Source organism: Mobula hypostoma, chromosome 23 (genome assembly GCF_963921235.1).
Source record: "Mobula hypostoma chromosome 23, sMobHyp1.1, whole genome shotgun sequence".
In the NCBI taxonomy this organism is placed as follows: domain Eukaryota; kingdom Metazoa; phylum Chordata; class Chondrichthyes; order Myliobatiformes; family Myliobatidae; genus Mobula; species Mobula hypostoma.
The window spans coordinates 15,432,309-16,362,053 of record NC_086119.1 but is presented as its reverse complement, the minus strand read 5'-3'; the positions used below and the strand labels follow the sequence as shown (position 1 = coordinate 16,362,053).

General features: G+C 43.6%; 8 protein-coding genes across 23 annotated transcripts; 4 read left to right on the top strand and 4 right to left on the bottom strand.

Moving 5' to 3' along the window:
- The first annotated feature begins 25,638 nt into the window (after positions 1 to 25,638).
- Positions 25,639 to 62,146, top strand: rflnb (refilin B). Of its 3 annotated transcripts, none has more exons than XM_063031216.1 (3): positions 25,639 to 26,053; positions 53,883 to 53,992; positions 59,745 to 62,146. In XM_063031216.1, exons 1-3 carry the CDS (start codon positions 26,048 to 26,050, stop codon positions 60,052 to 60,054), a joined length of 426 nt encoding a protein of 141 aa, XP_062887286.1. In that variant the 5' UTR covers positions 25,639 to 26,047; the 3' UTR covers positions 60,055 to 62,146. The 3 variants fall into 3 exon arrangements, with proteins under 3 accessions (XP_062887286.1, XP_062887284.1, XP_062887285.1); XM_063031214.1 differs by lacking the exon at positions 25,639 to 26,053 and adding an exon at positions 26,482 to 27,200; XM_063031215.1 differs by lacking the exon at positions 25,639 to 26,053 and adding an exon at positions 44,342 to 44,521.
- Positions 62,147 to 62,300: 154 nt separating this feature from the next.
- On the bottom strand, positions 62,301 to 104,851 carry liat1 (ligand of ATE1). The gene is made up of 4 exons (XM_063031217.1): positions 104,660 to 104,851; positions 100,988 to 101,032; positions 81,065 to 81,678; positions 62,301 to 72,770 (listed from the first exon to the last, which is right to left on the bottom strand). The coding sequence occupies exons 3-4, from the start codon at positions 81,240 to 81,242 to the stop codon at positions 72,331 to 72,333; spliced, it is 618 nt and encodes a 205-aa protein (XP_062887287.1). The 5' UTR covers positions 81,243 to 81,678; positions 100,988 to 101,032; positions 104,660 to 104,851; the 3' UTR covers positions 62,301 to 72,330.
- On the top strand, positions 81,862 to 100,049 carry exo5 (exonuclease 5). Of its 4 annotated transcripts, none has more exons than XM_063031211.1 (7): positions 81,862 to 82,146; positions 82,663 to 82,788; positions 85,669 to 85,762; positions 89,211 to 89,476; positions 93,551 to 93,655; positions 94,466 to 94,638; positions 96,729 to 100,025. In XM_063031211.1, the coding sequence occupies exons 2-7, from the start codon at positions 82,767 to 82,769 to the stop codon at positions 97,194 to 97,196; spliced, it is 1,128 nt and encodes a 375-aa protein (XP_062887281.1). In that variant the 5' UTR covers positions 81,862 to 82,146; positions 82,663 to 82,766; the 3' UTR covers positions 97,197 to 100,025. The 4 variants fall into 4 exon arrangements, with proteins under 4 accessions (XP_062887281.1, XP_062887279.1, XP_062887278.1 ...); XM_063031209.1 differs by having other exon boundaries at positions 81,862 to 82,226; XM_063031208.1 differs by lacking the exon at positions 82,663 to 82,788 and having other exon boundaries at positions 96,729 to 100,049.
- LOC134336762 (tapasin-like) lies at positions 104,220 to 137,193 on the top strand. Of its 2 annotated transcripts, none has more exons than XM_063031213.1 (8): positions 104,220 to 104,418; positions 112,684 to 112,863; positions 113,714 to 114,004; positions 116,450 to 116,788; positions 123,652 to 123,978; positions 124,938 to 125,030; positions 130,167 to 130,183; positions 133,322 to 137,193. In XM_063031213.1, exons 2-8 carry the CDS (start codon positions 112,785 to 112,787, stop codon positions 133,334 to 133,336), a joined length of 1,161 nt encoding a protein of 386 aa, XP_062887283.1. In that variant the 5' UTR covers positions 104,220 to 104,418; positions 112,684 to 112,784; the 3' UTR covers positions 133,337 to 137,193. The 2 variants fall into 2 exon arrangements, with proteins under 2 accessions (XP_062887283.1, XP_062887282.1); XM_063031212.1 differs by lacking the exon at positions 104,220 to 104,418 and adding an exon at positions 104,453 to 104,684.
- Positions 137,194 to 143,789: 6,596 nt separating this feature from the next.
- On the bottom strand, positions 143,790 to 645,992 carry LOC134337121 (rap1 GTPase-activating protein 2-like). 8 transcript variants are annotated; one of them, XM_063031978.1, is made up of 25 exons: positions 645,868 to 645,992; positions 597,639 to 597,755; positions 443,282 to 443,317; positions 276,616 to 276,700; positions 234,320 to 234,355; positions 222,332 to 222,376; positions 220,389 to 220,421; positions 214,929 to 215,141; positions 213,579 to 213,682; positions 208,291 to 208,369; positions 206,037 to 206,090; positions 202,803 to 202,886; positions 198,934 to 199,034; positions 194,229 to 194,358; positions 186,061 to 186,216; positions 183,822 to 183,893; positions 178,026 to 178,112; positions 177,041 to 177,175; positions 170,687 to 170,824; positions 163,370 to 163,467; positions 156,908 to 157,021; positions 155,732 to 155,855; positions 153,055 to 153,160; positions 151,883 to 151,959; positions 143,790 to 147,538 (listed from the first exon to the last, which is right to left on the bottom strand). In XM_063031978.1, exons 1-25 carry the CDS (start codon positions 645,918 to 645,920, stop codon positions 147,506 to 147,508), a joined length of 2,310 nt encoding a protein of 769 aa, XP_062888048.1. In that variant the 5' UTR covers positions 645,921 to 645,992; the 3' UTR covers positions 143,790 to 147,505. The 8 variants fall into 8 exon arrangements, with proteins under 8 accessions (XP_062888048.1, XP_062888049.1, XP_062888050.1 ...); XM_063031979.1 differs by having other exon boundaries at positions 155,732 to 155,852; XM_063031980.1 differs by lacking the exon at positions 178,026 to 178,112.
- A 24,071-nt stretch (positions 645,993 to 670,063) lies between these two features.
- On the top strand, positions 670,064 to 755,369 carry ccdc92ba (coiled-coil domain containing 92Ba). The gene is made up of 4 exons (XM_063031050.1): positions 670,064 to 670,302; positions 698,015 to 698,162; positions 724,647 to 724,694; positions 752,058 to 755,369. Exons 2-4 carry the CDS (start codon positions 698,033 to 698,035, stop codon positions 752,741 to 752,743), a joined length of 864 nt encoding a protein of 287 aa, XP_062887120.1. The 5' UTR covers positions 670,064 to 670,302; positions 698,015 to 698,032; the 3' UTR covers positions 752,744 to 755,369.
- An 11,641-nt stretch (positions 755,370 to 767,010) lies between these two features.
- On the bottom strand, positions 767,011 to 783,808 carry LOC134336644 (uncharacterized). Its single transcript, XM_063030976.1, has 13 exons — positions 783,218 to 783,808; positions 779,011 to 779,135; positions 778,220 to 778,337; positions 774,429 to 776,429; positions 773,229 to 773,369; positions 772,413 to 772,600; positions 772,239 to 772,336; positions 770,837 to 770,964; positions 770,570 to 770,759; positions 770,218 to 770,365; positions 770,068 to 770,143; positions 767,910 to 768,035; positions 767,011 to 767,366 (listed from the first exon to the last, which is right to left on the bottom strand). Exons 1-13 carry the CDS (start codon positions 783,411 to 783,413, stop codon positions 767,257 to 767,259), a joined length of 3,645 nt encoding a protein of 1,214 aa, XP_062887046.1. The 5' UTR covers positions 783,414 to 783,808; the 3' UTR covers positions 767,011 to 767,256.
- Positions 783,809 to 802,930: 19,122 nt separating this feature from the next.
- On the bottom strand, positions 802,931 to 906,486 carry akap10 (A kinase (PRKA) anchor protein 10). 3 transcript variants are annotated; one of them, XM_063031636.1, is made up of 16 exons: positions 906,314 to 906,486; positions 884,615 to 884,665; positions 856,485 to 856,670; positions 851,826 to 852,395; positions 846,341 to 846,439; positions 841,748 to 841,832; positions 835,810 to 835,933; positions 828,000 to 828,136; positions 827,396 to 827,540; positions 826,501 to 826,677; positions 824,517 to 824,626; positions 821,859 to 821,941; positions 820,799 to 820,851; positions 818,804 to 818,899; positions 818,683 to 818,717; positions 802,931 to 812,002 (listed from the first exon to the last, which is right to left on the bottom strand). In XM_063031636.1, the coding sequence occupies exons 1-15, from the start codon at positions 906,333 to 906,335 to the stop codon at positions 818,703 to 818,705; spliced, it is 1,953 nt and encodes a 650-aa protein (XP_062887706.1). In that variant the 5' UTR covers positions 906,336 to 906,486; the 3' UTR covers positions 802,931 to 812,002; positions 818,683 to 818,702. The 3 variants fall into 3 exon arrangements, with proteins under 3 accessions (XP_062887706.1, XP_062887708.1, XP_062887707.1); XM_063031638.1 differs by lacking the exon at positions 906,314 to 906,486 and adding an exon at positions 865,471 to 865,566 and having other exon boundaries at positions 884,615 to 884,646; XM_063031637.1 differs by lacking the exon at positions 818,683 to 818,717.
- Positions 906,487 to 929,745: the final 23,259 nt, after the last annotated feature.

Sequence of the window (929,745 nt, the reverse complement as noted above, 5' to 3'; positions counted from 1 at the left end):
CAACTACAGGACAGGCCTCCAACTACAGGATAGCCCTCGAGACTACAGGACAGGCCCCCAACTCCTGCACAGGTCTCCAAATCCAGAAGACAGTCTCCGGGCTCCAGTCACTAGTCACTAATCTCCAGGCTTTGGCCATCAGACTACGACTCACAGACTTCCAATCGACCTTCGCGCTTCAATTTTTGGGACATACGACAAAAAACCCGACCCCAACTAATGGGGTCATCTGAACAGATATTTTATCTGACTTAACAGGGTGCTTTTCCTGCCACATCTTCAAGCAACCAAGGAAGACAGTATGGTCTTTTTTTTTTAACGTGCTAACATTGCTGGGGTTGCCCATCCCACTCTTCAAGTGAATCTGGGACCAGATATACGGTTAAACAACAGCAATGAGTTGTATTTTCTGTTTACCTACTTTCTGGACCTCAGCACCTTACTGGCACTTCCACCTATCTGCGGTTTGGTATTGTTTATGGTTCCACAGACAGTAGGGTTGCCAACTTTCTCACTCCCAAATAAGGGACAAAAGTAGCAGTCAAATACAGGACACTTGTGTTTACCCTGAGAAAGACTACCATGACCATGAAGCGTTGCGCGGGCACCTGTGTGCGCATGCGTGTACGTGCCGATTTTTTTCTACAAATCGGTTTTGGCTTAATCTTCCCGATGCTGTTAAGTGAAACTACGCTGTACATACATTATTTCTACTTTATATAGGCTGTGAATTTATCGTATCATTCCTGCTTTTACTATATGTGTGTTACTTTAGGTTTTGTGTGTTATTTGGTATGATTTGGTAGGTTATTTTTTGGGTCTGGGAACACTCAAAAATTTTTCCCATATAAATTAATGGTAATTGCTTCTTCGCTTTACGCTATTTCGGCTTACGAAAGGTCTCATAGGAACGCTCTACCTTAGCCGGGAAATATGGGACAAGGGTGGTCCCGTATGGGACAAACCAATTTAGCCCAATATATGGGATGTCCCGGCTAATACGGGACAGTTGGCAACCCTAACTGACAGTGCCCTGCCCGGACCCTTGGCTGAAAACTGCTACCAATTCTGGAACGGCGACAGAAGTGAAGAGAAGTTGCAAAAGACTTGGCTACACCTGCTGAGAAAAACAGGTAACTTCTACCTCTCACCAGTTGTCATCTACACCCTTCTCCGGAATAGTAGATGTACTTTTGCATTCAGGTTTTTGTCCTAGAACAAAAACATGTCAAGTTCTTGAAATCTGACTGATAAAAAGATGCGCAAGTGCTGAATTCAATAATCAATGCTTTTCCTACATAAAGCAAACACAATCCATCAAGGCCATTTACAAAGGTAAGTGCATAAAAAGGGGCCAAAGGATCATTGGGGACCCGAGTCACCCCAACCACAAACTGTTGCAGCTGCTACCCTCCGGGAGATGGTACCGCAGCGTAAAAGCCAGGACCAGCCAGCTCTGGGACAGCTTCTTCCACCAGGCCATCAGACTGATTAATTCATGCTGACACAACTGTATTTCAATGTTGTATTGACTATCCTATTCTACATATATTAACTTGCACAGTATATAACTTGCACTATATACTACATAACTTGCACATTGCACATTTAGACGGAGACGTAACACAAAGATTTTTACTCCTCGTGTATATGAAGGATATAAGTAGTAAAGTCAACTCAATTCATTGGAATTGGGCAGCACAGTCACGTAGTGGTTAGTGTAACGCTATTACAGCACCTGGGTTCGATTCTGCCACTCGCTGTAAGAAGTGTGTACGTTCTCCCTGTGACTGCATGGGTTTCCCCCGGCCGCTCTGATTCCCTCCCATATTCCAAGGACGTATGTATTAGCAGGTCAATGGTCACGTGGGTGTAATTGGGCGGCACAAGCCAGTTGCACTGTAAGGGCTTGTCACCGTGTTGTATCTCCAAGTAAAAATGAGAAAATAAAGGTACTGTGAAAAACTTCTGTGCTCCGTCTGGGCACAACATGCCATACATAATTATATCGAGGTAGTGAGAGCAAAGAGATGATGTAGAATACAATGTTGTGTTTGCAGTGAAGGTGTGGTACAGACAATCAGGTAAAGTCCAAGGGCCAGGACAAGGTAGATTGGGAGATCAAGAGTCCTCCCCCTTCAGATTTCGTCTATCAAATTTACTTCATCCCTCCCCCTCCCAGTTTCACCTGTCACCCTGTGTTTCTCTCTGCCCTCCCACCCCCCAACCCCACCTTTTAAATCTACCCCCCAGCTCTTTTTTCTCCAGTCCTGATGAAGGGTCTCGGCCTGAAACGTCGACTGTACTCTTTTCCATAGATGCTGCCTGGCCTGCTGAGTTCCTCCGGCATTTTGTGTGTGTTGCCTGGGAGATCAAGAGTTCACCTGTTACAATGAGAGGTTCATTTACCAGTGGGATGTCCCAATATAGCAATAACCCCGGCAAAATAGACCCCACTCACATCTACTCTTTGACATAGAGAATCCCGAGGTAGAATTTCACTGAGGAAGGGTCCACTCAGCCATTCTCACTGCACCACAGCTAGTCGGTTTTCAGGGCACGGGATAAATTGCTGAGAGGCTGGGACAGAGTGGGGAGGACTTAATGATCCCTTGAGTAGAGAAGACAATGACAATGACTGGGGAGCAGAGATTTAAAGCTGATAGTGGAAGGGTTGGAGAGGAGTTGGGGGAAAATATCTCACTCCCATAAAAGGCCAACAAGGAACAAGTACTCGGCCAATTAAAAGCACTTGTCCGTGAACCTTGTGTACACAACTCAAGGACTGGGATGTGGGAAGTGGTGTTGGACTGGGTGGCACTATTTTGACCAGTCTAGATTCAGTGAGCCTGGCAGACTCTTTCTGTCTCATAAACATCTGTGGTTTGAAATATTCTGATTTATGCCCCGAGACACATTGAAGGAAACAAAAAACAGGAGCAGGAATAGGCCATTTGGCCCTTCAAGCCTGCTGCAGCTTTCAGTGTGATTATGACTGACCTGTCTCAATGCTATAGTCTCCCTCAGCCTCCCTTTGTGTCTAGATATCTATTGGCCTTAAATAGTTTCTGCAACTTGGGCCCAACAGCCCTCTATGCTAGAGAATTCCTTCTGCTGAGTTAGAAAACTTTGCGTCTCAGTCCTATCCCACCTCTACACTGGCTCTGCGATCCCTGCTCTGGATTCCTTGGCTCAGTGCAAACATTCTCTCAGAACCCAGCCAGAGTCTTGTACACTTCAATGAGATCTCCCCTCACCCTTGCACATTTTAAAAAATATATGTATCAAAATAAACTTTACTCGTAATAAAAGAGACAATGTAATTTATAAAACAACTATACGTAAACTAAGACTAACGTAGAGAAATGCTGGAGGAGCTCAGCAGATCGGGCAGCATCTATGGAGAGGAATAAACAGTCGACATTTCAGGCCAAGACCCTTCAGCTTGACTCCTCAGCCTGAAACACTGACTGTATATTCCTCTCCATAGGCGCTGCCTGACCTACTAAAATCTGCCCGCATTTGTGTGCGTTACTCTGGATTTCCAACAATGCCTTTTCAGTCCTCCTTTCATAGACGATGTATTCTGTTACAATAGCATTCTATTAAAAACCAATAGGACTGTTGCTGCTCATCAGGCCCCTATGGGTGGTACACTACCACAATAATTGGGGGGCTTCCTCAGCCAGCCCGGCCCCTCCCTCTCCAGTCCTGATTTACACAATGATCCTTCCTCACATCCTTGCAAATGCAGCCCCACTTGACCCAATTTCCCCTTGTATGACAAACCTCATCATTCCAGAAAGCAACTGTACCCGGCTACGGGAAGCTAATCCATTCTTAGTTAAGGAGATTAAAACTACATACATATTCCAGGTGTGGTCTTCCTAAGGCGCTATATACTCACAGTAATTACAGCTTTTTACCTACTGCGATTATAGCCAACAAACCACTTAGCTTCATGACTGCTTCTTGTATCTGCATGCTCGCTTTTAGTGACTGTTGCACAAGAACAACCATACATTTGTACATTATTATCCAGCCTCTCACTCTTTAAGTAATAACATTTGCTGCATTTTTCTATCAAAATTGGAAACATTGCACTCACCATCTTCATCTGCCATACATTTGTTCACTCAGTTTGTCTGAATCACGTTGAAGCTCCTTGCATCCTCCTCAGAATCCCAGACAATTTCAAGTCATCTGCAAATTGAAAAATATTCCGTTCAGTTCCTTCATTGAAATCATCCAACATCAATTACCCCACCATCCAGGCCTTTTCACTGCTGCCATCGGGAAGGAGGTACAGGAGCCTCCGGTCCCACATCACCAGGTTCAGGAACCATCAGACTCTTGAACCATTGTGGATAACATCACTCAGCACGACTCTGAACTGATTCCACAACCTACAGACTCACTCTCAAGGATTCTACAACTCATGTTCTCAGTATTCCTTCTGCATCAGGTAGGATGCAGGAGAACTTAGACAGATTAGGAGAATGGGCAAGAAAGTGGCAAATGAAATACAATGTTGGAAAATGCATGGGCATGCACTTTGGTAGTAGAAATAAATGTGCGGACTATTTTCTAAACGGGGAGAAAATCCATGAATCTGAGATGCAGAGGGACTTGGGAGTCCTTGTGCAGAACACCCCGAAGGTTAACTTCAGGTTGAGTCGGTGGTGATGAAGGCAAATGCCATGTTAGCATTCATTTCAAGAGGGCTAGAATACAAGAGCAAGGATATGATGCTGAGGATTTATAAGGCACTGGTGAGGCCTCACCTTGAGTATCGTGAACAGTTTTGGGCTCCTCATCTTAGAAAAGATGTGTCGGCATTCAAGAGGGTCCAAAGGAGGTTCACAAAGATGATTCCAGGAATGAAAGGGTTATCATACGAGGAACGTTTGATGGCTCTGGGTCTGTACTCGCTGGAATTCAGAAGGATGAGGGGGGATCTCATTGAAACCCTTTCAAATGTTGAAAGGCCTAGACAGAGTAGATGTGGAAAGGATGTTTCCAATGGTGGGAGGGTCTGGGACAATAGGGCACAGGCTCAGGATAGAGGGGCGCCCTTTCAAAACAGAGATGCAGAGAAATTTCTTTAGCCAAAGGGTGGTGAATTTGTGGAATTTGTTGCCACATGCAGCTGTGGAGGCCAGGTCGTTGGGTGTATTTAAGGCAGAGATTGATAGGTTCTTGATTGGACATGGCATCAAAGGTTACGGGGAGAAGGCTGGGAACTGGGTAAGATTTTAAAAAAAGGATCAGCCATGATTGAATGGCGGAGCAGACTTGATGGGCCAGATCACCTAGTTCTGCTCCTATGTCTTATGGTCTTGTGGTCTTATGGTATTATTTTTTATTGGCATAATTTGTCTTCTTTTGCACATTGGTTGCTTGTCTTTGTCTGTGAACACAAGCGATTCTCCAGATGCTGGAAATCCAGGTTAACACAGATGAAATGCTGGAAGAACATAACAGCTCAGGCAGCTTCTACGGAAAGGAATAAACCGTCGACATTTCAGCCTGAGAAACTCTAACTCCATTCATCTCCATGGATGCCGCCTGACCTACTGCATTCCTCCAATACTTTCGTGTTAGTCTTTGTTTATGTAAAATTTTCCATCAATTCCATTATATTTCGTTATTTTCCTGTGAATGCCTGCAAGAAAATGAACCTCAGGGTAGTATGTGGTGACATATAATACATTTATTTTGACTTTGATCACTACCTGCCCAATAAAGATCCATTTACTTCTAGTCTGTTTCCTGTCTATCAATCAACTTCAATGTATTCAGTAAATTAGTCCCAATCTTTTTTATTTTTTAGACTAACCTCTTTTATCAATCTTATCAAAGTCCAAATGCACCACATCCACTGGTCCCCATTTATCTTTTACACCAATTACTTCCTCAAGATCACATTGGCTTGCCAAACATGATTTTCCTTCAGTAAATCAATGCTGACATTGCCTAATCCCATTTGTAACTTCCAAAAGTCCTGTTAACACAGACTTTATAATACTCAGTGTAATACACTATTTAGCCACTACACCTGTACACCTGCTCATTAATTGATATCTAATCAGCTAATCGCGTGGCAACAACTCAATGCAAAAAGGCAATCATAAGGAGGTTCTGTTGTGCTTAGACCAAACATCAGAACGTGACCTAAGTGACTTTGATTGTCGGTGCCGAATGAAGTGGTTAGAGTATTTCAGAAACTGCAGATCTCCTGGGATTTTCACACACAACAGTCTCCAGAGTTTACAGAGCATGGTGTGGAAAACGAAACCATCCAGCAAGCATGGTGTGGGTGAAAACGGCTTGTTAATGGGAGAGGTCGGAGGGGAATTGTCAGATTGGTTCAAACTGACAGGAAGGTGACAGTAACTGAAATTACAACAGTGCTGTGCAGAATAACAAATCTGAATACACAACCATGTCGAACCTTGAATGGCTACAGCTTTAGAAGACCACAGACATAGATGCTAGTAAGGGTGGAATTGGCTAATAAAAGGGGGCTTAATTTTAAGATGATTGGAGGAAAGTAGAGGGGGGATGTCAGAAGTAAGCTATTTGATAAAGAGAGTGGTGGGTGTTTGGAATGCCATGTAGTGGTGATAGAGACAGATACATCAGGAACATTGAAAAAACTCTTAGATAGGCACATGGATGATGGTAAAATGGAGGACTATGTGGGAGAGAAGGGTTAGATCAGGGTATCTCAGCTGGGGTTCTGCAGAACCCTAGGGTTCTGCAAGAGGTTGTTAGTGGTTCCGTGACAGATCATGATTTTTTTAAAAACACATTGTTTTTGAACTTTGCACGATGCACAATGGCTGTGCTGGACAGTGACCGAGCAGCCTGCCACAATCTCATTAGAAGTCTCTCAATCTAGTCTGGCAGTGCGTAGTAGGACCACATTTATTTGGCTGAGTTCATTCTCAATTTTTGATGCGAGATAGGGGAGGCCGTTGATAATTGGTGAGCGCTGTATTGCATGGAGGGGTGAACAGATGGCTGATCTCAGCCTGCAAATTTGACTTTGAGAGGAGAGGAAGAACTTTATGAGCTGCAGTCTGATCGTGCACTCAAGATGAGATTTACTGACCTGCCCCTGGTACAAGTTCTGGATTTCTATGAAAGAAGAATATCTTGCCATTCATTGGAAAGCAATTAACATTTTGTTGCAGTTTTCAACTTTTTACATATGTAGAAAGCCTTATCTTGCACATCATCAAAAACACACCAACCCTACCATGAAGCATGGTGGTGGCTGCATCATGCTGTGGGGAAGGCTTGTGAAGGTAGAGGGCAAAATGAATTCATCAAGATTCAGGGAAATCCTAGAGGAAACCCTGATGCAGTCTGCAAGAGAACTTTGATTTGGGAAAATGTTTGTTTTCCAGCAAGACAATGACCTCAAGCCTAAAGCCAAAGCTACACAGGAATAGCTTAAAAACAACCAAGTTAATGTCCTTGAGTGGCCAAGTCAGAGTCCAGACCTCAATCCAATTGAGAATTTGTGGGTGGACTTGATAAGGGCTGTTCACTCATGATCCCCATGCAATCTGACAGAGCTTGAGCGGTTTTGTAAAGAAGAATGGGGGAAAATTGCAGTGTTCAAATGTACAAAGCTGATAGAGACCTATTCACACAGACTAAAGGCTGTAATTGCTGGCAAAGGTGCATCTACAACTTGAAGGGGGTGAATACTTATGCAATCAATTGTTTTGTGTTTTATATTTATAATTAATTAATTTAGACCACTTTGCAGAGATCTGTCTTCATTTTGAAATGAAAGAGTCTCTTTCTGTAGATCAGTGTCAAATAAACCAAATGAAATCCATTGTGATTCAATGTTGTAAAACAATAAAACATAAAAACTTCCAGAGGTGGGGGGGGGAAGGGTTGAATACTTTTTATAGGCACTGTAACACACATAAGATAACGTGTAAGCATGCAGTTGCACACAAAGATATACAGTATATAACCCAAGTCCCTGAGTGGACATGTCCTTTAAATTGATGGTACATGGATGTTATCGACAAGAACAAGCAGCTCTCAGCAGTCCACTGATGAACGTACACACACAATCTCGGTCTTCCACCGAGCAAACTCTAGATGACAGCACAGATGGAGGGGCCAGCCACCAACCCAGCATGGATGCCACGCTACACCACCTCCAGTGTTTCCTCTCCTGGACTGCTGCAACAGGCAAGCCCGCGGCTTGAGACCTAGGTGTCACTGTTGTCCTGAAAGGATCTCCACCGGAAGACAGTCTTTCTGACTTTATATTTACAATGCATTTTCTTTATCTTAATTTTAATTTATTTTTCTTTAGGTGTGTTTAGCCTGCTGGATAACTGGATGAAAGGGAGCCATTTACCATATCGTCTTTCCTACACACAAAACGCTAGAGGAACTTAACAGGTCTGGCAGCATCTGTGGAGGGGAATAAACAGTCAATGTTTTGGTCTAAGACCCTTCATCAGCATTGGAAAGGAAGGGGGATATGCCAGAATAGGAAGGTGGGATGGGGGACAAGTAATAGGTGAAGGCAGGTAAGGGGGAAGGTGGGTAGATGGTGGGGATGGGAGAGGTTGAAGTAAAAAGCTGGGAGTGATAGGTGGAAAAGATAAAGGGCTGGAGAAAAAGGAATCTGATAGGAGAGGAGAGGGGACCGTTAGAGAAAGAGAAGGGGAGGGGGACCAGAGGGAGGTGCTAGACAGTGAGAAGAAGAGGAGGGGTGAGAAGTAAGTAAAGGAAAAAGAGAAAAGGGGGATGTGGAGAAACAATGACTGGAAGTTAGAGAAATCAATGTTCATGCTGTTAGGTTGGAGGCCACCATACGGAATATGAGGTGTTGCTTCTCCAACCTGAAAGAGGCCTCATTGTGGCAGCAGAGGAGGGCATGGACTGACATGTCAGAACGGGAGTGGGGAGTGGAATTAAAAGAGTTGGTTCGTCTCTCAGGAGCAGCACTGGTTATCAGAGTTGGAGGGGATTCAGCGGAGGAGGAGAACGTGGAAAACATAAATTCTGGTTGAGCTGGTGAAGACTAATCACTGAAAAGCTCACTGATCTGTCTTTGTGTACGATAATGTGTTCTGACCTGTCAAGATGAGTGCTCCACTAATCATACAGCTCTCCAGATGAAGCCAATTAAGATGCTGTTGCGCCAGATGGAAGAACTTGCTTACATGTGCTAGTCACTGCCCTGCTCGGGTGCCTGCCACAATCCATTTTAATTTAAGATGAAAGTAATTGGGTTTGGGTAGGGTGGCAGCAGACTGCTATCGGCTTAAAACGTTTCCTTGCAGAGCAACGCGTGGACAATCATAAATCAAATAAAAAATGAACCTCCTTCACAAATACTCTTTGACCCACTGCTGTCAGGAAGGAGGTACAGGAGCATCGCGATTCTGACTGCCAGACTGTGAGACGAATGGATACCCTGCCACCACCGAGATCCCGTCACTGGGACAGTGAGCAGTTTACCGTTTACCTGTGTGGCACCCCACGAGAACTTTGAAATATATCTTATTAACTTAATTGTGGTAATATTTTATTTTATATTCTTTGTGGGTGCACCATGGTCTGGAGGAACATTGTTTCTTTCGGTTGTATAGGTGTACAGTCGGATGATAATAAACTTGAACTTAAAACTTTTTAAAATGCTAGCACAGTGCGATAATTAAAAATAAGATTAAGGTCTGCTGTTTATAATGACCATTTTGTGTACGAGTACCGTCTTAGCGTATGGTGAAATTGGAGAGCAGTTGTGGCATTCCTAAGCAGAAGTTTCGGTCCCTTGCCAGGAGAGCATTTGATGCCTCTGGAGAACTGCCTGAATACACACCTATCTCATTACACTGCTACAGCAATCCCCGTGCACCGCTGCCATTCATCAGATGCACCAGATCCAGGGTTAACGCTACTGAAGGGCTGCTGCACTTTTAGAGCGGTCACTTGATGCTTCAGGTATTCAACACTTTGCTGTCTTGGATGGACAATACAGTAACTCAGAGTGTAGGGCCACAGAGTTACACAGCATAGAAACAGGCCACTGGGCCGGCCTATTCACATCCTTGTCCAAATCCCGTCCTAGTGAAGGGTCTCAGAGTTTCAGCCCAAGCCGGCGTTATTGTACCACCCACACCTCTTCCCCCTGACTCCATCTAAATCCACCTGCTTATCCTTCCATCCTTTCTCTCTTTAGTAAATAATGCAAAGCGTTTGGATCTTAGCCCATAAAAATATATATATCTGAAGACCCACTTTAAAAAATTTGCACTTTTATGTTTTTTTCACATCAGTTAATCTGTGTGTCGGCGATGTAGTTCGTAATCTTACCATGCATTTTGCTTGTAAGGTCGTGGAAGTCAAAACGCGGACGCTGCGCACGAAGCACTGAATGGGCGCCTTGTCTCCGGGTGTGTACAGTAATAGGATGTGTCAGTCAGTGGTGTGACCAGGAAATCCAGCTGCAAATCTGCACAGCTGGCCAGGAATGACTTTGAACATGTAGGTAATGATACTGTCCTTCTTATGTCCCGCTGTTGTCACACCCCTGAACGGATTTCTCACAGCGAAAAGCCGAACAGAAGAACTGTTGAAAGTATCCTGTCTGGTTTCACCATCGCCTGGTACAGCAATTCGAATGTAAGGATCTTCACAGCTTAGTGGACTCAGCCCAGTGCATCATGGGTACATCATTGCTCACCATTTTGTCATCCACAGATGGCGTCGCCTCAAGAAGGCAAGCGATTGTTTTCAAAGTTCCCCCCACCACCTGGGCCTTCTTCTCACAGCTACCAATGGGCAGGAGGTCCCACACCACCAGGTTCAGGAAGTTACTTCTCTTCAACAGTTCAGTTGTTGATTTTATTTATTTTTTTATTTAGCGGTAAGGCGCGGGGTATGGAGCCCCACACCGCCCCAGCAACCCCCGACAAACCCGATGAACCCTAATCTAATAACGGGACAATTTGCAGTGACCAATTAACCCACCCGGTACGTCTTTGGACTGTGGGAGGAAACCAGAGGACCCGGAGGAAACCCACGCATTCCAAGGGGAGGATGTACAGAGACTCTTTACAGAACGACACCGGAATTGAACTCCGAACCCCAGAACATTCTGAACTGTAATAGCGTCCCACTAGCTGTTATGCTACCATGGCTACCACATTAAAGCAACCGTAAGAAAGCGAATCACGACCTCAATATACCAACACCATAGCCACTTAACTACATTTTCCTACAATGGGCCTTATTTTTTTGCTGTAATTGTGTTCTTTCTTGTATAATTTTGTACAATTTAGGTTTTTCTTGTGAAATATCCTAACTCCAATGAGCAGGAATGTAAGGATCTGCACAGAGTGATGGACTCAGCCCAATGCATCATGGGAACACCCTGCTGCCATATTGGCATCTACAGAAGGCGCTGGGCAGGTAAGTTTTTATTCCACCTGTGCAGACATATACTTGTGAATGTACCAACGTGCTTAACTTTTTTTTGAACTCTTTATCTCCGAAACTACCTTGTCATGATTCTCGTGTGTTATTTCTCTACCTGTGCTGCACTTTATCGGTGATTTTAACATTATGTTCCAAGTTCTGTTTTCCTTTGGTTGGAATGATCTGTCTGGATGGCGTGCAAACAAAAGGTTTCTCAGTGCATTTTGGTGCTCGTGACAATAATAAACCAATTTACCAATTTTAAATACTCAGCAGATCAACCAACATCTGTGGAGAGAGAAACAGTGTTAACAAGACGGCTGACTTATCCTTAGAATTAAAAATAAATTAATTAATTGTCAAGATGCTGCCTTCCAGCACTCTCTGTTTTTATGTCAGATTTCCAGTATCTGCAGTATTTTGCTTTTGGTTTTAATTGTCTTTTATTGATTTTGTGTTGGGCACGTGGCCAAGTGGTTAAGGCGTTCGTCTAGTTATCTCAAGGTCGCTAGTTTGAGCCTCAGCTGTGGCAGCATGTTTGTGTCCCTTGAGCAAGGCACTTAACCACACATTGCTCTAGTCTGTGTGAGGAGTGGCGCCCCACACAGACTTCCAATCTGCGCCTTGTAAGGCATGAAAATGGCCGACGCAGGCCTCTCATGGTCCGAGTCTTTATTGATTTTGTTTCAATTTATTACAGAGATCAAAAATAAATGAGTTTGTCTAATATTTTTAAATATAAATTAAATTATCTGATTTGCCAGGCTAGATAAAAAGCTGAAAATGGACCCAAACAGAGATCATCATCAAGGATCCCCATCACCCAGATAATACTCTCTTCCAGCTGCTGCATCAGGAAGAAGGTACAAGAGTCTCACCACCCACACCACCAGGTTCAGGAACAATTACTACCCCTCAATGTCCTATCTCTAACGTTAGGTGCCTGTGACGCACTGCCAGGAGCAACAGGCTCCTTGACAGAAGATACGGCTCTTGAACCAGGGTGGGTAACTTCACTCAACTTCACTCGCCCCATCACAGAACTGTTCCCACAACCTTTGGACTTACTTTCAAGGACTCTTCATCTCATGTTCTTGATATTTATTTATCTGTTTGTTTGTTTGCCTGTTTGTTTGTTTGTTTATTTATTTTGTTTTGGTATTTGCACAGCTTGTTGTCCATTGCACATTGGTCGTTAGTCTGTCCTGTTGGGTGTGGCCTTTCACTGACCCTATTGTGTTTCTTGGATTTACTGTATATGCCAGCAAGAAAATGAATCTCAAGGTTGTATATGGTGGCATATATGTCCTTTGATAATAATTTTACTTTAAGCTTTGAACTGAGAAACAGAAAACTTCAAGCATTGGTAATGGATAACACAGACACGAGGAAATCTGCAGATGCTGGAAATTCAAGCAACACACACAAAAGTTGCTGGTGAATGCAGCAGGCCAGGCAGCATCTCTAGGAAGGGGTACAGTCGACGTTTCGGGCCGAGACCCTTCGTCAGGACTAACTGAAAGAAGAGCTAGTAAGAGATTTGAAAGTGGGAGGGGGAGGGGGAGATCCGAAATGATAGGAGAAGACAGGAGGGGGAGGGATGGAGCCAAGAGCTGGACAGGTGATTGGCAAAAGGGGATACGAGAGGATCATGGGACAGGAGGCCCAGGGAGAAGGAAAAGGGGGAGGGGAGCCCGGGGAGTGGAGAGCAGGCAAGGAGTTACAGCGAGAGGAACAGAGGGAGAAAAAAGAGAGAGAGAAAAGAAAGGGGGGGGGATAAAAAAATATATAAAATAAGTAAATAAGGGATGGGGTGTGAAGGGGAGGAGGGGCATTAACAGAAGTTAGAGAAGTCAATGTTCATGCCACAAGGTTGGAGGATACGCAGACAGAATATAAGGTGTTGTTTCTCCAACCTGAGTGTGACACCATCTTTACAGTAGAGGAGGCCGTGGATAGACACATCAGAATGGGAATGGGACGTGGAATTAAAATGTGTGGCCACTGGGAGATCTTGCTTTCTCTGGCGGACAGATCGTAGGTTTTCAGTGGAACAGTCTCCCAGTCTGCGTTGGGTCTCGCCGATATATAGAAGGTCACATCAGGAGCACCGGACACAGTATATCACACCAGCTGACTCACAGGTGAAGTGTCGCCTCAACTGGAAGGACTGTCTGGGGCCCTGAATGGTGGTGAGGGAGGAAATGTAAGGGCATGTGTAGTTAATGAAGTCAAATCTCTTACTATCTCTTCTTTCAGTTAGTCCTGACGAAGGGTCCCTGTCCGAAACGTCGACTGTACCTCTTCCTATAGATGCTGCCTAGCCTGCTGCGTTCACCAGCATTTTTTGTGTGTGTTAATGGATAACCTAATCCAGTTCGTTCCCTTGCTGATGTGCGCCAGTATGTAATTCTACAGTGGTGATTACCACAGCCGGCCCGACGTCTCCAAACCCACCCTTCACCACCCCTGTAGGTGAATCTGCCGGGAGTGCCCTGTGTGGTGATTGTCTGCAGAGTTGGGACTTCCGTCTGCCGCCCCCCCCACCCCCATACATCCTCTCAACTTGCTCTTCCTTCCTGGTTCCGATCAGACAGCTCAGTACAAGTCTCCTCTGCGTTATGAACCAGTGTTTGCGAGATGGAGGGGCTGCGGGGCTGCAGGCATCTCCAACATCTCCTGCTGTGTGGGAACTCCATTCGCTGCCTCATATTCCACTTGCAGGACGTCTGGCTAGCCTGGGGAGAACCCGTACTCCCTCACCACTTGACGTCGTTACTTGAGACGTGGGGAGAGTTGAATCATCCCCAACAAAGCAGAACCTTCAGAGTAATCTAAGAGCAAGCAGTTTGGATAAACCAGATGAAGTCCTTTGGAAAAACATGTGAAATCTGTAAATCAAACAGTGTAAACATCTAAATCTGATGTTTGCAGTCATGGAGTAGGTCAGACTACAAAACCCCACAGTTAAAAACCAGCTCTGTTTATTTACTAAGTATGCTGATAGGTCTGAGCTGGGCGAGAAGCCAGGGTATGTTGAAGAAGGATCTGTGTGAGGTCTCCAGAGGCAGACAGAAACCATGTGGAGGTTTGACAGCGTGCAGGTAACATCCTCTCGGCACGCAGAGCTGTGTGTTGTGTTGATTTAAACGGCTGGAGACGGCTGCTGACGGAAGAAGCAGCCAGGTGATACCTGCAGTGACAGTGCTACAGAGTTGGATGGTTGGCAGCCTTCTGCACTGTTTCCCGACTGAACCTCGCTCCATCTGCCGCAAAAGGCGGGATTTCCCGATGACCATTCCACTTCGATCTGACTTCCCATTCACCAGTCCGTGGCCTCCCGCTGCTGCCACAAAGGGGCCACGTTTAGGTTGGAGGAACAATGCCCGAGCTTCCAACCTCATGGCATGAACATCGATTCCTCTAACATCCACTAATTTCTCCCTGCACTCCCATTCTGGATCCCCTCTTACTCCTTCTCTTTTGATCACCGGCCCATCTCCTCCCTCTGGGGCTCTTCACCTTTCCTTTCTCCCGTGGTCTATTGTCCTCTCCTATGAGATTCCTTCTTCTTCAGCCCTTTACCTCTCTTCATCCCAACACCCCTACCCACCTCCCTCTTCACCTGGTCTCACCTATCACGTGCCAGGTCGTACTCCTCTCCCTTTGCTGGGTGGCAGTGTGAAATGTGAGGAGGATGTTATGAGAATGCAGGGTGACTTGGACAGGCTGGGTGAGTGGCCAGATGCATGGCAGATGCAGTTTAATGTGGATAAATGTGAGGTTATCCACTTTGGTGGTAAGAACAGGAAGGCAGATTATTATCTAAATGGAGTCAAGTTAGGAAAAGGGGAGGTACAACAAGATCTTGGTGTCCTTGTTCATCAGTCACTGAAAGCAAGCATGCAGGTACAGCAGGCAGTGAAGAAAGCTAATGGCATGTTGGCCTTCATAACAAGGGGAATTGAATATAGGAGCAAAGAGGTCCTTCTGCAGCTGTACAGGGCCCTGGTGAGACCACACCTGGAGTATTGTGTGCAGTTTTGGTCTCCAAATTTGAGGAAGGACATTCTTGCTATTGAGGGAGTGCAGTGTAGGTTCACAAGGTTAATTCCCGGGATGGCGGACTGTCATATGTTGAAAGATTGGAGCAACTGGGTTTGTATACACTGGAATTTAGAAGGCTGAGAGGGGATCTGATTGAAACATATAGAATTATTAAGGGATTGGACACGCTGGAGGCAGGAAGCATGTTCCCGCTGATGGGTGTGTCCAGAACCAGAGGCCACAGTTTAAGAATAAGGGGTAGGCCATTTAGAACAGAGTTGAGGAAAAACTTTTTCACCCAGAGAGTGGTGGATATATGGGATGCTCTGCCCCAGAAGGCAGTGGAGGCCAAGTCTCTGGATGCTTTCAAGAAAGAGATGGATAGAGCTCTTAAAGATAGCGGAATCAAAGGTTATGGGGATAAGGCAGGAACTGGATACTGATTGTGGATGATCAGCCATGATCACAGTGAATGGCAGTGCTGGCTCAAAGGGCCGAATGGCCTACTCCTGCACCTATTGTCTCTTGTCTCTACCCACCTTCTCATTCTGGCTTCTTCCCCCTTCCTTTCCAGCCCTGATGAAAAGGTCTCAGCCTAAAACATTATTCCTTTCCATAGATGCGCTCTGGACCTGCTGAGTTCTGGATTTCCAGCATCTGCAGAACCTCTTGTGTTTTTGCCTAATCCTTTATTCTTGAGAATGTAGCAAACAGAAGTTGAATCTCTCTATCAATAAAGCCTGATTTATACTTCTGCATCAACTCGATGCCGTAACCTACGCAAGTGGCCTACGCGCGTTGTGAGCATTTATACTGGTGCGTTGGTGTGTCTGCGTTGCTCTGCAATTCGGGCATGTCGTGCATGCGCGCACACCTGCCCGTGCAAGGCTTCATGGTCATGGTAGTCTTTCTCGGGGTAAACAAATTTAAAGCGAGCGTCTTTTTTCGTAAAAGCGAAATGTGTCCTCCATAATTTTGGAGGTCTGTAAAGCTTTATGGAAAGCATTGCAGCCAGAGTTCCTTCCCTGCCCTTCAGTCGCCCAATGGGAAGCTATTGCAGCGTAGCAGGAAATGCGATGCTACCAAGCCGACCAATCACAGTTGTTCGGTCTGCCTTGCCGGGATGCGTAGTTACATTTTGGGAGAGGTGCACGTCAGGCTACGGCGTAGGGATCCGCGTAGGCTCTGCATAGGGTTCACAGCGACGCCGTACCTATGGCGTTGAGTTGATGCAGAAGTATAAATCAGCCTTAATTCTTGATCAGTACAGTTGTAGTGTCTTGGAGTCATACAACAACTAAACAGGCTCTTCAGTCCAATGTAAGCAAGCTCCTCTCGTATCTATCTACACTCGTTCCATTTGCTCTCCTTGGGTCTGTAGCTTTCTATGCCTTGGTGATTCAAGTACTTGTCTAGTTGCTTCTCAGATGTTGTGAGTGCATCTACCTCCACTGCTGCTTTGGGCAGCACAGTTCAGCCTCCGGTAACCGACTGTATGACAAAATATCCATCGAGGGAGAGCACCTACGCTCCGTCCGCCAGTAAAAGAAGGACCTCCCAGTGGCCACCCATTTTAATTCCACTTCCCATCCCCATTCCTATATGTCTGTCCATCACCTCCTCCACTTTCGCAATGAGGCCACACTCAGGTTGGAGGAACAACACCTTATTTTCCGTCTGGGTAGCCTCCAACCTGGTGGCATGAACATTGACTTCTCTAACTTCCAGTAATGCCACCATCTCACCATTCCCCATCCCATCTGCCCTCTCTCACCTTATCTCCTTGCCTGCCTATCACCTCCGTCTGGTGGTCCTCCCCCCTTTTCATTCTTCCATGGCCTTCTGTCCTCTCCTATCAGACTCCCCCTTCTCCAGCCCTGTATCTCCTTTACCAATCAACTTCCCTACTTTACCCCTCCCCTTCAGGTTTCACCTCTCACCTTGTGTTTCCCTCTCCTCTACCCCCACCTTTTAAATCTACTCCTCAGCTTTTCTTCTCCAGTCCTGCCGAAGGGTCTCGGCTCAAAAACGTCGACTGTACTCTTTTCCATAGATGCAGCCCGGCCTGCTGAGTTCCTCCAGCATTCTGTGTGTGTTGCTTGGATGGGTAAAGTATTCTTGCTATTTGCCTGCTCTCATCCCTTCATGGCCTCATATACCATCATTCGCCACCCGGCCTCCTCTCTTCCAGGGAAAACAACCCCAGCCTATCCACTCTCTCCTTATAACTGGTGGCGTAGCGGAACGTTTCAGAGTGCCAGTTGTAAGATGGGGGTTCAATTCCTACCTCTGACTGTGAGGGTTTTCTCCCTGTGACCGCTTCAGATTCCTCCGGGTGTACTGGTTTCCTCTTAAATTCCAAAGACATACGGATGAGGGTTAGTAAGTGGGGGCATCCCATGTTGGCATCGGAAGCATAGCAACACTTGCGGGCTGCCCCCAACACATCTCAGACTGTGTTGGTCGTTGACATAAACAACGCATTTCACTGTATGATTCAGTGTATATATGACATTGAAAGGGCCCTCACCACCCAGGTCATGCCCTCTTCTCACTGCAGCCAACAGGAAGAAGGTACTGGAGCCTCAGGACCCGCAACACCAAGTTCAGGAACAGTTATTATCCCTCAACCATCAGACTCCTGAACCAAAGATAATAACTTCACTCAACTTCACTTGTCCCATCATTGAAATGCTCCCACAGCCTGTGGACTCAATTTCAAGGTCTCTTCATTTCATGTTCTCGATATTTATTGCTTATATATGTAGTATTATTATTTATTTATTTTTGTATTTGCACAGTTTGTTATCTTTTGCACACTGGTTTAGTGCCCAAATTGGTGCGGTCTTTCATTGATTCTGTTATGATTATTCTATGAATTTATTGAGTACGCCTGCAAGGAGATGAATCTCAGGGTTCTATATGGTGACATATATGTACTTTGATAATAAATTTACTTGGAATGTTGAACAAATACTGCAAAGCTAATCTTTGAATCTTTATTCAGAAGCATTCCATTCCAGGCAACATCCTGGTAAAGTTCCTCTGCACCTTCTCCACCACAATCACATCTATCCCACAGTTTGATGACCAGTACTCCAAGCCTCCAGGTGTAGCCCAACCTGTGTTTCAAAACGTTATTACCTGACATTGGGCTGACCTCTAGCACAGTGCTGATCATGGGATTGGTTTGGAAAGTAATATTGCTCTGTTTTAGTTCCTTTGTTTTGCCTCTCTGGGGTGATTACTTGGCAGGGGGTGGTGGGAGGTGAAATGAGGAAGTCTCCTCATCAGAGTGGTGACTCAAGTCCAGCAACTGTTCCTTCTCTGCCCTTTGATGCCTTGGGCCCTTAACTGTTTTCCTCAGCCTTGACGTAAAGCTCCATCTGCCCGGTGTCAACCATGAAGAGATAGGCATCCATTCTTCACTGTCTGGCACCAAAGCGTGCCAAAGGATGCCCTCGTCTCAAGTGCGTGCGTGCTTTTGAGTCAGGTGGTCAGGGACAGGGCTTCACTTCAGTGAAGGCTGATGGTGAAGTGAAGAAGTGCTGCGTCACTTTGGTACCCTCAGGAAGCATTGGGTGGAGACACGGGGCAGAAAATGCTGGTAACACTCAGGCCAGGCAGCATCTGCAGGCAGAGAAACAAAGCTCATGAGTTCTGACAAAGGGCATCTTTCCTGAAGCATTAACTCAGCTTCTCTTTCCACAGATGCTGCCCGACCTGCTGAGCGTTTCCAGTGTTTCAATTTTCGCTTCAGATTTAGATGATGAGAACACTCAGTCCTCTTTTATTGCCCTTTAGAAATGCATACATGCATTAAAAAATGATAAAATATTTCTCCGGAATGATATCACAGAAAACAAGACAGACCAAAGACTAACACTGACAAAACCACATAATTATAACATATAGTTACAGCAATGCAAAGCAATACCATAATTTGATAAAGAACAGACCATAGGCACAGTAAAAAAAAGTTCTCAAAATCCCGAGCCAATCGACTCCCGAGTCCTCGATGGCAGGCGGCAAAAGGGAGAAACTCCCTGCCATAAACCTCCAGGCACCGTCAACTTGCCGATACCTTGGAGCAGCCGACCTTGAGTCCATCCGTCCGAAAACTCCGAGCAGTCTCTCCGATACAGCCTCCCAAGCGCCATCCTCTGCCGAGCACCTTCGACCTCTCCCTGGCCCCTGAAACACGCAAAGCCGAGGATTTCGGGGCCTTCAGCTCCGGAGATTCCGGTTACCACACAGAAACAGTGGTAGCAAAGCAGTCACTTCAGAAGTTTTCCAGATGTTCCGCTGTGCTCTCACATCTGTCTCCATCAAATCAGGATTGTGCACGGTCCCCGTAGTTGACAGATAACAGCTATTCATCACCAGAGAGGCCACGCGTGCTGCCGTCGCGCCGCCATCTTCTCCCCCCATTTGTTCTATGTGTTCCATTTCCAACATCTGAAGTTCTTTTTAATTTTGAGTGAGTTTTGCTTCCCCTGGGATCTCTGTTGTGGTGCAAAACCTGTCCAAGCTGCACCAGCTGTGATGTACACAGAAAAATCACTGCACTCCCACTGCTATGAACAATGTCAGTTCTTATTTATTCACAACTAGCTCCTACTCACTGGAGACACAAGAGAACAGAGACACTGGAATCTGGAGCAAGACACAAAATGCTGGTCTTCCCCCCTCTGTCTTTCGGTCCAAATGAACGAGCCCAACCCAAAATGTTGGGGGCCCAATGTCTCCAAGTCAGGGCCAAGGACTGGAGGTGGCCTGTCCTGTGTGTGAGTGGGTGGTGGCTGGGAGAGGGGAAAGGGGCTTGTTTTGTTGGGTTTTTTTGCTGTTGTTCTGTTGTCCCTGCTGAATGTTGTGGGCATGCTACAGTACAATACATAAAATTACCACAGTAGTGTGCAAAAGTCTTGGACACATTAATATAGCTGGGGAGCCTAAGACTTTGCACAGTACTGTAGAAATTTTAGGTATTGCACTGTACTGCTGCTGTAAAAATATATTCATGATATGGGTCTCTATTGTGGACTGGAAGTGGGAAGGGAGAGGGGAATCATGGCTAGGAAAAGGGGAAGGGGGAGGGGAGGGAGCAGGAAGCACCAGAGAGACATTCTGTGATGATCAATAACCCAATTGTTTGGAATCAAATGAGCTTGCTTGGTGCCTCAGGGCTGGGTGTGTCTGCACCTGCACCACCCCCATGCCTGGGCCTCCTTCTCTGCCACCTGTCCCACACCCCTCCCATGGCACTCCACCCTTGCCACTCCCAACACCCTTTGCTCCACCAGATTTACAAACTCACTCTCCATTCCACATTGACAAATACAGTACTGTGTAAAAGTCTTAGGCACCCTTGCTATATATGGGATGGGCCCCCAGATCCCAAGAACTTTCTACAGGGGCATCATTGAGAGCATCCTGACTGGCTGCATCACTGCCTGGTATGGGAATTGTACCTCTCTTAATCGCAGGGCTCTGCAGAGAGTGGTGCGGACAGCCCAGCACATCTGTCGTTGTGAACTTCCCATGATTCAGGACATTTACAGAGACAGGTGTGAGAAAAGGGCCCAAAGGATCATTGGGGACCCAAGTCACCCCAACCACAATCTATTCCAGCTGCTACCATCCGGGAAACGGTACCGCAGCATAAAAGCCGGGACCAACAGGCTCCGGGACAGCTTCTTCCACCAGGCCATCAGACTGATTAACTCACGCTGATGTGAGTGTATTTCTATGTTACATTGACTGTTCTATTTGTTATAAATTATTATAAATTACTATGATTGCACGTTGCACATTCAGACAGAGACATAACGTAAAGATATTTACTCCTCATGTAGGCGAAGGATGTAAGAATTCATTTCAATTCAATTCATGTGCCTAAGACTTTGTCGGTGCCAGAATGTGTGCAACACTTGCAGACTGCTTCCAGCACAAACGTTGCATTTCACTGTATGTTTTGATGTACGTATGATAAAAAATGAACCTGAATCTGACTGTCCATAGATTCTGCCTAACCCATTGAGTTCCTTCAGTGTTTTGTGTATAGCTCCAGCTTTTACTAAACTTGTTTCTCCTGGAACTGTACAACTTAAAGGTTAACATTCAAATAGATTTATCTTCACTGAAATCCTAAAACCTCATGTGCATTATCATACAGGCTGCTCTCTCCTGCACTGGGGAGGTCACCCAGACTTTTCAGTCTTCCCCGAAGTGAGGCCATTCAAAGACTTGGGGACATTGCCCTGGTAATGCATCACCATAAGCACTTGGCCATGGCTCTGGATGGTTTTAGGATCCCCTTGTAAAATGAACGTGTCTCCTGTGAGCACTGTTCTTCTGTCACGGTGTGTGCTCTGACAGATGCCTGAACCCAGGTGCGGAGGAACGACAGGCTCCCATATCGAGACAGAAGCAAGAGTTTATTCATAGGAATTCCAGCTGAACATCGGTGGCATGATTGAGTGACACCACACAATGCATCACTCTCGAAACACTCAAGGACCCCACAAAATGCTAATTGGGAGTCCGATTTAAATAATCACAGTACGCCGAAAACCCGTGCCAGTCAAAATAAACTTGAGAAGATTAAACAAAAAGCACGAGGGCTAAACAACTCTAGATAAGACAGCAATTAACAAATACAGGTGCACAAGCCCACAGGACTCATGGCATCTTCACCAATCTGTGCACCTGTACTTCCTGTATTTGTTAATTGCTGTCTTATCTAGAGTCATTAAGCCCTTGTGCTTTCTGTTTAATCTTGTCAAGTTTATTTTGACTGGCAAAGGCTTTCTATGTACTGTGATTACCAGCCTCTGACTCCCCTGGGTGCATTATCCCATCACCTACTACCTGAAACTGGCATCTGTTCATTCAGTAGCACACCACCCAGTGGCTGAAAGAGTGCTGTTTGAACCTTAAGGTGGTGACTGCAAAGATGGAATCTGCTAGGCTGAATGGTGAAAACTGTGAGAACTTACAATGTCTCATGCGCCGAATCTGGCAATTTCACAGCAAAACCCAACAACAACACAAATGTATATAGAACATTATAGCACAGTTCAGCTCTTGTTCCATGCATCCACCATTCTCTGTATAAAGCTTGCCTCTGACATCCTCCCATCATCTTAAAAAAGGAGTTCCAAACCTGTGGTCCCTGGTTAATGGTAGGGGTCCATGGCATAAAAAAGTTTGAGAACCCCCCCCCCATCTTCAAATTATGCCTGCTTATACAAACCATATACACCCTGGGAAGAAGTCTGGCTATCCACTCAATCTATGTCTTTTATCACCTTGTACTATAAAAGCATCTTGCACCCTTCTTCACTCCAAAACAGAAAAGCCCTAGCTTATTCAAACTCTCCTTATCAGACCTGCTCTCCAGTCCAAGCAGCATCCTGATAAATCCCCTCAGCACCCTCCCTAAAGCTTCCACATCCTTCCTATAATGAGGCGACCAGAACTGAACACAACTCTAGTTCGACTGGGGTTTTATAGAGCTGCAGCATGAACTCCTCCCTCATTTTCAAGGTTCAGCAACAATGTTAAGGTTACCCAAAACTGCATTTTGATATATTAAAAAATGGCATGGTGTATTTTCTAAGCATTTGGATGCCCCCTTGAGACAACTGAAAGATGCCACAGCATTAGTTGAAGAAGAACAATCTATTTGAGACCACTTGTTCCTCAACGAACAAGGATCAACTTTATTCACCATATACATTTACATGTTTTAGGAATTTGCTGTGGTGTGTTGGCACAATGTGCAAGAAAAAGTAAATATAAAGAATTATATAAAAATAAATTTAGAAGTATGGATAAAAATGTGAATAAATACCAGTGTTTATCTCAAAACTCAATGCTCAAAGTACATCCGTTAGTCTTGCGAGACCACGGATCTGCGCCTGGAAAGTCTTCACTCTGGCAGACCTGGGCAAGGTTATATGGAAGACCGGCAGTTGCCCATGCTGTAAGTCTCCCCTCTCCATGACACCAATGTTGTCCAAGAGAAGGGCATTAGGACCCATACAGCTTGGCACCAGTGTCGTCGCAGAGCACTGTGTGGTTAAGTGCCTTGCTCAAGGACACAACACGTTGCCTCGGCTGGAGCTCGAACTCACGACCTTCAGGTCGCTAGTCCAATGCCTTAACCACTTGGCCATGTGCCCACACTCAAAGTACATATATGTCACCTTGTACAATCTTGAGATTCATTTTCTTGCGGAATATTCAATAATAACTGTAACAGAATCAACGGAAGACCACGCCATTCAACCAGTGTGCAAAACACAACAAACTGTGCACGTACACGAAGAAATAAATAATGATAATAATAAATAAATAGGCAACAAATATCGAGAACATGAGATGAAGAGTTCTTGGAAGCGAGTCCATAGGTTGTGGGAACATTTCAATGATAGGGCAAGTGAAATTATCCCGTTTGGTTCAAGATCCTGATGGTTGAGGGGTAGTAACTGTTCCCGGACCTGGTGCCGCGGGTCCTGAGGCTCCTGTACCGCCTTCTTGACGGCGGCGGCGAAAACAAAGCATGGGCTGATGATGGATGCTGCTTTCCTGCGACAGTGCTTCGTGTAGATATGCTCAGTGATATTTACAATGTAAACAGCATAATAAAAAATGGTAAAGCGGTTTTGCGTGTTTACAGTGCAGTGACTGAGGTAATAGATGGGGTGGGGGATGTAACTAGAATGATTGATTAGCTCAACTGCCTGCAGGAAGATGTTTTTAAGGTTTTCTCAACTCAAAACAAATTCACTGCCCGTTTATCTCACTTGCTGTATGTATACTACTGGAGGTATCTACCTGTGCCACAATACTGAACTGCGGGCAGAAGGTTACCCAGACCGTGAACAGTGAGAGGGGGCGTGGAAGGAAATGCGCCGTGGACAGCGCAGTTGACAGAGGGTCGAGTGATTCCAATTTTGCAGTGACTTTAAATAAATCAACCCCCTTTAGGGGATTCTGTACCTAAAAGACGCACTGGAGCAGGGAACGATTCAGAATCCAGGCTCCCGAAACTGCGCTTAATAAAAAAAATAAGTCCGTATTCGTATCAGTAGCGGTCCAGTGCCAAGCCAGTGAATGGGGGTTTCTCCTTAACTCTTCAAAAAGAGTGACAACAAGCCTAGTTACTGTTCTGGTTTAATATACAGTAGGTAAATATAATCAGCTGCATATTTGGCAATGCTGATTTGCCAAGAATCTGTACAATGGGTCAGTGTGCTTTTTGCAAACACGCATTTTAAATAGTAAGCTTAGCAAGATCGCATTTACAATGACAACGGGACGCTGATCCTTTAAATCACCACAATGAAAGCTTAAGTATATGTACTTTAAAACGGTAAAAATCGAAGTGGAATTTGTGTCCGCGCATTTCTGGAGCTGAAGAAACCAGGCACACTGGAAAGCTACAGAGGGTTGGAACGCTGATATGATATCCTGGATTCAGGCCAGGCAGCGCTGGCCGATAGTTGAAATTCCTTCCTCAACAATAAAACCGAGTTTGAAGCTCTTTCAGACCAGTTCTTTTAGAAAAGCAATTCATCAAAAAAAACCTCACTCGGCTTCTGGCATTTACCCGGCTGGTATCTGTCAGAGGAGTTTGTAGAGCGATAGTGATTGAGTGAGGAAGGGGGTTACCATGGGTTTTGGGAGTACTTTCCCGCATGTGACATGCTGTGGGGGCAAATATCAGTAGTAATAGATTTTGTCTACAGCACTCTTTGAATTTTGGCTTTTAGTTCAGCTGGTAGCACTCGCGCCGCTGTGCCGGAGCGTTTCATTCTAAATCCCATCTTACAGATGTGACCGTGCTGGGGGAAGGCAGAGGGGAGAATTCATAAGTTCTGAGGAGATATCGGATAGGCTGAGTATTACTTCCCTGCAGCTTAGGAAGCTGAGGGGAGACCTGACAGGAGCAGACACAATTATAAGGGTCTTGGATAGTCGAAATCCTTTTTTCCCATGGTGGATGAGAGATGTTCAGGGCGAGGGGGCAGAGATGAGAGGTAGGTGTGGTGGAGATCTGGTGGGATGTTTTTTTCACACAGTGAGTAGCTGGATCTGGAATGTGTGGTGCGTTAGAGTGGTGGAGACAGATTCTCGCATTGAATCTGGACAAAAATCGCCAAAACATAAAAAGGTGAAATGGAGTTAAATGGGGCTAGGATAGAACTGTCCATTGGTCGGCATGGAGAGTCTGGGCAAAAGGGCCCGTTTCGATGCTGTATGACCCTCGGACACACCCACTACGAAGGCACATAAAACCCACGCTACCACTTGAGTACAGGAGCGCTGCACGATAGGCGGCACTACCTCGTTCCCTCAGGTGAACGCAAAATTCCTCACGATGCATTTGAGAAAAAGGGAGTTGCCCTTGATGTCGCAAGTCACTTCTGCTCCACAAAGAACATGATCAAAACAGACGAAGTAAAATCAGTAAGGTTGAAAATATTCGGCAGATCGGACAGTAACTGCGGAGAGAGAAATCAAGTCGATGAACGTGAGTATTTGCAAAATCTTCGAATACGCGGTGTTCTGTGCTTGGTGTTTGGGAATGCCGGCGAGGCTCCTCGATTGTTCGCGTTAGAACACTTTATTGATTTGGGACCTTAGATGTGAAATGTGTTCTATAAAAGAGTTGTGTTTTTTTTTGCTTTTCGTGTAATCTTTCACCTGAAAATGTTCGGCACAAATTATGCAGAAACTTGCCCGCATTCCCAAATCCGCCGCCTTCACCGGCTGAAAGATTCACGTCCGACCCGCTCTCCCACAACCGATAGTAATACTGATGGCGCACACACATCTGCAAAGCATCTCAGCCCCTCCCTTTGGCGTGCACGGACACCCCACCCACACCCCGCCCAGTCTATAAATATTCCGACCCCCCGCCCGTTTAAAAACAAATGTGAAAAATGAAGGGATAGTGTTCGGGGAGGAATGCAGGGATAGAGGAGTGAAAGGGGGATTCCCTCCCCTACCCACCTCACACTGCCGGTCAATTGATACGAATCCACCCACTTTATAAGTTTGCTGTGGGTTGTTCCAAGTTCAAGCTATTCTTTGCATCCCGGCCCAGCCCTCCCCTCCCACACAGGACCTCTGGGCTACCCAATCAGCGGGCGTGCAGAGAATGCAGGCGGTTCTCTCCGCTGTTACTAAATCAACCGCTTCGCAGAAACAATGAGGTCCTTGAGTTCGGGTCCGGGTGGAATGTGTCGCTGCTCCTGAGCTCCCAGTCAAGTCGCACGTCGAGACAGGGGACACTGGATTGAGTACATTGGCTCACAGTTTGATAGAAAGTCTCACTGCAAGATTTTATTTAATTACAACCCGCTGGATTTTGTTGTTTTTTTAAAAAAAAAATCCGACTGCATTTTAAAAACAATCTAGGTGGACGGGAGTTGGCGGGGGCAGATTGTGGGCAAACGGCGATGGTTGGCAGCTTAAATCTCCAGGAGGTGACTGGTCCCCTGGTGGAGCCGAAGCGGCTGGGGGAAAGAGTGCTGGATAGTCCCGACTCGGGACTGCCGCCGAGCCCGAGCCCTACGCCCAGCGTTTGGCTCCCCTCCCCGGGGAGTTTGGCAGAGAACCGGCTACTGGAACAGGATGATCACGGCTTTCCGTCCAGAGGGCATCCCCGGGCCTCGGTGGGTGTATGTAGGCAGTTGGACAGTCTTAACGTGGCAGCGATTTTAAATTTACCGAAAGTCTGAAACAGCATCTAATTAAATCCTTTGTAGAAATGTCATTGCGTTGGAGAGAGTTGGTTTGTTGCAGATCTCAGATTTTGAACTTTGTAATGAAAATGTAATCCTTTATGATTTGTTTCTGGTGTTTGAGATAGATGTTTTGCATTTGAAGTATTAGAATGTAATTCAGTTAAGTGAACAACAGTTTGCGCTGCGGAACATAGATTTGTGCACTCAGAATTGTTTTCCCGACTTGCCGTTTATTTTTGGCTGGCTAATTCCCCCCCCCCCCCCGCTGGACTTTTTCCTTTGTCGGTTCCCCAGTGCATGTGGTTGAAAGCTGTCCGCTTGCATTCCCTGGGAGGAGTCGTGTGGATAGAGTGGCCGCAGAGCGGCATTTAATAGCTGTAAATGACCGGGCGGACAGTCAGCAGACTGGCAGGCGCTAGGTCGCAGCCGGGAAATACGTGTCACCTCGTCCACCGTTCCACGGCAGAGTGTATCTGCCGCCTGGAGAACGCCGGACGCTCGGCGGTGGAATGACCTGGGGAGCTGGCGCCGGGCGGTGTTAGTGCTGGACACGTGGGGTGAATGTCCTGGGTGATTTTTGTCTCCACTCTTCCAATCTATTTTAACACATTCCCCCCCCCCCCCTCCGCTCTGCGATTACCGCGCTACACCCTCAGTCTGGCTGCCCTCCCGGTAGTTAAAGGTCTGAAAATCTACCGTTCCACCCCACCCCCCCTTCTGTTAACCGAGTGTCTGTTCACTGAAATGAGAGGAGAGCTGGTTTTAATGTTCATCATTCTGGTGGGACTTGTACAACCTGGGCACAACGGGGGGTGTGCTGTCAGAGGTACGAGCCAGGACTCACTGGATCAGCGTGCCGGTTGAGACACACAGGGCCGTCAGATTCCCGACCATAGAGGGCTGTGCTGAGAGTATTTCGGGAAATACAGGAACAGACAGGTGGGGTTAGTTCAGGCTGGCGTTTTGGTCAGCACAGATATTGTGGGCTGAAGGGCCTTCTGTACTGTTGTATGTACAACCTCTTGACCACTGGTGTACTGGAGATGCCGTGATCGAGGTACTGAGATGGAGAATCAGTCATGTTGGTATTGCCTGCTAGAACAGGCTTGAAGGGCTGAATGGCCTTGAGGGGGGCTGACCGGCCGAATGTTCTTCCATGTCAATCAGCATTTAAGCATGGTCTCAGACCCCAGGTGGGTCAGGCTGAGGTGTACTAGATGCTTGGCAGGTGGCGATTTTTCATCTGGAATGTGCTGCTCTGGACTTGAGGGTCAGTATTGGGACTGGCTATCCCAGGCAGTGTTTCTCCCACCCATCCCCAATCCCAGGGTGGTTAAGGTGATTTGAGCAGGTTTACCCCCATCTGTGGGGGGGGGGACTAGTGAGTTCTGAGATGATCTGTTCATCCCCTGCGCTGAGTCTGCATCTTCAGTTGTTTGGTGGGTGCCCCACCCCACCCTCCACCTGCTTTTGAGGGTCCCGTGTGGAAACGGTTAACCCAACTCCCCATGGGCTTTGCTGTTTTAGGAGAGGCATGCCTGATTCATGATCTTACTGGGGGGGGGGGGTGTGGAGGTGAAAGTGAAAGGTTGGTCTCCGGAGGGTGGGAGTGGAACTGAATTCCCTGCAGAATTGAATATTGAGCATCTGACATTGAACTAGAGCTGGGCTATGATGGTTCCTACCTGTCCTTATTGTAGTCCTGTGCCCAAAGTCCATCTTGGTGAGAGTGTTGTGCAGTCTCCAGAAACTGTGAACATGTTTTCCTCATTGAATTTTGCAATTCCTGATGGGATTTGACAAGAAGGATACGGATGCTGTAGGGAGAGTGCAGAGGAGATCTGCAAGGACGTTGCCTGGACTGGAGAGCATGCTTTATGCGAATAGGTTGAGTGAACTTGGCCTTTTCTCCTTGGGTCGACAGAGGATGAGAATTTACATAAAAGGTGATGAGGGGCATTGAACATGTGGATAGCCAGAGGCTTTTTCTCAAGGCTGAAATGTCTAACACGAGGGGACATAGTTTTAACGTGATTGGAAGTAATACAAGGGGATGACAAAGGTAATTTTTTTCCACACAGAGAGTGGTGGGTGTGTGGAATGCACTGCCAGCGATGGTGATGGAGGCGGATACAACAGGGTTTTTTCCAGAGACTCTCGGATAGGTATATGGAGCTGAGAAAAATAGGGCTATGTGGTACAGAAATTCGAGGCAGGATCCAGAGTAGGTTACATTGTCGGCACAATATTGTGGGCTGAAGGGCCTGTGCTGTAAATTTCTGTGTTCTATAATCTCCTTCCTCTACCACACTCCTGTCAAAAAATCTGTTCTGTTGTCATTTTCTTTGGGGGGTGGGGGAGAGAGGAAATGTTTGCTATTTATTTATTGAGATAAGAGTGTAGGGTAGGCTCTTCGCAACCCCCGATGTAACCCAAGCCTAATCACAGGACAATTTACGATGACCAATTAACCAACCGTCCAGCATGTCTTTGCACTGTGGATCTGATTTTCAGTTTCCCAAGATCCTGTTCCCATTTGGGGAAACATTTTCCCTCAAGGTGGCGGGTATGTGGAATGATCAGCCAGTAGAGGAGGGTACAGTTACAGCATTTTTAAAAAAGACGTGGATGGGTACATTGATGGGAAAGGTTAGGGGTCAAAATGTCAGGCAGGCCAGGTCACTCAGTCATTGGTAACTAACTCCGCCCACAACAGAAAGTGTAGAGGGATATGGGTTAAAATGCATGCAGATGGGACTGGCTTAGGAAGACAGCTTGGTTGGCATGTGGGCTTGTTGGGTGGCAGATCCTGTTTCCATGGTGTTCACTGCAGTCTAACCTCCTTTGTCATTAGTTGTGCCGTATGAATCCCCTCAAACCTCTCCACCTCTCTCACTTCTACTTTAAGATGGCCCTGAAAACCTAATCCTCTGTCAGCCTTTGGTCACCTGACCTCGTCTCCCTGTACGGCTTTTGGTGTCAGATTTTATTTGACCCTTCTGAGAAAAGCCTCGACACTTTGCTGTTCGGGACAGTTTGTTCTATTTGTGCCAGCGCTTGGCACCCAGCTCCTCCCCTCACAGACAAAATAATGTAACGGGCAGCGGCCTGTGACTGCCAGCAGGAGTCAGTTGTGGAGAAAGTTGTATACAACTATTTCCATTTGGGTATGTTGTAATCTTACTGATGCCTTTGGAGAGATTGTGTGAACAGTGAGTATCCTTGGGCAGGGGTTCCCAACATGAGGTCCACGGACCCCTCAGTTAATTATGAGGGTCTATGGCATAAAAAAGTTGGAGAACCCCCTGGTCTGTGTGCACTTCTGAAGTTAAACCAGGAATGTATGAAAATCGTCTGGGTTTTTTTTCCACCCTTCCTTCCTTCCTTCCATTCTTCAGTCTGGCTTTACCTTTTCTTTTCTCCTCGCCTGCCTATCACCTCTCTCTGGGGCCCTTCCTCCTTCCCTTTCTCCCATGGTCCACTCTCCTCGCCTATCAGATTCCTCCTTCAGCCTTTACCTTTGCCACCTATCACCTCACAGCTTCTCACTCCGTTCCCCCTCTCCACCCACCTGGCTTCACCTATCACCTTCCAGCTTGTTCATTCCCCCCCCCCCCCCCCGACCGCCCCAGCTTCTGAATCTGGCTTCTTCCCCTGTTCATTCCAGACCTGATGAAGAGTCTCCGCCGAAACATCAGCTGTTTGTTTCTTTCCATGTATGCTGCCTGTCTTACTGAGTCCCTCCCAGCATTAAAAAAAAGTTTTATTTTTATTTACCTTGGTGATTCAGTGTGGCATAGACCCTTCTACCCTTCGATGCACGCCACCCTGACGAATCCGGTTAACCCTAACGTAATCGCGGGACGATTTACAAAGATCAGTTAACCTACTTGCTGTGTCTTTGGACTGTGGGACTGGACTGGAGAACCTGGGGGGAAATCCCACACATTCCACAGGAAAGACAATACAGAGATTCCTTGCAGAACAGCTCCGGAATGCCCCAAGTTGTAATTGTGCTGCACTAATTGTTATCCTACCCTGGTGCCGAATCTTGTGTGTGTTACTCTGAATTTCCAGCACCTGCTGTATTTGTGTCATAAAATGAGTACAGTCTGCTGGTGGGCAAAGTGCTGCTAATCTAAACACGAGAGATTCTGCTATGCCAGAAATAAGACCATAAGATACAGGAGCAGAATTAGGCCATTTGGCCCATCATCATGGCTGATCCATTTTCCCTCTCAGACCCAGTTTCCTGCCTTCTCCACATATCCTTCATGCCCTGACCAATCAAGAATCTGTCAACCTCTGCCTTAAATATACATAAAGACTTGGTCTCACAGCTGCCTCTGGCAAAGAATTCCACAGATTCATCTCTCTCTGGTAAAAGAAATTCCTTCTCATCTCCATTCTAAAAGGACATCCCTCTACTCTGAGGCTGTGTCCTTTGATCTTAGACTCTCCCACCATAGGAAACATCCTCCCCACATTCACTCTATCAAGGCCTTTCACCATTTGATAGGTTTCAGAGGTCATCCCTCATTCTTCTGAATTCTAGTGAATACAGGTCCAGAGCCATCAGATAGATAGAGAGATATACTTTATTAATCCCGAGGGAAATTGGGTTTCGTTGCAGCTGCACCAACCAAGAATAGAGCGTAAATATAGCAATACAAAAACCACAAACAATCAAACAACAAAATGCAAACTATAAATGCTCTTCATATGACAAACCGTTCAATCCTGGAATAATTTTTGTGAATCTCCTTTGAACCCTCTCCAGTTTCAGCACATCCTTTCTAAGATGAGGAACCCAAAACTGCTCACAGTACTCCAAGTGAGGCCTCACCAGTGCTTTATAAAGTCTCAACATTATATCCTTGCTTTTATATTCTAGTCTTTTTGAATTGAATGCTAGCATTGCATTTGCCGCCTTCACCACAGACCTGACCTGCAAATTGACCTTTAGGGAATCCCGCACAAGGACTCCCAAGTCCCTTTAGAAAATCGCTAACCCACAAAATGCTGGAGAAACTCGGCGGGTCAGGCAACATCAGGGGTCTCTGTCTGAAATGACTGTTTATTCCCTTGCAGATGCTGAGTTCCTCCAGCATTTGTGAAAGCACTGGTCGTATCAGGATTGTGGGTCTGGACTCTTGCGTGTGAGATTGCGCAGTGTTTCCTGGGTACCCATGGGTCACATGGTCTGTTTTAAACCACAGGGTTGTGTGTTTGACTCCCGCTCCAGATACTGAGCTCTTCTGTGGCCGCAGGTTGAGGGTGTTAATGAACACTTGGTGCTGCGAATGCCCGGGGCAAGAGCGAAAACAGAGCAGTAGGATTAAGTGTTGTTACTGAGAACACATGAGCCACGGTCAAGGCTGGGCAACTTGAAAAGTTTGAGAATGATGAACCGGGCCCGCTGAGGCACAAACGTGCACATTCCAACCTGCGTGTGTCAGATCCCAGGATGCTGGTTTGGTCACCAGTCTCCAAAAAGTTAACATATATAAGCGTTTTTCTTTATGGAGACTTGCTGTGCTCAAACATGGCTGTTGCCTCCACTTTGGCTGAAAAGAAACGGTGTGAGAAGCTCTGAAAGCCTAAGTGTCGGAGTGGGTGAGCAGTATGGGGTGGCCTCCCAGGCCAGTGCAGAGCCAAAGGTCTTCCACCTGTCTAAAGGCTCTCTAGCAAGCAGAGTGATGTGCTGGGACGGTGACCTGAACTCTAAACTGCCTCTCACTTGGGTTCTGCGGTTGGCTGTGACTAGGGACAGGGTGCCGGATGCCATGGGGAGCCATCCTGGCCCAGCCACCGAGGGCAGAGTTAGCAGTGACTTGAGTGTTCCGGCCGGGGTGAATTCGTTTGGCGTTTGCTGTCAATGACAGACAGTCCCGACCTGATGATATTCCTCGTGATCCCAGTGTTGGGTATCACTTGGATACTGCTGGCTACCCTGCAGGGTGCTGGGTGGGAGCCCAGTCTATTTTTAATTGTAACTATTTTCCCTTTTTAGGGTAAAGTCCTTCCCTTCCCATCTTCTCCTCCTCCTCCCCCCACCATCCATCCCATACACTCTGGCTGTGTCCAGCTGGATGTTGGTGTGTGTGTTATCCCCCGGGAATATTTCGTTAGTGGAAGTGCGGGAGCACCAAGGAGACTTGTGGCTGGATAAGCAACTGAAGGAGGGACGGAAGTTCTTCTGCCGCCCCTCGGTCCCAGTTACACGGGGGTGTGAGGGGGATGGTTAATGAAAAGTTTTAAATTGCTTTGCAGTGTGGTCAGGGACTGCTTTGTATCTGTGGGATGCAGGGGTACCTAATTTCCCTCTCAAGTGGTAGCGCGTCCTCTTGAACTGGAGCAGCCTCCCTGCTAAAGGTGCTCCCAGCACTTTGCTCCTCGGGGACTGAAAGGATTGTAGGGGTGGGAGAGGTAATGATCTGGCAGATCGCTCAGTAGCGAGGGCTATGCGTATGGGAGGTACATTCCTTCAACACACCACTCTACTTTCACTGCCAGATTTATCTCGTGCAGTTAAATTTTGCACTCCGTGTCGAACTGGATGCTTTGCATTGCTTCACTTAGGAAGAGTCTGGAGCACGACAGTGCCGAAACAGGTGCTTTGGCCCATCCAGTCTGTGCCAAACTGTTAATATGCCAAGTCCTATTGACTCACACTTAGACCAAAGCCCTTATACCTCTCCTGTGTACGTTACATGTTAAAATCAAACCCACATTCACCACTTCCACTGGCAGCTCTTTCCACACCCTCGTCCTAGGTGAGGAAATTCCCCCTTGGGTCCCTCATAAATTTTTCATCTTTCATCCCTTAACTTTTGACCTCTAATTCTAGTCTCACCCAGCCTCAGTGGAAAAAGCCTGCTTGTATAATCCTCATGGTTTTCTACACCTCTATCACCTCAATCTCTTGCACTCCAGGGAATAAAAAACCTAGTTAAAGTCGCTATAACTCAGTTTCACGAGTCCCAGCAGTGTCCTTGTAAATTTTCTCTGTACTCTTTCAATCATATTCATAGCTTTCCTGTAGTAGGTAGGATATTTCTCAAAAGATATTTCTCTTGAGAAATGCCCTGCCCTACCCCACCCTCCTCAACCCTGCCTGTTGAAACACCATTCCCTTGGAACTGTCATCCCACCCACTCTTCAAAATGTTGGTATGGAAACTGGTTCAGATAGGAAGCCCATCAATAAATTCCTTTTGAAAGGTTATGACGCAGTACTTATTACTCAGATGGTGATCCACACCTGGGCTAATGAAATGTAAGGACGCAGGAATTTATGGAGGGTGGGAAGATTCATAGTTTCCTGATTGAAAGTACTGCCTCGTGTCTGAATGTTAACCTTCTCCTGCAAGGTTTGTGTTTGATGGTCCAACGAACTTCCAGCAGAAGTGGTTGAGGCAGGTTTGATGTTGTCGTTTAAGGTTAAATTGAACAGTTATATGGACAGGAAAGGAATGGAGGATTATGGGCTGAGTGCGGGTTGGTGGGACTAGGTGAGAGTAAGAGTTCGGCATGGACTAGAAGGGCCGGGATGGCCTGTTTCCGTGCTGTAATTGTTATATGGTTAACTAAATTGGGGCAATTAAAAGTTGAGGGTTTTTGTAATGCAGAAACAAAAATCAGCCTGGCACTATGATTGTTTTAATTTCAGCTCAACACAGGAATTATGGAAAGTTTTAGCACCATCCCACAAAAAATTGAATGCTTCCTTGGTGGCCTGCTTGAGCACAGAAAGATCCCACAAGTGGAAATGCGATGGAGAATTAGGTTGTTAAGCAGTGCACGCGCAATGCTGGAGGAGCTCAGCAGGCCAGGCAGCATCTATGGAAAAGAGTAAACAGTTGATGTTTCAGGCCAAGACCCTTCGGCAGGAATGGAGGAAGAAAGATGAGGAATAGAGTTAAAATGTGTTTGAGCTTGTTGAGCAGTATTGTTTGCGAACGAACACACACACACACACACACACTTATTGGAACTCAGCAGATCAGGCAGCGTCTGTGGAGAGGAATAAATGATCGATGTTTTTGGCTGAGGCCCTTCATCAAAATCCTTCATCCCCCCCCCCCCACTCCAATCCTTTTGCTTGAAGGCTGTTTTTTTGGTTTTTTTTAAAGGTGTTTTGACTTGCTGTCCATTATGCTGTTGGCATTCAGGGCAACAATGAAGGTCCTCCATCTCTCTCTGTCCTTGGCAATCTATTGTGCCCCCAGTGTGGTTCAGGGTCTACGGTACACCATCAAGTTGTCTTTTGGTCTCCCACGTTTACTCTGCTCTTCAGGGAGTACGTTCCAGCAACCAATTTTGGTCTTGGTATTTCCAGAGTTCAGGTCTGTCTTCATCATGTCAGAAGCTTCCTCTTGGTTTTCACTTCTGTCAGCCATGTGTGTCCCGGGTGGAGGCTCAGGAATACTGTCACACTCAGATGTAGAAGGATTCTTCATTGTTGTTTCTATTGTTGGCCCTGAGCTGAAACCCCTGACCCTGAAGGACTAGTGACCTCTGGCCTCTACCCTTTGACCTGTTTGGCATGGGTGACCCTCCCAAGAGCCAAATCATAAGGCCTGACTCCAGCCAGCTGAGCTCTCTGGGTCATTGAGATGTGCAAGCCACCAAACCATGGTATGGTTGTGGTCCTGGAGGGAGATGCTTTGAGATGCATCTAAAAGCAGAATGTGAAGAGCTGAGTCTTGTTAACCTGCTTGTTTGTTGTCATGGAGCACTCGCGTGGGAAGTGTCAGTGTGCTTTTGAAATAGTCCTGAAGTTCAGATTTCATCTATTTGTCAGTAAATCTTTGGCCAAAGAATAAGGAAGGTAGGAACGTTGGTAGTGTTTGGTGATTGAGGTGGTCTTGCACGATTGCTCATGAGCTGTTGTCATGGTATCATTGTCAAAACCTCTCACCCAGGTTGTGCAGTGTTGATGGGGAGGACTGTAGACATTGCAATTGTTAACAAGTGCCTTGCTATTGAAACAATTGATAATATTGGGACCTACTCTGACTGCTCTGGAAGTAGATCCGCAACTCAGTCTGGTTCGGGATGCTGTTGGCTTGCTTCGATTGTCTGCACAATGTTTTTTTTCCCCTTTATCTTTTCAGTGATTTTTGTTTTTTTCTGATTTGGGTTATTTGGGTTTCTTGCTTTGTAGCTGCCTATAAGCAGACAAATTTCAAGGTATATAATGTATACATTCTTTGAATCTTAATATGTTTAACTGCGTAGGCTTCTATCTGGGTCACAGATGTGATCTTGGAGCAGGAACAATCGCCACTAAATGTCTTCAGCAGAAAATGCCGGAACAGCTTGGGTCAGTCAGCATCTGCGGGGAAAATTCTAGCATCAGCCCCCTTCCTTCCCAGTCCTGATAAAGGTCTTGGCCCAAAACATCAACTGCTTTTCTGCTCCATGGATGCTGCCTGACCTGCTGAGTTCCTCCAGCATTGTGTGTGGTGTGTGTGTGGTGTGTGTGTGTGTGTGGTGTGTGTGTGTGTGGTGTGTGTGTGGTGTGTGTGGGTGTGTGTGTGTGGGTGTGTGTGTGTGTGTGTGTGTGTGTGGTGTGTGTGTGGTGTGTGTGTGTGTGTGTGTGGTGTGTGTGTGGTGTGTGTGTGTCTCAACCTTTGCAGCATCTACAGAATCTCTTGTGCTTTATGATCTGTGGAAAGAGGAGTAGCCCTGACCTGAATTTTTCCAACATTTTCTGATTTTTTATTTGATTTTCAATCTTTGATTCTTGATTTTTAAAAAAAATCTTTGTAGAATTCTATATCCAGCCAGCCTTCAAGGGGTTGGTCACTGTGTATTCAAGCGGACATGAGTATGTTTTGGGAGTTGGTGCAGGGAAAAGATTGGCTGTGGTCTTATTGAACGGCAGAATGGACACGTAGGGTTGAATGTTCTACTCCTGCTTTTTCATGGTGTCTAATCAGTTTTATTTTTTACAAAAATTGCTTAGGCATGTGGTATATTTGTCTTCTGAGTGTTGCCTAAACTCAGTAGCACGCTATCCCGAGTCATAAACTTGAAGGTTCAAACTCCACTTTAATATTTCAACGCATGAAGTGAACTGAGCTTTATGGGGACTGGAGATTGTTGAGTCAGGCACTGAATGAGGCCTTGCATAGACTCGTTGGCGGACAGGATGCCAATTTAAACTAACACCATCTTACCTGTATGTTGTCCATTTCCCTCAATAACCTCCTTGTTCATATGCCTGTCTAAATGCCTCTTAAACATTGCTATCACATGTTTCTATCACTTCATCTGGCAGCCAGTTCCAGGCATCATTTTAAATTTATTTTCAAATCTTGCCTCTTACGGGTAAATCTCCTTTAAACTTTGTACTCTCACTTTAAAGACCTGCCTTCTAGTAGTTCACATTTCCAACTGGTGGAGGGGGGAGGTGGTGTTTATCTACCCTATCTATGGCTCATTTTAATTTTATATTCTTCTGTCAGGACCTCTCCATCCCCTAGAGCAGAGAAATGCACCCAACCTCTCCTTGTTGCTAATACCTCCTAATCGGGAAAAAAAATTCTGGCAAACCTCTTTTGTACCTTCTCCAAAGTCTTCACATCTGTCCTATAATATGGTGACCAGAAATGCACCCAATACCCTAAATGTGGCCAAACCAAAGTTCTGTACAGCTGCAACATAACTTCCTGACTTTTGTACTCAGTGGCCCAATGAATGAAGGCAAGAATATACATCTACCTGTGTTTCCACTTTGAGGGAGCTGTAGACGTCAACATCAATGCTCCTTGGGGTCCTTAATTAGACCATTCAGACCAGTGAGACTCCTCTGTCATTCAATCCTGGCATTTTCCCTCTCAACCCTATTCACCAGCCTTCTCCTCGTCACCTTACAAATCAGGAACCTATCAATCTCTAGTCTAAATATACTCAATGACCATTTGTGGCAACGAATTCCACAGAGTCACCACCCTCTGGCTAAAGAACTTCCTTATCTCAGAAAGGTAGCGTCCATTACTAAGGACCTCCAGCACCCAGCGCATGCCCTTTTCTCACTGTTACCATCAGGGAGGAGGTACAGAAGCCTGAAGGCACACTCTCAGCGATTCAGGAACAGCTCTGCCATCTGATTCCTGAATGGACATTGAGGCTTTGGACACTACCTCTCTTTTTTAAATATACAGTATTTCTGTTTTTGCACATTTTAAAAAATCTGTTCAATATATGTAATTGATTTACTTGTTTATTTATTATTATGTTATTTTTCTCTCTGCTAGATTATGTATTGCATTGAACCGCTGCTGCTAAGTTAACAAATTTCACGTCACATGTCGGTGATAATAAACCTGATTCTGATTATCTCTGTTTTAAAGGGATTCTGTGTCCTAGACTCTCCCACCTAGGAAGCTCCTAGGTCCTGCCATTTTCTGTATGCTTTTCTCTAAATTTGACCTCCCACGTTGCAACATCTTGATCTGTGTTTTGGCACAACATTTGTGGGCTGGAGGCTGTACTCTTTTGTGTTTTACCTCAAATTTATCTGTATTAAACTCCATCTGCCCTCATTTCCAAATGGTCTATATCCTGTTGAATCCTTTGTAAACCTTGCTCTCTACAATCCCACCAATTTTTGTATCCTCTATAATCTTACCAATCAACCCATCTATATTTTTTCAAATTTTCATCCCATTTGTCTCTATATCACAAACAAGAGGTACCAGCACTAAACTTTGAGAAAACTCACTGCTTACAGACCTATAATCTGAGAAACACCACCCTCTCTGACAGCCGTCCATTTTGAATCCGATCTGCCAAGTCTTTGTGGATCCCATGTACCTTAATCCACTGGATCAGCTCACTGTAAGGGACTTCATCAAATGCTTTAAGATCTATGTTGACAACTGCCCTTCCTGCATCAGTTATCTTCATCACCTCATCCAAAAAAAACTCTAAGTTTTGAAGACCAGGCCTCCTTTGTAGAAAGCCATGCTGTGGCCCCCCAATAAATCCATGCTTTTCCAGATGTGGGTAAATTCAATCCTGAGGATCTTCAATAATTTCCCTACCTCTGTAAAGTTCTCTGGCCTATAATTTCCTTAAAAGGAACAATGCTGGTTATTTTCCTGCCCTCTGGGACCTCACCTTAGCGAAACAGAATAAGTTTTTTTTTGCAATAGTCCCAGCAATCTCCTCCTGCCCCCCTCAATAATCCGAGATGGATTCCCTCAGGCCCTGGTGCCTTTCCATTTAATGTTCCTCAATGGACCCAATACCAACACCGCCTTGATATCGGCATTCCTTAGAATATCAGCTTCCCGCACCCTGATCTCACTGTTTCCGTGCCCCCCCCCCCCGCCATTGCCCTCTTCCCTGGCAGAGTACCAATGTCAATTGCTTGTTTAGTATCACACCGACTTCCTCTGATTCAAGGCGCAAACTCCTCCTTTGTCTTTGAGTGGTCCTACTCTCTCCCTAGCTGCCCTTGTATTATGTATAAAAAAGCTTCTGGATTCCTGTTAACTCCCTTTAAGCCTTCATAATTTCCCTGATTAAATTGTTCATGTTCCTCAATGTCAACTGTACTATATTCTATAAGAGTCCTGGCTAATTGTGGCTTCTTAAACCTTGCATGTGGCTTTTTTACATTTATACTAAATTTACAACAACCAGGTTTCCTGAGCTTTGACATCCTTGTCTGTTTTCCTCACAGGAATATGACTGCTCCTAAATTCTGATGAGATGGTCTTTAACCAACTCCCATGTGTTAGATGTGGACTTGCCCAAAAAAAGCTGATCCCATTTTATTCTCCCTAACTCCTGCCTAGAATTGTTCTAATTACCTTTTCCCCTATTTAACTCTTTGCCCAAAGGTCCAGTCTTAACTGTGAGTACTTCAAAGTAGTGATCACTTCCCAAAATGTTCTTCCACTGAAACTTCAACCACCTGGTCAGGCTTGTTTCCCAATACAAGGTCTAATCTGGCTCCTTCCGTGGTTCTGTTCACACACTCACTTGAACGTACATAACAGATTCTGTCTTTGGTATTGGAAAAAGTCTCGGTCAATATTGGTGGAATTAAAGTCATACTCTACACCTTTCCATTGCTTTTGCACCTTCCCACAATCTGCCTACACATTTGTTCCTCTGCCTGCATATATTCCTGTTAACTTCTATTGGGAGACCTACAACACAACCCTGTCACAATGATCGCACCTTTCTTTTTCCTGAGATCTACCCAAGTCCCTTACTAGATGAATGCTCCAGGATGTCCTCTGAATGCAACTGAGATACTCTCCCTGATTATAAGTATAACTCTCCTATCTCTTTTCATCCTTCATGTGTGGTCTAAAAAGGACCCCACAGTGATGCTCTAAGCCTTTCTGAGCTTATTGGTTTCCTACCAAATGTCAGTCCCTCTCATGGCTAAAGTTTATCATCTTTCTACCGTCAACGCCTTGCCTACTGTTTAATTCCTTTATCAATATTTTGCCTCAGCCTGCATTTTATTAAGTGCAGTAAGTTGCTTCACAGGCATGGATGTGTTATCAACGAGAATTTATTGCCAAGCCGAGTGAGATATTGCCTCAAATAATGAAGAGCTTGGCTTTTTGGGAGATGTGGAGATTTAGGGAGGGAATTCCGAAAGATGGGGCTTATCGCCATCACAAGCGGTCAAGGTGAGACATGGAGGAATGCAGAGATCAGAGGACCAAGAGATTGGGAGTGGGATTAAAAGGGAAGTTGGGTGGAGGGTGGGAAAACAACAAAACTCTAAGAGGGTGGATGTTTGGTAGATGTCAGCTACCCCCACCAAGGGGTGTGTGCTTTTAAAGTTTCCCTTATCTTCTATTGAAGTTGAAATAATAGATCTTGCATCATTCTCGGGGATGGGCCAAGTATCTATTCATACCTCTTGGTAAACTGCTATGGGATGGCTTTCTGTTTACAAGGTATTATGTAAGAGTGTGAAACTCCCCAAAATCGTGGCCAGCTGACAAGTATCTGAGCTGACCAGACTGGTTCAGCAGTGGCCTTGCCTGAACACAACCTGGCTGGAATCCAGCTCCGTCAGCTCAAGTTGTCGTATCTGAATGGAAGCACGTTTGCCTCTGTTTCTCATCGTCTGTTTGGAGTGGGATGCTGAGTCAGAGGGACAAGAAGCCAGTTGGTGGTCACTGGAGTGGGAAATGAGGGATTAACTGGCTTTCAGCTTGTAGCTTGTCTCTCTCTCTATCTGTCTCTCTGTCTCTCTCTCTCTCTCTCTCTCTCTCTCTCACACACACTCAATCAGCTGGTCAGCGGACCTCTTGGGCTGGTGCCTCTTGCTGTTAAGACCATGATAGTTGTCATTATAATGACCATTCTACATTGAGTTCACACGCTGGCATCAGCCACCCATCAACAGCGTGGGAATGGGGGGGGGGTCCATTTCACCTAACTCATCCACGCTGACCAGGGTGCCTTCCTGAGTGAGTCCCATATGGGCACCTAAACCTTTCCTATCCATGTCTTTTAAATGTGGTTATTGTCCCACCACCCCCACCACTTTGGCTGGCAGCATGTTCCATATATACACCACCCTTTGTGTGGGGGAATACCTGCCACTTGGGTCCTTTTTCAGTCTTGCCCCCTTCTTAAACTCACCCTGTAGTTTTAAACACCCCAACCTGGGACAAAGACCATGACTATTCACCTTATTGATGCCCCTCGTGATCTTATAAACTCCTGTAAAGCTATACCTTGGTCTCCTTCACTCCAGGAAAAGCACTCTTCTCTCCTTGCAACTCAAGCCCTCCACTCCTATCACATCCTTGTTTATCTTTTCTCCATCTTGATGGCTTCATCCCATCCTTCCTATGGCATGGTGGCCAGCACTGTAACTCCACGCAGTCTCACCAACATCTTGTAAAGTGAAGCCCCAATTTTTGGGTAACTATGTACTTGTTATCCTCTGGCTCTTTTTTTTTAAAAAAAAGCCAACTCTCCAGAGACCTATCATGGTTTAAGTTCTCTAAATGCATCACTTGATTCTTGAGTTAAATTTCCTTTGCAGACTTTTCCAGTTTTGGTTCAGATCCTGTTACAACATCCTTCATCTGACCCTGAGGGACGGGGAGATTGGGTGTGTAAGTAAAGGGCAACACTCACAAAGTGCTGGAGAAGGGCCGGGCAGCATCTGTGGCGAGGAATATATATTTGATATTTTGGGCTGAGAACGTTCCTTCAGGACGACGTTTCAGTTTCAGCCTGAAAAGTCAACTGTTTATTCCTCTCCGTAGATGCTGCCTAACCTGCTGATTTCCTCAAACATTTTTTGTGTGTTGCAAAGAATTGGAGGATTCAAAATTTTGCTTCTTCCACCTATCACCTCCCAGCTTCTTATTTCATCATTCTCCCCCACTCTCACCTTCCCCCTTACCTTGTTTCACCTGTCACCTGCCAGTGTGCACTCCTCCTTCCTCCCCTTACTTTAATCTGCCTCCTGCCTCCCTCCCTTTCCAGTCCAGATGAAGGGTTTTGGCCTGAAACGTTGACTGTTCGTTCCTCTCCACGGGTGCTGCCTGATCTGCTGAGTTCCTCCAGCATCTTGTGTGCGTTACTCTGGATTTCCAGCTTCTGCAGAGTGTCTGGAGTTTAACTGGCCGTCCTCTGTGCCAAGTACACAGGTCTCTCTTACTTCCCCTTTCCAAATTTAAAATGTTCGTATCTGGGCTCCAGACTAGGAAGGTTCAGTCCTGAGCTGAATTATTGTAGGATGTTGTCCAATTTGCTGTTGTCAGTGATCACAACTACCTTACCACTGACCTCCCGAAATAACAAGTTGAAGCAGACCTTGACAACGCCCAGCAGAACCTCTGGGAACTGGTGGAATCTTAACATGGTGAAAAGAACAACCTCTCAATCCCTGGTCTGGAGGATTATGTGAGTCACCCTGCTCCTGTGCCACAGGGCAGTGGAGGTCCAGTTTCCATATTGGGGCAAGCTGTTGGTGATTCCAAATTAGTTTCGTGTCTAAAACTCTGAAGTTGCCAAGCAGTTTTATTGAGGGGCGAGAAGGAGGAGGAGAAGTTTTGACTTGCATTCCCAGCATTTTCTTTATGATTAAAATAAATCTTCACAGAGGCAATTAACTCCATGCATGCACTGTTTGGGGGAGGAACATGGCACTAGGCCCAATAGGAGTTGGAAACGAGGGTTAAAGAGAACTTAAGTATATTTGCCTGTGGGTGTGTGACTATTGCAGGCACCTCTCCTCTTCAGAGCTGCACAGACAGAATGGAACAGCTACAGGTACCATTTTATATACCACCTGAGTTCCAAGGGTTTTGTGGGAATAGGGGTGTAATTTCCAGCACCCCACTTTTTTTTCCCACATGGAGTGAATTTTGAGGCTTGTTGGCAGCTGGGAACTTGCTGTACTGTAAACAATGCTATACAACTGTGGCTTCTTGGTTTAAGTATCGGCAGTGTCTTTTGTTGTGAGTGGCACAGTGGCGTATGTAGCTAGTAGAACCACTGTCTTGCATCGTCATAGACCTGGGCTTAATAAACTTCTGTCTGAGTTTCCATGTCCTCAGGGCTTCATGGGCTTCCAGTTTCTTCCCAAGTATGTGCGGCTCGGCATGGTGATATGGCACGAAACGGCTCCTCGTGTTCGGATAAGAGGGCAGTTGAGGAACATGTGGGGAGAATAAAAATGGGATTAATTAGTTGAAGTAGCTGCTTGATGTTCAGTAAGGACATGATGGCCCGAAAGGCCTCTTTCTGTGTTGTATCTCCGTCGCTGTAACTGAGCAAGAGGCTGGGAGCCCGTGAGCCAGTTTGCATTAGGGGGATCGGAGATGGAGAGGGTCAGTAGCTTTAAATTCCTTGGTGTTAACGCATCAGAGCTTCTGTTCTGGGACCAGCGCGTAAACGCCATCATGACAACACCTCCCGAACTGGCGTGCTTAACTTCACTCACCACAATCCCGAACTGATTCTATGAACTAGACTCACTTTCAAGAACTCTTTTAGAGTCAGTCATAGGAACAGGCCCTTCAGCCCATCGAGCCCATGTCAGACTATTATTCTGCCTGGTTCCATTGACCTGCAATGGAAACAACTCGCGTTCTCATTATTTTTTTTTGCACAGTTTGTCTTTTGCGCATTTGTTGTTGGTCTGCCTTTGTTTGCAACAGAAATCCTCCACAGGCCTGTGAACAGCAAACAATCCCAGTCGAAAACAGCCAGGACAGTTGGCCTATCTCACCTCTGCAGGTACTGAACACAGAATACTACAGTATAGTTGTTGTTAGTCTATCATCGTTGTCGATGAAGACCTCGACACCATTGATGGTGTCGAGACTAGCGCGTGATCTGGATTTAAGTGAGGGAGAGTTGCGCAGTGTCAGCCTCACTCTCTCTTCCCAATTCCCACCTGGATCTAGTGGCAAGACAGAGTCTAGACGGCTGGAGATGGGACTAGGAGCAGTGGATGACCAGGACGTCTTCTGTGTCTTGTCGTGCTCTACACGTTCCACGACGCTTGCAGAGACCGCCTTCTTGACCGTTGGACCTTCCATTAGTCTTGTCCGCTCAATCCACCAGACTCTGTTTTCACATGCTGGGATAGGTATCTCCCTATCTCACCGAGGGTTTGAGACCCGTCAGCTACCCTCACCTGGTTTAGCGGGCTTGTCAGAGCCGTTGCCCGGGGTGTGGCTGCTGTCGCATGCGAACAGCTACGGAGAGCCACAGGTGAGAGCTGAGTGCCAGGTGGGGACCAAAGGTGGACTAACCGCCTTGAAAAGGACGTGACATGTTCCCCCACCAGAGGTGCTACCCCTCCCTGACACCCCATACATCCCTACAGTACAGTACAGGCCCCTCGGCCCACAATGTTGTGCCAATCTTTTAACCTACGCTAAGGTCAATCTAGCCCTTCATTCCCACACAGCTTCCCCCCCTCCCCCGCCATTTTTCTGACATCCATGTGCCAGTCTGAGAGTCTCTTAAATGTTGCTAGTGTGTCTGCCTCTACCATTAGCCCTGGCAAGGTGTTCCATCACTCACCACTGTGTAATGAACGTGGTAGTGTAGAGCCTAGCTTAAGGCTTTGCAGTACCAGCGGCCCAGGGTTCAAGTCCCGCTGCTGCCTGTAATCAGTTTGTACATTCTACCCGTGGCCGCGTGGGTTTCCCTCCCACAGTGCAAAGACCTACCGGTTGGTAGTTTGATTGGCCATTGTAAATTGCCCTGTGGTTAGGCCAGGGTTAAGTGGAGGGTTGAAGGGCCAGAAGAGCCTGTTCTACACCGTATGTCAATAAATAAGTAAAATTTGCCCTGGCATCTCCCCCACCCCCTGCTATACTGTCCACCAGTCTTAAAACTTTGCCCCCTCGTACTAGCCGTTTCTGACCTGGCTGTCGCCTCACTCTGTTCTCTTGTGTATGATTTATATATAATTTTTGTACGTTTATGGTTTTTGTTTTGTGGATTCTTTTTTTGTCCTGTGGGTGCCTGTAAGAAAACGAATCTCAAGGTAGTATGTGGTGACAGATACATAATTTAGTTTGAGACGAGAAGATAAAAGTGTTTAGAAGTGTGTGAAGGAGATTAGGGATGTGAGACTGAGGATGCTGCGTCTCATTTTGGTGATGTGGGGTGGGGCTGGATGGGAACACAATAAATCCACCCCCCCCCGGCTGAAATAAGCTCGTGCCCTTCTACAATATGACCAGAAAGGAACCAATGTTTTCTGTGCAAACATTGCTCACACGATACTAATAGTGTTTTAGTGATCCTGATGCGTGACTGTTGGGAAAGCATTTTGCACAGGAAATTGTTTTTCTGCAGCCTCAAGCGAGGCTGGATTATTCCAACTTGCTGTTGCTAATGAACTCGATTCTTCAATGGCTGGATCCATTTAATACTTTGTTTAACCAAAGCAGTAGCCAGGGTTTGGTTACACTATTGATGATCTGCCTACCAAGAATTTGCATGCTGGGGTGGTGTTTGCTCTTGAAGGGACCATGCACCAAGCTCATTTTACTGTGGGGCAGCAGATAACTTGTGTGTGGTTTTGCTGTGGAGTTAGTTAATCTGGAATGGATCAGGCTGCTTTTTGATGTTCTGTCTTATTTGAACTGTAGAGGATCTTGCCTCCATGTTTGGGGGTGGGGGAAGGATTGGGACTTTCCCCCTCAAATGGTACTGTGTCCTGATGAGGGGTCTTCGCCCGAAACATCGACTGTTCACTCTTTTCCTTAGATGCTGCCTGGCATCGAACCTTGAAGTGGATGGGCTATAGTAGTTGACCCAACACCGGGTTCCATTCCTGTACCTGTAAATTGCCCGTTGAGTGTCATGTAATGGATTGAGAAGTGTGTATCAGAAGTGGCCTCACTTTTGTGTTTGTCCTTGGAGATGACTAAGAATCCTGGCCCTCAGTAGTGGGCTTTGAGATTGATTAGTGCAGCGACTCTTACTTCTCCTCTGTTCTGTAATACAGCCTGGCTCCAGATTACGAATGGGTTTCATTTGTATTGTAAAGAACAACTTCAAAAGCAAATAAGAACAATTACCAGAAGAGGGGTGAGAGGCAATATGTATTTTATGTCAGACTTTTGAATTTAATATTATGGGAGCTCATTCAAGTGTAGTGTCTATTAAGTAGTTTCCTATCATGGTGATGGCCTGTACTTCATAGACAAGTCCAACATCTTCCAGCCAAAAGAATTCTCACTGGGGTCAGGGGCTTCTGCAGAACATTTGCCCCCAGACAAGGTCACGGTAGTGGTTAGTGTGATGCTATTACAGTTCGGGGCATGCTGGAGTTCAGAGTTCAATTCCGGTGCCGTCTGTACGTCAACCCATGGAAAATGCGTGGATTTTTCCCTGGCTGCTCGATGTAATTTTTTTTTTCCCTTCCATAGACCAAAGACATAGTTGGTTAATTGGTCATTGTGAATTGTCCTGTGATGAGGTTGGGATTAGTCGGGTTTGTCCAGGGACAGCATGGCTCGAAGAGCTGGAAGGGCCTACTACACGCGCTATCGCTAAATAAATGCCAAATTGTTGTTAAAGTTTGAAAAATCTGTTTGGAGATAAACCTTGAAACTTAATCTCGTTTAGATTAAAGTCCACAAAGTACCTTTCGATCTTGGCATTAATTGGATCATAACATGTTTTTGAGACAGTTAACAGCAATGGGTTCAAGCATCGTAAACCATACAGCAGCAAATCTTCAGAGCCTTCTGAAGCCTTAGAGCTGCCTCCTGAACACTGCTTGCCATTGGGGGAAATTAAGCGGTCAATCTGAGACAACGTGAATGGGTTTTTTCCCCCTCCCTGGGGTGCCACATTCAAGGGGAGGGGAGACCCTCATTTAAAAAGCACGATTGGACTGCTCCGGCAAGATAGCAGGTGCTGGCCGAGTTAGTATTTGTCTTGCTGAAGAATTTGTGTCTTGAACTTCCTTGCAGAGGTACTAAATTTGGGTAATTTAGAAGATTGATGCATTTCTTTTTGTTTAGAGAAGGTGCTGAGTGGTTATTTTGTGACTGAGCACAAGTGGTTCTGCAGATGCTAGAAATCCGGAGTAACACGTACAAGACGCCAGAGGATCTCAGCCAGCGTTTTCCCTCTGGAAAGCAACAACCAGTCGATGCTTTGGGCCGAGACCCCTCCTCAGGACTGGAAAAGAAGGGGGCAGAAGTTGGAATGAGAAGGTGGGGAGGAGTACAAGTTAGAGCCAGGTGGATGGGATGAAGTGAGAAGCTGGGAGGAGATGGGTGGAAAAGGTCAAGGGCCAAAGAAAAATTTAGCTGAAAATTTAGTTATTTTGTGACGTCACTAATCAGGATCAGTTTTTTAAAAAAAGTGCTAATCCTAGGAAATGATTGTGCAATTGATCTGTTGGCCTGTTTTATTTATTAAATTTGCCCACTATGTTGGGTTTTAGAATTGAGGTGCTTCAGGATGGACGGTAGTGTTGATGTGAACAGGATCCATGTCCCGTGATCAAATTAACCCAAATATTGATGATTGATGGATGCATGCATGCAGTCAGTCTGGAAGAAGTACCGAGGCAGGCTGGTGGCGTCTGACCCGGCTTGAGCCCATACGCCTCGCCAGACTTGACCCGACCTGAACCAGGTCCTGCTGTGGCCAACTAGGGAACAATGTGATGACTGCAGGCTATTTTAAGTGAAAATATTGATTGAGGTCTTGATGCAGATCATTTGTCACTTTGCAATTATTGTGTGCCTTCAGTGAACCTACGGTTAACGTACGATTCCCCTCGAGGGACCCGACGTCTGTGAAGCTGCCAGAAGTGAGGCCTGCAGTAACCCCCTCCCCACCAGACATATTACCAAAATCAGATAAGTAGGTCACAAAACTGTTTCTCAGAGCTTGCTGGCTCTGAGCAACTGTGGTATAAGAAATAAACGTGGAGTATTTGTAGTTCATTGGCACAGATATGACACTGAAATTCAGTTTTGACCTGTGTGTGAGGTCACTTAAGTGCTTGGGAGTTGCAAACTGCTTTCCCGTACTACACTAAGGTTCTAGTCCACTTTTCCACTGCTATTCTTGGAGTGAGTCCTGGGATATTTTCTGGGACAAAATATAGAATTTGGATGATGCGGTATCAGATGTTCTGCTCACTGGAGTATCTTACTCATTTTTTTTTGCCCCTCCCTCTTTCTACCTGGAGATGAAGCCATATGGACTATTTCTCCCTCAGAACTACAGGTGTAATTTAGAAAATCGTCCCCCCTTTTTTTTCCATCCTGCTGACATAAGACCATTTGGCCCATTAACTATATGATAAGCCACTAACTTGTGGTGACTTTCCCCCACACTTCTCTCTGGGTTCTGCCATCCTCGGATGCCACTGGAATGCTAGGTACCCCTGGCATTTTCTGTTTTTGTTTCAGGTGCCCAGCATCTGCACAGCACATGGCATAGCTTGAAGGCTGATGCCTCTCCGTTCCAGTGACCTGGGTTCAATCCTGGTGATACACACACACAGACACACACTATTGTTCTTTTTCCTCCATCCCTGCTGCTTTCTGCAGCTTAAAGTATACAGTCAGTGGCCCCTTTATTGGTTACACCTGTTCGTTAATACAAATATCTAATCAGCCAATCATGTGGCAGCAACTCAGTGAATAAACGCAAGCAGACGTGGTCAAGTCGTTCAGGCGAAATATTAGAATGGAGAAGAAATGCAATCTTAGTGACTTTGACAGTGGAATGATTGTTGGTGCCAGACAGGGCGGTTTGAGTATCTCAGAAACCGCTGATCTCCTGGGATTTTCATGTGTAACAGTCTTTAGAGTTTATAGAGAATGGTGCAAAAAAACCAAAAACCATCCAATGGAGTGATGTTCTGAGGGCAAAAATGGCTTGTTAATGAGGGAGGTCAGAGGAGAATGGCCAGACTGCTTCAAGTTGACAGGAAAGTGACCAACTCAAATAATCGTGCCTTACCAGAGTGGTGCGCAGAAGGTCATCTCTGAATGCACAGCACGTCAAACCTTGAAGTGGATGGGCTACAGCAACAGGAGACCACAAACATCCACTCAGTTTATGACTTGTCTTCTCTTTCCCAATACCGAAGGGTTATCAACCAGGGATGCTGCCTGACCTGTCGGCTAGCCACAGCATCTCGAAGACCCAGTGACACGGACGGGTGACGAAGGGACGTCAATGGATGTTGGGCTGCCTCAGGTTGGTGCATCCTGGGATCAGGTGCCCGTGCAACCAGGAGGTACAACCGTGTCACTGAGCCCTGATTCGGAGGAGTGGGGTTGTGGGTCCTGTCACTGGCTAGTCCAGGAATCTTTGGACTATCAGAAGTTGAAGACCCAAGCCTGGAGGCCTAGAGGACTGTCCGTGTGGGTAGGAGGGAAGAAGGAAATGGGCTTATTTTGCTGCTGTTGTGTTGTGCTCTGTGTTGTCCAGCCAAGGGGACATTCTTGGGTTGTGTTAGTTAATGCAAATGGCATATTTCACTTTGTTTTGATGTACAGATGATAAATATATGAATCTGAATCGGTGCAGTCTTCTATCAGCTGCTGAATAAGAGAGGAAATGACCTGTAACTTCCGATGGCTGGACCTACGATGTTGGGGAATTTCAGATCAGGACATCTTTACCTGGACGGTGTTTTGGCATGTCAGAGGCCTAAATGCTCCCTCATTATACTCAGGTGATGGTTGTTCCCCAAGAGACCATTTTACTGAGTGAGGATTGAATGGAAACTTAGCTGACTCTTGGGCCGGAGAGTAGCACAGCTCTGATTACTTACCGACCTGCAGAAACAGCCTCAACACAGCAGGTCGCAGGCTGACAGCTCTGCTAATAGACAAATAGTGGAGCCTAATAATTAAGGGATAATCGGGGAATGCTGGCATGTTTATTCTGGGGAAATTGCCTTTGAATTACCGATAATTGTGCCTTGTCAGAGGAGATGAAGAGTGACAAACTGGTAATTACCTGGTGCCCTAAAGTATGTAACCAATTAGGATTTGTTGTAGATATAATGCAGCAATGCTTTTATTGCCTGTTGAACAACTTCAGTCATTCCATTTTCTTGGCAGTAGAGGCAATCTCCTTCAGAACAAGTGATGCAGAGCGGATCAAGGAAAGGCTATTTGGCTTGTCAGCTCTGTGCTTTGACGGATTGGTACGATATGCCCACTGGGCCTAAAAGCTGTGTTGATTGCCTTGTCCAGCAATACGCATTTGTTGGGGAAAAAAGAGGGGATTGTTATTTGTGACTATAATGGGGACAGTAGGTGAGGAACTGAAACCTAAGTGAGCTCTGACAGCAGTACTCTGTCACCCTAGCCCACGAACGAAAGGAAAGCGAGCAAAAGCTTCCATGCCCACAGGTCAGAGCCAGCCCGTGTCCCGTGCACATTCGCCCTGACCCTCAGCATTTCCAGCCTGTCGGCTTTCCTCAAGTCCCTCTTTCTCCCGCCCATTCTTTGTCTCAAACATTCAGGTCGGAGCTGGTAGACTAATTGCCTTCCCAGTCATTGATGGATTCTCGGATTGGTTATGGAGGTGGATTTTTTTTTTGCACTTCAACCCCAGCTGCTCCAAGTAAAGTGAAACAGAGCCCCCCACTCCTCCCCCCCAGTCCAGTTAGTGTTGCACTATCTGTGTTTGGACCTTGATGAATTAATGGTAAAACTCCACCTGTAGTGATGTATCTGGAATAAAACCCTTAAATACCTCATCATCTACTTGAAGCCCAACATAAACGGCATTGAAGAGTTTATTTTCCCGGGACACTTTGCTCTTTTTGCCTGCCCGACCCACACCCCTGTTTACTGTCCCAGGGCCGAGAGGTATCGGGAGGTCTTGTCTCAGTATTGTCAATAGGCTTGGACTTCAAAGTTCTAATGTTGCAAGTGAATTGGTGGATGTGGAAAGCATTGGGAGTGATCAAATTGTTGGGGTTGCCCTGGTCATCCCTGATCACTTTTCTCCCATTCTTGTTTGGAACAGTATCAATGTTGGAAGGATGGTTATGTCTCCATAGTCATTGTTTCTTCTTGAAGACAAGATGTTCTTGGACAAAATGGTTATTCGTTTTGAACTCCTGTGAAAGGCGGTGACTGGTAATGCCTTCAAAACCTAGGTGTCCACTAAGCTGGTGAAATCTAAAACTTTGACAAAGTTCTGTAGATACAGTATAGAGTATACTAACTGGGTGCATCACAGTCTTGTACGGGAACGTCAGTGCCTAGGAATGGGTACAGAAGTGGTGAATCAGAATTGGGTTTAAAGTCACTGGCTGATGTCATGAAATTTGTTGTCTTGCAACAGCAATAATAAACAGTGGGGAGGGCTTCGCCTGTGGTGGACTGAGGGCATTTGCGAGGAGTTCTGTTGCAAGATGGCAGCATCTATCATCAAGGATCCCCACCATCTGGGCCATGCTCTCTTCTCACAGTTACCATCGGGCAGGAGGTAATGGAGCTTTTGGCCCCACACCAGCAGGCTCCGGAATAATATTACCCTTCAGCCATCGGGTTCCTGAACTGGTGTGGATAAGTTCACTCACCACAACACCGAACTGTTCCACAACCTACAGACCAACGTTCTCTCTAATTTACAGCTGAGCGGACCAACCATTGCTCTGAGCAGGAGATTTCTACTCTGCCTGAAAATTACGCGGCACTTTAATTTTTAGTTTTTTGGTTTTTTTAAATATACAAACTGTAATATTTAGAACGACAATTGAAAAATCACTTATGAAAGGATATAATGAAATGCAGTACAACAAAGAAAATCTTTTACGCTTTGTAAACTTTTTTAATTACAAATTTATTTTCTATAAACACTGTCCAGATTAAGTTTGCACTCAGGTGAAAAATGTGTTTTAATCCTCATTAGATCACCCAAATGTTCCACTTCTAGTCAGTTTCTGAATTTGTATTTGATTGAATTTATCAGACTGAATCCACATTTGCAGTCAGCACTAGAAGATTGAAATGTTCGAAAGATGTCAACAAGAATTGGCAGTTCTTCAAATTCTTCGTTTCAACAGCTTAGTGAATGTCTTAATTGAACCAGTCTTGACTTACCCAGAGAAGACATATTTAAAATCAGTATTGCTGAGCTAGTTTGAGGCAAGCTTCTGTCTTAGTTTGTAATAGTAGCTAGGTATTTTGTTTGTCAGTGGTACAATATTCTCTTTTCCAAATTCAAAACTGGGTCAAAAGCTTGCCATTCCCTTAACTCATCAGCAGGAAATTTATTATCCGAGTGACAATACCCATGTTGAATGGATTGAATAATAGGCGCGATATCAACATCAGAACTTGTAAGTGCAAGTAGGTCTTAAACTTTGTCAATTGTATCGACACGGCAACAAAGGCTATGTGTGTGGCAGCATTTCGGTCACTGTGCGGCCACCGACCGATGCCGCTTGGAGGGAACAGTGCTACAGACTCACTTTCAAGGACTCTACAACTTGTGCTCTTAGTTTTACTTAGTTATTTGCACAATTTATCTTTTGTATATTGTCGGTCATCGTGGTTTTTCATAATTCTATTGTATTTGTAAATGCCAACAAGAAAGTGAATTTCAGGGTAGTATATGGTGATGTACATGTACTTGGTTAATAAGTTTACTGTGACTCACTTCACGGTAGATGAGGTGTAATTATGAGGGTCCTGAGTCACTGGAACTTCCTTCCTCAAAGATCAGCGAGTACAGAATGTTTGGATTTGTTGGCAGCTGTGTTGGACTCGTTACATGTCATTTATTTGTACAGTTTATCTTTCGCACATCAGTTGTTTGTCAGTCTTTGATGTAGTTTTCCAATGATCCTATTGCATTTCTTTATCCTGCTGTGAATACCTGAAAGAAAATCCATATCAGTACATGGTGATATATACATATTTTGATCATAAATTTACTATGAACTTTTAAACTTAGAACTTTGAGCAAGAAGGTGGATCACTGGCTGCTGGAGATGGGGTGGGGGGAGGAATGCAGAGCTGGCTTTGTTCAGATTAGCCGCTGATTTGTTGAATGCGTGAGTAGACTCTGGTTCAAGTGGCCTACCCTTTTGTTTGTATGTTCATTTATTTTCCTTTTTCTTTCTTTGTAGGACCCTTTGATTACTTCCACTTTCCAGAATGCTGGCCTTGGACCGAGACTCCACCCACTCTCGTTCGGAGAAGGAGTTGAAGTTGACCCTCTGCCACCGAAGGAGATCAGGTGATTAGTGGGTTCCCCCTCTCTCTGACCGGTCGAGATGTCCGTGGATCGCTGATGCACGGCCGAAGGCTGTTGGTCTGTTCGGGTGGTACAGTAGTGTGGTGGCTAGCTTAACGCTTTGCGATGTCAGCGACTGGGGTTCAACGCTCTGTCTGTACGTACTCCCTGTGAACAGCTAGTTTCCTCTGGGTGTCCCAGGCTCCCCCACATTCTATCGAAGCAAGGTCAGTAAGTTATGGGAATGCTAGGCAGCTGCCAGAAGCACAGCGATACTCGTGGGCTCCCCAAGCAGATCCTCAGACTGTCGGAGGAAATCCACACATTTCACGGGGAGGATACACAGACTCCTTACCAGACATCCCACCCTGCAAAAACTCATTTCAGGGAGGTAGCACCATCAATTTGCGGGAGACTTCCAGGAGAGGTGGGATGTCTGCAATAGAGTAGCTCCTTAGCAGCTAGCCAGCTAGTTTAAATGACGTTAGCTATGCTAATGAACGAATGACACCTGTTAAACTCACCTCAACATGTCTTTTACAGTCTTAACCCACCATGGGCAATAGAAAAGTCACTGTTGCAAACAGTGCAGTGAGCAACACTGTCATTATTTTGCCCCCTATTAGGCAGGGGTACACTTTAGTGTAGTCTGGGGTGACGTACGTTTTTTTTTGGAACACTCTGCAATGGCGTGCTCTCGCTGGTGCTCTCTCTCTCGTCGCTGGCGCGCTCTTGCTCGCACGCTCATTTGCCTTCACTCTCGCTCTCGCGCGCACACTCTCTCGTGGTCGCTCGCTCGCTCTCCCTCGCTTGCTTGCGCTCTTGCTTGCCTTCACTCTCGCTCTCGCGCGCACACTCTCTCTCGTGGTAGCTGGCGCGCTCTTGCTCGCACGCTCGTTTGCCTTCACTCTCGCTCTCGCGCGCACACTCTCTCTCGTGGTCGCTCTCGCGCTCTCTTTTGCTTTTCTCTCGCTCGCTCTCAAAAAACTTGATTTCCATGATATTGTATATAATTTGCGGGCATCAGGGAGCCACTATTAATATGCGGGAGACTCCCGGAAGTTCCGGGAGAGGTGGGATGTCGGCCTTACAGATGATGGTGGAATTGAATTCTGAACTCCGATGCCCCAAGCTGTGTAGTGTCGCACTAACCTCTACACCACCATGGTGCCCATGTGCAGCTGAAGGGAAGGTGAGAAAAACCTGCTGGACCAGATGAACGATAAGGGTCCAGAGCTTGTTGCCCAGAAGGGAGATGGATAGAAACACCTGACTACTGTCTGAATGAACTCTTGAAAACCCATTTAAGAACCCGGACTCTGAGCCGGTTAGTGGATTATCCCAGACATCTCACTTTTAAACATGTGCTTTATTTGTTTGTGTTCAGTGTTGCGGTGAGTGAATTTTTCCACTCTGGTTCAGGAGCCTGATAGTTAAAGGATAGTACCCGCCACTTGTCTGTTGTTTCCTTTGGTCTGTCTGTTCTGTCGCCACATTCCTGATATTGATATTGTTGGACTATGTCAAGATTTCAATTTTATTGATTTCTGGGTTCCAGTTCATTGGCATCGCGTGAATGAAAACCTAACCAGCCCAGCCTCACCTTGTGCGTCATCCTCACCCCACAAACACTCAGCTGCTGTTATCTGATGAAATAACATGTTGCATCTTGTGTGTTGTTGTTTTTTCTCTCTTTCTCTCTCACCCACCCATTGGGCCCCAGCATGACTCCTAAGTTACTCATCCATGTGGGTGTTTTTCCCGAGTTAATGCCTTTAGCGATGTGAGTCAAGTGTAGTTTGTTTGAGATAACGGGTTGCTTCTGTTAACCCTTCTTGTTGAAAAATGTGCTTTTTTTTGCCTGTTGAGCAACATTATGCTTCAGAAATAATCTGCGGTTGCTGAATATGGAATGGAAAACATTGAATACTACAGTACTTTACAGACCCTTTGGCCCACAATGTGTGCTGTCCTTTTAACCCAGTCTAAGATCAATCTAACTTTTCCCTCCTACATAACCCTCTCTTTTTCTACCTTCCATGTGCCTATCTAAAAGTTTCCTAAATGCCCCTTGCGTATCTAACCCCACTACCACTCATGGGAGGATGTTTAATGCACTTCCTTCCTAGCGTGTCGCACCAGACAGTCAGCCGTTCTTGTCTGGTGCGTAGTGTCAGGATTGGTCTCCTTTCGGATTAACCGGGTCATGATATGAACATTCCTGACTCAACCCTTGTTTTTTACGAGGCTAGCTCAACGCTCAACCCAGCACGGATGGAAAGTGTGCCCGGGGGGGGGCGGCGGGGGGGGGGGTGTGGAGTGGCAGCCCGACTTGGATTCAAACTCGGGAGCCTTCGCTCCGGAGTCCAGTGCTGATACCACTGCGCTACCAGCCGGCCGTTTAATGCACTGAATTCTGTCTTTTTTTAAATAAAAATTAATTCTAGCAACCCTACTGTATTTTCCTCCAATAGCTTTAAAATTGTGCCTCCTGTATTAGCTACTTCTGCCCTGGGGAAAAGGTTTGTCTATCCACTTGATCTATGCCTCTTATCTTGTGCATCTCTGTCAATTCACCTCTCATCCTCCTTCGCTCCTAAGAGAAAACCCCTAGCTTGCTCAACCTATCCTCATTGAGACATGCTCTCTTATCCAGGCAGCGCCAGGTAAACCTCCTCTGCACTCTCTCTAAAGCTTTTACACCCTTCCTATGATGAGGTGACCAGAACTGAACACTACTCCCAGTGCACATCCAGCACCATTCACTGATTATGTACTGTACTTGCAATGACGTCAGGACTGCTAGATTCAAAAACAGTTATTTCAAGTTCAAGTTTGTCACTCAGCTGTATACATGTATACCACCAATTGAAACAGTTCTTCCAGACCAAGGTGCATAACGCAGTACATATAACTCACACACATAGTACTATTACCACAAATAATAAGGTGCATTTATGATAAAAGTTTAAAAAGTAAAATAGTATAACGCCACTGGTACTTCAGATGTGATGAGACCTGCATGGTGACAGGGAGTTCAGTGCTCTTACAGCCTGGGGAAAGAGGTTGTTTCGCATCCTGATGGTTCCTGTCCTAATGTTACGGTACCCCCTGCCTGACGGTAGGGGGTCAAAGAGATTGTTGGTTGGATGGGATGGATCTTTGCCCATGTTAAGGGCCCTGCTTATGCAGTGCTCCTGATAATTATCTCTGGATGGAAGAGGGACCCTGATGAACCCCTCAGTAAACCTTGAAATCCTTTATAGGGACTTGTGGTCAGATGCCTCGCAATTCCTAGATCAGGCAGTGATGCAGCTGGGTGGGACACACTTGACGATGCTCCTGTTTTTTAAAAAAAAAGGTTAAAATTGGGGCAGGGGAGGACACCACACCCCAATCTCCTCAGGAAGTGGAAATGCTGCGGTGCTTTCTTGACTAAAGAGGTGGTGTTGAAGGACCAGGTGAGATCGTCTGCCCACAAACTTGGTGCTGCTAACTCTCCACGGAGGAGCCGCATACGTGCCAGTGAGGAGTGGTCAGCCCGCGCCTTCCGAAAGTCCACAGTCACCTCTTTGGTCTCGTCCACGTTGAGACTCCAGCTGTTGTGCTGGCACCATCGTACCGGCTCCTCGAGCTCCTCTCCACATGCCGTCTCGTCCTCCTTGTGGCCGGGGCCAGTCCCGGTCGTGTCATCAGCGAGCTGGATGAATCAGTTCAAATTAGATCTAGTGGTGCGGTCGTGCGTCAGCAGTGTGAAAAGCAGCGAGCTGAGAGCGCAGCCCGGTTGGGGGAGGGGGTACCAGTACTAGGTGTGATGAAGCCCAAATAATAAGGCTGTTCAACACCTCCACCCACCACTACTTTATCATTTCCTCCCAGTCACCTTGGGTACAGACACTCCTGTAACGTGGATCACTTTATGGACATACAAACAATCGATGTATCTTATGTATTTGTATTTACTATGCTTTTTTATTATATTTTTGTGCTGCATCAGATCCGGACTAACAGATTTGTTTCCCTTTACACTTGTATACTGGAAATGGCATTAAACAATTTTGAATCTTAAACAATCTTGAATTTAAAAAAAAAGTGTTTGATGTTCTGCTTTCTATATGAACAGAGGGTAATAGGCACAGACCAGATATAGATAGATACTATATTGATCCCAAAGGAAATTGGGGTCACAGTAGCATTACAAGTGCACAGATGTACACCTATTAGAAGAGAAGTAAGAAAGAATTAAAAAAAAACGTCATTTTAAACAGTGTAATTGGGGGTTCTGGTCACTTCCCCAGCTATAGGTTGACTCATTATAGAGCCCTAATGGCCAAAGGTAAGAATGACCTCATATGGCACTTTTTGGAACAGCACAGCTGTCTTAGTCTATTACTAAAAGTTCTCCTCTGTTCAGCCAAGGTGGCATGCGGAGGGTGAGTTCCTCGGCATCCACATCACCGAGGACCTCGCGTGGTCTGTACACACCAGCTGAGTGGTGGAGAAAGGCACAACAACACCTTTTTCACCTCAGACGGTTGAGGAAGTTTGGTATGGGCCCCCAGATCCTAAGAACTCTTTACAGGGGCACAATTGAGAGCATCCTGACTGGCTGCATCACTGTCTGGTATGGGGACTGTACCTCCCTTAATCACAGGACTCTGCAGAGAGTGGTACAGACAGCCCAGCGCATCTGTAGTTGTGAACTTCCCACTATTCAGGACATTTACAAAGACAGGTGTGTAAAAAGGGCACGTAGGATCGTTGGGGACCCAAGTCACCCCAGTCACCCCAACCACAATCTATTCCAGCTGCTACCATCCAGGAAACAGTACTGCAGCATAAAAGCCAGGACCAGCCAGGATTTTCTGAAGGGATCTTTGTTCTATCACAGCCTCCAGTGTGTCCACTTTGCCTCCTATAACAGATTAAGCCTTTCTAATCAGTCTATTGAGCCTGTCGGCATCACCAGTGTTGATGCCGTTGTCCCAGTACACTACTGACAACATCAGACTGGTAGAAGATGTGAAGGAGAGGGTCTGCATACTCCAAAGGACCTCTCTCTCCTCAGGAAGTAGAGGCAACTCTGGCCCTTCTTGTACACAGCCTCTGTATTGGTGCTCCACTCAAGTCTGTCATCCAGGTACTTGTAGGTCCTCACCACATCCACATCGTCACCATCAGTAGTAACAGGAAGCAGTGCTGGCTTGGTCTTCCTAAAGTCCATCACCATCTCCTTCATCTCCAGTGGATGTTGGTGGGAAAGCTCAAATTGCCTGTCTGCTTTGACAAAAGTTTACAGTTGTGAATGTAGTGGGATTTGGATTCTGGCATTTGTAGTATCTGACTTCTGGAACTGTCCAACCAGTGGGCAACGCTGTTGATGTAGAAGTGCTGTACAAATGCTTCTGGACTGGCTTGACTGACGGGCCTTTCAATGATTCAGTTATAAACGTAGGCTTTGCTAAATGTGTTCCCCAACCTCCCATCCCATGGGAGGGTTGCAAAATTGTCTTCTGTGATAAGATGAGCCACGATACTAGTTTTTAAATATAATTGGCTTGGAATCCGCCATAAAGATTATTTTCCATTATTGAGTAAAATTCCCATAGCAGCTGTTTGTCTGGGTTGCTGTTCATTGCTGATGTGATGAAAGTGAGAGAGAGCAGTGGGTCATGGGCATGTTGACTTCTAAACCCAGGGAGGGGAGGAAAAAAAGCCTTTAATGAATGAACCGTCCTTTGTCTCTGTGCTTCAGGTACACCTCCTCCGTGAAGTATGACTCAGACCGGCATTACGTCAACAATGTGTTCCTGCAGCACACCTTGGGAGTTGGCTCCTGCAGCCAGACAGTCATCTGTGTTCCTGACTGCACGTGGCGGAACTACAAGACAGAGTTGAAGTTCGAGTTTCAGCACAAACCGCTGCGGTTCCTCAGCGCAGTCATCGTGTACCCCAAGTATGCAAAGACTGTCTACACCACCACTGTGGATTACAACTGCAGGAAGGCGACCAGGAGGTTTTTGTCCAGTGTGGAACTCGAAGTGACAGACTTCAGCAGCAGTTAAAATGGTGCTCCCCACTGACGTGTTTTCACCCAGAAATCCAGTTCAGCTCTCGACTGTCAAATTGCTTCTGAACTTGTTCAATACTGTGTTTCTTTACCCTTTGTGTCTTAGTCTCCTAATTATTTTTAATCACAAAAGTTTAGGATTTCCTTTAGAAATGTTAAGGCATATTATGTGTATTAGTTAGGAAACATAGTGCAAGAATGCATTTGATTTTTTTTTAGAATTCCTTTTAGTATGTTCAGACTAAAGATTGTCGGTGGGGCTGGAGGGTGGTTGCGTTGGAAGCTGTCGGCCACTAAGCCCAGGCTTCAGTCTGTGTGGGGATGGAGGTTCTCTTGATGCTCGATGTGAGATCCTTTTGGGGAATGGAGGATTCTGCTGCCAGACTTGGCTGCTGCGTCCAGCCCGTCGCCGAAATGGGCGGGTCGGGGAGTGGGGGGGGTGGGACCCCCAAAGGCACAACTCCAATAAAATTCCACTGCGCACGTTGGACGGCTTGCTGTGAAAGTAATTTGGCACAGTTAAAATTACTCTCGCATTTATTATGCAAGCAATTGTGTTTTGAAGAACTTGGCCAAATTACCATCCACTTTCGAGGGTTTGGTGAAAATAAACCTGAGGTTTGCAATACTCAGTTCGCACCATTGGGTTTTAATGTGAGCAGTAGGTTATCTTAACCTGATCCCTCGCATAAGTCTGTGATGAAAGTGTGTAACTAAATGGTGGCTGACGTTACTGCTCCAACCTGGATTGGAGAGTTCCATTAGGAGTTTAAGAGTGGGGCAGTTTCAAGTGTAATGGTACATGTTATTAACATTGCCCAGTGGAAGGTAATTTACTGTTTTGCAGTTTGTTGCTATTCATTCCTTGTAGAAATATCTCCAGGGTTTGTTGATGCATAGAGCACCATCTCCTGTTTCTAACCAAAATGGAAAACGTGTGTTGTTTTTAACCGACTACAGGGTTTGCTGTTCTGAGAAGAGAACAAGACAAAATGTAAGAGGCCTTTTTGGCAAGAGCCTGCCGCAATGTTATCTGACTGTTCCTTGAAAGCGGGAATCTTGTCTATATTTATTCACCCATCTAGCCCATTTGTACATAAGTGCTCTTTTCCCCAACCTGTCACCAGTTGCAACCTCCAGCACTTTTATTGGGGCTTTTCACCTTCTGAGTGTTTTGACTCAATGATATGTAAATATTGGAGAATGAACCAATTCCTATGACACTATGTAGCTCCGGTAATTTTTAAGAACGCTTCTTTTGTGTAATTGGTTGCTGAAACCCCAGTATTGAGGGTGTAATCCAATGGGAACTGGGATCTACTGACCGGACTCCGTTCACAACCAATCCAATACCGGGTGTAGTTAATGCAAAGCTGTGTTGTGGAGGAGATGTGAGATGGAGGGACTGAGGGGGAAGAATACTGATAGGTGGGTAGGAAAGATGGGTGCTTCTGAAACAGTTGCTGGCAGACCACTCAGTCTGTGGGGAGGAAAACAATGGCACTTGGGGTCGATGACCTTTCAGAATGTAGATGGTGAAAATACTATTTAAAATGCTGAGTGACTTAGTCAGATGTAGTGGAAGGTCTGAAGTAAGTAAGCCAAAGGGTTGTTGGTCTGGATTAGACTGTGTTGATGTCTTGATTCTGCAGCTCCTTTTCAAGACAATGATATTGCCATGAAGGGAAAAGGGAATTTGTCGCCAGCCATTTGTAACAGCAACATACTTCACAGCTAGCTGCTTTGATTGGGCTGGGGAAGGGTCGGGATGATTTATTTGGCCACTTTAAAGCATTCAAACACTTCAATGTACAGGAAGGGTTCCAGCGAAACAACTTCCCAATTGTTCGGAGATTTCATGCATGGCATTTAAAAAGACCAAAAAGGGAGGGGTGGGAGGTTCCGTAATGAAGCACTTGACTAAAATGTGACACAAATGTTTGCACAAAAATCCCAACTCAGCCCGAGCAGTTCTTTTAAAAAAACTGTACAGGTCTTGTGTACATATGTGTATAGCTGGCTCAATAAATATGGATTATTTTAATGTGTTTGCAAATGTGTCATTAATAAAGTTAATGTGCAAGATGGCATGCAACTATTGATTTGGTCTCTGCTTAAACCTCCAGGAGCAGTGGAGCACAGCTTAATGTTATCTCAAGCTAGCATTGAGAAGGGGAATTTAACCTAGTTGAAGAGCATGTGTTAAGATGCATATTAAGTGTAACCAACTGTGCGAGTGTTTCAAGTTTGCACGCACAGTTGACTTGACAAATGTGGTGTTGCATACTGGATATCTGTCTAGGCTTTCCAGCAGTGATTTAAGTGGGCGGCAGGGTGGGGTAGACACAATCCTGGCAGTTTTTGAAACGTGACACTTGCCCTGAAATAGTTCAGATAAGCTGCGAAGCAGACTGGCTCTACTTGATGCATGTTTAGTAACTGAAAATGATTAAAATCATTAGTCTTAAAAGGAAATGCCCGTTTGACTCCCAACCCGGTGGCACTGTAGCTAAGCATTTAGCATAGCACTGTTACAGCGCCAATGACTCGGCTACAATTCTGCCACTGTCTGTAAGGCGTTTGTATCTTCTCCCTGTTACTGCACGTTTTCCTCCAGGTGTTCCTTTCTCCAAAGATGTACAGGTTAGGATTAGTAAATTTTGGGCATGCCACGTTGGCACTGGAAGCATGCCGACAGAGCGTGCAGAGGCTGGCCCCAGCACATCTTTGGACTGCTGGTTGCTGATGCAAATGATGAATTTCATTTGTTTCAGTATCAAAATTGGGTATAATATCAGTGGCATATGTTGTGAGATTACGTGTTTTGTGGCAGCAGTACAGTGCAATACATAAAAAAGCTATAAATTGCAATGAGGTCTGTGTATATAAATATAACTAGTGCAAAAATAGTGAGATAGTGTTTGGGGTTGCTTCATTATCTGTTCAGAAATCTCTGCGTTGATGTACATTTTTTATAACATGATCAAATTAGCTTTTTGTCACACAAACATCAATGTTTATCTCATTATAAAAATCCAGTAGCAGCTTCCACATTAAAAATTGGCACTTGGAGTAAAACAGTTCAAGGTTTCAGCTTTCTGATCAGGTCCAAAGTCTGTGTGCAGAGTGATGGTCTGGAGTTGCAGTATATTGTCCCGGCAGAGTAAATAGGCTAGATAAATATCGTTAAGTGTTGAAACCCTGATTATATTATTTTTACAAAATAAAGGTCATGCCAGATGGGAATGTCTCATTTGGTTTAATGTGGTTTTTTTCCCCCCAAGAATGGTGAAATCTGGTTTAACTCTGCCACCAGTATCCCAAGTAATTATTGCTTTCGTCTGAGGTGTGTTCTGAAGAATGAAATATCATTTCACATGTGCCTATGGCAAACACTTCCCTGATCTGTGACAGTTGTATAAATGTCATCAGTATCTTTCAGCTTCTTTAGAACTCTCCTTAATGCACTAATATATAATTATCACTGCCATCCGTGTGTGTGTTCGTGTTCGTGTTCAATAGCAGTCCAGGCATAGTTCTCCTTCCTCCATGAATACTTCATTTCATCAGTCTACGGAATTCCGGCTTGGGATCCACACTGAAGAGGACCTGATACCAACCTGCAGCACTGTCCACTTAGTTTTCTCTATGGAATTGCATTGAGTGGCTGACAATGAGTTTAAGACCACGTGTCCATAGTTGTTGGCTGACTTATTGAAAGGCCCAGATGGAATGGATGCAGGGATGATGTTTCCTATAATGGGGAGTCCGACCAGAGGACACAGCCTGAGAGTAGAAGGAAGTCCCTTTAGGACAGAGATGTGGAGGAATTTATTTAGCCTGAGGGCAGTGAATCTGGAATTCTCTACCACCGACTGCTGTGGAGGCCAAGTCATTGGGTATATTTAAAGTGGAGGTTTAAAAGGTTCATGATTAGCAAGGGCCTTAAAGGTTATGGGGAGAAGGCAGGTGAGAGGGGTAATAAATCAGCCATGATGGAATGGCAGAGAAGACTCAGTGGGCTGAATGGCCTAATTCTCTGTCTTATGGTCAATGTTGGAGGGGAAATGAAAGGAGCCCCTTCTAAGGAAGGCAATCTCTGCACCTATTCAAGTGAACATACCATATGTTGAGGAGATCTGATGCAGTGCTGGTTTGATTGTGTGCAGAGCATGCAGGTGGAGAGTGGAAGAAGATAAAGTGAATGACATTATGTGCAAACATCAGTATTCTGAACATCGTGGGAAATTGGTTCTCGAGAGCGACTGTCTGATATGTCATATGATTTATTTACTTTTTAAATTTTATCTAGGGATAGAGCATGCAACCCATCTATTTAACCCAAGCCTAAAACAGGACAAGTTACAATGACCAATTAACCTGCTAATTGGTGTGTCTTTGGAGTGGGGGAGGAAGCCAGAGCATGTGGAAGAAACACACAGACACACACACGGAAAGAACGTAGAAACTTTCTTAGATTGAACTCCAAACTCCAACGCTCTGAGCTGTAATAGCATAGCGCTAACTGCTATGCTACCCTGGCACCACGATCATCAAAATACTTCACTTCTCAGTGCATGTGTTTCTTGGATTCTTAGTTCTTGAGAATTCTGTGGTCTGATGTGGATTAAAGTTTTAACTTTTTGCAGCACACCTTTGAAAAGGTTAAATTACAACACCTTTGTATTTAAAAAAAAACACTGGCTCACAAAGGCAGAATTTTGTATTTGATGGTTTCAATTTAATGTTGGCATTGAATTTCCACCACTTTTCATGCACTTTTACTGAAATGGGTGCCGAATTAGAACTTGAGTCTGCAGCACAATGGATATATCTTGATTTATACCCATTGATGCAGGCTGCAAAGTTCTCTGGATGGCTGTTTGTGGTGGCAGGGCTCGTTGAATCTTGTACAGCTTTAGCAGTCCCTAAGCATCGTGATGAATGATGGACTCACTAACTTTTTATTCTGAGGAGGCTGTTGAAAATCCCACATGCTCTTGGGACTCTGCCACATATGGGTTAAGTACTTGATGGGCCAAATGGATACTGTGAACAGAATCAGGTTTAATGTCACTGGCATATGTCATGAAATTTGTGGTTTTGCAGCAGCAGTACATGATAGTTAAAAGCTATAAATTACAATTAAAAGTATATATTAAAAGAAGAAAATTAATTAAGTAGTGCAAAAAGAGGGGGAAGGAGAACTGGGGTAGTGTTCATGGTTCGTTGTCTATTCAGAATCTGATGGCAGAAGGGAAGAAGCTGTAACTGAAATGTTAAGTGTATGCCTTTAGGGTCCTGTATCTCCTGACTGATGCCAGCAATGACAAGAGGGCATGTCTTGGGTGATGGGGGTCCTTAATGATGGATGCCACCACAAGGAGGTGTCACAGCTAAAGAGGATGCTGCCCTTCAGCTCCAGCGACCTGGGCTTAATCCCGACCTCAAGTGTTGTCTATGTGGAGTTGTGTGGGCTTTGTCCAGTTTATTTCCGGGTCCCAATCACATGTGAGCCCATTGGTCACTCAATTGCTCCTAATATGTATGTAGCTGAGTGGGAGAATCTGGAGAGAGTTGATGGGAATACATTGGAATAAATGGGTGCGTTATGACTGGTCTTAACAGGGGCTAAGTGACTCCAACTCTTCCTGATAGCTACGATGTAGTGCACCTTTCTTTCCACTGGGTTTCCATTATGTCAGTAAAGAATGTTCTTGTGCTTTCTGTATGCTTCACTGTTTTTTAATCAGTCATGGGCCAGGGATTCTGTGGAGTTGAAAACGTTGTATTACTTCCCCATAGGAGTCCTTGAGAATATCTTTTGAAGCATTTCTAGTACTTTTTGTCACACAAAAAAACTTGAGTGGGTTGCTTGCTTTGGGAGTATAGTGTCAGGTGTGCCAATGAGGTGTTCTGTGCTTCACAGCTAATAGTATAATAGTTACTAACACAATGGGTGTGAATGCAGATGACACCTTTCACCAGGTTTTGATGTACATGTGACAATAAACTTGAATCTTGGTAAGTGTAACACTATTACAGCACTAGTGACTCACCACTGTCTCTGAGGAGTTGGTATGTTTCCCGTGACTGTAAAGGTTTCCCCTGGGTGTACTAGATTCCTCCCACTTTCCAAAGACTTGCAGGTTGGTAGGTTAATTGGTCACATGGGCATTGTTCCCTCTGCACATTAAATAGTTAAATTAACTCAGTGCAACATAAAAGTAGTGATGTGGTGTTCATGGATTCAACATCCATTCAGAGGAGAAGAAGCTGTTGCTGAACGCGTGCATGTCTCTGTGTCTTCAGGTTCCTGTACCACCTGTTACACAGAGATTTGGATCATATTTTCACAGCGCCCCCCCCCCCCCCAAACATAACCCTGTACTTTTTGCTCAGTCTATGTAGTCCCCATCTCTGAAGATGGATCAGGAACAGAGTGTTGGTTTTGAGCTTCAAATGCTCCCCTTTCCCAAAGGCCAAAAGCTGCTGGTGCAGTGGTGGTGGTACATTTTTAAAAAAAAATCACATTTGCCTTTGCTGAGAAGCGAATCCTGAGATATGGAAAGAGGTTTTCATTTTCCCTAAATATTGTGGCCTTTATTGTCAGGAAGTCATGTTGCACCATAAGACAGGTTAGTAGGGGATTTCATTTAAAATAAATAGTTCAAGACCCATTCACACTACGCAGAAATAATGGATCTTGATGACTGAGGGTTGGGGTGACATTGAACTGACTACTGCTTACATCATTCATGTACATGAGGAGTAAAAATCTTTATGTTATGTCTCTGGAATGTGCAAATTATAGTAATTTGTAATAAATTGTATGTACAGTAAGATATACAACAGAACAGTCAATATAGCTAAGAAATACAATTGATCAGTGTGAATTGATCAGCTGATGGCCTGGTGGAAGAAGCTGTCCCGGAGCCTGTTGGTCCTGGCTTTTATGCTGTGCTACCGTTTCCCAGATGGTAGCAGCTGGGGCAGTTTGTGGTTGGGGTGACTCGGGTCCCCAATGAACCTTCGGGCCCTTTTTACACACCTGTCATTATAAATGCCATGAATGGTGGGAAGTTCACATCCACAGATGTGCTGAGCTGTCCACACCACTCTCTGCAGAGTCCAGGGTACAGTTCCCACACCAGGCAGTGATGCAAGAATGCTCAGTCAGAATGCTCTCAATCGTGCCCCTGTAGAAAATCCTTGGGATCTGAGGACTCATGTCGAACTACTTCAACTGTGTGTTGAAAGAGGGGCTGTTGTGCTTTTTTCACCGGAGCCAGTATGTACAGACCAAGCGAGGTCCTTGGTGATGTGTATACCAAGGAACTTAAAGCTCTGTTCACCCTCTCAACCCCAGATCCTTTGACGTCAATAGGGTTGAGAATGTCTCCATTCCTCCTGTATCCACAACCAGCTCCTTTGTTTTTGATACTGATTCTGGAACTGACAGGTTGAACTTTTCTAGCTGAGTGGAGCTAAATTTAAGATGAAAGGGCTAACAAGTAAACCGTGCTGACTAATGGAACTGAGCAAGAAAATTTAAAAAAAACAGGAAATGGATACTGTTGGAGGATTGGAACATTTATTATTTTGGTTGCATGTAATTCTCTTTTCTGTGGTTTTACAAGGCCCCTCACACCTTCTTCTTGAACTAGCCCTGGTGCAACATTTTCATTCTGCACATCATCCCAGGAGTCCTTGTAGTAAACTAGGCTGCTAATTTTGTGCCTTGGTGTACAGTTACACCACCATGCAAAACCTTCCACTCAGCCAGATTAATTTACCACAAGTACATTTAGCAGCAAAAAAAAAAGCCATAATTTTTGGGTGGAAAATAACTTTATTCAATCAATATTTTCTCAGCTTGAAGCTCTGCATACGGCAGGATAGTGTTAACACCGAGTCCCTAAGGAATGATATACAAGCCATTATGAAGCTGAAGCAAACATTTTTTTCTTTCTATGAACTAAAGTCTAGAAGACACTAATAGAAGGGTTCAAAAATATAAGGGTCATCTTCAATCAAAATTTCGAGGAATGACTTGTGCCATCTGTGCAGAAGCAGGTAGTTTTCATCGACTGGAATAGTTTACTACAGAGTAAATGTTTCCAATTTTGTGGGCGACCAACCAATCTCCAAGTTGGTGCTCTTGACACTGATCAATAATTCTGCCCAGGACAGTGGCTTTGTGATTTGCATTACTTGATTGATTCCAGAAACATGATCCTAAGACAATTGTTCCAACCTCATCACAGTAAATAAAAGCTTCAATTAAATATCTCTGGCAACCAGGAACCCACTGTCAACATCCCAAGAACATCCTTGCACAGTCTACTGCCTTTGTGACTTCATGAACAGGAATGTGACTGTCTTTTACAGCTCCCTCCAGTGCAAGTTCTACTACCGTTCCTAGTCCCTCCCTTGTCCTTTGAATGAACAAATAAAAATACAATGTTTTGGGGTTGAGAAGCCTTCAGCCTGAAGCGTTAGCTTAGTTTCTTTTCGAACTGGGTGTTTGCAGCTTTTTCTGTTTTTACTTCGCATTTCCAGTAACTACATTTTTTTTGTTTTATGATCCTTGCTAGGTATTCAATTGTCGGGGTTTAATTCTGGGTGTTGTGCATCTATATTCTAATTTCGGGTGGCATTTGTGATAATTATCAATATATGAATAGTACTGATTTTTATAATAAAAAGTGATTTATGAACTTATATGCTTTTTGATTTTTTTTTAAAAGAAGCCTACAAAATGAACATTCAAAAATCTGTAATTTAAGGGACTGGACTTTCTACAAGGTGATGTGTTTTGTAATGTAATTTGCTTGTGTTGGCCGAACAAAAGGAAATGAGGGGTGAATTTCAAATGCATTTTGACCCAGCTTGCAAACTATTGTTCAGATCTGGCTCTGGACACTTTAGCTCGAGTTTCCACTGAGATAGCTTGCAGGGCTTTGGAGGCGCTTAAAGTTTAATGCTGCTTTTTGTTTTGTTTCCATGTTGCTAATAGATTTAAAAACAATAAATTTTCTGGAGAAACTGACTCCTGTGCATCAATGTAACTAGAAACTGATTTTGGGGGGGGGGAAGCATTGGACGAGCCAATGCTCAATTCAAAATCACAGACTTCTCACGGGTTCTGGACAAGGTATTGATTTCAAATCCTTTTTGTTACTCCATCTATAAAACCTGAATATGGAATATTTTTATTACAAGATTACTTTACCTCCCCACTTACACTGGAAGGTTGTTTTGGTGATTAGTTTATACAGAAAGTCAAGCCAAAAAAAGCTAATTTAAAACTAGTGCAGTGATGCGTAAGAATTACACCTGGATTTCCAGTTGGCCAACTTGAACCTTAGAATTCCAGTTTATTTTTCTAATCCAACAGAGATTAACTATAGGTAATAGTGTATTTGAGGTTTATAAGACATTCATTAGAACAGATGTTCCCAACCTCTTTAATGCCATGGACCCCTACCATTAACCAAGTGGTCCAGGTTAGTAACACCTGCATTTGCGTATCCAGTGTCCTCAGTTAAACTAATCTTTCCTTTCTTCAATTTAAAAAAAAATTGGTCAGAGTTTTGGTTCTAGCAAGAAGTTAAATTGGATACTACAATGTTTTAACACAAATGTACATGCATAAAGTGTACACTATTCATTTTATGAACAGAGTAAATGGTGAGGCAACCTGATTCTAGGTTTCCAACAATCACTTTAGCTGTTAATGAGAATGCATAACTAGCCCTAGGCAATTTGTCAGTAGTGGGTAAAGTGGAAAAGCTGTAACAGCTGTATTAAATAGCAGCCACTGAGATGTCTAATTTGAATACAGGTGCTTGCTGATCCAGTCTGACTAGCTCCAGGAGCTGATGATTTATTATTCACCAGGAACAGCAGAGTGATTGGAAACAACTTCAGATGATTGTACAATCAGGTCATTTAAATACAGAAATTCATACATGATTGTGTCATTACTGTCAAGGCATTACTTTACTGTTCAACCCTAATTGCCTAGAGTTGGTGCTGATTTGGAATGCAATATTACAGTCTATGTGGAGAAGGTATTCTTACTGTGCTGATGGGTAGGTAGCTGCAGGCTTTTGACCCAGTGACAGTGAAGGAACTGGGACTATGCTTGCAAATTGGCATGGTGTGTCTATTAGAAGGGATTTCTTGGGTGGTGGCAGTGCTCCACAAGCCTGCGAACATTTTCCCATCAGGAATTTATTTTACTTATTTATTGTGGAATAAGCCCTTTCTGCCCTTTGAGCCACCCCACCCAGCAATCCCTCTATTTATTCAAGCCTAATCATAGGACAATTTATAAAGACCAATTAACCTACCACCTGGTACATCTTTGTCTGTGGGAGGAAACCCACACAGTCATGGGCAGAATGTACAAACTCCTTACAGGCAGCAGTGGAAATTGAACACAGGTTGCCTGTACTGTAAATCATCATGCTAACCAGTATGCTACCATGCCACCTTCAGAATATAGGCCAGGAGCTTGTGAGATGCCTTTGAAAGAACCTTGGTGAGTTGTGACAGAGCATCTTGTTGAGGAAATCCACTGCAGAATGATGTGCTGGTTCAGGAGGACATGAATGTTTAAATTGGAGGTTGGAAAGCAAATACAGTGTGCTGCCTTGTCTGAGAAGGTGCTGATTGGGCCATTGCCAATATAAATTCCTTTGTTAATAGCATGTTTGTTTTATCTTTGTGTGTAATCTTTAGAGACCATGGCAATGCTATAATGCTTGATCTGTAGTTACATAGTTCAGTTATCACAAATTAAGTGCTTGATAGCCAAACAAATATTAATTTAGAATTTAAAAAAATAGTCCAAGTCAGAACTTGTGAAGTAAGGAAGAGTTGATCTTTTATATCCACTGTCTTTCATGAGAATCTTCCCTCCCTTCCACAAGGAAAGATCATTGGTCTGAAACATTCTGATTCTCCGAACACAGCTTGGCCTGTGGAGTATGTCACACATTTTGCCTTTTTGCACATTTTGGTCTTTGGGGACTTGGGTTTTGCTAACAGTTGTACATATCAGAAGTTGTTAGCAACTTGTAAAAATAACCTGGATGAGGTATTTCTGTGCATGCAATACACTTGCATTGATTTTGGATTTGTAATTTTGAAATACACAAAAATAGCAAATAAAAAAATGAGGTTTATAAATTACTATCTTAATAAAATTTAAAATGACTTTTTAAAATTTATACATTATCTTAGTACCCATCACCCTTCAACTCTGAGTTGGTTTGTTGAAATGTTTTGGTGTAAATTTAGTTAACTTGCATTATTAGAAAGGACTGGATGTGCCATTTAGAAGGAGAATCATGCTAGACATAGGCCATAGCTTGGGGGTGGGGTGGGGTGACGGAGTAGCCAGAAATGGTTTTATTACATGGTTTCTCACCTGAATGGAGTAATTACTTAATCATCCGTTTGATCACCTTATTTGAGAGAAACTGCAGAACTGGTCTAGTCTCTTATAAGTCACTAAACCTTGGGGCTCCTGCAAGAGCATAGACGTGGGATGCAGAAGTCTTTGATTGATGATCTTACGACCCACACGTTCAAATTAGTTGATACTGTGCCTGCCGGTGAAAGGATCCTTAACTTTACTGGATGAACATGAGAAGATGGGGGCTTTACTCCACCTTAAAATCAGATTATCACCATTTCATAACATCTCTCACTAAAGAACAAGACTAAGGCACGAGAAAGTGTTTGGTGTCCTGGGTTATCAATTACAGACATCTGTTCAAACAGCTCAAGTTTGATTTGGTCTGAATTTACAGGAGGGAGAAGAAAGCCATTAGACTGCACTGGTTAAAGCACCAACTATTTTACCATTTGTGCTCATAATAATTAATGAAACTAGGAAGGCCCCTTTAGAAGCAGGGATCTTATTTTTTCCAAAAATAGAAACTCAGATTGAGTCATTTTCCTTAATTTTAAAAAAATCTTAAGCACTGTAATACTCTAATCCTATCTTGATTGTTTCAATCTTAAAGTGCATACCAGTTTCTAAACCTGAAAATGAAATGCAAAACAAGATGCTACCCCACCAACTTCAATTTTGGTTGATTCTATTTAGGATATTTCTCGGACATTTGCAGACACCATCAAACATCAAGGTGATTTTAAACACAATTTACATTATGTGTGTAGCTTTCCAACTATGATAGAATGTCTGTAGTTGGAGGATTAGTTCCTTTGCGTACACTTCAATACATTTTGTACTTCAGGCACTTTGCCCCATAAAATAAGAGTTTGCGTGATCTTTTGAGGCTAGTTGCTGGTAGATTTCACTGCTGATGACGTATGGATTCTCCTTCGGACAACGAGTTTCAGAGAGGTTCTTTCGGCACAACTGGATCTCCTTGCGCATGCTGTTCTGGGCTGCCAGGTACCTCAACTGCCGATTTAGTTTGTAAAGCTTGATCCTCTCCTCTTCTGCCACAGGGTCATCAAGAACTCCATCCCACCGCAGAGATTCGTTCACAGAGGTAGCAAGTTGGTCGATGGAGGATGCTTCAGTGTGATCTCCGTTATCTCCATTAGATTTAACACTGTTTTCCATGTGGTCTGGACATGACTTGCTATCGCCTTGACTGGATGATGTTTCAATGCTTGGAGGTGCTGTAGGAGTATGGAGTTCGCTGCTTTTCCCACGTTTATGAACTAGAGAGACAAGAAGTGTTAGCTGGATGCACTGAATCAGAATCAGGTTTAACATCACTGACGTATTTGGTGAAATTTGTTGTTTTGTGGCAGCAGTACAGTGTAATACATAAAACATACTAAAAATTACAATAAATATATTTTAAAAAGTACTGCAAAAAGAGAGCAAAAATAGTAAGGTAATCTTCATGGGTTGGTTCATTGCCTGTTCAGAAATATGATGGTGGAAGGGAAGAAGCTGTTTCCAAAGTGTTGACTGTGTGTCTTTGGTCTCCTGTACCTCCTCTGATTGCAGTAATAAGAAGAAAGCATATCCTGCATGATAGGGATGCTTAATGATGGATGTTGCCTTTCTGAGACATCGAATGAAAAAAGCAGTGTTTCAGGAGTTTGATTTATCAGGTAGATTGCTGGAAACAAGCTCAGTACATAGTAATAAGGAAACACTAACATAATTTAAGGTGAAGACTTACATCAAAAGGATAAGGCTATTATAATCTCTGCACTTTTTAAAGATTGGATCTGGATAAATTGATGTAGGTGAATTTTATTTGCTGACATTTTAAAATTAAGATTTGGGTTCTACTCTGAATATCAATGTAAAATAAATAAAATCAGGAAATGGGCATGCAGAGTAGCTGGGTGAATTTGCACACACTATTGTACAACTGTTTACAATATTGTAATTACCAAAATCAGCAAACAAAAGCTTGAAACACACACGCCACCAGGCTCAAAGACAAATATCCTGCTATTATAAGGCTCCTGAATAGATTTCTAGCACAACAAGAATGAACTCTTGATATTTCTATCTACCTTGTCATGGTCCTTGGCACCTTATTTGTCTACCTGCACTGCATTTCCTTTGTAACTACACCACCATATTCTGCATTCTGTTACTGCTTTTCTTTTTGTAGTACCTCGGCGTATTTATGTTTGATAAGATTGTGTAGAATCTACACCTATTTTATTTCATGGACCAATACCATCAAGCAAGAGGTCCACGGACCCCAGGTTGGGGACTCCTGATGTAGATGGTACAGTTTTATTACTGTTTCTCAGTATATATGGCAATATTAATTACCAATATGAGACTGATCTTGCATGTACATGTCATTTTAACTTCTATTATTTCCTTGATGTCTCAAGTTCATGCAAAGTCTTTGCATCTACATCCTTACGGAAGAAGTAAACAACCAACCTGGTTTAATTCCTACCTAACACTCTTCTGAATTTCTTAAGATGTTTGTGGATGGTAAATACTCTTCTTATGGATGGCTGGGTGTAATCTTAGATTGCATTAAACACAGGCACTGTCATACACTAAAGATTTTTATCTGAGATATCAGATACATCTTAAAAATATCTGCACCATCTGCAGATACCCAGGAATAGTTACGACTATTTAAGTAATCAGGGCTGTTCCGTTACAGTTTCTAATATTAGACTGCCATCTACTGGCTGAATTGCAATATTGCCTCCTTGTAAAGGTGGTGCTACTCTTATCATTATTTATAAGCACAATTTGAGCGAGGAAGTTTTGCTCTAAAATGGATGAACTCTTCAGGGATTGGGAGGGGGTGCTGTCAATGGTTCCATTTAATATCAGAGAATGTACACAATATACAAACTGAAATTCTCACTCTCCGCAGACATCCTCCAAACAGAAGAAAACCCTCAAAGAATGAATGGCAGAAAAAACATAAGAACCCCAAAGCCCCCTGCAGTGCACACAACAATGAGCAAAAATCTTGCTAAAACAGTCATTAAAGTTCATATGTACATACCTTGTCATTATCCTTCTTCTGTAGAACCCTGTACAGAGCCTGGGGCAAGTAAGTTATCACTATAATAATATACCTGGACTGTCAAGACTTTGTTTTAAAATTTTATTTGCTTGACAAAGTTTAAGTAGTTTCAGCAAAATAGATTAGCCTTACTAGAATGTGACATGAAATGTGTCAAATATGTAGAAATGAACGTACAAATTAGAAGTAAGTGTAGACTCTTCAGTCCTACAGGTATACTATGCTATTCAAGAAGATTAGCATACCTGATAACCGGAACTCTGTGTTCCTGTCTACCCCTGCCATAAAAAGACTCAAAGGCTTTGCTTCCAAAATCCTTTGAATTAGACTCATGGCCCTCCAAGAGAGGAAAAAAAATCACACTTTCTATCCTAAACAAAGGTGAGTTTGACCACTCCCACTCTCCAGTTCTAGAATCTCACAGAAGATGAAAAGTCTTTTCCACACCCACCCTATCAAAACCCCTCAGTATCTTACTGGTTGTCCAACATCATCAAAGTTGGCTGAGCTCTGTTGTGGTCAACATTATGCCGAATAGCTGCAAAATGATGCCATGGGTCGGGGGAATGTGAAAGCTGTGGGAAGATAGTAGACTGGAGAAACTCAGCTTATTTCCTCTGAACCAGGATTCCCAGCTGTTTTCTTATTATCCCTACCATTAACTGAGGGGCTGGGGACCCCTGCTTTTGAACAGGGAAAGGGGATTTACCAGAGCTGCTTGAACTTGCGAAAGGTCTAGATGGAATGTGCAGCTGTAGAAAGGAAAGTCAGATATCACAGATGGAATATGATTTGCAAGTGAATCAGGGATAACACAAGAAATGCTTTTTAAGTACAATGTGTGCTGAGGATTTCTACTCAAGATGGTGCCTGTGTACAATGCTCCTTCAGTTGACATCTTCTGGATAGATCATGAAACCATATATTTCACTTCCTTTATGTCTCTTACATTTGTTTTTCATCTTGGATGTGATTCTGGAACTGTTGGAGCCTCTGATTTGCTGTTTGGAGATTGTTCGGGTGTTTCAGCGCTCTGCAGTCTCCGAGAGAATTCTGGGAGGCAGGGGCAGTGTGCACCAACTTCAAGGTGGGCAGGCCACAGGATGGCTGCAGGGCACAGCCAATGTTCAACAAAGTAATCAACCATTTCACTGATTAAAGCTTCCATAGGTCACCGATTAAACCGACGAGGGAGATTGAAACATCGAGGCGAATGAGGAAGTTTGGAGATTATTTGGGTGCTTCAGCGCTCTGCAGTCTCCGAGAGGACTCTGGGAGACAGAGGCAGCGTGCCTGAACCTCATGGTGGGCAGGCTGTGGGATGGAGCGTGAGCCGATGTTTGACACTCCATTTCGCCAATTAAAGCTTCCATTGTGTGCAGATTAAAGCAATGTGGGAGATTGAAACATTAGAAGGTGAGTGAAGGCTGCCTGCCTTTTGATCACTGAGGATCACTCTGCTACGCTAGCAGAGAGAGGAGAGCCTGTTGTTGTGCCCAGAGAATGTTGCCCAGGTTTTCTGTGTTTTAGATGTGGACTTGGACCTTGGACTGTAGACTTTTTTTCGGGGGGTCCTATAGTTTTTTGTATTTTGTTTTTTTTTTTGCCCGATCTTTCTCTTTTTTTGTGCAGGGGAGGTTGGTGGTGGGGAATTGGGTTTGATGCGTCTGTTCCATTTTTGTTTTTTTTTTGTGTGGGGATGGGGATTTGGGGGTTGATGTTCCTGTTCCGTTTTTGTTCATTTTTTTTGTGCAGGAAGTGGGGAAATTTGGGAGGTGTTGATGTGCCTGTTTCATTTTTGTTTGCTTTTTTGTGTGGGAGGGGGCTATTTTGGGGGTTGATGATCGTGCTGCCTTTCTTTTCTTTCTTGGCTACCCGGAGAAGAAGAATTTCAGAGTTGTATACTTTGACAATAAATGAACCTTTGAACCCTTACTGAAATGTTAGAAAGAATCAACAGTGATATTCAGATGGGATTGGATAAATATTTGATAGTAAAAAAGACAATTTTTTCAGGAACACGAGTAAAACAATAACAGGACAAGAGTTAATCAAATTTTTTTTTCAAAAGATGGGGTGGACTCAATAGGTTCTTTCTGCACTATGCCATTCTACAGAAGTACTAGCTGCATTGAAAGCCATATTGGTGGCTGTTTCTATTTGTCAGTCACTAAGAGGAAGTACATTAAAAGTCATACATGTCAGAGAAATAGGCAGCAAAATCTAAATCATAGGCCAAAACTGGAAGCAACCAGTTGGCATCCAAGACAAAGTGGCTCCTTATTGACATTGATTTGATGATGTGATGTAAGCTGGGTCCTCTTTGACAACCTATCCCATGATTTTTGTAAACAACAGGAATTCTGCAGATGCTGGAAATTCAAGCAACACACATCAAAGTTGCTGGTGAATGCAGCAGGCCAGGCAGCATCTCTCGGAAGAGGTACAGTCGACGTTTCAGGCCAAGACCCTTCGTCAGGACTAACTGAAGGAAGAGTTAGTAAGAGATTTGAAAGTGGGAGGGGGAGATCCAAAATGATAGGAGAAGACAGGAGGGGGAGGGATGGAGCCAAGAGCTGGACAGGTGATTGGCAAAAGGGATACAAGAGGATCATAAGACAGGGGGTCCGGGGAGAAAGACGGTGGGGGGGGGGAGAAAGAGGTTGGGCAAGGGGTATAGTCAGAGGGACAGAGGGAGAAGGAGGAGAGTGAGAGAAAGAATGTGTATAAAAATAAATAACAGATGGGGTACGAGGGGGAGGTGGGGCATTAGTGGAAGTTAGGGAAGTCGATGTTCATGCCATCAGGTTGGAGGCTACCCAGACGGAATATAAGGTGTTGTTCCTCCAACCTGAGTGTGGCTTCATCTTTACAGTAGAGGAGGCCGTGGATAGACATGTCAGAATGGGAATGGGATGTGGAATTAAAATGTGTGGCCACTGGGAGATCCTGCTTTCTCTGGCGGACAGAGCGTAGATGTTCAGCAAAGCGGTCTCCCAGTCAGCGTCGGGTCTCGCCAATATATAGAAGGCCACATCGGGAGCACCGGACACAGTATATCACCCCAGCCGACTCACAGGTGAAGTGTCGCCTCACCTGGAAGGACTGTCTGGGGCCCTGAATGGTGGTAAGGGAGGAAGTGTAAGGGCATGTGTAGCACTTGTTCTGCTTACAAGGATAAGTGCCAGGAGGGAGATCAGTGGGGAGGGATGGGGGGGACGAATGGACAAGGGAGTTGCGTAGGGAGCGATCCCTGTGGAAAGCAGGGTGGGGGGGGAGGGAAAGATGTGCTTAGTGATGGGATCCCGTTGGAGGTGGCGGAAGTTACGGAGAATGATTTTTGTGCTGGATTATCCATTTTTCTTAGCTGGTTTATTTTTCTATTACCAAACTTTTCCATATTTTCTATCTCCAATTTCCTTGCCTTTTGTTAAGCCAACCATTCCCTATTTACGCCCACACTTGCTTTTTCTTTAAACACAAGAGATCTGCAGATGCTGGAAATCCAAAGCAACAAACACAAAATGCTGGAGGAACTCAGCTGGTTAGGCTGCATCTATGGAGAGGAATGAACAGCTGACATTTCGGGCCAAGCCTCTTCATTGGAACTGCCTTTTCTTTGCCTTTTTAATTTTGTTGGTAATTCTTTCTAACAGTTGCCTGAGGCAATTCGTTACGTCATCCAAATGATCATTCCAAAGTTGCTGCAGGTACTTTGTTGGTATTTTCTTTGAAATACTGTATGTATTTCTCACATATTTGCCCCTCTCTTTTCTTTGACAACACTTATGAAGTGTCATTTTGTCTGCTCTTAGCCAAGGTTCTGGTTTTGTTACCGGTGTCTGTAGCTTCCTGTTTCAAAGATAGTTGTAATTCCTGTTTGGTACTCTAATGGTTTCTATAATATAATATTTGATTATGAAATTTGGATACAATAGGATCTCTTAAGAACCTCTTAGATAGGTACATGGAGCTTAGAAAAATAGAGGGTTATGTGCTAGGGAAATCCTGAGCAGTTTCTAGAGTTGGTTACATGGTCAGTACAAAATTGTGGGCCAAAGGGCCTGTAATGTGCTGTAGATTTCTATGTTTTATATTTTTGGAAATTTGACACAACTAATCAGAAATTTTTCTCTCATGTGTTTAGGGCATATTCTAGAGTTGGTGGATATAGCAAATTTCAACAGCAACTAATTTTCAAATTTGGATGTGGATTGTAGATTGAATTTAAAATGCAGCTCTGAACAATAGTTTTCCTGGAGCTGCAGATTGGGGTTGATTGCAAACCTGGAAACACACATTCACTTGAGGTTGGCATATGCATGAATCCGGCCGGAGAAGGGGGGAGAGTGGGGGAAAGGGGGGGGGAGAGGGGGAGAATGCTGATTAACGTTCATTTTGGTTGTCTGAAGCATTAGTGTGAAGAAGGTGGTGTTTGCTAATTATATGTAATTCAAAGGACGCATGGTAAATACATTGTAACTATAGATTTGTCCTGCTGTTACCTTTGATCTTTAGCATATAAAAATGTCATGTAATATTGGGTCAGGCACACCTCTTCAAAGAGTGTCTCGATTATGGTGGCTGTTGCTCGTTTTTGGTGAATAAACACTTCTATATCCACTATCTTCTGTGTCTCACTGATGACTTTGTTCACAGTTGCAACAAGTGATTAAAGATGTGACAAAGTCTGTAAATTTTTGACTGGAAGAGAATATCCTAGTTTGTAGTTTAGATCCTGACCCATTACAGCTGTGGTCTGGATCTTCCACCAGCAGGGTGAGAATGTGGGCGAATGTCAGATGGAGCTATGGGCCATTGGATGGGCAGACAAATGACTGAAGTGGGTTAGCAGTTTGCTGCTGGAACCAGGGCGAGGTGTGTGATTCAAGCTTGTGTTGGAAAGATGAGGCCAGTGCCTGGGACAGGGAGGTCACCATGGACCAAGGAACATAATTAGGCCATTCGGCCCATTGACTCTGCACCACCATTTGATCATTGCCCACTCATTATCCCTCTCAAACCCATTTTCCTGCCTTCTCCCTGTGATCTTTGACACCCTTACTAATCAAAGGACTATCAACCCTTCACTTTAAATGTACCCAATGACTCGGCCTCCATAGCAGCTCGTGCACAAGAGGATGGGTGGGGGGGGGGGCTTGGTGTTAAAGGGCCCCTGTGCCAACCACTCACGTCTTCATGAAAATGATGCCCTTGTACTTATTTTCCCTCAATATTACCACAGACGTAAAAAAGGCTCCTGCCAATTTAGAAAGATAGCCAGCCAGCCAGCCTTTGGCATTCAAAAGGTTGAATGTTTCCGGTCACCACCGGAGTAATACTGAACCAAAACTGATTATCATGTTATATTGGGCAAATGATAAGATGGTACCAACTTATAGTCAGGAAAAAAAAGGCAGAGGCGGAGACAATTAACTCAAGAGCTTAGGGCCTTGGCAGCTGAGGGCATGGCTGCTGTTAGTGAAGGAAGTTAAAGGGTTGTTGGTATTTACAGACAGGAGTGAGATCAGGGATGCATTTGAAGACAAAGGTTTCAAATTTATCATCAAGGCAACGTTTATCTCAGAGTGAATGCAAGTCTGCCAACTTGGTAAAGAGTGGCATAGTAGAGTAGTGGTTAGCACAATGCTTTACAGTAAAGATGACCTGATTTAAATTTCCAGCACTGGCAGGAGTTTGTACGTTCTCCCTGTGACCACGTGGGCTTCCTCTGGGTGCTCTGGTTTCCTCCCACAGTCCAAAGACGTAGCGGTTGGTTGGTTGATTAGTCATTGTAAATTGACCCGTGATTAGGCTAGGGTTAAATTGGTGGGTTGCTAGGCAGTGCAGCTCGAAGGGCCGGAAGAGCCTATTCCATGCCGTATCTCAATGAATAAATAAACAAACAAACAAACAAACACGGTGTAATGAGATTTGAAGGGCCGGAAGAGAGTATTCCATGCTGTATCTCAATGAACAAACAAACAAACAAGCACGGTGTAATGAGATTTGAAGGGCCGGAAGAGAGTATTCCATGCTGTATCTCAATGAACAAACAAATAAACAAGCACGGTGTAATGAGATTTGAAGGGCCGGAAGAGAGTATTCCATGCCTTATCGCAATGAATAAATAAATAAATAAACATACAAACAAACATGGTGTAACACACATAAAAGTTGCTGGTGAATGCAGCAGGCCAGGCAGCATCTCTAGGAAGAGGTACAGTCGATGTTTTGGGCCGAGATGGTGTAATGAGATTTGGTACAAGTTAGTTGGTGTAAGTAGGAGATTTAGACCATAAGCTTAGAGAAAGTAAAACATTATAGGAAACCACTTACAAGAGTATATTATAGATTAGAATATATACTTCTACAGTAACAAATAGTTTCAATAGCAGATTACCTTAACCACGGTTGGGACGAGTGGAATGTGAGTGTTGGGGGGAAGGGGAATTGATATCCCTATTCAATGGTTATTTATCCTACCCATTACTGTTTCAGCTGAGGTTAACGGCGTACTTGAAGAGCTTCTCCTTGTTTTGCGGGAATTCTTTTTTTCTTTCACACCCTTTTTCTTGATTTTCTTCTTTACTGCCGAATCACCAGTAAACTTCGTGGCTGACTTTGCCTTGTGCCCGCTGGCCGGTGTATCGTCTTCCATCATCAGCTCGCAGCTTTTCTTAACCCACGCCGTCGCATCGGTTTAGTTTTGGAAGTTTTATAAGTTGCCAGAACAACAAACGTCTTCTAGATCTGTGGGTAAATAAGAAAATGCGTGCGTGCACTTTGGCCGACTCTTGAAGTCTAACAGTAATTGACTTCTAACTTTCGTTAAAACTTTCTGCTTCCTGGATTTCGATCGCCCGACTTCTACATTTCATGCAATATGATCTAGTTTGCTCTGATCTTAAATGCAGAGCAACGGGATCGATGACAGGCTGTTCATTGCTATTTCATTTGTGGTTTAGTTAATAATTTTATCCTCCTCTGTGGTAGAAATTTCCTTTCTCCCTCCATCCCAACGCACAAGCTGCACCGACTCTCCGAGTGACGCGTTACCATGGCGACGCCTCCCTACTCTCTCCCCAACAGCAAAGCACCTGCGCAGAAAAAAGTCCAAAAGTTAAAGATCAAATAACGATTAAAGACCAGTTAAGAGCGAACGTATGATACTTAACTCTTATTTACAATAACGCCTGTAGTTTATTTATTTTTGGTTTAACGTTTTTACTTTTTTAAAATTTCACAAGTCAAGTATCACTCCGCGACAACACAGGGGCTTGTGTAACAGCTCGTTTACCGTGTTGAGAGATTGCCTGTTACAGATTTTATTCTTGTTATGCTGAGAGCCGGGGAGACAATAAAGGAGAGTCGACGCAGAGAGTCCGATATTCCTATATATATATATAAATATAAACGGGTGGCTCCATTAGTGACGAACTTGGACGCGGAACGGATGGAGCCGGAAGCCGGCGGACGGAACAGTGATGGGGATGGAACGGCGGTGGTGCCGGAGATGAGTGACGCGGAGTTGTTGGCTGCGGAGCTCGCGTTCAGCAGTGAGCCCGGTACATCGCACTTTACCCGGTGATGCTCTCTCCGCCAGGCCGCCTGCGGCCTTCCTTTCAAAATATGGGATGTCTCTGAGGTGGAGGTTTCTAGTCGGTTATTGGGAGAACGGATAGGAGAGTGCTGTCCATCGGAATGCAATAATGCAAGCGCAGTTTTACAAAAACCCTATGTAATTGAAGTAGGATATCTTTATTCTAGCGCTTAAATAATTTTACAGTCATGGTCAGCGTGCTGTTTTCCTTCCAAATTGCTCACTCTACATCAGCTTTGATTCACTTACACAGATTCAAAGTATATTTATTATGATAGTTTGTATATGGAGTACAACTCTTGAGATTCGTCCTCCTGCAGACAGTCACAAAACAAAACACCGTCCAAGAAAGCATCAAATACCCGAAGGCGCGAAAAACGAACAAATATCTAAGCCTCTTTAAATACCAACAGCTCTTAAACTCGCCGTTAAAAAATATAACACTTTCCTATCTAAGAGAACTTCTGTTTGTCCACACTAGGAATGATAGCTATAACATGTTAAGGCAAGTGCTTTCTTGCTGGAAGTGTACAACTGGTTGAATAGGGTCTGTGGAGAAGAAGGAAATGGCGTTAATGTAACAAGATGGTTAGGAGAAAAAGTCCAGGTATGATACAAGGTGGAAAGACTGGTTAATTGAAACTGCTGGGTGCTGAAGTCTGTAAAGTGGGATTTGCCAGATATTAATTACATTCGGTTTTTTAAAAATCCCCAAAAATACTTCTGGGGAAAGGAATTCAAAGGTCCCCTACCCTCTGAGGGAATTCTTCCTTCAATTAGCCTTGAGTAGCTAATGTTTTCACTCAGTTGTTTAGCACAGAAACAATGCCTTCAACTCACCCCATTTACACTGATCCTGTTTGTCAGTTTAGTTCACATCTACTCCCATTCTTTGTCAGAAACCCCTCTGTCATCCATACAACCCTCTCCACCACCATTACACAGGGTACTATCACCTAAATTACATCATAGATTTAGGAACATCTGGAGCCTTCCAATGCAAAAATGACCTGTTTAATTTGTAGGGTTGTTCACTGAGCCTGAAGGTTAGGGCGCACCTCCAGGCTTGGTGAACAGCCCTACAGACAAGCAGCCAACCTGAGCTACCAATCATCTCTTTCATTTCAAATGACCTGTTTACCCCTGCACTGTTTTCTATCTATTAACTAATCCTCAATTCGTAAAATTATGTTAAGCACAGTCTGATTGTACTCTTAATTTTGTGTAATAAACTTATGTGTGACACCCTATTGAAGGTTACAGACAAAAATGTTTTCCTTTCATATACCCTCGTCCCAATTCCATTATTACAAATTTTTGGACTTCTCTATCCAAGAGAGTTCTGGAAAGTCATTGAGCGTAGCCAAGGTGGAAACTGACATGTTTACGGTACAAGGTAGACAAGCAGTGTGGAGCAAGAACAGAAAAGAGGTGCTGCAGCCAAAATTGGATCAAGCATGATAAGGATGACTGAGCAGGTTAGAAGGGTTGACTGACCTGCTCCTGTTGTTATTTTTCATATCCTTGTTAGCAACAAGACATTTTATCCCCAAGGACATTGTCAATTTGCTGAGCTGTGCTTTCCTAGGTACTGGCTGACTTCCAGTTCTGCGGTCATTATTTACCTTTATTGGTTTAAAAAATATAAAAGCTGCATTTGAATTATATATTTTTGCTTGTGGTTGGCTTTGGCACTTTCCACTGTATCTCATCTTCAGTTTTTTTTCTTAGAAATTAGGTTCTCCGCCCTTCTGATTATACAACAAAAAACTCTGGAAGTCAGTAGTTCATGATTTGATCATTTATGGAAATCAGATCTTGCTCTAGATTATCTTCTCCGATGTTTGTAAAAAGTTGTGATGTACTCACTATTGAATCTGCAAATGATTTTTTTTTTACCAGTTTCTCTATTCTCAATGTTTTCATTGTCTTATTGGATGCTGTTATAACAGGTATCTGCTTTTCAGTATCTTTCCTTTATTGAAACTTTCATGTAAAATCTGGGCAGGTTGTAAGAGGATTTTACAACCCAAGGTAATCATGTCCCACGCGATAATAAGTGTATGTACTTTCATTCTATTGATTTCCTATCCATTTTCTAATGCAAGGTGTGTAGACTGTTCTAGTCTGCACATGTATTTCTACTATCAAAGTGTATTTCCCTACAATGTATTTCATTGGCTACTTTCTTGACCACTCTCATAATCTGTCCATGTATTCTTCCATGGCCATTTATTGTGGGCTTGAACCATGGCTGAATATTCTGTTAATTGCTGTACCTTGAGGTGGCTAGAACTGCCCAGAGTTGGATTAGGCTGTATCATGCAAGGAAAGAAAACGATATCATTAACTTTTATTCATACAGCACATTGAGATCATAAACACATTTGCTGCCTGTGAAGTCCCACAATTCTGAAATGTCAGTTCAGGGAATTTGGGAAATGCTGCAACCAACATGCTTTGTATTTCGTTACAACAGAGACGAAAGCCATTCTGTCCATCAAGGCTGTCAGTTCTCAGAGCAACTCTGCTTACCTACTAATTTTCCCTTTAATTAGTTCTCTCATTCTCATCAGTTTTACCACTCACTTACAGAAGGGACAATTTACAGTGGCCATTTAGTCCAGAAATCATCTTTGAATGCAGCTCTACTAACTGTGCTGCAATTGTATAGAAAGATCCCACAAATAACATTGAGATGAACGACCTGACAGTCTGTTGCAGTGATGTTGTTTCAATGATAAATGTTGGCTAATTGGCAGCAGAAGAATGCTTTCAAGGTGTTTGTATTATAGTAACAAAGAATTCACTATTGTTATTTCTGTCTATTATGATACCTCTAATAGGCAATTATAGACTTGGTTTCCTTCAGGAAAATTGACTGTACTTGGCCATTGCCAGTGAATGAAGCAGAGACCGGCATTAAGTGCAACAAGTCAAAGAAACATTTAATTAATAGTGCTGGAAATGTAAGGTTTTGCATATTGCAATAACTGACATTTTAATTTGAACATGGGAGAAGAGATGTGAGGCTGTGGCCTTCTCTGACTGCACTAATGCCTGGTTTCACAATGTTTACTCAGCACTGCTCTGCTCTGAACTGGGGCTGTGGCTTGCTCCCGGCTACACAAATGCCTGGTCTCACATCTGTGGTCTCACTATGTTTACTCAGCTCTGCTCTGAACTGAACTGGGGTTCTGGCCTGCTCTGGCTGCAGTGATGCCTGGCTTTGTGTCTTTGTAAAACTTCAGTTCTGAGCGCTACTTTTATTGCTTGCATGATTTATTTTTCTTTCTTTCCGCATATTGGATGTTTGCCGGTCTTTTTTTTAAATGGGTTCTTTTGGGGTTTCTTTGTTTTGTGGCTGGATGTAAAGAGATTAATCTCAAGGTTGTATAATATATACATACTTTGACAATAAATGTACTTTGAACTTGAGGTGTCTTCTGAAGTGTATCTAATATGTTGTCAAATTTCTGAATTGCAGAAGGCACTCAGCAAAGTGAAGGAGACAATTACACCTCAAGCAAGTCTAGTGAGTCTAACCAGACTGGCCGTGGAACGGACAAAGCTTCCTGCAGGTTACTTCAAGTATTGAATTTAATTGATTTAATGACCTAGATATTCCAGAGGAAGATTGAAGAGCAGTGCTTACTAGTGATGTTGAGAAAACCTACTGACAAAGAAGTTAGATTAGATGCGAACAACAGGAATTCTGCAGATGCTGGAAATTCAAGCAACACATCAAAGTTGCTGGTGAATGCAACAGGCCAGGAATTAGTCCTTACTCTTAATAATTTCTCCTTTAGCTCCTCCCACTTCCTCCAAACTAAAGGTGTAACTATGGGCACTTGTATGGGTCCTAGCTATGCCTGCCTTTTTGTTGGCTTTGTGGAACAATCTATGTTCGGTGCCTATTCTGGTATCTGTCCCCCACTTTTCCTTCACTACATCGACGACTGCATTGGCACTGCTTCCTGCACGCATGCTGAGCTCGTTGACTTTATTAACTTTGCCTCCAACTTTCACCCTGCCCTCAAGTTTACCTGGTCCATTTCTGACACCTCCTTCCCCTTTCTAAATCTTTCTGTCTCTGTCTCTGGAGACAGCTTATCCACTGATGTCTACTATAAGCCTACTGACTCTCACAGCTATCTGGACTATTCCTCTTCTCACCCTGCCTCTTGCAAAAATGCCATCCCCTTCTCGCAATTCTCCGTCTCCGCCGCATCTGCTCTCAGGATGAGGCTTTTCATTCCAGGACGAGGGAGATGTCCTCCTTTTTTAAAGAAAGGGGCTTCCCTTCCTCCACTATCAACTCTGCTCTCAAACGCATCTCCCCCATTTCACGTACATCTGCTCTCACTCCATCCTCCCGCCAACCCACTAGGAATAGAGTTCCCCTGGTCCTCACCTACCACCCCACCAGCCTCTGGGTCCAACATATTATTCTCCGTAACTTCTGCCATCTCCAATGGGATCCCATCACTAAGCACATCTTTCCCTCCCCACCCCCCCAGCTTTCCGCAGGGTTTGCTCCCTATGCGACTCCCTTGTCCATTCGTCCCCCTCATCCCTCCCCACTGATCTCCCTCCTGACACTTATCCTTGTAAGCGGAACAAGTGCTACACATGCCCTTACACTTCCTCCCTTACCACCATTCAGGGCCCCAAACAGTCCTTTCAGGTGAGGCGACACTTCACCTGTGAGTCGGCTGGGGTGATATACTGCGTCCGGTGATCCCGGTGTGGCCTTCTATATATTGGTGAGACCCGACGCAGACTGGGAGACCGCTTTACTGAACACCTACGCTCTGTCCGCCGGAGAAAGCAGGATCTCCCAGTGGCCACACATTTTAATTCCACATCCCATTCCCATTCTGACATGTCTATCCACGGCCTCCTCTACTGTAAAGATGAAGCCACACTCAGGTTGGAGGAACAACCTTATATTTCGTCTGGGTAGCCTCCAACCTGATGGCATGAACATCGACTTCTCTAACTTCCATTAATGTCCCACCTCCCCCTCGTACCCCACCCGTTATTTATTTTTATACACACATTCTTTCTCTCACTCGCCTTTTTCTCCCTCTGTCCCTCTGACTATACCCCTTGCCCATCCTCTGGGTTCCCCCCCCCCGTCTTTCTCCTTGGACCTCCTGTCCCATGATCCTCTCGTATCTACTTTGCCAATCACCTGTCCATCCCTCCCCCTCCTGTCTTCTCCTATCATTTTGTATCTCCCCCTCCCCCTCCCACTTTCAAATCTCTTACTAACCTTCAGTTACTAATCTCCTTCAGTTAGTCCTGACGTAGGGTCTCGGCCCGAAACGTCGACTGTACCTCTTCCTAGAGATGCTGCCTGGCCTGCTGCGTTCACCAGCAACTTTGATGTGTGTAGTTAGATTAGATTATTGGATTAGATTATGAAGACACGCAGTCCTCTTTTATTGTCATTTAGTAATGCATACATTAAGAAATGATACAATATTCCTTCGGTGTGATATCACAGAAACACAGGACAGACCAAGGCTGAAAAACTAACAAAACCACATATTATAACATATAGTTACAACAGTGCAACAATATCATAACTTGATGAAGAACAGTCCCTGGTCACAGTAAAAAAAGTTCAAAGTTTCTCCAAAGTCCCACATCTCATGCAGACGGGAGAAGGAAGAAAACTCTCCCTGCCATGCCCAACCACAGTCCGAGTGGTCTAAGTAGTTTAAAAATTAAGTATTAGCTTTATTTGAAGTTACTGACAGGATGAAGGAAGCCATGAACACTGCCAGAGATGGAGGACCTTTGTTATTTCCCTAAACGCCGGCGGTGTAACAGGCAAAAGAGAGAGGTTTATTATGCATTGAAACATCAAAACCTACAGTGAAGTGCGTCGTTTGCATCAAATCAAATTAGCGAGAATTGTGTTCACAAACCCACAAGTGTTGCCACGCTTTTGGCACCTACATCGCATGCCCACAATTCAGTAACCCAAACTGTGGGCATCATATTGTCAATCTCCTCTTTTTCATTGTGAATTGCTGTCTGGCATGACCTGAAATAACCTACAATGCTCCCTGAAAAATTCCCACACCCTCCAAACAAGAAAAAAATGAGGGCAGATAAAGATTGGGGCATAAATCTGGATTAAACTGAAATCTGAAATATCATAAGCTTTAAAATATTATTTTAAAATTGGACTCCATCTCCCCACTCCTAATCTGCACATAAAGTTAGCTTATCAGGGCCAGAGATGTGCTACACTAATAATTAGGCTTAAATACTTAAATAAAACTGAAGTTATACACCATTCTACACAATTTTACAGCAAGAATAGTGTGCCTTCACAGCAATGATTCTATGCTGATTGCTTTGGGGAAAAATTGCACCCTGTGGAGGAGAAAGAAATCACTGACTTTAAAAAAAAAAGCAAACTGCTGAAAGAACTCAGCAGGTCAGGAAGCATCTTCCAGCAGTATGTTTTTTTGCTCCAGATCGCAGCGTGTGCAGTCTCTGGTGTGTGTAGGAAACACTAACAGATCCATCTGGACTTGTACATTTTAACAGTTCACATGCCTAATCCATAGTTCTGCTGTCATTGTGTCTGCAAATGTACAGTCATTATCTTGGCCAGTTCTTGCAGTGCGTTTCGTTAACCAGCAATTCAGCTTGGATTTGGTGTTCAGGTGGCATATTTGTTCTTTAACTGACTCAATATCTCATCATTCTGCTCTTCAAGTTTTGTAAGTTTGCTTATCATAATGACTGTCAGTTGCCTTCTTTGTGAAATTATTTCTTTTGGGTGCATTTATTTTTTTGGTGACAAATGTAAGGACATTTTCTTGCAATTTAATCAATTTAATCTTAAATCCATTCCCACTAACTATATTTCAAGGTATTGCCATCTAATTTTTTTTAAATGGTCTACAACTTGTATTTCCTTTTAAAGTAAAGTTTTTAAATGTAACTTTGTCAAGGCTCTGCATTGAGTTTTGCCAAAAAAAGTCTTATTTTTTTTCCCCACAGTGGACATGAGCAATCTTCCATTCAGCTGCCTGTGTCAGGGATTGGAAGTGATTCTCAGTGTGAAGGCAGCAGCTTCAAAAGGAGAAGGCAGGACAGTAGGATCCCACTGGAGTGGTTTGATCGAAGGTACCTGAGTGTCACAGACCTGAGTCAACAGGCTTGGTGTGAACAGCAGGTGGTCTATGGGATGGAAATACCGCACATTCAACGACTACGTGATGAGCATCCAGTTGTGAAAACCGGTAGCAGCATTCATCTGGCAAGAGGTACCCTATCAGACTCCAGGGAACAGGCCCCAGTTTTGCAATACAATAAGCTAAAATGCAGAAGTGAAACCACAATTCCAAATGTGGGGCTTTTCAGATCTCGACCACCAATAATGTCAAATAGTGATTTCCATGGGGGAAATCAGACAGCATGGTAGTGTAGTAGTTGGCACAATGTTTTACAGTATGGGCAACCTGGGTTCAATTCCCACTGCTGCCTGTAAGGAGTTTGTTCTCCTAGTGATTGCGTGGGTTTCCTCCAGGTGCTCTGGTTTTCTCCCACGGTCCAAAGACATACTGGTTGTTAGGTTAATTGGTCATTGTAAATTGTCCATGATTAGGCTAGGGTTAAATCGGCAGTTGCTGGGTGGTGCAGCTCAAAGGCCTACTTTGTGCTAGATCTCAATAAATAAAAAAAATAATTTCAGTGCAACTCCTAACAGCTAACTTAGGAGAACCCGCTACTGGTCTTTCTGGAGGATCAGGGAAATGCAGGATTGGTTAAGTTTCCTCAATAATCAGAAGGGGTGTAAAATAAATTTTAAAAAACTACACACAAAGGCTGACAGACAATGTGCAAAAGAAGACAAACTGTGCTAATAAAGTAATCAGAAAATAGGCCTAAATAGGTATTTTTGTGGTTGAAAGCTATAAGGAGTGGTATGCCAGAAAGGCTGACGTTGGAATCCTCAGTTTTTACAGTTTATAAAAATGACACTGATGAATGGACTGAAGATGTGGTTGCTAAATTTGCAGAAGACAAGATGACAGTATGGAAAGTAAGTTGTGAAGTTGCCGTAGTGAGGTATAAATGGATGTTAGGTTAGATCAATGGACAAATATTTGGCATCATGTTAAAAAATGTAAGATTGTCTATTTCAGCAGGAAGGATAAGGAAAATGTACCTCCACTGCAGAGTTCCTGCTGCAGTGGAGTTAGGTTGCCGTAGTGCATAATTCACAAAAATTAACTAGCAGTTTTTTGTGAAAAATTAGTTACAGCAAAAAACTGGTAAACTAGCTGTTGTACTATATTATTAGACAAAAGCAACATGAGCAACCTTTTATACCCACATTCTTTCTCTCACTCTCCTTTTTCTCCCTCTGTCCCTCTGAATATACCCCTTGCCCATCCTCTGGGTTCCCCCACCCCATCTTTCTTCCCGGACCTCCTGTCCCATGATCCTCTCGTATCCCTTTTGTCAATCACTTGTCCAGCTCTTGGCTCCATCCCTCCCCCTCCTGTCTTCTCCTATCATTTCGGATCTCCCCCTCCCCCTCCCACTTTCAAATCTCTTACTAACTCTTCCTTCAGTTAGTCTTGACGAAGGATCTCGGCCTGAAACGTCGACTGTACCTCTTCCTAGAGATGCTGCCTGGCCTGCTGCATTCACCAGCAACTTTGATGTGTGTTGCAGCAACATGATTATGCTTAAGTGAAGCCCCAGTTTGAGGAGTGTACAATAACAGTCCCCTTATTTAAGGAAGAGTGTTAATTCCCTTGGAACAGTTGAGAAAAGATTTACTTGACTAATACTGGAAATGGATGAATTATGTTGTAAGGAATAGTTAGATGCAGGTGGTTCACGTTCACTGGGATCTAGAAGAACACGAAGATACTGAAATATTTATGATCCTGATGGGTCTTGACAGGGTGGATGTGGATAGGACGTTTCCTCGTGTAGAGCAATCTAAAGCGAGCAATCACAGTTTAAGATGGATACGAAGCCAAACTTGATAAGCAAGGGCATGAAAGTTATCACAGGTAGATGAGAATATGGAGTTGAGGGTATAATTGGATCAGCATTATATTTTTACATGGTGAAGCAGGCTTAAGGGGCTAAGCAACCTTCCTCAACCTTTTTGCCCTTGAGGAACCCTTGAATTAATTTTCAGGTCTCAGACAACCCCTGTGTAAAAATTATTATATCTACAACTCACGGCACAATAGCATGATCAGTGAGTTGTAGATATAATAATCCAAAAGTAATTGTCAATGCTCTTTTGAGTAGAGAATGAACCTTTCCTAGAGAGAAAAAAAAACAGGTAGTTAAGCTTAGCTTACCTTTCTTGAAATTAGTATCTTTCTTTCCCTTTCATAAATTTTAAAAACTCAAGGAAAATATAATAAATTCTGTTAAATAACTGGCTTAAGCCAAAATGGGATTTAATTTTTCTAAAGGTAGGCTCGGTAGATTTAATTCAAATAAAGGTTGTAAATTGATTTTAACATGAAAATTAATTGACTATGTTGAATAGTAAAGTTACTAAAAACCATAATCTGAAGCAACACAAGTGCCAATACAGTTCCTCCAAGATGGACCTTTTGTTTCGAGATATGAAGACGAAATATTAAATATATCTTGGTCTTTGCTTGTTTTAGGCAGCTCTGTGTAACAGAAAAAGTTTTCTTGAATTTCACCATCATTTACAAATCTTACAACTGCTACAACATGACATTTATTGGTGAAATCTGTTGATTCATCAATCTTGATAGAGAAGCTGTTGTTTTTCAGTTTATCATATAAAACCTCTTCAGCATTAAATGACATGGCATCAATATGTCGACTTATCATACTGTTTGAGAGTGAAACATTTTCAATTTCTCGTGTTGCATCTTGTCCTAGCATTTTAGCCACTATCATTTTACATGCTGGCATTATTAGGTTCTCACCAACTGTGTGACATTTCCTTTTCAGGGTAATAAGTTCTGCTACTACAAACGTTTGTAAATAACTTGCTTCCTGAGTCTTTTTACTGACGATGACTTTATTAACAAAAACTTTACTCTGTTTTGAGATTCCAATAGCCATTTAAAATTTTCGGTACTGTTGTGTGCCATATGGCTGTGATTTGTAGTTAAGTGTCTTTGCTGGAGCCATTGCTACATTTGTAAGTTGTTTGCTACAGACTAGGCACAATGGAATAGGACAACTTAAATCACCAGTCTATGTAAAACCTATAAGTCGCTTTCATTGTAAAGATGGACTTTTTTTGTGTCTGTTGTTGCACTAGTGCAGTGAAATGACTTGGACGATTGTACTGTCAGACATATCTGTAAATCATGGGGGTTGATAAAATATAAAATAGTACGGCATAATAAATGAGAAAATTGTGAAAATACTAAAACTTCACAAGACAATTCACTTCTAACCTACACAATCCACCTTTGCAACGTTTACAACAGCAAAGCGGCAGGCCAGCAGCTGAGTTGCGGCGTGTCAAAGTTCCTTCTTTACAATGAAACTTTCTCTCCAATGTTCTACTACACCAGTCAAGTTTGTTCACTCCCATAAGTGAGTTGGCGATGCGTAAGTGTAAGTTGGGGGAGGTAATTTGGCAGGGAGAGGCTGGCGTCACAGCCCAAGTTGGGTGAATCCATTCAGTGCTCAGAAAACACACTTCATTCTCCTCATCAGCCTACTGTCCTGCCATCCATGAACTCAAGCAAATAAACACAGTCCTACTGCATGCTGCCATACTGGGCTGAGGGACCTCTAACAAGAATGCTAACGGGGCTGCTTGGTCACTGCCCTCCACTGTGAGCGTGAAGTTCAAAAAACGATGTTTTTTTTAAATCACTATCTCTCGCAGAACCCCTAGCGATCTCTCATGGAACCCCAGTGGAGAAGCTTTGCATGCTTGTATAGTTGTCATTAGCTTGATAATTGATTGTGTGATATAGTGCAGCTAAATCTAACCATTTTCCTATAGGATCCCTGCCTGGTATATTTCCTAAGATTGCTTAATTCATATCAAAAGCTGTATAATTTATGTCTGAATAAATTAACTGCTGCTGTGGAATATGCATGGTTGCTGTTGAGAAATGACTGTGATTAAACTGACAGTTCCCACAATAACTTAAAATGTGGCATCTCTTTATTGTTAAATGGTGCATGGTAGGATCAAATTCAATCTTAAAGTAAATCCTTTTCATAAATCTAATGACAGGGTTAGAGCCGCCCATTTACTTCTTCTCAGCCTAGTTCACGGAGGTGTCACATTACACTATACGGAGTGAAACTGAAGGAATTGTGGTTATAAAAATATATAATTTCTGTCTGTTTTTCTTTAGAGTTGGAGATCCAGGACATTGTCCCAATCAATATACAGTGCCAGGAAGATAGTTGGGGTGTTAAGCTTCTTAATTTTCTCTCAATGATCCAGTTCTTGCAGGCAGGTATGTACAAATATATCAATAGGTTGTTACATAAAAGGTAGGGAGCTTGAAATTCAAAAAAAATATAAATGTATTTTTTCTTATCAAAGCACCTTTAGCTTGGATGTTTGGTTTGTAGCATTTTTTTTCACAGTATCACTTTTTTTCTTATGGATGAAAATTGATTACCATTTTAAATATTGCTTTACTGGTTGGTTCCTTCAGCCACCAGGAGGACTACAACCTTGTTGTGGTCTGGAGGTGTGCGTGCCTCAGTGACGCAGAGAGCTTTGTTGGCTGGAGTCAGGGCCTTATGCTTTGGCTCTTGGTAAGGTCACCCATGCCAAACTGGTCAAAAGGTAGAGACCAGACTAAGAGTGTGGTCCACCAGACCTCCCAGTTTGGGGGTTCATTTCAGGGCTAAACACCCTGACTGGTAAAACAAAACTGTTACAGAAACAGCAATGAAGAATCCTTCTACATCTGAGTGAGTCTCCACCTGGGACTTGCATGACTGACGGTAGTGAAAACCCAGAGGAAGCTACTGACTTGCTGAAGGAAGCTCTGAACACCATCAGAGATGGAGGACCTTCATTGCTGCCCTGAAATGATAAAACAACCTTTGAACACTAGCAGCATAACGGGCTGTAAATAAGTCCCTTCAGGATGTGGGTGGCCTGTTTGTGGGCAAGATGCTGCACGTATAATCTTATCTGATTATTGACAAATTCTAGCTGCAAGCCAGTTGGTTTGGGCAGTAGGTCATATTCGACTCAAAATCTTTAGCAGATAGCCTGATAATTCAAAGTAATTTGGTTATGCGTTGTACAGGAGAGCGTGTCCGAGAGTTGCCTGTGTTTGGAGAAGTGGAGGGGATTTTCCTGGTTGGTGTGATTGATGAGCTGTGCTACAATTCCAGTGGTGAACTGGAACTCCATGAACTGAAAACTCGTGGTCAACCAACATTACCCCATGCAGCCCAAAGGAAGAGCCATCACTTACAAGTGAGTGAGTAGGACGAGAACCATTTGAAATGTAGGAATTTCGCACTAACTTCTAATTAGATTATTGCCATCGATTATTTTGATATTGACCTAATAATTCAAACAAAGGTGCTTGGTCATCCCAGATTTCATTGGGCAGACACATCCAGTTGCATGGGTAAAGTGCCTATCATAGGTTAGATTTTATACTCTCCTATAGCAGAATCAAATCTAGATTAGATTAGATTATGAGGACACTCAGTCCTCGTTTATTGTCATTTAGAAATGCATGCATTAAAAAATGATACAATGTTCCTCCAGTATGATATCACAGAAACACAAGACAGATCAAGACTAAAACTGACAAAAACCACATAATTATAACATATAGTTACAACAGTGCAAAGCAATACCGTAATTTGATAAGAGCAGACCAAATCTACACTTAATAACATGGGGCTTTTGTGTTCCAGAGTAAATCCAAAGTGCATTCTGTAGGAGGATTTTCATAGACCTTTCTAGATGGCTTATTTAACAGTACAGTCTCCTCTGGGCTGGAGGGTTTGGTTTCCAGCCACCAATTAGGTCTTAAACACGCAAATCCAGTACAGTAACATGATATATTACACTGCTAAAGTATCATCTTTCAAATGTTAAACTGAGGCACCTCAGAATATCTTCAAAAGAAAAACAATTTTCTTTTATGTTTATGTCAGTCTTTAGCTTACCCTTCAATGGTTGTATTAATGTGTTGGGTGATTCCTAATTTATTCTCAAAAATTTCCCAATACTGAGAGTGACCTAATTTCCCATCACATCTAGACATATTTCCTAATCAACAAATAGAATGAGCTTCCTGTTAACTGTTTATTTATAAATGATCTTGTGCCTCTCACATGATATTTTCAAAGGTGGCAAGCAGTCGTCCTGGACCACATTTCTAGGTTTATTAAGAGAATGTGTTAATCATAAACAAACTATTCTTCATCAGTCAAAGTATTATGGAGAATTTTTATTTAATCCTCTGTAGGGCATATAATACATATGAATGGTTGATACCTGAGTCATTTTATAGACTAGGTGTACCCAATTCCATTAAATCTTGTACTTCTTTCCTGCACAAGAGTTAGTTAATCTACCATATCATTCTGAGAAAAATCATCTTAATCAAAAAAAAGAACATACAGGTTTGCAGATTATTATTTGTTTGCCAGAATTTTTTGATTTAATGAAATACTTATTTCCTTGCTCCACTTCCCTTTCCTATCAGATTCCATAATTTACAACCATTTCCTACCTCCATTTATCACCTCAGAGCCTCTGTCACTATTTCCACTCTTCCCTCCACCATCTGCTTAATACCCTTCCTCACCTGGAACCACCTAGCACTTGCAAGCTCTTGCTCTGCCCCTTCTCCTCACCTCTTTATATGGGCTATCTGAACTCCATCTTTCAGAAAGAAAATGTTGACTATCCATTTCCCTCCTCAGATGCTGACTGTCTTGCTGAATTTCTCTAACAGTTTGTTTGTTGTTTGCCAAAACGATAAGAATCTGTTGTCTAATACAATGAACTATTTGCTCTAAATGTATATGCTTTCAAAGCCTGTAATCATAGAAATGAATGGGGGGGGGGGAAGAAAACTTTTATTTCAAAATCCTAACACTGGAATAAAATTATTACAGGCTTTAAGCGTTGCTTCAATTTTGTCACACTGATCAACCAATTTCATGCTGATAGTAAGCGTAAATGTCTGTTGTAGAATACCTGTTGCACTTGCCTGTGCAGCAGTTCACACACTTTAAAATAAAACATCAGTTTATGTTTTAAACATAATCTATTTAAATGAGTATTTACTTCCTACCACAGTTATATTATTTATAAATTGTATGCCCCATAGAATGAGTGCCAAAATGTCTAGGCAAGTGATTGGACAACTGTCTGATTAAATCAAAATAATGTTTTTTGTTTATTTCATGTTTCTTTACCACAAAACCAATGACTGAATAATAATCCTCACTATGTGATTTGAATGAAAAGCAGGAGTTGTCTCTGTGGTATGCAGATAGGATACCTTTGATGTAGTAAATCTAAATCCTTTTTATCACCAGGTCAGTGTATACAAACTTCTCTTTGAGGCTCTGATCAAAGGCCAGCTGAACAAAGACACAATCATTCACCATCTTCACTTACAAACAGAGCGGAGCTTCAGTTCAGAGGTCATGGCATATACTCAAATGATAGGATTGTCTGTAAACACATTTGGTGACCTCTTGGATTTAATTTTTTTGAACCTGATGCACGCCGAGATCCCCACCATTGACATCCTAAAGATAGAATACTGTTACCAAGCTGATGCATCTGTAATTGGGACAGAAGTGGTGTGCTTTGAAGAGGAGTGGGTTAAAAAGGAGCTGAAATATTATTGCTCCTTCTGGAAGGGCCAGAGGGAGGCCAAGGGGGTGGACATCGAGGAGGCCTGGAAATGTCGGACATGTGATTTTGCCGATATTTGTCAGTGGAGAAAGAAGAAAGCTGAAGAAGCAGCAGAAAAGAATCAAGCAAATCGTAGAAAATGAAGATCAAGTTTTAGTTTAAAGGGGCCATCAAATTTCTCCTCTATTGTTAGCATGCCAGGTAGTGAACTTGCTAACAATGCCTCTTGATAAATGAAGCACATCATTGCCAGTATATCATTCGGCTGGCCAGGATACACACTCAACCAAGGAGCCATGCTCACAGAAGATTAAGTTATCATTATTGGTTTTGTAATGCCTCAGTCCAGTACCCTGTGATATACAATTGAAAGCACCTTTACATGTGAAATGCATTGTGATAGTGACAACTACTTAGCTGTTTGCAGATCTACAGCAATTTGGACAAATAGGACTACTAGTGGACCGGGTATGCCAAGAGGCAACATTACTTGCAGCATTTCTTGAAATGTAACCAAGTACCATTTGTCAATATTATAAAGGAAATGCAGTCCTGCTTGTATTTGTGGGTTTTCTGACCACATATAGTTGATGTGGCGGAGGGGGTGATGGGGAGTTTCGTTTCACATTTCATAACCACACACTGTTCCAAGGAACTACTAACTGCTAAAGTTGTTAATTGTTATTATTATTGTGTTGTGGCTTGACAGTTGAACTTAACTGATTGTAAACAGTAGTCCAACCAGTATATTTAGACAAAGTCAACAACTTTCTTCCATTTCAAAGGTTTTGGGGACCACAGCTTAATGCTTTGCTGTCAGAGCATTCTGACTTAAAGTTTTTAGAATCATCCTCAATGGTGATGAATTTACGCTTGTAAACTACAGGAAGGAAATCTGAGGGCAAAATAATAATTCTGGAACTTTATATCCAAGTTTATTATCATTCAACCATACTTGAACAAAACAACGTTCCTCTGGGAGGAACCTAGGTGCAAAACACAGTACGTATGTAATATCAAATAATATTAACATTATTATCAGAAAATAAAAAAAATTCTGTAGATGTGCAAGCTGACATAGTGCATATGAGGCATATGGTTAAATGTTACTGCTGCTGTCATAAATAATGTGGTAGCAGGGTGTCTACTTTTCATTCCTTAGTTATTTTTCCCTTTGACCATCTGGTTCTTGAAGCAACTGGTGTAATCATAATCACCACAGTTTAGCAACACTATGACCACATTGATCATTTTGCATTAAAAATTAACTTCTAATTGTGTTATTTCTTGTAAAAATTGTGCACTTTATGTTGAGTCATTAAGTCATACAGCACTTAACATGCCATTCAGCCCAACTCTATACCAACCAAGATGCCTCTTCCATGCTAGCCCATTTACCAGTCTTTGGTCCATAACCTTCTGAATATTTCCAATCATGTACTTATCAAATGCCCTTATTTCCAAGTGTCCATATATAACCATCTGGGGTTGGTAGATAGCACATTCACCTTGCTGCAGGCAGTTGAATGAATCCATCAAGTTAATAAGCATTCTGGCACAAAATGCTTTTATTAAAAAATGCTTTCCATTCTCCTCATTCAACCTCGTTGACTTCGGGCATTTTATTCAGAGCTTAGTGTTCAACAAAAAAGCCTTCAAATTTCCACAGTATTGGTAAGCTTCTAGTACCAGTAGCAAGATGATTGAGAAAGATTGATCCACGGATTGTTGTACAATTTCTAGAAGATGGTTGACGCTCAGCAAAAAACATCTTTCCAAGTAGGTAGTAACCAGGTTGGTTACAGTAGAAATAGTCTGTGGACGTGTGAATAGGAATAAAGTAGGACGGGACATTTGTAATGATGAAAGAGGCAATGATGCAAAGACTGAGTATTGCAGCTCTACCAGAAGATAAAACACTTCAGAAGGTCATATAGTGGCAGAAACAGCCCCATCAGCCCACTGTGTCCATGCCTGTCGTCATATACCAATGTGTATTAATCCCTTTTTGCATCCTTCTCCCTTTAGCCTTTATGCCATGGTATTTGAAGGGGTAATCCACATTCTTTATAAATCTTGGAGAGTACTTGTTTACCACTGTCCCCTCAGGCAGTGCGTTCCAGATTTCAACCACCCTCTAGTCTAGATAAAAAGAAAATCAAGTCTCCTCTGAATCTTCTTCCCCTTACCTTAAACTTGTATCTCTGCTGGATGTAGGTATCTCTGCTTAAGGGAAAAAGTTTCTAATTACCCTCACACAGCTGGATGCATCTATGTAAAAGCTACAGGTGCATAGCAGACTGAAGGAGAAAAAGGCTTTTACAGTATCTTAAACAGGAAAAGGTATTAAATATGAAACATAAGAATCTGCATGCTGATTACAACGAATAATTACAGAGCCTTTGACCTGCTGAAAGGTAAGCTGCAGTTGATGTTGAGCATTATAATTATGTTTATAAGCTTGAAGTTTGTGTGTTGCCCAGAGTTGTCTTTTGACAAAGTAGCATTTATTGTGCCCCATGTACTTAGTGCACTGAAAATGCTTAGTACAGTTTTAAACCTTAAGCAACAGTTGCTGACATTGTAATATTTTGTATTAATTTCTCTAATCATGATTCATGATCATAAATAATAAAAACTTGAGTTCTGTATAAAATGGTATTTTATTTTCTCTTTCTAAAGTGCTGATAAATCTTTGTGTAAAGTTTCTATTGATGGCCAAGATGTGTTTTTTTCCCCCTTTTGTAATTTGTAATAATTTCTCTGAGCCAGCTGCAAAGTTCAGCAGTTTTACCAGTGTTAGCATGGAAGATGTATTTGTTCGCTGGATGCAGGATTTCCTCAAGATATCAAGTTACATTAATGGCAGGCAAAAATGTGTTCACAATTTTTCATTACACATGGGAGGCATCTTAGATCCACACTTACTGCAAATATGCATGCTGGCAGACAGAAGAACTTCGTAATTGTAGTGATGTGCAAATATTCCACAACACAGGAACAGGCCCTTCAGCCCACAATGTTGTGCTGAACCAGCTAAAAAGTAAATCCAAAACCCACAAAAAACAAATCCCTCCTACCTACACAATGTCCATATTCCTCCATGTTCCTCATAGTTATGTGTCTGTAAATGTCTCTTGAAAGCCTGTAATGTGTTTGCCTCTACCACCATACCAGGCTATGCATTCCAGGCATCATCTCTGAATAAAAAAAACTTAATCCTCATATCGCCTTTGAATCTACCCCTCCTCACCTTCAGTGCATGCCCTCTGCTATTAAACAGTTCTACCCTGGGAAAAAAAGATACTCCAGACATCCCTTCCAGCAAAAACTCATTTCAGGGAGGTAGCACCATCAATTTGCGGGAGACTTCCGGGAGAAGTGGGATGTCTGCAATAGGGTAGCTCCTTAGCAGCTAGCCAGCTAGTTTAAATAACGTTAGCTATGCTAATGAACGAATGACACCTGTTAAACTCATCTCAACACGTCTTTTACATTTTAACCCACCACAGGCAATAGAAAAGTCACTGTTGCAAACAGTGCAGCGAGCAACACTGTCATTATTTTTGACCCCTATTAGGCAGGGGTACACTTTAGTGTATTCTGGGGTGACGTACGGTACTATCTATGGTAATCCCATTTTCTAGCACCCAGGCTGTGGCTTGGTATTCCAACCACTTCTCCCACCTTCTCATTGAACAAGCTTGACCTCTCTGGAACCAGACAAGTGAATATTTGCAGTGCTCCCTCCTTTAGATAAGGTCTGTATACAGTAATCCATTGTGATATCAAGGTTCTTATAATTGCAACAAGACATCTTTACTCCTGTACTCAGTTCAGTTGTAATAAAAAAAAACATTTCATTTACTTTCCTAATTAATTTGAAGAGACTAGTGTACAATAACACCCAGGTCTCTCTGAAGGTCAACCTTACCTTTAATCGAGTGGAAAAGCAAAGCGTGCAGAAGATATGGAGAATCTGCAGAGAGATATAGATAGGTTAAGTGAGTGGGCCAAGGTCTGGCAGATGAAGTACAATGTTGGTAAATGTGAGGTCATCCACTTTGGAAGGAGAAATGAAAGCAGATTATTATTTAAATAGTAAAAATTGCAGCATGCTGCTCTGCAGAGGGATTTGAGAGTGCTTGTGCATGAGTCACAAGAGGTTGATTTGCAGGTGCAGCAGGCTATCAAGAAGGCAAATGGATTGTTGGCATTTGTTGCTAGAGGGATTGAATTTAAGAGCAGAGAGGTTATGCTGCAACTGTACAGGGTACTGGTGAGGTTGTACCTGGAGTACTGTGTGCAGTTGCGGTCTCCCAACTTGAGGAAGGATATACTGGCTTCGGAGGCAGTGCAGAGGAGGTTCTCCAGGTTGATTCCAGAGATGAGGGGTTTAGACTATGCGGAGAGTTGGCTGGGACTGTACTCGCTGGAACTCAGAAGAATGAGAGAAGATCTTACAGAAACATAAAATTATGAAAGGGATAGATAAGATAGAAGCAAGAAAGTTGTTCCACTGGTAGGTGAGACTAGAAATAGGGGACATAGCCTCAAGATCCGGGGGAGTAGATTTAGGATGGAGCTGAGGAACTGCTTTTCCCAGAGAGTGGTGAATCTGTGGAATTCTCTGCCCAATGAGGCAGTGGAGGCTACCTCAGGTAATATATTTGAGACAAGGTTGGATAGATTTTTGCATAGTAGAAGAATTAAGAGTTATGGGGAAAAGGCAGGTAGGTGGAGATGAGTCAATGGCCAAATCAGCCATGATCTTATTGAATGGCGGAGCAGGCCTGACAGGCCAGATGGCCGACTCCTGCTCCTACTTCTTGTGTTCTTATATTCACTTTTCAAATGTAGTATGATTTTCTGTTTTGTGTTCGAAGTGGACAAATTCACACAAGTTCACATTATGTTGCATCTGCTGTGTTCTTGCCCTCTCATTCAACTTGATCTATCTCACTTTTTCATCCTCCCTGCTCGCAGTCCCACCTAGTTTTTTCATCATGGGCGAGCTTGGATAAAGAGCTAAAGATTAAAGATTAGTTTTATTGGTCACGTGTGCATCTAAACATACAGTGAAATGTGTCTTAAACATTAAATTAGTGAGGACTGTGCTGGGCAGCCCTCAAGTATTGCCAGGCTTCTTGCGCCAACATAACATGCCCACAACTCACTAACCTTAACCTGTTCATCTTTGGGATGTGGGAGGATCCCAGAGGAAACCCACACGGTCACAGGGAGAACACTAGTGCTTTAATAACATGGAAAATGACATTTAGTTCCCCATAGTCAGACCACCACAGCCTGCTAACCTGACAATATTCCTATTCTTGGCTTTCTCCTTGGTCTTTAATCTATGTGAATATAGTCATAGTCATACTTTATTGATCCTGGGGGAAATTGGTTTTTGTTACAGTTGCACCATAAATAATTAAACAGTAATAAAACCATAAATAGTTAAATAGTAATATGTAAATTATGCCAGGAGATAAGTTCAGGACCAGCCTATTGGCTCAGGGTGTCTGACCCTCCAAGGGAGGAGTTGTAAAGTTTGATGGCCACAGGCAGGAATGACTTCCTATGACGCTCTGTGTTGCATCTCGGAGGAATGAGTCTCTGGCTGAATGTAGTTCTGTGCCCAACCAGTACATTATGTAGTGGATGGGAGACATTGTCCAAGATGGCATGCAACTTGGACAGCACCCTCTTTTCAGACACCACTGTTAGAGAGTCCAGTTCCATCCCCACAACATCACTAGCCTTACGAATGAGTTTGTTGATTCTGTTGGTGTCTGCTACCCTCCGCCTGCTGCCCCAGCACACAATAGCAAACATGATAGCACTGGCCACCACAGACTCGTAGAACATCCTCAGCATCGTCCGGCAGATGTTAAAGGACCTGTCTCAGGAAATACAGACGGCTCTGACCCTTCTTGTAGACAGCCTCAGTGTTCTTTGACCAGTCCAGTTTATTGTCAATTCATATCCCCAGGTATTTGTAATCCTCCACCATGTCCACACTGACCCCCTGGATGGAAATAGGGGTCACCGGTACCTTGGCTCTCCTCAGGTCTACCACCAGCTCCTTAGTCTTTTTCATATTAAGCTGCAGATAATTCTGCTCACACCATGTGACAAATTTTCCTACCGTAGCCCTGTACTCAGCCTCATCTCCCTTGCTGAAGCATCCAACTATGGCAGAGTCATCAGAAAACTTCTGAAGATGACAAGACTCTGTGCAGTAATTGAAGTCCGAGGTGTAAATGGTGAAGAGAAAGGAAGACAAGACAGTCCCGTTTTGCAAGCACATGTACTGTGGTCTGCCAGTCAGGTAATCAAGAATCCATGACACCAGGAGTATATTAGAACATGGAAAATCTACAGCACATTACAGGCCCTTCAACCCACAATGTTGTGCCAACCACATAACTTACTCCAGAAGCTGCCTAGGAATTCTCTACCGCATAGCCCTCTATTTTTCTGAGTTCCATGTACCTATCTAAGAGTCTCTTAAAAGACCCTATTGTATCCGCCTCTACCACCTTTGCTGGCAGTGTATTCCACGCACCCACCACTCTCTGTGTGAAAAGTTTACCTCTGACATTCCAAGCACCTTAAAACTATGCCCCCTCGTTTTAGCCATTTCACTCCTGGGAAAAAAAAATGAGATCAATGGCTCTCATCATCATCTATACCTTTATCAGGTCACCTCTCATCCAACGTCGTTCCAAGGAGGAAAAGCCCCAGCCTTGTGTGCTGTAATTTTGACCACCTTCCTGTGTTGGAGCTTTAAAGCCTAAATATCCCATGGGCTAAATTGCCTTCGATTGTTCTGTGGTGTATTAATCATATCTTGCCTTCTAACCTACTTCTCCATCAAACCTCCCCTTCCATTTCCTGCAACCCATTCCCCCAACCCCGTCTTTGCCCCATCTCTCGGCCCCCTGGATTCCACCTCGCCATCTTGCATGTCCTCCTATGTTCTTTTGCCTTCCTGGAGCCCATCGTGTCACAGTCCCTACGACAAATGTTGGCCACAACTGCTCTTGACTTTCCCATCCGGGCTCCCCTCTCTCCATCTCCTTGACCAACCCATCTTCCCTCCACCGCCCCTTGCATTCTCACTGTCGGTATCAGCTAGCTCCCCACCCAGCAGCCGTCACACATCCTCTGAAAAGAGCTCTCAGTGCTCAGGGACCAGAGTACATCACAGAATCACTTTCGTTTCATAATCCTACTCGAGCTTTCAGGTCCCCTGCCGCCGGTCTCCTAAATTTAAACATTCTCCCTTAAAAGTTAATTGGCAAGTCAGCTTTGTTGATTTGTCACCTTCCTAAACTGTGCAGCCCATTACCTAAAACTGTAAGTACAGACTCACCCGACACTTTAAAACGCCAATTCAAACCCTATTTATTTTACATTACTTTTAATTAGCATCTTTTTGACTTTCCGTACTTGCGTAAAGCACCTTGAACTACAACGTCTCTATGAAAAGTGTGCTGTAAATAAGATTATTATAATCGTTAAGCCTTCCGCGTTGAATCCGGGAAACGAAAGTGAAACTGAACAGCAGTTTACACGATAGGAGTTCGTGATGTTTTACCTGAGCCTTTACGTTCTGGTTGCTGGTAAGCCCACCACTCATTTTTAGGCTAAGCGGAACTCGCCGGACGAGGCATTTTGTTTTACCTGAGCGTTCGCGTTCGATCTCCGGCGCCCCTCAGGTCGAACGCGAGCGCTAGAAACAAAAAGGCGAGTTCGGGCGGTAGAATTGCAAACTCAGGCCGCAAGCGACAGTCTCCCAAGGGGCGTACTCCATAAACCAGGCAGGAACTGGTTCCTCGGGGCCCCAGCGGACAGATTAGATATCATCTATGCTTTTGTTTGCAATTTTATTTTTGAGGAAAAAAGACCAGATTTGTTAATGACTGTTGGACGTGTTTTATGATTCCCTTGGCATGTAGTTCAGCACACAGTAGTTTTGAGTTTGATACGATCAACCAGGACGAAAGGTCATGGAGAATGTTCTGGAAGAGGTCAACGTGTATGGGTGCATGTGTATAGTTCCCTGAAATAGGCTGTACAGGTAGAGAAGATGGGGAAGAATGCGTCGGACATGCTTTTTCGGGCTATTAATTGGAGAGATCACATTTTCTACCATGTTCAGTTCTGGTGGCTCAGCTGTACGGACAATGTTATTCAACTGGAAAAGGTGCAGATTAGATTCATGTGGACGTAACTGGGACCGGAGGGCTTGAGTTCCAAGGAAAGGTTGGGTGGAGTGGGATATCTTTTTTCTGACGCATAGAAGGCTGAAGGGCAGGGGTTCCCAACCTGGAGTCCACGGATCTGTCTGTTAATGGTAGGGGTCCATGGCATAAAAAAGGTTGGGAACTCCTGTTACAGAGTAAAATCCTGAGGGGGGTAGATAGGCTTGATGGTCACAATCTGTTTCTCAGGGTGGGGGAAGTCTAAAACTGTAGGACATAGATTTAATGTGAGAGGCAGAAGATTTAAAAGGTGACTGAAAGACAATTCTATCACACAGAGGGTTGTAGATGTATGGTAAAAAGCTGCCAGAGGAAAAAAAAAGACTAGAGGCAGGTGGAATTACAATGTTTAAAAGACATTTGGACAGGTACATGGATGGAGAAGGTTTAAGGGGGATATGGGATAAATGCGGGTAAATGTTGCTAGGTCAGGTAGATGTCTTGATCAGCTTGGATGGGCTGGGCTGAGGGGCCTATTTCTTTATGCTGTTTGATTTTTATAATCAGAGCAATACACAGAAAATGCTGGGAGGAACTCAGTAGGATAGGCAGCATTCATGGAAATGAATGGACAGTCAATGTTTCGGGCCATGACCCTTCTTCAGGACTGGAAAAGAAGGGGGAAGATGCCAGAATAAAAAGCTTGGGGGAGGAGGAGGAGGAGGATAGTTGGAAGGTGACAGGTGAAGCAAGGTGGGTAGGAAAGATAAAGGGCTGGAAAGGAAGGAATCTGATAGGAGAGGAGAGTGGACCATAGGAGGAGGAGAAGGAGGAAGAGCACCAGGAGGAGGTGATAGGCAGGTGAGAGGAGGTAAGAGGCCAGAGTGGGGAGTAGAAGAGGAGAAAGGGGGAGGGATTTTTTTTATATCGGAAGGAGAGACCAATGTTCATGCCATCAGGTCGGAGGCTACCTGGACGGATGGTGCTCCTCCATCTTGAGGATGGCCTCATCTTTTGCACAAGAGGAGGCCTCGGACCAACATGTCCGAGCAGGAATGGGAATTGGAAATAAAATGTTTGTCCACTGAGAAGTTCCGCTTTTGGCGGATGGAGCCGAGGTGCTCGGCAAAGTGGTCCCCCAGTTTACAGCAGGCCTCTCCAATGTAGAGGAGGCTGCATTGGGGACATCAGATAAAATAGGCGACCTCAGCAGATTAGCAAGTGAAGTGTTGCCTCACCATTCAGCAAATGTTTAGGGCTCTGAATGGAGGTGAATGGACAGGTGGAGTACTTTGGCCACCTGCAGGAGTAAGTACTTGGAGGGAGGTTAGTGGGGAGGGACGAATGGACAAGGGAACCACGAAGGGAGTGGAGAGTGGGGGGGGGGGTTGAGATAAAGATGTGTTTGGTAGTACGATCATCGGACAAAGTCAGCATGGATTTGTGAAAGGAAAATCATGTCTGATGAATCTCACAGAATTTTTTGAGGATGTAACTAGTAGAGTGGATAGGGGAGAACCAGTGGATGTGGTATATTTGGATTTTCAAAAGGCTTTTGACAAGGTCCCACACAGGAGATTAGTGTGCAAACTTAAAGCACACGGTATTGGGGGTATGGTATTGATGTGGATAGAGAATTGGTTGGCAGACAGGAAGCAAAGAGTGAGAATAAATGGGACCTTTTCAGAATGGCAGGCAGTGACTAGTGGAGTACTGCAAGGCTCAGTACTGGGACCCCAGTTGTTTACAATATATATTAATGACTTAGATGAGGGAATTAAATGCAGCATCTCCAAGTTTGCAGATGACACGAAGCTGGGCGGCAGTGTTAGCTGTGAGGAGGATGCTAAGAGGACGCAGGGTGACTTGGATAGGTTAGGTGAGTGGGCAAATTCATGGCAGATGCAATTTAATGTGGATAAATGTGAGGTTATCCACTTCGGTGGCAAGAACAGGAAAACAGATTATTATCTGAATGGTGGCTGATTAGGAAAAGAGGAGGTGCAACGAGACCTGGGTGTCATTGTACACCAGTCATTGAAAGTGGGTATGCAGGTACAGCAGGTGGTGAAAAAGACGAACAGTATGCTGGCATTCATAGCAAGAGGATTCGAGTACAGGAGCAGGGCGGTACTACTGCAATTGTACAAGGCCTTGGTGAGACCACACCTGGAGTATTGTGTGCAGTTTTGGTCCCCTAATCTGAGGAAAGACATTCTTGCCATAGAGGGAGTACAAAGAAGGTTCACCAATTTGATTCCTGGGATGGCAGGACTTTCATATGATGAAAGACTGGATTGACTAGGCTTATACTCTCTGGAATTTAGAAGATTGGGGGGATCTTATTGAAACGTATAAAATTCTAAGGGATTGGACAGGCTAGATGCAGGAAGATTGTTCCCGATGTTGGGGAAGTCCAGAACAAGGGGTCACAGTTTGAGGATAAAGGGGAAGCCTTTTAGGACCGAGATAAGGAAAAACTTCTTCACACAGAGAGTGGTGAATCTGTGGAATTCTCTGCCACAGGAAACAGTTGAGGCCAGTTCATTGGCTATACTTAAGAGGGAGTTAGATATGGCCCTTGTGGCTAAAGGGATCAGGGAGTATGGAGAGAAGGCAGGTACAGGGTTCTGAGTTGGATGATCAGCCTTGATCATACTGAATGGCGGTGTAGGCTCGAAGGGCCGAATGGCCTACGCCTGCACCTATTTTCTATGTTTCTATGGAGATGCAGAAATTATGGAGAGTGATGTGTTGGATGGAGAGGCTCATGGGGTGGTAAATAAGGACAAAAGTAACTCTATTGCTGTTAAGACGACAAGAACATGGGGTGAGTGTGGATGTCCAGGAAATGGAGGAGATGCGGGTGAGGGCAGCATCAATGGTGGAGGAAGGAAAACCCCGTTCTGTCGTCCTAGAAAGGAAAATCTCATTCTGGGAACAGATGCGGCGGAGAAGGAGGAACTGAGAGAAACGGAGTACCATTTTAACAGGAGACAATGTGGGAAGAGGTATAGCTGTGAGAATTGGTAATTTTTATAAAAGATGTTGGTCGATAGTTTGTCCCCCAGAGATGGAGACAGAGATCAAGAAAGGAGAGGGAGGTGTCAGAAATGGACCAAGTAAACTTTAGGCAGGGTGGAAGGAGTTGATGAAATTGATGAGCTCAGCATGGGTGCAAGAAGCAGCACCAATGCAGTAATCAATGTAAGGGAGGAAGTGTTGTGGAGCATGACATCGACTGTTCCATGTAGCCATCGGAAAGGCAGGTTTAGCTGGAGCTCACGTGGGTGTCCATGACCACCCTTCGAGTCTGGAGAAAGTGGAAAGAGAAATTGTTCCAGTTCTGCCAGATGGAAGAGGGTGGTGGTGGAGGGGACTGGTTGGTTCTTTTAATGAGGAAATAAAGCAGAGAGCATTAAATCCTTGATGGAGGATAGAAGTATATAGGGACTGGACATCCATGGTGAAAAAGAAGCGGTCAGGGCCAGAGAAGTGAAAGATAATGAGGAGATCAAGAGCAGGAGAGCGTCATGGATAGAGGTGGGACGGAACTGAACCAAGGAGGATAGAATGGACACGATTTCAGTGGGGCGGGAGCAGGCAGAGACAATGGGCCTACCCCATCAGTCAGGTCTGTGGATCTTGAGTAGGAGGTAGAAGCAAGCAGTGCAGGGTAAGGGAACATTGAGTTTGGAGGCAGTAGATGGTGCCAGAGTTGATGAGATCAGTGATGGTGTTGGAGATAGTCTTCTGATGGTCCAGAGTGGGGTCCCCTTCAAGAAGTAGGTAAGAGGGTCTGAGCGATGCTACCTGGCTTCCATAGGGTAAAGGTCAGTCTGCCACCCAGCAACAGCACCCTCTTAGCCTGCAGGTTTGATGGTAAATGTTGTACTCGAGTTTTGTCTTTTGCACTGTCATTGATACTGTGTTTTTGGTAGGAAGTTAAGCCATTGAATTCCCAGGTGTCCCATGGTCCTGTTCAGAGAGCGACAGAGGGTTTTCCTGGACGTCCAGGCCAACCTTTAACTCTTAGGATCCATTAAGGTTTTTCACTGGAGAAATCTGAGGGGTGACCTGCTGGACGTCTTTAAATCATGAATGTAAGGAGCAGGAATTTGAGTCTGCTCCGTCATTCATTAAGATCACTGTTGTTGTTCTACCTCTCTCGCTAGTTTCTTGTCCTGTTTCTGTCTTAATTGATTCCCCAAATATTCAGAGGTCTATCAGCCTCTTTGGATAAGCTCAAAGATCAAATCTTTGCACCCCTCCAGGGCAGGGAATACCAAAGAGCTGCAACCTTCTGAGCAATTCCTCCTCGTTTTAGTCCGACACAACTGACCCCTTATTCTGACTCTTGCTTCTCAACTCCTCAGCCAGGACTGTCATCCTGCCTGCTTCCAACCTGTCAAGTCCTGCAAGTTTCAGTGAAGCTTTTTTATAGGATGGTCAGGGAGAATATTTCCATTAGTGGAGAAGAGCAGAACCGTCAATGTAAGATGGTTGCCAAACAATGCATCAGGGAATTCAGAAGAAATAATCCTTATCCAGGGACTGGAACTTGCTCCCATAAGGAGTGGTTGTAGTGAATGTCACAGATACATTTAAGAGGAAGCTGGACAACTAAATAAGAAAGAAGGGATTTGAGGGATATGATGATAGAATTGGATGTGGAACGATGGGACAAGGCTTGAGTGGAGAAATGGTGTTGGCATGGAGTGTTTGGGCCAACTGTCCTGCCTCCAGATTATAGACCATAAGACGTGAGAGCAGAATTAGGCCATCTGGTCCATCGTGGCTGATTTATTATCACTCTCAACGCCATTTTCCTGCCTTTTCTCTGTAACCTTTGACACCCTGACTAATCAACCTCTGCTTTAAATATACTCAATGACTTGGCTTCCACAGCCATCTGTGGCAATGAATTCCACAGATTCACCATCCCACAGCTAAAGAAATTCCTCCTCATCTCTGTTCTAAATGGACATCCCTCTGTTTTGAATCTGTACCCTGTTGTCCTAGAGTACCCCACTGGAGGAAACATGCTCTCCACATCCAATCTACCCAGACCTTTCAACTTCAATAGGTTTCAGTAAGATCCCCCTCATTCTTCCAAACTCCAGCGAGTGCGGGCCCTGAGCCATCAAACGCTCCCAATCCCTTAACCCTGTCATTCCTGGAATCATTCTCTGAAGCCTCGTTTGGACACTCCCCAATTACAGCACATCTTTTCTTAGATAAGGGGCCCAAAATTGCTCAGAATACTCTGTGCGACATGACCAATGCCTTATAAAGCTTCAGCATGATATTCTCGCTTTTATATTCTACCCTTCTCGAAATGAATGCTAATATTGCATTTGTTTCCTTACCACCGACTTAATTTACAAATTAGCCTTTAGGGAATCCTGCTTGAGGATTCCCAAGTTGCTTTGCAGCTCTGTGTTTTGAATTTTCTCCTTGTTTAGAAAACAGTCTACACCTTTATTCCTTCTATCAAAGTGCATTGCTGCACAGGTCCCTCCACTATGTATCCATCTATCACTTCTTTCCCCATTCTCCCAACCTGTTCAAGTCCTTCTGCAGACTCCCTGCTTCCTCAGCACTACCTACCCTTTTACCTTCGTATTGTCCACAAGCTTGGCCACAGAGCCATCAGTTCCATCATTCAAATCATTGATATATAACATGAAAAGAAGTGGTTCCAACACCAATCCCTGTGGAACATCACTAGTCACTGGCAGCCAACCTGAACAGGTCCCCTTTATTCCCCTCTTCGCCTCCTGCCAGTCAGCCAATTTTCTATCCATGCTCAAACAAGAGGAATTCTGCAGATGCTGGAAATTCAAGCAACACACATCAAAGTTGCTGGTGTACGCAGCAGGCCAGGCAGCATCTCTAGGAAGAGGTACAGTTTATGTTTCAGGCCGAGACCCTTTGTCAGGACTAACGTCCTAACGTTAGTTCTGACGAAGGGTCTTGGCCTGAAACATTGACTGTACCTCTTCCTAAAGATGCTGCCTGGCTCTCTGTGTTCATCAGCAACTTTGATGTGTGTTTCTATCCATGCTGGTATCTTTCCTGTTATGCCATGGGCTCTTATCTTGCTAAGCAGCCTCATGTGTGGTACCTCGTCAAATACTATCTGAAAATCCGAATAAACAACATCCACTGACTCTCCTTTGTCTATCCTGCTTGTTATTTCCTCAAAGAATTCCAACAGATTTGTCAGGCAAGATTTCCTCTTAAGGAAGCCATGCTGACTTTGGCCTCTCTTATCACGTGCCTTCAAGTACCCCGAAACCTCATCCTTTATAATGGACTCCAGATTCTTCTCAACCACTGAAGTCAGGCTAACTGATCATTTATCTTAGTGCACGCGGCAGGGTTTTTTTTCATGAAAAAGCCCAAGATATGCATCCACATGGCTCCATCTTGCTTGTGAAACAAAGTAGGTCTATGTGGTGCATAATGTAGATATTTTGGCAATTTCAAATTTAAGTGAATGCTTTCATGATTTTGCAAGAGACAGTGAAGTGGAGAAGATTGTCAAATATAGTTGTGCTTCTAACGTTATAGGGACAAGAGAAGTACTTTCTCAAATGATATAAACATCACCGTAGACCAGTCATCTTTGTATAATTTATTTATTGGGATGCAACATGAAACTGACCCTTCGAGCCACGCTGTCCAGCAATCCCCTGATTTAACCCTGGCCTGTTTCACGGGACAGTTTACATTGACCAATGAACCTACCAACTGGTGTGTCTTTGGACTGTGGGAGGAAACTGGAGCACCCGGAGGAAACACACGCAGTCACAGGGAGAACGTACGAACTCCTTATAGGCAGCAACGGAAATTAAACCTGGAACGCCTGTACTGTAAAGTGTTGTGCTAATGGGTGGGGTGCAAAGGAAAGATAACACTGCTAATAGAAGTCAGTGCTTCAGATGAAAGAATTATACATTTTTGTCCCATTATGTAGCACACTTCATAAATAAAATTGGACCAACATAGAAACAATTCATACCGGGTCTACAAGAGAAGAACAAAAGGTCACCAAGCACCTCAAGCCTGACCTGCTGGCCAGTGTCTTAATTGAATCCTTTGATCATAAAGGTCTACATAGCAGTACAGTACTGAGGGGATGCCGCAGTACTGGGTATGTTTGTCAACCACTGACTAGGTCTCCAGAGTAGGGTTTGAACTGAGAGCTTCCTGATTAATGCAAGTTTGTTTATGGCCAAAATTATTACAGACATTCCAGACATGAGAGAATAAATATAGATGTCGAGGCTGAAGTACTCACTATCAGCACAAAGATATTTCTATTTCTTCAGCAAAGTGGCAGTATAGTACATTGTACAACCTTTGTTTAAAGATTTCCCTTTCGTTTCCTACTTTGCTTTTCCTTCCTCAGGAATTGCACTGGCCGAGAATGGACACGTGCTTCCAAACAGAAAGCTGGATTGCAGTTTTCGAGAAGTGAAGGAGGATGACGGGTCTCTTCCGATAGGGCAGATGATCATTTTGAGGAAGGCATTGCTGCTGTATGGCGATTTCGATACAAATGAGGAAGCAATTCGTTTTAAAGTTAAAGGTAACGTGGAAACATCAAGCATTCTCTGCAATTAATTATCTGTGGCACACATCCTTTGTAACATAGTGGTTCTAATAATTTGGGAAGTTGTTACTCTGTCACCTAAAACATCAATATTTGCTTATTATATAAAACAGGCTTGTTAATTTTATTTCACTAGCGGATCTCCAGAGCTGTGCATAAACTCTTCTCAGCTTCCAGCCGGGTCTAGGTGTCGATTTTAACTGACGTTTCGATGGCAGACTCTGCCATCTTCATTGGGAAGTTTGTCATCAAAATGCTGGTTAAAATCAACATCTGTACCCGGCTGGAAGCCCAAGAAGAGTTCATGCGTCACGCTGGGAAAGCGCTAGATCCTTTTTCCGAAGCTACTGTTCATGGTAAGTCAGTAGATCCTCTGATTTATAAGGAGAGGAGACAAAGCATGAACAGGCACATTTCATTTTAACCAACCCACACTTTGGAAGATGGACGAAATTGGGATTAAAGCAGACCTTACCATCCAATGCAATTTGATGTGGCTGGAAAGCAATAAAGGGATTTGGTGTAAGGCTGGCACTCTAACTAGATTAGGAGGCCACACTTGGAATGTTGTGTACAATTTTAGTTACCCTGTTATAACAAGGGCCTCATTAGCAAATGCAAGTTAGATTTACAAGAACATTGCCAGATTTGTCTGTCCTGTTGGATGCGGCCTTTTATTGATTCTGTTAACGTTTAGTATATCTGCCAGAAACCGAATCTCAGTATATGGTGACGTATATGTACCTTGATAATAAATTTACTTTGAACTTCTCATAGTCATGTACTGCCTTCCCTTTTAACGTAAATGTAATCCTTTCACTTACAGGTTCTTCCTTAGACATATTCCAGTACGTGGGCACAAAACCCGATGATTTGGAATGTGAGATTAGCCGACACTCCACCTATGGATTCCACGCTCCCTGGCCGCAGAAGGACGAGGAGCAAGGTGAAGACAAGTGGCTCACGGTGACTGTAAAGCACAGACATGGGAAGTTCACCGTAACTGGATTCATGAGGAAGCTAAAAGCGCCTAATCACGAGGACAATAAGGAGCGTGAAACTCCAACTGATGAAGAAGACCCACCCATTGGAAACACAGACACTGTGTCAGTCCAAGGTAACAGGGCAGCACGGTGGCATAACGGTTGGCATAACATTTTACGGCGCCAGCGACCCAGGTTTATTTCCTGCCGCTGTCCGTAAGGAGTTTGTATGTTCTCCCCGTGACCGCTTGGGTTTCCTCCAGGTGCTCTGGTTTCCTCCCACAGTCCAAAGATATATGGGTTAGGGTTAGTAAATTGTGGGCTTGCTGTGCTGATAGCAGAATTTGGGGGCTACTGCCAGCACGTCCTCAGCCTGCATTGGTCATTGACCCAAATGATGCATTTCACTGTATGCTCCGATGTTTTGATGTACATGTGACAGATAAAGGGCAATCTTAATCTTAAAGTTTATACGGACTGAAGAAGTCCAATATAATTTGTTGAAACCTGTACAAGAAAAGATAGCAACACACACACACACACACACACACACACACACACACACACACACACACTCAAAATGCTGGAGGAACTCAGCAAATCAGGTAGCATCTATTTAAACAGTGATGTTTCAGGCTGAGCCCCTTCTTCTGGACTGAAAAGGAAGGGGTCAGATGCCAGAATAAGAAGGTAGGGGAGCAGAAGGCGGCTAGCCGGAAGGTGATAGGTGAAGCCAGGTGGGTGGGAAAGGTAAAGGGCTGATAGGAGAGGAGAGTGGAAAAAGGGAAGGAGGAGGGGGCCCAGGGGGAAGTGATAGGCTGACGAGAAGAGGTAAGAGACCAGGGTGGAGAATAGAGGAAGAGGAGAGGGGAGGGGAGGGAAAATATTTTTTACCAGAAGGAGAAATCAATATTCATGCCATCAGGTTGGAGGCTGCCCAGATGGAATATAAGGTGTTGCTCCTCCACCCTGAGGTTGGCCTCATCTTGGCACAAGGGAAGGCCGTGGATCGCTGTTCTAGGGCATGCATTCTTTATTTTTGGTCAATTCTAAAGAGGATCCCTTAAGACTGCTAAAAAAAATAATTTGTTCTTTTCATACTGTAAAACTCTGCCATTTAGTTTTATAATTTCAGTCATGATTTTGTTTTGAAGAATGTGAATATCAAAATGTGAGCCTTGTTTGTGCCTACTGACCAATTACAGTTATTTCTGAAAGCATTATTGAACCTGCTTGGGGTGTAGTGTGGATGGGGGTGGTGTGGAGAGAGCAGTGAAACATGGGTCAATATTTTTTAGGTGCAGTTATTATTATTGCCTTTACCAATTTAGTTACAATTTATGATTGAAGCCAAAAGCTGATGTACTGATGTACAGAGTTTTTTTTAAAACAACACTGTATTGCCTGACAATGCTGATGGCCAGAAAATAAACACATTCTGGCTGAACCAAGATAAAGAACTGTGCGATGCAAGCTTAAGTCAACACACACAAAATGCTGGAGGAACTCAGCAGGTCAGGCAGCATCAATGGAAATGAATAAGCAGTTGTCATTTCGGGCCGAGTCCTTTCTTCAGGACTGAGAAGGAAGGGGGTAAATGCCAGAAGGAAAGGCTGGTGCGAGGAGAAGGAGGATAGGTAGAAGATGATAGGTGAAGCCAGGTGGGCCAGGAAGGTCAAGGGCCGGAGAGGAAGGAATCTGATAGGAGAGGAGAGTTGACCATGGGAGAAAGGGAAGGAGGAGGGGTAGGAGATTCACCTCTTTGTTCTTGCTCTGTGATTCAATGTGTTTGGTGATCAGATGTCATCATCGAAGCTTCCTATATCCTTTGATCTATTTTCCCATTAGAAATATTTTAGCTCCTTTTTGTATCTATTTAATAATTTATCCCTTGTAGGGCTTTGCACAGCTGTGTTTCCACAGGAACACATAAGATCAGAAGGCCAGAAGGCAAGTAAATAGTTATATTAAAATGGTAAGCTTTTAGACCATAGATCTATAAGATATAGGAGCAAAATTACACCATTTGGCCCATTGAGTTTGCTCCACTATTCCATCAGGGCTGATTTATTATCCCTCTCAATCCCATTCTTCTGCCTTCTCCCCATAACCTTTGATACTCTTATTAATCAAGAACCCACCAACCTCGGCCTTAAATACACCCAATGATTTGGCCTCCACAGCCATCTGTGGCAATGAATTTCACGGATTCACCACCCTCTGGCTAAAGAAATTCCTCCTCATCTCTGTTCTAAAGGGACATCCTTGTATTCTGAGGCTGTGCCCTATGGTCCTCGACACCCCCCCCCCCACACTCCACATCCACTCTATTTAGGCCTTTCAATCTTTCACTAAGAACCCCTTCGTTCTTCTAAGCTGTGAGTACAGGCCCAGAGCCATCAAACCCTCATTCTTGTGAATCTCCTCTGGACCTTCCCCAATGCCAGTGCATTCTTCCTTAGACAGGGGGCCCAAAACTGCTCACAATAATCGGTACCTTTATCTTTTGAGGTAAGTGAAATCTCAATGGTCTACTGAGACCATCTAATAATTTGGTTATTTCTGTTTTTATCTGTTAGTGAACTATATCATTTACACAAGTACGCCACTGATTAAAACCAAACTGAATCAAGACCTGGTTCTGGACTGTGGCTTCAAGGTTGATCACAATGCTGCTGCTAACATTGACTGGAGATACCAATACAAGGGGGTAAAGAAGAAACTGTTCTCCTACAATGGACGGTCTCAGCAGATTGAAGACATTGAGAAGGGAGTTGAAGTATCCTTGGACCAGATCAAGAATGGGAATGCATCCCTCCTCTTAAGAAATATTAATATCAGCAAAGAAGGATCCTACACCTGTTTGGTTTATGTCCCTCCTCTCTTTGGTACACACACCATCAGTGTGCAGATTATTGGTAAGCTGCCTATTTTATTCGTATAGAACCTGGATGAAAATTTTTAGCAAATTAGCAGAAAATCCAGTGCCTGTAGGGCTGTACTGGTAGAGAAGGAGTCCAGTTTAATTATTGTACTATACAACCAGTAGAATAAGGGTTGGTTTAAAGCTGGAAAAGGACTTTGTTTCTCTTAGCTTGAAGTGTATCAATGCAGTGGTTAAGGTTAATACTAGCAATTGGCAAATCATTTTCAGCCATTTTAGTTGAAGCTTAAAGCCTAATGAATTCCAAGGACCTGATGATCATACTTCCCAGGGTTATGAAAGAGCTTATCATCTTACATGGCTTCAGAGGTTCTGGAAATGTTCCTATGGATTAGAATGAATGTTTAAGAAAGGAGACAGAGAGAGAGAGAGAGAATGGGAACGGGAAGCTATCAATGTAGAGACACATTTGAGAGCCCTCACACAAAATGCTGGAGGAACTCTGCAGGGTGGGCAGCATATATGGAAAGGAATAAATATTCGATGTTTCAGGCCGAAGCTCTTCATCAGGGCGAGGAAGGAAGAGGGAAGAAGCCAGAATAAGAAGGTGGGTGGGGGAGAGGAGAAGGAATACATTAGTGGTCGCCAATCTTTTTTTTTGTTGTTTATTTTTTATTGAATATCATCATCAGACAAACATTTCCATAAGATGTATTTTAGATACTGTACATATGTATATGTCACAAATCTCCACATAATATTTATCTGAGGTATACACTTATAGAAAGGAGAGGAAAGAAAGAACAATCGAAAGAAGAAAACTATGTACAGAGGGAGTGATTTTTTTTTTACAATTTATTAATTGACTTGTGAGAATAAAATCAGGCCTATGAGGTGTTATGTAGTTAAACCATTTTTTCCAGTATGAATAGAATTGTTCCAATTTATGATTAACAGATGCTGTTATCTTCTCCATTTTGTAAATGTCCATTGTAATTTCCATCCATACATTTAAAGTTGGGCTCTCCTGTGATAACCATTTCCTGGTACAGTAAGGGTCTTTTTACCAGCCACCAGCAGTACATTCATTAAATATTTATCTCTTTTCAACCATTCTTGAGGTATGTACCCAAAATATATGGTCTTACTCTCTAAGGGTATTTCACATTTGAAGATGTCTTGTAGGGCATTATGGATCACACTCCAATAGTCTTTGATAACGGGGCATTCCCAGAAAATATGATAATGGTTTGCATTTTGATTTCCACAATTTCTCCAGCAAACGGGGGGGGGGGGGGGTTAATATCATAATGGGATTTCTGAGAGTGAGTAATAAAATATCAAGTTTTCCCACCCGAACTCCCTCCATTTCTGTGAACTGGTACACTTCCATTGGTACCTCCATATTATTGTCCAGTCTTCCTCAGATATTATTATCCCTCCTTCCTTCTCTCATTTTTTAATATGAAGTCGAATTTGTTTTAAGATTTGACAAACCCTTATACACACTTGAAATTTTTCTACTACCGTTGTCTGAATTATAAGCTTTTCTAAGTAGCTCTATCAGACATGTACTTGCCTGGGTTACATTTTTAACCCTCCTATTAACATACTGTCGCATCTGTAAATACCGGTAAAAGTCTTGTTTTTCTAATAAGTGTTTCTCTTTGAGCATTTCAAAACTGAACAATGTTTCTTCTTTCATTATATTGCAAATAGCTGTTATTCCTTTAGCTGTCCAGGCCTTAAGTCTAGCATCCAGTTTATTCAGCATAAAATCCAAGTCATATGCACACCATTTAAGAATTGCAATGTCTCTCACTAGTTTATATTCTTTTATAATAGTTTTCCATATTTTAAGAGTCCATCTCACCCATGGGTTGTCAATATTATTTATGTAACTTTGTAGGTTGTTATCAGGGTCACCAACTTTTTTAAGCCCAAGATCCCCTACCTCAGCATTAGTGAAAGGCAAGATCTACCTACTAAATCGTTTAGAGAAAAAACAACTCGGATTGTACTTCCAACTTGAGGCCTTTTATTTGGGCTAATTGTATTTGAATTACATAAAATGCTTTTGTCAAACTTTCAAATTAATTCAACCAAGAAAACTCTATAACTAGCATATCAAACAGGCCATAGCTGTCTTTCTTTAAGAATATTACAATACTTCATACCCTTTGTAGTAACTTCTACTTTGAAAAAGGACCACTTGACAACTTCATGTCCAAAGGAACAACTTTATCTGGGACGGCAAAACCAATGTGGCGGAGGGGCTTATAGACACACGCGCAGATTAGACCGGAAGTAAAACCCCGCGACCCCGGAAACAACCTCTGTTTACAAACAGCTTTCCGTAGCGGGAGTATTAATATATTACCATTATCCTAATTGGTATTATCTTTATAATGATCACATTACAACATTTCTCCCCCTTTAAATTCCAGCATTCCCCAAATGTAAAAGAACTGGGAAACAAAAAACAGTGGTGTCATTAGCTTGCGTACCCCTGAAACTTATACTAGTGTCTCAGTAACAGTTTACCAATACAAAACACCTGAAAAACGTGGCAGATTGAACATTCAGTCTAACAAAGGAAACTGTCCATTCGAATATTCAGTCTGTCAGGAGGTTTGTGAGGGCACTGTGCTGCAACGGTTTGTTGACTTGCTGCCTGAAATAAAGAAACAAGGAGCACGAGAAACTGTCAGATGATGCGTGGCTACTGGATTTAGGGTTTCTGACAAACCTAACGGAACGGCTAAATTAAACGCACTTAAACTGCAAGCTCATCGGAAAAGACCGACACCTGCCCCACATGATAAGCGCAGTAAATGCGTTTTAGGCCAAGCTCGGTGTTTGGATTTCAAATTTAAAGAACGGGAGGCTGAGACACTTTCCCAACTTGGAGAAACTGTTATAGGCCATCAAGGAAAAAAAAAATGTTTTTCACCCTGAGCAGTACTATGCTTACCTAGACAAACTGGCAATAGAATTTGATCAGCGGTTTGGGGAGTCAAACATCATGAAAGATATTGCTGCATTTTTTTCAAACCCATTTCTGTCGATCGATATAGAACAGATAGCAGCCAAATTCCAGCAAGTATTTGGTGTGCCAAGTGATATTGAATTGGAAATAATTGATTTGCAAAATGACATCGAGCTTAAAGCAAGATCAAGGGACGGTGATTCACCACATGTACACTAAAAGTCAGTGCCTACTTCAGGTCAACTTATCTGTGTGAAATTGCATTTTCACAGATGAAAATTATTAAATCTAAGTACAGGAGCTGTCTTACTGACAGACACCGCACAGACTCTCGGATTGGCTGTCTGTAGTTATGAGCCAAATTTCAGGGAACTAGCAGAAAGTATTCAGCCCCAGCCATCACACTAAGTGCAACAGTCAATTTTTATTCATTTATTTTTCGTGTTGAAATAAAATTAAATAATGAAACTTAGAATTAAAGGTGTTGTAATGTGAGCATTATAAAGATAAGTTAATACCAATTAGGATAATGGTAATATAGCAATACTCCCGCTACGGAAAGCTGTTTATAAACAGAGGTTGTTTCCGGGATTGCGGGGTTTTACTTCCGGTCTAATCTGCGCGTGTGTGTATAAGCCCCTCCGCTGCATTGGTTTTGCCGTCCCAGATAAAGTTGTTCCTTGGGACATGAAGTTGTCGAGTGGTCCTTTTGCAAACTAGAAGTTACTACATATGACTCACATATGTGCTCTAGGGGTAAAATTTGCTTTTGCATCAAAAGGTTTATCAGGCATAATGTGTTTGTGTATTTATTTTTCATTTTTTTCTGGGATCTACTGGGAAGGTCTCAAAGATCGACCGGTCGATCACGATTGACCGGTTGGCGACCACTAGAGTACATGATGGAAGGTGATAGGTGCAACTAGGTGAGGCGGAAGATGGTGGTGGGTGGTGGTGGAGGGGAACTGGTTAGCTCTGTTGTCTAGAAAGAAGCAGAAGGCCTAAACCATGCTGGTCATGTTCTTGCATATGTGAAAGAAATATCACTTTCTCCAGCCTGACTCAGGACCTTTTCCTTAACAGTTGGTGACTGCTTCATTCATTTAGAAGTCAAAAATATCATGGTCTTTATCTGACTCTTCCCTTTCTTTTGTCACCTCAGTAGATAGGCAAGCTACTTTATAAGCCCTCTTACTCCCATAGCTATAGTACATCCTGCATGCTGTAAGGACCATGTCCCGTTCTCCCAGTTTCTGCCTCTCCATCATACAGAACACAGAACAGTACAATGCAGGAACAAACCCTTCTGCTCACAATGTCCTGCCGAACCAATTATTAAGTTAGTAATCAAATGGTCAACTAAACTAATCTCTTCAGCCTACACAGTGTCCATATCCCTCACATTCATGTGTCTATCAGGACGTCTCTTCAAAGTCCCTAATGAGTATGCTGTGATGCTGAGATTTTCCTTTCTCCCCCTACCATAGCTGACAGGACTATCAACATGTTCTAGATCTCTTCAACCATTTTCAGTTCCTTGGCCCTAATCGCTATGGATGTACGGTCCCTATACACTTCTATCCTCTATCAGGAAGGCCTTAAAGCTCTCAGCTTCCAAGGGTCTATCAACAGTGTTAGAGTCTTGGTGGGTAGAGGTGACAGTGAGCCAGTGCGGCTTACAGGTATGAAAGTGACCAATGCAATCAGTAAAAATGCCATTTGTCCTTACTTCCCAATCTTCTGATCTAGGTCCTCCAGCACTCTCTCCAGGTGATTTAGAGTCATGAAGTCATAGACAAGTACAGCACAGAAACAGGCCCTTCAGCCCATCGAGTCCATGCCAAAACCATTTAAACTGCCTACTCCCCTCGACCTGCACTGGGACCAAAGCCCTCCATGCCCCTACCAGCCATGTAACTGTCCAAATTTCTCTCAAACATTGATATTGAGCTTGCATGCACCACTTGTGCTGGCAGCTCATTCCTCACTCTCACGACTCTCTGAGTGAAGAAGTTTCCACATATTCCCCTTAAACCTCACCTCTCACCCTCCACCCATAACCTCTGGTTGTAGTCCCACACAACCTCAGTGGAAAAAGCTTGCTTGTATTTACCCTATCTATATAGAACATAGAACATAATTTTAATATAATAAATATAATATAATAAACATAATAACATACCCCTCATAATTTTGTATACCTGTATCAAATCTCCTTTCAATATTCTATGTCCTAAAGAATACAGTCCTATCCTCTTCAGTCTTACCTTATAACACAGGTCCTCCAGACCCAGCAACATCCTTGTAAATTTTCTCTGTACTCTTTCAACCTTGTTTGCATCCTTCCTGTAGGTAGGTGACCAAAACTGTACACAATACTCCAAATTCAGCCTCACTAATATATTATACAACTTCAACATAATATCCCATTTCCTGTACTCAGTGCATTGACTTATGAAGGCCAATGTGCCAAAAGCTTTGTTCAGGACCCTATCTGCCTGTGAAGCCACTGTGAATGATTAATGGACAGGTATTCCCAGATCTGTTTGTCCTATGGCACTCATCAGTGCCCTACCGTACACTCTTTAAGACCTAACCCGGTTGGTCCGACCGAATTGCAAAACCCCACACTTGTCTGCATTAAGTTCCATCTGCCATTTTTCCAGCTGATACAGATCCCTCTGCAAACTATGATAGCCTTCCTCACTGTCCCCGACTCCCCCAGTCTTGGTGTCTTCCACAAGTTTGCTGATCCAATTAACCACGTTATTATCCAGAACATTGAAATTGATGACAAACAACAATGGACCCAGCACCGATCCCTGCGGCACACCACTAGTCCCAGGCCTCCAGTCAGAGAGGCAACCCTCTACCACCACTCTGGCTTCTCCCTCAAAGCCAATGTCTATTCCAATTTACTACCTCATCTTGGATGCCAAGCTACTGAACCATCTTGACCAGCTTCCCATGCGGGACCTTGTCAAATGCCTTTCTAAAGTCTATGCAGACAAGATCCACTGCCTCGACTTCATCAACTTTCCTGGTAACTTCCTCGAAAAACTCCATGAGATTGGCTAGACATGACCTACCACTCACGAAGTCATGCTGGACTATCCTTAATCAGTCCATGTCTATCCATTTACTTGTACCTATGGTTCAGTATTCTGCTTTTAGTGCTCACAACACATTCTCCTCTACACTAGGGAAGCAAGCAAGACACTTTGGAGATGTAGACCATCATTGTTCAGCCTGTGCCTAACTCCTAACTTCTGACCACTATGTCACTTTAATTATGATTCCAGTATCCCCTCTGTTCTTGGTTTCCTGCACACCTCTGCTCATGTTGAATATAAAGTCAAAGGTGCCTCGTCTTTTAACTCGGCACACTGGAGCCCAACACCCTCAAGATTAAGTTCAACGGTTTCCTGATAAAGATATTGCTATCGTCAGTTTCACCAACTCTAGACCCAAAATTTGTTTGAAAATGAAAGCACTGCAGATGCTGAAAATCTGAAATAAAGCCAGGGAATGCTGGAAACATTCAGCAGGTCAGGTAGCATCTGCGGAGAGAGAAACAGAGTGAATGTTGTAAGTTGAAGACCCTTTGTCAGAAAGAGCCTTTATGCCTTTATCCCATTTCCACCAGCTTTTTTTGTCATTAAAGTCTCTCCAGCCTTCAGGGTTGTTCCCTGTTTCCCCACCAACTCTCTGCAGCCTAAGGCTTGCCTGTCTCTAACTATTCACAGTTCTGATGAAAAGTCATTGACCTGAAACATTAATTCAGTTTCTCTCTCCACAGATGCTGGCTGACTTGCTGAGTGTTTCCAGCATTTTCAGCTTTTTTTTGTGAGCATCCACCCGGGTGTTGTGCCCTCTTCTGACAGAATATTTGGCTGTTCCCTTTGCAGAGCCTCCCTTGGTTTCCCTAAGCCACAGTACTCTCTCCCTGAGGGAAGGGGACGAGCAGAAGCTGACATGTGATGCAGAGTTGTTTTACCCACTTGACGTGACGATGAAATGGCAGCGGCATCAGGGCCAGGAGCACCTCCTACCCGTCTACATACCCAACACTGTCTTTTCATCGCATAAGCCCAACAGAGATGGCACTTACAATGTGACGGGTTACTTCAGGTTCACCGCCTCCCTCAGAGACAATGGTGCCACGTACATTTGCCTGGTTGACCATGTCGGCTTGAAGAAGCCGATTAAACGTTATGTCCACGTGAACGTGGAAGGTAAGCAGTGGGCAGACTTCACTGATGAAGATACATTGGAGTTCCATGTGGATTATTCATTTGTTATGCGCCGTGTCGTATGACGTGGGCGATCATGGTCTTTCCTTGACCAAGATTGTTCTTGGCAAAATTTTCCACAGAAGTGGTTTGCCATTGCCTTTATCTGGGCAGTGTCTTTAGAATTCAGGTAATCCCAGCCATTATCAGTACTCTTCAGAGCTCGTCAGTGGTCGCATTACCAGGACTTGTGATGTGCACCAGCTGCTCATACAGCCATCCAACACCGGCTCCCATGTTTCACGTGACCCCGACTGGGGAGGCTAAGCAGGTGCTACACTTTGCCCAAGGGTGACATGCGGGCTTGCAGAAGGAAGGAGGAGACGTATCTCCGCCCCGCCACCCATAGAATAGTATTATTATTATTATTATTGAAAACATCAGGCCGATCACTTCTCAGATTGGTGTATATTTAAAGTGGAGGTTGATAGGGTCTTGATTAGTCAGGGCACCTACGGTGAGAGCACTGGAGAATGGGGTTGAGGGGGGTGATAAATCAGCCGTGATGGAATGGCAGAGCAGACTTGATGGGCTGATTCTGCTCCTATGTCTTGTAGTCTTTTGGTCTGTCAGTGAGGCTTGGATCAGTCACAGTATATTAACGTAAGTGACCTGGGAAACAGAAACCAGTGAAGCTTCAATGTGGATGCCACTCTAATACAGAGGTGAGCAGACACTTGTCTCAGCGGGTATTTGGATCGGGTGCACACCTGATTAAGTAATGAGAAAACGGATGTGGTTGCAAATGAATGAAGAACTATTAGTTTCTGGTGATGCAGATGTGAGGGATAAGACTTAACAAGAGCAGAATGGAAACTCATCACCATCGTTCTAATCTTCGCAGTAATGTGTGGCAGAAATCTTAAAGCAATCATGCTCAGTATTTTCTCTTGTCTCTTCAGCACAAGTCGAGATAGAACAGTCCTTTGTATTGTTGGCATTCTTCCTATTCTTATGTGTTCTTCTGATCGTCTTCCTAATCTACTTGAACAAAGGTGAGTGCTCGCTGTTTTGTGTTCTCTGCTGTTAGGAGGTGAGCCCATCTCTTGAGGACCTGATTTCAGCTCCACGATTGTATAACCTTTCTAAAAGACCAGTTCGATGTCATCATGGTCCTAGGAACTGCTGGCAGAGATGAAGTGATCTCAAGGGAACATATACAGTTCTGAGGGGGCTTCATGTTCTCAGTATCTATCTATTTATTTATTATTTTCTATTTGCACGTCTTGTCTTCTCTTACACATTGGTTGTTTGTCAGTCTTTGTGCTTGGTTTTTCATTGATTTTGTTGTAATTATTTGTTCTACTGTGAATGCTTGCAAAACGATGAATCTCAGGGTAGCAGACGTACTTTAATAATAAATTTACTTTGAACTTTGATGGGTTGCTGATTCCTTTGACGGTAGAGTCTAGATTTCAGATATAAGCATGAGAAGAAGGGGATTCTTCTCTCAAAGAGGGTGGTGAAACTTTGCCATTCTTTACCCAGTGGTCTGAGTCATTGAGTGTGTTCGAGGCTGAGATGGTTTGACTATGAGAGGAATCCTCGGTTTGGGGAACAGGCGGGGGTAAAGCCAGTGACCAGACCAGATCAGACTGAATGTGGGAATGTCTACTCCGGCTCTGATTTCTTTTGTTCTTGTCTAAGTGCTTAATTTGGAGAATTGTTCCAGTGTAAAGAAGTTATTGAATAAAGTGGAACTTCGAACAGTACTGCTTTGGAACAGGCCTTGTGGCCCACAGTGCCTGTGCCAACCACGATGCCAGTTTAAACCTACCCCATCTGCCTGCACGTGGTCTATATCCCTCCACTCTCTGCCCATTCATGTCAAGATTCAAGATTGTTCAAGTGTCACTTCCAGTACACAAGTGTAAACAAAATAATTGCTACTCCGGATACAGTGCAGTGCAAAAAAACACACAATAAGAAAAAGAGTAGAATAATAAAAAACAAATATAAATGTATAAGATAGCTTATATACTTAAATTGATTGTGTGTCCTTATAGAGTGACGCTAGGCCCAGAGTGTCTGTACATAGGGTGTCTGACAGGAGATGATAAAGTGGGTTAGTGGGTGGAGGTGTTGATCAGCCTTACTGCTTGGGGAAAGTAACTGGTTTTGAGTCAGGTGGTTGCTACGTATATGGGAGTGGGGTAAGCAGGGTGGGTGGCCTCTAATTTGTAATGACCGCTGTGTGCAAAAATCTTACGCTGTGCAATTTTTTTGCCCAGTGACAACAACATGTGCGCATGGGATAATTTCTTCAATAAGAACAGTATAAATAAGCCAGTTCTAAAATCTGCAGGCAAATCATCGCAAACTCAACGTGGTCAACACCATCCGCGTTAGAAACCGGAAAAGGAAATGTGACTGAGTACGATCGTGAATTATACTTGGCGTGCCAACGAGGTAGAGGGGGACAAGGTTTGGTGCGCAGTTTAAATTCCTTTGTGCACTCGCAGCAAAAGATAGGTGCACCTTGGTGGGTGGGAGCCTTCATGACGTTGCTGGCCTTTTTGCCAGCACCTTTCTGTGCATAGATCCTTGATGGCAGGTGGGCTGGCGCCAGTGATGCGTTGGTCAGTTTTGATTACCCAGCAGTATCCGTCTTAAATGCCTCTGAAACATAGAGCAGAGGAATAAATGCTGTAACTGGTCAAAGCTGATGTTTTCTCCCGGTCTATTGCCCTCTCTCTGTCTTCCAGGATCTCTACCAGTGCATTTTTTTTTCATTCACATATTTGCCTAATTTCCTTTTGAAAGAATCCATGCTGTTTTGTTTCACAAATACAGACATCACTACAGGCCCCGATGGGATAGAGCAAACAGCCTCAATTGAAGCATAAATGATTCACAGCTTGAGCTTTGAACAAGCTGTTACGATGCTATGAGTTTATAGATCTCGTTGGACAGACAGCCTGTCAAGATTCGCTGTCAGAGAAATTCGCTATTTCTTACAAGCAGGATTATTGGAGTCTGGTGGAAGTCAGACAGCCAAGAGTAGACAGTCAGTATCTTTTTCCCAGGGTTGAAATGTTTAATACCAGAGAGCATGTATTTAGGTGAGAGAGGGTAAATTCAAATGATTAGATTAGTTTTATTTGTCAAGCAAAGTTCAAGCTGATAACGTTCAAACAACAAAGACAAGATTTTCTTTTGTTTTAACAACTTTACTTTTTCTCCTTTCACAATTAGTACACTACACTGCCATTTTCTTACCCCTATTTTTGCAGGAATTTTCATTCTTGATAGAATGTGCAATTATTCCATCTCCATATTTGAATGCTTTGTAACTGGGTGTGTAACTGTGTTTACCAGTGTCTGCACTTCATTTCACTTCAATCCTCGACCGAGCCGGGCCTTTGCTTACCTCTCCACTGTTCGCAGTGATGGTTTACCGTGTTTGTTTTTTAACAGATAAGGTATTTAGTTGTATTCCTTGTTTTGAGAACTGCCAGTAAGTTGTATGACAAAACACTGAAACATACAGTGAAATGCGTTGTTTGTGGCAATGACCAACACAGTCCAAGATGTGCTGGGGGGCAGCCTGCGAGCCATGCTTCCAGCGCCAACTTAGCCTGCCCACAATGACCCAAACTCGTACGTTTTTGGAACGAGAGAGGAAAATGGAGAACCTGGGGGAAACCCACAAGGAGAGCCTGCAAACTCCTGACAGATAGCATTGGGAATGGAACCCCGATCCTACAGATGGCACTGTAGTCTGCTACGCTAACTGCCATGCGACTGTGCTGCCCCCATGGGAGATGTGTGGGGCAAGTTCTTTACGCAGAGGGTGGCAGGTGCCCAGAATGCGTTGCCGGGGGTGATGGGGGAGGCAAATGCAATAGGAGTATTCACGAGGCTCTTAGATAGACACACGAATGGGCAGGAAATGGACTGATTTAGACACTGTGTGTGGGCAGAAGGGATTAGTATAGTTAGGTATTTGATTACTAATTTAATTCACAACATCGACCAGAGATTAAGGGAGCTAGGGCTTTACTCTTTGGAGAGAAGGAGGATGAGAGGAGACATGATAGAGGTGTACAAGATAATAAGAGGAATAGATAGAGTGGATAGCCAGCACCTCTTCCCCAGGGCACCACTGCTCAATACAAGAGGACATGGCTTTAAGGTAAGGGGTGGGAAGTTCAAGGGGGATATTAGAGGAAGGTTTTTTACTCAGAGAGTGGTTGGTGCGTGGAATGCACTGCCTGAGTCAGTGGTGGAGGCAGGTACACTAGTGAAGTTTAAGAGACTACTAGACAGGTATATGGAGGAATTTAAGGTGGGGGGTTATATGGGAGGCAGGGTTTGAGGGTTGGCACAACATTGTGGGCCGAAGGGCCTTACTGTACTGTACTATTCTATGTTCTGTGTTCTATCGTGAGCTGTAGGGGGTGGTCTGATCCTGTGCTGTACTGTTCTGTGCTCTATGGTAGGGGTTCCCAACCTTCCTTATGCCATGGACCCCTACCATGAAGCGAGGGGGCCTGTGGGCCCGAGGTTGGGAACCCCTGGTCTGTGGCCATCTTCACCATTGAACTGCAGACAGAATGAGTCAGGTTAAGGTGACAAATCAGAACTTTCATACATTTCTGAGATGAGGTTTTGCAAGAATGACTTGTCACGGGATTTCTGAGCCCAAAAGTGCGGATGGTGCTTTGATACAGTGGTAAGGTACTGGCTGGGTAAAGGGGGTGGGTTCCAAGCCCACTGTTGTGCCTGGTTAACTGGATGTATTCTGGAACCCTCAGGGTAAGACCAGCTGCAGTGATCCAGTCTGGTTGAACATGACACTAGGTCCACAGCCATATAAAGGACTGGTCTAACCTGTTCTGACCCAAGCTAGCGGACCCCACCAGGAACTGAAGCTCTGCATGAGACGGGCTCAGCTAGAGAAAGACAAAGATAAAGCTCAGAGCTGAGCTGGTAACACAGAGAGCCCCTGTCACCCCAGCAGGGTTAGCCGTTCTGATGGACCTGGCCTGGGGGTTGCTCTGAGCAAGACGACTGTATCTGATGTTTAGTAATAACCAGTGTGTTTGCACTTCTAACGTGGAGGCGTAGCAGCGCAATTGCTGTACAGCGCTAGCGATGACCAGTCAGGGCTCGCTTCCTGCCGCTGTCTGTAAGTATGTACATTCTCCCCAATACCATGTGGGTTTCCTCTGGGTGCTTCATTTCTTCCCACGTTCCAAAGACGTACGAGTTAGGGTTAGTAAACTGTGGGGGTGCTCCGTTGGCTCCAGGAGCGTGGAGACACTTGCAGGCTGCCCAGAGCACACAAGCGATGCATTTCACTCTGTGTTTCAATGTGCACGTGACAAATCCAACTAATCCTCAGAGAAGAGCACCCAAGCGTTTGTGACGTTCTGATTCACTTTCAAAAAAGGAAACGAAAATGAGTTTTGAGCGATGTCAGCGTGGAAAATGTGTCAGTTCACTGTATCAACCACACACCAAATGCTGGAGAAACTCAGCAAGTCTGGCAGGGAATTAAACAGTCGATGTTTCAGGTCAAGACCTTTCATCAGGACAAAGCGTCTTTGATCAGGACAGAGAGACCCAGAAAGAGGGTCTCAGCCAGAAGCATTGAATATTTATTTACAAATACCAGGAGCTGGTATAGTAGTGCCAGAGACAGGGGTGGAGGGCACGATGCGAGCCTACAGAGGTGGGGTGTAGAGGTGTTGCTGTCTGCTCGCTGTGCAGAACCTACTCTCTCCCTGGAATTACAGGGTCTGCAGGGAAAAAGCCATCAAGACCTGTCACTGAGGCTGCTGAGCGAGCCCCAGATGGCTGTGGGTCAAGAGGTGTGACCTGTGGACCAATGCTGCTGGGGCACAAGCCGGGCCTGATCAACCCTGGCTGGGTCGCCTGGACGAGGGGGTCTGATGTTCAAAGACCCGAAACACCTGATGACCCTATGTTACTTCACTGATGCTGTGTCCCAGCACATCCCTGGATGTTTCTCAGCATCCCTCCATGGATGCTGCCTGACCTGCTGATTCTTTTCCAGCATTTTGTGTGTGTTGCTCAGGATCTGCAGAATCTCTTGTGTTAAGTTGACTGTATGATGTGCGTGTGCTAATGTGAATTCTAACGACTCTCTACCCTTTGTTTTGCAGTTATGGTTAAAAGCAAGGTAAGAGGAATGTTGAATTTTAATACTACAAAGTTTCATTTAGGAAAACTGTACAAAACTGTAATTTGACCGGATCTTGTAACTTATTGGGCAATATAGCTGCATTCTTTCTCTGACAGATTCTTGTTGTCGAATGATTTCATGAGCTTTGCTCACTTTTTCATGGTTGGGTATCTGGCTTGATGTGAGGTCAAGGTCAGTCTGCCAGGTGACACCAGCACCCCCCCCCCGCCCCTGTTCGTTGGTTTGATGGTAAGGTTGGACTCGTGCGGAGAGAGTGGAGGGAAGTGCCTTTAAAGGCCTAAGCTTCGAATAGGAGTTGACAGTGCTAAGGTTGAGACTGTTGATAATCTCATCGGCAATTAGAGATGAAAAGATCCAGAGCAGGGTGTCGGAAGAAGAGGGGGGTTGAAAGGCCACGGTAGAGTGGGTGTGGAGAGGATGTTTCCTGTAGTGGGAGAGTCTAGGACCAGAGAGCACAGCCTCAGATTAGAGGGACATCCATGTAGGACACAGATGAGGAGGAATTTCTTGAGCCAGGGGCGGTGAATCTGTGGAATTCATTGCCACAGGCGGCCGAGCAGGCCAATTCGTTAAGGCAGAGAGGTTGATAGGTTTTTGATTAGTCAGGGCGTCAAAGGTTACAGGGAGAAGACAGGAGAATGGTGTTGAGAAGGGAAATAAGTCAGTTGTGATGGAATGACGGAGCGGACTCACTGGGCAGAGTGGCCTAACTCTACCTGTGTCTCATGGTCTAAGAGAGCAGCTTCATTCGGAAACACCTAACTGGCTGATGGGTCTGTCATTATGGGGGTGGGGTGGGGGAAGTAAAAAGTGGACGAGAGGTTGGGGGGAGTGTACCAGTCTGCAACACAGGAACTGATTGTGGGAAGAGGTGCAGTGAGTTGAGCCTCAGCCTCACTTCACAATGCCAGAGAGCTGTGCTCAATCCTGCCCATGGATGCTGTCTGTGTGCAGTTTGCATGCTCTCCTTACGTCCATGTGATCTCCTCTCACATTTCAAAGACCTGTGGGTTGATAGGTTAAGTGGCCGTTATCAATTGCCCCCAGTGTGCAGGTCAGTTGTAAAATCCGGGGAGGAGCTGATAGGTATGTGGGGGATTAATGTAGGATTATTATAAATGGGTGGTTGATGGTGGGCAGAGACTCGATGGACCGAAGGGCCTGTTTCTGGGCTGTACCTCTCTGTGGCTCCATGGCTGTAGATGAGGCTGGGGCCAGTCCATAGTAACCTTATTAATCAGAATCAGAATCAGGTTTATTATCACCGGCATGTGACGTGAAATTTGTTAACTTAGCAGCAGTTCAATGCAATACATAATATAGAAGAAGTAAGTAAGTAAGTAAATAAATAAATAAATCAATTACAGTATATGTATATTGAATAGATTAAAATCATGCAAAACCAGAAATAATACATATTAAAACAGTGAGGTAGTGTTCACGGGTTCAATGTCCATTTAGGAATCAGATGGCAGAGGGGAAGAAGCTGTTCCTGAATCACTGAGTGTGTGCCTTCAGGCTTCTGTACCTCCTACCTGATGGTAACAGTGAGAAAAGGGCATGCCCTGGGTGCTGGAGGTCCCTAGTAATGGACGCTGCCTTTCTGAGACACCGCTCCCTGAAGATGTCTTGGGTACTTTGTAGGCTGCTACCCAAGATGGAGCTGACTAAATTTACCACCCTCTGCAGCTTCTTTCGGTCCTGTACAGTAGTTCTACCCCCCCCCCCACCCCCAACATACCAGACAGTGATGCAGCCTGTCAGAATGCTCTCCTCAGTACAACTATAGAAATTTTTGAGTGTATTTGTTGACATGCCAAATCTCTTCAAACTCCCAGTGAAGTACAGTCATTGTTTTGCCTTCTATGAGGATTGGTGTGTGTTCCTTCGTCTTACCCTTCCTGAAGTCCACAATCAGCTTTTTGATCTTACTGACATTGAGTGCCAGGTTGTTGCTGTGACACCACTCCACTAGTTGGCATGTCTCACTCCTGTACGCCCTCTCGTCACCACCTGAGATTCTACCAACAATGGTTGTATCATCAGCAAATTTATAGATGGTATTTGAGCTATGCCTAGCCACACAGTCATGGGTATAGAGAGAGTAGAGCAGTGGGCTAAGCACACACCCCTGAGGTGCACCAGTGTTGATCATCAGCGAAGAGAATATGTTATCCACACAGATTATTGTCTTCCGATTAGGAAGTCGAGGATCCATTTGCAGAGGGAGGTACAGAGGCCCAGGTTCTGCAACTTCTCAATCAGGATTGTGGGAATGATGGTGTTAAATGCCGAGCTATAGTGGATTAACAGCATCCTGACGTAGGTGTTTGTGTTGTCAAGGAGGATTTGAAGTTAGTGTTCTGGGGCGGTGTGGGGGTGGTTTAAGGTAGTTGGCGGGTGAAGGAGGACCTGGATCAGTTAGTGTGTCTCTGAGTGTGCCCACTGAGGAGGGTTCCTTGGATTTTGGAGCAGGTAAGTGTTTCACAGTTGTTCTGGGGAGGGATGCGTGAGGGTGAAACTAGTTCGTTTACTAACATGAAACATGGGCTAGAGTTTGGCTTGTGTTGAACCAATAAAATTAAACCAAGAGCCACAGAGTCGTAGAAAACTACAGCACAGAAACAAGCCAGTTGGCCCTTTCAGTCTGTGCAACTATTAATCTGCCTGCTCCCATTGACCTGCACCTGAACCATAGCCCAGCCATCCATGTACCTATCCAAATTTCATTTAATGTTGAAATCAAACCCACATCCACCACTTCCACTGCCTGATCGTTCCACACTCTCACCAACCTCAGAGTGAAGATGTTCCCCTTGAACATTTCACCTTTCACCCTTAACCCGTGACCTCTAGTTGTAGTCTCACCCAACCTCCTGCTTGCATTTACCCTATCCATACCCCTCATAATTTTGTATACCTCTATCAAATCTCCCCTCATTCCCTTACACTCTAGATCCTAAAGTCCCAACCTATTCAACCTTTCCATAAAACTCAAGTCCTGACAAAGTAGAAGTTAATATAAAGATAATTTAACACTTTTAAAGCATTCTATTACTGATATGATAATGGCTATTGTCATGTGCAATGATCTTTCTTTTATCTCTCCTGCAGAAGAAACCATATTGAGCACTTCAAAGAATACTGCAGCTGCTAAGGAGTGAAGGAACCTGTGTTAATACAGGTTCTTTGTGTTCTTGGAATCACCTAATGCGTTCCGCAGCCAGTAAACTGCTTAAAACGAATGGCTATAGACTAAAACAGAGCAGAGAGTGTGCACAGCAGGGACCTACAAAGAGCAAAGGAGGCAAATCATCCAATTATTGTCTTGCCCGGGGAGGAATGTTGACCAGGACACCAGAACCACTCATCAGTCCTCTTCCCATTGGGAATACGGCATCCACTTGAGTCCCAGGAACTGGAAAGTCGAGCCTCAGTTTAAAGTTCCATCTGGAAGGCACAAGCTCTAATAATCAGGGTGCTTTCACCCTGTGGACCATGCTCGGTCTTGGAATGAATTTGAACCCACAACATTCTGACCTTGAGGCAGGAGCTTTAGTCAGAGAACTGTTGAGAGATACAGGGAGGAAATGAGCCATATGGTCCATCGAGTGAGCCTTGACCATCAGTCAGCTATTTATCTTAATTTCAAGGGGTCTGTAAGATGAGGTGTCTGAGAGCTGCTGTCTGTGGGTTTGATGCTAAGGTTGGGAGTGGAGGGCAGTGCATTCAGAGGGGGTAAGCTTCAGACAGGAGGGAGGAGTGTTGAGGTCAAGCGGTTGATGTCTCATTGTCAACTAGTGATGAAAAGATCCAGAGTAGGCAGTAAACCGGAGCGGGGTGTCCAAGAAGAGGAGGAGGGTTGGAGATGGATGAAGGGGAATGTGGTGCAGGGTGGGGGAGCTCTTGCTAAGACAGGTGGCTCGGAGACGGAGGCGATGGAAGAAGAGCGGGTGCGGAACTCACTGAGGGGTAGTCGTAAGGGGACAAAGGTAAGGCGCTTGCGGAGGACCGAACATTCCGCCTCAGAGAGGGGAAGGATGGCGGGAATGGTGAAGACAGCAGGGATAAGAGGTAGGGCCGGGCGAAGGTAGAGAGTTGGAGGGGTCAGAGAAGAAGGGAATGTTTGAGTGTTCAGGCAAAGGGGTGGGAGGAAGATGGGGTCTCAGAGGAATGAGTTGGGGAATGAGGGGTAGATGGGATGCTGAGAGTCCTGGGACCCAGTGGGAGGGAGAAAGCACTTGGCCTGGTGCTGGAGGTGGCAGAGATTAGACTGGTTGCAGCCTTGGTTAATTGCAGCGGGTAAGTGAGGTCTATATTACCAACTTCTAATACTTTCCTTGCTGTGGGTGGAGCTCGTCATCCTGCCTAAGGTGGCTGCAATACCTGGACTAAGATGAGGTGAAACCTGTTGCTTTGCCATTCTGTCCCTTTTAAATCCTCCTCCCATTCTCAAAGCTGAGCCCGTGGGACACTGCTTTCTCCAAGGGTCACTCAGGTTAAATGAATCTGCAGTTGGCATTGAGGCTGCGTGACTTTGATTTACTAATGAGGAAATCGGGAACTTCCTCCTGGAAACGTATTGGCCGTGGCTCACTGAGAAAGACTCCTGCCTCCATGACAGTGGGCTGTGAGTTCCAGTCCAGAGACTTGAGCACAAAACTCCAGGGAGGTAGCTCAACGCTGTGCTGGTGGAGTGCAGCACTGTCAGGGAACTGTCTTCCATCCTGAACTTTAAACTGAGGCCTTGCCTGGAAAATAGATCGGTATTGTTTTGAAGAGGAGTTAGGCTATAACTGGCGGTGCCTACAACAAAACAAAGTCCTGCAAATAATCAGCAGGTCAGGGAGGATGTATGGAGAGAAACACAGTACATAACAAGACAGGTTCGGGGGTGGGACACCACTTCCCTCCAGCCTGCTCCTCTATTGATCAATATAATTACTGCTGGAGATTAGATTTAAAAAATGATTAACTTTATTTGTCACATGTATCAAAACTTACAGTGCAAAGTGTTTGTGTCAAATCGAGTGAGGATTTGACTCTGTGCGTTCTGGGGTTGTGCTAGGCAACCTGCAAGTGTGGCCATGTTTCTGTTGCCAACACAGCATGCCCACAATACTCTAACCCTAACCATACGTCTTTGGAATGTGGGAGGGAACTGGAGCATCCAAAGGAAACCTACAAAATCTGACAGTGGTGGGAAGTGAACCCCAATTGGTTATCGCTAGGGCTTTAATATTGGTACATTGTGGATCAATGGACTTTGTTACTCTCCACAGATACTGACTGACCAGCTGAATATTACCAATATTTTCTGTTTTTATTCCAGGTTTGCAGCATCTGCATGTTTTTTTTTTCTTTTTTTTTTGAGTGTTCTGGCCACTATTTACCACACAACTTGTGTCATTAGCAGATGGATGAGGACTATTGCCCCCTCCAAGCTTGTTACGATCTGATTCCTTTTGCTTTGAGTTTGAGAACCCTGGCCACTCAGGATAGGCCGGTGTATTAAAATATTTATTGGTTATGCTGCGCCATCCGCTGAGCAGGCTGGACAGTCAGGTGTTTGTGATTATTAGCTGATTTCATTATTTAGATTATTTGGAGAAGGTTTATAATAATTATTCCGGGAATGAAAGGGTGAGAAGGGTGAGGATTATTAGATGGCCTAGACCTGTACTCGTTGAGGTTTAGAATAATGGGGGGTAGGGGTGTGGGTAAATCTCATTGAAACCTATTGTAGATTGAAAGGTCTAGATAGAGTGGATGTGGAGAGGATGTTTCCTATAGTGAGGCAGTCTAGGACCAAAGGGCACAGTCTCAGATTACAAGGAAATCCCTTTAGAGCAAAGATGAAGAGAAAGTTCTTTACCCAGAGCATATTAATCTGTGTAATTCATTGCCACATACAGCTGTGGAGGCCTAGTCATTGGGTATATTTTAAGTGGAGGTTGATGGATTCTTGATTAGTATGGTTATGGGAGACAGATTCTTGATTCTTAAAGGTTATGGGGAGAAGGTTGAGAGGGACAATAAATGAACCATGATCGGATGGCAGAACAGACTCGATGGGCCAAATGGCCTAATTTTGCTCCTGTGTCTTATGGCCTTATTAACAAAAGAGTCAATTTACTCCTAGAGCAGAAATAAGGAGCAGAATAAGCAGGAACTAAAATTTCTCCCAGTAAGTGTGGTGAAAAATTTAACTGTTATGGTTATTAAATCAGTCTCCGTTAGTGTCAGCAGAATGGTCACTAGTGTTGAGTGACAGGAGGATTAGCCAATCGCCTTCCTTCTAGTCGGCAGTTGTACTTAATGTGCAGTCTTTATTGACTCATCCTGTCAAGCATCCATTTGGAGAACAGCAAGCCACCACTAGGGGACGGGCTTGGCCATGTAACTGCTGTTGTGTAGATGTTGGAAATGCATACGTGCAACAAATTTTAACACTAAGTGCACCTGTTCATGACTCAGTGACACAAGCATAGCTCATTTTATTGAGAGAGCTCATCTAATAAAGAGAGTCAGCTACAGTGGTGCTAGAAAGTTTGTGAACCCTGTATAATTTTCTCTATTTCTGCATAGATGTGATCAGATCTTCACGCAAGTCCTAAAACTAAATAACACAAAAAAAATTATACCTGTTATTTATTTATGGAGAAAAATGAACCAATATTACATGTATTGGAAAAAGTATGTGAACTTTTGCCTTCAGTAACTGATGCAGCAATAACTTCAATCAAACGTTTCTGTTAACTGTTGGATCAGTCCTGCACATCAGCTTGGAGGAAGTTTAGGCCATTCTTCCTTGCAAAACTGCTTCAGCTCTGGGATGTTGGTGAGCTTCCTTGCATGAATTGCTTGCTTCTGGACCTTCCACAACATTTTATAGGATTAAGGTCAGTACTTTCACTCGGCCATTCCAAAACACGAATTCCATTCTGTTAACATGAGGAAATCTGCAGATGCTGGAATTTCAAGCAACACACATAAAAGTTGCTGGTGAATGCAGCAGGCCAGGCAGCATCTCTAGGAAGAGGTACAGTCGATGTTTCGGGCTGTGACCCTTTGTCAGGACTAACTCTTCTTTCAGTTAGTCCTGACGAAGGGTCTCGGCCCGAAACATCGACTGTACCTACCTCTTCCTAGAGATGCTGCCTGGCCTGCTGCGTTCACCAGCAACTTTTATGTGTGTTGCTTGAAATTCCAGCATCTGCAGATTTCCTCGTGTTTGCGTTTTACTATTCTTGTTTAGTGTTTTTCTTATAGTGAACACATTGAATTGAGACTTTAACAAGTTCTAGAGATTTCTGCAGATCTTTTGCTGTTAGCCTCGGGTGGTTTTTCACCTCCTTCAGTATTACACGTTGTGCTCTTGGTGTGATCTTTGCCAGATGCCCACTCCTCGGGAGAGTAGCAACAGTATTGAATTTCCTCCATTTGTAGACAGTTTCTCTTACTGTGGACTGATGAACACTTAAGTCTTTAGAAATGTTTTTGTAGCCTTTTCCAGCTTCATGCATCCCTACAATTCTTCTAAGGTCCTCTGAAAGTTGTTTTGTTTGAGGCATAGTGGACATAAACAGGTCTTTCTTGAGAAGAGCAGACTCTGTCAGCAGCCTGACTTTGTGTCTTTTTTATAGAGCAGGGCTCCTCTACAACCCACACCTCCAATCTCATCTCATTGATTGGAACACCTGACTCCAAATAGCTTTGTAGAAAGCATTACCCCAGAGGTTCAGCAACAAATACATGTAGCATTGGATCATTTTCTCAATAAATAAATGCACAACTATAATGTTTTTGTGTTACTTAATTTAATTGGGCTCCCTTTATCTGGTTTTAGGACTTGTGTGAAGATCTGATCACACTTTAGGTCATATTTATGCAGAAGTAGATAAAAATCTATAGGGTTCACAAACTTTCTAGCATCACTGTACCACTCTACGTGCATGGATGGCTTGGGTTAGCAATTTGTTTTACTGAACTTGTTAGTGTCATGAGTTATGTGTAGCCCCATAGTTCTGTATTGTTTTCACTGAAATGATTGTAGTGGTACTGAGACTCAAGTTTACATAGGGAATTAAAATGGACAATTAAAAAGCAAATGGAATGACTCTGTGTTATTTAATTTTCAATCAACCATCCATATCCCCTTTTAAAATAGCATGAGTATTGACAGTTTTTTTCTGCCTCTTCAGTACCTTGTATAATTTACACTCAATGGCTACTTTGTTAGGTACACGTGCATCTGCTCGTTAATGTGGCAGCAACTCAATGCATAAAAGCATGCAGACATGGTCAAGAGGTTCAGTTGTTGTTCAGACCAAACATCAGGATGGGGAAGGAATGTGATATAAGTGACTTTTGACTGTGAAGTTACTCTTGGTGCCAGAGGGGGTGGTTTGACTATTTCAAAGGCTGCTGCTCTCCTGGAATTTTCACGATCAAGTCTCTAGAGTTTACAGAGAATGGTGCAAAAAACAAAACATCCAGTGAGCGGCAGTGCTGTGGATAAAAACAAATGCTAGAGGAACTCAGCAGGCCGGGCAGCATTATGGAAAAGTGTAAACAGTTGATGTTTCATCATATTGCTTTGAAAATCTGCAGATTTTCTTGTGTTTGTTAATGAGAGAGGTCAGCAGAGAGTGGCCAGACTCGTTCAAGCTGACCGGAAGGCAACAGTAACTCAAACAATCATGTGTTACAACAGTGGTGTGCAGAAGAACATCTCTGATTGCACAACCCACTGAACCTTGGAGTGGATGGGCTACAGCTGCAGAAGACCATGACCGTGCACTCAGTGGCCACTTTATTAGGTAGAGGAGGTGGGCACTGAGTGCATATTCCATCTGTTGTCCATACCTACATGCCTGTGGTGCCACTGGAAGGAAGTTGTTCATCATATTAGTACCTCGCCGTGCTTGAACACCATAAGCTTGACAGGTTCAGCTGGTACTCTGGGACAGCACTGGGGAATGCAGGTGCCAGTGGTGCAGTATCCCCCCATTTCTCCCCCATCCAGCACCAACAAAATAAAACAAATAGTTTTTAATCATTTCAGCAATGCGTGTCTGTAGGAGGCTGTCACGTTTTAACAGTGACTTCACAAAAACCTCAGTGTCTCTAAGTATGCATTGAACCTGTGAACGGAGGGAGAGAGTTCCTTCCTTATTCCTGTGTGATGGGTATTAATTTCTTGGCCAGTCGGCCTCTTTCTCTTTCTTGGTTGTTCACCAATCCTACTTTCTAAACACAGCTTCTGCCAGTTGTCAGATCACAAACAGATGTATGTAAACTTACATCTAGCAGTTGTTTTGCTTCTGCTTGTAAAGGGAAGTCGATCTTCAGTTCTTGAAATGTAAATGGAAAGCACGTATCAGCTTGAGGTTAAGGCAAGTATTGTCTAAAGACCGGCATTGCAAACAAGCTTTGTGGGTGGTTGACGTACTGTTTGGGAGAAGCAAGGTTTATCTCACTACACCTGCTTTACTTGCTGTTCCAGATACGGTATAAGACAATGGGTTGTTTAATTCGGGTTGTTTCAAGTAGAGAAGCTGATTCTTAAGTTGCTTGGTTCAAGGAAGTTTGCAGAACAGATGGATATTATTTACATATCAATAACTATGATGTTTACAGTTGGGAGGTTTTATGTGCTCAAGGAAGTTAACTTTACAGCATTGAGGGTAGGTAGCTGAAGAACTGTTTCCAAAATGCTTTTAGACCACTTGTGTTGAAAGGGCTTCTGAGGAAATATCACGTGTGTGAAGTCACCCCAGTGATAGAAAAAGGTAAAGAGCAGTTCAAGTTTATTAGGAGTGGGTGAAAAACATCAAGAAAAATGGGTGAATAGGATCCATTTCTCTAGCTTCAGTTTCTGCGACGGACGACTTGCTTGTCCACATCATGTTAGGGAATGAGACAGGGCAGGTGATGGAGGTATTTGTTGGGGAGCACTTCGGGTCCAGTGATTACAATACAATTAGTTTCAGTGTAATTATGGAGAAGGATAGGACTGGACCTAGGATTGAGATTTTTGATCGGAGAAAGGCTAACTTTTAGGAGATGCGAAAGGATTTTGAAGGAGTGGATTGGGAAAATTTGTTTTATGGGAAGGATGTAACAGAGAAATGGAGGACATTTAAAGGTGAAATTTTGAGGGATTTTTTCAAGAGATATTAGAAACTTAGTTCAGAAAAAGAGAGAGATCTTCAATAAATATAGGCAGCTTGGAGTTAGAGGTACTCGAGGAATATAAAGAATGTAAAAAGAATCTTAAGAAAGAAATTAGAAAAGCTAAAAGAAGATACGAGGCTGCTTTGGCAAGTGAAGTGAAAATAAATCCAAAGGGTTTCTACAGTTATGTTAGTGGCAAAAGGATAGTGAGGGATAAAATTGGTCCCTTGGAGAATCAGAGTGGACGGCTATGTCCGAAGCCAAAAGAGATGGGGGAGATTTTGAACAATTTCTTTTCTTCGGTATTCACTAAGGAGAAGGATATTGAATTGTGTAAGGTAAAGGAAACAAGTAGGGTAGTTATGGAAAGTATGACAATTAAAGAAGAGGAAGTACTGGCACTTTCAGGGAATGTAAAAGTGGATAAGTCTCTGGGTCCGGACAAGATATTCCCTAGGACTTTGAGGGAAGTTAGTGTAGAAATAGCAGGGGCTCTGACAGAAATATTTCAAATGTCATGAGAAACGGGAATGGTGCCGGAGGATTGGCGTATTGGTCATGTGGTTCTATTGTTTAAAAAGGGTTCTAAGAGTAAACCTGGCAATTATCGGCCTGTGAGTTTGACGTCAGTGGTGGGTAAATTGATGGAAAGTATTCTTAGAGATGGTATATATAATTTTCTGGATAGACAGGGTCTGATTAGGAACAGTCAACATGGATTTGTGCGTGGAAGGTCATTTTTGCCAAATCTTATTGAATTTTTTGATGAGGTTACTAAGAAAGTTGACGAGGGTAAAGCGGTGGATGTTGTCTATATGGACTTCAGTAAGGCCTTTGACAAGGTTCCACACGGAAGATTAGTTAGGAAGGTTCAATTGTTAGGCATTAATATCGAAGTAGTAAAATGGATTCAGCAGTGGCTAGATGGAAGACGCCAGAGAGTGGTGGTGGATAACTGTGTGTCAGATTGGAGGACAGTGTGTAGCGGTGTGCCTCAGGGATCTGTACTGGGTCCAATGTTGTTTGTAATATATATTACTGGATGATGGGGTGGTAAATTGGATTAGTAAGTATGCAGATGATACTAAGATAGGTGGTGTTGTGGATGATGACAGTTAGAAGAGTGGGCTGAAAGATGGCAGATGGAGTTTAATGCTGAAAAATATGAGGTGCTACATTTTGGTAGGACTAATCAAAATAGGACATACATGGTAAATGGTAGGGCATTAAAGAATGCTTTAGAACAGAGGGATCTAGGAATAATGGTGCATAGTTTCCTGAAGATGGAATCCCATGTGGCTAGAGTGGTGAAGAAAGCTTTGATTTGCTGGCCTTTATTAATCAGAGCATTGAGTATAGGAGTTGGGATGTAATGTTGAATTTGTATAAGGCATTGTTAAGGCCAAATCTGGAGTATTGTGTTCAGTTCTGGTCACTGAATTATAGGAAAGATGTCAATAAAATTGAGAGAGTACAGAGGAGGTTTACTAAAATGTTGCCTGGGTTTCATCTCCTAAGTTACAGAGAAAGGTTGAGCAAGTTAGGGCTTTATTCTTTGGAGCGTAGAAGGTTGAGGGGGGACTTGATAGAGGTGTTTAAAATTATGAGGGGGATTGATAGAGTTGACGTGGTTAGACTTTTTCCATTGAGAGTGGGGAAGATTCAAACAAGAGGACATGGGTTGAGAATTAGAGGACAGAAATTTAGAGGTAACATGAGGGGGAACTTCTTTACTCAGAGAGTGGTAGCTGTGTGGAACGAGTTTCCAGCAGAAGTGGTTGAGGCAGGTTCTATGTTGTTGTTTAAAGTTAAATTGGATAGATATAAGGACAGGAAAGGAATGGAGGGTTATGGGCTGTGTGCAGGTTAGTGGGACTAGGATAGGGTAAGAGTTCGGCATGGACTAGAAGGGCCGAGATGGCCTGTTTCCATGCTGTAATTGTTACATGGTTATATGTTATGTCTTTTTAGCTTATAGGAATTGTACCTGTGTATTGTAAATCCTTTTTAAGAAATGTTTTGGTGTTGGGAAATAACCATTTAAGATATAAATCCTCTGTGAGTTTTAAATATCCTTTAAGAATATGTGGATTCAAACATATATCAGTGTAAATAAATGACCTGTGTTGTAAACTACTTTGCTAGTTGGAAGTATCTCCTCCTTGGTAGGGAGGAGGGACCCACTACTCAAACAGTGAGCACTGGCAGCTCAGCTCGCTGTGGAGAAGAAACGGGAAAGTAAACTCCAAGAGGAACCACAACCTTGTCGTGGTTGTTTAGAGGCTTGCAAGCCTCAATGACTTGGAGAGCTATGTTGGCTGGAGTCAGGGCTTTACACTTTTGCTTTTGACAGGGTCACCCCATACCAAACAGGTCAAAGGGTCGAGGTCAAATGAAGAGTCATCGACCTGTCCTCCAGGTTCAACAAAATTGTTATGGAAACAGCAATGAAGAATCCCTCTACATCTGAGTGCGACAGTATTCCTGAGTCTCCACCTAGGAGTTGCATGACTGACAGTAGTGAAAACTGAGAGGAAACTACTGACATGATGAACACCCCCAGAGCTGGAGGACCTTCATTGCTGCCCTAAACACCAGAGGTGTAAGAAGCAGTAAGTAAACTAGTTTTGAAGATTGGGAAGTTACAGTAAAATCTCCATTCAGTGTGAGTATTTGTGACTACTTAGATCTGGTATGGCTTAAGATCTTTGAGTTCAGAACCTTTGTGGTCAGCAAACCCAATACCTGGACCCTTGGTATGTGGGAGATTAAAATATCTCCAAGGTTTTGGGCAGAGGATGTCAGAGCAATGTTAGCAAAGCTGGGGTTTTTTTGGTTGATTTGGAAAGGGAACTTTTATCCATTTCAAAAGTTATCTGTCACATTGATCCATTTGGATGGGAACTGGCAAAAGCCTGGCATTTGTTATCCGTAAGCGTGGCATGGTAGCATAATGCTGTTACAGCGCTGGCGACACAGGTTCAATTCCCGCCGCTGCCTGTAAGGAGTTTGTACTCCCCATGACTGTGGTTTTCCTCTGGGTGTTCTGGATTCCTCCCACATTTCTAAGACCTACGGGTTACTGGGTTACTAGGTTAATTAGCCACACAGGTGTAATTGGCTGGTGTGGGCTTGTTGGCCCAGAAAGGCCTGTTAATGTGCCAGATCTCTTAATAAATAAAAATAAACACGTCCCAGTGGTAACCTAGTCTGTAATAAGAATGAAGAACTCCAGCTCCCACACTGCCGACTTTAATATGATTTTGAATATGAACTAGGTGCGATGTTTACAACATCACAGACACACACACACGCCTCAGACTGGAATGGGGTCTTTATGTGGCTTCAGGCCTACCCACCATCAAACCTACCAAACACAGACAGCTTGCGACTCAAATAGTTTTGACACAAAATACATTTATTACTGTGCAGCACTATGCAAAAAGACGTCGACAGCAAAACAGAATATACAAACACAGGATTTCAGGTCCTTCTGTTTTTTTACATCACAACAAAATTAATTTGCCAAAGGAGCAATAAATTAATTGTACAATATTTACATCTGTGGGTCAATCAGGCAGCTTTGTAAAGCTCTGCCACTTCTTGGCAACAGTTCCCTTTGCGTTATACTTCCACACAGTAACCCCTTAGCTATGCACACGCCACACCAGCCTGGCCCAGAGTTTAAAGTTCAAGTCTTCAGTGTCCTTTTTCTTCCCCCCATTACACATTAGCAGGATGGTTAAACCTCTCTCCCCAAAACATCTTTTGTCTTGTGTGTGTGTGCGTGTGTGTGTGCGTGCGTGTGCGTGTGCGTGCGCATGCGCATACAAGAATGAGAACAAAAACTACAATAAATCATTACAATGGACATCCTGGAATTACTTCATGGTAAAAGGTCTCACATCATGAGAAGCAACAGTCACATTTTTTTTTACATCACACTTTGTACTTGGCAAAACATAAAGCACAACGAATAGTCATACAACTGCACAGGCTTTGACAAGGCTTAAGGTGTAAACTGTAACGTGGAGGGGTGTGCGCGTATACAATAAATCATCGTTTCTGTACGAGGTCCACACACTCCCAGCATCGCCCACAGTTTACGTGGCTATATAGGCCTTCCTGGTTTGACCTGAAACCTATCTCAGTTTGTGAGGAGGGAGGATGGGAGGACTCGGCCTCCCAGAGCAGAAAACCTGCGCAGTCTTCACCGTTCTCCAGCACCAATGGGAAGGGTCACCTGATCAAGGAGGAAGATGATTCTAGTGTGGCAAAGATGGCCTCAAACTAATGGTCCCAGGTAAAACACTGGAATAGAAATTAACTGAAGAACAGCTACTCCCCACCAATTCTCTGCTTTTAACTACTTCAAGAAGTACAACTTTATGAGCTTTGGACAGTGATCCTCACTGAAAACAATGGAATTGCAGACAACAGATTTATTTTGAACTCAGTACTGGGGTGGAGATTTCAAGCAAACACCCTCTACAACCGGTTTCATTGTTGATAGGGAGATTCAGAGATAATGGAGGTGACAGGATCAGCAGGTGCTATCTGTCCAGATCAAGGTCAAAGTTAAGCACAAGAAACATTTGCAAGTGATTTTGGTTTGGTTTCACAGGTTCACTCTTCATCCATTAGCTCGGCTGGACCTGATCACAGTGACATGAGGAGGTTAGGTGTGGCCTGGTGTTATTCTTCTTTCGGATTTGCCCGCAGCAAGGTTTGGGTGAGAGGCAGGCAGGATTCTGACTCTTACCGGATACCACCTGAAATCTTACGGCTCCAGGAGGGGAGAATCAGGAACAGAAACACGGAGATCCACCACAAAAGGGAAAGGTGAACTTCTCACAGAACAGGAGGTTTTAGGGTTATTACAGCAAGGAAGGAGAACGCTCGGCCCATCTAGGGTGCGCCAGCTCTCTGCTGGAGCTCTTATCCCTGCAACCTTTTACCCTCAAGAATTTACTTATTTCATTTTCAATTTTGTCAGCATCACACAGTGAATTCCAGTCAATGACAACTTGCCGTGTGAAAAAGTTTTTTGTGATTAAATGTGAAAGGATACCAGTGACTTCACAGGGAATACAGCCATGATGACTTCAAAAGACAATGGTTATGTCACAGGGAGCACAGACACTGGTCATCGTCATAGCTCGTCACACCAGACAGCCAGCCACTCTAGTGTTGTTTGGTTGATGCTGAGCAGGTCAGTGTCAGCTAGATCAGGTGAGAGTGGGCAGTTGCGCAGAACGTGTTCAATGTTCTGCACCCTTTCGCCACACTCTCAGGATTCATTGTGATGTCACAGAGAACACAAAGAGTAGTGATGTCATAGAGAACACAGAAAGTGGTGATGTTGCAGGGAACACAGACACTGGCAATGTCACAGGGAAAACAGGAGAATGCAGAAGACTTGCTTTATATTGTGGCCCTAACATGATACTATACAGTAAATCTTTTAATTAAATCTGTGATTAGACAGTGTGCAGGATCACGAAGGCTCCAAAATCTGTTGCCTCCAAGAACATGTAGTCAATTCGTTGACAGTCTGCACATGCGGGCAAAATAATGTAATGATGGATGTGGTGTCAAAATCGAATTGAGGAAAGGCCAAATCATATCTTAGACAGCTCAGAAAACTGTGCTTTACTTTCAAAGACGGCACCAAATCTTTGTCTTGCCTTTTTCTTTAATGTGATGTGAATCACTTTTTGTGACAAATTTGAAAACGTCTACCCAGGTACATTTGAGATGCATTTGTGAGAGAGAAATTTAAATTTTAAACATTTGTGAGAAAAAATAGGTGAGGGGAGGAAGGGAGATGGAAGGAGGTGGACAAGAAGGAGAGAAAGACAGATATGGTAGCAAAGAGGAAGTCACAATGAAATGAAGGAGGAACAATAGAAACAAAGGGAGGAGGAATAGCAGAACAATAGTGAAACAACAACAGAGTCAGGTGTAGTACTACTGCTGGGGATTTGTGGGAGACGAAGAAAAAGAGCTAAAGAAGAACGTGGTGAGAAAATTAAAAACAAGTCTGAGTACTAACTAATAACCAGAAATTTAAAATTCTGATCATAGTTAAATATCAAGGCAGCATTACCACCAGTGTTACCGTGGGTTACCTGAGACGAGGCTCCAAAATTTTCTAACCCAAAGGCCTCAACTGACCAGGAAGTAAATTGAATGAGAGGAAAAAGCAATAACAAGGAAATCTCATCAAGTCTTCTCCTTACTCAAAATGTTTAAACTGACTCCTGTTGACTATTTTCGTGCTTTTACTGGAATCTGGACAGGAGTAAGATTCATCCAAGACAAAAAAAAAGGCAGGTTCTTTTTTTCTGCACAACTAATACATTTAAATGTAATCTCAGGCACATGGACAACAAATGACGCAGGGCACACCGATGCTCTCTGTTAATCGGCAGTGTATACGTGGCAGGTAACAGGTTACAACACAAAGTTTAGGCTTTGCTACAAGTACTGTGTGAAGCTACATCAACAGGGATTCAGGAACGGCTGCACCCCCACTTCGGGAATGTCGGAGGGGGCGGGGGGGGAAAACGGGCAACCTCCTGATAGATCTATAGTAACAGCCCTGAGGATTCCGCCTCGTGCTCTTGGCAGAGAGGCAGTCACTTTACCCCAGGTTCCTCAGAGAAACCACTGGCTATTCAAGACATTTGGTTGTCCCTTCAAAACCTCTCCCAGGTCTTTCCCATTGTAGGATCTGAGATGCCTGCATCTGACATCCTCCAATGAAAATCCACACCATTCCAGTACCCAAAGAAAGGTTAATTCCAGAAGGTTACAGCCCAAGAAAGCCAGCGAGGATAGGAAACCCTGAGGTCTACCCAAACCATATTCAATGTTACCATTCACTGACGTGACTTGCAAAGTGTTTATATTGTTAAAGTAACATGCCTCCAAAGAGAGCTTGAAATGGTTTTTGCTCGGAAGGTGGAGCACGCAAACTGAACCCCTGTGAAGGCAGCCGGGGCATCAGGACCTCCAGCCCATCTCCTTCTTCCTCGGGTGGAGAATGGGGCGCTTCAGATTCAGGAAGGGTGGGAGCAGCTCGAGGTGCGGAGGCCGTGTCCCAACCAGCTGCAGCTACATTTGTGGCGAAGGACAAGCTCCCAGCAGCTGTTGCAGGAAAGAAAGAGGTTGAATCAGTTCTAAAACACCACTGACTGAAATATTAAAGGCATGAGACATGCTGGAAATCTTGAACAACACAAACAATAGCATCTATGAAGGGAACGATCGACATTTTGGGCCAATGAAGAGCCTCGGCCAGAAACACTGATTGCTTATTTCGCTCCATAGATGCCACCAGGTCTGCTGAGTTCCTCTAGCGTTCTCTGCACCTTACTAAACTATTGCACATTTTTGACAAATTATTTAATTTCCTGTCGGATTTAGTTTTATTAAAATTATAATAAAATTAATTACATTTAATTTTTATTTATACTTTAACAATTAATTTAACCAAAATACACGTCTTGGGCGTGTCCTCTTGGAAGCAGATTTTAGAAATGAGGTCTTGCAAAGCTCAGAGTTTGTAGGGAACTGTTTTGTCTGCTATTATGATGAAAGCTCGGGATTATTCACTTTAAACAGCTGAGACTCTCTGTTCTCCTGAGGAATTAGACCTTGTGCAACCCATAGTCCTAACAAAATGGAGGCTTCCAGCCCCAGATTTGTTCAGGGTCCCTGTTAGCAGGTAATAACCTGTCATTTTGTTTTAGAGATACCACATTACATATCAAATATTGACACTCTGCAATCCTCTCCCATCTTTCGTTTATGCTAGCAATATAATGTCTCATCTGGCAGGCGTGTTTAGGCAACTTTCCATGTGTACCTTATCTACATCTGCTTCCAGACAGTCAACTCCAGGCCGTCAGCTTAATGAATATCAGACTGAGAACCCAGCCTCACTTCATGATCCCGGGATTTCTCGTACAGACTAGCACCTTTCTACTGGCCGTCTGCCACCTCACCAGCACCAACCCGGTCCTCACTCCTACTCCCAGCCCATCTCCAGATGGCCAACTGGGCACTGAGGCTGCGACAGACACCATCTAGTTCAAGAACTGAGTTGGAGCCTCCCCACCCTGTATAATTCAGCCGCAGAATTGCTAGCATACTCCCAACCATAAACCAGAGTCCCGCTTTCAAAGGTCCTTGTCGAAGCCTTTGAAGGAAGTTAATGGATGAAGTTGATCCTTGAGCAGGGCGGCATGGTAGCGCTTTACGGTACAGGGTGACCTGGGTTCAATTCCTGCCACTGCCTGAGATGAGTTTGTATGTCCTCGTGTGGGTTTTCCCCAGTACTCCAGCTCCCCCCACCCCCCCCAGTCCAAGGACGTACCAGTTGGTAGGTTGATTGGACATTGTAAATTGCCCTGTGGTTAGGCTAGCGTTAAATCAGGGGTTGCTGGATGGCGTGGCTCAAAGGGTCGGAAGGACATACCTAATGCAAGGCAGAAAACCCAAGAGGTAAGGTACTTTGATTACAGGCAAATGAGTCACAGTGAGATGTTCAAAGGAGAATGGTAAGAATGCTAAGGGTGGCAGGGTATGGTAGATGATTTAACAGGACCACGGTGACTGGGTTGTTGCAAGAAACAGTTTACCAGCACTGCAGGACTTGTACGTGTCTAGGACAAAGCAGGAAGTAATCATTGCGGAAGTCCCTTCCCCTAAACCTCCCTTCTAAAAAGTGCTAGAGGGCTATCAAAACAAATACTTTGCACCATTTTTAAAGAGTTTCTTCCCCCAGGAAGTTAATCTGATCATCCATTCTAGTCAGCCCTCCCCCGCCCCCCCCCCCAGCCCACCACCTGTGGGGGAAAAAATCAACCAACCACAATCAGATTTGACGGGCCAAGTGGCCTAACTCTGCTCCTATGTCTTATAGTCTCACTAGAGGTGTTGCTTTTAACAAAAGCCAACCACTAATGTGGTTGCAAAACTTTTCTTAACCCTGTTTTGGAAGAAGGGCAGGGATTCACACAAAATGCTGGAGGAACTCAGCAGGCCAGGCAGCATCTATGGGAAAGAGTACAGTCGATGTTTTGGGCTGAGGCCCTTCAACCCTTGTGTCCTGCCAAAGGGTCTCGGCCCGAAACGTCGACTGTTTACTCTTTACCATAGATGCTGCCTGGCCTGCTGAGTTCCTCCAGCATTTTGGATTTCCAGCCTCTTCATATTTTCTCTTGTTTGTGATTACAGTATAATCCATTTTTTGATTGATATTAAGCCTTACTCAACATTACTTAAACAGATATCACATTACTGTCTGTGAGAGCTTGCCTTGTGCAAATTCATTTCTGTTTCCAACGTAACAGTGACTACACCTTCATTAGCTGAAAACACATTTATCCCAGGATGGTGAAAGGTGCTATATAGGAGTTGGGATGTTGAATTTGTATAATGCATTGGTAAGGCCAAATCTGGAGTATTGTGTACAGTTCTGGTCACCGAATTATAGGAAAGATGTCAATAAAATTGAGAGAGTACAGAGGAGGTTTACTAAAATGTTGCCTGGGTTTCATCTCCTAAGTTACAGAGAAAGGTTGAACAAGTTAGGTCTTTATTCTTTGGAGCGTAGAAGGTTGAGGGGAGACTTGATAGAGGTGCTTAAAATTATGAGGGAGATTGATAGAGTTGACGTGGTTAGACTTTTTCCATTGAGAGTGGGGAAGATTCAAACAAGAGGACATGGGTTGAGAATTAGAGGACAAAAGTTTAGGGGTAACATGAGGGGGAACTTCTTTACTCAGAGAGTGGTAGCTGTGTGGAATGAGCTTCCAGCAGAAGTAGTTGAGGTAGGTTTTATGTTGTCGTTTAAAGTTAAATTGGATAGATATATGGACAGGAAAGGAATGGAGGGTTATGGGCTGAGTGCAGGTCGGTGGGACTAGGTGAGAGTAAGAGTTCGGCACGGACTAGAAGGGCCGAGATGGCCTGTTTCTGTGCTGTAATTGTTATATGGTTATATAAATGCAAGCCTGTTTGCAGAGTGCCAGTATAATCACAGTGATACAGAAATCACCTTTAAAAAAAATGCCTCGGTAGAGCAGAAGTGTAAAAGTAGAATATAGAACCCATGATGTTGGACCAACTTTTTAAACTACTCCAAGATTAATCTAATTCTTCTCTCCTACATAACCCGCCATTTTTCTATCATCCATGTACCTATCTAAAATCTATTAAATGCCCTTAATATATCTACTTCTAACACTACCCCTGGCAGGGCGTTCCAAGCATCCACCACTCTCTGTGGGGAGAAAAAAAATTTACCTCTGACATAAGACCATAAGACATAGGAGCAAAATTAGTCCATTCAGCCCATCAAGTCTTCTCTGCCACTCTATCATGGCTGATTCTGGATCCCACTCTACCCCATACACCTGCCATCTCGCCATATCTGATGCCCTGACTGATCAGGAAATGATCTACTTCTGCCTTAAATATGTCCACAGACTTGGCCTTCACCACAGTCTGTGGCAGAGCATTCTTCAGATTCACTACTCTGGCTAAAAAAAAAATTCTCCTTACCTCTGATCTAAAAGGATGCCCCTCAATTCTGAGGCTGTGCCCACCATTGGAAACATCCTCTCCACATCCACCCTATCTAGTCCTTTCAAAATTCGGTAGGTTTCAATGAGATCCCTACGCATTCTTCTGAATTCCAGTGAGTACATGCCCAATATAGACAACTCTCTACACTTTCCTCCAATCACCCTAAGGTTATAAACACACTAACGACTGCAGATGTTGGAAACACACACAAAATATGCTGGAGGAATTCAGCCGGTCAGGCAGCATACTGTAGATGTTGCCTGACCTGCTGGGTTCTTCCAGCATTTTGTGTGTGTGTGTTAACTTAAAATTACGTCCCCACATAAGAGCCATTTCTGCCCTGGAAAAAGACTTTGGCTGTCCACTCAATGCATGCTTCCCGTCATCTTCTCCACAAGATAATTCCTGATCTGCTTCCAGATGGGATCAAGAAACATTTTTCATCCACATTAGTGGGAATCAGGGCTTCTTTTTAAAGCAACACGTCTAGCACTGCAGCACTTCTTCAGTAGCTATGGATGATGATACCATGGCCACCTGCACACAGGTGTTGTATGTTTTACTAATGTTTTTTTTCAATCTGAGAGCAAAATGGATGAGTTTCCTATTGGCATAAGCGGTCAGCACAGAGAGATACAGGACAAGGTCAATTGGCCCATTAGCTCTATGCTAGAAAAATCCCAGACCTTCTCCTTTTCTCTGCTCTCATCCATTCTCTGACGATTCTCGTCAACCCGTAATGATAAGAGAATTAAATTACTCGGAGTCTCTGATGTTGTGTCAGTGAGATGGCATTACAGAGCTAAAGGAGAAATTGTCACCACAACCTCACCAAGTTACTGTTCAAATGGACTCAATCTAGACCAAGCAAGCTGGAGGGAAGTGTGCCATACTCACTGGGTTTGAGCTGTGGTGAAGTTTCTCAAATCGGAATTTCAAAGTAGTTCTTGGAGAGGTTTTACACTTCATTGTGTCTGCAAAGGAAAGGAAAGGAAGTCAAATGAAATATAGATAGTCCACTGTTCAGTAATGTGATGGTTACTTTGTGACCACGAGTGAGTTTGGGGGGGTGGGGGAGGGTCTTTTGTGATGATCCTCCTCTTTATCCTCCAGGGCCTTTCCAGCATCTACAAGGCAGCAGTCAGAAATATTTCCATTTCTTTGGATGAGTTAGTGCCAACAATTCCTAAGAGCACCCAGGACAGAATAGCCCATGTTTTCAGTAAAGGGATTCTGCAGATACCGGAAATACAGAACAGCACACAAAGTGCTGGAGGAACTCAGCAGGTCAGGCAGCCTCTATGGAGCGGAATTAACAGCTGAAGTTTCAGGCCAAGACCCTTCATCAGGTCGACCATCGACCCTAAGACATAGGAGCAGAATTAGGCCATTCGGCCCATTGAGTCTGCTTTGTCATTCCATCATGGCTGATTTATTATCCCTCTCAACTCCATTCTCCTGCCTTCTCCCATAATCTTGGACACCCTTACTAATCAAGAACCTATCAACCTCCACCTTAAATATATCCAATGACTCCACAGCCGTCTGTGGCAACGAATTCCGCAGATTTACCACTCTCTGGCTGAAGAAATTTCTCTGCATCTCTGTTCTAAAGTGATGTCCTTCTATTCTGAGGCCTTTGGTCCTAAACTCGCCCACGATAGGAAACATCCTCCCCGCTTCCGCTCTGTCTATGCCTTTCAATATTCAAGAGGTTTCAATGAGATTCAACCTCATTCTGCTAAACTCCAGTGAGTGCAGGCCCAGAGACATTAAACGCTCCTCATTAGAGGAGACACTTGATTAGTCCTTTGGCCATTTCCAGAAAACTTTCTTTCATTAAGGTTTCCATTCACTGGTGAATTTGTTCCTCCAGCTCCTCCATGAAGAACATTTGCTCTTATGTCTTAGGAGCAGAATTAGGCGGCGTCTTCCAGCTCTTCACAACTTGCTGTGTAAAAAAGGGACATCTTTACATTTGGCCTTCTGTTTACCCCACCCCACATGCTGGACGATGTTCGGCCATGGTGTCAATGGTGTCCGAAAGTGTGCGGGATTAGGGTACTGACCTGTGGGGCTCTTGCACGAGCTGACGTGGCTTGAACCACCCGGGATTTCACTGCCATAGACAAAGACGTCCTGTCGGAAAGGAGATGCCATCGATAGCTGGCTGCCCTGTAAGGACAGGGGATCTGTCAGGACTTGGGCAACAAAAACATATTCATACCACAGCTACATAAAACTTTGGTTAGGCTGCGCTTGGAGTACTGTATGCAGTTCTGGTCTCCTATTAGTAGGAAGGATGTGGAGGCTTTGGAAAGGGTACAGAGGAGGTTTACCAGGATGCGGCCTGGATTAGAGGGTTTGTAAAGAGTTGTGGACACAGGTCATCGCATCACAAAAACCAACCTCCCCTCCATGAACTCTATCGACACTCCTCACTTCCCTTAGTAAATCAGCTACATAAACAAAGACCATTCCCACCCCGTCATTTTCTCTGCTCTCTGCATCAGCCCCACCCATTCCCAATGGGGAAGTCACCAGAATAAGAAGGTTGGGGGGGGTGTGGAAGGAGGATAGCTGGAAGGTGAGAGGTGAAGCCAGGTGGGTGGGAAAGGTAAAGGGCTGGTGAGGGAGGAATTTGATAGGAGAGGAGAGTGGACCATAGGAGAATCTGTATCATCAAAGAAGATACAGAAGCCTGAAGCAAGGACAGCTTCCATCCTGCTTTCACAAGTCTATTGAATGGACACCTTGCACAAGATGGACTCCTGGCCTCACAATTTAGCTCCTCATTGCCTTGCACTTTATTGTGTACCTGCAGTGCACGTTCCCTTAACTGGAACACTAGATTCTGCATTCTGTTATTGCATTTACCGAATACTACCTGAGGTACTGATGTTATGCTTTGGTACACATGACAACAAAAAACCAATTTACCAACTATGATCTCCACCTAGAGGGTGCACATTTATGGTGAGAAAGGGTGCGGGGGAGTTTAAGAGAAACATGCGGAGGAGTTTTCTTCTTCATAAAGAGCGGTAGGTGCCTCAAAGAGACTGCCGGGGGTGATGGTGGAAGCAGATTCCAGAGTGACATTTAAGGGACCTTTAGAAAGCAATGTGAATGTGCCAAGAATGGAGAGGTATAGATCATGTACACTTAATTTAATTTGGCTTCAGGTTAGGGTGGCACTGTAGGGTGGAGGTCGGCACTCTAGGGTGGAGGTCAGCACAATGCCTCACAGTACAGGCGACCTGGGGTTCAATTCCTGCCGCTGGCTGTAAGGAGTTGGTACGTTCTCCTTGTGACCATGTGGGCTTCCTCCCTCAGTCCAAAAGTGTACTGGTTGGTAGGTCAACTGGGTCATTGTGAGTTGTCTCATGATTAGACTAGAATTAAGACGGGGGATTGCTGGGTGGCGCGGCTCAAGGGACGGGACGGCCTGCTCCATGCTGTGTCGCAATTAAAACAAGAATTAAAAAGGTTTGGCACAGACATCATGAGTTTAAGGACCTGTTCCTGTGCAGTACTGTTCTACCCTGGGATTGTACAATACTTTGATTTGACACTGCTGGCAAGATCATAATGTTTATTGTTACCTCAGGACTTTGATGTACGTCTAGTGGACTGGGGGATGCTACCCCTAATAATACCCCTTCACGCTTTTAAGTAGTAGTATAATCAATTTTCCAGTGAATCCAACGAGCTTAAACGGAGCGAGGAATATACACAAATGTATGTTGCCTTCCTCTTGTGCTCCCAACCCCGACTCACAGACTGGACCCTGGCCCCAGATACACTGCAGATTCCCAGCTCATACTCGGGGCAGTGAGTGACCCACAGGCCAAGCCAGGATTTCTGAATTATTGGATGTCAAAACATCAGATCTTAAATGTGACAGTAGTAAGCATTAAAAGGTCATTGGCTGGAGTTTACCACCAACGCAGGGCTTGTTTGTGTCCAGGACAAAGAACCATTGCAGAACTATCCACTCTGCAAACTGCCTTTTCCATAAGCTCCCTTCTCGAAAATGTCATAGGGCTATTAAAAAAGTCAAACCTTCTTAAATGTTTCTTCCCCCAGACAGTAAATCTGATCAACTGTTCTAGCTAGCCCCCACCCACACCCCTCTTTCTATTAACATCTTCACTGCTCTGTACTTTAGACACTTTAAATCAGAATCAGGTTTAATATCACTGGCACACGTCATGACATTTGTTGCTATACAGCAGCACATTGAGTGTGCCTTCAGGCTCCTGTACCTCCAGCATTATAAAAATCCCTTTGTATATGTACACGCTGGTATTTATTTATTTAAGCACATATTATTCTATATTCGCTCTTTAATTCTTAACTGCAGTAGCTTTTTAAAATTTTAATTTATATACAATTCTTAATTTTTATATAATCTTTATAATTGCTTAACATTGTTTTTGCTGTGTGTCACATCCTGACCAACACCTCACAGCAAATTCCTGATACATGTAAATGCAAATGCCACCAATAAAGTTGATCCTTGGTGTTCTGTTCATTTTAGAAATGTATCTATGCTGCAGGAGCACTGAGAACATTGGCATGAACCAACAATATCTCCATCAGTCCTTCTACCGAATCCAGCCGGTACTTGTAGGGGTGAGTGAGTTCCTAATAATTTGACCAAGCTCTCTGGCCCCGGTGCTTTGCAGTTGAGTGTGGCCATGGTAAAGGTCCCCTGCACCCGTGGCTGAGGCTGGAGGTACTCACCATGTTGGCCTCGTATTCCTCTATCGTTTCACTCTCGCCCGCCGTGCTGCTGAAGCTGCTTGTACTGGAGGACGAGCGGGAGATGTTGCCCTTGCCGTTCTCCCTGAGTTTGATGAAGGCCCTGCTAAAGGAGGAGATGACATGGTGTGAGAGAGCAGGGGGAGATGCGTGAGAACCAAACTCTGCATGGGGGAGTGGCGGATCACCACAGGGGGAGTTCAAGGGTTAAACCTGAGAGTGGGAAGGAGTGAGGAGGGATGGAAAAGAGAGAAAGAAAGGAAACAAGAGGGATTAAGCTACATTAATACAGTGCAACTTGAACAGGTACTGTGAATTATCCTGCAGCTCTCTCCCAACTGCCCAGAAGGCACAACATGAGTGATGTCTACTGGATGGTCAACAACGCTCAGGCTCAACATCATCTAGAATGAATCAGATTGCTCGGGGGCACTACCATCCACACTGCCCCCTCACACAGTAGAACTGATATACAGTCCTTCATCGTCACTGGGCTCTGGAGTCCTCACTTAGGACCTTGAGGGGGTCCTTCTCCAGAAGAAGAGCAGTGATTCGAAAATGCAGCACATCACTTCCTTCTCTAGGGCAACAAGTGATAAATAACAAACACAGATTGAAGGTTCAAGGTTCTGATGGTTGGGGAAGATAGTGATTGAAAGCAGCTTAGTGGAAACATGTCATGAGCAAACTCTAGGCCACACACCCTGTTACAACATATGCCATTAAGTTGCACTGCAACAACACACCAAAGTTCCCACAGCAGCACCTTCCAGACTCTCGACCACTACCATCTAGAAGGACGAGAACAGCAGAGGCCTGGGAACACCACATACTTGGAAATCCCCCTCCAAGTCACTCACCATCCTGACTTGGAAACACATCGCCGATCCTTCATTGTCGCTGGGTCAAAATCATGTTATTCCCTCCCTAACAGTACTGTGGGTGTACCTACACCTCGCGGACTGCAGCGGTTCAAGAAGGCAGCTCATCACCACCTTCCCAAGCGCAACTAGGGATGGGCAATAAATGGTGGCTTAGCTGGTGACGCCCACATCCCGTAATTGAATAAATAAAAAATAAAGAAAGAAAAACAGGGTAGAATGTCTTACTAAGAATAAAGAGAGAGACATGAGGCATGACAGTCATCTGTGAACATACCTGTCTTTGTTGGGGCCCATTTCAGGTGAGCTGGGGTTGGAGGACGTTTCCCATTTGATGTCTGGCGAGACCTGGCTGCTCTCTGGAGCCTTCGACAAACTTGACAGACTTTCACTGCCACAGAAGAGTTAAAAAGCAAAGTCAGTAACCCCGAAAGAGAACGGGGTGATCTCCCATTCATTGAAGCCAAGACCTAAAGCTGTGGGAAACTGCAAGGGCTCCCGGGGTTTGGCCCTGTTTCTACCTCGAGGCATAAACATTTCACTGTCACCCGATCACTGTGAGCACTTCCTCGGCTTTGGCCAGCAACCAGCCTCTGGAAGGATGTGCTAAGAAGGTAAGAGCAAATGGAATCTGAAAGAAAAGCAGATCCCATAGATGAAACCTGACCCAGTCCATCATGCTAACCAGCCTCCACTCCATTGACTCCATCTACATTTCCTGCTGCCCTGGGAAGCAGCCAATATTATCAAGATATTCCAGTATTTTCCCCATTTATTTTTATTTTTAGATTTCTGGCAGTTGTCTTTTTTTATATAAACCCAGTTTGACTCAAGTACAATTTGTTCACTGTAAACTCACAGAGGCAGTCTCTAAAACTTCTAACTATGAATTCAGGATTCAAAGTGTATTTATTAGCAAAGAATGCATAAACTATACAACCTTGAGATTTGTCTGCTTATAGACAGCCACAAAAGCAAGAAACCCGAAAAACCCAAATAAAAAGAATAAAGACCAACACACAATGTGCAGAGAATGAGGAAAAAAAACATGGAAAATATGCAAAATATAGAAGCGAGCAACAGCATTCTGAACCAGATTGAGTCCTTGGATCTGAACCCGCTGAGCAGCCCAGAGTAGGCCCAAGCCTTGGTCTCAGTTCATCATCTTAGCGGGGCAAATCAATGCAAAGCTCGCAGGCACAAAGCACAGTAGCCGAGGCAGTCTCACAGCCTCAGCAACGTGGAGAGAGAAGAGAACGTCACAGGAGACTGAACGAAACCGGCCCGACTCTCACCTTCGGTCCCAACACCCTATCTATCTGGGCTGGCATTTATATGGTCCAGACAGTGGATCGCGCCTCTGCTGTGGCTGGTCCTGCCACAAAATAGTATTTGAGGGATTCTGAGGTCACTAACATGTGCTGTTGCTTTACTTTTCTATGACTCTATATGTCGATGGAAGTTTAAATGGTTCTGTTAGGCCGAAGGACCTGTTTCTGTGCTGTACTTTTCTATGCCTCTTTGTCCAAAGGCCTCCACCACAGAAGCCTGATGTGGGAAGGGATTTTGGAGCAACACTTGGTAAATTGGTTTATCATTGTCAGGACGTACTTGGGTACAGTGAAAAAATTTGTTTTGCAATGCCATTTCAGACAGAGCATTTTGTCATATCAGGGCAGTGAGGTCGTACAAAAGAAAAGCAAAAACAGAATGCATGATAAAGTGCTGCAGCTACAAAGAAAGTGCAATGCAGGTAGACAAATAAGATGCAAGGGCTATGACAAGGTAGAGTGAGGAATCAAGAGGGTCATCTTTGTTGTACAAGGGGTCCATTCAATACCTCTTAGCAGCAGGTTAGAAGCTGTCTTTGATCCTGGTGGTGTGACTTCTCAAATCTTTTTATCTTCTTCTCAATGGGAGGGGGGAGAGGAGAGAATGACTCAAGTGGGAATGTTTTTGATTGTCAATGGTGGGAAGGCTGGTTTGCCTGTTGGATTGGGCTACATTCACAACTTTCCGCAGTTCCTTACGATCCTGGGCAGAGCAGTTGAGGCTTAGGGCTTTAGGGAGGTAATTCCAGATGTTAAGGCTTTAGTAGGTGAAGGAACAGCCATCACCAATGGACCAGTCAAATTCAGGGATGCTCAAGAGGCTAGGACGAGAAGAGTGCAGATAAGACCAGGGCCTGCAAGGCCAGAGGAGCCACTCCAGGGATTTGTAAATGAAGGTGAGAATTTTAAAATGGACCAATGTAACAGTTGGTGAATCTGCCAGGCAGGACCATCTGCTCATCTCAATTAAACAGTCTGCTGCCCTAATCAGTTATTTATATTCAGAATGATTAGACATCCAGGCTGATTAAGGCATACTTGTTACACAGACCAGTTAGTGGCAATGATCCATTACTGGAAACAAATGGAAGATCACAAACATAAATTGCCAAAAGCACAGCCCTAATCCAGGCATGATAGATGCCTTTAAAAAGTGTTTAGTCCAGTAGGGTTGAAAATCCCACAGAATTGTGTTGGATTCTCCAAGTAGTACAGAGGAAACTCCTAGATCCTGCCAGAAAGTAAATGTACTCTTTCGTCACTTTACTAGATACATCTATACAGCTGCTCGTTAATGCAAATATCTAATCAGCCAATCACGTGGCAGCAACTCAGTGCATAAAAGCATGCAGACATGGTCAAGAGGTTCAATTGTTGTTCAGACCAAACATCAGAATGGGGAAGAAGTGTGATCCAAGTGACCGTGGAATGATCGTTGGTGTCAGACGGGGTGGTTTCACTATCTCAGAAACTGCTGATCTCTTGGGATTTTCTCACACACACACACAGTAGTCTCTGGAGTTGACAAAGAATGGTGCGAGAAACAAAAAATAACATCCAGTGAGTGGCAGTTCTGTGGGCAAAGTTGTCTTATTAATGGAGAGATATTGGAGGAGATTGGCCAGTCTGGTTCTTGCTGTCGGGGAAGATGAGAGTAACTCAAATAACCACACATTACACCAGTGGTGCGCAGGAGAGCATCTCTGCACACTGGATATGCTGAACCTTGAAGTGACTGGGCTACATCAGCAGAAGACCACGGACATATAGTCAGTGGCCACTTTATTGGGTGCAGGAGGAACCGAATAAAGAGGCCACTAAGTGTAGATCGAAGTATTAATCTAAATGGGAGGGTGCAATTTCCCTTTGACTGAAGAAAATAAATAGAAGAGGAAGTGACCTTAGGAGTTGAATCATTAGATAACATGCTTAATAGGCTGTTGAACCAATCTTCGTCAATGTCTCTGGGCTTGTACTTGCTGGAGTTTAGAAGAATGAAAGGGGATTTCATTGAAACTTATCGAATATTGAATTTCCTAGATAGAGTGGACGTGGAGAGGATGTTTCCATTTGTGGGGGAGTCTAGGACCAGAGGGCACAGCCTCAGAATACAAGGTCGTCCCTTTAGAATGAAGATGCGGAGGGATTTCTTTAGTCAGGGGGTGGTGAATCTGTGGAATTCATTGCCATAGATGGCTGAGGAGACCAAGTCATTGAGCAAATTTAAAGCAGAGGTTGACAGGGTCTTGATTAGTAAGGATGTCAAAGGTTACAGAGAGAAAGGGGTTAAGAGGGATAATAAATCAGCCATGATGGATGGTGGAGTGGACGGTGGGCCGAATGGAGGAACTCTGCAGGTCAGGCAGCATCTGTGGAGAGGAATAAAGATCTGATGTTTCGGGCAGAGTCCTGATGAAAAGTCTTGGCCTGAAACACCAGCTCTTTATTCCTCTCCACAGATGCTGCCTGACCTGCTGAATTTGTGAGTATTTATCCAATAAGAAGAAAAACTTTCTCCTCATAATTCCAATGAGATATTTCCAAAATTAATTTAATGCCCCAATTTATTTTCCTCTCTGTAGGATCTGATTCCTGGAGAGTCTGATACAATCTTCGGAATTTGCAATGCTCTAACAATGAGTGGACTCTTTAAACACAGTCACAGTGTGAGTTATTTCTGGTGACTGATGTTCGTGACCTGTCATTTGCTTTCAACAAATGATGGTTGCCACAAACTGAGCTGTTTAACAAATTTTAATCAGGCTGGATGTCTAATCAATCAGAATATAAATAACTGTTTACTGGAGCTGACTGTTTAATTGGGATCAGCAGATGGACCCGTCTGGCTGGTCCACCTCACAGGATGTCATCTCCTTTCGGGCAAATCGCTGGAGTTGTTATCACAAGACCTCTCATCCCTTCTCGCCTAAATCACATCTCCATTAGATCCAGAACTGATATATAAACATGCTCAGAGCTGGTGGAAATAAAACACTACTTCTTTACTGCCCTCATGGGTATGAGCACAGCACCATTTAGAACAGGGGTTCCCCATCTGGGGTCCATGGACCTGTCGGTTAATGGTAGGGGTCCACAGCATAAAAAAGGTTGGGAACCCCTGATCTAGAAGACTGGCCTCCCATTCCCAAAAAGTCCACTGCAACCCTGTAAGTCGTGGACCTTGGAATTGGGAGTTTGCCCACAACACATCGCAATCCTTCATGTACCAGAACATAAGAGAGAGAGGAGTGGACGGCTTTAACTTGGATCTGAAATCAGCAATTTTTGAGACGGAAGGGATTCTGCAAATGCTGGAAATCTTGAGCAGCTCTCCTCCTCCTCCTTATTTTGCTTCTGTCCCCTTACTTTTCAATTCTGATAAAGGGTCTATTCTGTATTGCACGCAGTTCTGGTCTCCTTACTTGAGGATAGATTTACTGACTTTGGAAGCAGTGCTGAGGAGGTTCACCACCTTGATTCTGTTGATAGAGGTGGTTAGCTTATGATGAGACTGAGTTGCATGGGACTATATTCACTGGAGTTCTGAAGAATGAGAGGGTATCTTATAGAAATATACACAATTATGAAAGGGATAGACAAGGTAGAATCAGAAAACTATTTTCACTGGTAAATCAGACTAGAACTAGGGGACACAGCCTCAAGATTCAGAAGAATAGATTTAGAATGGAGATGAGGAGAAACTGCTTTTCCCAGAGAGTATTGAATCTGTGGAATTCTTCCCAGGGAAACAGCAGAGACTTGTTCATTGAGTATCTTTGAGACACAGTTAGATTGATTTTTATATAGCAGAAGAATGAAGGGTTATGTGGAAGGGGCTGGTTGGTGGAGTTGAGTCCATGGCCAGAGCAGCCATGTTCTTACTGAATGGTGAAGCAGGCGCGACGGGCCACATGTCCTCCTGCACCTATTTCTTACATTTTCTCTCTACCTCGGTGGATGCTGTCGGAGGATTGAACCAAGGTTCTGCGTCTGTGATTTGTGGATTGGACTGTGGTTCGATCAGACTCTTTTAATTTTGTGTTTTTATAATCTGTGTTTTTGCTCGTTCTTTCATGTTACCATTTGTGCGGTGTTGTGTGTGTGTGTGTGTGTGTGTGTGTGTGTGTGTGGTGATGTTCTTGTTTTCATTAGCGCAGTGTTTTTTGTGTGTGTGTGGGGGGGGGTGTTGATGTTTTTGTTGTTGTTTTTGTGGTGTTTTTTGTGCGTGGGGGAGTTGCTGCTTTTCTTTGCAATGGTTCCATGGAGTTTCATTGTTTCGTGGCTATCTGTAGAAGACAAATCTCAGGGTTGTGTGCTATATACATGCTGTGATAATAAATGTACTTTGAACTTTGTTCTTATGTCACACCCAAAGAGATGAATGCTTATTCCCCTCCATAGCTGCTGCCTGAACAGCTGAGCTCCTCCAGCATTTGGTGAGCATTATTCACTGTTTTTGACCTGTCCACAATATGGCACCCAAGGGGTGCATTTAACATCAATCACCTTGTGACGATCAGGGAACGGAGAGTGCACTTGTGAGGAAACGGCAAGTTCGCTGCTGGCACTCAGCAGGTAATTCTCTTGTCTCCAAGTCTCAGGTTGTGGATTCAAATCCTGCTCCGGAAGTTCATGCATGGAAAGCAGTTTCATGCATCACTGAGAGGGTGCCCTACCTGATGAGACGTTAAACTGAAGCCCTGAACTGCTCTCTCAGGTGAGCACAGCAACCCCACGGCACCCTTTCCAAGAATATTAGTGACGTTACCCCTGGTGTTTTGCCCAATACTATAAGAAAGTGGCCACTAAGTGTACGCTCGTGGTTTTCTGCTGCTGTAACCCATCCACTTCAAGGTTCAACACATTGTGCGCTCAGAGATGCGCAAATTTATAATGCTTGGTTATTTGATTCACTGTCGCCTTCCTGTTAGCTTGAACCAGTCTGGCCATTTTTCTCTAATCTCTCTCGTTAACAAGGCGTTTTCACCCACAGAACTGCCACTCATTGGATGTTTTTAGTTTTTTTTCCAGAATCAGGTTTAACATCACCGGCATAAATCGTGAAATTAGGGACTGGTGTGCGTGAAAATACCAGGAGATCAGCGGTTTCTGATATACTGAATGTCGGTAACCCATTTGGCACAAACAATCATTCAGGAGGTTAGTCAAAGTCACTTAGATCATGCTTCTTCTGCCATTCTGATACTTTTTCTGAACAACAACTGAACCTCTTGACCATGTCAGCACGCTCTTATGCATTGAGCTGCTGCCACGTGATTGGATGACTAGATATTTGCATTAATGACCAAGTGTACTGGTGTGCTGACTCAAGTGGCCACCGACTGTATAGCGCAGTAGATGGAAGGAAGTGAGTGGGGGGCTAAAGAGATTCCCGAGCCTGCACTCACCAGCGTGGCCTGCTGTCCAACTGACCATCTGAGCTTCCATGGGTTCGGGGGAAGAGGGCCGACCTCCTTTTCACTGGACTCTTCAGGAGTTTTACTTGCTGCCAGGGAAAATGAGAAACTTGTTACAGATGGAGTGAGGAAAAGGCAGATTTTTGAAAGGTTGTAATGATGGATCTTTGCAGTAAACTCACCAGAAATCCACCAGCTGCAAAGAGATCCCACCATGAGTCATGCCATCTTCCACAGAGATCACCCTGAATCCCTGGTCTGTTTATCTCTTTCCACCCACCCCTCCTCAAACGCTGGCACTCCCCCCCCACCCCCCGCAACTGCAGGAGGTGTAACATTTGCTCCTCACACCCCAGCACCATCCAGTGACCTGAACCGCCCTTCCAGTTGAGGCAGGGACTCAGGAGCCCCTCCTCCAACCTTGACCATTGCACTCAGTGACGACGTGGCCTCCTCCACACCGGCAAGGCCCAGCGCAGACCGATGACAGCACTTGCACTCCATCTGCAGTGGGCATTAGGGTTAAATGTCATGTTTCGGCTTCCTTTCACCTTCCCCCAAACCGACCTGTTGGTTCTCGGCCTTCTCCCCTGCCAGGGTGTGGCACAATGCAAACTACAGGAACAATGCCTCATATAACCCAGTGGAATGAACACTGAGTTTTCCCAATTACAGCCTCCTGCATTATCATACCCCACTGCCTCCCCTTCAAATCCACCTCCAGTCCTCCGATTTTTGTACTTTCCCATTAGGGAATGAGTTAGTGTGTACAATTTTTTATTTTTCTTGTTGTTTAACTTTCCCTTTGTTGTAGGGGGAAAATAGTGACAGCTAGTAACGAGTAAATGGGGATGTGGTAACAGGAACTGCAGTCGTAGCCTAGAGAGAGAGACATGGAATACAGCAGTGATGATGTACAAAGTGCAGGAGTTTTGTTAATTATGTTATAGAGTGCACAATTTCGTCAATTATGTTATAGCATGCATCCATTTCTATAATAGAAAATTGGATTTACTGTTAGACCAGTGGATAATCATTTTACTCTGTAATCAGGACCTTGTCTGTTACTGAATTGAGTCTTTCTGTAGCCACCATTCTGTTATCAAAATGTAGTTTTACTGGTAGTCTCATCAACTGAGAATGCAAAAGCCATACCAAATTTACGCTCAGGTAGATCAGCTCTGACTGGTCTCCTGGTGCAAACCAGTTTTTAACAAATCACTTGTTTCATACACCAACTCAAAAACTTTCGCTTACGCATAATGCTTATATAATCACCTGTATGTGTGTAATAGTTCAGTGAATTTTCAGTAATGGTAGTATAGCTGATTCGATATTTTTCTAATGCTTCTCTGCAGCCTGTGTCACACCACTGAACCTAACTATTCATAGGTTACCTCTTATCAATGGAATATGCTTTTCCTCTGTAGTCTGAACTACTTTTTAGTATTAGACAACCACAATTTTGTCTTTTTTTTCTCCCCCCGTTTGTTCTTCTTTGCTGTAACACTTACTAAATTGGCCATTACCACTAAATTTTATACCTCATTCTTGACTTCCAAAGAAACTTCTAGATCAAAAATCACCAGATCTAACACTTTCAATACAATCCCCACTGGTCTAGCCCCCACCCCCCCAATCACCCATTTTCGAGGTCCTTCCCCTCCTAGTTCCAATCACCCACTACTCACACACTTCACCCACTGTCTCCCCTGGGATTCAGCTGACTCTTAGAAATTCTACAGCCTCTATCCTAATCCAAGTGAAGGGTCTCAACCCAAAATGTCTACTGTTCATTCCTCCTCCACGGATGCTGCTCGACCTGCCAAGTGTCTCCAGCAGATTTTTTCGTGGCCCAGATGTCAAGGTAGTTGCTACATTCTTGCAGCTCTTCACCACAGATCATACACAATAAGGGTTAAACAACCTACTGGATCGAGCAGCACCTGCCGTTGGCAGACTGGTGTGGCACAGTAGCATGGCATTAGTACAATCGCTTTACAGCGCCAGTGATCACCAATCACCGTTTGGCTCCCATCGCTGTCTGTTGAAGACTTGTACGTTCTCCCCATGACCACATAGGTTTCCTCCAGGTGCTCTGGTTTCCTCCCACATTCCGCAGACACATGGGTTAGTAAGGATTAGTAAGTTGTGGACATGCTATGTTGGCGTTGGAAGCATGGAGACACTTGTGGGCTGCTCAGCCCAATCCTCACTGATCTGATCTGATGCAGACAATGTATTTCACTGTATGTTACAATGTACATGTGACTAATAATGCTAATCTATGTATCTACTGGATATATGGGGAGTACAAAAAAAGAACTATTACTACAGCAAGAGCTAATCCTGAACTTCTTGTAATTGTGTGTTAGGGCATTTTTGGGGTTAGCACTTATAGCAAATAACTTCAGCAACTGACTTCAGCCACCATTCTTCAAATATGAATATAAACTGTAGATTAACTTTAAAATGCAGCTCTGAACAATAGGTTCCTAAAAGCTGTGAATCACAGTTAATGGAGAGACCAGACAATACTGATTAAAATGCATTTAGATGTCTGGTGTGGGTGCAAAGTGGGAGGTGTGAAGTTTGTGTGTAATTCAAAGGAAGCATTGTGGATGTATTGTAAATATGGAAATGTCCTTTAATCTTTAGCACATAAAATGCTGTGTCATGTTGGGTCAAGTAGACCTCCTCCTTGGAAAGGGTCTCCATAGGATGCCTGCAGTGCTGTGTCTCATTCTGTCGAGTAAAGAGGCTATTTCAGATCTACCGGTACTTCTCTCCGGTGATTTTGTTCACAGGACAACATTGGACATGGTTTGACTAGTGCGTGGTAGAGGTTGTTTGCCAACACTGTCAATCCATTCTTGACCCAACCTGTGGCTGCTTACAGAACAACCTCCAAGCCATTGATATCCATCACGATGAAACACCAAATATTGATCAAGAACGGAAAAAGTACACTATAACACTTGCAGAACTCTTCTTCCGCCGTCTCCGTCTCCCAGCCTATTTCTTCGGCAAGGACTCTTCCACCCCCACCGATGACCCCTTCTCCCGTCTTCAACCCTCCTCTTCTTCATGGACATCCCGCTCTGGTCTTCTGCCTGCTCTGGATCTCTTTATTGCTAACTGCCGACGGGACATCAACCGTCTCGACTTCACCGCATCTTGTTCCCATTCCAACCTCACTCCTTCCGAACGCTTGGCTCTCCACTCCCTCCGCACTAATCCTAACCTTATTATTAAACCCGCTGATAAGGGGGGTGCTGTTGTAGTCTGGCGTACTGACCTCTACCTTGCTGAGGCTCAGTGACAACTCACGGATGCCTCCTCTTATTTATCCCTCGATCGTGACCCCACTAAGGAGCACCAGGCCATTGTCTCCCACACCATCACCGACTTTATCTGCTCAGGGGATCTCTCATCCACTGCTACCAACCTTATAGTTCCCACACCTCGCACTTCCCGTTTCTACCTCCTACCCAAGATCCACAAACCTGCCTGTCCTGGTAGACCTATTGTCTCAGCTTGCTCCTGCCCCACTGAACTCGTTTCTGCATACCTCGATACTGTTTTATCCCCCCCTTGTTCAACCCCTTCCTACCTATGTTCGTGACACTTCTCACGCTCTTAAACTTTTCGATGATTTTAAGTTCCCTGGCCCCCACCGCTTTATTTTCACCATGGATGTCCAGTCCCTATATACTTCCATCCCCCATCAGGAAGGTCTCAAAGCTCTCCGCTTCTTTTTGGATTCCAGACCTAATCAGTTCCCCTCTACCACCACTCTGCTCCGTCTAGCGGAATTAGTAATAATTCTTAATAATTTCTCCTTTGGCTCCGCCCACTTCCTCCAAACTAAAGGTGTAGCTATGGGCACCCGTATGGGTCCCAGCTATGCCTGCCTTTTTGTTGGCTTTGTGGAACAATCTATGTTCCGTACCTATTCTGGTATCTGTCCCCCACCTTTCCTTCGCGACATCAACGACTGCATTGGCACTGCTTCCTGCGCGCATGCTGAGCTCGTTGACTTTATTAATTTTGCCTCCAACTTTCACCCTGCCCTCAAGTTCACCTGGTCCATTTCCGACACCTCCCTCCCCTTTCTAGATCTTTCTGTCTCTGTCTCTGGAGACAGCTTATCCACTGATGTCTACTATAAGCCTACTGACTCTCACAGCTATCTGGACTATTCCTCTTCTCACCGTCTCTTGCAAAAATGCCATCCCCTTCTTGCAATTCCTCCGTCTCCGCCACATCTGCTCTCAGGATTTGGCTTTTCATTCCAGGACGAGGGAGATGTCCTCCTTTTTTTAAAGAAAGGGGCTTCCCTTCTTCCACCATCAACTCTGCTCTCAAACGCATCTCCCCCATTTCACGCACATCTGCTCTCACTCCATCCTCCCACCACCCCACTAGGAATAGGGTTCCCCTGGTCCTCACCTACCACCCCACCAGCCTCCAGGTCCAACATATTATTCTCCATAACTTCCGCCACCTCCAACGGGATCCCACCACTAAGCACATTTTTCCCTCCCCCTCTCTCTGCTTTCCCCAGGGATCGCTCCCTTCGCGACTCCCTTGTCCATTCGTCCCCCCCATCCCTCCCCACCGATCTTCCCCCGGCACTTATCCTTGTAAGCAGAACAAGTGCTACACATGCCCTTACACTTCCTCCCTTACCACCATTCAGGGCCCCAGACAGTCCTTCAGGTGAGGTGACACTTCACCTGTGAGTCGGCTGGGGTGATATACTGTGGCCGGTGCTCCTGATGTGGCCTTCTATATATTGGCGAGACCCGACGCTGACTGGGAGACCGCTTTGCTGAACGCCTACGCTCTGTCTGCCAGAGAAAGCAGGATCTCCCAGTGGCCACACATTTTAATTCCACATCCCATTCCCATTCTGACATGTCTATCCACGGCCTCCTCTACTGTAAAGATGAAGCCACACTCAGGTTGGAGGAACAACACCTTATATTCCCTCTGGGTAGCCTCCAACCTGATGGCATGAACATTGACTTCTCTAACTTCCGCTAATGCCCCACCTCCCCCTCGTACCCCATCCGTTATTTATTTTTATACACATATTCTTTCTCTCACTCTCCTTTTTCTCCCTCTGTCCCTCTGACTATACCCCTTGCCCATCCTCTGGGTTCCCCCCCTTTTCTTTCTCCCTAGGCCTCCTGTCCCATGATCCTCTCATATCCCTTTTGCCAATCACCTGTCCAGCTCTTGGCTCCATCTCTCCCCCTCCTGTCTTCTCCTATCATTTTGGATCTTCACCTCCCCCTCCCACTTTCAAATCTCTTACTAACTTTTCCTTCAGTTAGTCCTGACGAAGAGTCTCGGCCTGAAACGTCGACTGTACCTCTTCCTAGAGATGCTGCCTGGCCTGCTGCGTTCACTAGCAACTTTGATGTGTGTTACTATAACACTTTGCACAGCATTCTGGCCTGGATCATGCTGAGGTTGGCTGGCATGGGCCAACCCAAGCTCTTATACCATATTTCCTTATGATAGTGAAAGAGGCCATTCAGCCCATTGAGTCCATGCCACCTCACAAAGGAATTCATTCTCCTACATTTTTCCCTGTTTTATCCCCAGAATCTTTCAGTGGAGTTACTCGTGATCAATCATGGCCGATCCTTTACCTTATGATCATATTCCCACTCACCCCTGTATCTTTAGATGCCTTTTGTGTCTCAAAATTCTCTTAATTCCTCCTCAAGTATATTCAATAACCTGGTCTGTGATAGAGAATTTCACAAGTTCAATAACTTCTGCATGGAGAAATCTCTCCTCATCTCAGTCCTGAATAGTTTACCCTGTATCCTAAGATCGTGGCACTTTGTTCAAGATGCTTCAGCCTTGGGAAACACTCTCTCTCACTGCACCCAGTCTGAAGTTTGTGTGTTTTACTGAGTTCCCCGCTCCCTCTTCTTTTCTGAATACTAGTGAACACAGGCCTAGTTAATTCAGTCTCTCCTCCCGTAATCACAGGAAAACTTCTGCTGCACTCTCTCTATTACAAGTACACCCCTTCACACATATGGAGACCATCACTTCACACAATACTGTGGACACGGTCTCACTATATCATTGTGCAAGACTCCCCACTGGTGGGCAGGATCTCACTAATACCAGATGAGGAAGCTGGGATCGCCTCCACTAAACCACATAACACCATTATTACTTTCTCTGCACATCTAGAACAAAGAACAGTGCAGCACAGTATAGGCCTTTCAGCCCATGGTGTTATGCCAACCTTTTAACCTGTTCTAAGGTTAATCTAACCTTTCCCTCATACATGTTTCTATCATCCGTATACCTATCTAAGAGTCTCTTCAATGCCCCACATATTTCTGTCTCTACCACACCCCAGGCAGTGCATTCTATGCACCAACCACTCTCTGTGCAAGAAACCTACCTCTGACATTCCCCCTACTCTTCCTTCCAATCACTTAAAACTATGCCCCCTTGTATTAGTCATTTCTGCCCTGGGAAGAAGTCTCTAGCTGTTCACTCAGTCTATGCCTCTTATCACTTTTTACATACTCATCAAGTCACCTCTCATCCTCCTTCACTCCAAAGTGAAAAGCCCTAGCTCAAAAAACATACTAATTCAGGCAGCATACTGGTAGATCTCCTCTGCAAACTCTAGGTCTAAAGATTCCACATCCTTCCTATATGAGGTGACCACAACTGAACACAACACTCCAAGTGTGGTCTAACCAAAGTTATATAGAGCTGCCACATTCCTTTGTGGCTCTTGAACACAATACTCCGACTTTTGAAGGCCAACACACATACGCCTTCTTAACCACACCTGCGTGGTCATGGACACCAACATCTCTCTGTTCCTCCTCACTGCTAAGAATATCTAATTACAAATCATATCCATTTTTCAATCTAGTTTTGATTCATAATAATTTATTTGATTATTGTTAATAGCTAATGAAATTCCCCAGAGGGAAAACTACCTCACAGTCTTGTCGAGCTACTTTGTCACGGGACCTTGAAGTGTACCTTCTCTCTTCTGGTGAGCAGAAAAGCCCAGCAGGCTGAAACTATCTGGGGAAAACACTATTCCAACATTTGCGGGGCAATGGAGAAATGGGAACCTTTTGAAGGGCTGGGAAAGTCTCAATGGATTGAATGGCCTCACTTTCTGAGCATCATTCAATGATTCAGGCATATAATGTTGCTGGGAATGGGTCTGTCAGCAGGAAGGGAGTCAAAACTGAAGACAAGTATTTACCCAGGCGTGTTTTTTCAAAATGAGTGACGTGTACTTACATTGGGAGGGTGCTTGATAATCTCCATCACACTGTGCGGGATTCCACCACTCTGGCTGCCTGGCAACCCTCCGCTGTGGTGCTTCTTGTGGCTCGTCACCATTGTCTCCATCGAGTGGCTCCGGACACGAATTACCCTCTATCATGTAAAGAGAAAACCGGATTTGTGTCGTACACAAGCAACTCCTGTCCCACGACAGCCACTGAGAGGTAATTTAGCTTAAACCCCACCCCTGCTTCTCTCTCCGTGGATGCTGCCTGATCTGTTGAGCATCTCCAGTCTCTATATCAATCTGAGGCCTCCTCATGGTTCAGTCTATCTCCACACTATTGCCCAAAATTTCTTAGCACACCGATCTTGATTAGAAGATGGGCTGCACAGTTAGTCGTTTTCTAATCACAAGCAAGAGAAAATCTGCAGATGCTGGAAATGTCAGTAAGTGGCTTGCATGCTTTAGCTTGGGATACAGGTGACTTTTGGAAATTCTGCTGCCTCTGTCCAAGCCTACATTGTCCTGTTCCCCCACCATCCCCAGGCACCCTGGCCTATCATGGCTCTCAGCCTGGAAATCAAAGTTCAAATTAAAATTATTATCAAAGTACATACATGTTATTATACGCTATGTTGAGATTAATTTTCTTGCAGGCATTTACAGGAAAAAATAAATATAATAAAATTTTATGAAAATCTAGTCATAAAGAAAGACTGGCAAACAACCAACATGCAAAAGAAGTCAACTGTGCAAATATAAAATATAATACTGAGAACGCACTTGAAATGCATCTTTTTTTTAATTTTGATTCTGTGGCTCAGCCCTTCCTACCTCATCATAGGAACATAAAAACATAGAAAATCTACAGCATATTACAGGCATTTTGGCCCATAATGTTATGCTGATCATGTAACCTACTCTAGAAACTGCCTAGAATTTCCCTACTGCATGGCCTCTATTTTTCTAAGCTCCATCTAAGAGTCTCTTAAAAGACCCTATTGTATCCACCTCTACCACCTTCGCTGCAGTGCACTCCACGCACCCACCACTCTCTGTGTGAAAAACTTACCTCTAACATCCCCCTTGTATCAACTTCCAAGCACCTTAAAACTATGCCCCCTCATGCTAGCCACTTCAGTCCTGGAAAAAGCCTCTGGCTATCCACACGATCAATGCCTCTCATAATCTTATACACCTCTATCAGGTCACCTCTCAACCTCAACCAGCCAGACCACTTACTGACCTTTTCCAACTCTCATCTCTGCTTCCTTACGCAGGTCCATACTTATAGATACCGGTTAACTTTTAAACTTTGGAGTTTCCTTCCCAAGTGTCTTCATCTCCCCAGCAACCTCTTTAAAACCCAGCCTTTTGATTAACAATTTGCTCAACCCCTCCAAAATGTGACTGGTGTCAAGTATCTGTCCTGTAGTTCTCCTAAGAGTAAGGGATAAGGTTTCACTACTACAAAGGCATAAGCAATGATTAGGACCAACACATGTCGGATTCCTGCTCCGCCATACAATTAGATCCTGGTTACTTCCGAGCCCCAAGACAATTTCCTACCCCACAGTCACACAAACTCCGATTCCCCGTTGACTTTGGAACACACCAACCAGCTGAGTATCCTCTGCTTTCTGGGTAGAAAATCCTCAGGATTTACAACCCACTGGGTAAAGACTTAAGATTGCTCATTGCTATTCTTCAGTACACAGGAATAAAGGAGAACAAAATGATTGTTACTCTGAACCAATGCAGCATTTTAAAAAAAACATAAAACATTGTTAGAGTGATTTTTGGGTTTAGGTCATTTACACTTAGCAAATGGCTTTGGCTACCAGTCTTTTGTTCCTTGATAATGTATTGTGGATTTAATTTGGAACAATGTGAATTCTAAAAGCTATGAATCCCAGTCCAGACGATGCTGGCATCTGTGGGATGGGTGCGAATCAGAAGGTGTGAAGTTTGCATGTAGTTTCAAATGAAAGCATTGTCTATACTTTGTAAATATGGAATTTTCCTTTGTGTTTAGCAAATAAATATTGAGCCCCATGTTGCGCCAGCAGACCCTTCCACTGAAAGCGTCTCCGTATGATGCCTGCTGTACCTTGTTTTGTCGAATGAAGAAGCTGATTTGTATCTACCAGTAGTCTCTCTCCGGTGATTTCATTCACGCAACAACAAGCATAAAGAACACAATAAAACAAAAAAACTATAAAAATATAAACATAATATAAAACACAACGTACAAGTAACTGTTAAAAGATTCAAAGTAGTTTTTTAATCAAAGTATGTATAAGTTATATACCCTTGAGATTCATCTGCTTACAGATAGCCACAGAGCAAGACACCTGAAAGAACACGACCAAGACCCAATGCAAGAGAAAGAAAAAAAATAAAAACAAATCACGCAAACAGCATTCGGACCCAAATTGAGGCCATAGACCCGGAGCTGGAGCAGCCAGGAGGCCCACAGCCTCGGTCTCAGTTGATCATACAGCAGGGCTAGTTGTGGCGAAGCTAGCAGACTCAAAGCACATAGCAGCTGGAGCACGCTGACCGTCTCAGCGCCGCAGAGGCAGGAGTGGACGTTGCGGAAGAGCGAGTGGACTCTGATGGTAGGTACATAAAGTGATGCTGGTAATGTACACGTAGCAGTGGTGGGGTGGGTTAATGGGTGCACAGGACCACAACCCCATAAAATCTGCATATATAGTCATAGTAGTCATAGTCATAGTCATACTTTATTGATCCCGGGGGAAATTGGTTTTTTCGTTACAGTTGCACCATAAATAATTAAATAGTAATATCCAAATTTTGCCAGGAAATAAGTCCAGGACCAGCCTATTGGCTCAGGGTGTCTGACCCTCCAAGGGAGGAGTTGTAAAGTTTGATGGCCATAGGCAGGAATGACTTCCTATGACGCTCTGTGTTGCATCTCGGAGGAATGAGTCTCTGGCTGAATGTACTCCTGTGCCCAACCAGTACATTATGTAGTGGATGGGAGACATTGTCCAAGATGGCATGCAACTTGGACAGCATCCTCTTTTCAGACACCACCGTCAGAGAGTCTAGTTCCATCCCCACAACATCACTGGCCTTACGAATGAGTTTGTTGATCCTGTTGGTGTCTGCTCCCTTCAGCCTGCTGCCCCAGCGCACAACAGCAAACATGATAGCACTGGCCACCACAGACGGATCTGCCTGACAGCACAAACCCATTTTCACAAATATCAATCCATTTCAACTATTCTCTTGATCTTTTGATCTGTGAACTGATAGATCTCCCTTGAGTTACAGTGCCACTGTTCCCTACCCACTTAGAAGCTGCACCCCTTTTTGTTGTTACACATAACCATGGTGATCTAGGTTCATCCCATATGATTCTTCTTCATGCCCACAAAAACCCCATCAAAGTGTTTATGAGTGAAGTGCTGGTCTCCACTCCCCATCTGCAGTGGTGCACTCTTTCAGGATGACAGGGCTTCAGATTTTGAAAAATATTTTACTTTAATCGTTACAAGAGCTTTCATCAACACTGTTTATATTTCATCCTTCACCTTTCACTTGCTAAAACCCTCTCGCTCTGTGAAGAAAAGCCGTCAAGGGTTTAAACAAATTCAAAGGAATTCATTGAGGGCTCAGCTAGCACTCTGAAACCGCCATCCAAATGCTGCAGCAGATGAAGTTAAAGTCTGTGACTGAACGTTCATTGTGGCATTGGTTCTGCTTCAAGGATAAAAGTCTGGAGGTGGCGCTGCAAATGACTAAATGTCAGAAAACTGCATTCCATGGGGTCATTGTTGTGCAGCGATTTACCAGCTACAGGCCCGAGGATGCAATTTGCACACGCTGAAATATTTTAATCAAACTTTTTTATCTGCCTGCATCCTAGAGGAAAAATCTACTCAATGGCCAAACCAGTCCCATTGACCCACATTTGTCCATAACCTTATAAATCTTTCCTACCCAATGTACCTGGCCTTTGAAATGTGCTATTGTACCCACCTCACTCATGTTCTCTGGTAGCGTGTTCCACATACGTACCATCCTCAGTGTAAAAACATTCCCTTTCAAGTTCCTACTAAATCTTTCCTCTAACCTTAAACCTACCCTCTTCTTATTTTTGATTCCCCAGCCCTGGGGAAAAGACTGTGTGCATTCACCCTATCCACACTCAGTGGCCACTTGTACATTAATGCAAATATCTACATAAGTGGCTGCAACTCAGTGCATAAAAGCATGCAGACAAGGTCAAGTGGTTCAGTTGTTGTTCAGAACAAACATCAGAATGGGGAAGAAATGTGATCTAAGTGACTTCGACCATAGAATGATTGTGGGTGCCAGTCAGGGTGGTTTGAGTATCTCAGAAACTGCTGATCTCCCGGGATTTCAGCAGTCTCTAGAGGTTACAGAGAATGGTGCAAAAAACAAAATACCAGTGAGCAGCAGTTTTGTGGGTGAAAATGTCTTGTTAATGAGAGAGGTCAGAGGAGAATGGCCAGACTGGTTCAAGCTGTCATGAAGGCGACAGTAACTCAAATAACCACACATTACAACAGTGGTGTGCAGAAGAGCATCTCTGAATGCACAAAACATCGAGTCTTGAAGTGGATGGGCTACAGCAGCAGAAGATCACAAACATACACTCAGTGGCCACTTTATTAGGTACATGAGGTACGTTTCGCTTGTTAATACTGTGTGCTAGGGAGAGTGTTAAATTCCACATTCTGTTTCAGCAAGGTCTATGGAAAGTGACTACCACTGTCAGCTGATGCTTACACACACACATTTAGTGGTAACAAAGTAGACCTGTCCAGCTCTTGGCTCCATCCTTCCCCCTCCTGTCTTCTCCTATCAATTTGGATCTCCCCCTCTCTCTCCCACTTTCAAATCTCTTACTAGCTCTTCCTTCAGTTAGTCCTGACGAAGGGTCTCGGCCCGAAACGTCGACTGTACCTCTTCCTAGAGATGCTGCCTGGCCTGCTGCGTTCACCAGCAATTTTGACGTGTGTTGCTTGATAAATCTCTCGCTTGCTTTTTATGATAGAGAACAAAATTGTAAAAATTGGTTTTCAAAGGTTGAAAGAGATTCACCTCGACAACCCTGGTTTCTATTCATTGGACTCACTTTCAAGGACTCTACAACTCACTTCCAATATTTATTTATTTATTTATTTTACTTTTTCTTTTTCTATTTGCACAATTTATTGTCCATTGCATTTTGGTTGTTTCTCCGTCTTTGATTTTCATTGATTCTATTGTATTTCTTTGTATTGACCGCAAATGAATCTCAGGTATGGTGACATTTATGTACTTTGATAATAAATTTACTTTGAACTATGACTGTAAGCATTCGAGGGCTGATTTAAAGATGATAACAAGATTTCAACAGTGAGGGTGGTTCACAGCTATTTTCTCTCGTGGGAACGGGAGAGGAATTGGAATCTGGAAGCATAATCTCAGAATTAGAGAGTATCCACTTATTGAGAAAGCACAGGGAGGGGAAATCTGGCATCTTTTTCCTCCACCTGGCATTGATATTTGTTACTGTATAATTTTTCAAGGTTGAAATCATTATTGTTTTATTAGACATAAAACTAAAGAGAATAAATGCAAGCCCATTACTCACGGTAAGTGGCAACATGAGTATACAGGGTGGTAAGAAGGCTCATGGCATTCCTGCCTTCATTGGTGGGAGTTGGGAAGTCATGTTGCAGCGGTATATAACCTTGGTTCGACCACAGTCGGAGTAATGTGTCACTCCACTACAGAAGGGATATGGCGGATTTGGAGATGGTGTAGAGACATTCGCCAGAACGTTTCTTGGATTTGAGAGATTGACTATAAAGTGGGATTGGGCAAATTTGTGTGATTTTTTTTTCTGTAGCTTCTTGGCTGAGGTGTGGCCTGGCATAGAAGGGGTAAATAGGCAGAGACTTTTCTCAGGCTGGAAACGCCAAATACCTGGTGGATTAGATTTAAGTTGAGAGGAGTTAAGTTAATAAGTGGTGTGTGTGGCAATTTTGAATTTCCACATAGATGAGAATAATGAGTGCCTGGAATGCACTGTCAGGGGAAGATGTGTAAGTAGATACTATAGCAATGTTAAACAGGCATACGAACAGACGAGGAATGCAGGGATATAGACCACGGGCAGGCAGATCAGATCAGTTGGGATCAGGTTCATGATCAGTACAGACATGGTTGGGCCTAAGGGCCTGTTCCTTTGTTGTACTGTGTTCAAAATGGAACGCATACAGAGGCCAGTTCACGCTGAGGAAGAAGGTTTGAGGGACGGAACTACTGACTGTGGTAAGTGTGCCTCTGATGAAGCATTTATGGTTAAAAATGGGCTTTACCTTGAAAGACTCCAGGAATCCTCCGTGAGTGTCATTTTCCATCTTCTCTTCATCAGAGCCCAGTCCCAACATGGCCTGTGACTGGTTGTGAAGATCCTCGTACAGGTTGTCCAGCAATGCTGCCCGGGTGCGGTTCTGAGTAGCAGGGTCAAAAAATATACGGTTCGTAACGAATGAGCACAAGCGATTCTGCAGATGCTGGAAATCCAGAGCAACACACGCACAAAATGCTGGAGGAACTCAGCAGGTCAGGCAGCACTTTTGGAGAGGAATAAAGAGTCGATGTTTCAGGTTGAGACCCTTCATCAGGACTGAGAACATCGACCATTTATTCCTCTCCATTGATACTGCCTGACCCACTGAATTCCTCCAGCATTTGTGGTTCGTAATGCAGAATTATTTCATTGTACAGTGAGCACAAAGCTCCAGCAACCCATGCATTCATGAGACATACCAGAAGGTACACATTATTACACAGGAAACAGTTTACTTTACACAACAAGGGAAGGGCTAGATTAATTGTGGGGTAGCTTAGCCTCGGTTAAAACAACATAGTTGGCCGAAGGGCCCCATGTTGTATTCTACTTGTTCATTTAATAAGATTGCTGTTTCTCGTATTTATTTTCTTAGACAGAGGAGGTCATTGGGCCCATCAAGTCTATGCTAGCTCTCATCAGTCCCATTGCACACCTATTTCCCTGAAACTCTACCTCTCACCTGCCCATCAGCTCCACCCTGATTGGTACACCCATCTACACATTAGGGACAATTTACCAACGTGCCTGTGGGGAATGGAAGGACACTGATGTCTCGCGGGAGAAGGTGCAGGCTCCACACGGACAGTCCTGGAAGTCGGGATCAAACCAGATCTGCAGGAGTTGCGAGGCGCCAGCTCGATTTGCCTCTTGACCTGAGGCAGCGGGGTGTGGCTGTGAAAGGAATCTCGAGCATTTTTGCACTTTGGTCCATGAATGTGCTTCCTTACCTCCAGCTTTGCAAACTTCTCGGACTTGTAGCAGGCCGACTCCGCGTTGATGAGCTTCGTGAGAAGGAACTCTCTGAACTCAGGGCCCTGGGCATAAAAAAGTGGGGACATTCAGGGGCTTAGTTTCTAAGTGAAGTCATCCAGCATTCTGAAGGAACCATTGCCTCTACAGATCCCCATCTCCATCGTCTTCCCCTGCAGCCACAAGTGATATACCACCTACCCGTCTAACTCCTCCCGCCCTGCCACCTGCAGAGACACAGACTTCATCCAGGTGAAGCGACAATTCACTTTATTTAGCACAGTAACAGGTGCTTCTGGCCCAATCACACACGACCAATTAACTTACTAATCCAAACAACAGGAGTTCTGCAGATGCTGGAAATTCAAGCAACACACATAAAAGTTGCTGGTGAATGCAGCAGGCCAGGCAGCATCTCTAGGAAGAGGTGCAGTCGACGTTTCAGACCGAGACCCTTCGTCAGGACTAACTGAAGGAAGAGTGAGTAAGGGATTTGAAAGTTGGAGGGGGGAGGGGGAGATCCAAAATGATAGGAGAAGACAGGAGGGGGAGGGGAGTCCTTTTGGATCTCCCCCTCCCCCCTCCAACTTTCAAATCCCTTACTCACTCTTCCTTCAGTTAGTCCTGACGAAGGGTCTTGGCCTGAAACGTCGACTGCACCTCTTCCTAGAGATGCTGCCTGGCCTGCTGCGTTCACCAGCAACTTTTATGTGTGTAACTTACTAATCCATATGTCTTTGGACTGTGGGAGGAAACCGGAACACCTGGAGGAAACCCATGCTGTCACAGGGAGAGCGTACAAATGCCTTACAGACAGCAGCGGGAATTGAACCCGGCTCGCAGGTGTTTTAATAGTGTTACACTGCCATGCCACCTCGTCTACAATTGGCCTGCAGCAGATGTGATGTTCATAGCTCTCCAAATGCCCTTGGATCACCTGGACAATGTGAATGGTCAAGATTTTGTTTATTGACTACAGCTCAGCATTTAACACCATCATTCCTACTGTCCTGATTGAAAAGCTACAGAACCTGGGCCTCTGTACCTCCCTCTGCAACTGGATCCTCGACTTCATGACTGGAAGACCACAATCTGCGCGGATTGGTAATGACATCTCTACCTCGTTGACAATCAACACTGGCACAGCACAGAGGTGTGTGCTTGGCCCACTGCTCTACTCTCTCTACACCCATGACTGTGTGGCTAGACATAGCTCAAATGCCATCTATAAATTTGCTGATGATACAACCATTGTTGGCAGAATTTCAGGTGGTGCAAAAGAGCATACAGGAGCAAGATACACATACAAAATACTGGAGGAACTCAGCAGACCAGGCAGCATTTGGGGAAAGAGTACAGTTGATGTTTCCGGCTGGAAGTGTCCTGCCGAATGGTTTCAGCCCAAAACGTCGACTGTACTCTTTTCCTAGATACTGTCTGGCCTGCTGAGTTCCTCCAGCATTTTGTGTGTGTTGCTTGGATTTCCCAGCATCTGCAGATTTTCTCTTGTTTGTGACAGGAGCGAGATATACCAGCTAGTTGAGTGGTGTTACAGCAACAACCTTGCATTCTACGTCAATAAGACCAAAAAGCTGATTGTGGACTTCAGAAAGGGTAAGATGAGAGAACACAGACCAATTCTCATAGAGGGATCAGAAATGGAGAGAGTGAGCAATTTCGAGTTCCTGGGTGTCAATATCTCTGAGGACCTAACCTGGACACAACATATTGATGCAGCTATAAAGAAGGAAAGACAGCAGCTATATTTCATTAGGAGTTTGAGGAGATTTAGTTGGTGAACTCAAAAACCTCTACAATTGTACCATGGAGAGCATTCTGACTGGCTGGCGGGGAGGGTGTTACTGCACAGGATCAAAGCAAGTTGCAGAAACTTGTAAAATTAGTCAGCTTCATCATGGGCACCACCCTCCATAGTATCCAAGACATTTCAAGGAGTGGTGCCTTAGGAAGGAAGCGTCCATCATTAAGGATCCCCACCACCCAGGACACGCCCTCTTCACACTGTTACCATCAGGAAGGAAGTACAGAAGCCTGAAGGCACACACTCAGCAATTCAGGAACAGCTTCTTTCCCTCTGCCATCTGATTTCAAAATGGACATTGAACCCATGAACACTGCCTCACTACTTGTTATTTTTGTTTTTTTTGCACTACCTATTTCAACATAACTATTTAATAGATAGATATATACTTAATATAATTCAGTTTTTCTCTATATTTATTTATCATGTATTTTCTTGTACTGCTGCCGTGAAGTTAACAAATTTCACAACATATGCTTGTGATATTAAACCCGATTCTGATTCCGACTCTTCCAGGTTAATATCCTGCATTTGGTATTTGTTACATGATCTCTTCTGTGCTGGAGAAACAACCCTTAGATTGAATAGACATTTTGTCAAACACCTCCATCCAGTCCACAAGGGCAGCTCTGAGCTTCCAGTTGTCTGTCACTTTAATTCTTCTCTGCTTCCCCACTCTGACATCACTGCCCTTGGCCTATTATACTGTTCTAATAAAGCCCAATGTTAACTCAAGGAACAGCTTCTCATCTTTTCACTGGACACATTACTGCCCTCAGGATTGGGTTCTGCAATATCAGATAACCTAGTTGTGTCACGAGAGGTGATGGATGGCCAACTCAGCTTCTTTCTCTCCACAGATGCTGTTTGGTCTTCGGGGTAATTCCAGCATGCTCTGTAAATTCAGATTTCCATTACCTGTGGAGTTGCACTCCTCACACCCAAATGAGGAGGAATTTCTTTAGCAATAGGGCGGTGAATCCGTAGAGTTCTTGATCACAGGTGACTGTGGAACCAAGACAATCGGTATTTTGCAAGCGGAGGGTGGTGGGTTCCGATTTGTAAAGGCGTCAAAGACGATGGGGAGGAGGCAGGAGAATGGGCTTGAGAAGGCTAATAAATCAGCCATGATGGAATGGGCGAGGAGACTCAATGGGCGAAAGGGCCTTATTCTGCTCCTAGGTCTTATGGTTTCACAGACTTGTTACATGATCTTTCCTGCTCTCCTTTCTTTCCTATATCCTCTATTATCTCCTATTTATACATCCACCGGATGGATTGGCTGGGATTAACAAGATTTCACCATCTTCTCTCAAGCAGCATCAATGGCGTTTCTCTTCGTCTCCATCCTTTCACAGATATTCCCATTGTTCTCCCTGCCCTTCCCTTCTCTTCAACTTAAAATGTTTGATTTTTAACTTTACTCAGTTCCAATGAAAGATCATTGAACTGATACTTTAAATCTCTTTTTCTTTCTCTTTTGCTGCTGCCTGACCTGCTGAGTATTTCTAGCATTTTTGTTTTGATTTTAGATTCTAGCATCTACAATATTTTTGCTTTTAGAATATGCCCAATCATTTCCCATTGCTACACTAAGGAAACAAGAGATCAGATGATCTCCCCACAGGCACAAGAAAGAGAAACCAGCTATTAACATTCATTAACCCTCCAAGAGGACCACAACCTTGTCAGTGGGTTTGGAGGTTTGAATGCCTCAATGACCAGAGAGCTTTGCCGGCTGGAGTTAGGGCTTCATGCTTTGGCTCTTGGTAGGGTCACCCATGCCAAACAGGTCAAAGGGTAGAGGCCAGACTTAGAGTGGTCCACCGATCCTCCAGGTTTGGGGGTTCAGCTCAGGGCTAACAACCCTGACAGGTAAGACAAAATTGCTACGGAAACAGCAATGAAGAATTTTTCTACATCTGAGTGCAATGGTATTCCTGAGTCTCCACCCGGGACTTGCAAGACTGACAGTAGCGAAAACCAAAAGGAAGCCCTGAACACTGCCAGAAATGGAAGACCTTCATTGTCAGTGGCAAAGCAGAAAGTAAGTAATGTCATTAATGAAAAGTGTGCAGTACTGCTTGCAACTGGAATGGTACACGACCACTGTACCATAATAAAACCAGCAGATTAACAATTGTAGGTACTAGGGACATCAGTGGGGCATTCATTGGTTGTAAAATCTCTAAGTACCCGTAAATCAAACTTCGAAACCAGGTTAAGTATGAAATCAGGTGTAACCCTCTCACCCCAGGTGAATACAAGCTAACAGCAACATAACTCTCCAATGCATAGGAATGACAATGACAAGGACATTTCCAATAAATAAACGTGTCTGGGGTAAATTTGTTTCGGGTAAGCACAAACATAAAAGTTTGAATGTCCCTTTAAGGGACAGTAGGACTGTTACTTGTCTGAACACTGACACACCCATGCAAATTTACTGTTCATCAGGAAGCAATAATTAACCTCACACCAGTATAAACTTAAATTACAATTGTATTGACAAACTGTTTTAAACTATAACAAACACAATGATACTATATAATACAAAATAAAGAAAGGGGTTCATCATATACATGAAAATATTAGTTTATAATATGCACATAACCGTTGGAGCTCATTGCTGCATAATCAGTCTGGTATGCTTCACTTTGCAAACTCACGGTACTGAAGAATTCTGCCTGGAAACCCAGACCAAGCAAAACATACATGAATATCCACGCAACATCCAAGGACAAGATGTTGAACTTACTCCAAGGTCGTGTGCTAGCTAACTTACTAAAAATATCTGCACATTCTCCAGGAGAACACTGCCCAATAGGTACAAGTCTACCTTAGTGACACACACAAAAATGTTGGAAGAACTCAGCACGTCAGGCAGCATCTTTGTAGGAATTTGACGTTTCGGGCCGAGACCCTTTATCAGGACTGCAAAAGAAGGGGGAAGAAGCCAGAAAGGGAATTGTCTTATCCAACCACAATCTGCACATTCCATAAGCAGTCTGGTAAAGGTTGCTAAACTACTTCCAATGCCTTAACACTTTTCCTTAAATCAGAAAGTCAGTACTGTACACAGTATGCCAGATATGGGCTCACAAATTCTCTCCATGCTTTACTTTGTTTCCAATGCCGTTAGGAACAGTTGTCCCCGAGAACTCATTGGTCCTTTGTGCAAGGTAAAGGCTGTGTTAAGTAAAGGATGTTTATCCCGCACTTACACAATACGCAGCTTCAAGTTCCTGGGTGTCAAGAACTTTGAAGATCAAACCTGGTCCCAGCATATTGATGTAGTTATAAAGGAGATAAGACAGCAGCTATACTTCATTAGGAGTTCAAAGAGATTTGGCACGTCAACAAATAACCTCAAAAACTTCTATAGATGTACCGTGGAGAGTACTCTGACAGACTGTATTGCTGTCTGGTATGGGGAGGCTACTGCACAGGACCGAAAGAAGCTGCAGAGGGTTGTAAATCTAGTCAGCTCCATCTTGGGTACTAGCCTACAAAGTACCCAGGACATCTTCAGGGAGTGGTGTCTCAGAAAGGCAGCGTCCATCATTAAGGACCTCCAGCACCCAGGGCATGCCCTTTTCTGTTACCATCAGGTAGGAGGTACAGAAGCCTGAAGCCACACACTCAGCGATTCAGGAACAGCTTCTTCCCTTCTGCCATCCAATTCCTAAATGGACATTGAACCTTTGGACACTGCCTCACTTTTTTTAATACACAGTATTTCTGTTTTTTGCATGTTCTTTTAATCTATTCAATATATGTATACTGTAATTGATTTACTTATTATTGTTGCTATTTTATTTCAATTATTATTCTTTTTCTATATTATATATTGCATTGAACTGCTGCTGCTAAGTTAACAAATTTCACGTCACGTGCTGGTGATAATAAATCTGATTCTGATTCTGAATTACAAATACATTACGTGTCTTACCTTCTTAAACACTGGAGGGCTTGGCAGTAGAGGGCCAAAGTGACGAACGCCCTCACGAGCGGTTACTGAAACCTGGCAAGAGTTAAGATGATTATCATGAGTGCTTTCTGAATGAATCTAAGCCCACGAGATTGAGATGGCTGTTATCCAAACATCAGTTCAGTCAAGATCACACCTACTGTAACTTCTGTTGGGAAGAGTAACAGGAAAAATATGCAATGTGCTGCTGATCATCTGTAGAAGGAACCTAACAATAAGCAACCTTCTCATCTCCTTCACTCCCTACAGATGGACGAGGTTACCGGCCATGTCAACCCTAGACCCACAGACGTAGGTGGTGCTGTCACAGGATAAGCAGTCAGTCATTTAGGACAAGCTTGAGGAGAAATTTCTTTACTCCATTCTCAACTTGAGTGGGCTGTGGGGTCACTGAGGTTAAGGATCAGGTGTGGATAACTCACCTCAACTCTGAACTGATTCCACAATCTACAGACTCAGTTTTCAAGGACCCTACGACATATATTCTCAGTATTATTTATTTATTTGCACAATGGTTGCTCGTCAGTCTTAGTTTATGTATTGTTTTATTTGTGTATAGTCCTGGGCCTAACATGCAAGTGAAGAAAGCACAGCAGCACCTCTACTTCCTTTGGAGTCTAAGAAGATTTAGCATGACATTCAAAACTCTGACAAACTTCTATAGATGGGTAGTGGAGAGTGTATTGGCTGACTGCGTCACAGCCTGCTATGGAAACACCAATGCCCTTTAATGGAAAATTCCAACAAAAAGTAGTGGATATGCCCAGTCCATCACAGGTAAAGCTCCACCCCCACCATTGAGTCATCAACATGAAACGTTGTCACAGGAAAGCAACATCCATCATCAGGGACCCCCACCACCCAGGACGTACTCTCTGTTGCCATCAGGTACGGGAGCCTCAAGACCCACACCACCAGGTTCATGAATACTTATTACCCCTCAACAACCAGGCTCTCAAACCAAAGGGGATCACTTCACTCAACTTCACTTGCCCTATCACTGAAACGTTCCCACAACTGATAACTCACTTTCAAGGACTCTTCATTTCATGTTCTCAATATTTATTGCTTATTTATTTATTATTATTATTATTTCTTCTTTCTTTTCGTATTTTGTATTTCCTCCCGGGAGGGGGGAGAAGATGGCGGCGCGACGACAGCGCGCACAGCCATTTCGGTGATGAATATCTGTTATCTGTCAAGTAGGGGACTGTGCACAATTGTGATTTGATGGAGAGAGACGTGAGAGCACAGCGGAACATCTGGAAAACTTCTGAAATGCCTGCTTCGCTGCCGCTGCTACTGTGTGGTAACCGGACTCTCCGGAGCTGAAGGCCTGGAAATCCTCGGCTTTGCGTGTTTCAGCGGCCGGGGAGAGGTCGAAGGCGCTCGGCAGAGGAATGCGCTCGGGGGGCTGTATCGGAGATGCTGGTTGGAAGCTCGGAGCTTTCGGATGGATGGACTCAGGGTCGGCTGCTTCCAAGGTATCGGCAAGTTGATGGTGCCTGGAGGTTTATGGCAGGGAGTTTCTCCCTTTTGCCGCCTGCTATCGGGGACTCGGGAGTCGATCGACTCGGGACTTTGAGACTTTTTTTTACTGTGCCTATGGTCTGTTCTTTATCAAATTATGGTATTGCTTTGCACTGCTGTAACTATATGTTATAATTATGTGGTTCTGTCAGTGTTAGTCTTTGATCTGTCTTGTTTTCTGTGATATCACGCCGGAGAAACATTGTATCATTTCTTAATGCATGTATGCATTTCTAAATGACAATAAAAGAGGACTGAGTGTTCACATAATCTAATCTAATCTAATCTAACTTGCAGAATTTATTGCCTTTTACACACTGGTTGTAGGTGTGGTCTTTAATGGATTCTATTAAGTTTATTACTCTATTAGGGGTTTATTGAATATGCCCAGAAGAAAACGAATCTCAGAGTTATACATGGTGATATATATGTCCTTTGATAATAAATTTACTTTGAACTTTTTCGTAAACTCTACTCTGTTTTCCAGTAAGTGCCTGCAAGAAAATAAATCTCAAGGTAGTATGTGGTGACATACACATAGATTGATGATAAACGTAAATTTACTTTGACTTTGGTCTGATTGAATGGTGGACCAGGCTCCACTAGCTGAATGGTCTGGTCTAATTTTTGTTTTGTCACGTGTAATTAGAATAATTTCAGTACAGTTTACCTTATAAGTTGTCTCACTTGGACTGGAGGCCTCGAGCTGTACCACGATGTAGGCATGAAGGAAGTTTGAAGCGATCATATCCGGAACGAAAGGGGTGTTTTCCTCTTGGAACACGAGTGCCACGATGTCATTCCCTATGTGCCGTTTCCTCTGTAGCTGTGACAGAGATACTGAAAAATTAGCCAAGCAAAAGGGTTGGGAAGAAGCAGCAACATACGTCAGTACTGGAGAGAGAAGTATTCTGAGTCACTATTATGATAGTTTGGGTGGTGTCCATTTATTAAGCTCATGCCTCTTGTGAAAGCTTTGACTCATTCTGAGTAGAAGGGCAACGTCAGATACTTATCCTAGAAAATATTAGGCATGTGTAAAGGCTCTGGAGGATGGAAAACTGGTCAGGACTGGTGAGTGTTACACCCAAGGATAATCCACAATCACTGGCCACTTTATTAGGTACACTTGCTTGTTAATACAAATATTAAATCAGCCAGTCGTGTGGGGGGAACTCAATGCATAAAAACATGCAGACATATCAAGAGGTTCAGTTGTTGTTCAGACCAAACATCAGAATGGGGAAGAAATGTGATCGAAGTGACTTTGACCATGGAATGATTGTTGGTTTGAGTATCTCAGAAACTGCTGAACTCCTGAGATTTTCATGCACAGGTCTCTAGAGCTTACAGAGAATGGCGTGAGAAACAAAAATCATCCAGTGAGCGGCAGTTTGGTGGGTGAAAACAATTTGTTAATGAGAGAGCTCAGAGGAGAATGGCCAGGCTGGTTCAATCAGTAACTCAAATAGCCGTGCTTTAAAACAGTGATGTGCAGAAGATTATTTCTGAACATCAAACATTGAAAAGGATGGGCTACAGCATCAGAAAACCACACCGGGTTTCACTCCTGTACTGAAGAAAGTTGCCACAGTGAGCGAATGGACACTTTCCACCAGAATCGTCAAATGACGTTTAGGAGAGGAAAGTGTTTATCAATTGCTCTTCACCCTGGCTCCAGGCCAAAAATCCCAATCTGTTCACCAGTTAGGTTCAGCGGTGACGTGGGATCCACTGCAGAGCGTGGTTGCAGCCATCGTCTCATCACTGTGGGGAATTGTGCCACTGGCTGTATTATTCATCTCTCATTAAAAAACCCATGCAGTAGTCTTGGCAGGACGAAGTCTGTGGAAATGGAACATCAGGGCATAATGAATCGATGAAACTGAAATGATTGGACAGGTGGCATGAACAAAATGCTTCACCTCATTCCAGAAACTATGGCCACAAATACCTTGGAGTCATGGACAATTAGAGATTTAAAAGGTCATTCAACCATCATATCTATGCCATTTGAGAAAGTGCTGTCCTCCCTAATCTGCCCTAATAGTCTGCAGGCCTACACGTGTTTGTCTAAGTCCTGTTTAAATGTGATGAAGGTTTTTCCTCTTACAGGCAGTGAATTCCAGACCCCAACCACCCTCTGAGAAGCTTTTCTTTCCAATTTTGCAAATTACTTGAAGTACAACGCCATCCCCTCCTCCCTGACTTTTGACATCCCTGCTGTGGGAAATAAGTTATTAAGGACCAGGCCCCATCAGCTGTGGGGGAGAGAATCATGGGTAATGTTTGCATTCATTGATCTTTCAGTGATTGTCACCATTTGGAACTGCATGTATATTGGTATTGATATTGATTTATTATTGTCACGTCACCAAGATACAGTAAAAAGCTTATCTTACCTACTGTTCATACTGAACAGATCATTAAACTGCACATTGAGCTGGAATAAAGTAAAAGAGTGACAATGCAGAACAAAGGCATCAAGGGCATCTCAACAAGGCTGCATCTATCATTAAAGACCTTCCCCATCTGGGACATGCCCTCTTCTCATTTTAACCATCAGGGACAAGGTACGGGAGCCTGAAGACACACCCTCAATGCTTTCGGAACACTACTTCTTCCCCTCCTCCGGTTTCCCTCGACCAGATTTGTGAATGGTTGGGGAACCCGTGAAGTCTACCTCGCGATTTTGCTTTTCTTTTTAGACTATAAGACCATAAGACAAAGGAGCAGAAGTAGGCCATTCGGCCCATCGAGTCTGCTCCGCCATTTTATCATGAACTGATCCATTTTATCCTATTTAGTCCCACTGCCCCACCTTCTCACCATAACCTTTGATGCCCTGGCTACTCAGATACCTATCAATCTCTGCCTTAAATACGCCCATGCACTGTTTTTAATAGTGGTTGATGACTCTGTGGCCGTTCTTCGTTGCTGCAATCTTTACAACCTCTTTCAACCTTAAAATAATCCAACGTAACCAACTAATCTGAGAGATGGAGATTGTGCACAGGAGAGACTGTGGTTATGAGGAGAGATTGAACAGGTTGAGGACCAAAACACACGGAGGGGAAATTTGTACAAAATTATGCCTGCTGGTCATTCCTCAGACTAGCAGGAATGGATCCAAGTTAATTAGTACACAGGATTAGAGGGGAATTGAGAAATTTATTTTTCACCCACACTCTGGTTGGGAGTCTGAAAGTTACCTCCCAGTAGGGTGGTGCATACAGATATACCACATTTAAAAATCACCCTGATGAACCCTTGAAGAGACAGGCTACAGAAATCAGCCCTTGGCTGTTACATCTATAATGATCTGAATGGCCAGCTTCTGAACCCCAGGCCTCTAGGATTACCTTGTTGGAATGACTTTTCAGACTGACAGCTGAATTTACCCAGTGTTGTGATACGCCAGTTCGATTTCTCTCTGACCTTCCTCCTTTCACTAACACAAACCAAGTTGAAACTTCATTATTTAGAGCTGCACTTCCTGAAAAGCTGAACTAAACTGAAATGTATTAATTCTTTTAGCCTAGTCCTCATGAGGTAGCAACCTTGGGGAAGGGGAGGGATTGTAGAGGTAGTCTCCTAATTGCTTGCAATAGTTACTGGGCTCAAATCAGCTTCTATCCTGCTGTTATAAGACTATCGAACAGTTTCCAAGTACAATAAGAGTGGACTCTTGAACCTGTAATTTATTTTGCTATGGCCTTGCACTTTATTGTCATCCTGTGTTGCACTTTCTCTGACACTGTAACACTTTATTCTTTATTCTGTTATTGTTTTACCCCGTACTGTCTCCACGCACAGTTCAGGTGAATTGATTTGAATGAATGGCATGCCAGACAAGATTTTCAATGTACCTTGATACATGGCACAATATTAAACCAATTTAGAAAATTTATCACACAGAGTGAGGCCCTTTGGTCTATCATGTCGAGGCCTGGAGTTCAGGTTCTGTCATCAGCCACTCTACAGTCAGTGCCGGAGACTGAAGCCCAAAGATCAATCGGAAGTCTGGAAGCCCAGTGGCCAAAGTCCGGAAACTGGAGGCCCAGAGGCCTGTTCTGGGGTTACAGGACTGTCTATGTGTGTGTGTGGGGGTGGGAGGGAGATAAGGGGCTTGTTTTCCTGCTGTCGTTTTGTTGCTTGTTGAGCCTTGTGTTCTGTTACACATTGTGGGCATGCTGTGTTGGTGTCGGAGTGTGTGGTGACAGTACAGACGGCCCACGGCACATCCTTGGCTTGTGCTGGTAGTTAACACAAACACATTTCACTGTGCACTTTGATGTACATGTGATAAATAAATGAATCTCAGTGTCTATGCTGGTTGAAAAAGAGTGATCCAGTCTGATCACACAGTCTAGCTCGACACACGTACTGTTACAATGTGAGGTGGCCGCTGCCTTTATCAGACAGTCAGTTCCAGTCCTGTTCCAGGGTCTTCAGCAGAAATGTTGACTGTCCCTTCCCCCCACAGATTCTCTTTCACCTGCTGAATTATAGAGTCCATGCTGACAAATGTACCTTCCTGACTGAGCTCCATTTGACAGTATTTGGCCCATATACGCCTGAAACTCCCTATCCACAATACCATAAGACATAGGAACAGAATTAGGCCATTCGTCCCATCGAGTTTGCTCCGTCATTTCATCATGGCTGATTTATTATCCCCCTCAACGTTATTTTCCTGTCTTCTCCCTGTAACCTTTGACACCCTTAGTCATCAAGAACCTATCAACATCTGCTTTAAATATATCCTGTCCACATCTCAGCGGTACTCACCTCTACCATTTCCTCTGGCAGCTCACCCCACATTCATACACGCTCTGTGTGGAAAACTTGTCCCTCAGGTCCCTTTTAAGCCTTTCCCCGCTCACCTTAAACCTTCTCCCTCTGGTTTTAGACTCGCTTATTCTGGGAGATGGACTTTGACAATCTACCACCCCCACCCCCACGATTTTATAAAGCTCTATAAGGTCACCCCTCAGCCTCCTTTGCTCCAGGGAAAACACGCCCAGTCTTGCAGCAAGTGGTGGCATTCAGTGATCAGCCAGGGCACAGTGGGTTTCCCGACCTTGCCCAGTGCCACTCTGGACTGGCTTTCCATCCTAATCCCACAGAGACTCATTTCCCACAGTCTTGGCTCTCGCACTGCAGATGAACTACGACATCCCAAGGTCTTCCTCAAACATTGGCTGAAAGTATTTCCTCATCTCTTCCTTAATCCTTCAATCATCCATTTTAAGTTTATGCCCACTGGAGTCTGACCACACTGCTGAGGGAAATACGCTCAATGGCTACTTTTTTTAGGTACGCCTGTACACTTGCTCATTAATGGAAGTATCTAATCAGCCAACCATGTGGCAGAAACTCTATGCCTAAAAGCATGTAGGCGTGGTCAAGAGATTCAGATTTTGTTCAGACCAAACATGATCTAAGTGACTTTGACTGTGGAATGATCGTTGATGTTGATCTCCTAGGGTTTTCACGCACAACAATCTCTACAGCAGGGGTTCCCAACCTGTGGTCCATGGACCTCTTGCTTAATGGTATTGGTTCATGGGTTGAGAACCCTGCTCTAGAGTTTACAGAGAATGGTGTGCAAAACAAAAAAACATCCAGTGAGCAGCAGTCCTGTGGGCGAAAATGCCTTGTTACTGAGAGGCCAGTCAGTTCAAGCTGACAGGAAGGTGACAGTAACTCAAATAATTACGCGTTACAACAGTGGTGTGCAGAACAGCATCTCTGAACACACAGGATGTCAAATCTTGAAGTGGATGGACGGCAGCACCATAAGACCATGAACATACACCCAGTTGATAGTTTATTAGGCACAGGCGATAACTAATTAATTGGACACTGAGAATAGGTCCTTCGTATATTTAGATTTGGAAAGCTGCGCATTGAAGTAACACCACAAGCATGATTTCAAATGCATGTTCTCCATAGCTATGTTTAGACCGTCAGGAGAAACGCCCTTTCACTGCCCCTCACTACATCCAATTACCACATCTGAGGAAGAAGCCACAAGTTAAGGCTCAGTAAACGGTGAAGAGCATTTCAGAAACAGAAGAGGTTCTGCAGACGCTAGAAATCTAGAGCAACACCCACGAAATGCTGGAGGATCTCATCAGGTCAGGCAGCATCTATGGAGGGGCGTGAACAGTCAACGTTGCAAGCCAACACCCTTCGACAGGACCTGATTAGGAAGTAGATTTCAGCTGCTGAACTTTGTGAGGTGAAATTAAGGAAGTTATAATTACTTAATTTGAATAAGGGAATTTTTTTCCTGCTTTCAGATTTACTGAAGATGGAGTTCAATCAGATTTACAAAAAAAATCACTGTGATAGCTTTTATATAGCGGGAAACACGATCAAACTGCAGAAGGCAGAATTGAGAACAGGCATCATTCACAAAGGAAAAAGTCCATTAGCCAATGAGCAGGATAGACAGACAGAAATGGTGTAGGTTTTAAGAGGAACGTGACTGAGTGACGGTCAATCAGGGACGCAGCAGTACAGAGCACTCTCGTTCTGCACTGTTACGGTACTGAACAGGTCCAGCAAGAGCACAAAACATATTGCTGGGGAACACCCACAAAATGCTGAACGTTCTCACCAGGTCAGGTAGCATTTGCAGAGGGAAAGAAACAGTTGATGTTTATCAGGACCAAAATGTCACCTGTTTATTGTGTTCTGTGTTGTTCTGCCAGTACTCCAGTATTCTGTGTGTGTGTTACTCAAGCTTTCCAACACCTGTAGACTCTCTTGGGCATATAAACTGCCGCAGGAGCTCGGCGGCTCAGGCAGCCCAGGACCCTGCATCAAGAGTGAGGGTGCTAAAGGGAGGTGGAGAGTGTGAAGGGATGAGGGGGAGGGGAGAGGCAGGTAATCCAGGTGAGGAGGGAGAAGGTGGGGGAAGGAGGGAGGTCGAATTGGGAGGCTGTAGCTGGCTGGTGATGGGTAGAGAGAGAGAGAGAGAGAGAGAGAGAGAGAGAGAGGGGGGGCAGACAGAGACATGTGGAAAGAAGGGATGATGGAAGTGTTGGCTGGATTAGAGTGCATTGCTCACTTTCAGATTAATTTACTGATCACAGGTTCATCAAAACATACAGTGAAATGCTTCATTTATGTTAACAACAACGCAACCTCGGGTGTGCTGGGGACGGCCCACAAGTGTCGCCACACATTCTAGCACCAACCCAGCATGTCCACGATGCTCGGCAGAACAACACAGAACACAACAAGCCCCTGTTCCACCCACCTACCCATGCACACACAAGGACAGTCATCCAACCCCAGTCTTTTTCTGACAGTCATTGATTTTATCACTATATTGAATAAGACCATGAAACAAGAGTACCACCCAGCCAGTCGGCCCCTCACACCTACTCCACCACTCAATGAGATCATGGCTGGTCATTTACCCTAGTGGTACCTGAGGTTTTGAGGGAGAAGTGGTCATTGTGGAGGAGTCATTGAAGCTGTCACTGGGACAAAATGCCAGGTAAATCTTCCTTTGGCACAAAGGACAGCTCAGTTATTTAGGCCTCTGCTGTCAGGAATATTCCAAGAGGGGCAAATAACTAAATATTTCAAAAAGATAAAGATTTGGGGAAATGAATACTCCATTTGGTAAAACCCAATGGAATAGCCCCTTCTTTCCTTGAACAGAGCTGGAATCTTACAGGCCACATCTCTCTCAATATAAATTCAATTCCCTGATCTTTTAGACCCTCGTTTACTTGTGGCTCAAGCAACAATAAAGAAGTTATTGCCCTTGACGTTCTGTAATTTCCCCCCTTCATTATGGTGGGTGAGGGGAGTAACAAAGATGTTACCAGAACCAGGGAATTTTACAGGAAAGATTGATTAATCCGGGCAGTTGGTTTGGGAAGAGAGATTTTAGATTTAGATTCATTCTCCTAATCACATGTACACCCAAACAGAGCAAAATGCCCCATTTCCGTAACAACGAACACAATTTAAGGATGTGCTGGGGGCAGCCCGCAAGTGTTGCCTCACATTCTGGCCTACAGGGCTGAGCAGGAAGAGCTGTGGCAGGATGTTCCAGGAAGCGGTTTCACTGAATTGTGTAATACATGAGGACCTGGAGGCAATGGATTTACACCCTTTAGTAGGAAGGTGAATTAGAGGGAGCACAGATTTCCCAATCAGTGGACGGGCTGGAAAGGAGGTGAGGTTTTGTTTCAGGTAGTCTGGTGTTCACTTCCTAAAAGGCTCATGGAAGCACAAAACTTCATCACATTTAAAAAGTGCCCAGATGTCGACTTAAAACATAACACAAGCAGTGGCAAGAGCTGTCAAGGGTGTGAAGGGTCAACCAACCTCCCCCTGTAGTCATGAACTTCTATGATTCTATTTGTACGTTTTAGAAGCATGAGGGGTGACCTTATTCAAACCTATAAGACCCTAAGGAAGCTTAGGAGGGTAGATGTTGGATTGTTTTCACTATTCAGAGAGAGTCATGAACAAGGCAACATAGTTACAGGGTAAGGAGCTGGTCATTCAGAGCAGATGCACGTAGAATCTCTTCGCTTGGAAGCTAGCTTATCCCTGGAATTCTCTGTCCCAGCCGGTGGTGGAAGCTGATAGAAGTATTTAAATTGGAGATGGATAAATATTTGAAAGGTTGAGGAGCATAGCGGTATGGAGAAATGGCACAGGCCAACACAGATCAGTCATGGTCACTTTAAGTGGTGGGGCAGGATTGAAAGATCTCATGGTCTACTCCTGCTCCTACTGCCTTGCGTTCTTGTGATGGGGTGAGTGGCTGCATTACAGGCATCTGTCTCTCTTTGAACTCACCTGCTGATTGTCTCCCTCTGTGAAGGGCAGCTTAGTGGAGACATGAAACATTATCTCTCGGTCTTTGAAGACAGTGTAGACAGACTCAGACCCGGTCTGACCATGTGCGACATCGAGGCCTCCTCGGAACCTGTAATAGGAAGGTATTTTACATGCAAGTTGCACCTTCCTCCGCATGAAGGCTTCCAAATCAGAGAATGTTGGTGTATCAACTTTCTCATTTGTAGTGATGTAATACATGGTGAGTACAGAGAATCACTTCCTTCTATAGCAGGATTATAAATAAATGCTTCTGCTATCTTCCTTTCCAACCTTGATACGTTGACTGTTTATTCCCTTCTATACATGCTGCCTGACCAGCTGAGTTCCTCCAGAATTTTGAAGGTGTTGCAAACAATAAGTACTTCCTTTCCACTTGGCCTGCAGTGATCTAAAACTGCTCTGGTTTTAAGAAGCAGATTTTCCTTTCTCAGGACTCCACTCAAACTCAGACATAAAATATCCTCACTCAAAATTATTCTCAGCTTCAAAATAGAAAGGGGGTAGACAATGGGCACAGCTGGCGGAGCTACTGCTTCACAGCTCCAGAGACCTGGCTTTAGCCCTGACCTCAGCTACAGTCCGTGAGGAGTTTGCACATTATCCCTGTGACCACGCATGCTTCCCTCAGGTACTTCAGTTTCTTTCCAAGGAAGTATGGGTTGGTAGGCTAATTGGCCACTGTAAATTACCTTTACCTGCAGGTGCCTATGAGAAGGGAATTAAGTGTCTACGCTTCTGTTCTCCGATGCTTGAAAACAATACAAAATCATCCCATTGAAATCGGTTAAATTCTTTGAAGGTTTGGCAGTGTTGATACTGAGAACCTCTTGACCCTGTATGAAGCATCACATCAGTCCTGATGACCCCAAAGCATCAGCAATTCCCTTCCCCCCACAATACTGCTTGACCCGCTGGGTCGCAGAATCTGGTTTGTTGCTCCAGATTCCAGCATCTGCTGCCTCTTGTGTCTCCATTGACTATGTGCCTTGGGTTCGGATTGGATTGAGTTGAGGATGCATTCAGACAAAGAAATTTGGGTATGGCCTAGGTCAGTACGTCACCCATATGAATATAATTTCCTTATGTGCCCTTTTGTTGATCAATAGCAATATACGTGCACCATAGCCAAACTTTTCTCCACTCTCTGCAGATGTCTCCAAGGTAGTAAAACTACCAGGAGTCTTTGGGCACTGGTCAGGTTCAGACTGGCCATGGTTGAGTGGGATCTTTATTTTTTTTTAAACCCAGGTATATCCTTACAAGGGTGGCAGGGTGGAGATATGTCTCTACCAAAGGAGGTGTAAGGTGCTCCTTCCCCCCGCTAACCTGCAGGTCTAGGTTAGCACACCCCCCACCTCTGATCAGGGTCACGTGAAGCCAAGGGAGCAGATGGTGGATGGTCATATGAGCAGCTGGTGCACATCACAAGTCCTGGTTAAGCAACCACTCATGCCAGGCAGACAATCTCTGAAGAGTATTGATAATGGCTGGGGCCACCCATCTTGTATAAGACACTGCCCAGAAAAAGGCAAACCACCCCTGCAGAAAAATTTGCCAAGAACAATCATGGTCATGGAAGGACCATAATCGCCCACGTTGTAAGACACGGTACAAAACGAACAAACGATATCCTTATAATGATGGCTTCCAGGATGCTGGATAAGTATTAGGCTCAAGGTCTGGGATGAGATTATTTTTCCCAGTCAAAGGGTTGTGAATATTTGGATGTCTGCACACCAGCAAAGTGGATGCCCAGTTTTTGGCTGCATTCAAAGCAGACGTTTGATCTTTGGATTTAAGGGATGAGGAACAGGGTGAGATCGGTGGATAGAGAATGGGAATGAAATGCCAGAAAATAATGAAGGACCCCTACCCACAATGGACATCTGGTCTTCTTACCCCTTCCACTGGGGAGAAGATTCAAAAGCTTGCATCTGCTTGGGCCGGCACTGTAGCACAGTGGTTGGTGAAGTATTTTGCAGCACCCATTACTGGGGTTCAATTCCCTCTGCTGTAAGGACTTTGTACCTTCTCCCCATAACCCTGTGGGTTTCCTCCTACATTCCAACGATGTATGGACTGGGATTAGTGAGTTGTGGGCAAGCTGTGTTGGCGCCAGAAGCATGGCAACCCAGCACAATCCTTGGACTGTGTTACAAGACTATAAGATGTGGGAGCAGAATTAGGCCATTTGGCCCATCGAGTCTGCTCCACCATGGCTGATCTATTTTCCCTCTCAGCCCCAATCTCCTGTCGTCCTTCCGTATCCCTTCCTGCCCTGACTAATCAAGAATCTATCAACCTCTGCCAACGGATACATAAAGACTTGGCCTCCACAGCTGCCTGTGGCAATAAATTCCCATAAAAGTTGCTGGTGAACGCAGCAGGCCAGGCAGCATCTGTAGGAAGAGGTGCAGTCGACGTTTCAGGCCCAGACCCTTCGTCAGGACTAACTGAAGGAAGAGTGAGTAAGGGATTTGAAAGTTGGAGGGGGAGGGGGAGATCCAAAATGATAGGAGAAGACAGGAGGGGGAGGGATGGAGCCGAGAGCTGGACAGGTGATAGGCAAAAGGGATACGAGAGGATCATGGGACAGGAGGTCCGGGAAGAAAGACAAGGGGGGGGACCCAGAGGATGGGCAAGAGTTATATTCAGAGGGACAGAGGGAGAAAGAGGAGAGTGAGAGAAAGAATATGTGTATAAAAATAAATAACAGATGGCGTACGAGGGGGAGGTGGGGCATTAGCGGAAGTTAGAGAAGTCGATGTTAATGCCATCAGGTTGGAGGCTACCCAGACGGAATATAAGGTATTGTTCCTCCAACCTGAGTGTGGCTTCATCTTTACAGTAGAGGAGGTCGTGGATAGACAACAAGTGCTACACATGCCCTTACACTTCCTCCCTCACCACCATTCAGGGCCCCAGACAGTCCTTTCAGGTGAGGCGACACTTCACCTGTGAGTCGGCTGGGGTGATATACTGCATCCGGTGCTCCCGATGTGGCCTTTTATATATTGGAGAGACCCGACGCAGACTGGGAGACCGCTTTGCTGAACACCTACGCTCTGTCCGTCAGAGAAAGCAGGATCTCCCAGTGGCCACACATTTTAATTCCACATCCCATTCCCATTCTGACATGTCTATCCACGGCCTCCTCTACTGTAAAGATGAAGCCACACTCAGGTTGGAGGAACAATACCTTATATTCCGTCTGGGTAGCCTCCAACCTGATGGCATGAACATCGACTTCTCTAACTTCCGCTAATGCCCCACCTCCCCCTCGTACGCCATCTGTTACTTATTTTTATACACACATTCTTTCTCTCACTCTCCTCTTTCTCCCTCTGTCCCTCTGAATATACCTCTTGCCCATCCTCTGGGTCCCCCCCCTTGTCTTTCTTCCCGGACCTCCTGTCCCATGATCCTCTCGTATCCCTTTTGCCTATCACCTGTCCAGCTCTTGGCTCCATCCCTCCCCCTCCTGTCTTCTCCTATCATTTTGGATATCCCCCTCCCCCTCCAACTTTCAAATCCCTTACTCACTCTTCCTTCAGTTAGTCCTGACGAAGGGTCTGGGCCTGAAATGTCGACTGCACCTCTTCCTAGAGATGCTGCCTAGCCTGCTGCGTTCACCAGCAACTTTTATGTGTGTTGCTTGAATTTCCAGCATCTGCAGAATTCCTGTTGTTTGCAATAAATTCCACAGGATTTCCATTTTCACTGACGCAAATGACTTATTCCACTGTAAGCTTTGGTGTTTTGATGTACATGTGGCAAATAAAGCTAATCTTTATCTAATCATGAGAACATGGGCCACTAGGCTCAAGGACAGCTTCTGCTCCACTTTCGTAAGATTATTAAATAGTCTCCTTGAGCCATAAGATGAACTCTTGGCTTCATAACCTACCTCATCAAAACCCTTGCATTTTATTGTCTACCTGCACTGCACTTTCTCGGCAATTGTAACTCTTGTTTTTCTGCACTCTGTTATTGCTTTTCCCATTGTACTGCCTCAATGCACTGATTGGTATGGGGAACATGCAAAACAAAGATCTTTCACTAACACAAGGAAGTCTGCAGGGTGCTGGAAATCAAACACAACTCACAGAAAACGCTGGAGGAACACAGCAGGTCAAGCAGCATCTATGGAAATGAATAGATATTTGATGTTTCGGTCCTAGACCCTGCTTCAGGACTGAGAAGGAAGGGGTAAGATGCCAAAATAAAAAGGTGGGGGGAGGGGGGGTTGGGAAGGAGGCTAGCTGGAAGGTGATAGGTAAAGCCAGGTTTGTGGGAAAGGTCAAGGGCTGGAGAAGGGGGAATCTGACAGAGGAGAGTGGACCATAGGAGAGAGGGAAGGAGGAGAGGACCTGGGGGAAGTGTTGGGCAGGTGAGAAGAGGTAAAAGGTCAGAGTGGGGACTAGAGGAAGAGGCAGGAAATTTGTTTACAGAAATGGAGAATAGAGGAAGAGGCAGGAAATTTGTTTACTGGAATGGAGAATAGAGGAAGAAGCAGGAAATTTGTTTACCAGAAGGAGTAAGTTTTCACTGTACCTTGGTACATGCAAAAATAATAAACTGATTTACCAATTTAAGTGGAGGAAGTTGAAAGGTGAGGTAAAGTTGCTTCCTCCCATATTAACTGTATCCTTATTTCACTCACCCTTTGAAATCCTGGAGTACCACTGTGTCTCCCAGCAAGTTAAGAAATTCTTTAAATTCCGGGCTTTCCTCATTGTTCCCGAAGAGTTCTCCTTCTGTTGTCTGAAAGGCAGAAATAAAGTGTCTTAGTAATACAGAATAAAGCACAATGAAGTGCTGGTTGTTTCAAGTATTTTCAGCCAGCTGTGATTGGACAAATAAAAAAATTAGCAAGTCATCTAGATGTAAAATATATTTCAGGCACTCTGAAAACAGGGATAGCAGGATCAGTGCGGTGACCTATTGCAAGGCATCAAAAGAACCATTCAGCCCATCTGATATATGTTGGTTTGTTTTTTCTTCAGTGAAGCCCCAACTAACCTCAAGAACATAGTCTTCTATTCCTTTGTATTTGAGTAATTCCCTGGTTAAGAACATGTTTTATTGTATTCCTACAGCTGTGCTGTGGGGCGTTTTATTTCAACAGCTTTTATGCAAAATCCAGTGGGTTCTGTTAATAAGCTTCAGATTGGTGTTTTGGTTTTTGCTAAAATACTGAGTCAGTTGCTCAGTTTAGGAATATTGTGTCAGCCAACTGGGTTTGTCTTGGTAACATTCTGTCCAGTGGGATGTCATGGAACAGTCAAGAGAGCTGGTTGGGATCAGATTTCTGAAGGACAGTGATCTGGCTTTGGGTCTTTTTTGTTGGGAGGTGTAGGAAGAGAAGGAGGTACAGAGAAGAGCACAAGGAAAGACGCTTGGAGAATCCTGCCCGATGGGGAGACCCGATTGCAAGGGTAGATGAATGGTTCCAAGGAGGAAGTGCCAATACTTCAGAGTTAGCTAGTTTGTTCATAACGTTCTTCAAGGTAAGTTCGAACTGTGACTGGTGACGTGGGTTCAGCGCTGTGAGTAAAGTGATATCCCCAACTACTTCAGAAATGAGCTCCAATGTTTATGACTGGTTTACCTGCAATGGGCCCCTTTTCTTTTTTTTTCTGTTAACTGTTTGTTAAAATTGAAATATCTGTAAACATACTTCCACTTTAATTTTATGCTGGTGCAAGGTTTGTTATTCCCTGGCTAACGATAATTTTGCACGCGGCAGTATTTACACAGCATTCACTGCAATTTCCGTGCCCTCACTGAAACATTCCAACTTTCCTGTTCGGTTGAACCCAGATCATGCCAACCCAAGATGTGTGTTGCTTGTTAAAGGCGGTCTTCTCACCCTTACCCATGCAATTAAATGCCTGTTAGCCAGAAGCAGCTAACGAGCCTGGTTTATTCCAAGCCATAGTGAGAGAGTTACATTTGCTTTTTTCTTGTTCTAATTGCATTTTTCTTTGAAAAATTTTTTATATAATTTATGTTTATCTTGTGAATGTAGTATATTTAATACGACATGTCTGTGATGCTGCTGCAAGTAAGTTTCTTATTGCACCTGTGCATATATGTAATTGTGTATATGACAATAAACTCACTTTGATTTTGACATTCTCTATTAAGCATTTAAATATCTTTTCATACTTTGATATTGTGAAGGCGATTCAGCCTTTTGAGTCTCTGCCAGCTTTCAGAGCTCTACCATCTGCCCTATTTCCCTGTAATCTCTCTCACATACCAGTCAACTCCCTTCATTCTCCCATCACCCGCCTACAATGGGGGCAATTTAAGTGGCCAGTTGGCCCATCACTTGGATGCAGGAGGAAAGCTCCACATGGACAGCACTGGAAATTGGGTTTGAACCTGGGTCGCTGGAGCACTAACTGCTGTAGCAGGGAACCAAGGCTACAGGTGGCTAGAACATTGGCACTTAACAGATATTATCAAGGGAAACCAGCAGTTGCTCCACTGTCTTAACTCTGTCTTATTTATTAATAATGAGCCGCATTTCTAATGTGCTTCTACATTATCCCTAAGTATTTTTAAAAAAACGATACAGTAATTCTGAGATGTAATCATTATTGTAAAGTAGCCAGCCAAATTGGGCAGAGTAAACTATAATGACCAAATCATGTTTAGGTTAGCTGAGGGCCAAGGTATAATCCAATATTCTGATTACGGGGCTTTGATCTCAAATATTGACTCTGTTTCATTTTAAATAATTTCCTGATTTTATTTCAGGTTCTGGGGGCGGCAACTCTCCTGATGTTCTTGGAAAAGGCATCTTGTGACCTCTTACATTTGCCCAAGAGATTGGGCTCTGAGCTGTACTGGCAGGAGTTCAGAATAAGGGGGATCTCATGGAAACCTGTTGAATCTTGAAACATCTACATCAGGGGTTCCCAACCTTTTTTAAGCCAAGGACCAATACCATTAAGTATGGGTCTGTAGACCCCAGGCTGGGAACTCCCTAGGCCTAGACAGTGTGGATGTGGGGAGGATGTTTCCTATAGTGGGGGAGTGTAGCACTCGAGGGCACAGCCTCAGAATACAAGGACGTCCCTTGAAAACAGATGAGGAGGAATTTCTTCAGCTGGCAGGTGGTGAATCTGTAGAATTCATTGCCACAGATGGCTGTGAAGGCCAAGTGATCGGGCGTATTTAAAGCGGAGATTGATAGGTTCTTGATAAGTAGGCTGACAAATATTAAGGTAGGAGAATGGGATTGAAAGGGATAATATCATCTATGATAGAATGGTGGAGCAGATGCGATGGGCCACATGGCCAAATTCTGCTCCCATGTCTATGTATTAAAACAGCGACCACGTTTCCAAAGTGGCACAGCTGTCAGTACATTGCTTTACAGTGTCAAATGCAAGATCGTGGGTTCAATTCCTGCCACGATCTGTAACGAGTTCGTGTGTTCTCCCCGTCATGGTGCAAGTTTCCTCCGGGTACTCTGGTTTACTCCCACATTCCAAAAGACATCCCTTTAGGGTTAGTGAGTTGTGGGCGGACATGAAACATTGGCCCCGGAAGTGTGGCAATACTTGGAGGTGGCCCAGAACAACCCTTGCTGATTTGATCTGACACAAGATGACCAATTCCACTGCATGCTTTCATGTACGTACAAGAAATAAAGCTAATCTCTTTAAAAGTACTGCAATGGGTGTGAAACACTCTGGAACACTGTGAGGCTGTGCAGAGTAAACATATGATTAGCCTTTCTCCATATTTTAGCACTGGCACTTGGAATGCCTTAACTAAGCATCCGATACTTCTGTGAAAACGTCTTCATGTGACCAGCTTACAAGCCCTTAAACCTGTTTAAAATGGGCCACATGCCATGGTTGAAAGGAGGAGCACAATTCAGAAGATGTGTAGTTTGGGTGATTGATGGTTGAGTTGAGTTGTTCTCTGATCTTGGCAATTTACTTGCAAACATTTCATCACCATGCAAGGAGACATTGTTAGTGTGCTGTTGACTGTGGCGTGCCCTGTGAATGCTCCGATATACTCTTTGCCACACAGCCAATCGGTGACAAGATTTCCTCCCCGCATTGCAATTGAGTTTCCGAAGACGTCCAGTCAGCTAATTGGAAAGTATATAAAGGCCAAGCATTCACAGGACATGCCACAATCAACAGCGCACTGATGATGTCTCCTCGCACGGTGACGAACTGTTTGCAAGTAAATTGCCAAGATCAGAGAACTACTCAACCCTATCTCAATGGATTAAGATTAGTGTATAGGGAACGCCTTAATAAATGAGACAGCTGGAAGCTGCCATTACTTGCGTGTGCAGGAGTCTATCAATGTACAAGTGAGTAATGTGGGTGTTATCTTGGTTCCCCTCTGGTAAATCTATCATCAAGGTCATATTAACATTGTAGAATGCCATGAAGTAGAAGCCCACATTATGATCAGAGGCACTGTGCAAAATGATGTTGATAGATGGAAATATGATTCAGCGTAGAATCTTGTTGTTGAACATCCATTACTCACCTGTCTGGCCTTCTGATAAATCACACCAAACTTGAATTTGTCGTTGATCTCATGTTCATCATATGCCACAATTAGTTGAGATGCCTTTGAGAAAATGAAGCAGATCAGCAGACAACCCTTTGCAAAGTCATTACATGGAGGATAAAACAGTACATTATAGCACCGGCCATTTGGTCCACAATGTTGTGCCAACCCATACGACATACTCTATAATCAATGTACCCCTTCCTTCATACACAGCATATCCTTTTTATTACTTTCCATTTCGGTGCTGATGTTTAGGGCAGCAATGAAGGTCCTCCATCTCTGGTGGTGTTCAGGACTTCCTTCATCATGTCAGTAGCTTTCTCCCGGTTTTCACCACTGTCAGTCAGGCAAGTTTCAGGTGGAGACTCAGGAATACCATCACACTCAGATGTAGAAGGGATCTTCATTGCTGTTTCCATTGCAATTTTGTTTTACCGTTAAGATTGTTAACCCTGACTGAACCCCTGAACCTGGAGGACTGGTGCACCAGTAATAGTCTAGTCTCTACCCTTTGACCTGTTTGGCATGGGTGATCCTACCAAGAGCTAGAGGATAAAGTCCTGATTCCAGCCAACATAGCTCTCTGGGTCACTGAGGTAGCAAGCCTCCGAGCCATGACAAGGTATACACAGCCTATAGCCCTCCATTTTTTCTTACATCCATATCCCCATCAAAAAGTATTTTTAAATAAAGTGGATTCCAGTTAATTGGGGCAGTCACTTGGGAAAACTCGTGAAGAACATAAACTAATCGACAAAGTAACTGGGATTCCCTTCATTTATTTGGGACACTATGCTGCTTAATTGGGACTGGAGACTTGCCAAACAGTTTCTAATTCGTGACAGTCAATGTGTTTGTGTAGCCATTAGACACCAGACAATGCTTAGAGCAATTTTTTTAAAAAAATAACATCAGCTGCATGTGTCTGTGCTCAAAAAGCAGTGATTTTTGTCACTGATAGTTGGCGAGAAATGAGCAGCAAGAGAAATCAGAATTGTTTTGCTCACTGCGGTTTCAAGCATTCAGGGTTGGAGATGCTAGAAACAGCTGGGAGTGAAAATGAAACAATTTCACTACTTCAACAAGTTAGGAACTACGAAGAACTTGAAGGTATCGACAATCACCTTGAATGTTCCAGTGAAAATGAAGACTTGAGGATGCAGTCGTTGATGGCATTGTATGAAAGCAGCCTATATCTACACTAGGTGTCTGTGCTGATTTTGTCCACTTACAGTCAATCAATCGAACACGGCTGTGTACACTGGATGTATTCTTCAGTCAATAACCATTAGGAACTAATACACAGTTTTATAGTTCTGTACTTGTATTGCTATGGTTCTGTATTTGATTTTAATACGTAATTTGTTACTCAGTTTGTCTTCTTATACCTTTTCAGCCGTTTCCATGAAACCTCGGCTAACAAGACAGCTGGTTTATTGGGCCATAATGTACTGGTCCCAATGTGCCCCAATTAATTGGAATCCTGATAATTCCTATTGTACCAGCCTCTACGACCATCTCTGGGAGTGCATTCCAGGCATCCACCATTCTCTTTGTAGAACAAAACAGCTACCTCTGACATCTTACCTAAACGTTTCTCCACTCACCTTCAACAGATGTCCTCTGGTATTGGCTAGGAAATAGAAACTGGCTGTCTAGACTGTCTAAGCCTCTCATAATCTTGTACACCTCTATCAAGCCATCTCTCATCGTCCATCGCTCCAAAGATAAATGTCCCTGCTCACTTTTCTCATAAGACATATTTGTTAATCCAGCTAGTATCCTGGTAAATCTCCTCTGCACCCTCGCTAAAGCTTCCATAGTCTTCCTATAATGAAGTGACCACACCAGTGCTGTAAGTGTGCACTAACCAGAGTTTCATAGAGCTGCAACATACCTTTCGGCTCTTAGGCTTACTTCTTAAAGTTTCTACCAACTCCTAAGAAAAGTTAGGTATATACACAGAACACTTCTGAGATGATACTTCTGATTTACAAGGAAGAGCAAGGGTGAGAAAAGAATTCAATCAACCAGTAGCATAAGACTATTACAGCGGTGTCTGTATTCCGCTGTTGCCTGTGAGGGGTTTGTATGTTTTCCCCATGACCGTGTGGGTTTCCTCTGGGCACTCTGGTTTCCTCCATATCACAAAATAGAATGGGCTAGTAGGTTAACTAGTCACATGGGTGTAATTGGGTGGTGTGGGCTCGTTGGGCTGGAATGTCCTGTTACTGTGCTGTATCTCTAAATAAAATAAATAAAACCCTGGATGCCATGGGTTGGTATATTTCACTATTATATTGCCCCAGGGACCTGTCTTAATTCATGTGCAAACTGAAGAAATGAAACTTCAGCCCCTCTGTGACTCTGAGGCACTGTTTTAGAATCCAGCGTCCAAACAGTTTGTGGACAATAAGTTTCGATTTCTGTGCTGTCTTTGTAGATGTAAGTGCCTGACACAAACTGTCTCTGTAATTCAATATGCCTGAACATGAATCTCACTCAGAAAGCAAGGGAGTAGGAAGGGTTAATGGGCGTCATGCGGGTGGGGGAGATTAAACTCTGACCCTGTGCGTTCCCGAAGTTCCATGTTATGTTATGTTAACCAAACTCACATAGAGCTTCGCAACTGAAATAAGGCAACTTCAAATAAAAACATTTTTCACAGGGCAAATGTGGCCTCTTTCAGAGATGGACCTGATTGGCTCTCCGACACCTCTGCTGACTTTGTCTCATTTTATCCAGCTTTTTGCATATTTGGTTTAGCGACGTCTTCCAGTTGGAGAGCTGGGAAGTTGGGGAGGCAGCCCTCAAAATGAACATCCAAGAATGCTATTATTTTACTAAAATAATCCACAATTGGAGTGAATTTGAGTTGGATACTTGTTAGAGAAATTTTGTAGACAGAAACATGAATAAGTTGGGAATGAGAGGATATAGACCACATGCAGTATTAGACGACGTCATGGTCGGCACAGGCGCTCTGGGCCAAAAGGCCCGTATCCTGCAGTGAACTGTTCAATGTTCTACATTTTATCTGCATAGAGATCAGCTCAATGCTTATATGTTTTTTAGGTTGCAATCAGCCTGTTAGCCATTCTGTAATATATACACTAGATGTTATAAGGTAACGACTGATGTCAACTAGACGAGAGTTGGAAAGGCTACATTATATGACATAATGACAGCTGAACTTCACACTCTTACCTTGGGATAAAGTACAGGAGAGAATTTAGTGCAGGTCACATCGTCACATAGGAGCTGAGGGAGAGACAATGATCTATTAGAATATTGCAGGATCCACCACTTTTCATTGTGAGACCTGAGCACTGTTTATATCATTTCAACCCCACGTTACAAAGCAGAATGAACCTGTCCCAGTGAAGGGTCTTGAGCCGAAACGTTGACTGATAATTCCCCTCCACAGGTGCCGCCTGACCTGCTGAGTTCCTCCAGCACTTTGCAATGGATGAGCTTGCCATAGAGATTAATTTATGACCCATTAGTTGGGGTTCACCCCCATCATTTCCACAATACTTCTATTGCATTGGCATGGTATCTACTGACCATATAGGTGGTGACATGGCAGCATAGTGGTTAGCATAATGCTATAACAGTGCCAGCGATCTGGGGTCAATTTTGCTACGGTCTTCAAGGAACTTATACATTTTCCCTGTGACCGTGTGGGTTTCCTCTGGATGCTCCGGTTTCTTCCCACAGTCCAAAAACATATGGGTTAGCAGGTTAATTAGTTACATGGGTACAATTGGGCGGCACAGGCTCACTGGGTCAGAAGGGCCTGTTACCCTGCTGTGTCTCTAAATATCTCTAAATAGAATAAGGAGAGGGCTGGGTTGATGATCTGGAACAAAAGTGTTCCAACACACCTCAGCATCCAGAAATCCTTAAACGGAGGTAACTAAACTATCAGGAATAAAGCAGAAAATGATGGAAACACACTGGGCAGATAACATCTACAGAGAGAAAAACAGAGTTAACGTTTTAGGTCGAAGACTGTCAATCATTACTGTGAATACATACAAGTTCCATGATGTAGAGAAGGGGTGGGAAGAAGAACAAAAGGAAACATTTATGAACACGTGGAAGGCAAGTGAGTTTGAGGATGTGAGTGTTGGTGGCACTCAAAGGGGTTTAATGTACAACTCGAAGTAACACACAGGAAATGCTGGAGGAATCCAGCGGGGTCAGGCAACATCTATGGAAGGGAATACGGAGTCGACACTTCAATCTGAGACACTTCGTGGATGCTGCCTGACCAGAAGAGTTCCTCCAGCATTTTGTGTGTTACAACATCTGCAGGATCTTCTGTGTTTATAACGTATAGCACAAGAACTGAAAACAGGAGATGGGAAATCTGGAATAAAATGCCAGATAATAAAATGTCAGTAATAGTAACTATGGATTAAAACCCACTGAATTCACTTATGGTATTCTACCAGAGGGATAGGGACAGGAGATTAGCTATCAAAACAATTCCACCACTTATTAAGATCGTGTCTGGTCAAGATTACACCTGCCCTAGACTTATGAAGCTTGATTTTTCTACAAGGAAAGGAAATCTGCCATTTGTTTCAAACTGGATGTTGTTGAAAATAATTAATAGAGAGCATAAAAAAGCTCAAAGTACAATTCAATTAAACAAAATCTTTCAATAAATGAGAAAATACTGCAAAGACTCAGCGGGTCCAACAGCATTTGTGACCGAAGAAACAGCTAAAGCTTCAGTTGACTCTTTGTCAGAATGAAAGATCCCTGATCTGGAATCCCCTTTCCACATTCGCTGGTTGACTGGCTAAGCGCTTCCAGCGTTCCCTGTTTTTATCTCAGATTTCCATCATCTGTAGTTTTCTGATTGCCTTTTTGATGGATGTCTGTGATTCCATTAAAAAGACTAAGCCATGCACTTTTTTGTATGCGACTGTGTTTTACTGATACCTTATATGTGCCTTGTGCTGTGTGTGACTGTTGACACTGTGTGTTGCACCTTGGCCCCAGAGTAACACTGTTTCATTTGGCTGTATTCGTGGGTATTTGTGTATGATTGAATGACAACTAGACTATAAACTATGAATTATGCTGGGTGTGCCAGCCATGGCATGCTGCAGGACAGATGTGAAGTGTGAGCACCCATCAACTGAATACATTATGGAATGCTCCTGGACATGGAAGGGAAGTCCATGGTGGAACAAGGGATCAGATGCATACTGTAGCCCTGCACCGCAGAGTCCGCAGTGTGCTGTCTTGCACCTTACTACTGTTCTCGATGGAACCACCTGCAAATGTGACTGCATTTGGCCCAATATGGTGCTTGTACCTTGTTGTACACAACCTACATCAATCATCACCACCCTGATGAATGGCTGTCAATATAGTCTGAGGAGCATTTAATGGTGGCAAGCAAACAGCGCTGAAAATGGTACGGTTTTGTCAATTTCCTTACCTTTGCAATGATTGGAATACTCGGAAGTTGTGGAACTCCAGTCAGAGGAAGTCGCTCATGAATTGTTTTGGACTTGGATCTATGTAAACAAGAATACGGGTTTTGTATGGCTAAAATTTTAAAAAATATGATGAGCACTTACAAACAGTAGTGTAGGAAATCAACACAAATTTAGTGCCTTAACACTAACTCATTCTTGGTAAGAGCTAGATACATTTTCTATTTGATACCTTTATAAAACATATGCAGATAAAGTTGGAATGGCACGCCAGCTCATTCTGTTACGGCTCTGATCCTGACCCGGATCTGGGCCGTACCCTCCAAATATCCGGACCTTCCTCTTGGATTTTTTGCACTATCTTACTTTCCCTTTTCTATTTTCTATTTATGATTTATAATTATAATTTAAATTTTTAATATTTACTATCGATTTGTACTCCAGGGAGCGTGAAGCGAAGTATCAAATATCACTGTGATGATTGTACGCTCTAGTATCAATTGTTTAGCGTCAATAAAGTATAAAGTATCAAATCTCTCATTTAGCATTCATGAGATCAGATCTAGAATCAGAATCAGGTTTAATATCTCCAACATGTGCCAAGAAATTTGCTAACTTTGCAGCAGCAGTACAACGTAATACATAACAATAGAGAAAAAAAACTGTGAATTACTCTCTCTCTATATATTTTTTTTAAAAAGATAGTTAAATTTTTAAAAAGTGCAAAAATAGAAATAAAAAAGTAGTGACGTAGTGTTCATGGGTTCAAAGTCCATTCAGAGAGAAGGAAGCTGTGCCTGAATCGTTGAGTGTATGTCTTCAGGCTTCTGTACCTCCTTCCTGATGGTAGCACTGAGAACAAGGCATGACTTGGATGATGGGGGTCCTTAATGATGGACGCCACCATTTTGAGGCGTTGCTCCTTGGGGATGACCTGGATACTATGGAGGCCAGTGCCCATGATGGAGCTGACACAGTTTACAACTCTCTGCAGCTTACCTCGATCCTGTGCAGTAGACCCCTCTCCCCACACCAAGTAATGATGCAGCCAGTTAGAATGCTCTCCACAGTACATCTGTCCAAACTTGTGACTGTTTTTGGAGACACACTAAACTCCTAATGAAATATAGCCAGTGTCGTGCCTTCTTTGTAGCTGCATCGATATGTTGGGTCCAGGTTAGATCCTCAGAGATATTGACCCCACCCAGGAACTTGAAATTGCTCACTCTTTCCACTCTGATTCCTCTAAGAGGACTGGTGTGTGCTCCCTTGTCTTACTTTCCCTGAAGTCCTCAATCAGTTCTTCGGTCTTACTGACATAAGTGCAAGGTTGTTGCACTCCCATATCAGAGTTGGATGTGCTTCACTCAATTAAGTGGCGACCATCACCCAGGTCATGCTCTGTTTTATGCAGCACCATTAAAGAGGAGGTACAGGAGCCTGACGACACACACTCAATGTTTTAGGAACAACTTCTACACTTCTTCCATCAAATTTCCGAAGAGACAATGAACCAATCCATGAACACCACCTCACCAGTTTGCTCTATTTTTGCACTACTTATTTAATTTGCTTTTATAACATACACGTATTTCTTATTGTAAGTTATAGTGTTTTAAAAATGTATTTGACTCCACTGCTGCCACAATACAACACATTTCACGACAGATTTCAGTGATGGTATACCTGATTCCGATTCTGACATTCACCGTTCAGTTGCAGAGTTGAGCACAAGAATCTGTCTTTACACTTCCTTCTTGTATTTTGGGAAGTGTCAGTTTTCATATGAGATAGTAAACAAAGATCCTGTGTGCTCTCTCAGCCAGATGTGACACATCCAATTGTTAGTTCCAAGAACAGAGGAATTATCTCCAGTGTCATAACCAATATTTATCCTCCCAACAACGCTGATAAAGTTTACCTGGTCATGCCCACATTGTATTTGTGGGAATTTGCTTTCTGCAATTTGACTGCTGGATTTTGTACCTTACATCACCATTTCTACAGGTGAAAAAATATATTTTCCAGGTACAGTACCGTGCAAAGGTCTTAAGACACCAGGCTAGGTATATATACATACCCAAGATTTTTGCATAGTACTGTAAATCTCTGTGTGCATTTTTTTTTGTTGATTTAAACCAAAATACTGAATGGCTGGTTTAGAGCTGTCTGTGCCAGGCGAAATGCTCCTCTCTTGAGTAAATTGCTATTACCGGGCAATGAGAAAGCAACAGTCAAGTTGCATAAAGCAAGCTCTCACACAGACAATGTGGGCATGACCAGGTGAATTTTATCGCTGTTGCTGACCAGGACACTTGGTACAATTTAAGAGACAACCCATTCTAATAGGCATGGAAGATGCTTCCCGAGATTAATTATTATGAATAATTAATAGATAGGCTCTTGATTAGCCAGGGTATCAAAGGGTATGGGAAGAAAGCAGGGGAGTGGAGATGACTGGAAGAATTGGATCAGCCAATGTTGGAATAGTGGAGCAGACTCAATGGGCCGAATGGCCTACTTCTGCTCCTACATCTTATGGTCTTATGATAATAGAGGCTTGCAGATTGAAGTTCATTGCCGACTTAAATCAGTGGACCAAATCCTTCCTCTCTACATTTCAGAGACCGAAACAGTAGAGTCTGAAATGTAAAAGGAAAAAAAACTTATTTAAGTGTGACAACACTTCTATGGCTGTAATGCTCTTTGAGCAATTGTGAAAAATACTGTAAAAATGCAAATCTTTCAGTTTCAGGGATATGCTGTTCTTCAGAAGTAGATATTTCTGGTCATGTAGCAGTTAGCGTAATGCTTTACACCGCCAGCTCTAAGTTCAGGGTTCAATCCCTGTTGCCTTCTGTGAGGAGTTTGAACATTCTCCCCGTGACCACTTGGGTTTCTCCTGGATGCCCTGGTTTCCTTGCCATGCATCCACAAGACGTACAGTGCGAGTTAGCAAGTTATGGGCCTGCTATGTTGGCGCCAGAAGCATGGCAAGACTTATGTGCTGCCTCCAGCACATCTCGATGCAAACAATGCATTTCACTCTACATTTTGAGACACACATGAGAAATAAAACTAATCTCTCTGCACTTTTGCAACAGAAGCTTTTTAACACTCAGGTTTTGAGCTCATGTCATCATTCAAATCATCGCTTGCCGTATAACTAATGGAGATCTCTTTGTGATAATAAGGTTTATTTTTCCTCTGGGATCAGGGAACAACTCTCCTATGCAATCCTGAACCGAGCTAAATGGTGCCCAACTGCTGAAATGTTCAAACTCAAAGGATTTCCTACGGTTCTTTAAGAAATAGTAATTGTAAGTTAGGCTATTAGACACTGGGGCAGAATCACACCATTCGGCCCATCGTCTGATACTATTCCATCATGGCTGATTTAGTATCACTCTCGATTGCATTCTCCTGCCTTCTCCCCATAACTTTTGACGCTCTTACAAATCAAGAACCTATGAACCTTTGCTTTAAATATACACAATGACTTGGCCTCCACAGCCATCTATGGCAACGAATTCCACAGATTCACCACCCTCTGGCTAATGAAATTCCTCCATCTGGAGCAGCTTCTTCCCCTCTGCCATCCGATTTCCAAATGAACATTGAACACCACCTCACTACTTTTTATTTCCTACTTATTTAAGTAGTTTTTATAGATATATATAATAGCTGATATTAAACATTGCCTGTGATATTAAACCTCATTCTGTTTCCAAGGCTGACTGAGAATTGTTACTGATCAGTTGTGCCTTGAAGGATCACTAAATGGTGTAAAGTTGCACAATCATTGACTGCTCTTGAAGTACAGGCGCTTGCAGTAAGTTAGCAATTATATTCTGCTATGGCAGTTCAGGTCTTTAAAAAATGTAGCACTTGAGAGAGAAAGAATGATATATGCAAGAACAATACGACTTAATGAGTTCAACACGTAAAGAAGCATGTTTCCTTTACATTTCAAAATCTACTCTCAAGAATGTAAAGGGAGATTGCCATTTCCTACTGGTTCCATGGGTTTAAAATTCAGTGAGTATCCTTCAATCTATGAATCTCCATTATCCGCAATGACTGATCTCTAACCTATCTCAGGGAGCCTTTTCCACACCCGACAAGATGAGTAGCTTTAAAGCTGAAGAAACACATTTGTACAGCCACACGAGTCTAGACAAGAGAGGAGTAGTTCACTTGGCACACTTCACAGCCAGCATAATCAGGACTTCATTATTTTAGTTTGAACTAATATAATCACCCCAGCCAGCCTATCGAGAATTGCTTTTTTCGCTGATAACACACTGCACTAGCAATTAACCATGCAAACTGCACGTCTTTTAAGGCTTTCTGAACACTCAGTGGCCACTTTATTAGGTACACCTGTACATCTGCTCGTTAATTTAATCAGCTAATCATGTGGGAGCAAGTCAATACGTAAAAGCATACAGGCATGGTCAAGAGGTTCTGTTGTTGTTCGGACCAAACATCCGAACGGGGAAGAGATGTGATCTAAGCGACTTTGGTCGTGGAATGATTACTGGTGCCAGATGGGATAGTTTGAGTATCTCAGAAACTTCTGAGATGTTCAACAGTCTCTAGAGTTTACAGAGAATGGTGCGACAAACAAAAACCATCCAGTGAGCGGCAGCTCTGTGGGTGAAAACACCTTGTTAATGAGAGAGGTCAGAGGAGAATGGTCAGACTGGTTCAAGCTGACAGGAAGGTGACAGTAAACCAAAATAACCATGCGACACAACAGTGTTGTGCAGAAGAGCGTCTCTAAATACACTAGATGTTGAACCTTGAAGTGGATGGGCCACAGCAGCAGAAGACCACACCAGGTTCCATCTCTGTACCTAATACAGTAGCCACTGAGTGTAAACTATCAACAATCGTACTTGTTAGTGGGGTGCGCTGGTCTGTGGGTTGTGAATAAGGTCAGTAGGGTAAAACCAAGGGCAGAAATGGATCAAAAGGTGTTTGTTACTGCGTGAAAAGGGTTATAGAAATGATTATTGTAAAGCCTGATTCTGATTATTACCCTGTGTTTTAGATGCGTGCCAGTTTAGTCACCCCTTTGGGCAATATTTTTTGTAGTAACTTAAGATCGCTAATTTTGACGAATGCTCACCATAATGTTGCGGAAAAAGCCTAAACTTAAATCCAGAAATTCAAGCTCTACATGTAGTTCACTTCAAGCAACAGATAGGAGAAGGTGCTGCTTAAAGAAAGAAAGATGCTCGATCATGGAGCTTCATGTATTTTATGTCAGAGGCTCTTCAGTTACCTGAGGATTATCTGCAGATATTCTTGGCCATCATTATCTTCGTATTTGACAGAAACTATCAGGTTTCCATGAACACTGCACGTGGTGTAAAAATTCAAATGATCCTAAAAAGGAAGGAAGTAGTCGTTTAGGTTTTGTAAAGGAGATGGCATTATGAATCATGGAAACAGGTCCTTTGACCCACTGAATCCACATCAACCCTCAAGCCCCCGTTCACTTATCTCAGTTTATTCTCCCTGCATCCCCAGCAACACCACCCAGATTCTACCACTCACCTACACACCAGGGGCATTTAGGGTCATCTAAACCAGGAACTAGTTTTGGTCTTTGACCATCTTTGTACATCTGCTTATATGTCTCGAGTGTTCAATTTCATTTGACTAAAGCTCTTTGAATTGCTTCTGGAAATTTAGCAAGTCTCTGTTCAAAGATTTGAAGAGTTGAATAAAAGAAAAACTGGCTGGTCTTACACAGAACATAGAACACAACAACAGAGTACAGGCCCTTCGGCCCACAATATTGTGCTGACTCTTTAACATACTCCGAGATCCATCTAACCCTGCTCTCCCACATAGCCCTCCTTTTTTCTTTCATCCACATGCCTGTCCAAGAGTCTCTTAAATGTCCCTAATATATCAGCCTCTACCTGGCAGCGTGTTCACACACCCATTACACTGTAAAGAGCCTACCTCCGACATTCCCCCCCTATACTTTCCTCCAATCACCTTAAAATTATGCCCACTCGCGTTAGCCACTGCCACCCTGGGAAAAAGGCACTGGCTGTTCACTCTACCTGTGCCTCTCATCATCTTAGACACCTCTATCGAGTCACCTCTCATCCTCCTTTGCTCCAAAGAGAAAAGCCCTAGATCACACAACCTTTCTTTATAAGACATGCCCTCTAATCCAGGCAGCGATCTGATAAATGCACACAAAATGCTGGAGGAACTCAGCAGGCCAGGCAGCATCTATGGAAACAAGTACAGCCAACGTTTCGGGCCAAAACCCTTCGGCAGGACCCTTTGGCTTGAAATGTTGATTATATTTTTTTTCCATAGCTGCTGCCTGGCCTGCTGAGTTCCTCCAGCATTTTGTGTATGTTGCTTGGATTTCCAGCATCTGCAGATTTTCTCGTTCAGCATTCTGATAAATTTCCTTTGCACCTTCTCTAAAGCTTTCACATTCTTCCAGTGAAGAGACAACATTATCTCATGGCTCTTCAACTCAATTCCCCTATCAATGAAAGTCAACACACCAATTGCCTTCTTAACCACCATATCAAATTTGCACACAGTGTTCTTAACAACGAATAACTCCTTTAGAGTTTCAGTCACTTCTGGAGCTACTCACCTTGTTGAGAAAGTGCTTTCTGTAGACTCTGGCTGTGCTGTTACATTCCAGTTTGTAACCATATGTGCTGGGGCTCAGATTCTCTACCGCATCCTCCTCGCAGAAGCTGCTCTCCGATGACGTTGGCGTGGTGACAGTCTCGATTCCTTCTATCCAGTAACCTCCAAACTGGGGGAGGATAATGGACTGATATGGCCCTGCCTTCTCTATTACCTGGAAAGCAAAATTAACTCCATGTAAAACAGCGACAGGAACGTTGTCCACTCAGCCTCTTGTCACCTTAGATGGACTGACCAGCTGAGGAGATGGAGGGCTATGGGGAACTGGCACAGAAGGGGTGTTGAGACTGGACTGGATCAGTTAAGGTCATATTGAACAGTGGAACAGCCTTGAGGGGCAGAGTGGCCTACTTCTGCTCCTATATACTTGTGTTCTCATTTTTGGCCGTTCAGTGTCAATCCCATAGCTACGGGTCTGGAGTCACTTATAGGATAGGTGAAGTAGTGGGTTGGAGATACATCTCTACCAAAGGAGGTGTAAGGTGCTCCTTCCCTCGTTAGCTTGCAGGTCACCCTTGGGCAAGGTGTAGCACCCGCTTAGCCCCACTCCACCCTCGATCAGGGTCATGTGGTGCCATAGCTGCAGGTGGTAGATGGTTGTATGAATAACTGCTGTATATCACAAGTCCTGGTTATGCAACCACTGATGCCAGGCAGACAACCTCTGAAGATTATTGATAATGGCTTTGGGCGAGGGGGGGGGGGGTCGCCTGCCTTGTGAAAACACTGCCTGGAAGAAAGCAATGGCAAACTACTTCTGCAGAAAAAAATTGCCAAAGCCATCATGTTCATGGAAAGACCATGATTGCCCATGTGGTATGACATGGCACATAATGATGATGTCATATGGCACGGCACATCATGATGATGGTAGCAACTTCCTTCCCTAAATGGGTTAGTGGACAAGATAGATTTTTGCAACAAGTGATGGTCATGTAGCCAGGAATGTTGATTTCAAAGTCAAAGTAAATTTATTATCAAAGTACATACATGTCACCACATAGTACTGTGAGATTCATTTTCTTGCAGGCATTTACAGAAACTGAATCTGTGTAGTTGTTTTCATAAATTCTACAGTATTTTTATAAGACTGTCAAACAAGTAATGTACAAAAGACAACAAATTATGCAAATAAAGTAGAATAAATAAATAATACTGAGGACATGAGTTTTAGAGTCCTTTAGTCTTTTTAAAGAAAACAAATTGGTAGTGTAACGGTAAGCGTAATGTTATTACAGAGCCATTGACCTGGGTTCTACACTCATTGGCCTAATCTCAAATAATAACAAGGTGGCCTACAGAGAAGAAGTCATCACCCTGACACAGTGGTGTCAAGAAAACAACCTCTCTCTCAACGTCGCAAAAATAAGGGAGCTAGTTGTGGAATACAGGAGGAATGGAGATGGGCTAACCCCTATTGACATGAATGGATCTGGGGTTGAGAGGGTAAACAGCTTCAAATTCCTTGGCATCCACATCACCGAGGACCTCATGTGGTCTGTACACACCAGCTGTGTGGTGAAAATGGCACAACAGCGCCTCTTTCACCTCAGACGGTTGAGGAAGTTTGGTATGGGCCCCCAAATCCTAAGAACTTTCTACAGGGGCACAATTGAGAGCATCCTGACTGGCTGTATCACTGCCTGGTATGGGAACTGTACTTCCCTCAATTGCAGGATTCTGCAGAGAGTAGTGCAGACAGCCCAGCGCATCTGTAGATGTGAACTTCCTACTATTCAGGATATTTACAAAGACAGGTGTAATAAAAAGGGCCTGAAGGATTATTGGGGACCTGAGTCATCCCAACCACAAACTGTTCCAGCTGCTACCATCCGGGAAACGGTATCGCAGCATAAAAGCCAGGACCAACAGGCTCCGGGACAGCTTCTTCCACCAGGCTATCAGACTGATACAATTGTATTTTTATTTTATATTGACTGTCCTGGTGTACATAGCATTTATTACATATTACTATAGTTTGCACATTTAGACGGAGACGTAACGCAAAGATTTTTACTCCTATTGTACATGAAGGATGTACGTCAATTCAATTCCACCGCTGTCTGTAAGGAGTTCTCCCTATGACCACATGGGTTTCCTCCCTCTTTCCAAAGATGCACGGGTTCGTAGGTTAACTGGCCACGTAGGTGTAATTGGGTGACACAGGCTCACTGGGCTGGACTGGCCTGTTATCGTGCTGTAGCTCTAAACAGAAATAAAATTCTAGACTAGTGCTGATTTTTATTGTTTGTGAAGATGGGAACATGGAGTACCTGAGAAGAATGAAAATAAGACTCTGGTAATGATGCCAAGGTTGCTCTGACGTACAGTGGCCAACCCCTCCAAGGACTGAACAAGTTGTATGCAAGTTTCGGCTTGTTAGAACAAGCACTCTGGAGATCCCGTTATGCAGTTAGTCAGGGCCATGAACTTGAAGAGGGTATGTTTATTATCAACCTTTAGAAGAAGAAGACTCTCTTCTCTAATGTGTGCCAAGTTTAAGGGGAACATGAGGGGAGACTCCTTCATTCAGAGGGTGGTGAGAGTGTGGAATGAGCTGCCAGCACAAGTGATGCGTGCGAGCTCGATTTTAACACTTAAGGGAAGTTTGGATCAGTACAAGTATGGAGTGCTATGGTCCCGGTGCAGCTCGATGGGAGGAGGCATAAACTAGATGGGCCGAAGGGCCTGCTTCTGTACTGTAATTTCCTACGACTCTAAGGATGTGGAGGAAGCTGACTCAATAGATCAGTGGCACGAAGATAGAATGTTTTGTTTGATTCCATTTTCACATGCAGGACAGGATAGTGTTTACATTATGTGGGAATCCAAAGTGGTAAATTGTTTATTTGGGGACATGGTTTCTAATCCTATAAAGGGAGCTGAGTATTTAACTGTATAAAGCACAGAGTTCTGTAATGGCAGACCGTAAGGCTTCACTTGTGTGTTCAAACCTATCTGATACCTTCCAGGACAGGAACTCATGGTGTTCCACAGGGGTCGGTGTTGGGACCGTTTCTTTTTACATTATATGTCAATGATTTGGATAATGGAATTGATGGCTTTGTGGCCAAGTTTGCAGACAATACAAAGACAGGTGGAGGGCCAGGTAGCTTTGAGGATATAGGGAGGCTACAGAAGGATTTAGATAGATTAGGAGAATGAGCAAAGAAGTGGCAGATGGAAAACACTGTCCAGGAAGTTTATGGTTATGCACTGTGGTGGAAGAAATAAAAGCATAGATTTTTTCCTAAATAAGAAGGAAATTTAAAAATCCATGGTGCAAAAGGACTTGGGAGTCCTTGTGAAGGATTCCCTAAAGGTTAACTTGAAGCTTGAGTTGGTGGTGAGGAAGGCAAATGCAATGTTAGCATTCATTTCGAGAGCATTAGAATATAAAAGCAAGGATATAATGTTGAGGTCTTATAAGGCACTGGTGAGGCCTCACTTGGGAGTATTATGAGCAGATTTGGGTCCTTATGTGAAAGGATGTGTTGACATTGGAGAAGGTTCGGGGGAAGTTAATGAGAATGATTCTGGGAATGAAAGGGTTATCTTATGAGGAGTGTTTGATGGCTCTGGGCCCGCACTCATTGGAATTTAGAAGAATGACAAAGGACCTCATTGAATCTTATCAAATTCCGAAAGGCCTAGATCAGGGGTCTGTGGACCCCTTGGTTAATAGCAAGGATCCATGGCATAAAAAATGTTGGGAGCTCTTGACCTAAATAAAGTTGATGTGGAGAGGATGTTTCCTATTGTGGGGGAGTCTAGGACCAGAGGACACAGCCTCAGAACAGAGGGACAACCATTTAGAATGCTGATGAAGAGGGATTTATTTAGACAGAGGAGAATCTGTGGAACTTGTTGCCACAGGCAGCTGTGGAGGCCAGGTCATTGGGTGTACTTAAGGCGGGGGTTGATAGTTTTTTGATTAGTCAGGGCGTGAATGGTTACAGGGAGAAGGCAGGAGATTGGTGCTGAGAGGGAAAATGGATCAGCCCTGATGAAATGGTGGAGTAGACGCGATGGGCTGAATGGCCTAATTTTTCTCCTATGTCTTACGGAAATCTGGCCAGATTTACATGGGACAGAGATGTCTTGAAAATGGTTGGGAAAGGCAATTAAGCTTGGTCACTCAGTATCGGCTTTGTCACTGGCATTCATGAGTGAATGTGTAGTGAATCGATGGAATTCATTGACACAGAAAGCTGTGGAGGCCAAGCTGTTGGGTACATTTAAAGCGCAGGTTGACAGGCTCTTGATTAGTAAGGGCATCAAATGTTATGGGGAGAGGACAGGAGAATGGGGGTTGAGGGGGATAATAAGTCAGCCATGATGGAATGGTGGAGTGACTTCGATGGGCTGAATGGCCTAATTCTGTTCTTATGGTCTAACAAAGCTAATTATTATAATTCTACTCTCTTCAAATGAAATGCTATTTCCTAATCTATTTAGATTAGATTAGATTCAATTTTATTGTCATTGTGCCAAGTACAGATACAAAGCCAATGAAATGCAGTTAGCATCTAGCCAGAAATGCTAAGAATAGTATTATTTACAAAATAACTGAGAATAAAAAGTAATTGCTACAGCATACAAATATAAAAGTACTGAGACAGTACAATATGGGTGCAATACTGCTTAGCGCTGTGATGTGAGGTTCAGCAGGGTCACAGCCTCAGGGAAGAAGCTCTTCCTGTGCCTGCTGGTGCGGGAGCGGAGGCTCCTGTAGCGCCTACTGGATGGGAGGAGAGTAAAAAGTCCATGGTTAGGGTGAGATGCATCCTTGATAATGTTTTTCGCCCTGCCCAGGCAGCGTTTTTGGTAGATATTCTCAATGGTGGGCAATTGGGTGCTGATGATCCACTGGGCAGTTTTCACCACATGCTGGAGTGCTTTGTGGTCCGATACAGGACAATTGCCATACCACACTGAGATGCAGTTGGTGAGTATGCTCTCCGTGGTACAGCGGTAAAAGTCCGTCAGTATGCTGGGACAGAGGTGAGCTTTCTTGATGCTCCGCAGGAAATAAAGGCGCTGTTGCACCTTTTTGATCAGGATGGAGGAGTTCAGGAATCAGGTGAGATCCTCGGAAATGTGGACACCAAGGAATTTGAAGCTTGATACACGCTCCACTACAGTTCCGTTGATGTAAATGGGGACGTGAGTATGGCTCCTAGCATGCCTAAAGTCCACAATGATCTCCTTGGCCTTCTGGGTGTTAAGGGCCAGGTTGTTGTTGGCACACCACGCGGCCAGGTGCTGGACCTCGTCCCTGTAGGCCGTCTCATCATCCACTCTGATCAGGCCAACCACCTGTTTTCCCATTCCCACACACTTGTGTTCCCATTTCATACTGACACATCTGCTACCATATCTTGAGTTAAGGTAGACCTACCTCATCAATACTGGGATACGGGATGTAATCATCCTAGTAGAGAGAAAAGAAAACAGATACATTTTTAATTCATGAAAGATAATATCATCAGTTTCACTACAACATATAATACTGGATACTTCTATCGTGCTGGACTCTGGTACATTGGCCAGACTTCCATGCAAGTGCCATGAGTAATTCTCGTCTCCTCCAAGAGGACCACAACCTTCTCATGGTTTGGAGGTCTGCATATCTCAATGATCTGGAGAGCTATGTTGGCTGGAGTCGGGGTCTTGTGCTTTGGCTCTTGGTAGGGTCACCCATGCCAAAGAGGTCAAAGGGTAGAGGCCAGACTAAGAGTGGTCCACCGGTCCTCCAGGTTCAGCTCAGGGCTAACAATCCTGACTGGTAAAACAATATTGTTACAGAAACAGCAATGAAGAATCCTTCTATATCTGAGTGCGACGGCATTCCCGAGTCTCCACCCGGTCTTGAATGTCTGACAGTAGTGAAAACTGAGAGGAAGCTACTGACATGATGAAGGAAGCCCTGAACACCTCCAGAGATGGAGGACCTTCATTGCTGCCCTAACACCAGCAGTGTAATAGGCAGAAAGTAAGTAATTCTTGTCTAAGAAAATATGGGGGGGAAATAGAAGATAAATTCAGGGCAGAATTCAGGAGAAATTTTTAGAAAGTGGTAGGCACTGGGAACTCATTAGTGTAAGGAATAGTTGAGTGAGTCGTATAATTGCTACATTTAAAAGACTCTTAAACGTGGAGGGTTATGGGCTGTGCAGGAGGGAAGGGATAGACCAGTCACAGAGTAGGCCAGCTCAACATCGTGGAGTGAAGGCCCTCACTGTGTTGCACTGCTCAATGCTCTAAACGGCACCCAAGTTGATATGTTCACAAAAGAGGAAGGGACAGAGGTAGGCAAATAAACGTGGGGGGGAGGGATCATGGGTGGAGATAGACCAACGTCGGCTGGCTGTGCAGCAATTCCCAATACACGTCTCACTCGATTCCAATAGTCAGAAATGAACAACTTAAAAAAAAAGGAAGTACATGAAATAGCAACAATCTGCTGGGTGAACAGCGGGTCGGGCAGCATCTGCAGAGGCAAAGGGGTTGTCAAGCCTGCATCAGGACCCGAAATGTAAAGAAATGCTCCCTCCCGCTCCCTCCCACTCCCACCGCCCCGAAGACGCTGCTCAGCACACTGAGCTCCTCCGACAGTTTGTTTGTTGCCTCAGATTCCAGCATCGGCAAGCTCTTATGTCCCCATAAATTACTCAATTCACAGACAGCATCAGAAGCATCGAGCCCAGATAAGGAGCGGTGTTTCTATGCGAACGTGTCCCTGCCAATCCCTGCTGCATGGCATATGCCTGATTCTGTGACAATCAAACTACTTCAGTACAGAAGTGAATTCGGCCCACTTAATCTGTGCTGGCTTCCAGCAGTCAACCCAACTGGTTCAGTTCCTTAATCTGAGTCAATAGTTCCCAACTCTTAAATTCTTGCCGCAGGGGAAACAGCTTCACAGCATCTACTTCATCAATGGCTGGAATAATTCTTGGCTTCTTCAAAAGGGATTTGGGCAAGGTTCAGCCCTGGCCAGAGGGGTGGCTGAACTCCCAGGAGTTCACTCTGTTTAAAAGAAGACTTTTCAAATCAGACATACTGACTCAACACGAACAAGAGAAAATCTGCAGATGCTAGAAATCCAAGCAATGCACACAAAATGCTGGAGGAACTCAGCAGGCCAGGCAGCATCTATGGAAAAGAGTAAGCAGTCAACGTTTCAGGCTGAGACTCTTTGTCAGGACTGGAAAAAAAGATAAGAACTCCTCATCATTTTTTTTCCAGTTCTGATGAAGGGTCTCGGCCCAAAACGTCGATTGTACTCTTTTCCATTGATGCTGCCTGGCCTGACTCACTCAACATTTGCTTGTTACAAACCTTTTGTCTATTACTCTTGGCCTTCTGCTCATCTGGTTTTGGAGTCTAAAATAGAAGGAAAACAATTACACTGAAGAACTCCGACAATCAACAGTGCACTTCCTATTCCATCTCTTCTCGTCAGAGAATTAGCTCCGTGAAGGGGAACAGCAAAATTGTTCCTTTTTCATCAGCAAGGACCCCCACCATCCAGACCACGCTCTCTTCTTGCTGCTGCCATCGGGAAGGAGCTAAGGGAGTCTTATGTCCCACACCATCAGGTTCGGGAACAGTTATCACCCTTCAAATATTAGGCTCCCGATAACTTCACTCAACATTGAGCAGATTTCACAAACTATGTACTTAGTCCACAACTCATCTTCTCAATATTAATTAATTAATTGATTATTTGAGGATTTTTGTATTTGCAAAGTTTCACATTGATTATCAGCCTTTGTGTCTAGCTTTTCATTGATTCTGTTGTATTTCTTTGTTCTACTGTGAGTGCCTGCAGGAAAATGAATCTCGGGCAGTATATGGTGATATATACATACTTTGATAATAAATTTATGTTGACATTTTTAACGCAGTGAAATATTTACACCTCAATTAACTGTGTGGTGCTGGGACAGCTAGTTTTGATATCCACCAGAGATGTGGCTTTCCTTAACTTCTAATAACTTAAACAATAACAAACAGAAGAGAGAAGGACTTGGTCCAAACCCTGGAAACACAGCTGAGTGCTCCTCTTTGGTTCCAAAAATAGTGTCCGATTGCCGTGTTCTGGGGTTCCTCTCCCACTGCAACCACAAAGGCTGCATTCGTAAGGTCTTTTGATTGCTACAACATCCTTTGGTACTTACTGACTGATTCTCAACACATTGCACTGAGATTCCTGCTGGTGACAGGATGTCAGCTGTATGATGACGTGCATTAGATCCTGTGCCAATCCTGGTGTGTGTAACATTACTTCTGTGTAATGACCAGTCCCAGGTTCAATATGTTTCATCTACTGTACACTACGGTGGTCAGAAACCATACTTAATGATTACAAACCAAAGAAGGCCTCAGGACTGGGGCTGGAAGAACAATACATTTGTCTGGAAATTCTTGTGCATTGAAATGGTGAGGATGCTGTGGGACACAAACATGGTCAGGAGGAATTCAGCCCATCGTGCCTGTACTGGTCAAAGTCTAATTCCACTCTTAGTATTCAGTCCACAGCTGAGGATGCGACTCTTCAATGCCACTTAAATGCGATGACAAGTTCTGCACCCACTGTCCTTTCAGGCAATGAGTTCCTTGCTCCCCATGTTTTTGACTTGTCAGCCAGGGAAAATATCTTACTATTAACTCTGTCACAGACTTTCATCACTTCACACACCTCAACCAAGTCTTTCTGCAATATTCTCTATAACAAACTCTTCCTCATAGCCACTATTTTCCAGTCTTAGCAACAATCTTGTTAGCTTCCTCTGCAATGGAAGTTCGTCTTTCCTGTATTGAGGTGACCAGAATTGTACACAGTACTCAAATTGTGGCCTGTTATTTACAGTTCCAGCAGGGGCTGCCTGCTCTGATCACTTGTTCCTGTTCCTCGCTTCAAATGTTTGCACAATTTGTTTTTTTTTCTTTCTCGTGTCCATCGGGTGTTGGTCTTTCATTTTTATCCTTTTTTTCTTTAATTGGGTTCTTTCAGGTTTCTTGCTACCTGTGAGCGAGCAAACCTCAAGGTTGTATAATGAATACATTCTTTGATAATAAGTTAATCTTAAATCTTATGTGCCTTGGCTAATAAGGAAGGCATTCTACCTGACTTTCATATAACCTTAATGAAATAACCTGTTACCTTCAAGGCTGGGTGGACATTTACTCCAGGGAAGGTGTTCTCATGCAACTGATGTCTTTGTCCTTCAAGGTCACTACTAAACTATTGAGTACAGGAGTTGGGATGTTGCGTCGAAGTTGTACAAGAGGTCGGTGAGGTCTAATTTGGAGTATTGTGTACAGTTCTGGTCACCTTCCTACAGGAACGATATCAATAAGACAATATCGATAAGTGCAGGGAAAATTTACAGGTATGTTGCTGGGACTTGAGCACCTGAGATATAGGTGATGGTTGAATAGATTATGACTGTATTTCCTGGAGCATAGGAAAATGAAGGGAGATTTGATAGAGGTACACAAAATTATGAGGGATATAGCTAGGGCAAATGCAAGCAAGCTTTTTCCACTAAGGTTGGGTGAGACTAGAAGTAGAGGTCATGGGTTAAGGGTGACAGGTGAAATGTTTAAGGAGAATCGGAAGGGGAACCACAAAGAGGGTTGGTGTGAACATAGAACGAGCTGCCAGTGGAAGTGGCGGACACGGGTTCGATTTTAACATTTAAGAGAAATGAGGTACATGGATGGTAGGGATATGGAGGTCTATGGTCAACAGGACTAGGCAAAATAATAGTTCAGGACAGACCAGACAGGCCGAAGGGCCTGTTTTTTTTGTGCTGCAATGTTCTATGACTCTACTGTAATAGTTGAAGTATGAGATCATGGGCTTCGTGGTCTCCTGTGTCACTGAGCGGATTATCACATGCAGAATGTTTTGCCACACTTTAGTGCTGATTTGATTATGAATGTCCCCGTGGGGTAGCTGAACCAACATGCTGATTATTGAGAACAGTCCACTTGCCTTTGTTATCAGTGAGCAAGCCAGCTACATTCCCTTGGTGTGGAGCAGAGGTATTCCTATTCTAAACACTCTGATCAACGTTCCCAGTCTCTCCCCAGCCATGGGAGTATTTTGCTCGACCAGTAACCACAAATCCTGAGAAGTGAATTCAAATCCCATCTTAAGGGCAGCACAATCCTTTACAGTACATGTGACCTGGGTTCAATTCCCGCCGCTGCCTGGAAGGACGTTCTCCCTGTGACTGTGTGAGTTTCCTCCAGGTACTCTGGTTTCCTCCCACAGTCCAAAGGGATACTGGTTGGTAGGTTAATTGGTCATTGTAAATTGTCCCGTGATTAGGCTTGATTAAACCGGGTTGCTGGGCAGCGCATGAGCTATTCCACATTATCTCAATAAATAAAATCTTGGGGCAGCTCAATAAATCTGAAATTGAGATTAGTACAAGTAACAGAGACTATGAACGCTACCAAAAGTCCATCCCCTCCAAATGTACCTTGTCTGACCTACTGTCAATGGTTTGGTTTGTAGCAGCCTATTCAGTTCGAAGGCAATCACTGAATTCCAGCAATGCCAGAACAGGTAAGGAACAAGCTTAGGGGGCCATTCCCAGTCTCATGGGAAGACTGTGTACAGTTTCCAAACTTGTAATGAAGGCGGCATATAGTGGGACCGCACCTCACAAATATAGTCTGAGCATTTAATGTGCTGGGCTCACCAAATCAAAACAGCTCATGCATGTTTGCATTTACTATCACTAAGCCTTTGTTATAGAGTGGAAACAGGCCAGTCCGGCTTAACCTGCCCATACTTTCCAGAGTTAGCCTCATTTGCCTCCATTTGGCTCACATACCCTGAATTTCCCTATGAATCTGCCTACTGTTCTTTCATTATGCGCCGCGTCGTATGACGTGGACGATCATGGTCCTTCCATGGCAATTCTGGGCAATTTTTTCTACAGAAGTGGTTTGCCGTTATTCTGGGCAGTGTCTTCACAAGACAGGTGATACCCCCCCCCCCCCAACCCCCAGCCATTTTCAATACTCTTCACAGCCTGTCTGCCCTGGCATCAGTGATCGCAGAACCAGGACTTGTGGTGTCCACCAGCTGGTCATACAACCATCCACCACCTGCTCCCATGGCTTCATGAGACCTGATTGGGTAGCAGGGTGGGGGGGGGGGATTGTGCTAAGCAGCTGCTACACTTTGCCCAAGGGTGACCTGCAGGCTAGCAGAGGGAAGGGCACCTTCTTACACCTCCTTTGGTAGAGACGCATCTCCAACCTGTCACCCACTTCTATCACTTCCTCTGATAGCTCACCTGTCATACCCACCACCCTTTGTGTGGAGAATTTGTCTCTCAGGTCCCCTTTAAACTTTTTCCCTCTCACCTTAAACCTTCTCCCTCTGGTTTTAGACTCGCTTATTCTGGGAGATGGACTTTGACAATCTACTCCCCATCCCCACGATTTTATAAAGCTCTATAAGGTCACCCCTCAGCCTCCTTTGCTCCAGGGAAAACGCGCCCAGTCTTGCAGTAAGTGGTGGCATTCAGTGATTAGCCAGGGCACAGTGGGTTTCCTGACCCTGCCCAGTGCGACTCTGGACTACCTTTCCATCCTAATCCCACAGGGACTCATTTCCCACAGTCTTGGCTCTGTTATCTCTTGACACACTGTTATCTCTGGGTCTTTGCCACACCTGTCTTCCCTCAGTGTTGAGCTACTGTTCGAAGGCTGGTCAGATTGTCACTCGTCTCCAGCCCCTTGCGGAAGAAATGTTGGCTGGAAGGAGGCAGGGAGTGCGAGCTGCCAGATTACCTGGTTTTATCAGAATTCATGCATGGCTGGGCAGCGAGAGAATGAAAAATCACTGACAGGAACTGCACCAAGCTCCGCGCAAGAGGAGTCACTGCAGGGGATGACAGGACAAGATTCATTAGTGGAGATGAGACAGTTGCTTTCGTACAGCTCTTTGTGTTAACTGGAAGTCAGAGGACAGGCTTTACGTGACCTTTTGAAGGAGCATTTAGAAATAAATGAGTTCCTGTGCAGTAAGGTGTAACAAAAGATCACAAGCATGATCGTGCACCGGGGGGGGGGGGGGAGGGCCGTTTTTATGCCATGGAGCCTTACCGTTAACCAAGGGGTCCATGGACCCCCCCCCGCTTTGATTCACGCGATATTAGAGGTAGAATTACATCAGAGACTCTAATGCAAATTGCACCCACTTTGAAAGCTTTCCACCAGACAGGGTGTGGCCGGGAGGGAGATGGGCTTCCTGCGCACATTTGCTCAGGTGCCAGCTGTTTACCCACAGTAAAAATACAAGTGCCAAACTGGCAAGGAGCAGGTTATGGAGAGCTGTGCCTTCTGCCAAGAAAGTCTGTCCTGCAATTATCATTCCTTACACAGAGGAGTCTTATTGTGAGAACAAGCTCAACTAGTTAAAGGAGAGGTTCCAAAGAACAAATACAGGACCACGGTATAGGATAAAGACAACAGAAGAATGTGGCAATGGTTCCGTAAAGGATTGTTTTGATAATGTAAAAACATGAAACAAAGGAACAGAAGGCCATTCAGCCCATTGAGCATGTTCCTGTAGCTCATCTATTGATAGTTGGCTTATTAATGCTGAACATTTATTAACGTTTATTAACGGGCAGCATGGCAGCCTAATAATGTATTGCTAACTACAGCATTAACGACATGGGTTCACTTCCCACCGCTGTCTATGAGGAGTTTGTATGGTTTCCGTGTATAGTTTCCTCTGGGTGCTCTGGCTTCCTCCCACATTTCAAACACATACGAGTTAGTAGTTTAATTGGTCACATGGGTGCAATTGGGCTGTCCAGGCTTATTGGGTCAGAAGGGCCAGTCGCTGTCCTGTATCCCTAAACAGATAAAACAATATCATCACTTGTACCGAGGTACAGTGAAAAAGTATTGTTTCGCATTCCATCCATGCAGATCATTTCACATCAGTACGTCAGGGTAGTGGAGATGAGAGAGTTGCCTTCGTACAGCCCATTGACTGGAAGTCAATGAGAGTATGTTGAGGTAGTGCAAGGGGAGATCAGTAGCAGAATCTAGTGTTACAGTTAAGGCCAATTTATACGTGTATCAAATTGACGCCGTAGGCACGGCGTAGCGGTGTACCCTACACCGTACCCTATGCCGTACCCCACCCTGTAGCCTGACGTGCACCTCCCCACAAACGTAACTATGCATCGCGGTGACGCAGACCGCAACAACTGTGATTGGTCCACTTGGTAGCATCGCATTTCCTCCTACACTGCAATAGCTTCCCACTGGGCGACTGAAGGCCAGGGAAGGCCCTGGCTGCAATGCTTTCCATAAAGCTTGATAGACCTCCGAAATTATGGAGGACCCTGTGCTTGATGCCAGTTTGTAGCTAGCTGCAACAGCCTGTTGACTTCCACCTGAAGCTAAAACTCGAATGGTGATTGCCAGTCTCTGAGTATACTGTGTGTACACTGATGCAAAATAAATTGTTGGAGACAGTGAATCAAATCGTCAAATCTACCTGCCGACATCCGAAAATATTTGAAATGCATTTCCTCGTCCATGTCTCTCAGTGGCCGGACAAGCACAGAAAATTCACCCTCCTTCAGTTTCAGTCGCCATTCTTTGAAGTTTGTGTTTCTTCGTGTTCAAACTCAACACGAAGAAACTCAACACAGTTGCACAGAAACCCCACCGCCAACTAGCGTTTTGGCGGTGAATTGCAAAGCAACGCAGACACACCAACACACAAGTATAAATGCTCACAATGGTGTAGCCCACTTGCGTAGGCTACGGCGCAGCCTACACACAAGTATACACACAAGTATAAATCAGCCTTTACAGAGAAAGCGCCGTGCAAGCAGACAATAAGGTGCAAACCATAACGAGTAGTCTATTTTATCGCACAAGCGATCCGTTCAATATAATCTTATGATAGGGGGATAGAAGCTGTCCATTAGGCTGACAGTACATGCTTACAGGCGTTTGTATCTCCTGCCTGATGTGGGGGTAGGGTGGGGTGGTGGAAGAAAGAGAATATCCAGGGTGGGAGGGATCTTTGATTACATTGTCGGATTTAGTGAGGCAGCGAGAAGGGAAAACAGTCCTTGAAGGGAAAGGAATCCGGTTTCTGTGCAATCCCTTTCATCTCTGATTCCCTTAATGTCCAAGCCTCTATTTGTCTTGACCTTGACGTACTCAATGACCAAGGACCCATAGCTCTCTGGAATCCTCATGGAGTTGTACATACAGCATGGCCTCTTGGCACACTGGGAACATACCAATCAATGGGCGCCGAGTTACACCAGACTTATCCTAGTCCCAAATTAAAACATACAGAATTCAGGAGAAGCTCAGCAGATCAATGGAAAGGAATAAACAGTCGATGTTTTGGGCCAGGAGCCTTCAGCGCTATCGGCCTAACCCTCACCTTGTGCCATTCACCCACCCCCCACTCCCCCCAAATTTCAAACAACAAATACCTTGGGGACTGCAACTCGTTTGTTGTGCTTACTTGTACTGGGTTTAATTCCCTTAACAGATTTCTGACATAATTATCTCACAGCTCAGATGTAACACTTGGCTGCTCCCCACGGTTCCGAAATTCTGCTATTAACGTACAAACTGTATAAAACGCCCTGGCTCGGGATTCTGGCATTGAGCGCTCCCTCCAGGGGATTAATTGCCTATTAACCAGTTGGTTGTAAACAGAGCAGGTGGAAGCAGCATCAACTGTTAACTGACTGCCGCCTTCAGTCCTCAGCAGGGCTCCTGACTGCATGTTCCTTGAAAATGTCAAAACGAACTCGATCCTCTTAGAAACCTACCTCTTCAGTAAACATCAAATACAGAGACTTAAAAATGTCTATACAAAGAACATCACAAACCCCCCTCTTCACACATTGATGGAAGTGGCAGTGTGGAGATCCTAAGGAATGTGCGTGAGAAGGGCGACGGGTAGAGTGTGTCTATCAGCTGGTGAGGCTATCATGGGAGGCCAGGTCCACGACTTCCATCTGTAGTGCGTGTGTGTGTGCGTATGGCAGGTTCAAGTTCACTGGTCTTAGATCACCCAATGGAAGAAGAAGGAAAAAAAAACACTAAACTTTCCAGTTATTGACTATCTAATTGATTGTGCTAACCACAAGAGATTCTTCAAATGTTGTACATCTAGAACAACACACAAACACCCACACAAAATGCTGGAGGAACTCACCAGGTCAGGCAGCATCTAAGGAGGGGAATAAAGAATTGACTTTTCAATCCAACACCCTTCTTCAGGACTGGAAAGTGAGGCTTCTACCTCCTTCACCTTCCTTTCCAGTCCTGATGACCCAAAATGTTGACTGTTTATTCCTCTCCGTAGATGCTACCTGACCTGCTGAGTTCCTCCAGCATTTTGTGCATTGGTTGCACATGCTTCTGTGCATCTCTGTGGGCCTGTGTGTCCCTCTGTGGAATCGGATTTAGAATCAGGATTAATATCTCCGGCATATATTGTGAAAATGTGATTTGCAGCAGCAATACGTAATAATTTAAAAATCCACAAATTACAATGAGAAAAGAAAGCACATAAAATAAATTTAATAAGTGATGCAAAAAAAGAGTGAGAAAAGAAAAAATATGAGGTAGTGTACGTGGGTTGATCGTCCATTCAGAAATCTAATGGCACAAGGGAAGAAGCTGTTCCTAAGGCATCGAGTACGTGTCTTCAGTTTGCTCAACCTCCTCCTTGATCATATCAATGAGAAGGGGGCATGTCCTGGGTGATGAGAGTCCCTAATGACGGATGCAGCCTTTTTGGGGCATCGCCTTTTGAAGATGTCCTAGATGGCAGCGAGACTAGTGCCTATGATGGCGCTGCCCGAGTTTGCAATTTTCTTGAGCTTTTTCCCGATTCTGTGTAGTGGCCCCTCCATACCAGATGGTGATGCAACCCACTAGAATGCTCTCCACAGAACACTCGTAGAAATTTGTGACATATTAAATCTCCTCAAACTCCCAATGAAATACAGCCACTGTTGTGCCTTCTCTGCAATATGTTGGGATCTAGATAGATCTTCAAAGATGCTGACACCCAGGAACTTGAAAATGCTCATCCTTTCTACTGCTGATTCCTCGACGAGGACTGGTGTGTGTTCCCTCGACTTCCTCCTCCTGAAGTCCATAATCAATTCCTCAGTCTTACTGACACTGAGTGCAAGATTTTTGCTGTGATACCATTCAACAAGCTGATCTGCATAAGCAAAAACAAAACTGCTGGAGGCAACTGGATCTGCAGCCTCCCAAATCCAGTCGCCCAGTTTCAATGCTGTCATTATGGGGATTGTACATTCTCCCTCTGATCTCAAGGGTTTCCGCCAGCTGCTCTAGCTTCATCTCATGCCCCGAAGGTGTACAAACTGTTCGATCTCAGTGGGTCGAGCAGCGTCTGCAGGAGGGAGGTAGGAATTATTGGTGTGGATAATTAGGATGCTCTGACCCAGGCAAAGCCCTTCCCACTATCAGCCACATTTACGTGAAGTGCTGCTACAGGAAAGCAGTATCAATTATCAAGGACCCTCACTATTCAGACAGCACTCCCTACTCACCGCTGCCATTGGGAAGGAGGTGACTAACCCTTCAACCATCAGATTCCTGAACCAGCATGGATAACTTCACTCACCTGAACTCTGAACCGATCCCATGTGACAGAACATGCTGGCAATGCCAACTGTCTCGCTAACCTTGCCCTTTTGCCCAGTTAGTCACCTCTGCTCCTCCTCATTCTGTCCCTGCTCTAGTTTCCTCAGTAGTTCACACCCTTTGCCCTCCTGTTCTGCAGTTCTTGGGAGTTCGTCATTTACACACCCCAACAGTAAAACAATCACTAGCTTAGCTAATCAAAACAATCCCTTCAGTTAATGTGCTCTACTGGTTTATAACTCAAAAAACGTAAGAATTTTAGATGCAGGCATTCCAAACAGTTTCATTGATTTTCACTCACACTGTTACATCAGTTTGTAGACAGCAGAATGGCCCCAAAAGACCTGAGGGACAGTTTAGGGGTCCTAAAATAATGGCTCCCTACACCTTGTGCAGGCAACACCACTGGTGGGGAGGCATTATTCTTTTATATTCACCTGCGTATGTGGACACTGATCTATGGGTTTAACTAAAGCACTTGTTGTAGAATATCTCAGAAAGGCAGTGTCCATTATTAAGGACCCCCAGTACCCAGGGCATGCCCTTTTCACACTGTTACCATCAGGTAGGAGATACAGAAGCTGAAGGCACACACTCAGCGATTCAGGAACAGCTTCTTTCCCTCTGCCATCCGATTTCTAAATGGACATCGAAACTTTGGACACTACATCTCTTTTTTTAAAAAATATACAGTATTTTTGTTTTTGCACTTTTAAAAAATCTATTCAATATATGTAATTGATTTACTTGTTTATTTATTAATATGATGTTTTATTTTATTTTTTTTCTCACTGCTAGATTATGTATTGCATTGAACTGCTGCTGCTAAGTTAACTAATTTCACGTCACAAGCCGGTGATAATAAACCTGATTCTGAATAAAACCGTAGGATGTTAGAGTCCTCGTTTAAAACGATCCAATTCTGCATCTGAAATAATTATTATGGTCTGGTCACGTGCTCTCTTGCCCCCCCCCCCCCACCCCCCAGACCAACAGCAGAATTTCCTGTTCCTTCTAGGCCAGGCAGAGGCAGATTTAAACGCTCAATCTGGCTTTGCTAGAGAGGTGTGGAGGTTGGATATGACGGTTGGTGAATAGTTATATTGGAAAGTTAAAGGCAAAGTGTGTCATGAAGAAAGCCTCTGTATAGTTGTAAATTTTTGTAATGCATGTTTGCTTTCAATTGTCTATTTGTAATTACTTTCTTTCTTCACAACTTATGGGCAACTTTTGCAATTGTTCACCTGGCACTAAATAAACCCTTGCTGTTGCAGCTTACCATCCGCTTTTTTTTCCAACTGATGACCCTCGCCAAGCACGCCTGATAGCGAGATATGACATTCCACAACCTATAGGCTCACTTTCAAGGACTCTACAAATTGTGTTCTCAATATTATTGATCTATAATTTTATTTGCACAGTTCATCTTCATTTGTCCATTAGTTGTTTGTCAGTCTTTGTGTAATTCTATAGTATATCTCTGTTCTACTGTGAATCCCTGTAAGAAAATGAATCCCAGGGCAGTATATGGTGACAAACTGTGTACGTCCTTTGGTTATAAATTTACTTTGAATTCCTTTTATCAGAAACGCAACCCACTCAAGCAGTGGGGTAGAGAAGTGAAGGTATCATGTTTATTGACAGGAAACTTGGCCTTTTCTCCTTGCAGTGACGGAGGATGAGAGGTGACCTGATAGAGGTGTATAGGATGATGAGAGGCATTGATTGTGTGGATAGTCAGAGGCTTTTTCCCAAGGCTAAAATGGCTAGCATGAGAGGACACAGCTTTAAGTTGCTTGGAAGTAGGTACAGAGGAGATGTCAGGGTTAAGTTTTTTTTTAATACAGAGAGTTGTGAGTGCGTGGAATGGGCTGCTGGCAATGGTGGTGGAGGCGGATACAATAGGGTCTTTTAAGAGACTCCTGGATAGGTACACGGAGCTTAGAAAAATAGAGGACTATGGGTAACCCTGAGTAATTTCTAAAGTACATGTTCGGCACAGCTTTGTGGGCCTAAGGGCCTGTATTGTGCTGTAGGTTCTCTATGAAACAGTATGATTCACTACCAAGGAACACACACACACATCTGGGTGCAGAAGGAAAGGAAAGCTATCCTCTGACAGCTCTTTCTCCATACATACCAACCCTATGTGTAAAAAAGGTACCCCCTCAAGTTCCTATTCAATTTTTCCCCTCTCAATTTAGACCTATGCCTTCGAGTTCTTAACCCCCCCCCCCAAATAACCTCCAATCTGTTCTAGCTCAGAGCTGAGTTCACACGGTGCTCTCAAGGCTGTTGTTGGGGAGGGGCTTCAGTGACAGTGAGTCACTAGGGAGGGGAACTTGCTGATGCTGATCTTCCTCATAGATTTCATTTGATGTAAATGATGCTTTTTACTGTATGTTTTGATGCAGATGTGACAAATAAAGCTAATATTAACTCCTGCGGGCCCTGCTGTCCTGACCACTAATGTCTCTGCAACCAACTTTTCACATGCAGCAGCTAAGAATGCCATTTGGTCTTTTGGCTACCATCTCTTGCTGTCCCCACTCATCTCCTGCACTCACACCAACCCCCCTAGTGTAAATGGACCCTAGTACAGAGAAAGTAGCCTACCTGCATCTTTTCCAGCATGTCGAAAAACTCAGTCGACTGTAGACAGAAAAAGAGAGATGCGATTAGTGAATTCGTATATTTTGAACAGTGTACATAATAAATCAAATTGCACTGAGCACTGAGCCTGAAAGCACACACAACCAGGATCCAGAACAGCTTCTGTCCCACTATAGTTCATAGAGTTATGGAGCATGACAACAGACCCTTCAGCCCAACTGGCCTATGCCGACCAAGTTGGCCCATCCAAGCTACTTGCAATTCTCAGCATTTGGCCCATAACCTTCTCAACCGTTGTTTAAATGATATCCTTTGAGGAGCAGATTCCAGAATTCCATTGATTTACAGTGGCAATTCCCTTCTGATAAATCTTGCTATAGTATTACTTACAAGCACAGGACATAACTACAGGAACATTCATTTTCCTCGGGGGAGGGGGCTCAATGCAGTGTGGGATGTGTTGGATTGGGGTGTAGAATTATTATTTTTCTTGTTGTTTTAACTTTGCTTGCTTGTATTTTTATATAATCACCTGTCCAGTGAATTTTCTAGAAATTACGGTACAGTTGCCTCTGTAGTTTTCTAAAAGATTCTTAGCGTTCTGTAGCAGGTATCAGGTCACTTGAATATGGCTATATTATACGCTAATTGTTTACACTGAAACTTGGGTACCTCTAGTCTGAGTATGAGACCACCATGATTGTTTTACCTCGTTGTCTTTTCTTTGTCCTCTCAAGTCTTTCTTAGTTCGATCTTTGTCCTTGAGGTATTCATTATTGGGGACCCCCACCACCCAGGTCATGCTCTCTTCTCGCTGCTGCCATCAGGAAGAAGGTACAAGAGCCTCAGGACTCACCACCAGGTTCAGGAACAGTTACTACCCCTCAACCATCAGGCTCTTGAACCAAAGGGGATAACTTCACTTACCCATTACTGAAATGTTCCCACAATCTATGGACTCACTTTTAAGGACTCTTCATCTCATGTTCTCGTTATTGATTGCTTATTTATTTATTTATTAATTATTATTTCTTCTTTTGGGATCTGCACAGTTTATTGACTTCTGCACTCTGGTTGAACGCCCTAGTTGAGCAGTCTTCCATTGATCCTATTATGGCATTCTATAGATTTACTGAGTGTGCCCACAAGAAAATGAAATTCAGGGTTGTATATGGTGACATACATGAACTTTCAACTTAATAAAACAGCCATAAGCAACAACTTTTATGCCTTATTCTTGACATCAGCCAAGCTGTGTACCTTTGAAGCAGCTTATCAAAGCAAAGCAGGTGTACCAAGTTGTACTGACACTGGGCAACCTGCTCAAGAGGCGATCCACCCACCACAGACTCCAGACAGACAGATGTTCTGGGGGCTGAGAGGGCAGGATTTGATGGACAGCTGAAGGCTGCAGGTATCTGCATGCAGACGACATTCTCTGGGTACAGAACATTAATCTTAAGAGCCAATGGGAAAGGGAGGATAATCAGACTTTTGAGTCTGGTCTGTCCTCCATTTGACCTCTTTCTCAACTCCAATGACACAATTGTTCCATAACCCATAAAATCCATGCTTAACAAAAGCAAAGGAATTTTCTGCTGACAGTCTCAAAAATAAGGGATTAGTTATCTGGTTCAGACACAACAAGAAATTCCTTACTCACAGAGAAAAGTGAAATTCTCCACCCAAGGTGGTCTGGAGACCCATTCACTGAGTATACTCAAGACAGTTTGATGTATTTTTGGATACGAGCATTTTGGGCATGCTCTCCTCTCACGGCTACCATCAGGAAGGCAGTACAGGAGCCTCAGGGCCCACTCCACCAGGCTCAGGAACAGTTATTATCCCTCAACCATCAGGCTCATGAACCAAATGGGACAACTTCTCTTGCCCCATCATTGAAATATTCCCACAAATTGAGGAACAGATATGTAGATATTATTGCTGTGGTTTTGACTGGTTGAAGTGAGAACCACAACTACAATTAGAAGTTGAAAATACATCACAAAAATTAGGATCGCTTGTGGGAAACTTTAAACCCTGAATCATAACACTTTTGTGAAACTCTTGCTCTTGGTAATTCCCATTGACTCTGCAATACAATCGCTCATTTTTTTGTTTTTACAGCTCAGTTAGATTACCCTTCCCTGAAGAGACACAAGAAGAAGTCTAGAACATTCTGGTCCTGAAGAAAAACTACCTGTGAGGTGAATCTGATTCTCACTTCTCAATCCATTAACCTACACTCGGTAGCCACTTTATAAGGAACAGGAATGGAACTTGGTGTGGTCTTCTATTGCTGAAGCCCAGCCACTTCAAGGAGCAATGTGTTACGCGTTCAGAGATGCTCTTCTGCACACCACTGTTGTAATGCGTGGTTACTTGAGTTACTGTTGCCTTCCTGTCAGCTTGGACCAGGCTGGCCATTCTCCGCTGACCTCTCTCACTAACGAGGCGTTTTCACCCACAGAACTGACACTCACTGCGTGCTTTCTCTGTTCTTTTTCATACCATTCTCTGTAAATTCTAGAGGTTGTTGTACCTGAAAATCCCAGATCAGCAGTTTCTGAAATACTCAAACCACCCTGTCTGGCACCAACAATCATTCCACGGTCAGTCACGTAGGTCACAGTTCTTCCCCCATTTTTGATGTTTGGACCATGAATGCATGCTTTTATGCACTGAGTTATTGTGATATGATTGGCTGATTAATAAGCAGATGTGCCTAATAAAGTGGACACTGAGTGTATGGAAAATAAAGTCAGCATCACAGCCGTATGAGAATCCAGCAGTTCCACTCATTCGTTAGTCTGGCCTGAAGGCATGTCACTTTAGATCAAGTTATTCCTTCAAAGTTCTCCGAACAAGAGCCAGCTAACCTGAACCAAGGCAGGATAAAGTGGAAAAAGATTAATCCGAGTTTGCAAGAGTCACTGAGATCTTCTAACTGGGAAGATCAGAGAGATGAGGCAAATAATTTTTTCCCTCATATGGCTGGAATCTGGAACTCTGCCTGAGGGAGGTGCAGTCTCTCAATATTCAAGACCAAGACCAGTACTTGAATCAGAGACAGACGCTAGGAATGAGCACTGGAATAGTAATAGAGAAAGGTAGATCAAGGGTGGATCAGCCAAGGGGCCGATTTCTGTGCTGCGTGACGACTTCATCAGAATGTAGGCTCAGATTTATCACATGTACATGGAAACACACAGTGAAATGCATTTACATTAACAACCAGCCAACTAGCTTGTCCTCCACACAGGCAGTGGGAAGAGACGCTCTTAGTCTCTATAGTTATATTGAGAGGTTTCCATATCTCACTGGTATCTAGTGGAACTGTATAGATTGTGTAGGATTTCTGAGCATGCATATCTGAACCTATTCTCAATGTGTTTATACGCACACACACGCACGGCCTCAGGTTTCAGTAAGAGCCACTTGGACAAACATTCGAACAGTTCTACTTTGGAACGAGCCAACAAACCTTGCCGATGATAGTTCCATCAGGCAAAACAAAGGATACAACAAATACCAGAACTGTTTCAAGCAGATTCTCACTAATACCTCTAAGTTTTAGGGCTTTCGCTTTTTTTCATTAAAGTAACTTTACAAAGGTTAGCAATAAGAAGTGCCGGTTTTTGAGGCTTCTGGCTTTAACACAAGAAACCAAAGCATCGATGTGTATCTTATTACAGTCCAAGGAGAGAAAGATCTCAAAGTTCAAGAGTTCTAAGTAAATTTATTATCAAAGCATGTATATGTCACCATATACTGCCCTGAGATTCATTTTCTTGTGGGTATTTACAGTGGGTACAAAGAAACACAATAGAATCAAATTTACACACAAAGACAAACAACCAATGTGCAAAAAGTGAGCTGCCTGCAAAAGATTGGCATTTATTGCCTGTGCCAACTTGGCCATATTATACTATAAATTAAAATTCAAAATATTTACAAATAAGTAATTAAGCCATTCAAAAAGAGAGCAAGGGTAGTGAGGCAGTGTTCATGGGTTCATTATCCGCTCAGAAATCTGATGGCAACTGGAAAGAAGCTGTTCCTAAAACACTGAGTGTGTGTCTTCAAGATCCTGTACCTCCTCCCAGATGGTAGCAGTGAGAATTCTTCACTGTGTGAAGCTGTTTGGGGTGATGGGAAGAATTTTTCATATCATTAAGATCATACCGTTTCCAGTAATAGAGTCATGGGGTCATGGGGAGATACAGCACATAATGAGGCCCTTTGGCCCATCTCGTCCACGTGGAACCATTTAAACTGCCTACTGCCATTGACCTGTACCAGGACCAGAGCTCTTCATACCCCTTCCATCCATGTACCTATCCAAACTTCTCTTAAACATTGAAATCAAGCTTGCGTGCACCTCTTGCGCTGGCAGCTCGTTCACACTCTCAAGGCCCTCTGAGTGATGAAGTTTCCCTTCATGTTCCCCTTGAATTTTTCACCTTTCACCCTTAACCTATGACCTCTAGGCAATAAGTGAAGACAGGCACACTTACATTTACCCTCTCAATGATGTTAAGAGCATTCCCTAGTCAGGAGTGTGTTTCTTCTTCAGCCAGAACTTCACCTGCTGTCCTTCACAGTTTTGACAGAGCCTCCTCTTTTTTGGGAGCATTTCGGTGAAGCAGCCAGCCAGCCACTTCTGTTGACCTGTACTGCCAAACCCCGACCTGCGATAGATTGCTAGAGCTCTGTAGAGGGGGAATTACTTCAATCATAAACAGCAGGTGGGCACCAAGCAAGCCTTTCTCAAAACGGCAGAACATGCAGGTGGCTGGCCTGGCAGGTTCCCAGATTGACATGGGTCAATCTGGTCCCACACTGCCAGGGTCAGTGGTAGAGGCAGATACGTTAGGAACATTTAAGAGACTTTTTAGAAGGGCAGCTTCAAGTCCCTGAGTGTCAACATCTCTGAAGATCCATCCTGGACCCAACATTTTGATGTATTTATACTTCATTAGGAGCTTGAAGAGATTTGGTACGTCACCAAAGGCCAGCAAACTTCTGTATTCTGACTGGTTGCATCACTGCCAGGTACAGAGGTGCCAATGCACAGGATCAAGTTGTAAACTCAGCCAGCTCCATCATAGGCATTAGCCTCCCCACCATCAAGGGCAAAGAGCAATGCCTCAAGAGGACAGCATCTATCATTAAGGACTCCCATCACCCAGGACATGCCCTCTTCTCATTGCTACCATTAGGGAGGAGGTACAGGAGCTTGGAGACACACACACACACGCACGTTTTAGGAACTGCTTTTCACCCTCCGCCATCAGATTTTTGAACAAGCCATGAACACTACCTTACTTTTGCACTACTGATTTTTAATATGTTTCTTATTTTAACTTATAGTAAAATTTTATGTATTGCACTGTTGCAGCAAAACGACAATTTTCACGATATTTGACAGTGCTAATAAACCTGATTCTAATTCTGAGACACATGGATGAAAGAAAAATGGTGGTCTGTGTTGGAGGAACTGGTTAGATTGATCTTGGATTGGGTTAAAAGGTCAGCACAACATTGTGGGCTGAAGGGCCTGTACTGTGCTATAGTGTTCCATGTGGGTGTTCTAACCAATGCTCAACACATACTTTTGATTTTATTAATTTTAGAATAAAATGAAATACAGTACACAGAAAATCTTTCACATTTCATAAAGTTTTTCTCATCTGTCTTTATTACAAATCCATTGTCTATAAACACTGTCCAGATTAATTTCATATCAGATGAAAGATGCATTTTAATCCTCATCAGATCATTCAAGTGTTCCACTTCTGGTCTGTTTCTGGACTTACATTTGATTGAATTCATCAGACTGAATCCACATTCACAGTCAGCACTACAAGCTTGAAACGTTCCAACAGTATCAGCAAGAATTGACAGTTCTTCAAATTCTTCATTTCTAAGCACGTAGTTCTTGAAACTAGCACGTATCAGTGAATGTGCTAATTGAACCACTCTTGACATTCTCAGAAATGACAAATTTGAAATCACAGTATTGCTGTAATATTTTGAGGCAATGCTTTCAACGTGGTTCGTAATAGTAGCTGGGTATTTTGTTTGTCAGTCGTAAAATATTCTCTTCTCCAAATTCAAAATTGGTTGCATTTATGACAGCAACAGGATCAAAAGCTTGCCATTGTCAGGAAATCTATTATCCAAGTGACTGAATGAATTGAATAACAGGTAAAATATTGCCATCAGAACTTACAGATCTTTCCCTTTGTCACTCCAAAAAATGGTATGGAAAAGATACTGTGGCCGTAACTTGTTACTTTCTTGCTTTTGAAAACTGCAGTGCTTCAATTGTATTCAAAGGGCTTGTCTGAAGGAATTTACAAAGAGATGCTGGATCTGCTAAAGCACCGTCAAGGACAGTTAATGCTACTCGATGTTGTGGATTGGTCAAAAATCTTCAAGCAGTACTTACTGATTGGATTGTTACGTTCATTAACTTGTTCTTTACAATACTTGATCAAAACCTGCATAAAAATTATATTAACACAGACATCCCACCTCTCCCGGAAGTTCTGGGAGTCTCCCATATATTGATAGTGGCTCCCTGATGCCCAGAAATTATATACAATATCCTGGAAAGTGTTTTTTTGAGAGGGAGAGGGAGAGCGAGCATCCTGATTGCTCTCCCTTCGTGCTAAGAGTGGTCCCCAACCATCGGGCCGCGAGGAAACAATATGATTTGGCGATATGAAATGATATGAGTCAGTTGCATCTTTCCTCATTCTCTGTCACGCCCACTATTGAACTTGAATGCACACGAGGTCATTACCCACGCGTCATCCATGTCAGCACGGGAAGAAGATCAACTCCTCGAGCTTGCAAATGACAGTGGGCTGAAAAGTATGTTTGACATAACATTTTTGCCGGCATTCTGGATCAAAGTCAAGGCTAAATATCCTGAGATTGCCACGGAAGCACTGAAAAAATTGCTTCCATTTCCAACATCATAGCTCTGCGAAATAGGGTTTTCTGCAATGAATGCAATTTAAACTAAATTGCGGAATAGACTGGACATAAGGAACCCCCTTCGAGTATCACTGTCTCCCATCACCTCTCCATAGGACTGTGTTGTTGCAGGAAAACAAGCCCAGGGCTCCCACTGATTCAGCGATACTGGTGTGTTGCAATGATTTTATATGTTCATACGAGGAAAATATGTGCTGTGTGTTTAATATCCAAACATTATTTAAAATGTTATGATGCTATTGACTTATAAATGACTTATAATTGACATCACTATATTCATGCAAGGAAAATATGTGCTGTGTGTTTAATATTAAATTCGTTAGAGAAACCCTTTTAGAAATGAAATTGAGTGTATTAGCCACTTATAAATGACTTAAAGTTGACTTCTCACCTATATTCCGGTCGTGATTAACACCCCCCCCCCCCCCACCGTCGGCCAGTCCGCAAGAATATTGTCAATACAGGTTCACAATCCCTTATCTGAAATCCTTGGGGCCAGTTGCATTTCAAAATTCAGAATTTTTCGGATTCCCCCACCCCACCCCCATATCAAAAAACACGTATGCTCAAGTCCCTTATTTAACCTGTCTCAGTGCGGTGGACTTCAGGACCCGGCGGCGCACCAAACCTACGCACATTCTCCCGTATACTTTAAATCATCTCTAGATTACTTATAATACCTAATACAATGTAGGGAGGGAGGGAACGTCGACTCAGACCATGAGAGGCCTGCGTCGGGCATTTTCATGCCTTACAAGGCGCAGATTGGAAGTCTGTGTGGGGCGCCACTCCTTGCATAGACTAGAGCAATGTGTGATTAAGTACCTTGCTCAAGGGCACAAACACGCCGCCACAGCTGAGGCTCGAACTAGCGACCTTGAGGTAACTAAACGAATGCATTAACCACTTGGCCACGTGCCCAACACAAATGTAAATACTGTGGCGACCCACTTTCTGGCACACACGAACCGGCTCACAACAGCGTGCGCAGGCAGAGGGCCGGCCCCAAAAAGGGCGTCATGCCATCTTCACCAGCAGGGGGAAAATCCCACGCGCAGAAAGGGTCTGGGAATATGCATTCCCCACAGCAGTCCCGCCCCAGGGAGGGCGGGAACGGGAAGGCTTTAAAGCAGGCCGCGAAGTTTGAATAAATCTCTTTCATCGCAACTCTGACTCACCGACTCCGTGTGGTTATTTTAGCGCTGTGTGTAGCACACTGCTACAATTGGTGACCCCGACGGCCCAAACGATATTTGGACCAGAGATGACCGACGCTGCATCTGTTCACGCAGTTTCGTTAAAACTGCCAAGCTTCTGGACGCTGCGACCCCAATTATGGTTCGAACAAGCAGAAGCACAATTCCACATTCGGCAGATAACCTCGGAGTCCACTCACTACTACTACGTGCTGAGCTCACTCGACCAGGAGACAGCTGCACAAGTTGAGGAGTTTATACAGTCGCCCCCGGAGGACGGCAAATACACAGCATTCAAAGCCCTGCTCATAAGGACTTTCGGACTCTCACGGCGCGAACGAGCACGCCACTTAATGCACCTGGATGGTTTGGGAGACAGGCCGCTGTCAGCATTAATGAACGAGTTGCGGGCCTTGGCCCTGCCTCATGTTTGAGCAGGCGTTCCGAGAGCAACTGCCCGAGGACATATGCCTGCTGCTGTCCGACGCATATTTCAGCAACCCCCGGGAGGTGGCGGCCCGAGCAGATGTGCTGTGGAATGCCAGGAAAGAGAGAGGGGCGCCCATCGCACAGATCACCAAGCCGCGTGCCCAACAACAGACCAGACCGGGCCCAGCAGCAAAGCCTACAAACCCGGCGACGGGAGTGAGGAGCCCAACGAACAATGGTGTTTCTACCACCAGCGGTGGGGCACAGAGGCCCGCCGCTGCAGACCACCCTGCAAATTCCCGGGAAATGCCAGGGCCAGCCGCCGCTGATGGCTACGGCAGCTGGTCAACTGGACAACCTCCTGTACGTCTGGGACAAGCAGTCGGGACGCCGCTTTTTGGTCGACACCGGAGCGGAGATCAGCGCCTTACCTCCAATGAGTTACGACACCCGCAACAGAGAACCGGGACCCACCCTGAGGGCCGCAAATGGCAGCACAATACGAACCTACGGCACTCGCACGGTGCGGCTACAGTTCAGCTCCAGCCGGTTCACGTGGGACTTCACACTGGCCGCCGTGGCCCAACCACTCCTGGGGGCGGATTTTCTAGGAGCCCACAGCCTGCTGGTCGACTTGCAAGGGAAGCGATTAGTCCACGCCAAGACTTTTCAAACGTTCTCCCTGGGTGAAGCACAGTTGCCAGCCCCACACCTGGACTCCATCACGCTGTCCGATGATGAATTCACCAGGGTCCTGGCGGATTTCCCATCAGTACTGACACCGCAGTTCACAGCAGCCATGCCCAGACACGGAGTACAGCACCACATCCCGACCCAGGGACCACCCCTCCATGCCCGTGCTCGAAGGCTTCCCCCGGAGAAGTTCCGACTGGCGAAGGAGGAGTTCAAGAAGATGGAGGAATTGGGGATCATACGACGGTCCGACAGCCCATGGGCCTCCCCACTTCACATGGTGCCCAAGGCAATGGGGGGCTGGAGACCATGCGGTGACTACCGCAGACTGAACGAGGCTACAACGCCAGACCGCTACCCTGTGCCGCACATTCAAGACTTCGCAGCGAACCTACATGGTGCAAGGATCTTTTCCAAGGTAGACCTCGTCCTGGGATACCATCAAATCCCGGTACATCCGGACGACATCCCCAAAACAGCACTTATTTGGACTTTTCGAATTCCTTCGAATGCCGTTCGGTCTAAAGAATGCCGCACAGACTTTCCAGCGGCTAATGGACGCGGTGGGACGCGACCTGGACTTTGCATTCATCTATTTGGACGACATCCTCATAGCCAGCAGTAGTCGGCAGGAGCATCTGTCCCACCTCCGCCAGCTCTACTCCCGCCTGAGCGAATTCGGCCTTACAATCGACCCAGCCAAATGCCAGTTCGGACTCGACACCATTGACTTCCTGGGCCACAGGATTACTAAAGACGGGGCAACCCCTCTGCCCGCCAAGGTAGACGCGGTCTGCCACTTCCCCCGACCTAACACAGTCAAAGGCCTGCAGGAATTCGTGGGTATGGTGAATTTCTACCACCGTTTCCTCCCCTCAGCAGCCTGAACCATGCGACCCCTGTTCACTCTAATGTCGGGGGGCAAGGACATTACCTGGGACGAAGAGGCCGCAACCGCTTTCGTTAAAACCAAAGAAGCCTTGGCAAACGCCGCGATGCTAGTGCACCCCAGAACTGACGTTCCTACTGCCCTCACGGTGGACGCATCCAACACAGCGGTCGGTGGAGTGCTGGAACAACTCATCGAGGGTCGCTGGCAACTGCTGGTGTTCTTCAGCAAACACCTACGACCACCTGAACTCAAATACAGTGCTTTCGACCGGGAGCTATTGGCACTATACCTGGCAATCCGGCATTTCAGGTACTTCTTAGAAGGTAGGCCCTTCTCCACGTTCACGGACCACAAACCGCTTACCTTTGCGTTCATGAAGGTGTCCCACCCCTGGTCGTCCCGCCAGCAGCGACATCTGTCCTACATCTCCGAGTACACGATGGACATCCGGCATGTCTCTGGAAAGGACAACGTCGTGGCGGACGCGCTTTCCAGACCTACCATACAGGCCCTGTCCCAGGGGGTGGACTATGCAGCGCTGGCAGAGGCACAGCAGGCAGACGCTGAGATCCCCAGTTACAGGACTGCAGTCTCCAGTTTGCAGCTCCAAGACCTCCCCGTAGGCCCAGGTGAGAGGACCCTACTATGTGACGTTGCTACCGGCCAACCCCGCCCCGTCGTCCCAGCAGCCTGGCGCCGGCGGGTTTTCGAGTCCATTCACAACTTAGCGCACCCCTCCATCAGGACAACCGTCCAGCTGGTCTCCAACAGGTTCGTGTGGCATAGACTTCGTAAGCAGGTCAGTGAATGGGCCAAATCGTGCATGCAGTGCCAAACGGCCAAGGTGCAGCAGCACACCAAGGCTCCGCCGCAGCGGTTCGAACCCACCCGCCGGAGGTTCGACCACATCCATGTGGATATCGCGGGGCCCCTGCCAGTGTCACGAGGAGCGCGGTACCTCCTAACTATGGTAGACCGGTTCATGAGATGGCCAGATGCAGTCCCGCTCACCGACACCACCTCCGAATCCTGCGCCCCAGCACTGATCGCAACCTGGGTAGCCCGCTTTGGGGTACCGGCCCACATTACCTTCGACAGGGGTGCCCAGTTCACCTCCAGCCTGTGGTCGGCTATGGCCAGCCTTTCAGGATCGCAGCTACACCACACAACTGCCTACCACCCACAGTTGAACGGACTAGTGGAGCGCTTCCACCGTCACCTGAAATCGGTTCTCATGGCCCGCCTGGAGGGGCCTAACTGGGTGGACGAGCTTCCCTGGGTCCTGCTCGGAATCTGCACACCTCGTCGGCCGAGTTGGTGTACGGCGCACCCCTGGTAGTCCCAGGAGAGTTCATACCAGCCCCAAGGGGGTAAGAGGAAGAACCCACAGCAGTCCTGGAGAGACTACGGGAGAGGCTCGGTAACCTGGCCCCCATCCCCACTTCACAGCACGGACAGAGCCCGACCTGCGTACCCAAAGACCTGCAGAACTGTAAGTTTCTTTTTGTACGATGGGGCGGACACCGAGCACCGCTACAGCGGCCCTACGAGGGGCCGTTTAAGGTGATCAGGAACAACGGGTCCACGTTCGTGCTGGACATTGGGGGGAAAGAGGAGGTTTTCACGGTGGACCGACTCAAACCGGCCCATGTGGACTTGGCGCAGCCGGTCCAGTCTCAGGCACCGCGGCGCAGGGGCAGACCTCCCAAACAGAGGCCGATCCAGACTGTGGACATTGGGGGAGGTGTCACCGGTTCGGGGGAGGGGGGGGCGGTTATGTGGCGACCCACTTTCTGGCACCCACGAACCGGCTCACAACAGCGCGTGCAGGCAGAGGGCCGGCCCCAGAAAGGGCGCCAGGCCATCTTCACCATCAGGGGGAAAATCTCGCGCGTGGAAAGGGTCTGGGAATATGCATTCCCCACAGCAGTCCCGCCCCAGGGAGGGTGGGAACGGGAAGGCTTTAAAGCAGGCTGCGAAGTTTGAATAAATCTCTTTCATCGCAACTCTAACTCACCGACTCCGTGTGGTTATTCCAGCGCTGTGTGTAGCACACCGCTACAATACTATGTAAATAGTTGTTATACTGTATTATTTCCAACAAAAACATTCAATAAAACATAAAAATATACAGCTTCAAATGAACCAAATCAAACACATGGTAAATAATTTATCAGAATATATGTAGAATGTCACTGTCACTGTAAAACTTCAGTAATTTGTCTTTGTTTATTTAAATCATATACAGTGGCAGTTCTGACACTATTTTCTTCATAAGACGCCGCACAGACACACCACGATCAAGCTTCTGCAGTAACTCCACTTTCTGCGTTATTGATAATGATAGATGCTTCCCCTTCTCTTTTTCTCATTGTTACCCATAGAGGTATCTGCAGCTCTTTTTGACATTTTCACAGTGAAATTAAACACAAAGTCAGCAGTGAACACAAAATATCAGCGAACAGCAAATGCACGTGTAACAAGTACGAGCGCTGAGCCACAACTGACGTCGGGTGGCCTCTGCTAGTGTCGCCACATCACACCTCAGTGACGTCAGCTGTTGGCAAAAAAACTTCGTTTTTCGGAGCTTTTTGGATTTCAGATAAAGGAATATGCACCTGTATTAAACCGGTCCGTGGTGCAAAAAAGGTTGGGGTCCCCTGCTAGGTAGACCTATCAGTTTTCCCTGTGGGTGGGCTTTACAGTCGACTTCAAAAATAATGACAGTGTTGCTCGCTGCACTGTTTGCAACAGTGACTTTTCTATTGCCCATGGTGGGTTAAAATGTAAAAGACATGTTGAGGTGAGTTTAACAGGTGTCATTCGTTCATTAGCGTAGCTAACGTTATTTAAACTAGCTGGCTGGCTGCTAAAGAGCTACTCTATTTATTGATGTCCTTCATGATGAGGCTAAACTCCCTGTAGACTTGCTTAAAGTTGTAATAGAATAAACATGATAATATAATAAGTACATATTTTAATGTCATATTTACATTAATATGTCCAATCCAGTCCAATAAACTGGACTGGTCAAAGACCACTGAGGCTGTCTACAAGAAGGGTCAGAGCCGTCTCTATTTCCTGAGGAGACTGAGGTGCTTTAACATCTGCCGGACGATGCTGAGGATGTTCTACGAGTCTGTGGTGGCCAGTGCTATCATGTTTGCTGTTGTGTGCTGGGGCAGCAGGCTGAGGGTAGCAGACACCAACAGAATCAACAAACTCATTCGTGAAGCCAGTGATGTTGTGGGGATGGAACTGGACTCTCTGACGGTGGTGTCTGAAAAGAGGATGCTGTCTAAGTTGCATGCCATCTTGGACAATGTCTCCCATCCACTACATAATGTACTGGTTGGGCACAGGAGTACATTCAGCCAGAGACTCATTCCACGGAGATGCAACACAGAGCGTCATAGGAAGTCATTCCTGCCTGTGGCCATCAAACTTTACAACTCCTCCCTTGGAGGGTCAGACACCCTGAGCCAATAGGCTGGTCCTGGACTTATTTCCTGGTGTAATTTACATATTACTATTTAACTATTTATGGTTTTATTACTATTTATTATTTATGGTGCAACTGTAACGAAAACCAATTTCCCCAGGGATCAATAAAGTATGACTATGACTACTATTTTCTGCATATACCCAACTTGGTTTACAGATTAGACAGAATCACAAAACAAAGTATTACATATATCCTTGGAGGTCGACTGGCGGGGGCAGGGGGGGGGGCATGTGGTTGCAGGGGGCGAGGGTGCTACATCCCTGAAATGAGTTTTTGCAGGGTGGGATGTCTGTTAACATAATATAAAACTAATCATTTGAGTTCATGCGCACCTGTACAGAGCGGGAACAGTGGTTCTAACACAGTGGCAATGAAACCCAACCCTTTGACGTGGTGTCAAGTTCCAATGACTTATTCAGGGAAAAGTGGTCCACTGGTCCTCCAGGTTTAGGGGCTCTGCTCAGGGCTAGCAGCCCTGACTTATTAAAACAGAATTGTTACATAAACAGCAGTGAAGAATCTTCTGAGTCGCCCCCACCCCACGGGAGCTGCATGTCTGACAGCAGTGGAAACCGAGAGGAAGCCACTGACACGATGAAGGAAGCCCGGAACACTGCCACAAGATGGAGGGCCTTCACTGCTGCCCTAAACGCCAGCGGCGTAACAAGCGGCAAGGAGCAAGCAGGCTCTTCCCACTGGGGATGGGTGAGAGCAGAGGGGAAAGGTGAAATGTTTAATGGAAGCCTGGGGGGGTGGATTTCTTCACCCTGAAGGCAACGAGAGAGTGGGTGAACTGCCAGCAGAAGCGAGGGATGCAGGTTCAATCTAAACATCTAGGAGAAGCTTGAATGAAGACTTGGATGGGAGTGGTATGGAGGGCTATGGTCCAGGTGTAGGTCTATGAGACTAGACACACTAACATAGACTAGATGGGCCAAAGGGCCAGTTTCTGCGCTGTAGTACTCTATGACTTTGATGAGGTATGTAGCCATTTGTCAGCAGTAGACTGCAGACGAGTGCTATAATCATACAGCCTTCCATTGGGAACAAGTGTGTGTGTGTGTGTGTGTGTGTGTGTGTGTGTGTGTGTGTGTGTGTGTGTGTGTGTGTGTGTGTGTGTGTGTTTACACTCTTGGGATTCCACGGCCTAGCTCTCTCACACCCAGAGTTCAAAGGCCTGATAACACTGGACAACAATGGTTTTGCTTCCTGAATACTTTTGGGTGTATCTTATGGAGTTTGGGCTGCTGGTCATGAAAATCACCATGAAATTACGCTATCACGCGCTGATTTTTTGAATTTGCCTATATTTGTTATTTTCATTCACAATTCAAGTCAGAATAACTGATGCCAAGATTAAGGAAGGCATTTTTGTTGGTCCACGAATCAAACAGGTCATTATTGACAGGCAAATCGAAGAACTTCTAGTGGGACTGACTAAAAGTGCATGGAAGGCATTCAAGGATGTTGTTGACAATTTTCTTGGCAGAGCACCGAACTATGGGCAGCTTGTTGACAATGTGCTTCAAGCATACAAAGCCATGAAGTGCAAAATGCCACTAAAGATTCATTTTCTGCATTCCCATTTAGATCCTTCCCCACAAATCTTGGCACTGTCTGTGAATAAGCATGGTGACAGGTTTCACCAGAACAATGCAGTTATGGAGAAACGGTTTCAGGGCAACTGGAATCCATCAGCGCTGGCTGATTATTGCTGGACACTTAAGCGAGAACCCTCAGACACTGAGTACGAATGAAAATCACCAACAAAACATTTTTAGCTTGGTTGAACTATTGCAAAACATCAGCACCATTATGCAATTAAAGACATTATATTCAATGAAAGTTAACTTCTTGTTTCTCCAAATTTCTACGTGATACTATTAGCCTGAAATTATACTTGTGTTCAGCTTCAAACTGTCTACCATAAACAAAATGAGGAAGCAACACTTTCAAAAAAATTTGTTGTCCTGTGTAATCTGCCCCCAGCAAACTAGACAGTGAGGCTACCTTAACTATGACCAAGTGGGTAACCTGGAGCCAATTGTCACAGACATCATCTGAAGTCTCCTCCGACAGGCAGGCTCCATCTAAGTGACTACACGCAGAGTAGATACAAAACCAGGAGAACGATGGAACCCCAGTCAAATTATTGTCAAAATTCTTTTTACAGCAACTCGGCTACAAATTGATTGCCTGCTTTTCTGTGGGGCTCTTTGGGACATACTGACATTGTGTAAGGGGCTACAGAAATGCAAGTTTCACCTTTGCTTATATCATTAGTTAAGGTCCCATGGAGTTCACCAGTAACAAGGCAGCACACCTCACCAGACCTGACAGCTGAGGCAGTGTATTCAGTACTCAAGAACCAGGCAGATATACATCTGTCAAATCACACTTTCAATTACAGACTTTCAATCTGCGTTACCGTCAATGCGCTGGAGGCAAATGAACCTGTTGACTGCGGAGGCTGGTTTAAACTCAGTCAGATTTCCCCACTATTCATTACGCTTCTCCAAATCCCTCAGTAATTGCTCCCATCACCCCCAACTTTCAAAATGAGAGAAGTCGTCACTTTATTCTAGAAGCCATTGGCTGCATTACAGCTCTGCTACTCCCACACTAATTAACCACTCCGAAACTTTCCCCGTACTTACTGCGCTCCTCAGCATCGGGATCATCTTGGACAAAAGCGTCTCAACAGCAAAAGATCAAGCCCTCATGATCCCTCTTTTGAGACTGCGGGTTGCGCGGAGGAGCGGAGAGAGAGAGAGAGACCGCGGACTTGGGTTACGCACACCCAGCCCCTAAGTCACGTTTGCTCGTTGTCCTGCGTGGGGCTCCGCTGCCCGGACTTTATAGCCCGCCTGCGGAAGAGTGGAACTACACCTTTGGAACAGGTTGTGCAGGAAGTGGAGCGTCGGGCTGCAGTTAGTATTCCCCCCACCCCACCGGCTACAATTCAAACGCTGCTGTCGGTTTGTCACAATGGAACAAGCGCGGTACAAACTGCCCGGTTGTAATTTAATCCATACTTATCCACACTGACAAAGCTTCGAAAATCACAGACAACATTGGTGGTTAGGCGTGAGTGTGTGCGTGCTGTAGCTGAGGCGGCTGATCACAGGTAGGGATGTCACCCTGAGCTGCTCCTCCCCATGTTCCCAGCTACAGTACAAGCCTCTCGTTGTGCTTTTTTTTTGTTTTTTAAATATACATTTTCGAGATACAGCGCGGTAACAGGAACGTCCGGCCCGCGGCGCCCAATTACACCCAATTAACCTCGGGGCACCCGGAGGAAACCCACGTATCACGGGGAAAGCATACAAACTCCTTACACGGTTCCAGAATGAGAAAAAAAGAAGATTCACCATAGAGTCGACTAAACTCCAGAATGAGAGAAAAAACTTTGTTTTTGTCTAACTCGGAAATTGATTTGTAAATGTGAAAGGATTTAATTCCCTCGATTACTGAAGTGTTCTTTTTACATTGAATTACTATCAGCTGCACTGCAGCACGGAGACAGCCACTTAGACTAATTGAGCCTGCCGTGTTCGTGCTAAACGTAACCCTCTTCCTACCCATTTCATTTCAGGTAAGCCTGTTTACTCCTCGCATGACTGAACACGTCTGCCCACAAGGGTCTGTGTCATTCCTTAAACAGCAGCTTACAGCAGTGAATTGCACACGCTGCACATCCAGTTTGTAAGATTCACGCCCATTTCTCTTTCATTCTCTCTCTCCTATCTTTCTCACCTCTGCTCATCCCCCTTTCTGACAGTCCCTTTCTCTCTCCATCCCTCTCTCTAATTCTCTTGCTTTCACACTCTCACCCTCCATCACTTCCTTTCTTCTCTTTCCCCACCTGTTTTCCATTTCCACCTCTCCCCCACCATTCTTTCTCCCCATCTCTTTCCACTGCTCTCCCCATCCTTTCCCTCCAGCTCTCTCTCCAACCCCCACTCTATTTCTCACTCTCCCCTCCTTACCATTTCTCTCTCTCCTTCCCACTTCTCCCTTATTTCTCTACCTTCTCTCTCTTCCCTACTTTGTTTTCACTCTCTCTTTTTGTCAGTCTCTCTTTTCCTAGGCCCCTCCCTCTCCACACCCTGCACAACCTGTTTCAAAGGTGCAGAGATTGGTAGGTTTTTGATTGGTAAGGGGATTAAGGGTTATGGGAAGATGGTGAGAGAATGGGGTTGAAGAAACACTCTGAGTGGCAGAGCAGACTGGATGGCCTGAATAGCCCAACCTGCTCCTCTAGCCTTGAGCCTCATGGTCTCTTGCGGAGATCTCCCCTGCTCGACTCTGTCAGCTAGCGGCACGAGCTGTAAAACCCCATTTCCTCAGCCTGTTTTGCCGTTTTCTGGGCATAATGGAAGATCTTTCTCTTCTTCCCTGAAGCTGACTTCCCTGTGGTAATTTTTTTTTCCCCTCAAATGTTAACCTATTGGAGAACTGGCTGGGAAAGTGACAGTAAGTTAAACGCGCAAACTGCCCGCTGATTGAGACGAGGAAAACATACATAGAATTGCATGTTACCACAATCTGTTGATAGAGGTGACGTGCTCCCAATAAATTATTAATCTCCCAAGAATTATATCATAACACAAGAAGCATATGACACAGTGGGTGGAGCAGGTGCCATTGACCCACACCAGCTTTTATAGATGCACCATAGAAAGACTCCTATCTGAATGCATCACAGCTTGGCATGGTAACTGCCCCGCTCAGGAATGCAAAAAATTGCAGAGGGTTTTGAAGATAACCTAACCAACATCTCCACCATCAACTCTACCCACACCTCACTGCCTTGGAAAAGCAGCTAACATCATCAAAGAGCACTCACGCCCTGGGTTATTCCTCTTCTCCCCTCTCCTGTTGGGTAGAAGATACAAAGCTTGAGAGAATATCTTTGAAGTTGTATAAAACGATAGTCTGGTCTAATTTGGAGTATTGTGTACTGTTCTGGTCACCTATCTACAGGAAAGATGTAAATAGGGTTGAAAGAGTACAGAGAAAATTGGCAAGGATGTTGCCAGATCTGGAGGACCTGAGTTATAATGAAAGATTGAATAGGTTAGGACTTGGAACGTGGAAGATTGAGAGGAGATTTGATGGAGGTATAGAAAATTATGAGGGGTATAGATAGGGTAAATCCAAGGTGGCTTTTTCCACTGAGGTTGGGTGGAACTACAACTAAAGCTCATGGATTAACGACGAAAGGTGAAAAGTTTAAGGGGAACATGAGGGGAAACTTCTTCACCCCGAGGGTTGTGGGAGTGTGTAATGAGCTACAGCAGAAGTGATGCACGTGAGCTTGATTTCAATGTTTAAGAGGAGTTTGACTAGGTAGAGGGATGGTAGGGGTGTGGAGGGCTATGGTCCTGATGCAGGGAGTAGGCACTTTAAATGGTTTGGCATGGACTAGATGGGCCAAAAGACTTGTTTCTGTGCTGTACTTTTCTATGTCTATAAAATACCATCAAATTCAAGGACAGCTTCTATCCTGTTACTATCACACAGGACCTGTCATATGAAAAAGGTGAAAACAAGAGATTCCTGAGATGCTGGTAACCCTGAGCAGCACACGCACAAAGTGCTGGAGAAACTTAGCAACTCAGGCAGCATTTCCGGCTGAGATCCTTCATCAGGACTGGAAAGGAGACCAGGTGAGGAGAAGGTGGGCAGTGGGTGGGAGAAGGAGACTGTAGTAAGGAGCTGGGAGCAGATAGGTGGAGAAGATTAATGGCTGAAGGAGCACTTTAGCTGTCTCTCTGCACCACACCTTCTCTGTGACTGCATACTATATTCTGCATTCTGTTCTATTTCTGCTGTAATTATGCATGGCATGATATGTCTTGATGGCTTGAAACACAAAAGCTTTTCACTCTATGTGGCAATAATGAACCAAATTCGGATCCTGGGATCTCATTGCTAAAGCCAGTGAATTTTACCAAGAGCATTTAAATTCTTCCTTTTGCTTTTCCTCTTTCAGCAAATTGAGGTGAAAATTATTTTCAAGGTGAAAGTTGATGAGAGAAGAGATGCAATCATTAGGATTCGTTTCATGGTTTCCTACTCCACCTGGGTCTGGACCAGTGCTATTGTCCAATGGTCACACTCACACCTACACAGTAGAAACAATTTACTGTGGTCAATTGACTTCACAAGCTGCACATCACTGGGCTGAGGAGGGAAACCATGCTCTCTTCTCACTACTACCTCTGGCAGGATATCCAGGAGCCTTAGGTCCCACACCACCATGTTCAGGATCAAAATAAACTGCAGAAAGTTGTGAACTCAGTCAGCTCCATCATGGGCTCTAGCCTCACCAGCATCCAGGATATATTGGAGGAGCGATGCCTCAAAAAAGGTGGTATCCATCATTAAGGACCCTCATAACCCACGACATGCCCTCTTCTTATTGCTATCAATAGAGAAGAGGTATAGGAGCCTGAAGACATCTACAGTGATGAAATGCTTTGAGAAGTTGGTCATGACTTGACTGAACTCCTGCCTCAGCAAGGACCTGGACCTATTGCTATTTGCCTATCGCCACAATAGGTCAACGGCAGATGCAAACTCATTGGCTCTCCACATGGCTTTAAACCATCTGGACAACACAAACACCTACATCAGGACGCTGTTCATTGACTATAGATCAGCATTTAGTACCATCATTCCCACAATCCTGATTGAGAAGCTACAGAACCTGGGCCTCTCCACCTCCCTCTGCAATTGGATTCTCGACTCTCTAACCGGAAGACCACAGTCTGTGCGGATTAGTGATAACATCTCAACCTCGCTGGCAATCAATACTGGTGCACCTCATGGATGTGTGCTTAGCCCACTGCTCTACTCTCTCTATACCCATGACTGTGTGGCTAGGTATAGCTCAAATACCATCTATAAATTTGCTGATGATACAACCATTGTTGGTAGAATCTCACAGATTGTGATGAGAGGGCGTACAGGAGCGAGATATGCCAACTGGTGGAGTGGTGTCACAGCAACAACCTGACACTCAATATCAGTAAGATGAAAGAGCTGATTGTGGACTTCAGGAAGGGTAAAACAAAGGAAAACGTACCAATTCTCAGGTAGAGGGATCAGAAGTGGAGAGAGTGAGCAGCTTCAAGTTCCTGTTTGTCAAGATCTCTGAGGATCTAACCCTGTCCCAACATACTGATGTAGTTATAAAGGCAAGACAGCAGCTATACTTTATTAGGAGTTTGAAGAGATTTGGTATGTCAAAAAATACACTTAAAAACTTCTATAGATATACCATGGAGAGCACTCTGACAGGCTGTATCACTGTCTGGGGTAGGGCGGGGTGGCTACTGAACAGGACTGAAAGAAGCTGCAGAGGGTTGTAAAGTTAGTCGGCTACATCTTGGGCACTAGCCTACAAAGTACCTAGGACATCTTTAGGGAGCGGTGTCTCAGGAAGGCAGCGTCCATTATTACGGACCTCCAGCACCCAGGGCATGCCCTTTTCTCACTGTGACCATCAGGCAGGAGGTATAGAAGCCTGAAGGCACACACTCAGCAATTCAGGAACAGCTTCTTCCCCTCTGCCGTCCGATTCCTAAATGAACGTTGAACCCATGAACATTACCTCACCTTTTAAATATATATATTTTTTCAGTTTTTTCCATGATTTTTAATCTATTCAGTATATGTATACTGTAATTGATTGATTGATTTATTTGTTATATTTTTCTTCTGTATTATACATTGCTAAGTTAACAAATTTCAAGACACGTGCCAGTGACAATAAACCTGATTCTCATTCTGATCCTGAGACACACACTCAGTGATTCAAGAACAGCTTCTTCCCCTCTGCCGTCAGATTTCTGAATGGACATTGAACCCACGAATACTACCTCACTACCTTTTTTCTCTTCTTGCACTACTTATTTAATTTAACTTAAAAATATATATATTCATACTTCTTCCTGTAATTAACCACTTTTATTATGTATTGCACTGTACAGCTGCTGCATAACAACAAATTTTGTGACATGTGCCAGTGATATTAAACCTTTATTACCCATCAACCATCAGGCTCCTGAACAAGTGTGAATAACTTCACTCATCTCAACAATGAACACAACCTGTGGACGCACTTCAAGGACCCACAACTCATGTTCTGAGTACTATTTATTTAATTATTTATAAAAAATATTTGCAGAGTTTGTTTTCTTTTGCAGATTGGTTGTCAGTCTTTGTGTGTAGGTTTTCATTGATTCTATTGTTCTTCATTGTTCTACTGTGAATGCCTACCGGAAAATGAATCTCAGGGTAGTATGTGGTGACATATAAGTACTTAGATAATTCAAAGTTTCAAAGGTACATTTAATGTCAGAGAAATGTGTACAATATATATCCTGAAATTCTTTTTCTTTGCAATCATCCACGAAAACAGAGGAGTGCCCCCAAAGAATGAATTACAGTTAAACGTTAGAACCCCAAAGTCCCCCCCACTCCCTTCCCTCCCGCACGTAAGCAGCAGCAAGCAATGATCCTCCCTTCCCCCACTAGCAAAAAAAAAGCATCAGCATCCGCTACCGAGCACTCAAGCGTGCAGTAAAGCAACAGCAAAGACACAGACTTGCAGTACCCCCAAGACTACGCGTTCACCCAGTGTTCGACATACCACAGGCTCTCTTTCTCCCTGAAAAGCAAAAGTAAATAACTTTACTTTGAACATTGAAACCAGAGCACCCAGAGGAAACAGATCGGTCACAGAGTGAATGTTCACACTCCTTGCAGATAGTACTGGGGATTTAGATTAAACTGGGGCTGCTGGAGTTGAGAGGCAGCAGCTTTATAGGAAAAATGCACTAAAGCTACTTACAGACCTCCTGCAGTTTTACTAACCGCGAGTGGGCTGAGGACACGGTCTTGCTTGCGTTGGGAATTACAGCAGATATTTCAGAATCAGAATCAGGTTTAAGTCACAGGCATATATCGTGAAATTTGTTGTTTTGCAGCAGCAGTGCATGCAATGCATAATAATTTAAAATACGACAAATTACAATAAAATATATATAATTAAATAAGTTGTGCAAAAAGAGAGGAAAATATTGTGAGGTAGTGATCATGGGGTCATTGGCCATTCAGAAATCTGATGGTGGAGGGGAAGAATCACAATCAGAATCAGGTTTAATTTCACCGGCATATTTTGTGAAATTTGTTATCTGAGTGGCAGCAGCATAATGCAATACATGATAATATAGAAAAAGTTGAGTAAGTAAATCAAGTACAGTTAGTATATATATGTATATTAACTAGTTAAATTAAAAATAGTGCAAAAACAGAAATTTTTTTTTAAAGTGTAACAATGATAAGAGGGCATGAACTGGGTGATGGGGGTCCTTAATAATGGATGCCACCTTCCTTGAGATGTCTTGGATATTACGGAGGCTAGTACCCAAGATGGAGCTGACCAATTTTTTACAACTTTCTGCAGCTTCTTTCGATCCTGTGTAGTACCCTCCTCCCCCTCCCCCATACCAGACAGTAATGCAGCCTGTCAGAATGGTCTCCATGGTACATCTATAGAAGTTTTCGAGTGTTTTAGGCGACAAACCAAATCTCCTCAAACTCCTAATGAAGTATAGTCGCTGTCTTGCCTTCTTTATAGCTGCATTGATATGCTGGAAAAGGGCTAGATTCTCAGAGATCTTGACACCCAGGATCTTGCTCTCCACTTCTGATCCCTGCATGAGGATAGGTTCATGTTCCCTTGTCTTACTCTTTCTGAAGTCCACAACCAGCTCTTTGGTCTTACTGACGTTGAGTGCAAATTTGCTCCTGCAGCACCACTCCACTAGTTGGCGTATCTCACTCCTGTATGTCCTCTCGTCTCCATCTGAGATTCTGCCAACAATGGCTGTATTATCAGTAAATTTATAGATGGCATTTGAGTTATACCTAGCCACACAGTCATGGGTATAGAGAGAGTACAGCAGTGGGCTAAGCACACATCCCTGAGGTGCACCAGTGTTGATTGTCAGCGAAGAGGAGATATTATTACCAATCCGCACAGACTGTGGTCTTCCGGTTAAAAAGTCGAGGATCCAATTGCAGAGGGAGGTACAGAGGCTCAGGTTCTGTAGCTTATTGATCAGGACCATGGAAATGATGGTCCTATGGGAAGCTGTTTCTGAAAGATTGAGTGTGTGTTTTCAGGCTCCTGTACCTCTTTGATGGTAGCAATGAGAAGAGGGCATGTCCTGAATGATGGGCACCACCCTCTTGAGGGGTCACCTTTTGAAGGTGCTGGGCGACTCGTGCCCATGATGGAGCTGGCTGCGGTTACAACTTTCTGCATCTTCTCTGATCCTACTTAGAGTGCTCTTCACACTGACGGATCACTAAACGTGGTACTACTCACTTTGAGACACTGCAATCGGTCACCATCATCAAAAGCAGGACATCGCATGTCATACAGATGAGCATCCAACTTGACTGGAATAGCAGTTGGTAATCTTTACATTTCGCGCTGCCACAAAGGTCGACTGCAAACCGCACTGTAAAACGGAGCTGCAACATTTTCCCAACCTGAGCAATGTGTTACTTTCTCCACACTATGATACAACTTTACCTGACATGGAAAGAAAGTCCTGGAATAAAAGGATGGATGGAGTGAAAGAGAAATAAGTGTGTTAGCATTCATGGACCATTCTGAAATCTGATGGCGCGGAGGAAGAAGCTGTTCATAAAACGTACATTGAGTGTGGGTCTTCAGACTCCTGTACCTCTTACTTGATGGTAGTAATGAGAAGAGGGCACATCTCGGCGGATACTTAATGATGGGTGCTGCCTTCTTGAGGCACTGCCTTTTGAAAATGTCCTCGACGGTGAGGAGAGCAGAGCCCTAAAAATAAATCCACTTGAACTATCTGACCATCTGCCTTGTGAATGTTCCTTAAGACATCTGTTAGTCTTGCGAGACCATGGATCGCGCCTGGGAAGTCTTCACTCCCCAGGGCGCAGGCCTGGGCAAGGTTGTATGGAAAACCGGCAGTTGCCCATGCTGCAAGTCTCCCCTCTCCACAACACCGATGTTGTCCAAGGGAAGGGCATTAGGACCCATACAGCTTGGCACCAGTGTCGTCGCAGAACAGTGTGTGATTAAGTGCCTTGCTCAAGGACACAACACATTGCCTCGGCTGGGGCTCGAATTCACGACCTTCAGATCGCTAGTCGAACGCCTTAACCACTTGGCCATGTGCCCACACAAGTTCCTACAGGATTTGATTCCTGCACTTCTTCAGCCAACTCCTTTCTTTTAGCAGAAACTGGCTCTGTACTGGCCAGTGGAAGCTGTATAGCCCTCACTTGGCCAGAGAGTAACATAGAGTCAATGAGACAATTTAGTCCAGAAGGCTTATGTCACTCTCAGAGCACGTATAAGAACTGATACAAGCTACCAGCTGTGAAAACCTGTCACTCACTGTGCTTGACTTTGAGTTTTACTTTTCTGTTTACGCAGCCTACCAACAGATGACCTCTGCAGTTTGTTGGGAGATAATAGGGGATTGCAGGAAAATGGAATAGAGTTGTGCAGGAGAATAATCAATAAGAAAGTAGGCCTCTTTTTGATGGGGATTTATTGATGGACCTTTGTCATAGACTACTCGATTCAATTCAAGTAGACAAAATTGGCAACCATAGATGAAATCAAAGAAAGCAGTGAACAGCTCATCAAGGTACCTTCAGTCCCTCCTATCTACACTCAGTGGCCACTTTATTAGAGACAGTCGTGGCCCAACAAAGCGGCTTTCTGCTTTATGTAGTCTTCTGCTGTTGTAGCCCATTCACTTCAAGGTTTGATGTGTTGTGCATTCAGAGATGCCCTTCTGCACACCACTGTTGTAACATGTGATTATTTCAGTTACTGTGGGCACGAGCATGGGGGATGTTTGGTCTGAACAACAACTGAACCTCTTGACCATGTCTGCATGCTTTTATGCATTGAGTTGCTGCCACATGATTAGATAAGTGCCATTAACAAGCTGGTGTGCCTAATATAGTGGCCACTGAGTGTATTCCTCAGATTTACTGTGAACTGCTAATTCTCTGTTCATTGTATTTCTGCAAAAGTTTCTACGTGTAAAGATATTATCTTTCCTCCATGGGAAAAACTCCTGTAGGGTCGACGATGACCTCAATTTGGATGATTTAAAGAACAAGTGGATCTTTGCCCTTTAAATCTTTAACATTCTTTGAGACTTTTGCAGAGTACACTTGTTTTCAAAAATTACCCATTTGAAAGAATACTATAGTAATTCTTGTGCTTGTTATGATCCAGAATACTGGTGCTGGATTAGAATGTTCTAGCAGCAGTAAAATACCTCAGGAATCTACTTTGTCCACTGAAAGGCTACAGATGTGGTCTGGTATTGGGGCATTTCACTCCTCCTGAAGGAGTGATTTTACAGGAAAGAGATGTATGAATTTCTGCCCGAGGTTCTTGCACCCTTCATCGAGGACCTGCATCACCCTGGCCACGCTTGCTCCTTGCTGCTACCTGTCAAGCTGGCGGTACAGAAACCTGAGGTCCCACACCATCAGGTTCAGGAACATGTATTACTGTGTAACCATTCAGGCTCCTGTACCTCCTTTCCGATGTCAGCAGCGAGAAGAGAGCACGACTTGGATGGTGGGGGTCCTTGATGATGGATGCTATTTTCTTGTGCCAGCGTTCCTTGTAGAGGTGCCCAATGATGGGAAGGGATTTTCCTGTGACGGACTGGGCTGTATCAACTATATTTTGTAGGCTTTTCCATTCTCGGGCAATGGTGTCTGACTTCCCAGAACTGATGAGATAGAATAACAACTTGCAAAGAAAACTCTGAAAGCCATCAATTCTGTCCCCACTGGGTGAAGAGTGAAGCGAGTGGGAAATTAGATGTCAGGAGACAAAATGCAAGAGATAGTTATAGCAGCCATTAATCCTCTCTTTGCTTGCATTACCATAAGAGATTCTGCAGATGCTGGAAATCCAGAGTTACACACACAAAATGCTGGAGGAACTCAGCAGGTCGGGCATCAATTATGGGGGAGAATAAACAGTCAAGATTTCTTCCCCCAGAACCTTCTCTCTCTTTCCATTCCCCATCCTGACTCACCCTTGCCTTTTCCCTTCTTCTCATTTGCCCATCCCATCCCTCTGGTGCCCCTCCTCCTTCCCTTTCTCCCATGTTCCACTTTCCTCTCCTATCAGATTCCTCCTTCTTCAGCCCTTTAACTTTTCCACCTATCACCTCCCAGCTTCTCACTTCATTCCCATCTGCCCCACCAACCCACTATCTGTCACATGGGGGGCGGGGGGGGTGCATAAGGAGCAAGGGTGGACCCAAATGCAAGACACATCTTGTGAGGTTACTTAGATTTAGTTTGTTGTTCCATACCAGGAGAGCTAGGCAGGAGCAGGAGTAGCGAACTGGACAAGGACTCTGGACTACTACTAGGCTGGGACTAGGGATCTGGACTAGGACTCGGAATTGGATCCCAGAACTAGAGGAGATAAGAGTAGGGTATGGACTCAGAGCCAGAGACTGGGCAAGGACCCAGTACCTGGGTCTTGCCTCGGGCTCAGACCCCAGAACCAGGCAAGGACATGACATGGGCTAGGGACAGGAGGAACATGGGAACACAGAGCCTCGATCTCGGGAGAGCAGGTACCTGGAACCATGGACACGTACACAGAACACAAAGCCGGAACCCCTCCTTGGGAACAGGACATAGGGCTGGGACTCACACATAGAACAGAGAGCCGGGACCCCTCCTTGGGTACAAGACATAGGGCCGGGACTCACACACAGAACAGAGAGCCGGGACCCACCCTTGGGTACAGGACATAGAGCTGGAACTCATGACCCTCCGCTGGGCAACGGCAAGACGGCCTGACTTACCCCACGGAGGCGAGGACAAGACAAGACCAGCACGAAAGAACACCAGACAGTACCTATCTAGCTCCGGCGATAGAACTAGACCGAAGTGCAGGCGAGGGCTGCAGACGAGGGCTAGAGGTGAGAGGGGCAGAGAAGGGATTCAGACAGGGGGGATAGGACAGGAATCATAGACCGCCAGGGCCAGGATTCGACTCGGAACTTGGAAGCCACCAGGGCCAGGACTCAACTCGGAACTTGGAAGCCGCCAGGGCCAGGACTTAACTCGGAACTTGGAAGCCACCAGGGCCAGAATTTGGCTTGGTACTTGAATGCCGCCAGGACCAGGACTTGACTTGGTACTTAAATGCCCCCGGAGCCAGGACTTGACTTGGAGCCTCCGGGTAGTGGCGAGCTCCCGACTCGGCCCAGGAACAGCAGACAGCAGCTCCTGATTCTCTCCGGCGGGTTAACTGACGGACCCACCTTGATGAGGAAACTTTGCAGGCTCGCTTCGATGAGGTAACTGGACAGAGTTGCTCTGGTGAGGAAGGGCGAATTACCGGCACTCGTTTCGGCAGAGACTAGGCTTGCTCCGGCCAGATGACATCGGCACACCGTACCTTTGATGACTTTGCAGACGCTCCTGCGCCGAATGGCTGAAAGCCGGAGACTATAAACTACCGGTTCAGCCTCTAATCACCAAAGCTGAGGGACACGGGAAAACAGGGAATCAACGGTCCGGATCATAACATAAACAAGGTAAATTTAAAGGGACCCCGATCTGGACCATGACACTATCACCTTCCAGTTTGTACTCTTCCCCTTGCCCCACCTTCTTATTCTGGATTGTTCCCCTTTCCTTTCCAGCCCAAAATGCTGACTGTTTTTATCCTCCCATAAATGGTGCCTGACCTGCTGAATTCCTCCACCATTTTGTGAATTCACTCTTTGTGGTAAACCATGTACATATGTTGTAACTCGGTTACCTGTCTGGACACACTCCTCTGCTGACTGCCCCTGTGGCTCCTCCCACAGAGTCCTGTATAAAGGTGTTCCCCTTGCCCCTCCCCCTCAGTCCGGGGGCAGACACTGACTGTGGAGGTCGTATTGTACAGTGAATAAAAGCCTTTCAGTATTTTACCAAACCTCAGTCTTTTGGAGTAATTGAAGGTGCTTCAATTTTATTCGCTGTACGTTTTAAAACATGGAACAGCCCCTGAGACCAGAAAAATTAGACCTCAATCTGCAAACACCTGAAGCTGGAAACGCTTTCGAACTCTGGCTGGCCTGCTTCGAAGCGTATCTAGAGGAGATTAAAGCGACCGACCCCGTAGCGAAGCGCAGAGTTCTACTCTCCAGGGTCAGTCCACGGGTTTATTCGCTGATCAGAGACCAGCCGAACTACGACGGCGCGATGAACACACTCAAAAGACAATACCTGCGGCCGATAAACAGCATCTATGCTCGGCACCGTTTAGCAACACGGCAACAACGCCCCGGGGAATCGAGTGCTGAGTTCGTCCAGGCCCTACGGACGCTCGTGCGAGCCTGCAATTGCCAGGAGCTGACGGCAGCGCAGCATGCAGAACTCCTAGTGAGAGACGCCTTCGTTACGGGGACCAGGTCAGTGTACGTGCGCCAGCGGCTGCTGGAAAAAGCCGATCTTACTCTAAGTTCGGCGATGGAGCTGGCTGATACGTTGGAGGCCGCTCTGCATAACTCCGAGGCTCTCCAGGCACGCGATCCCCCGATGACCTCGTGGGTGCCGCAGACCCCACAACCTGCCGGCGAATCGACCTCGGCTGCCGCCAGTCGTGAGTCCACGAAGTGCTACTTCTGCGGACTGGAGAAGCACCCCCGGAAACGCTGCCCGGCCCGACAAGCTACCTGCTCCAGCTGCGGAAAGAAGGGCCACTTCGCCAAGGTCTGTAAGTCAAAACCGCGAGCGGGATCGTGCAGTGCCACGTGCGAGACGTGGGGGTCGCCATCTTGCCTGCCGCCATCTTCCCTGCACACCACCACCACGTGCGAGACATGGGGGCGGCCATCTTGGTTGGCGCCATCTCCCGCCGCCTACGACCAACGGGTGCTCACAGGGCACCCCACCACACTGGACCAAGACAGTGACCCCACCCTGGCTTCCGTGACCCTTGACCAAAGCGCTCCCCACCAGCTCGCAAGGTCAATGATGGACATCCTGGTGGAGGGGCACAGGACAAGCTGCCTGTTTGACACAGGCAGCACGTAGAGTTTTATCCACCCGGCCACGGTGCAGCATTGTGGACTCATGATACGGCCGGTAAGTTGGAGGGTCACCATGGCCTCCAGGTCGCATACAACAGACATCTGGGGGGGTTGTGTAGCGACACTAGTGGTGCAGGGCACAGAATATCAGGTCTTTACGCTACTGGTCTTGCCTCAACTGTGTGCCCCTGTGCTGTTGGGGTTGGACTTCCAGAGCCACCTGAAAAGCGTGACAATGAAGTATGATGGGCCCCTCCCACCAATTACTGTCATAAATCCCGTTTTGTAGAGATATGTCACGTACCCCGCTACTGACCACACACGCACACCGACCTGCGCATCCCACCCAACATCATGGCAACTGCCACACTACCGACACCACTTGCGGCCTCTCCACCCTCAGGATCCCTCCCCCAGCGCTGTTCGCCAACCTGACCCCTGACTGTAAACCCGTGGCAACTAAAAGCAGGAGGTACAGCGCGGGGGACAGAGCTTTCATTAAGTCGGAGGTGCAGCGGCTGCTCAGGGAGGGGGTCATTGAGGCAAGCACAAGTCCTTGGAGGGCGCAGGTGGTGGTTGTTCGGAACGGGGAGAAGAATAGGATGGTCATGGACTATAGCCAGACCATCAATAGGTTCACGCAGCTCGACGCGTACCCTCTACCCCGCATCGCGGATATGGTCAATCAGATAGCACAGTACAAGGTGTACTCGACCATAGACCTAAAATCCGCTTACCATCAGCTTCCCATCCGCTGGGAGGACCGCCCTTACACTGCCTTTGAGGCGGACGGCAGGCTTTATCAATTCCTGCACGTCCCCTTTGGTGTCACAAATGGTGTATCTGTCTTCCAGAGGGCAATGGACCGGATGGTGGACCAGTGCCAACTGAAGGCCACGTTCCCATATCTGGATAACATCACCATCTGCGGTCACGACCAGCAGGATCACGACAACAACCTCCAAAAATTTCTCCAAGCGGCCAAATCTTTCAACCTCACCTATAACAAGGACAAGTGTGTATTTGGGACCACCCGACCTGCTATCCTTGGGTGTGTCGTGGAGAATGGAGTCATTGGCCCTGACCCCGACCGTATGCGCCCCTTGTTGGAACTCCCTCTTCCCAATACCCTCAGAGCCCTCAAAAGGTGCCTGGGCTTCTTTTCATATTACGCCCAATGGGTCTCTAACTATGCAGACAAGGCCCGCCCCCTGGTCAAGTCCACCATATTCCCTCTCTCTGCCGAGGCCCACGCGGCCTTCAACCGCATAAAAGGGGACATTGCCAAAGCAGCAATGCATGCGGTGGATGAGGCCATTCCCTTCCAAGTAGAGAGTGAAGCCTCCGACTTTGCGCTGGCTGCTACCCTCAACCAGGCAGGAAGACCAGTGGCGTTCTTCTCCCGTACCCTTCAAGGCCCTGAAATTCGGCACTCTGCGGTAGAGAAAGAGGCCCAGGCCATAGTGGAAGCTATAAGGCACTGGAGGCACTATCTTGCCGTCAAAAGGTTCACCCTGCTAACTGACCAGCGCTCAGTCGCATTCATGTTTAATAATCAGCAGCGGAGCAAAATCAAAAATGATAAAATTCTGAGGTGGAGAATCGATCTCTCCACCTACAACTATGACATCATGTACAGGCCTGGGAAACTCAACGAGCCCTCTGATGCCCTATCCCGGGGAACATGCGCCAGCGCGCAGATCGACCGGCTATACGCCCTACATGTAGACCTTTGCCAGCCGGGAGTCACCCGGCTTTTCCACTTCGTGAAAGCCCGGAACCTGCCTTACTCCCTTGAGGAGATCAGGATGATGACCAGGGACTGCCAAGTCTGCGCAGAGTGCAAACCGCACTTCTACTGACCCGAAAAGGCACCACTCATCAAGGCCACCCGCCCCTTTGAGTGACTGAGTGTTGACTTTAAGGGCCCCCTTCCCTCCACCGACCGCAATGTGTACTTTCTTAACATAATTGACGAGTACTCGCGGTTCCCCTTCGCCATCCCCTGCCCCGACACCACTACCAGGTCAGTTATAAAAGCCCTGCGCAAGCTCTTCACTCTGTTCGGATACCCATGCTATATCCACAGTGACAGAGGGTCCTCGTTTATGAGTGACGAGCTGCGCCAATATCTACTGGCAAGGGGAATTGCGACCAGTAGGACCACGAGCTATAATCCCTGGGGGAATGGACAGGTAGAGAAGGAGAATGGCACAGTATGGAAAGCCACACTCTTAGCCCTCAGGTCAAAGGGACTGCTGGTCTCCCGCTAGCAGGAGGTCCTTCCCGAGGCACTCCACTCCATCCGCTCCCTGTTATGCACAGCCACCAACGCCACCCCTCATGAGCGGCGCTTTTCTTTTCCCAGAAAATCGACCACTGGAACCACCCTACCATCTTGGCTGATGTCCCCGGGGCCAGTGCTGCTCCGGAAACATGCGAGGAGCAATAAATACTCCCCGATAGTCGAGAGGGTTCACTTACTTCATGCGAACCCCCAGTATGCCTACAGGCCAGGCAGCATCTCTAGGAAGAGGTACGACTGTACTTCTTCCTAGAGAAATCAAACATGTTGTGAGCTGTAGGGAAAGGGGAAGGGAGGTGAGGGTAAGTCAGTGATAAGGGAGGCAAAGAGAGGCTTACTGAAACTAGTGATTTCAGTACAAGGCACTGGTTTGGATATCATGCTAGAGACTTCAGTCCATCACAGGCAAAGCCCTCCCTATCATTGAGCACATTTACATGGAACGCTGCCATAAGAAAGCAGCATCCATTATCAAGGACCCTCTCTTCTTGCTACTACCATCATGCAGGAGGTCCCACAACACGCATGTTCAGAAACAGCCATCAGGCTCCTGAACTTCACTCACCATAACTCTAAACTGATTCCACAAACTAAAGACTTGCTTTCAAGGACTCTACAACTCATGTTCTCAGTATTATTTATTTGCCTGCCCATCGCCTTCCTCTCATGCCCCTCCGGCTTCACTTTCTCCTATGCTCCTATCAGATTCCTTCTTCTTCAAACCTTTGCCTTTTCCACCTATCAACTCCCAGCTTCTTACTTAATTTCCCATCCTCAACCCACCAGACTTCTCCTTCACATGGCTTCACCTATCACTTTCTAGCATGTACTCCTTCCTCTCCCCCACCTTCTCCTTCTGGCATTTTCTCCCCTTCCTTCCCGGTCCTGATGAAGGGTCTCAGCCCAAAATTCGACTTTTTATTCCTTTCCACAGATGCTGCCTGATCTGCTGAGTTCTGCCAGCATTTTGTATGAGTTTCTTCAGATTTCCAGCATCTGTAGAGTCCGTTATTTATTTATTTTGCACAATTTGTCTTCTTTTGCACATTTTTTGTCAGTCTTTCTTAGAAACACAGAAAACAATACAGGCCCACAATGCTGTGCTGAACATGTACTTACTTTAGAAATTACCTAAGATTACCCATAGCCCTCTATTTTTCTAAGCTCCATGTACCTATCCAGGAGTCTCTTAAAAGACCCTATCATTTCTGCCTCCACCACCATCGCCGGGAGCCCATTCCACGCACTCACCACTCTCTGCATAAAAAACTTACCCCTGACATCATCTCTGTACCTGCTTCCAAGCACCTTAAAACTGTGCCCTCTTGTGCTAGCCATTTCAGCCCTGGGAAAAAGCCTCTGACTATCCACATGATCAATGCCTCTCATCATCTTATACACCTCTGTCAGGTCACCTCTCATCCTCCTTCTCATGTATAGTTTTTCATTAATTGTATTGTATTTCTTTATTTTCCTACAAATGCCTGCAAGGAAATGAATCTCAAGGTAGCATATGGTGACATAAAAGTACTTTAATAATAAATTAACTTTGACTTTAGTTTGAGGGGGAGTTGTAAACTAGCAAGTCTAATGAGTTTCCTGATATTTACAGAAAGATGTTGTCATGATGATACACTATCAATGGGTGGCAAGCAGGTTCAGTTAATGACCCAATATACTCAGAGTAAACTACTTCGTTTGTTAGATGATATTATATCATATCAATTCTGGGAAGTAATTTACATCATAAATTCCCTCAAGGTAAATTATGAGTTTCATGCAGTTTTTCAATAGCAGCCAGTAATTAATCTGTAGATATTATCTTCCGGTCTCCTGGACATGGGAAACTCAGAGAGACTGAACGTGTAACAGAGAACAGGAGGACATTTTACACTTGAATGACAGAGGAAAGGTATTAAAGAAGCATCTGACATCAAGCAACCCTGGTTAAACTGAAATCACTCTGTATAAAGAGATAAACACACTAGGCGGTCATAGAGATGAAGATGATTATTGTTGTCAGATGTCAATCATTCCAAGTGGCAGGATATTACTTTGGGAATTTCTCTGGGCTGTGTCCCAAGTTCAACCATCTTCAAATGCTTTATTGATGGGCTTCTTTCAATCATTATTCAGAAGTAGAGATATTTATTGCACAATGCACACACCGCACCAGGCCTTACACCTGCTCTTTCCAATTCCACGTTCCCTACTCTTTCAAAAGTGAATCCACTTAATCTAGGCTTCTCTAGGCTCCTCGCCCTCTGAGGGTTAGAGAACACAGAAAAGTACACCACAGTAGAATCTCTTCAGCCCATGGCTTTTTAGCCTACTCCAAGATCAATCTCATATTTCCCTTCCTGTATAGCCTTCCAGTTTTCTTTCATCCATGTCCCCATCACGAGCTGGTTGAGTGGTGTCGCAGCAACAACCTGGCACTCAACGTCAGCAAGACCAAAAAGCTGATTGTGGGCTTCAGAAAGGGTAAAATGAGGGAACACACACCAGTCCTCATACAGGGATCAGAAGTGGAGAGAGTGAGAAACTTGAAGTTCCTGGGTGTTAATATCTCTGAGGTTCTAACCTGGTTCCAGCATAATGATGCGGCTATAAAGAAGGCAAAACAGCAACTATATTTCATTAGGGGTTTAAGGATTTTGGAATTTCACCTAAATAATTGAAAATTTCTGCAGATGTGCCCTGAGGAGTATTCTGATTGGGTGCATCACCATCTGGTACGAGGGGTGCTACTGCATAGGATCAAAGTAAGCTGCAGAGGGTTGTAAGATTAGTCAGCTCCATTATGGGTACTAGCCTCCGTAGTATTCAAGACTTCTTCAAGGAGTGGTGCTTCAAAAAGGCGACGTCCATCATTAAGGACCCCACCATCCAGGATGTGCCTTCTTCTCACTGCTACCATCAGGAAGGAGATACAGAAGCCTGAAAGCACACACTCAATCATTCAGAAACAGATTCTTTCCCTTTGCCATCTGATTTCTGAGTGGACATTGAAAACCTCACTACTTTTTATTTCTGTTTCTGCACTATTTACTTAATTTAACTATTTAATATACATATATACTTACTGTCATTCAGTTTTTTCCTGTATTATTATCTATTGCTTTGCACTACTGATGCAAAGTTAACAAATTCCACGACATATACCAGTGATATGAAACCGGATTCAGATTCTGATCTAAATCTCTTAAATATCCGTAATGTATCTGCCTCTACCACCAACCCTGGCAGGGTGTGTACCATGCTCCCACCACTCTGTGTAAAAAAAACCCACCTCCAAAACCTTCCCCCTATACTTTCCTCCAATCACCTTAAAATTTTGTCCCCTCCTATTAGCCATTTCTGCCCTCATGCAAAGGTGCTGGATGTCCACACTGTCTAGGCTCCTTGTCATCTGATACACAGAGTTTCAAAGTTTACACACTTGCCAACATCTGCAAGAAGAAATACCAGTGTACCTGAGTTTTAAATGACCATCCTTTCACCTTGTTACATACTCCAAAGAAACTCATTCACTCTATGGAGCCTCAGGAGAGTATCAGCTCCTTAATAGCATGTGAATTGCTTTGAGACAGAATATCTCTCCTATTGCAGGGAGAATGTGACTTGGAGATGTTCCTGGTCTAATGGAGAATGGTAGTCAACAAGGATGGACATTGAAACTATTAAGTAGTTCATATCGTCCTTCTGGGTGAAGCAAAGATCTAATTGCATTTCTTCCAGTTTAGTCTGTTGCATATGGTACTAAGCAATAGGTGTCCTCTGCATTGGAGGAATCAAACACAGACTGGGTGACTGTCTTGAGGCTGGAAGGAATATTTTCCTAAGGCGGCAAATGGGATAGGCATAGATGGGCAAAAGGGTCAGCATAGAACCAATGGGCCGAAGGGCCTGTTTCATTGTACAGCTCTCAGACCCTTTCTCAGCCACCTGCCAAGTTCTTTCAATCTCCTAAAAATACAATCACTCCAGAAATTTCTACAGTGTGGAGAGATCACCCCTGTAATCCTAATTTGTAATCTTAACTCTCCAAATCTTTGCAATATCCTGGTGAATCAGTGCGGCTTATGGGTTAAAAAGACTGTTACTGATACTACAGGTATTTTAGGAGGAATTGTATTTGACAATTTCATTAAAAGCATTATTGCATCTTTCTGAGGTTCATATATTTTTAATTAACTAATAATGTCCACATTGAGTTGTGAACAAGGTACTCAGTCTTATAAACTGGATGATGTATAGATATGAGCCTTACAATCTGTTACGTGCCAGCTTTAATGGTAATTGTCAAATTCACTGTCATGAGAACAGTACTATATCTTACAAACTACCAAGAGGATCACCATACATTCCAGACAAAACAAGGTTCTTCTTCATATCTGATCGATGAGATGATGAGAGGCATTGATTGAGTGGACAGCCAGCACTGGGCAGAAATAGCTAATCCAAGAGGGTATAATTTTCAGGTGATTGGCAGAAGTATAGGGGTGTTGTCAGAGGCAGGTTGTTTTTTTCATAGAGAGTGGTAGGTGTGGGGAACTGGGATGGTGGTAGAAGCAGATACATTAGGGACATTTATGAGACTCATATAGGCACAAGGATTATAGAAGATTGGAGGGCTATGTGGTAAGGAAGGGTTAAATTGATCATAGAGTAGGTTAAAAGGTTTTCACGCAACCCCTACCCCATGGTTCCCTTAATGTCCAAACCTCTTATTTGTCTTGACCTTGACATAATCAATGACCAAGCACATGCAGCTCTCAGGAATAATCACATCGTCGTACATACAGCATGGCCTCTTGACACACTGGGTCCACACCAACCTCTAGGCACCTAGTTACACTAGTCCTATGCCATTACCATTTCATTCTGCCCATCATTACCCAGATTCTACCACTCACAGACACACTGGAAGCAATTTACTGTGGCTTGTTGAGATACCAGGCCACAAGTCTGTGGAGATGGAGGGAAACCACAGCATGCGAAGGAACCCCAAGAGCCGCAAGGTAGTGTAGCAGCTCTATAAAATCCTGCTTAGACCACAATTGGGATACTGTGGTCAGTTCTGGTCACCTCACCATAGGGAGGATGGGAAAGCTTTAGAGAGGGTGCTGAGGAGATTTACCAGGATGATGCCTGGATTAGTGTAGACCAGGTCTGCCAGGATCCCAAAATGCGTCAGCCAATATCGCATGTTCTTGCAACCAGCTAGGTGGTGCCAAGTTGGCGTGAGATGTTTCCTGTGAAAACACATCTCACTGCTCTCGGGCTATAAAAACTCATGTGCTGTTTCATTTGGCAGTGAAGATAATCATTTTATTATGGGTGAGGCTTAAAAATCGAGGGGTGGCACTGCATGCCGTGTGCCACAAAATTTCTTCACGTGGTGTCTTGGGGTTATCTTCACCCCTGTAAAATGTGATAATCATATTTGACAAGTCACAGTAAAGGGCGCTATTTTAAGGTTAAACACAAGAGGGAGCTTCAGTCAGGCTGCTCCAGGGTACAGTACACCTGATATGAGAGCACTCAGTTGCTTCACTGACTTGCTGGTCAATCTCGGGTAAAACAGACTTAATAGCTGGGCCAGTTTTATTTCCCTATGGTTATTCAGGCCCATTTCTGGATCACAGCCCACGTAATTGCTCTAGGTGACTGATCAAATTGGGTCTCGGCCTGAAACGTCGACTGCACCTCTTCCTATAGATGCTGCCTGGCCTGCTGCGTTCACCAGCAACTTTGATGTGTGTTGATCAAATTGTTAAATGGCTTTCTCAGCAAGTTTGAATTTTTTTTTTGGTATGCACTCACAATCCAACAGAATGCACAACATGATGATTGTAATGACAAGAGACTGGCAATTAAAAAATTCCTCTTCTTCACTGACTCTATGGCATGACGTTCTTATAAGTTTTAGAGACTTTCGTTTTACTATCAAAAGCTGAAAACTGTTCAATTAAGCAAATCAAAACGTGCAGAAAACTTAAGAAAACGATATAGAGTCTGCAGATCTGGAGCCGGAAACAGTCCGCCGGATGAACTCAGTGGGTTAAGCAGCATCTGTGGGAGGGAGGAGGGGTAAAGAATTTGTCAACGTTTCAGGTTGGAGCCCTGCACCGGGACGATGAGTGGAGACGAGGGAAAGCCAGTATAAAGAGGATTGGGGGAGTGGTAAGACAGGGGCCAGAGGTGATGGGTGGACTGAGGAGTGGTGAAAGGTCACAGGCAGCTTGAGCCAGGCAGGGAGGGGGAGGGATGGAGTTGGGAAATAAAAGCAGGTGGACGATAGATTGCGACAGACAAACAGGGTAGATGGAGACATGTGGGGTGAGTGTTGGTGAAGGTGGAGACCGCTAGGAGGCTGGTAATCAGAATCACAAAGATAACTAGTGCTAACATGATGTGTTAGCCAATACTAGACTTCTGATTTCTTTCTTTAAAGACTTTCCTTTCTCTCTGGTATTTCAAAACAACAAAATGAGAACATTCTAATAATTTTACCACACGTACAATTTATAGCTGCCACAATCAGCAATATTACATAAATACATTTGTGTTACTGAAGGAAGCATACTTAATACAAATGTCAATAATTTACCACTAAGTACTTCTGTAAAGGTTAATTAAGGGGAAAGACAGCCACTCTTTATGGTCACTCAGAGGAGTTGTTGAAATACGAAGAGTAAATAGAAAAAGCCATCAAACACATTAATTAATTAGCTTCCCTTTGGCTGGCTCAGATCAGTTCCACACAGGCAATGTGCAATTAGAAGCTATTGAGGGAGAGGCTTAACACAAAGTGTAAACAACATCATGAGGATTCTGAGTATTTTAGAGTTTAGGGCAAAGTGGATCAACTTTGGGAGCACTAAGTTAATTTGTGTAATGGTAAAATTTGTTGTTCTGTGGCAGCAGTTTTCATGTATTTACTACGGACGTCTATTTCGCTCACAACTTGGACTCGGCAGACACCTACGAACACACAACAGGACTGCACAAATCTAACTGTCATTGTCGAATACGATGGACAGCCAACCAGTTATCTTATGTCTTGCGTTGTACTACTGCTGCAAGACAATAAACTTCACAACATATCCCAGTGCTGAACCTGATTCTGATTGATAATTTTCATTTAAAGTTACGTCTTATTCAAGCAAGTTTGGACTAAGTGAGGCTCTGGTGTGTTTAGCAGGAGTTCAGGGACCGAGGCCTCAATAAGTTCATATGGAGTGTTGGAACAGGCCCCAGTGAGATTATAAGGAATGCTGGAAACAGAATCCCAGTGAGTTGATATGGAGCATAAGAACAGGGTGCTGGAGAGTTTATAAGGAGCACGGGATGGCCCTATGACTTTATAAGGAATGGGACGTTGATAAGTTCATAAGGAGTATGGGAATGGGTCTGCAGTGAGTTTTTAGGGAGAATGGTAATGGGAACCCCATGAGTTCGATGGGAGAGCAGGTCTCATTATTTGATGAGACAGATGTTGAACTATCAGGATTGCTGAGCAATGGGATTATCAGAGTTTTAACATACACCTTTCATCAACACAGAAAGAATTAAAGAAAGATTAGTTTTATTTGTCACATGTACATCAAAACGTACTGTGAAATGCACCATTTTGTGTCAATGACCAACAAAGTCCAAGATGTGCTGGAGCAGCCCACAAGTGTTGCCATGCTTCTGGTACCAATATAGCATGTCCATAACTCACTAACCTATGGATCCTTTTTGGAAAGCGGGAAGAAATCACAGCACCTAGACAAAACCCACATAGTCACGGGGAGAATGTACAGACAGCAGCGGGAATGGGAGCTGTAAAGCATTGCGCTAACTGCTACTCTATCGTACCTGTATTGCAAAGAGGCTTCATCATGATGATACTGAAATTGAGAGATTGTTGCCCTAGAGATCTGAATAGCCAACCAACAAGGTGGAGAAGAGAGCTGGATGAGGTTTCCAGTGCTTTCACAAGGATCAAGAGGGTAGATGTATGAAAATTCTCAGAAGTAAGAGAGTCGAAAACGCGGGCTAAAAATAAATGTCAGTCAGCAATAAATCCAAAGAAGAATTTAGGAGAAATTCTTTTACCTAGTGGAAAGTGTAGATCCCACTGCAACAAAAAGCGGTTGAAGTAAAAATCATAAGTGTACTTAAGAAGAAAGTGCATAAATCAGGGATGGCGAACATGCAAAACTTTCGTTGATATTTGACATGTAGTGCTGCCCCTTGATACTTTAAACCCCACCCATAATAAAAAAATACACAATGATTATCTTTACTGCCAAATGAAACTAGTGTTGTGTGCATTGTTCTCGAGACAATCAAATACAAGCCGGATGTAAAGTATTTGTCAACCGTTAGTGCAGCAACAGAAGTTTCATGGAGAGTAGTGTGTTTATTTTCCTTTTCTTGATCTTGTATGAAAATGCACCAAAGCTTATAATTTCACATTCACATTTCTTATGTATGAAATATAACATCAATACTACTTAGAAGTGATGTTATTTTTTCAATTGTCTTTTTAGAAAATTAATATTAAGTATTTTTGAATAGGTTTTCTAAAATGCTTCATTTATTTCAATCTCTCAGTTATACTTTTATTAACAATAAAATAAAGAATACTCACAAATTAGCAACAGGACCATAAACAACAGGAATTCTGCAGATGCTGGAAATTCAAGCAACATACATCAAAGTTGCTGGTGAACGCAGCAGGCCAGGCAGCATCTATAGGAAGAGGCGCAGTCGACGTTTCAGGCCGAGACCCTTCGTCAGGACTAACTGAAGGAAGAGTGAGTAAGGGATTTGAAAGCTGGAGGGGGAGGGGGAGATGCAAAATGATAGAAGAAGACAGGAGGGGGAGGGATGGAGCCGAGAGCTGGACAGGTGATAGGCAGAAGGGGATACGAGAGGATCATGGGACAGGAGGTCCGGGAAGAAAGACGGGGGGGGGTGACCCAGAGGATGGGCAAGAGGTATATTCAGAGGGACAGAGGGATAAAAAGGAGAGTGAGAGAAAGAATGTGTGCATTAAAAAGAGTAACAGCTGGGGTACGAGGGGGAGGTGGGGCCTAGCGGAAGTTAGAGAAGTCAATGTTCATGCCATCAGGTTGGAGGCTACCCATACGGAATATAAGGTGTTGTTCCTCCAACCTTATATTCCGTATGGGTAGCCTCCAACCTGATGGCATGAACATTGACTTCTCTAACTTCCGCTAGGCCCCACCTCCCCCTCGTACCCCATCTGTTACTCTTTTTAATGCACACATTCTTTCTCTCACTCTCCTTTTTCTCCCTCTGTCCCTCTGAATATACCTCTTGCCCATCCTCTGGGTCACCCCCCCCCGTCTTTCTTCCCGGACCTCCTGTCCCATGATCCTCTCGTATCCCCTTCTGCCTATCACCTGTCCAGCTCTCGGCTCCATCCCTCCCCCTCCTGTCTTCTCCTATCATTTTGCATCTCCCCCTCCCCCTCCAGCTTTCAAATCCCTTACTCACTCTTCCTTCAGTTAGTCCTGACGAAGGGTCTCGGCCTGAAACGTCGACTGCGCCTCTTCCTATAGATGCTGCCTGGCCTGCTGCGTTCACCAGCAACTTTGATGTATGTTACAGGACCATAATTATTGTTACTAATTCATTAATCTTTGATAATCTCTGCTCAAAATTACTGTGGAGTGTGAAAGAAACTTCTTAGAAGATTACCACTAATTTGAGCTCTCAGAAAGGCTCACCATCCCTGGTTAAACAATGAAGAAAAAGGAGACAACTCAGAGTTAGTACTGGAAACTATGAATTGTAAACTACATCATAGATCAGATAGGCTGGGAGGCCTGTTCTATGGCATTAACCACCTTAAGTCTCTAAAACTATGCTACTTCAAGTAAAGGCCAATACAGGTCCTGATGCAGGGTCTCACCCCAAGACATCAACAATTCCGTGCCTTTCCTCCATTAGATGTTTGACCTGCTCAGTGCCTCCAGCGGACTGATTTTTGTTCCTCATACAAGCACATCTTTCCTGCCTCTGGACAAATAAAAAGTGAAAGTAAGCGAGCACACAATTCTCCCCAGAGGGGAGTTCAGAGCAAGTCACCTACCTTTGTGGAGGGGGGAGCAGTGTGAGGTGGTGACAAGTGTGGTTCCACTGTGCTCATGTCGGCCCCGTTGGCTATCTCTTGTTTCCTGTGAAAGAAAAGGAAGACCCATGAGGATGCGTGGAAAATCCCATGAGGCGAGTCATAGTCACATAGTAATGCACCTCAGAAACAGGCCCTTTGGCCCAACTGGTCCATGCTGACCAACATGTCCATCCAGCTAGTACCATTGGCCCACATTTGGTCCATAACCTTATAAACCCTTCCAACAGTCCTTTGAAATCTGCTATTGTACCTACCTCACTCATGTCCTCTGGTAGCGTGTTCCACATACGTACCACCTTCTGTGTAAAAAACCTTTCCATTAAATCTTTCCTCTTTAATTTTAAACCTATCTCCTCTTGTTAATGATTCCCCAGCCCTGGGGAAAAGACTGTGCATTCATGTTATCTACACTCAATGGCCACTTTATTAGGTACACCTGAACACCAGTTCATTAATGCAAATATTTAATCAGCCAATCACGTGGCAGAAACTCGCTGCATAAAAGCATGCAGACATGGTCAAGAAGTCCAGTGGGTGTTCAGACCAAACACCAGAATGGGGAAGAAATGTGCTCTAAGTGACTTTCAGCGTTGAATGATTGTGGGTCTCAGATGGGATGGGTTCAATATCTCAGAAGCTGCTGATCTCCTGGCACAACAGATTCTAGAGTCTACAGAGAATGGTGGGTGAGACAAAACACATCCATTAAGCAGCAGATCTGTGGGCGAGAAAGATCAGAGACAAATAGCCAGACTGGTTTAAGCTGACAGGAAGGCAACAGTAACTCAAATAGCCACGCGTTACAACAGTGGTGTGCAGAGGAGCATCTCTGAATGCACCACATGTCGAGATGGGCTACAGCAGCAGAAGACCATGAACAATTATTCAGTGTCCACTTTATAGGTACAGAAGGTAAAGTGTCCACTGAGTGTATGTCCTTCATTATTTTAAACACATCTATAAAATCACCTCTTAATCTCCAATGGTTCAAGGAATCCTACACTGACCATCATTTCCTATTACTCAGTCCTTTAAATCCTGGTAAGATTTTCTTGCACTCTATCCAGTTTAGTAACATCTTTCAGAAAACAGTATGATCAAAACGGAACACAGTTCTCCAGGTGAAATTTACTTATTGGGATACAGCGCAGAACAGGCCATAAAACCATAAGACACAGGAGCAGAATTAGGCCATTCAGCCCATCGAGTCTGCTCTGCCATTCCATCATGGCTGATCCTGGATCCCACTCAACCCCATACACTTGCCTTCTTGCCATATCCTTTGATGCCCTGATCGATTAAGGAAATGATCAACTTCCGCCTTACATATATGCACAGGTTTGGCCTCCACTGCAGTCTGTGGCAGAGTATTCCACAGATTCACTACTCTCTGCCTTAAAGAATTTCTCCTTACCTCTGTTGTAAAGGGTTGCCCCTAGTTTTGAGGCTGTGCCCTCTAGTTCTGGATACCCCCACCATAGGAAACATCCTCTCCACATCTATCCTATCTAGTCCTTTCAACATTCGGTAGATTTCAATGAGATCCCCCTGCATGCTTCTAAATTCCAGTGAGTACAGGCGCAAAGAGGCCAAATGCGCCTCATATGTTAACCCCTTCATTTCCGGAATCCTCCTCCTGAAACTCCTCTGGACTCTCTCCAATGACAATGAGATTAAGGGGTCCAAAACTATTGACAATACTCCAAGTGCGACCTGACCAGTGTCTTATAAAGGCTCAGCATTATCTCTTTGCTTTTATATTCTATTCCCCTTGAAATAAATGCCAATGTTGCACTTACCTTCTTTACGACAGACTCAACCTGTGAATTAACCTTCTGGGTGTCTTGCACGAGGACTCCTAAATCTCACTGCACCTTTGATGTTTGAACCTTCTCCCCCTTTAGATAATAGTCTGTACTATTGTTCCTTTTATCAAAATGCATTCTCACACATTTTGATAAATGTATAAATTGTAATAAATGTAAATTTCGGCCCTTTGAGACAGGGGTATCCTAATCACGGGACAATTTACAATGACCAATTGACCTACCAATCTGTTTGTCTTTGGACTGTGGGAGGAAACTGGAGCACTCAGAGAAAACCCACACAGTCACAGGGAGAACCTACAAATTCCTCACAGACAGAGGCGGGAAATGAACCCAGTGAGCTGGTACTGTAAAGTGTTGTGCTAACCACTACACTACCATAGCCTCACCAGCATCTTGTAAACTGCACTACATCCTCCGAACTTCAAAACTCAGTGCCCTGATTGATGAAGGTCAGCATGCCAAAATTCTTCTTTACTACCCCGGCCAATGAGGTCATTTAGACTTCGAGGCAGACACCAAACTAACTGTATTACCAGCTGTGGAACAAGGTGTGAACCCCCAGAGGTCTTCAACTGAAACTGCAGGATTTAATGGAGCGATATGGCTGCACAGCAGTTAGCACAATCGCTTTACAGCTCCAGCTATCATTACTCAGTGTTTGATTCCCGCCGCTCTCTCTGAAGACTTTGTACGTCCTCTGGGTGCTCCAATTTCCTCCAAAGATACAGAGTTAGGGTTAGTAACTTGTAAGCAAGCTATGTTGGTGCTGGAAGCATGGCGACACTTGCAGGCTGCCCCCAGCACAATCCTGAGACTGTGTTGGTCACTGACACAAACATTTCACTGTATGTTTCAATGTACTTGTGACAAATAAAACTAGTCTTTAAGGATAGTTGCTAATCCATCGTTCAATGCTTTTTAACCAATCTTTGAACAATTCTTCCCTCCTCCTTACTGTCACCCTCACAAGTCCTGGTCTCTTGTGAAAGCAGGATATGTGTTCATGGTCCACCTTTTCATACTTCGGGATTCCAAATCACACTACTGACGGTCACATGCAGTTAATTTGTGCACAGCAAGCTCCCATCAACTGAAATGTGATGATAAACATTGGCTAGGTCACTGAGACTTCCCTTGTTCACCTTACAAGACTTAACTTTACATGAATTGCCATTCACTCATCAGCAGCCCCACCATCCAGGACATGCTCTCTTCTTGCTGTTGCCATCAGGAAGGAGGTACAGGAGCCTCAGGACTCACACCACCAGGTTCAGGAACAGTTATTATCCCTCAAACATCAGGCTCTTGAACCAAAGGGGATAACTTCACTCAAATTCACTTGCCCCGTCATTGAACTGTTCCCGCAACCGATGGACTCACTTTCAAGGCCTCTTCATTTCATGTTCTTGATATTTATTGCTTATTTATTTATTACTATTTTTGTATTCGAACAGTTTGTTGTCTTTTGCACACCGGTTGAAAGCCCAAGTTGGTGTGGTCTTTCATTGATTCTATTACAGTTATTATTGAGTATGCTCGCAAGAAAATGAGGCTCAGGGTTGTATATGGTGACAAATATGTACTTTAATAATAAATTTACTTTGAACTTTGAATATATTGATGATTTTTGTAAGATCCTTGTAAATTTTGCAGAGAAAACTTACAATGCTGTTGCTGGGACATGAAGAAACGAGTTACAGGAAAAGGTTGAATAGGTTAGGGCTTTAGCTCCTGGAGCGCAGAAAGTACCTTATAGAGGTATACAAAATTATGAGGGGCACAGTGAGGGTGAATGCAAACAGATTTTTTCCCCTCAGGTTGGGTGAGACTAGAACTGGATGTCATAGGTTGAGGGTGAAAGGTGAAATATTTAAGGAAAGCTTCTTCATTCAGAGGTTTGTGCAAGTGTGGAACAAGTAGCCAGCTGAAGTGGTAGATAAGGGTTCAATTGACACATTTAAGAGAAGTTTGGATAGGGACATAGATGAGCAGGTTCGGAGGGGTATGGTCCAGGTGCAGGTTGATGAGTCTGAGCAAAAGATTGGGTTGGCATGGACAGGATGGGCCAATGGTTCTCTATATCTCTACATCAGTAGAGGGTTAATCATAAGCCAAGTGTTGGCGTGTGGCCAAGTGGTTAGGGCGTTTGTCTAGTGATTTGAAGGTTGCTAGTTCGAGCCTTGGCTGAGGCAGCGTGCTGTGTCCTTGAGCAAGGCACTTAACCACACATTGCTCTGCGATGACACCGGTGCCAAGGTGTATGGGTCTTAATGCCCTTCCCTTGGACAACATCGGTGGCATGGAGAGGGGAGACTTGCAGCATGGACAACTGCCGGTCTTCCATACAACCTTGCCCAGGCCTGCGCCCTGTAAACCTACCAAGGTGCAAATCCATGGTCTCACGAGACTAACAGATGCCTATATAAAAATCATAAGCCATGATACTAGGATGACCTTCTTTTCTTCAAAATATATCTCTAGCTAGAAGGGAAGGGGTGCCCTGGGGTTAATGACTCAGAGGAGACACAGAATCTTTGATTAAGAGCACAAGTTGTCTTTGAAGTGAATCCCAACCTTGGATCAGAGGTTCTACCAAATAAGTCAGGCTTTGGTGATCTGAGAGTATGACACATAGTTCACAGATTCCATTTAGCTATGGATGGAATTATTTTGTGCTGACTGCTGGGAAAGCCAAATCATCACTCTAAGCAACAAAACTAATCAGTAATGGAAGAACAACACACGAACAAGGCCATAAAACAACTGATTACTTGTTGTTTGCTGTGTACACCTTGAAATCAAATGGCTGATGGGCTTTTAGTCCAAGCAATTTGCCGCACCACTGTTGCGAAGAGACGCCGGAACAGAGGGTCTGTTACTAAGACAATCTCATTACGGCCAATTTAAGGCTCACTGGGATGTTTGTCTGCTCGCCCACGAAAGGTCCCTGTGTTTGTTTTTCGTGTCTTAAGTTAACAGGGGAGTTTGAAATCAACCCCGGTTCCTGAGGCTGCAACAGACTCTCAGCTTGTGGGGTCGCATGGCAGTTTGGGAGGTGTGGAATGGAAGGGGTTGGGAGGAGAGGTGGGGAGGTAAGGACAGATTGGGATAGGCCCGATTCCGTGTCCCACATCACCAAATCGGAGGAAGACAGCTGTAAAAAAATGGACACATTCAAATGGCTCAAATGCTGTCTAGAGTATTACAAAAAGTAACTTTATTATCAAAACAACACAAACAAATTGTTGTTTATTCATTTCCATAGATGCTGCCTGACCTGCTGAGTTCCTCCAGCATTTTTTGTATGTTGCTTTGGGTTTCCAGCATCTGCAGACTCTCTTGTTTTTATTATCAAAGTATGTATATGTTATCATATATTACCTTGAGATTCGTTATCTTGCAAACATTTACTGTAGAACAAAGAAATACAACAGAATTCCAAGTCGGGATGAAGGGTGCCCTTCCCCTCCAGCTAGACTATAAGACCCTACTAGTATAGATTGAAAAGGGGCAGGAGGTCATCTCAATATGCTGGTTTATGCCTCCCCCTCTACCGACAGTGTCATGAAGCACAGCAGCATGAAAACAAGCCCTTCAGCCCATTTAATCCATGCCAACCCAAACTTCTGCCTGGTCCCATTGACCTGTACCCAGATCATATCCCTCCAAACCCTTCCCATCCATGTACCATGAACCTTTGATCTACACCACTGCCTCTCCCTTGGTGTGGGGAGAAAGTGGGAGTGATTGACTGACAGATTATTGCGGTGGGGGGGTTCTGGGGGTAAGGTCTATTCTCTGGTCCCGTGCATGATGGAGTCCAGAAGGATGGGTGGGTGGGGGCAGGGGCAGGACACTCATTGAAACCTACTGGATATTGAAAGACCTGAGCAGAACAGATGTGGAGAAGATGCTTCCGTTAGTAGGAGAGTCTTAGGTTCCGAGGGCACAGCCTCAGTATAAGGGAACATGGCTCTAAAACTGAGAGGAGGAGGAATTTCTTCAGCCAGAAAGTGGAGAACCTGTGGAATTTATTGCCAGAAAGGGCTACAGAGGCCAAATCGTGGGGTACACTTGAGGCAAAGACTATGTTCTTGATCGGTAAGGGGGCAAAAGGCTACAGGGAGAAGTGGGGTTGAACAAAAATCAGCCGTGATTGGATGGCACATCAGACTTGATGGGCTGAATGGCCTAAATCTGCTCCTCTATCTGATGGTCTTGCACCTACCAATGCTAAAGCTGCATTTCTGCGATGGACCATTCATAATGAGGGAATACAGGACTGAGCATTAACCACCAGCCAGGGTCCTTTGACATTTCAGGGCAGCACAGTTTCACTTATCCTTGAATCTGACAACAGGATATTTAAAGCATCTGGTGCTGAGCTGGTAGATACTCTTTGTGTGAACTCTTGTGTGATGTCTCAGGTTTCCTGCTCATTACCACATCAGTCGGTTCAGAACAGAACATTTATCTGATAACTGAGATCTGGGAAGTACGTTGCTTCATCCTTTATTGTTTGATGGCCAAGATCTCAAACTCATGGTATAGCAGGCAGCAGTGATCCCCACATCCTGTACCCTTTGGAGGCCTGGCCTAGCTACAGTCGGGACCTCGAAACACTGGAGAGATACCACGGATGTTGCCTCTGCAGAATCCTCCAACTTCACTGGAAGGAGAAGGAAAACAGAGGCAGTGTGCTCTCCCAGGACAACATTTCCACTATATACCCACTCTGGTGGGGCAGACGATTGTCCAGGCTGCTGACACCAGATGCCTGAAACAAGCATCAGGTTGGAGGCTATGCAGACAGAATATTAGCAGGACCAGCACGATGATGGCATGAGTATTGATTTCTCTAACTTGCATGAATTTCTTTCCATCACCACTCCCTTCTCTTTTTTTCAATTCCCCATTTCCACTCCTCCTTTACCTCACCTGCCCATCATCTCCCTCTGGTGCCCCTCCTCCTTCCTTTTCTCCCATCATCTACTCCCCTCTCTGATCAGATTCGTTCTTCTCACAGCCCCTTCTTCCACCTATCGTGTCCCAGCATCTTATTTCACACACCCTCCCCCATTCACCTACGTTCCCCCTCACCTGATTGCACCTATCACCTGCCAGCTTGTACTCCTTTCCCTCCCCTTATTATTTCTTATTCTGGTTTCTTCCCCCTTCTTTTCCAGTCCAATGAAGGGCCTCAGCCCAATACGTTGACTGTTTATTCCTCTCCATAGATGCTGCCCTAACCGCTGAGCTCCTACAGCATTTGGTATGTTGCTCTTGGATAATCGGAATCAGTGATAACTAACACACTGTAATGAATTACATTCTGGAAAGCCAACACATTTCTCCTTGTTAACCAGGTTCTTTTTTACCTACTGTCTTTGCCTAAATCATGCAATGATCTCAATAACACTTACAGTAAGATGTTATTCTCTAGAGTGTAGGAGAATGAGGGTATACAAAATTATGAGGAGTATACAAAATTATGAGGAGTATGGATAGGGTAAATGCAAGCAGGCTTTTCCCACTGAGGTTAGGTGAGACTAGAACTAAAGGTCATGAGTTAAGGGTGCAAGGGTTCCCAGGTTTTCTGCATTTTGGATGTGAACTTGGACTATAGACTTATTATCAGTCATATAGCTTTTTAATATTCAGGGGGGATTCGGGGCTTGATATACCTGTTCCATTTTTGTTCTTTTTTTTTGTGCGGGGAGGAAGAATTTGGGGGTTAATGATTGTGCTGCCTTTCTTTTCTTTCTTGGTTTCATGGCTACCCAGAGAAGAATTTCAGAGTTGTATACTTTGATAATAAATGAACCTTTGAACTTTGAGTAAAGGTGAAATGTTTAGGGGCAACATGAGGGGGAATTTCTTCACTCAGAGGGTGGTGAAAGTGTGGAACGAGCTGCCAGCGGAAATGGTTGACGTGGGCTCGATTTGAACATTTAGGAGTAGTTTGGAGAGGTACTTGGATGGAAGGGGTATGGAGGGGTGTGGTCCAGGTGCAGGTCAATGTGTCTTGGGAAAAATAGTAGTTTGGCATGGATTAGATGGGCTGAAGGGCCTGTTTCTGTGCGGTAGTATTCTATGACTCTATATCAGGTGTAAACAGGTGTCTCGACAGACAGCACATACCTTCTCCATGAGGTTAAGAGAAGCTTAAAAAGTGATAGTGAAGATGGAGGGCATTGTCTGAGAGTGTGGTGGAAGCAGGTACTCACAACGTTTAATTAGATTCTAGATGCATGCTATGACATCGGAGCAAAGGATGCTGAAGTGTGACCTGAAAGATGTTTATATAATGAAAAGTGGCAAAGTTAAGGTGGATTGTCACAGTCACACACACAAGATGCTGGAAATGCAGAGCAACACACACAGAATGATGGAATAAATCAGCAGGTCAGGTAGCATCCTGTGGATTGTCAGTCTTTTTTTTTCCCAGGGCAAAAGAGTCTAAAATTAGAGGCAAGGCTTTCACATAGAATGTGGAACGAACTGCCAGAGGAAGCCGTAGAAGTGGCAAAAATTACATTTCAAAGACACTTAGACAGGTACATGGATAGGAAAGGCTTAAGGGGATATGAACTAATTGCAGGCAAATGGGACTAACTCAGGGAGACACCTCGGTCAGCACGAAAAAGTTGCACCAGAGGGCATGTTGTACTGTATAATTCTATGTCTGTAACTGTCTCTTTTGCCCCTTACGCTACTGGCATTTAGGGTGGCAATGAACGTCCTCCACCTCTGGTAGTGTTCACAGCTTCCTTCATCATGTCAGTAGCTTCCAATAACTATAGCCCTATAGATGGCTACGTGCTGAGAAATGTTTTTACTGTTGATAAGCGGTGATGGTTACCATGGCCACTGTGGGCCCACATTCCCTCTAATTTATTTTACAGCTGTGCAGACCAACCATTGCTCTGAGCAGGAAATATTTACACGGCCTGAAAACAGTAAGGCATTTTAGATGTTTTATTGTAATATGCATACAGCGTGCGCGGCCGCTCCAAAATGATATCGGTATTTGTTAAGTAGGTACCATGTACAATCCTGATTTGATGGAGACGGACGTGAGAAGCACGGAGGAACATCTGGAGAAACTTCTGAAATGCCTGCTTCGCTGCCGCTGCTACTGTGCAATCGAGAATCTCCGGAGGGGAAGGCCCCAAATCCTCGGCTTTGCCTATTGCCTGTTGCCAGGGCCAGGGTTGAAGCGCTCGGCAGAGATGGTGCTCGGGGCTCGGTGTCGGAGGGCTGATCGGAGGCTTGAAGTTTTCGAATGGACTCGAGTCAGCTGTGGTCGGGTGCTTCCAGGGTGCTGCATCGGCAAGTTTGCAGCACTGGAGGTTCATGGCAGGGAGAGAGTTTCTCCCTTCTACCATCTGCGTGAGATGTGGGACTTTCAAGAGACTTTGAGACTTTTTTTTTTACCGTGCCCATGGTCTGTTCTTTATCAAATTACGGTATTGCTTTGCACTGTTGTAACTATATGTTATAATTATGTGGTTTTTGTCAGTTTTTTAGTCTTGGTTTGTCTTGTGTTTCTGTGACATTAGATTATTAGATTAGATTAGATTATGAGGACACGCAGTCCTCTTTTATTGTCATTTAGTAATGCATGCATTAAGAAATGATACAATGTTTTTCCAGAATGGTATCACAGAAACACATGACAAACCGACTTAAAAACTAACAAAAACCACATAATTATAACATATAGTTACAACAGTGCAAAGCAATACCGTAATTTGATAAGAACAGACCATGGCACAGTAAAAGTCTCAAAGTCTCTCAGAAGTCCCATCATCTCACGCAGATGGTGAACCTCCAGTGCCGCCAACTTTCCGATGCAGCATCCTGGAAGCATCCGACCACAGTCCGACTCCAAGCCTGTCCAAAAACGCCGAGCCTCCGACCAGCTCTCTGACACCAAGCACCAAGCACCATCTCTGCCGAGCGCTTCAACCCCAGCCCCGGCAACAGGCAATAGGCAAAGCCGAGGATTTGGGGCCTTCCCCTCCGGAGATTCTCGATTGCACAGTAGCAGCAGCAGCGAAGCGGGCATTTCAGAAGTTACTCCAGGTGTTCCTCCGTGCTTCTCACGGCTGTCTCCATCAAATCCGGATTGTGCACGGCCCCCTAGTTAACACATACGATATTCATTCAGAATGGCCGCGCGCGCTGTGTCACGCCACCATCTTCTCCTCCCTCCTCATATCATACTGGAGGAACATTGTATCATTTCTTAATGCATGCATTACTAAATGACAATAAAGAGAACTGCGTGTCCTCATAATCTAATACTATGAACATTTTAAATGGAAATTGATAATTCATATACTTCTGATTTTATTTATTATTTGAAGGGTATAATGAAATATAGTAGAACAATGAAAACCTCTCATGTTTCAGAAACTTCTAAACTTAGCGCTGGCATTCAGCAGGCCGGCAGTTTATTAACAATGAGCTATCAACTTCCATTCTGTGTTTATTGTTGCAATTTGTCACAGCATTGTAACCTGAAACACTGACAATGCAAGTGCATTGAAGCTCTAAAATGTTTCAAAGTAAAGGTTGTGGTACGTTTTTTATTTATAATATATAATTATTTACAGGATATTTTACAATTATATTGACATAGATGTCAAAATTATATGAGCATTATTTCAAAATTATATTAACATAATATTTTAAAATATTCCAGCTGCATGGCAACAAAGGCTATGTGTGTGGGAGCATTTCCGTTATTGCGCAGCCATGCAACCATACAGCTTAGAGAGAACAGTGTTGTGGGCTGAAGTGGCTGTTTCTGTGCTATGCGTCTCTGAATCTGCCTAAATCCCTTGAGCCGGAGGTCTTGACAGGAGAAAATGGATTTATGAGAGATTAAATACTTTAAAGTTGATCTTAGGAACCAAAAGTGCCAATCCTGTTGTCAACCACAGGTTTGATGCTATGGGAATGATATTTATCAGAATGAGATAAATCCTTTGCTATTGAAGTTTAGCAGGCAGATTCTGTTCTAAGTACTGGACCTCACGGTATGAATCATGTGATTTATTTCCTAGGGGATGATAACACTTTGGAAATAACAGCTGATATTTGTTCTGGATTGCTTTCTTCATATAAGTTTGCAATGGACCTTATTTTTGGGTGGCAGTATTAGTTGATCGAGGGCAGCTATTTAATCAGTACGTGTTTGACAGTCATGCAGAGATGACTACGTGGGGCAATGGCAAGTATTAACACCCCTATGTGTAAATAGTCACAGAGGACAGGACACAAGCCAGCGTGGTTCAAGTGGACTTCCAACCCAGTGTGACGAACTAAGTCAACAGGCACCCTCACAACCAACACTTCTGGAAACTTGTGAAGCAGCCAGCCTAATGCTACTACAGAGCCAGCAACACAGGTTCAATTCCTGCCACTACCTGTAAGGAGTTTGTAAGTTTGTATGTTCTCTCTATGACTGTGTGGGCTCCACTTTCCTCCCACAATCCAAAGACGTACAGGTTAGGAGGTTCATTCGTCACAAGGGTGCAACTGGGTGGTGTGGGCTCATTGTGGAAGAGCCTGTTACTGTGCTATATCTCTAAATAAATTGTCCCTGACATTAAGTATTATTATGTTTAATTCCTTACAATTAGCTTTGAAAGCGATATTGAACGAAAGAACATTCACTATTCATAATGACATCCTTAGAACCAACGCTTCTGGCAACTAGTGCAGTTAGCATAATGTTACTACAGCGTTAGTAGCTGGCTAATTACAAACTGGCATGAGTGAGATTTGGTAAGTGGACAAACCTGATATTATAAGCAGGTAAATTAAACACAGGCGGAGATACAGGTGGAGACACCTCTCTACCAAAGGGGGTAAGAGGCACTCCTTCACCTTGGGCAAGGTGTAGCACCTGTTTAGTCCTCCATTCAGGGTCATGTTAAGCCATGGGAGTAAAGGAGGTGTAAGGTGCTTCTTCATCCATAATATGATTCATACCGTGAGGTCTAGCACTGAGAACAGAATCTGCTGGCTAAACATCAATAGCAAAAGATTTCTCTCATTCTGATAAATATCATTCCCACAGCATCAAACCTGCACTGCAAACCTGCAATGGCACTTATAGTTCTGAAGATCAATTTTAAGGTATTTAGTCTATCACAAATCCATTTTCTCCTGTCAAGACCTCTGGCTCAAGGGATTTAGGCAGATTCAGAGACGTATAGCACAGTAACAGCCCCCAACATTGTTCCCTCTAAGCTGCGTGGGTGTGCGGCAGCGCAGTAACTGAAATGCTCCGACACACATAGCCTTTGTTGCCGCGCAGCTAGAAATTTCTTTTTTCTAATGTTAATATTATTTTGAAATGATGCTCATATAATTTTGAAATCTATGTCAATATAATTGCAAAATACCCTTTAATCCTTTGGGCAAATACCTCTCTACCAAAGGGGGTGTAAGGTGCTCCTTCACCCTTGGGCAAGGTGTAGCACCTGTTTAGCTCTCCCTCCCCCCACCTGATCAGCATCATGTGAAGCCACGGGAGCAGGTGGTTGACGGCTGTATGAGAAGCTGGTGCATATCACAGGAAACAACAGGAATTCTGCAGATGCTGGAAATTCAAGCAACACACATAAAAGTTGCTGGTGAACGTAGCAGGCCAGGCAGCATCTCTAGGAAGAGGTGCAGTCGACGCTTCAGGACGAAGGGGCTTGGCCTGAAACGTCGACTGCACCTCTTCCTAGAGATGCTGCCTGGCCTGCTGCGTTCAGCAGCAACTTTTATGTGTGTTGCTTGCCTATCACAGGTCCTGGTTATGTGACCACTGACGCCAGGCAGACAATCTCTGAAGAGTATTGATAATGGCTGGGGTCACCCGTCTTGTAAAAGTACTGCCTAGAGGAGGGCAATGGCAAACCACTTCTGCAGAAAAATTCGCCAAGAACAATCATGGTCAAAGACCATAAACACCTATGTCATATGACATGATACATAATGATGATGATGAAGTTAAACAGAAGTTAGAGGGTCTCGGAACGATGGTGCTTGTTGTAGAAGAAGTTACAACTGTGAATATGGGAGATTCATTGTCAGGACGATGAAGGAGCTCTTGCTTGGTGTCTCAGTGTGAACAGGGGATGCTCTTTCTTATATGAATGACTGAGTGTCGTCAGTGTCCTTGCTCAATGTCTTCCTTCACTGCTAGGCAAACTCAACCATTCATGCAAAGGAGGGGTTGTGGCAGGTGTGTGCTCCTGGGAGAGATGAGGTACAACCCTTAGGTGGGAATGTGGATGGAGCTGAGGTAAGGTGGGATTGAGCCAGGATGAATTGAGATGGAAGTCGAATGGAGATGGATTGAGATGGGACTGAGCTCCAGTGAGATGGAATACAGTGGGAGGAGTTGGGACTGAGCTGGAGTGAGGTGGGACTGAGCTGTGGAAAGAGGGGAACTGAGCAGGAGTGAGATGGGACTGCTGGAGTGAGGCAGGATGCTGTGGGAGGGGGTTGAATGGATCACAAAGCAGCTGCTGACTGTGTTCTACTGATAACCTGCCCATCCTGCACAAAACCACCTCTGAACAATGAAGGTCCACAGCACAAACTTGAACCATTCTGCATATCTCGCGAGGTACAGGAGAGATCTCAACGATGTCACCTCCGCAAAATCCTCCATTCCCATTGGCAGAATAAGCTAAATGGGCACAGGAGGAGTACATTCAGCCAGAGACTCATTCCACCGAGATGCAACACAGAGCGTCATAGGAAGTCATTCCTGCCTGTGGCCATCAAACTTTACAACTCCTCCCTTGGAGGGTCAGACACCCTTTGCCAATAGGCTGGTCCCTGGACTTATTTCCTGGCATAATTTACATATTACTATTTAACTATTTATGGTTTTATTATTATTTAATTATTTATGGTGCAACTGTAACGAAAACCAATTTCCCCCGGGATCAATAAAGTATGACTATGACTATGACTATGAAAGTCTCCCAGGCCATAACTTAGACCATAATTAGACTCAGCCAGGTTTAATGAGTGGGCTACATTTGCTTGAGACCAAATTCTGAAAAAAAAAGACACCCTATACCAAACAACAGGAATTCTGCAGATGCTGGAAATTCAAGCAACACACATCAAAGTTGTTGGTGAACACAGCAGGCCAGGCAGCATCTATAGGAAGAGGCGCAGTCGACGTTTCAGGCCGAGACCCTTCGTGCTGCCTGGCCTGCTGTGTTCACCAGCAACTTTGATGTGTGTCACCCTATACCAAGCTCTGTTCTGACAAAAGATTCCAGGGTGTCAGAAGAAACAATTCAAGGAGGTTCTTTTCACTCCTGTAAGCAAAATGGATTGTACTCACCGACTCACGGGAATCCCTGGCATGTGTTTGTTCAGATTGGCGGAAAATGCAGGAAGGCTTTGAGAGGCTCCAGTCCTTACTGGGAGCACGTGAAAATGGCAGAAGAAGCAAATGCACTCCCAAATCAGCACCTTATTACGTACCTCCCGCTCCAGAGTCTACAGATCTATGTATATCATTTCAGAACCTGAAGAACCAGGTTGGAGTTAAGCAATCCTCCATTCCAAGCATCTGCCTAAGGAGGACGAGGCTGATTTTCGCGGACACAGAGACGCCAGATGCAGGAATCCTGAGCAAAGATATCCAGCAGGTCAGTGGGTCAGACAGCACCTGCGGAGGGAACTGGTCAGTTGGTGTTTTGGGTCAAGGCCCTTCATCTGGACTGATTTTCCTTCTGCGGGTCTCACAGCTTTTGGCAAGCCCACGCCCTACTATTCTTATTCATTCATTCATTATGTGCCGTGTCGTATGACGTAGGTGATCATGCTCTCATGACCATGATTGTTCTTGGCAAACTGTTCTACAGAAGTGGTTTGCCATTGCCTTCTTCTGGGCAGCGTCTTTACAAGATGGGTGACCCCAGCCATTATCAATACTCTTCAGACATTGTCTGCCTGGTGTCAGTGGTTATGTAACCAGGACCTGTGATACAACCATCCACCATCTGCTCCCATGGCTTCAAATGACCCTGAGGTGGGTGGGGAGGGCTAAGCAGGTGCCTCACCTTGCCCAAGGGCGTCCCGCAGGCTGGCAGAAGGAAGAAGTGCCTTACCCTTCCTTTGGCAGAGACGTATCTCCACCCTGCCGTTCTTATACCAGCCACAAAAGCACTGTATGTCAATGGTCTTGCCAGAATAATTGGGACATTTACACAGGACAAAACATTAGGCTTCACTGGTCCCTGTGTCACTCACACAGTGCACAGTCTCACACCAGCACGATGTCTATTGACTATTTCCTTAATACTGTTATTTACTGAGGAAAACAGGCGATTATTCACTCGAAAGCCATGACTGGTTGATAATCTAATCATAGGCTCCAGATGTTTAAACTGTAAGATCAAAGCGCAACTGGATTACAAACTTCAAATCACTTCAGAGCTTTAGACCTCCAATAACACACACTGTTAACTGCAGCAGGGTAGCTTAATCATTTCTGAATCTGTCCTGGCGCGTATGTGCTCTGTCATGGAGATGTGTTAATATTGCCACTGAGGCATTAGCAGTCGCCATCTCATTACTATAACTAGATCCAGAGATAATTTAAATATTTTAATAAATTAGAATAATTATTCAGGGACAATCTGTGCCCATGTCAGAGGGATAATATTTCTGAGGAGCTACAGGACAGTGAACATATCTTTGGGATCAGCCCTTTAAAACGACAGTATTAAAATCCAATTATGACTGGGGATTCATGACTGTGACCTTATCACAGGAACTTTATTGAGGAATAATATGCAGTCACATCTCAGAAATTCTGTAGCCCACATAAATCATAAATATTTATTGGTCATTTCAGTTCAAAGAAGCAGTTAAGCGGTCAGGGTCTGTGCATCCACCAGATAAACAGGGTCTCACCATCGGGGATGTGCAGGCATTTGTAATAAAAGTCTTGAAGAGCTCTCATCGATGAGAAGATTCAAACTTCTTCAGGGTAGGCATACCTTGAATTTCACAGTCCTTCTTATTCTGGCCTCTGTCCCCCTCCTTTCCGGTCCTGACGAAGGGTCTCAGCCTGAAATGCCAACTGTTTATTCCCCTCCATAGACGCTGCCCGACTTGCTGAGTTCCTCCAGCATTTTGTGCATGTTGGCCTCAGTGAAATATTCTTCACCCGTGTACAAGTGCATGCAATGAATGGAGAAGAGCAATACAGTGTGGGTTTGCCAAAAGCTGTGAGACCCACAGAAGGAAAATCAGTCCAGATGAAGGGTCTCCACCAGATACAGATGTCAGCCTGCCTGGACTAGTTCCCCTGTTGGAAAATGTATACCCTGGCATCGAACACTAAAATCACTTATTCCTTGGACAATATTTTCAAACGTAAAACAAGATTACCCAAATATTTATCACTTCCCTACCTGTGGGAGCTGTAGAATCATTCGGTTATGATAATGTGTTTGTGTATTCAGCTTTAAGGACACTGTGTTTAAGAATACCGTGGATAAACTGGAATAAATATAGTCAGGATGAAGCAGTACCGAAGCAGGCAAGTTTCCACTTCTCCAAGCAGCAAAGTGTGTGTTTAATCATTACTATTCAATCACCAAGAGTTTACAGGAAATCAATGTGTGCTAATTGCCGATGTTTTCTACATTGTAGCAGAAGCTACTGTATGTTTCAAGAGTAAAAAATACTTCATTGGCACTTTGGGAAGGGTAGAGGTTGCAAAAGATGCCATTTAACTGCAAGTACTGCATCCAGGTACTGCCTATTCTAAGCTGCTGTGTGTGGACTTCAGAGTCATGATTGGACATCTAACAGGAAAAGACTCTTTGGTCAATTAGACTTGAGTAGTTATTGATGTGGTGACCATTATAAAAAAATAGGCCCTCCCTTCTCTCACCCCAACCATAAACCATGTAACATATGTCAAAAATTTTAAAACTGCCTAATTTGAAGAAATAAACAAATATCCTGGGAAAGTCTACCTGGACTTCCATGGTTGATGGAGCATTTCATTGACCCTAACCTTAGGGGAGGGGTAGGATATAAGAGCTTGACCAGGTCTGAAGTGTCCCTTAATCCCTGCAATACAATGCAATAGAGAGTAATTCAGGAAGAATGCCTCCAGTACTCAGGTAGAAAGGCAGGTTACAGTGAGGTGCAGCTAAGGCCAATGGAACTGCACCCTGTGGGATGGTGTTGACAACCTTGAGGCAGTGACCGTGTACAGAAAGGAGCCCACCACCTCAGAAGCTGTCCACCCACCTGCTCCATCAGCCAGCAAATGCCCCATCTGTGGGAGAGCCTGCACTTCTACACGGACCTCATCAGTTACCTCAGAACCCACAACAATGTGAAAACAAATCATCTTCGATATGGAGGAACGACTTAAGAAGAAGTAAATTTGTTATCAAAGTACCATAAACTACCTTGAGATTGACTTTCTTCCAGGCATTTACAGGGGGGAAAAAAAAGAAATATAAAAACAATACATAAACAAACAACCAATGGACAAACTATGTAAATAAAAACAATACTGAGAAAATAAGCTGTAAAGACCTTAAAAGTGAGGCTTTAGGTCAGGGGTCCCCAATCTTTTTTGCAGTGTGGACAGATTTCATATTGACAATATTCTTGCGGACCAGCCGACCGGGGGGTGGGGGGTGGGGATGGTTGCCAACGGACAAGAGTACAGTAGCAGTCAAATACGTTGTGTTTACCCCGAAAAGACCACAATGACCATGAAGCCTTGCGCGGGCACCAGTGCACATGCATGACTTGCGTATGCGTGCACGTGCCGTTTTTTGCTACAAATTGTTTTTGGCGATTCTGTTCGGGGGGGGGGCGCTGTTAATCACGACCGGAATATCGGTGATAAGTGGCTAATACACTCAATTTCGTTTCTAAAAGGGTTTATCTAACAAATTTAATATTAAACACACAGTGCATATTTTCCTCGCATGAATATAGCGATAAGTCAATTATCAGGGGAGGACAGGGGGGCTTGAAATACGTGTTGAACGAACTCCCAGTAGAAGTGGCAGAAGCAGGTTCAACATGATCATTTAAAGTTAAATTGGATAGATATATAGCCAGGAAAGGAATGGGGGGTTATGGGGTGAGTGCAGGTCGGTGGGACTAGGTGAGAGTAGCGTTCGGCACGGACTAGAAGGGCAGAGATGGCCTGTTTCCGTGCTGTAATTGTTATATGGTTATATAAGTAAGTCAATAGCATCATAACATTTTAAGTAACGTTTGGATATTAAACACACAGTGCATATTTTCCCCTTATGAACATATAAAATCATTGCAACGCACCAATATCGCTGAATCAGTGGGAGCCCTGGGCTTGATTTCCTGCAACAAGACGGCCCCATCGAGGGGTGATGGGAGACAGCGATACTCGAAGGGGTTCCTTATGTCCAGTCTATTCTGCAATTTAGTTTTTGTTACATTCATCGCAGAGATAAGTTGGAAATGGAAGCAACGTTTTCAGTGCTTCCGTGGCTATCTCAGGATATTCGCCCTTGACTTTGATCCAGAATGCCGGCAGAGATGTTATGGCAAACATAATTTTCAGCCCGCCGTCATTTGCAAACTCGAGGAGTTGATCTCCTTCCAGCGCTGACATGGACGACGTGCGGGTAATGACCTCGCGTGCGTTCAAGCTCAAGGGAATGAGGAGAGGTGCAGCTGACTCATATCACCAAATCATATCGTTTCCTTGCAGCCCGGTACCGATCCGCAGCCCGGTGGTTGGGGACCACTGCTTTAGGTTATGGAATCAGTTCAGCATTGAGGTGAGTGAAGTTATCCATGCTGGTTCAGGAGCCTGATGTTTGAAGGGTACTAACTGTTCCTGACACATTACCTGGAGTCAAATGGGTGGAAGATATTTCTCATAACTCTTCTTTTTTCTAGCGTCTATCACTGTCTGTAGGATAATTAGGGATGGGTAGAAAATGCTGGCTTTTCTAGTACTGTTCGAGCCAAGACATTCATCATGAATTTCAGCCTGAAACTTTGACTGTTTATTCCTCTCCATAGATGCTGCCCGACCTGCTGAGTTCTTCCAGCATTTTGTGTCTGTAAACAAGAAAGGACTCTTCCTTTTTCCATTGTAGTGGGAACATCACTTCTCATCCTTGGGATTAGACTTAATAATAGTTCAAAGTACAAAGTTCAAAGAAAATTTACTATCAAAGTACGTATATGTCACTATATACAACCCTGAGATTCATTGTGGTGTTCAACCAACGTCGCTTCTCATCTTTGAGATTATATTTGCTAATAATCACTCTCCTGGATTGTTCCCTTACACTCTGTCATACACCGGAGAACTGACCTCCTGGCTGATACACTTCCTTACATTAAATAACACAAAGAATCTTTGTAGGCACTCAGTCCCAGTGGAAGTGTTGTCACACTGAGTGACAGTTGCAGGTGCAGCAACAGGATTCAGACACAGGTCCTGAAATCAATTCTCTTTCACAGCTGTCAGCTTAATCTTTGCAAATCACAGAGGGAGAGAGAGAGAGAGAGAGAGAGAGAGAGAGAACTACACTTACAGGACCGCACCTTAAATCATACTGAGGCAACTCTCCATGTGTGTTTCTGTGGAAACCACAGCTCACTGACAACCTGACACAAGACTAAATTTGGCTGGTTTGATTTGACAGGCATTTGCAAAAGGGCGCAGGCAGTTGATGAAAGGATGACGCTTCTCCCCGAAGGTAGCAGTCACTTTATGTTACCGGGAACACAAATGTCAGCAATCCTGTCCTGTATGGGTTGTCTACTATATAAAGAGTGAATCATCTATGCTGTGTTAAGTCAGTATGGGCTGACCTTTATCCATTGTTTCAATATATTAAAATATCATTATTACACATGGCCTGCTTCATAATTCACTTACCTTCCAACGGATATAAAACAACTGCAAAGCAGACAGTGTGCAAAAGCAGAACAGATCTTGTAGTTGACTGAACCAGTCCACCTTTAGTGCAACCAGTATTTATTCAATACAATTAGAAGCTATTATTTCACCGAAGCGCACAAGCCAAGAAAATATTAAATTTAAGAGCTTTCCTATTCATTCTGAGGGTCTGGTGTTGATGGCATTGCCAGCATTTTAAGGTCTCAAAAGTATTAGCTGTCAACAATGTGGGCTGGTCTGGAGACAAGTATTGTACAGAAAGCAGATGCCCTCCTCAAAGGAGATTAATGGACTGGATAGGTTTGTCAATAACAGTCCACAATCATCATCATTGATACAAATGATTTTTTAAACGCTGATGCTATTTAGATACTTGAACTTAAATCTGCTCTACTGCTATATTGATGCAGGTTTTAGTTGGAAGTCCTTAACTAAAGGGTGTACCAAGTGACAAGGAGTATTCCTGACCTGCTGATTATCATTTATTATCAATAATATTGGGAGATGTAATGGGTCCTGTCTTACCCTATACAAATCTTCCTTTTCCCCAGTTTATGGCCCTGCTCAAGGGCTAACTATATCTTATTTCAATACCAATAAAGCTTAATGAACTATGTTCTCAGTTACTAAAGGGTTCTTCAACAGACACCTTACTCACTTCCCCAATCTCATTCCCAAAGATAAGGTTGAGGCTTTCTGAGGCTCATGTCTGAGGGTTTATAAGACATTGGTCAGACAGCACTTGAAACATGGTGAGCAGTTCTGGACCCCTTATCTAAGAAAGGTTGTACTGGCATTGGAGAGAGGCCAGAGAAGGCTCAGAAGAGTGATTCCAGGAATGAAGAAGTGGACGTATGAGGGGCGCTTTATGGCTCTGAGCCTGTACTTGCTGGAGTCCAGAAGAATGGAGGCGGGGGGGGGGAGGGTCTCATTGAAATCTACTGAATATTGTTAGGCCTAGGTACAGTAGACATGGAGAGAATGTTTCCTACAGTGGGACCAGAGAGCACTGCCTCAGTATGCAAAGACATCCCTTTAGAATGGAGATGAAGAGGAATTTCTTTAGTCAGAGGGTGATGAATCTGTGGAATTCATAGCCAAGGATCAAGGATGGCTGTGGAGGCCAAGTCATTGGGTATATTTAAAGTGGTTGATAGGTTCTTGAGTAGTAAGGATGTCAAAGGTTATGGGAAGAAGGCAGGAGAATAATGTTTTATAGTCTTTCTGAAAGGACTTTCTAGAGAAAATCCTCTTGAATTAATGAATTTTGCTAATTCCTCCCAATGAAAGCCCCATGCACTAAGGCAATCCCAGACAATATTGGACAAGGTAAAATCCCCTGCGATTATTGGATGGCACAGTAGTGTAGTGGTCAGTGTAATTACAGCCTACTACAGCGCTTGCTGTAAGATCGGGGTTTACCGCCCACTGCTGTCTGTAAGGACGTTCTTCCCGTGACAACATGGGTTTTCTCTGGGTGCTCCAGTTTCTTTCCACATTCCAAAGACGGACAGGTTAGGGGTTAGTGAGTTAAGGACAAGCTATATTGGCGCTGGAAGCGTGACGAGACTTGCAGGCTGCCCAGCACAATCCTTGCTGATTTGATTTGATACAAATGACACATCTCACTGTATGTTTCTATGTGCATGTGTCAAATAAAGCTAATCTTTAATCTCCTCGGATACCGGAGATTGGAAGAAGGGTCTAATTGTTATAAAATAGGAGTTTATGCTCTGAAATAAAGGTTAGATCTGGGAAGGCAAGGGGTAAAAGGTGCTTCTGAACAATTGGACAGGGCAAGTCCTTGAGATACAACTACCAGTGAGAAAGTGTGTTATACCAATTCTTTTATTACAGGTAAGAACATGATTGAGTCCAGGAAAGTGTAAACTAGACACACAAAATCTTCTAGCACTTTACTTATATTGATCGTCACCCTCACTCTTCCCCACCATTGTTATTCATTTCAATGACATTAAATCTAACTGGAGAAATGTAAACCATTGCCTTACACTCATCCTGTTTTTCTCACTGGAATTCTCCTAGAAATGGTGGTTTATTTTCCATGACAAGAGGCCTCCTTAATTCACATGTGGAAGCCAGAGATTTTGATTAGTGATTTGTTATTCGCAAAGAAAATCAGACACACACATCCTGATCACAGGGTCTCGGACCTCCCACTAAACGCATTTTACCTTGGGTGAGACGAGGTGCCAGGTATCCGCGTCTCAGTGTGTAATCTGCTCTCCCTGCTGAACGGGTGATGGTCTGTAAATACCAAGCAGCTTCTACACGAGATGTAACAAGCACTAATAAGACCCACAGAATTAATAAACTGAAGGCTTAAGTCTTTGACAAACTCTCTAAATGCTGGTAACATAACTTCTTGACAAGATCTTGATGGCATTACATGATTTGTAACCTTTGCTCTAATTGGCTAATGAAAGTCCAACAGCAACACCGCACAGAATTACAAAGCTGATCTGTCAAGAGACAGGCTATTTTGGCCCAGCTGCTCTCTCCCAGTGATTACCTGTCATGCAAGTGTAGCTCCACTGAGGTCCATGTCTGAGAACAGTAACGGACTCGTGAAACTTCTGGATTGTCACACAAAGCCCATTAAGTCCTTCAGGGAAGGGAATCTGCCATCGTTACTGGTTGTGGGTGATGTGACTCCAGACCAAGCAATGTCGTTGACTCCCATGTGTCTCCTCAGTTCACGGTATTTGGGGATGGACAATAAATGCTCACTGAGGTCCACACAGAATGGGCCCTATTGGCTCAATTAGTTGATGATGTCCATCTATGCTAATTCCATTTGCCTGTGTTACCTGTGTTCCTTCGCTCCATTCTTACCCAACTACCTGTGCAAGTACCTTTTAAACATTCTAATTGTTTCCGCCTTTGCTGCCTCCTCTGATTCCATATAACTATGACCATCTGCATGAAAACTTCACCCTCAGATCCCCCTTGAATTTCTGCCCTCTCACCTTAAACCAGTGCCCTCTAGTTTTAGACTCCACTACCTCAGGAAAAAGATTCTATCTACCCTACCTATGCCCCTCATAATCTTTTAAACCTCCGTAAGGTCTTCTCTTGGCCTCCCACACTCCAGTGAAAATAAACCAACCCATCCAATCTCTTCTTAGCTGTAAAGCCCTCCATTACAGGTAACATCCCAGTGAATCTCTTTTTCTGAAGTTACCAGTGGAGTGGTGACCACAACTGTATTCAATAATCCAAGTGTGGTCTAGCCAATGCTTTCTGAATCTGCAACGTGACTTTCCAACTCTTATACTCAGTGTGTTGGCTTATAAAGGCAAACCTTCTTCATTATCCTATCTACTGGTATTTCCCATCTGCACTTGTACCCTTAGGTCTCCCTGTATCTCTATACACACAAGGAACCTGCCATTTATTCTACAAGTCTCACCATTTTGCTGATCATTTAGTTTTGTTTCCCTGTTGCCCACTTGGAAAAACCTTCTTCATTCATCACGTCAACTCTTTTCATTATTTTAAGGGGCCTCTAATAAGTCAGTTCTCATCTTTCCTTGTTATGCAGAGCAGTTCTCTACAGCAAAGTTCTCTCTGGGTCAGACCTTGCTATAGTTTAGAAACAGGAGGGCGGATCTCATGGAATCCTACTGGATTCCGAAAGGCCTGGCTGCAGTGGAGGGGATGCTTCCATTAGTCAAAGAGTCTGTGATCTGAGAGAACAGCCTTGGAATAAAGAGATGCCCCTTTAAAACTGAGATGAGGAGGAACTTCTTCAGCCAAAGATTGGTGAAACTGTAGAATTCATTGCCTCAGAGGGTTTTGGAAGCCAGATTTGATGGGCTGAATGGCCTAATTTTACTCCTCTATCTTATGTTTTAAAACTCTGCTTCACCAGTGTCTCATCAGGCCCTATTCGGAGCGCAAACAAGTGGAATAGAGTGAATAATTATGGAGATCAGGATGCAGCCAATAGCAGAGTTTGGGGAACCTGTCTAGCCTGTGATCTGATACCACTCGGTGATGGAACCTAGAGGACAGGATGAGTAGCAGGAGGGCTCCAAGAGCCGGGGAGCTGCCAGGAGACAGGCAATGCTTGGGATTAGTCAGAGGGGGAAATATTCAAGTAAGAGGTGGCAACTGGGAAATTCAGGGGTGCTAATTGAGAAAACAATTGTGTGAGAAAACAGTGGTTAGTTCTCAAGGAGTTTGTGGGCATGGGAATGTAAGGCCCACTGGTGTGATCTCTGAGGAGGAGGCTGTGATGTGTGAGGAAAGAACAGGAGAACACAAGGATAAGTAGCATGGTTGTCAGATGTATTCAGGGAGGAACCAGCGGCCTACTTTAGACTTTTGTTTCACTCACCTCAACTCTGAAGTGATTCCACAACCTACAGGCATACTTTCAAGGACTCTATACCTGATGTTCTCAGAATGGTTTGTTTATCCATTTATCCATCCATCCATACATCTATCTATTGATGCATACATGCACAATTTGTCTTCTTTTGCATATTAGTTGTTTGTCAGTCGTTATTTATGTATAGTTTTTCATAATTTCTATTGTATTTCTTTATTTCCCTGTAAGTGACTGCAAGAAAATGAATCTCAAGGGAGTACATGTTCACATATATATTTTGATAATGAAATTATCTTTGCTTTCTTCCATTTCTTAATATATTCTGAGCTTCTCACTAAATCCCACTCTGTTCTTAATGCACTGCCAGGAATGGTGCTGGTTCAGCTGAGTGGATCTTCCTCGTATCTCAGCTGTCCCCGGTGTCCTAGAAGCATAAAATGTGCCTGATCTGCCAGCTCGTAACTGGCCGAGCGCATGTCACAGGAGGGTAATCCAATTGTTACCAAGCTGCAGGCTTTGCAGTAAACAGCGACAAGGAGTTAAAAGTTGAGTGCACTGACGCAGTGCCAGTGTGCAGCCTGTGCATCCAACTTGCAAACGGATAAGGCAATGAGTCTAAGGAGACATCAGCTGTATACTACCCTCCGATCTCCGCTAATCGCTCAGCCATGAGAACAGCACGACTCCCCAATCACTTGTCCTCTCATCTGGATCCCACCAATTACACAACTCTTGGAGTCGGCTGAGGTGAAAATTGAGATTTCGATCTGCAACTCACTTCTTTCTATTCTCAGCAACATCAGGAATACAGTTCCAAAGCAGCAGCTGACTGATTTATTGAACGCACCAGCAAATGATGCAATCAGTTCATTTTGAACCTGGCTGACTTTGGCTGAGTCATCTGCCTGTTCTCTTTTGCGCAACTGTGGACTAAACATGTCAGGGAAAATCATTTTGTTTTATTTGCTTAGAAAATAATTCCAGGAAGGCTACTTAGCTCTTGATTCCCTCATCCTTGTTGCTCTTGTAACTCTTCCCAACAAAAGTGGTGAGACAGCAACCCCCTCAAAATGCTGGAGGAATTCAGCAGGCCAGGCAACATCTATAGAGGGGAATAAGCAGTTGATGTTTCGGACCAAGATCTTTCATCAGGACTGGAAAGGAAGGGGGAAGAAGCCAGAATAAGGAGGTTGGGGGGATATGGGGGGGGGGGAGGGAAGGAATACAAGCCGGGAGGTGATAGGTGAAGCTAGGTGAGGGGGAAGATGGGTGAGTGGGAGTGAGGGATGAAGTGAGAAGTGGGGAGGTGAAGGATGGAATTAGAGAAGAGCTAAAGAAGAAGGAATCTGATAGGAGAAGACAATGGACCATGGGAGAAAGGGAAGGAGGAGAGGCACCAAAGGGAGGTGATAGGCAAGTGAGGAGAAGAGAAGGGGTAAGAGGACAGCCAGAATGGGGAATGGAAAAAGAGAAAAGGGGAGAGGGGAGAAATTACTGGAAGTTAAAGAAATTGATGTTAATGCCATCAGGCTGTAGTTTACCCAGACGGAATATGAGGCGTTGTTCCTCCAACCTGAGAGTGCCCTCACCATGACAGTAGAGGAGGCCATGGACCAACATGTCAGAATGAAAAGTGGAACCAGGAAATCCCACCTCATGTAGTGGATGGAGTGAAGGTACTTGAAAGCAGTGGGGGGATCTGGGTTGGGATTTCCGGAAAAGTGCAGGAGGGTGCTTCACGAGGGTTGTGTATGTGACTATGTGAGCAGCTTATCTAGACTTTACAGGTTACCGGAAAAGGAAGGTCCTTGCATTAATGTGAACAGTCGGAAGACCCAGGGCAAGGAACCCATGACTTAACATTCTGTCTACACAGCCCCTACCAGGGGCTTTGAGATTGCCTAATGCAGGACTCTACAGGGACCAGTGCCACATCACTAGCACATCAATGGGTGACCTGTCCCTTCTGAGGGGTTGGAGAGGGTGGAATGGTCCAGACGGAAATCTTTCTGACCACACACTTCACATCGATGGAGGACTAAAGCTTGAAAGGACTGGAAAAAGTCAAAGGAAAGATGAATATCATCAAGTGAACACTGTTATACATTACCTGTCCACTGATAAAAAGATTGGATTTGATGAATTAAGAGGAGACATTCAGTCATCCATGTTTCCTGAGTTGTTAAGAGTACTAGAGGAGGACTACGCGGAGTGGAGTTTGAGGCTCTCACCATTTTCATCACTCTGTATGACAGACTTTTGAGTGCAAGTATGGGTGAACATCAAACCAATAATGGGGAAGTCACTCAAAGAGTATATCAAGGTAAATTTACTCAGTGATGTCATGGGTAACCAATTGTTAGAAGCCTGTTGTTTAATACATTCAGGGGAATAATTCCCTACTATTCCAAAAATAATCCATTGGTGCCTCTGTGCTTTTTTTTGCCTCTCCTAGGGGTTGGTATGATGGGTCTGTAGTTTTTCATTGATTCTATTGCATCTTTTGTTCTGCTGTGAATGCCTGCAAGAAAATGAATCTCACAGTACTTTGATAATAAGTTTACTTTGAAATTTTAAGAAAACTGTGTCCTACAGTGGCTTCCTCTCAGCTTCTTTCTCGTACTTTGTTCAGATACTAAAGTGGGAAATTTCCCCTGACTTCCCTTTTGCAGAAGCTCCTTCATAAAACCTAACTAAGTCTGTTTGGTCCCAACAATTTAACTAATGGATATCGAAGATAAAAAAATAACAAAGTCATTGGTGCCTATCCTTCAAAGCCAGGCATAACTTCAGATGTTGCTCTCCACAAATCAATTTGACGGATTTTAGGATTCAGAAGGAAGATAAAATTCTTGGGTCATATTGTCTAATTAAGTCAGAAAGCTTTGCAGGACTGTTTCTGTAGCTCATCAATAAAACCAAGATTAGTTTCTAGTTACAGGAATATTATTAGAAACAGTTTTTGGTGAACTCACTTCCAGCAATCTTCATATTATTTGTAATGGGTTTTGTGATGTGATTTTTCACCAGGAGTGCTAGAGCTCCATTTTTAGCTGCAGGCTAGATTTTTTAATTATGTGTACAGTGCTAACATAGTCTGAGAAAGAGAGAGAGAAAGAGAGAGAGAGTGAGAGAGCGAGAGAGAGAGAGAGAAAGAGAGAGAATGACAGAGAGTTTGTTTGTCATAAATTTACTTCGTAATGTCCTCTGCAGCCCATGTTGTATCTGAATTGTTTTTCAACACCATTTAGAATTATTTTTCCTGATAAATAGTTTTCTCTTCAAAATATACTACCTCACACTTGTCAGTTAAAGTAAAATTGCAATTGCTTGCATATTCCAAAATGGTAATTTGTTGCTATCCTCTCTATAGATAACTTTCCTCCCCAATTTACTGTCGTCTGCAAATTTAGAAATTGAGGTTTATTTGCATCATAACATTTAAGATATTAAGGTTCAGTGCTGTGCAAAAGTCTTACACACAGTACTTTTGCACAGTACTGTATTTGTCAACATGGAGCAGAGAGCGAGTTTGTAAATATGACGGGAGCAAAGGACATTGGGAATGGCAAGGGTGGAGTGCCACCGGAGGGGTGTGGGACAGGTGGCAGAGAAGGAGGGCCAGGGATGGAGGTGGCATGGTTGCAGACACATCCAGCTCTGAGACACCAGGCAAGGTTATTTGATTACAAACAATCAGTTTATTGATCATCACAGAATGTCTCTCTGGTGCTTCCCACTCTCTCCCCTCTCCCTTCCCCTTTTCCCAACCATGATTCCCCTCTCCCTGTCCCCTTCCCACTCTCAGTCCACAAAAGAGACCCATATCAGAATCAGGTTTATCATCATTCACATATGTCATGAAATTTGTCAGGTTTTTTTTGCAGTAGCAGTACAGTGCAATACATAAAATTACGACAGTACCATACAGAAGCCTTAGGCACCCAAGCTATATATATGTGCCTAAGAGTTTTGCAGTGTTCTGTAAATCACCAGTAACTGTTCTGATCGACCTTCTGCCACTCTGAATTGATACCGCTGCCAGCCATCTCTTCTCACATGTTCTCAGCTTACTCTTTAGTCTACATGGCAATTTATCAAAAGCCTTTTAGAAATAAGGAAAATTAAGGAAAATTACATTACCCTTACCTACTCGTTCCATCAGTTCTTCAAAGAACAGAGTCAGTTATGCTAGACTTCCACTCTTAAAATCCCTTCTGGTTACTAATTCTGATAAACTTTTAGATTCTGGCTGTTTTTCCATTTTCTTCTACTACCGATATTAACTTCACTCACCTCAACACTGAACTGATGACAGAACCCACTCACTTTCAAGGACTCTACAACTGACAGGCTGCATCACTGTCTGGTATTGCGGGGGGGGGGGGGTCTACTGCACAGGACCGAAAGAAGCTGCAGAGGATTGTAAATCTAGTCAGCTCCATCTTGGGTACTAGCCTACAAAGAACCCAGGACATCTTCAGGGAGCGGTGTCTCAGAAAGGCAGAGTCCACTATTAAGGACCTCCAGCACCCAGGGCATGCCCTTTTCTCACTGTTACCATCAGATAGGAGGTACAGAAGCCTGAAGGCACACACTCAGTGATTCAGGAACAGCTTCTTCCCCTCTGACATCTGATTCCTAACTGGACATTGAACCCTTGGACAATACCTCACATTTTTTAATACACAGTATTTCTGTTTTTGTTCTGTTCAATATACATATCCTGTAATTGATTTACTTATTTAGTATTATTATTTTTATTTTATTTATTATTATTTTTTCTCTTCTATATTATGTATTGCATTGAACTACTGCTGCTAAATTGACAAATCTCACATTGCATGCCGGTGATAATAAACCTGATTCTGATTCATATTCTCAGTATAAATTAATCAATCAATCAATTAATTTTATGTTTTTGCACAGTTTCTTTTGTACATTGGTTGCTTGTCAGTCTTTGTGTGTAGTTTTAAATTCACTGTATTGTATTTCTTTGTTCTACAGCAAATGCCTGCAAGAAAATAAATCTCAGGGTAGTGTATGGTGACGTACATATTCTTTGATAATAAATTTATTTTGAACTTTGGTGCTGTCTGGGCCAGTTACCTGGATAAACCATCGTCCTTCTTAGTTAACAAGTTAATATTACCTCTCAAAGTTGAAAGCACACTTATGATCGAGGTGTGTATGTCATGTACAACCTTGAGATTCATCTTCTTGCAGGTGGCCCCAAAACAAAGAAACACAATAGAATTCACAAATACCCCACACAGCAAATATCCCATGTCCGAAAAAAGAACATATTGCACCAACAATAAAAAATAAACAAATAACACACAGAACATGAACCACAAAGTCCCTGAAAGTGAGTCCTCAGCCACAGAGCCAGTTCAATGTTCCAGCCGGTCCAGGGGCCTGATGGCTGCAGGCCGCAGCTGCAAAATCAGTTCAATACTGAGGAGAGTAGAGCCTCACAAGGTACTGAGCTGAACACCAGCTCGTCCTTAACCCTTGTACTCGATTCCTTAATCTTTTTAATCTGACTCGGCACTTAAATCAGGTACTCGGGCCTGGGCCCCTCCATAGTCAATGCATTGTACAAGAAAACTACAGATGTATTACAGGGGAAGTTAGATGGATGCATGTGACGGAACGTGAAAGCTTGGGTAGGAAAAGGGAAATTTGGAACCTTGTCAACAATATAGATGAGATGGGCTGAAAACCCAGTGTCCAGAAGTGGGAGGGAATGCTGTGGGAAAACTTTGTTCATTATTTCTTTCTTTCGGAATTGTTTCATGTTTTCTTACACTTTGAGATGACCTTGTACAGTCCGGTGCTAAGTTTACCCAGTATAATGTTGCCTTATTTTCTTGGCCTCCAAGAGAAGCACAACCTTGTCATGAGGTTTGGAGGCTTGTGTGCCTCAGTGACCCGGAGGGCTGTGTTGGCTGGAGTCAGGTCCTAGTGCTTTAGAGTCAACCGTGCCAAACAGGTCAAAGGGTAGAAGCCAGACTAAGAGTGGTCCACTGGTCCTCCAGGTTTGGGGGTTTAGTCAGGGCTAGCAACCCTGACTAGTAAGACAAAACTGTTATGGAAACAGCAATGAAGAATCCTTCCACATCTGGGTGCCACTGTATGGGGAGACAGTGATGGGAGACCTTCAGCAGTGTAAAGGGCAGCAAGTAAGTTAATTTCATGGAATCGTAGAGAAATTCAGAGTGGGACAAGGCCACTTGGCCCATTATGGCTTTGCCTGTTCTTGGAAGGGCTCCAATTTGTCCTGCTGCTCGGCAATTTATTTCCTCTGCACAGTTATTACTGGGTAGTAACAGTGTTACTAGCAAATCTACTTCTAACAATCTCAGACAGCAAAGTCTAGGTCACAAGCACTCATAGAGTATGTTACATCACATTGTCAATGGGTCTGTTGTGAAGTTGAAAGAAATAGAATTAACTGAATGAATCAGCAAAACCCCAAATTACTTTGAATTCACACAGCGGTCTATCACATTGCAATCCCTCAACGTCTTCACACAGTGAATTAGCTTTTGGAGTGAAGTAAGTATTCAAGGGCAAATAAAGCTCTTTCTTTTGCTTGAATGTTGCCATCATCAGCTCTAAATTGTTAAACATGGGTCAACCAATATCGCGCCTTAATGCTGAGCACCATGACAGCCTCGATTCCTCAAGGACAGTTATATACCTGCTGTCCATTAAATGCACATTGCTTAATCAGTCAGGGAAACTGAATAGCTTCAAGTGAGGTAACATTGACATGCCAGTCTCGGAACTGGGGGCTGTGTCCTGATTCACCGTTTCAACTGTGTGGTTAATTCTTTGCCCAGTGAATGAGCAGATTTTGACACAAGGTCTGAGATCTGTCCCTTTAGAACGGAGATGAGGAGGAACAGTTTTTTAGCCAGAGGGCGGTGAATCTATGGAATTCATTGCCACAGACAGCTGTGGGGGCCAAGTCGTTGGGTATATTTAAAGCAGATGGTTGACAGGTTCATGACTAGTCAGGGTGTCAAAGGTTATGGGGAGAAGGCAGGAGAAAGGGGTTGAAAGGGTTAAAATTAACCATGATGGAATGGCAGTGCAGACTCGAGGGGCTGAATGGCCTAATTCTGCTCCAATATCTTTTCCTGACTTGGTCACATGTCCAGACTCAAATCTATTTGCTGTACTTGTGAGAGTGTTTGTCTGTTTCGGCTGCATCAGTTCTGCTTTCCTTGAGGGCACAGCAGGTGATGCAGGGTACTGCACTCCATTCGCCCGAGTACCTCAAATGCTCATGCCTGCTTCCCCTTCTTGGTACAAGGGATATCACAGACAAAGGATGTGTGCCCACCTAAACTGAGAGGTGATAGTGATCTCTGCTGCCCTCCGACTCTTCACACCTATCACCTTCTAGCTCTCCTCCTTCCCCTCCCCCTACCCTTTTATTCTAGCATCTTCCCTCTTCCTTTCCAGTCCTGATGAAAGGTCTCGGCCCAAAAACTTGACTATTTATTCGTTTCCATAGATGTTGCCTGATCTGCTGAGTTCCTCCGGCATTTTGTCTGAGTTGCTTCTAATCTGAATAACCCTTTTTTAAAACTAACTGAACAAACTTTATTCAAAATCAAAAATTATCTACAGGAATAAACTGTGCAATGTCCTTCATTCTTAGTGCATTGTGTTCTATTACATTACTGAAGACTAATAGGAGTATTGCCACTCATGTTTGCCCCTGGGGTGGTGCATTACCACAATAATGAGGGGCTTCCTCACCTCTCCCTGTCCAGTGGCAGAAGAACCCTAACTGAGGTCCTCCCCCCTGAGCCCTTGTGGTAGCTGCACCAAGCTTCAGTGTGCCCCTCAGCATGGATTTCTGAAACCCCTTATCAAGTTTCACGCAAAACAAACTATGGACAAACAGAACTGTCAGTTGTAAATACAGCTGAACTGCAGCTTGAAGCTGACTGAAAAATTAATATTCATATCGAGGGAAGAATGTCAACCTGCAAGTCTCGTACCTCGTCTTTAAATAGTGCCACAGGATTATTTAATGATCATCCTAGCCCCTGCTTCAAGCACCTGGTGCCTTAGGTTAGCCATTATTGTATAGAATAGATTTCTGACAAACACTCACAAAATGCTGGAGGAACAGAGCAGGCCAGGACACCGAACAGTCACGGCCCAAAATGTTCACTGTACTTTTTTCCATAGATGCATCCTGGTCTGCTGAGTTCCTCCAGCATTTTGTGTGTGTTGCTTGGATTTCCAGCATCTGCAGATTTTCTCTTGTTTGTAGATTTCTGACAATCCCACTCTCCCTCACTATTGAAGGATACCTGACCATCTAGAAAAGATTTCTGATAATCTCACTCTCCCTCACTTCTCAGCGCCTGCCTAATTTTTCAGCAAGTAAGTAACATTGATTATAAGAAATAGGAAACAACAGGAATTCTGCAGATGCTGGAAATTCAAGCAACACACATCAAAGTTGCTGGTGAACGCAGCAGGCCAAGCAGCATCTATAGGAAGAGGCGCAGTCGACGTTTCAGGCCGAGACCCTTCGTCAGGACTAACTGAAGGAAGAGTGAGTAAGGGATTTGAAAGCTGGAGGGGGAGGGGGAGATGCAAAATGATAGGAGAAGACAGGAGGGGGAGGGATAGAGCCGAGAGCTGGACAGGTGATAGGCAAAAGGGGATACGAGAGGATCATGGGACAGGAGGTCCGGGCCAACTTCCGCTAGGCCCCACCTCCCCCTCGTACCCCATCTGTTACTCATTTTTATGCACACATTCTTTCTCTCACTCTCCTTTTTCTCCCTCTGTCCCTCTGAATCTACCTCTTGCCCATCCTCTGGGTCACCCCCGCCCCCCTGTCTTTCGTCCCGGACCTCCTGTCCCATGATCCTCTCGTATCCCCTTTTGCCTATCACCTGTCCAGCTCTCGGCTCTATCCCTCCCCCTCCTGTCTTCTCCTATCATTTTGCATCTCCCCCTCCCCCTCCAGCTTTCAAATCCCTTACTCACTCTTCCTTCAGTTAGTCCTGACGAAGGGTCTCGGCCTGAAACGTCGACTGCGCCTCTTCCTATAGATGCTGCTTGGCCTGCTGCGCTCACCAGCAACTTTGATGTGTGTTATAAGAAATAGGTACAGCAGGAAGCTAATTGATCCCTCAAACCCAGTCCAGTATTCAGTAAAGATTAGCTTTATTTGTCACATGTACATAAAGTGAAATGCATTGATTTGTGTCAATGACCAACGCAGTCCAATATGTGCTGGGGACACATCTTGTGTCACCATGCTTCTGACACCAACACAGCATGCCCACCAGCTTACTAACCCCAACCTGTACGTCTTCATTCCCAAGCTCCACCAGTGACTGGTTGAAGACTATGCTGTTTCTCCAGGTTGCCTCCCTTATCCTGAGAACATACTGTGAAATGTTTTAGTGTAGGTGGGTGGCAGGGGAATTGGTGGAGAGTCCATGGGCACATGGGAGAGAATAGGTTTTTGGGGGAAGTGAATCTGATCTGAATACTTTGGAAATTGGCATAGACTCAATGACCGGAAAAGTTAAGCGAGTTCTCTCATGTAGCTGATTTATTACCCCTCCCACCCCATTCTCCTGCCTTCTCCCCATATCCTTTGACATCCTTGCCAACCAAGAACCTATCAACCTCCACTTTAAATCTGCCAATGACTTGGCCTCCACAGGAATTCATTTTCTGTGACAGTGAATTCCAAAGAGTCGCCACCCTCTGGCTAAAGAAATTTGCTCTCATCTCTGTTCTAAAGGGACATCCTTGTCTTCTGAGGCTGTACACTCTGGTCCTGGACTCCCCTACTATTGGAAACACCCTCTCTAAATCCACGCTATCAAGGCCTTTCAATATTCAGTAGGTTTCAGTGAGTTGGGCACATGGTTGACAGAAAAATGGAGGGTTGTGTAGGAGGAAAGGATTAGATTGATCTTAGAGTAGTTTATAAGGTTGGCACAACATTGTGGGCTGAAGGTCCTGTACTGTGTGTAATGTTCCATTTTATATGTTCCTTGCTGGTTCACTCTGTATAACGCCAAGTATTATTTCATTAATCATACCAGCTTACAGATACAAAGCCAATTACATAGAGTTAAACTCAATGAGATCATGAAATATCACAGTGCTATCTGTCACTTATACAAAGGCATGGCTTGGTGACCAAAAGTTGGACCAAAGTGTGAGGATTTAAGGACAGAGTGGTGGAGAAGAGAGAGAGAGAGATGGAAAGGAGGAAGAAGGAATTCCAAAGTGCTGAGTCCAGCCAGCTGAAGACAAGGCCATTAGCACTGCAGCCTGGAATTTTGGGAAAGGGCATGGATTCAGGATTGGACAGCCATTTGTATCTTTCACCTTGACATACTTTCTTTGTAGGCCAGTTAACAAAGAGGCTTTATAAGGCATTGGTCAATGTGCACTTGGAGTATTGTGGGCAATTTTGGACCTCTTATCTAAGAAATGACGTGTTGGAACTATAGAGGGTCCAGAAGAGGTTTACAATGAAGTTTACAAGAATATTTCTGGGAATGAAAGAATGAACATATGATGGCTCTGGGCCTGTATTCGCTGGAGTTTAGATCAATGAGGGATGATCTTATTGAAACCTATAAAATATTGAAAGGCCTAGATAGAGTAGATATGCAGAAAGGTATCCTATAGTGAGAGAGACTAAGACCAGTGGGCACAGGCTGAGAATACAAGGACATCGCTTTAGAACAGAGATGAGGTGATTTTTTTTTAGCTAGAAGGTGGTGAATCTGTGGAATTCATTGCCACGGACAGCTATGGAGGCCAATATAACTTGGGTATATTTGTTAGGTTCTTGATTAGTGAGGGTGTCAAAAGTTATGGGAAGAAGGCAGGAGAATGGATTTGAGAGGGATAATAAATCAGTAATGATGGAATGGCAGAGCAGACTCAATGGGACAAATGACCTAATTCTGCCTCTGTGTCTTATGGTCTTGTGTTCTTAAATATGTCAGTTGAAAAGAAGACTTCTTTCAAGAAGATGTTATTTACTTTTCGTTTCACTTTTATTCTCTCAACGTCAGAGATGTTTCCATCTGGGCTGGAGTCACTACTTATTGTACCATATTAGAAAAGCCTAACCCCCATCCAATCTCGGATGCTAAACCTCACAGCAGCACAGTGAGTACAGCCAGTACAGCCAACGCCTTGCTCTTCTGGATCGAACACGTCTGAGACCCACGTTCAATCCTGCCCTCAGGTGCTGTTGGTGAGGAGTTTGCACGTTCTCCCATCTGTGGCACCACGCATTTCTACTGGGTGCTCTGGCTTCCTCGCACATTCCAAAGAATTGCTGGTTGGTAAGTTAATTAGCTGCCTTTAAACCGTGATGATCCAGACCTAATGCATTCCAGACCAATGGATCACAAAGGATTGCACCGAATGTATTGAGTAATTGAAATGTGTATACGTTCAGTGGAGTACAAACTGATACTGATTGATCTAAATGAATAAAACATATCCTACAAGTTTACCCAACTTCCATTTTATCCAGTTCTGCTGCTTTGATCCACACTGTGACTATGGACGTTATTTTGATGCACATATACTACAAGGGGGTAGGGGAATGATTTATTAGAATGATTCCAGATCATAATGGGAAAAGCTGCAGGGAAGGAGTGTTTATTCTTTTGTAGAGTAGAGAAAGTTGAGAGGGTTGTCATGGATGTGTCCAAAAGTGTGAGAGACCATTAAGACCATAAGACATAGGAGCAGAATTAGGTAATATGGCACAGCAAGCCTATTATCCCCCTCAAACCCATTCTCCTGTCTTCTCCCCATAACTTTTGACACCCTTACTAATCAAGAATCTATCAACTTCTGCTTTAAATATACCCAGTGACTTGGCCTCCACAGCTTCATTTCCTTCCAAACTGACCCTGGTGGTATCAGTGGTGGGAAACTTTGGAACGTATTCAAAGTAAATTTCTTCTCAAAGTATGTATCTATCATCATGTAGTATCCTGAGATTAGTTTACTTGCAGGCATTCACAGAACAAAGAAACACAATAGAATCAATGAAAAAAACTACACACAAACCAAGACTGACAAACAACCAATGTGCAAAAGACAATCTGTGCAAATACTAAAATAATAACAATGATAATAATAAATAAATAAATGATACTGAGGACATGAGTATTCTGAATATACCAACTTTAACATTTAAGAGAAATTGGGAAAGGTACATAGATGGGAGGTGTATGGAGAGCTATGGTCTGGGTGCTGGTTGAAGGAAATAGGTAGAGTAATTGTTCAGCATGGACTAGCTGGGCCAAAGGACCTACTTCTGTACTGTAGTACTCCATGGCTCTACGGCTTTATGAAGTTCTCTGATGGTTACAGTGTACATTTGGTTATGCTTAGACTCTTCTGAAGGTTCGGACTGCTCCAAAACTTCCCCTTGCAGGTGTTGCTTAGTGACTCCGACAGAATCCGATTTATTAACACTGACACGTATGTAATGACATTTGTTTTGTGGCACCAAAGTCATAAAATTGCTACAAATTACTAAAGTAAACAAGTAGTTCAAATAAAAGGAATAACAAGGTATTGTTCCTGGGTTTATGGAACCCATGATTGTTAGAATAGGAATGTCGGGGGCGGGGTAGCTTCAGGGACAGTGGGGTTCATTTGAATTTGTACTTCTCCCTGAGGAGGAGTCTGGACTCGTCTGAGTTGGTCAAAGTGTAGCCTTACAGGGGAGGAAGGAAAATCAACAGGGGAGGCGCTGTGCCCATCCCCAGTTACAGAAAGTCATGAAATTGTCACGGCATAAAGGAGGCCATTCAGTCCATTGAGCCTGCACTAGTTCTCTGCAACAATAATGCAGTCAAGTTTACTCCTGAATACATTCCCCAGAGAGTTGTAATTTTTACCTGTCATTATCCATTCAATTCCCTTTACAAGGAATCCATTTCCACCTGAATTTATTTATCTCTGAAACTGAATTTACTTCCACCTCAGGGTACAGTGGTAGCGCTACTATTAAATCACTTGGAAGGATTCTTTAATGATCCTAGACTAGCAATCAAGAGTAATAAATTATATCACACCGCAACATTCAACAATGTCAACCCTAACCCTACTCTCTATGATTCTAGACACACAGTCCTGATGATTGACTCCAAAGTCCCAACCAGTTGAAAAGCAAGATTAAACAGGCCAACTTGTCCCAGCTGTCCTATAGAAACTGTTCCATATTAAACCCATCACCTAGCACTTGGTTCATAGCTCTGTATGTCTAAACGATTCAAGACACTGCCTAAATACAGTCAGTGACCTGGGTCCCTACTCGTTACTTGCTCTGTGATAATGTTTTCCTGAGTCTTTTACCAACAACTTGAAATCTATGACATCTGGTCTTAACCAATAAGTTTATCTTTCTTTCCTCTCTCTCATCTCTTCCGGATTTTGAGCACCTCTACAAAGCCACAGGAAGGAAGGCACAACCATTCAAAGTTCAAAATTCATATAAATGTCACCATATACAACCCTGAGGTTCGTTTTCTTGCAGGCATTCTCAGTAGATCCAAGAACCATAATAGAATCAATGAAAGACTGCACCTGACAGGGTGGACAGACAACTAATGTGCAAAAGACAATTAACTGTGCAAATACAAAGAAAAAAAAGATAAAAACCAATAATAAATAAATAAATAAATAAATAAATAAGCAAGCAATAAATATTGAGGTCATGAGATGAAAAGTCCTTGATAGTGACTCCATAGGTTGTGGGAACATTTCAGTGATGGGCCAAGTGAAGTTGAGTGCAATTATCCCTGCTGGTTCAAGAGTCTAATGGTTGAGGAGTAATAAATGTTCCTGAAACTGGTGTTGTGAGTCCTGAGTACCTGTACCTTCTTCCTGATGGCCTGGGTGTTGGGGTCCCTGATGACGGGTGTGTCTTTCTTGCAACAGCGCTCTGTGTAGATGTGCTCAATGGTGGGGAGGGCTGTACCCGTGATGGACTGGGCCATATCCACAACTTTTTGTAGGATTTTCCATTCAATGGCATTGGTGTTTCCATACCAGGCTGTGATGCAACCAGTCAATATACTCTCCACCACACATCTATAGAAGTTTGTCAAAGTTTTAGATGTCATGCCGAATCTTCACAAGCTTCTAAGGAAGCAGAGGCCCTGCCATGCTCTCTTCATGATTGCACTTACGTGCAGGGCCCAGGACAGATCCTCTGAAATGATAACACTGAGGAATTTAAAGTTGCTGACCCTCTCCATCTCCGATTCCCCCAGTGAGGGCTGGTCCTCCGATTTCCTCCTCCTGCAGTTAATAATCAGCTCCTTGGTCTTACTGACATTGAATGACAGGCCGTTGTTATGGCACCACTCAGCAGATTTTCAATTTCCCTCCTATACGCTGATTCGCTGCCACCTTTGATTCAGCCAATGACAGTGGTGTTGTCAGCAAACTTAAATATGGCATCGGAGCTGTGCTTAGCCTCACAGCTATAAGTATAAAGTGAGTAGAGCAAGGGGCTAAGCACACAGCCCTGTGGTGCACCTGCGTTGATGGAGATTGTGGAGGAGATGTTGTTGCCAATCCAAACTGACTGGGGTCTGCAAGTGAGGAAATCAAAGATCCAATTGCACAAGGAGGTATTGAGGCTAAGGTCTTGAAGCTTATTGATTAGTTTTCAGGGGATGATAGGATTGAGTGCTGAGCTGTAGTCGATAAAGAGAAATTAAACAACAATTCTTAACTGGACTACATGCATGCCCCCAACCACTTGGATTGGCAAAGTAGAGCACCAGTTACTGTGATGCTTTCCAGTGCCAGCGATCAGGGTTCAATTCCAGCCACTGTCCGTAAGGACTTGGATGTTCTCCCTGTTGCTTGTGGATTTCCTCTGGATACTCTAGTTTTGCTCCCACATTCCAAAGATGTACAGGTTAGGGTCAGTAAGCTGTGGGCATGCTAGGTTGGTGCCGGAAGCATGGCAAAGCTTGCAGGCAACTGCCCCCCCAGCACCAACTCAGACTGTGCTGGTTGTTGACATAAAGAACGCACTATACTGTATGTTTTGATGTGCAGGTGACAAATAAAGCTAATATTTCTGCATTACTTCCGCAGCTGAAATGGTTTGGAACTTGACTTTCTTCGGTGATGGAGTGTGATAGGAGTGGCAGGGACTTCTCTGGGCAGTGAATCAGGTCTGGAACTACCAAAATGCAGACCAGACCACGATGAGAATTTTCCTTTCCTGAAGGATGACAACCTAGTTTTCAGAGCCAGAAAATGGCTTTAAGCTTCCAGAACACTGCTTAAAAAGCAGGCCTTCCTTCAGAGATCTTTAGTCAAAGTACCAGGCCCCTTCAGGTACCTTCAGTCCCTTAAAATAATTCTGTAAGTCCGTTTTCTTAAACAGCAGAGTTGCTTACACTACAGTCCTAAAACAGCTTGTGGGAGCTTGCTGTGCAGAAACTGGCTGCTGCATTTCCTACTTTACGACAGTGACTACACCTCGAAAAGTACTTAACTGGCTGCAAAATAGCTTGGAGCATCAGAAAGGTATGTGGTGGGCACTCTGTCATGCTCATGCCTTACCTTTCTTCCACCAAATGCAGGAGAGTGGAGTGGAGAGGGATAATAAATAAGGGATGGTGGAATGACACAATGGTCTCAATTTGCTCCTATGTGCTATGGCTTTATGGTCTAACTGATTCTACAACCTACAGACTCACTTTCAAGGATTCTTTACAACTCTTTTTCTCCGTATTATTTTTATTATTTGCACAATTCGTCCTTTTTTGCACATTTGTTTGTCAGTCTTTGTTTATGTATAATTTTTGTAAATTCTATTGTATTTCTTTTTTCCTGTCAATGCCCGCAAGGAAATGAATCTCAAAGTACAATAGCGTAACATACACATACTTTAATAAATAATTTTACTTTGGCTTTGAATAATCCTCAAGATGTCCAAAGCCGCTCCAAACCCAATGAATTAAGGTCGTTGAAGTGCAATCTAAAGTGCAATCCACTATTGTTGATCAGCAGTTAATATCTGTGCAATTGGCCTGCACAGAGAGCCAGGCCATTGTTATCTCGATGAATTTGATGGTGTTGGTGAAAGGATTTCCTAATCTCTACATAAGCGGGTGGATGAGACTTGGTTTAACACCACGGCTGTCTCCATCGAGACGGCACGCTCGCCCTGAAGTGCCAGCCTGTGGTTCATACTCATTTGTTCTGGCGAAGGGCCATCCAGCTGACACAGTAGCTCGATTTCCTCTCTGCAAGCGCCGCCTGACCTGCTGAGCGTTCCCAGAATTGTTGGCTTTTGTTTTATATATTCAGTTCGCCGGAGTGACCTTCTGATGCAGAGATGGAGGTGCCCCTTTCGCATTAGGTATTTAGTTCTCACAGCACTGAAGGTCGATCTGCTTTTGTGCGCCTTTCAGCTGCATCACTGGATCGCATCTGCACCAGTAGAGCCCAGGCTCCAACAGGCAAAGGTGGTTAAGGAGCTGCCTCAACTTCTCGTGAATTAAAGCCTGGACCTCTGCAGGAGATACAGTGAGGAAAACCTGACTTGTTTTAGGCTTTGAGGTGCTTCACTGATCTGAAGAAGAGTTTTGGGAACATACTGGGGAATTAAGGGTCAAAGAAGGCTCTGCAACGGGTTGTGAAAACTGCCCAGTGCATCACTGGCATCAGCCCACCCGACACCCAGGACATATATACAGAAAGGTGCCGGGAAAAAGCCAGTAATATCATAAAGAATCCCACCCAGCCGGCTCATGGACTGTTTGTCCCAATCCCACCAGGGAGCAGACTGTGTGGCATCCACGCCAGGACCACCAGACTTAAAGGCAGTTACTTTCCCCAAGCAATAAGGCTGATTAATACCTCCACCCACTAACACACACTCCCAACACCACTTCATCATCTTCTGTCAGAGTCACCTTATGTACTTCTGTACCTAGTGTCATTTTATAGACATAAAATCAATCTATGCATATAAGCTATCTTATGTATTTATATTTATTGTGTTTATTTTAATACTTCTCTATTATTGTTCTTTATCATATTGTGTATTCTTTTTGTGCTCATGAGATCCGGAGCAATTTGTACTTTGTCCTCCTTTACACTTGTGTACTGGAAATGACATTAAACAATCTTAAGAACCAGAGGTCACAGATGTAATGTTGTTGGTGAAAGACTCAACATTAATCACAGAGCGAGGAGCCTTGATTGCCTTCACTTCTGCACTAAACTAAGTTCCTGGAAAACTTCAGGCATCACTCCAGGTATCAAGTGATAATGTAAACAGCAAAATGGCAATACTGAGAAAGAGCTGTCAGCTTAGAGTGAAGCTTTTCGAAACAGCATTGATACAATTAATTGAAGGTGGCATGACCACAAGGTTCTTTTACCCTGCCTTGCTCTTTGCTTTGCTCACCATCTTCAGATTGAAATACACCTAATCTCTCTCTCTCTCTCTCTCTCTCTCTCTCTCGGTCTTTGTCTCTCTGTCGCTAGGTCTTAAACTCTCACCATCTGTCTCTCTCTCAGTCTTTATGTCCTTTATCTCTCTCTCTCCTGCATCTGTCGGTCTTTATCTCTCTGTCTCTCGGTTACTACCTCTCTCTCTCACCCTGACTCAGTCTTTCTCTCTCTGTCTCTAGGTCTTTAACTCTCTCTCCCTCTCTCTCTGTTTCTCAGTCTTTATGTTCTTTATCTCTCTCTCTCTCTCTCTCTCTCTCACTCACTCAGCCATTACCTCTGTCTCTTTTTCTGTCCTGTGCCGGCCGGTGCATAATTGTACATTAAGAGATTGTCTCTACAGTGAATGGGAAGGTGCTGTCACATAAGGGTTTAAACAGGCTGCCAGTGTTAAATACACCTCTTTGAGTGTTACCTTCTTTATAACTAGTAATCAGTTGAATGTTATCTGTTTGCTAATTTATTCCAGGCATCTGAAGAATTGAGAAAAGCCATCTGGTGGCTTACATCTCCAAAGTTAAATTATACAACAGGCGAATGTGAAAAATACACAAAACTTCTTTTTAAATGGCCACACTGCCGAAGAGGCACCATTTACTTCATCTGTCTGTTGGAGGGCACAAATATTCAAGATACCGAGATGACTTTGTGATACTAGGTGCATGGATTAAAGCACCATATGAATGGAAATTATTACTGGGAGTTCTGGCTCTATATCCTCATGCTTTAACACTGCATCTATACAGTTAAATGTCCCTGACAGATATGCAGTTACCTTTCAAGCTGCTCCGATCAAAACAGAGTACCTGGCAAATTTTCACCTTTCCTTTAAATACTATTAACCATGCATCAAGGTCAAAGTTGTAAGTCCAAAGGATGAGTCGAACATGTGGTAAGTAACTTCAACCTTATGTCAGCAAACCACTAGAACACAACAGTTCGCTGGGACAGAGCCATTTCAGGAAGTTTCTCCTCAGCTGGGTTCAGCTGCAGGCAAGCCCTGCGCCGGCAGTGAAGGGGTTAAGAGAGAACTGATGGACAGAGCATTTTACCTTCGGTCCTTTTCTCTTCGCGATCTGTGCAACAACCCAATCAGTACCACAGCCGCTCGGAGTCCTGCCTTTCTCGAGGGCGCCCTGTCACCTTTCTCAGCCATGGTCTGGCTAGCGCGCCGGCCTCCACGCGGTTTCCAGCTCACACCCCGGCGGCCCGAGTGTGAGTGTAATGCCTCGCAGGTCCTGCGCCTTCTGTCCCAGTCGGACAATTGTGTGTTTTCCTCCACTTCCCCCACTGCCTTTCGTTCTCCTGCACCTCAAGTGACCTTCAAGTCACCTGGCTGACTAGCCGCCAGCTGCAGCCGTGTCTGTCATGGTTCCTGGGATCAGGAGCACACAGAGTGCTGGCAGTTCACTCTGCCCCAACAGATTTTCGTACAGTTCACAGTTAGACACAGTTCCTGTCTACAGCCTTCAGCTGAGAAGTCCCTCACACAAGTATACTTGTCCGGGCAGCTGACGTTCCTTCCAGTCAGAATGACCACCTTCTGTGGCCCACCTTTTTTGTGGAAGTGGGCCGGTGTCAAGGATTTAGGCACATTAACTGTTGCATGACTCCTGCACACTTGCAACTGACTGCACGTCTAACCTACCAGGATTATCCCATACCTAGTCTCTGCACTTTCTGCCAGTGGGTTGCCACGGTGACGTGACAACTGAGGTGGCTCCTCCCTCTCGTGCATCTATCCCCTCCCAGGACTGCTTTTGCCTGGTTCGTACACGCTGATGTCAGAATGCATTAACTGCTTGCATTAACCCTTTCAGGGAAGAGTTGTGGAAAGCTGGAACTGAACCCTTCTCCCACAGAAAGGTGCTGAAGGGAGGCTTGAAGTGATGGTGTGTGTGTGGGGGGGGGAGGGGGTGGGAGGGAGGCAATAGCTCGGCTCAGAGTGCTCAGAATGTGTTTCATCACTTTCTTCTCAAGGGAAAGTAAAAATGGGCACTGAATTCAGGACTTAGCCAGCTCCATCATGGGCACTAGCCTCTCCAGCATTAAGAACTTCTTCAAAATGCAACGCTGCAAAAAGACAGCTTCCATCATTAAGGACCCCCATTGCCCAGGCATGCTCTCTTCATATTACTACCATCAGAGAGGAAGTACAGGAGCCAGAAGACACACACTTAACATCTTAGGAACAGCTTCTTCTCCTCCACCATCGGATTTCTGAATGGACAATGAACCAATGAACATTGCCGCATTATGTTTGCTCTCTTTTTGCACGACTTACTTAATTACATTTACATATACAGATATATATGCAATTATAATTTATAGTATTCTTTATGTATGCATGGTACTGCCACCAAAAAACTACAAATGTCCCGGCATGTCGGTGATAATGAACTTGATTTTGATTCTGAATGCTGAACCTTCATCACTCCTTCCAGTGAGAGTTAAAGACATTCTATTGCAATACACACAAAATACTGGAGGAACTCTGCAGACCAGGCAGCATCTGTGGAAAAGAGTAAATAGGAGACATTTTGGGCTGAGCCCCTTCATCAGGACTGGAAAGAAAAAGAAGTCAGAGTAAGAAGGTGGGGGGAGGGGAGGAAGAAGTACAAGGTGGTAGGTGATAGGTGAAACCAGGAGAGGGGGAGGGGGTGAAGTAAAGAGTTGGGAAGTTGATTGGTGAAAGAGATAAAGATTTGGAGACAGGATAGAAGGCCATGGAAGGAAGGGAAGGAGGAGGAGCACCAGAGGGAGGTGCTCGGTGAAGTTGTCTCCCAGTCTACATTGAGGCTCATTGATATACAGAAGGCTACTCAGGGGGCACCGAATCCCGTAGATGACCCCAACAGACTCACAGGTGAAGTACTGCCTCACCTGGAAGGACTGTTTGTGGCCCTGTATGGTCGTGAGGGAGGAGGTGTAGGGGCAGGTGTAGCACTTGTTCTGCTTGCAAGGATACGTACCAGTGGGGAGGGATGTGTAGACTAGAGAGCCGCCTAAGGAGTGATCCCTGCAGGAAGTGGAAACTGGGGGAAGAGGGAAAAATGCACTTGGCGAAAGTTATAGAGAATTATGTGCTGGACACAGAGGTGAGTGGGGTGGTAGGTGAGGACAAGAGGAACTCAATCCCTGGTGGGGCGGTGGGGAGATGGGGTGAGGGCAGACGTGCTTGAAGTGGAAGAGATGTGGTTGAAGGCAGCGTTGATGGTGGAGGAAGGGAAGCCCCTTTCTTTGAAGATGGAGGACATCTCAGTAGATCTGGAATGAAAAGCCTCATTATGAGACCAGATGCGGCGGAGATGGAGGAACTGAGAAAAGAGGATAATGCTTTTTACAAGTGACAGGGTGGGAAGAGGTATAGTCCAGGTAGCTGTGAGAATCAGTGCATTTATAAAAGATATCAGCAGATACACTGTCTCCAGAGATGCAGACAGAGATATTGAGAAAGGGGAGGGAGGTTTTGGAAATGGACCAAGTGAATTTGAGGTCAGAGTGGAAGTTGGAGGCAAAGTTGATGAAGTCGACGAGCTCGGCGAGGGTGCAGGAAGCAGCACCAATGCAGTCGCCAATGTAGTATAGGAAGAGTTGGGGAGTGATACTTGTGTAGGCTTGTTCCACATAGCCGACAGAAAGGCAGGCATAGCTACAAATCATAACTCCCTTGTCTACTCATCCATCCTGGTACTTATCCTTGCAAGTGGAACAAGTACTACAATTGCCCCTACACCTCCTCCCTCATTACCATTCAGGGCCCCAAACAGTCAATCAAGGTGAGGCGACACTTCACCTGTGAGTCTGTTGGGGTCATCTACTGTATCCAGTGCTCCCGTTTATCAGTGAGACCTGATACAGATTGGGAAACTGCTTCACTGAGCACCTAAGTTCCACCTGCCATTAAAAGCGGTATCCCGGTAGCCACCCACTTCATTTCTACCTCCCTTTCACACTCCAGCATGTCAGTCCAAGGCCTCCTCCAATGCCACGATGAGGTCACACTCAGATTGGAGGAGCAACACCTTATATTACGTCTGGGTAGCCTCCAATTCTGATGACATGAGCACTGATTTTGTGAACTTCCAGTAATTGTACCTTCCCTTCAGCTTCACCATTCCCCGTTCCTGTTTCCCTCTCTCACCTTCTCCTTACCTGCCCATCACCTCTCTCTGATGCTCCTCCTCTTTCCCTTTCTTCCACGTTCTTCTACCCTCTCCCATCAGATTCCCCCTCCTCCAGCCCTTTATCTCTGTCACTGGACAACTTCCCAGCTCTTTACTTCACCCCTTCCCCTCTCCCAGTTTCACCTCTCACCTACCACCTGTACTTCTTCCTCCCCTCCCCCGCTTCTTATGCTGACTTCTCCCCTTTCATTCAGTCCTGCTGAAGGGCCTCGGCCCGAAACGGTGACAGTTTATTCTTTTCCATAGATGCTGCCAGACCTGCTGAGTTCCTCCAGCATTTTGTGTGTGTTGCTCTGGATTTCCAGCATCTGTAGATTTTCTCCTGTTTGAAAGACATCAGCCTGATTGCTTTTTGTTACACAAACATAGTACAGAACTAATGTGGGTAGATAGAGTTTTGTCTGTGGAAATAGCAGCACAATAAGACCATTGACCCCTCATGTCTTTTCCACTACTGAGTAACATCATGGCTCATCTTCTACCCTGGTGCCACTCTTTACTTTAAACCTGTACCCCTTGATTCTCTTAACCTCCAAAAATCTATCGATCTCTGTTTTAGAGTCATGAACTCATGGAGTCATCAGCACAGAACTAGGCCCTTTGCCCTATAAAATCATAAGACATAACAGCAAAATTCGACCATTCAGCCCATTGAGTGCTCTGCCATTTGATCATGACTGATTTATTTTCCCACTCAACCTATTCTGCTGCCTTCTCCCCTTAACCATTGACACCCTTATTAATTTAGAACCTATCAATCTCTGGTGTAAATATACCCAATGACTTGGCCTCCACAGCCGTCTGTGGCAATAAATTACATAGATTCAACACCCTCTGGCTTAAGAAATTTCTCCTCATCTCTGTTCTAAAAGGATGTCCTCACATTCTGAGGCTGTGCCATTTGGTCCTAGATTCTCCCACTGTAAGAAACACCTTCTCCATGTCCACTCTTTCTAGGCCTTTCAATATTCAGTAGGTGGATGTAGCAACCATCAAGCACATGACTATGCTAATATCAGTTACCAGTACTGTCTTGATTATATTCAGTGACAGAATCTCCAGCGTCTCTGTCGGCAGAGAATTCCAAAGATTGCCCATTCTCTGGGCAAGGAATTTTCCTCTTTACCCAGTCCTGAGAGGCCGATCCTTAATTTTGAGACTTTGACCTCCAGTTCTAGACTTGACAGTTGAGGCAATGTCAATCCTCTGATTTAATGAGATCATACATAATTGTTCTAAATATCAGAGAAAAGGTATACAATGCATAACCTCTCCTCATACAACAAAAATACTATATTAGGAATCAATCCAGTGGATGTCAGCCCACTCCCTTTATCACCTGATTGAACAGAATGATGGAGGGACTGAATGGCCTCTTGCTGTTGCTAGGTGGCTGCCGGCAGTCAAGGGCTGAGTGGTGCAAGGAATCCACATTTTTATTACTTAGGCTACGGTTCCATTCTGCTTAGCTAATCGAGTCATGAAGTTTCACAGTCACAGAGGCGTGCGGGTTGGTAGGATAATTAGCCATTGTAGGTTTCCTCAATCTGGGGAGAGTTGATGGGCATGTGGGGAGAATAAAATAAATGGAACTAATGCAGTTTTAGTGTTAATGGGCCAACACAGACTCAGTGGGCAGAAGAGCCTCAGCTGGGTCTCCCTATAAACTGTTTCTCTTCCAGGACCTGAAGAAAGAATGTCACAGCCTCGTGTTATGAACGATTTAGGGGACAGGTGACAACTCATCCCACATCTACAAAGTCTTCTATCCTTTGCATCTTCACCCTATTTGGATCTACATCCCCTCCCCGCCCCCACATTCAGACCTCTCATTCACCGTCAACCTCCTCCCTGCAGGTCCAAGCAATTCCCCAAAACTCCAAACTGCAGCCTTCACCAAAGAGTCACTCCACAACCAACTTCCAATCCCAGCTTCAACCCACCCCCAAGCCGCTTCACAAATTCTGTCCTTCTGCCCCCACCTGCTGGACTGTCAGTGTGCCCAGGGATGGGGCAAGGGTCAGGACTAAGCTAAAGGTTGCTGCTTCCTAAATTAATAGCCCTGATGACCCAGCTCTGGGAAATTCTAGAACATAAAAGCAAGGATTATATTCTGAGGCTTTATAAGGCATTGGAGTATTGCAAGCAGTTTTGGGCCCCTTATTTAAGGAAGGACGTGTTGGCATTGGAAAAGGTCCAGAGGAGGTTCATGAGGATGATCCCCGGGGAAAAGGAGTTAACGTACGAGGAGCGTTTACCAGCTCAGGGCCTGTATTTGCTGGAGTTCACTATGGCTGGTATTCCATAGTGTCTTCAGCAGAGCTAAACATCCCAATGAACCAATAGGCCAAATGGCCTAATTCTGCTCCTGTGCATCTCCCTGGTGCATTTCTGCCATGACTCTCTCTGTCTCGCAATCTGAAACAGTGAGTATGCTCTGAGAGCACTTTGCTGCCTGTGATGCTCCTCTGGTACACCACGTACGTTCTGCAACAACATTACACAGAAGGAAGCCCCATCTGGGTTTCTCTCCCCACACCTGAAACTGGCCACAAGTATTTTGCACTGAATATATTAGCAAATTAATGCAAGAAATCTGAGCAGATATATTCGAAAGTTGCAAAGTGTGTTCATCAGTCACTCTTGACACCAATTAGTTTTATGGTGCACACTATTCCTTGGTAGAGAACACTTCAGCAAGAACTGCTGGATCTAAATCACTGCTGGGAAGCCTGATCCTGGTTTTCCATTCTAGGTCAAAACTTTCAAGAGTGCACCTTTGCAGAGAGGACTCTCTGCCAGGTGCCAGCATGGGAGACCTGTTGTTTATTGTGCTGAGACAATGGGTGTATCTCCTATTTACTTACTTGTACAAGCAAACGACGCAGAGAAAAGAAATGGGTGTACAATAAGACAGCTGGGATGTTAGTGCTCACCTTTGTAGACATGGGCCTCATTAATCTAGATCAAGATGTGATCAGACAGAGATCTTAAAGATTGCGGAGAAGAGTCTATGTGAAGGCTTTGGTAGTTATGCCTGAGACCAGAGTGGCAGGTGTAAGATACAAGATCATGAGTTAAGATTCAGGACCGTTTATTCTCATTCTTCAATACACGAGTATAAAGGACAATGAAATGATTGTTATTCCAGATCTGAGCCAGCATGAAAAAAGACATAAGCATAAAGAACACAATAGGTATATATACATAAGATTAGCTTATATACGTAGACTTTATGTACACAAAGTGAGCTAGGCACATGACTATCCGTACACCTGACTCCAACAGGAAGTAATAAAGTAGTGGTGATGAGGGGGTGTGGTAGATTGCGTTGGTGGGTGGAGGTGTTACTCAGTTTAGGGTTTAGAGGGAAGTAACTGTTCTTTGAGTCTGGTGGTCCTAGTTGTGAGTATTGATGTGCATAGTCCAACTCTCTCCAGCTTCCTCGGAAAGTAGTGAACTTTCCTGGCTGGGACCACGAGAGGTTGTGTGAGCAAGATGTGCTCTCCCAAGGATTTGAAACTGCTCACAGTTTCCACTGTTTTGCCGCTGATGTGCGAGGTGCGAGTTCTCCTGAAGTCGATAACCATCCCCTTTGTCTTGTTGACACTGAGGAAGAGGTTATTTGAATAGTCCATAATCAAACAGATATATCAGGCGAAGCTCACTAATGCTTGAAAGTCTGGAACCTGGGACTCCTGGGAGAGAAGGGTGAAGGGGAGAGATTACTGGAAGTTAGAGAAATCATTGTTAGAGAAAGGAAGGCCATATTTAATTTGGTATGACCATTTATCAGCTAGCTGCAAAGCTATTTAAGCAGTTATTTCGAAGCAGGGTGTCAGGGGGAGCATTCCCATCATCCCTTTCCCCTCTCCTTATTCCTTGGTAGCCTTGCAACCTCTCACCTGTGCTCTTCAACTTTCCCCCACTGTTCAGGTTCTTTTCTACCACCTGCCAACATCAGGGCTAATTTGCAACCGAGAACTAACCAGCCAGCATGTTGCCAAGGACAGAATATGCAAAAGGCAGACAGACAGATCTGGATCGAACTTGGGTTGCCTGAGCTATGAGGTACTGGCACTGACTGCTACGCCACTGTGGGTTCACTTACCAAAGCATGGTGAGAAGTTATCCTCTCCCCTCCACCTCACCTGCCCCACCAATCCAATGACCCACTATTACTTTATACGGGGTGAAAGCTCTTGGCACTATAGCAGCTGGAGGTCGAAAGTTCTTTATTTCATTCATTTCCACACCCTGGCAACAGTATCTTCCCACCTGTATCAGTTGAAAGTATCGTCGTTACATACAACAGACATGCTAGCCCAAGGCTGATCAGATTAATGCCAGAAGCAGGCAGCAGTTTGCAAAGGTAATTTTACAGGCTGAGTCTGAATTGTTTAATCAAAATTCAAAACAACTTTCAGCATATTAAATGCAGTCAAATCCAATGGTTCTTATCAAACTGTAGGTGGTTTAATAGCATAAAAATATAGATACTAATGAAAAAACTGCGTCGAGACTGGTTGATACTGACGTCACCCCTGTACAGTCCAGGCTGAGAAGAACTACTTCACTAAGATCTCTTTGACATTATTTTTCTAAAGTTCACTGTTGACTCTTTGTACATGTCACAGTGTTGTAACAACAGTTAAATAAAATGGACTGATAAAAATATTGAATCATAAATGGACTGTGATAATACTAGACAAACTAATGAAGGCACATTAAAAATCAGGGATTTACTGATTATACTCAGTAACATTTGCTCCTTAACGCAAATATCTAATCAGCCAATCATGTGGTAGCAACTCAATGGATAAAAGCATGCAGACATGGTCAAGACCTACCAACCCATGAGCCTCCGCATCCAACACATAATTTTCTGCAGCTACCGCAATCTTCAAGGAGATCCCACCACCAAGGATATCTTTATTCTCCCCCATCCCCCTGTGCCGACTTTCTGCTTTCCGCAGGGATTGCTCCGTGTGATTCTCCTGTCTATTCATCACTCTCCACTAATCTCCCTCCCAGCACGTATCCTTGCAAGAGACAGAAATGCTACAATTTTCCATTCCTCTTCTCCCTCACCTCCATTCAGAGCCCCAAACAGTCCTTCCAGATGAGGCAACACTTTACCCGAGAATCTGTTGGGATTGTCTATGTATCTTGTGCTGCCATTGTTGAGACACGTTGTAAACTGGGGGGCCATTTCATTGCGCACCTCTGCTCCACCCACAATAAGCAGAATTTCCGGGTGGCCAAACATCTTAATTCCTATCCTCATTCCCATTCCAACATGTTGGTCCATGGCCTCCTCTTCTGTCACAATGAGGCCACTGTCTGGGTGGAGAAACAACATCTCATATTCCGTCTAGGTTGCCTCCAACCTGATGGCATGAACATTGATTTCTCCTTCATGTAATTTTTTTCCCCCTTCTTACATTCCCAACTCTGGCCTCTTATGTTTTCTCCTCAACTGCCTATCACTTTCTCCTCGTTCCCTTACTCCCATGGTACACTGTCCTCTCCTATCAGATTCCTTCTTTTCCAGCCCTTTGTCTTTTCTATCTAACGCCTCAGAACCTCTCTCTTCATCTCCCTCCCCAACCAACCTAGCTTTACCTTCTAGCTTGTCTTGCGTCCCTTTCCCCCATCTTTTTGTTGTGATATCTTCCTCCTTCCTTTCCTGTCATGATGAAGGGCTGTTTATTCATTTCCAGAGATGCTTCCTGACCTGCAAGTACTTCCAGTATTTTGTGTCTGATGGCCGAGAGGTTCGGTTGTTGTTCAGACCAAACATCAGAATGGGGAAGAAAGGTGGTCTAAGTGAGTTTGACTGCGGAATGATTGCTGGTATCTCAGAAACTGCTGATCTCCTGGGATGTTCACACACAGCAGTCTTCAGAGTTTACAAAAAATGGTGTGAAAAACAAGAAACATCCAGTGAACAGCAGTTCCGTGGGCAAAAGCGCCTTGTTAATGACAGAGGTTAGAGGAGGGTGGGCAGACAGGAAGGTGGCAGTAACTCAAATAACCACGCGTTACAACAGTGGTGTGCAGAAAAGCATCTCTGAATGCACAATATGTCGAATCTTGAAGTGGATGGGCTACAGCAGCAGAAGATCATGAACATAGACACAGAGGCCACGTTATTAGGCACAGGAGTTACCCAACAGAGTAGCCACTGAGTGTATTTCTACAACTCTTCAAACAAGTAACCACCCCATAAAATATGCCACAACTGGCTTCTTTTAAAGGGGGATGCATCAAATGTTACCTGTTAAAACTCCCACTGACATCACTTACATTACTTTACCAGTGACTCTTCGATGACTTGATCACACTTGATCAGAGGAAATGTTATGGATTTTAGCTTTGTTAATTAGCTGAACACTAAGGGAGGTGAAATTATGCACAGTTTAAAAACTAACAGCTTTGAAGCTAGTATTAACATTGGGACTGTTACACCATTATTCATTTCCACTCAGGGCATTCGTAGACATTTACTGCCTGCATTTGTGGTCACTGCAATAACAGGAAGGATGTCATTGCAGAGGAGAGGGTACAGAGGAGACTTACAAAAATGTTACCATGAGTGTGAAATTGTGGCTGTGAGAAAAGACTCGTTAAATTAGGGTTGTTCCTTTAGAACAGGAGAAACTACAGGGAGCTATTTACTGAGGTGAATAGAGTTAAGATGGGTCTCAATCAAGTAAACAGGACTCACCTATATCCCTTAGCAGAATCACCAAGGACTATCAATTTAAAGTAATTGGTGGAAGGAGTAGAGAGGAGAGGAGAAAAGGCTTCCCACAGCGAGGATGATGGAGGTTTAGAACTCTGCAGGAAAGGGTGGCCGATACAGAAACTATCATCTAATATAAGAACAAAAGAAATAGGAGCAGGAGTCGGCCATCTGGCCCATCGAGCCTGTTCCATCTTTCAATAAGGTCATGGCTGATCTGCCTATGGACTCAGCTCCACCTACCTGCCATAACCCTTCACTCTTCTTCTATGCAAAAATCTATCTAACCGTGTTAAATATATTTAATGAGGTAGCCTCTACTGCTTCCACAGATTCATTACTCTTCGGAAAAAGTAGCTTCTTCTCATCTCCATCCTAAATCAATTTCTCTAAATCTTGAGGCTATGTCTCTTAGCTCTAGCTTCAGTGGAAACAACTTTCCTGCTTCTATCTTGTCTATCCCTTTCATAATTTTATATGCTTCTATAAGGGAAGCACAGTAGCCTAGAGGTTAGTACAACGCTTTACAATACCTGTGCCCCAGGTTCATTTCCCGTGGCTGTTGTAAGGAGTTTGTATGTTCTCCCTGTGACCGTGTGGTTGCCCTCCCACAGTCCAAATTGATCATTGTAAATTGTCCTGTGATTAGGCTAGTGCTAAACTGGGGGTTGCTGGCTGGCATGGCTCAGAGGGCCTACTCTGCACTGTATCTCAATAAGTAAATATAAATACCCCACCATTCTTCTAAATTCCAATGAGTTTAGCCCCAGGCAACTCTATCTCTCTTTACAGGCTAACCCCCTCATCTCTGGAATCAACCTGGTGAACTCTTAAACGTTGCCTACAAAGACACCATGTTTGTCCTCATGTAAGGAGACCTCCATTCACACACAGTACTCCATCTGCACAACTTTTGCACAGAAGGTGGCCGTGTACTTGCGGAACTGTGAGTGCAGGGCTACGGACCTAGTGCTGGAAAGTAGGATTAGGCTCAGTCATATCCTTTTGACTGGCTTGGATACTGTGGGCTGGGTGGCCTCCTTACATTTATTAAACATCTGCAATTCAGTCAGAGAGATTTTTATTGTGATGGTGTTCACCCTTAAATATCTCACTGCATTCGACTGAGATGACAGTGTGAAGAGCACCCACAAAACGGACTGACAGGGTAATGCCACCAATTGTCCTAGACTGAAAATGGGGTTCCCCATCTGCATCACACCATGATCTTACACAAGACCAGGACTCTTGGAATTGAGGCCATATTAATCATAGACTAACGGCATATTAATAAACTAAAATCAAATAGGCAGGAAAAACTAGGCTCACTTTCAGGAATTTAGGGACAGGTTCAATACTGGTGCACCACAGGCATGTGAGCTCAGCCCACTGCTCTACTCTCTCTACACCCATGACTGTGTAGCTAGGCACAGCTCAAATGCCAGCTATAAATTTGATGAAAGGGCGTACAGGAGCGAGATGTAGCAGTTGGTTGAGTGATGTCACAGCAACAACCTTGCACTCAATGTCAGCAAGGCCAAAGAGCTGATTGTGGACTTCAGAAAGGGTAAGATGAGGGAATCGCCATAGAGGGATCAGAAGTGGAGAGGGCGAGCAATTTCAAGTTCCTGGGTGTCAATATATCTGTGGGCTGAATCTGGACAAAATATATTGATGCAGCTATAAAGAAGGCAAGAAAGTGGCTATATTTCATTAGGAATTTGAGGAGCTTTGGTTTGTCAACTAAAACACTCAAACACTTCTACAAATGTACGATGGAGAGCATTCTGACTGGATGCATCACTGTCTGCTGTGAAGGGGTGACTGCACAAGATCGAAGTAAACTGTAGGAACTTGTCAAATTCGTCAGCTCCATCATGGCTACCAGCCTCCATAGTACCCAAGACATCTTCAAGGAGTGGTGCCTTAGGAAGGTGGCGTCCACCATTAGAGATCCCCACCACCCAGGGCATACCCTCTTCTCACTGATACTGTTGAGAAGGAGGTACAGAAGCCTGAAGGCACACACTCAGCGATTCAGGAAAGGGCTTCTTCCCCTCTGCCATCCGATTTCTAAATGGACATTGAACCCATGAACACTACCTCACTACTTTGTATTTCTGTTATTTTGCACTACTTTGAAATAACTTTATATATATATATATATATATACTTAATGTAACCTATTTTTTTCCTGTATATTTATTTGTCATGTATTTCATTGTATTGCTGTCATAAAGTTAACAAATTCCATGACATATGCTGGTGATATTATGTCTGATTTGGGAAAAGGCTATGTTGGACCTCGCATACTAGCTATAATTAATTAAACAGATGAAGGGACAATGGAATCTATCCATGGTTCTGAAGCAGCCCAGCATAATCAAAGACCTAAACCCATTCACCCTAGAAATTCTCTCTTCTCCTGTCTCCGACTGGGCAGAATATACAAAAGCCTGAAAGCACGTACCACCAGGGTCAAGGACAGCTGTTATCCTGCTGTTATTCAACTCTTGAATGGATCTCCTGTGCAATAAGATGAACTCTTGGCCTCACAATCTACCTTGTTGCAATCTTGCATTTTATAACCTTGTCACTTCTGGGGGACAAGCTCCCACTAATTATTAAATGCTCCCAATGGCATGCATCTGAAATAGCCAGTCCAGCTCCTAGGCTTCATGTGTAGCTTAGCTACTAAGCCCAGCGGAGCTGTTTCTACTGACAGGAGAAGGGGCAAACGCAGGTTACTGTTGCCTTAAAGCCAGTCACTCCAGGCAGATAGGGCTCATCAGCTGTGGTTGGCAGCTCATCTAGGAGAAGGAAAAGTCTGATCTCAAACTTCCGCTGCCTGGTATAAACTTCAGGAGTGAACCCCAAGGAAAAATCTGGAACTGGAGTCCTCAAGGCAGTCCTATGTAGAGTTCAATACTGACTGGCAACTCCTGTGATGCCACTGGTGCCAAACTGTATTGGTCTCTGCCATTCCTTTGGATTCATCAGCTGCGTGGAGAGGGGAATCCTGCTGCACTGGCAACAGCTTGTTCTCCATATCACACTGCCCTTGCCTGCATACTTTGCTTGCAGGTCACGTAGACCACTAGGACGCTATATCCACGGTCAACCCCGACCGGTGGAGGGCCTCATACTTTGCTATATGCAAGATAAAAGTTTTGATTCAGGGTCTCACATGGAGGGGACAAACACATCCAATCAAAATTACAGGGACACAGGAAGATTTACTGCTCTAATGAAGGAGCAGAGTCAGTACAGAAACAAGGCAATTCATCATTCACTGACACCATATTGTAGCCAAACTAAAATAACAGCACCATCAAAATCTTTCAAAAAGAAAAGACAAAATATTGCTGACACAAAAACACAGCAGGTAAGATTTCGAAGCATGTGCTCTTCGGTCTCATTCTGACTGATGACCAGAGAAATAGGAAGCTACCACAGATGGAGAGCTGGTGTTGAAAACATGCAATGTGTTTTGACAGATATAATGCCATCTCTTAAAATGTGATCATCCATGGAGTCTTAAGTTTCAAAGCTGAAAGTAAATTTATTGTCAAAGTACGTATGTATATGGCACCACACACTACACTGAGATTCACTTTCTTGCGGGCATTTACAGTCAGCCAATGGGGAAGGATCTTTCAGAAAAAGATGGTGTGTGCATTGATTGTTGATTCTTATTGGAATTGGACTAGCTCCCAGTAACCTGGCTCAGGGAGGGGTGAACCAAAACCTTGGTCAGTTTATGCCCCAGTCTCTGCATCTGCAACTCACATTTTCCCTAGTGTTCGAGGCTGCACACTAACAGGGAAAATGCTGGCTCTGGCTGACAGCCAAGTAGAAGGTTGCATCTCACTAATATTTTGTCTGACTTGTCAAGTTCCCCAACGGATTAATTAGATCCATTTGTCTTATGCCTTTCAGAGTATCCCGAAGCACCAAGAAAAAAAATTGTTCAAAACAAGGCTACTGTTGTAATCTAGAACCCAGCAGTCAATTTGCACAGAGTGAAATCCCACAGACAGAAATGTGAGATTAACCTGAGAATCTACATTTTTTTAATAACAACGATGAGGCTACCTCCAGTTCCAACATTTACAGAAGCTATTAATTACCATTCTTTGTACAAAACACTCTGGAACATTGCTGTCAGTATTGGGCCTCTTAAGGCAGAATGGATATCACTTTATTGCCTTCACTGATAAGCATTTATTGCCCATCCTAATTACTTTTAAGAAAATGTTGATGAGCTGCCTTCTGAACTACAGTAGTCCTTCTGTTGAAGGTTCTCACACAGTGCTGCTGGGGAAGGGTTTCCAGGATTTAGACCATGCAACAATGAAGAAATGGCAATATATGTAGTTCATCCTTTGATTGGAGATGAGGGGTTTGGAAGGTGGTGTCAAAGTAGCTTGGGTGAGTGACTGTAGTGCATTTTGTAAATGGCATACACAGTGGTCAAGGTACAAGATAACACAAGTGTATACACTGATAAGAGTGGACAGCCAGCGCCTTTTTTGCCAGGGCAGAGATAGCTAACACAAGAGGGCATCATTTTAAGATGTTCAGAGGGAAGTATAGGGAGGATGTCAGAGGTAGGTTTTTGACACAAAGAGTGGTGGATGCGTTGTGTGTGCTAACAATGGGTGGTGGTAGAGGCAGATACATTAGGGACATTTAAGAAACTCTTAGGCAAATGGATGAGGGAAAAATGGAGGGCTATGTGTGAGTGAATAGTTAGATTGATCTTGGAGTAGGTTAAAAGGTTGACACAACATCATGGGCTAAAGGGTCTGTACTGTGCTGAAACATTTTATGTTCTTTAAGGTGCACTGATGGTGGAAGGTTTAAGGTGATGGATGGGGTTCCAGGCAAGCAGGTTACCTCCGCTGTTGTCCCTTTGAAGCCACTGGACTTCTATTTTATCACTGCCCTCTGATGTCACCTTGCTGAACGTGTCTGGACCAAGGCTGTGATGTGGCATGAAGCCAAGTGTTTCTGGCTAAACTCTACTCCGACACTGGTGAGCAGCCAATTGATGAATACGTATCACTTGACAACACTCTGCCAACACCTTCCACTACTTCACTGTTGAACTGACCAGACTGAATTTATCTTGCTTTGTGGGTGCTTCCCGGATTATAACATTAACCATGGGGCTGATTGAGACCCTCCACTGGTCAAGGTTGACCATGGATGTTGCATCCTAGTTGTCTGTGTAGCAAGCCCATGTAGCTGATGAATCCAAAGCAACGGTGGAGACTGATACAGCTTGGCTCACGCAGTATCGCAGAAGTCGCCAATCAGTGTAGAACTCATTCTGAAGTATTATCATAGTCAGGAACTATGATTATACTTCAGAATAATTTCATAAGTTGTATGTTCAAAGATCAAAGTATACTTATTATCAAAGTAAGTATAGGTCAACGTATACAAAGTCAAAGTCAAAGCAAAATTTATTATCCGAGTACATACATGTCACCACATACAGCCCTCAGATTCTTTTTCTGCAGGCATACTTAGCAAATCTATAGAACAGTTACTGTAAACAGGATCAATGACAACAAACTGTGCAAATGCAGATATAAATAAATAGCAATAAATAATGAGCATGAAAAAACAAGATAATGAGTCCCCAAATGAGTGTAGCTATCCACTTTTGTTCAAGAGCCTGATGGTTGAGGGGTAGGAACTGTTCTTGAACCTGGTGGTGCGAGTCCTGAGGCACCTGTACCTTCTACCTGATGGATATGCTATTCTGAGATTAATTTTCCTGAAGGCATTCACAGTAGAAGAAAGAAATACAATTGAATTAATGAAAACTGCACACAAAGAAAGATGGACAAACAACCAATGTGCAAAAAGAGACAAACTGTGCAAATACAAAAATAATAAATAGATAGATAGATAGATAAATAAATAATATTGTGAACTTGAGTTGTAGAGTCCTTGAAGTTATCCACGCTGGTTCAGGAACCTGATGGTTGAAGGGTAATAGCTGCTCCTGGACCTGGTGGTGTGGAACCTATGACTCCTGTACCTCCTGCCTGATAGCAGCAGTGAGAAAAGAGAATGGCCTGACTGGATGAGCCCTTGATGATGCCTCTTCCTTGTGAAAGTGCTCCTTGTAGAGGTGCTTAAGAAGCTGAAGGTTTTTCCTATAATGACTGGGCTGTATCCATTACTTTTGTAGGCTTTTCCGTCCATGGGCATTGGGGTTTCCGTATCAGGCTGTGATGCAACCAGTCAGGGTTTTAAGCTCATGAAAGGCACTTTTTTTTTAACAGAACTGTTGGAAATCACCTCTTAAGTGAAATCCTATACCCAGCTCTTGTCTGCTTTCCCAGGTGGTTATCAAAGGTTCTATGTTGCAGTGTGGTACCCTAAACAATTTTTACCTGTCATCAAAACAGACTGAAGGGTTGCTGTATTTTGTGGGAGCTTGCTACGTAAAAATTGGCTGTTCTCCACAACACAGCTGCACTCCAAGTGTGCTATGCTCCAAAGCACTACTTAAATCATTTAATTTTTATTGAACAATTTATGTGCAGCAGGTGCTACCCAGTCACCTCACTAGATAAATATTAATGTTTCATTTGTTTGGCAATTCAGTGAAGCATTTGGAAATCTCAGGCATGGGGCTGATTGGTTGGTACATCAACTATTGCCACTCCAGGACATAAAACTGCCACTTCAATATGGACGAGTCCTACATTTTGCTTGGCACCTCAGAATAACAGAGTTCCCAAATCGGTTGATCAAAGCATAAAGCCAAGGATCCGGAATAATTGGCTTTTAAAATGAATTTTTGCTTGGAACAAGACTTAAGGCTGAACACTTCCATGGTGACCCCACGTCATATGAGATTGTTGGCTCTGAGCCTTTACTCAATGGAGTTTATAAGAATGAGGGGGAATCTCACTGAAACCTATCAAGTATTGAAAGTTCAAAGTTCAAAATAAATTTATCATCTAAGTACATATTGTTTGCTCATTTGTTATGTGCCATGTCATATGATATAGGTAACTATGGTCTTTCTATGACCACAATTGTTCTTGGCAATGTTTTTCTACAGAAGTGGCTTGCCATTGCCTTCTTCTGGGCAGTGTCTTTACAAGACCACAAGGCCATAAGGAGCAGAAATAGACCATTCGGCCCATTGAGTCTGCTCTGCCGTTTCATCATGGCTGATCCACTTTTCCTCTCAGCCCCCAATCTCCTGCCTTCTCTCCATATCCCTTCATGCCCTGAACAATCAAGAATCTATCAACCTCTGCCTTAAACATACATACAGACATGGCCTCTGGCAATGAATTCCACAGATTCACCACAAGACGGGTGGCCACAGCCATTATCAATACGCTTCAGAGATTGTCTGCCTGGCATCAGTGGTCACATAACCAGGACTTGTGTATGTGCACCAGCTATTCATACGACCACCCACCACCTGATCCTATGGCTTCACGTGTCCCTGATCAGGGGGGCTGAGCACCAAGGGTGACTTGCAGGCTAGCGGAGGGAAGGACTGCCTCACACCTTCTTTGGAGGTGTTCCGATCCGACATCTTCCAGGTCACAGAGATGAAATGCTCCCGCAGATCTCTGTGTGGTTGCTTCCTGTCAGCGGTATCAGCATACCCTGACTCCCCTGAAATTATTCTGTATTGCTTCCCAACCCCTTCCCTTTCAGACCTTTACGTCTCTCTGCTCCTCCTGCTGACATAGATTTGGTTGGGGTATGCTGACTGGCTGTGGTAGAGGTCAGGGATCTCCAAACCATGCCTGAGGTCAACCCAATGAACACCACCCGACAACGATCAATGGATATTAAACACAAGAGATTCAGCAGGTGCTGGAAATCCAGAGTAACACGCACAAGATGCTGGAGGAACTTAGCAGGTCAGGCGGCACCCATGGAAGGGAATAAACAGTTGATGTTTCAGGACAAGACTCTTCATCAGGACTGGAAAGGAAGGGGGCAGAAGAGAGAGAAGAAAGTGGGGGGGGTGGGGTGTAGGAGGAAAGCTGATGGGTGAAACTAGCTGTGGAGGAAGATGAGTGGGTGAGGGAGGACGGGGGGTGAAGTGAGAAGCTGGGAGGTGATAGGTGAAAGAAGTAAAGGGTTGAAAAAGAAATCTGATAGGAGAGGAGAGTGCGCCATAGGAGAAAGGGAAGGAGGGGGCACTTGAGGTGATAGGCAGGTGAGGAGGAGAAGGGGTACGAGGGGAGCTAGGATGGGGAATGGAAAAAGAGAGAATGGATGGGTACCAGCAAGGTGATACCTTTATGGATCTCACTCCTCCACACACCACGCTCTAGTGGTACAGTCATTTGTTACGTACCCCGTAACTGGGTTGCCAAACCAGCAGAAATGGATCACTCAGTTGAAGTCTGGATTACTAGAACTAAGAAAGTTTTATTAAAGAAACAAGCAACACAGTACTCTAATCAAAAGGATAACGAATGCAACAGTTCAGCAATGATAAACATACATGTACACAGAATTAAGATAACAGGATCAATCAAGCTCTATCGTTGTCTAGGGGTAAATGACCAGTTTCAAAGTGACGCAAAGTTCAGTTCAATTTAGTTCAGTTCAGTTCGCAGTAATCGCTGCCGTGGTGATGGACAGTGGGGGGACGGAGAGAGAGAGCAAAACGAATGAATATTCAAGGCTTCCACACAGACCTTTGCAGTCAGCTTTTGGGCGAGTCCTTTGTGATGTCATCTGAGGTCACCGACCGTGACCCCCTCCGTTTCCAGATACGATAGTTTCTCTGCGGTGAACCTGGCACCCAGGCAAGGGTGGACACACACCAGGTTCCCGCCGATCGTGCCTTTCCACCCTGAGCGTCTATGGCTTGATCCCGCGATCAGCTGTCGAAGAACTTCCCACCGACTTGTGAGAGGCGCACCGCTTCCAGGGTCTCGTTACCTCGGGTGTCGTGGGTGTGTCCTGCCTTAGCGAACCTGTCCCTTTTTATCCCCCTGCTGGGGTATTGCCTGTCCATCACTTCAAACAGTTCAGGGTTCAAAGGGGGAGCCGATCTTGACAGCTCTCCTTCCCCTTCATTAACATCTCCAAATGCTGCTCCATTGTTTTCCTTATCTCTCTCTCTCCTGAAGACAGGTGGCAGACCAACTGCTGATCCCACTGGTGCCAGCACAGGACAGCTACATCTTAATCTATGTGTATTCTTGTCACACATTCAACTCGAAGGGTTGAACATAGATTCATGTTTGCATCTGGGGCTGGAAGGAGACGATGAGAGGGAAAGGTGGAGTTGCTTAAAATCTGTCAGCATTGTTTGAGAATATACATTAACTCCCAACTTCTAAAGCCTTAGATGTTGACATATGGGATCATAGTATTTCTCATTTGAATTAAAGACGCAGTGTTTGCTAGAGACAATTGAGTGACAGAAAGAAAAAATTCCCCTTCCAATCAGAATTGAACCATAATATGAACGTGATGTCTTGCTTGGTAACTTTTGTCAATACATGCAATTTATTTTGTCAGAGCCGAGGAGCACAAAGTGTGTTTAGAAGGTCAGATTCAGCAATGGAGGGAGGGGAGATCACAGCACACTTGTCCTGAATGGCTAACAAGGGAGTGGGGATGCAGCTAAGCCTCATCTGAGGAGAATGACTCCCCCTCCTTGTTCACAGCTCCGCAGCGAGAGCCATCCACCCTCTGCCTCCTCAGCCATTTTATTCAAGTATTTAGCGTTGGAGATACAGCACGGTAACAGGCCATTCGGCCCAACATGTCCATGGTGCCCAATTGCACCCATGTGACCAATTAACCGACTAATCTGTATGTCTTTGGAATGTGGGAGGAAACCAGAGCACCCAGAGGAAACCCACATGGTCAAAGTTCAAGTTGCTAAGTAAATTTATTATCAAAGTACATATATGTCACCACATACAACCCTGAGATTCATTTTCTTGTGGGCATTTGCAGCAGAACAAAGGAATATATGGGGAGAACGTACAAACTCCTCACAGACAGCGACAGGAATTGAACCCGGGTCACTGACCGCTACGCTGCCATGCCGTATTCACGACTGCTTCGAAGTATTTTGTGCTTTGGGCACTGGGCTGGAGGATTGACCGCTGGAAAGTGGAACATTGTTTAAAGTGTTTAGCATGACAGGATTTAGTTCAGAGCCCTGACTGGATTATTGGGAGCTGAAATGTAAGACAGGGTGATCTGGCACACAGTGGAGAGCTACGAAGTCCCCAGAGTCAGCCTGTGCTCCCTTGCATATGTGCTTAGTGCTGAAAACAAATACCTGAACGTGGCTCCTTCAAGGAGGCCCATGGCTGAGAACTGCAGCAGCTAGCTCATTCATCAGCTGAGGGATTCAGGGGGTCTCTCTTCTGAGCACATACAGTACTGTGCTAATGTTTTGGGCATCCATATATAGCTAGTGTGCCTAAGACTTTTGCACAGTACTGTATTTATTAACACAGAGCAGAGAGTGGGTTTGTAAATCTTGTAGGAGCAAAGGATGTTGGGAATGGTGGGGAGCACCATGGGAGTGGTGTGGGACAGGTGGCAGAGAAAGGATGCTGGGGGACAGGGTTTGGCACAGGTGCAGACACAACCAGCCCTGAGACACGAGGCAAGATTATTTGATTACAAACAATTGGTTTATTGATCATTACAGAATGTCCCTCTGGTGCTTCCCACCCCTCCCCTCTCCTTTCTCCTTCTCCTAACCATGATTCCCCTCTCCTTGCCCCCTTCCTATTCTCAATCCACAATAGAGTCTGAGGTTTATCATCTGACAGGAAATTTGTTTTTTTTTGTGGCAGCAGTACGTTGCAATAAATTAAATTACTACAGTACTGAGTAAAAATCTTAGGCACCCTAGCTATATATGTGTGTATAAGACTTTTGTACGATAATGTATTCCTCTCAACCTACGCCTAAACTAAGCCAACTTTGTGCTGGTAAAGGATTATCAAAGGGTTACACTTGCGAAGATGGCTGTACCTCGAAACTAATTGACTTTTTGGATCTGCTGGACCAAAGCTTTAGCAGTGCCCAAACAAGATGGCACACCAACCCAATACAGAAGCAGTCATACTTCCCTCTAGGTTCCAAAGAACAACTCCAAAGGAGCAAGAATAAAGCAAAGCTGGGGCCTGCTCAGTATGTGCAGGGACTAATCTCGAGGTTAAAATATCAGTTTCAGAGGACAAGGAGAGTTATTGATTACAGTTAATGGCAGCCATTAGATCAGCTAACGGTTATTAGAGCATGGATAAGAATATTCTTCCATCCTATTCGAGTTCAGAGGGCATCAAGAATTCCACAGAAGCCTTAGAGAATTCCTGTGGGCAGAATCAGGTGATCAGTCAGGATAGGGCTACAATCTTAAACACAAGATATTCTGCAGATGCTGGAGACCCAAAGCAACACATGCAAATCGCTGGATGAACTCAGCAGGTCAGGCTGTATCTACAGAAATGAATAAACGGTCAACGTTTTGGGCCAAGACCTTTCCTTGGGAATCAATATGCCTAAATAAAATGCTGCAACCCCAATTGCCCAAGGCTCCATTAATCCAATGCACCAATGCAGGAATGGACCAAATAAAGGGTTTGCAACTTTCCATATTCACACCCCACACTATGTAAGTTATAGAAACATTGCACATTGAACAATGAACCCCCCAGAACTTGGTAACTGTGTGTAATTAATAGAGTCTGAGCATCGCAGAGATACAGAAACAGGCCATTTGGCTCATCAGGTCTATGCTGACCATTAATCACTCATTTACAATATATTCCTCAATCAATTCCATTTTTTACTCTCCCCAGATTCTCATCAAGCTCCGCCTAGATTCTAACCTACACTCTAGGGGCAATTTGTGGCAACCATCAACTTGCGTGGTTTTGGGATGTGGGACAAAACCAGAGCACCCAGAGGAAAGTCGGAGAACGTGTAGGCAGGGTCAAAGTCCAAGGGTCAGGACTGAAACTGGGTCACTTCACTGCGAGGCAGCAGCTCTGTTCTCTCCATGACAGTGCCACCCAAATGTAGATGTTTTTAATCAGAGAACTGTTTTGGAAATACCAAACTGTGCAAATATCGTCCCTTCCGATTGCAGCTCTCCATAGACTGTATCCCGACACTTTAACATAGGGGCCACATGGCTGCAGTAACTTCTCTGGTAAATGGGCAATTGTATACTCCCTCAGTAAATGATTCTGTGCTGATATTGGCTTGGTTCTGTGGGAAAAACATTCCTAAGCTGAGTCTGAATCCATGAAAGGGTATCAATCAGAATTGAGTTCATTATTTTTTTGCACTACCTTACTTTCTATTTTTCTATTTATGATTTATAATTTAAATTTTTAATATTTACTATTTTTAATATTTAATATTTGTAATCCAGGGAGCGGGAAGCGCAGAATTAAGTATCGCTGTGATGATTGTACGTTCTAGTATCAATTGGTTGGTGACAATAAAGTATAAAGTAAAGTATTATGGACATACATTCAGAGGCCACTTTATTAGATTCCTCCTGTACCAAATAAAGTTACTATTGAGTGTATGTTCCTGGCCTTCGCTGCTGTAGCCCATCCACTTCAAGGTTTGGCATGCTGTGCACTCAGAGATGCTCTTCTGCATACCAGTGTGGTAATGCATGAATTTTGAGTTACTGTCGCCTTCCTGTCAGCTTGAACCAGTCCGGCCATTCTCCTCTGACCTCTCTCATTCAGCGTGCTTTCGCTCATAGAACTGCTGCTCACTGGATTTTTTTCGTTTTTCACACCATTCTCTGTAAACTCTACAGACTGTTGTCCATGAAAATCCCAGGAGGTCAATAGTTTCTGAGATGCTCAAACCACCCCATCTGACACTAACAATCATTCAAGACTAAAAGTCACTTAGATCACATTTCTTCCCCACTCCGATGTTTGGTCTGAGCGACAAATGAAGCTCTTGACCATGTCTGCGTGCTTTTATGCATTGAGTTGCTACCACATGATCGGCTGATTAGATATTTGCATTAACGAGCGGGGTACAGGTGTACCTAATAAAGTGGTTACTGCACATTGATTCTGTCACATACCACTTTATACGATTCTCTCTTTCAGGATGTAAGTTTTGACCAGCATTCACTGCCTGTTACAAACTGCTGTGGGAAAGCTGGTACTCAGATACTTTCTTGAGCTGCACCAATGCCTGTGTTACCGTTATTGTTCTGTTCAGTACGGAGCTTCAATATTCGGATGAAAGAATAAAGATGTAATCCATGTTAGTGCCAATGCACTTGATTGGTACAAGGTGACTTATGACCAAATCCCTTACTGATAGTTCACTGATATGCTAACCTTTATGAAACCAGAGAATCCCATTACAAATCATCTTCATATGTAATCATGTCACACCTGAACTACAATAAACTGACAGAATTTAGGCCAGAGAGATCTACCATCCGCCTAATCAACGGTTGCTAAAACTTTCCAAGCAATAAACAGAAATTTAAATAGGAAATTAAAGGAAAGGCAGATTAGACTATATATTTGCAGGAAAGCAGCATCCATCATCAGGGACCCCTTGCCCAGAACTTGCTCTCTTCTCACTGCTGCATCAGGAAGAAGGTACCAGAGCCTCAAGACTCCCACCACCAGGTTCAGTAACAGTTACTACCCCTCAACCATCAGACTCTTGAACCAAAGGGGACAACTTCAGTTGCCTCATTACTGAAATGTTCCCACAACCTATGGATTCACTGTCAAGAACTCTTCATCTCATGTTCTTGATATTTATTACTTATATATTATTATGATTATATAAATTATTATTTTTTCTTTCTCTTTGTATTTGGACAGTTTGTTGTCTTTCACACACTGGTTGTCTGCCCAAGTTGGTGCAATTTTTCATTAATTCAGTAATGGTTATTGGATTGACTGAGTATGCCTGCAAAAAAATGGTGACACACATACACTTCGATAGTAATTTTACTTTCGAAATTAACCCACGCGAAATAAGCTATTTTTCCTGTAGGAGGAAAATAAAGGTAGACTGCTGGGCCGCAGAAGCCATTATGATCGTGACTGGTCTCTGCTAGCCTCAACCCCTCTTCTGTGCCAGTTCCCCATGCCTTCAATTCCTTGATTTTTCAAATATTTACAGTACTGTGCAGAAGTCTTAGGCACATACAGTACATATTGCAAGGGTACCTAAGATTTTTGCACGGTACTGTATTTGTCAACATGGAGTGGATGGTGAGTTTGTAAATCTGGCTGTATGTGATATATGCACTGTGTTTACCTTAGTCCCTGAGGAACGGTGTTTCTTTTAGCTGTATACATGTATACATTTGAATGACAATAAATTTGAACTTGACCTTGAACAGTATCACAGTAAAGGCCAACATGCCATTTCCTTTCTTGGCTACTTTTTGGACCTGCCTGCTACCATTTTCTGAGTCATGCAATAGAACTTTGAATACCACTCACTTGTAGTCTCTCTCCTTTTAGATAATAATCAGCCTTTTGATTCCTTTTATCAAATTGCATGACCTCACACTTCCACATTATCTTCCATTTGCCAGGTTGTCACTCAATGGAAATATAAATCCCTTTGCAGAATCATAATCTCCTCATAACAGTACACCCTTCCAACTTTTTTCACATAATTACAGATTTCAAAACCTTATATTTCATTCTGTCAGTAGTATAAATAGCAAACAATTGGGAGTCAAAATCGATTCCTGGGATACTCACTAGTTGCATCTCTCCAGCCTAAAAAGGACTTATTTAATCCAACATTTTTTAAAGTATTAACAGCCAGTTTTCTATCCATGCTAACACACTTTTCCAATATCTTGGGGTTCTAACTTATCTCCTGAAGCAGGGTGTTGACTCGAAACGTCAACTGTTTATTCATTTCCATGGATGCTGCCTGACCTGCTGAGTTCCTCCAGCACTTTGTGAGCGTTCCTCTTAATTTATGTGTCAGCCTCTCATGCGATACTGTCTAATGCATTCACAAAATCTAAATAAACTACATCTACTTGTTTGCTGTTGTTCCTCTCCGCATTTTGTGGCGCATTGGGCAGCAATCCTCCTGCTTCTTTAGCATCCGTCTGCTTTTCACAAGGCCGAGTTGCTAGCTCAGCACTCAACCCAGCGAGGATGGAAAGCGTGCAAGGCACCAGCTGGATTCGAACCCAGGACAACTCGCCTCGAAGTCCAGTGCGGATGCCACTACACCACCTGCCTATCTACTTGTTTCCCTCCAGCATCTCTCCCTGTTACATCCTCAAACATTTGTCAAGCATGATTTATCTTTCATACAGCCACATTGTCTAGCGTTGATTATATTTGTCTTTCCTAAGTGACTAGTTGTTGTCTCTTTGATTATTAACATTAGCATCTCGGCAGCAACAGATGTTAAATTAACTGGGCCATAGTTCCCTTCCTGTTTTCCATCTTCCTGGCATCCTCCCAGAATTTAGTGATTCAGCGTAGAAATTTCTTTTCTCGGGGGCAATCTGAGAGGTCCACTCCAAGGAAGGCCAATGAGAACAGTGGTGTCTCATTTGAGGTCACTTCTTTCTAATTGCACTCTTTACCTTGGAAGCTCAAATACGAATGAACCTACTGATAACGGAGCAGATTACTCCTTCAGTGTCAGGATTTTTTCCTGAACTTGAAATTAAACCATTGAATGGTCGCTGAATGTTGAAGTTGTTGCATCCTTACTTCATGGAAACTTGACATTAGATTTTGCGAGGAGCAGCAATGGGAGATTTCCAAATAGGAAGTGACATCAGGGGCATTGCTGCCACTTAGCATAGCTATTATAGCTCAGGGCATCTGAGTTCAGAGTTCAATACTGGCATCTTTCGTAAGGCATCTCTGTACGTCCTCCCCGTGGAATGTGTGGGTTTTCTCCAAGTCCTCCTGTTTCCTCCCACAGTCCAAAGAGGTACCGGGTCATTGTATATTTTCCCGTGATTAGATTAGAGTTAAATCAGGGTTGTCGGGGTTTGCTGGGCAGTGTAGCTCGAAGGAAGGATAGGGTCTATACCGCACTGTATCTCAAAATAAAATAAAACAACATGTCAACCACAGTGGCAGGTCTAGAGACAGGTGACCAGCTTCATTTGTCACATGTAACATCGAAACATACAGTGAAATGCATCGATTGCATCAAATCAAATCAGCAAGCAAGTGTCATAACGCTTCTGGCACCAACGTAGCATGCCTACACCTCACCAACCATAACCATATGCTTTGGAATGTGGGAGGAAACCAGAGCACTCGGAGGAAAGCCACGTGGTCATGGCAAGAATACATACAAATGCCTTAGAGACAGTGGCAGGAATCAGTTGGTTGCTGTAAAGTAATTGTGCTAACTGCGATGGTACAGTGTCGCCCCCATGTAACGTGTAACCCCCTAGGTTAGGTAAGGAGAGCAGATTTCCTTCCCTTAAGGACACTGGTGAAAAAGGCAGTTTTAACAAGTCTGGTAGTTTCATGCATAGCGTTATGGAGACCAGCTTTCTTTAAATTTGAGATTTATTCATTTTACTTAAATTTAAATCACCCAGCTGTCATGATGGGATTTGAATTTGAGTTTCTGGATCAATGGCCCAGAACTTTGGCTGTGAGTGCCTGCAACATAACCACTAGACCATTGTAGCCTGTAAACATTCAATCCTCTAGCAAAACAAAAACAAGCAATTCAGCTTCCTAACAGAATCACTGAAATGCGCAGAAAAGGCCAATCAGCCTATCATGTCCATCCTAGCCAATGGAACCCATCTACTTCTCAGCTCTCAGTCTATAGCTCTTTAGATACTGACCTTCCAAATATGTATTTATCAACACAGGAGATTCTGCAGATGCATATACATTAAATGATATATCATATGATAAATACACATTTAAATGTCCTGTTCAAAGTTTAAGTTTATTATCAAAGTATGTATATGTCACCATATACTACCTTGAGATTCATTTTCTTACAGGCATTCACAATAGATACAAAGAAATGCTATAGAATCAATGAAAAAATGCACACAACCAAAGATGGATAAACAACTAATGTGAAAGAGAAGACAAACTTTGAAAATACAAACAAACAAACACATAAATAACATTGAGAGCATGAGTTGTAGAGTCCTTGAAAGTGAGTCCATAGGATGTGGAATCAGTTCAGCGTTGAGGTGAGTGAAGTTATCCGCGTTGGTTCAGGAGCCTGATGGTTGAAGGGAAATAACTGTTCCTGATCCTAGTGGTGCGGGACCAAAGGCAATTGTGCCTCTTTCTTGATGGGAGCAGTGAGAAGAGAGCATGGGCAGGATAGTGGGGTTCCTTGTTGATGGACGGTGCTTTTTTGTGACAGCGCTCCATGTAGGTGTGCTCAATGGTGGGGAGAGCTTTTCCTGTGATGGACTGGGCTCTATCTACTACTTCTTATGGGCTTTTCCGCTCAATGGCATTGGGTCTCTGCCCAATATTATTTTCTTTTCTCAACTCTTCCATTATTCTATTACTTGAGGTCAATCTATACTTTACCATGGGGTCTGTTGGGGTTATCTATTGCATCCGGTGCTCCCGGTGTGGCCTCCTCTACATCGGTGAAACCCGAAGCAGATTGGGGGACCGCTTCGTCAAGCGCCTCCACTCCGTCCGCCACAACAGACAGGATCTCCCGGTTGCCACCCACTTCAACTCTGCTTCACATTCCCATTCAGATATGTCCATACATGGCCTCCTCTACTGCCATGATGAGGCTAAACTCAGGTTGGAGGAGCAACACCTCATATACCGTCTAAGTAGTCTCCAGCCCCTTGGTATGAACATAGAATTCTCCAACTTCTGGTAATTCCCTCCCCCCTCCCTTCCCCTATCTCTATGTCACTCTGCCCCTCCCCCAGCTGCCTATCACCTCCCTCATGGTTCCGCCTCCTTCTACTACCCATTGTGTTTTCCCCTATTCCTTCTTCACCTTTCCTGCCTATCACCTCCCTGCTTCCCCTCCCCCACCCCTTTATCTTTCCCCTTACTGGTTTTTCACCTGGAACCTACCAGCCTTCTCCTTCCCACTTTCCTCCCGCCTTCCTTATAGGGCCTCTGCCCCTTCCCTCTACAGTCCTGACGAAGGGTTCCGGCCCGAAACGTCGACTCATTGTTTCCACGGATGCTGCCCGACCTGCTGAGTTCCTCCAGCGTGTTGTGAGTGTATACTTTACTATGATTACCGTGTTCTCCGTCATGGATAAGTGTAATAACTTCTGAACATAGGAAGTGTCTTATTTTGTACCACTATCAAATCTTCTACAAGGCAGTTCAGTGATGCACAGTACTGTGCAAAAGTCTTAGACACATATGTATAGCTAGGATGCCTAAGATTTTTGCACAGTACTGTAGTAACCAACACTGTGGAGAATAAGGAGTATAAGATTACAATAGAATGCAAAATGAAGCCAATGCCGTGAATGGACAGGAAAGTAAGTAAGGACTGGGCAGGAATAGGTTAACAGGACACTTTCTGTGGTCAGGACCATTATTCTCGCTGGCTGTCATTGTCAGGCAAAGGATTTGGCTGCTTTTAGTTAGTCCACATGTGCTAGTGGTAGTATCAAGATCTGTTCATTTGAAATCGAAACTAAATTTAAATGGTAATTTAGAATTTCAATCCCAAATCCTCCAGTCGGGTCACCATTTTTCACTTGAGATTGAACAGGTTAAAGTGGTGGGGAAAGGAGTGGGTGGCAATAAAATTGAAAGTTTTCCTTTCAAATCTCCAGAGGAATTTGTCCTATTGATTGACTATTTCCTAAGTGCAAAGCTACAATCTTATTCATAGGAAAAAGCACCTTGCAGATAACCTCCCTCTTCCTGCAACTTCTCTAAAGCTTGTAAAACTGGTTTCTTTTCCAAAAGTTGGTTCCTAACCTTTAGAAATTTGAACTTATCACTGAAAATAATTCTTTCCACTTGCTGTTCTTACTTGATAGCTAGTCATGCACTGACAGCATCATTTCTTGTACCAGAATAGATATGACCTCTTCCAGTGTCCCATGTGTATCACCATCTGCCTGAGAGTTGAAGATCTTCCAATAGGAAACCAACTGCAATACAAATGGCCAATAGGCATGATTGAAGAATGTGAACAAAACACGTTCTTCAACCAAGCGCAAGCTTGCCAACGTCTACCGAGGCACAAAAATTTTGAGTAGATTTATTACTTGTATTTCGCTTGGCTATGTCTTCACAATGTTGAGCATTCAAGCCTTTGGATTACATTCAGAATCAGGTTTATGATCACTGACACGTGTCATGAAATTTGTTGGATTTATGGCAGCAGTACAGTGCAATACCTAAGTTACAAGAAGAAATATTTTAAGAAATAAATAAGTAGTGCAAAGAGAGAACAAAAAGTGAGGCATTGTTCATGGATTCGGTTATATTCAGAAATCTGATGGTGGAAGGGAAGAAGCTGTTTCTTTCGGGAAGGAAGTTCAGGGCTCCTGTACCACCTCCCTGATGGTAGCAATGAGAAGAGGGCATGTCTTGGATGGTGAGGGTGCTTAATGATGGATGCCACCTTTTTGAGGCAGTGCCTATTAAATATATCATTGATGGTAGGGGGGCTAGTACTATGATGGAGCTGGCTGAGTTTACAACCCTCTGCAGCTTTACCTGATCCTGTGAATTGGTGCCTCCATATCAGTCCAACTGCTCTCCACAGCACATCTGTAGAAATTTGCTGGAGTCTTTGGTGATGTTCCAAATCTCTTTGCCTCCTTCACAATTGCGTCAATATTTAGGCCCAGGATAGATCTTCGGACACCTTTAGAGATGTTGACACCTAAGAACTTGAAGCTGCTCACCACTGCTTATCCCTCGATGAGGACTAGAATGTGTTCTCCCGACTTCCCCTTCCTGATGTCCACTATTAATTTCTTGGTCTTACCGACACTGAGTGCAAGATTGTTGTTGTGTCACCACTCAACGACGAAGGCTAAACGATCTGCTATATTGGGTGTCATTGCATTGATGTCCAGCCGATTGTTCTTTGAGAGGAAATTCAATCACAAACAAAAGAAAATCTGCAGATGCTGGAAATCCAAGCAACACATGAAATGCTGGAAGAACTCAGCAGGCCAGACAGCATCTGTGGAAAAGAGTACAGTCGATGTTTCAGGCTGTTTGGACGTTTGGACTGTAGTGTATTTGCAGTATGCACTGTGGATCAGATGGCAGTATAACTGATCTCTCATTTGCCATTGTACTCAGCATTAAGTCCAACAATGGTTTCTACTGAGTTGAGGGATTCGATGCACTTGGTATATAGCTCCTCAGTTGTCCAACAATGGATTTGTAACATACTGAACTGAGAGGCTGAACTTTGAAACTGGCCCTTTGGTTTTCCAACAATAGTTAGTTAAGGGGCTGAATACACTTCACAACTGGTCTAATAGCTTTTCAGCAGTTTCTCCATGATGTACTGAGCCAACAGGCTGGATGAACTTTGTATCAGACTCTCAGTTTTCCAACAGTGGGTCTGTAACAAATAGACCTAAGTAGATGGAGATATTTTGCATCTGGCCCCTCAGCTCTTCATCACCCATTACTGCTGAGTACAATGGCAATTGAGAGATCAATTATACTGCTATCTGATCCACAGTGCATACTGCAAATGCACTAAAGTCCAAATGTCCAAACAGCCCAAAACATCCACTGTACTCTTTTCCGGAAACGTTGACTGTTCATTCCCTCCAGAGTTCCTCCAGCACTTTGTGTGCATTGCTCTCGATTTCCAGCATCTGCAGTACCTCTTGTGTCTAACATTTAACCAACCAGTTAGTTGTATATTCATGGAGCCATCCCAAGCAGGGTATACTTTGAGTGCCTAGCTTTTGGAACAGACACCAGCAATAAATATTCAAAGGGGTTCTGCTAGTTGTAATGTGCTGCCTTTATAAATATGTATGCAAATTCTGTACATTTACCTGATTATATTCAAAATGTTAAAATTAAGTAAGTGAAACTGTAGTTACTTGTTTACTGATATCATTGTTTCATGAGAGGGATATTCTCTTAGATCCTCCTGAACTCTCTCTCCTGTGCAAGTAAAGACTCTTTGGCCTCCCAGTTACAGGCACAGTGAGGCTCAGCTTTAGTCAGTCCCATCAAAAGGTTTTTTAAAAAATTTTTAAACCGGTAATTTAGATCAACAAACAATCAGCTAGAGGAACTTATGAGTTCCGGTTTCCTCCTACAGTCCAAAGGTGCACCTGTTGGAAGAAAGAAATTGGGTCAAATTCCTGCATCAAGGAAAATCCTTTCCTCTCACGAATGATGCTCGACCCTCCAGCACACTGCTTGTTGCTCCAGATTCCATCTCCTGTGCCTCCAAAGAAAACAGGGTGCCACGGTCACGTAGCAGTTACAGCTCGGGGCGTCAGAGTTCAGAGTTCAATTCCAGCATCCTCCATAAGAAAGTTTGTCTGTTCTTCCCCTTGTGCGTGTGGGTTTCCTCCAGGTGCTCCAGTTTCCTCCCACAGTCCAAAGATGTACCGGTTAGTAGGTTAATTGGTCATTGTACATTGTCCTGTGATAAGGCCAGGGTTAAGTCAAGGGGTTGCTGAGCACAGCTCAGTAGGTTAGATGGCCCTATTCCATATCTCGAAATAAAAAGTAATATTTAGATTTTCTGTAAAGATTCAAATACTAAAAAATGCACCCTAAAAGTAAGTCGCTTCTTTTTTTGGTATATTTAAATAATTTAGATCACCACGTCAGCTGTTCCTTCCCAGTGATTTCCCTGTGGTTACAGAGTTGCTTCAGGGCTACATAGAGCAAGTGTAGCTGCCATGGTTTACATCCAGAGAGCTAGGAAATTTGAGGAGGTATATAGTGTCCTTTTGAGTTCCATGAGGATCCCACCAAATGCTCTGGAACTAGAGGTTAATTAGACTGAATAACCACACCTGGGAGGTCAGTGCTTCACTTGGTTTGTTCAAAGGATCCGAAATGAGTTGCTATCTTTAACGTGGAAGACCTGCCTTTGAATTGTTTCTCTTACTGTAGATATCACGACTCCGAGAGCAACACACAAAAAAAAATGGCTGAAGGAACTCAGCAGGCAGCATCTACGAAAAGGAATGACCAGATTGCGTTTTGTACTGATTCCCATTATCAGGATTGGAAAGCAAGGGGCCAGAAGCCAGAAGAAGGAGGCATGGGAGGGGAAACTGGCAGGTGTTAGGTGAAACCAGGTGAGGGAGAAGGTAGATGGATGGAGGAATGAAGTAAGAAGCGGCGGGGGGGGGAGTGATAGGTGGAAGAGGTAAAAGGCTGAAGAAGAAAGAGAGAAGAGTAGACCATGGGAGAAAAGGAAGGAAGAGGAATGCCAGAGGGAGGTGACTGGCAGGTGAGGAGAAGAGAAGGGGTGAGGGGGAGCTTGAAACATCTGCAAAATCTTTTGTGTTTATGACTCCTAGAGTATTCCGGATTTTATTTCAGATTTCCATTTTCATTTTGTTTCACTTTACGATGTGACACAATGATTCCTGACAGCAAACTCAATTTTATCACTTTACTTTATTTTCTGTCTTAGAGAAGTAGGGATCACCCCTGTCACCCCGGGAGCTGACATGATGGAAGATTTCAGTTTGATGTGGTATGCATCAGAGAACTTATCCAGCCTTTGAATACCCAACACTCAGCTCTTTGAGATGAAATTATTCTCTCCATGTTGAATCCATCTGTACTTCTATCAGAGGTGACTCATTTCAGTAAGACATTAAACTGAGGTCCCTCCTGATGGTGAATGATCTCCTGACGCTGGTTCAAAGAAGGATAGTCCTTTTATCCTTCTCAGCCAAAACCACAAAATCTGGTCTTATTTTGTTCAGAGAATATTGCTACATGCAGAAATCCTCCTTCAAAAAGCTGCAAGAGGCTCAGGATATATGGATACCATGACACACTGTAAAGAATGAACTACAGATGCGGGAAATCTGAAATAAAAAGAGAAAATGGAAGCAACACACACAAAGTGCTGGAGGAACTCAGCAGGCCAGACAGCATCTATGGAAAAGAATAAACAGTCGACGTTTTGGGCTGAGACCCGATAAAGGGTCTTGGCACAAAACGTCGACTGTTTATTCATTTCCGTAGATGCTGCCTGGCCTGCTGAGTTCCTCCAGCGTTTTGTGTGTGCTGCTTGGATTTCCAGCATCGGCAGATTTTCTCCTCTTAAAAAGAGAAAATGCATAGCATACTCGTCAGCTGAGGTAGCATCCATGGTGAGGGAAACAGTTAACTTTTCAGGTGCACATATCTCATCAAAACTTGGGAAAAGTTGAAGCTGAAACAAGCTCTGATGCAAAGGTAGGGAAGGGTGGAGAGACCAAAGAGAAGAGACTGTGAAAAGATGGAGACTAGACAAAGTGGTGGTAGTTAGAGAGGGAGGAGAAAGGTGCTTGATTGCATGTGTTATTTCAATGTTATAAGCTAATCAAAGTTCAATTTATTATCAAATTACATATATGTCACCATATCCTACCCCAAGATTCATTTTCTTGTGGGCATTCACAGTAAATACAAAGAAACACAGTAGAATAAATGGAAACTGCACACAAAGGTGGACAACAACCAATGTGCAGAAGACAACAAATTGTGTATAAAAAGAAAAAAACTAAATAATAATAATAAAACAAATAAGGTTTTTGAAAAGGAATAAACAGTCAGTGTTTCAGGCCGAGGACTGTTAAGGGGGTCTCGGCCCGAAACGTTGACTGCTTATTCATTTCCATAGATGCTGCCTGGCCTGCTGGGCTCCTCCAGTTTTTTGTTTGTGTTGCCCGTAAATATTGAGAATGTGAGTTGTGTAGTCCTTGAAAGTGAGTCCATAGGTTGCGGAATCAGTTCAGTGTTGGGGTGAGTGAAGTTATCCACTCTGGTCATCTCTTGAGGAGATGAGATTCTGTTCCTTCAACTAATTTAGGGCCTTTCTGGAACATTGTGGGAAGTTAAAGGGAGAGAGGTCAGGGTACATGTGAAATAAGACCTCAGCACAATTTCTATAGTGCTGATTGCTGGAGTGTAGTCACCACTAAAATATAGGTGACTGCTGTAATATATGCAAGTCATCCCACTTTACTACTGTGAAAATTGACAGTCTCACTTAGTGGAGAAGTGTTAAAACTGGTGCTATTTTAATCACTCATGTTGGGGATGCAAACGCAAGCAGCAACAGCCTCTCTGAGTCACAGCTGTATAGAACACCCTTGGCCTGCCTCACTGCACACTCCACTGCGCATAAACGAATAGGTAGTAGTTGCTACATTGGCAAGCTTTCTTTCAGAGGGCTCTCTCAAGTGGGCAGTATCCAGCAGGGGATCCCTCTTGGGCGGAATTCCTTGGCACCACCCTTGCCTTTGGAAGGAGACGGATTACCACCACGCTGGACAGAGCAGAAGTGCGGCGGAAGCTGAGAACCTGAAATAAAAGGCTGAGGTTGCTGCTCGCACCCACGTGGATCCTGGGCATCCAGCAAATGGTACTGAGCTGGGAGGCCAACACCGTTTCCCTCGCTGGGCGATTTCTGCTGTGATTATTAACATCACACTGGCTCTTGGCTAAGATTTTAAACTGTCAAACAGTAAGAACATAAGTGAATAGAATCAGCAATGAAACAAGTGTTTCCACTGTGGTGAGGTTAAGCTTGGGGTCATTGTCTTGCTGGAAGAAGTGGGGGGAGGCTCCTTCTGACTTTTATGCTGGGTCTCTGGGTGCTCCTAATGAATGTTGAGGCTTTGGAAAAGGTATAAAAGAGGTTTACCAGGAAGTTGCCTGGATTAGAAGGCATGAGCTATTTGGAGAAGTTGGACAAACTTGCATTGTTTTCTCTGACACATCAGAGGCTGAGGGGAGACCTGATAGAAATTTATAAAACTACGAGAGGTACCGACAGGGTCATTGTGCTGTATAACGTAGGTGATCGTGATCTTTTCACTGTGATTGTTCGTGGCAATTTTTTTTAACGGAAGTGGTTTGCCATTGCCTGCTTCTGGGCAGTGTTTTTACAAGATGGATGACCCCAGCCATTATCAATACTCTTCAGAGATTGACTGCCTGGCATCAGAGATCGCATAACCAGGACTTGTGATGGCGTCATGTGACCCTGATCGGGGAGGCTAAGCCGGTGCTACACATTGCCCAAGGGTGACCTGGGGGCTAGACATTGCCCAAGGGTGACCTGGGGGCTACACATTGCCCAAGGGTGACCTGGGGGCTAGTGAAGGGAAGCAGCAGCTTACACCTCCTTTGGTAGACTTGTATCTTCATCCTCCCACCCTGCCACGAATAGGGTGGCATATCATAAACACAAGAGATTCTGCAGATGCTGGAAATCCACAGCAACACATACAAAATGCTGATGGAACTCAGCAGGTCAGGCAGCATCTATGGAGAGGATTCAGGTCAAGACTCTTCATGAGGGCTGGAAACATCGACTCTTTAATCCTCTCCAGGTTCTGCTGAGCCGCTGAGTTCCTCTAGCATTTTGCATTTGCTACTGATAAGACAGACAGTCAGATAGTTTGGAGTGTATGGGGTGTCCCGGGAGGGGTAGCATCTCTGGTGAAGGGGCTTGTCAAGTCCACTTGGGGGCAGCTCACTCACTCTTGGTCCCCACCGGACACTCAGCTCTTACTTCTGGCTCCAAGTTGTTGTTCGCATGTGACAGTGGCCACAGCTTGGTACAGACGGGCTAAAACAGGTAAGGGTAGCTGGCTGGCTTCAAACTCAGACAGGGACATACCTGTCCTAGAATACAGGATCTGCTCCGGCAGTTCCAGCAGACTGGGCGGGTGAGATCTACTGTGAGATCCAACATGCCAGGACGGCGGTACTGCAACGTTCCATGGAGAGCAAAGGGCATGACAAGGCACAGAAGACGTCATGGGCATCCATTGCAACCAGTTTGTGATGCTTGTTCGTACCATTGGAACCAAACTTCTGAGGTCAAGAGACTGAAACTGCCCCAGTGCAACAGCTTTTCCACTTTAAAAACTCTCCTGCACAGGTTTGCAATGATCCTCGGACATGATGGGCAACCGCCAGACAGTCAGAACGTTTCTTTCAGAGTCAGAATATCATATATTAGAAGACATGCATTTAAGCAGAGAGGGGAAAAGTTAAAGAAATTTTACAGGGCAAGTTTCTTTTTACACAGAGAATGGTAGGTGCCTGGAATGGGCCTCCAGTATAATGGTGGACGCAGATATGACAGTGGCATTTAAGAACTTTTAGACTGGCACACAGGTACTGGGATGGAAAGATAAGGACCAAGTGCAGGTGGAAGAAATTTAGTTTAATTTAACGTTGTGCTCAGCACAGACATTGTGGGCCGAAGGGCCTGTTCTGTGTTCTATGAGGCTTTAAGCACTTCCTTAAATCTCTTATTTTGTAGGTCAGGGAAACTCTATGCATGACAAAACTCAATTCAGAATTTTACCTTTGTCTTTATTCAGTATTTCTAAAAGCCCTCTGGAAAAGAGAGCCTGATAAATAGAACCTGGGGACCAGTGAGTTTAAATAATTTGGTGATTAGGAATAAAGAAGGGTGTTGTCGATTTCAATTCATGTTGGATGTTTCACACGGAATTACCCTGGAGGCAGTGGAGGGAGAGTCAGCACTGATTGCATTTCAAAGCAGAAGTCAATGGGTTTCTGGAATCGAGTACCTGTCATCTGCCTGCTTGTACTCCTCCTCTCCCCACCTTCTTATTCAGGTCTCTTCCCCTGTCCTTTCTGGTCCTGTTGAAGGGCCTTGGCCCGAAACATCAGCCCTTCATTCCTCTCCATAGATGCTGCCTGACCTGCTGAATTCCTTCAGCATTCTCTGTGTGTTACTCTGTTATTTCCAGCACTTAGTCATAGTCATACTCATACTTTATTGATCCCGAGGGAAATTGGGTTTCATTACAGTTGCACCAACCAAGAATAGAGTATAAATATAGCAATATAAAACCATAAATAATTAAATAATAATATGTAAATTATACCAGATGGAAATAAGTCCAGGACCAGCCTATTGGCTCAGGGTGTCTGACCCTCCAAGGGAGGAGTTGTAAAGTTTGATGGCCACAGGCAGGAATGACTTCCTATGACGCTCAGTGTTGCATCTCGGTGGAATGAGTCTCTGGCTGAATGTACTCCTGTGCCCAACCAGTACATTACGTAATGGATGGGAGACATTGCCCAAGATGGCATGCAACTTGGACAGCGTCCTCTTTTCAGACACCACCGTCAGAGAGTCCAGTTCCATCTCCACAACATCACCGGCCTTACGAATGAGTCTGTTGATTCTGTTGGTGTCTGCTACCCTCAGTCTGCTGCCCCAGCACACAACAGCAAACATGATAGCACTGGCCACCACAGACTCGTAGAACATCCTCAGCAGGCACTTGCAGGATCTCTTGTGTTTATTAAGGGGCGCACCTGTCGTGTCCCTACACAAATGAAGTAGCTACACATCAAAAAGTACTTCATTTTGATGTAAAGCATTTCTGCAGTATCTGAAAGGAATGCAGTGGGTGCTATAGAAATGCAAATCTACTTTCTCTTTTATCAGGGTTTCTTGATCATTAGAGAACCTTTGCTCACTGCGCCCATCCTACGTTTCAAAGTGACTCCACTTCAAAGGTTCTTCATTGGGATGCCCTGAGGCTGGGCAAGGTGTGACACAAAACCTACTGCTCTTTGCCAGATGAAAAGTTGGAAAGAAATTCACCACAGACATCAGAACTAAATGTATGATGTACAATGCACGCAACACACATAAAAGTTGCTGGTGAATGCAGCAGGCCAGGCAGCATCTCTTACGAGCTCTTCTTTCAGTTAGTCCTGACGAAGGGTCTCGGCCCGAAACGTCAACTGTACCTCTTCCTAGAGATGCTGCCTGGCCTGCTGCGTTCATCAGCAACTTTTATGTGTGTTGCTTGAGATTCCAGCATCTGCAGATTTCCTCGTGCTTGCGATGTACAATGCACAATGACTCTGACAGTGGGCTAGTGGTCATGTACAGAGGGGAGTTTCTGACCTCTGCATCTAAGCAATGAGTTTGGATGCCAGCAGATCTGACCTCTAGCTCTGTCGCCGTACTCACTACCCCAGAACATACTGAGCCAAGGATTGGATTATAAACTAGCTTGGTGAGCAGCTTCTTGGTGGGTAGGGTTCAGATATCTAGGTTGGTAGATTCTAGGGTGTAAAGTGCTATACTTACATACAGATAGGTAGATTTTAGCACATAGGTCATAAGGTACCCTTCAAGAGGACCATAACCTTGTCATAGGGTTTGGAGGCTTGCGAGCCTCAATGACCCAGAGAACTATGTTGGCTGGAGTCAGGCCCTTGTGCTTTGGCTCTTGGTAGGGTTACCTGTGCTAAACAGGTCAAAGGGTAGAGGCCAGACTAAGAGTGGTTCATCAATCCCCCAGGTTCGGAGGTTCAGCTCAGGGCTAACAACCCTGACTGGTCAAAAAAAATATAGTTATGGAATCAGCAATGAAGACCTGAGTGAGACTGTATTGCTGAGTCTTCACCCAGGATTCGCATGACTTATGGTAGAGAAAATCGAGAGGAAGCTACTGGCATGATGAAGAAAATCCTGAACGCAGCCGAGAGCTAGCGGACAGAGAAGGAAACCCTACATTGCCGCCCTAAACACCAGCGATGTAACAGGCAGTAACTAACTCATAAAGTACCGGAAGGTAGAGAGACTTCAGATTGGTAATTAGTTGTGTGCATTTGGCAGGTAGTTATGTTCTACATATGTAGATACAATAGTCGAGTGGGTAGACGCAAGGTAGTGGAGTATCTAGGTACAGGTAGAGGCATTCCAGGTAGGTATATAGGTACAGTTAGGTAGGTTGGTAAGCAGCATTTCCTTGCATGGGCAACCATGCTAATACCTCTCAATTGCCAGTATACGATGAAAGGGTACTTGCACACGTCAGAGGTAAGTTTTTCACACAGGCAGTGGTGGGTGTGTGGAATGCACTGCCAGCGATGGTGGTGGAAGCGGATACAATAGGGTCTTTTAAGAGACGCTTAGATAGGAACATGGAGCTTAGAAAAATAGAGGGCTATGAGCTAGGGAAATTCTAGGCAGTCTCTAGATGAGGTTACATCGTTGGCACAACATTGTGGGCCAAAGGGCCTGTAATATGCTGTAAATTTCTATGTTCTATGTTCACATACATTGAGAAGTGTGCCACATCCTTTGAGAGAGTGTAAAGCAGACACATTTAAAATCGTCGGAACCAAAACTGATGCTATTAACTCTTTCTACACTAGCGACATTTTCAGATTTAAATATATGTAACAGTACAGCACAGTATAGGCCCTTCAGCCCACAAAGTTGTGCCAATGATATAAGACCACTCCACAATCAAGCTAATCCTTCCCTCCTACACTGATTATAACCCTCCGTTTTTCTTACATCCACGTGTCTATCTAAGAGTCTTCTAAATATTCCTATTGTATCAGTCTCCAGCAGCACCCCTGGGCAGTGCGTTCTGGACACTCATTGCTCTCGGGTGTAACCTCTGATATTCACCCCATACCATCCTCCGCTCACCTTAACGCTTTTCACTTCCAAAATAGCTAAAAGGTTCCATGAATGATATGGGAGCCGGTGCAGTATCAGACTGAGGGCCTCAAGCCAGTGACCACAAAGTTAGTGCTTTGGTTTGTGAACCTTTTCAGCTCAATACTTAGGATGATAAGGAGCACAAGGTCAAATAATACCTTATTTGAGAAACATAGCACTGTGTAGCCAGGCAGACAGTCAGGGATAAATCATGATTCAAGCTCAAAGGCTCTGGAAACCAAAACTCTCCAGTTATTCCTCGGAGTCTTTCTTAAAGGATTTAGTGCAATTTGCAGGTTGTAATTTTAAAAGAAACACTCAAACCTGCAGTAGAAGTTTCCATGGAGCTGTGAGGTAACTTAATTGCTAAATGCACACAAGAATTGTAATGAGTCTAATGTTCCCTGAATATTGGCAGAGTAATCGGACTGCATAGTAACTGATTAACCAAGTTCTCTGTTTTGAACAAACATGGGGCTTATTTGTCAATTGAAATGTCTGTTGCACCTTCAGTGCTTTTCACGTCCCATGTCATTAAACTGTTTTGTCAAGACTGATTCAGAAGAAAATAAGGACCACATTGAAAATCTTTAAAAGAAATCCTAAAGGAAAACGCTTTACAGTTCCAGCTGCTTGTAAGGAGTTTGTACGTTCTGCCCGTGACCATGTGGGTTTCCTCCAGGTGCTCTGGTTTCCTCCCACAGTCTGAAGACTTACCTTTTGGTAGATGAATTGGTCATTGTAAATTGCCCTGTGATTAGGCTAGGGTTAAATCAGGGGATATTGGGAATAAATAAATTTTATTTATTTATTGACATACAGTGCAGAAAAGGTCCTTTCGGCGAAGGGCCGAAAGGACCTTTTCTGCACTGTATGTCAATAAATAAATAAAATTCATTGCAAATGATGGAATTGTTATGGCAATGGAGGGGACTACTTAGTGCATCAAGTCCACACTGGCACACATTGAAAGGTCATCACACCTCTACTTCCTCGGGAGGGTCAAGAAATCTCACGGACCCTTACCAAATGTTATCGATGCACTGTAGAAAGCATCTTATCTGGACGCATCGCTACTTGATATGGCAGGTGACCGTAAGAAACTGCAGATAGTTGTGGACACAGCTCAGCACATCACAGTAGCCCGCCTTCTATCTATATTTCTCACTGCTTCAGTACAGCAGCCCCCTCCCCACCCCAGACATTCTCTCTTCTCCCCTCTTCCATGGGGCAGAAGATACAAAAGCCTGAAAGCAGGCAAGTACCATCAGATGGAGGAACAACACCTTATATTCTGGCTGGGTAGCCTCCAACCTGATGGCATGAACATTGACTTCTCTAACTTCCGCTAATGCCCCCACCTCCCCCTCGTACCCCATCCGTTATTTATTTACATACACACATTCTTTCTCTCTCTCTCCTTTTTCTCCCTTTGTCCCTCTGACTATAGCCCTTGCCCATCCTCTGGGTTTCCCCCCCACTCCCCCTTTTCCTTCTCCCTGGGCCTTCTGTCCCATGATCCTCTCATATCCCTTTTGCCAATCACCTGTCCAGCTCTTGGCTCCATCCCTCCCCCTCCTGTCTTCTCCTATCATTTTGGATCTCCCCCTTCCCCTCCCACTTTCAAATCTCCTACTAGCTCTTCCTTCAGTTAGTCCTGATGAAGGGTCTCGGCCAGAAATGTCGACTGTACCTCTTCCTAGAGATGCTGCTGCCTGGCCTGCTGCATTCACCAGCAACTTTGATGTGTGTTGCTTGAATTTCCAGCATCTGCAGAATTCCTCGTGTTTACCATCAGATTCAAGAGCAGTTTCTATCCTGCTGTTATAAGACTATTAAACAGTTCCCTAGTACAGTAAGATGGGCCCTTGACCTCACAATCTAACTCATTAAGATCTTGCACCTTATTGTTTACATGCGCTGCACTTTCTTTGTAGCTGCTACACTTTATTCTGCATTGCTATTGTTTTTCCTTGTACTAAAGCATTCTGTAATGACCGATCTATGTGAACAGTATGCAATATATTTTAAAAAGGGAGGTAGTGTCCAAGGGTTCAATGTCCATTTCAGAATGGGATCGCAGAGGGGAAGAAGCTGTTCCTGAATCACTGAGTGTGTGCCTTCAGGCTTCTATATCTCCTACCTGATGGTAACAGTGAGAAAAGGGCATGCCCTGGGTGCTGGAGGTCCTTAATAATGGACGCTGTCTTTCTGAGATAACGCTCCTTGAAGATGTAGGCTAGTACCCAAGATGGAACCAACTAAATTTACAACCCTCTGCAGCTTCCTTCGGTCTTGTGCAGTTAGCCCCCCCCACCCCCATACCAGACGCCTGTCAGAATGCTCTCCATGGTACATCTGTAGAAGTATTCAGAGATCTCACAGAGTCTTGGGGAAGAAGCCATAACCCAGCTTAAAGTAAGGTCACTAGTAGACAGGAAGGCATTTGGTCCTCTGGTATTCATCAGTAAGTCACTGAATACAAAGTTTGTGATGTTTTGTTTCAATGTCAGTGAGGCTGCACATGGGGTATTGTGTTCAATTTTGGTCACCCTGCTGCAGGAATAATGGAATTAAACTGGAAAGAATACAGAGGAGATTTACCAAGATGTTCTCAGGACTCATGTGTTTGAGGTATAGGTTGAACAAGCTGGGCCTTTTTTTCCTTGGAAGACAGGAAAATGAAGGGTGATCCTGTGGAGGTGAGTAAATTCATGAGGAGTGAATGCAGAGTCCTTTCCCGAGTGTTCGGAAATCAAAAACTCGAGGACATGGGTTCAAGGTGAGGGTGCAGAGATTTCATATGAACCCAAGGGGCACAGTTTTGACCTTGATATGGAATGAGCTGACAACGAAAGTGCTTGAAGTAGTTACAGGATATATATCGTATTTAAAGAGACTTGCAGAGCATCAGATAGGAAAGGTTTCGGGAGATATGGATCAAACAATGGCAAATGGGACAAGATTAGATTGTGGTCATGGTCAGCATGGACCAGTTGGGCTGAATGGCCTGTTTCTTTGCGGTATGACTCTATAAGATTAACTTTTCACTGTACCCCAGCATATTATTTTGTTCTCCTTTACACTTGTGTACTGGAAATGACATTAAACAATTTTGAAAAATAAGTCAATTCCCATTCTAGTTCCTCATAAAGTATTCAGTCCCATTTTCCAATCCTACCTCATTTGTCCCACAAATTATTTTCATTTAAATGTCTATCCATTTCCCCTTTGAAAACCCTGATTGATTTTGTTTCTGCCATCCTTAAAGGCAGCGAGCTTCCAACTAAAAACCACACTCCATGACCTTGTTAACCCTCAAGTAAAGATTTTCGTGTAAAGAGTGCAGAAAACCGGGAAATAGGGAGGATAAAATGCGTTGTCAGCTGTCATCTTGATCTGCCTCATTCGCTGTAGTGAAGGTGCTCCTTGGTGTTCTGAGGCAGGGAGTTCCAGGATTCGGACTCAAAAGAAAAATAAAGAATGATGTATTTTTAGGTCAGTACCACGTTGGAATAGCACCCCAAATTCTGTTCTCAAGTTTTACGAATGGGGACCTTAACTGTGATCCAGCAACTCAAAGGAACAAGCTCAGTCCATTGACCTCAAAATGCAGTGAGAATCCATTAACACACACAAAATGCTGGAGGAACTCAGCGAGTCAGGCAGCATCTATGGAAAGAAACAAACAGTCGACGTTTTGGGCCGAGGCCCTTCATCAGGACTGGAAAGGAAGGGGGAAGAAGCCAGAATAAGCAGGTCAGTGGAGGGGAAACAGTACAAGCTAGAAGGTGATAAGTGAAACCCAGTGAAGGGAAGGTAGGTGGATGGGGCAGGGAAGATGAAATTAGAAGCTGGAAGTTGATAGGTGGAATATGTAAAGAGCTGAAGAAGAAGGAATCTGACAGGAGAAGAGAATGGATGACGGGAGAAAGGGAAGAAGGAGAGGTACCAGAGGAAGATGGCAGGCAGGTGAGGAGAAGAGAAGAGGTAAGATGGTAGCCAGAAAGAGGAATGGAAAATGAGAGAAGGGGGAGGGGGAGAAATTACCTAGAAAAATGGACATTCATGTCATCAGGCCAGAGGCCACCCAGATGGAATATGAGGTGCCCCTCCTCCAACATGAGGGTGACCCTATTGTGGCAATAGAGGAGGCCACGAACTGACATGTTGGATTGGAATTAAAGTGACCGGCCACTGGGAAATCCAGCTTGTTGTGGACGGTGTGAAGGTGCTCGACATTTTGTGTTTGCTACACCGGAATCTCCTGCTCGGGAGGAAAACAGCAGGGCGATCGTCTGCGACAGGGCTACAGTTTATCCATGGTAGATCTCCGTGGAGAGACCAGTCTTCACAGGCGTGGGAACCGGGCAACCTGTGGAGACTTCATCAACTTAATGAGACACAAAATGGCTTTACTCAAGGATATCACTTGTTGTAAGAAAAGGTTCCAATATCAGGAGCAGACGTAGATCACAGTTTACTTTTGGGAGCTATTTTGTGTCAGCGTTATGTACACTTGAATTCAACCAATTTTGAAACAAACTGGAAAAAAATATTCAAAATATTAAAGGGAATGGAAATAGACATTTGTAAAGGTCAGTGATTATATATAATGGTTTGTAACAATGGGGCACTGTGTGAGCGACACAGCCTGTGGGCTGATGATGGGTGTCAGATTCTGCAAACCAACTATTAAAAGCATTGAATATTTATCTTCAGGTAAAAATCTTAGATGGCATTTGCTTTACAGATTTTTTTAACCTAGAGTAATTTACAATGGGCACATGGTTAATATTTACGTTCTAATTATGGCACACTTCCTTTCAACGTAGGTATGCGTTCAGCTAATTATATACTTATTATAGCCATTTCTATGGATGCCAATTGCTTTGTGTTATTTTAAACTGCATTTGGCATCACCTTGCTCTTAAATATTTAACTTTGGAAAGGTAGCCTGTCCTATTTGAACTTCATTTTGAAGAAATAACATCCCATTCGACAAAGTAAAGGGAACTATACCTTGAACACTATATGCAAAGAATTAAAACAAAGTACACAATTCAGTTCTAACCTCAGCCACAGTAACGTAGCGTGAGGCTATTACAGCTCGGGCTGTCGAGGTTCGGAGTTCAATTCCGGCGTCCTCTGTAAGGAGCCTGTCCATCCTCCCCGTGGAATGCGTGGGCTTCCCCCAGGTGCTCTGGTTTCCTCCCACAGTCCAAAGACGTAGTGGTTAGTAGGTTAATTGGTCATTGTAAATTTTCCCGTAATTAGTCTAGAGTTAAATATGGAGTTGCTGGATGGCGTGGCTCAAAGAGCCAGAAGAGTCTATTCCATGCTGTGTATCCAAATAAAAAACAATAAAACTTCATACAGTAATCACTTGCAGACAGCAGAGAATGGAACATTGCCTTTTACAGACAGCACTGCATAAGGAACTGGCATTATGTAGACAAGAGAGAAACTTCTGCTTGACAGACACACTTACTCAAATGTCTGTGGCTGTATTTCTCTTTGTCCACCCCTCCCGGTTTGATATGTGCAATTATTCACTTCAGCAGATTATGGCTTTAGCAGACAGCAAGGATGCAACAATCTCTATACACACTCAGTGGCCACTTTATTAGGTACATCGCAAATATCCAATCAGCCAAAGATGTGGCAGCAGCTCAATGCATATAAACATGCAAACATGGTCAACTGGTTCAGTTGTTGTTCAGACCAAACATGAGAATGGGGAAGGAATGTGATCTAAGTGACTTTGACTGTGGAATGATTTGTTGATGCCAGACGGGGTGGGTTTGAGTATCACAGAAAATGCTGATCACCTCGGTATTTTCACCTATAACAGTCTCTGGAGTTTACAGAGAAAGGTATGAAATCATCCAGTGAGTGGCAGTTCTGTGGGTGAAAACACCTTGGTAATGAGAGAGGTCAGAGGAGAATGGCCAGACTGGTTCAAGCTGGCAAGAAGGTGACAGCAAATCAAGTAACTAGTTGTCACAACGGTGGTGTGCAGAAGAGCATCTCTGTACACACAACACGTTGAACCTTGAAGCAGATGGGCTACAGCTTCAGAAGACCATGGACACACACTCATTGGCCACGTCGTTAGGTAAGGGCACAGGAGGTACATAATAAAGCGGCTACTGAGTTTAGGCTTACGTTACAAGTCTGCACTATCCTCCTTGCTGTTCCCTTATTATTTTTTTCTGACAAATAAGAGCTGAACAAAACAACAAACGTGACTTAAGGGCAGAGAATTCAATCACCTACAGACAAAGAGGAAGGTGCCTCCCTAAAATTACAGAATGAAATCTCAACACAGCTCCTGTCAGGCTGAGAATACAATATGAATTGACTTGAAGTGTTCAGAGTCTATGTCATTATTAAAATGGTATGTGACTAGACTTTACACAGACATATTTGTTAAAAGAGATGAAAAGATTGGTTTGACAGGTCTCTACAGGGGACGCTTAACATCAAAGCAAGTTCCACAATTTAAGTTACCAACAGCCAACTTTGCAGACTCTGGGTACAATTGCTGGAAGATGTAGGGAAATAGCTTGCTGAAGATTTACCTCTGGGATTCACTTTCATATTTGTTAAACTACCAAGAAGCTTGCTGAATTTTGGTTCTAACCTCGGCGGATGGATAATCCTTCCTTTCTTGGAGACTTGACCTACATTCAAATAGTGAGCAGAGAGCTGGGTATAGGACGTGGAGCACTAACTATTCAATGCAGGAACCGTAATTAGACCGGAATTTGTGGCATCACCTTTAAGTGGCAGACAGGATGTCTCTCCTGCTTTCAACGAAGCAAACTAATATAGTGTTCAGCTCAAGGCCAGACCTGGTAATACTGAGGCCCGATAGTCAGAGTCCAAGTTTGGCATTCAAGATGAGGTAGTAAATTGGATTAGAGATTGACTTTGCAGAAGATGGAAGTAGCTGGTTGCCTCTCTGACTGGAGGCCTGTGACTGGTGATGTGCCATGTGGACTGAAGCTGGGCCATTGTTCTTTGTCATCTATATCAATGATCTGGATGATAAGTAATAAAATGGATCAGCAAATTTTGCAGAGTCTCCAAGATTGGGGGTGTAGTGGAAAGCAAGGAAGACTATCAAAGGCTGCAACAGGATCTGGGCCAGCTGGAAAAATGGTCGATGGAATTGAATGCAGACAAGTATGAAGTGTTGCACTTTGGGAGGACAAACCAGGGCAGGACTTACATGGTGAGCAGTCGGGCACCGAGGAGTGCGATAGAACAGAGGAATCTGGGAAAACAGATCCACAATTCTTTGAAAGTGGAGTCACAGGTAGATAGGGTTGTCAAGAAAGGTTTTTAGCACACTGGCCTTCCTAAATCAAAGTACTAAATGCAGGGAGTACGCGCCCAGCAGAGATTGCACTTTCTGAGGAAGCTTAAATAAGCATCACTCCCCACTAACATTTTAACTACATTCTACAGAGGCGTGGTTGAGAGTGTGCTGACCTTTTGCATCACAACCTGGTACTCCAGCTGCAGTGCTGTTGACAAAAAAGCCTTGCAGAGGGTGGTTAGGGGAGCAGAGAAGGTTATTGGGGTCTCCCTACCTTCTGTCCAAGACCTCTTTCAGAGTCGATGCCTCTAGAAGACACGGTACATCATTAAAGACCCCTCACACCCTCTCCATGAACTGTTTGTTCTTCTGCCATCAGGCACACGTTACAGGAGCATCAAAACTAAAACCACAAGGCTACTAAACAGCTTCCTCCCACACGCAGTCAGACTGCTAAATAGCTGCTCCACCTGACTCTGCTTTAGACACTTTTAACATGCACTGGACACTTATAACTGATTTTAACTGACATGTGGCTGTTGTGTTTTACTATTTATTGTTATGTTTATTATTTAGTGTTGCGTTTGTTATGTTATGATTGCACTGCCCCTGAGAAACGCTGTCTCATTCTGCCCTGCAGAGCTGATGTACGGTTAGAATGACAATAAAGTTTTTTGAATCTTGAATCTTGAATGTTATGATGAAGATGTATAAGGCATTAGTAAAGCTTAATTTGGAGTATTGTGTGCAGTTTTGGTCACCTACCTACAAGAAAGATGCAAATAAGATTGAAAGAGTGCAGAGAAAATGTATAAGGATGCTGCCAGGACTTCAAGACCTGAGTTATAGGGAAAGGTTGAATAGGTTAGGATTTTATTCCCCAGAATGTAGAAGAATTAGAGGAGATTTGGTAGAGGTATACAAAATTATGAGGGGAATAGATAGGGTAAATGCAAACAGGCTTTTTCCACTGAGATGGTAAGACTAGAACTAGAGGTTATGGGTTAAGGGTGAATGGGGAAATGTTTAAGGGGTACATGAGGAGCACCTTCTTCACACAGAGGGTGATGAGACTGTGGAATGGGCTGTCAGTGGAAGCAGCGAATGCGGGTTTAATTTCAACATTTATGAGAAATCTGGATAGGTATATTGATGGGAGGGGCATGATCCAGGTGCAGGTCGATGGGACTAAATGTCACCATCCTGTCACCTTGAATCAGTCTGGTCATTGTCCTCTGACCTCTCTCATTTAAGGCGTCTTCTTGCACAGAACCACTGCTCATAGGATTTTTTTTTTGTTTCTCACACCATCCCCAGTAAACTCTAGAGAGTGTTGTGCATGAAAATCCCAGGAGATCAGCAGTTTCTGAGATACTCAAACCACCCCACCTGGCACCAACAATCATTCCATGGCCAAAGTCATTTAGATCATATTTCCTCCCTATTCTGATGTTTGGCCTGAACAACTGAACCTCTTGACCATGTCTGCATGCTTTTATTCATTGAGTTGCTGCCACATGATTGGCTGATTAAGTATTTGCATTAATGATCAGATGTACAGGTGAACCTAGTAAAGTGGCCACTAATTGTATCAGAACATTGTTATGGAAGTGTATGGAGAAGATGGCGGCACGATGCAGCTCGCAGCGGCCACTCCGGTGGTGATGTCTGTTATTTGTCAAGTAGGGTGCCGTGCACAATCCTGATTTGATGGAGACAGATGTGAAAGCACGGAGGAACATCTGGTGAAACTTCTGAAATGTCTGCTTCACTGCTGCTGCTACTGTGTGGTCCAGATCTCCGGAGGAGAAGGCCCTGAGTCCTCGGCTTTGCTTGTTGCTCGGCGGCTGGGGCAGGGTCAAAGCACTCAGCAGAGGATGGTGCTCGGAGAGGCTGTGACGGAGGGGCTGGTCAGAGGCTTGAAGTTTTTGGACGGACTCAGAGCCAGCTGAGGTTGGGTGCTTCCAATGCATCAGCAAGCTGTCGGTACTTGGAGGTTCATGGCAGGGAGAGTTTCTCCCTTCTGCCACCTGTGTGAGATGATGAGTTGATCGGGACTTTGAGACTTTTTTTTTTACCGTGCCCATGGTCTGCTCTTTATCAAATTACGGTATTGCTTTGCACTGTTGTAACTATATGTTATAATTATGTGGTTTTGTCAGTTTTAGTCTTGGTTTGTCCTGTTTATTTTGTGATATCATTCTGGAGGAACATTGTATCATTTTTTAATGCATGCATTTCTAAATGACAATAAATGAGGACTGAGTGTCCTCAAAACCTAATTTTTTAAAAAATGTTTGATGCTATCCTAAATGGAAAACTATTCCTAAATGGAGGTCAAACATCAGTTAAGAGTACTACTTCAATTCTCCCCCAGAATGCAAGCAAAACTTACTAGTTTGTGTAATCAACACACATCAAAGTTGCTGGTAAACACAGCAGGCCAGACAGCATCTATTGGAAGAGTTTTAGTCGATGTTTCAGGCCGAGACCCTTGACGAAGGGTCTCGGCCTGAAACGTCGACTGAAACTCTTCCAATAGATGCTGCCTGGCCTGCTGCGTTTACCAGCAACTTTGATGTGTGTTGCTTGAATTTCCAGCATCTGCAGAATTCCTGTTGTTTAGTTTGTGTAATAAAATCTTTCAGAAAAATCAAACTTTTCCACATCCTTTCAATTTTGCAAATACCGTAAGCCACTCACTGAACAGTAAGAAGTTTCCTTCAAAACTACTTTCAAATGTCTGAGCCACTTTGATCACTCAAAAATGATTGCATACTGTTACTTTTTTATCATCACTAATTTAGAATTCAATTTACATGCAAATATTCTACGTGTAGATGTCAGTAACTAGAGCTGTAAGGTGGGGTCTGACTAAGTCTCATAGACCTTAGTCTTACTTTGATGTTGATACACTATAATGTCAAACTGGATCTAATTTTACTCTTCGCTCGAACATTTATTTACTCAGTTTTTTCCTGAACTTCCTGCCTTACATTCCACCCCTTCTTCAGATCATCTAGAAGCCTTCCTAAAAACATGAATACACAAGAACATAGGAGCAGGAGTCGGCCAATCGCCCTCTTAAGTTTACCCCACCAGTCAACATCTTCATTGCCAATCAGTCTCAGGTCTGAACTCCTCTTCCACCATGGTCCTTGATACCCTGATCCTTCTAAAATGCAGTTACCTCCTCTTTCGATACCTCTACTGAATTACCCTCCTCAGTCCTTTGGGGTAGAGAATTCCAGAGATTCACTGCTCCCTGCAGAGGAAGTCCATATCTAGCTCAGTTCCTATCTTCCTAATCCTATAGCCATGTCCCCTTCCTCCACTGCTGAAAGTAAATCAATATCTACCCTGTCCTGCCCTCTAAGAATCTCATATGTTTTGATAAGATCACTCCTCATTCTACTTAACTCCGAAGGCTGCAGATCCAGTCTGGCACTTCCTTCTTCTGTAGTACGTCAGTACAAGATGCTATGGTCAGATAATTTATACTGCGTTTAAGAAATGGTTAGGCTGCCAGATGTGGTGGAAAACCAACTGAGCAAGCAATGGACTATAAGATGGACCTGGTCAGATCCTCCAATTTAGTAAAGCAGAATGATTGTAGGAAGGACGTGGAAGCTTTAGGGAGGGTGCAGGTGAGAATACTGCCAGGATAAGAGAACTTATTTTATGAGGAAAAGTTGAGCAAGCTAGGGCTTTTCTCTACAGAGTGAAGGAGGATGACAGGCAACTTGATAGAAGTGTATAAAATTAAGAGAGGCATTGCCAAGGTAGACAGTCTATGTTCTTCTTCCCAGGGCAGAAATGGCCAATACTCAAAGACATCCTTCTAAGGTGAGTGGAGGGAAGTTTAGGGGGAGACTTCAGAGTTAAGATTTTTTTTTACACAGAGAGTGGTCTGTGCCTGGAATACACTGCTGGGAAGGGTGACAGGGACTGACACATTAAAGAAATTTAAGAGACTCTTATTTAAGCACATGGATGTAAGAAAATTAGGGTTATGGGCTGCACAGAAGGAGAAGGATTGAATGTGGAGTAGTTTTATAAATTATAGTTTGGTATAACATTGTGGGCTGAAGGGCCTGTACTATTCTATGCTCCATGTTTGAGAAAAGGATTTGTGCTTCCTCTCAGCACGCAGACAGGTTTCAGGATATTAGGCGTTGACTTCATAAAAGGTGAGATAGCAGTCCTCTCTCTCTATTAGCAGGTAACTCTCCTTTTCCCAGAACTCATTTGTTGACGAGTATCAGCTGCAGGAGAGGATTAATTGAACCATCAGCTGCCCAACCACAGTCACACATGGCTCAGCTGTCTTCCAGATAATTCTGTCCACTGCAAACACTGTGCAGCTGCTACAAGCATCGTTCCTTGCTCTAATATAATAAGTGGCCCAAAAGACATGTACTATTCTGAAATTCCTGATGATTCAATATGTTGCCAACACAAAGAGGCCTGAATTTATACAGAACACGGAACATATGACATTATAGCACAGTACAGGACCTTTGGCCACGATGTTGGCCTGTACTGTGCTGTAAAGTTCTATGTCTTATGTGAACTTTGACGAAACAAGTAATGGGAAACTAAGATAGCTAATCAAATCTTCATGAAAGAACAAGTTTTTAAGTAGCACTTTAAAAGTTGAGAGGTTTAGGGATGGAATTCCAGAGTTCTGGAGTGAGGCAACAGATGCTAAGAAAGTCCTTAATTATGATAGGGACTGTGGTGAGATGGTGACTCAAGAATGAAAACCAGGGCATATGTTTGAAGAAGTTGGAGTCTAGACACTGGGGCTGGGTCAGCGTTACTGGGTCATGGGGAGACTGAGAGGAGTGGGCAGCATCGAATGTGAGGAAGTAGTGGGGTGAGTGATGCCAATATAGAATGGGTAAGACTTCTGGGTGGGGTGCAGGAACTTCATGGGGAAGTGGTGGTGATGGACTGTGGGCAATACAGTTGAGTAGGGTGTGAGGTGGTCAGGGGTCATGGATGGTGATGATGGGAAGTGGGAAGCACAGTTGGGTAGGGTGTGAAGTGGTCAGGGGGTGAGGTGCTGCTAAAGAGTGGGCAGGGTGTGAGGTGGATGGAGGGCAGGTGGTGGCAGAGAGTGGGAAACACAATTGGGTAGGGTGTGAGGTACTCGAGTGGGAAGGTGGTGATAGAGAGTGGGCAACAGAGTTGGGTAGAGTGTGAGGTGTTTGGGGGGGAGGTGCTAGAGAGTGGACAACACAGTTGGGCAGGGTGTGGTGGGAAGCAAACAGAACAGAAGCATATTAACATCTAAATTGAATAACTACTTTGGTTCTGTCTTCACTAAGGAGGACATAAATAATCTTCTGGGAAATAGTAGGGGACTGAGGGTCCAGTGAGATGGAGGAACTGAGGGAAATACATGTTAGTAGGGAAGTGGTGTTAGGTAAATTGAAGGGATTAAAGGCAGATAAATCCCCAGGGCCAGATGGTCTGCACCCCAGAGTGCTTAAGGAAGTAGCCCAAGAAATAGTGGATGCATTAGTAATAATTTTTCAAAACTCTTTAGATTCTGGACTAGTTCCTGAGGATTGGAGGGAGGCTAATGCAACCCCGCTTTTTAAAAAAGGACGGAGAGAGAAACTGGGGAATTATAGACCAGTAAGCCTGACATCGGTGGTGGGGAAACTGCTACAGTCAGTTACCAAAGATGTGATAACAGCACATTTGGAAAGCGATGAAATCATCGGACAAAGTCAGCATGGATTTGTGAAAGGAAAATCATGTCTGACGAATCTCATAGAATTTTTTGAGGATGTAACTAGTAGAGTGGATAGGGGAGAACCAGTGGATGTTGTATATTTGGATTTTCAAAAGGCTTTTGACAAGATCCCACACAGGAGATTAGTGTGTAAACTTAAAGCACATGGTATTGGGGGTATGGTATTGATGTGGATAGAGAATTGGTTGGCAGACAGGAAGCAAAGAGTGGGAATAAACAGGAGCTTTTCAGAATGGCAGGCAGTGACTAGTGGGGTACCGCAAGGCTCAGTGCTGGGACCCCAGTTGTTTACAATATATACTAATGACTTAGACGAGGGAATTGAATGCAGCATCTCCAAGTTTGCGGATGACACGAAGCTGGGCGGCAGTGTTAGCTGTGAGGAGGATGCTAAGAGGATGCAGGGTGACTTGGATAGGTTAGGTGAGTGGGCAAATTCATGGCAGATGCAATTTAATGTGGATAAATGTGAGGTTATCCACTTTGGTGGCAAGAACTGGAAAACAGATTATTATCTGAATGATGGCCAATTAGGAAAAGGGGAGGTGCAACGAGATCTGGGTGTCATTGTACACCAGTCATTGAAAGTGGGCATGCAGGTACAGCAGGCGGTGAAAAAGGTGAATGGTATGCTGGCGTTCATAGCAAGAGGATTCGAGTACAGGAGCAGGGAGGTACTACTGCAGTTGTACAAGGCTTTGGTGAGACCACACCTGGAGTATTGTGTGCAGTTTTGGTTCCCTAATTTGAGGAAAGACATTCTTGCCATAGAGGGAGTACAAAGAAGGTTCACCAGATTGATTCCTGGGATGGCAGGACTTTCATATGATGAAAGACTGGATTGACTAGGCTTATACTCGCTGGAATTTAGAAGATTGAGGGGGGATCTTATTGAATCGTATGAAATTCTAAAGGGATTGGACAGGCTAGATGCAGGAAGATTGTTCCCGATGTTGGGGAAGTCCAGAACGAGGGGTCACAGTTTAAGGATAAAGGGGAAGCCTTTTAGGACCGAGATGAGGAAAAACTTCTTCACACAGAGAGTGGTGAATCTGTGGAATTCTCTGCCACAGGAAACAGTTGAAGCCAGTTCATTGGCTATATTTAAGAGGGAGTTAGATATGGCCCTTATGGCTAAAGGGATCGGGGGTATGGAGAGAAGGCAGGTACAGGGTTCTGAGCTGGATGATCAGCCATGATCATACTGAATGGCGGTACAGGCTCAAAGGGCAAAATGGCCTACTCCTGCACCTATTTTCTATGTTTCCATGTTGCTAAAGCAACCTGCCAGAGAGCTTGGCTGGGCTGCAGTGTTTTCCATTTGCAAAAAATAAAATAATCTAATTTTTAAAAGAGTCTCAGCTGCTGATTCATGTTTCAGTTTGTTCCAAAAGGATGATATAACTGATAATGATCATTTCAAGAAGGTCAGAAGTTCCATGTTTGAATGTCAAGGAAGATCTCAACTCATCCAATTCATGTTCTCAGTATTATATAGTTAATTATTTATTTTTATTTGTGTTTTCTTTATATTTGCAAAGTTTGTCTTCTTTTGCACATTAGATGTTTGTCAATCTTTGTTTCTGTGTAATTTTTCCACGATTTTGTTGCATTTCTTTGTATCTACTGTGAATACCTGCAAGAAAATGAACCTCAGGGTTGCATATGGTGACGTGTGCATACCTCGATAATAAATTTACTTTGGGCCTTGATCTTTCACTTGAGAAAGACTGTGTGTTTTCCATTTCATAAAATTCTCGTTAATTTAAAAGCTTTCCATCTTTTATCATTTTAGATAAGGGCCTGCCGTTCTACTTTTTCTACAAATGCAGTTTACCTCAGTTTTACCACCTAATATTCCACTTTCCCATTCAGTTAGCCTGTCAATATCCACCTAAAGCCTCTCTGCATCTTTTCACAGACTACACTGCCACCCTGCTTTGTATCATTTGTCGAAGGTTTTCTGAGATTGTAACTATCAGAATAGATATTGGGAAACCAGTTAATGTGCTTACTAGGACTTTCAGAAAGTCTTTGGTAGTTTGCCATAGAGGTTATTAAATGGAATTAGAGCATGTTACTGGGTTGGTATTTTAGCCTAGAATAAGAACTGGTTGAGAGATGGAAAGCAGAGATGGTTAATTTTCTGTTGAGAGGTTGTAACTACTAAGCGCCAGAGGGCACCAGCTATTCCAAATGCACAGCCACAACTTGATTGAGAGGACCAAGCATAACATACCCAAGCTTGCTGGTATAGTAAAGCTGGCAAAGTGAATGGCCGTGTATGTGGCAGATGAAATATTATGTGGGAATAAAATGTGAGCTCACACATTTTGGTTTAAAATTTACAATGGTGGGGCATTTCTTGGATGCTGAAGGAATGAAAGATGGCCCGAAATGTTGACTGTTTATTCCTCTCCAAAGATGCTGCCTGGCCTGCTGAGTTCCTCCAGCATTTTGTGTGTGTTGCTCCAGATTTCCAGCATCTGCAGAATCTCTTTTGTAAATGAAACATATTGGTGTCTAGATGGATGTGAGTGTCTTTGAAAATTAACATGCAGACATTGCAAAGATTACGTTGGCCTCTACTGTGAACGGATCTGAGCACAAGAGTAACTACTTCTTACTGGAATTATATTGGGCCTTGGAGAATGTGTACAGGTCTGGTCTACCTACCTAAGGAATACTTGTTGTATTAACAGTACAGTATCAGATTGATTTCTAGCATGGTGGGTTTGTTATGTGAAAGGAGATTAAACAGACTGGGTCCAGACTGTCTAGAGTATAAAATAATGAGCAGTGATCTAATTGATATGGGCAAATTCTTCGGGGTCTTAATCGAGTATATGGAAGGATGTTGTTTTCCTTGGCTGGGATGCTTAGAACAAAAAGGTCATGACCCCAAGACAAGGGGTCAACTAGTTATGACAAATGGAAAGAACAGCATGGTAGCATAGAGGTTAACACAATGCTGTACAGTAGAGAAGACCTGGGTTCATTTCCAGCCACTGCCTGTAAGGAGTTGGTACTTTCTCCCAGGACCGCGTGGGTTTCCTGCAGGTGCTCCGGTCTCCTCCCACAGTCCAAAGGCGTACTGCTTGGTGGGTTAATTGTCCCATTATTAGTCGAGGATTAAATCATGGTTTGCCGGGTGTCGTGACTCACGAGGGCCAGGAGGGCCTATTTTGCACTGTATCTCAAAAAAATAGAAAGAAATTTCTTTATCCAAAATATAGTGTGAACTTTTGGAAATCTCCCCCCAAGAAGGCCACTGAAACTCAACTGAGGCAGGTTGTTTAGATTGTAAGGAGCTTGCAGAATATGTGGTAAGTATAGGAAAATGGTGAGATTAAAAAAAAATCAATCATGACTTTACTGAGTGCCAAAACATGCACATAGGGCCAAATGGCCGACTCCTGCTTTTACTTCTAGTTTTCGTTTACAATACCAACAGCGAAAAATCCACAAGAATGGGTTTTAAACCTTTGCCCTCTACTAGGTTACAATGACAAATTACAAAAACATGTTTCGCTAGTTTAACAATGGACAGATTACTCCCTGGAGCTTCTTCTTTGACAGATCACCAGCAACAATAGCGAATACTATACTTCAAAATTCATATCTTTTGCCAGCTTTGTCATTAGAGCAAACCAACAATGGGATTTAGAGTGAAGGGCTCAATTTTGAGGTGGGATATTTGTCGGGTCTGTAATTTTTATTTTCGACAGCACTTCAAATTCATGGGGAACGGAACAGCTTCTGTTTCTGTTCATTGATCAAGTGTTTTAAAGTGTTTTTCCACATCCTTTAGACACAGGTTCAGCCACATTCTAATTGAATGGGTTGCCAGGTGACTGTGGGATGTGGGTTCAAATCACCTCCTGGAGCACACGATAATGTTCAGATCCAAAAATAAAAACAAACACAGAAGAGATTTAGGTAAATCTTCTCTGTGCCAAGGATAAATGTTCTGGGACAAGGATAAAAAAAGAAACGTCCCTTAAACTCAAACCTTCAAGACTTGCCTTTCTGGAGGTAATTATGTATCTCATTAACGGTGAGAGCAGAAATCCTGGGGCCTGCATCTGGGAGAGTGATTTTGTTAATCTTCTTGAAGACAAAGTCAATAGTCCTTTCAATAATAAAACAAAACATATTTATCTGCAAAATCAAGTGGCTGCATATTGCATGTAAATGCAGTGCCCTTTGCTGTATTTTTATGTTAAAGGAACCATTTTAAGTATTTTTATGTTACATTCTTGAGTCTGTCATATAAAATGTGATGACCGAGCTTTTAAATCATCGATCAAATTTAAGCTCCCTTGGAAGAACGAAGGGAGGGAGAGAAGGAGCGAGAGATATAGCAGGAGGGGGAGAAGAGAGAGAGAAACAGAAAGCGAAGCAGAGAAAGAGAAAAATGAGGAGAAAAAGGAGAGGGAGTGGAGAGAAGAAGAGAGAGAAAGAGAGAGAGGAAAGAAAGGGAAGGAAAGCAAGGAAAGATGGACAGAGAGGAGAGAGAGGAGAGGGAGAGAAGGAAAGAGAGAGGAGTGGGAGAGAAGAGAGGAGAGGGAGAGAGAGAGAATGGGGAGAGAAGAGAGAGAATGAGAGGGGGAGAGAAGGAGATAAAGGAGAAAGAGGAGAGAAAAGCAGGGATAGGAGAGAAAAGAGAGAGAGAGAGGTGGGGAAAGAGAAGAGGAAAATAATAGTTTTTAAATGCTGCTAAATAGAGAATCTTTCACTTGGGCAATGGTTTAAAAATGTGTGAAAGTGACTCTGCCTTTTTATTTCCAGTGAGTGATGGTGACAAGATGGTAAATTACATGTAGTCTCTGGAGAGGCTAATTTGATGCATTTGTCATCGTTATAATAATTCTTTAATGATTATTTGGTGACAATAGTCTAGAATGGAAGGAGTACAGAGGTTGTGGTGGGGGAGGCTGGAAGTGAAGATGAGGTGTAACAAGTTTCTTCTTTTGCAAGCATCATCTGCTTCCTGTTTTCCCAACCCAAGACACGTTTGGGTCCAAGGGGGATAATAAGGGAGTGATCAAGGGTTAGTTCCCCTTTAGCGGAGGACTGTGGAAGACACAAGGTGATCATTCCATCTTAAAAGAAGGCTGCTGAGGACTAGTTTCAACGCAATCAAAATGACTCCCTGACCTTGATGCACAGGAGGCAAGTCAACTGCCAAGGATAACCATTCAGCTGATCACTGCAATTCATTGCACATAAATCAGCTCTGCTGCACTGTCTACAAGAGTTCCGACACTTATTTACAGTGGTTTTATCATCCCTGGTTTGGGATTCCTAATCTTACTTGAGGGGAACTATTCTAAATTAACTGTTTGTGTACTGAGTGGTGGGTGCTTGGAATGCACTGCCAGTGACGGTGGTGGAGGCGGATACAAAAGGGTCTTTTGCGAGACTCTTAGATAGGTACATGGAGCTTAGAAAAATAGAGGGATATACAGTAGGGAAATTCTAGGCAGTTTCTAGAGTAGTTTACATAGTCAGCACAACGTTGTGGACCGAAGAGCCTGTAATGTGCTGTAGATTTTCTGTTACTTGTGCAAAAAAGTGTCATTTTACATCAGGGAGTAATGGCTTCACTTCTAGACTCTGTAAGTGATTAGGCAGTGGGGGGACACCATGGTGGCCAAAGGTCTGTTCTGCAATGTATCTTTAAATCATAGATAAAACTGGGGATTATTTTAATTATTAAATTGGTGGCATGCATTTCACCCACAAATTCATTCCCAGGAGTTGTGACAGATAGATTGCTGGAAATCCTAAAGAACAACCGAAAATGCTGTGAATCCTTGGCAGGTCAAGTCTCTCTCCACAGATGCTGCCTGACCTGCTGGGGTTTTCCAGCATTTTCTGCTTCCATTTCAGATTTCCAGCATCTGCAGTTTTAAAATAAAATTAATTAGCCTTGAAAGCTTATACACTCAGTGACTACTTTATTAGGTACACCTATACACCTGCTCATTAATGCAAATATCTAATCAGCCAATCATGTGGCAGCAACTCAATGCATAAAAGCATGCAAGCATGGTCAAGAAGTTCAGTTGTTGTTCAGACCAAATGTCAGAATGGGGAAGAAATGTAATCTATGTGACTTTCACTATGGAATGATTGTTGGTGTCAGATGGGGTGGTTTGAGTATCTCAGAAATTGCTGATATCCTGGGATTTTCATGGACAACAGTCTCTAGAGTTTACAGAAAATGGTGCAAAAAACAAAAAAAAACATCCAGTGAGTAGCAGTTCTGTGGGCTAAAATGCTTTGTTAATTAGAGGGGTCAGTGAAGAATGGCCAGATTGGTTCAAGCTGACAGGAAGGTGATAGTAACTCAAATAACCAGGCTTTACAACAGTGGTGTGCAGTAGAGCCTGAATGCACAGCACATCGAACCTTGAAATAAATGGGCTACAGAAGCAGAAGACTACAGTGTGTTCCACTCCTTTACCTAATATAGTGGCCACTGAGTGTATGAGCTTGGGGAAAAAATGTCAGGAAACATTGGAGAAAGAGCAGAGGGAGTGGGATTAATCGGATACAGCCAACACAGCGACAATGCATTGAACGGCCTTCTTCTGTGTGACTTGATATTGTGATGCTTCTTTCCTCTGGACACTGAAATTGGTAAATTGGTAAACTGGTTTATTAAAGATTAAAGATTAGGTTTATTTGTCACTAGTACATTGACACATACAGTGAAATGCACCATTTGTGTCAAATCAAATCAGCAAGGGTTGTGCTAGGCAGCCCGCAAGTGTTGTCATGCTTCTGGCACCAACATGGCATAGCCTCGACTCACTAACCCTAACTCGTGCACCTTTGGAATGTGGGAGGAAACCAGCGCACCCGGAACAAACCCAGATGGTCATGGGGACAAGGTACAAACTCCTTGCAGGCAGTGCTGGTGGGAATTGAGCCCCCATCGGTGATCGCAAGCAATGTACAAACCACTACACTAACATGCCGCCCCATTATTGTCACAAGAAGGGTCAGAGCCATCTCTATTTCCTGAGGACACTGAGGTTCTTTAACATCTGTCGGACGATGCTGAGGATGTTCTACGAGGCTGTGGTGGCCAGTGCTATCATGTTTGCTGTTGTGTGCTGGGGCAGCAGGCTGAGGGTGGCAGACACCAACAGAATCAACAAACTCATTCGTAAGGCTAGTGATGTTGTGGGGATGGAACTGGACTCTCTCATGGTGGTGTCTGAAAAGAGGATGCTGTCTAAGTTGCATGCCATCTTGGACAATGTCTCCCATCCACTACATAATGTACTGGTTGGGCACAGGAGTACATTCAGCCAGAGACTCATTCCACCGAGATGCAACACTGAGCGTCATAGGAAGTCATTCCTGCCTGTGGCCATCAAACTTTACAACTCCTCCCTTGGAGGGTCAGACACCCTGAGCCAACAGGCTGGTCCTGGACTTATTTCCTGGCGTAATTTACATATTACTATTTAACTATTTATGTTTTTATTACTATTTAATTATTTATGATGCAACTGTAATGAAAACCAATTTCCCTCGGGATCAATGAAGTATGACTATGACTATGACTACGTACCGAAGTAAAGTGAAGATTTTTGTTTGGCATGCAATCCTTACGGGTCGTTTTGTCAGCAGTACAAAAGGAAAAGCAGTAACAGAAGGCAGAGTGAAGCCACAGTTACGGAGAAAACAATGAACAGGCAGACAATAAGGTGCAAAACCATAACGAGGTAGGTTGTGAGGTCAGGAGGACCGTTCAGTGGTTTAATATCAGCAGGATAAAAGCTGACCTCAAGCCTGGGGTGTGTGCTTTCAGGCTTTTCTATCTTCTGGCCCGTATCCACCACTTGGATGGGAGGGGAAGAAGGGAGAAGTTTTCTAAAGACGCACAGTGGAGAGTATTCTAACGGGTATGGAGACACCAGTGCCCAGGAACGGAGCTTACAAAAGGTGGTGGATACAGTCCAGTCCATCATAGGCAAAGCCCTCCCCAAAACTGAGCACATTTACAACGTACACTGCCACACGAAGGTAGCGTCCATCATCAAGGACCTCCACCATTCAGGCCATGTTCTCTTCTCACTGCTACCACCGAGTAGGAGGTACAGGAGCCTCAGCTCTCACAGAAACAGATTTGGGAGTAGATATAAACACAAGGGGAGTCCTGAAGAAGGGTCTCAGTCCGAAACGTTGACTGTTTACTCTTTTCCATAGATCCTGCCTGACCTGCTGAGTTCCTCTGGTGTTTTGGGTGTGTAGCTCAGGAGTAGATAGTACTCTACAACCATCAGGCTCTCGAACTCACCTCAACTCTGAACTGATTCCACAACCCACACTCACTTTCAAGGACTCTACAACTTATGTTCCTAGTAATATTAATTGATTAATTAGATTTGCCCAACTTGTCTTCTTTTGCACATTGGTTGGTTGTCAAGTATTTATTTATGTATAGTTGTCCATAAATGTTATTGTATTTCTTATTTTCCAGTAAAAGCCTGCAAGAAAATGAATCTCAAGGTAGGATATGGTGACATAAGCATACTTCGATAAATTAGACTTTGAAAGTTTAGGGTGGGAAGGGTCTTTGGTTATGCTGGCTGCAGTACTGAGGAATTATACTGAAGAGACGGAGTCCATGGAGAGGAAGCTGGTGCTCGTGTGGTGCTGACCTGTGATCCACACTCAAGACCACATTCAAACCAGGAACAAACAAATACAATTATGGAGAAGTTGGATCACACATGCTTCTCAGAGTGCTAAATGTGTGCTAAAGTTAGTGCTAATCTGAATCAAAACTTGTGAGGTTTGGATATCCTTACTTTAAGGATTGTAAGTGTGATTTACTCCCTCTCAGACCTGTATGTATTGCACAGGCTGCTGTGGACAAGGGTCACAGACTCATGGCTAACGTGTTGGCCCTCTTAAAGGGATTCCACCTGCTGCCTCAAGTGACAGGAGCAGGTCAGTGGAGAGACGAGGGAGGGGGTCTATCATGTGGGCAGGGAAGTCAGTGGGAGGGAGACCGATTAACAACACATAGACCCTTTCAGAATGGGTGATGAGCAGGAGAATGGAATGGAGGACATTAGCTATTACGGTCTAAGATCAGGTCGGGGGTGTGGCAGTGACCATGAATGCCCCCAGTGCCACTGATGGCAGACAATTTTAACGTGACTCAATTTGGAGATGAGATGGGGAGGGGGCGGCTTTATAAAAATATCCCCCTAAGTCACACAGGGTTCACTATCTTAGAATCGTGTGCTCCTAAACGACATAGGACACAGACCATATTTGTAACCTTTTGACTTAACGTCCACCATCAAGCAAACGGAACTCACCGATGACATCATCACCTACACACACTATAACTGGGACAGGGTGAACCGCACCAGAGCTGACCTGAGCCAGTTTCCTAATGGGTGGGGTTACAACAGGAAACATGTGCAAACACTGCCATGCAGAAAATAGTGTAACAGCTACAGTGAAAATGCAGTGCAGGTAGACAATAAGGCGCAAATTCATAATGAGGTAGATTGTGAGGTCAAGGATCTATCTTATCATACTAGGGAAACATTCAACAGTGTTCTAACAGCAGGGTTAAGCCTGGTGGTATGTGCTTTTTCTCTCAATTCCCCTCTAAACCTCATGCATTTCCCCTTACACCCATGTTCTCTTGTTTCAGATGCCCTCTCCATAGAGAAAAGGATTTTTACTATTTACTCATATATCCCCCTCATGTTTTTATAAACATCTATAAGGACACCCCTCTGCCTCCCACAAGCCAGGAAAAACAGAGACGTCCTATCCAGTCTTTTCTTCTCACCATAATGCTTCAATTCAAGCAACATCCTAGTGAACCTCCCTGGACTCTCTACAGTACAAGCACATCTTCCTGTAGTGAGACAGCCACAATGGTATACAATGGACCGTTGTCTGGTTATTATGTGTACATACCATCCGTTAGGAAGAATGACCTAACCAGCATTTTCATTTTACATTTTGAAGATTTTGGAATCATTTTATAGCAATTAACTACTTTTTATCTGCATGTTAATGGCCCCTTAAAATTTGAGTATGTTTGAGACAAAACAGTGGTAATGAATGGTAATGAGCCATTTATGTAATAAAATAATCAAGGACGTAATTACTCCAAAACAATTCTGGACTCAAAATAGCTAATAATGTTCCTGCTAAATATTTATTGTGCATAAGAGAGGTCGCCTGGGAAACCCATGATTGGTTAATATCATTCTCCTTCAGTCACAGGGACTTAGGGTCAATCGGCTCGTGGTAATGAATGAAAATGCCTCTCTGCTTCAATTCAAGTGAGGAGGGTTGGGTTGGAGTAATCCAAAAACAACCTTCTTGCGCCACTTGTAAATCAATCTCATAGCCTTTGAAGAAGAAAATCCAATACTGGCACCTTGACAAGTTGCTAGTTCTGCCGTTTCAGAGGTAGGAGAGAGAGTCTGCTGTAGCATCGAGACCAGGTCGAACTGCAGACCCTTTCTTGCCTGCCGTCTGACTACAGAGAAAGCCATTCATCATCGGGCAATTAGAATGGACAATAAATACTTGCCAGTGGCATCAATCCCATGATCTATATTCACCAGAAAATGAGAATAAATGGCAGCTGTGAGAGGTAGTAAAGAAGAGCATCATTCGAATAGGTAAAAGATTAGTTTTAGATCACAATACATAGGAACAAAATCCACTATTCCATTATGGTGGACTTATTGTCCCTCTCAACCCTATTTTCCTGCCTTCTCCCCGTACCCTTGATGCCCCGACTAATCAAGATGTCACATATGCATCAAAACATAGAAACATAGAAAACCTACAGCACAATACAGGCTCTTTGGCCCACAAAGCTGTGCCGAACATGTCCTTACCTTAGAATTACCTAGTCTTACTCATAGCCCTCTATTTTTCAAAGCTCCATGTATCCATCCAGGAGTCTCTTAAAAGACCCTATTGTTTCCGCCTCCACCACCACCGCCGCCAGCAGCCCATTCCACGCACTCACCACTCTCTGCGTAAAAAACCTACCCCTGATATCTCCTCTGTACCTACTCCAAGCACCTTAAAACTGTGCCCCCTCGTGCTAGCCATTTCAGCCCTGGGAAAGAGCTTCTGACTGTCCACACGATCAATGCCTCTCATTATCTCAGATCAAAACATACACTGAAATGAGTCATTTGTGTCAAATCAAGTCAGTGAGGATTGTACTGGCGGCCACAATTCCGACGTCAGCACAGCATGCCCACAACTCACTCAGCCTAAAAGTGGGAGAAAACTGAGGCACCCGGAGGAAACCCATGTGGTCACGGAGAGAACGTACTAACTCCTTACAAGAGATAATTCTGTGGCGCTGTCACAGAATTATAATAACCGCTACACTAGTAAGCCACCCACATTATATACTATAATGGAAGATAACGTTCTGGTGCTGTTGGGGCAAGCCGAAGAGAGTTCTCTTCTATAGCTGAGTTCTCAACTGACATTTCCTACTTGGCCTTATTCTAACAATGATAGCGATCCCTTAACGTAAAATGGTTGAAGGAACACTAATAAGGAAATTTATGGCCAAAACTTGGGGAAAATATCATCATTATGCTCCATGTTAAATGACACGGATGATCATCGTCTTCCATCTGAGAAGTTCTAATGAACTCTTCAACAACTTTTGCCCGTCCATCCATTGATGTAATTCATGAATGTCATGAGCTGGCGACCGCAACTTTTTCTTCCATCAGTTTTTCCTGTCACTGCAAAATGTTCGAGCTTCTCCTTCCTCAGTACATGCCCCAGAAATTCTAGCAGGGGAAAATAACAATGTCTATTTCACAGCAGTGATATCTTCCTCTCCATCCTGCCTCTTTGAGGAAAACAGTCCACTGCGTAAATATAAGCTGACAATGTCAGGCGTTTGAGCACAGTGTTTATGTGGCAGTTCCAAGGGTGTGTGTTGTCTCTTGATCCCACCTGGCTCTTAAGGATACAAAGCTAACAGTAAATGTATATAGACAAGAAGGATGCGGAGAGTCATTTCAAAAAACACTGAGCTTACAGTGTACACAGACATAACCTGTTCTACTTAGCAGCTACACAAATTGTGTTGCAGAAGTATTAGTCCATATATAACATTGTTGGGGTTCGAATAGTGGCTAAAGATCATAAAGCACATTAAGATTATCAATTGTCCAAAAATATAACCGATCAATAATGCTCAAGTTAGGATTTGTGGACCTGGAGGGAAAAGGATCTGCAGCAGGGCCTCAACGTGGCCTTTGGGTGGCACTGTAGCACAGCCTAGTACCCGCCACTGTCTGTAAAGAGCTTGCATGTTCTCCCTGTGACCGCATAGGTTTCCTCCGGGTACTCTGGTTTCCTCCCACAGTCCAAAGTCGTAGGTTAGTTGGTCATTGTAAATTGTCCTGTGATTAGGCTAGGGTTAAATCGGGGTTGCTGGACAGCACGACTCGAAGGGATGGAAGGGCCTATTCCGGTCTCAATCAATCAATCAATAAACAGACAAACAAGCAAGCAGGCAGATACAGCATCAGACTATGCCATAGACTACCAGGGCGTATTATGCAGTACTAGACTACACTATACTGTGCCCGAGTATGCTACACAGTACAAGGTCATCACTAGGGATTATCCTGGGGTTATGAAATTACGGATAGCATGAATTATGGACTAATTAAAATGAGAACCAGTCTTCAGGAAATAAACCCTGTACATAAATTAGCTGCCAACTGATACTTTGTGGCTGGCGAAACCAATCACTGACTGTGGGACATCTTGATCCATTGAAACTACATGGAGGAAGCTATTAGATGAATATTCCTGCTCTTAACACATTTTAAGTTTATCACTGCCACCTAATGCACAGTTCAGGATGGGTCTATTTAGTCACTTAACCTTCTGGTTAGTTGTATTTTCATGGAACCATCCTTCAGCGATAACATATTTTGGATGCCTAGAGGCTATTGGAACAGACATCAGTATTGAATATTCAAAGGGATTTTGCTAGTTGGGATGCTGCCATTGTAAACACGTTAATGTTTATGTTAATGTTAATGTACCTGACTATATTCCAAAATGTTAAAGTTAAGTGGGTGATCATAGTAATTGAAACTTCTGTTAATCGTTCATTGTTTTTTTCATTGAAGAAGTATAAAGCGTTGTATCAGGAGAGTGAGGCTACATCCACACTAGACCAGATAATCTTGAAAACGCCGGTTTTGCGTAAAAATGATAGGCGTCCACACCAGGCGTTTTTGAAAATACCTCCGTCCACATTAAAATGGATATTTGAGCGAATCTCCTCCTACTGGGCATGTGCAGGGCACACAGAAAACAAGCAAAGAAGAAACGGTATACTTGGTGCGCGTTTGTCCAGTTACAGATTAGAAAAATTTAAAAGGAAATTGCCAAACGAAAGACTTGGTGCGCGTTTGTCCAGAAACATTTCCTACAGCCATAATCTCTTCACCGATGAAAGGGACGACAGCTACAACTAAATGCAATAAGGCTTGTTACTGGGCAAAAGTGAAATTTGCTGTTACCTCATTTGTTTACCTTTGCTTTTGCCATGTCTTTGTGTATTATTCTGCTGTATTTAACATGTGCAATAAAATGAGTTACTGGGCAAAAGTGACAATTGCATCTATTGAATGTTTGCACAAGCAATACATTAATAAAGCACCTTGTTAAATGTATAAGACATGTCTGCATCAGTGTTATCTTGTATTTCCATACAATGTTACATTAGGATGTTACACATCTATTGTCAGATACTGTTGTTGTGGTGTTGGAGGTTGTGTTCAAGAAAACAATGACATGCCGCGCTGCCACATGACTGCGTTTTTAAAATCAGCCGGTTACCGCGTACACACTACAACGGCCAACCAGCGTTTTCAGATTTAAACACTCTGGAGAGTGTTTTAGAAAAGCTCCGTTTTCGGGGGAGGAAAACGCCGTTTCAGTGTGGATGGAGGGTCAAAACGAAGAGAAAAAGCTTCAGTTACGGATTTATCTGGTCTAGTGTGGACGTAGCCTGAGATTCTCTGGGAATCTCCTGAGCACGCTCTCTCCTGGTTCGCTGTGTGAATAAAAACATGTATGTTTCCCAGTTACAGCTTCTGTGTGGCTCAGTTTTGGTCAGTCGCAACAACACATCATGCACAATACAATACACCATATTGTATCAGATGATGCCATACAGTACAAGTAAACTATAGTACAAGACTTAACATACACAACTACACTTTCCAGTAGCAGACTGTGCTATATACTAACAGACTGCTCTATACAGTACCTATCTCTGTGATGCCACACCAGTAAACACCATAAGTAGCAGACTATATCTGTTATATCTTGCCATAACACACAATACCAGAATATAATCACACATTATGTTGTATTTATGTACAATGTACGTAACATTTCATTATATCATAAACCCCAATACACAACGAGAACGAGAAAGTTGTCAGAATCCTGCAATCTATATTTAAACTACCCCTCTCTTTTCTTCACTTACCTATCACCTCCCCCTGTTTTGTGTGTGTTTCTCTGGATTTCCACCATCTGCAGAATCTCTTGTGTTACTAATTTCTAATTATCATCCCTTATTGACAATTGAAAGTCACTTGGTTGGTAACAGAAATTAAAAATTAACAGGACCAATTTGTATAGTGTAACACTATCTAGCAAAATATTCTCTGCTCTAGAACTGCACCAAGTAATACAGCTGCCTTAGGGGAGTACCATGTAACACTCTGGGATGATGCAACTGATCTTACACAGTGACACAGGTCCACGATTGAACAAAAGTTGTGAAATAGGGGCTTAAGATTTCTAATGTCAGGTCCTTCTAACCAAACCAGAGAAGTGACCTGACTTTTTATTCTCCCAATAGATGCTGCTTGGCCTGCTGAGTTTCTCCAGTATTTTGAGTGTGTTGCCCCAAACTCTGTGTATCTAGATTCAAAGCTTTCAGACTCCAGTTATTGCACACGCTTCTAAAGAAGGGTTAGGCATGTACCTTCTCAGCACAAATGAGCATATGCGTTAACTGGTGTTGGCCGTGAGGACTCCAGGTAAGCAACTGTACCCAAAAATCAGAGATTAAGGAAAAATGCTGGCAAAAAGAGAAAGGAAAGAATAGGAGCATAAGAATATTTGAACAAGGGGAATATTGGGGAATGTCTGCCTCCAAAACAAGTTGGTCAGTGAGGAGATGAGATTATTTGTCACATGTACATTGAAACATCCAGTGAAATGTTTTTGTTTGGCATTGACGACCAACACAGTCCAAGGATTGTAATGGGGGACAGCCCACAGGTATTACCACACTTCTGGTGCCAACATACTATGCCCACAACTCACTAACCCTAATGATATGCCTTTGGAATGCGGGATGAAACTGGAGCATCCAGAAGAAACCCACACGGTCAGGGGTGAACGTACAAATTCCTTCGAGACAGTGGCAGGAATCCAACCCTGATCAGAGAACGCTGGCGCTGTAAAGCAGTTGTGCTAACCGCTAAACCATTGTGCCGCCCTGTTTCCCACCAACCCCCAAGAGCCGATGTGGTGGATGCCATAAGGCTACAGCTGGCTACTCACATTCAATCCATTGATAAAACCATTCAGATGGCATCCAGTAATAGCAAATAGATTTTTTATTTCTATTTTTGCACTACTTATTTAAAGGTTCAAAGGTTCACTTATTATCAAAGTATACAACTCTGAAATTCTCCTTCTCCAGATAGCCACGAAACCAAGAAAGAAAGGGACAGCAGCACAATCATCAACCCCCAAATCCCTCCACCCCGCACAAAAAAATGAACAAAAATGGAACAGGCACATTGACCCCTAAATCCCCCTCCCCCACACAGAAAAACAAGAAAGATCAGGTGAAAAACACAGAATATAAAAAAATATAAAACTGAAAAAAAATCTATGGTCCCAAGTTCATATCAAAAATGGAGAAAACCTGGGTAACATTCTCTGAGGGCCTTTTCCTCTCTGGCAGCAGAATGATCCCACCAGTGATCAAAAGGAAGTGTCCCCTCTCTGTAGCAGAGTGATCCCACCAGTGATCAAAAGACAGTCTCCCCTCTCCGTAGCAGAGTGATCCCACCAGTGATCAAAAGACAGTCTCCCCTCTCCGGCAGCAGAGTGATCCAACCAGTGATCAAAAGACAGTCTGCCCTCTCCGTAGCAGAGCAATCCCACCAGTGATCAAAGGCAATCTCCCCTCTCCAGCAGCAGAGTGATCCCACCAGCGATCAGAGACAGTTTTCCCTCTTCGGCAGCAGAGTGATCCCACCAGTGATCAAAAGGCAGTCTCCCCTCTCCAGCAGCAGAGTGATTCCATCATCGATCAAAAGACAGTCTCCCCTCTCCGGCAGCAGAGTGATCCCACCAGTGATCACAGACAGTCTCCCCTCTCCAGCAGCAGGGTGATCCCACCAGTGATCACAGACAGTCTTCCCTCTCCAGCAGCAGAGTGATCCCACCAGTGATTAAAAGACAGTCTCCCCTCTCCAGCAGCAGAGTGATCCCACCAGCGATCAGAAGGCAGTCCCCTCCTCTCTGGCAGCAGAGCAATCCCACCAGTGATCAAAATACAGGCAGCTGGTGCTCACCTTTCACATTCACCTCGATGTTTCAATCTCCCTCATCGTTTTAATGGGCAAACAATGGAAGTTTTAATTGGCAAAATGGAGTTGAACATCGGCTCATGCCCCTTTAACTATTATATATAATAAATTTCATGACATATACTGATGATATTAAACCTGATTCTGATTCAATTATGAGACGTAGATTTCAACAGAACACAGTCAAGCCACAAGATCAGTTAAATGAATTACTACTTCGAGAGATAATCATAAAGGACCATTTCACACAAACCCATAGCGAGAAACAGAAAACATTTCATATCTTTCATTACGAGCTGCCGGCGAAAGTGATAGATGCAGGTTCAATTGCAACATTTAAGAGAAGTTTGGATAAATGCAGGACTGGGAGGGGTATGGTCTAGGTGTGTGTGGGACTAGGCAGAAAAACAGTTTGGCAACATACTAGATGGGCCAGAGGGCGTGCTGCTGGTCTATGGTGCTCTAAGCATATGGAAGAGTCCCCATAGTAATTAAAGGCGCTTATATGGTTTGGCAGCGAAGACTAGTCCTGATGAAGGGTCTCGGCCCAAAACATTATTCTTTTCCCTAGATGCTGCCTGGCCTGCCAATTTCCTCATGTATTTTGCTTATACGGTTCCTGAAAACAGAGCTTGCTCAATTTTCTAACTATAAAACACCATGACACGCGTGAACTTTTACTTGCATAGGAGATCTAAAATAAACAGAATTGGGCGTCTGAGAAAGATTAATTTTGCTTCTAAAAATGTGCTGCGGTAAGTATCATTTTAATTACCTCGGCCTCTTCATGGTGGGTGAACAATGAGACGGTGATCACTGACCTGCTGACAAATTGATTGTTAATCTCTGCAAATTGCTGTGTTTCGCAGCCGTACACTAGCCGCCCATCTAGTGCTCAAAGGAAATGAGCTCAAATTGCTTTAAAGGACAATTGATGTTTTCCTAAAGATTTTGGCTCGTGCGGTGAGGGAAGCAGACAGTTTGTGGCAGTTGACAAAAGAAAAAGGGGGGGGGTCCTTGTGGTTGGAGGACAGACTGAGAAAGTTTGTGTTTCAAAGCACTGACTGCATTGGGTCTGGACAGGCAGTGAGTAGACTTTAAAATGCAAATCAACCACTGGGATTTTCAGAGAGAAAAAATAAAATCGCTAAATAGTGGAAATACTCAGCGGGTCAGACAGCATCTTAGAAGGAGAAACAATCACGCAAACACGAGGAATTCTGCAGATGTTGGAAATTCAAGCAACACACCTCAAAGTTGCTGGTGAACGCAGCAGGCCAGGCAGCATCTCTAGGAAGAGGTACAGTCGACGTTTCAGGCCGAGACCCTTCGTCAGGACTAACTGAAGGAAGAGCTAGTAAGAGATTTGAAAGTGGGAGGGGGAGGGGGAGAACCTCCCCCTCCTGTCTTCTCCTATCATTTCCGCTCTCAGTGTGTGTTGTCAGTCGTCAGTGTGTGCCTCCTCGCTAGACAGATTTGGACCAGGTTATTGCTTTATCTGCATGCTTCAACAATGCCAATGGGTCAACTAACATGGGTAAGGGGAGTTGTCACAACCAAGCATTTATGTACAGCCATTACCGATGTGAGGCATTATAAAGCTACCACAGAAAGCAGACTTTATTGGCAAGGCCATAATTTCAGTGGATAGGAGAGAGTGGATCTGGAGTCAGATACAGGCCAGACCAGGGATAACGGCTGTTGTCCTCTTTGAAGGATGTCACTTAACTACAAGATTTTGATGACCACTTTATGGTTTAAAGCCATCACTTCTGAAATCACCTTTTCATTCCAGATTTATGCATTGTCCTGAACAAAAATACATGGTTGACATGGTGGCCTTCAAACTTACATCCCCTGAATTATCAATCCAAGTCCCTGGACTCCGGTCCAGTACTTAACCATTGAACTATCGTAACACAAGGGATTCTGCAGATGCTGGAAATCCTGAGCAACACACACAAAGTGCTGGAGGAACTCAGCGGGTCAGGCAGCATCTGCGGAGGGGAATAAATTCAGATCAGTGTCAGCTATTTATTCGCCTCCATAGATGCTGCCTGACCTGAATTCCTCTAGTATTTTGTGTGTGGGGATACTTATATCCATCATCTGCAGCCCTTTGATATCTCCATCTATCACCTTCCAGCCTCCATCGTTACTTCCACTTTCCTCTCTTATCTGAGTTCTTCATCTCTAACCCTTTACCTTTCCAACCCATCTGGCTTCACCTATCAACATCCCCTTCCCCACCTTCTTATTCTGGATCTTCCCCCTTCCTTTCCAGTCCTGAAGAAGGGTCTCAGCCTAAAATGTTGACTGTTGATTCATTTCCATAGACGCTGCCTGACTTGCCGAGTTCCTCCAGCATTTTGTACGTGCTTCTTTGGATTTCCAGCATCTGCAGACAGTCTCATGTTTATAATTTGTCTGTCCCTCCTCTATCTGCCTGTCACCCCTCCATGATACACCTATCACTTTTCACCCCTACCTCTTGCCTATTTGTACTGGCAATCTTCCCTCGATCTATCGATCCAGAGGAAGGGACTTAACCCAAATGTCAGCCAGTCGTCACAGAATACTGACTGCCTTCTATATATTGGCGAGACCCAACGCAGACTGGGAGATTGTTTCGCTGAACACCTATGCTCTGTCGGCCAGAGAAAGCAGGATCTCCCAGTGGCCACACATTTTAATTCCACGTCCCATTCCCATTCTGATGTGTCGATCCACGGCCTCCTCTACTGTAAAGATGAAGCCACACTCAGGTTGGAGGAACAACATCTTATATTCCGTCTGGGTAGCCTCCAACCTGATGGCATGAACAATGACTGCTCAAACTTCCGCTAATGCCCCACCTCCCCCTCGTACCCCATCCGTTATTTATTTATATACACACATTCTTTTTCTCTTTCTCCTTCTGTCCCTCTCACTATACCCCTTGTCCATCCTCTGGGCTTCCCCCCCGCCTTTTCTTTCTCCCTGGGCCTCCTGTCCCATGATCCTCTCATATCCCTTTTGCCAATCAACTGTTCAGCTCTTGACTCCATCCCTCCCCCTCCTGTCTTCTCCTATCATTTCAGATCTCCCCCTCCCCCTTCCACTTTCAATCTCTCACTAACTCTTCTTTCAGTTAGTCCTGACGAAGGGTCTCGGCCCAAAATGTCGACTGTACCTCTTCCTAGAGATACGGCCTGCTGCGTTCACCAGCAACTTTTATGTGTGTTGACTGCATTCCATTGTTGTTTTATGATGGCTTGGGTTTGGTTGTACTAATGGCTAGATAATAGTTGTGACGAACCCCCGCTACCCATGTTAATTAATTCATTTCCCTCCACAGATGCTGCCTGGCCCACTGTCTCACGTTTATTGATCGAGATTCCAGGATCTACAGCCTCATTACAAATATGTGCAATACATCATTACAGATATATATGTAATGCCCTGGTTCACATCTTTACTGTCATGCTGTAGATATTTCATTTACCAGTTCTCTAAGAGCAGTCTGTTCTACTTTCAGTCTGTTGGGGTTCTAGTTGAAGACAAGGGACGATGAGGTCTGTGTGCCATCCAATTAGAATGGTGGAACTGCGGGGTGGTCTTTTGGTGAGGGACACTAAGGTTGGTCTTGGGGCTTTTGTTCAGCAGGAGATGAAGAGAGAGGACGCGGGAGAACCAGTCATTGGATACGACCCGGTGGAAGATCCATTCGTTCGAGATGGATTGCGAGAGACATTTGGAAGGTGGTGTGGGCTTTCAGGCAGACGGAGGGTTCAGTGCGTGAGTGACAGAGAAGTTCAAGATGGGCTCCAACCTGTGCACATTTGACTGTTTAATTAAAATGGACCCTTTTCTTTTTGTGTTTCTTTACTAACCCTTTAGTTAAGATTCATAAATGTAATTCCTTCAATGGTATACAGTGTACTGTCTGCTCTTTCCTGGCACTAATTTGTAACAGGGTAGCAAATTACACAGCATCCACACAAACCCGGGTTTGAGGTGGGAGAGCCGTCTCAATCTCACAAGTTTGGCGGGACCAGAGATTGTCTTCCGTAGACTTACACAGCCCAGGAAACCAGGGGGTTTCGTTTGTAATCTCTGTCTTACATACGTGCAGCTTGCTGAGAAGGTGGCTGAATAACTGTCAGAATCCCTTGTTGATACTTCCCTGTTCAACCCAAAAGACAACCATTTGAGATGGAGGTGAGGAGGAATTTCTTCTCTCAGGGGATTGCTGATCGTTGGAATTCTCTATCACAGAGCTGAGAGTATGGGAGAGCTTTTTGCACTTGTTCTTTCCCATCCAATAAAGGCTATGGGTAACGTGCCTCAAAGAAGGAAGGCAGGATAGAGGGGAGGGGCAGAGAGTCTTAAATAATTAGATCACACTTTTTATTCTCTCACAGGATGAGGAGGTCACTGTCACCGTCAGCATCCCTGATTTTCCTTGAGGAAATGGTTAAGAATCATCCGAGTCTGGGGACAGGATGAGATCAGACCTGGTGAAAAAGGCAAATTTCCTTCCTTGAAAGATATTAGCGAACCAGATGGGGTCTTGCAACAATCCAATTGCTTTTTTTTTGTTTTGAAATTCCAAATCTATTTTAATAATTTTAACACCCTGCCACTACGATGGGATGGAATTAAGGACCTGATGCAAGGATCCCAAATCCGATAACTCAACCAACAAGCCCATTATATCTGCAACACACTCAAAAAATGCTGGTGAACGCAGCAGGCCAGGCAGCATCTATAGGAAGAGGTACAGTTGACGTTTCGGGCCGAGACCCTTCGTCAAGACTAACAAGTCCTGATGAAGGGTCCCGTCAACTGTACCTCTTCCTATAGATGCTGCCTGGCCTGCTGCGTTCACCAGCATTTTTTATGTGTGTTGCTTGAATTTCCAGCATCTGCAGATTTCCGTGTGTCTGCATTTTTAAAGATATATCCCTGGCTTCTTAGGATTAACCCTCACTTCCCTGAATCAATGGTCCAGGACTCTGGCTGGAATGCAGGAATTATCCACCGTGTATCTTTACCACCACCAAACAGAAATCTTGAACTGCCAGGTTCTACTAGTCTGGAAACAGTACGACTCCAGCAAAAGGTGGCTTGTGCTCAGAGGATGAAAGGAGGTCACCTTCATTCTGACGGACATCTTTCAAGCCTTGTTCTCATTTGCTGCTTCAGCTGATGGATACATTGCACATGTTCATTGGACTCCGTGTAGCTAGGCTGCAGTGAAAGGCTTGGCATTCGACATCTCTTTACATAACCTGCCAGATGGCGGCTTCATCAGTCATTTTATTATCAGCAGCAGAGGTTATGCACATTTTATGCTGCAGACAAACACTCACCTCACCACCGTCTAACAATGTTGCATCCCTGAGCCAATGACGCAAACCACAAGCGAAGGTTATTTACTTGGTGCTTTAAGGATGACTGTAACTAGGAAGCAATGCAGGTCATCAAGACACTGTCCACTTGGAACAGATAAACCAGTCTGGATCTTGCCGAAATGGTAACAGCACATCATCCCTAGAATGAGCTAATACTATGATATTTATGCGAGTGCTAAAACTTTTAATTTTAGCCCATTAACATCATTGAGGTCAACTTGGGAATGCGCAGGTGACAGTACAGACACTTTGTTTAAGAATGATCCTGCAGGCAGGGATTCTGTCTATTTGCCTGTCAGTTGTGGTAACTGGTGAATATGCTGACGTAAGGAGTAAAATCTCAGGCAAAGATTGACAAAAAAATGTCTGTAAGAAAGAAAATTAAGAATTAAGTCAAAATAAATGTATTATCAAAGTACATATATGTCACCTTGAGATTAATTTTCTCAGATTAAGGTAGGATTTGGCCAAGACTTTATTTGCTAGTGGCACAGATCACAATTGAGGGGCTGCGAGGTCTCCTCTGTTGATGGCTGCTGAATGCAGCCAACCTGTGGGCTAGGAGCAGTAGTTAGGCTTCAGGCAACAGAAAATGCGGCTCTGCCCACCCGACCCCTCTGAAGGCCTTTGCTGACAACTCAGTCTTCATGTTCAGTCCTCCTCTGCAGCCTGCCCCACCATTCAATATGATCACAGTGGGCCTTAGTTCCTTGTCTGTGCCAGATTCCCACTGTTCCCTCAGTTCCCTGATTTTTCAAAAAGTTTTCCTTATTTTCTTTAATACTGCCGATGATACAGCCTCCACCCCCACCAGGATACAGAACTTCAGAGCTTCACTACCCTGGGGGCAAAGGCCTTTTCAAATGTAAATGCGAGCAGGCCTCTTCCCCCAGAAGAGGGCCTTGTGTGAGACCAGAACTAGAGGTCACAGGTTAAGGGTGAAAGGTGAAATATTTGAGGGGACCCTGAGGGGGAACTTCTTCACTTAGAGGGTGGTGACAGTGTGGAACAATCAGTGGAAGTGGTGGATGTTCATTCAATAGGAAAACTTTTAGATAAGTTTGGGTAAGTACATGGAATGAAGGGGTATGGAAGGCCATGGTCCAGGTGTGGGTCAGTGTGTCCAGGCTGAATAACAGTTCATCACAGACCAGACGGGCTGAAAGGCCTGTTTCTGTGCAGTAGTGGTCTGTGATTTTATGTTTCCGTATGCTTCTGATGACCAGAGACATTGAGAAACATCAATAAGACAAGCATCACAAAAAGTTCTGGAAAAGTAAAAAGTATTTAAAATATATTAAACTGCTTTAAGTTAATTAGAAAACAAACATAAAGAGATACAAAGACAAAGGAAAATAAAACTTCAGGTCAGTGAACCAAATCTAATCAAGGGGACTATGTTAGATATGGCAGCCGTGTCTAATCCATAGCTGAGGGGCCAGAAGTGAAGTGTGTCTGCCCCCCTGACTTCATGCAATCAGGAATAGCCATTGGATGCAACGTAATGCGCAGGGGCAGTGGTTACGAAGATACTGGTATGCAGGATGACAGTACAAGATAGGAACAATTCTGTCCATCAGTACCCACCCTGATTCATGGCACTTCACGGACAACAGAAGTTAACAAAACTCTTGGATGAAATATCTGCTTTTACTAATCACTAGCAAGCAAAACCAAAAATAAAAACAAAAACCAAAGAGTCAATTGTTGATTATGTGCCTAAGGTTGCAAAACATTGATCTGGCCCACATCACCATTCACTGCACCATGCTGCTCTTGATGTTACTGTTACCTTTAATTACTTGCCTGAGTATTAAGATTATCCATTAAACACGGGGCAGGGTGTTAAACCTGGCAATTAAGGGAACAATGACCTTCATAACAATAGGAGAGTGAATGGCGCTTAACGGCAACTCCTCTGCTTGCATCTTTGGAAACAGCTCTATTTCTATCTTTAATATCTCTATTTTTCCTTCTCAGGGTTCTTTTGAAGACCCTGACCTGGAGTTACACGCTGACTATGTTTTTTTGCGGGAAAGGGATCTGCTCTCGGGGTTTCACGACTGGCCGTTATTCAACATGCCAAGGGTGCGGCCTAAGAGCCTCGCTCGCCTTTGGAGGCCGGAGGTTTTGTGCCTCTGGAGACGGGAGATTGAAGGTCAGTGTCCGGGCAAGAGATCGGTGTGTCACAGAAGTCGGAAGATTTAAGGATGTGTGCCCGGAGGCTGAGATCTTTGGGCACAGAGCTGGGAAAAAAGCAACACAATGGACTTTTAACATCGTAAACCAGCGAGTTGCTTGTTGTGTCTCCACTCTCACTGTGAAACAGAGACATCTCTTTCTCCCTTATTAGGGAGAGAAAGAGAGAGCCTGTGGTATGTTGAATACCAGTTGAATGAACAGTCTTTGGAGTACTGCAAGTCTGTGTCTTTGCTGTTGCTTTGCTGCACGCTTGAATGCTCGGTGGTGGGTGCTGATGCTTTTTTTTTGCTGGTGGGGGGAGGGGGATCATTGCTTGCTACGCTGGAGGGAGCAGAGCTGGGGGGGCGGTCTTTGGGGATCTAACATTTACCTGTCAATCATCCTTTGGGGGCACTCCTCTGTTTTTGTGGATAGTTGTGAAGAAAAAGAATTTCAGGATGTATATTGTACACATTTCTCTGAGATTAAATGAACTTTTGAAACCTTTGATGTAGTAAACATTAATTCAACGTTAACAAACGCTTCTGCTCAGAAACCAAGCAGCTTAAACTGGTCATACTCAGACTGAACTGGTATTAGTGAAGCTTAAAATTCCCTGCTAGGGCTTTGGGAAGGCTTTACATCCTTCTCAGCAGTTCTCCAGACCCAGTTTGGTCTGAACGGGCCATAAATTCAATGGGCACATTTCAAGGGCATACTCTGGACTCATCATTAACCAATTTAACAGAACAAGTCCGTTGTGACTTTTGTTAATACTTTAATGAGGTAATCACTGGCGCCTGAAATCACAGTGAAAATAAAATGCTTCTATTTTCAGGCCGAGATTTTAGACTGTGTTGGAGGTGGAACTTGCACTGGCTGAGCTCTGGCACTTAGCGACTGAGAGGTCTAACCTCCAGTCTATAAAGGCTAATGAAGACAATAGGCTGGTCCTGGACTTATTTCCTGGCATAATTTACATACTACTATTTAACTATTTATGGTTTTATTACTATTTATTATCTATGGTGCAACTGTAACGAAAACCAATTTCCCCCGGGATCAATAAAGTATGACTATGACTATAAGACCACTCAGATGAAACAGCCTCTATGTTTTTGCATAATGCCCAAATCTGTTAATTTATTATTGAATTGAATTGACTTTATTACTTACATCCTTCATACACGAGGAATAAAAATCTTTACGTTACATCTCCATCTAAATGTGCAATGTGTAATGTATAGTAATTTATAATAAATAGTATGTACAACAATACAACATAGAAGTATGATTGTGTCAGCATGAATTAATCAGTCTGATGGCCTGGTGGAAGAAGCTGTCCCAGAGCCTGTTGGTCCTGGCTTTTATGCTGTGGTACCGTTTCCCGGATGGTAACAGCTGGAACAGTTTGTGGTTGGGGTGACTAGGGTCCCCAATGATCCTTTGGGCCCTTTTTACACACCTGTCTTTGTAATTGTCCTGAAAAGTGAGAAGTTCATATCTACAGATGCGCTGGGCTGTCTGCACCACTCTCTGCAGAGTCCAGTTCCCATGCCTGCCCCAGTCACCAAACGATGTCTCTTTTCTTCTTTTCTAGACATTCTCTTCAACTTGTTTAAAAATAGAAACATTTTATATAGATGCTCAACTTGTAAAGGGAGAACTGTGCAACAGACTGATGTGCTAAACTCTCTGGGTTGGACTCCCCTACCTTGGATAAAAGACTGCAGTCATTTACTCTGTTGCGATCTTGTGAACTCTTTTTAAGATCACCCCCTCAGTCTCCTCATCTCCAGACCCTGCCTATGAAGTTTCTCCTTATAACTCAAACAATCCAGTTACAGAGAACTACAACACAGAAACAGGCCCTTCAGCCCATGCTGAGATGTTATCCTGCCCAGTTCCATTGACCCACACCTGGACTATATCCCTCAAACCCCTCCCTTCCGTGTACTCATTCCAACTTCTCTCAGATGTTGCGGCAACTTTCTTGCTGATCTTTTCTGCACCCTTTGCAGCTTAATGAGATCGTTTCTCCACTCCGCCATGGATGGTGCCGAGCCGGGCCAGGAGAGGAGGAGGGTTGGGCATGGGGCTAGCAAACCCATCCCGTACGAACATGAGCTACAGGAACGGCAACACAGGCTCCAAAGCCCTCGTCCCTGGGGGAAGGAAGGAGCTTAGAAGACAGGTACAACTTGAAAGGCTGGCCTGGGATGGAGTACTCTGGCGGGCTGTTGTTGGCGGCCTATGCCCCAGTAGGGGTGATGGGCTAAAGAAGATGAAAAACAGATCGCTCCCCCAGCTGGATGACCAGAAAATTTATAGCTGTCTTTGCAGTAGAGTCATAGAATCTTTCACATCTCCCTGGTAGATCAAACTGAAAGTCAGTTTAATATCTCATTCTAAAGTTGGCACCTCAGGAAATTTGTCCCCAGGCAAGTCCTGCAGCCACTCAGTTCATGAGATTAAAAAGCACATAGAATGAGAAAGGAAGCCAAAACAAGTCAAGCTTGTTTATCAAGTCTGCTCCTTTCTCTCTCACGGTTACACCAGACAAGGGGTTATACTGTATAAAGAGGGCGTGAACAGAGAGTTTGTGGGAAACATAAACGCTGGTATGGATCAGCTCTGCCCTACAACTTTTGCTTTCATGCAGGCAGCCGCTAAATAACCTCCGCAACCGACGGACCCACGTTCAAGGACTCTGGAACTCGTGGGGCGACATAGTAGCGTCGAGGTTAGCTCAATGCTTTGCAGTACTCTCGCGACGGGTTCATTTCCCTCCGCTGCCTGTAAGAAGTTTGTAGGTTTCCCCCGTGACCGCGTGGGTTTTCTCCGGGTGCTCTGGTTTCCTCCCACAGTCCAGTGTAGGTCAATTGATCATTGTATCTTACCCCGTGATCGGGCTCAGAGTAAATCGGGGGATTGCTGGGTGGCATGGCTCAAAGGGCTGTATCTCAATAAATTAAAAGAAAGTCAGAAATCTTTATTTATTTTGTATTCACAGTTTGTCTTCCTATGTACAAGCCCCATTTCCAGAAAAGTTGGGATATTTTCCAAAATGCAATAAAAACAAAATTCTGTGATATGTTAATTCACGTGAACCTTTATTTAACTAACAAAAGTACAAGAAAAAGATTTTCAATAGTTTTACTGACGAACTTCATTGTATTTTGTAAACATACACAAATTTAGAATTTGATGGCTGCAACACACTCAACAAAAGTTGGGACAGAGGCATGTTTACCATTGTGTTACATCACCTTTCCTTTTAATAACAGTTTTTATTCATTTTGGAACTGAGGATACTAATTGTAGTAGATTTGCAATTGGAAATTTTGTCCATTCTTGCTTGATATAAGACTTCAGCTGCTCAACAGTCCGTGGTCTCCGTTGTCTGATTCTCCTCTTCATGATGCGCCATACATTTTCAATAGGAGATAAGTCTGGACTGGCAGCAGGCCAGTTAAGCACACGCACTCTGTGTCTACAAAGCCACACTGTTGTAGCCCATGTAGAATGTGGTCTGGCATTGTCCTGCTGAAATAAGCATGGACGTCCCGGGAAGAGACGTCGCCTTGATGGCAACATATGTCTCTCTAAAATCCTAATATACGCCTCAGAGTCAATGGTACCTTCACATACATGCAACTCACCCATGCCGTGGGCACTGATGCACCCCCATACCATCACAGATGCTGGCTTTTGCACCTTTCGCCGATAACAATCTGGATGGTCGTTTTCATCTTTGGCACGGAGAACTCGACGCCCGTTTTTTCTGAAAACTAGCTGAAATGTGGACTCATCTGACCACAGCACACGGTTCCACAGTCTTTCGGTCCATCTGAGATGAGCTCGGGCCCAGAGAACTCACCGGCGTTTCTGCATAGGGTTGATGTATGGCTTCCTCCTTGCGTAATACAGTTTCAAGTCGCATTTCTGGTTGCAGCGAGGGACTGTGTTGAGCGACAATGGTTTTCGGAAGTACTCCCGAGCCCAGGTGGCTGTAGTTGTCACAGTAGCATGACGGTTTCTTAGGCAGTGCCGCCTGAGGGCTTGAAGATCATGTGCATTCAACAGTGGTTTCCAACCTTGCCCTTTATGTACTGAGATGTCTCTGAATTCTCTGAATCTTTTCACAATATTATGTACTGTAGATGTTGAAAGACCTAAATTCTCTGCAATCTTGCGTTGAGAAATGTTCCTTTTGAACTGACTAACAATTCTCTCACGAATTTTGGCACAAAGGGGTGAGACACGACCCATCCTTGCTTGCAAAGACTGAGCCTTTGATGGACGCTACTTTTATACCCTCACCTGCTACCAATTAGCCTGCTTAATGTGGAGTCTTCCAAACCGGTGTTACTTGAATATTCTGTGCACTTTTCAATCTTATTTTAACTCTGTCCCAACTTTTGTTGAGTGTGTTGCAGCCATCAAATTCTAAATTTGTGTATATTTACAAAATACAATTAAGTTGGTCAGTAAAACTATTGAAAATCTTTTCTTTGTACTTTTGTCAGTTAAATAAAGGTGTACGTGAATTAACATATCACAGATTTTTGTTTTTATTGCATTTTGGAAAATATCCCAACTTTTCTGGAAATGGGGTTTGTACATTGGTTGTCAGTCCTTCTGCGTAGTTTTTCATCGATTCTCTTGTATTGCTTTGTTTTACTGTGAAGACCAACAAGAAAACGAATCTCAGGAATGTATATGGTGACTTCTACATACTGAGATAAGAAGGTTATTTTGAAATTTGATTTACATTGAAATAAGATATCATCAGATGGCATGCTAAATGGAACCATTTGACACTCTGACCCCTCTACTGTCACGTCAGCAGGCAGCTGTTGATTAAAGATGAATGTCCTGAGGAAGGGGCTCGACCCAAAACATCGCCTGCTCATTCCTCTCCATAGATGCTGCCTGACCTGCTGAGTTCCTCCAGCATTTTATGCGCGTTGCTCTGGGTTTCCAGCATCTGCAGAATCTCTTGTGTTTACGTTGACTAAAGATTAGCTTTATTTGTCACATGTACACCGAAACATTGAAACATGTCTTCTATTTTTACTGCCGATTTCTAGCACCTGGTACTCTTTTGATTTTCATTTCCTACACTTGGACTGGAGAAGAATTCTTCCTCCCTAATAATGTTGATATTAATCCAAACACCAAATTGTAAAATTTTCTGCAGAGATAATGAGCGAGGAAGATAAGATCTGGATGGGTTTGTGTCTGCCCGTCATATAAAGATTAACAATCAGCTTGATGTCACACTTATGTCAAGACATAGAGTGAAATGTGTCATTTGCATCAACAACCAGTGCAGTCTGAGAGTGTGCTGGGACAGCCCGCAAGAGTCGCCACGCATTCGGTGCTGGCCCAGCATGCCCACAGTTTACTAACCTTTTCATCTTCGAAATGTGGGAGGAAACCAGAGCACCTGCGGGAAATACACATAGTCGCTGGGAGAATGTACAATTTCCGTACAGGCAGTGGTGGGAATTGAACCCCGGATGCCGGCATTGCACTGACCACTGCACTACCACGCTGCCCCCAACATACACAGAACGCTGGAGAAACTCAGCAAGTCAGGCAGCATCTATGGAGGGGAATCAACAGTTGACCTTTCAGGTCAAGATCCATCATCAGGACTGGAAAGGAAGGGACAGAAGCTAAAATGAGAAGGTAAGGGGTGGGGAAGGAGTACAAGCTGGCAGGTGATGTGAGACCAGGTGCAGAGATGGCTGTTGGCTAAGTCCCTTTTCAAGACTTCAGGCAGAAATTGGGCCCATTAATATCGCACATTATAGTCATAGTCATACTTTATTGATCCCGGGGGAAATTGGTTCTCATTACAGTTGCACCATAAATAATTAAACAGTAATAAAACAATAAATAGTTAAATAGTAATATGTAAATTATGCCAGTAAATTATGAAATAAGTCCAGGACCAGCCTATTGGCTCAGGGTGTCTGACCCTCCAAGAGAGGAGTTGTAAAGTTTGATGGCCACAGGCAGGAATGACTTCCTATGACGCTCAGTGCTGCATCTCAGTGGAATGAGTCTCTGGCTGACTGTACTCCTGTGCCCACCCAGTACATTATGTAGTGGATGGGAGACATTGTCCAAGATGGCATGCAACTTAGACAGCATCCTCTTTTCAGACACCACCATGAGAGAGTCCAGTTCCATCCCCACAACATCACTAGCCTTACGAATGAGTTTGTTGATTCTGTTGGTGTCTGCCACCCTCAGCCTGCTGCCCCAGCACACAACAGCAAACATGATAGCACTGGCCACCACAGACTCATAGAACATCCTCAGCATCGTCCGGCAGATGTTAAAGGACCTCAGTCTCCTCAGGAAACAGACACGGCTCTGACCCTTCTTGTAGACAGCCTCAGTGTTCTTTGACCAGCCAACGGGTTGGAATCTATTTAACTCCATGTAGCCCGTGCTCTTTCTTCACAAGCACTGCTTTTCCTTTGTAACTTTAACAGAATATTCTGCATTTTTCTGCTTTATTTTACTTCCTCGAAGTTTTTATTCCTGGATGACATGCAAACAAACATTGGTACAATAACAATTTAAACCAAAATCGACGCCAGCACAAACTTCATCACGGTGCTGTGGGTTTTCACTAAGTCTAGTGAGCTGCGCTTCTCCACACAATGGTCAAAGTTGGCAGCTTCATGGCACTGAGGTCTGCCCTCAGTCAATCCACCTTTAGGGTTGATAGGAAGCACTATCCTAATCACACCAACATTCTCCAGTCAGTGCATGACATGAATATCGAGCTCTCCTTCCAGTTAAAAAACTTTTCCCTCCCCCTCCCCTCTTCTTCTGTTCCCCACTCTCTCCTCTTACCTTTTCTCACCTGCCTATCACCACCCACCTCGGGTCTCCCCTTCCTTCACTTTCTCCCATCAGACTCCCTCCTCTCCAGCCCTTTACTTTTCCCACTCACCTGGCTTCACCCATCACCCAGCCAAACTCCTTCCCTCCCCCACCTTTTTATTCTGGCATCTTCAAACTTCCTTTCCAGCCCTGAAGAAGGGCCTCGGCCCGATCTGTTGACTGTTTATTCATGCCTGACCTGCTGAGTTCCTTCAGCATTTTGTGCGTGTTGCTTTGGAGAGTATGCTGACTGGCTGCGTTAGGGCCAGGTAATGAAATACCAAGGCCTTTGAATGCGAATAGGGAAGAAATGTGATATAAGTAACTTGGACTGTTGACTGATTGTTGGCACCAGAAAGGGTGGTTTGAGTATCTCAGAAGCTGCCGATCACCTGGGATTTTCACATACAACAGTCTCTAAAGCTTACAGAGAACGGTGTGAGAAACAAAAAAAAAATCCAGTGAGCAGTCTTCTGTGGGTGAAGTGCTTGTTAATGAGGAGGTCAGAGGAGAATGACCAGACTGGTTGAAGCTTAGAGGAAGGAATCAGTAACTCGAATAACCACGCAACAGTGCTGTGTAGAAGAGCATCTCTGAGCACACAACAAGTCAAACCTTGAAGTGGATAGCCTACAGCAGCAGAAGACCACACCAGGTTCCACTCCTGTACCTAATAAAGTGGACACAGGTTGCCATTAGCTTTCAGAAATGGCAGGCTACTTAAACGAATTTTCACTCTTCAGCTTTAATGGTGGGATTTGAATATTTCAGTGTTGGTCATTTGTATAAGCCTCTGGGTCATTAGCCTAGTAACATAACCACCACCATTAGCTGTATAATACATGATCACCAGTGTTAAGTCTGGCTACATGTTAAGAAGCCGCTGGGTCCAGAACCCAGGGAGAATGAAGTGTAGAAATATTTCCTTGGGACAGTTGTGTGCAGATTTCCAGGACTCCTCGCTGACACAGAAAATGAATCAACCTGCTTCTATAAAACTTCTGAGGACACCCAAGTTTCTGCTTATGGCTGCTTCCAATGGTTACTTCCTCCGAAATGTCTGCAGACCTGCCTGGGCAATTCCTGGGCTGTGCTGCCATCTAGTGGAACAAAACTCCCCCTGCAGCATGGCCCCAAAAATAACACTGAAACTGGCCAGGGACCAGCCCCTCCTCTCAGTGGATGGAGAGCTTCCCTGCGAATCACATAAGTTTCACAGTGAACACCTACTTCATAACTGCATGAAAAATGTAGAGAACAGTACCAGCCCTGACCACGGCCTTTTTCAACCTCACTCATTTAGATTTTCACACTCTCATCCAGGAGACACCATGGAGAATTCACGTCACATTCTGCTGTCTGTAGAAATTTGCCTCCATCTTATGCACGGTTCCTGATGGCATGCAAGCCAGGACCCTAATTAATGTGTCTCCAAAGAGTTCAAACTCAGTTGCAACATCACACTGATCCCTTATTCCTTCCCATAGATGCCACCTGACCTGCTGGATTCCTCCACCGTTTTGTGTGAGTCAGCTTTGTCAGTCGTCTTTGCCACAGTGCTACACTTCACCTTCAACAGATGCTCTGTGGGAATGGAACTAATCGGAAACTGTTCAGCTGTGGCGACTACACTTCAGAACCATGCCACTCTATTGCTATTCCCTGTGGCAAATCTAAAAAAAAAATGATCTTGAAAACTTTTAACAAAACTGAAAATCTGCTGATAAAAACATTGCTGAACAAAATTATTAAAATCCCTAAATAATTCTGAAGACCTTTAAGAAAATTGAAAAGTCTGTTGTTAAAAATATTACTGTGAACAAAATGATTAAAAATCATATTTAAATATGAAATTATTAGGAGAAAGCTATCTCCTAGAGCTCTTTAATACAGAGATGAAGAAGAATTTCTTCAGCCAGAGGGTAGTGAATCTGTAGAATACATTGCCCCAGATGGCTGTGTAGGCCAAGTCATTGTGTACATTTAAGGCAGAGGTTGATACATTCTTGATTAGTGAGGGTGTCAAAGTTATGGGAAGAAGGCAGGAGAATGGGTTTGAGAGGGGTAATAAATAGCCGGCGATGGAATGGCAGAACAGACTTGATGGGCCGAATGCCCTAATTCGGATCCTATGTTTTATGGTACTATTTCCTAGACTTTTCACCGAAACATACCGCATCACTCACTCCCAGAATGAGTTGATTAGCTGTGTGAGAGTCATGTACATCTCAGAGAAGCTTGAGACACTTGTTTGGGAACTTGAGTAGGGAGCAATCAACCTTAGGCTGACCAGTGTGATAAATTCATCTCTAGGTGTTGATGGAGTGGGCCAATTGCCCTCAGCAATCCCTGGCTTTCTCCAGTTAATCATAAAACAGCTGAGGCTATCGGTCCCATGATGAAACAACACTGAATGGTTTCACCTTTGAAATACTTTCGGAAATAGAGTTAAGAGACTTTTCTTGAAAACAACCAGAAGATGCTAGAGGAACTCAGCAGTTCAAGCAACATCTATGGGAAGAATAAGCAGTTACGATCGGGCCGTGACTGTTCATCAGGACTGGTCTCCCCTCCTTCTCTCTTTTCATTCCCCATTTTGGCCCCTTTTCTCTTCTACTCACCTGCCCATCAACTCCCTCCGAAGCCCCTTCTCCTTCCCTTTCACCCACGGTCCACTGTCTACTCCTATCAGATTCCTTCTTCTTCAGCCCTTTAACTCTTCCATCTATCACCTCCCAGCTTCTCACTTCATCCCTCTCTCCCACCCACCCATCTTCCCTTTCACCTGGCTTCACCTATCAGCTGCCAGCTTGTACTTCTTCCCTCCCCCACCTCCTTATCTTGGCTTCTTCCCCTCTCCTTTTCAATTGTGATGAAAGGTTTGGGCCCCAAATTTTGACTGTTTGCTCCTCACCATAGATGCTGCCTGACCTGCTGAGATCCTCCAGCATATTGTGTGTATTACCCTGGATTTTCAGCACCTGCAGGATCTTTAGTGTTTAAAGTCATCCTCTACTATTCATGAATCAAGCCTGCCCTCTAGTGGGAAGGAACAAGGTAAATCAGTGACACTTTGGTACATTTTCAGGGTGGTATCTCACCAAACATAACATGTGTGTAAACATGTAGGAATCAATCCAAATGTGCGGGAAAATCAATTACACTGTCAACTGGTCAATGGGACAAAGAATTAAATTGACAAGTAACTGGAAACAGGATCTTGTTTCTGGAGACTGTGGAGATGTCGTGTACAGCATATCTCTGAACAGCTGGTACAAAGTGTTCCAGTCAGAGCTCGCAGAAGGCAGTTGCATGGGCATTTGAAGAAAAATTGCAGTTCCATAGGGAAAGAGCCATGGAATCGTGGATGTTTGCGAAGAAAAAGAATTTCAGGATGCATATTGTATACATTACTCTGACATTAAATGTACCTATTGAACCTACTGAATGGGACTGATTGGACAGATCCAAAGGGAACCTGCACTGAGCAGATAGGCTCAGCCGTTTCCAAAAATCCAGAGCTAAAGGGGATTTGGCTTTTATACCTAAAAGAACAACCAATTCATATTTCAAGCATGAGAAAATCTGCAGATGCTGGAACTCCAAGCAACACACACAAAATACTGGAGGAACTTAGCAAGCCAGGCAGCATCTATGGAAATGAGTAAACAGTTGACATTTCTGGCTGAGACCCTTCATCAGGACAGATCACCCACTAGCTTGTACTCTTTCCCCTCCTCCCACCTTTTTATTCTGGCTTCTGTCCCCCTCCTTTCCAGTCCCGATGAAGGTTCTCGGCCTGAAATGTCGACTGTTCACTTCCCTCCTTAAGATGCTGCCTGACCTGCTGAGTTCCTCCAGCATTTTGTGTGAGTTGCTCATGATTTCCAGCGTCTGCAGAATCTCTTGTGTTTGAAATTTATATTGACTGGCTTCCTCATGAAGAAGTCTCAGCAGGTTAAAGTCTTCTGGGTTTTGGGGACGTAATAATGCCACAGAGGCGTAGTGGTTAGCACAACACTTTACAGTACCAGCAATGCAGGTTCAATTCCTGCTGCCATCTGCAAGGAGTTTGTACGTTCTCCCCGTGACCACACAGGTTTCCTGCAGGTGCTCCAGCTTCCTCCCACAGTCCAAAGATTTGGTAGGTTGGTAGGCTAATTGGTCATTGTAAATTGCCCCATGATTAGGCTAGGGTTAAATTGGGGGTTGCTGGGCGGCGTGGCTTGAAGTGGTGGAAAGGCCTATTCTGCACTGTATCTCAATAAATAAATAAATAGATAGATAAATGAATGAATAAATGGGCCATTCAAGCTCTTACTGCCACTCAGTATCATTAAGGCCAATCATCGGTGACCTTTATCGCAATATCTTGGGGACTTTGGACACCACGAGACCAGGGTGGGCCCAGTGGGATATTTGGTCAGTGCTGAGGTGGCCTAATCCCTTGCAGAGCACGCTGGGACAGTAGGAGTCGCATTCCTATTGTCATACAGGCCTTTGGCCCTCCAGGTCAGTGCCAGCTATCAAGGGTCCACTTCCACTAATCCCCCACCCACCCCACATATATTCTCCCCACCCCCATGAGATCTCCCCACTCACCTACGCACTCGGGACAAATGAGGAGCCAAATTAATCGATCAGCCTGCACACCTTTGACATACGACAGGAGGCCGAGGCGCCCAGAAGAAACCCACGCAGTCACAGGGTGGGGGGGGGGGGAGGAACGTGCAAACTCTGCGTGGACAGCACCATGGGTCGGGTGACTGCGGCTCACTGGAGCTGTGAGCGAGCTGCTCTGGCAGGAGAAGGATCCCTTTCCCATCGAACAAGTGGGATGTAACAGGGAGGGAGGGAGGGGAGCGAGGAGCAGAAATTAGCCAATGAATCTCCCACACCCTTCGTCCTGTACGGTAACTCTGTCTCCAAGGATCAACGGTACTCAGAAGAGGTCCATAACACAAGAGGTTCTGCAGATGTTGGAAATCCAGAGCAACACATACAGAATGCCGCAGGCCAGGCAGCATCAGCCCTGACGAAGGGTCTCGGACAGTTTTGACGACTGGGGCAGCACAGTAGCGTAGTTGTTAGTGTAACAATTGGAGTCCAATTCCCATCGCTGTCTGTAAGGAGTTTACACAATCGCCTATGTGACTGTGCGGGATTACCCCGCATTCCAAACGTGTGGTTATGGTTAGTGAGTTGTAGGCATGCTGTGTTGGTACCGGAAGACAGGTGACACTTGCTAATAAATAAACCTAATCTTTCTTTTCTTCTTTGTTTATTCTTCTCCACAGATGCTGCCTGACCCAGTTTATGAGCAAGTTTGGCGAACACCCTGATGAGAAGCACTGTACAAAGATTAGATTAGCCTGACTTGTCACATATACAGCGAAAATGCATCATTTACGTCAAAAACCCGAGGATGTGCCGGGGGTGGGGGCACGCAGCCTGAAAGTATGGCATGCAAGCAACTTACCAACCCTAACCCGCACACCTTTAGGAGGTGGGAGGAGACTGGAACACCCAGAGGAAACCCATGTGGTCACGGAGAAAACGTACAAACTCCATACAGACAGTAGTGGGAATTGAACCCCGATCGGTGATCGCTGGTGCTGTAAAGCGCCGCACTAACTGCTGTTTTATCGTATAGGTTTCCTGGTCCTCTTGCTTGATGGCACTGCTAAAGTGAGTGATTTGTTGCAATGCTGCTTGGAGAACAGTATTCTCAGTAATGGAGGAACCACAATAGAAATGACATCTTGAACCACATGAACCCACCCATGAGCTTGAGCACTCTCAGAGGTCCTGCGTCCACCCATTCAGAGTAATGCAGAGTGATGGACTAGGCAAAGTCCAAATAAGGAGACAAGTGTGACTGTAGCATTTACACTGTGGTTAACAAGTATTTACAATTACCTTTCGTACTTCAAGGTCAAGCAAAGGCTGGGTGGCAACGGTGCAATAAACACGACAGGGCGTGCCCTTGGCATTTAAACAGTTCACTGCTTCTGTCATGGGATGTGGCTTCTCAGTTATTTTACGGTGAATTCAGAAAACAACAACTGACTGTGCCCAAAGCTGACAGATGATCAGCACAATGTGGGGAATCCCAAAGCTTTTTCTTCTTGGCCAGTGCCATGGTAATACAGCACAGAAATAGGCCATTCGGCCTGACCCATCTATGCCAACCATCAAGTACTCTTCTCTACAGATCCCACTTACCAGCACTTGGCAATTCAAGTGCTTGTCTTGAAATCTGTTAAATATTGTAATTGTCTCTCCCTTCACAAACTTCTCAGGCAGCATGCTCCAGATTACAGACATCCTCGGAGTGAAAACAAGTTCTTCCATATATATATTTCCTCTAAATCTTTTATCCTTTACCTTAAACATATGCTATTTGGTTACAGAAATGTCTGCTATGAGGCAAAGTTTATTGCTGTCTTTTTAATGTATGTTCCTCTTAATTTTATGCATCTCTATCACCCCAACCTTTTTCACACCAACAACAATAAACTCAGTCCATTCAGACTCTCCTCATATCTCCTCCCTTCCAGACAACATCCAAGCAAACGTCTCTGGAATGACCTTTCCCTACCGTGGCAACCAAAACTGCACAAAGTATTCTGTGGTACCATGCCACAGCAGCGAAGTGATTAGCACCACGCTGTTACAGCTTGGGGCGTTGGGGTTCCGAGTTCAGTCCCGGTGTCCTCTGTGAGGAGTTTGGCCATCCTACCCATGATCCACGTAGGTCTCCTCCCACAGTACAAAGGTGTACTGGTTAGTAAGTTAATTGGCCTTTAACTGGTCCATGCCGACTGCAGCTTCCTCCCTGCTAATCCAGGCCTCTAACCCGCAAACCCCTTCCCTCAGTCTACCTATACAAATACCTCGTAAATGTTGCCCATCATCTGAGATCCATTGATGTTTGGACACATTGACGTCTGGACACATTGATGAGGGAATAAGGAGACGAGGGGTAGGACGTCTGATCTGTTTCTTGTTCTTGGACATTTCCACTGCATTTTTAGCATGGCCTGTGATCAATGAGATCCCAGACTGAGGCAGAATGTTCTTAAAGTTGCAAAGCAGTAACAGGCCACTCAGTCCAACCAACTCTTATCTGACTTTTTGGTTTGGACAAGCCATCTCCCAGACCGCTTCACTGCACACCAACTCCACAGCTCACTATTTCAAGCCCCCTCAAATGCTTAATCAACTTCCTTTCAAGTGTGCAGAGGACCGATAAGAGCCCAGCTTTACTCCTGGTGTGAGATGACCTTCTTGTTTAGATTAGATGAGATTTATTTGTCACATGTACAATCGAAACAAACTTTGAAGCGCATTCTTTGCATCAACGACCAACACAGTGCAAGAATGTGCTGGGGGCAGCCCGCGAGATTCACTGTGCTTCCAGTGCCAGCGTAGCGTGCCCACAACTCATTAACTTTTACCCTTGGAATGTGGGAGGAAACTGGAGGAAGCTCACGCAGTGTTGGGAAGAACGTACAAACTCCTTACGGACAGCAGCAGGAATTATACTCCGAGCCTCCGAAACTTGTGCTGTAAAGCGTTACGCTAACTGGTTCCATCCTATTAACCATTAACCTTGGCACTGAGAGCACTGGATAGTAAGAGTACACATACAGAGGAGGGGACATCAATCTTTGTGATCCTCCCTATCATGTTCCAGCTCCTCACACTCACCAGCTATCCCACTGGCATCAGTGCAAGAGCAAAGGGTGCTGACTGGGGAACAAGGATTTGATCTCCACACTGGTGAGCAGCTTCTGTTACTGAACCTGAACACAGTACTCCAAGTGGGGACTAACTAAGGTCTTGTATAGCTGTAACATTACCTCACAGCACTTGAACTTTATCGGTTGATGAATGCCAACACACCATACACATTCTTAACAACACTGTCAACCTGCGCAGCAGCTTTGAGTATCCTATGGACACGGACCCCAAAATCTCACTGATTCTCCACACTGCCAAGAGCCTTACCATTTATATTACATTCTGTCTTCAAATTTGACCTACCGAAATGAACCACTTCACACTTACCTGGGTTGAGCTCCATCTGCCACTTCTCAGCCCAGTTCTGCATCCTATCGATGTCCCGCTGTAACCTCTGACAACCCTCCAGACTATCCACAACACCCCCAACCTTTGCGTCAACAGCAAACTTACTAACCCACCCTTCTATCTCCTCATCCAGGTCATTTATAATAATCACAAAGAGGAGGGGTCGCAGAACAGATCCCTGCAGAACACCATTGGTCACCGTCCTCCAGGCACCTCTCCATAACATCACCCCATCTTGTCCTGGGTGTCACTCGATCTCTGAGAAGGGGAGGAACAGTTCTTGGTAACATGTTATTGTGGGAATCACAACAAAATGTCAGTTCTCTGGACCAGATGACTTCATGGGCCCTCAGCACCCTGGTCTTCCGGTAAGATGGTGGCATGCTTAGCCGCAGTGGCCTCTCCAGGTCCAAGAAAATGGTGCAAATGTGTATCACAAACATTTTTCATGTGATTGCAAGACCCTGTTATTAATATAAAATACCGCAAGTCGTGTTCGTTTGGTTCATTGGTGGGACCGGTGGCGAGGGAGCTGCATGGCCTCGGTTGTTGTGTGGACCATGCTATGGTGTTGCCTGTTACAGTCAAACACGGGAGGATGCATTGGAGGAGGGAGGTGAGGGGAGAAAACAGAGGCACGGCAGGTGCGCTGGAATCCATGCTGGGTTGGGGGCAGGCCCTGGAGGCAGGCTCTTCCATCGCTGCTGCTCTCTAGTGTTTGCTCTGTGGAAGGCAAGTTGGCTTGCCTCTGTCTGTGGCTCGCACAGTGTGAGATGAGGTACTGCTGCACACTTGTTATTGCAGAAACATGGCTCCAGGACAACATCCCATGTGTTAGAGTGGATTTCTTTTTGGGTAGTTGATGTGTTTACACTTAAATGACTTTGGCCATCAGACTTCTATTTTAACTGTTTGACAAAGGACTGTGGATTGAGTCCACCACAATGGGCTTCCTAAAAGGTGTGAATACCAGATACTTCTGGTAGTTTGACCTGATACTGTAGTTTCAAAGGCAGTATCACCTATACATTATAAATAGTAATTGTATTAATTGTCTTCTATGTTAGCACTGGAAATGCCAAATAAATGTATCGTAGACTTAACTTACATTCCTAAAGGCTGTAGATACCAACCCAGACATGTTGGTGTCAGGAGGAAAGGATGGTGTGAGATTTTGTGCGCAGCTTCAATAGGAAGCATTGTCTATAACTTTTTAAGTAGCGATTACCTTTGTGTTTAGCATATAAATATCGAGCCCACATTTAGCTAGCAGACCTTTCTGCGGAAAGTGTCTCCATCCGTTAAGGTGCCTATTGTACCTTGTTGTGTTGAATAAAGAAGCTGCTTTGTATCTACCAGTGACTCTGTCTCTCCGGTAATTTCATCCACGCTACAACACCTTGCACCATCAATCTTCAGGCCATGACACTCAGGGACTTGTGCTAACATAAGGGCAGTACAGTAGCTTAGCGTTTAGCACCACACTTTACAGTACAGATGAACAGGGTTCAGGTCCCACCTCTTCCTGTAAGGAGCTATACATTCTACCCATGACCCCATCAGTTTCCTCCAGGTGTTCCGGTTTTCTCCCACAGTCCAAAGACGTACCAGTCAGCAAGATAGTTGGTCATTGTAAATTGCCCAGTGATTCGGATAAGATTAAATTGGTGGATTGCTGGGTGGCGTGGCTTAAAGGGCTGGAAGGGTCTTTTCCATGCTGTATCTCAATAAATAGATTTTTGTTGTGGCTGTATGTCCTATTGTTACTATATATGCTGTGTGTAACTGTATGCCCTGTGCTTTGCACCCTGGCCCCGGCAAAACGCTGTTTTGTTTAGCAGTATACATGTGCATGATTGAATGACAATTGAACAAACTCAGGGCACCTCAGATAGTGCAGTGCAGAGGCCAAGGAAAGGTCTGTAAAAAAGGAGTGGTCTGTTCCCCATCAATGTAACTAACCATGTCCCAGGGAGGAGTGCTTTGACCTACACTGATATGTTATTTCCCCCCTGAACCCACCATCCTCAGGATGAGAGTGCAGGTAGCTATGAAGCGTGGGACTTCATCGATAAAGATTTGAGTTAGAGGCCAATCAAACTCAATTCCTGTCCACACTTTAGAGAATCAATTTGAACAGTAGTTCCTTTTAAAAGCTTGAAATAGAGGTTCCTTAAGCAACCCCTTTTTGTGTGAGAGAAAGGAAATGAAACTGTGCTTTTCTGCTGCCTCATGGGCGTAACCTTTGTTTCAGTGGTTTGATCTCAGCTTGTTTACTGTGTCATGTTTGGAAGCAACCACACACTACGTTCTTGACACTGGGCACTGTTGTAGACATGATACATGGTTATAAAGAATACATCTCATTCTTCTAAATTCCAGTGAGTACAAGCCCAGAGCCATCAATTACTCCTCATATGATAACCCTTTCATTCCAAGAATCATTCTCATGAATCTCCTCTGAACCCTCACCAACGTCAGCACATCCTTTCTTAAATAAGGGGCCCAAAGCTGCTCACAATACTCTGAGTGGGGCCTCACCAGTGCCTTATAAAGCTTCAGAATTATATTCTTGCATTTGTATTCTAGTCCTCTTGAAATGACTGCTAACATTGCATTTGCCTTCCTTACCACTGACTCAACCCGCAAATTAACCTTTAGGGGATCCTGCATGAGGTCTCCCTAAGTCCCTTTGCATGCATTGAGTTGCTGCAACATGATTGGCTGATTAGAGATTTCCCTTAAAGGGCAGATGTATAGGTCAACGGAGGAACCTCAGAATGCTCTCAAAATCCCCTAGGTTATCTTTATTTGTCACATGTACACTGAAACATACAGTGAAATGCATCACTTGCATCAATGACCAACACAGTCTAATGATGTGTTGGGGACAGCCCACAAAGTGTCTCCATGCTTCCAGTGCCAACGTAGCACACCCGCAATTTACTAATCCTAACCTGTATGTCTTTGGAATGTGGGAGGAAACCAGAGCACCTGGAGGAAACCCACACGGTTACGGGGAGAACGTACAAGCTTCTTACAGGCAGCGGCAGAATTGAACCCTGGTCACTGGCGCTGTAAAGCGTTATGCTAGCCGCAATGCTACTACGCTGCCTTTGAGAAAGTGTAACATCCCCACCTACTCACTGGGATTGCCTGGCCCAAGACAACTCTAAACTGGAGGAGCTTTCAGAGCAGTGCTGAGAATCTCCAGTTCATACATCAGAAGCACCCAGAATCCCAGTACAAATGGTGGACGGAGGGAAAAATCTCACTCACTACACACACCCCCACCTCCTGTCCAATCAGATACAACAGCGGCCTCAGACCCAAACGAGCATGAGATCAGGAAGTATTCCCTCTACAGTGGGAATTAAGTTTCCCTCTATTACACAGAATGAACAGCATAGGCGGGAGCAGGAGCACTTAACTTAGTGGTACTAACTGAACTTCGTCATTGCGATGCCTGTAGTGAAATAACATTAGCCCTTCCTGGTGTCCATGTGAACAGCTCTTTAATTATTCATACACTCAGGTCCTTCTGCTGCTGACAGAAATTGCTCTCACTTCCATAATGATCTCACAGTGACAGGATCCCCGAGAGACGTTCACAGCAGATCAAGCATTTCTGGGAACTGAGTTGCTACGGTGAAGAGGGAAACTTGTGTAGAGTGTTTTGTGAACAGCAGCTGAGAAATGAACAGTGAAACTGCCTTTTCTGCAACTGATCTATTGACATGCTGACAGCACTGGTAAAGCGGGCACCCTAAGCAGCAGTCCTCCCAGGTTAAGCAACGCTTCCTCACGAGTCTGAAAGGTTAATCAACTGTATCCCATGCTGCTCCCTCTGCTTTGGTGAGACCCAACGAGGATTTGGGGGGGGGGCCAACTTGTCAAGCACTTTAGCTCTGTTTGCTACAATAGGTGAGATTTCCTGGTGGCCACCCATTTTAATTCTACTTCCCATTACCATTCTGACATGTTGGTCCACGCCCTCCACTACTGCCACGATGAGGTCACTCAGGTTAGAGGAGAAACACCTAATATTAGACCATAAGACCAAAAGACAATTCTGTCTGGGTAGCCTCCAACCTGATGGCATTCTCTAACTCCTGGTAATATTTTCCTCTTCCTCTTCTCTCTTTGTCCATTCTCAATTCTGACTCCACTTACCCCTTCTCCTCAACTGCCCATCAGCTCCCACGGGTGCCCCTCTTTCTTCCATGGTCCACTCTCCTTTCTTATCAGATTCCTTCTCCTTTGGTCCTTTACCCTTTCCACCCGTCTTCTCCTAGCTTCTCACCACCCCTCCCCCACCTACCTACCTCCTCCCCCCCCCACACCTGGTTTCACCTATCACTTTCTGGCTTGTACTCCCTCTCCCCTCCTTATTTTGGCTTCTTTCCTCTTCCTTTCTAGTTGTGGTGATGGGTGTCAGCCTGAAACATCTCCATAGATGCTTCCTGATCTGCTGAGTTCCTCCATCATTTTGGGTATGTTACTCTGGATTTCCAGCATCTGCAGAATCTCTTGTGTTTATGTAACGCTGACATTTATTGTCACATTGTCCATCTCTGGTTGTGTATCAGAGTAAAGATCACATTCAGTGCAGAGTCACATCAACTTCAGATCTGTAACCATGGTGAAGGAGAAAGGTGAACCAAGTGGGCTTTCACAACAAAACAGCTATTCCACCATTAAGACCATAAGACATAGGAGCAGAATTAGGCCATTTGGCCCATTGAGTCTGCTCTGCCATTTCATCATGGCTGATCCATTTTTTCTCTCAGCCCCAATCTCCTGCCTTCTCCTCGTATCCCTTCAAGCCCTGACAAATCAAGAATCTATCAACCTCTGCCTTAAATATACATAAAGACTTGGCCTCCACAGTTTGCCTCTGGCAATGAATACCACAGATTCACCACTCTCTGGCTAAAGAAGTTCCTCCTCATCTCCAGTTTAAAAGGATACCCCTCTATTCTAAGGCTGTGTCCTCTGGTTTTAAGCTCTTCCACTATAGAAAACATCCTCTCCACACCTACTCTATCAAGGCATTTCACTATTCAACAGGTTTTAATGAATTCCAGTGAATACAGGCCCACAGCCATCAAACACTCTTCATATGACAAGCCATTCAAACCTGGAATTATTTTCATGAACCTCCCTTGAACACTCTCCAGTTTCAGCACATCCTTTCTAAAATAAGGGGCCCAAAACTGCTCACAATACTCCAAGTGAGGCCTCACCAGTGCTCTCTAAAATCTTAGCCTTTTATTCCATTATCTACCTTGCTACCTGAGCTTCCCCCACTTCAGAGCATAATTCTGCAGATCAATTGTCCTGGCCTCCAGATAACAATCAAGCAATCTAACCACAATGTTCCTTCCCATTCAGCCACATTAGATTCAAGATTGTTTCTTGTCATTCTTCAGTACGGGAGTGTAAAGGAGAACAAAGTAATTGTTACTCCGAATCTAATGCAGCATTAAAAACACAATAAGCGAAAAGGACACAGTAAAAAACACAATAAATATACAAGTAAAAGCAATTCTATAAAACACAAGGTACATGTAATTGTTTGAGTGTGACTGTATATACATATTAACTTACATAGACCACAACGATGGAGTGACAAGGTGACTCTTGGCAAGAAGAACTCTTCTAGGGTAGCAGCAGGGCATGTGAAAAGACAATAGGACAGTGACTGTGTCAAGTTATGCCAATTACCATGCCCCACTGAAAGCAATACCCTTAGACATCAAGAAAATCACCCTTGCTCTTCACAAAATAGCAAATGGAACCTCTTACTCCGAAGGCAGCCTGGCCTTTGGTTCAAATTCTCATCTTGAACTAAACAAAAGGACCGAATTCTGCCCTTTACGTGGATGGAATTAAGTCAGTAGATACTACCACACCTTTTAAGCCTCATTACAGCCTCCACACCCAGTGCAGGTGCAGATTGGGATGGATCACGCTGTCTATTTCCAGGAAATGCCACAAGGGTTTTGCTTCAGAGGTGAGTGGTCAGTGCTCTGTTGGTGAACATCAGCTTTTCTATAAGCCTATTGTGTCATCGCATCCAGACTGCCCAGGTTATGGGAGTGAGACTAGTTGGAACCCCCTTACCAATAGTTCTCCACCTTCAGCAGAGAGTAAAATCAGGCAGACTGTAAAAACAAAATTCAGTTTCAGGTATCTGATGATTTGGTCATCATAAGACAGTAGCAGAATTAGGCTATTCAGCCCATCATGTTTGCTCCACCATCCGATAATGGCTGACTTATTATCCCTCAACTTTATTTCTTGCCTTCTTCTCTTAGCCATTGACGCCCTGACCAACCAAGAACCTATCAACCTCTGCTTTAAATATACCCAACAACAGGCCTGCCACAGACATCCGTGGCAATGGATTCCACAGATTCACCACCCTCTGGCAGAAGAAATACCTCCTCATCCCTGCAGCTTCTGCCCCATGCCAGGTGAGGTGTTTGTGGATAATTTATATGTTACCGTAAAATTCTTCAAAGTGACTGGATGTAAAGTGGCTGTTAATCTGGCCCTGGTCATGTCTCTGTGTCAGAAGGTCGAGCTCCTGAGCTCGTAGTTGATGTTGCAGTACAGAGGGAGTGTTGCATTGCTGTTCATGTGATTTAGTACAGGCCCAGTTGATACTCTCAGCTGAAAGCAGATGATCTCACTTTACAAAGAGCACAGAAGTGCTCTCCACGAGCCTCAATAAAACAGATGATAAAGTCACTGCCATTTTGAAGTCTGTGGCAGCACAAAATGCATCAGAATAACGTGACAGCCACTACATAACTTCAGAAAGCTTCTTCATCCATTGACAGTTTTCTGTAACCCCCTTACAGTGCAAAAGTTTGCAAAAATGAATGAACATAGGGAAAAGAAAAACTGGAAGAGACATTTGGCCCATTCAGGCTGTCTTGTTACAACTGCCCAAGCAACCTTTTGACAGCGGGATATGACATTAAGCCATTTAAAGGAAAATACATCAGAATAAGGCAAAACAGGCTATTTGGCCCAACTAGTCCATACAGCCCTACACAGCATTTGAATCTCCTTCTGCCTCTCCCCTCAGACACATTCCAGCCATTACTCTCACACTGACAAGCTTGTTAATTTAACAAATAGAAATATAGAACAGTACAGCGCAGGATACCCAACTATACACATCCCTTCTGCTTACACAATGTCCATTTCCTGCCCATTCATGTGCCCACGACTTCAATGCTCCTATTATATTTGCCCCCATCACTACCCCTGGAAGATCATTCCCGGCACCCACCACTCTGTGTAAAAAAACTTGCCCCACACATCTCCTTTGAACTTACCCCCCCCCCACCTTAAATGCATGCCCCCTAGTACTAGACACTTCAACCCTGAGGGAAAAGATACCAGCCGTCTACCATTTTTAGAAGGCGGGAGAAGAAGATGGCAGGTGCGCAGGCCTCCGGTGAAAAATGATATCGTATCTGTTAAATAGGGGCCATGGACAATTCTGATTTGATGGAGAATGGACGTGAAAGCACAGAGGAACATCTGGAGAAATTTCTGAAACACTCGTCCGCTGCTGTCATTACTGTGTGGTCGGGAATCTTTCGGAGGGTAGGCCTCAAAATCCCCGGCCTTGCCTGCTTTTGGTGACCGAATCGTTCGGACAGAGATGGCGCTCAGTACTCGGTGTCGGAAAGCTGATCGGAGCTCGAAGATTTCGGATGACTCAGAGTCGGATTGTGGTTGGCATGGCAGGGAGAGTTTTTGTTCCTTCCTTCTCCCACCTGCGTGAGATGTGGGACATTTGAGAAAATTTGAACTTTACTGTGCTCACGGACTTTCTTCATCAAGTTATGGTATTGTTACACTGTTTGTAACTATATGTATAATTATGTGGTTTTGTCAGTTTTTTCAGTCTTGGTCTGTCCTGTGTTTTGTGATATCACAGCAGGGGAAATAACGTATCATTTCTTAATGCATGCATTACTAAATGACAATAAAAGGGGACTGTGTGTCTTCATAATCTAAACACAAGTGATTCTGCAGATGTTAGAAATCCAGAGCAACACACACAAAATGGTGGAGGAGCTCATGAGTCCCGATGAAGGGTCTCAGCCTGAGGTGTTCCTCTCCATGGATGCTGCCTGGCCTGCTGAGTTCCTCCAGCTTTACTCTGTCTATGCCCCGCATAATCTTATAAACTGTTAGATCTCCCCTCAGCCTCCAGAGAGAACAACCCAAGTATGTCCAACCTCTCCTTCTAGCACCTTCCCTCTAACTCAGGCAGCATTTTGGTAAGCCTCTTCTACACCCTCTCTAAAGCCTTGGCATCCTTCCTATACTGGGGTGACCAGAACTGAATGTAATACCCCAGCTGTGGCCAAATGTTCCCCGGCTGTAAGAACGTGCCTGGCCATTGCAGTGATGCTAATTGTGAGGTAAGTACTGAGGAGATTTCAGGGGAGAATTCTGTTGCTCCTCTTTGAAATGCTGCCAGAGGATCCTTTACACCCGGCTCGAGATGACAGATGGAGCACTGCCTTCCCGAGTCAGACAAACAACAGCCCATTTGACATAGGTTACAGCTCTGGAGCAGATCTTGTACTCAAATCCCCGGAGCACTCCCAAATGATCCGTGCCCAACACCTCACTTTGCATATGAATATGACGCCACTGTCCACTCATTCGTCATCCATGTCACACCAGATTAAAGTCTGTTAAGATTCTGGATAGGGTACCGGGGTGAAAAGAATACACTGATACCATCACATGAAATAAGATGGATTTCTTTCCTCTAAACAAAGAAAGCTGAAGAGGGATGTAAAATAATGAAAGATTCTGATAGTGTCGATGATTGGAGATTATTTCAGTGTGGAGAGATGAACATAGCTGGGGGCCATTAATTTAAGATCATCACCAAATCCAACAGGGGAACTCACTATAACAGAGACATAGACCATTCAGCCTCTATGTCTATGTTTGTCTCCAGCAGTACAATCCCATTCCTCCTCTTATCTCACTTTATCCCTGCAACTCAGTCTCTCTCATTTGCCCATCAATTCCCCTGATTTGTTTTACATTTGCCCACATGAAGGGTAATTTACAGCTGCCAGTTAACTGAGTAACACATCTTTGGGATGTGGGGAAGAAACAGGGACACCTAGTGGACACTCTGTGTGCACGCAGACTCCACGTAGGCAGCACCTGAGATCCAGATTGAACCCAGGCACCCCTGAGCAGTAAAGGCAGCAGACTAATTAATGCATTACAGTGCCGGCCGTCCTGGGCTCAAAGACTAGTGGAACCAGCCACGACAGGGAGTAGTTGAGCTGAGTGCTGTGGATGCATTTAAGGCAGGGGTTCCCAACCTTTTTTTAAACCATGTCCCCCTACCATTATCTGAAGGGTCCATTGACCCCAGGTTGGGACCCCCTGGTTTAAGGGGAGGCTGGAGCAGCGACGAGGGTTGCATTAATCAGATGATGAGAATGGGATCTCACAATATAAATGCCACAGTGGACTATTTGGGGCTGAGTGGACTATTTCTGTGAAGTGCATCCTTAGTGATTTAATTTGAAGCTATCACAATCAATCTAATGCAGCCAAACACATCCTCTGTGGATCATTAGTGAATACACGTCTTTAATTTTCCAGGCACTGTTTCCGAGCTCCTTTCACTCATCTCCTAGGTGTCTAAAGAAGAAGCAATTTTGCTATAAAGGAATAAAGTACACTCACCAGAACTTCTTTGGTTTCCGGAGTCTTGCACCCGGGTAGGACATTTTCCCGTTTCCTCTGCAAGATCACATTCACTTTAAAACCCTACTCCTCCTCCCGATATCAATCAGAAGGCACTCTGTGTCAGGATCCAATGCCTGCAGTTTCTTTGCTGGTCTTTTCCCCCCCGTTTCTGTCTGCTTACAAAGACATGTTAGAGAGGGTTTCGTAAAGCGACGACCCGCGCGGCTTTTCTCCGTTATAAAACAGCTGCAAGAACTCCTTCCATTCTGCAACACTGCGATAGTTTCCTTTACATTTCAATCCCTCTACAATCGGTTAGCTGGGTTGCCATAGTAACTAATGAAAAAATGAATTCTGGAAATGCTTGTGTTGCCGCATTGTTGAATTTATTAATACGAGGGAAAATAGAGGCCACTGGGAGGGATAATAACAGCGAGCGGAACGACTTCGTGATCAGCTAAACACTTGAATACCTCCCCTCTCCCTTTTATATTAGGGGTGTTTAGATGAACACTCAGGGGCCATGGCTTTGCCATTGTCTCACTTGTCCACAGTGAAAAGCTGGTCTCTCACGTGGAATAGGTCCAATTACGTGAGGCACTGTCAATAACCATCTCAGCTCCCCAGCCCAGCACTCACAAGGCTGAATGTCAATGAATGTGTTGGTGTCAGTCCCCAAGCAAAAAAACACCAGCAGAGGGGGCTGTTGTAGCCACTAGGAAAATAAATAAAAATGTACTCTGTATGGTCTATGAAACAGTTAAAATTACGCAATTCTCAGCCAGGTGGGAGGCAAATGAACCTTACAGGGTCAAGCAGCAATTATGGACATCTTATTTCCTAACCATGGGCTCAACAATTCAGAAAGTTTCCAATAGTGGGAGAGTCCAGGACCAGAGGGCACAGCCTCAGAATACAAGAGCACCCCTTTAGAAAAGAGATGAGGCAGGATTTCTTTAACCAGAGGGTGGTGAATCTATGGATTTCATTGCCACAGACAGCTGTGCATTGGGTACATTGAAAGCGGAGGTTGATAGGTTCTTGGTTAGTCAGGGTGTCAAAGGTTATGGAGAGAAGGCTGGAGAATGGGGTTGAGAGGGACAATAAATCAGCCATGAGGTTGACAATGAGGTTAAAAAAATATCAGCCATGATTGAATGGCGGAGTAAACTCAATGGCCAATTTTCCTCCTATGTCTTATGGCCTTATAAGCAGCATGGTTCAAGATTATTAATGCGTATTTAGCAACTACGAATATAAAAAAGCACCAGATGATTAGAATGAGCAGGAGAGTGGGTAAATCAAGAAAGAAGGCCACATGCATTCTGTGCCAGGTTTCTTTGACGGTGGAGACTTCAGCAACTTCAGGTGGCTGCTGCCTGGATTAGACAGCATGCCTTAAGAGGATCTGCTGAAATCCTCTTAACCTATCTAGGGCTTTTCTCTTTGGAGCAGAGGAGGATAAAGGTGTACAAGATGGTGATCGAGTGGATAGTCAGAGACTTTTTCCCAGGGTAGAAATAGTTAATATGAGGAGTTATAATTTTAAAGTGATTGGAGGGAAGTACAGGGGCATGCCAGGGGTTAAGTTCTTTACAAAGAACACCCTGGCAGGTTGGTGTTAGAGGCAGATACATTAGGGACATTTAAGAAACTTTTAGATAGGCACATAGGTGATAGAAAAATAGAGGGTTAAGTAGAAAGGAAAGGTTAGATTGATCTTAAACTAGATTAAAAGGTCGGCACACTAAAGGGCCTGTACTGTGCTGTAATGTTCTATGTTCTCTCAAAGGAACTGGATCATTTTGTAAAAGGGAATAACATGTACAGTTATAGGGAAAGGATTGGAGAGTGGTGCTAACAGGTCTTTCTGAGAGTTGGTACAGCTAGATTAGATTGAGGCTTTCTCCACATTTGGCATTGGTTTATTATTGTCACATATACTAAGATACGGTGAAAAGTTATCTCGCGTACTGTTCATACAGATCAAAACATTACACAGTGCATTGAGCTAGAACAAGGTAAAATAATAACAATGCAGAATAGAGTGTAAAAACTACCAAAAAAGTGCAAGATCATAATGAGGTAGATTGTGAGGCCAAGAGTCCAGCTTATCATACAAGCAGTCCGTTCATGGGTCTGATAACAGTGGGATAAAAGCTGTCCTTAAGCCTAGTCATGCGTGCTTTCAGGCTTTTGTATTTTCTGCCTGAAGGGAGAGGGAGAAGGTCTGAGGCGAGTGGTATCTTTGATTATGCTGGCTGCTTTACTGAGGCTGACAGAAGCATAGACAGAGTCCATAGGGGGAGGCTGGTTCCTATGATGTGCTGGGCTGTGTCCACAGCTGCCATACACAACCACTATGTACACAGGCAGAATGCATCGATAAAAATTGTCAGAGTTGATGGGGACTTGCTAAATTTCTTTAGCCTCCTGAGGAAGCAGAGGCTAAGATGAGCTCTCTTGACCATGACATCAATGTGATTGGACCAGGACAGGCGATTGGGGCGATTGGTAGTGAGCGGTGGATATTCCATGAGGCAGTGTGACAGGAATTAAGTTATTTGTGATTAAACGAGAGAGGGCACAGAAAAGATCCACAAGGATCTTGCCTGGATTGGAGGGATTGAGTTATCAAGAGAGATTGGATAGGCTAGAGCTGCTTCCTCAGGAGCAAAGGAGGATGAGCAGTGATATGATAGAGTATAAAATTACCTGAGGCTTACTTTGGTTAGAGAGCCAGTCTGTTTCCCACTGTGGAGGTGTGTAAAACTAACAGATTTAAGGGGAGAGGGAGGAAGTTTGAAGATGATCTCAAGGATAAATGTTTGCACACAGAGTAGCTGGTATCTGGAGCGTGCTGCCCAGGAGGCCGGAGGCAGGGACCGTAACAACATTTAAAAGGCATCTGGACAACTTGTGAAATGAATGTAGGCAAGTGAGATTAGTATAGATAGACATAGTGGTCAGCATGGATGCGGTAGACAGAAAGGTCTGTTTCTGCACTGTACAACTCTAAGACTCTAAATCTGCCAACTGTAGCTTTGCTCATGTGGTAAGTTTTCTTGTTATTTGCCCCCCCCCCCGATCTCCAAGGTACAATATGGCATTGGACTTCAGTGAGCTGTCTGCTGTAAGGTCACATGAGAAGCGTTGCTAAGTGTGAAAGACATTGCTTCTCCTCTCCTTGTTCTCCCTTCCCTCCTCCACTCGGATCACCCCACTCACATCTGTTGGATTTCTGCAAAAGCCAGGGAGATAGTTTGTCTTCCCACCTTTGGCCTAAGAGGACACACCATGACTGAGCACACGAAGGAGCTCAATTGTAAACAAGGGGACTTACAGTCATTAAATCATGTAACATATATGATTTGATGACCATAATCCCTTGTTTACAATTGAGCTCCTTCAAATGCTCAGTCATGGTGTGTCCATTCACGTGAGGATTGTTGAAGTACAGGCATTTTCATCACAGGCAAAACACTCCCCACCATCAAGCTGATCTTCAAGAGACACGATCTCAAGTTGGTGCCATCCATCATTAAGTACCCTCACCATCTGGGACATGCCCTCTTCTTGTTACTACCATCAGGGAGGAGGTATAGGAGCCTGACGACCCACACTTAATGATTCAGAAACAGCCTCTTTCCCTTCGCTATCAGAATTCTGAGCAGTTCACGACCACCACTTCATTATTCCTTTGAAATTTATAATAATTTTATGACCTTGCACAGTACTGCAGTACCAAAACAACTAATTTCACATTATGTAAGTTTGTGATAATAAACCAGACTCTGATTTGAAGTCTTCCTGATCTCATGGCCAATACTTACAGCCTGGTACAGCATTGAAACATAAGAGGCTACTGAGAGTAGTGGGCACAGCCTGGTCCATCATGGGCACAGCCCTCCTTACCACTAACAACACCCACTTCCTCAACAAGGTGGCATCTGTCATCAAGCATCCCCACTATGAGGTCATGCCCTCTTCTCACTGCTACCGTCAGGCAGGAGGTACAGAAGCTCGAAGTCCTGCACCATCAAGTTCAAACAACAGCTGCTTTCCTACAACTATCTGATTCTGAAACCCTAATTCCACCTCAGTCACAGAACAGCACAGACCACCTCCTGCACTCCTATGAACTTGTCTCTGACTGACACCTTATGTACAGTCCAGCATCACTTCATGGACATACAATCAATGTATATACGTCATCTTACATATTTATATTTATTGTGTTTTTTATTAATATTATCTGTGTTCTTTATCTTGTTCTGCTTTTCTTTGAGCTCCATCAGTTCTGGATTAACAATTATATCGTTCTCCTTTACATTTGTATACTGGAAATGACATTATACAACCTTGAATCTTGATCTTGAAACAAAAGCAGTGCCCCAATCAAACATGCAGAATTTTAAAGGATAAATCTTGCGATCAAACACCTTTATTTCTATAAGACCACGATGTTTAGGAGTAAGATTAGGCCATTTGGCTTACCTGTTTCACCATCCTCTTTGTCCCACTTTCTCCCCCTAACTTTAATTCGCCTCCCCCACCTTTTCCCCATCAAGAACCTATCAATCTCCGCCCAGTGACTCAGCCTCCACACCCCTCCATGGCAACAGTTTCCACAGATTCACCACCTGCTGACTGAAGACAACTTCTTACTGCTAGGGATCATTATTTGGAGGGTGAACTGTAATAGTAAGTATAATTATGAATTAGCTAAACTGACAGGCAGTCTTTAGGAAATAAAACCTATACACAGTTTAACTTCCAACTGATACTTTGTGGTTTTCTATCCCCATCGAAACTACAAAGGAAAGACAATGGATGAATGTTCCTGCTATTAGTGGTTGTCCATCGAGTCCGGTGAATCAGGAAACCTGCATGGGAAAGTTTATTAAGTGGGAAAACCATTGCACTGGGGCAGTTCCACTGTCCACACCACAGAAATCTGGTGCAGTAGTATGAACAAGTGTTACAATCCTTGGATGACCATTGCGTCTTCTATGCCTCGTCATGTCCTTCGCTCTCTATGGGGCATTGCAGTACTGCCTTACTAGCCATTGGATCTCACTACAGATCTCATATGCCTAGTCCACTGGAGCTGGCTTCACATGCTAGCACAACCACATCCCTACCTTACTGAGGTACGAGGCCACTGGCTACTCTCACCTGGTGTACTGAGATGTGGCCACTGTCGCATGCAAACAGCTACTTGGAGCCACAGGTGAGAGCTGAGTGTCTGATGGGGACCAAAGGTGAGTGAGCTGCCCCAGAATGGACATGTCAAGCCCCTTCACCAGAGGTAGTACCCCTCCCTGGACACAGCCCATACCCTCTTGCTCCTAGCACATTGTTGAAGATGTACCTGTGTCACTTGATGCACAGTTATGGATGGGTCTGACTTTCCATTTAACAGTCTGGTTAGTTGTATATTCATGGAGCTATCCTTCAACTCTATAACAAATGGGGCATATTTCAGGTGTCTTTTGGAACAGACACTATTATTGAATATTCCAAGGGCTTCTGCTAATTGGGATGTACAGCCATTGTGAATATGTAATTGTGTGAATTTACCTGACTATATTCCAAATGTTAAATTAATTTGTTATAATCACAAAAGTTATAACAATGTAATTAATAACAATTAAGATTATAACAACTGAAACTGTAATTAATCATTTATTGTTACCTTTGTGTTGAAAGAGTATAAAACATCACGTCAGGAGAGTGAGATTCTCTTGGATTCTCTAGACCCCTCTCATGAAGGTTTGCTGTGTGAATAAAGATTTTTATATTTCCTCACAGACTCACCACCTTCTGGTTGAAGACTACCTTTATTTCCCTTCCAGTGAACCTCGTGACTTCAAAGGAAAAGGGAAATGTATAAGCATTTCAAACCCTGGCTCTGGCCACACTTGCATTCTAGATCCTGGACTTAAACTCTGGACTAATGAGTGAGCCAAATGGCAAACCATTTGGGCTTCCAAGTAATCGGATGCCAGATTATTGGAGATTTACAGTGCTTTAAAATTTTGATGACAACACAAAATGGGGAGGAGATGTAAGTTGTGAGGAGGGCACACAATCACTTGGATGAGTTGAGTGAGTGGTCAGACACAGTATGGTGCGCATAAATGTGAAGTTATGCACTTGAGGAATCAAGGAATTATTGAGATGAGGCAGCAAATTGGTGTTAGATGGATAATCATGACATCATTGAGTGGCCAAGCAGGCTTGAGGAGCCAAATGAGCTACTTGCTGGGGGAGGATTACTGGTGAAATCTGATATAGTTATAACAGAAGGAAAACTGACTCTTTTGGTGGGTGAAGCTAGTTTGCAGGAAACAGTTAACATTTCCAAAAAAAGCTGTGAAAATACAAAATCTGCTATCACAAAGGTAGGTAGCGAATTGTCATTAATGTGATATTAATTAGGACTCATTAGTGATGGCAAAATTCAGCAGATAAATAATTGCTGTAAGGAACACCTTCAGGACATCTGAGCCATTGTTCAAGTGCCGTTACTTGTCTGCATAAATTACATGTTAACTTTGCAATATTCTGAGAGGAACAGAACCCTCAATGATTTCTAGAGAGAGTAAAATGTTCAGAACGGGGAGGGCGACGGAAAGGGAAAAGTTATGGAGAAAGAAATAAAGACAACACATAGGTAGAGAATGGGAAACACAAATGGGGCATAACTGAACATGAAATCAGAAAAATAAGGCAGGTTTACATTTCTAGTAGCTGCACCTAAGCTGGAAGTGCTTTACGTACGGTCTTCTCTGAGGATCACCACCTTGTCACGGTGGAGAGACCCTGTGAGCTTCTGAGATCCTGTGAGTGATGCTGTCCGGAGTTTAGCTATCTGGGGCTTAGCTCCCAGTAAGGTCATCCATGGTGGTAAGATCAAGGGAGAGGCTCCCGAAAAAGAGTGATCCAACCAAGACTTCAGTGGTGGAGCTGGCAGAGGATGGTGGCAGTGAAGATGGAAGAATGCTGCAGCAGTGAAGGCCCCCAGTCGCCTTGCATTCCATGCCACTGGACCATGACCCTAATCTGTCAAGGATTGTGTTGGTGGCTGCCCAACCATCAGCCTCCCCATGTTCAACAAAGTCATGCACACGTATTCCCCATTAAGGAATCCACCCCAACATCCCAGATTAAGTCCCATGGTGATCGGCCAATGCCAAAGGGTGCAGGATTGTGAGGTCTGGAAGCCCCATGTTAGAATAAGTGGATTTTGGATCGGCCTCTACAACCACTTGATGACCCTCTAATAGGCAACTCCTTAGGAGAACATCAGTGATCGTACTACTACCACTACAGACAGTGATATGTTTTGGAGGCACAGGAGATTGCAGATGCTAGAATTTGGAGCAAATAACAAGTTTCAAGAGGAATTTAGTGGGTAGGGTTTCTGTAGAGGGAAATGAACAGTCCACATTTATGGTCAAGATCCTTCATCCGGATGGTGCACTGAGAAAGAGGGGAGAGAGGAGGTAGAGAGAGGATGCAAGGAAGCTAGAGAGAGTGGTACAGAGAACAAAAGAGTTAAACACTAAAAGGAAAGAAGTAATTCTGATGGCTACATAGAATTGATAATTACATCAAAGAGATATTGCTTATGACTCATTGTAAAGGATATTTACTTTTCTGATTGCATATCCTATTGGTGGGTGAATGATCTGCAACTCTCTCTCTCTCTACTTCCACCATGAACACTTACAATCAATTTCCCTTGAAGATTTATGGCTCAAAGGATAATAGTGTTTGCTTTCAATTAGACTGGTTTCACCGTGATTAGAACAATACAGACGGTAATCTTCTTTCCAGTTATCTCAAGCCCGATTGTCCTATATCTGCAGCCAAAATACAGAGTCATAAAAATTTGAATTAATCAGTTTAATGAGTTAATACGATCCCACAAATCTACAAAGGCTTGGATAAAGATTCAGGATCTTTCATCAGTGTTAATTTGCCTCTACTTATTTAAAGAGGTTTTTCATATCGAATAGGCTGGAGGTAATAGAACAGATTGGCCACAGATATTAATAACATTCAAATATACCTCTCCTGCCTGATAAGGATTATTTAAGCAAAATGAAAGTCTTTGGTTGTCATGGATATATGCGTGCAAGAACATCAGGTGCTGCAGCAATCACCTCCAAACACATACTTTTATTTACAGGGAACTATATGCAGAAAGATATATACAGGATAACCAGTGGCTGATACTTGAATGCATGTGCAAGCAATCAAGGAAGATCTTCCCTAAAGAATATGCGAAATAAGACCATAAGACATCAGAACAGAATTAGGCCATTCAGCTCTTTGAGTCTGCTCCACCATTCCATTATGGCTGACTTATTATTCCTTTCAACTGCCATTCTCCTGCCTTCTCACCTTTGATGCCCTTACTAATCAAGAACCTATCAATCCCTGCTTTAAATATACCCAGTTACTTAGCCTCCACATCCATCTATGGCCATGAATTTAACAGTTTCACCTGCTTCTCGTTAAAGAAATTCCTCCTCGTTTCAGTTCTAAAGAGTCATCCTTCTATTCTGAGGCTGTGCTCTCAGGGCCTAGACTTCCCTACTATAGGAAACATCCTCTACATGAACACTCTATCTAGGGTGGAATTCTAGGGAAAGAATGACAACTGAGAACAATATAGGTTCACTGGTCCCGAGCGGGCAAAATATGGACTAAAAAGGATCCCTTTTAGTTAGCCTCACACAGCAAGGTGAGATTAAATCTCACTTGTAGCAGACTGGATCATCTCCAGGTGGTTAAGACAGTAGAGATTCTGAAGGTGCTGGAAAATCATGAGCAACACGCACAAAATGCTGGAGGAGCTCAACAGGTCAGGCAGCATCTATGTAGGGGAATAAACAGTCCACATTTCGGACGAGGTGTTTCAGTTCTGAAGAAGGGTCTCAGCCCAAAGTGTTGACTGGTAGTTTCCCTCCACAGCTGCCATCTGACGTGCTGAGTCCTTCCGGCATTTTGTGTGTGCTGCCTGAACAGTTACCGTAAGTACAGCTGAAAATAAGAGTTGAAATTGAACAGACATTGTCAGAAATACTCAGCGGGTTAGGCAGTGTCCGTGGAGAGAGCCCTTCAGATTCTTGAAATTCCTCCGATTCAGAAAAATGCTGTTCAGATTGATCAGAAGCACTGACTCAGTTTCTCCCTCTAATGATGCTACCTGACCTACTGAGCATTTTCAGCATTTTGTATTTTTTTTCTATTTCTAATTCCAGCAAGTGTGGTATTTAGCTTTTAGACCTGAGAGCTATTTGCATTGATCAGCAAACAGTCATAATGCAGTGTAGTTCTATAGGAGGGATCAGTGAATTCACTTTAAGTGGTACCATTTCCTAAATATATAATTCAATGTTTTACAAGTGGCTTGAATTAAGCAATTAGTAAGAAAGCCAAATGTTTGTACCTTTCTGTGATTGTGTTTAGAGTAACACAAACAAAATGCTGGAGGCACTCAGCAGGTTAGGCAGTATCTACAGAAAGGAATTAACAGTCGATGCTTAGGCCGGAGACTCTTCATCAGGACTGTGCTTGTGATTGTGTTTATTGTACTCAAGAGTAGCTGCCAATAACCACTGAGAAGAGAAAGCCCCACTGCCCAGCCTCAATGAAAAGAGTTAGGATGAGCTAAAATCTCCGAGCCTAAGTTTCTCATTGGCACCTTGTTGTGGTTTAATGGGGCTTCTCCAGCTGCCCTGGAAATGAGCTGCTCCGGGAACTGGCTGGGTGTCTACACAATTCCTCTGCCAGGAGCTTTGAATTTATTCCCGGTTTGCTGGTGATATCTAACCCATAGCCGCAGCTAATGAGACAAAGCCGGTTAAGAAATTATGCTGCAGACTCTTAACACATTTCAGCTGCTTTCTAGGTAATTTCGCAGCTCATCTGAGACAGGCCAGATGAGGACGTGCAGAGATTCCTTACAGGGAATGGTGGGATTGAACTCTGACACTTAGTGCTAACCACTATGCTACTGTGGCGCCCTTCCGAGGCTTAGGTCAGGTGGTGACCCAAAACAGCTCCTTAAAATGGTGATAGGCTGATAAAGTAGAAATACCATAGATACAAGATTTGGTCGCACATCCAGAAATAATGCAGGTAACACACACAAAATGCTAGAGAAACTCAGCAGGTCAGGGAGCATCTGTGGTGTCTTGACGAAAGGGCACAGCCTGAAACGTTGACCCTTTATTCCTTTCCATAGGTGCTGCCTGACTTCTTGAGTTCCTCCAGCATTTTGGATGTCCAGCATCTGCATGATCTGAAGTACAAATGTTTCCTATCTACTAGTTAATGTCTTTCAGAGAACAGCTTCTTCCCTTCTGCTACCAAGCTTCTGAATGGTCCAAGAGTACCACCTCACTATTTTGCTCTTTCTATTGATTCTTTAAATATACATTTTATGGTAACTTATAGTTAATTTTAATGTATTGCACTGTACTGCTGATGCAAAATAATAAACTTCACGACTTATATCAGTAATAACAAGCCTGATTTTCATTCTTCCATCCTCACCTGCTCTGCCTTATATGCGAGTGCAGGTCAACAGCTCTAAACACTTCTCCAAACTGGCCCAGCAAGGAAATCAATTCAATGAGGAGAACGCATTGGATGCCAGGTCTTGCCGGCAGGTCCATGTGCCTGTACAATTAGGCAGAAGAATCATATGGAGTGGTTGAAGGGAACAGAATGACTGCCTTGAAGGAGGAACTAAATGGACAGGAAGGAATAGACCATTGCAGTGATGGTGTAGGTGAGAGCTGACAGAGACACACAGCAACTCTCATCGAGGGATCCGCAGTGGAAAGGGCAAGCAGCTTCGAATTCTTGGCTGACCACATCTCTGATGACCACCCCTCGGCCCAACATACTGACGCAGTTACGAAGATGCCACTCCAGCAGCTATACTTCATTAGGAACTTGAGGGGGTTTGGTATGCCTACGAAGACACGAGCAAATTTCTACAGAGGTACCACGGAGAGGATTCTGACTGGTTGCATCACCGTCTGGTATGATGGCACCGATGCAGAGGATTATAAAAAGCTGCAGAGGGTTGTAAACTCATCATGGGCACAAGCCTCCCCACCATTGAGAGCATTTCCAAAGGGCAGTGCCTCAAGAAAATGGCATCCATCATTACGGACATCCACCATACAGGCCATTCCCCCTTCTCATTGCTACTATCAGGGGAAATCTAGGAGCCCAAAGCTATATGCTCAGTCCTCTCAAGCACCTCTTACTTCATTTATGGAAGAGACTATGGTTCCCATATTGATCTCACCCACTTTAGGACCCACAGTGGAAGCTAGCCATGAATCCCTAAGAATACAGACTGTCCTACAAGTAGATTTAACAACAGAAGAGGATTAAGAATCTCTGAACAGAATAAAAATACCTTATATCATGAGATAAAAACATAACAATATGTTTTCATATCACACTTCTTTAATAACACATACCATAGTATCTCAGGGGAGTATCATCAGATAAGGAGACAATAAAAGCAAACAGTGAATTTTGGTTTCTAGGACTAGTCGGCCTATGTTGAGGGAGAGGGGCAAGGAATTTACGGGATCCGAAGAGAAATTTTGGGATCTTGTCTGAGTAGGGAGTGGAGTGAGATACTCTCTCCGCAATTAATAGAGTAATTGAGTATGGAAACTGGCCTCTCAGCCCAACTGGTACATGCTGACCACAGCATCCTTCCCTCTAGTCCCAGTAGTCCCCGTTTAGCCCTTAACCCTTCAATGTCTGTTCAGAAAGTCTTAAAAACTGCAGCATCCCTACTGATTTTTAACAATCTCTGGCCTTTTATCACTGAAAGTAGAGAAGGCACATTCAGAGCAGTATTGAGAACCACACTCACAGGCATCGGGAGCCCAATGTAAATGTGAGGAGGAATGCACCAATTCACAAGTCACCCACCCTTATGGCATCTCCTCCCCATCTGCCCCAGTCCCACACTGGCTTCATCTATCATTTCAGCATGCCGGAAACCAGAGCCAGAGTTGAAGCAAATTGTTCTCAGATTTAAGATTCATGTGTCACGTTTATATTGAAACGTACAGAGCAATGCATCATTTGTATCAACTGCCTATAAAGAATACAATGCTGGGATGTGTACTGGAAGAATAGAAAAGAGGAAGTGTGTATTTATATAGAATTCTACAACATCCTCACTTAGTTACTCTGAATTCCAGTGCTAGTTTACATAAACGAATAGCCAGATAATCTGTGTAATCCATAGCAGACAAAAATGCTTTTACATAGTGCTGAGCACACATTTTGAGCACCATAGATCTCTCAAAAATACCAAGCCTGCATTTCAGAGTACAGAAGTATTAAGTCCCAAATCTCTAAGGTTGTGAGTTAACAGGAAGGATAAGCAAAAATGCATACAATATAAAAAGCTGCTTAAAATAATAAATGCAATTTAATATCATTTTTTCACTTCATGATATGGCTAAGAAACATTTATTTCCTGAAGCATAAATGGGAACAAGTGACAACAGAATAGATACCAGCAAAATAAGTCACTCAATTAAGAACAAATTATTCCAAGAAAGTCGACAGATTGAAAAGAATGGGCTGATTCAAAGTACAGTTAGTTGCTGGGAGTTAACCTTGGGTTGGCATCTCTAATGATAAATCTATTCAGCAGGTGCCAGATGACACAGCAGTCTGCATAATGTTTAGGGAAACTAGTTTGATTCACTGCCAATCTAGGCTCACCAATAAATAAACAGGAACTAAGATTTTTTGATGATTGCAGTGGAGTTATAGGATTTTACACCTCCCCAACATCACAATGCTTGCGTTCCTGTCCTACTGACTGTCATGACCATGCCAAGATACCATGTCCACTTAATAGATCGAGAATAAAATATTACTTAGTGAACAGTTTTCTGCAAGTGATCACTTTCTATTTTTACAAGTAGTTCAGACCTCTCCTCAGTTTGATGAAGGGACAATCCTTCAGAAAATGCAAAATTTCTGTATCTTGTCATAGCTACAGGAAATGATGGATTAAACACCTCATTGGGTAAGACTGCCTCCCAGTAACTGTTGCTGCTTTCTCTTTGATTGAGCAGGAATGGCAGCTGAAACATTAAAAAATTCAAAGTTCAAAGTAAATTATTATCAAAACAGTCATATGTTACCATACACTACCTTGTGATTTATTGTCTTGCAGACATTTACAGGAAGAAATGCAATAGAATTTTACAAAAAACTAATAATAAACCAACACTGAAAAACAAGAAATGTGCAAGAGATGACAAACTGTGCAGATATTAAAAAATACTGAGAATATGTATTGTACAGATTCTCTGAAAGTGAGTGCATAGATCGTAGAATCAATTCAGAGTGGTGATGAATGAAGTCAACCAAGTCTGTTCAGGAACCTGATGTTGTAGGGTAATAACTATTCCTCAAAGATGAAAATTCAAAGTAAATTTATTATCAAAGTACATATATATCACCACATACAACCCTGAGATTCAATTTCTGTGGGCATATTTAATAAATCTATAATGGAATAATAACCATAATAGAATCAATGAAAGACCACATCAATTTGGGTGTTCAACCAGCTGTGCAAATACAAAAATAAAGAAATAATAATAATAATAAATAAACAAACAATAAATATTGAGAACATGAAATGAAGAGTTCTTGAAAGTGAGTCCATAGGTTGTGGGAACATTTTAATGATAGGGCAAGTGAAGTTGAGTTAAAGAGTCTGATGGCTGAGGGGTAATTACTGTTTCTAAACCTGGTTGTGTAGAACCCAAGACACTTCATGGGGTCAACTATAAAGAATTTCATTTTCACTTCAATTAACTCCCAGTCCTTGTCCAAGTGCTGTCTGGACCCACATGCTTGATAGAAAGTAAGCAGCAAATCGATTGGACTGGCTGTCAGTGTAGAGAGGGCTCATAAATGCTCTTGGTACAGGTCACTAACGTGGATGGATATTAGAGTCAGAGCATCACAAAACACCATGTCACAGTAACCAAGCCCTTCAGCCCATCTATTCCATCACAAACTGTTACTCTGCCTACTCCCATTGACCCACACCTGCACTATACCCCTCCTATCCATGTACATAATCAAATTTCTCTTAGATGTTGAAATTGAACCCAAATCCACCACATCTGCTGGCAGCTCCTTCCACACTCTCACCACCCCCTGAGTGAATTAGTCCCCCTTCAAGTGCCTATCTAAGAGTTTCTTAAATAGCCCTAATGTATCTGCCTCTACCACCATCCACTAGCAGGGTGTACCATGCACCCACCAGTCACTGTGTTTCAAGAGGACTGCCCTAATTCCATGAAAATATGCACAGAATCCTGGCACCAGCCAACATGAGTATTGAGCAAACCCTGGCTTTTAGATCATCTCTAGAAATCTGGCAGCTGTTGGCCTAACCAAACAGCTGTTTATGTGAAGCTGCTGTCTAACAATGATTCACAATCCTTTTCATCCTTGTAGTTGTTCTTGCAGTTCATTTTAAAAATTCCACCACAGTACCACATTTTCCTTTGAATTAATACCATCTGTTGTGCAAGATAATGAAAAGTAGAACAATTAATTCAAAGTAGAATTGACGTACTTGGTATCATCTGCACTGGTCATCCACTTTATTCACAAGGTGTGGGCCACATGCTGCTATTAAGCAGGTAGCAAAGGAAGGTTAATATTTATCAAAATCAAACATAATATTACACCTGTTGTGGCGAGCGGCCATTTATTCAGTTTGATACTAAATCCCTGCAGTGACTTGTGTTAGGCAATTACAATTAATTGGTTGTTTAACAGGGGGTTGCACACCTAATGTAAGAGAACGCAATTACTTCTTGGTTGCTATGGTGAATGTGGGGCTTCAATAAACATTTAAGGGTTTTCAAGATTTATGCTTTTCCAAGTTGGCCTGAGGGAGTTGGAAGCAGAAAGAGCAAATGGTTATGCTGCAAAGCTAGAAGACTGTTCTACCCCAGAGAACGTTTAGAGGGCAGGACTTCCTATCTCAAGTAGTAACGGAAATCAAAATCGATTAGTTTTATGGGAAGTTAGATAACGACCAGCAGGAGACAGGTTTAGAAAGATATACATATGGGACGTGACATAGGGATAGACTTGTGCAAAGGATAAATGGGCTGAATGGCTCATTTATTGTATGTTGATGTCACTGCCAAGGCCAACCCTTATTGGTTATCCCTAATTGCCCTTGAAGAGCTTGCTACACTTTGGAGGGCAATTGAGCTGTGGAGCCAGCAGAGTATCATTAAGGCAGCATCCATCATTAAGGACCCCCATCACCCAGGACATGTCCTCTTCTCATTACTACCACTGGAGAGAAGGTACAGAAACTTAAAGGTACACACTCAACACTTTAGGAACAGCTTCTTCCCCTCCACCATCAGATTTCTTAATGGACAACGAACTCACCCATGAAACATACATCAAAGTTGCTGGTGAACGCAGCAGGCCAAGCAGCATCTATAGGAAGAGGCGCAGTCGACGTTTCAGGCCGAGACCCGAACACTGTTTCTCTTTTTGCACTACTTATTTCATTTTTTAATATATTTCTTTTTATAATTTATAGCAGATTCTTTCAGGTTTCTTGCTTTGTGGCTGCCTGTAAGCAGCCAAATCTCAAGGCTGTATAAGGTATACATTCTTTAACATTAAATGGACTTTGAATATTTTATGTATTGCATTGTACACAAAAGAACAAATTGCACAACATATATCAGTGATAATAAACCTGATTCTGATTAATTTTGCAGGAGAAATAATGAAAAAGTTAGCTTTGTCACATATACAGCAAAACATACAGTGAAATGTGTTATTTTGTGTCAACGACCAACACGCTCAGGATGTCCTGGGAAAGTGAATAGAAAACCAAATCAAACTTCCACGTTTCCTTAATTGTCCGGTTGATTAGCTACAGTAAAAAACAACCCTCCGCCTGGTGAGGGCTGCCGGGAAGAGAGTCAGCAAGATGTTAAAGATTAAAAGATCTGAAGATTAAATATTAACTTTATTTTTCACATGTACTCTACACCAAAATATAAAAACATATGTCGTTTGTGTCAATGACCAACAGTGCAAGGATGTGTTGGGGGCAGCCCACAAGTGTCACCATGCTTCCAGCACCAGCCTAGCATGTCCAGCGCTCACTAGCCCGAATCGTATGTCTTTGGAATGTGTGGGGAAACCGGAGCACCAAGAGGAAAGCCACACGGTCACAGGGGGAATGTCCTTACTCCTCATAGACAGCAGTGGGAGTTGAACCCTGATCATTGATTGCTGGCTGGAGCTGCAAAGCAATGTGCTAACTGTTACGCTACATGCTATTCAACCTTATTGAGAGATTTCAGTGAGGGCCTTTTTCCCCAGCAAGTAGACTACCTGCTGTTATGCATTCATTGTCCGAATAGATTTTATTATTTGCTTGCTGAGTAAATATACTGTTATCCGTGGAAATATACTTTGTTCTATGTAAACAGACTCTGCAGATTGTGTAAATGGGCTCTGCCGTTTGCCAGAGAGAACTGGGAGAGGGCAGGGAAGCGCTAGATACTGTCCTGAACCACTGAAGCAGGCTGCGATGCTGCAGTTGAAAAGCATAATAACTCTAACCAAGGTAACTGCTAATCCGTTAGCCCAACATTAATAACACATTAAACAACACAATCTGTTCCAAGGTGCAGCCTGTGATAGGAAAAGCTTAACAGGAATTAGCCAGCATTGATTGAAGAGGGTACACCAAACATCTCAGTAGCTTTTAAGATTTAGAGGCGTGGATAGTTATTACAATTTTTGCAAAAGCTTTTAACAAATGTTTCTCTGGAAAATCCATTCATTAAGACTAATCAGAAAAGAAAGTTGAAATAGGCACTTTTATGTTATTGCTGTTGCTGGGCTATCGTTGCATTGACACTCGGTAACACGGTCAAATACTGTGTAAACTAGACTCATGCTACACACTTTGAATGTAACTGCATACTCTAATGTCTGCTCGTCGGTTCCATGTCACACTTCAATATATTCTATAGCATTTTGCAAGTGAGGCAAGTACAGATTTTCACATTGCAAAATGGCTGGACAGCACCAACATTGCATTTTATTGATTTTTTAAATAGAGACACAGCGAGGAACAGGCCTTTCCAGCCCGACAAGCTGCACCACCCAGCAACCCACCTTTAAACCCGGTCTAATCACAGGGTCAACTTACAACGACGAATTAATCCACTAACCGGTACGTCTTTAGACTGTGGGAGGAAGTGTGAGCACCTAGAGGAAATACACGCAGTTCACGGTAATGTCTAAGCTCCTGACAGATGGTGCCAGAATTGAACTCCTAATTCCGGAACGGCCCAAGCTATAATAGCATTACGCTAACCACTAGGCTATTGTACTGAGCACTTTTCCTGGGTTCCTTTGGGTGGAGATTGCAAACCCACCCCTACTGCATGAACCGCACATAAAGTTAGATCTCAGAAGTGAAAGGCCAGTGTGTTCACCCACTGTACCACCCTGCTGATATAAATAGGATTCTCACTTCCACAGAGGTTTTCCTATGAATGTTATAGATATTAATAGACTTCGCTTTCAGTTTAGTTCAGTACTAATCACGCTCAGACTGATTTCAAATGCAAGAAACTTTTCAGGAAGAGAACAACTTGACTCTCTGTTGTCCAAAAATCCAGACTGAAACATGCTGCACAGAATGAGACCATTTGGCCCATCGGACATTTGCTAAACTTCAAACAGAACAATTGGTCTCCGAATTGCTCTTTTTCTCCATGCACCTGCAATTTTTACCCCCTGAAATTCACTCCTTCAGGGGCAAGCCTCAAGTCACAGTGATCTGTTTAAGAATAACAGTTATGTGTTAAAGAAGAGCTACAGACAGTTGATGGGGGCAGTGTGTTGGTTCCAAAAACTCTCAGAGTGAATTTGTTTCTCAAGATCTCCCTGTGGAGTACCTCTGATGCCCTATGGACCTTACCAGCTGATGGAGTTGAGTTGGGGAACATGCCTTCCACTCAGGCCACAGAATGTGGCTGCCACACAGGTCGGGATGCACAGGCCATAGAGATGAGAAAGGACAAATAATCTAACGGGAAGCAGACGTATTGGTAAATCTGGTACTTGGCACAAAGACTCTGCAGTGCAACGTCACCATGAGATCAGTGGCTTCCACACAGAAGAGAGAGGGAAATGGTATTCCCATCGAGTTGCCAGGTTTTGGACAATACAGATAGTAGGCCTCTGTAGGTCAGGATTGACCATGGATGTTGTGTTCTAGCTGTCTAGAAACACAAGCCAGGGCAGTATGATGTGGAGAGCAAGCTGTTGCCCGTGTAGCAGCTCCCCCTCTCCACGCATCTGATGAACCCAAAGGAAAGGCAGAGACCGATACAGTTTGACACCAGCAGCATCACAGAAGTTGCCAATCAGTGTTGAACTCAATGTCAGACTGTCTTAGGCATTCCTACGTTGGATATTTTGCTTGGGGTTTCCTCCCCCGTGAGTGGGATAGCCGCTAGGCAATGGAGGTTTGAGATCAGAGTTTTCCTTCTCCCAGATGAGCTGCCAACCATGGCTGACGAGCCACATTTGCCTGAAGCAATGGATTTTAAGGAGCCAGTAACCCACCTTTGCCCCTTCTTCTGTCAGTAGGAATGGTTCCACCAGGCTTAGTAGCTAAGGCACTTGTGAAGGCCAGAAGCTGGACTTGGTTGTCAGAGGCTATTGGAGGTGCATGCAATTGGGAGCATTTAACAGGTAGCAGGAGCTTATCCCCATTACCACTGCCGGCTATAACAATAGGGGGTACTGGCAGAAGAACTAACTGCCTCACGTATTGAAATCAGTGGTGGGTTGGCTAGGACGGTCTGTAATTCTGTACATAAAAGTAATAACATCCTAATAAATTCACTCCCTCTGCCAAATCCACTGGAGGAGGACTGGGGAAATCTGCTGTTGACTCCATTGATACTTAACAAAAACATGGCTTGTTTAAGATGCTTAGTGCCTCATGTTCCATCACTGAAGGTCCATGTCCTCCAAATTTTAGATAATTAGAAAATCGGGGTAGCAGACCCAAAAGTCCGGATTACCATGGGACTTGACAGGGAAAGTATAGAGATAACCTTACCCCTGGCCGGGGTGTCCAGGTTCAGAGGTCACAAATTCAAGCTAAGGGGTTCCCTATTCATAATAGAAGGGAAAAGAAATTTCTTCACCCAATGTGTGGCATAGATTTGGAATCCTCTAGTCGGGGGCGGGGGGTGCCAGGAGCCATGGAGGCTCAGTCACTGAGTAAATTCAAGACAGCGATATGTAGATTTTTGAATCTTTAAGGGAACCATTAATTTTGCAGTTTGTACAGGAATCAGCACTGAGGTAAAATTTCCCTCATGATCTCATTAAGTTTACTGAGCTATCCCCTGCAGCCTTGAAACCCCCAGTGTACTATCACTGGAGACAGACCTTTGATTCAGATTTTTTTTTTTTTTTTTTTTTTTTTTTTTTTTTAAACATGGGATTCAACAGAACCTCCAGCAAAGTAATTTTCCGCCCAATTGGTCTGGGGCTGTGTTTATGTTCCTCTTAAGCATCCTCACACTGTACACCATCCAACTCAATCATATTAGCAGTTGCTGTGAAGGCCAGGAGATTGAGGACCATTATTTGCTCATAGTAGTAACCACATTTCTCATGACTTGGCAATTGGCTACAGAAATCTCCAAAACACATCCATAACTGCAGGACAGATGAGGATTCTTACTGCGCAAATGAAACACATAAAAGCTTTAATTGTTTGTCAGTAGTCATCAAGAGCACTCTGCAGGACATAAAGGGAAACAGAGGCATTCTGGTACTTGGCACAGAGACTCTGTGTTTCTCTTTCCACAGATGCTGCTTGACCTGCTGAGTGTTTCTAGCACTTATTATTTATTAATGACTCCATATATGATCCACAAATATGCAGAGGTTGCGATGCACACTGCCTTCTAGCGTAAACATCAAAATGTAAAACTATCATTGCTGTCCAGGGCCATATTAGCCATACAAGCAACAAGATAATTCATTTAACATTGCTCACTCTCACAAATGTACCTTTAAACACATCTGGGCTATGTAGTTGTACCCAGTTCCACATTCTAATCCAAAACCCTGAGCAAAAGAAATGAGTGTCAGCCATTTGATTCCTCCACTTTCTTCTACCATGGCTGATCTTCTACCTCAACTTTCTTGACCTCATCTCCTATCCCTAGAATATTGTAGCATCACTCCGGGAATTCTTAATGAATCCAATGGAAATATACTTATGGACTCTCATTTTAGTCTTTCCACAAGTAGAAGTATTTCACCCTCCATCTACTGCAAAGCTTTTCTTTTTTTTTGCTCAAAACACACAATGTAATGCACTTGTCAACTTAATGCAGTGCTACCCAGTCTCATAGCTGAACTCACTCAGCAGGAGGAGCTTTGTAGTATGGACAGAGATGGAAATCAGGTAATTCAATCTATAATAGATGTAAGCCCAATACAAATTCCCTTTTACAAGGACTGCAGTGATGAACTAACACTAAATTAAGATTACTTAATTATAAAAATACAGCTGTTATTTAATGTCTTATAGGCAGCTTAGAAACGTAATGAACTGTGACAGGCGTCTTCACTTCTCTCTGGGTCTTCTGGACACGTCCGCAATGTTTCAACAACTCTGCTGCTGCCCAGTGGGTGATGAGGAGCTGCAGTATGTTTACTACTGGGCAAGGTATCACTATTTCACACGCCGCCAGTGAGCTCTTCCTGAACTCAGGCATAAATCCATTCAGCACTTTGAGCTTTAGTATCAAAGACTCGAGCATTACCGAGTGGTTCGGCGCACAGCTCAATGCCTAAAAGCCAGAACAGTTCACAAGTCAAAAGTGTGGCTGCGAACCAAGTTCTCTCATGGCAGAGGATGCCCAAAACCCCACAACGGTTTACAAATCCTTCCTGCCCGACTTCCAGCCACTCATTTGTGTGTGTTAGGGTGTATTCTGGAGTTAGGTTATATAACAAATATTCAGTTCAGCTGCAGCCTTTCTTCAGATTTGAATGAGGATTGTAGATTGAATTTAAAATGCAACCCTGAATAGTAGTCTTCCTGGAGCTGTGCACTGGATCAGACAATGCTGATTAACATTCATTTTGGGTGTCTGGAGTGTGAGTGTGAAGATGGAGATGTGTTCAAAGAAAGCAATACAGATACTTTGTAACTATAGAACTGTCCTGCTGTTACCTTCGATCTTTAGCATATAAAAATATCATGTAATATCGACACTCTTCCTCCAAGAGTGTCTCATTCTGTTGAATAAAACACTTCTGTATCCACTAGCTTCATGTCTCTGGTGACTTTGTTCACGTTATAACAGTATGTTCATAACCTGGGGAGGACTTCAGGTTATTTTTCCTATTTCATATAATTCTGCCCAGATTCTGAGCTGTTCCATCACAATATCCAATTCAGGTTATGCTGGCTAATATTTAAACAAAGGCACAAGGAGAGAATCATGTGCTTCTGCACAGACAGAACACTAATTAGAAAATGTGAAAAGGCTCAGTTGAGGTTCTCCTGACCTTTATCTTTAACTTTCGCAGGAGACTCTGGGGGAAGTGGCGCAAACGTGTTTTTAACCATTCATATACTTTCATCCATCTGTGCAATTTTTATTCCTGGCCCTTTCAGTTTATGTTCGCCCAGAGACATGCTAAGAGGTCAGAAAAATCTTCATGGAAATTCAGGAGAGCATAATATCTAATTTGATAATACTTATGGCTAACTGCTAAATTCCAGTGCGGCGTTACAAAATGGGATCAGGTAAGTAAAATCTGCAATAACTTCCCGCAGATCTCAGAATATCAATAGTGCACAGAGTCAAAAATAAAAAAATAAGTGTCAGCATTTCAAACACATGCAGGAAAAGAATCAGATCAATGCTACTTCAATAAGCCCAGTCAAGAAGTGCATGATTATTCAACGTTCTATCAAATATAACAAAGGATTGATGACAATTCTGTAGAATGCTGACTTAAAAAGATGGAGCAGGGTTACAAACACAGCAGGTAACTCACCTCTGTCTCAAGGCAGCCACGGTAGCCTTATCAATCCTGCAAAGAAAAAAGACAAATGAAAATTAATCATTCACAAGTTCTCGACTAAAAGCAACAACCAGGAAAAAAAAACAATTTTCTCTTGATTGGACAAGGTTCCCCTGTATGAATCAGCTGGTGTCCAGGGTTGCAAGCTGTTGAGCATTGGAATGCCTAACTGGCTACACTTGCTGGCACCATACACTGCCCAAGCCCCATTCACTTCCAGCCAGCTATATGCAAGTAATCCCTCCTGTAAAGCAAAAACCTCCCCTAGCAACTAATAGCATTACACTCATAAGTAATCTGTATATTGTACTCCAGTATCATGTTCCAATTCTGCATAGTCCAATGAAATAATCCAGAAAGCAAGAGTCAAAAATCAATCTGAATGCTCTGTTTGGCTGGAATGCAGATGGATTGTTTCCGATTCAATTGATTTACCTTTGCCAGCAAGGTAATTATGCAGAGGTGAGAAACACTGTTGACAAATACTAAAAAACAAGGACAAAATGCTGGCTGCAAATATTTAATCTGACCCTTCTGTGAGATGACCTCCTATGGATTTGCTGACTGGTGTTATGTTTTCGGCAATACTTCAACTGTTGTTTGAGTGAGGCCAGATATTCTCATGCATATACAGCTACACTCAAACAGTTACTTGTACATTGTGTTTTATAGGATAGCTTTTATATTTATATTTGTTGTGTTTTTTTTTTGCTTTTTATTGTTTTCTTTATGCTTATTGTGTATTTTATGCCCACTGGATCTGGAATACCGATCATTTTGTTCTCCTTTACATTCATGTACTGAAGAATGACAATAAACAATCTTGAATCTTGTATCTAGTTTGCACAAAACACCCATGTTGCAGTCTTGTCTTCTCATTTACTAAGATTACGTTTGATTACTCCATCCACAAATTTAATTGCCCCTCTATTGGTAGCCATGTCTGCAGCAGCCAAAGCTCTCAATTCTAAAATACCCTCTCTACACTTCTCTAACTCCCTAATCTATCCCTCTATCCTCTGCCCCCTCTCTCTGAACAAGTGCTTGCTCATCCTTTCCTATAAGACCATAAGACAAAGGAGCAGAAGTCAGCCATTCGGCCCATCGAGTCTGCTCCACCATTTTATTATGAGCAGATTCCATTCTCCCAATTAGTCCCACTCCCCCGCCTTCTCACCATAACCTTTGATGCCCTGGCTACTCAGATATCTATCAATCTCTGCCTTAAATAAACAACCTTTCCCCATCTGGCATTGGACACAATTTTCAGCTGGGACCAATTCTATGAAACTGCTTGGAATTTTAGCAACAATGGAGGTGCCCCAATCTATGTAGTGAACATTGATAAATGGTCAAAATAAACAATTCAGTAATGACACAAATTAAAGCTTTATCCCAATTAATTATACCTAGAAATCAAATCACAACCTGAAAAGATGGTGGGGGTAGCAATGCTTCCCTGTCTAATGTTGAGTCACAGAGGAAGACTAAAACATGCCAGGGTGATTTATTTTCATATATATTAATTTAAAAAAATCAGTAAAGAGCTTTAAAGGCAAAACCTTGTTACTCATGACCAGTGTATGGGAGAAAACAGGAGAAATTTCTTCACTGAGACAATGGTCAGAAGGTGGAACTTGTTACCACAATGTGTAGCTAAGAGAAAAGGGTGAAAATGGATTAACATGTCAGAGAGAAAGGAATAGAAGGAAATGCTGCAGGAGCAACATCTCATATTCTGTCTGGATAGTCTTCAACCTGATGGCTTGAACATCGATTTCACTAATTTCCAGTAACCGCTCCCCTTTCCACCTTGCTCCAACTCCCATTAGTTTTCCCTCATTCTAGTGGCCCTCTCATTCTTTCTGTTCCTTTCCCTTGCCCCCATGACCTGTTCATCACTTCCCTCTGGTTTCCCACTTCCTTCCCATGGTCCACTGTCCGCTTCCATCAGATACCCTCTTTTTCAGCCCTTTACCCTTCCAGCCTCGGACATCATCCCCCTTCCTCCTCACCTGGTCTCATCTATCACCTGTCAGTTTGTACTCCTCCTCTTCCTACCACTTTCTTACTAAGGCTTCTACTCCCTTTCCATTCTGGTCCTGATTAAGGATCTTGGCCCAAAACATTGAAGGTTCATTCCCTTACTGCCTGACTTGCTGAGTTCCTCCAGTATTTTGTGTGTGTTGCTTCAGGAGGAAATGTAGATGGTTTGGATGGCTTGTATACTCCATTAACATTAAGTGGCCTGTAAATGGCTTCCAACACTTCTTATTCTGTCAGAACATTAATGCATGGATGATTCTTGAGGGGGAGTAGGTAAGTACTTGCATTCAAAAAAGGCAAAATAAGGACATGTCAACTAGGAATGACAACAGCCCACAATAGACTTACCCTGTAAATTTCTATCCCCGAATCCTTGAGGGTAGAAATGTTTTTTTGTTCCATAAAAAGGAGTAAGATTAGGCCTTACTGCCCTCAAGTCTGCGTTGGCATTTGATAAGATTATCACTGGCCTCTATCTCCACTCCCACTCTCCTCCTCATGCTGGTCTTCTCCTCTCTCTAATCTTTGTCCTGAGGCAGGGTTTTGCCCTGAAACTTCAACAATTCCTATCCCCTCACAGATGCTGTTTCACCTACAGAGTTACAGATTCCAACATCTGCATTCTCTTGTATCTCCATGGCTGTTCTGACCTTGGCCACAATCACCTGTTGTAATCACCTCCACTTCCCTGTTTGTCTCCCTCTGGCATTGACTCCATTATGAAGCCGAACATCTGTCTGACACAGCCTCTACACCTCACAATTCAACAGAATTTCAACAACTCACAACTCCTTGAGGGAAGAAATTCCTTATCTTCACCTTTACCATGCAACACTTTATTCTGAAACTGTGGCTCTCGTCAGACGTGATGGGCAGCTCATCCAGAAGAAAGAAACTCTGATCTCAAACCTCCACTGCCTTGAGGCTATACTAACTCATGGGGAAGGCTTTGGGAGTAAACCACAAGGAAAAATCCAGAGCTGGAGTCCTTAAGGCAGTCCTACACTGAGTTCAAATCTGACTGGCAACTCCTGAGATGCTGCTGGTGCCAAACTGCAACAGTCTCTGCCATTCCTTTGGATTCATCAGCTGTGAGGAGAGGGGGAGCCTGTTGCATGGGAAACAGCTTGCTCTCCATATCATACTGCCTTGGTTTGCACATCATGTAGACAGCTAGGATGCAACGTCCATGGTTGTCCTCGACCAAAGGAGGGCCTCAAAGGTCATTCTTTTGACCTCCAATGGGTATAGGCCCAGCCTGCTCAATCGTTGCATAGATCACGACAAGGTATGCTTCTAAAAAGAGATTCATGGACTCTACTGCATTATCACTTCAAATTTAATTTAAAAACTGGTGTTCCTTCCACTTTATTTTAAGTCATAATGTGTACCTTTCTCCCAGACTCAGCTCCTGAACTCACAGTTGTTTTCCTAAGGTATCATCCCATCATCGAGCCCTGCCCACGTAGCTGAAATCTGTATCTGCTGACGAGAGGTGGAGACTTAATGCACAGAAACAGACACTTAGGTGCACTGTCCACACAGATCATCAGTCACCCATTTGCACTAATCCTGTATTAATCCCATCTTTTATATTCTCATCAATTCCCCCCAAATTGTACCGCTCATCTATACACCAGGGGCAATTTACAGTGGCGGTAAGACATTGAAAACCTACAGCACAATACAGGTCCTTCAGCCCACAAAGTTGAGCCGAACGTGCCCCTACCTTAGAAATTACTAAGCTTACCTATAGCCCTCTATTTTTCTAAGCTCCATGTACCTATCCAAAAGTCTCTTAAAAAACCCTATTGTATCTGCCTCCACCACCGTTGCCAGCAGCCCATTCCATGCACTCACCACTCTCTGCGTAAAAAATTACCCCTGACATCTCCTCTGTACCTACTCCCCAGCACCTTAAACCTGTGTCCTCTTGTGGTAACCATTTCAGCCCTGGGAAAAAGCCTCTGAATATCCATGCAATCAATGCCTCTCATCATCTTATACACCTCTGTCAGGTCACCTCTCATCCTCCGTCGCTCCAAGGAGAAGAGGCCGAGTTCACTCAACCTATTCTCATAAGGCATGCTCCCCAATCTAGGCAACATCCATAGGAGCAGAATTAGGCCATTCGGCCCATCGAGTCTGCTCCGCTATTTTATCATGGCCGATCCATTTCCCTCTCAACCTTATTCTCCTGCCTTCTCCCTATAACCTTTTGTGCCCATTCTAATCAAGAATCTATCAACCTCCGTCTTAAATATACCCAATGACTCGGCCTCCGCAGTCACCTGTGGCAATAAATTCCACAGCTTCACCACCCTCCGGCTAAAGAAGTTCCTCTTCATCGCCGTTCTAAAGTGACATCCTCTATTTTGTGACTGTGCCCTCTAGTCCTAGACTGCCCCACCATAGGAAACATCCTCTTCACATCCACTCTATCTAGGCCTTTCAATATCCAATAGGTTTCAATGAGATCCCCCCCCCATTCTTCAAAATTCCAGCAAGTAAAGGCCCAGAGCCATCAGTCGCTCCTTGTACAAAAAGCCGCTCATTCCCCGAATCATTTTTGTGAACCTCCTCTGAATCCTCTCCAATGTCAGCACAGTGGCATAGTAACCTACCAACGTGCATGTCTTTGGGATGTGGAAGGAAATCAGAGTGCACAGAGCAAACCTTGAGGAGAATCTGCAAACTTTATACTGACAAAATCTGAGGTCAGGATTGAGTCTAGGTCTCTGGTGCTGTGAGGGAATGGAAGCCCACCAACCTCATATAAACCTCCAATCTTGATTTCATGCTCAAGAGGGATCTACTTTCCCTACACAACCCAATCAGCCCTGGAGCTGGCTTTCTGTGCTCTGTGACTCTGGGTCTAAGCCAGGGGCGTTTCTATGGAAAATAGTGCCTATGGTAAGCACTGAAATTGTGTCCAAACATCTGACACCCATCTTTTAGATAACTTTACCATAATATCAGCTCAAAAATACAAGTCAAGCTCGTTAATCTTTTAATTAACAAATTAGGGCTACACATGAAAATTATAACTGCACCTTCCTTGCTTTCACTGATGCAAATTGGTCTATGATGTGATCAAAGTCAGGTTTACAGCTTCTTCTCTTTCTACACTCAGGATCACAGAGTCTGCCTTGACCCAAGGAGGCTCTTAAATACGAAAGTATTAGTTTTAACTTGCTGAATGATCTCTCACAGTTGGCGATGGAAACTGCGATGGTTATTATTATCAGAATAGCAATGCGAAGATTGGGGAAGATGCTCTTATCTCCATACTGAACAATAACTTCAAAAAGCTCTTCAGGTCTTGATATTTTCATGTTGACCCTCCTTGATAGCAACATTCTGCAATCTAAAATTTCTTCATATAGCTGCTGTCCATCAACATCAGAGCTGTACAATTTGCCCAAATTTTCGCACTTCTTCTTTAGGTTGTTACTGTCTGCGCCGTAACACAGTCCCTTGACATCGAGAAGGAACCCAAACTTGCCGTCAGTGTTGTGCAAATGAGCGAACCTTTCGTCCATTTCTCTGTGAAGGCAGTCCAGTGTTCCCTTCATGACTCTTTCCATTTCCTCCTTAGCTGTTAACCCAGCGTCTCTCGAGTTCTCATCAGCCGGTCGTTTCTTTCGTCTCTCAACTTCAATATTCCATTCTTGACAGAGACCGACTCCTTCTTCGAGTGCCTCACTGACTAACACATCTCTTTCATCATAAAAATGATCTCGGAGGGCTTTCAAATCCAGGGCAGCATCGTGGAAGTTCATGCTAGGATCTTGTAGCCTCTTTTGAATACAGTCAATGTGAATGAGTACTTTGTTCCAAAATCCTAGCAACATCAGAAAATCATAACTCAACATGTGGTTGTACAGCTGCCTTGCGTCACTTCTTGTTTCACTGGTCTCGCTTTCATTGTCTATCATGTCCTGGAGAACTTGAAGTATCTTCTCAAGGTACTTGTTGACAGACTTCACTGCTTCTGTCCTTGCACTCCACCTGGTTTTGGACTCCGACTTAACAACCACAGGCACGGTGTTTTCGAGTTTTTCCCTGTGCTATGTTGAACAAGAGAAAAACACGTAGAGGGCTTCGATGGTTCCAAAAAACATGACCATCATTGTATCCTGCTTGGCTGCATGTACACCCACCAAGTTGGGTGAGTGATTGTCACAATTCACAAACACTGCCAGATTATTTTTCTCACTTATTCTTTGTGAACATCACTTCTGTGGTCCAGCCATCACAACAGTGTTGTCATAGCACTATGACCAACAATCTTGTAGCTCTATTTCATCCTTCTCTAGCTGTTTCAAGATGTCTTCAACCAAGCTCTCAGCATCCTACTTGGCTTATCTGGATAAAACCAAGGAAAGACTCTCTAACACAGACTGTTTTCTTCTCAAAATCAACTTCCACATATCTCACTACTTCTGACATCTGCTCACGGTGTGCCTGATCAAGTCGAACGCAAGACCATAGTACAGTACTTGGCTTTATGAATGCTTCTCAGTAAACTCTGGTGAACGGTGGATGCCATCATGTGGATGAATTCATTCTGGATACCCGGTGAAAGATAAGACATGGATCCAGGATGACTTTCCAAATGAGTGAGGTGTTCTTTTATGGCAGGGTCAAAGATGGCCATTAGTTTCAGTAAGCCAAGGAAATTTCCCACATTGGAGTCATCGTCTAGCTGAAGTGACTCCCTGTGTCCTCAAAAAGCCAGGTTCTGAGTCGCAAAGAATTTTATGCAGTGAAGGATTCTCATCAAGATATCACACCACTTCTGTTTTTCTTTTTCAATCTGTGACTGAAATACCGCGTCAATAACTCCTCTATTTCCAGCTAAATTCCTTTCCATTTCTTTCCACTGTGTGAAGCAGTCCCAATGATTCTTGGCATTTTCATGAACACTATTCCTTTCAGGTGCTTTCCACTGGTTGAATCCACTTTCCTGCTCCAATGAGGATTGATGGTCTGACCGGGAATAGAGAAGACAACAGATACAAAATGCAGACTTTTTAGAAGGGAAATAGACCAACCATGAGCAAGTCATTTCCTCACCATGGCCATTTCCCAATTTCCCCTTCAACCAAGTTTTGTTCATTGAGCAATTAGTTGTTGGTAGGAAAGGCCCCTCACTGTTTTGGAAATATTTAGAACCCAGCTTTATTATTTCTATTCTCAACGCGTCAGGCAGAATTGCTTTTCCAGTATCCTTGTGGAACTTCAGAAGTCCAATGAAATGCTGTTCGATCACTTCTGGTATGACAGTTCGAGGCTCTTTGACGCCATCCAGTTCACTAGGTTCAGTGTCGTCAGATTCAATCTCGTCAGGTAAAATCTCGTCAATAAACTCAACATCACACCACCACCATCGCCTTCCCCTCCTGTCATGTCCACGTTCTCCGTGGCAGCCTCACTCTTAATCTCGTCATACTCGGATTTATCTGACTTGACTTCCTCCTTGGTTTGTGATGCATTTGTACTTGATCCACCTTCGGATTCTAACAAACTTGTAGCAGGTGCAGGCGACTCCATGGAACATGGCAAACTACCTGTCCTGGGCTTTTCAAAGAAGGGCATGAAGAACTTGCTCAACTTCTCGGCTTGCTCCACCTCCAACTTTCATCTCTTCCATTCTTCAGCTCCACTTTCCTTCTTCATGAAGAAATGTTTCATGGTCTTCTTACACAATGCTCTGAAAGGCCATCCTAGTGCTTCTCACCCATGATAATCAAAGACAGATCATACATCTGAAGAAAATTCTTTTTTCACTACCCGAGGATGGCTTGTCTGACTTTAATAGAAACTGCTCAGTGGCGCCCCCCTTCAAGTGGTGCCCAGGGCATGTGCCATACCTGCCATACTTTAGGGACACCACTGTTCTAAGCAGTACTGCTGCATAGTTTTAATGAAATAAATAAATTCATTTGCTTAAAAATATTGTTAAAAAACTCACTATCAAAGGATAAACCTTTACAATTCCTTTCAAGGAAACATTTTGTGAGAATTTAGTTGTTAGGTTCAGTTGCTAAGTGATATTCTTCTGCATTCTTGTGGAAGTACATTGTTGCTGTTGGCAGCCAGTACAACACCAATAAAAGTTCTGCAAATTGGTTGCAAGGATATGGTGCATTATTCAATTTCTCTCATTCACACCACTTCTCCGACACTTCGGCACGAATTCCAAGCTTCTAATCAAACCTCAGCCTCTTCTTTTGTGCTTCTCAAGGCCAGCAAGTAGAAAAGAAATGACTCTTCAAACTATCATCCCTGAGACAGTTTAAGGATAACGAGTTTGCTATTTAGGATGAGGATGAACAGAAATTTCTTCACTCAGGGTCTATGAAGTTTTGGAATCCTGCACACTTTAAGACTTAGATTAAATATATTATAATTTAATTTTATTTTATTTAGAGATACAGCACGGTAACAGATCCTTCTGGACCAATAAGCTCACACCACCAAATTAGATCCATGTGACCAATATATCTAATAACCCATACATCTTTGGAACATGGAAAGAAACCACAGCACCCAAAGGAAACCCACATAGAGGGAGGGAGAGAGAATGTACAAACTCTTTACAGACAGAACCGGGGTCTCTGGCACTGTAATAGCATTACCCTAACTGCTACCTTACAATGCTGCCCAAAGGAGCCAGATTAATATTGAGAGCAGAAGGAAATGGGATAAAAAGCATTGAAAAGGCAAGGAATCAGTTGAAACCTCACTGAATGGAGACACAGATACTGGAATCTGGAGCAACACATGAACCTCTAGAGGAACCCATTGGGTCAGGCAGCATCTATGGAGAGAAATTGGCATTCGATGTTTCCAATCCCAATCCTAATGAAGAGTCTTAAACAGTAATGTTTTCCTCCATAGATCCTGCCTGACTCGCTGAGTTTCTCCAGCATTCTGAGTGTTGCGTCACTCAACACTCAGGAAGTGGTGAATGACCATTTCCTACTCCAAGTTCTTATTCTTAGCATGTGCAAGTATACATCCTGTAAAGCCTTCATTAGTGTCTAAGCTCTGCCCTTTGCAGAACATTGAAGTTTCACCCATTTTGCACATGAAGCACTCTTCTGACTTTCTGCCTGAGAACATGCTAATTGAGCTCTGATCTAGGGTCAGTTTTGTGCGCAAATTATACTTTAAAGTATAAATTTGATCATCACTGAACATAAAATGAACAGAGAATTGAATTTGAATTTGTTTTCATAAGCCCAGGGCACCGCAGTTGAACCAAACACTTATTCATCTCCTCACAATGGGAGGTCAGAAGATTGACAAGTCAAAGTTAAAAATAGAACCCCATGGGTTGCTTGATGTATGGGTCTCACCAAAGGTTTAAAAACCATTAGTGCAGTAGAGCTATGTTTGAAACAAAGCTTGAGGTATTAGCTTCACTGTGCATGGTGGTTGGAAGCCTTATGGTCAGTGCTGGACATCCATCACACCATCTCTACAAATCCCAAGAACATGGCTGGGAACAACTATGGAGTAACATCATGTATTAAAATAGCATTTTTTTTTAAAAATGGTCTTAGTTGTGAAAATATTAAGCATGGGTCACATAAAAGCTATCAGATAGATCAGGGGTTCCCAACTTTTTTATGCCATGGACCAGTACCATTAAGCAAGGACCCCAGATTGGGAACCCCTGAGATAGACAGAACACAAACTTCAGAGCACAGAAGCAGAACAAACAACACATTGAATTCATTCTAGCTCTTTGAATAGCAACATATTCAACGTCATTCCTCCACTCTTTCCCCTTAGCCTAGCAAGTTATTTTCTTTAGAGTGCACTTTATAACCACTTCATGCATTCTTCATTTATTTTGGGATAGGGCTTACTGGAAAGGCCAGCTTTTCATTGCATGTTCTTAACTGGCCTTGAAAAGAAGTTGGTGACCTGCTTTCTGAATCCAGTGTGGTCCATCTGTGGTGAAGGTACTTCCGTGCTATAAGTAGTGAGTTCCAGAATGTTGACTCAGTGACAAAACGTGGACTATATTGAAAATGGTAGGCTAGTGAATAAAATTATGGCTGAAAATTCGTGATTTGAGATTTAAAGTTATTTATTGTCATTTTTCAGTGTGCAAGTGTACAAAAGAATGAAATGATTGTTATTCCAAATCCAATGCAACACAAAAAAACACAAGAAGCATAAAAACACAAAAAGATATAAATATAAAAGCAATCCTATAAAACACTATGTAAGCAGCAGTGCATGGGGGGGGTGGAATGAAGGGTGCGGAGGGGCTGTGGAGAGGAGTGGATGATGTGAATGTAGTGGTGGAGGCGTTGATCAGCCGGACGGCCGGGGGAAGTAACTGTTTTTGAGTCTAGTGGTCTTGTTGTGCATGTGGCGTAGCCTCTTCTCAGAAGGGAGTGGTACAAACAGTCTATAAGCAGCATCGATGGGATCCTTCAGATATTGCTGATCATTTTCTGGCAACTTATCCCGAATCATATTCCCACTCTCTCCCTGTGCCCCCAATGCCTTTTGTGTCTAGAAACCTATCCATCTCCTTAAATATATTCAGTGCCTTGGCCTCTGCAGCCCACTGTATCATTTTACAGGTTCACCACCCTCTAAACAGGGGTTCCCAACCTGGGGTCCAGAGACCCCTCAGTTAATGGTAGGGGTCCATGGCATAAAAAATGTTGGGAACCCCTGCTCTAAGTGGAGAAGCTTCTCCTCATCACAGTCTTTAATCTCCTGCCCTGACAAAAGTTCGTAAGCTTCAGTTAGATTTATGCACATTCTCTTCAATTCCAGTGAATACAAACCTAATCTCTCCTTAAACATGGGTTCTGTCATCAATCTGTGAACCTTTACTGCCCTCCTCCTTTGGCAAGCATATTCATTCTTCAGAAAGGAAGCTAAAACTGCACACGAAGGTCCAAGCATGGTTTTACCAAGACCTCAAATGGTTCAAATGGTTCCAATTGTTATCAGAGAACATACACAGTTATTTTGCTCTTCGCAGACATTCCCGGAAACAGACCATTGTCTAATTGTAGCAAGACGTTATTAATCCAAAGTCAGAAGTCAAAGTCATAGTAATTTATTATCAAATATATCTATGTTACCATATACTAGAGATTCATTTTCTTGCAGGAAATTCACAGGAAATAAAGGAATATAATAGAATTTATGAAAAACTATACATGAACAAAGACTGACAAACAACCTTGTGCAAAAAAAAGACAAATTTTATAAATAAAAAAAATTAAAAATAGTGAGAACATGAGTTGTAGAGTCCTTGAAAGTGAGTCGGTAGGTTGTAGAATCAGTTCAGAGTTGTGGTGAGTGTAGTTATCTACACCAGTTCAGAAGCCTGAAGGTTGAAGGCTAATAACTGCTCCTGAATCTGGTGATGTGGGACATCAGGCGCCTAGACCTTTTTCTAATAGCAGTAGCAAGACAAGAAGAGAGCATGGCCTGGATGGTGGGGGTCCTTGATGATGGATGCTGCTTTCTTGTGGCAGCACTCCATGTAAATATGCTCAAGGCTTTGCCTGTGATGGGCTGGGTTGTATCCACCAGGGCTAAACTTACTTTGTATGAAGGTCTATATGCCTTATGTCTTCTTAATAGCACGTGTCACTGGTGCACAAGGTCAACAATGCTTCTTTGTACATAACCGCTTACCATTCCGACACCATTTAAATCAGGGGTGCCCAACCTGGAGTCTATGGATCCCTTGTTAATGGTATTGGTCCATGGCATGAAAAGGTTGGAGAGTCCCTGATCTAAATAATATGCATCCTCGCTGCTTTTCCTACTGAAATGAAAAACTTCACATTTATCCATATTAGACTGAATCTGCCTTGCCCTTTGCCCATTTGGCCAATTGCACTGTAACCCCTCTGCAAACTCCTTGCAATTCCACCCAACTTAGTGCCATTGGCACAGTTTGAAGAAAAAAAATCACAGCCTGTTGCTCTATCCAAATCATCCAATCAAATAATGGAGAGTTTTCAATTGTAGAGGGTCGCAGTGCACTGAGGATTGTGAGGCTGGGTGGCTGGAGGCAGAAGGGTATTTGATGATACCTCCAGCAGTAAGTCCAACCAAAGATGGCAATTGTACTGCACCGTGGAAAGGACTTCAGCAAAAGTTAAATGGCTGTAACAATCTCAATGTGTAAAGGCCTGAAGCAAAATGACTAGTGGAAGCATAACCCTCAGTAAGGCAAGTTTGAAGCTCATTCTTCAAACGACTATCTCTCACGTCAAAAGTCTCAAAAATATAAATTTTCTAAGTTTCCCTGAGGATACTTTAACAGCATTCATTAACTGTGCCACATTATAATTAACTGGTAGTCAGATATTTTTTTCCAGTAGCTGTGTCTGCAGGCTTAGAAATATCACCAGTCTCCTGACAACATGCTTTCACATAAATATGTCCTCAACCAAAACTTGCTGCCCACAACTTAGTTCCAAGTCTTGTTAACCCATTTATGCCAATGCTGCTCCAGATTTTGATAACATTTCAGTCTTAAAATCATCCCATATCCAAGTCCCTTGACTGATAGCCTCCTACCTCCGATCCCTCTGGATCTCTTTGCTCTTTCATTCAACCTGAGGTTTCTCAGGTTAATCACTCTACCACAGGTGGATAGGAGAGTAATTAACCTTAGCAATTATACTTCAACCTTCCTCTGCTGTGAAACTCCCTCTTTAACACTTCATCTCATTAACTCTCTCTCCTTACTCAATTATGCTGTCTTACATAAACATGTACTTGTGTTTTATGTCAACCTGTCAAACTTCAGGCCAAGCCACTCTGGGACTTGTGTTAATATTATTTTGTAACTGTGTGTACGGGATTGTAACTATATGCGCTGTGTGCGACTGTATGTACCTTGGCCCCAGCAGAGCAATGTTCTGTTTAGCTGTATACATGTGTTTGGTTGAATGACAATAAACTTGAACTCTGTTATCATCTGTCCTAATCTCTCTCCATCCATCTCTCCCTCCAACTATGTGGCCTGGTGTCATATTTTTGTTTTATCATAAACATTGCTTGGTTACTTAAGATGCCAGAACAGTCAAATAGATGCAATTTTATGTTTGTTTAGCTGATGCATTTTCTCCAAACATCCAGTTTAATCTATGTTTGGTTTCTGCATTGTTCTGTTCCCTTGCTCTATAAAATCAAAATGTTCTGAGTTTTCATTCCAGCCTCAAGGAAACTCATTCATCTAAGATAAAAATCAGACACATTTGTCTCAGACTTTCTCTGTCGCCTGCTGTAACTGTGGCATACTCAATCATCTACCCAGCCTCTAGCTCTCTACTCATCCCAGGGACGTGTTAACAATCAGCTCAAATAGGTGAGACAATAAACTGGGCTTTAATAATACATGGAAAGTGTATTGTCTCTTTCTTGGGTCCGCAATTGTGCAAACATTTAAAAGAAGATCCAAAATGAAAGCAAAATCTATTATAAAATAAAATACAAACCATAAATAGACAAAATTAGCATATAGCTGATGTTACAAATGAGAATCAAAAGTGAAATTGCCAGGTATTCTGCAGCCAATATAACATTCTTGTAGGAAGAATCAGGATTAACATTTCAAGTTGATAAACCCTAATCAGAGGTGGGAATAATTAGGGACAAACAGGTTTTAAAATGCAGATACACACAATTACATTCACCTTACTCCAGATTCAGGGTGGATGGGGAATAGGCGCAGGAATGAGATCTGATCCCTGTAAATACCTCTCCTGCTGAATAACATGAATTCAAGTTATTTTACTTTGTTGCGGCCCCTACTGTCCCCACAGTAGAGTAACAGAGTAATGCTATTACAGCACCAGCAACCTGGTTTACAATTCTATAGGAAGTTTGTACGTTCTCCTCATGAATGCATGGGTTTCCTCTGGGTGCTCCAGTTTCCTCCTACATCCCAAAGACGTGTGGGTTAGTAGGTTAATTAGGGGGTGTAACTGGGGGGGGGCACAGGCTCACTGGGCCGGAAGGACCTGTTGCCGTGCTGTATCTTTAAAATAAATGAATAAATAAATAAATCCATCCAGACCATTAGCTCCATTTTACAGTGAAGCAGCTACTTGAGCAGTTCTGGCTAATTAATCTTTTGGAAGCAAATGAGATTTACAGGGAAAGAAATGGTTCTCCCAGCCCCATATAAATGCAAATTAAGACATGGATTATCTGAATGTACAGGGCACGTTTAATTACTCCCTAATATCCATTTCATATTCTGAAAACTGTTACTATATGAGAAATGGGAATAGATGTTAATAGTTCTGTACTTAGAAATTGAACACTATGTTTGATTTATTTAATCAGAATAAGCAGCAAACACCATATAATATGTTGAAGATTAAATGCAGCATGGTGCAAAATATTTACCATACAATGTTTGTGAGAAGATGACTCATCCCACAGTTCCTCTTACCATGTGGGGTCTAACCTTCTGTTCTGATTCTTCTGTGGGATTTTAAGCTGACTGGCAAAAAGTGCTGCAGGGAACAGAAAGACAAGCCTTTTGCGCAGCATATACACTAGAGACACTGCAGATGCTGGAAATCCAGAGCAACACACACAAGATGCTGGAGGAGCTCAGCAGGTCAGGAATATGGAGAGGAATAAACAATCGACCTTATCACAATGCAACACTGACTCAGTCTGCAGCAGTGGCAGCACCGAGGTTCAGCTTATACAGAGGTTAAGTGCTCGGTCTTACAAATAAACCCCTACCTCTTTAATGTTATACAGCTGTCCTTTACTATGCGCTGTATGTGAAGACATTACAACATTCATATTCTTCTTCCTGCCCGTTACACCACTGATGTTTAAGATAGCGATGAAGGTCCTCCATCACTCTCTGCCGGTACCGCTGCACACAGATATAGAAGGGCATTCTTCATTGCGGTTTCCGTAACAATTTTTTTTGACCAGTCAGGGATGTTAGTACTGAGCTGAACCCCCAGACCCTGAAGGACCGGTGGATCACTCTTAGTCCGGCCTCTACCCTTCGACCAGTTTGGCATGGGTGACCCTACCTGGAGCCAAAGCATGAAGCCTTGATTCCAGCCAACATAGTTCTCTGGGTCGATGAGGCACGCAAGCCTCCAAACCCAACGGCAAGGTTGTGGTTCTCTTGAAGAAACATTTACATTCCATGAACAAATATTCCTCACCTGCACATCTGGTGCTCTTCCTCCTTCCCTTTCTCCCATGGTCCATTCTCCTCTCCCACTAAATTCCTTCTCCTTCATCCCTTTACCTCTTCCTCCTAGCACCTCCCAGCTTCTCCCTTCATTCCACTCATCTCCCCCTTCACTTGGTTTCACCTATCATGTGCCAGTTTGTACTCCTTCCCCTCGCCCCAATCATTCCGGCTTCTTCCCCTTTCCCCTCCAGTCCCGGTGAAGGGTCTCGGCCTGAGTTCAATCCTCTCCATAGATGTTTCCTGACCTGCTGAGTTCCTCCAGCACTTTGTGTGTATTGCCCTTTATGCAGTGTGTGTTTCGAATCTGGTCATCATTGCCTGCTGGGGTGTTAGAGGCCGATTCAATCAAGGCTTTCAAAAAGGGCTTTTGCGAAGTCTCTTTCAAAAGGGGAACTGGAACAGTCTTTGGAATTAGTTGTAGGGGAAAGGGCAGGGGGTGGGACTGCTTGATTGCAGACAGCCCATCACCATTTCAAGAAGGCAAGAATCCTCCATCTCTGCTGCTTATTATGCATTCTTATTCAGCTGCATTTTATGTCCTACGATAACAAATTCCTCACCTGCCATTAAAAAACACCAGCATATTGACCTCATCTCGGCCCCTCACTGTTCAATTAAGAAGAAACATTTCCTTCTTGAGGTTAGCCGTACTTGGGTTGTTTTCTTTGGAGCAGAGCAGGCAGATGGTGGGGGGGGGGGGCGGTGGGATTGATAGAATTGTATATTTTTTCCCTTTTTCTTTTTTTAATTTTTTATTTATTTTTAAAATAATACTTTATTTTAAAATTTTGAGTGTAAAAAATAATGAGAGGCATAGTCAGAGTCCATTTCCAAAGTTGGAAATGTCAAATGCTAGAAAGCCCGGCTTTAAGGTGGGCCAGGGATGGGGTGGTGGAGTGGAAGTTTAAATGAGATTTATGAGGCAAAAGTATTTTTACCACAGACTGATAGGTGCCTGGAATGAGCTGCTAGAGGAAATGGTGAAGGCAGATATGAGAGTAACACTTTAGAGGCATTTACTCAGGCACATGAAAAGGCAGGGAATGAAAAGAGATGGACAATGGGCAGACAGATGAGATTAGATTAGCACATGGATCAGTACTGATATAACGGGCTGAATGGCCGGTTCTGGTACTATTATATGTTGTTACCAAAGAACCAACAGCAGCCATGGGAATTCTGACTGTTTCAGTCTTTGCCTATCCCTTCAACGTCCAAACAGGATCACCACCTCTGACCTTTGATATATCCCTGGTTTCCATCACCAATGACAGCATTCCTTTCACTTGCCTACTCTCCGAGCTCTGCAATTCTCACCCCAAGTCTTCAATTTCTTATCCTGCTTGAAGACCCTCTTCAAAACCTACCACTTCCAGCCACAATTTGATGACCTGAAGAATGAATGCCCAAAGTCATATTTTGTTTAATTTAATTTTTTTTTTAAAAATTGACATACAGCATGGAATAGGCTCTTCCGGTTCTTCAAGCCGTGCTGCCCAGCAACCCCCCCTGATTTAACCCTAGCGTAATCCTGGGACAATTTACAATGACCAATTAACCTACTAACCAGAGTGTGGGAGAAAACCCGAGCACCCGGAGGAAACCCATGTGCTCACGGGGAGAACGTACAAACTCCTTAGAGGCAGCGGTGGGAATTGAACCTGGGTCAGTGGTACTGTAAAGCGTTGCACTAACCACTACCGCCCCACCTATGAAATGTCAAGGATTTTTTTTTTGCCATATTATGGGTGCCATATAAATGTAAGTTGCTGCTCTAGTCTTTACTAGGGCCTGAGTTTTGCTGTAGACCTGTTCCCATCAAATGCCCAGTCACTCACTCCCTTAGCCCCATGAAGAAACCTTAAACACAATATTCTGCAGATGCTGGAAATCCAGAAGAACACACACAAAACACTGGAGGAACTCAGCAGGCTAGGCAGCAGCAATGGAAAGGAATAAACAGTCAACATTTTGGGCCAAAGGTCCTGATAAAGGGTGTTGGCCTGAAATGTTAACTGTTCATTCCTCTCCATAGATGCTGCCTGACCTGCTGATTTCCTTCAACATTTTATATGCATTACTATGAATGAAACTTCAGTAATGGGAAACTGATTTCACCCCTAATTCTCTAGTATAGGTCAGCAGCATTTCTACATTTTCAAGGATTCTTTCACATCAAGGTCAGATTTTCATATCAACATACTGAATTCATTGGATCTGTCCCTATTAAGGACTCAGGATTACAGTAACTTGAATAAACCCCAGTCAGACAGCAGGAAATTGGCAAGACAATCAGTAGTTGGAGACATAATCAGAATTTCTAACTGTGTTGAAGAGATTTCTCTGTTAATTAATTGCAAATAAACTCAGAACAGAAATAAACTGTTGAAATATTCATAGCACTCAGAGAATTCCTGGCAATCATACTGATACTAACGTCTTACAGGCTTTTCCACCATGAGTGAAAAGGGATTTTGACACCATTTCCCAACATTCACCACCTCATAAAACCTTTCACATTCTAAAATTAGAAACTCCTTAGGAAACCCACATCCACCTTTCAAGAAAAAGGGTGGGGGAAATGTTGGTGCATTGTACAGATGTGTCTTCAGATGTCTCTGACAAATGTTTCCATGCACAGTTAATATTGAGACCATGTCTACACAATCAATATTCTTGGCTGCCTGGATAAGAGTGTAAATCTTATGAGGATAGGTTGAGGAAGCTAGGGCTTTTCTCTTTGGAACAAAGGAAGAAGAGAGGTAACTTGATAGAGATACAAGATGTTAAGAGGCATAGATCAAGTGGCTAGCTACAGACTTTTTTTTCTAGGGCAGAAATGGTGAATACCAGGGAACTTAATTTTAAGTTAATTGGAGGAAAGTACAGGGGGATTGTCAGAGGTAAGTTTTTTTTTCCCCCCCACAGAGAGAGTGGTGGGTATTTGGAATGCCCTGCCAGAGGTGGTGATTGAGGGAAATACATTAGAATCAGAATCAGGTTTACTATCACCGGCATGTGACGTGAAATTTGCTAACTTAGCAGCAGCAGCTTAATGTAATACGTAATTTGGCAGAGAGAGGAAAAAAAACATAATAATAAATAAACAAGTCAGTTACGTATATTGAATAGATTTTTTAAAAATGTGCAAAAACTGAAATACTGTATATTAAAAAAAGTGAGGTAGTGTCCAAAGCTTCAATGTCCATTTAGGAATCGGACGGCAGAGGGGAAGTTGTTGTTCCTGGCACAAGGACGATAGAAGATTGGGGGGGGGGGGGGGAAGAAGGGTTAGATTGATCTTAGAGTAGGCTATAAGGTCAGTACAACATTGTGGGCTGAAGGGCCTGTACTATGATTTAGTGTTTCTGTTTTATGTTCTATTAATGTATGAAACATATGGTGGCAACATTTAGGGGACATTTAGGCAGGGATATACAGTACTGTGCAAAAGTCTTAGGCTTATATATATATAACTGGGGTGCCTAAGACAATTGCACAATACCGTAGTAACTTTATGTATGACACTGTACTGCTGCTACTAAAGAAAAAAGTTCATGACATCTGTGAGTGATAATAAATCTGATTCTGATAAGGGCCTCTATTGTGAACTGGGAGTGGGAAGGGGACAGGGAGAGGGGAATTACACCTGGAAAAAGGGGAAGGGAGAGGGAAGCACCAGAGAGACATTCTGCAATGATCAATAAACCAATTGTTTGGAATTAAATGACCCGAGTTCGTGTCTCAGAGCTGGGTACACCTACTCTACCCTCCACCCCGGCCCTCCTTCTTTGCCTCCTGACCGACACCCCTCCTGTGGCACTCCACCCTCGCCATTCCCAACATCCTTTGCTCTCGTCATATTTACAAACATACACCCTGCTCCACATTGACAAATACAGTAGTGCCTAAGTCTTAGGCACCCTAGCTATAAATATATATATATTATATATATCTATACAGTATTGTAGGTGGAAACCTAAGTACTTTTACGTCATTGATTTTAGCATCATCTATTTGTACAATAGCTGGATCTAACACCACGGGAAGGAGAAGAGATTTGAAATGTTATGCATCGTCAGAATCCAAGATTATCCAGGGAAACACACACTAAACGCTGGATGAACTCAGTACATCAGGCAGCATCTAGAGAAAGGAATAAAGAGTTGACATTTAAAGAGCAAAGAGGTCCTTCTGCAGCTGTACAGGGCCCTGGTGAGATCACACCTGGAGTACTGTGTGCAGTTTTGGTCTCCAAATTTGAGGAAAGACATTCTTGCTAATGAGGGAGTGCAGCGTAGGTTCACAAGGTTAATTCCCGGGATGGCGGGACTGTCATATGTCGAAAGATTGAGCGACTGGGCTTGTATACTCTGGAATTCAGAAGGCTGAGAGGGGATGCTCTGCCCCAGAAGGCTGTGGAGGCCAAGGCTCTGGATGCCTTCAAGAAAGAGATGGATAGAGCTCTTAAAGATAGCGGAATCAAAGGTTATGAGGATAAGGCAGGAACTGGATACTGATTGTGGACGATCAGCCATGATCACAGTGAATGGCGGTGCTGGCTCGAAGGGCCGAATGGCCTACTCCTGCACCTATTGTCTATTGTTTCGGTCCAAGACCTTTCATCAGGCCTGGAAAGGAAGGGGGACGAAGCCAGAATATGAAGGTGGGAGGAGGGGAAAGTGTAGAAGCTAAAAGGTGATAGGTGAAGCCAGGTGAGGGGAAAGGTCAGTGAGTGGGGGAAGGGTGAAGTGAGAAGTGAGGAGGTGGTAGGTGGAGAAGGCAAAGGGCTGAAGAAGAAGGCATCTGAGAGAAGAGGAGAGTGAACCATGGGAAAAACGGAAGGAAGAGGGGCACCAGATTGAGGTGAGAAGAGATAGGAGGGGAACCAGAATGGAGAATGGAAAAAAGACAGAAGGAGGAGAAAGAAATTAGAGAAATTGATGTTCATGCCATTGGTTGGAAGCTATCCAGTTGAAATATGAGGTGTTGCTCCTCATCATGGCAGTAGAGGAGGCCATAGATCGATGTGTCAGAATGGGAATGGGGATCAGAATTAAAATGGTTGGCCACTGGGAAATCCTGCTTGTTGTGGGTGGAGCAAAAGTCCAAGATCATCCAGGTATGTTTTACAGACAATTATCCTCTCTCTGTTGAGGTGTAATGGCTGTCATGAAGTAGGAAATACAGCAGTTAACCAATCCATGCTCAGCAAAATCCCACAAACAATATCGTGACAGCAAGTAACCAGACGGATCAGTTTGTAGCTGATGGTCAAATATTTGCCAGCACCGCAGAGAAAACTCCTCCCTGGTCCTCTTTGAAGTAACAATATAGGATGTTCTGTTATCCACTTGAGAGGGCACATAATATTTATGTTTAACATCCCATTCAAAGGACACAATTCCAACAATGCTGCACTTCCTCTATACCTGAATGGAATATTAGTTTAGACCTTTACCTTTTGTGCTTAATCTCTGGAGTGCAAATTAAACTCTTAACCCTCTAATGTAGAGGTGAGAGTGCCACAGCTGAGCCGGCACTAACACAACTGCGAGGTATGATGTGACTGAGTAACTTACACTACTTACAGTATGTCTTAGAGACTGATCTGGCACCTTACCAATTGTAAAACGTAGCTGATCTTTGACATACTTAAATCAGTGCGACCAAAATGCTGTGTTATCAAACAGGTTACTCCCTGGGCATTCATTCACCTCACCTCAACACTGAAGTGATTCCACAACATATGGACTCACTTTCAAGGACTCCACAGCTCAAGATTCACAGCATTATTATTTTAATTATTAATTATTCTTAATATTTGTTTTTGTTTTGCATTTGTTGTTTGTCTTCTTTTGCACATTGGTTGTTTACAGTCTTTATGTGTAGTTCATCATTAATTCCATTGTATTTCTTTGTTCTACTGTGAATGACTGCAAGAAAATGAATCTCAGAGTAGCTTGTGGTGATATATATATACTTCCATAATAAATTTGCTTTGAACATGGGCAACGTGATGCAAACCATCATTAAAATTTAGTCCTTTAGCACTCTGTTTCTATGCCAGCCATGGAAAGCTACATAAAGTAGCTATGGCAAAACGTGGTCATTCAACCTAACATACTTACTCCAGCTCCCTACCAGAGCTGCTCCTTGTTCCATCCTCTCCCTACAGCTGTCTCAATTTTCCCTCATCGTTTATCTAATTATCTCTTGAAGGCTGCAATGGAACCTGCCACCACCACATCTGCAGGACATGCCTCCCAGATCCCAGCCATATATGTGAAAAGCTATTCCTAATGTTCTTCTCTTTTATTTTACACCGATCTCCAATTGTCAACTCCTCCACTGATCTGCTTCTCCACTGTTGTCAGGAAAAACCATCTCCAACTATTCACACCCCTCAGCATTACATATACTTCCCAAGAAATTTCCCTCAGCCTTCTCTTTAAAGAAAATAGCCCCTGTCTCTCTAATCCAGGAGTTCCCAACCTTTTTTATGCCATGGACTAATACCATTAAGCAAGGAGTCCTTGGACCCCAGGCTGGGAAATCCTGCTCTAATCTACCCTTTAATAGTAATATCTCATTCCATGAATTATTTTTGTTAATATTTTCTACACCTTCTCAAATGCCTCCAACATCCTTTTTCATATCTCAAATTGAACACACTCCTCCAGTTATGGCCAGAGCAATGTTTTATAAAATTTCAGCTTTTATGAAGTCCACAATTGCCTTAATAACGATTTTCTCAGTTAATAAGAAAGATTAAACTGATATTTCAGTTTAATTTGAAAGAAATTAAAACTGTTAGGTCTGTAGTTCATGGGTTTATCTCTGTACACTATTTTTGAAATTGAATATAAAGAAGTTTTCTAGTTCTCAGGCATCTCCACCGAACCAACAGATGTTTGGAGGACTATAGTCAAGGCCTCTAAGACTTCCTCCTTTATTTCCCTCCGTAGCAAGGACGCATCCCATCTGGACCAGGTGACTTAACCACCTTAAGCATAATTACCCTTTCTAGCAAGTGCCCTTATATATTTTTAGCCCATCCGCAAGATGCAGGACAAGCAAAGATTGCAAGCCACTTAACTCTTTGTGTACATATTTATTAGAAATGGGTTTCAGGTCACATTATATCAGAAGGCAATGATACAGCTCTCTGCTTTTGAAACCTTTGCCCATTCCATCAGGTGGTCCTCACTGGTCAGTGCCAGACATCCAGCTTTATGCTTCTATCTGGTGGTTCCCTCTTTGGAAAGCAACTGGTGGGAAGAATAGCTAAATCCATGTATTAACCCCAAATATACTATCATAGCAACACCTGGATTCTTCATTTTCAAATATATATTTCTTTCAAAATGAAAGAGAAGTTCAAAGTTCAAAGCAAATTTATCATTAAAGTATGTCTGTGGTACTACCTTGGGCTTCATTTTCTTGCAGGAATTTACAGGAAAAATGCACAATGGAATTTATGAAAAACTATACATAGACAAAGACTGATAATCAATGTTCAAAAGACAAACTGCGCAAAGAAGAGAAATAATACTGAGAACAAATTATAAAGTGTCCTTGACAGTGAGCCTGTAGGTTGTAGCATCAGTTGAGAGGTGAGATGATTGAAGTTACCTACACTGGTTCGGGAGCTTGATGTTTGAAGGGTAATAACTGTTCCTGAACCTGGTGGTGTGGGACCTAAGGCTACTGTACCTCCTGAAAGATAGTAGTTGAGAGAAGAGGACATGGCCTGGATGGAGTGGGGGGGGGGGTGTCTTCGCTGCCCTCTTGTGTACTCAGTGGTGGCGAGAGCTCTGCCAGTGATGGACTGGGCTGAGTCCACCACTTTCTGGAGTCTTTTCCATTCCTGGACATTGGAGATACATTCATATGAAAATAATAACCAGATGGTTGTGTGACCTTTTCAACTAGGTTGTGTAAAACAGCATGTTGAAGGAAACACTCCATCAGATGTTTTTAAAACTTTCCCAGGATTTGGAAGCTTTAGAGAGGATGTAGAGCAGATTTACCAGGATGTTGCTTGGATTGGAGAGCACACCTTATGAGGATAGGTTGAATGAGCTAGGTTTTTATCTTTGGCATGAAGGAGGATGAGAGGAGACTTGATAGAAGTGTATAATATGATGAGAGGAATGGTTTGAGTCAATAGCCAGAGACTATTAGCGGGGTGGAAATGACTAAAACAAGGGGGGATAATTTTGAGGTGAGTGGAGGAATGTATAAAGGGGATATCAAGAGATAGATTTTATCACACAGAGTGTGGTGGGTCCATGGAATGTGCTGCTTGGGTTGGTGGTAGAGGCAGATATATTAGAGACATTTAAGAAATTCTTAGACAGGCATATGGATGATAGGGAAGGGACTAGAAGGGCCGAGATGGCCTGTTTCCGTCCCGATGTTGGGGAAGTCCAGAACAAGGGGTCACAGTTTGAGGATAAAGGGGAAGCCTTTTAGCACTGAGATTAGGAAAAACTTCTTCACACAGAGAGTGGTGAATCTGTGGAATTCTCTGCCACAGGAAACAGTTGAGGCCAGTTAATTGGCTATATTTAAGAGGGAGTTAGATATGGCCCTTGTGGCTACGGGGATCAGGGGGTATGGAGGGAAGGTTGGGGTGGGGTTCTGAGTTGGATGATCAGCCATGATCATAATAAATGGCGGTGCAGGCTCGAAGGGCCGAATGGCCTACTCCTGCACCTATTTTCTATGTTTCTATATGGTTATAGGAAAATGGAGGGCGATGTGGGAATTGGGAATTGGTCAAAAAGTCAGCACAGACAATACAGCTCAGGGGTTCCCAACCTTTTTTATGCCATGGACCCCCACCGTTAACCGAGAGGTCCATGGACCCCAGATTGGGAGCCCCTGATATAGCTGGACTTGGATGTAACGTATTTCTGAGTTACCTCAGCCTGACATAGCCCACAGAAACAAACTGCTTAGGTGGCAATAATTGGTGCAGGTGGGGAATGGGAAGCAGAAAAGTAAATCAAATTGAACTGATCGTTGTGGTTTCTTCCAGGTCTGAGCAGTAATGGTAAAGTGGTCAAATGTGACAGTCATTTGGAAAAGCTCCAAACAGAACCCAAACAATCTGAATCCTACTTTAAACTGACGGCAACCAGTCAAGAGGAATCCTCCCAATCCTTAGCAAAAATATGCTACGGCCATGATAAAAACAAGAAGAGGTAGACACTGAGCCAGAAACTGTGGAACTAAAGCAAGAAATTAAACGTGAGGTTTAATTGTAACAGGTAATAGAATTGTAGGAACGCTGATCCATAATACCAACAAGTACCATCCAAGCTTGTTCCTACATTATTGTTCAATTGTAAAAAGCAGGAAGAAGTACCATGTCCCTGAGAGATTCCCTCTCACTCGTGTCTCACACACTCTCAAGGCACTAATCCAGCCTTTGCACAGGTGAGGGTGGGAGTGGGGCCCCAGTGCACTTTCTCAGCAGGCTGCCCATAAATGACTTAGCTGTCTACCAGGCTCTACACGTCTACACCTTGCTGGCCTTCAAGGAGTATCTATCTCCTATCTCCAGTCCAGCCTTTTGGGTTGATCAGCAGCTGCCTCTTCATGGTGGCTGGAGCAGGAGTGGGCCACCAGGCTTCACGAGCTTGCCATGACATTCGATATGATCATGGGTAATCTAAGCTGGGATCAATTCCTATTCTGTGCCAGTTCGCAAAACCATTAATTCCTCAATCACTCAAACATTTATCTATCTCACTTTAAATATATTTAATGATCTGGTGTTGACATACTTGGGGGAGGGGTGGGGTGCAGAGAATTCTGGAGATTCACTATAATCTGAGAGAAGAAATTTCTACATAGCTTAGTTTAAAATAGACTACAATTTATGATATACTTACGCCTCCTTGACTATGATTCCTCACCAGTGTATATTCCCAGCATGGCTCTTCACATTGTTGTGGGAAAAGAAGGAAAAAAACAACCTGGAACTATCACCATTTCACATTAAAATATTGGTATCAAGAGCCCTGCTATCTCTAACTTTTCCTCTAAAAATCAAACTCAGCTATCATCATTGTGTGCATTAGTCTCCTCATCTTCGAAAACATCTTCAAACAGCGATGAAAAAAGGTGACATCGAACATTAAGGACCATCACCACACAGGATGTGCCCCCTTCTCATTACTACCATCAGGGAGGAGGTACAGGAGCCTGAAGAAACACATTCAGTGTTTTAGGAACAGCTTCTTCCCTTCTGCCATCAGATTTCTGAATGGACAATAAACCATGTACACTACCTCACTATTTTATTCTTTATTTACACTACTTTGCATAACTTATTTAATTTTATTACATATAGTAGACATAGTTTTAAAATATAATTTAATTTTTTATGTATTGTACTGTACTGCTGCTGCAAAACAAATTTCATGACATATGTCAGTGATAAACCTGATTCCGAAGAGATGATTATCAAACACTGGTTGTGTAGATAGTGTCCCTTTAACATCTGGCATTGGCCCAGTAAAATTTAAGCTGCGTTAAGCCAGCTGAATGCTAATTTCAATTTCCCATTGGCAAGGCTCGTTGTTCAATGCTGTCACTCTTTGCTCTGCAGATCCCCGAGTTCCTACTGTTCATTCTGATTCACAGCTGCAGAGTTACAGTTTTGTGGCTTCCTACCAAACAGGCATCTTGAAAAACAAAAACCCAGCAGGATCTACTGCCTAATTAGTGGAAGTACAAGAAGCAACTAATTCCTTATTTCAGGAGTTTATCAATCACTGAATTATTTTCTTTGTGTTACATTTTCCATCAGCTTCCTACTGCTAAGCCTCTGTCACCTAGATAATAGGATAGGAAAAGTGTCTGCACAGCCCCTGATAACCCTCTGCTTCTAGGTCATTGTCCATGTCCCTTACCCACCCCGATCCTTTCTTTCTCAGTCTCCCCTGAAGTTGGTCACTGTTCAGGGGGTTAAATGACAAAATCATCAGTGTGGTGGTAAAGTTACCAAGCTAATGGGAAGAATTAGCCACGGTAGCATAGTGGGTTAGTGCGATGCTATTACAGCTCGGGGCATTCCAGAGTTTGGAGTCCAATTCCAGCACTGTCTATATAGAGTCTGTATGTTCTCCCCATAAACGTGTAGGTTTCCTCCGGGTGCTCCAGTTGCCTCCCACAGTGCGAAGGCATACCAGTTAGTAGGTCAATTGGTTATTGTAGATTATCTCATGATTAGCCTAATACTAAAATAGATGCGTTACTGGATGGTGCGGCTGCATCTCTGAAATAAAAATTCTGGATCATTGATCAAGACATCAGTTCCAGTCACATTATTGGAGATGGGCAAGTTAAATTTAAGCAATCACATAAATCTGTTATTTAAAACAGTCTTGGCAGTCACAGTAGAGGAATGGCACCAATTTGTAATAAAAAACTCATCAGGGGCATACACTTGGTGGCCACTTTATTACGTACCTAATGAAGTAGCCACTGAGCGTATGTTCATGTCTTCTGCTGCTGTAGCCCATTCACTTCAAGGTTCAATATGTTAGGCATTCAAAGATGTTCTTCTGCGCACCACTGTTGTAATGAGTGGTTATTTGAGTTGCCGTCACTTCCGGTCAGCTTGAATCAGTCTGGTCATTCTCCTCTGACCTCTTTCATACACAAGGTGTTTTCACTCACAGAACTGCGACTCAATGGATGCTTTTTGTTTCTTGCACTATTCTCTGTAAACTCTGGAGGCAGTTGTGTGTGAAAACCCGAGGTGATACCCACCTGTTTTAGCGCTAAGCTAATCTTAGATATTCAAACCACCTCATCTGGCACCAACAATCATTCCACAGTCAAAGTCACTTAGATCACATTTCTTCCCCATTCTGATGTTTGGTCTCAACAACAACTGAACCTCTTGACCATGTCTGCATGCTTTTATGCATTGAGTTGCTGCCATGTGATTGGCTGATTACATTTGCATTAAAGAGAAGGTGTACAGGTGTATCTAATAAAGTGGCCACTAAGTATAAGACTCTTTGGCACATGATTGAAAGAAAAGTGAGGGCTATATGGGTGGCACACACAAAATGCAGGAGGAACTCAGCAGGCCAGGCAGCATCTATGAAAAAGAGTGAACAGTCGACGTTTCAGGACGAGACCCTTCTCCGGGACTGGAAAATGAAATTATAGGCCAGTTAGCCAGACTTCACTGGTTGGGAAAATGTTGCAGCCCATTATTAAGGCTGAGGTTTTGTGGTACTTGGAGGCACATAATAAATAGGTCAAGGTCAGCATGGTTTCCTTAAGGGGGAATCTTGCCTGACAAACCTGTCTGAGGAAACACTAGGCAGGATAGACAAAGTGGGGGGGGGGGGGGCCAGTGGATGCTGTTTACTTGGATTTTCAGAAGGCCTTTGACAAGGTGCCGCACATGAGGATACTTAACAAGGTAAGATTGGTTTACTGGCAGGAGGCAAAGAGTGGGAATAAAGGGGGTCTTTTCTAGTTGACTAGAAAAGTTGTCTTTTCTAGCCTGCCGGTGACTAGTGGTGTTCTTCAGGGGTCAGTATTGGGACTGCTTCTTTTCACGTTATACGTCAATGATTTGGATGACAGAATTAATGGCTTTGTGACCTAGTTTGCAGGTGATATGAAGATAGGTGGGGGGTGGGCAAGTAGTGTTGAGGAAGCAGGGAGTCTGCAGAAGGACTTGGAAAGATTGACAGAATGGACAAAGAAATGGCAGATGAAATATAGTGTCGGAAAGTGTAAGGTCATGCACTTTGGTGAAAGGAATAAAGTTGTAGACTATTTTCTAAATATAGAGAAAATTCCAAAAACAGAGGTGCAAATGGACTTGCAAGTCCTCATGCAGGATTCCCTAAAGGTGAAATTCAGTGTCACAGGTGGCTGTGGAGGCCAAGTCATTGAGTACATTTAAAGGGGAGGTTGATAGGTCTCGATTAGTTTGGGCGTCAAAGGTTACAGAGTGAAGGCAGGAGAATGGGGTTGAGGGGGATAATAAATCAGCTATGGAGGAATGGCAGAGCAGATTCGATGGGCCAAATGGCATAATTCTGCTCCTATGTCTTATGATGTCAAGCTGGCAGTGTTTGTGGCTTTCAATGCTGTTATGGCAGGGCAACAAACACAAAATGCTGAAGGAACTCACCATCCTTCCCCCAGCTTCTTTAACAAAATTATGTTCAATTATCTCCTTCTTAGTCCTGACTTGAAACACTAACTCAGCAACTAAGGCAGCATCTATGGAGGGGAATAGATACTGCCTGACAGACTGAGTTCCTCCAGCAGTTCATGTGCGTTGCTCAAGATTTCCAGCATCTCCAGAATCTCTTGTGTTCTTGTTTTCTTACTGTTTCTTTTTCCACAGTTGTTGTCTACTTACTGATTGTTCTGTTTTCATGTTAGAGTGCTTCTGCCTCTGCAGAAGCTGTTTCTATAGACTTAGTAAGAAATTTTACTGTAGAAATGCAGCTCTCTGGCCTTGTTAACTCATTGGCTGTGCTGCAATATCTTAGAGAAAGTGAAACTGAGACACTGTTGAGAAGTGGTGGTTAATGAAACTATGAAACTTAAGACTGTGTCTATGTTCAACTACTGATTACTAGGTGCAATCCCTCTGATCTGAGCTAACACTTGAGTATGTACTGAGAAATAGGGAGCCATGTGACTTAATTGAGTAGTATATGACAGAGTAAATAAAGCCACCTGAACAGCTGGATTTTCAAAGTTCAAAGTTCAAAGAAAATTTACTATCAAAGTATGTATTTGTTACTTGAGATTTATTTTCTTGCAGGTACTCTCAGAAGAACAAAAAATACAATGGAATCAATGAAAAACATACAAAGATTGACAAAACAATCAATGTGCAAATACAAGAAAAAATAGATAAAACAGAAACATGGGTTGTAGAGTCCTTGAAAGTGAGCCCATAGGTTGTGGAATCAGTTCAGAGTTGAGGTGTGTGAAGATATCCACACTGGTTCAGGAGCCTGATGGTTGAATGGTAATAGCTTTTCTTGAACCTGGTGGTGTGGTACTTAAAGCTCCCGTACCTCCTGCCTTTCAGACAACTAACCTGGCTGAAGAATGAAGAAAGTGGAGAGAAAATCTTTCACTATATGTTGAACAGAGATGGGTTAAGCATAATATGTGAAAGTGAATGTGTTACCTTTAATGCAGAGAAACATTCCAACATATTTCAGTGAGGCTTAAGAAGATAGAAGAAGATGTTGAGCAACAGGAGGAAATAACGACTCAATGTTTTGTCAAAGAACGCACATTTTCAGTTGATTTTAAATGAAGGAAGAGCAGAGAAGGAAGCCTACAATGTGAGCAAAGGTCTGGATTAAAAGGACAGATGGTTTAAAGAGTGTGTTACAACACCAAGAAGTTCACAAAGACAAGGAAGAATCTGGCTATTGAGCAATTTCATTATATTAAAAAGCACTGGCTTTTTACTTTCATACATTACTGTAAGGCTTTTTTTAAACATTGAAAACAAGAATGCTCTGAAAGATTAACTGCTGCTTTACCACAATGGGTGTGTGCAATTTTCAGTCAAAGGAGGGGCTGCATTTCCTGATAAACTCTCTAAATCACTATAAGTTATCTGATTGTGCAGAAGTGCAAATGCTCAAAACTCAGCCAAAGTTCCACAATGAGCAACATCTCCACAGTGACCCAATTCCAAAGAATAACTGGCTATGGCAATGTTTAAAACACCTTCATAGCTGGCATTATGCATTCAGATCAACACCGGACAGACTGTCACAAATGCTTTTGTTTTGAAACCAAAAAAAAAACAAATGACTTTCAAAAACTGTTAAATCTCAAGAAGATAATGTTGTAAAATAATGTAGAACTCATTATTCTCCTGCCCCCACCACCCTCGTCCTGCCTCATTCCCCTCACCCTGTTGCCCCATTGTCTGAACTGGATATGGGGACAGCCATTTCATCCAAGTGCAGGCCCAACATGAGGTACCCCATTTGCCTGTGCACATGTCACATTGCCCTCTCCTTTGCTAGTATGCCCCATGTACACCAAGAGCATGAGGTGAAAGTGTAGCTAGGAGCAGTGGCATAAGTTTTTAAAAGTTAGACTGCAGTCTCTCACAGGCAGAAGTTACCGGTGGCCTAGGAGCCATGAAATATCTTCCATCATATTAAAACCCCTGACATTTTGTGCTCTCCAGGGCACCATTGCAATCTGTCCAATTGGTCTTCCTTCATGGTCCAAGACAGGAAAACTCAACCCAGATGAAGCATCAGGTAAGGGTGGGAGGAGGAGCAAGTCAAGTCCTCTCCATCATCTCCTGCACAACTCCAGTCCTCAGTCACTCAACCCAGTGGTGTCTGCTCACAACTCTCCAGCACAGCCCCAAAAACTAAACTCAGGAGAGCTAGGAAAGGTTCATAACAGTCCAACTGCAAGGCTACACAGGCTTCAGAGCTTCTTGTCCAAAGAGATACAACAAAACCTATTGGGCTTCTGAAATTAGAGGTGTAGAAATGCAGACAACCAAGTTCAGTTGCTCTAAAGAAGATCTTTAGGCCAACATAATTTGATTGTGTCCCAACAGCTCCTTCTTATTAGTTCATCCAGATGTTAGTTAGTGACTCAAGGCAACACCTTCTGAACAGAAGGCATTACATTCGTTCATGTAATGCCTTTGAGCCTGTCAAAAGACAACAGACAATAGGTGCAGGAGTAGGCCATTTGGCCCTTTGAGCTAGCACCACCATTCACTGTGATCATGGCTGATCATCCACAATCAGTACCCAGTTCCTACCTTATCCCCATAACATTTGATTCCACTATCTTTAAGAGCACTTTCTATCTCTTTCTTGAAAGCATCCAGAGACTTGGCCTCCACTGCCTTCTGGGCCAGAGCATTCCACATATCCACTACTCTCTGGGTGAAAAAGTTTTTCCTCAACTCCATTCTAAATGGCCTACCCCTTATTCTTGAACTGTGACCTCTGGTTCTGGACTCACCCATCAGCGAGGAACATGCTTCCTGCCTCCAGCATGTCCAATCCCTTAATAATCTTATATGTTTCAATCAGATCCCCTCTCATCCTTCTAAATTCCGGTGTATACAAGCCCAGTCGCTCCAATCGTTCAAAATATGACAGTCCCGCCATCCCAAGACTTAACCTTGTGAACCTACGCTGCACTCCCTCAATAGCAAGAATGTCCTTCCTCAAATTTGGAGACCAAAACTGCACACAATACTCCAGCTGTCCTGCCATTTATGGACCATTACTCACTTCCTATCTCAGCACTATTTGCCCACATTGATTCCATACTGCTATTCTCTTAGCACCTTGAAATCAGTCCCTGTTTTGAACGTTTAATCCACCTCAGCAGTCCAAAATAGAGAATTCAGTCACCACTCAGTAAGGAACTTTGTCTCCGTTTCAGTCCTAAATGACCCACCCCTTATTCTGCAACTCCCACCCCCAATTCTAGCCTCCACAGCCAAGGGAAGCACATTCCTTGCATCCACGTTTGGAATGCTGTAAGAAGTTTATCAGTTTCAATGAAATCATCCCTCATTTTTCTAAAGTATGTATTAATTTCTAAGTTAATTTTAATACATGAAATCAACACCTGCCATTGGTCCTGTTGGGTCAAATGCAATGTTGGCTGCATTCTTGACTCTGGGCCCTGTGGTTGCAGGTCCCTGTCTCACTCTTGTAATGAAGCCAATAGTCCAGTGCAGTACTGAGAGAGTCCAGCACTACTGAAGATGCCATCTTTTTGATGAGCTGTTGAACTGGGATTCAGTCTGCCCTCAGTGGATTTTAAAAAACTTAGGAACAGAGATTAATCATTGGTCGCTGAGATTAAGAATCGCAAGAGTTTGAGTCACTGGTGGTTTCCACCTCTACACACATGGTTCCACTGAAGACAATACTCCGCACTTGCTACCAAAGACAATTTTCTCATCCCCTTGACATATACTCACCTACTGACCATTACGCTGCTGGCATTTAGGGCAGGATTGCCTTCTTTCCCTAATAAAGTGGCCACTGAGTCTATGTTCATGGTCCTCTGCTGCTGTAACCTATCCACTTCTAGTTTCAACATGTTGTGCATTCAGACATGCTCCTCTACACACCACTGTTGTAATGCGTGGTTATTTGAGATATTGTCACCTTCTTGTCAGCTGGAACCAGCTGGTTATTCTCCTCTGACCTCTCTCATTAACGAGGCATTTTCACCCACAAAACTCCCACTCATTGGGTGTATATTTTTTTTGTTTTTCACACCCTTCTCTGTAAGCTCTAGAGACTGTTGTGTGTGAAAATCCCAGGAGATCAGCAGTTTCTGAGATACTCAAACCACCCCGTCTGATACCAACAATTATTCCACGGGCAAAGTCACTTAGATCACATTTCTTTCCCATTCTGATGCTTGATTGAACAACAACGGAACCTCCTGACCATGACTGCATGCTGTTATGCGTTGACTTGCTGCCACACAATTGGCTGCTTAGATAGTTGCATTAATGAGCAGGCGTACAGGTGTACCTAATAAAGTGGCACTCTGTACTTCAGAGAGCAGAAAATGCTTTCCTCTGCCCTAGCCAATGCTGATGCCTCAGACAACACAATGAAATAATCTGATTACCTGGTCATTATGCAGGACTTTGCAGCATGCACTGAAACAGTGGCTATACTTGAAAAAATATTGCAAAGCACTTTGGAGCATGTGAGTTTGTGGCAGGGGCTATACAAATGTGGGTTTCTCTTTCTATTGTTGTTGTGAACCCCTTATCAATGCTAGCTGTGTGGCTGAGGTCAGGCAGAAATGCTTGGAAGCCCTCGTCCACCTCGCCTAAAGAGGGAGGTGTCCACATCTCCTGCCTTTTTTGGCAGCTTTGAGCACAGACCTCAGCAAAAACAATGCAACTCTCCCTGTGGCTTTACTTACTGCTGTCTTCAACAGGCCACACCCTCAAGACAGAATTATGGAAACACGCTAACCATCTGTGTTGAGCAACGCACTATCATTTTGATCATCAGCTGCTTCATTGCATCTTGTACTCATAGAAGTGGTGTGCAGCATTGTGGTTACCTCACTGGAGAAGTAATCTCAAAGCCACAAGTAATGACAGACATGAGTTCAAATCCCACAATGTCAGCAAAGCAATTTACATTCAATAAATGACATAAATTTGGAATAAACAGCTAGGATCAATGACGGTGACGATCAAATCGTTAAGAACTCATTAAAGTCCTTCAGAGAAGGAATTGTGGAGAACCTATGCAGCCTGGGCTTTATCCAATTCATAACTGCCCTATGACACAGCACAACAGGACTTTTACTTAAGCCATATGTTGGCTGCTGGCCGGTGGTGTAGTGGCATCTGCACCAGACTTTGAGGCAAGTGGCCCCAGGTTCGAATCTGGCTGGCGCCTCTCATGATTTCTATCCATCCTGGCTTAGCATCGAGCTGGCAACTCGGCCTCGTAGAAACAAACAAATGCTAAAGAAATAGCAAAGTTGCCACCCGATACGCCACAAGGCATGGACAGGATCAATAACAACAATGTATGTTGGCTAATCCTTCACTTGGAGGTCCTTGAACCCTCTACTTAATAGTGGCTTCAGCATATAGACTAAGCTAGTGATTCATGAGGTAACCCCTCCATTTCTTTAAGGACAATTAGGGATGAGGAAGGATGACCAATAGCACTCATCCCAAAAGTAAAATGATGCAACATAATTCATCTGGTTACATAATGCATAGGATGATTTATAAATTTTACTGCAATTATTTGTGGTGGTTTATAGTATGTCACAATGCCATCTGTAGGCAGAAGAATGTTAACTACGTTATTTTGCTGGCTGTTGAAAGGGCCTCAGCTTCATTGCATCATTAAAGATGAACATTAAGCCTATCAGGGAGTCTGAGTTCAGAGTTTAATTCTGGTGCTGTCTGTAAGGAGTTTGTACGTTCTCCCTGTAAACATATGGGTTTCCTCCGTGTGCTCCAATTTCCTCCTACATTCCAAAGATGTACCAGTTAGTAGGTTAATTGGTCATTGTAAATTGTCCTGTGATTAGGCTAGGGTTAAATAGGTGTGTTACTGGCCAGTGCAGCTTGTTGGACCGGAGGGGCTCGCTCCGTGCTGTATCTCTAAATTAAAAATGTAAGTTTCTTAACTTCTGCACAGCGCCAGTTATAAGCATACAAGGATATTAAGTTAATAAGGATACATATTGACAAGGAAAGGCTTATATTTGTACAGTGCCAGTCATCATATTGCAAACTGTAGATGATAAGAATACTTTTGGACTGTAATTACTGTTATATTGAAGAAAGCCAATTTCTATGCATGTTCTTACAATTAACAATGAGATAATGAACAGATAACTAGCCTCTGTATTTTGTGACTGGGCCAGTTATGTTCTTAGACAATACTGACCCCCAAGGATTAGGTTGGGAATTTCATGATGGTAATGCCAATGAGTGCCTAGTTTTGTCAGGGTTAGTCTTTGGTCTGTCTTGTTTTCTGTGATATCACGCCAGAGAAACATTGTATCATTTCTTAATGCACGTTCGCATTTCTAAATGACAATAAAAGAGGACTGAGTGTTCTCATAATCTTAAAAAAAACTCTCTTGCTAAAGGTTGTCTTCACCTGGTAATTAGACCATCAGGTATTTCAGCAGAATTAGCCCATTCAGCCCATCGACTCTTGACTGAGGGATAAATACTGGCATCATGACAAACTCCTCTGAATTTGGGATAGTTGCATTGCGCCGGAGACCAGATCTCAGCTGAGAGACAACACAGTGCTCTTCCATCTTAGCTTAACTGCATAGGTGTCTGACTGCACTGAATGCTAACGACTGACTGATACTTTGCAGAGAGCCAAGAAGGTCACCACAAATTTTCCCTGGGCTTCTTCCACTGCACGGCATAATTCTGGTGGAGAGGGGGTGGTTAAAGTGACTCCACCCTTTCCCTTCCCCTGCGAGAAAATTCCCAGAGAAAAGCTAGGTACCCGGTCACCAGAGGCAATGCTGCTTCCTCGACTCTGGAAGTCTATCTGAAGCCGAAACCCTGACCAATTGTATTTTAACCTGGGGTGCTGAGATCAGTTGTGGTTTCCCTAACCTGGCTCAGATCTGATAGCTGGGCACCATTGATCCATGATACAGTACAGAGGCACTCTGCTTTGCCAGCGTTCAGTGGATGCCCCGTTCACACTGTACAGTAATGTGTTCCACACGTGCAAACACAAAACACAATCTGCTTCACACACTTCTAACGGTCCCTCAAAAATAAGATCAGCCTGCTCGTTTTATTGAATCATCTTGGGACAACTGCATCAGGCATATTGGAATGCACAGTCTGCAATCTTCCTAATGGACTGGAAGAAATTAAATGGAAAACTGCGGGGCCCGATGATAAACATTAGCGATGGCGCTTCGGACAGTATTCATCTCCAATAATGTAAGGGGAGTAAACTTTTTTTTTTACAATGCTCCAATTTTTGCAAATAGAAACAGACATGGTTATATTTTTAAAAGGCACTCACCAGCCAAATCCCCCAAAAGAAACGCTGCGTTTTCTTCGAAACATGCTTGCTGGAGTCTATCACCTGTGTAGGCTTCTCTGATAAGCTACAGATGCCTCGACTGCCGAAATGTACACAAACGCTCAATTACTCCGTATTTGAAGCAGTCGGGCAGGAAATCCACTTCCTGGCTTTTATTTTCGCACAGATAACGCGTCCGTGTCAAAGACTGGCATTCAGGGGCACTGTTGATTTTAATTTAGGAGGAGGGAACAGCTGAGTGCTTTGCAAAAACATAATCAGTCATTTTTTTTCATTAAAATAAGAGACCCTTTTGCCCTTAAAGAATATATTTGGTCTGCTTTCGAAACTGAAAATTGTGTAACTTCCTTTTCGTTGGATTTATAGATTAACCTCAATACCAAAGCAGCTGATATAATATTCGAACAAAATATCTTGCATTGTGTTTAGTTCCTCATTTGCTTTGCAAAGGCTCAGATATTTGCACATCTATTTTCAATAATCTTGATCTGAGGCAAAGACATATTGCCTTCACCTGCTCATTTGATGCCTATTCATTAGTTCTGTGACCCGATAGCTTTAAAACAGGGCTTGGCAACCTAGGGTCCATGGGCTCCTTGCTTACCAGCATAAAAAAGGTTGGGAAGCCCCGATCTAGAACAATCGAACGCTCCACGCCTTTGCCGGGATGAACACGTTCGTTGTGCTCCCACACTTTCCAGGCTCTTTTCCTACTTGAGCTGGTACCGTTAGTGCTGAAACTTGCTTCACTGGTCTTTGGCCCCGAGGACGATTGCCCCTTCCTCTCCAGAAAGCCTTTGCATTATAAATCTGACATATGTTGCTAAAAAGCAAAACAGACCCTGTGTCATTATAAATTTGTAAGAAGCGTCCCGGCCCGAAAAATCATCTGTTTACTCCTTTCCATAGGTGCTGAGTTCCAGCATTTTCTAAGTACCACTCTAATAATGTAAATAATTGCCTTAAGTGCGCTGCTAGAATGTTAGATATGCCAATAATATGATGTTACGGCAGGCTTCAATTAACAAATTGATTGAAATCTGTACTTCCATTCAGTATTTTAAGCAACGCTTAGGCATTATCATTATATCTCAAAATTACTTTTTGTTTGGAAATCACGGCTGGATTTCCTAATTGGAAGAGAGCTGAAAGTGACCTGAGGAGTGTGGAGGCTCTTTTGGACAAATTAGGGATCACGACCTATGTAGTGGCCGCGGAAGGGGAGACTTCCTTTGAGGAAGAGGCTTGATGCGGAGATGACCAACACAATTCACAGGCAAACAAACAAAATGCTATAAGAACTCAGCCTCTGTGTCGTACGATGGACAGTCGAAGTCTGGATCCTTCGTTATGTCTCTAACACGGACGACAACACTGTAAAGAAACGGGCGCCAAAACGGTGCTGGTTGGAGAGAGGGGCGAAGGAGGCGAAGGAAGGACGGGGAAGATCGATTTGGAGGGGAGGGGCGCCAGATTGGTTGTGGGGGGTGGGGGGCGTTAGGGTGGGAGTTTCTGAGGGAACGTAGTGCTACGCCGGAGCCGCGGTTCCAGGGCCCGCCTCTTCTCGAAAGTTGTCGGTGGGAATCACTGCGTCGTGTGACGGACCTTCTCCCTGTGGCCCTCCCCTCAGGGTACAGGTAACCAGGCGGACTGAACACCCCACTTTCCCGGTGCCGTGGTGTTGGAAGCCTCGCTTGGAAGAGCAGAAGGCCTTTCCCCGTGGCATCTGGCCGGTCAGAACGAACCCCGAGGCTGTCTTCTGAGGAAGACCACCCAAAAAGGTGGCAGGTCGGTACTGTACTGGACGCTTTAACTTCTTCGATAGCCCCAATACACTAAGGCGACTTCCTTCTCGGTGCTTTGGGTGCCGAGGTGATTGTTGAGGCCCAGGAAGGAATAGCACTCTCTTTCACAGTGAGCTGGTAATGGCCTCTGTGTGCTCTCAGGGCAGTAGTCTCCCCAAATCCTCCTCTGTCGCTGGAGCAATCGCAGACAGTGCATTGCTTGACCACATAGCAGTTCCAATCCCAGTTGCTATTTAATTATACTAATTTTTTTTACAAGGCGTGCAAAAAAAATATGCTTGACCCAGCTCCTTCATGGGCACCCGCCTCCCCACCATCGAGGGCATACTCAAAAGGCAATGAAGATTAGGGACCCTCACCATCCAGGACGTGCCCTCTTCTAATTATTACCATCAGGGTGGAGGTACAGGAGCCTGAAGACCCACATTCAACGCCTGAGGAACAGCTTTGTCCCTTCTGCAATCAGCTTTCTGCCCATGAATACTACCTCACTATTTTGCTTTTTCCATTACCTATCTATGAGTTTTTTATATCTCGTATTGTAACTTCAAGTAGTTTCTTATGTATTGGACTGTACTGCTGCCTCAAAACAACAAATTTCATGACCTGCGGTAATTCAGTGATAATAAACCCGGTTCTGATTCTGAAATGCATTCCCAGGCCAACATTTATACTTGCAGGGAAAATCGCTCATAAGACAGTAATAAATAATTCCATCATGACTTTCAGCTTCTTTACCCAGAAGGTAGTTAACAAGTATAACCGATTACCATGTGTGTTGTGAACACTCTTAATTGCTCCCATTCATTCATTGACCATATAACCTTGTTTACAGCGTATCCCCATGGTCACACTAGTTTTACCCTATTAGAGACATCACCCTGCTTTTATCTCTGGTTCTGAAGGAGGGGTCTTTGAAATGAAATGTTAACTCTGTTTATCTTACCACGTATGCTGCCAGGCTTGCTGAGTATTTCCAGCATTTTTCCTTTACAGATACATTATAATGTTTTTTTAAAAAAATGAAAAAAGATATGCAGATTGGACTGGTTCAGAGGCTTTGAGGGGGATGGAATTAACTTTGATTGGCACCTTAGTTAGAGGAGTTGGACAAAAGGCTTGTTGCTGTGCTTTATTTTTATTTAGAGATACAGCACAGTTGCAGGCCCTTCCGGGGGTCAAAGAGACCGTGCTGCCAAATTCTACCCATGTGATTAACTAACTTAGTAACCTTTAGAAGTTTGGGATGAGCACCCGGAGAAAACCCATGCGGTCATGGGGAGAGCCTACAGACAATAGCAAAATTGAACCCTGGTTGCTGGCACTTTGATAGTGTTACACTAACTGCTACACTATTGTGCCACCTTCTTGTCACAACCACGGATTCTGCTGCGGGGTCCACACGCCTATGCAGGCGGGCTGTGGAACAGGTTCAGCAATTGTGCTCGTGAGTATGCTCATTCCAGTTAACTCGAGTTTCATTATGACAATATTTAACTCCCTTCCTCTTGTTCCAGCCTCGTCGAGACGACTAAAAGCACACCAACATTTGCGCTCCTGCTTATCTTCATCCTTGTCTGGGAAAGAAGACTAGCGCTTTGAATGATGCTGTAAAGGTGCAGTATTCGTTTGATATTTAGTCACTGCTTCCAGCCACAGCGTTGGCGTTAACTTTCCGTTTGAGAGTTGTAGTTAATGGCCCTGTGGGTCTAGTGTTTATTGTTTTGTTCTTTAATTATGCACAGTTCTTAGTAAAGTCAATAAACTGTTGATCCGCTTCAGGGTCTCTCTCTCTCTCTCTCTGCACTTGGGGCACACCCGCAATGGCTTGTCAGCAAATGTCAACCATGAAAATGGACCCAGGAGAGAGGGAACAGATGACCTTGCCCTTGACATTTGTTGGCCAGCTCAGAGATAAGTTACAGTCAGTTGAAGCTGTGTTGGGTGAAGTAACTAGCAATGCGACAGGCCCAGTCCAAACTGAGGAGAAACTTAAGATCAGTAGAGCTGATTTATGTCTCTCACACAGTGTGACAGCTACTTTCAGAGCGGCAAGCCTAGTCCCAGCTTAAAAAAAGCAGGTGTTAGCCCTCACAGCGACTGTTCAGCAGCTCACTGCAGAGAACCGGGACCAGAGGGCAGCTATCACTGCTCTGACAGCCGCGGTTCACCAGCATACAACCAATAGCCAGAATCGGGCTATAGCCATTACTGCTCTCGCAAATGCAATTCAGCAGCCTTTGGCCATGTCAGAACCATTCCCAACATCTCCCAGATCCTCCTTTCCAACAGCCTCAGCAACGTTGGCTACTAATGCCCAAACTCCCTTAATTGTGTCTGGAGCAGAACTGAGTATTCCTCTGCCAGGCAGATACTCCAATGTCCCCGATGGCTGCAGGGATTTTATTACCCAGTATGAGCTGATTTTCCCAGCCCAGCCCAGTCAGTTTGGTGATGATGCATGTAAACTAATCTTAAGACGGACCCTTCTCAGCCAGTTCAACATTCGACAGGAACAAGGTTTCCCCACGGCCCAGTTGTTTCAGCAATTTGTTGCCAAGCTCAAGAGAGTTTTTGGCTTTGTGGTATGGGGTCAGGAGGCTGCCCCCTGACCCCTGGACCTATGCCAAGGTAGAGGGGCTCTGCATTAAAGTACTACAAGCTTGGAATGGAGATGGGAGGAAACAAGAGATCCTTCATCACTGTTTTCCAGTGGGGACTGAGTGCAGGGGTCTGGCACGAGACCGCAGTGCTTGATGAGCGGAACAGCCTGGATGACCTGATTAACCTGGTCATTTGAGTTGACAACTGGGCAACTGAGTGGTGCAGGGAAAGAATGCCTCGTGCTTCCTACTCTTTGGATCACTGTATCATCACCCAGTACCCAGTCCTTGGAGGAGCCTGTGCAGGTGTGGGCGCATGTGTCTATCTCAGGAGTAATGAGATTGATGCAGGTGGGCGGGTTGCTGCCTACATTGTGGTGATCCAGGATACTTCTGGGCTTCATGTCCCAAGCGCCCAGTGAAAGAGGATATTCGTCAGGAGGAAGTGGAGTTCTGCCAGGCTGGTTTTCCCTGCAATCGTTTCCCCTAATTGTGTGATGCTCCTGGTTTCCTTGTCGTGGTGGTCTCAGACCCATCAACTTCAGGCATTTATCGACTCCAGGGCAGCTGGAAATCTCATGGATGTCTCTCTGGCTCAAAAATGGAGAGTTATGACTCAGAAATTGTGAGAGAATATTGACGTCAAGGCCCTGGATGGTCGGCCTCTGGGCACCGGCAAGATCCTTCTTTCCACAGAACCCCTTCAACTTGTGCTTGAAGGGAGCAACTCTCCTTCTATCCAGTTGATTTGCCTGAACTGCTGCTGGTGCTTGGCCTTCCCCGGTTATCTGGACACAATCCACGGATTGATTGGTCCATAAAGGCACTCCCAAGATTGGGGACAGGCATGCCTGTCTACCTATCTGGGTCCGGCTCAAGTTCCTGGCCCCCAATCCCCCTCCTGTGTCAACTGCAAGTGAAAGCTTATCTGGGATTCTGGCTGAATATGCTGATCTTTTTGAGGTCTTCAGCAAAAAGAAGGCTACCTCCCAGCTCCACACCGGCCATACGACTGTGCCGCTAATCTCTCACTCGGTACTAGTCCTCCTTGGGGCCAGTTCTTTTCCCACTCTCGTCCTGAAACGATGGCCATGGAAGAGTACATCAAGGAGACATCGGCCTTGGGGTTTATCCGTCCGTCAACCTCGCCAGCAGGGGCGGGCTTCTTTTTTGTGTGAGCAAGAAGGATGGCAAGCTCCGCCCCAGTATTGATTATCAACCCCTAAACAACATCATAGTGAAGGACTGCTAGCCTTTTCCCCTGCTTGCCTCTGCGTTCAGACATCTCCAGGGAGCAATCATATTTTCCAAGATCGATCTGTGCAATGCTTATAATCTTGTTTGTATCCAAGAAAAGGATGAGTGGAAGACAGCATTCAACACTGCCACTGGCCACTGTGTGTACCTCATGATGACCTTTGGTCTGGCCAGTGGCCCTGGTCAACAATGTGCTCAAGGACATGTTGAATCACTTTATTTTCGTATATTTGGATGATATTCTATTTTTTTCCTGCTCTCGCCAGGAACACGTCCAGCAGGTCCAGAGGGTTCTCAGAAGGCTCCTCGAAAATAACCTTTCCACCAAAAAAGAGAAATGTGAGTTTCTTAAAGAGCAGGTGTCATTTTTGGGCAATATACTTACCCCTTCCAGTGCTCAAATGGATGCATGTAAAGTTTGGGCTGTCACAGAGTGGCCCAAACCATCTCCAGTCAGACAGGTGTGGCGCTTTATGGGGTTTGCAAACTTCTATTACTTCTTCATCAGTTCTATTGTGGCCCCCGGTAAATCCACTCACCAAGAAGACTTTTTCAGTACTCTGTTGGACAAGCAAAGCACACCCAGCATTCTTTGAACTAAAGCGATGCTTCACCACAGCCCCAGTGCTGCCGCACCCACACCCATCCCTGCCATTCATTGTCGAGCTGGACATATCAGGTGTCGGCGTTGGAGCTATACTCTCCCAGCACTCTTCTGTGGATAGCCGGATGCACTCCTGTGCTTTTCTTTCCTGTTGCTTGATCTGCCTGAGTGTAACTATGATGTCAGGAACCAAGTACTTATGGCTATAAAGGAGGCCCTGGAAGCATACACCATTGGCTGGAGGGGGCAGAGGACCTCCTTTTGGTTTGGACAGATCACAAGAACCTCTCCTACATTCAGGATGCTCGGAGACTCAACCCCCATCAGGTCTGTTGGGTTCTCTTCTTCACCTAGTTTAATCCTCACCCACCATCCCAGCAGCAAGAATACTAAGGCTGATGCTCTCTCCCGACAGTTCAACAGGTCCAAAGTCAACACCAATCCAGGGCCCATCCTTCTTCGCTCATGCGTTGCTGTTCCAGTAATTTTGAGTACAGAGGCGGAGGTAAGGGCTGCTGAAATGTCAGATCTTTGCTCAGGTGGGGGACCTTCCAACCATTTGTTTGTCCCTGGCTTGGTGCACCCCAGTGAGTTGAAATGGGGTCACTCCTTCCATCTGGTTGGCCATCCTGGAGTTCAACAGACCCTGGAATTTATCAAGACGATTTTGGTGGCCATCTGTATCCCAGGATTTCACAACTTTGCCTCTGCCTGTCCCACTTGTGCCCAGAACAAGACCTCATTCCAGCGCCTTGCCAGTCTGCAATAGCCGCTGCCTGTGCTTCACTGCCCCTGGTCCCACCTCTTGGTGGATTTCATCACTGGCCTGCCCCTTTCTAAAGCAAAGATCACCATTCTGGTAGTTGTGAGACTGTCACCCTCTTAGTTCAGCATATGCTCAGACTGCACAGCTTCCTTCAGGATATAGTGTCTGATTGAGGACCATAGTTCTTGTCCTGTTTTCGTTCTTCTATTCTTTTGTGGGAACCACAGCCAGCCTCTCATCTAATGCCCAAAGAAATGGTCAGATTGAGAGAATCTGATCCCTTCCAAACCACGTCCTGGAGCTCCCAATTGGTTTGGGCAGAGATCGCTCACAATGACTTCCAGTCGTCCTCCACTAGCACGTCCCCTTTGAAGGCCAGAAAGGATTCCAGCTACCGTTCTTCCCTGACCAGGATTTTGATGTGGGAATTACAGCTGCTTAAAAATTGATCCAGTGCTACAAGTGCATGTGGAGACGGGCCAACACTTTCCTGCTGTGCGCTCAAAAAAAATACCCAGCATGTAAGGACTCTCAGGCCAGGGTGAAAAGTCTCACTGGCATCTAGGGATCTTCCCTTGAAATTCAAGAACTGCAAGTTGGCCCCATGCCATGTGGAACCATTTGCAGTGGAGAAGGCCATCAACAAGGTCTCATATAGATTCCACCTACCATCATCAATGAAGGTCCATCCAATGTTCCATGTTTCCCAGTTCAAGCTGGGAAACCCCTTGCTCCAGTCTCCCCACCCACCCCCACCCCTCACTTGGTTATGGTCCTCTAGTGTATTCTGTGTGGCCTCTCCTGGCAGTTCTCCGGGGTGGGGTAAGGTCATAGATTGGAAGGAGTATGGCCCTGAGGAACATTCTTGGGTAACATTCAGTGACATCCTGGACAAGTCTCAACATCCAGTGGGCAGAGGTCTCTCATGCCTCGGGTGGGGGGGGGGCTGCACTGAGGGAGGCGGGCCCTGTCAGAAGCATGGACCCTGCCGCGGGGTCTGCGTGCCCTCGCAGGCACTGTGAAACCTCCGCAATCGCGTTCGTGAGTTTGCATGTTCCAGTTAATTAGTGTCCCATTGTGGTGCTATGTAACTTGCTTCCTCTCATTTGAGTCTTGTCGAGACTTGACCAAAAGCACAACAACATCTACACTCCCTAATTATCTTCATCCTTGTCTGGGAAAGAAGGGTACCATTTCAATTGACGCTGTAAAGGGATAGTACTCATATAGTATTTAGTCACTACTTCCAGCTGCAACTAGTCGACATCTTTAAGAGTTTTAATTAATGACCCTGTTGGCCTAGAATTTATTGTTTTATTCTTTAATTCTACACAGCTCTCATTTAAATCGGTGAACTGTTGATCTGCTTCAGTGACACTCTCCGCACTCGGGCCAGAACTGCAACTTCTTGTCACCCTTATAACTCAGCAATTTCACCACCCCCCCCCCGTTTTTATTTTAAATGTCTGCGACTATTTCTGATAACCACTTTAGAAATAGTAGCAACAGACCATTTCCTCCCGAAAGCCTGCTCCACTATTCAGTAAGATCATGGCAATCTTGTACTGCCTCACCATTATACTACTCAGGCCATTGCATCCATGGCAAAAATCGCACGTGAACTACCATTCTGTGAATGTCAATGGCAACAGGATAGTCAGAAGATGTTACCTGTGAAATAACTCGTTGCATCCAAGTAAATGTAGGAAGCCCAGTGTAACAATATCCTGCAGTATGGCTCTAACATGTCATATGGTTGAACATGCTCTCATTTCCATGATTCAAAAGGATATGAAAAAATAATGGCTAGTCACCACAAGCTATTTGGTTATTCTCTTGCATGCGCAGCTTTGCCTTCCCCTCTTTGGAAGCCTTGGGCTCTCATTACAACCCAGCCCTCCTCAGCATCTTGTTAAAGTGGCCATTGTGACTGCAGGCCTCAGCTATAGTTGAGCATCACCCTGTACTTAGCCAATACCCACATGCTTTCAGCTATAAAATTTAGTAGGCTACTCAAGTGTTCTACCCCTCTCCCAATTGCCTACTAAACATAGCACAAAAGGGATTGAAGTGGAGATTATCTGGGTCTAAATGGGTGAAACATTCAACCTTCATCATCATTATAGATAGATAGATATACTTTATTAATCCCGAGGGAAATTTGTTTTCGTTACAGCCGCACCAACCAAGAATAGAGCGTAAATATAGCAATACAAAAAAACCCCAACAAATAAACAACAAAATGCAAACTATGCCAGATGGAAAATAAGTCCAGGACCAGTCTATTTGGCTCAGGGTGTCTGACCCTCCATGGGAGGAGCTGCACGTTCGATGGCCACAGGCAGGAACGACCTCCCGTGCCGCCAAGTGTTGTATCACGGTGGAATGTGGCCAAAGTCCCACAGTAAAAAGTTCAATATCCAGTCTGCAAACACGTTCCTCGATCGTAATATGCCCCGGATTGCACCGTCCGTTGTTAGCCAGAACAGTAAGCACCCAACCCCTTACGCTTACCGCTCTCAGTGCACTTCCGGTCAACCAGAACGGTATTACCCACCAAACTCCTCTTCTCCAAAAGTCTCTGTTGTCTCGACCCGGTCCTCTTTCCTCGACTTTGTGATCCCCCTCTGCATCCTCTGTATGTTTTCCTCCGGATTTCAGCAGGGGTGTCCGCCGCTTTGCGCGCTAAACCGGCTGGCATTTGCTGATCCGTGGAATACACAATGCGACCTTACTTCTGTCCCGCGTGTCGGGATGTAACCATTTCCGGCGCTAAAGAAAACCCAAATAAAACTCTCTCTACCAGCATGTTAGAGAGGGTGCAGCTTCGACGTGTTACCGTGAGAGAAAAAAAATACAAAAAATAACGTAAATTAAAAAGTAAGAAGAAGAAAGTAAGAATAGATCGGAACGGCTGTACCAGGCTGCATGCACAACCGACGCATGCACACAGTATGTGCTATGTTGCGTGATCTGGGCGACCATAATCTTGACCATGATTGCTCTTGGCAAATTTTTCTACAGAAGTGCTTTGCCATTGCCTTCTCTGGGCAGAGTCTTTACAAGATGGGTGACCACAGCCATTATCAGTACTCTTCAGAGATTGCCTGCCTGATGTCAATGGAACCATTTACTGCCTTCACTAAAAGGAAATAACTTCAGAGCTAATAGGGACATAATTGGATATACCACTTTAAACAATTCTTAACTGGAATTGATCTTTATGCACTTAATTTGTATTATGTAACTCTCCTTCCATCTTTTTGGTTTTTATTTTAGAGTTTTGCAGTTATATTTGATAACCACTGCATCACACTTTTAGAGGATTACTTTGCAGTATTTTTGATTATGGATTCTGCTTCTTGCAGTTCATAAAGGCTCTGCTCAAATAAACTCCTGCAAAGTGATCCCTGCCATAAATCTCAACCCATCTCAGGCCATTAAAGTTTAAGTTCAAATTCAATTATCATTCAACCATACGTGAATATAGCCAAATGACACTGTTTTTTCAGGGTCAAGATGCAAAACACATTACCCACAGCAGATGGCACATATGGTTATATAGCAGAAAACAAACAAAAGTAACGTAGCCCAGGTCCCCGAATGGCGTGGCTTGTAGAATGATGGTACATGGGATGTTGTCCTGATCCAGCTGTTTCTTCCTCTGAGCAAACGCTGGAGCGCAGCACTGATGGGGCGGGGAGCAGCTCCAAACCAGCATGGACTCCGGCCTGCCCACAGAGGCCTCGGCTTTCCTACATCACCTCGGCATCAACAGGCAGTACCATGGTCCAAGGGCCTAGCCCTTGCCACAACTGAGGCAACTCATCAGTCTTGCCAATGAACCAGAGAACCAGACTTGTTCTATTCCATATCACCAATATCCAACAGGGTAATATCCAACAGAAAAATGGCTAAGACACTCTTATGCACCTTTTTTTTATTGGATCGCACACCGCCTTGGCACAACAACGATATGCAAAGATCCAGGCGACAACACAGCTACGGTACATAACAAGTCGAGCTCCATCGCTATTGAGTAACTTGCTGATGGAGTATACATGCTTTACTTGATGTTCTTGATAACTAACAGTGTCTTGCGATTAAAAGTTAAAGCTAAATTTATTGTCAAAGTACATATACGTTACTATATAGTACATTGAGATTCATTTTCTTGCAGGCATTCACAGGAAAAAAAGAGATACAATGGAATTTTACCAAAAAATGCCTGTAGGTAAACAGAGACTGACAGTACAATGGTGCCATTACTTTCATTTTTTGAAAATAGACAAATTAGCGCTGCTTAATTCTGTAATCAAAGCTCCCTGTACCTCACCTTGTTCACCATTTGGAAAACTTGAGTGATCAAGTTGAACACAATTTACCAGCTGGGAATAATCCTTCTCACATCAGACACCAGTTTATGCATGTTTTCCAGCAAGAATCCTTGGATGATAATGGAGACTTCTACCCTGCCCTTGCCAAAATGTACATTTCAGCCAAACATAGCAGCTGTGCAAGATAGATTTGCTGAAATTATTATAACTCCGATCTGCAGAATTGCTAGAATAGAGGAAATAAAGATCCAGATGGGAAGTAAATTCAGAAATCAGAGTTACAAAGGGACTTGGGAGTCCTCGTGCAGGATTCCCTAAGTGATAACTTGCAGCCTGAATTGGTGGCAAGGAAGGTAAGTGCAATATTAGCATTCATTTCAAGAGGACGAGAATATAAAACGTAATGCTGAGGGTTTATAAGGCATTGGTCAGATCACACTTCGAGTATTGTGAGCAGTTTTGGGCCCCTTATCCATCTTTGGTACTGGCCTACAAAGTACCCAGGACATCTTTAGGGAGCGGTGTCTCAAAAAGGCAGCGTCCATTATTAAGGACATCCAGCACCCTGTGTATGTCCTTTTCTCATTGTTACCATCAGATAGGAGGTACAGAAGCCTGAAGGTACACACTCAGCAATTCAGGAACAGCTTCTTCCCCTCTGCCATCCAATACCTAAATGGACATTGAACGCTTGGACACTGCCTCAATTTTTTGAATATACTCTATTTCTGTTTTTGCATGTGTTTTAATTAATTCAATATATGTATACTGTATTTGATTTATTTACTTCTTATTATTTTTATTTTATTTTGTTTTCTCTTCTATATTATGTATTGCATTGAACTGCTACTACTAAGTTAACAAATTGCATGTCACATGACGGTGATAATAAACCAGATTCTGATACTGAAAAACTGTGCTGGCATTGGAGAGGGTCCAGAGGATAATCCAGGGAATGAAAGGGTTAACACATGAGCAGAGCTTTGGTCCGGATCTATACTCACTAGAACAGAGATGAGGAATTTCTTTAGCCAGAGGATGGCGAATTTGTGGAGTTCATTACACAAATGGTTGTGGTGGCCAAATCATTGATGTATTCTTAATGGAGAGGCTGACAGGTTCTTAATTAGTAAGGGTGTCAAAGGTTACCGGGAGAAGGCAGGAGAACAGGGACGAGGTTGAGAGGAGTAATAGATCAGTCGTAATGGAAAGGCAGAGCTGGCTCAATGAGCCAAATGGACTAATTCTGCTCCGATGTCTCAAGGTCTTACCCCTTTCTCAGATATGGTTCTCAGCAACACCAAGCTGCTTAGTTCCAAAGCACTTAGGTTGTTTAGAACTCAGTGAGGCTCAGTTACTGATGGCCTGCTAACAGCCCAGAACCTGTGATATTGAAAAAGATAGGTCATATTTTCTATAATGAAAGTGTATTAGATTATGAGGACACACAGTCCTCGTTTATTGTCATTTAGAAATGCATGTATTAAAAAATGATAAAATGTTCCTCCAGAATGATATCACAAGAAACACAGGACAAACTGACAAAACCACATACTTATAACATATAGTTACAACAGTGCAAAGCAATACCATAATTTGATAAAGAGCAGACCATGGGCACTGTAAAAAAAAGTCTCAAAGTCCTGATAGCCTCATGATCTCACGCAGGTGGTAGAAGGGTGAAACTCCCTGCCATGAACCTCCAAGCGCCACAAACTTGCCGATGCAGCACCATTGGAAGCACCTGACCGCAGCGAACTCTTGAGTCCGTCCGAAAACTTTGAGCCTCCGACCAGCCCCTCTGTCACAGCCTCTCCGAGCACCATCCTCTGCTGAGCACTTCGACCCCGCCCCGTCTGCCAAGCAATAAGCAAAGCCGAAGATTCGGGGCCTCCCCACCGGAGATTCTGGACCACACAGTAGCAGCAGCAGCAAAGCAGGCATTTCAGAAGTTTCACCAGATGTTCCTCTGTGCTCTCACGTCCATCTCCATCAAATCAGGATTGTGCATGGCACCCTACTTGACAAATAACAGACATCACCACCGGAGTGGCCGCTGCGAGCTGCGTAGCACTGCCATTTTCTCCTCCCTCCAATCCAGAATTTCTGGAGTGTCTATGAGATGGCCAATAAAATTAGTGGCAATTTGTACCAGCACTGGTATGTTCATCTGCAGAGAATACTGTTCCAAAAGAGATCGGTACTTGACAGGGATAATCTGCTGATATTCCAATCTAGCAGTACACAGAATGGGCTGCAGTGGAGATATGATCTTCCTCTCTCTCCTTCTGGAATGTGAGTTATAACCATATAACAATTACAGCACGGAAACAGGCCATCTTGGCCCTTCTAGTCTGTGCCGAACTCCTGCTCTCACCTAGTCCCACCCTCCATAACCCTCCATTCCCTTCCTGTTCATATATCTATCCAATTTAACTTTAAGCGACAACATCGGACCTGCCTCAACCACTTCTGCTGGAAGCTCTGAATGTAGTTTCCTTTGTAGAGGTTTGTCCTTTTCAGTTGTGTACCACCAGAGTCTGTGCTCTAATGAGATGCATTCTGAGACAAACGCCAACCGTGTGATTTGCAGGCAATCAACACAATGCCAGACATACATTGCAGTGCCCAAAAATTACTGGTCCACCATTGCAGATAAGATGTCTGCAAATGAATGTTACTGACCCTGGCATACCCCATGTGTGGGACTAAATGAAGAGGTGAAACAAAACTTTGTATAGCCATTTATTTTTTTAAAAATTTACTTAGAGATACGGTGCAGACCAGGCCCCCCCTCACCCCCCGGCCCAACAAGTCACACTGCCTAGCAACCCACCTATTTAACCCTAGCCTAATCACAGGACAATTTACAATGACCAACCTCTACATCTTAGAAAGAGGTGACATAGGGTCAGAAGGTGTTGAATCATTGTGGATAGAGCCAAGGAACAGCAAGGGTAAAGAGACACTGATGGGAGTTGTGTACAGACCCCAAGCAGTAGTAAGGATATGGTCTACAAATTACCATGGGAGATAGAAATGCATGCCAAAACGCAACATTACAATAGTCATGGGGGATTTCAATATTCAGGTAAATTGGGAAAATCAGGTTGGTGGTGGGTTCCAGGATGGAGAATTTCTAGGGTATCTATGAGATGGCTTTATAGAGCAGCTCATGGTTGAGCCCACTAGGGGATCAGCTATTCTGGATTGGGTGTTGTGCAATGAACTGGAATTGATTAGAGAGCTTAAAGTAAAAGAACTCTTAGGGCCAAGGGATCATAATATGATTGAATTCACCCTGAAATTTGAGAAGCTGAAGTCAGATGTGTCAGTATTATAGAGGAGTAAAGGGAATTGCAGAGGCAAGGGAGAGGAGTTGGCCAGAATTGATTGGAAAAGAACACTGGTAGGGATGATGGCAGAGCAGCAATGGCTGGAATTTCTGGGAACAATTTGGAAGGCACAGGATATATATATCTCAAAGAGGAAGGAGTATTCTAAAGGCAAGATAACACAACTGTGGCTAACAATAGAATTCAAAGTCAAAATAAAAGCCAAAGAGCAGGCATATAATAGTTCAAAAATTAGTGGGAAGAGAGGCAAGAGCGGATATTGGACCGCTGGAAATCAATGCTGGTAAGGTGACAATGGGTGGACAAAGAAATAGCAGACGCACTGAATAAGTATTTTGCATCAGTTTTCACTGTGGAAGACACTAGCAGTATAGTGGAAGTTCCAGGTATTTGGTCATGAAGTATGATAAATTACCATTGCTAGAGAGTATGTTCTTGGGAAACTGAAAGGTCTGAGGTAGGTAAGTCACCTGGACCAGATGGTGTACACCCCAGAGGTGGCTGAAAAGATTGTGGAGGAATCTTCCAAGATTCATTCAATTCTGGAATGGTTCCGGAAGACTGAAAAATTGCAAATGTCACTCCACTCTTCAATAAGGGAGAGAGGCAGAAGAAAGGAAACTATAGTCCAGTTAGTGTGACCTCAGTGGTTGGGAAAATGTTGGAGTCAATTATTAAGGATGAGGTCTGAGGGTACTTGGAGGCATATGATAAACCAGCATGGTTTCCTCAAGGGAAAATCCTGCCTAACAAATCTGTTGGAATTCTTTGAAGAAATAACAAGCAAGATGGACAAAGGAGAATCAGTTGATGTTGTTTACTTGGATTTTCAGATGGCCTTTGACAAGGTGACACACGAGACTGCTTAACAAGCTACGAGCCCATGGTATTACAGGAAAGATTCTTGCATGGATGAAGCAGTAAATGATTGGCAGGAGGCAAAGAGTGGGTATAAAGGAAGCCTTTTCTGGTTGACTGCCAGTGACTAGTGGTGTTCCAAAGGGGTCTGTGTTGCAACTGATTCTTCTTGTGTTATATGTCAATGAATTGGATATTGGAATTGATGGCTTTGTTGCAAAGTTTGCAGACAAGAAGAAGATAGATGAAGGGGCAAGTAGTTTTGAGAAAATAAGCTACAGAAGGACTTAACGGATTAGGAGAATGGGCAAAGGAATGGCAGATGGAATACAGTGTCAGGGAGTGTGTGGTCACGCACTTTGGTAGAAGAAATAAAAGAGTTGACTATTTTTTAAATCAGAGAGAAAATACAAAAAAAAACTGAGGTGCAAAGGGACTTGGGAGTTCTTGTGCAGGATTCCCTAAAGGTTAGTTTGCAGGTTGAGTCTATGGTGCAGAAGGCAAATGCAGTTAACATTCATTTCAACATGTCTAGAATATAAAAGCAAGGATGTAATGTTGAGGTATTATAAAGGACTGGGGAGGATTCACTTTATGTATATTGTAAGCAGTTTTGGGCCCCTTATCTTAGGATGTGCTGAGGCTTGAGAGGGATCTAAGGAGGTTCACAAAAATGATTTGAGGATTGAATGGCTTGTTATAGGAAGAGCATTTGAGGGCTCTGGGCCTGTATTCATTAGAATTCAGAAGAATGAGGGGTGACCTAATTGAAACCTATCAATGGTAAAGGGCCTTGATAGATTGGATTTGGAGAGGATGCTTCCTATGATGGGAGAGTCTGAGACTAGAGGACACAGCCTCAGAATAGAGGGACATCCATTTAGAACTGAGAATAGGTTCTTTAGCCAGAGAACGGTAAATCTGTGGAATTCTTAGCCACAATTAGCTGTGGAGGCCATATCTTTATGTACATTTAAGGAAGAGGTTGATAGATTTTTGATTGGTCAGGGCATGAAGGGATATGGGGAGAAGGCAGGAGACCATGATGAAATGGCAGAGCAGACTCGATGGACCAAATGGCCTAATTCTGCTCCTATATCTTGTGGACTTATGGTCTTTGGAATATGGGAGGAAACCAGAGTACTCGAAGGAAACCCATGTGTTCATGGGGAGGACGTACAAACTCTTCACAGATGGCACCAGAATTGAACTCTGAACTGTAATAGCATTGTGCTATCTGCTATACTACTATGACATCCCTAAATGTTACACTGGCTTATTGGGAAAAAGCAATGGTATGTGATCCTTCCACCTTAGTACATCAAGAGAAACTGTAAAATCTTCTCAAGTATATTACGCATAGAATGCATGTGAACAAAAAATTAATGTCATGCTCAAAGATAGTGAATCATCTATATAAATGTAATGATCTGTTTTGTACAGTTTTGAATGTGTTGTGTCATAGAGATAGAGATGGATAGTTTGGATATAGACCCTTCTGATTCAGATTAATTTATCACATGTACATCAAACAGTTCAGGAACTACTCCTCAACCATCAGGTTCTTGAACCAAAGGGGAAAGCCACACTTCACTCGACTTGCCCCATCATTGAAATGTTCCCACAACCAATGGACTCACTTTCAAAGACTCTTCATCTCATATTCTCGATATTTATTGCTTATTTATTTATTATTAGTATTTCTTTCTTTTTGTGCGGGGCAGGTGTCTTTTCTTTCGACCTTTTTCTGTATTTTATGGCTATCTGGAGAAGATGTGTATCAGAGGTGTATTATACATGTATATTTCAACAAGAAAATGAACCTTTGACTGGCAAATAAATCCAGAAGTGTCCAGGTATTATAAATAAATTTCCCACCTGAAATCATTAGATGTTTAAAATATTCCTTTGTTTATTAAAGTTTGGGAGCTTATTCTACTGAATGGTCCAGAATATGTTCAAGAGAAATACTTCTCTATCACTGCATGTATTCTCCCAAGCCCACTGTATTTTATTGTTAAAGGATCCTGAGTGACATAGGTAATGAAATATGAGCATTATAATAATCTCTACCAAAAAAACTATCAAAAATTAGTCTGAATAAGAATATTTGGAGTTTGTTTTAAATTTTAAGAACTATAGTACAAGTCATTGGTGAGTGGAGATGAAAGTGCTTAAGTCAGGGATGAGCCTGTGGGTTTTTGTGAAACTACGAGTGAAAGGTATGAGTTCTGCTTTTGAAGTTGCATTTTGGAAAGTAAATTTGTTGACCACTTCTGTTATTTCCAGAAGTTGTATGTTACTACTAATATGAGTAATAATCCACACCAGATGGAAGTAAGGATCTTAGGATAGGTAGTTCCTCCTTTGCCTGTCTAGAATCAGGAGGAATGCTAATGGCCATTCCTCTTCCCTAGCCCCCGCATCCAGAAGTCAACCCTAGCATTCAGACCAAAATAATGGTGGCAAGGAGTCCCAAATGATCCCAGACATTCAATGTTTTCCCTGCGGAAAACATTGTGTACAGTCCAATGGCCACGGTGGACAATTTGGCATAGATTTTGGGTTCTTTGTATTTCCCCCAACTTCTGGAGATTTATCTAGCTTGATGTGATGGCCTGTAACTTCCCTTTCAGAGTTGAGGTTTTGAACCATCTGTATGACCCGGCATTTTTGTGATGTGAACTGAAGTCTCGAAGACGTAGGACGGTTGCTGCGTGATGTGTTATGGGCTGAAGTGAAGTGGCGGCGCCCAGGCCTGAGAGAGTACTGAAGCGGCGGGGCCTGGATCAGGGAGTGAAGAATGACCCAATGATTTTGGCACCGGGCCAGATTGAAAAGGTCAGGGTGTCGGGGCTGGAGGCGAAGGACGAGCTGGTGTTCAGCTCACTACTCCACAAGGTTTATTGGTCCCTGTGCTGAACTGAGGCTGTGGCCTGCAGTTAATGGGTTCCTGGATCGGCTGTAACTGGCTTCGCAGCCGTGGAGTCACTCTTCGTGAACTTCAATTCTGAATGTTATTTGTTTACTTTTATTGTGTGCACAATTTGTTTTTCTTTTGCACATTGGGTGTTTGCAGGTCTTTTTAAATAGGTTCTATTGGGTTTCTTTGTTTTGTGGTTGACTGTAAGGAGATGGTTGTACAAAGTATACATAACTTGATAATAAATGTACTTTGAACTTTGAACAGAGTCCCAACCTGGGGCTCACCAAGAATGCTGAGCCAAAAAACCAAATGGCTTAAGCTCAGCTCCTTATCTCACCATGACCCCAAATGTAAGTAATAGGATGAAGCTAATTAATTCTTGATTGTAGATGTCAGAAAAGTTTTGATGCCCAACTGCATTCAATGAACTGGTCATATTGCCAGCCGTACTATCACGGCAGTGATATGGGGATATGGTGATCTGGGTGACCAGATTGGGGTTGAAAAGATGTACAGTAGTAGAAAAATCAATATAAAAATCCTTCAATCAACCATTGAACACCTAAATGGGAAGTTAATAGTAGGGAATTTTTCTCACGTAGAACTTCACTTCAACTTTTGAACTTTGCTATAGGTGTTGGAAAATAACTTAAGAGGAAGGAGATTCCCATTACAATGGCCACACTTCAAAAGTATGCAATCAGCTACAAAGTGTTATGTGATATCCTGAGAGGCTACAGAGTTGTTCTCTCCTCCCTTAAAATGGGAACCTGGCTAAATTAGGGCTTGAGGAGAGAGATACGAAAAAGGGCTTTGAAATTCCCACTTGCCAAAGATATCAAATTGGCACAAAGAGGAGTTAGTGTGCTCCAGTAAAAACCATGATTATACATTTAAAAAACACACAATTTCACCATTCTAGACCTTTGGTGCCTCTACTAACGTGAGCAAGTGATATTTTCACTCTCATAATAAGTTCCCTAATTATTCGTTATTGCTTTCCAACATAACTCCAATTGTCAAGCTACACTCTTCCTTCAAAAATAATTACTTCTGTTTTCAAGCTAATACCATCTGTAAATTAATTAGATAGCCACAAATGGAACACTTTGCTTACTGTGCCTTTGTTCCACAAAGGGATGTTTGTTGCAAATTATAAAATATTTCTAAATATTTGCCACTGCCATCTACCTCTTAATCAAATTTCCCAATCATTCAAGCCAACAACTCTTTCCGTATGTAATTTCATGTATTTATGATTCATTATCTGAGAGGAGGCTTTTTTAACCATCATTTAAAGACACAAGAGACTGGAGATGCTGGAATCTGGAGCAACAAAAGAAAATGCTGCAAGTACCCAATGGGTCAGGCAGCATCAATGGAAGGAAATGGATAATCACAACTCGACCCGATATCCATCTCCCTTCACAGATGCTGTCTGATCCACTGAGTTCCTCCAGCATTTTGATTGTTTACCATCAGTTTTTTCACTTGCTGTATTAATTAGTCATAGAGTCATAGGACCTTACAGCACAGAAACAGGCCCTTCAGCCCATCTAGTCTGTGCCAAACCATTAATCTGCCTAGTCCCATCGATCTGCACCGTGACCATTGCTCTCCATACCTCTCCCAACATTTATCTTAAAAGTTGAAATCGACCCTGCATCCACCACTTGCGCTAGCAGGTTGTTCCATACTCTCAGCATCCCCTGAGTTCCCCTTCATGTTCCACCTAAACATTTCCCCTTTCCCCCTTAACCCACGGCCTCTAATTCTAGTCTAGAACCTCAGAGGAAAAAGCCTGCTTGCATTTACCCTATCAATACCCTCATAATTTTGTATACCTCTATCAAATCTCCCTCATTCTTCTAAGTTCTAAGGAATAAAGTCCTAACCTATTCAGCTGTTGTGTATTTAATATTTCAGTAATATTGTAAATATATTGTTTGATTAAACCATTTTTGTTGTTTACATTGCGGGTTATCTGTAAAAGTACATAAATGGCATATGTTATCATACCACCACATGATACATATGTGCCTTGCTTAAAGTAAAAAACATATAGTACATATTTATCACCTGGCTCCCTTGTTTTCCTTTGAATTAGTTTTTATGTTTTGGAGTTACACAACATAACATCAACCTTTCCCTATAACTCGGGTCCTCAAGTCCTGGCAACATCCTTGTAAATTTTCTCTGTACTCTTTCAATCTTATTTACATCTTCCTGTAGGTAGGTGAGCAAAACAGCACACAATACTCCAAATTAGGTCTCAGCAAAGTCCTATACAATTTCATCGTAACATCACAACTCCTGTACTCAATACATTAATTTATGAAGGCCAGTGGGCCAAAAGCTTTCTTTACGACCCTATCTACCCGTGATGCCACTTTCAAGATATTATGGTTCTGTGTTCCCAGATCCCTCTGTTCTACCGCCCTTCTCAGTGCCCGACTGCTAATCATGTAAGACCTACCTGGGTTGGTCCTCCCAAAGTGTAACACCTCATACTTAAATTCCATCTGTCATTTTTCCCGCTGGTCCTGATCCCACAGCAAGCTTTGATAGCCTTCCTCGCTGTCCACAACAGCCCCAATCTTAATGTCATCCATAAATTTGCTGATCCAGTTTACCACATAATCCTGCAGACCTCAGCTATAGATGACAAACAACAAGGGACTAGCACTGATCCCTGTGGCACATCACTAGTCACAGGCCTCTGGTCAGAGAGGCAATCATCTACTACCATTCTCTAGCTTGTTCTGTGAGCCCAATGTTTAAATCAATTTACTAGCTGATTTTGAATACAGAGCAACTGAACTCTCTTGATCAGCCTCCCATGTGAGACCTTGCTAAAGTCCGTGTAAACAACATCCACTACCTTGCCTTCCTCAACTTTCTGGGTAGCTTCCTCGAAAAATTCTATAAGATTGGTTAGACGCAACCTACCATGCACAAACCCATGTTGACTATCCCTGATCAGTTCTTGTCTATCCAAATACTTATATATCTGGTCACTTAGCATATCTGCCAATAACTTTCCCACTACTGATATCAGGCTCACTGGCCTATAACTTCCCGGCTTATTCTTTGAGCCTTTCTTAAACAACAGAGCAACATTAGCTATCCGCAATCCTCCAGCACCTCGCCTGCGGCTAAGGATGTTTTTGGAAGCTAACTTTTTTCACACAAAATAAAACTGGATGACCAGGGAATGGACTGTCTACAGGTGTGAGGCTCTTTGCTTAAAATATTATTTTCTGCTCTCGTTATTGTCTTGCCTCAATTTTCTTTCACTTTGGATACTCTGCACGGTGAAGCAGCTGTGTAGCAACCAGACAATAACAGAAGTGATTAAAGTGGACATTATAATGAGGTCTAAAAACTATTTGCCTTTGTAGTAGATTCTGCTAGCATTCATTAAACCTTCAACTTTCCACTTCAGTGATTTGGCGGCTTTGAATTATTACCCGTGGTTAGCTGCCAGGTTTAGTTTGTATGTACATAGGCAAACAAGCCGTATCCTGTTCATTTACTCACCAGGGCTACACAGACTCCCTCTTAATGGAGTAAGTGCAATCATGATTTACTCATTGAATACAAGTGCTTTATAAGAACATTATGCTACTGTTATTTTTGTCTCGTCACTTCTCTTCATTATTTCAGCTTTCTTCCCTCTGAGCCACGCCCGACAGGACGATTAAACTTTTATGTGAGGCAAGAATATAGAGTCAAAACCTTTTCTGTAGTAAGCCATTGTTCGTGTGTGTGAATATGTGTGTTTAATGCATTTCAGTCAAGTCTCTGGAGTCACTGAACCAACCATTTGCCAACAATTGGATTCTCAAGGGAAAGGTATAGATATAATGGTCCTTATCAGGAGATGACTTTTTAAGGGATCACAAACACAAGAAAATCTGATACTGGAAATCGAAAGCAAATTGCATACAGAATGCTGGAGGACGGGCAGCATCTATGGAAAAGAGTGAACAGTCAGCGTTTTGGGTGGAGACCCTTCATCAAGACTGGAAAGGAAGGGAACGGAGTCAGACTAAGAAGGTGGGGGAAGAGGAGGAAAAAGTACAAGGTGTGAGAGGGAAACAGGAATGGTGAAGGGGTGAGGAGTCACAATTACTGGAAATTTGAGAAATTGATGTTCATGTCATCAGGTTGGAGGCTTCCTAGACGGAATACTGTATAAGATGTTGCTCCTCCAACCTGAAGTGTGGCCTCATTGTGGCAGTTGAGTTGAGGAGCCCATGTACTGACATGTCAGAATGGGAATGGGAAGTAGAATCTACATTGGGTCTCACTGATATTCAGGGCCGCAAACAGTCCTTCCAAATGAGGCAATATTGGAGTCTGCTGAGGTCATCTATTATATCCGGTGCTCCTGGTGCGGCCTCCTATGTATCGGGAGACTGCTTCGTTGAGCACCTTTGCTCTGTCCGCCACAAAAATCGGGATTTCTCGGCGTTCACCCATTTGAATTCCACTTCCCATTCTCATTCAGCCATGTCAGTCCATGGCCTCCTCTACTGCCGCAATGAGGCCACACTCAGTTTGGGGGAGCAACACCTTATATTCTGTCAGGGTAGCCTCCAACCTGATGGCATGAACATCGATTTGTGGAATTTCTGGTAATTGCGCCCTCCCCCCCCCCCCAACCATTCCGTGTTCCCATCTCCCCCTCACACCTTATCTCCTTACCTGCCCATCACCCCCCTCTGGTGCTCCTCCACTTCCCTTTCTTCCATGGTCTTCTGCTGTCTGCTGTCAGATTCCCCCTTCTCCAGCTCAACTTCCCAGCTCTTTACTTCACTCCCTTCCCCTCTCCCAGTTTCACCTATCACCTACCAGTTGGACATCCTCCCCTCACTACCCCCCACCTTCCTTTCCAGTCCTGATGAAGAGTCTCAGCCCGAAACGTCAACTGTTTACCCTTCTCCATAGATGCTGCCTGGCCTCCTGAGTTCCTCCAGCATTTTGTGTGTATTGCAGGTCTGCCGTTTTCAGTTTTGTCTAAGATTAACTTACAAATAAAATGTTACAAATAAACTTACAAACACATTCAAGATCGAAGATTGCTTATTGTCATTCTTCAGTATGTGAGTGCAAAGGAGAATGAGGTCACCCAATGCAGCATAAAAAATACACAGGCATAAAAACAATGAATATAAGTATGAAATCAATCCTATAAAACACAATATACAAATAACTGTTGAGGATGGCTGTAGATACATAAGACTAGCTTACAGTATGCAAGTACATAGACTGACTATATGCACATAAAGTGCATGGGGGGGATAGAGGATGCTGAGGGGTTGTAGAGAGGAGTGGCTGATGTGGATGTAGTGGGGTAGTGGATGGGTTAATGGTGGAGGTGTTCATAAGTATGATGGCTTGGGGGAAGTTAACTGCCTTTGAGTCTAGTGGCTCTGGCGTGAATGCTGCATGGCCTCTTCCCTGATATGAATGAGACAGACAGTTGTAAGCATTGTGCAGTGTATTGTGAAAGCCGCTGAACGATGTGTGTTCCCACTCATACATAGTAATTCTGTTATAGCAGATCATACTGGACTCCGGATGGCCTCACTCCACACAACTCAAGGAGTGCACGCCAGGACTGGATGCTGCACAATACATTCCGCAATCACCCCGGGACCACCCAAATTCAGAAAGCCAAACCTCCAACACAGTGACAAGGTAAGGCAAGGTATCAAGAAATCCAGCATTCCCACTGGCATCAAATAAAACCCTGTCAGCAATGGCTCGATCAGGTGTAAAACACTGAAAGTCACCCTAGTTTTTAAGAAAGGACTTTCTGGTTTTGGAAGCCTGTTCCTAAGATGAGAAAGTTGCCCTGCTAAGAAAGTTGCATCTATATTCTTAGGAATTTATAACAATGAGGTGAGATTTTCTTTTGCACATTGGTTGTTTGTCAGTCTTTCTTTGTGTATAGATTTTCATTGATTCTATTGTAGTTCTCTGTTCTACTGTGAATGGTTGCAAGAAAATAAACTTCAAGGTGGTATAAAGTGACATATACATTCTTTGAATAAATGTATTTTGAACTTTGATCTTATCAATACAAATAAATCCCAAGGGGATATGACAAATGCTGTGATGTTTTCACTATTAATTAGCTAATTTGCTATTAAAATGAATGTTATAATGTAATTGGCAATTAGTTTATTATTGTCGTATAGAATATTGAACAGTACAGTGTAGGATTGGCCTTTGGTCCACAATATTGACCCTGCCTATATAAACCTGCTCCTGATGAAGGGTCTCAGCCTGAAATGCCAATGGTTTATTGCTTCCCATAGATGCTGCCTGACCTGCTGAGTTCCTCCAGCATTTTGTACATAGAAACCCACTCTGTGATCAATCTAACTCTTCCTCCCTATGTAACCATCGAACCTATGGCTCCTCTGAAAGTGATCTCCTTCACTCAGAGCGTGGTGTGAGTGTGGAATGAGCTGCCAGCGGGTGTGGTGAATGCAGCTTTGATTGCAACATCTTAGAGAAATTTGGTTAAGTCCTGGGATGGGAGGGGAATGGAGGACTATGGTCCAGGTGCAGGTTGATGGGACTCGGCAGAATAACAATTCATCATTGACTAGATGGGCAAAAGGGCCTGTTTCTGTGCTGTAATGTTCTAAGATCTATGATTCTAAGTGAAATACATTAACTACTATAACTCTAACAACAATGGATGACATTCACAGCATGACAGAGAGTCCTTGACATAAAATCTTAAGATTTTTCTTTTCCCACAGAGGAGGCCTGACCTGTTGAGTATTTCTAATATTTTCTGTTTTTATTTTAGATTCCCAGCATCTGCAGCTTTTTTGACGTCTCTTTGCTGGTATCTTTAGGTTATCCATTTTTCAAAAAGGTGGCAAGGGATCAATGTTGCCTGTAAATCAGGAGCTTTCTGCTGGGTTTGATGCCTCTATTTTAAATCGCCAAAGGCTGAACTGCCGGTGATGATGAACTTCATTACCGATGTATGCTTTCATTGAGAGGTAGTTTCCAAGATCTGCGAGGTAGTCCATTTTGTCCAGGGTCTCACTGTGAAACTTTATTATTGCAGAGCAGTGTTGCAGAAGTTGGCCCGCTACCCAGGGTTAGAACACCAACCAATTAGTAGGAGACCCTTACCCTCTGTGTAAGTTCCATTTTCTCAAATGCTTCAGGGAATAGATCTGGAGATTACCCTCCATAGTGCACTAAAATAGTGGTTCCCAACCTCCGGACCGTGGACCAATACATTGCCACGAAGCATGCAGGGGTGCAGCAGTAGCCGGAATGCACCCAGCACATCTTTAAGAAAAAAGCCGAAATAAACAAGCTAATTAATTAGGTGCCGCCCAGCACATAAATGTCGGCCCAGATCAGAGGCGATTGATATTTTGGCTTTTTTCTTAGAGATGTGCTGGGTGCGTTCCAGCTACCGCTGCACCCTTCCATGCTTCGTGGCCTGGAGGTTGGGGACCACTGCACTAAAGAAGTTATTATCTGCATGGTACAGCTTGACTATTGAATCTGGAGTAACCTTGATTCTGGAGTGTGTACCTCGGTAGTTAAAGAATTTCCCAACGGTCCTGTAAAATAGTTTCACTCCAGAGATGAAGAATGAAATGAGCAGCTATGTAAAAAGACAAGACCTGGGGTTATCAGAGAGCTGCTGAGCCATTTTTGTTGCCGAGTCAAGTAGAATTGGAGAACGTCCTTCCTTTGCTGAGTTCACAGGTGTATCCCTGACCTGCTTTGAAACAGCAAGTGAGAACAGCCCACACATATCATTGCCTCATCCGGTCGACATGATGAGACTGTGATGAACCGTTCAGACTCGACACACAACCTTTCCTGCGAGTGTGACATGAACAGCACTGATGTCTCCAGAACAATTTCACAGCACGCTTCATTCAGCGCAGGCTGACAGCTTTTGCAATCATCTGTAATGGGAGCAAAGTGCCCAGAGGAAGCTTTCCCCGCTGCAGCAGCAACAATTTGATCCCCGTGGCAGAAACCCAGTGTTGGGAGATCTCGAGCAGATGCTTGAAATCCAGTGCAACTCACACAAAATGATGGAGGAACTCAGCAGGTCAGGCAGCATTGGTGTGAAGAGGAATAAATGGTTGGTTTCAGCTGAGACCTTTCATCAGGACTGGAAAGGAAAGGGGAAGAAGTCAGAATAAGGAGGGGGCTGAGGGGAAGGAGTACAAGCTGGCTGGTGAAGTGAAGTCTGGTGAGGGGGAAGGTGAGTGGATGGGGAAGGGGAAATGAAGTGAGAAGCTGGGAGGTGATAGATGGAAAGAGTAGAGAGCTGACGAAGAAAGAGTCTGATAGGAGAGGGAAGGGGAGGGACAGATGAGGAGGAGGAGTGGGTTAAGAAAGGAGCCAGCAATCACTATTCTCTATTCCATACAGTGGCCAGTGAGGACACTTTCCCTACTGCCTCCCCCCGCCACCTGCTTTTGGGACTCAGTCAGTTGGAAAGGTAGAGGTGGGATGGAGTATTGTCACCCACTCACTAAATGGACAAACAGATTGCTCACTGTCTCGTTGTGATTGAACAGAAGTATCCTTGATTATTGCAAAGCCTTAAAAGATGTTGCTTTGGTCCACAAACTCAGCTCGCCACGCACCGACTCCATCCCTCTTCCTGACCCCTGAAACTGAATCAGACCCTCCTCACCTCCTGCATTACTTTTGATCCCAAAGTGAGCATTAATCTAAGTTTCCGCTATTTTAGTGAGTCCACCTATCTCCACCCCGCCTCAGCTCAGAGATTTGAATTTTCTACCCATTTAGAAAATAGTCTACACTTTTGTTCCTTCTACCAGTGTGCATGACCGTATACTTCCCATCACTGTATCCATCTGCTGCTTCTTTAACCATTCTCCTAATCTGTCTAAATCCTTCTGCAGCCTCCTTGCTTCCTCAGCACTACCTGCCCTTCCACCTATTTTTGTATCATCTGCAAACTTAGCCACAAAGCTATCAATTCTGTCTTTAAAACATTGACATATAATATAAAAAGAAGCGATCCCAACACTGACCCCCACAAAACGCCACTAGTCACCGATAGCCGACCGGGAAAGGCTCCCTTTATTCCCTCTGGTAGCCTCCTTCCAATCAGCCAATACTCTGTCTATGCTAATATCTTTCCTGTAATACCATGGGCTCTTATCTTCTTACACAACATCCACCCATTCTCCTTTGACTATCCTGCTTGTTATTTCTTCAAAGAATTCCACCAGATTTGTGCACAGAAGTAGCAAAAGATGTGTGTGTGTGTGCACCTTAGACGGAACATTGATTGTAAGTATATTATTTGAGTAAGCATTCTCATTCGTTTGATAATTCGTTACAGGTTATATATATAAATACGTGAATTGCACACGTTATCACACTTCCATGTGATATGCACGCGCCTCACTGAAAGTAAACACGAAGACAATCCAGCATTCCGGACTCCTGTGTCTTCCTTTGAACTAGTTTAATGTTTTGAAGTTACATCTGGTGGAGCTGCTGTCTCACAGCTCTAGTAATCGGATTTGATCCCAGCCTCCGCTGCTGTCTGTTTAACAGCATAATAGGTAGGGAAAGACGGCACAGTGTGTGTGGGCTGCATTCGTTTCCTCAGGGTGCTCCGGTTTCCCCTCAGTTCACAAAGACATTCAGGTTGATAGTTTAACTGGCCACTCTAAATTGCTCCTAGTGTGTCGGTGAGTGGGGGAATCTTTGGAGGTGCTGAGGCAGATTCATGCAAATTCAGGGTTGGGCAGAAAAAAAATGGGTTTGGGTGGGATTAACCTAAAACTGGGTGTTTGATGGTCAGCATGGACTTGGTGGGCCAAAAGGCCTTATTCCTTGCTGTAACTTTCGATGGCTGTGTCACTCTGTGACACAACGCTACCCAGAGGGGCTCACAGATATCACAAGGGAGACTTTGTGTTAATACAATGATTCACACCAATGAAGACCTGTGATTTTAGGAGAGGTGAACATGTTGCTGGCGTAGGTGGATGGAGGAGGTGGATGGAGGAGGGTGTGCAAAGATTAATGTACATAAATCACTGAGCTCCAGCAACCTAGGTTCAATCTTGAACCTCTGGTGTTGCCTGAAAAACAGCACAATAGGCAAAGAAAGGTGAGAGGGGATGTTATGTTTTGTAACTGCAAAAATTAATTGAAAGAAAAACATAAGTGCCAGGATAACGGGTCCACCGTTTTACTTTTGTGAGGTGCGCACAAATGACATGGTGGCATAACGGCGTGTGACATTCACTTACTATTACATATAACTCGTAATGAATTATGTAAGCAACAAAGAATGCCTAATCAAACAATATATTTAAAATATTACTCAAATATTACTGAAATATTAAATATGCAACAAGGGTAAGTTCAAAGGAAATGGGAGATGCAAGTTTTTTTGCACAGAGTGGTGCATGCTTGGGGTGGTGGCGGGGGAAAATACACGAAGGATTTTTAAGCGATGTTTAAATAGGCACATGAATTTGAGGGAAATGGAAGGATATGGACATTGCTTAGGCAGAAGGGATTAGAAGAGTTGGACATTTGATTGCTAATTTAATTGGTTTGGCACAATATTGTGGGCTGAAGGGCCTGTTTCTGTGCAGTACTGTTCTGTGTTAAAGACCACACAAGCCTGTTCCATAGACTAAAGGCTGGAGCTTTGCAACCAAAGATTCATTTCTTGTATCCATCCTGAACTGATCTTACCCCATACCATAACAATGCTGTGGTGATGCAAATTGCAGCGAGAGGCAAAATGATAGAGAGGAAAAACTAGGAGACATACAGGAGTAAGATAGATCAGCTGATTAAATGTGTCACTACAACAACTCTGCACTCAGCGTCAGTAAGACCGAGGAATTGATCGTGGACTTCAGGGAAGGGGAAGTTAGGAGAACACATACCAGTCCTCAACAGCATTGGAAAGGGTGAGCAATTTCAATTTCGTGGATGTCAACATCTCTGAAGATCGATCACGGGCCCAACATATTGATGCATTTAAGAACAAGGCATGCCAATGGCGAAATTTCATTAGGAGCTTGAGATGATTTGGTATGTCACCAAGATTCTAGCAAATTTCTGCAGATGTACCATGGAGAGCTTTCGAACTGGTTGCATCACCATCCAGTCTGGGGGCACCACGGCACAGGATCAGGAAAAGCCGTCGAGGGTTGTAAACTCAGCCAGCTCCATCGTGGGCACCTTTGAAAGGTGATGCTTCGAAAAGGAGGCATCCATCAATAAGGACCCCCATCACCCTCTTCTCATTACTACCATCAGGGAGGAGGTACAGGAGACAGGAAGGAAACCACTTAATGTTTCAGGAACCGCCTCTTCCCCTCCGCCATCAGATTTCTGAATGGCCCATGAACACTACCTCACTATTTTGTTCTATTTTTCCCTCTTATTTATTTCTTTATATTTCTTATTGTAATTTATAGTAGTTATTCATGCACTGAACTGTACTGCTGCTGCCAAACATCAAATTTCATGACATACGTTCAGTGGCCACTTTATTAGGTACCAAATAAAATGGTCACTGAGTGCATGTTTGTAGTCACGTGCTGCTGCAGCCCATCCACTTCTGTGTTGTGTATTTAGAGATGCTCTTCTGAACACCACTGTTGTAACACACGGTTATTTGAGTTACAGTCACCTTTGTGGCAGTCTGAATCAGTCTGGCCATTCTCTTCCGACCTCTCTCATTAAAAAAAAATCTTCATCCAGAGAACTGCTGCTCACTGGATGGTTTTTGTTTCTCACACCATTCTCTGTAAAACTCTAGAGACTGTTGTGCATGGGAATTCCAGGTGACCAGCAGTTTCTGAGATACTCAAACCACCCTGTCTGGCACCAACAATCATTTCGTGATCAAAGTCACTTAGATCACATTTCTTCTCTCTTCTGACATTTAGTCCGAACAACCACTGAACCTCTTGACCAGATAAGGAGATGGCAGAGGAACTGAACGAGTGTTTTGCATCAGTGTTCACTGAGGAAGACATCAGCAGTATACCGGACACTCAAGGGTGGCAGCGAAGAGAAGTGTGCACAGTCACAATTACGACAGAGAAAGTACTCAGGAAGCTGAATAGGCTAAAGGTAGATAAATCTCCTGGACCAGATGGAATGCCACCCTCGTGTTCTGAAGGAAGTAGCTGTGGAGATTGCGGAGGCATTAGCGATGATCTTTCAAAAGTTGATAGATTCTGGCATGGTTCCGGAAGACTGGAAGATTGCAAATGTCACTCCGCTATTTAAGAAGGGGGCAAGGAAGCAAAAAGGAAATTATAGACCTGTTAGCTTGACATCGGTGGTTGGGAAGTTGTTGGAGTCGATTGTCAAGGATGAGGTTACAGAGTACCTGGAGACATATGACAAGATAGGCAGAACTCAGCATGGATTCCTTAAAGGAAAATCCTGCCTGACAAACTTATTACAATTTTTTGAGGAAATTACCAGTAGGCTAGACAAGGGAGATGCAGTGGATGTTGTATATTTGGATTTTCAGAAGGCCTTTGACAAGGTGCCACACATGAGGCTACTTAACAAGATAAGAGCCCATGGAATTACGGGAAAGTTACATACGTGGATAGAGCGTTGGCTGATTGGCAGGAAACAGAGAGTGGGAATAAAGGGATCCTATTCTGGTTGGCTGCCGGTTACCAGTGGTGTTCCACAGGGGTCCGTGTTGGGGCCGCTTCTTTTTACGTTGTACATCAACGATTTGGATTATGGAATAGATGGCTTTGTGGCTAAGTTTGCTGATGATACGAAGATAGGTGGAGGGGCCGGTAGTACTGAGGAAACGGAAAGTCTGCAGAGAGACTTGGATAGATTAGAAGAATGGGCAGAGAAGTGGCAAATGAAGTACAATGTTGGAAAGTGTATGGTTATGCACTTTGGCAGAAGAAATAAACGGGCAGACTATTATTTAAATGGGGAAAGAATTCAAAGTTCTGAGATGCAACGGGACTTGGGAGTCCTCGTACAGGATACCCTTAAAGTTAACCTCCAGGTTGAATCAGTGGTGAATAAGGCAATGCAATGTTGGTATTCACTTCTAGAGTATAGGAGCAGGGATGTGATGTTGAGGCTCTATAAGGCGCTGGTGAGACCTCACTTGGAGTACTGTGGGCAGTTTTGGTCTCCTTATTTAAGAAAGGATGTGCTGACGTTGGAGAGGGTACAGAGAAGATTCACTAGAATGATTCCGGGAATGAGGGGGTTAACATATGAGGAACGTTTGTCCGCTCTCAGACTGTACTCCTTGGAGTTTAGAAGAATGAGGGGAGACCTCATAGAAACATTTCGAATGTTAAAATGCAGGGACAGAGTGGATGTGGCAAAGTTGTTTCCCATGATGGGGGAGTCTAGTACGAGAGGGCATGACTTAAGGATTGAAGGGCGCCCATTCAAAATGGAAATGTGAAGAAATTTTTTTAGTCAGAGGCTGGTGAATCTATGGAATTTGTTGCCACGGGCAGCAGTGGAGGCCAAGTCATTGAGTGTATTTAAGGCAGAGATTAATAGGTATCTGAGTAGCCAGGGCATCAAAGGTTATGGTGAGAAGGCGGGGGAGTGGGACTAAATGGGAGAATGGATCAGTTCATGATAAAATGGCGGAACAACTCGATGGGCCGAATGGCCTACTTCTGCTCCTTTGTCTTATGGTCTTATGTCTGCATGCTTTTATGAATTGAATTGCTGCCACATGATTGGCTGATTAGATTTTTGCATTAATGAGCAGGTGTACCTAATAAAGTGGCCACTGAATGTATGTCAGTGATATAAAAACATATTCTGATTCTGATTCTAGATCTGGCCGTGGTCTGTTTGACAAAGTTGAAACTAGCTGTGGTGCCATTAAACACAAAGGAGCAGACCCACAACATAAACAGCTATGTTTAATAACAGTCAGACTATAGACAGATTCCTGCTATCTATGTTGAAGATCAAATTCTGATGTTGGGCTGCTGACTGCAGTAACGTTGTAGTCCCCCTCACTCACCACCCTCCACTTCTATATCTGCACTGCTCTCCAGCAGTGCAAAGCCTTCTAAAATACTGCAGTTTAGCTCGGAGATCTCTCTTCTGATCATCTTTGATAATGGTTTACTTCTTGCAGTCTCCTCTCTTAATGTACAAGATAATAAGAGGCATTGATAGAGTAAACAACCCAAGGCATTTCCCCAGGGTGAAAATGGTAATACAAAGGGCATAATTTTAAGGTGATTGGAGGAAAGTGTGGGGGGGGGTGTCAGAGGTATGCTTTTTATACATAGAGTGGTGAGTGCATGGTACGCCCTGCCAGGAGTGGTGATAGAGGCAGATACATTAGGGGCATTTAAGATAGGCAGATAGTAGAAATATAGTGGGTTTTGTAGGAGGAAGGTTGAGATTGTTCTTAGAGTAGATTAAATGGACAGCACAACATTGTGGGCCAAAGGTTCTTCATTGTGCTGTAATGTTCTTTGAGAGTGTTTTCCAGTGAAGCCACCAGTAAACTGATCAGAACAAGGCCAACATCAGCTCATCCACCTGTGTTCCTCGGCTTCATGCCTGGGCTTTTCCTGCACTACCTTTCTACAGCTCTAAATAACAATTGCAGTGGCAGTTGTACACACCCAGAATCCTGGGAGGCAAAATGTGTGGGACCTGAGTCCAGAGGTTTGGACTAAACATCCAGAGAATGTATTCTCTCATGGTAGCTGGGGAATTTAATTTCAGTTTAATTAAATCCTGTCATTTAAAGGCCGATGTCAGGAATGGTGATTCTGTAACTACCAGATTTTCGAAGAAACTGGTCTGGGTTTGTCAATGCCCTTCAGAGGATCGTTTACCTGGCCTGGCCCATTCAGAGCCTTTGACTCTGAATTGGCCCAGTGAAGCACTCAGTTTAAAGTTAATTAGGGATGCGTTTTGTATGATCTTGTGAATAAAACGAGAGTTGTTTAATGTGCTTAACACAAGCCACAGCCTTTTACTTCCATTATGAACAAACCAAAAGCAGATGCCTTGCACTGACATCATTACGTTAGACACCATCTCTTAAAGTGAACACAGCAACTCTGTGGTGGCGTTTGTGAATTATGTAGAGTGGTTTCTATTGTGAACGGTGTGTGTCATCTGTCACCCATTACATTACCCTACACAGCTTACCCCCCACCCCCCAGAAATCACCAAAACCAGAATTGTGAGTCTGTCTGGAGCTTATACAAATGGCCCAGCTCAGGTGCTATGTGCCTTGGTTGGAGTAACTCTCTCTCATCCAGGGGGTGCTGACACGCACATGGTCATGTTGTGATGCAGGGGGTATGGTAGTGGAACCATCCCGGTCTTAGTGGACCGGTTTAAGGCAATCTACAGAAGTACATTCAGGTTTGCCCTTCCTCTCTACAATAAAAGTCTTTCCGCCCAATTCCAAAATCCTGAATGGGCTGTCGTAAGGGGGCTTAAGGGGGTGTTGGACAAAAATGAATGAGATAGAATGTAGGTCAACTGGAGGCCAAGAGTGCTATGTGCCAAGCTGGGAGGCAGGGAAAGGTGTAAAAGAATTGAGTTTACTAGGAGGGTGGAACGCTGCTGAGATGCTGACCAGGCAGTCATGGCATCAGGAATAAAATCACCCAGCACCCGTAGTGGCTGCCCGTACACCAACTCGGCTGCGGAGGACTACAGGTCCTCTTTTGGAATTATTCCGAGCCCCAGCAGGACACACTGGAGATGATTTACCAACACCAGTCCATCAGGGAGGCCCTCAGAGCAGCTTTTAAGGAACAGTGAAACCACTCGCGCAGGCCGTTGGACTGCGTGGTGACACGCCGCGGTGTGATGCAATTTAACGTTGAGGTTCTGAGCCATTGCAGCCCAGAAGTCTGACATGAATTGGGGATTGTGGTTGGAAGGAACATCAGATGGGGTGCTGAACAGAGTGACTCAGTGTTGATAAACGCTCGAATCCCATCCACAGTCAGTGTCGACACTAGAGGGACAACCTCTCACCACCTGGTGAGACGTGTGGAACTGCCAGGGGAGGTGGAGGAGTAGGAGGGCCAACCAGGACCACACTGGTGTGGTCAAATTCTCACTCGGGGACCTTGAAAGGTGCCGATGGTGTCCAAAACGGACAGTTAGTTTTTGCCCACTGACACACAACACAGGTGCACTCCAGTCTTGTACGTCCTTCTTAAGGCCGTGCCACACAAACTTTAAAGCAACCAGTTTCTGTGAAGCCTCCCCGCCTGGATGTGAGAGGCTGTGAATGGAGTTAAATACAGTATGGCTCCAGTTTGCAGGCACTGTGGGGTGAGGGTGACCAGTCGAGACATCGGTCAGGAGAGAAACTCCTGTGCCCCGAACTTGATGTCACTAATTGCTGTCCTATAAGCCTGACCTCTGGGTTGGTAGCTTGGTCGGCTGTCGTAGTTGAGCCCAGTGTGTATGGCATCGACGGCAGGCCATGCGAGCATTTATTATTAAATGAATGTCATTTGTGAATTCTGAAATATAGCCCAGGTGCCGTTGCTACCGTACAGACATTTTGGCCATTGCGTGCATGAGGGGTTTGTGGTCAACGAACGCTGTGAAACGCTGACCCTCCAGTAGAAAACGAAAATGGCGGACAGCCTGATAGAGACCAAGAATCTCTTGGTCAAATATACTGTACTTCGTCTCAGGGTGGGGCAGAGCTGCCGGCTGAAGAAGGTGAGCGGCTGCCTTACATCCCTACCAACTGCTGTGCACAGCACCACAGCACAGTCTCAGGTGTCAGTAGTGATGGCTGTAGGTGCTTTGGGGAGCATGTGCTCCAGAGCAGGGCTGTACTTGAAAGACCTTGCTTGGCGTTGTCAAATGCTCTGGTCACGTCCACTGACCACTCAAACATGTGATTAGGGCACTATAGAAGAGGAGCACAAGTTCAGCAGCTTGTGGAATGAAACAGTGATAGAAATTCACCGTACCGAAAACCTCTTAGGGTGCTTTGGTAGTGTGGACACTTAATCGGAACAAAGGTAGACTTTAGATATTAAGGGAGTCCAGGGAAATGGGACGTGCAGGAAAATGGGGGTGAGATGAACTGAATGATAGAGCATGCACGAGAGACCAACGGCCTTCTCTTGCTGCTGCTTCTGATGTTCCAGTGTCCTCTGCTTTAGAACAGCAACAGGAAACTGAGGCCAAGGTGACGTACATGTATTTGCTCCAGAGGGTAATTGGGCCTTGGGGTGGGTTGGGAGGGGCTTTGTCATATCTGAGGGCAGTTCTGCGAGGAAGGGACAGAGGGACTCGGCAGATAGTGTGGGTTTTCACAGCTCCAATGACTCGGGTACAATCCTGACATGTGTGTGTGTGTGTGTGTGTGGAGTCTGCACCTTTCTCCCAGTTTCCCCAAGTGCTCTGGTTTCCCCCCACGTCTCAAAGAAGTGCTAGCTGCCAGGACAACTGGCCATTGTAAGTCACCACACCCCCACCCGGTGTAAGAGAGAAAAGTGTCAGGTGATTCTGAAATGTAGGGGAATGGGATGACTCTGAGACACAACGGGGTAAATAGCCTTCAGTTTTGCAAGGAGGTACAAACAGTAACCTTTCATACTAAGAATCATTCTCCCTTCTTGAAGCAGCAACACCTTCCTGACAAACACATCACTGAAGTCAAGATAATATGTAACTTGTGACAGCAACAGTAAGACTTCAGACAACCTGCTTAACACATTTGTGTACAGAGATAAATTTGGCTTGGAATAACAGTTGCTTCTATAAATATGGTTTTGCAAACAGTGTATCACCTATGCTGCACAATGTGATGAAAGCATTGCAGTATTTTCTGAAGTGGTATTTACACTCTAAACCATAAATGCTTCATTGCTTTATTTGGTAAACATGTTTTTTAACCTCCTAAGACCCAGGTATTCCTCACTGTAGTTACACTGTCTCCATCTATACTTACATATCTCAGGGTAGAAATTGCAGTTGGTTTGGATAAGGAAAATTGGCCAATGCCCAAGAATGGAAAAGTTTACAAAAAGTGGTGGATACAGCCCAGTTCATCACAGCTAAAGCCTTCCCCACCACTGAGCACATCTACACGTGCTGTCACAGGAAGGCAGCATCCATCATCTTGGACCCCCGCTATCCAGGCCTTGCTCATTTCGGATCTCCCCCTCCCCCTCCCACTTTCAAATCTCTTACTAACTCTTCCCTCAGTTAGTCCTGACGAAGGGTCTCGGCCCGAAACGTGGACTGTACCTCTTCCTATAGATGCTGCCTGGCCTGCTGCGTTCACCAGCGTTTTTTATGCGTGTTGCTTGAATTTCCTCGCGCTTGCTCCCGTCTTGCTGCTGCCATCAGGAAGGAGGTACAGGAGCCTCAGGTCCCACACCACCAGGTTCAGGAACAGATATTACCCTGCAACCACCAGACTCCTAAACCAGTGTGGATAGCTTCACTCACCTCAAATCTGAACTGTTTCCACAAGCGGAAGACTCACTCTCAAGGATGCTACAACTCATTTTCTCAGTATTATTTATTTACCTTTTATTATTTGCACAGTTTGCCTTCTTATGCACATTGTTTGTTTATCAGGTCTTTGTGTGTAGTTTTTTCATTGATCCTCTGCCTTTCTTAGTCTTTGTTTTCCTGTTAATGTCTGCTAGAAAATGAATCTCAAGTTTTTACACAGTGACAAGTATGTACTTTGATAATAAATTTACTTTGAAATGACAACTTTGTAGTTCCTTTGCCTGCAGCAGCTATTGGATCCCAGTCCTACCAAAAAATGAAAGGCAACACCAAGTGTTAATTATTGATATTTGTCCTGGGGCCCAAGTTTAGACCAGTCAAGTTTAGCTTCTTGGTTCCTAAGGTCCTAAGGTTGTCATAGCCGGGGGTGGTAGTGGGATTAAGCTTCCACTACTTATAAAGTGCTCCAAATAGTGTGTGCCTCTAACAGCCTCTAACAACCAATTCTAACTCTTGGCCTTCACGTGTGGCTTAGCTACCAGGCCTGACAGAACTGTTTCTACTGACAATAGAAGAGGTAAAGGTGGACCACTGACACCTCAAAACCAGTTGCTTTGGGCAGGTGGGGCTCATCAGCCTTGGACGGCAGCCCGCCTAGGAGAAAGAAAACTCTGATTTTAAACCTCTGCTGCCTTGCGGCCATACCCACCTATGGGAAAGGCTTCGTGAGTAAACCCTGAGGAAGAAATCTGGAGCCAGGGTTCCTAAGGTAATTTGATGTTGTTTCCAACTTCACTCTGGTAACCTCTGCAAAGACCATGGTGCCAAGCTGTATCGGCGCTTGCCCTTCCCTTGGACTACATCAGTGTCATGGAGAGGGGGAACTCGCGGCATGGGCAGCAGCCGGATCTTCAAATCTTCCCACCCAGGCTTGCGCCCTGGAGAGGACACAGTCCACCAGAGGCACAAACCCATGATCCCCTGGGATCGACGGCAGCCTACAAGCAAATCTCCTAGTTGGGGCAAGGAATGCACATGCAGTGTTAAATTGCCGTCACCCTGTGAGCTATCAGGATTATGACATTACTGATAAGGTAGCACCCCCTATAGTACCAACCTGGCTCTGTGTTCAAGCACCAAACTGGACCTTCTGACTCCTAAAGGAGACGTTTATAAGTAGGAGGTTTCACTAAAACCCGTCTGCCCTTTGAGATGAACATCAAAGATCAAGAGTAGAGCAGGTGAGCTCTCAGGGTGCCCTGGTCTCATCCCTAATCCTTCAAGAAGTACTCCCCAAAATAGGCCACACTCGGGTTGGAGGAGCAGCACCTTATATTCCATCTGGGGAGCCTCCAACCTGATGGCATGAACATCGATTTCTCAAACTTCTGGTAATTACCACCCACCCCCTTTCACCATTCCCACGCCCGTTTCCCTCTCTCACCTCATCACCTCCCTCCCATTTCCCTGTTTTCTATGGTCTACCTTCTCCAATCAGATTCCCCCTTCTCCAGCCCTTTGTCTCTTCCACCTATTAGCTTCCCAGCTCTTTACTTCACCCCTCCCCTCTCACGGATTTACCTAGCACCCTGTACTTCTTCCTCCCCTCCCCCCACCTTCTTGTTCTAACTTCTTATCTTTTTCCCCAGTCCTGATGAAGGGTCTTGGCTCGAAATGTTGGCTCTCTACTCTTTTCCAATAGATGCTGCCTGTCTGCTGAGTTCCTCCAGCATTTTGTGTGTGTTCTCCAAAATACGTAATTACTTATATTATTGCTGTTCATGGAAGCTTACTGTGCACAAATTAGCTGCCATATTTCCCACACTGCAAATGTCCAAGAGGATCATAACCTTGTCTTAAGGTTTGGAGACTTGTGTGCCTCAATGACCCAGGGAGCTATGTTGGCTGGAGTCTGGTCTTTATGCTTTGGCATTTGGTAGGTTCACCGATGCCAAACAGGTCAAAGGGTAGAGGCCAGACTAAAATGGGTCCTCTGGTCCTCCAGGTTCACGGGTTCAGCTCAGGGCTGACAACCCTGAGTCGTAAAACAAAATTGTAATGGACACAGCGATGAAGAATCCTTCTACATCTGAGAGCAATGGTATTCCTGAGTCTCCACCTGGGACTTGCTTGACTGACAGTGGTGAAAACCCAGAGGAAGCTACTGATGCGATGAAGGAATCCCCGAATACTGCCAGAGATGGAGGACTTTCATTGCTGCCCTAAATGCCAGTGGCATAGTGGCCAGGAAGTTGGTTAAAAAAGTCTTTAAGCTGCAAATTAATTTAGAATTTTTCCAGATGTATGGAGTTATACAAGCAGTCAGAGCATTCATCTAAACCAGGGAGTGCCAATCTTATTTATGCCATAGACCTCTATCAATAACTGAGAGGTCCTTGGACCCCAGGTTGGGAATCGCTGATCTAAATCTTCCTCGCCATTGTCCATTAAGTAAATGTTAAATAGAGCGTAATTCCTTCAATATCATTATGGGCAAAGAGGACTGACTGTCCATTGCACAGAAAGTTAGTAAATCTCTTTCAGATCTATCGCAAGCTAACTCAATCTGCAGTTCAGACCATAGGTTAGGCTTGGGTTCAAACTGCTGCTCATTCACTGACCACTGTCATACTGAGGAATTGATTGAGCTCTGATATATTGTCATTGCTCGAATATAATTTGCCTATACATGCATGTAGTCTTTTCCTGTGAAGTATGGGTGCATGGATCACCAGTCCCAACTGATTTTGGTACCTGATGACCCTCAGCGTGAGGGCGGAGGAGGGGGAGGAGAATTCCCCCAGTACCTGACCTAGCCATCACTTCTGCTCTCAAACACTCCCAGAATTACTTCATTCTTCAAAGAGCAGAGGCCAGCATGAATGTTCCTGTCAGGACTGTGGCTTAATTAGGACAATTCTGTGAACCTGCATAACGCATAGAACTCGAGCGGTTTCAAGGAAATATCATAAAAGTGATAATTAAACGTAAGACTGCATGTTCTATTTCATCGCTCTCTGCACAGAGAGACACAACAAAACAGGGAATATCAGTGGTCAAATCCTCTTCCTTTGTATATCAGGAAATCTCAGTTTTACTGCAAGTTACATTAACTTCCTTTAAAAAGTGACACCAAAGTTCAAAGTAAATTGTTTATCAAAATACATACATGTCACCATTACTACCCAGGGATTCATTTTCTTGCAGGTATTCATAGTAAACTAAGATAGAGAATAGAGTCAATGAAAAGTACATGCAAATGCTAAGAACATGAATTGTGGAGTGCTTGAAAGTGAGTCTATTGGTTGTAGTGTTTTATATCCATCCAGATAAAAATGTATAAGTTTGACTCCCCAAAGTCACAATTACTTATGCCCAAGCACACACAGACAGTGCTGCAGATGAATGGTCAGGCTTAGTGGGCCAGTAGGCCAGTCCCTCTCAGAAGACATGGGCCAGAAATTTCAGGGATAAGCCCTGAGCTCTGGGTCATCCTCAAACAGCTGACTGGTTTATGCTCCTGTACCACGTGTCCAAGTGCCACCTCAGCTTCCGTCTCTCCATTACGTTGAAGCTTTCTCTATTTTTATGCACATTAAGCTTGGAGAAAATTAAGCCTGGCAATTACGAAAGGCAGAACGGCGGAGCTATTGTATCACAGCTCTGGCACCCAGGTTCAATCCTCACCTTGGGTTCTGTCTCAGTGCAGGTTGCGTAAATCAATTTTTATTGAAAACATTTTGTCTGGATGCATAACAGCTTGATGAGGCAACTGCTCTGCACGTGACCGCAGGAAACTGCTGAGAGTTGTGGACACAGCTCAGCATATCACAGGAACAAACCTCCCCTCTGTGGATTGTGTCTATACTTCTTGCTGCCTCAGTAAAGCAGCCAGCAGACTGAAAGACCCCACCCACTCCAGAAGTTCTTTCTTCTCTCTCTCATCAGGTAGAAGATACAAAAGCTTGAAAGCACATACCACCAGGCTCAAGGACAGCTTCCATCAAAGAAACTTGTCTCAACAACCAAGGTACCATGAAAGACAACTGACAAAAGCAATATGATGTGGAGACTGCAACAATAACTACGTCGGCCAGACAGGATGTAAACTCTCAACTTGTTTATGGGAACACAAACAGGTGGTATGGAGGCCTGATCTACTGTCACTGATCTTGGTACAAGAAGACCGAAAAGGACACCACTTTAACCAGGACACTGCGGAGGTTCTGGCGCAGGCAAACACGAAGCAGGCACGAGAATTTTTAAAATGTGGTTCTCTTCTGAAACCTCCATAAACAAACGTGCGGAAGTAGTTGCCATCTACGAACCCTGAAGAGCCAAAGAAATGTGAGCCAATAGAATATAAAGGTCAACTGAAGGGGTAGCCAATCAGGACTGAGGCTAGCAAATGGGAGCCTCTATAACCGCAGCACTCCCAGAGAGAAACACCAACAACTGCGCACAGAGGATGTCACCCCGGCTGGTGATGAAACGTCTGCAAGCTAATTGCCAAGCTCGGCAAACACTGCAACATCAAAGCTTCTATCCCGCTGTTATCAGATTCTTGTACAATAAGATAGGACTCTTGACCTCACGGTCTACCTCGTTGTGATCGTGCACTTTATTGTTTACCTGCACTACACTATTCTGCATTGTTATTGTTTTACCTTGTTCTATCTCAGCGCACTGTGTAATGAACTGATCAGTATGAACAGTATGCAAGACAAGCTTTTCACTGTACCTTGGTACATGTGACAATAATAAATCATGCCGATCAGTGAACTCAAGACAAAAATCAGCCACCTACCAAATTTTCATCGTTAAGTCTCTATGTCTTACCAGACAGTCTGTGACTCCACAATGAAATGGAAGACATTATGTGACTTCTTTAAATTAATTATTTGAACCTGAAATAAACTGTAAATTTAATGCCAGCACATGAGACTTGAATCAATTTCTGCTTGGATGTCTTTAACAATTACAAGCAGCATCGTGAATACCTTGTGAGGCAGTGGCAGTTAACCCCAGCTCTCTACAGAGACGCTGTTATCAGATGGTTTTCATATTCTTAGATTACATTGATATTCATGTGGTGCACAAAACAGGCCAGAATGCTTGCCTCTTAAAAGGTTCACTTGTCATCGCGAGAATGCAGCAAAGGTTTGCCAGGTTGATTCCTGGAATAGCAAGTTTTGTGATATAAAGAGAGATTGTGCAAATGTATGATATCATGAATGAGGGGTGATGTACGGGGTGAAACAGAGTGGATATAGGGTTGATATTCCCCTTCACTAAAGTACAAAGTAAATTTACTATCAAAGTACCATGTCATCTAAAACTTTATTTATTTATTTATTAATATTTATTAAGATACAGCACAGAATGGGCCCCTCTGACCCTTTGAGCTCCACCGTCCAGCAGCCCCCAACTTAACTGTACCCTAATCGCGGGACAATTTACAATGACCAATTAACCTATCACCTGGTAGGTCTTTGGACTATAGGAGGGAACCAGAGCACCCGGAGGAAACCCATACAGTCACAGGGATAGAATGCACAAACCCTGTAGAGAGACTGGCGGGAAATGAACTTGGATCACTGGTACTATAAAGCATTGTGCTAACCAGTATGCTACCATGCCGCCCAACTTCAACAGACCTCTGTAGATGCACAGTGGAGAGTATCCTGACTGGTACAAAAGGTGGTGGATACAGCCCAGTCCATCACGGGCAAAGCCCTCCCTACCTTTGAGCACATCTCCAAGGAAGCAAGAAAGTAGCATCCAACATTGAGGACCCTCAACATCCCGGTCATGCAGGAGAGGTCAGTGACTCAAAGTAAACTATTTAAGACAGCAATGAGAGGAAGTTTCTTCACCCAGCCCCCAGAGAAACTTTGGAATTCTCTACTCAAGAGTAAAGTGGAGTGTCAGACATTAGTATGTAAGGCTGATGTTAAAGGAATCAAGAAAATGGGGCTAGTTCAGGAAAGGTGATACAGAGGTAAAAGATCAGCCTTGACCAATTGAATGGGAGGGGGCAGGAAGAAGGGGCAGTGGAGTCTGCTCCTCTGTTTCTTGAATTCAGTTCAGAAAACTTCAGTGCTTCAAAAGCTGTTCTCCTTGATCAGGGCTGAGGACAGACAGGTCTCAGAGAAATACTTGATCTGTATTGACACGGAACTGCAGATGAATATAAAACAGGAATTTCCTAAGTGGGAGTTCCTGTTTATTTTATCGGGCAGCAGACAGAGGTGAAGGTAGGAAGGAGAGAGGGGGCATGGGAATGTTAACTTTGTCAGATGAAGGCCAGGCTCGGGGATCTGACCAAAGGAAAATCAAACCTCTCTGAAGCTGCTTCACTATACTTTTCGGTTGTCCATTTGAGGGCAGGCCCATAGTCTTGGAGTCATTCAGCATGGGAGCAAGCCCATTGTGTCTGCACTAACCATCAACCACTTCATTTACACTAACCTTACACTAATTAAACATTCAGCTTGGGTGCAGTACAAGCAGGCTAAACCAGGTGAGGGTAGCCGGCAGCCTCATACCTTGGTGAGATAGGGACATGCTTGTCCTAGTTTGCGAAGTCAGCTTGGGCAGACTGGGCAGGTGAGATCCAATGGCTAGGAAGGTGGTACTGCAATGCTTCATGAAGAGCGAAGGGCATGATAAGGCACAGAAGACGTGATGGTCATCCACTGCAACCAAGGAAGACCCCAGTTTGTGATGCTTGTTCAGAGCACTGTGGTTGGGAGAGTGGGACTGCCCCAAAGCAAAGGCTTTTCTACTTTATAACTCTCCCGCACAGGTTTCAGGTCACAGTCGAACATGATGGACAACCACCACACTGACTGTGGTGTGTGCAAATACACTTGAGAATTAAAAGACAAACATTTTACTTTGGGGGGAGGGTTCTTTGAAGTGCATTGATTCACCAAGTCAAGGAGTGAGATCTCCACAGCTGGCTGTCCAGCTGATGGGTACTGGTGGGAACCTCTTTCTCGCAAAGAGCTGCACCTGTCTGCGTCGTCTGAAACGTGAGAAAAGCCTGGTGTTATAATAAGACATGAGAAAACAAAGAGGCTTGTCAGGGCGTGTGGGAATCTGGAGGTGGAACACACTCATGAGCTTTGAGCTATCACAGGAAATCCTAACACTTCAGCAACAATGCCATGCTATATCCATTGATCCCACCAAGTAATCTGCCTGCATTACTGTGAATGGAAAACATTCATGTTGCACAAAGGGAAAAAAAGAGATTTCTTCTCATCTTTTACAGCAAGACGGTTATCTTGCACATTCATCTTGGGTGTGGTAATGTTTTGAAACACCTTACCACCCACTCGTTACTCTAACTGAAAGTCCAGAACAGATTCTTTGTTTCACATTAATAACAGTGCGCAAGGTTTAACACCAAAACTCACAGCTCAACGAACTAAAGCGCTGTTTGTCCAGCCCAGCTGAAAATGTGTTAAAATAAGACAGGCTGCGGATTAAAAATGCAGAATTTGTGCAAGATTCTGCAGTTGCTTGAAATCCCACTGAAAGGTCTCAGCCCGAAACGTTGATTGTTTATTCCTCTCCGTAGATACTGCCTGAACTGCTGAGGTTCTCCAGCATTTTGCGTGTGTTGCCCTTCACCAGGAGGACAACCATGGCTCAAAATGATAAGTCACCACCAACTTCTCTCAGGATGTTATAAATGGGCAGTAAACTTTCCAGCAACATCCATATCATGACAAACTAAAAATACCAATAAACCAAGTCAATGGAATAAGCAGCTGCAACTGAACTTTGTGTAGGAGTGCGTAGTTTGGGTTGGGCCGAATGATTAATCACTGCCAGTGCTGTTCCAGCTGCGTTGTGTGCCAGTGGTTCTGGAGAGAACATGGGGTTGGAAACACTGGGCTATGACATGGTCACGGACAGAACACTGCCTGCTGTGTGACTGCTTCCTGGTCTGATTTGGCCAAGGGATGAATATGAATACAACAGGTACTCCCAACGCTCAGCAAAACGGTCACACTGACCCTTGGCAGAAAGCATGCTTAATAAATCTTCTTCGTGCTTTCAAACTTACTGTGGAAACTGACAGGCAACTGAGAGAAGTTCCAGTGACCTGCATTTTCTTAAATACAATCTTCCACCCTGCGGGCCAGAAAGAAGCCCATCTCAGGAAAAGCTTTCCCTATTACTGAACACATTTACATGGAGTGCTGCATTCATCATCAAGGACCTCCATCATCCAGGCCATGCTCTCTTCTTGTTACTACCATCAAGCAGGAGGTACAGGAGCCTTAGGTCTCATACCACAAAGTTCAGGAACAGTTAGTTCCCTACAACCATCAGACTCCTGGGCCAGGGTAGATAACTTCACTCACCTTAACACTGAACTGATTCCACAACCTATTGACTCTCTTTCAACGACTCCACAATTTAGTATTATTTATTTATGTTTTTATTACTTGTACAATTTGTCATCTTTTGTACTTTGGTTATTTGTCAGTCTTTGTTATTTATAGTTTTTCATAAATTCTAATGTATTTCATCTTATTATTATTGTATTTGTATAGTTTGTCTTCTCTGGCACATTGGTTGTTTATAAGTCTTTGTTCATGTGTAGTTTTTCTTGATTCTATTGCATTTCTATGTTTTGCTGTAAATGCCTGCAAGAAAATGAATCTCAACAGTTGTATATGGTGACATATATGTACTTTGACAATAAATTTACTTTGAACTTTGAACTTAACTAACCTAGGTTTGGAAACTGCTGTCCAAGCAGCCTTGGTAACAGGTCTTGGCTTTGTGTCAGGGGAGAGTTATAGATTTTGACTTACTTCGCTGTCCTTAGAATGAGTGACAATTCCACATCCAGTGGCTAAGAGTGGTATTGGCTATTTCCATATTACAGCTATTGATTTTAACTGACATTTCAGAATCAGAATCAGGTTTATTATCACCAGCATGTGACGTGAAATTTGTGATGTGAAATGACTAACCCCGCTAGCTTCATTAGGGATGATGCCTGGGCATGTCTAGTCCAGTGGTATTTATACCTCTGTTGTCCGTCCCTCCTGATTCATTAGTCCTCATCCATTCAGGTTTTCGCTGTCCCACCTTGTTTACAATCAAATTTCAGTTCTTTCTTAGAGCGAGACCTTCGTTCTTTGTTACAATCCTTTTCCTCTAGTTTTATTTAAATAGTTCCTTCACCCAGTGGTCCCAAAATAAAACTAGAGGAAAAGAATTTTAACAAAGATGAAGGTCTCGCTCTGAGGAAGAACTGGAATTTGATTGTAAGCAAGTGGGACAGTGGAAATCTAATTGGATGGGGACTAACCAATCAGGAGGGACAGATGATGGGGTTATAAATACTACCGGACTAGACGTACCCAGGCATCAACCCTGATGAAGATGGCAGAGTTTGTCATTGAAATGTTGGTTAAAATCGATATCTGAACCCAGCTGGAAGCCCAAGAAGAGTTTATTTGCCATATACGCTGGGAATGCACTAGATCCTATTTCCGTATTGTTTAGCAGTGGAAGCAAAGTCTTTGAATACTTTTTAAGGCAGAGTCTGTAGATATTTGATAAACAAAGAGGTCAAAGGTTATTGGGGAAAGAAATGTGAAATGGAGTTAAAAATCAGATCAGCTAGCTTTATCAATGTTGGAGTAGACTTGAGGGGCCCAGAGACCTCTTCCTTCTTCCAGTTGGTGTGCGTGTGTCACTGTGCAACTTTAACTGGGCCCTTGCTGCATGAGCAGCACACACCAAGCTGGAGGAACTCATCGGGTTAGGCTGTAACCATGGAAGGGAATGGACGGGAGACTACCCTTTCTCAGGACCCAGACATCAGTCCATTCCCAGTGGCAAGCCATCAGTCTCCCCTAAGCAACTAGAAACCTCTACACCATTACTTTCCCTCCTATATTCACCATTTTTTATAACTAATACATTAAAGTGATAAATTAAAATGCACATGATAATTTTTTTTAAAGTTATCATGATTTTTCCCTTGGGTTACTGTAGGCAGTGCCCAAAAGATTAATTTCTAATGCCTGGAGACTTACACAATCCTGGAGGAGCAGATACGGGGTATAGTGCGTGGAGACCTAGGTAAAACAGGAGAAGGTAATTATAACTCAACTTAAAACTATGAAAAAGGAATGCAATCTTGTTGCATTTGCCATAATATTAAGGCCATTGTCCTCTGGCCAAGGTGAAGTTGTTCTAATGCCAGTAGGAGACCATCTAAAGCAGAATCAACAGCCAGGACATGAGAGATTCAGAATCAGGTTTAATATCTCTGGCATATGTCGTGAAATTTGTTGTTATGTGGCTGCAGTACATTGCAATACATAAAAACTGTAAATTACAGTATGTATACATGTATATACAGTGTGTGTATATATATATATATATTTAAAAAGTTAAGTTAAATAAGTCGTGCAAAGAGAGAAAAAAGTAGTGAAGTATTGTTTAGGTTCAATCTCCGTTCAGAATCTGATTTCAGAGAGGAAGAAGCTATTCCTTAATCATTGAGTGTGTGCCTTCAGGCTGCTGTACCTCCTCCCTGATAGTAGCAATGAGAAGATGACATGGCTTGGGTGATGGGGTTCCTCAATGATGGATGCTGTCTGTTTGAGGCACTGTTCCTTGAAGATGTCCAGGATGGTGCCTATGAAGGAGCTGGCTGAGTTTACAACTGACAACTGAGTTGACAAGCTGACTGAGCTTTCAGAACACCTCAGTCTGTGGCAAAGCCACCGTGTTAGTTAGAATATCCTGTTTGGGGCAGACACGAGTTTACTCTTCTATCCTCAGAAAGAGATCTTCTGATTTAAAACTAACTGCAGATTTGAAACCCTGCTGTGTAGAAATCCCCTTCCCTGACTACATTTCAAAAGTGCTTCCTCAGCTGTAAAATGTGTTGAAGCCTCCCAAAGTCACATTGGAGGAAAAACAAATGTAATTACACAGAACTGTGCAAAGTCTTAGGCACGTACAGTTAAAGTCAGAAGTTTACATGCACCTTAGCCAAATACATTTAAACTCAGTTTTTCACAATTCTTGACATTTAATCCTAGAAAACATTCCCTGTCTTAGGTCAGTTAGGATCACTACTTTATTTTAAGATTGTGAAATGTCAGAATAATAGTAGAGAGAATTATTTATTTCAGCTTTTATTTCTTTCATCACTTTCCCAGTGGGTCAGAAGTTTACATACACTTTGTTAGTATTTGGTAGCATTGCCTTTAAATTGTTTAAGTTGGGTCAAACGTTTTGGATAGCCTTCCACAAGCTTCTCACAGTAAGTTACTGGAACTTTGTTCCATTCCTCCAGACAGAACTGGTGTATCTGAGTCAGGTTTGTAGGCCTCCTTGCTCACACACGCTTTTTCAGTTCTGCCCACAAATTTTCTATCGGATTGAGGTCAGGGCTTTGTGATGGCCACTCCAATACCTTGATTTTGTTGTCCTTAAGCAATTTTGCCACAACTTTGGAGTTATGCATGGGGGTCATTGTCCATTTGGAAGATCCATTTGCAACCGAGCTTTAACTTCCTGGCTGATGTCTTGAGATGTTGCTTCAATATATCCACATAATTTTCCTTCCTCATGATGCCATCTATTTTGTGAAGTGCACCAGTCCCTCCTGCAGCAAAACACCCCCACAACATGATGCTGCCACCCCCATGCTTCACAGTTGGGATGGTGTTCTTCGGCTTGCAAGCCTCACCCTTTTTCCTCCAAACATAACGATGGTCATTACGGACAAACAGTTCAATTTTTGTTTCATCAGACATGAGGACATTTCTCCAAAAAGTAAGATCTTTGTCCCCATGTGCACTTGCAATCTGTAGTCTGGCTTTTTTATGGCAGTTTTGGAGCAGTGGCTTCTTCCTTGCTGAGCAGCCTTTCAGGTTAAGCCAATATAGGACTCGTTTTACTGTGGATATAGATACTTGTCTACCTGTTTCCTCCAGCATCTTCACAAGGTTCTTTGCTGTTGTTCTGGGATTGATTTGCACTTTTCGTGCCAAAGTGCGTTGATTTCTAGGAGACAGAATGTGTCTCGTTCCTGAACGGTATGACGGCTGCGTGGTCCCAAGGTGTTTATGGATAGATAGATAGATATACTTTATTGATCCCGAGGGAAATTGGGTTTCATTACAGCCGCACCACCAAGAATAGAGCATAAATATAGCAATACAAAAACCACAAACAATCAAACAACAAAATGCAAACTATGCCAGATGGAAAATAAGTCCAGGACCAGCCTATTGGCTCAGGGTGTCTGACTCTCCACGGGAGGAGCTGCAAAGTTTGATGGCCACAGGCAAGAACAACCTCCTGTGCCGCCCAGTGTTGTATCTCGGTGGAATATGGCCGAAGTCCAACAGCAGAAAGTTCAATATCCGGTCTACAAACACGATCCGGTCTATATACTTGCGTACTATTGTTTGTACAGATTAATGTGGTACCTTCAAGCATTTGGAAGTTGCTCCCAAGGATGAACCAGACCTGACATCATTTTCTGACCTCAATCCGATAGAAAATTTGTGGGCAGAACTGAAAAAGCATATGCGAGCAAGGAGGCCTACAAATCTGACTCAGTTACACCAGTTCTGTCTGGAGGAATGGAACAAAATTCTAGCAACTTACTGTGAGAAGCTCGTGGAAGGCTATCCAAAACGTTTGACCCAACTTAAACAATTTAAAGGCAATGCTACCAAATACTAACAAAGTGTATGTAAACTTCTGACCCACTTGGAAAGTGATGAAAGAAATAAAAGCTGAAATAAATAATTCTCTCTACTATTATTCTGACATTTCACATTCTTAAAATAAAGTAGTGATCCTAACTGACCTAAGACAGGGAATGTTTTCTAGGATTAAATGTCAGGAATTGTGAAAAACTGAGTTTAAATGTATTTGGCTAACGTGCATGTAAACTTCTGACTTCAACTGTAGATATAGCTAGGGTTTTATGTGTTGTACTGTGCTGCTGCCACAAAAAAAAGATCCTGATATATGTGAGAGATGATAAACCTGATTCTGATATGGGTCTCTATTGTGGACTGAGAGAAGGAAGGGGGCAGGGAGAGGGAAATTATGGTTGGGAAAAGGGGTTGGGAAGCACCAGAGAGACATTCTGTAATAGTCAATAAACCAACTGTTTGTAATCAAATGTCCTTGACTAGTGTGTCAAGGCTGGGTGTGTCTGCACCCACTCCTGGCACTCGTTCTCTGCCTCTTGTCCCACACCCCTCCTGTGGTCCTCCACCCTCGCCAGTCCCAACATCCTTTGCTCCTGCCAGATTTACAAACTCACTCTCCACTCCACACTGACAAATATAGTACTGTGCCTAGGTCTTAGGGACCGTAGCTATATATATATATATATATATATATATATGTCTAAAACTTTTGCACAGTCTGTCTGTCTGTCTGTCTAGGTGCCATATCCGATGTGGACGTTGGTGACCATGGTTTTCCATATAGATCTACCCCTTGTTCTTTGGATGATTTCTATTTCTTCGATGTGTAGCCACCTGGCTATGCTTTTGATGTACGTAAGCTGAGGTCTTCCTCTAGGTTTGCTCCCCTCGATTTTTCCGGAGAGTTTGAGTTTTTCTAGTTCATCTTTCCGCATGATGTGTCCTAGGAATCTGAGTTGTCTTTCTCTTATTGTTAGTATGAGTGATCTAACTGCTTGGGCTGTTCTGAGAACTTCTTCATTTGATGTGTGTGTGGTCCATGATCTTTTTAACATTCTCTTGTAGAACCATAATTCAGCTGCTTCTAGTCTCTTTTCCATTGCTGGGGAAATGGTCCAGTGTTCACTTCCATAAGTCAGGATAGAATAAATGTAGCACTGCAGTATTCTGTTTTTAGTGTACATGCTCATCTTTCTGTCTGTTAATAAGGTCTTCATTTTTTGGAAAGCTTCTTTCGCGATTGCTATTCTGTATTTGATATCTGTGTTGCACCTGCCATCACTTGTTATTAGGCTGCCAAGATATTTGAATTTGTTGACTTGTTTGATGTTTGTATTTCCGATCTTGATCACACTTTGTGGAATGTTTGTCTTTCTGGAGATAACCATGCTTTCTGTCTTCTTGATGTTGATTGAGAGGCCTCTGCGATTACTTTCTGCTGCCACTATAGTGAGTAGTTCTTGAAGTTTTGTTTCTGAGTCAGCTATTAGTACGATGTTATCAGCATATCTAATGTTATTTACAAACCCCATTTCCAGAAAAGTTGGGATATTTTCCAAAATGCAATAAAAACAAAAATCTGTGGTATGTTAATTCACGTGAACCTTTATTTAACTGACAAAAGTACAAAGAAAAGATTTTCAATAGTTTTACTGACCAACTTAATTGTATTTTGTAAACATACACAAATTTAGAATTTGATGGTTGCAACACACTCAACAAAAGTTGGGACAGAGGCATGTTTACCATTGTGTTACATCACCTTTCCTCTTAATAACACTTTTTAATCGTTTTCGAACTGGGGATACTAATTGTAGTAGATTTGCATTTGGAAATTTTGTCCATTCTTGCTTGATATAAGACTTCAGCTGCTCAACAGTCCGTGGTCTCCGTTGTCTGATTCTCCTCTTCATGATGCGCCATACATTTTCAATAGGAGATAGATCTGGACTGGCAGCAGGCCAGTCAAGCACATGCACTCTGTGTCTACAAAGCCACGCTGTTGTAGCCCGTGCAGAATGTCGCCTGGCATTGTCTTGCTGAAATAAGCATGGACGTCCCGGGAAGAGACATTGCCTTGATGGCAACATATGTCTGTCTAAAAGCGTAATATACACCTCAGAATCAATGGTACCTTCACATACATGCAACTCACCCATGCCGTGGGTACTGATGCACCCCCATATCATCACAGATGCTGGCTTTTGCACCTTTCGCTGATAACAACCTGGATGGTTGTTTTCATCTTTGGCACGGAGAACTTGACGCCCGTTTTTTTCTGAAAACTAGCTGAAATGTGGACTCATCTGACCACAGCACACGGTTCCACAGTCTTTCGGTCCATCTGAGATGAGCTCGGGCCCAGAGAACTCGCCGGCGTTTCTGCATAGAGTTGATGTACGGCTTCCTCCTTGCGTAATACAGTTTCAAGTTGCATTTTTGGATGCAGCGACGGACTGTGTTGAGTGACAATGGTTTTCCGAAGTACTCCCGAGCCCAGGTGGCTATAATTGTCACAGTAGCATGATGGTTCCTTAGGCAGTGCCGCCTGAGGGCTCGAAGATCACGCTCATTCAGCAGTGGTTTCTGACCTTGCCCTTTATGCACTGAGATGTCTCTGAATTCTCTGAATCTTTTCACAATATTATGTACTGTAGATGTTGAAAGACCTAAATTCTCTGCAATCTTGCATTGCAAAATGTTCCTTTTGAACTGACTAACAATTCTCTCACGAATTTTGGCACAAAGGGGTGAGCCACGACCCATCCTTGCTTGCAAAGACTGAGCCTTTGATGGACGCTACTTTTATGCCCAGTCATGATACCTCACCTGCTACCAATTAGCCTGCTTAATGTGGACTCTTCCAAACCGGTGTTACTTGAATATTCTGTGCACTTTTCAATCTTATTTTAACTCTGTCCCAACTTTTATTGAGTGTGTTGCAGCCATCAAATTCTAAATTTGTGTATATTTACAAAATACAATTAAGTTAGTCAGTAAAACTATTGAAAATCTTTTCTTTGTACTTTTGTCAGTTAAATAAAGGTTCACGTGAATTAACATATCACAGATTTTTGTTTTTATGGCAGTTTGGAAAATATCCCAACTTTTCTGGAAATGGGGTTTGTATATTATGGCCTCCAATTGTGAATCCTTTGATGTCTTTGATACTTCTCAAGATATTTTCACTATACAGGTTGAATATGTCTGGTGAAAAGACACAACCTTGCCTGACTCCTCTCATGATTTTCACATACTCACTCACTTCTTCTTCTATTTTGATAGATGCTGTCTGGTCCCAGTATAAGTTTCTTAAGAAATGTATATCTTTCCCATCTATGTCAAGATCTTGAAGCATTTCCAGAAGATCTTGGTGTCTGACAGTGTCAAAAGTTTGCACAATACTGTATATAAAGACAAAATAGGCCAGGCAAGCAGATTGAGATATAGGCTGCCTTGATTTATCCATTGATGAATCTTTAAAATCTTCTTAGAAATGTTCCTTTCCCATTCAAGTTTAGACTTTAAAAGCAGCTGAAAACATTAAAAAGGCAAAAGCTGAACAATGCTAAAAGCAAACAGCTGGAGACATTCAGCTGGTCCAGCAGCAACTGTGAATGTAAAGCAATAATCAACAATTTGATATGAAAGGGAAAAATAAGTTGCTGGAGAAACTCGGTGGGTCAAGAGGAAGCGTAAATCAAACTGGCAGAAAAATTAGCTCTAAACAAACAGCCGGACCATCCCTTTGCTTCTCTGGTTAGGCTACACTTGGAGTACTGTGTCCAGTTCTGGTCGCCTCACTATAGGAAGGATGTGGAAGCATTGGAAAGGGTACGGAGGAGATTTACCAGGATGCTGCCTGGTTTACACAGTATGCATTATGATCAGAGATTAAGGCTTTACTCTTTGGAGAGAAGGAGGATGAGAGGAGACATGATAGAGGTGTACAAGATAATAAGAGGAATAGATAGAGTGGATAGCCAGCGCCTCTTCCCCAGGGCACCACTTCTCAGTACCAGAGGACATGGCTTTAAGGTAAGGGGTGGGAAGTTCAAGGGGGATATTAGAGGAAGGTTTTTCACTCAGAGAGTGGTTGGTGCGTGGAATGCACTGCCTGAGTCAGTGGTGCAGGCAGATACACTAGTGAAGTTTAAGAGACTACTAGACAGGTATATGGAGCAATTTAAGGTGGGGGCTTATATGGGAGGCAGGGTTTGAGGGTCGGCACAACATTGTGGGCCGAAGGACCTGTACTGTGCTGTACTTTTCTATGTTCTATGTTCTCAACCCAAAACATCAACTCTCCGATTATCTGTGCAAATGATGCCCGATCCACTGATTTCCTCCAGCAGGTTAGACTTTGCCCCAGCATGCAGCATCTGCAGTCTCCTGTGTCCCTTCATGTAATCACTTTAATCAACCTAACTGGAAAGTAATTGTGTATGGGTAGAAGAATACCCAGCCAAGGCACCCTTGTGTAGCAATAGTCCTATTGATTTTATGGAATGTAGTGAAACACAGCTTAAAGCATCGACTATGAACGTAAGGATGAAAAGACTGTGTGGTTTATTCTTGTAACTATTTTTCTTATTATGAATAAACAGCCATAAGATACAGGAGCAGAATTGGGCCATTTGGCCCATTGAGTCTGCTCCGCCATTTCATCATGGCTGATCCATTTTCCCTCTCAGCTCCAGTCTCCTGCCTTCTCCCCATATCCCTTCATGCCCTGACCAATCAAGAATCTATTAACCACTGTCTTAAATATACTCAATGACTTGGCCTCCACAGCCGCCTGTGGCAACAAATTCCACAGATTCACCACTCTCCGGCTGAAGAAATTCCTCTTCATCTCCATTCTAAAAGGACGCCCCTCTATTCTGAGGCTGTGTCCTCTGGTCCTAGACTCTCTCACCATAGGAAACATGATATGAAAAAGATAGAGATTTGAGTTAGTTGAAAATGTGCTTCATTGTTAAAGCTGCTTTAATGGGACTCAGTAGAAACTTAAAAATAATCTAGAGCAGATCCTGAGATCAATTCCAGGAAGTAGGAAAGGAACTTTTCCATCTCAACTTCACCTTGCATGATTTCTTCTATAGTAAACAGATACAGAGTTCAACTAAAACTAAATGTGAAATGCTGGTAAAATTCAGGTGGTCAGGCAGCATCAGCAGAAAGAGAAACAGTTTGTGATCCTTCATCAAAACTGATGTAATTTTAGATTTTCAACACTTACATTCTTTTTATACTTTAATCTGCATGGTAACTGTCTTATTTCTGATAAAATACCATGGTAAAGTCAATAAACGGGACACATGCTATAATACCCTTGCATAAATAGCTCAAAATGTAACTATTTTTCTTACGAGATGCACAGACCAGGAAATTCTTCTACATGGTGCAATGCAAGGAAATTTCAGATAAACCCAGTGCTGTGCAGGATTGGACGATTTGCAAGGGAGATGTGCTGCTTGCTAAATCTGTTAATGCACAGTAGCATCCCCCAACGCACAACACTTGCATGAAATTCACCAAGTGATGATATGGAGTCGTATGGATCAAGTTCTCTTATTTTTAAGCCTTTTCTTCCTCAGCACTTTCAACCGCGCCGTCCCCCGACTGGCAATGACAGTGCCGACAGGCCCCTACCAATCAAATGCTTTCCCGTGTATTAGGGAAGTCCTGCTATCCAAAGCCTCCTCTTGGAATCCTTCACTTGGAAGCATCCAACACTGAGGTGGAGCGGGCAATATTGTAAAGGGGTAAGGTATGATCTTTACACGACTCATTCACACCGCACAATGTCAGAATGGTTCTTTTTACCAAAAGGAAGAGCAGGCTACTGGGGACGGTGTAATGCAACACTGACCTCACCATATCTTCCTCCAAACCAGCACCACTACCCCACCACCATCAGAATCAAAATGAGGTTTATTATCATTGATACGTGTTGTGAAATTTGTTGTTTTTGCGGCAGCAGTACAGTGCAATACCTAAGGTTTACAGTACTCGCTGCAGGTTAGAAGAATGAAATGGGGTTTCATTGAAACCAACCAAGTATTGAAAGCCCTAGGTAGAGTGGACGTGCAGAGAATGATTTCAATAGTGGGGAGTCTAGAACTAGAGAGCACAGACTCAGAACAGAGAGATGTCTCTTTAGAACGGAAGTGAGGAGAAATTTCTTCAGCAAGAGGTTGATGAATCTGTGGAATTCAACGCCAGAGACAATTGTTGAGGTTGAGTCGTTGGGTATATGTAAAATTACACTACAACCATCAGGCTCCTGAACCAGCGTGAATAACTTCACTCACCCCAACACGAAACTGATTCCGCATCCTATGGACTCACTTTCAAGGACTCCACAACTCATGTTCTCAGAATTATTTATTATTATTTTGTTTTTTTAAATATTTGCACAATTTTTCTTTTGCACATTTGTTTTTTTTGTCAATCTTAGTTTATGTGTAGTTTTCCATTGATTCTATTGTGTTTCTTTGTATCTGCAGTGAATGCTGGCAAAAAAATGAATCTCAGGGTAGCATATGGTGACATAATAAAGTGGATACCTAATAAAGTGGCTGTTGAATGTACGTTCATGGTCTTCTGCTGCTGTAGCCCCTCTACTCTAAGAGAATTCAGAGGTACTCTTCTGCATACCACTGTTGTAATGTGTGGTTATTTGAGTTTCTGTCACCTTCCTGTCAGTTTGAACCAGTCTGGCCATTCTCCTCAGACCTCTCTCATTAACAAGGCATTTTCACCCACAAAACTGCCACTCACTGGATGTTTTTCTTTGTTTTTCACACTTTTCTCAGTAAACTCTAAAGGCTCTTCTGGGTGAAAATCCCAGGAGATCAGCACTTTCTGAGATACTCAAACCACCCCATCTAGCACCAACGATCATTACAAGGTCAAAGTCACTTAGATAACAATTCTTCCCCATTCTGAATTAATCTGAACAACTGAACCTCTTGTCTATGTCTGCATGTTTTTATGCATTGAATTGCTGCCACATGATTGGCTAATTAGATATTTTCATTAACAAACAGGTGTACAATTGTACCAAATAAAATAGCTACTGAGTGTATATATGCTTTGACAATAAACTTACTTTGAACTTTGAGGTACGATCACACAAGTACAAAACAATTTAGATGTTGGAATTCGATAGAAATATCACCATAATCAAACAATTGAGAACCTAACATGCACTGTGATTCTGGGTGATAAGGGTGATGATAACATTGTTTCCTACAAGTACACACCTCAGTCACAAACAGTTTCTGCACCGAGCTGCAGACTGGCACGACTTAATGCTCAGGGATCCCCCGGTGTGAACAGCACTCCTGCTTAACAAGTTAAAAATGAAGCTAAATACTTGCTGCTGCTCACCCTGCTTCAGACGCTTTAGTTGATAGGAAATTAAGGTTTCTGGAAATGTCCGTGAAAAGCTGAGCACTCCATGTCCTACCAATACATAAAATCAACCATTCAGTCTTCAAAGGTTGAGTGTACAGTTCAAAGGTTCAAAAGTTCATTTACTGTATTATTGCACTATGTATGCAATATTATTTGCAGCTTATCTGCAGTGAAAAAGACTAAGAATCTGGTGGTAGACCTGAGGAGAGCTAAGGTACCGGTGACCCCTGTTTCCATACAGGGGGTCAGTGTGGACATGGTGGAGGATTACAAATACCTGGGGATACGAATTGACAATAAACTGGACTGGTCAAAGAACACTGAGGCTGTCTACAAAAAGGGCCAAAACCGTCTCTATTTCCTGAGGAGACTGAGGTCCTTTAACATCTGCCAGATGATGCTGAGGATGTTCTACGAGTCTGTGGTGGCCAGTGCTATCATGTTTGCTGTTGTGTGCTGGGGCAGCAGGCTGAAGGTAGCAGACACCAACAGAATCAACAAACTCATTCGTAAGGCCAGTGATGTTGTGGGGATGGAACTGGGCTCTCTCACGGTGGTGTCTGAAAAGAGGATGCTGTCTAAGTTGCATGCCATCTTGGTCAATGTCTCCCATCCATTACATAATGTACTGGGTGGGCACAGGAGTACATTCAGCCAGAGACTCATCCCACCGAGATGCAGCACTGAGCGTCATAGGAAGTCATTCCTGCCTGTGGCCATCAAACTTTACAACTCCTCTCTTGGAGGGTCAGACATCCTGAGCCAATAGGCTGGTCCTGGACTTATTTCATAATTTACTAGCGTAATTTACATATTACTATTTAACTACTTATGGTTCTATTACTAGTTATTATTTATGGAGCAACTGTAACGAAAACCAATTTCCCCCGAGATTAATAAAGTATGACTATGACTATGTATACAACACTGAGATTCTTCTTCTCCAGATAGCCACGAAACAAAGAAAACCCATGAAAGTCGTTCAAAGAAAACATCAACTCCCTCTCCCACACAAAAAAAGAAACAAAATGTCAGAAACCTCAAACCCCCAACCCCCTCACTTATGCAAAAAAAGCTAAAAGATCGCTCCACGTGGAAAACGCCAGCTAGAACATCAGACCCCAAACTCCCAACCCTCTCCATTGCATAAAAGTAACAGATCGGCCACCCAGAAAAACAGCAACAAGAACATCAAATCCAAACCCCAACCCCCTCCCTCACGCACAGAAAACTAGCAGATCACTCCAGATGGAAAGTGGCATCAAGGACATCAAATCCCAAACCCCCAGCCCCCAAGAAGCATTATGTTGCAAGCCTGACTGCGTTGGCTTTTGTTATAGAATACAAAAGAGAATCGAAGTAGAAAATTGGGAGATACTTCTGAAATTCATCTCCTACAAAATGGTATATTTTAGAAATAGAGTTTAGCACCCTTCTACCATACGTTGAGTGTTCAGCATGTGACAGAAGACTTTTCTACCTCCTGAAGCTTGGTAAAAAGTTGTTCATTAGGCCTGTGCTTTCTCCCTGAATCAGGTATCTGGCCTGTCCTACAACCTCATCCTTCTCTCAAAGGCCTGCAAATTATTTTAGCCAAATATCCAGAATGCTATTGTTGTTGAATCTGCTACCACCCCTTCTTTCAGATAGCAAATTTGATTCCAATTCATTGCCAGGTAAGCCATCTTGTAAACAGTTTAAGTAAAAATCTGCTGAACTATGAATGGCTATGCAATGATTGCGGTAATTCTACCCCCAACATTATATTACATAATGGTTTCTGCAGTGAGCTAATTAATTGGATGTCAGTGACAATTTATAACCCTACTACATCAGGTTCCGGAACTCCTGAAGGTTCAGTATGTTTTTTCTTCTCTCTCTCTCTTGCTCTCGCTCTTGCTCTCTCTCCTCCACCCTCCCTCTGTGTTCAGGGCTTCCTTCATCTTGCCAGTAGCTTCTTCTTGGTTTTCTTTACTGTCAATCATGCAAGTCCCAGGTGGAGAGTCAGGAATACCATCGCACTCAGATCTAGAACGATTCTTCACTGTTGTTTCCGTAACAGTTTTGTTTGACCAGTCAGGGTTGTTAGCTCTGACCAGAACCCTGTACCCGGAGGACAGATGGTCCACTCTTAGTCTGGCCTCTACCCTTTGACTTCTTTGGCATGGGTAAACCTACCAAAAGCCAAAGCATAAAGCCTTGACTTCAGTCAGCATAGCTCTCCAGGCCGCCGAGGCACGCAAGCCTTCAAACCCTATGACAAAGTTGTGGTCCTCTTTAAGATCATTATGACTACGAGGTAAAATCTTAATCAAACAAGAAATGTCCTTCCTTTTGAAAAGAAGCCTGAGACAAGAAACTGCTGGGATTGCTTTTCTGGTCAGATAGTCCCTGTGCATCAGATAGTGCTGATGACTGGCCGACTTAGCAGACTGCCAGCCAGATGCGTGTTGAGATATAACCACATCCGAGCACATTTAGCTTTGTTGTGGGCACATCTGACCTTTCACTGTCTCTGGACCTAGTCTATAATGTACTGACCATTTGGGCCTTCATACTGCAGACTCTCCAAACAGAGCTCTGTTGGCGGAAGAGACTACCAGGTGGGCAGAGGTAAAAGTTTTGGGCTCCCTTGAGGAATTGCAGCATCCCAACTATCTCCTGGGAATCTCTGGCCTATGGCTGCTCAAAGTGGAGAAGGAGCATTCACGGAGACCACTGAGAATCTTAAATCTGTGTGTCGGGAGCAGGCAAGAGCCCAGCGCCAACAGCAAACAGACCACACCAGTTCACAACCCACCCAGTTCCTATGAAAAGTCTCATTCCAAAACATCACCTGTCATTCCCCTCCATTAATACCCCAGCATCTGTGTGTACTGCGCCCACCCCCAGTCTATCGAGCACCTCAACGATGACAAGAAAGCATGAGTCCCATATTGCCTTCATCAGCCAGGTCAGAATTCACAGAACTGAAGTGGAAGTAATTAAAGCAACACACATCAAAGTTGCTGGTGAACGCAGCAGGCCAGGCCGCATCTCTAGGAAAAGGTACTGTCGACATTTCGGGCCAAGACCCTTCGTCAGGACTAACTGAAGGAAGAGTTAGTAAGAGATTTGAAAGTGGGAGGGGGAGGGGGAGATCCAAAATGATAGGAGAAGACAGGAGGGGGAGGGATGGAGCCAAGAGCTGGACAGTTGATTGGCAAAAGGGATATGAGAGGATCATCGATCCCAAGTGATTGCCTCAGAGCAGAAGAATAGGGGGAAACAGCTGTTTATATAATGGAGATAATTATTCTCTCCTCAGATATGTAAAACTGACCTTTTGTTGCTACTTCCTCATTAAACTTAATTAGTCGATTGAGTTCAAGAGCTGCGAAGTAATGTTGCAGCTCTATAAAGCTCCGGCCAGACCACACTTGGAGTATTGTGTTCAGTTCAGGTCACCTCATTATAGGAAGGATGTAGAAGCTGTGGAGAGAGTGCAGAGGAGAATTACCAGGCTGGATTAGAGAGCATGCCTTATGAGGAAAGGATGAGCAAACTAGGGTTTTTTCCTTTGGAGCAAAGGAGGATGAGAGATGACTTGATAGAGATACATAAGACGATAGCATGCATGGATAGAGTGGACTTCCAGAGGCTTTTCCCTAGGGAATGGCCAGTATGAGAGGTAATTGGAGGAAAGGATAGGGGGATATCAAAGGTGGGTGGGTACACGGAATGTACTGCCGAGGGTGATGGTAGAGGTAGATACATTAGGGACATTTAAGGGACTCTTAAATAGGCACGTGGATGATAAAATAGAGGGCTGTGTGGAAGGGGAGCACTAGCTTGATCTTGGAGTAGGTTAATCCTGATAGGGGGATCAGAAGTGGAGAGAGTCAGCAGCTTCAAGTTCCTGGGTGTCAAGATCTCTGAGGATCTAATCTGGTCCCAACATATCGATGTAGTTATAAAGGAGGCAAAACAGCGGCTATACTTTATTAGGAGTTTGAAGGGATTTGGCATGTCAACAAGTACACTCAAAAACTTCTACAGTTGTACCGTGGAAAGCATCCTAACAAGCTGCATCACTGTCTGGTATGGAGGGGCTACTGCGCAGGACTGAAAGAAGCTGCAGGAGGTTGTAAATCTAGTCAGCTCCATCTTGGGCACTAGCCTACAAAGTACCCAGGACATCTTTAGGAAGCGGTGTCTCAGAAAGGCAGCGTCCATTATTAAGGACCCCCAGCGCCCAGGACATGCCCTTTTCTCACTGTTACCATCAGGTAGGAGGTACAGAGGCCCAAAGGCACACACTCAGCGATTCAGGAACAGCTTCTTCCCCTCCGCCATCCAATTCCTAAATGGACATTGAATCTTTGGACACTACTTCACTTTTTTTTAATATAGTATTTCTATCTTTGCACACTTAAAAAAATCTATTCAATATATGTAATTGATTTACTTGTTTATTTTTTTCTCTGTTAGATTATGTATTGCATTGAACTGCTGCTAAGTTAACAAATTTCACGTCACATGCTGGTGATATTAAACTTGATTCTGATTCTGATTAAAAGGTTGGCACAACATTGTGGGCCAAAGGGGCTGTACTATGCTGTAGCACAAAGGGCCTGATCAATGTTCTATGTAAACTGAGCAGGATTAAATTGTAGATAAAATCATTGATTCCCAATCTTTACAGATCAAGGATCAATTTTATTCACCATATACATCAATGGTTCTCAGTGTGGGCCATAAGGCCCCCCCAGGGGGCCATGCTGGATTTTGTAGGGGCCCCAGGAAAAAAACAAGAAACCAGGTGCTTCTGCATGATAAGTTTACTATTTTAATGAAATAGTACAAACAAAAGTCGATAGATTCTGGCATGGTTCCGGAGGACTGGAAGATTGCAAATGTCACTCCGCTATTTAAGAAGGGGGCAAGGAAGCAAAAAGGAAATTATAGACCTGTTAGCTTGACATCGGTGGTTGGGAAGTTATTGGAGTCGATTGTCAAGGATGGGGTTATTGAGTACCTGGAGGCATATGACAAGATAGGCAGAACTCAGCATGGATTCCTTAAAGGAAAATCCTGCCTGACAAAGCTATTACAATTTTTTGAAGAAATTACAAGTAGGCTAGACGAGGGAGATGTAGTGGATGTTGTATATTTGGATTTTCAGAAGGCCTTTGACCAGGTGCCACACATGAGGCTACTTAACAAGATAAGAGCCCATGGAATTACAGGAAAGTTACATACGTGGATAGAGTGTTGGCTGATTGGCAGGAAACAGAGAGTGGGAATAAAGGGATCCTATTCTGGTTGGCTGCCGGTTACCAGTGGTGTTCCACAGGGGTCCGTGTTGGGGCCGCTTCTTTTTACGTTGTACATCAACGATTTGGATTATGGAATAGATGGCTTTGTGGCTAAGTTTGCTGACGATATGAAGATAGGTGGCGGGGCCGGTAGTGCTGAGGAAACGGAGAGTCTGCAGAGAGACTTGGATAGATTGGAAGAATAAGCAAAGAAGTGGCAAATGAAATACAATGTTGGAAAGTGTATGGTTATGCACTTTGGCAGAAGAAATAAATGGGCAGACTATTATTTAAATGGGGAGAGAATTCAAAGCTCTGAGATGCAACGGGACTTGGGAGTCCTCGTACAGGATACCCTTAAGGTTAACCGCCAGGTTGAGTCGGTGGTGAAGAAGGCGAATTCATTGTTGCCATTCATTTCTAGAGGAATAGAGTATAGGAGCAGGGATGTGATGTTGAGGCTCTATAAGGCGCTGGTGAGACCTCACTTGGAGTACTGTGGGCAGTTTTGGTCTCCTTATTTAAGAAAGGATGTGCTGACGTTGGAGAGGGTACAGAGAAGATTCACTAGAATGATTCCGGGAGTGAGAGGGTTAACATATGAGGAACGTTTGTCCGCTCTTAGACTGTATTCCTTGGAGTTTAGAAGAATGAGGGGAGACCTCATAGAAACATTTCGAATGTTGAAAGGCATGGACAGAGTGGATGTGGCAAAGTTGTTTCCCATGATGGGGGGAGTCTAGTACGAGAGGGCATGACTTAAAGATTGAAGGGTGCCCATTCAGAACAGAGATGCAAAGTAACTTTTTTAGCCAGTGGGTGGTGAATCTATGGAATTTGTTGCCACGGGCGGCAGTAGAGGCCAAGTCATTGGGTGTATTTAAGGCAGAGATTGATAGGTATCTGAGGAGCCAGGGCATCAGAGGTTATGGTGAGAAGGTGAGGGAGTGGGACTAAATGGGAGAATGGATCAGCTCATGATGGGCCGAATGACCTACTTCTGCTCCTTTGTCTTATGGTCTTATGTATAAATAAAAAAATGAATATATGTAATTTAATTGGAACCCTGAATGAAATGAATGGGAAAATATGGCAATGATGTAAATGAGACAGCAAAGTAGCTTAGCCCGTGTGTATGGTGGGTGGAGGTGTGGCACGTCGACTGTTATCTCTGCTCCTGCTTGACCACGCACAAGTCGCTATTCACACCCTGCAGGGCAGCCAGCTGCGCCCTGCTTCACACCCACTCCCAAATCACAAATTGCCAGTTGGGCTGGGCTGTCTGCAGCAAGGTCAATCAGAGAGTATGCAGCAGGAGGCTGGTTCTGTTTGTCTTCCACTGACCCACGTGTGTTATAATACTTATAAAAGGTGACATGAAGGCTGCAGTTACTGCAGTGGGGTCATCTGCCAGGAGCAGCTAAACTGCAGAGAGAACACGTGAAGTCTATCATTGCATTACTATCTACCATCATAGTTTGAAAGGAAGTTCAATTTGCTTTTCTTGATAGCATTTCTAGTGATAAGCAACTTGGAGAACTAATTGTCATTGCTAGGTCTGACATAATTGCTATTTACATTTTCTTTGCTATTCTTTGCATTTCTGGTTAGTTGCTATCTGCATTTCATTGGCTTTGTATCTGTACTCGGCACAATGACAATAAAGTTGATTCTAGTCTGATCTGTTCAGATATACTGGAAAAACTGAATTTATTAAACAAACAGTTGCAATGAAAAAAAATGGCAATCTCATATCATGCAAAGAGGTTATTACCACTTTCCTTGGAAAACTCAAAACTTTTCAGCAGCAATATTGGACGTTGCAAACTCATGCAATTTCCTTCCCCGGCCACTCTTAAATAGAATTGCAAGATGATGATCTGATTGTATATCTTGATAATTTGAAACAATTGCACATTGATATGGGATTTCGGTTCAGAGACCTGCTGAAGATGCATATTCCAGATGGGGTGGTGGATCCATTTGGGTTGAATGTGAATGATGTGGACACCACATCACAAGAAATGTCTTACTGAGCTGCAGAGTGATATAACAGCTCAAGCAAAAATCAAACGCAGCAAGCAAATTTTCAGAATAATTAGTGATATTCAGAATAAGTTTCCACAGCTGTGGCAGAAAGCAGAGTTGTTTTTAATTGGATTTCCCACCTCTCATCTCGCAAACTGAGGTTTTAGTCAGGCTCTTCACCTGCTATCAAAAGTTCGCAACCGTCTTGATGTTGTGAAAAGAAATGACCTTCGATTATCATTAACCAAGTTGCAACCAGATATTCAAAAGCTCACCGGTTTGCATCAGTCACAAGGTTATCATCACCTACCCAAAGTAACAATACTAAGTGCTTTTTTGTTGCTTATTGGAAGAATATTATATACGTTATGAATAAAATATCCTATTCAGAGCTTTGAAATAGTTTCATATTTCATATGCACCTGGAACATTATAAATAATGTACAATAATAGTTGTAAACTGTTAAAATACATTGGAATAATTCGTATAGTCGACCAAGAAAACTTCAGCAACTAATGGAGGCTATGGAGGGTGGGGGCACAGAGGTAAATGAAAGACACAGGTGGGCCACAGGCAGAAAAATGTTTAGAGCCACTGATACACGTTTACATGCGTTAGGACTTTGTTGTGGTCTGTTGGCATGACATACAACAACAAACAGCAATCAACAATTATAAAGAATAGAGAATTATATAAAAATAAAGTTACAGGTTAAAGTGCTGATGTGGAATAAAATGTGCATACAATATCAGCATGTATTTATAATGTAAACAGCATTATAAAATGTGCTATAATAAATCTTATAGGGGATAAGACCATAGGACCTAAGAGCGTAATTAGGTCAATCAGCCCATCAAGTCCAGTCCACTATTCCATTATGGCTGATTTGTTATCCCACTCAAGTTCATTCTCTTGCCTTCTTCCCGTAACCTTTGATGCCCTGATTAATCAAGAAGCTATCAACCTTTGCCTTAAATAGAGTCAATGACTTGACCTGTATAGCCGTCTGTGGCTATGAATTCCACAGATTCACCATCTTCCTCCTCATCTCTGTTCTAAGTGGATGTCCCTCTATTCCGAGGCTGCTCCCATTGGTTCTAGACTCGCCCACCATAGGAAACATCCTCTGCACATCCACTCTACCTAGGCCTTTCAATATTCGATAGGTTTCAATGAGATTCCCCCCCCACCCCTTATTCTTCTAAACTCCAGTGAGGACAAGCCCGGAGCCAGCAAACACTCCTCATATGTTAACCCTTTCATTCCTGGAATGTTTCCTCGTGAACTTCCTCTGGATCCTCTGCAATGCCAGCACATCTTTTCCTACTTAAGGAGTCTAAAATTCCTTACAATACTCCAAGTGTGGTCTGACCAATGCCTTATAAAGCTTCAGCATTACATCCTTGTTTTTATATTTTAGTCCTCTTGAAATGAATGCTAACATTGCATTTACCTTCCTTACCACTGATTCAATTCCCAAGTCCCTTTGTATCTCTGATATTTTAATTTTCTCCCTGTTCAGAAAATAGTTTACACCTTTATTCATTATGTCAAAGTGCATGACCATGTACTCCCTACACTATATTTCATCTGCCACTATTTTGTCATTCCCTCAACCTAAGTCCTTCTGCAGACACCCTGCTTCCTTAACACTACCTGCCCCACCACCTATCCTACTATCCGCAAACTTGGCCACAAAGCAATGAATTCCATCATCTAAATCATTGACGTATAATATGAAAATCAGCTGTCCCAACATCGATCCCTGCGGCACACCGCTAGTCACTGGCAGCTAACTAGCAAATGCCCCTTTTATTCCCACATTTTGCCTCCTGCCAGTCAGCAAATCTTCTATCCATGCTAGTAACCTGTCTGTAATTATATGGGCCCTAATTTTGTTAAGTAGCCTTATGTGTGGCACCTTGTTAAAGGCTTTCTGAAAATCCAACTAAACAACTTCTACTCACCCTCCTTTGTATATCCTGCTTGTCATTTCTTCAAAGAATTCCAACAGATTTGTCAGGCAAGATTTCCCTTTTAGGAAGCCTTGCTAACTTTGGCCTATTTTATCATGTGTCTCCAAGTAGTCCAAAACTTCATCCTTAATAATAGACTTCAACACCTTTCCAACCACTAAAGTCATACTAAATGGCTTATAATTTCCTTTCTTCTGCCTCCCTCCCTTCTTCACGAGTGGAGTGACATTTGCAATTTTCCAGTTCTGTGGAACCATTCCAGAATCTAGTGCTTTTTGGAAAATCATTACTAATGCCTCCACAATCTCTTTAGTCATCTCTGTCAGAACCCTGAGGTACAGCATAGTTCATCTTGTCTAGGTGACTTATCTACCTTCAGACCTTCCAGCTTCCCAAGCTCCTTCTCCTTAGAAACAGCAACGACACTTATTTCTGCCCTCTGATACTCTCACATTTCTGGTACTCAGCTAGTGACTCCCAAAGTGAGTGGAGACTGACGCAAGATACTTATTCAGTTCATTCGCCATTTCTTTGTCCCCCATTATCACCTCTCCACCAGAATTTTCCAGTGGTCCAATATCTACTCTCATTTCTCTTTTACTCTTTATATATCAGAAAAATGATTTTGCATCCTCTTTTAAATCATTAGCTAACTTACCTTCATATTTCATCTTTTCTCTCTTTATGGCTTTTAAAGTTGCCTTTTAAAAAGCTTCCCAATCCTCTAACTTCCCACTAATTTTTGCTATATTGTATGCCCTCTCTTTAGCTTTAATGCTGCCCTTTGACTTCTCTTGTTAGCCACAGTTGCCTCACCGTCCCTTTAGGATACTTCATGTTTGGGATGTATCTTTCCTGCGCCTTCCGAATTTCCCTCAGAAACACCAGCCATTGCTGTTCTGCCGTCATCCTTGCTAGTGTCCCCTTCCAATCAACTTTGGCCAGCTCCTCTCTCATGCCTCTGTAATTCCTTTTACTCCACTGTAATACTGATACACACAATTCTAGTTTTTGCTTCTCAAACTGCAGGGTGAATTCTATCATATTACGATCACTGCCTTCCAAGTGTTCCTTTACCTTCTGTTTTTCCGCATGAGCTGAAGGTTATCTAGCTAAAGCTCAATGTACTTTGTGCAATTGTAGTTATCAGAGAGAGTGAAGACTCTTCCAGAGTTCCCATATCTCACGCAAAGAATATACCACTACCTTCAAACCCATTCTTAGCGCACTATGTATGTGCTAACAAAAATAATTACTGTGTTTGGCCAAGCCTGCTCCTACCTAAGCCTTTAGAACCAAAGCCAGACCTTTCTAACACTGGCCCACTCCAACAATGGCCGCTCTGCTTACACCTCCTTTCTTTTCATTGGCCCTACACTGAATTCAGCTTGATAAAAAAGCCAACAGCACTGGGGCTCTTTTTAAACCTCACACTGTGTCACCAAGAAACAACCTCTTGCACTGATTGAAGCCCGCAGGAAAAGGAGCTGAAGATTGCCAGAGCTCTTTTTAAACCTCGCGCTGTGTCACCAACGATCAACCACTGGGGCTGATTGCAGCCCGCCGAAAAAAAAAAATCATGGCCTGCTCTGCCAGAGGTCAGTTCAAAATGAGTTACTTTTCCCTAATTGAATCACTTTGCCTTCTTTGTTCCATGGCTGCTGCTCAGTATCATTGCTTCCCACTCTACTTGATTAAATCATTCACGCATGAGGGACTGCCGGACGTCACAGTGCATGGATAACACAATTACACAAAGCACGACCCACGCACTCTGAGCAAAGAGGCAGGAAATGGAGCAAGGCAGCCAGGAGCTTCCAGGCGTTTTTAATGACTGGAATCACACACTCGGCCATTTGTGAGGCCTAATGTTTTGCTAATTCAGAGATTTTATCTGGCGAAACATCATTGAAGTGCAACAGTTTGTCTCACGGAAAATGCTCGGCTGTGTTTATTCTTTTTCTGCTCGCTTTCCCTCCTTCTGCTTTGACAGAATCACTTTCCCCTCCAACAAAAAGCATTGGTTGACAGATGAACTGTGTAAGGAGATGTGAGAACAGGTGACTGAGAAGGGTGGACCTGGGTCCAAGTGGAGGAGGAGAGATCCATCTTTAATTTCATCATCAACAGGTTCGCCTCACCACTCTCTCTGCTGTACTCACAACCGTTCGTTATCCTTAATGCCACCCACCCTACCCTCAACCAAGACTGTGTCAATTTAGTTCCCTCCTGGCTTTTACGTTCCCATTTTTTTGCCAATCGCTGCTGCCCAGACAAAGGGCACAGAGAGCGAACCAGTGTCCTGCTGCTGCCTTTGACACAGCCGAAACTTATTGTTTTGTTATTGTCACATGTACTGAAATAGAGTGATAAACTTGTCATGCACACTTTTCATGCAGATCAAAACATTTTTAGATGCAATGAGGTCGAACGAGGTAAAACAATAACAATGCAGAATAGAGTGGAAAAGCTACTGAAAATGTGCATTGCAGGTACATTAAAGTGCAAAATCATAACAAAGTAATAGTGAGGCCAAGAACCCATTGTGTCGTACAAAAGGTCCATTCAAGGGTCTGATAACAGTGGAATAAAGATCATAAGACATAGGAGCAGAATTAGGCCATTTGGCCCAAGTCTGCTCCACCATTTCATCATGATTGATCCATTTCCCTCTTAGCCCCAGTCTCCTGCCTTCTCTCCATATTCCTTCATGCCCTGACTAACCAAGAGCTTATCAACCTCTTCCTCTGATAAAGAAGAAGAGGGAGTTGTATGACGTGTATAGGAAGCAGGGAGTAAATAAGGTGCTTGAGGAGTATAAGAAGTGCAAGAAAATACTTAAGAAAGAAATCAGGAGGGCTAAAAGAAGACATGAGGTTGCCTTGGCAGTCAAAATGAAGGATAATCCAAAGAGCTTTTACAGGTATATTAAGAGCAAAAGGATTGTAAGAGATAAAATTGGTCCTCTTGAAGATCAGAGTGGTCGGCTATGTGCGGAACCAAAGGAAATGGGGGAGATCTTAAATAGGTTTTTTGCGTCTGTGTTTACTAAGGAAACTGGCATAAAGTCTATGGAATTAAGGGAAGCAAGTAGTGAGATCATGGAAACTGTACAGATCGAAAAGGAGGAGGTCCTTGCTGTCTTGAGGAAAATTAAAGTGGATAAATCCCTGGGACCTGATAGGGTGTTCCCTCGGACCTTGAAGGAGACTAGTGTTGAAATTGCAGGGGCCCTGGCTGAAATATTTAAAATGTCGCTGTCTACAGGTGAAGTGCCGGAGGATTGGAGAGTGACTCATGTTGTTCCGTTGTTTAAAAAAGGATCGAAAAGTAATCCGGAAAATTATAGGCCAGTAAGTTTAACATCGGTAGTAGGTAAGTTATTGGAGGGAGTACTAAGAGACAGAATCTACAATCTACAAGCATTTGGATAGACTGGGACTTATTGGGGAGAGTCAACATGGCTTTGTGTGTGGTAGGACATGTTTGACCAATCTATTGGAGTTTTTCGAGGAGGTTACCAGGAAAGTGGATGAAGGGAAGGCAGTGGATATTGTCTACATGGACTTCAGTAAGGCCTTTGACAAGGTCCCGCATGGGAGGTTAGTTAGGAAAATTCAGTCGCTAGGTATACATGGAGAGGTGGTAAATTGGATTAGACATTGGCTCGATGGAAGAAGCCAGAGAGTGGTGGTAGAGAATTGCTTCTCTGAGTGGAGGCCTGTGACTAGTGGTGTGCCACAGAGATCAGTGCTGGGTCCATTGTTATTTGTCATCTATATCAATGATCTGGATGATAATGTGGTAAATTGGATCAGCAAGTTTGCTGATGATACAAAGATTGGAGGTGTAGTAGACAGTGAGGAAGGTTTTCAGAGCCTGCAGAGGGACTTGGACCAGTTGGAAAAATGGGCTAAAAAATGGCAGATGGAGTTTAATACTGACAAGTGTGAGGTATTGCACGTTGGAAGGACAAACCAACGTAGAACATACAGAGTTAATGGTAAGGCACTGAGGAGTGCAGTGGAACAGAGGAATCTGGGAATACAGATACAAAATTCCCTAAAAGTGGCGTCACAGGTAGATAGGGTCGTAAAGAGAGCTTTTGGTACATTGGCCTTTATTAATCAAAGTATTGAGTATAAGAGCTGGAATGATATGATGAGGTTGTATAAAGCATTGGTGAGGCCAAATCTGGAGTATTGTGTTCAGTTTTGGTCACCAAATTACAGGAAGGATATAAATAAGGTTGAAAGAGTGCAGAGAAGGTTTACAAAGATGTTGCTGGGACTTGAGAAACTCAGTTACAGAGAAAGGTTGAATAGGTTGGGACTTTATTCCCTGGAGTGTAGAAGAATGAGGGGAGATTTGATAGAAGTATATAAAATTATGATGGGTATAGATAGAGTGAATGCAAGCAGGCTTTTTCCACTGAGGCAAGGGGAGAAGAAAACCAGAGGACATGGGTTAAGGGTGAGGGGGGAAAAGTTTAAAGGGAACATTAGGGGGGGCTTCTTCACACAGAGAGTGGTGGGAGTATGGAATGAGCTGCCAGGCGAGGTGGTAAATGCGGGTTCTTTTTAACATTTAAGAATAAATTGGACAGATACATGGATGGAAGGTGTATGGAGGGATATGGTCCGTGTGCAGGTCAGTGGGACTAGGCAGAAAATGGTTCGGCACAGCCGAGAAGGGCCAAAAGGCTAGTTTCTGTGCTGTAGTTTCTATGGTTTCTAAATACACACAATGATCTTGGTCTCCACAGCTGCCTGTGGCAATGAATTCCACAGATCACCACTCTCTGGCTAAAGGAATTCTGCCTCATTTCCATTTGAAAAGGACATCCCTCCACTCACTATAGGAAATATCCTCTCCACATCCACTCTATCTAGGCCTTTCAACCTTCGATAGGTTTCAATGAGATCTCCCCTCATTCTTCTGAATTCCAGTGAGTACAGAGTCATCAAATGTTCCTCATATGGCAAGCCTTTCAAACCCGGAATCATTTTCACGAACCTCCTTTGAACTCTCTCCAATGTCAGAACATTCTTTCTTAGATAAGGGGCTCAAAACTGCTCACGATAAAGTTCAACATAAATTTATTATCAAAGTACATATACGTCACCATACACCAACCTGAAATTCATTTTCTTGAGGGCATTCACAGTAGAACAAAGTAATACAATAGAATCAGTGGAAAACTACACACAAAGATTGACAAACAACCAATGTGCAAAAGTAGACAAACTACAAATACAAAATAACTAAATAAATATAGCTAAATGGATAGATAGATTAGATAGATAGATAAATAAACAAATAATATTGAGAACATAAGTTGTAGAGTCCTTGAAGGTGAGTCCATAGGTTGTGGAATCTGTTCGGTGTTGAAATGAGTGTTATCTACACTGGGTCAGAGGTTGAACACTGTTCCTGAACTTGGGTGGTGTGGGACCTAAAACTCCTGCCTGATGGTAGCAGCAGGAAAAAGAGGATAGAAGTGTCCTTGAGCCTGGTGGTAGATGCTTTCAGGATTTTGTATCTTGTGCCCGATGGGAGAGGGGAGGAGAGGGAATGTCCGGCCTGGGTGGGGTCTTTGATTAAGTCAATAGGTGCTGGGGCTGACTGTTTTTATTTGTGCGGTTCTTACCTCTCCACTTCCAGGGCAACACAGAGCCACTGCAGTTAGTTCAGTCCTCACTCTGCATGTGCCTGCACGATACATTCTCGATGATATGAGTTTGCCCCGTGTTCTAGGTTCCTCCTATGTCTCCCGGCATAGGAGTGGGGGTGTATGGGATGTCAGGGAGGGGTAGCACCTCTGGTGGGGGAACATGTCACATCCTTTTCAAGGCGGTTAGTCCACCTTTGGTCCCCACCTGGCACTCAGCTCTCACCTGTGGCTCCCCGTAGTTGTTTACATGCGACAGCGGCCACACCCCGGGCAACGGCTTCGACAAGCCGGCTAAACCAGGTGAGGGTAGCCGATGGGTCTCAAACCCTCAGTGAGATAGGGAGTTGTCTATCCCAGCATGTGAAGACAGACTCCAGCGGATTGAGCGGACGAGACCAATGGAAGGTCCAACAGTCAAGAAGGCGGCCTCTGCAAGTGTCGCGGAACGTGTAGAGCACGACAAGACACAGAAGACGTCATGGTCATCCACTGCGCCTACTCCCATCTCCAGCCGTCTCGACTCTGTCTTGCCACTGGATCCAGACGGGAACTGGGAAGAGAGAGTGAGGCTGACGCTGTGCAACTCTCCCTCACTTAAATCCAAATCACGCGCTAGTCTCGACACCATCATAAAGGTGTCGAGGTTCTCATCGACGCCGACAATGGACGAACACAGCACACATGTCTCCTGGCCATACTGGGAAGCTTAATGTCAGTATAAGTCTATATTACTGGCAAAAAGAATTGAAAGGAAGTGTATGGTCACGGGAGAGGAAGAGGGTGAGAATAAGTTGTAACTGATAGGATTGTCCACTGGAAGCCAGCCTGGACCAGATGGGCCGAATGACCTCCTGTGTAGTGATAAGGTACAGAACAAGATGGAACTTTTCCTTTAGACAGCCCTGATTCACACTCCCTTCACCACGATACGGGGCCGGGGGGTGTGGAGAACCTCCTGCTGAAGGGGGTAGTTGTGATAATGAACTTTCTGTCCCTTCATCAAGAGGTTTTCTACACCCTCCCCTTATATCTTTTGTCCAGAACTTGAAATACATGTCCCCTGGTCCTTGAATCATCCGTAACGCATACAGTATCCTTTTAGTTGTACTGACTGGAGCAGTCGTGACATGTCTATCAAATCTCTTCCATATTTGCTTACAACATAGAAGGAAGGCATTCCAGCCATTTTGTCTCACAGATCAATCTCATTTCTGCTCCAGCTTTCTCTGAAGACTAGTCTCCCTCCGTTCCAATCAACTCCCCCCAGCTTTTCACTGCATCCCTCTCCCTCTCCTACCCACCTTCCCCCTCACGGGGTCTCATCTATCACCTGCCAGTTTGTACTCTTTCCCCTGTCCCCACCTTCTTATCCTGAATTCTTCCCTCATCCTTTCCAGTCCTGACGAAGGGTCTCGGCCCATAATGTTGGCTATTTATTCCCCTCCATAGATACTGCCTGACCTGCTGCGTTCCTCCAGTATTTTGTGCACTTTGTTCTGGGTTTCCAGTGTCTGCAGAATCTCTTGTGTTTATCGTTTGCAACTCCCCTCCCCCATATTACCATCCACCTACACCAGAATTAGATATTGTTCTCACGGCTGGAGAGATAAGGGATTACAGGGAAGTGATTACAGGCAGGGTTCAAGTTTAGATGATCAGCCCTGATTGTGATGAATGCTGGAGCAGGTTTGGTGGAACAAAAGGCCTACTCTTGCTCCTGTCTTCTATACTTGAGAGAGATGTTCAAAGCTATAATGATATAATTTAAGGCATACCTTAAATTTGCTGGGATTCTGTTACCGTTTAAAACCTTCCCATACTAACACCAGTGGACAGCAAAACATGTTAATGGATCAGTTTCCTGTGACAGTTCCCATGGACAGAGGCTGCCCTTGTTTGCAATTCAAAGCTCCGAGAAGAATTTCTCTTCTTGAAATTTCATTAGGAGTTTGAGGAGATTTGGTTCTTCAACTAAAACACTCAAAAACTTCTACTAATGTACTGTGGAGAGCATTCTGACAGGTTGCTTCACCATCTGGTATGGAGGCGGGGGTACTACAGAAGATCGAAATAGGTTGCAGAAACTTGTAAAATTAGTCAGCTCCATCATGGGAACTAACCTCTGTAGTATCCAAGACATCTTCAAAGAGCGGTGCCTTAGGAAGGCGGCGTCCATCATTAAGGACCCCTACCACCCAGGACACGCCCCCTTCACGCTGTTACCGTTGGCAAGGAGGTACAGAAGCCTGAAGGCACCCACTCAGCGATTCAGGAACAGCTTCTTCCCCTCTGCCATCAGATTTCTAAATGGACTTTGAACCCATGAACACTACCTCATTACTTCTTTTATTTCTGTTATTTGGCAGTACTTATTTTAACTTAACTATTTAATAGATATATATATATATACACATACTCAATATAACTCAGTTTTTTTCTTTTTTTTATCATGTATGTCATTGTACTGCTGCCGTAAAGTTAACAAATTTCACGACATATGCCGGTGATATTAAACCTGATTCTGATTCTGATATTATCTCTACTTACACAGCCAAACATGGAAATGCACCATGCAAGCAGAACTAGACAACAAAAATGAGACCTTAAAGGTGAGGAATTTTTAAGGAGCTATCATAAACATCCTATGAAAGGAACTACTGTTTAAACCTTTCATACTACGTTTATGGTATCTCCTTAGAAATTCCTCACGGGTAAGGCTTCATTTATATTTCAGTTTTGCATTTAGGTTGGTTAACAGTTAAGTAATTCTACAAGTAGAATTGTAAATATAATCTTATGCCCTGGTCATCAAGAAGAGACAGGCATATTTAATACTACTGTAAAAAAGATTGAAAGTGGGAGAGTAATTCTCTCAGAAAAATATAAAATGGTGGCACCACTCAGAGGGTCAGTCAGCATCTATGGAAATAGAAACCAAGTTAATGCTTTGTGTTGATCACCCTTCATCAGAACTGGAATATTTCTGTTGGCCTGCCTACGGATCTTTTCCAAAATATAGACAACTTGGCTAGCATGGGTGTTCAATGACCTTAAACCTGCCCCGGAAACCAAGAAGCTAATTCTGATTACTGTCACATTGAGTACTCTGTGCAACAAAATTGGATGAAGTGTGTGTTAGGGTGTCACAACTACTTTCTCCTTCCAGTAATTTTCCCCCTCCCCCTCCCTTCCCTCTTCTTCGATTCCCCATTTTGGCCTCTTACCTCTTCTCCTCACCTGCCTATCACCCCCCGGTGCACTTCCTTCTTCCCATGGTCCCCTCTCCTTACCTATCAGATTCCTTCTTCTCCATCCCTTTACCTTTTTTACCGCCTGTCTTCACCATCACCTTCCAGCTGGCCTACCTTCCCCGCCCCCACCACGTTTTTATTCTGGCATCTTCCCCCTTCCTTTCCAGTCTTTAGGAAGGTTCTCTGACTGAAACGTCGACTGTTTATTCATTTCCATAGGTGCCGCCTGACCTCCTCCAGCCTGTTGTGTATATTATCTGCAGGATCTCTTATATTTACAATTAAAGAGTTGTAATCATTCGAGGGAAAACAGCGCCCTGCTGAGGATTGAGATCTCATTACAACCACAGAAAATACAGCAATTACACAAGACATGAACATAAGAAAGTTTTAAAAAGTTCAAAGTAAATTTTATTATCAGAGTACATATATGTCACCACATACAACCCTGAGATTCTTTTTCCTGCGGGCATACTCAACAAATCTGTAGAATAGCAACTATAAACAGGTTCAATGAAAGATCAAGTAGAGCATAAAAGACAACAAATGGTGTGAATGGAAACATAAATAAATAGCAGTAAATAATGAGAGTGTGAAATAACAAGATAAAGAGTCCTTAAAGTGAGATCATTTGTTGTGGGAACATCTCAATAGATGAGCGTTGTTGACCTCATGTTCAAGAGCCTGATGGTTGAGGGGTAGTAACTCTTCTTGAACCTCATGTGCGATTCCTGAGGTTCTTGGACCTTCTAACTGATGGCAGCAATGAGAAAAGTGCGTGGCCTGGGTGGTGAGAATCTCTGATGATGGATGCTGCTTTCCCACGACAGTGTTTCATGTAGATGTGCTCAATGGTGGGGAGGGTTTTACCCATGATATACTGGGTCGAATCCGCTACTTTTTGTAAGATTTTCCATTCAAAGGCGCAGGAGTATGTCAACTGTCCCTCAACCTGCCCCACCATTCAATATGATCATGCTTGATTTGCCCCGGGCATTAACTCGTCTGCCAGCAACACCCCCGCCCCCCATAGCTCTTAATTCCCTGTTGTTTATTTTTCAAAATATTATCCAGCTCATTAAATATCAGTGATATAATCTTCAGAATCCTCTAGGTTAGGGAATAATAGAGATTCACCACCCTCTGCAAGAAAAAAATTACTTCTTATCTAAAGCAACACATCCACTAATGGCAACATCTCAACACCTATTCTGCCAGACCCCCTTAGTATCTCATATATTGCTAAAAGACCAAGAAGTTCTAAACCTCCAACAAGCACCTTAGTGCTTTTAGTGATAGGGCAACCCTCTTATCCCAGTGAGCAGACCAAAGAATCTCTTCTGGATTGGAGAGTGCATTGGTCATTATGTCCATGTTTTGAGGCAAATCTTGTGCATAGACTGCTCTATAGGTGCACTATTGAGCACACCTATAAGCAGCATTGTCACAGGAAAGCAGCATCCATCATAAAGGGCCCCCACCATCCAGGCCATGCTCTCTTCACCCTGCTGCCATCAGGAAGGTGGTACTGGAGCCTTGGGACTCACACCACCAGATTCAGGAACAGTTACTACCTTCAACTATCAGGCTCTTGAGCCAAAGGGGGTAACTTCACTAAACTTTACTCACCCCAACACTGACCCCTCCCACAACTCACTTTCAAAGACTGTTCATCTCATGATATTGACATTTATTGCTTATTATTTATTATCTTTTTTTTTTGTTGGATTTGCAGAGTATGTTGTCCTTTGCATGTTGGTTGTTTGTCTTTCTTTCTTTTCAAATCTTTTTATTATTATTATCCAAAATTAACATGAGTACATCGAAGTAAGCAACACTTACAATGTCTCAGGAAAAAAAACATTATTTTAAAGATTGAAAAATTTTTGGTGATAATAAAAAACCCTACTAAGCAAGAAAAAGTGGCAGTTGTTTGTCCGTCATCTTGTGTGCAGTTTTTCATTGATTTTTTTATGTTTCTTTGTATTTACCTTGAATGCCCGCAAGAAAATAAATCTCAGGGTTGTATAGGATGACATTTATATGTATGCACTTTGTTAATAAATTTACTTTGAACTTTGAAATCAACAAGCATAGCTCTAAACATAAGTGCTTCTAACAGAAGTTTGCAAATCTTAAAGGAATTTAGCATGGTAAAATTGGAGAAGATGGTTTCATTGGTGAGGATAGATAGGGGAGTGGAGTCTGACTCGGGGAGTTGGAAATGCAAATTAATCATTGATAATTTCATTGGAGCAGTGAAAAGAAATTTATCAATCAAAATCTTTTGAAGGTGGAAATAGTTCCTACGAGGAGTACAGAGTAGGACATCGAAAGCAAAACTGTATGAAAGGAATGAAGCAACACACACAAAAATGCTGGAGGAACCCCGGGCAAGTCAGGCAGCATCTATGGAGGGAAATAAACAGTCAACGTTTCTGGCCGACACCCCCATCAGGAGTCCTTATGAAGTGTCAGAAGTGCTGTCTTTCTATCGAAACATTAAACAGAAACCCTATTCTTGATGGCACTATTTTGAAAAGATCATAAGACAAAGGAGCAGAATTAGGCCATTTGGCCCATCGAGTCTGTTCCACCATTCAATCATGGCTGATCCTTTATTCCTCTCCTCAGCCCCAGTCCCCAGCCTTCTCCCTGTAACCTTTGATGCCGTGGCCAATCAAGAACCTCTCAATCTCTGCCTCAAATACACCCAACAACTTGGCCTCCACAGCTGCCTGTGATAACAAATTCCACAAATTCACCACCCTCTGGCTAAAGAAATTTCTCCACATCTCTGTTTTAAATAAATGTCCCTCTATCCTGAGACTGTGCCCTCTTGTCCTGGACTCCATCCACCATGGGAAACATCCTTTCCACATCTACTCTGTCTAGGCCTTTCAATGTTCGAAAGGTTTCAATGAGATCTCCCCTCAACCTTCTAAATTCCAGTGCATACAGACCCAGAGTCATCACACATTTCTCATATGATAACCCTTTCATTTCCAGAATCATCCTTGTGAACCTCCTTTGAACCCTCTCCAATGGCAGCACATCTTTTCTTAGATGAGGAGCCCAAAGCTGTTCACAATACCCAAGGTGAGGCCTCACCAGTGCCTTATAAAGCCTCAGCATCACATCCCTGCTCTTATATTCTGGAAATGAATGCTAACATTGCATTTGCCTTCCTCACTGCTGATTCAACCTGCAAGTTAACCTTTAGGGTGTTCTGCACAAGGACTCCAAAGTCCCTTTGCATCTCAGATTTTTGGATTTTCTCCTTGTTTAGAAAATAGTCTGCACATTTATTTCTACTACCAAAGTGCACCATGCATTTTCCAACATTGTATTTTATTTGCCACATTCTTGCCCATTCTTCTCATCTGTCTAAGTCCTTCTGCATCCTACCTGTTTCCACAATACTATCAGGCCCTCCACCAATCTTTGTATCACCTGCAAATTTAGCAACAAAACCATCTATTCCATCATCTAAATCATTTATATGCAGCATGAAAAGAAGCGGTCCCAACACCAACCCCGGCGGAACACCACTAGTCACCGGCAGTCAACCAGAAAAGTATCCTTTTACTCTCACTGCCTGCCTCCTACCAATCAGCCAGTGCTCTTAGTGTGTCAGTAACTTTCCTGTAATACCATGGGCTCTTATCTTGGTAAGCAGCCTCATGTGTAGCACGTTGTCAAGGGCCTTTTGAAAATCCAAATACACAACATCCACTGTATCCCCTTTATCTATCCTACTTATAATCTCCTCAAATAATTCCAATGGGTTTGTCAGGCAAGATTTTCCTTGAAGGAAACTGTACTGATTTTGTTCTATCTTGTCCTGTGTCATCAATTACTCCATAACCTCATCCTTAACAATTGAGTCCAACATCTTCCCAACCACTGAGGTCAGGCTAACTGGTCTATAATTTCCTTTCTGCTGCCTTCCTCTTTTCTTAAAGAGTGGAATGACATTTCCAATTTTCCAGTCCTCCAGAACCATGCCAGGGTCCAATAATTCTTGAAAGATCATTACTAATGCCTCTACAATCTCTACCACTACATCTTTCAGAACCTTAGAGTGCAGTTCCGCTGGTCCACGTGACTTATGTATCTTCAGGTCTTTCTGCTTTTTGAGCACCTCTCCCTTGTAATAGTAACTGCACTCACTTCTCTTCCCTCACACCCTTCAACACCTGGCACACTGCTGGTGTCTTCCACAGTGAAGACTGATGCAAAATACTCATTTAGTTCATCTGCCATCTCCTTGTAATCATCATTATTACTCCAGCCTCATTTTCTAGTGGTCCTATATCTACTCTCATCTCTCTCTTATTTTCTATATACTTGAAAAAGCTTTTTCTACCCACCTTGAACAAAAGAAAACCTGCAGATGCTGTTAGCCTTGCCCAAAGGTTTGAACCCCAGATGTCGACTGTACCCTTTTCCTAGATGCTGCCTAGCCTGCTGAGTTCCTCCAGCATTTTGTGTCTCTATCCATTTTGATGTTGTTTGCTAGCTTGCTTTCATATTTCAGCGCCTATTTCACTTCAGACGGTTGAGGAAGTTTGGTATGGGCCCCCAGATCCTAAGAACTTTCTACAGGGGCACAATTGAGAACATCCTGACTGGCTGCATCACTGTCTGCCTTAATCGCAGGACTCTGCAGAGAGTGGTGCTGACAGCCCAGCACATCTATAGTTGTGAACTTTCCATGATTCAGGATATTTACAAGGACAGGTGTGTAAAAAGGGCTCGAAGGATCATTGGGGACCCAAGTCATTCCAACCACAATCTATTCCAGCTGCTACCATCCGGGAAGTGGTACTCCAGCCAGCATAAAATCCAGGACCAACAGGCTCCGGGACAGCTTCTTCCACCAGGCCATCAGACTGATGAATTCACGCTGATTTGAGTGTACTCTGTATTACATTGACTGTTCTATTTATTATAAATTACTATGATTGCACACGACACTTTTAGATGGAGATGTAACATAAAGATTTTTACTCCTCATGTATGTGAAGGATGTAAGAAATAAAGTCAATTCAATTCAATTTTCCCCCCCAATGATTATTTTAGTTGCTTTCTGTAGGTTTTTAAAAGCTTCCCTATCTTTCTCTCAGCTTACTTTTGCTCTGTTGTATGCCCTCTCTTTTGCTTTTACATTGGAAAAGGAGGAGAGGAGTTATCAAGATAAAGTGGCCCTAGAAAGTGATGTGGAAAGAAATGCAAGTCTTCCTTTGTTTCTTCTCTGTCCGCAAAGCCTAAGATTACTATTTATTTAAATAAGATCACCTTTCATTCAACTGCTTCAACACTGCCAAAAACCAAAAGCACAGAAGATAAGATGTCCGGTGGCGGTGGTGAGGTTTGAGAAGGAAGTCAATGTTAGTCCGGCTACATACTCCAAAATGGTAATAATACTTTCTTCCTGAATAATGCAATATGTGTATTTTAAGTAGACGCATGGTTCTGTAATGACTGATTTTAAAATGGAGACCGTTGTTCCACAAAGCTTGTGGAATTGTGGAAGGCAGGCAAGGTGTGGTTTAGGATGAGGGTGGCTTGCTGGCATAGTGATTAGCTGAACGCTTTAGAGCGTGCCAGCTGTAAAGTTGCGTTTCACTTCCTGCCCCTGCCTGTAAGGAAGTTGTACGTTCTCCAAATAGCCAGAATCAGAATCAGGTTTAATATCAAAGTTGCTGGTGAACGCAGCAGGCCAGGCAGCATCTCTACAATCATCGCCTGCTGCGTTCACCAGCAACTTTGATGTGTGTTGCTTGAATTTCCAGCATCTGCAGAATTCCTCGTGTTCAGGTTTAATATCACTGGCATATGTTGTGAAATTCCTGTGCTTGTTGTGAAGCTTGTTCTTATGCAGCGGCAGTACATTGCAATACATAATAATAAAACCTGTGAATTACAGTGGGTAAATATATATATTAAATAGGTAGTGCAAAAAATGCAGTGAGGTAGTTTTCATGGGTTCATTGTCCGCTCAGAAATCTGGTGATGGAGGGGATGAAGCTTTTCCTGAATCATTGAATGTGTGCCTTCAGGCTCCTATACTTCATTCCTGATGGTAGTACTGAGAAGAAGGCGTGTCCTGGGTGATGGGGATCCTTAATGGTGGATGCCACCTTTTTGAAGCATCACTCCTTGAAGCTGTCCTGGATACTACGGAGTCTAGTGCCCATGATAGAAGTGACTAAGTTTATGACTCTCTGCAGCTTACTTTAATACTGTGCAGTAGATCCACGCACCCCTCTGCCCTATACCAGACGGTGATGTAATCAGTTAGAATGCTCTCCATGTATATCTGTAGAAATTTGTGAGTGTCCTTGGTGACATACAAAATTTCCTCAAACTCCTAATGAAGTATAGCCACTGTCGTACCTTCTTTGTAACTGCATCGATATGCCAGGCCCAGAATAGATCCTCAGAGATATTGACAACCAGGAACTTGAGATTGCTTACTCTTTCCACTTCTGCTCCCTCTAGGAGGACTGGTGTGTGCTTGCCTCTGTCTGTCTGTATCTTGTTTTACGGTGGTTGGCATCCAGCTTAATGGTGCATTACCGCCACCTTCTGCTCCAGAATGTGCACTAGACATATATTCTAAATCCCTTCACCCAATCACACACACACACACACAAACCTACACTTCACCCTCCCATCTTTGATCATCCTAGTACCCTATTCCTGTTTATCCGCCATATCCTATAAAAAAACCCCTGTACCCCTTAAGAATGCTAAAAATACCCGGACCTGTGCTCTGTCACCCATGCCCAGCAACCCTTTTAATGTGAATTCCTGCACCCCCAACTCCCTTAGTTTAATTCTCATCATCTCTCTCTGTATCCCATACTTCCTGCAACACAAAACTACAAGTTCTACTGACTCCTCTTCCTGACATTCCTCACACAATCCTGTCTGGTGTTTCCCTATCATTTTCAACGTTTTGTTTAATGCACAGTGCCCCAGCCTTAACCTAGTCCACACAGTTTCCTCTCTTCTGTTTCCATTACCTACCCTAGTACCTGCAACACTCTTTTGTATTTGATATAAATGCCTCCCTTTCCCCTCCCTGTCCCATCTTTCTTGCCACATTTGGTTGACTTTTTCCCAGATTACACACTTAACCTCTGCTTTACTGATACTAATGTGCATTTCCACATTTTCTTTCTTTAACGCCCTCTTTGCCAACTCATCCACCCTCTCATTCCCCTTCACCCCTACATGTGCTGGAACCCATAGAAATTTTACCTGACCTCCCTGATTTGCAATTCAATTGTGTGCTTGCCTCATCTTACCCTTCCTGAAGTCCGCTGGTGCTGTTGACGCTGAGTGCAAGGTTGTTGCTGCGACACCACTCAACTAGTAGGTATGTCTCACTCCTGTATGCCTTCTCGTCACCATCTGAAATTCTGCCAACAGTAGTTGTGTCGTCAGCAGATTTATAGATGACATTTGAGCTGTGCCCAGCCACACAGTCATGGGTGCAGAGGGAGTAGAGCAGTGGGCTAAGCACACACCCTTGAGACGCAGCAGTGAATGAGGAGTAGATGTTATTTCTGATCCTCACAGACTGTGGTCTTCCAGTGAGGACATCAAGGATCCAGTTGCAGAGGGAGGTACAAAGGCACAAGCTTTGGAGCTTTTTGATCAGAACTGTGGGAATTATTGTGTTAAATGCCGAGCTGTAGTCAATAAACAACATTTTGACGAAAGTATTAGTATTGTGCAGGTGATCCAAGGCCACGTGAAGAGAATGAGATCACATCCACTGCAGATATACTGTGGCGATAGACAAATTGCAGTAGGTCCAGGTCCTTGCGGAGACATTCCAAAGAAATATGATTCGGGTTAGTGAGGGTTAGTAAGTTGTAGGCAAGTATTGTAATGACAATACTTGTGGGCTGCCCCCAGCACATCCCCAAAGAAAATGACATAGTTCACTCTACATTTTGATGTACATGCAATAAATAAAGTTAATCTTTTTCTGTATATTTGAGCGAGCCTAAAAGGAGGCTTACTGCTCTGTCCACATTATAGTGCCAATAAGCTATATCCACTGTGCCATACAGTAACGTTAAGCTTAAGAACAAACAGACACAGGATTTTCAATTAAGAGCAGGAGGAAACTCTCCTGTTTCAGCCAGTTTTCAGGATATAAACTGAATTTACACACCCTGGCTTATCAAGAAACTATTTGATTCTGCCTTAGTCATAGAATTATGGAAACTGTTTCTCAGCAAGCTAGTCCCGTCTGCTCGAATTTGGTCCTTAGTCCTCTAATCCACTCCTATGTACCCATCTGAGTGGATTTTAGATATTGCTAATGCACCCATTCAGTCAGTGCTTCTGGCAGCTCATTCCCAATATGCAGCACCCTTTGCAAAAAGAAACTGCCCCCGATGTCCCCTTTAAATCTTCAAAATATCCAAAGCCTAATTACACCAGCTGTTATAGAAAAGTTCCAAAGACTGAAAAGAGAAAAAAAAATCTGCCTTCAACCACATTTAAATGACACCCCCCCCTCTCTGTTCCAGATCTTTTCACAAGGAAACATTTGGCACAGGTTCTAAAAAGACCGGCCATTAAACCTTGCATCACACACAGGGTCTCGGCCCGAAACATGGAACAGAGAATATCGACAGTACAGTATGGGCCCTTAGTCCCACGAATTTATGCCAACCTGTTAATTTAGTTTAACATCAATCTAACCCTTTCCTCAAGCATAACGCTCCCTTTTTCCATCATCCTTGTGCCCAGCTAAGAGTCTTTTAAATGCCCTTAATGAATCCACCTCTATCACCAACCCTGGCAGGGCAACCCATGCACTTGCCTATGAAACGTCAAAACATCGACTATTTATTTCTCTCTATAGATGCTACCTGACCTGCTGTGTTCCTTCAGCATTTCAGCATCAGAATCAGGTTCAATATCACTTGCATATATTGTCAAATTTGTAGTTATGTAGCAGCAGTGCATTCCAACTGTAAATTGCAGTACAAAGTAGATATATTTTTTAAGATAAATTAAACAAGAGGTGCAGAAAGGGAAAAAAAAGTACTGAGATAGTGTGCATGGGTTCAGAAATCTGATGGCAAAGGGGAAGAAGCTCTTCCTGAGCCATTGAGTGAGTGCTTTCAGACTCCCGTCCTCCCTGATGGTAGCAATGAGAAGCCTGGCTAATGGATGCCGCCTTTTTGAGGCATCATTCCTTGAAGATATCTGGATGCTGGGGAGGCTGATCTGCTGGGTTCCTCCAGGACTTTTCTGAGTGTTCCAGCATCTTCAGAATCTCTTGCGTTTTATTTGTACGAATGCATTTTCTCATTCTCCACGTTAGCTTCTCCCCAGATTCCACCACTTGCTGTCACACCAAGATCAACTTAGAGTGCTTTCTAAACTGCACAGCCCTGGGCTGTGGGAGGACACCACAGCACTGGGGAAAGCCACACAGTCACAGGGAGAACAGGAAAGCACTGGAGGTCAGGACTGAACCCAGTTACGCCACACCTCATTCCACCGGCTGCAACCACCTGCACCTGTGCTAACATAACCTTAACAGGCCAAGTGAATTCCTTCTATGCACTTATAAGCACTGATCACTTCGGCATGACAGAAATGGAAAATTCCACCTCACCCTTTCTGTTTCCTCTGTTCTGCCCTTTACTGGCAAATCTTCAGCAAGTTCCAGGCAAATAGTTCAAAAGGTTTCTAAACAAAGTCACACCGTGTGTTAATTAGTTCACTAAATTATGTTACTACGTAAATCTGATGTGAAACTCCGGTTAGACCACACGTGAGTGTTGTGTTCGGTTCTGATCTCCTCACTGTAGGAAGGATGCGGAAGCTTTCGAGAGGGTGCAGAAGAGATTTACCAGGGTGCCTACCTAGACTGGAGACCATGTTTTATGAGGTAAGATTGAGTGAGCTGGTGCTTTTCTCTTTAGAGAGGAGGAGGATGAGAGGTGACGATGCAGGTGTACCAGATGATAAGGCATAGATAGAGTGGACACCCATAGACTTTTTCCCAGAGCAGAAAGAGCTAATATGGCGGGGGGGGGGGGTATGACATAACTTTCAGGTTTGGGAGGAAAGTATAGCGGGGTACCACAGGTAGGTTTTTTCCACAAGGGTGGGGGCATAGGTGCATGGAATGCACCGCCAGAGGTGTTGGGAGAGGCAGATATATTAGGGAAATTTAAGAGCTTCTTAGATAGACGCATGGATGAAAGAAAAATGGAGAACCATGTGGGAGGGAAGGATTAGATTCGTCTTGAAGTAAGTCGAAAGGTCAGCCCAAAGGGTCAGTACTGTGCTGGACTGCCCTATGAATATAGCTACCTCAGAAAATTTAATGCTACATATTGATAGTCAGATTTAATGTTGATATAATTATTCAGTGCCAAATTTATAATGGATGCTATTCATGGGGATAAATACAATGATGTAAGATTTATGATAGCTGCACCCACTCAATGTAGATAAGTCCAAAGTTGGCTTAGGATGTCCAAGGAAATAAATGTCATTATATAACATAAGTACATCTAAGCTAATAATAAGCTGTATGCATTATATCTTTGTATTGACTTGTACATAGTATATCCATGTTAAATTACCTTTAAAATTTGTATTAATGGTAAAAGTTTACATATTATTATCTGGGGTACAACCAAAAGCTGAGTAAATGATTGAAATCTTTTTCCATGATCCATTGCTTGCCATTCATCATCACCATTATGTGCCGTATCGTATGACGTGGGTGATCATGGCTGTGATTGTTTTTGGTAAATTTTTCTACAGAACTGGTTTGCCACTGCCTTCTTCTGGGCACTGTCTTTACAAGACAGGGGACCCCCCCCCACCCGCACCCCCCAGCCATTATCAATGTTCTTCAGAGCCTGACAAGAGTGGTCGCATCACCAGAACTTGTAATATGTACCAGTTGCTCATCCGATCATCCACCATTTTCTCCTGTGGCTTCAAGTGACCCTGATTGGGGGAGCTAAGCAGATGCTGCGCCTTGCCCAAGGGTGACCTGCAGGCTAGTGGAGGGAAGGAGAGGCTTACACCTCCTGTGATAGGAACGTATCGCCACCTCGCCACCCGTGCCATTATCTCCTGTAAATCTAAGGTGCCATTAGGCCAGTGCAGTGGAACAGCTAGTAGAGCTACTGCCTTGCAGTGCCAGAGACCTGGGTTCAATTGTGTCCTCAGAAGCTGACCGTGTGGAGTTTGCATGTGACTGCATGGATTTCCTCCCAGTGCTAAGGTTTCCTCCCATGGCCAAAAGACGTGCAGGTAATTAGCTGTTGTCAACTGCCCCAAGTGTGCAGGCAATTTGGTGGGAGCTGTTGAGAGTGTGAGATTAATGCAGGACTAGTTAAAATCCAAATTGAGTTTGTTGTCATATATGCAAGTAGATGTATGCACAGGTGCATTGAAAACCTTACTTGCAGCAGTATCTCAGGCACATAGCATCATACAAGCAGCATAAAGTAAACGTACTTTTTTTTCCAAAAAAGATCACAGGTAGAACAAATAAAGTCCATTTTATGCAAAGCAATCAAAGTAGTCATAGTATTGCTAAACACTAGTGGTTAGGGTTGTGTTAGTTGGTTCAAGAACCAAGTAGTTAAAGGGAGTAACACCCACAAAATGCTGGAGGAAGTCAGCAGACCAGGCAACATCTATGGAAAAGAGTAAACAGTCAATGTTTCAGGCCGAGCCCTTCGTCTGGGCTCCTGATGAAGGGAGTAGCTGTTCTTGAACCCGTTGATGTGGGACTTTGGGCTTGCGTACCTCCTGCCTGATGATAGCTGCAAGAAGAGGGCTTAAAGCAGCAAATGCGTAAAAAGGGCCCAGAGGATCATCAGGGACTCCAGCCACCCCAACCACAAACTGTTTCAGCTGCTTCCGTCAGGGAATCGGTTCCGCAGCATTAAGGCTAGGACCAACAGGCTCCAGGACAGCTTCTTTCACCAGGCCATTGGATTTATCAATACGCATTGATCTGATTATGTACCTAATTGTACACACATGTAGAGAGAACAATTATGTACACAATCTTAGTGTTTGGGCAATATCCTCCCACATTTCTCCTCTTTAATGCTTGTACATTGCAATGCAGATGCAACGTAAAGATTTTTACTCCTCGGATGCCAGAAATAAAATAAATACATATGCAAAAACAAATATAAATAAAGATGGCAGAAGACAGGGAAAGTGGGTGTTTCATCCCAGACATAAGAAAGTCTGCAGATGCTGGAAATCCAAAGCAACACACACAAAATGCTGGAGGAACTGAGCAGGACAGGCAGCATCTGTGGAAAAGAGTAAACAGTCGATGTTTTGTGCCAAGACCCTTCATCAGGACTGGAGGAATGGGTGGTTGATGGTCACACACACACACACACACACACACACACACACACACACACACACACGCACACTCACACACACACTCGGTGGGTTGAATAGTCTATATCCCTGCTGTATCTCTCCATGACTCCATCACTTTAATAAATAAGAGAAGTATATTCTAATACTTGCAGAAAAATATAAATAGAAATTTAAATTTAAATGTTTCAGAAGTTCTGGCATGACCTCTTCTCACTGTTACCATCAGGAAGGAGGTACAGGAGCCTGAAGGCACATACTCAGCGATTCAGGAACAACTTCTTCCCCTCTGCCATCCAATTTCTGAATGGACGTTGAAAACATGAACTACTTTTTTAAAAATTTATGTTTTTGCATTACTTATTTAACTATTTGATATACATACAGTATACATACTTACAGTAATTCACAGTTTCCCCCTGATATTATCATGTATTGCATTGTACTGCTGCCAGAAAGTTAACAAATTTCACGACATACACTGGTTATATTAAACCGGATTCTGTTTCTGATGACACAATATAGTGCAGAGGTTTAAGGAGGATATCATATGCAACTTAATATAAGGAATAAATGATGTACGCTGGTAATTTCAGAGTGGATACACCATGTATGTAAAAAAATTTTATATATATATATAACAAATTTATAGTAATTTAGCTGCTAGTTGCTTCTCTCTGGATCTACAGTTAGAACATCATTAAAAACTTATTAAAACAATCACCACTTAAAACATACACTCAGTTACTTCTCCCAAGATGAATGCAAATTCCAAGTTCACACTGCGTAGTTAAAACAGTAAATGAAAAAAAAGCACATTTAACAGTCACAGCCCCTCCGGACTGATCCGATGGCTGCAGGAATGTCTTCAGAGTTCTGAAGGCAGATGTTAACTATTGAGACATCACTCATTTCCAGACAACATTTCTACACCTCATCAACATTACCACTCTACATATCACTGTCAGCTACTTGACTGACAATATGTCCTGTAATGCGATGGAAAAACCATTTTTCAAACCACATTCTTCTGCGAAGTAAAAATAAAAATCTGTCAATTCAACATGTTGCATGTCATCTGTAGGAAGATTTGCAGTGGAGGCTGGAGAAAACCATTCGGTCCCTCGAGCTGCACCACCATTCAATAAGGTCCTAGTGAGAGTCAGCTCTAATCTCCTGTCTGTTCCCCATCATCCTTGACTCAACTATAGTCCAAAATTCTGTAAGCTTTGGCTGTGATTATATATACAGTACGTATATCCTCTGACTCCATCTGCATAGTTTTCTGTGCTAGGGAAATCTTAAATGCACAACTCCTTATCTAAGACTAAATCCCATTTCTAGACCTTGCCAGAGGGGATAACAGTTTAACTCTTTATCCCTATCTTGTATCAATCGCGAGGTCTCATATGTTACTTATCATTCATTTTATGTACAGAATGATCCTAACTACCCTCAGAGGCAGAAACCTCCATTGTGTTGCCCTCTGCATCCCGCTATATAGGGGAGAAAACGTTTGATTTAATACCCGCAAATTGTTGAAATGTACCCAGGCTCTCTATGCATTCAGTAACCCCATCTTTATTATTCCCTGCTTTATATTTACACCTCGTACTGTCTTTTCCACAGATTTTAATATACTCATTTTATGCCTTGTGCCTTTACATTTTAATGTTGTGCTTCCTCTCTCTGTCTGCTTTTTCCTGTAGTCTCTAAACATCTCAGGGCGCGTATACAAAACTGTACACCTCCTTTCCACATTAACATCTTCTCGGTATCTGTGCCTTCACACTCGTCAAGTAAGGAAATTCATTTTCTGTTTTGTAACGAAAGGATTAAGGTACCTAAATGCTTACCTCCCTCTGCCCCAGATCACTTCAGATGGTGAAGGAGCAGCCAGCAGCTGCCCAGAGTGATGTCAGCTCATTTACTGATGCAGCTGCTCACTCTCTCAGGCTTCCTGAGGTGGAGCTGCAGACAGCAAGGTCTGTGTGCATTTTTTTTTCTAAGCCGTGCTATCAGTTTCAAGGAGTGGGCTCTGAGCTCTGCTGAAGCCGGGCGCAGGGCCAGGGAACCACTGGCGTCTGCCCAAAACCTCTCTAAGGTGACCGAGCGGGGCACAGCCAGCAGAGCTGCTGCCTCCCCAGGGCAACGATCCGCACTCGATCCTGATCTCCGATGGTCTCTGGGTGGGGTTTGCACATCTCTCCCTCTGACCAGCTGGGGGTGCCCTCCTGCATCCCGGAGACATGCAGGTTGGCCAGCTCATGGGCCACTTTAAGTTGTTCCCAGTGTGTGGGTGAAGTGCTATAATCTCGGAGGGGGCAAATTAGTGGGGCAAGCATAGACACAATGGGCTGAATGGCTTCCATCTGTGTTGTGAGGAGATACGACATGATATAATGGTATTGGGCTGGGATTCCTGGTCCCTGGGCTACGTTGGGGTTATTTATGATTTCAGGTCCGCTTTCTGCACCAGCTCATACATGTCTAGTCCATTTGCATGTTATGGGACCTGAGATGTATGCAGGAATTTAAAGTTAATTCAGGTCTGAGGGCCACTTTGGATACACATTATATGTATACATGGATAATCGTGCCATAACTCTGCAGATTAGCAGCCCACTGACCCCACACTGCACACAGCTCTGCCCTGAATTAATAACCCAGGCGCACGTTCGTACTCTGCCACCACAAAGCAGCTGGAAACATGAATTCTGTCAGCTGGAAACAGAAATTCATGACGGGTATCTAATGAGAAATGAGTATCGTCATGGTGATCATAGAATACCACGGGGGGTGGTGCACAGCTCTTTAAATCTGACCACTTTTAGGGCACCTTAAAACATGTGAACATAATATACGTGTGTATGTGTGTGTACCTATGTGAGTGAGTGTGAGCGCGAGTGTGTGTTTGTGTGTGTCTATGTGAGTAAGTGTGAGCATGTGTGTGAGTGGTGTGTGTGCGCATGTATGGTGTGTGTGTGTGAATGTATGGCGTGTTTGTGTGAGCGTGTGTCTTTGTGAGCGAGTGTGAGTGTGTGTGTGAGTGAATATGCGCATGTATGAGTGAGAGTGAGTCTGTGTGTGTGAGTGTGTGTATGTTAGTGTGTGTGTGTGTGTGTGTGTGTGTGTTAGTTACCTGGTGACTGCAGACTAGAGCAGACTGACTGTCAATCACCACCTGAAGTGGTGGAACAAACTAACCAGTTCAGGGGCCTGTGACTCTGAGTTCGAATCACAAACTGACACAGCACAGAAACAGGCCCTTCGGCTCATCATATCCGTACCGGGTATCAGGTACCCATCTACATGAATGGCATTTACCAGCACCTGGTCCTTAATCTTCAGTGTTTGGTGATTCACGTGTTTGTTGAGATATTGGAAGCCTGGCCATTGCTGTTGGGTACAAGCACACATTAAATTCAAGTCTGGCCCCAAAGTTCAACTACAATATGAATTGAGGTGGTGGGACTTGGGGCCCAAGAGTGTCCTGAAGTGACAGGGCTTGAGTTCAGGAGTGAATAATGTCTTGAGATCTGGACGATTTAAGCAGTGGGCCAGCTTGAAAAGGTTGGGGTATCGGGGCCAGAGGCAAGGGGTGGGCTGGTGTTCAGCTCGTTGTTCCGCGATGTTTACTTATCTCTGCGCTGAAAGGCAGTGGCCTGCAACTAATGAAATGGCTGCAGTGATGACTGGCTTCATGACTGTGAACTCACTTTTGTGAATTTCTGTTCTGAATATTAGTTGCTTACTTTTATTGTTGTTTCTTTTCCCCTGCACATCGGGTGTTTGACCATCTTTTTTTTAATGGGTTCTATTGGGTTTTGTTCTGTGGCTGCCTGTAAGTAGACAAATCTCAAGGTTGTATATAGTATACATACTTCGATAATAAATTAACATTGATAGATCCTCAGCTTTTTGCTACTTAGCCTGCAAACGTTGCAAAACTTCATTCCGTGGAACAGATGTCTTAAAAGAAATGTGTCTGCCCTTACCTAAAGACCTGATGACATCACAAGTTGAAAATCCTTAAAAAACTTTAGATGCTGGAAATCTGAAACGAAAAACAGAAGTTGCTGGGAACACACAGCAGGTCAGGAAGCATCTGTGGAAAGAGAGTCAACATTTCAGGTCAATAACACTGTCAGAGAGAGTGTCCTTGACTTGAAACATTAAGTCCATTTCTCTTTCCACAGCTGCTGTCCAACCTGCTGAATATTTGGCATTGGTTTATTACTGTCACATAACACCATCTAATCAGAAGACATAGGAGCAGAATTAGGCCATTTGGCCCATCAGGTCTGCTCTACCATTCCATCATGGCTGATTTACTATCCCTCAAAACCCCATTATCCTGCCATCTCTCTGTAACCTTTGACACTCTTGTAATCAAGAACCTATCAACCTATCAACCTCCTCTTTAACCAGCCAATGAATTCCACAGATTTGCATGAATTACAGGTCTGCATACCATCCAGACCAATCAGGCCACATATCATTGCACTGAGATAGTAAATATTCTGCATTCTGTTTTCCAGAACCTTCTGTCTTGATGACATCACAAGCGGCACTTTTTAAGGAGTTGGGCCCTTCCCAGAATTCCTCAGGCACAGCTTGCGAGCTGAATTTATATTATTTTCTGAATTGTCCAGCTAAGATACCTCAGTATTATTAAAGAGTCATGTGTTCCTTGTGAAATTGCCCCACTCAAGGGAGTGCAACTATAAGTTGCACATTGCACATTAAGATAGAGACGTAACATACAGATTTTTACTCCTCATGTATGTGAAGGACGTAAGAAATTAAAGCCAGTTCAGTTCAATTCAGTGTGAAGCTTAGACAGAGGCCCTGGCTGTCTAATTGCTCCCACTGATGCCCTCCCTGCTCCCACACTTCTTCAGTTGTTTTCTCTGACCATTAACTTTCTTGAGAGAGTAAATGAGGGCCCATCTTCATGAGTCATTCAGAGGACAGCAGAGATCTTCATGCTCTTGTCTCTGGGGTAGTAATTGGACTCGCAACTGTCTGATTCAGAGGCAAGACAAGTGACTACTGAACCACAGCACCATCTAAATGTAATGCAGCACTGCTGTATCATCATCATGCAGGAAAACTAGTTTGTTCTCTGAGGCTTTCTGAAGCATTGGTCAGACCACACTGCAAGTAGTTCTGGGCCCTTTATCTAAGAAAGGATGCGCTGGTGTTGGAGAGGGCCCAGAGGAGGTCCTTGAGAATTATCCAGGGAACGAAGGGTTAATCTATGGGGAGCAACACACACAAAATGCTGCAGGAACTCAGCAGGCCAGGTAGCATCTATGGAAAAGAGTACAGTCGACACTTCAGTCCAACACCCTTCATCAGAACCTCATACATCAGAATATATGGGGAGCGTTTGATGGCTCCGGGCCTTTACTCACCAGAGTTTTGAAGAATGAAGGGGGTGTCTCATTGAAACCTATTGAATATTGAAGGGCCCAGATAGAGTGGATCTGGAGAGGATAGTGGGAAAGTCCAGGACCAGAGGGCACAGCCCCAAAAGACAAGGACGTCCATTTAGGATAGAATTGAGGAGTTGAATTTCTTTAGCCAGACGCTGGTGAATCCATGGAATTCATTGCCACAGACTAATGTGGAGGCAAACTTATTGGGTATATTTAAAGCAGGGGTCGATTGGTTCTTCAATAGTAAGGGCACCAAAGGTTACAGCTAGAAGGCAGGAGAATGGGGTTGAGAGATAATACTAAAGCAATGATGGAGTGTTGGAGCAAATTTGATGGGCCAAATGGCCTAATTCTGCTCCAGTACCTTACAGTCTCTCACAATCTGTCCCTGCACAAAGGCTGAATCCCTCACCTGGCTACAGATCTGCAGGTGCCAGCAGATCTGTTAAATTTCACAGCCCATTCCACCACAAAGCCGAACACCACCCTTCCCTGCACTGAAGATTGCCAACCCCACCGCCCCAGCAGCTTCCCTCCCGCCAAACAGCCCATCACCCAACGTAGTTCTTCTTGCCAAAGTACATTTATCAAAACCAGCTGCTTCCATGTGTTACTCATCGCCAGACCAGATGGCAATAATGCTCTTACCTGAGAGATCTGCTTCTCTGCTCTGCCGATTTTATTCATCCAAAACCCAGTTTTATCCAGTCACAAGGTTACAAGCTCATCAATAGAAACTGTATCAATAGTCTTGAACTGTTCAGTGAAGAATTGAACACATTCCCCATCTGAATTTTGATCACATCTACAGTAATTCCCACACATTGACCCCACGGCTTACACTGATCTTCACAACTGAAAGGTTCACTTTCTGCCCTCAGCCATCTGTCCAATCGGTTACGCTCCTGCCTTCTCTGCTAAGGAACACCTCAAGGTCAGAACTTCCTGCCAGGAATCTTGGAAGTTCTCCATCTAAGCCAGGCAGTCAGGAGCTGATGCATAGCAGAGTCCTTTGCAACTGTCACTTTCGATCAGCTCGATTAAAGAAGGGGAGAGAGCGTGTCAGGCAGCATTGTGAACATTTCACTCCTGTCTGATCTCAGTTGCCCTGGAGAAATAAAAGGCTACTTTATGAAGAAACACAGGAATAAATGGATGAAACAAATCAAATGTATAAAATTCTCTGCAGATTTATGGCACCAACAGTCCACTTACGCCATAAATTCCTCACAACACCAACATATTTTCCACTCACTAGATTCATTAATATTTTTCAAGGAACAAGCAGCTTTGAAAGGATTTTTATATACTGATTCAACAATGATCTGTGATGGAGAATTCTCTAATTTAACAAGAGTTTCTTCATTATTTTCATTAGTTATCTTAAATGTGGATTCTTATACTGTTAACTGGTATAAATAATCTACAATTCAATTTGTTATCCTCCAAGAGGACCACAACCTTGTTGTAGGGTTTGGAGGCTTGTGTGTCTCAATGACCTGGAAATCTGTGTTGGCTGGAGTCAGGGCCTTGTGCTTTGGTTCTTGGTAGGGTCACCGATGCTGAACAAGTCAAAGGGTAGAGGTCAGACTAAGAGTGGTCCACTGGTTCTCTAGGTTCGAAGGTTCAACTCAGGGCTAACAACCTTGACTGGTAAAACAACAATTGTTACGGCAACAGCAATGAAGAATCCTTCTACATCTGTGTGTGATGGAATGTGGCTCAGGACCGACAGCCCAATACATTGCTGCCCTAACACCAGCGGTGTAACGGGTAGTAAGTAAATCAACTCATTATAACGTTTTCATTGTGAGTAAGTACAAAATTCTCAAATATCCCTTCAGGACCACAAGCCCATCAAGCACACCATTGTAGAGTCATAGAATAGAAAGAAGTCGGTCAGAAACACAAGAGATTCTGCAGATGTTGGAAGTCAGGAGCAACACACACAAAATGGTGGAGGAACTCAGCACCTACGGAGAGGAATAAAGACAACAGAACGAGGCCATTCAGTCCACATGCTGGTAACTGTTCTTTAATGAAGCCCACATAACCTTACTGCTCTGCCCCTTCCACTCTGTCAGGCAGTTTCTCTCCCTTTGAATACTTATCCAGTTCCTTTCAGCTGAACTTGCTACCAACATCCTCTCAGAAGCTACTTTCCAGATTACAACAGTTTGCTCGTTACGGCACTCACTCATTTCCTACCTTCTGCAAAACAGCCTCACTCACTTTGGAAACAAGTTCCCCAGTCTAATTTATCCAAAAAGCCTTCAACATTTTGTGAAGATGAGACAAAATGAGACACGAGGAGACACAATGAGACAAGATTAGACACGATGAGACACGAGGACACACAATGAGACAGGAGGAGACACTAGGACACTCAATGAGACAGAACAAATCACAAGGAGACACAAGGAGTCAAGACAAAACACGGAGACACAAGAACGCACAATGAAACAAGATGAGACAAGACAAGAGAAGATGAGACACAAGGAGATGCAATGAGGGTAAGACAAGACGAGACATGAGGAGACAGGATGAGACACAAGGAGACACGATCTGACCTTTTCCTATTCATGTACCCGTTTAAGTGCCTTTTAAATGTTATTACACCTGGACAAATGTCAAGATGCAGCCTATGGAATCTCATCTTGAAGCAAACACAGGCATTTTCTATTGTAACCCTGGAACTTTCGCTCAGTGGCCACTTTATTAAATACCCCCTATACCTAATAAAGTGGCTGCTGGGTGTATGTTCCGGTCTGCTGCTGTAGCCCATCCACCTCAAGGTTCGGTGTGTTGTACATTACTGTTATTTGAATTACTGTCATCTTCCTGTTAGCTTGAACCAGTCTGGCCATTCTCCTCTGACCTCTGTCATTAGCAAGGCACTTTTGCCCACAGAACTGCTGCTCACTGGATGTTTCTTTTTGTTTCTCACGCCATTCTCTGTAAACTCTAGAGACTGTTGTGAGTGAAAATCCCAGGAAATTGGCAGTTTCTGAGATACTCGGACCACCCCGTCTGGCACCAACAATCACTCCATGGTCAAAGTCACTTAGATCACATTTCTTCCCCATTCTGATGTTTGGTCTGAACAACAACTGAACCTCTTGACCATGCCTGTGTGCTATTTTTGCATTGAGTTGCTGCCACATGATTGGATATTTGCATGAACAAGCAGGTGTCCCTAATAAAGTGGCCACTGAGTGTACGTGGCTGTAGTGTCTGTGCTTAGCTATTGTAATTGGAGGGCAAGTGAAGTCGCTATAGTCTTGTCACCGCCAGTCACTGGAAAGGTCTGAGAGGGTGGATTCACTCAGGGGTCATCCTGCTTCTCAGAAACATGGCATTATCCTGAGGAAATTCTTCTCTTGTTCCCAGGCCCTCCACAATGAGAGAGTGGAAATGATTCCTGTTCATCAAATAACAGCACCTCCTGTAAGAGCACCACCAGTCACAACTGAGGCAATCGTTAACTTAAGCACACTCTGAGGACGTTGGGAGGTTAGATCTGGCAATGATATTGTCCAGCAGGATCTCCAGAAGTCAAGAATGAGGCTCAGATTTAGATTAGATTAAAGGTTAGCTTTGTTTGTGGAAACATACCGTGAAGATGCACTGTTTGCACCAAATCTGATCAGTGAGGATTGTGCAAGTGTCCCCAGCATAGCCTGCCAGCATGCCCACAACTCACTAGTCCTAACCATATGTCTTTGGAATGGGGGAGGAAACTGGAACACCCAGGGAAAACCCCACGCAGTCACGGGGCGAACGTACGAACCCCTTACAGGCAGCAGTGAGAACTGAACCCCGATCTTCCCGCTAGCTGCTCTAAGCATTGCGCTATCCACTGCACTACTGTGCTGCCCCTTGTGGTTGCAGCGGTTTTATTAGATGTTCGTAACAAAGAAAGGCTGGCAGAGCACAGTGAGCCCAGTTGCACAACATCAGAGAGCCAACCCTAACTGTAATCAACCCATTCTAACAAAGAATCCCCCCCTGGTCTTTCCTTATACTGAAAACTGACTCAAGCTGGACAGATAAGGGAATATCCGTTATTTATTTATACCTCCCCCTCGTACCCCATCCATTAATTATTTATATACACACATTCTTTTTCTCTCTCTCCTTTTTCTCCCTCTGTCCCTCTCACTATACCCCTTGCCCATCCTCTGGGCTTTTCTCCCCCCTCCCCCTTTTCTTTCTCCCTGGGCCTCCTGTCCCATGATCCTCTCATATCCCTTTTGCCAATCACCTGTCCAGCTCTTGGCTCCATCCCTCCCCCTCCTGTCTTCTCCTATCATTTCGCATCTCCCTCTCCCTCTCCCACTTCCAAATCTCTTATTAGCTCTTCTTTCAGTTAGTCCTGACGAAGGGTCTCGGCCGGAAACATGACTGTACCTTTTCCTATAGATGCTGCCTGGCCTGCTGCGTTCCCCAGCAACTTTTATGTGTGTTGCCAGATAAGGGAATATTCCCTGATAAGAACAGCCAGCGAAACAACAACAGCCTTGATTTACGCTGCCATGTCATCTTAGGCCTGCAGACACTGCAGAAGCACGGAACCAGCTATACTACAAATGACTGAAAATCTACCGAGCACCTACCGATAAACGCATGGTTATACAAACATACAAACAAGCATAAGTAAAGTTAGACCAGGGGTTCCCAACTCTTTTTATGCCACGGACACAATACCATTAAGCAAGAGGTTCACAGACCCCAGGTTGGGAACCCTTAGTTTTAGACCCTAATCCAACATAGGCTACTACTCAGTCAGGAATCAGCAAAATACCCTTCTTATTAAGTTCAAAGTAAATTTATTATCAAACTATGGATACGGGCCACTATCAGTGGTGTAATGGCATCAGCACAGAACTTTGAGGTGGATGGTCCTGAGTTCGAATCCAGCCGGGCCCCAACCTGGGCAGCAGCAGTATTTGCACAGAAGAAAGGCCTGGCGACCTACTTCTGTATCTTGCCACGAAAACCCTATGGACAACTGCACTATCCATAGGTTCCCCATGACGACTTGACAGCACTCAACAACAACAGCAGGTATACCATATACAACCTTGAGATGAATTTTCCCACGACAACCACAGGAAAGTAGAGAGAAGCAATAGAATCCATACGCAACAAAGCAGAATTTTGTAATTAGTAAGAAATACAAATGGGAACCCACTCTGATTGGCAGGGAAAGGATCAGGCACATGCGCTGGGATCACAGCTGGTAACAACTGGTTAAAATATACAATTGCCCTGCTTTAACCCAGATGCTACCCCATTCAGTGCTGTTACTATTGGGAACAGGACAGGGCAGAACAGAACAGGCTCCTTTCAACGATTTGTTGGGGGATTTCTTAATCAATCAATAATAGAGCAAATGTCAGACACTTGCCTTAAGAAAACCATGATGCTCCTGTCAGGTGAGATTACGGCTGACAGAACTGCCACCCTCGGAATATGGAGCAGGAAGTGAAACCGCTCTGATGCATCCAGACAGCCCGTGGTTAAAGGTGATTCTGTTAAGAGCTGGCTGCAAATCTGTAAGAACAGACCTGCATTTTATTGTGACAAGTCTGTATTCTGCGTGGGGCAGGACTGTTTGTGGTACAGGGTGTTGACAAAAAACAGAATGGGGTAGAAAGCAGAGAATGGTTGGTGCCTGGATCGCGCTACCAGAAGAGTTGGTTAAATCAGATACAATAACCATGCTTAAAACGCTAAAGACTCGTATAGCACAAAAACAGGCCACTCTGCCCAACTCGTCCCACCTAAATGCCCATCTAAGCTAGTCCAATTTGCCTGCATTTGACCCACATCCCTTTAAATCAGGGGTTCCCAACCTGGGGTCCATGGAATGGGAAGCCAGTCATGTACCAAGAGACATTTTAATAGGCCAGGCAAAGGAGGATCTAGTCCGAATGTCGATAAATGGGTTGAGTGTAGATGGGCAAGAAGGACAGCATGGAGGTGACTGGCTGAAGGGCCTGTTTTTGTGCTGTATGACAATACAACTCTATAGCCAGTAATTTCTGATATTTAATTGACAAAATGTGGACATCCCCGGCAAGCAGCTAATGCCCCTTGTGCTGAAAGACCTGCTGGGCCATTAATATATATAAACTACACACAATACTACGTCCGATCTGGAATTCAATTGTAAGCAAGGTGGGAGAGTGGAAACCTGATTGGATGAGAACTAACCAATCAGGAGGGATGGACTGAGGGGGCATAAATACCACCAGACTAGACATGCCCAGGCATCATCCGTGAAGAAGACGACAGAGCTTGTCATCGAAATGTCGGTTATAATTGATACCTGTACCTGGCTGGAAGCCCAAAAAGAGTTTATTCGTCATATACATCAGGAAGGCACTAGATCCTTTTTTACACCCAATACTTGTAAAGTTCCTTCAACATCTAATGGAGCATTGGCTTGCTATAATCACACTATTGATTAACAACCAAAAAAGAACAACCACAGGAAAAAGAAAAAGATCAAAATAAACCGAGGCATTTTCCAGGGTGGCTCTCGAAGTCCACTATGGTTCTGACTAGCTTTAAACCCACTCTCTAATTTACTGAATCAGACAAAAATTGGGTATCAAATCAGAAACAATGAAATGAACTATACTTTAACACACCATCTATACATGGATAGTTTGAAATTATATGTTCCTTCATCAGTAAAGCTAAAGCAATTAATTCAAATAGCAGAACTATTTTCCAAAGATATAAACATTAACTTTAGATTAGATAAGTGCAAACATTAAACATAAAGAAAGGTGCAACAGAACTACTAGAATACAAAACAGAGCAGCAGGATACAAAACAACCGATGAATGAATATGAAACAGCCGTGATATCAACAAGCAAAGAAAATAGATCATAGTGGGATAAAGGAAAAGATTTTGACAGAATTTACTTCAAGGCTTAAAAAATCCTGCCAAACAGAGCCCAACAGTAAAAATATAACAAAGGCAATAAACACTTTTGCTGTACCTATATTAACATATTCTTTTGGCGTAATATCTTGGTCTGAAACCCATCTGGAAAATTTACAAAGAAAAATAAGAACTAACATGACGAATTTCAGAAAACATAATGTACACTTGAATGTGTTTAGATTAACACTACCTAGGACAGAAGGAGAAAGAGGAATAAAGACATCAAAAATCTACTCAACAGTCAGATAAAACTTCTGAGGATATATTCTCATCAATGAAAACAGGATTCAGTACTCCACTTATGCAATTCTGATAAGTACACACCATTGCACTTAAATGAGAGCACAGCCCAGAAAAATGAAGAAATTGTCACTATTGAAGAAAAAGTTAACCAGTGGGAGAACATGAGCCTACATGGAAGACATCCCCATGATCTGAGCAGACTGGATATCAACAAGGAAGCATCGAAAGCCTGGCTCAGAGTTGGAGACCTCTCCCCAGAAACAGAGGGGTTCCTTGTGGCAATACAGGACCAGGAGATTAACACAAAAAATATGAAAAAGTCATAATATAAGACCAACAAATTCAAGGTGATAAATATAGAAAATGCCAAGGAAAACCAGAAACAATCCAGCACATTGGCTGGGCCGCTGGGGCAAGGGTGTCTGATACTGAAAGACCCAAAACACCCGATGACCGCAGGTTACATCACTAATGATGTGTCCCAGCACATCCTAGGATGCATCGCAGCTTCAGAACCATTACCTCACAGATCCCAGAACAAGAGGACAACCCTGACCTTGTAGAGGCTGCCCACTCTCTGTGTGACTGCGTGATTTTTCTCTGAGTGCTCTCGTTTCCATCCACGCTCCAAAGACGGGGGTAGGTATATTAATTGGAACCTTAGTGGGTGATAGAATCTGTGGGCAGTTAACGGGAATGCAGGGAGAATATTAAAAAAAAAGGTTAGTTTAGAATTGGTATTAAAGGGTGATGAATTGTAGGTGCAGATCGATGGGCTGAAGGGCCTGTTTCGGTACTGTATGACTCTGATAATTTCTTAATATTAATTTATTTGAGTTTCAGTTTTGTTTGTTAATGCCTGTATGTTTGGGGCATTTAAGAACAGTTAAATTCTCTTATTGAACTGACACTTCAGTCAGGGGTGTTCTGGGGGAGGAGCCTCTGTATCAGAATGCCTGAGACATCACCGGCTGACGCAAATGGGGCAGAGGTCACCAGATCTGACCCCTGAGGTCAGTGCAAGGGAGCATGATGGGAGCAAGGAACCAGGTAGCCGGCATAACCCAGTTTGGTGGGTTGTGAAGTTTGCTTGTTCTTCTTCCAGGTGAACAAATTCATTAAACAGCTTTGCTCACAACATGGTTAGCTATACTTCCCAAGAATAAATAAATAAATAAGAGGCTTTATTTGTAACATCGGTAGGCTTTCAATGTTAGTTTATTAATAGGCTAGCTTGAGCGTATAATTCTGTTGGCAAACATTGGAGGAGTGTAAAGTTTAATTAAATAACCATTTCTTGCTGCCACTGTACTGAATTTTGGCAAGGCCACATCTGTAGCCTCCGTTGATGAGGCTCCACTGTTAGTGGGGACTGATTACTGTGTAAGGGGTTTGCCTTGTGAGGACAGTCTGAATAAGTCATGTCCATGTCCAATATCTACCATTTAATGGTGGCGTGGAAGCATAGCACTATTACAGCTTCAATTCCTGCCTCTGATTGTAAGGAGTTTGTACGTTCTCCCTGGGACTGTGTGGGTTTCCTCCAGGTGCTCTGGTTTCCTCCCACATTCCAAAGACTTTCTTCCCCCTCTTTTTTGCACTACTTGTTCAACTTATCTCACAAAATGCCCACAAAATGCTGGAGCGACTCGGCAGGTCGGGCAGCATCTGCGGAAATGGATAAACAGTCGACGTTTCGGGCCAAGATAACTTCTTCAGGACTGAGAAGGAAGGGGGAAGAGACCAGAATAAAAAGGTGGGGGGAGGGGAGGGAGGCCTGCTGGAAGGTGATAGGTGAAGCCAGGTACGTGGGAAAGGTCTAAGGGCTGGAGAAGAAGAAATCTGTTCAGAGAGGGGAGGGAAGGAGGAGGGGACCCACGGGGAAGGTGTTAGGCAGGTGAAAAGAGTCGAAAGGTGGGTACATTCTCCTGCCATGTGGCAACACTTATGGGCTGCCCAGCACAATCCTTGGACTGTGTTGGTCATTGATGTAAAACAGAACATTTCACTGTATGTTACGATGTACATATGACAAGTAAAGCTAATCACTGCGAGTCCAGTAGCTTACCCACCACACTACTGCTGTCACCAGGTGTGGATGTGGCCCAAGTGCGGAGTGAGAGACACTGAAGCAGGTCAATAGTTCACAGACTTTAATTCGAACAGTGTTAAAGGGAAAAGAAAACAATAAACGCTAGGCCAAACAGGGCCGTTAGCTAAAACTCTCAAGTGGAAAACAAAGCCTACACTGCGGCTGAAAAGAACAACTAAGAATAAAACGAATACCGCTAGTCTTCAGATTCAGTTGGCTCGACAGCCCAATTTCTCAGGCAAGGCGGAATGCAAGCAGGCAGCGAAGCGTTGCTGTGTCGAAGTTTCAACAAATACTACAACGGAATGAATGAAGTTAAATACTATCACGAGGAAATAATAATTAGCTGACACATGCATATTCACGAGCGCAATTGCTGTATCTGCTGCGCTGCCGAATCTGTGGTTGTGACAACTGTACCTGCCATTGCTGCACAGCTGATCTTAATCCTCGGGCAGGGGCAAGGGAATATGCTCGACTAGATCAATAAGAACTGAAGTAACCTGAGGGGACATTTCCATCTCTGCGATCTTCAGCTCACACCTACTAAGGCTGACTTTAATTCAACGTTCATCCTTTGCGTTAGAAGGTGAGAGTACACTGGTTGTTCTGCCCTTCTTCCTGCTACCACAACCAAAGTCTTTTGCCCCAAGTTATCTCACTTGCTTTGGGACCTTTGGCGGGGGAGGTGAATGACTCTGTGAGGTCACTGCCTATGTTTTGTGTGTGGCCTGGTAGAAACTTTCCCCTCTTTCTCAGCCCTGAAGAAGTAAATGTTCAAACTCGGGCAGGGGCTGTAGAGCTGCTTCTTCACTGCTCCAGAAGCCTGGATGCTTTCTGAGTGGGATTTGTACTGTGTGGGTTCTCTCTGGGTGCTCCGGCTTCCTCCCACGCTGTGGTTTGATCGGTTAATCGGATGCCGTAAATTTCCTGGTAGGTGATCGGTACTATCCGGTGGGGGGTGGGGGGAAGATGTCAATTGAAATGTGGTGAGGTTAAAAGAGATTGCGGTAGGATTATGTAAAAATGGGTGCTTGACGGGCAGTGTGGAGTTGGTGGCCAAAATGGAGGCAGCCTGTCCTGGGGTTGGTGTGTGTGTGTGTGTGTGTGTATAAGTAAAAGGGCTTGTTTTGCTGGTGTTACTTAGTTTTGTTGTCGTTGTTTGTGTTGGTCTGCTGAACATAGTGAACATACTATGTTGGTGCCAAGATGCGTGGCAACCCCTGCGGGCTGCCCCCGGCATATCCTTTGGCTGTGTTGGTTATAGGGCAATAGACACCTTTGACTGCATCTTTCGATGTACCTGTGATAAATAAATACATCAGAATATAAATCTGGGCCAGAGGACCTGCTTTCATGCTGTATTTCTACATCTCAGTCATTTCTTGAATCTGTCCCATTCCCAATCCAAACCTCGGAAAATTCAGAGTTCTAATTTGGGTGGTGGGGTGGCAATACGTCTCTACCAAAGGAGGTGTAAGGCGCTCCTTCCCCCCGCTAGCCTGCAGGTCACCCTTGGGCAAGGTGTAGCACCTGCTTAGCCCCACCCCAGATCAGCGTCACGTGAAGCCATGGCAGTAGATGGTGGATAGTCATACGAGCAGCTGGTGCATATCACAAGTCCTGGTTATGGGACCACTGATGCCAGGCAGATAGTCTGTGAAGATTATTGATACTGGCTGGGATCACCCCTCTTATAAAGATACTGCCCAGAAGAAGGCAATGGCAAACCACTTCTGTAGAAAGATTTGCCAAGTACAATCATGGTTATGGTCATGATTGCCCACGACACACGACACGGCACATGACGAACGACATCTCTCGAGGGAACATAACCTCAAAGTTCAGTGGAGTAGATTTAGGATGGAGATGAGGAGGGACTGTCCCTCCCAGAGGGTGGTGAATCTGTGGAATTCTCTGCCCAATGAAGCAGTGGAGGCTACTGTAGTAAGTATATTTAAGACAAGTTTGGATAGATTATTGCATAGTAGGGGAATTGAGGGTTATGGGGAAAAGGCAGGTAGGTGGAGATGAGTCCATGGCCAGATCAGTCACGATTTTATTGAATAGCGGAGCAGGCTCGACAGGCCAAATGGCAGACTCCTGCTCCAATTTCTTATGTTTCTTATGTTCTTATGTTGTCACTCCTGAGACTTGGGTCCAAAACACTAGGTTGTGATTTTAGAGGTAATGTTTTTTTCATGAGATAGAAATGTTATCCAAACCTCAGATGGTGTTTCACCGTACAATAAATGATCCCATCCCTGTTTTGGGGAGTCTTCTGTGCACTCGTTGGCTGCTGCATTGTAAGAATCTGCCCACTTCAGAAATAGTTCACTGTGAGAAGCTATGGGACATGCAGAGGGTGTGAGAGCAACTGCACAATTATACATTCCTTCTCTTCAATTTGAGACTCTTCATGTTGAGAAAGTGATTCTCTGTGAAATCCGAAGTGGAAGGAAGATGAAACAAATAAATGTATTTGTGTACAAGTGATGAAGGAATCCTTCATCAGCTTATCAATAACAACTAAAAACAAATCTTCATTCATCTACAAAGACAAAGGACTTAAATGACAAATAATCCATAAGTGTAGAAAATAAAGTCGCGATTAATTAACGAATCAATATTTTTGAAATGTTTTGGTTTCATTTATTTAGCTGGTTTTGGATCTCACTTTCTGTCTTGGAGACAGGGACCTTCTGGCCTCATTTGATGAAAAAAAACTCACTCCAGATTCTTGCTCCTGGCAGCACAGTAGCGCAGCCAGTGGAGCCAATATCTTGCAGTGCCAGACGCCCGCGGTCTCAAGCACTGTCTGCATTGTGTTTGCACATTCTCCTTGTTGTGCTTCCTCTGGGTGCTCACTCTTCTCAAACATTCAACTAGATGAATGTTATAAAAATCCATCTGGTTCTTTTTAAAAAATATTTATTTATTTACTTATCTATCTACAAACCCCATTTCCAGAAAAGTTGGGATATTTTCCAAAACGCAATAAAAACAAAAATCTGTGATATGTTAATTCACGTGAACCTTTATCTAACTGACAAAAGTACAAATAAAAGATTTTCAATAGATTTACTGACTAACTTAATTGTATTTTGTAAACATACACAAATTTAGAATTTGATGGCTGCAACACACTCAACAAAAGTTGGGATAGAGGCATGTTTACCATTGTGTTACATCACCTTTCCTTTTAATAACACTTTTTAATCGTTTTGAAACTGAGGATACTAATTGTAGTAGATTTGCAATTGGAAATTTTGTCCATTCTTGCTTGATACAAGACTTCAGCTGCTCAACAGTCTGTGGTTCCGTTGTCTGATTCTCCCCTTAATGTTGCGCCATACATTTTCAATAGGAGATAGATCTGGACTGGCAGCAGGCCAGTCAAGCACACGCACTCTGTGTCTACAAAGCCACACTGTTGTAGCCCATGCAGAATGTGGTCTGGCATTGTCCTGCTGAAATAAGCATGGACGTCCCGGGAAGAGACGTTGCCTTGATGGCAACATATGTCTCTCTAAAATCCTAATATACGCCTCAGAGTCAATGGTACCTTCACATACATGCAACTCACCCATGCCGTGGGCACTGATGCACCCCCATACCATTACAGATGCTGGCTTTTGCACCTTTCGCCGATAACAATCTGGATGGTCGTTTTCATCTTTGGCACGGAGAACTCGACGCCCGTTTTTTTCTGAAAACTAGCTGAAATGTGGACTCATCTGACCACAGCACACGGTTCCACAGTCTTTCGGTCCATCTGAGATGAGCTCGGGCCCAGAGAACTCGCCGGCGTTTCTGTATAGAGGTGATGTATGGCTTCCTCCTTGCGTAATACAGTTTCAAGTTACATTTCTGGATGCAGCGAGGGACTGTGTTGAGCGACAATGGTTTTCTGAAGTACTCCCGAGCCCAGGTGGCTGTAGTTGTCACAGTAGCATGACGGTTTCCTAGGCAGTGCCACCTGAGGGCTCGAAGATCACGCGCATTCAACAGTGGTTTCCGACCTTGCCCTTTAGGCACTGAGATGTCTCTGAATTCTCTGAATCTTTTCACAATATTATGTACTGTAGATGTTGAAAGACCTAAATTCTCTGCAATCTTGCGCTAAGAAATGTTACTTTTGAACTAATAATTCTCTCACGAATTTTGGCACAAAGGGGTGAGCCACAACCAATCCATGCTTGCAAAGACTGAGCCTTTGACGGACACTACTTTTATACCCAGTCATGATACCTCACCTGCTACCAATTAGCCTGCTTAATGTGGAGTCTTCCAAACCGGTGTTACTTGAATATTCTGTGCACTTTTCAATCTTATTTTAACTCTGTCCCAACTTTTGTTGAGTGTGTTGCAGCCATCAAATTCTAAATTTGTGTATGTTTACAAAATACAATTAAATTGGTCAGTAAAACTATTGAAAATCTTTTCTTTGCACTTTTGTCAGTTAAATAAAGGTTCACGTGAATTAACATATCACAGATTTTTGTTTTTATTGCATTTTGGAAAATATCTCAACTTTTCTGGAAATGGGGTTTATATATATCCATTTATTTATTTGTTTATTTTCTCTCAGCTCAAGCTGGTAAAACCTGAGGTACAAGGATAGCCAAGTACACTCATTTCTCAGTTGCTAGGAACTCTTGGACTACTCCAGTGGTGTTTAGTATCGTGGCTTTCTGGAGATTAACGTAGATATTGCTGTGTAGGCGTAATTGTTTAATGCTACATTGTGGTGACCAGGGGATGATACCAGTTGCGGATATTACTATTGGGACAATGCATACCCTGTTCATGTTCCAATGTCTTTCAATTTCCTGTTTTGATTCAGCACATTTCTGGTGTTTTAAACTTATTGATTTCTGTAAGTTAATATGGGTGTTTGGAATGGCTATATCTATTAAGTAAGATGTTCTTGCTTGCTTATCCTGTTATATTATATCCGGACAGTTATTATGGATTGTCCTCTGTAATAATGGATTGGTCGTAATGTGGTATTCTGACTCTAAAACTGGATCAAGCTTGTACTTATGGTAAGGTATAATTTCTATTATGAGTTTGTTTTTTAAAGCAAGATTTTGGTGAATGATGTTTGCCACTTGATTGTGCCTGTGTAAGTAATCAGATCGTGTTAAACTGCTACAGGATCTCGGACCTGACGTGTTAACTCTTTATCTGCAGATGCTGCCTGACCTCTTGAGTGTTTTCAACATTTACTTTTCTTTTTCTAAATATTCTTGGTTTTATAATGTTTTTAGTCTTCTGCAGAAGAGAATCCCGAGGATCACTCTGCCGAATATTTTTAGTGTCTGTTTCAGTCATTTTCATTTATTGAAATGCTTTCATGGAAATTATATTGGCTGATGAAAGGACTCACCAGCCATGTTATCAATTAGAAATGTAACATGATTATTACAAATTCCTTAGCTGATATTACAGTGGAAGCATTAAGCTGCTTTAAATGACAGTTAAATAGCATGGAATTGAATTAGTTCCTGTGTTATGCAAAGTACTGTTATCATCTTTTTAAATCAAGTTACATGGATTAATGACGACTGATTGCTATGGCTCAGGTGAGGGAGGGAGGGGGCAGGGATTGTGGCTGGGACAGGTTTCAACTCTGTACCATTGACCAGTGAAGGAAGCAAATTGAACTCAAATCAATCTGACAAGATCTATTAGTGTGCACAGAGTTGAATTAAAGAAGAGAATCGTGGGAACTATTATGGGACAGCGCTGTGTGTATCTGGAGCTGCTAGGGAAGGTATTACTTGGAGGCTGCAAATCATAATCACAGGATATTCTGCAAATGCAGGAAATTTGGAGCAACATGCACAAAACGGTGTAGGAACTCAGCTGGCCAGGCAGCATCTGTGGAAATGAATAAATAGTCAACGTTTTGGGCAGAGACCCTTCATCAGGACTGGAAAGGAAGAGGGAAGGAGCCAGAATAAGAAGGTGGGAGGAGAGGAAGGAGTACAAGCTGGCAGGTGATAAGTGAAGCCAGGTGAGAGGGAAGGTGTGTGGGTGGGGAAGGGGAATGAGGTGAGAATCTGGGAGGTGATAACATCTGGTTATGTTTTATGGCATTGCCTGTACAGCAGGGGTTCCCAAGCATTTTTTTTTAATGCCATGGACCTAGGGGGTCTGGGAAACCCTAACGTACAGTGTCGCTCAGTTGAGAATCAGCTGCTGTGAATGAAGTCGATCAAAACACTGCAGCAACCAGAACTCTGGAATAAAAGTGAGCGAAGTACAATCATAGGACATCCAGCAGATCAGATAGACTACCCTAGTAGCTACAGGTACACACCAGGCTCTGTCCTGTAGCAGTTCCACGACTCTATTCTTTAATTCTGCACTGCCTACTTTAATAAACAGTATTTTGTGGGAATGACTTGAGAGCAATTTGCTCCAATAATTTTCTATCACTGATGTGGAGAGAGAAACATAGCTAGCGTTTCTGCCCAGTGACCCTTTATAAAACTGGAGAGTGAGAAAACATGCAGGAGAATGGCTATAATCTGTTCTCACATGCATTGTTTTGCCAGCTTTTGTATCTATGGGGAACGATAAAGTTCTGCTGCCGGGTGACCACATTGACCTTGCAGGTCGTTACCGAGTATTAGGTAACAGCAATGGTGCCTTTGTTCTGAGCCATTCTCTTACTCCATCGACCTTTGAGCCATCGTGACTAACCGCTGATACTCCAGTTTGCACAAACATGCAACAAGTACCAGTTGAGATGAAGGATCTCAACTCAAAACATCAACTGTTCATCGGCTCCATAGGTGCAGCCGGACCTGCTGAATCCCTCCATTGCTTCGTGTGTTACAACACCACACTGCCGCACAACTTGCGATGTAGATGCTGACTTGCCATTGGCCACAAACTTGATCTGAGCCACCACATTTTACCCATCCTCACTGTACCCAATCTGTTTTCATTTGCCCAGTGGCTTCTATTATCAGCTTCCTTACTTACTGGATTCCACCACTTGTAGACATAGAACATAGAAATCTACAGCACATTACAGGCCCTTCAGCCCACAATGTTATGCTGACCATGTAACCTACTCTAGAGACTGCCTAGAATTTCCCTAGCGCATAGCCCTCTATTTTTCTAAGCTCCATGTACCTATCTAAGAGGCTCTTAAAAGACCCTATTGTATGCACTTCAACCACTGCCACCAGCAGTGCATTCCACGCACCCGCCACTCCGTGTGAAAAACTTACCCCTGACATCCCCTCGGTACCTATTTCCAAGCACCTTAAAACTATGCTCCCTCGTGTTAGCCATTTCAGCCTTGGAAAAAAAGCCTCTGGCTTTCCACAAGATCAATGCCTCTCATCGTCTTATACACCTCTATCAGGTCACCTCTCATCCTCCGTCGCTCCAAGGAGAAAAGGCCAAGTACACTCAACCTATTCTCATAAGGTACTCCCTCCAATCCAGGCAACATCCTTGTAAATCTCCTTTGCATTCTCTCTATAGTATCCACATCCTTCCTGTAGTGAGGTGACTAGAACAGAACACAGTACTCCAAGTGGGGTCTGACTAAGGTCCTATATAGCTGTAACATTACCTCACGGCTCTTGAACTCAATCCCATGGTTGATGAAGGCCAAAACACCATACGCCTTCTTAAAAACACTGTCAACCTGCGCAGCAGCTTTGAGTGTCCTATCGACATGGACCCCAAGATCTCTACACTGCCAGGAGTCTTACCATTTATATTATATTCTGTCTTCAAATTGGACCTACCAAAATGAACCACTTCACACTTATCTGGGTTGAACTCCATCTGCCACTTCTCAGCCCAGTTCTGCATCTATCACTGTCCCGCTGTAATCTCTGATAACCCTCCAGACGATCCACAACACCCCCAACCTTTGTGTCATCAGCAAACTTACTAACCCACCCTTCTACTTCTTCATCCAGACTTTGTGTTCATATTTCTAGCTCTCTCCACCTTCACCATTCTCCCAACCCATTTGGTTCTACCTGCCTTTGCTTTTCTCTTTGTCCACCTCCACCAATCATCCACCTGCCTTGCTTTTCTCTTTGTCCACCTCCACCAATCATCCACCTGCCTTGCCCTTCTCTTTATCACTTCCACCAATCAGCTACCTGCCTTTGTCTAGCAACTCCACGCAAACACCTCTCCTACCTGGTTTCATCTGTCCTTCATCCTTCAGTCCTCCCCAGTCCAGTGATCATCGACTGTCTCCTATCTCACCACTTGCCTTCTCCTCTTTATGTTTAGTTTACTTACTTATTATAATTATCACCTTCTTTTGCACACTACTTGTTTGTCAGTCTTTGTGTGCAGTTTTTCATTGATTCTATTGTATTTCTTTGTTCTACTGTGAATGCCCGCAAGAAAATAATTCTCAGAGTAGTATATGGTGGCATATGGTATATGTACTTTGATAATGGTTCTTGGGACATATCTAGTGTAGTGGGTGGTGCTTGTCGCTCTCACATTCAGCTTCCACCGCTGGCTAACAGTCTCGCGAAAAGGCGAGCTGAGTGTGTAAGCTTCTCCCTGCCAGTACACAGCCTCTCCAACAGCAAGCCTCATGTAGTGCCTCCTCGCTGGCGACACACGGGAACTGAACTCCTTTCAGACTCGGGCTGAACTACAGAGGACGGGGAGGAGGTCTGGCCCCTGCACACGTAGCACACAGGCCCACCAGTGTGGGAACACGCCCTGGTGCTCATGAACCAGATCCCCAGCTACGAGTAAATAGCCCCACTGTCTTGCGGGCATCCTCGGGAGAGATGAAGGCTACGGGAGTAAACTCAGACAACAAATCCGGAGTGGAGCCTCTACAGCTGGATGTCATTGAATATCCTTCTGGCAGCTCTTGCAGCCAAGCTGGTGCCAAATGTATTGCTTCATAAAAGTTGCTGGTGAATGCAGCAGGCCAGGCAGCACCTATAGGAAGATGCTGCAGCTACAGCCTTGCCCATCCTCTGGACTTCCCCCTCCCTCTTTCTTTCTCCCTAGGCCTCCCGTCCTATGATCCTCTCATATCCCTTTTGCCAATCAACTGTCCAGCTCTTGACTCCATCCCTCCCCCTCCTGTCATCTCCTATCATTTCGGATCTCCCCCCACCACTTCCAAATCTCTTACTAGCTGCTCTTTCAGTTAGTCCTGACGAAGGGTCTCGGCCCGAAACGTTGACTGTCCCTCTTGCTAGAGATGCTGCCTGGCCTGCTGCGTTCACCATCAGCTTTTATGTGTGTTGCTTGAATTTCCAGCATCTGCAGATTTCCTCGTGTTTGCGTATTGCTTCATAAGCTTTCCTTTGGACTAAACTGGTGAGGCCGAGAGGGGGATCTTGACAACTGGGCATCTCAGCATCTCCATATCTTCCGCCCAGGCTTATGATGATGATCATGAACACACATTGTCCTTCAAGAAAGACAGACACCAACCGCTGCTTTAATAATACATTTACTTTGAATTTTGACTCTCCTCCCTCTCCATTCTCAGTCCTGGTGCATGATTTCAACCCAAAATGGTGACACCTCCTTTCCTTCTGCTCATCCCTGAGTTCCTCCAGCAGTTCATTTGCCGCTCCAGGTTCTAGTTTCCTTGTGTTGCCACAGAGGCTAGTTCAGTATCAGTGCGAATTGTGTCCTCCAGTGGGTTAGGCCTGATCCCCCAGCTTCCAGTAATGTAGCATTTACTCATGCAAGGGAGTTATGCAGATAGTGGTAGAGTGTTCAAACTGTGGTCATGAATCTTCAAAGTTCAAAGGCTCAGAGTATATTTATTATGCATACCATATATGTACAACCTTGAGATTTGTCTCTTTACTGGCAGCCACAAAACAAAGAAAGCCAATAGAAGCCATTAATGAGAAAGAAGACCGTCAAACACCCAAAAAAACAACAAATTGTGCAAGCAATAAAAATAAGCAAATAACATTCAGAACGGAAGTTCACGGAACTGAGTCCACAGCCTTGAAGCCGGTTATCACTGCAGCCGATGGAGGAGACTGTTCGTTGCAGACCACAGCCTCAGTTCAGCGCAGAGAGGAGTAAAGCTCGCTGAGCAGCGGGCTGAATCAGCACCATCCCTGGCCTCCGTCCCCAGCAACCTAACCTTTTCAGTCTGGACTGCAGCTTCAGTCATCCGAACCTCTGTAACCATTTTAACGGTGTTAAGCATGTGAGGGTGTTTATTGGTAAATGGATCACGGGTATTTGTCCTGATATTGGAGGTTATCAATGGGTGAGAGGTGGGTGCGAGCATCGGCTCAGGTTAGAAGTGCGGCTACTGACAGAGGTCATTGATGTGACGTCTTCAAACATTTACAGGACCTTGGGGAACGAACTGATATTGACTGTCCACAGATAATATGGAAAGTAAACTCCTCACAGTGTCTATCTATCTGTTGGAAAGGGAAGTGGCAGTGGAGCTCCTGGTTCCTTGATGATGGGGCATTTCATTTTGCATCTTTGTCCTCTAATCCCCACAGTGCAGCATCTGAAATTTGCACAACCTCCCTCTCCAACATCACACCGCCTTGGTCTTTTTTACATAAGCTCCATAATGACTCCCATCCCCGTCGCACCTCTATCAGATCACCTCTCATCCTCTGTCGCTACAAGGAGAAAAGGCCAAGCACACTCAACCTATTCTCATAAGGTACTCCCTCCAATCCAGGCAACATCCTTGTAACCAATCAACAGAGTAATCATGGAGACACAAAAGACTGCTGGTGTTGGAATCTGGAGCAGCAACAGAGAAACTCAGCAGGTCAGTCAGGATCTGTGGAGGGAAATGAACAGTGGACGTTTTGGTTCAAGACCCTTCATTTGGAAATAGCTTAGTTACTACAAGGAGCCTGCAACAATTGTGGAAGTGACCCAGTTTAAGCATTGCAACCAGCACACTAATTCTAAAGGACTATCTACATTAATGGTCAAGACACTAAAGCGAATATATGATCAAAAACTCGGCAAGTCGTGCTCTCTCTTTATCTCTTTGGTGGGTGAGAGATTGTTGCCGATTCTCGGGTCACAGGACTCGGAAAAACAATAGCGTGACAGACTTTTAACACTGTACGATCAGCGAGTTGTTTTGTTTTGTCTCCCCTCTCACTATGAAAGGGGACACCTCTTTTTTCCCTTTATTAGGGAGAGAGAGAACCTGTGGTCTGTCAAAATGTCAGGTGAATGATTAGTCTTTTGTCGTACTGCAGATCATGGTCTTTTTTGGGGGCTCTGTTTTTGCATGCTTGGTGGGCGAAGGATGCTGATGCTTTTTTGCAGAAGTGGGTGGGGGAGGGCCATTGCTTTGCTACTGCTGGTGCGTGGGAGGGTGGAGTGGGAGGGGGACTTTGAGGTTCTAATGTTTTAACCATCACACATTCTTTAGGGCACTCTTCTGTTTTCATAGATGTCTGTGAAGAAAAAGAGTTTCAGGATGTATATTGTATAGATTTCTCAGATATGAAACGGAACTATTGATCTATTGAAAAGGAAAAATAAAAATTCTGGAAACGCGCAATAAAAACAGAAAGTGCTGGAAACACTCAGCAGGTTGGGTATTATCTGTAAAAAGAGAAATAGAGTTAATATTAGTTCTGATGAAGGGTTTCGGCCTGAGATGTCAACTGTTTAGTCTTTTCCATAGATACTGCCTGGCCTGCTGAGTTCTTCCAGCATTCTGTGTGTGTCGATTGGATTTCTAGCATCTGCAGATTTTCTCGTTAATATGATCAGGAGAGTTTTAAATCAGCTTTAGAACATTTTTAATGTTGTTTGTTTAAGCTTGTAAGCTGGGACCCAGAGGAGCACCTGAATTGGACTCCCTGTCTTACTTATGACAGGACACAGTGGGAAGGATAAATTCATGACAGCAAGGAAAAGTAAAGACGTGCTTCATTAGAAAATAAACACAAAGGACCAAGTGTAAAATAAACTGTCAGGCACTTTATTTTCATCTCAAAGCTGACAATGGAAAGGCTTAATTATATTCATTAAAGAAATTACATCCTAGCTTCAGGTATGAAGCCTAATTTCTCAAGTCAACATTTATTGCAAGGCTGACACTCGCTTTCCTGCCCAGAACTCAGTCTTTCACCAGCTGTGATTCATGGCAAGGTGCCCATCTGCTGTTAGCAGACCCCGCCCAAGCACCCGGCAAACCTGAGGTGTTCCCCCTCCCCACCCCTTCCCCTCTTCAGAGGCCGATCACCTGAAACCCCAGAGCACTTTGACCTGAAAAGAATAAAAATCTCTCATTGTCGGCAGTGAATGCTGGAACGGTTTGGTTTCCAATGCTATGAAACATTGGAGAAGAGTTAGTACTTGGAACCTGGAGCCCGAATGAGCCATAAGAATGGATAATTAATATGGGGCACATGAACACAAGGGATTCTGATGATGTTGAAAATTTTGAGCCACTCACACACTCTCAAAATGTTGGAGGAACTCAGCCACAATGAAAGGGAGTAAACAGTCGATGTTTCGAGAGATCTCAACCCAAAACTTCAGCTGGTTATTCCCCTCCATAGATACTGCCTAACATGGAATCAGCCAGGACTGAGGTGAAAGGTCTCTTCTTGCTGCTCCTGTACATATAAGGAGAATCCAGTCTAATGATATCCACTATTACTTTGTTATTTCCTATTAACAGGCAGCAGCATCGTGTGAATCATGAGGTTGTGGGATAGACCCCTAAGCAAGTAACGTTGGCTGGCCATCACAGTACTTGGGGAATGTTGAACTCTAAGAAGAGTTGTTAAACTGAGACACAGTTACATAGACTACTGTAGATAAATGCACCTTCTCTTGGTATCCAATGGATATAAAATTGCTGGTAGGGAGTGTATGTTCCATCTGTCATCAAGGACTGTCACCGTCCAGGCCATGCTCTCTTCTCACTGTTGCCATGTTTTACGCTGGATCCCATGCAGCACAATAAATGTGCGGCAGGAATTCTGATTTAGGTGCTGAATTATAACAAGGGTTCCTCTGAGTCCCAGGTGATAAGCTTAAACAAACAACATTATAAATGTTCTAAAGCTGATTTAAAACTCTATTTTAAAACTATATTTACTCTATTTCTCTTTCTGCAATTATACCTAACCTGCTGAGTGTTGAATCAGCGTGGATAACTTCACTCACCTAGCCATAGACACAGCCTCAAGATTCGGGGGAGTAGATTTAGGATGGAGATGACGAGGAACTGCTTTTCCCAGAGGCTGGTGAATATGTACAGTGGAGGCTACCTTAGTAAATATATTTAAAACAAAGTTGGACAGATTTTTGCATAGTAGGGGAATTAAGGGTTATGGGGAAAAGGCAGGTAGGTGGAGTTGAGTCCATTTTCAGATCAGCCATGATCTTATTGAATGGCACAGCAGGCTCGACGGCCCAGATGGCCGACTCCTGCTCCTATTTCTTATGTTCTTATTCTATTCATCTCAACACTGAACTGATTCCACAACCTATGGACTCACTTTCAAAGATTCTGCAACTGATGTTCCCAGTATGTATTAATTAATTAATCAATCAAGCACTTATTAGCTAATTAATGCTTTTCTATTTGAACAGCTTGACTTCTTTTCAGCAATGGTTGTTTGTCAGTCTTTGTGGTTTTTCATTGATTCCATTGTATTTCTTTGTTCTACTGTGAATGCCTGCATGAAATGGACCTCAAGGTAGAATATGGTGACATACAGTATATGTATTTTGATAATAAGTTTACTTGGAACGACGTTGGACTTTGATTTGCAGTAAGTGCTCTCCGATGCATCACCGGCACCAGCTTGCTCACCATCAAGGACATATATACAGAAAGGTGCCGGGAAAGGGCCAATAACATCATGAAGGATCCCACCCACCCTGCTCATGGGCTGTTTGTTCACTCCCATCTGAGAGAGGCCACATAGTATCCATGCCCCGACCACCAGACTTAAAAACAGCTACTTTCGTCAAGCAGTAATGCTAATCAACACCTCCACCCACTAACCCACCCCACCACACCACCCACTGCCACTACTTTATCATTTCCTGTCCACCTGTGCCTAGTGTCACCTTATGGACATTATAATCTATGTACATAATTTATCTCGTAATCAAATTTATTGTGTGTTTTAATTATTGTGTTCTTTATCATGTTTTTTCTTTGTGCAGTATCAGATCTGAAGTAGTAATGATTTTGTTCTCTTTTTACACTTGTGTACTGGAAATGACATTAAACAATCTTGAATCTTGAATCAACGTCGCACCCTGATATTTCTTGAACTTTTTAATTACAGAGACAAGAGAAAATTAACAGCCAGAATGCAAAACCCATTGAAAGAAAGACTTGCATTTCTATAGCACCTTTCCCATCCCTTTCAGTGTATCTCAAAGTGTTGTTAATATTGTGATAAAAATAGTCAGTGAGTTGAGGTAGCTCACAAAGCAATTAGCTTATTTGTGGACTGAAGGGCCTGTATTGTTCTGTACTGTTCTAGGTTCTGTGTTCAATTGTTACTTTTGTGTGGTGGTGCTCAAAATTGTGAATGATTCCTGAAGAGTGAATGGGAAGAAACCATTTGTGGAGAACGCACATTTAAGACCATTAGCAGGTGAGAAGTGAAAACAGAAAATACTGGAAAACACCCAGGAGGTCAGGCAGCATCTGCGGAAAGAGAAACAGTTAGTGTTGCAGGTTCTGGGTAAGAAGAAGGGTGTTTTTTTGGTTTGATTTTGCATAGAGTTGTTTAGATCAAAATAGCAGGAAGGAGAATATAGGTATATTTAAAAAATAGCAAAGACAATTACAAGTCATGAGGTATAGGATCATGTAATTGTTGGAAACACATAATTCACAACCTCCGACAGTGAGTTGGGGTTCACTTTAAGAGGCTGGTCTGACATAATGACATAATTACGTGAAGTTCGGTTACCACATTTTGTGTTCAGCTTTTGATATACAATAAATGAGTTGTTACAGTTTTTCTTAAACATGAAACACCTCATATCATTTTATTTGTGAATCCTTACAGTGGGATTAACTGGATGATTCTATCAAAAAACTTAAGAGGCCAAACAGCCTCCCTCAGCTTTGCTTCACTCCCAGAACAGGTGGACAGAAATTCCCCGCTTTCTGCATTTGGAACTGTGCGCTGCAGTGTCCTCCTTGTCAATCCCCTGACCTATGGAAGTCCCCCCAAACTCCTGCAATGCCTTTGCCCATGGACTTGACGTGAACGTAAACTCAGTGCACATCAGGTGTTGGTCTGTTATTTTTATTTTTATTCTTTTTTTAAAATTGGGTTTGTTTGGGTTTCTTGCTTTGTGGCTACCTGCAAGCAAACAAATCTCAAGGTTGTATAATTTATACATTCGTTGATAATAAATGTACTTCAAGTTGAGCTGAAGTGCAATCTAAATGACTTTGGTCATGGGATGATCGTTGGTGCCAGATGGGGTGGTTTGAGTATCTCAGAAACTGCTGATTTTCTGGCATTTTCAAGCACAATAGTCTGTAGAGTTTAAAAGAATGGTGTGAAAAACAAATAGTGGCAGTTCTGAAGGCAAAAATGCCTTGTTAATGAGAGATCAGAAAAGAATGGCCAGAATGGTTCAAGTCAACAAGAAGGCAACAATAACTCAAATAACCACACGTTACAACGGTGGTGTGCAGAAGAGCACCTGTGAACACACAAGTGGATGGGCTACAGCGGCAGAAGACCACAGACATATATTCAGCGACCACTTCATTGGGTGCAAGAAGTACCTAAGAAAGTGGCCTCTGCGTAGTCCATGGACTCTGAGCTATCCAAAGAAAACAAAATGAACTATAAAAAGACAAGGTCTTTTGCCTCCTTTCCTACCTGCTGGGGGCCTCCAGGTCAGCCCTGCTAATGATACGGTGTTGGTAGGGAGTGTACAGCCAGTTGAAAGCTGTGAGTGTCCTTTCTTCCATTTTGAATTTTCCTTCCTTCACATACCTAAAAAAAAAGCAAAGGCTTTCACTTTCCATTTGAAATATTAACGGGGTTAATGATTTTAAACAGTTTATTCACTGGTCTACTGCCAATAGCTGTAATGGAGTTGTTGCTGCTCTGTGAAGCATACGGGACCTGAGGGCTTCTGCTTGAGAAACACAATCCCCATTACTGATGATAATTGTTAGCAGACAATCTAATTTTGTTGATGTTGTTTGAGAATAGAACTATTGGTCTGAACACCAAGAATAACTCCTCTGCTCTTAGACCATATGACCATAAGGCATAGGAGCAGAATTAGGCCATTCAGCCCATCTAATCTGCTCTGTCATTCCATCATGGCTGATTTATTTTTCCTTTCAACCCCATTCCCTTGCCTTCTCCCCATAACCTTTCCAAACAAGCACCTATCCTGAACCAAGAGCAGCCACGGTGATTGAAGGATTACTCAGGGGAGTTCGATGAGCAAGGTGAAGTCAAAGTTTGTTTAATTTTTTTTAACAATGAGCAATGTCCTCTTTTATTGTCATTTAGTAATGCATGCATTAAGAAATGATACAATGTTCCTCCAGAATGATATCAGAGAAACACAAGACAAACCAAGACTGAAAAACTGAAAAAAAACACATAATTATAACATATACATACAACAGTGCAAAGCAATACCGTAATTTGATAAAGAACAGACCATGGCACGGTAAAAAAAAGTCTCAAAGTCTCTCAAAATTTCTCTAGGAATTCTTAACATCTAGCTCAAGGACCTTGGCTTAATATCTTAATCAGTTGATTAAAAACAAAAGCAATTGTCTATTCATGGATTGGGGAGGTTGTTGGCATTGCCATTATTCCCTGAAGTGAGTGGGGAGATAGGAATCAATTGTATTGTTGGTTTGGGAGTCAGATCTCAGCAAAGCTCAGAAAGGACAGTGAGTTTCCTTTGTGAAGGACCTTGGGGAATCCAGTAGTTGCTTGGTTAAAGATTTAAAGATTAGCTTTAATTGTCACATGAACATTGAAACAGTGAACCGTACAGTGAAATGCTTTGTTTGTGTCATATCAAATCAGTGAGGAGAGTGCTGTGGGTTGGGGGTTACCATCAGGCCACTGAATTGAACAATACACGCACAAAATGCTGGAGGAACTCAGCAGATCAGTCAGCATTTATGGAAGGGAACATATAGATGGTGCTTTAAGCTGAAACTCTTCATCAGGACTGTGTGTTGCTCAGGATTTCCAGCATCTGCAGTATCTCTTGAGTCTATGATATGTACTGAGCTGTATTTGTCTTTAGCTGCTGGACCCTAGCAGCTTCTTGACCATGATAGAGGCCCTGCTTACATAGTGCTCCTGATAAGTATCTCAAACGAGTAGAAGAGAGACCCCGATGATCCTCTCAGCTGTCCACGCAATCCTTTGGAGGGTCTTGCAATTCCTGTACCAGGTGGTGATACAGTGATACAATTGGCCAGAACGCTACCAATGCTGTTCTTTCTTAGACTAAAGAGGTGCTGTTGAGGGACCAGGTGAGATCATCCATTATGTGCCAGAACGTTGGTGCCCCCAACTCTCTCCTCAGAGGAGCCATTTATATGTGCGGGGAGGAGTGGTCAGCCTGCGCCCACCTGAAGTCCACAATCATCCCTGTAGTCTCTGAGACTCAAGTTGTTGTGCTCACACCCCTCTACCAGCCGCTCTAACTCCTCCCTGTATGCCAGCTCATCGTCATCGTTGATGAGGCCAACCACTCTTGTGTCATCAGTGAGCTTGATGATTCAGTTCGAACTGGATTGAACGGTATAGTCACATGCCAGCAGCGTAAACAGCAGCAGGCTGAGCATGCAGCCCCATCCTGAACCCAAAGTACTTAATGCTTTTTAAGAATCCTCCCTTTCCAGATCCCACTGCATTCTGCACTTTTATTCAGCGCTGTGGTTTGGGCTACCTTGCTGCTTCTGAAGCAAACTGTTGTATCTTTCATTGGTATTGATACCTATGTATGTATGCCTATGACAAAGAACTTGAACTTTGAACTCAGCTGTACCTCTTTTAACAAACCACCACCACACCTACCCTCTGTTTGCTCCACACCACTGGCCAACTCATCCCAACTCACCTGCAAAACCTCTTTGCCCTGTCTGTTTTGATGTATTCCTCCCTGTGATGGAAATTTCAATACCCAGTTTGTGGACCTTGCCCTCTATCATTTGTCCTAATTCTCCAATTACAATATTCCTTTATTTGCATTTTGCCTTGATACGATACTTTCCATGTCAGGAAATATCCCAAGATGTTTCACAGAAGTGTAATCAGAAGCAAGTGAATGCCCAGGATGGAAGAGGGTTTAAGGGTGGACGGAGAAAGAAAAGAAGTGGAAATGCAAAGCAGTTTATTCATTGAACTCCAGAGGGAGGTCACAAAGCTGATCCAGGTACTGTAGAAAAGGTCCGTTAAAAGAAGCCAAGAGATTTACGAATCAAAGAAATGGCAGATGAAAATTGGGGCTGGATACCTTGTAGTCTTGGGGCTGGAGTTAAGTTTTTGGGTCAAGACTCTTTTGATCACACACTTGAGATGATATCAATGTAGATAATCTCACTCAATTTCCTTAACAAACAGCCACATCAACCACTAAACGGAAGAGCAGTGTTGCTGCAATTACAGTGAGTAGGTACTTTTTCTCCTGACGTGCATGTATACCAACTATCAAAAATACACCATTCTTACTTCTTTTCCCTACTAAGTAATTTGAGGGAACTTGTTACATTAATGATGCTATTAAACCTGAGAAATTTCTCAGCCACATCTTTCTTGAAGCAAAGGCAGCTTTATGAGTCACCCATGACAGCGTTTGTGAAAGTCACTCGTAGATAATGTCAATGGCAAGGTTCAGAGCAGTATTGTCACGTTTCCCTGTGAGATGTCATACTGACAGTTACATTATCAGTTTTAGATCAGTTTTCCTTATGGATTTGCTGCAGGTTCTTGCTGTTCTCAGTTTTTAGCACGGCAATTACAGTCTTTGTAGCTGGCTTCTAATGGGGATAAAAGCCCAACACCAATAGCACTCTTCCAGTTACTAGGAAGTGTTGCTGCTGAACAAATGGATGATGGGAGAACTAATAAGAAGGTGCTTCATGAGGGGATTGGAGGAGACCTGGACAAGCTGGTGAGGATAGTGATGGGGTCCTGCCAAGGTTCCAGTTCATGTAAAGGTTGTAAGGGAACTCCTTGTGTGTTTCTGAATGGTTGCATGTGTCCATATCCCACTGGGAGCTGAAGGTATGTAGATAAAATCTTATTTTCCGTGAGAATGGAGTTTGAGTGACCTTGCTAATACATCAGTGGGGTGTTGAGAGATAAGTGATAGCCTGAAAAGATCCAGAGGCTAGGAATCTGAGAGTGACCATGGAGTGGCAAACAACACATGCAGGACGACTGAATGACTTGAAGTGAGTTGCAGACCAGGGCAGCCCTGGATTGTGCATGTAAATTAGTAAGGGTGGTTTCAGACAACAGTTGCATTTTGAGACATCACCATTTGCTAGCTTTCCCTCTTGAGCCAAACCCCCCCCCCAAAATGCTGATAAATACTTGCATTTGAAGTTTTCATCAGCTTTTCCTGAAAGCACAGGCATTTCCAAATTGACCTTTAGAAGATGATAGTGGGCGGCAGCATTTCTAGTTATAATGGCATTCCCATGCTGAGGTCAAGAGGAAAATTCCAGGACACCAATCCTTTGGCAACTGAACTTACACTTAGTGATACGGTAACGCTATTAACACACCAGCGACCCAGGTTCAATTCCCATCACTGTCTGTAAAGGAGCTTTGTACATTCTCCCCATGACCTCCTGGGTTTCCTCCAGATGCTCCGGTTTCCTCTCACATTCCAGAGATTTATGGGTTAGTAGGTTAATTGGTCAGATGTGTAATTGGGCCAGAAAGGCCTGTGACCATGCTGTACCTCTAAATGGAAATTAATAAACTCAGGAAAGTTTTATAGAAAGAGAGAAGGTGGGGAAAAGATTATTTATATTTCTTCACATTATCGAAGAACGTCATTTCAAATTAAAGTTTCTATCCAGGCCACAGAGCAATCCCACTGCCCACTGATTGTTCTTGTAACATTACCATTAATTGCCCCAAATTCTACCACTCACATACACCTTTGATAGTGGCTAACTAACCTACAAACCAGAGGCGATGATGCAATGTATCATGTGGTTACCAGCCTACAAAGTACCCAGGACATCTTTAGGGAGCGGTGTCTCAGAAAGGCAGCATCCATCATTAAGGATCCCCAGCACCCACTGTTCTCATTGTTACCATTAGGTAGGAGGTAGAGAAGCCTGAAGGCACACACTCAGCGATTCAGGAACAGCTTCTTCCCCTCTGCCATCCGGTTCCTAAATGGACATTGAACCCATGAACACTACCTCTCTTTTTGAATATATATTATGTCTGGTTCTGCATGATTTTTAATCTATTTAATATATGTACACTGTAATTGATTTATTTATTATTATATTTTTTCTTTCTTTTTCTTCTTCTATATTATGTATTGCATTGAACTGCTGATGCTAAGTTAACAAATTTCACGACATGTGCCGGTGATAATAAACCTGATTCTGATTCTTCTGTAGATTCCACACAACTCCTGGTAAAGGTCAACTCACGTATTGTCCCAGCAGATCTTTGGAATGTGGTAGTAAACCAGAGGATCTGGAAGAAACCTACGCAGTCACAGGCAGAACTACGAAGGTCGGCCTTGAACCCCAGTTGCTGGAACTGCATGGTGGCAACTCTAAGAACTGTATTTTGGAGAAGCACCCATGCAGAGGTCAAAGGGAAACAACAGGCCACCTTGCACCTTGTGGCTAGAAATACTTTCACCACAGCTTGAGTCTTGTTCAGTTGGTTGACAGCACAGGTGAATGAATTGTGTGCCTCAAATTCCACAGGTCTCAATCTGCCAGATTGGATTTGGTGCACTTAACCTTCTTAACAACACAAAGTGAGTTGATGCAGCAGCTGCAATCTCTCTGCCTTCTCAAAAACAAATTGAATTTGTTCTAGTAATTGAGGCAGCAAGCAATGACATCACTCCACTACTCACAGGCATTTACCATGAAGAACTATTTTTAGACGCAGCAGTCTTACAGTAACCTTGGGTTTCTCAGACAGGAATTCAGTTTGACAAATCTGCTGGGACAATGTGGGAGTTGACTTTTACCCGGAGCTGTGTGGAATCATAGTACCATTGCTTCTGGGGCCATTCACGGCCTTTGATACAAAGATTAATATCAAGGAAATGGGCAACTGTGTTGATTTTATCAGCCGGAGGAAAAGCAGGGAGCAGTAAATAAAGTTAATGTTCGAGAATTATTGAACAAGTGATGGAAATACACAGTGGGTTAGTCAGTGCTTGTAATGAATTACCATTTCTACAATGCAATGTAATGTCAATTTACTTTTAGACCATAAGGGATAGGAGCAGATTTAGGCCATTTGGCCCATCGAGTCTGCTCTGCCATTTAGAAACATAGAAAACCTACAGCACAATACAGGCCCCTTGGCTGTGCTGAACTTGTCCTTACCTTAGAAGTTACCTAGGGTTACCCATAGCCTATAACTAGGGTGCCTAAGACTTTTGCACAGTGCTGTATATACAAAGAAGAAGAATAAAAAGTATACAGTATTTCCAATCATGATTTCCCTCTCCCTTCCCCTTTTCCTCACCATGATTCCCCTCTCCCTGTCCCTTTTCCCAATCATCATTCCCCTCTTCCTGCCCTTTCCCCAACCATGATTCCCCTCTTCCTGCCCTTTTCCCCAACCATGATTCCCCTCTCCCTGCCCTTTTTCCCAATCATGATTCCCCTCTCCCTGCCCCCTTCCCACTCTCAGTCCACAACAGAGACCCATATCAGAATCAGGTTTATCATCATTCACATATGTCGTGAAATTTTTATTTGCAGCAGTACACAGCAATACATAAAATTACTACAGTACTGTGCAAAGGTCTTAAGCACCCTAGCTATATACCTGTGCCTAGGAATTTTGCACAGTACTGTATATATACATACTCACACACACACATGCACACGCACACATATAAATACTAAGAACCCCCACCACCCTGATATTTATTATCCATTCCCAATTGCTTGAATTGCCCTCTGCCTTGCTCGAGGGGCTGGCATCAGCCACATTGCTGGGGGTGGACGTTGGATTTTCTCCTTGAAGGGGCTTGTTACTGAACCAGGTGAGCTTTTAATCAGAAACTAAAGGTTCTGCACTTGTTTCCTATTCTGAATTTATTTAATTGCTGGAACACACATTCCCTTCCCTGCTGCAAATTCATTGTTCGACCACTATGTTACCAAAACTCATGTATTCTAGTTTTAGTTTACATTTTGATTTCTGTGAAGAAACCCTGCTTGTCCATTGCACATCCCTCCAACATTTTCTGAATTTCCCCTTCCATAGTTTTCCTCATTGTTGTGACATTCTGACTCTTACTATCAAATGTGTTTCGAAGAAACCATATATTTTCATTTGGTGCCTTATGAATTTCAACAAACTCAAAATATAAGGTACTGGATAATGTAACAACAGAGTAATTATTGGCTGTAGCTCATTGTGCAGCACTTTTGTTTCTAGGCTAAAGGGTTGTGATTTCAAATCCCAGGCTCCAGAGATTTGATCAAACCAATAAACTAGGTTGATATTGCTTTGTGGAACTGGGGAACCTTGTACCATTTTGATTTAAGATGTTTCTCTGGGTCTGCTTTCTCAGGAAATAAAAGATTCTGTTTTAAAGGACAGCAGACAACAAGTAGTCAAAAAAACAATTCAGAAACAAAGGAGACAATTGAGCAACACACACAACATGCTGGAGGAGCTCAGCAAATCAGGTAGCATCTCTGGAAGGGAATAAACAAAGGTTCAAAGGTTCTTTTATTATCAAAGTATACAACTCTGAAATTCTTCTTCTCCAGATAGTCACGAAACCAAGACCATCAACCCTAAAGTCCCTCTTCTCCGCACAAAAAATGAACAAAAATGGAGCAGGCACAGAGAACACCCCCCCCCCCCAATTACCCTCCCCCACAAACAAAAAATGAGAATAAACTATCAAACCTTTTGGGCCCAGACCCTTCATTGGGGAAGAATCCAGAATAAGTTGTTGAGGGGAGGGCAAGGAGTAAACACAAAATGCAGGAGGAACTCAGCAGGTCAGGTGGCGTCTGTGGAGGGGCATGAACAGTCAAGGTTTCGGGGTGAGACCTTTCATCAGAGATGGTAAAGAAGGGGGAGAAAGGCAGAATGAGAAGGTGGGGGACAGAGAGAGAGTACCCACAAAGTGCTGGAGTAACTTAGCAAGTCAGGCAGCATCTTTTGCTGTGGATCAAAGCAAGATAATTGCTTTGGATCTGAGACGTTTAGCCACCTCTTGGAGAGTGTAGGACGTGTAATGGACTGGATGGTGCCGGTCTGAGTTCTGGGCTCAGGCTCCTGACTACACAAGGTTCCCTCGTTGACTCACCCAGCCAAGCTTTCCCTCCGTGCCTCAGGATAGAGCAATCACTCTTTTCAGTATCACTGGGCCCCTGGTACCAGAACACACTGATCAGGATTGGGAAAGCACCTCACCAATAATCTTCCATTATAGGCTGTGCAGTCACTCATCTAATATCTACGGCGTTCTTTGCAAAGGTACAAGACACTTATGGCCCAAATTTGCCTCAATAAACTTAGATAGTGTTTGGGAAATACTACCTTTGCTTTTGCAATATCACCAGGGAGCAACTGCCCTAGACAGATTTGGAATGGATCAGTAAAGCAACTTAGGTCATGGTGCTTAAGGAAGAACGTGTAAAGACTTACTTGAGGTAACAAACAGCCTCACACTGCAGATTTTATAGACTACACTGAAAGAATCAAATTACTCAACGTCAAACTGTCAAATAGAAGTTTGGAACATTGTTGTGTAAATGTAAAGTGAATTTGAATAACTCCAGACTAAGTGCAGCTGACAGAAGGTTCGAAATTCAAAGTAAATTTATTATCAAAGTACATATATGTCACCATGTACAACCCTGAGATTCATTTTCTTGCCGGCATACATGATAGATCCAAGAATCATAACAGAATCAACGAAAGACTGCACCCAACAGGACAGACAAGCAACCAGTGTGTAAAAGACAACAAACTGTGCAAATATAAAATTTTTTAAAAATAGTCAGTCAGTCAGTGGGTGCCGTCCCGAATCTGGGGTTGGCGGCTATGCACCTCCATCTTCTTTGATCTTGCGACAGCACCGAGTACAGCCTCTCCTCCAGTTTGTTCTCGCTGGCCGCCTTGGCACCGCCTGCCGCCACCCCCACCGAACTCGAGCCCAAGGCCGTGTCGGCCTCCAGCCACGGTCACTTCTTCGAGCTCAGCCCTTCCTTAGGCGGAGGCCTTGGGCAGGTCCAGGCACATGGTGCAGCGCCCAAGTTCATCGTATCTCTTCTAACTAGGTGCACAGCATACGATTCGTAGATACATGGTGAGGCTTTAATCTCTTCTACGGAAGATGGCCGTTGGCTCACAAGGAGCTCATCCGCCCTTTGTCAGGTCTTGTTTTTTCAGTCCTGCTGGGTGTCCTCACACCCTCCTCACCAGACTAAGTCCGGTGGGGGAGCCGGCCCAAGTCGCCGACCACTCGACCATGGCCCCCAGCCAAGCACCGGGCGCCCACCCCCCGCCAAAACTTTCCGAGCATCCAGCGCCCGACCGAAAACCATGGTCGAGTGGCTGGCAACCAAAAAATAGTAATAGTAAATAAATAAGCAATACATATGACATGAATGGTCCTTGAAAGTACAAAGTAAGTCCATAGGTTGAGGGAACAGTTCGGTGATGGGACAAGTGAAGTTATCCCCCCTGGTTCAAGAGTCTGATGGTTGAGGGGTAAGAACTGTTACTGAACCTGGTGGTCTGAGTTCTGAGGCTCCTGTACCTTCTTTCTGATGGCAGCAGCGAGAAGAGAGCATGACCTGGGTATTGGGTGGTTCCTGATGATGGATGCTGCTTTCTTGCGACAGCGCTCGGTATAGATGTACATAGTATAGTGTCGCATTACTTCAGTCCCAGCAGTCACTGATCAGGGTTTCCCTAAACATTGCAGAGGCGTACAGGTCAGGGTTAGTGAATTGTGGGCACGCTGTGTTAGCGCCAGAAGCATGCAGCACCTGCAAGCAGTTCAGCACAATCCTCGATGATTTGATTTGAAGCAAACGATGTATTTCACCATATGTTTCAATATTTTGATATATATGACATGTGACAAATAAAGCTAATCATTAAATCTTTAAAATCTTTTGACTCAACAGTGCATAGTCCTTAGGCAACAATGAGTGTTCCACTCCCCAAGCACGCTCTGTATCACACAGCATGAACCTTCTGTGCCGTGCCAAGTGACCACCATTCACTTCAAGGCCAAAGTACCATACTTGTCAGAGACATGCACTCAATAGCCACTTTATTAGGTACCTCCTGTATCTAATATGTGCATACCCTCAAATCGTTTTGTTCCCCAGACCTGGAATACCTGGTGCTGCTGTGCAGACCCTACTGGCTGCCTGGGAGTTCACGGCTGTTATCATCACAGCGGCGTACATTCCGCCGCAGGCTGATACTGACCTGGCTCTCGAGGAACAGTACGAGACCATCAACACGCTGGAGACTGCACACCCAGAGGCTGCCTTTATTGTCGCCGGTGACTTTAATCAAGTGTCGCTGATGAAAGTCTCTCTGAAGTTTTGTCAGCTCATCCAGGTGAGTACTCGTGGAGATAGCACACTTGACCACTGCTACACTCCCTTCCACAATGCTTACAAAGCTCTCCTTCTCCCAGCTTTTGGAAAATCAGATCACTCTTCGATCCTACTTCTGCCGACATACAGGCAGAAGCTGAAACAAGAGGCGGCCATAGTTAAGACCGTCCACTGTTGGTCCGACCAATCGGTCTCCATGCTGCAGGACTGCTTCGATGACGTCAGCTGGAATGTCTTCAATGATGAGGATGTCTCCGAGTTCACAGATGGAGTCACATGCTTCATCCAGAAGTACATCGATGATGTTGTGCCCCAGAAGTTGGTTGGGGTCTTCCCGAACCAGAAACCCTGGATCAATAGTTCTGTGCGAGCAGCACTTACCGTGCGACACAGAGCTTACACTGCCAGCAATCAGCAGGAGCTCAAGAAAAGCAGCTACAATCTGCGCAAACTATCAAGGCTGCAAAATGACAATACGGGGACAAGATTGTGTCAAGATTTACAACGAATAGCACATGTGACTTGTGGTGAGGGTTGCAATACCATCGCTGACTTCAAAGCCAAACATAGTGGTGCTGCCAACATCGCGGCCTCTCTCCCAGATGAGCTCGATTGCTTTTACGCTCGGTTCGATGTCGCTAACACTGAGCCTCCGAGGAAAGCCACCGCTACAACCTGCAACCTGGTCATCTCTGAGGCTGAGGTACACAGAGGTTTCCAACGAGTGGACAGTCGCAAGGCTGCAGGGCCGGACGGCATCCCAGGGCGAGTACTCACAATGTGCACAGCACAACTGGCAGGTGTGTTTACAGACATTTTTAATCTCTCCCTCTCCCAGTGTAGAGTGCTCTCCTGCTTCAAATTATCCACCATTGTCCCTATACCAAGAAAGACCAGGCAACATGTCTGAACAATTGGCGTCCTGTCGCACTCACCTCAATAATAAGCAAATGCTTTGAGAGGCTGGTCAAGGATTACATCTGCAGCATGCTACCACCCACACTGGAACCCCTACAATTCACCTACCGACACAACCGATCGACAGATGACCCAATAGCCACTGCTCTACATACCGCCCTTACACATCTGGAAAAAGAAGGATGCTTATGTGAGAATGCTGTTCTTGGACTACAGTTCAGCATTCAACACCATAATTCAATTCAGGCTCGACAGGAAGCTCAGAGACCTCGGCCTTGACCCTGCCTTGTGCAGCTGGATCCTGGACTTCCTGTCAGATTGCCAGCAGGTGGTAAGAGTGGACCCCATCACCTCCACCCCTCTGACCCTCAACACAGGAGCCCCTCAGGGCTGTGTACTAAGTCCCCTCCTTTACTCCCTGTATACCCATGGCTGTGTCGCCACCCACAGCTCTAATCTGCTAATTAAATTTGCTGACAACACTACATTGATTGGCCTAATCTCAAACAATAACAAGGTGGCCTACAGGGAAGAAGTCATCTCTCTGACACAGTAGTGTCAGAAAAACAACCTCTCCCTCAATGTCGCAAAAACAAAGGAGTTGGTTGTGGATTACAGAAGGAGTGAAGATGGGCTAACCCCTATTGACATCAATGGACCTGGGGCTGAGAGGGTAAACAGCTTTAATTTCCTTGGCATCCACATTACCGAGGACCTCATGTGGTCTGTACACACCAGGTGTGTCGTGAAAAGGGCACAACAGCGCCCCTTTCACCTCAGACGGTTGAGGAAGTTTGGTATGGGCCCCCAAATGCTAAGAACTTTCTACAGGGGCACAATTGACAGCATCCTGACTGGCTGCATCACTGCCTGGTATGGGAACCGTACCTCCCCTTAATCGCAGGACTCTGCAGAGAGTGGTGCGGACAGCCCAGCACGTCTGTAGTTGTGAACTTCCCATGATTCAGGACACTTACAAAGGCAGGTGCGGAAAAAGGACCAGAAGGATCATTGGGGAGCTGTTCCAGCAGCTACCATCCGGGAAACGGTACCGCAGCATAAAAGCCAGAACCAACAGGTTGCGAGACAGCTTCTTCCACCAGGCCATCAGACTGATTAACTCACGTTGATTTGAGTGTATTTCTGTTACAGTGACTGTTCTATTTATTATAAATTATAAATTACTGTGATTGCACATTGCACATTTAGACAGAGATGTAACGTAAAGATTTTTACTCCTTATGTATGTGAAGGATGTAAAAGATAAAGTCAATTCAATTCAATATAAAGTGGCCGCTGAATGTATGTTCATGATCTTCTGCTGCCAAAGTCCATCCATTTCAAAGTTCAACATGTTATGCATTTGGAGATGCCCTTCTGCACATCACTATTGGAATGCGTGCAGAAGATGTTACTGTCACCTTCCTGTCAGCTTGAACCAGTCTGGCCATTCCCTCTGACCTCTCTCATTAAGAAGGCATTTTTGCCCACAGGACTACCGCTCACTGGATGGATTTTGTTTTTTGCACCATTCTGTGTGAGCTCCAGAGACTGCTATCTGTGAAAATCCCAGGAGATCAGCAGTTTCTGAGATACTCAAACCACCCTGTCTGACACCAGCAATCAACAATTGGAGCAGCTTTGAAGTGCAGCATATGGTTAAAGCTTCCATTATAAGCTTTAATCGATAGTGAAAAAAAGTCATTTTAAAACTATTTGTTCTATTCATAATGTATGAGGTTACGTTTCACAATTCCATTGCTTTGTAAAACCATTAAATATGAATAGGCATAAATACACTGACATCAGCAAGTTGTGTTTGAGAAATTAACATTGAATTTCAGCAGGCCTAACTTTATTTGACAAACATTCCAATGTATAATCACACTAGTCTACGTAACGCACATCCCTCTATATCACCTCCAAAATCGTTCCTAACCTAACTTTCACAGCATTTGTGTTTTCATATAAGACCATAAGACATAGGAGCAGAATTAGGCCATTCAGCCCATTGAGCCTGCTCCACCATTTCATCGTGACTGATCCACTTCCCTATCAACCTCATTCTCCTGCCTTCTCCTCATAAATTTCACACCCTGATTAATCAAGAATCTATTAACATCCATCTTAAATATACCCAGTGACCTGTGGCAACAAATTCCACAGATTCACCACCATCTGGCTAAAGAAATTCCTACTCATCTCCATTCTAAATGAACATCCCTTTATTCTGAAGCAGTGTCCTCCAGTCCTAGACTCCCCCACTGCAGGAAACATCCTCTCCACATCCACTCTACCTAGGCTTTTCAACATTCAATACATTTCAATGAGACCCCTCCCCCTCATTCTTCTAAGTACCAGCCTAGAGCCATCAAACACTCCTCACCCTTTCATTCCCAAAATCATTTTTGCGAGTTTCCTCCGAGGCCTCTCCAATGTCAGTACATCCTTTTGTAGATAAAGGGCCCAAAACTGCTCACAATACTCCAAGTGAGGCCTTGCCTGTGCTTTATAAAGCCTCGGCATTAAATACTTCTTTGTATTCTAGTCCTTTTGAAATGAATGCTAACATTGTATTTTCCTTCCTCACCACTCTCAACCTACAAATTACCTTCCAGGGAATCCTGTACGAGTTCCCCCAACTCCCTTTGCACTTCTGATTTCTGAATTTTCTCCCCATTTAGAAAATTATTCCTAGACCTTTATTTCTTCTAACAAAATGCATGATCATACACTTCCCTACACTATATTCCATCTGCCACTTCTTTGCCCAGTGTCCCGATCTCTCCAAGTCCTTCTGCAGACTCTCTGATTCTTCAACACTCCCTGCCCCTCCACCTGTCTTCGTATCGTCCACAGACCTGGTCAGAAAGCCACAAATTCCATCATCCAAATCATTGACATACAACATAAAAAGAAGTGCCCCCAACACCAATCCCATTGGAACACCTGCTGGAGACTAGTCTCCAGCAGCCAATCTCAAAAGGCTCCCTTTAATCCTATTCTTTGCCTCCAGCCAATCAGGCAATCCTCTGTCCATGCTAGTATCTTTCCTGTAATACCATGAGCTCTTATCTTGTTTAGCAACCTCATTTGTGGCACCTTGACAAAGGCCTTCTGAAAATCCAAATAAACAACATCCCCTGACTCTCCTTTGTCTATCCTGCTTGTTATTTCTTCAAAGAATTCCAACAGATTTGTCAGACAAGATTTTCCCTTGAGGAAACCATGCTGACTACAACCTGTTTTATCATGTGCCTCCAAGTACTCCGAGACCTCATCATTAACAATCGACTCCAGCATCTAACCCATCCACTGAGGTCAGACTACCTAGCCTATAATTTCCTTACTTCTGTCTTTCTCCCTTCTTGGAGTGACATTTGCAATTTTCCAGTCCTCTGGAACCATGCCAGAATCTATTGATTCTTGAAAAATCATTACTAATCCTGTCACAATCTTTTCCGCTACCTCTTTCGGAACCTGGGATGTAATCCAGCTGGTCCAGATGGCTTATCTACCTCCAAACCTTTCAGCTTCCCACGCACCTTCTCCCTAGTAATGGTAACTGCAGTCATTTCTGCCCCCCGACACTCGCAAATGTCCAGCCCACTGCTAGTATCTTTCATAGTGAAGACTAATGCAAAATACTTACTCATTTTTCCTGTTATTTCCTTGTCCCCCATTACAACTTCTGCAGCATCATTTTCCATTGGTCTGATATCCACTGTTGCATCTCTTTTACTCTTTATATATCTAAAAAAACCTTTGGGTATCCTCTTTTATATTATTGGTGAGCTTTATATTTCACTTTTGCCCTTCGTATAGCTTTATTAGTTGCCTCCTGTTGGTTTTAAAAGCTTCCCAATCCACTAACTTCCTACTAGTTTTAATATGCCCTCTCTTTTGCTTTTATGTTGGCTTTGACTCCCCTTGTCAACCACAGTTCCACCATCCTGCCTCTAGATTTCTTCTGGAAATGAACAAACAATCAACATTTTGGGCCAAGGCCCTTACCCTGAAGAAGGGTCTTGGCCGGAATTGTCGATTGTTTATACATTTCCATAGATGCTGTCTGACCGGCTGAGTTCCCCCAACACTTTGTGTGTGTTGCTTTGGATTTCCAACATCTGCAGGCTTTCTCATGTTCAGATTACTTCTTCTCTGGGATATTTCAATCCTGCACCCCCCAAATTGCTTCCAGAAAGGTCAGTCATTGCTGCTCTGACATCATCCCTACTAGTGTCCTCTTCCAATCAACTTTGGCCAGCTCTACTCTCATGTCTCTGTAATTCCCTTTACTCCACTGTAATACAGATACATTTGATTTTAGGTTCTCCCTCTCAATTTGCGGGACGAATTCTATCATATTATGATCACTGTCTCCTAAGGGTTCCTTTACCTTAAGCTCCCTAAAGTCTGGTTCATTACACAACACCCAATCCAGAATAGCTGATCCCCTAGTGGGCTCAACCACAAGCTGCTCTAAATAGCCATCTCATAAGTATTCTCTCTCGGGGTCCAAAATCAGCACCAACCTGATTTAACCCAATCTACCTGCATATTGAAATCCCCTATGACTATTGTGACAAAGCCCTTCTGGCATGCATTTTCTATCTCCCATTGTAATTTGTAGCCCACATCCTGGCTACTATTCAGAGGCCTGTGTATAACTCCCATCAGAGTCCTTTCACCCTTGCAGTTTCTTTTTTTTAATCCTTTTATTAATTATTATTGAAAATCAAAAATATATTAAAATAATCAAATCAACATATCAATATGTACAATAAGAGCTAAACTATCAAATAACTGATTAACCAAGCTAAACAGTATACCAATAATAATAAGAAAAAACAAAATGTTAAAACTATTTTTTTTGAAAAAAGAAAGAAGAAGAACCCCTACTAACCAAAACAAAAGAAAACACTACTAACCAAAAAAAAACAGAAAAAAAAAACATTGGGAGCACAACCCCAGAGCTATACGCCATACAAACTTCCATAATGCAGTTTCTTAAGTCTGTCTAAGAGGTTTCTATATCTTCCAATACTATGTCACCTCTTTTATAGATTTGATTTCATTTTTTTTTTACCCTACCCCTCTGCCTGTCCTTTCAATACAATGTGTATCCTTGGATGTTAAACTCCCAACTATAATCATTTTCAGCCACAATTCAGCAATGCCCACAATGTCATACCTGCCAATCTCTAACCGCGCCACAAGATCATCTACCTTATTTCATACACTGCATGCATTCAAATATATCACCTTCAGTCCTGTATTCATCACCCTTTTCCAGTTTTGTGCCCCTGTTATACTGCAACTCAGGCCACTGTCTGAAATTTTCTCCTATCATCTACTTGTCCTTCCTGACAGTTTCACTTCACACTGCTTTTGTTTGTATATCAACTGCCCCATCCTCAGTATATCTAAAGACCGAGTCACTTTACTCATATCCTTGGCTCATCAGCTCGGAAGGGTATGAGTTCAAGACCAACTACACAGACCTGAGCATAAAGATCTAATTGGATACTCTTTAGAAGCAATATTATAAAGGATCGCACCCACCCTGCTCATTGCCTATTTGTCCCACTCCCATCAGGAAGGAAGCTACATAGCATCCCCAACAGGGCCACCAGACTCAAAGACAGTTACCTTCCCTAAGCAGTAAGGCTCCACCCACTAACCCACCAAACCACACAGCCCCACCACCACTACTTTATCATTTCCTGTCAGTCATCTATGTACAGACACCCCTGTGCCTAGTGTCACTTTACGAATATATAATCAATCTATGTATACAAGTTATCTTATGTATTTATATTTATTGAGTTTTTATTAATTCTTGTGTTCACCATCTTTTTGTGGTTTTTTTGTGCGGCAGCAGATCCAGAGTAACAATTATTTTGTTCTCCTTTACACTTATGTACTTGAAATGGCAAGAAACAATCTTGAATCTTACTGGAAGTGTTGTCTTTTAGGTAAGTTAAGCCAAACAGTACCTTGCTCCCTAAACCAGACGTAGAAGGTCCCAGAGCACAATTCCAAGAGATGTGGCATTGTCCTGATGTACCAGCCAGTATTTTCCATAGGTCCTCACAGAGTGGGAGGAAGACATTCAGGCCACCAAGTCTGTGCAGGTTCACAGTGCAGTCCCAAAACCCCATTATTTTTTTTCTTGTAATCTATTCTCCCCATATCCCTGCCACTTGCCTACACCTAGGGGCAGCTTACAGTGGCCAGTCAACCTACCAGCCTGCATCTCTTTACAGTGTTGCAGGAAACCAGAGGACCCTCTCTGAGAGAAGAGGAACGTCCACTTCGACAGACCAGAGATCAGAATCACTAGACCCGCGAATAACAGTGCCACTTCTCCAGAACGCTGACAAAACTGTTTCTCTGGCCGCTTGGTTTTGTAGATCTTGGCCGCACACAAGATTCTTTGCATTAAAGTAGTGGCGAACTTCCGTTATTGATCACAAAGCAGTTTTGGCCTAGAGTCTGCCGACAGACCAGACCTGGATGGATACGATGCATTAGGATAGGCTAGATATCAAAATAGTTATAAGTCCTCAGTCTCAGGTTGGGTTGAATGCATTGGTTGCATTGAGGGCAGAGTAGTGCAGTGACAAGAACTGTTGCTTCCCAGTGCCAGAGAGACAGGTTGAATCCTCTCCTTGGGTGTTGTCTGTGTACAGTTTGCACCTACCTTCTGGGACCACCTGTCTTGCTTCAGTGCTCTGGTCTCCTCCGACACCTCAAAGACACGTTGCCTATTTGACCACTGAAAATTGTTCTGAGTGTTAGCATCTGGGGGCCAGAAACCGATGAGCATGTGGGAAGAATGAAAGTATGGGGTTAACGTAGGGTTAGAGTCTGTGAGTGAAAGGACCTGGTGTGAGTGAAGGCACAGCAGCAGTGTCTTCGATATACTAGTATTTGAGGAGATTGATGGACCCATTACAGAGAAGGAGGACAGCCTGTAAATTCTAATGAGTATTTTACAGATTATTTTACAGCCATGTGCTAATCAAAATGCTGCTGTGCTTCGCCTCATCCCGCCTGGCACTAAGGTTGGGCATTGGCCAGGGTGAAGGAGAAACGGTTGGAAGCCAGACCACCAGGAGATTAAAGGTTCAATGTAGGACCAGGAGCGACATGGTGGAGGTGCTGAGGGGGGCACAGAAGGTAGGAAGGGCAAAACAATGGAAAGAAGTTAACAGGATTTTCTCTCCAGGGTACAAATGCAGCCCCGTGTGACATCAACAGAGTTGCCCTGGGAGTGACCAACCATCATTTCAGGAACAAACTAGTTTGAGGTCTCCATTAATCCCAAAAGGAGGATAACTCCATCTCATGCTTGACTTGTGCAAACCTTATGTCAGGGCTTGGGGGACCTACTCCTGTAAGTGAATGGTTGAGTGGCCTGAAGCATTGGAAGATCGAACTCTAAAGGTAGAGTACAGGGTTAATAGCAGGATTCTTAACCGTGTGGAGGAACAGAGGTATCTTGGGGTCCACATCCATAGATCCCTCAAAGCTGCTGCTCAGATTGATAGGGTGGTTGAATGCCTATGATGTGTTCACCTTCATTAGTCAGAGGACTGAGTTCAAGAGCAATGAGGTAATGTTGCAGCTCTATAAAACCCTGGTTAGACCACACTTGGAGTATTATGTTCAGTTCTGGTCACCTCATTATAGGAACGATGTGGAAGCTTTACAGAAGATACAGAGAGTGCTGAGGAGCTTACTCAAGATGCTGCCTGGATGAGAGCTTGTGTTATGATAATAGGCTGAGTGAGCGAGAGCTTTTCTCTTTAGATCAAACGAGGATGAGAGATAGAGTTGATAGAAGTGTATAAGATGATAAGTGGCATAAACTGAGTGGACAGCGAAAGACATCTTCCCAGGGCAGAAACGGCTATTATGATGGGGCTTAACATCAAGATGCTTGGAGGAAAGCATAGGGGGGGATGTCAGGAGTAGTTTTTTTTTTAAACTACAGAGAGGGGTAGGTGCGTGGAACACGCTGCCAGGGGTGGTGGTAGAGGCAGATACATTGGGGGCATTCAAGAGACTCTTAGATAGACACGTGGATGAAAGAAAAATGGAAGGCTATATGGGAGGGTAGGGTTAGATTAATCTTGGAGTAGGTTCAAGCTTGGCACAACAATGTGGGCACACTGGGAAATGAAGTTCCTTATGTGCACTCATAGTAACACAGGTGGTACTTGTAACAGGCGTGGGGGATGCTACAGGAATAGTCTAGGTGAGTAACACATTTTATGGGTGAGACACACTGCAGGAGGTTGGGGGAGTAAAAGTTTAGACTGGTGGATGGAATAGCAATCATTCAGGCTGTTTATTTTTTCCCAGATGTCGTTGAGATATTAAGCGTTCTTGATGTGTGTCCATCTAGTGATGGAGCCTACATCCTACCACAGTCCTGATCTGTGCAGTGGTAATGCTTTGAGGTGTCAGACAGTGAGTCACCCATTGCAGGATCTCTAACCTCTTTCCTGCTCTTGTAACCAGGGTACATTTCTGCACATTTATGCTCTTCTGCCGTTGTAACCCATCCACTTCAAGATTCAATGTGTTGTGCATTCAGAGATGCTCTTCTGCACACCACTGTTGTAACACATGGTTATCTGAGTTACTGTCACCTTCCAGTCAGTGTGAACCAGCGATTCTCCTCTGACCTTTCTCATTAACAAGGGGTTTTCACCCACAGAACTGCTGCTCACTGGATGTTTTTGTTTCTTATTTGCACCATTCCCTGTAAACTCTAGAAACTGTTGTGTGAAATCCCTAGGAGATCACCATTTTCTGAGATACTTAAATCACCCCATCTGGCACCAGCAATCATTCATATAGATCACAGTTCTTCCACATTCTGATGTTTGCTCTGAACAATAACTGAACCCCTTGAGCATGTCTGCATGTTTTAATGCATTGTGTTGCTGCCACATGATTTACCTATTAGATATTTGCATTAATGAGCAGGTATATAGGTGTACCTAATAAAGTGGCCACCGAGTGTCCTGTATGCATCTGATCTGGTTAAAACACCAGTCTAAAAAAAAAGAAAGAAAAAAAGAAATCTTTATTGACTGAGCTACGTGAGGCTAGTTCTGTGGAATGCTTCAAATCACTTCTACAAACCTACTTTTTTAATTTGACCTACTTATAGGATTAATTAATGCCTGTTGATGTTGATTATATTTGTATAATTTGGTCTATTCGACTACATTTTATTCTATATAATGTTTACCTTTACATATGATTTTTAATGTTGCCTTATATTTTTATGACTATATTGATTCATCTTTACAACCTATGTAAAGCACTTTGAGCCTGCATCTTAATGTATGAAAGATGCATTATAAATAAAGTTATTATTATTACTACTACTACTACGATATTGGATCTTTAATGCAGAACTGAGGGAGTGCAGCTTCGCCTTCACTTGGACAGGAGGTGGTACAGGAGCCTGAAGACACACACTGGAGGTCTTAGGGCCAGATCCTTCCTCTCCGCCATCAGATTCCTGAGTAGTCTGTGATCACGACCTCAATATTCTGCTTTAGAACTACTTACTCCTGTAACTTATAGAAGATTTTTATATCTCTTGCACTGTACTGCTGCCACAAAACAACAAATTTCATGGCATATGTCCCCATCATCCAGGTCATGCCCTCTTCTCATTGCTACCATCGGGGAACGAGGTACAGGAGCCTGAAGGCACACACTCAACGATCTCGTAATAGCTTTTTTCCCTCTGCCATCAGATTTCTGAATGGACATTAAATCCATGAACACTACCTCACTATTTTTTTTCTCTTTTTGCACTACTTATTTAATTTAAATTAAAATATATATATTTACACAGTAATTTACATTTTTTTTAAATCATGTATTGCATTGTACTGCTGCCGCATAACAACAAATTTCACGACATGATGTTAAACCTGATTCTGATTCAGAAACTAAACAACTTTCAGTGCCACTCACAGGAGGTGCCTTCTCAGGAAATTCAGACTCATTGACATCAGGAGCTAAATATCTTTCTTTTTCAATCTTTTTATTGATTTCAAAATACAGAAACAGAACATAGCCATAATACAAATAGAAGGAGATGTAATGTTACACTTAAAAAAATTAATTGCAAAACCAAGTAGTGGAAATTAACAAAGCTCCCAAACATGTAGAACTAACCATGGATAATACAAAATAAAAAAAAACTGGAAAAAAAATGAAAAAGAATAAAAAAACAAAACAAAAAAAAACCCATCCCCAAAGAAAACAAAATTAATCAACTAACCTAAAAGACTTGGGCAAAACTAACAACTTAAAAATGGAAAAGAAGAAAACCTTAGTGTTGACAACTCCAATCCCCTCCAACAACAGTACAGGGAGATAAAACAAGTTTGGAAATGTTCAAATTACATCAAATGAAAATGCTGAATGAATGGCCTCCAAGTTTTTTCAAACTTAATAGGAGGGTCATAAACTGCACTTCTAATTTTCTCCAAATTCAAACACACCATAGTTTGTGAAAACCAATGAAATACAGTAGGAGGGTTAATCTCTTTCCAATTCAGCAAGATGGACCTTCTAGCTATTAAAATAAGAAATGCAATCATCCTTCGTGATGAAGAGGTTAAATTATTTAAGTCTATCATTGGTAGTCCAAAGATAGCAGTAATTGGATGAGGTTGTAAGTCTATATTTAGGACCGTTGAAATAATATCGAAAATATCTTTCCAATATTTCTCCAACAAGGGCCATGACCAGAACATGTGGGTTAAAGAAGCTATCTCGGAATGGCATCTGTCACATATTGGATTAATATAAGAGTAATAACGAGATAGTTTATCTTTGGACATATGAGCCTGTGCACTACTTTAAACTGTATCAACCTATGCTTAGCACACACAGAGGATGAATTCACCAACTGAAGAATTTTTTCCCATTTTTCAGTCGGTATATTAATCTCAAGTTCTCTTTCCCAGTCAGCTTTGATTTTATTAGAAGCATCAGGACATAGATTCATAATTATATTATATATAATTGCTACTACACTTTTCTGAGAGAGATTTAAATCTAAGATTTTTTCCAAAGTGTCCATTGGATATGGATGTGGAAAATTAGGAGAGACAGTAATTAAAAAGTTTCTAATCTGTAGATATCTAAAAAAGTGAGATCTGGGTAAGTTATATTTATTAGAGAGTTGATCAAAAGACATAAAACAGTTATCCAAGAATAAATCGCGAAAAGATACAAGCAAATACATCTCTGCAGGGACTGACTGGCATCTATTACAAGTACCCCAGTGAACACAAAACAATCTCCAGGAGTTGTTCTTTTTACATTGCTTGCTACCAGCTTTAACCTTGCTCCCTGCTGCTTTTTCTTTCATCTTCCAAAGTGATTTGTAATACCTGAAAGTATAACTCTCCTGACTGCTTTGTGATGCCCCAGCTGGCTCAACCAGTGACACAGCTGTACAATGGAAGCAGAACTTTATCAAAGGAAAGGCCGGAATCTAAATTAGAATCAGATTTATTATCACTGACATATATCATGAAATGTGTTGTTTTTGCAGCAGCAGTACAGTACAATACATAAACATCACTGTAAAGTACAATAAGAACATACACTACCGTGCAAAGGTCTTGGGCATATATACAGTATATAGCACAGGTGTCTAAGACATTTGCACAGTACCGTAGTAATTTTATGTATTGCAATGTACTGCTGTCACAAAAACAAAACAAGTTTCATGGCATATGTGAGTGATGATAAACCTGATTCTGATATGGGTCTCTATTGTGGACTGAGAGTGGGAAGGGGGCAGGGAGAGGGGAATCATGGTTGGGGAGAGGGGAAGGAGTGGGAAGCACCAGAGAGACATTCTGTAATGATTAGCAAACCAATTGTTTGGAATCAAATGACCTTGCCTTGTGTCTCAGGGCTGGGAGTGTCTACACCCGCGCCAACCCCTGCCTTATCCGTCCTTCTCTGGCACCTGTCCCTCACCCCTCCCATGGCACTCCACCCTCACCATTCCTAACATCCTTTGCTCCTGCCAGATTTACAGACTCGCTCTCTGCTTGATGTTGACAAATATATATTACTGTGCAGAAGTCTTAGGCACCCTAGCTATAGGTGTGCAGTTTTGTGTGTAAAAAGATTTCAATTAAGCAAATAGTGCAAATAGACAGCAAAAATAGCGAGATAATGTTCATGCGTCCTGCTGAAGGGTCTCAGCCTGAAACGTCGAATGTGTGCTTTGCCAAAGATGCTGCCTGGCCTGCTGAGTTCCTCCAGCATTTTGTGTGTGTTGGGAGGTAGTGTTCATGGGTTGCTGCCTTGTCCACTCAGAACTCTGATGGCGGAAGGGAAGAAGCTGTTCCTAAAGTGTTGACTGTGTGTCTCTTTAGGCTCCTGTACCTCCTCTCTGATGGCAGTAAGAAAAAGAGGGTAATGGGGATCTTTAGTGATGGGTACTGCCTTTTTGAGTGACCTAAAGAGGCACTCCACCATCATCAAGGTTTCATTCCGTTCTGGGGTTGGGAACAAGTGTCCTAGAGAATAATCTCCATTAAAGACCAGGATATGTGTTTCTGGCTTTGAGCACAATGCTTTTTACTCAGAAATGCTAAGTCTGCAGTTTTGCTCTGGCAAGCAGTGTTTATGTGCAGAATAAATGGGCTCCCCTTCGCTGAGGGAGATCTCTCAGGATTCCACAAACTCCTTTTTTTCTTTGACAAACGACCTACAGAAGAATCAAGACTGCATTTCGGTAATTGTCAAATCAACCTTTCTTATGATCAGATGCAAACGATTAAAGGAAGGGAACCTGCAGCTATCCTGCACCAGTGATTAGCTTGATATAGTTGCTGCATTTTTAACCCTTGCCATGTGAATATTTTCAACAGAGCCAACCTGGCTCCATGTGAGAACTGAAACAAACAGTAGTGTAGCAGTTAGCAAAACACAATTACGGCTTGGAATTCAGAGCTCTATTCCGGTGCTGTCTACAGGGAATTTGTAAGTTCTCCCCGTGATCGCGTGGGTTTCTCCTGCAGTCCAAAGACATAACAGTTAGTAGGTTAATTTGTCGTTGTAAATTGTCCTGTGATTAGGCTAGTGTTAAATAGATGGGTTGCTTGGGGGCATGGCTCATTGATCCAGAAGGGTCTGTTCCACACTGTACCTCTAAATAAATAAACTGAACACATTTGAGAGCCGTTAATCAAAGGCAGGGCTTTAACCAAAGGGAAAAGTGAATGAAAGGGCTTCCTGTTAGGCAATCTGTATCAGAGTCTCATAGTGTTGCAGGAAGTACAGCAAACAGCAGGCAACGAATGCCTACCAATAGGTTTAAGGTGAGAGAGGGTGACTTAAGGGAGGTTTGTAAGGCAAGTTTTTTTAACACTAGAACATGCAGCCAGTGGAGGTGGTAGAAGCAGATATGATAACAAAAGGCATTTAGCCAAACACATGAACGAGCGGAGAATAGACAGATACAGATCACGTACGGGAGAGGGGATTAGTCAGACTGGCATCACTGTTGGCACAGAATGGGCAGAAGGGCCTGTTTCTGTGCTGTACTATAATAGCAACAAGGTGATCCCCAGAAAAACGGGACGTCTTGTAGAGTCACCTTGTGGCCTGATTAAGAGCCAGTTACTGTGCAGTGGATCTGGAGACACATATTAACAAGATCGAAGAGAGTAGTGCATTAATTCCCCGAAGAGGAATTGGCGAAGAGTCAGAGTTTTTGTATCAATCCATTTTTGATGGTGGATTTTTATTCCAGCTGCTATGTTGGGATTCAAAATCCTAACTTGAGATATTGAAGTCCAAGTCTCGGAATACTGCACTACCACATGTTTACTCCCTGCTCTCATAGGACGGTAGTTCAGCTGCAGAAATTCTCACCTTTTATTCTGTACATTCCTATATCTCCCCCCTCTGGTAGAAGGTGGAAGTACAGTGTGATGTTTACATAGAAAATGTCCATTATAAATGAGGACACTGGAACTCATAATGGCCATATAAAAACAACAGTCATTATGATTTTAAGACTGAGGTTAATTATTATCTAAATGGAGTCAAGTTAGGAAACGGGGAAGTACAACGAGATCTAGGTGTTCTTGTACATCAGTCATTGAAAGCAAGCATGCAAGTACAGCAGGCTGTGACGAAAGCTAATGGCATGCTGGCCTTCATAACAAGAGGAATTGAGTATAGGAGCAAAGAGGTCCTTCTGCAGCTGTACAGGGCCCTGGTGAGACCACACCTGGAGTACTGTGTGCAGTTTTGGTCTCCAAATTTGAGGAAGGACATTCTTGCTATTGAGGGAGTGCAGCGTAGGTTCACAAGGTTAATTCCCAGGATGGCGGGACTATCATATGTCGAAAGATTGGAGCGACTGGGCTTGTATACTCTGGAATTTAGAAGGCTGAGAGGGATCTTATTGAAACATATAAGATTATTAAGGGATTGGACACGCTGGAGGCAGGAAGCAATTATCTCATCATCTCTGGAGATATGATGACTATTTGTTATCCTAACCCTCAACACTGTGGTAAGGAACACTCCATTAATCCAGCATGCTCAGGATTTGAAAACAGCAGACTAGCAAATTATCTGAACAATTTGATGTTACCCCAAAACACTCATTTTACTTTTTTATGTTACAATGTAGTATAATAAATTTTGAGTAACACATAACAAACTCTGCAGGCCAGACAGCATCTATGGAGAGAAAAAGAACAGTCAATGTTTCAGACCAAAACCATCCTTCAGCATCTGATGAAGGATTTCAGCCTGAAATGTCAAATGTTCATTTCTCTCCGTAGATGCTGCCTGATCTGCTGAGTTCCTCCGGCAATTTTGTGTGTGTTGCTCGATATTTCCAGCACCTGTAGAATCTCTTGTACAATAAATCCAGTGAATTTGAAAGGTTGTGCAGGAAACAGGGGCCCAGTGGGTCCAAAGGGAGTAGGAAGACAGCACCAGGTGGGTTTCACTGGAGCATGGAACCAAGGCTTTGGTGACCTTCATGCAAGTGTGGGAAACAGAATCAATTATTTGCCAGGGAGTGCAAGAAATAGGGCCCTGGAAAATGGAGTGTGAGAAACAGGGTTCCGGTGAGTTTAAAGGAGTGTGGCAAACAGAACCAAGTAAGTTTCAAGGGTACAGGAAAACACGGCTTTGGTGAATGCCGGCGGGAGCATGGGATCAGGCCGTGGTGAGGCTAAAGGGAGTGTAGGCACCATTGTCCAGGTTGTTGAAGGGAGAATGGAATTAGCATCTGGCCGACTGGATGCCAAGTCCTCATGATAACAAGTTATTGTAAGAGACGGCAGCTCACGTCTTGGTGGATTGTGGGTTTGCGAAGAGGGTGTGGAGAAGGATGGGGGGGCCTGTGCTGTGGTTCACCCTGAGCATCTGCATTGCAGAGGACTCTTCGATCTATGGGCTGTTCCCAGAGACACACAGAGAGAGGAACATTGAGCGCTCCTGGCAGATCATTAACTCGGTTGAAGGCTCTTGGTCTGCAGGAAACCTGTTTGTCTGCCAATACATCGAGATGTTCATGGAGGAATGCTGCTGACTGGCACATTCCAGACTGCAGGAGTACATCCTCAGGGTGCACTGATGATTGGTGCAGCCACCACAAGGGCTAGATGGGGAAGGACTACAGGGTAGGGTTTTTCTGCTGCTGGACAGGCAAGGGCTGGGTTGGGGAAGGAAGCCCCTCAATCCAAAGAAAGGGAATTTGAGACAATCTTTCCCTACATCTCTCACTTGCCCGGTAGTCAACTTGGATGGCTAGACCAATCAGGTCATTCTGGCTGACCTGCTCATCATACGTTGTGATCTCACACTGGACCCCTGTGCTCAGTTCACGCTGGAAGGCAGTGATGAGGGGTCTCTCGTTCCACCCCGTCTCCACCACAAGCATGCGGAACTTTACTGCATAGTCCCTCACTGTCCCTCTACCTCGGCAAAGGTACCATGAGTCATTGGGCAGCCTCCTGGTCCTGTACTGGAAGGTAAAAAACTCTCTTGAACTTGGAAACAGATCGCTAAAACAACTGGACTGCATGGGAACCTTGCTCCCTAGAGCATTGAACAGGCTGAGTAGGGGGTCTGTAAACCTTGCTGCAGCCACTGGGGTTACTGGAGTATCTGGTGGAGGAATGCATGGTTCTGGTCAGACATGGGAGTCAGAGCATTATTGACTGAGGATGCTGAGGCTGTTGAAAAGTAGGATCTGAGAGATGCCTGCAAGTAGGACTGCCATGGCCAAAAAACGCTGACTTGCATTTACAGGAGTGATAATGGCTGCTGCCTGATTCTGGCTGTCGATTATAAGCTGTTGAACTGCGGCTGTGAGAGCAGTCATGGCTGCCACCTTCTCCTGGTTGTCTGTAGTGTGCTGATGAACTGTCACTGCAAGGGATGACAGCTCCTCTTCCAGCTGGGACAGGGTTCACCACTATGAAAATAGCTGTCACACAGCTACAGTTACTGCACCCAATGCAACTTCAACTGACTGTAACTTATCTCCTATCTGACCAATGAATGTCAAGGCCAAGGTCAGCTGATTCCTTTCTGGTGGTTCTATTTTCATGGTTGAGACTTGCTGACAAGAATTTGCAGTTCTGGCCCAAGTGTGGAGAGAGACTCTGAAGCAGATCCACAGTTCACCGACTTTAATTCGAGCTGTGTAGAACTAAAGAACAAAACATTAAATGCTCGAACAACAGGACTATTAACTAAAACCCTCAAACTGAAAGTTAACGCTAACACTCCAGATGGAAGCATTGAATAAATGCCAGATGAATACTGACCCTTTACAGTGTCAATTGAAATGGTTGTCTTCTTTCCAGACAAGGACGAAGTTAAGCAGAGAGCATAGACACTGCTGTGATTTTGGTTAAATCATGATAAGATTGGAAAGAGAGGAAGGGAGTTAAATACCATCACAATGAAACACTAATTAGCTAGAACATGCATACTTAGGACAGTGATTGCTGAACCTATCCCGCCTACACAAGGACCCATGGCAGAATCCATGGTTGTGACAGAGTATATGAGACCTAGTTAATAGCCTTCTCTACTATGAACGGTCCCACATAGCATGGGACCAACTTGCAGCTCTCAATTTTCAAGAGAAGATCCTTAGATACCAGCCAGACCTTTTCCCTGCTTTGAAGGTTGGCGGAGATGATCAATCTGCCGGACATGTTGTTTGGAGTGCACAGTGGAGAAACACTGGCTCATCTCCATGTGCACTTGTTGTGTCGGACCGACCGTTCAGCAGCAGAAATTTCCACATCAGCCTCCTGGCCAGGGAAGAGTGGTGGCTGGAATTCCTTCTGGCATTCAAAGGGGTCATGTCAGTAGAGGATTAGTGGAAGTTATTATGGGCAATCTCTGCCCACACCAATTGGAAGCTCCAGGACATGGTTTGGAAGAGGCAAGGCGACACAGAGTTGTCTCCAACTCCTAATTCACCCTCTCAGTTTCGCTGTTAGATTGGAGGTTAGTTGAGATGCTGGCTGTGGTACCCACAAGAAAAAAAAAGCCTCAAACAACAGGAATTCTGCAGATGCTGGAAATTCAAGCAATACACATCAAAGTTGCTGGTGAACACAGCAGGCCAGGCAGCATCTCTAGGAAAAGGTACAGTCGATGTTTCAGGCCGAGACCCTTCGACAGGACCCTGCCTCTATTCCTAAATCTGGTTCCCAAATAGAGGAGCAGGTGGAGGGCCACCCAACAGTTAGATCCAGGCCCAGGTGGGGGACGTCCCAACCGGCTGGTTGTCCCTACCACGGTGTGCCCCAGAGTTTAAGAAGGGGGTCACTCCTCCCAGGTTGGTTGGCCATCCAGGATTCAATGGACCATGGAATTTATCAAGAGATGATTTTGGTAGTCATGCAAGTCTCAGGACATCCAAGACTTCTTCTCTGCCTCTCCCACTCGTGCCCAAAACAAGATGTCAAGTCAGTGCTCTGTGGGTCTACTATGGCCGCTGTCTGTGCCTCACCACTCCTGGTCCCACCGTTCAGTGGATTTCATCACTGGTCTGTCCCTGTCTAATGGAAACACAACCATTTTGATAGTCGTGGATCAATTCTCCAAGGCTGCCCACTTCATTGCTCCCCCTAAGCTCCCTTTGGCTCGTGAGACTGCCACCCTCATGGTTCAGCATGCGTTCAGGCTAAATGTCTTCCCACAGGATATAGTGTCCAATCGAGGACCACAGTTTGCATCCCCTTTTTGGAAAGCCTTCTGTTCTCTTGTGGGAGCCACAGCCAGCCTCTCAATTGGTTTGGACAGAGATAGCCCATAATATCCTCCAATTTTCCTCCACTGGTATGTCTCCCTTTGAATGTCAGAGGAATTCCGGCCACTGCTGTTCCCTGACCAGGAGACTGATGTGGGAATTCCTGCTGCTGAACAGTCGATCCAATGCTACAGGCCAGGGCTTCTCTGCTGTGCACTCAATAGCAACATGTGCAGCAGGCTGATGAGCTCTGCTAAGAGGTGAGGTCTCTCAAGCCTCGGGAAAATGCCTGGCTGGCATCTAGGGACCTTCCTTTGAAATGCGAGAGCCATGGGTTGATCCAGGTTATGTGGGATCATTCTAGTGGAGAAGGCCATCAACAAGGTCTCATGTAGATTGCACCTACCATCAGCAATGAAGATTCACCCAGTGTTCCATCTTTCCCAGCTCAAGCGGTGTCTTCCTCCCCCCAGGCTCCAGTACCTCCTTCCCTTCCTCTCTGCTTGATGGATGGTTCCCTCGTCTATTCTGTGTGGCGCCCCCTGGCATCTCACTAGTTTGGGGCATGGTCCAGTATCTTGTGGATTGGGAGCATTATGGACTTGAGAAATGATCTTGGGTTCTGCTGATGACTTCCTGGACAAATTTCTCATCCAGAACTTGGCACCACGGAAGCTCCCCCTACAGAGGTGGGCCCTTTCTCAACTATAGACTTTGGCATGGGTCTGCGGGCTCTCGCAGGCGGGCTGTGGAATGGTTCGGCAATTGTGCTTGTGAGTGTGCACATTCCAACTAATTAGTGTTTCATTACAGTGGTTTTTACCTCCCTTCCCCTCGTTCCAGTCTTGTCAAGACTTGACCGAAAGCACAGTCTACACGTCCTGCTTACCTTTGTCCTTATCCAGGAAGCAAGTCTACATCGATTGATTCTGTAAAGGTGCGGTATTCATTCAGAATTTAGTCACTATTTCCAGCCACAATGTTGGCGTTAACTTTTAGCTTGAGAGTTTTAGTTAACAGCCCTGTTGGTCCAGAGTTTATTGCTTTGTTCTTTAATTAGGCGCAGTTCTCATTAAAGTTGGTGATTATTGATCCACTTCAGTATTTCTATCCACATTTGTGTCATAACTGCAAATCCCTGTCAGTCATTCCACAAAATTAATTTGGAAAGCATTTCAAAGATACTGAACTACTAAGAACTTATACTGGAGAAAGATAACTGCTGTGGGAATGACATTCGTATCAGTGAAATACAACAACCAACAGGCCATATTGGACTTGGATGCGGTATAAACAGGAGGGCCTCTATTGTGGGCTGTGATTGGCTGAGGCGACAACTTGATAAGAGATCCAGAGTGTTCAAGGGTGGCATTGGAAAACTCAAACATATCAAGGGTAAGATAGTGTTAAATGAAAATACCACACCCAGGTTTTACAAAACCCGTCCAGTTCCTTATACCATCTGTGATAAAGTAGCCAGTGAGTTAGATCACATGGAGGCTGAAGGAATTCTTTGCAAAGTTGAGTGGAGCCCATGGGCAACACCAGTGGTCAGGACCTGTGGTGATTTTAAGGTCACCATCAACCCAATCTGTTGCAACAAGAGGTAACTGCACAATAGATAAAACTGGGAGCATTCCTCCTCCCCATCTCCTGGCCCCGGACAGTTAGTGACGTGTGCATGGCACTCATTCTTCCCAGCTGAGGACAGACATGGTCTCTACATCCCAACAACATCAAGCATTTTGGATAAGTACATGGATAGGAAGGGTTTAGAGCAGGGGTTGCCAACCTTTTTGATGCCATGGACTAATAGCATGAAGCCAAGGGTTAGTGGACCCCAGGTTGGGGGACTCTTGGTTCAGAGGGATATGGGCCAAATGCAGTCTAATGGGACTAGTTGACTAGCCACTGTATTCAGCATGGGTGAGTTGGGCCAAAATTGAGTGTACGACTATAAAATCATAGATCCCCAGTTAACATATTTATAATGGTCATGTGCCTAATCAGACTGCTAACTAATCTGGGCAACCTCGCAAAGATGAATGGACAGTGTGACCCCTTCCCTGTGGTTCGGAGCCCTCACCATGTCCTTGAACACACTGCAAAATGTCTACAGCAGGCACAGTGACACACCCACAACAGGTTTAAAAGAGTCGATGGGCTGGTGTAGGTGGCATCATCACTGATTAACTCAAATCAAAAGCCATGGGTGAACCAGGAGGCTCATAGTCTGCAAAGGGCTAGGTCTGTGTTATTCAAGTCTAGCGACCCAAGACTGTGTAAGAAAAGCAGGTATGACTTGCAAGGGGCTATCTCGAGAGCAAAGGAACAATTCCGAACGAGGTTGGAGGCCGAATCGGACGCACGCCAACTCTGGCAGGCTATTACTTGCTTCATCATGAATGGCAGTGATGTCTCACTCCTAGATGAGCTCCACGCCTTTTATGCACACTTTGAAAGGGAGAATAAAACTACAGCTATGAGGATCCCTGCAGCACCCAGAAACCCTGTGATTTCTGTCTCGGAGGCCAACGCCAGACTGCCTTTCAAGAGGGTGAACCCTTACAAGGCGACAGGCCCTGATGGAGTACCTGGTGGGCTTTGAAAACCTGTGCCAACCAACTGGCAAGGGTGTTCAAAGACATTTTCAATCTCTCATTGCTACAGATGGAAGTTCTCACCTGCTTCAAAAGGGCAACAATTATACCAGTGCCCAAGAAGATCAGGGTGAGCTGTCATAATGACTCCCGCCTATGAACACTCACATCTATGGTGAGAGGCTGGCTATGGTGGAATTAACTAACTCCCGTCGCTGAAAGGTCCTGGACCCACTGAAGTTTGCCTATCATCACAAAAGGTCTACTGCAGATGCAATCTCGTTGGCTCTTCGCGTGGCCTTGGATCACCTGGACAATACAAAGATCTATGCCAGGATGCTGTTTATTGACTACAGATCAGCATTTAACACAATCATTCCTACAGTTCTGACTGAAAAGCTCCAAAGCCTGGGCCTCCATACCTCCCTCTGTAATTGGATACTAGCCCTCCTAACCGGAAGACCACAACCTGTGCAGATCGTAAAAAAACTTCTCCACCTCGCTGACAATCAACACTGGCACACCACGGGGATGTGTGCTTAGCCCACTGCTCTATCCTCTCATGACTGTGTGGCTAGGCACAGCTCAAATGCCATCTATAAATTTGCTAGTGATACAACCATTGCTGGCAGAACCTCAGAAGGTGACTCGAGGGGGTACAGGAGTGAGATATACCAGCTAGTTGAGAGGCGTCACAGCAACAGCCCTGCACTCAATATCAGTAAGACCAAAGAACTGATTGTGGACTTCAGAACGGGTAAGACGAGGGAACACACACCAGTCCTCAGAGGGATCAGAAGAGGAAAGAGTGAGCAATTTCAAGTTCTTGGGTGTCAATATCTCTGAGGATCTATCCTGGGCACGACATATTGACCTGGCTAAAAAGAAAGCACACCAGTGGCTGTAAGGAGACCATTCTAACTGGCTACATCATTGTCTGGTATGGAAGTGGGGGGGGTGTGCTACTGCACAGGATCGGTTAAATTGCGGAGAGTTGTAAATTTAGTCAGCTCCATCATGGGCACTAGCCTCCAGAGTATCTAGGACATCTTCAAGGAGTGATGCCTCAAAAAGGCAGCATCTATCATTAAAGACCCCCCATCATCCTATTCTCATTGCTGCCATGGGGAAGGAGGTACAGAAGCCTGAAGGCACACACTCAGTGATTCAGGAATAGCTTTTTCCCCTCTGACATCAGATTTGAAGCCATGAACACTACCTCACTACTAACTTATTTTTATTTTTGCATTACTTATTTTATTTAACTATTTATATATATATACACACACACTTATTGTAATTCACATTTTTTCCACTATTATTATGTACTGCAATGTACTGCTGCCGCAAAGATAACGAACTTCACGACATATGCCGGTGATATTAAACCTGATTCTGATTATGACTCTGAAAAGTCACACTGGTTCCTCAATGACATGTTATTTACATGTGCACAAGGAAGACAACATGGGCCCCTGGCAACACACTGTTCTGAAGTCTGAACAGAGAAATGCTGGGGTTTTTTTACGGACCTGGCACTTACAGATATTGAACAATTGATAAACAGTGCAAGTTCAGATTTCTTATTTGCAAGATCTATTGCCATTCACAATATATGTGATAAAAGTCGATAGAAACTGCAAGCTAACAACCGACAATACCTTGAAGTTAGTAAAGTAATTGTCCCCTAGTTGCTGTCAGTGGCTTGCATCCTTCTGTTACATCCTTATCTTGCCTCCGCAAGCCAAATGACTCCAGTTCCCTGCTGTCCAAAGGAAGCTATGCTCTTCAAAGACCTTTCTTGCCTGGGTTGACTGCACACTACCAGAAAACCATCCTTGCCTAGACATTATCTCAACCCTTACATTGCTACAACTTGGCGGGAGGGAACAAGTGAGATACAGTACTTCCTAGTACTTTTCCAGGGTGTCCTCTACAAAACCTGTATGATACTCCGAGAACAGGGTCTTCTTTCACTGTGTAAGGCTTGTAAATGAGGTACTGAGACTCGGTTTAAACATCCTGATGAAGGGTTTTGGCCTGAAATGTCGACTGTTTATCCCCATCCATAGATGCTGCCTGACCTACTGAGCTCCTCCAGCACATTGTGTGTATTGCTGTAGATTTCTAGCACCTGCAATACCTCCTGTGTCTAAGGTTTAAACATTTGTAAGTGGAAGAAACCCTGGTGCACACATGTAAATACACGGGTAGATAGTTTACTTGCTCAAAGCAATCCATCCGAGTGAAAATTATAACATTTATGCGTGTTCAGTAGTGCTAATTTTTGCATATATTATCCAGACATCCCACCCTGCAAAAGCTCATTTCAGGGAGGTAGCAGCCCCGCCCCCCGCAACCCCATATCCCCACCCCCCAGTCGACCTCCAAGGGTGTATGTAATACTTTGTTTAGTGATTTTGTCTAATCTGTAAACCAAGTTGGGTATATGCAGAAAATGTGACATTAAAATCTGTACTTATATATTATCACATTTATCCTATTACAACTTTAAGCAAGTCTACAGGGAGTTTGGCGTCATCATGTAGGACATCAATAGAGTAGCTCCATAGCAGCTAGCCAGCTAGTTTAAATAACGTTAGCTACGCTAATGAACGAATGACACCTGTTAAACTCACCTCAACATGTCTTTTACATTTTAGCCCACCATGGGCAATAGAAAAGTCACTGTTGCAAACAGTGCAGCGAGCAACACTGTCATTATTTTTGAGGTCGACTGTAAAGCCTGCCCACAAAGAAAACTGATTGGTCTCTCTTCATGCTAAGTAGACCTATCAGGATGCGTGCTCTTGCTCTCGCCCTCCCTCCCAAAAAAATCGATTTGCAGGATATTGTATATAATTTCCGGGCATCAGGGAGCCACTAAAAATATGTGGGAGACTCCCGGAACTTCCGGGAGAGGTGGGATGTCTGTATTATCAACCCATGCCAGTATGGAAATGCCCAGTCCAGTCTGTCTTCTGAAGCCAAGCCAGCTCAAACCTGGTGGTACATGGAGGGGCTTCTTTAGAAAGGGAGAGGAGAGTGGCACCATTGGGCCACTCTGGCCCCATAGAGCACAGGCATTACAAAGCAAGTTGCAACATGTAAGGTTCCAGTGGTTGCAAAAGCTGGAAACTGCTCCAATTTTGATTCGCTATAAAGTAAGTGAAAATAATATATGTTTTTGGTCAAAGATTTAATATTTGCACTGAAGTTTCAATTTTCCTGAGAAGAAGAAAACTTTGAAGAACATTTCCTCCTGAGGGAAGTTGTGTGAATTCCTCTTTCACTTCTTCCTCTCTGTATAAACATCTGCAGTGACTTGTGTTCCCATTTTCCAGTAATGCTCAGTGACCAATGTTAATTAACTGCCCTGATCTTTTGATTTAACAATGTCCTATGAATGAGAATGGTTCAAGTTCTTTACAAGTAACAAAAACACTTTAATGAATTGACATATTCTGCAAAGTTCTGCCAATTAACAAATATTGTAGATAATTGAGAAGGCAGCTACTGTAGATTAACTCCGCCATGGATGGTTCCCAAGCCCGGCTGCAAAATGAGGAGAGTTGGGTATAGGGCTAGTAACCCCATCCCATAAAAACCCAGAGCTACAGAGATGCCAATATAAGCTCCAAAGGCCTCATCCCTGGGAGAGGAAGGATCTTTGTAGATGGGTTACAAATTGACAGAAGACTCTGGCAAACTGCTGTCGGTGGCCTATGGCGCAGTAAGCATGATGAGCTACAGAGGGAGAAGAAGCAGCTGGTGAAGATTCAACCATCGACCTGCTGGGGGAGCTCATTGGGTTGAGCAGCATCTGAACATGATCGAAGAGCCGGAGAGCAGTGGAAATGAGCAGAACTCCCCCTCGAAGAGAGGAGGAAACGTTATTCAAAGTCGGCATGCCTTGAAGAGGCTTCACACTGGAGGAACACAATGGAGACCCAGGAGGATGCAGATGCCCAAATCTGACTGCGCTCCACTTGCTGAGGTCCTCCAGCAGGTGATTTGTTGGTCAAGATCCCAACATCTACAATTTCTTGTGTCTATAGCTACTAAAGGTTGTCCTAATTCTTTTATAACATTTCCTTATTAGACAGAATACATTCAGCCCAGCGGGTCAAGGCAATCCCAGCAATCCCATTCCCCCTCATCTTCTCTCTGACAAGCCCAGTAATGGTAGTGTTACTGTAGGCGCTACTATTAGTAACACTGTGGTGTTACTAATGGTAGCGCAGTGGTTAGCAGAATGCTTTACAGCGGCAACAATTGCAATAAGGGTTCAATTCCCACCGCCAGCTGTAAGAAGAGTGCACATTCTCCCTGCAGCCGTGTGGGTTTCCTCCAGGAGCTCTGACTTCCTCCCACATTCCAAAAATGTACGGGTTAAAGGTAGTAAGTTGTGGGCATGCTATGTTGGCGCTGAAAACGTGGCGACACTTGCGGGTTGCCCACCACACATCCCCAGACCTTGTTGCAAACAACACATTTCACTGTATGTTTCAATGTAAATGTGACAAATAAGGGTAATCTTTAAATCTTTAAAAGGCAGTGCATGTTTTGCTGTTTACAAGTGTACTACCTATGCTTTTCTCAGAAGTCAGATCCAGGCCCTGATGTGTCAGTTTATGGGTGTGGACTTGCACTGGGTATCACAGTTTATGGGTATCACTTGCACTGATAGCTCATTACATACTCACACCACCCTCTAAGTGAAGAAGATCCCCCTCATGCTCCTCTTAAACAGTTCATCTTTCACCCTCAACCCATGCCCTCTCATTCTAGTCTCATCCAACCTTAGTGGAAAAAGCCTGCTTTAATTTACCCTATCTGTAACCCCAGATAATTTTGTATACCTCTATCAACTCGCCTCTCAATCTTTTACATTCTAGTGAATTAAGTCCTAACCTATGCACCCTGTCCATATAATTCAGGGTCTCAACTTCCGGCAACATCCTTGTGAATTTTCTCTCCACTCTTTCAATCTTATTTACATCTTTCCTATAAATAGGTGACCAAAACTGCACACAATACTCTAAATTATTCCAACTTCTGTACTCAATACATTAATTTATGAAGGCCAACGTGCCAAAAGCTTTCTTGACCTGTGACGCCACTTTCAAGGAATTATGGACTTGTATTCCCAGATCCCTCTGTTCCATTGCACTCTTTGGTGCCCTGCCACTGACCATGTAAAACCTATCCCAGTTAGTCCTTTCAAAATGCAACACCTTACACTTGTCTGCCATTTTTCAGCCCATTTCACCAGCTGGTCCAGCTCCTGCTATAAGCTTTGATAAGCTTTTTCGCTGTCTGCTACAGCCCCAATCATGGTGTCATCTGCATATTTGCTGATCCAGTTAACCACATTATCATCCAGATCATTGATGTAGATGACAAACAACAACGGACCCAGCACCGATCACTGCGGCACTCCACTGGTCACAGGCCTCCAATCAGACAGACAACCAACCATCTACTACCACTCTTTGGCTTCTTCTACAAAGTCAATGTCTAATCCAGTTTGCTACCTCATCTGGAATGCCAAGCGACTGAACCATCTTGACCAGCCACCCATGTGGAACCTTGTCAAATGCCTTGCTAAGGTCTATGTAGACAACATCTACTGCCTTGCCTTCATCAACATTCCTAGTAACTTCCTTGAAAACACTATAGGATTGTTTAGGCATGATCTACTACACACAAAACCATGTTGACTATCTCTAATCAGTCCCTGTCTATCCAAATACTTACATATCTGGTCCATTTTAGTACTTTCCAATAACTGATCACAGACTCGCCAGCCTATAGTTTCCTGGCTTATTCTTAGAGCCTTCCTTAAATGATGGAACAACATTAGCTATCCTCCAATCCTCTGACACCTCACCCGTGCCTAAGGGTGTTTTAAATGTCTCTGCAAATTCTGCACTAGCCTCCCACAGGGTCCGAGGGAACGTATTCTTGGGCCCTGGGATTTATCCACCCTAATTTGCCTCAAGACAGTAAACACCTCCTCCTCTGTAATCTGAATAGGGTCCATGACCTCACTGCTGCATTGCTTCACATCTATAGACTCTGTGTGCATCTCTCAAGTAAACACAGATGCAAAATATCCATTTAAGACCTCACTCATCGCTTTCATCTTCAAGCATAGATTGCCACACTGACCTTCCAGACCCTTGCTGTCCTTTTGCTCTTAATATATCTGTCAAAGCCCTTAGAATTCTCCTCAACCTTGTCTGCTGGAGCAACCTCATGCCTTCTTTTAGTCCTCCTGATTTCCTTCTTTTTTTTGGCGTGTGCCTGCGTGCGTGCGAGTCTGTGCGTCTGCATGTGCGTGCGTGCGAGTCTGTGCGTCTGCATGTGCGTGCGAGTCTGTGCGTCTGCATGTGCGTGCGTGCGAGTCTGTGAGTCTGCATGTGCGTGCGAGTCTGTGCGTCTGCATGTGCGTGCGAGTCTGTGTGTCTGCATGTGCGTGCGAGTCTGTGCGTGCGTGTGAGTCTGTGCGTCTGCATGTGCGTGCGTGTGAATCTGTGCGTCTGCATGTGCGTGCGTGCGAGTCTGTGCGTCTGCATGTGCGTGCGTGCGAGTCTGTGAGTCTGCATGTGCGTGCGAGTCTGTGCGTCTGCATGTGCGTGCGTGCGAGTCTGTGAGTCTGCATGTGCGTGCGAGTCTGTGCGTCTGCATGTGCGTGCGTGCGAGTCTGTGTGTCTGCATGTGCGTGCGAGTCTGTGCGTCTGCATGTGCGTGCGTGTGAATCTGTGCGTCTGCATGTGCGTGCGTGCGAGTCTGTGCGTCTGCATGTGCGTGCGTGCGAGTCTGTGCGTCTGCATGTGCGTGCGTCCATGATTATGTCTTTTTTATGGCTTTTTACAAGGCGCGGAGCGAGAGAGAGAGACTGTGTGACACGCCACTCCTCACACAGACATTTTCGCAATATTTTCCCTTTATTTCATGAGGTTGAGTTGCGATCTCGACACCCAACCCGGCACGGATAGAAAGCGTACTCGGGAGCAGACCCGACTGGTTTCAAACCTGGGAACCTCTGCTCCTGGGTTCGGCGCCAGTGTCGTGCCACCAGCCGGCCCTGATTTCCTTCTTAAGTGTTCCCTTGCATTTCTTATAGTCCTCAAGTACCTCATCTGTTCCTGCCTGCCTATTCCTGCTATGCACCTCCTCCTTTTTCTTAATCAGGACCTCAATATCTCTCGAAAACCAAGGTTCCTAAACATGTTACCTTTGCCTCTTTATTTGGACAAGAACATACAAACACCATACTCTCAAAATTTCACTTTTGAATGCCTTGCACTTAGAAAGTACACTTTTGCCAGGAAACAACCTGTCCCACTTCACACTTGCCAGATCCTTTCTGATGCCATCAAAATTGACCTTTCTTCAGTTTAGAATCTCAATCTGATGACCAGACCGATCGTTTTCCATAATTACCTTGAACCTAGTGGTATTACGATCACTAGATGCAAAGTGTTAACCTACATGAACTTCTGTCACTTGCCCTGTCTCATTCCCTAATGGGAGATCTCATCTCACACTCACTCTCTAGTTGGGACTTCTATGTACTGATTAAGGAAATATTTCTGAACAAATTTGACAAACTCTATTCCATCCAGCCCTTTTACAGTATGGGAGTTCCAGTTAATATGTGAAAAGTTAAAATCACCTTCTAAGAGAGGCATTGATCGTGTGGATAGCCAGAGGCTTTTTCCCAGGACTGAAATGGCTAACACAAGGGGGCACAGTTTTAAGATGCTTGGAAGTAGGTACAAGGGGGATGTCAGAGGTAAGTTTTTTTACACAGAGAGTGGTGGGTGCGTGGAATGCACTGCCAGCGAAGGTGGTAGAGGTGGATACAATAGGATCTTTTAAGAGACTCTTAGATAGGTACATGGAGTTTAGAAAAATAGAGGGCTATGCGGTAGGGAAATTCTAGGCAGCTTCTAGAGTAGGTTACATGGTTGGCACAACATTGTGGGCTGAAGGGCCTGTAATGTATTGTGGATGTTCTATGTTTCTGTTTTTCTATCACAACCTTATGTTTCTTGCAAAAGTCTGCGATGTCTCTACAAATTTGTTCCTCTAAATCCCACAGACTATTGGGTGGTCTATAATATAATCCCATTAACACGGTCATTTCTTTCCTACTCCTCATTTCTACCCATAAAGCCTTACTAGATGAGCTCTCCAGTCTGTCCTGACTGAGCACTGTCGTGACATTTTCCCTGACTAGTAACGCCACCCCTCCCCCTTTAATCGCTCCCACTCTATCACGTCTAAAACAATAGAACCCCAGAATACTGAGCTGCCAGTCCTGCCCCTCCTACAACCAAGTCTCAGTCGTGGCTACAATATCATAATTCCCTGTGCTGATCCATTCCCTAAGCTCATCCACCCCTTTTCTACAATACTCCTTGCTTTGAAATATATGCAGCTCAGAACACTAGTTCTACCATGCTCCATCTTTTGATACGTGACTTTGTGTGTAGGCTTAACAACACAGCCCCTCCACTATCTGTTCTGGTCCTGTAACTCTGGATTAAAGGTTGGGACCTGGAGGATCTTGTTCTCGAGGGAGATTCGACAGAGTGACCGGTTGTCACATCCAGGGGCTCAGGAAGCCAGCTGCATTGGGTAGCAGCCTCAGAAGAAGCAGGGGCATCTTCGGTGTGGGGAAGGGACGAGGATGGGGGCTATCGCTGTGATGTGCTGGGGAAGGAAGGCACGGTCAATAGCAGCAGCAAAGGAATCAGATGCTGAGCTAAAGGGAGGGGTGGGGACCGTGCTTTGGGGCTCCCTTCATTGAGGGGAACTGAGAACTTGCCCATGGGTTTAGGTAAATTGTTGATAGAACCACAGCGTCACGATGTGTGATATCAATGTCTGAACCCTGGTGCAGAGGAAAGACAGATTCCAGTGCAGAGAGGGCAACCAAAGTTTATTCATAAGAACTCCAAACTTCATATTGGTGGCTCGGCCAATTGAAACCGTGAGAAGTAACTTTCTCAAAAACTAGGACCCCGCGACTAGTGCTAATCAGGCATCCACTTAAATAATACAAGTAACATGAAATCCCCAAGCCGATCAAAGTAAGCTTAGCAAGTTGAAACAGAAAGGGTCAGGAGACCGCAATACAAAGAACAAGTCACACGAGAAAAAGACAAGAAAACAGGGAAGCAGTTAAGGCTTCTTCACTAAATGTATTTAAGATACAGTTAAATAGATTTTTACATAGTAGGGGAATTAAGGGTTATGGGGAAAAGGCAAGTAGATGGAGCTGAGTTTACTGACAGATCAGCCATGATCTTATTGAATGGCGGGGCAGGCTCGATGGGCGGGATGGCCTACTCCTGCTCCTATTTCTTATGTTCTTATATGTTCTTATGTTCTCTAAACGATTAACAACTCTTATTAAACAACAATTAACCAATTCAGGTACTCGAAACACCTCGGCGCCCAACGCTCACCAGTGCCCCACATAGGCCCGGAGAGCTCATTACACCACAGAGTCCACGGTTTCCTGCAACCTTCCAAGAGGAAGCCACATGGCCAGCTGATTTTCATGAATGGTGTGAATTTGAACTGGAGAGAACTGCAAATGCAAAGTCCCCATTCACATAGTTTTAGCCACGTACCACAGAAGAATGTGCACAATGGCATTGAATTTCCAGGTTTTTGTTTGTGGCAGATCTGATCTGTACTCAGGGCATTGTTGTATGTATTGCAGTGAGGTGTTCTATATAATAGCACAAACTGCCATTTAGTGTCTGTCAATGAAGACTCTTGGGCAATGGGGACCACGTTGGTGGATATTATTGGGTAATATAAACTGGTACTTAGCACAGAGTCAGAGAGCACAGGCAAGAATCAAAGGGCAGCGCAGTGCCTCACAGTTCCAAATCAATGCACAAATCAGAACAATCTGCAGAGGGGTGTAAGATCAACCAGCTCCAACAACGCACTAGCCACCCCTCCATCAACAACATCTTCAAAAGGCAGGGCCTCAAAATAGTGGCACCCATTATTAAGGAACCGCACCCTCCACACCCAGGACACGCCCTCTTCTCATTACTACCGTCAGAGAGGAGGTTCAGGAGACACACACTCAACATTTTAGGAACAGCTTCTTCCCTTCCGCCATCAGATTTCTGAACGGTCAATACCTCACTATTTTCTGCCCTCTTTTTGAAACCACTTGTTCAATTTTTAACAATATATTTCTTTTTTATTTCTTCATATATTTTATGTATTGCACTATCCCACTGCAGAAAAACAGCACATTTCACGACACATGTCTGTGATAATAAACCTGATTCTGATTCCGATTCAATCCTGACCCCGGATGCTGGCTGTGCAGAGTTTCACATTGACCCTGTGATCGTGTGGGATTTCCCCTGGGTGCTCCTGATTCTACCCATGTTCCAAGGACGTGTGGGTTGATAGGTTATTGGGACACTGTAAATCTCCCGGTGTGTGGCTGAGTCATAGAGTCTGGGGGAAAAAGCCGTTGAGGGAAAAAAAGAAGAGAAGAAATGAAAAATTGGTGTGAAACAAGAGGCTGATGGAGAGCATAGGCTCAAAGGGCTGAAGGGCCTGTTTTCGCATGCTGTGACTTGATGTGGCTGGTGCTTTGTGTACATCACAACTTTGCAGAGTACACTCTGTGCTCCACTAAAACTTAGACAACATTGTCTTGGAGCTGTCTGGGGCCCCTCACCTCCTCCCCGGAGAGCTTCAAAAATAGAAACCAAACCAGCTTATCAAAAATGTGTTTCATGCATGGTTGTGTCATGAAGTGCTGGCAATCTAAAATGTAAAGCATAGACAGCACATTCTTCAAATCTTAGGAACGTACAAGCCTAGGAAACAAGCGTGTGTATATGTGCCATGCAGTCCATAAAAACATTTCTGTTTTCAGTAAGATCACGGCTTATCTTTTACATTAAAGATAAAGATCTTAAAGATTAAAGATTAGCTTTATTTATCACATGCAGTGAAATGTGCCAAATCAAATCAACAAGGATTGTGCAAGGGAAGCCTGCAAGTATCTCCATGGTTCTGGCACCAACATGGCATGCCACCAACTTACTAACCTTAACCATACATCTTTGGAATGTGGGAGTAACTTGGAGTGAGCACCATGTTATCGGTTCCTGAGGTTGTCATAGCCAGGGGTGCTAGTGGGGTTAAGCTCCCACTACTTATAAGGTGCTCCAAATGATGTGCATCTCTAACAGCCTCTGACAGCCAAGTCCAACTCTTGGCCTTCATGTGTGGCTTAGCTACTAGGCCTGGCAGAACTGTTTCTACTAACAAGAGAAGGGGCAAAGGTGAATTACTGGTGCCTCAAAACCAGTTACTTCAGGCAGGTGGGGCTCGTCAGCCTTGGACAGCAGCCCGCCTAGGAGAAGGAAAACTCTGATTTTATACCTCTGCTGCCTTGTGGCCATACCCACCCATGGGAAAGGCTTCGGGAGTAAACCCTGAGGAAGAAATCTGGAGCCAAGGTCCCTAAGGCATTTTGATGTTGTTTTCAACTTCACTCTGGTGACCTCTGCCAGGACAGTGGTGCCAAGCTGTATTGGCCCTTCCCTTGGACTACATCAGCGATGTGGAGAGAGTGAACCTGCTGCATGGGCAACAGCCGGTTCTTCAAATCTTCCCACCCAGGCTTGCGCCCTGGAGGGGACACAGTCCATCAAAAGTGCAAACCCATGGTCCCCTGGGGTCGACGGCTGCCTACTCTAGCCTGCTATCAAAAATGTTCTTCATGCAGAGTTGTATAATGTAGCCTTTGCAATCCAAAATGTAAAGCACAAAGTTTGCAGGAAAACTTTGTCACGGTCATTGGTAGAAAGTACAAGCTCCTTACAGTCAGTGGTGGGAATTGAACCCCAATCTTACAGTGAGCTGCTGTAAACCATTACTCTAACCAGTACAGTACCATGCCACTTCACCATTCTGGCCCCATGTCCCCAAACCTCCTTGGCGCCACAAACATCTGAATATATTCAAGAATGAATTTAATTATAGACTGAGTATTCAAACTTCTCTGGAATAAGAATTACAAAATTTCAAAACCCTTGAGTCCTAAACTAAGGAATTGTCTTCTCATCCCACTATTTAAATAATCAGTGCCTTATCCTGAGGTTGGCATGCTCAAGCCCAGGAACCAGCACTGCTGTCCCCACCTTTCCAAACAAAATTAGCATTTTATATATTTCAATGATATTGACCTTCATTCTTCTAAACTGTAATGGGTACTCCACTCTTTTCCCCCTCACCTTTGGAATCAGTCTAGTAGTGAATCATCATTGAATCCAATTCAAGACTACTCCATCCTCACATAGGTAATGGAGGGCCTAAGCTGTTCACTGCCCTCCAGGTCTGGCCCCGCCAAAACCCTGTGTAATTTTTATTCTAGTAATCCATCGCTTTTCAACGTTAAGCAACATCTGCCTCAGAAACATGGCTGTACCTGTAGAGGGGACATCTCAAATGTCATATTATAATGTAGCTCGTTCACAATACAAGCAGGAGCCTCAAGATAACACCTCAAGAACTCTCCAAATACTAATATTCATCTGAGTTTCATAGAACATAGAACAGTACAACACAATACAGGCCATTTGGCCCACATTGTTGTGCTGACTTTTTGATCTAAAATCTTTTTACTCTAAAATTAATCTGACCTTTGGTTCAAGTGCCTGATGTTTGAGGGGCAATAACTGCTCCTGAGCCTGGTGGTGAGTCCTGAGGCTCCTGTATATACTTCCTGATGGCAGCACAGAGAAAAGAGAATAACCTGTGTGGTGGGGGTCCCTGAGAATCCAGGGAGAAAATCCAGGAATCTGAGATGCAGAGGGACTTGAGAGTCCTTGTGCAGAACACCCTGAAGGTTAACTTGCAGGTTGAGTTGGTGGTGAGGAAGGCAAATGCCATGTTAGCAATCATTTCAAGAGGACTAAAATACAAGAGCAGGGATGTAATACTGAGACTCTATAAGGCACTGGTGAGGTCTCACATTGAGTATTGTGAACAGTTTTGGGCCCCTCATCTTTAAAAAGATGTGCTGGCATTGGATAGAGTCTAGAGGAGGTTCACAAGGATGATTCCAGGAATGAAAGGGTTATCATACAAGGAACATTTGATGGCTCTGGGTCTGTACTCACTGAAATTCAGAAGGATGAGGGGAGGATCTCATTGAAACTTTTCAAATGCTGAAAGGCCTAGACAGAGTAGATGTGGAAAGGATGTTTTCCATGGTGGAGAGTCTAGGCCAAGAGGGCACAGCCTCAAGATAGAGGAACGCCCTTTCAAAACAGAGATGTGGAGAAATTTCTTCAGCCAAAGGGTGGTGAATTTGTGGAATTTGTTACCACGTGCAGCTGTGAAGGCCAGGCGTTGGGTGTATGTAAGGCAGAGATTGATAGGTTCTTGATTGGACATGGCATCAAAGGTTACGGGGAGAAGGCTGGAAACTGAGGTTGAGGAGGAGATAGGAAAAAAAGGATCAGCTATGATTTGATTGAATGGCGGAGCAGACTTGATGGGCCATATGGTCTAATTCTGCTCCTATGTCTTATGGTCTTATATGAAAAAGACTGTCTAACACTTAGTGCAGAGAATAAAAACCACATCATGCCCATAAAAAGAACCCTTAAAAATAAAATAACCCATAAAAAGACCATCGAACACCCAATGTACAATGATTAAAAAACATCATGCAAACAGTAACCACAAGCAAAGACTGTTTCTGAACTAAGGCCTATCTACGAATCTCTTATATATCCCTAATATACCACAACCCCTGTTAGAGCGTTCCATGTACTCACCACTCTCTGGGTAAAGGACTTACCTCTGACATCCTCCCTATACTTTCCTCCCGTTTTGTCAAACTTATGCCTCCCTCATATTAGCCATTTCTGCCCTGGGAAAATGTCTCTGGCTGTTCACTCTTTCTATGCCCCATATCATCTTCACCTCTTCAAAAAAAAAGTTGTGATTTTAATCTTGCTCCCAAACTGGTAATTTCACACTTGCCCGTGTTCTACACCACCTTGTTATCTACTTGCCAATTATTAACATAAGAGATCTGGCAGATGCTGGATATCCATAGTAACACACATAAAATGAGGGAGAGACTCAGCTGGTTAGACAGCATCTATGGAGAGGAATAAACTTGATGTTTTGGGCTGAGACCTTTCATCAAGACCCTCCTGCATTTTGTGTCTGTTGCAATTATTAACTAGATTTCCGTCAACATTCCCAACCAGTTAATGGACATATCCTTTCTTTCAGATGCATTGGATACTTGTCACAATTTACTTTTCCGTCTTCTTTTTTCAAAAAAAAGCCAAAAGTTGCAGATGAAATGCTCGGATTCAGACTAGCTTATTGTCTAATACATTTCCTTGTTCATATGAAGCTCAAAATAAGCAGTGTACATGGTTATAATATTCTCTATATTTTTTTTTATTTATTCATTTATGGGATGTGGGCGTCGCCAGCTATGCCATCATTTATTGCCCATCCCTAGTTCCCTTGAGAAGGTGGTGATGAGATGCCTTCTCAAACCGCTGCAGTCACTGAGGTGTTGTACTGTTAGGGAGTAACAGTGCTGTTAGGGAGGGAATTCCATGATTTTGACCCAGCGACAATTAAGGAATGGTGATATGTTTCCAAGTCGGGATGGTGAGTGACTTGGAGGGGGATTTCCAAATGGTAGTGTTCCCAGGTCAGCATATTTGTAAGCATTCTTCTCAAAGGAAATAAATTTCCTCTCCCTAGAATGTGGTGACTTAGTAAACTGTTCATAGAACTTAGAATAGTTCTTCTTTTCACAATCTTCTAAGACTCATTATCATTATGTTGTGTATCATATGATGTAACAAATTTTTCTACAGAAGTTTTTTGCCGTTGTTTTCTTCTTTATAATTAAGGTGACCCCGGCCATTATCAATACTCTTCAGAGATTGCCTGCCTGGTGTCAGTGGTCACATAAAGAGGGCTTGCGATATGCACCAGCTGCTCACACGACCATTCACCAGCTGTCCCCGTAGCTTCACGTGACCCTGATGAGAGAGGCCAAGCGGGTGCTACACATCACCCAAGGGTGACCTGCAGGCTAACAGAGGGAAGGAGCATCTTACACCTCCTTTGGTAGAGATGTACTTCCACCCCGCCACTCGAATTCCTAGAATACCTTTCTTAAAATGCCATGAAGGTCATCTGTTCTCTTCGACAGACTGAAGTTTAACTCACCACATTCTTATACAGAGCTAACTATTAAATTAGAAATCAGAATGCATTTCAATCCAGTTTGAAAATAGATTAGATGCATAATGAAGTAGTTGTTCTTTTTATTAATGCTGGGATATTAAATATTGCAGTCAGCATTAATTTAAATGTCAGCTGTTTAAACATTGACTGCCATAATAATTCCACAAGGACTAATCACCGATTTGGACAAAGCATCTATAATTTAGTGCCTACAAACATGACGACTTCCTGGATGATATGCAGTCTTCGTAAGCGTTTCATTGGATTCAAATATAATGGATAATTGCATTATGTAATTCATAAATGTAATGTCACAGAAATGGTCTTGTGGTCTTCAGAAATGATATTTCACTTACTGCATGCACCTTAACTCTTTAGATTCATGACTTGTTCCTAAAACAAGGATGTGGTTCAGGCTATGAAATAAGACCCTCGTCTGGGAGCGGAATAACCACACTACAGTCAGGTATTGCTAGTGATTATATTAGCTTCAAGGGAATCAATATATTATGACAAACGTAAAACAGTATCCTATTTGAAATATTAAATGCTGCCACCATCATCCCGTCCCGTATGATGTGGCAAAAGTGGCTCCAGAACTTTGCTCTGACATGTGGACTGATGATGGCGAGAGGGGATGAAAGAAAATCCCCCTTGTTGAAAATGGGACCGACCCAAGTAGAGAGACAGCTGCTGCGTTTAGAAGATAAACCTGCATTACTCTTTGATTCACATCTGGAAATCAATCCATTTCAGTGAACAGCCTGTAGGACTCTAGATCACAGTGAACGGCATCTAATCGTTCCTGCTCTTGGCTGCACCTTATTTTCATTTCAGCTGTTCAGCGAAGATGAGGTGCTGTAGTCCTCAAATGGTTAAGCACCCAGTCGGCTTTTCCTTAAATACTTTGCCCTCTGTTTAAATAACGGACAAGGGATATCATTCTTTCTGTGTTTCCTCGACTTCGAGCCAATTACCAAGGTAAGCAAAAGGGAGGAGTGCTCCTCACTGTTAAATGCAGTGTTAATGTGATATTTAAAACCATAAAGAGCGATGGCTGCATCTATGTAACTTAACAGTATGGCAGATTCCTAATTATCCTTCACTTAAGCTATCATAAGACACAAAATAAATGACTGAAAACCAAATGCCTCACTCACCATTTAACAAGTTCCCATTTTGTCTCTCCTGATTGCTTCTTGCTTGCCATCATTCTGAGCAGTTTCCTTGCTCGAATGGGATTGTCTGCATTGACACAACAGTGAGCCTAAACGGAGAGGTCCCGGCTCCCCTGACTGCAGCGCTGTGTAAATCTCCATCTGATTAGCTGGCTGCACACAGATTCAGTCTGCCTCCCCTCTGGTCCGAGTGGAAGGGTAGAACAGGAAACCAGATGGGTTGTACCAACTTAACTTTGTTCGCCTCCACCACACTGTAGGAAAGCAGATCTAACACATACTTCATGCTTGCTGAAGGCTGTGTTCACCTTTCTGGAAGCTGATTATTCCGCAGTGACTTCATTCAGGCTTACCAAAAAGTGCAAAGCTACAAACGGTCCAGTATAAAATGGTAGGGGCCACTTTGCTCAGGAGATTGTAATCATGGACAAGAGGATTTCTGCTCTCCAGGAGCAGAGGGCAATGAAGTACCTAAACATTTCAGGAAATAGCTGAACTCCATAATGTGTGTGCTGCAATGGGTCAGTGACGAGCGCTCTCACTGCCGGCTCAGGTAATTGTGGAGGAAGTTTTCTCCTGAGTGTAAAACTCTGGACAGGCACTGCCAGCGGAGTGCCGCATTGTTGGAAGTGCTGCCCTTCGGAACGAGGACCCCCCGTCTTTTCTCTCAGCAGAGCCTGCTGAAGGCAGTGTTCACTTTGCGGAAGCTATTTATTTCGCAGTGACTTCATTCAGGTTTTCCAAAAGTGCAAAGATGCAAACCGTCCAGTAAAAAAAAAGGACCTTAATGCACCGTAAGCTTTGACACCCTTACTAATCAAGAACCCATCAGTCCCCACTTGCTCGCGTCCTCCCCGCGATCCGGTTTCCCCCCACAGTCCAAAGACGTACCAGTTAATAGGTTAATGGGTCATTGTAGATGGTCCTGTGATTGGGCTGGTGTTAAGGAGGTGGGCTGCTGGGTGGTGTGGCTTGTTAGGCCAGAAGGACCTGTTCTGTGCTGTTATGTCTAAGTAAATAAATAAACGTTCAATATACTTCAACACACATGATGGTGTTGATCAGGTGACATCCACACGATTGCCCCAGCTCTCCCTTTGCCTTCCCCACAAGTACCCCAAACTAACCTCTCTCTCTGCTTACAATCCTACTTCCTGCCTGGAAGACAAAATAGAGCTGCAGATGCTGAATTCTGAGGCAAAACCAGAAATGCTGGAAGAACTCATCCAGTCAAGCAGAAGCAGTGGAAAGGGAACATCCTGGTGCCAATATCATGCACAGCAGAACAACATCAACAACAGCCAAACAAGCTTCTTTCCTCCCTCCCACCCACACACACACTCCCCCCCCACACACGTACACGCACACGCACAGACACACACACACACACTTGTGCACGCGCACACACACCCACATGCACACACACACACGCATGTGCACACACACGCACAGACACACACACATCCATGCGTGCACACGCATGCACACGCACACACAGAAACACTCACACACCCGTGCACACACACACGCACACACACAGACACACACATGCATATACACACACACAGACACATTCACACACCCGTGCACACACACACCCACTCAGACACACTCACACACCTGTGCGCGTGCACACACACACACACGCACGTGCACACACACGCACAGACACACACACATCCATGTGTGCACACACATGCACACGCACACACAGAAACACACACACACGCATATACACACACACAGACACATTCACACACCCGTGCACACACACACCCACTCAGACACACACACACCTGTGCACATGCACAGACACACACCCACACGCGCGCACACACACACAGACACACTCACACACCCGTGCATGCACAGACACACACCCACCCACACACACATACACACACACTCTCTCACACACACACACACACACACACACACTCCAACACCCATACCCACATACACACACACACACACACACACACACAAAACTCCGACCCCTTTCTGCGGCCACCCAGCCTCCACTGGACAAGCAGCTTGAGAGACATCAAGCAGAAGCTTAGACCCTGACCTGACCTCCATATCCACACATCCCTGTCCTTAAACACTAACCTGACTCCACCCCCATCCGCTCTCTGTCCCCAAAATCATTCCTACAAGCCTAACAAACAACTATGTTTGAGCCATGACCTTGACGGACACTCAGTGCCATGTTGACAGGCTGGTTGTAAAGTAAATTTTTGGTCTAAACAGGGGTACAATTCCCCTGCTCAGATGTACTTTACTGAAAGCTGCTAATCTTACCAGGTAACCAAACCTGGCTCTTGGGGATGAGGAAGCACTCAAATATTATTTTCCCCACAGAAGTTTGAACAATTGACCAGAGCAGATAGGCCTGTGGGACGAGCACTCTGAAAGATTATAATGCTCTTTTTGTATGGGTCTATATTTTCAAAGGTTCAAAGTACGTGTATGTCACTATGTACTACCCTGAGATTCATTTTTCTTACAGGCATTCACAGTAGAACAAAGAATTACAACAAAATCAATTAAAAACTACACAAGACAAAGACTGACAAGAGACCAATATGCAAAAAAGACAACCTGTGCAGATATTTAAAAAAAAACAAATAATAATAATGTTGACAAGGAACCGTCAAACACCTGCGTCATAGTTGGAGACCTCTTCCCAGAAACAGGGGGGTTCCTTGTGGCAATACAGGACCAGGTGGTTAACACAAAAAAATTATCAAAAATACGTAAGAAAAGACCAATAAACACAAGACGATAAATGTAGAAAATGCTAAAAGAAACCAGAAACAATCCAACACATTACAGGATCCTGCAGCAGTTTAACTCAATCTGATTACTTACACAGGCACAATCAAGAGGCAAATATCATTCACCAAAATCTTGATTTAAAATACAAACTCATAAAAGACACCATACCTTACTATAAATACAAGCTTGGTTCAGTTTTAGAATCAGAGTTCTACAGATTATTTTATGATCTATTATTACAGATAGGACAATTCATAATAGCTGTCCAGATGTACCTTACAGGACAAAAAGCAAGAACAACTTATTTAATAGATATAGCCATTGCAAACGCACATAAAATACAGAAATCAATGTGAAAAACACCAGAAATATGCTGAATTAAAAGAGGAAATTGAATGACTATGGAACATGAACAGGGTATACATTGTCCTGATAGTATTATCATCCCAAAGTCACTACACAATAGCATTAAACAATTAGGCCCACACAGCAATATGTATGTAAATCTCCAGAAAGCCACAATGCTAAACACCACTAGAATAGTCCAAAACTTCCATAGAAACATTACAGCACAGAAACAGGCCTTTTGGCCCTTCTTGGCTGTGCCGAACCATTTTTCTGCCTAGTCCCACTGACCTGCACCTGGACCATATCCCTCCATACACCTCTCATCCATGTACCTGTTCAAGTTTTTCTTAAATGTTAAAAGTGAGCCCACACTTACCACTTTATCTGGCAGCTCATTCCACACTCACACCACTCTCTGTGTGAAGAAGCCCCCCCCCAATGTTCCCTTTAAACTTTTCCCTCTTCACCCTTAACCCATGTCCTCTGTTTTTTTTTCTCCCCTAACCTCAGTGGAAAAAAGCCTGCTTGCATTCACTCTATCTACACCCATCATAATTTTATATACCTCTATCAAATCTCCCCTCATTCTTCTACACTTCAGGGAATAAAGTCCTAACCTATTCAACCTTTCTCAGTAACTCAGTTTTTCAAGTCCCGGCAACATCCTTGTAAACCTTCTCTGCACTCTTTCAACCTTATTAATATCCTCCCTAGCAATTGAGAAGTGAGCCTGATGGTTGAAGGATAATAACCATTCCTGAACCCAGTAGTGTGCGATTTAAGGCTCCTCTATCTCCTTCCTGAGGGTAACAGCGAGTAGAGAGCATGACCTGAATCGGGGGGGTGGGGGGGGGGTCCTTGACGATGGATGCTGCTTTCTTGTCACAGTGCTTTTTATACAGTAGATGTGCTCAATATTGGGGATGGATTTCCTATGATGGACTGGGCTGTATCCGCTACTTATTGTCGGCATTTCCATTCCTGGGTTTCCAGACCAGGTTGTGGTGCAACCAGTCAGGATACTCTCCACTGTGCAGCTATAGAAGTTTGTCGGAAGTTTTAGATGATACGACAAGTCTGAAGCATTTACAGATGTGGGTTAGTTTTGGTTTGATACAAACATTGAGAACTGTAAATGAAAAATAAGTAGAGATACTGGAAGTTTAAAATAGAAACAGAAAAAAAGCTACAAACACTCAGAAACCACCTGTGGAAAGTGCAACAGAGTTCACATGCAAACCCCCTTTATCAAGATTGTAGTCAGTTACATTTACCAGCTGGTAAAACGATTGGAAGTATCAAAGTGCATTTATGGTTACACATTTCAGGAATATGATGCAATCACGTTGAAGTTCTAAATACGTAAATGCAAGCATTATATGATATACTGAACAATTTTGGAAAATGAGACCAAGATTGTGGTTAGAGAGAGAAACTGAGGTACAGAGGCAAATCTTTAGTGGGTAACAGGAAAGTGTCCAGAATATATACCCTCGCCTTTTCATTGTGCAGAGGTTTAGGAGCTTTTGAGATCTCAAGAGCAATGCCATCTGGAGTTTGGCCATCTGCACTTAGCTGCTGGTTCAAAGTTTAAAGTTCAAAGTAAATTTATTATCAAAGTACATATTTGTCACCATATACAACCCTGAGATTCATTTTCTTGTGGGAATTCACAGGAAATGTAAAGAAACACAAAAGAGTCAATGAAAAACCTCACACAACAGAGACAGACAAACAACCAATGTGCAACAAGGCAACAGACTGTGCAAATGTAAAAAGAAGTAAAGAAAAAAATTAATAATAATAATAATAATAATAAATAAGTAAGCAGTAAATATAAAGAACATGAGTTGTAGAGTCCTTAAAAATGAGTTCATAGTTGTAGAATCATTTCAGTGAGAGGGTTCCCATGCCCTTTATTCATGATGCGCAAGAGCCCAGAGATGAGAAAGATCAGATACCTCAGAGAAGTATGGGTATTGGCTTATTATTGTCACATATACCAAGATACAGAAAAACACTTGTCTTGCATACTGTCCGTTACACAGTGCATTGAGCTCGAACACGTGAAACAAAGCAGAATAAACTGAAAGAGCATAGTGCAGGTAAATAATGAAGTGCCAGATCTTATTGAGGTAGATTGTGAGGCCAAGAATTCATCTTACCGTACAAGGTAGTAAATCTATTGTATACTATCGGGATGGAGCTGACTAACTCCTCAGAATTGAATCACCTGCTGGCACTTAAAGAATAATTTCAAGTGCACGGCTGGCAGTGCCAAAGGGAAGTTTGAATCTGCGTTACCCTTGGTTTCCAAGTAACTTTGGATGTTCAGTAGATGTGTGAGTGTCACCTAGTCATGTCGCCATCTTGCACCGACAGTGAGGGAAGATCCACAAATAGAAAATGAACTTGGAAAACATCCCTCTTTGGCTCAGTTGTGAAATTAAACAAACAGTGTGGAGCGTCATAAGAGAGTGGTGTTGTGTATGTAATATTTCAATAATATTTGAGTATTCTTGTATACAGATAGCTTGATTGAGCATTCTTGTTCGCTTAAATAATTATGGGTTCTATGTAAAAATGCGTTAATTGCATACGTCATCACACTAACACGTGATACATGCGCAACTTGCTTAAAGTAAAGGCAAAGCTAGACCTGTATTTCAGACCCCCAAGTTTTCTTTTGAATTAGTTTCATGCTTTGAAGTTACGAAACCTTACAAGTGGGGCGTCATACTTTCCAACTGGCTGATAGAGTTGTTTAGCATAGAGACAGGGAATACAGACAACCACGTCACAGAACACCAAACACAGAACAGTACAGCACAGTATAGGCCCCTCAGCCCTCAATGTTGTGCCAACATTTTAACCTACTCCAAGATCATCTAACCTTTCCCTCCTATGTGACCCTCCATTTTTCTATCACCCATGTGCTTATCTGAGAGTATCTTAAATGGCCCTAATGTATCTGTCTGTGTAAAAAAATCCTACCTCTGACATCCCTCATATATCTTCCTCTAATCATCTTAAAATTATGCCTCCTTATATTAGTAATATCCATCCTGGAGAAAAATCTCTGGCTCCTCACTCAATCTTTGCCTTTGATCATTGTGTACACCTCTACCATGTTACCTCTCATCCTCTTTCACTCCAAACAGAAAAGCCCTAGCTCACTCAACCTCATAGGACGTGCTCTCCCATCCAGGTGAGCGGGTCCATAAGGTATAGGAACAGCATTAGGCCATTCGGCCCATTGAGTCTGCTCTGCCATTTGTTCATCTCCTGCCTTCCAACCCCACCCCCCATATCCCTCATGTCCTGACCAATCAAGAATCTATCAAACTCTGCCTTAAATATACATGAAAACTTGGCCTCCACAGCTGCCTGTGGCAAAGAATTCCACAGATTCACCACTCTCTGGCTCAAGAAATTCCTCTTTATCTCTGTTCTAAAAGAACACCCCTCTACTCAGAGGCTGTGTCCTCTGATCTTGGACTCTCCCATCACAGGAAACATCTTTTCCACATCCACTCTGTCAAAGCCTTTCACCATTCGATAAGCTTCAATTAAGTCACTCTTCATTCTTCTCAACTCTAGTTTATACAGGCACAAGTTCCTCAGCTTCCCATTCACCTGCCAAATCATCCTGTTCTTGTCCTCACTGGCAATAGCACAGGCAGCAATCCAGAAATCCAGAGATTACCACCCTAGAGGTCCTGTTTCTCAGCTTTCTACCTAGCTCCATAAAATCTCTCTTCAGGACCTCCTCACCCTATCTGCCCGTGTCATTGATGCCAGTATGTACCAAGACTGGCTGCTCACCCTCACCACTAAGAATGCCAGGGACCTGATCTGAGACATCCCTGATCCTGGCACCAGGGAGGCAACATACCATCTGGGTCCCTGCCTGTCTTTTTGTTCATCTGCATGAATCCCATTTGCCCGCATTAGATCTGCATAGTTCTATGCCTTTTCTAGCCACCATTACTGGCTGCAATGTGTCAGGCTAAGTAATATTAGGTTGAAATAGGAGACACCAATCTCCTATTGAACAAGGTCCTTAATCGAATAAACCAACACTGATGCCTTTTTGTGTGCTCAGATAATTGAAAGTCTAACTGACTTAGTAATATGATTGAATGCAACTTGCACTATTTACAATTGATATTTGTGTATGTTATAAGTGTGGTGTTAGGAAAGTGCTACCATGGATTTGAAGACACTTAGACAAATCAGGGTTATGTGGTGTTCTAATCAGTAGTTTAAATGACAACATGACTAATGGTCCCTGAAGGTACTAATCTCACTGAGGGTTCAACTAATGCCATAATCTATCACCTGAATGCAATACACAACCACATTCTTAAAGTCATAGAGAACTACAGCACAGAAAGATGCCCTTCAGCCTATCTAGTCCATGCTAGCCCAGTCTTCTGTCCAGTCTCATCTCCCTGCACCTGGACCAGAGCCTTCCATACCCCTCCCATCCATGCACCTGCCAAAACTTATTTTAAACGTTATAATTGAACTCACGTTCACCATTTCCACTGGCGCACTCACACCACCCTCTGAGTGAAGAAATTCCCTCTCAGGTTCCTCTTGAATATTTCATCTTTCACCCCAAGCCGATGATTTCCAGTTCTAGTCTCACCCAAGCTGGGGGGTGGGGGGGGAGGTGTGGAAAGCCTGCTTGCATTCACCTGGTCTATGCACCTTATAATTTCGTATACCCCTGTAAGATCTTGTATTACTTCTTTCCAAGTCCCGATTCTAATTTAATCAGTGGAATTATTCAGTTTTCCACCTTCCATCTCTGCTGGTTCCTGTGACATTTACACACTCAGTCAACATCAGATTGGTTATCTGTAATGACAAACTGACCTTAAACTTTTGATGACTTGGTTTTAGTTTTCTATGTATAATTTATGCTGCCCTAAACGCCAACAGCATTTAATAACGATGATATAATTTATGCGACACACACTGGAGGAACTCAGCAGGCCAGGCAGCATCTGTGATTTATACCTTCTTTCTAAGGAAAAAAAAGTGAAAAGAAAGGTTTACATTTTTAGAGTGCCAGTCCCATCCCTTACAGAACATCTCAAGGTGCTTTATGGCCAAAGGATTTTTTTTCAACTATATTCAAGAAGTATACGGCAGCTAATTTGCACACAGCAAGCTTCCATAAATAGAAAAGTGCTAATGGCCAAATAATTGTTTTAGTATTGACTGAGGGAAAGATATTGAACAGAATCTTTGTTAATGTTGTGCTGTGGAATCTTTTCACCACATAACCACTAGTTTCAAAATCCTGTGGTCCTCCCATCCTGAGAATTTATTGTCCTTTACACCCATTAATTTCTCCATTTTTGTTTAATTGCTCTTTCTCCTTTAGTGTCACTTTCATTCAAACTATGTAGTCCTTCATTATCTTATGAGGTTTCCTGTGTCTTCTTCCATGAAGCCAGAATCAAAATGTTTGGCATGTCCTTATTTCCCTCGGAACGTCCCTGGCTTCAGCCTTTTTTGATACAAACTCTTGAACTCTGTGAGTCTGGGCCAGAGACCAGAGGTTGTAGGCCTGATGTCTGTGAGTGTGACAGCCCGTGGCCAAGGACTGGACACCCGGTGGTGGCCTGACCTGCTGACCTGGGGTTAGAGGTGTGTGTGTGTGTGTGTGTGTGTGTGTGTGTGTGTGTGTGTGTGTGTGTATGTATGTATGTGTCGGGGGGGGGAGGAATGGGGGAGGTGGGAAAGGAGCTTCATTTTGCTGTTCTTGTCTTACTTTGCTGTTTTTGGTGCTTGTGCTGTTCTGCTGAACATTGTGGGCATGCTGGAATGTGTGGCGACACTGGTGGGCTGCCCCCAGCGCATCCATGGGTGTGTTATTGTAACCACGAAGGACACATTTCACTATGTCGCGACGTAGGTGTGCATAACTGAATGTGAATCTGAATCCGGGTGGGGCTTTTTGCCTTTATCCTTGTTAGCCAAATTCCAAAATACACTCAATCCTCTAGTTTTTGTGGGAAGAAATTGTAAAGTTTTTCTTGTGCTGCCTTTACTTTCTAATACTGCTTTCACCTTGTAATGGAAGGCTCTATGTACCAGGGTAGAGTGGATAGGCTGTGTTTACTCTCACTGCCACATGGAAGGCTGAGGGCTGACCTATAGAGGCTATAAAATTATGAGGGTGTAGATAGGGCAGATCGTTAGAGGCTTCTGGAGAAACTTAGCAGGCTAGGTAAGCCCATAAGACCATAAGATCTAGGAGCAGATAACCAGAGGCTTTGTGCCAGTGCACAGGGCACAGGTTTAAGGGGAAAAGGGGGAAATTTGAAAGAGATCTGGAAGATACTTTCACTTTATCCAGTGCGTCCAGTATGTTTGTGGTCTTCTGTTGCTGTAGCCCATCCAATTCAAGGTGTGCATTCAGAGATGCTCTTCTGTGCTTATCTGAGTTACTGTCGCCTTCCTGTCAGTTCAAACCAGTCTGGCCATTCTCCTCTGACCTCTCTCATTAACAAGGTGTTTTCACCCACAGAACTGCTGCTCACTGGATTTTTTTTTTTGTTTTTCACCTTGTTCTCTGTAAACTCCAGAGATTGTTGTGCTTGAAAATCCCAGGAGATCGGCAGTTTCTGAGATACTCAAACCACCCCATCTGGCACCAAACATCAGTCCACAGTCAAAGTCACTTAGATCATATTTCTTCACCATGGTGATATTTTGTCCGAACAACAACTGAACCTCTTGACCATGTCTGCATGCCTTTATGCACTGAGTTGCTGCCACATGATTGACTGATTAGATATATTCATTCATGAGCAGGTGCACAGGTGTACCTAATAAAGTGGCCACTGAGGGTATTTCTTAGAGTTCAAACGAAAAGAAAAACTTTGGAGAATGCTCTGGAACTGATGAAAATACTTGACATTGATGTCTATAGATTTTTTTAATCAATTATTTTAATATGTAATGTATTTATTAAATTAACTGGTTAATTGATTTACTATTAAACTGTGCCCTAACACATTGGTTTGAAAAATAGTTTTTTTCACACAGAGGGTAGGATGGTGAATGTCTTAAAAGAACAGCAACTGGTGGAAGTGAAGATAGATGCAATTGCAACATTTGAAAGCATTTTGACTGCTCCTTAAACCACAGCCTTGCCCACTGACTCACTGGAACTGTGGGGGTGATGTCTGGGATATGCTGTTCGGGAGGTGAAGGTTAGAGAGATGTAACTAAAAAGTACAAGTTGAGAAGAGGAACCCGGACTTAATACAGACAAATGGGATTAGTATAGATGACATATTGGACCCATTTCCATTCTGAACACTTCCATGATTTTACGATTCTCCAGATAACCACGGCTGGACCACTTGTTATGTTTTTTCCCTCTTAAAAGGCTAGGTATTACTTGTAACCCATATATGAACTTTTTAAAAGTTAGCATAGCTAGTTTACAATCATCTTCTTTAATTTAGTTCCCTATTTTCAATTATAGCCAACTCATAGCTTTTCACTACTTCGCAGTTTTTATTTTTGTATTTAAGACTTTAATTTCAGATTGAACTAAATCACTTCTAGTTTTTATATACACTCTGTGGCCCTTTTGTTAGGTCCACCTGTACAGCTGCTCGTTAATGCAAATATCTAGTCAGCCAATTATGTAGCAACAATGGTGGTTGTTCATCTTGTCTGATGATGACAGGAAACCTGTGCAGTAGAATTTTTAAGTACAAAAGCTGTTGCACTGGTGCAGTTCCATTCTTTCTACCTCAGATGTCTGGGTCCAGTGGTACAAGCAGGTGTCACAAACTGTGGATGACCATGACATCTTCTATGCCTTGTCATGCCAACTCAATGCACAAAAGCATGCAGACATGGTCAAGAGATTCAGTTGTTGATCAGACCAAACATCAGAATGAGGAAGAAATATAATCCAGTGACTTTGACCGTGAAATGATTATTGGTGCCAGAGGGGGTGGTTTGAGTATCACAGTAACTGCCGGGACTTTCATGCACAACAGTCTCTAGAGTTTCTGGGGAATAGTGTTAAAAAAAAACAAACATCCAATGAGTGGCAGTTCTGTGGGCAAAATCACATTGTTAATGAGAAAAGTCAGAAGAGAATGGGCAGGCTGGTTGAAGCCGACAGGATGGCAACAGGAACACAAATAGCCATGTGTTACAACAGTGATGCGCAGAAGAGCATCTCTGAATGCATAACAGGTCAAAACTTGAAGTGGATGAGTTACAGCAGAAAACCACGAACATACACTCAGTGACCATTTTAGAAGGCACAGGTGGTACCTAGTGACGTAGCCATTGTAGGTACAAGGAGTCCGGTTTCCAATCTCTTGCAGTGGCAGAGCTCGCCACCAGAGGGTGTTGTGAGCTCAATTACCAAATGATTTCTGTCCAAGGTACTAAATTTGAGCCTTTTACTGAGTTTTCTCATCCCAATCTTTCTAGATTAAATGCTTAACTGAGGAGGGTAAACTCATCCAATATTATTCCCCGCCATACTCACCACAACAGTGAGACATTATTGGTGAAGGCTAAAATAATTCTTAATTATAGACAAGGTATCAACGTTCACAATAGTTCTTATTGTTACTATCTAACTATCCCATATTCCTTACTTGTCTCCACGCTCCATCTTCCACTCCGACCAAATTCTATCATCTGTGGCCTTTGCTTCCTCCATGTATCACTTCCTAGCTTTGTCACCGTTTCCTCTCTTCACTCCTCCCTCTGCCAGTCCCTGGATCCACCTATCACTTGCCAGTTCTTGCTCTGCCTCTTCTCCTTGCCTCCTTATTGCGGCTATTTCTCCTCTATTCTTTCAGTCCAGGTGAAGGCTTTCAACTCAAAACAATGTTAGTGGATTCATCTCTACAGATGCTACAGGGAGGTTTTATACTAATTTGGCATGCGATAGAGCTGAGGATGGGATAGTTGGCTTACAAATAGAGGCATTGTGTAGTAAGACTGCTAGCAAGGAAAAGCAGATGATAGGGCAAAATTGTAGTCAAAAAGATTAGTTGTGATGTAAAAGGGGGACAAAATCAAAAATGGTGATGAATTCATGCAGTGTACTGAATAAGGCAGATGAACTTGTAGCACAGTACCAGATTGGCATGTATGATGTAATGGACATCTCTGAATCATGGCTGAAAGAGCAATTATAGTTGTAAGCTTAATGTTCAAGGATAGACAGGCAGGTAGGTAGAGGAGGTGGGATGGCTGTTATGGTAGAAAGTGAAATCAAGTCATTAGAGAAAAGTGATATAGGATCAGAAGGTGTAGAATCATTCTGGGTAGAGTTAAGAAACTGCAAGGGTAAAGAGACTCTGATAGGAGTTACATATGGATCTCCAAACAGTAGCAAAGACATGGTTTACAAATTACAATGGGAGAAAGAAATGCATGACAAAGGGGTGATGTTACAATAGAGCTTAAGGTAAAGGAACCTTTAGGAGACAGTGATCATAATATGATAGAATTCACTCTGAAATTTGAGAAGGAGAGGATAAAGTCAGATGTATCAGTATTACAGTGGAGTAAAGGGGGTTACAGAGGCATGAGAGAGGAGCTGTCCAAGATTGATTGGAAGAAGATACTAGCAGGGATGATGACAGAGCAGTAGTGACTGGAGTTTCTGCAAGCAATTTGGAAGGTGCAGGACAGATACATCACAAGGAAGAAGTTTTCTAAACACAGGGTGGCACAACCGTGGCTGATGAGAGAAGTCAAAGCCAATATAAAAGCCAATGAGAGGGCATATAATAGAGCAAAAATCAGTGCGAAGTTAGAGGCTGGGAAGCTTTTAAAAGCCAACAGAAGGCAACTAGAAAAATGATAAAGAAGGAAAAGATGGAATACGAAGGTAGCTAACCAATAATATTAAAGAGAATACCAAAAGTTTCTTCAGATATACAAAGCATGAAAGAGGTGAGAGTAGATATTGGACCATGGGAAAATGATGCTGGAGAGGTAGTAATGGGGACAAGGAAATGGCAGATGAACTAAATAAGTATTTTGCATCAATCTTCACTGTGGAAGACACTAGCAATATGCTAGAAGTTCAAAAGGGTCAGGGGGTAGTAGTGAGTGACATTGCATTACTAGGGAGAAGTTCTATTTAACTTCATCAGTCCACAGGACTTGTTTCCAAAATGCATCAGGCTTGTTTAGATGTTCCTTTGAACCTTTGGAATAGAACTTTTTGGCCACAATGAGCAAAGGTATGTTTGGAGAAAAAAGGGTGCAGAATTTCATGAAAAGAACCCCTCTCCAACTGTTAAGCATGGTGTGGATCTTTCATGCTTTGGGCTTGTGTTGCAGCCAGTGGCACGGGGAACATTTACTGGTAGAGGGAAGAATGAATTCAATTAAATACCAGCAAGTTCTGGAAGCAAACATCACACCGCCTGTAAAAAAGCCAAAGATGAAAAGAGGATGGCTTCTACAACAGGATAATGATCCTAAACACACCTCAAAATCCATAATGGACTACCTCAAGAGGTGCAAGCTGAAGGTTTTGCCATGGCCCTCACAGTCCCCCGACCTAAACATCATCGAGAATCTGTGAATAGACCTCAAAAGAGCAGTGCATGCAAGACGGCCCAAGAATCTCACAGAACTAGAAGCCTTTTGCAAGGAAGAATGGGCAAAAATCCCCCAAACAAGAATTGAAAGACTCAGCTGGCTACAAAAAGTGTTTACAAGCTGTGATACTTGCCAAAGGGGGTGTTACTGCCATGCAGGGTGCCTAAACTTTTGCTTCGGGCCCTTTTCCTTTTTCGTTATTTTGACACTGTAAAAGATGGAAATAAAAAAGTGATCTTGCTTAAAGTATTAAAGAAATGTGTCATCTTTAACTTTATGCCTTTTGGAAATCAGTTCATCTTTTACTCACTTAGCTATTCACAGTAACAGAAATTTTGACCTGGGGTGTCCAAACCTTTGCATGCCACTTTATATCACATTTGGTCTGAACAACAACTGAACCTCTTGACCATGTCTGCATGCTTTAATGTATTAAGTTGATGCCATCTGATTGGCTGATTAGGTCTTTGCATTAATGAGCAGGTGTATACGTTTACCTAATTAAGTGACCACTGTGTGTATGTAATGTCATATTAGGAGTAGAAATGTCTTCCATTAATGACAACAAAACAGATTTGCTGAGAATGACATTAATAAATCAGTTTTATTTGAGACATTGCCCGCTTATTTGCTCTTTGTCTTCCATCTGAGGACTAGCTCACAGTTTGTCTAAAGTCCAGGAGCGGTGATGGAGGTAGTAGGGGTTGGGGGGGAGCAGGTGAGACAGAGCGAGACTACTCCTGGCCCATCTCTTGCAGGCTAACTTTAAGGCAGAGCAGTCGAAGTGGATGTACCTCAAGGACTACTGGAGAGTGACTGGTGAGGGAAGGTTCTGCAGCTTGCCAGCTGCATCTGAACTCCCTGCTTCTGCCCCTGTGGAGAAGCCGGGTGATCACGATGAACTCAGTTGCTTTCATGTTTCTTAAAATAGCTTTAACACCTAGAAGTGCAATATCTAAAATGTGCTTTTCAGACAAAACTCATTTACATATAGAAAGATTTCTTGCTCCTGTTTCAATATCTGATTGGTTAATGTTCTCTTTCTCTCCACGACGAATTCCAGCTCATTAGCTGCATCATTTGTGTCATATGACCAGCAATGATTAACCCTTTCCTGATCATTATCTGTGGCAGGAAGCACATGAAAGCAGCTCCCTTCCTTTCCTCTCTGTTTTCCTAGCATGAGATAAAGAGTTCACCTTGTAATCACAGAATCGTAGAGCCACACAGCACAGAAACAGGCTATTCAGTCCGTCACCCTGCTGTTCCTGTCCCACTAGAGTCAGTCACAGACACAGGCCCTTCGGCCCATCTTCACCTCACCAACCAAGATGCCTACCAAAGTTGGTCTCTTTTGCCTGCATTGGACCCAGATTCCTCTAAACCAGGGGTTCACAACCTTTTTTATGCCATGGACCCTACCATTAACCAAGATCTCAACATTTTCCATAGAAAAATAGGTAACACAGAAAATAGGTGCAGGAGTAGGCCATGTCCTGAATTATGATATTGTACCTGACTCAACCACTTCTTCTGACAGTTCATTTCATATACACACCACCCACTGCATGAAGAAATTGCCCCTCGGGACCCTTTTAAATTTCTCCCCTCCCACCTTTAACCCATGGCCTCTCGTTTTCGATTTCCCTTCCTGTTCTGGGTCCTAACTAGTCACCAATGCAAAGCTCCAATATTATATTACCGTAGGCCACTGCTTTGAAATCTTTCAATAGCATGAATTAATTATACGCACATTCATGCAAACTCAGCCTGCAGATTTTTATCATTCATTTTCATTGTCCTTGGCCTGGCCAGAAATTGAACGATAATGTTATGTTCTGTGGCTCGGTTGAGAAATATTGTTTTTTTTTTCTTATTCATCTGGAACCTGCCTATTGATTGGTCTATCTTTCTTATAAATCCCATATACAGCCACTTATTTGGGACAACTCTTAAAGAACAAAAACTGAATCAAGAAAATAGCTAGGATTCCCTTCGTTTATTTGGGACACTGTGCCACTTAATTGGGGCAGCAGATTGTTGCTGAACAGTTTCTAACTAGCATCAGTCATGTGCACTTGTGTGGCCACTAGACACGACATTGTGCTTGAAGCATAAGGTGTTTCAAATAGTGTCAGTTCTATGTTTCTGTTCAAAAAGCAGTGATTCTTGTCACTGATATTTGGTGAGAAATAAGCAGTAAGACAATTTTGAGCTCTTTTGCTCACCGCAGTTATAAACATTCGGGCTTCGAGATGCCAGAAACGGCTGGAAGTGAAAATTAAATTATTTCACTTCTTCAACAAGTTAGGAACTACAAAGGTATGAACAATCATCTTGAATGTTACAATGAAAATGAAGATTTGGAGGATACAATCATCTAAAGCATTGTATGAAGGAAGTCCATTACTTGCACTGCACTGATTTTGTTCATTTATAGTCAATCAAAAGAACACAGCAGATCAATTCCTCTGTCGATAACTATTAGGAACTAATACACCATTTTATAGTACTATAGAGGTATTGGTCATGTTATAAGTCATTCTGTATTTAATTTAAATACATAAATTATTACTCAGTTAAATGGTAGTTATTTTGTATACCTTTTAACTGTTTCCACAAAACTTTGACTAATTGGGCAACTGCTTAATTTGGCCAAAATGTACTGGTCCCGATGTGTTGCAATAAACTAGAATCCACTGTATAATCATGATACAAGAAGTTAAGGCTCTAGATAAGCTGACTGTTATTTCTGATGATGACTATATTGACTTAAATGCCTATATAAAAGGCACTTACATCTATATTTGACCACATCCAAGGAATAGTCTGTTGTGTAATGAACCAGTACCACTCTGGATTTGAGCTCATGCCATATATTCAGCGTTTATTTCAAAGTAAATTTACTATTGAAATAGATATATGTCACCATATACTATGCAACAGACATCAAAGTTGCTGGTGAACGCAGCAGGCCAAGCCGCATCTCTAGGAAGAGGTACAGTCGACGTTTCGGGCCGAGATCATCAGGACTAACTGAAAGAAGAGCTAGTAAGAGATTTGAAAGTGGGAGGGGGAGGGGGAGATCCGACATGATAGGAGAAGACAGAAGACTATCTTGGGATTCATCTTCTTGCAGGCTTTCACACCAGAACAAAGAAATACAATATACTTAATGAAAAATTACACACAAAGACTGACAACCAATGTGTGAAAAACAGACTGTGCAGATAAAAATAAAAACAAATAATAACAATAAATAAGTAAATACATAATACTCTGAATACAAGTTGTAGTGTCTTTGAAAATGAGTGCATAGGTTGTGTAAGTAATAACTAACACTGAGAACGTGAGTTGTAGAGTGACCGAGTGTAGGGTTGTAGTCCTTCAAAGTGACCAAGTGTTTGTTTGGAACAAAGGATGAGGGAACAGGGAAAAACAGACAGAGAAAGCCCTGAAGTCGGTCCCAGGACTCACCCAGACTCAGAGAGCTATAGCACAGAGAGGTTTAATGTTCCAGCAATGTCACCCCAGGGATTTGCGTCTGTGTGTGATGGTGGCTGTAGTTGAAATTCTATACCAAAGTTCACGTTAGAGGAGCAGAGTCCAGTGATTGATGCCAGGGGTGGATGCAGTGTGTGGCGTGAGCAGTTTCAAAATACAAAATTATGAGGGGTATAGATCCCGTATGACTGTGGTTGAGTGAGACTAGAACTAGAGGTTGTAGGTTTAAGGGTGAGCAGTGAAATGTTTAAAGGGGAGCTTCTTCACTCAGATGGGGGTGAGAGTGAGGGATGAGCTGCCTGCACAAGTGCTGGATGTGGGTTCAATTTCAACATTTAAGAGAAGTTTGGATAAGTACATAGACAGGAGGGGTTTGGAGTGCTATGGTCCAGGTGTAGGTCGATGGAACTAGGCTAAATTACAGTTGAGTATGAACTAGATGGGCCAATGGCCTGTTTCTGTGCACTATGACTCTATAAGAGAGAACAAAGGAGGGAAGAACTTGGGGCACAGGAGGGATGAGGGAGGCATTGATCTTGGAGCCATTGTGTCCACATCATAGAACATAGAACATAGAAATCTACAGCACATTACTGGCCCTTTGGCCCACAATGTTGTGCCGACCATGTAACCCCAGCTCCAGTACAGTCGGCACGGCATCTACATCAGCGGATTGTAATCCGGGGGCAACTTGCAAAGCGCTGGAGGGACTCGATGGAGGGAAATGGACAGTTGATTTGTGTGTTGCTTCAGATCTCAGCATCTGCAGTCTCCAGGGTCACACTAAAACAGTAAAGCCATCATCTGACCATTCAGAAATCCTGATGATTCAACACCTGATAACCTTCCCTAAAACTCACCGGTTCCTACACTTCCCAGGTCTTCCGTTCCTGTTCTCCCACGAGACTTCACTGAAGAATTTTTTTATAATACTGTGTAATATCTTTAAAAAATCACTTAAACTGTGCTGTGTAATTAATAAGTATGAAATCTAATAGTGTAGAAATTCAGCCGGTCTTTCAAAGTTCAATGTTCAAAGTAAATTTACTATCAAAGCACATAGTGTATATATCACCATATACCACCCTGAGATTCATTTTCTTGTGGGCATTTACAGTGTATCCAACAATAATAATAGAATCCATGATGAACCGCACACAACAGGACGGACAAACACAAATGTGCAAAAGAGAACAAACTGTGCAAATAGAAAAGAAGTAATAATAATAAATAAGCAATAATTACTGAGAACATGAGCTGAGATGAGATGTCACCACCGAAGTCGCTGGAGCGTTGAATTATCAGTTTTACTGTACTTAGACCAGATCTACTCAAGATTCAAGATACAAGACTCAAGTTTGTGACACGTTCATTGGAACATACACTGAGATGCGTCCTTTGTGTTCACGATCAACACACCTGAGTATGTACTGAGGGCAGCCTGCAAGTGTCACCCCACATTCTGGCGCCAATATAGCCTGCCCACAATGTTCAGCAGAGCAAATGGGCAACAAAAGAAGAACAACAAAAACAAGCCCTTAAGTTCATCCCTCACACCCATGCACATACATGGTCCTTTAGCCCCAGGGTAGGTGTCCAGTCTCAAGCCTCCAGCAGACGTGGACTCGGGCCTACAGACACTACGGCCTCCCAGACGGAGTGGCAGAGACTCTCAGACTCGGCACTGGTCAACGGGCCTCGACAACCAGACTTCAGATTTGTCCTCTGGCCTTGATCCGAGGACACTCCAGTGTAGAGCCGAGGCAATTCTGTGTGTGGCGTCAGCATTGCCGCATTTCAGTGAGTTGTTAAACGAAACCCCTATCTGCTCCCTCAGGTGTAAATGTTTTGGTAAAGGTATAAATATCAGCTGGGACATTAATGGATTTAAATCTAAGGATGTAATGCTGAGGCTTTATAAGGCACCGGTGAGGCCCTCACCTGGAGCACTGCGTGCAATTTTGGGCCCCTTATTTAAGAAAGGATATGCTGACATTGGAGAGAGTTCAGAGGAGGTTCTTGAGAATAATTCCGGGAATGAGCAGCGATTAATGGCTTTCGGCCTTTACTTGCTGGAATTTAGAAGAATGAGGGGGGATCTCATTGAAACCTATTGAATGTTGAAAGGCCTTGAAAGAATAGATGTGGAGGGGGTCTCCTATGAGCAGGGGAGTCTAGGACCAGAGGGCACAACCTCAGTATAGAGGGACGTCCATTTAGAATGGAGAGGAGGAAGAATTTCTTTAGCCACAGGGTGGTGAATCTGTGTAATTCATTGCCCCAGGCAGTCGTGGAGGCCAAGACTTTGGGTGTATTTAAAGCGGAGGTTGATATGTGTTTGATTAGTCAGGGCATGAAAGGTTATGAGAAGAAGGCAGGGGATTGGGTTTGAGAGAGAAATGGATCAGCCATGATGAAATGGTGAAGCAGAATGGCCTAATTCTCCCCCTGTGTCTTGTGTTTTATTTCTTTTCTTCAAAATAATTCCAGGAGGGAGGGGAGACATTTCTCCCTTAAGACAACAATCTGGAAGAACTACACTGGAGTGTTCTTGAACCTGACATGGAGGTGAGGCTCCCACCCAGCAAGAGAAGGCTGGCACTCCAGTTCTTATAAGCAACCACAGGCATGAAGCCGTCGCACACTGGGATTATATGCGGCACATTAAAGTATCTCTTCAACAGCAAATTAGAAATTTATATCAGCAAAGACTCCAGCAAATTTCTACAGATGTACTGTGGAGAGCATTCTGACTGAATGCATCACCGTCTGCTCTGGAGGTTCCAGTGCACAGGAATGAAAGAGGCTACAGGGGGTTGTAGAATAAGCCAGGCCCTTCACGGGCACAAACCTCCCCACCACTGAGGCATCTTCGAAAGGCTGTGTCTCAAAATGACCACATCTACCATTAAGGGCCCCAGAACCCAGGACGTGTCCTGTTCTCCTTGCTACCATCAGGGAGGAGGTACAGGAGCCTGAAGGCACACACTCAGTGATTCAGGAACAGCTTCTTCCCCCGCTATCCGATTTCTGAATGGACATTGAACTCATGAGCACTATCTCACTACTTTATTAATTTCTTTTTTTTGCACTATTTAATTATATATATATATATATATACACACACACACACACACACATATATATATATATATATATATATATGTAAAGTAAAGGCATCCGTTAGTCTTGCAAGACCATGGATCTGCGCCTGGAAAGTCTTCACTCTCCAGGTCGCAGGCCTGGGCAAGGTTGTACGGAAGACCGGCAGTTGCCCATGCTGCGTCTCCCCTCTCCACGCCACCAATGTTGTCCAAGGGAAGGGCATTAGGACCCATACTGCTTGGCATCAGTATCGTCGCAGAGCAATGTGTGATTAAGTGCCTTGCTCAAGGACACAACATGTTCCCTCGGCTGGGGCTCGAACTCACGACCTTCAGGTCACTAGTCCAATGCCTTAACCACTTGGCCACGTGCACACACACACACACACACAAACACACAGTATATACATATATATATACACACACAATTAATGTTAATTCACTGTTTTTTTAAATATTATCATGTATTGCATTGTACTGCTACCGCAAAGCTAACAAATTTCACAACATAGGCCAGTGATATTAAACCTGATTCTGATTCTCTTATCATTACTACCATCTGGGAGGAGGTACCGGAGCCTGAAGCCCCACACTCAATGCTTTAGGAAATCTTCTCTCCCTCCGCCATCAGATACTTGTATGGTTCAGGAGCCCATGAACACTCCCTTGCTATTCCAGTTTTGCACTATTAATTTTTTATATAGTACTTCTTGCACTACACTGCAGCCACAAAATGACAAAGTTCACTGCATGTCCAGTGATAATAAACCCCATTCTGATTCTGAACCACAAATTATATATATAGTATATATTAATATATACACACACCATACACACACACACACACACACACACACACACACACACACACACACACACACACATGATTAAGTGCCTTGCTCAAGGACACAACATGTTGCCTCGGCTAGGGCTCGAACTCACAACCTTCAGATTGCTAGTCAAATGCCTTAACCACTTGGCCACGTGCATACAGACATACATATACATACTGTGTATATGTATGTATATATTTCTATACATAATTTTAAAAAATATATATACTTCCATCAGCAAGGATTAGCTGATTGGATGCACTTTTGCAAGACTTTAAAACCTTGAGTCTGAATTGGCAGAAATCAGTCAGAGGCCTATTTCACCAGCCATGGGTGTGGGTGTAAGCATCACCAGTCGAGCCCAGTGTTCATTGCTTGTCACTATTTGGCCTTCAGGAGGTGGAGCCAAGACAATTTATTGAACCACTGTGGTCTTTCTGGTGAAGGCATCCCACCGTCCGACTGGGGAGAGAGTCACAGGGTTTCGAATCAGAGATGGCAAGACATCCTTCCATCTCCCTCAGCTACTCTCCATCTTAAGCACATTCCCATACAACTATGGCTGAGTGAGACTAGAACTGGAGGCCATGGGTTAAAGGTGAAAAGTGAAATGTTTAAGGGGAAACTTCTTCACTCAGAGGGTGGTGGGAGTGTGGAATGAGCTGCCAGCAGATGTGGTGGCTGCAGGCTTGATTTCACCATTTGAGAGAAATTTGGATAGGTGCATGGATGGGGGGGTATGGAGGGTTATGGTCTGGGACTAAGTGGAGATGAGCCGAAGGGCCTGTTTCTGTTCTGTAGTACCCTTTGACTCTATAACTGCAGGAGGTGCACTCTCTGTCCCTTCTCCTCTTCCCACCGTCCACCGACCCACACTCCTCCCAGCGGTGGCAATGCTGCATTTGCATTTTTCCCATTCCAGTGTCCTGCATTTGGTGCCGTTGGATCCTGATGCTTCTGTGATTCAAAAGCTCTTCGGAAGTCAAGAATAAGGTATAAAACTCATTGCTTACTATCATTTTATTAAATGTTACAAGAGCAAAGAAGAGGAAACTGAAAACGAATGAGAGGCGCCAAGAGAAAGGAAAAATACAAAGGGAAAAGCAGTCGTGGATATCTCATATGTCTTGTTGGATTAGCATCTACATTGTTATTCTTCTTCTTGTTCAAATTTCTGTATGTTTGCTTATACGTTTGTATAATCACTTGTTTGCCTGTAAAAGTTCAGTAGACTTTCAGCAGTTTGTAATTGTTGGACCATGATACTAATGCGATCCAAGGGCTCTTCAGAAGTCAGGAATAAGGCATAAGACCTATTACTTATGGTAGTTTTATTAAGTGTGGAAAATGAACAAGAGGAGCTGAGAGAAAAGGGGAAAAAAACAGCCGTGGTCATCTCCTACCCAGACTGGAGATAACAAAATTCCATTGACGATGAACCAATAAAATAGCCAGATTCAGGTAGCTTGACAACTACTACCGAAAAGTAACACCTTTCAAGAAAAATGCCGAAGCAACGACAGTATCACTGAACAATTACATGTGTATAAGACCATAAGACACAGGAGCAGAATTAAGCTAGTCGGCCCATCGAGCTGCTCCGCCATTCCAACATGGCTGATTTATTATCCCCCTCAACCACATTTTCCTACCTTCTCCCTGTAACCTTTGACACCCTTACTAATCAAGAACCTATCAGCCTCTGCTTTAAATATACCCAGTGACTTGACGTCCACAGCCTATATAGCTGATATATAAAAATGCAAGCAAGCATAGTAAAGTTTAACTAGAGTTAAAATAGCAATTCTACACCGCAGTCCACTGCGGCCTGTCTACACCGGAGGAACCAAACAAGATTGTGTGGACCCCTTTGTAAGGTTGGCCTTGCGTTTCCAGTCATCCACCACTTTAATTCCCTGTCCCACTTACTTTCTGACACACTGACTTTGATCTGCTTCGTTGTTCCAGCAAAGCCAATGTAACGCCTCCTCGCCATCCAGGCAAAATGCCACAGCTCCGGTTTCAGATAACCAGCCTTTCCTGTTTGTGTCAGAACTGTCACCCACCCGGTCCCCCTCCATAGATGCTGCCTGATTTGCTGAGTATTCCCATTGTACTTCTAGGTTCTGACGTGAATGCCTGCAAGAAAATGAATCTCAGGGGAGCATGTGGTGAGCTCCGCCACGGACGGACCTCAGTCCGGCTGAGAAAGGAGGATGGTTGATTATGGGGCTAGCAACCTCATCCTGTGAAAACCCAGTGCTACAGAAACGCCAAAAGAGCTCCCAAAGGAATGATCTTTGAAGATGGGCTACGTGCGGACAACTTGGAAGGGCGGAGGTCTCCGGTGAGCTGCTGCCTGCAGCCTATGTCTCAGTAGGGCTGATGGGCTTAGTCAGTCGTTCGCCCATGGTGACATATAAGTACTTTGGTAACAAGTTTGCTTTGACCTTGACTACTCCCACATTTAATTAGAGATCTTGAGCGGCTGCGTTTTGTTTTGCGCCTCGCGGTTCCGACACCTTCCACTTGTCAACCGGACCACCCGGAAAGCATTGCGTCACCTGGGCAACCGTGGTCTCCGCCCCATCAGAGATATTCCGTTTGTTCTCTCCCCCCACCCCCCACCCTCACTTTAGGGTGCTGAAGGTCACTGACTGGAACGGTGACCTGCTGAGTCTCCCCCGGCAATGATAGGCTCTACACTGCAGACTCCCGGTGTCTCGGTCGGGATGGTACTGAACTTGCAGGGAATCTCTGTAAAGTGCCTCTCGCGATCGTTATTTATGCAAACTCCCCACGCAGGAAATGTTATTGCAGAAATGTGATTTTATTTGCCGTTCATTCTTACGTACTTGCCTTTTAATTTTTGCCACTGTGTTTACATGAACTGATCAGTTGAAGTAATGCAGTACAAATGGGTGACATCAGTACCTAACGCATTCTCCCTCCCACCCACTCCACGCCACCCTGGAGCCTGCCCCGATCTTCCGGTCACGTTGCACCGTGTTTACGGCGGTGGATCAGCTGTTCGGGCGCTCTGTCCTTCACACTCCCCAACGTGGAATCGCGCAGTTCGGCCGGGAGTATTTCCTTGTCTCTGCCCGCTCCCGCTCAGCCCCGGGTCGGCGAAGCTGGGGATGGGCGCTGCGCCGTCAACACATTATTGTGTGTCTTTGTTCTGACCGGGATCTCTCTCTGTCTCTCTCTCTCTCTCTCGCTCGCGGGTGAGTCTTTATCCAGATCATTGCAAACTCTCCAGCACCACGATGCTCTCTGGTTGCAACTATTAAAATGCAGAACTCTGGGATTAAATTGCAAGCACTAAATTTGTTTTTTTTAATTGCAACTGTTTTAAGATTATTATTAGAAATGCATCTTAATGATTTGAGTCTGGTGTTGGGCCGTGCCGTTTGATGCCGGTTTGTTTACACCGGCTGTTTTCACCTTATCCGGGCGGAGAGGCTGAGCGGGGCGATTTGAGGCATCCGGACCGGTTATCGCCGCTGCCCCTCGGTCCCTGGCTGGGACTTGACCCCGCTGCCTGGCTCTCTTGCTGCTGTGACTCTGCGGCCCCGCTTCCCTCCGGCGGGCAGCCGTAATGCACCGACTGCCCACGGTGTTGTCGTCACGGTGCAAGCCCTTGTACCGGTGCGTTCGCCCAGCGCCTTACGCGACTCCCCAAGTTCTGAGACGCGTTTACTGCCCTATGAAGTGTCATACGGGGATCGCGGCAGCCAATCAGTGCGCGGCAAAGTCCCACAAATATCAATATAATCCTCTGTAAATTTTTGCTAAGATGGTGTTGATCGTGGAATGTGCAGTAGTTAAACTGGTTCTTGGAGTGGCAGGATGTTTACAGTGCCGAGGTTGTGCACGGTTTTACTGTGTGCGGCACAGTAGCAGGCGCTTCGGCCCACAGTGTCTGTACTAAACAAATGCCACCCTGGTCCACTCTCCGTGTAAAATAAAAACTTCCCTGCATTATCACCCTTGAACTTGCTCTACCACTTCAAATGCATATCCTGTGGTATTTAACATTTCTGTCCTGGGAGAAAGATTCTGACTGTCTACCCCGTCAGTTGGATGGTGGAGTGGAGACATGTCTCTCTCAAAGGAGGTGTAAGGCGCTCCTTCCCTCCGCCAGCCTGCAGATCACCCTTGGGCAAGGTGTAGCACCTGATTATTCACTCACCCCCCCCCCCCAAAAAAATCAGGATCAATGAAGCTATGGGAGCAGGTGGTGGACGGTCACATCACAAGTCCTGGTTATGCAGCCACCGACACCAGACAGACAATCTCTGAAGAGTATTGATAATGGCTGGGGTCACCCGTCTTGTAAAGAGACTGCTCAGATAGAGGCAATGGCAAACCACTTCTGTCGAAAATGTTGCCAAGAACAATCATGGTCATGGAAAGACCATGATCGGCCACGTCATAAGGGATGGCACGTGATGAGTGAACTGTCAATGGCTCTCATAATTTTATAAGCTCCTATCAGGTCTCCTCTCAGCATCCAATGTTCCAGAGACAGCCACCCAAGTTTACTTAACCTTTCCTTATAATTCATATCCTCTAATTCAGATATATCCTGGCAAATCTCTCATGCACTCTATCCAAAGCCGTGACATCCTAAAAATAATGGGTGACCATGTAGCTGGACTTGTCCATTCCTGCTTACCTCTGAGACTCAATGAGACTGGAGTCACATCCAGGTCAGACTGGGCAAGGTCAACTGTTTTACTCCCTGTAGGTCACTGTGAACCAGACAGGTGTTCACAGTAAAGGTAGTAGCCAGTTAATGGTCATGATCACCTAGTTACTATGTTGGTTGTGTTATTAATGTGATATATGTCGACACCATCCTTTCCTTGTGAATAATGAACGGTGATCTTATTGAAACATTCAAGACCCTGAGAGGTCATGACAGATGTCAAGATGTAAATGACACTTTGAGTGGGAGAACCTCAAACAGAGGGACCTAGTTTCAAGATTAAAGGGAGGCTATTTAAAACTGAGGCTTATAGGAGCTACTTGCAGAGGGTGGTGAGGGTGGTGCATGTCTGAAATGTTCTACCCCAAGGGAGTTCTGGTGGTGAGATCATTAATTAGTGCATTTAAAGAAAAGGTGGATTATTCCTTTGTATTGAGGGACATGGGGAACTGGTACACAAGAGGAGGTGAGAGAGATCAGCCAGGAACAGATTGAGGGGTCAGTTGGCTTACTATTGCTCCTCCTAGGGAACGAAGCTGAAGAGGAATTTCTTTACAAGGCGGTGAGTAGAAACATAGAAAACCTACAGCAGAATACAGGCCCTTCGGCCCACAATGCTGTGCCGGACATGTGCTTCACTTCAGAATCTGTGGAACTCATTGCCATAGAGAGTTTTGGAGGCTAAGTGTGTTCAAGGCTGATATTGATAGGTTTCTAACTGGTAAGGGGGTGAGGGGTTATGGGGAGAAGGCAAGGGAATGGGATTGAAAAATGAATCAGCCATGATTGAGTGGTGGTACGGTCTCGATGGGCCAAATGGCCTAATTCTCCTCCTGTATCTTATGGCCTTATTTTCTTCCATAGTTGTTACAATGGCAAAGGATAGAAGCATGATAAAAATGAGGATAAATTGATTGTTGAGGGAAAACGAAACAGATTTTAAGGAACAGGGAAGAGAATTGCAGAATATAAAATAAGAAGCTGAATTAGTGAGCAGCGGTTTAAAGTAATGCTCCAAAGAACCCAGGAATGGTCTGTCCGGCCAAAAGGAAGGAACAAGTTAAATTCTCGTGAGACTCCAAGGATGAAAAAGGACATAAGGAAACAACAGAGGGCAAGGAAGGAGGCATTGATCAAGTACAAAGTTTCGGGGGAGTCATTGAATAAAAGGATTTGAAGAGAAGTTTAAAAAAGGAGGGCAGAGCAAATAATAATAATAATAAACTGATTAAGTTTGTTATTAATCAGACTGGGGTTTAATCAACACCTGGGGTGTTGCTGATGCTCATTTTGGTTGGGAAAAGAGCCATTCACTGCCTAAGATTGATATTTGTCATCTTCTCAAGCCCCTAACAATAACTGGTCTCATCTTTTGAGCCAAACCTTCATTACTATCATCTTCAAAAGATAATATCCTTGTATATTTAAAGTGGAGATTGATGGGTTCTTGAATAGTAAGGCCGTCAAAGGGAAAAAATTCAGCCATGATGGAATGATGAGGCTAACCTCAGGTTAGAGGAGGAGGAACCTATGAGCAACACCTCATATACCATCTAGGTAGTCTCCCGCCCCTTGGTATGAACATAGAATTCTCCAACTTCCGGTAATTCCCTCCCCGTCCCTTCCTCTATCCCCATTTCACTCTGCCCCCTCCCGCAGCTGCCTCTCACCTCCCTCATGGTTCCGCCTCCTTCTACTACCCATTGTTTTCCTGCCTATGACGTCCCTGCTTCCACTTCCCCACCCCTTTGTCTTTCAAATTACTGGTTTTCCAACTGAAACTAGGAGCCTTCTTCCAACCCTCCCCCACCTTCTTTCTTCAGTCCCGGCGAAGGGTTCCGGCCCAAAACGTCGACTTGTCGTTTCCACTGTTGCTGCCCGACCTGCTGAGTTCCTCCAGCGTATTGTGAGTGTTGCTTTGACCCCAGCATCTGCAGATTATTTTGTGTTAACGAATGATAGAGCAGACTCGATTGGCCGAATGCCCTGGATCTGCTCCCGTGTCTTATAGTCTTAATAAACTTATCAAGGAGATTAAACTAAGATAGGTATATATTGCAGAGACTCGTCGATAAAGGTTGGGATGAAGACAAGGCTAAGAATGAATAGCTAGGTAAACACAGGGAGATGGGAAGAATACTTAATTAATATTTTGCTTCAGTATTTACCAGGGAGATAGACCAGGTGTGTTTATGTCATTGGATGCTGACTTGAGTAATGATACAAGTTCATTTAAAATAGGTAAAGGAATCTATAAGAAAACTAATCGAACTTGGATGATAAAATCAGTACCCTAAATAAATTGAAACTTTATGCTTTAAAGCACAAAGTGAATAATTTGCGATGTCTTAGATCTGGTGGGCAGCTAACAAAATGTGTATGTTTAGGAAGTTGTTGGGGGGGTGGATGAGGGTTGATATCTCTGTTCTATAAATTGTAGCCCAAGTAAAGTGGCCACTTTATTATGTACCTCCTGTACACTTGCTTGTTAACACAAATATCGAATTAGCCAATCAGGTGGCAGCACCTCAATGCATAAAAGCATGCAGACATGGTCAAGAGGTTCAGTAGTTGTTCTGACCAAACATCAGAATGGGGGGGGGGGGAATGTGATCTAAGTGACTTTGACCATGGAATGGTTGTTGGTGACAGATGGATTGGTCTCAGAAACTGCTGATCTCCTGGGATTTTCACACACAAAAGTCACTAGAATTTATAGAGAACGGTGTGGAAAACAAAAACATCCAGTGAGCAGCAGCTCTGTGGGCGAAAACGCCTTGTTAATGAGAGAGGTCAGAGGAGAATGGCCAGGCTGGTTCAAGCTGACAGGAAGGTGACAGGAACTCAAATAACCACACGTTACAACAGTGATGTGCAGAAGAGCATCTCAGAATGCATTTCTAAAGGGCAAACCTTGCTTGGCCATTCTTACTGAATTTTATGAAGAGAGATTAAAAATAAAATAGCTTTATTTGTACATTGAAACATACATTGAATGACCAATGGAGTCCGAGGGTATGCAGGGGGCTACCCACGCATGCCGCCATGCTTCCATTCCGTGAGAGCGTGCTGTCAACTTACTGACCCTAACCCTGCTTCTTTCAAACATGGGAGGGAACAGGAGCACTTGGAGGAAACCCATGTGTTCATGCGTGGAATACATAAACCTCTTACAAACAGTGGCAGGAATTGAATCCTGATCTTCCAATTACTGGCACTGTAAAGTCCGCTGGCCGCTACACTACCATGCAATGCTGTGACAGCAGGTAGCCAATGGTGATACTGCATTTTATCTAGATTTTTAAAAAGGATTTTGATAAAGTTCCCTCTAAATAAGATTGGAGAATGTGGACTCGGGGGACAAGTTACTGGCTTCCAGATGGAACAGAGTGGGAGTGAAGATCAGTTACTGCAGATGAGCAGAGTGTTTCCACAGAAATGCATTGGCACTCTGCTGTTCACCGTGTACGATGGTGATTTAGGCTGTGGTGTCAAAAATCATAGATTTTAAAGTATGAGGGAGATGCAATATCATGCAGGGAGAACTTACATTGGGGAGGACTGCAGCAGGATTCAGGAAGAGTTTGATGAACTTGCCAAATGGGAAAATCACTGGCAAATGAAGTGCAGCAGAAAAGAACTCGAGGGAACTTGTCTGAGGAGGAAGTTTGGGCCTGGCAGAGAAACAAAGGGATCTTGGAGTGTGAGTCTAGACAAGAAAATCTGTAGATGCTGAAAATCCAAAGCAACACACACAAAATGCTGGAGGAACTCAGCAGGTCAGGTAGCATCTCTGGAAATGAATAAACGATTAATGTTTTGGGCCAAGACCCTTCTTCTGGACTGTATAAGTACAGCAGTTATGAGGAGCTGAGCTACAGATTAGTGAAGCCTTGAGGGTAAAAATAGAAAAGTAAAGAAGTTATGTTCATAGACCTGGAAGGTGATGTTAAAGGGGAAGGGAGGTGAGACAGAGGGGGTTCAAAGTAGCATGGGGGAAACAGAGGGAGGTGGTTAAGGGAAGGGGAACAGGAGATAGACCTTGAGCTGAAGAAGGGAGAGGATCAGGGTGGGGGTGCATTCGGAATGGATGTGGCCAGGATTGTATGAGCATGCCTGTATACGTGACTGGCAATGGGTGATCCCCAGTCCAGACAGGAACAGAAGCAAGTCATCCTTGATGTCTAGGGATCTGTGAGAATCCCTGGTTAGACCTGTCCAGTTTAGATTTCCATTCCCCCCATTACAAAAAGAAGGTAGAGACACCAGGAGACAACAAAGTAAAGATTGCCATGATTGATCCTCGAAACGTGTGGGCAGTACTCACTGGGAAAGGGCAAATGGATCATCATCCGATGTTGGGGGAGTCCAGAACCGGAGGCCACAGTTTAAGAATAAGGGGTAGACCATTTAGAACGGAGTTGAGGAAAAACTTTTTCACACAGAGGGTTGTGGTTCTGTGGAATGCTCTGCCTCAGAAGGCAGTGGAGGCCAATTCTCTGGATTCTTTCAAAAAAGAGTTAGATAGAGCTCTTAAAGATAGCAGAGTGAAGGGATATGGGGAGAAGGCAGGAATAGGGTACTGATTGTGGATGATCAGCCATGATCACAGTGAATGGTGGCACTGGCTCGAAGGGCTGAATGGCCTACTCCTGCACCTATTGTCTATTGTCTATTATCTGGGTTTCCTTGAGATGCAAAGACAAAGGTTTCTGCACTGATATAAGTTTTTGACCCAGTCAATGTCTCCGGTTTCGGGATAGAGCATAACTATGGGTCCTGCGTATAGTGAAATGCAGGTGGGAATTTGGAAGGAATCCCTGTAATAACGTGAAGCTCATTCTACAGGGGTGGTTGAAATGAACGTTTAAGGGAGGCTGGATAAGCAAAGGAAGGAGAAGGGGGTATTAATAGGCTTCTATGAGGAAGGAGGGCAGGAGGCTGTGGTGGAGCTGAGACTGGCTGGGTCCAGTGATTTATCTGAGTGTTGTAAACCCTATAGAACCTATTGGAACACTGTGCACAGAGTGGCTCCAAAATGTTAGAAGGATAACTCCTCCACTGTGCAGAGCAGCTAACAGCGCAGCCCCAGCGGCCGTGGGGTGGCCTGGTAGCATAATGCTATTAAAACGCCAGCGGCCCAGGTTCAAATCCCACTGCTGTCTTTGTGGAGTTTGCACGCTCTCCTCGTGACCGTGTGTGTTTCCTCCGGTTGTTTCCACACTCCAGAGATGTACGGTTTAGTAATTGGCCACGTGGGTGTAATTGGGCGCCACGGGCCTGTTACTGTGCTCTGTCTTTAAATAAATAAATAGTTTAGATCACAGATTATAATTAGAAAAGTGTTATTAACCCCATATATATTATCTGGCAGGGATTTGTGGAAGGAGAATTCCTTTGGATGTGGTGTGGAGATAGAAATGGGTAGAATTATTTTGGCAGACCACCTGTGAGCCTTGCCTGGTGAATGGCACGGAATCTTGCCGGGAGGGGGGGGCGTATCTGACAGGGGACAGAAGTAATTATTTAATGTCCTGCCCAGTTTCACTCCCACTTTCACACTGCTGGAATTGACGCCCTAGGTGATCCATTTGTGGCTGTCACATTCTAAGACTTTGAAGTGGCTCCTTGTGATGGAGGGTGACATTTTGATTTGTCGGGCCCTTGGCTTCAGCATTTAAACTTTGCGACAGATTACAGATGCGAGCAGATCTGCAGATGCTGGAAACCCAAAGTGTACACACACAAAACACTGGAAGAAATCAGCAGGTCTGGCTGCACCTATGGAAAAGAGTAGATAGTTGGTGTTTCAGGCTGAGATCCTCCTTCAGGACTGAGAGGGAAGGGGGGAGATGCCTGAATTCAAAGGTGGGGGGGTGGGAGGAAAGAGGCTAGCTGGAAGTTGATAGATGAAGCTATAGATTTTTTGTTAAGGATTTCACAGGTACCGGTATCCCCGCATCACTCCCATGCTTCGATCATTGTCCATTGAGTCCTTCCTGTCTTAGGCGAGAATCAAAAATTGAAGAGTGGCAGATGTGAAGTGAGCAAAGGGGTAGGGAGGATATTAAGGGAGCTAATGTTTCACATTGGCTTCTATATCCTCTTCAGTCACAGAATTGTATCCGTAGAAACAGACCCTTCGGCCCACTTTCTCCATACTGGCCTTTTGCCCAGCTGCACTGAGGCCATTTGTCCACACTGGTTCTATCGCTCCTCCGCTTATCTAAGTGTATCCTCAATTAAAAACAATTGTATCTGACTCCACACCTCATCTGGCCACAGGTTCCAGATAGTTCAGGCGGCACGGTGGCGTGGTGGTTAGCATAGCCCAGTTACCGCGCCAGCGGCCTGGGTTCAATTCCCGCAACTGTCCGAAAGGAGTTTGTACGTTCTCCCCGCGGACCATGTGGGATCCCTTCAGGTGCTCCAGTTTCCTCTCATAGTCCAAGAAGAGATGGGTTAGTGGGTTAACTGGTCACATAGTCATAGTCATACTTTATTAATCCCGGGGGAAATTGGTTTTCGTTACAGTTGCTCCATAAATAATAAATAGTAGTAGAACCATAGATAGTTAAATAGTAATATGTAAATTATGCCAGTAAATTATGAAATAAGTCCAGGACCAGCCTATTGGCTCAGGATGTCTGACCCTCCAAGGGAGGAGTTGTAAAGTTTGATGGCCACAGGCAGGAATGACTTCCTATGACGCTCTGTGCTGCATCTCGGTGGAATGAGTCTCTGGCTGAATGTACTCCTGTGCCCACCTGGTACATTATGTAGTGGATGGGAGACATTTGACCAAGATGGCATGCAACTTAGACAGCATCCTCTTTTCAGACATCACCGTCAGAGAGTACAGTTCCATCCCTACAATATCACTGGCCTTACGAATGAGTTTGTTGATTCTGTTGGTGTCTGCCACCCTCAGCCTGCTGCCCCAGCACACAACAGCAAACATGATCGCACTGGCCACCACAGACTCATAGAACGTCCTCAGCATCGTCCGGCAGATGTTAAAGGACCTCAGTCTCCTCAGGAAATAGAGACGGCTCTGACCCTTCTTGTAGACAGCCTCAGTGTTCTTTGACCAGTCCAGTTTATTGTCAATTCGTATCCCCAGGTATCTGTAATCCTCCACCATGTCCACACTGACCCCCTGGATGGAAACAGTGGTCACCGGTACCTTAGCTCTCCTCAGGTCTACCACCAGCTCCTTAGTCTTTTTCACATTAAGCTGCAGGTAATTCTGCTCACACCATGCGACAAAGTTTCCTACCGTAGCCCTGTACTCAGCCTCATCTCCCTTGCTGATGCATCCAACTATAGCCATCATATGGCCATGATGCATCCAACTACATCCACGGGTGTAATTGGGTGGTACGGGCTAGAAGGGTCTGTAACTCTAAATGAAACACCGTCACAGTGTAACTCTAAATAAAACATAAACTACCAAGAACTCTCATTGTGTTTTAAAAAAACTATTATGTCAGATCCTCTTTAAAACCCCTTCCTATTTCCTTAAACTAGTGCCCTCTTGAGCTTTTGATACCCCTAGGATAGGAAAAAGAAACTCTTGACTATCTATGCCTCTGATAATTCTGTGCCCTTTTGTCAGGTTAGTTCTCAGCCTCCTTTCGAAGAGGGATAACAAGCCCGTTCTGCCGAATCTCTCCCTGTGAACAAAGTCTTCCAACCCCGGCCAAGTCTTCTGTACTTTCACCAGCTCAATCACATCCTGGTGGTTGTCAGACTGACCTTTAATCTCAGACTAGGTGACACATATACAGAATCAACTCAGGGCAAGGCTAATATCAGTCAAAGTCAAGTTATTTAAAAAGAGGAAGCATGTCTGCCCTTGGGATCCACTTCAGTGTACAGTTTGACTATTAATATGTCAAGTAAGGGGGGATATTAACACGTTAGCATTCATTTTGAGAGGACTAGAATATAAAAGCAAGGATGTAATGCTGCTGCCTTTTAAAGCACTGGAGTACTGTGAGCAGTTTTGGGCCCCTTAGAAAGGATGTGCTGAAACTGGAGAGGGTTCAAAGGAGGCTCCAGGACTGAATGGCTTGTCATATGAAGAGCGTTTGATGGAACTTGTCCTGTATTTACTAGAGTTCAGAAGAATGAGGAACTCATTCTGAGTTCTCATTGAAAACTATTGAATGGTGAAAGGTCTTGATAGAGTGGATGGGGAAAGGACGTGTCCCATGGCAAGAGAGTCTAGGACCAGAGGGCACAGCCTCAAAATAAAGGGTGTCCTTTTGGAACAGAGATGATGGATTTCTCTAGCCACAGAGTGGTGAATCTGTGAAATTTGTTGCCACTGGCAGCTGTGGAAGCCAGGTCATTGGGTATATTTAAGGCAAAGGTTGATAGATTCTTGATTAGTCAGGGCATGAAGAGATATGGGGAGAAGGCAGGAAAGGGAAAGTGTATCAGCCATGATGAGAAGTTGGAGCAGAATCAATGGGCCAAATGGCTTAATTTTGCTCCTATATCTCATAGTCTCAGGGTCTGATCAAAGCTAACTACCACCTTGACTAGAGAGCATGCCCTATCGGGAAAAAAATTAAGCGAGCTAGGGCTTCTCTCTTTGGTCTGTAGGAGATAAGATTATTGGATTAGATTGTTTGTCACATGAAACATCAAAACATAAAATGAAATACATTGTTTGCGTTAACATGTAATTGAGTCTGAGGAGGCTGAAAGTATCGTCATGCTTCTGACGCCAACACTGCACGCCCGGAACTCACTAACCCATCTTTGGAATGTGGGAGGAAGCCAAAGGAAACCCATGTGGTCATGAAGGCAATGTGCAAACTCCGTACAGCCAGCAGTAGGAATTAAACTCTGGTCACTGGCATTATGCAAACCACTCCCCCACCGTGCCACTCGTGGAGGATGAGGGGTGACTTGGTAAGAGGCATTGATGGAGTGCACAGCCAGAGCAACCATGGCTAATACAAGAGGGCATAATTTTTAGGTGATTGGAAGGTATAGGAGGGATGTTAGAGTTAGTTTTTTTTTACCCGGAGAGGGTTAAGTGTTTGGAACACACTGCCAGGAGGAGTGGTAGAGGCTGATACATTAGGGACATTTAAGAGCAACACACGCACACACAAAATGCTGGAGGAACTCAGCAGGCCAGAGAGCATCTATGGAAAGGAGTCAACGGTTGACATTTCGGGCTGAGACCCTTCACCAGGGCTGGAAAGAAAGTGGACTTCTCCCCTTCCTTTCCAGTCCTGATGACGGGTCTCGGTCTGAAATGTCGACTGTTGACTCCTTTCCACAGCTGAGTTCCTCCAGCATTCTGTGTGTGTTGCTTTGATTTCCAGCGTCTGCACATTTTCTTTTGTTTGTGGAGGGACATTTAAGAGATTGTTAGATAGGTACAAGGATGAAAGGAAAATTAAGGGATATGTAGGAGGGAAAGGTTAGATTGATATTTGAGTAGGTTAAAAGGGCTACACAACATTGTGAGCTGAAGGGCTTGAACTGTGCTGCACGGTTGTATGTTTTACATCAACCAGTGAGGAGGAGAAGGAAATATAGAAACATAGAAAAATACAGTTTGAGAAAGTCGGGGAAAGTTTGGGAAAGGGATAAAAAAGATTGGAAGAAATCTGGTACTGAATGTACAGCTGATAAAGGTATCTTGAAAATGCTTGAAATGTTGCCAGTCATCAACAGAACACCCCAGTGGACAGGATTTGAGAAACACCTTATTGGTTTGGGGGGATTTTGGTAATGATGCACCTCAGGCAAGTCCCAGCAGCTCCCCACAGTCTCGTTAATAAAAATTGGGCTGCTGTATGAATCTCAGTTGGAAAGGACTCGCCACACTTGCCGAGTGTGTTGGATTGTGCAGATGTTTCGTAGAGGGTTTAAATCTAGAATGACCTTGGAGTTGAGGGGATTGGCAAAAAGCACCGAGGACAGGAAATTTGGTTTTGTATTCTCTCAAACACAGGAGAGCAAGGAGGGATCTACAGAGGTGGCTGAAGTGTTTAAATCACTTTAGGAGGGTTGCAACGTTGACTTCCAGTGGATCTAAAGCAAAGAGACCCAGTCTTCTAATCAGAACTTAGATCAATTTCAAGGACTATACAACTCATGTTCTGAGTTCTTTCTATCTATCTATTTATTTACTTGTTTACTTTATTTCTATTTGAACAGTTTGTCTTTTTTTACACAATGGTTATTTGTCAGTCTTTGTGTGTTGTTTTTCATTGATTGCATTGGATACCTTTGCTCTTCTGAGAATCCCTGCAAGAAAATGAATCTCAGGGTAGTATTTGGTGGCATATATGTACCTTGATAATAAGTTTACTTTGAACTTCCACTTTGAGGGTGCATCTTGTACAAGGTGGGAGCCTGAGATTGGTTTGTAATATCCGGGGTAATTGGAGCTTTGAAATCTGTGGGACCATTGGATGTTTTGGGGAAAAATAGCCCTTTGAAGGATGTGGGCCCAGTTGGTAGATGGAGTTAATAATCAAATTAGCCAAGATTTAGTTGGAGGTTTGTGGGGTTGAACCGTCTCTTTCCCCTGAACCTATCCTCAGTGGCCACTTTATTAGGTACAGGAGTGGAATCCAGTGTGGTCTTCACTGGCTATAGCCCATCCATTCCAAGGTTCGACATGTTGTGCATTTCAGAGATGCTCTTCTGCACACCACTGTTGTAATGGATGGTTATTTGAGTTAAAGTCAACTTGAACCAGTCTGTCCATTCTCCTCTGACTTCTCTCATTAACAAGGCATTTTTCCCCACAGAACTGCAGCTCACTGAATTTTTTTTTGATTCTCACACCATTCCCTGTAAACTCTAGGGACTGTTGTGCATCAAAGTCCCAGGAGACCAGCAGTTTCTGAGATACTCAAACCATCTGGTCTGACACCAACGTCATTCCATGGTTAAAGTCACTTAGACCCCAATTCCTCCCCATTCTAATGTTTGGTCTGAATAATAATTGAACCTCCTGACCATGTCTGCGTGCTTTTATGCTCCGAGTTGCTGATACATGATTGGCTGATTAGATATTTGCGTTAATGAGCAGGTGTATAGGTGTACCTAATAAAGTGGGCACTAAGTGTATATTTGTGAAAGGAAGCCAGGGTTTCTAAGCTCCAACTAGGTGACTAAAGCTAAACTTCTTCACCGGAGAAGAGACAGAGTAACAGAAGCTGTCCATTGCTTTACTTACCCCAGTCGACTGTCCTGTCCTGTGGTTCTGCTGGTGTTCACTAGGCTACATTTAGGAGGTGATGTAATATTTTAAAAATCTGTATGTTCTGAGAATCTGGAACTAGAAAGACCATAAGACATAGGAGCACAATTAAGCCATTCAGCCCATCGAGTTTGCTCTACACAAGTGTAAAGGAGAATGAAATAATTGTTGCTCTGGATTCAATGCATCATGTAGAAAATCACACTAAGACTCAGAACACAATATTAAAAAAACACCGGGAATATGGTCCTGGTGAAGGTCGATGGGAGCAGGCGGTTTTGTTTGGCTCAGCACAGACTAGATGGGCCAAAGGGCCTGTATTTGTGCTGTACTTTTCTATAACTCTATGACGCTAGGTAAAGGAGCGTCTACGTAAGGTGACTGTGACTGGAAGTGGTAAGGTAGTGGTGGGGTGGGTTACTGGATGGAAGTGTTGATCAGCCTTACTTCTCGGGGAAGGCAACTGTTTTTGAATCTGGTGTTCCTGGCGTGGATCCTACATGGCCTCCTCCCAGATGGGAGTGGGACAGACAGGGTGAGTGGGTTCCTTCATAATATTGGTGGCCCTTTTCCGACACCTTTCTGCATATTTGTCCATGAGGGCAGATAGGCTGGTGCCAAACGTGCACTTATTCTAGAAAGAGCGGGCAGCACCAGGGAAATGTAAAGGGAAACAACAGGAATTCTGCAGATGCTGGAAATTCAAGCAACATACATCAAAGTTGCTGGTGAACGCAGCAGGCCAGGCAGCATCTATAGGAAGAGGCGCAGTCGACGTTTCAGGCCGAGACCCTTCGTCAGGACTAACTGAAGGAAGAGTGAGTAAGGGATTTGAAAGCTGGAGGGGGAGGGGGAGATGCAAAATGATAGGAGAAGACAGGAGGGGGAGGGATGGAGCCGAGAGCTGGACAGGTGATAGGCAGAAGGGGGTACGAGAGGATCATGGGACAGGAGGTCCGGGAAGAAAGACGGGGGGGGGTGACCCAGAGGATGGGCAAGAGGTATATTCAGAGGGACAGAGGGAGAAAAAGGAGAGTGAGAGAAAGAATGTGTGCATTAAAAAGAGTAACAGATGGGGTACGAGGGGGAGGTGGGGCCTAGCGGAAGTTAGAGAAGTCAATGTTCATGCCATCAGGTTGGAGGCTACCCAGACGGAATATAAGGTGTTGTTCCTCCAACCTGAGTGTGGCTTCATCTTTACAGTAGAGGAGGCCGTGGATAGACATGTCAGAATGGGAATGGGATGTGGAATTAAAATGTGTGGCCACTGGGAGATCCTGCTTTCTCTGGCGGACAGAGCGTAGATGTTCAGCAAAGCGGTCTCCCAGTCTGCGTCGGGTCTCACCAATATATAAAAGGCCACATCGGGAGCACCGGACGCAGTATATCACCCCAGTCGACTCACAGGTGAAGTGATGCCTCACCTGGAAGGACTGTTTGGGGCCCTGAATGGTGGTAAGGGAGGAAGTGTAAGGGCATGTGTAGCACTTGTTCCGCTTACACGGATAAGTGCCAGGAGGGAGATCAGTGGGGAGGGATGGGGGGGACGAATGGACAAGGGAGTTGTGTAGGGAGCGATCCCTGCGGAATGCAGAGAGAGGCGGGGAGGGAAAGATATGCTTAGTGGTGGGATCCCGTTGGAGGTGGCGGAAGTTACGGAGAAATGTAAAGGGAACACGTGATTCAATGTGAATCAAATTAAATGTCTGAGCACTTGTTCATCTTAAAGAGCAAGATAGATTAAAGGTTAGACTGTTAAACTGGGGCAGGTAAGAAATCAAATGAGGAAAATCCAATGGTCAACGCTGATCATTGTTTTTAAAGTAATCTGATCAACATCTTAAAGGGATTTATTGATCTCCTGTGCTTAAGGAATACAAACCAAGTTCCCTACCCTTGGTGTTTATTGTACACTAATCCTCAAACTGCAAACTCTTTCCGGATGTAAAATATCGATGAAATATCTGCAAAATCCAACACACGTACAGCTTCCTTGCTATGTGGTTCATTTTTTTTCGTAGGCATCTCTGCTAAAGGACACTTGGATGTCAGTGTTGTTAGATGTCCCTCACTAGAATGTTAAAACCTTTACGTATTGCATGATATGGCAACCTTTAAAAAGCTGAAGCAATTTCCTTTCACTCAAAGTCTTCACGAAGACCGTGTCTGAATGATCCTTCACTGTTGCTATCATATCTGCTTCCTCCACCTCCCCTGACAGCACATTCCAGGCATCTACCGTTCTCTGTGTTTTATTTAAAGAACTTGCCTCATAAATCTTTAAACTTCCCATCCTTCACCTGAACCCTAAGCTTTCTAATATAAGACATCTCCATGCTGGGGGAAAAACCTTTCTATGCCTCTCCTAAATTTATATACTTCTACCAGCTTTCTCCTCCGCCTCTCTGATCAGTTCCTTCCCCTCACCATGGTTTCTTCCTCCTGCCCTACGCTCTTAAGACATGGTGTACCATGCTAGCATGGCAGTAAGTGCACTGCTGCTACAGCCCGGGGCATTCCGAAGTTCCGAGTTCAATTCCGGCGCCATTCTGTAAGGAGTCTCTGCACGTCCTCCCCGTGGAATGTGTGGGTTTTCCTCCGGTCCTCCAGTTTCCTCCCACGGTACAAAGACCTACCGGGTAGGTTAATTGGTCATTGTAAATTGTCGTGTGATTAGGTTAGGGTTAATTGGAGTTGCTGGGGCAGCATGGCTTGAAGGGCCGAATGGTTCTACTCCGTGCTGTATCACTAAATAAAAATAAAATAGAATTAGAAGGTGGCGGGAGGGGAAGGAGGACAAGCTATCAGGTGATAGGTGAAACCGGGTGGGTGGGTGGAGGTGGGGGATGAACTAAGAAGCTGGGAGGTGATACGTGGAAAGGGCTAAGGGCTGGAGAAGAAGAAGAAGGAATCTGATAGGAGAGGAAAGAGAATCATGGGAGAAAGGGAAGGAGGAGGGGCACCAGAGAGAGGTGATAGGCAGCTGAGGAGAAGAGTTAAGGGGCCAAAGTGAGGAAATGAAGAAGGAAAGGGGAGGAGAAGAAATTACTCAAAATTGAAAAAAAATCAGTGTTCATACCATCAGGTTGGATGGAGGCTACCTAGACAGAATATGGGCTGTTGCTCCTTCAACTGGAGACTGGCCTCATAATGGAGAAGAGGAGGCCATGGTCCAACATGTTGGGACAGGAATGGGGATAGGAATTGAGATGGTTGACCACCAGGCAATTTCACTTTTTGCAGATGGAGCTGAGGTGCTTGACAACCCCAAATGGTTCGCAGGTGAAGGGTTGCCTCCCCTGGAATGACTGTTTGAGGCCCTGAATGGAGGTGACGGAGGAGGTGAATGGGGAGGTGTAGCACTTTGGCCAGTTGAAAGGATAAGTGCCAGGAGAGAGATTAGCAGAGAAGGACAAATGGATAAGGGAATGTGCACATACATATGTTTTTTTAAGTTTAATGATATGGAAATTTATTTATATGGAGGCTCATCTGTAAGTCAGGTGTTCATACCTAGAGACGGCCCACACAGTGGAATGAGGTTATCCTTGTAGCTTAGATAGTATGAAAGAAATGAGCCATATAGTAATAAAGCTGGCCGTTCAGCCCATTGAAATTCACTGACCATTGAGCATCTATTTACATTAATCCCAATAACTCTATTACCCACCTGCCCAAGAAGGTTAAGTGCCACAGCCAAATAATCTACAAACCTGCATGGATTTGGGATGGAGGAGAGAATGAGAGCAACTGGGGAGATGTACATGGTCACAAGGAGAACATTGTAAACTCGCTACAGATGGAACCCGAGACCAGGATTGAAATGAGTCCATGGCACTATGAAGCAGTGACTCTGTCAGCGACACCACTATTCAACTAAGTCCCCTAACCTGAAATGTGTTCTGTATCCTCATCCTTGTCTTCACTGCTCCTCTGCTCGACTGTTCCGGAGGCTTGCGGACTGCTTTTTCTTATTGGCCTGCTGCTGAGTTCTGCCTTAACCCACGCTGAACTGCACTCAGTCCCTGCCCACTGCCAAGTGACACTCTCAAATTCTCATCCTTGTTTTCTAATACCCTGACCCCCCTCTGCCCCTGTCTCAGGAACTTCCTCCACCCTACAAGTGTTCAGGATCTCTGCTGTGTTCTATTTGAAGATCAAGTTCAAGTTTATTGTCATTCAACTGTATACGTATACACAGCTAAACGAAACATTGTTCTTCTGGGACTAAAGTACAAAACAGTACATATAGTCACACACATCAAATATAGTTATGATAAAGCATGGACCAGTCACAGAATATTATTAGCACAAGTCCCTGGGTGGCATGGCCTGAAGATCGATGGTGCATGAGATGTTGTCCTTGAGCCATGCCTCTGTAAATGTAAGCACACAGCAATTCCTCATCTTGCAGACAAAGTTAATCCCGTTTCAGGAGAGCCAGCCTGCAAGGGTTAGCCTTTTAACTGAGTATGGGTAACAGCGTGCACTCTCACACCACTTCCAGCGCCTCCTCGCCTCGTCAGCGCCTCCAAATTTAACTGTTGCTCCGTTGACATTGAAATGTCAGCTGACCCATTTTGGCGCTGGGATCCTCTCCACTGAAACGCTCTGCTTCGCACCCCCCGCTTTGTCTGGACAATCCGACTCAGCGATGTCAACATCTCCTCAGGTAATACCCTGGCAAAGCTTCTCCTGATGCTAGTTAGGGGCGTGTTATAAATGATTTTGCTTGGTACAGACATTTAATGTGGAAAGTATGCTTGGTCTGGAGATAACAGGGTGGCTACGTAACTGGATTAGTGGGCAGAGACATGCCCAATTTATCTGAGAACTGAATTCAAATCATAGCAGCTGGGGATTTAAATTCAAGAAATCAGATAAAAGTAAATTTGCGATAAGAAGCTGATCTCAGTAATGGTGAGGATGAAACTGCTAGATTGTTGTTTAAATGCCTGTGAAGTTCAGAGATGTTCTTCAGGGATGGAAATTTGCCCAGTCTAGTCTACATGTGACTCTATGCCCATCAATATGGGAGGACTCTTCGCATTCCCCTCTGAAATGGCCCAGCAACCTCTCAGGTCAAAGTTCGGCCTTGTATGGAAACATCAATGGCCAAGGATGGAAAAGATTACGGAAAGTAGTAGATATGGCCCAGTCCACCACAAGAAAAGCCCACCTCACCTTTGAGCACATCTACAAGAAGCACTGCCACAAGGAAGCAGCATCCATCATCAAGAATCCCCACCATCCGGGCCATGCTCTCTTCTCACTGCTGTCACCGGAAAGCAGATGCAGAAGCTTTAAGTCCCATATCACCAGGTTCAGGAGCAGTTATTACCCTTCAACCATCAGGCTCCTGAACTATATATATTTAATTATTATTCTTACAGTGGATTCTGGTTAATTGAGCCATCAGTTACTCGGGACAGCCACTTTTATTGAATAATTCTTAAAGAGCAAAAACTAATTGAAAAAATTTGTTGGGATTCCTTTCTTTTGTTTGGGTCAGTATGCCACTCAATCAGGGCAGGGGACTGTTGCCAAACAAATTCTGTCTAGTGATTGTTGTGCGCACGTGTGTGGTCTTTGAACGCTATACTCTAATTACAGCGAACAGTTTTGAAATACTGTTAGTTGCATGTGTTCAAAAAACAGTGATTGGTGAGAAATAATCAGTAAGACAATACACAGCTGTTTTGCTCACTGCGGTTTCAAGCATTCGGGAGTGAAAATGAAATAATTTCACAGCTTCAACAAGTCAGGAACTACAAAGAATTTGAAGGTATTGACAATCATCTTGAACGTTACAATGAAAATGAAGATTTTGAGGATACAATTGTTGAAAGCATTGTATGAAGGCAGTCTATTGTCTGCACCAGGTGCCTGTGGTAATTCAGTTCATTGTGTACACTGGATGAATTCCTCCATCGATAACTATTAGGAACTAAAAATATAGTGTTCTAACTTGTTCTGCATTTCATTTAGATACATAATTTGTTACTCAGTTTTCTTTTTTATACTTTTTAACTATTTCCATGAAACTTTGGCTATTTGGAACAGCTGTATAAGTAGGCCAAGATGTACTGGTCCCAATGCGTCCCAATTAACTGGAATCCACTGTAGTTTTTTTTTGTATTTGCGCAGTTTGTCTTTTGCACACTGGTTGTTTGTTAGTCATTTTGTTTGTGTATAGTTTTCCATTGATTCTATTGTATTTCTTTGTTCTACTGTGAACGCCCGCAAGGAAATGAATCTCGGGGTAGTATGTGTTATACTTTGATAATAAACTTTTCTCTGAACTTTGAGTTGGCATAGACAATGAACGGTGGCTCATGAATGAATAAATTTAAGCACATTCATTTACACCACGGCTGGCAAACCTCAGATCAAGTTCAAATTCCTGGTTTGATGTTTTATATTCTATGCGTTGTTCGCTGGCATTTTTGCCATTTGCATAATTCGTTCTTTTTTTGTGAGTTGGGTGTTTGATGTTTTCTTGAACGGGTTCCATGGTGTTTCTTTTTTTTTGTTGCTGCCGGCAGGAGGACAAATCACAGAGTTGTATTCTGTACACATGTACTTTGAATCTTTGAAGTTCAAGCTTATTATCATTCAAGCTTATACATGTATACTGCTAAACGAAACAACGTTCCTCCGAATCAAGGAGGACAACACAGAGCATGTAGCTCACATACAATAATATTACCTCAAATAAATTAACAAGTAATAAAATATATGCTTGAAGATTGACATTTAGCATGATGTGCATTTACCACACATTAAGTAAACAGTATAACGCTATTGGCGCTTCATAAGTGATGAGACCTAATGGTCTTATTTCCCCTTGGTTCTGTGCCAGTTGATACCTGTGGTGGGGGTATACTTCATAGCAAGGAATAGTAAATTCCCGATTCAGTAGCACAGCAGAGACAGCTGGGATGAGCACATAGTAGTCAGATAAAGAGGGGCCCCTATAGGTTTGGTACCAGGCAGTGAAAGTCCATAACAGGCTTAACCAGTTCCTAATTGTTATCAATGGAGGAATTCATCCAGTGTACGCTGCCGTGTTCTTTTGATTGACTGTAAATGAACAAAATCTGTGCAATTAATAGACTGCCTTTATACAATGATTTCAACAATTGCATCCTCAAAATCTTCACTTTCATTGTGACAGTCAAGATGATTGTCGATACCTTCAAATTCTTCATAGTCCCTAACTTGTTGAAGTAGCAAAATCGTTTCAGCATTGCTCCCGGCCGTTTCTAGTATCTCCAAGCCCGAATGCCTGAAACCGCGGTGAGCCAAACAGTTCCGACTTGTCTTGCTACTTACTTCTCGCCAATTATCAGTGGCGTAGATCACTGCTTTTTGAACGCAAGCACAAGCAGCTGATGCTATTTAAATCTGTTTGCTCTATGCACAGTGTAATGCCTAACGGCCACACAAGTGCATGCGATTGGTGCCAGTTAGAAACTGTTCAGCAACGGTCTCCTGTCCCAATTGAGCGGTATAGTGTCCCAAATAGATGAAGGAAATCCCAGCTACTTTCTCAACTAGTTTTTGTTTTTTAAAGGTTGTTCCAAATAAGCGCTTGTCCCAATTAACCGGAATCCACTCTATATGAAAAATAAGTAGTTCAAAAGAGAGGTAATATTCATGGGGTCGTGGACCATTCAGAGATCTGTTGGCGTGATTTCTGACTGTTCAGAAATAGCTGCTGTGGGTTGAAGATGGGGATGAGGGTTCTGGATATCCCTTGTGAGATGGTCTTGGATTGAGGAGGTAACTCAGAACCCGTGGGTAAAGTTTCGATTCCTTCGGTGGTTGCATTCAAAACTTGGATTGTGAGGACTGTTTCAAAGTTCAAAGTAAATTTTATTATCAAAGTACATATATGTCACCTGAGTCTCGTTTTCTTGTGGACATATTCAATAAATCTATAGAATAATAACCATAACAGAATCAATGAAAGACCGCCAACTCGGTCATTCAACCAGAGTGCAGAAAACAACAAACTGTACAAATATAAAATGAAAGAAATAATAATAATAATAAATAAATAAGCAATAAATATCGAGATCATGAGATGAAGAGATCTTGAAAGTGAATCCATTGGCTGTGGGAACATCGAATTCTAATTGTGTGGCAACAAGCAAATTAGTTGTTTGAACTTTGACATGAATAGGAAGTAACAATATCAACAGTAGCTCCAGCCTCATTGGCTAGTAAAGTGAATGCTTGGGACGACTAGAAAACTAGAAAGGTAGTTTGGGGAGAGAGAGAGCAGATGGAGTGGAGCTGACGGTATCAGGTTTCATTTTGATTTGAACAGTTCCCTGTTAATGTCAGCTTTAGGATGTTAATTAGATGGAAGTTCTCCTGGTTAAATTCAATGTTGGTAAATCCTGCCTAGAGAACAGGTACTAATGGATGTTCTTGTACCTTGCAAGATAACTTCACAGAGTGACATTAAAATGAGATCTGGAACTTTAGGCCTCATTTTAATAAACTAATTAATTAACATTAATGAATTTTAATTATAATGTGCATTGCATGTACATTTTTATTAAAACAAACCAAAGCTGTGCCATATTTGGTCACCGTTTTCCTTGTTCCTGCATCATTTTAGTTTCAGTATTTGCTGTGACATTTATTCTCTGCAGTTAGTTGTGACGAAGGCAGGAACAAAAGATCAAGGAAGATCAACTTTATTTTCTATTTGCATATCTTAAGAATTTGCTCTGGGCGCAACATGCAATAAAAAAACATTTTACTTTTACAAAGAATTATGTAAAAGGAATGAAGTTAGAGGTTAAAGTTTGGAGAGCTGAGAGGTTAAAGGGGAAAGTAATTTAAGCCCTCACGGCTGTTCTACCATTCAATTTGCTAATAGCTGATTACTGTGTGAAATATAGAAGCTAATTATCTGACACTTCAGACACAGTATCTTCACTTGACTCATCTATCCTTCCCCTTCCTTACAGCATTCCAAAGGGATCACTCCAGCAAGGATACTCTAGATTACCCTCCCATCTCCACGAATACCCTTTATTTACTTAGTTATTTAGAGATACAGCGCGGTTACCACTATTCCGGCCCAGTGGACCTGCTCTACCCAATTACACCCACGTGACCAATTAACCTTCTAATCTTTGAAATGTGGAGGAAACCGGAGCATCTGGAGGAAACCCACGTGGTCACGGGGAGAACATACAAACTCCTTACAAACAGCGGTGGAGGGAACCCACTCCCTTTCTCAGGGCACTTCCCCAAACGTCCGCAGGGGATGTGATATCTACCCAATCACGGATCAGAAGACAGCTTTCAGGAGTGCATCCAGTCAGTCCACGAAGGAGACCCTGAGCTTCCTGTGGTCTATCGTCCTGATTCCTCTATCCCACTCTGACCATGACCTTTGAGTTGTTTCATTAAAGTTTCGGGTAAACTCACAAAAAACGCCTCACCTTCTGACTTCACAAGTTCCAGCCTTCTGCATTCTGCAATGAATCTAACAGTTTGAGATAATCGCTCATTCTGGTCATAAATCTCACAATTCCAGTATTTTTTTCCCTCACGTTCGATACTTTCTAATGTTATTTCTCTAGTTATATTTGCATCTCCCTTAACAACACATTTTGTTATCCCCCTGCCTTTACCACACACTCTCGACAGGCTCTGCCACTATTTGTCATAGGGTCCCACAGTAGAGCTACTAGGACTTGATGTTTCAATCCCTATGATAAGATGGCACTCTCGATGTTGGCAGTGGGTTTGGAATGGTGAAAAGGAGGGAGGGTAGGTACGTCATCAGGGTCATCAGGTGGGCACCCTCCTTCTTTGACGTTTCGTTGATAAGCCCACGACGTCTCCAGAGGGCTCAACGGTGCTACCTGGCGTCCCAGATACACCCCACTCAGTTCCATACCCTCCTGTCTTCATCTTGCAGCCCAGTTGTTGTCTTTCCTTTTAATCCAAATCCAAATCCAATTGCTGCTTTCTTCTGCTACATTTGACAAGGACTTGATCGCTTGTTGGAGGGAGTGACCCCTCACTCCCATCTTCTTCACACAGCACAGAAACAGGTCCTTTGGCCCCTCTCATCCACGCTGACAAAGATTTATTCAATTTCTTGAGGTCTCTCCCCCACCCCCACCATCTATCCCCAAGTCCATCACACACCTTCCCTCCCTGCCCCACTCTGTCCACACCTGAAATTCTTGTTGTCTCTTTTCCAACTTTTCCCCAGTTCCAATGAAAGGTCATTCATCTGAAATGTTTCACTCCCTGCTAGTCTGCAGAGTATTTCTAGCATTTTCTTCAACTTTTATAAAATCATGAGGGGCACAGATTGAGTGAAATCACACAGTCTTCCCTTCCCCCTACCCCGGGAAGGGGATCCAAAAGCCAGAGAGCGTAGGCTTAAGGTGAAGGGGGAAAGATTTGAAAGGGACAGGAGGGGCAATATTTTCATACAAAGGGTGGTGTGAATATTGAATGAGCTGCCAGAGGAAGTATTTGAGGGAGGTACAATCAGGACATTCATAAGACATTTGGATAAGTGCAGGGTAGGGACAGTGTAGAGGGATATAGGCCCAATGAAGGCAAATAGGACTAAGAGATGGGCATCTTGATTGGAATGGATGAGTTGGGCTGAAGGCTGAAGAGATTCTGCAGCTGTTGGAAATCTTGAACAACAGAAAAAATGCTCAATGAACTCAGCAGGTCAGGCAGCGTCTATGGAGAGGGATAAACAGTCAACGTTTTGAGCAGATTCTCCTCTATAGATGCTGCCTCACCTTAAGACATAGCAGCAGAATTAGGCCATTCAGCCCATCAGGTTTATGCCTCGATTTTACTATCCCACTCAAACCTAATCTCATGCCTTCTCCCTGTAACCTTTGTTGCCCTTGCTAATCAAGAACCTGTCAACCTTCTCTTTAAGTATACTGTATACCCAATGACTTAACTGTCTGTGGCAATGAATTTCACAGATTCACCATCCTCTGGCTTACATTTCCAGCATTTTGTGTGTTGGATCTGTTTCTGTGATGTGTTACCTTACAACTCTACTGCAAACTGCAGTGCAGGCCCATTTTGGCAGCCATTGCTGCAGAAAGATTGCTGTGTGGAAGTTTCTGATCAGAACCGAATGGCTGGGATTCCCAGGCAGAGCCAGAAGAAGCTTCGCATGCCCAAGGACCAGCACCATCTCAGGCATGTTGGACGGGCGCCTTCCTTCTGAACTGTTGTGCGTCTGAGGCAATCTCTGTTTCTGATTTGGAATCATGACATTGTAAATCAGGGGTTCCCAACCCGGGGTCCATGGACGTCTAAGTTAATGGTAAGGGGCATGGCATAAACAAAGGTTGGGAACCCCTGTTATGAATTGACCAATGTTCTACAGGTCATTAATATTGTACTGCTGAGGTCAAAAGTTAGTTGGTGAAAGGGCACACGGTTTGGGACAGTGATCGGAGCTGGAAAAGAGTCGATTTGTATGGGTAGGTGTGTAGAGTCATCTGGAGCAGATGCCATTTGCCTCAGTACGTGATTGGGGCCTGGAAGTATGGAGTCTATCAGACTGGGAAAGGGCCATTCAGCCCATCAAGTCTCTGCTGACCATCAACCGTCCTCTTGTCCTACTCCTTTGTTTTATTTCCCTCACAATCTCATCGACCAGATAATGGCCAAATGCAGGCAAGTGGGACAAGCTTGGATGGACACCTTAGTCATCGTGGACAAGTTGGGCCACCTTCCATGCTCTATTACACTACAACTCCAGAACTCTTATGAGATTTCCCCCACTAGGGACAACTTACAGTGGCCAGTTAACCTCCCAACCCGCACAACTGTGGGATGCAGTGGTAAATGAGACCACCCAAAGAAAACGCATCTAGTCACCGAGAGAATTCGGATATTCAGGGAAGGATCAATGGCGATCTAGGGTGAATGTCATGTGACTAGCACAATAGGTAGCTTGATGTCCGTGCGCAATGGGTAGGTCAAGTATCCCGTTCCATGGCCATGTGAGCCCAGGAGGTCCAGAGGCAGGAGACGTGGAGGAGAACAGTGACTTGCTGAGAGCACCTAAGGCATGAAGGGAGGGTCTGACATTGGACATTGCCCACAAGAGAGTTAAGTGGCTGTGCCCTCTAGTAACTCAGTTACTTCATGGTGGGTACTGGTCACCTGTGTTCTGGTGGTCCAATCTCGGCAGGCTGTCTCAGGGTTCGACGTGCCGGAGGGGGAAAGGCATCATGGCAGTCTCCTTGCTTGTGGGGGGTGTTTGGTCTCTAAAGTCCATGCTCTAGGTTAGTGGGATTGTCTCAGTGGTCCGTGCTCAGGTTGGCAGGGGAAGGTCTTGGTGGCCTGGGCTCGGAAAGGGGATGGCTGTCAGTGGTCTGTATTCTAGAGAGGGTGGGGGTTGTGTATCAGTGTTCTGTGCTGACAGTCACAAGGGATCAGAATGTTTTTTTTGTGTGAAATGTGAAAAGGTTAACACTCAGCAGTCATCAACCATTTTCCGATGGCGATCGGGTGGTGCATTCATTAGGTTTTAAATTCTCGACGCGGCAGCCAATTAAATGTGTCGGATTAAGCTAAGTAGAAAGGTCGCGTTGTCTGAATTTGGACTTTGCTACCACAGAGGATTTGCAGTGATCCTGCTGAGTTAGGAGTGAGAGTGAATCTATTTCTCTGGTTCAAAGTTCAAAGTAAAATTTATTATCAGAGTACATAGTGTACATGTCATCACATACAACCCTGAGATTCTTTTTGCTGTGGGCATACTCAGCCAATCTATAGAATAGTAACTGTAAACAGGATCAGTGAAAGAGCAAGAGCATAGAAGACATTAAATCATTGAATATAAATAAAATACCAATAAATAATGAGAGCTTGAAATAACAAGATAAAGAGTCCTTAAAGTGAGATTGCTGGTTGTGGGAACATCTCAATAGATGAGAGTAATTATCCTCTTTTGTTCCAGAGCCTGATGTTTGAGGGGTGGTAGCTGTTCTTGAACTTGGTGGTGTGAGTCCTGAGGCAGTTGTATCTTCTGCCTGATGGTAGCAGCGAGTAAAGAGCTTGGCCTGGGTGGTGAGGATCTTTGACGATGGATGCTGCTTTCCTGTGATAATGTTTCAAGTAGACGTGCTCAATGGTGGGGAGGGCTCCTGAGATCGGGGGACAGAGTGTGAAATTCAGAACTCGGCTCTGTTTGACGTTCAGAAGGATCTTCTTCGTGCAAAGGGAGGCAGAATCTGAGAATCTTCCAATCTCATCTCTGCTCCAACCTCCATTCTCAAAACAAATACTGGTGTGGGGAAGGGGGCTGTCAATGGAATAATTTGCTCAACTCATAGAAATGAGGCAGGAAGTGCTCAGGAGCAGCCCGGCCTTGTTTTAACTGATTGTAGAATGGACGTGGGGCTGAGTGGCCTTTCCAGCGAGGAAGAAGATGTAGAGATACATCAAGTTGGACAGCACAGTAGCAGTTAACGTAATGCTTTATACGGCACTAGCAATCGGAAGTTCAGGGTTCAATTCCCACCGCTGTCTTGACGGGTTTGTATCTTGTGACTGTGTGGGCTTCCTCTAGGTGTTCCAATTCCTTCCCACATCTCAAGGACGTGCGGGTTTTGGTTAGTGAGTTGTGGGCATGCAATGTTGTCACTGGAGGAGTGGCAGCAACCGCAGGCTGGCCCCAGCGCATCTTCAGACTGCGTTGGTCACCAACAGCGCATTTCACTGCATGGTTCAAGGGTTTGACGTACGAGTGCATGTGAGGAATAAAGCTAAGCTTTCTCCCTTTTAAGATGAGGAGGTGGCGAGTAAGGGCATTGGATGTACTGAACTTGTCACAAATAGCACAACTTTCTGTTTCTCTGTGTGGCAAATAGTGGACTAAAATATCATTTATCAGAGTTGATTTCCAATCCGGGTACCTGTATGTTGATAATTTTACATTTGGAACACTGTGTCTGCATTAACTGAGCCTCTACGAAAGCCATTTCCACTCTGTTGTACCCATAAGATTAATGATCTGCACAGAGAAGCAGTTGTGTGATTCTTGAATTCAAACGAGAATCTGCATTTTCCAAATTAAAGAATGCCAATTTGGAAAAGCTATAATCGGTAGTATTTCTGTAAGGGCAATCTGTTAAGAGATGTGTGGAGGTGAGGAGCATTTAATTTGTGGCAAGTCGGAGAGGGTTGTTGCCAAGTGAACGTTGCTTTTTCCGGGGGTGCAGCACTAATGCTAGGCTGGGGCTCTGTGGATCGTAGATGTCTCATTGCGCAAGGTCATAAACACAAGAGATTCTGCAGATGCCGGAAATCCAGAGCAACACACACAAAACGCTGGAGGAACTCAGCAGGTCAGGCAGCTTCTATGGCAGGAAACAAACCGTCACATTGCTGCTTGCGGGAGCTTTCTGTGGCTCGACTCCCACCTTGCCCACATTACGATAATTGGACTTTGGAAACACATCATTAGCTATAAAGTCTTTGCCGGTATAAAAATTCTTTATAGAGAAGTTTGTTCTTTATTGCAAGAGATTCTGCAGGCGCTGGTAATCTGGAGCAGTATGCACGAAATGCTGAAGGAACTCAGCAGGTCAGGCAGCATCTATGGATGCTCAAACAGTTGATGTTACAAGCCAAGACCCTTCATCAGGACTGGAAAGGAAGGGGGACACATCATCTGTTTACTTCCCTCTGTAGTTGCTGCCTCGGTCCCCTTCAATTCCATTCCTGATGAAGGGTCTTCCCCTGAAACATCACCTGTTTTTCCCCTCTATAGATGCTGCCTGACCTGCTGAGTTTCTCCAGCATATTGTGCGTGTGTGGCCTATTGTGCAGGAGACAGGAGGGAATGTTGGAATTCCCTCTGGGGGTGTGGGAGGTCTGAATATGTGACTGTGATCCACGTCATTCTGTTTTCCTGTTTGCTCATCTGTGCTTTTCTGCCCGGGCTCAGATTGTCACCTCGGTGACCATGGAGACCTCGTCTTTGGAGCGCCAGCTTCAGAGTGTCCAGCGGAACATCGCCTTCCTGAAGGGAGAGCACATGGACCTGCTGCACGGCCTGCACATGGAGATTCTGCATCTGCAGAAGCGCTGCAGCGGTGAGTGTCTGCCGCCCTCCTCGGCCGAGGGAGGAGAAGGATCAAAGGAGGTCAGCGGGGGGTCAAAGGGTGCAAAGCTGGATCCTTGGGGTCGGTAACTCAAGGGATTCTGCAGATGTTGGAAGTCCAGAGAAACACAAAGGAAATGCTGGAGGAACTCAGCAGGTCGTTTCGGGCTGAGGTCCTTCTGATCAAAGTCTTGGCCCGAAATATTAACTCTTTATTCCCCTCCATAGATGTTGCCTGACCTGCTGAGTTCCTCCAGCATTTTGAGTGTATTGTCTCAGGATCTGTGTTTAGCTTTGCTGATGAGAGCAAAATCATTCAGTCAGGCTCGATCTTATATTTAAAGGTCTGGCTGATTTGCCGTGGTGTTGATTGCAAGACTCTCGAGTTCTGGCAGATACCTCAAGGTCAGGACAATATCCAGACTGGGTTAATGTGGATATGTGCAGTGTGCTAACTCCTGTCCAGAGATGTTTGTTTGTGATTTTCACGTGGGTGATGCAAAGTAAGAAGATGAGTAGAAGCAGAATTAAGCCATTTGGCCCATCGAGTCTGCTCTGCCATTTCATCATGGCTGAGCCATTTTCCCTCATAACCTTATTCTCCTGCCTTCTCCTACTCTTTGCCTCCTGCTAATCAGCCAGTCCTCTAATGATCCTAGCATCTTTCCTGTAATACCATGGGCTCTTATCTTGTTAAGCAGCCTCATTTGCAGCACCTTGTCAAAGGCCTTCTGAAAATACAAATAAGCAACATCCACTGACTCTCCTTTGTCTATCCTGCCCGTTATTTCATCCAAGAATTCGAGCAGATTTGTCAGGCAAGGTTTCCCCTTTAGAAAACCATGCTAACTTTAGCTTATTTTATCATGTGCCTCCAAGTACTCTTAGACCTCATCCTTACTAATGGACTCCAACATCTTCCCAGAAACTGAGGTCTGGCTAACTGCTCTCTAAGTTCCTTTCCTCTGCCTCCCTTCTTTTTTGAAGAGTGGAGTGACATTTGCAAGTTTCTCAATCCTCTAACTTCCTTCTGATATTTGCTCAATTATATGCCCTCTCTGATTCCTTCTTGTTTTAATTTAATTTTATTGATTTATTTAGAGAGACAGTGTGGAATACGCCCTACTGGCCTTTCAACGCACGCGGCCAGCAACCCATCGATTTAACCCTAGCCTAATCACAGGACAATTTATAAAGACCAATTAGCCTACTAACTGGTACGTCTTTGGACTGTGGGAGGAAACCAGAGCACCCAGAGGAAACCCATGCGTTCACGGGGAGGATGTACTCTACAAACTCCTTATAGATGTCACCAGAATTGAACTCCAAGGTGTTATGGCGTCGTGCTAACTGCCATGCTGCTGTGGTGCCCTCTACCTCTTCTGCCTATCACCTGTCAGATACTTACTTCAGGCCCCTTCCCTTTCACCTGGTGTTGCCAATCCTCTGCCAGCTTGTACTCCTTCCCCTCCCCACCTTCTTATTCTGAATTTTGCCCCCTTTCTGCCCCGTCCTGGTGAACTGTCCCAGCCCTGTTCCCTTCCGTAGATGCTGCCCGACTTACTGAGTTCCTCCAGCATTTTGTGTGTATTGTTCTTTATAAGAGCATAGACCATAAGACAAAGGAGCAGAAGTCAGCCATTTGGCCCATCGACTCTGCTCCACCATTTTATCTTGAGCTGATCCATTCTCCCATTTAGTCCCACTCCCCCGCCTTCTCACCATAACCTTTGATGCCCTGGCTACTCAGATACCTATCAATCTCTGCCTTAACTACACCCAATGACTTGGCCTCCCCTGCCGCCTGTGGCAACAAATTCCATAGATTCACCACCCTCTGGCTAAAAAAATTTCTTCGCATTTCTGTTCTGAATGGGTGCCCTTCAATCCTTAGGTTATGCCCTCTCGTACTAGACTCCCCCACCATGGGAAACAACTTTGCCGCATCCACTCTGTCCCTGCCTTTTAACATTCGAATTGTTTCTATGAGGTCCCCCCCCCCCCCCATTCTTCTAAACTCCAAGGAATACAGTCCAAGAGCGGACAAACACTCCTCATATGTTAACCCTCTCATTCCTGTAATCATTCTAGTAAATCTTCTCTGTACCCTTTCCAACGTCAGCACATCCTTTCTTAAATAAGGAGCCCAAAACTGCCCACAGTACTCCAAGTGAGGTCTCACCAGCGCCTTATAGAGCCTCAACATCACATCCCTGCTCCTATACTCTATTCCTCTAGAAATGAATGCCAACGTTTTATCACCTTTTCTTTCTGCTGCCTTCTAAGATCTACTGTATATCCAGCTGGAACATGATCAGTGTGGTCTGGCCTTGCACCAAGAGCACTTGAGGCTCCACAGATGCTTTGTTCTTACAGTGATCTCATCCACCTCACTGATACCTCATCCCGACTGAAACCGTATCATTAGAGAGCAGGGGAAAAGGAGCCCGTTTGTCTGACCAGGCTGCCATTAGTCGACTATCTTGATCACTTAGCTGCCCTGCCGTGGAGGGCTGGTGAACACTAGAACTAAATTAACTCCGCGATGTTAGGGATGGGAAGGAAGCAGAAAGGCTGCTGGTGGGCCTTGAGGACCTGAGTTATGGGGAAAGGTTGAGTAGATTGGGACTTTAATCCCTGGAGCAAAGGAGAATGAATGAGTGGAGATTTCACAGAGGTGTACAAAATTATGAGGGGTATAGATAGTGTAAATATAAGCAGGGCTTTTCTTCTGAGGTTGGGTGAGACTAGAACTAGAGGTCATGGGTTAAGGGTGATAGGTGAAATATTTAAGGGGAAACTGAGGGGCAACTTCTTCACTCAGAGGGTGGTGAGAGTGTGGAACGAGGTGCCAGAGGAAGCGGTGGATGCGGGTATAATTTCAACGTTGAAGAGAAGTTTAGATAAGTGCATGCATGGGAGGAGTACGGAAGGCTATGGTGCAGCTTCAGGTCAATGGGACCAGGTGGAATAACAGATCGGCATGCTAGACGGGCCAAAGGATCTGTCATTATGCTGCAGTGCTGCGTGACTCTGTGACTCTAAGTACGGTGGTAGATCTGTGCCATTGGAAGGATGAAATAAAAACAGGCCAAAGCTTCCAGGTTCACCTTGTAACAGCATAGTGCTATCACAGACAGAGCATGGCGTGATCTGTCATTGGGACTGAGATGCGGGCTAGCTGTTCGCCAAAGGGAAGTGGCTGGAGGCAAAGGAATGGCCTGCATTGGGAAACTTCTTGGCACCGCAACAGATATTTGGCGGTGAAGAAAGAAACCAATTGTTCTGTGTGACAAGAAGATGATGGAGGAGGGAGAGAGCAGTCAGCCAAGTTCTTATGAGGAGTTCGTGGGGGCTGTAGCTGGTCCAACCAGGGGCAAGTAGACTTAAATATATACAGGTAAATACTAGATGGTAGACACATGCAAGGAGAACAAGAGGCACACCTGCTCTGTATATTGACTGGAGTATTCACGGGCAAGAGGTGGGAAGGGTTAAGAATTGAATCCAAAGTTCAAAAAGTTTGAAGTAAGTTTTATTATCAAAGTACATATATATTACCATATACAACCTTGAGATTTATTTTCCTGCAGGCATACTCAATAAATCTATAGAATAGTAACTATAACAGGGTGAATGAAAGATCAACCAGAGTGCAGAAGACAACAAAATGTACAAATATAAAAATATAGCAATGACTATGAGATAAAGAGTCCTTAAAGTGAGATCATTAGTTTTCGGAAACATCTCTATGAAGGGGGAAGTGAGTGTAGTTATCTCCTTTTATTCAAGAGCCTGATGGTTCAGGAGTAGTAACTAGGGTTGCCAACTGCCCTGTATTAGCCGGGACATCCCGTATATTGGGCTAAATTGGTTTGTCCCATATGGGACTGCTCTTGTCCCGTATTTCCCCCGCTAAGGTAGAGCATTCCTATGAAACCGTTCATAAGCCGAAGAAGCAATTATCATTAATTTATATGGGAAAATTTTTTGAGTGTTCCCAGACCCAAAAAGTAACATACCAAATCATACCAAATAACACATAAAACTTAAAATAACACTAACGTATAGTAAAAGCAGGAATGATATGATAAACACACAGCCTATATAAAGTGGAAATAATGTAGTTTCACTTAACAGGTCGGGAAGATTAAGCCAAAACCGACTTGTAGAAAAAAATCGGCACGTACACGCATGCGCACGTCAAGTATGCGCATGTCACACATACGCACATAGGTGCCCGCGCAAGGCTTCATGGTCATGGTAGTCTTTTTCGGGGTAAACGCAAGTGTCCCGTATTTGACTGCTACTTTTGTCCCTTATTTGGGAGTGAGAAAGTTGGCAACCCTAGTAGTAACTGTTCTTGAACCTGGTGGTGCGAGTTCTGAGGCTCCTGTACCTTCTACCTGATAACAGCAGTGAGAAAAGAGCATGGCCTGGCTGGTGGCGATCTCTGGTGATGGTACTGCTTTCCCACAACAGTGTTTCATGTAAATGTGTTCAATGGTTGGGAGGGCTTTACCCGTAATGGACTGGGCCAAATCCACTGCCCTTTGTAGGATTTTCCATTCCAAGCCAATGGTTTTTCCAAACCAGGTCATGATGCAGCCAGTCAATACAAACATCCATAGAAGATAATCTTGGGAAAATGGATGGAGATGCTGGGTTTTGCAGTCCGATTTGTCAGGATCCTGTGAAAGGTAGATTTATAGAACTACGGTTGTGCACACATCTCCACTCAACATTGTAGCAAGCAGGTCCTGGAGTAATGCTGAGCGTGTCAATCAAGCTCCCCAGCAATGCACAAACAACTTGCTTATGCCTGAAAGGTTGATTTCAGAGGAAAAATGGGGAAGAAGGGGAAAAAGAGAATGCAAAACAAGACATTAAATTCGTCAAGATAAAGGGCCACCAAAAGTGAAGTGTGGACAGATCATGGCAGCAGTATCAGTGTGACCTGGTGCTAGCAAGCTAGGTGAAGCCAGGTCACCATTAAGAAGCTGAAATGGGAACGGTTGATCTGTTTCATTTGGAAGAATGAGATAAAATAGGACAAACTATCCAGATTCATTCTTAATAACAGCTCAACCTGCTATAAATGCAGCCAAATTGTTGATTACTGAGAACCTGTAGGACTATGCAGAGAGCCATTTATTAAGATGAGGAAAGGGGGTGCTTCCCAATGTTCTTCCAGTAATCAGGATCCTTCCCATGTCTGGGTATACTTGGCAGTAAAGTTCCTGTACTTGACAGCCGAGAGCTTGGTGCCACCTTCAATTTTACAGCAGTGGCATTAATATCGTTCAAGTCATTCCACCGCATACATATATATACTGCCAAGCGAAACGACGTTCTTCCAGACCAAAGTGCATAACACAGTTCACATAACTCACACTCATAACACTTAAGTTAACATTACCACAAATAAATCGACAAATAATAATAAGGTGCATTTATGACACAAGTGAAAAAGTAAACAGTGTAATGCTACTGGCGCTTCATATGTGGTGACAGGGAGTTCAGTAGTCTCACGACCTGGGGTAAGAAGCTGTTTCTCATCCTAATAGTCCTTGTCCTAATGCTATGGCACCTCCTGCCTGATGGTAGGGGGATCAAGACATTGTTGGACCGATGGGAGGGATCAAGTGAAGAAGAGAAGATTATTATTTTAACTTTCATATGCTGCCCAGGAATATGAATTGCCATCTGAGTGACCACAATTATTATCTGAGGCACAGTGAGGGGAAGATGGAAATCTGTATACCACAGAGTGAAAATGGGGCAGGTTCAGACTGTCCAAAGGCAGGAGTGGACCTGAATCAGAAACACAGGAATAATCACGTGGGTGGTTGGGTGAGGCAAACTCTGGGACCTCTTTTTTAATTCACTCATGGGAAAGTGGACCTCACTATATTTATTACCCTGAGTGACCTTGAACTAAGTGGCTCCCTGGCCATTTCAAAGGGCAGTTTAGAGTCTACAGTGCTATGGGTTGGAGTCAAGAATGGACAGACTGGGCTAAAGTTGGCAGATTTCCTTCCTTGATAGACATTGTTGAACTTGTTGTGTTTTAAATTCAGCACCAACCATTATGCATACTGCTATATACTTTCAGAATTTACTTGGTTAACTATTTAAATTCAAAATGTTCTCTTGTTCTGCATTGACTGGAGTCAAACAAATTGATGTAATCATAGTTTGTGACAGCTCAAGTTTCCTGTTGTAAATTGTCGCAAAGGATTATTGAATCGGCTTAACTTGAGGGATACCACATCCATCTTGATAGCAGCACATCAGAATAGAATGTGGGGCCTGGGTTTCCCATTTCCACATTCACCCCCTCTACCATTCAGTCACTTTAAGGAGAGATAGATGTAGAAGCAGAAAACCTCGGCGACCAGGCACTGGCTACTGCTGGATCAGAGGTTTTAAATTGAAAGCAAGCAGGTTAGGTATGGGTCCTGTGCAACCAGGCGACTTAAGGCAGTCTGGGAATTTCTACCTTTCGTTTCAGCTCCAGTCTTGCGATGTGGGTTGTTTCTTCTCCACAAATCATCGCCTTGTCGCGGGGGAGGGGCTTATGAATTTCTGAAATCCCAAGTGTGATGCCGTCTGGAGTTCAGCTCCTGGTAGGGTCACCCATGGATAAGGTCAAGGGGGCAGTCCCAGACAAAGAGTGACCCAACCAAGAGCTCAGTAGTGGAGCTGGCAGAAGATGATGACACATTACGAGGGCAGTGAAGGCGGAGGGACAGTGACGGGTCCCCAGTCGTCTTGCACACCATATGCCATTGGACCTTGACTCCAATCTGTCAAAGACCATGTAATGGCTGCCCGTGCATGCATTCACATGTTAAACAAAGTCATGCACAGATTCCATTAAGAGAATCCATCCTAACGCCCTGGGTATATGGATCCTGGTTCGGTCTTTATGGCCACCTGAGAACCCACCAATAGACAAATCTTTAGGAGAACATCATACTCGACTTGAGAGATCACATTACTACTGTTTCTAAAATGAAACCCATTCAACAACACTTTCTCCTGTTGTGAAATACCTGCCACAGCGTTGGTCTCCGTCCATTTAATGTGTCTCAGTTCTGTGGTGTACAACCACGCTGATCTCACTGCCCAGACTCGCTGCCAGCAGCCTGAAGTGGAACTAACCAAATGCTTTCTCAAAATACTGCATTTTCCGTGCCAACTTCCTGCAGCGTTGTCTGGGTTGCCAATTCCACAGGTCTCCCAGGGCCGCCGGGCTTGGTTGTGAGCTGAGGCCATGAAGTTCAACCCGCCATGTAATCACAAGATCAGCTATTGGCTAGGTCCAATCCCACCCTCCTCTGAAGACTGTTGCTCTGATCATCAGTTACTCCTTCAGAAGCTGGGACTGTAGGGTGACATAGTAGCGGAACGCTATTACTGCACCAGCGACCCAGGTTCAACTCCTTCACTGTCAGTATGTTCTCCCCGTGACTCTGCAGGTTTTCTCCAAACGCTCTGGTTTCCTCCCACATTCCAACGACAATACGGGTTAGTAGGTTAATTGGTCACAGGGCTGTAATTGGGCAGCCACTTATCATGCTGTATCTCAAAATAAAAATAAAAACAATGACTGTGTGGCTTATTGCCTAAACCAGCTGATCCATCCAGAGGATGCCATCAAAATGGAGGTACGTTAGTGTAAAACCACTCTAAAGCTCCTTCTTAAATATAACAGACTGTTGTTTCGTTAAGCCCCGGGGATTGACTCACTGAGATGTCTGGTACCTCTGCATTTTGTCTGTTAGGTTGTTCTAGACCTTCACCGCCCCTCTCCCAGAATTCTGCAGCTACAGTGTCCTCAGTTGCGGCACGGTAGCGTAATTGTTGTATAGCGCTGGCGATCCCCAGTCGGGGGTTCGATTCCCGCCACTGTCCGTAAGGAATTTGTTTGTTCTCCCTGTGACTGTGTGGATTTCCACCAGGTGCTCCAGGTTCTTCCAGCAGCCCAATTCATGTACGATCGGGTTTAGTGAGTTGTAGGCATGCCACATCAGCACTGGGAGCCTGGTGACACTTGTGGGCTGCCCCCACCACAATCCTTGGCCTGTGTTTTTGATGCAAAACGGCACATTTCACTGTATGCCTCAATGTACATGTGACAAATAAAGCTAATCTCTTTTCTTCCCTGTAATGAAAACAAATAAGAAGACACCCCCATTGTCTTCTGGCCCCATTTACAGAGGGCCCTCCCATGCCAGAAAACGACAACTGAGGAACGACTCCGGGGGGTTGCCAGGCACCGAGTTGCGATGAGGGTGGTGGGGATGGTGGGGGGAGGGGTTGGGCAAGCATTGAACATCATCAGCCACAGCAGGGGTCAGATCAAGTAGAGTTTAGTGTCATATGCACAAGTATAGTGAGATACAATGAAAAAACTTGCAGGAGCATCACCAGCACTTGGGTATGGACAAGAGGAAGCATGAAGTCTACAGAAGGACTTAGACACGTTAGGAGAATGAGCAAAGAATTGGCAGATGGAAAACACTATCGAGAAGTTTATGTTCACATATCTTGGTAGAGACCCGGCTGGTGGCGTAGTGGCATCAGTGTTGGACTTCGGCACAAAAGGTCCTGAGTTCAAATCCTGCTGGCTCCCCTGCATGCTTTCCATCCGTGCTGGGTTACGAGCTGGTGAACTCTTTGGAAACTCACCCGGCAGAAGGCAATGGCAAACCACTGCTGTAACTTGTCTTGTACGCGGTTCCCCACTACGTCAGAGAGGCGTGGAGGGAAATCGTCCGCTAACTGGAGAAACTCTGGATGCGATGTTCCTTTCCTACCTTGGTAGAATAAATAAAAGCATAGATATAGTTTCTAAATGGAAAGAAAATGTAAGGTGCAAAGGGACTTGGGAGTCCTTGTGCAGGATTCCCTAAAGGTTAATTTTCCGGCTGAGTCTGTGGCGAGGAAGACAAATGCAATATTAGCATTCATTTTGAGAGGACTAGAATGTGTAATGCTGAGGCTTTATAAGGCACTGGGTGAGGCCTCACTTGGAGTATCGTAAGCAGTTTTGGGCCTCCAATCTAAGAAAGGATATGCTAACATTGGAGACGGTTCAGAGGAAGTCACGAAAATGGTTCTGGGATTGAAAGGCTCGTCATATGAGGACTGAGCCTCATCTAAGCCTCAACTCACAGGAATTCAGAAGAATGAGAGGAGATCTTATTGAAACCTATCGAATGTTGAAAGGCCTCGACAGAGTGGATGTGTGGGGGGATGTTTCCTGTAGTGGGGGAGTCTAGGACCAGAGGGCACACCTCAGAATAGAGGGATGTCCATTTAGAACAGAGGTGAAGAGGAATTCCTTTAGCCAGAGAGTAGTAAATTTGTTGCCACAGGTAGCTGAGGAGGCCAAGTCTTTGGGCACATTTAAGGCTGAGGTTGACAGGTTCTTAATTGCTCAGGGCATGAAGGGATACGGGGAGAAGGCAGGAGACTGGGGCTGAGAGGGAAACAGATCAGCCATAATGAAGTGGTGGAGCAGACTCGATGGGTCAAATGGCCTAATTTTGCTCCAGTATATGGACTTATTTACATAAACATTGTGCAAGCCAGAGAAGAGAGAGGGGAGGAAAAGTCTTTATAAAAGCAAGACCTTAGTGCAAAAAACAAAGAGCCAATCAGAGACAAGTCCATGGTGGTACAAGAAGTGGTCCATCGTGTTCCTTTGCTGAGGTAGGGTTAAGGTTGTGCAGGTCTGATGATTGAGCTAGGTATCTGTGCTTGAACCTGCCAGTGTTCCTGAGTCAGGTACTTCACAGGAGCAGTGAAAGACTGGCATGACCCAAATGGTGGGCGTCCCTGATGATAGATGCCCCCATCTCGAGGCACTTGCCTCTGTGGAACGCCGATGGTTGACGAGTGGTGTGGAATTCACCAGAGGCCCTCGCTGGATGTGCTGCTTCGCAAACACCAAGGAGCAGCGTGCGCCGTGGCCACAGACCACAGACCGCGGGAAGGATGCGGACACGTACATGTTGTGTCTGAACTGTGTGAAAGGAAGCCCCCGCAGATGACAGTCTCTCTCCAGCATGCCGGCTTTCAAAGTCACCAGGCTCTCGAGGCAGTGTGAGAGTGACGAGAACTCCAGTGCCCAGCATGAGCTCAGCTGCCAGTAAGTTATTGACTGAAATTGAGTCTGGGCAGGAATGAAGCTGATTCAGAGCGGCTTCACCGAGCCACAGTGCTTCCAGTAGGTCTTGCCTTCTCTCACTGAGAGTCACAGAGAGATACTTGGGGAAGGGAGGTTTTAATGACGAGTCATTATGCTGTAATACCTGCATTCACCCACTGCAGGAGGAGTGGAGAAGTCTGCACTGTGAACAGAGGGAGCCTGTAACAGCCTGTAATAAAACATCAGCTGACAGGGCTTATAGTAATTGTTACAGTGACTTAAGGTAAATCAAATTAATGTAATGATTGACATGTGAGGACCTCCCTCCCTTGGCCAGGGTCAACCGTGGGTGTTGCGTCCTCTCTGTGTAGGGGACACTCAAGCCAGGGCAGTACGATATGGAGGGCAAGCTGTTGCCCGTGCAGCAGGCTCCCCCTCCCAACGCATCCGATGAATCCAAATGATCAGCGGAGACCCATACAGTTCGGCACCAGGAGTTGCCAGTCAGCGTAGGACTGCCTCAGGGTCTCCAGATCCAGGGTTTTTCCTCAGGGTTTGCTCCCGAAGCCTTCCCCATGAGTGGGTATGGCCGCAAGACAGCTGAGGTTTGAGATCAGAGTTGTCCTTCTCCTGGATGAGCTGCCCACCGCGGCTGACGAGCCCCGTCTGCCCACGGCGACTGGTTTTAAGGCGCCAGTAACCCACCGCTGCCCCTTGTCCTGTCAGTAGAAACGGCACTGCCAGGCTTAGTAACTAAGCCAAACATGAAGGCCAGGAGCTGGACTTGGTTGTCAGAGGCTCTTTCAGACGCACACCATTGGGAGCAGTTAATAGGTAGTGGGAGCTTATCCCCACAACCCCACCTCCCCTGGCTATTGCAGTCATGGACATGGTCATACATACATATGTATAATTACCATGACAATTATCTTTTTGCAGCAGCAGCACTGTATATGACAAAAATAAGTGAATATGCATAAATTAACATAAATTATAATTAATGAGCAAAATATAAGTTCTGAGGTGGTGTTACGGAGCATGTCTTATGGGGATATGTTGAGCAAGCTAGGCTTTTCTCTTTGGGGAGAAGGAGGATGAGAGGTGGCTTGACAGAGGCGTACAAGATGATAAGAGGCATAGATAGAGTGGGCAGCCAGAAACTTTTTCCCAGGATGGACATGGCTAATACCAGTTTGCGTAACTTTGAAGTGTTTGGAGGCAAGTATAGGAGGAGATGGTTCTTTTACTCAGAGAGTGGTGAGTGTATGATAGAGGCAGATACATTTGGAGCATTTAAGAAACTCTTAGATAGGCACATGGATGAACAAAAAAAGGAGGGCTATGTAGGAGGGAGATATTAGATTGATTTTAGAAGGGTCAGCACAACATCGTGGGCCAAAGGGCCTGTACTGTACTGTAATGCTCTATAGTGGTTAGGTTATTCATACGCATATCAGGGTTGGTGCCAAATCGGCTGTTACCGTGTGAACAGAATTTAACAGGGGCATGGGCCTCCTGGTCAGCGAATGAACCTCTCTAACTCCAACACCAAGGTGGGCACCGTCTGCCTCTGGTACACAGGACAGAACGTAGTTCCAGGGCACATTTACATCACTTGTGTTGTGTTTTCTTTAATCCTCAGTCATTTACAGGATGTAAGCATTGCTGACTAGGCCCCCATTTGTTCCCCCATCTCTTGCTGACCTTGAACTGAATGGCTCGTGAGGCTACTTCAGGGAGGACCTCACCGGTGGAGCTGGAGTCACATTGCAGGCTGACCAGGTTATGGTGGCAGAGTTCCTTCCCTGGAGATTTAGTGACCCAGATGAAATTCTTGCAATGATGTACAGAGGGGGTGTAGAGGAGATTTACAAATATTGATGAGGGATTGTATAAGAGTAAAGTTGTTTTCATTGGAACAGAAGGCAGAGGGACTCATAAATAGTGTATAAAATTCTGAGAGATCCAGATAGATTATTTAAGGGGTATCTGAGGGGAAATTTCTTCACTTTGAAGGTGACATGAGCGTGGAATAAATTGCCAGCAGAAGTTGTGGATACAGGTCGATTTCAGCATTTAAGAGATCTTTGAATAGGTACATTGGTGGGAGGAGGATGGAGGGCTATGGTCCAGGTGTAGGTCAATGGGTCTAGGCAGAGTAACAGTTTGGCATGGACTAGATGGGCCGAAGGGCCTGTTTCAGTGCTCTGGCGCGCTCTGACCCTGGTGAGGTGTGTAGGCCTCTAAACATTCCCTGTCCTAGTACCTTTGAAATGTTGTTAATTGCCCTACTTCAACCACTTCCTCTGGCAGCTCCTTACACATACTGACCGCTCTCTTGGTTGAGAAGTTGCCCCTCAGGTTCCTATTCCCCAACCCAGGGGAAAAGTGTGCACACGCATTCACCCCATCTCTTTCCCTTTTCTCTAGAGGGTAAGAGGGAAGGGAGGAAGTAATATAGCCAATCCTTAAAATGTGTCCAGTGTAACCAACATGTTACTGAACCCTCATGTCACTTCAGTGTGCTTGCTTCATATTCTGCCCCTTCCGATGGGAATTCTGCAATTGAGCAGGTAGCCCTGCTTCTAACTGGCACCAATATGGTCCGCACAAAGTGTTTTGTGGCCTCCAAAGAAACTTGGAGTCGCAGGTTGTCTAAGGTTGAGTTATAAAGGGTACAGAGGAAAGGAAAGGGTACAGAGGAGATTTACCAGAATGCTGCCTGGTTTAGAGAGTATGCATTATGATCAGAGATTAAGGGAGCTAGGGCTTTACTTTTGGAGAGAAGGAGGATGAGAGGAGACATGATAGAGGTGTATAAGATAATAAGAGGAATAGATAGAGTGGATAGCCAGTGCCTCTTCCCCAGGGCACCACTGCTCAATACAAGAGGACATGGCTTTAAGGTAAGGGGTGGGAAGTTCAAAGGGGGATATTAAAGGAAGGTTTTTTACTCAGAGAGTGGTTGGTGCGTGGAATGCACTGCCTGAGTCAGTGGTGGAGGTAGATTAACTAGTGAAAATTAAGAGACTACTGGACAGGTATATGGAGGAATTTAAGGTGGGGGGGGGTTATATGGGAGGCAGGGTTTGAGGGTTGGCACAGCAGTTTGGGCCGAAGGGCCCGTACTGTGCTGTATTGTTCTATGATCTATAATTTTCTTCAGTTTCAATCCAGTTCAACCATTGCTGCTACAAGTCTGCATCCTCCTCATGTGTCTGATTGAGGACAGTTGGCACTGTGTGTCGAGAGCAGCAATGCGTGGCCAAGCTGCTGACTGCCCGTTGCCCACACCCTGTCATTTCACGGGTGATGGATCCTTTTTGGAAATCCCTCAAAGATCAATTTATTTCATCACTGCAAGTGAACCAGGATCTCCGTGCCAGCATAAGGCTATATTGATATTACATAATCATAGAAGTGTTGGGGGCGGCATGGTAGTGTTCCTAGCCTTGCCTATTTACGTGTCTTTCTAAATACTTAAACAAAGTGATTACATCTGTCTCCTCACCTCATCTGGTAACAAGTTCCAGATAGTTTGGGTATGACAGCACCAACGACATGGGTTCAATTCCTACGCTGTTCATAAGGAGTTTGTACGTTCTCCTGGTGACCACGTGAGTTTCTTCCTACATCCCAAGGACCTACAGTTCAGTAGGTTAATTGGTGTAATCGGGCAGTGCGGGCTTCGGCCTGTTACCATGTTGTATCTCCAATAAAAACATATTCAGGCAAGGTAGGAGACCATTTGGCCCATCAAGTCCATGCCAAACTACAAAAAAAAACCTTTAAGCTACTTCCCATGTTCAATCACTCTACCACTGTTTGGTTTGCACTCAGCAGCCAGAAACTACATAATGGAATTCCTGTTTCGATTTCCATCATGACCCTCCTTGCTGTTTCAAGTTGAGTTCATTGTCAAGTGCACAAGCATGCAGAGGTACAAAACAATGAAAAACCTACTTGCAGCAGCATCAGGAACAGGAAGATACAGACAGCACAACGCCAGTTATACTTGAATTATGCCGTACGGTGGAAGAAAAGACTGTGCAAAACTAAGACGAGTGTAGTCGACAAAATTTGACGTCAAGTCCATGGTGGTGCAAGAGGTGGTCTGTGGTGTTCCACTGCAAGCTAGCGTTAGGGTTCTGCAGGTAGGTTCAAGAAACTGGTTGTATAAAATTTAAAGATAAGAGTTGAGCTTTATTTGTAACATCTATTTTGAAGCATACTGTGAGACGCATCGTTTGCATTGCATCATATCAAATCAGCGAAGATGTGCTGAGGGAAGCCCAGAAGTGTCGCTATGCTTCCAGTGCCAACATAGCATGCCGCAACTTACTGATCCTAATCTATACGCCTTTGGACTGTGGGAGGAAACTGGAGCACCCTGAGGAAACACACGCGGTCACAGGGAGAACACACAAACCCAAAGGTTCAAAGGTCCAGTTTAATGTCAGAGAAATGTATAGAATACACATTCTGAAATGTTTTTACTTCACAAACATCCATGAAAGCAGAGGATTGCCCCAAAGAATGAATGACAGTTAAACGTAAGAACCCTGAAGTCCACCCCAGCTCCCCTCCCTCCCACACATAATTGGCAGGAAGCAACGATCCCCTCTCCTCCCACCAGCAAAAAAAAAGCATCAGCACCCACCACCGAGCACTCAAGCGTGAACAAAGCAATAACAAAGACACAGACGCAGTTACCCCAAAGACTTTGCATTTCACCCAGTATTCGACATACCACAGGCTCTCTCTCCCTAATAAGGGAGAAGGAGGTGTCTCCGTTTTTCCCAGCGAGCGGGGAGACATAAACAACTTGCTGGTTTACGATGTTAAAGTCCGTTACGTGGCTTTTTCCGAGCTCTGTTCCCAAAGATCCCAGGTCTTTGGGCACACAACAGAAGATTTTCCAACTCCCCCGATGACACTCGGGTCTCCTGCCATGACACCGACCCTCGATCCGCCCATCTCCAGAGTCCGTCTTTGATCTTCAGCTTCCAAATCTGAGCTGGATTCTCAGGCCGAACCCATGGTGTGCCAAACAATAGCCAGCCTTGAAACCCCGAGAACATGTCCCATTTCCACAAAGAACCAAAGTTAGCATCTAACTCCAGGTCAGGGTCTTCAAAAGAACCCTGAAAGGGAAAAATAAAGATATTAAAAATGGAAGTAAAGATGTTTCCGAAGATGCAAACAAAGGAGTCTCCATTTAGTGCCATCTTAACTTGGCTCCACCTCCCAAAAACTGGGTGGGAATCGAACACCGGTCGGTAATTGTTTACCCCTTTGACCATGTATGATTACGTTTCTGATGTGATTCTGTATCAGGTCATAGAGTCATAGAACACTACAGCACAGAAACAGGCCCTTCGGCCCATCTAGTCCCTGCCAGTCTATTAACCAATCTAGTCTCATCGACCCACACCTGGACCCTTGTCCTCCATATCCTCCCCATCCAAATACTCATCTAAGCTTCCCTTCAATGTTGAAATTTAAACCTGTATCCATCACTTCCACTGGCAGCTCATTCCACACTCTCACCAACATCTGAGTGAAGAAATTCCCTCTCAGGTTCCCCTTCCATCTAGATTTCTCAGAATTTTATGCACTTCTGTTGAGCCTCTTAGCCCTCTGTACCCTTAAACATTTCACCTTTCACCCTTAACCCATGACTTCTGGTTCTAGTCTCATCCAACCTCAATGGAAAAAGCCCTGTTCGCATTTACCTCATCTACTCCTCGCATAATTTTGTATAACTCTGTCAAATCTCCTCTCATTCTCCGGCGCTAATGACATCCTGCGGGGTACTTGGCGGTGTTAAAGGAGTTACGTAAGTGGATTTGTTGGTTGCACCAACTCTGCAGCTGTAACTTGAACGCTCAGCAGACGCTGGCTGAATTTCAACACCTTTGTCCCTCTGCTGTCTTCACAAGCACTCAGGAGTAACAATTCACCTCCAGCCAACACGTTTATGAATCGAGCACAGAGATTTTCATAGGCAGAGGCAGAACATTATTTGTTCCTTTGTTCGAAGGGGAAGTCAGTGGATGATTAACAGTCTGTCCCGGTTTATGTGACAAAAATGCATTATTGCTCTCGCATCTCTTGGCTTGTGTCTGGTCCCAGTGCAGGAGAGGTTGTGATGCAGCGATAACAGTTTCTGCTGTGAGCTGCAGTGACACAGTGACTGAGAGAAACAGCACAGACACTGACCCTTCGGCCCATTGAGTCTAAACTGACCAACAGCTACACATTTACATTAACCCTGCATTAATCCCAATTTATCCCCCCACATTCCCATCAACAACCCCCGCCCCTGATTCTACCATTCATTAACACACAATAGGTGGCCAATTAACCTACCAATGTATGAGTGCTGTGCAGAATTCTTAGGTATATATATAAATTGTAGTTTGTAAATCTGGCAGGAGCAAAGGTTGTTGGGAATGGTGAGGGTGAACGCTGCGCGAGGGGTTTGGGACAGGTGGCAGAGAAGGAGTGCCAGGGGTGGGGGGTGGCACGGGTGCAGACACACCCAGCCCCGAGACACCAGGCAGGATCATTTGATTCCAAACTATTCGTTTAATGATCATCACGGAATATCTCACTAGTGCTTCCCACTCCCTCCCCTCTCCCTCCCCTCTCCCTTCCCCTTTTCCCAACCGTGATTCCCCTCTCCCTGCCCCCTTCCCACTCCCAGTCCACAATAGAGACCCGTATCAGAATCAGGTTTATCATCACTCACATACGTCATGAAATTTGTATTGTTTTGCAGCAGCAGTACAGTGTAATACATAAAATTACTGCAGTACTGTGCAAAAATCTTGGGCAACCTAGCTATATATACACCATATATATACACACACACACACACACACACACACACACACACACACACACATATATATATATATATATTCACCATATATTCTATATACATGTACTAGTACTGCACTTTGTTAGGATATGGGAGGAAACGGGTTCACCCAAAGGAAACCCATATGTTAGACAATACAGCATACATATAGTAAATCACAACAGCACCGAAACGGGCACTGTAGTCCAAGGTGAGCATAGTGGCAGGCTGACTTAATCCCGCTGCCTGCACATAGAGTCATAGACCACTACAGCACAGAAACAGGCCCTTCAGCCCATCTAGTCCATCCCAAACCATTACAGTATTCTGCCTAGTTCCATCAGCCTGCACCCGGACCATAGCCCTCCATGCCTCTCCCATCCATGAAACTATCCAAATTTCTCTTAAGTGGTGAAATCGAACCTGCGTTCACCACTTCTGCTGGCAGCTCGTTCCACGTTCTCACCTGCCCGCTGAGTGGTGAAGTTCCTCTTAAACATTTCACCTTCCAGTCTTAACTCATGACCTCTGGTTCTAGACTCACCCAACTTCAGTGGAAAAAGGCTTGCATGCATTTACGCTATCTATACCCCTCATAATTTTGTATACTTCTATGAAATCTCCCCTCATTCTCCTACACTCCAAGGAATAAAGTCCTAACCTATTCAACCTTCCCCTATAACTCAGGTCTTCGAGTCCCAGTGAATATAATCCATATCCGACTATTCCCTGCATATTCATGTGCCTAGCTAAAAGCCTTTAGAATGCCATTATCGTACCTGCTTCCACCACCACCCCGGCACCAATCACTCTCTATAACAGAAAAGCTTTGCCCTGCACAACCCCTTTTAGCTTCGCACCTCTCACCTTAAAACCATCCCGCTAGCGTTCAGCATTTCTCCTTGGGGAATAAAAGATCTTGCTGTCTACCCTATCTATGCCGCACATAACTGTATAACTTTCTATCAGGTCTTCCCTCAGCCAGCGCTGCTCTGGAGCAAAGCAACCCTATTTTATCCAGCCTCTCCTTATGGCTCAAACCCTCTAGTCCATTCTGCATCCTGGTGAACCTCTTCTGAATTCTCCATAGCTTCCACAACCTTCCTGTAATGGGGCAACCAGAACTACACACAGTACTCCAAATCACAGACAAGAGAAGATCTGCAGGTGCTTGGAAATCCAAGCAACACGCGCAAAATGCTGGAGGAACTCAACGGGCCAGGCAGATCCTGACTCCTCATCTTTTTTTCTCCAGTCCTGCTGAAGGATCTCGGTCCAACATGTTGGCCATACTCTTTTCCACAGATACTGCCTGGGGCCTGTTGAGTTCCTCCAGCATTTGGTGTAGCCTAATCAAGTTCAGAATCTGAATCTGAATCGAGTTTATTATCACTGGCATATGTCATGAAATTTGTTGTTTTGCAGCAGCAGTACAGTGCAGTACCTAAATAAAATTACTATAAGTTATAACAAGAAATATAAATAATTAGTGCAAGAAGAGAGCAAAAAGTGAGGTAGTGTTCACGGGTTCATGAGGTAGTGCTTTTGTACATTCACCAGGAAAACATGGAAACTCCACACAGACAGCCCCCGAGGTCAGGATTGAACCTGAATTATTGGGATGAGAGGCAGATGTGCCCCTGCTATTTCTGCGTCTTTGCTGCATTTGATGGCTGCCACCTACGGACAAATCTGAAATGAAAATGGCCCCCAATCTGAATGGTGAGGGTCCATTCCCAGCCGTCCAGATTCAAATGGGCTTCTTGCCCCTCACCCACACAGAGTCCCTTAAGAAATTAGAATTATTAAACCACTGCTGTGACCAGAGACTCACCAGTGGTGCCTGGGTAACGCTGAAGGAAGTCAGATACGTGACCAGGGGCGTTCCACTCAGGGTGAAGTAGTGAACCCTGTGTCACCAGTTCGACTCCGCAGAGAGGCCATGGTGGCTGCAGACCCAGATGGCTGTCAGCCAGGGATTACGGTGTTCTCACAGTCAAGGTAAATTTATTACCAAAGCACGTATTATCTTGAGATTCATTTTCTTGCAGGCATTTACAGGAAAATAAAGAAATACAAAAGAATTTATGAAAAACTATACGAAGAGGTTGATAAACAACTGATGTGCAAAAGGAGACAGATTGTGTAAATACGTTAACTGCACTGACAGCGTGAGCTGTAGAGTCTTTGAAAATGAGCCAGCAGGTTGCAGAATCAGGTCATTGTTGAGGTGAGTGAAGTTATCCATGCTGGTTCAGGAGCCTGATGGTTGCAGGGTAATAACTGTTCCTGAACGTGGTGGTGTGGGACCTAAGGCTCCTGTAGCTCTTGTCCAATGGTGGTAGCAAGAAGAGAGGGTGCTGGGGGTCCCTGATGATGGATGCTGCTTTCTTATGGCAGCGCTCCATGTAAATGTACTCAATGGAGAGGAGGGCTTTTCCTGTAATGGACTGGGCTGCATCCACCATTTACTGTAGACTTTCCTGTTCCTGGGCGTTAGTCTTTCCATTCCAGGCCGTGAGGCAATCAGTCAGGGCACTCTCCACTCAATCTTTAGAAGTTTGTCCAAGTTTTAGGTGACATGCAAAATCGGACCAAACTTCTAACAATGTAGAGGTGCTGCCGTGCCTTCTTTGTAATGACCGGTCCCAGAACAGATCTTCTGAGACGGTAACGCCCAGGGATTTAAAGATATTGACTCGCTCCACCTCCAAGCCCCTAATGAGGTGAGTGGACTGGCTGAAAGCAGACAGGGACGGCACTGGGCTCCACAACTGTTTACCTCCTCTGTCTCGCCGAGTAAATTTCTCTAAAATCAATAAAGCTGGCAGAATAAAGGTTAATTAACCCTTCACAGGTAAAGAGTTGCGTCAGAGTAGGAAATCTGGTAAATGGCTCAGCCTTCAGCGAGCTGGGAACAGAATATGACTCATAAAAGCTTTTTGCTGTTCTCTGGGGCACCATTCAGAATGTGAAACCTTCCCCCATGTTGCTGAATTATGACCGGCAGCTGTCCCTTGCTGTTTGTGTGGACAGTGGTTTTGGTTTGAGGGGAATGAGGAAGGTGTTCGATAGTGTGGCTTCCTGCAATGATTTGAACTCCACTCAGGTATTTCTGGGGAGGTGGAAGTTCTCCCAAGGTCCTAGTCAACATCCCTCTCACCCACACACGAGGAAATCTGCAGATGCTGGAATTTCAAGCATCACACATAAAAATTGCTGGTGAACGCAGCAGGCCAAGCAGCATCTCTAGGAAGAGGTACAGTCGACGTTTCGGGCCAAGGCCCTTCGTCAGGACTAACTGAAAGAAGAGGTAGTAAGAGATTTGAATGTGGGAGGGGGAGGGGGAGATCCGAAATGATAGGAGAAGACAGGAGGGGGAGGGATGGAGTCAAGAGCTGGAAAGTTGATTAGCAAAAGGGATATGAGAGGATCACGGGACAAGAGGCCTAGGGAGAAAGAAAGGGGGAGGGGGGAAGCCCAGAGGATGGGCAAGGGGTATAGTGAGAGGGACAGAGGGTGAAAAAGAGAGAAAAAAAATACAATAATAAATAAATAACAGATGGGGTGTGAAGGGGAGGAATGGGCATTAACGGAAGTTAGAGAAGTCAATATTCATGCCATCAGGTTGGAGGCTACCCAGATGGAATATAAGGTGTTGTTCCTTCAACCTGAGTGTGGCTTCATCTTTACAGTAGAGGAGGCTGTGGATAGACATATCAGAATGGGAATGGGACGTGGAATTAAAATGTGTGGTCACTGGGAGATCCTGCTTTCTCTGGCGGACAGAGCATAGGTGTTCAGCTAAATGTTCTCCCAGCCTTGCCATTATATTCATCAATAAATCTGTCCCAGAAGGCTGAGGTACAGTACTCTGCAAAAGTCTTAGGCACATATGCGGTATGTGGCTAGGGTGCCTAAGACTTTTCCACAGTACTGTAGTAATTTTATGTATTACAGTGTACTGCTGTCACAAAAACAAAACAAATTTCATGAAATATGTGAGTGATGATAAACCTGATTCTGATATGGGTCTCCATTGTGGACTGAGTGCGGGAAGAGGGCAGGAAGAGGGGAATCGTGGTTGGGAAAAGTGGAAGGGAGAGGAGAGGGAGTGGGAATCACCGGAGAGACATTCTGTAATAATGAATAAACCGATTATTTGGAATCGAATGACCTTGCCCAGTGTTTCAGGGCTGGGTGTGTCTGCACCCATGCCACAACCCCAGCACCCCTTCTCTGCCACCTGTACCACACCCCTCCCTTGGCACTCCACCCTCGCCACTCCCAACATCCCTTGTTCCCGCCAGATCTACAAACTCACCCTAGCTATATATACTGTATATGCCTAAGACTTTTGCACAGTACCGTACATGATTAGCACGTGTTGCAATTGAAGGTGTGTGGCACACTGTCCTTCCTCAGTCAGGCATTGAGTATAGGAGTGACGATGTTATGTTGCAGCTCCACAAGATGTTGGTGAGATCACACCTGGAGTATTATGTACAGTTTTGGTGACCCTTTTAAAGGAAGGACATTATTAAGCTGGAAAGAGTGCAAAGAAGATTTACGAGGTGTATGAAATCATTATGGGCCATAGATAGGGTGAATGAACACAATCTTTTTACCAGGGGCAATCTAGAGGACATTGGTTGAAAGTGAGAGGTGAAAGATTTAAAAGGGGCCTGAGAGGCAACTTGTCCACGCAGAGGGTGGTGTAAGCTGCCAGAGGAAGCAGGAGAGGAGGGTACAATAGCAATATTTAAAAGACAACTGTACTGGTACCTGGATAGGTGAGACATAGAGAGATATGGGCCAAATACAGGCAAATGGGACTGGCTTAGATTGGCATCTTAGTTGGCATGTCGTAGTTATGCATATTTCATTCCACGTTTGTTCTTTACTTTTTGCCAGTTCTCTACCCATGCTAATATGTTGCCTCCAAAACCATGAGGCACCTTGCTGAAGTACATCTCTACTGATCCCTCTTTATCCATTCTGGTCAAAAGCTCGCAAATTAGTCCAATGTCTGTTTCTTCCCCCAGGCAGTCAACCATTTCTGCACACTATCTCTAAATAAAATAAATAAATATATGTCTCAGGCACATAAATATAGCTAAGGTTGCTAAGGCTTTTGCAAATACTGTATTTTATGTCTTCCCAGTTACCAAATAACACTTAATACTCCTGAGCTAATACAAAGCTAAGTACTCTTATTTCTCCTTCACAACCACCTTCCTGTTTTAACCAATTTACAGTACTGTGCAGAAGTCTTAGGCAGCCTAGCTAAATATATGTGCCAAAGACTTTTGCAGTGCTGTAATTTAATAAGTAGTATTGAGAATGAGTTGTAGGCTTATGTCCGTTCCCCTCATGAAGACTAGTCCATGGACCCTCGGTTTCTTCCTCCTGTAGTCAATAATTAGCTCCTTGGTTGAGTGGGAGGTTGTTGTCGTGGTACCACTCAACCAGGTTTTCATCCTCCCTGCTAATGCTGATTCGTCACCACCTTTGGTTCGGCCAACAACGGTGGGGTCGTCAGCGAGCTTAGTTGGGGCATTGGAGCTGAGCTTAGTTTTACAGTCATAAGTGTAAAGCGAGAGGAGCATTAATATTACCTTATTTAACGTTAGTTACAGTTTTCCAGTGATATTGGATCTAAAGTACCATAGTTATCTCCACCTCTTCAAGCAAAATGACTTGTAATACATCAGAATAACACAGAGGACCATAAGGAAGGTTTCATTAGCAGGACCAAGATTAATGACTTCTGTACCTCATAAAAATGATCAGTGTTATTGATTACGAAACTATTTTGAAACGATTCTTTAATTTCCTGTGGCATTGATCATCAAGTGGCATGAGAAAGCAGCGGCTTCCGTTGAACTGGGATCGGAGGGTGTAAGCTATCTGGACCAGAATGTGCAGATATAATTCATCTACCTTTTTAAACTCCTATTCTATGTTTAAAAGTTATTAAGAATTAGCATAGAAACTGTCCCTTGTATTAATAGCCCCTCATTGTTTGGTGGTATACCGTTACAGTGCCCCCACTGATAGGGGTGTAATTACCCCAGTCACTACAATGCACTGTAAACAATCTAAACCACTTTTAATAATGCTGTTTACACTGTAGGTACATGGTGGTACTGAGGTATTTATGCATTTTATTCCATATCTGATCTCCTAACTTTACTTTTTGCCAGTTTTCTACCCATGCTAATATGTTGCCTCCAAAACCACGAGGCACCTTGGTGAAGTCCAAGTACATCTACTGATCCCTCTTCATCCACTCTGGTCAAAACTTGGCAAATCAGTCTAATGAATCTTTCTTCCCCCAGCTGCTGATCTGATCCACCATTCCACTTACCCCTCCCCCAGCCCCCTCTACCTATTACTTTGCTGTTAACACCTTCAGCCACTTTTTATAATCACAAGAAAGTCTGCAGATGTTGGAAATCCAAAGCAACAAACACTAAATGCTGGAGGAACTCAGCACATCAGGGAGTATCTATGGAAATGAATAAACAGTTGACATCTCAGGCTGAGACCCTTCTTCAGGACTGAAATGGAAGGAGGATGACTCCAGAATAAAAAGAGTGGGAGAGGGGAAGGAGGCTAGCTAGAACATGATAGGTGAAGCCAAGTGGATGGGGAAAGTAAAGGTCTGGAGAAGAAGGAATCTGAAAGGAGAGGAGAGTGGACCATAAGAGAAAGGGAAGGTGGAGAGGCACCAGAGGGAAGTGATAGGCAGGTGAAAAGAAATGAAAGGTCTGAGTGGGGGATAGAAGAAGAGGTGAGGGAGGTAAATGTATCTTCAGTGGTAGGATCCCTTTGGAGATATCGGACGTTGCGGAGAATGATGTGTTGGATGCGGAGGCTCATGGGATGGTAGGTAAGGACGAGGAACTCTATCACTGTTAAGGCAGTGGGAAGATGGGGTGAGTGCAAATATTTAAGAAATGGTTGAGATGTAGCTGAGAGCAGCTTCAATAGTGAAGAAAGGGAAACACTGTTCTTTGAAGAAGGAAGACTGAATCCTGGGAATAGACGTGGCGGAGGCAAAGGAACTGAGAAAAGGGAATAGCATTTTTACAAGAGGTAGGGTGGGAATCGGTAATTTATAAAAGATGTCAGTTGACAGTTTGTTTCCAGAGACGGAAACAGAAAGATCGAGAAAGTGGGGGGGCCAGGGGAGGTGTCAGAAATGAAGCAAGTGAATTTAAGGGCAGGGTGGAATTTGGAGGCAAGTTAGAGGCAACACATCACATTAAATTCCTAATCCATGTAAATGTACATGGAGAATAAAGTTGGTCCTTGATCTTTGATAACTTTGTCCTGGGAGGTTATCCCCAGCCCTGTTCGGGTTTATGTTGGCATACTGATTTATAATGGGGAGAAGAATTTGTGTAGTTTTAGTGGAATATGGCACAATTTCTGAAACTTGAACCACTCTTATATCATCACATCTCTTTTATTGTGAGAGAGTAGAGGAAGAGTCTGTCTGTTGAGTATAGCTGACACAACATAAATTGGGAGACTGCTTCGCCGAGCACCTATGGTCTGCCCACCAGAAAAGGCTGGATCTCCCGATGGCCTCCCATTTCAATTCTACTTTCCATTCTGCCTGTTGGGTTGGAGTGTTGGAGTCGGGTAGAGTCTGTCTGTTGGGTTGGAGTGTTGGAGTCGGGTAGAGTCTGTGTTGGGTTGGAGTGTTGGAGTCGGGTAGAGTCTGTCTGTTGGGTTGGAGTGTTGGAGTCAGATACAGTCTGTTGGAATGGAGTTGGGTTGGAAGGTTGGAGTTGGGTTGGAATGTTGGAGTTGAGTACAGTCTGTCATTTGGGTTGGAGTGTTGTAGTCAGGAAGAGACTGTTGGGTTGGAGTGTTGGTGTCAGGTAGAGTCTGTCTGTTGGGTCGGAGCGTTGGAGTCGGGTACAGTCTGTCTATTGGGATGGAATTGGGTGTGAGTGTTGGAGTTGTGTTGGAGTATTGCAGTTGAGTGGAGTCTGTCTGTTGGGTTGGAGTGTTGGAGTCAGGAAGAATGTTGGGATGGATTTGGGTTGGGGTGTTGGAGTCAGGTAGAGTCTGTCTGTTGGGATGGATTGTTGGAGTCGGGTAGAGTCTGTCTGTTGGGTTGGAGTGTTGGAATCGGGTAGAGTCTGTCTGTTGGGTTGGAGTGTTGGAGTTGGGTAGAGTCTGTCTGTTGGGTTGGAGTGTTGGAGTGGGGAAGAGTCTGTCTTTTGGGATGGAGTTGGGTTGGAGTGTTGGAGTTGAGTAGAGTTTATCTGTTGGGTTGGAGTGTTGGAGTCGGGTAGAGTCTGTCTGTTGGGTTGGAGTGTTGGAGTGGGGAAGAGTCTGTCTTTTGGGATGGAGTTGGGTTGGAGTGTTGGAGTTGAGTAGAATCTATCTGTTGGGTTGGAGTGTTGGAGTGGGTTAGAGTCTGTCTTTTGGGATGGATTTGGGTTGGGGTGTTGGAGTCGGGTAGAGTCTGTCCGTTGGGTTGGAGTGTTGGAGTTGAGTAGAGTCTATCTGTTGGGTTGGAGTGTTGGAGTGGGGAAGAGTCTGTCTTTTGGGATGGAATTGGGTTGGAGTGTTGGAGTTGAGTAGAGTCTGTCTGTTGGATTGGATTGGGGAGAAGAATGGGATGAGGGTCTGAAGTGCACACTCCACATTCACATGGATAGCCAGCAACCTCCCTACTGTTCTCCTCGGTAGACATCTGGGATCCCATGCATGGTTGAAAATTTTCCTTCTGTGAGATTAGTATTAATGTTTAGTAGAGCAAGAGGACACAAAAGTGGTAGGAATTGGTAAAGACATTGTTTTCCCATTACTGGGCTGGTGCTTGTTGTAGGTTGAACAACATTGCAGCGGACTAAAATGGATATCAGTGGTTTCACAAAGCCCTATCCCTGCACAGTGTACGTGTTTCCAGCAGTTCCCTAACAAAGATGACACCTGTGGCAAGAGAGAGTTAAAAACAATTTGTCCACCCCCAGATTGCTTGCACACAAATGTCCTGGGATCATGCATAGTCACTCCTTACCACAGCAACAGCATTATGGAATGGATGGGGTACTGACATTGATTGTGACCTCAGGTGAGCTGACCTACCTTCCCTCTTCGAAGTATCATTGTTCCATTGTAGTTTGCAGCCCCTCCCTTTCCAGATCTCCTGAGAGTTTCTTGCAAGTGGCTGGTGTTCGTTATAAGGCCTGACACTGTCATTGAGCCCAGCTGTCAGGGGGTTTGGTTTAGTGTGTGCAGAAAACTCTCCAACTGCACTTGAACCAAGTGGCCTGTCCAGCCACAGAGGGCTCTTAGAGAGTCCCATCACCATGGGCCTGAAGATCCCCATAAATCTGACTGTGTGAGGACACAGAATTCCCTAGCGCACAGTCAATGGCTCTGGGAACACAACCTGACCTGCTCTTACCTGTCTTTTACAGAGCTGACGTATGAACTGACATCAAAGTCATCAAAAAAGGGCCCGTCAGGTAAGAGACGCTCACCCTGTTAACCTCTAGTGGTCATGTTAAGTAGTAGAGGTATGTATTTGCAGCACAGAGTTAGAAACAGCAGTTGCATCTTTGATCTAGGGAACAATTAATTGGTATCCACGTCTGCTGTTATACAGGTGTCAGAACCTTTCAGTATTCAAGAAATGCAAATTAGTTTGTCTAGCCCACTTCCCTCTCCCCCTCCTTTTCTTCCTCTTTCCTCCCACCTTTCCTCCTCCACTTTCTTAGTGCTATAGAGCACTACAGCACAGGGGGTAGACGGGTGGGGGAGGAGGGGAGATACGTCTCTACCAAAGGAGGTGCAAGGCGCTCCCTCCCTCCGCTAGCCTGCAGGTCACCCTTGGGCAAGGTGTAGCACCTGCTTAGCCCCCTGATCAGGGTCATATGAAGCCTTGGAGCAGGTAGTGGATGGTCGTAGGAGTAGCAGGTACATATCACAAGTCCTGATTATGTGACCACTGACACCAGGCAGACCATCTCTGAAGAGTATTGATAATGGCTGGGGTCAGCCATCTGTGAAGACACTGCCCAGAAGAAGGCAATGACAAACCACTTCTGTAGAAAAATTTGCCAAGTACAATCATGGTCATAGACCATGATCGCCCACGTCATATGACACTGCACATAATGATGATGATGACAGCACAGAAACAGGCCCTTCGGCCTATCTAGTCGGTGCTGAACTGTTATTCTGCCTAGTCCCATTGACCCGCATTTGGACAGACTCCCTCTCTTTCTTCTTTCTTGGTTTTTCTCACTATCTTGCACCTTCTGTCTCACTTCTCCTGTTCCCTCCCTCCCTCCCTTGCTCACTCCCTCCTGTGAAATCACTGAAATGCTTGTCAGGACGTTCAGAATTTTCTACTAAAACTAACTCGCCTCTTCTTTAGACCGCCCTCCCTTCCCTTCCCCCTCTCTCTCATCAGCCCCCTCCCTCTCTCCCTCTGTCATTGAGGTACTGATGGTGATGTGAGCTGGACTGAGAGCGGGACGGATTTACTGCTGCATCTGCTCTCTTCAGGTTCAGGTTGGGTGTAACTTTGCTTATTGAGGTTCTCGTCAGCGTGTGAAGTTATTCCTCACCTCTCCAGTCACCTGCCCCAAGCCCCTGGTGAAGCTGAGGAACAGCAACCTGCCCTCAGCATTCAAGACCAAGTGTTTTGGAAGAGGCCTCGAACTGTAGACACATCTTAAAGACAGAGGTGGTCTAAGATTGGAACCTTCCTCAACTTCCATATCTCCTCTAACACTTCTCCTGAAAACACTTGCTTGTCGGTTTTCTTTTCTCTGTCCTATTTTGGCCTCCTCCATGGTAGACAGACATTTTCCCAACTCATTTGCTCCACAAATGTCACCTCCATTCAGCAAATGCTGTCCTTTTTTTATTTTCTTATTTACCTTATGTTTCCCATATTTGCTGAGGCTTTTCTCAATTCCTGGCCCCCGCTCTCTGAAAACAGACCAAGATCCCACTGTACTTGTAAAACACCATACTATTCCCTGCTCTCTCCAAAGTCTTTATGTACCAAATTTCCCAGAATCCATCCATCTAGGTTTTCTTCTTTCCCCACGGTACTGAAACAGCCCTTAATAATAACGTTATTAATAATGTCTGTAAACTATGAAAATAATTCCCTCTTTGTTCTGGATTCAATCATTTCGCTAACCCTCAAGCTACGAAATTTCCTCCCTAAATGTCTCAGTTCATTTCTTAAACACTCTCCTTAATCCTACCCTATGCGTAATGTAGTTGTTGCCCAGTTTTTTTTCATAATACTTCTGGGAAACACCCTGGCAGATTTTACTATATTGAACACCCTACGTTGTTGCTGTTCATTAAAACTACTGGTTATAGAACATAGAACTTTTGGGCACAGTACAGGCTGTTCAACCCATGATGTAGTGCTGACCTTCTAACCTACTCTTAAGATCAATATAATCCTTCCCTCTTACATAGTCCTCCATTTCTGTCATTCGTGTGCTTTTCAAAGAGTGTCTGTCAAAGAAAGAGTGACTCTAGTGTATCTGCCTCCGCCCTGGCAGCACATCCCACAGCCGCACTGCTTTCTGTGTCAAAAAAACTACCTCTGACGACACACGCAAAATGCTGGAGGAAATCAGCAGGTCAGGCAGCATCTATGGAAATGAATAAAGAGTTGATGTTTTGGGCTGACACCCTTCTTCAGGGTCGGAAAGTAAGGGGGAAGACGGCAGAATAAAAAGGAGGGGTGAGGGGCAGGAGAGCAAGCTGGAAAATGATAGATGGGGCCGGCTGGTGGCGCGACGACATTGGTGCCAGACCCAGGAGCGGATGTTCCTGGGTTTGAAACTAGTCGGGTTCGCTCCCGAGTACGCTTTCCATCGGTGCCGGGTTGAGTGTCGAGATCGCAACTCGATCTCGTAAAACAAAGGGAAAATACTGTGAAAATGTCCGTGTGAGGAGTGACGTGTCACACAGTCTCTCTCTCTCACACTCTGCGCCTTGGAAAAAGCCATGAAAAATCCATCATCACGGACGCACACACGGACACGCAGACGCACATGTACAGACGCACACGCGCAGACGCATGTGCACAGACTTGCACGCACGCAGGCACATGCCAAAAAAAAAAGGAAATTGATAGGTGAAGCCAGGTAGGCGAGGTAGGTGAGGGAGGGAGGAAGAAGTAAGAGGTGGAAAAGATAAAGGTCTGGAGAAGAAGGAATCTGATAGGAGAGGAGAGACCGGGGAGAAAGGGAAGGACACCAGGGGAGGTGATAGGCAGGTGAGGAGAACCGGTAAGAGACCAGATTCGAGAATTGATAACAAAGGAAAGGGAGAAGGGAAAATTACTGAAGTTGGAGAAATGGATGCATGCCATCAGGTTGGAGGCTACCCAGACAGAATATGAGGTGTTGCTCTTTCAATCTGAGAGTAGCCTCATCATGACAGAGGAGGAAGCATGGACCGACACGTCGGAACGGGAGTGAAGATAGGAATTAAAATGGTTGGCCACCGGGAAACTCTGCTTTTTACAAATGGAGCAGAACTACTCGACAAGATGGTTCCCCAATCTATGTTAGATCTTGCCAACGTAGAGGAGGCCGCATCGGGAGCACTGGATACAGTAGGTGACCTCAACCGATTTGCAGGTGAAGGACGGCCTCACCTGGCAGGTCTGTTTGGGGCCCTGAATGGAGGTGAGGAAGGAGGTGAATGGGCAGGTGTAGCACTTCAAAGTTCAAAGTAAATTATTATCAAAGTGCATACATGTCACTATATATAACCCAGACATTCATTTCCTTGTGAGCATTCTCAGTAAATACAAGAAACACAATAGAATTAATGAAAGACCACATCTAAGAGGACAGACTAACAACCAATGTGCAAAAGACAACAAACTGCAAATGCAAAAAGGGAAAAAAGAACAATCAATAAATAAGCTATTAGTGTCGAGAGCGTGAGATGGAGAGTCCTTGAAAGTGAGTCGATGGGTAGTGGGAACAGTTCAATGATGGGACGAGTGAAGTTATCCTCTTTGGTTCACGAGCCTGGTGGTTGAGGGGTAATAACTATTCCTGAACCTGATGGTGTAGGTCCCGAGGCTCTTGTACCCTCTTCCGGATGGCAGCAGTGAGAAGAGAGCATGGCCTGGATGGTGGGAATCCTTGATGATGGATCCTACTTTTTGGCAGTAGCACTCCACGTAGGTGTGCTCAATGGTGGGGAGGGCTTTAAACCGTGGTGGACTGGTATCCACCACTTTTTGTAGGCTTTTCTTCTCAAGGGCAATTGGCTGCGACCAGTCAATATACACTCCACGACACACCAATAAACCCTTACCAGCTTGTACACTTCTATCAAGTCTCCTCTCATCCTCTTTCGCTCTGAAGAGAAAAGCCCTAGTTTACTAAAACTTTCCTAATAAGACATGCTCTCTAATCCAGGCAGCATCCTAGTAAATCTCCTTCGTCCCCTCTCTAAAGCTTCCTCATCCTTCCTATAATGATGTGACCAGAAATGAACACAATAGTCTAAGTGTGGACTATAAAGTGCAGAATATTGTTATGAAAATCTCTGAGGGGCTGTGGAATCACCTTGTGAATACAAAATGGTCTTCTGTCATCTAACTTTCACAGGTCTCTTAATTGTAGAACCCACTGAAATTCTGCAAACATAACTTTTAATACCATCTTTGTCTAAATGGTCCATTGTTTCTGGTCATGCAACATAGCCAGAGGCTCTTTGGCTCACTATCACGTACCCATCTACTGTACTCTGCAAAAAGCTTAGGTATATATGCAGTATAGCTAGGGTACCCAAGACATTTGCACAGTACTGTAGTAATTTTATATATTACACTGTACTGCTGCCACAAAACAAAACAAATTTCATGACATATATGGGAGATGATAAACCTGATTCTGATATGGGTCTCTATTGTGGACTGAGAGTGGGAAGGGGGCAGGGAGAGGGGAATCATGGTTGGGTAAAGGAGCAGGGAAGGGGAGGGAGCAGGAAACAGCAGAGAGACATTCTGTAATGATCAATAAACCAATTGTTTGAAATCAAATGTCCTTGCCTGGAGTCTCTGGGCTGGGTGTGTCTGCCCCCACACCACCCCTCCCCGTTGCCATTGAGACTGCTTCTCTGTCACATATGCTTCCTGTGGCACTCCACCCTCACCATTCCCAATGTCCCTTGCTCCCCCCAAATTTACAAACTTGCTCTCCGCTCCACGTTGAGAAATACAGTTCACCCATTCACCAGAAGTTTCTGCCCTGAGCGCACCAGCACTTCCAGTCAGTGGGAGCAGTTTCTCCCCCCTGACAATGTCAAAACAGCTCCCTTTTCCTATTTCTGTCAAATTTTTGGTGTTCCTTTCCGTGCCTTGTGGCACATTGGGCAACAACCTTGCTGTTTCTTTAGCATTCTTGTCACTTTTTTTAATGAGGCCAAGTTGCTACCTCAATGCTCAACCCAGCATGGATGGAAAGCATGCAAGGCACCGGCCAGATTCGAACCCAGGACCGCTCACCGTGAAGTCCAGTGCAGATGCCACTACAACACCAGCTGCCATCTGTCTAATTGACTTTACCAAATATTCCTTTACTCAGTCTACTGCATCTGGAAAAAATCCACTGCAGAGGGATGAGCTCCCTCATTATCCCAACCCAAAACTTGTTTGGACAATAGTGACTTAAAAGGGAGTGAATGTAACCAGGATTTAGCAAGTAGAGTTTAAGGACACAGGTTACTGACACTTTAATGACCAGTTCCCAAACTGCCATCAGCGTTTTAACACTGGCTTTATTCAAAGGATAATAACCACAATTAGCTATTGATGCGAATGTAGTAGTGCAGTTCTGCTAAATGACAATGGCTTAAATAAGGTCCCTTTCCTTTACACAGATGGTAATGACTCTTGATTCTAAGTCTGAAGAATCAGAATTGGGTTTCTTATGACTGACATGTTGTGAAATTTGTTACTTTGCAGCAGCGGTATAGAGCAAGACATAAAATGTGCAATTAAGCAGCTGCTCCAGTTAGCTGAAGTTTCATGGAAATTGTTAAAAAGGTAAAAAAAAAAGACAAACTACCTTTTAACTGAGTAACAATTTATGTATTTCAATGAAATGCAGAATCAATTAGAACACTACCAATACTTCTACAGTACTATACATCTAGATATTAGTTCTTAATAGTTGTTGACTGAGGAATTCACCCAGTGTACTCTGCTGTGTTTTTTTGACTGACTGTAAATTATCTTGGCAGCCTAATAACAAGTAACGGCAGGTGCGACATAGATATCAAATACAGAATAGCAATGGCGAAAGAAGCTTTCCAAAAAATGAAGACCATATTAACAGACAGAAAGATGAGCATGTACACTAAAAACAGAATAGTACAGATCTACACTTATTCTATCCTGACTTATGGAAGTGAATGCTGGACCATTTCCCCAGCAATGGAAAAGAGACTAGAAGCAACTGAATTATGGTTCTACAGGAGAATGTTAAAAATATCATGGACCACACACACATCAAATGAAGAAGTCCTCAGAAGAGCCCAAGCAGTTCGATCACTCATACTAACAATAAGAGAAAGACAACTCAGATTCCTAGGACACATCATGTGGAAAGATGAACTAGAAAAACTCATACTCTCTGGAAAGATCGAGGGGAGCAAACCTAGAGGAAGACCTCAGCTTATGTACATCAAAAGCATAGCCAGGTGGCTGCACATCGAGGAAATGGAAGTCATCCAAAAAACGAAGGATAGATCTATATGGAAAACCATGGTCACCAACGTCCGCATCGGATATGGTACCTAGACAGACAGACAGTAAATGAACGAAATCAGCACAGACACCTAGTGCAGAAAATGGAGTGCCTTCATACAATGCTTTCATTGATTGCATCCTCTAAATCTTAATTTTCATTGTAACACTCAAGATGATTGTCAATACCTTCAAATGCTACGTAGTTCCTAACTTCTTGGAGTAGTGAAGTCGTTTTATTTTCATTCCCGCATGTTTCTGGCATCTCCAAGCCTGAATGCTTGAAACCGCGGTGAGAAAACAGTTCCAAATTTTCTTACTGCTTATTTCTTGCCGACTATCAGTGACAAAAATTACTGCTTTCTAAACAGAAATACATGCAACTGACTCTGTTTAAAAACTGTTCACTCTAAGTGTGGAGTAATGTCTAACAATCACACAAGTGTATGCGGCTGACTCTAGTTAGAAGCCGTTCAGCAGCAGTCTCCTGTCCTGATTAAGTGGCATAGAGTCCCAAATAAAAGAAGGGGATCCCAGCGTTTTTCTCGATTAGTTTCTGTTCTTTTAGAATGATCTCAAATAGATGGCTGCCTCAATTTACCGGAATGCACTGTATATAACTAAGTCGTGCAAAAAGAGAGCAAGGATAGTGGGATAGTGTTCATGGGGTTATTGTCCATTCAGAAATCTGATGGTGGAGGGGAAGAAGCTGTTTCTAAAACGTTGAGTGTATTTCTTCAGCGCCTCAAAGAACCAATAACCAATTAACTAAGGTTTGTATATCGTGAGGTGGGTCGATAGCACCTGCAGATTCCTTAGGAATTGGACATGGGGACTTTGGAATCTAATTGGGAAAATCTACACCCTTCCCACCCCAACACTTAATATAGTCTCCTCATAAATTTCCAGCCACTCCACAGGCTCCGCTCCATCGGGTTCACTGTGTTCCTTATTAACTTCTTGATAATGAAAGCAGTTTATGAGGTGTGGCTGAGATTACTGGGTGAATGGTGATAAGAGGTATTCCGATGGACGGTGACTGAATGCATCAAATTACCAAGTAGGATTCTGGAATTTCTACTTGGGTCTTGAGAACCACACCTCATTATTCTCTCCTTTATCCTCATGATGGAGAAGTCTTGTTTAAAGTTCGAAGTAAATTTATTATCAAAGTGCATCTATGTCACCATTTACAACCCTGAGATTCATTTTCTTGCAGGCATATTCAATAAATCCATAATAGAATAATAACCAATAAATCAATAATCAATGAAAGGCCACATCACCTTGGGGGTTCAACCAGTATGTAAAAGACAACAAACTGAGCAAGTACAGTAAGAAAGAAATAATAACAATAAATAAATAAACAATAAATATTGAGAACATGAGGTGAAGAGACCTTGAAAGTGAGTCAATAGGTTGTGGGAACATTTCAATAATGGGGCAAATGAAGTTGAGTGAAGTTATCTCCTACAGTTCAAGAATGTGATGGTTGAGGGTTAATAACTGTTCCTGAACCTTGTGGTGTGAGTCCTGGTAACAGCCAGTGGAAGAGACCATGACCCAGGTGATGGGTGCCCCGATGATGGATGCTGCTTACCTGTGACAGCGCTCTGTGTAGAAGCGCTCAATGGTGGGGAGGGCTTTACCCGTGATAGACTGAGCTGTATCCACTACTTTCTGTAGAATTTTCCATTCAAGGGCATTGGTGTTTCCATACCAGGCTGTGATGCAGCCAGTCACTATATTCTCCACTACGTGCTATAATGAGCTTGGTTCCCTTTAATCATCACTAGTGGTTTAATTATATTCTGCAATTTTTTTGTCAAAAGGGATTTTAAAGGACATTTAAGTAGTGTTCAATTGAAAACTAAAAGCGAATGGGCCTCGCCCATGACCTCAGTTATAAGGTGTGCTTCTAATGGCTTCCTTGCTAGAGGAATTGTTTTATTACACCGGTGTGGATTGGTTGCAAGGGTTCTCCTATTGCAGAGTATTTTGAGTTGACAAATGGCCCACCCAATCCAACAGTTTGGGAAAATGATGGTGCAACAAGGGTAACACACACAAAATGCCAGAGGAACTCAGCAGGCCAGGCAGCATCTATGGCGAGGAATAAACAGTCAACATTTGAGGCTGAAACCCTTCATCGAGACTCTTGGTGCAACGTGACCCGGTTGTCCTTTTACACCAGTCACTTAAAGCAAGTGTTCAGTTTGCAGCAAGCAGCTGCGAAGGCCAGTGGAATGTTTTCTGGTGTTCGTGGCAAAAGGATTTGAGTACAGGAACAAGGATGTCTTGCAGTGGATGTAAAGGCCCTTGGGTTGACTCCATTTAGAGTTGGGATGCAGCTTTGGTCTCAACCTGAGGACTGAGGTGAGTAATGCTATCTGAGCAGAGTCAGTAGCTACTAGGCTGATTCCCGGGAATGTCGTGGCTGACATACGAAGAAGTAGTGAGCAATCCCCTCAAAATGCTGAAGGGACTCAGTGGGCAGGCAGCATCTCTGGAGGGGAATAAATAGTCGACGTTTTGGGCCAAGGCCCTTCATCAGGGTGCTGTCTGAGCTGCTGAGTTCCTCCAGCGCTTTGTGTGCGTTGCTCCAGATTTCCAGCGTCTGCAGAATTTCTTGCATCCAGGAGGAAGACTGGGTAGGTTACATTCACCGCAGTGCAGAAGAGTCACTGCAACCTTCGGATTACTGCCCCCATAACAAGTACGTAAGGTTATGACTCCAGCCACACAGATTCAACCCTGACCTCATTGCTGTCTGTGTGGAGTCTGAACTTTAACCCTGTGACCGCTACGTCTTCCCACATCCCGAAAAAGTGCGGGTTGGTAGGTTCACGAAAATGATTCCAGGATTGAACAGCTTGTCATATGAAGAGCATTTGATGGCTTTGGGCCTATACACACCAGAATTCAAAAGAATGAGGGGTGACCTCATTGGAGCCTATTGAATGTGGAAAGGCCTCAGTAGAGTGTGTGTGGAGAGGAAGTTTCCTATGGTGGGAGAGACTAGGACCAGAGGGGCAGCCTCAAAATAGAAGGGTGTCCTTTTAGAATGGAGATGAGGAAGAATTTCTTTTGCTAGAAAGTGGTGAATCTGTGGAATCCATTGTCGCAGGTGGCTGTGGAGGCCAAGTCTTTATATATATGTACGGCAGATTGATAGATTCTTGATTGGTCAGAGCATGAAGAAGGCAGGAGATTGAGACTGAGAGGAAAAATGGATCAGCCATGATGAAATGATGGAGCAGGCTTGATGGGCCAAATAGCCTCATTCTTCTCCTCCATCTCATGGCCTTATGGTCTTAATTAGACACTGGAAGTCCGTAAAATGGAGAATGAAATCAGGTTCGAGAGGCTCAAGTTTTATGTGTTGAGAGTTCCGATCAGATAGAGGAGATGGCAGTATCCCATGGATTGAGTTGGAAGCATCTTTCACCCCTGAGCTGTAGTTTCTGGATTCAAATCCTACTCCTTAAAATTCAGACAATCTCCCTCTGAATGCAGAGGAAGTGCCAAGCTGTCAGAGTTGCAGTCTGTTCAATTTGCTCCCTCAAGTGGACATAAAAATCCCATGGCACCATTCTGAAGAGGAGGATAGCAATCCCCATTGCTCAGGGCAATACCTATTCCCCAATCAACGTCGCTGAAGCATATCAGGCGGTCACTGTCACATTCCTCTTTGTGGGATTTTGCTTTGTGCAAACTGGCTATTGTTTAATCTGTTCTTCTGAAGCACATTATTGGCTGTAAAGAACTTTAAGATCCTCTGAGGCCATAGAAAGGTTTTTCTTTGCTGCGGGGAGTGTAACTAGTTACATTGGAGCTATCGTGTGTAGCTGTCCTGTGGGAAGTATTAGCAAGGAACAGTGGCTACCCAGCAAGCCTGCAGTGTGACCTGGAAAATGATGGGATGTTATTCAACTTTGAAAATGGAATTAATCAGGCAGTGGAGTTAGATAACTCAGCATGCATCAAGACCACAGAGACCACTCCTGGACAATACTGCCATCGACCCATCTCCACCAGTGGACTTCATTACCTTCACAATCATTAACAAATTCCTTCTGGGTACACACCAACTGATAGTGTAGGCTTTAAAGGAACAGTCCTGTAGCAGTGACTATCCAGAAGCAGAAGGGAAAGAGAGACTGCAGATGCTTGTTTAAAACTTCAGAACACACACAAAACGCTGGAGAAACTCAGCAGCTGAGGCAGCATCTAAGGAGAGGAATGAATAGTTGATGTCTCAGGCTGAGACCCTTTTCAGGACGTTCTTGAGTCCTGAAGAAAGGTCTCACCCTGAAACATCAACTGTTGGTTCCTTTCCGAAGACGCTGCCTGACCTGCCGAGTTCCTCCAGCATTCTGTGTGTGTTTGCTGTGGATTTCCAGCATCTGCAGAATCTCTTGTGTTTAAAACTTAGGAATGCATGGTTTAATATTTTAGCATTTGATGATTGACGGTGTGAAGTCTACTTTGGTTGAGGGGCAAGTGACATTTGGAAGCTCCCCTGAGCCAAGGGGGTTTGTTCATTTCCACCCGGGATCCTCCGGGCCTCCGCTTAACTCTTTTAAAATACTCTATCAGCACCTCCTGAAGAATCAGCCTGGGTGCTTGCTCTGCTATGGGGAAGGGGGGGAGTTGATCCACCCCCACCAGCACACACACACTTTGTCAGCTGGAGGCATGATGGCTACCAAATGACCTTCAGTGAGTAGCAGAGCACAGAATGTCCTGGTTATAAACAGCACCTTTCTGGATTATTCCAATAAGGATCTACTGTTGTGCCCACCGGTAAAACAAAAGATTCTAGCATTAAGGCTTCAACATTACACATTATAATCAATAAATATATGAGATGTTTCTCTCTGCTACTAGGATTTCACGGGATATGTAACGGTCATCAAAACGATCCAAATAAATATTGCTGCCTTCACCAAAATTCCTTTTGCACCAGTACATAATGCAGCTTAAGTCATGCGCAACATTGCTCTGCAAAAGATTTGTGTGTACCAGAAACGTTTTAATCATAGTTATTTATTTCAGTGAACACTTATGGGAAATCAAGGTTGATTCATTACCAATAAGCGAAAGATGACGACGTTGAAAGAAGGACCAGTCTGAGGTAATCTTGACTGTTCCGGTGTTGGATGTCTGGGTGTGTCTAGACCAAGTGGCTGGATGTCATGTTTTCCTCACTGGTCTTGAATTACAACCCTGCAACCACCCCGCCCCCCACACACACAATCCCTTCCCTACTGACCTTCACTCAAGCCAGTGTGCGTTACGCTTGTGCGGAGCAAGAACAACAACGGAATAGTAGGATTTAACGTTTTTATTGAGTCAAGGTAGTCACGGTACACGCTGGGCAACTTACAGTTCGGGAACAATGAAACTGGCCTGTTAAGACTGAAACATGCACATTCGAAAGCCAGCACAGAAAGAGACTGCCTCCGCCTGGGGGAGGCCCTATTCACCCCGCGATCAATTGGCCACCGGTGCACTTGCCACGTTCTCGCAAGTGACCCAATACGGTGACCACCGAGTGGTTCTTCGATCTAGCTTTTTCCTGGTGTACAATTCTCCTCAATGACTCTGAAAAAAATTTACTGTCCACAACAATGGAAGGTTATTCAACTCTGAAACCAGGTAACAAACTATACGTGTTCTCTGTACCGCACTTGTTTGCCTCCTGTATGTCCTAAAGGACTAAGCACACATTGTTTCCACAAATAATTCAACCTGCTACACTCCCATTCTGACATGTCAGTCCACGGCCTTCTCTTGTGCCAAGATGAGGCCACCCTCAGGGTGGAGGAGCAACACCTTATATTCCGTCAGGGTAGCCTCCAACCTGATGGCATAAACATCGATTTCTCCTTCTGGTGAGCAAACTCCACCCCCACTTCCTCTGTTCCCCACTCTGACATTTTACCTCTTCTCACCTGCCTATTCATTCCCCTTGGGTCCCCTCCTCCTTCCCTTTCTCCTATGATCTACTCTCCTCTCCTATCAGATTCCTTCTTCTCCAGCCCTTGACCTTTCCTACCCACCTGGCTTCACCTATCACCTTTCAGCTAGCCTCCTTCTCCTTCCCCCCCCCCCCACCTTTTTATTCTTGCACCTTCCCCCTTCCTTCTCAGTCCTGATGAAGGGTCTTGGCCCGAAACATCGACTCTTTATTCTTTTCCGTAGATGCTGCCTGACCTGCTGAGTTCTCCCAGCATTCTGTGTGCGTTGCTTTGGATTTCCAGCATCTGCAGCCTTTCTCATGTTTATGATTTGCTACAAAACTTTTACTTGTTTTGTTACATGGGATTATTATTCCAAACTGTTGACTGGAAAAGTCACCAGGGAGAGGTTGATCCAATCATTGTAATTACAATTGTTTATGGGTTATGATGAAACTCATTTATAGATATGTTAAAATAATGTCTGTTTAACTAACAATTGGCAGGGTTGCATGTGAGGCAAATTAATAATCACCCAATCCTTACAGATTGTTACAATATACCCTCCCCCCAAAACAAAAATGAGAATCTTGAAGAGACAGGATAAAGGCAAAAGATGCCATTAACCTTGGAAAAACGAAAGATAAGTCAGCGGATAGGGATGAGGAGCTGCAGTTTTGAGTCTTGTTGAGGATGGAGTGGGAGGAGGGTGGTGTGTTAAAAAAGGGGTCCCCAACCTTTTTTGCACCGCAGACTGGTTTAATATTGACCATATTCTTGCGAACCACCCAACAGGGTGGGGAGGTTGTTCAAGTAGGGTTAAACTCACCTCAACATGTCTTTTACAATTAGGGTTGCCAGCTTTCTCACTCCCAAATAAGGGACAAAAGTAGCAGCCAAATATGGGACACTTGTGTTTACCCCAAGAAAGTCTACCATGACCATGAAGCCTTGCACGGGCACCTGTGTGCGCATGCGTGTACGTGCCGATTTTTTTTCTACAAATCAGTTTTGGCTTAATCTTCCCGATTCTGTTAAGTGAAACTACACTGTACATACATTATTTCTACTTTATATAGGCTGTGTACTTATCATATCATTCCTGCTTTTGCTATATGTTAGTGCTATTTTAGGTTTTATGTGTTATTTGGTATGATTTGGTAGGTTATTTCAAGTTAAACAGTGCATGACAGGGAATGAAGAAAGGTACAGTGGACTCATATCGTTTCATATCGCCAAATCATATCGTTTCCTCGCGGCCCACTGACAGTCCATGTCTCGGTGGTTGGGGACCACTGTGTTAAAAGCAGTGCCCTGAGGCAGACTGATAGTGCATGTTGTGAGGATGTTCATTTCCACAGAGGGAGATGATAAATCCATGTGAATGGTGTGCTGAAGGAACTAGGCATAATATTATAGTCATAGAGCAATGTACCACGGAATCAGGCCCTTCAGCCCAACTCATCCATGCTGACATAGATGCCCATCTCCTTGCCTGCACTTGGCCCATATCCATAAGACATAGGAGCAGAATTAGGCTATTCGGTCCATCACATCTCCTCCGTCATTCCATCATAAAACATAAGACATAGGAGCAGAATTAGGCTATTTGGTCCATCACATCTCCTCCGCCATTCATTCATAAAACATAAGACATAGGAACAAAGTAAGGCCATTTGGCCCATTGAATCTCCTCTTCCATTCCATCATAAAACATAGGAACAGAATTAGGATATTCAGCCCACTGAGTCTGCTGCACTAATTGGGGAGGGAGGGAACGTTGATTCAGACCATGAGTTTCCTGCGTCGGGCATTTTCATACCTTACAAGGCACAGATTGGAAGTCTGTGTGGGGCGCCACTCCTCGCACAGACTAGAGCAATATGTGATTAAGTGCCTTGCCCAAGGGCACAAACACACTACCACAGCTGAGGCTCGAACTAGCAACCTTTAGGTAACTAGACAAACGCCTTAACCACTTAGCCACGTGCCCAACACTAATTATGACTGACTTATAATCCCTCTCAACCCCATTCTCCTGCCTTCTCCCCATAACCTTTGATGTCCTTACTAATCAAGAATTCATTAACTTTAAATATACCTAATGATATGCCCACCAAAGCGGTCTGTGCTAATGAATTACACAGATTCAGCACCCTCTGGCTAAAGAAATTCCTCCTCATCCCTGTTCTCCAGGGACGTCCTTCCATTCTGACGCTGTGTGTTCTGGTCCTGGACTCCCCCAGAGCCAGTTTTGTTGCTCCACAAAATCTGCTTGCACCTTGTGGTGAGAAAAGAGTTAAAGGACTAACCTTTCAGCAGAGGTCGCTGCCCTCTGAGGGGTGTGGACGGAGATCTCTGGGACCAATGAAGAGTTAGATCAGAAGGTAAAATGATAAGGAAGATGTACTCAGTAGGTCAGGCAGCATCTGTGGTAAAAGAGTATACTTCAGGTTGATGATACTTTGATAACTTAGACTTGAGTAAGTGTTAGCACTTTTAAATATTAGCCTTATTTATCACTTGTACTTCAAAACGTACAGTGAAATGTATTGTTTGCATCGAAACAAATCAGCGGGAATTGCGCTGGGCAGCCTGCAAGTGTTGCCATGCTTTTGGCGCCAACATAACATGCCCGCAAATCACTAACCCTAAACATATGTCTTTGGAATGTGGGAGGAAATCCCCATGATCGAACAAACTTCTTACAGGCAGCAGTGGGAATTGAACCCTGATCAGTGATCGCTGATGCTAACCTCTACACTACTGTGCTGCCCATCTCTTCAATCAGCCCCTGTTTTCGAGCCACATTTGAATGTGGAATGGTGCATCATGCTAGCCACAGTACTGAGGGATTGCTAATCTATTGGAGAAGATACGAGACGTTAAAGAAACTGAGTCAACTCTCGCTTGACCTGAATACAAAGGTGAGAAGCAGGAATCTATCTTACATTAGGAAGGTTCCAGCAGTGCGAAAATAAATATGTCATATGAAGAGCGTTTGACGGCTTAGGGCCTGTACCACTATAATTTAGAAGAATGAGGGGTGACTTAATTGAAACCTATCAAATGTTGAAGGGCCTCAATAGAGTGGGTATGGAGAGGATGTCTTCAATGGTGGGAGCGTCTAGGACCAGAGGACACAGCTTCAGAATAGAGGGGCGTCCTGTTAGAATAGAGATGAGGAAGAATTTCTTTAGCCAGAGAATAGTAAATCTGTGGAATTCATTGCTGTGGAGGCCAAGTCTTAATGTATATTTAAGGCAGCTGTTGATAGATTCTTGATTGGTCAGGGCATAAAGGGATATGAGGAGAAGGCAGGAGATTGGGGCTGAGAGGGAAATTGGATCAGCCATGATTAAATAATGGAGCAAACTTAATGGGCCAAATGGCCTAATTCTGCTCCTATATTTTATGATCTAAATCATGGTTATTCCAGGAATGCCCTCCAATGTCATTTTGAGGGTTTTAAGGCAATCATACAACGATACAAGGAAACAGGATTGAAGTAACTAGCACTGGTCAGTAGTGACTCAGGCCCACTGGATGGACAGAGCTTATGCTGCACTGAACCAATTACAGATCTTCATTAGTATCCATGAGATGATAGATTAGGTTTTAGAATTGAGGCTTTCAATGGTTATAGGTTAGAATCAGAAAATGGTTGCCATGGTCTTAGCAGGTCACCAACCCTATTTTATGGAACATGTTGCAAGCACAGTAGCTCTGCTCCATGAAGGTAGGTTTCTGTGGCATATTATACATTTCTTATTCATTACCAGCAACACTTAGTTAACCATCCATAAGGCCATGAGACATAGGAGCAGAATTAGGCCCCATTAAGTCTGCTCCATCATTCCATCATGACTGATCTATTTCCCTCTCAACCCCATTCTCCTGCCTTCTCCCATAACCTTTGACACCCTTAATAATTAAGAAGCTATCAACCTCTGCTTTAAGTATACCCAATGACTTGATCTCCACAGCCGTCTGTGGCAAAGAATTCCACAGATTCACCACCCTCTAGCTCAAGAAATTTCTCCTCATCTCTGAAGAGGTCTGGCTCTGCACTCTCAGAGGATGTGTATCTCTCTCTCTTTCACCTTAAGGTGGAAGTGCTGAGTTGCTGTTATCTGATCTGCTCTCTGCCACCCATTGTTAGAGGAACCGCTTTAACACCAGCATTGGGCTTGGCAGAGCACTTCTTAGAGATGCTTCATCCACGGCAATCCAGATAGTATTTCATTTAAAGAGCCAGCAAGTTTTCAAAGGAAAATGACCCATCATCATTTCCAAGCTATAATTGTTCAATCATCCTCTGACCTTCAGTGCAGCTTATTTGCAACAATGGATGTCTCAAACTGGGGAATTGGAATGAGGTTTAATATCATCAGCATGTGTTGTGAAACTTATTGTTCTGCAGCAGCAGTACAATGCAATATATAATAATAAAAACGGAATTACAGTATATATATATATTTAAAAGTTAAATTAAGTAGTGCAAAAAGTGATGAGGTAGTGTACATGGATTCAATGTCCATTCGAAGGGGAAGAAGCTGATCCTGAATCGCTGAGTGTGTGCCTTCAGGCTCCTGTACCTCCTCCCTGATGATAACAATGAGAAGAGAGTATGTCCCGGGTGATGGGGGACCTTAACGAAGGATGTCGCCTTTTTGAGGCATCGCTCCTTGAAGATGTCTGGGATGCTGGGAAGGCTAGTGCCCATGAGTTTACAACTTTCTGCGGCTTATTTCAATCCTATGCAGTCCCCCCCCCCTTACCAGACGATGATACAGCCAGTTAGAATGCTCTCTATAGTGCATCTGTAGAAATTTGCGAGCATCTTTGGTGACATACCAAATCTGCTCAAACTCCTAATGAAATATAGCCACTGTCATGCCTTCTTTATAACTGCATCTGTATGGTGGATCCCTAGAGACTAGATGGTTAGAAGTAACAGAAGGGGCGGCGTCTCTGGGGAGGGGTGCAGTCGACGTTTTGGGCCGAGACCCTTCGTCAGGACTAACTGAAAGAGGGGTCTCGGCCTGAAGCGTTGACTGTGCCTCTCCCTAGAGATGCTGCCTGGCTGACTAATTGATGCACCTTCACTCTTTCTGCTGCAATAACCAGTATATCTTGGTGACCAGTGATTTTAATACCACTCCCCATTCACATACTGACATGCTGCCCATGGCTTTCTGTACTGTGAAGTTGAGGCTGGACACAGATTAGGGGATTAACACCTCATATTCCACATTGGTAGAACTAGAGAAGGAGTACACAGGTTGGAAAACCTTGAAAATCTTCTTTGATTCCCCGGTTCTCTGGTGGGAAGCCACCAAGGAGAACATCAAGAAGTTCTTCATACGCAAGGGTATCCAGAAAACAAGCCAGGAGCAGAGGGAACTGGTTGAGGCAGGTTCGATGTTGTCATTTAAAGTAAAATTGGATAGCTATATGGACAGGAAAGGAATGGAGGGTTATGGGCTGAGTGCAGGTCAGTGGGACTAGGTGAGAGTAAGAGTTCAGCACGGACGAGAAGGGCCAAGATGGCCTGTTTCCGTGCTGTAATTGTTATATGGTTATATGGGTAAATAACAGTCATAATTACTAGAATACAGTAATAAAGTGGCAGGTTACAGGAACTGTTTACTGAATTGCCCTTGGCCAGCATGAGAAAGGAATGAGGTGTTTATCAGGTTATAGAGATCCTCACACCATGAGCCTTTCCCTAGCCCACAGGCTTTAAAAATGTCAAACTTGACTTTGTCTACTCACTAACACAAGAGATTCGGCAGCTGCTGGAAGTTCAGAGTAACACACATAAATACTGGAGGAACACACATAAAAGTTGCTGGTGAACGCAGCAGGCCAGGCAGCATCTCTAGAAAGAGGTACAGTCGACGTTTCGGGCCGAGACCCTTCGTCAGGACTAACTGAAGGAAGAGTTAGTAAGGGATTTGAAAGTGGGAGGGGGAGGGGCAGATCTGAAATGATAGGAGAAGACAGGAGGGGGAGGGATGGAGCCAAGAGCTGGACAGGTGATTGGCAAAAGGGATATGAGAGGATCATGGGACAGGAGGCCCAGGGAGAAAGAAAATTGTGGGGGGGAGCCTAGAGGATGGGCAAGGGGTATAGTGAGGGGGACAGAGGGAGAAAAAGGAGAGAGAGAAAAAGAATGTGTGTATATAAATAAATAACAGATGGTGTACGAGGGGGAGGTGGGGCATTAGCGGAAGTTAGAGAAGTCGATGTTCATGCCATCAGGTTGGAGGCTATCCAGACGGAATATAAGGTGTTGTTCCTCCAACCTGAGTGTGGCTTCATCTTTACAGTAGAGGAGGCTGTGGATAGACATATCAGAATGGGAATGGGACGTGGAATTAAAATGTGTGGCCACTGGAATGCTGGAGGACTTCAGCTGGTCATGCAACATCTTTGGAGGAGAACAAACAGTCGACATTTTGAGTTGAAACCTTTTCATCAGGACTAATTTGTCTAATCACTCCTCCTTTTATCCGATATTTGCTCTTCCCCTTTTTAAGCTTTAGTGTTTTCTTTCTCATGGGTTGGTACATAGACATAGGAAAGGCTTGAGTGTAAGAATCTCAATTATAAAGGGAAGTAAACTTAGAGGAAAAGTTAGACTCATCTCTAGTTTTTAAATAAAAACTAAATCATTCGGCTAAATCAAGGAACAGTAAGAATTATTATCAGATACACCAAGATACAGTGAAAAGCTTTTGCCTTGCATGTCAGGTGAAGTTTAAATTATTTGCTTAACAACATTTTACTCATCCAAAAAATGGTTGCAGGTAAGAAATTGGGTTTTAATATTAGGGTTATAAAATCTACAGAACATCGCCATGTCATCTTGGATTTTCATTCTTGAGATAAGACTTAGGAGTAGAATTAGGCCATTCAGCCCATCGAGTCTGCTCCACCATTCCACCATGGCTGATCTATTATCCCCCTCAAACCCATTCTCTTGCCTTTTCCCCATAATCTGATTAAATAAGAGCCTATCAACCTCTGCCATAAATATACCCAACGACTTGGCCTCCACAGCCGTCTGTGGTGAAGAGTCATGATGAACCCTCATAAGCATTTGATCATTGGCGGTGTTGTTATAAACTATTTATTGAAACAACAATTTGGCTAGCAACCCATAGAAGAGTATGAGTTATTCAAGATTGTTTAATGTCATTTCCAGTACACAAATATAAAGGAGAACGAAATAATTCTTCTTCCCAATGCAAAGCATCATGTAAAAAACACACTAAGATAAAGAGTGCAACAATAATTATAAATACATAAACTAGCTTATAGTGTATACATAGATTGATTACGTGTACATGAAGTGACACAAGGCACAGGGTGACTGACAAGAAATGATGAAGAAGTGATGTTTGGAGGGTGAGGAGTTCTGGGCTAATGGTTGCAGGTGTTGATCAGCCTTATTGCTTGGGGAAAGTAACTGTTTTTGAGCCTGGTACTGTAGTTCTGGTACAGACGCTATGTAGACTCGTCTATGATGGAGAGAGACAAGCAGTCCATGAGTAGGGTGGGTGAGATCCTTCATGATATTGCCGGCCTTTTCCTGGCACTTTTCTGTAAATACATTCTTGATGATAGGTAGGCTGGTTGCTGGTAATGCGCTGGCGGTTTTGATTACCTGTTGTAAAGTCTTCCTGTCTGCCACAGTGCTGTTTCCAAACCACGCAATGCAGATGTCCTGTGCCGCTCACATGTAGAAGGTTACGAGTACTGATGTGCATACTCCCACTCTCTTCAGCCTCCTCAGAAAGTAGGGGCGTCAGTGAGTTTTCATGACTGTCTGGAATGTATTCTGAACCATGAAAGTTTGTGTGGATTGTGCGCTCCCAAGAGTTTGAAACTAAAGTTTTCACTGCTGTACTGCCAATGTGAAGAGCTGTGTGTGTTCTCCTGAAGTCAATAACCATCTCCTTTGTCTTGTTGACATTGATGAAGAGGCTATTTGCCTGGCACCAGGCCTCGAGCTCTCCCACCTGAAGCGGCTGGGATTGAAACATTCCACTTCAGGCTGATGCACATCTCATCCTTTCTAACACAAACTTAGTTTCTTCGCCGAGTTCAATTAGTGTACGGAAATATAACAGTGGAAATCTTTTGTTTTCCATTTACTCGATAAGGAGTTTGTACGTTCTCCCCGTGGCCGTGTGGGTTTCCTTCCATTGTCCAAAGAAGTACCGATTGGTAGGTTAGTTGGTCATTGTAAATTGTCCCAGGATTAGGCTAGAAGTACAGGCAACCCAGGTTCATTTCCTGTCACTGCCTGTAAGCAGTTTTAATGTTCTCCCTGTGATTGTGTGGGTTTCTTCCAGGAGCTCCGGTTTCCACTCACAGTCCAAAGACATACTGATTGGTAAGTTAATTGGTCATTGTAAATTGTCCCGTGATTAGGCCAGGAGGACAGACAACTTGGGTACATTTCCTGTTGCTGCCTTTAAGGAGTTTGTATGTTCTCACCATGATGCATGAGTTTTCTCCGGGTGCTCTGGTTTCCTCCCACAGTCTAAAGACATACTGGTTGGTGGGTTAATTGGTCATTGTAAACTGTCCCATGATTAGGCTAGGGTTAAATTGGGGGATTGCTGGGCAGCATGGCTCAAAGGGTCAGAAGGGCTTATTCCACGCTGTAATCTCAGTAAATTAAATAAAATTTCCAAGTGGTGTAATACTAAGCCATGGAGTCTGATGGGGCTATATTGAAGCAAAAATGATGTCCTTACCTGCAACTGTCTGTTTCTCTGGGCCCAAATGTTACAGGAATGGTCACTTTATGCTACAATGTATGTAGCTACAGAGGGGGATGCAGATCTCAACCCAAAGCATTCATCGTCCCTTTGCTGCTTGGGCTCGTAGGTTCTCCCAGCTCCCCTATCAGATTCAGATTTATCTGTCACATGAATATTAAAATGTACATTTGGGTATGAAATGGGATATTTGAAGCAGGTATTGATAGGTTCTTGATTAGTAAGGGCGTCAAAGATTACAGGGAGAAGGCAGGAGAATGGAGTTGAGAGAGATAGTATATCAGCCATGGTGGTGGCAAAGACTAGATGGGCCAAATGGGATAATTCTACTTCTATGTCTTATGGATACATACAGTAAAATGTATTGTTTGCGTTAGCAACCAGCACACCCCAGAATGTACTGGGGCAGCCTGCCTCCTATCAATGAGAATCCCCATTCAACCAAAGGTATCTCACTCTACATCACTCCTGTGATGGGTTTCAATCCCTGGATACTAACTAATCCATTAACTTAACCATTACCATCACTGCATCACATAAAATATTAATTCAATGTGTCGGAAGAGTCACCACCCGCTTTATAGCTCATGTGAACAATCTTCTAAATGGACGTGATGGCATTGTAGTTGAGTTACCGGATTAGCAGCCAAAGTTCTGAAGCACAAATCCAGAGGCAGGAGAGTTTATATTCAAGAATTAAATACGTATGCTTAAAGACCACTGTGGACTACTAGTTACTATAAAAACATATCAGGTTCACTGATGTCCTTCAGTGATAGAAACCTGCTGTCCTTAACCAGTCTGGGACATGTGGGGACGCACACCTATCAATGTGGGTAACTCGTATCTGCTTTCTCAATCAGAGGGAATCATGGATAAATAAGAATGCTGGTCTTCTTAATGACGACCACACCTCATTTGGCCTCAGAGATGACAGACATTTTAATCTCTCCCTCTCCCAGTGAAGAGTGCCCTCCTGCTTCAATACATCCACCAGTGTCCCTGTACTCAAAAAGACCAAAGTAACATGTCTGAATGACTGGTGTCCTGTCACATTCACCTCAATAGTAAGCAAATGCTTTGAGAGGCTGGTCAAGGATTACGTCTGCAGCATACGTCCACCCACACTGGACCCCCTATAATTCGCCTACCAACACAACCGATCAACAGATGACGCAATAGCCACAGCTCTACACACCATCCTTACACATCTGGTGAAGAAGGAAGCTTATGTGAGAATGCTGTTCTTGGACTACAGTTCAGCATTCAACGCCATAATTCCCTCCAGGCTCGACAAAAAGCTCAGAGATCTTGGCCTTCACCATGCCTTGTGTAGCTGGATGCTGGACTTCCTGTCAGATCGCTGGCAGGTGGTAAGAGTAGGCTCCCTCAACTCTGCCACTCTGACCCTCAACACAGGAGCCCCTCAGGGCTGTGTCCTAAGCCCCTCCTTTACTCTCTGTATACCCATGACTGTGTCGCCACCCTCAGCTCTAATCTGCTAATTAAATTTGCTGACAATACTACACCGATTGGCCTAATCTTAAATAATAATGAGGCAGCCTACAGAAAAGAAGTCATCACCCTGACACAGTGATGTCAAGAAAACAACCTCTCCCTCAATGTCGCAAAAACAAAGGAGCTGGTTGTGGACTACAGCAGGAATGGAGACAGACTAACCCCCATTGACATCAATGGATTTGGAGTTGTGAGAGTGAACAGATTTAAGTTCCTCGGCATAAACACCACCGAGGATCTCACGTGGTCTGAACATACCAGTTGTGTGGTGAAAAAGGCACAATAGTGCCTCTTTCACCTCAGATAGTTGAGGGAGTTTGGTGTGGGCCCCCAGTTCCTAAGAACTTTCTACAGGGGCACAATTGAGAGCATCCTGACTGGCTGCATCACTGCCTGGTATGGGAACTGTACTTCCCTCAATCACAGGACTCTGCAGAGAGTGGTGCGGACAGCCCAGCACATCGGTAGATGTGAACTTCCCACTATTCAGTACATTTACAAAGACAGGTGTGTAAAAAGGGCCTGAAGGATCACTGGGGACCCGAGTCACCCCAACCACAAACTGTTCCAGCTGCTACCCTCCGGGAAATGGTACCACAGCACAAAAGCCAGGACCAACAGGCTCTGGGAGAATTTCTTCCACCAGGCCATCAGACTGGTTAATTCATGCTGACACAACTGTATTTCTATGTTATATTGTTGTACATACTATTTATTATACATTACTATAAATTACATATTGCACATTTAGACAGAGATGTAATGTAAAGATTTTCACTCCTCATGTGTATGAAGGATGTTAGTAATAAAGTCAATTCAATTCACCCAGTGGCTAAATAACCAAAGGGAACAAAAAAAAAGAATAGAAATGGGGATAAGTGGTGAAGAGGGAAGGGAAAATTCATCGGAGATGATTGATGCATTACAGAGTTTCATTCGGCAACTGTTCTGACCTGGGGTGTTGTTGATGCTTATGTTGTTTGAGAAATGGCATTTATCACCCAAGATCGATGTATCTCATCTTCTCACGTCCCTGACAATAATACTGCTCTCATCTTTTGGACCAAACCTACATTATTATTATCTTCAATAATTAATATATTCATATATTTAAAGCAGAGGTTGATAGGTTCTTGATTGGCAAGACCGTCAAAGGTTGTGGGGAGAAGGTAGGAGATTGGGGTTGTAGAGGAAAACAAGTCAGCACAGACTTGATGGACCAAATGGTTTAATTTTGCTCCAATGTCTTATGATCTTGTACCTGATACTGGAAATAATGGCTCTCTTAATATTATCATCTTGAGCAGACCCATGAAGTATTCTGCCACTCAGTATCTGCAGAAACACAAGTCTCTCATTAAATGGGAAGAATATTATTAAACAAAAGGTTTAAAAATCACCTTATTAAGCTAAAGAATATATGACTAGTAATTCATTGAATCGATAGATTGTGGAGTCCTAGTCTTTTCGGATCTGTCCCTGGACTGGGGGAAGGGTGGGATGTGATGAAGAGATTGGGTTGGTTTTGGTTTCTAAATGTTGCCTAGTTTCCCAGATGGAGAAAGTATGTGCGCACACACACACACACTCATGTCCATGTGGAAGTAGCAGGAGGACCTTGGTAAGCTTGGTGGTCTTGTGATGCAATCCTCCTCAACCTCTTTCCAACTAAAACCATATCATATTCCATTTTGGGCTGAAAGGAAGGTTCAGTAGGAGAGTTCAAAATTAAGTATTTTTGCAGTACATTAGAACTATTTCCACCCAATCCAAGAAAAGCTGAGAGGAGAGCTCTTCCATCCCCCACTGAGCTGTTAAATGGTAGAAGCAAGTTAAATAGTATTCTCCACAAGGGAGCTGGATAACTACTAGAAAACGAAACATTTGCAATGCTGTGGAGTGAGTGGGTTAGCTGTGGATTGAGTGCCTCATTCTGAAACCTGTGCCAGCTCTTTTTGGCATATAAAGAGGTGACTAGAAGACTTGATGAGGGCAGAGTGGTATACATGGATTTTAGTAACTCTTGACAAAGCCCTGCATGGCAGGTTGGTGCAAGGGATCCAAGAAACATTGTGAACTAGGTGCAAAATTTGGCTTGGTGATAAGAGGAAGAGGGTTATGGACAGGTGTTTTTCTGACTGTAAGCCAGTAACAAATGGTGCACAGCAGGGATTAGTGTTGGGACTTTTGTTGTTTGTAATAATATATAAATGACTTGCATGAGAATATAGGTAGTCTGATTAGTACATTTGCAGACAACACGGACATTGGTGGCGCTATTGTTAAGGAACAAGGTTGTCTTAGGATACAGTGGGACCTGGATCTGCTGAAAAGCTGGATGGAGCAGCAACAAATGGAACTTAGTCTATCCAAGTACCAAGTGATGTACTTTTGGGAAGTCAAATTGTGAAAGGGCATTTAGAGGAAATACCAGGGGTGGTAGGAACACTGATGTATAGAGAGATTGAATAGGTGTATGGATAGGAAATTTTTGGACTGATATGGACCAAATACAGAAAAATGGGACTAGGTTAGTCTTCATGGGCCAGTTGAGCCAAAGGGGCTGTTTCCTTGTCCTATGTCTGTATGTAGAGAGAGAACCAAGAGTGGAAGTCTGTAACTCTGCAAGTGGACTCAGGTCCATAGTGAAGAAGTGTCATATACCAAATACTGAAAGACCCGGATAGAGTGGAAGTGGAGAGGGTGTTTACACTAGGAGAGTCTTAGGTCTGACGCCACAACCTCAGAATAAAGGGACATTCCTTTAGAACTGAGATGAGGAGAAATTTCTTCGGGTGGTGAATCTGTGGAATAGACAATAGGTGCAGGAGTAGGCCATTCGGCCCTTCAAGCCAACACCACCATTCACTGTGATCATGGCTGATCATCCACAATCAGTATCCCGTTCCTGCCTTCTCCCCATATCCCTTGTCTCCGCTATCATTAAGAGCTCTATCTAACTCTTTCTTGAAAGCATCCAGAGAATTGGCCTCCACTGCCTTCTGAGACAGAGCATTCCACTGATCCACAACTCTCTGTGTGAAAAAATTTTTCCTCAACTCCATTCTAAATGGTCTACCCCTTATTCTCAAATTGTGGCCTCTGGTTCTGGACTGCCCCAACATTGGAACATGTTTCCTGCCTCTAGCGTGTCCAATCCCTTAATAATCTTATATGTTTCCATCAGATCCCCTCTCATCCTTCTAAATTCCAGTGTATACAAGCCCAGTCGCTCCGATGTTTCAACATATGATAGTCCCGCCATCCCAGGAATTAACCGCATGAACCTACGCTGCACTCCCTCAATAGCAAGGATGTCCTTCCTCAAATTTGGAGACCAAAACTGTACACAATACTCCAGGTGTGGTCTCACCAGGGCCCTGTACAACTGCAGAAGGACCTCTTTGCTCCTATACTCAACTCCCCTTGTTATGAAGGCCAACATGCCATTAGCTTTCTTCACTTCCTGCTGTACCTGCATGCTTACTTTCAGTGACTGATGAACAAGGACACCAAAATCTCATTGTACTTCCCCTTTTCCTAACTTGACACCATACAAATAGTAATCTGCCTTCCTGTTCTTGCCAACAAAGTGGATAACCTCACATTTATCCACATTAAACTGCATCTGCCCACTCACCCAACCTGTCCAAGTCATCCTGCATTATCTCAACATCCTCCGCACATTTCACACTGCCACCCAGCTTTGTGTCATCTGCAAATTTGCTAATGTTGCTTTTAATCCCTTCATCTAAATCATTAATGTATATTGTAAATAGCTGCGGTCCCAGCACCGAGCATTGCGGTACCCCACTAGTCACTGCCTGCCATTCTGAAAGGGACCCGTTAATCCCTACTCTTTGTTTCCTGTCTGCCAACCAATTTATGATCCATGTCAGTCCCCTACCCCCAATACCATTTGCTCTAATTTTGCACACTAACCTCCTATGAGGGACCTTATCAAAGGCTTTCTGAAAGTCCAGGTACACTACATCCACTGGCTCTCCCTTGTCCATTTTCATAGTTACATCCTCAAAAAATTCCGGAAGATTAGTCAAGCATGATTTCCCCTTCGTAAGTCCATGCTGACTCGGGCCGATCCTGTCACTGCTATCCAAATATGCCACTATTTCATCCTTTATAATTGACTCCAGCATCTTCCTCACCACTGATGTCAGGCTAACTGGTCTATAATTCCCTGTTTTCTCTCTCCCTCCTTTCTTAAAAAGTGGGATAACATTCACTACCCTCCAGTCCTCAGGAACTGATCCTGAATCTATAGAACATTGGAAAATGATTACCAATGCGTCCACGATTTCTAGAGCCACCTCCTTAAGTACCCTGGGATGCCAACCATCAGGCCCTGGGGATTTATTAGCTTTCAGTCCCATCAGTCTATCCAACACCATTTTCTGCCTGATGTGAATCTCCTTCAGTTCCTCTGTTACCCTAGGTCCTTTCGCCACTATTACATCTGGGAGATTGTTTGTGTCCCTAGTGAAGGCAGATCCAAAGTACCTGTTCAGCTCGTCTGCCATTTCCTTGTTCCCCATAATCAATTCACCCGTTTCTGTCATGTGGCAGAATTCATTGCCACAGAAGGAGGCCAAGTCGCCTCGTGTATTTAAGACCGAGCCTGATAGCTGTTGGTTAGAGGGAAGGCTGGAGAATAGGATTGAAAAGTAAATCGGCCATGATTGAAGGCTAAAACTGACTGGATGGGCTGAACGGCCTAATTCTGCTCCTCTATCTTATGGTCGTTTGCGCACTTGGTATTGACCTTGTCTTTCTCCCTTGCAGACGAGTGTGAGCCACGGCTGGACTGTGCGCCCATCGAGGCCCAGCTCAGGGAGAAGGAGCTGCAGAACGCGGTGCTGAGGAGGGAGCTCCGCCGCAAGGAGGCCCTCATCTCGGCGCTGGAGGAGAGCATGCGGAGGAGGGAGAGGCTCTTCCTGGAGGAGCTCAAGAGGCGGAGCCACAGGATGGCCGTGCTGAACCTGGAGCTGCAGAAGCAGTCGGAGGCGGCGGCGCAGCTCTCCCTCCAGCTGCAAAGCGTCAGGCAGCGGCTGAGCAGCTCCAGGCCAACGGAGCGACCTTCGGGCAGGCCGCCCGACGAGGCGATCCCCGCCTCTCCGGTTTACACCTCGGTCGCCTTGAGGAGGAGCCACAGACCCCCGTGCAGAGCCACCGGCATCAGCCGCAGAGACTCCGCCCAGCCGAGGACCCTTCCCAGATGGGATCCCATGCCCGACCCTGCTCTCTTCCTCCAGGCCAAGCGGCAGCACGCCCAGCGACAGGGGCAGCCGGCCGCAGCCAGCCAGCCCTGCAGGCATGCCGGTGGCGGCGGACCCGGGACAGCGCAGCATTCCCTCGCCAGAACTGTGACCCCGGCTGGCTCGACGTGCTCCGACCTCCTGGGGCCACCGGCTGAGACAGAGATCCCGCTCACCGACGAGGAAAGCAATGGCGAAGACGTGCAGAAGTGACGGGACAGCGGGTGCCCACCCTCTGCAAAAGGGGGTGAGAGAGTGGGGGTCTCCCCCCACTCCCAGGTCGACGGCATTGACACGGCGCCTCGTTTCAGAGACGCCCGCAGCCCATTTGGGTGAAGTTTCAGGAACCCTCACACCTTCGGCCGACAGCGGTGGAGCGAATGAGCAGCCGTTCGTCACCCTCGCAGTCTGGTTTTTGTTTTATATAAAACACTCTATTAATCTCAGACCTAGCTATCTTGGGTCAAACAACAGGAGGGAACAGCAGCCTCTTTCAAACAGAAACCTGATAAGTGCTCCTGTCAAAAGACAGGAAGCGGAATCACCATGATTTATTAAACCAAATCAGCGGGTGACTCTTTGTAATAAATATTTGAAATATCAAATTATCAAAAAGTTGATTTAAAATCAAATCTGCGTTACAAAAAAAAAGCTCCAGATACGCACACTCCTCGACGTTGTGCTGCAGATAGAATTCTGATGGAAATCGCGGACACACTTGAAAAACTGCAAATCAGTAAAAAATACAATTATGTGGAGCTTACAGAGACGAGCGACAGAACGCACCGAATGCACAGTCTCTCCACTGTCGAACTGAGCGGCAGCAGGACTCACCTGGTGTTTTAGTTAACACCAGCTAGGCTTTAAAAAAGCCTTAAAAGGGAACAACATGAACAGCTCTGCGGAAGAACGACGTTGGCATCCTTCCAAATTCGTGCAACTGATTTCCCACAAGTAGGGGTGTAGGAGATCCTTTAGTTAGATAACTTTGCGTCTGTTCTCTGCAATTATCTATGTCTGAGGTCAGACCTCAGATATTACAGATAGCTTCGCGCAAGACAATCATTAACATACATCCCTCTCTGTTTCTGATCTTGGCCCTGCAAATATTTTCCAGTCATGAACAGATTATAATCCACTCCCTGATCCGTAAATGTTATGACCTTAAAAAGGCGCAGGTTAATTCCCAGTGCACTTTACCAACCTGTCCTCACACATAGGCATCTTACTGCCTCACAAGATCCACTATACAATATAATGGGTTAATCGTTCCTCAAAATCAAACTTTACTACTGGAAAGCTAATAAAATTTAAACCAATCAGAAACTACTTTGCTGATAACCCTTCATCCTAATTGGCTTATTTTTCAGCAGCTGAACCCCATTATCAGCATCAGTACCACTCACAAACTTTAGAATGTCTTCTAGCTCCATAAGGCTAGCAATGAAGATGGCAGGGAATCCATCTATTGTTTTTTATATGTTTGTTACTGAACAGATTCACTGAGAGCCCAGTAAATGTTCTGATCGCTGTTTTAATGTCTAACCCTGAAAACCTGATGTTAACTTACTGCCCATTTACGCCGCTGGTGTTTTGGGCAATAATGAAGGTCCTCTATCTCTGTCCCTCCATATTTGCATACAGATATTGCAGGATTCTTCATTGCTGTTTCCGTAACAGTTGTTTTTTGACGAGTTAGGGTGGTTAGCTTCAAGCTGAATCCTTGAACCTGTGGACCACTCTTGGTCTGGCCTCTACCTTTTGATCTGTTTGGCATGGGTGACCCTCCCAAGAACTAAAGCACAAGGCCCTGACTCCAGCCAGCATAGCAATCTGGGTCATTGAAGCATGCAAGCCTCCAAACACTATGACAAGTTTAGGGGGGTATATTAATGATCTGACTTCACCAGAAATACCCATAATCTTAAAACAAAGGGTTGGAGAAGAAATCTCAGTTCAGCAAAGGGTTAACACATCTAATAAGTCATCTGCCCACTGGTCTTCGCTGGAATGGGCCAGTGTCCTTCATATCAATTATGAATAAAGGCGCAATGATAAGCTCTTTCAGCATTAACAAGGTATATATCTAGAAGTTTTTGCCCATAGTTTTATTGACTGTGGTACCAAAATTTGTAAATGCTGGCTTTGATACTGTAGTTACTGCACTGTAATTGAATTTCTACACTTTCTTCATATGAAAACATCTATTGCAGCTATATTTAGCAATTTTATCTCTACAGAAAGATTAAAAAGAATAAAGCAATGTACCACCTTCAAAAGGTGTGTTCCAATAGGAGCATATGCTCCGAGTCAGATGCCCAAAAATCTTTCATGTGGTCTTATTGGTCATTTTATTCCCCCTGTTGGGTAGTGAGGTGGAGATACGTCTCTATAGAAGGAGGTGTAAAGTCTGCAGGTCATCCTTGGGCAAGGTGTGGCACCTGCTTCATCCCCGATCAGGGTCACGCGAAGCCATAGCAGCAGGTGGTGGGGGTTGTATCAGCAGCTGGTGCTTATCTCAAGTCCTGGTTATGTGACCAGTGAAGCCAGGCAGACTATCTCTGAGGAGTATTGATAATGGCTGGGATCACCTGTCATGTGAAGACACTGCCCAGAAGAAGGTAATGGCAAGCCACTTGTGTAGAGAAAATTGCCAAGAACAATCATGGCAGTGGACAACACATAAAGAGGACGACTGCCAAGTTGTAGGGGTATTTGCAGGACAAATAGAACAAAAGGAATATGCATTAATTCAAAAGGAAAATGTGTTAATTAACAGATTCTACAGATGCTGGAAATCTTGAGCAACACCCACAAAACGCTGGAGGAACCCAGCAAGTCAGGCAGTATCTGAGGAGAATAAACAGTTGATGTTTGATGTCCTTTGCCAAGTGTTTCAGGATGTACCTGTTTGGAGAAGTTAACTATAGTTGGAGAATATATGTCAAACAACTCCAAGTGCATATCCTGAGGGAGTAATTCAGATAATTATTACATTTATTTGGTTGACTAGAAATCTGGATTGAGAGGGCTGTCTTTTGGTAATAAGGTGGGACATCCGATCTTCTCTGTGATAAACTGAAAGGATACCAGCAGTGAATCTCAGAGCTACACAATTCCAAAATGTTGTTCATGTCGCATGAAAACATGAAGTGGGAATTTTCTAGCTGCATGGTGGAGCAGATTTGATGGGCCAAATGGCCTAATTCTGCTCCCATTTCTTACGTTTTGTGGATCAAAGGGGGCGTCTTGCCTTAGGATTTCCCAATTAGCCATTTATGAGTGAGTTGTACCTGGGCACGGTTGAAAGGGGTAGAGGTTTGTGCTCTTGCTTCTCTGCCTCCCTCTCTCACACATACCAGCTCATCAACTCTCCAGGCACCAGCTGACATCCACCATCTTCCCCAAGTGGTTATGCTTTCCTGAAGCTCCCCAGGTAGTGAGTTTTGACTGAAGTGGCCAACCTTAGATCCTCCAGTATCCACAAACTTGACAATCAGGGCGGATTAAAGCCATAGAACCATAAGATATAGGAACAGAATTAGGCCATTTGGCCTATCGGGTCTGCTCCAATCATGGCTGATCCATTTTCCCTTTCAACCCCATTCTCCTGCTTTCTGCCCGTAACCTTTCACACCCCCCCCCCGACTAATCAAAAACCTATGAAGCTCCACCTTAAATACACTTAATGACCTGGCCTCCACAGCCACCTGTGGCAATGAATTCCACACCGCCCTCTGGTAAAGAAATTCCTCGTTGTCTCCGTTCTCCATTGAGGACTGCAAACCTCCTAACCCAATGAAGAAGCATCAGCAGCAGTTCAGTGAAATGTTCTGCTCTAAATCAGATGGCTGTGGGTTCTAGTCCCTCTCCAGAGAACTGAGCACAAAGATCAGGGGCTGGTCCTCCCTCAGTGCTGAAGAAACCTGCACTCCATCTGAAATGAGAATATAAAGACAATGATGTAACGCTGATGTGTTGTACAGCATTGCTCAGACCACATGAGTATTGTGAGCAGTTTTGGATCCCATATCTAAGAAAGAATTGGAGAGGATCCACGAGGAGGTTCATGAGAATGATCCCAGGACTGAAAGGGTTAATCTACAAGGAACATTTGTTTGATGGCTCCGCACCCGTACTCACTGGAGTTTACAAGAATGAGGGGTAACTCATTGAAAAATACTGAATATTGAAAGGCCTAGACAGAGTGGACATAGAGAGGACGTTTCCATTAGTGGGAGAGTCTAGGACCAAAAATGCAGAGCCTCAGAATAGGATGTTCCCTTCAGAACAGATTTGAGAATTTCTTTAGCCAGAGGGTGGTGAAACTGTGGAATTCATAGCCACAGACAACTGTGGAGGTCAAGTCATTGGGTATATTTAAAGCAGAGTTTTAATTAGTAAGGGTGTTAAAGAATACAGGGAGAAGGCAGGAGAAAAGGGTCGAGAAGGATCAACCATGATCAAAATCAGACTGGATGGACCGAATGGCCTAATTCTTCTCCTTTGTCTTATGCTCTTATTAAACTAAAGCCCTAATCTTCTTTCTGGTAGAGCTATACGATCTCAAAACATTGGTTCATTATTGTGACCTGGACATATGGCATTCAGCCAGTGTAAATAAATTAAAACCACCATAGATTCATCACTTTCTAGCTAAAGAAATTCCTCCTCATATCTGTTCAAAAGGGACACCCTATTTTGAGGGTGTGTCCTTTGGTCCTAGACTCTTCCCCTATAGAAAACATGTGAAAACTGGTTGCTAGAAATCTGAAAACAGAAAATGCTGAAAATACTCAGCTGAACTAAAGCTCACATCTAAGGTCAAAGACCTGCTGAGAGCTTCCATCTTTTTCTGTTTTTGGTCCCAAAGAAAAACTACAAAGTCCTGATGAAGGGTGTCGGCCCAAAACATCAACCGTTTCTTCTCACTCATAGATGCTGCCTGACCTGCTGAGCTCCTCCAGCACATTGTGTGTATTACTCTAGATTTCCAGCATCTGTAGTACCTCTTGTGTTTAAGATAACAAAGACAATTTCTACTAATTGTAAACTGGTGGCCATGTTGAGTGGCTCTGAGACTCTTTAGGGGTATGGAATGTGTGTGTAAATGCAAACCTTTCTTGTCAGTCTAAGAACACCAAACCCATAGTCAACACCTTCATACCTTGTTGACTAAGGTCATGACCTGGTTCTGCACCATCCTTGGCCCATGCAGATTGGTACAGCTTTGGGCAATGCAGTGGGTTCACTGCTCTGATGCAGGTGGATGGAGACCTCGTGCGAGCTGTCAAAGGAAGCACTCAGACCTACTTGCTGCTGAGCAAGCAGATCGCAAGCATGTCGCTCACTGTTAGGGTTAATTCTGATGGCCTCTTATTTGAAATGTAGAATTAGCTACGCTCCCACACTGCGAAGCATTGAGACAGTAGCAAGCCCTAGAGCCTGTTGCAAACTTCACCCTTCTTACATAACTACAAGGATGTCCTTTTAGAGCAGAGAATGAGGAGGATGGTGAATCTGTGGAATTGCCGCAGATGACTGATGCCAAGTCATCAGTACATTTAAAGCAGAGGCTGATAGATTCTTGATTAGCAAGGCCATCATAGGTTATGGTTGAAAAGGCAAGAAAAAAAAGGTCGAGATAAATCAGCCATGATGGAATGGTGGAACAGATTGGATAGGCCAAATGACCCAATTCAGCTATGTTTTATGGCCTTAAATAGGAGCAGCAGTAGGCCATCTAGCCTACTGAGTTTGCTATGCCATTCAATAAGACCATGGCGGATCTGGCTGTGGAATCAGCTCCAACTACCTGTCTCCTCATTACCCCTGCAGAAAATTTATTGCTCTAAGCCATGAATAAGCTCTGTTGAGCATTCCCTGCTCCTCGAGTTAGATTACAAATATTCTCAACCCTTTAAATAAAAGGCACTTTGTTGTATCCTAACTGGCACGCCCCTGATGTTCAGATTCCAGTTAGGAGAAACTCTGCAGAGTACTGTAAGAATTACGTAGATCAGCTTTAGCTCCTCTCAGCTGCAGAGACCAGTGGCCTCAACATTGTGAATACACTGCCAGTCAACTGAAGACAAATCTGACTCAGTCTGCGAGCTGCCTGGTAAAATCAAACATAATCAACAGCCTCATGATTGAGCCCCTGGTAAATGCAATTCCCAAGAATAGAATCTAATTTAAATTCCAACAGCGCCCATTTTCAAAACCTTAAACAGTAAATGGAGAATAAAAAATTCCTGGCAATGAAAAGATAGTATCTTAATCGGATTTGAGGGTCAAACAATCTGACGAGCCAGAGATCAAATACTGTAGGTCACCCAAACAGAGCGTATATTACTGAATTGAACTCTCGTTTCTGGTTTTTGAAATTTGCGTATTTTTTTTTAAATCATTGTAAGAAAAACCAGCTTTGTGATTTTGTTATATGGTTTATCAATGCTCTCTGGAGCAGAAACAGTGATAGCAATGTGTTACCCTGCTTGGGAGTACTGTGACCTGGGAGGCTTTTTTTTTAACATGAGAGGAGTTTTCTGCTGAATAATTAGTTCATTTCAGTATGATTTACTTTAAAAAAAAAGTGGGACAGAGATGACCTTCCCTTTCATTACGCATTCTTGATGTCAGGTTCTTCTTGCAAGAGAATGGGAAACAAAATTAGACACAAGTGAAACAAAGTGAAGGCCACATAGATTTCTGTGCCCACACTGTTCTTTAATATGCTGACCTTCTGTCTATGAACCACAAAAATATCCCTTGGACCCCAAAAGTATTTAAAAGTGTCTCACTGTTGGCCATTGATGCAGTTTCCGAGCATCCAGAGACTGTCAAAGATTTCCAGCCCCCGAAATGGAAATCCTTCCACTGATCTCAGTCCAAGATGCACAGCCCCATTATCCTGAGACCCCGGTTCTACACTCTCTGGGAGTATTCTTCCCAATTATCTCCCTCATCAATACCTCTCAATCTTTTATGTTGCAATGGGACCATTCCTATTGTCTAAACCAGTCAATTAAGGTTAAGGCCTCTTTATCCCTTGCTCCAGGAACGTTCAAATCTTTCTGCATTTCCATTTACAGTGGATTCTAGATAATTGGGACACATCGGGACCAGTACATTTTGGTCCAATTAAGTGGGTGCCCCAATTAGCCGAAGTTTCATAGGAACAGTTAAAAGGATATAAAAAGAAGACAACTACCATTTAACTAATTACTACTGGAGGTTGTCCACCATATCCGACGATGACAGAAAACCTGTGCGGTAGTGTTTTTAAAGAGGAAAAACCATTGCACTGGGGCAGTTCCACTCTTGACCTTGGACGTCCATGTCCAGTGGGATGAGTAGACATCACAACGGGAGACTTCCTTGGTTGCAGTGGATGATCAAGGCCTCACTGTAGCCTTTGCTGTCTCCTGAGCATTGTAGATCCGCCTTTCTGGGCGCTGGATCTGACTGTAGATCTCATCCACCCAGGTCCATTGGAACTGGCTTTGCACACTAGGACGGGCATATCCTTATCTCCCAGGGGATTGAGACCCGCCAGCTGCCCTCACCTGGTTTAGCCTGCCTGTCAAAGCGGTGCACCAGGGTGTGGCTGTTGTCACATGCAAGTAGCTACTTGGAGCCACAGCTGAGAGCCCAGTGGGGACCAAAGGTAACACTCAAGATGTTTGTCAATACCTTCAAATTCTTCATAGTTCCTAGCTTGTTAAAGTAGTGAAATAGTTTCATTTTCACTCCCAGCCATTTCTGGCCTATCCAAGCCTGAATGCTGGAAACCGTGCTGAGCAAAACTGTTCTGAATTGTTTATTCCTCACCAACTATCAGTGACAGAAGTCACTGCTTTTGGAGCACAAACACGCACAACTGATGCTATTTACAAAGGTTGGCTCTAAGCACAGTATAGTGTCTAACGGCCACACAAGTGCACACGACTGACACTCATTATAACTCGTTCGGCATCAGTCTCCTGCCCCAATTCCTGTTCCAACTAAGCGAAGGGAAACCCGGCTATTTTCTCGATTTGTTTTTGTTCTTTAAGAGTTGTCCCAAATAAGCAGCTGTCCCAATTAACCGGAATCTACTGTACTTCCTTCCCCACCACAAAGGCTAAAGCAGCCTCCAGCTGCAGCATCAATGCCATGTAAAACTGCAACCAAATTGTCTATGCTCCACCTCTCCTGCAACATTATGCAGCTGCTAAACTTTGCTATCCTGCAGATACTGCCGTGCATTTCTAGCATTCACTGTTGCCACCTGGTTGAGATGGACCAGATCAACGTGTCCACACCGACCCAATAGTGTGGCAGTTCTCTCCTTGTGGCAAGGGTGGTTTATGCTGCACTCTTGCATCGCGTGCTTTGGCCTGCAACTCCCTGCTTATCTCGCAAATGGCATTGCCCGCCGAGAAACAACAGAACAAGAAATTTTTAAATAAAGAAAAATTGACAGAATGAAAGTAGTTTTTTTTTATTGGTTGTCAGCTGTATCATTACTCAATGATCTTCTTGTTGTTGTTCGTTTTCGCACCTTGTGGCAGATCAGGCAGCTTCTTTGCCGTTTCCGTAGCATTTGACTTTTTTTTTATATAAACGAAGCTAAGTTGCTAGCTTGATGCTCCTCAACCCAGCATGGATTGCAAAGGCTGGCCAGATTCGAACTCGGGACCATTCACCTCTAAGTCTGGTACTGATGCCACTACGCCACCAACTGGCAGTCTGATCTTCTGTGTGCCAAATGGAATCTTGATTCAAGAAGTCATTGAGGGTGGGTGTTGAATGATTCTTTCCTCTGGTCAATGAGGCAAGATCTTTCCAACTATAGGACTCAAACTTCCTCCACTAATTACAAAACAGAGCCTGTACTTAAGACCACAAGACATAGGAATAGAATTAGGCCCATGCGGCCTCCACAATTTGATCAAGGCTGATTTTCCCTCTCAACCCTATTCTCCTGCCTTCTCCCTATAATCTTTGACACTTTACTAATCAAGAACCTATCAACCTCCTCTTTAAATATATCTAATGACTTTGCCTCCACAGCCATCTGTGACAATGAATTCCACAGATTTACCATTCTCTGGCTAAAGAACTTCCTCCTCATCTGTTCTAATGGGACATCCTCCTTTTCTGAGGCAGGACCCATTGGTTCTTAGACTCTCACACTATTGGAAACATCTTCTCCATGTCCACTCTATCTGGGCCTTTCAATATTCACTAGGTTTCAATGAGCTCCCCCTCGGTCGTCTAAACTCCAGCGAATACAGGCCCAAAACCATCAAATGCTCATGTTAATCCTTTCATTCCTGGGATCATTCTTGTAAGCCTCAGGACCCTCTCCAATGCCAGCACATCCTTTCTTAGATATGGGGCTGAAAACGGCTCATAATATCCAAATACTCCACCTTTTAAAGCCTCAGTATCACTTCCTTTCTTTTATATGCTAGAACTCTCCAAACGAATGCTAACATGGTATTTGTTTTCCTTACTACCAACTCAACCTTTAGGGAATCCTGCACTTGGACTCCTTTGTACGTCAGCTTTGAATTCGCTCCCCGTTTAGAAAATAGTCTACGCCTTTATTCCTTCTACCAAAGTACATTTCCCGACACTGTATTCCATCTGCCTTTTCTCTAACCATTCTCCCAATCTTCAAATCTTTCTGCAGATCCCCTGCTCCCTCACCAGTATTTGCCCCTCTACTTATCTATATCACTCACAAACTTAATCACAAAGCCAGCGATTCCATCATCCAGATCATTAACATAAAAGTGAAAAGTAGCATACCCAACACCATTGGTGGTCCCCGGCAGCCAACCAGAGAGAAAAGGCCCCTGTATTCCCCACTCTGCCTTCTGTCAATCCATTTTCTGTCCATGCTAGCATCTTTCCTGTAATACCGCAGGCTCCTATCTTTAGCATCCTTATGTGCGGCACTTTGTCAAAGTCAATATCACTCTGCCCCTTCCAATTGTCCCAAAGCCTGTAACTGAACATTTAAGCCCTCAGAGTTCAAGAAATCTCTATCCCAAATCCCTAGGGCAGCACTGTAGCATCATAGCTGTTGGCACAACGCATTACAGTGCCCTCCAATTCTTGCCACTGTCTGTAAGGAGTTTATACATTCTCCCCATGACGGCATCGTTTTCTTCCAGGCACTCTGGTTTCCTCCCACGTTCCAAAGATGTGCATGTTAGGGCTAGTAAGTTGTGGGCATGCTATGTTAGTGCCAGAAACATGACGACATTTGGGACTGAGCAGCACAATCCTCACTCATTTGATGCAATCAACACTTTTCACTGTATGGCTTGATGTGCATGTGGCAGATAAAGCTACCTTTGTTTTTAAATCTTATCCTGAGGACCTGTACCTCCAGTGTTTGATACTTCAGGTTTATGAAACAGACCACTCACCTGCAGAGTCACCCCTTTTACAAGTGGCTTCAACAGGATCATTCAATACACTGAAGAGGTCTGAATCAGTGCATTAAACCTGTGCCTTACAATAACTAGTACATCCTCAGATGTCGAAAGGACAACTAAATAAATCTGAAAATATCTAAATTCTGTCCACTTGTGTCAAGAGAAACCTCCTCTTGCATTTGACCCCTTTAAAGATCAGCTTGTTATGCGTCTCGTTTCATGAGCAGCACATCCAGCTACCTTTGGGTCTCCTGAGGGTAGGTCAGTAGATGTTGCAGGCATGGACTTTAGTAGAACTTTTGAAAAGGTTCCTCATGAAAGATTCAAGCATAGGGGATCCTGGGAGACCAGATAGATTAAAAATACGCTTGGCTGTAGGAAAGTGTAGTGGTTATTCTGACAGGAGGTCTGTGACCATGGATGTTCTGCAAGCATATAGGTGAAATGTTCAGCAAAATTGCAGACAAAAAAAAACCCATCAGTTCTGCATAGTAAGCATAGTTGCCAAAGGATTCATCAGGCTTTAAATAAATTGGAAATGTGGGCAGAGAAGTGGCAGATGGAGTTTAGTGCAGACAAGTTATCAAAAAATGTGTATGTTATTCAAAAGGCTACTGGCTAGGAATCAGGAACAGGACTCTTCTCCCTGCACTGGGCACTGTTTAATCAAGGAACATGGAAGCTAAATAAGCACAACTCCCCCAGTGCTCAAGGGGCAGCAAATTAAAAGGGAATGTGGGGGTGGGGAGAAAAATACAAGTAGAAAGCATGAAAGACAGTATTAAGAGTAGGGCCAGTGACAAAAATTCTTGCGTAACTGATTAGGTGAAGGCACAGGATCCCGGTGCAGGCTCAGACCGAAGCTGTTGGTTTCACATGCCTGCTCACTCAACCGGATGTTGCAAGTGGGAGTTTAAACTTCCTAAACAGAAGAGGTTCTGCAGATGCTGGAAATGCAGAACAATGAGGAACTCATCACACTCGGCAGCATCTATGGGGTTTGGGGGGTGGGGGGGAGGAAGTATCAATGACCATTTACTGTATTCCCCTCCACAGATGCTGCCCAGCCTGAATTCCTCCCAACACTTTGTGCTGGACTGACTAACCTTATTTGTCTAATTTTCTAAGTGTTCATGCAGATGAGGTTAACTTAATGTGACCAGGGCAACTTATTAACCAAGATTAATGCCAAGTAACCTTTTTCTGAGAAATGCTAAATGGCAGGTGGAAAAATTCCACTTGGTTTCTCTCATCTAGTGTTGCAGGGTCTGATTCAATGTGATGTGGCACCATCTTGTGTGCTTGCAGTCAGTGAACCAGAGTCAGTAACACACATAAAAGTTGCTGGTGAACGCAGCAGGCCAGGCAGCATCTCTAGGAAGAGGTACAGTCGACGTTTCAGGCCCAGACCATCATCAGGACTAACTGAAGGAAGAGTGAGTAAGGGATTTGAAAGTGGGAGGGGGAGGGGGAGATCCAAAATGATAGGAGAAGACAGGAGGGGGAGGGATAGAGCCGAGAGCTGGACAGGTGATAGGCAAAAGGGATATGAGAGGATCATGCGACAGGAGGCCCAGGGGAAGGGAAGGGAAGGGGGGGGGGAACCCAGAGGATGGGCAAGGGGTATAGTGAGAGGGACAGAGGGAGAAAAAGGAGAGAGGGAGAGAAAGAATGTATGTATATAAATAAATAACGGATGGGGTACAAGGGGGAGGTGGGTACGGAATATAAGGTGTTGTTCCTCCAACCTGAGTGTGGCTTTATCTTTACAGTAGAGGAGGCCGTGGATAGACATATCAGAATGGGAATGGGATGTGGAATTAAAATGTGTGACCACTGGGAGATCCTGCTTTCTCTGGTGGACAGAGCGTAGAGGTTCAGCAAAGCGGTCTCCCAGTCTGCATCAGGTCTCGCCAATATATAGAAGGCCACATCGGGAGCACCGAACGCAGTATATCACCCCGGCCGATTCACAGGTGAAGTTTTGCCTCACCTGGAAGGACTGTCTGGGGCCGGTAAGGGAGGAAGTGTAAGGGCATGTGTAGCACTTGTTCCGCTTACAAGGATAAGTGCCAGGAGGGAGATCAGTGGGGAGGAAACAAATAGACAAGGGAGTCACGTAGGGAGTGATCTCTGCGGAATGTAGAGAGAGGAGGGGGAGGGAAAGATGTGCTTAGTGGTGGGATCCCGTTGGAGGTGGCGGAAGTTACAGAGAATAATATGCCAGAGTCAGTAGATGGTCCAATCATAGTCAGACAGAGCACAGGACCAGGCCCTTCAGCCTGAATTTTACACCCACCCTACATCAATTCCATCACCATTCTGAACTACACAAACAACAGGAATTCTGCAGATGCTGGAAATTCAAGCAACACACATTAAAGTTGCTGGTGAAGGCAGCAGGAACTGCACCTCTTCCTAGAGATGCTGCCTGGCCTGCTGTGTTCACCAGCAACTTTGATGTGTGTTGCTACCATTCTGAACTCTATCATTTCTATTGCTCCACTAGGAGCAATCCATAAATATTCAAGCCACATCTGTATTGGTGCTCATTGGAGTTTAGAAGACTGGTGGGGAGGAGGATAATCTCATTGAAACCTATTGAATATTGAAAGGGCCAGATAGAGTAGATGCGGAAGGGATGTTTCCTGTAGCCGGTGGAGTCCAAGACCAGAAGGCACAGCCTCAGAGCACAAGGACATCTCTTTAGAACAGATGAGAATTTCTTTAGCCAGAGGACAGTGAATCTGTGGAATTTATTGCCACAGATGATTGTGGAGGCCACGTTATAAGTATATTTAAAGCAGAGGTTGACAGGTTCTTGATTAATAAGGGCATCAAACATTTATAGAGAGAATGATGTTGAGAAGGACAAGTCAGCCACAACCAAATGGTAGCACAGACTCTAAAAGGCTGATTGGCCTAATTATGCTCTCATTATGGTTTTGTGTCTGAGAGGAGCCTGGACAGATGGCAGAATCTATGAAGTCACAGGCAAATCATGCAAACAGGATTAGAGGTCAGGACTGGACAATGGTGGTATGTAGCAGTGGTACCACTATGTGTCTGGTTACATCACCTTGTAATAAGCTTCAAGTTGTCTGATCAAGTGGGTGGGTAACTTAGCAACCAGTGGTACAGAGGCAAGAGCTCCTATTCAGTTGCAATGCCGAGGTGTACAAGTCAGAGCTAGCTGGTAACCTCAAAGTATTATTTTGTATGACAGTAGTTACACTTAGTGGCTACTTGATTAAGGAGAGAATGTACCTAACCTAGAGACCACTGAGTGCACGTTCATGGTCTTCTGCTACTGTAGCCCATTCACTTGTACATTCACAGATGCTCTCTGCACTCCACTTGTAATGAGTGGTTATTTGAGTTACTGTTACCTTCCTGTCAGCTGGAAGCTGTCCAGCCATTCTCCCATCACTTCTCTCAAAGTGTTTTTGCCCACAGCTGCCACTCACTGCATATTTTATGCACCATTCTGCAAACTTTAGAGACTGTTCTGTGTGGAAAATCCCAGGTTAGCAATTTGAGATATTCAGACCACCCCATCTTGACCCAACAGTCGAAGTCCCTTAGATCACATTTCTTCCCCAGTCTGATGTTGGTCTGAGCAACTGAACCTCTTGACAATGCCTGCATGCTTTTATGCATTGAGTTGCTGCCACATGATTGATTGAATACTTGCATTAACAAGCAGGCATACCTAATAAAGTGGCCACTGATTGTATTACTAGTTAAATACATTGGAGGAACTCTATTAAAACAGCTTTGAAATAAAGTACCTACACTCCAATTAATCCTACTGTAATTGAGGAAGCTAGCTGGCACACACGAGCAGCTGCAGTCCATCTTTCCACCACCTGTCTCAAGCTTCTACCAACACAAGTTAGTGGAAAGTCAGCATGGCACATTTCAAAACAGTGCTTAATAAGACAAAGTGGAAAACTTGCCCTTTTGTAACAAATGCTGATGTACAACCAAATTCACCCCCACCAAGATTTAAATATCAAGCCAAACAACAAGAATTGAGTTATGAATTTATTTGTTCTTGGTAACACAGTAAACACAAATCCAAAATACCAAAAGTATACTTCTTAGATAACAATATAAAATGTACAAGTCCCAGAGGATATCACCTTGTAGTTACAGAACAAGTTAGCACTGGCATTTGATCTTGGCAAAGCCAGTCAAGGCAGTGTCTGTCCATTGTGAAGAAAGCAACACCATATTTAGGAACTGAAGAGCCTCAACTTGCATATTAGAACACAAGCTCCAATTAAACTACGATTTGTGGAGTTGTTTACAATTCCAACACACAGCAAGTCCAGTTATCAAGGACAATACAAGCAATGTCACAGCTGCTGCAAGCAGGATGCTGTCATCTACAGGCTCTGCAAAGAAAATAAGAGGTTTCAGTATCTACACCCGAACAATTGCCTTTATCTATCCTTGAGGAATTGTGAATGTCATATCTTCAGAAATAATTCAATTGAATGAGTTCTGAATCAGCTTACCATGCGACTCCATTTCAGGTGACCAGTGATGTACATATGGCAGTGTTGCAGACGAGTACAAAGTACAACTAGAGCATTTGCAGCATACTGCCATCGAATAATTGGCTCATTTAGTATGGAGGCAGATAGGGCTTAACTAGCCATAATTTAAGTCGTCGGAAAGTGCAGTTATGCACCCACTGATGACTTCATTAGCTTGGCATTTGTAATTAACTGTCTCTCAGCAAACTTTAAACAATCAAGATTTCAACTATTGCAACAATATTGTTAGACTGGTAATTGCAACACCAGTTTAGGATCTTCTTGTAAGCCTGCTATACTTTAATATAGAGGCAAGCCTTAAAACTGAAAAATACTTCAATTTTAGTTGAGCATTCTAGGCTACAATGTGCTTGCTTAGGAAGAGATAATATTTCTTACTATTTTCCTGGTAAGAGTCTGCAACATCACTTTCCTCAGGAGTGAAGATTATGGGTCTTTCCAGTGTCACCAGTCCTTGGTCGAGGGCTTCAATAGACCCACGAACATCTGAATTTCTGATCATTCCTGGCAAATGAGAAAAGGTTTGAGAGCAGGGTAAAGTTTGCTGGTTTGTGAAGAGTTTGACAATTGAGTGGAAAGAGATATCCCTTCACAAGCTTAAAAAAGGAAACTAGGAGAGCCAGAAGGGGCCATGAGAAGGCCTTGGCAGGCAGGATTAAGGGAAAAACCCCCAAGGCATTCTACAAGTATGTGAAGAGCAAGAGGACAAGACATGAAAGAATAGGACCCATCAAGTGTGAGTGGGAAAGTGTGTATGGAACCAGAGGAAATAGCAGAGGTACTTAATGAATACCTAAGTCAGTATTTACTATGGAAAAGGATCTTGGTGATTGTAGTGATGACTTGCAGCATTCTGAAAAGCTTGAGCATGTAGATATTAAGAAAGAGGATGTGCTGGAGCTTTTGGAAAGCATCAAGTGGGATAAGTTGCTGGGACCAGATGAGATGTATCCCAGGCTACTGTGGGAGGCGAGGAAGGAGACTGCAGAGCCTCTGGTGATGATCTTTGAATCATCAATGGGGACAGGAGAGGTTCTGGAGGATTGGAGGGTTGCGGATGTTGTTCCATTGTTCAAGAAAGGAGTAGAGATAGCTGAGGAAATTATAGACCAGCAAGTCTTACTTCAGTGGTTGGTAAGTTGATCCTGAGAGGCAGGATTTATGAACATTTGGAGAGGCATAATATGATTAGGAATAGTCAGCAGGGCTTTGTCAAGGGCAGGTCAAGCCTTACGAGCCTGATTGAACTTTGAGGATGTGACTAAACACATTGATGAAGGTAGAGCAGTAGATGTAGTGTATATGGATTTCAGCAAGGCATTTAATAAGGTACCCCATGCAAGGCTTATTGAGAAAGTAAGGAGGCATGGGATCCAAGGGGACATTGTGTTGTGGATCCAGAACTGGCCTGCCCACAGAAGGCAAAGAGTGGTTGTAGACAGGTCACATTCTGCACAGAGGTCAGTGACCAGTGGTGTACCTCAGGGATCTGTTCTGGGACTCCTACTCTTTGTGATTTTTATAAATGACCTGGATGAGGAAGTGGAGGGATGGGTTAGTAAGTTTGCTGATGACACAAAGGTTGGGGATGTTGTGGATAGTGTGGAGGGCTGTCGGAGATTACAGTGGGACATTGATAGGATGCAAAACTGGGCTGAGAAGTGGCAGATGGAGTTCAACCCAGATAAGTGTGAAGTGGTTCATTTTGGTAGGTCCAATTTGAAGACAGAATATAGTACTAATGGCAGGACTCTTGGCAGTGTGGAGAATCAGAGGGATCTCGGGGTCCAAGTCCATAGGACGCTCAAAGCAGCTCGCAGGTTGACTCTGGTTAAGAAGGTATATGGTGTATTGGCCTTCATGAATGGTGGAATTGAATTTAGGAGCCGAGAGGTAATGTTGCAGGTAGTAGGACCCCTGATCAGACCCTACTTGGAGCACTATGCTCAGTTCTAGTCACCTCACTACAGGAAGTATGTGGAAACCATAGAAAGGGTACCAAGGAGATTTACAAAGATGTTGCCTGGATTGGGGAGCAAGCCTTATGAGAATAGATTGAGAGAACTCGGCCTTTTCTCCTCGGAGTGACAGAGGATGAGAGGTGACCTGATAGAGGTGCATAAGATGAGAGGCATTGATCATGTGGATAGTCAGAGGCTTCTTCCCAGGGCTGAAATAGTTGCCACAAGAGGACACAGGCTTAAGGTGCTGGGGAGTAGGTACAGAGGTGATGTCAGGGGGTTAAGTTCTTTTACTCAGAGTGGTGAGTGTGTGGAATGGGCTGCTGGCAACAGTGGTGGAGGTGGATACGATAGGGTCTTTTAAGAGACTTTTAGATAGGTACATGTTTGGCACAACTTTGAGGGCTGAAGGGCCTGTATTGTGCTGTAGGTTTTCTATGTTTAAGTAGTGTTCTGGCCATCTCTCAGATATTGAGAGCAGCTTATGAGGCTGCACGAGGGGGAACTAACTGACTAGAGCCACAGGCAAAACAGGTTCCGAGGAAGGATACCTTGATTACTGATTAGATACTTACTTCTCCCAGCATTGCAAGTTGTAACACACTCCATATCAGATGAGGGGCACACGGTTGCACTACAGTGGAAGTAAACCTACAAAAGATAAATTACTAAGTAACATGCCTTGTACTGTGTAATGAATAGTGTACACAAAAACCAGCCCCAACCTTGCCACTCAAAAACGCTTGAGCCTTCCGATTCCAAAACTGGAATGTTTTCACTTCAAACCGTTTGTGATGTGTTGGGAATGGCACACTGGAGGTTGCATTGACCACATGCAGCTGGGTCAGATAGTTGTCCCCATAAAATGGACACCTACAGGAATGGAAAACAGCTTTGATCTTCATGCTTCAAGTATGATGTTGATGCCATTAGTTCACACCGCAAGATGACTGAACCAAAAGCAATACATCCCAAACTTCGACAGTTATTAACAGAAGCCCAAGCTCAGCATGTGGCAAGTAGATCTAAACAAGCCCCTCCAGGGAAATGCAATGGAAAGAATGGAATTATACTTGCCCATTCACAAGAATGCTCCATTGTTTGCCAAGATGAGGGTCTTGTGTTTGAGTTGCCCAACAGTCGTGCAGCACTAATGCGATATTGGCATCCAGTCTGTGGAGAAGACGGACTTCCACATACACTGGCTCTCTGAGATATTTCACCAGTGGGTAGTCTCCATCGACAAACCAAGCACTGTAGGACTGGTCTGTGGAAATAAGACTTCTGTCAGAACAGGTATACCAGAATGAGATTACAGGTGCAAGGTTTGCATTGTTGAATTACCTTTAGCTATCCTCATTTCTAAATTAAGGATGCCATCACCCATCACAGGAGATGGAGGCGAAGGAGTGCTCACCCTCAGCGTTAAGGAAGTGTCCCTGTTACTGCTGAAGAAGCATCTCACACGCAACCTGTAAGGCACAATGGAGGTTTCAGCTAAAATGAGGAAGTAACTCGAGGCTGGTAACTAGCAGCCCTTACTAATGGACCAATAAGAATTTAATGAAAATTGAGACAAGGAGGGGGCAAACTTCTGCTGGCAGATGTTTTGGCTGGATAGGTCAGGTAGCTGTGTATTCCAATTGCGTAAATAGCAGTACAAGTAGACAACTGTTATGAGAGGTCCTGCAGAAGCTAAATCCAGAAAATAGGACACTCAGTGCTGGATGTGCTGAGCAGGTCAGGCAGCATCTATGGAGAGGAATAAACAGTCGATGTTTCAGGCTGAGTCCCTCCATTGGGACTGGAAAGGAAGGGGGCAAGGGAAAGATGCCAGAATTAGGTGGTGGGAGAGGGGAAGGAATACAGGCTGGTGGGTGATTGGTGAAGCCAGGTGAGGAGAGGTGAAGTTGGATGCTGAGATAGGCTAGCAAAGGGCTAAAGCATTCTGATAGAAAGGACCATGGAGGAAAGCGGAGGGGAACTGAGGAAGGTGATAGGCAGGTTAAGAGAAGTGGTCCCCACCTTCTTATTCTGGCTTCTTTACCCTTCTTTTTCCAGTCTTGAAGGGTCTTGGGCCAAAACACTACCCGTTTAATCCCCTTCACAGTTGCCATCTGCTCTGATGAGTTTCTCCAGTATTTAGTCTGTTACATCGTCGGAATATGTTTGGCAATTGTGTTAGCACAGGGTTGGGAGCAATGAGGAATGGTTTATGGAGCTCAAAATTTGAGATGCTGGTGATGACAATATGGTATTCAGTCAGCACAAGTCTCCACACGTAGAATCTGGCTCTAAACTCACATCAGCTTTGTGTTCAGAGTTGAAGTTGATTTGGTACTCTGCAAACCCAAGAGATTGGGCAGATACTATAAATCCAGAGTTACACAAGTGTTGGAGGAACTCAGCAGGTCAGGTGACATCTATGGAGGGAAATAAACAGCTGACGTTTCAGGCCAAGGACCCTCATCAGGACTGGAAAGGACAGTAAGTCAGAATAAGGTGGGAGAGGGGAACGAGTATAGGCTGGCAGCTGATGGATGAAGCCAAGTGAGACGAGTGATGGGGGGGGGGGGAGAAAAGAAGAGGAGGTGATAGGTGGAAAGGGTAAAGGGCTAAAGGAAAGGTCTCTACCTGAAACAACTGTTTATTCCCTGATGCCGTCTGACCTGCCGAGTTCCTCCAGCATTTTGTGGGTGTTACTCTGGTCCACTGCAGGCTGCCAGTCCAGGATTCACAAGCTCACCTGAAAGTACTGTCCCTGGTTATGGAGCCACGAGCACCTTTCAGGGTTCTCCTGTGAGACGCCACATCCACTTGGTAAGTTACGTTCGGCCCAGCCACCTAGAAACACACAGAAGCCATGAGTGCCTGCCATGTGTGATCTAACCCAACCACCACCTCAAGAGAAGAGACTTACTGTTTGCACACTCCCACAGGCATTAAGTGGAAAGCTGAAGACAACAAATTCAGCTGTCCTGATTACAGGGACACACTCAGAACCTGTGCTGTTCACCAGGATGACAGAGTCCAGCTCAAGGGAGGGCACTGTGGCAACCTTGGGGACTACAATTGTAAATAGTCCTTTGCTTGTGCAATCAATGTAAGCTGGGAATAGAGTTGTGGACAGTTAGCAAGTGTTCACCTCTGAACGAAGCCATCAGTCTAGTTCATCGCATTAAAAAAAATCTACCCCTCATCTTAATGCAGGAAGTTTTTAAAAACACCCACCCAGAAAAAATCCTACAACCACTGTTTGCAACTTTGTTCAAGTTTAATCACACAAACCAATCTTCCGTCCTTGGACTCACTTTACACTGCACGCTGTCGGAGCGGTGCTGCCAGGATAATCAAGGACACGACCCACCCAGCCAACACACTTTTCGTCCCTCTTCCCTCCGGGAGAAAGCTCAGGAGCTTGAAGACTCGTGCGGCCAGATTTGGGAACAGCTTCTTTCCAACTGTGATAAGACTGCTGAACGGATCCTGACCCGGATCTGGGCCGTACCCTCCAAATATCTGGACCTGCCTCTCGGTTTGTTTGTTTTTTTTTTGCACTACCTTACTTTCCATTTTCTATTTATGATTTATAATTTAAATTTTTAATATTTACTATCGATTTGTACTCCCGGGGCAGGAAGCGCAGAATTAAATATCACTGTGATGATTGTACGTTCTAGTATCAATTGTTTGGCAACAATAAAGTATATAGAAACACCAAAGTTTAAAAACTAACCAGTTTTTCCATAAAAGCAAGGGGTTTCCTTGTTATCTGGATCGTAACAGCATCCTTTAGCTTTACATGCCTTCTCACCCAATGGGATATCAGCACAGCACACACGATCCTCTGCAGGGACAGCGCAGAACGGCGTTCTGTCTGCAATAGAGTCAACGATAAACATGCACACACACACAAAATGCTGGAGCAACTCAGCAGCATCTATGGAAATGAGTAAACAGTCCCAGACGTTTCGGGCCGAGACTCTTCATGAGGACCGGAAAGGTGGGGAGAAGTCAGAATAAGGTAGGTGTCTGTGTAGAGAAGAGAAGTAAAGGTGATAGGTGGAACCGGCGGGGGGCAATGAAGTAGAGTTGGGAATTTGATTGCTGGAAGAGATAAAGGGCTGGAGAAGGTGCCAATCTGATAGGAGAGGACAGAAGACCATGGAAGAAAGGGAAGGAGGAGGAACACCAGAGGGAGGTGATGGCCAGGTAGGGAGACAAGTTGAGGAGGGGAAAAACAGGAATGGGGAATGGTCAAGGGATGGGGGTCAAAGACAATTACTGGATGTTTGAGAAACCGGTGTTATTGCCAGCAGGTTGTATGTTACTCAGATGGAACAGAAGGTGTTGCTCCTCCAGTCCGAGTATGGCCCCCCCCCGAAGCAGTAGAGGAGGCCACAAACAACAACAAACACCACACATAGATAGCGAACAAGGCAAGTCAGCTGAGGCATTAATCCTGCTGCACTTTCAGTTAATTTTACTGCTGAGAAATTAGAAACACAAACTTTGGACATTACGATGCCAGTAACTTGGCCGTGAAGTTCGGAAGAATCCATGCAGTTATCATACACTGGCACTCGCTTAGAAAAACATTTCAAGCTAGATGAAGCATGCTGAAAGCCCAACAATGAATATGCAGAGTATGGAGTGAGATGACATGAAGGATTAGACACAATGTGAAGGGTTAGTTTAGTAGGCTTTTAATTAGTTCAACACGACATCGCAGGCCAATGGACCTATCCACGTTCTAGTTCACAAAGTACCCAAATGGAGACAGTACTTTATTTCAAGACATTATAAGAACTTGGATGTAGTTTTTCTCTCTCCAGTGTACACTAGCCCATTGTTACTGGTGGCAGAACAGAACCAGCTGTTCCAGAGTCTGCACTGGAGTAGATTTTATTGATTCTAATGTCAAGACATATTATACCTTCAACAGATCTTTGGTTTGGGAGAGTGGCGTTGGCTGGCTTCACAGGTGCTGGTGTGATGGGTCCGGGAGCAGTGCTGGGTTTGGCCGGCTGAGTGACAGGTCCGGGTGTGGTGGTATCTTTGGCCGGCTTCGCAGGCACCTGGCTGACTGGTCTGGGAGCGGTGGTGGGTTTGGCTGACTTCACGGGTGCCTGACTGACGGGTCCAGGAACCATTGTGTCTTTGTCTGGCTTCACACATGCCTGGGTGACAGGTCCGGGAGCGGTTGTGGGTTTGGCTGGCTTCACGGGCGCCTCACTGACAGGGTCAGGAGTGGTCATGGGTTTTGCCGGTTTAACAGGTGCCTGGGTGACTGGTCCAGGAGCGGTGGTGCCTTTGTCTGGCTTCACTGGTGCCTGGGTGTCAGGTCCAGGAGCTGTTGTGACTTCAGCCAGCTTCACGGGCGCCTGACTGACTGGTCCAGGAGCTGTGCTGGCTTTGGCTGGCTGAGTGACAGGTCTGGGTGTGGTGGTACATTTGGCCGGTTTCAGGGGTGCCTGACTGACAGGTCCAGAAGCTGTGGAGGGTTTGTCCGACTTCACAGGTACCTGGGTGATGGGTCCAGGAGCCGTCGTTGCTTTTTCTAGTTTCCTGGGCACCTGGGTGACGGGTCCGGGAGCGGTGGTGGGTTTGGCCGGCTGGGTGACGGGTCCGGGAGCGGTGGTGCCCTTGTCCGGCCTCACGGGAGCCTGGGTGACGGGTCTGGGAGCGGTGGTGCCCTTGTCCGGCCTCGCGGGAGCCTGGGTGACAGGTCCAGGAGCGGTGGTGCCCTTGTCCGGCCTCGCAGGAGCCTGGGTGACGGGTCCGGGAGCGGTGGTGCCCTTGTCCGGCCTCACGGAAGCCTGGGTGACGGGTCCGGGAGCGGTGGTGCCCTTGTCCGGCCTCGCGGGAGCCTGGGTGACAGGTCCAGAAGTGGTGGTGCCCTTGTCCGGCCTCACAGACTCCCGGGTGACAGGTCCAGGAGCAGTGGTGCCCTTGTCCGGCCTCACGGAAGCCTGGGTGACGGGTCCGGGAGCAGTGGTGCCCTTGTCCGGCCTCACGGAAGCCTGGGTGACGGGTCCCGGAGCGGTGGTGCCCTTGTCCGGCCTCACGGAAGCCTGGGTGACGGGTCCGGGAGCGGTGGTGCCCTTGTCCGGCCTCACGGAAGCCTGGGTGACGGGTCCGGGAGCGGTGGTGCCCTTGTCCGGCCTCACGGAAGCCTGGGTGACGGGTCCGGGAGCGGTGGTGCCCTTGTCCGGCCTCACGGAAGCCTGGGTGACGGGTCCGGGAGCAGTGGTGCCCTTGTCCGGCCTCACGGAAGCCTGGGTGACGGGTCCGGGAGCAGTGGTGCCCTTCTCCGGCCTCACGGAAGCCTGGGTGACGGGTCCGGGAGCAGTGGTGCCCTTGTCCGGCCTCACGGAAGCCTGGGTGACGGGTCCGGGAGCAGTGGTGCCCTTGTCCGGCCTCACGGAAGCCTGGGTGACGGGTCCGGGAGCGGTGGTGCCCTTGTCCGGCCTCACGGAAGCCTGGGTGACGGGTCCAGGAGCAGTGGTGCCCTTGTCCGGCCTCACGGAAGCCTGGGTGACAGTTCTGGGAGTGTTGGTGCCCTTGTCCGGCCTCACGGAAGCCTGGGTGACGGGTCCGGGAGCGGTGGTGCCCTTGTCCGGCCTCACGGAAGCCTGGGTGACGGGTCCGGGAGCGGTGGTGCCCTTGTCCGGCCTCACGGAAGCCTGGGTGACAGGTCTGGGAGCGGTGGTGCCCTTGTCCGGCCTCACGGAAGCCTGGGTGACGGGTCCGGGAGCGGTGGTGCCCTTGTCCGGCCTCACGGAAGCCTGGGTGACGGGTCCGGGAGCAGTGGTGCCCTTGTCTGGCCTCATGGGCGCCTGGGTGACGGGTCTGGGAGCGGTGGTGGGTTTGACCGGCTTCACATTGGCAGAAACAGTGTCATTGATTGGCTGTTTCTCCTCTGTGATTGACTGGGCTGTTGACAAAGATGAGACAGATTAAATGCACTGTTACAGGAGCAGGTAAAGCAGCAGCAACAGGTACAGAATTGTTATGCTATACTCATGTTGTAGCTTTGACCAAGTGGAACATTTTCCGGTGGTTTCTCATTCAGAAACATTAACACCATCTAAAGTACAAACACAAAATGCAGGAGACCTCAGCAGACTAAACAGCATCTATGGACAAGAGTAAACAGTTGATTTGTGCCAAAACCTTCATCAGGAGCCTTGTTAGCACCAGCTAGATGAGTTCTTAGTACTACAGCACAGAAACAGTCCCTTCAGCCCATCTAGTCCATGCTGGACTGTTATTCTGCCTAGTCCTATCTGCCTGCACCTTGACCATAGTCCTCTATACCCCTTCCATCCAAGCTCCTCTTAAATGTTGTAATCCGACCTGCATTCACCACTTCAGCTGGCAGCTCACTTCACCTCAGTGTGAAATTCAACTCAACACCCTTAATCCACGACCTCTAGTTCTGTCTCACCCAACCCCAGTGGAAAAGTTTACATTTACCTTATCTATAAAGTACAAGACTCAGCTGGCACCATTTCATATTCTATTGTTGCTGTGCCTTCTACTACCTCAACGCAATGAGGAAACAAATATAATCAGTTTGGATCACATCCAGAACAGCTTTTCAGTGTTCTTCAGTGCACATGACAAAAAGGCCTCCATTGGTATCCTAGTTGTCTATGTGATATGCAAGCCGAGGTAGTAGGATAAGGTGATCAAGCTGTTGCGCCTTCTCTGCGCAGCTGACGAATCCAAAGGAACGACAGACACCAATACAGTCTGGCACCAGCAGTGTCCCTCGAGTTGCCAGTCAGCATTAAACTTAACGTGGACTGCCTTAGACTCCAGCTCTGGATTGTCCCCTTTGTTTATTCCCAAAAGCCTCGCCCACAAGTGGATAAAGCCACAAGGCAGTGGAGGTTTGAGATCAGAGTTTTCCTTCTCCTTGATGAGCTGCCAGTCTTAGCTGATGAGCAGCGACTGGTTTTATGGTGCCAGTAACCCACCTTTAGCCCTTCCCGTCAATGGAAACAGTTCAGCCAGGCTTAATAGCTAAGCCACATGTGAAGGCTAGGAGCTTTGGTTGGTCAGATACACACAATTTAATAATAGGTCAGCTTATCCTCACTGTGGGCACGTGGCCAAGTGGTTAAGGCATTGGACTAGCGACCTGAAGCTCGTGAGTTTGAGCCCCAGCCGAGGCAACGTATTGTGTCCTTGAGCAAGGCACTTAATCACACATTGCTCTGCGACAGCACCGGTGCCAAGCTGTATGGGTCCTAATGCCCTTCCCTTGGATAACATTGGTGTCGTGGAGAGGGGAGACTTGCAGCATGGGCAACTGCTGGTCTTCCATACAACCTTGCCCAGGCCTGCGCCCTGGAGAGTGAAGACTTTCCAGACGCAGATCCATGGTCTCGCAAGACTAACTGAGACCTTTATTTATCCTCACTACCTCTCCTGGCCATGACAACCTTAGGGAACCAAATTATAAGTGACAATAAGAAACCAAGTTACAAGTTTTGGCTTAAAAAGTGCAATGTAGTTTGATGTTTAAGACTACCCAAATTATAAAGCAAATGAGATTTCATTAACATGAAATGATTTCTCCAACCACCCCACCTACAGGTGTGTGTGTGTTTGTTTTTTTTTAAAAAAACATACAAGATCCCACATCATATTAAAGTGTCAAGCTGAATGATCAGCCAGCATTCTTCTGGTGGTATTCATAAGTATTTAAATACTTACCAGTCACTGGAGTCAGTTTAGCTGGCAAAGAGCAGTTAACTGGGATGCGTTCTATAACGGTGATCCTCTTTGATTCATCAATCCCATCGATCCGCAGTTCCATGCTCACTATGTTATTCTGGGTGGGGTTAACAACAGAAAGTTGATGGGTGGCAAGTGTTCTTGCGTGAATGAAGTCACCGGACAGAGTTACTAGTAGATACAAAGCAGCTTCTTTATTCAACTAAACAAGCTACAGCGGGCATCATACTGAGATGCTTTCGGTGGAAAGATCTCCTAGCCCAATGTGGGGCTCAGTATTTATTTGCTAAACACAAAGGACAAGTCCATATTTACAAGTATAGACAATGCTTTCTTTTGAAGCTACTTACAAACTTCACACTTTTTGGTTCACATCCATTCCACAGGTGCCAACAGTGTCTGGACTGAGCTTTCAGGAATCCATTGTTCCAAACCGAATCCACAATACACTTACTTGGTATTTTACATGCTTAACATGAAGGACAATCCATATTTACAAAGTATAGATAATGCTGTCTTTGAAACTATATACAAACTTCACACCTTCTGGTTTACGTCCATGCCACAGGCACCAGTGTCTGGACTGGTATTTAGGAAATGCATTGTTACAAACTAAATCCACAGTACATTATCAAGGAGCAGAAGACTGGTAGCCAAACCCATTTGCCAAGTGTAAATGACCTAAACCCAAAAATCACTAACAGCAAGATTGACAGACAACTGATGGCAGCCGGTCCATAGTTACTATACACACCAACAACCATACTCACCACTACATTTACAAAGCAGCCATCATACGGAGTAATGAAGAGCAAGGACCCATTTGCTTCTGGAATAGTTTCAAAGGTACAACGGTGATACAGTGACTGCAGGTCCCTTGGCTCACCAAAGTCATCTGTAAAAGATGGTGCGAAGAAATGCACTCTTATTTCAGCCATTAACAAAAAGAAACAGTAGAAAATGACTACACGTCACACCAGAAGGGTTTCAGCCCGAAACGTCAGCTGTACTCTTTTCCATAGATGGGGTGTGTGTGTGTGTGTGTGTGTGTGTGTGTGTGTGTGTGTGTGTGTGTGTGTGTGTGTGTGTGTGTGTGTGTGTGTGTGTGTGTGTGTGTGTGTGTGTGTTCAGATTTCCAGCATCTGCAGATTTTCCCTGGTATGTCACATCAGGTTCTTTAATTTATTGAGATAAAGCACAGAACAGGCCCCTCCAGCCCTTTGTGCTGCACCACCCAGCCCTTAAAAAAAAAGGGACTACTTACAATGACCTATCAACTGTTACATCTTTAGAATGCGGCAGGAAACCTGAGCACCTGGAGGAAATCTACACGGTCCTGGGGAGAATGTACAAACTCCTTACAAGCAGCAGCAGGAATTGAACCCAGGTCACGGTTACTGTAAAGCATAGTGCTAATGGTGCCACCCCACAGTTCTAGTGGGTAACTGGTTCATTAGGTGCCTTGTCCTACGATGTGGGTGATCATGGTCTTTCGAAGGCTGTGATTATTCTTGGCAATTTCCACCCCTCCCCCGCCCCACAGAAGTAGTTTGCCATTGCCTTCTTCTGGGCAGTGTCTTTAAAGCATGGATTTACAAAGGGGAAATCGTGCTTGACTAATCTTCTGGAATTTTTGTGAGGATGTAACTATGAAAATGGACAAGGAAGAGCCAGTGGATGTAGTGTACCTAGACTTTCAGAAAACCTTTAATAAAGTCCCACATAGGAAATTAGTGGGCAAAATTAGGGCACATGGTACTGGGGGCAGAGTATTGACATAAATTGAAAATTGGCTGGCTGACAGAAAACAGAGTAGCGATTAACGGGTCCCTTTCGGAATGGCAGGCGGTGACCAGTGGGGTACTGCAGGGTTCAGTGCTCAGTCCGCAGCTGTTTACAATATATATTAATGATCTAGATGAGGGAATTAAAAGTAACATTAGCAAATTTGCCGATGACACAAAGCTGGGAGGCAGTGTGAAATGTGAGGAGGATGTTATGAGAATGCAGGGTAACTTGGACAGGCTGGGTAAGTGGGCAGATGCAGTTTAATGTGGATAAATGTGAGGTTATCCACTTTGGTGGTAAGAACAGGAAGGCAGATTATTATCTAAATGGAGTCAAGTTAGGAAAAGGGGATCTAGGTGTTCCTGTACATCAGTCACTGAAAGCAAGCATGCAAGTACAGCAGGCAGTGAAGAAAGCTAATGGCATGCTGGCCTTCATAACAAGGGGAATTGAGTATAAGAGCAAAGAGGTCCTTTTGCAGCTGTACAGGGTCCTGGTGAGACCACAGCTGGAGTACTGTGTGCAGCTTTGGTCTCCAAATTTGAGGAAGGACATTCTTGCTATTGAGGGAGTGCAGCGTAGGTTCACAAGGTTAATTCCCGGGATGGCGGGACTATCATATGTCGAAAGGTTGGAGCGACTGGGCTTGTACACTCTGGAATTTAGAAGGCTGAGAGGGGATCTTATTGAAACACATAAGATTATTAAGGGATTGGACACGCTGCAGGCAGGAAACATGTTCCTGCTGATGGGCGAGTCCAGAACCAGAGGCCACAGTTTAAGAATTAGGGGTAGGCCATTTAGAATGGAGTTGAGGAAAAACTTTTTCACCCAGAGAGTGGTGGATATATGAAATGCTCTGCCGCAGAAGGCTGTGGAGGCCAAGTCTCTGGATGCTTTCAAGAAAGAGATGGATAGAGCTCTTAAAGATAGTGGAATCAAAGGTTATGGGGATAAGGTAGGAACTGGATACTGATAGTGGATGATCAGCCATGATCACAGTGAATGGCGGTGCTGGCTCAAAGGGCTGAATGGCCTACTCCTGCACCTATTGTCTACTGTTTACAAGATGGGTGACCTCAGCCATTATCACTACTCTTCAGAGATTGTCTGTCTGGCGTCAGCAGTCGCATAACCAGGACTTGTGATATGCACCAGCTGCTCATACGACCATCACTGCTTAGTCCCATTGCTTCACGTGACCCTGATCGGGGTGGGCAAAGCAGGTGCTACACCTTGCCCAAGGGTGACCAGCAGGTTACTATCTCCTTTGGAAGGTGGGCATCTCCACCCCTTCACCCAGAGATCAAATTAGTGGCATCCTGTTTATTGAAAAGGCTAGCAAAATTTAGCACATTCTCATCATAAATAAAGTGCACCTTGGCATCCTAACTAGCTGCATCACAGCTTGGCAAGGCAACCCCTCACAGACCTGAAGAAACTGCATTGAGTCATGGCCAAGGCTCAGCACATCACAGAAACCAACCTCTCCTCTGTGGACTGTCTACTTCTGTCAGAATGCAGCTAACAATCAAAGACCCTATCCACCCCCAGATATTCTTTCCCCCCACCCCCCCCAATCAGGGAAAGGTACATAAAACTGAAAGCATATACCACCAAGCTCAAGGATAGCTTTTCTCCCATCATGAATGGTCCCCATGGTACAATAAAATGGCTCCTTAACCTCAGTCCACTTTGTCATGGTCTTGCCCTTTTGTCTGCCTTCACCCTCTCCTCTGCCACTCTGAGTGCAATTATTCCCCTTTATACTCATTGCACTAGGGGATAATGAGGTGTATGGGTGTAATACAAAATTAAGTTCCCGCCCCCCATTGTTCCTCAGGCCTAGAGATAACTATTAACCAATTTAACCAAGCAGAAATATTTTATAATTTTAGAAACACAGCAGATCTATGACTTGATCGATAAAGTACACTATTAATTGACAGCTATTTAAAAGCACAACGTTCAGTGAATATTAAGTGCTTTTCACTAATCCATTTAACTCCACCCTGGACAGTCCCAAGCCCGGATACAAAAGGAGGAGGGTTGGGCACAGGGCTAGCAACCCCATCCTGTTAAAGTAAAAGCCAAAGCCATAGAAACACCAACAGAAGATCCCAAGACCTCATCCCTGAGAGTGGAAAGATCAGTAGTGGAGACATCTGGTCAAAATAGGCCCAGACAGGTACCAGAAGTACACTGCCTCATGGCAGGCATTGAACTCATGGCTGCAAGGGAACAAAATAATGGATAAAGCTCTATCTACCACAGGCAAAGCCCTCCCCAACATTGAGTGCATTTACAAGGAGCACTGCCACAAGAGAGGATTATCCTTCTAAGACTCTCCACCATCCAGGCCATGCCTTCTTCTCACTACCACCGTCAGACAGGAGGTACAGGAGCCTGAGGTCCCAAACCACCAGGTTCAGGAACAGCTATTACCCTACGATCTTCACACTCCCGGATACCCTCGCTCACCACTGCTCTCAACCCAATTTGTGACCCACAGACTCACTTTCAAAGTCTCCTTCTCAGTATTATCTTTATTTGGACAATTTGTCTTCTTTCATACATTGGTTGTTTATCAGTCTTTGCTCATGTATAACTTTTCATAAAATCATATTGCATCTCTTCTGTAAATGCCAGCAAGAAAATGAATCTCAGGGTAAGGTACAATACATCCACTTCGAAATTGGAAGTTAAGGCCCTTGCTGAGAACGAACATTCCACCACGGGGGCGGGCAAGAGTTCAGAGGGGCAGGCAGTGGGGTGGTGGATTTCGGAGGGGGTGGGAGCTGGGGTCAGAGGAGAAAGGAGTGGAGTATTCAGGGAAAGTGGGGTCAGAAGAGTGAAGGAGGGGAGAGTAGGGGGGGGGAGGGGAGAACCTTAGGAAACCAGAACTGGAAGGGCGGCAGTGACGAACGAAGCGCAACTGCAGAGAGGAGCCGCGACCTGAGACAGACACGGCTGAGAAAGGGAAGGGCGGGGCGGGGCGGACAGTCGTCTGGCGGCCGGGGGCCGAGGTCAGAGCCGGAGGCGGCGGGATGGGAACGTCCTGGCCTTGTGTTACGTTCAAAGGAATCACAACTAATCCACTTGAGGAGCCAAGTTTTAATTATATTTAGAGCAAAGGTTAACTACTACCCAAGTTACTTTCCCTCAGTCACGTCGCTCATCATGCCTTACCCACGATTGAGAGTCTAACGGACATTCCTTGAAAGGAATCATTCCGAATCCGCACCATAAGGCCAGTCGGCGAGCAATTAATCTCCTCGGGATAGTCGTAGTATTGTACGTGGCTCCGATTCTGGAGCGATTGATCCGAAGTCGCTACCCTGAAGACCTGTCCCCAAAGGAACAGGAGCATTACTAAGAACCCCATCTCGAATGGTCAGCCTACTCCCCGAGCAGCACCGTTGGGCTTTTGAAGGGAGCACGTCTCCCTTTTTCAGTGGCTCTCCCGACAATGGATTGGATACCGTTAACAAGCGAGACGCGTCGACCACACACACATACAGAGTGCAATTAATTTTCGGCGGCTGATAACAAATCCACGAGGAAAGCGTTTAATAAAATGACGTTTCTTGGTGAGACTGCATATCCTCAGATGAGGCTTGTAGGTGTGAATACAGGCGAATTGACATTCTAGATTTAACCCGCCCGTTTAAGGTGGTCAAATCAGCATTTACGATTAACGTTTAACAATTAAGTTTAATTGTAGACTCCTTATCTAACGAAGGACTTGCCAGACTAGATGCTGGGACTGTTGTATGAAAAGAGAATGTGTTAACTCTTCTGTTCTAAAAGAATGAGAGATTGCATTGAAATATGAAATTTTGACTGGGCTTGAGGATTTTTTTTTACTTGGAGCATAGCAGGCTGAGGGGTGACCATATGGAAGTTTATAAAGTCATTTAGGTGAATAACCAAAGGTTTTTCCTCAGGATTGCGAAGTCCAGAACTAGAAGGCACAGGGTTAAAGTGAGGAGGAAAAGATACAAAAGGGACCTGAGGGGCAACTTTTTCTTAGAGATCGGTGAGAATATGGAACACATTGTAAAACGTGTTTGGACAGGTACATGAATAGGAAAGTATTAGAGGGATATAGAAACATAGAAAACCTACAGCACAATACAGGCCCTTCTGCCCACAATGCTGTGCCGAACATGTACTTTATAAATTACCTAGGGTTACCCATAGCCCTCTATTTTTCTAAGCTCCATGTACCTATCCAGGAGTCTCTTAAAAGACCTTATCGTATCCACCTCCACTACCGTCACCGGCAGCCATTCCACGCCCTCACTACTCTCTGTGTTTTAAAAAAAAAACTTACCCTTCACATTTCCTCTGTACCTATTTCCAAGCACCTTAAAACTGTGCCCTCTCATATTAGCCATTTCAGCCCTGGGAAAAAGCCTCTGACTATCCACACAATCAATGCCTCTCATCACCTTATACACCTCTATCAGGTCACCTCTGATCCTCTGCTGCTCCAAGGAGAAAAGACTGAATTCACTCAACCGATTCTCATAAGGCATGCTCCCCAATCCAGGCAACGTGCTTGTAAATCTCCTCTGCACCCCTTCTATAGTTTCCACATCCTTCCTGTAGTGAGGCGACCAGAACTGAACACAGCCTCCAAGTGGGGTCTGACCAGGGTTCTATAAAGCTGCAACATTACCTCTGAGCTCTTAAACTCAATCCCATGGTTGATGAAGGCCAATGCACTATATGCCTTCTTAACCACAGAGTCAAACTGCGCAGCAGCTTCATTAAGTGTCCTGTGGACTTGGACCCTAAGATCCCTCTGATCCTTCACACTGCTAAGAGACTTACCATTAATACGATATTCTGCCATCATATTTGACCTACCAAAATGAACCACCTCACACTTATCTGGGTTGAAATCTATCTGCCACTTCTCAGCCCAGTTTTGCATCCTATCGATGTCCTGCTGTAACCTCTGACAGCCTTTCACACTATCCACAACACCCCCAACCTTTGTGTCAGCAGCAAATTACTAACCCATCAGTCCACTTCCTCATCCAGGCCATTTATAAAAATCACGAAGAGAAGGGGTCCTAGAACAGATCCCTGAGGTATACCACTGGTCATCGGCCTCCATGCAGAATATGACCCGTCTACAACCACTCTGTCTTCTGTGGGCAAGCCAATTCTGGATACACAAAGCAATGTCCCCTTGGATCCCATGCCTCTTTACTTTCTCAATAAGCCTTGCATGAGGTACCTTATCAAATGTCTTGTGCTGAAATCCATATACACTACATCTACTGCTCCACCTTCATCGATGTGTTTAGTCACATCCTCAAAAAATTCAATCAGACTCATAAGGCACGACCTGCCTTTGACAAAGCCCTGCTGACTATTCCTAATCATATTATGCCCTCCAAATGATCATAAATCCTGCCTCTCAGGATCTTCTCCATCAACTTACCAACCACTGAAGTAAGACTCACAGGTCTATAATTTCCTGGACTATCTCTACTTCCTTTCTTGGATAAGGGAACAACATCAGCAACCCTCCAAACTTCTGGAACCTCTCCTGTCCCCATTGATGATGCAAAGATCATTGCCAGAGGCTCAGCAATCTCCTCCCTTGCCTCCTACAGTAACCTGGGGTACATCTCGTCAAAAGCTCCGGCACATCCTCTTAATGTCTATATGCTCAAGCTTTTCAATCCACTGTCAGTCATCCCTACAATCGCCAAGATTCTTTTCTGTAGTGAATACTGAAGTGAATTCTGTAGTGAATACTTAAGTATTCGTTAAGTACCTCTGCTACCTCCTCCGGTTCCATACACAATTTTCCACTGTCACACTTGATTGGTCCTATTCTCTCACGTCTTATCCTCTTGCTCTTCACATACTTGTAGAATGCCTTGGAATTTTCCTTAATCCTGCCCGCCAAGGCCTTCTCATGGCCCGTTCTGGCCCTCCTAATTTCATTCTTAAACTCCTTCCTGCTAGCCTTATAATCTTCTAGATCTCTATCATTACCTAGTTTCTTGGACCTTTTGTAAGCTTTTCTTTTCTTCTTGATTAGATTTTCAACAGCCTTTGTACACCACAGTTCCTGTACCCTACCATCCTTTCCCTGTCTCATTGGAACATACCTATGCAGAACGCCACGCAAATATCCCCTAAACATTTGCCATATTTCTGCCGTACGTTTCCCTGAGAACATCTGTTCCTAATTTATGCTTCCAAGTTCATGCCTGATAGCCTCATATTTCCCCTTACTTCAATTAAACACTTTCCTAACTTGTCTGTTCCTATCCCTCTCCAATGCTATGGTAAAGGAGATAGATTTGTCATCACTATCTCCAAAATGCTCTCCCACTAAGAGAACTGATACCTGACCAGGTTCATTTCCCAATACCAGATCAAGTACAGCCTCTCCTACTGTAGGCTTATTTACATACTGTGTCAGGAATCCTTCCTGAACACACCTAGCACATATGTAGGCAAATGGGACAACACACACAAAATGCTGGAGTAACTCAGCAGGTCAGGCAGCATTTATAGAGAGGAATAAACAGATGATGTTTTGGGCCAAGACCCTTCATCAGGACTGGAAAGGAAAGGGCCATAATCCAGAATAAGAAGGTAGGGGGAGATGTAGGAATAGAAGCTAGCGGGTGATAGAGGAGACCAGGTGAAGGGAAAGATAGGTAGGTGGGTGAGGGGAGGGGATGATGAGAAGCTGGAAGGTAATAGGAGAGGAGAGAAGAGGGAAACCAGGGGGAGGTGATGAGCACTTGAGGAGAAGAGAAGGGGAAATGGAAAAGAAGGAAGCAGGGCTGGCTCACTTAGGCTCACAGCCAAATTGGGGCCAAGGTGCATAGCTGTATGACTCTTATGTTTCTAAGTTACAAATTTGAGAACTGAGAGCCATGAGGAAATTTGTTGGATTCTGTCTGCAGAATCTCAAGTGTGAAGAAACATCAACAGCCATTTTGGGATTTGTGTATCCAACTGGGTGCATGGACACACTCCTGATGTTGCAGTTAGGTCTCTCATTACGGTGGAGGTGCCTTATTCCTCTCTGTTCTCCTCACCGTAATGCATCACTAGTACGGAAGGCGGAAGAGGACGTCTTGACAGAATGTTAGCAGCAGTCAGTCAGTATCATACAGGCCGTGTTGCTCAACTGGTACATGACATGATATGCCTGGGTACATGGTGCCCAGAACACCCCCTCTTCTCATTGCTACCATCAAGGAACAGGAGCATGAAGAAACACACTTAATGTTTCAGGAACAGCTTCTTTCCCTCCATCATCAGTTTTCTGAATGGTCCGTGAACCCATGTATGCTACCTCATTTTGTTTCCTTTTTTTTTGTTCTCTTTTTGCACAACTTATTTAATTTATATAATCTAGACACTATATATTCTTATTGTAACTTATAGTTACTATTATATAATGCATTGTGTGATGGTTCCCTGACAATGACAGGGAACCTGTGCAGGAGGATTGTTAAAGTGGAAAAGCCATTCCACTGGGGCAGTTCCACTCTCTCGACCTGGGGTCTTCCTTGGTTGCAGTGGATGACCATGATGTCTTCTGTGCCTTGTCATGCCCTTGGCTCTCCATGAGGCATTGCAGTACTGCCTTCTTGGCCGTTGGATCTCACTGTAGATCTTATCCGCCCAGTCCTCTGGAGCTGACTTTGAATGCTTGGACGGGCATGTCCATATCTCACCGGGGTGTGAGGCCGCCGGCCACCCTCACCGGGTTTAGTCTGCCTGCCGCAGTGGTGTACCGGTGGGTGTGGCCGTTGTCGCATGCAGACAGCTACTCAGAGCCACTGGTAAGAGCTGAGTGTTCGGTGGGGACCAAAGGTGGGTGAGCTTCCCCAAACTGGACTGGACACAACAAGCCCCTTGATCAGAGGCGCTACCCCTCTCTGGAGCGAAACAACAAATTTCACAACATGTGCCAGTGATATTTACGGATCTTGGTTCTGAATCTGATTCTGATTCAGGTAGTTTGTAGCATTGGTAAATCCCCACATAGCAGCTATTTGTATTACTGCCAACCCAGTAAGGTCAATATGCTGCAGGCACACGTAATTAGTCAAAAAACCAGCTCATAGCAGATGCAGACCTCTATTATTATCAATGTTAGACCTAAATGCAGAGAATTCAAATAATGCTGTATGTGGGCCATGTTCAAGATTCAAGTTTATTTATTATGTTTACATCGAAACATACAGTAGAATGTGTCGTTTATGCAATAAAACCTTAAGACGTAGGAGCAGAATTATGTCCTTCTGCCCACTGAGCACGCTCTGCCATTCCATCATGGTTGATTTATTATCCCTCCCACCACATTCTCCCCGTCTTTACTAATCAAGAACCTATCAGCCTCTATATACAAGAGAAAATCTGCAGATGCTGGAAATCAAAACAACACACACAAAATGCTGGAGGAACTCAGCAAGCCAGGCAGCATCTGTGGAAAAAAATACAGTCGACGTTTCAGGCCGAGACCCTTTGACAGGACTGGAGAAAAAAAGGTGAGTAGATTTAAAAGGTTGGGGGGTGCAGAGAGGTTGATAGGTTCATATATAAATCTGTTTTAAAGGGACATCTTCTATTTTGCATCTCTGCCCTCTGGTTCTAGCCTCCCCCACTATAGGAAAGATCCTCTCCATGTCCACATTATTTAGGCCTTTTAATATTCGATAAGTTTCAATGAGATCCCCACTCATTCTTCTAAACTCCAGCGAGTACAGGCTCCGAGCTATCAAACATTCCTCATGCTTAAGTGTTTATACATTTTTGGGGTTTTGCCAGCACTGTTAGCATTTATTGTCTATCCCTAATTGCCCTTGGGAAGATGATGATGAATCACTCCCTTGAATTACTCCTGTCCTTCCAGTGAAGGTACTCCCATTAAACCATTGCAGAGGATTATGGATGTACTGACAACTATAAAACCAACAAGTAATCTGAAGGCCAAAGCAAATTGTGACAATCTATAACCTTGACTCATTGGCTACCCTCTGAAATAACCATATTAGCCAAGGGCAATGAATGATAGCCTCTCTATACATCACAGTTGTCATCAGCTTCGTTTGGACCTGTCTGAATGAGTGTGTGCCTTTGAGAACATAGCAAAACCAAAAACCAAAAGATTCAAAGTCTGCTGAGGGCTAGATCTGTAGCATTCAAGACCAGTGATCAAAAACTATACCATAAGTCTAGGTACAACCTACAGAAGTCTGTTATAAGAGCAAAAAAATATAATTCTGATTGAAGTTAGAGGCAGAATGGATGCACATCAGCTCTGCAAAGGTTTGCAGGCCATTACATTCTGCAGGCTCTGATGCTTCACTCCCAGATAAGCTAAATGCATTCTGTGCACACTTTGAAAGGGAGAATAAAATACACCCGTGCGAACCCCTGCAATATCTCGTGACCCTGTGATCTCTGTCCTGGAGGCCGATGTCAGAACATCGTCCATGAGGGTGAACCCTCGCAAGGCGTCAGGCCATGATGGTGTACCTGGTAGGCCACTGAAAGTCCATGGCAACCAACGGGCGGGAGTGTTCAAGGACATCTTCAATCTCTCACTGCCGCAGTCAGAGGTCCCCACCTGCTTCAAAAGGGCAACAATCGTACCAGTGCCCACGAAGAGCAGGGTGAGCTACCTCAATGACCATCGCCCAGATGCATTCATATTTACCGTGAGGAATTACTTTGAGGGGTTGGTCACGGCCAGGGTCAACTCCTGTCTAAGCAAGGATCTGGGTGTTGCTGCAGTTTGCCTGATGCCACAATAGATCTACAGCAGATGCAATCTCACTGGCTCTCTACTCGGCCTTGAATCATCTAGACAATAGCAATACCTATGTCAGGCTGCTGTTTATTGATCACAGCTCAATGCTCAACACCACCCTTCCCTCCATACTAATCAACAAACAACAAAACCTGGGCCTCAGTACCTCCCTCTACAACTGGATCCTTGACTTCCTCATCTGGAGGCCACAGTCAGTGTGGATCAGAATTACCATCTCCTCCTCCTCTCTGACAATCAACACTGGCACACCTCAACGATGTGTGCTTAGCCCACTGCTGTACTCTCTCTACACCCACGACAGTGTGGCTAGGCGCAGCTCAAACGCCATCTATAAATTTGCCAGTGCCACAAGTATTGCTGACACGGTGACGAGGCGTACAGGAGTGAGATAGATCAGGTGGTTGGGTGGTGTCGCAACAACACCTCGCATTCGATGTCAGTAAGACCAAGGAATTGATTGTGGACTTTAGGAAGGAGAAGTCGAGGGAACACACACCAATCCTGATCGAGGGATCAGCAGCGGAAAGGGTGAGCAGTTTCAAGTTCCTGGGTTGTCAATATCTCTGAAAATGTATCCGGGGCCCAACATTTTGATGCAATTACAAAGAAGGCACGACAGTGGCTGTATCTTATCAGAAGCTTAAGGAGATTTGTTAAGTCACCAAAGACTCTCACGAATTTCTACACATGTACCGTGGAGAGCATTCTAACTGGCTGCATCACCGTCTGGTATGGAGCGGCCACTGCACAGGATCGGAAAAAGCTGCAGAAAGTTGCATACTCAGCCGGCGCCATCATGGAAACTAGCCTCCCCAGCATCGAGGACACCTTCAAAAGGCGATGCCTCAAAAGGGGTAAGTATAAATCCATCATTAAGGATCCCCATTACCCAGGACAATGCCCTCTTCTCACTGCTACCATCGAGGAGGAGATACATGAGCCTGCAGACACATTAGATTATGAGGATATGCAGTCCTCTTTTATTGTCATTTAGTAATGCATGCATTAAGAAATGATACAATATTCCTCCGGCGTGATATGACAGAAACACAGGACAGACCAAGACTGGAAAACTGACAAAAACCACATAATTATGACATATAGTTACAACAGTGCGAGCAATACTGTAACTTGTTGAAGAACAGGCCACGGGCACGGTAAAAAAGTTCAAAGTCCCTTGAAAGTCCCACATCTCATGCAGATGGGAGAAGGAAGAAAACTCTCTCTGCCATGCCCAACCACAGTTCGACTCTGAGTCGTCCGAAAACTTCGAGCCTCCGACACCGAGCACCATCTCTGCCAAGCGTTTCAGCCCCAGCCCCGGCCACCAGCAGCTGGCAAAGCCGAGGATTTGGGGCCTTCCCTCCGGAGATTCTCGATCGCACAGTAGCAGCGGCAGCGAACCGGGCATTTCAGAAGTTTCTCCAGATGTCCCTCCGTGCTTCTTATGGCTGTCTCCATCAAATCAGAATTGTGCACGGCCCTTATTTAACAGATGCGATATCATTTCACCGGAGAGGTTGCACGCGCTGCGTCATTCTCAACATTTTAGGAACAGCTTCTTCTCCACCATCAGATTTCTGAATGGACAATGAACGCATGTACACTACCTCACTATCTTTCGTACTCTCTTTTTGAACTACCTATTTAACCTAAATTTTTAATATATACAGTATATTTCTTATTGTAATTTATAGTGTTTTTATTATGTTCTACCATGGACTGCTGCTGCAAAACAACATATTTCATGACATATTTATTATTTAGAAATACAACACAGAACGGCCCCTTCCTGCCCAACGAGACGCAGCGCCCAGCAGCTCACCTATTTAACACCAGACTAATCGCAGGACAGTTTACAGTCACAGATTAACCTACTAACCAGTACTCCTTTGGACTAGGGGAGGAAACCAGAGCACTCGGAGGAAACCCAAGCGTACATGGGGAGGACGTACAAGTTCCTTACAGAGGATCCTGCAGGTGTTGTCTATCTACGCTGCACTTTCTCTGTGACTGCTACCCTCTATTCTGCAACGTTTTACTGGGAGGTGTTCTGGATTCTAGAGGCAGGGGTGGGTTGAGTTCTTCGGATGGCCCAAGAACCATCTGATGGGAAGGAGGCCTAAAATTGGGCTAGGGAGTCGATTGTTTCTCCTAGTTTGGAATATGGAGCCCCTCCCTCCCCAAATAAAATCTATTTTAGCATCGGAAATGTTCGGAATTCGTTGAGGTGGGCTTCATTTCCGTAGACACGGGTGATGGTGACTGTTTGAATCGGTACAAGTTAGAAGTGATATTAAACCTGATTCTGATCCTTTTGAAATGTGAAAACATTGTCTCACTTTTCTTTCCTCGTCAATAGATCCTGAGGTAAATACAGGAGGGGAGAAAGACTCACAACACGCTGGAGGAACTCAGCAGGTCGGGCAGCATCCGTGGAAACAATCAATCGACGTTTCGGGCTGGAACCCTTCATCAGGACTGTAGGAGGAAGGGACAGAAGCCCTATAAAGGAGGTGGGGGGAGGGTAGGAAGGAGAAGGCTGGTAGGTTCCAGGTGAAAAACCAGTAAGGGGAAAGATAAAGGGGTGGGGGAGGGGATAGGCAGGAAAGGTGAAGAAGGAATAAGGGAAAACACAATGGGTAGTAGAAGGAGGCGGAACCATGAGGGAGGTCATAGGCAGCTGGAGGAGGGGGCAGAGTGAAATAGAGATAGGGGAAGGGAGGGGGATGGAATTACCGAAGTTGGAGAATTCTATGTTCATACCAAGGGGCTGGAGACTACCTGGATGGTATATGAGGTGTTTGTTCCTCCAACCTGAGTTTAGCCTCATCATGGCAGTAGAGGAGGCCATGTATGGACATATCTGAATGGGAATGGGAAGCAGAGTTGAAGTGGGTGGCTACTGGGAGATCCTGTCTGTTGTGGCGGACAGAGCAGAAGCGGTCCCCCAATCTGCGGTGGGCTTCACTGACGTAGCGGAGGCCACACCGGGAGCACCGGATGCAATAGATGACCCCAACAGACTCACAAGTGAAGTGTTGCCTCACTTGGAAGGACTGTTTAGGGCCCTGAATGGTGGCAAGGGAGGAGGTGTAGGGACAGGGGTAGCACTTGCACTTACAGGGATAAGTGCCGGGTGGGAGATCCGTGGGGAGGGACGTGTGGACCAGGGAGTCGCGGACGGACCGAACCCTGCGGAAAGCGGAGAGGGGTGAAGAGGGAAAGGTGTGCTTAGTGGTGGGGTCCTGTTGAAGGTGGCGGAAGTTGCGGAGGATAATGTGTTGGATCCGGAGGCTAGTGGGGTGGTAGGTGAGGACAAGGGGAACTCTGTCCCTGTTGTGGTGGCGGGAGGATGGGGTGAGAGCCGAAGTGCGGGAAATGGAGGAGATGCGGGTGAGGGCATCATTGATGACGGCAGAAGGGAAACCGCGATCCTTAAAGAAAGAGGACATTTGAGATGTCCTGGAACGGAAAACCTCATCCTCGGAGCAGATGCGGCGGAGACGGAGGAACTGGGAATAGGGAATGGCAGTTTTGCATGTGGCGGGGTGGGAAGAGGTATAGTTGAGGTAGTTATGAGAGTCAGTGGGCTTGTAGAAGATGTCAGTGGACAGTCTGTCTCCAGAGATGGAGACTGAGAGATCGAGAAAGGGGAGAGAAGTGTCCGAGATAGATCAAGTGAATTTGAGGGCTGGGTGGAAGTTAGAAGTAAAGTCGATGAAATTGACGAGCTCAGCATGGGTGCAGGAAACAGCACCAATGTAGTCGTCAATGTACTGAAGGAAAAGCATCTGCAGATTATTCTGTGTAAATACAGGAGGGGGGTGCCACCCGGGCAACTTTAAGCCAGTCCTCCTCCACATCGAAGTGTTTCTTTGGAACCTGTCAGGGGTGGGAGAGAAGTAAGGATGAAAGATTAGTAGCTTTATTTGTCACATGTACACGGAAACATCTAAACATACAGTGAAATGTGTCTAGTGTCAACGACCAACACAATCCAGGGATGTGCACCAACACAGCATGCCAACAACTTACTGACCCTAACTCATATGTCTTTTGGAATGTGGGAGGAAATCAAAGTTCAAAGGTGAGTTTATTATCAAAGTACATATATGTCACCGTATACAGTCTTGACATTCATTTTCTTGCGGGCATACTCAATAACTCTATAGAATACTAACCATTACAGAATCAATGAAATCCATACATTCATGGTGAGAACATACAGACAGCAGTGGGAATTGAATCCTCATCACAGCCACTGTAAATCATTGCACTAAGGTGCCGCCCTTAAATTCTTCTGTGTTCCTGCTGTGCTTCAAATATTCTTAATATGTTTACTTATTACTATATTTGTTACATGTGGGAATGTGCATAAACACATCCCGGCCATTGCATTTGCCTGATGTATAGTTGGCTAACAGTGGAACTCAGTGACAAGACAAATAAGAGACTGTATGAAGGCAAGAATTAGTGGCAATAAATTCACTAGTGATGATTATTAGAGAACTCAAGGGTGAATACGCTGAGGTTGAGTTACAGTCAAACTAATAAATGGAAATATATATCACTACAGCACGACATCTTGTTCAACTTAAAACATGTTTTCAACTGCAAAATATATAATTTTAGCAAGTTTATTCAGCCACCAGAAAATCAGCTAATTTTCATGCAGGTAATATTCCATCACTTGAATTATTAATTTCAAAATCCCCTTAGGAATTTCATAATAGAAACTTTAAATATACAGCCATTAATCCTCTGAAATAATGAAGACAAAACAGAGTTAAATTCCCATAAATCAGGCAGTACCTGGCTGCCAGTCTACCAGGGATTAAATATGTTGGCACTGCTCTGCGGAGTTGGGGAGTCCTCAATTCCAGCAGCAGAGGCTTGGCCACTGAGCACATCCAAGAGCTGGGGGCAATTAATTTTCGGATATTGAGGAAATCAAAAGATAGAGAAAAAGCGTGGCCTCAGTATAAGATTGGTCATGATCAGACATAGTGACAGCATGTGCTGCAGGATTGAATTGTCTAATTATGTTTTAATTTGATGTATCAATGGGCCCACATAGGCATTGTGGGGTGAATTGAAATTGGTTTATTGTTATATGTAGTAAGGTACAGTGATAAGCTTATCTTGTGTACTGTTCATATGCACTTTATTCTGCATACTGTTAACAACAGAATGCAAAATATAGTATAAAAGCTACCAAAAGAGTGTGGTGCAGGCAGACGATAACCTGTAATTTCATAACGAGGTCGACCGTGAAGTCAAGGGTCCAGAGTCCCCTGAGCTGCTCACTTTATATTTATCACTGTGCGGCTCAGCACAGCTCCAGTGCTACATTCAAGTTTACTGATGAATCAGAATCAGATTTAATATCACCGGCATATGTCATGAAATTTGTTAACTTAGCAGCCGTATAATGCAATACATGATAAATATAGAAAAAATAAATTACAGTAAGCATATATGCATATTGGTTACATTTAAAATAGTTCCAAAACAGACATAGTAAAAATAAGTGAGGTAGTGTTTATGGTTCAATGTCCATTTAGGAATCGGATGGCAGAGGGGTAGAAGCTGTTCCTGAATCGCTGAATGTGTGCCTTCAGGCTTCTGTACCTCCTTCCTGATGGTAACAGTGAGAAGAGGGCATGTTCTGGGAGATGGGGGCCCTTAATAATGAACACCGCCTTTCTGCAGCAGCACTCCTTGAAGATGTCTTGGATACTATGGAGGCTAGTACCCATGATGGAGCTGACAAATTTTAAACTTTCTGTAGCTTCGTTTGAACCTGTGCAGTAGTTTCCCACCCCATACCAGACAGTGATGTAGCCAGTCTGAATGCTCTCCATGGTATATCTGTAGAAGTTTTTGAGTGTTTTAGGTGACAAACCAAATCTCTTCAAGCTCCTAATGAAATATAGCTGCTGTCTTGCCTTCTTTATAGCTGCATTGATATGTTGGGACCAGGTTAGATCCTCAGATATATTGACACGCAGGAATTTGAAATTGCTCACTCTCTCCACTTCTGATCCCTCTGAGAACTGATATGCTAAAGAAAGCTTTTGTCACATTGGCCTCCATAAATTTTGAGTACAGGAAATGGGATGTTATGTTGAACTTGTACAAGACATTGGTGAGGCCGAATTTGGAGTATTGTGTGCTGTGTTAGTCACCTACCTACAAGAAAGATGTAAACAATGTTGAAAGAGGACAGAGAAAATTTACAAGGATGTTGCCGGGTTGGAGGACCTGAGTTATAAGGAAAGATCGGATAGGTTTGAACTGTATTCCTTGGAATTTAGAAGATTGAGAGGATATTTAAATGTAGTATATAAAATCATGAGCGGTATAGATAGGGTAAATGCAAGCAGGCTTTTTCCACTGAGGTTGAGTGGGACTACAACCAGAGTCGTGGGTTAAAGGTGAAAGGTGAAAAGTTTAAGGGGAACATGAGGGGAAACTTCTTCATTCAGGGGGTTGTGAGGATGTGGAATGAACTGCAAGTGGTGCATGCAAGTTCGATTTCAATGTTTAAGAGAAGTTTGGACAGGTACATAGATGGTAGGGATATGGAGGTCTATGGTCTGGGTGCAAGTCGATGGGAGTAGGCAGTTTAAACGGTTTCAGTGTGGACTAAATGGGCCAAAGGGGCTGTTTCTGTGCCGTACTGTTCTATGACCAAGCAGGACATAATTCCAAGTAGTGATTTATCAACGTTTTTATGATGTTCCCCCCCCCCCCTTTATCACGGAGCTAGATACACTCAGTTGCCACTTTAATAGATACCTCCTGTTGTACCTGATGAAGTGGCCACTGAGTGTATGTTCATGGTCTTCTGCTGTTGTTTCCCATCGACTTCAAGGTCTGATGTGTTGTGCAGTCAGAGATGCTCTTCTGCACACCACCGTCGTAAAGCACGGTCACATAAGTTGCTCACATCAAAGTTGCTGGTGAACGCAACAGGCCAAGCAGCATCTGTAGGAAGAGGTGCAGTCGATGTTTCAGGCCGAGACCCTTCATCAGGATGAAGGGTCTCAGCCTGAAACGTCGACTGCACCTCTTCCTACAGATGCTGCTTGGCCTGCTGCGTTCACCAGCAACTTTGATGTGTGTTGCTTGAATTTCCAGCATCTGCAGAATTCCTGTTGTTCACATGAGTTGCTGTCGGCTTGGCTATTCCCCGACCAAAAATCAAAGCTTTTTTTAACCCACAGAACTGCAACTCACTGTTTTTTTCTCTGTGTAAGGGGTTTCTTCTTTTATGTCACTGCGTATGTTAATCAAAATGGCTTCCTTGTTATGTTAATCGTTTATGTTACTGCGTATATTAATTAAAATGGCTTCTTTGTTATGTTAAATGCTGATAAAGTCTCTAGCTAGCAGTTTGCTTCGGTTATATTATTGATAACAGAGCGAATGAACCAATGAGTGTCCATGTTATTCTTTCTTGGGGTGATATGCTGTCTCATATGGCTGGGAAACAGGGGTTTTGGCGGGGAGTTGGAGGAGAGACCGGGAGGACGACCGACGTGCTGGGAGTGCTCTGGTCCATCACTTTGGGTGGTCACGAGCTGCGAGTCGAAGGGGTCAGAGTGGATCGCAGAGGAAAGAAAGGAGGTCCTGAGCTCCAACATGTGCATGAAGAAATTGAACTTTGATAAGTCTGGCGCCTTTTCCATTCCTTTTTGTATTGTACCTCTATTAATCTCCTAGACCTAGTAATATCTATAAAGTGTAATTGGTAAAACGTACATTGTGTGCTGGCTGATGATTGATGTTTGAAGCCGAATCAGGTGGCATTTGTACAGCAACCGACCTAACCGGGAGACAAGATGGATGGTGGACAGGGTTTCCCCTAGATAAATACAAGCCAATATAGCTGAGCTTTACCTCTGTTTTCAGCACCATTCTCTGTAAACTCTGGAGCAGAGGATCCCAACCTTTTTTTTTAAATGCCATGGACCCCTACTATTAACCAAGGGATCTGTAGACCCCAGGTTGGGAACCCCTGCTCTGGAGACTGCTGTGTGTGAAAATCCCAGGAAATCAGCAGTTTCTGAGATGCTCAAATCTTTCCACGGTCATAGTCACTTAGATCACATTTCTTCCCCATTCTGAATTTTGGTCCCAACAATTCAACCACTTGACCATGTCTGCATGCTTTTATGCATCGAGTTGCTGCCACATGACTGGCTGATTAGATATTTGCATTGATGAGGTGTACAGGTGTACCTAATAAAGTAGACACTGAATGTACATACATTGTGTCTCCTATTACCTACAATATGGGAAAAGTACATCTCTTTAGTGAATTTTAGTTAAGTTTTGCAGATGTCTGGTTACCTGCTTTATAATAAAAAAAATCAAGCAACTACAGGAGGACACTGCAGAAGTTGTCAGTAGTTGTGGAAACACTGAATGAAGTAAATCAATCTTGTTTTGTTAATTTGGCCTCAAAGTGTTCCATAGTACTTCATAAACAATAGGTTCTGATGAAATAACTTTAAGAAAGATATGAAGATCCCAGAGAGAGTGCAGAAGAAATTTATTGGAATGGTTGCATCTTAGTGAAAACTGGTTGAGTGTCTTCTTACTGCCCAAACTGTTTATTGTTTTAAAACACAACTGATTATCTCTTAAAAACTAAACTAAAACAGTGCTGACGCTGGAGAGGGTTCAAAGGAGGTTCACGAAAATGATCCCAGAATTGAACGCCTGGTCATATGAAGAGCGTTTGATGGCTTTGGAAGAATGAGGGGTGACCTCATTGAAACCTATCGAACGGTGAAAGGCCTCGATCGCATGGATGTGGAGAGGATGTTTTCTATGGTGGGAGACTCGAGGACCAGAGGACACAGCCTCTGAATAGAGGGACGTCCTTTTAGAACTGAGATGAAGAGGAATTTAGCCAGAGAGTGATGATTCTGTGGAATTCATTACCACAGGCAGCTGTGGGGGCTGATAGATTCTTGATTGCTCAGGGCATGAAGGGATACAGGAAGGAGGCAGGAGATTGGGGCTGAGAGGAAAAATGGATCAGCCATGATGAAATGGCAGAGCAGACTCAATGGGCCAAATGGCCTATTTCTGCTCCTCTATCTTATGTTTTAAAAAATTTAAGTTTTGAATACTGTACAATAGCTCAGCATCAGCAATAGTCTGTTCAATTTTGGCGACAATTGTTTTTTCCTGAAGGAAATGAAAGGTAGGTGACTTAAAGAGAATTGCTGTAGATTGGCAATTGTTAAGAAAGTCTAAAGGAATTCAATTTCATGCTGTAATGTGATTGTGAACAACAGAATCAGTTACTCTCAGGAAGAAAGTGAAACCAGTGAATTGAAGACTAATTCAATCAAGGAATTACAACCAGAAATTGCTTTTGATTTACTCGATTTCAAGATTCACTGTTTCTTATCCTCGGATATAATTATATTTTGTCAAATGCTATGGCATTTGTGAAACATTTGCTGGTATGTCTTAAAATAAAGGATTTAATACTAAATCATCTCAAACACTGATCAACGAGTGACCGCCACAAGAGGGCGCGCACAGCACAGAATATTTTCATCAAGAACTAATGAACTCACTTGAAAAACAGGTCAGACATTTTAATTAATTTTGTGCTGGAGGCAGCCGGAATAATAAGTGTCTTGACTTGTTTGCTCTTCTTTTTCCTCTTCTAATTTTCTTCGTTGTCACTGGGGTATGGAGGGCACGTTTCTGTGAGTAGCAACTCTCTCAAAGTTTCAAGGCAAAAAAAAATGCAGAGGCTGCATGCCCGAAATAAAACAGAAATTGATTTTTAACACGGGAAATTCTGCGGATGATGGAAATCCAGAGCAACACACAAAAATGCTGGAGGAATGCAGGTCAGGCGGCATCTATGGAAATGAATAAACAGTCGACATTTTGGGCCGAGACCCTTCTTCAGGACTTTTCATGATTAAAAACTACCTTCCCTTGAACAATATTAACAACGTTGTCATCTAAATTTTCTTGGCCTCCACCCCATCTTTCACATACTTTTGTTCTCTCACCCCTCCCGCTTCTCTGGATCATTACAACTTGTTTTCTCATTTTTCCAGTTCAACCAACCCACAACATTAACGCAACACACATCAAAGTTGCTGGTGAACGCAGCAGGCCAGGCAGCATCTCTAGGAAGAGGTGCAGTCGACATTTCAGGCCGAGACCCTTCGTCAGGACTAACTGAAGGAAGAGTGAGTAAGGGATTTGAAAGTTGGAGGGGGAGGGGGAGATCCAAAATGATAGGAGAAGACAGGAGGGGGAGGGATGGAGCCAAGAGCTGGACAGGTGATTGGCAAAAGGGGATACGAGTGGATCATGGGACAGTAGGTCTGGGAAGAAAGACAAGGGGGGGGGAACCCAGAGGATGGGCAAGGGGTATATTCAGAGGGACAGAGGGAGAAAAAGGAGAGTGAGAGAAAGAATGTGTGTATAAAAATAAATAACAGATGGGGTACGAGGGGGAGGTGGGGCATTAGCAGAAGTTAGAGAAGTCGATGCTCATGCCATCAGGTTGGAGGCTACCCAGACGGAATATAAGGTGTTGTTCCTCCAACCTGAGTGTGGCTTCATCTTTACAGTAGAGGAGGCCGTGGATAGACATGTCAGAATGGGAATGGGATGTGGAATTAAAATGTGTGGCCACTGGGAGACCCTGCTTTCTCTGGCGGACAGAGCGTAGATGTTCAGCAAAGCGGTCTCCCAGTCTGCGTCGGGTCTCGCCAATATATAAAAGGCCACATCGGGAGCACCGGACGCAGTATATCACCCCAGCCAACTCAGGTGAAGTGTCGCCTCACCTGGAAGGACTGTTTGGGGCCCTGAATGGTGGTAAGGGAGGAAGTGTAAGGGCATGTGTAGCACTTGTTCTGCTTACAAGGATAAGTGCCAGGAGGGAGATCAGTGGGGAGGGATGGGGGGGACGAATGGACAAGGGAGTTGCGTAGGGAGCGATCCCTGCGGAAAGCGGGGGGGGGGAGGGAAAGATGTGCTTAGTGGTGGGATCCCGTTGGAGGTGGCGGAAGTTACGGAGAATAATATGTTGGACCCAGAGGCTGGTGGGGTGGTAGGTGAGGACCAGGGGAACCCTATTCCTAGTGGGGTGGCGGGAGGATGGAGTGACAGCAGATGTACGTGAAATGGGGGAGATGCGTTTAAGAGCAGAGTTGATAGTGGAGGAAGGGAAGCCCCTTTCTTTAAAAAAGGAGGACATCTCCCTCGTCCTAGAATGAAAAGCCTCATCCTGAGAGCAGATGCGGCGGAGAAGGAGGAATTGCGAGAAGGGGATGGCGTTTTTGCAAGAGACAGGGTGAGAAGAGGAATAGTCCAGATAGCTGTGAGAGTCAGTAGGCTTATAGTAGATATCAGTGGATAAGCTGTCTCCAGAGACAGAGACATTAACATTAACTCTATTTTTCACTCTACGGATGCTGCCTGACTTGCTGCGTACTTCTAGCATTTTCTACTTTCTATTCTAAACTCGGCCTAAACTCTTGAATGGGAAATCTTGCCAGACAAATCTGTTCGGAGTGCCAGATGCAATAATGACTCCAACAGACTTGCAGGTGAAGTGTTGCCTTACCTGGTAAGACTGTTTAGGGCCCTGTTAGGCTCTTTGCCTCATCTACCTATCATCTCCTACCTTCCCTCATCATTCCCTTTCATCTCCCCTCACCCACCTACCTACCTTCCCCCTCCTCCCACCTTTATATTCAGGTTTCTAGTCCTGACGAAGGGTCTCTGCCTAAAATGTCATCTGTTGCTCTATAGACTCTACTTGACTTGTTGAGTTCCTCTAACATTTTGTGTACGTATGTCAAAATTTCCAGCATCTGCAGAGTGACTTGTGTCTCAAGGAATTGAGTGTTTTTCACTCCATTTAACAACAGTAAAATCCTGGGTAGCAAAGAAAGTGTTTTAACTCATTGAAATGGATGTTTGGGGACCAAAACCATGTAATAGAAAAGTAGAAAAAAAGTTGCCATTAACAATTCTCCGCAAGGCAAATTTCACCATTATTCCCTACAAAGAGCGCTGCCACAGGAAAGCAGCATCCACCATCCAGGCCATGATGTCTCTTCACTGCTTCATCACGAAGGTGGTCCGAGAGCCTTGTGTCCCATACCACCAGGCTCAGGAACAGTTATTACCCTCCAACCGTCAGGCTCCTGAACCTCACAACACTGAACCGATAATTGTACACAACCTTTGGACTCGCTCTCAAGGACTCTGCAGCTTGTCCTGTTTTATTTATTATTTTATTTGTTTCTATATATACTGTATTTGCACAATTTATCACTTTCTTTGTGTGTAGTTTTCATTGATTCTACTGTAATTCTTTGTTCTGTGAATGCCTGCAAGAAAATGAATTTTCAGGGTAATATTTGGTGACATATACATATTTTAATAATAAATTTACTTTGATGGTCTGTCCATTATTCTATCTTGATGCCTTGTTTTGAAAAGACACTATATGAATGATAATTATTCAAAACAAATTTGGACCAAAGGCGATCTTTTAATCCTATATTGGTTTTCTTGCCAGGTTATAGTAGTGGCTGTCACTGTACCCTACTGTGGCATTTGTCAGCAATGTCAGATATATTAATGAAGAAGAAAACCTGGATGATCTTTAAGACCATAAGTTATAGGAGCTGAATCAGTCCATTCAGCCCATCAAGTTTGTTCCTTCCTTCAATCGTAACTGATTTTATTCAACCCCATTCTCCCCATAGCTGTTCATCTCCTTACCAATCAAGAACCTTCCGATCTCTGCCTTAAGTGCACCAAAGAACTTGGTCTCCACGGCCTCAGAATAAAGGGACACATATTCACCACCATCTTCCAGCTGAAGAAATTCTCCTCAATTCGGTTTCAAAGTACGTTTAATATTGGAATACATATTCAGTATACAACCTGAAATTCGTCCTCTTCACAGTTCATGAAACAGAAACCCCACTGAACGATAGAAATATCAAAGCCCCAAAGACCCCTCTTCCCCCTCCCACTGCACAAGCAACAGAAAAAGCATTGGCCCCCCATCTCCATCTGTGCCAGCAGAAGCACTGACCTCCCCTCCCCACTGTGAGAGCAGCAGCAGCAGTTTTAAAGGAACAGCCCTTAATTCTGAGCCCATGCTCCTCAGATTCTAGACTATCCAACCAATGCAAACATCCTCTCCATGTCCATTCTATCCAGTCCTCTCAGTATCCGGTAGGTTTTAATAACTTTCATTCTGTACAGCCCAAGAGAATTCAAGTGCTCCTCATGTGTTAAGCATTTCAATCCTGAGATTGTTTGTGTGAACCTCTGCTGGGCCCTCTCCTGGGAGATGAGCAGTCCAAAATTCCTCAATGTACCAAATATGGTCTGACCAATGCCTTATAAATCCTCAGCAGTACATCTTTGCTTTTTCATTCTTGTGAAAGGAATAGTGCATTTTCTTTAGCACCAACTCAGCCTGCAAGTTAACCTTGAGGAAATCCGTTACATGGACTCCAAAAACCCTATGCAGCTTTGACTTCTGAGGTTTCTGCCCAGTTAGAAAATAGTCTACACCTTTATTCTTACTGAAGTGCATAACCCCACACCTTGCTATGCTGCATTCCGTCTACTGTTTTGCCTATTCTCCCTCTTATCTATAAACCTGCCTTAAGAACTTCACATTGTGACCATTTTAGTTGCAACCAACCAGTTACTCTAATTGTTGCTTTTATGTTCCAGCAGGTGCAGATTCCTCACTGAATTAGTCTTGTCCAATGACAATATAAATGACTATATTAGTGAACTTCAATAGTTTTGTTTAAGTTTTATTTTGGTTTAAAGATTAGCTTTACTTGTCACGTGTACATTGAAACATACAGTGAAATGCATTATTTGTGTCAAATCAAATCAGTGAGGATTGTATTGGGCACCCTGCAAGTGTTGCCATGCACTTGGCGCCAACAATGGCATGCTTACAATTTACTAACCCTAACCAGAGATTTTTGGAATGTGGGAGGAAACCAGAGCACCTGGAGGAAACCCACGAGGTCATGAGCAGAATTACAAACTCCTTACAGGAAGTGGCAGGAATTGAACTCCAGTCAGTGATTGCTAGGCTACAGTGCCACACTTTTAATTAAAGAATCTTAATTGCAAATTCTGCAGATAACCAAGGTCCTCCTGTATTTATTATGCTTCCAGGTGCACACCAAACCTGTAGTATTGCACTCTGATGGGCACTAAATGCATTCTGGTGCACACTTAAGATGTTTTCAGCTCCACTGGATTTGCCAGATTGATATCGTTAATCAGAATTAAATCTTTTAAGCTGTCAAATTCAGAGGGAGCTCTGTTTTCAAGTAAACTGTTTCTGTACCAGTTTCACGTTGACAATGTGTTTCAGAAAAGTCTTAAGGTCATTGATGCCATACTGTTTGTGCAGAGATCAAATTCCCACAATGAAAATATTGTTTATCTCTTCCTGTGCTGCTGACTTCCCACTGCCATTGTATACTCCAGTTTACACCTCCCCTTATGGGCTCACTCTCAAGCACTCTACAACTCACCTTCTTGGCATTTGCAGTTTGCCTTCTTTTGCACATTGGTTGCTTTTCATTGATTTTATTGTATCTGTTTAGTGTTATTGTTTGTATTTGCAGTTTGTCTTGCCAGTCTGTGTGCAGCTTTTCATTGATTCTGCTGTATTCTTTTGTTCCACTGTGAATGCCTGCATGAAAATGCCCGCCACTGTCTGTAAGGAGCTTGTTACGTTCACCCTGTGGATTTCCTCCGGGTGCTCCAGTTTCTCCCACAGTCCAAAGATGTACCAGTTGGTGTGGGTTAATTGGTCATTGTAAATTGTCTCGTGATCAGGCTCGGGTTAAATCGGGGGTTACTGGGCGGCACGGCTCGAAGGGCGGGAGGGGCCTATTCCGCGCTGTCTCTCATTAAAATAAGAAAACATAAAAATGAATCTCAGGTAGTATATGGTGACATACATGTACTGTGATAACAAATCTACTTTAGATGAGTGTTTCTCTGCACTCATTTTTCTTTCTGCCTCAGGTTATTTGCATCATACACCTCACTCAGTAACATTCCATATTTGAATACAGAACAGCCTTGATGTTAACAAAGAGAAAATGCTGAAAACGCTCAGCAGTTCAGGCACTGTCAGTGAAGAGAGAAACTGGGTCAACCGTTCAGTCTTGTAGAGGGAAGGTGGAGAGAATAGAGTCTGTATATTAATATAAACACTCTTCACATCAGAATATTTTTCAAAGTTTTATTATCAAAGTACATATATGTCACCATATACAACCCTGAGATTTATTTTCTTGTGGGTATACTCAACAAATCTATAGAACAACAACTATAACAGAATCAATGAAAGACTGCCAACCAGGGCATTCAACCAGAGTGCAGAAGACAACAAACTGTGCAAATGCAAAAAGAAAAAAAAAACAATAATATAAATAAGTAAGCAATCCCCTTTGGTTCAAAAGCCTGATGGTTCAGGGGTAGTAACTGTTCCCAAAAATGGTGGTGTGAGTCCTGAGGCTATGTACCTTCTTCCCGATGGCAGCAGTGAGAAGAGAGTGTCCTAGGTGGTTGGGGTCCCTAAAGATGGATGTTGCTTTCTGCAAGAGTGTTTCATGTAGATGTGCTCATCCCATGGTGAGCTTTACCCGTGATAGACTTGGCCGTATCCATTACATTTTGTAGGATTTTACGTTCAAGGGCACTGGTGTTTCCATACCAGGCTGTGATGCAGCCAGTCTATACACTCTCCACTACACATCTACAGAAGTTTGCCAAAGCTTTGAATGTCACGCCGAATCTCTGCAGACCCCTTAAGGAAGTAGAGGCACTACCCTGATGGGGTAAATTAAATGCCTTAGAGTAAAATCAGTATTTTTAAGAACCAGGAAAACACTTTTACATAATATAGGGATTATTAACACTTTGGTCGATCAATATATTTTTGTATACTACCAGTACCCTGTCACAGGGGATTATTCTATTGATCTGTCACTCACTTCTTCTTGGTCTCCGCCCAGCCCAAATAAGACATGAGACACAAGAGATGGCCGCTGCTTGGATGCGGAGTATAAAACAATCTCCTGGAAGAACTCAGCAGGTCAGGTAGCATCTGTGGGGGCAGAAGGTTGGTTATTTCAGGTCAAGACCCTGCATCAGGGACGCAAGACACTGCTCACCTAATAGGGTAAAACCATCAGGTTCCTGAACCAGCGTGGATAACTTCACTCACATCAACACACTGAACTGACTCCACAACCTATGGACTCACTTTCAAGGATACTATGACTCAAGTTCTCAGTACTATTTATTTATTTATTTGCACTGTTTACCTTCTTTTGCTCATTGTTTGTTTCACAGTCTGAGTAGTTTTTCATTAATTCTATTACATTTCTTTGTTCTGTGAATGCCTGCAAAAAAAATAAATCTCTGGCTATCATATGGTGACATACATGTGCTTCCATAATAAATTTAATTTGAACTTCAAAAATATCCTAGCAGCTTGAGATAAACATTTTTGTAACCCATTGTTACCAACATCTAACACATTGAATTGTGAGATTAACCAATTTCTCAAATTAAACAACTTCACTTACTCAAAACTGAAGTTACTGGTATCTTTACATGTTGTGTGCAGGACAGTTGCAATGGCCAGTGGGAGATGCTTCTATATTCCCTTTACACTTACATGGCTTTAATGCAATAAACACCAGAATATCCCAGCGACAGAATGCACAAGTTTTAAAAGACATTTTGGAAACAAAGATGAAGAATGGGGGTGTTGGGGAAACTTAGAAGAGCTGTCAGAACAGGACAGCAGCTGGAGGACCTACGGGCACACTGGGCAAATGGGAGAATCTGGTGTGGGGTACAGTATATGGAAATATCCAAGCTTTTGGATCAAGATTTGAAGAGAGATTCAGAAGTCCTTGTCCTCAAGCATGTGGAGCTTGGAACACAGTCACGATAGATATAGAAAGCTCAGGTTTGGAAGTAATGAGAACAAGACATTTTTTCTTCCCTTATTCCATCAGCTGCTGAAAAAGTGACTGATGTGATCAAGGGACAGACTCTCGGGCAATGCGCATATTGTGTTTGAAGTTTAGATCTGTGCCCACCCAATGAGCCAATAAGGTTGTAGGACAGCAGAGAATTAGGATTTTGATAAGAATTGCAATTTTCAAAGCCACTGAATAAACCAATTTGCATTGTCTAATGTTTAGTACAGTTCCGGTTCACTAATCACACTTACTTTGTTGTTTGTCTATGGTAATATTTTAATTATTGCCAAGAAAAGAGGCCTTTCTAAGCCATTCCACTACATTTGTGGAGGAACTGGTGAAACTGCTGCCCACACAGTTCCAGCAGGGTTGATCCTGACCTCCTATTTTGTCTGCATGGAGTTTGTGTGTTGACCCTGTAGACACAAGGTTTCTCTGGGAGCTCTGGTCCCCCCTCACATCCCGAAGACATGTGGGCTGTTAGGTAAGTGGCCACTATAAATTAACCCCAGCGTGTAGGTGAGTGATAGGAATGTGGAGAAGATAAAATGGGTTCCGGTAGAGATAGTGTAAGTGGGTAATTGATGGTCGCTCTAGACGGGATACTCAGAAATGCATGAGGAAATGCAACTCATCTGAGTTGATCAAGATGCCCATCTATTCTAGTCCTATTTCCCTACATTTAATCTACACTCAGTGGCCACATTAATCAGTCCATCTGCTCGTTAATGCAAATATCTAATCAGTCAATCATGTGGTTGCAACTCAGTGAATAAAAGTTTTTCAGAAACTGCCGCTCTCCTGGGATTTTCACGCGCAGTCTCTTAGAGTTTACAGAGAATGGTGTGAAAGACAAATAAAAACATCCAGTGAGTGAAATGTGAAAGCCTATGGACGAAAATGCCTTGAGGAAACAAGAGACTGGACAGAAAGGTTCAAGCTGACAGGAAGGTGACAGCAACTCAAATAACCTCATGTTATGACATTGCTGTGCAGAAGAGCATCTCTGAACGCTCAACACTTCGAACCTTGATGTGGGTGGGCTACAGCAGCTGAAGACCCTACTGGGTTCCACTCCTGTTCCCAATGAACTAGCCACTTTGTAATCTCTCTAAACATTTCCCACCCGTGTAACTCTTCAATTGTGTTTTAAATGTTAGTATTGTACCTGTCTCAGTCACTTTCTCTGGCAGCTCATTCCATGTACTCACCACCCTCTGTGTGAAGTAGCTGCCCCTTGTGTCCCTTTTAAATCTTTCCCCTCTCACCTTAAACCCATATTCTCTACTTTGTGATTCCATTTTGCATGGAAGAAGACTTTATACACTCACGTGACTGAGCTGAAGAGCCTGCATACATAAACACAACCTCTATTCACTAAGTCTCCCTTCCAACTGATTGAAGACCACAGAATAAGTGTGTGAAAAAGTGAGATGAGAAGCAAGAAAATAAGTGAGAATGAGAAAGATGTTCCAAATAATAAGACCATAAGAAATAGGAGCAGATTTAGGCCATTTGGCACAGAGTAGGCTCCACCATTTCATCATGGCTGATCCAATTTTCCTCTCAGCTCCAGTCTCCTGCCTTCTCCCCGTATCCCTTCATGCCCTGAGCAATCAAGAATCTATCAACCTCTGCCTTAAATATGCATAAGGACTTGGCCTCCACAGCTGCCTGTGGCAAAGAATTTCTCAGATTCATCACTCTCTGGCTAAAGAAATTCCTCTTTACCTCTGTCCTAAAAGGATGCCCCTCTATTCTGAGGTTTCGTCCTCTGGTCTTAGACTCTTCCATCACAGGAGACATTCTCTCCACACCCACTCTATCTAAGCCCTTCAACATTCGATAGGTTACCCCTCATTCTTCTGAATTCCAGAACGTACAGGCCCGGAGCCATCAAATGTTCTTCATATGACAAGCCACTCATTCCTGGAATCATTTCCATGAACTTACTTTGAACCCTCTCCAGTTTCAGCACATCCTTTCTAAAATATGTGCCCAAAACTGCTCACAATACTCCAAGTGAAGTCTCACCAGTGCTTTGTAAGGTCTCAACATTACATCCTTTCTAGTCCTCTTGAAGTGAATGCTAACATTGCATTTGCCATCTCACCACAGAGTTGACCAGCAAATTAACATTTAGGGAATCCTGAACAAGGACTCCCAAGTCCCTTTGTGCCTCAGTTTTTTTTTGTATTTTCACTCCATTTAGAAAATAGTCTACCCTTTCATTTCTTCTACCAATGTGCATGACCATATACTTCCCAACACTGTATTCCATCTGCCAGTACTTTGCCCATTCTCCTAATCCAAGTCTTCTGTAGCTTCTCTACTTTCTCAAAACTACCTGCCCCTCCACCTATCATGTATTGTCTGCAAACTTTGCCACAAAATCTATCAATTCCATCATCCAAATCATTGACATATAACGTAAAAAGAATCAGTCCCTACAGACCACTAGTCAACTAGAAAAGGCTCTCTTTATTCCCACTCTTTGCCTCCTGCCAATCTGCCACTGCTTTATCCATGCTAGAATGTTTCCTGTAATACCATGGGCTTGTAGCTTATTAAGCAGTCTCATGTGTGGCACCTTTCAAAGGCCTTATGAAAATCCAAGTACACAACATCGATTGATTCTCCTTTGTCTATCTTGCTTATTCTTTGAATTCTTCGAAGAATTCCAACAAATTTGTCAGGCAAGATTTTCCCTTGAGGAAACTAGGGTGACTACAGCCTATTTTATCATGTTGCTCCAAGAACCCTGAGACCTCATCCTTTAATAATAAACTCCAACATCTTCCCAACCACTGAGGTCAGACTAACTGACCTATAATTTCCTTTCTTCTGTCTTTCTCCCTTCTTGAAGAGTGGAGTGACATTTGTAATTTTCCAGTATCTAGTGAGTCTTGAAAGAACATTACTAATGCCTCCACAATCACTTCAGCCCCCCTTTAAGAACCCTGAACCCTGGGGTATATACCATCTGGTCCAGGTGACTTATCTATCTTCAGACCTTTTAGTTTCCCAAGAACCTTCTCTTTAGTATTGGTAACTTTACACACAATTCATGAGCTCTGATACCTGGAACACTTCCCACCAAGCTTTGCTCTATTATATGCCCTCCCTTTGGCTTTAACTTCTCTTCTTAGCCAAGGTTGTATCATCTTGCTTTTAGAATACTTTCTCTTTGGGATGTATATCTTTGGGATGTATATCTCCTGTGCCTTCCGAATTGCATCCAGAAATTCCAGCCGTTGCTGCTCTTCCATCATTCCTGCTATTGTTCTTTTCCAATCAATTCTGACTAACTCCTCTTTCATGCTCTGTAATTCCCTTTACTCCACTGTACAACAAATACATCTGACTTTAGCTTCTCTTTCTCAAATTTCAGGGTGAGTTTGATCATATCATGATCACTTGTTCCTAAGGATTATTTTACTTTAAGCTCTCCAATCAATTCAAGTTCATTGCACAATACCCAATCCAGAATAACTGATTACCTAGTGGGCTCAACCACACGCTGCTCTAAAAAGACATCTCATAGGCATTCCAGAAATTCCCCCTCTTGGAATCCAGTACCAACCTAATTTTCCCAACCTACCTGCATATTGAGATCCCCCATGACTACTGTAACATTGCCTTTTTGGCATGCATTTTCTATCTCCCATTGTAATTTGTAGACCACATCCTTACTACTGTTTGGGGGACTTTATACAACTCCCATCAGTGTCTTTTTCCTCTTGCAGTTCCTTAGCTCTATCCAAAATGATTCAACACCTTCCCTAACCCTATGTCATCTCTTTCTAATGATTTGATTTCATTTTTTACCAACAGAGCAACGCTGCCCCCTCTGCCTTCCTGCCCTTTCAATACAATGTGTATCCTTGGACATAAGGCTCCCAGCCATGATTGAGTGATGCCGACAACGTCATACATGCCAATACGTAACTATGCTACAAGTTCATCTACCTTATTCGGTATACTATGTGCATTCAAATATAACACCTTCAGTCCTGAAACTCATCCTGTTGACTGCAATTTTCCCTATCAACAGCCTCTCCTCACTATACATTGCCTCTGTGTGTAAACCAGTTACCTCATCTTCAGCACTATCATCTGTCTTTCCTACAATAACATGAAGAAAGGTTGAAGGTTTTTTTTTAATTGCAAAAGAAATGTGGAACACTAGTGGTGATCACTTGTACCATTAGGAAGGAAAGGAACTTTTAAAAGTTACAGGTTACTCTGCACAAGAAACTCCCCAGGTCACTGTGAACTTGAGCAAGACTTTAGTGGCTCCACCAGTTTCTCACCACTTGCAAGGACTCAAGAAAACAGAACAGAAACAATATAAATAACACCATTCTCAATAATATATGTATTTTAAATCAAACACAATTAAATAGGTATGATTTTAGATTAAGTACAGGAATACTTATGCATCTGAAAACATAGAAATGGTACATAGTACCAAAACTTAGACACAGCCTTAATTTGTTTGTTTCTGTAATAATCCTCAATCTCAACACAATTAGGTAACATCTGAGGACCTAATCACCACTTATCAAATACTATACAGAAACACAAGATTTCCAATCCTTTTACAAAAGTCGTATTTATATATAGATTTCTTTCCCCCCACCTTGTGTCACATTTTTAAACAAAAATCCTGAAGTTACCTAGAGGCTGGACAATGAAACAGACAGCAACAAACCAATGGAGTGGTGTTTAGAGCACAGCACAGCTCGATGATAAGTCACTGCAAATGTACTAAATCCATACACCCAGAACCCAGATTTAAAGAGCGCTTTGAAATCCTTTCAGTGCAGAAACTTCATGAGAAAACCCTTCATAGTACCCTGTCTTCTAGAGCCATTGAAACGTGTGCGCATCTTGAGGCCGAAGATCCTGGAGTGCACAGTTTTCTTCTTACAAATAACGGAGCAACATCAGACTGTGTAATTCACGGCACTGCATCACGGCTGTGTCAACAGAAAGGAGTCCTTTTCTGGATGTGGAGGGAAGCCACTTGAACAGGAGAACACATGAACCAGGTCTTCCTTTCACTAGTCATAGCTACAATTAATAGAAAAAAGAACATGAATTAACTTTGAAGCTTGCAAAGAAATAAACTGATCTTTCTTTAGGGAAAAAGTAAAAAACCTGAATATAGCAATGGCTAATACAAGAAGGCATGTTTTTAAAGTAATTGAAGTATGGGGTGGGGAATATGACAGAGCTCATCTTTTTACGCAGAGAGTGGTATGTATGCGGAAGGTTCTGCCAGGGATAGTGATTTAAGAAACTCTTAGATAGGCACATGGATGCTGGAAAATGGAGGGTTACGTAGGAGGAAAGGGCTAAATTGATCTTAAGAGTAGGTTAAAAGGTCAGCACAACATCATGGGCCAAACAGCCTTTACTGAGCTGTAATGTTCTATATTGTACCTGTGTATTAGCATGTACAAGATATACAAAGAATTACCTAAATTTTACTTAATACAGTCATAACAGATTATTATATTTTTTATTTAGAGATACAGCATGGCAACAGGCCCTTTTGGCCCAATGAGCCCATGGCACTCAATTACGCCCATGTTACTAATTAACCGACTAACCAGTACATCTTTGAAGTGTGGGACAAAACCAGAGCACCTGGAGGAAACCCACACCATCTCAGGGAGAACAAACTCCTTACAGATGCAGAGGGAAATGAGCCCAGGCCGCTGGCACTGTAAAGCATTACACTAACTGTTACACTAAGGTGCCGTCCTGTGCTGCTGTCTAGTCCGTCTATATCCTACGCTCTCAAAGTTAGTGAAGCCAACTCTCAGAGAAGGCCATATCAGATGGAAAAATAAAACTTCTCCCTTTCAGTTCCTTCTGTTTTGTGCATCAATTGTCCACCACCTTGACTCCAAGACCAGCAAAGCACCTGTTAAGCTGGCCCCGAAGGTTAAGGTAATCAGACTCAAAGGGAGTTGCCTAACTGGATCCAACAATGGCTTGGTGATAAGTGGCAAAGGGCAGTGGTGGGAGAAACTTTTCTGACTGGAAGTCTCAAACCTATGTTGTACTGTGGGGAACAGTGCTAGGACCCTTGTTTGTGATATCAGTAATTTGGACATGAACCCAAGAGATATGATGCATACAATTGTGGATGACGTGAAGATTGGTGGTGCTGTGGACAGTGAAGGTTGTCTAAGGGTAAAGCAGGATGTTGATCAGATGGAAAGTTGGGCTGAGTGTAGGCAGATGAAATTTAACCCCAACTAGTGTCAGGTTAGGAAATAAGATGGGAAAGAGCATATATTGTAAATGATAGGGCATTAAAAATAGGGTGAAATGTGTTCCTTGAGGGATTAAGTCATTTGTTCCCTGAAAGTAGCACAGAGGTAGATAGGGTGTTGAAAAAAATACTTTGACCCATGAAGGCAAGAATATAAAAGTACAGATGTAACTTTGCAAATTTCTATAACACTGGTTAGACCACACATGGAGTATTGCCACAAGTTGCAACACTACAGGGAGGATGTGGTGATAATAAGGAAAATGCAGGAGAATGCACCAGATTGTTGTCTGGACTGGGGTAGAGATTGGCAGAAAGTCTCTCTCAGTGATTCCAAGCTTGGCAGGTTCCCTTTAAATGCATCAACTGCTTAAAGCACTACCTGTGGGGCAGAGTTCCACGCTCTTATTACTCTTTTGAGTACAGTAATTCCTGCTAAATTCCTCAAATGCATTTCTTGTTGATTTTCTTATAAAGACAGCTTTTAGTTATGTTCCACCCAAGTGGAAATATTATTTCTGCCTCCAATCCATCAAAACATTCCATAATTTTAAACACATTATTTGGTCACCTTTCAACAGATAAAGAACCCAGCCTTCCATCTTTTCCCATTGTGGATACCCTTGTACTCCTGGCATGGTCTGTATAAATTTATCCAGTCCATCTCTGTATCCATGATTTATATATATGCAAATATACAAGTTAAAAGCAGCAGTAGGCTCTGTTTCCCCTCAGGTTTGCTCCACCATTTAGTAAGACCATTGCTAATCTATTTGTATCCATAACTCTGCAGTCTCACTGGGTATATTTAAAGCAGAGGTCGATAGGTTCTTGATTAGTAAGGGTGTCAAAGGCTATGAGGAGAAGGCAGGATAATGAGGTTGAGGGGGATAATAAATCAGCCATGATGGAATAATGGAGCAGACTCGATGGGCAGAATGTCCTAATTCTGCTCCACTCTAACATATGGCTTTCTGGTTTCATCTAGCAATCTTTCACCCCATGTTTATCAACACCATATCTACTTCTGCCTTAAAAATATTCAGTGCTTCTGTCACTGAATACTAAAAATATGGGATCACCTGGGGGGGAGGGGGGAAGAAATGCCTTAAGTAAGCAACCACTTGATTCTAAACAGCAAACCTAGTTCTAAAGTTTCCCACTATAGAAAACGATTTCTTCACATTTATCTTGTCAAAACACTTCTGGATCTTTTGTTTCAGTCAACTCCTCACTCCAAGCTCCAGCAGATACAAACAGAGCAGAAGATAAAACATTTCTCATAAAACAACTTGCCTGTTCCAAGTATTAGCCCAGGTATTACATAGATTAGGAAGTTGCTGTGGTGTGTTGGTCAGTGCATGACATGCAAAAATAATCAACATTCAACAATTTTAAAGAATAAAGAATAACATAGAAAATAAAGTTAAGAGTTTAAAGTTCTTCTTTGAATTACTTCCAACACACTAATCACAATCAGTATATCATTCATGCATCTTAATATCAGTTCCTTTGCACCTTAAGATTAATGTCAGAGCTCAAGGTGTTTCACTGTAACTGTTGCTGACCCCACTCATTCACTGATATCTTGCACTAGACAACCGAGCATGTGTACTAGCAAGGTATGCTTGAGAAAACCGATTATGGTTAAAAAGAAAACAGCACTGAATTTTTGAGTTACAATATAATCCATGTACATCAGAGAACTCCTGTGAGTGCTTGAGATTTGCATGAAGCTCTCAGAATGTGTTGCAGTCATCAAACTCATTATGTTCTTGTTTACAAAGGTGTTACCAAGATGGTGGAGCATTAAATAGCTGAGGGTGTGATATTAAAAGAGCAGATGCATAGAAAATCTTAACTTGCTTAACAGTCATAAAACAAAAGACCAAAAATCATTTAGTCTGACTTTCCTGCTTTTTATTGTTGCTTTCATTCCGCACAATTTAAAAGCAAAATATGAAGACAATAACTATTTTGTTCATTCGTACGGAGTGTACTGAAAAAGTTACGAACAGTTCAATCAGCTTTCACTATATAATTATGAATTTACAATTGTTAGAATCACTTCCAACTGTTTTTACACATGATGCACACGCTAATATCAAGGATCAAGGATCAACTATATTCACCGTGTACATTTACATGGATGAGGAACTTGCAGTGCTGTGTTGGTCAGGGCACAATATGTAAAACTAAACAACAACATTCAATAATTTTAAAGAATAAAGAATTATATAGAAAATAAATTTAGAGGCTAAAGTATGTATATGGAGTAACAATTGCATAAGTACCAGCATGTATTTACAATGTAAACAGTATTATAAAAAGATGTTTAAAGTATTTACAGTGCTGTGGCTGGGGTTCTAGATAGATGGGGGTGTGAGGCTAACTAGAATGGATGACTAGATTAACTGCCCGGGGAAAGAAATTTTTTAAATGGCGTAAAGATTTTGCTTTCAGAAGGGAGCTTTTGGAAAAGGCAGTTTACTCAGTGGGTAGTGTCCACAATGATTTTTGCTGCCTGCTTCTTTGTCCTGGATACATTAGAGACCTGCAGAAATGGAAGACTGCAGCTAATGACCTTTCCTGCTGACCTGATTTAACAAGAACATTCTTGTACATCATTATTCCAAGCCCCACGCAAGGACAGTCCAGAAAGAAAAAAGGGTATTAAAACACACTGGAAGCCTTTTAAATCATCAAGTGTGTAGATTACAAAAGGGAAGCAAATTTACTAATACTAAAGACTCCTTCCACAGTCACAGCACCTTAATTCACTTTAACAAAGAGGTAGCCTCCTTAGAACAAATTGATGAAGTCACTGGATCTTTGAATGGTAAAAAAAAGTTATTTGTTATGAGAAACTATTTGCAAATTTAAAAATAATGTCTACTCGTCTGCATTGACATCACTAACCTTACAAATTAATAATTCACTTAACTATAGAATACTAATCAACATTTCTATAACCAGTTCACATTAAAAACATCTCCAGACAAAAGACATCTTAGAAACATACAAGAACAAGCAGGATAGAAAAAGGAGAGTCAGTAGATGTTTACTTGAATTTTCAGAAGGCTTTTGACAAGGTGCCGCACATGAGGCTGCTGAACAAAATAAAAGCCCACGGCATTACAGGAAAGGTACTAGCGTGGATAGAAGATTGGCTGGTGGTGACTACTAGTGTTCCACAGCGGTTCACATTGAGACCATGTCTTTTCACTTTATATGTCAATGACTTTGTGGCCAGGTTTATGGAGATAGGTGAAGGGGCAGGTAGTGTTGAAGTAAACAGATTAGGAGGAAGTGGCAGGTGGAATATGGTGTGGGGAAGTATATAGAAGGAATAAAGGTGTAGACTATTTTCTAAATGGAGAGAATATTAAAAAATCAGAAGTGCAAAGAGACTTGGGAGTTCTCGTGCAGGATTCCCTAAAAATTAACTTAAAGATGGAGTTGGTGGTAAGGGAGGCAAATGCACTGTTAGCATTCATTTCAAGAGGATTAGAATATAAAAGCAAGGATCTGATGCTGAGGCTTTATAAGGCATTGGTCAGACTGCACCTGGAATATTGTGAGCAGTTTTGGGCCTCTTATCTAAGAAACGATGTGCTGGCATTGGAGAGAGTGCAGAGGAGGTTCAAGAGAATGATTCCAAGAATGAAGGGTTAAAATATGAAGAGCATTTGATGGCTCTGGGCCTGTGCTCGCAACAAGATAGAGTGGATGTTGAGAAGATGGTTCCTTTGGTGGATGAGTCTAGATTCAGAAGGCACAATCTCAGAATAGAGGAATGTTCCTTTAGTACAGAGATGAGGAGGAATTTCTTAAGCCATAGTCTGGCAAATCTGGAATTCATTGCCAGAGATGGCTGTGGAGGCCAAGTTATTCAGTATTTTTAAGCAGAAGTTGTTAAGTTCTTGATTAGTAATGGTGTCAAATATTATGCAGAGAAGAAAGGAGAATGAAGTTGAGAGGGATAATAAATCAGCCATGATCGACTGGTGGAGCAGACCCAATTTGCCAAATGGTCTAATTCTGCTCCTATGTCTTATAGACAATAGGAGCAAGAGTAGGCTATTCAGCCCTTCGAGCCATATGGTTGAAGATTTGGGTGGTGAGGGTCATAAACTGAAGTCATCTGCTCTGCTGACATCTCTCCCTTAAGTATGTGCTTTAATTCCTTCTGCATAGAATATAGATATTGGAAGCAATGAACAAAAAAATGTACAGTGGTAACAGATTAGGGGGTACGAAGCTTGATCATCAGGCTCAGTGTGGTTGAAGATGGAGGTGAAAAGTAGTTTTAAAAAAACAATGAAAGACATGCCCTGGAAAGTAAGTGGGAGATGAATAAATGATTTGATACATATTTATTATATTTCTTAATTCATATTGCAGTGACCAAATATTGACACTTTAGTAAAAATGAATGGAATTAGAATCAGACATTTGCCGTATAGGAGATCAGCTCACTGTTTATGTCAGTTAATAAAGATCTACTGCTTTCAGTCTGTAATCAAGTGATCAAGCCAGCCACCCCTCTGGTCACTTTCTAAAAAATATTATTAGGGCTCCTGCCTTCTCTACCCATCAGATGGTGCAATTGAGGCCTCCACCACCCACACTTTGTAAAGATCTCCCAATTCCCTTTAAATCTTTTGACCAATTTAAAATTTATAATCTCTGGCTATTGCAATACCTAATGGAAATAGATCCTTCTTATTCATTGTATATACAGTACATGGTTGCATCTGAACTGCAAGGTTTCAAGTATTCATTTGTTTGCAAACAAGGTTACAAAGAAAATTTGAACTCACTCACTTTGTTCTGTGCAAGTTTTGAGTAGACTAAAATTTATTGCCAACAACAATTGTACGTTCAATTGAATGAGTGTTCCAGAGAAACTACAAATCTTGAGGTTGGCATTTTGAAAACACTGACCCGCATTATTGCAATCATCTTTCCAAACTGGTCAGTCTTTTGAAAACATCAAATTCCAGCTTAATAGTCAATCACTAGGCTTAGAAGCATTAATCAGCCTCAGTCAAGCTTTGGTGGGTGGGTAGGAAAGTTTACACTGCATGACAGACTGGGTTTAACTTTCATATCCGGGCAGCCAAACACTCATCAGTCACTGTCAAGGTCACAAATTATAAATAGGATGCTATGAGTGCAAATATGAAAGACAGAGAGAATGAGCAAGATCAAATGAGATATTATATGACAGAATGGGGGAACAAATTCATGAGGCTATGATACCTGAGCAAGGGAGAGTAGAGAACTCCAAAATACTAAGTTAAAATTGTGATGTGATCTGTGGACAGGATTTGTAAAAGGACCATTCCATTACCATCACATAGCTCTCATAACTGTATGGAGTTCAGCAATCATTCAGTTATTTTCCATTTGTTGTAATTTTCAATTATCATATTCTCTTGATTGGCGAAAAATAATCACTTACCCAAGACACAAATGTTTCCTTTACATTCTGGTCCACTGCGAACAACACAATACATTATTTCAGGAGTTCTTAATGGTAAAACTGTTAAAGATACAGTGATTTAACACAACCAGTTCATTACCTTTGTGGACTTCACAATGTGAGGCTCACTTTGTGCTTGTTGTATGACATCATTGACAATCATTTTGGCAATCTTCCATGCCATCTCTTCCTGGGCCTAAAAAAGAAACAACCTTAGACAATCAACAACACCAGCCTTTGAAAAGGTGGAGAATCTAGTGCAGAGTAACTTCCTTGCCAACCTCTCCAAATGGCAAATTCCTCAAACCCAGACGAGTCTGAAGCATCTCTCAGTAAAGGGAATTAGGGGGTGCTGCAGACTAGAATGGGGTGGAATAAAGGGAGCATCTCACATCCTGTGTTTGTCCTGGTAGCAGAACTTTACTCTGCTTTGAAAACATGGGGTATCACATTGTTAAATAATTAATTGGATGCCAAGTGCTTTGGAAAATTTGTTAAGCTATCTGGATGCAAATCTTTGCATAAAAGGCTACTTAATATATCCTCTCTACGCATCTACCATGTCAGCAGCTTTGAGCTGGATAGAATTGCTTCTCTACATACCATACAAGTATTCAGGACATCAAACCATGTGGCTAGTTTATCCTTCCTCCTCAAAATAACAACAAAAATAAAATCAGCAGCTTATACAATCTAAATTATATTTTATCCACATTTGGCTGTGGACATTTTCAAATTATTTCAGATAAAAGCAATCAAAAGGAACAAATTAATTGTTTCAGAACTCTAGAAGCTGGGGCAGGATTTGTGGAGAGGCAAGTCAGAACCCAATAGAAAAGAAACATTGCACTTTTATGATATCCTTTCATTTAGATTGTTTCAATAAGCCTGGGGATGGAAAGGGTACAGAACTATATAGGATGGTTTAATAAAAGTGGAAAGAACATTGACTTGATATTAAGAATAAATAATGGATTTATTTCAATGCTCATGATTATAAATAAAGTTGCCATTGGTCTTTCTAGATACTGCTCTTTAGGTATGCTACTAAAATTTGTGTGAGATCTCCATCTACTCCAGGAGACTGAGATTTTTAAATCCACACTTCAAATGCAAGTGAAAAGAAACAACTAATTTGCCTCTTAGGTTCATTGCCAACATCGGGAAGAGGGTATGGGAGCCTTAGGTTCCACAACACCATGTTCAGGAATAGTTATTACTCTTCAATTATAAGGCTGCATGGATAACGTCACTCACCTCAACACCAAACTGATTTCACTATCTACAGACATGAAAATTTTCAAGGACTCTATAACCCATGTTTTCAGTATTCATTTATTCATTTGTATTTGCAGTTTGTCTTTTGCACGCTGATTGTCAGTCTTTGTACGTGGATTTTCATTGATTCTATTATATTTTTTCATGCTACTGTGAATGCCTGTGAAAAATCGATGTCACCGTATGTGCATACTTTGATAATAAACAAACTTGGAACTAAATGCAAAATCCCATGTTTTTCAAGTTATGATATATACTTATCCCTTTAACCTTAAGAGATTATTTGACATTACTATCCTGGGGAAAAGTTTCTGATGGTCTAATTTATTTAAACTTCTTGTAATTTTACAAACCTCTAGAATGTTTTTTAAAACCCTCACCCCATAGTTTCGACACTCTAAGGAGAATGACCCAATTTGTCCAATCATTCCTTATAGCTGATTTCAATCTGACATTATTTTCCATTTCCAAATCTACAATGGCGATGGAGCTCAGTGACTTTCCCCGAGTTTTAATGTGAGAAAAGCAGAAAGAAAGTAAGCAACTCAGTGACTGTAGTAGTGCCAATGATCAGTAACTGTGAAGATTAAATTGTTGACCTTCAGAACTTGAGGAATTACAGTTGTGGACATTAAAGAAAGCAGTGATTAACTGAATCGATAAATGCTATGATTTTGGGACACTTCACACTTATCACCTGAAGCAGTCCAACAGAGCTGAGGATTGCTTAGCAAAATTGCAGGTCGATGATGTTTCTGGGTAGTAAATGGGTCAATTTAAAATTATAATTGTTTTTAAGTTTAGGTTTAATATTTACCTCATCAGTGCTCCCCTGTACCCATTTCTTCATGGCCTGTGAAAACATGGAACCTGTTTGAAATAATTTAAAAATAAGTTTAATACATGTATTTGTTGTCTCTGTGAGCTGAACATCTTTGATTCAAAAATATGTAAACTTCAACTGAGTAAATTGCCATTTTAAGAAAGCCTGGATACAATTTTGTGTCCTCTTTGGCACAGTTGCTGATTCAATAACTGCTTCACCGACTGCTCATTGCAGTGAACATCTGGCATCACTGACTGCATCACCACCGCATGGTATGGCATCTTCATGTACAGGATTACAAGAGGCTGCAGAGGGTTGCACTTTCAGTCAGTTCTAACACAAGACACAACACTATGCCAGCAAGGACATCTTCAAGAGGATGTTCCTGAAAAAAAGTGTCCATCATTAAGGACCCCCATCATTCTGGACATGATCTCTTCACATTACCAGTATCAGGGAGGAGGTACAGGAGCCTAAATATGTTCAATGTTTTAGGAGCAGTTTCTTCTCTTCTGATCATACCACCGATCCATGAAGAATACTTCATTATTCGTCTCTTGCATTATTTATTTACTTTGTGACTTTTAGTATTTTTATGCTGCAAAACAACCAATTTCACAACGTATTTCAGTGATAATAAACCTGATAGTGATTCTGAACACAAGGCATCACTCAAGTGAAATTCAGCTGGTTTCAGGGATGTGATCATTGGCAAACAATATTTTTGACATTGTCCCTGTTAATTCATTTATTTCATTTTAGGATTTTTGCAAAATACATAGAACGGGCTATTTATCAGGTCTTTTATTTGCATTCCTAAAATGGAAAGCCCGTTCCGCTGGACTGTAAATCTGAACACTATTTTCTCAGAACACATCTACGGAATGCTAATAATAACAATTTTTATTTATACAGTGCCTTTTATGAAGTAAAAATATCTCCAAGCACTTCCCTGGAGCACAATTAGACAAAGACAGACACTAAGTCAATGACTGAATAATAAATTGGGCAGGTCTTTTCTCAAGTGAAAACAACCAGGGTGAATATTTACCTTTTGATTTTTTCACATCTGGCTCTGGTTCAGACTCTCTTATAAACTGACCAAGTTCATTTATCTTCCCAAATGTCATACGCCTACAAAAATAAATCAAGAAGAATTCTGAACTTGTAATAACAATTTACTGCTTGCAGTCTATATTCATTTATGGTTGGGACCAATGATACAAGAGTCTGTATTACACAGTTCATTACTGGAACTGAGAGTCTCTGCAGTATACCAAGTTGGAGTCAACGCAAACTGAAAGATTGAATACATACGAAAAATATATGATATTGTACAACAATTAGGATAGTTAAATGGGACCTAATTCAATAAATATTTAGAGTTCAAGGAAGCAAGACTAAAACTAATGAAACACAACTTAACACCCAACTACTCTGACCATCATCATTATGTGCCGTGTTGTGTGATGTGGGCAGTAATGGTCTCATGACCACGATCGTTCTTGCCAAATTTTTCTACAGAAGTGATTTGCTATTTTTCTGGGCAGTATCTTTACAAAACAGGTGACCCCAGCCATTAATAGTCTTTAGAGATTGTCTGCTGCCTGGCATCAGTGGTCACCCAACCAGGACTTGAGATATGCATCAGCTGCTCATGTGACCATCCACCACCTGCTCCTATTGCTGCATCTGACCCTGATCTGGAGGGGTAAGCCAGTACTACACCTTGCCCAAGGGTAACCTGCAGGCAAGCAGAAAGAAGGAGTGCATTACACATCTCCACCCTGCCACCCTAACTACACTTGTACCCAATTTGTACCCAACTACACTAAATGACTTACACCCAGCTACACTTTGGCCATACATTAGTTAAATAACTATCAGTTATAACAGAAGAACTATGGTAACTTTGAGTAAATTACATACAAAGTTCCTGCAATGTCCAGTAAAACATCGATATCTATCCTCGGCTCATTCCCCAAGAGATTATGTTTCTTCGAAGGTGTGAGAAAACAAGCCTGACTTGGAAAATAAATGAGAAACTTCCACTTGACCCAGATTTGAAATTAGTCAAGAAAATAATTCCGGCCTGATCAATCACACCATACACAGTTTTTCCTTGCATCCTGTTTTAGCCTGAGTATTTGGTGACAAGACAGCTTCAAGTTGTCATAAGTTGTTCAGCTTCAATATCTGCAGCAGTGACTCACTCTGTAAAAGCACAGTGATATAAAAACCAGCAAGTCACCCAGCAAGAGTGTTGTGATAACAGACTTCAGTTCTCTGCGACCACCATTGGTCACCGTTGCTCATCAGATAATATCATTTCTCACGAATGGACGGAAAGTGGAAAAGCCAGAAGAGGATTGACAGCCTGTGGACAGCTATAACAAGCACAGGTGTTGCACTGCTGTCAAGGCCATATACGGCTCAAGCACCCAGGAGCCCATCACAATGAAAGCAAAGAATGAAGGCAGTCTCATCAAGGACAGGAAGGTAAGTCAATATTGGAAGAAATAATTCAAATACCTCCTCAACCATGATTGGACTTTGCCAATTGCACTACCCTCTGAGTGAAGAAGATTCCCCTTAAATTTATTTATTTAAGGAGATACGGCACAGAGTAGGCCCTACCAGTCCTATGAGCCAACAATTCTCCAATTTAACCCCAGCCTGACCACAGGATAATTTACCATAATCCATTAGCCTACCAACTGATAGATCTTTGGACTGTGGGAGGAAATCCACATGGTCAGGGGTAGAAGGTCATTACAGGGAGCAGTGGGAATTGAACCCCAGTCACTGGTATTGTAAAGCTTTGTGCTAACTGCTATGCTACCATGCTGCCCCAAATAACTTCAGCTTTCTCCCTAAAACCATCACCTCTGGTTCGAGTCTCACACAACTCCTGCAGGGGAAAGAACCTGCATACCACTCAATTTTGTATACCTCCATAAGTCTCCCCTCATTCTTCTAACCTCTAAGGAATAAAGTCCTAACCTTTTCAACTTTTTCCTATAACTCAGTCAAGTCCTGGCATCATTCTTTTAAATTTTCTCTGCATTCTTTCAAGCTTATTGATCTCTTTCCTGTAGGTAGACCAGAATTGCATACAATACCTTAAATATGGCATCTCCAGTGTCTTATACAACTTTAGCATAACATCTCAACTCCTGTACTTAATGCCCTGATTTATGAAAGCCAATATACTTGATACAACCCTTCTGTGGACCTTGTCATTTTCATATTTGAAATGAAACTCCTGAATCTAAGATGTGTCATAGTAAGACGTGTCATCAGGTGACAGAAGAAAAGATCGGAGGATGTTCTCACAGCCTCCTTTGGAACAAAAAATAATCCACACCTTCATGTACTGCCTGATCCACAAATGCTCAAACTTGAAGGAGCATTCAGGATGGCCCCAAGACCCTCAGATCTGTGTGTGGCAGTACACCGAAGCCCACCATGAGGGCATCAGAATTACAAATCATCCACCACCTGCCTCCATCAGACCCATCTATGGAAGAGAATGCAATTCCCACAATGACTAATCACTTCAGTACCCACAGGTCCAGACTAAAAGCTCAATCCTGACAGAATACCCAAGATGACGAAACATCTCCCTCATCTTAATTTCACTAAATATTTAGCATCAAGACAGCAGAACATAATCTACTCAGCCTCAGTATTTGCAGCAGTGACTCACCCTGCAAAAGTCCTGTGATATAAAGACTCTGGTTCCAAGCTTGCAGCGTCAACTACTATTGCTTCATCAAAGTTTTTTAGGATCTTTATTGCTGTCTTTCTGACACCATGCTGATTAAAAGATCAAAAAGAATACAAAATTAGTTCCAATATTTTAAAGTTACATCACTTGGCATTGCTGTTGGTTGATGTGGTCAGTGCGGAAATTAAATATTACACTTGACAAAGGAAGTTTAAAATATCTGAGTAAAATAAACTTGCCTGTGCAGTATAAATTCTGCTTGACCAATATTCAAAAACAGCAAAATAACAAATTATTCTTTGTTTTGAACCTGATTGCCCATGTTGGGTTGGGTAAACAAGACGACTGGCAGGGAACAATTATGCTAAACGACCCATTTCTATTAACTATCTAGTAATTAAAATTTGATTCCAAACAGAATTAGAAATTCCAACTCTAATTAGAATTAGACCATACGATATAGGAGCAGAATTACGCCATTTGAAAATCCAAAAATCTGAGATGCAAAAGGACTTGTGCAGAACACCCTAAAGGTTAACTTGCAGGTAGAGTCTGTGGTGAGGAAAGCAAATGCAATGCTAGCATTCATTTCAAGAGGTCTTGAATATAACAGCAGGGATGTGATGCTGAGGCATTATAAGGCACTGGTGAGGCCTCACCTGGAGTATTGTGAACAGCTTTGGGCTCCTCATCCCAGAAAAGATGTGCTGGCATTGGAGAGGGTCCAGAGGCAGTTCACAAGGATGAAGCTGAGAATTAAAAGGGTTATCATACGAGGAATGTTTAAAACAGAGATGAACTTGTGGAATTTATTGCCACAGGCAGCTGTGAAGGCCAGGTCGTTGGGTGTATTTAAAGCAGAGCTGGATAGGATCTCGATTAGACACGGCATCAAAGGTTACGAGGAGAAGGCTGGGGAGTGGGGCTGAGGAGGGGAGAAAAGGATCAGCCATGACTGAATAGCAGACTTGATGGGCCAAATGGTCTAGTTCTGCTCCTATGTCTTATTGTCTATTGGGTCCATCAAATCTGATCTGCAATTCTACCAAATCAGTCAGGCACTAGGCTTAAATCTTAAATTAAATGACTTCCTAATTCAAGTTCTATTAGCTTTTACAGTGGGCCTTGCTTATCAATGCTCATTTTGCTCATTTCTCAAGCAACTTTGTGCAGTCCATGATAAAGCTATTAACATTAGCACAAGCATTCCTCCTTCACACAACAGCAACAAAGATGAACTTCATTCATTTCATTTGCTGCTTATTGTAAGGTGTGCACAACAGGCTGATGCAGTTGGCTTTAAAACCTTAGTATATAAGGACATGCTAACATTAGTGAGGGTTCAAAGGAGGTTTACAAAAATGATTCCTAGATTGATGGCTCTGAGCCTGTACTCACTGCAATTCAGAAGAATAAGGGGTGACCTCATCGAAACCTATTGGAAGTTGAAGGGCCTTGATAGAGTGTATGTTTCCTATGGTGGAGGAGTCTTGGACCAGAGGACACAACCTCAGAATAGAGGGGCATTCTTTTAGAACGGAGATGAGGAGGAATTTCTTTAGCCAGAGAGTAGTGAATCTGTAAAATTTGTTGCTGCAGGTAGCTGTGGAGGCCAAGTCATTGGGTATACCCAAGACAGAGGTTGATAGATTCTTGATTAGTAGGGTCTGAAGGGTTACAGGGAAAAGGCAGGAGATTGGGGCTGAGAGGGAAAATGGATCAGCCATGTTGAAATGGCCTAATTCTTCTCCTACATCTTGTAATATTATTTCAAAATTCATTGGCAGTGATGCATTTGAGATACAATAAAGATTTTTAGCAGATTACGATCAAGTTTGTCATTTTATATTATATCTGCAATGGCGTTCATTGGATTTTTACCCGTAGATTTTTAAATATGGAGTAGACATTCTAAACAACTGAACTATTAATGCTGATACATGCCAACATGTTCTTTTCTTACCTGTGGTGTACTACTATCAGGGGTGCCCGTGTTTGACTCATGTTCGTGAGGGCTGTTTGGTCCTTGGCCAGGAAACGAAGTGAAGGCTTTTGCAATATCATTGCTTCGTACTGAATGGATGAGATCATTCAAGTATTTGTAGTACAAATTACTAGATAAGAAACCAGGTAAGTAAACCTGAAATACATAAAATGTCAGGCTATTTAATACTACAATGAAAATCTTAAATGCATCAATATTTACTGTTTTCAAATACAGTAAAGAGGCTCCCTCAACCCGAAACATCGACTGTTTATTCACCTCCGTAGATGATACCTGAACTGCTGAGCTCCTTCAGCACTTTGTGTGTGTTGTTTGAAAGCCAGCTGATCAGTTAATAATATTTCTAACAATGAGCCCCATTGGACTCATTACATTATTTAGGCTTTCATAATTCTTACTTCCTGCTTCTATGTGCTCAAATGCAGACAAGCCCTTCTGCTCAGATAATAAATCTACATATACAAGTTAATCTGCAGGGATGAGTTTCATCAGGATAGTCCTCTCACATTTTGCTGGACAAATTGGTCAGGGCATGTTATCACTAGTGTTTAGTGGGACTCAAAAATGGGCTAAAAGAAAGAATGTGCTTAACTGGGTGCTCGACGGTCAGCACAGACCCAGAGCGCTAAAGGCCTGCTTGCTTGTTGTATGACTGTGAAGTTCATCACTAAGCCAGGTTCTGCAAAAGTTATGAGTCTGAACTAAAAATAAATATGCACATGGTGCAAAAAGAACTAATTTATATTTTAATTTTCTTTTCAATTCTCAAATGATCTGATACCTATTTAATAACATTTGAAACATATATTTAAAATCAATAGTGCTCAATGGAAGTCAAGAACAGCTTGCTCACTTTTTCCATTGTTGTCCAGGCTTGCCTTAATGGAGTGGTGAAGCAGTTGGGAAGTGGTCCACCTTCTCTGCAGATATTTGACTCGATTTCTAATCGAACAGAATCATCAAATCCTAAAGGGTGCGTAGCTTGCAAAGAGAAGTACCTGAAGACAAACAAGTGGTATGAAATGACCACTTCAGTTCAAAATGCAACATAGAATTGCTATAAAAAGACTGTAGGGATAGAGATTCTGGGGAAATAGTGTGCAGGTGAAACCTCATTACTGCCAGGATGCAATAGAAGTTACAGATACAAACGCCATGGAATTATTATACTGGTTCACCATATCCACCATTAATTGCCTTGAGATCTGAAGACAAAGAGGGTTGAATAGAAAACACCTATTGAGACCACTTTCTGCATACACTCGACTAAAATGTTTTCTCTTACTAAATGAGAAGAACATGTTACACGTATATTGCAAGGCTTCTTATGATCATCCTTGATATCACTGCTTTAGCCTAGAAATTTGGAGATGAAAGATTCAGTTTCATAAACTTTCCAAATGAAATGTAATGCCCCATCGAACACTGGCCTATACACCATAAGTAGCATAACTCACTTGTCATACAAGATCATGGCATCATTCTGTGCTTCTTGACCATCATACTGCCCGTTTTTAGCAGCAAGGTGAGCCTGAAAATTATCTGCAGCTAACCAAAACTGCAGGATATTTATAGCCTCTTCTTTCTCCATGTACTAGAAGGGAAAAAGAAAGCAGAATTCTTAAAGGCTTTCCAATACAAATCCTATGGTTGTGTAAAAATTGTTGTTATTAAATGGAGGAAAGCAGGAACCATATATGCACAAAAGAAAAATCATTGCAGTAAAGAATTAACTAATTTCCTACCAGGGTGTAGAAATCTAGAACAACAGGAATTCTGCAGATGCTGGAAATTCAAGCAACACACATAAAAGTTGCTGGTGAACGCAGCAGGCCAGGCAGCATCTCTAGGAAGAGGCATCTCTTCCTAGAGATGCTGCCTGTCCTGCTGCGTTCACCAGCAACTTTTATGTGTGCTGTAGAAATCTAGAACTTGAACTTCATGCCATTTTATTTGGCAAAATTAATTTACAGTACCTTCTGTAAGGTGGCACCTTGAAAACTGCATTTTCTTAGTACTACATTAAAATCTCTTCCATAAGATGTACAATACCCATACAGTAGGTTATCTACAACTTTTAAAACTTGATGCGAGGATCAATCCTTCTTCTCATTTCTCATTGAAAGGAGTTACAAGGGCAGAAGACATTCTTTGCCTCCACTATCAGATTTCTGAATAGACAATGAACCCACGAATTTTACCTTACGGTATTTGCACTACTTCTTTAAATTGACATAAATGTACACGTGTATATATACAGTATTGTGCAGAAGGATACATATAGTGTCTATGACCTTTGCCCAGTACTGTGGTAATATTAAGTATTGCATTGTACTGCTGCTAAAAGAAAACACAAAACAAACTTCATGATACATGTGGGTGATGATAAACCTGATTCTGATATGGGTCATATTGTGGACTGAGAGTGGGAAGGCGACAGGGAGAGGGAAATCATGATTGGGAAAAGTGGAAGGGAGAGGGAAGGGAGTAGAAAGCACCAGAGGGATATTTTGTAATGATCTAATTGTTTGGAATCAAATGACCTTGCCTGGTGTCTCACGGTTAGGTGCATCTGTACCAGCACTACTTCCCACCCCAGCACTCCCCTGCCACATGTCCCACACTCCTCCCACAGCGCTCCACCCTTGCCATTCCCAACATCCTTTGCTCCCAGCAGATTTACAAACTCACACTCTGCTTCATGTTAACAAGTACAGTATTGTGCAAAAGTCTTAGGCATCCCAGCTATATGAATGTAAGATTTTTTGCACAGTACAATATATATGTATATATAGTGTGCATGTATATACAAACAATTGTACTACTTCTCATCAATACTGAGTACTCCACTTAAACGCAATATCCACCACACTGCACACAGTTCTCTCTCACTTGGACAACAAAGACACTTATGCCAGAATCCTGTACATTGATTTCAGTTCAGCGTTCAATACCATCATCCCGCAGAGACTAGTGGAGAAACCGTTGCTGCTTGGCCCCAGCACTGCCATGTGTCGCTGGATTCTATATTTCTTGACAGAGAGACCACAGTCAGTCCGTGTTGGCAGGAACATCTCTGACTCCATCACACTGAGCACTGGATCCCCACAAGGCTGTGTGCTTAGCCCATTGCTGTTTACACTGCTAACACATGACTGTGCAGCCAGATTCAAGGAGAACCTGATCATTAAATTTGCAGATCATACCACAGTGGTGGGGCTCATCAGCAAAAATGATGAAACTATGTACAGGGAGGAGGTCAAACACCTAGAGAGCTGGTGCAGGGATAACAACTTGATGCTTAATGTCACCAAAACTGAGGAGATGATCGTCGATTTCAGATTGTCTCAGCCTGAGCACACACCCCTCAGCACTCAGCATCAGCGGCTCCACAGTGGAGAGAGTGGAAAACATCAAGTTCCTTGGAGTGCAGATCTCGGACAATCTCACCTGGTCCAGGAACACCACTGTGATTGTGAAATGGCCCCAGCAGAGATTGCACTTTCGGAGAAAGCTTAAACAAGCATCACTCTCCACTAACATCTTAACTACATTCTACAGAGGCGTGGTTGAGAGTGTGCTGACCTTTTGCATCACAACCTGCTACTCCAGCTGCAGTGCTGTCGACAAAAAAGCCTTGCAGAGGGTGGTTAGGGGAGCAGAGAAGGTTATTGGGGTCTCCATACCTTCTGTCCAAGACCTCTTTCAGAGTCGATGCCTCCAGAAGACACGGTACATCATTAAAGACCCCTCACACCCTCTCCATGAACTGTTTGTTCTTCTGCCATCAGGCAAACGTTACCGGAGCATCAAAACTAAGACCACAAGGCTACTAAACAGCTTCCTCCCACAGGCAGTCAGACTGCTAAGTAGCTGCTCCACCTGACTTTGCTTTGGACACTTTTAACTTGCACTGGACACTTATAACTGATTTAACTGACGTGTGGCTGTTGTGTTTTACTATTTATTGTTATGTTTATTATTTAGTGTTGCGTTTGTTATGTTATGATTGCACTGCCCCTGAGAAACGCTGTCTCATTCTGCCCTGCAGAGCTGATGTATGGTTAGAATGACAATAAAATTTTTTGAATCTTAAATCTAAACAATCACATTCTAGGCTCAAAGAAGTATGTGAACCTCAGGGGTAATGCCTTCTACAAAAGCTATTTGGAGTCAGGTATTCCAATCAATGACATGAGATTGGAGGTGAGAGTTGTAGAGGTGCCCTGCCTTATAAAAAAGACACACAAAGTCAGGTTACAGACAGAGCCTGCTCTTCTCAAGAAAGATCTATTCATGTGCACCATGTCACAATCAAAACAACTTTCAGAAGAATTGTAGAAATGCATGAAGCTGGAAAAGCATTTATAAAGATCTGAATGTTCATCAGTCTCCAGCAAGAGAAATTGTCTACAAATGGAAGAAATTCAGTACTATTGTTACTCTCCCTAGGAATGGGCATTCAGCAAAGATCACACCAATATGCAATGCTGAAGGAGGTGAAAAAGAACCCAAAGGTAACAGTGAAAGGCCTGCAAAAATCTTTAAGACTTGCTAAGGTCTCTGTACATGTGTCCACTATAAGAAAAACACTGAACATGAAGGGTATTCATGGAAGGACTCCGAGTAGGAAACCACTGCTCTCCAAAAAAACAACATTGCTGCATGCCTCAAGTTTGCAAAGACCACCTGGATGTTCCACAACATTTCTGGGACAATGTTCTGTGGACAGATGAGACAAGGTTGAACTTTCTGGCAGAAATGCACACTATGTTTGGAGGAAAAAGGACACTGCACACCAACACCAAAACTTATCCCAAATGTGAAGCATGGTGGAAGGAGCATCATGGTTTGGGGCTGCTTTGCTGCCTCAGGGCCTGGACAGCTTGCAATCATTGAGGGAACAATGAATTCACATTTGTATCAAGATACTTTACAGGAGAATGTCAGGGTAGCAGTGCGTCACCTGAAGCATAATAGAAGTTGGATGATGCAACAAGGTAATGATCTGAAACACGAGTAAATCAGCAACACAATGGTTTAAAAAGAAGAAAACCTGTGTTTTGGAATAGCCAAGTAAGAGTCCAGACCTTAACCCAATTGAGATGCTGTGACATGACCTGAAGAGAGCTGTTCATTCACGGTATCCCAGAAATATTGATGAATTGAAACAGTTTTGTATGGAGGAATGGTCATAAATTCCTCCTCACCATTGTGCAAGTCTGATCAGCAGCTAAAGGTAGAGGTTATCGCTGCTAAGAGGAGGTTTACATAATTTTTCCAACCTGGACTGTGAATGATTAAACAATGTGTTCAATAAAGACATGAAAAATACAATTGTTTGTGTGTTATTAGTTTAGACAGATTCTGTTTTGTCTAATCTTGTGACTTAAATAAAGATATACACACACACACACACAGTACAAACATTTCATCCATTATAATTTATAGCAGGTTTTATTATTGTACTGTACTGTTGCTGCAAAACAATATATTTTATGACATATATCAGTGATAATAAACCTGATGCTGACTATGGTGCCCACCCAGCTAGTCCAATTTCCTGCACTCAGTCCATATCCCTGAGCCCCACCCCTCCATGTACCGATTAAAGTGCTTTTAAAATAATACTATTGTATCTGCCTCAGGCACTTCCTTTGGCAGTTCATTCTGTATACCCAGTGAGAAAAAGTTGCCCCTCAGGGCCCTTTTAAATCTTTTACCTCTCACCCTAAACCTATGCCCTCTAGATACGAAGTGACAAGGGACACAGGCTTCTGGGGTACATGTCCTCAAATGGCTGAAAACAGCAAAAGAAGAAAACAATGGTTACAAAGGCATCCAGGATATTTGTTTTGTTTGTTATAGACCAGGGATGGCCAACCTATGGTGCAAGGGCCAAAAGTGGCGCACTGGATGATTCGAAGTGGCGCATTGCACCCCAGTGATAATAATAAAAAGGTAAGCCTACTCATGCAAAAAGTATTAACCAAAAACCGATTTGTAGAAAAACAAATCTATAACAGGAATTCAAGTAGCTTAGAGCTAGAAATGGGTTTTACTGAGAATAAATTTAAAACTTAGCAAGTATTTTTAGCGATTTTATTATTTCGTGCACATCTTTTGGCGAATGTTATCTTCTTTCACATTAATCTGTTTTCAATTTTAAAAAAATTTTCAATGAGTCGAACTAGGAAAGAAGGACCTTTGTTCTGCAGTCGTTCCATTAACTGTTCAATACACGTTTGATACTTGTTGATCCTGAGGCGCCAGGCGTCTGCACCAGCGGTGCGTCGCAGGTTTTGGCCAGTCAGTTTACGATTGACACTCGTGCACTACGGAGTTGTGCTTTGTTCGTCCTTTGTGAACATTTGCAGTTTTGTACTTTTTCGAAAATTAAGCCTTGTTTTTACATTCAGTTACCCATCACAGAGCAAAAGAAAATGATCAAAAGAAAAGCAGAAAGTGATAGTAAGCGTGAATTCAATGAACAGAGGGAAAATAAGTTCTTATTTATAGCGGGTTCATCAGGAAAACCATTGTGCATTGTTTATGAAAACACTCTCACATAATAGAAGACATGATCTTAATAGACACTATAAAACACAACATCAGACTGAAATAGAAGGAAAACTGAAGCTAGTGCTTGGGTCTGAGTTACAGAAAGAATATGTGATTAAGAAAAAGGAAGAAATCAAAAGACAACAAAATATATTTGTTAAAAGTAGTCTCATTAAGGTAAATAATGTTTATCTTGCTTTTATATTAAATCAATATATCATGTAAAAATGCTAAATATGTCTATATTAACTTATTTTTACAAGAACTGAATGGGGGTACAAAAGTTGTATGGTGCATCTGAACTCATGCGTAAAAAAATTGACGCATGGAATGTAAAAGGTTGGCCACCCCTGGTATAGACATATCAGTACATAGTGCAAGCAGAAAACGTCCAATAACAAAACACAGACCTAAATACAGATCATCAATGGGAAATCTAAACAGATCCGATTTCTCAAGTCCAATTACAGTGAAGTAATCTCCAGCTGTGACCAACTTCCAGCACTGGTGAGTGCGAGGCATATCGATAACTCCCATCTTATACTTACTGATGAAGCGCCATTTGCCAAACAATAAACAGAAAGCATGGTACATGCATGAGTCATGTCCGTTAATCTTGAGATTATGAAAATGCCTGCTTAAATCTCCTGAAACTAAATCTACACTTTTATTATTAATAGTTGAAGGGAAAGATTGAAGATGGATTAGAAAAGGATGAGTTGATTTTTAATAGTCCTGGGGAGGCTTTAACATTACAATCTGAACTTCTGTGTAATGACAGTGAAGGTCGATAAAGCAGGTCTTATACTTGGAAGCAGTAAATGGTAGGTCTATTGGGATGAGACAAAAAAGTCTTATCCTGAGAGTGGAAGGCATGAAGGTTGATATGACCCACGGCACAAATTGCAGTGATTTTGGAGATGAAACACACAATCATAGTGTCTTTAAATATTGTTTACAGTAGTGGTCTGTAAATTCCATAAAATAGCATTAATCCTTTTTAAAATTCTAATTTCCCCATTAGATACTTAACACTATCTGTACAGTGACATTAAAATGTTCTGATTTTAGAATATTTCCCTTAAAAGAATCAATTTCTGCCTCTATATTTTCAAAGATTATCTATATTACCTTTATTACATTAAGTGGTCTCGACTCCCAACTTGAATATCACCCTCTCTTTTCAATGCAAACAAACCTCCGCTCTCTCTTGGAAATAAGTAAACCAGAAATAACTTACAGGAACTTATCACTCTACATCAAGGAATCTACATTAGTTATACTGGCATCTCTCATATTAGTTGAAACAACTTTGCCTTAGGTTCAACTCATCATCCAGGAATGCAAGCACACAATCCAGGTCAATAATACCAAAATTGCTAGCATTTGGATGAACCATTATTCTGACATCCACCCCTTGTTCATATTAAAGGTAAGATGGAGATTAGCTTTATTTGTCACATGTACATCGAAATATACAGTGAAGTGCATTGTTAGTGTTGAGGTTATGCTGGAGGCAACCCACAAGTGTTGCCCACAACCTACTAACTCTAACTCATACATCTATGGAATGTGGGAGGAAACTGGAGCATCTGGAAGAAACCCACAATCATGGGAAGAAAGTACAAACTCCTTACAAAACCCTGATCTTACAGCTGGTGCTTTGAAGTGTGATGCTATGCTACCTTAGCACCATGACTTTTAAAGTCAGTTTTGTACAATAGCAGCACTATTTCCATAACTTTGTGCATGAACTTTTCTCAAGATGCTGTCTAACATTCCTTTAGTCTTTTCAATTATTTTTTTACCTGCCCCACTAGTGTCTGGTGAATTATGTACACAAACCTCAAAATCCTTTTGTTTCTCCTCCTAGAATTTACTATGTCATTGAACTTCACATGATTATGAAATTTGGGAAACCAACTGACCAATCATTTAGGCCATTTGTAAACATGATGAAAAGCAGTATATTCAGTAAATTGATCTGTTCTTTCATTATAATCAAGTCTAAATCACGGAATCGCTTACTAACAGTATTGCAAGAGTTAGTTCATAACATCTTCAATCATATAATCCATGCTCTACCCATCTTTCACTCAACCCATTCACAACTTAAACTCATCTAAAAATACACAACCTACAATCTATGTCTTTCACCCAACGCTAACGTCATGGCCTAATTTGTTTACGGATGTCAAAATTATAAATATCTATCTTTTTTTAAATGCACTAGGTACTTATCACTTATATTCCAATAACATTATCAGATACCCCACCTTGTCCCTCAGACTCCAGAATATGCTCACATGTAAGTATTGGCAATTATGGCTTCATCCATACAGTCTTGCCTTCTGGCACTACTTCTGAAAATCCCTCCAGCTTTCCACCTCTCCTCAAAATCCACCTCACTGTCACCAATCATTTGATCGCCCTGCTTAGGATTCCTTTAGGTTGCATTACGTTACAAAAATAATGTTAAGAGAAATCTAAGCTATGGTTATTTTAAGCAACATATTTCTTAGACATGTATCTTGCATCTCTTGTTGGGTTTCTATCTTCCACAAATGACACAAAACACTTGACAGCTTTGCAAATATTCATAAATATCTGCTACACATCCTTGATGAATGATAGTTTAATTCAAACACAGTTTGCTGTTCCTTGAACAATTCATGACTTAAGCAAAACATTAATATTGAATCTTACCTCTGAAAAATAGAACAGTGCTGACTCATTGAAAAGAATATCAGCCAGGTAAACAGTACCACTTGTCAACACTTCAATTTGATATTTACAAAAATGGTGACTCCGTAAAAACTCTGTAAAGTGCCTGCAGGAGAATGAGAAATAAAAACAGAAGGTCAGCATATATTTTTATGCTGTATGTGAAGAATAATGCCTGAAACTTCAGCCTGGATAAAAGCCACCTTAAATTGATTACTTTCAATACTTTAAGGAAATTTTAAATTTTAAAAATGTAAATTTAGATACAATACAGATCAACGCATCAACACCACCTTAAAATAAAATCATTCAATTTTCATAGCATGTCATTTAAAGCTTTTCATTTTAAATTTTGCTAAATTTTGTCTCTTAAAAGCTCATATTTTACTCATCTAGTTAGGTTGAAGACTAAAGTGCAAAACACCTGCATGAAATAAATTATCCTTCTCTTCTACTGCAGCTTAATAACAAATATCTCCTTATCATTTACAGGAGGCTAATTGTGACCTTCTAACAAAGCTGTTTGCAGTGTGGTTTATCAGATATACTTGGGTGAAATTGTCAAAAGATTTTATGTGTTGTAAGTTAGATCGAGTACCAGCCAGCTTTGGGACCAAAATGTCTAATTAAAAAACTGATGTTCCAGTAATTTAACCCTGGGGTAAAGGTCAGTTGTACATTCTTTAACATGAGCTCATTTTACTGTAAAATCAATAACTAACAAGGTATTTTGATTATTGGCAAGTCCTAGATCAGAAGAATTGGAAAAAAATCCAAAAATATGGAAAAACTGATATGAAAAAGCTGACTTATTAATTTTCTATTGCCCACAATTTTAAATGCAGCTTTCAACATCTGACCTGTAAATTGCAAGTCTAAAAAAATTTCCAAAACTTAATGAATGTCAGCTAAGCTGTGGTCAAGTTACATAAACAAATTGGTTGGGTATATGCAACTGAAGAGATATTAAAGATCAGAGTAATTTAGTCCCCAAGTCCTATAAAAAACATGCTGAAAATACAAAGAAAATTAATGGAATTTTCAGCATTCTGCTTCTTAACAGTCAGAATCATAGTTGACTACAGCACAGAAACATGCCCTTCAGCCAATTCAGTCTGTGCCAAACTGTTGTTCTGTCTAGCCCCATCAACCCACACCTGGACCAAAGCACTCCATACACCTCCCATCCATGTACACATCCAAACTTCTCTTAAATGTTGCAAGTGAACCCATATCCACTACTTCTGCATTTCTGGTGGCTCCTCACCCCCCCCCCTTTGAACATTTCACCTTTCACTCTTAACCTATGACCTGTAATCCTAGTCCCACCAACCTCAAGGGAAAAAGCATCTACTCTATCTACACCCCTCATAATTTTGTATGCCTTTATCAAGTCTCCCCACATTCTCCAATACTCCAGGGAAAAAAGTCCTAACCTATTCGACCTTTCCCTATAACTTCAGGTCCTCAAGACCTGGCAACATCCTTGTATATTTTCTCTGAACTCTTTCAATCTTATTGATATCTTTACTGTAAGTGTATCACTAACTTCTGAAACAAAAGTTCGCTACATTTCTAAAAAAGCAATATTTATTCTATGGTTCTATGAAGCATGGAGCAGCAGGAAAATGGAGATGAAATATTATAAAATTAAATGGTAAAATATAAACACAAAAGAGCATGACTGAAAGTCACTTATTATTGCCATTTTTAACTAACTGATTAGATATCAGACTATATAACTTCCACACTTCTATAAACACACATACAAATCCTTGGACTGTATTGGTTGCTGACAAAAAAAACGATGCATTTCATTCATTGTATGTTTTGCTGTACATGTGACAAATAAAGCTAATTTTTATTCTTTAAGATTTCATTTCATCATTGGGGACCATCTGCATTGCAATGCTAAACCATTCGGAAGAAGGGGAAAGATTTATTTTGAAAGTGAGCAGTGAGCGAAGACTGCTCAATGGTGATTGCAAATTCTGTTCTTTGAATTCATAAATTATGACACAGGAGATAGAGTGCATAAAACCACAGCTTAAATTCAGTCTAGCATTTAACCACAAGATGGCAATAAATCATTAGGATTTTCCCAGGCCTTATTCTCAAACACACTACGTTTGAACAGGAAACTGAAATTATAATACAATATTACAAACTAACACAGGTAATGACAGAATTTTAAAAATCTTGACATGCCTGGGAAGAGCTCTGTACCTGGGCAAAGGTAATGAAAATGAAATTAAATTGCACATCTATCCAACAGTGCAGGAGAAATTTTTGGGAGTAGTTACAGTACTTAAAACATAGAAAAGTACAGTGCAGGAACAGGCCATTTGGCCCACAATGTCGTGCCGAACCAGCTAAAAAGCAAATCAATAACACCTAAACACTAGTTCCTCCTACCTACAGGATGTCCAGATCCCTCCATGTCCATAAATCCATGTGCCTACCCAAATGTCTCTTAAAAGCCTCTCACGTATTTGCCTCTACCACCATATGAGCAACACATGCATTCTTGGCATCCACAACTGAGTAGAAAACAAACTTACCCTTCACTTCCCTCCTGAACCTACCCCCCAACCCCACCTTCAATGCATGCAAGGTTTTCCCAAATGTATACACAGGTTAATACAACCTAATTATATAGGTTGTATAGGCTAATACAGCAGGATACACTGGTATCAAGTATTTCTGTGTTACACTAGATTAATGTAGTTAATACTCCCTAATTTTGAAATTAGGGCCAGCCAGCGGTCTAGTGGCACCAGCACAGGACTTTGAGGCGGATGGTCCTGAGTTCGAATCCAGCCGGGTCCCAACCTGGGCAGCAGCAGTATCTGCACAGAAGAAAAGACCTGGCGACCTACTTCTGTATCTTGCCACGAAAACCCTATGGACAACTGCACTATCCATAGGTTCCCCATGACGACTTGATGGCACTCAACAACAACAAATTTGAAATATGGCTTAAGAAACACTGGCAAATAGGCATTAACAAGCTCAGGTTTGTTGTGTTGAAGCCTACATGCATGCAAATACAAACTTTTTGTTATTCATGCAAGAAAACAGTGCTGGAAATGCCTGCAATTGTCCACAAAAATCAGGCCTTCCTGTCTCTATCACTTATTGAAAGATTAGGCTATTCTGGATACTTTCATTACAACATGCTAATGGTGAGCAGCTACACTGTGGCTTTAACAATGAGCCAGCAAGCTGGGGATTTAAGTTTAAATTCATTTAATAATAACGAATATTTCAGGACAGAAGCATGAAAGCACTTGGATGTCACAATAGCCTAAACAGTTTAATGATGTCCTTAAATCAAACATCCTGTTGCTCTGTCAGGTCAGGTTCAGGAAATAGAGTTATACTGCAGGGAAACAGGTCCTTCAGCCCAATGGCCATCATTTTGGTATTGCTTTAGTATTGTCACATGTACCAAGATAGAGTGAAAAGCTCGTTTGTATATTGCTTATACAGATCAAATCATTACATGGTGCACTGAACTAGAATGAGGTAAAATAATAATGCAGAATAAAATGTAAAAGCTACTGAAAAAGTGCCATGCAGGGAAATGATAGAGTACAAGATCATAACGAGGAAGATTGTGAGGCCAAGAGTCCATCTTATTGTACAAGAGGTCTGATAACAGTGAGATGGCAGCTAATTTCCCAGCATGGGGCCTGCACTATGCTACCGTATTTCAAGTACGCATCAGACACTTGCGAGAGTAGTCACCTCTACCACCTCCTCTGGCAGTAAGCTTCATATTTCAACCATACTTTGGGTGAAAATGTTCTTCCTTAAATCCTCTTTTAATCACCATCTGTCACCATAAATCTGTTTTTATTTTCAACTCCAACAGGGAGAAAAGGTTCCGTCTTTATCTTTCTATGCCTCTCATAATGGAAACAGTTTGGATAGTTGAGTCAGGTACACCAAATCCCCACTCCTCCAAGTGCACTCTTCTGTACTGCAAGAAAAACAAGCTCATTCTGTCTAGACTCTCCTCATAGCTGATGCACTCCATTTAACGCAACATCCTGGTGATTTGCCTCTAAGCCTGCTTCAGTGTAATCACATCCTTCCTACAGTGATTACAACTGCACATTGTACTCCAGCTGTGGCTTAATTAGCATCATGTATATTGGCACACACAAAATGTTGGAGGAACTCAGCAGGTCAGGCAGCACCTATGGACAGAAATGAACAGTTGATGTTTTGGTTGAGCTACTTCATCAGAATACTCCCAATGACCCTTAAACTTGTGCATGATGGTTCTTCTGTGTCACAGTACTTCTTAGGATCCCACTGCACAGATCCTGATGCTAGTCTTTGTAAAATGTTTACCTCACACTTAACAGAATTAAATTCTGTTTATTTATTGAGATACAGTGCAGAATAGCCCCTTTCAGCCCTCCAAACCATGCCACTCAGCAATCCCCCAATTTAATCCTGGCTCAATCACAGGACAATTTACAATGACCAATTAACTGACTAACTGGTACATCTTTGGACTGTGGGAGGAAACTGGAGTAGCCAGATGAAACCCACGCAGTCACAGGGAGAACATATGAACTCCTTACAGACAGGCAGCGGGAATTGAACCTGGGTTGCGCATCTTGCATCCACAGAAGATTTGAGAAGCCTCTACAATCACTTCCTCTCACTCCTTAGCATACACCTCATCAAGCCCAGTGGACATATCCACATTTAAGATTGCTAAAATATCCAATAGAGGCACCTTTTTGATTTTCAATTGTTCTGTTCCCCCCCCCCCAAAAAATTCCATAACCAAAACATCCTTATTCATCGTAAATAGAGAATAGTGTTTATTTAAAATCTCACTTGTGACATCAGACTTCAAGAGCAAATTGCCTCATTAATCCTTAATGAGCCCTGTTGTTTCTTATGTATGTCATCCTTAACAATGAGGTTATTACTAGAATAAGCAGCACAATGTTCTGTGGTTGAGGGGAAAGAGCAAACGGGCTTCACTGAAAACTAAATCGGCAGGAATTCCTCTTCCTCCTCTCCTGAATCACCAGAATGAACCATACCTCTGTGCAGTGAGAACAAAAGGGACCGCTATATATATGGTAAGTGGCAGACATTTGCACAGTGAGAGAACAATATTGAGAAATGTCATGTGCCTAATTATATTATCAACCAAATTTGCTTATGGCACTTTTTGCTAGTAATTGGGACACGAGGATAACAATTTATTTTATATAAAACAAACATGCAGAGCTACACCAGCTGTCTGGACAGTGATTGGGTTTGGATCTCTGACAAATTTTATTTTTTCTGTTCCGCGCGACTTGTGAACTTACACACGGTGAAACAGTGAACTTACAATAGGCACCAATGAATTTGCAGTCCTCACATCTGTTTTTCATATACTGGACAGTATTAAATGTGCAATGGACAGTCCCAAGCTCACCTGTGAGAGGAGGAGGGTTGGGCATGGGACTAGCAACCTCATCCCATAAAAACCCAGAGCTATAGAAACACCAAAAGAAGCTCCCAACACCTCAGTCCTGGGAGAGGAAGGATCTTTGACACCAAGATGGGCTACACCTGGGGACCACTTGAAAGACTGGCCCAGGACAGAGGTCACTGGTGAGCCGCTATCGGCAATATATGCCCCAGTAGGTGCAATGGCCTTAAGCAAGCAAACAAGCTAGGCAATATTAAATGATATAATGCAGGACTAAATCCACTGCATCTCTCTACATTTTACCATTGAAAACATTAGTGCTTTTTTTTTGTTTCAGCAATTATACTTTCATGTTGTGTATCAATACCTGGTTACAGGCTCCACAATTCCAGAACGTTAGAATGCCGTTAGTGTTCTTTAATCAGCTAAACTCTTTTTGAATTAACAATTTCCATGAAATATACTCACTCTTTTTCCATTATAACGTACATTACAGCTTGTGCGGAAACAAAACAGTTGGGATCTACTTGTCCATCTTCTCCACATATCTTAGCTGTTAAAATAAAAGCACAGTTTAGATTAGATTAGATTCAATTTTATTGTCATTGTGCCAAGTACAGATACAAAGCCAATGAAATGCAGTTAGCATCTAACCAGAAATGCAAAGAATAGTGTTATTTACAAAATAACTGCGAATAAAAAGTAAGTGCTACAGCACACAAATATAAAAGTACTGAGACAGTACAATATGGGTGCAATACTGCTTAGTGCTGTGATGTGAGGTTCAGCAGGGTCACAACCTCAGGGAAGAAGCTCTTCCTGTGCCTGCTGGTGTGGGAGCAGAGGCTCCTGTAGTGCCTACCGGATGGGAGGAGAGTAAAAAGTTCATGGTTAGGGTGAGATGCATCCTTGATAATGCTTTTCTCCCTGCCCAGGCAGCGTTTACGGTAGATGTTCTCAATGGTGGGTAATTGGGTGCTGATAATCCACTGGGCAGTTTTCACCACACACTGGAGTGCTTTGCAGTCCGATACAGGACAATTGCCATACCACACTGAGATGCAGTTGGTGAGTATGCTCTCAATGGTACAGCGGTAAAAGTCTGTCAGTATCCTGGGACAGAGGTGAGCTTTCTTGATGCTCCACAGGAAATAAAAGTGCTGTTGCGCCTTTTTGATCAGGATGGAGGAGTTCAGGGACCAGGTGAGATCCTCGGAAACATAGATACCAAGGAATTTGAAGCTTGATACATGCTCCACTACAGCTCTGTTGATGTAGACGGGGATGTGAGTGTGGCTCCTAGCATGCCTGAAGTCCACAATAATCTCCTTGGTCTTCTGGATGTTTAGGGCCAGGTTGTTGTCGACTTGCCACCTGGCCAGGTGCTGGACCTCATCCCTGTAGGCCGTCTCATCATCCCCTCTGACCAGGCCAACCACCAAGGTGTCATCTGCAAACTTGATTATGGAGTTAGAACCATGTACAGGAAGGCAGTCATAGGTGAAAAGGGAGTACAGAAGAGGGATCAGCACACAGCCTTGAGGCACGCTGGTGTTCAGGGTGAGAGTGGAGGAGGAGAGGTTGTCTAACTTAACTGATTGGGGTCTGTTTGTCAGTTCCAAGACTGTTGCAACTTCACAATGATGAGCTGCAACTAGAATTGCATATTTTCAACCACAGTATCAGAATGGCAATCTTTTAAGAAAAAATAACTTTGACATGGGTAAAAGTGAAAGTAAAACATGAGTGCAGTTTCAATCACTTGTACCAGCTTCTGGGCTTCGACTATTTGTTGCAGAGGATCTGTGCAAACCCAGCACAAACAATTTTAGATGAATAATCTGTAAAATACAGTCTGGATGACTAATCTCCAAAAATATGATTAATTCTTTCTTTGAGAGAAAGTCAGTCATGCAAGTCAATTAACAAGCAGAGAACTTCAAAATTCAAATGAAAGTAAAATGAACTAATTTTAGCATTGCAACAAACTTTACAGTAACAGGAAGTTAGGAGATTAAAGTTCAAAAAAACTGAAGTTCTGTATTTGCGGCGAAGGTTGAAGAAAGGAAGTTTCACACAGAGAAGGCAGAGGAAGGATGTAAAGATAAAGTAATTATAAAGAATACTTAATGAGAAACCATATTTAAAATGGATATTTCATAGGCAGTCCAGTAATTCGATTTGAACATTCAAGAGTACTGTAAAGGAGGCAAATGGAAGTATCACATTGACCATGAGCAAGTCAGACTATTTTCCAATTGTGTATAGTTTATGCTGTCTCAGTTAACAGAGAAAAAATAAATGTCAGTACTGCTAATTCTCTGCTTGATAGCTTGTTTATTAGGGAAAAATTATGTTCTGGAACCACAACTGCTAGCTGCCAACATGTATAAATATAAATTGCCCAAAAAAAGAAGCCTAAAAAGACAAAGCAAACAAATAGCCGCACAAGTCATATTTAATCCTATGAATACTTGCATCTGTTGACATTTGCTTTGCTAAATGGTCACATCTTTAAGATGGCTCAGAAGCTCGATAGAATTGGAATACAAATTGGAGATTTTCGTTTTCAAATTAGAAACTACTGTATTTTGGTGCAATTAAATTATGGAAAGCAATAGTCTTAAATCAGATGTCACTGCGCATCTGCACATACTTTGACTTGAGATGCCAAATCTAACTTTTTCCCAGTTTCAACTGAAATGATATTCTTGCTTCAGCATTGATCAGATTTGGATCCAGGCACTTAGAATACTCTTTCTTTTCTAAGTCCTACTGTTCTAATTTGTACTAGATTCATATGCAAAAGAAAATTCCCTAATTTCAACACAACTCTTGTAGCAAAGTCAGAAACAGAGTACAAATATAAAAAAGACAATTTACCAAATCTAAAGAATGCAAACAAAATTGAAGTGTTTTAATGGATTCACTTTCAATAATTGCAAGCCAATAGATCTTTGAATCTATTTCCTCTTACAGCTACATCATGAAGTTTAGTACGTTGTAGATCAAGGTTTCACAACTGAGCAACCATAATGCTGTGCTTAGAGTGACAGACACACAACTGCATCCATGAGTGTCTAGTTGTAGTTACTGATGTCAGATAGGCACTGTCAGTAGTTATCCGAGCAGATGTTTCCTACAACATAGTCAAAATAAGGAGGTAGAGAGTTGTTAGACCTGTGGGAACAGAATCACTACAAATTTGACATGCACTGGATACTGGTAGAGGACAGAAATCTTAAAATTTGTGAGAAGTTACATAATGAAAGAAGATGCTGATCATGAGCAAATAATGTGGAAAATGAGGGAAGAGGGCCCAGAAAATATCACTGGCAGACAAGATTAAGAAAAATCCAAAGGCATTTCATAAATATATTAAGAGCAAGAAGGTAACCAAGGAAGGCATAGGGCCCAATAGGAACTTAAAGGGGCAATCACGTGTAGAGTGAGAGGACTTGGGTAATGTATTAAATGAAGACTTTCCATCTATATTCACCAAGGTGAAAAACATTGCAGATTTTGGGGAGAGGAATGCAGTATTCCAGAGCACATTAATGTATCCTAGAATGAAAGGAGAACGCTGGGGCACTGACTGAGTTTTTAAACCTTTGCTAACTATAGGTGAGGTAAAAGGTGAATGGCGGATGGCAAATGTGGTATTTTTGTAGTATTGCACCTCTAATTCCCTCCAAAAGAAAGGCAGAAGTAAGCCTGGCAGTTATAACCCTGAGAGTCTAATGTCGGTGCTGGGGAATTCAGAAGAGAAAAAAGTCTGTGAGACACTAATAATCAATACTTTGAAAAGTAATTGATCAAAGATGGTGAGCATGGTTTTGTTAAGGACAGTCCCTGTTCCAAGAGCCAACATATTTGCACTGATGAAGGAAGTGCAGCTGATGAGCTTTACATGGACTCTGACAGAGTCCCACATGTGAGGCTGGTTCAAAACACTAAAGCCCATGGGATCCAAGGCCAGCAGGTAAACTGGATCCAAAATTAGCTTGTGAAGTGAGAGGGCGAAAGCTTGGTGAATCATTGCTTTGGAGAACAAAGCTGTACCACAGGGATCAGCACTGGTACCTTTACTATTTGTTATATACATTAATGTTTTGGCTACGAATGCAAAAGATAAGACTGTAAGCTTACATGCGATAGAGAAAATAGTGGTACCGTTGATTGCAAAGAGGACAGTCCAGGTTACAGAACAATTTTGATCAGTGGTCATTTAAATGGAAAAATCGCAAATGGACCATAGGTGGATAAATGGCAGAGGGATCTTAATCATATTAAGTTTGGGAGATCTAGTACGGATAGAGCATATATCCTGAATGGTAGGGCACAGGGAGTACCGAGGAACAGAAGCACTGTGCTGCACAAGACCAGATTTCTTACTGTGGTAACACAGGAAGACAGGTGGTAAAGGCATACAGGAGATTGGTTAGTATGGATGTGGTGGGCCGAAGGGCCTGCCCTGTTATACAATTCTATGGTTTAATATCATTTGCCTTTTACCCTGACACCTCCCATTCCTTTATCCACTTTAATTTTCTGACTTATTGATCACGTTCTTTTTAAGTATTTGTTTTCCCACTAAGCCATTTGATGGTTTTCCATCACATTATAAAGATCTTCTAAAAACCTAATTTATTGACCATGCCCCTGAGGTACCTACCCTCTCAATACATGATTGTTAATAATAAAAATACATGAATTTAAATGATGGAACAGTTAGCTACTCTGGGAAAGGCAACTTGATGAATACACCCTGTCCAGGAAGGCTCCAAGAATTGATAAGCACAAAACTCAAAACCTATGCTATACTGACCTTGTGATCACCATAAAACTACTGAAGTTATCAAGTTGAATTAAATGACAAAGTAGCAAAGAAAAATTAGGTTTAGTATAATGACAAGAAACCCCAGCAAAGAAAAATCTTGATTTTGTTACCCTCCAGCTTGCTTTGCTTATTAATACAAAGACTATTCAATATACAGTATTTTGCCAAATTAGGCAAAACACAGTCATCCCATTTTAATAACAACTCAGCTGACTACTTACCAACTATGTCATTTCTCACTGCTTCTACAATTGGAATTGGTCTGGAAGCATCTGGTGAAATATATTTAGTAAATATTTTAACTGCATCACGTTCTATACCTGAAAAGAAGAAAAATAACAATTTAAACCAAGAAAAGTAAAACCCTTGGGTGTATTAATATAATTTACTCCCAAAGTGATTACATTTTCATACATAAATAGAACACAGAATTAACCTATTGATCAGCACTACAGAAGACTAAAGGTTAGAAACAAATACCATTGGTATTACTGACCTCCTCTGAAGTACAATCTCCTCAGCATTGCTGAGCAATCCCAGTGGGAATAGCAACTCACTGTACCAGATGAAATAGAGGTTGTTGCCATAATAAACCACTGCACATTATGCCAGGACAAATAATTTGAAGCAATCAGAGTAAATCAATGAAACCTTACTGCTGGGACTGCGGAATGACTGTTGTAAATGCATTTTGGTATTGAACCTCCGATTTAGCTCTTCTTAGAAAAAAAAATCAAGATTTACTATATATTTTGTACGTAAAGCAGTGTGTGGTAAGAATAAGAATGTTTCTGGATTCAGTTAAGGTTTCAAGTCAAGTCACCTTTCTGGATTCTGCAGACATCACTAAACTAGGGATGAAAGGAAAACCCTCCATTAAAATGGGGATTAGAAGCCCAATCACAGAAATTTAAGAGAGATTAGGACAGCATGGTGGCATAGCAGTTAGCATAATTTATTACAGTGCCAGCACCCCAGGTTCAATTCCACCGGTGTTTGTAAGGAGTTTGTACATCCTTCCCATGACTGTTTGGGTTTCCTCCCATATTCTAAAGATGTACCAGTTACCAGATGAATTGGTCACATGGGTGTAATTGTGCAGCACAGGCTCATTGAGCCATAGGGGCCTATTACCTTGCTGTACCTCTAAATAAAATAAATCACAAATATTTAAATCACATGAGAGATGAGACATAAAATTTCAGGTTTTAAGCATTACCCATGCTCCTTGCTCCAATTGTAGAAAAGTGTCTCTTACTAATCCCATTTTTGTACTTGCTTAGTTTGGGGATTTGCTTCTGAAAACTGAACAGGAAGAACACACGAGGAATTCAGTGGGTAAGGTGGCATCTATGGAAGGGAAGTGGATAGTTGATGTTTCAGGTTGAGAACCTTTATCTGGACTGGAAAGAAATAGGGAAGAATCCCGTAGGCGACAATGTCCAGTAATTTGCCATCCAAAGATTCAGGAATCCTAATGATTCAACAGCTGGCTCACCAGATGTGGTTTCCTTGAGCTCCTTTAAACACACAGGGAATCCGTCTCCCATGTTCCATACAACTGTATGACATAGACTCTGATTCAATCATGGCTGATTTATTATCCCTCTCAGTGCCATTCCTCTACCTTCTCCTTGTAAGCTTTGATGTCCTAAGTAAGAACCTATCAACCTCCGCTTTAATTATACCCTTTAAATGCACCAGGGTTCCATTTCCTGTGCTCCCTTTAAAGCAGGAGTTCCCAATTTTTTTAAGCTACGGACCAATACCATTAATCAAGGGGTCTGTGGATGCCAGGTTGGGGAAGACCTGCTTTAAAGCCTACCAGGGTCACTGGAAAATGATGTAGCCATGTTACATCTAAAAACAATGAATTAAATTTGTGCTGGAGCATTCCTAGTAGTAATATTCAACAGCCCTGAAAATCAGCTAGATTGCTACAACTCAGGCCCTGAGGGTACCAAACTATCAGAGTTTTGCAGTATATTGCTATATTTACTGAGAAAATTGCTTCCAAGTTGCAGCAACTTATAAAAAGAATTGTGTCAATAACACAACGTAATATATTTCTTATGATCAGTTATTCTGTTTTCAGTGGTGCAGGTTTAGGAAATAATACTTTGCAATTACTGCAAAGGTTACTTAATGGTTTTAACTGAGGGAGGAACATTGACCAGGATAACCAAGGTAACTTGCAGTTCTTCTAGCTTCATAGAAACTTTGCATACAGTTAAACATTGAGCTATGTTCTAATGCCTCGTCATAAAAGAGATTGTGATTGCAGCATTCCCCCTGTAATGTGGTGAATTATCTGTCTAAAATCGGATTGTTCTACAAATCCTGATATCGAAGCTGAAGTTCCACTTCCTTACTCCAATTATGAATTATACCAGGTTGTTCTCATAACAAATTACCATGCTTTATGAGTCATCAGAATTTGAGGTGAGCCACGCCTTTACACACACAGTTACAGACACACAAACACACAGACAGTTACAGGCATATGGATGAGGGTAGTGCAGTGGATGTGATTTATATGGATTTTAGTAAGGCATTTGACAAGGTTCCACACTGTAGGCTTATTCAGAAAGTCAGAAGGCATGGGATCCAGGGAAGTTTGGCCAGGTGGATTCAGAATTGGCTTGCCTGCAGAAGGCAGAGGCTGGTGGTGGAGGGAGTACAGTCAGATTGGAGGATTGTGACTAGTGGTGTCCCACAAGGATCTGTTCTGGGACCTCTACTTTTTGTGATTTTTATTAACGACCTGGATGTGGGGTAGAAGGGTGGGTTGGCAAGTTTGCAGACAACACAAAGGTTGGTGGTGTTGTAGATAGTGTAGAGGATTGTCGAAGATTGCAGAGAGACATTGATAGGATGCAGAAGTGGGCTGAGAAGTGGCAGATGGAATTCAACCCGGAGAAGTGTGAGGTGGTACACTTTGGAAGGACAAATTCCAAGGCAGAGTACAAAGTAAATGGCAGGATACTTGGTAGTGTGGAAAAGCAGAGGGATCTGGGGGTACATGTCCACAGACCCCTGAAAGTTGCCTCACAGGTAGATGGGTAGTTAAGAAAGCTTATGGGGTGTTAGCTTTCATAAGTCGAGGGATAGAGTTTAAGAGTCGCGATGTAATGATGCAGCTCTATAAAACTCTGGTTAGGCCACATTTGGAGTACTGTGTCCAGTTCTGGTCGCCTCACTATAGGAAGGATGTGGAAACATTGCAAAGGGTACAGAGGAGATTTACCAGGATGCTGCCTGGTTTAGAGAGTATGCATTATGATCAGAGATTAAGGGAGCTAGGGCTTTACTCTTTGGAGAGAAGGATGAGAGAAGACATGATAGAGGTGTACAAGATAATAAGAGGAATAGATAGAGTGGATAGCCAGCGCCTCTTCCCCAGGGCACCACTGCTCAATACAAGAGGACATGGCTTTAAGGTAAGGGGTGGGAAGTTCAAGGGGGATATTAGAAGAAAGTTTTTTTTTCCACTCAGAGTGGTTGGTGCGTGGAATGCACTGCCTGAGTCAGTGGTGGAGGTAGATACACTAGTGAAGTTTAAGAGACTGCTAGACTGGTATATGGAGGAATTTAAGGTGGGGGGTTATATGGGAGGCAGGGTTTGAGGGTCGGCACAACTTTGTGGGCCGAAGGGCCTGTAATGTGCTGTACTATTCTATTCTATTCTATACTTGCCATTTGCAAGCCAAATTCTTCACTAGGAAGATGGAACCTTCTGAACTGCAAACTTAAGTTCTTAGTGTTCCGCAAAAAAAGGAAGGCCAATTTCAAATTACACATTTTGTTTTACAATGAAGAAATTATATGCACTGTGATGTATGCTACAGTGACTTTAAAAATTATTAGGACTAGATGGAAATTTAAGACTGAATTCTCATCCTTGTTTCGCTCCAAGAAAGGACTTGCAAATTACACACATCTTTTCCACTTCCAACCAAACTCAAGACTAGGAATGGCAGAGTATCTTGCTTAGGTCCACTGCTCACAGATCAAATCAAATATATGGAAAGTGGGTATTTTGTTTTAGTCTTTCCACATTCACTTCACTCACTACAATTCTAAAACATACAAACTCATTTTCAAGGACTCTGCAACTCATGTTCTCAACATTAAAAACACAAACACGAGGAAATCTGCAGATGCTGGAATTTCAAGCAACACACATAAAAGTTGCTGGTGAACGCAACAGGCCAGGCAGCATCTCTAGGAAGAGGTGCAGTCAACGTTTCGGGCCGAGACCCTTCATCAGGACGTTCACCAGCAACTTTTATGTGTGTTTCTCAATATTATGTATTTTTTAAAATTTGTACGATTTAGTTTCTTTTGTACATTGGCTGATTGCCAGTCTCTGTTTATGTATAGCTTTTCACAAATTCTAAGGTACTTCTTTATTCTTCTGTGAATGCCAGATCAAAGGCAAGAGTCGATTTCACTCGTTCTCCACAATTTTCACTCCTCTCTCCAGGGTGCATGAGCCTTTTGCTGTTCGATATAAGTGATGGCCCAGACAGACTGAAAAGACAGGGGGTCAGTCGGGATGAGCGCCAATTTCACTCGTCCTCCGCGATGGTCATCTCCATGGCGCTGAGGTTATGAAGACTGGCCCAGCTGCTGTGTTCAGTGCCAACTAATATGATGAACTGATAACAGACATCTCACCCTGCAAAAACTCATTTCAGGGAGGTAGCACCATCAATTTGCGGGAGACTTCCGGGAGAGGTGGGATGTCTGCAATAGAGTAGCTCCTTAGCAGCTGGCCAGCTAGTTTAAATACATTAGCTATGCTAATGAACGAATGACACCTGTTAAACTCACCTCAACATGTCTTTTACAGTCTTAACCCACCATGGGCAATAGAAAAGTCACTGTTGCAAACAGTGCAGCGAGCAACACTGTCATTATTTTGACCCCTATTAGGCAGGGGTACACTTTAGTGTAGTCTGGGTGATGTACGTTTTATATTTTTCTGGAACACTCTGCCATGGCGCGCTCTCACTCGCGTGCTCTCTCTCTCTCCCCCTCTCTCTCTCGCTCTCTCTCTTGCTTTCTCGCTTGGTCTCTCTCTCATGGTCGTTCTCGCGCTCTCTCTTGTTTTTCTCTCGCTCGCTCTCAAAAAAATTGATTTCCGTGATATTGTATATAATTTGCGGGCATCAGGGAGCCACTATGAATATACGGCAGACTCCCAGAAGTTTCGGGAGAGGTGGGATGTCTGTGATAAGAGGCTTTGGGCCTACTCTGGGCTGCTCAAGGGGTTCAGATGTGAGGACTCAATTTTGTTTCGGAGTGCAGATGTTCATTTCAATTGTTTGCATGACTTGTGTTTTTTTTACTTTCTCTTGCATATTGAGTGTTGGGCTTTTATTTTTATTCTTTTTTTCTTTAATCGGGCTCTTTCAGATTCCTTGCTTTGTGGCTGCCTGTGAGTAAGCAAATCTTAAAGTTGTATAATTTATACATTCTTTGATAATAAATGTACTTGAATCTTGAAATGCCTGCAAGAAAATGAATCAGAAGGAGGTATATGGTAACATATACATAATCTGATAATAAATTTGACTTTGACCTATGATTTCAGAAGCTTATTACCAACGTCAATGTGAATTGTAGCTTCAAGAAGGATATAGCATGGAAGAGAAAATGGAAATAATGATTTTTGAAGGAAAGTGATACAAGCACACTTACTTTTCATCAGCCTGTCTGAAAGTCCTTTAAGCCCTGTTGAATGTGGATGTACCATGGATGTAGATTTGATCGATTCTTCACTTGCATCCTGTGTCTGAATGGTTATTGTTTGCGATGTCCCAACATGTGACAGATTCAGATCGTTGCCACCCTGGTTAAATGAGCGATCTGGAGATGCCTTAGTTCTATCTACACAGTCCAAACTTATGGGATTAGTGATACAGAGTTTCTCACTTTGTGAAACCAGATCACCCTTTGCCTCCAGGTCAGGTGAGGTGCTGGAGTAAAGTAATACTGGCCCATCGACATTATGACGTCTGCTTGAAGGAGAGGGAGGTTCTGCTAAAGAACTATGTTTTACTATGTTGAGACTGTGGGCTCTAATGCGAGACCAGCTTGTTGAACGGAAACTTTCTGCTTCCAACCAGAATTTAAGTATATGTCCAACTCCTTGCATCTCCATATACTGGATGATATATGGAAGGGCAACGCTGTCCTGCAAGACTTGCTCAAGGGTCTTTGAAAGTCTGGAGTTAGTCTCTTCGGTTCTGTAGTTCAGAGAAGAGTGACCTATTTGAAATAAACAGATTAAAAGGATGGACATTTTATTCAGGACAATAATTCCATTACACTAAAAGATTTGTGTCATAACCAGAGCATCTTGTAGGAAACAAAAATCTATTTCAAACATATTATTGTGGACCTCCATTTGAATGCTGATTAACTCATTTGTTGACAATTTTCAGATAATTTTTTTTTTACAAATTTCATTTTTTTTAAATTGTTGGACATAATACAAAAATTACAATGATCCAGAATGGAATAAACCTATTTAAACAGCAAATCTTATCCTTTTCTTCCCCACCCCGAAAATGCAGCATGGCCTAATTATTCTGTTATGCACTGGCAGTAGTTCTATGCATGGAATGACATAATATGTTGAACTCTTGCCATCTGCCACTCTGCTGATAACTAAACCAAGTTAAGTCTTTGGGAGAACTGCCAAAATGATGGTAACACATTTGGTGAATTCATGTTTCGTCCCTGATACATTTTTACATTGATACATTGATTCCTGGGATGGCAGGACTTTCATATGATGAAAGACTGGATCCACTAGGCTTATACTCTCTGGAATTTAGAAGATTGAGGGGGGATCTTATTGAAACGTATAAAATCCTAAAGGGATTGGACAGGCTAGATGCAGGAAGATTGTTCCCGATGTTGGGGAAGTCCAGAACGAGGGGGTCACAGTTTAAGGATAAAGGGGAAGCCTTTTAGGACCAAGATGAGGAAAAACTTCTTCACACAGAGAGTGATGAATCTGTGGAATTCTCTGCCACAGGAAACAATTGAGGCCAGTTCATTGGCTATATTTAAGAGGGAGTTAGATATGGCCCTTGTGGCTAAAGGGATCAGGGGGTATGGAGGGAAGGCTGGTACAGGGTTCTGAGTTGGATGATCAGCCATGATCATACTGAATGGTGGTGCAGTCTCGAAGGGCCAAAGGGCCTACTCCTGCACCTATTTTCTATGTTTCGCTGTGGGTCCAGACAGCAACAATCATCTAGTAATTCTTCAACGTCTGACCTTCTAAACAATACACTGCATCCTGCAACGTTGACGCCTGTCTACATGCATCTCCCATTGGAAAAGGAACATATCCTGTACATCAGTTGTACAAACACCTGGTCGCACAGAAGCATAAAGTGCGCATTTAGGAATTCAGAGAATGCAGCACTGCTTAGTGGGGAAGATGAAGGTTAACTCTGAATGTATTGTTGCGTTGCCTGGGCACATGCGTCAGTACTTCAGCCTGATCTGCTGAGTACTTCAACATCTTTTGCTTCATTTTCAAACTTCTATGGCTCATCATTAAATGCCTTCTAAACAATAATGCATAACTTGAAATATAATGAATCTTTAAAGCAAGCCAAATACACATAACAGAAACTTCCAAAACATGAATTACCAAGGTCAATAATGGAAAAATTTAAACACGAGGAAATCTGCAGATGCTGGAAATTCAAGCAACACACATAAAAGTTGCTGGTGAACGCAGCAGGCCAGGCAGCATCTCTAGGAAGAGGTACCGTCGACATTTCGGGCGGAGACCCTTCGTCAGGACTAACTGAAAGAAGAGCTAGTAAGAGATTTGAAAGTGGGGGGGGGGGGCGAGATCCAAAATGCTAGGAGAAGACAGGAGGGGGAGGGATGGAGCCAAGAGCTGGACAGTTGATTGGCAAAAGGATCCTCTCATATCAATACACACATTCTTTTTCTCTCTCTCCTTTTTCTCCCTCTGTCCCTCTCACTATACCCCTTGCCCATCCTCTGGGTTTCCCCCCTCCCCCTTTTCCTTCTCCCTGGGCCTCCTGTCCCATGATCCTCTCATATCCCTTTTGCCAATCACCTGTCCAGCTCTTGGCTCTATCCCTCCCCCTCCTGTCTTCTCCTATCATTTCCATTCTCCCCCTCCCCCTCCCACTTTCAAATCTCTTACTAGCTCTTCTTTCAGTTAGTCCTGACGAAGGGTCTCCGCCCAAAATGTCAACGGTATCTCTTCCTAGAGATGCTGCCTGGCCTGCTGCATTCACCAGCAACTTTTATATGTTAATGGAAAAATTTAAGTATTTCTATTTAACATTACAATACAGATTAATCTAATATGCCCTCCCACCACTACCTGGAATTATTTCCACAGATCTGAAAACACCGAATTCATCATATTCTGCTGCCTTATCTGTACAATAAATATTCCCAGAAAGCAGAGAAGAGAATATTAGGTATTATGCTGCTTCGATGTATATTAAAAGTAGAATCGTGTTTAATATCACTGGAATATCTCATGAAATTTATTTTGTGGCAGCAGTACATTGCAAAACATGGTAATAAAAACTATAAATTATAATACATACAGTACATATTAAAAATAATTAAGTAGAGCAAATAGAAAGGGGAAATAATTACTGAGGAAATGCCTGGTCATCAAGAAATTCATACTGAATTTTGTTCCTAGTTGCCTCACAGGATCAGTTTAGTTGCTGCTTTGTACTGGGTGTGTATTCTGAACATCGGTAATGTAGCACAACCACAGATACTTGAATAAGCAAAGCATAGGGAAACATGGAATAAATAAGTGCAGGCAATTAGAATTAGAATATGCAAACACAATGGTGGACTGAAAGTAACACATATTAAGTGGATTGGATACCAAAACTAAAACATGGTAAGTTAGAAACAGATGTCAAAATCAAGTTCGAAGATCAGTTTCACAATTGTGGCTTTGCCCACAAGCCATCCAAACTAACAGACTATGCATCAACTATTTTTTTTTTCTGGTCCCCAAATTAAATCAAAATGTCCCATGATACTCAAAAGAATGGGTAAAAGGTCTTTAGAAAAGTGAGACTGCTTTCAAATAATTGGCATTGTGTGAAATATTACACAAAGTAACTTTTTAATGAGCTCTTATGTTTAAAAGAAAACTTAGGGTAGAAGCTAAACATAAAAGAAAATGGTACAAATTATTTCTAAACAAGATTATTTAATATTGAGTGTTCTGATGATCTTTCAAGTTTAGAACCCAGTCAGAAAAATGTGTGGGAGTGGGGAGAAGATGCTCTGATTATGGCTTGTCATAAGAAGACAATGATATAGATTTATGCTGTCATATACACTCAGTAGTCACTTTATTAGATATACCTGTACACCTGCTCATTAATGCAAATAGCTAATTTGAAAGCAACTCCATGCATAAAAGCATGCAGACAAAGTCAAGAGATTCAGTTGTTGTTCAGACCAAACATCTGATTGGGTAAGAAATTAGACACATATGACTTTGAAATGATTGTTGGTGCCAGGCTGGGTGGTTTGAGTATGTCAGAAACTGCTGACCTCCTGGGATTTTCACGCACAACAGTATCTAAAGTTAACAGAATGATGGGAAAAACAAAAATCATCCAGTGAGCAGCAGTTCTGTGGGTTTAAATGTCTTGTTAATGAGAGAGGTCAGAAGGGAATGGACTGGTTCAAGTTGAAAGGAATATGACAGTAACTCAAAAAGCCACACATTACAACAGTGCTGTGCAGAAGAGCATCTCTGAATGCACAACATGTCAAACCTTTAAGTGGAAGGACTACAGCAGCAGAATACTATACCGGGTCCAACTCCTGTACCTAATAAAGTGGCCACTGAGTTTATAAGAAATCGCACATGAACATTAACTGGTGAAGGCTTGCAATGGATGCCTCCTCAATTTTGACAAAACCTTTGAACACATTTACGAGTAAATGTAAGGTGCAGTTTATAACAGTTATATTGGGATAGCTAGTTTTACACGTACCTTAATTATAGATGCAAATCTATCAACACTAAAAGGAAGATAAGATCTACTCCCAAAGGCATTTGGAATGTGTTGCAATGGCTGAACAAACACAAAAGCAAAGTACTTGAAGTTCATCTTGCTATCTTGAACAATTTGACATGTTGTTAAATTATCTACCATCTCAAAAGCTTTCAAACTGTTGAGGTTATTTGCAATTATAAAATCCTATGGACAATAGTGGCACGACAACTTCGAAAAGTTGCATTATGTTCCTCAGCAAAGGACATCCATGGAATAATTTCATTGACTCAAAATAAATCATCACCCTTACCCAAGTCTCCAAAATGAGCGGCTTCCATATGAATTGGCTGTTGCTTAAGAACTGCGGTTCTGCCACGTGCAAATGAGTCCATGTTGGCAGAGATGGCATTGATTGCCACATTGCTTGGTCCTGCAGCTTCCAAAAGTGCATGGTTTCTGCTTGGTGATGGGGTCGCTACTGAAACGGAAGCTGGGACTGCAATGGAAACAAAACATCTCAGGAATGAAGTACAGTCAGTAACTTTGCAAAATTATTGTGATGTAATTAACATCCATTTTAAAACATAACAATAGAGGGAAGTATGGGACTTTGTTGCCACCTTCCCAATGGTTTAAATTCCAAATCTTTCAAACTTACAGATTTTTGAAAACAATTAATGAAGAAAAGACAAAGGTTTGTTCCAAAATCAGTCAAAGATCTTATATGGACTGAATTTGTAAAGTCTAAGCCTTTAGATGGATACTCCTCATGCACTATCGTTCCGTACTTGTGACCCTCCAGCACCATTAGCCTATAATTTTGGAAAAAATAAACGTACACTGTACTTCTAGCAGGAAGCTTTTATTGCAACAGGACAGATAGCAATTCTTATAACTCAACAAGTTTCTTGTTACATATTATATATAATTTTTAGTTCAGTTACTTCTAATCTAATTTAACGGCCTAAAAACATTAATGTGTATTAGGGATTCATAACATATCAGCTATGTATCGGCTATTTAGCGATGGTATCTGTAGTTCAGCTGGTTATGATATGAGCTGAAGTGAACATAAAAATTTACTAATCCTATTTTGCAAGTTCTACAATAATTTTAACAGACAACATCTGGGCAGCATTACTGATTATAAAACTGTGCACAGCACAAAGTTTTCTAAAACTCTCCCGAATATATTGCAGTCATATAGGAAAAGATAGAGAAAAAAAATCTATCACAGCTTTAATTTCCAGTGAACATGTTATCTTGTACTCAACCTACTTTGTTCTTACAAATAAAAATTAATTAATTTTTTTGCTATACAGCAAAATATTATAACTTGGGTAGACTGATAAATCCTTCTCAATTATGATTGCAAGAGTGATGATCGAGTTATTGTCATTGCAAAGCCAGAAATAAGATTTGACATTACATTATAAAAGGGAAGTAAAATAATATGAACTAGAACATAATTTATTAATACAAGCTCCTGGAAGAGTCAAACAATGCAGCTCAAACTCCACCATTAGCATTCAGGAAGAGGCTCCAGGCCAAAGTACTAGTATGTTTCACTATCAGAACAAAGGATCAGAGTATCTGCCATACACAAAAACTTCCTTGTATTCTAAAGTTAATGAAAGTGAAGTTGTAATAGCAACTTTACATTCGCCACTACCTTTCGTAACCATTAACCCACTTGCTAATCAAATATCTATCTTTGCCTTAAAAGTAATGAAGAAACTGCTTCCACTATTCTTTGAGAAACAGATTGCAACTTCATAATCTTAAACAGTCAACCACTTCTTTTCTGTGACCCCTTAGTTCTGCATTCTTTCGTAAATGAACACATTCTAGTCATGTCCATCTTAAGACAATCAAGATCTTGTATTTTAACAGATGACCTTACTCAGACATTTCTTCACAAGGCACCCTGTCCATTCCAGGGAATCAACCTCCTCCAAGCTACTTTCATTGCTTGAAAACATTCTCCTTGAAATTAGACAAATACCAAGCACAGCACACCAGATGTAGTCACACCAATGCTCTATGTTACTAAGTTAAAACCTCCTTACATTTATATTCAAATCCTCCTCAATAAATTGTAGCATTCTGTTAGCTTCCCTATTTATTTGTTGTACTAATAACATGTAGCAGACACCCAAATCCTTCTACATCATAACACTGCAATCCTACACCATTTAGATAGCATGCTTCATTTGGAGCAACCAACAATCTGCTGGAAGAACTCTGAGTTGAACAGTGTCCATCAACAATTCCCTTCCCCCCACAGCTGCTGCTTGACCTGCTGAGCTCCTCCAGCAGGTTGTTCGTTGTTCTGGATTCCAACATCTGCAGCCTCCTGCGTCTTCCATGCCCCTGTTTTCCTGTCCAAGTAAATAATTTCATATTTTTGTACATAATACAGCATCAACATTATGGACCATGCATATGACATGGGGGATCATGGTCTCTGACTGTGATTGTTTTGGACAAATTTTTCTACAGAATTGGCGTGCCATTGCCTTCTGGGCAGTGGCTTTAAAAGACAGGTGATCCCAGCCATTATCAATACTCTTCAGAGATTGTCTGCCTGGCGTCAGTATTTACATAACCAGGACCAAGTGCATATACAACCATCCACCTCCTGCTCTCACGGCTTCATGTGACCCTGATCAGGGAGCTAAGCAGGTGCTACACCTTGCCCAAGGGTGACCTGCAGGCTAGCAGAGGCAAGGAGTGCCATACAGTAGAGACACATCTCCATTCCTCCACCCAATACAACATACATAACACATTTGCCAGATCTTTGCCTACTTACTTAACCTATTGGAATTATAGCCCATGTTCTTCTTAAATAATTTTCTTACCTGGTTTTGTATTAAAAATTTTAGCAACTACAGTTTTGTTGTCTTTAAATCGCAAAACCAGAGGCCCTATGTCACATTACTTGTTATATCCTGCTGACCAGATAAAGACCCAGTTAAGCCAACTACATCCTATTAGTCAGCCAAACGTTTGTCCATAACAGATTATTACCCACAACATGAATCTGTTACTGTAACCTTGATATGGCTGCTTATCAAATGCCTTCTGGAAATTTAACCACAGAATATCAATTGGTTTCCTTTCATCCATTGCACATAACTTTTCTTCAAAGAATTCCAATTGGTCAAACATGATTTCCCTTTCACAAAATTATGTCGATTTGATTGAATGTTTCCTCTGTATGAAAGGTGCTCTGCAGTATCCTTTTTAATAATATTTTTACCCAATGAAACATTAAGCTAATTAGCTTCAGGTATCCTATTATTTTTGTTTCCGTCCCTCTTTGAAAAACGGACTTGCATTTGTTATTTCAAGATTTAATGAAACTGGCCCCAAATGTAGGGAATATCATAAAATGCATCAACCTTCTCATTAACCACCTGCTTTAAAGCTCTAGAACAAAGTTCATTGGGAACCGGAGCCTGGTTAGCCTGTAACTGAATTAACGTGTTTAGTATCTTTACAATTCAAAACTAAACATTTTCTGGGATATTACTTGTAAGCTCTGTAGTGAAGATGGTTAATATTAGTATCAGCAGCATTCTTGCTGAAATGCTGGGGACACAAGAGACTCTAATCTGGAGCAACAATCTGCTGGAGAAACTCAGCAGGCTGAATTAAGGAATTATATAGGATAAGGAATTGTTCTATTTCAGGATTGATGCCGGGAATGTCAACAATTCCTGCACCCCCAACAAGATGCTGCTCAACCCACTGTGCTCCTCCAGCAGATTGTTTGATGAAGTCCTATTGCTTAAAATATTTCGCATTTTTAAAAGCTTAGCTAATTAACCTTGCAGGAACTCTTTGCTTCACACTCCAGTTACAACCTTTAATCTCCCACATCCTAAAGACATGCTTGTTGCTGGGCTGATAGAGTGAATTACTCCTAAAAGCAGCAAGCTCAGAATCACAGGACATGACTGACGCTAGTTAGAAACTGTTTGGAAAGTCTCCTGGAATCCATTGCATAGATTTCTTATCGCAATTTATAATGCTTTTTATGTATTGCATTTTACAGCTGCCACGAAACAACAAATTCATGACATACAGTACTTCAGTGATATTAAACCCGATTCTGATTTGGAACCTAAATTCAATTAATAGCCCAGTTAGAGTGCTGCCTCCAGTTTAATTTAAAGCAGTTGCAAGGTTTGATTACAAATGCCTGCAATTTAAACAGGTGCTGTAATTGTTCAATTAAAGTGAACAGATGATATTTCATCATGTTCACAGTAACAAGTTTCTGCAGCTTTAAACAGGAAATATTGCCAACATGAGTGTAATTGATAAGTGTAAATTTACCATGCAGCAGCTAAGTTTGTCACACCATCAACCCTTGCTGAAAGGATGCAGAAATCCAATAGTGAATTTCCATGCAACAAAATCAGAGCTTCTGAAATCTAACAGCAAGAACATTCCAAAAGCATTTGGAAGAGCATCATTTCACTACATTGGACATAGGACATAATTGAAAATAGACAATCATAAAGTCATTCTTCAAATCACAAGTTATCAAAATAACTGCTACAACACGACACCATAATGGTATAATTTGAATGGATGAAAAGGTCAAACACAGCAAGATATGACATTCTGAATTGGCAGGCATTACAAAACTGAGCCTTACATCCTTCCAGGTTTCCTAAAGGCACTTAATCACCATACATTTGACTTGAAGCTATTACTTAACAACACAATTAACCCTGTCAACACAAGTTTAAATCCACCTGAAGTGAAACATTAATCAAAAGCTTGGACAGTTCAAACTGCAGCATTTTATTTCCATGTAAACTAATTATAGTTGTCAAGCATCACTTTATTGAATCAAATGATGGATTGAATGATAAACACAAGAGATTCTGCAGATGCTGGAAATCCAGAACAACACACACAAAATACCGGAGGAACTCAAGAAGTTAGGCAGCTTCTTTCGAAAGGATTAAACTATCAACATTTTGGGCCGAGGTCCTTCATCAGTTCCTGAGTTTGTTCAGCATTTTGTGTGTGTGTGTGCTATGATGGATTGAATAAAATAAAATTACTAAAAGAAAATACTTTTGTAAATGCTTCACTACATCAATATATCCCATTGCAATTTAGAGGCTATTAAATACCTCCCAAAAATGGTCACATATAATGTGGGAAATAACAAAATCAATTGACAGATAGCAAGATCCCACAAACAACGAGATGTGCAAATAATCTGGTTTAGGTCTGGCTGAGGAATAACTATCAAAGAGAAGGCTGAGGCACACCCATTTTCTTCAAATTATTCTATGGGATATTTTTCTTTCGTAGGCAGCCAGGAAAATGCTTTAAATTCGCAAGCAAGAGATATCACCATCAATAATATAGTATTCAACTGGTTCTGAAAAGAATTGCTAAAAACAAAAAATCATGTGCCGAAGTCTCAAGGGACTCAAGCCAAGACATTGACTCAGAAACTACAGTGTTATCATAAACCAAAGCTGACAGTTATATAAGTGGTAATCAACATTTATGGAAAATTAAATCAGCTTCAGGCAAAGCAAAACATATTTTCATTTTCAACATTACAATACTTGTGAGAAATGTTGAAAATATTTTTCTGATGTTGATTTGTAACTTTGGTATTGTGTTGAAATTTACACTGATCCATCCTTTTTAATCGACCTACATCATTATTAACATCACTTATATTTTATAACACGAAGCTCATACTGACTTGATGTAGTTAACTTTTACATTAATACAAATAATGTTAAGTCATCTGAAATGCACTTCAAGAGGCTGGAGCCAGCTCTAGAAAAATGTCTTTATATTTTTAGCTTCACTACAATTAATACTAGGCCAACATGAAGCAGTGTAGCTTCCTCCACATATTTTACAGACAAATGGATTTTCAATTCAATTTATTTTATTTTATTTTTTTGGCATGTGCGTGTGTCTATGCGTGTGCAATGTTGGCAGGATGATGTCTTTTTCAAGCCTTTACAAGGTGCGGAGCGAGAGAGAGAGACTGTGTGACGCGCCACTCCCCACACAGACATTACGCAGCACTTTTCCCTTTTTCATTTTAGGAGGTCGAGTTGTGATCTTGACACTCTACCCAGCAGGGATGGAAAGCGTACTCGGGAGCAGCCCCAACTGGGTTCGAACCTGGGAACCTCCGTTCCAGAGTCCAGCGCTGATGTCATTGCGCCACCAGCCGGCCCTTTGATTCAATTTAAATTTGATATTTGCTTTATGTAGGGGTGGGAGGCAAGAATAAGGAGAAGCAGCAAAAGTACATCTCTATCTCCCAGTCAAAAATAACAAGGAGTAGGCCACTCAGCCCTTCAAGCTTTCCCTGACATTCAGTATCATAGCTGATCCATAGTGGTCTCAACATCTCTTCTGTGCCACTTCCCCATAATCCTCAACTCCTCGAATCATTGGCTGGAAGCCTCAATGTTCTAATAGGCTGAAGTTCCACCACCAGCAATTGTAATGCACTTAACTTTGAGAATCCCCGTTTCATGCACATCCTATAGTCAACAAAATCCAAAGAATATCACATTTGTCCATTGTGTGAGCACTCTTACCTAAGAAAGCAACACGTTCTGGTACCACTGAACCACTGGTACCACAAATATGTAGTTTGAAACTCAGGAGAACTACATTGTCTCAATGCCATCATTAAAACAAAAGGGCCCAGTTTCCTTCCTCAAAAGGGATGTAAAGGATCTCAAAGGTATCCATCAATTAACATCAACATAATTAATTACCTTATCAACATCACAGCTATTTGCAGGATCTTGCTTTGTACCAGCTTTTATTGTCCTTGTTTTGTTTAACTTCTACAGTGTATGACATTTCAAGCATTAACATCAGTTTCAACTGTTATACTGAATAATTGTGCTGCAGAATTAGCCCTTCCAGTACAGTTGGAACATCAGCATGGAGACTTGTGGAAAATTGAGCAGGAATGCCCAAACACAAAAAAAATAGGACTAATCAAACCTGGCTGACCACTGCCCAATCTGATTACTGTAATTGGCACCTGGCAGCACCTGTCCCTCCGTCACTACTCACCGATGCCCAGTTTGAGTATTTCCAGGATCACTTAAGAGTGGACTTCCATCACAACATAGGACACAAAACTGAATGCTGGAGGTGAAGTCACCGTGATTCCTCTTGACATCAAATCAGCATCTAAAATCAATGAGCATTAAAGATGCACTCTAGTTGTTGAAGCCCAAGTTGAACACAGGAAGATGGCAATAGTTGTGGGAGGTCAATCATCCCAGCCTCAGGACATCACTACAGGAGTTCTCCATAGCACCAAACATCTTCAGCTGACTTTCTTATCATCGCTGATGACTACACAATGTTCAATGCCATTCACAACTTCATAGCAAATGAAGCAACCTATGATAAGAAGCAGCAAGATCTAGATATCAGAAATAAGCAGAGAAGTGGCAAGTAACATGTACAGCAGAATACCAGACTTTGACCATGTCCGACAAGAGTCCCACCACTGAAATCCTGGGCCTCATTACTGACCCAAAACTCAACTGGACAGCCATACCAGAACCATGGCTAGGAGGGCAAGTCAAAGGCTGAGCACCTGTTGTGCAGTGCCCCACTTCACTCGCATCCTACCAACCATGTTAAACATTCATTCCCTCCATCACTAACGCAGTTATGCCATCAACAAAATAAACCGCAATGCCACCTTCCAAATTCATGACCTCTACCAGCGGGGGAAATGGACAGGAGGGGCATGGGGACGTACCAACTGCAGGCTTTTCCCCCAACATCACACACAATTCTGATTTATAAATACATCACAGACCTCCAGGCAGAGGGAATGTAGTTGCTCACCATCACCTGCTCAAGGGCAATTAGGTGAAGGAAAATAAATGCATGTCTTGCAGGTGAAGCCCAGATGTTAAAAGCAAATTTTAAAAAATTAGTCATGGCTACAAATTGGAACTGTACAAGTCTTGTAATATCAGAAGTGTTGCCTTTCAAATAAAAATATCCAACTACTAAAGTAGATAGAAGTTCTCAGGAATTTCTTTTGATAAACACACACAAAATGCTGGAGTAACTCAGCAGGCCAGGCAGTATCTATGGAAAAAAGCACAGTTGACGTTTCAGGCCGAAACCCTTTGGCAGGACTGGAGGAAAAAAAGCTGAGTAGATTTGAAAGGTGGGAGGGAGGGGAGAGAGAAACACCGGGCGATAGGTGAAACTTGGAGGGGGAGGGATGAAGCAAAGAGCTAGGAAGTTGATTGGTGAATGAGACAGAAGGGCATGGAAGAAAGAAGGGGGGGGGCGGGGGAGAGAGCACCAGAGAGAGGTGATGGGCAGGCAAGGAGCAATATTTATCTTTTAGCTAACATTATTCAATTACTTACTTGCTGTTAAGAAAAATTCAAAATCTGTTACCATTACATGGTCCAACAATAAATCAAACTTTATGTATTGCTAATAAACTCGAAAAGTCACACTGAAGCCAATATGCTTTTACACAACATATATTTATGCCTGGGTCATAATACTGTGCCCAACCCAAGAACAGACCCCTCAAATCAGGCAAACATTTGGTGCAGCATTGAAATTGTGGAAGTCAATGTGGGGCAAGGATGGCCCGGGGCAGTTGTAGCCAAGCGAGACCTTTCAAGTGAGACTGCTGGAGATACCTCTGCTTATTACAGACAAGATAGTGTGGTATTCAAGCTAAAAACATGAGGCCTTTGTAGTGAGACTTTTACAAAAAGGACTTCCTACAGTATAGCATCCCTTTACATAATAGGGGGTGCAGGAAAAAGTTGAGATACAGAAGGATATGAACTATACTAACACTAATGCTCTATTGTCTTTACTAAGATCAAATAACTTCAAAATACCATAATATTTTGATTGACTTTAACACCTCTTATTGTAAATGGCAATTGATCATGCGAGTTAAGAAATAAAACATAATTTGCAATAATCAATATCTGTACTGATAAGCCAATTCTGTATAAAAATAGCAGTTTTCTATTCTGACTTCAGAACAGTGTTGGTGACAGGGGCCCATGCTGTTCTCCTTGTGCGCAAGTAAAATAAAAGGGAATGCTTGAGTTGTAAGAGTGCTGTATTCTGGGCCTAGTCATTTTATCATTGGTGCTGACAGTAATTTTATCAAGATGATACTACATTTTAAACAGAGATGTGAAATTAAAGGTTCACCCATCTAAAGGATTCCATATCAGTATCTTAAGACCATATGAGATTCATACCTCACTCCCACCAATGTTGTTTATGGGTGACTTCTACTAATTAACCAGTAGCAGCAAGTGGTCATTCTATTAAACATGGATTGCACTCTTGTTATTCTGCAGATAACAAAAACAACATGAACATTATTGTAGGCTCTGGCAATGGCCCCTCTGGAAATAACAGTGTTGGTGGAAGTTTACATTTACAATTTTCAACTCCTTATAACTAGCTGAAATGCTGCATAGCTGATTCACACTCTGGACGAACCAAACAAGTACAGGTGTGTGTGTGTTCCTGCTCTTTTGGTGACTCTGAAACAAATTGGAGGTTTTAAGACCATATGACAGAAGGAGATTGAGGCCAATTAGCCCATTGAGTCAACTCTGCCATTTGATCATAGCTGATTTATTTTCCCTCTCAACTCCACACTCCTGCCTTCCCACGGTAATCTTTGACACCCTTATTAATCAAGAACCTATCAAGCTCCACTTTAAATATACCCAAATGAATGAGGCCTCCACAGCTGTGGCAATGAATTCCACAGATCCATCTCTGGAAAAAGAAACTCCTAATTATCTGTTCTAAAGCAACGTCATTCTATTCTGAGGATGTGCCCTCTGGTTCCACCTCTTAGGCCTGGGGTCAGCTTGGTAAAACTCCGACAGTTTTCCATATGACTCTTCAGCTGTAATGCTAGTTGAGCGTCAGACCAGGTGATATTTGATGCACTCATCTTCTGTTCACCAGGTTTCCAGCTCCCTCACTGCCATTCTGTTCCCTGGTCTGTCAGTTCCCTTTAAACCAGGTTCACAGAAAACTTATTGTAGTACTGTGTAACATTTATGAGTTAAAAGTTGGGGTATTAATAACATTAGACCAGAAAATCTACTAGTCTAGCAAAGTCTTAACCATGCCTTATTCAGAGTTTTACTGTGGAGAACAAGACATCAGATTTCAAGGACATCCTATATCAAGCCTCTATTACATGCCATATTTGTCTACATCTCAGTGGCCGCATGTAAAATAATTTATTACCTGTGAAGTAGTTTCAAACATCCTGCAATTCAATTATTACGACAGAAATACAAAATAATGCTGTGAACTCAATGGTGACCAGTTTGAATTCAGAATTTATAATATGGTATTTGATAAATTATATTTATCATTTAAAGTAATGGAGGAAGCAGAAGAATGGGGTTGCAAGGGATGATGGACTAGTGTTGAAATTGCAGGGGCCCTGGCAGATATATTTAAAATGTTGGTATCTATGGGTGAGGTGCCGGAGGATTGGAGGATAGCTCATGTTGTTCCATTATTTAAAAAAGGCTCTAAAACATAATCCGGGAAATTATAGGCCGGTAAGTTTGACATCAGTAGTAGGTAAATTATTGGAAGGAGTACTAAGAGATAGAATATACAAGTACTTGGATAGACAGGGACTTATTAGGGAGAGTCAACATGGCTTTGTGCGTGGTAGGTCATGTTTAACCAATCTATTAGAGTTTTTCGAGGAGGTTACCAGGAAAGTGGATGAAGGGAAGGCAGTGGATGTTGTCTACATGGACTTCAGTAAGGCCTTTGACAAGGTCCCGCATGGGAGGTTAGTTAGGAAGATTCAGTCGCTAGGTATACATGGTGAGGTAGTAAATTGGATTAGACATTGGCTTAGTGGAAGAAGCCAGAGAGTGGTAGCAGAGGATTGCTTCTCTGAGTGGAGGCCTGTGACTAGTGGTGTGCCACAGGGATCAGTGCTGGGTCCATTGTTATTTGTCATCTATATCAATGATCTGGATAATAATGTGGTAAATTGCATCAGCAAATTTGCCGATGATACAAAGAATGGAGTGTAGTGGACAGTGAGGAAGGTTTTCAAAGCTTGCAGGGGGATTTGGACCAGCTGGAAAAATGGGGTGAAAAATGTCAGATGCAGTTTAATACAGACAAGTGTGAGGTATTGCACTTTGGAACGACAAACCAAGGTAGAACTTACAAGGTAAATGGTAGGGCACTGAGGAGTGCAGTAGAACAGAGGGATCTGGGAATACAGATATAAAATTCCCTAAAAGTGACATCACAGGTAGATAGGGTCATAAAGAGAGCTTTTGGTACATTGGCCTTTATTAATCAAAGTATTGAGTATAAGAGCTGGAATGTTATGAGGTTGTATAAGGCATTGGTGAGGCCGAATTTGGAGTACTGTGTTCAGTTTTGGTTACCAAATTACAGGAAGGATATTAATAAGGTTGAAAGAGTGCAGAGAAGGCTTACAAGGATGTTGCTGGGACTTGAGAAACTGAGTTACAGAGAAAGGTTGAATAGGTTGGGACTTTATTCCCTGGAGCATAGAAGAATGAGGGGAGATTTGATAGAGGGATATAAAATTATGATGGGTATAGATAGAATGAATGCAAGCAGGCTTTTTCCACTGAGGCTAGGGGAGAAAAAAACCAGAGGACATGGGTTAAGGATGAAGGGGGAAAAGTTTAAATGGAACACTGGGGGGGCTTCTTCACACAGAGGGTGGTGGGAGTGTAAAATGAGCTGCCAGATAAAGTGGTAAATGCTGGCTCACTTTTAACATTTAAGGAAAACTTGGACAGGTACATGGATGAGAGGTGTATGGAGGGATATGGTTCAGGTGCAGGTCAGTGGGACTAGGCAGAAAAATGGTTCGGCACAGCCAAGAAGGGCCAAAAGGCCCGTTTCTGTGCAATAATGTTCGATAGTTCTATGAATAGCAGAGCAGACTCACTGGGCCAAAATGCCCAAACTGTTCCTATCACAAACAAGAGAAAATCTGCAGATGCTGGAAATCCATGCAACACACAGAAAATGCTCGATATATCACTTATGGTCTTATATTGTCATCAGCGATAGAACAGCAATCACTTGCAGTTCACTTGTGTTATTGTTTCATAACATCCAGTCTTGAAGGATTAACTCAGTTTTATCACACAAGTCTGATAGTTTTGTACAGTATGTCCTTTAACATCTGTCGGACGACGCTGAGGATATTCTACGAGTCTGTGGTGGCCAGTGCGATCATGTTTGCTGTTGTGTGCTGGGATAGCAGGCTGAGGGTAGCAGACACCAACAGAATCAACAAACTCATTCGTAAGGCCAGTGATGTTGTGGGGATGGAACTGGACTCTCTGATGGTGGTGTCTGAAAAGAGGATACTGTCCAAGTTGCATGCCATCTTGGACAATGTCTCCCATCCACTACATGGGCACAGGAGTACATTCAGCCAGAGACTCATTCCACCGAGATGCAACATAGAGCATCATAGGAAGTCATTCCTGCCTGTGGCCATCAAACTTTACAACTCCTCCCTTGGAGGGTCAGACACCCTGAGCCAATAGGCTGGTCCTGGACTTATTTCCTGGCATAATTTACATATTACTATTTAATTATTTATGGTGCAACCGTAACGAAAACCAATTTCCCCCGGGATCAATAAAGTATGACTATGACCATGTCTGCCCTTACACTTTGATGTATACACAGTGGCTACTTTATTAGATACAGGAGTGGAATTCAGATTGCTTTTCTGCTGCTGTAGCCCATCCACTTCACGGTTTGACTTGTGTGTTCAGAGAAACTCTTCTGCACATCAATCTTTGAGATACTGTTGCCTTCTTGTCAGCTTGAACCACTCTAGTCATTGTCCTCTGACCTCTCTCATTAACAAGGCGTTTGTACTCTCAGAACTGCCGCTCATTGGATTTTCTTTCTTTTTTCACACCACTTTCTGTAAACGCTAGAGACTATTATACATGAGAATCCCAGATTACCAGTTACAGAGATTTTCAAACCATCTCGAATGGTACTAGAAATCATTTCATGGTCAAAGTCACTTAGATCACATTTCTTCCCCATTCTGATGTTTGGTCTGAACAAGAAATGAACCTCTTGACCATGTCTGCATGCTTTTATGCATTGAGTTGCTGCCACAATTGGCTGCTTAGATACTTGCCTTAATGAGCAAGTGTACTTAATGAAATGGCCACTAAATGTACATCACAATGAAAGGAAATGGCTAGACTAGAATTGAATAACATTATCACTTCATCTGCACCTGACTGAAATGATAGTGAAGATGCTGAAAGAACGAGTGGCAGCTATGCAACTATGGGCCAGGAACAATTTATCAGGCAGCTCAACTGGAAGCCAATACTTGACAGAATCTAGTTCAAAGAGTCTGGTATTCTATTTTAAGTTCTTTTAATGAGAGAAATGTTCATGCTCCATTTACAAGTTCTATTAAAAAAATCCTTTTGAGGTTAAGAAATGATCTTTGCTCTCATGAGCGAGTCATCCACCCCAATATCCACAAAGAAAAAGGTTAAATCAAATCAGAAGTGGAGCAGGACGCAATGTTCCAAATAACATTTGCAACTGTATCCTGCTATCATTCACTTTGTAGAGAGAATTAAATGCATGAAAAGGCACTGAATAATTTAGCCAACACTTGAATCACTGTGCTAAAAGGTTTATAATTATTCTATTTTAATACTAAAGTCACAGATGTAATTGTCATGACTTTTAAATAATACATTTGAATGTGTAGTCAGTAATATTCTGAAGATGCAAAAATAACTAAGTAAAACAACTAATAAGAAAACTAAAACAGAAATGCCGGAAACACTCAGGCCAGGTAGTACCTACAGAAAGAGAAATAGTCACCTTAAAGTAAAAGATACATTGTCAGATCAAAACTATCTGTGCCACAACTGAGATTAGGAACATCATTAATTAAGCAGTCTATCACAATGACAACACAGCAAACATAGGAAATCTCAATTCAAATATTACAATCTAAATTTGGATTACAAACTACATTTTATTCAAATTTGAATGCTAGTTCCTGTGTCATCACTGTTATCTGTGACAATAGCTTCCAGTAACAGTTCACTGAACAAGTAATTGAGCAGATAGATCAAAACAAGCTCATTAAAGTATATGGAAAATAAGAACTCTAAATGATTCTGGGCTGACAATGGAACTTGACAGAGATTAATGCAAGGGTAAGACAACAATTAAATAAGCAGAGTTGTTTCAAACTATGAAAAGCAAGAATAATGGCAGCATAAGGTTCAAAGAGTCAAACCCCACATTATAAAAACTTTAGAATGCAGGCCTTGCATTTGAGTAGGGACCAATGAACATTAGGAATAGACACAACTGTACACTATTGGGCCTCTGGTGCCAACTCCCCAATTCAACAAGATCTTGGTGCGTCGTATACTTCAGCATAACTTTCCAGCACTAATCATAAATCTTTCAATTCCCTTACTATGAACAAATATTCACATGATCACACAAAGAGTCCACTCGTCCCTAAAGTTTTTTCTGGCCTTTTTAGAGAATGGTTGATTTGATTATAACCTTTACTCTGTCCTCTCACCTACTCTTCCACTTGCTCATCACAAACCTATCTGCTTTTCCCTCAAGAGTATTCCAAGGTTCTGCTTCCAATGATTTTTGAGGAAGACGGTTACAAACCTTAAGACATTGACAAGAACCTGAAAAAGGCTCTAGTGCTTTCCCGGTGTATATGACAAATAAACTCTTCTCGGACTTCCAGCCAGGTACAGATATCAATTATAACCGACGTTTTGAAGACAAACTCTGCCATCCTCATCAGGAACGGCACTGTTTGTCATCGAGACATCGATTATAATTGACACCTGTACCCCCTGTAAGCCTGAGAAGAATTTATTCAGACAACTTCTTAGTTTTAAGCTCTGAACCCTCATTCTAGATTCTTTCACAAGGGGAAACATCCTCTCTACTCTACAAACTATTCTTAAAATATTATGTTTCAATCAAGTCACCTCCTAGTGTTCTAAATTCCAGCAATTACAGGACTGGCCCCGTCCAATCATCATTTCTCATAAGACAAACCACCCATCCCAGCTGTTAGGGTGTATTCTGGAGTTAGGGTATATAGTAAATAATAATTTCATAGCAACCAGCCCTCAGATCTGAATATGGATGGAAGGTTGAATTTAAAATGCAGCTCAGAATAACAGTCTTCCTGAAGATTCAGGCTACGTCCACAGTAGACCGGATAATTTTGAAAACGCCAGTTTCACATAAAAACGGTAGGCATCCACACCAGGCATTTTTGAAAACACCTCCGTCCACATTAAAACGAGTATTTGGGCGAATCTCCTCCTACTGGGCATGCGCAGGACACATCTACAGAATTCACCCACTTCAAGGAGTACACCTGACTCCGACAGTTTGGACCAAGCAACAGGTGATGGCTGCGACATGTTTGGTGTGGAATCTCACCGTGAAAGACTTGGTGCGCATTTGTCCAGTTACAGACTAGAAAAACTTAAAAGGAAATTGCCAAACGATGGACAGCTGTTGGCTCTCGCACAGGAGGACTTAAAACGAAAAAAAACACTGGAGCGTAAGCATGTTGATATTATGGTAGAGGAGGTGTTGGAGTTGTTAAAATACATTAGGACGGATAAGTCCCCGGGGCCTGACAGAATATTCCCCAGGCTGCTCCATGAGGCGAGGGAAGAGATTGCTGAGCCTCTGGCAAGAATCTTTATGTCCTCGTTGTCCATGGGAATGGTACCGGAGGATTGGAGGTCAGCGAATGTTGTCCTCTTGTTCAAAAAAGGTAGTAGGGATAGTCCGGGTAATTATAGACCAGTAAGCCTTATGTCTGTGGTGGGAAAGCTGTTGGAAAAGATTCTTAGAGATAGAATCTATGGGCATTTAGAGAATCATGGTCTGATCAGGGACAGTCAGCATGGCTTTCTGAAGGGCAGATCGTGTCTAACAAGCCTGATAGAGTTCTTTGAGGAGGTGACCAGGCATATAGATGAGGGTAGTGCAGTGGATGTGATCTATATGGATTTTAGTAAGGCATTTGACAAGGTTCCACACGGTAGGTTTATTCAGAAAGTCAGAAGGCATGGGATCCAGGGAAGTTTGGCCAGGTGGATTCAGAATTGGCTTGCCTGCAGAAGGCAGAGGGTCATGGTGGAGGGAGTACATTCAGATTGGAGGATTGTGACTAGTGGTGTCCCACAAGGATCTGTTCTGGGACCTCTACTTTTCGTGATTTTTATTAACGACCTGGATGTGGGGGTAGAAGGGTGGGTTGGCAAGTTTGCAGACGACACAAAGGTTGGTGGTGTTGTAGATAGTGTAGAGGATTGTCGAAGATTGCAGAGAGACATTGATAGGATGCAGAAGTGGGCTGAGAAGTGGCAGATGGAGTTCAACCCGGAGAAGTGTGAGGTGGTACACTTTGGAAGGACAAACTCCAAGGCAGAGTACAAAGTAAATGGCAGGATACTTGGTAGTGTGGAGGAGCAGAGGGATCTGGGGGTACATGTCCTCAGATCCCTGAAGGTTGCCTCACAGGTAGATAGGGTACTTAAGAAAGCTTTCATAAGTTGAGGGACAGAGTTTAAGAGTCACGATGTAATGATGCAGCTCTATAAAACTCTGGTTAGGCCACAATTGGAGTACTGTGTCCAGTTCTGGTTGCCTCACCATAGGAAGGATGTGGAAGCATTGGAAAGCGTACAGAGGAGATTTACCAGGATGCTGCCTGGTTTAGAGAGTATGCATTATGATCAGAGATTAAGGGAGCTAGGGCTTTACTCTTTGGAGAGGAGGAAGATGAGAGGAGACATGATAGAGGTGTACAAGATAGTAAGAGGAATAGATAGAGTGGATAGCCAGCGCCTCTTCCCCAGGGCACCACTGCTCAATACAAGAGGACATGGCTTTAAGGTAAAAGGTGGGAAGTTCAAGGGGTATATTAGAGGAAAGTTTTTAACTCAGAGAGCGGTTGGTGTGTGGAATGCACTGCCTGAGTCAGTGGTGGAGGCAGATACACTAGTGAAGTTTAAGAGACTACTAGACAAGTATATGGAGGAATTTAAGGTGGGAGCTTATAAGGGAGGCAGGGTTTGAGGGTCGGCACAACATTGTGGGCCGAAGGGCCTGTAATGTGCTGTACTATTCTATGTTCTATGTAAGGAAGCAACCAACAGGGAGTTCACAGACAATATGACCCAGCTGGCAATGAACATTGAAAAACAGACTAACTCTGTTGCAGAGGGATTTGCAATGATGAGGAATACAATGGCTCCCCCTCCCCCCCCAGTACTTTTCACCGCCACAATACCAGCCTCACAGCCACTACAATAGCTACACATACGGACACACAGACCCCCAAGTGGCCCCACCAACATCTTCCCCACTCCCACAGAGGGGTCACCCTGGAAACATTTCCTACAGCCATAGTCTCTTCACCGATGAAAGGGACAACAGCTACAACTAAATGCAATAAGGCTTGTTACTGGGCAAAAGTGAAAGTTGCTGTTACCTCATTTGTTTGCCTTTACTTTTGCCATGTCTTTCTGTATTATTTTGCTGTATTTAATATGTGCAATAAAACGAGTTACTGGGCAAAAGTGATTTTACTTTTACCTGAGTAAAAGTGAAACTTACAATTTTCCTTGTTTGGCCTTAACATTTTCACGTCTATGCCAAACATAAGCTACTACTTAAAGATGACATTTTGGAAGTAGTGACAATGGCATCTATTGAATGTTTGCACAGCAATACATTAATAAAGCACCTTGTTAAATGTATAAAACATGTCTGCATCAGTGTTATCTTGTATTTCCTTACAATGTTACATTAGGCTGTTACACATCTATTGTCAGAGGAGTACTTGCATAAATAGGTAAACCACCTCCATACACGCAAGGACAGAAAACAGGGCAAAGTGAGTATACTTATTTATTCAGTAAGTTATGGGTCAAAGTATTTGGTGAGTACATTTCTAACTCTTCTGGCTTCAGTCTTGTTGCCGTCTGTTCTGAAATTGTTAGGTTGTGTGGGGGGTTGAAATTAACGTAGACAATAAAGTAATTAACACACGCATGAAGCCGTCCGCCATTGTTGTTGTGGTGTTGGAGGTTGCGTTCAAGAAAACAATGAAATGCCGTGCTACTGCCACCATCTGTTTCAGCACATCATGACAGCGTTTTTAAAAAGAGCCAGTTACCCCATACACACCACACCGGCCATTAAGCGTTTTCAGATTTATTCACTCTGGAGAGCGTTTTTGAAAAGCTCCGTTTTCGGGGGAGGAAAATGTCATTTCACTATGGACGGAGGGTCAAAACGAGGAGAAAAAGCTTCGGTTACGGATTTATCTGGTCTAGTGTGGACGTAGCCTCAGTTTAGAGTAAATTGCAGACCAGGAAACACCCAAATGGCTATGTCTGCATATGCATGAATGCAATTAACACCCCACTGCATGAATATGACCACAGTAATTAACACTCATTTTGGGGTGTGTTGGTGGGAAGACTCAAGAATTTGAAAAATTACACGCAACTCAAAAGAAGCATTGAGAAGGCAGTGTAACTATAGAAATTGTCCTGTTACCTTTGTTCTTTAACATATAAAAATGTGCTGTAATGTTGGATCCGGGAACATCTCTCTTGGGTGACCCTAAAGGCTGTCAGCTTGTGTGTATCCCGAATAAAGACTTCTATATCTACCACTTGCATCTCTCCAGAGGCATCTTGCACAGTCATGACACCAGCTATTATCGTGGTAAACCTACACTCAACTGTTTCCAACACATTTAAATCCTTCCTTGGATAAACATGACCAATAATAGTCCCTAACACAAGAAATTCTACGGATCCTGGAAATCCAAAACAGCACACACAAAATGCTGATGGCATTCAGCAGGTCGGGCAGCATCTATGGAAATGAAAATAACTGTCCATATTTTCGGCTAAGAACCTTCTTCAGGACCAGGAAGGAAGAGGGAAGATGCCAGAATACAAAGGTGGGGAGGGGAAGGTGATAGATGAAGCCAGGAGGGTGGGAAAGGTAAAGACTGGAGAAGAAGGAATCTGATAGGAGGAGAGTGCGCCATGGGAGAAAGGGATGGAGGGGCACCAGAGGAAGGTGATAGGCAGGTGAGCAGAGGTAAGAAGCCAGAGCAGGGAATCGAAGAGAGAAGGGGGAGAGAATTTTTTTAAACCAGGAGAAATCGATGTTTATGCAATCAAGTTGGAGGCTACTCAGATGGAATAAGGTGTTGCTCCTCCACCCTAAAGGTGGCCTCATTGTGGCACAAGAGGACAACATGTTGGAACGGGAATGGGAATTTGGCCACCCAGAAATGCTGCTTTTGGCAGATGGAGTGGAGGAGCTCAACAAAGTGGTCCAAATTACGATGGGTCTCACCATTGTAGAGGAGGCTGCATCAGGAGCACCAGATACAGTAGACAACCCGAGCAGATTGGCAGGTGAAATATTGTCTCACCTGGAAGGACTGTTTGGGGCACTAATTGGAGGTGAGGGAGGAAGTGAATGGGCAGTGTAGCACTGCTTGCAGGGATAAGGGCCAGGAGGAAGATAAGTGGGGAGGAACATATGGACAAGGGAATCACAGAGGGAGCAAGCTCTACATAAATCGGAGAGTGTTGGGGGGTGGGGGGGGGAGATAAGGATGTGTTTGGTAGTAGATAACTTTGGAGACAGTGGAGGTTGTGGAGAATGTTGGGTTTGATGTGGAAGTTCATGGGCTGGTAGGTTAGGACACGAGGAACTCTATCCCTGTTAAGGCAGTGGGAAGATGAGTGCAGATGTCTGGGAAACAGAGCAGATGCAGGCAAGGGCAGCATCAATGGTGGCCTCCAATTTGATGGCATGAACATTGATTTCTCCTCCAGTAAAAAAAAATTTCCCTTCCCCTCCCCTCTTCTTCTATTCCCGACTCTGGCCTCTTAACCTTCTTCTTCCCTTTCTCCCACGACACACTTTCCTTTATTAGAATCCTTCCTCTCCAGCTCTTTATTTCCCCCTCACCTGGCTTCACCTATCACTTTCTAGCTATCCTCCTTCCCTCCCTTTTTATTCTGGCATCTTCCATAGTTGCTGCCTGGTCTGGTGAGATCCTCCAGCATTTTGTGTGTGGTGCTCTTCCACCTTCCTTTCCAGTCCTGAAGAAGGGTCTCCGCCAAAAATGTTGACTGTTTAACAATTTCTATAGATGCTGCCTGATCTGAATTCCTCCAGCATTTTGTGTGTGTTGCAATACCAGTCCCTTACTCCTGACATGGTGTCACCAATACGTGACTGAGCCAGAAAATAGCAGAATTCTTTTTATTTAAACTGTAGTGTTCAAAATGGATATTACTTGCACTCTCATGTAAACTAAACCTTTATATTTAAAAATAAAATTGAAACATATGGTAATATTTCACATAAATACAAGTTGTTCCTTTGTCATTGATTTAACCTCATGTTTCAAACATTCCAGCAAGTCCAGTTATCAAGATCCTAAATGATATTTCAAATATTCCCAGAAAGTCAATTAAGTTTTTTAATTGTCCTTCAGGAAGCACATGCAATAAGTTGATCAATCCTTTTGTAATGCCCTTGGAAGCAATCGACTAAAAATAAGTGAAATCACAAAGAAACCAGTATGCAAAGCAAATGTGCCTCAAAAACTTCCCATATTATTTTCATTTGTGTACAAGATCATAAGAGGAATACGTCAAGTGGATAGCTAGAGACTTTTTAGACACGGAAATGACTAATACAAGGGGTCATATTTGTAAGGTGATTGGAGTAAAGTACAGGGGAAGTCACAGAGGTAAGTTGTTGCTGTTTTTTTTCAAAACACACACACACACACAGTGATGACCATGAAACACCCTGCCAGGGGTGGTGGTATAAGCAGATACGTTAAGGACATTTAAGGAATTCTTAGTTAGGCACATGAGTGAGAGAAAAATGGAGGGCTAAGTAGGAGGAAGGATTGGATTAATGTTAGAATAAGTTAAAACGTTGGCATAACAAAGTGGGCTGAAGTGCCTGTATATGCTGTTATGATCTATGTTCTATTAAGGTTTTACAAGTCTGCTATTAACGATTTTGTTAGAGGAATAGAACCTTATTCTTCCTGGGTAGTAACAACTCTAAGACATGAATATGGAATTCTCTAATTTCAGGTAACCTGCTTCCACCCTCTCCCCCTCCCCCCCCCCCCACACTATCCTTTTCTCTCCTTCCTTCTGATCTACTCACTTTCTCCTAGATCCACCTGCACCAAATCCCCAGAGTACCCAATCACAACTTCTTTCCCTTCCTCAATCCCTCCATCTGCCCATCACCTAAACACACCTCTCACAGGGTCCCCTTCCCCTCACTGTCCAACCTCCCACATTGGTTCCATGTCCTACCTACCTTCCTTTCCTACCTGGTTCCATCACCTGCCTCCTTCCTGTCTCCACCTGTCATTATTTCCACTTCTCCCTCCTCCATCTACATATCACCCCTAACTTACTGCTCAACAGCTCCTGTTCCACCCCTTCCCCTCACCTTTTTATTCTAGCCATCTCCCTTCAGAACCCAAAATGTCAACTGTCCACTTCCCTCCATAGGTGCTGTTTGACCCTCCATAGTAATTCCTCCAGCAGCTTGTTTCTTGACGCAAACAAGAGAAAATCTGCAGATGCTGGAATTTCAAGCAACACACACAAAATGCTGGTGGAACGCAACAGGCCCGGCAGCATCTATAGGAAGAAGTACAGTCGATGTTTCGGGCTGAGACCCTTCGACAGGACTAACTGAAAGAAGAGATAGTAAGAGATTTGAAAGTGGGAGGGGGAGATCTGAAATGATGGGAGAAGACAGGAGGGGGATGGATGGAGCCAAGAGCTGGAAAGTTGATTGGCAAAAGAGATATGAGGCTGGAGAAGGGAGAGGATCATGGGACGGGAGGCTTAGGGAGAAAGAAAGGGGGAGGGGAGCACCAGAGGAAGATGGAGAGCGGGCAAGGAATTGTGAGAGGGACAGAGAGAAAAAAAGAAATAAATAAGGGATGGGGTAAGAAGGGAAGGAGGGGCATTAACAGAAGTTAGAGAAACCAATGTTCATGCCATCAGGTTGGAGGCTACCCAGACGGAATACAAGGTGTTGTTCCTCCAACCTGAGTGCAGCTTCATCTTGACAGTAGAGGAGGCCGTGGATAGACATGTCAGAATGGGAATGGGACGTGGAATTAAAATGTGTGGCCACTGGGAGATCCTGCTCCTCCTCCCTTTCTTACCCCATCCCTTATTTATTTATTTTCCCCCTGTTTTTTCTCCCATGATCCTCTCCCTTCTCCAGCCTCGTATCCCTTTTGCCAATCAACTTTCCAGCTCTTAGTTTCATCCCTCCCCCTCCTGTCTTCTCCTATCATTTCGGATCTCCCCCTCCCCCTCTCAAATCTCTTACTATCTCTTCTCTGTTAGTCCTGACGAAGGGTCTCGGCCCGAAATGTCGACTGTACTTCTTCCTCTATATGCTGCCTGGCCTGCTGCGTTCCATCAGCATTTTGTGTGTGTTGCTTGTTTCTTGATTAAGTTCTGCTTCATTCATAACATTACTAATGTTTATTCTCCCCCAACATGCCCACTCTTAAACTCCACAGTAAGTCAGAACCTTCCTGATTCTGACTAGTGGATTCGAAGTATCTACAAATTAATGCAAACACTCTTGGATAGTTTGCACAAAGCAAAGATAAACCACACAGTGAATAATGCTAGCAAAAGCAAGGGGGAAAAAAGGAAAAAAAAATTATTTTCAACACACACAAGATGCTGGAGGAACTCAGCAAGTCAAGCAGCATCCATGAAAATGAATTAACAATGAATTAACAATCAATGTTTCAGGACAAGACTCTTCTCCAGGAGTGGAAAGGAAGGGAGAAGGCACCAGAATAAAAAGGTGGGTTGGGGGGGGGGGAGAGAGGGGAAAAGAATAGCTAAAAGACGATAGGTGAAGCCAGGTGGGTAGGAAAGGTAAAGGGCTGGAGAGGAAAGAAACTGATAGGAGAGAAGAATGGACCATAGGAGAAAGAGAAGCAGGAGGGGACTCAGGGGGACGTGAAAGGTGGGTAAGAAAAGGTAAGAGGCCAGAGAAGAGGAGGGGAAAAGGAGGGAATTTTTTTTACTAGAAGGAGAAATTGATATTCATATCATCAGGTAGGAAGCTACCCAGATAGAATACAAGGTGTTGTTCCGCCACCCTGAGGAACTGGAATGAAACATGTCGGAACTGGAATGAAAAAAAAGAGAATTAATTGGCCACTGGGAAGTTCCATTTTTGATGGATGGAGCAGTGGTCCTCGAAGAAGCAGCCCCACATTTACAACGGGTCTCACCAATATAGAGGAGATTACATTGGGAGCACCGAACACAACAGACAAACCCAGCAGATTCGCAGGTGAAATGTTTCCTCATCTGATAGGACTGTTTGAGACCCTGAATGGTGGTGAGGGAGGAAGTGAATGGGCAAGTGTAGCACTTTGCCTGCTTGCAGGGATAAGTGCTGGGTGGGAGATTAGTGAGGAGGGACAAATGGACAAGGGAAACACAGAGGGTGCTGTTCCTGCTGAAATGGAAGGGAAAGGAGTTAAAGATGTGCTTGGTGAAAGGATAACTTTGGAGTTGTCAGAAGTTGCGTAGATTGATGTGCTGAACGTGGACGCTCGTGGGACGGTAGGTGAGGACAAGAGGAAATCTATCATTTTTAAGGCAGTGGGAAGATGGGCAGAGTATGGATGTTCAGGAAATGGAGACGCAGGGAGAAACTCTGTTCTGTGAAGGAGGAGGACATCTCTGATGTTCTAGAAAGGAAAGCTGCATCCTTCGAACAGATGTGGGGGAGATGAAGAAACTGAGAGAAGGGAATAGCATTTTTGCTGGAGACAAGGTGGGAAGAGATATAGTCAAGATAACCGTGGGAGTCAGTAGGCTCCCACTGTTACCTTAACTATACCTCTTCTCACCCTGTCTCCTGTAAATATCCTTTCAGATGAGGCAACACTTCTGCAAATCTGCTGGAGTTGTCTTCTACAAATGGGTGGTTACTGCATTATATAGGCCAACTAATTTATCGCTGGACACCCAAAAGCATAAATAACCTCCAGTTAATACAGATACACACATCACATTTGTCTCTGAATATAGCCATATAAAAGAAAACAATCACAATTGTTGCTGATGAACAAGAGTATTGATCATGATTGCACAAGGAATGCACTTTAAAGGCCAAGTCATACAACTGTACTACATTTCGGCCTTCCGTCATCAATAACAATATCAATTGTTGCAAATGATACAATCTTGGCTGGCACAACATCACAGGCCTAAGGATCCATACTGTGCTGTGCTACGTTCTATGATATTTTAACTTCACGAGTATTACCACACATTTTTAGCATTTCACTTCAATTCAGAAGAGATTATAAAAATCAAATACAGGTGACCCCCACATTATGAATGGATTGTGTTCCTAGAAAATTGGATGTACCACAATTTTCTGTAACCAAAAAAAAACTATTTCCATTTGAATCCCATCTTATGAGTGGGGATGCATTCCTATGTGTTTTTTCCCTTAAAAGTAATGATTGCACCGTAGCTGCTGGTTCAAGCCAGGGTGCCATTTATGAAGAGGTGCAGTCGACGTTTCAGGCCGAGACCCTTCGTCAGGACTAACTGAAGGAAGAGTGAGTAAGGGATTTGAAAGTTGGAGGGGGAGGGGGAGATCCGAAATGATAGGAGAAGACAGGAGGGGGAGGGATAGAGCCAAGAGCTGGACAGGTGATAGGCAAAAGAGATACGAGAGGATCATGGGACAGGAGGTCTGGGAAGAAAGACAAGGTGGGGGGGACCCAGAGGATGGGCAAGAGGTATATTCAGAGGGACAGAGGGAGAAAAAGGAGAGTGAGAGAAAGAATGTGTGCATAAAAATGAGTAACAGATAGGGTACGAGGGGGAGGTGGGGCCTTAGCGGAAGTTAGAGAAGTCGATGCTCATGCCATCAGGTTGGAGGCTACCCAGACGGAATATAAGGTGTTGTTCCTCTAACCTGAGTGTGGCTTCATCTTTACAGTAGAGGAGGCCGTGGATAGACATGTCAGAATGGGAATGGGATGTGGAATTAAAATGTGTGGCCACTGGGAGATCCTGCTTTCTCTGGTGGACAGAGCATAGATGTTCAGCAAAGCGGTCTCCCAGTCTGCGTCGGGTCTCGCCAATATATAAAAGGCCACATCGGGAGCACCGGATGCAGTATATCACCCCAGTCGACTCACAGGTGAAGTGTTGCCTCACCTGGAAGGACTGTTTGGGGACCTGAATGGTGGTAAGGGAGGAAGTGTAAGGGCATGTGTAGCACTTGTTCTGCTTACACGGATAAGTGCCAGGAGGGAGATCAGTGGGGAGGGATGGGGGGGACGAATGGACAAGGGAGTTGTGTAGGGAGCGATCCCTGCGGAATGCGGGGGTGGGGGGGGAGGGAAAAATGTGCTTAGTGGTGGGATCCCGTTGGAGGTGGCGGAAGTTACGGAGAATAATATGTTGGACCCAGAGGCTGGTGGGGTGGTAGGTGAGGACCAGGGGAACCCTATTCCTAGTGGGGTGGCGGGAGGATGGAGTGAGAGCAGATGTACGTGAAATGGGGGAGATGTGTTTAAGAGCAGAGATCTGTTACTCATTTTTATGCACACATTCTTTCTCTCACTCTCCTTTTTCTCCCTCTGTCCCTCTGAATATACCTCTTGCCCATCCTCTGGGTCCCCCCCACCCCGTCTTTCTTCCCGGACCTCCTGTCCCATGATCCTCTCGTATCCCCTTTTGCCTATCACCTGTCCAGCTCTTGGCTCTATCCCTCCCCCTCCTGTCTTCTCCTATCATTTTGGATCTCCCCCTCCCCCTCCAACTTTCAAATCCCTTACTCACTCTTCCTTCAGTTAGTCCTGACGAAGTGTCTCGGCCTGAAACGTCGACTGCACCTCTTCCTACAGATGCTGCTTGGCCTGCTGCGTTCACCAGCAACTTTGATGTGTGTTGCTTGAATTTCCAGCATCTGCAGAATTCCTGTTGTTTGCCATTTATGACATTGCTTTGTCAGCTTCCAAAGCAGAAGACTTAACTGGATGCCAGATGCGTTTGGAAACACAAGCAACTACAGATGCTGTAAACCAGAACAAAAGAAAATAACAAACTGCAGGCTGAAAAAGTGGTAGGTAGAGACAAATAAGGAAATCATGAATCACTGATTCCATTTATCATCTTCAGCATCTGCCATCTTTTGCATCTGCGCTTATTGCTCTTCCAACATTGTTGGAAGTTTAACTTGGATTTAAACCTGCTGGCCCTTTTCCAAAATACCTTGAAGGTAAATAATCAGATAGTCTGACAGTGTATACATCTTTTGCAAACCCTTCAGTAGTTGCATAGACACCTGACGAGCAGACTATCTGTTGGATGGAAGTGACCAACAACTCTGATAGAGGCAGATGCCAAGTTTTTAAGCTCACCAGTGGGAGGTGGTGCTTTAGCACTGCTGGCCCACCACCTCCAGGGAGTCTTGATCATAAGCGGGCCGAAACTCCTGAAGACAGGTGGCAGATCAACTGATGATCCCACTGGTGATAGCACAGGACAGTTAACATCTTAGTCCACGTGTATTTTGTAACTATGGAAAACTTTATTTTCTTTGGAGGAGGGAGGGAGGAGGGAGGGAGGAGGTTGGGAGAAGACTGTGCTGTAGCAATGTGAACCTACCATGTATCAAACATGAGAATAGAATAGAAAATAAAAAAATATTGTTTGCTTTGTATCTTGTTTAATATTCCCCCATATGAAGTCATGAGGTAATACAGCACAAAAACAGGCCCTTTGGTCTATCAATGCCTGCCACAGCATTCTCCCTGCTAATCCCAATTTCCCATGTTTAGCCCAAGACCCTCCAAGCCACTCCCCTCCATGTAGCTACCCAAATCCCTCTTAAATATTGCAATTGTAGCTACTTTGACCATTCCATCTGGGAGCTCATTCCAGGCATTCACTACCCTCTGTGTTAAGAAATTAACACTCAGATCTTTTTAAAATATCTCTCCTCATTTGTATCTGTGCCCTTTAGCGTTGGACTCACCACCTCTAAAGAAAATAATATGACCATCCGCCCTATCCATACCACTCATGATTATAAAAGCTTCTACAAAGTCACCTGTTGTATTCCTACCCTACAGGGAACAAAGGTCCAACGTGGTCCATCTCTTCCTATAACTCAACCCCTCTAGTCCCAGCAGCACCCACATAAATCTCTTCTATACCCTCTCCAGCTTAACAATGCCTTTCCTATAACAGGGTCCCCAAAATTTATACAATGCTCCAAGTGCAGCCTCACCAATGATTGAAATTCCAATATATTGCCCCTGTACTTACATCTGATGCTGTAACTGATGAAGGCTAGCATGCCAAGTACCTTCGTCACCACTCAGTTCACTGAAAGTAGACAGTGCACTTGTACTCCAGGTCTCTCTGCTCCACAATACTTGTCATTCACTGTATAAGTTTGACTATCCAAAATGCATCAAAATTGAAATCCATTTGCCATTCATCTCCCTTAACTTATCAAGATCTCTTCCAATTCATTATAGTCTGCTTCACTATCAATAACACCCACTAATTATGTATCATCGGCCACCTTGCTCATTATACCATGCATATTCATCTTCAAATCTTTATATAAATAATGATAACAGAGTTCCAATACTAATCCACTAATCACAGGCCTCCAGTTGGAGACTCAATCTTCAACCATCATCCACTCCTTCTTACCACTGAATATGAATTCTGGAAAAGCAAATTTTTGTTCTGTATCACAGATTTTTGGATGGTGATTTGCAAATTCTGCATGGGTGAAATTCGATAACTATGTAGTTGTAACATGGGGATCACCTCTGCACATTTCAAAGAGTTTACTTAAAATTTAGGTGGAATGGCACTAATGTTGATAGTGTTGATAGCACTAATGTCAGCTTTTTCCATTAAAGCACAAATACTAATTATACACTTACGATATAAGAAAGAATTTAAAGAAATAATGTACAAATGAAACTATTATTAATAGTAACATAAGACTGTCATTCAGGTCAAAGGGCATATATTAAAATTCAAGCAACATTTGTGTTCCTGGATTAATCACATAGCACCACTCTGTGGAAAGACAAGTTCATTTTCATCCCCATCTCTGCCAAAACCTCCTTCGTACCCAAACATTGTTAACACACATTTAAATAAAAATTACCTTTATTGATTTGTGCCTCTATTATTTTCTCTTTCTCCCCTTTGGCTTTACCTGTATAAAATAAAAATATATTCAATAATTGCACATCTCAAACAGTATGTCCAGAATTATCATTGAGTTTTATCTTAGTATATGCATGCATTTTTAAATCAATGTTCAGTGGTGAGGGTGTGATTTAACTATATTCTATTACATCATTAGCATACAAAGATCATATAACAATTTTTCAAACGTGTAGACTTCAAATTTATGTCCTTCCATTTCATAGTCCTATTTACAATAGGAATAACAACCATAATTCACTGAAGTTTGCCCCACTAATAACTGATATAATTACACTAGCCAGTCAAATCATTGAACCAGTCAGCTCACACTGAGCTGACCTTTTTAATAAAAAGAGCAAAGAACACAAATTTAAATAAGGCAATGAAAGACAACAGAAAACGATGATCGCTAATTGTTAATACCTCCCACATAGACATGTCTCACATACCAATCTCACTGGCCCAGATATGCAATAACTAAAAGAGGTTGTCAACACACTTCTGATATAGAAGTGGCAATCAGACAGCAGCATACAGTGACTGCACAGAAAAATCAAGAACTTTGCAGATAAGCTTTGGTTGTATAAATTGGCTTAATGATCTAATCAAATGTAAAAATGCACAAACGATATGACTGTGATTGAACACTGGTCTCCCAGATCCTGAATGATAATTTGATAGACAGACAAGGAACTGCACAGGTGTTACTATTATGAGAAGTCCATCAAGTATGCTTGCAGATAAAGTGCTCAAAATACTCCACTGTAGCATACATTTTCTTTACTGTATCAGATATTGTTACTACAGCCAAATGTCAGCTCTCAGACATTCCCTCACAACATCCTCTGCACCAGAGAATGACAGACTTCATTTCCTCAGATCTTCTCTCCACTGCTTTCTACCACCACTCACTCCCCCACTCCTAAACTTCTTCCACATGCAGAACTCTCCAGACAAACCACAACACACTTAGGTTTTCCTACTTTGGCTCCATCATCTGGTCTGGTCCTTTCAAATGTGTACCTCTGATATCTCTGATATTTTCTGCCATTTCAACAACTCCCAATTTCTTGGTACCAAATGGCTCACTTGGAGAAGGCATAAGGAAAACACAGTCATGGGCTCTATCAACTATGGTGGAGGAGAGGCCACAGTTCAGAAAGAAAGATATTTCAACCATCTGTGTGGAAAGTTTTCTCATATTTACACTTCCATCACACACAAGGATGGCCTTCCACTTGGTAGAGCAGACACCCAACCTGTCCCTTCCACCCACAAACACACTCCCCTACTAACCTTGTTTTCATATTGAACAATTTGTTTTTCAACTCTCCTCACTTTCTCCAGATCAAAGGGGAATTTACATTGGTCCAAACCAGGCTGCTCTTTTTGTCAGATATACAAAACGCCTTCATTCAGTCCTATTTAGAGCCCTCCCCCTTCCTGCACATTACTAGCTGTATTAGTGCTGTTTCCTGCACTCATACAGAAATTTAAAATTATTTTTACTGCATATTGATCTCACTTTCAGATTGTCCATATTTGAATCTTCTGTTCCTTTTCAGGATCTCTCTACTTCAGGGCACAGTTTAGCAAAATATTGATTGCAAGGCCAGAGTGCCCTACAGCTATATTGTCGATATTTCCTTCTACCCCATTTCCTACAAGGACTCTGGTTCCCGTTCCTCTGTTGCCAGGTTATCTGTTTCACTGATGAAACTTTCCAAACAGATGCTCAAGATGCCTTCCTTCTTCCTGCACATGGGCTTCCCTTCTCTTATAATCAAAGCTCTTGACTGCATCTGATCTATCTACCCTCACCCTCTCCCCTCATAGACAGAAGAATGGAATTCCCCTAGGCCTCAATTTCTATCTTACCAATATCCACAGTCAATAGACCATTCTTTGCAATTTATGTTATTTCTAACGAGATTCCACCACCAGACATATGCTCTCCTCCTTTCTAGGTTCAGCATTCCCTTCACAACTTCCTAAATGCTCATCCATCTCTGAACTTATTATAACCCATTCATTCACAAGAAATTATTTTTTTAACCTCTTTCCCCCAACAGCTTAAACAGTTCTTCCAGGTGAAACAGCAATTACTGTGTTCACTATGTGACTTCCTCAATAATGCAGAAACCAAATAAACACAGATTAGGTAACAACTTTGCCAAACACTTGTGAGCAGTTCTGCGGGGCACTGTTGATCTTTCTGTGGCCAGCCACTAAATTTCCATTGCACTCCTATGCTGACCTGCCAATCTGTGGCATCCAACACTATTACAAGGTCCAACATAAACAGAAAGAACAGCGTCATATCTTCTGTCTGGGAACACTGCTTTCTCTGTTAGTATCAAAACTAGCCAGTTCTGCAATAGATCATCCATCTGCAATATGTGGGTTTCTCTTTACACAAACACAGCCTAATGTACCACATATTTCCTACTCTATATTTCATAGTGTTTACATTCCCTTGTTTGCATTCTCTCTCTAAAAATCTTGGATAACCTATCAGGGATATACAATATTCGCCAGATATATTTACATGTAGTAGGAATTTGTAGTGGTATATTGGCATGACATGCAACAAAAACAAATGATAAAGTATTACATAAAATATAAAGTTAGAGATTAAAGCATGGAATAAAACGTACATAAATGCCAACATGTATTTACAATGTAAACAACATTATAAAAAGTGATTTAAAGTGTTTACAGTGCAGTGATAGGGGTAACAGATAAAGGGAAAGAGGGGTTAACTAGAATGGTTCAACAGATTAACTGCCTGGGTAATCAACTAGATTACTTCATCTACAGTTCATCCTCTTAATGTCCATGACATCCAGATATCTGAAGACAAAGATTCTGCAGATGCTGGAAATTTGGAGCAATGCACACAAAATGCTGGAGGAACTCAGAAGGTCAGGCAGCATCTATGGAGGGAAATGTCAACTGTTTATTTCCCTCTATAGATGCTGCTTTACTTGCTAAGTTCCACATCATTTTGTGTGTGTTCCACTGAGATATTTCCTTTATTCTAATCATTCATCCTCCACCCTCTCTGCAACTTGGAACATAAAAAAACTTATTTTTTCTATTTCTCAGTTCTGATAAAGGGTTTATTGTCATTAACTCTTTCTCTTTCCATAGATACTGCCTGATCTGTTTTTAGTTCAAACTTACAGCATCTGCAGTTCTTTGACTTACTGTCCGTTTTGGAAGGCACAACAGGCGCACTTAGGGCAAAGTTTAACAATGGCATCTAACTCAAGTTCAACTGGAAGATGGAAAAACTAATTCATTGTAAAAGTATCATATCTTTTTATATAATTGTCACACTCTGAGCAGTTATTCCACTTAACACCAGGTAATTATACACTTGTACATCTGCAACATTCATAATCACATATCCATAACAATACATTACACCCCCATGGATAATGTCAAAATCATAAAAATACTCTGACTGGTAATACATCAGAAAATGAATCATAAGCTGTCAAACCAGTTTCACTGATGAGGCAGATTTAGTCAATTAATGGATTGCACAACTGTCAACAAGAGCCAATGTGCACGCACTCTTGCAAATTTATACAATGATAGCTATAAATCCAGAGACAGAATACAATTTGCAATACTGTCACACTGCAGTAAAATAAAAACTAATCCGGAAAAAAATGCTAACATCATGTGGTGCTCCCAGTAAATAAAACAAAAAAAAAATTTCCAGCATAATAGCTTTCCACTGCAAGGCCAATCGTTCTGCCCCTTGTACTGGCTACTCAGTCCCTACCATCATCAGAGAGAAAATTATTTCAGGAACAGGAGGAAAATTCACAAAAGATTATTTAAAAGTAACAGGGAAATTATCTCATCAATACTTCCAAAGCATTAACAATAGGTACTTTAATTCAACATATAACTTAAGGTTCTGGAAACATTTGAGAGGGAGTCTAAGATGATGATGCTTTGAATTGCTATTGACTAATCTGTAAACATTCACTCAGTGGCCACTTTATTGGGTACACCTGCTTGTTAATGCAAATATCTAATCAATCAATCAATCATGTGGTAGTAACTAAGAGATCCATTTGTTGTTCAGACAAAACATCAGAATGGGGAAGAAATGTGATCCAAATTACATTGACTGTGGAATGATTGTTATCCCACACAGGGTTGTTTGAGTACCTTAGAAGCAACCAAATTATAATGGGTAACATCTTAAACATCACAGCATGATGCTGCTGGGGTAGCTAGTACAAAATATTTGAAAGAAACTAGCTCAGTATATGGAAGATAAAAGGATTAGATGAGGAGGGGTGAGGGTGAAACATTAAACCCTCCATTGATCAATAGGGCAATTGACAGTTTCTGTGCTCCAGAGTCCAGGTAATTCAATGTAAGGCTTCAGTAACCAGTTCAAAACACTGTTGCACTTTTAATTACATCCTTTCCATCATTCAGTCTGAACTGCAGCCATTTCCAACGAGAAACATTGCTCCTAATTCAATCTATTTGGTTCTTTAATCAATGAGTTGCAGAGGAAATGACAGTCAATCAAATGGCTGGAATAGTTTCATTTTTGTTTCTTTCCACCCACCCCACACATACATACACACACACACAATTACACAAATGCTAGTAGAAACTATCAGTCTTCACATCCATGATACAATGATAATGGCAAGTCCGATTCTAATGGTGATACTACAAATATATTTGGAAGCTCTGACATACCAAATGACACAGCGCTTTCAAAATCCATGCGGTTTACATCCCAAATCAGGAAGATGCGTGTATCACCTATTTCAGGCATAATGTAAGGAACCCCGTGCTCAGATCAGGAGAGAATGATACCAGTAGCAAGAACATTCAGCATGTCTTATCAATGGGACTCCACTGTGCCAAAACCAACAAATATATTCAGTCGAAAGCAAGCATCCACTAGTCACAGTGAGTAAGTTAGTTCACATTCTTAAAGAAAAATAACTACATAACTAAATTCTAATTTGTTGTATTCATTGAAAACGGAGAAAGCATTCCAATTACTTCAGGAAATTTTTCACTGCAGATTTGGATAAATATTGTAGCATTAATTTCATGGTGCCTTATTTTTTGATTTTACAAAATATCAAGACTGACAAATTGGAATCAAATCCCAAACTCAACCTGCAAACCAAAATGCTTCAGTTAACAACCTTTATATCACATCACATTTCATTAAAAAGCAATAGAAAGATCACAACTACTTCTTTTCCTTTAGCTTATAAATTTGCAATCCCATGTGAGATAATCAGTCAAATGACTGAGTGGTCTTTCATCTTTTATTATACCAGTTTGATGCACAAAAACCACTCTCTAGGTTATCAAAGCAATTAGATGTGTACTGTGAAACAGAATCAGAGTTCACATCTTTGAGAGGACTCTGCAAGCCACAAGGAAAGCAAACTGTATAGATTCACAGAAGCTCCAGGATAATTCTGGAAGGATTCATGCACGTGCCTAACAAATCATACTTTCAGAAAGGGAATAATTACCACTGCATTATCACATTTTATTTCTTGCACTGCTATAATTTGGTGGCCTGGAAAATGTTCCACAAGAAGATTGCACATCCTACATGAAACATGCATGTCCACCTCTCTTTAATGTCAATTTAAACCATCCTGTTGAACAGAAATGCAAATGAGCTAAGACAAATAATCCTAATGCCTACTGTTCCAAACCAATGCTAATTTAGTAGTAACACACATCAAAGTTGCTGGTGAACGCAGCAGGCCAGGCAGCATCTCTAGGAAGAGGTACAGTCAACGTTTCCGGCCGAGACAAAGGGTCTCGGCCCGAAACAGCGACTGTACCTCTTCCTAGAGATGCTGCCTGGCCTGCTGCGTTCACCAGCAACTTTGATGTGTATTGCCTGAATTTCCAGCATCTGCAGAATTCCTCGTGTTTACCAATTTAGTAGTAGTATCACTTCAAATATTTTTTTTAAACCACAGTTTTGGAACACTCACATTATTGTGGTTTCCAACCATTAAATATCAATACATTTTCTGCAATTATTTTAACTAAATAAAACCACAATTAGGAATCAAGAGTCATGCAACAAAGTAAGATATCCTGGTCATTAAGTACCACTGTATACGAGTTCCAGGGCTTGGTTTTTAGCCTTCTATGCCCTTGCCCACATCATGTGACACAATACAAAACAACAATGATGATGATGCCCTAGCATTTCAAGCACATCTAAGTACTTCTTAAATGTTGTGTAAGTACAGTACATGCCTCCACTATCCCTCAATGCAGTGCATTCTGGATCTGAGTGAAAAATTCTTTATTCCCTTTAAATCTACTACACAATCTTAAGCATAATTCCTAAGAGAAAAAGTTTAGCATCACATATTTTAGCTCTGCACCTCATAATTTTGTAGATGTTAATAAGGTCACTCCTGCGGCCATCTCCACTGTAAACTTCACCTTTCCAGTCTCTGAGCTATCTCAGGTAACATTTTAGTGTATGCATTCCAGTATAATTGTATCCTTCCTGTAGTGAGGCAACCAAAATTAATGTCATACATAATCTACCTGCTCTTTTATTCTACACCTTCAACTAATGAAGGTAGGAATACCATAAGGCAGCTCAATCACTTCTATCTGCTGCCTTTGTTCCTCAGTAATTCCTAGGACCTTACTGTTCAATATACATTGAACTTATTTATTTTACTAAAATACGAGGGGTGATTGATAAGTTCGTGGCCTAGGGTAGATGGAGTCAATTTTTGAAAACCTAGCACAATTATTTTTCAACATAGTCCCCTCCTACATTTACACACTTAGTCCAGCGGTCGTGGAGCATACGGATTCCTTCTTTGTAGAAGTCGGCATCTTGGACCTCCGAAAGTGGTCCACAGCAGGGGTGATTGATAAGTTCATGGCCTAAGGTAGAAGGAGATGAGTTATTAACTTCAAGCTTTCTGCATAATCACTTAAAGAGTTGAGCTGCATGTGCATGTAATGAGAATTGTATAACTCATCTCCTCCTACCATAGGCCACGAACTTATCAATCACATCTGCTGTGAACCACTTTCTGGAGGTCCAAGATGCCGATTTCTACAAAGAAGGGATCCGTATGCTCCACGGCCGCTGGACTAAGTGTGTAAATATAGCAGGGGCCTATGTTGAAAAATAAATGTGCTAGGTTTTCTGAAATTGACGCCTTCTACCTTAGGCCACAAACTTATCAATCACCCCTCGTATATCATCTCCCACTTTTCAGAACTAAATTCTCTCTGCCATTGCTTTACCATCTCATCAAATATTGTTCAGTAACTACAGAAAACCATTCGCACTATCAGCAACACGACTAACTGCAAACTTACTAAGAGTACCTCCTACAATCACTTCAAGTCAACTGCAAACTTACTAATAGTATCTCCGACAATTACATCAAGATTACTAACATATACAAGCAACAATAGTTCAGCACCAATCTACAGTTCCATATCGCTTGGGAGGCTGTTTTGGCTCACTGAATCTATACAGGCTCCCACTCTTATTTTCCCTATAATTTATTCTGCACACATTCCAATCAAACCCACCCCCCCACCACCACTGCCAGAGATTCTATCCTTTGCCCATATACTAGGTACATGCTAATTACCCTACTAAACCACATATTTTTTTGGATGAGGGAGGAAACCAGAGAACTTGGAAGAAACAAACACGGTTACAGTGAGAATGTGAGAACGCCAGACAGCATTGAGGTCTAACACTGAATCGGGTTCAATGGAGCTAAACCCTAATACCTGCACAAATAACCACAGACTTTTAAGTGCAAACAGAGCCCTCCTGTAACCAAGACAACTTTGGATCTAATTAGGTAAGTTGGTCAGGATCTCGCGGTCCCTCACCTTTGCACAAGATTTTCACATAGGGCCTTATCAAAGGTCCTACCCAAGTCCACATGGACTACATCAAGCACACTAATTCACTTTCAAGGTGAAGTAGTAAACTGGATTAGATACTGGCTTTGCAGAATAAGCCAGAGAGTGGTAGTAGAGGGTTGCCTCTCTGACTGGAGACCTGTGACTAGGGGTGTGCCGTAGGGGTCAATACTGGGTCTGTTGTTGTTTGTCATCCATATCAATGATCTGGATGATAATGTGGTAAACTGGATCAACAAATTTGCGGATGACACCAAGATTGGGGTTGCAGTGGATAGCGAGGAAGATGATCATGGCTTGCAGTGGAATCTGGACCAGCTGGAAGAAAAGGCTGATGAAATTTAAAGCAGAAAAGTTTGAAGTGTTGCATTTTCTGAGGACCAACCAGGGTAGGGCACTACGAAGTGTCAAAAGGATCTCCAAGTACAGATGCATAATTCCTTGAAAATGGCATTAAGCAATAGGGACATAAAGAAAGCTTTTGGCATACTGGCCTGCATGGATCAAAATATTGATTACAGGAATTGGGATGTTTAAATTGTAAAAGATGCTGGTGCAACCTAATTTCGAGTACTGTGCGCAGCTTTGGTCACCTACCTACAGGAAAGAAATAAATAAGATTGAAAGAGTGTAGAGAAAATTTATAAGGACGTTGCTGGAACTTGAGGACATGAGTTATAGGGAAAGGCTGAATAGATTAGGACTTTATTCACTAGAACATAGAATAGAAGATTGAGGGGATATTTAATAAAATATTCAAAATTATGAGGGGTATAGGTAGTGTAAATTCAAACAGGCTTTTTATGCTGAGGTTGCTTGAGACTCCAACTAGAGGTCATGGGTTAACAATTAAACGTGAAATGTTTAGGGGGAACATGGTGGGGAACTTCTTCACTCAGAGGGTGGTGAGAAAATGGAACGAGCTGCCAGCACAAGTGGTGGATTTCAACATTCAAGCAAAATTTGGATAGGTACATGAATGAGAGGGGTATGGAGGGCTATGGTCCAAGTGCAGGTCGATTGTTTTAGGCAGATTAATGGTTCTGCACAGACTAGATAGGCCGATGGGCCTGTTTCTGTGCTGTAGTGTTTTGTAACCACTTCAAAAAAGGCAAATTCATCAGGCAAGATCTCCCCTTAAAGTTATGCTGACTATCCATAATTAATATCCATCTCCCCACACTCAGATTCATCCTATATAGTCATTTCCTACCAATGTTGTGCTCAGCAGTATGTAATTATTGGGTTTGTCTCTGGTGCCCTGCATGACTAAAATTACAGTGTTCACTATCACCATACACCTCTCCTGTGGCCAGATAAGATCTTTAAATTAACTGCAAGTAATTAAGTGAAATTTACAAATTGCAAGGCTTCTCTTTTTTGTAAACATATCAATTTGCTCAATTGTCTGCGAAGAAATAAATCCAAGATATTCACCAGTGGGACTATTTTCCTGTAAACTCCAAAACATAAACTATGTTGATTCAACAATGAACTGTGGTATAGTGCTTTCTTTTAACTCTGTATATATTTTTAATTGCATTCACTGGCCAGCTCAATATTATCGCCCATTCACATCTCCCAAATCAGGGCAGCCTGTGCAACAAAGGAATATTCAAATGCTATATTGATAAGAAATGCCAGTATTTGGGGTCAATGATGTTACAAGATTGGCAATATATTTCCAAATGAGACTATTTCCTGAAACTGAAGGGAATCTTACAGGCTTTGGCGTTCTACTGCATCAACTGCCTTTGTCCATCTGTGTCTGGAGATACTGAATCAGGGGATACTATCAAAGAACCCCTGTCAAGATGCTACAAGGCATCTTGTAGATTCCAGTCTAGGCTCCATAGTGATGCACAGAGGGAATGTTGAAGATAATGGATAAGGATAACTTCAAGCTTCTCTTATTTTTGAAGCTACGTCCATTAAAGCACGTGGGGAGTATTCAATCTCTCTTTCCCTCTTTAAATGTAGAAAGGTTTTGGGGTATTGAGATGAGTCACTTACTTCAGAATGCTTCTTGTAAGTTGAATTACTCTTCTGGTTAATGGTGATCTCCGAGGTACTGATACTGGAGGAAACATCACAAAGTAACTGACTTTCTTGTTGGAGATGGACACTATCTGAGACGCGTGGCAGAAATGGGGGCAGCACAGTGGCATAATGCTAATGTAGTGCCAGTGAGCCAGGCTGAATTCCACCATTATCAGAAAGGAATTTGTATTCTTTTCCCCATGATCACGTGGATTTCCTCCAGGTGCTACGGTTTCCTCCCACATTACAAAGACGCACGGGTAAGGGCGAGTAAGTTGTGGGCATGCTACATTGGCAGCATAGCAACATCCTTGCACTATGCTGGTCGTTGACACAAATGACACATGTCACTGCATGTTTTGATGTGAGATGACAAATAAAGCTAATCTTATTTAAAAATATAAGACTGAACATAGTTGAGGCCTTCTTGCATGACTTCATTGAAGAACAGTTTTGAAGTCATCAGTGAACATTTGTTTTTCAACGTAAAATGAAGGAAAAGATGTTGAAGCAGAAAGCTGAATAACATTGTTGAAGGAGTTCTTCAGTGTAGATTTCTAGGTACAAACTTCAGGGAAATCGTTTGGTTTGTAAGGCAACTGCACATATTGAAAATACTCTCCTCCAAACTTAAAAAACTGAGAAACTAACACTATCACAAATCGGCTCTGTTGCTTTCAAAATAGCACATGGAACAGCTGCTATTTCTGTTATCTACATATATAGTATGCCAAAATGCAAGAAGTAATAATTAATGAGGAATAAAAGAAAACCATTGATGTTACTTGGAATTTGAAATAATAGCTGTAGTGTGAAGTATTGGAACTTCCACAATATTCATCTGTATTTCTATAAAAGACACATCTATATCAATTAAAACATAACCACAGAGCTCACACGGAAATACAGAAAAGGCACAAGCTGCAGAGGCGCATACTTATCAACCATTTCAGAACAAAATCAACTTCAGAGCCTGGGCTCTTCTGTATCAACAAGAGGCAAATGAAAGGGAATCTATTAAAATAGAAAAGATTGGTTATAAGAGAAAAAACTACTTGTAAGCACTTCTATAATAACTAATGGCTCAAGGTTCAGGGATGTGGTTGGAAGATGGTAAAAGAATGCTTCCAGTTGGAAGCATTTCTTCAAATAAGCAATACCACTTTGTAGGAAGAAGGTTGGAATCAAAGTCACAACTGAGGGGACACTGATGAGCAGGGAAAAGTACAAGTTCTCTGCATCTGGGTTTAATGAGAAATGCATTAATAACAGACGGTTATACCACAATCCATAGCTTTCCAAAACAGGTTCTTTCCCAACTGACCTGGTCCCTGTTTGCCATTTATATAATTTGGACAAGATTTGTTAATAAGGTATGCAATGGTATTCAATTGTGTTCACATCATGAGGTTAGGTGTTAATTTCCACCACACCCCCCCCCCACCCTCACAGTAACAATTTCAGAACTGCAGGTTTCAACATTTTGTTTACAGCAATCTAAGCAATTATTTTTGTGAAAATAAAAATTAACTGTCAAGATCCTTCATCATTTAAAAATTGAACAATTTATTCGGTTCTGTTTTACTGCTTGAATTACCTACCCACCCTAGAATTTACAATGACACATTTAGCTACAAGGTCATTGTGCACTATATTTGTGAAGCATCTGCCTTGAGCAGAACCACGTCATTTCATTAACACCCAGATTCAGTGCATTTGAGTGTCTGATATCATAGGAAACGGAGTTCAGAAAGCACAAGTCAAGGACACTAAAGTGACCACTACATTACAAGGGCTAACATTTCTCTTTCTACATCAAGTAGATTGTTATAACACATCTTAAAGAAAATAAAACATACTTGGCTCTCCGCAACAAGCAGATTTCCTGGTGGCAAACCATTTTAATTCCAATCCGCACTCCCAATCCAACATGTCAGTTCTACCTCAAGAGTTGCCATGATGAGGCCACTCTCAGGGTGGAGGAGCAACACCTCATTCTGTTTGGGTAACTCTCAACCTGATGACAACAATTTCTCCAACCCAGTAATTTTTCTCCCTCACCCTTCCTCCTTCTCCTATTCCCCACTCTGACTCCCCTCTTACCACATCTCTTCTGCTCACCCGCCTATCTTCTTCCCTTTCTCCCATGGTCCACCCTCCTCTCCAATCAGATTTCTTCTTCTTCAGCTCTTTAGCTTTTTCACTCATCACCTACCAGCTTCTCAATTCATCCCCACCCCCGTTCCCTGCCCTTCCAATACCCACCTGGCTTCACCTACCACCTTCTAGCTTATACTCTTTCCCCTCTCCCCATCTTATTCTGGCACCTTCCCCCTTCCTTTCCAGTCCTGATGAATCATCTCAGCCCACAACGTTAATTCTTTATTCATTTCCATAGATGATGTCTGACCTGTTGAGTTCATCCAGCATTGTGTGTGTGTTATTCTGGATTTCCAGCATCTGCAGGATTTCTTGTTTTTATTCTTCGTTCAATTTATTTTATAATCCTGTTATTGTTTTATTGTATTTGCTATACTCAATTAATTAAAGCAAGCTTCATGATTTATATTATTTAGTATACTGGATTCTGTTCACTTAATTCACTGTAAATGAACAAAATCAGCACAGACACTTAATGTAGATAATGGACTGCCTTCATACAATGCTACTGATTCCATCCTCCAAATCTTCATTTTCATTATAACATTCAAGGTGGTTGTCGAAACCTTCAAATTCTTTGTAGTCCCTGACTTGTTGAAGTAATGAAGTTGTTTCATTTTCACTCCTGGCCATTTCTGGCATCTCCAAGCCTAAATGCTTGAAACCACAGAGATCAAAATGGTTCTGAATTGTCTTACTGCTTATTCCTCACAACTATCAGTGACAAAAATCGCTGCTTTTTGAAAACAAGCATACACAACTGGCACAATTTAAAATCTGTTCACTCTAACCATGGTATAATGTCTATCGGCCACAGAAGTGCACGCGTGTGGCGCTAGTTAAAATTGTTCAGCAACAGTCTCCAGCCACAATTAAGCAGCACAGTGTCCCAAATAAACGAAGGATATCCTGGCTATTTTCTCAATTAGTTTTTGTTCTTTAACAGTTGTCCCAAATAAATGGCTGCATCAATTAACCAACTGTCCTATTAACCGGAATCCACTGTACTTTAAATGCCTCTGGTTACTACATTCTCTACAACCGTATTGCTTCAGATACTGTTACGGTTTCGCACTTAATAGCACCAGTACACTAATCTGTTAACCTTTTGACTTTAGATGGAGTATAGATCATTACAGCATAGTACAGGCCCTTTGGTCCACAATGTCGTGCAAACCTTTTAACCTACCCTAACACCAATCTAACCCTTCTCTCCTACATAGCCCTCCATTTCTCTATCATCCACGTGTCTCTCTAAGAGTTCTTAAATGTCTCTAATGTATCTGCATCTACCACCACCCCCGACAGGGTGTTCCATGCACACACCATTTTCTCTATAAAGAACTTAACTCTGACATCCTGCCGATACTTTCCTCCAATCACCTTAACATTATGCCCTCTCGTATTAGTTAATTCCACCTTGGGAAGAAGTCTCTAGCTGTCCACTTAAACTATCTTACCATCTTATACGCCTCTCATCCTCCTTTGCTCCAAAGAGAAAACCCTACCTCACTCAACCTCTCCTCATCAGACATGTCTTCTAGTCCAGACAACAACCTGGTAAATTTCTAAAGCTTCAAAATCCTTCTTATAATGATGTGACAGGAACTGAACACAATAGTCCAAGTGTGGTCTAATCAGAGTTTTATCAAGTTGCAACAGTACCCTGTGGCTCTTGAACTCTACAAACTATGGACCCATTTTCAAGGACTGTTCATCTCATGTTCTTGATATTTATTGCTTATATATTATTACTTTTATTCTGTATTTGCAAGTTTATTGTCTTTTGCACACTGAATGAACACCCAAGATCGTGATATATTTCAATGATCCTGTTATGGTTATTTTTCTAATGGATTTAGTCAGTATACCCACAAGAATATGGTGACATGTGTAACACGCTGTAAGGTTTCACTGCTAAAGCTAATGTAATGGCTTCTATGTAATGTTCCACTGTTAAGGTAATGATTTCTCTGTAGCAGCAATGTTTGGGTTATGACTAGAGATAATGAGGCTTTGGAATGTACGGGTTAGCCAATCAGGAGTTTGTTGCCCTGTCTTGTGAATTTGCAGGCTTTTGCCAGAGAGAGAGAGAGGGAGAGATGAAGAGAGAAGACATGAATGGAGAGATCTGGTAGACCGCCAGATGGGGTGGACTCGGAACGGGGGTCCGAAGGTCGGCAAAGCTCGGAGGGGATCGATGGTGGAAGGAAGACTATTGAACTGCGCGAGCTCCAACTTTTGTGCACGGACTGTTTATTATTAAATCTTATGATGTAGGCTCTTTTTCTTTTATATTTTCTCTACTAACCATATAGTCAAAGTAAGAGTTATAGAGCTTAATCGTTTAATCACATAATGTGTACTGTTTGTTATTTCGGGGTACTGAACAGGGGACATATCGTGCAGCATCCACCCAAACGAGGTTTCTTAAGTTTGGCCGGGCAGGGGGTTATCACCCCCTATATTAAGCCACTAGGCGAAGCGAGTGTTACACATGTTTCGACAATAAATTTACTTTGAACTTAATCTAAGTAATGAAGGCATATTTGTTCAGTTTCTGCCCAGGAAAGCAATTTGGTAGCAACCAGAAGACTTCCTAACCATTTCTGACATTTCTGGTTGTTCATGGCTCAGATGGTTCACACAATGGTCTGAGTCAGATCATTATAGGTTTGTTTAGGCTTCATTCTAGAAAATTGAGAAGAAAATGTTATGCTGGTGCTTCAGTGGAGGAGGCAGTATTAAACATTGTTTAATGATTTGGATGACAGAATTGATAGCTTTGTGGCAAAGATTATGGACTATGCAAAGATAGGTGGAAGGACAAGTAGGTTTGAGGAAGCAGAGAGACTACAGAAGGACTTAGATTAGGAGAATGGGCAAAGAAGTGGCAGATGGAATACAGTGTCAGGAAGTGCACAGTCGTGCATTTTGGTAGAAGAAATAAAAGGGTAGACTATTTTCTAAATGGAGAGAATACTCAGAAATCTGAGGTGTGAAGGGACTTGGGAGTCCTTGTGTGGGATTCCTTAAAGGTTAATTTGCAGGTCGAATCGGTGGTGAGGAAGGCAAACATAATGTTAGCATTCATCTTTAGAGGACTAGAATATAAAAAGGATGCAATGTTGAAGCTTTATAAGGCACTGGTAAGACCTCTCTTGGGAGTATTGTGAGCAGTTTTGGACCCCTTACCTTAGAAAGGTTTGCTGACATTGGAGAGGGTTCAAAGGAGCCTCAGGAAAATGATTCTGTGATTGAAAGGCTTGCCGTATAAGGAGTGTTTGATGGCTCTGGGCCTCTACTCACTGAAATTCAGAAGAATGAGGGGTGATTTCATTGAAACATATTAAATGGTGAAAGCCTTGATATAGTGGATATGAGAGGTTGTTTCCTATGGTGGCAAAGTCTAAGAACAAAGGACACAGCCTCAGAATAGAGGGGCGCCCTTTTAAAATGGAGATGATGAGGAATTTTTTTTAGCCAGAGAGTGGTGAATCTGTGGGATTTGTTGTCACAGGCAGCTGTGGAGGCCACATCATTGGTTATACTTAAGGCAGAGGTTGACAGATTCTTGATTAGTCAGGGCATGAAAGGATACAGGGAGAAGGCAAAAGATTGGGGATGAAAGGGAAAAATAGATCAGCCATGATGAAATGGCACAGCAAACTCGATGGGCCTAAATGGCCTAATTCTGTTCTGATACCTTATGGTCTTAAACTGTTATCTCTTTTGCTTTCTTAGATAGATGCAAAAGTTCCATGATCTGCTTCGAAGAAGAGCAGTAGAGTTATCCTTAATTCTCTGTACAACATTTATTTTTCACAGCATGGTAGCATAGTGGTTAGCACAACGCTTTACAGTACCAGCAACCTGGGTTCAATTTCCGTTGCTGCCTGTAAGGAGTTTGTACATTCTCCTTGTGACCACATGGGTTTCCTCTGGGTGCTCCGGTTTCTTCCCACATTCCAAAGATGTACTGGTTGTAGGTGAATTGGTCATTGTAAATTGTTCCATGATTAGGGATTACTGAGCAGAGGCCGGCTGGTGGCGCAATGAGATCAGTGCCAGACTCCGGAGCGAAGGTTTCCGAGTTCGAATCCAGGTCGGGCCACCCCCCCATCACGCTTTCCATTCATGCCGGGTTGAGAGTCAAGCTAACCACTTGGCCTCGTAAAAAATACAAGGGTCAAGTCAGGAACGTTCATAACGTAACCCGGTTAATCCTGACACCACGTGGTACAACACGCTTAAAAAAACTGGACAGAGCAGTTTGAAGGGCTGGAAGGGCCTACTTCGTGCTGTACATCAATAAATAAAAATCACGTGAGTTTCTTTGCGCAGGACAAAGACGTTCTGGTTGGTAGGTTAATTGGTCATTGTAAATGGTCCTGTGATTAGCTTTTGGATTAAATCAGGGGATTGCTAGGTGGCATGGCTCAAAGGGCTGGAAGTGCCTATTCTGTGCTGTATCTCAATAAATAAAAATAAAACTTCACAATTCCTTGGTCAAAGGATCTGGGTGGTTGTTGACCTTCTTTTGCACTGCAAATAAGCTGGTGCATTTCCTAAAAAAAACAACCACAGCCAAAAGTATTTCATTGCCTACAAGACTACAACATACTGTACAATACAGCATCTTTCTTTTGGCGAAGACTGATCACTTTCAGAGCAAAATTAGCATTAATGAGGTAAAGATAACAAGAGACTCGCCCAGCAGTGATTGTAAGCACACTGATGAACACTGATGGGTGTTGAATCCTATTGTTTACTTGTCCTCCCTCACAACTGAGAATAAATTTCACAGCCTGTCAGAAAATTGCTAGACTGTTTTAATCTATTCTGTAACATCGACTACATTATGACTAAGGAAATCAATCCTTTTGGGGAAATAGGTATTGGAAAGTATTGTGAACTCAAATATTAAAACCAACCTAAAAACAATATTTTGATTTTTGTGACTAAATATACTTTCATGTGTGACGAAGAATTTTAAGAATCCTGTCACTTTCACATCAATGTAGACTATAATATGTGCAGTCCTGTTTTCTTAAAAGATTCAGGAGGATTTATCAGGCATAATAAATCTTTTATGTCCAAACAGCTGGTTAATTCGATTTCATGTTCAACCCACCTGTATATTGCCAAAAGAAACAGCTTTCCTCCAGACCAAGGTGCTTAACACAGTTCATACAACTCACACACAACAAACAAATTAACAAATAATAGAATGCATTTATGAAACAAGTCAAAAAGTAAACAACATATGCTACTGGCACTTCATATGTGATGAGACCTGGGTGGTGGCAGTGAGTTCAGTAGTTGTACGGCCTGGGGGGTAAGAAGCTGTTTCCCATCCTAAAAGACCTTGCCCTAATGCTACGATACCTCCTGCCTGATGGTAGGGGGTCAACGAGATTGTTGGATGGATGGGTGTTAAAAGGCTCTGCAGCCCTTAACTCATTCCTATACAGATATTAAGTGCTGCTGAATAAAAGGAGACTTTATATCCTTGATCAGATCAAACAAAAAAAACCATAGCACATATATGAAGTTATGTCAAAGATTCATTCGTTCTGGGAAATCTCTCAAGAGGCCCTTTCACACAGACCTTAAAAAGCTGTAAAATATTAGACATACATTATGGAGTTCTAACTAAACTCATCAGGATAAAACATGATTCTACCTCAGAAACTGTTTTAAAACAAGAGGGAAATGGAAAATACTAAGGAAATAATAGTTGAAACAAGATCTATAACAGATCAATTATTTAACGGTAGACAGAGAGAACTACAGGATTGATTTAAATGGATAAAATGTTTACAAAGCAGAAAGATTTGGGGAAAGGAGATTTGTGGGCCAAATGGCCCATTCTTCCCAGAGAGGGTGTTTGCTGTGCACACCATCCACCCACACCCTTGAGACGAACCCACAAAAATATCAAGAAGGATGATTAAAAGCTTGGTCAAAATATATTTTAATTAGCATCTTTAAGCAGGAGAGAGAATTCGAAGGGCAAAGATGCTTATGGTTGGAATTCCACAGCATAAGCAGTTAAAACCAGATCATCAAAATAAAAATGAGGACACAAGAGAGAGTTGTAGTTCATAGAGGTAAGGCCTTAAAGGGATTTAAAAATACTAACAAGAACTTTAAAATTGAGGAACCGCTAGGTAAGGAGCCCAGTACCTATGTAAACAGAAGATGCTGCTGTAGAGTTCAAGTGTGTGGAGCATAAGAAATACGAGGCTACCAGTTACACTTTAGAACACTACAAAGAAATGAAAATATGACTGAGGGTTTCAGCAACAGTTGAGTAGAAAGAGGGTGGAGATTAGCCCATTCTTCTGATAAGAGCAGATAACTCGTTGGTTACGAGTTTATCTGGGCATTAAATATGACACTAAGTTTGCAGATGTTTTAAAAAAACTACAATAATTTAAAATTCCCAGAATTATTGCTGAAATACCCACTGCTGGATGTAGGGAAATATGATCATCTTGGTGTACATGAAAAGAGTCCATGAGACAAATTAATGACTGCACAATGTTTTTGAAGTGATATTTCAGGTTCCATGTTGTCCTCTCTCCTAATTCTCACCCTGCTTGAGATAAAAAAAAGTACTTGACAAAAAAGTGCTCAATTTGCAGAGAATCAGAATCTGTTTCATCAGCATCTGATATGATATAAAATTGGTTTTGTGACAGTCATAAATAACATCCTATTGTAATAAAGGTCATCTCTCTTTTACTAATTTTCTCAACTTTCACATGGTTAAACTCACTAAACTCCTGTAAGACAACTCCACCATCATTTGTAGGGTGGGACAGCTCCCATTTAGACCCATTCTTATCTCCCCTAGCAAGATACTCAGTAGCAGTTTGTCTTCTTGTGGCTGTACCATTATCTATCCTTCCTCATCTACATTCTGTCCTCTGGCAGTGTTATTCAAATACATCAGTCACCACAAGTACACTGATAATACCAATCAACACTCCAACTATACCTCCTCTGATCCTACTCCCTCCCTATAAAGTCTGAATATATTTTGTATATTAGAACTGGCTGAACAGAAATGTCCTTAACTGAACTCTGTAAAATCTGAAGCAGTTGCCTTTAGACTTAGTGTAAATCCTGTCTTCTAAACACAAACCCAATCCCTCCCTCAGGCAAAGCCTAAATCTGAACCAAACTGTTACACAAAGGTGGTGTCACATTTGACATCGAGGAGAGCTGCAGACCCTATTTCCATGTCCTCACTATATTCCAGTTTAGGCTTCTAACTTCAACTAGACAGCAGATATTAGAGCGGCAACCTCACAGATCCAGTGGCCCAGGTTCAATTCCAACCTTCAGAATCGCCTGTGTGAAGTTTGCATGTTCCCCAGATATGTCACCCCTCAGTCTCAAGATCTAACCTACCCAACCTCCCCCCATAACGCAGCACCTCAAGTCCTGGCAACATTCTCAGCTTAATGACATCTTTCCTGTAACAGGGTGACCAGAACTGTGCATAACACTGCAAGTGCAGCTTCAACAATGTTTTGCACAGCTGCAACATAATGTCCCAACTCCTTGACTGATGAAGGTCAGCATGCAAAGTCTCCTTCATCAACCAGTCTAGATGTGACAGCACTTTTAGTGAATGACGTACCTGTTCCCTGAAGTGCCTCTGACCCACAACACTGCCCAGCAAGCTACCATTCACTGTACAAGTCCTCTGATCTGACTCCCAAAATTCAACACCTCACATTTATCGGCATTAAAAGCCATTTTATAATGTGCTCTACATTCTTGGTTAGTTTCCACTGTCATAGAACATTTCAGCACAATACAAGCCTGTGATGTTGTGCCAAACTCTTAACCTATTCTAAGATTAATCTAACCTTTCCCTCCTGCATAGCCCTCCATTTTTTGATCATCTATATGCCTATCTGAGTTTCTTAAATATCCCTAATATATCTGCCTCTACCACCACCCCTGCCAGCATGCCCCATGCACCCACCACTTTCTGAACAAAGAACCTACCTCTGACATCCCCTTAAAATTCCTCCAAACACGTTAAAATGATGGCCTCTCATATTAGCCATTTCCACCCTGGGGAAAGGTCTCTGGCTATCCACTCAACCTTTGCTTCTTACCTCTTGTACACCTCTATCAAGACATCTCTCATCCTCCTCTCCAAAGAGAAAAGCCCTAGCCTGCTCAACATATCCTCATAAGAGATACTCTCTAATTCAGGCAACATCCTAGTAAATCTCTGCATCTTCTCTAAAGCTTCCACATCCTTTCTATAAGGCGACCAGAACTGAACACAATATTCGAACTGTGGTCTAACCAAAGTTTAATAAAGCTGCAACATAACCTTATGGCTCTTGAACTCAATCCCACCCCCACCTGACTAATGAAGACCAACACACCTCATGTGCAAACCCACCTGATTGGAAGAGTATTATATAACTTGTAACAGGGGAAGGGCAGAATTGTGCTCGAAATCTTTTGGCATCTACAACCATAGATTAGTCAATTTATTATTTGTTTCTCCACAAACAGAGATATTATAATTAAATTCAAGGTCTGTAATCAGCTGAAGTATGGAGTGCACCACAAAAAAATCCTAACTGAAAATATTTGACTATAAAGCTCATGCATTTCTTCATCATTACTTATTAAAACAGTAAAAAGGAGAAAACAAGTTTATCTTAGTTCTACCTTGCACAGGTGAGATAAGTAAATTGAACAAACAAGCAAACCAAGTTTCGTTTAACGTTTTGTGCAATCCAGTCTCAGCTGAGAATTTTGAAACGCCCAAAATCTGGCACCTTAACTCATTACTCGGTTCTGCACTGAACTATGGGATTTTCTCTTCAGACTGTAGAACTCTATTTGCTTGTGGTTATTGGTTTGTGTGATTTGTGTTTTTTTTCTCTCTGCACATTGGGTGTTCGAGGATCTTTTTTTTAAATATGGGGTCTCCGGGGTGTTTTTTTTTTGTTTTGTGGCTGCCTGTAAGGAGACAAATCTCAAGGTTGTACAATCTATACATACTTTGATAATAAATATACTTTGAAGTCTGAACTTTACATTTCCCCTCAACCTACATCTTAAAGCCACAACGCTTCAGTGACTCACGTAATTACTGTTGTGATTCAAGTTGCAACTAAATAGTCAATTAAACTGCACTACAATATTGAACGGGGGATCGCAGACACTTTGAATTTTTGAGGTGCCCAATGTGTTGAAATTTAACCTGAGAATTTTAATGTAATAGAATTGAAGGAAGGACATTTCCATTTGAGAAAAGAGAAGTACTAGAATGCACTTGACATCAACAAAAATGCAGCAGAAAGCCAGCATATTTGTAAATAAAACTGAAGTCTGCTCAGCACGCTGGGCGGGAGAGAGGGTGTTGCCTGCAGGGCTACAGCCGGTTCTGGGAGGCCTAGCCCCAGCAGTACGGCCTGTTCCGCCGTCTCCCTGTGACCAAGCCCGCCTCCCTCCTCCTTACCTTTTCGCTTAAAAAATGACATGTTCGGGACCGTGCAGGAAACCGGGCCACCACTCTTTCAGTGCATGGCCACCGGCGGCTCGAAGCTCGCTTCATTCATTATTCGAGAGGGAAAGAGGGAGCTGTCAAACCAACACTTCCTCCTCCTCATAGTCCCTGTCCGCGGCCATCCTCCGAGCGGAGCCGAAGGTGAACGATTAGAAGTGAACAGAGCCGAGGGTGAACGATTGGGACCGAGCGGAGCCGAGGGTGACCGATTAGAAGTGAACAGAGCCGAGGGTGAGCGATTGGGGCCGAGCGGAGCCGAGGGTGAGCGATTGGGACCGAGCGGAGCCGAGGGTGAGCGATTAGAAGTGAACAGAGCCGAGGGTGAACGATTGGGACCGAGCGGAGCCGAGGGTGAGCGATTAGAAGTGAACAGAGCCGAGGGTGAACGATTGGGACCGAGCAGAGCCGAGGGTGAGCGATTGGGACCGAGCAGAGCCGAGGGTGAACGATTGGGACCGAGCAGAGCCGAGGGTGAGCGATTGGGACCGAGCAGAGCCGAGGGTGAGCGATTGGGACCGAGCGGAGCCGAGGGTGAGCGATTGGGACTGAGCGGAGCCGACCGCGCAGTATCATGGGAAGACTCCTGGTCCTGAAACTGATAGAGCTGCGAGACAGAGGAAGAAGAGTTCCCATATTTTCGTTCACAACCAAGTATATTTTCAAGCATTTCACACACACACACACACATATATTTATTTATAGATTATGTATTTACCAATCTATCGTTAGAAAACGCTGAAAAATGTTGGAAATTGGTAGGCCCTGGTATTTTCACTTTAAGTTCCCTGCCATTTAGTGATTATGTCTTGACAGTATTAGATGGTGCAAAATATATCATCTCACTCTTGCTTGGGTTAATATCCGTCTGCTACATTCTGCTCAACTTTCCAGATATTCTACATCCCTCTGTGTTTTAGACAACTATCGTCGAATCTACAAGTCCACTCATCTTTGTGTCATTAGCAAATTTACTAAATAATCTGTGATTCTTCAATTAGTTTGGATCCCTGGATGTTGAATACAAATATTCAGGATTTAGAGATCCACCACAGGCAGCCGTGCTGTATGTATAGTCTGTGATAAATTACTGTTTTGAGTTTTGCTGTGGTTTCATGCACTCATTTAATTTAAGAAAATTACAACCAGAGGTAATTTTTAAAACAATTAAACCAGGTTATAGAGACTCTAGTGTAGTGATTATCACAATTAGTGTGGGAAAACTGTGACATTTTAAAATCCAACAAAAGGTAAGTAAATTTTACCCGAAACCACCGCAAAAGGCATGTCTTGCAAAACTGTTTTGGCAGTTAGATTATAGTTGTTGCTTTATTTCATTAAGGTGAACAATATTGTTAACTATCAAGCTGCTGGTTTTATAAAGTGACTTTAAGTTGATTTATTTTTGGGATTTTTAATATGCATACCATTAAAAAGAGTCCATAATTTATGGATGCAAAGTTTGTTAACTTAATGCCTTATTCCCAGGATTCTCAATAAGTTACATTTGGATTTAAATCTTCGTCTTACATCTAAATTTATTTTAGGCCTACAAATATATGTCTCAAGAGATACTTCAATTAGTTTCTATATGGAATTTTACGCACTACTGAGTGATTTGCATTTATTAACACAATAGTGCACTCGTACCTAACATTATAAATCCTATTTATTCTTACAGTGTAATGAAAGCAGAGTTTTAAATTATTGGATGTGTAATTCAGGGGTTCCTTGAGGTTGTTATAACAGGGAGCGGTAATGGGGATAAGCTCCCAATGGCATGTGCCTCAAATAGCTTCTGACAACCAAATCCAGCTACTGGCCTTCACGTGTGACTTAGCTAATAAGCCCGGTGGAACAGCTTCTAACAGTAAAGGTGAGTTACTGGTGCCTTAAAACCAGTTGCTTTGGGCAGATAAGGCTCAGCAACCATGGTTGGCAATCCATCTAGGAGAAGGTAAACTCTGATCTCAAACCGCAGTCACCTTGGAGCTAAACCCATGCATGGGGAAGGCTTTGGGAGAAAATCGTATAGCTGGAGTCCTTAAGACAGTCCTACAGTGATTCCTACACTGACTGGGAACTCCTGCTGTGCCACTGGTGCCAAACTGTATCGGTCTCTGCCGTGGAGAGGGGGTCCTGCTACATGGGAAACAGCTTGCTCTCTATATTGTACTGCCCTGCCTTGCTGGGATGATGGCTGGGTTGCAACATCTGCGTTCAACCCCCAAGCATCATAATTCAAAAGCTTAAACTGATGATTTAGTGATGTTTGTTCAAGTCCCAATCCTGTTAAGGAAATACATATGGAACGAAAAGCTACCTCGAATAACAGAAACCAGGAATAACCAGGTTGACCTAAAGCCCCATCCAGCTCACTTATTTCATTTAGGGAAGAAGCGCTGCTGGTTTTTATGGGACTGCGGAACAAAAGTAACATGGCTGATAGTTGACCACTCTGTGAAACGACCAAAGAAGCCATTCACCTCAAGGGCAATAAGGAGTTGCTAAGAGACATTGCTGGCAAAGCCAGCATTTACCTGAATGTTGCACTATCAATTACTCCAAAAAACTGGAAGTAGAGTAAGTACTGAAAGGTTTTTATTAACAGTAAAATGGACCAACGTCCATGCTGAGTATCTGCCCTGGACTGAGGGAGGAGCAGTGACACAATCGCCTTTATTCAGGGGTCTGTGGGAGGAGCCACAGGAGCAGTCAGCAGAGGGGTTTGTCCAGGTATGTCCAGACAGGTAGCCCAGTTACAACCTATATACATGGTTTACCACACTGAACGAACAGAAAACAACATTTTTCCTGTACAGTTAATGCAGGTAATCTCAGATAAATATGGATGCTAGGCCAGTAGCCAGATTAAACTGAAATGGACCACTCTCACATTCAATTTTCAAAACATTAATTACACAGATAAAACAATTGTTATAATAAAAGCTAATATGAATTTTAAAGTATTCTATATCAGAGCCAAGTGGGCTCTGATTGGTTACTGATTTATTAGTTCTGCTGAACAAATGCAACAATCTTTAGTTTACCAAAACTTGTACTTTGTAAAATTATTTGTCATGTAATGACAGCCAAAGTCAGATTCTTAATGATAGGGGATACTTTGTGGAGTATTAAAACTTGAACAATAACTAAAGAAAGATGGGTGTTAAATAGCTTCAGGACACTCCTCGAACTTTACAACCAATTAAATACTTCTTGAAGTGCAGTTGGTCTTGCAATTCACAAAGTGAAGTAACTAGTGACAATTTATCTATTTTATTTAGATATACCATATGGTAACAGGCCATCCCAACCCAATGAGCCGATGCCACCTAATTACACCCATGGGACCAACTAATCTTCTAACGAGTGCGTCTTTGGAATCTGGGAGGAAACCAGAGCACCCAGAGGAAAGCCACGCGGTCACAGGGAGAACGTACAAACTCCTTACAGACAGCAGCGGGAATTGAACCCGGGTCACTGTCAATGCTAACCACTACCATGCCACTCTACTTTATCTTGGTTGGGAGACCAGACAAATGTAGAATTTTTATCATTTGTGAATGCTTGGCCAATCGGAGATTGGGATTCATCAGCAAGGGTAAATAAAAGTAAGGCAGGGGCAAGCAGAGTGGCCATTGTTGGAGTGGACAGTGTTAGAGCGGGGATTTGAGGTTGTGAGAGAAGGTGAGAAGCTGCAGGTAGACTTTTCCCCATCACACATAAGAGTTGCTGATGAACGCAGCAGGCCAGGCAGCATCTCTAGGAAGAGGTACAGTCGACGTTTTGGGCCGAGACCCTTCATCAGGACTAACTGAAGGAAGAGCTAGTAAGGGATTTGAAAGTGGGAGGGGGAGGGGCAGATCCGAAATGATAGGAGAAGACAGGAGGGGGAGGGATGGAGCCAAGATCTGGACAGGTGATTGGCAAAAGGGATCTGAGAGGATCATGGGACAGGAGGCCTAGGGAGAAAGAAAAGGGGGAGGGGGGAAAAACCAGAGGATGGGCAAGGGGTATAGTGAGAGGGACAGAGGGAGAAAAAGGAGAGAGAGAAAAAGAATGTGTGTATATATAAATAACGGATGGTGTACGAGGGGGAGGTGGGGCATTAGCGGAAGTTTGAGAAGTCAATGTTCATGCCATCAGGTTGGAGGCTACCCAGACGGAATATAAGGTGTTGTTCCTCCAACCTGAGTGTGGCTTCATCTTTACGGTAGGGGAGGCCGTGGATAGACATATCAGAATGGGAATGAGACGTGGAATTAAAATGTGTGGCCAGTGGAAGATCCGGCTTTCTCTGGCAGACAGAGCGTAGGTGTTCAGCGAAACGATCTCCCAGTCTGTGTCGGGTCTTGCCAATATATAGAAGGCCACATCGGGAGCACCGGACGCAGTATATCACCCCAGCCGACTCACAGGTGAAGTGTCGCCCCACCTGGAAGGACTGTCTGGGGCCTTGAATGGTAGCGAGGGAGGAAGTGTAAGGGCATGTGTGGCACTTGTTCCGCTTATTGCGCCTCTTCCTAGAGATGCTGCCTGGTCTGCTGCGTTCACCAGCAACTTTTATGTGTGTTGCTTGAAATTCCAGCAACTGCAGATTTCCTCCTGTTTGAGACATTTCCCCATTCTGTTTATTGTTTCTTTCCTTATATTTGGACAGTTAGAACAGTGGGGATTCCAGGCAGGATAGTTGAAAGCTACCCTTGCGGGATGTTGGAAGTCAGTGAGACCTCTAGTGTCCCTGACGACTTCACCTACAGGAAGTGCATCGAGCTTCTAATACTCAGCTGAAGAGTTGGAGCTGGAACTGGTTGAACTCTATATCATTCGGGAGGCTGAGGTTGTGATAGACAGGACATATAGAGAGGTAGTTACACCCAAGGTGCAGGACGCAGTTATGAGGGTGAAAAGGGTTAAACAGCTAGGGCAGAGTATCCCTGTGGCCATCTCCCTCAACAACAGGTGTACCACTTTGGATAATGTTAGCGGGGGGAACCGAGCAGAGAAAAGTCACAGCGAGCAGATCCCTGGCACTGACCGGCTCTGTGGCTCAGAATGGAAGGGAGGAAAAGAGGCGAGCTGTGGCGATAGGGGATTCATGGTGAGAGGAACAGAAAGGAGGTTCTGTGTTTGAGAAAGAGATCCCTGGATGGTACGTTGCCTCCCAGGTACCATGATGCGGGTCATCTCAGATCGAGTCCTCAGCATTCCTATGAGCAGCCAGAGGTCATGGTCTATGTAGGTACCAATGACGTAGGTAGGAACAAGATCCTGTAAAGAAAGTTCAGGGAGTTAGGTGCAAAAGTAAGTTAAAGGACGCGACCTCTGGGGTTGTGATTTCAGAATTGCAACCAGTACCACACGCTAGTGAGGCCAAAGTGTCATGGTCCGGTCAGTGAAGTCCATATTCCGGTTCACGGTCCGGTCCTTGGATCCTTGCTCCAGGTTTTCCTGTCTACCCTGTTTCTGTTCTTGTTGAGCTCTAATTGAGTCAGCTGATGCTCGTTGGGGCTGGCTGTATAAATACCTTCAGAGACCCAGGCGTGGCTGCGGGATTGTTCTTGCCCTTTCTCCTTGTATCCCTTCCTCTGCCTTCTGTTTCCTCGCCTGAAGCCCTGCCTTGTCTTGCCGGTAATTCTTGCCTTACCTGAAGTTCTCGTCTCGCCTTGCTTTGCCAGAAGCCTTGCCTTGTCTTGCTGGTAACTCTTGCCTCGTCTTGCCTGCAGTCTTGTCCTGGAGCCACCCTGTACCTAGCTCCCTTCCTGTCCCTTGCCTCCGTCGGGTAAGCCAGGTCGTATTGCCATTACCTAAGGTTGGTTCGGTCCCTTCCTGTCTCTTGCCTCCGTCGGGTGGAGTACCACACCCTGCCCAGGAGTACTGCACCCTGCCCAGGAGTAGCTTCCAGTCTCCAGCCTCCAGCCTCGCCTCGCCTCAAGTCTCCAGCCTCCAGCCTCCAGCCTCCTGCCAAACCTCACCTCTAGCCTCAAGCCTGAAGACTCCAGCCTCGTGCTGCCTAGCCTCGTCCTTGCCTAGTTCTGGGGTCTGAGCCAGAGGCAAGACCCAGTTACTGGGTCCTTGTCCAGTCTCTGGCTCGGAGTCCAAGCCCGGGCTCCCTGCTCTCTTGTCCAGTCCTGATCCAGGTTCCTGGTTTTCCTGTCCATATCCTTGCCATCGCCCTGTATCCTAGTCCTGTCCCAAGTACTTCAGTGTCTGTGTCTTGCACTTGGGTCCATTCCCAGCCACCTCTTTATGACACAAAGTCAGGAATCAAAAGGTTGAGCATGGTGGGACTAATGTTCTGAGTAGTGTATATTTCAATGCAAGTAGTATCGTAGGAAAGGCAGATGAGCTCAGGGCATGGATCACACATGGAATTGTGGTATCACAGCCATTAGTGAGACTTGGTTGTAGAAGGGGCAGGACTGGCTGCTCAATATTCCGGGGTTCCTTTGTTTCAGTCATGATAGAGCGATAGGGATTAAAGGGGGAAGGGCAGTCAGGGAAATCAAGACCGCCAGATATAGGAGCAGAATTAGGCTATGGCCCATCGAGTCTACTCTGTCATTTCATCATGGCTGATCCATTCCCCTCTCAGCCCCAATCTCCTGCCTTCTCCCCGTATCCCTTCATGCCCTGACCAATCAAGAATCTATCATTCTGCCTTAAATATATGTAAAGACTTGGCCTCCACAGCTGCCTGAGGCAAAGGATCCACAGATTCACCACTCTCTGGCTAAAGACATTCTTTCTCATCTCGGTCCTAAAAGGACACCCTGCCATTTTGAGGCTGTGTCCTCTGGTCTGAGACATTCCTACCATAGGAAACATCCTCTCCACATCCACTCTATCAAGGCCTTTCACCATTCGATAGGTTTCAATCAGGTCACCCCTCATTCTTCTGAATTCCAGTGAATACAGGCCCAGAGCCATCAAACGCTCTTCATATGACAAGCGGTTTAATCTTGGAATAACTTCTGTGAACCTCTTTTGAACCCTCTCCAGTTTCAGCACATCCTTTCTAAGATAAGGGGCCCAAAACTGCTCACAATACTCCAAGTGAGGCCTCACCAGTGCATTATAAAGTCTCAACATTACATCCTTGCTTTTATATTCATCTGGCAGCAGACTCAGTGCCAGAGACCCAGCCACTGTGACTCCTCCCGGTAGGTCATCCTCCCGAATAGTATCTAAATTATTGTTATTGAGGGAAACAGCCCCAGGTATACTCAGCACTGGATGTGCAATTCCCCTCTTTCTCCGAGCAGTCACCCAGTTACCTGTCTCATACAACCTGGGAGTTGCTACCTCCCTGAGGTCTATCACCTCCTCATTCTCCTGCAGGTCATCAAGTTGCAGCTCCAGTTCCTTAATATGTTCTCTCAGGATCTGCATCTTGGTGCACCTGGGGCAGAAGTATTTATCTGGGAGACTGGATGCCCGTCAGACTTCCCACATCCCACACAGAGTACAAAACACTGCCCCTGGAGCTATTGCCCCTATACTATGCACTAATGGATGAGGAGTGAGCAAATAAGAACAGAGAGAGAGACAGACAGAGTAGCTTAAATGACGGTCTGCCTTACCCAACTTGATCTTGCCTAAGACCGATGAGCCAAAGCCACTCTAAAGATTCACACACTCCAAAAGAATGGCCGCTCCGCTTGAACTTAAATTAAAGGTCACAGCAGTGCTTAGTCAGGACAGATAGGAGAACTTGTCTAGTGAGGCTCTACGGGTGAAACTGAAAAAGGTGTGACCGTGTTTTATTCCCTGGAATGTAAAAGATTGATGGGAGATTTGATCGAGGTATACGAAATTATGAGTGGTATAGATAGGGTAAATGCAGGCAGGATTTTTCCACTGGGGTTGGGTGGGACTACAACTAGGGGTCATGGGTTAAGGGTGAAAGTTGAAAGGTTTAAGGGGAAACCTACTCACTTGGAGGGTGGTGAGAGTGTAGAATGAGCTGCCAGCATAAGAGGTGGATGTGATTGTGATTTCAACATTTAAGAGAAGTACAAGGAGGGCACAGGTCAATGGGACTAGGCAGTTTAAATGGTTTGGTACAGACTAGATGGGCTGATAGGCCTGTTTCTGTGCTGCACTGTTGTATGACTCTATGTGAGGTAATTGTGAATAGGAGCAGAAAGACATGATTAAATGTCCCCCATTATCATGATCTGGAATACACTGCCTGCAACGACAATAGGAAAAGATTCAATATGACTTTCAAAGAGGGATTAAAGAGAAAACATTTGAAGGGAAAGGACAAACAAGGGGAACCAGTTCGATAGCTCTTGTAGGGCTTGCTTTTCTACTGAATAGTTTTGTGATTCATTATCAAGATTTGTCCATTCAAAGTATGAAAAAAAAATGCCTATTCAAGCTAGTATTTGAAATTCAACTTACTTACATAGGGAGCATTTGGATGTAAAATTTGACATTTTATTTTCACGTAGAATTAATGCAATATTAAAAAGTTCAGAACTTGAAATTGTGAATTAGAATCCACTTGACTTTTGCATTGTGTGAAAGATGAGGTCAGTGGAAGGTTAAATCTTATCTCAAGAGTCTGTAAGCGTCACAGTGCACCATACTAACAATAAACTCAAAAACTACCACACATTACATTTAACTTGCAGTTATTGTCGGTGGCCTCTCCCAGCTCCCCAACTACACAGACTGCGCACGTTTATAAGCCATAAGAAGGGAGCTACGTGTTGTCTGTATTTTGATGTTGTGAATTCTAAGTATCAGAGTCCTGCCACATTGGGCCATATCTGCCAATGCATTCTAACCATGGGGCTCTCTGGCCTCCCTCTCAACCACTCCAATCTCCACACCCCAAATCAAATCAGTCATACCCCGGGATTGCAACAATGGTGAACACAAAATATGAACTGAGAAAGGAATAATTACTAAGACAAAACCAGCCTACCAGCAGCATCCTACGGTATGATTTAAACGTCCATAAAAAAGTATTAAAAACGTTCTATTACTTAAACGTCTTCCTTGCACTTCTCCTCAGCAAAAGTGGAACATGCCCATTGCTTACTACAAATTATTGCAATTAATGAAATGAAATACAGGTTGAGTACCCCTTATCCAAAATACTTGGAGCAGGAAGTGATTTGGATTTAGGAAGTTTTCGGATATTTGAATATATAATAAGATAGCATGGAATCGCCATCATTTCTAACTCTGAATTCATGTGCTACCAGTAAGCAGTCTTTGTCTTAAATTTGTCCGTCACACATATCTACTTAACAGTAAAATTTATTATATACCGGTACTATGGAAATATAATGTGTGCCGTGTAACAAAAACAGCACAGTAATATCGGGAGAATACCTGAATCTGCTGTTGAACAACAACAAACAGTGGCAGACTTTCAGCCGTGTTTTGATTAAAAGGTTACAGTACACCATTTGTATTTTACTTTTCTTAGGTTTTATATATCCGGACCTGCATCTCAGTTTTTTTGCACTACCTTACTTTCCATCTTTCTATTTTCTATTTATGATTTATAATTTAAATTTTTAATATTTACTATCGATTTGTAATCCAGGGAGCGGGAAGCGCAGAATCAAGTATCGCTATGATGATTGTACGTTTTAGTATCAATTGTTTGGCAACAATAAAGTATAAAGTATAAAGTACATAAGGTGTAAAAACAACCAGCATTGGAGACTTGTTCTGGCAGTAGATTTTCGTGATCAACAGAAGCTTTAAAAATTTAATGCCATGCTTTTTCTTAAATTTCTGCAACCAGCCTGCTGAATATTTATAATTACCTTCAATTATCAGTTTGTTGTGATAGATCTTTGCTTGTTTCGTGTTCAACATACCATTAAGCGGCATATGTTCCCTCCGATGCTGATGAATTTGTTCTTTAGATACACGGTCAAGATCTTAATTTTTCACTTTATGCAGTGTTTTTCTATTTTTCATGAACTTCTGTTCATTACATATGTGAGGCCACTTCTCAGAAATGTCTGTGTGCACAGAGGCCTGGGAGCCTTCCTATCGTCTTGCGTAATTTTTCAAAACTCTTTAGATTCTGGATTAGTTCCTGAGGATTGGAGGGGGGCTAATGTAACCGCGCTTTTTAAAAAAGGAGGGAGAGAGAAACCGGGGAACTATAGACTGGTTAGCCTGACATCGGTGGTGGGGAAAATGCTAGAGTCAGTTATCAAAGATGTGATAACAGCACATTTGGAAAGCGGTGAAATCATCGGACAAAGTCAGCATGGATTTGTGAAAGGAAAATCATGTCTGACAAATCTCATAGAATTTTTTGAGGATGTAACTAGTAGAGTGGATATGGGAGAACCAGTGGATGTGGTATATTTGAATTTTCAAAAGGCTTTTGACAAGGTCCCATACAGGAGATTAGTGTGCAAACTTAAAGCACACGGTATTGGGGGTATGGTATTGATGTGGTTAGAGAATTGGTTGGGAGACAGGAAGCAAAGAGTGGGAATAAACAGGACCTTTTCAGAATGGCAGGCAGTGACTAGTGGGGTACCGCAAGGCTCAGTGCTGGGACCCCAGTTGTTTACAATATATATTAACGACTTAGACGAGGGAATTAAATGCACCATCTCCAAGTTTGCGGATGACACAAAGCTGGGCGGCAGTGTTAGCTGTGAGGAGGATGCTAAGAGGATGCAGGGTGACTTGGATAGGTTGGGTGAGTGGGCAAATTCATGGCAGATGCAATTTAATGTGGATAAATGTAAGGTTATCCACTTTGGTGGCAAAAACAGGAAAACAGATTATTATCTGAATGGTGGCCGATTAGGAATAGGGGAGGTGCAATGAGACCTGGGTGTCATTATACACCAGTCATTGAAAGTGGGCATGCAGGTACAGCAGGCGGTGAAAAAGGCGAATGGTATGCTGGCATTCATAGCAAGAGGATTCGAGTACAGGAGCAGGAAGGTACTACTGCAGTTGTACAAGGCCTTGGTGAGAACGCACCTGGAGTATTGTATGCAGTTTTGGTCCCCTAATCTGAGGAAAGACATTCTTGCCATAGAGGGAGTACAAAGAAGGTTCACCAGATTGATTCCTAGGATGGCAGGACTTTCATATGATGAAAGACTGGATCGACTAGGCTAATACTCACTGGAATTTAGAAGATTGAGGGGGGACCTTATTGAAACGTATAAAATCCTAAAGGGATTGGACAGGATAGATGCAGGAAGATTGTTCCCGAAGTTGGGGAAGTCCAGAACAGGGGGTCACAGTTTAAGGATAAAGGGGAAGCCTTTTAGGAACAAGATGAGGAAAAACTTCTTCACACAGAGAGTGGTGAATCTGTGGAATTCTCTGCCACAGGAAACAGTTGAGGCCAGTTCATTGGCTATATTTAAGAGGGAGTTAGATATGGCCCTTGTGGCTAAAGGGATCAGTGGTATGGAGGGAAAGCTGGTACAGGGTTCTGAGTTGGATGATCAGCCATGATCATACTGAATGTTGGTGCAGGCTTGAAAGGCCGAATGGCCTACTCCTGCACCTACTTTCTATGTTTCTATGTCCAGATCAAAAAAAAACCTCGGATTTCAGAAGTTTTTAGATTTTGGAATTTTGGAAAAGGGGTACTCAACCTGTATTACTCTTCTGTATTTTGTTCACAACTGGGCCATAATTTTGTTTGAAGTTCATTCTACAGTTTAGAAAAGGATCTTAAAATGAAGTTTATTTGACCCGTCTGTTCATGTTATGTTATCACCTGGAGTTGTCACCTCCAAGTGTTTCCCTATATCCATTTACAGAACTTCATAACGCTTATTCAGATGCTCTTTAAAATAGTCCTCAGACCTGTGTCTCAACAGCCATTTATGGTAATGCATCCCACATCCCAAATATTAGCACTGTGAAAGAACTACATTTACACTTCTCCCTTCATTCTTCAATTGACAAGTCACAATGGACCCACTTGACAGTAATTCACTTCTGCTGTTTATCCTTTCAAAACTATTCATAACTTGGAAGATCTTCTGCTTGAGTCTCTTATGCCTCTTGGGTCTGCAGAGTATAATACAGTAAACACTAACTACTTTGATCCTTGATTCTGATTTAGAATATCTTGCTCACAGATTATCCTAAGGTCCCTTTACTGATGGAAAGATTTTGTTTTTGTTTAAGATAATATTTTGAAAGTGAATTTAGAATTATTAACTATATTTAATTTACAGACTAATATAGAGGGGAAAATCTTCTTCAGCTTACATAGATTATGAGAAAGGCTTATCAAAGTTCCTTCTCTGTTAGTTGTGCTTCCAATTTCACCCAGTTTTAAATTAAAACAGCAGAGAAAATGTAACCAGGCATGTTCATCCTGTTCTCTTTAGAAATGATAGATCCACTGAAAATTACATATCTTAGGTGCATTTTCATAAAAATGTTTTGAGGTGTGCAACTTCAGAATTTAACCACATCAGTGTATTCTGCTTCCTTTTCTCTTTAGATGCAGTATTTTATCCATCAATCTCTCCTCTATTCACAGATTTAAGTGTTTTGTTTTACTGTACTGCTGGTTTGTCTCCCTCACTCCACCCTGATATTTATTGTTCTAAAACTTATCTCCTGACCAGGTTCTCTCATCATCCTCATCTCCTCCTTTCCCACCTCTACAGTCCCCTCCAATCCTACAGTTCCTGAGATATTTCAAGGTACTTGAAGACTAATGACAAAATACGTCAAAGTCAGCATGGTTTCTGTAAAGGGAAACCTTGCCTGACAAATCCGTTAGAGTTCTTTGAAGAAGTAACAAGCAGAGTGGACAAAGGAGAGGTAGTGGATGTCATTTACTTGGATTTTCAGCAGGTATTTGATAATGTGTTGCACATAAGGCTACTTAACAAGAGAATATCCTATAGAGTTACAGGAAAGATACTGGCATAGACAGTGGATTGGCTGACAGGCGGGAGGCAGCGAGTGGGAATAAAAGGGGCCTTTTCTGGTTGGCTGCCGGTGACTAGTGGTGTTCCTCAAGGGTCAGTATTGGGAACGCTACTTTTCACATTGTTTGTCAGTGATTTAGATAATGGAATTGACGGCTTTGCGGCAATGTTTGCGGATAATATGGTGGAGGGGTTGGTAGTGCTGAGGAAGCAATGCGATTGCAGCAGGACTTAGATAAATTGGAAGAATGGGCAAAAAAGTGGCAGATGGAATACAGTGTTGGGAAATGTATGATAACGCATTTTGGTAAAAGGAACAAAAGTGTGGACTATTATCTAAATGGGGAGAAGATTCAAACATCTGAGGTACATAGGGACTTAGGAGTCCTTGTAAAGACTCCCAGAAGATTAATTTACAGATTGAGTCTGGTAAAGAAGGCAAATACAATGTTGATATTTATTTCAAGAGGAATAGAATATAAAAGCAAGGAGATAATGCTGAGCCTTTATAAGACACTAGTCAGGCCGCACTTGGAGTATTGTCAACAGCTTTGGGCCCCATATCTCAGAAAGAATGTATTGTCATTGTACAGAGTCCAGAGGAGGTACACAAGAATGATTCTGGGAATGAAGGGGTTAACATATGAGGAATATTTGACAGCTTTGGGCCTGTACTGAGTGGAATTTAGAAGAATGCGGGGGAGGGATCACACTACAACCTACCGAATGTTGAAAGGACTAGATATGGTGGATGTGGAGAGGATGTTTCCTAATGTTGGCATATTCAGAACTAGAAAGCAGAGCCCCAAAATTGAGAGGCAACCCTTTAGAAAAGAGGGAAGGATTTTTTTTTTAGCCAGAGTGTAGTAAACCGGTGGAATGCTCTGTCACAGACTGCGATGGAGACCAAGTCCGTGCGTATATTTAAGGTGGAAATTGATTATTTCCTGATCGGTCAGGGCAACAAAGGATATAGTGAGAAGGCAGGTGTATGAGGTTGAGAGGAATCCGGGATCAGCCATGATGTGATGGCAGAGCAGACTTAATGGGCTAAATGGCCTAATTCTGCTCCTATATCTTATTGTCTTATATCGCCACCTCTTCAATATCTGACTCTTGAACAATTCTGATTTTAAGTGCTTCACCATTAGCAGTCAAGCCTTTGGCTACATTAGTACTAAACATGGGAATTTTCTTGCAAACTTCTTTGTCCCCCTTCTGAGAAATGCTCCTCAAAACCTACCTCTGACCAAGACTTTAATTGACTAAATTGGTATGTCTTTTGGTAGTCCTGGAGACTTTCTTTAAGAACACAATTTGAAGCAGCTTGGGATAATTTTTCTATATTAAAGCAATTATATAAATAGAAGATGTTAAGACCATCTTTATGAGAAAACCACGCTAAATTACGTCAATGAACCACATAAGACAATTATATTTGCAAGTTCATTCCTGACAGAGGAAGTTATTGCTATCAAATGGTAATCATTCATGCAATTCACAAGGCAAAGCAACAAAGTTTATCAAAATAGAATAAATATTTGTCGTTTCCATAAACAGGGTATGCATTTTCAAGTTCTTCCTCTCGAGAGGTTTGGTGTAGATCATCCATTGCTCAGTGCTGCACTCTAATGGTGACTTACCAATATACTGTACTGATTTCCCACATTTCCTTCTTATTTCTGGTTTGGAAAGATTTTCTTAAGTGATTATCTTTGTTTGCCCAAATAAAGTAGCTACAGTTATTTTAAAAATTAATTGCATCTGTGCATTTACTTCCCCTTTCTACAATAGAACTGCATTGGTTATTGTCAGTAGTTTTAATAATCAGAGAGGGAAAGAGAGTTTTTGAGCTCTTCAGAAACTTCAGAAATAGTGGCAGGCAAACCATCTGAAAATTCTTTTCCTCTCCCTGCAAATGCTGCTTGGTCTGCTTAGCATCTCCAATGCTTCTGACTCTTTTTAAATGTTATTTATTTATTTAGAGATTTATCTGATATTATGTTGTTTATTGATGACTTTAATCTCTTTCACAATGACAAAAATATATTATCTATATTGTGCGCCTACTGAAAATATTCCTTAAAGGAGATTAACTGTACCAGATTCATCCTGCCCACTACTATTTTATCATTATTTTCACAGTTACAGGTAATTACCATCAACTATTAAAATGATACATTATGCTTCTTCACAAATTAATTTGCAGATCATACAAGTTTATTTCCATAATGCACACTGCTCAATCATTGGACACTTGAAGTTATGTCAGCTTGCTTTTGGAATGGCACTAAGGAAAATGTAAGATTCTAAAATAGAATTTTAAACTCATGACTAAACTAATCATCTATACTTGAGGCACACTTCATCTTGAGTTATGTCTTATAGTAGAAATGCATTATAACCATCTCTTCCGTGTGAATATCACTGTTTTTGTAGGAGATTTGGGGACTACCTAAAGAAACTATTCATCACTTTGCAGTGCCTTACCACCTATGCAACGTGAACACCTGAACATCTAATGCAAGGTCAAGCTGAGTTGTATCTGACATTACAAAGTGCCTACTTATCCAGTAAAAAGAAAGTTTTCCTATTCATGGAGATAAAATTACTCTGGCTGGATGAGTTACATGGATCTTATAAAAAATCTTTTGGAGGCATGAAAATCATGTGGAACTTAGTAGTCATACTTTGCTCCTAGTTTTTAGCAAAATAATGAAAGTGTGGAAAGGATCTGAATGCAGTATCAGATGACTGAATCTGAAATACCTGCTTAATCATCTCTTGAAAATGTACGCATTGAAGGCTATAAATGGTATTAGTAGGGTGCACATTTAAGATGAGGAGAGTAGGTTCAGGGGAAATAAGAAGGGTAAGTGGTGGTTACATAGAATGCACTGTCTGGAGTGGTGGTGGAGGGAAATATGACAGGAGGCTCTTAAATACGTAGGTACATGAATATGTCTAATGGTCTAATGGTCTTATGTGCAGGAAATAGAAGGAAATAAACATTGTGATGGCAGAGGATATCAGTTTAGCTGGGAATTTGATTACTTGTTTAATTGGTTCAGCACAACAGTGTGGGGCCCCTTCCTGTACTGTACTGCTCTATGTTCTAAATAGTATGGTCAAGGTGGACGTAGCGGTCCCAATGGATAGTTCCTGTTCTGTACAACTCCATAACCATAAACATGGTGGAATTCAAATTCCTGTGAATGGTGATTACAGTGAGGTGGAAGTTGTTCAAAATCAACTAAGTGCCTTGTGTCATTTCAATGGAATTGCTATGCTGAGTTAGGACTAACATGGAGAGTTCTAGTGTACTACACCAAAGAAATTGGCTACTTACTGGCCTGTTAGGATGTATTCTGGAGTTTTGTATAAAGTAATTATTAACTTTAACAGCCACCAGTCTTCAGACCTGAATATGGATTGTAGTTTGTGTTTAAAGTACCCCTCAGAGCAATGGTGTTCTTGAAGCTGCAGACTGGGGTCGACTGCAAACAAAGGAGCACACCGTTAACTCTGCCTATGCATGAATGCAGACCAGAGTCAGTGGTGATTAACATTCATTTTGGGTGTCTGGAGTGTTGGTGTGAAGATCTAGCTGTTTGCTAATTATATGTAATTCAAAAGGAAACATTGTAAATACATTGTAGCTATAGAATTGTCCTGCCATTACTTTTGATCTTTAGCATATAAAAATGTCATGTAATATTGGATCTGGGAAACTCTTCAAAGAGTGTCTCCAATATGATGCTTGCTTGTGTGCTGAATAAAAGACATTTTCAGCATACCAGCTTTGGTGTCTCCTGGTGACTTTGATCACAGTCACAACATTACTGCTGACAAAGTAACCCATGGACACCATTCTGGCCTTGATAAATTTATTCACTTGTATTTGTCTTTGAAGTTCTCTTGAGATCAAGGCTGACTTGGTTCCATTTGACATCTCTGGATCCTGAGATGTTTTATGCAAGACAGAAAAAACAACAGTGGAAGATTCTTTGCTGAATTTTTTGAAAAAGGGATGGTTAATGCATACCATCTACCATTCAAACTTCACAGAGTGGAGTCTGAGCACACTGGCAAGAAAGTTCCAGACAATTGAAGATTCCATTCACATAATTGTGGATGCGGGTGTCAACTTCCACCTATACTGACGTTGTGGAACTTTTACTGGTGCCTATTGGCAAGGGGTTGTCAGATTTCCTGATGACCTTTCAAGGCTCCGAAGGCAACTCAGAATTATAGACCCTGAACTGTGGCCAATCAGAGATCAGGATTCTTTGGCAAGGACTGATAGGGCAGGGGCAAGCAGAGCGGCCACTATTGGAGTAGAGGGAATTTCAGGCTTTAGTGAGGAGAGTCTTGAGTGAAAGACGGCGAAAAGCTGTAGGCAGATTTTGTTCTTTTTTCAATCTATTTATTGTTTCCTTTATAATTTCATCTTGCGGGATGTGGGAAAGCAAGGGAGACCTCCCATGTCCCTGGAAACTTCACCTGCAAGAAATGCATCCAGCTGCAGCTTCTTACACTCTGTGTTAAGGAGTTGGAGCTGGAACTGGATGAACTCCGGATCATTCGGAAGGCTGAGGGGGTGACAGTCAGGACATATGGAGAGGTAGTTACACGCAAGGTGCAGGTTCACAGGAAACTGGGTGACAGTCATGAGGATGAAAGGGTTAAACAGCCAGCGCAAGGTACTCCTGTGGCCAACCCCCTCAAAAATAGGTATACCACTTTGGATGCTGTTGGGGGAGACAACCCAGAAGAGGAAAGATACAGCCGTCAGGTCTCTAGCTCCGCGGCTCGGAAGGGAAGTGGGAGGAGGCAAGCTGTGGTGATGAGGGCACGGGAAGGATATTCTGTAGATGAGAACAAGATTCCCAGATGGTATGTTGCCTCCTGGATGCCAGGGTCTGGATCATCTTGGATCGATTCCTCAGCCAGAGGTTGGGGTCCATATACTGTAGGTACCAATGACATGGGTAGGAAGAGGGACGAGGTTCTGCAATGCGAGTTCAGGGAGTTAGATGTTAAGTTAAAGGACAGGACCTCTAGGGTTGTGATCTCAGGATTGCTACCTTTGCCACGTGCTAGTGAGGCCAGAAATAGGAAGCTTATGCATGTTTTACACATAGTTAAGGAGGGAAGGCTGCAGATTTTTGGATCATATGGATCTCTTCCAGTGAAATTGTTTGCAGTTGATGAGGTTCCCCATGGAAGTTTGGTCAAGAAGGTTCATTTCCTTGGCATTCAAGATGAGAGAGTAAGTTGGATTAGGCATTGGCTTTGCGGGAGAAGCCAGAGAGTGGTAGTAGATGGTTGCCTCTTTGACTGGAGGCCTTCACTAGTGGAGTGCCACAGGGATTGGTGCTGGGTCAGTTGTTTGTCATCTATATCAACAATTTGGATAACAATGTGGTTAACTATATTAGCAAATATGTGTATGACACCAAGACTGGGGGTGTAGTGGACAGCGAGGATGACTATCGAAGCTTGCAGTGGGATCTGGACCAGCTGGAAAAATGACTGATGAAACTTAATGCAAACAAGTGGGAGATATTGCACTTTGGAAGGACCAGCTAGGGTAGGTCTTGCATAATTAGTGGTAGGGTGCTGTGGAGTGTGGTAGATCTGGGAATACAAGCCCATAATTCACTACAAGTGGTGTCACATGTACAAAGGTCCGTATAGACGGGTAAATGCAAGCAGGCTTTTTCCACTGAGGTTGGATGAGACTACAACAAGAGGTCATGGGTTAAGGGTGAAAGGTGAAATGTTTAAGGGGAACCTGAGGAGAAACTTCTTCACTCAAGAGTATGGTGAAAGTGTGGAATGAGCTGCCAATGCAAGTGGTGAATGCGATTTTGATTTCAACATTTAAGAGAAGTTTGGTTAAGTACATGGATGACCTGGCTATGGAGGGCTGTGGTCTGGGTGCAGGGCAAGGGGACTAGGCAGTTTAAATGGTTCGGCATGGACTAGATGGGCCGAAGGCCCCATTTCTGTGCTGTACTTCTCTATGACTCTATGACCCTGCCATGCACTGCACACACACATTTAAAGATTTAAAGCCCCATAGCCATTTTGTTGAATCTTTAAATGTGTATGTGTAGTGAATGGCAGGCTCCTTCTGTTTTCTATCAATAATTCTGTTCATGAGGATTCTACTGCACCAGGATATTGCTATAGATATTTAGATATTGCTGGGTAGAGCTAGCAACAAGCCACATGTGCTTAACAAAGAGCGTAAAAGAACTTGTACAAAATTGTGGGTTAACTTGTATTAGTACTGATTGCCTCCTAATAGTCGGCTTTGTTGGTATTTCATCTATTGGTTATGTAAACATATTCACTATGATTAATTAACTGTGGAGAAACTGAATCTATGACAGAAATGCTATAGTTAATGCCAAAGTAATCACTCCGTGACAAGCTGCTGTCTGAATTTTAAATGCAAGATTTACTGCTGCAGCAGCATGAATGATATTTCATTTGAAACTGTAACATATTTTTTAAAATTATGAATAGAATAATGGAAACAATTGCAAGGCAGTAATCTATTTGAAGAGTCTGAATTCCTATAACACCATGAGTAAAAATGATTTGTTTAACAATCATCAATTAAACACAAAGCAGATCACCTGAAATACATAATTTGAGAATGACTGTAAAGGTGACATCTCAATTTTGACCTATTGATTTTAACTCACAAAGGACCAACAATTGTGACCTCGTTGATTCTTAAACAATAACCAATAATCAGATATGATAATACTAAAGGATGCATGTGTTAGAAGTAGCAGATTGAAATGCTACTTCTGACACAGAGGCACCCTCCCTTTTTACATTGGCCTTAGTTTTGACAAAATGAAGATAATTCACTTGCTTCTTTGTAATTGTGTGTAGTTATCACAGAAATTGGATTGATATATTAGTGCCAAGGAGTCGTTTTTGTTCCAAGTTAATCTCTACCACAGAAAGAGCCAGAAACAGTATTAAATCCGAATTAAACATTGTTTCTTTGGATTGAATCTGAGGTCATGAAATACCTTTAGGTCAATGAAAATTGCTGTATTTTCTCCTGACTTCCCCTTCCTGAAGTCCACAATCAAGTCCTTAGTCTTGCTGATGTTAAATGCAAGTTTGCTACTGCGACACTGCTCCACCAACTCATCTATCTCTTGTATGCCTCCTCATCAGCACCTGAGAATCTGCTAGCAGAGGCGGTCATCGGCGAATTTATAGACAGCATGGGAAACCTCAACACGTGGTAAACTCTGCACGCTTCTCCTCAAGGGTTAGATGCTTTTAGATTCTAATTGGCTCAATGTGGTGCTAAACTCTGCCATGGACTACCCCAAGACCTCATCTCTGTAATGGGAAGGATCTTCAATGATGGACTTCACCTGGGGACAACTTGAAAGACTGGCCCCGGACAGAGGGCTTTAGTGAGCTGCTGGTGACAGCCCATGACCCAGTAGTGGTGATGAGCTTAAGGAGAGAAAAAAAGAAGCTAGCTAGCATTTTCCATATCCACTGCAGAGTTGACCAGAGAACAAAGATTCAAAATAAATATAGAAAATTGATGGAAAAACTCAGCAGGATAAGCAGCATCTGTGGAGAGAGAAACAGATGACCCTTCATCAGAATAGAACCTTTTACAGTTCCTTGGAAAAGTATTCAGGCCCCCCCCCCAATCCTTTGTTCACATAAATGAGTATTACAACCAGGGACTTTGTGAATCACAGGCTCCTTTTTCACAGCAGACCCCAAAAAAACAGGGAAAATTGTAAGGCAAGAAAAACTAAAGATTCAAAAACTAACATGCCAGCTGTTCAAAAGTATTCATCCTCCTTTGCTGTGTACTGAGTTGAACCACCTCTTGAAGCATTTAGGGCCAGTAGTCTTTCTGAATCAGTCTCTATTTTCACAACATGATGGAGCACTATTTCCCAATCTTTCTTGCAAAATTGCTCAAGCTGCACCAGGTTAGCTGGGGAGCGGTGGACAACAACCTTGAGTCTTGCCAGAGATTTTCGGTCAAGTTAAGGTCAACACTCTGACTGGGCCACTCAAGGACATTAATTTTCTTCATTCGGAGCCACTCCATGGTTGCTCTGGCAGTGTGCTTTGGCTTATTGTTCTGCTGAAAAATGAACTTCCTCCCCAGTTTAAACTTTTAGGTAGAGGCTAGCAGGTTATTATCCAGGATCTCTTTATTTAGCAGCATTCATCATCCCATCAGTCCTGACCAGATTTCCAGTCCCTGTTGCTGAAGAGCATCCCCATAGCATAAGACTATAAGACCATAAGAGATAGGAGCAGAATTAGGCCATTCAGCTCATCGCCTGCTCTGCCATTCCATCATAGACCTCATGGACCTCTGGCATACTGCTAGTGTCTTCCATAGTACCTATTAAGTTCATCGCCATTCCTTTGTCCCCCATTACTATCTCACCAGCATCATTTTCCAGTGGTCCAATATCTACTCTCACCTCCTTTTTAACTCTTTACATTACTGAAAAAACTTTTAGTATCCTGCTTTATATTCTTGTCTAATTTGCTCTTATATTGCATCTTTTCCCTTCTTATAGCTTTATTAGTTGCCTTTTGTTGGATTTTAAAAGCTCCCTAATCATCCAACTTCCTGCTCACTTTTGCTACCTTATATGCCCTTTCCTTGGCTTTTTGTCTACTTTTGCCATTTAAGAACTTCTTCTGTAGGACATATCTATCCTGTGCCTTGTGAACTATTCCCACCTCTGCTCTGCTGTCATCCCTGTCGGTATCCTCCTCGGAACCACCAGGGCAAGCTCGCCTCTGTAATTCCCTTTATTCCATAGTGATACTGCTACCTGTGACTTAAGCTTCTCCCTCTCAAATTGTGGTATGAATTCAATCACATTATGATCACTGCCTCCTAAGGGTTCTTTTACATTAAGTTCCTCAATAGGATCTGGGTTATTAAACAACACCCAATCTAAGATAGTCTTTCCCTTAGTAGGCTCAAGCACAAGCCACTCTAAAAAGCCATCTCATAGGCACTCAACAAGTTCCCTCCCTTGCAATCTGAGACCAACCTGATTTTCCCAATCCCCTTGTGTATTGAAGTCCCCTCTTACAATTGTGACATTACCCTTATTGCATGCCTTTTCCAACTCCATTTGCAATCTCAGCCCCACATCTTGGCTACTTCTTGGAGGCCTACATACGATTCCCATAATGGTTTTTTTCACTCTTGCAGTTTCTTAATTCCACCCACAAAGATTCAACATTCTTTGACCCTATGTCACCTTGTTCTAAAGATGTAATTCCTTCTCTTACCAACCGAGGCACACCACCGCCTATGCCTTCCTGCTTGTTCTTTCAATACAAAGTATATCCTTTGATGTTAAGCTCCCAACTATGGTGTTCTTTCAGCCACGACAAAGTGATGCCCCCACGTCATACCAACCAATCTCTAATGACACCACGAGTTTCGCCACCAATCTCTAATTGCACATGATAGTACCTCCACCATACTTTATAGTAGGAATGGTATTTCCTGGCTAATATGCAGATTTGGATTTACACAACACTTCCAACTTAGTGTCAAGGCCAAAAAGTTCCACTTTACTCTCGTCTGACCACAAGACCTTCTTCTACATCTTTCCAGTATCTTGCAAAGTTTTTACAGGCAAGGATATGCCTTTTTTTCCTGCCAGGGCTTCTTCCTTGGTGTTCTTCCATAAATACCCTTTTCGTGCAAGGCCTTAGACATTGTGGAGACATGAACTTCATCTCCAGTTGCAGTAACTGACTTCTGCAGCTCACTCGGAGTAAATCCTGTCATTGCAGTAGCCTCGCTTATAAGTGCCATTCTTCTCCAGCAACTGAGTTTAGAGAGGCAGCCTCACCTAAGCAGTGAGGTTAAGGTTTCACAATGGACAGCACTGAGCTTTAAGGTGGTCATGTACCCTTCCCCAGATTTGTGCTTCTCTATTATCATTTCCATGATTTGGTCTTGGATGCTCTTTTATCCTCATTTTGGTTTGGTCTGTTGAAAATCTACCATACTGTTGGACCTTACAGATAGAGGGGGTATATATTCTTATGAATTCATTGAAAACATGTGATCCTCCAACTTTCTACATTAACAAATTGTGTCAGTTGTTAAGACAATATATTGCGCCTGAGGAAAGCTAGTGTAGTTATTACAAAAGGGATTTTCTGCCTCACAATTTTTTTTCTATTTTTAGTAAATTGTTGACAGCTTTTGGAATTTTTCTTTTGATTTGGCATGATGCACAATGTTTTGTAGATTAGCTCAAAAAATCCTACTTCAATATATTTTAAATTTAGAAAATGAGACAGTTAAATGTGAAAATAGTTGTGGGAGCTGAATACTTTTTCAAGGCACTAAATTTGGAGTTCTGTTTCGGTGTAACTTTGAAATAAAGAGCAGAGCAAGGGGGACGATGAAAC

Coding starts and splice junctions, on each gene's coding strand:
- akap10 (XM_063031636.1), bottom strand. CDS start 906,335: ATGTCATTTTTTAAGCGAAAAG. Junction 835,934..841,747: donor TACGTTATAATGGAAAAAGA/GTGAGTATATTT, acceptor ATTCTCCTGCAG/GCACTTTACAGAGTTTTTAC. Junction 821,942..824,516: donor TATCACAGGACTTTTGCAGG/GTGAGTCACTGC, acceptor TTATTTTTGTAG/GCGTATGACATTTGGGAAGA.
- ccdc92ba (XM_063031050.1), top strand. CDS start 698,033: ATGGAGACCTCGTCTTTGGAGCGCCAGCTTCAGAGTGTCCAGCGGAAC. Junction 698,163..724,646: donor TCTGCAGAAGCGCTGCAGCG/GTGAGTGTCTGC, acceptor TGTCTTTTACAG/AGCTGACGTATGAACTGACA. Junction 724,695..752,057: donor ATCAAAAAAGGGCCCGTCAG/GTAAGAGACGCT, acceptor TCTCCCTTGCAG/ACGAGTGTGAGCCACGGCTG.
- LOC134336762 (XM_063031212.1), top strand. CDS start 104,651: ATGTTTTACCTGAGCCTTTACGTTCTGGTTGCTG. Junction 112,864..113,713: donor AATTCGTTTTAAAGTTAAAG/GTAACGTGGAAA, acceptor TTTCACTTACAG/GTTCTTCCTTAGACATATTC. Junction 114,005..116,449: donor AGACACTGTGTCAGTCCAAG/GTAACAGGGCAG, acceptor TTTATCTGTTAG/TGAACTATATCATTTACACA.
- rflnb (XM_063031214.1), top strand. CDS start 26,985: ATGGTTGGCAGCTTAAATCTCCAGGAGGTGACTGGTCCCCTGGTGGAG. Junction 27,201..53,882: donor GAGGGCATCCCCGGGCCTCG/GTGGGTGTATGT, acceptor CTTTCTTTGTAG/GACCCTTTGATTACTTCCAC. Junction 53,993..59,744: donor CTGCCACCGAAGGAGATCAG/GTGATTAGTGGG, acceptor TCTGTGCTTCAG/GTACACCTCCTCCGTGAAGT.
- liat1 (XM_063031217.1), bottom strand. CDS start 81,242: ATGATGGAAGACGATACACCGGCCAGCGGGCACAAGGCAAAGTCAGCC. Junction 72,771..81,064: donor CTCAGCTGAAACAGTAATGG/GTAGGATAAATA, acceptor TTGTCTCTCTAG/TTCATAAACGTGGGAAAAGC.
- exo5 (XM_063031208.1), top strand. CDS start 81,918: ATGCTGAGAGCCGGGGAGACAATAAAGGAGAGTCGACGCAGAGAGTCC. Junction 82,147..85,668: donor CGCGTTCAGCAGTGAGCCCG/GTACATCGCACT, acceptor TCTGAATTGCAG/AAGGCACTCAGCAAAGTGAA. Junction 94,639..96,728: donor GGAAGAGCCATCACTTACAA/GTGAGTGAGTAG, acceptor TTTTATCACCAG/GTCAGTGTATACAAACTTCT.
- LOC134337121 (XM_063031978.1), bottom strand. CDS start 645,920: ATGATGGCAAGCAAGAAGCAATCAGGAGAGACAAAATGGGAACTTGTT. Junction 220,422..222,331: donor CCAAGAGTAATAGACAAAAG/GTTTGTAACAAG, acceptor TCTCTCTACTAG/GATGATTACATCCCGTATCC. Junction 155,856..156,907: donor ATGGGCCCCAACAAAGACAG/GTATGTTCACAG, acceptor CTCCTCCTTTAG/CAGGGCCTTCATCAAACTCA.
- LOC134336644 (XM_063030976.1), bottom strand. CDS start 783,413: ATGGGGTTCTTAGTAATGCTCCTGTTCCTTTGGGGACAGGTCTTCAGG. Junction 772,337..772,412: donor CCTGTGGGAGTGTGCAAACA/GTAAGTCTCTTC, acceptor GTGTGTTTCTAG/GTGGCTGGGCCGAACGTAAC. Junction 767,367..767,909: donor AGACTCTTACCAGGAAAATA/GTAAGAAATATT, acceptor TTTTCTTTGCAG/AGCCTGTAGATGACAGCATC.